Source organism: Schistocerca nitens, chromosome 6 (assembly GCF_023898315.1).
Source record: "Schistocerca nitens isolate TAMUIC-IGC-003100 chromosome 6, iqSchNite1.1, whole genome shotgun sequence".
In the NCBI taxonomy this organism is placed as follows: domain Eukaryota; kingdom Metazoa; phylum Arthropoda; class Insecta; order Orthoptera; family Acrididae; genus Schistocerca; species Schistocerca nitens.
Genome location: NC_064619.1, coordinates 142,685,472 through 143,838,904, shown reverse-complemented (window position 1 = coordinate 143,838,904; position 1,153,433 = coordinate 142,685,472). Strand labels below are relative to the sequence as shown.

General features: G+C 43.3%; 2 protein-coding genes, 1 non-coding gene and 2 pseudogenes across 5 annotated transcripts; 2 read left to right on the top strand and 3 right to left on the bottom strand.

The window, feature by feature from the left end:
- The first annotated feature begins 159,553 nt into the window (after positions 1 to 159,553).
- Trnas-cga (transfer RNA serine (anticodon CGA)) lies at positions 159,554 to 159,628 on the top strand. The gene has a single exon. It is a non-coding gene; the product is annotated as a tRNA-Ser (tRNA).
- Positions 159,629 to 376,858: 217,230 nt separating this feature from the next.
- Positions 376,859 to 439,048, bottom strand: LOC126262674 (solute carrier family 2, facilitated glucose transporter member 10-like). The gene is made up of 8 exons (XM_049959448.1): positions 439,001 to 439,048; positions 438,590 to 438,916; positions 438,143 to 438,357; positions 426,132 to 426,512; positions 424,041 to 424,371; positions 407,938 to 408,129; positions 387,347 to 387,479; positions 376,859 to 378,130 (listed from the first exon to the last, which is right to left on the bottom strand). The coding sequence occupies exons 2-8, from the start codon at positions 438,897 to 438,899 to the stop codon at positions 378,001 to 378,003; spliced, it is 1,692 nt and encodes a 563-aa protein (XP_049815405.1). The 5' UTR covers positions 438,900 to 438,916; positions 439,001 to 439,048; the 3' UTR covers positions 376,859 to 378,000.
- A 452-nt stretch (positions 439,049 to 439,500) lies between these two features.
- Positions 439,501 to 1,076,507, top strand: LOC126262258 (ERC protein 2-like). 3 transcript variants are annotated; one of them, XM_049958744.1, is made up of 3 exons: positions 439,501 to 441,446; positions 903,926 to 903,971; positions 1,076,072 to 1,076,507. In XM_049958744.1, exons 1-3 carry the CDS (start codon positions 440,517 to 440,519, stop codon positions 1,076,179 to 1,076,181), a joined length of 1,086 nt encoding a protein of 361 aa, XP_049814701.1. In that variant the 5' UTR covers positions 439,501 to 440,516; the 3' UTR covers positions 1,076,182 to 1,076,507. The 3 variants fall into 3 exon arrangements, with proteins under 3 accessions (XP_049814701.1, XP_049814702.1, XP_049814704.1); XM_049958745.1 differs by lacking the exons at positions 903,926 to 903,971; positions 1,076,072 to 1,076,507 and adding an exon at positions 788,300 to 788,654; XM_049958747.1 differs by lacking the exons at positions 903,926 to 903,971; positions 1,076,072 to 1,076,507 and adding an exon at positions 614,068 to 615,605.
- LOC126263944 (5S ribosomal RNA) lies at positions 464,752 to 464,869 on the bottom strand (annotated as a pseudogene).
- On the bottom strand, positions 584,490 to 584,607 carry LOC126191884 (5S ribosomal RNA; annotated as a pseudogene).
- Positions 1,076,508 to 1,153,433: the final 76,926 nt, after the last annotated feature.

Here is a 1,153,433-nt window from a genome sequence, read left to right as displayed (position 1 = left end):
CTTCGGATTGTATGGGATGATGAATTGAAGTTGCACTAGGATTTTGTCTGTACTTGTTCAAGGAGACTGACTAGAGGAAAGAGTTGTTATGGAAGTGAAATGATATTGGTGCTGAGGTTTATATGTATCGACGTATTATTGAGGTATTGAGATTAGGTGAAGTAGATGATTATTGGAGTTTTCGTGGACAAAAGGTAAGATAAATGATATTGATGATCGACGTATTGAAAAGGTATTAGTGAAGTATTGAGATTAAGTTGATGATTATTGGAGTTTTGGTGGATAAGAGGTAAAGTAAATGAGGAGCATATTTTTTTTTGTTGGTCCATATAGAACAAGGAGGATGAAGATGGCAGACTAGAACACTCAAGTAGAAAGAAGATTGCCTACACACACACTTTGTTAAATCAATAAGCAGTATACACTTTTTTTTGAAGAGAGGAAGTATTTGCATATCTTGGCTCACTGACAGTTGTTCAGCAACAGTACAATGTGATCTGGCTTGGCAAACATTGGTCTTGACATGATGACTATGACGTTGACTTAACTATTATTGACTGTTATACATTGCTGCCACTACTACTTGATACACATAATGAACATAAAATTTCGACAGAATTGCATTTACACAGTTAACACTATTCAATTACACAGTAGCACTAATGTGGATGAAAGATGAGTGAGTGTGTTTTGTGTGTTTTCCTTTTATAATCCCAGAGAAGTGATCCCAACCTATCTCCTAAATATTATTTCACTTGTTTGTTGTGGCTTGCACTGACACCCATAAATATTATAGGTTAACTGTTATTGTGTACTGTAATAGTTAATGTGACAATTACCTGATATCATTTGTGTGTTTATTATGATTTGTATGTTTAGTGTAAGAGCATTGATAATAATTTGTTAAAGAAATTGTATGTGCATTCAAACTATTGTTCATGACTGAACTGTCTCAGTAGTTATGGTGAATAGTATGGACTGTTACTTGCACTTTTTCTACATGATTGGTGCCACAAGGACATGTTTAATTTCTGCTGATGAACTGTGTGATCAGTGATTGTAAAAAAAAATTATGGACTGTTACTTGTACCTTTTCTACAATATTGGTGCCACTAGGACATGTTTAATTTCTGCTTATAAACTCTGATGAACAGTGTGATCAGGTGGCTACACTGAGCCACAGCGCCAGAGATCGCTAGAGAGCATTGTTCCGCCGCCTCCACTGGCACAGTGATTATTGAGATGTCGTAGTGGGAGTGCTTGTCCAGGACTCGTAGTTCAGTTCGTGTTCAGATGTGCTAGTAAGGAGTGCTTGCTGAGATGTGATACTGAAAAGTTCTTGTTGAGATGTGGTAATAGCGAGTCGGTGTGGAGATATATTGTAATTATGAGAGTGATTTTGGTCAATATATGAAGGTAACGAAACTTGATTTATTTTTCATTATTTCCATGTTTTAAATAATGCGTCATTACAGGTTCAGTCAACAAAGCATCTGGCTTGTGTTCTTGGATTAGAGTGTAATTCTGGTTCTCTTGAGTAATTATGGTATTTTTATTTTCTTTAATTAATTCAGTATAAATGATATTTAAAATTTCTTGTGTTATTGAAGAAGAACCGTGCCAGATGCGTACGTTGAGTCATACTTCCACACACAGAACAGTTACACTTGTGCTTTGGTTTCGTAGGTTTTTATAGTTGCTGGGGACTTAATTAATTAATTGTGTTAATGAAAATTTCCATTTCATTCTTTGTTATTGTTCTAAGCAGTCAGATTGCGTAATAATACTAGTCAGGGCCAACCGTTACGAGACTTCGTAATCGGACAAACAGCTACTAAAGCAAAAATTTAAAATTATTTTCATTTCATTTAATTAAGCCCCCATGCAATACATGCGGACGTGCATTGTCCTGTTGGAACAGCAAGTTCCCTTGCCGGTCTAGGAATGGTAGAACGATGGGTTCGATGACGGTTTGGATGTACCGTGCACTATTCAGTGTCCCCTCGACGATCACCAGTGGTGTACGGCCAGTGTAGGAGATCGCTCCCCACACCATGATGCCGGGTGTTGGCCCTGTGTGCCCCGGTCGTATGCAGTCCTGACTGTGGCGCTCACCTGCACGGCGCCAAACACGCATACGACCATCATTGGCACCAAGGCAGAAGCGACTCTCATCGCTGAAGACGACACGTCTCCATTCGTCCCTCCATTCACGCCTGTCGCGACACCACTGGAGGCGGGCTGCACGATGTTGGGGCGTGAGCGGAAGACGGCCTAACGGTGTGCGGGACCGTAGCCCAGCTTCATGGAGACGGTTGCGAATGGTCCTCGCCGATACCCCAGGAGCAACAGTGTCCCTAATTTGCTGGGAAGTGGCGGTGCGGTCCCCTACGGCACTGCGTAGGATCCTACGGTCTTGGCGTGCATCCGTGCGTCGCTGCGGTCCGGTCCCAGGTCGACGGGCACGTGCACCCTCCGCCGACCACTGGCGACAACATCGATGTACTGTGGAGACCTCACGCCCCACGTGTTGAGCAATTCGGCGGTACGTCCACCCGGCCTCCCGCATGCCCACTATACGCCCTCGCTCAAAGTCCGTCAACTGCACATACGGTTCACGTCCACGCTGTCGCGGCATGCTACCAGTGTTAAAGACTGCGATGGAGCTCCGTATGCCACGGCAAACTGGCTGACACTGACGGCGGCGGTGCACAAATGCTGCGCAGCTAGCGCCATTCGACGGCCAACACCGCGGTTCCTGGTGTGTCCGCTGTGCCGTGTGTGTGATCATTGCTTGTACAGCCCTCTCGCAGTGTCCGGAGCAAGTATGGTGCGTCTGACACACCGGTGTCAATGTGTTCTTTTTTCCATTTCCAGGAGTGTAGTCGAAATGCTACAGAATCCTCCTGATAATAATAATACGTCAGATAGAATTTGACTAGATACTGTACAGGTCGCATCTTCCAGTAACACAAGCACTACTTTAGACACGCAAAATGTTGTTCACGAAAATGTTATTACTTTTGACGACATCCGAGACACTCTTTTGCAGGAAAGACCAATTGTTCAAAAAACCATTTCACACCCTGTCATCGAAATTGAAATTGGATCATCGAAATTTTCAGCAGTAATCGATTCTGGATCACCTATGTCAGTTGTAAATGAAGAAACTTTCAACGAGTGTAACAAAGAGAATACCTATCCTACATTACCATTATGCAAAACGAAAGTAAAAGGAGCAGTATCGAGTAAAGGAGTAGATGATAAATTACAGACGCATTTATCATTTTGTATTGCAGGTCATACTTTTCACTCAAATTTTTGGATTGTTTCCTTATTGACCACAGACGTTATTTTAGGTACGAATTTTCTGATACAACACGACGCAGTTATTGACTTTCAAAATTCATATTTAATGTTAAAGGATGAAAATGTACAACTGGCTTTAGAATTTCAGCACTCATTATCTGCGGAAGAACAAACAATTAATTGTACAGAGGTCATTTCCGTATCACGTAGCATAGACTGTAATTCCACATTGTTCACAGATACGTACGTACACAACTATAATACTGCAGACGAAGACGACTATGACGTAATACAAACGATTTCTGATAAAGTTAAACAGAGCTGTGCAAATACAGACGACGAACGCACGCAACTACACAAAATTCTTTTACAGCAAGCTCCAGTTTTTGACAACGTTCCTGGTACTATGTCCGGTTTTATGTATGAATTTCAAGTCAAACAACACGACACATTTAAAGCCAAGTATTACCCCATTCCGTATATTCATAGAGAACAAGTTAAGAAAGAATTGCAAGCTATGCTTGACCAAGAAATTATTGAACCGGCAGTTAGTCCGTACATAAACCCGCTCCATATTGTTAAGAAAAAGGATGGCTCACTTCGCCTTGTGTTTGAGTCGCCTCACATCAATAACATTATTATTAATGAAACAGATCGCCCTCAGACACTGGAGGAACTTCTACAGAAATTTCACGGTAGTGCTATTTATTCCACATTAGATTTGAAATCGGGATTTTGGCAAATTCAGCTCCATCCGAACTGCAGAAAGTACACAGCATTTCTCTGTTTTGGTGACTGTTATCAATTTTGTAAATTACCGTTCGGCTTAACTATTTCTTCAGCAGCTTTTATTCGCGGTTTGAACACAATACTTCCGACAGAACTTAAAGACAGAATCACAACGTACGTAGACGACATTCTTATTGCAGAAGCTAATTGGTCTGAACACAATCTGATTATAGAACAACTGTTGCAAACTTTTCGTGCACGAGGACTCACAGTTAATCTCAGTAAATCGCACTTCGGTAAAACTTCTATAAAATTTCTTGGACATGTAATTTCAGCAGAAGGCATTGCGCCTGACCCGGAAAAACTTCAAGCTTTACGTGACATTACTGTTCCTACGACAAAAAAACAACTGCGCAGCTTTTTGGGTTTAATTAACTTTTTTCGTAAATTTATTCATTACTCTGCTTTAGACACCCCTAGATTATGTCAATTGACAGGTAAAAACACTATTTGGTCTTGGGATAAGCAAGCACATTCTGAATTTATGAACCTGAAACATGCTTTGTTGAATGCTCTACTTTTATCGCACCCAGATCTTACCAGAAATTTTTCTATTGCCATCGACAGTTCTAACACCGCTTTAGGCGTACATATTTTTCAGGAAATTGAAGAAGATGGTTCTACAGTAATTAAAAACATAGCCTTTGCGAGTCGCATTCTGTCAGCTGCTGAGCGCAATTATTCTGTTACTGAACTTGAAACATTATGTGTTGTATGGGCTTTTACGAGATTTCGGCATTTCCCTTATGGAAGACATACCACCGTTTACACAGACCACAGAGCGATACAGTTTTTACTTTCGGCTAAATTTACTCACGACAGATTAAGCAGATGGAAACTTTATTTGCAGGAATTTAATTTTACAATTGTTCACATTCCCGGCACACAAAATGTTGTAGCAGACGCACTTTCTCGTTCTCTTAGCAACAATCAGCAAGACATCGCAACCACTTCTGCAAAGCAAATTACAGCGTCATGTACATTCAACAAGTTGCATTTGAAAATTTCATTTCGTCGTCATTACAGGACATAGCACAAGAGCAGAGTAAAGACAACGTATGGAAAAAGATTAAACACCTTTGGCAAGATAGGAATAATGTTACCATTAGAAACCATTACACTGTACGCAATCACATTCTGTTTCGCCGCTCTCATCCTGACAGCAACAATTGGTTATTATGCATTCCTGATGAACTTGTTAACAAATTAATCTGGTATACTCATTTAAGTTATGCACATTACGGAGCCAGAAAATGTTTTCTTATACTGAGACAGAACTGTTATTTTACGAACATGTAGAAACGTATTCGACGAGTTTTAGCGTCATGTAAAATCTGTCAGAAAGCTAAATCAGACACGACTTCACATATTCCTCCATTACATCCCATTGTACCTGTTAAATTGAGACATATGGCCGCTGTAGACATTTTTGGTCCGATTCCCAGAACTAATAGAGGTTTTTGCTACATCTTTGTCGCTGTTGAACTCACTTCAAAATTTGTTACCTTGACTCCGTTACGCAAAGCTACTGCTAAAACTGTTTCGAAAGCATTTGTAAAACATTTTCTATTTCATGTAGGGCATGTGTTGAAAGTAATTTCCGACAATGGATCACAGTTTCGATCTGCTATATGGACACGTATGTTACGAGCTAGAAACATTTCTCCGATCTATATATCCAGGTACCATGCGTCTTCGAACCCTTGTGAACGATTAATGAAAGAAATTGGTAAACTGTGTAGAATATCCTGCCATAAAAGACATATTGATTGGGACACATACATACTCTCATTCCAGGATGTAATTAATTCCATACCAAATGAATCCACTATGCTATCTCCGTCTGTTATACTGAAAAATGTTGAACCACCTAACAAAATTAAAGAATTAGTAACATTTCCTACATCTCGTCGACTACGACACCATGAAATAATTGACATTGCGCTGAACAACATCAAACGTGCCGCAGAGCGCCGGAGAAGACAGCAAAAGCAGGTTTGTACGCGCCGTGACTTTCACATTGGACAGGAGATATTAGTACGTACACACTATTTATCCAACAAAGGAAAGAGTAAATGCAGTAAATTTGAGCTTCTATACGCAGGTCCATATTGGATTCGCAGCATTCCTCACCCAAATGTAGTACACGTCGAAACTTTGAGAACCAGAAAAACCAAAGGAAATCACCACATATCGAATATCAAACCTTTTATTGAATGAAGATACTTTATGATTTAACATGCTGTAATGCCATTTGCTAATTTTTATGACCACTTATGCAATTATATTCACATGAATACTTACTGATGATTGTCGTATTTTTCTTGGGAAGTGCCCGGCAAGGTAAGGTTAGCAGGTCGCTCTTCTTGTCGTTACACATCATACCGTGCATATTTTTCCAGATGAACTTACACATTTTATGACCACTTATGCAATTATGTTTATGTGACTACTTACTGATGATTGTCGTATTTTTCTTGGCAAGTGCCCGGCAAGGTAAGGTTAACAGGTCGCTCTTCTTGTCGTTACACATCAGACCGTGCACATTTTTCCAGATAAACTTACGTATCTTATGAATAATTATGCAATTTTATCTAGTGACATATTAATTTTATTAAATTCTCTCTCCATTAAAGTCTTTAATTCTCGCCTCTATTAACTACACAACATACAAGCTGAACACAAAGAAAGTCACATTTCTTGTCATCATTTTTTATGTATGTACGATTGTTTTCCTGTTTTGTTTGTAAGCACTATGAAATAGTTAAGATATAACAAACACCAGTTTACTTTGACATTTTGCCTTATGATATCTCAACATCGTGACTACTTTACTTTTTTTTTGCTGCTACATTGTGATACACTGGGTACATTTTTGCCTCTGAACACTGTCTATGTTTTGACATATTACGTTTGCTGTCATGCTATGCTGTATGCTGAATCATATTACTATAAACCAGTTTTCATTTAATGGGTATATGAATTAAATGCAAGACATTAATCTTTGTTCATCATTTTCAGAAATAAATAACGTGTAAAGGAAATAAATTAAACAGAAATGGGAATTTCACCTTCGGAATGAACGAAAGAAGAGGCAATACCTCGTGAGGAAGAGTAAATGGATCAGAATTAACAAGCATTAACAAGAATATACTATACACATCATAGAATAGCAGTCTTAACTAATTTTTTCTTTCAGAATACAAGGCGATTGATGCAGGCTGTCAGACAGAACTACACATCTTAGTTTAGTGATGAAATATGCTAGAAACAAGGAATAGTTGTGTAATGAGTAATGAAGTGACTTTTTTTTGCAGATGATAATGAATGGAGATTAATAATGATGAAGAATGTGATAATATGGATAATGAAGTTTTTCTTTACAGGTGATGATAATAATGGAGTTATGATGATATGGATAATGAAGTTTTTTTTTTTTTTTTTTTTTTTTTTGCAGATGAAAATAATGATTAGGTTTATATATTTGCTGTTAGTTAAGAGATGCTATGTAGTTATTTAAGTATTTGTTGCAGTTCGTTTTGACAGTATGTTTTATATCGTATGGTATGATGACTGAAGGTTTTGGAAAGGACAGCTAGAGAACATATATTTTTTTTATACACATTTCACTACCTGTTAATTCGAAGTTCATTACTTTTCAGCATAATATGCGTTTCTTCTTTCAGCTCAATAATCCATTTTGTATTTTTTACAGGAGAAGCTTTTCATGATACTTACTAAACCTGTTACTTATTAAACCTGTTCTAGTACTTGCATTTTTTTTACCCAGTTGTGTCTATCATTTATAAATGTGATCACATATACTGCCTTTGTTTCATAACCTTGCTACAACTGACTCATGACGAATGACGTTACATATCTTCATTTGCAGCAATAACTCAAAAGAAAATATTTTCATTCCCCAGTAATTACCCAACGCAATGCATTGCTAGCACAAAAATAATAATAATAATAATAATAATAATGCTTTGTAACTGGCCAATGAATGCCAATGACTACTATAATTAACTGAATTATGTTAATACTATGCCATTCATTAGCTTCTGTTTTGAATGATGACTTCTAATGGTTTGTAACTGGCCAATGAGTGCCAATGACTACTATAATTAACTGAATTATGTTAATACTATGCCATTTATTAGCTCCTGTTTTGAATGATGACTTCTAATGGTTTGTAATTAGGCAATGAGTGCCAATGTTCTCTGTAAAACGGTTTATGAATATTATTCTGTAATACTATGCCACTTATTAGCTGTTGTTTTCAATGATGACTTCTGATGGTTTGTAATTAGGCAATGAGTGCCAATGTTCTCTGTAAAACGACTCATGAACATTATTCTGTAATACTATCTCATTTATTAGCTCTTGTTTTCAATTATGACTTCTGATGATTTATAATTAGGCATTGAGTGCCAATGTTCTGTGTAAAACGATTTATGAACATTATTCTGTAATACTATGTCGTTTATTAGATCCTGTTTTCAATGATGACCTCTGATGGTTTATAATTAGGCAATGAGTGCCTATGTTCTCTGTAAAACGACTCATGAACATTATTCTGTAATACTATGTCATTTATTAGATCTTGTTTTCAATGATGACTTCTGATGGTTTATAATTAGGCATTGAGTGCCAATGTTCTGTGTAAAACGATTTATGTACATTATTCTGTAATACTATGTCGTTTATTAGATCCTGTTTTCAATGATGACCTCTGATGGTTTATAATTAGGCAATGAGTGCCAATGTTCTCTGTAAAACGACTCATGAACATTATTCTGTAGTACTATGTCATTTATTAGCTCTTATTTTCAATTATGACTTCTGATGATTTATAATTAGGCATTGAGTGCCAATGTTCTGTGTAAAACGATTTATGAACATTATTCTGTAATACTATGTCATTTATTAGCTCCTGTTTTCAATGATGACTTCTGATGGTTTATAATTAGGCAATGAGTGCCAATGTACTCTGTAAAACGACTCATGAACATTATTCTGTAAGAATATGTCATTTATTAGCTCCTGTTTTCAATGATGACTTCTGATGGTTTATAATTAGGCAATGAGTGCAAATGTTCTCTGTAAAACAACTCATGAACATTATTCTGTAATACTACATACATGGTACAGAAATGTTCAATAACTGGGCAATGAGTGCCACCAACTATTAGTGTAATTCTCATTGAAGACTAGTATGTGACTTAATGTCCTTCACCTTCTGACCTAATTACCTGGAATTACTGCAATATCCGTTTGTCCTGTGTATCCTCATGATCATGGAGCACTATATTTGGTTTTTGCATTAATTCTACGTTGGTGTACCTTGCAAGAGCGTGGTGTTGACACGACATGCTCTCCACTACCGTGAGCGATGGAGATGCTATTATGGTCCCACTGTTTGCTGTACCTAATGTACTACCAAAAAGATAACATGGAATATTACTACGACATTTCAGTGTCTTGGCTACACTGATTGATACTTCTGGGAAAAGAACTTCAGATTGTCTCACTTGGTGTTGTGCTTCTGTAGAAAGATATGGACTTTCAGTGCAGCTGTGTGCAACCTAAAGTGCTACAACCATGATGCAATCCTTCCCTTTCCTATCCTAATTCTTGTAACATAGTGAAAATCATTTTTGCTAACATGATTTGTATTCATGACTTATACATTTTTGATTTGCTGATATGTTCTGAACTACAGTGCATGTGCACTTATGTCCTTTGTTAATTTGTTTTGTACTCATTGTATATATATTTTGTCATTACCTAATATGTTCTGTACTCGGTGCATGTGCACTATATGTATTTTATGTTCTACACCTATATATATCTGTATATTCTGTGATTGTAAAGTTAGTTAAGAAAAATTTGTTGCTCATGGCAAGTCCAAATGACTCACCATCGCTGCCAAATTTTTGCCCCCAGTGGAGGGTTCTGAAACACGTATGTATTCATTACCAGCGATGGCGAGGCATGACAGAATCTCTGACCAGAGAGTTATTTATCGTTGCTAGTCTGCGCTTGACCGCGCGAGACGACAGTTGCGTGTAGCGAGTCGGCAGGAACAGTAGTAGTCTGCGCGAGTCTGCAGTAGTAGTTAGTCGACAGGAGTAGCGAGTGGACGGTTGTACTGAGCGGAAGTCGGCATGCGTCGGCGGCGTGCTCTTCTCGCGACTCTGGTCAGGATTGTGGTGGACGATGAGTATTGTTGTAGAAGGTAATGAAGCAGCATTGCGCACGTCTAGTAATGTATGGTAATTGTAATTAATTTGTTCAAAAAGTGCCCCAATAATAATTTTTTTATAATGTAAATCTTTTAAAGAAAAGTAATCATTTCAATTTAAAGAATTTTTCCACTCTTTTGAAGAATAAGCATTCATTTCAATTCAAAGAATATTTCCTATGCATTTCTTCCAAGAATCAAAAAAAATTATACGCCAGCATTGCACGAAGCTGTGTCAATAAATAAGAGCAGATATAGATGCAGTTTTTATTGAGGTAAGAATTTTTGCTTGTTTTATTCAGAATACAGGGCCGAAGGTCAGCGCTGCTGTCCTTATAAAATTTATCAGGTTTAATTATTTCACAGGGCCGAAGGTCAGCGCTGCTGCCCTTATGAAATTTACCAGATATTATTATTTCTGTTAAGAGGCTCCATTTGGGTCATGGTTCACTATTTAATTAATATTGTTGTGTGGTTTATGCTCAATTTTCATTCTTTAATTTTTGTGTGAGGAGATTACGCTTGGATTCATTTCAATTTAACGATATTTTGTAAGGACTTAACATTTGGCTCCAATTTCCATTTTTATTTAATCAAAATTAGTGTGGTGAGGCTCCATTTGCATTTCATTTTCATTGTCACATTTTTGCGGGGAGGTTACAACATAAAAACCTAAACAGTCTACTTACAGTATCATTATCAGTATCGACTTATCATCAACCCATCATCAAATGGTCTGTTTAGAAAGAAAGAAAAAGAGGGTGTAGTAAAATAACAGGAAACTAAATGGTAAATCATACTAACTTGTATACACAATTAAATATACTCGAATAAGGAAGTCGACGGCTGAACAAGAACGGACTGGTCCTCACAGTGTAAGCACATCCGCTCTATGCTCTATGGAGGATGCAGTCAACTCTTTGGGACTGTAAAGTTAGTAAGGCAAATTTTGCCCACTTTTTGTCACTTTTCGCTCTCAAAGTTGGTTGTTTGAGATGTGGCCCATTACAGTCACGGTTTTCTTTTAGGCGAATGTCCCAACAGGCTGAGAATGTGGCAGTAGGAGTCCCAGTTGGGAGTATTTGGGAGGGGATTTCCAGTTCTGGCATTCACCCGATGACCAAGGGAAATCTCCCGGAAACCTTGGTCGAAACCGGGAGATTGGGACAATTTGAATCCATTTCTGGAACAATGTTATCAATTTTGTGTTTGTGTGTATGTGTGCTTGTGCGTGTGTGTGTGTGTGTGTGTGTGTGTGTGTGTGTGTGTGTGTGCGCGCGCGAGTGTCAGCGTGATTGTGCTGCATCCGAAAGAAGGAAAGTCGTATATAAACCTGATTGTAAGAGAAAGCATGAAGTCCCTAATATTTTGTCCTCGGAGATCATTTGCTGCATTAGAAATATCGAACACTGATTGCCATCTACCCTATATTGTGAGTAGCTGGCTACTTTTTACACTGCTATAGCCATTCTTACTCTTAAGAGAAAAAGCTGTCGCACACAATCAACGGCTGTGAACAAAACATTTGTTAGTTCTGTGTGCAGAAATAGCGAAGTGTCTTAACTCATTCGAAAGTTTTCTTGCCATTCCAAGATCCCAAGACGTTGGACAGGAATAATCTCTCACCAGTGATCACTTCGCACATTTTACTGCGATGCCTACCATTTAGGTGGGTTAGTAAAACAGTTTCGAATGCATTAACTGGTGTGGAGAACACTTTTAAAAATCACTACTTGAACAAGCTCCTGCGGCTCCTCCTCAAGCGTTCACTGACGCCCACAAGGAGATCGAGCCCTCTCTTTATTATTGATAACATGACAAAGGTACTGATTATCTCCCTTCATCGTGGAGACGAAATCTGGTAGTTAATTTATAGTCACGCTCGGGGAATCAATATTTCACCGATTTAGTCCCAACGTGTAAACACGACAGCGAAGAACTTTTTCCGGGATTCTGGTTCAAATGGTTCAAATGGCTCTGAGCACTATGGGACTTAACATCTATGGTCATCAGTCCCCTAGAACTTAGAACTACTTAAACCTAACTAACCTAAGGACATCACACAACACCCAGCCATCACGAGGCAGAGAAAATCCCTGACCCCGCCGGGAATCGAACCCGGGAACCCGGGATTCTGTTCCCGTCTTCTGCGGGCTGTATCGTATGTATAGAAGAGTTAGGAGTCGAGTATTAGAATCAGAATTTTAAAAAACTTTGGAAGACTTTGGATGGAATAAGGCAGAAGGGATGGATAAAATGCCACTAGAATTTCTAAAATCATTGGGGAAAGTGGCAACAAAGCGACTACTCACGCTGGTCGGTAGAATGTATGAGTCTGGCGATATGCAAACTCACTTCGTAAAACCGTCACCCACAAAACTGCGAAGACTATAAGAATCGACAAGCGCGAGAATTATCGTGCAATTAGCTTAACAGCTGATGCACCCAAGTTACTGGCAAGAATGATATACAGAAAAACGAAAAAGAAATTTGAGAATGTGTTAGATGACGATCATTTTGGCTTTAGGAAAGGTAAAGGCACAGAGAGGCAGTTCTGAAGCTACGATAACCGAAGCAAGACTAAAGAAAAACCAAGACACGTTCATAGGATTTGTCGAACTGGAAAAAGCGTTCGACAATGTAAAATGGTGCAAGATGTTCAAATTGTGATAAAAATAGGGGTAAGCTTAGGGAGAGACGGGTAATATACAATATGTACAAGAGCCAAGAGTGGAAGATGAAGAACGAAATGCTCGGAATAAGAAGGGTGTAAGACAGGTATGTAATTTTTCCTTCTACTGTTTCTTCTGTATATCGAAGAAGCAATGATCCAAATAAAAGAAAGGTTTTAGAGCGAAATTAAAACTCAGGGTGAAAGGATATAAATTATAAGATTTGCTGATGACATCGTTATACCCAGTGAAAGTGAAGAATTACAGGATCTGCTGACTACAATGAGTGCACCTACTGAATTGAGAATAAATCGAAGCAAGGCGAAAATAATGAGAAGTGACAAAAATGAGAACAGCGAGAAACTTAATATCAGGATTGGTGATCACGAAGCAGATGAAGTTAAGGAATTATGCTTCCTAGGTAGAAAAATAGCCTGTGACGGACGGAGTAGGGGAGACACAAAAAGAAGACTAGCACAGGTCAAAAGGGCTCTCCTGGCCAAGAGACGTGAACTAGCCTCAAACATCGGCCTTAATTTGAGTAGAAAATTTCTGGGAATGTACGTTTGAAACAAAGCATTATTCGGTAATGAAACATGTACTGTGAGAAAACCGGAAAAGAAGGAAAGTTAAGCATTTTGGTTGTGGTGCTACAGAAGAATGTTGAAAATTAGGTGAGCTGATGAGGTAAAGCATGAGGAGGCTCCCCGGAGAATCGGCGAGAAAAAGAATATGTGGAAAACACTGCCAAGGAGAAGGACAGAATGGTAAGACATCTGTTAAAAAATCACGCAATGGTACTCGAGGGAGATGTAGAGAATCAAAACTCTGGAGGGAAACAGAGATATTTTATTTATTTATTTATTTATTCTTCATAATTACAGCCTGTTGTCTGAAAAGGTAAAATAGGCAATACAAATCACGTTTCCTTGGATTTTAATTAATTTATATATTAACTATTTGTTTCCGATACTTAATTTTTTACATCCTACAACTGCTTTTACTAATAAAAAACTGCAATAACATACTTAACTATTCACCCAACTACTAATAGTACACTACTGGCCATTACAATTGCTACACCAAGAAGAAATGCAGATGATAAACGGGTATTTATTGCACAAATATATTATACTAGAACTGACATGTGATTACATTTTCACGCAATTTGGGTGCATAAACTCTGAGAAATCAGTACCCAGAACTACCACCTCTGGCCGTAATAACGGCCTTGATACGCCTGGGCATTGAGTCAAACAGATCTCGGATGGCGTGTACAGGTACAGCTGCCCATGCAGCTTCAACACGATACCACAGTTCATCAAGAGTAGTGACTGGCGTATTGTGACAAGCCAGTTGCTAGGCCACCATTGACCAGACGTTTTCAAATGGTGAGAGATCTGGAGAATGTGCTGGCCAGGGCAGCACTCGAACATTTTCTGTATCCAGAAAGGCCCGTACAGGACCTGCAGCATGCGGTCGTGCATTATTCTGCTGAAATGTAGGGTTTCGCAGGGATCGAATGAAGGGTAGAGCCACGGATCATAACACAACTGAAATGTAACGTCCACTGTTCAAAGTGCCGTCAATGCGAACAAGAGATGACCGAGACGTGTAACCAGTGGCACCCCATACCATCACGCCGGGTGAGACGCCAGTATGGCGATGACGAATACACGCTTCCAATGTGTGTTCATCACGATGTCGCCAAACACGGATGCGACCATCATGATGCTATAAACAGAACCTGGATTCATCCGAAAAAATTACGTTTTGCCATTCGTGCACCCAGGTTTGTCATTGAGTACACCATCGCAGGCGCTCCTGTCTGTGATGCAGCGTCAAGGGTAACCGCAGCCATGGTCTCCGAGCTGATAGTCAATGCTGCTGCAAACGTCGTCGAACTGTTCTTGCAGATGGTTGTTGTCTTGCAAACGTCACCATCTGTTGACTCAGGGATCGAGACGTGGCTGCACGATCCGTTACAGCCATGCGGATATGATGCCTGTCATCTCGACTGCTAGTGATACGAGGCCGTTGGGATCCAGCACGGTGTTCCGTATTACCCTCCTGAACGCACCGATTCTATATTCTGCTAACAGTCATTGGATCTCGACCAACGCGAGCAGCAATGTCGCGATACGATAAACCGCAATCGTGATAGGCTACAATCCGACCTTTATCAAAGTCGGAAACGTGATGGTACGCATTTCTCCTCCTTACACGAGGCATCACAACAACGTTTCACCAGGCAACGCCGGTCAACTGCTGTTAGTGTATTAGAAATCGGTTGGAAACTTTCCTCATGTCAGCAAGTTGTAGGTGTCGCCACCGGCGCCAACCTTGTGTGAATGCTGTGAAAAGCTAATCATTTGCATATCACAGCATCTTCATCCTGTCGGTTAAATTTCGCGTCTGTAGCACGTCATCTTCGTGGTGCAAGAATTTTAATGGCCAGTAGTGTAGTACAAGCCCTTCAGAATTTGTTCTTTGTTTGTTCATTTATTTTGTTACATTTAACTTGTAGATGGTTATTTCCGCTTCTGGATCCGCCCTCATACTACCACGGTCAACAGCCATTGTCTGCTTTATTCAATGGGCGTCGGGCAGCACTTCAGCAGCGTTTCCACTATCGCAAACAATTCCTGCCATCACAGTTGCCTCTTTAAGTCCACACTTCCATGATCACTTGCACCAACACAATGTCGATTCTTGGGAAACTATTTCATTCTGTAGTCGCCGATCTCAGTTATCTTCTCTCCATCTGCAGAGTATGTCGTCTAACTTTGATGATGGCATGGGGACTTACACTTGAGTGTCTCATCAAGTCTTCCTTGGCTTTCCTGGACACTACGGCTGCAGTAACGTCCAAGACGTGCCAGGTCGACCCACTCCTTAGAGCTGCTTTGGGATCTAACATCCATAATACCTGACGTCCATTACCCGCCGCATCTTCATAGAGCGCGCAGTCCCACACAACGTGTGTTCTGGTGTGCCCGAACTCACGCAGGCGCAGCTATCATTCATCTGTCTTTTGATTTTGCATAGACAAGTAGTGCATGGGCCATGGCCAGTCCGGTAATACATCAATGCAGTCGACGGGTAAGTAAATCTCATTTTTAATCTCCCTCTCATATTAGCAAGAAATTCGTATGTTCTCCTGGCTGTGCTTGAATTGTCCCATTTATTTTGCCACAGATGTAATATGCTATTTTCATTACCTTTTCTCCTATTTTCATTACCTTTCTTTCTATTTTCCAAGTCTAGTGAGCATATTTCTAGAACTACTAACAAAGGCCGGCCGAAGTGGCCGAGCGGTTCTAGGCGCTAAAAGTCTGGAACCGCGCGACCGCTACGGTTGCAGGTTCGAATCCTGCCTCGGGCATGGATGTGTGTGATGTCCTTAGGTTAGTTAGACTTAAGTAGTTCTAAATTCTAGGGGACTGATAATCTCAGAAGTTTAGTCCCATAGTGCTCAGAGCCATTTGAACCATTACTAAAGAAGCTTCATTCGGGGTAGTGCAGTAGGTGCCGGTTAATCTCAGTAGTACTCACCTCTGAACTCTTCTCACTAATGAGGCTGGCTTCACGAGCTGCAGTCTATGAGCCCAAACGCTCGCACCATATCCTACGACTGATGCTAATAAAGATTTGTAGTATATTCTTATTGTTTTCAAGAAAAGCCGAAATTGCCTAGTTGCAATGGTTATAGTTTTATTCATCCGTTTCCATCTTTTGTGCCTGCTTCCTTTATATGATGTGTAAAGATTGGAATATGTCCAGCAAATACGTGAAGATGTAAGTTACAAGTGTTACTCTGAGATGAAGAGGTTGTAAGAGGAGAGGAAGTCGCGGCAGCCCCGTCAAACCAGTCAGAAGACTGACGATTTAAAAAAATGTTTGTAAACGCGGTGAGCTTTATTAACAAAAGCCTCAAGGAAGACTATTCAAACTTAATAGAAAAAAGTTAAAACTTATTCGTCTGCTATGCGTTAATGCACCGTTCATCCGACCGCCGATGAAAAAATGGTTCAAATGGCTCTGAGCAGTATAGGACATAACTGCTGAGGTAATCAGTCCCCTAGAACTTAGAACTACTTCAACCTAACTAACCTAAGGACATGACACACATCCATGCCCGAGGCAGGATTCGAACCTGCGACCATAGCGGTCACGCGGTTCCAGACTGCCACCGTGGCAGGCTGCCGATGAAACTCTGATGAGTCGTGCGAACGCCTGCGAAGGGTTCTATGGTGTAAGATCTACCTGCGACCCATAGGGATGGTGCTGAGAAGGGGGTGACATAGAAGTGTGACTCAGTAACGTGTGGGGAAGTTTCAGAAAAATTTTCCATCTACGTGACTAATTAGTTGTATAATTATTTATATAAAAACACTGTAAGTTGAATGTACCCCAACTACCTTTAGGGACTGGGGTGAGAAGGCGTAGGATGTAAATATATATGGTAACGACAGATGTTAGTATCAAATCCATAGTTTTTGGGGTCGCTAGACTTACAGGTGACAGTCACGATGACATCACCGCTAGACTTGGAGGAAGCGTGGGGGGGGGGGGGGGGGAGTGCAAAGACAGTGACGTATCAGCGTTTCTGTAACGTCTGAAGGAATTGTTACCAAAACTGGCAGACATGTCATTTGCTATCTGTGACAATAACTTACCCATAGCACCCCTACAGCTGGCTGTTTGGGATGAAAAGGGGTGATATAAAATCGTAGGAACACGTCCGGAATTTCAGTCAAATTTGGTACACACATGACTCAGTAACTGTATAAAACTACTGCAGGAGAAAGCTACCCCTACTACCGCTTGGGGTGGGAGTGAGTGTGACAAGGGCGACATGTAGAAACGTCCGGAAACGAGCTGGTGATATTTCTTTCGTGCAGTTAGTTGAGTTGTAATACGAAGCGCCATTCGCCTCTTACTTGCGATGTTGAACACTTGAGTCACGTCGTTAGAATGAGCACTGCAGCGAGCCAGTAACTTTGACACAAAATATGATGACCAGTCAAAGCTCAAGCCACACGGCTCAATACCACAGGCACATTTAACATCCTCTCACGAGTCACAAGGCGTAAAACAGCGGAGAATCAGCCAGTTGCCAGTGACAGTCCTTTTTCTCGAAACGACAATCAGTTACTGACAGTATAACAAGTTTCCTTGCAATGCAGATGAAACTGCAGGACGAAATTTGCTAGAGACATTAATGAAATATGTGTAAAAATATGCGCGAAAGATATATATATATATATATATATATATATATATATATATATATATATATATATATATATGGGGTGATCAAAAAGTCAGTATAAAATTCAAAACTCAATAAACCACGGAATAATGTAGATAGAGAGGTAAAAATTGACACACATGCTTGGAATGACATGGGGTTTTATTAGAACAAAAAAAGTTCACAAAATGTCCTACAGATGGCGCTGGACAGCAAAACGAATTTGGGTTACCGAAAATCCTAAAACTGTCGTGGAAACTCCATTGCACGACGAGAAAGTCACGGTATGGGTTGGATTTACCACATCTACCGTTATCGGGCCTTTTTTCTTCGAGGAAACGCGTGATTCTGGTTTTGTAACTGCTACCGTGACGGGTGAGAGGTACGCCGATATGTTACAGAATCGCATCATCCCTAGCCTGGCTGATAAACACCTGTTGGAACGTACGATGTTTATGCAGGATGGCGCTCCACCCCATATTGCTAGACGCGTGAAAGATCTCTTGCGCGCGTCGTATGGTGATGATCGTGTACTCAGCCGTCACTTCCGTCATGCTTGGCCTGCCAGGTCCCCAGACCTCAGTCCGTGCGATTATTGGCTTTGGGGTTACCTGAAGTCACAAGTGTATCGTGATCGACAGACATCTCTAGGGATGCTGAAAGACAACACCCGACGCCACTGCCTCACCACAACTCCGGATATGCTTTACAGTGCTATTTACAACATTATTCCTCGACTACAGCTATTGTTGAACAATGATGGTGGACATATTGAACATTTCCTGTAAAGAACATCGTCTTTGCTTTGTCTTACTTTGTTATGCTAATTATTGCTATTCTGATCAGATGAAGTGCCATCTGTCAGACATTTTTTGAACTTCGTATTTTTTTGGTTCTAATAAAACCCCATGTCATTCCAAGCATGTGTATCAATTTGTACCTCTCTATCTACATTATTACGTGGTTTATTCAGCTGATCACTTATATGTTGCATGCTCACGAGTTGGACGGCAGAGGAATTCACTTCTATTTGCACAATACCGAAATACCAAAAAATTATAGATCCCAAAGCTGTCTGACAAACTTTGGGGGGATTAATTTGTCCCAATAAAACATTGCTTTTCGTATGTCTTGGCACGTAATTGTATCTGGTTTGTATACGCGTACATACTTAAAGAGAAAAAGAATACTTCCTGAGCACAGCTAGAAACGAATGAATATCTATGTAATATTTCTTCATACCTAGTAATATTTCCCGCAGCTGATTTTCTAATTCTTTTCGCAGACGCCTTGCAGAACGCTCGTTCTATCTTTGCACGCCCCGCCCTCAGTGAGGCCGCTGACCCGTTCCTGATCCGCTTCTTACGGCCGCCGGGCGCGCGCCGTGATTGAAGTGTGAAACGCTGGCTGACGAGTTCAGCAGCAACAATGACGAAACGTCCTTGGGGCGCGATCGCCGCTGCACGCCGCATTATCTGATCTCTGAGACAATCGGCGTTTTGTAGCCCCAGTCGCAGCCCCGGCGGAATTACGTTTTTGCACCTCCTCAGCTCATCGGCTGACGTCAATCAGACGTCGCTTTTTTCGGCCAATCTGGGACGCGCGCCAGAGAAATTAATGACTTTTCGATATAAGGCAACCACTTTCGCCCAGTACTTTGTTTTCAGTAACCAAATATCTTACGTAATGTAGTAGATTTTGGCAAATCTTCAAGTCGAGGAGTTCTACAAAGACTAAATGAACGCTAGCGCCGGCTATTGAAATGCTTATTGCATTTTTTCGTTACATTTTCATAGAGACCAGACTGTACATTGTAACGCTTGAGGTTCATTATACACTGATATCCCCGGAATGTGATATATACGAAGGTAGATAGTTAAGTCATGAAGATCAACTAAATAACGAGGAAATTTTGTTAAGAGACATGACAGTTGATAAATGCTAGACCTATAAACGGTTATTCAACTGACAAAGATTGCTCGAACTCTTTAACTGCTTTTCTTTAAAGGTATTGGAAATTATTTATGTCACACTTTCAGTAGAAATAAATGAAAGGAAGTGTTGTGCTGTCGATAAAATACGTGGTTTGACGCGCTGATACGTACTCAGTAGTCAGTAGTCAAGGTGGTTTGTAAGTAGATAAATAAATTCAGACGTGTCCATTCAAGCACTGTAGATACGACACGTTACGCACAAATAATCTACGAAATTTAGGCTAGCGTGATAAAAGTCGATTCTATAAGGTTCATGATACTGTTGACTTGTAGACATGAACGGTTAAATATGTCACCTAAGTTAATAAAGACTCAGTATATCAGCTGTTTATCACATCGAGTGTTAAAATTATAAGTAAAATAATGATGGACCGACTTGCTTATGTGTATAGGAGCATAAGAAAGAAAGAGCTCGCTTTCAGCCTTTGCTGACCAAAACAGGCTTTTAATGTTCTTATAGATTGCTCCAATAGTTTACATTCTGAGATCTATAGACAAAGGTAAAATACGGTGCTCACAAAATTAGGGGAACATGAATTTCGGCGTCTGCTACACTCCGCTGAGAAATCATTGAAAACTGGGTGTGTTACCAAATCTTTCCCAAATTAAGTACACAACAAAACATCATTTCATTCTCGATCGTTTACATACGAAGAATTGAAAATTAAAGTCCAATATGTGTCGAAAAGCGCAGTGAAAACAACATTCATACCATTTTCCTGGATGCATTTCCTTGTACTTTGAGATCTGCAATAACGTAATGCCCTCCGTTATGGTTTATCACTGCCTAACACCCATGTGTCATGCTCCATATAAGTCTACTGAGGATGCTCTATAGTATTCGTTCCCATGCTTCAGTGAGAGTCCATGAGAGTTTTTGGAGAGCCTGTAATGGAACATGGCGATCACGAACACGTCTTTCCAGCGTGTCCTACACACGCACGATGTGGCTTAGGTCTAGACTCACCGTCGACCTTTAGGTTACTTCAATGGCCAGACTTGGCAAGACATCCCTGCTGACGCCCTGGAATTAGATGTAATTGAGGGCCACCGTGATATGCTGCGGCCACGATATGGTCCAGCAGGATCTGTTCGATGTGCTGCCCGGCGGGAGGCGAACATGGACAACGACAGGATCCAAATGGCTGTGAACAACGAAGCCTCCTCACAACATCACATAATCTTGGAAATCTGTCGATTTCCCTATAAAATTGCTCAGGTATCGCTCATCACAGGTCCCCACACACGAACACGGCTATCACCTTGCGTTGATGGTTACTTGGACTCTGCGAATAACATCTTTCGGCAGTGACGAAGTTGCCAGTTGACGTGAAAACGACAGAACTGAAGGCGAGCTGCAGGATGGTGTACTGTCCAGCAGGATGCTCGAACAGGATGTCTGGGGTTGTAAGGACAATTCTCGTAACCTGTTCATTACAGCCTGATCGGACACAGCGGCTCCAGTGGCTCTTGCGAGATCGTCTGTCGGTACTCTGGTGGTATCCGTACGAGACTGCAAAGGAGAGATGGCCTGATATCGGTCTTTACGAGGGTTATTATGCGTCAGTGACCTTGTCCACAACGCTTTGCAGGGAGTGCCCTAGCACCCTGTAGCGTGTCCACAACCTACGCATAGCACTGGCCTCTGCAGCAACACTACCGAAGGTCGATCATTTTTGGATCAAACAGAACGCCCTTGCAACTTGCATTGCATTAGAATGGCTTTGCATGTGCTAGGTTGAATTCAACATCAACAAATGACAATTGCCATCTGTGGACCTCATTAGAAAACACTGTGATACCGGTACTTCCTTCTGAGGGGTCACCTGACACTGTAATGCATAACACAGCCAACAGGTGGCGAATGGTTTTAAATGTGGCCTACAATGAAAGCGAAGAGCTCAACCTATACAACAAGACCGCAAGGTGCAGCCTGTATCAAAATAGATACCCGACGATGGCACACAGGTTCCCTAAATTCTGTTTAACAGTATAACCAACCAACATAAACCCTACAATATGTAACACTGCTATTGCACCATATCAAAAATCAAATGTACCAGTAGGTACCAGGTTGTATTCGTTACAAGACTAACACGACCTACTTATCAGAAGAATTTACATGCTATGTCGCACTATCAAATAGTTATCTGGTAGAATTCACATTGCTCATCAGTCCGCAAGGGAAGTGCCAGCATGTGGCGGCTTGCTCACTTGTGACATATGAATGAAAAGTACATTTTTAAACTGGATTTCTAATAGTTTTCTTGTTTGTTGAAAATACTGTTATTAGGGCCACGTGATTAAACTTGCAGTTTACTGGGGATAAAAACAATATAAAAACATCTAAGAATACGTGTAATTTGAACTGCAGGCGGTGTCCGCAGCCAAGGCTTTGCCTTCGGCGTGTGTCCGCTGCTGCGGTGTTGCGCCGCAGCCGAGCAGCCGTCTGCCAAGCACTGCCCCGTGGGAGGGCGCGTTCCCCGGTTTCACACACAGCACACATGTTCCAGCTGTCTCCCCCACACAGTCTCCTCCCTATCGCCTTAGACGTGCACAAGTCATGTCAATAAGTCTACACCTCCTCTGTAGTTAAACAGGACTGCACAGACGGCTCGACTGCGGAAAGACCCATCAGTAACTCGTTGCCAGCGCGTTCTCAACCAGTTGCCAGACCAACTGATGTGAGTTGCGTCACGATCGCCAACAAAGCTGTGCATTGGTTTGATTTGAAAATTATCGAACGGTTTCTGAACATTAGCTTTGAACATTTTATACAAAGAAAGCGTGGGGTGAAGTGGGAAAAGAAGTTCCTAGGCATGTAGCGTTCTGTACACCTATTGTTTAAAATAACATTACCGGTATATCAGTGGGAGCAAAAGTACAAAAACTGTACTTATCCAGTCCAGAAACCCGCCTTATAGCCCAGACGTGGCCGCGAGAAGTAACCATCTTTTTTTTTTTCCCCAAACTGAAGGACTTTTTGGCGGAGACTACTATGGAAATGACAACGAACTGAAAGAGCACGTTAGTGATCGGTTCACCAACCTGGCGGCAATTGAGTACGTAGAAAGCATAGGAAAGCTTGTGGAGCGCTACGACGAGAATTTATATTTGAACAGTTGTTACATACAAAAACAACACGTACACTATCTGATCAAAAGTATCCAGACACCACCATGTAATGCGCCGCAAACGGCTGCTAGATGACGCGAGATAAGGACCCGCCAGTGCAAAAGGAGGCGGGCACTACTGTGTTGTCAGTAGAAAAGCAGCGACAGCAGAGTGGATCGGCCAGGAGAGCTCAGTGACTTCGATTGAGGACTAATCAATGGATGTCACCTAGTAAAAAATCCATCCGGGACTTTTCAGCCCTTATAAATCGGCCAACCTCTGGTGATGTGACTGTGAAGTGAAAACGGGAAGAAACAGCCGCAGCTGAAACAAGACCAGGCAGACCTCAATGTACTGGCCAACGTGGGCCGTCAAACATTGCAGAGCGTAGTTGTATGAAATTACGTGAAATCAGCGGAAGGAATCACTCGTGAGTTCCAAAGTGCTGCCAACAGTCCAGCTAGCACAGTGACTAGGCGTTTGCAGTTGAAAATAATGAGGTAAAATGGTGGAGCAGCTTCTCATAAACCACACATACCTGTAGTCACTGCTAAGTGACACTTGAGGTGGTGTATAAAGAGCGATGTCACTGGGTAATAGAAGACCGGAATCTCCTGATACGTACTGATGAATCACGCTATACCCTGTACCAATCCGATCGGAGCTTTTGGGTTTGGCCAGTGCCTGGAGAAAGTTATCTGCCATCACGTCTATTGCCAACAGTGAAGTACGGAGAAAGTGTTGTTATGGTATGGGAGTGATTTTCGTGGTTAGGGTGTGTCTCCTTATTGCGCTTAAGAACACGCTACATGCGGAAGGACATAAAAATATTTTACATCGTTGTGCTTGCCTATGTAGCTGAGCAGTCAGCGAGGCTGACTGCCATGTGAGGAAGCCGGGTTCGATTTCCAGTAATCTCAGGAATTTTCCCTTGGTGGGAGGACTAGTAACGAGTGCTCTCAGCCTCATGAGGCCAAATGAGGACGTATTCGACCAATTATTACAGGTTCCAAGGTCAAGAAACAAGACAACGACAGAGAGAGCGGTATGCCGGCCACACGCCATCCATACCAAATCCGGTGGCACACTTGGCGGAGGATGACACGGCGTTCGGTCGGGCCCTATTGGCCCGTCTGGGGCCAGAACGCAGAACTTTTTCTTGCACTATATCACACTGCGTACAGTAGACCAACAGATCTAAGTCGATGATTGTATTAGCGTGACAATGCACCCCGTCATAAACCATCATTTGTGAGGCATTGTCCGCCTCCGTAGCGCAGCGGTAGCGTTACCACCTACCACGCAAGGGTGCCCGGGTTCGATTCCCGGCAGGGGACTGGGAGTTTGCGGCCATCATCATCATTTTCATCATCATTGACATGCAAGTCGCCGAAGTGGGGTCAACTAAAAACACTTGCAATACGGCGGCCGAACCCCGAAGGGGATATCCCGGCCAATAAATGCCATACGATCATTTCATTTCATGTGAGGCATTGGACTGTGGACAGTAACATTCCTAAAATGGACTGGCCTGCCCAGTGTCCCAACCTGAAACCAATGGACCACGTTTGGGATGAGTTAGATCATCGACGTCCCTGCAAACCACAGCGTCCAACATCACTACTTTCTCTGGTTTTGGCTCTTGAGAATGAATGGACTGCGAAACCTCCACACAACTGAAGGTGTCCCCAGGAGAATTCGAGCTGTCATAAAGGCGAAGGATGGACACAGCCCATAAGCATGTCCACTTATAGTTGTCCGGATATTTTTGATCAGATAGTGTGTATCAGAGTGGAACACTGATACAATGTAAACTACCTCCAGTATAACGGTATTTATCACTATTTTTATTTTATTGTCGTCCATATGCTGGCGTCTTAATACTCGTGGATTATACACTAAAGCGGCAAAGAAACTGGTATAGGCTTGCGTATTCAAATACAGAGATATGTAAACAGTCACAATACTGCACTGTGGTCGGCAAAGCCTATATAAGGCAACAAGTGTGTGGTGCACGTGTTAAATCGGTTACTGCTGCTACAATGGCAGGTCGTCAAGATATAAGTGACTTTAAATGTGGTGTTGTAGTCGGCGCACGAGCGATGGTAGACAGAATCTTCGAGGTAGCGATGAAATGGGGATTTTCCAATACGACCATTTCACGAGTGTATCCTGAATATCAGGAATCTGGTAAAACATCATATCTCTGACACCGCTGCGGTCGGTAAAAAATCCTACAAAAACGGGACCAACGACGACTGAAGAGAAACGTTCAACGCGACAGAGGTGCAACCCTTCCGCAAATTGCTGCAGATTTCAGTGCTGGGCCATCAACAAGTGTCAGCGAGCAAACCATTCAACGAAACATCATCGATATGGGCTTTCGAACCCGAATGCCCACTCGTGTACACTTGATGACTGCACGACACAAAGCCTTACGCCTCATCTGGGCCCGTCAACACCGATATTCGACACTTGATGACTGGAAACATGCTGCCTCGTCGGACGAGTCTCGTTTCAAATTGCATCGAGCGGATGGACGTGAACGGGTATGGAGACAAGCTCATGAATCCATGGACCCTGCATGTCAGTGAGGAACTGTTCAAGTTGGGGCAGCCTCTGTAATGGTGTGGGGTGTGTACAGTTGGAGTGATATGGGACCCCTTATACGTCTAGATACGACTCTGACAGGTGACACGTACTAAGCGTCCTGTCTGATCACCTGCATCCATTCATGTCCACTGTGCATTCCGACTGACTTGGGCAAATCCAGCAGGATAATGCGACACCCCACACGTCCAGAACTGCTACAGAGTGGCTCCAGGAACACTCTTGTGAGTTTATACCTCCCACAGGCCACCAAACTCTCCAGACATGAACATTATTGAGCATATCTGGGATGTCTTGCAACGTGAGATCTCCACCCCCTCGTACTCGTCCGGATTTATAGACTGCCCTGCAGGATTCATAGTGTCAATTCCCTACAGCACTACTTTAGACATTAGTCGAGTCCATGCCACGTCGTTATCTGTGTGCTCGCAGGGGTCCTACACGATATTAGGCTGGGGTACCAGTTTCTTTGGCTTTTCAGTTTAATTGTGTAATATATTGATATACGATAAGAACTGATTATAACTCAGGGACAAAACATAAGTCATCGGACAGCAACGATAATTATACTACGGGCAGGCAGAATACCTCAGTACTTATTTACGGAAAACGCAGGCCAAGGGAAGAAAGCAGGAAGGTTAGACACTGTGTGCCTGTACTTCCTGTTTTACTTCCATGTGGCTTTCTATCTTACGTCCTAAATAGCTCACACGTCTATAACACAGTTGCCAGAGAGACTATTTCGACGGTTGTCTTAGTTAATAATTTGCCTATGTTTTTGGTTTTCCTGAAAGATTTCGGGTAGCGGCATCAGCATTTACGGCGGGCAGGAACAAACGCCGTACTGCGAAGACAGCTGCGCAGCAGCGTGTTGCAAATCTCATCAGGATTCTGGAGTCCAGAGGCTAGAGCTGAGTACGTGAGGGGAATGTCTCCAACCTTACCGCTCTGTGTCCTGGAGCCAAAGCAGCGAAGTGCCAGGCGGAGTTTCATCTCGTCTTTCAGTAATGGTCTACGAAGAATAATACTTGAAACGTATGAAACAAAAACACACTGTAAAATGGGTGTCCAAAAGATACACACAATTATATACAAAGCGTTTATACGCTTCTGTGGAAAGTGCTTATAATAGTTACACATTCCGATGAAAGTTGATTAACACGTGTTTTGTTAAAAATATATGGACAATGTAAATACACTGAATGCTTCTTTTGCGTTTAGTATGTAGGACAGTACGCTAACTGACACGCAGATGCGTAGTTGTTTGCGGTGTGATATTTTCTTACAGTTATACTATGGGGTGTAACTCAATAAAATGCGGGGCATAACGGAACAGTCAATTTTTTACAAAATCACTTTCAATACAAATATCGATCGATTAGTCTTGAAACAACGTATGTAGTTCAGCATCGATAGAGATTCCTAACACACTTGTGAAATGTATTACTTTTTTATGAGCATTATTTACAATTGATGAAAAGGTGTACTATCTAATTTACCAGTGATTGCTCAACTCCAGGGGGTTAATTGGTGTTTCAATTAAAAGAAGAATTAATACAGCAAACATTTAGCAATTGGATTGAATCACCGGCTTGGTGTACTCAATGGTACCGCGCGCAGCTGTAGCGGAAGGAGGAGGCAGTGGCAGAACTTTGTACGGTGTAGACGCTTGTCGATGGCTGTGGATGTAACATTGTTGCGGTGCTAAAAGTGCCTCCAATCGTCGTCAAAGTGGCGTGGCTTTTCACTTACATGCTACTATGTCGTCTCTGTAATCATCAAGTCGGTTATGCAATAATTAGCAGAGACATGAAGAAGTTGTGTGAGATCATTGTCCACCACTGCTTTGACGATGAAACCGCTGTCATACTTCCATCGATACAAACCATGACAAGGCAAGACATTAATTTATGTAATGTGAGGAGTATCGGTCATGTTACGTCAAAGTGAAACAGTAACTAATTTGCACATTGTAGTTTATTAGCAACGGTGGTTTATTTGAGAAATTCATCACTATACTAGCCTTATACCTTTATTATTTTATGTAAAATAATAACTTGAATAAAATTACGATATTCAGAATCGTAATAATGTTTCTAGAATATAATGCATCAGAATACAATGTTAATAATACAATTTGTCTAAACAGCGCCGGCCGGTGTGGCCGAGCGGTCGCAGGTTCGAATCCTGCCTCGGGCATGGATGTGTGTGATGTCCTTAGGTTAGTTAGGTTTAAGTAGTTCTAAGTTCTAGGGGACTGATGACCTCAGCAGTTAAGTCCCATAGTGCTCAGAGCCATTTTTTGTCTAGACAGCAGTTTCAAGTTTCTACGCATTCTTCGCCCTAGCTGTTCCATTTGCAGAAGTAAATTCTAATTGAAAGTTCAGAATCCAGGAAAAAATCCTCAGTAATTAATTACGTAAAGCAGTTTAAAGACGGCTGCGAGAACATAGCATTAGAATCAAGCTAGTTTCCGTCTTAGAATTTTTAGTACAAAGCACAGTGAACAGCTTTGCTTTTAAATACACAGTAAATTTCAGAATTAAATAAAATCAGACTAGCTCCTTCAGAGCTTTGTGACCGTACGAACCTAGACATAATATTTATTTGAGAGGGATTAATGAGGTAAGACAGAATCATCTAGTTTCCTGCACCTGTAACTTAAGCTGTTCAGCGATACTGTAAGCAGACAATACTATGATTAAGGCAGTGCTCTTGTAATAGGGAATGAATTTTACGATTGAGTCACTACATCCGCCAGTTACTTCGAAATCATTAGTCGATTTCCAAAATTTTTGTAACAAAAAAAGCAAGTTCAGAAAGGTAATAATAATATCGATAGTTGCCTAACTAAATGCAATGCAGATACTCCAGTGAGTGACAGGGCGACATTTATTTGTTTACTCGCGATTTTTGCGAAGGTTAAAAATTACGACGCGTCAAGACTACGCAGACGACAGCTACAGCGTCCGATTTCGCGCGCAGCGGACGATGACGTGTATTAATAGCTTTCGGTACTCAGCATAAAAGGTTTTACCATAGTTGGTGCTTTTAAATTATATTAGCTTATACAATGAAAAGTTATAAAAGTAATTGCCACAAAATAGCAGTATTAAAGTAGCTGCCAAATAAGAAACTTGAAGCGATTGTACGCAATTTGTCACCACTTCAAAGCACAAACTGAGTTTACGTAAAATCATGGGCGTTCGGTCGTTGATTTCAGCTCATCTTCTTGCACTTGGGGTGGAAAACTGCCAGTAAAATGTGTAAGAATCGGTAATGATTAACGCCATGAGGTTCCAGAAGGCAATGAAAACCACTGCATTAACTACCCATGTTTATCCACAAGGCATGTGGCATGTAACTGGTGATGATGATCTCTCCATTGGCAAATTAGTCCCCCAGTCGGATCTTCGCAGAGACTGCCATTGGAGGATTAAAAATAAGAAAAAGTCGGACTAACCAACGAAAGGGTAACATTCAATTATGCATAATGTGGATTGCGGAAGCTAGAGAATGTAAAATGAAAATGCAAAGTTTCGTTTTAGATGTAGTGAGGTCAGTGAAGTGAAATGGACCGAAGGTAACGACTTCTGGTCGGACGAATCCGGGTTAATACCAGCAGCAATGGCATAACAGGTGTAGAATTCGTTATGAATAGGAAGGTAGGTCAAAAAGTGAACTACTGCGAACAGTTCACTTATAGGGTTGTTCTGATCAGAATCGACAGCTAACCAGCGCCAACAACTAATTCACTATGTAATCGGAGACGAAAATTTAATAATCATGCTGGATTGGAACGTGGTAGAGGGGGATGGAATAGAAGAAAGATTCATGGGAGAATATGGGCCAGGTACTGGGCATGAGAGCAGAGGAAGACTACTTGAATTATACACTAATTTCAGCAGGTGCTAGAGTATTCATTGTTGAAGAATAACAAAAGGAGGCAATATACTTGGAAAAGGCCCAGAGACACGCGAAAATTTCAGCTGGATTATATCAAGGTCAGGCAGAGACTCCGAAATCAGATATTAGATTGCGTGGCGTATTAAGTAAGTGACAGAAACTCAGGCCACAATTTAGTAATGCTGAAGTGTAGCCTGAAGTTTAAGAGAATCATCCGGAAGAATGAGTGTGGAAAGAATTGAGATACTGAACTACTGGAGAATGACGATGTGTGTTTGAAGTTATCTAAGGCTGGACATACTGCGATAATGAGTAGCACAGCACGTAGACCAGTTGAATAGAAATTGACATCTCTAAAATGGACAGTCACAAAAGCTAGACAACAAACATAATTACAAGGAAGTTAATGGCGAATAAACCTTTGCTAACAGAAGAAATACTTCAGTGTGTAAAACCCAAGTGCGATAGTAACTATCGAATGATGTGTCACTGCCAGATTACAATGCGCGATGAAACTTGGACCACGCATAGAAAGAACTGCTACAGTATAGTACAAAAGGTAAAGAAAGAAATACGCAATGAGACCCAAACAACTGACGCTTCTATTCAGAGACAATAATTACACTGAAGTCACCGCTATTTGTGATGGTCCCCTGGACATTGCAGAGGACGAGTGTGTGATCACCACGGACAGTGGTGCAAGCGCTGGAGTGTGCTCCCATGCTGCCCACAACACTAGTAAGGAGTGCTTATGGTAATGCATCCCGTTCCTCCGGGCCGGCCGCGGCGGCCGAGCGTTTCTAGGAGCTTCAGTCCGGAACCGCGCGACTGCTACGCTCGCAGGTTCGAATCCTGCCTCGGGCATGGACGTGTGTGATGTCCTTAAGTTAGTTAGGTTTAAGTAGGAGACTGATTACCTCAGCACTTAAGTCCCATAGTGCTCAGAGCAATTTGAACCAACCCCCCCGTTCCTCCACCAGCGTTGCAGGCAAGTGCTCACAAGTGCATGTGGGCGTTGCCGGAATCTCTCGACTGCTACGGTAGCAGGTTCGAATCCTGCCCCGGGCATGGATGTGTGGTGTTGCAGTACGACTCTCCAATGCATCCCACACGTACTCGATGGGATTTCCTCTCATTCCAAGAACTCCCCCACCGGCACTTTTGGATGTGATCGTGTATTGTCACTCATAAAAATGAAGCTACGGATTGTCAAAGGCGGCACATGGGGAAGGAGTATATGTCAGAATAACATCTATTGTTGATGTACTATGTTTAAATATCTGGAGGCCAGAACGCCCACGCAACATTATTTCTCCGCACATGACCACGTGGACCACCAAAACGATCATGTTCGACAACGTTCCTGTGCGTGTTATGTGCTCCCGCTTCTCGCCATTTGAGGATTCATCCAGAATGACTAATCAGAATGAATCTCAGAGAAGAGACACGATCCTGCTCCTGAGTGGTCCAGTCGCTGTGCTCTTTGCACCATCGCAAATGGTGCTACCGATGTGCGGGTGTCAACGCAAGGCAACGAACTGCTCGTCGGGTAAGGAGACCATCACCAAGCTGTCGCCGTGGCACTGTTGAATGTGGGATTGCGTATCTGTTGGTCCCAATAAATGTGGTTGCAATTGTAACCGTTGCTTGACGTGACTCTCTTTTTGCCTGTTGCACAATGCAGAGGTCAGCTGCTGCTGTAGTTGACCTTGATAGAACCCAGCTCTCCTTCGGTCAGCATTAGAGATGGGGGATCCGCTCCTGAACTGTTTTATAGAGTTGAATCTTTCAAAGGAGTGAACAATCAGTGATTCAGAAAAAAAGAACGGTAGCTCCAAACGTTTCACACAGCAGAGAGAGAGAGAGAGTCGGAGCAGGTCAGCGGGGCCTCTGCTGGTCAGAGCACACTGCACGCCACACAACACAGCTGGCGCCGGCCTCTGCCCTGCTTCTGCCTTGGCTGCCTGCATTGTGCAGTGCCCCCATTGGATTTTGTGTTTCACATATGCCGTGCCGTCTCTGTGCTTCCTCTGCCGCGTGCAGTGTCTGGCACACCTTAGCGTCGCACTCAGTCGGCGATCGTTTCAGTCGCACGTCCTGCCCTCTGGGCAGTTGATGCGAGCAACAGGACAGAGAGCCTCCTAGCAGAGAACATAAGAACTATTTGCAACAACCTGCTCGCAAGAGAACGGACGATTTGTCTCGGAGCGGGTGAGTGGTGGCCGTTCACCGCTGCCCCCACCCTCGGAACTCGCCCGCTCATCGCTCACCCCACCGTTCTCGACTCTAGCCAGAGCGTTGAGCAAAGCAACTCAGGTGTCACTCTGGTCTCTGCGGTCTTAGCTCACGCAGCAATACAGCTCGCGGCTCGACCAGCTTGACTCAGCGCCTCTGCATCGGAGTTCGTCTATTCTGGATATTGTTCTTCGTACTAATACCGATATGTATATTACATAATTATGTTATGTATACATCATTTGTTTTTATTTTATTTTTGTTTAAACTGATCAGATGAGGTTCCTGACGACTCCTCTTACTATAGGATTTTTTATTATGGACACTCACTCGAGTTTACACTTTAATTACGAGCAAACCAATAAACGTATCGCAAAATGTGATACACCAATATTTTCCTTAGTTTATTCTGCATAAGGCTATATGCAGCACTTTGGTCTTACAGTCAAATTTATATTTTTTTTCTAATTGTAGTACGGATTTTGCGATTTTGGGCGTCTTCGGAAGGAAATGTTCACTTTAAAAATATATGGCTTGGGATGTATTTGTACGAGGTTAATGAAATTTTAATACATTATAGCCAAATACATTGTTAATGTAAATCTCAAGTTACAACATTTTCCGATCACCCAAAAAACCACGATAGTGCAAAATAAATCGATAATCAAAAACTTTGTCATATCGTGGAAATTTTAATAAACAATACAAAATTCTTACTCATTATCTGTGTTACTTCAAAATAGGATCAAATAAGATCAAAATACAGGTATAGTACTGGAAAAAACCAAGTTTAAAGGGCAATGTGCCTTTCATTTATTTTCTATTGTGAATGAGTGGTGAGTCATGAAAAAGACCTAGTTCATTTCAGGGAGTGAACAGTTCGGATCCGATCTCTGAAAAGAACAGTTTTGCCCATCTCTAGTCAGCATTGCCTACTGTTCGAAACACTCCCCTTGCACGTCAAACAATGTTGTGAGCAGTACCAAACTACTGGGCTACACTCATCACACTTTGTCGTTCTCCAGTTTCCCGATGGTTTTTCCGCTGCGTGAGCTCGTCCAGATATTGTCTCTGGGCTATCTTGGCCACGTTGTAATGAAGAACGGCATCACAGTGCACCTTAACCGCTCGCTGATCGACACAAACTGTCTTTTGCCTCGAGGTTGTGGCCCAGCCCCATTTAGCGCTATATCACGCTAACATCACGTCAAGTGACGTTCAACTTCCTGCGCATGACCAGGAAGCCTCTAGCAAATGCTCCCGTGCTTTCATCCATTTCCAACGAGTAGTTAATATGTTATGTTACTTTATCTATCTCGTCCGTAAGTTTTGGAGAGCAAAGTAAAGGAAAGACAGGAATACAGCACTATAGGTTACTTAGGAATGAAATATAACCTTCGGTAAAATTAAAAACAAGAGCGGCAAACGTTAAGAATGCGATGGTAATTTCACTCTTAAACCCAGAAGAGGGAGCAAATGGATGGAATGGATACCCCCAAGATCTCTACGACGGGGAGGACTTGTCTGAAAGGTTGTGGAAGAAGCAGGCTGTTCGGTTGATTTGGGGGAAGAGCACCAAACAGCCAGGTCATGGGTCCCAACGGATTAGGTAAGGATGAGGAAGGAAGTCGGCCGTGCCCTTTCTAAGGAACCGTCCCGCCTTTTGCCTGAAACGATTTAGCGAAATCACGGAAAACCTAAATCAGGATGGCCGGAAGCGGGTTTGAATTGTCGTCCTCCAAAATCCGAATCCAGTGTGCTAACCACTGCGCCACCTCCCTCGGTATATATAGAAGAAGAAACGGAACTCGATATGGAAGACATGTGGTATTCAGTATTAGAGCTTAAGACTTGAGATCAAGCAAGACAGAAGCATACGTAACACCTCTCCGGGTTTTCTAAAATATTTGCGGGACATAGTAACCAAATGACTGTTCAACTTGGAGTGAAAAATCTTTGAGACTGGAGACATACAGTCAGGCTTTCGCATGTATATATATATATATATATATATATATATATATATATATATATATATACATATATATATATATATATATATATATATATATATATATATATATATACACAGTCCAGAAGATAGCAAGGGCAGATAAGGGAGAAAACTATCGCACAATCAGCTTAGCATCTTATGCGTACTAGTAACTTATAAGCATAATATACAGAAGAATGAACAAGGAAAATGAGGATCTATTAGAAAAAGAAACATAGATACTCCAGACATGCAGTTCTGATGTTGCACTTGATAATGGAGGCAAGACTAATGAAAAACTGAGACACGTTCGTACTATAAGTGAACGTACAAACTACGCTCGGCAGTATAAAATAGTGTAAGATATTCGAAATTATGATAAAGTTATAGAGAAAGGTCGAGGTAATGTACAATATGTTCACGGATCAGGGGGAAATTATGAGACTGGAAGACCAAGAACGAAGTGCTTGGATTAAAAAGGGTGTAAGACAGGGTCGTATTCTTTCGCCCTTTTGTGTTCAATCTAGACATCGAAAAACCAATGACAGATAAAACGGAAAGGTTCAAAGAGTTAAATTAAAATTCAAGGTAAAAGGATATCAATGACAAAATTCGCTGTTGATATCTCTATCCTCAGTGTAAGTCAAAAAGAATTACAGGATGTGTTTAATGGAGTGGAGGATGTAATGAGTAGTGAATGCGGACTGAGACAAAAGATTAACGTAATGAGGAATAGCAGAAATTTCTATTGCGAGAAATTTAATACTTTATTGAGCAATATTTCTCTCAAGCAACATCAAAATTGCACAGTCTTTTCTGCAACATGTTTCAGGTTCAGTCCTTGGATGGGCAATTGTGCTTTAAAGTAAGATTCAAGCTCTCATATGCAGCAGTATTCTGCAGTCTCTGGTGAAAAGTTTCTGAATAGTGTGCATCTTTAGCAGACACCGAGTAAGGTTACGTGAGCCTCAGTTACGTGCGTAGCAGTTTCCTTAGATTTTTTAGTAGTGGATTTTCTTGTGTAATGAAAACTGCCTGTAAACGATAAGAGGAAGTCCTGAAGGTGAATTATTATACAGACGTCTTAGCGAATGCTTACCTCAAGCATTGCAAATGAACTGATCTATTCTGTGAAGTGGAAGCCTAGCTTTGGCCGTTGGATGGATAACAAGTCCAGAAGCAGAAGAAAGCTGCAACTCCAGCGCCACTGGATGATGTAAGATATGATCTGCGCTCCGGCCAGATTATGTGCACATATTTTTAGAAATTCAGTATGTTAATTGTTGAACGTTGGTGTCGAAACAGTCCGCCGTATTTCAGTGCTATTAAGCGAATATATTGTTGTCTGTCTACACAGAACGCCGATTACCACCCGCATAATGGAAGAGTTTAATAATAGTAATTTGCCTAATAAGTTACTGACTGAGCTGAATAAACGGAGTAACCCGGTAAGAAACAAGATGAATGAACGGTTTAAACAGGTACACAATGAAGTTAAGACGTTAATTCAAATGTTCAAATGTGTCTGAAATCTTATGGGACTTAACTACTAAGGTCATCAGTCCCTAAGCTTACACACTACTTAACCTAAATTATCCTAAGGACAAAAACACACACACCCACGTCCGACAGAGGACTCGAACCTCCGCCGAGACCAGCCGCACAGTCCATGACTGCAGCGCCTCAGACCGCTCGGCTAATCCCTCGCGGCTAAGACGTTAATTAATCACATCTCAGATAGCGAGACAGATTAGAGGCGTTTTAACAAAGTATAGGATTTAGTGAAGTAATTTTTGTCCCAAACACTGTAGCTAGGTTGGATAACGTTTACAAGAACCTTTCTAAAAAAAGTACGAGAAAAATTGGAATATATCAGCGCTATAACTATTTTTATGGCAAATCTGGTAGAACAGTAAAAGGAATTTCGTTGTCCTAGTGATGATCGTAAATAAAACAGTGAAAATATTTAATTTTTAATAATTATTCAGAAGTAGGTTTAAGTTTTGAATACAGTGTGTCTCAAAGGACATATGACAAAGAGGGGAGATGCCAAAATACATACTGATTTCAAGTTTGATCATAGTAAGCATATTAATATGAAAGCACATATGAAAGGAATATTGAGTTATGAATACATATTACGTAAGTTGTCATGTCTTTTACTATCTGTTGAAATAGCAGAGTTTGTTACCAACAGGCTCTGCGTTGGGTTAGGTATGCTACATAACGTAGATACACAGTATTTGCTACTAATAAGTGTTTCGTTTAGTACAATGATTGAAAGCAAAGATTTTTAAGGTACACCTATTCTGCCAACACAGGAGGAGGTTATAGCAGTTCATCTAGGGAACATAACCTATCATTAGTGACACGATGTCTTTTACTTGGCTTGGTACAAGACAGTAAAAATTTTATTTATTTGTTAAGAGTATATATTTATATTTAGTTATATTTATAACCGTATTACCTCATTACTTAATTTTACTACTTACCTGAGGCTCTATAGCCGGATTACTTATTTATTTAACGTTTTATCAAAGCAAAAGGAGAGTTTCTTTTAATTACGTGACGAATAAAGTAAGAATCGCCTTCAGTTTTTGAGAAGCAGTTGTTAGGTTGAGCGTGTTAGAGACGAACACTGGTGCTGTGAGCATAGCAGTAGGATTAGGTTGCGTTATCATAATTTCAGTGCAAAGAAAGAAACAAGAATTTTTTTGCCGAAGCTTCGTTAATTGCAAATCCCAGAACGGATCAGTGGAAGTGTTTATACAATATTTACAGTTTAAGTAAGTTTAAACCCTCAGGAGAACATGACACCTTTGCAGAATATGCGGACCGACTACCGCCGTGTTCCGAGTTAGCTACTTCAAACTTTTATATTTCGTTTTTCCTGAAGCAGTTTTCCTACTCTTACTGTTCTGTGATATTTAATTTGAGTATATCTTTCACTGTCCTATCTTAATTTGTATCGCAAAACGGAGAGTCCTGCTACAGTTCTCTCTTAGAGAAAAGAAATGAATAAAAAAATACAGCCACCATTACAACTATATTATACGTCGTTGCAACATAGAAGTGATATATTATGTATGTTATTTATAATAAGAGTTTTATACTTTTCCTGTAGTATGACTCATTATGGCAGGGTTTGTATGACTTTTATACGGGAGCTTACGTACCATAAGGCAGTAACAGCTTATGGAGGCAAAAAAAGAATGACTTACTTGTAATGTTGACTGCTCGACAGTATGTTTGATTATAATGGACATGTAAGGCATAGTAATTAAAAACAGTATTTATAGGAAGCTATTGTATAAAATTATGAGAAGTATAGATAGAAATTATAGAAGGTGTTATAAATCATGTATCAGGAATACCGGATAGAGTCGGGAAAACATTGTCTTGGGGAGGTGTAAAGATAAGGGTCAGAGGCTGTGTGTGTGTGTGTGCTGTTAAAGATTTTAAGTTGGGAGGTACCAGATTTTAGGTACGTATAAGAGAGTAAAGGGTAGGCGGACCCATGGAAGGGATGGCCTATGCCTAGGTCAGGTGAGTCCATGTAATGCAGGTCTTGTAGAATAAAGGGTAGATAGACACAGAGAAGGTGTGGTCTACGCCTAGGTCAGCAGAATCCACAGAGGGAAGACATGAACCATTCCTTTTATATAAAGTGGTGAGTAGAGGGACACTCGCATCGAAGAGGTAAAAAGTTATCTGCCCATAGAATAAGATGTAAGAGCAGTTCTTACAGAGATAGGAAGCTATGCAGTGACGGGTAGTCACACAGTTTTCAAGTGTTCTCAGAAATAGTGAGAAGCTAATAGTCTTACCCGAGTACTGACGATTCTTTGCATCCAAATTTCTGCAAATGTTTGATTTACTACTAATCTGAGATTTGAGACTGCTGAGAGTCCTGTAAATTAAAATGTCAACATGTAACTCCGTATGGTAAAGATGAACTTAATCATATTTCTACCTCAATACATTTGAATATGTATCTTATGTAAGGAAGTCGTTTCTGAAAGTATTTGTATGGAGTACGGCCATGTGTGGAAGTGAAACATGGATGATAAATAGTTTGGACGAGAAGAGAATAGAAGTTTTCAAAATGTGGTGCTACAGAAGAATGCTGGAAATTAGATGGGTTGATCACATAACTAATGAGGAGGTATTGAATAGAATTGGGGAGAATTGGAGTTTGGGCACAACTTGACAAGAAGAAGGGACCGGGTGGTAGGAAACGTTCTGAGGCATCAGGGGATAACAAATTTAGCATTGGAGGGTAGTGTGGAGGGTAAAAATCGTAGAGGGAGCCCAAGAGATGAATACACTAAGCAGATTCAGAAGGATGTAGGTTGCAGTAAGTACTGGGAGATGAAGAAGCTTGCACAGGATATGGTAGCATGGAGAGTTGCATCAAACCAGTCTCAGGACTGAAGACAACAACAACAACAACAACAACAACAACATGCTTATGCTCGTGGGATCGATAAGTTACGCTGGAGTAAATATAATACAGTCGGATAAAAAGTTCAGCTATTGCTCGTACTTTTCTAGACAGAATAGAATGATCGGTTGGATCTTCACAAATAACGGAACGAAGTATGTCATATGTTACTCTATATTTTGACTGACCAAACTAAACAATTTGGTGGAGATTAATTTTCAAAGATAAGATTGAATTCTGCCTTAAAGGACTCTAAGCACTGCAATTAATGTTACTGGAGATAAAAATAAACATATTATTATTTAAGGAGTAATTTTTATTGGCTGCTATAAGCCATTAAGTAAGTTGGGCTACACATCTTTCGTCTAAGTGGGGGGATCTGTGGTGTAACATAGGATCCTTCAGAGCATGTGTCCCACCTTAATCCTTATAGGCCGACGAAAGATATGCGTGGTAACTGGAAACATAGTTTAGATAGTTTGTAACTGTCCGTACATCCTGCTGTTTCAGGTATTATTAACATATGTATAGATTGGGTTCGAAAACCGCCATCTCTGGGCATTGACAAGGCTGCTGTGAAGGATCGCTTATGTTTTGATGTCACGCCTTGGTGGTGCTTCGGAAGTCTCAGAAAAAGGAACTGGCAAGAATGAAACCGACAGAACAGTTGAAAATCAGGCTTGATAAATGTCACTTCTGATTTAGCGATCTATGTACAAGAGTTACGCACATATGCTGTGACTTACTCAGAACTGTTCATTACGGAAGATCAGTTCATCGCAAATTTTGATCAAGATTAAGATTGTGTTGTACAATACAGAAGATTTGATGCAAAAGTGCACACCTCATTTAACAGCTTGCATAAATCGAAGCTCTCTTCCAGCACCCGCACATCGCAACATGGAGAAGAAGAAGGCCAATGGCGCGGCTCCTTGGCACTCCGTAGGTGGAGCACGAAATAAGTCAGCTTCCAGAACGACGACCAGAAATTATTTGACATACAGGAATCATGGTGACAGATCTACGTTAACGTGTAACCACACAATTAACCATCAACGTAACGATTCATGAGGGAGATATGAAAAGCTGATTACCATTGCTAAAGAGGATATTTTTTGCCAAAAGAAGCCTCGTAGCATGAAAATTAGCTACAAGACACGGAAAAATCATTTTTCCATCGGCTAGTTTCTTAGAATCGAATGAGAAGAAATGCATGATGAAGAACACGTGCAACTCCCAAAATACTGGTTTTTAATTTTTTACGCGAAAAGTAAAAGTTTCGCTGTGAAACTACCTACAGAGCTTCAGCTACTTAAAACATTTTTTAGCAACACCTGTCGACTTCAAATTAGTGAAAACAGCAGCGCACCACCTCATTGTCTCCACCCGGCGTACCTTCGTTGCACCACTTGTGACTACCACGAAGCGACCCGTCTATTGTACACCACCTCTGTGTGGATTGCCTGATTTGTAAACATGGAGGTAGTTTGAAACTCCCCGTCAGGCGTCCGAGCCAAGGCACTTCTGTGTGAACTGGGACTTACAAACCTTTACAACAGTCCAAATTATGTCAGTGTTGTAAGAGGTCCACGATTAAGGAATTTGTTGCTAGCGCACTCGAGCAGATGTAATTTCGATGGATTGCTCACGCGCTGCCTGCGATATGTAAGCTATAAGAGGATCTCAGACCAGAGAGCATTGTTGACTGCAGTAGGAACTGTGTAGCAGTAGGAGTAAGTAGTTGCTAGCAGTCTGCTGTATCGAGTTGGCTGGGCCGGTCGTGGGAGCGATGGCGGTGTAGTATAAGGTAAAAGCAGCCTCGCGCATATGTAGATTGTTATATCAAATCCCATGTAAATGCTTTCAAAAAGAAATCTCTTAATAATAATCTTTCTTATAAAAATTAACTTTTGACAATCATTCAACTCAATTTAAAGATTTTACTAATTTCTCCAATGCCTGATTATTGTAAAGAAAAATCAGTTGTTTCTTTTTATACATGGAAAATCTATCGGCCAGCATTGCACTGAGCTGTGCCAAAAATATTTCTTATAGGAGCAGATATATACGCGTTATCCGGCGACCTTATTGAGGTAAGAATTTTCAATTTATTCAGAATGATCTTTCAGGGCCATGACGCAGCGCTGATGACGTCCAAAATTTACCAGTTTAAATTCACAGTCATTATTGAAAGGTTATAAGTGAGCGACAATTTTATTGAGAGGTTAGTCACATTGTGTTATCGGTAGGTTACGAGCCGGCCGAAGTGGCCGTGCGGTTCTAGGCGCTGCAGTCTGGAACGGCGAGACCGCTACGGTCGCAGGTTCGAATCCTGCCTCGGGCATGGATGTGTGTGATGTCCTTAGGTTAGTTAGGTTTAACTAGTTCTAAGTTCTAGGGGACTAATGACCTCAGACGTTGAGTCCCATAGTGCTCAGGGCCATTTGAACCATTTTTTTGGTTGTTTACGGAGTTTTTCTGTGGGGAGGTTACACTTGTCGACAACCGGCCAGGATCGTATTTCTTTGTGAATTTCTGAGAAGTAGTCAGTTATATATCTGCTCTTATTTACCTAATGCTAAATGTAGCTTGGATCTGGCGCAACTCACTAATTTGTCACTCCTTCTTTCACAGATCATCGGCAATTCATTGCTCTTTGTTGATATAGTGTTGTTCCATTTTTGCTTTGTCTTTGATTTTGTGCTTACCTTTGAGTTGTGAAAATGCCGCGAAAAACTGCTAACAGTACATCGCTATGCGCAATGAGTGAAAAAGCCGACTTGAATAATTTGACTGATAATACTAGCGACACTCAGTACCATAATGATAATCCGATCACTAGTAATGATTTTAATCGTAATATGTCCACAGTAAATGTAACAATTGATGACGCGGCACGTTCCGTTACAATGAACGCTGTCCAGTTTGACACGCCTGATTTGCAAAATTTACGTAGCGAACAGATAATTGTTTCTAACGAAGATGAACAATGTACTCAAAGTACGTCAGATTTATTTGATTCCGGTGTAGTGACCAACAGTGCATATCCAACTGGCAAACCTTTTCAAGAATCAGATAATGACCAAATGGTTACACAAAACGTGACAAATGCAGATACACCATCACACAGCACAGAGAATACGGCAGCTAATTTTGGCTTGGATCAAGTTACGGCATTATTGCTACAACTTAATGAAAATCTCAAACAACAACTTAATGAATCGTACAAACAACTTAATGAAAATCTCAGACAGCGGAATGAAATGCTAGACAACCATTTCAAACAACTTAATGAATCGTACAAACAACGTAATGGAAATCTCAAACAATGGAATGAAAAACTAAACAACAATTTCAAACAACTTAATGAAAAACACCACAACCTTTATGAATCGAACAAACAACTTAATGAAACTTTGAAACAGTCGAATGAAAAACACAAAAGGTCGTTTAAACAAATTAACGAAAAACTTAACACCCCTATTGAACAGCTTAATGAACAGATTACAGCCATTTCCGTGCAATGTAATGATACTAAAGAACAGTTACGTGAGGAAATTAAGGCTTGTGCTAGCAATAGTAGAGAAGAGTTACGAGTACACACGCAGCCACAGCAAAATCACTTAGAGATGAAATAAGTGCGGTTGGTAAACAATGCTCAGAAAACGCAACACAATTACGAGACGAGTTTAAATTAATGTCAGCAGAACTTTCACACACTCTGGATGCGAAAGTCGATAAGAGATGTGAATAACAGAACAGCCAAATTGACGAACGTTTTAAAGTGACACAAATGAAAAATGTTTCCGTCTCTAACACGTCACAGCATATGCCACATCTTGAACATTTGTCACACTCACACAGCCAGTGTAACTTATGTAATTTAGAGAGAGTACGTGTCTTAGATTCCGAAGAGTCACGGACAAATAGATTGTTACACAAACCTGAGCCTGCTCAGTCATGTAGAGACCATAACTTTGATTACAAGCACTTTCTATCCGTTAGGAAATTTAAGAATGACAGAAAACAGATTCACGCTTTGGACTGGATACAATAATTTGCTTTTGAATTTTCACCGGTATTGCCTGTAATGCAGAAACTAAAATTTATTTGCAGTGCGTAAGTGACCTCAGGGGATTCATTACACTTCGATGAATATGTGCCGTAGCGTGCACAGGGCCCCGAGCCGTAGTAGTGCTGTTTCTTGTTTAGTTTTCTGCACTGCTGCTTTCTCTTTTACCGTCCTTTATATCTATCAAAACAGCTCTTCAACTATCGATCTATCTAGGATTAAGAATTCGTAAAGAAAACCTGATATGACAAGTTTTACCTGAAAGTGGCAGTTTTCATTAGACGCTCCCGAAATGACAAGAACTAACAGCATAATTTTAATAACAGACAAAATTGTAATCATCAGTACGTGCAAAATTATCAGCAATCGCAGACACATTTAGGCAACAATAGAGGCTTTTTGTCTGCAACAACAACAAAACCAGCCGGTTAGCATATCTAATCAACAATCTAATGTGCAAGGTCAACCAAACTTTAATGTTTCGCCGTCTACACGTATAGCGTCGGTTCCACGAAATAGTTACGCACAACAACAAGGAAATCACTACGTACAGAAGACTCATCATTTCAACTCCTATCGCAATGCGCCTTATAGTAATTACTATCATGACAGACGTAAATGTAATGAGCAGTTTTCAGCGTAACAGTCGGTGTTACCAGCAGCAGAATCATCCGCAACAAGAGATTATCACGAATGAACCAGACAGTCGGTATCATCCCGAACCTAATACGTCAGGAAGAAATAACAGAACAGTACGAATTGTCGAGATGCCACAGCATCCTCCCGCATTTTGTATTGCAGGTCATACGTTCCTCTCAGATTTTTGGATTGTTCCCTTATTGACAACAGACGTTATTTTAGGCACGAATTTTTTGGTACAACATGACGCAATTATTGACTTTCAAAATTCCTATTTAATGTTAAAGGATGAAGATATGCAACTGGCATTAGAATTTCAGCACGCTTTATCTGCAGATGAACAGGCAATTAATCGAACAGAGGTCATTTCTACATCACGTAACATAGACTGTCATTCCACATTGTTCAGGGATACGTACGTACACAATTATAATACACCAGACGAAGCTGACTATGACGTTATGCAGATGATTTGTGATAAAGTAAAACAAAGCAGTGCAAATACAGACGACGAACGTACAGAGCTACGCAAAATTCTTTTACAGCAAGCTCCAGTTTTTGACAACATCCCTGGTACTATGTCCGGTTTCATGTATGAATTTCAAGTTAAGCAGCACGACACGTTTAAAGATAAACATTATCCCATTCCATATATTCACAGAGAACAAGTTAAGAAAGAATTGCAAGCTATGCTTGACCAAGGAATTATTGAACCGGCATTTAGTCCGTACATAAACCCGCTCCATATTGTTAAGAAAAAGGATGGTTCACTTCGACTCGTACTTGATTCGCGTGATGTCAACGACATTATTATTAATGAAACAGATCGCCCACAGACACTAGAAGAACTTTTACAGAAATCTCATGGTACTGCTATTTATTCCACATTAGATTTGAAATCGGGATTTTGCAAATTCAGCTCCATCCGAACTGCAGAAAGTACACAACATTTCTCTGTTTTGGTGATTGTTATCAATTTTGCAAATTACCGTTCGGTTTAACAATTTCTTCAGCAGCATTTATTTGCGTTTTAAATATTATACTTCCGACAGAACTTAAAGAGAGAATCACAACGTATGTAGACGACATCCTTATCGCAGAAGCTAACTGGTGTGAACACAATTTGATTCTGAAACAACTGTTACAAACTTTTCGTGCACAAGAACTCACAGTTAATCTTAGCAAATCGCACTTTGGCAAAACTTCCATAAAATTTCTTGGACATGTACTTTCAGCAGTAGGCATTGCACCTGACCCGGAAAAACTTCAAGCTTTACGTGACATTACTGTTCCAACGACAAAGAAACAACTACGCAGCTTTCTGGGTTTAATTAACTTTTTCCGTAAATTTATTCATTACGCTGCTTTAGACACCCTTAGATTATGCCAGTTGAAGGGGAAAAACACTATTTGGTCCTGGGATAGCCAAGCACAGTCTGAATTTGTTAATCTGAAACAAGCTTTGTTGAGCGCACCACTTTTATCACACCCAGATCCTGCCAGATATTTTTCCATTGCCACCGACAGTTCTAACACCGCTTTAGGCGTACACATTTTTCAGGAAATTGAAGAAAATGGCACTACAGTAATTAAAAACATCGCCTTTGCAAGTCGCATTCTGTCACCAGCTGAACGCAATTATTCTGTTACAGAACTTGAAACATTATGTGTTGTATGGGCATTTACCAGTTTTAGGCATTTTCTTTATGGAAGACATACTACCGTTTACACAGATCATAGAGCTATACAGTTTCTACTCTCCGCTAAATTTACACATGACAGATTAAGAAGATGGAAACTTTACTTACAGGAATTTAATTTTACAATTGTTCACATTCCCGGTACCCAAAATATTGTAGCAGACGCACTATCCAGTTCTCTCAGCAACAATCAGCAAGACATCGCAACCAACTTCTGCCAAGCAAATTTTAGCGTTATGTATATTCAACAAGTTGCATTTGAAAATTTCATTTAATCGCCATTACGAGACATAGCACAAGAGCAGAGCAAAGACAACGTATGGAAAGAAATTAAATACCTTTGGCAAGATAAGAATAACGCTACCATTAGAAACCATTATACTGTACGCAATAATATTCTGTTTCGCCGCTCTCACCCTGACAGCAACAACTGGTTATTATGTATTCCTGACGAGCTTGTTAACAAATTAATTTGGAATACTCATTTAAGTTAAGCACATTATGGAGCTAGAAAATGTTTTCTTATACTGAGACAGAACTGTTATTTTGCGAGCATGGAGAAACGTATTCGACGAGTTTTAGCGTCATGTAAAATCTGCCAGAAAGCTAAATCAGGCACGACTTCACATATTCCTCCGCTACATCCCATTGTACCCGTTAAATTGAGACACATGGCCGCTGTAGACATTTTTGGTCCGAGTCCCAGATCTAATAGAGGTTTTTGTTACATCTTTGTCGCTGTTGTATTTGTAAAACATTTTCTATTACGTGTAGTGCATGTATTGAAGGTAATTTCCGACAACGGACCACAATTTCGATCTGCGATATGGACACGTATGTTACGAGCTAGAAATATTTCTCCGACCTATATATCCAGGTATCATGCTTCTTCGAACCCTTGTGAACGACTAATGAAAGAAATTGGTAAACTATCTACATCTACATCTACATTCATACTCCGCAAGCCACCTAACGGTGTGTGGCGGAGGGCACTTTACGTGCCACTGTCATTACCTCCCTTTCCTGTTCCAGTCGCGTATGGTTCGCGGGAAGAACGACTGTCTGAAAGCCTCCGTGCGCGCTCTAATCTCTCTAATTTTACATTCGTGATCTCCTCGGGAGGTATAAGTAGGGGGAAGCAATATACTCGATACCTCATCCAGAAACGCACTCTCTCGAAACCTGGCGAGCAAGCTACACCGCGATGCAGAGCGCCTCTCTTGCAGAGTCTGCCACTTGAGTTTATTAAACATCTCCGTAACGCTATCACGCTTACCAAATAACCCTGTGACGAAACGCGCCGCTCTTCTTTGGATCTTCTCTATCTCCTCCGTCAACCCGATCTGGTACGGATCCCACACTGATGAGCAATACTCAAGTATAGGTCGAACGAGTGTTTTGTAAGCCACCTCCTTTGTTGCTGGACTACATTTTCTAAGCACTCTCCCAATGACCTGGTACCCGCCTTACCAACAATTAATTTTATATGATCATTCCACTTCAAATCATTCCGCACGCATACTCCCAGATATTTTACAGAAGTAACTGCTACCAGTGTTTGTTCCGCTATCATATAATCATACAATAAAGGATCCTTCTTTCTATGTATTCGCAATACATTACATTTGTCTACGTTAAGGGACAGTTGCCACTCCCTGCACCAAGTGCCTAACCGCTGCAGATCTTCCTGCATTTCGCTACAATTTTCTAATGCTGCAACTTCTCTGTATACTACAGCATCATCCGCGAAAAGCCGCATCGAACTTCCGACACTATCTACTAGGTCATTTATATACACTCCTGGAAATGGAAAAAAGAACACATTGACACCGGTGTGTCAGACCCACCATACTTGCTCTGGACACTGCGAGAGGGCTGTACAAGCAATGATCACACGCACGGCACAGCGGACACACCAGGAACCGCGGTGTTGGCCGTCGAATGGCGCTAGCTGCGCAGCATTTGTGCACCGCCGCCGTCAGTGTCAGCCAGTTTGCCGTGGCATACGGAGCTCCATCGCAGTCTTTAACACTGGTAGCATGCCGCGACAGCGTGGACGTGAACCGTATGTGCAGTTGACGGACTTTGAGCGAGGGCGTATAGTGGGCATGCGGGAGGCCGGGTGGACGTACCGCCGAATTGCTCAACACGTGGGGCGTGAGGTCTCCACAGTACATCGATGTTGTCGCCAGTGGTCGGCGGAAGGTGCACGTGCCCGTCGACCTGGGACCGGACCGCAGCGACGCACGGATGCACGCCAAGACCGTAGGATCCTACGCAGTGCCGTAGGGGACCGCACCGCCACTTCCCAGCAAATTAGGGACACTGTTGCTCCTGGGGTATCGGCGAGGACCATTCGCAACCGTCTCCATGAAGCTGGGCTACGGTCCCGCACACCGTTAGGCCGTCTTCCGCTCACGCCCCAACATCGTGCAGCCCGCCTCCAGTGGTGTCGCGACAGGCGTGAATGAAGGGACGAATGGAGACGTGTCGTCTTCAGCGATGAGAGTCGCTTCTGCCTTGGTGCCAATGATGGTCGTATGCGTGTTTTGCGCCGTGCAGGTGAGCGCCACAATCAGGACTGCATACGACCGAGGCACACAGGGCCAACACCCGGCATCATGGTGTGGGGAGCGATCTCCTACACTGGCCGTACACCACTGGTAATCGTCGAGGGGACACTGAATAGTGCACGGTACATCCAAACCGTCATCGAACCCATCGTTCTACCATTCCTAGACCGGCAAGGGAACTTGCTGTTCCAACAGGACAATGCACGTCCGCATGTATCCCGTGCCACCCAACGTGCTCTAGAAGGTGTAAGTCAACTACCCTGGCCAGCAAGATCTCCGGATCTGTCCCCCATTGAGCATGTTTGGGACTGGATGAAGCGTCGTCTCACGCGGTCTGCACGTCCAGCACGAACGCTGGTCCAACTGAGGCGCCAGGTGGAAATGGCATGGCAAGCCGTTCCACAGGACTACATCCAGCATCTCTACGATCGTCTCCATGGGAGAATAGCAGCCTGCATTGCTGCGAAAGGTGGATATACACTGTACTAGTGCCGACATTGTGCATGCTCTGTTGCCTGTGTCTATGTGCCTGTGGTTCTGTCAGTGTGATCATGTGATGTATCTGACCCCAGGAATGTGTCAATAAAGTTTCCCCTTCCTGGGATAATGAATTCACGGTGTTCTTATTTCAATTTCCAGGAGTGTATATTGTGAAAAGCAATGGTCCCATAACACTCCCCTGTGGCACGCCAGAGGTTACCTTAACGTCTGTAGACGTCTCTCCATTGATAACAACATGCTGTGTTCTGTTTGCTAAAAAATCTTCAATCCAGCCACACAGCTGGTCTGATATTCCGTAGGCTCTTACTTTGTTTATCAGGCGACAGTGCGGAACTGTATCGAACGCCTTCCGGAAGTCAAGAAAAATAGCATCTACCTGGGAGCCTGTATCTAATATTTTCTGGGTCTCATGAACAAATAACGCGAGTTGGGTCTCACACGATCGCTGTTTCCGGAATCCATGTTGATTCCTACATATGTAAGTAGGCTGTTTAGGTTTTTTTATTGGTAACGCCACCTCTGTATGAAAATCACTGGCTGTGCCGTGTGCAGTCTGTGGCTGCTTTGCATTGTTGTAATACTCGCCATTGTAGTGTTAGGCAGCTGGCTGTGAACAGCGCGTAGCGTTGCGCAGTTGGAGGTGAGCCGCCAGCAGTGGTGGATGTGGGGAGAGAGATGGCGGAGTTTTGTAATTTGTCATGAACTGCTATATATATGATGATATCAAGGTAAATACATTCTTTGTTCTCTATTAATATCTTTCATTTGCTAACTATCCCTATCAGTAGTTAGTGCCTTCCATAGTTTGAATCTTTTATTTAGCTGGCAGTAGTGGCGCTCGCTGTATTGCAGTAGCTTGAGCAGCGAAGATTTTTGTGAGGTAAGTGATTTGTGAAAGGTATAGTTTAATGTTAGTCAGGGCCATTCTTTTGTAGGGATTTTTTTGAAAGTCAGATTGCGTTGCGCTAAAAAATATTGTGTGTCAGGTTAAGCACAGTCGTGTAAGATTGTTAAAAAGGGGACGTTTCATATGCAGTTTAAGCACAGTCCTGTATAAATTATTCAAAGGGGACGTTTCATATGTCGACCCTTAGCCTAGGATACCTCACTGGAATCTTCTGATTTTTTCTTGTAGTTTGTGTAATTAGTGTAGATTTTGTTTATTGCTAGCGCGTAATTATAGAGAGAATTTCCATTGTAGTTGTAGTTTTTCATTGTTGTACAATAAAACAGTTGTGGCATGCATGTAGATTCGCACCAAGTATTTCGCAGCTGCAATTAACTAGATATTATTTTCAGTGTTATGTTAATGTGTTCTCTTATTTTTGCTCTTCAAATTGTGCTTTTCTGTGTTGTCGTGTGAAATACTGTGACAATAATGGCGTGTGAAAAACGTAATACTAGGCTCCAAACTAAATTGAGAAATGACAGTGAAGACGAAAGCAGTGTGTTAGCGCCGCAGAGTAATGAATTAACTGATGTTCAAAGTAGTAATTTGGTAATTGTGCATAGGGAAATGGAGCGGGCGGCAAACAATGGTGTAGACAGCGAAACAATTAGAGAACAGGGAAGCATTATCGATCGATCGGTCGGCGACAGCTCGCCTCAGGAATCCGAAATGACAGGAAACAATCTCGCAAATGCTGTGGATTCAGGATTTGGGTCCTCACCGTTTTCTCAAATAAGTCAAGACACATTTTCTGCTTGTCAAAATGTGAATGTTGCCGGTGCAACTTCACTGCCGAAAAGCACTGAGGAACGTGTTTCAGACACCAGTGCATTGTTATTACAGTTAATGCAACAAATGGGACAAAGGCTACAAAAGTTAGACACAACGCTTGAACAAAATCAGAGTCAAACACAGCAAAAGTTAAACACAATGGAACAACACCAGAGACAAACACAGCAACAGTTTGACTCAGTGGAACAAAATCTTAAAAATTTAGACACAATGGAACAAAATCTTCAAAAGTTAGACTCATTGGAGCAAACTCTTGAACAAACACGTGAGGATTTAACTGCTGAGTTACATAACATAGAATCGAAATGTCAAGAAGTCTGTAATGACGTAAAAACACAAATTTGTGAGCATTTTCAACCCATTTTTTCGCGGCATGAAAATGCATTACAGAATCACGAAGCAGCCATAAAAGAACTGCAAACCATTGTTCATGAAAATCACGACACCTTGCAAGCTAAAATTGACTCAGTTGCATCTACCGATTCGGTTACGCAACTTGCAAAAACTCAGGAAAACTTGAAGGACACAGTAGATTCGATTTCAACACAAATGGACACTCTGAAACTTGGTTCAGAAAAACACACTGAGGAAATGTGTTCACTATCGGAGAAAGTAGCCGAACTTTCGGATCAGGTCACTAATTTATCTACAAAGGTAGATGATGATCTGAATGACACAAAACCGGTAGTCTTTAATGACACAGAGGAGAGCGAACAAATTAGGAAACTGAAACAAAATCTGAATCAAATTAACACGCAACACCAAAGAGAAATCCGCGAAGTACAAGATCAGCTGACACAGGTAATACAAGAATTACGTATTTCAGAGGACACTCGCGCCCCAATACGGGAAGAGGGACTTAGAAATATGGAACAGCCACAAAATAATAACACAGGACACTTCGGAAATTATGACAGAAATTGGCAAGGCAAACCGAATTTTGAGATGGAACCGCCGACACGACGTAACAATGACCGATATGCGACTCGCCGACATGATGGTTTTGACTATAAGCTGTTCATTACTACACGTAAATTCAAAACGTTTAAAAATTCTGCCAACGACATTCATCCACAAGCGTGGCTCCATCAATTCTCTCATTGTTTTCCTCCCAACTGGTCGTTAGAACACAGATTAAAATTTATGTGTGGCTACTTAGAGAATGAACCAGCTGTAAGAATGCGATCGGTCATTCACGATTGCCACAGTGAAGGAGAATTTTACCATGCCTTCCTCTCAGCATATTGGTCTCAAGCTACACAAGACCGAGTAAAACATAGCAGCATAATGATGAAACATTTCGAACAATCTGAATTTTCCAGTCTTGTGAAATATTTTGAAGACATGTTGCACAAGAATCAGTATCTTTCAAACCCATACAGCCCCTCAGAACTCATCCGCATTTGCTTAATGAAATTACCTGAACATTTACGACACATTATTTTGGCAGGACGTTGCAAAGACGACATTGAAGCATTTCAGGGACTCTTACAAGAATTAGAAATTGACACTGACAGTCGCCGGATGCGAAAACAGGAAAACAATCACTACAGGTCACATACGTCACAATTCCGTGACGACAGAAACAAGAACTGGACACGACAAGGCTATTCTCACAACACAAATCGTGACCAAAACAGACACCACCCGTATGACAACCGTTGGCAGAGTAGTAATAGTTACAGAGAAAGATCGCATTTCCGTAGTAATGACTATCACAGAGACAATCAAAGAAACAGACAATATGGGAACCAAAACAATTATTATCAAGGGAGGCAGAATAACTTCAGACGCAACAGTTCGGCGCACAGTTACGATTCAGGGAGAAATTCTCCACCACGTGACGGACAAGGAAGAAACTACGGAACCTACCGACATGACGACAGACAATATATTCGTAACGACAGACCTGAATTGCATCAGAACTGGCGGGATTTAAACAGAGCTGGGCCCTCTCGTCACGGTGAATTTGTAGAAGTTCGGTCTCCTAATCCCAATAACGACGCGCACCAACAAAGGGACAGACAATGACTCGCACCGAAGGGAGCCGCGTGCGCCGGCTGGCTCCGAGAAAAATAACACAGATGCTAACCTTGAGAAAAGATTTAGCATTCCTTACCGACGTATAAACTATGACAATTGCTTTTCAGTTGAAAGTCTGCGTACTATGAAGAGTAAAGGATTGCACCACCCCTCACATGTAAAACCGTTTATTGAGAGATGATCTGCTTTTTAACTTTGTCTTTGCCATATAACTTTTCACTTTACATTGCTAGTAAGCTTTGTCAGACTTAGAATCTGTTAACATACAACAATGTTTGAAGTTAAATATCCAATCTTTCGGAGGACGATAACTACGAGACTTTCACAGAGATTATCTTACAACAAGACGCACAGTTTAGCGCTACAGTACACGTATTTGAGTGATTAATTTCGCACTTAAAACATTTTTTTTAAAGATATTTGAAATGCAATGATACAAGGGTATTCCGTGATATATTTCATTCCATTGCTGTAATCTGTAACACCTGAGGGTATAATTACATTAATCCTCAGGGGGTACACGCCTACTTTGTGTACCATGTGTTTGGCACGCACAAGGAGCCCTAGCTAATATGGTGTTTGCTTATACAACTTTACACATCGGTACCATATTTCTCTAACACACAAATTACACAGCTATCTGATCATTTAACTGAGAGAGAGAAACATTTATTTTACTACGTCAGTGACAGATGTTTACGTAATTACACAGTTGGATAACTTCACACTTACGAAATTGTATGTTGTTTGTACTTTGTAAACTGTTCATATTTTTTCGGAACCATTGTGATACTATGAGAGCTTTGAATGATATATTTGGTATGAGATCATGATATTTAAGGTACGTTTGAGGTAGATGACACTATTGAAATGAGCAGAGAATATTTTTTAGGGTTTTGAAATTATTGCTGAAAGCTACGACGTTTTTGAGATTTGACTGAGGTGTTATGATGTTATTTTTACGACGACGATGTGTATTATGCTGTTGAGGTATGTTTATGATCAGTAAGCTGATGCTATATGAGTTATTTGATTATGCTACGTATTTATTATCAGGAAATATTGAAGAAGCGTCGACGAATTTGTATATGTGTAATAAGGTAAGGAGTAATGAATTAGGGACTCTGACTTGTAAAAAAGGATGTTGGAAACCAAGAATCGTACTTTAAGAGTTATGAAATGAAATGTGTGTATATGCGTGAATGTATCACAATGCTGACGAATATTTTTTTTTGGACACTTACATTTATAGGATTTTGTTTCTACAGATTTGCAATGCTAATTCTTGACCTGTGAAATATTTTTATATGAGACTGCCACTGTAGCGCAAACTGCTGTCGTAAATATTTCCGTACGAAAGTTAAGTGACCACCTGCACGTAAAGCGTCGCGGGCACCCACCAGGGCGACAGCCGCCCGAAAAAAAGCCATTAGCCTTCCAGCGGCACAGGTAGAAAAAAAAAGGGGAGGCCATTATCCTCGCTATTGACATTCGTTTGTAGAAAGCATCGTAAATACGACACGCTAATAATAGCTTGGAAACATTCTTACATCTGCACACCTGATTAGGACAAGTGTCTATCTACGAGAATTGAGAGAAATGCCATATGGCTTGCTTTATGTATTTATTTACTCATTTTGTTTAATATCTAGTTTCTAGCTGCACTGCAGCACTGGTTATAATAAAATTTTATAGATGTACTAATATAAATATTTTCTGTCTCCAGATCCAGTAAATAATAGTGTTGTGATATATTTCCAAAAAATGAGGGAGCATAAAAAGACATTTCCCTTCACAGGAATTGCATAAACAATTTCTTTACGATTTGGTAACTTATCTGCTAGTGTAAGTTCTCGTGATGCATCACTCTAGTGTTAAGATGTGACGTAAGTTTTAAACATGGCCATTTTTACTGTAATATTTTTTCTGCTTGAGCTATGTCATGTTTAGGTATAAGTTGCTGCTGTTTGCCAGGCATAGTGTTATTGAATTTGACTTTGTATTATTCTGTTAAGCCAGTTTTACTAATGATTTATTTTTATTGTTTGCTGCACATTGCCTTAGATTAGTTGTAATATTACATTTGCTTTGCTAATTTCTTAATGCAGCTTGCTTCACAAATCTGCGTCTTTTTTCATTGCTGTTTATATTAATTGTTTTATGTGATGCTGCATTGCCTCGTCCCTTGGTATATATATCTGAGCTCAGTAGATTTAAGTTAGCTTAAGAGGGGGTAGACTATATAAGAACCTAACTATGGAGAATAGGGAAAGAATGCTTTGAAACTTATATGAAAACGATTTGGGCCTAAATGCGTATTGTACAATGAGCCATATTTATTTTGAAAGAAATATGGTTAGAATACAGAAAAGAGGTACAGATAGGACTTTTTGGGAATAATGATCCAAGTACAAAAAAGGTTTTGTTCGCAAAATACCGCAGTACCAAAAGTAACACTGAAAACGAACCCTGTCCTTGCCATTGGGTTATCCCCCTATGTGTTTGTGTACCCTTGTATATTTGTTTTCTTCCTGTCTCTGTGTAGTTTCATACAATTTTTTTTCTAATACTATTCACTATGATGAGGAATACTGTTATCCTCAAATATAATTTGCATTAATAATATGTTATTTTCTTTGTAAAAATGTTTAGACATTATTTACTCTGTTTTGTTGCTCATATGTGAAGGTGATGTTTCAAAAGTTATTCTGATCTTTATGTATGTACTTATGTCATTATTTATGTAACACTGATGTATACATTTTTATTCTTTTATAAAGCCTGTATTACTACAAATGTTATCTGTATTGTTATGTTCTTTAATAATGTATTTTGTACCTTTGTTACTGTGTTCTTATGTTATAAAATTGTACTTGTCACCAGTTCATCATATTATTAACTTGTAAGTTACATTTCACTGCACACGTTTCTGTTGGTCATAGTATATGGACAATATGTGAGAAGTAGGGACTGTTAGTGTTTGCACGTGTGTTAATAATTCAGCAAGGGACTGGATAACAGCATTGCTGGTTCTAAGGACAATTAAAAAAACTTTGTGAGTGCACAAGTGGTGGTTTATGGACTTGCTATATTATCTGCAAGGTTCTTCAATGGTGATTGTGCACCTGCAGTCACAACAGATGGCTGCTGGCCATCTCTACAAGGACTACAGTGGGTCTGCATCTTTGATGACCCGCCAGTACCATCATCTCTACAAGGACTACAGTGGGTCTGCATCTTTGATGACCCGCCAGTACCATTATCTCTACAAGGACTACAGTGGGTCTGCGTCTTTGCTGACTCACCAGTACCATTATTTCTACCAGGACTGCAGTGGGTCTGCGCCTCTGGTGGCCCACCAATACCGTAATCTCTACCAGGACTACAGCGGGTCTGCTCTGTGATGACCTACCCACCAATACTCTTCAAAACTTCGACTGACTCTGTGGTGGGTTTGCTCTGTTGTGGCCCATTACCTGTCTGCATGTCGAGTCAGCACTGTCTTTCCGTTGGAAGGACAACACTACTTCTTCAAGACTGCATGGAAATCCACTACGTCTGTGTGCATTGTCTTTTACTGCTCAGACTTTGAGAAAAACACGGCAGTTTTAGTGTGATCAACGATCAGGACTGTCTTTATGGACTGTGAGAAAATTTTAGCTTTTGACCAACATTGTATCAATAAGTGTGTGCATTTGATTTCTTTGTTATTGTAATTACGATTATGAAAAATTTTAACAAATATGTATTGGCCAGTGCCCAACAAAATTTGTAAAATTTTTTGTGGGGAGCATGGGGGCTATGTAAGTAGGCTGTTTAGGTTTTTTATTGGTAACGCCACCTCTGTATGAAAATCACTGGCTGTGCCGTGTGCAGTCTGTGGCTGCTTTGTATTGTTGTAATACTCGCCATTGTAGTGTTAGGCAGCTGGCTGTGAACAGCGCGTAGCGTTGCGCAGTTGGAGGTGAGCCGCCAGCAGTGGTGGATGTGGGGAGAGAGATGGCGGAGTTTTGTAATTTGTCATGAACTGCTATATATATGATGATATCAAGGTAAATACATTCTTTGTTCTCTATTAATATCTTTCATTTGCTACCTATCCCTATCAGTAGTTAGTGCCTTCCATAGTTTGAATCTTTTATTTAGCTGGCAGTAGTGGCGCTCGCTGTATTGCAGTAGCTTGAGCAGCGAAGATTTATGTGAGGTAAGTGATTTGTGAAAGGTATAGTTTAATGTTAGTCAGGGCCATTCTTTTGTAGGGATTTTTTTGAAAGTCAGATTGCGTTGCGCTAAAAATATTGTGCGTCAGCCTAAGCACAGTCTCGTAATATTGTTCAAAAAGGGGACGTTTCACATAGTAGATTCTGGGTTTCCAAAAACGACATGATACTCGAGCAAAAAACATGTTCTAAAATTCTACAACAGACCGACGTCAGAGATATAGGTCTATAGTTTTGCGCATCTGCTCGACGACCCTTCTTGAAGATTGGGACTACCTGTGCTCTTTTCCAATCATTTGGAACCCTCCGTTCCTCTAGAGACTTGCGGTACACGGCTGTTAGAAGGGGGGCAAGTTCTTTTGCGTACTCTGTGTAGAATCGAATTGGTATCCCATCAGGTCCAGTGGACTTTCCTCTGTTGAGTGATTCCAGTTGCTTTTCTATTCCTTGGACACTTATTTCGATGTCAGCCATTTTTTCGTTTGTGCGAGGATTTAGAGAAGGAACTGCAGTGCGGTCTTCCTCTGTGAAACAGCTTTGGGAAAAGGTGTTTAGTATTTCAGCTTTATGCGTGTCATCCTCTGTTTCAATGGCATCATCATCCCGGAGTGTCTGGATATGCTGTTTCGAGCCACTTACTGATTTAACGTAAGACCAGAACTTCCTAGGATTTTCTGTCAAGTCTGTACATAGAATTTTACTTTCGAATTCACTGAACGCTTCTCGCATAGCCCTCCTTACGCTAACTTTGACATCGCTTAGCTGCTGTTTGTCTGAGAGGTTTTGGCTGCGTTTAAACTTGGAGTGAAGCTCTCTTTGCTTTCGCAGTTTCCTAACTTTGTTGTTGTACCACGGTGGGTTTTTCCCGTCCCAGTTTCCTAACTTTGTTGTTGTACCACAGTGGGTTTTTCCCATCCCTCACAGTTTTACTCGGCACGTACCTGTCTAAAACGCATTTTACGATTGCCTTGAACTTTTTCCATAAACACTCAACATTGTCAGTGTCGGAACAGAAATTTTCGTTTTGATCTGTTAGGTGGTCTGAAATCTGCCTTCTATTACTCTTGCTAAACAGATAAACCTTCCTCCCTTTTTTCATATTCCTATTAACTTCCATATTCAGGGATGCTACAACGGCCTTATGATCACTGATTCCCTGTTCTGCACATACAGAGTCGAAAAGTTCGGGTCTGTTATCAGTAGGTCCAAGATGTTATCTCCACGAGTCGGTTCTCTGTTTAATTGCTCGAGGTAATTTTCGGATAGTGCACTCAGTATAATGTCACTCGATGCTCTGTCCCTACCACCCGTCCTAAACATCTGAGTGTCCCAGTCTATATCTGGTAAATTGAAATCTCCACCTAAGACTATAACATGCTGAGGAAATTTATGCGAAATGTATTCCAAATTTTCTCTCAGTTGTTCTGCCACTAACGCTGCTGAGTCGGGAGGTCGGTAAAAGGAGCCAATTATTATCCCAGCTCGGTTGTTGAGTGTAACCTCCACCCATAATAATTCACAGGAACTATCCACTTCTACTTCACTACAGGATAAACTACTACTAACAGCGACAAACACTCCACCACCGGTTGCATGCAATCTATCCTTCCTAAACACCGTCTGTACCTCTGTAAAAATTTCGGCAGAATTTATCTCTGGCTTAAGCCAGCTCTCTGTACCTATAACGATTTCAGCTTCGGTGCTTTCTATCAGCGCTTGAAGTTCCGGTACTTTACCAACGCAACTTCGACAGTTTACAATTACAATACCGATTGCTGCTTGGTCCCCGCATGTCCTGACTTTGCTCCGCACCCTTTGAGGCTGTTGCCCATTCTGTACTTGCCCGAGGCCTTCTAACCTAAAAAACCGCCCAGTCCACGCCACACAACCCCTGCTACCCGTGTAGCCGCTTGCTGCGTGTAGTGGACTCCTGACCTATCCAGCGGAACCCGAAACCCCACCACCCTATGGCGCAAGTCGAGGAATCTGCAGCCCACATGGTCGCAGAACCGTCTCAGCCTCTGATTCAGACCCTCCACTCGGCTCTGTACCAAAGGTCCGCAGTCAGTCCTGTCGACGATGCTGCAGATGGTGAGCTCTGCTTTCATCCCGCTAGCGAGACTGGCAGTCTTCACCAAATCAGATAGCCGTCGGAAGCCAGAGAGGATTTCCTCCGATCCATAGCGACACACATCATTGGTGCCGACATGAGCGACCACCTGCAGATGGGTGCACCCTGTACCCTTCATGGCATCCGTAAGGACCCTTTCCACATCTGGAATGACTCCCCCCAGTATGCACACGGAGTGCACATTGGTTTTCTTCCCCTCTCTTGCTGCCATTTCTCTAAGGGGCCCCATTACGCGCCTAACGTTGGAGCTCCCAACTACCAGTAAGCCCACCCTCTGCGACCGCCTGGATCTTGCAGACTGAGGGGCAACCTCTGGAACAGGACAAGCAGCCATGTCAGGCCGAAGATCAGTATCAGCCTGAGACAGAACCTGAAACCGGTTCGTCAGACAAACTGGAGAGGCCTTCCGTTCAGCCCTCCGGAATGTCTTTCGCCCCCTGCCACACCTTGAGACTACCTCCCACTCTACCACAGGTGAGGGATCAGCCTCAATGCGGGCAGTATCCGGGCAACCACAGTCTTAGTCCGATCGGGGGATGCGTGGGACGAGCTGGCCGTCCCCGACAAACCCCCATCCGGACCCCCACAGTGATGCCCATTGGCAACAGCCTCAAGCTGTGTGACCGAAGCCAACACTGCCTGAAGCTGGGAGCGAAGGGATGCCAACTCAGCCTGCATCCGAACACAGCAGTTGCAGTCCCTATCCATACTAAAAACTGTTTTGCAAAGAACGTCTGAACTAATCTACAGAGAGCGCAAACAAATCGACAAAATTTAAACGGTTACTAAAATACAAGATTGCCGCCATAAAAAACATATTGATTGGGATACACACATACTCTCATTCCAGGATCTAATTAACTCCATAATAAATGAATTTACTATGCTATCTCCGACTGTTATATTGAAAAATGTTGAACCACCTAACAAAATTAAAGAATTAGTATCTTTTCCTACATCTCGTCGACTACGCCACCATGAAATAATTGACATTGCGCTCAACAACATCAAACGTGCCGCAGAGCGCCGGAGAAGACAGCAGAAACAGGTTTGTACCTGCCTTGACTTTCTCATTGGAAAGAAGATATTAGTACGCACACATTATTTATCCAAGAGAGGAAAGAGTAGATGCAGTAAATTTGAGCTTCTATACGCAGGTCCATATAGAATTCGCAGCATTCCTCACCCCAATGTAGTACACGTCGAAACTTTAAGAACCAGAAAAAACAAGGGCAATCACCATATTTCCAATATTAAACTCTTTATTGAATGAACATACTTTATGATTTATCACACTGTAATGCCAGTTCGAGATATTTATCTAACCACTTATTGATGATGATCATATTTTTTCTTGGCAAGTGCCCGGCAAGGTAAGTTTAGCAGGTCGCTTTTCTTGTCCTTATATATCAGACCGTCAACATTTTCCATTTTTTTGTGTATGTATGATTGTTTTCCTATCGAAAGTAGAATTTTTCTCTTTATGCACTATGAAATTTTTAACATGTAACAAACACCAATTGACTTTGACATTTTTGCCTTATGATATCCCAATATCTTGACTATTCTACATTTTTGGCTACTACATTATGATACTGTGGGTACATTTTTTGCACTCGAAAATTGTCTATGGTTTTGACCTAATACGTTTTCTGTCATGCTATGCTGTATGATTAGTTATATCACTAGAAACAAATTTTTATTTAATGGGTATATGATTTAAATGCGAGATATTAATCCTTATTCATCATTTTCAGAAAGCAATACCATGTAAAAGAACTAAATTAAACAACTGCAGTGGTTTACTATGAAATGGAAATTTCACCATCGGATTGAAAGAAAGAAAACGCAGTATTTTGTCATGAAGAGTGAATTGATCAGAATTAACAAGCATTAACAAGAATATGCTATACACACTGTATAATAGCAGTCTTAACTAATTATTTTTCTTTTAGAATACGAGGCGATTGATGCAGGCTGTCAGACAGAACTACACATGTTAATTGAAGTGATGAAATATGCTAGAAGTAAGAAACTCTATACTATGAATAGTTGTATGAAGTAAATGGTAATACAAATAATGAATAATGAAGTGTCTATTTTTTGCAGATGATAATAAACGATGATGAATAGTTATATGAAGAATATGGTAATATGAATAATGAAGTTTTTCTTTGCAGATGAGGATAATGATGAAGATTATATATTTTCTATTAATCAAGAGATGCTATGTAGTTATTTAAGTATTTGTTGCAGTTCCTTTTGACAGTATGTCTTATGTCACATAGTATAATGACTGAATGTTTTGGGAAAGACAGCTAGAGTACATACATATTAAGTACACGTTTCATTACCTATTAATTCGAAGTTTACTACTTTTCAGCATAATATACATTTGTTCTTTCAGCTCAATAATCCACTTTGTATTTTTTCCAGGATAAGCTTTTCATGATATTAATATGCTATAAGCGCTTAGTTGTGAAACCTGTTCTAATACTTGCATTTTTTACCCAGTTGTGTCTATCATTTATGAATGTGATGACAAATGACGTTATCAATCTTTATTTCCAGCAATAAGTCAAAAGCAAATATTTTCATGCCTCAGCAATTAATTAGCAATCCCAATGCAATACATAGCTAGCACAAAAAAAATTATTACCAGTCCCAACTATTACCAGTATACAACTACATAATGCTACCAGTTTAAGATATATTTCTAGTCCTAAATATAATGCAAATTTTTCTGATGTATTGATTCCATTATATCTATGTATTAGTGGACTACAGACCTTGACTAATAGCTACACTGTCTTACATTTTAAGTATGTCTTATGTCACTTACATGATATCATATATAGTCACTAGCAGCTTGTTGCTACACACAATAACTATTGTTTTGAATGATGACTTGTGAATAATACTGAATAACATTTTGTAAAAGTATATGAATACTTTGTAACTGGCCAATGAGTGCCAATAATTATTGCAATGACATGAGTTCTTAATAATATTTTGTTATACTCTATAAATGAATGCCAATAATTACTGCAATAAGATGAGTTATGAATAGTGTTTTGTAATACTCAATACTTGCTACATGTTTACTAACTGGCCAATGAAAGCCACTGATTACTGTAATGAGATGACTTATGCATAAATGCTATGCCAGTGATTACTGTAATGAGATGACTTATGTATAAACGCTATGCCAATAATTTCTGTAAATAATATTTTTTACACTCTGTAAATGCTATGCCAATGATTACTGTAACGAGATGACTTATGCATAAATGCTATGCCAATGATTACTGTAAAGAGATGACCTATGCATAGATGCTATACCAATAATTACTGTAATGAGAAGACTTATGATGCCAATAATTACTGTAATTAGATGACTTATGAAAAATGTTCTTTAATAATTACTGTATTGAGATGACTTATGCATAAATGCTATGCCAGTAATTACTGTAAGAAGATGATTTATGAATAGTTTTTTGTAATACTCAATACTTACTACGTGTTTAGTAACTAGCCAATGAGAGCCAATAATTATTCAAATCGGTTGATACACTAGTGTAGTTCTGAATGATGACTAGCATAAGACTTAATGTATCCTTAACCTTCTGACCTAATTACCAGCAATTACTGAAATATCCGTATGTCCTCTCCATCCTCATGATCATGGAGCACTGTATTTGGTTTTTGCACTAATTCTACGTTGATGTAAGAGTATGGATTCTACAAGAATGTGGTGTTGACATCTCAAGCTGTCCACCACCTTGAACGATGGAGATGTCATTATGGTCCTACTGTTTGGTGTACCTAATGTACTACCAAAGTGATAACGTAGAATATTAATACAACATTTCAGTGTCTTGGCTACACTGATAAATACTTCAGGGAAGAGAACTTCAGATTGTCTCACTTGGTGTTGTGCTTCTGTAGAAAGATATGACTTTCAGTGCAGCTACGTGCAACCCACTGTGCTACAACCATGATGCTATCTTTCCCATTCCTTTCCTAGTTCTTGTAAAACGTTAGAGACTTATACAGTGCATATGCACTTTATTTCATTTCCTGGTGTATTCAGTTCTTGTAAAAATGCTAAAGACTTCTACAGTGCTAGTGCACTTTATTTCACTCCCTGATATATTTAATTCATGTGAAAATACTAAAGACTTTTACAGTGCATGTGCACTTTATCTCTTTTCTTAATGTATCCAGTTCTTGTAAAATGCTAAAGACTTTTACAGTCCGTGTGCATTTTATTTCATTTGTTAATGTCGCCAGTTATTGTAAAAAAAATGCTAAAGACTTATACAGTGCATGTGCACTTTATTTCATTTGTTAATATGATCAGTTGTCCTAAATATGCTAAAGATTTTTACAGTGCATGTGCACTTTATTTCATTTCTTAATGTATTCAGTTCTTGTAATAAATGCTAAACGCTTATAAAGTGCGTGTGCTTTTTATGTCATTTGTTAATATATTTTGTACTCATTGTGTATACATTTTGTCATTTCTTAATATGTTCTGAACTCAGTGCGTGTGCACTGTATTTCATTTCTTAATATGTTCTGCACTTATCAATAATGTATATACTCTGTGACTGTAGACTTAGTAAACTAAATAGAGTATAGAAAAATTTGTTGCTCATGGCAAGTCCAATTGACTCACTATCGCTGCCAAATTTGTGCCCCCCCCCCCCCTAGTGCATGGTTATGTAAGAGGTCCATGATTAAGGAATTTGTTGCTAGCGCACTCGATCAGATGTAATTTCGATGGATTATGTAAGCTATAAGAGGATCTCAGACCAGAGAGCATTGTTGACTGCAGTAGGAACTGTGTAGCAGTAGGAGTAAGTAGCTGCTAGCAGTCTGCTGTATCGAGTTGGCTGGGCCGGTCGTGGGAGCGATGGCGGTGTAGTATAAGGTAAAAGCAGCCTCGCGCATATGTAGATTGTTATATCAAGTCCCATGTAAATGCTTTTAAAAAGAAATCTCTTAATAATAATCTTTCTTATAAAAATTAACTTTTGACAATCATTCAACTCAATTTAAAGATTTTACTAATTTCTCCAATTCCTGATAATTGTAAAGAAAAACCAGTTGTTTCTTTTTATACATGGAAAATCTATCGGCCAGCATTGCACTGAGCTGTGCCAAAAAAATTTCTTATAGGAGCAATTATATACGCGTTATCCGGCGAACTTATTGAGGTAAGAATTTTCAATTTATTCAGAATGAACGTGATACGGATATAAAGCGACTACAGACAATGACAACAGAGGTAAATTGGTGGAGGAAACAGGGATATGGACTGTGTGTGTTATTAGGGCGAAGGCAACGCTAGTAGAACTTCATTTGAAAACTAAGAACGGACAATGTTCAAAGTCCATAACGTTCCAGAAGATACAGGTGATAACTAAACGCAAATTAGGAACCTCAGACAGCAACAAAATTATGATGACTGGCACATCAGCATAGCGAGGTAGTTAGGCCTCTCGAGAAGCAGGTGGAAAATAAGCACATCTGGACGATACGCTGCAACAGGAAGACGAGCCACGCCAGGACAAAGTCACAGTATCGGCTGTTTACGAGGCATTATAGATAACATTGTCGACTTTCCATCCTGTGTTGCCAATGCTATATATTTCCTTTAAATCAGCATGAACTCAGTTTATCTTTCTGTTCAGCAAGATATGAAATAGTGATGATTGCGATTCCATCGTAATCTGATTCGTTTACAATCTAGAAGCAATTTACAATTCATTTCTAAAGTTTTACCTGCGTAGTCTGAAAATTATTTGGGAAACTACTCCTCAGACAGTTTCCGTTTTATGAGCACCCATTAAAACTCTGTCTCTAGAGGAAAGTTTTAGACGGAATTTCCGTTGTTGCTGCCGGGACGTTAAGCCCTGGTAAACTCAAGTCCATTAAAATTTTAGTTGATCCGCTAAGTCCTAGAGTACCTCGCAGTGTCTCAAAGAAGGCTTAAAGTCTCCTCCCACCTACGTCATGCTGAAACTCCTAGATGAAGAACCTAATCTTTTAAGTAGCACCCCTACCCCTAAGTTAGTTTTTTGTGTCTTTTGATGTATGTGTGTGTGTTTTCGCCGTTCACTGAAATAACAATTCCTACTTCTGCCTTCCAAAAGCAATTCACTAGCTATATGAATTCGTCAACAGATACTTGAGCCTCTATACTACTTTTTTTTTTATATTAAGGCGTGTAGGAAGTATTTGGTTTTATTGAATAATACAGTCAACAGTTACGTAATCATAGTTTAGGAAGTGTAAACAGTACAGGTTCAGTACAATCATAGTCTCTTAACGAACTATGCTTTTATGCTATATCTACATCTACTTGCATACTCTACAAATCGTTTTACAGTGCGTGGAGAAGGGTATCTTACCGATATTCGCGATTCCTTGTCCATTCGCGTAATGAGTGAGAGAAAAATTACTGTCTATATGCCTCTGCACGCGCGCTAATCTCTCTTATCTTATTATCGTGTTCTCTTCGCGATATATAGTACGAAGTCAGCAGAACTGTTCCACAGTCTTCCATAAATAGTGGTTCTTTAAACAAATCCAACAAGGTTTCGAGAGAACATCGTCGCCTATCTTCTATACACACATTCACAGTCGCGTACCGATCGTACGTTTTGCAAGGGACTTAGTGACAGGGGCTCGTCCTAAAGCGCTTTCAGTCGGTTGACCAGAGTGAGTGGGAGACTTTTCAACCTGGACTGAATTCCTCATAGTGGGTATACAGTGTTCTGGCGTAACCACAAACGCCGGAACGAAACGGCGAAACGAAAGACCAGAGAAGGCAGTGAAGACTCGGCGGCCAATGGTGCGCGTAATCAGACCGCGCCACCTGCAACAGCTGCACGCAAACGAAGCTCGTGCTGGCCTCGGCAGCACAAGATCGGCCCGAGTCTACAGAGCGGTTAGTGCTCCGCTGCACTCATCCGTATCAAGTGGACCTTTGGACTTGGTGTATAGCAAGAACTGTGTAGTTTTCATATCGGCTCTCACTAGCTACTTTTGCTGTGGTAAAGTTAAGTATTGTCAATTTGTTTTCTGGGAATAAAACTACTGATGTTGTTTGCTTGAAACTGTTGTATAGCATTCTGAGAACGCTGCACCCCGTAGGCACACTATTAGCGACGAGGTGGCAAGACACCACATACAGGGTGTTACAAAAAGGTACGGCCAAACTTTCAGGAAACATTCCTCACACACAAAGAAAGAAAATATGTTATGTGAAAATGTGTCCGGAAACGTTTACTTTCCATGTTAGAGCTCATTTTATTACTTCTCTTCAAATCACATTAATCATGGAATGGAAAAACACAGCAACAGAACGTACCAGCGTGACTTCAAACACTTTGTTACAGGAAATGTTCAAAATGTCCTCCGTTAGCGAGGATACATGCATCCACCCTCCGTACATGGAATCCCTGATGCGCTGATGCAGCCCTGGAGAATGGCGTATTGTATCACAGCCGTCCACAATACGAGCACGAAGAGTCTCTACATTTGGTACCGGGGTTGCGTAGACAAGAGCTTTCAAATGCCCCCATAAATGAAAGTCAAGAGGGTTGAGGTCAGGAGAGCGTGGAGGCCATGGAATTGGTCCGCCTCTACCAATCCATCGGTCACCGAATCTGTTGTTGAGAAGCGTACGAACACTTCGACTGAAATGTGTAGGAGCTCCTTCGTGCATGAACCCCATGTTGTGTCGTACTTGTAAATGCACATGTTCTAGCAGCACAGGTAGAGTATCCTGTATGAAATCATGATAACGTGCTCCATTGGGCGCACGTGATTGCACAATTGCGTGCGGATTCTCGTCAGCCCACACATGTTGATTGTGAAAATTTACAATATTATCACGTTGGAATGAAGCCTCATCCGTAAAGAGAACATTTGCACTGAAATGATTATTGACACATTGTTGGATGAACCATTTGCAGAAGTGTACCCGCGGAGGCCAATCAGCTGCTGATAGTGCCTGCACACGCTATACATGGTACGGAAACAACTGGTTCTCCCGTAGCACTCTCCATACAGTGACGTGGTCAACGTTACCTTGTACAGCAGCAACTTCTCTGACGCTGACATTACGGTTATCGTCAACTGCACGAAGAATTGCCTCGTCCTTTGCAAGTGTCCTCGTCGTTCTAGGTCTTCCCCAGTCGCGAGTCATAGGCTGGAATGTTCCGTGCTCCCTATCTATCTCGATACAAACGTACCGCGCCACGGCTATTGCCCCGCGCTAAACCATACATCAAATGGGCATCTGCCAACTACGCATTTCTAAACATTGCACTGACTGCAAAACCACGTTCGTGATGAACACTAACCTGTTGATGCTACGTACTGATGTGCTTGATGCTAGTACTGAAGAGCAATGAGTCGCATGTCAACACAAGCACCGAAGTCAACATTACCTTCCTTCAATTGGGCCAACTGGCGGTGAATCAAGGAAGTACAGTACATACTGACGAAACTAAAATGAGTTCTAACATGGAAATTAAGCGTTTCCGGACACATGTCCACATAACATCTTTTCTTTATTTGTGTGTGAGGAATGTTTCCTGAAAGTTTGGCCGTACCTTTTTGTAACACCCTGTATAGAACCGTAGGACAATGAGAGGAATAGTCAGTTGAGAAGATACAGGTAACTCCTAAGTTTTGTTCAGAATCTCAATCATAGAAATAGCTTCCCCAGCAAGATATACCTTCACACTGGCTGCGTCCGCCCACGATTGTTTGTGACTCCAACGTCTTACTCTATTACTGACTGTTCACTGACTGCTGACTGCCCCTAGACGCTCGGCCCTAGAATTTTGGTCCGTTTTCAACTTCTACCCCGCCTGGCCCTGACGTGACGTAATGGTGAAGGGCTTCTCGTTTCCATATTCGCTATCCTACTGCACTGTTCTTCACGAGTTCTTCACAGCCTCAATAGAAGTGTAGCATATCGTGTCCGAGGTAGTAATTCGCGCACATGTCTTATCTCTGCCTTGAAAACTGGAGATCCAACGTTGCTATGTTCAGTGATGTTTACGGCTCTATCTATTGACTAACTTCATGAAGTTATAAAATCAATTAACACACATGGAAAAAATCCAATCTGCCTTCACTATGCCTTCGTTCATTCTGCATTCGATCATTCCATGATAATTTGTCTGACTTGATAACATACGAACATTGTAACTGTTACGAGATATTAAAATAAGTGAAGTGAATTCTAGTGTGTCCACGTATATATTTTAGATATCTTGACTGACATTATTAGATTAATATTCAAGTGATGAGACCCATTTTGCTGACGTACGAAAGAGAAAGCATAGTTAAAATTATAGTGTGTTGTGGATTACAACTCTATCTGGTGATATTCAGTTTTGATGGTCATTGATTATTGTCTTCATTAAGTGACACAAAACCTGCATTTGTTTACTAATTCCGTGCCAGAGGTCATCGCTCTATCCTTACCCCTTTAATCTCTCTCTCTCTCTCTCTCTCTCTCTCTCTCTCTCTCTCTCTCTCTCTCCTCTCTGGTATAATCCTACGCAAGGGTATAGTGACGCCTTGTACACACATCAAAAAAACATTTGCATCACCTCGGTTCCGAGAGTTCCAGAACCTGTAAAGAAAACTGGAGTAGAGATCAACATGCTCATGAAAACCACACATTGCATGTTGTACCACCATACAGAGAGACCTTCAGAGGTGGTGGTCCAGATTGCTGTACACACCGGTACCTCTAATACCCAGTAGCACTTCCTCTTGCATTGATACATACCTGTATTCGTCGTGGCATACTATCCACAAGTTCATCAAGGCACTGTTGGTACAGATTGTCCCACTCCTCAACAGCGATTCGGCGTAGATCCCTCACAGTGGTTGGTGGGTCACGTCGTTCATAAACAGCCCTTTTCAATCCATCCCAGGCATGTACGATAGGGTTAATGTCTGGAGAACGTGCTGGCCACTCTAGTCAAGCGTTGTCGTTACCCTTAAAGAAGCCATTCCGAAGATGTGCACGATGGGGGCGCGAATTGTCATCCATGAAGACGAATGCCTCGCCAATATGCTGCCGATATGGTTGCACTATCGGTCAGAGGATGGCATTCACGTTTCGTACAGCCGCTACGGCGCCTTCCATGACCACCAGCGGCGTACGTCGGCCCCACATAATACCACCCCAAAACTGCAGGTAACCACCACCTTGCTACACTCGGTGAACAGTGTGTCTAAGGCGTTCAGCCTGACGGTGCTGCCTCCGAACATGTCTCCGACGATTGTCTGTTGAAGACATATGCGTCACTCATCGTTGAAGAGAACATGACGCCAGTCCTGAGTGATCTATTCGGTATGTTGTTTGGCCCGTCTGTACCGCGCTGCATGGTGTCGTCGTTGCAAAGGTGGACCTCGCCATGGAAGTCAGGAGTGAAGTTGCGCATTATGCAGCCTATTGCGCACAGATTGAGTTGTAACATAAAATCCTGTGGCTGCACGAAAAGCATTATTCAACATTGTGGTGTTGCTGTCAGAGTTCCTCCGAACCATAATCCGTAGGCAGCGGTCATCCACCGCAGTAGTAGCCCTTGGACGGCCTGAGCGAGGCATGTCATCGACAGTTCCTGTCTCTCTGTATCTCGTCGACATCCGAACAACATCGTTTTGGTTCACTCTGAGACGCCTGGACACTTCCCTTGATGAGAGCCCTCCCTGGCACAAAGTAACAGTGCGGACGCGGTCGAACCGCGTTACGGACCGTATAGGCATGGTTGAACTACAGACAACACGAGCCGTGTACCTCCTTCCTGGTGGAATGACTGGAACTGATCGGCTGTCTGACTCCCTCCGTCTAATAGGCGCTGCTCATGCATGGTTGTTTACATCTTTGGGCGGGTTTAGTGACATCTCTGAACAGAAAAAGGGACTGTGTCTGTGATACAATATCCACACTCAATGTCTGTCTTCAGGAGTTCTGGGAACTGGGGTGATGCAAAACGTTTTTTGATGTATGTAGTAAGCCCCTTGACGACCAGTCTCCACGAAGATCTATCTTGGGCATGGTGACTTGCTTGCTGCAAGCTCATTCCGGTCAAGCTCTCAATCTGGTCTGTCCACTGCAGTGGTGTGTTTCTTCTTGATCTTCGCCCGCCGACTTTTCGCTCTATGATTGTTCTTTCCCTGCCTCTGGCTTTCTGGCAATATTACCATCTGTTGATTTTGGGTGGGAAGCGTCGATGTTCTGTTCTGATAACGAGCTGCCACAGGAGTGATTGATTCGTTCGATGTGTTGTCCGTGGTATTCGAAGTAATGAAATAGCACCACATTTCAAGGGATCAATCCTACGACTGTCCGCCATCTTCATTGACCAAGTTTCTGCTGCATGGGTCGAGATAGGGAACATCAGACTCTGGACAAGGGAGAACTTTGTCTTAGCAGTAATGGAAGTGTCCTTCCAAAGGCGAGAAAGTTACCTCATAAAATTTCTCGCAGTCGAAATGCGCCTACAGATCTCAGGCTCGCAATCCCTGGTATCAGTGACAACATGTACTGGATACTCGAAGCGACCGACGACCGTGTAGACAGTAGTTCTTGTGATGTCACGTCTGTTATCATTAGCGCGATCTACGATCACCATTTTGGTCTTTGTATTGTTGATTTCAAGGCCATATTCTCTGATTCGTTCGTCCATCCTTCGCATGATGGTTTCCAGCCAATGTGTTGCAATTATCAGAGAGTCATCTGCGTATCTGAGATTGTCAATTTTTCACCCGCCTACAACGATGCCGTCATATCAGTCTTCAAGAAGTTCATTAATTCTGTCACATCACTTACATATTTACTTCCATGGAACTTTCCACATTGATTCTATCACTTCATTCATTCCTTTATCGTCTAAGGATCTTTCCTTATTAATTGTGCCACATTACTTACTTCTTTATCATCTAAGGACCTTCTCTCATTAATTCGGTTACATAACCTATTTCACAGGCCCCCTTGTTTCCCACAGTTCTGCCATTAAGACGATACGAACTAAAGGGTTATTTTCTTCACTGTAGTCACTTTTTTAAATTTTATTTTTCAAGTTTCCTTAAGGGACTATATTTTTCTTCTTTAGATTTAAATAAAAACCTTAATGTCCTTACGAAACGATAAGCTCCTTCTTCTTCAGGGTATGTTATTACTTAATTCGGATAGTAGAAATCAGTAGGTTCTAGCGTAACTTTTTCAAGAAACTCGTCCGCTCGTTTCAGTCGCTCACCCATATTCTTTAAAAATTTACTCAGAACTTGCTGATGTCTACTACTATCGTCCAAATTTCAGTTCCAATCCACTTATTTCCATTTAAAAATCATATTTTATTATAAAATACATAGAAAATTAAGAGGAATGAATATTTTTTATTATTACTTAAAACTTACATAAATTCTTTTTTATAAGAAAAGGCGAATGTAAGAAAATAAATAAAAACAGTTTTTATATGTTTTATTCCTTTCCCAAAATTTTTCCAAATTCTTCCTCCTTTAGCAGATGTAAGATTTTTATGAGTTCTCGATTGTTCGTGTTGGTTGAGATAAGACTTGTTCACAGTTTTACTACATACACATGTAACTTTAATTTTCTGGTGTCTCAACACATTCTTTACAAAAATTTCGATACCTATCTTTTCGATGTATATCCTTATGAAATACTCTACTATTTTTTCATCCATATGCTGATGACACATGTTGGTGTTGTTCATTCAAAGATCATAAAATCTTATAGGAAAATCCAAAATGCTTAATAAATTTCACAGAATAAATTCCAAATCATGAAATTCTTTACCATTATTTTTAAGTTTCTTCATTCTTTTATTCCTCAATTTAATATTCTGTCCTTCAAAAAATTGAAGATACCAATTACTAATTGTGTGTTACAAACTGTAAAAACGGAGTCATACTGAGATTTAGCGTTAGTTTATTTTTTCACAAGGAATGAACTTAAGTCTTGAACGGCACTATTTGAAACAGTGCCAACATTGCATACAACATCCTTTACTACCAAGCTAGTGTCATCAGCAAATAGAAATATTTTAGAGTCATCTGTAATACTAGAGGGCATATCATTTACATAAATAAGGAACAGGACTGGCCCCAGGACTGATCCCTGGGGCACCCCCCATTTAACTGTGCCCCACTCAGACCTCACATCATAACCTTTCTCAACACTGTGGAGAATGACGTTTTACTGTGAGTTATTAAAGTAAGAGGTGAACCAATTGTGAGCTGCTCCCCATATTCCATAATGGTCTAACATCTGTAGTAGTATTTTGTGATCAACACAATCAAAAGCTTTAGTTAAATCAAAAAAGATGCCTAGCCTTCGAAACCTTTCTTTTAACCCATCCAGTGTCTCACTGTGTTATACTTATGTCTTTATACTACATGATCAAATATATCTGGAGACCTATTAGTGGATACTGAAATGCAGTGTGTCCACCCTTCGTCTTTATGGTGGACTGAACTCTCCTGAGGAAACTTTCTGTGAGTTACTTCAATGTCTTAGAAGGAATGGCAGCCCATTCTTTCTCAAGAGCCTAGACCAGAGGAAGGCAGTGATGTTGGACGCTTCTTTCTGGTGGGAAGTCGCGTTCTAATTCATGGCAAACATATTCTATTGGGTTCAAGTTGAGACTCTGGGCAGGCCACTCCATTTCAGAAAGTTATTGTCCACAGACAATTGTCTCACAGATGCTGCTTGATAACTGGGTGCATTGTCATACTGATACAAACAATCATCATCTCAAATGTGTTCACATCCTTCCCCATTTAGCGTACTCTTAAGCACATTAAGGAGACCACACTCTAACACCCTCGCAGCAAACATCACCTCCACCGTACTTCACAGTAGGCACTACACATGATGGCAAATAACATTCTCCAGGCATTCGCCCAGACGCAAACCCTTCCATCGAACTGACGTAGGGTGTAGCATGACTCATCACTCCAAATCACTTGATTCCAGTGGAATCGCTCTTTTCACCACCTCAAGTGCAGCTTCCAACTGACTAAAAAATATGTAGCTTACGAGGAGCTTTATTATTGTTGTGCACACCATGGTTCGTCCATGTCGAAGTCACTGAGCTCTTCTGCCCGACCCATTGAGATTCTACTGCTTCTATACTGACAACACAGTCTCTCTGACTCATTTTACCCTCGCGGGTAGGTCTCCTGTGAATATAGTGGTCAGTTCTGTTTTACGTAAGAGTCTCTGGAGACTTTTGTTCAGATTAGTTAAGACGTTACACCCTTTCCCTGTTCCATTCGTTTATGGCTCACGGAAAAATGATTGTTGGTAAGCCTCCGTGTGCACTCGAATCCCTCTGATGTTATCTTGACGATTTTCTCACGAGATACACACTGAAGAACAAAAGAAACTCGTACACCTGCCTAATATCGTGTAGGGCCCCAGCGAGCACGCAGAAGTGCCGCAACACGACGTGGCATGGACTCGACTAATGTCTGAAGTAGTACTGGATGAAACTGACACCATGAATCCTGCAGGGGTATCCATAAATCCGTAAGAGTACAATAGAGAGGAGATCTCTTTTGAACAGCACGTTGCAAGGCATCCCAGATATGCTCAATAATGTTCATGTCTGAGGAGTTAAGTGGCCAGCGGAAGTGTTCCTGGAGCCACTTGGTAGCAATTCTGGACGTGTGGGTTGTCGCATTGTCCTGCTAGAATTGCCCAAGTCCGTCGGAATGCACAATGGACATGAATGCAAGCAGGTAATCAGACAGGATGCTTGCTTACGTTTCACCTATCATAGTCGTATCTAGACGTATCACGGGTGCCATATCACTCCAACTGCACACACCCCACATCGTTACAGAACCTCCACCAGCTTCAATAGTATCCTGCTGACATGCAGGGTCCGTGGATTCATGAGGTTGTCTCCATACCCGTTCACGTCCATCCGAGCGATACAATTTGAAAAGAAACTCGTCCGACCAGGCAACATGTTTCCAGTCATCAACAGTCCAGTGTCGGTGTTGACGGGCACAGGCGAGGCGTAGAGCTTTGTGTCGTGCAGTCAGCAAGGGTACACGAGTGGTCCTTCGGCTCCAAAAGTTCATATCGGTGATGATTCATTGAATGGTCCGCACGCTGACACTTGTTGATGGCCCAGCATTATTCTGTCACGATGAACGATTCTCTTCAGTCGTCGTTGGTCCCGTTCTTTTTCGGGCCACAGCGATGTCGGAGATTTGATGTTTCACCGGATTCCTGATATTCACGGTACACTCGTGTAATGGTCGTGCAGGAAAATCCTCACTTCCAATGGTTCAAATGGCTGTGAGCACTATGGGACTTAACTTCTAAGGTCATCAGTCCCCTAGAACTTAGAACTACTTAAACCTAACTAACCTAAGGACATCACACACATCCATTCACGAGGCAGGATTCGAACCTGCGACCGTAGCGGTCACGCGGTTCCAGACTGTAGCGCCTAGAACCGCTCGGCCACCCCCGCCGGCAATGCTCACTTCATCGCTACCTGGAAGATGCTGTGTCCCATCGCTCGTGCGTCGACTATAACACCACCTTCAAACTCACTTAAATCTCGACAACCTGCCATTGTAGCAGCAGTAACCGATCTAACAGCTGCGCTAGATAGTTTTTGTTTTATATAGGCGTTGCCGACCGCAGCACCGTATTCTGCCTGTTTACGTATCTCTGTATTTGAATACGCCTCCCTATACCAGTTTCTTTGGCGCTACAGTGTATGTAAGAGGAAGCAATACATGGGTTGACTCTTCTAGGAACGGACGCCCTCGGAACATTAACAGTAAACCATACCGAGATGCAGAACGCCTGTCTTGCAGCGCCTGCACTGGAGTTAGTTGAGCATGCCCGTGACACTGCCGCTCTTACTAAATGAACCTGTAACTAAACGTGCTGTCCTGTTCTTCTTTAGGTCTTCTCTATTTTCTTTATCAGTCTGGATCCCAAACTGATGGGCAATATACAGCCATTGGTTTTGCAGGCTGATTCCTTTGTTGATCGACAACGTTTCCCGAGGATCCTTCCCGTAAGTCTCAGTCTGATGTCTGCCTCCCGCGTGATTAATTTCATGTGGTCGTTAAACTTCAAGTTGCTCCGTACGCATACTCCTAGACATGTTACGCAAATACCTGCTTCCAGTGATTGTTCTGCAATCGTGCCATCATACAATAAAGGGTCTTTCTATGTATCAGCAATACGTTTCATTCATTTATATTGACGGTCAGTTGCTACTTCCTGCACCAGGCGTCTATCCTCTACGGGTCTTCCTGCATTTCACTACAGTTTTCTAGTGTTATGACTCTTCTGTATACGACAGCACCAGCCGCGGAAAGCCTAATGAAGCTTCATATCAGTGGTCGGAAAATTCATTAGTCTCAAAAGCCGAATATCAATAGTACAACGATTTCAATTTCCTTCGAGCATCAAATTTATTAAACTTAATTTATCTGTTTAGGTAGCAGAATAGTTAATATTAAGTACGATTCCAGGTTCTCATCAATAAGACAATTTCCCAAATACTTGCTTGGAAATGATTGTTCGCATGAATATGTAGAGCCGAATAAGAAAAGAACGGCAAATGATAATTTTTTGAGGTGATTCTATGAGTCAGGAATACTATTCCAGGCGCTAAAAATCAACTTTCTTCGTTTCATAGAACTCGCTTGAAGATGAAGACACATTGGCATGTAAAAGTAGAAATAAGGAAACCAGCCGTATCTACGAGCATTTTTATTTGTTACTACACAAATTTGTATTTTTTGTCTGTATCATCGTCTGTTTCACTTATATCTGACTTAGAACTCAGACTTATTATTAAATCACTTTCCAAATGAACCCTTGTTATCTTAACATAATTCTGTTCTTACACTTTCGCCCGATCGCACTGTTTTTTCCTCATTTCACCAGAAACAATTCCACAGTCAGCAACGGAAAAGATATTCCTTACACTGCTTCATTTTCCAAGAACTTCAGGTCGTTAAAAATTATTATACGCGTCTGATTTCAAAGGATTATCAACTCACACTTTCGAAGATATTGCCTCAAGCAGCTATGGTGATGCTAGGGCATGTGTCACGTACACCCTCTTCTAACGCGACTTCTTCCAAATAGACTCGCCCAGGCCGTAAACCGACTTCTGCGCATGGGCCACGTAGTTTCAGTCGTACTATATGTGCGCGCCCGAACGACGTATTTGGTGCAAGAGCTACACTCAAGGTGCGAAAGAGATGCATGCGTCCCGCGAACCGAGGTTTGCCGACCATTGTACTAGGGCATTTACATTATTATATAGTGAAAGTAATTGTCCCTCAACACATCCTTGGGATACATCCGATGTTACTTCTACGTCTGAAGAATTTCCTCCGTTCAGAATAATATGGTGTATTCTGTTTGCTAGAAACTCGTCAGTCAAGTCTCACAGTTGGTCTGATATTCCGTACGCTCGGTCATTACGCGGCAGTGCGCAACTGTATTGAACGCCTTCCGGAAGTCAACGGCATCTACTTGGACGCCGGTATCTACTGCATTCTGCGTCTCGTAGACGAAGAGAGGGAACGGGGTTTCAGACGAAAGTTGTTTTCGGAGTCCATGTTGATTCCTACAGATGAGATTTTAGGTCTCCAGGGATGTCATAATACTCTGGCATAAAATATGTTCATAAATTTTACAACAGACCGACGCCAGACATGTAGGCCTATAGTTCCGTGAGTCAGTTGACGACCCTTTTTGAAAACGGGAATGACGTGAGCCTTATTCCAACCATTAAGGACGCTTAGCTCCTGTGGAGACCTACGGTGTCCTGCTTCTAAAATAATGTAGAATCGAATTGGTATCCCACCATGTCCTAGGGCTTTTCCTCTGTTCAAAAATGGTTCAAATGGCTCTGAACACTATGGTTCTTAACATCTGGGGTCATCAGTCCCCTAGAACTTAGAACTTCTTATACCTAACTAACCTAAGGACATCACACACATCCATGCCCGAGGCAGGATTCAAACCTGCGACCGTAGCGGTCGCGCGGTTCCTGACTTTAGCGCCTAGAACCACTCGGCCACACCGGCCGGCCTTTCCTTTGTTGAGCGATTTTAGTCGCTTTTCTGTCTCTTGCTCATTTGTTTCTATATCTCTCATTTTGCCGTTCGGGCGACGATTTAAATGAGGAATTACACTGCCATCTTCCTGTGAAAACAGTTTTGGAAAACAACGTTTAGTATCTCGGCCGTTTCTGTGTCCCTCTCTGTAGCACTGCCATTATGGTCACAGATAGTCTGGATTGATGGCATCGATCCCGTTACTGATGTAGCACGCTACCAAAACCTCTTAGGATTCACCTACTTGTGAAGTCTCCGATTGTCAGCACTTGTGGTGTCAAGGAAACCCGACTCGAGAGTGCGATTACAAATGACGTTTCCTTTCCACCTTTCTCTCTCCCACCCCCCTTCCCCACATCCCCGCCCCCACTCTGATTTTTTTCTCTGTATCTGTCCTGTTGTTCTTGAGTGTGGAGCCTTATCCCTGAACGAACTTCCTGTTAACACTATTCTGCTCCCTGTGTCAGTGGGACTGTACAGTTCCTATGTCGGAGCAGCAACACCCGCTCTTCCACCGCATATTGTCAGAACTGAATATGCGGCCCACCTGAGTGATGTGACCACCGACAGGAAGCTGCACCTCACGCAGCGCGGAGACGCTTCCAGGAGATGTAAATCAGCCAGCTGCGGCGCGCCTTCCCAGCCACACCGTCCCGGCGCAGCGGCCGGAAGGCTGGGGTTCCTGTTGCCAAGGCTCATCGGCAGTCCGCTGGCGGCCGCAGCTTCCCGTCACGGGCGCCGAACACGACCTGGAGGAGGGACACACCTGTCTCTCACCACACCACCCTCCAGGATCCCAGGCTCTGACTCACTGGACAGTGCTCATCAGCTTTACAACGAGGGACAGCCGTCACTTGCCCACACTGTTGCTCTTGGCCGTATTCTGTAGGCGAACGAAGAAGCTGTTCCTTGCGAACGCTGCGATCGCCACTCTTTGACACTAACAAGAGAAGTGTGGTGGCGTACGCCTTCGCCAGCACACCGGTCGGCACTAGGAAGCATTCTACAGCAGGCGCTGAACTAGGCGCGCCTTTAGCTGCTTACAGGCGTTGACATACTGCATGGGGGCTTAATTAAAATATAATGCAAATAATTTTAATTTTTTGTTTCAGTAACTGTCTGTTCGGTTACGAAGTCTCGTAACGGTTGGCCCTGACTAGTATTATTACGCAATCTGACTGCTAGAATAACAACAAAGAATGAAATGGAAATTTTCATTAACACAATTAATTAATTAAGTCCCCAGAAACTATAAAACCTACGAAATCAAAGCACAAGTATAACTGTTCTGTGTGTGGAAGTATGACTCAACGTACGCATCTGGCACGGTTCTTCTTCAACAACACAAGAAATTTTAAATATCATTTATACTGAATTAATTAAAGAAAATAAAAATACCATAATTACTCAAGAGAACCAGAATTACACTCTAATCCAAGAACACAAGCCAGATGCTTTGTTGACTGAACCTGTAATGGCGCATTATTTAAAACATGGAAATAATGAAAAATAAATCAAGTTTCGTTACCTTCATATATTGACCAAAATCACTCTAATCATTACAATATATCTCCACACCGACTCGCTATTACCACATCTCAACAAGAACTTTTCAGTATCACATCTCAGCAAGCACTCCCTACTAGCACATCTGAACACGAACTGACTACTACGAGTCCTGGACAAGCACTGCCCACACGACATCTCAATAGTCACTGCCAGTGGAGGCGGCGGAACAATGCTCTCTAGCGATCTCTGGCGCTGTGGCTCAGTGTAGCCACCTTTCATATGCCCTTCCTCCACGGCTAGAATTTGATGGTATTTTTGCCAGCATTGGTGGTGAAAATACCACCAAATTCGTCAAAAAAATACAGACAAAAATAAAAGATAATATTAATACGTAAATATCACATACTAGATAAAATTTTGGCTTTGCACTGACCTTTCAATAACCTAATATATAAAATACAGTAAGCAATACAAATTCTTTCATACATGTGACTTTACATAACAGTTTACACAAGTATTATGTGGTTAAACAGTTCAATCAATAGCGCCAGCAATGACGAATATGTGCAGGTAAGAGTCTCATAACTTTTCACAGACAGTAATACACAAAAAATCAGTTTATACAAATATTCACATAAACGCTTTCCATAGCTCAAGAATAAGCAGTTGACAGTTCCAGCAGTAGCACCCAGCAATGGTCAACAGGTGCAAAAACCAACAAGTGACATTTTTTCAGTAGAAACAGTCCATCAGTGGCACCCAGTAATGTTGAATAGGTGCAGACACCAACAAGTAACACCATTTCAGTATAAGCAGTTCCATTAGTGGCACCAGCAATGTTGAGCAGGTGCACACAGCAACAAGTGACATCATTTCGGTAGAAGCAGTCCATCAGTGGCACCCAGCAATGTTGAGCAGGTGCAGACACCAACAAGTCACACCATTTCAGTATAAGCAGTTCCATTAGTGGCACCAGCAATGTTGAGCAGATGCACACAGCAACAGGTGACATCTTTTCAGGAGAAGCAGTCCATCAGTGGCACCCAGCAATGTTGAGCAGGTGCCGACACCAACAAGTAACACCATTTCAGTATAAGCAGTTCCATTAGTGGCACCAGCAATGTTGAGCAGGTGCAGACATCAACAGGTGACATCTTTTCTGTAGAAGCAATCCATCAGTGGCACCCAGCAATGTTGAGCAGGTGCAGACATCAACAAGTAACACCATTTCAGTAGAAGCAGTCCATCAGTGGTACCCAGCAATGTTGAGCAGGTACACACAGCAACAAGTCACATTTCTCAGCAGAAGCAGTTCCATAAAATTCACTATCACTGATCACACTGTTCATCAGAGTTTATAAGCAGAAATTAAACATGTCCTAGTGGCACCAATCATGTAGAAAAGGTACAAGTAACAGTCCATAATTTTTACAATCACTGATCACACAGTTCATCAGCAGAAATTAAACATGACTAAATGTCACACATCATGTTGAAAAGTGCAGCACCATCACTAATCAGACAGTTCAGGCATGAACAATAGTTTGAATACACATACAATGCTTTTACACTAAACATACAAATCATAACAAACACACAAATGATATCAGATAATTGTCATATTAACTATTACAATACACAAATACCAGTAAACCTATAACATTTATGGGTGTCAGTGCAAGCCACTACCAACAAATAAAATAATATTTAGGAGATAGGTGGGTAGGATTAGGAAAGGAAAACACACAAAACACACTCACTCATCTTTCATCCACATTAGTGCTACTGTGTAATTGAATAGTGTTAACTGTGTAAGTGCAATCCTGTCAAAATTTTATGTTCATCATGTGTATCAAGTAGTAGTGGCAGCAATGTATAACAGTCAATAATAGTTAAGTCAACGTCATAGTCATCATGTCAAGACCAATGTTTGCCAAGCCAGATCAAAATGTACGGTTGCTGAACAACTGTCAGTGTACCAAGATATGCAAATGCTTCCTCTCTCAAAAAAAAAGTATATACTGCTTTGTGATTTGACAAAGTGTGTGTGTAGACAGTCTTCCTTCTACTTGAGTGTTCTAGTCTGCCATCTTCATCCTCCTTGTTCCATATGGACCAACAAAAAAAAATATGCTCCTCACTTACTTTACCTCTTATCCACCAAAACTCCAATAATCATCAGCATAATCTCAATACTTCACCAATACCTCTTCAATACGTCGATACATATAAACCTTATCATCAATATCATTTACCTTACCTCTTGTCCACGAAAACTCCAATAATCATCACTTAATCTTAATACTTCAATAATACCTCTTCACTACGTCGATATATATAAACCTCAGCACCAATATCATTTCACTTCCATAACAACTCTTTCCTCTAGTCAGTCTCCTCGAACAAGTACAGACAAAATCCTAGTGCAACTTCAATTCATCATCCCATACAATCCGAAGACACAGTGTCTACACACAACCTCTGTGTAATCCATCTGACCCAAATTTTCTACTCATTATAAATTATAAGATACATTTTGGTTCCTTGTCCATCATTAAATAAAAGAAATGCATACATGACCTCTAACAGACTTAGTTCGAATAACTCTCAGTAATTAAGTACGATTACGGAGTGTGAATGATCATAATATTTCACAGTGTGTACACCACTTCAAGAATCATAGCAGAAGCAAACATGTGGAGTATTTTTTGTGTCAAGTGTCACTTCCTATTTCAATTGCTCACGAAAAATGCAGTGTAATACTGTCAATGGTCTAAACCTAGTTTTGGTATGTCATGTCGTTAGCTTCCTTCCTATTAGCATAAATTTATACAGCTTCCATAAAACCTCAGCTCATGTGACTTCTATGACTTTCTTGTACTAATGTCGTTCGTCGAATTATAGCAGTTCATTTTCTTATCTTAAAAATATAAGGCACTGAGCATAAGCAAAACATGCAATAGCGAGTAAATATACCAGTAGAGAACAGAATGTCAACAAGTGGATGCAGCACAATTCTTACAACGAGGCTCTGCCAAGCGAACAATCTATAATTAATACCACAGTGTAACCTAAACTCTATGTTCGTACACTGTACATCATCATTCCTATATTCTAAATTGGAGAGTAGTTATGACAACAAAACAGAAATGTGTAAATATGCAATCCATACAAAAACCAGCAAGCATATATCTTACGTAATAAACAAGTCATTAGCATCATATCAGCATAAGCAAATAAATGTTCGTATGTAATCTTAATAAGTAAACATGAAGGCGCAAGCAGATAAATCACAAAGTGTAACCTACATACATAACAGCACAACTAATAGGGTGACAATTATAATTTAAATAAATAAGCACAGCAGGCACATAATAAAAAAATATGACATCAGTGAAAAAGCAGTGCAGCCGAGCAATGCATAATATATACAAATAACAACCCTGTTCATTAGTCAATCATTGTCAAAATCAGTTAATGTGCGCAAGCACGTCGCTTCACTAGTAAATTCATAGAACATGAAATTTAGCACAAAGTATGAATCACGTAATCGCGAGCAGCAAATTACGTCTAAAGTATGTACCTAAGTGGAAATATGTTACCTGAAAAATAAACTCAATTAATAGTTACCCTTTTTTAGTTTATTACCTTTTTTTTTTTTTGAAATTACATTCTTCCTGAAATTTTCTCCATAGCAAGTCGTCTTAACGTCGGACACGCACAGAATTTACCTGAAGGTCTTAAATATTTTACACAACCGTATCCTGAAAAATACTGAACGTTAATAACATAATTTATGAAGTCACCATAGCTTTATACTGAATTTAATCGGAGAAATTAAGACTGTGTATTTGTTTACGGCTGTCAGTGCATTCGCACTGAGCGCTCGATCAGCTGTAGGCGCGTGACGTAGGAAGCGATTGTTTGCGGTCAACGACTGCCTTGTGCGGCGCGCCGACTTGACTGTTGCTTTGAGTATGTGCCGCCGCCGGAACACGGCGCGGTATCCTTGTATTCTCTGCATGTTTACATGTAGCTGTTAGTTTCTCTAAAGTATGTCATTCCACAAAAATTTTAACGTTAGATATGTGATGTATTCCCTTAGAGCGTCGAGATTTAAGAGTTTCTACTACAACAGTGTTATCATGTATAATTTTGCGAATTCTATATGGACCGTTATAAAGCAGAAAAAATTTGCGACACAAGCCTTTTCCTTTGTGAGACAAACGATGAGACTTAATTAACACCTTTTGGCCAACTGACAAGATTTTTAAACGACCAGGATGTTTAGCTGATTTCTCTCTTCTAGCAGCCGCAGATGCAATATTTTGTAGAGCCAGGTTGACAACTTCAGAATGCCGCAGTTTCCGTGAAGGCGGAAAAGGAACGATTTTAGAAATGCGATTTGTTGGTACTTTATTTTTTAATATCAATAGAGGCGGTAAAGAAGTTGAGTCATTAGGAAGTTCATTCAGAATGTTTTGAAAAATATGAAGATACTGATCCCAAGTTCTGTGATTCTGATGACAATAAAGACGGCACAATTTATTGATTTCTTTCATCCATCTTTCTGAAGCGTTAGATTGAGGGTGAAAAAGTGAAATGAAGATTGGTTTAATTTTACGACGCCGTAGAGAACGAAGCCAAATTTTAGAGCGAAACTGTGATCCATTATCTGATATAACCTTATCAACATGACCCACTTCTTTAAGAAAATGTTTGATGAAAGCATTAGATACTGAACGAGCTGTTGCTTTGCGTAACGGTGTAAAACACACATATTTTGATGTCAATTCCACTGCTACGAAAATGTACGCAAAACCATTAGTAGATCGAACCACTGGACCGAACAAATCAACTGCAGCCATCTCCTTTAATTTCGCTGGAATGATAGGAAACAACGGTGCTCTGTGAGAAATTGTTGGCGGCTTAGCCTTTTGACATAATTTGCATTTGGCAAGAACAGATCGAATACGTTTTTCCATATTACTGAAGTAGCAATTTTCTCGTAATTTATGAAAGCATTTTCTGGGACCAAAGTGCTCATAACTAAAACGTGTGTACCAAATCAATTTATTGACCCACTCATCAGGAATACAAACTAACCAAACAGAGTTGTCGACCGATTTTCGTTTGAAAAGAATATCATTGGGAACTAAATAGTACTGTCTGATCGCTACGCTTTCCTTTCTCCTCCACTTCTCCTTAATGTCCTTCCAGATTGGATCCTTATTTTGCTCCTTAGCGATGTCCTGGAGCGAAGATGAAATAAAGTTCTCAAACGCAACACCTTGAATGTACATCAAACAATAATGGTTTTCTTTGCAGTCCTCTTCAGCACTTTGTTTCAAACCCATAGGTGCACGTGATAAAGCATCAGCAACAATATTTGAAGATCCCTGTATGTAAACAATACTAAAATCAAATTCCTGTAGATACAGCGCCCATCGTGACAATCTGCCATGAGTTAATTTTGTCGACATAAGAAATTCCAAAGCTCGATGATCAGTGTAAACCTTAGTATGTCTACCAAACAAAAATGTGCGAAATTTTGTGAAAGCCCAAACAACAGCCAAAGCTTCAAGTTCCGTAATCGAATAATTCTTTTCGGATTTAGAGAGAACACGACTTCCAAATGCAATAGTCTTCTGTACTACAACGCCGTTTTCTTCTATCTCTTGAAATAAGTGTGCACCTAGGCCTTTGTATGATGAGTCCGTCGCCAAACAAAAATCTTTAGATAAATCCGGATGTGAAAGAAGTGGAGCAGCAACTAAAGCGTCACGAAGTTGTTCAAATTCTGATTGAGCTTCCTCATCCCAACACAAATTAGAATTCTTTCCAGATAGTTCACATAAACGAGGTGTGGCCAAATCGTCCAATCTAACAAAGCGTCGAAGAAAATTACAGACACCAAGGAAACTACGAACATCACGTTTTGTGGTAGGAACAGCATAATTATGAATAGCGTCTAGTTTTTCTGGATCAGGAAGAATACCTTCTGTAGAAATAATGTGACCGAGAAATTTCACCTGAGAACGACCAAATTCAGATTTTTCCAAGTTCACTGTCATGCCAACTGGTGCAAAAATACGTAATAATGAATCCAAAATTTTGTTGTGCTCACTCCAAGAACGTTTAGCAATAAGAATATCGTCAACATATGAAGTAATATTGTCACGAAGATAAACAGGTAAAATTTCATTTAAGCTACGAATGAATGCTGCTGAAGATACAGTAAGTCCAAACGGTAATTTCCGAAACTGGTAACAGTTACCAAAGGCTAAAAAGGCAGTATATTTTCTACAATCAGGGTGGAGTTCTATTTGCCAAAAACTTGCGCGCATATCAATCGTGGATAAAACTTTAATTCCATGGAAATGTTGAAGAAGTTCATCTAAATTTTGTGGACGGTCAGTTTCAGGAATAATAATATTATTTATCTGTCTGGAATCCAGAACCAAACGAATTGACCCATCCTTTTTAAGAACAACGTGTAATGGGCTGGTATAAGGGCTGACTGCTGGCTCAATAATGCCCTGATCTAACATGTATTGAAGTTCATTGTTAATCTTGTCTCTGTAAGCCAAAGGAATAGCGTACGTTTTCCCGCGAAATGGTGCGTGTTCTTTTACTTTAAATAAATATTGTAAGCCTTGTATAGTTCCTGTGTGATGACTAAACACTGTAGCATGTGAAGTCAAAATATGGTGCAGCTCTTCTCTTGCAACGTCATCTGGCACTTCAGCTTTTTTAACCTTTTCATTAATTAATTCTTCGCTACTAATTATATCCTCCATCGCGTCTCTGTATCTATTGTCATTGTCATGAATAAACACACTGTCGTCATAATGCTCAACGAAAACATCAGAAGTAAGAAACCTTAAACATTTTGTATCTGATTCAGATCTTGCTAAACACTCGAAAAATTTCAAACATTTCGGCATTCCGGCAACAGTCAAATTCACACTCCCTTCTTTAAAGTTCAAAATTGCCTTATGTGTGTTAAGAAACTCCATACCTAATATAATCTGTGTACTGAGTAATGGAACAATAATAAAATTAGCAGACAATTCGTATCCTTGACAAATGAAATTTAGGTTGGTCTGTTGTTTAACTTCCACACCTTTTCCAGAAATCGCTCCTCGAATTGTAGTTTTAGAAATAGGTAACACAGGACAGGCAATAGTTCTTTCACATATACGAAAAACTGATTCACTAATGACGTTCAATGGGCTCCCAGAATCTAAAACTGCAGTGAACTTATTCTTACCCACACATACTTCAATAACAGGATGTAAAAATGCGTCTACATTATTTTCCTTTTCGCCTAGCAAAATGTCTCTCATATCTTCCAGGCGTACGTAGTGTAAAGTTGTAGTGACATTACTTTCTGAACCGTCTATAGTGCTGCCAGAAGCCGGAGCTGCTAGTCATTGTCGATTGTTTGCGTCACGTCTTTGATTATTCCCGACATTCGCGGATCAATTTCTACTATTTCCACTTGTCTCTCTGAATTTCTGTCACGCGGAGGATGCCAATTAGGTCCTTCCTGTCTGTTAGATGCAAATTCTTGGTTGTGTCTGTTATTAAAATTTCTGTTTTCCTCTCTGTCTGCATAACTACTTCTTGTATAATTTCGACTGTCACTTCCGAAATTATTGTTAGACCTACTACCCTGGTTATTTCTGTAGTAAGAGTTTCTATTATTGTATGAATAATTTCTGTCTTGATGATACCGATTACTGTTTCCGTATGATTGATCATTCCGGTAAGAATTACCGTTATTATAATTGTCTGTGTAATTTCTGTTAGAACGTCTGTTATTGTCATAGGGCTGGTATCTATTGTCCTGTCTGTTACGTCTGTCATTCGCAAAATTACCCATATAACGCCCGTTCCGATCACTATCCCTTTTCTCTGAAAATCTATCGTAATTACTGTTACTGAAAAAGTTACAAGAAGTCCCGTCGTCGTTGTCATACTCAAGTTCTTGTAACGAAGTCTTAAAAGTCTCAATGTCGTCTTTACATCTTCCAGCTAAAGCAATTTGTCTTATGGATTGTGGCAGCTTAGTTAAACAAATGCGAATTAATTCAGTCGGGCTATAAGGGTTGGACAGGAACTGATTCTTTCGAATCATGTCTTCAAAGTATTCTGCCGGCGTGCGGAACTCAGACTGTTTAAAATTACGCTGCATAATCAGACTATGTTTGACTCTGTCTTGTGTGTTTTCGGACCAATATGCCGATAGAAATGCATGATAAAAATCATTTAGATTATTACAATCTCTAATGAGTGCGCGCATCCGCGTCGCCGGTTCGTTTTCTAAATATCCACACATAAATTCCAGTTTGTGACTTAGTGGCCAATTTGGTGGGAGTGCGTACATAAATTGATCTAACCATGCACATGGATGTATGTCATTCTTAGAATTGCGGAAGATTTTAAATTTCCGAACAGTCAAAAAGTGTTTATAGTCAAAGTTTTCGCCTCGTGGCGACAAAGACCTACCGCGTCTGTCCCAGTTTGAATGTCGATTATTGTCAAGTTCGCGCGCCTGGCGCTCTCTTGTTGCGTCCCGTAAATGAAACAAATTATTTTCTTCAAAGCCCTCTGCTATCTGTGATTCTAAATTTCTTCTGCTGTCTTTTCCTATAATTTCGCCTTCGATTTGTTTGACTTGCTTTCGTAATGCCTCAACTTCCCTTTTAACGCGTTCATTAATTTTTTTCTGATTTTCAACATGCTTATTTATGTTCTGGTACTCTTCGGTTTCTGCAAATGGTAATGGAGCTGTATCATCTGAATCTCTATCCCCATTTAAACTTAGATTTGTCAATTTATCTGAAATCTCCTCAACTCTTTCCGATAAGTCACCTATTTTTTCTTTCTGTTTACTTACGTCTTCCGTAAGTGTCGCGACTCGGGTTTCAGTATTGACACATTTGGTAGTTAACTGTCCATATTGTTGTGTTAGGTTATTTAATCTGTCATTTGGTACGGATTCCTCGATTCTCTCAAATATTTCTTCCTTATCGTGTGCACGCTGTAAATTTAACTCTGAAAATTTTTGTACTATCACGCCATCTCTTTCCTCCTGTTCTCTATCCTGTTCCCTTTGTCTAATCTCTACTGCAATTAATCTATTATTGTGAGCATTCAAAATCGGTTGTACTTCTTCTCTGATTTCTTTCTTTAATTCATCTTTCATATTTTTGAAACATGTCCCTATTCGTGAATCTAACCGTGTTTCCATTGTTCCCATCTCAGTTTTAATTGTTCCTATTTCTGTTTTAAATTCAGATCGAAACTGCTCCATTGTTCCCATACCAGTTGTAATTATTCCTATTTGTGATCCCTGTGAGTCTAACCGTGTTGCTAAAGTTCCTATCTCTGTTTTAATTGTTTCCATTCGTGCTCCCAAATTTAATATAGCACTCATCAACTGCTCCGTAATAGCCGGTTCGAAATTCTTTTCGCCCCCAAAATTTCCCGCGAAACCAACTTCTTTCGTCATGGCTGTAAAGCTATCTGTGTTCGATATTATTTCAGAATCTTCTGTCGTTAATCTCGGATTCTGTGAATTTTCTGATTGAGAAAAATTTTGAAATGGTTCCGGACTATTTTCCCGACTTATTACATTGTTTTCCACTTCATTATCCATCATACTGTTTTCCTCTGTTGGCGAGTTCGCCATGTTAACAATTTCGTCATTCTCACTATCCATCATTTTCGCCTTTTTCATTGATCGCGTAATCATTTACAAAACATACAAAACTCGTCACTGTACGGAAATTATACACAATGACTCTTTATCTCCAACAATACCATTCACTCGAAATGTTTCCCTCAAACACGATTAACGAACAATTGAAATAATTGCACTAAATCGTCAAAAGCGTATACAAGACAACAATCAAATTCAGAGAAAAAAAATACCATTAGAAGAATGACAATTACCAAATCTACACATGCAAAATAGACTACAATTACTAAATTACAAATTACTACAACAATACTACTGTCTACTATTTTTACAATCAGAAGAATTCCAAGGGACAATCCGAAGCAGCGGTCGCCACGTGCATGGGGGCTTAATTAAAATATAATGCAAATAATTTTACTTTTTTGTTTCAGTAACTGTCTGTTCGGTTACGAAGTCTCGTAACGGTTGGCCTTGACTAGTATTATTACGCAATCTGACTGCTAGAACAACAACAAAGAATGAAATGGAAATTTTCATTAACACAATTAATTAATTAAGTCCCCAGCAACTATAAAACCTACGAAATCAAAGCACAAGTATAACTGTTCTGTGTGTGGAAGTATGACTCAACGTACGCATCTGGCACGGTTCTTCTTCAACAACACAAGAAATTTTAAATATCATTTATACTGAATTAATTAAAGAAAATAAAAATACCATAATTACTCAAGAGAACCAGAATTACACTCTAATCCAAGAACACAAGCCAGATGCTTTGTTGACTGAACCTGTAATGACGCATTATTTAAAACATGGAAATAATGAAAAATAAATCAAGTTTCGTTACCTTCATATATTGACCAAAATCACTCTAATCATTACAATATATCTCCACACCGACTCGCTATTACCACATCTCAACAAGAACTTTTCAGTATCACATCTCAGCAAGCACTCCCTACTAGCACATCTGAACACGAACTGACTACTACGAGTCCTGGACAAGCACTGCCCACACGACATCTCAATAATCACTGCCAGTGGAGGCGGCGGAACAATGCTCTCTAGCGATCTCTGGCGCTGTGGCTCAGTGTAGCCACCTTTCAATACGTCAACGGGGACAGACGAAAATGTGTGCCCCGACCGGGACTCGAAACCGGGATCTCCTGCTTACATGGCAGACGCTCTATCCATCTCTGGCACGCCACCCGCGAAACCCACATCCTCAACGTATTGTCCCGCACTACATTCGTAGTGCCCCCGCCCATTATACTCATTACTCGCGGCGCGTTGCCGATTCCCGTAAGAGTTCGGGCACTGTTTGTGCATTCGCACAGAAGAAGAAGATGGCCAAGTGGCCGGTGAGCCTTAACTATATATACAGGGTGAGTCACGTAACGTTACCGTTGGACATATTTCGTAAACCACATCAAATACTGACGAACCGATTCCAGAGACCGAACGTGAGGAGAGGGGCTAGTGTAATTGTTTAATACAAATCATACAAAAATGCACGGAAGTATGTTTTTTAACACAAACCTACGTTTTTTTAAATGGAACCACGTTAGTTTTGTTAGCACTTCTGAACATATAAACAAATACGAAATCGGTGCCGTTTGTTGCATTATAAAATGTTAATTACATCAGGAGATATTGTAACCTAAAATTGACGCTTGAGTACCACTCCTCCGCTGTTCGATCGTGTGTATCGGAGAGCACTGCAACATACATCGCGTTTCTACAGAATGATCTGCCACCGTTGCTCGAAAATGTCCCACTGGAAACGCGTCGACGTATGTGGTATCAGCATGATGGTGCACCTGCACATTCCGCAATTAATACTAGGCTGACCCTTGACTGGATGTTCGACGGGCGTTTCATAGGACGTGGAGGACGCATAAATTGGCTAGCCCGTTCTCCTGATCTTACACCTCTGGACTTCATTCTGTGGAGTACGTTAAAGGAGAATGTGTACCGTGATGTGCCTACATCCCCAGAGGATATGAAACAACGTATTGTGGCAGCCTGCGGCGACATTACACCAGATGTACTGCGGCGTGTACGAGTGTACGACATTCATTACGCCAGAGATTGCATTTGTGTGCAGCAAATGATGGCCACCACATTGAACATCTATTGGCCTGACATGTCGGGACACACTCTATTCCACTCAGTAATTGAAAACGGAAACCACGTGTGTACGTGTACCTCACCCCTCATGGTAATTTACATGTGCGTCAGTGAAAAAGACCAATAAAAAGGTGTTAGCGTGCGGACGTAATGTGCTGTTCCAGTCTCTTCTGTACCTAAGGTCCATCACCGTTCCCTTTGGATCCCTACGTAATTCGGTGCTCTCCGATATACACGATCGAACAGCGCAGGAGTGGTACTCAAGCGTCAACTTTACGTTACAATATCTCCGAATGTAATTAACATTTTACATTTCAACAAACGGCACTGATTACGTATTTGTTTATATGTTCAGATGTGCTAACAAAAGTAACGTGGTTCCGTTTAAAAAAACGTAGGTTTGTGTTAAAAAACATACTTCCGTGCATTTTTGTATGATTTGTATTAAACAATTACACTAGCCCCTCTCCTCACGTTCGGTCTGTGGAATCGGTTCGTCAGTATTTGATGTGGTTTACGAAATATACCCAGTGGTAACGTTAGGTGACTCACCCTGTATACTAAGATGGTATCTGTTCTTTCGGACATGTTCGAAAGAACAGGTACCTTCTTAATATATATATAGGCGCGCCTATTACATCAGAAGACCGAGACACTCCCCCAGGCTACGCGCCGATAACGCCCCCTGGGTAGCTTGCATGTAGGCCGACCCCTCCAACCGAGCCGTCTCACTCTCAATCACAGCACCTGAGTGCGCCGCATGGGGACTCAGTTCGCATTACACTTCAATACGTTGCACTGTGCTCCAGTCTTCCACAGTGATAGGTTGGGTTGGGGTTGGGTTGTTGGGGAAGGAGACCAGACAGCGGGGTCATCGGTCTCATCGGATTAGGGAAGGATGGGGAAGGAAGTCGGCCGTGCCCTTTCAAAGGAACCATCCCGGCATTTGCCTAGAGCGATTTAGGGAAATCACGGAAAACCTAAATCAGGATGGCCGGACGCGGGATTGAACCGTCGTCCTCCCGAATGCGAGTCCAGTGTGCTAACCACTGCGCCACCTCGCTCCGTCCCACAGTGATAGTCGTCGCCTCGCACCTTAGCGTTAGTCACTGTATATAGCTGCGATATGGAGACAGACAAGAGTCAAGAATTAGGACGTGTTATTCATTGCTGTTAACCACGAAACTTCAGATTGAACATCAATGAAGTTAATTACTCTGTTGGTTCCTGTCGTAAAGTGTATTTTAACCACGTGTGCATTTTGTGTTTTAGTCACAGGAAACCGGCCACCCCTCCTATCACACCACCCTCTCCTCATCCAGCCAGGAACCACAAAACAATACAAGAGGGCACAGCCAAAACACAAAGTACCCCAGCTTGTGACAAGGATGTGATCATTGTTGTTTACTGTATTCAGCTACTGCAGTGTGGATACACCGAAAATGGTGTAGCATGTTCACACGTTGCACTTATTAAGGGTGCATACTGTTCCATTCCGTTCTGTTTTAATCGCTTCACTGAAACTCATTGCTTATTCATCTTCATTTCAGCAACACGTGAGCACCACATTAGTAACAATAATATCCTCTGTAAATCGCAGTCTGAATTTCAGAAGAATTGCTCAACTGATGCAATTTACACGATTAAACAACAAACTAGCAGCAGCTAGTAATTTCTGTGACCTAGACGGGGGATTTGACTGTGTGAATCTCCTCCAAAACAAACTAAGGATTTATGGATTTGATGGTAGAACAACCAAAGGATAAAGACATATACAACCAAAGGAATGCAGAAAGTTGTACTTAATAATTCAGCCAATGTAAATAGTCGAAATTGAACGATTAAAAGGGAAATATATATATATTGCTCCTTCATACAAAAGGTGTGTAACAATTTACATTATTTGACATTTGAGAATTAATGATATTCGTCGATATATTGCGTAGTTATTAATCAGAAGGGAACTTCCGAAAGACTGGATAAGAACCTGCATTTAATAATCGAAGAGCTCCATTACTTCTTCGGAAGGTTAAACTTCATCAAAGCCAAATATCCGCTTGATCTGAGGTTTCCCGACTGATTATACAACGCTCCCAAAATACGAGGCATGTTATTTGTACAGATTAGCAGACTGCCGCAAAGCACGAGCCTGTAGAGAAGAAGAATCATCGCCTGATTTTATTCTAACAAGTAATATTTCTGAATAATTTTGAGTGACTGAGTTATGACTGTGTTTCCTATTATTAATGATTGATTGCTCGAACGAATTGAGAACTACATAATTACATAGATAGGAGGAAAAATTACAATGGAAACAAAAGTCAAAATCCGAGATAAAGTTATGCGATATAGACGAAAGTTGGTTGGCGTGATTTTACATCTGAAAGCTGATGTCTACTCAGATTTCGCACCAGCCGCACATCCACTGTGTGGATGAAAGTCAGGTTTGCTTTAAATACACGCTGGACGGTTGTGAGCGTTAGTTATCGTTGAGATTGGACGTGGTGAGTTGATGTGAGTCAAGAATGCCTTTAAGGTAACAAAGACGCTATCAACAACCCTTACTGAGTTTGGACGAGGTCATGTAATAGGACGGCAAGAAGCTGGACGTTCCTTGTGTGATACTGCAGAAAGACTTGGCAGAAATCGAGCTACTGTACATGATTGCTTACAGCGGTGGTCACGAGAAAGTATGGTCGAAAGAAGACCGGGTTCCGGACAGCCACGTGACACTACCGAGGGGAAAGACCATCGTCTTTGGCGTACGGCTGTGGTGCATCGCACTGCATCTGCAGCAGCAATTTGAGCAGCAGTTGGCACCGTAGTGACACAACGAACTTTTACAAATACACTCCTGGAAATTGAAATAAGAACACCGTGAATTCATTGTCCCTGGAAGGGGAAACTTTGTTGACACATTCCTGGGGTCAGATACATCACATGATCACACTGACAGAACCACAGGCACATAGACACAGGCAACAGAGCATGCACAATGTCGGCACTACTACAGTGTATATCCACCTTTCGCAGCAATGCAGGCTACTATTCTCCCATGGAGACGAACGTAGAGATGCTGGATGTAGTCCTGTGGAACGGCTTGCCATGCCATTTCCACCTGGCGCCTCAGATGGACCAGCGTTCGTGCTGGACGTGCAGACCGCGTGAGACGACGCTTCATCCAGTCCCAAACATGCTCAATGGGGGACAGATCCGGAGATCTTGCTGGCCAGGGTAGTTGACTTACACCTTCTAGAGCACGTTGGGTGGCACGGGATACATGCGGACGTGCATTGTCCTGTTGGAACAGCAAGTTCCCTTGCCGGTCTAGGAATGGTAGAACGATGGGTTCGATGACGGTTTGGATGTACCGTGCACTATTCAGTGTCCCCTCGACGATCACCAGTGGTGTACGGCCAGTGTAGGAGATCGCTCCCCACACCATGATGCCGGGTGTTGGCCCTGTGTGCCTCGGTCGTATGCAGTCCTGATTGTGGCGCTCACCTGTACGGCGCCAAACACGCATACGACCATCATTGGCACCAAGGCAGAAGCGACTCTCATCGCTGAAGACGACACATCTCCATTCGTCCCTCCATTCACGCCTGTCGCTACACCACTGGAGGCGGGCTGCACGATGTTGGGGCGTGAGTGGAAGACGGCCTAACGGTGTGCGGGACCGTAGCCCAGCTTCATGGAGACGGTTGCGAATGGTCCTCGCCGATACCCCAGGAGCAACAGTGTCCCTAATTTGCTGGGAAGTGGCAGTGCGGTCCCCTACGGCACTGCGTAGGATCCTACGGTCTTGGCGTACATCCGTGCATCGCTGCGGTCCGGTCCCAGGTCGACGGGCACGTGCACCTTCCGCCGACCACTGGCGACAGCATCGATGTACTGTGGAGACCTCACGCCCCACGTGTTGAGCAATTCGGCGGTACGTCCACCCAGCCTCCCGCATGCCCACTATACCCCCTCGCTCAAAGTCCGTCAACTGCACATACGGTTCACGTCCACGCTGTCGCGGCATGCTACCAGTGTTAAAGACTGCGATGGAGCTCCGTATGCCACGGCAAACTGGCTGACACTGACGGCGGCGGTGCACAAATGCTGCGCAGCTAGCGCCATTCGACGGCCAACACCGCGGTTACTGGTGTGTCCGCTGTGCCGTGCGCGTGATCATTGCTTGTACAGCCCTCTCGCAGTGTCCGGATCAAGTATGGTGGGTCTGACACACCGGTGTCAATGTGTTCTTTTTTCCATTTCCAGGAGTGTAGGTTACCTCAAGGACAGCTCCGAGCCCATCGCCCTGTAGCGTGCAATCCACTGACCACCCTTATTTGCTACTTCAGTGGTGTAAACCGAGAGCTCATTGGAGGGCAACGTGGCGGTCTGTTGTGTTTTCCCGGGTTCCCGGGTCGATTCCCGGCGGGGTCAGAGATTTTCTCTGCCTCGTGATGACTGGGTGGTTCAAATCAAATGGCTCTGAGCACTATGGGACTTAACATCTATGGTCATCAATCCCCTAGAACTTAGAACTACTTAAACCTAACTAACCTAAGGACAGCACACAACACCCAGCCATCACGAGGCAGAGAAAATCCCTGACCACGCCGGGAATCGAACCCGGGAACCCGGGCGTGGGAAGCGAGAACGCTACCGCACGACCACGAGATGCGGACTATGACTAGGTGTTGTGTGATGTCCTTAGGTTAGGTAGGTTTAAGTAGTTCTAAGTTCTAGGGGACTGATGACCATAGATGTTAAGTCCCATAGTGCTCAGAGCCATTTTAACCATTTTTGTTGTGTTTTCTGATGAAAGCTGATTCTGCCTGGTGCCAGTGATGGTCGAGTATTGCTTAGCTGGAAATCAGTTGAGGGGCTGTAACCGACCTGTCTGCATGCTAGACACCCTGGACCTACACCTGGAGTCACGGTCTGGGGTGCGATTTCGTATGAGAACAGGAACACTCTCGTGGTTATCCCACGCATCCTGACTGCAAATTTTTACGACAATCTGGTGATTCGACCCTTCATGAACAGCATTCCAGGGGTGATTTCCAACAGGATAACTCTCGCCCACATACCGTCGTTGTAATGCAGCGTACTCTACAGAGTGTCGACATGTTACCTCGTCCTGCTCGATCCCAGATCTGTCTCCTAGTTTCGCACAAACGGGACATCATCTGGCGACAACTCCAGCGTCATCTACAAACAACATTATCTGTACCTGCAACAGGCATGGAACTCTATCCACAAACTGACATCCGGCACCTGTACAACACAGTGCATGCACGTTTTCGTATTCCCGAAATTACATTACTCTACGATAATTATTTTTCGGTGCTGCGGTTTTTTCCCGTCAGTGTGTATAAATAGCACGAGAATTTTTGATCTGAAATAACCACGCGATTTGAAAAAATATATGCTGCACTTCCTACATAATTAACGCGTTTAGTGAAAGATAAATGAGCCATAGCGACTTTGTGTCTCCACGTCGTGCCGCACCTGACTTAAGAGGCACACACAGTCTGTTCGTGTTCCTTGTGGCGTAGCTGGCCATTTAATCGACTACTGGAGTAAGTTTACCACGCAGTCAGCAGACATAGCGCCTATACCCAATGGTGATATATCGTATAGGCTGTGGCCCAGCAGAAAGATGCTCCCACAAGGAGCTTCCCGTAACGCCAAGAGCCTTCAATGAGGACGTAACTCTCTCATCAAAGTCAGTCCCACACTCAAGTAATAAGTGCTGCGGGTAGATGCGAGAATCCCACACTGTCGTCCTCAGCAGGGTGGTTTGCGGTTGCCTTCCTCTTAACTATTACGAAGTATCTAGAGCGAATTTATGTACTGGTGACAGTGGTGAGTGCTTTCGAGTTGTTGTGCCGTGTCGATGTTCTTATGAGTAAAGGGAATGTAGATGTAAAAGCCAGTGCCGGCACATAGCCCACTTCTCTCACAAAGTACGACATTATTTTTGTATATCATATGCGTACCACAATGGGGACTAAATACTTAAATGTTTTCTATTTTATTATTTTCCGACACAATCACAATTACCTTTAGAGAGTGCTGGTTTTATCATCTCAAGCGATCATCTTCAGATCTAAAAATAAAAATTAAATCCTCTGTGTAATTTATCATTTAGTATTATAAAATAATGAGGTAATAAAATTCGTATACCCACTTGTAGCAGAAGAAGACTAACCGTTGTCAGTAACTCGAAAGTTTACTGCCACATTTTAAACAGTAAAATTGAAAAATAAAAGTTAAAAAAAGGAATTCATCTGCTATCGCCATCTAGTGGTGGTTACAAAAGTAATAAAAATACATTACATGTGTTATTCTGTTTCGTTAAACCAAGGAGCATAAATGTTATATTCTAAATTTCATTATCATTACACGGACGATTTTTTGGACTCTTGTGTACGCCTTCGACTGTTGACGACTGCGGCACCCGATGGACTACAAAGTAAGCGAACAAACAGGCGAAGAGTCAGGCCCCTCTAGTGGACCTTGGCCAACTCTTCGTCAGTATTTCACGAATTTTTAAATATTTATATTGTGAAAAAGAATTTGAATCCTATGAGTAACTGCAACGGGAGAATTTTTACGCTCCTCATTTTAATTAAACAGTTTAACAAACATAATATATTCTTGTCACTTTTGTAACAAACACCATTTGTCGATAGTAGACACTATTAGGTGGCCAGTTTTCTCTGAAACTGTCACTCAACATCCTTCAGAATATTTTGCACTCATTTCCCTTGATTAAGTAGTCTATCACTGACGCTGCATAATAATTGCAATCGAGATTCAGTACGTCTGGTGACCGTTCCCTTTTGTTGGTTTCTCTTCACTTCTTCTTTTAGTATAGTGAGGGCTTTGCATAATTGGAAGTCTGCGAGCTGACTGACGAAAGATAAGAGCTCTTTTAAGAGGAAGCGTCTACTATAGAAAATGTTCAGAATACGAAGCGAGCCGGCCACGGTGGCCGAGCGCTTCCAGGCGCTTCAGTCCGAAACCGCATCACTGCTACAGTCGCAGGTTCGAATCCTGCCTCGGGCATGGATGTGTGTGATGTCCTTAGGTTAGTTAGGTTTAAGTAGTTCTAAGTTCTAGGGGACTGATGACCTCAGATGTTAAGTCCCATAGTGCTCAGAGCCACTTGAACCAATACCAAGCGAAATAGCAGACTAAGAAAAACAGACAGGCATTCAATTCATTCATCTTACGCCCTGCAGGCGGAACATGGGACGGCTGCTTTCTGTCGAAGAAACACAGCATTGTTCATAGAAGCATTTTAGCAAGATAAGAGATCTCTAGGTAGGGTTCGCTTCTCAGAGGTTCGCACGTAAATCTGGGTCACATCAGGAGTGACGCCACGAAATAACATTCAGTTTAAATTTTCAGTATCCAGTGTTCTGGTTGGTTCTTTCCGTTGTTTTCTGTAGAGCACATAGTTTCTTGGGCGTGCCTATCTGTCAGCCATCTCACACCTCTGTTTCAAAACAGTGCCATGTAGTGGGAGAGAATTTTTGCTTCCCTCTCCGACTAGAGTACTACTAGTTGGATAAAAACAAAATCACGAGAGTAGAAAATTGTTTAAGGTTCTCGCTTGAGTTTTACTGTCTGGAACTCACGAGGTCCACCGTCATTGGCTGTCGAGTTACTGCTGTGGCGAAAAGCAGCCAAGCTACAGGGGATTGAGAAACAGAATACTTCATGTCACATAATGATGGAAGCTGAAGAAATAAATTTAAGTTCCTCCCGTGGCTAGGACTTGAACCTGGCTTTCCTGCATCACTAAGCAGGTGTGCTAGCCATTACACCACCGTAGCAGCTGCTTGGACTACCCCTGTAAACTGCAGTTCACGTCTTCCGGTTATTTTCCTCTTCCTAAATCGTCACTTTTGCTGAGGCTCTCCGACGATTTAAGAAAGGGAAAATAAGCGGAAGGCGTGGACTGAAGTTTGTGTTAGGGAGGGCATTGAACAAGGGTAGTCCGTGTACGTGATTTACCGGTGCTCTTACAGCGCCGGCACGGTATCTCAGCGTGCTCGGTCAGAGGGTTAGCTGCCCTCTGCAATAAAAAAAAACTGAGTGAACGGATCAACGAAGAACTTTAACGGACGCCATAGGACGTCCGCCCCTTCCAAGTGGAACAAACTATAACGAACAAAATGAGATTTAAAAAAAAATACGATGGTGTAATGGCTGGGACATCCATCTACGAGGGGCGTTCAGAAAGTAAGCTCCGATCGGTCGCGAAATGGAAACGACTATGAAAATCCGATAAAGCTTTGCACAGATGTGTTGGGTAGTGTCTCTAGTATAACCCCAGTTAGCATCACGTCGCTCTTCTCATTTCTGAGCTCGCAGTGAGTGCGTAAAGATGTCTAGAAAATAGTATCTGCCGCCAAGTACGAGGGCCTGGTGAGAAATTTCGCCTGAAGCTATGCAGCTAACATTACATAACTGTCGTGCTGTTTCTTCTTCAAGACAATTCTCAGCCGCATTCTGCAGGGGCAATGAAGATGCTCCTGCATCGTTTTCAAATGGAAATGTGAGATTACCCACAATACAGTCCGCAATTGTCTCCCCCTGAGTTTCATCTCTGGTCACATGAACCGCTGTCTTTGAAGACAACATTTTGACACAGACAACGAGGTGTAGGCCAGCGTGGAGAATTGGCGGAAAGCACTGGCGGCTGCCTTCTATGATGAGGCTATTGAAAAGTTGGTACAACGCTATGACAAAAGTCTAAGTCAGAACGGCGACTACGTAGAGAAGTAGCTGAAAGGTGTAGCTAATTGTTACAAGTAAAACATTTCTGATGTTCACTGTGGTTTCAATTTGGCAATCAATCGGAGCTTACTTTCTGAACAGGCCTCGTAGTAATCTCAGGAAACCGCAGTTCGGGTCCCAGGAGTTGCTTCAGTTTTATTAATTTCTTCAGCTTTCATCATTATCGTAGATAAAGTTGAGACTCATATGTCTGATGGAAAATTTAATTATGTCAGTTTGTAAGGGTACAGTACCCTTACGTAGTATCGATTATGCACTATGCACAGATCATACATGGTTTAAGCAAAGACTGCAGTGCAGTCAGCAATGTGCGAGTGGGTAAGCAGTAGTCGGAGTCCGTGGGTGGAAGTCGGGTGTGAGAGGCTAGAGAGAGAGGTTGCTCGGTAGCGAGGCCGGAGATGAGTGGCAGAATGGCACACAGTGTTTGATGTTCATAAATGTTTGTAAATTGAGTGATTTAATTAATAAATTAGAGCATTTAAGAAAGGAGATGTTGTCATTTAGTAGTTTTCACAATAACGGAAGTGGACAACAATGAGTCTCATGACAAGGATGAAAGATATATATTATGCTAAAATAATTAAAATATAACTTCACCTACAGCGTATGCGAATAATATAGTTCGCTCCGAAACTGGAGGGGGGGGGGGGGGGTTACAAGTTCTATAGTTCGCCAACGACCTTGCCGCAGTGGTAACACCGGTTCGCGTCAGAACATCGAAGTTAAGCACTGTCGGGCTCGGCTAACACTTGGATGGGTGATCATCAGGTCTGCCTAGCGCGGTTGGCAAGTGGGTTGCACTCAGCCCTCGTGAGGCAAACTGAGAAGTAGCGGCTCCGGTCTCGTAAACTGACATACGGCCGGGAGAGCGGCTGACCACGTGCCCCTCCATATCCTCATCCATTGACGCCTGTGGGATGAGGATGACACGGCGACCGGTCGGTACCATGATTGAGGAGTAGTGGCTCCGGTCTCGTAAACTGACATACGGTCGGGAGAGCGGTGTGCTGACCACATGCCCCTCCATATCCTCATACATTGACGCCTGTGGGCTGTGGATGACACGGCTGCCGGTCAGTACTGTTGGGCCTGTACGGACGGAGTTTAATTTTAGATCTATACTTCATATTATGTTTTTGTAGAGTAAACACTTCACGTCAGGAGGTGAAGGAGTAAAAACTCATGGCTAGGCGGTGGAGGAGTTAGGATGACCGATAAGGCAAGCCTTGCGGTCGCAGGGAAGGAAGTTTCCACCTGAGTTCCGACGACAGAAGGAGAGGTGTACTCTGAGTATCCAGCCGCTACTACCACTGTCTGCTGGATTACACTAAGAATGTGGCAAGATGCACCATCATTGCAATCGACAGTTCTGTAGGCATGCGACATTAGTTCACACCTTTCATGAGGCAGTTATACCGTTTTAATGCTTCGCAATGTATGCTGTGGCGATCTCAGTGGTGACTGATGCTATTTTTCTGTGTTCTTCGTGTAATTTCCTACTCAAGCTTACAGTCACTGGTCGTGTTCGTGTATCATCTGCATAACTTTGCATTTATCGTGCCACCTACCTGTGCCAAGGTTACAGGTAATCATTAAAACCCTTGTCCAGGTCTTTAATGCCGGCCGGAGTGGCCGTGCGGTTCTAGGCGCTACAGTCTGGAGCCGAGCGACCGCTCCGGTCGCAGGTTCGAATCCTGCCTCGGGCATGGATGTGTGTGATGTCCTTAGGTTAGTTAGGTTTAATTAGTTCTAAGTTCTAGGCGACTGATGACCTCAGGAGTTAAGTCGCATAGTGCTCAGAGCCATTTGAACCATTTGAGCCAGGTCTTTAATGTTCAACTGTTTACCTCAGAGAATAATTCATATGGTTTACTTTATAATAATAAATCTGATTTTATATTCACCACTTGTTCCTGTTATAGATTAGATGATTCCTCTTCTCATTACTATGTCTTCGTGAGCGGTGTTGTACCATACGGTCATATCTGAGTGAGCCACCCCTGTTAATCATCATTTAGTAAGACATTTCCATTTCGTGACATTATTATTTCCTTTAATTAACCTGTATGGTTGTATGGGTGCTTCCCTTCTGTGTATGTCAACAGAGATGAGACATTAGCATCATAGGGGTTAGCAAAACTTCACACCTGACACCCCATAAAACTTTTTCATTTTATTATTGTTTTCCAGTTTTACCATATAGTTGCCGCAGAATACTTTTACGTTAATGACAACCAATGAGCCTCCTGTGCGGCAGCTAAGTATGAGAATTTTCTCCTTATTGTATAACACTAAATTTGCTTTCCGCATTTATTTCCTAAATTACGCAGAAATTTTAATGTTTATTTTTAGATCTGAAAAGGACTGTATGAGATGGTCGAAACCGGTCGTCTGAAAAGATACTTGTGATTGTGTAGGAAAATAGAAAAACATCTTAATTACTCCTCTTGAATAGCACCACGAGGACTCTGAGCTTGACGTCCCAATCCTAGAGACAGTTCACTGTCAACAGTGTCACAGGTTTGGAAATTAACCCATGGCATTAGTCCAAAATCTGATGATCGGTAACTGTAGGCCAGCACGTCTCTCCCCTAGCTGACCAATTACTGGCGAAGACACTTTCTTCTACCACCAGGATTCGAAGTGACGACCTCTCAGTCAAGCACCACTGAAGCTACAGAGAGAGGGGTAACTTTTCTCGTGATACAATGCAAAAAAACGGCACCTTGCGGCAGTACTGTGGCATTATGGGATGTAATATGTGGAAATGCGGATTAATCTCGTTTTGAACACACAACACATATATCTACACAGTGCTTGGCACATAAAACGAGAAGACACCGATAGAGTGAGAGTCACGAACATCATCACGATGTCTAATCTCGGCTCACCTATTCTGACAGCAGTATGTGAACCATTTTTGATCATTTTAATAATTACATATCATCTTGGTACATTTGGCGGTGGTAGGATCGTCGTTCGGAAAATACAAAATGGGCTGCGATCATTTCACTTGATTTCATGTGGTGAGAACAAAAATAACAGGTACACAAGGAAACACTGGCGGATTCCGAAGATATAAAATGCCGGGTAACAATGACGAATCTGTGGAAAGTTCAGATGCGTTGGTGGTAAGTCCCTAGGGGACCAAACTGCTGAGGTCATCGGTCCCTAAGTTCACACACTACTTAATGTAACTTAAACTAACTTACGCTAAGGAGCACACACACACACCCATGCCCAAGGGAGGACTTGAACCTCCGACGTGGGGAGCCGCTCGAACCGTGGCAAGGCGCCTAAGACCGCGCGGCTACCCTGCGCGGCAAAGTTCAGATGAAAATCGACGTGGAGTACTGTCTGTCTGAAACCTTTTATAATAAGTAGCAATGCTTAATGTTAAGATTTTGAGTATTTAATATGATTCATAATAGTAAACAGACGAAGCGTACCTGAATTACGCGTGGACTTACTTTTAGGACAGTAGGGTAGTACAGGGGTTGGACAAGAATGTGGGAACACTGTGAGAAATGCATGCTTCAACATAAAGGCAGATGCTGGCCAAGACTGAAGGTTGCGCTGTTGTATATGACAACGAACGGCAGCTGCACGATGTCCTCAGTACGTTGTAAGTTGCAGCTGTGATCAGAAGTGTCCAGTGTAGTTGTGAGTGCTTTATGTCGGAGCTAACTGAATTCTAACGTGGGCATATTGTTAGCGCTCGTATGGTGGGTGCTACCGTAACCAAAGTAGCCGAAATGTCACGTGTTCCAAGAGGCGCCATATCGAAGATTTATACCAAATACAGGAAAAGCAGAAAACGTCTTCCTCTAAGTCACAATGCGGACGAAACTGTTCGTTCTGTGACTGTGACAGACGGTCATTGAAGAGGACCATGATGAAAAATGAGAGGACGACAGCTGCAAAAATCAATGAAGAATTGAACGTCGTGCTCGCTTCCCTTCTCAGCACCAAAACAACACAAAGGGGGCTCCACGAGCTGGGAACTGCAGGAAGAGCTGGAATTCCAAACCCACTCATCAGTGATGAAAATGCCCGTAAAGGTAGATGTGGTGCCTTATGTGATGCGGTAAGCACACTGGTCGGCAAAGTGGTTGCAAGAAGATCGATAACAGGCCCTTAATCAAGGGCGCCTATCAGGAAAGAGCCCAAAGACAGACTCACTAGCAACGCGCCGACAACGCCCTCTCAACAGCCAGTATTTAGATCGCTTGTGGGTCCCTGGCCACTCAGGGATCTGTGGCAGTGAACAAGCCGATAGATTGGCTAGGATGGGGCAACAACTCCATTTATTGGACTGGAACCTGTATTGACAATCACCAAGGCTATGATCAAATTAGAACTACGGAACTGGCTTAGGAAGCAGCACGTAGGATATTGGACCAAGGTCCATAAACAAAAACATGGTAAGGTAATGATGCCCAAGCCATGTTTTAAAAGAAGCTCTGTAATCCTGGGATTGAACAGGAAAGAGATCAGACTCATGACTGGACTGATGACCGGCCATGGGAACTTCAAAAAACACCTACACACAATGGGTATAACGGATGTGGACCCTAAATGTAGGATCTGTGATGAGGGTAAAGAAACTGCATCACACCTAATCATTGAATGCATGACATTAGAGAGTAAAAGATACAGAATCTTCGGGACAACTAGACCTGAAGAAATTGTGTCTAACAGAAAACTGCTAGAAGGACACTTTTTTTAAAAAAAAAAAATCTTTATTTCATAACATAATAATTATACAAAATTGACCCACCACCTTAGTGATTAGTGGGTCCTATATTTCTACTTTTTTATACAATAGCAGCTTCTACATTTTACTTAACTACAGACAGTTCTACGATTATTACTAGGCAGACTACTTCTTATTTTACTAGTTAGCATAATTTCTAGTTACTACAAAAGGTTAGTACTAACTGTCTGCAGCGTTACAGTTGTGCCAGTGTCAATAATATAAACCTACTTAGATGCCTTGCTCATAGAGCTAATCCCTATGAGCGTGCCCCTGGCACAGGGCAGGCAAGGGATAGTTTATCGCTGCAGGTTCCTAATTTACTATCCTATTCTAATTGACTAAATCTAATTCCTATTCTACGTCATAATCGGTGAGTTGTCTCAGTTCAGGATCTCCCCAGTCCCCCTGGTCCTGGCCGTGGCGGATTCCAACTGTGAAGTCGACCTATCCACGAGCAGGCGGTACGGATTGGGGCAGTGGTCGCAATCGGTGATTTCTATTTAACTAGGCATGAAGGTCTCTCAAAAAAGTTTTTAATACTTTTTGTGATACCTCGTTTGCTAGCGTATTCAGTTTCTGAAAGGTCTCCTCTTGTCTTAAAAGGTCATAGGTATTTGTATTTGGTAGTTGTCGTCTCAATGTCCCGGCTACATCATCTAAAAGGGGGCACTCGTAAACCACATGGTCAGGAGTACCCTCCGGTGCGCCACAGTCGCACGCAGGCGTCGCCCTTTTCCCAAACCGACTTAGATAAGTCGGATATGGGCCATGACCGGTGAGAAAGTGGAACAATCCCCGAGTTGGCTCGAGAAACTTCATTTTTAATCTTTCCTTGACATCTGGTAGGAACTGAAAGGTTCTTCTACCAGTTTCGTCCGACTCCCATATCTCCTGCCATAGATCTACCCCCCTTTCCCTTATCTCCCCTTTTTGCCTGACTGGTGCCCCCATAATTTCCTCTACCTTGGTGATAATATCCTTTTTGGCCCAGTACCATGCAGCCTGTTCCCTAATCTTTATATCTAAGGGACAGAGCCCCATTATGATTAGCAGGGCTCCTCCTGGAGATGTTCTATAAGCTCCCACGGACCTTAATATCATGTTCCTTTGTACTCTCCTCACCGTCACGGCAGGCACCACCCTCGTGAGCCTGTGAGCCCAGACTCCCGAGCCGTAACCCACTATTGAAGTCAGTATACTGTTGTGATAGAGCTTGATTAAATGAGGCGGGAGGTGGAATCTCTTGTGTCCTATGGAAATCAGGTTATTTAATAATTGTAGAGCTTTCTGGGTTACGGTTTCTATGTGCTTTGCAAAGTTCCACTTTTCATCGATGATTATTCCCAAGTAGCGCGTTTCTCGTCTCCGAAGAACGGGCGTACCGTCAATTCTCACAGTCGGGTTTCTCATTAACTGTCCTTTAAGTAATAGGTAAGTCGACTTGGTTGGTGAGATAGTCATTTTGGTGTTACGGCACCATAGTTGTGGTTTATTTAGTGCTCTCTCTATTTTGGTGATATGTCCTCGCGACTTCGGCCGCCGACCAGTAGGAGGAAGTCGTCAGCGTAGGCTATCACCTCTAGCACCTCTTCGCTCTGTTGCAGGCTATCCAGAAGAGGCTCCATGTGGATGACCCAAAAAAGGGGACCCAACACGGAGCCCTGGGGGCAACCCTTGGTGATAGTTTTCCGGACTTTCCCGCTAGGGGATGATAGCCATACCTCCCGATCTTCACACAATAGCTCCTCAAACACCCATATAGCAGCCCTGGACACTCAAGAGGGACTCCTTGCACTATTTAAGGGCACTGGTTGGCTGTACCAGATATACAGGGAGCGATACCGCACTATAAACCTAGTGTCGGCGCGAGCAGTGGCGGGTCAGACCTAAGCTGTTTTAGCTCTCCTGTTAAAATCAATCAATCAATTAACAGACGCTTCTGCGGACTGGAGGACCCACCCAGTTCCAGTCAGTCACAGACAGTCAGCCCAGTTGCAAACAGAGTCAGTCACTGTTGCATTCGTAGTCAGGTCAGTTACTAGCTGTCACTATTCTAGTTGACGCATGTCAGTTCACATTGCCGCTCGGGATTAGCCGAGCGGTCAGAGGCGCTGCAGTCATGGACTGTGCGGCTGTTTCCGGTGGAGGTTCGCGTCCACCCTCGGGCATGGGAGTGTGTTTGTCCTTAGGATGATTTAGGTTAAGTAGTGTGTAAGCTTAGGGACTGATGACCTTAGCAGTGAAGTCCCATAAGATTTCACACACATTTGAACATATTTTTTCAGTTTACATTACCAGCTACGAGAGTGTAGTGTTTATAGTGAAACTTGTACTTCGCCAGCAGTGAGGCTAACAAGGACTATTACGGAGGAGCTTGTACCACAACACATGGACTAGCTTAAGGATACGTAGCTTTCTGTCCTGGTTAATGAAGAACCCGGTTAACACATGTGTGCAGTTTGGTGTCGTAGAAAAAGTATGCCGGCCACCAAAAAAACGCCCTCTTCCGTGCTTCCCATGGTACAACACTCGACAGTGGCAACGAGACGACACAAAACCTTTGTTGTAAACCTGGAATATTGAGAAAGGGAAGGAAATGATATGGTCAGATGAGTCTTGTTTCACACTGTTTCCAATTTTTGGCAGAGTTTACATCGCAACATTGAATAATGTCAGGAGTTTGGTGATGATTCGGGCAGCAATCTCGTGGTATTGCGCGGCTCCCGTAGCTACTCCGCAAGGACGCATTACTGCTAAGGACTGTGTGGCCATTTCCACTGATCGGTCCATCCCACTGTACAATGTTTGTTCCCCAATGCTGATGCTGAGCTTCAAGACGACATGATTCGTGGTCACACACCTCCCCTCGTCTAGGACTTGTTTTTTGAGCGCGAGGATGTACTGTCATATCTCCCCTAGCACCACAGTCGCCAGACTTCAATATTTTTGAACTTTTTAGAGAGAATGGTGCGTGATGGCCATCCACCTCCACCATCGTTACCTGAACTTACCATTATATTGTAGGAAGAACGGTATAAGATTCTCTTGAAAACCGTACAGGACCTGTAATTATCAATTTCGAGACGACTGGAAGCTGTTTTGAATGCAACGGCCTTTCAACACCATGTAAGGCATGGTTAATGTGTTGAGTTTTTTGATGTTTCCATATCTTTTCCAACCCAAGTTCGTCAGACTTCTCGTGAACGCGGGACAGTGGTTTGAGGCTCTGTTATCTTGTTACTGTCTGACCAAGTTCCACAGGTGTTACGTCGATAAAGTTCTCTTAGGAGAATCTTTCCAGTGCCATTTAAGGAAGTATATAATTACATGCATTAAATGGTGTTACAACTCAGTAGCTAAAAACGCTAATTACTACTTGTGTACGTCGCCAAATTCCCCACATTGTCCGCTGTAACTCAGTGTAAAACGAACTTCAACAATATTTACTCCTCCTGGATATATTAGTGGTGGCCTGTCTTAGCTGTCTTCCCACGTATGTTTATCGATCATTCTTCTCTGATAATTTCTTCAAAGTGAGACGACCTCTTAATGTAGCAGTGTAGCAATGCCAATGTCACCAACGCAATATACTACGCTATGATGTGCAGGCGTTCAACATTTCTGGATGACTCCTTTGCCAACTTCGGTTTCCTGCATGTTGAAATTATATCAAGGAATATACACAACTGTTCGTAAAATCAGCTTGTAGAGAGAACAAAATGTATATTGTTTAATTTAGGCGTTGTATATCTAGAGCGCTTACAGCCGTCGGAAAGCTGTGTTGGGTTTGAACAATAACAGTACACGGCTACTTGCAGGTAAGAGCAGTGACTTGCCAAACTTACAGAGTGTCTGAAACTCGACAGAAGCAACATTTGACCAATCCATTAAGAACTCTCTCCCGACGCTGAGCCCTTCAGTTCCGCAGTTAAGAGTTCGTGCGAAGAAGGCTTTTTTTAGAAAGAGCGAATCCAGGCTGGCGCGTTAATGAGATTTGGAAATGCTTCACTGCTGCTTTAGTTTGCTTCGTCTCCCGACAAGAAACACTTGTTGAAAGGTTAAACGGATTTAATTGGCAGCTCGTTAGAGACAAGACGAGGGGAGTAAGGAAAGTGTGTCTCGCTCATTTGTTAGAACAAACTTGCTCGTTAATGCTCGGAACAGAATATTGTCCTCCATAGCACTGTCTTCATGATAAACTTCATCACGCTACAAGCATAGAAAGTGCAAAAAGTACTTTTTTGTGAAGAATGATAGAAACGTCAATCACACTTTATACTGTAGAATAGCAAATGATTATGTTTTAATCCCAATGTCACTAACACAATACACTGCAGTATGATGTGCAGGCGTACACGATCTCTGGATGAAACCTTCGCAACCTTCCGTTTCCTGTATGTTGAAATTACATCAAGAAATATACACAACTGTTTGCGGAATCTACCAAGCCTGTAGAAAGTACACAAATTATATGAAACTTACGGATCTCTAATTCAGTGTGTTTATCTACATCTACATCGAAATCTGTGCTCTGAAAACCACTCTGAAGGCTATGGAACAGGTCACCTCCCATGGTATCATTTATTAGATCTTATGGAGCACGGAAGGATGACTGCTTGAACGCCTCTGTGCGCTCTGCGATTACAATATTTTACGGACTCCAAGATACTACTGACTATAGGACGGACTTTAATTTTTAAGCAGTTCTTTTTAAAAAATAAAATTTTCTCATTTTTATTATTAGACTGCAAAGCCAGCATAAAAAATTCTTAGTTTACAAAACCGAACTGACCTTTAAAATCCCAGATAATCATCATCTGAACTTTCTTTTTCTTCTTCTTCTTCGTTGTCATCGTTGTCCTCTTCATATATAAGGTGGTCTTCACTACAATCGAGAGCGTTACTTATGCCGTGCTTCTTGAAAGATTAAACAGTAATGTCTTCTTTCACTCTAGACTACGACTGTTTTATTCACTGACACACTTGTTTCATTGTTTAAAGCGCCCTTCGACATGAATTCATGTTGGGTTTCATCCACATCCATTTGTTCCATTCCTCTCTCATGAACAATTTAGATTATTTATCGAGACATCAAGAGATTGTGATTGTGAAGAAAATCCTCCCGGAATAACAGCAAGCTCTGTATTCCCTGTCTCATTTCCTCTTTCACAGAATTTTTCAAATGACTACTAAACTGATCTTACACGAGAAAAGAATTCTTCTTCAATAAAGTACCTTTCCTCATCTACCACACACTATTAGTCCATAATTTCATTCGAGCCTCGTCAAAAATGGTTCATATGGTTCTGAGCACTATGGGACTCAACTTCTGCGGTCATTAGTCCCCTAGAACTTAGAACTAGTTAAACCTAACTAACCTAAGGACATCACACACATCCATGCCCGAGGCAGGATTCGAACCTGCGACCGTAGCGGTCTCGCGGTTCCAGACTGCAGCGCCTAGAACCGCACGGCCGCTTCGGCTGGCCGAGCCTCGTCCATCTAACCAATATCATGTATGTGAACAACAGCACTTGCGCTATTTCAGAAGGGTTTGGCGTTGTTTTGCGCTTGAAAATGATCAGTATCGTCAGCACAACATGAAAGAACAACAGTGTTTTTTTCATATCCACCTGTTATTATAGTAACAGTTTTAGCACCCTTCTTGGCAACAGTTCTGTTAATCTGCACATCAAAAGTCAGGGGGTTTCGTCCACATTCTCTATTTGGCTCAGTTCCACACTGGTTTTCTTTCGATGCTGAATAATAAAGCAATAGAAAGCTAATATTTTCTCTTCATACTCTTGTGGCGTTTTCTGAGATATTTTGGTTTTGGTTCGCATGCTAAGCCCATGACGCTTCGTGAACCTATAGCACCAACCAATTCCGCCCTCGAAGTCTGTTAAGTTCCACTGTAGCGCTAGCTTACGTGCGTGTATTTTAATCCTTTTTGTAATAATTCCAGTCATATTTTGATTATGACCTTGAATCCAATTCAATACGTCATGTTCTATTTTGGGCCCTTTTTCCATTCACTCCTCCATTTGTACATTTATTCCTCCTCTTTTCTTAATTTGTTCTTTATTAGTTCGTAAATGGTTTTCTCTGTTGGCGGAGGGCCGAAATGCCGCTCAGCTGTTCTGTTTCCATCTTCTTCTGCATACCCTGTTACTTTCAATTTATAGGCCGCATCATGTGAATACCTTTCAATTTTTTCCATTACGAAACTAGCTAGCAACAAAAATATTGTACTGTTACCGATAATAAAAATCACTTTCAATTCAAGTTCACTGGCACCGTAGACTGCAATGACACATCATAGGCTAGACGGTGTTCTGGGTTTGTGACGGCGGGGCAGGAGGCAGACCGAATTAAAAAGCTTGTGAATCCCCGCAACTCATGTTCGTTGCATCGGTGCACTGCTGCTGTCAGTTGAATCCAGTGTTGCCAGATAGAGACAGATTTCTCGCAGCATCGAATATATGGCCATTTTTTAAGATTTGCGGGAATATTAAATCAAACACTGCACATTTTTATATTAAATTCGAGTATAAGACGCACCTGAATTTTGAAGGCAACTTTAGGAAGAAAAAAATTGCATCTTATAGTCCGTAAAATACGGTAGTTTGCACTTGTCCTCGCGGTCCCTACTGGAGCGATGCATAGAGGTAGAGGATTGTGGTATATTCCTAGAATCATCACGTACAATCAGTTCTTGAAACTTATTAGATGTTCACGGGATTGTCTGCTTCTCTCTTCAAGCGTTTTCCAGTTCAAAATTTTTTTTTTTTTTTTTTTTTTTTTTTTTTTTTTTTTTTGACGCTCTCGCATGGATCAAACAAACCTGTGAGCATTCGTGCTGCCCTTCGCTGTATGCCTAGAGGATGGCAATTATAAAGCGATAGCGATTTATAGATCAGAGAATGTTCATATGAAGGTCCACCTTGAGCATATAGGTAAAGGGCTGCAGAGGAGCATTCAGCCTTACTTTCCGACTGCGTGTTGGTAGGCGATGCAAGAGAGGATGGTTACATCTGAACGCGTTCTGTGGTCAGGCCTTGTTGACATGGTTTGCAGAGTCGCGAAACTGTAAACTGTAGGGGAGTATCACTGGCACAGCGATACAAGTGCGGAAGAGGTGGGACGAAGCATCCACAAATGAGAAAGGAAGCGGCAGAACATCCAACCTGAAACTAAAATTTCTGCTATCTTTCGATTTAAATCTCTTTTAGGTCAGTGCGCTTTCTTCAGCTTTTTTCTTTTATAATCCAGGCATCTTCTCGCATAGTTTTTCATCTGCTCAGTTCAGTGGACTTGTGAGGTTTCGCGGTTCGCAAGGCAGCCATTTAGAAGACTTCCTTTTACAGCCCGCTGGCCGGTGTGGCCGAGCGGTTTTAGGCGCTTCAGTCTGGAACCGCGCGACCGCTACGGTCGCAGGTTCGAATCCTGCCTCGGGCATGGATGTGTGTGATGTCCTTAGGTTAGTTAGGTTTAAGTAGTTCAAAGTTCTAGGGGACTGATGACCTCAGAAGTTAAGTCCCATAGTGCTCAGAGCCACTTGAACCATTTTACAGCCCACAAAAGCTTTCTGGAAATGAAACCCACTTGATCCTCTTTAGGGGAAAGTTCATCTGCTTCCAACCAATCCTCTGATTACTGCTCCGTTTCTGTCGTGAAATGGTAGAAAGATGACCTTCTACTGTAAATAAAAAAGGAAATAAAATGTCGGTACACAAGATCAGCCACACTCTTCAAAACGAATTTTTTCGTTTCGAATTCAGTAGCCACATATTCACAGAAACACAATTCCTTTCCCACCCTGATTATTATACAATTATTGTCGTTTGCACCCCTATCAGCTGACTTCGTCTGTTATCCCTTTACATGTGCGTATTCCCGTACTCATAAATTTACACCATCGCCCCTTGCTGGTGTGTAAAAACGTAGAAAAAATGTAAGAGCTGTCGTTTAACGTGTTGATGAATATACATGTAGAAGGTTGTTCTCGCTCGTGTTTACTACTGCAGCAGTTACACGTTAGTTTGGTGCGTAAGTTCGTAGCGTTTCTCTTTGCATGCTGGTATTCCGGTTGCTATGGGTTTATTCTCGATCCTCATTTTTATTTGTAGTTCACTGTTGCTAACTGAGTTTGCATATTGTCATTCTGCCATTTTGAGGTAATGGGTGGAGGGAGCTGTGGATGTTAGAAATTCGAGTGCCAAGTGGTAAAATCGGAACAGTGCCGAGATATTCTTCTGTCTAACTTTAATAGAGGGCTGACAGCAACGGAGACGGACAGAAACATTTTCGCCACTTATGGGCATAACGAAAATGGACAGAGTACACCAAGAAAATGGTTTTCTCGTTTTAAAAAGAATCTTTTCCACATTAGTGACACTCCACGTTCACGAAGACCTTCGAGGTTTGATGAATATCGTTTAGAAGCATCACTCAACAATTATCCACGTCAGTGCACTCGATAACCGGCAAATGTGATGAACTGTAATTATTCCACCATCGTGCGATATTTACCTCCCGAAAATTTGTGGATGCCCATATGTCAGGGCTTCACAACATACGTGCTCGCGGAGCAAGCTGTGAGCAGCAAGGCGCGAGCACGGAGCAGCGCGAGCACGCTATCCCCACTACCGGACCAGAGCGGAGAGTGGGGAGAGTCACGTGGGGTAAACAACAGCTGCCGCCAGTCGATGTAAATCCGCGGCCACCTGCAGGGATATCACTCACGAATTATTACTGCGACGAATGAAACAAATAAAGGAGAATGTACACGTGCCTCATAATTTTATTAGCTTAGTGTATGCCTCTACCATATGTAGACACTGAAACTAAAGAATTCCACGACAATCCTATATTTTCAACACTTTCTTCAACACTACTTAAAATATCACCTCCGGTTGTAGTGTTCTTCATGGCTACTACATCGAGGAACTCCTCCCTCACCTGAAGATCTCTATTAACACCTCTAATAAATATGGCAAGCTGCGCTGTTCCAGTGATATCAACACTTTCGTCCAGAGCTAGAGAATACGCCATAAAATCTTTACAGATATTTGCAAACTGGCTCTGGACGTCGTCTGCCATGTCCTGTATGCGACGCATAATGGTCATGTTAGATAATGGCACAATCAGAAACTGTTCAACTTGAGATGGACACAAATGTTCCGCTGCAGCTACCAAACATTCTTTTATTAAATCGCCATCAGTTAAGGGGCGCAGGGATTTTGCTAAAAGCAAAGCAATTTTGTAACCCACTCTGAGAGCTGCCTCAGTTGATTTTTCTTCGTCGTCCAGATCTTCTTCGGATAGCTTCCTCTTAAGTTTAATAACTTCCTGTGCACGATCTGGTCAATCACATTTTCCACGTCCGTAGTCTTTCGCGTGGTACGACATATAATGTCGCTGCAAATTAAATTTCGTAAAAGAATTCAGCGTTTTGTGACATACTAATCATTTTGCAACACCATCTTTTTCAGTAAACAGATACAATTCCTCCCAATGGGGGTTGAACTGCGAAAGCATGGTTGGGGTTACACAACGGCGACTTCACATGATTCTTAACCAGCGAAGTGACTGTTACGAGCTGATCGTAGTACTTTAAACGTTGCACAGTCGGCGCGAATTCAATAGACACGCTGCGGCCGTATTCAAACGTGCGCGCGCATTTCCCCTCCCTCCCCTCCCTCCCCACTCCGCGACCTTGCAGCTGCTCGCGAGCAGGTGCCTGAGCAGACGCGAGTACTCGTGCTCAAAACCGGCCAGTTGTTAAGCCCTGCCATGTGTGCTTCTCTGCTTGCTCGTCATCAATTGTCTCGTGAACAGCACCGAACATTCTTACCCTGATCGTTGCTGGTAAAGAAAACTGGTGTCTTTATGCTGAGATAAGGAAAACAAAGGAATGGTTGATCCTGAACAAAGGCCAATTCCTCGCACAAAGACCTGCGCGCATTCACAAAAGATAATGTCACGCATATGGTGGAACAGAGTCGGTGTAGTGTACTATGAATTGCTACCCCGGGGTGTAACCATCACTACTGACATTAATTATCAACAACAGGGACGTCTTGCAACCCAAGACCAACGACCAGGAAGACTGTATGAAGTGAGACTATTCCACGGTAACGCCCTCCCGCATTCTGCTAGACCGACAGAAAACACTGTGAAGGAATTGGGTTGGGAGGTCATTCTGATCCACTTTACTCACCTGTCCTTACACCCTCAGATTTTTAACTTTCTTGCTTTCTGTCGAATAGCCGTCAAGGAACTTCCTTTCCGGATGAAAATGCGCTTCGAACATGGCTCGACAAGTTTTTCGCTTCAAGACTATGTGATTGCTACAGTCGCGGGGCGGGCTCGAAAGTTACCCCAGCGTTGGCAGACTGTTGTAAATCGTGAAGGAGAATATATTATTGATGACTAAAGTATGTGTTACGTGTATCTGTTGTGTTTATTAAACTCATGGAAAAACGCTGCGAACTTATGCACCAATCCAATATTTGAAAATGTATGACGTACATTTATATACAGCTACTAAGAGTGACGGTGTAAATTTGAGTATAGGAGCACACACTATGAAATGGATAATAGCCGAAATCATCTGGTCGTGGTGAAAATAACACTTATTTTATTCACTGAAGGGCCAAAGAAACTGGTATAGGCATGCGTATTCAAATACAGAGATATGTAAACAGGCGCAATACGGCGGTAGCGTCGGCTACGTCTATATAAGACAGCAAGTGCCTGGCGCAGTTGTTAGATCGGATACTGCTGCTATAATGGCAGGTTATCAAGATTTAAGTGAGTTTGAACGTAGTGTTATAGCTGGCGCACAAGCGATAGGACACAACATCTCCGAGGTAGCGATTTTCCGTTACGACCATTTCACGAGTGTACCGTGAATATCAGGAATCCGGTAAAACATCAAATCTGCGACATTCCTGCGGCTGTGTTGTGTCAAAAGCACGGAATTCGTCCGCCACTATAATTGCTGAGCATCCGATCCGGTAAATGGCCAATAGCACCTGGTGAATACAATAATCATATGTGTATGACGTATTAAAAGGCGATAAAACATGTCCTGGATGACCCTTGCGCGCCGCAGAGAAAACAGGTCGTGAACGCGCACGGCTCCAGCGATGTAACAACTCGCCATCGCTGATTCCAGAGATGCTGCGTCAGCGACGCGACGCAGCCGGGCGCGATCGACATTACCCGACGGCCAAAAGGAATAATAATTTCACTGTCAAATGGTGGCGTGGCTTTGTGTGTTTATTGATGTAAATGGTTCCCATTGTATGACATCAGAAAATAGTTCCCCAGTAGACCTCTTACCGATAAAGTTAATCTCGGGGTAGATCTAGGTCGGATATAATACCGACCCACTGCCTATTGTGTAGAGGCACCGCAATTGATGTTTAAGGCTTGGGAGAGGTGGAGGAGTTTGGCTGGTGAAGCCAGTGTAGTATTTCGTGCAGTTTACTAAAACAGCGTGGCAACTTTGTCGTTTAGGCCCCTTTTGATAGACGTAGCAGCGACTGTAGGTTTCCTCCCAAGGCTGAGCTACGAAATATACGTAGGTTCCGGGATTTTGAAGTAGTCGCTGATTAGACACTGGTTTGGCGAAATTGTGTTTTTGGGTGGTCGATTGGTTGTCGTCCTGTGGACAGTTCGGGAGGAAGGAGTGGTTATTTTGCTGTGATAGAGCCGTGTTAGAGAGAGAGATTTGCATTTGATGATTTTTAGGGAATCGATAGAACCCGATATCTTGTCCGTGTTTTATGATTAATTGTTGAGGCTCGCCCAGAGGTAATTGGTTTACTAGCTGTTTTTGGGATAAGTTTGGTAGTGACTGGTGTGTATCGAGAAGGGAAAACCTCAAGACATTTGTCGTTGTTGTTTGGATGCCACGATCATACAACGGATCTAGAATTGGCTCGTGTATATTCGAACTGTTTCACATTGATATGAGAGATCGCACCAGTAGATTGAGTTGGTAAGCGACGGGAATAGAAAGAAACCATTTACAAGCAACGCTTAACTAAACAAAAAACTTGGTTATTAGAAGTTACGAATGGCCTGATTTAATTTAGGGAACTTTAGCTAACGTCTGAAAAGGTTCGGTTTTGCTTGAATTTTCAATTGAGATTTTTTGTTTATATTTTTGTTTTTTCTTGAATTTCCGTTTCTGTGGGGGGTGTGTACTGTTTCCTGGCACTCGATCATTTGCGAGATTTGAACTTGTATTGAGATACCCAGCCCAAATAAAGACAAATTTTCTTGGATCAAAAGAAACCTTTACCTATGGTTACTTAGTAGCTGTTGCGTGTAATTCATTGTGTTGTAACTGCAAGTTGGTCACCCTAAAAGTTATGTGTTTGAAGGATATTTAATTTCAAAGTGCAAGGGAAACTTATTTTGGTTGAAACTGAGTGATGAATAATCTCTGAAAACAGTATTAGTGCATAAAAGCGAATCAGTAGAAACTCTTACAAAACGACGAAAGCAAAGATTTAAGTTTCAGAGATATTACTAGCTTCTTGCGTAACATAATCTCGAGTTGGTATCAGGAAGCTTTGGTTTCAGTGAAAATCACTTAATTGCGTTGGTACACGCAAAGTACACAAGAGTCCGATACTAATAAAAGCTAATAAGATTACATTTACGTAAGAAAAGTTCTAAGTGAGCGAAAATCAGAATCGAAGTTATTTGAAGTTGTTCCGAAATGTCAGCGATCATACTCACAAAGGTGTAGTGGTTAATCTGTGGAATATATTAAGTATCATTAATTACATAGCAACGTTAGACTACACAGATAGAAATAGAATTATCGCTTCAGTTATCTTTATCCCGGTATAAATATTGTCCAAATATGAGTTTAATATGAATAGGTCTTTGCACTCACTTCTTATTAGAGATGAATGTTAAAAGTTATTAAAAGATTACGAGGTGGTTACAGAGAGCCGGCCGAAGTGGCCGTGCGGTTAAAGGCGCTGCAGTCTGGAACCGCAAGATCGCTACGGTCGCAGGTTCGAGTCCTGCCTCGGGCATGGCTGTTTGTGATGTCCATAGGTTAGTTAGGTTTAACTAGTTCTAGGGGACTAATGACCTCAGCAGTTGAGTCCCATAGTGCTCAGAGCTATTTTGGTTCCAGAGAGATTGTTCTGCGTTGGAAGGAAGTCGTTGCTTGTGAGGACAATTGCAAGCTGGATTTGCGATTTAGCTTGACATAATATAATCAGGGATGGTATTAACATGATTTTGGTGTCTTTTTTTTGATGATAGGGAGATAAAGTGTGTTGTCGCTGTATTCTGCTAGTCTCGTCATTTTTGGTAGACAGCGATTGTCAGTGTCATTTGGATATTTCAGCGTATCCATTTGTGGAGTTCTAGCATTGCTGTACGACCTCGAATTTTGCGTATAGTGAAAATGCTCTTTTTATTATCTAGCATTTGAGTCTGCTCTCTCGTCAGTGTTTATTACCGTTGCAGTTGCCAATCACCAAAGGGTTGATCCGTTTAAAATGGTTCAAATGGCTTAGAGCGCTATGGGACTTAACATATGAGGTCATCAGTCCCCTAGAACTTAGAACTACTTAAAACTAACCAACCTAAGGACATCACACACATCCATGCCCGAGGCAGGGTTAGAACCTGCGACCGTAGCGGTCACGCGGTTCCAGACTGAAGGGCCTAGAACCACTCGGCCACTTCGGCCGGCCGGTTGATCTATCCTCAATTTGTTGTCTAAAAGAGCAACTACTGTACAAGCTAGGCTTCAAGTGTTTGCCAGGCGTTCGGCTACTTCTGGAATCTTCTGTGATCGGATAGCGATCCACAGTCACGAGATCGACTGTAAATACAAAAACTGTACCTAATTCTTGCTGTAGTGGTAGATTGGTTTGCTCAAGCAATTTTGCGCGGCAGGAAGCTATTCATGAGTGGTATCGTGACGTTGGTACAGTACGATCCCTTGTCGTTTTAAGTTAGACCTTCAGTCCCGCCAGTCGGCGCATTACACTTACAGGAAAAGATCCTGCAAGAACGGGATCAATGGTAACTGAAGAGAATCGCTTAACGTGACTGAAGTGTAACCCTTCCGCATATTACTGCAGATTTCAATGCTGGTCCATCTACAAGTGTCAGCATGCGAACCATTCAACGCAACATCATCGATATGGACTTTCGGAGCCGGAGGCCCACTCGTGTACCTTTCATGATTCCCGACACAAAGCTTTACTCCTTGGCTAGGCCCGACAACACCAACATTGGACTGTTGATGTGTGCAAACATGTTGCCTGGTCGGACGAGTCTTGTTTCAAATTGTATCGAGCAGATGGACGCGTACGGGTATGGAGACAATGTAATGGTGTGGGGCGTGTGCAGTTGGAGTGATATGGGATCCCTGATAGGTCTAGATACGACTCTGACATGTGATACGTACTTAAGCATCCCGTCTGATCACCTGCATCCATTCATATCCGTTGTGCATTCCGACGGACTTGGGCAATTCCGGCAGAGCTATGCGACACCCCACACGTCCAGAATTGCTGCATAGTGGTTCCAAGAACATTTTTCTGGGTCTAAACACTTCCGCTGACCACCAGACTCCCCAGACATGAACATTATTGCGCATATTTGGGATGCCTTGCAACGTACTATTCAGAAGAGATGTCCACACCCTCGTACTATTACGGATTTATGGACAGCCCTGCAGGACTGATGGTTTCAGTTCGTTCCAGCACTACTTCAGACATTAGTCGAGTCTATGCCACGTCGTGCTGCGGCACTGCTGCGTGTTCGCGGGGGCCCTAAACGATATTAGGCAGGGGTACCAATTCCTTTGGCTCTCCAGTGTATATCATCAAGTCAAGCATAAAATAAATATTACATAAAAGAAAGTACATATTGCGCTGAATATGTAAGCTCGTGTTTGTACTATAAAAAATGAAGGCTCTCTCACTATGTGCGAATATGAGCTTGTATAATCAAAATGGTTCAAATGGCTCTGAGCACTATGGGACTTAACTGCTGAGACCATCAGTCCCCTAGAACTTAGAACTACTTAAACCTAACTAACCTAAGGACATGACACACATCCATGCCCGAGGCAGGATTCGAACCTGCGACTGTAGCTGTCGCGCGGTTCCAGACTGTAGCGCTTAGAACCGCTCGGCCACTCCGGCCGGCCTTGTATCATCAGTGAATATGTACGCTGTTTAATATAATAGTTATTTTATGCTTGGCTTGCTGATTTACTATTCTCCTTATTTTCAGGATGTTTCCTTCTATGATATGACAAATAATAATATGCATTTGATCAAGATTCAGTGACATGTACTGCAGAAGATCTTAGTTTGCTCAAACCAGTCCTCACATTAAATGCTGTACGTAAGATAGCGATCTTGGCTGCTTGAAGTTGTCCTTCTGTGTCTACATTAGTGAAAGTTGTTAGTAGCTGCAGGAGTTCACACCAAATTATCTTAAATAAGAACTGTTATAAGTTATGTGAAAAAGTTCATACTGTTATTTACTGGAGAGCTGTTTTAAAAAAATACTTGATTATTTTTCATTTTTGTTTTGTTAAAAATAAAGTTGCGCCACTAGAAAAGTAAAAATCTCATTGTGTCCGAATATTAACGTTCTTTCTTTCTCTTTTGCTTGCGCCTTTTTCCCGCGGATACGCAGGGTGGACATGGTTAATCGGATGTGGCAATGTTAGTTGAAGGGGTGGCCGGATGCCCTTCCTGTCGCCACCCCGTACTCCCCAGGAAGGAATTAGTGTACCCCAACAGTCTGCGACGAGTGTAATCCATCAAATAGTGTGAATGGGTTTCAAATGTCTGCGAGTCGTGTAACTGAGACGGGACGTGGGAACCAGCCCGGTATTAACCTAGAGGGATGTAAAAAACCGCCTAAAAACCACACCGGCCCTCGTCGTTAAACCACCGTGCGAATTCGATCCGGGGCCGGCGCGCCTACCCGAGTCTAGGAAGCAGCGCGTTAGCGTTCTTTTTTTTTTTTTTTTTTTTTTTTTGTATACAGGCGACGGTGGGGGCGCGGGGGGCAAAGTGGGCAGGGGTCGAAACCTGAGGCCTGGCCACAGTGTCCCCCACACCACCACCGAGCCTGTGGTGTTTAGGGAAATAGGAGACACAGGAATCAACAGTAGTGGAAGGCGTTGTTGTTTATTGATTTGCATGTGTTTTTGTAAGATTCACTAATATCATGAAATTATGGGAACACATCGGCGAAAAAGAAAAGAAATATAAATTCTGGTTAAAGAAAAGGAAGGGAAAAAGGAAAAGCAAAAAGAAATAAAAACCGCGCAATCTGCGACGCGCTCTCCCATCCGCGGAGGTCAGAAGTAGAATAGATCGTAGGCGGTTGAAACTCAGACACCGCCAGGGGAGGAGCCAGGCACCCCCCAACTCAGTGGAGGTCTAACAAAGACCGCTCGAAGATAGTTAGCAAATAATGTTCGGTATCGTGGCGAGTTTTCGAGAGCTGCATGGGCTGTTCGTAAATAGGTCCAAAAGTCGAGGCGGGATTTAGGTCCCTCATGAAAGAGATAAGCGACCGCCCATCCTTTGACCCACGTAATAGCATGACATTTGGCGGCGGGAAAATGTCGGTCCTCCGGGTATAGAAACATTCGAGGTTCGATTGTGTCGGGTGGCACCCGGAGATAGCAGGCAATGATTTGCTGCACGAAGCGCCATACATCTTGCGACGAGGCGCATGTCAGACGGTGTTCATCAGTGTCCAGTTGCTGGCAAAGGAGACAAAGAGGGGATTCTGACAAGCCAATGTTGTGCAGGCGCTGCTTCGTGGCAAATTTCCTGTTGACTATGTGATACCACAGTGCCCGGACGTTCGTAGGGAGGAAGGGCTGGTGGACGGTAGTCCATACTATGGGCCACTGGATGGAGGGATGTTTGGTCTCCATCACATTCCGGGGAACACAGCGCAGCAACAGGCTGTAAAAATCCTTAGTCCTAGGTTGGCGTGTATCTGGGAGACTGGTATGTATGTAACTGTAGTCGACGAAAAAGGTCGAAATATGGGACAAATAAGGCACGATATGGCCGACAGACACCGGTGGTGAGGTGGAAGCAGGTAGGAGGACTTCAAGCAGGCTGCGTGTTAGAGATGTACCCTGGCCCATCCACTGTTTTCTCATGGTACTCATGTACAAGGCTGCAGCTCGCATACGGACATTGACGAGCCCGACGCCACCATACCGTGAGGGCAGGGTAAGTGTCTCATAACGGACTTTAAACATCGAACCAGCCGTGAGATAATAGCCAAAAGCCGCCTGAAGGTTGCGCCCAATTGCAGTTGGCAGAGGGAGAACTTTTTTTTTTACCAAAACCATTATAATTATACAAAAATAACCCACTACCTTACTACATTAGTGGGTCCTAACATTTATACATTTGTATTGAAATGTTGCAGCTAGTTTAGTATTAGTTGGTGAGCTACAGTTATATATTAATATTAATAACAATGGGCATCTAATATCTACATATACTATTTATTTCCTATTATTATGACTAATTTAATTTGTATATATATACTGCAGCGTCACATGTGTGCCAGTAAAGATATAAACCTACTGCGTTTGCCTTGCTCTTCGAGCTAACCCCGAAGAGCATGCCCCTGGCACTGGGCAGGCCTCGATGTTAATTCGCTGCAGTCCCTATCTTAATTTCCTATAACTAAGTCCTACAAACCAACTTATTCTACGTCAAATCCGGTGTGTGTCACGATCGGTGTTTGTTCCCTACTCCCCCTAGTCCTGCACGTGGCGGATTCCAACTTGGATGTAGTCGGCCAGTCCACGCACAGGCGGCACGGGAATAGGGCTCCTGACTCAATTGGTGGTTATTGTATCTCGCCTAAATAGTCAATGAGAACTTTTCGAGATACCTCGTTAGCCAAGGTGTTTAAGATCTGAAATGTTCCCTCTTGTCTGAGTAGTTGGTATGTGTCGTAGTTGGGTAGTCTGTCTCGTAGTGCGTCGGCAACATCATTGAAGAGTGGACATTCGTAAACTACATGCTCAGGTGTACCCTCCGGATCGCCACAGTCACACGCTGGTGTTGCCCTCTTCCCAAATCGACATAAATAAGTCGGGTAGGGTCCATGGCCAGTGAGAAAGTGGATCAACCCTCGCGTAGGCTCGAAGTACTTCAGTCCAAGTCGTTCCCTGACATCAGGTAGGAGCTGGAAGGTTCTTCGTCCCGTCTCTTCTGCCTCCCAGGTCTCCTGCCAGAGCTCCTCCCCTCTTTTCCTTATCTCTCTTTTATCCCCCACTCTAATACCCATAACATCAGCAATCTTTTCATGATTTCCTTTCTTAGCCCAATACCACGCCGCCTGCTCCCTTATCTTTATGTCCAGGGGGCAGAGCCCCATTATGGCTAATAGGGCCCCCCCGGGAGATGTTCTATAGGCACCTACTGCTCTTAGTACCATGCTTCTCTGGACCCTTCTCACGGCCATGGCGGGCACAACCCTCGTGAGCCTGTGCGCCCAGACTCCCGAGCCATAGCCCACAACTGAGGTTAAAATACTATTGTGATAGAGTTTGATTAAGTGTGGAGGAAGATGAAATCTTTTGTGACCTATTGAAATGAGATTATTTAATATCTGAAGGGCTCTTTGGGTGACAGTATCAATGTGTTTTCCGAAGTTCCACCTCTCATCAATGATAACTCCCAGGTAGCGTGTCTCTCGTCGTCGGAGAACTGGTGAACCGTCTATTCTTACTGTCGGGTTTCTGATGAGTTGTCCTTTTAGTAGTAAGTAAGTGGATTTACTGGGTGAAATCGTCATTTTAGTCGTGTGGCACCACTGTTGTAGTTTATCTAATGCTGTCTCTATTTTCGGTTCAATGTCTTCGCGGCTACGGCCACCGACCAACAGAAGGAGGTCATCCGCGTAGGCTATCACATCTAGCACCTCATTACTTTGTTGCATATCTAATAAAGGCTCCATGTGGATGTCCCAAAAAAGGGGTCCTAAGACAGAACCTTGGGGACATCCTTTCGTAATTACCTTCCCAACTCTTTCGCTAGATGATGATAACCAGACCTCCCGATCCTTACAATAGCTCCTCAGGCAACCATATAGCGGCCCTGGACACTTTTTCTCCCGCAAACAGGAGAAGAGCGAAGGCCACCACAGGTTGTCAAAGGCGCCACTGATATCCACCATGATGCCGACCACGTATTTGTGCGGGGTCGAGTCACAGACCTCGGCCGCCAGGGCAATTGCATCAGATGCCGATCGCCTCGGCCTGAACCCGAACTGCCTGTCACTCATCCCACACAAAACTCGGTGTGCTGTCAGTCTATCAGCTAGTAATTTCTCTAATATTTTGCCAAATACGTCTAACAGGCAAATCGGCCTGTAGGATTTTACTTCAGCAGGGTCCTTATCTAGTCCTTTCTTTATAATAACTACGTTCGCATTTTTCCATTTCTTCGGGAATCTTTTCTGTCTGAGGCATTCGTTATATAGATGTGTTAGTGGCGCAATTAACTGAGGCGCCAGAAACTGCACCACCTCCGCCACAATGCCGTCTGGCCCAGGTGCTTTCCCTTTTTTCAGTGATCTTATGTGGGTTGCCACCTCCTCCTCTGAGAAGGGGTAGACAGCCGTTTCATTAATATATTCTTCTTGATCTTCATCTCTAAGTTGCTTCTGCCCCTCTGTCTCCCCATCCGCATTATCGTCAGGCAACAGGGACCGGAGAAGGACCCCCGCAGTCTCCTGCCAGGACTCCGTCATCCCGTCCCCGTGCCTGACTGTTGATAGTTCCAGAGGAGAGCGGATTTTTTCCCTTACCAATTTGTATGGAAGCCCCCATGGGTCAGTGACTAGCTGGTTAAGCACGAAGTTTTCCCAGCTTCTCATCCTGACTTCGCGCAGTTCCTTTTGGAACTTCCGCTTTTCCTCTCTATATAGCATCTGCCACCTTTGTCGTTCCTGCCAGACGACACTGCGCTGGTAGTGCTTCCTCAGCCTTCTGACAGACTGACGCAGTTCTCCCAGTTCAGCAGTCCATGGTGACGGAGAGGCCGCTATGGCCCTCCTCCTTGTCGGTACGGCTGCTTTCACCGCTCTTGTCACTGCATTCACCAGTTCCTCTGCTCTCTGGTCTACGTCTATGTCCAGTTGCATGTCACCTTCTGGTAATGGAGGAATGTCACACTCCCTCGCTAGACGTTCCCAATTTGCTCTCCTGTAGTTCAGTTGCACCTCCCACCCCGTGGCCCAGCGGCACTCTCTTTCTCCCAGGGTGAAACATATTAGATTGTGATCACTTGTGGTAGCGTTCTCTATGACTTTCCAGTTTTGGATAATGTTTGCCATATTTGAAGTTGCAAAGGTGACATCAATATTTGTGCCCTGTCCTCCCCCTGCAGCGTAGGTAGGAGGATTGCCGGCCTTATTTGCTACCATAAGTTGTGATGCCATTATGAATTCTTCAACTTTTTCGCCGTTAGCGTCCCTTGTGCCGCTGTACCACAGGGGAGATTTGGCATTGATATCAGCTGTTATCACGAGCTTTCTTCCCTGTAACGCCGTGGTGATTCTCGCTAGGTGGTCTATGTGATGTTCTATGCTATCCCCGTACTGGAAGTACATGTTTATGAGAGTGGCGTGAGGTCTGACGGTGCGTTTCGGCGCCGGCCCGCCCGTTGCCGGCGCGCCGTAAGGCACGCAAGCTCGCACTGGAGCGTATCGCTTTCCAGTCGAGTGTGCCGCGGCAGTCCTCACAGGGGAAGTGATGCGTCTCTCATAGCCTCTCCTTCCCAAGTGGCTCTTTCCGCCTTCCCGTGGTGCCAGACGTTAAGCTCGGCATTCCGCCTTGCGACAAAAGGGAGAGCTGCGACCCAACCCGATGCGAAAGCGAAGGGTGCGTGGCACAGGGGGAGCTGTGTCGAGGGACCGAACACCAGTCCCTTTCTGTTCGCAGGGCACAGACCAGCAGGTGCTCTGCATGCCGGCGACTTCGTTTGTCGGCGTGGGATCACGGCGCGAACCGGCAAGGGTGCTTCGCCGCGCCCCTGGGTAACCAGGGCGTGTTCTGCCAAACCCAGGAGGTGGTGACATCGCCTGGGCTAGGTTAGATGGGCCCAGACCGCTGAACGACTGGGGGACCGACCCACCACCTGAGTAGGAGTGGGTCCCTGGCCCTCTGGTGGAAACTCGGGCAAGTAGGCGGCGAAGGGCGAGGGGTGCATCCGCCTCTCCGGAGTGCGGGGTGCAGTTGCCAAGGAGCGTCGTGTGAAATCGTCGACGACGGGGCCATCGATGGGGACCAGTGCGCTGGTGACGACGCGCTGAACCCGGCAGCTCTGGAGTGCCCTTGACCTAGGGGCGAGGTCGGTGGGCGAGCTGCAGAAGTCCCCCCCCCCATGCCAGAGGAGCCGGTCCGGGGAAAGAGACGGGCTCCCACTTCTTTTCATCACTCGTTAATTATGGCTACGAACGAAACGAGTGATTCGTGTGCGCCTCAGCGAGCTTCCTTTGCGCCTGATCCCTCTCCTCAGAACGAGCAGGGACAGGCAGAGAATGAAACAGTCATGGAAAGATATACGAGAATCATGTCGCTCATGGAGCAGCAGATTAAAAATGGAAAGATTAGCCAAGCAGGACTTGCCACTATCAAGAACGAGCTTTCAGTTTGGGCTATTGCCCACGCTAAACTAGAAGGTAGGGTAGAGGAACTTGAGAAGGAGAACAATAGATTAAGGAATCAACCGACAAAGACGTGGGCGGCCGTGGCCGCGCAAGCGCCCACTAAGCGCCCACAAAACACAACAAAAGACACCATTGAAAGAATGACAAAGAGAACAGACACAGCAGTCTTCCTAAGGACACTGCCTGGGCAAGACACAAGTGTGAAAAAGATTCAAGAATTATTTACAAAAAGCATAGACCCGGTGAAAGACAAAATAAGAATCAAAAGAGTAAAACCGAGTAGAAACTCTGTTATCGTAGAAGTAGCCTATGAGGAAGATAAAAATAAATTGCTGAACAACCAAAAACTGAACTCGGTGGTCAAATGCGAACCACCGAGGAAAAGAAATCCTCTCGTCATACTATATGACGTTCCAACAATAATGTCAAATGACGAACTTTTAAATACAATTAGAATGCAAAACTTTGATGAAATAGACGAAGAGGAATTCAAGAACAGTTTCAAATTAAAATTTAAGACTGGGCCAAGGGGTCGTGATGTTGTACATCACGTCGTCGAGGTATCAGCACAGATGTGGAGAAAAATAATAACAATGGGCAGAATATATGTTGGCTTTCACGCCATAAACACAAGGGATTATGTCGTGGTACCTCGTTGCCACAACTGTGGTGACTTGGATCATGTCTTAAGGCTGTGCACCAGGGAGCCGGCATGCACCAGGTGTGGGGAACACGGTCACGGCCGCAAAGATTGCAAGGCGGCGGCAGTCTGCATACCATGTAAGAATCGCGGGAAGAAGTCTTGCGGAGCCACAGGCAGGAATTGCCCGACATACAAAATGTTGGAGCAAAGGTTAATTGCTAGAACCGACTATGGCTGAGCCCGGCATATCGAACAGGGTGCCAAAGCGAAAGTCCCCGAGCAAAAGGAGGAGGGACGTCATGAGGGCAAACAGGTTCAAGGATTTCTTGAGGTCGCTCTCGGGCACCACTAAAACTGAAACAATAGACAAAGCTATACAAACCGAATTTACAACTATGGACATTGGCACACAAACTGATCTCCCCCTCATGGCCGAAACTCTCTCCTCTGAAAGCCGGGGAACAAAGCCGGAATTACACCAGCAACGGCAAGGGCATCCTGTGGCTGTGGCAACGCTTAAAGACAATCATAATCAACAACCCATACAAGAAAATACAGTAACAAGCTCGAGTACGAGCCCCACAATACAAAGTTCACCAATAGTCAGACTGCCACCAGTTGATCCAGTCAGGGTGTACCCCAACTTGGAGTACACCATGCAACTATCCAGGTTGGAGCAGCCGGCTACCCTGACCACTGCCTTACGACATGTGGTCCGCGTAGGGCACAAAGAAGGCAGAAAGATAACCTTCTCGGTTATGGAGGCTGTTGACAGGATCCAGCTAAAATCAGTGAATCTTCCCACCGACTTCGGAGCCTTGCGAGATCTGCTCAAGAAAGTTTTTGAAAGACGAGGTGAGACATTTAATCTAAACGACATTTACGAACAATCAGTTGTAGCACACGGACGGATTGCATTCGACTGGAGTAAGACTTGGCCACATGACCGAATACATACTTACTTCCCCTAATGACGAAAATAACTATTGGACAGCTTAATACTCACAACAGCAGACTCGTTATGCAAGAGCTCCGAAGGGAGGTGGAGGAGAGGAGACTAGATGTACTCTGTCTACAGGAGCCATACTCCCTGGCTGGAAAAATAGCTTTTGCTGCCGCGGGCTGGCAAATAGTCAGCAGAGGGGATGACCCGAAGGCAGTAATTATAATTGCAAATAGACTCCTGAGAGTCACTACGCTCTCACAATTCACAACAAGCCACTGTAATGTCGTGGAGCTTCAAACCCCTATGGGGACCAGAGGGAGAACTTGCGCGATGTGAACCAATTTTGATGACACATAAAGATTAATAAACTCAACCCGTTGAAGTGTGTCCTGGCGGCGCAAGAGGTTCTGGCGGACGTCGTTGCGGATGACGTGTAACAGGCGACGGAAATTCGTTGCCGCTGTGCGTGTTACCGTGGGGGTAAAGGTAATGCCCAAGTACCGGAAAGTCCGCACAAGCGGCAGGGGTGCAACTTCACCCTCCTGGAGGCCTCGTCCAATGTGCATTGCAGAAGATTTGGCGACATTCATGGCACTGCCAGCGACAGCCCCATAACGGGTAATCAATTCGAGGACTTCCCGAATCTCAGAGCCGGAGCGAATGAGGAGGAGGAGGTCATCAGCATGTGCCCGACAGCGAAAAGTGTGTTGGCGTAGGGTGAGGCCAGAGAGCTTGGTCGTCAAGCCACCAAGAAGGGGCTCAAGGGCAATGGCATACAGGAGGGTAGAGAGGGGGCACCCCTGCCGTATCGAACGGCAGATAGGTACCGGCCCTGCTAAACGTCCATTGACGTGGACACGTGAACTGGCACTGTCGTAAAGACGCCGGATGACGTCGAGAAACGGAGGGGGGATGCCCATTCGGGCTGCCACCGAAAACAGGAAACGATGACGCACTTTATCGAAGGCGCTGTCGAAGTCTATAGCGACAACCGCTGCCCGGAGTCTGCAGGCCGCCGCTATCGCAATTAAGTCGCGGCATTCCCCTGTGGCAGTCTGTATGTTAACCTGTCCGCCAGGCGTCGTTTGCTCTGGCGAGAGGATATGAGGGAGTGTAGTTCGGAGCCGCATTGCCAGTAAGCGCGCGAAAATCTTGTAATCGGCATTGAGTAGGGTGAGCGGTCTGTAACTCGTGACCATCGAACCTCGGGCTGGTTTGTGGACCGGTATAATGATGCCCTCAGCAAAGGCGGGTGGGATTGCTTGGTCAGATGTCATCAGTTCTTGGTACATAGTCGTCCACCGTGGTGCCATGAGGTCCCGAAAGGTACGGTAAAACTCAATCGGTAAGCCGTCAAAGCCGGGCGATCTGTTGACTGCACCCTTGGCGATGGCATGGTTGACTTCGTCTAGCGTGACCGGCACTGTCGAAGCATCCGCCTCCGTGTGGGGGAGGGTGCGCGTGACGTAATGCAAAATGGAGTCGTCTGCTGCAGTTCCAGCGTCTTCATCACTATAAGTACGACGGTAGTGCTCGACGAATGCGTGGACGATGTCATTCTGAGTGGTCACCTGCGTTCCATGAGGCGTGGTCAGAGTGCTGATGATCTGCCGACGACGCCTTCGTTTGTCGGACACTATATCATGCATGGATGGAATTTCTAAATCCGCGTGATCGTGGCGCCGCGTCCTTATCACGACCCCTTGCAGTTTCCGGCGTGCCAGCGCAATTATCTTCGCCTTAGTTCGTTGCCGTTCCAACTGGTTGTCCGGGGTTGGCGGTTGAGCATCCAGATCTCGGAGAATCGCGTAATAGAAGTCAACAGTGGTGCGATGCCAGTCGGCCATGTCCTTCCCGTATCTCATCAGTGTCCTCCGGATCGCCGGCTTGGCACAATCCAACCACCACGTCAATGTCGAGTGGTAGCGGGGAAGGCGTCGTTCGCAGGCTGTCCACGTTTCAGTGACTTGTTGGCGACACGCCAGGTCATGCAAGTGTGAGGTATTGAGTTTCCATGGCGCACGGCTGCGCCATACTGATTGCGGCGGAAGGAGGACCGTACAGATGTAAGCGCAATGGTCGGAAAACGCCAGCGGCCATCGTTCGGCGCCCCGTATCGCAGATCTAAGAGTTTGTGAGACATATATCCTGTCTAGTCGACTTGCGGAATGACTGGTAAGAAAGGTATGGCCAGAAAGGTCGCCGTGTTGAACTTCCCAGGTATCGTGAAGCAGGAGGTCTCGCACCACTATACGTAGCTCCTGGCATGTAGTATAGTGGGGAATCTGATCTTTAGGATGCAGAACGCAGTTAAAATCACCTCCTAGTAGGCAATGGTCATACCGCCCTAAAAACAGGGGAGCGATTTCCTCGGTATAAAACTGGGCTCTTTCATGCCGTCGGTCGGTGCCTGAGGGAGCGTAGACATTAATGATGCGTGTCCCCATGGCAGTGAGTGCCATGCCCCGAGCTGATGGAAGGAAGGCGACATCGGTCACAGAAATCCCGTGGCGGACGTAGATGGCCACCCCGCGGCCCATAGGATCACTCGCGGAGGCGTGGGCGGTATAGCCATTGATATCCGGGAGACTAGCCATGTGAACTTCCTGCAGAAGGGCGAAATCAATATCCGAAGCCCAGAACATCTCCTGCATAAGGCGGATTTTCACCCTGGAACGGATGTTGTTGGTGTTGATGGTTGCTATCCGGTATGCCTGGTGTCGGATTGCTGGAGGCTGGTCCACTCCGCTGTCCGCGCAAGGGTGTGGGCGTCGCAGTGGAACATTATCCCGCTGGCCCGCAGGGGAGTCTGGGGAGAGTATGATTAGTGGTGAGGCCGTGACGGCGCAGGGTCCCGTAACGGGTCCTGCTCCTCGACCTCCTCCTCGTGCCACGCCGTGGAAGCGGAAACTGGTGTATCGTCAATTTTGCCTGCAGAAGATGTTGTAATTGTGCGTGGTGTAGTATCGCCTGTGTTACGTTCAGGATTTAGTTCAGCGTCAGCACGGGGCGCAGGCGCACCGATAGATGTCTCCGCGCTCATAACGTCTTCGTCAGCAGTAGCGGGTTCTGAGGCCTCGTGCTGGTCGACGGTGACGTCCTCCTCGACTTGTAACGTCTCCTCTTGGCCGGAAACGGTGCGACGTCTTCGCTTGCGACGTTTCGGGGAACGTTGTTTCCTTGTGCGACCCTCCGTGTCAGACGACGCAAGGGAGTCGCGTCGTTCTGGCAGAAAGGCCGCTGTAGGAACGATGAGCGAGTCGATCTCCATCGTGTTTTCGAGGCCAGGGTCAGCGTCTGGTTGCGCCGGCATCTTCGGAGCGGCGTCGATGGCCGGCCGAGGCGGCGGGTCGTCCGAGGCGCTCTCCGTCGGTGTCGGGTCGGGCTCGTTGGTGGCGTCGTTTGTGGTGACCGGGCGACGTTGCAAAGCGGTAGGAGAAGCTAGAGCAGCGGCATAGGTCACCTGTAGCACCGTAGGTTGCGACGTGGGTGGTTCTTCGGCAGCTGGAAGTTGCGTAATACGCCGTTGTAGGCATTCGGATCTAAGGTGGCCTTCTTTACCGCACCCGGAACAGGTCCGAGGCTGGCCGTCGTATATAATTATTGCACGGCATCCGCCAATCTGTAAATAGGACGGGACGTGGCTTCGGAGATCTATGGTGACCTGTCGGACCCCGTTTAGGACAGGATACGTCCGAAACTGTGTCCACTTCTCCGCAGTGTGGCCATGGACTGTGCCGCATGGGCGTAGTGCCGCGACGACTTCCTCAGCAGGAAGTTCGAATGGCAGTTCGAAAATGCGTATCGTTCGCATACCTAAGCCTGCGTGGTCGACGGTTACCTCCCCCACATTGCCATCAGCGTGACAGAAGCGGAGCCCCTGTTTGGTCTCACGTATTATGCGTTCGCACGCAGCGTCGTTAATGATTTTCACATAGACCGTGCTGCTCACGATGGACAAATGTATGACGATAATATCGGTCGCCGGGATCTTCACTTCCTCTCGCAGAAAACGCTCCACATCGAGTGCTTTGGGTCGGGCATAATCTTTGCAGAAAGTAAATCGGAGTGTTGATTTACGGTAACGGTTCGCCATGGATCGTACAAGGTAAGCCGGCACTTAAGCAACGGCCGTCAGAAAGTAAACAAGGCGAGCTTGCGCGCCGCACGAAGTCAACACGTACGCGTCCGCTCTGTTGCCCTGCCGAAGGCAGACGACCGCTCGGCTAATCCCGCGCGGCAGAATGCTCTCGGCTAACCTGGCGGGTTGTCCAAATATTAATGTTATTCACTGTAAATAACTCAGTTGAACAAGGTAGTTGCAGATAGCACGATGGTCCACAACGTGATTTGTCGAGTAATGTTTACAAAAACGGAAACAGAATGCTGGAAGCGCCCCCAGCGACGGCCAAGTGCCAGTAACTCCTGTGCACCAGTGCGGGTTCCGCTGTGACACGTATTTCCGCTCTCGGCCGGTCGGCGTGTTTACCGGCGGCGCCAGGCCAGCAGCTGCCGGTCGTGTCCGTCCTGCGTGTGTGCGGGGGGGCGTGTCCCAGCGCCGCACCGCCGGCCGTGACCCGGCTGCTCGCCGGTGTCAACGCACTCCGTCTGCGGCTGCCGCCTGCTGCCTGCTGCCCCTCCACAGCAGACGGAGCGCTCGTCACCCGGTGGCCACGGACCGTGTGGGCGTCGGTCCCCCCACGCCCCTAGAGGCCCGTGCACGAAGTAGCCCCGCCACTGTGTGGAAGCCGCCGAATAAACCGCTGAGAAATTCATGGAGCGCTGTGTGGTGATACACTTCGCTTGCCGGCCGTTTCCGCAAAGAAATGACATCCAGAGAATGTGAATGCCACACCTTGCGGCTCTGGACGCATTTAAGTCGATCCTATTTGCATGGGCGAATCAAGCACTAACTCGAACACTGATTAAGCGAAGCTGCTCTTGGGGATGTACAGGGGTGGACAAAAATATGGAAACAGCAAAAACACAACACACTGTCAAACCAAATACGGGGGAGGGAAACCTTTTGCATTCAAAACCGCTTCCAGTCATCTCGTAATAGAAAATAATTCCAATCCCAAAGAAAGTAGGTGTTGACAGATGTGAAAATTACCGAACTATCAGTTTAATAAATCACAGCCGCAAAATACTAACACGAATTCTTTACAGACGAATGGAAAAACTGGTAGAAGCCGACCTCGGGGAAGATCAGTTTGGATTCCGTAGAAATGTTGAACACGTGAGGCAATACTGACCTTACGACTAATCTTAGAAGAAAGATTAAGGAAAGGCAAACCTACGTTTCTAGCATTTGTAGACTTAGAGAAAGCTTTTGACAATGTTGACTGGAATACTCTCTTTCAAATTGTAAAGGTGGCAAGGGTAAAATACAAAGAGCGAAATTTGTACAGAAACCAGATTGCAGTTATAAGAGTCCAGGGGCATGAAAGGGAAGGAGTGGTTGGGAAGGGAGTGAGACAGGGTTGTGGCCTATACCCGATGTTGTTCAATCTGTATATTGAGCAAGCTGTAAAGGTAAGAAAAGAAAAATTCGGAGTAGGTATAAAATCCATGGAGAAGAAATAAAAACTTTGAGGTTCGCCGATGACATCGTAATTCTGTCAGAGACAGTAAAGGACTCGGAAGAGCAGTTAAATGCAATGGTCGGTGTCTTGAAAGGAGGATATAAGATGAACATCAACAAAAGCAAAACGAGGATAATGGAATGTAGTCGACTTAAGTCGGGTGATGCTGAGGGAATTAGATTAGGAAATGAGACACTTAAAGTAGTAAAGGAGTTTTGCTATTTGGGGAGCAAAATAACTGATGATGGTCGAAGTAGAGAGGATATAAAATGTAGACTGGCAATGGCAAGGAAAGCTTTTCTGAAGAAGAGAAATTTGTTAACATCGAGTATAGATTTAAGTGTCAGGAAGTCGTTTCTGAAAATATTTGTATGGAGTGTAGCCATGTATGGAAGTGAAACATGGACGATAAATAGTTTGAACAAGAAGAGAATAGAAGCTTTAGAAATGTGGTGCTACAAAATAATGCTGAAGATTAGATGGGTAGATCACATAACTAATGAGGAGGTATTGAATAGGATTGGGGAGAAGAGAAGTTTGTGGCACAACTTGAGTAGAAGAAGGGATCGGTTGGTAGGACATGTTCTGAGGCATCAAGGGATCACAAATTTAGCATTGGCGGGCAGTGTGGAGGGTAAAAATCGCAGAGGGAGACCAAGAGATGAATACACTAAGCAGATTCAGAAGGATGTAGGTTGCAGTAGGTACTGGGAGATGAAGAAGCTTGCACAGGGTAGAGTAGCATGCAGAGCTGCATCAAACCAGTCTCAGGACTGAAGACCACAACAACAACATGGTGTTCAATGGAATTTTAGACCATTCTTCCTGCAAAGTAGTGGCAAGTTTAGGTAACAATGATGGAGGTGGATACCGAACATGCAAGCTTCTCCCCAAAGAAGAGCACAAAGGCGAAATAATATTTAGATCTGGCGGCTGTGGCGGTCGGTTTATATGCGGCAATTCATCCTCGTGCTTACAAAACCAGTTTTGGAAGGTACGAGCTGTGTGAAGAGAATCCCTGTCGTCTTGGAACTCAGCGTTGTATAACAAAAATTGTACTGTAAGATCGATCTGATGAGCCAAAATGGTAACGTAACCCTTGACAGAAGGCCTCTGGGATACTAAGATATGGCTGCCCAAATTATCAACTAACCTTCCCCCCATTATTCACTCTTAGAACGTAAACTCGGCCAGAAAATGGTGTGAAATAAGGCTCATCCGACCAAACGACAGTCTTCCATTGCTCCATAATCCAGATTTTATAGCTGCACCACCACGTTTCCCGTCATGGGCCTTTGGATCGCTAACGAGTAGTTTTGGAATTCCAACGCACCCTGTAATTCCCTGCTTGTGAAGGTCTCTTTGAGTTGTTTTAACACTGGCAGCGGTCCCGAGTGTCGCATTCTATTCTCCAGTAACTTTTTTAATTCTTTCCCTCTTATCTTTCCTCATAATCCTCTTAATTGACCATCTGTCACGATCACTCAGCACACACTTTCATCCGCGTTGTGACTTAGCGGATGATGTTTTCACACTTTCCCTATATGCAATATAAATCTTGTTTACAGAAACACCCACCGTACGAGCTCCAGCCGTGTGCCGACGTTCGAATTCACGGAGTTCCGACATACTCCAGTTGTGACAATACCATCACAGACATCGTTTTACGATAATAAATAAAACTGGCAGCGTAATTTTCTTAACTGTGTTGTAGGGAAATACAGCGTGTATGATTCGTGAATCCCCCTTCACTGAGGCAGGCGTGTGAGGGTACAGTCACGGATGTGAGTGGTCACGGTGGTGTGAGGACGGGACGGCTTACGCTCTCCCCTGCTGGGCTTCTGGTGCGATTTCTGGTGTCCGCGAGACGACACGCTCTCGGAAAATAGCACATGGCGGCCACAGGTCCCTTGAGCTTTTCTGGTATGACGAATCAGCAGCTCCTGTAGGCGGCTACAGATACGCGACACCGACTTTATGCCATGTTCAGTGTGGCAGAATTCTAGGATCTGACTGTCCAGATGATGTCAGCCAGTCGGAAGGGTCATCGGCATAGGCGCCGTAGCATAAGTGTGTGAAACAGTGAGTGGCTACACAGGGTATACAGCTTGGAGAAGTTTTGGCAGACTTCCTCTGCGTTTCAGTGTGCTGAGCGAATTCTCGGTCGTCGCTTTAGCGAAATATGTAAATCCTCCTCTCTAAGTGGTAGTTTTCTAGGAGTGGAGAGGAACGTTAATTATTCAAAAAGTCGTTGCGAGGACGCCTGGCCGAAAGGTCACATCGAGAGAGGTAGGTGCCTGGTCGCAGCCTGAATGCAGATTTCGCTGAATCGATCGATTAAGTGTCGCCTTTTTAGCGCTCGCACTGATTTTACTCCGAGAAGCTCACAATCTGCGAAGTAAATTCCGCAACATGTTTTGCTTTTTCAGTGTCTTCACTTCTTTGGGTCATGGATCTGGTTTTAACTAACATTTGCGAGCTGCACAGAGCTTGGAAAGCGAATTACGGTTCCATAGTAATTTCCTGTTCAATTAGATGTATCCACCAGTTGCTGGCCCACAATTAAGAAATATGACCGATTTATTCTACATCATTGAATTATACTCTTACTGTGACAGCTTTCGGTTGTAAAGCAGGTACCCCTATACGGAAGGATATATGTTTTGTAGAAAATGTAATTAATTTACGTGTCAAACATTGATGAGAATTGCTCTCATTTATATTTAACAGTTCTGGACTCATAGATCGCTTTCAGTTACTGTAATTTGCAGTTTGCTGTTGTTAAGGCAATATAAGACTTACATCAGTTTGCATATTGTTTGTGTGATGAGCACGTAAAGGTGACAGGCAGATAGCGCATTCCGCTGTCGTTCACCAGCACGTCAATCTCACAGCAATGATGCTACGAGTTACACACTTCACACTCACAACTACACAGTACACTATTCTGACCATGAGTGACACTTGTAACGTATTGGGGACATCGCACAGACACCATATGTTTGTCCAGCATCTATAGATGAACAGGATGGGTAGCACAACGATCTTAAGAACGGGAAAAGCCGAAATTCGACTCCATAATCGCAATATATTCTGCATGCGTTACATGTGACATATAACGGATATTAAGCATTGAAATATGACGAAAGCATGCACTACTACTGATAACAAACAGACCCGAACTTTTCGACTCCGTGAGCGCAGAAGAGGGAATCAGTGATCGTAAGGCCGTTGCAGCATCCCTGAATATGGAAGTAAATAGGAATATAAAAAAAAGGGAGGAAGGTTTATCTATTTACCAAGGGTAATAGAAGGCAGATTTCAGGCTACCTAACAGATCAAGACGAAAATTTTTGTTCCGACACTGACAATGTTGAGTGTTCATGGAAAAAGTTCAAGGCAATCGTAAAATGCGTTTTAGACAGGTACGTGCCGAGTAAAACTGTGAGGGACGGGAAAACCCACCGTGGTTCAACAACAAAGTTAGGAAACTACTGCAAAAGCAAAGATAGCTTCAGTGCAAGTTTAAACGCAGCCAAAACCTCTCAGACAAACAGAAGCTAAACGATGTCAAAGTTAGCGTAAGGAGGGCTAAGCGTGAAGCGTTCAGAGAATTCTAAAGTAAAATTCTATGTACCGACTTGACAGAAAATCTTAGGAAATTCTGGTCTTACGTTAAATCAGTAAGTGGCTCGAATCAGCATATCCAGACACTCCGGGATGATGATGGCATTGAAACAGAGGATGACACGAGTAAAGCTGAAATACTAAACACCTTTTTCCAAAGCTGTTTCACAGAGGAAGATGGCCGTGCGGTTCTAGGCGCTGCAGTCTGGAACCGCGTGACCGCTACGGTCGCAGGTTCGAATCCTGCATCGGGCATGGATGTGTGTGATGTCCTTAGGTTAGTTAGGTTTAGCTAGTTCTAAGTTCTAGGGGACTAATGACCTCAGAAGTTGAGTCCCATAGTGCTCAGAGCCATTTGAACCATTTGAACAGAGGAAGACCGCACTGCAGTTCCTTCTCTAAATCCTCGCAAAAACGAAAAAATGGCTGACATCGAAATAAGTGTCCAAGGAATAGAAAAGCAACAGAAATCACTCAACAGAGGAAAGTCCACTGGACCTGACGGGATACCAGTTCGATTCTACACGGAGTACGCGAAAGAACTTGCCCCCTTCTAACAGCCGTGTACCGCAAGTCTCTAGAGCAGGGCCGCACAAGGTGCATGCGCCGGTGCATCGCACAGTGCAGAGTGCAGAAGACGGCTGCGCTATGTTGACGACGGAGCAGACCCCCCACTCCTCGGCTTTGCGCAACAGCGCTGCCTCTCACTGCCTTAGCTTGTGTCGCTCGCGCCTCCTGTCTCCACCTGTTTCAAAGCTTCTACCCTGTTGTCTTCGTCATTGCCAAATACTAATGTACACTAGGTGGAGAGCTTAGTTTGGTGTACCGGTACAAAAGAGATTTATATAATAACTGTAATGGTAAAAATTTTAAATTTGGTTTCAACACAAATGTATCTTCCTATGTGCTCTTTATTTTATTTGCAATTGTGCTACTAAGATTTTGGAACAAGAGATTGGCTGACAGCAATTCTGAGAGAATTTTTTAAATTACAATTAGAAATACTCGCACGCAATCTAGTTTTTGTGCAAGACAAAACAGAAAAAAACCCTTTCACATACGAAAGTGGAACCAAACATAGAAATAATCTTCGCTGCATCTCTGTGTAACTTGGGAAATTCTTCCTTCGGCAAATTCTGGTAGAATTGAAGCAAACCTTTTGTATTGTAAAACACATCCTTTCGGTGAACATCGCTTTGCAAATCAATTAGTTCGAAATGTAAATCTGAAGAAGCACTTTCAATATCCATCGAAAAAGGTTTCAGAAAAACATCGAGAATTGTCTGCAGGTAGGTAATTCCCTGAAACAATAACAAAGCCAATGTCAATAAATGAAACTAATGTAAGCCGTTGTTTCGAAGTACTAAAATGCGATAGATTTTAATAAACATGTAATGTGTACTATTGGTTTTAATGTAATGTTACAATTGCATATGTAACGCAAACTCTTTTATTTAGCTGTATTTCATATACCGTCACATTACCTGGAATCGGTCGTTAAACGCATTTTCAAGGTATTGTAGCACCTCGACGTATTTTTCAAAGCGCGTTCCTTCCTGCACAGATGCTGTGAAACAAAAACATAGTACCATTTGATTAGAGTGGTTATAAAAATCTGGCTGTTTTAATAAAGGTACAATTTATATCTCGCTTGCCTAGTTCAGGAAAGTGTTGCGTATTTTTCTCTGAAAGGTTGTTTTTGAGGAGCTTCAGTTTATACTGGAAAGCGTTTATTTTGCTGATCATATCGTTGATGAGATTGTTTTCTTTTTGGAGTATCAGACTTAAACCATTCAGCAGAGCCATAATGTCTGCTAAAAATCCTAAATCAGCTACCCATTCAGGGTCATGAAAAAGTGGCTCCGGACGTGGTTCAAATGGCTCTGAGCACTATGGGACTCAACTGCTGAGGTCATTAGTCCCCTAGAACTTAGAACTAGTTAAACCTAACTAACCTAAGGACATCACAAACATCCATGCCCGAGGCAGGATTCGAACCTGCGACCGTAGCTGACTTGCGGTTCCAGGCTGCAGCGCCTTTAACCGCACGGCCACTTCGGCCGGCGCTCCGGACGTCCTTTGTTCTCCAAAAACTGAGCCACAGTGTGGCGTAGTCGAAAAATTCGGGAAATCACTTTCCCTTTGCTCAGCCAGAGCACCTCAGCGTGGTAGGGAATATCTGGATACTCCTCTTCAAAGGAAATCAAAAATTCTTTGAATTGACGATGAGTGAGTCCATGAGAACGAATGTAGTTCACGATACGCACCACTACCTTCATCACATCTTGAAGACCGATAACTTTCGCACAAAGAGCCTCTTGGTGTGCAAAACAATGAACGGAAGGTAAATTCGGCATGTTAAGTTTTTTCCGCACTAGGCCAATAAACCCTTTTGCTTTTCCGCACATTGCTGGTGCCCCGTCTGTGGTTACGGAAAACAGCTTTTCCCAACGGAGTCCTATTCCTTCAGCTGCCATTTCAACAGCTGCTAAAATACCCGCCACTGTAACAGTGTCCTTCAACGAAATCATATCCAGGAGCTCTTCCGTTACATGTAGGTCGTCGTCCACGCCACGCAAAAATATTGCTAACTGAGCTGTGTCATTAATATCCGTGGACTCATCAAGTGCGATGGAGTACGCTAGGAAGTTTTCAATTTTGGCTGCCAGTTGTTCATGCAAATTCTCAGCAATGTCGTTGATTCTCCGATGTATTGTCATTCTGGAAAGGGGTATTCTGCTGTACGCGGGAGCTAATGTGGGATTCATTGTCTCTACTACGTCTAACATAATGTTTTTTAATTAATGGCCCGTCCATAAATGGCCTCCCAGCACTTGCTAAACGTAGAGCAACTTGGTAACTAGCTCTGGGAGTCCTTTCGCAACACCCCTCATCTTCTTCACCCTAAAGTAGAGAAAAAAAATATATGTTACAAATAATTTATGCGAAAACGAAAACTAAGGAATCTAAACAAATGTTATTTCGTTTCGCATGACCTTTAACCAAAATATACATGCTAAAGTACTTGCAACAAACCTCGTTTGTAGATACAGAATTCCCTTCTGCAAGAGTTTGCAGCTTCCGTAATTCTTCCTCTCTGGCATCCCCTGTTATATCACTGTACTTTTCTGAATGCAATTTGTTCTAGTGCCTTTCAATAGACGATTTTCTGACACACATAATTGTTGTACCGCAGATTAGACATTTGGCTTTATCGTTACAACGCACAAAAAAGTAGGAGAGTTCCCATTCCGGTTTGAATTGACTGGCTTTGAGCACTATGCGACTTAACTTCTGAGGTCATCAGTCGCCTAGAACTTAGAACTAACTTAACCTAACTAACCTAAGGACATCACACACATCCATGCCCGAGGCAGGATTCGAACCTGCGACCGTAGCGGTCGCCCGGTTCCAGACTGTACCGCCTAGAACCGCACGGCCACTCCGGCCGGCGGTTTAAATTGACTTTCGGCAATTTTCCCTTTTTTTGGAGCAGATGGTTCCATTATTCCGGTAATAGTCTTGCGCTTACGTATTCCAATGTTGACTAAGCCGTCTGGCAGCGCATTCGGCAGCGCACAGCGTCGGCCTCACCCAGCAAGCCGAGTTGAGGCGAAGTATGCCGAGTTGAAACGATGCACTGTGCAGGCACTAGCTGCACCTCGCTTTGCACCCGTGCGGTTTTCCGTGTTTGTGCGGCCCTGCTCTAGAGGAACGGAAGGTTCCAAATGATTGGAAAAGAGCACAGGTTGTCCTCGTCTTCAAGAAGGGTCGTCAAGCAGATGCGCAAAACTATAGACGTATATCTCTGACATCGATCTGTTGTAGAATTTTAGAACATGTTTTGTGCTCGCGTATCATTTTATTTCTGGAAACCCAGAATCTACTCTGTAGGAATCAACATGGATTCCGGAAACAGCGATCGTGTGAGACCCAACTCGCTTTATTTGTTCATGAGACCCAGAAAATATTAGATATAGGCTTACAGGTAGATGCCATTTTCCTTGACTTCCGGAAGGCGTTCGATACAGTTCCGCACTGTCGCCTGATAAACAAAGTAAGAGCCTACGGAATATCAGACCAGCTGTGTGGCTGGATTGAAGAGTTTTTAGCAAACAGAACACAGCATGTTGTTCTCAATGGAGAGACGTCTACAGACGTTAAAGTAACCTCTGGCGTGTCACGGGGGAGTGTTATGGGACCATTGCTTTTCACAATATATATAAATGACCTAGTAGATAGTGTCGGAAGTTCGATGCGGCTTTTCGCGGATGATGGTGTAGTAAACAGAGAAGTTGCAGCATTAGAAAATTGTAGCGAAATGCAGGAAGATCTGCAGCGGATAGGCACTTGGTGCAGGGAATGGCAACTGACCCTTAACATAGAAAAATGTAATGTATTGCGAATACATATAAAGAAGGATCCTTTATTGTATGATTATGTGATACGGGAACAAACACTGGTAGCAGTTACTTCTGTAAAATATCTGGGAGTATGCGTACGGAACGATTTGAAGTGGAATGATCATATAAAATTAATTGTTGGTAAGGTGGGTGCGAGGTTGAGATTCATTGGGAGAGTCCTTAGAAAATGTAGTCCATCAATAAAGGATGTGGCTTACAAAACACTCGTTCGACCCATACTTGAGTATTGCTCATCAGTGTGCGATACGTACCAGATCGGGTTGACGTAGGAGATAGAGAAGTTCCAAAGAAGAGCGGCTCGTTTCGTCACAGGGTTATTTGGTAAGCGTGATAGCGTTACGGAGATGTTTAACAAACTCAAGTGGCAGACTCTGCAAGAGAGGCGCTCTGCATCGCGGTGTACCTTGCTGTCCAGGTTTCGAGAGGGTGCGTTTCGGGATGAGGTATCGAATATATTGCTTCCCCCTACTTATACCTCCCGAGGAGATCACGAATGTAAAATTAGAGAGACTCGAGCGCGCACGGAGGCTTTCCGGCAGTCGTTCTTCCCGCGAACCATACGCGACTGGAACAGGAAAGGGAGGTAATGACAGTGGCACGTAAAGTGACCTCCGCCACCGCCACACGCCGTTTGGTGGCTTGCGGAGTATAAATGTAGATGTAGATGTAGTGTTCAATACCAAGCTCACAAGTTATCAAGCACCAGTATTTACGAAAAGCTACAAAATGCTACCAATAAGCCCGTATAAGGTTGAGACGAGCGATAGAGAGAAATTCCATCAATGAGCGGCAACAGTGGAGCATGATGGAGCGTTATCCGGCCTGTAGGCCGTAGCATCCCGTCGTGTTGTGCTGACGATGACCGGCGTCGATGAGGCTCTCTGTGATGGACCTGACCGCTAAGCGTTGCCTGCGGTCCCCTCGGTCCCCTCGTTAATACTGGCTGTTCTTTGCAAAAATCCAAATGATCCGTATCTCGGCAAGTACTCGTTTCCCTACATATCTTTATGGGACACTTTTTTTCTAATTGTGATCAGTACTAATTCCTTTAACAATATGGGACACATTTTTAAACGCCTTCCCGCAGTAGTAACAGCGGTTCCCGTCAGATCACCGAAGTTAGGCGCTGATTGGCTGGGCTAGCACTTGGGTGGGTGCCCATCCGGTCTGCCGAGCTTTGTTGGCACACGGGGTGCACTCAGCCCTTATGAGGCAAATTGAGGAGATACTTGATTGAGAAGTAGCGGCTCCGGTCTCGCAAACTGACGTACGGCCGGGAGAGCGGTACGCTAACCACATGGCCCCCCCATATCCTGACGCCTGTGGGATGAGGATGACACGGCGGCCGGTCGGCACCGTTGGGTCTTCACGGTCTGTTCGGGCGGAGGGTAAATCTACGAAGGGCAACATCGAACGACCTATAAGACTAACGATCATGGAGAAGGAAATCCCTGCTGCTAGTAAGCGAGCGTGAATGACGTGTCCTTGGTAACGGGACGGTAGCACTTCCCTTGCACTGCGAGGCGTCTCTTGTCGACTCCGCCTGCCGCTGAACGTCAGCCCCGTGAGGAACACGTACGTGTCCGTCGCACTTCCCTCACGTCGCCACCCACAGCGAGGGCGTGGCCGGCTGCCGGAGTCCCTCCTGCGTGCCGCCGCCACTGCCCGCGTGATGGAACGCAGCTACACCCACGTTCTGAATGCCGCGGACAGCTAGTCACCGACAAAAGGCTCAAGCTACTGCAAGGCTAACTGCTCTGGGACACGTGCGCTTCGCTTCGCCAGACAGAGGACATATGTGTTTAACACCATTCGAAATGTTCTCTTCGTCCGTTCCTCGGAGTTTCCATGGCCTGACGCGAAGTCACACTCACAGATCAGTACAGAATCCATGGTACTCTTGTCAATGAGTGACGCGTTACAAAAATTACATATACGTCTACATATATACTCTCCAAAACGCCGTGATGTGCACGGCAGAGAGTAGGTCCCATTGCACCAGTTACTAGGGTTTCTTCCCGTTCCATTCACGTATGCAGTTCGGGAAGAATGCTTGTTTAAATGCCTCTGTATGTGCAGGTATTATTCTAATCTTACCCTCACAATATTTATGTGAGCGATATGTAGGAGGTAGTAGTACACTATGTGATCAAAAGTATCCGGACACATGACTGAAAATGACTTCCAAGTTCGTGGCTCCCTCCATCGGTAATGCTGGAATTCAATATGGTTTAGGCCCACCCTTAGCCTTGCTGAAAGCTTCCACCCTCGCAGGCATACGTTCAATCAGGTGCTGGAAGGTTTCTTGGGAAATGGCAGCCAGTTATTCACGGAGTGCTGCACCGAGGAGAGGTATCGATGTCGGTCGGTGAGGCCTGGCACGAATTCGGCGTTCCAAAACATCCCATAGGATTCAGGTCCGGACTCTGTGCAGGCCAGTCCATTTTAGGGATTTTAATGTCGTTTAACCACTCCACCACAGGTCGTGCATTATGAACGGGTGCTAGATGGTGTTAAAAGGTGCAATGGCCATCTCCGCACTGCTCTTCAACAGTGTTAAGCAAGAAGGTGCTTAAAACATCAGTGTAGGCCTGTGCTGTGACAGTGCCACGCAGAACAACAAGGGGTGAAAGTACCGTCCATGAAAAACACGACCACACCATAACACCACCGCCTCCGAATTTTACTGTTGGCACTAAACATGCTGGCAGATGACTTTCACCGGGCATTCGCCATACCCACACCCTGCCATCGGATCGCCACATTGTGTACCGTGATTCGTCACGCCACACAACGTTTTTGCACTGTTCAATGGTCCAATGTTATGCTCCCTACACCAAGCGAGGCGTCGTTTGCATTTACCAGCGTGATATGTGGCTTATGAGCAGCCGCTCGATCATGAAATCCAAGTTTTCTCACCTCCCGCCTAGCTGTCATAGTACTTGCAGTGGATCCTGATGCAGTTCGGAATTCCTGTGTGATGGTCTGTATAGATGTCTGCCTGTTACACATTACGACCGTCTTCAACTGTCGGCGGTCTCTGTCAGTCAACAGACGAGGTCGGCCTGTATGTTTTTGTGCTTTCACTGTCACATCGGAAACAGTGGCTCTATGGATGTTTAGGAGTGTGGAAATCTCGTGTACGGACGTATGACACAAGTGACACCCAGTCACCTGACCACTTTCGAAGTCCGTGAATTCTGTGGAGCGCCCCATTCCGCTCTCTCACGATGTCTAATGACAAATGAGGTCGCTGATGGCAGCAGGTGGCACCTGATATGAAAAAGTATGTCTTTGGCCGTGTCCGGATACTTTTGAGCCGGCCGGTTTGGCCGAGCGGTTCTAGGCGCTACAGTCTGGAACCGCGCGACCGCTACCTCAGATGTTGAGTCCCATAGTGCTCGGAGGCATTTGAACCTTTTTTTGATACTTTTGATCACATAGTGTATATCCCTAGAGTAATCATTTAAAGCCGGTTCTTGAAACTTTGTTAACAGACTTTCTCGCGATAGTTTACGTCTACCTTCAAAAGATTTCCAGTTCAGTTCCTTCAATATCTCTGTGACACTGTGACACAGATTAAACAAACCTGTGACCACCCGCGCTGCCTTTTTCTGTATAAGTTCAATATCCCCCGTCGGTCCCGTCTGTTAAGGGTTCCACACACTTGAGCAATATTCTAAAACCGGCCGCACGAGTGATTTGTAAGCAGTCTCCTTTATAGACTGATTGAACTTCCACAGCATTCTACCAATAAACCGAAGTCTACCACCTGCTTTACCCACGACTGAACGTATGTGATCATTCCGTTTCATATCCCTACAAAGTGTTACATCCAGGAACTTGTATGAGTTGGCCGAGTCCAGCTGTGACTCACTGATATTGTTGTCATAGGATACTACGTTCTTTCATTCTGTGAAAAGCTAAATTTTATATGTAAAGCATGTTGCTAATCTCTGCACCACTTTGAAATCTTATAAAGACCTGACTGAATATTCATGCACCTTCTTTCGAATAGTACTTCATTATAGATAACTGCATCATCTGCAAAAATCCTGATTTTATTTTTAATATTGGTTGCAAGGTCATTAATATACAACATTAACAGCAAGGATCCCAACATACTTTCCTGAGGCACGCCCGAAAATATTTCTACATCTGACGATTTCTTTCCATCCAAGACAACATGCTGCGTCCTCCCTTCCAAAAAGTCTTCACTCCCCTCACAAATTTCACTTGATACCTCATATGATCATACATGTGACAATAAGCGTAGGTGTGGTACTGAGTCAAATGCTTTTCGGATATCAAGAAATAATGCATCTACCCGACACCCTTGATCCAAAGCTTTCAGTACGTCATGTGAGAAAAGTGCGAGGTGGGTTTTACATTATCGATGTTTACGAAATCTGTGCTGGTTTGAGACTGAGGTCATTTTGTTCAATATACCTCTTTACGTTTTGAGTTCAGAATATGTTCTAATATTCTACAAGAAAACGATGTCAAGCATACTGGCCGGTAGTTTTGTGGATCACTTCTGTTTCCTTTCTTGCAAACGGTTGTGACCTGTGACCTCTTCCAAGAACTGGGCACTGTTTTTTGTTCGTAGGATCTACAATAGATTATAGTTAGAAGAGCAGCTAGCTCAGGTGCAAAGTAAGTACAGAATCTGACAGGGATTCCATCGAGCCCTGAAGACTTGTTCAATATTAACGATTTCAGCTGTTTCTCAACGCCACTCACACAAATATTTGTTTCATTCATATTTTCAGTGGTACGTGGATTAAATTCGGGTAATTTCCTGGGTTTTCCTTTGTAATGGAATATTTGGAAACGGAGTTAAGCATTTCAGCATTTGCTTTCTACCCTCGACTTCAGTTCCTGTCTCATTTGTTAGTGTCTGAACACTAACATTGGTTCCACTAAAAGTCTTTACATGTGACCAGAATTTCTCTGGGTTTTGTGAAAGATCACATGACAATATGCTTCTACGCTATTCATTGAAGACATCACGTATTGCTCTCTTGAAACCCAAGCGCGTTTCATTTATCATCTCTCTAACTATAGCCGTATGCTCTGTTTTACACCAATTATGTAGTAATCTCTGGTAATCTCTGTTTCTTTAGAAGTTTCTTTACACTGACTGTATACCATGGAAGTTCTCTCCCATTGTGAACTGTTCTACTGGGTACAGATCTATCCAAGGCATGTTCAACTATTCTTTTAAACTTAAACCAGAGTTTTTCTATATGCTTCTCCCCTAGCACATGTATCGATAATCAGAGGATGCAAGTAACTGTTGTTTGTTTCTATATTAGTCAATACATCTTTGGCCTGAGGCGACAACTGGTTTATAGAGAAAAAAAATAACTGCAGAACCTTTTATACAATTTGGAATGTGTAAGTACTGTAGTAGTTTGGACAAGAAGAGAATAGAAGCTTTCGAAATGTGGTGCTACAGAAGAATGCTGAAGATTAGATGAGTAGATCACATAACTAATGAGGAGGTATTGAATAGAATTGGGGAGAAGAGGAGTTTGTGACACAACATGACAAGAAGAAGGGATCGGTTGTTAGGACATGTTCTGAGGCATCAAGGGATCACCAATTTAGTATTGAAGGGGGGCGTGGAGGGTAAAAATCGTAGAGAGAGACCAAGAGATGAATACACTAAGCAGATTCAGAAGGATGTAGGTTGCAGTAGTTACTCAGAGATGAAGAAGCTTGCACAGGATAGAGTAGCATGGAGAGCTGCATCAAACCAGTCTCAGGACTGAAGACCACAACAACAACAACAACAAGTACTGTAATTAAGATGTAGGATTAACTAGCTAAATAATTTAATGCCAAGTACAACGATGTTATTATCTGAGTAACGAGTTAAGTGGTGTCAATATTACGTGGTAGAGTACGACTGTCCCGTATAATTTTCACTAACAGCAATTTCTACGGTACTCACGTTTGTTGGTGATCTCTGTAATTATTTATGAGCTTAACTCAGAAAGATCCATGGCACGACTGGTTTCGTACGTGGATAGGTGCTTCTGTTTATTACAGACTATCGATGTCTGTCGTCACTGTTGTAAAACAGTGAACGGCTAGGCAACGTCCTCCGCCGACGAGGTTTCAAACCGATTTTTCGAAGCAGTCACAAGATCGACGAAATGATAGGTTTCACCAAGAATGTAGTCAACAATCTTAACACTGCAGGTGTTTACGAGCTACGGTGTGAGTGCGGAGCTGCCTACATAGGAGAAATAGGGAGACCTGCGAGCTTACGAGTAGCAGAACGCGAACGCTATGTACGATTACAACAACATAATGAATCGGCGATTGCGGAACACCACCGTGACTGTGGACAACCTATCAGGTTCCAGGAAGCCTGAGTACTGGCGAAAGAATGATGGATGCGAGAGCGCAAAATACGGTAGGTGATCGAAATTATTAAGCAGCCTGACAACATAAACAGAGAAGATGGCTACAAACTCCCGGCGTCCTGGCTGCCGGCCGTTCCAGTCCAACGGGCCGCAGCGGTCGAGGGGCAGAAGCTACACGGGACACGGGCGTGCCTGCACAAACAGCTGTAGAGCAACTGTCAGTCCACTTCCGGGCACACCAGGAGGAAAACTTGCCGACCAGAAGGCAATCGCTGACTGGCGGACAGCTACCAATCGTTGACGACGTGGACATCCACGAATAGCCTCTTTCCTTCCATCTTCCCTTACGTCATGACTAGCCAATCATATTAGGGGGCCAATTAAAAGTTTTACAACAGTAACGACAGACATCGATAGCCTGTAATAAATAGAAGCACCTATCCCCATGCAAAACTCTAGTGCCTCCTTTCAGTGTCTCTGCGCTCCCTCCTGCCCTGTCTTCCCTCTTCATCTCCCGCCGCACGTGTCTCCTGCCTCTTCGTGTACCCACTGATGCCCCTCCTCTCTTCATCCCGCCGCTTCCCCTGCTGCCCCTTTGCTCTCCCCTCCTTTTCCATCCTCTCTGCCCTTTCCCTCGGCAGGCCCCGCCTGGCAGTTTTATTCTTCGTCGTGTGTTCTCCTAGTGGGTTTTAAGTGAGTTGTTCTGGAGTGCTTTTACTACTGTGGCCGACTTTTAACGTGTGCATGTCCATTCAGCGTATTCTTTGAGTTTTGAAGAATAGCCAACTGTGTTTTTTAACTTTCTGGTGACTTTTTTTTAACTGTCCTCCATGAACCTCTCCGTGTTAGTCTATTTTTTACCTCCATTTTCTCCCATTATTCTGTTTTACGTTCCCCTTTATCGCCTTATGTATGTAACATTTTATTCTTATTTTACGTTGTCATGTCACTCGGCTGAAGAGCGGCGGATTGTGCCGCTGACAGCCCTCCCCTGCCCATATGGGGCAGGGGAATGAAATCACAATAAAGGAAAAAAAAGAAACCCATGCAAAACCAGTCGTGCCCTGAGGAACACCGTTGCAATTCGGCCGAAATGTCGGTTTTAGTTTATTATTGTTGGTAGTTTTTAGCAATGACGCGGCATAATACCCAGAAGAATTTTAATCACCATGACACCGGCCGCAGAAGCCTAAGTTCTTATGCTCATACAGTGTTTTCAAGAACCTGTTATCTTCTGGGAGGTTAGATGGAGACCTGTTGCGCCAGTCCACGAATTATCAACAATTTATTGCATCTATATCTAACTTTTTTCTCCATTTCCTCTTGTAATGGGTTGGGGTGACGCCTGATCGTTTTATCAGGGTTAGATACGTGGACACTCGCAGGCAATTCCGGCGCAGCGCAAGTGTTATGACCAGATCATCAGCATATCCGAATTTTTTGCTCACTATGTAAAGGATATCGCTAGTGTAGAGGCTGCTTTGTAATGGTGTAGATTGTGGTAGTCCATTCTTTTAGGGACCTATGACCTCAGCAGTTTGGTCCCATAGTCCTTACGACAAATCCATTGTTGGTCTTGAATGTTGCTAAGATCCATTCCAAACTGCAGTTACTGAGCATATTCTTTAGGAGTGTTGTGAGTTGAAGGAATGGAATCAGTTTCTTTCAGTTTCAGAATAAGTCTTCCGGCGGTTTCGGAAGCGCCACGGGCCGCAGAAGGCGGTCCGGACGGGCGACGTGAGCTGCTGCTGGCACACGCCGGTGCGTGGCGCGCGCGCTCTGCGAGCCGGCAGGTTGCGCACGCGGGCCGCCTTTTTGTGCGGGACGCCGCTGCCGTACCGAGGCGGCAGGAGCGCGCGAGTTCCAGGTAGGCGGCGGGGTGACGAACACCGGGCACGCGGCACAGCGACTGCGGCCGTAGCTCGCGGCTGCTCGGTTGCTCCGCTGCTCCAGTGCTCGCTGTCATCTGTCACCGAAAGAGAGGAGTCGACGGGAGACCCGGGGCGCGATACGTAAACAACAAATCGAGTTTAGAAACTTCCTGCGAGTTTTTAATTGTGTGCCAGACCGGGGCGCGAACCTGCAACCTTTGCCCCTTCGCGAACAAGTGCCAGGAACTTCGTACATCTATATCTACGTGATTACTCTCCTATTCACAATAAAGTGCCTGGCAGAGGGTTCAATGAACCACCTTCAAGCTGTCTCTCTATCATTCCACTCTCGAACGGCACGCGGGAAAAACGAGCACTTAAATTTTTCTGTGCGAGCCCTGATTTCTTTTATTTTATCGTGATGATCATTTCTCCCTCTGTAGGTGGGTGCCAACAGAATGTTTTCGCAATCGGAGGAGAAAACTGGTGACTGAAATTTCGTGAGAAGATCCCATCGCAATGGAAAACGCCTTTGTTTTAATGATTGCCGCTCCAATTCATGTATCATGTCTGTGACACTATCTCCCCTATTTCGCGATAATACAAAACGAGATGCCCTTCTTTGTACTTTTTCTATGTCATCCGTCAGTCCCACCTGATGCGGATCCCACACCGCACAACAGTACTCCAGAATAGGGCGGACAAGCGTAGTGTCTGCAGTCTCCTTGGAAGACCATTTGCACCTTCTAAGTGTTTTGCCAATGAATCGCAGTTTTGGTTTGCTCTACCCACAATATTATCTATGTGATCGTTCCAAGTTAGGTTATTTGTAATTGTAATCCCTTATTATTTAGTTGAATTTACAGCCCTCAGATTTGTGTGACTTACCGCGTAATTGAAATTTAGCTGATTTATTTTAGTACTCATGTGAAGAACTTCGCTCTTTCCTTCATTCAGGGCCAATTGCCACTTTTCGCACCATACAGATATCTTATCTAAATCATTTTGCAAGTCGTTTTGATCATCTGATGACTTTACAACACGGTAAATGACAGCATCATCTGCAAACAATCTAAGACGGCTACTCAGATTGTCTCCTATGTCGTTAATATAGATCAGGAACAATAGAGGACCTAAAACACTTCCTTGGGGAACGCCGTTTTACTCGATGACTTTCCGTCTATTACTACGAACTGTGACCTTTCTGATAGGAAATCACGAATCCAGTCGCACAACTGAGGCGATACCTCGTAGGCACGCAGTTTGGTTAGAAGACGCTAGTGTGGAACAGTGTGGAAAGCCTTCCGGAAATCTAAAAATATGGAATCAATTTGACATCCCCTGTCGATAGCACTTATTACTTCTAGCCAGTGCATACTCCGCTGCAGAGTGAAAATTCGTTCTGCAAACAAGTTTTGCTTCATTTCATTTCATTAAAATCTATGGAATATCTTATACAGGGTGATTTTTTTCTACTAACTATAGGGACTGATTGATGAGAGAATGCGGAACAAAAAAGGTCTAATGCATTGTTTCCATTCTGGACACCATTTATTCAGTCATACACTCTTAAGGAGACTGCGGTCTAACAAGCGCTGTACCACGCAGCCACGGTTACTGTATTTGTTGAAAATGGTTTCCATGTGCCCCAACGCATGCGTGTACGCGCCGTAGCTGTTCTGTCACACACGTCCACATCGACCAGGCTGCATCCGAACACTGTCAAAGGCAGCATGAGTACGCTGCTCCACTGTCCCTACATGTGAAATGGGCTCCGCCTACACGATACTTTTGAGATGGCCCCTTATCCAGAAATCCCACGGGCTAAGACCTGGTGAACGAGAAGTCCATGCAACTAGACCCCGTCGTCCGATCCATAGACCAGGGAAGACACAACTGTGATGCGTCCGGCCGTTAACGGCGAATTGAGCTGGAGCACCGTAATGTAGCAGCCACGTAACCCTTTGAATCATCAATGGCACTTCCTCCAGTTACCCGCAAGAAACGCCAATAGTTCCGATTTGCTAGGTGACGTGGAAGGAAGACTGATCCCAAAATACGATCGCCTATTATCCCGGTCCACACATTCCTGCTGCAGCGATGCTGCTGAATCGCTGTCACCATACCTTGTCGGTTCTGCATACTATCCCACAGATGACTGTTATGAAAGTTAATGATACTACTCCGCGTAAAGGTTGCCTCTTCTGTGAATAAAATGGAAGACACAAATCCCGGAATCGTGCTTGCCTGGTAAAGAAAACAGTGACCAAACTGCTCCCAATGTGGAAAGTCTGTCGCTAGTAAGCCCTGCACATGTTGTAAGTGATAAGGCTAGTAACAATTGTCATCGAGTATATTTCACAAGGACATCCGCCTGACTCTGTACTGACGGGCCAGCTGCCTGGTACTGGGACGGTGGTTGTCTTCCATAGTGTTAATCACATTTTCCTCCAAGTCTTGTGCGCAAAAATTTCTGGTACTCCTTCATGATTTCCTGCTTCCTGAAACGACCCTGTCTCAGATAAACGGCGAAACACTGTTGCAAAACATTGAATGCTGTGGTTGTTGTCGGTGGGGATAGGTGTCCTGTATTTGTAGATATGTTAGACATTTCAGGATTTAAGCTAACTTCCTACTTCTGCAGAGTAGATATGGATGGAGGAGGAATTGCCACATTTATTAAAAACTGCCATAAATTCAAGAACATGACATTAATAAATTCTGTTTAGAGCAGCATCTAGAAGCATGTGCAACAGAAGTAGAGTTCCATAACAGATCCTATATAATAGTAACTATCTATCGAACACCTTCAGGAAATTATAATCTATTCATAAATCATCTAGAAGCTCTTTTGGGTTATTTAACAGGAAGAAACAAAGAAATTTTGATTGCTGGTGACTTTAATACAGATTTTCTAATGCAATCTTCCAGTAAACATTTACTGCAGTTAGTAATGTTGTCTTTCAATCTAACTCACACTGTAAACTTTCCAACTAGGATCACTAAATCCTCAAGGACAACCATTGATAACATTTTTATAGACAAATCAAAGGAACAAAACCATATCATAAAACCTGTATTAAATGGACTATCAGATCATGACATGCAGCTCCTTGTTTTAGATGTAAATTCTAAGCAGATTATCAAGACTGATAAATCTGAGTACAGGAGAGTAGTCAATCAACCAAAAATTGAGTGTTTTAGAAAACTGCTCAAAGATATGAACTGGAAAGATGTTTATAGTGCTCATGATATGAATGAAAAATATAACACATTCATGAACAATGTCAGTACCATGTTTGACACCTGTTTTCCTCTAAAAGTTACTCAAATTAAACAGAAGTCTATAATAAAACCATGGATTACACAAGAAATAAAGATTTCCTGTAAGACAAAAAGAAAAATGTATCTGTCGACCAAGAATAGCTCCAGTGCTGATGATTTAGCTAAATACAAGGAATACTGTAAAATATTAATAAAGTAATTCAGACATCCAAACAAATGCACTACGAGAAGAAGATAGCAATGTCAGGGAACAAAATTAAAACAAAATCGGATACAGTGAAACAGGAGACTGGTAGAACCAGAAAGGAACAGGAGCAAATAGATTTAAGGGTAGATGACACATTAGTAACCGATGCGCATAGTGTGGCTAATCTCTTTAACAAGTACTTTATATCCATTACTGATAGAATAGGATTGTCAGGATCAATTAATGATGCCCTTGAATATCTGAAACTAGCCTTTACAAATAGCTTCAGGTACACGAATATGTCATTCACTTCACCAAAAGAAATAACTTCCATAATAAAATCTTTAAAAACAAAGCATTCTAGTGGTTACGATGAAATATCAACAAAGTTAATTAAGGCATGTTCTTGTGAGTTTTGTACAATTCTAAGTTACTTGTGTAACCAGTCAATTATAACTGTTACATTTCCTGACTGGCTAAAATATGCAGATGTTAAGCCTCTATTCAAGAAAGGGGATAAAGAGATGCCATCAAACTACAGACCGATTTCCCTTTTGCTAGCATTCTCAAAAATTTTAGGAAAAGTAATATACAGGCAGCTTCTCAACCATCTGACCACAAATAACATATTATCAAGAACACAGTTTGGATTTCTGAAGGGTTCTGATATCGAGAAGGCTATTTACACTTACAGTGAAAATGTACTTAATTCATTAAATAACAAATTACATGCAGCACGTATTTTCTGTGATTTGTCAAAGGCATTTGATTGTGTGAACCACAACATCCTTTTAAATAAATTAGAATTCTATGGTGTCACGGGCAGTGCTGCAAAATGGTTCAAGTCCTACCTCGCTAACAGGAAACAAAGGGTGTCAGTGCAAGGGACTAGTGAATTTAAGTCATCAGTCATCATTAGAATGGGAAGAAATTACATGTGGTGTCCCACAAGGATCCATTTTAGGGTCATTGCTTTTTCTTGTGTACATTAATGATCTCTCATCAGTTGCACTGCCAGAAGTAGAGTTCGTTTTGTTTTCAGATGACACAAGTATTGCAATAAACATCATGTCGAGTGTAGTTCTAGAAAGATCTGCTAATGATATTTTCATGAATATTAATAAATAGTTTAAAGCCAACTCACTGACATTAAACTTCGAAAAGACTCACTATATACCATTCAGAACCTGTAAGAGGTTTCCACCCAGCATATGCATAAAGTATGAAGAAGAGCAGATAGAAAAGGTTGACAGTCTTAAATTCCTGGGATTAAAAACTTGATAATAAATTCAGTTGGGAGGAGCACACCACAGAACTGCAGAAACGCCTTAACAAGTCTGTATTTGCAATTCGAGTGTTAACAGACATAGGCGACATAAAAATGAAAAAGCCTGCATACTTTGCCTACTTTCATTCCATAATGTCATATGGTATAATATTTTGAGGTAACTCTTCAAGTCAAACAAAAGTTTTCAGAGTCCAAAAGCGTGCAATACGTATTATTTGTGGAGTAAATTCACGGACGTCCTGTAGAAACCTCTTCAAAGAACTGGGTATACTAACTACCGCCTCTCAGTATATTTACTCCTTAATGAAATTTGTCCTTAATAATATATCTCTTTTTCCAAAAAACAGTTCAGTTCATATATAGAATACCAGGAACATAAATGATCTGCACAAGGACTTAAAAGCACTTTAGTTCAAAAAGGGGTCCGCTACTCAGGAATACTCATCTTCAATAATTTGCCAGCAAACATAAAAAATTTAGTTACAAATAAAGATCAGTTTAAAAGAAGCCTGAAAGACTTACTAGTAGCCAACTCCTTCTACTCCATTGACGAATTTTTTAATAGAAACAAATGATGTATTGTATATACTCATACTATTAGTATTGTTATTTCAGCTTAAAAAAGAAAGTGACATGTTCCACATCCACGAGGATCTCCTCAGCACGGATCTATGGAACGAAAAACTAATCTAATCTAACCTGATGGTACAACCTTGCTACCCATCGCCCGTTGCCATTTGCCTTTCCGTAAATAAAAACCCCGTCGGCAAGCTTTCGATTCGAATACGGATGGATTGTGTACCAGGCTCTATCACATCCACTACAAGGTGGGTCAGCAAAAGAAGTGAATCCGACACAATATTACCAGCTACTATCGCAGGAGAGGGAGCTAGGGCATGGCTTATGAGGAACAGTACCACCATCTAGGAGGAAAAATGCAACTGTGGGTGCATGTTACAGCGCGTACTACACAGCAGTCGTAACAAAGTATGACTGAATACATGGTTTCTAACACGCAAATCATGCATTTCCGGACATAAGTTCGCTAGACCTTTTTTATTCCCTATCCGCTCATCGAGCTTCCCTAGACTTTGTACACGGTTGAAATAATCGTACTGTATTTTTTTTTTTTTTTTTTTTTTTTGCTGCATTATCCAGAGTGATTCTTATTAACGTTTAAAAACCTCCGCAGCGACGTAGATGAGGGAGAGACCATTAATTTAATGTAAGACACATGGGGTCACAAATGTCGGGAAATACCACAAAAGTGGATGACAAATGTTGAACTTGTAACCGCCACCCGTACGTGCAGCGGTTGAGCCTAGATGTGTGTCGCACCTGATCATCCAAACCCCTAGCCAAATATGGGCGTCGGTGTGCCTCTGGGCCTAAGTGCTTGACTTTAACGCGTGGGGCTCAGGTTTCGCGTCTTGCAGGCAGTATTTTTTTTCATTGTGTTTGAGAATTGCATGTTTACACTGAGGTAAGATTTATTATTTTATTTGCCGGTTTCACGCTCTCTGCTGGTTTTTTGCAAAATACAGTTCAATTGCTTCACAAGTAAATAAGCATGAGCTTCAGAACTACGTCGTTACTAGTAAATGACCTGCGTTTCCTTGACTAAATATTGTCTGTAAACAAAAAAAGCGGGACAAAAGGAAAGAAACAGAAAATGAGAACTGCTTTTATTTGGTTACACCGAGGACAATAATTTTGTAACTTCTCTCTTCAAAACAGGTCACATTTACAAAACACGTTCTAAATTTGCACCGTTTGCTTGAATCCAAGTATCTCAATCATCCCTTCACGCGCAAGCCCAACAGCTGCATGTGCGTCGAGGTACGTCATCTGATGACGTCACATATTCAATATTTCTCATCCATTTTTCAGGTATTTCCCGACATTTTCGACCACATGAGCCTTTTTTTAAATTACTTGTCACTTCGGAGGTTTTTAGAGCTAATAAGAACGACGCTACATACTGGGAGGAAACAGTTGCTTCCTGGTTTTGTGGTCTTTTTCTTACACGTCCTGTGACGAAATTCGTAGGTTCATTTATTTATATATCTTTCCTTTTTCTTTAGTTTATACTATTGGTGTTACCTGAAACATACAAATTTGTATATTCACAAGTGTTTTACATTTATATTCCTGTTCCATCGGCGGTATGCGCAGTGATATTCATATCTGTGTAAAACCAGAGGAACAACCAGCTGAAAATCAATGAGTAATGGCGTCGTTTTTCTGGACACCGAATGTATCAAAATGAGATTTCAACGATCCAAGAAGTAACACTTAGTGAAAAAGATGTATAAATGTGAACAAAGAACGTGTAATTATAGGCAGCTAAGATTGTACAGTTTCTCCAAGCGATTTATGGTTCAAATGGCTCTGAGCACTATGGGACTTAACATCTGAGGTCATCAGTCCCCTAGAGCTCAGGACTAGGCAACCTAAGGACATCACACACCTGCATTCTCGAAGCAGGATTCGAACGTGCAAGCGTTTCGGTCGCGCGGTTCCAGACTGAAGCGCCTAGAACCGCTCGGCAGCGATTTATGAGCATGGAAGAGTTGCTGTGTCAGCTATACGTAACAATACTTGGCATAACAAACCTGTTTATGTGTCTTTTCTGTATCCCTCTAGGGATACATATCGGGCGTTGCCATCAAATATGATTAAAATCGCCGATTGTGACTAAATTAAAAATATTTGTCTCCCCTGAATATTCTTTCATATACTGCTATGCAAGCCAGTTCGTCGGACTAAAGCGTCAATAATTATTTTTAGTGTAGTTCGTCAGAAATCAAGAAAGGTGCCACTTTATTTCGACAAAATCAACAGAAGCGGAAATTGCAGCATCACTCACTGTCTTCATACTTCACAAGATAGGAGACGCTTCTTCGGATATCGAAAAACATTGACAGCAAAGCTCATTAAAAGAAACATTATTTCGTGTAAATAGAAAGAACCAGAAATATAGTTTAAAGACTTTTTAACGGAAGGTATCGTTTTAGAACCATTATCGCAGGAGAAAGAAAACGGTTATTATACACTGAACTGACAAAAGTCATGGGATATACACATATACAGATGGCGGTGTTATCGCTTACACAAGGTATAAAAGGACCGTGGCTTGGCGGAGCTGTCATTTGTACTCAGGTGACTCCTGTGGAAAGGTTTCCGACCTCATTATGGGCGCAGGACGTGAATTAACAGACTCTGGAAGCGGAATGGTGACTGGAGCTAGATGCATGGTACATTCCACTTCGGAAATCGTTAGGGAATTCAATATTTCGAGATCCACAGTGTGCCGATAATATCAAATTTTAGGCATTACCTCTGACCACGGGAAACTCAGTGACCGACTGGCTACACTTAACGACCGAGAGCAGCGGCGTTGGCAGACAGTTGTCACTGGCATCAGACAAGAAACACTGCGTGAAAGAACCACAGAAATCATTGTGCGATGCATGACGAACGTCTCCGTTAGGACAGTGAGGCGAAATTTGGTATTAATGAGCCATGGCAGCAGGCGACGGACATGAGTTCCTTTGCTAACAGCATCACATCGCCTGCAGCGTCTCTCCTGGGCTCGTGACTGTTTTGATTGGATACTAGACGACTGGAAAATCGTGGCCTAGTCAGATGAGTCCCGATTTCTGTTGTAAGAGCTGATAGTAGGGTTCGAGTGTGGCGCAGACCCCACGTAGCCATGGATCCAAGTTGCCAACAGGGCACTGCGCAAATTGGTGTTGACTCCATAATGGTGTGGACTGTGGGTAAATGGAATGGACTGGATCCTCTGGTGCAACGGAACCGATCACATACAGGAAGTGGTTATGTACGGTTACTCGGAGAGCATTCGCGTCCATTTCTGGACTTCATCTTCCAAAATAACGATGGAATTTTTATCGGTAACAACGCACCACCTTACCGGCGTGAAGAACACTCTGGACAATTCGAGCGAATGGTTTGGCCTAACATGAAGCCCATCGAATATTTGTGGGACCTAATCGAGAGTTCAGTTTGTACACAAAGTGACCTCTCAGCACGGCGATACTTTCTCACTTACAGACGGCTATAGAGGCAGCATGGCTCAGTATTCCTACATGGGACTTCCAACGACTTGCTGAGTCGAAGCCACGTCGAGTTGCTGCACTACGTCGGATAAAAGGAGGTCCGACACGAAACTGGGATGTATCCCATGTCTTTTGTCACCTCGGTTACTTCCGTAGTGTTTCTGTAACGAATGTACAGGGTGTTTCAAAAATGACCGGTATATTTGAAACGGCAATAAAAACTAAACGAGCAGCGACAGAAATACACCGTTTGTTGCAATATGCTTGGGACAACAGTACATTTTCAGGCAGACAAACTTTCGAAATTACAGTAGTTACAATTTTCAACAACAGATGGCGCTGCGGTCTGGGAAACTCTATAGTACGATATTTTCCACATATCCACCATGCGTAGCAGTAATATGGCGTAGTCTCTGAATGAAATTACCCGAAACCTTTGACAACGTGTCTGGCGGAATGGCTTCACATGCAGATGAGATGTACTGCTTCAGCTGTTCAATTGTTTCTGGATTCTGGCGGTACACCTGGTCTTTCAAGTGTCCCCACAGAAAGAAGTCACAGGGGTTCATGTCTGGCGAATAGGGAGGCCAATCCACGCCGCCTCCTGTATGTTTCGGATAGCCCAAAGCAATCACACGATCATCGAAATATTCATTCAGGAAATTAAAGACGTCGGCCGTGCGATGTGGCCGGGCACCATCTTGCATAAACCACGAGGTGTTCGCAGTGTCGTCTAAGGCAGTTTGTACCGCCACAAATTCACGAAGAATGTCCAGATAGCGTGATGCAGTAATCGTTTCGGACCTGAAAAATGGGCCAATGATTCCTTTGGAAGAAATGGCGGCCCAGACCAGTACTTTTTGAGGATGCAGGGACGATGGGACTGCAACATGGGGCTTTTCGGTTCCCCATATGCGCCAGTTCTGTTTCTTGACGAAGCCGTCCAGGTAAAAATAAGCTTCGTCAGTAAACCAAATGCTGCCCACATGCATATCGCCGTCATCAATCCTGTGCACTATATCGTTAGCGAATGTCTCTCGTGCAGCAATGGTAGCAGCGCTGAGGGGTTGCCGCGTTTGAATTTTGTATGGATAGAGGTGTAAACTCTGGCGCATGAGACGATACGTGGACGTTGGCGTCATTTGGACCGCAGCTGCAACACGGCGAACGGAAACCCGAAGCGGCTGTTGGATCACCTGCTGCACTAGCTGCGCGTTGCCCTCTGTGGTTGCCGTACGCAGTCGCCCTACCTTTCCAGCACGTTCATCCGTCACGTTCCCAGTCCGTTGAAATTTTTCAAACAGATCCTTTATTGTATCGCTTTTCGGTCCTTTGGTTACATTAAACCTCCGTTGAAAACTTCGTCTTGTTGCAACAACACTGTGTTCTAGGCGGTGGAATTCCAACACCAGAAAAATCCTCTGTTCTAAGAATAAACCATGTTGTCTACAGCACACTTGCACGTTGTGAACAGCACACGCTTACAGCAGAAAGACGACGTACAGAATGGCGCACCCACAGACTGCGTTGTCTTCTATATCTTTCACATCACTTGCAGCGCCATCTGTTGTTGAAAATTGTAACTACTGTAATTTCGAAAGTTTGTCAGCCTGAAAATGTACTGTTGTCCCAAGCATATTGCAACAAACGGTGTATTTCAAATATACCGGTCATTTTTGAAACACCCTGTATGTTTTTATAAAGGTGGCAATCTCTCAGTATTCTTGATGCTGTCTGTACGTTATTTATGAACTTATCAGCTGCTCACCGCTGCTTCGCTCGCATGTCAGAAGTTTTATTATGAGTAGTGATGGTGAGTAAGTAAGTTGGTAGTTTACGAGATATCTGTGTTTGTAGTGGTGTAGAGAAGTATGTATAAAAAATGTATACAGTGCTGGTAAGGAGGTACATACTGAATGTGTTTCTATTATTTTGCCGTACGTCGAATCTGAAAGCATGTATTATATTTTCTAATAATATTCAAAAAATTCTTCGATTGAAACTTCCTGGCAGATTAAAATAGTGTGCCAGACCCAGACTCGAGCTTGGGACCTTTGCCTTTCGCGGTCAAGTGCTCTACCAACTGAGCTACCCAAGCACGACTCACGCCCCGTCCCCACAGCTTTTACTTCCACCAGGTTCGCAGTAGAGCTTCTGTAAAGTTTGGAAGGTAGGAGACGAGGTACTGGCGGAAGTAAAACCTGTGAGGACAGGGCGTGAGTCGTGCTTGGGTAGCTCAGTTGGTAGAGCACTTGCCCGCGAAAGGCAAAGGTCCCGAGTTCGAGTCTCGGTCCGGCATACGGTTTTAATCTGCCAGGAAGTTTCATATCAGCGCACACTCCGCTGCAGAGTGAAAATTCTCATTCTGGAATTCTTCGATTCATTACATTCGTGCAGAAGTAGAGTTCCTGGGGGTTTATCTGGTTCAACTGGTACTGGATTTGAGATCTTGCCACCAGAGCAACACATACCAACCTTTTCTCCCGTCCATTTCAATGCATTACGGCGCCTACATTTTTTATCCATCACCGTATGATGATTAATTTATGATTAACATAGTCAGTTAATAGGTCATAATCAAATGCAGCCTCGCCAAAAACCTCTCACATTCCATACGTAGAGGTACGATTCTCTGTTTGTCGCACAGTCTTTAAATGACGCCGTCGTTTTCAGAGTTCAAGCGTTTTGGAATCTGTAAGAGACGCGTGACACTCAACGTCTAAAATGCTTGTGACTGTTTTAATGTTTCTGTAGCTCTTACGGACGCCTGACGTTTTGCCTTCCGGCAGACATGAGATTGCTCTGAGGACTGTTGTATTCGAGTAACTTTCGCTGCTTGAACTCTCTTAGAACTATGAGCTAAATCAGACTTACGTTTGCGGCGCTTATAGTAACAGTTTTGAATATGGTTCTCGGGAGTGGCGTCCGATTTTATTGTCACATCTCCATCAAAACTGTGGAGCTATGCCAGGTGATGTAGGAACTCAATATCACAAACCACGAGCACAGTAACATTTGATTTGTGCGGTCACGGAACAATCTATAGACACTAAGAGTAGCCGACCATAGTGTCAGCGTCGTCTGCAGGCCACTCACATATTTAAAAATATTACTAATACTCAAAAAGATTCAACTTTCTAAAGTAGCATATGGTTTCCTCATGGTTCATGTTATCTCCATACCAGATACTATCGGAATCGGTTCAGCGGTAGAGTCGTCAAAACGAAACGGAGTGAGCTAATTTAGCAATTAATAACGCTGGTATTAGTATGGAAATACGGATTAAACACGTTGAGAACTGAATCAGCATTGTATTAATCACTTCGAATCATATCAAGCACAACAAATCAACCAATAAAAGTATTTTCACAAATATGACAAATTTTAAAAGTAAAAGAGTAAATGACTATTTCGAAGAGTAAATATTTTTTCTTAATTTGAGTAACATGCTTCAAATCAATAAATATCTTGTACTACACACTTGGTAAAGTAGCCTATCTTCTTCATCAGGATTCAAGTATCTCACGCCAAACTTCATCGATGCCGATTCAGCAGTTCAGTCGTGAAAATGTAATGGACAGAGTTTGTAATGGAACTATAGATAGGCATGGATTTAACACGTTGAGGATTGTATAAGCATTTTATTCTAACAGTTCCCCTCTGCTGAGCTCGCGTATCAGTGGAATGAAATAAAATGTACATATAGCTGTATTGGCCCGGAGATCCCAGTTGGGATGTTCGAGATCTTGGTGCAGATATTTTTATTGGACGTTAGTTCGGTGACTTGCAGGACGATGACGATAAAATGATGAGGACAACGCACACATCAAGACGCAAACAGAATAAAAAGAAACGGACGCGGGCGGGAACCCGTGACGCTAACCACATGACCACGAGCTGATGACACAAATGTGGATATAACGATGCATGACACTCAGCGGCTAAAATGTGACGAGCTTGTGACTGATATTAGTATGGAACTATGTTAGCGAGTTATGTGTTCCATGTATCACTTTGCAAGATAGATCGTAATGATCAGGAACGAGTAATTTTACATTCATATCGTATATCAATTTGTACATACAGTTACGTTCCGAACATTTCTAAGCTTTTTCTTCGGAAAGAAAAAAGATATACAGATGTGATTTAGTATTTCCTAACCACCACCTTCTACACGTTATAGTAATAGAAATTCGTCTACGGAATAGAAGGAGTTGTCAAGGAGAAACTTTTTCATCTGGTTATCACATTTTAACCTTCGTTGCCTGTCAGACGTTTTATACCACTGGGTAAGTGTACAAAAATTTTTGTTGCAGCATTCTGACCCTTTTTGTGCTAAGGACAACCTTAATGTGGACTAATGAATGTCATTTTCCTTCTGGTATTGTAATTATGTACCTCATTGTTCGTTTTGAACTGCAGTGGATTATTTACAACAAACTTCACGAGGGGATAAATATCCTATGAAACACTAGTCAGAATGCCCATCTCCTTCAACAGACGTCTACAATATGATCGTGGCTGAGCACCACATATTATTCTTAAAGTACGTTTTTGCGCCATAAATTTTTCTTTCGTAAGGATGAATTACCCCAGAACATTATTCCGTATGACATTACTGAATGAAAATATGAAAAATGTCAGTTGCTGATTTGTCTCCCCCAAGATTTGCAATGATTCTAAGCGCAAATGTGGCTAAGTAAGTTTTTAGAAGTTCCAAAATGTGTTTCTTGAAATTTAAATTCCCATTAATGTGAACACCTAAGAATTTTGAAGTTTCCACCCAATTTGTTATTTGCTCACCCTGAGTTGCACTTACCATCCGTGTAGTACCTCTACATGTGCAGAACTGGGTATGTCGAGTCTTTTTAAAACTGAGGATGAGATCATTCGCTGGAAACTAATCAATGATACTTTTAAGAAATCTGTCATTTCTCCTGTTTCTGTACATATGCTTGGATTGATTACAATACTACTATCGTCTGGAGAAAGAACTAATACTGCTTGTTGTATATTAGATGAAAGATCGTCCATATACACTACTGGCCATTAAAATTGCTACACCAAGAAGAAATGCAGCTGATAAACGCGTATTCATTGAACAAATGAATTATACTAGAACTGACGTGTGATTACATTTTCACGCGATTTGGGTGCATAGATCCTGAGAAATCAGTACCCAGAACAACCACCTCTGGCCATAATAACGGCCTTGATACGCCTGGGCATTGAGTCAAACAGAGCTTGGATGGCGTGTGCAGGTACAGCTGCCCATGCAGCTTCAACACGATACCACAGTTCATCATGAGTAGTGGCTGGCGTATTGTGACGAGCCAGATGCTCGGCCACCATTGACCAGACGTTTTCAGTTGGTGAGAGATCTGGAGAATGTGCTGGCCAGGGCAGCAGTCGAACATTTTCTGTATCCAGAAAGGCACGTACAGGACCTGCAACATGCGGTCGTGCATTATGCTGCTCAAATGTAGGGTTTCGCAGGGATCGAATGAAGGGTAGAGCCACGGGTCGTAACACATCTGAAATGTATCGTCCACTGTTCAAAGTGCCGTCAATGAGAACAAGAGGTGACCGAGACGTGTAACAAATGGCACCCCATACCATCACGCCGGGTGATACGCCAGTATGGCGATGACGAATACACGCTTCCAATGTGCGTTCACCGCGATGTCGCCAAACATGGATGCGACCATCACGATTCTGTAAACAGAACCTGCATTCATTCGAAAAAATGACGTCTTACCATTCGTGTACGAAGGTTCGTCGTTGAGTACACCATCGCAGGCGCTCCTGTCTGTGATGCAGCGTCAAGGGTAACCGCAGCCATGGTCTCCGAGCTGCTGCAAACGTCGTCGAACTGTTCGTGCAGATGGTTGTTGTCTTGCAAACGTCCCCATCCGTTGACTCAGGGATCGAGACGTGGCTGCACGGTCCGTTACAGCCATCCGGGTAAGATGCCTGTCATCTCGACTGCTAGTGATACGAGGCCGTTGGGATCCAGCACGGGGTTCCGTATTACCCTCCTGAACCCACCGATTCCATATTTTGCTAACAGTCATTGGATCTCGACCAACGCGAGCAGCAATGTCGCGATACGATAAATCGCAATCGCAATAGGCTACAATCCGACCTTTATCAAAGTCGGAAACGTGATGGTACGCATTTCTCCTCCTTGCACGAGGCATCATAACAACGTTTCACCAGCCAACGCCGGTCAACTGCTGTTTGTGTATGAGAAATCGGTTGGAAACTTTCCTCATGTCAGCACGTTGTAGGTGTCGCCATCGGCGCCAACCTTGTGTGAATGCTCTGAAAAGCTAATCATTTGCATATCACAGAAACTTCTTCCTGTCGGTTAAATTTCGCGTCTGTAGCACGTCATCTTCGTGGTGTAGCAATTTTAATGGCCAGAAGTGTATATGGGGAACAGTAGTGGACCTAAGACTGAACCTTGGGGAGCCCCATACATGATTTCTCCCCAGTAATAATTACGTACCTTGACGCTGTTGCTTGAGTTACTGAGTGGAACCTTCTGCATTCTTCTGGTTAGATATAACATTATCCATTGGTTGGCTATACCATCAGCCCCATAAAACGTCAATTTATTTAGGAGAATATCGTGATTCGCACAGTCAAATGCCATAGAGAGATCGCAGAAAATACCAACCAGCGCTATTTTATTATTTAATGCTTGTAAAATCTGATGAGTGAACGTGAAATGGCATTCTCAATAAAGTAACGTGGATTGAACACATGGAGGTTTGTAATAAGCATTGTATTCATTACGTTGAATAGTATTATTTGGAACATATCAAACACTAAACGCATTTTCACGAATGTGCTGAAGTTCAAAAGTAAAAGAGTAAATAGCTTTTTCAAGGAATAATTATTGTTCCCCATTTCGCGTTATTTTCTTATAATCAATAAATACGTTGTACCACAGGCTTTCTACAGTAGCTCATGTTCTTCGTCAGCGTTCAAGCTCTCTGCATACCAAATTTTATCATAATCGGTTCAGCGGTTTAGTCGCGAAAGCGTGACAGAGTTATTTCCGCACTTTTAAGATTATTATGGATTTTTACCCAGCAATAAATTGATTTATAATGCGTACCGTATCTTTTCTACGGACAGAATCTGTTTAGAATTGTAATATTTCTACAGGTGTCACATTTGTATATTTGAATATTTATATCCGTGTTTTGAATGCAGTTTTGCCACAGAAGTAGAAATAAGTAATGGGAGAACATTAGTAAGAAAGTAAAAAGGAATAACGATACATTTAACCTGCATTGTAAGTTTGCCTCCTAATGAATTACATACAGGTTATCTAGAAGGACGTGGCTTTCGTTGTTTTATAATGGATAGCCTGACCTACGTATCGTGTTTTCGTTGTAAATGTTTGATTCAATAGTATGGCGCTTTCCTTAGAGAGATTCCATTCTATAACTGCCACAGGCTTGTTGTTACCTATGATGGTAGAAAGATATCAACCATACACTCACGGGGAGATGCGGGTTAGAAAATGAAACCAGATTGATTGTTATTTTATTTCATTTTATTAAAACCTACGGGAACTCTTGCATATTCTCGTGTATTTTTTAACAGGAGGAAACAATCTCTCCTGAGTTTTTTTATCGTCGTTTCTTATTCACATGCACTGCACTTTGAGTCATTTGACCAAGTATACATACGAAACTGTTTATTCTAGAAGGCAGTGGTTTTCGTTGTTTTGTAGTGGACTGCCTGACCTAGGTTCTCAAAGTTCTTCGTTTCATTCCCGCGGCTCGTTCCGTAAAGAACTTTTGTTTTAGTGTTTTTGATCAACACTGCAATCGGACGTTATGGGTGTCGTCTCTTTTTTTCCCGTGAATAATGGCAAAACCTAGAGCTTCATTAAGAACTGTGTAAACACAGGTACCGGGTTTTACTGCAGGTATTTCCAGAAAGCTTTAGACCCAGTTCCTCACAAGCGGCTTCTAATCAAATAGCGTGCCTACGATGTATCGTCTGAGTAGTGTGGCTGGATTCGTGACTTCCTGTCAGAAAAGTCACAGTAATTGAGGGAAATTTAAAGAGAAGTGGTATCTGACGTTCCAGAAGGAATCGTTATGGGCTCTCTCCTGTTGCTAATTTATTTAAAATATTTAGGAGACAATGCGAGCAGCCCTGTTAGATTGTTTACACAAGATGCTGTCATTTATATTCTCGTAAACAACAAAAAGTGCGAAGTCATCCACCAGAGTACTGAAAGGAATTCCCTAAATCATACAAATCCAAGGGCTATCAATTGAACTAAATACTTTGGTATTACAATTTCGAACAACTTAAACAAGAACGACCACATAGATAATGCTGTGGAAAAACTTAACCAAAGACAGCGATTTATTGGCAGAATACTTACAATTAGAAGATGCAGCGGGTCTACTGAAGAGACTGCTTACATTACGCTTGTCCCCCATCTCCTGGAGTAACGTTGCGCGGTAGAAGTTTAAAGAAGGGAAACTCGTTTAGTATTACCGCACATTATGGGAGAGAGTGTCACGGATATGATACGAGAGCTGGAGTGGCAATCATTAAAACAAAGAAGTTTTTCTGGCGAAGAGTTCTCGGGCTTCCAGCCGGGTAGCGGTGTCTTCAAACTGCGACGTTTCGACGAGTGACATACTCGTCATCTTCTGGCGAAGAAGATGACGAGTATGTCACTCGTCGAAACATCGCAGTTTGAAGACACCGCCACCCGGCTGGAAGCCCGAGAACTCTTCGCCAGCTGTATACGCCGGGAAAGCATACATTCAAAGTAGATTTTCGTTGCGGTGAAATCTTTTCACGAAATTTCAGGCACAAACTTTCTCCTCCGAATGCGAAACATTTTGTTGGCGTTCTTTTTTCCATTTCCAGGAGTGTAGATTGCTATGCCCTGGGCCTTCTTCCAATCCAGTGGAACTTTCTGCCGTTCCAATGATCTCTGATAGATGATGGAAAAGAATGGTGCTATATTTGTAGCATAGTCAACATAAAATCGTACGGGGATACCGTCTGAGACAGATGCCTTTCTGGCGTCTAAAGATCTTAACTGCTTTACAATCCCAGATACACTAAACACTATGTCAGCCATCCTTTCGTTTGTTCGATAATTGAAAGGGGGAATGGTGCTGCAGTCCTCTACCTTTAACGAGTATTTGAAAGGTAGGTTTAAAATTTCGGCCTTCTGTTTATCATCATCAGTTACATTACCCTTACTGTCAGCAAGAGAAGATGTTGAATTATTTGTAGCGTTCATAGATTTTACGTAAGATCATGCCCATCTCTTCAGTGATGTGTGCGGCCCTGACTTCATTCTTATGGACGACAATGGACGAACGTGTCCAACAGCGCAGATGGGTGAGATATGAAGCAGAGGACAGTCGGCGAATGGACTGGCCTGGCCGTTCCCCCGTCTTAAATGCCATGGAGCACACGTGGGACGCGTTGGAGAAGCGTACTGCAGCACACCCGTGTACACCAACGACCATCCAGCAGCTGTCCTAGCGCCCTGGTAGAGGAACGGAACGCCCGGCCACGAGAACTCTTGACCGACCTCGTGGGTGCACACTGCAGGGCATAGACTGCTGTCTGTGATGGCTGCACATCCTACTAAGAGACATGACGCGCCTGTTGTAATGTCCAAGGTACCAGTATAAATTGCGGTGACTTCAGCGTAATTATTGCCTTTGAATGAAAGTATCATTTCTGTTCGTCTCGTTGCGTATTTTTTCCAGTTACCTTCTGTACTATATTGTAGCAACTCTATGTATGGTCCAAGAATCATCGTGCTATGTTTTTTGGCAATGACACATCATGCGGAAGTTACTTTAGTCCGTAAGTTTTGCACATGCAGAAGACTTGGATGCAGTAGTACAGGTTCCTAGACAAAGGAATTTGTTCATTGAGGAAGAGGAGGAGGAAGAGGACTGTAAGAAAATATTTAAAAATGAAGCGTTTGTGTTAGTTCGAAAATGAGCCTTGCTAAAGTGGAACACACTAACAAGCAGCTTTAACCATAATCTGGACGGCAGCCAGTTTTGCGGGTAGCGCCTACGAAGTGCTCGTTATGTTTCTCTGCAAAGCACTGCTCGTCGCCGTTCCGTCGACTGAGCAGATCATACCTCATACGTCACCTTCTAGTCTGCTCGAAAAGGATGTGAAAAATACTTGAATGTACTTCTTCATATCCGCTGACAATAGGCTACAGGATGTTATGTACAGAGTGTAGTTCACAACAGTCATATTCCCTTTGAGGTGGAGCGCTACAACATTGTTAATATTTGCAGCAGTTCTTCTTCAGTTGCTACTTCAATATGATGGTTCATCACGTACATAAGAAAAGTATGTCTTTTGCAACTGAATGTTTTATTTGCGTCAAAGCAAATATTTTTCACCTATTCCCTCTAGGCATCGTCAATGGGCTCTAATATAAAGAAAACTAATTGTATATATTTTGTTAGAATGTCTGTAGTAATTCTTGGCAGCACCTTTCAGTTTTCTAACTATCTAAAAATATATGGTTGTGAATTATCACTTATATTCATTTTCAATCCCTTTCATGCACTTTCTTCTACAGATGTTAGAGGCGCACAATAGAGATTTCCAATTGACAGATAACATTTATACAGATATGATTAATACACAAGAAGTTCTTATAAACTGACCGCTATCAGACATATAGTATATAGACTACGCACAATAGTTCTTTTCAACATAGTCCCCACACAAATTTAGATATTTATCATAGGGCGAAGAAGCTTGAAATTCCAGTGTCAAAAAATTCTGCCGCCTGAGACTACAACCAGTTAGTTACGCCTTCGTGAAGTTCCATGTCGTCATCAAAGAGCTGCGTTGCGAGCCAGGTCTTCGTCGTTGAAAACCGATGGTAGTCACTAGATGCAAGATACAGACTGCATAATGAACGAGGAAACACCTCCCCCTTGAAAGCATCAAGTAATTCCCGAGTACGATTTGCTGTGTGTGGTCGAGCGTTGTCGTACAAGAACAAATTTTTGAGCTCAACTTTCTTTTGCGCTTATTTTGAACTCCTCATCTTAAGTCTTCCGAATCTGACAATACCTACTAGAGTTTATTTTTGTGCCACGCTCAATAAAATCGACAAGAAGCACCCCTTTCGTGTCCCAAAAACAGTCGCCATAATCTTTCTTTCAGACAACGTTTGCAAGCATTTTCTTGCCTTTTTTTTTTTTTGAGGTGGGGGGGGGGGATTTGTGTGCCCCTCTCCATAGACTGCAGTTTGGTCTCGCAGTTCCCATGTTTGATCCAAGTCGAAGTTTCGAACAAATAACGAGTCACCAGACACCATCGTGCACAAAATTTGTGACCAGCTTAGCTTCTGTGCAACGATTTAACGCAATAAACTTCACGAAATTTGTGGAAAACTAAACGAGAGCTCTGTCATCGTGAGTCGGCTGGCTCCCTTCAATCTATACATCGAATTTTTCGACTATCGACTTCTGCATCATAGTAAGAGTCCTCTAAGACACGGCGTTATCACCATTGCTTTTTATTCTTGTGTTGGACACTGTCACATCAGACCTTGCACACGCTACTACCATGGACACTTCTCTGTGATGATGATTTCATGTTGGCTGTGGAGACCAAATTTTATCTCCAGCACCAACACAAGAGTGAAACGACCGACTCGCCCGATATGGCCAGTGGCTAAACAAAAACAAACCTGCGTTTATGACATCCATCACGAGTATCAAAATTTAAGTAAGTCGGTTCTAGATGATGAACAGCTTACAGACGAGGTCAACGCAAGAACGCAGGCGGCCTGGGTGAAGTGGCGAACTAAAAAGGCATCACTTGCGATCGTCGGATTAAGGATCATCTGAAGTCAAAGAACTACCGAACGGTCATCCGTGCTCTTGCTCTCTACGTCACCGAGTGTTGACAAAAGAGGCAGAACGATGAGTGGGGGTCCTAGACAATAAGATGGCCAGGTGGACAAGTAGCATCACTCGACTGAATCACGTTTCGAGCAACATTATCAGGAAACGTTTCGAGGTCGCACCGGTCCAGATGAAAATGTGAGGAAGCTGTCTGCGATGGTTTTGACATGTGCAGTACGCAGAGTACGATACCATTTAAGGGGCAACAAACACAGTGCAAGCCATGGGAAAGAGACCCAAGGGATGATCTAGACAGCGATCTAGACACTCTGCAAAACGACCTAAAACCTGGAATCTTCATCCAGACACGACTCAGGATTTAACAAAATGATGACAGCGAATCCACTCAGCGGATCCTGTCACTAAACGGGGCAAACGATAGAGAAAAAGAAGAGCTTTGTAACCAATTTGTCAGTCACAAAGCTTGGTCGTTCACGTCGCTCTTCATCATGAACATTAGTTCGGCTGCTTTTAAACCCAGTGCACCATTGGCGCACTCCACCTTCAGTGATTATCTTGTTCCGTACACTTCAAGCAGTTGGCGATAAATTTCAATCAGTTTTGAGACTTTTTGCCCAAAAAACCTGGTTACTGACTGCACTTCACAACTCACGGTATTTTCAGTTGCGGCACACAATTAAAATTTTTACTGTGAAATAACGTGAAAGGACACACGAACTTCAGTCTGGCATGACTGGACGCCGCCTGAAGAGACGAAAATTCAGATAATAATATGGCCGCGTAAGCCCCGCCCATTTTGCTGCAGGCGAAAACGTAATCTACACTACTGGCCATTAAAATTGCTGCACCAAGAAGAAATGCAGATGATAAACGCGTACTCATTGGAAAAGTATATTATACTAGAACTAACCTGTGATTACATTTTCACGCAATTTGGGTGCATAGATCATGAGAAATCAGTACCCAGAACAACCACCTCGGGCCATAATAACGGCCTTGATACGCCTGGGCATTGAGTCAAACAGAGCTTGGATGGCGTGTACAGGTACAGCTGCCCATGCAGCTTCAACACGATACCACAGTTCATCAATAGTAGTGACTGGCGTATTGTGACGAGCCAGTTGCTAGGCCACCATTGACCAGACGTTTTCAGTTGGTGAGAGATCTGGAGAATGTGCTGGCCAGGGCAGCAGTCGAACATTTTCTGTATCCAGAAAGGCCCGTACAGGACCTGCAACATGCAGTCGTGCATTATGCTGCTGAAATGTAGGGTTTCGCAGGGATCGAATGAAGGGTAGAGCCACGGGTCGTAACACATCTGAAATGTAACGTCCACTGTCCAAAGGGCCGTCAATGTGAACAAAGGTGACCGAGACGTATAACCATCCCCATACCATCACGCCGGGTGATACGCCAGTATGGCGATGACGAATACACGCTTCCAATGTTCGTTCACAGCGATGTCGCCAAACACGGATGCGACCATCATGATGCTGTAAACAGAACCTGCATTCATTCGAAAAAATTACGTTTTGCCATTCGTGCACCCAGGTTCGTCGTCGAGTACACCATCGCAGGCAGTTCTGTCTGTGATGCAGCGTCAAGGGTAACGGCAGCCATGGTCTCTGATATGATAGTCCATGCTGCTGCAAACGTCGTCGAACTTTTCGTGAAGATGGTTGTTGTCTTGCAAACGTCCCCATCTGTTGACTCAGGGATCGAGACGTGGCTGCACGATCCGTTACAGCCATGCGGATAAGATGCCTGTCATCTCGACTTCTAGTGATACGAGGCCGTTGGGATCCAGCACTGCGTTCCGTATTACCTTCCTGAACCCACGAATTCCATATTCTGCCAACAGTCATTGAATCTCGACCAACGCGAGCAGCAATGTCGCGATACGTAAAACCGCAATTGCGATAGGCTACAATACGACCTTTATCAAAGTCGGAAACGTGATGGTACGCAGTTCTCCTCCTTACACGAGGCATCACAACAACGTTTCACCAGGCAACGCCGGTCAACTGCTGTTTGTGTATGAGAAATCGGTTGGAAACTTTCCTCATGTCAGCACGTTGTAGGTGTCGCCACCGGCGCCAACCTTGTGTGAATGCTCTGAAAAGCTAATCATTTGCATATCACAGCATCTTCTTCCTATCGGTTAAATTTCGCGTCTGTAGCACGTCATCTTCGTGGTGTAGCAATTTTAATGGCTAATAGTGTACTTTCTGGATAACGGTCGTAGTTTGTGCGTCGTCACAGATGCTCCGGGACACAGACGATAGAACGTTTCAGGTGCAGATATAGAAAGTTCGTTTAATAAAAAAAGTCTGTCTCGTCCGTATTATATTCGTCTACTTCAGGTGTAAGAGGCGAAGCGGTAATGACAACAAATTACAGCTCGCAGCATTCCACCGGGCTTTAGACGTGCGTGAGAATGTGAGCACGGCTTTAGCTCGCGGTCGGCTAGAGTCTACACACGGCACTCAGTCCGTAGATCCCGAGGCTTTTGTTTGCTCCTGAAGAAACCATTTCGCTCCCGCTAAAGAGAGAAAAAGCTGGCAGTCTGTGGCGGACGGGACGCGTCCCAAGATTTATCTGCGGCCGCGCCTTACGAGAGGCTGCGGACAAATGCGTGCCCATACGGCACGCAGCACGCACCCGAGCTCACAAAGGGACGGACTGGCGCGGGGAAGCGGCGCACATGAATAATGCATGGCGCGGGAGGCCGTGTCATTAGCTGCCGGGCCCCGCGGCCTGGGCCCGCCGCCTCTGCTGCCTCCGTATTACCGCGCGCGCTCGCGCACTGCCCGTAATCCGTTCAGAACTACTTTAGCATTGACAGCTTCGACGGAAGTAGCGGGGTAAGGCAACTGCAGAAGGAACGGCACTCATTTCGCCAATCCTGCAAGACCTACAGCCACAGAAAGGATCGTGGTTGCCAGACCTCTGTAGTACGAGGGTCACTCCAAAAGAAATGACAGTATTTTTTTAAATCCATCTTTTATTCTGGATGTTTGAAAGTTTTACAGTGTGTAGATACATTCTTTAGGAACAATATTTTCATTTCTCCACATAATTTCCATCCCTCTCAACTGCCTTACGCCATCTTGGAACCAGCGCCAGTATATACCCACACGGTAAAATTCTGGACCAACCTGTTGGAACCACAAGGGAGTCATCATCTTCAAACCTTGTCCCACGAAGAGAGTCTTTCAGTTTCCCAAAGAGATGATAGTCACATGGAGCCAGTTCAGGACTGTAAGGCCGGTGTTTCAGTGTTGTCCATCCGAGTTTTGTGATCGCTTCCATGGTTTTTTGACTGACATGTGGCCGTGCATCGTCGGGCAACAGCAAAACATCCTGCTTTTGCCGATGTGCTCGAACACGACTCAGTCGAGCTTGAAGTTTCTTCAGTGTCGTCACATATGCATCAGAATTCATGGTGGTTCCACTTGGCAGTGTGCAGTACGAGGCCTGCCGCTGCAATGATATTCCTCAATATTGCCGTGCCCGCTTTCACCACGTAACCTGCTTGCCCACCGACTAACTGTACTGCGATCGACAGCAGCATCTCCATACACCTTTTTCAACATCTTGTGGATGTTTCCCACTGCCTCGTTTTCACAGCACAGGAATTCTATGACAGAACGTTGCTTCTGACGAGCGTCAAGTGTAGCAGCCATCTTGAAGACATGCTGTGACGTCGCCACTCACGGGAACAGGTTGAAGTAAGTTTGAAAACAAGCGGGAAGGATGTATCTACACACTGTAAAACTTTCACACACGCAAAATGAAAACTGTATTTTTACAAAAATAGTGTGCATTTCTCGTATTTTAGAAACCTGTTCGCCAAGTGCAGGTCATAGTAATTGTTTGTCGAATAATCGCAGTTAAGAACGCTACCGCGCACATTATTATCGCTGCTGCTGTCGTTTGTCCGATAGCTTCTTTATCAGAATCATGAAGGTCAAGTTCGTGCAGGATGCGGTGGCCGATGTCCGGTGATCAGTTTTTGTCCTCAGCGCTGGGAGAGTTCATTCGTTTGTTCGAAAGAGGAGGCCGATATTGTTTGCCCGCTTTCGGTCAATCGGTAATGCGCTGCGATGACAGAATCTAGGCGCAACTCCTGCATCCTTTCTCAAACGATTTTACAAAAACTACTGGGTAACAAAATTTCATTTTTGCATTACTTATAGCTTTAAATATCATCTTCATGATGACGTCCCCACCACTGCGTAAATAGCCATAGTTATTGTGATATTTGCATTTAAGTAACACACTACGTAAAATTCGAAAAAGTTTGCAGTGAGAAATAGGGATCGCTATGATTTTGTCTTTGGTGCATTTACATGACATGTTGCTGCATATGAAATTTAGCTAACATATCGAATTTTTCTTTAGTCGTGGGTGGGAGTCTCTGTCATCAGTCTAGACAAAATTGATCTACGTAGCACACTTATTTGCGATCGCATGCACCAGCAATAAAGCCACGACATTCCTTATAACTCATAAATAGTTTGAAATATCGAAATGAAATTTTGCCCAATGATAGCACGTAAGAGGAGGGTATTTTGCCATATGGTTTTTACATAAAACTTCATTATCTACCATGTTATTGAACAAACTGCAGAGTTTTTCGATGAAATACTATAATTTTTAAGGGCCATCGATAGCTGGTGAAACGAGAAATGCTGTGGGTTTTGGAATAACGTAAGTGAAGACATTCCACGTTTATTCTTGAACCGAAGATGTGCTTCTTCATAAGCTATTGACCTTACTTTCCTCAGTTCCTCACTTAATAAACAACTGTTTCAGAATTCTGTCGCAACTGTGTCTGCACAATATGTTATTGAGGTGACAGTGTGTAAACTGCACTGTTTTTTTGGCAAAAGAAGCAAATTTTAACATGGCAACAAGAGAACTGTAGGTTTTACTTAAAATTCGCCACTGACGACACTCCTCTGAAAGTTACAAATGATTAATAAGCCATGCTGAATTAAATCACTGTTTTTGTTGCATTTTCAGCGGAATTCTTTTTAGGTACTAACCACAGCAGAGGTGACAGTAGATCTTTTGGATGGTCACCATACAAGTGTAGGCTTGGAGGGGCTCCACTTAATATTTACGACAAATGTTAGTATAAGTTTGGCGGCCTCTGTAGCCGAGCGGTTCAAGGCGCTTCAGTCCGGAACCGCGTTGCTGCTACGGTCGAAGGTTCGAATCCTGCCTCGGGCATGGATGTGTGTGATGTCCTTAGGTTAGTTAGGTTTGCGTAGTTCTAAGTCTAGGGGACTGATGACCTCAGATGTTAAGTCCCATTGTCCTTAGAGCCCTTTGAACCTTTGAGTATAAGTTTCCGTTTAGAACGGTACATTCTCTCTGGCACTCGGCATTTCCCCTACACCACCTGCCTGCAACTCTCACCACTCACCACTACTGCTCTCCCCACACTTGCCTTGCCGATTGTGCATCTACCCGTCACGTTATTCTGCGTGCGCTCTTTAATGCTGGGAGATCGCACTTCGGACTTAAAGCTGTACGTTGCTTTGAAGCTGGCGCCACCATGTTAGATACCCCAAAACATTAGAAGACAATTGCTTCTTGTCCTGAATTTCTGCCGTTGGCACACAACACTTGTTTCAAATAGAAAATTTTACGTTGCTTTCGTGAATAATAAGCGACAGGAAGTTATTGTCAGACGCTTTTTCGGTCTTAAGTGCATATTTGATCCAGCAATTAGACACATTTCCCCTTTTTGATGTAACATTCTTTTTGTTCTACGCTTTGAATAACCAACAAGAGAAGTATGTGACACGAAAAACCTGCTTTCATATTCCAATGTTTTCCTTAATATGGACTGCCAAACCTCAAATTTCAAGCTACATTGATAGGAAATCTAAAGTAAAATAATAGAAATAAATTCACTACAGTAAAAGCAAACAGTGCAACCAAATTTCACGTATATACAGGAAAATATCGCTTCAACGAGTACACCTACAGACGAAATTTGATTCCTTTACACTTTAGACTATAATCAGAATGATTATTGGAATTGACGTGCTTTATTAACTGTTGTCAAGATATCAGTAGAGTCTAAATATATTCTGGTGAGAATTATAATCTTCTTACTTACTGATCTGTAAACGATAGTGTACGTTGAATATTAATCTCATTTATGTTTCACGTATCTATTACAGGAAGTGGTATAGTAGCGTTGTCGATTCATGATCAATCGTATAGAGCCTACAACTTCGGAACGTATGAAATTTTCCACTGTTCAATTACAGTAAATAAAAAACTTAACACTGACCTTTAGCAGAATAACAAGTACGCGCATTGCACTGCGCATGACATTCCACTCACCATTACAAAGAAAGGAAGCACGAAGGTAACAGACAAAAATCAATTATTCACGAATATATTAAATTGCCGTCACATACGTAAGAAAATCATTAACATCTATTTACGTGCTTTACTACGAATAACCATAGTTCTTAGATATGCAATAATTTTCAAAAATTTACAAAAGAAATAACATCAGTCTTATTCAAAATTAAATTGTTATAAAATATAAAAATAATAAAAGTAATTTATACCTTCATTTGCACCACGAGACTTCCCGCTTGCACTCTGCTGTTATTGGAACTGAAATCCGTCCGACCGTCGTATCATCCTCAGACCACAGGCGTCACTGGACGCGGGTATGGAGGGGCATGTGGTCAGCACACCGCTCTCACGGCCGTATATCAGTTTACGAGATCGGTTTTGCTATTGGGGATGGACTGAATTGTGACTTTCCGATATCAGTAATTTGATTAAATGCTATTTTCTGTAACTGCAATTTTTTGTTGCAGTTTGACACAGTTTAAAACCACATTTTACGAATTCAAAACTTGTATCCCCCTGCGGTCCACCAATGTTAAAATAAGATTCTATGATTTATCACCGTAAGTGTTACGCTATGATTAGTCACAAGCAACTGAAAACGGGCACTGCTAAATGGCGTATCAGGCCAGGTGATCTATGTCAATGTAACGGAAATGCTGTGTTCTCGCCTGTAACATGCGCAAAATGATATGTCAACAATAACTCGCTTAAAAAGCGTTATGCAGTTTGAACGGGATGATGAATAAATGTGAAATACAATAAGGGAATCATGAAAATTCCATTCCCCACTTGTTAAAGCCGTCCCATTACCCTAGATTTTCGGCCATGTACTTACTGACAAAGTCTTGGTTAAGTGTTTTAAGGTTGATGATTGGCAAGTGAAATAAGTATGAAGTACAGATCTTACAATTAAAAGTTTTCGACGAGAACAGTTAAAGTGCAATAGCTAAAGATACGAAAGTTTATCTGAGTACTGAAAAAATATCCGTGTTGTGAATACAGTAGTGTTAAACATATTAGTGTTGCTGCCAGGTAAAACACCAAGTGATTTTTGTCAGAGCAAATCAGCTTATTGGTTCATTTCTTTGGCCAATTTCGACCGACAGATGGAAGATGACGTTGAATATTAAATGCTACTTTTAGCTGCTATTAGCTATTTGTGGTTCTAGTCAGGCAGCAGCAGCTGGCCGAGACAAACACAGCAACAGGGAAGTAACCGATTTTGTGACTTTTACGAGGTCCTAACCAGGAGCGATTTTTACAATGTCATCTGTGTGCTTTAATAGTTTAGTTTCTTGACTTTCTATGAGTTAATTTAATATCTAATAACCACAGTCATCACCTTTTCGTTTGCATCAGAAAATAAACAGATTATGTGACATATTACAGGGGCGAATTATTTAGTTTCACCTGAGTGCCTCAATAGTTAGGTTTTTGAATCTCTGTGTATTAATCTAAATTATTAAACACAGTTACTGCGTTTTCGTCAGTGTCTACAGTAGAGTTCCACAGCACGTGCCGATAGTCCGTTTATCTGGGTAGTTTAGTTTTCAATGAACTTTAGTATGGATACAGACTGTGATAGTTGTGCGCGGATGCTAGCCTAGTTGGTAACACCTCGCTCGCAGCTCCAGGCTGCGACGGCTTCGGTTACACAGCTTAAGGCTGCAGTGGATGGGCACCACTGTTGTGGGCGAGCCGCAGGGATCCAACAGACGTCCAGAACGTCCGAGTCCACCGATCGGTTCTCACCGGTGACCAAGTTACTGCTGGCACTGAGGTTGACTCCTCACCTGTGGTCGAGTGGGAGGTCAACCCGGGGCGTAGCAGGTGGCGAAAGACTTCCCAGGGGCCCGTACGTAAGGCCTCCCTGGTTAATCTGACAAACAGGCTCTACGTGTTGTCTGTAGCTGACACCGTCAACGAGCCAGATGCTGTCACCTGTCCTGTTTCAGAGGGGAACTCTCAAATGGCTCTGAGCACTATGGGACTCAACTGCTGAGGTCATTAGTCCCCTAGAACTTAGAACTACTTAAACCTAACTAACCTAAGGACATCACACACATCCATGCCCGAGGCAGGATTCGAACCTGCGACCGTAGCGGTCGCGCGGTTCCAGACTGTAGCGCCAGAACCGCTCGGCCACCAGCGGCCGGCGGGAACTCTCAGCCTGCAAGATCTGGACAATGACAGAGGGTGGCATTATTGATAGTGTTGGGAGCTACAACATTAGGCCCCTTAGAAACATGGCTGCCAAGAAGGAGAAGAAAACCAATGTTCAGTCCGTGTGCATACCGGGTGGAGTCATTCCAGATGTGGAACGTGTCCTCAGGGATGCCATGAAGAGCACAGGAAGCAGCCAATTCCAAGTGATGGCTCACGTCTGTACCAACGATGTGTGTCACTTTGGATCAGAAGAGACTCTCTGGTTTCGAGCGGCTAACAGAAGTGGTAAAGGCAGCCAGTCTTGCTTGTGAGATTTGCATAGTCGACAGGACCGATTGCAGACCTCTGGTACAGAGCCGAGTGGAGGGTCTGAATCAGAAGCTCAGACTGTTCTGTGACCCTGTAGGCTGCAGATTCCTCGACTTGCGCCAAAAGAGTGGTTGGATTTCTGTTTCCGCTGAATAGGTCAGGTGTCCACTACACGCAGGAGGCGGCTACACAGGTAGCAGGGGCTATGTGGCGTCGACTGGGCGGTTTTTTTAGGTTAGAGGGCATGGGGAAAACACGGGCTTCATTCACAAAGCGTGCAGGCCGAACACAGGAAGAACGTAGCTGTGTTGCGAAAGTACCAGAGCTCCAAGCGCTAATAGAAGGCACTGATGCTCAAATCGTTATTGGCACTGAAAGTTGACTAAGCCCGGAGATAAGCTCAGCTGAAATTTTTGCGAAGAACCTAACGGTTTTCCGTAAGTATACGCTAAACACGGTGGGCAGTGGCATGTTTACTGCTGTTAGAAGTATTTTATCTCGCCGCGAAATTGATGTAGATAGTTCCTGTTGAGAGGCAACCACATGCCTTGCTCATGCTGTGGCATCAAGCAGTCAGGCCTGCAAGATGAGTGGTCTGCCAAGCGAGTGGATTCATTCTTATTTATCGAGTAACATGAACTCTCGTACTCACAATTTAGTTACAAATTATCCTCCTGTATGAATAATACGCAACGGAAACACGCATCTGACTATCAGTAATTTACAGAACTCTGACTGTTCACTACGCACTGGCAATACCACATTTTCCTTTTTTTTTCTTATTTAACGGCTTTTATCAACACGTGGCCATCGCACTGAATATGAGTGGCGCACACATTATAAATTCTGGATATCATGACAACATACAATTCGAAGGAAAAGGCCACCAATCTTTTTCTCTTCACTATCTTATTTATTCCCATAAATTCTATAACCTAAACACACAAATTCTATAACCTACAACAATAACACATGAGAAATTCCGCCCAGTGGGCATGGCTTTACATTGGTGAATCTCTATCTTATGGTCTCGTAATTATTTAACGCTACAGTGCACTTTCTGGATAGGATGGTGGATCTTTTATTATTTCTCACACTTCGACTCTCACAATCATCATCACGAAACTTTCCTCCAGACCGAGCAGTACAAAAGGAACACGCATAACCCACTACCTCTGAAACTACCTTGCTACTCTCCCATGCAAACCACACATACTTAAATTACATGACATACACCACACTACAACATGAAATACTACACAGGGAATAGTCACAACATTATCACTTTGAACTTTCCCACTTCAATTAATATTTATCCTAGTTTCACACGACACTGCCCCACTTCGTAATTCTACTTTCCTACTATGAACTCTGGAGATATGTGCACGTCTTCCTGTGCAATGCAAGCCAAGTGGCATTGCTGGATAGACGGCTGACTCACCTTGTTTCTCTCTCAGAGTGTTATAGTTTGAATCAAGCGTCACACGGAAACATATCTCGCAAAGTAATATTAAGAACATATTCATCACACACACGAGTCCTCAACTGATACCATGGACGAGTACTTCTCTTTATCCTTTATCTCATACACAGATTGAGACTCACACAGTACTCACCACGTGGAAGTACTCGCCTCTAATTTCAAGTCCTTCACACGCTATTTCTTAAATATTTCAACTTATAGTACACACGCTAGTAAAATAAATGGTTCAAATGGCTCTGAGCACTATGGGACTTAACATCTATGGCCATCAGCCCCCTAGAAATTAGAACTACTTAAACCTAACTAACCTAAGGACAGCACACAACACCCAGCCATCACGAGGCAGAGAAAATCCCTAACCCCGCCGGGAATCGAACCCGGGAACCCGGGCGTGGGAAGCGAGAACGCTACCGCACGACCACGAGATGCGGGCACACGCAAGTAATTCAGCTTAACTTAAGCACACGGAAGTATTTCAACTTATTGTTACACGTGGTTTCATTGTGACCGTTGGTCACTTCCGAAGACTACTACGATCCCATTAATATTACCTGCCTGACATTTAATTCTCCCCACAAAAGTTCCTGAAATAGACAAATTATTATTTCAAACTACTCTTAAATATTCCACATGCATACCATGTCTCCACTCTTTTGTCTTTACGGAGCACAACTAAGACAGGTCTTAACAGCACAAGATCCAGCGGCAGAGTGCTGAAACATGGCCGTTCTTCAGGTCATCTCGCACCTCTGTCGAGGTGGGAGAAGACCATGCTACCGTATTGGTCAGCCACATTTCAGGCGCTCAAAGCTCCGGTAAGTTTCATCTCTTTGGTTCCACCAAAGGTGGCCAAAGGATCGTCTCAAAGATGATCATATATTCACATTCACTATCTGCGGTTAGCAGACGACCATACATTCATTCATTTCACAGATCTCACCAAAATGGATGTAGGGATTTATTTTGTGGGAGTGCACATGTGATCAGTTAGATAAATAAATTGTCATTCTTTCCCACACTGGTATCCAGCTTCGCTGTATTAATTGAAATTGAGTTATTATTAGAAAAAATATGTTGTTCAGACAAGAATAATGAAGTATGTTGTACCTATTTTCAATGTCGGGCGGTACTGTACCCTTTCACTGTGAGTTAGTATGAGCAGAGGCCATTATTGGAAACCGGAATAAAATAATAATTTGATCCTTTTACCGACCTCCCAATTCAGATGATACAATTCCTGAAAGCTTCAAAGAAAACTTACATTTTGTTTCAAACACATACCCGACTCATACGATTATAGTTGTTGGTGACTTTAATCTACCCACGATATGTTGGTGAAAATACATGTTTAATTCTGGAGGTACGCATAAATCATGATCCGAAATTGTGCTAATCGTGTTCTCTGATACTTATTTCGAGAAATTAGTTCATGAGCCCATGTGAATAGTAAACAGTTTTGAAAACATAATTGGCCTCTTAGCAATAAATAATCCTGAGTTAATAACGAGCATCAAAATGCATACAGGGATTGGTGAACACCGGGTTGTCGTAACGAGACTGAATTTTGTAACATACAAATCCTCCAAAAGTAAACGAAATATATACCTACTCCCAAAAGCAGATAAAAATTCACTTGATGCCTTGCTGAGAGACAATCACTACTACTTACAAATTAACATTGTAAGTGTAGACCAGATGAGGCTTGAATTCAAAGAAATAGTATCGGCAGCAATTGAGACACTTATACCAAATAAATTAACACACGACGGAGCTGATCTCCCTCGGTACACAAAACGGGTTAGAAAACTGTTGCAGAAACAACGAAACAAACATGCCAAATTTAAACAGACGCAAAATCCCCAAGATTTTCGATCTTTTACAGAAGCTCGAAATTTAACGCGGACTTCAATGCGAGGTGCTTATAACAGTTTCCACTTTGTCTCGAAACCTGGCAGAAAATCCAGAGAAATTCTGGTCGTATGTGAAGTTTGTTAGCGGCAAGAAACAATCAATGCCTTCTATGCGCGATAGCAATGGAGATACTACCGAAGACAGTGCTGCCAAAGCAGAGTTATTAAACACAGCCTTCCCAAATGCCTTCACAAAAGAAGACGAAGTAAATATTCCAGAATTCGAATCGAGAACAGCTGCCAACACGAGTAACGTAGAAGTAAATATCCTCGGAGTAGTGAAGCAACTTAAATCACTTAATAAAAGCAAGTCTTCTGGTCCACACTGTATACCAATTAGGTTCCTTTCGGAGTACGCTGATGCATTAGCTCCATACTTAACAATCATATACAACCGTTCGCTAGGCGAACTATCCGTACCCAAAGACTGGGAAGTTGGACAGGTCAGACCAATATTCAAGACAGGTAGTACGAATAAACCACTAAATTACAGAGTCATATCATTAACGTCGATTAGCAGCAGGATTTTGGAACATATACTGCGTTCCATCATTTTGGATTACCTCGAAGAAAACTGTCTATTGACACGAGGTCAACATGGATTTAGAAAACACCGTTCTTGTGAAGAACAACTAGCTCTTTACTCAAACGAAGCGTTGAGTGCTATTGACAAGGGATTTCAAATTGAATCCGTATTTCTGGATTTCCGGAGGGCTTTAGACACTGTACCACACAAGCAGCTTATAGTGAAATTGCGTCCTTATGGAATATCGTCTCAGTTATGTGACTGGATTCGTGATTTCCTATCAGAGAGGTCACAGTTCGTAGTAAATGACGGAAAGTCATCGGGTAAAACAGAAGTGATTTCTGGCGTTCCCCAAGGTAGTATTATAGGAGGCCCTTTGCAGTTCCTTATCCATACAGACGATGTGGGAGACAATATGAGCAGCCGTCTTAGGTTTTTTGCAGACGAAGATGTCGTTTATCGACTAGTAAAGTCATCAGAAGATCAAAACAAATCTCAAAACGATTTAGAAAAGATATCTGTATGGTGCGAAAATTGGCAATTTATTCTAAATAACGAAAAGTGTGAGGTCATCCACGTGAGTGCTAAAAGGAATCCGTTAAACTTGGTTACACGATAAATCAGTCAAATCGAAACGCCATAAATTCAACTAAATACCTAGGAATTAGAATTAGGGACAACTTAAATTGGAAGGAACACATAGAAAATGTTGTGGAGAAGGCTAACCAAAGACAGCGTTTTAATGGCAGGACATTACGAAAATGTAACAGATCTACTACTGAGACTACTTACACTACGCTTATCCGTCCTCTTTTAGAATACTGTTGCGCGGTTTGGGATTCTTACCAGATAGGATTGACGGAGTACACCGAAAAAGTTCAAAAAAGGGCAGCACGTTTTGTATTATCGCGAAATAGGGGCGGGGTGGAGGGTGGGGGGGGGGGGTAGTGTCACTGAAATGATACAGGATTTGGGGTGGACACCATTAAAACAAATAAATGCGTTTTTCGTTGCAGCGGAATCTTCTCACGAAATTCCAATCACCAACTTTCTACTCTGAATGCGAAAATATTTTGCTGACGCCGACCTACGTATGGAGAAACGAGCATCGTGATAAAATATGGGAAATCAGAGCTCGTAAGGAAAGATATATGTGTTCGTTATTTCCGCGCGCTGTACGAGATTGAAATAATAGAGAATTGTGAATGTGGTTCCATGAAGCCTCTGCCAGGCACTTAAATTTGATTTGCAGATTATCCACGTAGATGTAGATGCAGATAGATGTGGTAGTTACTGGAATCGCAGCCAGATAGTGTTAAGATGTTGTTGTGAAAACTGCCACTCTGCAATCACTTTGATTTGTAATAGATACGCGATTTCTTGCCAGCCCCTAATGCTGCAGTTTCAGGCTCCTAGCTGTCGTGTGGGATCGTTCACTGCCCGCCGTGATTAGGTTTATTTTTGTTTTTACGGTTGCAAGATCTGCCAGTTTACCTATTGTAATCGTTATTTGTTTTAAGGCACAGAACAAAAGCAGAAGCAAGTCCATGGAAAGTTGTGAATGTCAAAGTTCGACTACGCTAATATGTAGGTGGATTAGGAATTTATAATAATAGCGCTCTGTTTCTACTAGCGGAACAATACGAGTGACCATTTGGCACTTGACGAGCGAGAGGTCCCATTGAGCGCCATATTTAATTGAAATTATCGCGGTTTAGAAAACTCTGACAGACTTCAGGATTGCAGCAGATGAAAATATGATGTATTCTTAAGATTTCGTTCGGATAATGAAAGATTAAGGAAAGGCAAACCTACGTTTCTAGCATTTGTAGACTTAGAGAAAGCGTTTGACAATGTTGACTGGAATACTCTCTTTCAAATTCTGAAGGTGGCAGGGGTAAAATACAGGGAGCGAAAGGCTATTTACAATTTGTATAGAAAGCAGATGGCAGTTATAAGAGTCGAAGGACATGAAAGGGAAGCAGTGGTTGGGAAGGGAGTGAGACATGGTTGTAGTCTCTCCCCGATGCTATTCAATCTGTATATTGAGCAAGCAGTAAAGGAAACAAAAGAAAAGTTCGGAGTAGGCATTAAAATCCATGGAGAAGAAGTAAAAACTTTGAGGTTCGTCGATGACATTGTAATTCTGTCAGAGACAGCAAAGGACTTGGAAGAGCAGTTGAACGGAATGGACAGTGTCTTGAAAGGAGGGTATAAGATGAACATCAACAAAAGCAAAACGAGGATAATGGAATGTAGTCGAATTAAGTCGGGTGTTGCTGAGGGAATTAGATTAGGAAATGAGATACTTAAAGTAGTAAATGAGTTTTGCTATTTGGGGAGCAAAATAACTGATGATGGTCGAAGTAGAGAAGATATAAAATGTAGGCTGGCAATGGCAAGGAAAGCGTTTCTGAAGAAGAGAAATTTGTTAACATCGAGTATTGATTTAAGTGTCAGGAAGTCGTTTCTGAAAGTATTTGTATGGAGTGTAGCCATGTATGGAAGTGAAACATGGACGATAACCAGTTTGGACAAGAAGAGAATAGAAGCTTTCGAAATGTGGTGTTACAGAAGAATGCTGAAGATTAGATGGGTAGATCACACAACTAATGAGGAGGTATTGAATAGAATTGGGGAGAAGAGGAGTTTGTGGCACAACTTGACTAGAAGAAGGGATCGGTTGGTAGGACATGTTCTGAGGCATCAAGGGATCACAAATTTAGCATTGGAGGGCAGCGTGGAGGGTAAAAATGGTAGAGGAAACCAAGAGATGAATAAGCAGATTCAGAAGGATGTAGGTTGCAGTAAGTACTGGGAGATGAAGCTTGCACAGGATAGAGTAGCATGGAGAGCTGCATCAAACCAGTCTCAGGACTGAAGACAACAACAACAACAACAACGTTTTTACCTTTCTAAAATAAGAAACACTTTTGCCCCATACCGAAAATTCGACAATGGCGTCACGAAATGCATTTTCGTAAACAGTCCGTCTATTGTTCAAATTCAAACGGTTCTGAGCACTATGGGACTTAACATCTGAGGTCATCATTTCCCTATAACTTAGAACTACTTAAACCTAACTAACCTAAGGGCATCACACACATCCATGCCCGAGGCAGGACGAACCTGCCACCGTAGCGGTCGCGCGCTTCCAGACAGAAGCGCCTAGAACCGCTCGGCCACACCGGCCGGTCGCCTATTGTCTTAATAATTTGTTTCCGTTAATAAAATCAAGATTAAATTGTAGTACAGCTATTCAGGGACTCATTCATGTCAGTTATACGTTCGTACAATGAATAGTTATAGGGTTATAATTTTCTGATCCACCCGCTTATTAGCGTAATCGAACTTTCACATTCATAAATTTCCACGAACATGCATATTATTTTCTTCTGTGTCTTAGAACAAATTAACGATTACAACAGCTCAGCGCCTCCATGTTCTCCTGTCTATCCTAAAGTATCGGTGGACTGAGTACAGCAGTCAGCATCGCCCGGGTGGACGCTCTGCCCAGTAGTCATCCCGCGAGCACTGACTGCGGTCTCTCCATTCTGCGAGATGTCGCAGCAAGGCAGAAGCCTTGACACACTGGCTCTCTGGGATACGAGAGAGCTGCAACTGCCGAGCCTAAACACGCGCGGCAACAATTAGCGATAATTTTTCTTGGGTTCCAGTTGTGCCCACTGATTCCTCTGTCAACTGAAACTCTGTGGACGAGATTTCGTTCTCTGCAGCCTTGGGAGTTACGTACTCGTTACTATTTACTGTCAGGAATTCTTACGTTATACAGTCGAGTTCAATCGCGGAGATGCGTATGAACCGCAAGGTAACATAACATTTACATCTAAATTTATACTCTGAAAACAACTAAGAAGTGCATACCAGAAGGAAGTCAACATTTTTCCATTCGCGCATGGAGCGCGGGAACAATGATTCCCTGCTGGCCGGGGTGGCTGAGCGGTTCTAGGCGCTACAGTCTGGAACCGCGCGACCGCTACGGTCGCAGGTTCGAATCCTGCCTCGGGCATGGATGTGTGTGATGTCCTTAGGTTAGTTAGGTTTAAGTAGTTCTAAGTTCTAGGGGACTGATGACCTCAGAAGTTAAGTCCCATAGTGCTCAGAGCCATTTTTGTATGATTCCCTAAACATCTCTATGAGTGGAAGAACTCTTATAAGCTGATTTGTGGAAAGATCAACTTGGCTTCTGGAGAAATATAGAAACATGTGAGGCAGTGTGAGCTTATGGCTTAGGTTCGAATATGTCTTTATCAATGTAAGATTTGTAGCATCTGTAGATTTAGAAAATGCTTTCACAAAGTTGATGGTAAACACACTTTGAAATTCTGAATTTTTTTGGGATATCCGATCTGACAAAAAAAAAACCCTAAGAGATAGTGGTCTTATTTAAAAGCAATAAGCGGGTCGAAATCATCTATCAGTCACTCAGCGACCATAGTGGCACCGCAACACATGATGACAGCGAGAAGCCCGAAATACTGAATTCGGTCTTCCGGAACTATTTTACCGCGGAAGATAGGAATACGATTCCTCCTTTCAACATAGTGCAAACGTCGAAATGGCAGATATTGAGATAAGTGATCGCGGAATAGGAAAGCAACTACAATCGCTTCGTAGCGGAAAGGAGAAAAGAGCAGGCGAGGTACCTGCAAGATTCTACAGAGATTATGCGAAACTACTTTCTCTCCTACCAGGGGCAATTCATTGTAGGTCCCTGCAGCAAAGAAGGGTCGCCTACCGACTGGAAAAAAAAATGCGTTTTGAAGAAGGGTCGTAGGGCAGATGCACGTAATTGTAGGCCTATATCGCTGACGTCAATCTGTTGTTGAATTGCGGAACGTGTGCTACGCTCACGTGTTATGACGTTTTTGGACAACGTAATCACCTCCATAAAAATCGACATGCATACCGCAAACTGAGATCATGCGAAACTCAGCTCACCCTGTTTTCCAAGTGATCGACAGTGCTGTAGACATCAGCACTCAGACTGACGCCGTGTTCCCAGGCCTCAGGAAGTTATACGACGCCGTCCTGCACTGCCGTTTAGTAAAATAAATACAAACTTACAAGCGCCGTATCAGATTTACGGCTGGATTCAAGACTTCCTCGCCGAGAGAACTCAAGACGTTGCTCTTAGTGGGATGAAATCAGCCGGTGTAAAGGTAATTTCAGCAGTAACACAAGGAAGTGTGACACGACCGTTACTGTTTACAATATATACAGGGCTATTACAAATGATTGAAGCGATTTCATAAATTCACTGTAGCTCCATTCATTGACATATGGTCACGACATACTACAGATAGTAGAAAAACTCATAAAGTTTTGTTCGGCTGAAGCCGCACTTCAGGTTTCTGCCGCCAGAGCGCTCGAGAGCGCAGTGAGACAAAATGGCGACGGGAGCCGATAAACCGTATGTCGTGCTTGAAATGCACTCACATCAGTCAGTCATAACAGTGGAACGACACTTCAGGACGAAGTTCAACAAAGATCCACCAACTGCTAACTCCATTCGGCGATGGTATGCGCAGTTTAAAGCTTCTGGATGCCTCTGTAAGGGGAAATCAACGGGTCGGCCTGCAGTGAGCGAAGAAACGGTTGAATACGTGCGGGCAAGTTTCACGCGTAGCCCACGGAAATTGGCTCATGCCACAACTGGAGACCGACAGCGCCGACTTCATCTTTCAACAGGATGGTGCTCCACCGCACTTCCATCATGATGTTCGGCATTTCTTAAACAGGAGATTGGAAAACGATGGATCGGTCGTGGTGGAGATCATGATCAGCAATTCATGTCATGGCCTCCACGCTCTCCCGACTTAACCCCATGCGATTTCTCTCTGTGGGGTTATGTGAAAGATTCAGTGTTTAAACCTCCTCTACCAAGAAACGTGCCAGAACTGCGAGCTCGCATCAACGATGCTTTCGAACTCATTGATGGGGACATGCTGCGCCGAGTGTGGGAGGAACTTTATTATCGGCTTGATGTCTGCCGAATCACTAAAGGGGCACATATCGAACATTTGTGAATGCCTAAAAAAGCTTTTTGAGTTTTTGTATGTCTGTGCAAAGCATTGTGAAAATATCTCAAGTAATAAAGTTATTTTAGGGCTGTGAAATCACTTCAATCATTTGTAATAACCCTGTATAAATGATCAACTAGTAAGAGTCGGAAGCTCCTTAAGACCGATCGCAGATGATACGGTTGTCTATGAGAAAGCAGTAACACGAGAAAAGAGAATCGCTTTGCAGAATGACCTGCAAGAGATTGATGATTGGTTAAGTCTCTGGTTGTTGCCCCTGAACGTCAATAAATGTCATGTTCGAATCCTGCCTCGGGCACTGATGACCTCAGAAGTTAAGTCCCATAGTGCTCAGAGCCATTTTTTTTAATTTATTTATTTATTTTATTTTTGAGTAGCTGAGAAGGATTGATATATTGTTGCAGCCTGTCTCACATAACACTCAATCTGTACACTGATCACGCAGTAAAGAAAACAAAGGCAAAAATTCAAAATACAATTTAGAGAGAAGCAATAAATGTTTAAGGTTTTCCACTGACGTATCTGTCTCAGAAACGACGAAAGATGTAGAAGATCTACATTTACATCCGTACTCTGCGAAAAAAGTTAAGTGAATGGTGGAGGGTACACCACGGATTAGGGTTTTTTTCCGCGCAGTTCACATAGGTCTATGGATTGCTTAAATCCCTCTGAGCTTGCTGTAATTAGTCACCTCATGACTACCATGTCCCGACAGAAGCGTTTATGTACGGGACTGTAGCACATTCTTAGGCTCTTTACTTAACATTTTTTGTCGAAACGTTGTCGATAGGTTTTTGTAGGACAACAGGCATCTATCTCCAAGTGTCTGCCAATTCAGGTACTTCAGAAGTTCAGTGAAGCTCTCCCATGACGGAAACAAAATGTGATAATTCGTGTTGGCCTACTTTGTAAGCATTCAGTATACTCTGACACTCGTATATGGTATGGCGCCACACAGTTCAAAATTATTCCAGGATGTGTAACACGAATATCACGTAAGCGATCTCCTTTATGTTCTGATTGCACTGTATTTTCCTGGTACCCTACCAATGACTCGAAGTCTGCCACCTACAATTAGCCTATGTGATCATTCCACTTGACATCGCCGCAAATTATAACATTCAGATGTCTGCATGAGTTGACTCCTTCCAATTGTGACTCACCGGCATTGGAGTCATAAGACACTACTTTTATTCGTTTTGTAAAGGGCATAGTTTTACATTTCTGAACATTTAAAACAATTTTCCAGTCCTTGCACTAATTTTAAATCTTTTGAAGATTTGACAATGTTTGTGCAGATTTTTAAACAGTAGTTCATTATAGATAATTACATCATATGCGAAAAGTCGTTACTGTTAATATTGTCCGCAAGGTCATTCATATACGACATGGAAACGAAGAACGCCAAGATACTTCCTCAGTCACACCTGAACTTATTTCTACATCTCTCGATCACTCTCACTGCAAGATAAGATGCTGCGTCTTCTCTACCAAAGAATCTAATCCAGTCACAAATATCACTTTATACCCCAAAAGGTCGCACTTTCGAGAGTACACGTAGGTGTGGTACCGATTCGTGCTCTTTTTGGAGGTAAATAAACGTGGCACCTACCTGCCCGCCTTGCTCCTTGGCTTTCAGGATATGTGAGTTAAGAGCAAAATGGCTTCCACACGTTTCACAGCGCGACACAGATCAGGTAAGCTACTGCCGCGAACCCTGCGGCATGTGAAAACAAAGAATGACTCTAATCGATGAATGAAAACACAATAGACAGCGAACGTTACACCTGCAGATAACGTGTGCTCACATCAGTATTGGTGAACAAAGGCAAGAGTCGTCTTAATCAACAGCACACGATCAAACGGAGATCCAAATCAAAGTCCAGATCTAGAACTCCGAGGTAATAGTTTCTTTGTTCATTGGTGTAACTAAGTCTACAAAAACGAGATACGAACTACCTGTGCCGTGTATTTACTTCCTGAACGGGGGCAATGGCCATTCCCATGTTTGCCGCGACACCTGGAGTCGCAACAGCGTAATGCGGAGATGTCCACCTCACAGATACTATAGACACCACTCTCCCAATCTGTCTGTATAACGCTGGAGTCGAGAGAAATAAGAAGCATAATGATAATATAACCTGGGAGAGCCCAAATTCTTCTCCGAAATTGTAATATACAGCGTGATTATAATTAAATTTAAGCTTTCAAACCACTGTAGAAATAACACCACTGGTGAGAATGACGTCAAATTGCAACGGAATATTATCGGAGTAGGGGGAAAACGTATGGCAGAAGAAAAATAAATAGTTACAAAATGTAGCAATAGATGGCGCTGTAAGCATCATAATTTAATAGTGGTCGACTACAAATGACAAATGAATCATACAACAATGCCTAAGGTGTACGTTTGACGTTAAACAAACTGTACTACTCAGTGTGCATGAGTTTACAGGTGTGATACTGTCAGTTACGTAGGCCCATCCACCACGGCAAGGTCATATCACGTAGGATGCGGAAAATCGGTTTTTAATTGTCCTGAGGCCAAACACCGCATAAAAAAATCAATCAAAATCAAACCGGATTATTATTAATCCGTGTGATTGGCATGTTCAATATTCTGTCCACCGTTTTCTGTAACAAGTTGAAATCGAGAAATAGCATGTTCCACAACTGATTTAAGTGTTTCCGGGATCACGTTCAGAATGTGTTGCGCTACGCGTGCCTTCAGTATAGCTAAGTTTGCAACCGTAACACTGAACACAACATCTTTTAGATACGGAGTTGACAGGAGTTGACAAGGAAAGTGTTAGGCAGATTCTTCATGAAAGTTTCAACATGAACAAAGTGTGTTCAAAAATGGTTCCAAAGTGTCTCACAATTGAACAGAAGGAACGCCGAAGAATGATTTGTTCTGACATCCTGGAAAACATTGAAAGTGATCCCACCTTCTTACAAAATGTTATTACTTGCGATGAATCGTGGTTTTTTACTTACGATCCCGAAACTAAACGCCAATCGATGCATTGGAAAACTCCTGGTTCTCCACGACAAAAAAAAGCACGAATGTCAAAATCGAAATTCAAGGCAATGATTGTTTTTTTTATATCAAAGGGATTGTGCACATTGATTGGGTACCAGAGGGACAAACAGTGAATCAGCATTACTACATTAGCGTCCTCGCTACCCTACGTGAGCGAGTACGGAGAAAACGGAACGATTTGTGGAGAAAAAAGTCATGGATCCTTCACCAAGACAATGCCCCAGCTCACAGTGCGTTGTCAGTGAAGACGTTTTTGGCAAAACACAACATTCCCATCTTAGATCATCCACCCTACTCACCTGATTTGGCCCCCTGTGACTTTTTTCTTTTCCCTAAAGTCAAGTCAGCTTTGAAAGGAACTAGATTTGAGACTGTTGAAGCAGTAAAAGAAAAAGCGACGGAAGTAATGTATGGACTTACCGAAAATGATCTGCAGCATTGCTATGAGCAGTGGAAAATTCGTATGGAGCGGTGTAGAGACCGAGGAGGAGAGTACATTGAAGGAGATAACATGAAATTGTAAATAATTGTAAATAAATGTTTTTTCCAACATCAGTCCGGTTTTTTTCTAGCCGCACCTCGTAGCCCCACAGCCAGAAGTCGCTCGGATTAAGATCAGGTGATCGGGACGGCCAGGCTGTAGGGCTGATAATTTTAGCAATTCCGAAATGTTGCTTCAGCAGCTGCTTAACTAGATTTGCAATATGCGGAGGTGCGCCATCTTGCATAAACATGATCCCATTCACACATCCACGCAGTTGGAGAGCTGGAATGATGTGGTCGCGCAAAAGACACTCATAGCGCTTACCAGTGACGGTACTGGTAACAGGATCGGAAGCACCTGTCTCTCCGAAAAAAAAAATGGCCCTATGATAAATCATGCCGTAAACCCGCACCATACAGTGACCTTTTCAGGATGAAGTGGTACTGGTTGATTTGCGTGTGGATTTTTCATTGCCCTTATTCGACAGTTCTGTGTATTCATATATCCTGTCAGATGGAAGTGGGCTTCGTCTGTCAACGAAATCTTCCACGGCCAATCATTGTCCACTTCCGTGTGAGCAAGAAATTCTAACCCAAAGGTCTCTCTTGCTGGCAGGTCAACAGGAAGCAACTCGTGCACATAAGTAATTTTGAAAGGATAGCAAAGAAGGATTTTCGTAGGATTTTACGTTTCATGCTCACGCGTATGTCCAATGTTCGGGAAATTCTCCGCGCACTACATGTTTGCACACCACCATTCGTCTCATCTTGCATTGCTGTGGTCACTACTTTCGCTGACGTCGAATCAATTCGTTTCCACCCTCTACCAGGTTTCACACAAAAAGAAACCGTCTTTTCGAATTTCCAAATCAATTTCTCCAGACCCTCGACAGTCAACGCCTTTTTTCAAAGCCTTCAGTGTCCGGAACTTCTGCAGAGCAGCGTCTGCACAGCTGTCATTCTTGTAATACAGCTTTACAAGCACAGCGCGATCCTGCATTGAGACAGTCATGGCGAACGTCGCGGACGCGAAAAGAGGAAAAGCCGGGTACCCCGTATGTTTATACCAACTTCAATGGGTCGTGCGCATGACAGGCGCTTTCATTTAAGTATTCTGACACATACAGCGCCATCTATCGATCAATTTTCACACTATTTTTTTCTTCTGCCATACGTATTCCTCCTCCTCCGATAATATTCCGTTGCAATTTAACGTCATTCTGAGCAGTGGTGTTATTTCTAAAGCGTTTTGAAAGTTTAACTTTAATTATAATCACCCTAAATTTCGCACCAAAAACATACAAGCATTCAGGCACAACTAATGACCGTTGTGCACTGAAATCAGTAGGAAAGAATGCACTAGTACTGACTAACACTTTTCATAGGTTAAAAAGACCATAAATGTAAAAAAAGTTACTGAATTAATGTCTTTTTTATATTTAAATGCTCCAATTATCTGTGCGTCAGAGCTTCAGTACCTTTTCCGGTTGGTGATGCGTGAGGCGCGAGACAGATTGCGCTCGGGGGATTTAATTGAAATCGTTTATTGACTGTCCTGACTTAATCCTCTACTTCGTTGCACTATCAGTTCATTCTAAATAAGGGTCACCAGACTCACCTCTGTTCCGCAAGACAGGGTTAAACTTTTCACTTTTATAGTCTGTATAATTAAAGCTCTGTACCATTGTAATCACTTTCAGAAAGATTCCGAGATCCGAGCACTGGAGTGGAATACGTACGCAACTAACACTTAACACCACTTAAAACTGGTCACTAGGAACTTTCTCCAACAATGACAATAGCAAAACACAAATATAGTTCAAAGTCAATAGGATGCCACACAAAAACATCACTCTCAGACTTGCACTGACACAAATGCACTTTATTGATGTTAATTAATCCTATATAAGTCCGTCATTTTTATCCAACACCATCTGAAGTTAGCTAATCCACCTGCGTTCAGCATTGATGTCTCTCCTTCTAGCGAAAAAGTCCAAGCTCACAAATCCGTAACACGCGCCCAAAAAAGAAGGAAAGAGCCTAAACCAAATTCGACAGTGGCTCACAGGAATGAACTTCGTATTCTGCCGGTGTCCCATACCGCACTAAGTTGCTTGGTTAATCACGAAAGATCACCCGCTCGCGACCTCAGAAATACACAACGAAAACACAAACTTCGCCGCAGAAGGCACACTCCGCGATTTCGCGAGCTCGAGATCGTTTCGGTAAGTTATTTAACATTTAGGCCTTCCAGCCAAACCGAAACAGGAGCAGAGTGCAGTCGTTTTAATTGGCGATTTCCCGCTCCCGCTGAGAGTCTTGCCTCCTGGCAACACGATGGACCAATCCACGAACAGCTATGACACCAGACGTGAGAACCACGGACTTCCATAGCAGATCCTTCATTCTGTATGTGACTGGCCAGTTGTGAAACTATCCGATGCACTAAAACTGGGAACCAGACCCCGACACCCCTCGTATCTCCAAGCAATGCCCTCTCCGAAATTTTCTTGTTCAGTGAAGCAGTAGCCTATACGCTGCGTTGCGGGGTAAAGTTTCATTTGCGATGTTCTGTGTGCGGTGCCACCAACCGTTTCCATTGCGTACGAGGTGCGTTCAATAATAATGCAACATTTTTTTTCTGAAAGGAGATTCGTATTATCAGGATACCAACACATCATATTATCCCCTCTATTTTGACTACAAATTGCCGCCGTTTTTCAACATAATGTCCGTTCAATGCGACGGCATTACGCCAACTTACTGGGAGGGGCCTGTACGGCCACAAAGTACCACTCTACTGGTCGACGTCGCACCCAACGTCTTGCTGTACCAGTAAACTCCCCACCGTCCGCGTACTGGCTCCCGCGAAGAGCATCCTTCTTTGGGCCAAACAGACGTAGGTCGAATTTTGCGAGACCTGGCCTGCAGGGTGGATTAGGAAGAACAGTCCAGTGAAGTTTAGTGAGTCCCTCGCTAGTGCGCATATCCTTGACTCTGAGCACTATGCGACTTAACTGCTGAGGTCATCAGTCCCCTAGAACTTAGAACTACTTAAACCGAACTAACCTAAGGACATCACACACATCCATGCCCGAGGCAGGATTCGAATCTGCGACCGTAGCGGTCGCGCGGTTCTAGACTGTAGTGCCTAGAACCGCTCGGCCACTTCGGCCGGCTGCGTAAATCCTTGCATTGCTATGGAGAAGGAGAAGTTAGTTTGCATTTTTGTGGTGATTAACACGCTGAAGTGGTTTCTTCAATTTCTTGAGGGCAGCACAGTACACTTCATAGTTGATTGTTGCACAATGACGGAGGACATCAAATAGAATAAACCTTTCAGATTTCCAGTGGATCGTTGTCATATTTACCGGCTGAGGGTTCGGCTTTGAACTTTTTCTTCGGAGGACAGCTGATGCAATTCGAAGTGATGAATCCATGTTTCATCGCCTGTGACATGTTCCACAAAAAATTGCGTCAGCAGTCTCGTAATTCTCAAGCAATGCCGCACAGATGATCCTTCGCTGCTCTTAATGGTCTTCTGTTAGGTGATGGAGAACCCAATGGGCACATACCTTTGAGCAACCCAACTGGAGGACGAATGTGTCAATACCACCAACAGAGACGTCCAGTTGAGTAGCGAGGTGTTCGATTCTGATCCGTCGATCACCTGGAATGAGAGTGTCCGCACGTTCCAGCAATGCAGGGGTCACAGCTGTGTGCGAGAGGCCGGTCCGCGGTAGTCGGACAGGTTTGCTCGAGCTTACTGCGACGTTGACAGATGCCTCGACAACGACTAACCGTGCTTTTGTTCACTGCCATGTCTCCGTAGACATGAAAATGAATATCTGCGATGCTCTGGTTTCCCGGCAAAAGTAACTCATTGACAGCACTCTGCTTGGAACGCACTACCACCGCAGACACCATTTTGAAGGCTACGTACAACACAGCCACCTGTCGGAACTTCATGAAATATAGGGGCTGAAGCGGGAATATTTCACGATGTCCCACAACAAATTTCAAAATTTCTCAACTGAAACTGGCTGAGAAAAAACATGTTGCAGTACTTATTAAACGCCCCTCGTATGGTATTCAGTAGTTACTTTATGTCCACATTTCTGAATCCTGTCAATAATTTCATTCCGGTAGTCTGGGTTCTGGTATTATCCCCTTCTTAGTACACTTAACCAGTTGGTCTTTTTTTAATGTCATTATTGTGTCTTTCCTACTTATTTCCTGTAAGAATCCTGTGTACAACGTGTAGTAGAGATTTCCGGCTTATATTCAGTACCTTCCCTTCGGATTTATGGTGTATACCTAACCCCAAGCATATGAGCCCCTCTCGGATGGCACTGAGCAACTTGTGGGCGTCATGAACACGACTCTGACACATGTCTGAGTTATGCTGTTAACTCGAAGCAATCCGCAATGCATTGGGTGTCTTGTGGAGCTCTTACTGGCATGTATCGCAGCGCCGTCAGATGTCTGTAACTCATTAGGTAAAGAGAGTATTTCTGAGAAGTTAGTGACAATATTTTAAGTCAAATTGTGAACATAGTATAATGTTATGGATCCACGATCATTCAGTGCAGGCGGCGATCTATCTTTTTGTATTGTAATCTTCTTTTGAAAAACAATCTATTTGCCAAGATCGCTATGTTAACACAATTACTGGATTATCAATTTCGGCGATATGTACTGCTATTCTCAGATGCATAAAACCGTCAGTGGTAGTTACATCAAGCAATGCTTACACCACTGTGTCACATGAGGACTATATAACATACATAAAAAATCAAGTAATCGCATTGTATTGCCTCGATTTTTTATGCATACTGAATAGTCCTCATGTGTCAGAGTGGTGGAAGCATTGTGTGATTTAACTACCACTGCCTCGTTTTATGGATATGAGGACGGCAATACAAATTGCCAAAACTAGTAATCCAGTAACTGAGTTATCACAGTGATCTTGGTAAATAAATTGGTTTTCAAAACAAACGGTAGAGTGTGTCTGCTCGTTATGGGACTCGAGCAGCCCACTGGGACAACTCAGTAACCTCGTCAGCAGCTTGGTTGGCAGCACTCACTCCCTCACTTTAGCCGTTTGTAACTAGCTAACTGCCCATCTCCAGACTCCCAACGATTTTGCATCTCTGTACCACATTGGCCGATTCACTTCGTACAGAAAAGAAAGAGTCGTATGGCATTATTGGCTAGGAGAGCCCCGGTGGTAGCTGAGTCGCCTAATTGGAAACCGTTTTCTTCCTCTATGTACAACGTCCCTTTTCCATTTGGCTTATGAGATTGTGTCTGGAGTACATCTGTCGAGTGTAGGTGACAATGTATACAGGGTGGTCCATTGATCGTGACCAGGCCAAATATCTCACGAAATAAGCGTCAAACGAAAAAACTACAAAGAACGAAACTTGTCTAGCTTGAAGGGGGAAACCAGATGGCGCTATGGTTGGCCCGCTAGATCGCGCTGCCATAGGTCAAACGGATATCAACTGCGTTTTTTTTTAAATAGGAACCCCCATTTTATTACATATTCGGGTAGTACATAAAGAAATATGAATGGTTTAGTTGGACCACTTTTTTCGCTTTGTGAAAGATGGCGCTGTAATAGTCACAAATATGGCTCACAATTTTAGACGAACAGTTGGCAATATGTAGGTTTTTTAAATTAAAATACAGAACGTAGGTACATTTGAACATTTTATTTCGGTTGTTCCAATGTGATACATGTACCATTGTGAACCTATCATTTCTGAGAACGCATGCTGTTACAACTTGATTACCTGCAAATACCACATTAATGCAATAAAGGCTGAAAATGATGTCCGTCAACCTCAATGCATTTGGCAATACGTGTAACGACATTCCTCTCAACAGCGATTAGTTCGCCTTCCGTATTGTTCGCACATGCATTGACAATGCGCTGACCCAAGTTGTGAGGCATTTTCGGTGGATCACGACAGCAAATATCCTTCAACTTTCCCCACAGAAAGAAATCCGGGGACGTCAGATCCGGCGAACGTGCGGGTCATGGTATGGTCTTTCGATGACCAATCCACCTGTCATGAAATATGCTATTCAATACAGCTTCAACAGCACGCGAGCTATGTGCCGGACATTCATCATGTTGGAAGTACATCGCCATTCTGTCATGCAGTGAACCATCTTGCAGTCACATCGGTAGAACATTACGTAGAAGATCAGCATACATTGCACCATTTAGATTGCCATCGATAAAATGGGGGCCAGTTATCCTTCCTCCCATAATGCCGCACCATACATTAACCCGCCAAGGTCGCTGATGTTCCACTTGTCGCAGCCATCGTGGATTTTCCGTCGCTCAATAGTGCATATTATGCCGGTTTACGTTACCGCTGTTGGTGAATGACGCTTCGTTGCTAAATAGAACGCGTGCAAAAAATCTGTCATCTACCCGTAATTTATCTTGTGTCCAGTGGCAGAACTTTATACGACGTTCAAAGTCGACGCCATACAATTCCTGGTGCATAGAAAAATGGTGCGGGTGCAATCGATGTTGATGTAACATTCTCAACACCGATATTTTTGAGCTTCCCGATTCTCACGCAATTTGTCTGCTACTGATGTGCGGATTAGTCGCGACAGCAGCTAAAACACCTACTTGGGCATCATCATTTGTTGCAGATCGTGGGTGACATTTCACATGTGGCTGAACACTTCGTGTTTCCTAAAATACGTAACTATCCGGCGAACGGTCCGGACACTTTGATGATGTCGTCCAGGATACCGAGCAGCATACATAGCACACGCCCGTTGGGCATTTTGATCACAATAGCCACACATCAACACGATATCGACCTTTTTCTCAATCGGTAAACGGTCCATTTTAACACGGGTAGTGTATGATGAAGCAAATACCGTCCGCACTGACGGAATGTTACGTGATACCGCGTACTTATACGTTTTTGACTATTACAGCGCCATATTTCACAAAGCGAAAAAATTGGTCCAACTAAAACATTCATATTTCTTTACGTACTAGACTAATATGTAATAAAATGGGGGTTCCTATTTTAAAAAACGCAGTCGATATCCGTTTGACCTATGGCAGCGCCATCTAGCGAGCCAACCATAGCGCCATCTGGTTTCCCCCTTCAAGATAGACGAGTTTCGCTCTCTATAGTTTTTTCGTTCGACGCTTATTTCGTGAGATATTTGGCTCGGTCACTATCAATGGACCACCCTGTATATACAGTGGATGTGTGTATATAGTGTTGTGTCATGTTTGTGTTGTTGATGATGAGAGAAGGGAAAGGGTCAAACCAATGCTGACACACGACTTCCTCCTCTCAGATAACACCAAGGAGACCACTGGGCTTAACGTCCGCAGACGACAAACAGTTAACCTTCAACAATGTCACATGCCCCCGCTCCACGAGACACTGCGGAGAGGTTTGCAATTTAATTCAGGACACGGACACACAGTCTGGTGATTATGAACTTTACACCGGCATCTCTCCTGCCTTTGTTGCCCAAGTACTGGCGGTCAATTTTTCTTCGACCATCGGGATCCGAACCAGCCTCCTCCGAGTAGAGGCCCACCGCACAGACACACATTTGTGGCCTCGGTCGCTGAGGCCGGTTATTCTTCCACAGCCGCTCGCCTCGTCAGCGCTGCATAATCGGCTTCATTTTTCCGCAAAAGAGCCTGTCGCAGCGCACAATACTAGATACGTACGCCTGTCATCGCGTCAGTATAAAAGACCCGAATGTCACTGCTGTGTGATATCTTTGACAGCTATCTGGCTAATGCATTAGCGAGGAGGCAGCGTGCCGTATTGTCGGCTGTGAGAGGCCTCCGGCGAGGGAGAAAGCTGAAAGGTCTGCGAATGCGCAACGCAATGCACCGGCCCGCCGACTGGGAGCAGGCGGGTCATCGATCTGGAGGAGGTGAGCCTCAAGCAGCCGCGGCGTGCGCCAGGCAGCGGCCACACAATGGCTGCCGCGCCTTGCAAATCACGGCGCGGGCGTTGCCTCCGCCACAGCCGGCGCTACCGCCACTTCATCCAGAGGTCGCGAGCCCAGTGTCTCGTCAGTCGGCAGGGGGCGCCTTCCAGTCTCTCACCTTCAGCTCGGTATTTACAGTCCTGACGTTTCGTCGCTAGTGAATCCTACGTCTACATCTATACCGAAACGCCAAAGAAACTGGTATAGGTATGCATATTGAGATACAGAGATATGTAAAAAGGCAGAATACAGAGCTGCGGTCAGCAACGCCTATACAACAAGTGTCTGGCCAGTTGTTAGGTCGATTACTGCTGCAACTGTGGCAGGTTATCAAGAGTTAAGTGAGTTTGAGCGCGGTGTTATACTCGGCGTACGAGCCGATGGACATAGCATATCCGAGGTAGCCATGAAGTGGGGATTATCCCGTGCGACCATTTCACGAGAGTGCCGTGAATATCAGGAATCATGGGTAACATCAAATCTCCTACATCGCAACGCCTATACAACAAGTGTCTGGCCAGTTGTTAGGTCGATTACTGCTGCAACTGTGGCAGGTTATCAAGAGTTAAGTGAGTTTGAACGCGGTGTTATACTCGGCGTACGAGCCGATGGACATAGCATATCCGAGGTAGCCATGAAGTGGGGATTATCCCGTGCGACCATTTCACGAGAGTGCCGTGAATATCAGGAATCATGTGTAACATCAAATCTCCTACATCGCTGCGGCCGGAAAAAGATCCTGCAAGAACGGGATCAAGAGAATCGTTCGTCGTGACAGAAGTGCAACCCTTCCGTAAATTGCTGCATATTTCGATACTGGGCCATCAACAAGTGTCAGCGTGCGAACTATTCAACGAAACATCGTCGATATGGGCTTTCGAACACGAAGGCCCTCTCGTGTATTCTTCATGACTGTACGACACTGACTTTACGCCTCGCCTGGGGCCATCAACACCGACATTGGACTGTTGATGACTGGAAACATATTGCCTGGTCGGACGAGTGTCGTTTCAAATTGTATTGAGATGGTGGGCATTTACGGGTATAGAGAACACCACATGAATCCACGGGCCCTGCGTCTCAGCAGGAGACTGTTCAAGCTGGTGGAACCTCTGTAATAGTGTGGGGCCTGAGCAGTTGGAGTAATATGGGAGCTCTGGTAAGTCTAGATACGACTCTGACAGGTGACACGTATGTAAGCATCCTGTCTGATCACCTGCATCCATTCATGTCCACTGTGCATTGCGACAGAAATGGGCAATTCCATCAGGTCAATGCGACACCTCACGCATCCAGAAGAGCTACAGAATGGCACCAGGAACACACTTCTGAGTTTAAACACTTCCACTGGTCACCAAACTCCTCAGGCATGAACATTATTGAGCGTATCTGGGATACCTTGCAACGTGCTGTTCAGAAGAGATCTCCACCCCTCGTACTTTCAGACTTACGGACAGGCCTGTAGATTTCATGGTGTCAGTTCCCTCCACCATTACTTCAGACATTAGTCGAGTCCATGCCACGTCGTGTTGAGGCACTTCTGTGCGCTCGCGGAGGCCCTACACGATATTAGGCACGTGTAACAGTTTCTTTGGCTCTTCAGTGTATATCTGTACTTCGCAAGCCGCCTTTCTCTGTGTGGTGGAGGGTACTTAGTGTACCAGTTGATACCTCATAACAAGGAAAACACATGAAAGCTGGTCCCACATCTTTCGTCATCTGTTGTTGCATGGAATACACTTTATTACTTAACAATAATATTATCTTTACAATTTTTAAAAAAAGCTGTTAAAAGAATATCAACTCTCACAATCTTACAAACTTGAACAGGCTGAATTCATTAAAAAACAAATTTTAACAATTTATACCACTAAGTGCATGGCTTGAAATCGGCAGTATATAGTTCCCAAAAAAAAGACAGAAAAAGTCACATGGGTTGGGCGTGGCTGCAAGGAAGTTGAACGAACAATTTTAGCAACAAATGAATTACAATGACAGCCTTTAAATGTACTACCACTTTTCAAGCTTAGGTAACCGATACACAACTGGATAACACCCATCCAAATACAGAAAGGTTCAGAAGTCCCGCCACTGTGGTAAGCCTTAATTTAAAAAAACCTTAAGCAATAAAATACACAATTCCTCAAAATAGACAAACTGGGAAGGATAAAACTTACATATAAATCCCAACCCGTACTTCCAATAAAGCACGACCTTTAAACAAAAATACAATTGCCCAAAATAAAAGACAAGTTGGGAGTACATGCAATTTAAATGTAACTCCTAGCTGGTACAGACCAGCAGAAACGTTGACAATGACCTTTAATAAATATATAATTGCCCAGAATTAGCTGAGAGCTAGAGCAGATGGTGATCTCATCCAATAAGGAACGAGTAGCTAAGTTTCACAATGATTAGTTAGCTAATAACTGTGGAGCAAGGCAAGGTTCGACAATTTACCCTTAACTCACAAGGTGACTTTTCTGTAATGTACACTACGAGGTGTGTGGTCTCTGAGACCCCCATCCTTAAACCAAGATTTAAGCTGTAAATCCTTTGAAAATTTAATTTATGTTATATAACATTTATGGTTACAACTATATAAGTATTGTTTAAATACTCCTTGTTGATTTTATTGCACTAAATAAAGCCAAAAGTATTTTATTTTTGTATCAAGCAAAAATCACATACTTTTGTGAAGCTTTTTCAATAGTGTACGAAACTAACTGCTAGATGAAGTGTTGGCAGAAGAGCCAACACCGTGTTGCTAGAGGAGGCCGAAATGCACGCGTTTAATTACACGCAGACTGGCGTGAGGTCTGGAACAGGACAATGTCTTGAGAATTGCAAATAAAGTACGTAGATGATGTAATACTTAACTTTAATCCATAATTGGAGTACATCGCTCTTGATGATACAAAAGTATAATAAGCTCAATATAACTTGTAATGGCGCCTTGCTAGGTCGTAGCAAATGACGTAGCTGAAGGCTATGCTAACTATCGTCTCGGCAAATGAGAGCGTAATTTGTCAGTGAACCACTGCTATGAACGTCGGCTGTACAACTGGGGCGAGTGCAAGGACGTCTCTCTAGACCTGCCGTGTGGCGGCGCTCGGTCTGCGATCACTGACAGTGGCGACACGCGGGTCCGACGTATACTAATGGACCGCGGCCGATGTAAAGGCCACCACCTAGCAAGTGTGGTGTCTGGCGGTGACACCACATTAAAGAACTGAATTTTACGCTCTGAAAAATTATGGTATCTTTGCAGAAAGCAAATTCTCGCATAAAACTAATTTCCGGGGTTTAAACTTGAATATAAAAACTGAACTCGATAGCCAGAAAAAGAAAGGCTGCAAAATTAATATTCAGTACAGATCTACATCTCTCTTTACCAACACTCAAAACAAATTTAATTTTAACTACCACTAAGTAACAGAAAGGTGCTCACCACCATTGTCCTGAAGTTCTTCCTCTGAATGGTCCTCTTGTTCGCTAGCAGAACTGTGATCACTGGCTATTGAAAAATCGTTGTCTTCTTCGTCTACTTCTTGTTCTATATCATTGACGTCATTCTCCATCCACTGACTAAAAATTTCATCGCACTTAGAGCATGTAAAATTGTCACATTCTTGCTAACACATTTTGTGCTGAACTTACGAAAGCAGGTGCGTAGTTCACGAGGCGCGGTCTACGAGATCCCATCACACGTCAACAACGCATGTCAACAACAATTAAATAAGGTGATAACGCAACTGATAATAATTAATAGGGTTAGTGATTAAAAGAGGGCCATAATTGACATACGAGAGCGACTTGGAAAATTCTAGCGCTGTATGAGAGACCACATCTCGTGAGTTAAGGGTTAATATTGATAAGTAACAGTCCTTAAACTTAACGCGCTGAGAAGTAGTAATAAGGGTGTAAAAAAATGGTTCAAATGGCTCTGAGCACTATGGGACTTAACTTCTGAGGTCATCAGTCCCCTAACTAACCTAAGGACATCACACACATCCATGCCCGAGGCAGGATTCGAACCTGCGAACCTGCGACTGTAGCGCCTAGAACCGCTCGGCCACCCCGGCGGGCGATAAGGGTGCAAGGTTTAAACTAAAAAGAGGAGGAGCTTCGGGCTTGCTAGACACACCTTAAACCTCCGGTGCTTATTAAATTCACCAAATATATATCAACGCTTGGTGCAGGGATTAGCAATTGATCCCCAACATAAACAAATTTAACGCAGTGCGCCTAAATAGGCACAAAGACTGATTATTGTATGATTACACGATCGGAAGACAACAACTGGAAACAATCATACCCATAAAACATATAGGAGAAAGCGTACAGAGCTATTTACAGTGGAAAGGCCAACTAATGGCAGGCTATCGCAGATGGCAGACAGCGATTCATTGAGGAATCCCCAGAAAATGTAGTCCACTCACAAAAAATATAGCTTACAAACCCCTTATACGACCAGTACTTAGATACTGCTAATCCGTTTGGGATCAGTGACAGGTAGGATTGACACGGTAAATATACAAGATCGAATGAAGAGTGCGTTTCGTTACAGAATCATTTAGCAAGCGTGAAATCGTCGTCACGGAGACGCTCAACCAGCTCCAGTAGCTGACACTGCGAGAGAGGCGTTCAACATGACGGTGTCCTTCACTGTTCCTTTTTAGAAGCGTCAATATATATATATATATATATATATATATATATATATATATATATATATATATATATATATAGGGAGAGAGGGAGTCCACAAAATAAGTAACTGTTTACTCGAAATCGATGTATTTCTGACTTCATACGCTTTCTGTGCACTGCAGACATCTTTCTTTTAAAATGTTTGCCATTTACTACACCTCACTGGTTCATTTCAATATGTCCGCCACTGATGTCTCTGGATACTTCTCATCTATGTACAGTATGACGAAATGCATTTCGCAGGTGTTGCGGTGTGATTTGTGGCACAGCATCACGGATTCTGGCTGTCACCTCATCAATGTTAGCCACTTTTCTTGTTTATATTTCCGATTTAACAAATCCCCATACAAAAAAGTCTGATGGAATCAGGTCTGGGGACCTTGCTGCCCATGATCTATTTCACTCAGGTAGTTATTGACCATTATCACATAGTGGTATGGGTCACCATCATGTTGGTAAACAAGACTGTCTAAGACACCGTCTTGTTCCAGTTGTGGCTGCAGAAATTCCGTCATAATATCTAAGTAACAGTCACCTTTTATGGCTTTCTGTCTGAAAAAGAATGATCCATAGATCTTTGTCAGCGTGATTCCCAACCGCACATTGGTCTTTGGACTGTCCGTGATATGGTCAATGTACTCCGTCGGAGGTGTGTCGGCCCAAATGCTATAGTTATGCCATTTGACGTATCCAAATTGAAGGTTGCCTCATCACTAAACAACGCGTGTATCACACTCCACCAAATCTAAGCACATCGCCATGCCTTCCGGTAAATCCTCGTTATGGAGTTGGTGTATCACTTGCAAATGATACGCACGCTTCTTCAAGGTGAATTTCAGCTCTTTGAACACTGTTGCTTTCGTAACTTGCAATTGACGTGAAAGATATCGTTCAGATTTGGGACTCCGTTCAATTGACTCCCGTATGGCGTCAATGTCAGCTGGACTTGTGGAAGGCCGACCTCGTTGAGACTCGTCAGCAGCAGTATCCGTTCGCTGAAACTTATTCAACAGTTTCCATATGCTTTTATTCGTTGGTCCATCCTTATGCTCGAAGTTACTTTTATGTCTGAAGATTTCTCTCCGTTGAGATTGACGTGCTGTGTTCTGTTTGCTGGAAACTCTTCATTCTAGTCACACAGTTGGTCTGATATTGCGTACTCTCGTATTTTGTTCGTTAGGTGTCAATGCAGAAATGTATCTAACGCCTTCCGGAGATCAAGCAGCACGGCGTCATCGTGAGCGGCGTTACGTACCGCTTTCTGGGTCTCGTGACCGAACAGAGCGAGCTGGGTTTCACACGTCCTAATACAGGATCATAGTTGTTGATGTTGTTGTTGTTGTGGTCTTCAGTCCTGAGACTGGTTTGATGCAGCTCTCCATGCTACCCTATCCTGTGCAAGCTTCTTCATCTCCCAGTACCTACTGCAACTTACATCCATCTGAATCTGCTTGGTGTATTCATCTCTTGGTCTCCCTCTACGATTTTTACCCTCCACGCTGCCCTCCAATACTAAATTGGTGATCCCTTGATGCCTCAGAACATATCATACCAACCGGTCCCTTCTTCTAGTCAAGTTGTGCCGCAAATTTCTCTATTCAGTATCACCTCATTAGTTATATGATCTACTCATCTAATCTTCAGCATTTTATATTTGTGAGAAACAACGGTGCGATCTTCCTCAACGAAACAGACGTTTAGCATTTCGGTCTTCTCTGTGTCATCCTTCGTATCGACACCATTTTCTTTACAGAGTATCTGAACACATGCGTTCGATCCTTTCACTGATCTAACGTAAGTCCGAAACCTCTTAGACTTTGCTACAAGTCCGTAGATGGAACTCTACTTCCGAATTTGTTAAATGTTTCACGTTTGTTTCTTCTTATGCTGATTCCGATGTTCAAGCTAGACCGCGACTCCATCCGGACTTTTGCCTTTCGCATACAGTACTGTCTTAACGGAGACTACACGACGCCAGCAGGGTATCCAGCGTTGCGCTTCAGGCAATACCGAGTAGGTAGACTGGTAGCCTACTGGATAAAGAAAGGAGGCAGCGACAGCTGACAGGTAGCTCCTGTGACATTGTGAGGTTTTCAACAGGAACGACACGTTCCTTTCCAACTCTTAAAAAAAAAAAAAAAAATACTGTTGCAGTGGTCAAGTATGGGAACACCAAGACAAAGAGTGTAGGCCCTGCAAGTGTCAGCGAAGAGCCGGCCGCGGTGGTCTCGCGGTTCTAGGCGCTGCAGTCCGGAACCGTGGGACTGCTGCAGTCGCAGGTTCGAATCCTGCCTCGGGCATGGATGTGTGTGATGTCCTTAGGTTAGTTAGGTTTAAGTAGTTCTAAGTTCTAGGGGACTGATGACCTAAGATGTTAAGTGCCATAGTGCTCAGAGCCATTTTTTTGTCAGCGAAGAACTCGAGATACAACTTGGAGCCCACCAAAGATCTAGTTTTCGTTCACTGCTGTTAAATCTGGTCAAAAACTGCATTACACAACATCTAGGGAGACCAACTCTATGGACGCTTTTGTGCACTGACGGCATCGTTCTAATAGCAAATTCAATACGATCTTAATGCTTCATGCACGACGCTAGAAGTAGACGACCAAAGTGGGGTATATGTATTGCAGATTCTCAAGAACGGCCACAAATTCTAAGCCGCAACTACAGCTAGACAATGCCATTATAACACCAACCAAGTAGGTTAGGTACCCCGTGTGGGGCGGCGAGTTTGTTAGGATTGAAAATTAGTCGTTTGCTGTATAAAAGCTTGAATGTTGAATCAGTTTCTGGCTTTTAGAATGTTGTTAATGCTGTCTTTCGCCGTTCTCAACACTGGCTCTCTATTTACTTTTTAGCCCCCAGAAAGCGATTTAACAAAACGTGAAGCCTGTAATTAGAGTTCCTAGTGCCCACTTCATCTGAGAATACCATTATAGCTGCAGCTTATAGCTCTGAGGAATTAGGAGATTGTCCGGGATTTCTAATCAAAAACGATTTTCCAAAATAGTTGAGTATATTCTCAAAGTCACTGATAAAAAAAAAACACAAGTATCCCTACAACCTAACTAACAGAGCAGTTCAGAGTCTAATGCGCTGATGCAACTATAAATGTCCGAATTAAATGTTGAAATGAATGCTCGCCATAATTTGATGAGAATATTTCATCAAACGCCACGCTAAATTATTGGTAGAATGTCTGTCCCGCGACGGCACGTGAAAATACGACAATACGCAAACTGAGACTAGATAATGAAATTCATCCCAGAATTAACACTTCACTTGAAATAATTTCCTGGTCACGCGTATCTCTAGTAACTTAATACGGCACCCGAGGCTGTTTGTCGCAATGATACCGATGCGACGCGACTCCCGACACAGATGGCGTGTCATTCAGCGTCTGGAGAGAACTGGGGCCTTCCTTCCTCGCGCAACGTTCTTATATATAAATCCGCGGTGCGGACGGCTAAGGGAACGCCTGATCAAATCGGCTCTCCCGACTAGCCGCTGGGCTAGTAACGCACCACTTCAAGTTACATAATAAATTATTGCTTCTTTTGCTGATGGCCGATGAAGCTCTTAATTTAACTGTGCATTCAGCACGCAGGTAAGTATTGATAATAAAATTTTGACGTGGCTAAGTTAAATATTTTGGGCGAGAGAATTAATTTAATTACACTGCACGCAGCAGATGAGCTCTGAACTGTCCCTTTTGAGATCCGCTATCGCTATAATTTTATAGGTATTCAAAAGAAACTTTTCACATCTTCATAGTCATAGCGGACCTCCAATCTATTTAAATCTAAACATCCTAGCCTTATTTATTAACCTACTTAATCTATCTTGCTTCCTTAAGATTTGAAACGAAAACCAGAAAATCATGAATTTCCACTAAAATCTTAATTTGTGAAATCAAAAGTACTGTTTTTATTAAATCATTATGAAAGATGAATCTAAATATAAATTTTGAAGTCTCTAGCTCTTTTCTGTTGCGCCAATGATTTTTACAGAAAAACGTCCAAATTTCGGAAACGGCTAAAGTTATCGAACTGATATTTAACACACATTAATTTAGTATTACTTCTGACATGCCAGAAACGTTTTAGGTTATTTGCTTGACTTTTAAAGCATTGCACAACATTTATGACGTCAGAGCTAGTTACAGCAGACTGGCTGGCACACAATGGAAACTGATGTGAATTTACTACAGCGTGAGTAGGCTGCTTCCCTACATCACCCTCTACTTAAATTTTTTTTGTTTATGAATGTTAATGAATGAAAAAAAATTTAATTACAAAAAGGGCAGCAAGAGTACAGTTTAACTCCCCATGAAAAATCAAAATTGAAATTTAAACATGTAGAAACATTAAAAGAAAACTGATTACCTACATTAATTATTTAAACTGTGGGCATGTTCACTGCCTTTTAAACAATGTCATTACTCAAAATTTTAAGCAAAGTCAATGAAATATTTTGGCATACATATTGCCTTAGACAAACAAACACATACAAATTGAAAAATTATGAGAAACTTAGATCCATTAAATACATTTTTACATACACAAATTCAAAGAAAATAACATGATACATAAACAGATGATTATCTCTTAGCAGTCTTTTCTAAACCTGAAAGAAAAGTTCACAAATATTTTTTTACACACGTGGTTGTAGCCGCTTTGACTGGCGTCCTACACTTCCATTCACAAGGGTAGAGGATGGGAAGTTGCTATGGTGTGCGTCCTTCACGTTCTCTCTAAATTACATGGGGAAAGGGGAGGGGTCACTGTGAGTTGTGTCCAAGTCACTCCACGCTTTCACGCAGCTACCAGGCTGCCATTATCTGGTTTGTCCTGTAGAACAAACAAAAAGAGTGCCTCAGACTCTGTTCACTTAATATCTAAGGGTGGGTCACAATGAAATGGGGATATATACATTTTATCCTTCAATATTTTGCTGGAACAAAGTTAACAGAACTTTTTCAGTATTACTCTCGCGGTTACTTAATTGTCATAAAATCGTTAAACAAATGGCTCAAAACGCCTTTAGTCATGTACTAGAGAAAATCTATGCTCAAGGCATATAATCATAAATCTTATTTAATCTGAATTTATCATCTCTGGGTCGGAACACTGAACCAATGCTCGGTACATTCCTGATACATTTGTATTTTATTCACTTCGCTGAATCTTCTTCAATTACCTTATTCTTAGAGATAGTATGAGTAATTTTGATTAGTAGTTTTCTCAGCTTCTTTGTACATGTGAGTAACTTTTGGTAATAGTACAGTTCTGAGTGTTCAAAACACACTACGTTTAGTTGACTACTAAATCCACTTATTGGTCCTCTGCTGTTGTGTCAGTTCCACATCTGAAATTGTGTACTTACTTCATCGAAGTGTATTTATGCTGAGCTAAAATAATGTTTTACGTCTGCCATTATGTTACTTATTTACTTTGCTAGTGTATGAACTTAAGTAATACTCACTCTATTAACATTTGAAGCATAGGATAGCACATTTATTTCATATCCATAGTGTATTGCAGCTGATCAGCTTGCTCACGTGGCAATCCATTTCCACTCGATCGGACGCTGAAACCACAGGTAGTCTCTCTCGACCTACCACTAAAGTGCATCAAGTAATTATGGACGAACGTAATGCTAAATTCCTTAAACCTATAGGACACCATGAGCTGCTCTGTCTCATCTAACATAAGGGTACCTATGGTCGCATTCACGCCTCCAACTCATAACCTCAATACGTGTAGGTGTATCCTGTCACACACTACACCAAATAACGGCCAGATCCAACCTTATAAATACTTCAGGGACGTGTCCTTCACGTCTCAACCACAAACACTGCTCAATTCTATACACCGCCATCCCTTGCTACACAAGGTGAGTTTATTCTTACAACTTGTCTGCATATTTTTCATAACACTAAGCACTCTCTCTTACTATTTCTTAGTTAGCTCTAATGCATACACTAGGTTTCACTACCACTTCAGATCCTGCTTGTACATGAATTTGTACATCTTTTTAAATTACTGTTGTGGGACCATTTCCAATAACACAATACTTTGTACTTACTATATTACCAGGGTACTATACATAATTGTTACTCAAATACATTTGTATCTTAATTACGTCATACTTCTCTGTTGTTTGTCACTATTAGGTTTGTCACATTAGGAATTTTTTTTTTCACTAATTGGTGGATAGAATGGTTACAGAACTCTTGGCTTGATAGCCATGACAGAAAATTTAATGTTGGAAAGAAGAGGTTGATTTTTTTTTTTTTTTTGACAGGAAAGATGAAGAATGAGTGATACCTGAAATGGAAAAAAGATCTCACACAGCTGGGACTGCACAGCTGCCACACTGTGTAGAGGTTACAGAACAACCTCCTCCCTACAGCATTCATTCACTGAATGCTGACTTGATAATCATAACGGAAAATTTAATATGTTAGAAAGAAGAGGTCGAAATTTTGGTGGATAGGAAAGATGAAGAGTGAGTGAGAGCTGAAAAGGAAAGAAGATCTCACACAGCTGGGACTGCACAGCTGCCACACTGTGTAGAGGTTACAGAACAACCTCCTCCCTACAGCATTCATTAGTTGAATGCTGGATTAATAGTCATACCGGAAAATTTAATTTGGAAAGAAGAGGTCGAAAACTTTTGGGGACAGGAAAGATGAAGAATGAGTGAGACCTGAAAGGGAAAGAAGATCTCACACAGCTGGGACTGCACAGCTGCCACACTGTGTAGAGGTTACAGAACAACCTCCTCCCTACAGCATTCATTAGCTTAATGCTGGCTTGATAATCATAACGGAAAATTTAATTTGTTGGAAAGAAGAAGTCGAAATTTTTGTAGATAGGAAAGATGAAGAATGAGTGAGACCTGAAAAGGAAAGAAGATCTCACACAGCTGGGACTGCACAGCTGCCACACTGTGTAGAGGTTACAGAACAACCTCCTCCCTACAGCATTCATTGGCTGAATGCTGGCTTAATAGTCATAACGGAAAATTTTAGTATTTGAAAAGAAAAGGTCGAAATTTTTGTGGATAGGAAAGATGAAGAATGAGTGAGACCTGAAAAGGAAAGAAGATCTCACACAGCTGGGACTGCACAGCTGCCACACTGTGTAGAGGTTACAGAACAACCTCCTCCCTACAGCATTCATTGGCTACCTATGACCACGCCAAGTCGATCTGAAAATACTTTATGATGCCTTTTTAGAACCTGTCTCAGTTCTTCCTTCTGATTAGCTGAAATCTTATCGATTTCCTGCAATTTAACTTCTATTTTGTCCACAATAATTGCTTCTTCTTCTTCCGTGTTTAGCTTACTTGTACCTAGATTAACACCTTCGTCCCAATATCTCCTATTTTTCAGAACTCGTATAGGCAGCTCCCAAGTGTCATCATTAGTTACTACATGGTTATCACTAAAAGGTACTGTAATTACTCCGGTTATTGGCAAGACCATTTTTAACTGGCTTCTTTCAAAGTTAACAACACACTGATATTTTGACAAGAAATCTATGCCAATTAAAACCTCAATACTGAGATTGTTTACAATTAAACATGGATGATCAATTAAATTACCATTAATGTTAAAGGGCAGCAAAGCTTCTTGCATTACTGTTTTTGACACCTTGCCAGTAGCACCAATTATTCTTAGTCCTGATACCCTCATTACTGTAAGCTTGTCTTTACCCGGTAATGCCTCAAAGAAGGACTGAGATATCGCACTCACCTCACTTCCACTGTCTAAGAGACAACGTACATTGATACCCAACATATTCACTATTATTATAGGGTGGCTTATTCTAGGTTGTACAGGTGGTTCCTCAAACTCATCTAATAGTTCCTTTTGGATTTGTCTCCAACTAAAGTGATCGACATCTGTCTTCATTACATTTAGGTCACAGTGTGTAGGGGTTTCCTGAATTACATTTTCAGCTGCCTTTTCCAGTCGGTCTATTAATATTAAATCGGAACACCGCACGACTTCATTACATTTAGTTTGCTGAACATGACCCAAATTACTGTAGTCTGAGCGATTCTGCGCCTCCAGACCGGGCATAACATTAGTTACAGCTAAACCACTTTCACCATTATCGTCGGTTTCCTTCTCATGTGACAACTGGTCACAGCTACTGGGTTCATCGACCCCCAACAGCCTACCCTCTACATTCTCACTTATCTCCTGTCCTAAATCTATTAGTACATTATCAACATCCTGCACAGGCACTTTAGATAAGAGCACATCATCCTCATCGTAAATATAAGCATGAATTTCTTCTGCTTCTTCACCTGACAATTCAATATTTTGTAGCTCTTCCCTATCGTTACACAGCTGCGCCTTCTCTTTCTCTTCTTACTTAGAAAGCGTCTCTAACACGGTATCTATCAAATAGTGTGAGTGATCTAATATTTCTGTTGTATCCTTAGGTGCTACCGACTCTTCATCCACATGTTCAGTCTGAGTATTTTGATCTGTCTTACCAATTCCCTTAACTACTGGCTTAGGAAAAGTAACCGCCTGGTGAGCGCCAGTGTCCTCATAGACGGGAACTAGTTTTCCTGCCCCGGCCTACTACTGTTTCCTTTATTTTCATTATAGTTAACTGGCATAGCATTGCCTTCCGTACTGTGGTTTACATGCATAATTCTGTTTGGAACCAAATTATTATCCCTTGGACGCCATTGTTGGTTCTGATAATTATTTCCCCAATTCCTACCTCCCTTAGGATGGCGAACACCTACTGTTCTGATGTTTACATTGCCATTTTGCTCGTTCCTAAAATTACTACTATTGTTATTAGCATTTCTGTTATTACGTGCTTGCTCCTCATTGGCAGCAACACGTTCTACACGTTCCAGATACTCAATGAAACGATCCAGATTGTCTCTAGGGGCAGATATAATTCTAGTTTGCCAATACCATGGCAGTTTGGCTTCAAGACCTAGTATAATCATTTCAGGTTTCAGCTTTTCGGCCAAATGTGACAAACGTGAGATCCATGACCTAGCAAACTCTTTAATTGATTCCTTGCCTGCATTGAAGCGTTTTCCACTCCAAAATTCTCTCAACACTTCATTTTGCTTGTTACTAGACCAATACTCATTAATGAAAGCTGCTTTAAACTCCGCTAATGTTTTACACTTCAACATAACATCAGCTGACCAACGCATGGCGTCACCTGCTAAATGGCTTCTAATAAATGAGATTTTCTCTCGTTCAGACCAAGTTGGTGGAATCACATCTTCAAAATCGTTCCAGAAATCTAGCGGGTGGATATTTTTATCTGGATCGAACCGCAAGAACTGCCGACACCCGATAAAAGCGGCGTTTGCAGCTACAATTTGTTGTATACTACCATTACCAGAAGTTACTGAAGCTACTTTACTCTCAATGTTAGCAATGTTAGTACTTATATTTTCTACTTTCATTTCCACATTATCTACTCTTTGTACAATATGAGTAGTATCAGTTTTGATTGCATCTATGTCTGCTTGACATATGTTTACTTTTATATTAACATCTTTAAATCTATCTGAGCACAGTTCAGATTCCGCCTCGATATTTTCTGTTAACTTGTGCTCCAGCTTCGCATCTTCCATTTGGAAGTCTTTGCGAACCTCAGCAACTTCGGATTTAACTGTTTTATACATTTCAGAAAACTGTTGAGCAACCTTTTTCTTAATATCCTCATGATTGTAATCAATTTTACAATTCAAACTGTCTAGATCCTCTTTCAACTTATTGCAACCAGCCTTGAAGGTATCGTCCATTACCTCCAATCGTTTATTAAAATTAGTTTGACTGGCCACAATCCTGTTATTTACCTCAATTATATCAGATTTTAATTCAGCATTACTGCTTTTGACCTGTTCACTTATTTCAGACTTTAATTCAGCATTACTGCTTTTGACCTGTTCACTTATTTCAGACTATAATTCAGCATTATTGGATTCTAATTTATTGTCCATTGCCTCAAACCGTTTATTAAAATTTGTTTGACTGGCCACCATTTCAGACTTTAATTCAGCTGTCATTTGTGCATTACTGGCAGCTATTGCTTGTAATATAACATTTAAATCAACAGCCCCAGTACCTTTGGATTGCTCACTAGCTGGCTTTTTATCACACTCAGGTGACGAAAAATTAGCTCCAATACCAGAATCATCAAAACTAAATGAAACTTCTGATTGATCAGTCATATCTAACTTCTCCTGTTTAAACTCTACCATCTCTGATGGTTGTTTCGTTTTTAATTCATCAGAGAAACTATCATCCAATAAATTTACAATTTCTGCTTTCTGCTTTACTACAGGGGTCTCTATTATTGAATCATTGCCCCTTCCCACACTACTGTCAGGAGACAATACTTCATATTTCACTTTAACATTACTACTTTCATGCATATTTATACTTGAAACGTTGTCTGAATTTACAGTTCCCTCAACAGACATAGGTTTTAATTTAAGTTTAAACTCGGTTTCTTTTGGCGGTTCCATCGCCGACAGTCTTTTAGTGCAGGTTAGTAAAATTTTTAACAGCTTTTCACTTAACTTAGTTCCTTCTGCACGACGTATGGCGTTGCCGGCGCGGCGTACCAGGATTACTGATGCGACGTGGCACGTTGAACTGTAGACAGCACTCCGACGGCTGTTGTGTGTTTGCGTGGCCCGTAACCACAGGCGCGGCTCCGGCTGCTGCGGCTGACGACTGTGGTGCGGCGAAACTGGCTACTCGCGATGCCGGCAGCACCGCTAGACTCAGTGCCAGCTCCGTGAATCCAGATGCGTTGTTAATCCAATTGCGTCGTCCACATGCACATGTAACACTTTCACTGTTCTATTACTCAGCTGCGTGTCGCATTCCACACGTCAATCCAAATAGTTAAAAATCACTTTCACTTAGTTAATTTCCCGGCCGATGCACCATATGTGGGGCGGCGAGCTAGAATTGGAAATATTGTTGTTGCTGTATAAAAGTTTGAATTGTTGAATCAGTTTCTGGCTATTAGAATGTTGTTAATGCTGTCTTTCGCCGTTCTCAACACTGGCTCTCTATTTACTTTTTAGCCCCCAGAAAGCGATTTAACAAAACGTGAAGCCTGTAATTAGAGTTCCTAGTGCCCACTTCATCTGAGAATACCATTATAGCTGCAGCTTATAGCTCTGAGGAATTAGGAGATTGTCCGGGATTTCTAATCAAAAACGATTTTCCAAAATAGTTGAGTATATTCTCAAAGTCACTGATAAAAAAAAAACACAAGTATCCCTACAACCTAACTAACAGAGCAGTTCAGAGTCTAATGCGCTGATGCAACTATAAATGTCCGAATTAAATGTTGAAATGAATGCTCGCCATAATTTGATGAGAATATTTCATCAAACGCCACGCTAAATTATTGGTTGAATGTCTGTCCCGCGACTGCACGTGAAAATACGACAATACGCAAACTGAGACTAGATAATGAAATTCATCCCAGAATTAACACTTCACTTGAAATAATTTCCTGGTCACGCGTATCTCTAGTAACTTAATACAGCACCCGAGGCTGTTTGTCGCAATGATACCGATGCGACGCGACTCCCGACACAGATGGCGTGTCATTCAGCGTCTGGAGAGAACTGGGGCCTTCCTTCCTCGCGCAACGTTCTTATATATAAAGCCGCGGTGCGGACGGCTAAGGGAACGCCTGATCAAATCGGCTCTCCCGACTAGCCGCTGGGATAGTAACGCACCACTTCAAGTTACATAATAAATTATAGCTTCTTTTGCTGATGGCCGATGAAGCTCTTAATTTAACTGTGCATTCAGCACGCAGGTAAGTATTGATAATAAAATTTTGACGTGGCTAAGTTAAATATTTTGGGCGAGAGAATTAATTTAATTACACTGCACGCAGCAGATGAGCTCTGAACTGTCCCTTTTGAGATCCGCTATCGCTATAATTTTATAGGTATTCAAAAGAAACTTTTCACATCTTCATAGTCATAGCGGACCTCCAATCTATTTAAATCTAAACATCCTAGCCTTATTTATTAACCTACTTAATCTATCTTGCTTCCTTAACTTTTGAAACGAAAACCAGAAAATCATGAATTTCCACTAAAATCTTAATTTGTGAAATCCAAAGTACTGTTTTTATTAAATCATTATGAAAGATGAATCTAAATATAAATTTTGAAGTCTCTAGCTCTTTTCTGTTGCGCCAATGATTATTACAGAAAAACGTCCAAATTTCGGAAACGGCTAAAGTTATCGAACTGATATTTAACACACATTAATTTAGTATTACTTCTGACATGCCAGAAACGTTTTAGGTTATTTGCTTGATTTTTAAAGTATTGCACAACATTTATGACGTCAGAGCTAGTTACAGCAGACTGGCTGGCACACAATGGAAACTGATGTGAATTTACTACAGCGTGAGTAGGCTGCTTCCCTACACCCGGACCGGTAATAGGATCCACTGCTTCCACGCATAAAGACACAGAAAACGATGGTCACTAACAGGAGTGATCTGCGACGCAGAAATGACAATCGAAGTCAATGGAGCGATAAGATAAGCTCTAACGTATGGTTCAGAATGTTGAGCCATTCGCAGATGAGAGGAGCAGGAGTTCTAGATTAAACACACGAGGATATTACGCCGGTCGGCTCGAGTGACCCTAAACGACAGAGTAAGAAACAATAGCATCCGAGACTCGCAGCAAACATAGCGGAAAAGCTTCATGAAAATCGTCTACGCTGGTACAGGTACGTCATCCGACGTGAATCTAACCATACGACAAGAACAGTACTTGACATAAAGGAAGTGAAAACACGGCTTGGACGCTCCACGAACACGTGGATTACGATCCAAAAGGACGCCCTGATAATGGCGGGAGTGTACGTTGAAATGCAAATATTTTCAGAATGACATGTAGAGACTAGGAGGGTCGACACGAAGAAATATGGGAAATAAGAGGCACGGAAGAAGAAGACTGAATGAAGCAGTCTTCAGCAGAAGTAAGCGAGTCTTTTGAATGTCGCGCACAGGACGAGCTACCGCTGCCAATGTGGCGACAGGCAGTCGTGACGCTGGAGTAACACATGGCCCACGTGGGAGTGCACGTTGTGAGAAGCAAGTGCTGCTCGTAACACATGCGGTAACCTGAGCCTTCGAATAGGTAACGACATTAATATAATCACATTTTTTTAAAAAAAGATGTAGAAACTGATAATAAGTACGATTTAGTAATAATAAGTGAGAATTTACGAAGATGCAGGAAGATGTACGAAGTTATAAGGATATCAGTGAATTTTAGCGCAGTGGACTGGTGACCTCCGCAGGTACCTGTCGTAGGACAAAATAAAGTCGAGTTGCGGCCATCACAGTAACGAAAGTATTAGCTGAATTAATTGTTCATCTTCAGTTCGGTCTGTGATATACATGCGAATACAGTCACGTGAAGAATATTCCCTGTTATCTTGGTGACGCAATGATACCGATTCCTTGCATCTTGTGACTGTCCCTCAGTATCATTTTCCCTCGGGACTAGAGACAATGTAATGTTGTTGCATTAATTTGTTCTGAAAGCGGTGCGGATATTCAAGACCATAAAAGTGGGTTAAAAGCTGTCAGCTATCTGAAGAAGTTAACCTTGCATTACTGCGCAACTGTTTCACCAGGTATCCAGCCTAGCTTACCAAATTCCCAACCAGACTAACATTAATTATAATCTTTTAGTACTCATCTTACGATAACCGGTGATATATTTATAAAAAGACAATTTAAATAAAAAGAAATAAATCAGTTTATATTTGGACATTTATTTTAACATTGATCATTGTTCCGTTAAAATTTCAGCATATCAAACTTGATTCATAACTAAACTGGTGCCTTATTTAGGAAATTAACCACAACCAACCGATTCAGTTTTCACCCAAAGAAGTTACGTTCGTAGCGCGATCCTGCCCGTCATGAAATTACCACACACTGGTATACTAAACTCATACTAACTCTCTGTCAAATCTTCCCGAAAAGAATAGCTGAAGGCTACTTTGATGCTTACACCATATGCTTCACGTGGTCAACTTGGTTTACACAAAGAGTGTAACTCCACAATAATTTTTATAATTAAAATAGATTACATCGAAATGCAATTTACAAAAGAAAAACCTCAAACTGGTTACTATCGTCTTACTATTAACCTGATGGGTCAAACAATTGTATAAGCACGTGGTACTGGTCTCACAAAGTACACCCCACGTGGGTTGAACATAAAGAAAAGTTGCTATATTGAAAAATATTGTCAAGACGAGACGTTATAATCTCACGCACATTCGCATTTAAGATTGATGATCTTAGTTAGAGTTACTGATCAACACGTGGTTCCACTTTACTCACAAAGTAGTGACAAAGCAACTACCGGAAGATATTCTGAACTTCACACTCGAATTACACTGCGTTGCAATTTAAGATAACATTACATATTTTAGAGCTAAGCCTGAAATAAAGGTGATTAAATTTTCAGCTAGGCTGAACTTAAGAAATCCATTGTCCTACGGACTTAGCAGACACGCGCTTAGCCGGAGATCTTACCACTTCAGACGCTCGTCACGGACAGACTGACCTGGACCCCTACTGAGCGTGCTTAACTGATACAAACGGAAGTGACCAGAGAGGCAGCTTCCTATACCAACATGACAAGGGACGGACAGGACCATACTAAGAATAGAAACCTCTGTGCTTTTAGAAAGCGTAGCTACCTGTTCCGACGTTGGTCCTACTGTTCTCTAGCAGACAGGCTTGTCTGCTACCATCAAGCATGCAACTAGAAATACATTTGCTCATTCATCCTCTCACACAGAAGGGAAGGGGGATGACAGTATCTTATCATATACAGTATATAAAAGAAAGCGGATGTAGGTTCCGTATGAGACTGTGTGACATGAATTACATATAAACTGTGTTTTAAAGTGTAGTAGTGTGACAGATCGTTCTTGTTTATGTGTAAAAGTAACACGTTTCACTGCTCAGTCTCCTCCCAGATAGTCAGAAACACCACAGTAAATTTAGCAGTGGAATTTATGCCGTAAATGACGACAGATTTAAGAAATTAACATGAAAGGAATCCAACAGAGACCTTTCAACAAGGCTAACTAAAACCGCAGTACTAAAACTGTAGTAGATAGTATTCAATACTAATTAAGGTGGAATATCAGGTTGTCGCACAGTGGGTGAAAAGATACGCTTTGAAAAAGAAAGAAGAATCCGAATGGGACGGAAATCTGTCGATGTTCAGGCAAACAAATGATTACAATTTCAAAAAAAACTGGATGATTTGTTCAAGAGAGAGAGTTTCGCATAACTGAGCAAGTAATAAGACGTCGGTCAACCTCTGGACATTATGCAAGCATTTGTTCGGCTTGGCACTGATTGGCAGATTTGCTGGATGTCCTCGTGAGGGATATAGTGTCAGATTCTGTCCAACTGTGGCGATAGATCGTAAAAATCCTAAGGTGGTTGGATGGTCTTGCCCATAATGCTCAAACGTTCTCAACTGGGGAGAGATCCGGCGACCTTGCTGACCAAGGTACGTTTTGTCAAGCACGAAGACAGGCAGCAGAAAGTGTCGAGGTGTACGGAAGAGCACTGTCTTTCTGAAGGGTGAGTCCAAGACGGCTCGCCATGGGGGGGGGGGGGGGGGGCAACAAAACGGGGCGTGGAGAATCGCCGGCGCACTGCTGTGCTGTAAAAGTGCCTCGGGTGACGACCAGAGGGGTCCTGCTGTGGAATGGACTCCAGACCAGCACTCCTGGGTGTCCGGTTACATGGCGGACACAGTTAGGTTGGTATTCCTCGCTGTCCAGGCCGCCTCCAGACACGCCTTCGCTGGGTATTGGGGCTCAGTTCGAAACTGAACTGACCACTGAAGACAATTCTACTCCACTCAATCAAATTCCAGACCAAAGACGTGTCTGGAGCCGCCCCGGACAGCGGTGGAATACCAATCTGACTGTGTCCGCCATATGACCCGACAACCAGGAGTGACGGTATGGGCTGCTTTTTTTTTTTTTTTCTACGTCTACATGGCTACTCTAAAAATTACCTTTAAGCTCCTGGCAGAGGGTCCGTGAAACCTCCTTCACAACAATTCTCTTATTATTCCACTCTCGAACAGCGCATGAAAAAAACGAACATGTTTCTTTCCGTACGAGCTCTGATTTTCTTATTTTATTATGATGATCATTACTCCCTACGTAGGTCAGCGTCAACAAAATATTTTCACGTTCGGAGGAGAAAGTCGGTGATTGAAATTTCGTAATAAGATCCCGCCTCATCGAGGAACGCTTTTGTTTTAATTATGTCGATCCCAAATACTGTATCAAGTCCATGAAACTCTCTCCCTTATTTCTCGATAGTACAAAACGAGCTGCCTTCTTTGAATTTTCTCGAGGTATTCCATTAACCCTTTAATTCTTTACGTTACGGGCAGCTGCGGGCAAGGTTGGGTCACAATCTTAACTCCAACATAGAAATTCGCGACACTCACTTCAGTGAAAATTGTTACAGTCCGACTGTTGCTACCACAGTAGCGTCCAAACTCCGAGAAAGTAACCATAATATCAACATTCGTTTTTAATTACTTTTCTACTTAATTAACGAAATAGCTATTATATTTTTTGCGTTCCAAGCATTAATATATTATCGATAGACATGAATGATAGTGAAGTAAGTGTAAAAACAGCCGAATCTTGCTGATACAGTGATATGAGCTCTAACTTGCTTATGAAAAAATGCTTTCGAATATGTGCATAATTGCTCTGCTGAAAGCAAGCGATTATAAATACGAGCGTGAGTCAAATAAAACCTTAAAATTGTAATAACAAATCGAAATTTCGCCCCTTTACCCTGTAAGTTGGTAAGCTTGCTACAAACAGCGTGCAGAATGGCCTGTAGGTGGCAGCATAGTGCAGATGCACACATACCGTCGCAGTATCAGTATAAAGATGGCCGCCCCACTTGTGACTTGCACCAGGGAAGAACTGCGTTCTGTTTTTCGGTTTCTGCATAGTGAAGGTGTGAAACCTATTGAAATTCATCGAAGGTTCAGTACGGTGCTGCATGTTTGTCACAGCAGCAAGTCTACGAATGGAGTAGGAAGTTAGCAAATGGTGTGACTTCAGTGGAAGATGCTCCTCGTCCGGGTCAGGCACAACGAGTTGTGACTCCACAGAAGAGTGCAGCAGTTGAAGCTATAGTGAAGGAAAACCGCTGAGTGACACTGAATTACATTGCAGCATGTTTACAGATTAGTCATGGTGCATGAGTGGTTGTGCAGACTACCAAAAGAATTTTTTTTTATAAAGCAATTTATGCACTTTGTAAGCGCTGGAGGACTTGCATTGAGCGTGGGAGAGATCATGTTGAAAAGTGATACAACTTTGTACCACTTCTGCAAAATAAATAATATTTAAAAAATATTTAAGGTTTTCATTTGACTCACCCTCGTACGTATTTCGTGCGAGAAAAGCATGTATTTCTGCTGTTGTCTGTTCTTCTTATGATTGACACTTTCCTTGACACGTAACAGTTTTGTATGGAGTCTAATTATTCACATATTCTTATATTTCACTCGACTTTCCAGAGCACGAATATTTTTGTAAATGTAACAAATTTTTCTTCAAAAGCGAATTTGTTGAAGATTCTCGCCGTTTGTGGCTCAAGTGTAGTAACAGTAGTGGGATTGGTTTCTTCCCTGTTGCAAAACAGTTTTATTGCTTTTGACTTTTATTATCACGACTGCGTGAGTTTCCCTTCAGCCACAGCTATGATTGGTTATTTGTTACGTTAAATAAAGTAGAGATTGCATTACATACAAGTTTTCTACGTTCCATAATCACTTATTTGACTGGGTATACGGCATCTTTCCGCAAAAGGTCCGGTCTTGTGTTGTTTACTAGCCAATTGTTTGTTCTTAAAAGAAAACGAGAGTCTTCAATAAATATCTGTATAGTACAACAGAACCGTAAGTAAACTGTTCTGTAATGTAATATTTTTGCTTCCCATGATCCGCAGAAAATTATAGAAACACACATGTGATGCAGTTTCTTTTATTTATTGTCGTTTCTGTGGCATTTCATACGCTCCTCATTGTAAAAACTATGTTACAAATCAATATATGCACTCGTCTCACATCGCGTTCAGAAATGTAGCTTTCTGTAAGCTTGGAACGCTGCTGCCGCAGAGTATAACAAAAATGAGCACGAGTGTCGTGACTGTACGTGTTAGGTTGGGCTTGACCTGGGCTAACGAAGTGTACGGGCCCGGCAACGAACTTGAGACGTCACACTAGTCGAGCTCGTCCGTCACACTTAGCAAAATCTCGGGCTCAGATCAGGATCCAAGGGGAAAAAAGCATTTAATTGAAAATGTACCCACTAAATGTCTTAATTTCATCGTGTGCTGTTGAGAACTTGCATGCATTTAAACGCACAGTCAAGAATTACTAATTTTTTTGCTTTTGCTGGTGCCTTGTCCCGCAGTTTCGCAGGGTCGGCATGGTTAGGACGAATTTGGCGAGGTTAATTTTAAGGGGTGGCCGGATGCCCTTCGTGCCGCCACCCCATACTGCCTGGGACGGAATTTGTGTACCCCAGCTGTCAGCATCTAGTGCAATCCACGGAATAGTGCTAACGTGTTCAGATGTCTGCGAGTCGCGATAACTGAGGTGAAACGGGGGGACCAGCCCGGTATTCACGTAGCGAGATGTGGAAAACCGCCTAAAAACCACATCCAGGCTAGGTGGCACACCGGCCGACGTCGGTAATCCGCCGGGCGGATTCGATCCGGAGCCGCGCGCGCCTACCTGAGTCCTGGAAGCAGCGCATTAGCGCTCTCGGCTGACCTGGCGGGCACAGCCAAGAATTATTAATCTCGTTTGAAACAGTTACTCGCTCCCTGCCGGAGACGGCTGCTGGCGCTCTTAAGACCTGTAGCGTCACGTGCTGTGACGTGCGCACCGCGGCCTGCCTTTCTCGTAGGCTTCGGTTTGACACAAGACCTGGCAAAGCGCGTCGGCCGTGCTCGTTTTATTTCCGGCGTGGCTGGGAAACGGGTTCGCAGCACTCTGCAGCTAAAGGTGCTGCAGCGAGTTGCAGGACACTGACGCCGACCAAAGTGGGGAAACCCTGAAGAAGCAGAGAGCGCTGCGGAGCCGAGAAGAGCGTGGAGGCAGCAGGCAACTGCACTTCCGTGGTCAACATGAGGCGTGGCCAGCTGTAACACAGATATCGTTTGCCTGTGTCAGCATACGGTGCTTTTTTCTGGTGTCCAGAAGATCAAAACCAATTACAAAGTGATTGCGACAGGATATTTGTACAGTGCAGAAAGTGACAACTGACTCTAAATCTTGAAAAGTGTGAATTCATCCACAAGAGCACTAAAAAGAATCCGCTAAATTTCAGTTACACTATAAATCATACAAATCTAAACCCTGTAAACTCAGCTAAATGCTTAGGGACTACAATTACGAATAACTTAAACTGGAACGATCGCATATAAAGGGTAAACATTAATGAAACCGACAAACTGCAGGGACGGATTCCTGACTGTAAATGGAGGAACATATGTCCGAAACGCATTGTTTCCACCGTAGATAGCGGTGACGAATGACAGTTCCTCTGACCCCGTACAGTGTGTCGCTTGCGTCTGATGTTTAGTTCGTGGGGGGCTCAACTGCGCGGTCATCAGCGCCCATACAAAGTCCCAATTCGTACACCGTTCAATTTTTCTACAATCCGGTCTAGCCACTGTCACGAATGATGATGATGAAATTATGAGCTCAACATAAACACCCAGTCCCTGGGCAGATGTCCCTTGTGTGTTGCAGGCTGTGTGTTTGACGCAGCGTACTGTAAGCAGCAGAAAGGTCCGGTATTCATGTCGGAAACAAGCCGAGATGGTGTCTGTGTACGGCCAAGCTGATGGAAACGGTCGAGAGGCAGCACAGCTGTACCAAAACAAGTATCCTCAGAGTCAACAACTACATCGCACAACATTTCAAGTCATTTATGAGCGTCTGTGTGATGCTGTGTTCTTTAAGACAGACGAACGTGCAGGGAGGCGGCGGAATGTAGGTACACCAGATGTGGAGGACCGGGCTCTACGAGATACTGAAACGAACCCTAGTACAAGCTCCAGGCAAGTAGCCCACCAAAGTACGATTATGTGTATCCTGCAGGACAACCGCTACTATATCTACCACCTGCAGTCCCATGGAGGCCACTCTGAACATCTGTTGTGACGTGGATGAGACACAGCCCAGTTCTGTGTTCCAGAACGATATGTCGTCGTTGCATGCACGCCGTCCATTTGCGGACACATATTCATATGACCTTTTATCCTCTATTTCCAGTCAGTAATCCGTCCTTGCAGTTTGTCAGTTTTATTAATGTTCACCCTGTATAATAATGTGGGGAAAGCAAACCAAAGACTGCGATGTATTGGCAGAACTCTTAGAAAACATAGCAGGTCTACTAAAGAGACTGCTTACACTACACTTACCCGTCCTCTTGTGGAGTATCGCTGTGCGGTGTGGGATCCGCATCAAGTAGGCTTGACAGAGGACATCGAAAAAGTTCAAAGAAGGGCAGCTCGTTTTATGTTATTGTGAAATAAGGGAGAGTGTGCCACGGATATGAACACGAAGTAGAGTGGCAGTCATTAAAACAAAGGCGTTTTTCTCTGCGGCAGGAGCTTCTCATGAAATATCAATCACCAACTTTCTCTTCAGGCGTCCACCTACATAGGAGAAATGATCGTCATAGCAAAATGAGATAAATCCGAACTCGCACGGAAAGATTTAAATGTTCGTTTTTGCCGAGCGCTTTTCGAGAGTACGTAGAGAAGTAGTTTATAGGTGGTTCGATAAACCCTCTGTTTAATTATGAATTGCAGAATAATCACGCAGATATAGAGACAGGGAAGAGGATTGGAAGAGGGTTACCGTTATGACGATCCAGTACGGGGTATCAGAATGACTGGACATGACACGTATTAGTATTTTGCAGGGCCCTGAACTCCCAACACTATGGGGCGTCGTATGACGTATGACTGGATTTTAGGTGTCAGGCCTTTGATAATATCATTTGAGTGAAGAAGCACGGCCGTGATGTGCTCTGATTGTTTCAGAACTGTGTTTGAATTTCAAAAGACATGGCAAGTCCATGGTGCGATCCGATCGTATCATAATTGTTCTTCAGTCCGTAAACACCGTGAGGCTGTTGTGATGCCCTCATGTACATTGTCATTTAATAAATCTAAAACTGATTTAAAGGCCAGGTTTGTACAACCCACAGCCAAATTCCACTGCCATCCAAATCCAGCGCCACAGGACATGTATCCTAAGTTGCACTACAGTATATTAAAACTGAGAAATGAAGGAACTTCTTGAGTTTCAATGGAATACGAGCAGAAAAAATAAACAGATGTTGGAAGCCTATGTGGTTATCTAACAACTAAATTGTGAAATAGACTCCGCAAACAAGCCAAATTTGCAAAACGGTGGAGTAGCTTAGAAAGACACTACTGGCCATTAAATTGCTACACCAAGAAGAAATGCAGATGATAAACGGGTATTCATTAGACAAATATATTACACTAGAACTGACATATGATTACATTTTCACGCAATTTGGATGCATCGCTCCTAAGAAATCAGTAACCAGAACAACCACCTCGGGCCGTAATAACGGCCATCACAAGCCTGGGCATTGAGTCCACCTCGGGCCGTAATAACGGCCTTCACAAGCCTGGGCATTGAGTCAAACAGAGCTTGGATGGCATGTACAGGTACAGCTGCCCATGCAGCTTCAACACGATACCACAGTTCATCAAGAGTAGTGACTGGCGTATTGTGACGAGCCAGTTGCTCGGCCACCATTGGCCAGACGTTTTCAATTGGTGAGAGATCTGGAGAATGTGCTGGCCAGGGATGCAGTCGAACATTTTCTGTATCCAGAAAGGCCCGTACAGGACCTGCAACATGCGGTCGTGCATTATCCTGCTGAAATGTAGGGTTTCGCAGGGATCGAATGAAGGGTAGAGCCACGGATCGTAACATATGTGAAATGTAACGTCAACTGTTCAAAGTGCCGTCAATGCGAACAAGAGGTGACCGAGACGTGTAACCAACGGCACCCCATACTATCACGCCGGGTGATACGCCAGTATGGCGATGACGAATACACGCTTCCAATGTGCGTTCACCGCGATGTCGCCAAACACGGATGCGACCATCATGATGCTGTAAACAGAACCTGGATTCATCCGAAAAAAATGACGTTTTTCCATTCGTGCACCCAGGTTCGTCGTTGAGTACATCATCGCAGACGCTTCTGTGTGTGATGCAGCGTCAAGGGTAACCGCAGCCATGGTCTCCGAGCTGATAGTCCACGCTGCTGCAAACATCGTCGAACTATTCGTGCAGATGGTTGTTGTCTTGCAAACGTCCACATGTGTTGACTCAGGAATCGAGACGTGGCTGCACGATGTAAATCCATGCGGATAAGATGCCTGTCATCTCGACTGCTAGAGATACGAGGCCGTTGGGATCCAGCACGGCGTTCCGTATTACCCTCCTGAACCCACCGATTCCATTTTCTGCTAACAGTCATTGGATCTCGACCAACGTGAGCAGCAATGTCGCGATACGATAAACCGCAATCGCGATAGGCTACAATCCGACCTTTAGCAAAGTCGGAAACGTGATGGTACGCATTTCTCCTCCTTACACGAGGCATCACAACAAGGTTTCACCAGGCAACGCCGGTCAACTGCTGTTTGTGTATGAGAAATCGGTTGGAAACTTTCCTCATGTCAGCATGTTGTAGGTGTCGCCACCGGCGCCAACCTTGTGTGAATGCTCTGAAAAGTTAATCATTTGCATATCATAGTATCTTCTTCCTGTCGGTTAAATTTCGCGTCTGTAGCACGTCATCTTCGTGGTGTAGGAATTTTAATGGCCAATAGTGTATATGTTGCTAACAGTGCAGGTGTTGTGTACCTTGGTGGCTACAGTTTGTAATTAGAGTAGCTCTTGGGAATCTCAGTTTGGATGGTCTGCGGCTGTCTATTTCATGTAAGCCCTCTGCTAAATTAGAGTCATGCACATTAAACATCAAAGCCATAATCTCAATGTAAAAACAACAATGAAAAACGTGACGGTATAAACGTCGAGCTTCAACATTTTATCCCGGAGCTAATTTAAGAAGCACGAGAGAGATTTCATACGTCACGCCTGTTACTGGATGAGGTGGGAATGTTTCACATCACCAGTCAACTGCGGGGAGGTAACATTAGACGTCGGACACGAAAACATGCCGCCCACACCCCTGGAGCGTGTTAATAGTTTCCGGAAAACTCGTTCCTGAGAGCCCGTGTGGAGAGTTGACAGGTGGCGGGTGTCCAGATGAAACGTGGCTGCAGCTGGGTGCCGCTCTTCTGTATGCGAGCTGCGGCCGCCCTGCTAACTGAATTCCTGATTCTCCACACGCGGTACTGCGGTCGCCACCTGCTCCGAGTTCAGAGAGAGAGCGTCCTCCCTCCGCCGCCACGTCCGGCGCGTGGCTCCCTCGAATCCGAAAGAGACGGGGTGTGAGCCCGCCCTCTTCACTCAGCAGCCGCGGCTTGACGCCATCGTTCTAAAAAATGGCTCTGAGCACTATGGGACTTAACTTCCGAGGTCACCAGCCCCCTAGAACCTTGAACTACTTAAACCTAACTAACCTAACGACATCACACACATCCAAGCCCGAGGTAGGATTCTAACCTGCGACCGTAGCCGTCGCGCGGTTCCAGACTGTAGCGCCTAGAACCGCTCGGCCACCACGCCCGGAGCCATCGTTCTGATACGTAATTATTCTTCCTTTGTTTTCCTTTCGGAGGGCCTAGGTTCATCCTGATCTCCGAAGGATGCCATATTCCTTGACTTCCCGAAAGCGTTTGACTCGGTGCTCCACTGCAGACTATGTGTGAAATGTTATTGTACTTAACTACTAAGGTCATCAGTCCCTAAGCTTACACACTACTTAACCTAAATTATCCTACGGAAAAACACACACACCCATGCCCGAGGGAGGATTCGAACCTCCGCCGGGACCAGCCTCACAGTCCGTGACTGCAGCGCCTTAGACCGCTCGGCTAATCTGCGCGGCCACTGCAGACTCCTAACTAAGGTACGAGCATATGGGATTGGTTCCCAAGTATGTGAGTGGCTCGAAGACGTCTTAAGTAATAGAACCCAGTACGTTGTCCTCGACGGTGAGTGTTCATCGGAGGTGAGGATATCATCTGAAGTGCCCCAGGGAAGTGTGGTAGGTCCGCTATTGTTTTCTATCTACATAAATGATCTTTTGGATAGAGTGGATAGCAATGTGCGGCTGTTTGCTGATGATGCTGTGGTGTACGGGAAGGTGTCGTCGTTGAGTGACTGTAGGAGGATACAAGATGACTTGGACAGGATTTGTGATTGGTGTAAAGAATGGCAGCTAACTCTAAATATAGATAAATGTAAATTAATGCAGATGAATAGGAAAAAGAATCCCGTAATGTTTGAATACTCCATTAGTAGTGTAGCGCTTGACACAGTCACGTCGATTAAATATTTGGGCGTAACATTGCAGAGCGATATGAGGTGGGACAAGCATGTAATGGCAGTTGTGGGGAAGGCAGATAGTCGTTTTCGGTTCATTGGTAAAATTTTGGGAAGAAGTGGTTCATCTGTAAAGAGGCCGCTTATAAAACACTAATACGACCTATTCTTGAGTACTGCTCGAGCGTTTGGGATACCTATCAGGTAGGATTGAGGGCTGTTAGATTTGTTACTGGTAGATTTGATCATGACGCGAGTGTTACGGAAATGCTTCAGGAACTCGGCTGGGAGTCTCTAGAGGAAAGGAGGCGTTCATTTCGTGAATCGCTACTGAGGAAATTTAGAGAACCAGCATTTGAGGCTGACTGCAGTACAATTTTCTGCCGCCAACTTACATTTCGCGGAAAGACCACAAAGATAAGATAAGAGAGATTAGGTCTCGTACAGAGGCATATAGGCAGTCATTTTTCCCTCGTTCTGTTTGGGAGTGTAACAGGGAGAGAAGATTCTAGTTGTGGTACGAGGTACCCTCCGCCACGCACCGTATAGTGGATTGCGGAGTATGTATGTAGATGTAGATGTAGATGTAGAAGGAGAGTTGTTAGAAACCCCACGGAGTCATGTAGATTGAGTCTGTCGCCTATAATCTGCAACCAAGTGCAAACGAGGACGCTTATCGGTTGGTAACGCTGCAGCTTGTGTAGCCAGTGTGAGGATAGTTTGAGGTAACCAGTGATAGAGAGAAATTACAGTTTTCTTTTAGCACTAAACCTGAAGTTTCCTGTACTGAGTTTGCTCGTAGAGTTAGCTTTAATTGACGTGAACAAAGCAATCGCGATTTAGTTCTGCCGCAGATTGTTGACAGCCGTTTCCGCGGATACATTACGCCTCACGAGGTGGTGGTTAAATTAGGACATGAGTTTAAATTCGGGGCTACAAAAACGTGTCGTCCGCCGCTGTTTACTCATTGGTCACATAAGAACAGATGTAGACACAGCGCTCGGATTTCCTGCGGCGGCCGCTTCCAACAATGCTCCGCTTTAGACATTTAAGCATTTGAGAAGTGACGCGCCGTGTTTGTGTGTCACCTATAGCAGAGAGGTAGCCGGCAGAGAATGTGGCAACATTTTAGCGACAACTATCGAGTAATATTAATCTGACTATAGGATGGCAGCTTGAACTAACAGCTGTAAACAACAGATATGCATTCGATCAGTTGTGAGCAGACAGCGTGAAGTGGCGGACGTGCGACCGTAGTGTGTCAATATTGTTGTGTTACAAATCATAGAACTGAAGAAGAGAAAAGTGTGTGCAAAGTTTGTCCTGCACATCTTGACTCCCGAACTAAATAACGAAGCGTGGACGATTGTCGCGACCTGACTGAAATGCAAAGCGCCGTCAGTTCTTTTCTGTATAACGTGGTCACAGGTGACGAGACCTGATGTTATCAATAAGAACTCAACACAACACGACAAAGTGCAGAAATTGAAATGAGGGGACAGCGTTTTGATGATATAACGGACGTCAGGACAATGTGACGTGCGACTCGAACAACAATTTGACAATTTCAGATGGTTGTGTGAATATTCTGTGCGTTGTACTCAAGTGGGGAGGAGGGGAGGGAGGGGGGGGGAGATTATGTAAAACACCTGAAGCATTAAAAGCAGCAGCATAACGTTTATCTATTTTTTATTAATACAGTCTCGAAACTTTTTGGACTGATGGTGTATGTTCAAGAAGAATGTTTATGCTTATGTTCAGAAAATGCTGAACCTTTTATTTTTCCTGATTGTGAGGATGACCTGCGATGTGACATTTTAACATTTCATTATCAGTTTGGACGGAATTTTCATACTTCATTTTATACTTGCTTTGCCTCCTCGAATTTTTCTGTTTGTAAATGATTGTAAACGCAGTCGCATTTTTTAATTCGTGACACTGTTGTTTTACACCAGCTTTGCTTCCTCACATATTTGTGTTTCTAAATGCTGTCAGGTTTATTCATGAGCGCTTCTACTTTTGTTCTAAAACGAGTCATTATTAATTAGCGCATGAAAGAGTGTTGTACATAGAGGATAGGATAGTGCACCTAGGAACAAAAGATGTCTTTAGGTTAGTACCTCAGTCTAGTGACCGAGCGAGGTGATGCAGTGGTTAGTACACTGGATTCGCATTCGTGAGGACGACGGTTTAAACCCGCGTCGGGCCATCCTGATTTGGGTTTTCCATGATCATCCTAAAGCGCTTCACGCAAATGCCGGGATTGTTCCCCTTGACAAAGGGAACGGCCGATTTCCTTCTCCATCATTCCCTAATCCGAACCTATGCTCCGTCTCTAACGACGACGTTGTGGACGAGACGTTAAACACTAATCCCCTCCTCCCTCCTCCTTCCATCCAGCGACTTATTTTAGGATCACATGGAGGAATGCACACTGGATACCGACATAAGCAGTAACCGACATTTTCTACAGTTTTTGTTCTTGCTAGACATGAGGTTGTGTTTCGTGCAGCATTTTTTAATATTTCGAGTTAAACACATATAAGTGCTGTTTGATATAGTAAAGCTATTTGGTGTATGTTGTTAATTCTTCAGTTACATATTTTTCTGGCATGTTATACCCAAGGTGACAATTATTTAAATATATGAAGGAAACGTGAATTAGTTAGAAACTACGGAGTGTCGGAACATCGATGCTGTCGATGACCTCTTGAATGGCTGTTTTCATCTCAGCAATGGTTTTGGGGCTATTGCTGTACACCTTGTCTTTAATATAACTCCACAAAAAGGAGTCACGTGTGTTCAGATCCGGAGAATATGGCGGCCAGTTGAGGCCCATGCCAGTGACCTCTGGGTACCACAGAGCTAGAATGCGGACCGCAAAGTGCTGCTCCAGGACATAAAACACCCTCCTGGTTCGATGGGGTCGAGTTCCGTCCTGCATGAACCACATCTTGTCGAAATTAGCGTCACTTTGGATAATAGGAATGAAATCCTCTTCCAAAATCTTCAGATACTGTTCGTTAGTCACTCTGCCATCAAGGAATGTCGCACCGATTATTCTGTGACTGGACATAGCACACCACAGTCACCCGTTGATGGTGAAGAGACTTCTCGATCGCGAAATGTGGATTGTCAGTCGCCCAGATGCGCCAATTTTGCTTATTAACGAACCCATCCAAGTGAAAGTGGGCTTCGCCGTTAAACCATACTATACCGCACCTACTAATTCCCCTCATGCGCCGCTGCCAACCGTACAGCTTGAACGTCCTAACGCAAATAGTTCAGAAATTATGACGATTTTATTTCATATAGTTCAGTAATTGTCACCCTGTCAGTGTGGATACTAAAGCCATACTTCGTTGGTCGTACACAATCTTTTATCTTGGAACACAAGGTCTTTTACCATGGAATATGGAATATTTCCAAATTAACTAAGTTTCTTTAATGTCTTAAACGTTTTATCTATCATGAAAATGGAAATTTGTGTTAGTTTCCAGTAGTTTCAGTTTCAACTTGTAACTGATTTTTGATAATACTTCTGCCTAATCTGATTTCGCTTACTGGTTATAAGTTTGTAATGGACTAATAATCAACGAATAGACGACTAAATAAAGTGGGCCTACTCGCAGATTTTCTCTACTGTAACGCTTTTAAATTTCAACAGAATATTTATTCCTATGTACGTGAACATGTTGGACCTTGGAACATGTTTTTATATTTGGAAAAACCTTAGTTTTCTGGAGTAATTTTTTTAGTTTAAGAAAAAGACAGCAGCACGTAAAAGTGAATGTTATCGTTTAAAAATAGAATAATAAAGGTAATCGTATTAAACTTCTGTTACAGAGCTAGATGCAAAAGTTTGAAAAGTGTCCCAAGATGCAACAGTCTCTCCTACTTCGTTACAATAATATAACAACATTTAAGATGATGGTGGCTTTTTATTTTCTACTTGCATAATAATTTGAAAGCAATGGTCTTACTCAGAACACCCATGGGGCATTGTTTAAGGTCCATGGTTTTAATAAGGGCCACTTGAAGACTGGCTCTTAATTTTTTCAGAAGCAAAAACTATGCAATTCTTAATTTCCCCTTCTCCTCCTACAAATGAAACAAAGTTCCTTTTAGTATTGTAGTTACTATTCCCCTCAAAGTCCGAATTCAAAATTCAGAAGATGCCGAACCTGAAGCCGACCTTAAATGATAGACCTACCTCATATTCAGTTTACTGCAGCTATTAAAATTATGTGTGTATGACTATTTTATTTGTTAGACAGCATTTACAGGCATATAATGAATTACTCTAACACTGAATTTGTCTCAGTAAGAGCATGTCTGTCTGTTATGTCACTGGCTTTTCAATAACATTTTAGCTATAGGAGGTTTAGATACAGGGTGACGCAAAATAGGTGTTTGAAAGTTTTTGTCTACTACGACATAATAAGGTGTGGTAGATTCGTGTTATCATATTTAATCTATAACAGGCAACCTGAAATTTGATGCAGAAGGTTTTCAAAGTGCCGTACTTCTTCAGTAATGACTGTGTAGAGCCTTGAACTGAATTACTTGATAACTTTGTGAAGAAAGTCATTTTAGGTTGCACATATCTCTGAAAACTGCATTCCCATCACTGAACCAGATCTGATACGATACGACTGTTCCACTCTCAGAGGCCTCAAATATTTCATTTCGAAAAGAATATCGCTGCTCCACATCATTCTCTCTCAGAGGTTGAAATAGTTGAATTTCGTGAGAGAATAGGCTAAGTATCTCTTTCATTATCCTCTGGAAGGACAGTCGTGACTCTCTGAGTTGCTGTGCTGCGTGTATTGTGATGTAGTGGATTTTCTCGTTGAACAGGGTTCTCACTCGTTCCAGATTCTCGTAGGCTTGAGTCTGGTCGTCCTGACTGGCTCTTCCTGGAATCGTGTAGGGATACGTTCTTTTCGCAACGTTTCACCAACCTGTTAAAACAGGGAAACCATTACACAAAATCTGTACAAGACGATGCTTAAACTTTGTCATCTCAGTCTGACTTCAATCTATACAGTAATTTCATCGAGGAATGGTCATTCCGAATAGTGCTTTTTTTGGACCAAATGTGGTTTTGAATACGCGTATCACTGCAACGATATGTCTAGAAATTGAGTAAAATATCTTTGCGATCAACAGAGGGTGTTCCAATGTTTGTGCTTCCATTCTGAAATATGAACTGAGGTATCGGTAAGCGAGCTATAGAATTTTCAGAGTTACAGTACAGTAATATCTCAAGCAGAATCTTTTACGGCATATAATTACAGCACAGTAGACAAATACTTACTAACACGTGTTTTGCACCATTCTGTAGCTAACTAAATATCATAAAAAATACTCTTTGACATACTCTTTGAAAGGTTATGTCTGATAATACAGATATAAGAGCAGTGGAGAACAAAGTAGAGGAAGGAAGAGGGGATGGTCGGGGTTGGCTGATTCTTTTTGTAAGTCGACAGTCGCTCAGTGAGCCAGCACTCAATTCTGATGATAACTGCTACCAGCTCTACATTGTGCCTCGGATATTAGCCCAGAAAGATCACCCCGTTTAAGTGTCGGATCCACTGACAGGAACATCTGCCAGCGTGCAGGCTAGCCTATGGTGCGGCAAGTCTCAGTCTGCCAAACGACTAAAAAGTCGTAACCACCCCACCCAAGAGGTGCCACGTTTATCAGTAGCGCAAGGAAATCTGACATCCGCTAAATCGTAGCCCCTGTGTGGATCACCTAATGAGTTGACGGTCTTGACATAAAGTTAATTTATTTCCTTCAAACCCACAACAAAATAAATGACATCGCAGAAAATGAGAATCTGTGTCATTGAAAAATTAATAACAAGGACTTACGGTATCACGAATAGATATATTAACTAATATCAAGGACGAGAGAGAACAAACACATAAACAGAAACTTCAACTGTACAACATTTCATTAACACAAACTCAGGTTGGTTGGCCATAGACTTTGGGAAGCTAACCGGAATTTACGTGTAGATGAGACTGTCTACTGTGAGTGGTAGAATGCCAATGCAGGCAAGCACACTCTGCTGTATCATTCCACTTATCGGTCCCTCACGTCAAAATACACTCCTGGAAATTGAAATAAGAACACCGTGAATTCATTGTCCCAGGAAGGGGAAACTTTATTGACACATTCCTGGGGTCAGATACATCACATGATCACACTGACAGAACCACAGGCACATAGACACAGGCAACAGAGCATGCACAATGTCGGCTCTAGTACAGTGTATATCCACCTTTCGCAGCAATGCAGGTTGCTATTCTCCCATGGAGACGATCGTAGAGATGCTGGATGTAGTCCTGTGGAACGGCTTGCCATGCCATTTCCACCTGGCGCCTCAGTTGGACCAGCGTTCGTGCTGGACGTGCAGACCGCGTGAGACGACGCTTCATCCAGTCCCAAACATGCTCAATGGGGGACAGATCCGGAGATCTTGCTGGCCAGGGTAGTTGACTTACACCTTCTAGAGCACGTTGGGTGGCACGGGATACATGCGGACGTGCATTGTCCTGTTGGAACAGCAAGTTCCCTTGCCGGTCTAGGAATGGTAGAACGATGGGTTCGATGACGGTTTGGATGTACCGTGCACTGTTCAGTGTCCCCTCGACGATCACCAGTGGTGTACGGCCAGTGTAGGAGATCGCTCCCCACACCATGATGCCGGGTGTTGGCCTTGTGTGCCTCGGTCGTATGCAGTCCTGATTGTGGCGCTCACCTGCACGGCGCCAAACACGCATACGACCATCATTGGCACCAAGGCAGAAGCGACTCTCATCGCTGAAGACGACACGTCTCCATTCGTCCATCCATTCACGCCTGTCGCGACACCACTGGAGGCGGGCTGCACGATGTTGGGGCGTGAGCGGAAGACGGCCTAACGGTGTGCGGGACCGTAGCCCAGCTTCATGGAGACGGTTGCGAATGGTCCTCGCCGATACCCCAGGAGCAACAGTGTCCCTAATTTGCTGGGAAGTGGCGGTGCGGTCCCCTACGGCACTGCGTAGGATCCTACGGTCTTGGCGTGCATCCGTGCGTCGCTGCGGTCCGGTCCCAGGTCGACGGGCACGTGCACCTTCCGCCGACCACTGGCGACAACATCGATGTACTGTGGAGACCTCACGGCCCACGTGTTGAGCAATTCGGCGGTACATCCACCCGGCCTCCCGCATGCCCACTATACGCCCTCGCTCAAAGTCCGTCAACTGCACATACGGTTCACGTCCACGCTGTCGCGGCATGCTACCAGTGTTAAAGACTGCGATGGAGCTCCGTATGCCACGGCAAACTGGCTGACACTGACGGCGGCGGTGCACAAATGCTGCGCAGCTAGCGCCATTCGACGGCCAACACCGCGGTTCCTGGTGTGTCCGCTGTGCCGTGCTTGTGATCATTGCTTGTACAGCCCTCTCGCAGTGTCCGGAGCAAGTATGGTGGGTCTGACACACCGGTGTCAATGTGTTCTTTTTTCCATTTCCAGGAGTGTATAATTAAGCATGCAATGGACACTGGGAGTGACTACTGCGAGTAGAAGGCTGCTATGAAAAAAGATTGCCATGAAAACGATTGATACGCTTCCAATATGCAAAACGTTACCGATATAGCAGGTGAAAGACGAGATGTTGTCAGCAGCGTGTGGGCGCTGCCGAAGCTGCTAGGTTCTGTGGCACATTGTGCTGCGGGAGATGACCTCATATCTGCTGCTGATTCTCTCACATCTGCGAAAATACGAAGTTTCGCCCGGGTGTCCGGACATGTATACAACTAACTGCTCTCTCTGTAGAAACAAAGGAGCTCTAGCGACTGTGCTCTGCGACGGTCGAGAAGCAAGTCCCCGCCTCTCACATTGCTCAAAACCTTCCAAAAATGTTTTCTTGAATAAACCTATCATGGCCCAGCAGTGGTTACCGTGACAATCATGTTTTACAGCAAGGAGACCCGATCTTCCCCAACCAATCACTGTAGTGCAGTACACATTCTGTTCCCCGAAAAAACAGCACGCAATGCCTGGAGGTCCTGCGGCTAAACCCCCGGAGCATTTCACAAGATGAGGGAAGCTTCCTAGAAAAAGCAAGCTAAGTGTCGTCCATAAAAAGATTTAATGGATGCCGTTTTGGCGAGGTGATGCGGCACCTAAGAAACGAGACATCCGGAGAAATTCCTCGTCCCGTTTCACAAGGTACGCTGTCTTGTAATAAACACATTAACCGGGACCCAGCGGGATGCCGGTATAGCTGGACCCACACACGGGATAAGGAGACCAGACTCCCACACCACGTCAACTCGATAATAAAGCGGTTAGATCGGCACCGTGATGCCCGGCGCCGCCAGTTTCTAAAAATGTGTCATTTCGCATTCAGCCACGGCGTTCCCACCCTCTTGCTTCGGCCACTAGCGGAAAAAGCCCGACCGCCAGAATGGCGGCCCATAAACCCCTGCCCTGCAGGGCCCACGGCCAGTTTCATTGACTACAAAGGGAGGCGAACTTGCTTGCTGCTCGAGGAGAGTTCTAAAGCTTCCCCTAATGAAATGTTCACCTCCAGCGCCTAAAATCTGTCTATACTGACGAATTTCATTCTAGTACTGCTACTCAAGTCATGCAAGTAGAGTGAGATCAATCAGTGGTTTACCCTAACTCTAATAGTACATCAGATTAATATCAATCAGGGAAAATTTAGATACACCAAAGGCAAATGAAACTGCATGAAAATCACCGAAACAAAATGAAAAGGGAAGTGCGTGACAGGTATTACCATGGCAGTGGCCTGTCCGGAAGACAGTGCCATCTTTCAACTGAGCAGCAGCGTGGAAACAAGGTGAACAATGTGGAAGCTATGGTGCAGAAGCAACCGTACAAAGAGTGCCAAGCAAGGTTCAAGCTGGCCGTACCCGTCCACTGCCGGATTCATATTGACCAAGTTCTTAGCCAGATCTTATGGAAGCCTTGGTAATCGTACTAGAGCACTTGTGTTGGCGAGAATGTGAACCCAGCGTTTGGCGGGTCATTACCGAAAGCCCAAGTTATTCCACTGGACGGGGTGAAACTCAGCTACATCGACAAAATTTCGAAGGTAGTTTAGAGATTTTGCTAAATATTTTGGTGTGAAGGACCCTTGGTGGCTTTTTGCAGAATAACTGGATTTCCTTTGATTTCTTACTCACACCGCGCCCCCTTAGCTGAGTGATCAGAGTGTCTGACTGCCATGCAGTGGGTCTGGTTTCAGTTCCCGGCCGGCTCGGAGATTTACTCCGTTTGGAGCCTGGGTGTTGTGTTTTCATCATCACCGACACGCAAGTCAGTCAGTGTGGTTGCAACTAATAAGACTCGGAACTTGGCGCCTGAACTTCCCCAGGTGGGAACTCCCGACCCTCAGTCTACACGATCATTCTGACCTACATTCATCTTTGAATACGAACTGCACTGCAAATTTCGATAGTATGAGTGTTGTATTTGGAAACAAAATTGTTCCATTCACTCAAGCTACATGCTGTTGAAACAGAATATTCGCTTTACTCTTGGCCTTCGAGCTTGCGTGCAATGTTGCTCGGTTCTGTCTCAGACTTGCTTTTTGGCAGTGTTAGTCGTAGGAAGACAGTGATACAAAGCAGTTTGAATAGGTAGGTTTACTGAAGAAGAGTTGGCCAATATGCATCTCGTTTTGAGGTGCCCAGTACTTTTTCATCTCTGTCTGGCAGTTTTTGTGTTTATCTGTGTTTTGCTTCGTATGTTTTGGTTATTGCATACTGCAGTGTCTTCCACTGTTGTGAAGATATTTTTGCAGGAAATAATGGTAAATGGGGTAAAAAACCGAATGAATCATAATTGCATTATTACTATGTAACAGGCCAACGGGGTCCACGGGTCCACCGTGCAAAAATACTCAGAAAACATATCTGAGCAACCTCGGAATTTTTGTCGATTGAGTTCACGTTCATCCTGCTTCATGTTCTACCTGTATAACAAGGAACGCTAGGCTGAGGAGTGGATCTGTAAACGTGTCTCGCTGACCTCTAACACTTGTATAATTATGGGCATATACCGCCTGACAAAGAAGGGTAGCACCCAAAAGGAGAGGAGACATGAAAGGAAATTTCACCTGTTGAAAGGGTATATGACGTTATTTCAGTGATTACAAAATGGAGTCAAATTTACAAAGAACTTGGCATCATGAGTCCACTTATCAGTATGACGTTGCATTCTCTCTCGCTTGGATATATGCACTAATTTGGTCGGGAAGGGTGTCATAAAAACGTTATATCCTCTCCTGACTCCAGTTGGCCCACAACTGTTGTAACTGGTACTTGATATCATGGTCACTGGCGCTGAGAAGGAGTTAACTTTAGAGTTAGATCCACGCATTTTCTGTCAGGGATGGACCGGGGTATCTTGCTAGCCATGGGAGTACCTCAACATCACGCAGATAGTTCATAAAATGCTATCTGTGGAAGAGCAATATCTTATTGAAAACTGGCATCACAATACCGTCGCGTGAGAGTTAACGTATGAGGGCGCAGGATGTCTGTGACTTTCACTCCCGCCGTGTTCCCTCAATCGTTAGCAGCCGTGATCTGAAGCCATACCCAATGGCTGCCCACTCCATGACGCCAGGAGTAACACCGCTGTGCCTCTCCAGAACATTCAGAGATGGAATCTCTTCCCACGTCGCTGCCATACTCGCCTACGATGGTCATCGGAAGCGAGCAGAGCCGCGATCCACCACTGAACACAGTGCGACGCCATTCATCAGCAGCCCACGCTTTCTGCTCCAGACCCAGCCGTTTGTGTTGTGGTGTTGAGGACAGCCTACATTTGGGACGGCAGTTCCCTAGTCGCGCTACTACTAGTCTCCAACCGATGGTGCTGGAGGACACAGAATGTTGCAGGGAGTCCATTACTCGTTCTCATACGGGAGGCACGGATATGAAGGAATCAATATGTGCTTGGTGCATAATACGGCGATCGTTCCTTCTGGTAGTCAGACGTGGTCGGCCGGAATCTTCACTATGAGTATACCTGTCCTCAAGTTCCTACGCAGTCCTACTTCGGCCACTGTCACATCTGAATACCCCACAAAAGTGGATATTGCACCATTCGAACTGACGGCCTAATGGAGACACAATGAGGCCTCTTTCAGACACTGTGAGGTGCTGATATAAAATGACACTGTCTCGCACTAGTACACGGTATCACCATCTCCTTCACAGTAATCACTCAACACCTGACGCTGTGCACGATTTGTAACAACACGAAACACAATTATGACTAATGTTCTCTGGTGACTGTTCTACCTGCCAGAGAAAATTGCAACTATACTGATTTATATGCCCGCCGATGGAGTGTACGTGTCCGAAGGCACATTGACATCCATCCATGTCTTCTAGGTGCTTCACCTTTTTTTGTTAAGCAGTGTATACTGTGTTCACGTATGAGTAGCCATCTGAGGCTGTTCGCAGAGCATGACAGAGTTTGGAAGGAGTGCGTGGGCCAACAGCTTTCGGTGCGTACAGCCAGCGAGGATGTTACGTAAAATGCAGAGGACAGAGCTTTTGATGATCACAGGTACATTGATAAACCACTCCTGTAGAAGTGCGTCTCGTGATAGTTGAATTTAAAAACACGCAGGTGGAAGCTGCATAGTGTTTTTGAAGGAGCATACAGGCACCAGATTGTAATCTTATCAGTCCGTCGCTGACATAGAAGACTGCCAACCTCCTTTCCTTCCCGTCTGGGCAAGCTGTGCAGTGACTAGAGTACATGTAAAGCTTACTGGGACAGGTTAAATGCTAGCTACAATGAAGTCGATAATTCCATCGTAATATTGGCATTTTAATCTGATATTCCCCACAACTGACAAAATTTACAAAAAAAAAAAAAAATGAATGTCATTGTCCACCCACACACTCCTGAGAATGGCACATTAACAATTTGCAATTACGCACCCCTATTACCGGAAACTGCGTTGATAAATACTCGGCACCTCGCAAGAATAACTTCTAGATCGAGAATATTAGGTAAATTGTTGGAAGTGGTTAGGCGTTGGTGAAAATCTCGCTTCTGAGCACACAAAGAGCTCTAACCGCAGAACACTGCACGGAACACGCTTTGGTGCAATGCTGCAATACAGACCGTATATCTCCCTTCGAAGACGATGGCCAAGACGCCGTCTCCAAGTCCGTACCGCTCGATGGCTGAAGGCGAAGTCCCTCCACAATTCTCTCGTCTCCCACGCGTACGAAAACGCGGTGGAAGAATACTCAGTTTCGGTCAATGTCGAACGCTCTATCATCGCCGAAATCCCTCCACTGAGATCTACCCAGTGATCGAGTAGGTCATAACGCCCCTAGGCAAACGAAATTCCCGTCTTCGTCACGTGTTTCCCAGCACAGGTGGCTCCGGATGCCAGGCTACCCCCAAAAGCGCCGTATTGTCCCACGTTTCCGGTGACCGCTACCTGCCGCCCACGGCGGCCCGGCGAGCTACGGCCATCTGCAGACTTAACATTCCACAATTCTCAACTTCCGACGCTTTTCACCAACGCTTTAATTTAGTGGCTCAATCCTGCAGACATGCAGGGAGTACTGCCTCATATTTATCATAATTCAATAGAGTCACGATCTGATGCCCTGGCCAGTCCCTTTATTATTAATACTAATGTTGGTAAGCTAACGTGTAAGTGCCCATGTCCTGGCACCTTACAAGTTGACCATAAGCCACGGGGTCAGTAACAACTAGGAATAAAAAGATGACTTAATAGAAAGTGGCAATCTGAATAGTTTGAAACTCAGTTCGCTCTTTTCATTCATGAGACTGGTCATCAGGTCTCAGATCGAAGCGGGAGCCATCACTGAAGGAAATTCTGCTCCAGTCCATGACATTCCAGACCGTAGACTTGTCTGGAGCCGGCCGTTATGGCCGAGCGGCTCTAGGCGCTTCAGTCCGGAACCGCGCTGCTGCTACGGTCGCACGTTCGAATCCTGCCTCGGGCATGGATGTGTGTGATGTCGTTAGGTTAGTTAGGTTTAAGTAGTTCTAAGTTCTAGAGGAGTGATGACCTCAGATGTTAAGTCCCATAGTGCTCATAGCCATTTGAACCGACTTGTCTGGAGACCTCCGAGACAGAGGTGGGATGCCAACCTGACTGTTGCCTGCCATACAGCCCGACAACCAGGAGTCATGGTCTGACCTTCGATTGCTATGTGAGGCACCCTTACAGCACAGAGGTACGCCAACGATTTGGTACGGCCCGTTTTGTTGCCCTTTTCGGCAAGCCATCCTGGACTTGCATTTCAGCAAGATAACGCCCGCCCGCGCACGACGAGAGTTGCTGCTACTTGTCTTAGTGCTTACCAACCCTTTGTTACCCAGCAAGGTCGCCGGATTGCTCCCCAATTGAGAACGTTTGGAACACTGGGGGCAGGGTCCTCCTAGCAGCTCTGGATGTTGAGAATCTTACGCGCCCATTCGAAGGATTTGCCACCATTACCCTCAGGAGAACATCCAAAAACTTTATCAGTCAATGCCTTGCTGAATAACTGCTTGCGTATGGGCCAAAGGTGGACAAGTGCGTTACTGGCTTGTTCAATCTGTGGACCTCTTTCTCTTGAGTTGTAAGTGGGCTGCTTCTGTGTTGGCAGCGCTGTGTAGCGCTTTGCATTGGATCTCTGACTGCGCTTTCTTTGTAAGAGACTCTGTGGCTGGTTGGACTCGTTGTTAGAAGTTAATCGCCAGTACTGTTGGGCAGTTGGAAGTTAGTCGCCAGCAGTGATGGAAGTACTGTTGGGCAGTTGGAGGTGAACAGCCAGCAGTGATGGATGTTAGATGTGAGAATTTAGCATTGATGGATGGGTAGAGGTCTGAAGAGTTTGCGTAGGCTAACGATCTGTACATGTTCGACTTGGAGATTGAATACTATTCATGATTATATGCCTTTGTACTAGATGTCAATGACGATTTATATTCGTGTCTCAAATGGATGTCACATTATTAAGGTAAAAAAAAATACATTATTTGGTTTGCAAAAAATCTTTCCTTTGCTAACCACATGCCTATTAGTAGTTAGTGGCTTAAGTAGTTAGAATCTTTTATTTAGCTGGCAGTATTGACGTTTGCTGTATTGCAGTAGTTCGCGTAATGAAGATTTTTGTGAGGTAAGTGCTTAATGGAATGTATAGGTTATTGTTAGGATTTCTTTTTAGTCAGGGCCATTCTTTCGAATTAATGATTTGAAGTAAGGTATTTTTTTTTTGTTTGTTTTTTTTTTTTTGTTTTTTTTTTTTTTTTTTTGAGCAATCAGATTGCGTTGCGCTAGGATATTGTGGGTCTCAGTCATTCAGCAATTTAAGTACAGACACACTCATTTAAAATAAAGAACTTTCAGAGTAAATCACTCATTTTTTCTGAAATGTAACTTATTTGTTTGTCTCTACGTGTGCATCACATACCGATTTCCGTCCTGTTCAAATAATTCCTGCGTAGGGCGTTGGCTTTTTTTCTCCTAAGAGTGTAGTTCTTTGAAATAAAGATTGTGTATATATTGTTCATAGAAAAATCAGGCGTTAAGGTTCGTTGGATAAAATATTAGTCCAACAATTTCTGTTGCACTAATTGCACACAAACCCCCTGTTTTTATTTCTTGTACATTATGTAACTGATGAGTATTTTCAGGAATACAACGTCGACTGCTCGGCGACTTCACGTGGACCAATAAATACATCAGAAAAAAGAGCAGTTCGGGCTCAACTTCTCAATCATGCACAGACTGCAATAGTCAGCTGCAGTCCTAACGTCGAGTAAAAGTGTGTCGACGTACTACCTTTACTTGTTGGGTTTCAATATGATATTGAGCACAAACCTGTCAGCAGATCCTCCGACACGCCAGTCTAGAGGAACGATTTTCTTAGACTTATTTGGAAGGCCGTTCCTAATAGAATTGAGGGTAAAATCGATACGCCAACTGTCACAGTTTGAATAACTGGCCGAAGCGTAGTACAATTTGTTAATCGAAACGATAGGAAGCACATCATGTATACGTATTTTCATACGTATGGCACCTGGTTCTTGATATCCGTCTCTCCGTTAAGTTGCGCCATTATGTTTCCGTTTCGCGGCGGTAATGTAGTGTGTTTTCGTATATAGCTAAACACTCGATAGTAGCTTAAAAAGCCGAAATTACTTGTAGCTATGGGACGAAGAGGCTAAATAAATACAGCTTTAGTGGAAAAGGCCACTTTATTTTAATTGCTACGTATATCTTGCGAAAAGACCATGAGGATGAAGTTAGGAATATTCGAGATCCCATAGAGATTTATCAACAATTGTTCTTCCCACACACCATTCGCGACTGGAACAGGAAAGAGGTGAAACGACAGTCGGACTTAAACTACCCTTCATCACACACCATAAATTAGGTAGTGGAGCGTAGACGTAAATGTAGTTTTTAATGCTGATGTAGATTAGACGTTAAGAATTGTCTGTAAGCTCACATCTCACCGTTAACGAGAAAGCGATTTTGCTAATGCGATATTAGACATTGTAAGTGAAATTCGTTGATATTTTTCGTTTTCTGTTTTCTACTCCGTAATGTACTTTGGACCTTCCTGAACATTTTGCTGTATAATGCATTAAAATCAGACAATTGTGAGACCTTCAAATAACATTTTGAATGTTGATGTGTGTGAAGTGTCGGCAGAAGTGTCAACACCGTGTTGTTTGAGGAAGCCGAAATGCACGCTATAAGCTCACGCAGGATGACGTGAGGTCTGAAACAGGATACTTAATGAATGCTATAAAGAAAAGTACGTAGCTGCTGGAATACTTTAATCCATCATTTGTATACATCGTTCTTGATGAGACATGCTTCATACGATAACTATCAATTGCTATGGCGCCTTGCTAGGTCGTAGCCATTGACTTAGCTGAAGGCTATTCTAACTATCTTCTCTGCAAATAAACGAGGCTTCGTTAGTGTTGCATCGCTAGCTAAGTCGTCCGTACAACTGGGACTAGTGCTAGTAAGTCTCTCGAGACCTGCCGTGTGGTGGCGCTCGGTCTGCAATCACTGACAGTGGCGACACGCGGGTCCGACATGTACTAATGGACCGCGGCCGATTTAAAGCTACCACCTAGCAAGTGTGGTGTCTGGCGGTGACACCACAGTGTGACTGTCAAATTTCGCGGCTACGCATATACTGCCACAGTTGAGCAGTCATATCTTGGCAACTACACAGTCTAGAAGGCTGTGAATTGCTTTGTTTTTTGCCTACTGCTACGTCTCCGAAGTTGGCATTACGAATAAACAAGTCAGTCCTTTGTTTCTGATACTAGTTTTCGTTGAAAGTAGTGCGATTATCAGCTACTTTTGTAGTAAGCTAACTTCTATTGCTATTTATACATAAATCAAATTACTAAGCGTAAACGTAACTTCAAGAAACGCAGAAGATGAAAGGAGCTGTGTGGAGCACTTTCTTTCATCGAATATCAACCGATGAAAAGCCATGTCATGCTCTGTGTCCACCTCCACCAAACACTTGGAGTAAATATAGGCAAGCTGAATTTTCTGGCACCCTGCATGAATTTACACATAAACATTCCCTTCCTTTGGCAGTAATGGAGGAAATCAAACCTATTTACAGAGATCTGGCAAATCCTGAGCTACTAAAGTTTACATGTGAAGACCCAGAATGTGAATGAGTCCAACAATAATGTTGTGTGGTGCCGTGTGCCAAAAAATGTATTTGTTGGCCTTATGACTAAAGTTATCAGTGTCTGATGCTGCAATAACTTTTAATGGTGGGAACTATGAAAGACTTAAGGTTCTGGAGAAGTTAGGGGTAAGATTTGGACAGAACGCAGATAAAGGACTGCGGTAACTGGATGAGCTTCGTGTACGTGAAGCAGAGTTAGCTGCTCAGCAAATGACAAAAGAAGCAAGAAAGAAAAGGAGGAGGCAAGCACTGGGCTGTTATGACACTGAAGAAGACACAGACTATGGGCCAGGGCAATTCTAGTGCATAAAAGATGCAGAAATGTAAGTCCGTATTGGAATTTGTAATCAAAAAAGTTTTAAACTTCAGTATCTCTGAATTACATTTTTTGCAATAAACAACCCGTTTCCTAAAAAAAGTACTGCTGGTTGAGACATGAAATTTTCACAGCATGCCAAGTGTGAGATTGAACGCATATGGAACTAGAATATTTAAAATATCCTGAGTTGTTTTGTTTTTATATTCATTTATTTACAAAATTCTGTCAAAAAATTGAGTGTTTGAAAAAAAAAGGATAACACGCCCCAGAATACAATTTTAGTAATAATTCTATTTCAGTGTATCTAGAAAGGTGCATTCAATAATTATGGAAAATTGTAAGTTGGTGTCTTAAAAAGTTTCCAAGATAATGGGTCACAAAATTCGATAATTTAACATTGACGGCATAGGTATACAGCGTCCCCTCAAGGCGACGAAAACGCCATTATCAGCACCTTAGTGAGTTTGAAAGAGGTCGTGTAATAGGGCTATGAGAAGCTGAGGTTCCTTCTTCGGTACTGCAGAAAGACTTGGAACGAATGTAGCCACTACACAGAATTGCTGGCAGCGGTGCTCACGTGGTTGTACAGTCACAAGAAGACTAGGGGCTCCGGACGATGACATGGCGCTACCGACAGGAAAGAGCGTTGTGTCCAGCCTACATCTACATCTACATCTACATCTACATCTACATACTCCGCAATCCACCATACGGTGCGTGGCGGAGGGTACCTCGTACCATAACTAGCATCTTCTCTCCCTGTTCCTCTCCCAAACAGAACGAGGGAAAAATGACTGCCTATATGTCTCTGTACGAGCCCTAATCTCTCTTATCTTATCTTTGTGGTCTTTCCGCGATATGTAAGTTGGCGGCAGTAAAATTGTACCGCAGTCAGCCTCAAATGCTGGTTCTCTAAATTTCCTCAGTAGCGATTCACGAAAACAACGCCTCCTTTCCTCTAGAGACTCCCACCCGAGTTCCTGAAGCATTTCCGTAACACTCGCGTGATGATCAAACCTACCAGTAACAAATCTAGCAGCCCGCCTCTGAATTGCTTCAATGTCCTACCTCAATCTGACCTGATAGGTATCCCAAACGCTCGAGCAGTACTCAAGAATAGGTCGTATTAGTGTTTTATAAGCGGTCTCCTTTACAGATGAACCACATCTTCCCAAAATTCTACCAATGAACCGAAGACGACTATCCGCCTTCCCCACAACTGCCATTACGTGCTTGTCCCACCTCATATCGCTCTGCAATGTTATGCCCAAATATTTAATCGACGTGACTGTGTCAAGCGATACACTACTAATGGAGTATTCAAACATTACAGGATTCTTTTTCCTATTCATCTGAATTAATTTACATTTATCTATATTTAGAGTTAGCTGCCATTCTTTACACCAATCACAAATCCTGTCCAAGTCATCTTGTATCCTCCTACAGTCACTCAACGACGATACCTTCCCGTACACCACAGCATCATCAGCAAACAGCCGCACATTGCTATCCACCCTATCCAAAAGATCATTTATGTCACTATGTCCTCCTTACGGGAATCTGTACGAGACTCAAACGGCGGTATGTTTGTACGATCCTCCTGCGTGAAAGATTTCTCAATTGCTAAATTTAAAATATCAGCTTTCGTTTTGCTGTCTACCGTTGCCAGGCCAGACTGATCAGTGAGTGACTGGATGGAAGCCTTCGACCCGCTTACCGATTTTTCGTAAGACCAGAACTTCCTTGGGTTTTCAGCAAGATCTTTTGCTAAGGTATGACGGTGGCAGTGGCTGAATGCATCGCGCATCGCTCTTTTTACAGCAGCACGAATCACTGCTAAGCCTATGGCTTTGCCGCATCGTAAGCAGCAGTTGGTACCACAGTGACACAACGAACTGTTACAAATCGGTTACTTCAAGGACAACTTCGAGCCAGATGCCTTGTAGCGTGCATTCCAGTGACCCCAAAACAACGCAAACCATCCTCAGTGGTGTCAAGCGAGAGCTCATTTAAAGGTGGAGCGGAAGATCTGGAGTGTTTTCTGATGCAAGCTGGTTCTACCTCGATGCCAGTGATGGCCGTGTGTTGTCTAGAAGGGGGCGAGTTGAGGGCCTACAACTAACCTGTCTGTGGCCTAGACACACTGGACAAATACCTAGGGTTGTGGCTCGGGGTGCCACTACGTATAACATCGGGAGCACTTTCCTGATTATTCCACGCACCCTGATTGCAAACCTGTACATCAGTCTGGTGATTCGACATGCCATTCATGAACAGCAATCCATGCGGTGTTTTCCCACTGTATAACTCTCGCTCACATACCGCCGCGCCGGCCGGAGTGGCCGAGCGGTTCTAGGCGCTTCAGGTCGGAACCGCATGACCGCTGCGGTCGCAGGTTCGAATCCTGCCTCTGGCATGGATGTGTGTGATGTCCTTAGGTTAGTTAGCTTTAAGTAGTTATAAGTTCTATGGGACTGATGACCTCAGAAGTTAAGTCCCATAGTGCTCAGAGCCATTTTTGAACATACCGCTGCTGTAAGCCAACACGCTCTAGTGTCGACTTGTTGACTTTCCGTGCTCGATCACGAGATCTGTCTCCATTTGTGTATGTATACCATACCGAACGACGAAAACTCCAGCGCCTTCCACTACCAGCAATAACCGACCCTGTATTGACCGAGCAAGTGCAACAGGCGCGGATCACCGTCCTTCAGACTGACATCTGGAACCTGTACAACTCAATGCACGCACGTTGGAACCCTTGCATTCAACGTTCTGTCGGTTACACAGCTTATTAATGTACCAGTATTTCACAACTGTAATGGCGTTTCTCTCTCTTACATTAACCTGTAAACTTGCGGCGTTAATCCCCTAAACATGTTACGTAGACAAATGTATTTCATTGCTGTATATTACGTAATTACTTCTTAGTTCAAAAAAATGGCTCTGAGCACTATGGGACTCAACTGCTGTGGTCATAAGTCCCCTAGAACTTAGAACTACTTAAACCTAACTAACCTAAGGACAGCACACAACACCCAGCCATCACGAGGCAGAGAAAATCCCTGACCCCGCCGGGAATCGAACCCGGGAACCCGGGCGTGGGAAGCGAGAACGCTACCGCACGAACACGAGATGCGGGCTTACTTCTTAGTTTTGGGATTTTTTTTTTCCATCAGTGAATGTTCATTATTAAAATTGTTTATGACAGAGGAGAAATTACTTTCTGGCCCACCCTCTTATGTAATAACATGCATTGAACCCAGAACGCACAGTGTCTTGATAACTATTGTGAAGTCTACGTGACAGTCCGTATTCAGAGGAAAGGGAGGTGCGTCCTTTGTGTCTCTGGGAGTTTTCGTCGTCCTGAAGGCAGACCCCCCCCCCCCCCCCCTCACCTGCAGCCTGTGCCGGATGTGGGTGGAGCGCCGCGAGAATTACAAAAGGGCGTTACCGATGTCGAAACAATGGTCCCCCGCCCCGTAATCACTCGCATCACATCGACTCATTAGATCCCTCCTGATGGCGCCACGTTATTAATAAGCCTGTCTTCACCTGCGCCATTGTACCTGTAATTGTGGACCACTCCGAAGATTTTACGCCCCATTTGGTCCATTACCGACTTTCATAATTACATTTCTGAGAGTCCCACGCGTTCTCGTGCAAGGTGTTCCGTCCCGTAAACGAAGCAACGCTCTAACGCTCGCCGACAGGACATCCCATAACGGGCGATCACACGGAAGAAGCAGGGCGGATACCGCTTAATGGTTATCGGTGAGGCGTCCCGACATCGTCATTAGTCTGGCACCGAAAGAGGGCACTTTGAAGAACGGAATACTGGCTCTCGGTAAAACGATTTTTGTTGGGGAACACATTCCAATAATTTAGTCCTTGACTGGTATGTGCAGTGAACTTTCGATATGGAGGTTAATTTCTTTCATTCTTTTGAAGGGCCACTGACATTAATCCCACCAACGGCTAGGTCAGTGTACCCCAGCTCATGCAGGAAGTCGTCCCCTTGATGAATTCCGGCAACGTTAAGTGAGACTAGTATTTTACGCACGTACCATTCAAAGGTTGCTGTTTTGGCTGGAGTTCAGCGGCATTTTCGCATTACTGTGAACTGTGTGGCGGTGGCGGCAAGTGTTTATGAAGATGACGAAAATCAAAACGGCCTCGGAAGTTAATTTCATAGCAGTTCTGTTTCCCGTTAGACCATCAAACACTATCCATCACAGCTACGAAGCTAAGACTTAATACGGTATCGGATCGAAAGCATCCGAACAGCTCTTAGTGGACATTAATTTGGGTTGTGTCCTCCTTTCGCCTATATAACGGCTTGAACTCTGCTGGGGATATTTTCAGTAAGGTGTCTGCATATCTATTGAGCAATGGCTACCGATTCTTCTTTCGAAGTCGAAATCAGAGAAGGTAGTGATGTTAGACACTAGGATCTGGTGCAAGTCGACGTTCTAAAAATGGCTCTGAGCACTATGGGACTTAACATCTGAGGTCATCAGTCCCCTAGAACTTAGAACTACTTAAACCTAACTAACCTAAGGACATCACACACATCCATGCCCGAGGCACGATTCGAACCTGCGATCGTAGCGGTCGCGCGATTCCAGACTGTAGCGCCTAGAACCACTCGGCCACCCCGGACGGCTCGACGTTCTAATCCATCCCACAGCTGTTTCCTCTGGTTCACGTCGGGACTCCGGGCAACCTTGTCCGTTTCAGGAATGTTATTGTCTACAAAAAGATTCCGTTTTATGGCAGGGTGCATTGTCAAGCTGATAAAAGCAATCACCGTCTCCGAACTGCTCCTCTATCGTATGTAGTACCGAGTGCTGTGGAATGTGCCTATATGCTTCCGAACTTAGCCTTTTCTCTTGCTCAGAAAGGGAACCTCACCATAACCACGAAAAACACCTCCATGACAAATATCTACCTCCTCCTTACTTCACTGTTCTACATCTGACAACAGATGACATACATGGGCGGAATGAAATGCTGTCTTGTTGACTGGCATCTGAGTTGAAATTCGTTTCTGTCTGTCAGCCTATAAACCACACTTATACACTGATGGAAAAATAATCGCAACACCAAATAATAATTAATGTACAGTAATGAAATTTCCGGAATACGTTTAGCTAGGCAACTTATTTAAGTTATTAACATTGCAAGATCACAGGTTAATGCAAGCGCGAGATAAGCCATTGTAAATCTGAAATGCGGGTCATTAATAACAGGTGTAAATGTAAGAATGTTGAATGCAGGCGTGCTAATGTGCATGAATTATGTCGTACAGGTGCCGTATGTTAGTTAGATAGAGTTTCATACCTGTTGGACTTAGTCAAATGGCTCTGAGCACTATGGGACTTAACTTCTGAGGTCATCAGTCCCCTAGAATTTAGAACTACTTAAACCTAACTAACCTAACGACATCACACACATCCATGCCCGAGGCAGGATTCGAACCTGCGACCGTAGTGGTCGCGCGGTTCCAGACTGTAGCGTCTAGAACCGCTCGGCCACCTACGCTGGCTGGACTTAGTCGTTCAGCACAGCGACGGTTAGTGCTGGTTGTGGATGACGCTGGAGATGTCGTCCGATGATGTCCCCTTTGTCTCGACTGAAGACAGATCTAGTGATAAAATACCCAGAGGCAACATGTCGACGCTCTACAGCAAATGCGTTACAACAGCGGTATGTGACCGAGCGTTATCCTGTTGGAAACCCCCCCCCCCCTGGAATGCCGTTTATAAATGGAAGCACAATAGATCGTATCTCCAGAATGATGTATACATTTGCAGTCAGAGTAAGTGGGATAGTCACGAGAGCGCTCATGCTGTGATCCGAAATTCACCCCAGACCATAACTCCAAGTGTAGGTCCAGTGTGTCTAGCACGGAGACGGGCTGTGTGCGAGCTCTCAACTGGTCTGCTTCTAACCAACACACGGCCGTCACTGGCACCGAGGCAGAACCAGCTTTCATCAGAAAACACAACAGACCTCCACCCTGCCCCTCCCCCCCCCCCCCCCCCCAGTGAGCTCTCGCTTGACAACACTAAAGTCGCAAATAGCGGTGTCTTGGGGACAGTGGAATGTAGTCTACATGGCATCACTGTGGTGCCAACTGCTACTCGAATTGGAATTACTGCTGCGGACTCAGTACGGTGCGCCACAGCCATGCGCCGAACACGACCGTCTTCCCTCTCGTTAGTGACACGTGGCCGTCCAGAGCCTGGTCTTCTTGCCACTGTATATTCTCAGGACCATCGCTGTCAGCAATCATATACGAGTACAGTGGTTACATTCCTGCCAAGTCTTTCTGCAGTATCGCGGAAGAAACATCCAGATTCTCGTAGCCCTATTTGACGACCTTTTTCAAACTCATTGAGCTTTGATAGTGCCATTTTCGTCGTCTTGAAGGCACCCTTGACTAACTTCTACTTCTTAGTCCAGTCTCAAAGGTAACCAACGCTCACGACCTTTACAGCGCATATTTAAAGCAAACACCATTTGCGAACTCATAGTGGTGCTACTAAAGCTACTCTTATGCGACTGACGCGAAATTTGAACAGACATCATCTTTCAGATGTAGAAACATGCTTACCAACGTTCGAGTGTAGCACAACTCCTTCTTGGTGCTGTAGATTTTTCCGTCAGTGTAGTTCAGTTAATGAGTTTTTGTATAATGCTTACGGTGAGAGATATGAGCTATTATCGTATTAAACATGGTGGAGTTTGTAGTACTATTTGAGGTGCTCAAAGCACTAGTAACGTTTGATCAAAGTAAGCCAATATAATTAATTTTTTTTTATTGGAGTGTTTCCTCTCTTCGCTTGGTTGTCATTGTTGTTGTTGTTGTGGTCTTCAGTCCTGAGACTGGTTTGATGCAGCTCTCCATGCTACTCTATCCTGTGCAATCTTCTTCATCTCCCAGTACCTACTGCAGCCTACATCCTTCTGAATCTGCTTAGTGTATTCATCTCTTGGTCTACCTCTATGATTTTTACCCTCCACGCTGCCCTCCAATGATAAATTTGTGATCCCTTGATGCCTCAAAACATGTCCTACCAACCGATCCCTTCTTCTAGTCAAGTTGTGCCACAAACTTCTCTTCTCCCCAATCCTCTTCAATACCTCCTCATTAGTTACGTGATCTACCCACCTTATCTTCAGCATTCTTCTGTAACACCACATTTCGCAAGCTTCTATTCTCTTCTTGTCCAAACTAGTTATCGTCGATGTTTCACTTCCATACATGGCTACACTCCATACAAATACTTTCAGAAACGACTTCCTGACACTTAAATCTATATCCGATGTTAACAAATTTCTCTTCTTCAGAAACGATTTCCTTGCCATTGCCAGTCTACATTTTATATCCTCTCTACTTCGACCATCATCAGTTATTTTACTCCCTAAATATCAAAACTCCTTTACTACTTTAAGTGTCTCATTTCCTAATCTAATTCCCTCAGCATCATCCGATTTAATTTGACTACATTCCATTATCCTCGTTTTGCTTTTGTTGATGTTCATCTTATATCCTTCTTTCAAGACACTGTCCATTCCGTTCAACTGCTCTTCCAAGTCCTTTGCTGTCTCTGACAGAATTACAATGTCATCGGCAAACCTCAAAGTTTTTACTTCTTCTCCATGAATTTTAATACCTACTCCGAATTTTTCTTTTGTTTCCTTCACTGCTTGCTCAATATACAGATTGAATAACATCGGGGAGAGGCTTGTCATAATAGACGAATATTAATGAAAGCGTCGTATTTTTTAGCTAGCGATCACTCTCTTAGCACACAGGCTGATGCGTACAGAGACTAACTTAGATATAGGGATAGCTGCTCAGGCAGCAGATTTAACTACAGAAGAGACGATGTGTCATACAGTGCAATCAAAAGTCTCAATAAATGTATGCTGCTCCTACCGTACAAAATAACACTTATCAGGGACGCGAGTAATGTATGCCATGGGCAACGTAAGCGCCTGGCTATTCATGTAAAGGATATTAGTCCTCTAAAGGATACACGATTGAGTTTAGCTCTCGAGCGCAAGGATCTCAATTGCTGAAGTTCACGATTTCTTTCATCAGTGTAGTGGTTCGCACTTAAGAAGGCGTCTGATAGAGCGACGCACAGTGAAAGGGACAGTGTATACCACAACGCACCATCCCATTAGCGTCATTGCGTCGAGTCTGTCACGCGTGCTTTGGCTCGCATGTAGCACATTTACTGTTCGTTTTCATGTCAGTTTTAGTAGGTGAAAGGTATTAGGCATTGTAGTGTTCACTACAGGTGGCATAAAGCATACTCAGAACGTTAAGCAGTGACAACGATAGCAATCCGAGCATATGATCTTGTCTAGGGAGGGTCAGAGGAAGAAACAGTGGACCAGTGTGACATCTTCTCCAGCGTTGGCGGTTACCGGGACAGGCAACAGCTGGAGGACGTGGCGTGGGACAGACAGACAGAGAGCTCAGGTTACCTGGAGACGCTGCCAGGTATGCTCCAGCCCTCTGTTCAGAACGCATCGCGCATCCGTCCTCATAAGCCGCCCTCACGCCAGACGTGTTTCGCGTCGTTAAGATGCCAGACGTGCTTTTCATCGTGGTTGGTGCACGCTTCGAAAACAAACTGCTGCGTCACACGGAGCGTGCTCCTCGTCACGATTTGCGAACGCAGCGCTGTCTGGCGGCAGTTGACGGCTGCATCTGTCTTGCAAATCACACAGTCTGCTTACAAAAATCAGTGCGCGTAAAATTGCAACATTAGCTCTATTATAACGTGCATTTCCTTCGTTGTCCACATGCAGGCTATGTTTGTCTGTCAGCGGTATAAATAAATAAAGACTTCAATATCCATGAACATGACATAAAGCAAAAGTTAAAGTTCGAAGTCCGGTTAATAAGGACATCAGCTTTTAAAACATCCATTACAAACATTCTACGGTGATTACAATATTATATATGTAAACTTACAAAATTATTTCATTATTCTCTCTGATTAATAAAACCCTAAGGTCACTCTTGCTAGGCCACTGCCTCAACCCAGTAGCAGAAATGTTATAGCCTGTGGAATAAAAGACTTTCAACAATAAGATAATAATATCATGCTGTAACAAGAGCAATCTCATTTGTAGATAAAGCCAAAAAAATTATTTATTTACTGCAATATTACTGTTAAATTTTCTGTACTTCATATGTGTATGTGTGTGTGTGTGTGTGTGTGTGTGTGTGTGTGCGTGTGCGTGTGTGTGTGTGTGTGTACATACATGCATGCAAGTACATGTGTGTTTCTGCATACACAACGTTCATAAAAGAATTATGTACCGGTAACCCACAAATTTAAAAAAAATTTTTGAATGAGTAAATAAATACTGAATTGTGATCGTATCAAGTAGTGATGTAAAATGCAGTCTTGTTGTTCGTTGGTCCGTATTCGCCAGCTTGTCCACAAAAACGAACAAACTCGCTCCAGAAACAAAATGCTTTTATATGTATATAACATTGATTAGTAAGGAACATACTACCAATAACTCAATAACAAAGTTACAGAACAGTTTTTTTTTAATTGAAGGTGAATGAAAAATATGTGGATACAGCAGGATACCAAGCAAGTACATTTAACTTCATAGCGTCACACCTATCTCTATCCACTACACTATTATTATTTTTTTGTCAGTGTCCCGAACTTTTGTAAAATAGAACCATGTCTTGTGTTACAACCTCCTGAAGGCTTCAGCTACCGATATATCATTAACTAACATTTCATTATGACAAAAAATACCAAGAATGACGCACTTTTGATAAACCTTCAGTGTGACGTTGCGTTGAAACAGCATGCGTTCATAAGACGCAAGTTATAATAAGAAAACATTCAAATAAGAAAATTATTTAGCCACTGATATGACGTTTTCCATCGTTTTTAGAATTTCATATCCCAGTCGTCAAAAACTAAATCCCTATAGGGTCACTAAGCTGGCCGTTTGTCTGTCTATCTGTCTGTTAAAAACCCTTTTCGTCAGAAAGGGGTAGATGTATCAACTTGAAATTTATTTCACGTAGTAAGGTCTATGGTCTCTTTACGGTGCACGAAACTGAAGCTCCTAAATCAAAGCAATCAAAAGATACGGTGATTTATGTGACATATTTTGACACTCGCAGACTCACTCATCAAAACATATGTAATTACATAACACGGAAAAATTTTTAGTCACTTGTTATCAGTGAGACGAAACAGAGGTACAGAGCTGAGCGAATGTGCCGGGGCTAACCCCAGTTCACTACCACGAGCGTCACGTCATCATAACGCGCCTCTGCTCAACATACACTCCTGGAAATTGAAATAAGAACACCGTGAATTCATTGTCCCAGGAAGGGGAAACTTTATTGACACATTCCTGGGGTCAGATACATCACATGATCACACTGACAGAACCACAGGCACATAGACACAGGCAACAGAGCATGCACAATGTCGGCACTAGTACAGTGTATATCCACCTTTCGCAGCAATGCAGGCTGCTATTCTCCCATGGAGACGATCGTAGAGATGCTGGATGTAGTCCTGTGGAACGGCTTGCCATGCCATTTCCACCTGGCGCCTCAGTTGGACCAGCGTTCGTGCTGGACGTGCAGACCGCGTGAGACGACGCTTCACCCAGTCCCAAACATGCTCAATGGGGGACAGATCCGGAGATCTTGCTGGCCAGGGTAGTTGACTTACACCTTCTAGAGCAAGTTGGGTACACGGGATACATGCGGACGTGCATTGTCCTGTTGGAACAGCAAGTTCCCTTGCCGGTCTAGGAATGGTAGAACGATGGGTTCGATGACGGTTTGGATGTACCGTGCACTATTCAGTGTCCCCTCGACGATCACCAGTGGTGTACGGCCAGTGTAGGAGATCGCTCCCCACACCATGATGCCGGGTGTTGGCCCTGTGTGCCTCGGTCTTATGCAGTCCTGATTGTGGCGCTCACCTGCACGGCGCCAAACACGCATACGACCATCATTGGCACCAAGGCAGAAGCGACTCTCATCGCTGAAGACGACACGTCTCCATTCGTCCCTCCATTCACGCCTGTCGCGACACCACTGGAGACGGGCTGCACGATGTTGGGGCGTGAGCGGAAGACGGCCTAACGGTGTGCGGGACCGTAGCCCAGCTTCATGGAGACGGTTGCGAATGGTCCTCGCCGATACCCCAGGAGCAACAGTGTCCCTAATTTGCTGGGAAGTGGCGGTGCGGTCCCCTACGGCACTGCGTAGGATCCTACGGTCTTGGCGTGCATCCGTGCGTCGCTGCGGTCCGGTCCCAGGTCGACGGGCACGTGCACCTTCCGCCGACCACTGGCGACAACATCGATGTGCTGTGGAGACCTCACGCCCCACGTGTTGAGCAATTCGGCGGTACGTCCACCCGGCCTCCCGCATGCCCACTATACGCCCTCGCTCAAAGTCCGTCAACTGCACATACGGTTCACGTCCACGCTGTCGCGGCATGCTACCAGTGTTAAAGACTGCGATGGAGCTCCGTATGCCACGGCAAACTGGCTGACACTGACGGCGGCGGTGCACAAATGCTGCGCAGCTAGCGCCATTCGACGGCCAACACCGCGGTTCCTGGTGTGTCCGCTGTGCCGTGCGTGTGATCATTGCTTGTACAGCCCTCTCGCAGTGTCCGGAGCAAGTATGGTGGGTCTGACACACCGGTGTCAATGTGTTCTTTTTTCCATTTCCAGGAGTGTATAAAGGTTTCCAACATAATCTAAGAGTGAAATTAAAAATTAAAATAACTTTTACTTCGACGGTGTATGCGTAAGTACCGTACATTAATGTTAACATTGTAAAGTCTCAGAATGATCAAATGAACATATTAGGCACAATACACAGTCTTAAGAAAAAATAAGTGGCGCTGAATAAAAAAATTACAAAGCTAAAAGTTGTCCGGAATATGAAAAGGTATATCATAGCTTAAAGTTATGAGTCTCAGCTTTCAGACCAATATTTTGGTTAAAACTGGTGGTTTTACGAAAAATCGAAGCCGCTTAATGTTAGACTCAGAAACATGAAAATTCTTATGAAGCCTCAGTTTCATGTAAGAACTTTAAATAAGTGATCCCAAATAGCTACCTATATTAGTTTCCAAGTTATTTACTAAAAACCGAATTTGTAACAAAACGTCCTTATTCATGATAGATTAATTATCATTTTTATTTGTAATAGACAGTTCTAAATACAGGACTTGATTACAGTTATTCAATAATACAACTGTACCAAGTTCCAAGAGTGTATTGCAAATAACTATGGTTATAAGAAGTCTTAAAGAGGCAGTTCAGAGGTCACGTTCAATTGTCGGTTCCCTTCTACAAATTCTAGCCGGCAAGGTTTAAAAATAGTCGAGCCAAAACTTTCAGTAACTAAAGCAAACTTAACTCTATTTACATAAAAACTAGGAAGATTATAGATTGTTAAACGACAGAGTTATTAACTAATACAAGTTCGAGAAAGAAACCATTTAGATGCTGCTACCTGTACCTAGGGCGGCTGATAGCAGATGCCCCGTTTGGCTATCCTCTGCACCCATACATAAATACAGCAGAGTACCAGGAAGAAGAGACACTTCACACTGATTGTGAGATATCAATTCGTCTGAGTCAGTCAAACGCCTGCGGGCGTATTGCCTCGGATGACGTCAGAGCTGGGCAGAATTGAAGGCGTTGTTGTTTCACGGAAGTAATTTCTTTGTGTGTCGCACGTAATGCTCACGAAACCGCGTGAAAAGAGGCGAGATTATTGTTCACTTTTAAGGCGAGCAGTTACTTTTGGTGGTTAGAAGTCAGGACGTAGACCATTTTACTTGAAACTTCCCCTACTGGTCCTCTCTGAACTCTTAATAGTGCTGAAACTTCCTGGCAGATTAAAACTGTGTGCCGGACCGAGACTCGAACTCGGGACCTTTGCCTTTCGCGGGCAAGTGCTCTATCATCTGAGCTACCCAAGCACGACTCACACCCCGTTCTCACTGTTTCAATTCTGCCAGTACCTCGTCTCCTACCTTCCAAACTTTACAGACGTTCTCCTGCGAACCTTGCAGAACACACAGTTTTAATCTGCCAGGAAGTTTCATGTCAGTGCACACTCCGCTGCGAAATGAAAATCTCATTATTAATAGTGCTGTTTCCAATGGGGATATTATTATTATTATTATTATTATTATTACTGGCGAATTCTCCCCAGAAATGGAAGACGTTAAGCAAATAACTAGATCAATTTTTCTTTGAGTTCTTCTTGTTCTTCCAATAGGCTTTCATTCTTTCCGATAAGGATTGTTTACGCTCATCCGATTAATTTGGTCTGTACTGTTTTTCTTTTAGTTGCTCTGATATAACTTCCCATCTGTCTAATTTGTGTCTGAAGGTGTCTCTTTCTAGAATGGCTGGTCTTATGTTTGCGTTATTTAGGTCCTTTCGAATTTCATCTAGCCAAGGCATGGAATTCTTAAGTGATGTTACATAATCTATTATTCTCTTCGTCAATCGATTTTCTGGTAGTCGGCTGAGATGGCCAAAGAATTTCATTCGCCTTTTCCTAAGATCAGTTTCGATGTCTGAAAACTTTTTCGGTGTTTTAATTGATTGCAGCCTACAACCGTCATGGGTGCGTCTTCCTCCTAGAATTTTCCTGATGGTCTTTCTCTCTTAGTTTTTGATGTCTTCAAGTTGTTGTTTTCTGTTAAGGGTCAGTGTTTCACTTGTGTAGAAGATTGCTGGTTTTATGACAGTATCGCAGTGTCGAGATTTTGCCTCTCTTGACATTGATTTTTTGTTGTAGGGGTTTTGCGTTAACCCTAATCCTTTTTTAAATTTTTGGAGGCTATGTTGCTCAGAGATTTTTTCAGTACCTATAGGTTCGATAAATTCTCCAAGGTATATAAAGAATTGGACCCAGTTAACTTTACCATATTTTCTTTTCAAGCTTGCAGTTTCTATTTTTGAACAAAAGAATTCAGTTTTCTCAAATGAAATTTGTAAACACTTTTTCTGTACATTCTTTGAGTATTTCCAGCGTTTGACTGCAGTCTGCTCATCCTCTGTTAGTATCGCCAGGTCGTCCGCAAATGCAAGATATAGTATGTAGAGGTTGGTTTTGGCAACGCCCAGTTGGATTGGCTTCCAAACCGCGCACATTTCTTGGGTTCTTTTTTCCATACTTCTGTAACTTTGTCTAGAACTACGTTGAACGAATAGAATCTTTGGTGTGACGTCACGTGTGCTGGACTGCTGTTGTAATTGTTCGTCAATATTTTATAAAGCTTTAGTCTTCAGTTACTTATTTTAAAGTTTATTTGTGTTAATATTTGTTGTATAAGTAACTTATTAGTTGATCTCAGTCTTTCTTCCTGTGTTATTGACTCGAGTGATAGGTTATTCGTGAGTGTGTTTACAACGTTCGTCCAAGCCTCACGCCTCAGTAGTGTGTTTATATTTTGCGGCGTGCAGTTGCAGCTGTAGCGGCTATAAAGTTCAGTACTGACAAAGTTATTTGTGCACTGTTACACAGTTATTAAATTTAATAGTTTTCAGCGGTGTTTCGTGCTGTTTGTGGCGAAATAACGATTTAATAAACTTTTGGAAACGTTCGCTCGGTGTGTTTTTTTAGAGTTTTCTGTGCGTTGAAGTCGTTTAGTAAATTCCGTGCTTTAGTTTTCATCTGACGTTTCTTATTGTTCCTAGTGAAATATTTCAGTAAAATTTTCATTCAGTGTTTTAAATACGTTGAGTGTTCCAGTGGCCGCTTGAATTTTTGGTTTTAGCTAATAATTTTGTGAAATTTTGATGGTATTGGTATTAGCTGTGGTGTAGTAGTATTAATACAAGCAGTTGCTTTCATAGTAGACAGAGATTTTCGAGACCGCTATTTTTCTATAGATAGTTCTACTGGTGTTACTGAATTTAGGTACGCAGACATATAGTTCTTTTCAGTAACTGTGAAATTTTACCGTGAGTGAGAAGTGTGGTCTCTGTCGAAGGTTTGTGAGTAGTGGATTATGGCGTGGGATTTGTTCAAAATATTTTCATTGAGGGGAATGCAGTGGGGAAGCCAGTGGGCATTCTAGAAAGATCCTCTCCTGGAAATGCAGAATCTGTAGTAGAAATAAGTTGATAGAGGAGCCGGGGCGTAAGATCTGTGCCCGTCAGGTGCAGTTACAACGCGCAAAGGAGGAACCAGATAGGTTGAGGAGGATGAAGGGTGGTGGGGAATGGGAACTGGCAGTTGGCAAGAATGCAGCTAGGAGGAGGAGGTATTCAGACAGTTATACTTTGCGTATATGCAATAGATTTGACCAACTGTCAGAGTTGAGTGGAGAGGAGCCTCTTGTAGCTGTACACGTAGGGAACATGCAGCAGTCCTCAGCAGTTCGGAGGCCTAGGTCAGTTGCAAAGTCTAACAGAAAGGAAGTTCTGTTGCTAGGCAGTACGCATGGTAGAAATGTGGGCCAGCAGTTGCAGGAAGTGCTGGGGAATGAGTATCAGGTCACCAGCATTGTGAAGCCTAGTGCTGGGTTGGCTCAGGTGATTAACAGCGTAGCGGAGTTATGAAGGAATTTTACGAAGGTGGATCAGGTAGTGTAAGTGGGTGGAGCAGGGAACAGTCTTGATAGGGACGGGGAGTATGATGTAGGTGGTGACCTGGTAAAGATAGCTACTCAAACTGGTGGCACTAATGTGCATTTCGTGCAACTGTTTCAGCGTCACTGTCGGCCTCACCTTAATGCGGCTGTTAGGCGCGTGACATGGGGCTGGAGAGGCCGCTGATGGCAGAGAGTATGGGTCACATCTCAGTGGTGCCAGTTGGATCTGTCAGTAGATAACGTTCCACTAGGCATGGCCTGCATCTCAAAAGGTATGGAAAGGGGAGGCTGGCAAAACTTACGGGTGACACCGTAGTGGGTGGTGGTGGGATCACTCATGGAAAAATTCCTGTATTAGTTGGTGTTAGAGCTGCACCATTTTAGATTAATGTGAGCTGATAGGTATCCTGCTTAAAGCAAGTCCTCTAACTAAGGGCTCACCTTCAGAGGACGTCATGTTTCCAAGTAGATAAGAAATTAGCATATTTCATCAAAATAAAAGAGGTATTAGAGATAAAGTTAGTGAAATGTTTACAGATGTTGACTCTGAAAGTATTGGTATGTCGGAGCACCACTTAAATAATTTGAGAATTCAGAGGCCTCCTTTACCAGGATACAGATTAGCTGGCTGTTTTTCAAGGAGTTCCTTGCGGGGTGGGGGAGTGGCCATGTACGTAAAAAAAACAGTATTCCATTTGAGTCCATAGACGTGTCATGGCGCTGCACTGAACAATACTTGAATGTTGTGCAGGGGCAGTCTGACTTCAGAGCATTTCTGCTCAAGCTAGAGGGGGTTCTTGATTCACTTGGTAGGAACTACCAGAAATTAGTTATATGTTGTGACTTCAGTATGAATTTTGTATAAGACGGTACAAGAAAAAGGATGTTGGTAGATCTCCTAAGTTCATATGATCTGATGCAGACCGTGTTTTTTTCAATTAGGATGCAGGGGAACAGTAGCTCAGCCATAGGCAATACTTTTATTCATTCTTCATTACTAGATGGGCATTCTGTTAGTAAAAGGGTAAATGGCCTTTCAGGCCATGATGCGCAAATTTTAACACTAAAAGACTTTTGTACTCAAACAAATGTCACATATAATTATACACTACGTAGGGAAGTTAATCCAACAGCAATAGAGCGTTTTTTAAACCTTGAAAAGGAACAAGAATGGCAGGATGTTTATAGTACCGATTACATAGATGATAAATACAATGCTTTCCTTAACACATTTCTCATGCTGTATGAGAGTTTATTTCAATTAGAACTTTCTAAACGGAGTAATAGCAGTAATAGGAAGCCTGGTGGCTGACTAGTGGAATAAGGATGTCGTGTAGAACAAAGTGGGAATTATATTAAAATATTAGACGTAGTCAGAATCAAGCTACAGTAGCCCATTACAAATAGTGTTGTGGGCTGCTTAAAAATGTTATTAGGAAGGTAAAGAGTATGTGGTATGCAAATAGAATTGCTAATTCACAGGATAAAATTAAAACCATGTGGTCAATTGTGCAGAAAGTGTCTGGTCAGCAGCAGAAAGTTGATGATATAGTCAGTTCGTAGTGAAAATATTTCTGTCACTGATAAATCGGATATATGTACAGTATTTAACAATCATTTTCTGAGCATTTCTGGTGAATTAAATAAAAATTTAGTTTCTACAGTGAATCATATAACTCTTTTGGCAAATGTCTTCCAAGATTGATGTCTGAGATACTCCTCTGCGATACGGACAAGGGGGAAATTTAGTCAATAATTAAATCACTGAAGACTAAGGGCACTCATGGTTATGATGGAGTGCCTAGTAGAATATTAAAGTACTGTGCTGCACATGTTAGCCCTGTATTTAGCCATATTTGCAATTTTTCCTTGAGGAATGGTCAGTTTCCTGAACGGTTAAAGTACTCAGTAGTAAAGCCGCTTAATAAAAAGGGAAAAAGAGATAATGTAGACAATTTTAGACCTATTTTTACGCCATCAGTGTTTGCTAAAGTTATTGAAAAGGCTATGTGTGTAAGGATGATTGATCATTTTATATCACACGATTTGCTATCAATTGTACAGTTCGGCTTTAGAAGTCGCTTAACAACTGAAAATGCTATATTCTCTGTGAGGTACTGGATGGGTTAAACAAAATGTTTCGAACGCTAGGCATTTTTTTATTTAGTGGAGGCGTTTGATTGTGTTGATCACAGAATATTGCTCCAGAAACTGGACCATTACTGATATGGGGAGTAACTCACAATTTGTTCACCTCTTACTTATGTAACAGACAGCAAATGGTCATTATACATAATGTTGAGAAGGGCTGTGAGTGAGGTATGGTCAAGTTGGGGGTGCCCCAGCGATCAGTGTTGGGGTCACTCCTGTTCCTTATTTATATAAATGATATGTCCTCTAGTATAATGGGTAACTCTAAAATATTTCTGTTTGCTGAAGATACTAGCCTGGTAGTAAAGGATGTTGTGTGCAACATTGGCTCGGTTTCAAATAATGCAGTTCATGACCTAAGATCATAGCTTGTAGAAAATAAACTAACGCTAAATCACAGTAAGACTCAGTTTTTACAGTTTATAACACACAATTCAACAGAATCTGACGTTTTAATTTCCCAGGATGGGCATATGATTAGTGAACCTGAACAGTTCAAATTTCTAGGTGTTCAGATAGATAGTAAACTGTCATGGAAATCCCACGTTCAGGATCTTGCTCAAAGACTTAATGCTGCCATTTTTATTATTCGAACGGTATCTGAAATGAGTGATCGTTCGACACGAAAATTAGTCTACTTTGCTCATTTTCATTCGCTTATGCCGTATGGTATTATATTTTGGGGTAACGCTTCCCCTTCTAAAAGGATATCTTTGGCACAGAAACGGGCGATTCGGGCAACAAGTGATGTAAGTTCACGAACCTCTTGTCGATCCCTGTTCACAAGTCTGGTTATTTTGACATTGGCCTCTCAATATATATATATTCCTTACTGTTAGCAGTATTAGTTTATTCCCAAGAATAAGCAGCTTTCACTCAGTTAATACTCGGCAGAAATCAAACCTACATTTGGATCGGATTTCCTTAACTCCTGTGCAGAAAGGTGCGCAGTATACTGCTGCATCTATTTTCAATAAGCTACCACTCGAATTCAAAAATCTTACCAGTAATCCACGCGCTTCCAAATCGAAACTGAAGAGATTCCTCATGGGTCTATCCTTCTATTCTATCGAGGAGTTCCTTGGAAACTTAAGCTGATTCTTGTTGTTTTATTGATTGAGTTTACTTAAACTTACGGCTTTACTTTTTTCGGTTTCATAAATATTTTATTTTTATCTGTTATTACTTTTACGTTGTAATTTCGTGTACTGACACGTTTCATTACCTTGGAGACTTTCTCCTCAATTTGGTCCTACGGAATCTGACGTGTAAATAAAATAGAGTATCCATCACATTTTCTCACACCTGTTTGAATGTCGAACGGTTCTGAGATCTCCCCCATAAGTTTTACTTTAGATTTCTTGCCAATTAGTGTTTGTTTTATTATTGCTCGTGTTTTGGGATCTAATCCCCTCTCTTCTAAAATTCGGAATAGAGAGGGCCTGTCTATTGAATCGTATACTTTTTTTGATATCTACAAATGTGCATACTACAGGTTTTTGTCTGAGAGCTCGCGTTTTGAGTATGGTTTTGAGGTTGAAAATCTGTACTGGACGTTATCTGTTCGGTGTTATTCCTGCTTGATATTCTGCTGGTTTGAGTTCTAATTGCTGCTGTGTTCGATTCAAGAGACAAGCTGATATAATTTTGTAGGTGACTGGCAATAGAGAGAAGCCCCTAAAGTTGTTTACATCCGATTAATTACCTTTTTTGTGCAGTAGATGAATCAGAGTCATCCGGGATTTTTCGGTTTGCCAGATGTTTTGGATCGTTTGAGTAATTTGAGTGAATTTGGGCCTAAATTCTTCAAGAGTTCTGCTACAATTCCGTCCTCCCCTGATGCTTTATTGCTAGTTAGTTAGTTAGTTAGTTGGTTGCGTGTTACATTGATCAATCGCACGGCACAGTAGCCGTTATAATGTGGAATGTGTCAAGTGCACAAGAAATTCACATATGAAACAAGATTTCTTAACATATATTTATAACAGTACAGTGTTAAAGATTAATATTTCTATTATTTACCCCATTCCGTTAAATGGCACAACATGCATATACAATATTTATAGATTTATTTATTCCTATTCAAGAATTCATCTATGGTTTAGAAGGAGTTGTGAAGCAGACATGATTTCAATTTATTTTTGAAGATATTACTGCTGTCTGTCAGACATTTTATTTCTTCTGGTAATATGTCAAAAAATTTTATAGCAGCATATTTTACCCCTTTCAGTGCCAAAGATATGTTTAGTAAAGGATAGTGCAAGTCTTTCTTTTTTCTGGCATTATAATCATGAATGTCACAGTTGTTTGTAAACTGGTTCATGTTGTTCAGAATAAATACTGTTAGGCTGTTGTAAGAAATCCCAATCTTTTAAAAAGATGCCTACATCAAAAAGAAACGCAAAGTATATCTAATTTTAAAAAAAGCTGATAAAAATGCTCTTAACGCATTTTTAAGAGACAGTCTTCACTCCTTCCGATCTCATCATGTAAGTGTAGAAAAGTTGTGGAATGTTTTCAAAGAGATAGTATCGACAGTAATTGAGAGATATATACCACATAAGTTAATAAGCGATGGTACTGATCCCCCATGGCACACAAATCGGGTCAGATCGTTGTTGCAGAAGCAACGAAAAAAGCATGCCAAATTTAAAACAACGCAAAATCCCCAGGATTGGCAAAGTTTTACAGAAGTTCGAAATATGCCGCATTCTTCAATGCAAGATGCTATTAATAATTTCCACAACGAAATTCTCTCTCGAAATCTGGCAGAAAACCCAAAGAGATTCTGGTCATACGACCAGTGGCAAGACGCAATCAATACCTTCACTGCGCGATAACAACGGTGAAGTCACTGATGACAGTGCCACTATAGCAGAGATATTAAACACGGTTTTCCGAAACTCCTTCACCAAAGAAGACGAAGTAAATATTCCCGAATTCCAACCAAGAACAACTGCCAAGATGAGAAACGTAGAAATAGATATCCTCGGAGTAACGAAGCAGCTTAAATCACTTAATAAAGGCAAGACCTCCGGTCCAGATTGTATACCAGTTAGGTTCCTCTCAGAGTATGCTGATAAAATAGCTCCATATTTAGCAATTATATACAACCACTCGCTCACAGAAAAATCCGTACCTAAAGACTGGAAAACTGCTCAAGTCACACCAATACCCAAACAGGGAAGTAGGAGTAATCCGCTGAATTACAGGCCTATATCACTAACGTCTATTTGCAGTAGGGTTTTGGAATATATACTGTATTCGAACATTATGAAGTACCTCGAAGAAAACGATTTATTGACACATAGTCAAGAAGGTTTCAGAAAATTTTGTTCTTGTGAAACACAACTAGCTCTTTATACTCATGAAGTAATAACTGCTATCGACAGGGGATGTCAAATTGATTCCATATTTCTATATTTCCAGAAGGCTTTCAACATCGTTCCTCACAAGTGTCTTCTAACCAAACTGCGTGCCTACGGAATATCGCCTCAGTTGTGCGACAGGATTCGTAATTTCCTGTCAGAAATGTCACAGTTCGTAGTAATAGCGGAAAGTCATCGAGTAAAACAGAAGTAATATGCGGCGTTCCCCAAGGAAGTGTTATAGGCCCTGTATTGTTCCTGATCTATATTAACGACATAGGAGACAATCTGAGTAGCCGTCTTAGATTGTTTGCAGATGATGCTGTCATTTACCGTCATGTAAGGTCATCAGATGTTCAAAACGACTTGCAAAATGATTTAGATAAGATATCTGTATTGTGCGCAAAGTGGCAATTGACCCTGAATAAGGAAAAGTGTGAAGTTATTCACATGAGTACTAAAAGAAATCAGATAAATTTCGATTACGTGGTAAGTCACACAAAACTGAAGGCTGTAAATTCAACTAAATACTTAGGTATTACAATTATAAATAACCTAAACTGGAACGATCACATAGTTAATGTTGTTGGTAGATCAAACCAAAGACTGCGATTCATTGGCAGAACACTTAGAAGCTGCAACAGGTCTACCAAAGAGACTGCTTACACCACGCTTGTCCACCCCATTCTGGAGTATTGCTGTGCGGTGTGGGATCCGCATCAGGTGGGACTGACGGATGACATCGAAAAAGTAAAAAGAAGGGCAGCTCGTTTTGTATTATAGCGAAATAGGGGAGATAGTGTAACAGACATGATACGTGAATTGGAGTGGCAATCATTAAAACAAAGGCGTTTTTCGTTGCGACGGTATCTTCCCATGAAATTTCAATCACCAGTTTTCTCCTCAGATTGCGAAAACATTCTGTTCGCACCCACCTACATAGGGAGAAATGATCGTCACGATAAAATAAGAGAAATCAGGGCTCGCACGGAAAAGTGCTCGTTTTTCCCGCGTGCCGTTCGAGAGTGGAACGGTGGAGAGACAGATTGAAGGTGGTTCATTGAACCCTCTGCCAGGCACTTTATTGTGAATAGCAGAGTAATCACGTAGATGTAGATGTACAAGATGTGCGACTATGAACCCCTGTCATTATTCTAACCACTTCTTTGAGCAGTGAATACTTTTTGTCTGAGTGTTGAGTTACCCCAAAATATTATTCCGTATGACATCAGAGATTGAAAGTATGCCAAGTATGTCAGCTTACTAACTTCTATATCCTCAAAATTGGCAATTACTCTGATTGCAAATCTTGGTGAATCTAGTCGCTTTAGGAGATCCATAATATGAATTTTCAATTAAGATTCTCATCTATATGTACACCCAAAAAGTTATTATGCTCTATCCTGTCTGTTTCTAAATTTCTTGATGTGTGCATAAATTTCTTCTTGTGTTAGTGGTCACCAGTTTTGCGGTGAGATTTCTGGCTGCGCGTTCAGGAATCTCTCTTTGGGTTCTGGAAAATTTAAAATCATTGAAAAATATGTGGTCAGTACTTGGCAATTTTCTTTATTTGTCAGGGCCGATTTACCATCTTGTTTTCGAAAGCAAAGGTTTTGTGGTGAGTACCATTTGATCTTGTTTGCCAAGCTCTTATACGCTCCTGGAAATTGAAATAAGAACACCGTGAATTCATTGTCCCAGGAAGGGGAAACTTTATTGACACATTCCTGGGGTCAGATACATCACATGATCACACTGACAGAACCACAGGCACATAGACACAGGCAACAGAGCATGCACAATGTCGGCACTAGTACAGTGTATATCCACCTTTCGCAGCAATGCAGGCTGCTATTCTCCCATGGAGACGATCGTAGAGATGCTGGATGTATTCCTGTGGAACGGCTTGCCATGCCATTTCCACCTGGCGCCTCAGTTGGACCAGCGTTCGTGCTGGACGTGCAGACCGCGTGAGACGACGCTTCATCCAGTCCCAAACATGCTCAATGGGGGACAGATCCGGAGATCTTGCTGGCCAGGGTAGTTGACTTACACCTTCTAGAGCACGTTGGGTGGCACGGGATACATGCGGACGTGCATTGTCCTGTTGGAACAGCAAGTTCCCTTGCCGGTCTAGGAATGGTAGAACGATGGGTTCGATGACGGTTTGGATGTACCGTGCACTATTCAGTGTCCCCTCGACGATCACCAGTGGTGTACGGCCAGTGTAGGAGATCGCTCCCCACACCATGATGCCGGGTGTTGGCCCTGTGTGCCTCGGTCGTATGCAGTCCTGATTGTGGCGCTCACCTGCACGGCGCCAAACACGCATACGACCATCATTGGCACCAAGGCAGAAGCGACTCTCATCGCTTGAGACGACACGTCTCCATTCGTCACTCCATTCACGCCTGTCGCGACATCACTGGAGGCGGGCTGCACGATGTTGGGGCGTGAGCGGAAGACGGCCTAACGGTGTGCGGGACCGTAGCCCAGCTTCATGGAGACGGTTGCGAATGGTCCTCGCCGATACCCCAGGAGCAACAGTGTCCCTAATTTGCTGGGAAGTGGCGGTGCGGTCCCCTACGGCACTGCGTAGGATCCTACGGTCTTGGCGTGCATCCGTGCGTCGCTGCGGTCCGGTCCCAGGTCGACGGGCACGTGCACCTTCCGCCGACCACTGGCGACAACATCGATGTACTGTGGAGACCTCACGCCCCACGTGTTGAGCAATTCGGCGGTACGTCCACCCGGCCTCCCGCATGCCCACTATACGCCCTCGCTCAAAGTCCGTCAACTGCACATACGGTTCACGTCCACGCTGTCGCGGCATGCTACCAGTGTTAAAGACTGCGATGGAGCTCCGTATGCCACGGCAAACTGGCTGATACTGACGGCGGCGGTGCACAAATGCTGCGCAGCTAGCGCCATTCGACGGCCAACACCGCGGTTCCTGGTGTGTCCGCTGTGCCGTGCGTGTGATCATTGCTTGTACAGCCCTCTCGCAGTGTCCGGAGCAAGTATGGTGGGTCTGTCACACCGGTGTCAATGTGTTCTTTTTTCCATTTCCAGGAGTGTAGAAATCGTCTTTATTGTAGTATTTGAAGTTTTCTTCAAATGACTGCAGTTGATCACTACAAATTTTCTTTTAATTTGTCTTAAAATCTCGGAAGTTTGTTTGCGCATTTAGAAAAATTTCTTCTGTGTTTCTTCTGATTTGTTGGAATTGTGTTTTTGAAACGTCTTTCTTCCTTCTTCTAGTGCGTTCTCGCACTCTTGATTCCATTAAGAGTGTTTTGGTTTTTGTGAAGAGGGATCAGACCTTTTGCTCTTTTGATGATTTTAGTTTAAAATTTCTCCCAATCTTCTGTGTGTTGTTGTTCCCTTTTTTCAATGATTTTGCAGTCTTTGATTTTGTGTATATCAAATTTTCGGATCAGCAGTGTTTTCTTTTGAATTTCCTCTTTGGTGTGAATTCAATTTTTATTCTGGTTGAATAATGATCCGAATCGATATTTCCAGCTTGTGTACTTGCACATCGTGAATTTCGTTTTGGTAGTCATATGATATTGCAACATGATCAGTCTGAAATCCTCCCAGATGGTGGATGGGTGATCGCCTTTTTTTGTTCTCTGGGATGTTTCCGAAATGAGGTTGACATAATTTTAGGTTATTTTATTGGCATAATTCAATGAGTCGTGTGCCATTTCTGTTTGTAAATTTGTGTGCTACGTAGTTTCCTGCTGTCTTCTCGTATCTATATTCTCTACCAATTTGTGCATTGAAGTCACCGAGTAGAATTTTGACATCATCTTTTGGAATTTTGGCCACGTCTGTTTAAAGTTCTTCTCAGAATCTTTTTGCTTTTTCAAGTTTTTTTTTTTTTGCTACAGCCATTTTTTGGTGCATGCACATTAATAAAGGTGTAGTTTTTGTTTGTGTGTTTAAATATTAGGGTCATTAGTCGATTGTTGATGTGTTTCACATCTGTTACTGAGTCCAGCACTTCTTTGTCTGCAATAATGGCTATTCCAAATAGCGCTGCTTCTTTGACAATTTTCTTGTTTGTTCCACATTTGAGAATTCTGAAACTATTGTAGTACATCTTTTCTTAATCAGTATAGCGTGTTTCTTGCAAGGCGAGAATTTGAATTTTGTGCTTCGTGAGTCCTGTTGTGAGACTGTGTAATTTTCATGACTAAATACCTGTCTGAATGTTAAAAGTGCCCATATTCGTGTGTGTTTTTCGTGGAAGCTTACCAGAGCACTCCGACGTGGTCTCTCGTATGAGTCGCAGCTCCCCAGAATCCGAATGCTTGGTAGCCAGTTTTGAGTGGATGGATTGTCAACCTGGGGTAATTTTGTCATTACCTGTAAGAGTCATCTTTTCTTGCCATCAGTTGTCTAGTTTTGCTACATGTGTAAAACCAGGTATTGTGATTTCCTGGAGCGTGGTCACAGCCGCCCCTCCTGGTGAACAGACGCCGACCATACTGCCGCTTGCTCCCAGTCAGACGCACCAAGGATTCTGGTTGTCATTTTGGTCGGCGCGTGGTATTTTATTTCCAACCTACCGGCATATCCTACCCCCATGAACCATGGACCTTGCCATTGGTGGGGAGGCTTGCATGCCTCAGCGATACAGATGGCCGTACCGTAGGTGCAACCACAACGGAGGGGTATCTGTTGAGACACCAAACAAAATTGTGGTTCCTGAAGAGGGGCAGCAGCCTTTTCAGTAGTTGCAGGGGCAACAGTCTGGATAATTGACTGACCTGGCCTTGTAACATTAACCAAAACGGCCTTGCTGTGCTGGTACTGCGAACGGCTGAAAGCAAGGGGAAACTACGGCCGTAATTTTTCCCGAGGGCATGCAGCTTTACTGTATGGATAAATGATGATGGCGTCCTCTTGGGTAAAATAATCCGGAGGTAAAATAGTCCCCCATTCGGATCACCGGGAGGGGACTACTCAAGAGGATGTCGTTATCAGGAAAAATAAAACTGGCGTTCTACGGATCGGACCGTGGAATGTCAGATCCCTTAACCGGGCAGGTAGATTAGAAAATTTAAAAAGGGAAATGGATAGGTTAAAGTTAGATATAGTGGTAATTAGTGAAGTTCGGTGGCAGGAAGAACAAGACGTTTGGTCAGGTGAATACAGGGTTATAAACACAAAATCAAATAGGGGTAATGCAGGAGTAGGTTTAATAACGAATAAAAAATAGGAGTGTGGGTAAGCTACTACCAACAGCATAGTAAACGCATTATTGTGCCCAAGATAGGCACATAGCCCACGCCTACTACAGTAGTACAAGTGTATATGCCAACTAGCTCTGCAGATGATGAAGAAATTGAAGAAATGTATGATGAGATAAAAGAAATTATTCAGGTATTCAAGGGAGACGAAAATTTAATAGTCATGGGTGACTGGAATTCGAGAGTAGGAAAAGGGAGAGAAGGAAACGTAGTAGGTGAATGTGGATTGGGGCTAAGAAATGAAAGACGAAGCCGCCTGGTAGAGTTTTGCACAGAGCATAACTTAATCATAGCTAACACTTGGTTCAAGAATCATGAAAGAAGGTTGTATACATGGAAGAATCCTGGAGATACTAAAAGGTATGAGATAGATTATATAATGGTAAGACAGAGATTTAGGAACCAGGTCTTAAATTGTAAGACATTTCCAGGGGCAGCTGTGGACTCTGACCACAATCTGTTGATTATGAACTGTAGATTAAAACTGAAGAAACTGCAAAAAGGTAGGAATTTAAGGAGATGGGACCTGGATAAACTAACTAAACCAGAGGTTGTACAGAGTTTTAAAGAGAGCGTAAGGGAACAATTGACAGGAATGGGGGAAAGAAGTACAGTAGAAGAAGAATGGGTAGCTTTGAGGGATGAAATAGTGAAGGCAGCAGAGGATCGAGTAGGTAAAAACACGAGGGCTAGTAGAACTCCTTGGGTAACAGAAGAAAAATTGAACTTAATTGATGAAAGGAGTAAGTACAAAAATGCAGCAAGTGAAGCAGGCAAAAAGGAATACAGGCGTCTCAAAAATTAGATCGACAGGAAGTGCAGAATGGCTAAGCAGGGATGGCTAGAGGACAAATGTAAGGATGTAGAGGCTTATCTCACTAGGGGTAAGATAGATACTGCCTGCAGGAAAATTAAAGAGACCTTTGGAGAGAAGAGAACCACTTGTATGAATATCAAGAGCTCAGATAGAAACCCAGTTATAAGCAAAGAAGGGAAAGTAGAAAGGTGGAATGAGTATATAGAGGGTCTATACGAGGGCGATGTACATGAGGACAATTATGGAAATGGAAGAGGATGTAGACGAAGATGAAATGGGAGATACGATACTGCGTGAAGAGTTTGACAGAGCACTGAAAGACCTAAGTCGAAACAAGGCTCTGGGAGTAGACAACATTCCATTAGAACTACTGATGGCCTTGGGAGAGCCAGTCCTGACAAAACTCTACCATCTGGTGAGCAAGATGTACGAGACGGGCGAAATACCCTCAGACCTCAAGAAGAATTTAATAATTCCAGTCCCAAAGAAAGCAGGTGTTCTCATATGTGAAAATTACCGAACTATCAGTTTAATAAGTCACAGCTGCAAAATACTAACACAAATTCTTTGCAGACGAAAACTGGTAGAAGCCGACCTCGGGGAAGATCAGTTTGGATTCCGTAGAAATACTGGAAAACGTGAGGCAATACTGACCTTACGACTTATTTTAGAAGAAAGACTAAGGAAAGGCAAACCTACGTTTCTAGCATTTGTAGACTTAGAGAAAGCTTTTGACAATGTTGACTGGAATACTCTCTTTCAAATTCTAAAGGTGGCAGGGGTAAAATACAGGGAGCGAAAGGCTATTTACAATTTGTACAGAAACCAGATGGCAGTTATAATAGTCGAGGGGCATGAAAGGGAAGCAGTGGTTGGGAAGGGAGTGAGACAGGGTTGTAGCCTCTCCCCGATGTTATTCAATCTGTATATTGAGCAAGCAGTAAAGGAAACAAACGAAAAATTATGAGTAGGTATTAAAATCCATGGAGAAGAAATAAAAACTTTGAGGTTCGCCGATGACATTGTAATTCTGTCAGAGACAGCGAAGGACTTGGAAGAGCAGTTGAACGGAATGGACAGTGTCTTGAAAGGAGGATATAAGATGAACATCAACAAAAGCAAAACGATAATGGAATGTAGTCGAGTTAACTCGGGTGACGCTGAGGGAATTAGATTAGGGAATGAGACACTTAAAGTAGTAAAGGAGTTTTGCTATTTGGGGAGCAAAATAACTGATGATGGTTTAAGTAGAGAGGATATAAAATGTAGACTGGCAATGGCAAGGAAAGCGTTTCTGAAGAAGAGAAATTTGTTAACATCGAGTATAGATTTAAGTGTCAGGAAGTCGTTTCTGAAAGTATTTGTATGGAGTGCAGCCATGTATGGAAGTGAAACATGGACGATAAATAGTTTGGACAAGCAGAGAATACAAGCTTTCGAAATGTGGTGCTACAGAAGAATGCTGAAGATTAGATTGGTAGATCACATGACTAATGATGAAGTATTGAATAGACGGGGAGTATGTGGCACAACTTGACAAAAAGAAGGGACCGGTTGGTAGGACATGTTCTGAGGCATCAAGGGATCACAAATTTAGCATTGGAGGGTAAAAATCGTAGAGGGAGACCAAGAGATGAATACACTAAGCAGATTCAGAAGGATGTGGGTTGCAGTAAGTACTGGGAGACGAAGAAGCTTGCACAGGATAGGGTAGCATGGAGAGCTGCATCAAACCAGTCTCAGTACTGAAGACAACAACAACAACAACAACAACTGTGTAGATGAAGAGACCGGTGTAACCGAAAACCAGTTGTTTCAGCGATAACCATTTTCTGAAATAACCGGTACTTAGTTTTATATCCCCTTTATTTTCTATAATAAACGTAGAAATCGAACAAAGATTTCATAAATTTTAACTCTCTCATTTTCACAATACATATAACAAAAATGTTGAATTAAGTAGGCAAATAAATGAAAACTTAGTCTTTCCACTGTACACTGTATTTCTCGAAAAGTGATAAGTTGTTGAATACCACAGTAAATCACCAGTATTCTCCGATCGATTCTAATTTCCTTGAAATTCTACCCAAAAATCGTGTTGTAATCGGGGATCGTACCACTGAATAGTCGGAGCTGAAGTTCGAAAACTGAGGCCGAACGTTAAACAACTGTTTTTTCGTGTTGATTTGTCCATTTTCAAGGGCTGCAAGCAGATAAAGGCTTATTATGTGGACACAGACAGTAGATCAGTTACTTTCTGTTTTTATTTTATACCATGGACGTATTGTTGTTAAGTTTTCAGTTTATTGCAATTACCATAATTTCGTTCCTCTTTCATTATTTCATGGAAACGGCAGACAAATCTTTGATCTTTTAAGGCAAATGAAGCCCTGTACTTCATTGCTGCGTAACGTTTTAAAAGTATTTCCAGACTAGGGTTGGAGCCGTTCTGCAGAACAACGGATGACTCGTGACGACAGCGAGAAACTGCCTACAGACCAGGTGGGGACGCGTATTGCACACAGTCCCTGCAAGTACACGTGAACCGTACCTTAAGCCACGACACACGGCATCATGGACATGATCGTCTCAGCAATGCTGCACCAATTCTCAAGCCATGTGTTTGATGCTCGTGTTGGTCCGCATTGTTGTTAAAATATCAGTGGCCACATCTCCCTTGTTCTATAGTAACGTAGCATTTCAAACTAGTGCCAGTTTTACGAATAAAAAATACTCCTCCATTAAAAAAGGTTTCTGTAACAACGAAAAATTTTAGCACTGGTGCTATGGCTAATTGAAATTTCGGTTTTTTATTCGGTTATTAATAAAAAGCGCATATTATAACCTAGACCAAACAGATACCGAAACATAGCAATTATTCAGAACTATAATACCGGTGTCGATATCAACTGGTTGGTTTCTCCCATTCCTACCTCGCATCCGGCCTTAGTGGTGCGCAAGCAAAGCTGCCCTCACACGGGACGAGAAGGCGTCCTCGGATGAGGAGCTTGTCGAGTTTTATGTTGTCGCACCGTGCAATTTCGCGTTGGAGAGCATTCCGTAGCGTGAAAGACCGAATAAGAATAGTCAGATTTTAGCTTCGCGGATAAGAACGTCGCTAACCAGATGTAAGATGACGTTCTACGTCAGAAGCAGAGCTTGCGAGGCACCATACTGGATTTCGTCGTTTTCAGATGAAGTCCATGTTTGGTGCGTTTCGTTTTTTATGTATTCGCTGTGACTATAAATAAAAGTTTTGAGTTTTATCTGTTTGACATATTCTGTAGAAGTTCACACGCACAACAACAATACCAACAATAATAATAATAATAATAATAATTGCAGACCCATACACATACCCTGATACACTTACACATGGAATAACTTATCTGAAACCTAAAGATCAAGCACACACAGCAAACCCAGCAAAATATCGCCCCATAACATGCCTACCAACAATACACAAAATATTAACTTCAGTCATTACACAGAAATTAATGACACATACAACACAGAACAAAATTATAAATGAAGAACAAAAAAGCTGTTGCAAAGGAGCACGAGGATGTAAAGAGCAACTGATAATAGATGCAGAGGTGACATATCAAGCTAAAACTAAACAAAGGTCGCTACTCTACGCATACATTGATTACCGAAAAGCTTTTGATAGTGTACCCCACTCATGGTTACTACAAATATTGGAAATATACAAAGTAGATCCTAAATTGATACAGTTCCTAAACATAGTAATGAAAAATTGGAAAACCACACTTAATATCCAAACAAATTCAAATAATATCACATCACAGCCAATACAGATTAAGCGTTGAATATACCAAGGAGACTCATTAAGTCCTTTCTCGTTCTGCCTTGCTCTGAACCCACTATCCAACATGCTAAATAATACAAATTGTGGATACAATATTACTGAAACATACCAACACAAAATCTCACATTTGCTATATATGGATGATCTAAAACTACTGGCAGCAACAAATCAACAACTCAACCAATTACGAAAGATAATAGAAGTATTCAGCAATGATATAAATATGGCTTTTGGAACAGACAAATGTAAGAAAAATAGCATAGTCAAGGGAAAACACACTAAACAAGAAGATTACATATTGGATAACCACAGCGACTGCATAGAAGCGATGGAAAAAACGGATGCCTATAAATATCTAGGATACAGACAAAAAATAGGAATAGATAATACAAATATTAAAGAAGAACTAAAAGAAAAATATAGACAAAGACTAACAAAATTACTGAAAACAGAATTGACAGCCAGAAACAAGACCAAAGCTATAAATACTTATGCCATACCAATATTGACCTACTCATTTGGAGTAGTGAAATGGAATAACACAGACCTAGAAGCACTCAATACACTTACACGATCACAATGCCATAAATATAGAATACATCACATACATTCAGCAACAGAAAGATTCACATTAAGCAGAAAGGAAGGAGGAAGGGGATTTATCGATATAAAAAACCTACATTATGGACAGGTAGACAATTTAAGAAAATTCTTTATAGAACGAGCAGAAACTAGCAAAATACACAAAGCAATCACTCATATAAATACATCGGCTACACCACTACAATTTCATAACCACCTCTACAACCCGTTAGACCACATAACATCAACAGATACGAAGAAAGTAAATTGGAAAAAGAAAACACTTCATGGCAAGCACCCGTATCATCTAACACAGCCACACATCGATCAAGACGCATCCAACACATGGCTAAGAAAAGGCAATATATACAGTGAGACAGAAGGATTCATGATTGCAATACAGGATCAAACAATAAACACCAGGTATTACAGCAAGCATATTTTTAAAGATCCCAATACCACAACAGATAAATGCAGACTTTGCAAACAACAAATAGAAACAGTACGTCACATCACAAGCGGATGTACAATAATAGCAAATACAGAATACCCCAGAAGACATGACAATGTAGCAAAAATAATACATCAACAACTTGCCATACAACACAAACTAATAAAACAACACGTTCCCACATACAAGTATGCACCTCAAAATGTACTGTAGAATGATGAATACAAATTATACTGGAACAGAACCATTATAACAGATAAAACTACACCACATAACAATCCTGACATCACACTCACCAATAAAAAGAAGAAATTAACACAACTAATCGAAATATCCATACCCAATACAACAAATATACAGAAGAAAACAAGAGAAAAAATTGAAAAATACATCCAACTGGGTAAGGAAGTCAAGGACATGTGGCATCAGGATAAAGTTGACATTATACCAATTACACTATCAACTACAGGAGTCATACCACACTATATCCACCAGTACATCAACGCAATACAGCTACAACCAAACGTATACATACAACTACAGAAATCTGTAATTATTGATACATGTTCAATTACCCGAAAGTTCCTAAATGCAATGTAACATGTACCGTACAGTTAAAAGGAAGACACGCTTGATCAATGTCCGCGTCACTTTCCATTTTATCCAGACATAACGTCTGAGACAGGAAAGAGAAATAATAATAATAATAATATAATATCCCTATCCGTGTGGGGTTTGTCAGCCCCCACCTCGCAAGTCCCCAGGTGGCGGATAGGGGAATGCTCGGTAGATATGCCGGGTGTTGTTGTTGTTGTTGTTGTTGTTTTCAGTACTGAGACTGGTTTGATGCAGCTCTCCATGCTACCATGTCCTGTGCAAGCTTCTTCGTCTCCCAGTACTTACTGCAACCCACATCCTTCTGAATCTGCTTAGTGTATTCATCTCTTGGTCTCCCTCTACGATTTTTACCCTCCAATGCTAAATTTGTGATCCCTTGATGCCTCAGAACATGTCCTACCAACCGGTCCCTTCTTTTTGTCAAGTTGTGCCACATACTCCCCGTCTATTCAATACTTCATCATTAGTCATGTGATCTACCAATCTAATCTTCAGCATTCTTCTGTAGCACCACATTTCGAAAGCTTGTATTCTCTGCTTGTCCAAACTATTTATCGTCCATGTTTCACTTCCATACATGGCTACACTCCATACAAATTCTTTCAGAAACGACTTCCTGACACTTAAATCTATACTCGATGTTAACAAATTTCTCTTCTTCAGAAACGCTTTCCTTGCCATTGCCAGTCTACATTTTATATCCTCTCTACTTCGACCATCATCAGTTATTTTGCTCCCCAAATAGCAAAACTCCTTTACTACTTTAAGTGTCTCATTCCCTAATCTAATTCCCTCAGCGTCACCCGACTTAATTCGACTACATTCCATTATCCTCGTTTTGCTTTTGTTGATGTTCATCTTATACCCTCCTTTCAAGACACTGTCCATTCCGTTCAACTGCTCTTCCAAGTCCTTTGCTGTATCTGACAGAATTACAATGTCATCGGCGAACCTCAAAGTTTTTATTTCTTCTCCATGGATTTTAATACCTACTCATAATTTTTCTTTTGTTTCCTTTACTGCTTGCTCAATATACAGATTGAATAACATCGGGGAGAGGCTACAACCCTGTCTCACTCCCTTCCCAACCACTGCTTCCCTTTCATGCCCCTCGACTATTATAACTGCCATCTGGTTTCTGTACAAATTGTAAATAGCCTTTCGCTCCCTGTATTTTACCCCTGCCACCTTTAGAATTTGAAAGAGTATTCCAGTCAACATTGTCAAAAGCTTTCTCTAAGTCTACAAATGCTAGAAACGTAGGTTTGCCTTTCCTTAATCTTTCTTCTAAAATAAGTCGTAAGGTCAGTATTGCCTCACGTTTTCCAATATTTCTACGGAATCCAAACTGATCTTCCCCGAGGTCGGCTTCTACCAGTTTTCGTCTGCAAAGAATTTGTGTTAGTATTTTGCAGCTGTGACTTATTAAACTGATAGTTCGGTAATTTTCACATATGTGAACACCTGCTTTCTTTGGGATTGGAATTATTAAATTCTTCTTGAGGTCTGAGGGTATTTCGCCCGTCTCGTACATCTTGCTCACCAGATGGTAGAGTTTTGTCAGGACTGGCTCTCCCAAGGCCATCAGTAGTTCTAATGGAATGTTGTCTACTCCCAGAGCCTTGTTTCGACTTAGGTCTTTCAGTGCTCTGTCAAACTCTTCACGCAGTATCGTATCTCCCATTTCATCTTCATCTACATCCTCTTCCTTTTCCATAATTGTCCTCATGTACATCGCCCTCGTATGGACCCTCTATATACTCATTCCACCTTTCTGCTTTCTCTTCTTTGCTTAGAACTGGGTTTCCATCTGAGCTCTTGATATTCATACAAGTGGTTCTCTTCTCTCCAAAGGTCTCTTTAATTTTCCTGCAGGCAGTATCTATCTTACCCCTAGTGAGATAAGCCTCTACATCCTTACATTTGTCCTCTAGCCATCCCTGCTTAGCCATTCTGCACTTCCTGTCGATCTAATTTTTGAGACGCCTGTATTCCTTTTTGCCTGCTTCACTTGCTGCATTTTTGTACTTACTCCTTTCATCAATTAAGTTCAATTTTTCTTCTGTTACCCAAGGAGTTCTACTAGCCCTCGTGTTTTTACCTACTTGATCCTCTGCTGCCTTCACTATTTCATCCCTCAAAGCTACCCATTATTTTTCTACTGTACTTCTTTCCACCATTTCTATCAATTGTTCCCTTACGCTCTCTTTAAAACTCTGTGCAACCTCTGGTTTAGTTAGTTTATCTAGGTCCCATCTCCTTAAATTCCTACCTTTTTGCAGTTTCTTCAGTTTTAATCTACAGTTCATAACCAATAGATTGTGGTCAGAGTCCACAGCTGCCCTTGGAAATGTCTTACAATTTAAGACCTGGTTCCTAAATCTCTGTCTTACCATTATATAATCTATCTCACACCTTCTAGTATCTCCAGGATTCTTCCATGTATACAACCTTCTTTCATGATTCTTGAACCAAGTGTTAGCTATGATTAAGTTATGCTCTGTGCAAAACTCTACCAGGCGGCTTCGTCTTTCATTTCTTAGCCCCAATCCACATTCACCTACTACGTTTCCTTCTCTCCCTTTTCCTACTCTCGAATTCCAGTCACCCATGACTATTAAATTTTCGTCTCCCTTGAATACCTGAATAATTTCTTTTATTTCATCATACATTTCTTCAATTTCTTCATCATCTGCAGAGCTAGTTGGCATATACACTTGTACTACTGTAGTAGGCGTGGGCTTCGTGTCTATCTTGGGCACAATAATGCGTTCACTATGCTGTTGGTAGTAGCTTACCCGCACTCCTATTTTTTCATTCATTATTAAACCTACTCCTGCATTACCCCTATTTGATTTTGTGTTTATAACCCTGTATTCACCTGACCAAACGTCTTGTTCTTCCTGCCACCGAACTTCACTAATTACCACTATATCTAACTTTAACCTATCCATTTCCCTTTTTAAATTTTCTAATCTACCTCCCCGGTTAAGGGATCTGACATTTCACACTCCGATCCGTAGAACGCCAATTTTATTTTTCCTGATAACGACATCCTCTTGAGTAGTCCCCTCCCGGAGATCCGAATGGGGGACTGTTTTACCTCCGGATTATTTTACCCAAGAGGACGCCATCATCATTTATCCATACAGTAAAGCTGCCTGCCCTCGGGAAAAATTACGGCCGTAGTTTCCCCTTGCTTTTAGCCGTTCGCAGTACCAGCACAGCAAGGCCGTTTTGGTTAATGTTGCAAGGCCAGGTCAGTCAATTATCCAGACTGTTGCCCCTACAACTACTGAAAAGGCTGCTGCCCCTCTTCAGGAACCACACGTTTGTCTGGGGTCTCAACAGATACCCCCCCGTTGTGGTTGCACCTACGGTACGGCCATCTGTATCGCTGAGGCACGCAAGCCTCCCCACCAACGGCAAGGTCCATGGTTCATCTACACTATGTGACCAAAACTATCCGGACACCTGGCCGTAAATGACTAACAAGTAAGTGGCGCCCTCCATTGGTAATGCTGGAATTCAGTATGGTGTTGGCCTATCCTAAGCCTAGATAACAGCTTCCACTGTCGCAGGCATACGTTCAATCAGGTGCTGGTAGGTTTCTTGCAGAATGGCAGCCCATTCTTCACAGAGTGCTGCACTGAGGAGAGGTATCGACGTCGTTCGGTGAGGCCTGGCACGAAGTCGGCGTTCCAAAACATTCCGACATCCCGAAGCTGTTCGATAGCATTTGGACCAGGACTCTGCGTAGGGCAGTCCGTTACGGGGATGTTATTGTCGTGTAACCACTCCGCCACAGGCCGAGCATTATGAACGGGTGCTCGATCGTGTTAAAAGATGCAATCGCCATCTCCGCATTGCTCTTCAACAGTGCGAAGCAAGAAGGTCTTTAATACATCATTGTAGGCCTGTGCTGAGATAGTGCCACGCAAGACAACAAAGGGTGCAAGCCCCCTCCGTGAGAAAAAGGACCACACCATAACACCACCGCCTCCGAATTGTACTGTCGGCACTACACACGCTGGCAGATGACGGTCACCAGCCATTCTCCATACCCACACACCGCCATCGGATCGCCACATTGTGTGCCGTGATTCGTTACTCCACACAACGTTTTTCCACTGTTCAATCGTCCCTTGATTACGCTCCTTACATCAAGCGAGGCGTTGTTTGTCATTTACCGGCGTGATGTGTGGCCTATGAGCAGCCTCTCGACCATGAAATCCATGTTTCTCACTTCCTGCCTGTCATAGTACTTGCAGTGGATCCTGATGCACTTTGAAAATCCTGTGTGATTGGTCTGGATAGATGTCTGCCTGTTACACATTATGATCCTCTTCAACTGTTGGCGGTCTCTGTCAGTGAACAGAGGGCGGTATGTACGCTTTTGTGCTGTACGTGTCCCTTGACGTTTCCATTTCACTGGCACACCGGAAACATTGGAATTAGGGATGTTTATGAGTGTGTAAATCTCGCTTACAGAAGTATGACATCTACATCTACATCCATACTCCACAAGCCACCTGACGGTGTGTGGCGGGGAGTACTTTGAGTACCTCTATCGGTTCTCCCTTCTATTCCAGTCTCGTATTGTTCGTGGAAAGGAAGATCGTCGGTATGCCTCTCTATATGGGCTTTAATCTCTCTGATTTTATCCTCATGGTCTCTTCGAGAGATATACGTAGGAGGGAGCAATATACTGAGCGTCTCTCCTGCAAAGTCTTCCACTGGAGTTTATCTATCATCTCCGTAACGCTTTCTTGATTACTAAATGCTCCTGTAACGAAGCGCGCTGCTCTCCGTTGGATCTTCTCTATCTCTTCTATTAACCCTGGTACAGATCCCACACCGGTGAGCAGTATTCAAGCAGTGGGCGAACAAGTGAACTGTAACGTACTTCCTTTGTTTTCGGATTGCATTTCCTTAGGATTCTTCCAATGAATCTCAGTCTGGCATCTACTTCACCGACGATTAATTTTATATAGTCATTCCATTTTAAATCACTCCTAATGCCTACTCCCAGATAATTTATGGAATTAACTGCTTCCAGTTGCTGACCTGCTGTATTGTAGCTAAATGATAAAGGATCTTTCTTTCTATGTATTCGCAGCACATTACACTTGTCTGCATTGAGATTCAATTGCCATTCCCTGCACCATCCGTCAATTCGTTGCAGATCCTCCTGCATTTCAGTACAATTTTCCATTGTTACAACCTCTCTATATACTACAGCATCATCCGCAAAAAGCCTCAGTGAACTTCTGATGTTATCCACAAGGTCATTTATGTATATTGTGAATAGCAACGGTCCTACGACACTCCTATGTGGCACACCTGAAATCACTCTTACTTCGGAAGACTTCTCTCCATTGAGAATGACACAAGTGACGCCCAATCAGCTGAGCACGTTCGAAGTCGGTGAGTTCCACAGAGCGCCCCATTCTGGTCTCTCACGATGTATAATGACTACTAAGGTCACTCATATGGATTACCTGGCAGCAGGTAGCAGCACAATGCCCATAATATGAAAAACGTATGTTTTTGGGGGTGTTCGGATACTTTTGATCACGTGGTGTAATTTAACTCGCCTGTTACAACCGCTCAAAATAACCGGTTTCTGGAATAACCGATTTCCTTTTTTTTATGGCTATCATTTCCAGTAACAAACGTAGACATTGTACAGTCATGCTCAAAAGTATCTGAAAGACCTGAATTGCATTTCGCCTTATTCGCATGCAACCCGCATAACGCAGCTGTCTAGCAGGTCCTCTAATCGCTCCTGGGTACAGTCGTTTGAATATTGAAAATGGTTCAGACAAGTCACCACTAGAAAACGCTGCTCTGTATCGCAGTAACTCAAGATCTAAAGAAATACAACGATACTACAAATATCAGGAAACACCTTATCACAGATAAGACTGTCCTTAAGGCTTGTAAGCTCAAATTTATTACAATAAATGACATACCTGAAATGTTACCACTGTCATCATTACGTCAGATAGTTAATGCACGTAGTAAATTCGTCGTATTCATGATTTCCTCTTCAAAGTAACGTACCGTACTTATTATTTAAGGGGGGTAGGACGTCAAACGGGACGACTTGGAGCAGGAGAGACACCACAGGACATTTTAATTTCCACTGTCTATACTTTTAAAAATAAATCCATAAAACATTTTTCAGAATGACCAGAAAAGATTCAGGATTTACACTTATAGTGGTGGAAGTTCAAAAATATAAGAAAATAATTTATTTTTTTGACATTTGTGTTTCACCTTTTTTTCTTTTACCATTGGCTACATTTGTTGCTATGGGTACACTTTTCTTCATAAGTAAGGGAGATTCTTCGATGAATTTTGCCCAACGTACAAACCATACTTACAGGTGTATGAAACTCTAGAATTTTCCAAATCTATTAAAAACTGTGGTAAAAATTGAGATAATTAACTATAAAATTTGAGTTTTTTTCTAAACATGAGGTTTAAAATATAACAGCACACTCATTTTTTCATAAATTAAATAATTTCTTGAGTTTCATACACCTGTAAGTATGGTTTGCATGCTGTGCAAAATTCATCGAAGAATCTCTCTTACTTATGAAGAAACGTGTACAGCAACAAACGCAGCCAATAGAAGTGAAAAAAATTATGAACTTTCACATGTAAAAAATTTATTTTGTTATTTTTTTTTCACTTCCACTGCTATGATTGTGAATCCTTAATGCATCCTGGACATGCTGACAAAGTTTTATGAATTTATTCGTAAAAGTATAGACAGTGGAAATTAAAATGCCCTGTGGTGTCTCTCCTGCTCCAAGACGCCCGTTTGACGTCCTATCCCCCTTAACACAAAATGACATTAAAAATGTAAGTTATTCACGAGCAGCTAGTTGAGAATATGCATGAACTTCAAATGACACGACGAACCGTCTCGTTCTGCATATGAATTCAAACCCAGGTCATGCAGACTAAGCAAAGATTTTGTGACTGACGGAAACTAACAGTTATTCCTGATTAAGCTTACAGAGAGTGATATACCTCGATTTTAGACAGTATCAGTTAGTAAATATCAGCTTTAAATTACATAGCGTAAATATTTTTGACGGGTGCGAATTCCTACCCCGCATCTATTGTTCCTGTTAACGAACTACGAGAGATGTTAAATGTTGGTTCTTCACAAGTAACTTACTTGAAATACCGTGAGGTAAAGCTTTGTGTTGGACAGGGATTCGAGCCCAGAACCTAATCAGATTGTTTGCAGCATGTTCAGTACATTCATTTACTTGGTTGATCGAATCGCCATGAACTAGCTGCCTCAGTTACCCAGTGCATACATTCGACCCTATTTTGTAATCGCCGAAATAAAATCACGTAACTGCCACCTACACGGAACTGCCAACTGTGTAGGATGCAGAAATTTAAATAGGAAGTGTTCCTTCCCACTTGGGCTACTCTATTGCGCTATCTGTTTGTTGAAAACTTCGTGCAGTGCAAAAGAAAAGCTGTAACTGTCCGTCTCTCAGAAGTCTAGATCTGGTCATATTCATTGTCTCACAGCACTGTGGAATGCGGAAGTTCTGGAGGAATTGTTTTTGACTTCTGGAGCTGCTGTAGCTACGTGTCAGCTAGTAGCGTAACAGTAAGCATCGTGCACCATAGATAAGACATTGCAAGTTCGAGTACATTCACTGCTACATTTTTTTAAAACGCAATTCTGTTGTCTGCTGAAGTTATCAATCTAATGGAACTTTGAACATAATTCCTTCACTTCTCAATCCAAAATAGTCGCATGGGAGAAAAAGGGCTAACTTCTGTGACTTTTTTTCTTTAAAGGTTTAATAGACGGCCAGGCAGCAGATGTATCTCGACACTTTTGTATTATGTGCCAAAATACACCAGAAAAGTATTTTCTACATTAGCTGTCGTGTGGTACTGGCATTTTGTTCTTCTTCAAACCTTGTTTGACAGCTTTAACTTGGAACATGTTTTCTACATGCATGTAATCAATAAACTGCATGTTCATTGTCAGACTGTTATAGATAACATCAGAGAATTCTCATATATCGTTGATGATCAATTTCTCTCTTATGTTTACTATTGTTTTAACAAAAGTAAAAGAAACCTTACGAAAATTGTGCACTTTATAATGTTGTTGTCGTTGTGGTCTTCAGTCCTGAGACTGGTTTGATGCAGCTCTCCATGCTACTCTATCCTGTGCAAGCTTCTCCATCTCCCAGTACCTACTGCAACCTACATCCTTCTGAATCTGCTTAGTGTATTGACCTCTTGGTCTCCCTCTACGATTTTTACCCTCCACAGTGCCCTCCAATGCTAAATTTGTGATCCCTTGATGCCTCAAAACATGTCCTACCAACCGATCCCTTCTTCTAGTCAAGTTGTGCCACAAACTTCTCTTCTCCCCAATCCTATTCAATACCTCCTCATTAGTTACGTGATCTACCCACCTTATCTTCAGCATTCTTCTGTAGCACCACATTTCGAAAGCTTCTATTCTCTTCTTGTCCAAACTGGTTATCGTCCATGTTTCACTTCCATACATGGCTACACTCCATACAAATACTTACAGAAACGACTTCCTGACACATAAATCTATACTAGATGTTAACAAATTTCTCTTCTTCAGAAACGATTTCCTTGCCATTGCCAGTCTACATTTTATATCCTCTCTACTTCGACCATCATCAGTTGTTTTACTCCCTAAATAGCAAAACTCCTTTACTACTTTAAGTGTCTCATTTCCTAATCTAATCCCCTCAGCATCACCCGATTTAATTTGACTACATTCCATTATCCTCGTTTTGCTTTTGTTGATGTTCATCTTATATCCTCCTTTCAAGACACTGTCCATTCCGTTCAACTGCTCTTCCAAGTCCTTTGCTGTCTCTGACAGAATTACAATGTCATCGGCGAACCTCAAAGTTTTTACTTCTTCTCCATGAATTTTAATACCTACTCCGAATTTTTCTTTTGTTTCCTTTACTGCTTGCTCAATATACAGATTGAATAACATCGGGGAGAGGCTACAACCCTGTCTCACTCCTTTCCCAACTACTGCTTCCGTTTCATGCCCCTCGACACTTATAACTGCCATCTGGTTTCTGTACAAATTGAAAATAGCCTTTCGCTCCTTGTATTTGACCCTGCCACCTTCAGAATTTGAAAGAGGGTATTCCAGTTAACGTTGTCAAAAGCTTTCTCTAAGTCTACAAATGCTAGAAACGTAGGTTTGCCTTTTCTTAATCTTTCTTCTAAGATAAGTCGTAAGGTTAGTATTGCCTCACGTGTTCCAACATTTCTACGGAATCCAAACTGATCTTCCCCGAGGTCCGCTTCTACCAGTTTTTCCATTCGTCTATAAAGAATTCGTGTTAGTATTTTGCAGCTGTGACTTATTAAACTGATAGTTCGGTAATTTTCACATCTGTCAACACCTGCTTTCTTTGGGATTGGAATTATTATATTCTTCTTGAAGTCTGTGGGTATTTCGCCTGTCTCATACATCTCGCTCACCAGATGGTTGAGTTTTTTCATGACTGGCTCTCCCAAGGCCATCAGTAATTCTAATGGAATGTTGTCTACTCCCGGGGCCTTGTTTCGACTCAGGTCTTTCAGTGCTCTCAAACTCTTCATGCAGTATCTTATCTCCCATTTCATCTTCATCTACATCCTCTTCCATTTCCATAATATTGTCCTCAAGTACATCGCCCTTGTATAAACCTTCTATATACTCCTTCCACCTTTCTGCCTTCCCTTCTTTGCTTAGAACTGGGTTTCCATCTGAGCTCTTGATATTCATACAAGTGGTTCTCTTCTCTCCAAAGGTCTCTTTAATTTTCCTGTAGGCAGTATCTATCTTACCCCTAGTGAGACAAGCCTCTACATCCTTACATTTGTCCTCTAGCCATCCCTGCTTAGCCATTTTGCACTTCCTGTCGATCTCATTTTTGAGACGTTTGTATTCCTTTTTGCCTGCTTCATTTACTGCATTTTTATATTTTCTCCTTTCATCAATTAAATTCAATTTTTCTTCTGTTACCCAAGGATTTCTATTAGCCCTCGTCGTTTTACCTACTTGATCCTCTGCTGCCTTCACTACTTCATCCCTCAGAGATACCCATTCTTTTTCTACTGTATTTCTTTCCCCCATTCCTTTATAATAAGTTTTTGAAAATCTGCTCAAAAATCATGTTCAGTCCCGGATCACACCACTGTTTTGGCATTATAGTTAGTTACTGCTGAAGGGAGGAAACTGAGGTAGGGCGACACTATTTTTCGTCTTATGCCGTCCGTTTCCGAGGGCTACAGAAGGATAAGGCTATGCTATATGGACACAGGCAGCAGATATCCTCCTCCTACTTTTGTTACAAACAATGAATGGTTAATTTTTTTAGTTTATTACTATTACCTTGATTTGCTTACTTTTTATTGTCATAGAAATGGTGGGCATACAATATGCTTTTGGGTAAAATTTGTAGTGTTATTTTTCTTTACTTACTTTGTGAGTGAGTGGGTGCTATTCTGTCATTCTGCGCAACGGATTAATCTGAGGTGTACCCTTTACCCTGTGGCTCCTGCAAGATGCAATTTCCACCCCCACACTACTACAGAAGTCAGACAGACGCTCCTAATGTTCTAAACAGAAATGCCTGAAAAACTGTCAGCAATAGATATCTTCTGGGGTCGTCAGCTGTAGGGAAATGACACAAAAATTCACAAAATTTCTTACATAACTAGTGGGATACTTGGGTACTGGAGTAGTGCTAGTTAGTCTAAGAAAAACATGAAACTAACGAAAATTATTATTTATCTTGCAAAAATTCTGAGAAATCACAGTGGCACTTTTAGTCATGAACTGAACAAGTTATTTCCGGGTTCTTTTCGGTATGTCAAGTTACCTCATAAGGATAGGATTCGCTAACGAAATTCCTATACAAAGTTTAAGATTGTTATTGACTTGGCAGAATGGCTGAGAGACGCGCCTACTCAACTTGAATAATTATCCGTTAGAATGTTGCTAGGTACGGTCGAGGCTGTCGCGTATGCAATGCAGTGAAGTGTACTGTTGTGGAGGACATGTGTGGCTCGCAAGAGCTGTAGCGCACAATATCGTAAGCAGCGATGACTGCTGTCTGCGCCGCTCGCTGCTGACAAATAAGATAAGTCTCGTTCTATCTGGATTGACCTTCGCCAATCAAACTCTCCCTACGCCTTCATGAAGTCAAGGACTCCTATTCGCCCCTAGTCTAACTATTGGCGTGGTACACCGGTGAATCCACTCAAAAATTCGCTCGCAGGCGTTTAACTATAACTCTGTCCGTTCACACCGCACAATAAGTGTGGCGGCCAACACAGTGAACAATGCTTAATCGTAAGGACTCAATATAGAGCCGCACTCCGATTCGCTCTCGACCGAGGTGCTCTCCTAGTGAAGTACTGAGGAGAGACTTGTTCCTCGCTCTTTGAGTACACGTACGAGCGCACACGCTCTCGTTACGTGTTCTCGCACCAAGAGCGCTAATGGAACGGCCCCTCTCCACGCCAGACGTGAAGGGGTATATCTTTCGGTCTCTTCCATTACTCCTTCAGCTCAAGGCGTCAGAAATATCGTCTGCCAATCAGCATTGTCTTCTGAAATGGGAAAATGACGTTTCGTTTAAGGCGACCAATCCAGAAATCTGTAGCATAGTGTTACAAAATTTTAAACCTCGATAGCTGATGCCAGTAGGACCCAAAATTATTGTTGTGTAGGGCGACTATGCACAATTTTTAAACTACAGAAGCTTGGCTCCACGCGCTCCGATTGGCCGCTGGATTGCCCTGTTGCCAGATGCTCTAGACAACGTATGATCGCGATGTAATGACGTTTCGAGTGTTGTAAAGGCCATGCTGATGGTAGGCGTACTCATCGGTAAACAACACAATGGCGAAGAAGTCGGGATCTCGTGCAACACGTTGCAAAAACCACCAGCAAATCCTTAGCCTATGTTCACAGTCCGCCCTAGGGTTAAGGTCTTGGAGAGGGTGGAAACTAAATGGATGCTGGCCATCATCCCTGAAAAACTCCCAGACTAACTGATGAGTGACCCCCATGTCGTGTCCAACTGCTCGAGTACTTGTCGTAGGTGCTTCCTCGAAGTGCTCGAGAACAGTCTCTTCAAATGCAGTACCCCATTGTGTTCGAGGCCTTCCAGCATCATCATGATATCCCACTAACAAGCCTGTTTCGCCAATCGCCAGTGAATTGCTGTAAACTTTTGCTGGTGTGGGTGGCTTCTTGTTGGGTACCGTTCCTCATACAACTGTCAAGCTTCTTGAGCATTAGCATCGGCTAGTCCATAAACAAAAACCATACCTCATTGTTCTTCGAACGAATACTGAGCTGCTATGCTTACTGTATGACTAAATCACAGGTGACATGTGTGTGCTCTGAAGTGAAGCTTTCATGTGAATGCCTCTGACGTGAGGTGGGGACAATCATCAAGACCTATTCGACACCTTTGCGTATTACATTGGGACAGTGTCGGGGCAAGGGACGTTTGTATGTGAGAATCGACAACCATAGCGCTGCCTGTCAACCAACAAACAGCAACAGAGCAATCTCACGGCCAATAGGAGCCCGTGGCGCCAAGTTTCCGTAGTTTAAAAATGGTGCGTTGTCGACCTGCACAACATTAGTAATTTTGGTTCCTACTGGCATCAGATATCCAGGTTTAAATTTCGACACAATTTTTCTCCACTGTGTATGAGACAACAGTATGGCGTATTTGTTACATCGGTTACTGCTGCTACATTGGCGCGTTATTAAGATTTAATGGAGTTTGAACATGGTGTTGCAGCCGGCGCACGAGCGATGGGACTCAGAATCTCCGAGGTAGCGATGAAGTCGGGATTTTTCCCGTACGATCATTTCACAAGTGCATCGTGAATATCGGGAATCAGGTAAAACATCACATCTCCGACATCACTGCGACCGGAAAAAGATACTGGAAGAACGGGACCAACGACAACTGAAGAGAATCGTTCGACTTGATAGAAGTGCAAACCTTCCGCTAATTGCTGCAGATTTCAATGCTGGGCCATGTACAAGTGTCAGCGTGCAAACCATTCAACGAAACATCATTGATTTGGGCTTTCGGAGCCGATGTCCCACTCGTGTACCCTTGCTGACTGCACGGCGCAAAGCTTTACCCCTCGCTGGGCCCGTCAACACCCACATTGGACTGTTGATGACTAGAGGCATGTTGCGTGGTCGGACGAGTCTCGTTTCAAATTGCATCTAGCGGATGGACGTGTACGGGTAAGGAGACTACCACGTGAATGCATGGATTCCGCACGTCAGCAGGGAACTGTTCAAGCTGGTGGAGGCTCTGTAATGGTGTGGGGCGTGTGCAGCTGGAGTGATATAGGATTCGTGATACGTCTAGATACGACTCTGACAGGTGAAACGTACGTAAGAATCCTGTCTGATCACCTGCATCCATTCATTTCGATTGTGCATTCCGACGGACTTGGGCAGTTCCGCCGGCCGCGGTGGTCTCGCGGTTCTAGGCGCGCAGTCCGGAACCGTGCGACTGCTACGGTCGCAGGTTCGAATCCTGCCTCGGGCATGGATGTGTGTGCTGTCCTTAGGTTAGTTAGGTTTAAGTAGTTCTAAGTTCTAGGGGACTAATGACCACAGCAGTTGAGTCCCATAGTGCTCAGAGCCATTGGGCAGTTCCAGCAGGACAATGCGACACCCCACACTTGCAGAAATGCTACAGAGTGGCTCCAGGAACACTCTTCTGAGTTTAAACACTTCCGCTGGCCATCAAATTCAATCAGATATGAACATTATTGAGTGTTTATGGGATGCCTTGCGACGTGCTGTTCAGAAGAGATCTCCACCCCCTCGTAATTTTACGGATTTATGGACAGCCCTGAAGGATTCATGGCGTCAGTTCCCTCCAGCACTACTTCAGACATTAGTCGAGTCCGTGCGACGTCGTGTTGCGGCACTTCTGCCCTACACGATATTTGGGTTGTGTACCAGTTTCTTTGGCTCTTCAGTGTATGAAGACCTGTTATAACCGAGACCAAACAAGTACCGATAAATACTGGTTATTCAGAACTAAAATACCGGTATCGGTACCGAGCGAGGTGGCGCAGTGGTTAGCACACTGGACCCGCATTCGGGAGGACGACGGTTCAATCCCGCGTCCGGCCATCCTGATTTAGGTTTTCCGTGATTTCCCTAAATCGCTCCAGGCAAATGCCGGGATGGTTCCTTTGAAAGGGCACGGCCGACTTCCTTCCCAGTCCTTCCCTAATCCAATGAGACCGATGACCTAACTGTTTGGTCTCTTCCCCCAAACAACCCAACCCCAACCCAACCCGGTATCGGTTGTAATCAGTCGGATTTTCCCATCCCTGTTAAAATGACCTGGGGAAAACCGATATAACCGAAAAGTGGTTGTTTCAGCGATAAGCGCCATCCGTAACGCGTGGTGCCAGGGCACATGGCGGCGGCGCCTGACGGACTTCGCGGCCGTGACAGAGCCAGCAGCCAGTGCGGCCTTGCGGGAAACCGAAAGCCGAGCCGCGACTTCATTTCACGCTAATTACGCGCCGCGGCCGGCGGCGTAATTCTGCGAGGACAGCTTTCTTCTCTGTCTGCGGCAATATATACGGGCGCGCTGAAGCCGCCGCGAGGCGTGAGCTGCGCAGGCGGTTCGCAGCCGTCAGTTAGCGCGTAGTGCGGCCTGCTGCTGTTTATGCAGAGAGAGGCGCCACCACGTGGGGAACCGGAGACGGGGCCTCGATAAAGTTAGCACACTGTTTCTGCGTTGCCGCTAACGAAAGTAATAAACACGCTAATTTTAGCCGGCGCTCGAGTATCAGTGCACAGTGCGCGATATATATCAGCGCAGGAAAGTGAGTGGGCGACTCGCTCCCGTGTCGCCGTAGAAGATTTACTTGGCGCTCGTTTATTTTGTTCTAAACGAGTCCCCGCACTTTGCAACGTATTTTATTCCTCCTCTCCCCCCCCCCCCCCCCCCCAATTACCGTCCCGTGCTGTTCACGATGCTAACGAACAGCCGCAGTTACTCGATGGAAACTTTTGACTTCGAGGAGGCGACACAGCTTACAAAACAATAGCTCGCTGTACGAAACAAGAGTGCAGCCACTTAAAGTTTTTTTATGAATAAATTAGCAAGAAGTAGAGGTAAGAAGCACGGCAAAGGATATTTTGGAAGCGCCCGTGATCTGATAAGTCTTGTAACCGTAGCACGAGTAAGTTTGCAGTTGCAACGTCACGGTACGACTCCCGCAGTAAAAAGCACGACCGACGGAGAATTTGCATAAATTACAGGTAATATATTTTCCACGCGTCCTCTGTAAATAAAAAGAAATTATTGAATGCCTCGACGAAGTGTCAGCCAACCACAGACTCTAAGTTTGAGAGATGTATTTTTGCGGCAGGGCCTACACAGCCTTTCTTCTCAGGTACGGCTCAGTGTCTATCGATATCAGCGCTGCTAGTGATGACAAACTAATCAGCTGTGGATATGGCTGAAAACAGGTTTGTAGAGAGTGACTGCCATTCGAGTGGGGTCTTGTTCAAATGTGTGTGAAATCTTATGAGACTTAACTGCTAAGGTCATCAGTCCCTAAGTTTACACACTACTTAACCTAAATTATTCTAAGGACAAATAAACACACCCATGCCCGAGGGAGGACTCGAACCTCCGCCGGGATCAGCCGCACAGTCCATGACTGCAGCGCCCTAGACCGCTCGGCTAATGCAGCGCGGCGAGTGGGTTGTAACAGGAGAATTTTTATTGCAAACCGATATCACACAACCTTATGCCTTACCATGTTTGTAAAAAGTTGCATTTTTGCCTGTATGTTGAAACGAGAAAGAATCAATAACTTGATAACCAGTCAGTGATGTTTAACATATTTTAATAATGACACATTTCTGAGGTTACGATAGTATTAGTTTGTCGTTCAACGGAATTCCTCTTAGGAGGCAAATGAGAAGTAACTGCCTTACTGTTTTCATGCAAAGCTCAGCATTCAACCTCAGCAGTACACACAATGTTTACAAACAGTGTATTAAATTGTCAATATCCTAGCACTATAACAACAAAATAAAATTCTTAGCTATTTTCTGGTTTTATCTGCCGTCAGCACCCTCAACATCCAAAATATAGAACAACATTTACAAATGAGAAAGGCATAGCAAAAAATCATTGCATCTTGTACGCAGAGCTTGAACGGAAAATACTGGAACGTGTCCCTGTAAATTCACTCGTTACATATCTGTAGAGATGTTTTTACCTTGAATACAAAAATTAGCTACATTTTCACTTATATCGATGTCATATCTTTCCTATAGGTCACCTGGCAAGGTAAAAATATACAACAAACGGTCATCGTTACTTCTCACAAATACACTTACCAACCAGAATATTACGTTCACCTTCCTCATAACAGGTATGTCCACCTGTGGTATAGATAACAGCGGTGACGCGTCGTAGCATGGAAGCAATGATGCCTTGATAGGCCGCTGGAGGGAGCTGGCACCACAAGTCAATCACATCCTAGATGTGTTCGCCGGCCGATGTGACCGAGCGGCTCTAGGCGTTCCAGTGTGGAACTGCACGACCGCTACGATCGCAGTTTCGAATCCTGCCTCGGGCATGGATGTGAGTGATGTCCTTAGGTTAGTTAGGTTAAAGTATTTCTATGTTGTAGGGGACTGATGACCTCAGATGTTAAGTCCCATAGTTCTGAGAGCCATTTGAACAATTTTTCTGAAATTATAATCATTTGTTTATCTGTCCAGGTACATCACATCTGCCGATTTCCGTCACATTCGGATAATTCTTTCGTAGAGTGTGACTTTTTTGTCTTAGAGTGTATATGACTTCAAAACAAGTATAGAAGTTTATTTGTAATTATAATTCTGCGCTTCATTGTCTGATTGCCAAATGGAAGATATAAGAGCATCATAAAATGGTGTATTAAGACAGATACATTTTGAATGGACATAGCATGCGTCATAAAATAACTTACATAATAACAAAGAAAAAGCTTCTTACGGTAGCAATACATAACATGATTTTCCTTTTTAGGATATTGCATGCATCGTAAAAGAAGGAAAATTAGGTTTTAAACAGTTAAACAGCTAGAGCCAATGCAATGCTCGTATGAAAGAGGGAATATCGTGGAACGCTACAACGACCATTGTCAGAGCGCTTCTTTCGCCAGCACGATGTTTACGATACTGGTCATTTGTATAGCGGCGTAAAGACAGCTGGGACACGGCGCCCACCACCTCGCTGCGGGCGCTAGCCGTCTCCAACCACAGCACCTGGCTCACAAGAGCAGATCAGCATAAATAAAGTAGGAATTAGTAGCAAATTAATTTGGCTCCTTTCCTTTCGCAACGTAGGTCTCCAACTGGAGTCACCTGTCTCTTTCTGTTTTATGCATTACCTTCATTTGCTTTCCAGTGTTATCTATACCAAGTTTATCTTCCCAGATGCAAACCTAATGCAGTTTTGCTATCCTAAATATTTTCTTTACATCTGCATAAACTGCCGGGACAAAAATAGTACTCCCTTCTAGAGGTTTACAGTTTGCTCAAGATTTATCGTTGCAACACTGCATAAAATGATTACATTTACAGATCAACAGCACAAGCTGTACTGAGGTACCAGGTATCAACCCATCCTGAAATACCCATGTTAGGAAGTTGTGTAGCCTCCACGGATGGCAATGTAGGCGTTGATTCTGGCATCCAGTCGATCGTACAGATGGCGAATACCGCCCTAGGATACGAAATGCCACGCCTCCTCTACCTGTTCTCGTAGTCCTGTATGAGTTGTTGGTTGATAAGTCACACGAGTCATTTTTCGTCCCATCATATCCCACACGCGTTCGATTGGTGCTGGAGTTCGTGCTGGCCAGGGAAGTTGTTGCACGTCTTGCAGATCACGTGAGTACCACGGGCAGTGTGAGGGCGAGCATTGTCCTGCTGGAACAACATGTCACCTTCCTGTTGCAAGAACGACAAAAGAACTGTCTAACAACATTCTGCACATAACGAGCGACCCTCCGGAAACACCAGAGTTGAACGAGAGTTGTAGCTTATCACATCCCAAACCATAAGGCCTGAGGTGTGGTTAGTGTGTCTCGGACGGATACACTCTACGAGAAAGCGCTCACCACTTCTAAATCGTGCGCGCAAAACGACCATCACTTGTGTGAATCTGCTGTCATCTCTGGAGACCACGGAGCGTCGTTTCCTCTTCCAAGTGATCCTCCGACGGCGACAGTCGAGTCGAGCAAGTTGATGCTGTGGCGAGAATGGAAACTGGGATAGAGGTTTGCGTGACTGTAAACCCACTGCTAATAAAGGGTTGCAACAGTTCGTGTTGATACGTCTAGGCTCTCAAACCCTGATGTCTATGCTGTAGTAGATGCACGATCTGCCACTACTGCCCTTACAACACGATACTGGAGGGCGTTTGTGCTGCCTGGACGTCCAGAACCTCGTCTACGGTGTCACAATGTTCATGTTAATGAACAAAGTAAGGGCATATGGACTATCATACCAATTGTGTGATTGTATTGAAGAGTTCCTAGATAACAGAACGCAACATGTCATTCTCAATGGAGAGAAGTCTTCTGAAGTAAGAGTGATGTCACGTGTGTCGCAGGGGAGTGTTGTAGGACCGTTGCTATTCACAATATATGTAAATGAGCTGGGGGATAACGTCGGAAGTTCACTGAGGCTTTTTGCGGCTGATGCTGTAGTATATCGAGAGGTTGTAACAATGGAAAATTGTACTGAAATGCAGGAGGATCTGCAACGAATTGACGCATGGTGCTGGGAATGGCAATTGAATCTCAATGTAGACAAGTGTAATGTGCTGCAGATACATAGAAAGAAAGATCCCTATCATTTAGCTACAGTATAGCATGTCAGCAACTGGAAGCAGTTAATTCCATAAATTATCTGGGACTAGGCATTAGGAGTGATTTAAAATGGAATGATCATATAAAGTTGATCGTAGGTAAAGCGGATGCCAGACTGAGATTCATTGGAAGAATCCTAAGGAAATGCAATCCGAAAACAAAGGAAGTAGGTTACAGTACACTTGTTCGCCCACTGCTTGAATATTGCTCACCAGTGTGGAATCCGTACCAGATAGGGTTGATAGAAGACATAGAGAAGATCCAACGGAGAGCAGCGCGCTTCGTTACAGGATCATTTAGTAATCGCGAAAGCGTTACGGAGATGACTGATAAATTCAAGTGGAAGACTCAGCAAGAGAGACGCTCAGTAGCTCGGTATGGGCTTTTGTTAAAGTTTCGAGAACATACCTTCACCGAGGAGTCAAGCAGTATGTTGCTCCCTCCTACGTATATCTCGCGAAGAAACCACGAGGATAAAATCAGAGAGATTAGGTCCCACACAGAGGCATACCGACAATCATTCTTTCCAATACGAGACTGGAATAGAAGGGAGAACCGATAGAGGTACTCAAGATACTCTCCGCCAGACACAGTCAGGTGGCTTGTGGAGTATGGATATAGATGTAGATGTAGATACCGGCATCGTTGCACAAGTGACGCAGCACGTCCAACTTGCGTGGCAGTTCTCTGGAAGCACCAGCCCGCCACAAGGCCACAATTTGACCCTTGTCAAACTAGCTCGTTGACTGTAGGAAGCACGAATGAGTCTTCGCGGCATGGTTGCTAGCTCACTTCGCACATTTGCACCACACTGAGCTTTCTCACTGTGAGCATTCGCTGTTAAAGGGTAGACACGGATGGCACACTGGCCGCTATGCCTTTACGCTGTCTGTTGTCGGACGATGTTGAAGCTGCTATCAGTACATTTTCAATCCCCCATGTGGCATATGTCGTCATCGGATCAAAACCGACGTCGTCTTTTCAGGTGTACTACGTTTTTTTTTTTTTTTTTACGGTGGTGTGCATACTCCACAAGCCATCGTATCGTGCGTGGCGGAGGGTACACTGCGTCAACGGTAGTTGTTTACTGTTCCGTTCCACTAGCAAACAGAGCGAAGGAAAAACGACTATCCACATACATCCGTCCGAGTCCTAATTTCTCTTATCTTAACTTCGTGCTCCTTTCGCAAAATGGCCGTCACCGGCAGTAGAACTGTTCTTCAGTCAGCTTCAGATGCCGGTTCTCTAAATTCCTCGGTAGTGTTCCTCGAAAAGAACGTCACCTTCCTTCCAGGTATTCACATTCGAGTTCCCAGAGCATCTTCATAATACTTGCGTGTTGTTCAAACCCACTGGAAACAAACCTAGCAGCCTCCCCCGGAATTTCTTCGATGCCTTCCTTTAATTCGACCTGGTTCAATCCAAAACACTCGAACAGTACTTCAGAATGGGTCATACTAGTGTCTCCTTTGCAGATGAACCATACTTTCTTAAAAGGCTCCAAATAAACTGAAGTCGACCATCCGCCTTCCCCACTACAATCCTGGCATGGTCGTTCCATTTACATCGCTTTCAGACGTTCTGCCTAGATATTTAACTCAGTCAAACACCATGCTATTAATGCCATATTCGAACATTACAGGTTTGTACTCTATCCTGTGCAAGCTTCTTCATCTCCCAGTACCTACTGCAACCTACATCCTTCTGAATCTGCTTAGTGTATTCATCTCTTGGTCTCCCTCTACGATTTTTACCCTCCACGCTGCCCTCCAATGCTAAATTTGTGATCCCTTGATGCCTCAAAACATGTCCTACCAACCGATCCCTTCTTCTAGTCAAGTTGTGCCACAAACTTCTCTTCTCCCCAATCCTATTCAATACCTCCTCATTAGTTACGTGATCTACTCACCTTATCTTCAGCATTCTTCTGTTGCACCACATTTCGAAAGCTTCTATTCTCTTCATGTCCAAACTGGTTATCGTCCATGTTTCACTTCCATACAAATACTTTCAGAAACGACTTCCTGACACTTAAATCTATACTCGATGTTAACAAATTTCTCTTCTTCAGAAACGACTTCCTTGCCATTGCCAGTCTACATTTTATATCCTCTCTACTTCGACCATCATCAGTTATTTTACTCCCTAAATAGCAAAACTCCTTTACTACTTTAAGTGTCTCATTTCCTAATCTAATCCCCTCAGCATCACCCGATTTAATTTGACTACATTCCATTATCCTCGTTTTGCTTTTGTTGATGTTCATCTTATATCCTCCTTTCAAGACACTGTCCATTCCGTTCAACTGCTCTTCCAAGTCCTTTGCTGTCTCTGACAGAATTACAATGTCATCGGCGAACCTCAAAGTTTTTACTTCTTCTCCATGAATTTTAATACCTACTCCGAATTTTTCTTTTGTTTCCTTCACTGCTTGCTCAATATACAGATTGAATAACATCGGGGAGAGGCTACAACCCTGTCTCACTCCTTTCCCAACCACTGCTTCCCTTTCATGCCCCTCGACTCTTATAACTGCCATCTGGTTTCTGTACAAATTGTAAATAGCCTTTCGCTCCCTGTATTTTACCCCTGCCACCTTCAGAATTTGAAAGAGAGTATTCCAGTTAACGTTGTCAAAAGCTTTCTCTAAGTCTACAAATGCTAGAAACGTAGGTTTGCCTTTTCTTAATCTTTCTTCTAAGATAAGTCGTAAGGTTAGTATTGCCTCACGTGTTCCAACATTTCTACGGAATCCAAACTGATCTTCCCCGAGGTCCGCTTCTACCAGTTTTTCCATTCGTCTGTAAAGAATTCGCGTTAGTATTTTGCAGCTGTGACTTATTAAACTGATAGTTCGGTAATTTTCACATATGTCAACACCTGCTTTCTTTGGGATTGGAATTATTATATTCTTCTTGAAGTCTGTGGGTATTTCGCCTGTCTCATACATCTTGCTCACCAGATGGTAGAGTTTTGTCATGACTGGCTCTCCCAAGGCCATCAGTAGTTCTAATGGAATGTTGTCTATTCCCGGGGCCTTGTTTCGACTCAGGTCTTTCAGTGCTCTGTCAAACTCTTCACGCAGTATCTTATCTCCCATTTCATCTTCATCTACATCCTCTTCCATTTCCATAATTTTGTCCTCAAGTACATCGCCCTTGTATAAACCCTCCATATACTCCTTCCACCTTTCTGCCTTCCCTTCTTTGCTTAGAACTGGGTTGCCATCTGAGCTCTTGATATTCATACAAGTGGTTCTCTTCTCTCCAAAGGTCTCTTTAATTTTCCTGTAGGCAGTATCTATCTTACCCCTAGTGAGACACGCGTCTACATCCTTACATTTGTCCTCTAGCCATCCCTGCTTAGCCATTTTGCACTTCCTGTCGATCTCATTTTAGAGACGTTTGTATTCCTTTTTGCCTGCTTCATTTACTGCATTTTTATATTTTCTCCTTTCATCAATTAAATTCAATATTTATTCTGTTACCCAAGGATTTCTATTAGCCCTCGTCTTTTTACCTACTTGATCCTCTGCTGCCTTCACTACTTCATCCCTCAGAGCTACCCATTCTTCTTCTACTGTATTTCTTTCCCCCATTCCTGTCAATTGTTGCCTTATGCTCTCCCTGAAACTCTCTACAACCTCTGGTTCTTTCAGTTTATCCAGGTCCCATCTCCTTAAATTCCCACCTTTTTGCAGTTTCTTCAGTTTCAATCTACAGTTCATAACCAATAGATTGTGGTCAGAATCCACATCTGCCCCTGGAAATGTCTTACAATTTAAAACCTGGTTCCTAAATCTCTGTCTTACCATTATATAATCTATCTGATACCTTTTAGTATCTCCAGGATTCTTCCAGGTATACAACCTTCTTTTATGATTCTTGAACCAAGTGTTAGCTATGATTAAGTTATGCTCTGTGCAAAATTCTACAAGGCGGCTTCCTCTTTCATTTCTTCCCCCCAATCCATATTCACCTACTATGTTTCCTTCTCTCCCTTTTCCTACTGACGAATTCCAGTCATCCATGACTATTAAATTTTCGTCTCCCTTCACTACCTGAATAATTTCTTTTATCTCGTCATACATTTCTTCAATTTCTTCATCATCTGCAGAGCTAGTTGGCATATAAACTTGTACTACTGTAGTAGGCGTGGGCTTCGTGTCTATCTTGGCCACAATAATGCGTTCATTATGCTGTTTGTAGTAGCTATCCCGCACTCCTATTTTTTTATTCATTATTAAACCTACTCCTGCATTACCCCTATTTGATTTTGTATTTATAACCCTGTAATCACCTGACCAAAAGTCTTGTTCCTCCTGCCACCGAACTTCACTAATTCCCACTATATCTAACTTTAACCTATCCATTTCTCTTTTTAAATTTTCTAACCTACCTGCCCGATTAAGGGATCTGACATTCCACACTCCGATCCGTAGAATGCCAGTTTTCTTTCTCCTGATAACGACGTCCTCTTGAGTAGTCCCCGCCCGGAGATCCGAATGGGGGACTATTTTACCTCCGGAATATTTTACCCAAGAGGACGCCATCATCATTTAATCATACAGTAAATCTGCATGTCCTCGGGAAAAATTACGGCCGTAGTTTCCCCTTGCTTTCAGCCGTTCGCAGTACCAGCACAGCAAGGCCGTTTTGGTTAATGTTACAAGGCCAGATCAGTCAATCATCCAGACTGTTGCCCCTGCAACTACTGAAAAGACTGCTGCCCCTCTTCAGGAACCACATATTTGTCTGGCCTCTCAACAGATACCCCTCCGTTGTGGTTGCACCTACGGTACGGCCATCTGTATCGCTGAGGCACGCAAGCCTCCCCACCAACGGCAAGGTCCATGGTTCATGGGGGGTATTTGCATTAGCTTACATTTTTCTACATTTAAAGCTAGTTGCCATTCATAACACCAACTAGAAATTTTGTCTGCGTCACTTTGTATCGTTCTTCAGTTACTGAACGACGACAACTTCCCGTTCGCCACAGCCTCATCAGCAAACAGCGGCAGACTGCTATTCCTCCTACCAGCCAGATCTTTTACGTATGTAGAAAATTACAGCGATCCTGTCCCAGTTCCCTGGGGCACTCACCATGACACTCCTTTCTGTGACTTCCCATCGAGGACAATGAATGTACTTGGTTTTGTTACTTCAGGAGACTGAGCTGCTCACATATCTGGGAACCTATTCCATATGCTTCGAACAGTCTGCAGTGGTGCATGGTGTCAAATGCTTTTCAGAAATCTAGGGATGTGGAATCCGCCTGTTGCCCTTCATCTATAGTTGACAGAATATCATGTTAGAAAACTGCAAGCTGAGTTTCGCACGAGCATATGCTGATCTTGATGCAGTCACAATGGGTTATTTTATAAACCCCAGGATTTCATACGTGTCTTCGTTTTCTTATAGATTGTGATGCATTCACACTTTTAAGAGTATGTGTTGCTCTAAACGCTATTTTAACTCTGTTGTTCCAAAAAAGTTCCTACTAGTTTTTCTGATGGATTGCCAATTGTTATCCTGTTTTGAAGTCACATACTGAGGTTGCACATGAATCACCAGAAGTGTGAGAAGAAGGAGTGTACAGCCTATGTCACTTACAGACGTGTATAATCCTAGCTTTATAGTTACTATGAAATACATGTTATGTACTTTATATTGCATATTCACGTTCCAATTACATTAATGTGGTCACCGCCAATGTTCGACAGCAATGTGCAATAAGCACTCACAGTAGGCGGGCGCACTAGCACTTGAGGGTATATAAAGCGTGTCCAGGAGATGAAGTAAACAGTGCATTCCTGAAACGGTTAAGTTTGTGAAGTGTTTGCGTGCCGCCGGCCGAAGTGGCCGTGCGGTTAAAGGCGCTGCAGTCTGGAACCGCAAGACCGCTACGGTCGCAGGTTCGAATCCTGCCTCGGGCATGGATGTTTGTGATGTCCTTAGGTTAGTTAGGTTTAACTAGTTCTAAGTTCTAGGGGACTAATGACCTCAGCAGTTGAGTCCCATAGTGCTCAGAGCCATTTGAACCATTTGTTTGCGTGCCACCGTGGTTAAAGTATACCGTGTCTAGCTAGCCGTGTGGTCTAAAGCGCTGCTTCCCGACTGGGAAGGTATGCCGGTTCCCGGTATGAACCCGCCTGGAAGATTAGTATCGAGGTCTGGTGTGCTGCCCAGCCTGTGGATGGTTTTTAAGGCGGTTTTCCATCTTCCTCGGCGAATGCGGGCTGCTTTCCCTTATTCTGCCTCAGTTACACAGTGTAGGCAGTTGCTGTGCAAACACCGTTTCCACATACATGTACATCATAATTACTCTACCATGCAAACATTTGAGGTTACACTCATCTGGTGTGAGACGTTCCCATGGGAGGGGGGGGGGGGGGGGGGGAGGTCCACTGGGGGCCGAACCACACTATAACCCTAGGTTCGGTGTGTGGCGGCAGTGGGGTAGGTGGACTGCTGTGGCCTATAGTGGGGCTGTGAACCACTGAGGGCTACAGCGGGATGAAGCCTCTCCATCATATGTAGGTCCTCGGTTTAATACACAATCAAACACCAAGCATGGCAAAATGGCACCATCCAAAATGGCACTGAGGCAACTGTGGAGCACCACAGGTCATAAATGACAGGGGTGAACAATGAGTGTGGTGATGTGTACACATGATTAAACGTGTAACAGTTGACCAACTGACCACCCAAATGAACCAAGGGGCGACCAACCTCAAAGACAGTTCAGTGAATGTTGCTGCATATGGGCCTCCACAGCAGGTGTCAGGTTCGTGCACTCATGCCGACTGCTATTCATTGGCAATGAGGGCTGGAATTTTCACTCCAGTAACATAAATGGACATCTACTAAGCGGCGATAGGTGGCCTTTTCAGTAGGCAGATGGTTCCTGGCAGGCGCAACGTGAAACATCAGAAAGGTCCAGGTCAGACGAGGGTGAGTTATTTCTGGTGAATGTTTTTGTATTATTCCCTAGGTTATCTTGTCGTTCTGTAATTATCACAAGTATGCATCTATTCTTTGGGACCATGTCCACCCCTAACACTGTCTGTTTTCCCTTGGCATGATGGCATCTACCAGCCGGACAAGGCAATGTGTCACACACTTCACAGTGCACGCGCAAGGCTCAAACACCAGGATGAGTTTATCATGACCCCCTGGCCATCAAACTCCCCATATTTAAACACAATCGAGAATCTGTGGGACCATCTCAGTCAGACTATTTTCTCAACTGAGAAAACTAAATCTGGCCATGGCACTGGAGTCAGCATGGCTCCACACCCCTGTCGATACTTTCCAGAACGTCACTGACTCTCTTCCTGCACGTCTTGTAACGCTGTGTCGTCGATAGCTACACAAACAAAAGGTACAGAGATTAGCTGGCTCTCAGAATAAATTTCCTTTTTCAAGCTTGTAAGAAGAACATGCACACAAACATACCGTACACACTCACGCACCCCCTGTGGATCTGGGGATTAGAATAGGCCTGATTTATTCCTGCCTGTCATATGAGGCGACTAAAGGGAGTCTCACACGTTTCGGCCTTTATGTGATGGTCCCCTGTAGGGTTTGAACATTTTTCAAAATTTTCCCAAAGAGGGAGCCAATTGGGGTAGGGTGCCTTACATTATGCATTGTGTCCACAGTGCATTGAGATCTTTAGCCCACTTTCTCATTGTCGCATTGTAGTCACGCCCATTCTCCATCTCTTGGGCGAGGACACCTTGAAAGGTGGCTACACTGAGCCACAGCGCCAGAGATCGCGCTAGAGAGTATTGTTCTGCCGCCTCCACTGGCAGTGATTATTGAGAACTCGTAGTGGGCAGTGCTTTGGGAGAACTCGTGGTAGTCAGTGCTGAGATGTCGTAGTGAGGAGTGTTTGTTGAGATGAGCTAGTAGGCAGTGCTTGCTGAGATGTGATACTGAAAAGTTCTTGTTGAGATGTGGTAATAGCGAGTCGGTGTGGAGATATATTGTAATGATTAGAGTGATTTTGGTCAATATATGAAGGTAACGAAACTTGATTTATTTTTCATTATTTAATGTCGTAAATAATGCTTCATTACAGGTTCAGTCAACAAAGCATCTGGCTTGTGTTCTGGGATTAGAGTGTAATTCTGGTTTTCTTGAGTAATTATGGTATTTCTATTTCCTTTAATTAATTCAGTATAAATGATATTTAAAATTTCTTGTGTTGTTGAAGAAGAACCGTGCCAGATGCGTACGTTGAGTCATACTTCCACACACAGAACAGTTATACTTGTGCTTTGGTTTCGTAGGTTTTATAGTTGCTGGGGACTTAATTAATTAATTGTGTTAATGAAAATTTCCATTTCATTCTTTGTTATTGTTCTATGCAGTCAGATAGCCTAATAATACTAGTCAGGGCCAACCGTTACGAGACTTCGTAATCGGACAGACAGCTACTGAATCAAAAAATTAAAATTATTTGCATTTTATATTTTAATTAAGCCCCCATGCACGTGGCGACCCTGCCAGGATCGTCCCTTGGAATTCTTCTGATTGTAGAAATAGTAGACAGTAGGATTCTTGTAGTAATTTGTAGTTTAGTAATTGTAGTCTATTTTGCATGTGTAGATTTGGTAATTGTCATTCTTCTAATGGTATTTTTTTTCAGAATTTAAATTTGTTGTCTTGTATACGCATTTGACAATTTAGTGCAATTATTTCAATTGTTCGATTAATCGTGTTTGAGGGAAACATTTCGTGTGAATGGTATTGTTGGAGATAAAGTGTCATTGTGTGTAATTTTCATATAGTGACGAGTTTTGTATGTTTTGTAAATGATTACGCGGTCAATGAAAAAGGCAAAAATGATGAATAGTGAGAATGACGAAATTGTTAACATGGCGAACTCGCCAACAGAGGAAAACAGTATGATGGATAATGAAGTGGAAAACAATGTAATAAGTCAGGAAAATAGTCCAGAACCATTTCAAAATTTTTCACAATCAAAAAATTTTCAGAATCCGAGATTAACGACAGAAGATTCTGGAATAGTATCGAACTCAGATAGCTTTACAGCTATGACGAAGGAAACTGGTTTCGTGGGAAATGTTAGGGGTGAAAAGAATTTTGAAACTGTTACTATGGAGCAGTTGATGAGTGCTATATTAAATGTGGGATCACAGTTACGATCTGAATTTAAAACAGAGATAGGAACTTTGGGATCTCGGTTAGACTCACAAGGATCTGAATTAAAAACAGAGATGGGAACTTTGGCACCACGGTTAGAAACTGATATGGGAACAATGGAAACACGGTTAGACTCACGAATAGGGACATGTTTCAAAAATATGAAAGATGAATTAAAGAAAGAAATCAGAGAAGAAGTACAACCGATTTTGAATTCTCACAATAATAGATTAATTGCAGTAGAGATTAGACAAAGGGAACAGGATCGAGAACAGGAAGAAAGAGATCGCGTGATAGTAGAAAAATTTTCAGAGTTAAATTTACAACGTGCACACGATAAAGAAGAAATATTTGAGAGAATCGAGGAATCCGTACCAAATGACAGATTAAATAACCTAACACAACAATATGAACAGTTAACTACCAAATGTGTCAATACTGAAACCCGAGTCGCGACACTTACGGAAGACGTAAGTAAACAGAAAGAAAAAATAGGTGACTTATCGGAAAGAGTTGAGGAGATTTCAGATAAATTGACAAGTCTTAGTTTAAATGGGGATAGAGATTCAGATGATACAGCTCCATCACCATTTGCAGAAACCGAAGAGTACCAGAACATAAATAAGCATGTTGAAAATCAGGGAAAATTTAATGAACGCGTTAAAAGGGAAGTTGAGGCATTACGAAAGCAAGTCAAACAAATTGAAGGCGAAATCGTACGAAAAGACAGCAGAAGAAATTTAGAATCACAGATAGCAGAGGGCTTTGAAGAAAATAATTTGTTTCATTTACGGGACGCAACAAGAGAGGGCCAGGCGCGCGAACTTGACAATAATCAACATTGGGACTGGGACAGACGCGGTAGGTCTTTGTCGCCACGAGGCGAAAACTTTGACTATAAACACTTTTTGACTGTTCGGAAATTTAAGATCTTCCGCAATTCTAAAAAGACATACATCCATGTGCATGGTTAGATCAATTTATGTATGCACTCTCACCAAATTGGCCACTAAGTCACAAACTGGAATTTATGTGTGGATATTTAGAAAACGAACCGGCGACGCGGATGCGTGCACTCATTAGAGATTGTAATAATCTGAATGATTTTTATCATGCATTTCTATCGGCATATTGGTCCGAAAACACACAAGACAGAGTCAAACATAGTCTGATTATGCAGCGTAATTTTAAACAGTCTGAGTTCCGCACGCCGGCAGAATACTTTGAAGACATGATTCGAAAGAATCAGTTCTTGTCCAACCCTTATAGCCCGACTGAATTAATTCGCATTTGTTTAACTAAGCTGCCACAATCCATAAGACAAATTGCTTTAGCTGGAAGATGTAAAGACGTATTGAGACTTTTAAGACTTTGTTACAAGAACTTGAGTATGACAACGACGACGGGACTTCTTGTAACTTTTTCAGTAACAGTAATTACGATAGATTTTCAGAGAAAAGGGATAGTGATCGGAACGGGCGTTATGTGGGTAATTTTGAGAATGACAGACGTAACAGACAGGACAATACATACCAGCCCTATGACAATAACAGACGTTCTAACAGAAATTACACAGACAATTATAATAACGGTAATTCTTACCGGAATGATCAATCATACGGAAACAGTAATCGATATCATCAAGACAGAAATTACTCATACAATAATAGAAACTCTTACTACAGAAATAACCAGGGTAGTAGGTCTAACAATAATTTCAGAAGTGACAGTCGAAATTATACAAGAAGTAGTTATGCAGACAGACAGGAAGACAGAAATTTTAATAACAGACACAACCAAGAATTTGCATCTAACAGACAGGAACGACCTAATTGGCATCCTCCGCGTGACAGAAATTCAGAGAGACAAGTGGAAATAGTAGAAAATGATCCGCGAAATGACGGGAATAATCAAAGACGTGACGCAAACAATCGACCATGACTTGCAGCTTCGGCTTCTGGCAGCAATATAGACGGTTCAGAAAGTAATGACACTACAACTTTACACTACGTACGCCTGGAAGATATGAGAGACATTTTGCTAGGCGAAAAGGAAAATAATGTAGACGCATTTTTACATCCTGTTATTGAAGTATGTGTGGGTAAGAATAAGTTCACTGCAGTTTTAGATTCTGGGAGCCCATTGAACGTCATTAGTGAATCAGTTTTTCGTATATGTGAAAGAACTATTGCCTGTCCCGTGTTACCTATTTCTAAAACTACAATTCGAGGAGCGATTTCTGGAAAAAGGTGTGGAAGTTAAACAACAGACCAACCTAAATTTCATTTGTCAAGGATACGAATTGTCTGCTAATTTTATTATTGTTCCATTACTCAGTACACAGATTATATTAGGTATGGAGTTTCTTAACACACATAAGGCAATTTTGAACTTTAAAGAAGGAAGTGTGAATTTGACTGTTGCCGGAATGCCGAAATGTTTGAAATTTTTCGAGTGTTTAGCAAGATCTGAATCAGATACAAAATGTTTAAGGTTTCTTACTTCTGATGTTTTCGTTGAGCATTATGACGACAGTGTGTTTATTCATGACAATGACAATAGATACAGAGACGCGATGGAGGATATAATTAGTAGCGAAGAATTAATTAATGAAAAGGTTAATAAAGCTGAAGTGCCAGATGACGTTGCAAGAGAAGAGCTGCACCATATTTTGACTTCACATGCTACAGTGTTTAGTCATCACACAGGAACTATACAAGGCTTACAATATTTATTTAAAGTAAAAGAACACACACCATTTCGCGGAAAAACGTACGCTATTCCTTTGGCTTACAGAGACAAGGTTAAGAATGAACTTCAATACATGTTAGATCAGGGCATTATTGAGCCAGCAGTCAGCCCTTATACCAGCCCATTACACGTTGTTCTTAAAAAGGATGGGTCAATTCGTTTGGTTCTGGATTCCAGACAGATAAATAATATTATTATTCCTGAAACTGACCGTCCACAAAATCTAGATGAACTTCTTCAACATTTCCATGGAATTAAAGTTTTATCCACGATTGATATGCGCGCAAGTTTTTGGCAAATAGAACTCCACCCTGATTGTAGAAAATATACTGCATTTTTAGCCTTTGGTAACTGTTACCAGTTTCGGAAATTACCGTTTGGACTTACTGTATCTTCTGCAGCATTCATTCGTAGTTTAAATGAAATTTTACCTGTTTATCTTCTTGACAATATTACTTCATATGTTGACGATATTCTTATTGCTAAACGTTCTTGGAGTGAGCATAACAAAATTTTGGATTCATTATTACGTATTTTTGCAAGAGTTGGCATTACGGTGAACTTGGAAAAATCTGAATTTGGTCGTTCTCAGGTGAAATTTCTCGGTCACATTATTTCTACAGAAGGTATTCTTCCTGATCCAGAGAAACTAGACGCTATTCGTAATTATGCTGTTCCTTCCACAAAACGTGATGTTCGTAGTTTCCTTGGTGTCTGTAATTTTCTTAGACGCTTTGTTAGATTGGACAATTTGGCCACACCTCGTTTATGTGAACTATCTGGAAAAAATTCTAACTGGTGTTGGGATGAGGAAGCTCAGTCAGAATTTGAACAACTTCGTGATGCCTTAGTTGCTGCTCCACTTCTTTCACATCCGGATTTATCTAAAGATTTTTGTTTGGCGACGGACTCATCATACAAAGGCCTAGGTGCACATTTATTTCAAGAGATAGAAGAAAACGGCGTTGTAGTACAGAAGACTATTGCATTTGGAAGTCGTGTTCTCTCTAAATCCGAAAAGAATTATTCGATTACGGAACTTGAAGCTTTGGCTGTTGTTTGGGCTTTCACAAAATTTCGCACATTTTTGTTTGGTAGGCATACTAAGGTTTACACTGATCATCGAGCTTTGGAATTTCTTATGTCGACAAAATTAACTCATGGCAGATTGTCACGATGGGCGCTGTATCTACAGGAATTTGATTTTAGTATTGTTTACATACAGGGATCTTCAAATATTGTTGCTGATGCTTTATCACGTGCACCTATGGGTTTGAAACAAAGTGCTGAAGAGGACTGCAAAGAAAACCATTATTGTTTGATGTACATTCAAGGTGTTGCGTTTGAGAACTTTATTTCATCTTCGCTCCAGGACATCGCTAAGGAGCAAAATAAGGATCCAATCTGGAAGGACATTAAGGAGAAGTGGAGAGAAAGGAAAGCGTAGCAATCAGACAGTATTATTTAGTTCGCAATGATATTCTTTTCAAACGAAAATCGGTCGACAACTCTGTTTGGATAGTTTGTATTCCTGATGAGTGGGTCAATAAATTGATTTGGTACACACATTTTAGTTATGCGCACTTTGGTCCCAGAAAATGCTTTCATAAATTACGAGAAAATTGCTACTTCAGTAATATGGAAAAACGTATTCGAACTGTTCTTGCCAAATGCAAATTATGTCAAAAGGCTAAGCCGCCAACTGTTTCTCACAGAGCACCGTTGTTTCCTATCATTCCAGCGAAATTAAAGGACATGGCTGCAGTCGATTTGTTCGGTCCAGTGGTTCGCTCTACTAATGGTTTTGCGTACATTTTCGTAGCAGTGGAACTGACATCAAAATACGTGTGTTTTACACCTTTACGCAAAGCAACAGCTCGTTCAGTATCTAATGCTTTCATCAAACATTTTCTTAAAGAAGTGGGTCATGTTGATAAGGTTATATCAGATAATGGATCATAGTTTCGCTCTAAAATTTGGCTTCGTACTCTACGGCGTCGTAAGATTAAACCAATTTTTATTTCACTTTTTCACCCTCAATCTAATGCTCCAGAGAGATGGATGAAGGAAATCAATAAATTGTGCCGTCTTTATTGTCATCAGAATCACAGAACTTGGGATCAGTATCTTCATATTTTTCAAAACATTCTGAATGAACTTCCTAAAGACTCAACTTCTTTACCGCCTCTATTGATATTAAAAAATAAAGTACCAACAAATCGCATTTCTGAAATCGTTCCTTTTCCGCCTTCACGGAAACTGCGGCATTCTGAAGTTGTCAACCTGGCTCTACGAAATATTGCATCTGCGGCTGCTAGAAGAGAGAAATCAGCTAAACGTCCTGGTAGTTTAAAAATTTTGTCAGTTGGTCAAAAGGTGTTAATTAAGTCTCATCGTTTGTCTCATAAAGTAAAAGGCTTGTGTCGCAAATTTTTTCTGCTTTATAACGGTCCATATAGGATTCGCAAAATTATACATGATAATACTGTTGAAGTAGAAACTCTTAAATCTCGGCTCTCTAAGGGAATACATCATATATCGAACGTAAAAATTTTTGTGGAATGACATACTTTTGAGAAACCAACAGTTATACGTAAACAGGTGGAGAATGTAAGGATACCGCGCCGTGTTCCGGCGGCGGCAGATACTCAAAGCAAGAGTGAAGTCTGCGCGCCGCAAAAGGCAGTCGTTGACCGCAAACAATTACTTCATACGTCACGCGCCTACAGCTGATCGAGCGCACAGTGTGAATGCACTGACAGCCGTAAACAAATACACAGTCTAATTTTTCCGACTAAATTCTGTATAAAGCTATGGTGACTTTATAAATTATGTTATAAACGTTCAGTATTTTTCAGGATACGGTTGTGTAAAATATTTAAGACCTTTAGGTAAATTCTGTGCGTGTCCGACGTTAAGACGACTTGCTATGGAGAAAATTTCAGGAAGAATGTAATTTCGAAGAAAAAAGTAATAAACTAAAAAGGGTAACTATTAATTGAGTTTATTTTTCAGGTAACATATTTCCACTTAGGTACGTACTTTAGACGTAATTTGCTGCTTGCGATTACGTGACTCATACTTTGTGCTAAATTTCATGTTCTATGAATTTACTTGTGAAGCGACGTGCTTGTGTACATTTACTGATTTTGACAATGTTTTATTAATGAACAGTGTTATTACTTGCGTATATTATGCATCGCTTGGCTGCTATGCTTTTTCACTGATGTCATATTTTTTTATTATGTGCCTGTTGTGTTTATTTATTTAAGTTATAATTGTCACCTGATTAATTGTGCTGACAGTGGTTATGTATGTAGGTTACACTTTGTGATTTATCTGCTTGCGCCTTCATGTTTACTTTTTAAAGATTACATATGAACATTTATTTGCTTATGCTGATATGATGCTAATCACTTGTTTATTACGTAAGATATATGTTTGCTGCTGTGCGTATGGATTGCATATTTACACATTTCTGTTTTGTTGTCATAACTACTCTTCAATTTAGAATATAGCAATGCTGATGTACAGTGTACAAACATGAAGATTAGGTTACACTATTGTATTAATTGTAGATTGTTCGCTTGGCAGAGCCTCGTTATAGGAATTATGCTGCATCCACTTGTTGACATTCTGTTCGCTACTGGTATATTGTCGCGATATTGCATGTATTGCTTACGCTCAGTGCCTGATATTTTTAAGATAAGAAAATGAACTGCTATAATTCTACGAACGACATTGGTACAAGAAACTGCTTAGAAGTCACATGAGCTGGAGGTTTTATGGAAGCTGTATAAATTTATGCTAATAGGAAGGAAGCTAACGACATGACATACCAACACTAGGTTTAGACCATTGACAGTTATTACACTGCATTCTTCGTGAGCAATTGAAATAGGAAGTGACACTTGACACGAGAAATACTCCACATGTTTGCTTCTGTTTGCCATAATTTTTGAAGTGGTGTACACACTGAAATATCACGATCATTAACACTTCGTAATCGTACTTAATTACTGAGAGTTATTCAAACTAAGTCTGTTAGAGGTCATGTATGCATTTCTTTTATTTAATGATGGACAAGTAACCAAAATGTATCTTATAATTTATAATGAGTAGAAAATTTGTGTCAGATGGATTACACAGAGGTTGTGTGTGGACACTGTGTCTTCGGATTGTATGGGATGCTGAATTGAAGTTGCACTAGGATTTTGTCTGTACTTGTTCGAGGAGACTGACTAGAAGAAAGAGTTGTTATGGAAGTGAAATGATATTGGTGCTGAGGTTTATATGTATCGACGTATTATTGAGGTATTGAGATTATGTGAAGTTGATGATTATTGGAGTTTCGTGGACAAGAGGTAAGGTAAATGAGGTATTATTGAAGTATTGAGATTATGTAATGCTGATGATTATTGGAGTTTTGGTGGATAAGAGGTGAAGTAAGTGAGGAGCATATTTTTTTTGTTGGTCTATATGGAACAAGGAGGATGAAGATGGCAGACTAGAACACTCAAGTACAAAGAAGATTGTCTACACACACACTTTGTTAAATCACTAAGCAGTATATACTTTTTTTGAAGAGAGGAAGTATTTGCATATCTTGGCTCACTGACAGTTGTTCAGCAACCGTACATTTTGATCTGGCTTGGCAAACATTGGTCTTGACATGATGACTATGACGTTGGCTAACTATTATTGACTGTTATACATTGCTGCCACTACTACTTGATACACATGATGAACATAAAATTTTGACAGAATTGCATTTACACAGTTAACACTATTCAATTACACAGTAGCACTAATGTGGATGAAAGATGAGTGAGTGTGTTTTGTGTGTTTTCCTTTTATAATCCCAGAGAAGTGATCCCAACCTATCTCCTAAAAATTATTTTACTTGTTTGTTGTGGCTTGCACTGACACCCATAAATATTATAGGTTTACTGGTATTTGTGTATTGTAATAGTTAATAGGACAATTATCTGATATCATTTGTGTGTTTGTTATGATTTGTATGTTTAGTGTAAAAGCATTGTATGTGTATTCAAACTATTGTTCATGCCTGAACTGTCTGATTAGTGATGGTGCTGCACTTTTCAACATGATGTGTGACATTTAGTCATGTTTAATTTCTGCTGATGAACAGTGTGATTAGTGAAAGTGAATGTTATGGACTGCGGTCTGCACCTGTTCAACATTGCTGGTGCCACTAATGGAACTGCTTATACTGAAATGGTGTTACTTGTTGGTGTCTGCACCTATTCAACATTACTGGGTGCCAATGATGGACTGCTTCTACTGAAATGATGTCACTTGTTGGTGTCTGCACCTGCTCAACATTGCTGGGTGCCACTGATGGACTGCTTCTACTGAAAATATGTCACCTGTTGATGTCTGCACCTGTTCAACATTGCTGGTGCCACTAATGGAACTGCTTATACTGAAATGGTGTTACTTGTTGGTGTCTGCACCTGTTCAACATTACTGGGTGCCACTGATGGACTGTTTCTACTGAAAAAATGTCACTTGTTGGTTTTTGCACCTGTTGACCATTGCTGGGAGCTACTGCTGGAACTGTGAACTGCTTATTCTTGAGCTATGGAAAGCGTTTATGTGAATATTTGTATAAACTGATTTTTTGTGTATTACTGTTTGTGAAAAGTTGAGACTCTTACCTGCACATATTCGTCATTGCTGACGCTATTGATTGAACTGTTTAACCACGTAATATTTGTGTAAACTGTTATGTAAAGTCACATGTATGAAAGAATTTGTATTGCTTACTGTATTTTATATATTAGGTTATTGAAAGGTCAGTGCAAAGCCAAAATTTTATCTAGTATGTGATATTTACGTATTAATATTATCTTTTATTTTTGTCTGTATTTTTTTGACGAATTTGGTGGTATTTTCACCACCAATGCTGGCAAAAATACCATCAAATTCTAGCCGTGGAGGAAGGGCATATGAAAGGTGGCTACACTGAGCCACAGCGCCAGAGATCGCGCTAGAGAGTATTGTTCTGCCGCCTCCACTGGCAGTGATTATTGAGAACTCGTAGTGGGCAGTGCTTTGGGAGAACTCGTGGTAGTCAGTGCTGAGATGTCGTAGTGAGGAGTGTTTGTTGAGATGAGCTAGTAGGCAGTGCTTGCTGAGATGTGATACTGAAAAGTTCTTGTTGAGATGTGGTAATAGCGAGTCGGTGTGGAGATATATTGTAATGATTAGAGTGATTTTGGTCAATATATGAAGGTAACGAAACTTGATTTATTTTTCATTATTTAATGTCGTAAATAATGCTTCATTACAGGTTCAGTCAACAAAGCATCTGGCTTGTGTTCTGGGATTAGAGTGTAATTCTGGTTTTCTTGAGTAATTATGGTATTTCTATTTCCTTTAATTAATTCAGTATAAATGATATTTAAAATTTCTTGTGTTGTTGAAGAAGAACCGTGCCAGATGCGTACGTTGAGTCATACTTCCACACACAGAACAGTTATACTTGTGCTTTGGTTTCGTAGGTTTTATAGTTGCTGGGGACTTAATTAATTAATTGTGTTAATGAAAATTTCCATTTCATTCTTTGTTATTGTTCTATGCAGTCAGATAGCCTAATAATACTAGTCAGGGCCAACCGTTACGAGACTTCGTAATCGGACAGACAGCTACTGAATCAAAAAATTAAAATTATTTGCATTCTATTTTAATTAAGCCCCCATGCAACCTTCATGGGTACGTTTTCCAACATGCCTATGCAGTATTACTTGCTGTAACAATGATGACCATAGACTTCTTTGCACCTCATATCCAGCACAGTAGCCAGTCAATTGTGGTGGGGTTGCCATGTGCCCTGTTGGTTGCAGCCACCTGACAACACAGGGATCACTCTGCTGATGACTGTACCATTAACTCCCCATGTATGCCAAGGAATAGATGCCCGTCACCCTGGGCCATCAGGTCTCCCGGCAATGGTGATCCTGCCAGGTGGCCTTTGCTCCTGTGGGGAGGGCCCCTGGTCACAGTGGGTGACATCAGGGCAGATGACACACCATGAAACAGAGTACATCATCTCTTGTTGGTGGTCAAACATCAGCAGTCTCTAAGTGATCAAGGTCTAACTTCAATACTAAGAAATATGACCTCACGTCGTTCCCCCCCTGGCCACACCATGGGAGGAACGCCAGGTTAAGGATGGCAGTAAAGCTTATTCGCCCTGGTACCTCATATGTACGAGAGTTGATGGGGAATCTTTCATGTCCACGAAGCCTCAGTTTTTTGTAGAACATTTGGAGGACAAGTTTGGCGAGGTGGAGGGCTTGTCAAAAATGCACTCTGCATCAGTTTTGATAAAAACAGCATCCTGTGCCCAGTCATGGGCATTACTTGCTTGTGGAAAGTTGGGGGATGTTTCTGTTACCATCACGCTTCATAAGAGCTTAAACATGGTCCAGGGTATTAAACTCCACAGGAACCTTCTTTTGCAGTCTGACGATGGGCTGCGTGCTATTTAGAGCGGCAAGGTGTTCATTCCATCCGGAGCATCCATCAGAGTCCAAGGGATAACCAGGTTGCCACTGGTGCATTTATCCTGGCATTCGAGAGTGACACATTGTCCAAGAAGGTCAAGGTGTTAAGGTGATGGTCTACCACTGTGACGTCAAGCCATACATCCCTCCCCTGATGCGGTGCTTTAAGTGCTGGAAGTTTGGCCATATGTCTTATTTCCAGCCCACCTATCAAGATTGTGGACGTCCATCGCATCCCAATAATCCATGTGCTCCACCTCCCATCTGTGTCATCTGTGGAGAACATCTTTCACCTTGCTGGCCAGACTGCAGGATTTTACAGAAAGAGAGGAAAATCATGGAATATAAGATCCTGGACCGACTGACCTATGAGGCTAAGAGAAAATTTGAGCACCTACATCCTGTGGCTATGACCTCCTCATATGCTACTGCTACAAGAACAGTTGTAGCCCCATCAGTTCCTCGAATTCCTGTCGCTTCTCAGGACCAGGAGACTACACCTGCCTCTTGATGGTGGGGGGCACTTCCCTCCCTATTGCTCCCACACCACCTACTTTGGGAACAACCACCCCCGCCCTACCATTGGGGATTTCAGAGCTAGAGAAGCGTAGGGCTTCTTTGGCTCCTGTCGCTAGGAAGGGGTCCCTTGGATAACTCCCTTCCCATGTTTCTGTTAGTGGGAAAGATGGCACCCTCCAGTGGATGAAGAGCCGAAAAGCAGCTGGTCGTAGGGCTTCACGCTCATCCTCAGTCCCGGGGACTGATTCAGTGAAGTCCTCCCAGCCAGGGAAACCCAAGAAACCGTGCGAGAAATCGAAAGACCCCAAGGACAAGGAACTTGTGGTAACACCAACACCACCGCTACCTAAAGCCTCTGCATCTGAGGATGGGGTGGAGATTCTGTAGTCTGCTTAGGACCTGGATCTCGCCGGACCCTCAGACACAATGGATATAGACTGCTCAGGCAAAAAGTCAGAGGCAGCAGGTGACCCTGAGGTGTAAACTGCCTCGTTGAATGTTCCATGCCTTCCCAATCTCATAATGATGTCATCCTCCAGTGGAATTGCGGCGGTTTTTTCCACCGCCTTGCTCAGGTACAGCAACTGTTAAGCTTTAAACTTGCTTTCTGCATTGCCCTCCAGGAAACCTGGTTCCCGGCAATGCAGACCCCTGCCCTCCGTGGCTATAAGGGATATTACAGGAACCGTAGCGATTATAATCCAGTGTCAGGTGGAGTTTGCGTTTATGTCCTAAACTCAGTGTGTAGTGAAACTGTGCCCCTTCAAACGTCCGCAGGTCGTGGTCATGCGGTAGCGTTCTCGCTTCCCGCGCCCGGGTTCCCGGGTTCGATTCCCGGCGGGGTCAGGGATTTTCTCTGCCTCGTGATGACTGGGTGTTGTGTGATGTCCTTAGGTTAGTTAGGTTTAAGTAGTTCTAAGTTCTAGGGGAGTAATGACCATAGATGTTAAGTCCCATAGTGCTCAGAGCCATTTCAACCATTTGAACCCCTTCAAACCCCCCTTGAAGCTGTGGCTGTCAGAATTCGGAAGACGCAGGAAATAACTGTCTGCAATGTATATCTTCCTCCACATGGTGCAATACCCCTGAACGTATTAGCTGTACTGATTGATCAACTCCCTAAACCTTTCCTACTTTTGGGAGATTGCAATGCCCGTAACCCCTTGTGGGGTGGCACTGTGCTTACTGGCAGAGGCAGAGATGTCGAAAATTTACTGTCTCAACTCGACCTCTGCCTCTTAAATACTGGGGCTGCCACACGTTTCAGTGTGGATCGAGGTAGTTACTCGGTCATTGATTTATCAATTTGCAGCCCAGGACTTCTCCCATCTATCTACTGGAGAGCACATAACGACCTGTGTGGTATGACCACTTCCCCATCTTCCTGTGACTGGCCTGGCGTCAGACCCTTGAACGCCTGCTCCGATGGGCTTTAAACAAGGTGGACTGAGAAACTTTCACCTCTGATGTCACCGTTGAATCTCCCCCATATGGTAACATCGATGTGATGGTTGAGCAGGTGACTGCCACAATCGTTTCTGTGGCAGAAAACGCGATCCCTCGCTTTTTAGGGTGCCCCGGCGAGACAGTCCCTTACTGGCGGAAGTAAAATTGTGAGGACGGGGCGTGAGGCGTGCTTGGGTAGATCAGTTGGCAGAGCACTTGCCCACGAAAGGCAAAGGTCCCGAGCTCGAGTCTCGGTACGGCAGAAAGTTTTAATCTTCCAGGAAGTTTCAAAATCAGCGCACACTCTACCGCAGAGTGAAAATTTCATTCTGGAAACAGTCCCTTGGTGGTCGCCAGAAGTCGCTGAGGCAATTAAAGAGCGTCGGCGAGCTCTACAACGATGTAAGCGGCCCCCCTCCCTAGAGCATCTGATAGCCGTGAAGCAGCTCCGTGGCCATGTATGCCAGCTTATAAAACGACGGAAACAGGAGTGTTGGGAGAGGTACGTGTCGACCATTTGGTGCCATATGTCAACTTCCTAAGCCTGGACGAAGACCAGACGTCTTTGTGGGTACCAGCCCCAACAGGTTTCCCTGGCGTTAGCATCAATGGCGTGCTATGTACCGACGCAAAAGCGATTGCCGAGCACTTTGCTGAGCACTATTCTCGAGCCTCTGCGTCGGAGAACTACCCCCCACTGCCCCAGCCTTTCGCACCCTCAAAGGGTGGATGGAAAGGAAAGTCCTCTCGTTCACTAGACGCCAGAGTGAACCCTATAACGCAGCATTTATTGAGTGGGAGCTCCTCAGCACACTTGCACATTGCCCCGATACAGCTCCTGGGCCAGATCGGATCCACAGTCAGGTGATTAAACATCTCTCATCTGACTACAAACGCCTTTTCCTCGTCATCTTCAATTGGATCTGGTGCGACAGCGTCTTACCATCGCAATGGCGGGAGAGCACCACCGTTCCAGTGCTCAAACCCGGTAAAAACCCGCTTGATGTGGATAGCTATCGGCCCATCAACCTCACCAACGTTCTTTGCAAGCTGCTGGAACGTATGGTATGTCGGCAGTTGGGTTGGGTCCAGAAGTTAAGTGGCCTACTGGCTCCATGTCAGGGCGGCTTCCGCCAGGGGCGCTCTACCACAAGGCACAGTCATGGGCTCTCGCTCTCACCCACGACTTCCAGTTTTCAGCAGCTAAGTCGTGTGTCATGCACTTCTGTCAGCATCGTACCGTTCATCTGGAACCAGAACTTTACCTTCATGACGATCCACTCACTGTAGTGGAGACATATCGATTTTTAGGACTGGTTTTCGACGCCCAATTGACTTGGCTACCTAACCTTCGTCAGCTTAAGTGGAAGTGCTGCCAGCACCTCAATGCCCTCCGCTGCCTGAGCAACACCAACTGGGGTGCAGATCGCTCTACTCTGCTGCAGCTCTACAAAGCCCTTGTTCAATCCCGCCTTGACTATGGGAGTCTGGTTTGTGGTTCGGCGGCGCCCTCAGCGATGACTCGACCCAGTGCACCACTGTGGCGTTCAGCTAGCGACGGGAGCTTGAAGAACGAGTCTGGTGACCAGTGTCCTGGTGGAGGCCGCAGTCCCTCCATTGCGGATCCGAAGTGCACAACTGCTCGCCAGTTACGTTGCACACATTCGTAGTGCTCTTGAGCATCCGAATTACCATCTCATTTTGCCACCCACGGCAGTTCATCTCCCACATCGGCGGCCCAGGTCAGGGCTAACAATAGTAGTTCGCTTGCGATCACTTCTGTCTGAACTGGAATCCTTCCTTTTACCACCTTCCATCCAGGCCTGTCCACATACACTTCCACAGTGTATATCTAGGCCGCAGATTCGTCTGGACCTTTCGCATATCCCTAAGGAGTAAGTTACTCCTGCCACTCTCCGCTGTCACTTCCTCTCGATTCTCGACCTGTTCCAGGGCTCTGCAGTGGTTTACACCGACAGATCGATGGCTGATGGCCATGTTGGCTTCGCCTACGTCCTCAGACACCATTTTAAATAACGTTCCTTGCCTGATGGCTGCAGTGTATTCACTGCAAAGCTGGTGCCCATCTCTCGTGCACTTCAGTATACCCATTCATGCCCCAGGGAATCGTTTGTTCTGTGTACTGACTCCTTGAGCAGCCTACAAGCTTTCGACCAGTGCTACCCTTGCTGTCCTTTGGTAGCGTCCATCCAGGAGTCCATCTATGCCCATTCAGTGGTGTTTGGGTGGACCCCAGGACATTTCAGCATCCCAGGCAATGAACTTGCCAACAGGCTGGCCAAAGAGGCTACAGGAAAACCACTTCTCGAGGTGGGCATCTCTGAACCTGACCTGTGTTCTGACTTACGCCATAGAGCTTTTTGGCTTTGGGAGACGGAATGACATAACAGTACACACAACAAACTGCATGTCATTAAGGATACTACAAATATGTGGAAGACTTGCGCGCAGTCCTCTTTCAGGGAATCAGTTGTCCTCTGCCTGCCACTAAGGAGATTTCGAATGTGTGGAGGTCTTCCATGGGAGCCCCTCACAGGGATTCTGTGGTTCTCTGCCGGCTCCGCATTGGCCACGCTTGGGCGACCCATGGTTACCTCCTGCACCGTGCAGATCCGCCCGAGTGTCGGTGCGGCGCCCAGTTGACAGTGGCCCATATTCTAGTGCACTGTCCCACTTTGACTGCCCAGCGACGGAATCTTGGGTTACCGGACTCGTTGCCACTAATTTTATGTGACAACACCTCATCGGCTGGTTTAGTTTGACGTTTTATTCATGAGGGTGGGTTTTATCATTTGATCTAAGGTTTAGTGCATGTCCTTTGTGCCTTTGTGCCTTCCACCCTAGTGCTTCTAGGGTGGAGGTTTAAATGTGTTGCAGAGTGGCTGGCTTCTCCGTTTTATCCTCATGGTCAGCCAGCCATGGTAATCTGCTTTGTTGTTTTAATCTCATCATCCCGTTTCTTGCGTTTCTGTAGTTTTCTTGTGCCCTTTTGTCCATTTACATGTTTTCTGCCCTTCATCGTTCTTGTGATTTTTCCTTTCATTTTGTTTTGAGTTGTCAGTCTTGTTTGTTTTATTCTACTCTTGTAGCATTGTTTTATTTGGAGACAGCCGGGGTGGCCGAGCAGTTCTAGGTGCTACAGTCTGGAACCGCGCGACCGCTACAGTCGTAGGTTCGAATCCTGCCTCAGGCATGATGTGTGTGATGTCCTTAGCTTAGTTAGGTTTACGTAGTTCTAAGTTCTAGGGGACCTCAGAAGTTAAGTCCCATAGTGCTCAGAGCCATTTTTATTTGGAACAAGGGACTGATAACCTCATAGTCTGGTCCATTTCCCCCTCTTTTAATCCAACCAACGAACGAACACTCACTAACATGCACATGCCTGTCTCCCTACATCATGTTCAGTCAAGTGCAAGCTCTTTCCTGGCCCATGGTGAGTGTACTGGGGTGAGGTGGGGGTGGGGTGGGGTGGGGCGATGGATGGAGAGAGGCAGGGAAGGGGTTGTGAGGAGCGTCTAGCGGTTCCTGGAAAAGTGGGGAGCCATGTGTGGGCTAGCTGGGATGCAGATGGCGGGCGGCTGGGCACATGATCAGGGGACTAGGGTGTGAAATGACAGCACACAACTAGCTGATGTGGAGACACGAAATGGGCAGTGGTACTGGGGCAGGGGATGATGTGCACACACACGCACGCACACACACACACACACACACACACACACACACACACACACACACACACACTGTTGTATGGGGTGTGAGGCACAATGAGTTACCTTACATAACATGAGCTAGTTGTGTGCTGTTATCTCATACCATCATCATGTGCCCAGCTGTCTTCCACCTGCCCCCTTCAGCTTCACCCCTAGCTAGCCCACAGACGGCTCCCCACTCTCCCACTACCTGCTAGACGCTTCCCCATAACCCCCTCCCTGCCTCGCACCTCTCTCCATACTTACCACATCCCACCCCACCCCACACTCCCACCTCACCCCAATACACTCACTGTGGGCCAGGAAAGGGCTGGCAGTCAACCGAGCACAATGTAGGGAGACAGGCATACGCATGTATTTGTGTGTGTGTGTGTTTGTGTGTGTTTGTGTTTGTGTGCATGTTTTTCCTACAGGCTTTGAAAAATGAGGAAGTATTCCGAAGGGTAGCCAGTGTCTGTACCTTTAGTTTGTGTACCTATCGATGACACAGCGCTTCTGCCTTTCGGTGAGTCGTCTGATTTATTCCTAAATAATTCGTAATTTCAGCCAGAACTCTCCGTACATTATCAATAAAAGAGACATACATTCTGTTAACACATTCTTCTACAGAAAAACAATCGAAATAAAGAAAAGGAAAATAAAACTTGTTTTGGTTCGAAGAGTGCATCTGTGCTTGTAGGAGACAACGGTACTTTCACTTTTAATATATTCTTCTACAGGAAATCCTAGGAAATGAAAAGAAACCGTCATGTTACTAGCTAATAATTGAATAGAAACTTTAGTACATTCAGTATTAATACACGGCGATGTATATCAATCTGAACTACTTCAGTGGGTCATAATTTCCCTCTCAAAGCCCCGAGAAACAAGAAAGTGGTTTTAATAATTTCGGCAGCCGAGGGAGGATCAGATTAGATTAGATTAGATTAGATTTACTTTCATTCCAATTGATCCGTAGTGAGGAGGTCCTCCAGGATGTGGAACATGTCAGAAAAACAACAATACATGACAAATATTTACAATTAAAACAAATAAGCTAATGTACCATTCCACAGGTCCCAAGTGGAATGATCGTCATTTTTTAATGAACACTAAGAGTAATTTTACAAATACTAATGCACTGAATTTAAAATAAAAAAGTTTTTTATTTATTTATAAGGTAATACAACTACTGTAATACTTATTTACAATGAACACATTACTGCACTGAAATGGTGCAGAAGTTAGATTATACTAACACACACACACACACACACACACACACACACACAAATTTTCAATGAACACATTACTGCACTGAAATTGTGCAGAAGTTATGTTGTACTTATATACAAATCAGTTGGTTTTACTAAGAAATTCATCAATGGAGTAGAAGGAGTTGGCCACCAATAAATCCTTTAGGCTTCTCTTAAACTGAATTTCATTGGTTGTTAAGATTTTTATGGCTGCTGGCAAGTTATTGAAAATGTGTGTTCCTGAATAATGCACACCTTTTTGTACAAGACTAAGTGACTTTAAATCCTTGTGAAGATTATTCTTATTTCTAGTATTGATTCCATGAATTGAGCTGTTGGTTTGAAAAAGTGATATATTTTTAATGACAAATTTCATTAAGGAATAAATATATTGGGAAGCAGTAGTTAGTATCCCTAGTTCCCTAAACAGGCTTCTGCAGGATGTTCTTGAGTTCACACCACATATAACTCTCACTGCACGTTTTTGTGCCCGGAAAACTTTAGCTTGGCTTGATGAATTACCCCAAAAAATAATCCCATATGACATTATGGAATGAAAGTAAGCATAGTATGCCAGCTTTTTCATTTTTATATCCCCTATGTCTGTTAAGACGCTTCAGCAGTTCTGTGGTGTGCTCCTCCCAGTTGAATTTATTATCAAGCTGTAATCCCAAGAATTTAACACTGTCCACTTCTTCTATCTTCTTGTCATCGTATGTTAGACATATACTCTTGGGACACCCCTTACAAGTTCTGAACTGCATGTAGTGTGTTTTTTCAAAGTTTAGTGACAAAGAATTGGCTAGGAACCAATGATTAATGTCCACAAATATTTTATTGGCTGATCTTTCTAAGACTACATTTGACTTGCTATTTATTGCAATGTTTGTGTCAGCGGCAAACAAAACAAACTTGGCATCGGGTAATGTTACTGATGAAAGGTCATTGATATACACAAGAAATAGTAAGGGCCCCAAAATGGAACCTTGTGGGACCCCACATGTAATTAGTTCCCAGTTGGATGAGGCCTGATAGCTTGATACATGTCGCTTTCTTAATAACACCCTTTGTTTCCTGCCAGAGATATAAGATTTGAACCATTTTGCAGCATTTCCTGTTATGCTATAATATTCTAGTTTACTTAAAAGGATATTGTGATTTACACAGTCAAATGCCTTTGACAGATCACAAAATATACCAGTTGCCTGCAATTTTTTGTCTAATGAATTAAGCACATTTTCACTGTAAGTGTAGATAGCCTTCTCAATATCAGAACCTTTTAGAAATCCAAACTGTGACTTTGACAGTATGTTATTTGAGATAAGATGGTTATAAAGACGACTGTACATTACTTTTTCGAAAATTTTTGAGAATGCTGGCAACAATGAAATTGGACGGAAATTTGATGCTATTTCTTTATCTCCCTTCTTAAACAGTGGCTTAACTTCAGCATATTTCAGCCATTCAGGAAATATTCCACTAATAAACGACTGGTTACACAGATAGCTTAATATGTTACTTAGCTCAGAATCACATTCTTTAATTAACTTTGTTGATATTTCATCATACCCACTAGATGTTTTTGATTTTAAAGATTTTATGATGGACATTATTTCTGTTGGGGTAGTGAGGGTCAAATTCATATTAAGGAAGTTACTTGAAATGTCTGGTCTAAGGTAATCCATAGCAGCATCTACCGAACCTGACAACCCCATCTTGTCAGTAACAGTTATAAAATGTTTGTTAAAAAGTTCTGCAACACTATACACATCTGTCACCAATGTATCATTTACTCTTAATGCTATTTGTTCCTCTTCATGCCTGGTTCTACCGGTCTCCTCCTTCACTATATCCCATATTGTCTTTATTTTGTTATCTGATATGACTATCTTTTCCTTGTAATATATTTGCTTTGACATCCGTATTACAGACTTTAATATTTTGCAGTATTTCTTATAATGTGCTATAGCATCAACATTGGAAATGTTTCGGAGTGACAGATACAGTTTTCTTTTTGTTTTACAAGATACCCCTATTCCTCGAGTAATCCATGGCTTCTTTGTAGACTTTGCTCTAACCTTGGTAAGCTATGGGGGAAAGCAGTGTTCGAATAAGGTAAGCACTTTATTAGCAAAAATGTTATATTTTTCATTCATGCCATGAACGCTGTAAACATCAGTCCAGTGAATGTCTCTGAGGAGTGTCCTAAAATAATCAATTTTTGGCTTACTGATTACCCTTTTGAGCTCAGATTTAACAGATTTTATATACTGTTCAGTATTAACATTTAACAGAAGGAACTGCATGTCATGGTCTGAGAGGCCATTGACTATTGGTTTTGTAATATAATTTTGTTCATTGGACTTTTCTATAAAGATATTATCAATGGCTGTTTGTGAGCAAGTGGCTATCCTAGTGGGGAACTTTACTGTGGGAATTAAGTTGAATGATAGTGTTACTAACTCAAACAAGTTCTTATTGGGAGAGTCGTTAAGGAAATCTACATTGAAATCACCAGCAACCACTATTTCTTTGTTTTTGGTTGTTAAATGGGCCAGTACAGCTTCAAGGTGGTTGACAAACAGATTAAAGTTACCTGCAGGTGCTCGATATACACTTAATATTATGAAGGATTTTTTGTGAAATTCTAATTCTGTTGCACATGCTTCCATATGCTGTTCTAGGCAAAATTTATGAATGTCTATGTTCTTAAATTTATGACAGTTCCTGATGAATGTGGCAACTCCTCCTTTCTCCATTTCTGATCTACAAAAGTGAGATGCTAACCTAAACCCTGTAACACTTAAAAGTTCTATACCAGTGGTCACATGATGTTCAGAGAGGCAGATTATGTCAGCTGGGTTTGAAGACTCTAATTCATCTATGCAGATAGTTAATTCATTAATTTTATTTCTCAGTCCTCGAATATTTTGATGCAATAAAGATAGCTGACATTTCTCATTGACTGAGTTAAGATTGGGTGGAGTTAAAATATCTGCTGACAGTTGAAAATTCTTAACCAATGGCTGTTTATGCTGATGTAATAAGCTGGAATTATGTTTTTTGATTTCTTTCTCAAACTGAAGATTTGTCTCAGTTCTAACCTCTCTTAAAATTTGCTTTCTTTCTGTCCTCCCTACCCTAAAAAAGGGTCTTTTCTGAATCCTATAACCACTGGTATTTTACCACTCATGATAGTGCCTCCCCCCTTTAACTTTCCTGCTATTTCCCCAGCCAATTTACCCTTCCCCTTCCTGTTGAGGTGAAGGCCATGCCTAGTATAATCCCACCTACTGAGAGAATCAACAGGAACCACACCAATGTGTGACCCCGCACCTGACATGAGCAGCCGTTCCAGCTCCAAATTAACTCTCTTGACAGAAGAGTTCAAATGAGGTCGGTCATGGCGCCCAAGAACAGATACAAACTCAACACTAGTATGCTTCGATGCTGACGCAATCTTCGCCAGGTCACACTCTATACTGTACCCAGGATCTCTGTCAATACTGTTACCTGCCCCACCCACTATAACCACGGTGTCTTCCTTAGTGAAATCTTTGCAAAGTGATCCTAAATCCTCTGTCACCTGCTCCAGACCAGCACTAGGTTTAAAAAAATTGGTGACCTGGTATTCTGATCCTAGTTCATCCTGCAAAAGTTGGCCAACACCTCTTCCATGGGAACTACCTAACAACAACACTTTCTTTCTCTTTACTGATTTCCCTACATTCTTACTTTTCAATTTGCTGCTGAAAGTTTGTTGTGCCCTGTCTACACCTGCAACTGCTTGAGGCTCACCAGCTTCTAACTGAAGCAACAGGTCAAATCTATTTTCCACATTCACCATAAAGCTGTCAGACAAAGTTCTAGGCCTGTTCCTCCTGTTGCCTGTTGCCACTTCCCACCTCTCTTTACCCTTCTCCCTCCTTAACCTGTCAAGATCTCCCCTGGCCTTGTCTAACTCAGCCTGAAGGGCGGCAATTTTCCCCTCCTGTTCTAGTATCTTCCTATCTCTACTACAAATCCTACAAAACCACTGATGAGTCTCATTTACTTCCCCTATTCCCACGCCACTACAGTCACCCACATGGAAAAAACTACAGCACCCATCACACCAAAGCCCCGACCTAACAATTCTACGGCAAGTGAAGCACTTTTCACTCATGATAAACGTAATAGTTTATTAAGAATAAGTCAGTTAAATTACAGATATCGCCCATTGTTGGCAAGTTGATTGTTGTTTCTGCGCATGAGGTCCTTTATCCGGTATAATGCCGCGCTTGCTCGGCTCGTATTAGTTCATTCGTAGCCTCGCCGGTGGCGGTTTTTGATTTCTGTGAGTACGTAGTCTGGGCTGCGTGACAATAAAAAGAAAATTAGATTCATTTGCAGGCTTCAGCTGGCAGAAACATGCAGTACACCTTTCCGAGAGCGGGTTTTTATTGTGCAAACATAATGAAAGAAGCTCATTGGTTACAACTAGGGTTGCCATCTATCGCAATATATCGGGACCGCCACCGTCGTGGAGCTTTTTGTCCCGATATTCCAACAAGACCTAATTTTTCCCCGATTTTGCAAAATGCTGTTACGAGCTTGGTCAAGTCATCTGTTAATACAACATGTAAATGCAGCCTCAGTTAGTTTTATAAATACGTAAAAGGGAAAAAGACATGCTGAAAAATATGAAATCTTCCGAAAACTATGCTGTACCAACTACTTCTGCCGCAACACGTTCCATGTAATTGTGTTCTAAATAGAAAGTGATTATATTAAATAAATTTTCTACCGCATTTATACACTCCCATCTCAGAGTGTCCCGACAGTGTCCCAGCTAGATATGACAGCTCTAGATACAACGCAATGGGCTTTCCGGAGAGAATTCGCGTGCGCGATGTTCCAACAACGGCAACAATTTCGTCGATTGTAAGGAAGCTGGAGACAACTTGTGTACTTAACAGTGACAGTGGTAAAACTTAGGCCATCACTGAGTGCAGAGGTTACTGATAATGTTTGAAGACGCTTGGAGATCTCTCAAAGGAAATGTTTGAGTAGATTGAGCCAGGAGAGGGTCATTTCATATTGCACATGTCAGGGACCTGCGAAGAATTCGGCATTGCGACCATAAAGTGTGCACACGATGCAAGCATTGCAGGAAAAAGAAAATGAGAAAGAATGCATAACAGTCGATGGTTTCGGGGATTTCTCATTCAAGTCCAGATACTCTCTCCATAACTTGGTTTACGGATGAGGCATCCTTCCATCTGTCAGGTTACATCAGCACACAAAACACAAGGTATTGGGCTGGTGCAAAGCCATATATCATACACGAAACACCACTACATGACGAAAAGATTGGAGTGTAGTGTGGTGTCAGCTTCCAGGATTGTTCACCTTGTTTTCTTTGACACAACCGTAGACACCTCAGCTTATACAGGCATCTTCACTAAATCTGTGGAGCAGCTGGGTGATGTCAAACTTACAGAAGGTTATTTCCAGCAAGGTGGAGCAACATGACACATGGCTAACACTTCGATGCAAAGTGCAAGTAGTTTCTTTGGTGACCGACTAATCTCAAAAAAATTGTCTCCCCCCCCCCCTCCCTCGTCATCTGACCTAACCCCTGGATTTTCTCTTGTGGGGGGTATCTTAAAAGCAGGGTGTGGGGCAACGTTCGCAAGGATGCACTTCACAGAACGTCATGAAATATGATGAAATGGGTACAGTTGTGCGTCGGTGCTGGTGGAGGGCACTTCCAACATTTACTGTGAGGACTTTGCATGTATGTAATTTCCCAATTGTGTATTACCATGTCCCAAAATTACAAGTATGTCTCATTATTGGTTCAAATGTTATGACTCATTAAAATTGTTCATGTTTATAAGGACCGTACTGTACATTTTTGTACAGAGGAGCATACCAAACTAAAATAAAATAATTGTTTTCCGTTGTAATACCTGGAGTTAGGGTTCAGATCACAGTTATAACTTTCCTCGCACATATTTCGTTTTCTGTCAGTGTCCTAGGAAAGCGTACACGCCTTGACACGGTGTCGTCCATCTGAACGAGAAATGTTCTATTTTTACATTTTTTTTTCCTAACGAAGGAAACCCTTTTGTTTTTCTTCTCGGAAGAACTGAACTACGTTATTTATCAACACTTTCTCCATCCCACGGTGCTCTTCGATAACGTATATTTGCGCGATGACTATCATTATAGCACATGCTAAGAATATGCAGAAGTAGTAACGTACTATGGCTATAATGTGACAGTTACATTGACGAGCCATGAGTATCAAGCGTGTACTGTCGAGTATTGTCGGTAGACTTCGGTCCCGTCTGCATGTAGTCTACACAAAGTTCAGTTCCGCGTTCTGCCGTCGGAAGTTGTAAAATAAACACTTTATATTCAGCTCGAAAATTGGCAAATGTAAATCAAACCGGACAGAAAGGCGAGATCAGGTAGTGAGTAAACAAGAAAACACAGAGAAAACAGCCGTGAGATTGGTGATGCACGAGGGGCGGTAGGTAGCCGAGGAGTGGGGGTTCCAGACACACAAGCCCCCCCCCCCCCCGTCCTCAGCTTCCACGCCACGGGTGAGGCCCCTCTATAGCTGAGTCGGCGTAAGTTGATCCCTGACTAGGGCTGCAATATCTAGCTGGGTCCTCGTCGGGACATTCTGAGATGGGGGAGTAGAAATGAAATACAAGAATTATTTAATACAATTACGTTTTATTTAGTACGTAGTTACATGGAACTTGTTGTGGCAGAAATAATTGGGAAATTTCGGAAGATTTCATCTTTTTCAGCAAGTCTTTTTTCGCTTTTACGTGTTTATAAAACTCCATGCAAGTCAGCTTCTAGTGAAAGTGGCACTGTAAAATTTATTCCAGAGTCCCTGGCAGCAGTCCATTTCTTTCAACAGTTCACTGGGCCGACATCAGCAAACATACTCTTAACACAATGGCGTTGTGTGCGAGATTTGAAAACAAATACTCGCATAATTTTAGCAGTTGGCATTTGCGTTCAGGATTTCCAGTTTCTTTAAGAAAGTAAATCCAACTTCCTTCCACGGAGTGTTTACACTTCCTTTCTTCCGAGTCACGCTTAGTTTCTAAACATTTCTTCAGATACATATATTCCTGAAAAAAATTCTCACCTGAAATCTCCACACCATTTTTACTCAGGTATGTAACAGTGTTTTCAACCACCGCCCAATCTGAGGTTTCAGATAGCGCCATCCAATCAAATACTTGATATTTATTATAAGAAATAGCCCACTTATCTAAGTAATCAAATGCTATTGGATAGAAAGTCATTGTCTCTTCCTCAAATTTCGAAATCAAATTAATTACTTCTTGGTTAGGGCTCTCATTCTTTAGTTTGTTCAAATTCATCTTGGTTTGCATGCCAATAAAACTGGTAGTCTTCCTTTCATACGGACATATGAGTGTGATTAATATACTCGTATTTCTTATTTCAACTATCGAGACCTTATTCTTCTCAGCGCTCCGATTACCGTGTAGTCTCTTTTTCAGTTTCCAACTTTCGGTAAAATATGTCTGTCTCAATTCAAGACATAAACTTCGTATGGCGTCAACTAGTAAGCAAATAGGACCTAAGAAGAGGCAAGTTACAGAGGAGTCGAGAACTTTTCATGACAAGTGCACTGTAAACTACTTTTTTATGGAATATAAAACAAAACCCATATATCTGATACGCAATGAATCTGTCTCGATCCCAAAATAATATAACAGCAAACGGCATTACGAAACTAAACATGCAGTTATGCTTAATAAGTACAAGGGACAATTTCGGCAAAACCAAGTAAATGACTTCAAAAGGAAACTCTCTGTTCAATAGCAAATATTTACAAGGGCGAATTCAGAGTCAACATGCAATGTGAAAGCGAGTTATGCAGTAGCTCTGATACTGGCAAAAAGATCAAAGCCGTATTCAGACGGCGAAACGGTTAAAGAGTGCTTAGAGACCTTCGTTCAAATTGTGTGCCCAGAAAAGAAAAAGGTTTTCTCAGAAATAAGCCTGTCTCTTCAAACTATTACTAGACGTGTGGACGACATTTGACGAAAAACTGAAGCTAATTTTAAAAAAATCGTGCCTCTGAGCTTTCTATTATATATTTATAATTAATATAATTAATAATATATATGTATATATAAATATAATATATACACTCCTGGAAATGGAAAAAAGAACACATTGACACCGGTGTGTCAGACCCACCATACTTGCTCCGGACACTGCGAGAGGGCTGTACAAGCAATGATCACACGCACGGCACAGCGGACACACCAGGAACCGCGGTGTTGGCCGTCAAATGGCGCTAGCTGCGCAGCATTTGTGCACCGCCGCCGTCAGTGTCAGCCAGTTTACCGTGGCATACGGAGCTCCATCGCAGTCTTTAACACTGGTAGCATGCCGCGACAGCGTGGACGTGAACCGTATGTGCAGTTGACGGACTTTGAGCGAGGGCGTATAGTGGGCATGCGGGAGGCCGGGTGGACGTACCGCCGAATTGCTCAACACGTGGGGCGTGAGGTCTCCACAGTACATCGATGTTGCCGCCAGTGGTCGGCGGAAGGTGCACGTGCCCGTCGACCTGGGACCGGACCGCAGCGACGCACGGATGCACGCCAAGACCGTAGGATCCTACGCAGTGCCGTAGGGGACCGCACCGCCACTTCCCAGCAAATTAGGGACACTGTTGCTCCTGGGGTATCGGCGAGGACCGTTCGCAACCGTCTCCATGAAGCTGGGCTACGGTCCCGCACACCGTTAGGCCGTCTTCCGCTCACGCCCCAACATCGTGCAGCCCGCCTCCAGTGGTGTCGCGACAGGCGTGAATGGAGGGACGAATGGAGACGTGTCGTCTTCAGCGATGAGAGTCGCTTCTGCCTTGGTGCCAATGATGGTCGTATGCGTGTTTGGCGCCGTGCAGGTGAGCGCCACAATCAGGACTGCATACGACCGAGGCACACAGGGCCAACACCCGGCATCATGGTATGGGGAGCGATCTCCTACACTGGCCGTACACCACTGGTGATCGTCGAGGGGACACTGAACAGTGCACGGTACATCCAAACCGTCATCGAACCCATCGTTCCACCATTCCTAGACCGGCAAGGGAACTTGCTGTTCCAACAGGACAATGCACGTCCGCATGTATCCCGTGCCACCCAACGTGCTCTAGAAGGTGTAAATCAACTACCCTGGCCAGCAAGATCTCCGGATCTGTCCCCCATTGAGCATGTTTGGGACTGGATGAAGCGTCGTCTCACGCGGTCTGCACGTCCAGCACGAACGCTGGTCCAACTGAGGCGCCAGGTGGAAATGGCATGGCATGCCATTCCACAGGACTACATCCAGCATCTCTACGATCGTCTCCATGGGAGAATAGCAGCCTGCATTGGTGCGAAAGGTGGATATACACTGTACTAGTGCCGACATTGTGCATGCTCTGTTGCCTGTGTCTATGTGCCTGTGGTTCCGTCAGTGTGATCATGTGATGTATCTGACCCCAGGAATGTGTCAATAAAGCTTCCCCTTCCTGGGACAATGAATTCACGGTGTTCTTATTTCAATTTCCAGGAGTGTATATTATATTTCTATCTATTCTCTAGCTTTGGATGAATGCGCAGATATGGCGGATACCGCCCAATTGGCGATTTATGTCAGAGGTGTCTGAGCAAATTTTAGTAGAATAGAATAATTAGCGGCATTCTATCCACTTACGGATACCAGGAAGTCACGATATTTGTTGGAAGCAGTTATATCGGCATTAAGTAGTTATTCGTTAAAACATAACAACCTATCGGGGCGAACAACGGATGGTGCTCCAGCAATGGCTGGCTAACACCAAGGTTTAGTTCAGTTTATTGAAAACGAGGCCCGCAAAATTGGCAATACGTCGATGCTAAGCTTTCATTGCATTATCCATCAAGAGAATTTATGTGCCGAGTCCCTCGAAATGGAACATGTCGTCAAGGTCTTTGTCGAAACAGTGAACTTCATGAAGTCGAAAGGAGAGAATCACCATCAGTTCCAAGACTTTCTGAAGTCTTTGGATTCGGAGCATGATAACATTTCGTATTATACAGAAGTAAGATAACTAACCCGGACGAAGATTTTGAACAGACGTTTTTAATTTGAAGCAAGAAATACAATCATTCTTTGAAAGCGAGTCAAAGAGACTCCCAGAGTTCGAAGATAAAGATTGGCTTTCCGATTCTGCGTTCTTGGTCGATACAACTCAGCACTCGACTCCAAGGAAAGGATCAGCTGATTAATGTCATACATGATCTTATTTCCGTATTCCAGATGAAACTTGGGCTTTGGGAACAACAGTTGCGAAAAAAAAACTTCAGACGTTTTCCTTCACTGTCAAAGCAATCGGACATCACACAGGAGCCAGCGATTAAATAAGCTTCTTTGATATCTGACTTGAAATACGAATTCAAAACCCGATTTCAAGATTTTTAGAAACATCGTCTGCTTTTTCTGTATTTGCTACGCCATTCTCCGTAGAGATGAGTTCACTACCGGGACATATACAAATAGAATCCTGCGAAATGCAGTCAGACGCACAGTTAAAAGAGATATTTTGTCACATTGGTTTGGAAGAGTTCTATAAAACATATCTGAACAGGATGAAATATCCAGCGTTTTACAAACATACTTCAAAAATGAATTCATTATTTGGAAACACTTACATGTGTGAACAGCTTTTTAGTCGGATGAATTACGTCAAATCACGAATGAGAACACGAATTACTGACATTCATCTGGAAAACTCTTTGCGCGTAGCAACAACTTCAGCTGATATCAACACTTATCGCGAATCTGTTTGTATGATTCTTCGTAGAAATGTGATGCCTCACATCTGCCTTACCTCCGTGAATTACTGAGATGAAAAAACTACAAATGCCACGCAACACTTCCTGATCCGTACGTAATTTCTTGACAAAAGATCACTCTTTTGTGTAATTATCCAGAAAGTGACACTTTCTCTTTCCTTCCTTAGACATTTTCTTAAGCTATGGTAAGATATGTTTATTAGACGGTAAAAAATCGATAATAAAACGTCAGTCATCGAAGTACGCGTCACTATAGACTTCGCGCCCTATAAACCCGCAGTAAACACTTCAAACATTACTAACTTGCACACTTTGTTCGTATTTCGTTTAGAAAGAATCGTCTTGTCAGATAGCTGTTCAAATGGGAACGACCCAATTCCTCCGCGTGGCGCTGCTTAAAAAGTTCCAACCCTGGAGAAGTCTGGTATTTTCTCCAATGATGGCGCTAGGTCTGGAAGGTGACTGCATCGTCGATACAGGATACGCAACATGCAAAGCCATCTGTAAGACGACCTTGTCAGCATAAAGTTTTTGTCATAAATAAAACTGAGGCTGCATTTACATGTTGTGATACCAAATAGCGTTACTTCAGTATTTGAGCCAAGCTCGTAGTATTTTGCAAAATCAGGGCAGAATTGGGTTTCACCGGGATGTCGGGACAAAAAGGTCCATTGTGGTGATGGTCCCGATACATCGGGACGGATGGCAACCCTGTCCCTGACAGTTGCAGTGTGTTGGGCGCGACAGCTTCGCCTGCCTACTTCAACCAATAAGTAACGCGATTTTGCAAACGTTTCTATGGCAACGCCTCCGTGTTGTCACAGCTGTATGGACGGACGGCTACTGTCTCCGCCTGCATCCGTTGGCGCTTCGCAATTGAAAGCTGGTAACAGCGCTGCGAGCTGTCAGCGCACTTCTTATACTTCCTCGACTGTACCAGACTGTGATAGAGGTAAGTATAGTCACAGCATAGTCTAGTATATACAGTCACGAAACTGTCTGATGCGAAAGTTGATACAGTTTGACAGCTGGAGTACAGCTAGCGATCCCGGCGGTGAGGAAGTAGTCAATCGCATCTGTCGTAAGGCTAAAGTTTGTTTTTAATAATTTTCCGCTTAATTAACAAAATAGTTGTTTTATTTTTGCATTCCATGAGTTAGTAAATTACCAAGAGACGTGAATTATCGTGAAATGCGTGTAAAAACATACAACTCACACTGATTCTATCACAAAAGTTACAACTTATTCATAAAGAAATACTTTTGAATATGTGCGCATTTACAACTTACACCACTTAAAACAAGAGAATAAAAACATATATTTCATGCATGAGAAGAACCTGGTTTCTTGTGTGTTGGGAAACAGTCTTATTGCTTTTGACGAGTTATTACCACGTATCTGTGGTTTTCGTTTAAGTTACAGGTGTGGTGACTTACCTGGTATGTTAAATAATGTAGGTATTACATTCCATGTACGTTTCCTACGTTGCACATTCACTGATTTGGCTGAAGTGTAGTGAACAAAACTTCGCTTTGTCGGGTATGTATATGACGTCCTTCTGGAAAAGGTCAGATCTTATCGTGTTTCCTGGTAATTATTTGTTATTAATGGAAAACGATAGTATTCAGTAAATATCTGTACGTTACAAGAGAATTGTAAATAAATTGTCCTGTAATGTACCATTTTGTACCTCCCACGGTCCTCAGAAAGCTAAAGAATGGCAAATTTGGTGTCATTTTATAGTTATTGTCGGTTTTTATGGATCTAAAACACTCCCTATTGTAAAGACGGTGTTACGAATCAATATAAACGTTAGTATCCGATATCGTATTCAATATTGCCTGCTAGCCACTTGGGTCGCTGCTATCGCTGTCGTTAGATGAAGAAAAAAGAGAGAGAAGGAGTGTCGCGACTGTTACGTTAGACTTCGCTTGTATGCTGCAGTGACACCAGTCGAGTGGCGACCCAGTGGCGTCACTGTGGAGAGCCGACTTCACTGAGGCTCCTTCTGGCCCAGCAGGTGGCGGCGGCCGAAGACCCCGCGCCAAGTGTGGCGGGGTGGGGCGGAGCGAGGCCCCCACGAACCCGGAAGGTCACGTCTCTGCTGGGAACCTCAAGCCCACCCCCCTAATTGCGGCGCATTACTGCTTGCCTGTCCGTCCCAGCAGGCCGCACGCCGACCACAGCAGGCTGGCGTAGTCTCGTAAGAGCGAGAAGCCACACCGTCTCTAAATACAATGTGCACACCAACATTCACTTAAGTTATGACCAGATAAACAGAAGCAGTTAAAATAACCCATGATTCAGCGTCGATTATACGAACGGGGAACGCCGGTAGCAAAGAAGTTTGGTATGCACCGTCAATCCAAAATGTTCCGAGATTGATTTTATTCCCGGCGGTGGTATACAGGGTGTTTCATAATTCATGTAACACACTTCTAGAGGTTGTACAGGAGACTTAGTAGATCAAGTTTTACATAGGAACCCATGTCTGGAAAAGGTTCACTTCCACGTTACAAGGAAAACAAAAGCTACGCAATCGCGCGCTAGATGTTTTTTACGCAGTTAGCCTATTATGATAGGCTACCCACACTCAAATGGTTCAAATGGATCTCAGCACTATGGGACTTAACTTCTGTGGTTATCACTCCCCTAGAACTTAGAACTACTTAAACCTAACTAACCTAAGGGCATCACACACATCCATGCCTGAGGCAGGATTTGCACCTGCGAACGTAGCGGTCGCGCGGTTCCAGACTGTAGCGCCTAGAACCGCTCGGTCACTCCGGCCAGCCTACCCACATTCATGAATGGTACGATAACGTGATGTCACGTGAAATCCTAGGTTTCCATCTGCCTTGTTTTCATGCCTCCTGGGTGGTGCATCAGTTGACATTACGATGACTAATACTGCAGTAACAGGATGCCTGAGTACATATTCGCAGAGTACATCCAAAGGTCGTTAATTTACGGTGAAGCTGAACGACTGTAAGACGAGTACTTTCCAGATCGTGTGACTGCATCTTATCCCGTGTCTGCCAGAGTAGAACAATGGCTGCGGGAAAGTGGGAAACTCACAAGCGATAGAGCAAACTGTGGTGCTCTAGGAAGGCGGCGCACTGTCGTATTGGAAGAGGCAGTGCTTCGACAAATTAAAGAGAACCCATCGACGATTACTCGAGCCATTGCACGTGACTTTCATCTGTCTCACTCGTCTCGCTGGCGTGTTCGGCACGAACAGAGATGCTATGCTCCAGGCGGATTATGTGCCGTGTGTAAATTTCAGTACCTGGTTTTTACACCGTTGTGTGGATTTTCCTCAGTTTCCTAGACGAATTTTATTCACCAACGAAGCACGTTTCAACGGAAAAGGTGTTTTGAACGCTCAAAATGGCCACATTTGGGACCAAGAAAACCCCAAAGCCAGATGTATACAAAGATTTCAGCACAGCTTCGGCATCAGTGTGTGTGAAGTTATTTGCGATGGTCGTGTGATTCGATCCCGTACTTCTTTCTCCCTACCTAATGGATGCCAGGTACTCGATATTCCTGCAACAAGAGCTGGCGGAGTTTTTGGAAGATGTGCCATTGGACATTCGGCACGGATTGTGGTTCTAGAATGATGCGGAGCAATACATTTTTCCGTTCGCGACCGAAACCATCTGAACACAGTCTATGGGTGAAGGTGGATTGGTCAGATGGACCACATGCTTGGACGCAAAGATCCCCATATTTAACCCCTTTGGACTTTTTCTTGTGAGGCCACGCCAAGAGTCTTGTTCACGAGACCCTTGTCCCACCAGAGGAACATCTGGTTACACGGATCATGGCTTTAGTCAGAATTGATTAACCATACACTACGACTGTTGGACAGAGTTTATGCGAAGTTACTGCGCAAATACACTGTTCACCAAACTTTGTGGTCGTCATATCGAACAGCTGTTATAATATCACAGTAAATCGTAGTGAAATCTGTACATCTTTGTTTTCTTGTAACACGGAAAAGAACAAAGATGGTTCAAATAGCTCTGAACACTATGGGACTTAACATCTGAGGTCATCAGTCCCCTAGAACTTAGAACTACTTAAACCTACCTAACCTAAGGACATCACACACATCCATGCCCGAGGCAGGATTCGAACCTGCGGCCGTAGCACTCGCGCGGCTCCGGACTGAAGCTTCTAGAACCGCTCGGCCACCGCGGCCGGCGGAAACGAACAGTTTCCGGACATAGGATCCTACGTAAAACTTGATCTACTAAGCCTCTCTTCACTCTCTAGAAGTGTGTACGATGAATTGTGAAACACCCTATATAATATAGGGAGTTGTCAAGACGTCACAGATTTGAAGCCGACGTCCGGCATGTCAGTTACCCCAAAAATTATTTTCTGGTGGAAGGGTTTTGATTAAAAATGCCAGCTTACGTCATTTACGGGTATACTAATCTTTCTGGTTGTAGTCTAAAATGTAAAGGAATCATATGTGATTTGTAATTGGACTCGTTCAAACGATATTTTCTTTTATACACGTGCATTTTGATTGCGCTGATTACTTTTGCTAGTGGTTTCATTTCTATTATTCGACTTTAGATTTCCCATCAGTTCACTGCTAAATACTACCTAGGTGAACACTGTAGAAGGACATATTGGAAACGGACTAAACATAGCAAAATATGTTCTCAGCATTTTCTGGAAGAGAACAAGAGTTTCTTCAGTCCATATAAAGGAAAACGCCGGATTACGAAAGCACCGTTGTCGCATTACATACTTCACTTCTTATTAGATGTGAGGACTGTGGTAGAGAATGCTAATGGTCGACTTCGGATTACTGGGAGAGTTTTAGGAAAGTGTTGTTTATCTGTAAGGGAGACCGCACATAGGACGCTAGTGCGACCAATTCTTGAGTACTGCTCGAGTGTTTGGAATCCGCACCAGGTCGGATTAATGCAACACATCGAAGCAGATGGGAATCTCTGGAGTGAAGGGTATGTTCTTTTCAAGGGACACTACTGAGAAAAATTACAGAACCGACATTTGAAGCTGACTAGAGAACGATTCTAGTGCCGCCAACACACATGGCTCGTAAGGACCACGAAGATAATATACGAGAAATCAGGGGGCATATGAAGGTATACAGATAGTCGTTTTTCCCTCGCTCTATTTGCGAGTGGAACAGGAAAGGAAACAACCAGTAGTGGTACAGGGCACTCTTTGCCACGTGTCGTACGGTGACTCGCTGAGTGTGTATGGGGATGTAGATGTAGAAAAACTAAATTACGTTAACGAGGCTAAATGCGTCATATTACCAGATAAAATATGCATTCAAGACCAGAAATAGTCAGAAAATGACTTCCTGACACTGTTATTCACATATATTTACTATTTAAAGCAACTAGAAATTTACAATAAGAAACAATCGTAAACAGTAGTCTGCTGATGTTTAGGTCATTCGTTATGGCGGTGTCTGTTTCAGAGCAACGTAAAGCGTAAGTCTGTAGCGCCATCTCCCCTTATTATACCTCCATGATTCGACCAGTCAGTTGTGAGCAGGTAGTGTTAAGTAATGGACGTGCAGCCGTAGTGTGACGCTGTTGTGTCAAAAATCGGAATGGAGCAACGTCTCTAAATCAAATGTCCAGGACGTTTTCCAGGATCTTCTGAAGACGATAAAACTGAGTGCGAAGTTTCTCCCGCACACATTGACTCCCGAACAAAAACGACAATGCATGGATGCACGCCACGATTTAGCTGAAACGAAAAATCAGCACGGATGATAAGACTTAGTGTTATCAATGCGAACCTAAACAAAACTACAAAGTGAAGAATGAGGTTCGCGAAGACGGAAAAGGTGAATGCAATGCGCGAGTTCAACAACATCCCGAAGAAGGACTTTTCTGACAATTTCATGTGGTAGTATAAACTTTATATGCACTGTACTCAGTTTGCAGGGGGAGAGGCGGGACTATGTAGAATGCCTTAAGCATTAAAATCACCATCATAAGTTTTCTCTATATTTAATTAACCCAATCTCGAAACTTTTTGGACTGAAGGTGTACAGAGTGTCCGAGAAGGCCCCACAATCCTCTTAACTTTATATGTAGTTGGGAAAATGAATAGTTGTTTTATTTATATCCCTACTTTGAAGCTGACGAAAACATTGTTGTCAGTAGTGAATTGTTTCGTTTCAGTATTGCATTAATTCATATTTGAAACCATAGCTCATGTGAATGAACATTGCTACACTGTGTGCTTGCCTCTGTGTGTGTGTGTGTGTGTGTGTGTGTGTGTGTGTGTGTGTTCCACGGACATCCACACACTAGATAAACAATTATAGTGATACCAAATGCATTTTGAGGTCGCTTTGGCTACGCTTCATCTCATAAAGTGAAACTGCTCGATTAGGAGAAACTTGTTGTTGTTTGAGTAAGTGTCAAAGATAGACTGTGTAGCGGACGAAAGAAAAAAGTGAGACGAAACGTGTGCTGCCGTCGCTCAATCGATCGATCAGCCTCTAATGAAATCCGTTCTCAAAAGGGCTCCTGAATGCATGACAACATTAAAAAAGATTTAAAAATGAACGGATTTAGATTGATTTTTTCAATGAATTATCTGATAACTTCGTGCCTTTTGGTACTTTTTTCCAAACGGTGCGTCACGCCTAAGTTCAGACAGCAGTAGTGTGGTATTCTGGTCCAAGGAAAATCCCCTCTATTCGCATGAGTTGGAAAGGAAGCCGCCTCGTGTTACGATATAGACGGAGATGACGTCATCGAACCTGTTCGGACTGTATTTTTTGGAGGGTACATGAATGGAAATTCTTATTTGGACATGTTGCGAACCTCTGCTCGAATGCCAGAGATGTGTGGATTATGCTTGGTTACAGCATGACGGAGCTCCAATACACTTTCATTTTCAGTTGTGTAATTTCATCAGTTAACTATTTCGACGCCGCTCTATTGGGCATGGTTCAGTTACATTTCTAGCTCCATTAAAATGGCCGCCAGTAAGACTGACCTTATCAGGCCAGACATCTCTTTGCCCAGGCGCACACTGGGACGCAGCTGACGAAGGACAGGGCAGCGCAGCGGAGGTTTTTGTAGTTCACGACTGCACAAATTGAGGCGCAGGGCTCAGCACAGTAAGGCAGGGCAGCACAATACCCACTTCTGCCCTGTGTCCGGGACAGGTTTTATGCGCGAGCACCACTGACGAGCGGCATACAGACCACGTGCTCTCGTGGGGTGGGCGCGACCATGGACATTGCCTTCCAACATGCGCACACATTGTGTCGCGAAGTATTTCCTTCGTTGCGCTGCCCTGCCTCCGCCCTTCGCCGGCTGCGTCCCAATGTACGGCCGGCCTTCACGAGGAATAATCCAGTCCCATGTGGCTCAACGTCGGTGCGCGACTAATAAAGAATTGTGTAAGTATTAAAAAAAGCCTTTAAAAAAACAATTTCGGAGACGCCCTGCAAGATGTCAAAGACGACATGGAGACGCACAGGTCTCTGTGTAAGGCATGATGGTGGTGGATACATGACTTTTATATGTACAATTAACTGAGCACCAGACATTGCCCAGGTATTTATTTATTCCAATATTCAATTAGTCCATCTCCTCCTGTCCCCTGTCTCTGTCCATCTTCTTCTCCCCCTGCCACAGTCCATCTCCCCTCCCCCTCTTCCTTTAACATCTGCCCACTACATCTTCCACTTGCCTCCTATGTCTCCCCATTTCCATCCTACACCTTCTCTCTGACCATCTCTTCCTCCCCTCTCTCCATGCCCATCTCCTTCTGACCCCTCTGTCTATCCATCTTCTCGTCCTCTCACTCACTGTCCATGTACTCCTTTATGACCATACTCTCCTCCTCCTCTCTCTGTACATCTCCTCCTCCCCTCTCTCTGTCTCTGTCCACATCATCCTCCTCCTCTCTCTCTCTCTCTCTCTCTCTCTCTCTCTCTCTCTCTCTCTCTCTCTCCATCTCCATCTCCTCCTCCCCCATTTCTCCATCCATCTCCTTCTCCACCCTCTATCTGCCCCTCTCCTCCTCCTCCTCCTCCTCCCTCTATATCCATCTCATTCTCCCATCTCTATCTGTCCATCACTTCCTCTTACTGATATCTGTCTACCCATGCCCTCCTCGCCCTTCTCTCTGTTCAGCTGTTCACATCTGCACGACTAACCTCCGGAGCACATTCCGATACTATGCACACAAACACCTGGTGTGCAGGGCAGCCTAGATATAGGTTATTACCAAACCTTTTCACTCCCATTCCCTCCCCCATAGGAGCTAGGTGCTTCTTACTCCCACACTACTTCTCCCCAATAGTAAGTATTAGTCTACATGTACCAAGTTAGATAGAAATCGAACCGCTGGTTTAGGAAGAGATGTGGAACATATTACACACACATGCATCTATTCGTTCTTATGTATGTATATGTTTAGACTGTTTTGACCTATGGGTATGGAGATGTGTCAGACACATTGTTTATCATTCAGAAGTTATCACACCATCGGGTCTCCAAAATGGTTGTGTGCAATTGTGTTCCATGAGTGATCACTTTGCACTTTCTTCAACAGCAGCTGCGATACAGTTTCGTTTAAAAATTTAGTTTCATACACACTAACTGATGCGGACTAAATTTTTAACCCTTTAATGCCTGAATAAATTTCTTCGCGGAAGAAAAAAGTCAAAAATTGTGTCGTTCTAGAAGTACCCAAAACCCACAAGACATGAGAGCAAATGGCAGAAGCGTTAGTAGCTTCGTATAGATTCTGCAATACCGACACTGGCGTTCGAAAACAGTTAACCTTACACTTATTAGAGCAGCTCTGGAATGATGCCAATTCGCGACACCCAGCGTTAGGGGGTTAAACCACTTGTGAAACCAGTTTCTGCAGTGCTGGGTGACATAACTTTAAAAGTGAGCACCCGACTATTCCAGCTAGCTGTACTGACTGCTGTAAAAAGTATCAAACTCTCCTCCACCTACAGGCTTAATTCGTCTTGGCCTCATACTTGATGGCAATGAACGTGGTCATGTGTAATTACAATTAAAGATAGGTGGGGAAAGCACAACTCTACTTAAATAACAGTCGATCACACACCAAATTAAACTGAAATGTTGTTCATATAAACTCATTAGTATATTAGACAGAACGATTGCACATTTAATTAATGAGGAAGCACTGTAATCAGTGGCGAAAGTATTGTTACTGTAGACAATCAACAGTTAAAAGGACCCGCAGACAATGCTCTGTCAATAGGAAATAGACAACACAGTAGGAATTGTGGCACAATGCGAGGCTGGAAACTGAACATCAAAATCTGAGGGTGAGCAAGAGAGATTCTGTCTACTGACGCTATGCGGCATTAGAGCATAAAGACCACCATAGCGACGGCACCCTGGCGGTCGTAATTGCAAGTTGTCTGTTCTCGTTCTCGTGAATTGCGAACAGAGAGACTGTAAACGGTTGTATTTCACAAACCAGCAACTTCCGCAGAATTTCTGAAGCCTACGCACTCAGGAAAATTACTACTATAAGGCATCTGAGCTCTAGATCAATGTAGCCTGGGTGCCGATTGTACTAACCACGGAAGACATTGTTGCCTGTAGAAGACTATTCATAAATTGAGAGCTACCGCTAGCTTTGTGTAACACTTGAAACCTCTACACTTGAAGAAAATGGTCGACTGTCGAGAAAGGATTTATTTTTTTAAAGCTAAGCTGACCAATTTCATTTTCACAGATTTGGGAAGACTGCTCACACCTGTTGGTTGGCAGAAACCGTCGTCTTCTAACTGCTGAAGCCATCCCTCTGGTGTTCGCACGTGGAGTATACTGTACACGTTCCCACAAAGCGCCTGCTTTTAATGGAAAATGCCGTCTTTGTTAAAATTACTAACTTCTTAATAAAATGGAGTAATGATCCGCAATGTTGAACACACACACACGTATGTCAAGTATGTATGACTCTAGCTACTGAGTATCACCTGCCCGCACATCACGCATCTAATACAGGGTTATTACAAATGATTGAAGCGATTTCACAGCTCTACAATAACTTTATTATTTGAGATATTTTCACAATGCTTTGCACACACATACAAAAACTCAAAAAGTTTTTTTAGGCATTCACAAATGTTCGATATGTGCCCCTTTAGTGATTCGGCAGACATCAAGCTGATAATCAAGTTCCTCCCACACTCGGCGCAGCATGTCCCCATCAATGAGTTCGAAAGCATCGTTGATGCGAGCTCGCAGTTCTGGCACGTTTCTTGGTACAGGAGGTTTAAACACTGAATCTTTCACATAACCCCACAGAAAGAAATCGCATAGGGTTAAGTCGGGAGAGCGTGGAGGCCATGACATGAATTGCTGATCATGATCTCCACCACGACCGATCCATCGGTTTTCCAATCTCCCGTTAGAAATGCCGAACATCATGATGGAAGTGCGGTGGAGCACTATCCTGTTGAAAGATGAAGTCGGCGCTGTCGGTCTCCAGTTGTGGCATGAGCCAATTTTCCAGCATGTCCAGATACACGTGCCCTGTAACGTTTTTTTTCGCAGAAGAAAAAGGGGCCGTAAACTTTAAACCGTGAGATTGCACAAAGCACGTTAACTTTTGGTGAATTGCGAATTTGCTGCACGAATGCGTGAGGATTCTCTACCGCCCAGATTCGCACATTGTGTCTGTTCACTTCACCATTAAGAAAAAATGTTGCTTCATCACTGAAAACAAGTTTCGCACTGAACGCATCCTCTTCCATGAGCTATTGCAACCGCGCCGAAAATTCAAAGCGTTTGACTTTGTCATTGGGTGTCAGGGCTTGTAGCAATTGTAAACGGTAAGGCTTCTGCTTTAGCCTTTTCCGTAAGATTTTCCAAACCGTCGGCTGTGGTACGTTTAGCTCCCTGCTTGCTTTATTCATCGACTTCCGCGGGCTACGCGTGAAACTTGCCCGCACGCGTTCAACCGTTTCTTCGCTCACTGCAGGCCGACCCGTTGATTTCCCCTTACAGAGGCATCCAGAAGCTTTAAACTTCGCATACCATCGCCGAAAGGAGTTAGCAGTTGGTGGATCTTTGTTGAACTTCGTCCTAAAGTGTCGTTGCACTGTTATGACTGACTGATGTGAGTGCATTTCAAGCACGACATACGCTTTCTCGGCTCCTGTCGCCATTTTGTCTCACTGCGCTCTCGAGCGCTCTGGCGGCAGAAACCTGAAGTGCGGCTTCAGCCGAACAAAACTTTATGAGTTTTTCTACGTATCTGTAGGGTGTCGTGACCATATGTCAATGAATGGAGCTACAGTGAATTTATGAAATCGCTTCAATCATTTGTAATAGCCCTGTACTTTTTCTTTTTTTCCCCCACAGCCATATCCTGTGTCTTCACAATGTCGGCATGTTAATCGGAATTTGCTTATGTTAATGGTAGAGGATGTCCGCCTGCCCTACCAGTCGCCTCCCATTCTCCCTGGGGCGGGGTGGGGGAAGGGGGTGGGTGGAACACTTGCATGAAGACGAAGTGACATCTGCACCGAGTGGTACTTGCTCTTGCACGGAGCCTGGGGCTCTTTCCGGGCGTTGCGTTCCGGCTTTTCACAGGTACACACACACTAATAATACAGCACAGCTGCTACTGCGAGCTGACTCTCCCTCGCACCACAGCAGTGGCCAACCATATATCGCTTCAGGGTGGCTCACTAACGCGTTTCCTGTCAAATTTCGACTGTTGCAGCCTTACGAAGACTGACGTTTAAGGACAAAATTTAGATTGACAAATTTATATTTCTTTACCATTTTATTTAAACGTTAAACATAAAAACACAGAATGTCAACGAATATTACTTACATTGCTTTTCACTAACTGGTCAATGTCTGGTATCACTTTTCGAGTACCTCTTTTCGAGAAACGGTAATTCGAAGACAGGCTCTTAGGTTAAAGTCCGCCAGTGAGCTTCCGTGGGTGGATTTCGTACTCTTCATAGCGTAAAAAAGTATTATGTACATGTAAGTCTAAACATCAACAAAATCGTAGCTGCAAACTTGTGAAGTTGTGAGAAGTTACATTGAGTAAACAGAAGTCTACGAGACTAATTTTGCTATGAAACTAATCATGCGAGCGTCACACTTTGGGAGTGTAAGTTCTAGCAGCAGCCGAGTTTCCGTATTGTCATCATAACCCAACAATTAGCCAAACTGCACAACCCTTTGCGAGCTGAAAAGCAGTATGCTAACTTCATCTAACTGTAGATTCATTCTGTTGTGGTTGGCAGGAGAGCCTACACCGTGTTACTAGAGGAGGCCGAAAGGCACACGTTTTAGCTCACGCAGGCTGGCGTGATTTCTGGAACAGGACAAGGAAATTAGAATTTAGAAAAACGGACGTAGCTGGTGGAATACTTAACTTTAATCCATTAATGATGAACGTCGCTCTTGACGGTACATGATTCACAATATCAATAGTAACTGATAATTGCGCCTTGCTAAGTCGTAGCAAATGACGTAGCTGAAGGCTATGCTAAACTATCGTCTTTGCAAATGTGAACGTAAGTAGACAGTGAACCATCGCTAGCAAAGTCGGCTGTACAACTGGGGCGAGTGCTAGGAAGGCTCTCTAGACCTGTCGTGTGGCGGCGCTCGGTCTGCAATCACTGATAGTGGCGACACGCGGGTCCGACGTATACTAACGGACCGCGGCCGATTTAAAGGCTACCACCTAGCAAGTGTGTTGTCTGGCGGTGACACCACACATTCGTCGAGTGTTCCTCCTGAAAACAAAAACGAATTTTCATAGTGAAAAAATTGGGAAAATTATTTCTCTGCTCCCATATGATGAATACTTTCTCCAGTCATATCGCTTACATCGGCTTTTCGTTGCTTGTCTTCAAGTGTCCCTAATCTTTTGCGTGTAATCTATTTAATTTTTTGTAAACTAAATTTTTTCGTTGTGTTCAAAATTTTTAAGCACATTAATAGAACACTAAGCATATTAAGACACTGTAGCATACAATAAACATGTGGGCCAGGCCGCCTGCACTGATGCAGTGATGTTGATGAGTCTGACCGCTTTGAAGTTCCTAACCCGACCATCATGCTATCTTTCGTCGCTTTAAAAACAGTTACTCTCCATTTTAAGGGTAGACTCCAACCTAAAACTTCAATTCTGCAAAAAATAATAATAATAATAATAATAATTGCTAGTTCCATCTTTGGGGTGTTTAATCTTAGACTCCAAAAAAATTTGGCTGTATTCAAATTATAAGTACGTCTAAGAACTGTCTGAAATATGGTCTGTGTAAGGGGCTGTGGCACAACGAAGGATGTCAAAGATAACTTTCGATTTCTATGACCATCAAACAGAATCATTTTTACTTCCAACTTGGCGTAAACTCAAAATGGGTAGAACAAGTTGCAAGATTTCCACGAAAACTGAAGCGAAACAATCGGCAGTCAGCAGTTGGAAATCAATTACTTTGCATGTTAACCATGTAAATATAAAGTTAGGGAATACAGTCGTGTTCACTACAATCAGCAAGCTCCAAGGAAACAAGCACTGGCTTACATTCAGACATCCCTACCACTACACCTCCTCAAGAAGACTAAGAGTAGATTTCTATTCAGAAAATTCAAGAGAAACACTACCATGATTTTTAAATTACAAGGAGCACCCTCATATAAGTAGGAAGAGAAATCGTTATGGTACCGGTGAATTTAAATAGGTATGTGTATTGTAACATTAATTTTTTGATAAAATGTTAAAATCCATTTTACCGTAAATTTGTTTTTCTGAGCTGAGCGCCAACTTTTTTATCATAAATATTAAACAATCTGAATGAATTTTTTGTAGGAAATAGTCTTGATGTGTTTGCATTTTTTATGCATTAATATTATCGAAAATGTAATTTATTTTATCATCACATTTATGGACCGATAATAAAGAAAATTTAAGGCTGAAATTTTACATAAACACAACAACAAATTATTACTATTTCTTACGAAATGAATGCACAGGACCGTTGAACTATGGCATGTGAAATTTTTGATGTGAGCACTAAAAGTTGGTTTTCAAGAATTCCATTAAAATCATACTAAAAATTCGAAACTGGAAACCTATTAAGTTATGGACTTCAAAACTTGAATATTGCTACATCTTTACATTACAGATACGATTTTAAAATTTGGTTGTTACAAGCAAAGTAGAAGAAAATTTAAATTTATGAGTTGAGTCTCCCCGTAAGCATTGCACTGTCCGTACTGTACGTTCGTATCTAAGGCTATGCCCAACCTAAGTATAGTCATTCCCCCGAAGGCTCATTGTTTGCACTTCTGCGTTACTAGTCGGTCGTGCTGCGCTGTGTAAAGACGTCAGACCTTCCCACTTTGGCGGGAGCACTCACAATCCAGGCGGCGAGCGAGCGTGAACGCCCTTGTTAGCCTACTCACATCCTCAGCAGGCCTGCTGTAGTCTGCTGTAGTCTTCGCTGATGAACACCAGTATTCTGTATTCGGTCCCCTGTTATCATCTGCAAGTAAAAACTTGCTACCATCTTTCATCAGTGAATTACGAGGGCTGAATGAAAAGTAATGCCTCCACCTTCGTTAATTGGGTTCTGCCAACGATGAAAAAGTTTCCTGAAGCTATCACGGAAGAAGTTGATACTGTTTCCGCAACCACAGCCTCACAGTTCTCTCAATGTCTTCATCAGAAGCATAACGATGTCCCCACAGATCGTCTTTCATTATAGGGAACAGATGGAAGTCAGACGGTGCTAAATATGGGCTGTATGGAGGATGCCGTACAGTGGTGACAGTGATGAGATTCAGTCTCTGAAGTTCTGCTATGGTGGCACGTGAAGTGTGCGGTTTGACCATCTTTCGATAGCCAAGCAAAGCAATAATGTGACCCACATGTTCTTGTGAAATGCCGATTGTGCTTGCAGTTTCTGAGTGATACAACGATCGTCCTGAATCAATCTGTCAACATTTTGCTTGTGAAACTCGATGGTTGCTGTCACAGGACGTCCTACTCTGTTTGTCACGCAGGTCAAATGTTCCCACCTAAACATCTTTTAACTTACTCGCCCAACAACGCACAGAACTCACATCACCACAATCACCACAAACTGCTTCCATTCTCTGATGAACCTCCTTTGGGGTCACACCTTCTGCTGCCAAGAATTCAATGACTCCACGTTGCTTAAATCGCATTGACCGACCGTCTGCACAGGGTTCCATACTTTACACCATAACAACACAACCGATCATTGCTAAGGCTTCCCGCCAACTGGAGCTGTAGAGAAGAGACTACGGAATAAGCCAGTACCTGCCGCATACCAACGCTGCCAACTGTTGAAGTGTTACGAAGGTGGAGGCATTACTTTTCAGTCAATCCTCATATTTTCGTGGAAGAATATTCCTTCAGAATCGACGGGCCTTTGTGTAGTTCCCATATATTTTCGCCTAATGCGATATAACGATTGTTTCGCACTTCTGTGTGATGGTAACGATGTTACTGAGTCGTAGCCTGATCTTCAGCATAAACTGACGAAACTGAAGTGTCTGTTTCTTTTACCCGCTACTTTGAGCTGACGAAGTGTTTTCGCACTTCATTTGCTGCTTCATCTGGAATACAAATATGGCTACCTTCCCCTAAAACTGTGTTCTTTTTTGTGGATCGTCTTCATTTGCATTTACGGTTTTTAAAGTTTACACAGTGCCAGTTACTCTTGTTGTTTGTTTGTCTGGGCCACCATATACTGATGCTCGTAGTAAATCAGTAAAGGCTTCCCTTTGGTGGTCTCTGTGAACTCCATTATCTTAGCACTAAAACACAAAGCACTACTTGCCAATCAGAGGTCAACTCCAGTACTGAATCCTGAGAGAAAGCCATGCACACTACGAACTGGTGCGGGGACAGGGAACTTTGTGCAAGAAATGGGCTTTGGCCTTCCCCAGAATACATCGCAGGTAGCGGCAGACAGGCACAAATTGGTGCGGGCACAGGGAACTTTGTGCAGGAAATGGGCTTTGGTCTTCCTTAGAATACGTCACAGGTAGCAGCGGACAGGCTGGTGTACTCTACTTCTGGAACAGCCTGTCCAATACCTACAGTGTCCTGGCCTCCGTACAAATGTCAAGACATTCCGTCACCATGCAAGTGTCACAAACTCCTCCCCGGAACAGAATTTCTGTATGCCATTTGGTGCATATAGTTTTGTTCCATGTGAAGTATATCAACCTTTCCGAAATGGTTGAAATTCATGTTGAAAACCGTCAGCTGTCTTTTGTTACGTTGGTGCATAAGTTCGTAGCGTTTTTCCATAATTTCTTAGCGTTTTTCCATAAGTTCAATAACTGCAACAGATACACATAACAGAGACCTTAATAATTAATAATATATTCTCGTTCACTATTTACAATAGTCTGCGAATGCTGGGGTAACTTTCCAATTACACTACTGTAGGAATCACATGGTTTCGAGGCAAAGCACTCGTCGAACCATGTTCAGAGCACATTTTCATCCGGAAAGGAAGTTCCTTGGAGGTTGTTCAGTAGAGCGCAGAAGTGAAAATCATTGTGCGTAAGATCAGGTGAATACGGTGGGTGCGAAATGACCTCCCAATCCAGTTCCTGAATAGTGTTTTTTTGTCAGTCTTGCAGAATGTGGGCGGGCGTTATCGTAAAATAGTGTCACTTCACACAGTCTTCCTGGTTGTTGTTCTTGGATTGCCTATGCAAGACATCTCAGTTGTTGACAATAAATGTCAGCAGTCACAACTACACATCAGGGAAGCAATTTGTAGAACATCACAACATTGCTGTTCCACCAGACGTATAACATTATTTTTGTTGATGCGTTGATGCACGCATGTCTTTGCACGGGGAGTTGCAGCTTTGTTTGGGCTCAACCATTCCTTTCTTTTCCTTATGTTAGCATAAAGACACCATTTTCCATCAACAGTAATGATACAGGATTGGAATGGTCAGTGTCGTTCATGAGCCAGTTGGTGACGAGCAGGCAGAGATGCACATATGGCCATATGTTATTTTGTGATTTTGATTTAGTGCATGCCACTACCCATTTTTTGAATCTTTTCTACTGCATACAAACGTCACATGATGGTGAAATGATTGCAGTTCGCCATATTTACCAGTTCTCGAGTACACTGACGTGGGTCACTGTGGATTACTGCCTTTAAATGAGCTTCTTCAAATCCTCAAGGTCTTCCTGGATGTGGACAGTCACTAATGTCAAAACGATCCTTCTTAAAATGAGAAAACCATTTTCTTGCTGTGCTCTGTCCAATGGCATTACCCCCAATGTTTCTGTCTGCCTCCCTTGCTGTCACTCCTCTATTGAACTCAAACAGAAGAATATGTCGGAAATGTCCCGATTTCTCCACTTGGCACTCAATTTCCAAGTGCCCACAGCTCCACTCAATATCTCCAGATGACAATATATAAACTCAAATAGTAACAGTGAACTACAAATGAAAAATGACAATCAATAAATAAACCTGTAACATACCAACATGCAAAACAAAAACGTTACAAACTTATGCACCAATCTAATATTTTGGACAGTGCGATTCCTAGTGCATTGTGCAAAATAAAAGACCGCTGAATGTTTTCGCCCTTAATTTCAACGATTATCCAACACCTGATTTTCCCCGCCTACATGCTTTTATGTTTTAGAAATGTTTGTCAATCGTGTAAGGCAGGATGTGGGTACCAGCCCATTATTAACCTAGTCAGATGTGGAAAACCGCCTAAGGATCACATCCAGGCTGGCCAACACACCGACCTTGGTCATTAATCCACTGGGCAGATTCGAACCATGGCAGGTGCACCTCCCCAAATCCCAAAAGCGGAATGCTAACACACATGGCTATCCAGGCGGGTTCCTGCACCAATATAAAATTAATAATAAAAATTGAACACTCATTAATAAATTCAAATTTCTACATTATTCTGATGCAAAGGCTTTCTGTGTTTTAATTATTCTAATTATTAAATTATTGAATAAATTCTGCCACTCCTAAAAAGTGTGGCATTACAAATTTAATTTGAACAATTCTCTGCTTCTCCTTTCGAGTTCACTGACACTCATGAGGAGGAAAGTATGATTGAAGTACTGGTAACATCAGATCACTGAAATGACGAATTGGTGATAAACTGCACCTGTTAATTTGTCTGGTAAAGTGTACGGCCCCATGAGTCTGTACCCACAATACCTCCCCGTGCAATGACCCTAAAGCAATCCTTTGACCTTGCTTTCTTGATCGCTTGAGGATGTGAATCTGCCCACATGTGGTTACTGTTCACACTGCGTGAATACCACTTCAACCATAAATAAAATGCAAGTTGTGAACAGCAAATCTTCAGCAATCCACCTTAGAATTTGCTAGCAGAACTGCAAGCTGGGGTGGCAATCTTGAGGCCTGGGAGTATCCTCACAACATAAGTGATGTGGATAAAGTAGCTGCTCATGCAGAACTGAGCACACAAGAGTGCGGGTTACACTTTCAGCACACTTGTTTTGGGATCACCTTATACTCTCTCTGCTCCATATCCAGCAGAGGAGCTAAGCAGAGTCATGTTCTTTTTGCGAATAATCCTGTGTGTGCATATCATTGGAACAATCTGTTCAGTATTTTTTATTTCTTTTCCACAAGGTGTAGATGACATTGGCAAAACCATAGAAGTGGGGAATAACAGGACTACATTTTTCTGTTTGTGTTGTTAACACTCCACAAAATAATTTATCTTATTCTGATGACAGTGCGACATGGAATCACTAGTGTAGAAGAAAATTGAAAATGCTATGTCTGACAAGACAATCACAATCAGAGGTCTAAATACAGGAACAAGTGCACTATCTGCCCAAAGTATCGGGACATCTATTAGTGGACATTAATACGAGGTGCAACCACCATTCGCCTTCATGACAGCTTGAACATTGCTGGGGACACTTTCAATGAGGTGTCTGAATATTTATGGACAAATGGAAGCCAACATTTCTTCAAGAGATGAAACCAGAATGGTGGTGGATGTTAGGGTCAGGAGAGAAGGCAATGTTCTAATTCATTCCAAAGGTCTTCAATCCAGTTCACCCAGTACTCTGGCCATTTTGGAAATTTTATTGACCACAGTCCACTGCCTCACAAATCCTCCTTTATGTGAGACTGCATTGTCATGCTGATACAATCAATCATCTACTACTCCTACTTTACACAGTACACAGCACACAGTGCCCTAAAATGTGTTCATATAATTCTGAATATGGTTTTTCATTAAGCAGAACAAGGGGATCACATCCTAACCCAGAGAAATACTCCTGTACCATAACACCACTTCCACCGTACTTCGCTGATAGTACTACATATGATGGCAGGAAACATTCTTCAGGCATCTGCCAAACCCAAACACTTCTAGTGGATTGCCACAGAATATAGTGTGATTTTGCACTCAAAATCACTCATTTCTAGTTATCCATTACCCAGTGATGACATTCTTCACATCACCTCAAGTGATCTTAGCATTGGCTACAGAAATGTCTGGTTCACAAGGTCCTGCTTGACAATTGTGCCACACTGGTTTTAACTCCATATGCACAGTCAATGTACTAGCTGGACTGCTGGTAGCACTTTGGAACTCAAGTATCATTTCTTCTGCTCATTTCATGCATTTTTTTTACAACTACCCTCTGCAATACTCAATGGTCCCCGTCCATCAGTACGTGAGGTCTGCTTGGTCTTTGTTTAGCCATGATTGTTCCTTCAGGTTTCTGCTTCACAGTCATGTCATCAAGAGTTGACTTGGGAAGCTTTAGAAGAATTGAAATGTTCCCAATGAATTGTTACTCAGGTGATATTCAATTACTAGTCCATGCTCAAAGTCACTGAGCTCTCCTGACCAAACCATTCTGTTGTTACTGCTTCTCTCCTCAAACCATTCTCTTGTTACTGCTTCTCTCCTCAAACCATTCTGTTGTCACTGCTCCTCTACTCACAACATAATATTTCTTGCCTCCTTCTATACTGTTGGGTCTGCCTACCATGACATCTACAGGTCATAATTACATAAAGATGTCCAGCTGCTTTTGATCAGATAGTGTATAAATAAGAAACAACAATGAAGTTCAACAAGAAGATAGTCAGTACCACTGAATGCCTGTCATTCCCAACATAAGTAAAATATCTCAACAAATATTTGTTTCTGGACATGTTCTAACCATCTCCACCCTCTTCTTACCCAAGGTTGGTTTATTAGTGTTTGGAGTGAGTTAGTAACTTGGGCGGCCGATCACATTTTCACATCACTTGCCATGCTAAGATTGTGACACACTGCAGCGAGTGACAGGGACAGTGGAATTTAAATAACCAGTTCTACTAACAATAAAAATACTCCATCTTTTTTGTTTCTCTTCTTTGTTGTATATTGATGGCTTGTTGTGCATTTCCTTTCTGTGGTTTATCTTTCTGTAATTGTCTAGAGGATGATCGGATTGATGTTTCAATAATAATATGAATCCTAGTGGACTTTCTACAGAATTACACATATATTTTCAGCCATTTTACTTCACAGTGCGAATCAATAAAACACACAAAACTCATTCACCATCCTCATGCTTCAAACTCGTACAACTAACTGCACAAAACAACAAAGATTTACCTCTAACTACATGTAGGCATGAAATTACTATCATATATTGATCTATTTATGCAAAACAACCTTTTAAACAAACATTTCATAAATAAAATACCGTGAACTGTCTATCTTTTTTGAGAAGTCCATAACTTTCATCATAATTACTTTAAGTATTTATAAACATTAATATTTAAACATTTTCGCACAGCTATGCAGTAGGGGTTTTTCATTTTTTATATCTTTGGTGCAGTATTGTTCACTTCACACCCAAGGTCGTTTAGTACATTTATCTCACCATAACCAGTTTTATTACAATAATCCCCCCCCCAAAAAAAAAAGAAAAAAATTGAAAGCATAAAATGTGATAAACATTTTGGTAGAACATAATAGAACTGGTTATGCCAATAAGTTTTGGAATATAACAAATCAATATTCAATGGTTCTTCTTTACATAATATACAGCAGTTTGGATCCCTTAGTGCCACCACTTCATTCAGATGAGACCAAGAAAAGAATTTCATTTTACTAAGTTCTTTTCTCACAAGTTTTCAAATACAATTTCAAAGCCTGATCTTTTTACCTATTCTGTCACTCTCAAATTATTACCAAATACCGTATACCATATATGGGATAAGCAAAAGGATGGCACACATAACAGCGGTTTTATCACATTAGCATGACAGTATAACTTGTATTTCATGAGAAGGTCTGTATACCAATATTTATAAGTCTGTCTTTAATAGGTGAAACATCACTGATTAGTAATGCCCTATGATCAAAAGAAAATGTCTTAGACCACATAGAGTCATCTGAAGTGTGTTTTTGTCTTTTTTTTGTTTTTTTTTTTTTTTAAAAAAAAAAAATATAGCAAAACACTTTAGATCACATGACAAAATTAATGGCATTAGTTAGGAACTTATTCTCATAACACCAATGAAATGTATTTGTAACAACATTTTATACTGACTTATGTCTAAATTTATCTTTCATACAGAACACTGAACCCTCGGCCTATAAAAATACGCTATAACAAAAAATATTTCTTGCTGTATTTTGCAAGAATTCTTTTCTTTTTCACCAATATCATGATCAAAATTAACATGGAAATGACGCAAGTACTAATCCATCATATACCACAAAGAAAGTTATAGTAAAAACTGAATATGCTCAGGAATTGATTGAGACTTGCACTTAAAGATTACTCTAAACACTGACAAACAACACTGTAAAAAATAAACTAATTAGTTCTCATGAATGAACATAATAAAATACAAATCATGACTTATTTACAACCTGCAGAAAATAATTCATTTGCACAAAAAGGTATGAAAAACTGTAACTGCATAGTTCTTTACATATGATAGAAAACATTTTGTTTCTACAAAATTCCAGTAATAATCCTTTCCATTAGTTATCTTTACTCTTTTGTCTGTGTGGTTTCAATGAGATAAAATTTTTAGCCCAAGGTGCTTTTTAGATTTAGGATAAACCAATCAGTAGGCATGGGGACGTGGGTTCTCAAAGACCTCAAATGGATCAATATAGATATCAAAAACCTTTTTTGACTCAAATGTTAACATTTTAGATTTCTCATGTTATTTGATATTACCGTAGTCTCCAATGTGTGATTTTGACCTTATTATCATTTCTTTTCTTTCATATCTCTCCCTGCTTCTTCATGGTTTCTCTCACAGCTGCTTCACATTCTTGAGCAGACATGACAGTACATGGTGGATAATCTACTAATTCAGAGATAAGGTTTTCTGGTTTATCGTGAAACATAACTTCAAAAGGTGAAAATCCTGTGGAACTGTGTTGCAAACTATTCGTTACACCTTCAAAATCGCTGATGGATTCATACCATGTAGGGTTTCTGTGGCTACCGTATGTATGATATAGACAATTAATTTCACACATATATCTCTCTGCTGGATTGGATGAAGGATTATAAACTGAAATTAAAACATGTCTAATAACAGATTTTTCTATGAATGACTTCCAACACTTAGATATAAACTGTGATCCACTGTCTGATAGGATTCCTTTAGGTTTTCCTACATTTTTAAAGTAATCTTTTTCAGTTTTAGCAATAATCTCCTTACTTGTTTCATTTCTATGAGGATATAATTTGATATATTTGGAGAAAACAGCAGCCATAAAAAAACATAACAATATCCATTTTTACTTTTTGGTAAACTTCCATAAAAATCCACAGCATTACCTTGACTCCCTGACACTTGTCACAAGTAGATAGTTCTCCCCTAAACCCTTTAGTCTTATTATAGAAATAAACATTTTCTTGTAGCTTTTGTGTAAATTTTTTAATACCATGGTGTCCACAACTCTCATGTATACAGGGTGGTCAGAAAATGTGTGAAATACTCGTAGGGATGTTACAGGGCAGGTTGTACTGAGACATAAATGTTAAGAAAGAAATTTGATACATTGCTCCGTTTATGAGTTATTTAGCATAGAATTTAGCCAATCGGGGCGTCGCGTCCTTGCATTCAAGCAGCCTGCCAGGGGCGGTGTTGCCCAATGAGTGCTTTGTCTCGTTAGCTGAAACTTGAATTTATGCGCGCGACGATCTGATTGGCTAACTTCAATGCTATATAACTCAGAAACGGCGCAACGTATCGCATTTTTTTCTTAACATTTATGTCTCAGTACAATCTGCCCTACAACATCACGACAAGCGTTTCAGACATTTTCTGACCACCCTGTATATTTAATCAACTTTCCAGCTTCTTCCTCCAGGCAACATAACTTCCAATCTTCAGAATCCACATCTGTTCTCCTGAAAAGTGTTCCTTTGTATACTTTATAATACCTATCCAATTTTTCATAACCTCTTTTGCCTAAAAAACTCTTTACTAATCTCCAGTTTGAATCATGGTTTGGTTCCTTCTAATTTTGTTACACATTGCTTTAATCATTTTCTCATCATGTATACTCTTCATATACCTGATTTTAACCTCTCTCTCCTCATTTTGATCAAAATTTTCTTTACCTTGACCCAATGGCATCCTTGACAAAGCATCTGCAACAACATTGTCTGCACCTTTAATTTAATAATCAAATCGTTGCAAATACATTCCCCATCTGGTAAGTCTGCTTTGATATAGTCTACATTTCTGTAGATAGCTTAGTGCTTTGTGGTCTGAATATACAATTACAACAAATAGGTTCTGAATGTAGTAAATGTCCAGTAAACAACCAATGATTAATTCTCTGTAACTGTGTAAGATTTCTCATGTTTTAATGACATTCTACTTGCAAAGGCAATTGTGCCATGTATGATTTCCCCATTACCTTCTTTTTCCTGAAATAGTTCTGCTCCCTAGCCATAATCACTAATCTTTGTGTGTAAACAAAATGGTAGGCTAAAATCTGGTTTGTGTAACAAATTGTGATTATTCAATTCTTTCTTAATGTTTTCAAGTGCTTGTTGACATTCTCACCCAATTAGTACTCTTTTAAGCAAATTGCTTAAACAGGATGAATTTGAACTTCATCCACTCATAAATTTTAGCTAAATTCCACATGAACCATAAAAAGACTTCAACTGATTTCTACTACATGGTGTTGGAAAATCTGAGATTGCTTTAATTTTATTAGGATCCTCCAATATTTCTTCCCCTGTAATTACATGATCAGAGAATTTTAGTTCAGGGACAGCAAATTTACATTTTTCAAGTTCAGGGTCATACCTCCTTGTCTAAACTTTTCACATACCTGCTTCAACAATTCCAAATGCTCTTCCCCACTTTATCCAGTTACCAAAATGTCATTCTCATAAACAGTAAGTTTTCCTACAGATATTGGTCAAGTACATAATCTAATGCTTTTATAAACTGAGCTAGAGATGAGTTCAAACCACAAGTACTACACAGTATTGTAGGTTTTCAGGGTTATCTATTTCTCTGTACAAATACTTGTTGAAATGTCTAGAATCCAGAACCAATCTCACTTCTCCGTCTCTTTTGGAAACAATGACTAATGGGTTGTTACATGGGCTAACACTTCTCTCAATGATATCACACACTTCCATCTTATGCAACTCTTTCTCAACTGCAGTTCTCTTAGCTATAGGTACACAATATGGCTTTATAGAGAATGGTATCCCAACGAAATTTCCATGAGCCAGGATGAAGCACTTATGGCCAATTTCCTTAGGGCTTGTTGTGAACAAAAGAGAATATGTGAAGTAGGCATTGCTCATTAATGGAGCCACTGCCAGGGGGCTTGCCGCTTTTTGGCAGTTTCATGTTTGGCTACCATGGCACCCCAACCTTTGCAGCATCTTCTCCCTTTCGTGGTGCATGGCTATTGTCTTGCTGTTCTTTTTCTCCTCCCTTGGAGAACATATCTGGGATGTTTTTTGAAATGTGTTTCACGTTTTCAGTGGCTGACACCAGAAAAGTATCACCACTGTTTTTCGTTCCTTTTTTTCTTTCTTCGTTCACCTTCTACCATTGTTTGTCACCTTCACAAAGAGCTAGTAGTAGTCGAATTTTGTATGGTTTCATGTGTAAACTTCGACACAACACACGCCGAATGGACATCGGAGTGTGTTCAGTTGTTGAGCTGCATGGCAAATAGATTTCTGCAGACTCCTTGTGAAACCATGGCGGATGCGTTCAACGTCTGTGTCAGACACTCAAGGATGGCCCAGCAATTTGTCTTTACACAGCCAACCTGATTCTCGGAGTTGTTCATGCCACCATCAAATGGTCTGTGCTGCAGGAGAGTCCGTTTTTAGCAAGTTAATTGAAAAGAAATTCTGAAATATATGTTAGAGCATTATAATAAGCACAACATCCTGGGAGATTTTCAGCTTGGTTTCAGAAGTGGTCGAAGCACCGTGACTGCAACACTTCAATTTATGCTGAAAGCTCTTGACAAAATTGATGAAGGCATGCAAGTAGCTGGAGTTTTCCTAAGGTACTTCTGTCAAAACTGGACAGAGATAGCATAAGTGGAAAATTATTGCACCTCATCACATCATATTTAAAAAACATAAGACAGTGTACCTCAATCTCACACAATAATGGAGACACATTAAAAAGTTATACATCAAGGGTCAGGAGTGTTAAATTTGGTGTGCCTCAGGGATTGATAATTGGTCACTTCCTTTTTATATGTTATGTTAATGACTTCCCGAAGATAGTAAAAAATGATACCTTCATTACAATGTATGCAGATAACACTTCAGGCCTTTGTTGGGGAAATGATATTCTTAATCTCGGCATAGAAGAAAAAAAAATTTATAATTTGCAAAGGAAAAGTTTGAAAATGCCAATCTAAAAGTCAACTTACAAAAAACAAATATAATCCCCTTCAATGTTGGTTATTTGCAAACTTGTATTGATTCTCAAGATAGTAATATTTTACGGAAAATCAGCAGTGAGTGTACATTCCTAGGTATATGCATAGATAGCAAACTACTATGGACCCAAGAAATTGACAATGTATGTGCAAGGCTGTCATACAGCCTATATGATTTAAGAAGAATAGCTCCATACGTCAATACCCAAACAATGAGGATGATGTATTTTGGTTTAATACATCCATTTCTAGCATATGGTCTTTCATTGTGGGGAGGTGCTTCCAAAACTCATGTAGAACGAGTATTTTAACTCCAGAAAAGAGCCTTGAGAATATTAGGCAAAAAAGATGCTGGAACATCATGTAAGGGATTGTTTATAGAATTTAAAATTCTTACTATCTATTCTATGTATATGTTTGAAACAATAGTATTAACTGTAGAAGATAAGAAATATATATGTTGTAATGCAGAAATTCATGATCACAATACTAAACAAGTACAAAATTACCATATGATACACAGAATACTGAAAAAAAACAGCAAACAGTCCATATATTAATGGAGCAAAATACTTCAATGCACTGCCAAATGAACTGAAGGTAATAACTGGAGAGAGATTCAAAAAACATCTAAAATTGTGGCTCATTGAGCAGTGCTTCAGTAGCCTACTGTAGAAACTAAAATCTAAAGTATTATTATGTCAAATAATTTGGACTACATTCTTAAGTTCCTATTATAAATTAAAATTAGATTGTATACTGTTGAACTGTACTACCAACTGCTATGCATGTAATTACATGTTTCATGCAAATAAATTACAAATTACCTAGTATGAAAGTCATGCTGAACAATTATTACTGACTTGCACTGCGCAAAATGTAAAACACAAAATGCTTTCTGTTGTCCCGACACCATTGTTACTAGAACTGAAGTGGGCGCACACTGCTGCTACCTAGCAGGAACCATGCAAAACTAAAGAGTTTGCTTTTTTCAACAGTATGTTGTTCGTGCACATATCACAAATAACATAGTTTGCCTTTACATATGTCTGCTTGTGTCTGTATATGTGCGGATGGATATGTGTGTGTATGCGAGTGTATACCAGTCCCTTTTCCCCCTTATGGTAAGTCTTTCCGCTCCCGGGATTGGAATGACTCCTTACCCTCTCCCTTAAAACCCACATCCATTCGTCTTTCCCTCTCCTTCCCTCTTTCCTGATGAAGCAATTGTGGGTTGTGAAAGCTTGAATTTTGTGTGTGTGTGTTTGTGTTTATTAGTGTCTCTATCAACATACCAATGCTTTCGTTTGGTAAGTTACACCATCTTTGTTTTTAGATATATTTTTCCCACGTGGAATGTTTCCCTCTATTACATTATTTATAATTGTTTTTAAAATTGGATGGTTCTTCTTGATACCCCCAGTATTATCTTAACTAGAAATTACTTAAGGATTATAAAACACATAATATATCACACTACAAATAAACTGTACAGGTTTCTTCCCACATCACATAAGTTTATTCCTCTTTTTGTTTCCACTCCAGGTCATGTACCTCAGTCATCAGAATCAGCTGTTTGGTTAGCATTTATATACTCTATAAGTCCTTCATACCTGGCTTTCACTGTATTAGGAAGAAAACGCAACAGGTTCTGAATGTCTTTCAACTTTCTGCTGCTATAGATGGTTTCTCAATTTTTCCAAAGAAAGAAATGTCTTTAGGCAGATGTCTGATTTTTATTGTGAACAAAAATGGCCTGAAAATCTTGAAATATGTGTTTGATGCACCAATTTTACCATCTCTACCAAACTGCATTCTTATGTAAGACTGGAGTTGAAAGGGATATTTCTCTAGCTTTGGAAAGAAAAAGTCCATTAAATTTGTCATGCCATCTTTAATAACACTGTTCTACAAAAAAAACCTTTTTTTCTATTTCTGACAAAAAGTATTGTGATCCTAGTTGTAATTTGAGTGCTGAATTGAAAACTGTTTTTGGTTTTTTTCTGTCAGGGATAGTTTATGAGTAATCGCAATTTTATTTCTCTTTTCAGTTTCTGATATAGTGCAGCAAACGTGAGGTGAAATTCGACAAACAAATGCACATATTTATGATGTTATAAGTTCATCACATTAATGGAGGGTGGGATCTAACATATAACACAGTAACCTTTGTGTATACACTTTGAAGCATTTATTTGACATGAGAAATTACAGAAAATTGACAAACAATGAGCCACTGCCTTGTAATGCACATCACTTTCTTCTCTTGTATTGTGAATCTTTCTTCTCTCGAATGATATTCCAGCAATAATCTGCTAACATAGAAGGTACCCACTTCCCTTCATAGTGCCTTTCTATGGTAGAAATGTCTGTATGGAATCTTTCCGCATGTTCATCCGATACGTCACTACAACTCTCTGTGAAGTAGTCCAGATGAGAGTCCATCATATGTACCTTTCAAAGACATATTGCACCCCAAATCCTGATATCCTTTGATCATATCCTTTACCATTGCTTTGTAGTTAGTGGCTCTTCTTCTTCCGAGGAAGTTTTCCGACATCATCTTGAAACAGTCCCATGCTGTTTTTTCTTTATCAGTTAAACATGCTTCAAAATTTGCATCTTTCTGCAGCTCTCTGATTTGTGGGTCCACAAATACACCTTCCTTTATTTTTGCAGCTGAAAGACGGGATAATTTGGTAGCTAGATATGCAAACCCACAGCCTGTTGGATCCATGGCCTTCACGAATTGTTTCATCAGGCCAAGTTTGATGTGAAGCGGTGGAAGTAGTATATATTCAGGAGCTACCAGACTTTCACGTTGTACATTCTTTTCGCCAACTTTCCCTCTTCGCCTAGGCCATTTCTTTTTCACGTAGTGAGAATTTTGGTCTCGACTATCCCACTCGCAAAGAAAACAGGCAGCCTTGTTGCATTCCCAGTTCCATAGCAATTACCTTGAAATCTGCACATATTTTCCATTTGTGTTCATTGTATTTTAATGAATTTAGCATACTTTGTACGAATTCGTAATTCTCTTTTGTCAAACTAGCGTAAGATACTGGAACAGAGGGTATTTTATTTCTGTTATGGAGCAAAACACCCTTCAGACTTGTTTTCGATTCATCTATGAAAAGTCTCCACTCCAGTGAAATATAAGTGAAGTTCAGCACTTTCATCAGGCCAGCAACGTCATTGCAAAATGTCAGTGCTTCGTCACTTGAAAAATAAGCAATAAAGGCATGTTCTCTGTGCCTGGACACACTGATTTTAGTACTTTGGTGCATCAGATTATACTCTTGTAATCTTGAACCAAGCAGCTGCGCCTTTTGTTTACTTAGTCCTAGATCACGTACTAAATCATTTAAATCTGCCTCTGTTAACAAATGTGGCGATGACTCACTTGTGCAGTGATATAAAGAATCATCATCTGTGATTTCTTCAGTACTACTTATTTCACTGTCACTCAGAATTTGACCTCGAGCTCTTGAAGGTACTGGAAGGTTGTCGGAATGCTGAACTGGCATTCTCGCTGAAGGCAGATCTGGGTAAACAATGTGCCTCTTCGACTTTTTGCTTGTAAAACCCTGAACTTTTGTTAGACAGAAATAACAATCAGTAACATGGTCCTTAGGCTCCCTCCACACCATGGGAACAGCAAACAACGCCACATTCTCTTTACCTTTCCACCACTGAATTAGTTTGCAGTAACATGTAGCACAACAGAAATGTGGTGCCCATTCTTTATCTTGGTCTCCTACCTCTACTCCAAAGTAATGTTTGTATGCTTTCTTTATGACTGAAGAAATTTTCTTCCTATTTCTGGCAAAAGTGAACTTCCCACAGATGTAGCAGAAGTTTTCCGGCTTATATCGACATCCACGATGACGTGGCATTTCTGCAAATTTAAAAATACCACTTTGGTAATACACCTGTATTAAATTAATAGTAGGGAACTAGAGGAACGCTGATGTGTAAAAACAAGCAGTCGTTTTACCTTCAGCACCAGGCTCAATCAGTTTACACACAGGAACTAAAAAATTCAACCGTGCTCAGAAATATGACAGACAGTCACTTGTCAGCCAAAACACCCACTTGTTAAGACTGACACAAATTGCGGCTAACACCACTGTTGTAAACTCGATGCAACTGCCCCTAGGAGGCGTGAAGCTTTACTGCCGAGGCAGCGACCGGCTGTCGCCGTTCGAGTTAATGAGATGTTTCAGGTGGTCTTAATGACATAGGTGTGGCAGCGGTAACCTAATAATGTCTGATTCTTCCCACCTGCTGTTGCACAAGAAATTATCACGTTCTATCACTACTGGATGCGGCACCATAACCGTATTTCTCTATAACGTCTCTGTGTTTGCCATGAATTGTGAATATACATATATATACGTATTACATAAAAAGTATCCCTGACAACGATATTTTGTTTACATATTTGAATTTCCCACGGTAAAATGGTCTAGAAGCACATACTTTAATATCAGAAATAGAACCCATGTTGAACAGTGTAATCACACTTCCAACACATACTTGGAATGGTTGAGATTTCTCCCTGCACTGCTGAAGAACTTCTTGTGCATAGACGTTTTCTATTTTCTTTAACTTTTTTTTCCATAAATGCTGAAATTTGTCACACTGACTATAAGTGGCCACACACTATGAATATGTGTTTTACTGTAATACTTTCTGTCTTTGCTAGCCAAGTGCAGAAGACAGTCATAACAAAATTTTTGTGTTGGCGTCCTGCTGCACAAAGAGAGAGAATAATTTTCTTAACATTTAGTCACTCTTGAATATGAAGTTATGGAGGAATAATCAGACAGAGTTAGGAGCCTTTTTAGCCTCAAATTCCATGAAATAGTACAAAGCACTTGAACATTCATTATGACAACATATACCGAAAATCCGCAATCAAAGGAGTCTTTTACAGAACTTTGTATTAATCACAAGTTGTGGCAATGGCAGGTTTTGGGCCTAATCAAACTTCAAACATAGAAAACCATCCACTAATTTATACTGTCCAATGATATCCTTTTTTTTTTCTTTTTAATAAGCCTCAGCAATCTTTTCTGAAACTGTAACTTATCTTTAAACTCATTATTTTCTACCAAATTAAGTCTTGTAGTCACTTCACAGCACAATTCATGCCAGAGCCTGGTCGCCTGAATTCATAATTCTATGTTTGAAAAAACTTCACATATGCAGGGTATTTCATATCCATCTTTCATTCATACTTAACTGGTAGAACTCTTCAAAGAGTGAAAACAATAAGTTGACATTCAAATTTTGATTTAGGTGCATAACAACATGAATCTGACTGAGGAATGTTCAATAAGGGCTCATTTATAAACTCCCAAATATTATCTTTTATTTTATGGGGCCTATTTTCATACCTTCTTTCCTCTCCTTGAACAACCTTCTTCTGGACAGTTCTCAAAGACTTTTCTGATAGGTTGAGTACAGTTAAAAAAAAGTGTCTGCACATAGTTTACAACCCTAGTCAGGCAATGAATAAACCCCCATATTTTCTCCGTAAGTGCACTGGGTACCTTGACTATCTCTTCTTTTTTGGTAAAAATGCATCTCATTGGGCTTTACCACTTGAAATATAAACAGATGAAACAGTTTCCTGGACATCAGAAGCCACTCCTGCACTACACTCCATTTGACAGCAACGAATAACAGGACGACTTTTTTTTTTTTTTGTGTTCACTTACTTCACTCATTTTCTAACACAATTTGCAGCAATACTTTCACTACCACCAAACTGTAGCAATCGGTAACAAATTGGCTGCACAGAGGCTGACGTTTAATGTCTTGCACCACCTTCTGAAAGTGATTTCTCAGCCTGAATAAAATATGTTGTTGTTGTTGTTGTTGTTGTGGTCTTCAGTCCTGAGACTGGTTTCATGCAGCTCTCCATGCTACCCTATCCTGTGCAAGCTTCTTCATCACCTAGTACCTACTGCAGCCTAAATCCTTCTGAATCTGCTTAGTGTATTCATCTCTTGGTCTCCCTCTACAATTTTTACCCTCCACCCTGCCCTCCGATACTAAATTGGTGATCCCTCAATGTCTCAGAACATGTCCTACCAACCGATCCCTTCTTCTAGTCAAGTTTGGCCACAAGCTCCTCTTCTCCTCAATTCTGTTCAATACGTCCTCATTAGTTATGTGATCTACCCATCTAATCTTCAGCATTCTTCTGTAGCACCACATTTCGAAAGCTTCTATTCTCTTCTTGTCTAAGCTATTTATCGTCCACATTTCACCTCCATACATGGCTACACTCCATACAAATACTTTCAGAAACGACTTCCTGACATTTAAATCTATACTCGATGTTAACAAATTTTTCTTCTGCAGAAGCGCTTTCCTTGCCATTGCCAGTCTACATTTTACATCCTCTCTACTTCGACCATCATCAGTTATTTTGCTCGCCAAATAGCAAAACTCCTTTACTACTTTAAGTGTCTCATTTCCTAATCTAATTCCTTCAGCATCACCCGTTTTAATTCGACTACATTCCATTATCCTCGTTTTGCTTTTGTTGTTGTTCATCTTATACCCTCCTTTCAAGACACTGTCCATTCCGTTCAACTGCTCTTCCAAGTCCTTTGCTGTCTCTGACAGAATTACAATGTCACTGGCGAACCTCAAAGTTTTTATTTCTTCTCCATGGATTTTAATACCTACTCCGAATTTTTCTTTTGTTTCCTTTATTGCTTGCTCAATATACAGATCGAATAACATTGGGGATAGGCTACAACCCTGTCTCACTCCCTCCCCCACCACTGCTTCCCTTTCATACCCCTCGACTCTTATAACTGCCATTTGCTTTCTGTACAAATTGTAAATAGCCTTTCGCTCTCTGTATTTTACCCCTGCCAACTTCAGAATTTGAAAGAGAGTATTCCAATCAACATTGTCAAAAGCTTTCTGTAAGTCTACTAATGCTAGAAACGTAGGTTTGCCTTTCCTTAATCTTTCTTCTAAGATAAGTCATAGGCTCAGTATTGCCTCACGTGCTCCAACATTTCTACGGAATCCAAACTGATCTTCCCCAAGGTCGGCTTCTATCAGTTTTTCCATTCGTCTGTAAAGAATTTGCGTTAGTATTTTGCAGATGTGACTTATTAAACTGATAGTTCGGTAATTTTCACATCTGTCAACACCTGATTTCTTTGGGATTGGGATTATTATATTCTTCTTGAAGTCTGAGGGTATTTCGCCTGTCTCATACATCTTGCTCACCAGATGGTAGTTTTGTCAGGACTGGCTCTCCCAAGGCTGTCAGTAGTTCTAATGGAATGTTGTCTACTCCGGGGGCCTTGTTTTGACTCAGGTCTTTCAGTGCTCTGTCAAACTCTTCACGCAATATCGTACCTCCCATTTCATTTTCATCTACATCCTCTTCCATTTCCATAATATTGTCCTCAAGTACATCGCCCTTGTATAGACCCTCTATATACTCCTTCCTCATTTCTGCTTTCCCTTCTTTGCTTAGAACTGGGTTTCCATCAATGCTCTTGATATTCAAGCAAGTGGTTCTCTTTTATCCAAAGGTCTCTTTAATTTTCCTGTAGGCAGTATCCATCTTACCACTAGTGAGATATGCCTCTACATCCTTACATTTGTCCTCTAGCCATCCCTACTTAGCCATTTTGCACTTCCAGTTGATCTCATTTTTGAGATGTTTGTATTCCTTTTTGTCTGCTTCATTTACTGCATTTTTTCCTTTCATCAATTAAATCCAATATTTATTCTGTTACCCAAGGATTTCTACTAGCCCTCGTCTTTTTACCTACTTCATCCTCTGCTGCCTTCACTATTTCATCCCTCAAAGCTACCCATTCTTCTTCTACTGTATTTCTTTCCCCCACTCCTGTCAATTGTTCCCTTATGCTCTCCTTGAAACTCTGTACAACCTCTGGTTCTTTCAGTTTATCCAGGTCCTATCTCCTTAAATTCCCACCTTTTTGCAGTTTCTTCGGTTTTAATCTACAGTTCATAACTAATATATTGTTGTAAGAGTCCACATCTGCCCCTGGAAATGTCTTACAATTTAAAACCTGGTTCCTAAATCTCTGTCTTACCATTATATAATCTATATGATACATTTTAGTATCTCCAGGTTTCTTCCATGTATACAACCTTCTTTTATGATTCTTAAACCAAGTGTTAGCTATGATCAAGTTATGCTCTGTGCAAAATTCTACCAGGCGGCTTCCTCTTTCATTTCTTACCCCCAATCCCTATTCACCTACTATGTTTCCTTCTCTCCCTTTTCCTACACTCGAATTCCCGTCACCCATGACTATTAAATTTTCATCTCCCTTCACTACCTGAATAATTTCTTTTATCTCATCATACATTCCATCAATTTCTTCGTCATCTGCAGAGCTAGTTGGCATATAAACTTGTACTACTGTACTAGGCGTGGGCTTCGTGTCTATCTTGGCCACAATAATGCGTTCACTATGCTGTTTGTAGTAGCTTACCCGTACTCCTATTTTTTTATTCATTATTAAACCTACTCCTGCATTACCCCTATTTGATTTTGTATTTATAAACCTGTATTCACCTGACCAAAAGTCTTGTTCCTCCTGCCACCGAACTTCACTAATTCCCACTATATCTAACTTTAACCTATCCATTTCCCTTTTTACATTTTCTAACCTACCTGCCCGATTAAGGAATCGGGCATTCCACAATCCGATCTGTAGAACGCCAGTTTTCTTTCTCCCGATAACGACGTCCTCCTGAGTAGTCCCCGCCCGGAGATCCGATGTGGGACTATTTTACCTCCAGAATGTTTTACCCAAGAGGACGCCCTTATCATTTAACGATACAGTAAAGCTGCATGCCCTCGGGAAAAATTACGGCTGTAGTTTCCCCTTGCTTTCGGCCGCTCGCAGTACCAGAACAGCAAAGCCATTTTGGTTAGTGTTACAAGGCCAGATCAGTCAATCATCCAGACTGTTGCCCCTGCAACTACTGAAAAGGCTGCTGCCCCTCTTCAGGAACCACACATTTGTCTGGCCTCTCAACAGATACCCCTCCGTTGTGGTTGCACCTACGGTACGGCTATCTGTATCGTTGAGGCACGCAAGCCTCCCCACCAACGGCAAGGTCCATGGTTCATGAAAGATATTGAGGTGAAATTTTCAAGACGGGTAACTCAAAGGAGGAGGAATCGAATCAGCACTTACGCCTCTAGTCCATCAAACTCCTCAAACGCAGTTGTCTGTTACAGTCTCTACTCACTACTGTTACCTACATTAGTGCAATCCATCTTTTCTTCATTAGATGGTTCATTACTATTTTATATTGCAAAACAATGTTCAGCTTAATATTGTGCCATTTTGATTTGAGACACTACAGATATATGGGAGGCAATATATGTTAATGACTTCGTGGAAATTCATATGCCTGATTTTCATTTTACTTTTTTAAAAAAATCACAAAATACAGAGGATGGAAGAGATAAGCAATCTACATTACAAAATTGAACCAATGTAAGGGGGAAAACGAAACAAATAACATTACAGGTACATTGTGCAAATTAAATGTAAGTGCAATTGGAGTTTCTCATCACGTGAGTAACTGGAAGGAAACATAAAAATCAACACAAATTCACTAAAATATTTTTTTAATATACTGATATTCAAAACATGATATTCATATGTACAATAAATGTCACTGTTACTGAAATACAATCAAGCAACAATTATATTGTGAGTTCAAATAACAACTGACAATACACAACCAAAATTGAGAAGCACAAAATATAATGTTTTTCATCTGCCAATTGCATTTATTACAACATGGGAATATTGCCATGAATCAAGAATTTTGTATGGTTGCTCCAGAGAAATTAAGTATTTTCTTTTTTATGTATAAAACAAATATAAAAATACGGTGCCACAACTGGAAACAACTCAGCATAGCACATCCATTTGATTATGGCACAACCTCTTTATCCTTATTCACAACCATATCAGAAAGAAAGTTTTATTAAAAAAATATTATTTCATTGGAAATATCAACACAGTCAGGCAGCCCTTTCGAGTTCTTTAAATTCAAAGCCCAGTTTGATTCAATATTAAATATTTACATCATGATTAAAATTGCAAAAAATTAACCACCAGAAATAGAACTATTTAATGTAACAAAAGGAAAATTTTTCAAGCACCGTTATCACATTTTCCTTTATGTTAAACAACATATTTTATGTTTTAACTTCAACTGTTGTTTTATTGAGTGGATGAAAATGGTGAATAACACTGTGTAATAGTCATAAAAACTATGTTTACATTGCAGGCAATAATCTCTATCATTCACTTGGAGCACAAATTCACTTGCAGCAGAAATTAAGTATTACTGTCTCCTAAATACGAGTTTTTAAGTAGAATTTCATCTGATTGGTTATTTTTATTTGTATCCAGTATTATTTTTAATATGCATCCTAATTTACCTTTGCATACATGTTAAAAACTGTGCAATGATGCTGTATAATTAAAGTACATATTGTCAAGCTCATGTGAAATACAAAATATCTATAAAAAGTTACTGTAAGAGCTCTAATCGGTGCATTCACTTTGTCTATAAATTAAAATATTAAGCATGAAGGGGCAGTTAAGAGCATTATTTTTTTTCACAACAGTAAATAACATTAAATACTTATTAAATGCGAGTCAGAGAAGAATACAGACAATATATAGTAACTGATTTAGTATAAAATATTTTATGGCTTATATGCATAGCTTTGCTGAAAGTAATTACAGAATGTACATTGAAACTCTAAAATACAAGTCTGTCATGGAACTTCAAAATACCCTTTCTTCTACAGGAACATTTCCATAAAACTTATCAGAAAAATTACTGAATATTAAAATGAATTAAATAAAACTGACACTTTACAGTAACGGATGTGAGACTTCACAACTACACATTTCAAACAACTGAGACAGGTAGTTAAAAATTATCAATGAACTAAGCTATAGAGACTGACTCCTCATGACTATTAAAACTATTCTTTGCAGACTGAAAGCAACCCTCAGGAACTAAATCAATATTCATTCTACCTATCCTCTGTCTAGGCTGTGCCAAATGAATAAATAAAATCTAGAATACGAAGAGTCCTGTTTCATACATAACCCCCTTTATGTTTGTTGAAATTATTTCCCTTCTCACCAATGAATATATATCATTCTTCAAAGAGTAGTTTCCCCTGGCGTATGGAAGGGAGTGGAGGAAAGGAAAAGGGGGGGGGGATGAGAGAGAGAGAGAGAGAGAGAGAGAGAGAGAGAGAGAGGAATTGCAAACATGCTGGTTGTGGGCATTTAATATCTTACCAGACCTTAACAATTACCTGTATGTAATTAACTGATGGTAAACAAAGTGAGTTCAACCACAAATAAAAATATCAACAAAGGCCAGATTGCGATTTGCCACAAACATGAAACATTTGAGTTGCAGACAGGAATAACAAAAAAGACTGTTACACACTGAGCATCCTCCAGAGCCTTGTCCAGAAATGAAAGGAAAACACAAGCAGGCACATCTAACACACACATGACCATTATTTCCAATCACTCTGGACCAACTGCAACTGTTGTGTTGAATGAAAGCAGCAGTCTTGAGTGGGGCAGGAAAGGGAGAGGAATAGCAGGGTACAGGTGGGAGGAGAAAATAACGTTATCTGCGGAGCACGCACGGTCTAGAAGGCGGTAAGAGAAGACTGGCAGATGCAGTGTTGGGAGGCTGTGGGGAATGGGTCTGAGAATGGGAGCAGGAAAGGACAGGAGCAAGAAATGGAAAAGATTGATGGGGGAACTGGCAGTAGCGTGCAATGAAGGGGAATATGAGTTGGTTGGAGGTGATAGGACAAAAGGGGAAGAAACTGTTGGATGGAGGGTTGGGGAGCGTATGTTATCATAGGTTGAGTCCATGACAATTTCGAGAGCTGTGAACGTGTTCTAAGGATAATTCCCCATGTGTGCACTTCAGAAAACCTGGTGGTGGAGAGGAGGATCCAGATGGCCCAGGTTGTCAAGCAGCCATTGAAATCAAGCATGTTATGTTCAGCTGCATGTTGTGCCACTTGCTCTTGGCCACAGTTTGGCAGTGTTATTCATACTGATGGACAATGGTTGTTGCCTCCAAATTATGCCCAAGAGCACAGTGGAACATCCTGAGACACAACTGCAGCTGAACATAATGTGCCTGGTTCAAATGGCTGTTTGACACCGCTTGATTTCAATGGCTGCTTGACACCTTGGGCCATTTGCAGCCTCCTATCCACCACCATCTTTTCTGAACTGTGCAGATGGAATTTATCCTTACAATACAGTACCTGCTCCCGAAATTATCCTGGCCTCAACCTACAATAAACTACTGTCACCACGCCCTCCATCCAGCAATTTCCGTCCCCTCTGTCCAATCACCTTCTCCCAATTCACATCCCCCAACCTCACTGTGTGCTTCTCTCTGCCAATGCACCCACCAGTCTTCTTCCCCCTCTGCTCATCTCATCTTCCACTTCCCCCTCCCCTCCACCTACAAGCTCCCAATGCTGCACCTCCCACACTTTTCCTGCTGCTTTCTAGCGTCTGCATGCTCTGCCGAACAGCGCTCTTCTCACCCCCTACCTATAACCTGCTACCCCTCCCCCTTAACTGCCCAACTACAGATTGCTGCTTTCGTTCAATGCAACAGCTGTAGTGTGGTCAAAGCAGCGGAGATAGTGGTCATGTTTGTGTGAGGTGCGCCTGTTTGTGTGAATGTGAGTTTCTCATTCTTTTCTGAATGCTTTGGCCGAAAGCTCAGTGTGTAACAGACTTTTCACTGTGCTTGTCTGCAATTCAATGTTTCATCTTTACAGTGTGTAGCAGTCTATGCTTTTCATAACTGACGATACTCCAAACTGGACTTCCCACTGTTTTATAATTAAAAATATGATTTTTATAGTAACTGTTAATGAGATTTCAAATAATGCTCTGTTTCTTGAACATTCATGTTTTAACAAACTGGATTCTTGTCTTCTGCACTTAAGTGATAGATCAAACTTTATAATCAAATGGTTACATCATGGAAAGCAATAATTTGTAGCACTGTGAATTCCTTTGTTGACAACTGTGTAAAACAGGGATAATTTAATTCTGTAGCTGAAACACTCACCTTACAGAGGTAGTGCTGACTAGCAGTTTGGCACTAAACACATTTCGATTACTATAACTACTGTTCATAATTTTTTACCATTGAAAACACATTCCCACAGTTAACGTTATGTTCTCACACACACGAGTGCGCGGTACAGTGTTCAGCTATGTAGTGAATGGTTGAGTTTTTTTTTCATACAACTGTTTCAGTTACAGAATTATATTTACTACTCTTGGACATATTGTATGAAATGAAAATTTTCAGTGATCAATTTTGTTGCTTGTAGGTCTTCATTGAATACATTTTTTTCTCCACTGAAAGATAAAATATTTACACAACTGGCTTCAGAGAACGAGTATCCCACTACACTGCTGAAGATCAGTACTGAAGGCCAGTACTCAAGGCCATAGAAAACTGAACTGTTGGTAAACACAAAAATCAATACAAAACATACTACACAAACCTATCATCACAAATTCATCATTACTGTATATTTTAGAAACAAAATAATTATGGACAAACAGAGGCAGGAAGAGGTGGACACAGAGAGGGAGGGGAGGAGGACGTGTGTTCATCAATATGTCTTGAATGCACGCTCAGGCGAAGCTGCAAGGAAAAGACAACAGTCTGGTTGTTCTTGGATAGTTGTTGCCCTATTCTGCAAGACAACAAAAGACTGAGTTGGCGGTCATTTGTGCACGAGATATGCTTGCTAGTGTGTGCGAATGGTGTATGTCTCTCATTTACTGATGAAGGCTGTGGCCGAAAGCTTTATGTAAGCATCATTTAATTGTGCCTGTCTGCAACTTGACGTATCTTCTACACAGTAGGTAGCAATCCTACAAGTCTCAGCAGGCAATGGAGTCTGCCCCCCATCCCCTCTGTCCAAACCTTACCCTGTGTCTGGTTCTTAGTAAGCTACCACATTTTAAACTGATTAGCAAAGTTTTGTTCTTCTCTATTTTGTGCAAGTTTCATTCTGTATATTTACTGATTGTATGAGAGGGATTCAAATTGCATGCAAGACTCACTGACTGACAAAGTTCCATTTGTCACAGTCCAATGATTTATATTTGCACTGTCGCTCATCATTATTGAACAGTAGCTACCTGATCTTCCGGTGCATTTATTTGCTATACCGTACATATACGATGAAGATCGTCCTGAAATGTTCTTATGAAATTTACCTTGTTACAAATGCTGGTAGTGAAACAGTTTATATAGAACATAGGAAATTTTACACGCCTGACATTTAACTTCCAATAAAGGAAGTTTATTGTCCTTAACTGTTTTTGTGCCCCTACTTTGTCTGATTTGGTGATAGGTTGATGTGTATTTTTCATGTTCCTGAAGTACTTTCCTCAATTATGATATGTAATGTACTTACTGAATAAATAACAACTTGCTCAAACTAATAGATAAAATTTTCAGATACCTGAGGAGACCAGATGTAACTTACTGTAGAAATGCCACATCTATCGTTTGCAGGAATTCACTAAATTCTGAGATTCCAGACTGTTTACAATGCATCACATATAAATATCAAATACAGATTCGTACATGCACCAGCCAAGGCTCACTCCACCTATTGCATTGGAGTAAACTGTAAACTTTCTATTTTCTAAATACTAACAAGGTCTTGACTGTTAGTTACAGCCAACAACTATTTAAAAAATGAGAACTACAGAGTGCTGTGGTATACTAAGTCTGGATATTTGTGCATGATAATGAAAAATTACATTACTTATTTGCAGAAAAGGAAGGAATGAGAGGACCTGTTGAGCAATGAGCACAATCTGTATGTGGAATTTCTAATAACATTCAAATCATCACCTTGTTTTTCTCTTCACAATTCTATAAAATCCCTGACGTAACAACTTGACCACCTGCTTGATTATCAAATGAAAAAGAGAAGCCGGTACAGTTAAGACAGCTAGATGTATCAAAATACAGTTCATAAATAATAAAAGCAGTAAAGAAAATGTAAGCGCGCATTCACACGTGCGCATGCACGCACGCACAGAGAGAGAGAGAGAGAGAGAGAGAGAGAGAGAGAGAGAGAGAGATGTGCAACAGCACAACAGTACTTGTCATAATCATGCAAATGTTAAAAACAGCAGGTTACTACTGAAAATGGTCCGACATTTAAAGGTAAAAAATTTCTGTACACAACACTAAAAATTGAGTCAAAAGGCATTACACTGACAAAATGTTGGAATAATTGATAAAGTTATAAGAGAACAAAGGTTATACCATCATAAATATTTAGGAAATGTTAAGCTAACTAACATAGTTAACTTTATAGTACAAAATTATATTTTTCTAAATTTGTTTTCTTGACTAAGCAAAGAACAGTTCCTAGAAAGAGTGACTTGTATCTGCTGGAATCTGCATCTATAAATGAAATTCTTTTATGACTAAACTGAAGCAAGACAACTCTTGTTATCTGTTTAAGACCCAATTGATTTTTTTTAAATATTCATCTATGAGAAACTTGTACATCACTTAGCAATTATTTAAAATAACAGACTGCTGACTAAATACAAACAAGAGGTTTAAAATATTTTCACAAAACTTAAAATATAATTAAAGTCTTAAAATTTAACTAAAGTAATGTTAAAGCTGAAGCAAATATCTCCTTACATTCTACAATACTTTTATATTTCCAGTATAAAACGAAAAATAAAAACATTATAAACACAAAAGTTACATTCTTAAAGCAGTATTGATGAGGCAGTGTGCAAAAGTGAATAAAGTTACTTGATGAATGACCAAGTCAAAATGTGTCATAGTATAAATTTGTTTACAGTGAATATGAGAAAAATATTTAGATTACATAAAAGTTACTTGCCCTTCTGACAGGAAGCACAAAGTTCAGGATATGCCTAATACATAAAGGCTGAAATTTACAGCAAGACAAATATTTTACAAAACTAGTTTATAAGGGGAAGAAACAGTTACCTCAGTATAATATGCAGGAACGTGTACATCATTTACATACAAAATTGGTGCAATTGTTTTAAATATGATTAGAGTGAATGTCAACTGGTTCAAATTACAATTCATTCATGTTACATAAGCCCAGTAATAGGAGCAGATCAGGATATTCAAACTGGCTACGAATTACCAGCATGTAACATAAGAACAGGATATTAATAATGTGTAGCATCAGGAATAATGTTGATATTATTGGAGAGCCAAGAGAGAATTTTGAATACAATGCACTACTACTTCAGTAAAAGATTCAGCCTTAGTAGTAGAGTTCCATCGCAAAATTCGATGAATAGTTGTATCAATGGGAAAATTACTGTATTAATCCTGAAAGAACATGATTAATTTCCAAATCTATCTTCAAGTCTACTTTAGGAACACAGTGTAACCCCCAAAGAGAAAGCCCTTATTTGTGCATTCTGAATTTGGATTTACCATTATGTCACTACCACATTGTGTGATACAACTGTCATTGCGTTTTTATTATTCTGTGGTTCTCAAGTAATTGTGACCAACAGCTTCAGCTAGCCTTCAGGTGTTATGACCTTTGGGATGCAGCATTTTCAAATCTCAGCAATACAAGGCCTAATGTGACAGCTTTGCTGGGGGGTTTCCTAGCATGTATTTTTGCATCTCACTGTCCTGAGGATCTCTACACTTTGACAGAAGTTACAAAACTCAAGTAAGCTGCCAAACATTATGAAGCCATATAAAGTCATATGCTGTCATTGTGTTCAAAGCTGCAAGTGGTAATAAAATAAATTACAATATATATCTTCAAATTACTGTACTCTCCATTCCAGAATGAGAAACTTGACGATACTGTCTCGATTTGTGCAGAAGCCACTCATTATTACTTAAGCATGGCAGACCATGGAGATTTTGGTACATTCGTGTTTTGGGGGACCTGAAATGAGAAAAGAAAAATGAAGAGCTAATCTAGACTTGTGCAATACATAAAGAAATATTTCCTAAAGCAAAAATCAAAAGTCAAATACAGTGATTGATGGTATGTGAGACACAGAAGAGGTGCTTACTATTCAATCACTGACACAGTAACAGTAAACATATCTCTATCACTGGAAGGAAATAGCAATAGGAAATATTAAATGGTAAAAGAAAAATGTAGTGATATATCCTGTTCATCTTGCCTACTGACAAGGTAATGTGTTTAAAGTTCAACCACAGGAGAATGCATTTTTTTTCTCCTCTGTTTTAGTACCTCTCACTTACACCACAGTTACCAATATCTCTGCCAAGTTTTATGCAAGCATTTTTAATAATGTGTGCTGCAATCACATATGAAATATTTATGACAGAAATTCCTCTACAAAGTAAATACAAATACATTACTACTAGCATCAGCGCAAAAACAAATTTACCACTAGCAAGACACAAAAAAGGAACAAGAAGGATCTAAACCTCTGACAACTGTTCAGTGCCTCCTCCGTGTGTTGAGTGCTAAACCTCCGTGGTGAGTGCTAAGTCTATTTCGCACACACATCCTTATCTTGAGTTAACATTTTTACCTTATGACAGTGCATGTCAGTCAGTATTTCGCATATCTACAATGACTGCTTTGTGCAATTAGTGTGTCTTCACTCTATGAATGAAAGAGCACACAAAACAACTACTATCAGAAAGAAACTGATTGCATGAACTTCAAGTGCCACTTTGTAAAAGTAACAACAGAGAAATTGTTACATCACTACATGGTAGAATGGCTGAATTGTGCAGTTGTCATTATGGATGGTGACTGAATGAACAATGTAGTGCATTTACTCTAACTGAATTCCACAATCTGAAACTTTCAAAGAGCTGTCAAGTAAGCATCCTCAATAGTACAAAACACACTGTATTATATGTAAGGAGTATCACAATGAGGGTGATTTAATACACCAAACAATCTTATTAGAAACAGAATGTCCTATCAAAAAGTGCTGCAGTTTTCATTACAAAAAAAATCACTAACACTCCTTCAATGTTAGTGAATGTAAACAGCTTTATTTCTCAACATTCAGGTACCACAAGTTCTTTATTCAGATAAGCTTACAACTGTTTTTCTCCAAAAACTCAATACTAAACATAGATACTTTATTCAATGCTTAGCTTATTTTAAACTGGTGGAAATTAGGTATATAGATGAGGGAGGGATAATACACTAATGAACAACTCTTTCAGAAATAGCTGTTGTGTTGGAGAAAAAAGTTCTGTCAACATATCAAATGGAATAGTTCACTTTGTCACGACAGGGGTTGTCAGACAATTTGCTGGTCACCTGCATGACTGTCGACCACAGTATGGGCATGACAAGCAACATCAACAAATCTGATCATACAAAATTTTTAAGGCTTTTGTGGCCACTTGTTGACAAACAGTCTGTTGGCTTCTGTCTCGGGTTCTTCAGTCGACGTTTGTCTAATGATTTTACTGACATTTCGTCAGAACGAGTGGCTGCCATTTTCAAAGCTTCACCCATCATTGCTGGTGGTGAACTGGATCTGATCATGCCCATGTTGCACATGCCCAACATATAAAATACTCCATTTTTGAGTCAATTTAGGAATAAACCAACACCTCCATGTCAACTGCTGTAGGTAGCAGGAAATTGTGACAGGGGTGCCATCAACTATCACAAATTGCAACAGCAGACACACTTGCCACAGTACAGAAAACTGCTTACTAGTTCAATGTTGGACACTGAACCGATATGTATCCAAACTGTAAGCTATGGGGTAAAGAAGCTATCACCTCCAACATGTGTACCACTGCTTGCAACCCATCTTCACAGAATGGAAAGAAAATTAGGGTTTGATGTCCTCTCAGAGGCCTTGACATCCATTTGTTGTTGAGTCTTGAAATATACTCTGAGCTCAAACATAACAAAATATCTCTAACAGAATGACCTCCTCCAAGCCAATCAGCAAGATACCGAAAACATAAATCATCTGAAACCCAACTTGACAAGTCTCACATGACATACTGAAAGCTATGGATCAAGGCAGGCAGGTCGATGCTGTATCCCTCGATTTCCGAAAATTATTTGAATCAGTACCATACCTATGCGTATTATCAAAGTTACAAGGGTATGGGGTATCAAGCAAAATTTATGACTGGGCTGAGAATTTTTTGGTAGGGAGAATGGAGCATGGCATCTCAGATGGAGAGCCATTGACATAAATTCATGTGTGTCCCAGGCAAGGGTGTTCTGAGCGACCCTGTTCAAGTTCTGTATCAATGATCTTGCAGACAATATTAATAGTAAGCTCAGCCTTTTTGCAGATGATGCAGTTATCTATTATCAAATACTGTCTGAAAAAAGCTGTCCAAATATTTAGTCAGCTCTTGATAAGATTTCAAAGTGGCGCAACTTGCTTTAAATGTTGAGCAATGTAAAATTGTGCACTGCCCAAATGGAAAAAAAGAAGCTTAGTATCCTATGACTATGAATCAATGAGCTGCATTTGTAATCATTCGACTCATACAAATACATGCGTGTAACGATGTGTAGGGGTATGAAATAGAATGATCAGTCTCTGTCATAGAAAAAGCAGTTGGCAGACTGATAAATTGGCAGAATACTAGAGAGATGCAATCAGTCTACAAAGGAGACTGCACACAAATCACTTGTGTGACATATCCTAGAATATTGCTCAAGTGTGTGGAACCTCTACCAAACAGGACTAACAAGGGATATTGAACAGATAATGAAGGGCTTTGTGTTACCCATGGGAGAGACTATAACACAACTGGACAAGCAAAAGGAAGAGAGATTAATGATGATAATATTGTGTAACAGTGATAGCATCAGTTCTCATGTCTTGAAGAACAAATATCAAGAGGTATTATACTAAGACTTTATCCTATTAACTATTCTAGTGTCCGATTATAATATAATATAAATTATGTATGAGATCGTTAAGAGACACACATCTATTACTGGTAATGGTTCCTGACTCATAAAGCACTCCATCTTCAGGCCACGAGTGGCCCACCGGGACCATCCGACTGCTGTGTCATCCTCAATGGAGGATGCGGATAAGAGGGGCGTGGGGTCAGCACACCACTCTCCCGGTTGTTATGATGGTATTCTTGACCGAAGCCGCTACTATTCGGTTGAGTAGCTCCTCAATTGGCATCACGAGGCTGAGTGCACGCCGAAAAATGGCAACAGCGCATGGCGGCCTGAACGGTCACCCATCCAAGTGCCGACCACGCCCGACAGCACTTAACTTCAGTGATCTCACGGGAACCAGTGTATCCACTGTGGCTAGGCCGTTGCCAGTTTCTGACTCATAAGATATGTAATTATTAATGGGCTCTAATTGGAATTGTTGGTATTACATGAAGTAGACCTAAGCATCTAAAAAAAAATCCTGAAGCCCGTAGGTGTTTATTGGTGAATATAAAGGAAAAAATATATTATGATAGATAGACTTTGACTGAAATTGTCAATTATTACTGTAAAGCTTCAAATAATTGTTGATTAACTGACGTGCTTGGCATAATTTCGTATAAAATTAAATAATTCAGAAAGACTTTGACCAGCTGTGTCGACTGCATACAAAAGGTAATTCTAGAGGTGTTGATTTTAATTGTTAAGAATACACTATATGGGCAGATTGTTTGTGTACAGTTGGTATAGCCATTACTGGATCCACGTGACATGTGGCTAGTGGGGAAGCTACAGTACTATGAACTTACAGTATGGTACAGTATGAACCTTTTCTGCCAGATGATAAGTGGTACAGTAAGTAGTGATAAGTATTAAAAGCATTATTATAATTATTTATGTATTCTGTTGTTGCTTACAATTTCATAAAAAAATTGATGATTTATTCAAGAGAAAGAACTTCACAAATTGAGCAGGTCAACAGTGTGTTGGTCCACCTCTGCCCTCATGCAAGTAGTTATTTGGTTTGGCATTGATTGATAGAGTTGTTGGATGTCCTCCTGAGGGATATCATGCCAAATTCTGTCCAACTGGTGCACTAGATCATCAAAATCCCAAGTTGGTTGGAAGGCCTTCCCATAATGCTCCAAATGTCCTCAACTGGAGAGAGATCTGGTGACCTTTCCGGTTAAAGTAGGGTTTGGCGAGCATGATCTTGCTGAAATGTAAGCCCAGGATGACTTGCCACAAAAGGCAACAAAATGGGGTACAGAATATCAGTGACATGCCACTGTGCGGTAAGGGTGCTGCAGATGACAATCAAAGGGGTCTTGCTATGACAAAAAGTGGCATCCCACCATCACTCCTCATTGTCAGGCCATATGGCAAACAACACTCAGGTTAGTATCCCACTGCTGTCTGGGATTTGTCCAGACATATCTTCAGCCTAGAATCCCATTGAAAGGAGCAGAATTGTCTTCAGGGATGAGTCCCGCTTTGAACTGAGCCCAGATGACCAATGAAGATGTGTCTGGATATGCCCTGGATATCGACCTGTCACCCGCCATATGGCCTGACAACCAGAAGTGATGGTCTGGGGTGCCATTTCTTAATCTATTGAAATCTCATTAATATCAGACAAATATGTTTCAAGCTGTAATTTTTTAAAGTGAATAGTTTCTAGGATAGATGCCCAAAACTCAGTCTCGCACAACAGCGAGAAACTGTGTGTGTTTTGCTGCACTGTTCACCTTTTTGCAACATCTGATACATCATTTCTGTACGATAATTCTTGCCCTTTCATTACATACATGTTTGTACCATGAGTACTTTGTAGATAAGTAAATCAGTTTACAAATAGCTGGGCATATATGCCATTTTCTGTTCCATGTGGCTGCGACTGGAACGTATTGATTCTCTGTAAATTGAAGGTGGAGGAGGTGAGAAAGGAAAGGAAAGGGAAGGGATTACTGATGTAAGTTGCATTGGGACATTATGTAGAATCAGTGCAGTTCATCAACCACTTCATCGTGGGACACAATGTTACCGCAACTGCGCGGACTATCTCAGCACACCTCATGGCCAATCAACATTTCCTGTAAGTGCTTCCTATCCGCAGTCCCTGTCCATTTCCTCCATGCTAGCTGCCGTGGGATTCCCCTAGGAGGTTGGATGTACTTGTGCATTCACACCGAGGAAGGTGGATCTACTGCCCATTCATACAAGTCTATCGATTCATTGCAGTGGTATGGAGAGGCAGTCTTGTGAAGTACTTCTGAACACATTTTCCGAATATTATCTCGTGCAGCAAGTTCGTTATCCCACAAGCCATGGAAATATTTTCAACCTTGTAGCTATGGGCAGGCCTGACATTATTGACGGTGTCACTACAGAGGTCAGGTTTAGTGATCATGATGTCATCATACTAGTTACTGGAGTTAACAGACCCACAAAGAATGCTACAATAGATTTTGTACTGGAAAGAATAGATGAGCAGTTATTAGCATCCTACTTAGACAATGAATGGACAACATTATTTCAAATATTGTGGATGTAGAAGAATTATGGGCAGAGTTTGTTAAATAGTGCTCTGGAGAAATGTGTGCCAAGGAAGTGTATTAAGGGCAGAAAAGATCCACCACTGTTAAATAACAAAAGTCAGAAAATGCTGAGGAAACAGAGACTGTTGCACTCTCAGAGCAAATAAATGATGAAGAAATGGTGACAGGTGAAAGTTTGTAGAAACTGATGTGTCTATAAAAGATGGATGCACAAAGCATACACCAGCTTCCAGAGTCACACACAATGCATTGAAACAGTTCCAAGACAGATTTTATTTCCGGCATGTAAGTGATGTCAATGTGGTAACTACTGTGGCATCTTGAACTAACAACTGTAAACAACAGATGCGCTTTCAACCAGACACATGTGAGCAGGTAGTGTTAAGCAGTGGACATCCACCCATAGCGTGCCAACATTGTTGTGTAACAAATTGCAGTGGAATAACATGTCTAAATCAGTGTTCAAGACATTCTTAAAACAAGTGTTCAAGACATTCTCCAGACTGTTTTGAAGAAGAGAAAGGTGTGTGTAAAGTTTGTCTCACACACCGTGACTCCAAAACTAAAAAGACACATTTGGATTATATAACTTTTCTACACGTTACTTACACTTTTGTGTAGATCATGGGTTTGATTCATCAGAATGAGCATGTTACAAAAATGATCAATTAACTGCAGTGAGAAACATTACAAGAAAAAAACTGTGGATCAGGAAAAGCCTTACACACAAAATTCCAATAGTCTAAATTCTAAAATGAGCAAATGCATTGATCTAAAAGGGGATTACAATGAAAAATAAATTTTCTTTTGTCCTAAAGAACACAGTCCAATGTTCATTATGACTAGCAGATGCGTAAGGGAAGGGCCATTGCCACTTTCTTAGCATCACTCACAAATGGAGCTAATTCTGGAGCATATGAATTAGGGGAGATATCTTACCATTCATCATTTTGTAACAATTTGTTTCCATTAATAGGACTGTACATATCTGTGACTCATTTATACTAATGTTCACTGCCAAGTTCCAGGAACATTTTTTTTTATTGGAGATCACGTGTATGAATGTGACTATGGCAACTGTTATTGAAAATCAATTGGTCTGCAAGGATGTTATTTTAAACAAAGCAATTCATACACTATTATTTATCAATGACCGAAGTGTTACAACTCTTCTGGAGAGGATCTGTTAGAAGTAAAGAAGGAAGATTAAGATTCAATTTTCCACTTACAACTAGATCATTAGACACAGAGAACAAGTCTGGACTGAGAGAGACACGCTATCCTCCTGAATGCAAGTTCAGTGTCTTACTACTGCACCACTTTTATCTGTAGGATTTGGTGAAAATCATATGTCTGTTACATACTCTAACAAAGATGTGTAATTATTACATTTCAAAAGGCAAAAACACAGTAATGTCTTGCTTCAATAGTAAATAAACTTAAGATTGTTTTCTGCTATGCTGCACGTAGTGCCACACATGAATATGACAGAGGTACCATCAACAAGTTACTTAAGTTGTTGCAGAAGAGCAACAGAATAGGAGGGTGTAGAAGAACTTTGCTGCAGGTTCTGTGGCGCACCTACCACAGAGTGCCAGCAGCTGAATGTCTACTGCCCTCAATATTCAATCGCCTATGGCTCCGCTCATACTCTGTCAGGGCAAGGAAGTCAGCGAGAACGCCAGCAGAGTACAGCTTCGGCAGTCGCACTGACACCGTGTAATGTCTCTTGCAGCGACCTCTACGCGATATTTTCAGAAAATTTATAAATTATATAACTCAGTACATATCTCGAAATATCTCTTCTTATCTTACCGATTATCAATGCAAAGTAGTTTCAAGCCCAATTATTCCTTGGAGCGTCCATTTACTCCATGGAATAGCTTCTCTGCTATCTATGTTTTCTCTTATGAAAAGAATGAAGGAATTCTTGCCGATTAGTCGTGAAAGAAGGAGGATGTATATGTATGTATTGTTGAGCTAGTCGCCATCTTGATGAGATTCTGTATGAGAAGGAATTTAATACATGAACTAAACTAAAGTAAGTGTGTTCGCGTATTATTTAACTGATTATTATTGACAGTGTCTGCTTACTACGCTGTGTTGCACGGGATCAGTGGGGAACGTCTGATTTACACTGGACAAACCTGCCGTTTTGTATGCTCAAGATATCCAGTTACTTCAAATAAGTAGGCTAACACGGTCTTACCAGCAGATCTCCGGTCTTCCCCATGTGATCACCGAAAGTTAATAATTATTACAAATGTTTCCAGGAGATCGACTGACAATTTTCGTCGCACCAAGACTTTGAAATTGCTTCACTGCCTTATGGAATTTAAGTTAAGCTCAATTTAATCAGGATAGAACAGTATTGAACTGTGTGAATGTGATAAGCCTGCTTTGTGAATGAAAATTCCCTTAACATACGCATGTTTTTACTATCCTGATCAGTGAAGCTAAATCAGGCCGGTGTGAGAGAAGTTTTTTTAAATTTTAGATCCCACACAAAAAATATTAAAACCGCAATCATCGCACAAATAGAATCAGCATGCACAGATCAGCACTATGTTCTGCTTCTGCGGCCCAGCTCTGCAGCCAATCAAAACAAAGTAATCCTCCACGAAGCGAGGATTTAAGCTCTCGCTGGAGCAGCAGAAAGCTTTGACATTGCCTGCCCAGATGTGATGATCATCACTAGATCTGCCGCGACTGCAGCTTTCGTCATCCATTTCACTGTTCACCACCGCTGTTCTGACCATGACGTTGTGCTACCAAGGACCAGACACTACCAGCTAGGTGGGTCTGGACTAGGACAGGATTGTAGTACAGAAATTTAATTTGACATCATTCATACTCATAAAAGAACAGCTTTCAAGACAAATGGACTTGTAGCATTTCAGAACTTAACTTTTGTTTCCACTATATAGTCTAGCAAGTGACTTCATTCTTGGCAGTAGCAAGAGCAGCCCTTTATGCCAACTAAGAATTACAGAAGAAGTGTTCATTTATTTGGTGTTTACTCTGGAAGACTCTCTAAGTACATTTAATTTGGTTGTTCAAATAATCAGAATTGTGTGAATAAACAATAAGTCAATTCAGTCGAGCTTGTGTGTCTTGTATTGGATGTAAAAGCACGTGCTGAAACCGAATATACAATTACAATGGCTATTACAATTCTATTGTACAAGACTGAATCAATAATCTAGAAAGTTCACAGCATCAGTAAGAATAAGATTTCAGAAATGAAATTTCTGGGAGTAGTTCAAGCAAGTAGCATAATTGAATAGATCCTCAACAAGGAAAGTCAATAACAAGAAATAAGGAATAAAAGATCTTCCCAACAACTGAAATTATCGACAGATATAAGGTCAATGTTAAATGAAAACATATATATAAAATCAAGAGACTATAACAACTAGATCACTATCATTGGAAAACCGAAATAAGAGAACTGTTTAGGAAGAATACAAATTCTATGCACACTGGCAGGGCTAAGACAAAGAAACAGCTGTTGTCTACATTCAGTATTGTCATACCTCAATAAAAAGAATGAAACACTAAAATCAGTTTGAAGAAACATATTACAGAATCGGTTTCTTTAACAGACTGTAACACTAAAATTTTAAGTAATTCTTAAAAATGCAAAAAAGAGTAAAAAATGTATACTTACACATTCTTCAGTTCTTGTGCAATCTGATGTAAAGATTTGCCTTTAGTTTCTGGTACAAACAAAAATATCAGTAAAACTCCGATCATGCACACTACACTATTGAGTAGGAATGTTCCAGCCACTGAAAGGGACTCTGAAACAAATGATAAACCAGTTATAGAGTAAATCAATTGATAATGACATATCTGCTGTACAATAGTAAACTCAACAATTTGTGCACTAAAAGTAAAGAATGAAATCACATGGGACTCTCAGTTTTCCTCTTTAGCTTTAAAAATGCAACTTATATGACAAAAACTAAAGAAAAATATATGGATTTGTAGAAGCCTGTCCAAGCACAATGCTCCTACATATTGTTTAAATCCCAGAGAAAATGGAAGTAAAAGCACACTAATGACAGTCGCAGATAAATTGCATTATTCACTACTATACATTTTTTCCTGCGAACAAGCATTTACACTAGAGAAAACACAAAAGAGTGAGTAAAGCATGCCAACCCCATGGAAGCTCACCACTTGCAAAAACCAGGGCAAGCCACTCTCATATCCTAAAAGGTGCTAAAACTGAAAATACAAGAATCGAGAGAAGAGCTAAAATAGTAACGTAGGTAAGTGTGAATGGCTGAGCAGTTACAAAAAATATGGGTGGGCCAGTCACCCTTTAATACATTAAGAACACTTCCCAAAAATTTTAGGAAACAAGTTGAACATATCACTAAACCATTAAACTCTATCCACAGCCATTTGAAAGTAACTTAAAACAGAAGGCAGATCTGTTGGCAAATCTGCTGCTGCGCTCTGGTCCCAAAATAAAACACATTCTAGTAAAATGTGGCACACAGAGAACTGTGCGTCACAAGCATCACGCATTGGAGGGTCCTCTCGCCAGAACAAGAAGCCATGCTTCAGAGGGTTGCGACCTATGCGGAAGACAAGTAAGGAGCACCTCACCCCCCCCACCCCCCCCACCCCCCCCCCGCATGAGTCGAGGGAGGTGGAGTGGACTTTACTAGATGCAGCTTATTGTCTGTCACTTTGAGCCACTCTTCTTCCCATTGATGCATGACTCTGCACCTAAACAGAAAAGTGATAGCACACCGGGAGATGGCATACTAAATTACCTGAAGCTCATGACATGCCTGCTTGGTTGCTACACTTGCCCTTTTATTCCCCTTAACACCCATGTGACCTGCCACCCGGCAGAAAGACATATCCTTCCCCAGCCTTTGTAAGTGGAGAAGGGCACCCTGGATATCCTAGACTACTTTATCTGCTGGATACAAGGGTTGCAGAGGTTGAAGGACATGAAGGGAGTTGGAACAGACGATGAATTTCGCAGGCAAGGCACATCTCATTTACTCCAGCATCCTCAAGAATGCAAATAATTTGACATCGACGACAATGAGGTTGGAGACAAGCAAATCCTGAGGACATGATCAGGGAAAACAAAATAGCAGCCAACGAAAACTGCCTGGTTAGACTAATCCATGAATACAGCTACTAGTTGTGGAGCTCAGTTAAAACGTTGGAAAATATCATTGTAAAAACATAAGTAGGAGGGCAATCTCTCCTGTGCTGCACTAAATCTAAAATTATTCTTTCCCTCTGCAGTAACCAGAGTTGTAGTTGGTTAAAATCTCCGATATGAATCAGTATATACAAGGGACTGCACCTCACACTTCACATGGATTCCAAAGGGCCTCATTGATCATGGACGACTGAAGAAAACGCATTCCATAACTGGTCAAGCAACAGTGCAATACAATGGTGAATTCGGAGCAGCAAGGAACTTATACGCTTGATGTACCATGATCAGTTTCCACCACATGGGAAGTGACAGCTCTCCAGCCTCAGCACAAATACTCGGTACAGGGCATCCTTTAAGCACCCATGGCCAGCCTAAGACTCTCGTAGTGGATAGCATCAAAGATCTCTCACTGAGCCGTATACTGTGCACTCATAGTCTAGCTGTGATCTCATGAAACCTCTATAAAACTGGAACAGGCCCAACCTGTCTGCTCCCCAAGACCTGTGGCTAAGGCATTTGAAGACATTCAATATATTCTGGGTCCTTGCCTTCAGGTACTTTAGACCCGGTAACCACAACAAGATGGCATAATGTTTCGGATCGCGAGTAAGGTGCAAAAGTTATATTTCTATGTGTCTAAAAAAAGCTGTGAACTTTCCAATGGCCTTGCAGATGACACAATGTATGCTGAGAAAAATGGCAACAAAGAAACTATGTCAGAAACAGTGGCAACAATTGTAATATCATGCTATGATATACAGTAAATAAGAATCAAAGAACCCACTGATGATGGAGATATTTGTCACTGAAACCAGTTTGGGGGAATAAACAAACAAATAACAAAAGTGTTTTGCATCAAGGTGGACCCACAACCTCATATTGTTGTTTTTGTATGCAAACACAGATAAATGGAAGAGTTTCAAGATATAGTTATTACTCTCCAGTCTGTGCAACCATCACCCTTTCCACCTTATGATGAATTGGCTGAAGATTGGGACTCCTATGAGGCATGGTTACACCAACATTTCCACATTTTTTGCTTGGGCAATGCAAACCTGTGTAGAGCTTCCTTTCTTTCCAGGCTTTCTCCACACATATATCAGTCATTGGGCCAATGTGTGCCTTCGCTAGAACCGGCCAGCTTATCATTTGATGAAATGTGCAAGCTTCTCTCAACCTATTACTGTGACAGAACACTTGTCATTGCAACGTGTGTAGATTTTCACCATTGTCAGGAATGCCCAATCCAATCTTATAAAGCCTGGGCTGCAGAATTACATGGGTTGAGCCATTGTTGTAAATTAGTCACTGGTACTCACCACAAATCCTATGCTGATCACATGGAACATGATGTTATTATTCATTCGGATCTGGATAGGGAAATCTGCAAAAAAGCACTTCAATGTGAGAATGTGATGCTTATGGATGTGCTCAACATAGCACAGTCCTTTAAAGTGTCACAGGCCAGAGGCAGATTGCTGCATGCAGTGAGGTATCAGAAGTTGCTCATTAATCTCTGTTACGCACACTGCAAGTGTTCAGGATGACGGGGAAGCTGTTGCAGCATCGCATGGGGTAGCATTGGTTACGGCCACAGCAGCAACAGGCCGTGTCACAGCAGCGGCCGCATGCCCCTCTTCTGTCTTGCTCGTACTGCTTCATCCAACATGAGCTTGCTGCATGCCCTAAGCGTTGGTCGGTTTGCAACAAGTGTTGAAAGAAAGGCCACAGTGCATCGGTGTGTAACTGCTCTTCAAACATGGCAGACACAGTAGTACCGATGTACATAAACTATATTTCTACAATAACTATTTCTCTGAACAAATTGTTGGTTAACTTGTATGTGTTTAATACAGCACTAAAAATTCAAGTGGACACAAAAGCTGCAATGACTTTAGTAAACACACAAACATACGTGGATTTGGGCTCTCCTCCCCTCACACAGGTTTCACAGAAGTTTGTTAGCTACAATAAACAACAAATTCTGATCCTAGGTCAGTTTTCCACTCCAGTCTCTTATCTGTTGTTAACCCTCTAACCTTCCTTGTTGTGGGTCATTCCTATATCACAGGCCTATTCAGGTTAGATGCATTTAACACTTTTGGTTTCTCCACTGCCGATGAGGTAAATTTATTTTCAGATCAAGTTCCGTATCAGCAACTGGAGTCCCTCTGCTCTGAGTTTTCATCTCTGTCTTCCCCTTGGCTAGGTTGTGTTACCAGCTTTTAGGTTCACATTACCGTGAAAGAGTCTGCCCGCCATCGTGTTGTTGAGGTAGCAGTGCTTTTTCTTTCTCTACCATGCATTTTAGGTGCATAGTGTTTTTTATATATGCACGTACATATGTAAGTGGTTCCTCCCCCCTCCCTCCCCCCCCCCCCCCCGCCCAAAGGCAGGCATGACATACCTTCATTGATGTGTGCGCAGTTTCAGAGCGCACATCCATACAGTTCACAGGTGTGCTTATAGAGGCCATGTACGTCAGCCTTCTAGTGCACTCTAGTGAGCGGCCAAAGAAATGGCATTATTTAAGCTATCGCAAATGAGTGCTTGGCCTATTTTTTTTTACACTGTGTTGCTGTTGTCCAGTCTATATGTTCAATGCTATGCACAACCTGTACCTTACATGTTGCTCTATAAAGTACTATGTTCCATAAATCATGTTCATTCTTGTTATAACATTGGTCCAGAAACCTCACAAAATTTGTAAAAGGTTGAATGGTTTCATGCATATGCAAGTTAGGTGAAGTAAAGTGGCAATGCAAACAATTCAAATGAACACACACACACACACACACACACACACACACACACACACTTATTGGCAGAAAATGTAAAACCCAACTTTGCAAGCACATTCTTAAAACCCAACTTTGCAAGCACATTCTTAAAACCTCTTCACTGTAAGTTGGTAACTTGCAACTGGCAAGTCATTGTTGCAGTACTTGAGCACAAACAGAAAACTGCAAAATCATACACAAATAAGGAGCATTGTCCAGGACTCCTAACCATAAACATATTGTTTATGGCTATGGCAAATAGGGTAACAATTATACAACTGCCTTGTGGAACATTACCTTTCCGCTGCTCCAAATGACCCAACAGCACTTCACCAACTCAGTATCTAAAAAGAGCTTACAGAGGAAGGGCTGTGAGAATGAACAGGTAGCCACGAGAGCCTCATCGGTGGAGCTGTCCTAGAATAACTTGTCTCCAATAGTATCACACACCTTACTGATGCCAAAGGATATACCAACACAGCAGTGGTTACATAGGAAAGCTTGCTGGATAGCCGCCTCTAGTAGGGTCAGGTTGTCAACATTGGATCACAACCTTCTCGGTGCACATTGAGAGTGGCAAAGGAGTTGCCTTGTCTCTAACATCCAGGGGGGATGACGGTTAGCCATTTGTTCCAGGGTCTTTCCTACACAGCATGTTAAGGCACCACGCCACTAACTATCGGGTTCTTTCCTTGTTTGAGGAGAGATATAAAAATGGCCTCTTTTCAGTAGTTTAGAAAGTGGCCTGTCTGCCATACCCAATTCAGATGCTCGAGGATAATTTTATTTGAAGCTGCCTGCAAATGTCAAAGCATTTCGTCATGACCAGGTACAGGATCACAAGCCTCAGACTATGCCGAATCCAGCTCCCACATGGAAAAAAGGCACTTATAAGACTCATAATAGTTGGCACTGAGGCCCAAATGGCTCCTTTCTATGGTCACACATCAGCAACAGAACATCTGATTGGCATGGCAGTAGTCGTAGCAAAATGTTCTGCCACCGTCTGTGAGATGTCTCCGGGTGTCATTTGGAGATAGCCTTGTTTCAGCACTGCTGCTAATGGTAAGCAACTGTTTTTAATGGAACTACTCCTGATGGCTTCCTATACTTTTGTAGAGAAGGTAGAATGGTTGATAGAGTCCGGGGATGCTTGTTGTGACCTTTTTTATTGCTCTCCTTAACCTTGTGTCAAGTCTTGGCTCTCTTGACTCAAAACAACGAGGGGAGTGGGGGGGGGGGTTGCTGTTGGGCCACATTTAAACCATTATAGAGTCACGTGACTGACCTGGATTGCTAAGCCCCACTAACTAGTCCACCAAGGCAAAGGTTGCCTCCTAAAATGACCTGATCAGTTTAGGATGGGTAAGTCAGTGGCATGGTGGATCACTCGTGTGATGTGGTCCACCCATTCCTGGATGCTCCCTCAGTGTTCAACACAGCCAGCTGACTGAACAGCAGCCAGTTAGCTCTATTGACCATCCATTTCTGTGGCTTTCTGTCTGGTAATACTCCATTCAGTAGGTGGATCCACAATGGGAAGCAGTCACTGGTACGAAGATCATCCATTGCTTCTTACAGAGCAGAATATGCGAAGGCTGAAGAGCAGAAAGAGAGGTCCATGGTTGAGGATACCAGGTAGCAGCTGAGAAATTAGGGGCATTGCCCATGTTGAGAATGTACAGCTCATGAGACATAATGAGGATCTCCAAAATTTGACCCCTAGGGCAAGCTGGGTTTGAGTCCCATGTCCCATAATACATTACTGGCATTGAAGTAACCCAATAGAGAAATGGGTAAGAGAGTTGTTCTACAAGATCAGTGACAGCCGCAGAGTCTATCGGATATTGCGGAGGTAAATACAGCAAAGAACAGTGATTCTCTAACACACTAGAATTTCAACTTCAATTGCTCGCAGGTCAGTAGCCAGGAGAAGGCAGAGGGGTGGCACAAGTTATTGACAAACACAGTGACCCTACCACTGGCCCTTTCCCCAGTCAAGTCATCCTTGGAATGGAAAATGTAGCCCCTAACACAGGGGCATCAGACGCTTTAAAATGCATTTCCTGCTAGCATAAGCACATGGGGTGCTCTTCTGCTAGGAATTTATGTTCCTCCACTGGAGTCCTGAACTCATTAATGTTCCACTGTAGTATGGGTTCCAATAATCAAGGGGGTTGCAAGCCCCCAATGAGTGGAGGTTCAGTCTTGCGCGAGATGAGTGCCACAGGCCAACATCAAGGTGCATCGGCTCAGGAGATTAACCGTGAGAGATGTCAGAATGACGTCAACATCATTGGACTGTTTGATTCACATCTCAATCAGTGATTAACACTTTGCCCTTTTTTTTGCCTTGGGGAGGTTTCAGAGACAACTGTGGCGGCGGTATGGGCAGCACTGGATGGTGGATCAGACAACCTTTGGAGAGGCAGGAATGTCAACAATGTCGGCAACCACGGCCTTTTCTGATGTTCTGGGGGTAGCGCAATGACAAACGCAGATGCTAGTGCTGACACTAGCAATCTCCATTTGTGTAGCTGTACTTGTTTTCTGAACAGGCTTTTTATGAGCAGAAGCAACTGAGGTACCAAATGTTGGAGGGGTGTGTGTGTGTGTGTGTGTGGGGGGGGGGGGGGGGCAGCATGGCCTCATACATCTTTTAGGCCTCACCATATTACAAAATTGTTGAGGCTTTCGTGGCCACTTGTTGACAAACTGCCTATTGGCTTCTGTCTCGGGTTCTTCGGCCGACGTTCATCTACTGATTTTTCTGACGTTCATCTACTGATTTTTCTGACGTTTCGCCAGCACGAGTGGCTGGCATTGTCAAAGCTTCACCCTCCATTGCCGGTGGTGAACTGGAGCCGAGCTCGCGGGCGCAGACTATATGTACCTGGCGCGCCAACGTCCGAGGGCTTCTCCGCGGTCATTTCCGGTGCGGTTCTCCTCTTGCTACCTGCGACGGTCGTTCGCTGCAGTACGGGAAGCCAGGATCCGTTGACCTTAAGGCTTTCCTCTTTCTTGTTCAAACTGTTCGCGTGTTTTTGTATTTCTACAGCTTCTCTGAACAAGCGCGTGTGATAGTGGTTCTCTACAGCCAGAACTTCCGTGTCGGCGAATTTTATTACGTGGTCGGTCTCATTCAGTGCGTGTTCTGCCACAGCCGATTTCTCCACCTGCCCCAACCTGCAATGTCGCTTATGCTCCTTGATCCTGGTGTTAATGGATCGTCCAGTCATCCCGACATAAACTTTTCCGCATGTGCATGGTATGCGGTATATTCCCGACATTGAAAGTGGGTCTCTTTTCTCCTTCGCCGATCTAAGACACTCTTTGATCTTCCTTGTCGGTTTGAAGATCGTCTTTACGCCATGTTTGCGCAATATACGGCCGATTCTGTCCGTCACTCTGGGAATGTATGGCAGAAAGGCCGTACCCGACATTTCTTTTTCTGGTTCCTTACTTCGCCGAGTGTTTGGCTCAGTTACACTTCTCCTGAGGAGCAATGGGTACTCCACAAATTATATTAGAAGTGTAACTGAGCCAAACACTCGGCGAAGTAAGGAACCAGAAAAAGAAATGTCGGGTACGGCCTTTCTGCCATACATTCCCAGAGTGACGGACAGAATCGGCCGTATATTGCGCAAACATGGCGTAAAGACGATCTTCAAACCGACAAGGAAGATCAAAGAGTGTCTTAGATCGGCGAAGGAGAAAAGAGACCCACTTTCAATGTCGGGAATATACCGCATACCATGCACATGCGGAAAAGTTTATGTCGGGATGACTGGACGATCCATTAACACCAGGATCAAGGAGCATAAGCGACATTGCAGGTTGGGGCAGGTGGAGAAATCGGCTGTGGCAGAACACGCACTGAATGAGACCGACCACGTAATAAAATTCGCCGACACGGAAGTTCTGGCTGTAGAGAACCACTATCACACGCGCTTGTTCAGAGAAGCTGTAGAAATACAAAAACACGCGAACAGTTTGAACAAGAAAGAGGAAAGCCTTAAGGTCAACGGATCCTGGCTTCCCGTACTGCAGCGAACGACCGTCGCAGGTAGCAAGAGGAGAACCGCACCGGAAATGACCGCGGAGAAGCCCTCGGACGTTGGCGCGCCAGGTACATATAGTCTGCGCCCGCGAGCTCGGCTCCAGTTCACCACCGGCAATGGAGGGTGAAGCTTTGACAATGCCAGCCACTCGTGCTGGCGAAACGTCAGAAAAATCAGTAGATGAACGTCAGAAAAATCAGTAGATGAACGTCGGCCGAAGAACCCGAGACAGAAGCCAATAGGCAGTTTGTCCTCACCATATTGTGATGCACTTCTTAGTTGTAAGCTCTTGTATCTTCCATTCTTCAAGATATACACTGATCAGCTATAATATTATGACCAACGAAATTCTATCAACATAAACTCATCCAGGTGGTAGCAGTGTCACCTGGCAAAGAATGACCACAAGTCACACACACACACACACACACACACACACACACACACACACACAGTGCATGTAGTACCAGTGAGCATGCTGCCCGTGTGTAGAATGGGGAAGGTGCACAATCTATGCGAGTTTGACAGAAGGCAGATTGTATCATGTTTCCTGACCGCAGTGGCATTTTTCAACAAGCTAATGCGCCATGTCACAAGGCCAGGAGCGTGATGGATTGCTTTGAGGAACACATTGGTGGGTTCCAAAGTGCTGTACTGTGCTGCCCCCAATCCCCCCAATTTGCCAGATCTGAACCTGATCGAACACATCTGGGATGTGACTGAACGTGACATCAGAGCTCACTGGCCCCCTCCCAGGAATTTATGGGAATTAGGTGACTTGTGTGAGCACATGTGGTGCCAACTAACTCCAGTGACCTGTCAAGGCCTCATTACTTCCATACCATGCTGCATTGCTGCTGTAGTCCATGCCAAATGTGGACATAACAGCTATCAAAGTAGGTGGTCATAATGTTCGGGCTGATCAGTGTACACAGCAGTCCCTACTACAGACAGGGTCATCCCTAGAGCAATTCACACACTTCAAAGATGAACAAACAACACCTTCTTCGGTGGTCTTACCACATTTATTAAACGTGGCTTCTCCCTTACATCTTAAAAGTGATGTTCCCAAAAAGTGCTAGCATTTAAAACAGCGCATAGGGTTGGGGACATAGGGCCACACACTTAAGCAAAGGGAACCTGTTTTGAAATGCCCTGGGAGTTTTGTGCTACTGAACATAAGGATAAAGGAGTCGAATTTTAGCATATCCCCATCCACCCTCTTCATGATATTTTGCACACTGACTATACCTCCTTGAGCCCACTTATCATTTGATTTTTCTTTGAGAATGTTCACAGTACATTTGCTGTAGTTTAAGGTGGTGTGTAGCTCAGTTTCAATGACATATTCCTCAAGGCTTTTCACTTCTGCAGGTTTTTCACTTGTTGGAAACGAGAGGTTTTGACCAACAGTGTCCCATTGTACAAATGTTTAACAGATTTTAATGTACCTGCTATGCCCTCTGAATCCTTCTGAATGTAGTTAGAGGAAACTTTCTCAAAGCTTCCCTCCTTTTGTTTAGCTACGGAAAGCACATTCCGACCAATAGTACGTGTTCCCTTGCAAAAGTCTTGTCACACAGGGAGGACTTGTCAGACAAGGCCTCGTGAGAGATTTGGTTTTGATAAATACCAGTGGCCCACCCATTCTGCTGGGAGGTGGAGGAGAAAATTTCAAGGGTTTCATGTCGGTCCACAAGCAGTTAGCGAAATAATGTTCCCATCACACAAAGCCCCACTTGCCTGAGTAAGCCTCATACAGCTGAGGTGCAGCAGTTTCCCCAGAGGTTGTCTGCTGCTAACTGTTCCACCTCAACAACAACGCATTTTTTTTTTTTTTTTTTTTTTTTTTACCATCCTGACAATCTGGGTGGTCAAGCCAAGAGCCCCATTCCCTCTGGCACACTGTTCCATCAATGCACAGTGCGGTGGTCACTGAAGCATGCCCCAGAGCTTACAGTGATGAAAGACTGGCAGCACTTACCAGCCCCAGCTCAGAAACACCAGTGTTGCTACACCCCTACCCAGCAAACGAATGCTGAGGCCCTGAGGACCGTATGTCAGTTGAGGTCTTTCAATGGCTTCTCACTACAACTGAGGAGGAAATTAAAAATCAAAATACTCTTCAAGTATAATAAAAGTACATATAAGGGAGATAATATCAATGAAGTATGATGAAGAAATTGACTGTCACATAGGCCATTTGACAAAATCTGTTACATAGTTTGTTATGAGTGGAGATACCATAATTTTGGGAAAATGAATTTTATTTGTTTTAGACACCTCTAAAATAACAATGAGACATCAGTCATGTAATCACAGCTACGTGAAAGTAAGCAACAAGAATAAGCAAATCTTTTAATCAGTATAATAGATACATATCCATAATTGTTTACTTTCAAGAAAATTAATTGTACTGTTCCTTTTTAATAAAAAATAATACAAATCTTGTGCTTACTCATTGCTCTCTAGCGATTTTAAGTGTCTAATGGGGTTTCGTCTTTCTCATGTCCCCAGTTGGACCATCAAGTACCTTAGCAACTTTCTACCACGTGTCAACAACAAAAGTAGTTTGCATGCAAAATAGCAGCCGAATATGCACTTTGTGCTGTTAGCACCAAAGCAGAGAGGATGCAAACTTCTTAAAATGGTTCACTAAAAGACTGACAACCAACAGAATATGAACAAGCACCAGTGAATGCAGAATTGATATGACCAATGCTGTTTGCTCTTGTTCACCCATCTTTTATACCAGAGAGAATTCTCATTCACAATACACTTGTTTACTTGTGTGTGCTCCAGTGTAAACTAAGCTTTAGTGTCTTCAGGTAAACTGTAAATGTAAATGTGAACCCTGTCCACAGGCCCTGGTGGGTATATCGGTACTGACTGATCACCATGTCACCTCTGCCAATGGTGTCACTGGATACGGTATGTGAATTCAGCACACAGCTTTCTATGCTGCTGTCAGTTTCTGTGACTTGGAGGTGCTACTACTCAGTTAAGTAGCTCCTCAACTGGCATCAGGAGACTGGGTGCAACCCGTTCCAGTCCTCCCACCAAGGAGAGATCCCTAGAGTGGCGGAAATCGAACCCAGGTCGTCCTCATGGCAGTCAGCTAACCATACAGTACACATTTTTTCTATGTTCACTACACATATCTTTGTTGGAAATTGACCATATGAAAGATAATATATGGCTTGGTGGCTATGTGAGTTAAATGTCAGCCTTCCAACCCAAAGGTTCAGGTTTCAACCCCCAATCAGTCCTATAATTTTTTGCCTGAAGTTACCATTTTTTTCACATATTTCAATGAATTGTGTATGCAAAAAATGTGAAGTTGCACTGTGGACCTCCCATCCCTCCCTCCTCTCCCTATAATTGGCAGTCAGACAGTTCAAAAGTAGTAAGACCATCACCATCACCATCACCATCACCATCAGGATTTCCGTCCAGCGAGCCAGGTAGGAACTTTGTGAACGATATGCCTCCATTGGTTTCTGTCCTGGTATAGCTTTTCCCTCTCCACTACATCCCATGTTACTCCTCTCCTGGTCTGTCCATCTCTTTCTAGGCTGCCCAATTGGTCTTCTGGTATAGCTTTTCCCTCTCCACTACATCATCCCATGTTACTCCTCTCCTGGTCTGTCCACCTCTTTCTAGGCTGCCCAATTGGTCTTCTTCCTGGTACCTCCATCTTCAAATACTAGCATGGAGTTCGAGTTGGGGTGCATTCACTTCACATGACCAAACCCCTTCAATCTCAAAGCACTCATTCCCTCCTCTGTAGTCGATGTCACCTGCAAGTCTCTCCTTACATAATCCTTCCTGACTTTGTCTCTCCTAGTTTTCTGTAGAGCTGACCTAAGGAACGTCATTTCAGATGCTTGTATTTGACTCTCTTATTTATGACACAGGCCTCTAGACTAAACATCATGATTGGCAGGAGATAAGTTTTATACATTGTCTGTTTGGCTCTTTGAGGGACTTCCTTGTCCCAGATTAGATTTCGTACTTGGTGGAACAAGCTAGATCCTTTTGTTATTCTGTTTCCTAGTTTGGAACTTCCATCACATGGTATGATGCTACCCAGATAATTGAAGCTCTTCACACATTCAACCTTCTCCCCCTCCAGTATGATGTGACAAGGCGTTGGTGTCCTGCTAATCTTCATTGCCACTGTCTTGTTCCTACTCATAGCTAACTTGAATTTTTAAAATTTTGTGTTCCAGAAATCTACCCTCCTCTGAACCTCCATTTCTGTCTCTCCCCAAATGGCTATGTCATCAGCAGAAACAAAAGATCTTCATCTTCTTCTTCCTTGATTTCTTTCATGATTGTGTCCATAAATATAATGAAGAGTAATGGGGAGAGCGAACTGCCTCGCCGAACACCTCTCTTTGTCTTAAACCATTTTGATCTTCCACCTCCTATCTTCCACCTCTTACTTGTACACTGCTCTCACAACCATCGTACAGCATCTGGACTTTTGTAATTAATGAATCAGGAACATTATGTTTTCTCAAGCATTCCTATATTTTATCCCTTGGTACACTGTCATCTGCTTTATCCAAATCCACGAATACTACTATTAAGTCCTTTACTTTTTCCCAATATTTCTCCATTAATTGTTGGAGGGAGAAAATGAGATCTATTGTTCCCCTATTACTTCTGAACCCATGCTGTTGTTCCTCTAATTGGTGTTCTTTTTCTATGACATTTTCCATTATCTTAAGGCAGTGTGATAACAGTGAGATTCCTCAGTAGTTGGTGCATTTCTTCCTACTACTATTCTTGAACAATGGTATTACAATTCCTTCCTCCTCAAGGGACACCGCCTTAATGTAGCACTATTCGTGTGGGTGAGGAGGTTTCCGTGCTCTGGATCCGGAGGGCTACGTCGGCGGTAGTGTAGCTCGGTACGACGCAGCTGGCGGAGACGGCACCCTTTGCATCCTAAGGGCAAATGAGGACAGGAACCACTGCCTTGTAGTGAAGAGGGATCTTCAAAGGCTGAGGGAGTAAATCCTGAAAGAAAATCCTCGAATGCTTTAGGCTTAGCAGGCCAGCAGATAAAAAGTTGTCATTGTCTTCAATCAAAGAATGAGTAAGACCATGTCTAGTAAAAATCTGTGGTGTCCAAATCCAACTTCAGACTCAGGACAGCTTTACCTTAAAAAATATAGCACTTAACGTGTTCTGAAGATCATCAGGTATCACAGCCTCACACCTGAGGTGTCAACTGACACTGCATTCCAATGGAGGGGATGAAGACGTTCTTTTTAAAGGAACCCAAAAGGTGTAATTACAACTGTCCAGTAGCGCAATGGATGAGGCCACTGACATGGACAGTAATATAAGATGATATGTTGAGGCCAGCAGTCCCTCAGTCTCCCTCTACAGATACATGTAGTTTTCCCAGATTGATCACATCTCCATGTGTGTCATTGCTGTCTTAACTGTTACTTGTTCTGTGTACTCCACACCTTCACATTTCTACACTAATTTATTGTAATTAATCATGTGTAAGAATAATTACTTTTCCTGCAATACATCCTACATTCCCGTAACCCTCCTGGCCTCAACCTTCGTTAGTCACTGTCCTCACCCATCCAGCCCCCTCTCTGTTCCCATTCCAGCACTACACAGCCGTCATTTCACCGCCACACCCAGTCTTTTAATTTATTTTTATTTTTATTTCTCTCCTTTCCGCTACTTACCCCCTCCCCCCTCCACACATTTTCCCCTGCCCACCGTCTAAACTGCAACACTTCACTGTCCACGACTCCCACCACACTATCCCTCCCCCTCCCCGACACAGCCTTCGCCTTACCCCCACCAAGTCGCCACTCCCATCATGCACTGGTGCTGCTGCTCGCAGTTTAGTTTCAGCTCTCTGATACTGCAGATGTGTGTGCAAGTTGCGTTTGCTTGAGTGTGTGTGCGCATAAGTGTATGTGTGTCTACTGCTGACAAAGGCCTTAATGGCCAAAAGCTACGAGTGCGTGAATCTTTTTATTGTGCCTATTGCAACTCAGCATCTCCGCTATATGGTGAGTAGCAACTTTCCTTCTCTGGTATTGTTACATTCAATCCTGGATTTTCCATTGTTTGATTTAATAATTATCCATTCAAAGATACAAAGAACAGTCCAGGAACGACATTTAGAGTGTAAAACTTACATGTAGCTGCTAACTCACACTGAACAGGTAGTTCATCCTGCTTCATTCTCATAGACCTTATATTGCAGAAAACTTAACTGGATGTAGCTTCTTAGTGCCACTTAATATAACCCAGTAGAAGTATGTCTGAATAAATCTGTTCTATCAACTGTGAAAATGGCACAGGGCAGATGTATCCATTAACGATATTTAAGGGGAATGAGATTTCCACTCTGCAGCGGAGTGTGCGTTGATATGAAACTTCCTGGCAGATTAAAACTGTGCACTGGACCGAGATTCGAACTCAGAACCTTTGCCTTTAGCAGGCAAGTGCTCTACCATCTGAGCTACCCATATCAGCGCACACTCTGCTGCAGAGTGAAAATCTCATTCTGGAAACATCCCCCAGGCTGTGGCTAAGCCATGTCTCTGCAATATCCTTTCTTTCAGGAGTGCTAGTTCTGCAAGGTTCGCAGGAGTGCTTCTGTAAAGTGTGGAAGGTAGGAGACGAGGTACTGGCAGAAGTGAAGCTGTGAGGACGGGGCGTGAGTCGTGCTTGGGTAGTTCAGATGGTAGAGCACTGGTCTGCGAAAGGCAAAGGTCCCGAGTTCGAGTCTCGGTCCGGCACACAGTTTTAATCTGCCAGGAAGTTTCGATATTTAAGGGGTTTGAAAACAGTATGACACACACAAGTAAATCAGAAATACAGTAAAAGGGAAAGACGTGGAAATGCCAATGAACATCTCACTACAACAAGATAGTGATACACATCAATGAAGACATATAGACAGCTAGAAAATGAAGTGAGTAATGGTCTGGAGGTACAGTTGACTGTGGGAGTTAGTACAGTGTCATGAGTAAAAGAAAGCCTGGGAATGAGTGCTGTGATGGGTACTTGCACTAATCCCTATCCTGATGAAACTTTCTGCTCTCCTTTCACCTGCTTTCATTATTTCATTATTGTCTTTTGTCATCTGCATCTTAATTTTATGGTTTGGTCCCTCTTTTATAGTTTGCAGTGCCAATTATTATTATTATTATTATTATTATTATTATTATTATTATTACTAACAGAAAAACAGCAAATGAGTTCACTATGCTGGATTTTGTAGTTCACAACTTGCTGGATACTGTGCAAGTGTCTAGGACTGGGCAATGGATTGGTGGATAATTCATGCAGATCTCAGTAAAGTGGCTTTCTGTAGTTGACATATGGATAATTTATCAGTGTCAATGGTTTTCAAATGTCCATTAAGATCTTTTGGCATTGCTTCCGGTACGCTGAGAAATGCTGGGACCACTTTCACTGGGTTACACCTGAGCCAGTGTAGTTCAATTTTCAAGTCCTTATATCTGGAAAGTTTTGGTAGTTGTTTCTCGTCATTTCTGCTATCATCTATGATGGCAATGCCAATGATACACACCTTCTTTTTCTCCACAACTGTGATGTCTGGCGTATTGCATTCCGGTATCTGATCTCTGATGGTCTTAAGTACCTCAGAAATTTGACATGTTCATTTTAGACAACTTTTTCTGGTTTGTGGTCTTGCCAGTTCCTTGCCACCTGCAGATGGCAATTTTTCCAGGGGATCATTTGTGCCACAGCTATGTGTCTCTACCTCAAATCAGTCTGAGTGATTTTTTTGCAGCAGCTTCAGATATGGTCCACTGATGCCACTGTTTCTTTCCATGTTATATTACTGCCCTACTTTGTCTCATTTATTCTTTAGTTTCAGTATGTTCTTCCCTTACCTGACATGCTGATTCCCCTCTCTATAATTTATATGAGCTGCAGATACTTCAGTCATGATTCATCTTATGATGTCATCTGTTGTGCCTGTTTCTATCTGATCTGCTTCACAAGTTCTGGCAAACACAGAATAAGTTTGTTAGAATGTCAGAATTTATTTACAATGTAAGACTCTCAGAGTTTTTTTTTTTTTTTTTTTTTTTTTTTTATGCAGTTCTATTCCATAATGATTCCATCTCGTTAACAACTACCTTCCTTCCCCAACAGCTGCTGTCTTGACAGACACACACACACACACACACACACACACACACACACACACACAGAGAGACAGACACACACACAGAGAGAGAGAGAGAAGCACAGCAGAAGGAAAGGGGGCAGGTGGACTTGGGGAGGGATGAGATTGGCGAGAGAGGGAGGAGGGGAAGGTTGGCTGGGGAAGAGGAGGGCAGCAGGAGGAAGGTGGGGAGTGCAGGGGTGGGGGGCAGGGCAAGGGCAAAGGCAGAGAAGAGGACCTGTTTTTTTCCGCCTGGTTTACAAGCAAATATTTTCATGTCACTGAAGCCAACCTACAACTCAGATTCCTCTAAAACAGTCAGGAGTGAATCTCTAGTCCCAGATACAATCCTGCCCTAAAGTGCAGCACTAGGGCGACGACTTTCTAAACTCATATCATGAAATTTGACTCCCCCCATCTGCTGAGACTACACCAGTGCTCCAACTTAACCTCACTAGCATCCAAATCACACCCTCTGCTCCTTTTCAGTCGACTTCCTTGCAATGTAATTCATATTATTAGGACTGTGCTGACTATTGATGAGCCCTCACTGGGATCACCCATGTCACACGCCATCTTAAATGCATCCATTGTCAGTCTCTTGGCCAATAAAAAACCACTAGGCCATCATTAGGGATGAATGTACACTGCCCATACTTGTAAGACACTGCAGCACAACATCCATAATTTTGATGTCTGCTTCAAAATGAGGGAGATCTGGACTATTCTGTCACCTCAATGCTTCAACTATAAGGTGAGCTGAAACCTTTACTTGCTACATTATTTATTCACCAAGGAATTCTAATTACAATATTCACTTTTAGTTTAAAAGGGATAGAATGAAAATAAGGTTTTGTTCATTTCAATACTTTTTGCCATCAGTAAAGTAGAATTTTCCCCAACTTTACAGATTTTCAAATCTCATTTATTGATCACATTTCACTGTTTATTTCCAACTTGCCTTATCCTGCTACATATCTCAGTGTCCCAAGTGACTTTTCTCAGCAATTCTTGAATAGCCTTGTTCCCTCCAACTCTTTGCCAGTGTTTGTTTGCATGTAACTGTCACCGCCTGATAAATGAAAGATTTTTCTATTTTTAAACCAGAAATAATTGTTACTCTTGATTTTGTATTTCGTTTTCCTCCCATGAAAAATGTGACCCTTCGCACAACAGCTTGCTTAAAGCTGTTACGCGGATACATATTCTGTCCGCAATGTACAAATTATCAAGACCGTATCATTAGCTGTACTACATGGTACTAAGAATGTAATACTAATAATGCTATAATGCTTGTTTGGGCTAATAAGTAAGGTCGTACAGTGGTTAACGTACTGATGTACTTTCAGGAAGAGCGGGATTCATATCTTCATACGGTAACCAAGATTTTTTTTTTTTTTTTTTTTTTTGTAGCTTCTCTAAATCAGCAGCAGTGAAATTGTTACAGCTGTGTTGAGCCAAACTCAATAACTCCTTTAGCCACCACAGTTGGCCTGACAAAACTGCAACATTTCTTCTATTACTGGGAATGAATTATTGTGTAAGACCCCATTTTATTGATGGGCCGAACTATTTTGGTTTCGGCTCCTCCAGTTAGTGGTGTGCTACGGCACTTTGGTATGAGATTTCAATGTGAACAAGGACTGCAGACATGTAACTGCAAACAAACAAGCAAACTAATTAGGACTGCACAGTCCACTACACCTCACTATATAATGTGCTTGATGAAATAAGTTTCATACTGATAAAATACGTTCCTTTCAGAAGTATTTATATGGACTGACTTCCACTCATACTCAATACTACTTGTACATAAATAATAGTTGTACAGCATAACTGGTATAATGGCAATCTTTTGAATATTATGATCTTCATACACTCAAACATAACTGTTAAAATGTCAATATTATGAAAAAGACAGGCTGCTATTCATCACACAGCGGAGACATTCAGTCACAGATAGGCATAAAAAAAGAAAGACTGTCAAACATGTAAGTTTTCGGCCAAAAAGACCTTCATTGGAACCGGACAACATACGCACAGGCACACTCACGCTAACGCAATTCACACACACACACACACACACACAAACACACACACATGGGCACAGTCTCTGGCTGACTGTGAGCAGCAGCACATGATGGCAGAAACAGTCTGGGTGGTGGGGGCAAGGAGGTGGCTGGGACAGGGAGGGGGAGGCAATTTGCGCTAAAAGGCAAAACCATCTACTGCTACATGCAGAATGCCACTATTTACGATCATCCTACTGAGACTAAGAGAATTAGCTACCACTGACATGATCGGTCCTCTTATGAGATCTGAGGGATAGCTGGGTAGGGGTGGGGGACAGTACAGTGCTGCTTATGGGAGCACACAGGGACGAGGTAGAGAGAGGGTTGGGCAGCTAGGTGCGGTCAGGAGGTTAGACAGAGGCAGGTGGGATGAAAGGGGGGGGGGGGGGGGGATGGAAAAGGAGAGAATAAAAAGGCTCTCTTGCTAACCTCCACAGGCTTTTTACACCACAATGACCGGTTATCAATATGGCAGAAGTACACACATTACACAATAAGTTTTACTTAATTGGTTTAATACCATAATATAACCTAAGTGGTGTTATCCACACTGGCTCATTCAGCAGTAGTGCTATGTACAGTTTTACAAGCATCTTTTGGGTGTACTCAATTTCATTATGACAACTCACCATTGCGGTTTGACTTTTAATGTGGTCATCTTCCCAAAAGCTGAGACTCCATAATCATGGAAATATAACCACCATAAATCATAAGACTCATTTATACTGACATGAAACTGGTAGTCACGAATAAAGCTCCTTCATACAGCTATGCAGCTTTTGGAAACTGCATCATTTTTTACTTTTTAATTATTGTAATTTTTGAAAAAAATTGAGTAGTTATTGAGTGTTGAATGTTGTTACTGTTATTAAGAGGTAAAAAGACAACAGGTGCGTTGGTGGAATAGAGGGCTATGTAGCATTGGACAGGGAACAGGGAAGGGGATAGGCAGGTGTAGGAAAATGACTACAGGAAGTTGAGGTATAATAAGAACAGCAAATATCCTTGCTTGATGCAACACAAGCAAAATTACTCTTGATGGTTAAATTACTCTTTATGGTTAGCAGTAGCCTCATAAAGTAGTAGTTTATTGTAATTGCTTTTCCTCAGTTTACTTCACTAATATGAACCTTTTCCCTTAATTGTAAATGTACAAGTTAACATATGTCATAAAACCATTTTCACTTTAGACATTTAACTGCCCCCCCCCCTTCCCCCCCCCCCCCCCAACCCTGTGAAGTACACATCCATCCCCTCCCCCAACCCTGTTAAGTTCTTATCTGAAAGACTGTAAAGTTTTGGCAACTGAGAAAGAAGAGAATCAAAGTACTTGAGATGTTGTGTTTCAGTAGGACGATAAAAATCAAGTGAACTGATGAAATAATAAATGAGGATGTCCTCCACAGAATCAACACGGGAAGAAATATGTGGAATACACTAACTACAAGAAAGGGCAGGATGATAGGACACATGGCAAGACAACAACATTGTTGATGTAAATGCTAAGGCAAGCTGCATCAAACCAGTCAGAAGACTGGCAACAATAAAAATTCTCCCAACAACCAGCTGGCCACTTTTTTTTGGGGGGGGGGGGGGGAGAGGGGGGGAGAATCAGTTGTGCCCACCCCCCACTTGAAAATCACGGATTCAAGAGAAGCCTGCCTCTTATTCCCAGACCTGTAAGTGATCTGAAATCAGGTCAACAACAGTAATTTATATTTTCCCAATGACACTGACAACTATTTCTTTTGAGACTGAAAAATGACAGAACTCAACATTCATGGCATCACTTTGTGTAAATATTACCTAATCAAATTCCTCACAAGCTGTTTCACTGATATAGGTCAGCATTTTAACATCCACAGTGTTCACCTTTTCCTAAAATATGAAGTAATTAAGTGCATCATGCAGAACAGCTGTACATTATGTTATGGATGATTACATCTATACTGTGACTTACCAACCATACTGGAAAATGTTGAGCGAACAATGAAGTCATCCAACCAGTAAACTCCAGCTGTGAGTGCTAAAGCGCGGCCCTTGGTGGTGGCCGGAAAGAGTTCTGCCAATAACAGCCACGTCACAGGTCCCAGTCCAAAAGCATATGCTGCCTGGTAGCATAGTGCTGATAAGATTGCCAGCACATGAGCAGCTGTCATGAACACGGGGAAATGTAGATTACACAAAATTTTTAAAAAATTACATTTCAATCTAAATTACTGCTAAATTATTCCAAAACATACTCACCATATATTATAAAATTAGAAGGAAGGAAGATTAGGGTTTAACACTGACAATGAGGTCATTAGAGACGGAGCACAAGCTTCGACTGTTTCAAAGAAACCGTTCCAGCATTTGCCTGAACCAATTTAGGGACCTAAATCAAGAAGTTGGGACACAGACTTGAAACGCTGACCTCCCGAATAAGAATCCAGTGTGCTAACCACTGCTCCATCTCACTCGGTTTATAAAATTAGAAGGATAACAGAATGGACGGCCAGGTCTGACTGTCGAGCTAAATTCAAAAAATGCCAATAGGTACATTTAAAAGTTGAAAGAACTACACCTATCTTTCGAAACTGTTTGTTCCCTCCTCAGTGAAGAATCAGGGATAGACTGGGAAGGAGAGGCAGGTCACTCAGATCACAGGTTGAGGGGGTCCGCTCCTCCCTCCCCCACTGTGTGGATGAGAGGAACTTACTCTTTTTGTTCTCATTTTTGTTATCCAATGCTACATCACCTGAGAACCATATCAAGATGATTTACTGTCCATAACAAACAACTTCCACACTCGGACAGTCATTTACTTTCCTCATTGTCTCTCCATAACACAAATGTAATATCAGTGGTGACAATGAGCAATCTTGCCTTAGATTTCTTAAATAAGTGATTGTAGTGCGTAGGTTGTCTTTTTATTTGAAATAATCATTTTTTATTTTATCATTAGCGATATGCTAATTTTGCCCCCTTGGGCATTAGCAAGTTATATCACACCAAAACTTATGTTACAATCCACAGAGCAAGGTGAAAAAAATGTGACCTAAAGTTTACGAGTAAAATGAGAAATGTGCAAACCACATCCCACTTCCGTCACTGTACGAACATAAATAAAACACTGAAATAGGGCAGCTTAACTCTAGAACAGGAAACACAAAATGTGCTCACACTGCAAAATCAAATTAGCTAATCAATAATCAGTACTCAATACCAACACATATTATTAAAGTAACTAAACAATATGCATACCGATAAAGCTCGGAAACGGGTCCTAGTATGACCAAGGGAGTTAAATAGCGTGGTAGCCATCTATCCCCCACCCATGAAGAAGGTTCCCACTTTTACATGAAGGGTGTGCTTTTGAAGATACAAGGGCTGGGAAGTTTCGCCCTCTAGAAATTTCTAGAACATTCCAGAACATTCAAGAGTATTCAAGAATATTCCAGAGTATTTGAGAGCAATCCACAACATTCCAGAATGCTCTGGAATGGTCGGGAATAGTCTGGAACATTCATAAAGTTTCCAGAACGTTCGGGAACAGCTTGGAGCACCTAAGACATTGTGGAACATTCCAAGCCACAAACTGGATATAGATAAACAGTGACCAGTACCATATAACATATTACTTTCCAAAATGTTCCAAGCACACATAAATGTAAAATACTGCCATTTTGTGAAATCCATCAAATATATCTGCAAGTATGTGAACAGGCAGTGACATGGCAATATTTCAAAAAGCCAAAGACAGCAAACAACAAAACAGAAGCAACGAAATCCTCATGAACCAAATGAGAAAATGCATCAACAGTAACGAAGCAGCTCGGTGAATTTTTCGTTTGCCATTCACGAACTCGAATTAGTTGTGCAACATCTACCAGTACATTAGAAGAATGGACAGACAGTCTGCTACACAAAAAACACTGCCAGAAAAACTGCAAACGAAGCTTCTCAGAACACAACATTAACAGCTTTTTACCAACTGTGCCAAGTGGATCCAATCGTGAAAACGTTTCTATGTGTCAACATCCCTATATATTATATGTGGAACACAACAAGAATAATCTTTCAATGAAAAAAATAAGGAATTCCAGTAGAAGATCATCCAGGAGTCATGAAATTTGGTGCTCTAGGCTGAGTAAACACCATTTCCAAACAATGGCAAATGTTTCTATCTCTGGATGTTGCTACACAAAATATGGGGATCAGCACGTTTCATAGATTTCAAGACTGTTGACGGTTTCAGCATGCTAAACATCGAAACTACGAAAGAAAAAAGCTACAACATCAACGAACTACTTCAGTACATAGCTCATAACAAACCACTCCTTAATGACAATCAAAATTAAATTTACACCATTATCATGGACCGGATCAACAACATTTACTTGGACACACCATGTGGCACCAGGAAAACATTTCTAATAAATCTATTGCTGGCGGAAATAGCACTAAACAACACACTGTAAAAAATTTGTTACCTTTTATACTCTAGGAAGTAATTGAGCTGGTTATGGATGCAGACCACCAGCCTGAAGTTAGTTTTATGCAAAGCATGGTGATGTGGAGTAATGGACTGTGAGGGGGAGATACAAGAGAGGAAGAGGGAAGGGTGTGGAAGCAAGACTAATCAAGTTAGCATCAAGTGGCAGCAGTGGAGGTGCAGGTGGAGGTGGAGGTGGGTGTGGGGCAGGGGCTAGGGAAAAGAGCAAGGAGGACTGCAGGAACAGAAGTTGTGTTGCAAGGAAAATGCCCATCTATGTTATTCAGAGAAGCTGTCATCACATGCAAGGATTCAAATGGAACTGTTTCTTCAAATCTACATTTTTTTTTTTTTACAAAATCTTATCTTTATTACTAACTGCAGTATTAAAATTACTTCACTAGTGTCTCCTCCTAAAACCAAATTGGTTCTCTCATAACCAACTTCAATTTTCCCTTTTATTCTTTGGTGAAGCACTCTTGTGCTTATTTTGACACATGTGACATTAGGCTGATTGTGTGGTAAATATCACATCTATCTGTTTTTTGCTCATTTGAATGTGTATAGTTTAAATACTTACTGTTCAAGACCTGGTGTAACATCCTCAATTATACATGTTTCATTCATGAGCTTGTACAGTTCTTGTTCTGATCTTTGGCCTGATGCCCATAACAGTGTCCATGGTATTTCATCGACATTTAGACACTTCTTCCTAATGAGTTTATATAAAGCCTCTTAAAATTCAGAGATATGGACTAAATCACCTCATAACCATCTTGGACCGAGACCTCATTTTCAACCAGCCTAATTTCTATGAGGAACCGTACAGTTTATTCAAGAATTATTTCCATGTTGTCACTTAGTCTTTGCTTCCATACTTGATTATCTCTTTCATCTCTAATCAGTGAGCTCCCCAAAGTGACTGCTTATTAGTATGTGTACAGCATCTGCACTATCACGTTTCAATTTTGTATCAATTTCCTGACATCTTATCCCAATCCATTCTTACTTAGCTTTTCCACAATTCCATGTAATCATGTCTTTGAATGCCCAGCATTGTTGATGTCTTCTCATCCACATTCCATAGCTGCGTGTTACCTGCCTTTTTAGATCCTAGTATTTTTTTCTGCTAAATTTACTACATTTTCTTTAAGAACATCCCACCAGTTTTCCACACCAGCAACTGACACATTTTACAAACTTACTGATATTATAAAATACAGGGTGGCACAGATAAAAGTGGCCCATGTAAGTGTAAACGAAATGCAGTGAAATTACATAAACAGATAGCTGAAATGGACTTACCATTTATTTACAGTGAAAAATACATTGAAAGTAGCCCCCTGCAACATCGTATACAGCTGTGCATGCCTAAGCATATTCAGATACTCCTGGCAGATATCGATGATGCTGTCTTTCATAAATATTTGCTGGCAGTTCTTTCCTCGGTGAAGACATCACGGACTCATTCCAGGAATACCTTAGATGTGTGACATGTTGCCCCATCTTGCCAGATGAAGCAGTATTGTCTTTCATATTAAGTGAGTTGAGCACAAAATCTTTCAAAAAATTTCCATATATGCGACCATGTTTGAGGGTAGTGTTTAATGTCGGCTCATTGATGTGTGTTCCTGTTACACTGCACCAAACACAGAGTTTTTCATCATGGAGTAGTTTCTGACACACAATTTTAGGGTTCTCCACTGCTCAGTACCTCATGTTCCATTCACAGAACCAAAAAAATGAAACCAGCTTCATTACTCATTATGTAATGGAACGGGTCTAACCATCCAGCATTGATGTTATTCAAAAGCCACATGCAGTAATCTACACCTTTCTGACTGTCATCCTCCTGTAAATGCTGCACAAACATCACATAATAGGGCTTCAAATTAATGCTTTTCAATATCCACTGGCAACTCCTCCTACTTACATGCACCTGTTGTGTCAATGTACATGTAAACTTCTTTGGACTCTGAATAATTCTTCGGCAAAGGTCTGCAATAGCCTCTGGTGTGCAAACTGAAGGCGTTCTTTATCATTTTACATTTTGCACAGATCCTTAGCTGTGCCAATTTTAAGCAGACTCTGTATTGCTCTCTTTGATGGTAATCCTCTACCAGGATACTTGACCCTGAAAATTTTGTGAGTTTCCTTAACTGAACCAGTTTTCACATATGAATCCATAATTTCAATCCTTTCTTTTATCGAGAAACCCTTTTGCAGACTTTAATGATGAAATAAACTGAAATTCTGACAGAAGACTGCTATCAATCAATTATTGCATAAAACTGTCTATTGTTGCAGCTGTTTACCCTACTTCAGAAGACAAAATATTGCTACTTTTACCTGCACCACCCTGTACTTGTTCAATTCTACCAACATACATACCTGTCAGCAGCATTTATACTTTTGTATGATTACAATCTCTCTGAGATACCCACTCAATGTCAACATCAACATTATTTCTGTTCGCTGCAGATAACCCTTTATACTCTACAGCCAGGTTTCTATTTATTATTATTCCCACTCCTACTCCATCATTATCTAACCTGGTATGAATAATCCCCCCTGAACCATGGACCTTGCCTTTGGTGGGGAGGCTTATGTGCCTCAGAGATACAGATAGTGGTACCATAGATGCAACAACAATGGAGGGGTATCTGTTGAGAGGCCAAGCAAACATATGGTTCCTGAAGAGGCGTAGCAGCCTTTTCCGCAGTTGCAGGGGCCACAGTCTGGATGACTGGCTGATCTGGCCCTGTAATATCAACTAAAACAGCCTTGCTGTGCTAGTACTACAAATGGCTGAAAGCAAGGGGAAACTACAGTCATAATTTTTCCCAGGGGCATGCAGCTCTACTGTATGGTTGAATGTTGATGGCATCCTCTAGGGTAAAATATTCCAGAAGTAAAATAGTCCCCCATTCGGATCTCTGGATGGTGGTTACTCAATAAGATGTTGTTATCAGGAGAGAGAGAAAAAAAATGGTATTCTACGAATCGGAGTGTGGAATGTCAGATCCCTTAAGCGGGCAGAAAGGTTAGAAAAATTGAAAAGAGAAATGGATAGGCTAAAGTTAGATATAGTGGGAATTAGTGGAGTTTAGTGGCAGCAGAACAGGACTTCTGGTCAGGTGAATGCAGGGTTATAAACACAAAAATACGTAGGGATAATGCAGGAGTAGTTTTAATAATGACTAAAAAAAATTGGAATGCGGATCAGCTACCATGAACAGCATAGTGAAAGCATTATTGTAGCAGACACACCCATCACAGTAGTACAAGTTTATATGCCAACTAGCTCCTCAGATGATGAAGAGACTGAAGAAATGTATGACGCGATAACAGAAAATATTCAGATAGTGAAGGCAGACGAAAATTTAAGTCATGGGGGACTGGAATTTGACAGTAGAAAAAGGAAGAGAAGGAAAAGTAGCAGGTGAATACAGAATGGGGGTAAGGAATGAAAGAGGAAGCCGCCTGGTAGAATTTTGCACAGAGCATAACTCAATCACAGCTAATAGATGGTTTAAGAATCTTGAAAGAAGGTTGTCTTCATGAAGAGGCCTGGAGACACTGGAAGGTTTCAGATAGATTATATAATAAAAAGACAGAGATTTAGGAACCACATTTTAAATTGTAAGACATTTCCAGGGGCAGATGTAGACTCTGACCACAATTTATTTGTTACGAATTGTAGATTAAAACAAAAGAAACTGCAAAAAGGTGGAAATTTAAGGAGATGGGTCCTACATAAACTGAAAGAATCAGAGGTTGTAGAGGGTTTCAGAGAGAGCATGAGAGAACAATTGACAAGAATGGGGGAAAGAAATACAGTAGAAGAATAAGGGAAAGCTATGAGAGATGAAATAGTGAAGGCAGCACATGATCAAGTACGTAAAAAGACGAGGCCTAGTAGAAATCCTTGGGCGACACAAGAGATATTAAATTTCATTGATGAAATGAGAAAATATAAAAACGCAGCAAATGAAGCAGGCACAAAGGAATACAAATGTCTCAAAATGAGAGTGACAGGAAGTGCAAAATGGCTAAGCAGGGATGGCTTGAGGACAAATGTACGGTTGTAGAGGCATAGATGACTAGGAGTAAGATAAATGTCGCCTACAGGAAAATTAAAGATACCGCTGGAGAAAAGAGAACCACCTGTATGAATATCAAGAGCTCAGATGGAAAACCAGTTGCAAGCAAAGAAGGAAAAAATGAAAGGTGGAAGGAGGATATAGAGGGTCTATACAAGGGCAATGAACTTGACAGCAATATTATGGAAATGATAGAGAATGTAGAAGAAGATGAAATGGGAGACATGATACTGCATGACAAATTTGACAGAGCATTGAAAGACGTAAGTTGAAACAAGGCCCCAGGCGTAGACAACATTCCTTTACAACTACAGATAGCCTTGGGAGTGCCAGCCATGACAAACCTCTACCATCTGGTGAGCAAGACGTATGAGACAGGCGAAATACCCTCAGACTTCAAGAAGAATATAATAATTCCAATTCCAAAGAAAGCAGGTGTTGACAGGTGTGAAAATAACCGAACTACCAGTTTAATAGGTCACGCCTGCAAAATACTAACATGAATTATTTACAGACAAATGATCAAACTGCTGGAAGCAGATCTCGAGGAAGATCAGTTTGGATTCCGTAGAAATGTTGGAACACATGAGGCTATACTGACCCTACGACTTATCTTAGAAGCTAGATTAAGGAAAGGCAAATCTATGTTTCTAGCATTTGTAGCCTTAGAGAAAGCTTTTGACAATGCTGACTGGAAGAATCTCTTTCAAATTCTAAAGGCGCCAGGGGTAAAACACAGGGAGCGAAAGGCTATTTACAATTTGTACAGGAACCAGACGGCAGTTATAAGAGTCAAGGGGCATGAAAGGGGAGCAGTGATTGAGAAGGGTGTGAGACAGGGTTGTAGCCTATCCCCAATGTTATTCAATCTGTATACAGAGCAAGCTAGAAAGGAAACAAAAGATAAATTTGGAGTAAGAATTAAAATCCATGGAGAAGAAATAAAAACTTTCAGGTTTGCTGACAACATGGTAATTCTGTCAGACACACCAAAGAACCTGGAACAGCAGCTGAATGGAATAGACAGTGTCTTGAAAGGAGGATATAATATGAACATCAACATAAGCAAAACAAGGATAATGGAATATAGCCAAATTAAATCAGGTGATGCTGAGGGAATTAGATTAGGAAATGAGACACTTAAAGTAGTAAATGAGTTTTGCTATTTGGGGAGCAAAATAACTGATGATGGTCGAAGCAGAGAGAATATAAAATGTAGACTGGCAATGGCAAGAAAAGTGTTTCTGAAGAAGAGAAATTTGTAAACATCAAGTATAGATTTTAGTGTCAGGAAGTCTTTTCTAAAAGTATTTGTATGGAGTGTAGCCACGTATGGAAGTGAAACATGGACGATAAATAGTTTAGACAAGAACGGAATAGAAGCTTTTGGAATGTGGTGCTACAGAAGAATGCTGAAGATTAGATGGGTAGATAACGTAACTAATAAGGAGGTACTAAAAAGAATTGGGGAGAAGAGGAATTTGTGGCACAACTTGACTAGAAGAAGGGGTCGGTAGGTAGGACACGTTCTGAGATAAAAAGTGATCACCAATTTGGTATTGGAGGGAAGCGTGGAAGGTAATAGTTGAGGGAGACCAAGAGATGAATATACTAAGCAGATTCAGAAGGATGTAGGTTGCAGTAAGTACTGGGAGATGAAGAAGCTTGCACAGTGTAGAGTAGCATGTAGAGCTGCATCAAACCAGTCTCCTGGGCTGAGGACCACAATAGGAACAACATTCAGCATTTACTATCCACACTGGCTTCAATGTTCCTTTCCATGGCCTCCCTATGTTCTTCCTTAACTGCAACTTTTATTTACACTATCTACCAGACTGTTGAAACCCCTTTTTCTCAAGAACTGTTATTAGACATATGAAGTTGAAATTTACATCACATCTGAAGATCCACTGTCTCTTGGCAGTGTAATAAATGTCAGCTAAGTCACTGCAATCAAAAGAGAAAGCTATTTATGTCACATGTTGTGATACTTGCAAACTCACTCATCAAAAACTATTGAGCACTTCCCTTTGACCTGGAATCATGAAATTTGACAAGAAGCAAGGTTTCACAACACAACTAATGGAAAAAAAGCAAAAATTATTAAACTGTAATTACATCACACAAAAATACTTCTTTTAACATTCATTATCCAACTCCAATCTTAAAATTAAAACATTCTCAAAACTCTTGCAATACCCAAAAGCAACATTTTGCCAGAATCAATGCCGATAACAGGTAAAAATTCCCCGGATGAATTAACTGGACTGATGAACTATCTGTGTACAAAATTAAGTTTGAACACAATCCTTGATAAGTGAGTTCCACTCACACTTATCTGGATTTTTTATTTTACTTCTAATATTTTTACTAAAATTTATAAAAAATAATTACTAACCATTGCATTGGTGTACACAGCTTGCATAATGAGAACAATCAGTAAACACAACCTGTGGCATTTTCACTTGCAGATGTCTCTTGTGTGTAATTGTACACTTATGGTTTTCTAGTGTTTTGTATGGTTCTATTGTGTGTTTTCTGCATTTAACTACAGCGTAATTGTTCTCCACTTTAAAAAATGTTTTTAAGACAATTTTGTTTCTATGAAGATAAGGCAATAAGAAATCTCAAATTGCATTTTGGGCAGTTATGCCAAATGTATGACATTTTATACGAGGCACTCAGTTGTGTATTCCTGGTGGCCTCTTTAAACATATTGAAAAGACTATTCTGGCAGCCACTGAGGGAACAGGGTGCAATCAACTGCAGACTGTGGCAAATGTTGGAACAAATTATGTCTTGTCGTCTGGGCTCAGAGGTCATATACGGATCATTCCAGCAACTGGAGAGAAGGTTGAGAACACCACCCTCGCACATGGAGTTTTAGCAAAGCTTACAATTTGCAGCATTGTCCTCAGAACTAATCGTGGCCTCTTGGTTCTGAATCGAGTGGAAGGACTGAACCAGAGACTTCAAAAGTTCTGTGACAAATTACACTGTGACTTCTCGGACTTGTGCCATAGAGAACTGTAGCATGCCCCTAAATGGATCAGCTGTGCACTACACATCAGAGGCTGTTACCCCAGTAGCCGACTGTGTGTGAAGCTGACACAAAGGTTTTTCAGATTAGGCAACTCTCCATCAAATTCAAATAATTACAGCTGCAGGAAATCCAGAAGTATCTGTGTAATATCAAAATAAATGCCTCCTATAGGTGAGATTATTAAAATCCTAGTGTTAATTATCAAAGCATTCGCAACAAAGTGCCAGAGTTTGCACCTGAAAGGCAATGAAGCTCACATATACTAGTTACAGAAAGCCGATTTAAACCTGAAATTGATAGCAGTGAGATTTTTGGGGAAAATTTAAGTGTATATCAAAAGGATGGACTAATGGGAAATGGAGGTGGTGTATCTGTAGCAGTGGACAAGGTACTCAAATCCACTAAGATAGAAATTGAAGCTGCATGTGAGACTGTTTGGGCAAGACTCAGTATCAGGGGTGGGCATAAAATGGTAATTGGATACTTCTATTGTCCACCAGACTCATCTCCTGATGTAACTGAAAACTTCAGAGAAGACCTCAGTTCACCTGTACTTAAGTACACCAAGTGTACTTTAATCACTAGTGAAGGCTATTCATCAAAGAATCAATTGGGAAAATTACAGTGTTGTTAGTGGTGGGCAGAATAAGACAGCCTGTGAAACATTATTAAATGCCTGTGCTGAATACTATCTAGAACAGATAATTCGGAACCCTTTTCATGATGGAAATATACTGGATCTAATGGCAACAAATAGGCCTGACCTCCTTGAGGATGTCCACATCGAAACTGGTGTGAGCTATCATGATGCGGTTGTGGCAACAACGATTACCAAAATACAGTGGACAGTTGAACCAAATAGAAAGACATATATGTTCAGTATTATCGTTAGTGTCATATCTCGATGAGGAACTTTAAACTTTCAGCACAGGACAGGAGCATATGGAGGAAGTATGGCTCAACATTAAAACAACAGTTCACCATGCGCTGGATAAGTATGTACCCAGTAGAACAGTTTATAATGGGAGGGGCCCCCATGGTACATAGTCACTGTAGAAAGTTTCTAAGGAAATAAAGACTACTGCATAATGGGTGTAAAAGCAAGGCACAGAACCACTGATTGAGAGAGACTGAGTGAAACACGTTTGGCTGTCAAGACACCAATGAGTGAAGCCTTCAGTGACTACCGTAGCAGAATATAGTCAAACAATCTTTCACAAAATCCAAAGAATTTCTGGTCGTATGTAGAGGCTGTTGGTGGCATCAAAGTTAGTTTTCAGACCCTAGCAAATCAGACAGGAACTGAAATTGAGGGTAGCAAAGCAAAAGCTTTTCAAATGTTCCTTTACAAAAGAAAACCGGGAGTATTGCCCCAATTTTATCCTTATGCCACTGAAAAGAGGAATGAAATCAGTATTAGTGTCGGTAGTGTTGAGGAACAGCTGAAATCATTAAATGGAGACCCTGTTAGATTCTGTATTAAATTTGGGGCTGAGTTAGCTACTCTTCTAACAATAATCTATTGTAGATTAATCAAACAAAAAACCGTGGCCAGTAGTTGGAAGAACGCACTGGAAACACTGATCTGTAAGAAGGGTTGTAGAAGTGATCCACAAAACTACTGTCCCATATCTCTGACATCAATTTGTTGTAGAATCTTAGAACATATTCCAAACTCAAACATAATGAGGTATCTTGAACCGTATGGCCTCCTCAATGGCAACCAGCGTGGATTCTGGAAACTTGCACTTTTCTCACATGACATACTGCAAGCTTTGTATCAAGGCAACCAAGTAGATGCAGTATTTCCTGACTTCCAGTCAGTTGTGAGTAAAGCAAGTGGCAGACTTCAGTTTATTGGTAGAATCGCAGGGCAACGAAATCAGTGTGCAAAGGAGAATGCTTACAAATCACTTGTGTGACCCATTCTAGAATATTGCTCAAGCTGTGGGAACCATACCAAATAGGACTACCAGGCAATACTGAAGGTATATAGAGAACAGCAGCACATATGGTCACAGGTTTATCTGACCTGTGGGAGAGTGTTAAAGTGATGCTGGGGAAACTGAACTAGCAGACTCTTTAAGCTGGACATAAACTATCCCAAGAGAGTCTACTAACGAAGTTTCAAGAATAGGCTTTAAAGATGACTCAAGGACTATACTACAATCCCCTATGAATAACTCACATATGGATTGTGAGGGCAAATTAGAATAATTACAGCATGCACAGAAGCATTCAATGAATCATTCTTCTCGCCCTCCATATGTGAATGGTACAGGAAGAAACTCTAATAACTCAACATACCCTCTGCCATGCAGTTCATGGTGGCTTGCAGCTATGGATTTAGATATAGAGGTTAACAATACCGCTCCAAATGTTTATAAGAGAGACCATGTTCTTGTCATTCAGAGTAACACTAAATATATCAATGACTGTAAGAGGATCTGAGTGAGTTAACTGTGAAGATATACCCACTGAACTGCCAAAGACTTGCAATAGAGGAGAATCTATATTTGACCAGCAAATAAAATGCTGTGACATAAGTGGAAAGATAACAATAATATCCATTTTCTGACTTAACTGAAAACCAGCTGATATTATTGCAAATGATGCCATGTGTGAAAGGTGGAAGTCAAAAAATTGACCTGTGTTCTGGAGTATCAGATGGAAAATAGGAAGGGGTGAATTTGCAAGAAAAAATCACAACAGTGTTTTCAGTGATATGAAACATTGTAAAAAGCAACCAAGAAAGTTTTTCCTATATTTTGGACATATTCATATCCCATACCGATGCTGTGCATCACTGACTCACAGATCAGATAAAGAAAATGTGCAAACACTGGGGAAGAGTTACTGCAAAAGAACTGCACCTCCTGGTAACAATGAGGATGACTTGCTTCAGGATCTACACCACAATGTTCACAGGCTCATTTGTTGATGCATTTCATAACAAGTGAGAAGAGGGAGAATCTAACAAAATTGTGTGCAGTGAACTGTAGCAGAGGAGAGCAAAGTGGAACTGCATGGCAGTACAAAACTTTTGTCTTTCTGCGCTCGCCATAATGTTTCCAAACCTAACACAACAAAAATTTGTCAGAACCTACATGTATGATAAGTGTAAGGATTCTAAAAATCATATACATTTTCAGTTTAATATCTATCACTATTTAGTATTCAATACTTTTTGACAGAAAAAATACATAGTTCTTGTACATCAAATGTTACAAACAAAAATATAGGCAACCAGAAAAAGAGACAAATGGAGAAATTAAAGATCAACGTCCAGTTTTTCCAATAACGTGATTGCTTAAGAAGTACCCTGCCACAGTTCTTTTATGATTCCCACTTGGAGAGTCTTGACATCTACAGATGCAGGGAGTGAAGGCAGTTCTTCATGTTCTACATCCAATAAGATTGGATATGCACTGGGTACAGTGAGATACGTTGAAATCCAGAAGTTACAAAGTTGGGATTTTGCCTTGCAAGAAGCCTAGCTGGCATGAAGGTAATCACTCTGATTCCAAGGCAGCCATAAGATTCGAAGTCCTGCCTAAGAGGCTCATGGAAATTGTCCAATCTGCTTTACAAAATTTCAGTCAGGTTATAAAACGTTGCTGGATTACATTGTGTATGGTAAGAGACTCATTCTTGAGCTTTCCTTCCATGACCAACTGAGAGCTTGCTATCTTCTTGTGTGAGATGAAGTGATGTTGCTTAGCACCAGGAGCTATTCAAGAAGTATGGGGAGGAGTGTACCAGATACAGTGTAACAGATTACTACTGTGTCATATAGCTGAACAGTTCTCAGCTGTTGAATAAACCGAAACCAATGCTGTCAATCTCAGAGTGTTTGCATCTGCTACCCATACAGATCCATTTAGTCACTCCAATAAAACCAAAGCTGTTTTCCAAAGGTGGTGACATTAGGTAAGTGACCTACCCAAAGTGAACTCAGGCAGTCTGACGTACTGTTGCAATGTAATATACTGATTCTGATTAACTGCAGACAGTAATTTGCAAATTTGTCACTTAGATGGAATGTTGGTGCTCCTGTTTTCAGTAAATTTGGTTTTAGTTTTCAAGTTATGGAATGCCTACCCAACACACACAGGTCTTCTGTCATTTCTTCTGCCTATGAGAGACTGGTCTGTTGGGCAAACGACATATGTCATTACTGTGTATGCATTTGTGTGAGACAGCTTCTGGTAAGTCAGGGGGGTATGGCATCAACTGCGTAGGAAAGAGAACTGTTGTGGCTGGCCAGTGATCAATTTCTACAATTTAATCTGCATCTATTTGGGGTAAGCCTGGGGCAGTCAGTTATTCAACATGTTATACAATACGGTGGTCTTCAAGCCAGCTGACCACTCATTTAAATTTGCCTCCTGTGATGGATGCGTTGCATTCAAGCCTGATGCAAATGGGTTACTATTATCGAAATGGAACTGAAGTTTCACCGTTACACCCAAAAGGAAATTACTCTCCAACATGTCTCTAGTATTTATCATCTGTCTTCTTCCTCTTCTTCTTCTTCTTCTTCAGTCTGAAGACTGGTCCGATGCAGCTCTTCATGCTACTCTACCCTGTTCAAGCCTCTTCATCTCTGAATAACTACTGCAATCTACATCCAACTAAACCTGCTTACCCTAACTTAGTCCTCCTTTCCTCTCCAATGTCTTTTAGCTACTATTTAATTTGCTTTCCACTCTGCCATTCTTTTCTTGTCTCTCTACTGGTGTAGATTTTCCTTTCCCCCTTGGTAACATGTCCCAACTTCTTCCCCACATTTTTTTCTGCCTTTACATAACTTTTGTTGTCACTTTAATCATGTTGCTTCTACTATTTTTGAGTTTAAATGTTATATTTAAGCCAAAAATTAGCACAAATTCCACTAAAATGGAACTGAAACTCTACTGTTAGTCTAATACCACTAACAGATCATTTCCTGTACTTTCTCTATTATCTGGATCAATAGTTTTGTGCAAGTTTTCCCTCCCTTCACCACTTGAACAACCTACTCTTCCTATACCAGTTTAATATTGTTTTTCTGCTATGAATGCTTCTGTCAAAAATAATTCTGTTATTTCTGTTTAGAAATCAGGTAATCAGTTCTTCTTCTTATTTGTAAATACTGTTAACATTCACTCTAGAGGTCAAATGTCAGAAGAATAGAGGTTAACTTTCTTACAATGTTGTTAGTGCTAGCCCAGTTAATCTAATTACAAACCCTGATAATATTAGGGTTTACTTTAGGTCCCCCTTTAATTGGCTGATAAATCAGTTAGAAGATCAGAGTAAGGCAATGGCATACCACCTCCAACACATCCATGCCTAGGAAAGCAAGGTGCTGTTTAAACGATGCTTAGCATGAATGGTAACTTTAAAATAGAACCACAATATTGCTGTGTAAGACAGCACACATTAGGAAGCAGGATATCCATCTGTGCCATCACAGTTCCCTCATCAATACTAACTGTGACCTGAAGTCTTACCTGATGACTCCCCACTTTATGATGCCAGGTGTAACACCACTCTGCCTCTTTGAAACATAGAAAGAATGGGACCTCTCTTCAAGTAGCTGCAATAATCACCGACAATGGTAATCTGGGGAAGTGCAGAATTGCAATTCACCGCTGAACACAATGTGATGCCTTTCATGAGCAGTCCACTATTTTATCAAGCACCACTGCAAATGCAGCTGTCCATGTTGCTGTGTTAATGTTAGTCAATGCATGGGACGATAACTGGTGATTCCCTATTCCAGCTGCTGCCTGTCTCTGACCACTGGTGCACGATGACATAAAACATTGCAGTGTATTCAGTACTTGTTTTCGAAAGGCAAGCACGGTGAAGGCATTATGATGTGCTTCGTGCACAATAGGGCAATCCTCCCTTGTGGTGGTCAGATGTGGTTGACCGGAATCTTGATGACAAATATGCCTGCATTCATGTTCCCATTCAGTCCAACATCAGGCCAATGTCACATATGAACACCCCACAAATCTGGATACGCAGCCAGCCAAAATGAGACATACAATGAGGCCCCTTTCACATTTTTAGGTGCTGATGACACTGACTCATTTCAGTACACAGTGTCTCAAGAGTCCTTCTCAGTGAAGATTTAACATCTGATGGTGTTCACGACACTTTTGTACACTACCAGTCCTGGTAAGAACACTACACATGAACAACATTAGCTGCACTTTGGTAACCATTCAAAGAGAATTGCAACTATAATTATTTACATACTCACCGATGGTGTGTACGTGGTCAAAGTTACTTCGATATACAAAAAGGTCTTCTGGGTGATTTACATTTTTGCCATGGACTGCAGATTATTAAGCCTGTTTTATGAATTTTCTTAAATTTAAGAATAAATAAATAAAGCAATAAGAAGAGAAGAACAGACAGATGCTACTACACAGTGACATACATACCTGCAGGTGGCTGGGCTTCATGTTGCATGCAGCGTGGTGCTGGTTCTGCAATGAGAGGCACTGGTGTCGGGAGCATTGGGAAGGGTGGTGGTGAACCTGTCGGTAAGTCTGGAGCCACAACTTCACCGACACTGTACTGAATGAGTTGAGGCTGAGAGGAAATGGAAGGGACTGCATTGCATGGATTTGTCCAGCTTGTTGATGAGCCACCATATGCTGAGAAAGCACCAAGCAGAGCAACTGATAACATTGCACATGTTGTAGCCACTAGCAGAGCAGGACGCCGTCCAATTCTATCCACCAAGCACACTGACATGCCAGTGAAGCATACCTGTAAGTAACAGTATGTTTTTTTTTCAACAGAACCATATTAAAACTAATTAAAATTTTGTGTAATCTAACATAAACAAAAAGAGGTAGCATAACATCAACTGCACTCAAAAGGAAGTGTGTAACAACAATTTATACAACTATTAACACTTTAATAACTTGCAAGATATAGAGGGTATTCCAAAATTATTTCTTCAGATTAATACAGGAGTTAGACAACATCAAAACAAATATATTTAGTTATGGCATGTATGATCCCTGACAGCTATTTCTGATGCTAGGAACGATCTACACAGAAAGTAGTCTAGCATACTAATTATAGCAGACATCTACAGGAAGAGCTTAAATGGGCGACTATTGACCTGTATGCACGGATCATTGAGTGTCATGATTGTTTGAAGATTCTTGGCATGTCCGCAATGGTATCAGCAGTGATAGCAATTCTATCAATGAGGTCTTCTGAACACTGGTTTGGTATACCAGCTGCTTCCTATACCCCCACAGAAAGAAGTACAGACATATGAGGTCAGATGACCTGCATGTCCAGGGCAGGGGGCCACCAGAGCCAATCCATAGTTTTGCTAAGGTGGCTCTCAGATGACTCCTCACAGCAAAGTTGAAATGGGTTCATGCCCCATCGTGCTGGAAGTACATCTGTTGTCTAACATTTGGAGGTACATTTTCCAGCAGTTCTGGCAACACACGTTCCATGAAGACACAATATCCGTTGAGATGGAATGGAAGAACCTACCATAGAGAGTAATGGTCCAAATATTAACACCGAATCACTGTCGATGAGCGCATGGTCAAGTACCTCGTGGATTCACATGTGCCCAAACATGCAAACTGTGGGTACTGAAACAGCCTTCATGAATAAACAAAGCCTCATCAGAATACAGGACCTGGGCACACTCTGTACAATGACAACTGCTACACACTCCCAAATTACTTCCCGTATTCATATGACAGAGGACTTAACACTACAAGTACAATTCATATGAATCGAAAAGAGCAAACCAACAAGGGCTCCCATATGCTGGGGCAAGAGGAGACCGCAGCCTCCAACCCCAGTTAACAGGTAAAGGTAACAATATTGTGTACTAAGGTGTTTCTCTTTCAATACAACAATTTAAAATTCAGAATTATGCTGGTTTTTAACAGACTTGGATCTGGAACGTTTTTGTAGCTACTTACATGTTGCTATTTGTCAACCTGGAATTTTTTCATTTCCTTTATTTAACTGTGTACGGAAACACATTTTATTTTTTTAAATGTAAAGAACTAACTGAAGTGCCTACTTAAATGACGAAAAAATCAAACTGACTGCTATTGCTTCAACAACTCTTACTGCAGCATTACATAACTTGCACAGATTGAATTTACTTATAGGAAACTTGTCTCATACAAAAGGAAGTAACTATATTCCACAGCTCTAATATTATGACTAAATCCGCATGCATTCTAATTTCTTATCACATATCACTTATTTTCTTCTATGCCTAATACTTCAGAAAATTCTTAGTTTTAAACCTTAATCAATACACTGTAGCACTCTTTTTATATTCCAAGTAATAAAAATTGAGCACAGCTAATACTACACCAGTTCATCATCACTTCACCAACAGCCTATACCAACTGACTATATCTTTCACTTTTTACAGAAAAATTATTTTGCTCTACGTAACAAATTCTGCTATTAACCAAATTTTGCTATAAGGTATGTTCTAGTTTTATGGAATTAGGTAAAAATTTAATGTTTACCTTCACGATGCCTATGGTAATATCGGTGACAACTCCTGCGCTTTCACTGCAGACACCAAGCAGGGCAAAAAGACGACGAGTGTACAATGCCACCGAGGAGTGTCCGGAAAACTGCACCACAGACACCAAAACCAACGCCAAAGCTAGTGTCTCAAGCAGGCTGCCAGCTGCTGCCACTGAACTACTTGACCCTCTAGTGCTGGGGTCTCCGGCAACATGCCGCAAAATGGTGAAGTGAGGAGACGGAGGCAGACGAACAGCCAGTGCTGCAGCAACAAGTGGTGGGAGAATACCTAAGCTCGCTGCTGCCAGCCAGTGCACACCACCACCTGCGACACTACCAGCCAGGACTATGCCGGCTGCTGCCCCCAGATGGAAGGCCTGCATAAAGAGAACAACTCAGATATATACAATATCACTCAAACATTTTGGTATGTTTCCAGAATGAGATTTTCACTCTGCAGCGGAGTGTGCACTGATATGAAACTTGCTTGCAGATTAAAACTGAGTGCCGGACTGAGACTCAAACTCGGGACCTTTCCCTTTCGTGGGCAAGTGCTCTAACGACTGACCTACCCAAGCACAACTCACAACCTCTCCTCACAGGTTTAATTCCGCCAGTACCTCGTCTCCTACCTTACAAACTTCACAGAAGCTCTCCTGCGAGACTTGCACGGCTAGAAATTCTGGAAGAAAAGATATTACGCAGACATGGCTTTGCCACAGCCTGGGGGTTGTTTCCAAATTGAAATTTTCACTCTGCTGTGGAGTGTGCACTGATACGAAGCTTCCTGGCAGATTAAACGTTTGGAAACTAGGAGACGAGGTACTGGTGGAATTAAAGCTGTGAGAACAGGTCATGAGTCATGCTTGGGTAGCTCAGTTGGTAGAGCACGTACCCACGAAAGGCAAAGGTCCCGAGTTCCGAGTCTCGCTCTGGCACACAGTTTTAAACCGCCAGGAAGTTTCATATGGTTTCCTGCAATTTCACCGAAACACATGAGAGAAGGTTCAGGTAGACTGGAAGACAGAAAGTTACACAATTATCCACACACCAAAGACAAATAAACATTGCATCGAGTATTTACAAATAATGTATGACTGTATTCACAGGGCTATAATGCAACCAGGACACTCATTCCTAACTGTGCCCTGGTCCAGAAGTACTGCAACATCAGGTGAACACTACTTCTGACTCACAGAGGTTAAAACTGAATGTAATCTCTTATAGTTATTTTTTTTAGATTACGAACAAAATAATCATAATTAGAATTAATAGTGGATGAGATGCTATGCAAATAGTTTACTAGTTCTTCCTGTCTTCACTTTCATTAGCTTTTTTCCTATGGTGATTATGTCAAATATTAAATTAATGTTTCAGTGAAAAATAAATAAAATTAAGCTGGAGCTGTGATAAACTAATTCTGGAAGGAAGATGTTCAGCACAAAGAGAATATAATCATATTTCAGGTGAATGTATGTCCAGCCATTTAGACAACGTCCATAAATGCGTGTGGCTAATTGAAAGTATACCAGCTACTGACAACAGAAAAATTCCGATGTGTCTGCAGCACTTAGGCAAATTTGGGCTATCAATAAGCTTCTCGTACTACAATTGTCTTATCTGTTAATTGTCAGCCAAATGCGTATTTAAATGAAAACTGCTCAAGATTGTTTGGAATTGTTTTAAACAGAATTCCAGTGAGCTGTTTGGACATTCCATAATCATAGATGAAATACTGGTTCACAATAAGATGTCAGAGATAAAGGAACAGTCAAAATGCTAAATGACAGAATGTGCCACAGCATCAAAGAAATGAAACACGGTTCCATAGCAGGAAACCTCAATGCTGTTATTTTTTGCATTCTCGTGGAGTAATGCAAACATAAAGCCTCCAAAAGGGTAGAACCACTACAAACATTACTAATGGAAACACTGAAGGATGCTATACAGGTTAAACAAACTATATATTTTCAAATTGTTTACAAAACAACATTATCCCTTCAAAATACTCTCCATTACAACAAATACATTTCTCCCACTGGTGCTTCCACTGTTCGAAACATTTTCTGTAGTCATCTTTGGAAATGGCTGACAGCACCTCCTTCATTTTTCTCGATTTCTTCAACATTGTCAAGTTAAGAGTCCTTTCATGCCCTTTTTCATGCGCAGAAATAGAAAAAAGTCACACAGCCAAGTCAGACAAGTAAATCGCGTGGGGCAGCAGAACCATGCCCTTTTTAGCCAAACACTGTCTAACAGAGATGGCTGTGTGTACGAGTGAATTATCGTCATTGAAGAACCAGTCTCCTATCTGCCAAAAATCGGGTCTTTTTTTATTAACACTGTTGTGTAACCTTCTTAAAACTTCCAAATAAAAGGTTTGATTGGCAGTCTAACCTGGGGAAACAAACTCTGAGATTCAGGCAGTTGATGGACGTCCAGAATGAGGTTTGTCATCAATCGACATGTCGCAATTTTTAAACTGAGCAGACCACTCGTACACTCAAGTTTTTCCCATGACGTCATCCTGGCAAGTTAAACTAGCCATCATAAAAAACTAAACAAGAAAAAAATGGTGCCAGCACAAACTATCACTTCATATGAACAGAAGCAGCCAGGTCGACAACACAGGCAGTACTGAACTGGCAATAAATTTCGCTATACACACCTAGCGGCAGAAATGCGTACTCCATCCACGGCAATGTTATTCCGATTATTTTGGGTACCCCCTTGTATGTTGGTCCCAGTCAAATCTCAAATCATTTCTACAATACTGTACGACTTTCACTTTGAAATGTTTCCATATCTGCCATACTCTCCTCCAGTATTTTCCTAAAGCATGTCAAATACTATGGTATTCGAGATCTTGCAGGTAACTGGTTTTCATCCTATCTAACTACTAGGGTGCATTAAGAAAATCAGGAAGTGTAAACAATTAAACAGCATCTTCAGAATGGGGTATCTTCACTACAGGAGTATCACAGAGATTGATATTGGGTGCTCTCTTGTTCCTGTTAAGCATAAATGATTTTTCCATCATATATCCAAGAAGAAGAATTAGTTCTCTTTGCTGACAATGCAAGTATTATGATCAAGCCTAACAGACCACAGTCAACACTTGCAAAAGTAAATAATATTTTCTTGAAAATTAATAACTGGTTCTCTCCCAATGGAATGTCACTGAATTTAGACAAAAAACACTAAATGCAATTCAGTTCTGTAAGAGACCAGGCTAGACTATCAGAAAAATGTGGGAGAGTAAATCATTAAATGAATCAATATATTCTAAATTCTCGATAAGAAACTGAACTGAAAGTCACATGTTATAGATCTTAAATGTCTACGTTCTGCAACTTTTATGTTATGAATAATATTAGATTTTGGAGTTGAAAAAGTAAAAAGATTGGCTGACTTTTGTTATCTGCATTCACTAATGTCTTGTAGCTTCATGACGTGAGTGAACGTGTCTCCAACGAAAAATTTCTGTTGCACAGAAGCCTGAAATAAGGCAAATGTGTGGTGTCCACTATAGAACCTCTTATAGACAGCTCTTTAAACAGCTGGGCATATTGACAGCATCTCCGCAGTACATTTATTCCCAACAAAAGTTTGTTGTTAACAGTCAATAGCCAAAATTTGAAAAAGAAAAACTATAGTAACATTCAAAAATATGCAGACCAGTCACATTCTTGTGACCATGGCGTATGGTCTACATCAACATGCAACAACCAGTCACCGAAGAGAGGTGGTAGCATTAGCAGTGGAGGCTACATAAAGCGTATTGGGAGAGGAGGGGACACAGAAATGGAGCAACTTGTCTGACATCCAAAAAGGTACGGCTTTCAGGCCAAGGGTGGAAGCATATCTGAAATGACTAATGGCTAATTTTGCAAACTGTTTGTGTGTCGCCATGGGTAATTTGTATTGTGTAATATGTATTGAGCATGACAAGAGATGGTGCTATCCAAAACCAAAATCAAACCAAAAGCAAATCAGAGGCAACTGTGGTGCACCACAGGCGATAGATGACATGGGTGAATGACAGTTGTGGAAAGGTGTGTAGGCGAATAGTCATTGAACTGCTGAGCAACTGAACACCCAGATGAACCAAGAGGCTACCAACAGTGTCTCCTCAACAGCTGTTCAACAAACACGGCTGCACATAGACCTCCGCCGTGGGCACCTGGTTTGTGCACCCATTCTGACTGCCATTTATCGGCGATGAACGCTGGAATTTGCACATCAGTACCACAACTGGACATCCACTGAGTGCCAACAGGTGGCATTTTCAAATGAATCATGAATCACATTTTATGCTCGGTCAGACAGATGGCCATTAACGTGCATGGAGTGACACATCTGAAAGCAAATACCCTGCATGCATTATGGTCTGGCAAATGTTTTCATGGCATTCCACGGGTGATCCCATCATACTGGAAAGCACAATGGATCAACACAACTATGCATCTATCCTTGGGGAACATGTCCACCCCTGCAAGCTGTTTGTTTTTTCTTGGCACAATCTCCAGCAGGTTAATGCAATGCATACCACAGCTCGCAGTGTATGTGCGTGGTTCAATGAGCACATGGGTGGATTCACTGTATTTCTCTGGCCATCAAACTCCCCAGATTAAACCCAGGCAAGAATCTGTGGGACTACCATGATCGGGCTGTTTGCATCATGGATCCTGAACCAAGAAACCTTGTGTAGCTGCCCATGGCACTGTGATGGAATACCTCCACATCCCTTCTGGCACCTTCCAGAATCTCACTGACTCCCTTCCTGCCACTCTCAGTGATCCATGCCACAAAAGGTAGTTATTCAGGCTTTTGGCAGGAGCTTGCATTAATGTGACTCAACAGTGCATAATACTAGGACAACAAATTATCACTCACTCCGGCTTAATATAGCACAGAAAGAAGTGACTTACCAAACGAAAGCGCTGGCACATCGATAGACACACAAAATTCAAGCTTTCGCAACAAACTGTTGCCTCATCAGGAAAGAGGGAAGGAGACGGAAAGACGAAAGGATGTGGGTTTTAAGGGAGAGGGTAAGGAGTCATTCCAATCCCGGGAGCGGAAAGACTTACCTTAGGGGGAAAAAAGGACGGGTATATACTCGCACACACACACACATATCCATCCACACATATACAGACACAAGCAGACATATTTAAAGACAAAGAGTTTGTTTTTAGATATATTTTTCCCACGTGGAATGTTTCCCTCTATTAATTTATAACAGAAAGAAGTGAGGTATTCTGCTGTAAAAATCTCTTGACCAGCTACCTAAAGATATAAAGAATTTAATCAATAACAGAAATAAATTCAGACACAAGCTGAAATAATACCTGCGCGACAAATCCTTCAACTCGTGTGTGTGTGTGTGTGTGTGTGTGTGTGTGTGTGTGTGTGTGTGTGTTTGTGTGTGTGTGTGTGTGTGTGTGTGTGTGTGTGTTTAAGAGAAGGAGAGAGAGACACTGAACATACTTGAGTATCTATCACTGTATGCATGGGAGGGGGGATCACCTTAAGAAACAAAGAAAATGGTCAGCATGTTGTCATCCATACTTTCTGTAGACACAAAGCTGTGCTAGGATGGCTTGTGTGCTCAATGATACAGATAGTTGTACCATAGAAGCAACCACAATGGAAGGGCATCTGTGGAGACATCAGAATAACCCATGGTTGCTACAGAGGGATGGCAGCCTTTTTAGCAGTTGCTGGGCAACAATGTGGATGATTCACTAATCTGGCATTGTTATATGCCTTGCTGTGCTGGTACTGTAAATGGCTAAAGGCATGGGAAAATTACAGCCATAGTTTTTCCCAAGGGCATGTAGCCCTACTGTATGGTTAAATGATAATGGTATCCTCTTGAGTAAAATATTCCAGAGGTAAAATAGACCCTCACTCAAATCTCGGGGCTGGGACTACTCAGGAAGATGCTGTCATCAGGAAAAACAAAAATAGAATTCCATGGGCCAGACCGTAGAATGTCAGATTCCTTAATGGGGTTGGTAGGTTGGAGAATTTAAAAAGGAAAATGCATAGGATGAAGTTAGATAGTGTGGGAATTAGTGGAGTGTAGTAGTTAGATGAACACAGGGTTGTCAACACAATCAAATAGGAATACCACAGGAGTAAGCCTAATAATAAACAAGAAAATATAAATATGGGTAAGGTACTATGAACAGCACAGTGAACACATTATCATAGCCAGGATACACACAAAGCTAACACTCACTACAACAGTAAAAGTTCATGTGGGTACTAGCTCCACAAATGATGAAGAGTGGAAGATTGTATGAGAAAATAAAGAAAATTATTTAAATAAGAGAGACAAAAATTTAAGTGTGGTTCGTGACTGGAATTCAATGTAGGAAAAGGAAGAGAAAGAAAAAAGCAGAACGTGGACTGGGAGAAAGGAATGAAAGAGGAAGCTGCCTCATAGAATTTTGTACAGAGCGTAATTTAATCATCACTAATACCTGGTTTAATAACCATGAATGACGGCAGTAAATGTGGAAGAGATGTGGAGACATTAAAAAGTTCAGACTGATTGTGCAAGGGGTCCCAGAAACACTGCAGCAGACATCAAGGGGTTATAATGAAAAACACTGGATATTTCAGAGGTTCCAGGTAAAAAATAAACTTCAGAAGGAAATCCATGTTTGAAAGCATCATCCATTGAAACAACAGAGCATTGTATTCATAGGTGACAGGGCATCTCTAAAGAGCAGCTAGCTCCGTCTTCTTCACTGATGAACATTATAATCAGTTGTGATCACGGAATAACAATCAACATTTCGAAACATTCTGCCTACTGTCCAGCAGTGTATAAAGTCAAGTTTGCTGCATAAGGGGTGGCCTGGGGGCAGGCAGGGGACCTACAACTTCAATGCTCTGTAGTGTCATTGGAAGACGTTTCCAGAGAGGGGTTCCTTTCCTTGATTTGTTCGTCAAGACACCCCCTAGAACCCATCAAAGTTTGTCACAACAATTTTTTTGGGGACCCTGTGTAAGGGTAAGACAGAGATTTCAAAAACAAATCTTAAACTGCAAGTCCAGTGGCAGACACGGATTCTGATCATAATTTACTGGTTATGAATTGCAGATAAAAACTCAAGAAATTTCAAAAAGGCAGAAACTGAAGGAAAAGAAACCTCAATAAACTGAGAGACCCAGAGGTTGTTCTTAATTTAAAGGGAGTATTAAGAAATGTCAGACTGATATAAATGCAAAAGACTACAACCGAAGATCAATGGGTTGCTTTGAGAGCTGAATTACAGAAGACAGCAGAGGATCACATAGGCAAAAAGAAAAGGCCTGGTAGTAACAATCCGCTGATAACACAGGAAATATTGAACTGTCAAAAAATAAACAAAATGGCTAAGCAGGAATGGCTAGAGGATAAATGCAGAGCTGTATAAGCATGCATAAGAAGGCAAAGATAGATGCCACCAACAGACGACATGACAGTTCCTCAGAATGATTGAGATCCTTGGGAGAGTCAGTCATCACAGTATTATTCCACTCCATATGCGAGGTATTCCAGACACACGAAATACCTTCAGACTTCAGGAAGGGCTGAAATAATTCCACTTCCAAAGAAAGCACATGCTTACAGGTATGAAGAGGTCCCTGCAATCCAACTGGACAAACACAGTTCAACACTGAAAGAAAATTAAATAGGTGTTTATATGCAACACAACTGAAGAAGAGAAAAACAGTTCTACAGAAACGAAGACGTATGTGCAAGAGCAACAATACATTTTAAGTACTGAAAAGTGACAATACGGGCAGCCTCTCTGACAGTAGAAAAGTGCTGCTCAGACAAAATTTTGAGATAGGAGTACTACACACAATCTAGTGCAGGATGTATCAATCAATGTATATATTGACTGTCCAGCCATATGTTAACTCTATCATAAAAGAATTAATGTGGTTCAATGTTTCCACAGAATGCTATTATGAAATTGCCACTTGTTATACTGACTGATTATGTAAACATGAATACACTAAAATAAAATAAAGATGCTAGAAAAATTTGTAGGCCTATAGTAACTCACAAATTTATATTAACAGCACAAAGGAGATGTAATTAATCATCACAAATGTAAATTTTATAAGTCCCAATCGAAAAATTGGTACGCAGCGATTTTTCTTCTCCTCTCTTCTCTGTTTCCTGTTAGCCTCTAAACTTCCTCATACTAACATGGTCTTATAATGTACATTATGTGTTTGGAATATTGCAGTCTACGTCTTCCCCTTCCTCTCATGACCTGCATTATTCCTCCCACAACAATAACCAGAAAACTGCTGTCTCACTAGAGGTGGAGAATTAATTGGTCTCTTCTGTTCAAAAACTTTGGTAGAAGAGATCTTTTATCTCCTATTCTAATAGTTTCTTGATTTGCGAACTTTGCTGTCTTAGAGATCTTTTCTATCCTCCTCTAGCAGCAAATTTCAATTACTTCCACATGTCCGTTGTCACATGCACCAAAGGTCTACATTTCCAAGCAACATGAGGCCAGGTTCCAGAAAAATCTATTATTAAATCCTTTGTGTCAGTAAACTTGGTTTCTCGACACAAGCTGCACCCTTTTCTTGCAGCAGGCCAAGTTTGCCTACATAATTTTGCTCTTTATCTCCATCAGTACTCTGCTAGCCACCATTCCTGTACCACTATTAGTCATTTCCTTTCCTGTTCCACTCACAAATAGAGCAGGGAAAGGACAACTGTCTATATGCTTCCATATCAGCCCTAATCTCTCTAATCTTATCTTCCTGGTCCTTATGCGAAATGTACATCTGCCTCAATGTCTTCCTTTAATCCAAACTGGAATGAATCCCAAACACTCAAGCAGTATTCAAGAACAGGTTGCAGTAGTGACCTACATGCAATCTCCTTTAGAGGTGAACCACACATTCCTAAAATTCTCCCAATAAACCAAAGCCAACCACTTACCTTCCGCAGCAAAGCCTTAGGAGCTCGCTCCATTTCCTATTGCTTTGCAACATTACACTCACATATTTAAACAACCAGCCTGTGTCAAGCAGGACACTATTTATGCTGTACTCGAACATTATAGGTTTGTTTTTCCTACTCATCTGCATTAACTTACACTAGCTGCCATTCATCACACCAACAAGAAATGTTGTCTAAATCATCTTGTATCCTCCTAAAGACACTCAACTTTGACACTTTGCCACCACAGCATCATCAGCACACAACCACACATAGCTGCTCATTTATGTATATGGAGAACAGTGGTCCTACCATACTCCCCTGGGGCTGAACTTTTGTCATTTGAGATGATTTTACTTCCAGAGACGTTAAATGTGTATAGTGCATGCAATTGCTAGCGTACCCCAAAATCTGCAAATATTAAATACACTCAGCTTTTTGCATCTTAGTTGAAATAACAAAACAGCTCATACGTATTTGAAGAGAGAAAAAAATAAAACCAGAAATTTGAGCAAGTTATAGCTTTTACTGAAGTCAGAAGTTAGGAGATCAATTAGATCATTTGAAAACATTGAGAAAAGATGCAAGTGAACCTGCACAACACAAGGTTGCTCTATAGGTATTGCAGACAGTATTACACACACAAAAGGAGACAGAAAAAAACTAGACAATACATATTAGGTTATAATGCAGGGCAGATACTCAAACTTGAAAAATGTATTACCTGAGAAATTCACATGTGGGGAGGAATATCACGTCATAACAAGCTCCTGTGAAATTAACAGCGAGGGTTGGGAGGGTGGGTGTTGGAAGGGGGGGGAGGGGGGGCAGTATTTGAGCATCTCACAGTAACGACTTTTCTTTTCTCTTGGCTGTAATTTAACTGCAGTTTTTAAACATCGATAACTTATATGGACTAACATTTAAATATATAACATCCTTTGAAATATTGAGTATTTTAAAATTTATGATTTATAAAGCTCAATAAAATTAAATTTCAATGTTGGTAATTCTGTGAAAATTCCATATTATCCAGAAGAATCGCCAACCTGTAATGTGGGTGAAGGCCTCTGGGGCCACTGTCATTTTCAACAAATACACAGCCCTGATAACGGCCACTGGCCACTGTAGCAGAATGCTGGTCTCATAGTAACGTAACCGCTCGACAGCAATCATTTTTTGCAGATATAATATAACTGGATATACATAAAAAAAAAAAAAAAAAACGTACTCACCAAGTGCTCGCAGAAGAAAACACACATAAAAGTTAAGAACATATGCACGCTAGGTGAGTAGATTTTATCTATCCAATTATATTATATTAACTACTTGGTCAGCTACTTGGACAAGTTTAACTGAAAATATTAGAATGTCAAAGGAAGAGTTAGGAATGGTTTATTTAAACTTCCAGGAGTATTCTGACAACAGCAAAAGGAGGAGGAGGAGGATCAAATGACTTTCTACCAAAATGAACTTGCAAGTTTCCAATAACATTTCATAGACTTAATGACTCCAAATAACTACAAACAGAAGTATTTTGATAAAACAGATTGCTCTCAAAACAAAGTGTTTTCCAGAGTATAGATGTGGATGTTATTATACAACAGTACAGGAAGCAAGGGAGAAAAGGATTGCCCTAGTTACAAACAAACAAACAAACACACACACACACACACACACACACACACACACACACACACAATTTTTATTGTTCTTTTGATCCTCCATCTTCTTAATCGTACCACACTTTCCTAGATCCTACTGCACTTTTTTCACCTGTAAGACTGTTTTGGTTCCCTTGGTCAATCAATATCCTACTTGCAACCCTTTCTGGTATTGCTTTTGTAATGTGCCCATAGAAAGATGGTCTTCATTCCTTTATTGTGGTTACAATCTTTCCAGTATTTTCATACAATTCCTTGCTTGATGTCAAATGAAATTTAAATGCATCTGCTGTCAATTTACTTGTTTTGGCCTCAGGATCTTCTTAGAAATGTCCTTTCTTTTTTTCCTATTTCTGAAAGTGACTCCCTGGCAATAGTCTCTGTAACATACAAACATTCAGGTTTAACTACACTATTATCGCCATTTTTTTATTTGGCTTTTTAAAGAGCATGTAAAACCATTAGATAGCTTCAGTTTTCTTGCCCTTATCCTTTCAAAACTACTGCTCTTTTTACTACGCATCTATCATTTTCTGGTGTCCACAGATTTTTGTTTCAGGCTCCCTTCTGCACTCAATGGCAATGGTAAAGCTTGTCTTTGGTAAAAATGAATATATTGTTACCCAACAATAATAGCCTATATATAAGGCGCACTACACAGTGGCATAATGGTCTATGTATGAAGATGATTAGAAGATGGCAATTCACATTTGCTGAGAATAAATATAAACAATCGGGGCAAATAAACATCTATAATAACAAGATCACTTTACATAAATTCAGAGATCACTCTCCTGCCAACAACGTCAGGTGATCATAAAAATTATAAAACCACGCAAAAGGTACCATTACTTTTGGTAGGTAGTGTTTCTAACACAGTATTAGAACTTCACACTTATCTACTCGAGACAAGTTAACAACCTGTACTTCACGGCAAATGCACCGAAAGGTTACATTTTCAGTAGCAACAATGATAAAAGCTGATACATTCTGAGGTGTAAGAACTTCCAGCAATCAACCTGTGCCACAATCTTTAGCCAAGACAAAACTGAGAAACGAAAAATTTAATGAACATGGAAAGATACAATAACTGAAATGTGAAGAAATATCACATCAAAAGCCATCTCATTTTTCTTAGGTAAAAACCAGGTAATTCTTACAGTGGAGATATAGTTGTAGTTACTGCATAAAATATGATATGCACAATTATATTTACAGCCACCATACCACAAAGTCTAACAGTCAAACAATATTAGCAAGAACACTCTCTCACTTTTTAAAAACACCATACACTGAAATAAATTACTTGCTAAAAAGAAATGGGTTCCTCTTAATAACTTCTTACAAATAGAAAATATCTGGTATATACCTGTACAAGCTTCCCCCGGGACACAGGAGTTGCCAATTCTGCTAAATAAACATGCAGAGCAACTGCTGACAGTGCTCCACCAAAACCTGCAACCAGGCGCCCACATAACAACATTGCATATGAAGAGGAGAGTATAGAGACAGCTGATCCAACACTCAGCATTATGTTTGCACATACGGTGCTCCAACGCCGACCAAGTCTGTCAACGGGTACACCTATAACAATTTTGAAGCTGGTGATAATATTGCTGGTATGATGCACAGTAATAATATGTAAATACCGAATATAACTTTATCATACTCTTAATTCCATTGGAAAATAAAGACAAATTTGTTCACGAGGTATGTTTGCTTGAGAACATAAGGCATCGTAAAACATACATCACAAATATTAATGACTTACTCGATATGTATGTTGCATGGCTACAACGAAGGAAGTATTACTTACCGCCGAAAACAGATGCCATTGCGGCTCCCACAAGCCACATATTGAATGTCATATGCTGCTGAAGGCATGTCAGTCTAAATGAAAGTTCCATCTCGTGAAGAATACTGTCATTTGATCCTATGTCATAACCAAACGCCAAGCCTCCCAGCATTGCCACTGACGAAGCAAGGATGGCATGGCTCTGAGATTTGTCTGTGACTGCATTATTATTGCTTTTTATTATTACCGGCGGAGGTGCAACAGTCACAGACTTTTCCCTTCCCTCCTTTCTTCCACTTAGTAAAATCGTTGTATCTTCTTCGTCGGACATAATGACAGTTGTCAAGGCTGTTCAAGACATCACACAAATTAAAATCAATCTGCAAACCAAATTCACGCCAAATAATGTCGTTCACCTACTTCAACACTAACAAAGGCGTGTTTTTTAATACAAATAAAATATGAAAACATTGTAAGACAACTAAACAACGAATTTGTCTTTGACTCTGAAGATATTCCACCGGCTAGGACGGCGAAAGGGGAGAGGACGACTCGACTTTGTCTTCTCCCTCACAGTCAAAGCCAGTCCGAAATAGTTCGTATAGAGTGTACTTTGTTGCTTGTATTGCTATAAGGATAGCAGTGCATCACATTTAAATAGATACTATTTGTTTTTATTTTTCCCGTGTTTTTTTTAATAAGGTTGCGTCAAAATGCGCCATTTCGTTTTAGGAGGATAAATTTTCTGTCAGATTTCAAATATTTTAAAAATTGTAACTGAATTAATTTAATTTATAATTTTGGGTCTTGAACTCATCAGCACACGAGAAAGAAACATATTTCTCGTAAGGGCCAGCAGATGGCATACCTCGGCAATTCGTGCGTGAAGTGCAGTCTGTCGGTGAGCAGTGGAACTACACGATCGACATCGGTATATTTTAAATGACACAGTGAGAGCGGAAATTTCATACTTCCGATTTCGCCGTTGCTAAAGGGCAGTGGAAACATAAGTGCGGCATACATAACTAGTTTCGAATAAGTGTTCTTTGAAGTAACTGGCAAGGTGTTTCATAGTGTATGGAGAACATAATATTTTTAACTAGAATATATAGTGTGGTCTGAACATGATTTGCTGCTTAATAACAGTCGCCGTTGCTACAAATAAACCGATTGGGATGATACAGTTGACCGACAGCAATTACGTCAGCATGAAAAGATTTTTATGGAAGAACCGTAGTTCATTGACAGTAAGGTTATCCGTCTAGGTTATACAGTATTGTAAAAGCGACGGGCAAGTGATATTTCGCTGTTAAACAACTTCATTGCATTGTTATAAAAGTGGCTATTCCGGTAAAAATGTCCGTTAGTGTAATCTGAAGAAGAGCATAGACAATTCAGAGAGCTGTGTGTGAAAAATATTATTAGTAAAATAAAGGCTATCTGTAAGATTGGAAGACGGGCCTTTGAAAAACAAAAGCATCATCTTTGTGAGAAACATTGTTGGGCGTTTCCGTGGAGCAGAGCCGACGCGTTGATCGAACGGAGCGCACGAGGATCTCGCTCCCGCCAAAAGAGGGCGGACGTCGCGTCGTGGCGCGGCGCGGAGCTGCGCAGCCAGTTGGCTGGAGTACGAGAGCGGTTGGGGGGAGGCCTTCATTGATCAGCGGCCGGCGGAGAAGAGGAGCTGCGGGGCGCTCCGCTCAGTCGGGTAGTGGTGCGGCAGCGGTGCGCGTGGGGCATGTGACGCACGGCGCGGGCGTGCGGTGTGCGGTCGAGAGGGAGCAGGCGAGTGCGGGCGTGCGTGCGTCGATAGCGGAGACCAGAGAGCGATAATGCCGCCGTCTGCGGGCGGTCTCGGACTCCTCCTGGCACTGGTGGCGGCGGCTGCGACGACGACGACGACTGCGGCAGCGACTCGAAGCGGAGGAAAGCGCAGCAGCGGGCGGTCATGTCGTACGGCGCCCCCTCCAATCTGAGCGGGGGCGGCGGATACGGCGCTGGAGGAGGCAGCGGAGCAGTCGGTGCCGGCGGGAACCGATCGCCGCGGAGCTCGCGCCGGCTGGCCGGCGAACTGCCCACCGTAGACCGGTCGCCGTCGCGCTCCAACTACGGCCTGAGCGGCGGCGGCGCCACACGGGGCAGCCCTCTGGGGAGCCGCAAGGGCGCGCGCTCCCCACCCCCGTCGGCGGCGGACGCGCAGCATGCGCAGCAGCAGCAACAGTACCAGCAGCAGCAGCAGTACCATTCGGCAGCGTCAGCGTCCGCCGGCTACATGGGCTCGCCGTACTACGCGACGCGCGACGACGAGCTAGGCTCGCCGGTGATGATGGACGAGCGCGGCCGCGGCCACCACCGGTCGCGCTCCGCCTCGCGGCCCGCCATGGGGGGCGGCGGGGGTGGCGGCGGCACGCGCTACCAGTCGCTGGATCGCAGCGGGTTGGGCGGCGACGCGCACGAGCGCGAGTTCGTGCCCATCCGGGAGCCGCGCGAGCGCTCGCTGGACCGCGGCATGGGCACCGGCCGCGACCGCTCGCTCGACCGGGGGGGCGGCCTCTACCTGGACGACGACCTGTACGGCGGCGGCGGGGGCGGCAGCCGGTCGGCGCGCCAGTCGCCCAACCCGCACATGATGGCCTCGGGCGGCAGCGGCCGCGACATCGTCGCCGAGCTGCAGCAGCAGAACAGCGACCTGCAGCGCGAGCTCGCCAACTTCAAGAAGGAGCTCGAGCTCACCAACCAGAAGCTCGGCTCCAGCATGCACAGCATCAAGACCTTCTGGAGTCCCGAGCTCAAGAAGGAGCGCGCCCTGCGCAAGGAGGAGTCGGCCAAGTACAGCCTCATCAACGACCAACTCAAGCTGCTCAACTCCGAAAATCAGGTCTGTACCGCTCTCTTTTCGTATTAAGCCTTACCCCTCCATCCACATGTATTCCACGTATCCTACGACGAGAGAGGACATAGGGGACGTCGAACGAGTCACAGTTTGCTTTACCTTAGAAATATAGCTAAGATTAACTGTTCCTCTACATTGAAATAATAATTAACGTTTATGAAAGGTATAAAGCAGCTTATCCTATCTGTCAAAAGCTTTTGACATACTCTATTGACACTTCTAAATAACCTACCAGAACACTGTCTTCCATGATTGACGAAGACGACGACAATTCTGAAGAAAGTGTTGCACTGGAAATCTGCGTGTCTCTAAGACACCTAGCTTAAAAAATTGTATAAAAAGTAATTAGATGCTGATTCTCTTTGGAATTACTATATCGTATGGTGTAGTAATGTCAATCACGGTTCACTCGGAACTGAATTTTATTTTTTTTACCAAGAACACCATTAATCAAAATCACCGTAAGTATGTAAAACACGAAAACAAGCTATGACACCTACGTCTTTTACAATTTGCCTCTAATGGGGACATCCTCCTTTGCTGAGATTTGGGAAACTGTGCCGCAACAAACTGGGAATCGTTATCAGACCGTTCTCAAATTCACATAGAAAAGTAATGGAACACTCAATGCACATATAGATGAGCTGCACACGGTACTGCAAAAGATTATACACATTATAGCTGCAAGAAGCCACACAGCCTGAACCCTTTTGATTTCATTCGCTAACGTCTGCTACAGCTTTGCTTATGAACTGACTGTCAATGTGCACAGCTGCAACTTACTTTCAGATTAGCGTTTGCTTGCACGATTAAAATCCATTACACAGCCTCACATGACCCCAGCTGAAGTCTAGAGGATGAAGTACGACGAACGAGCTTTGCAGATAAGTTCTTCAATAAACTTCACCAGTAGAGGCACACATCGATTACATATAAACATCATCCTGAAGCGACAAAAGGCTGTTGTCTAAATTAGGCCCCTTCTAGCATTGAATATAGGCATTAACTATTGACAACTATCTTGTAATTATCGAGGCTCAACATTCTGCCGCCTCGACACATCAATTGTTGGGGCATGCAAGAATGCTTCAGGTACAATATGAGACCTTTCGACAGATCATAGTCAGATGCTTCAGATATTAGTAAAGGAAAGGAGGTAAGGCGATATCGTGGCTCAGAAAAAGGTGACATACAGAGTGTTGATCGTATTTTCTGCAATGGAACCGGTACACTTGAATGAAATCCGTATGGATATTCGGGATACGTCATTTTGAAAGGAAAACAACTATTAAAAGCGATTTTTCGACCGATTTTAGAGCGGTCCTTCTCAGGGCGACTACAGTGCTGGTTTCTGTGAATGGTCTTCCCTATAACCTGCCTTACCTCAGTTGTCACACACAAGGGTCACTCCCATGGTCGTCATTGGACAATGAAAAATCTGAATGCCTTTGGACATGTGGCTCTTCGGGAAACTGTTGTCTGTACTATCCTCACAGGTAACTGGAAGGCAACAACGAATCTGGAGCTTGTACCAATGGGGTGCGCTTTACTGCAATAACCTGCTAGACCAGCACAGCAAGAGCCTTACGCACAGCCGCCCATCTGTAGGCATCTAGGCGTGACGTAGGTTGCCATGTGTCAACCGAAATCAAGAACAAGGAATCGCTGTAGTCCTCGCACAATTCGCACGCCAAATGTGAAGGAGCGAGTGTTAAGTCTAATAGAAGATGATCCTACAACAAAAATGAAAAAAAAATCAGCTGCTGTAGGCATAGCCCACGCTCTTGCGTGGTCATTTCTGGATTGGCGGTTACTTTATCCATGTCATTTGCATGGTGTGGAAGTTCCGGAAGCTCCCAGGGTACATACAAGGTCACTACACCATTTTTCAGTCCTGCCAAAGGATTCTAAGTTGGAACGTGGAAGATTTGCTGTTCACACTTTGCATTTTATTTACCGACGAGGCGGGATACACACAGAGTGGAACAATAAAGTACCGCACTAACCATTTGTGGGCTGATATACATCCTCGAGCTATCAAGGAAGAAAGGCATCAGGTTCGCCTTTCAGTCATTGCATGGGCAGGTGCCATGGATGACAGATTGATAGGGCCGCGCACTTTATCATCAATTTCTACGGGACAACCTACCTGCGCTACTGGAGAACCCCTGCAGCGAGGCAAAGAATGTTGTTTATGATCAATATATTGCTTCCTCGTATAAATACCTCGCGAAAAGACCATCAAGAAGAAATTAGATTCGAGCCCACAGGGAGGCTTACCAGCAATCGCTCTTCCCACGCTCATATGCGACGGGAACGGGAAAAGGCAAAGTGGCAAGGGTACATACAGTACCCTCCGCCATACTGTAAGGTGCTTTGTGGAGCATAGGTGCAGATGTCATCCCATTTTCTACGACTTATACGACAGTACTAAACACAAAATTTGATGAATGATGTATTGGTCGAGGAAGTCATTCTGTGTTCACTGACCTTAATCGCTTCGTATTTCTAGCTGTGGGGTATTTAAAACCCTTGATATATTCCACACTCACCCTCCTGGACAGCCGTGCTTGTTAAAACGACAATTCCAGGACGGGGAGGTGCGCCACCCCAGCGGACTAATGACAAGGGTTGGTGTGCATGCCAGCCTGGATGTGGTTTTTAGGCGGTTTTTCACATCCCATTATGTGAATGCCAGGCTGGTACACAAGTCTCGCCTCAGTTACGTGATTCGCAAACATTTAAAATACTTCTGCTCATTTTCACGTGATTAACACTACACGCAGACAGTTGGGCTACACATATTCCGTCTCGGGGGTAACAGGTGGCGACTGGAAGGGCATTCGGCGACCTCTTAAAATTAACCATGCCAAATCCGTGACCAACTATGCCAATTCCAAAGGCATATGATAAAAAGGAAGGCGTTTTACACACCCATCGACGACGTCCACACACTAAAGGAGTAAGTGTCCTGTGCAAGTAACAAAATACGAATGCAATGTGGTGGGTTTGCACGAGCTCATGGTGGTTTTAAGATATGTAAGAATGAGTGGTAACTACATTGGGCAGCTCCTGTTGTGTTAACAGACAGATGGCTATCGTAGGACAGAATGATCCATGTCTCAAAAAGTATATGGCTTCAGACATGGGTCTGTAGGACCTTTTCCTCTAGTTTTTACTGGTTCCATTTCTTGTCAGAATATGAGACACCTTTCTTAAACACCCTATACACAAACTGTCTGGTTATGTGATATCATCACTTCTTTCACCCACTGGTTGAATCTTCCTTGTTTAAAACCGCACTTAAATGATATAAAAAACTTAAGCTTCTCGCAAGTTGAAACTAGTGTAGTCGAGAATAAAAACTAACTCAGTGCAGTCCCTAACCTCATTTATCTTGTCCTTTGGTCCTAACACAGTGAATGGACCTGAATGTAATTTTTAATATTGATTCTATGTAATTTCTAGTACTTGTTCCCTAACCTGCACTGCAGCCTTTCACGAGAAGAAAGAGCCTTTCTTCAATGGATTTCCATGGAAGTTCCTATCATCTATATAGCAATCGCGCACGAAACTTCATTGCATTCTAACCTGTCTTGTCCTCAATTGCCTGTTGAATAATTCACTTCGTGTTTCTCGCCTTCTTCTAGGAGCAAGACAAAACAAGGAGAGGCACATAGCAGTATTGCAAATGCATGCGTTGCTTAGTATTACCAGTGTTACACGTGCAGAACTTGAAAATGACATCCCTCCCCAACGACGAACATATCTAGTGCAAGTGACCCGAAATAATCCTCAGGCGATACCCGAAGAACCTCAGTGAATTGTTCACAGCGTAGCTGCACGCCCCCGTACAACTTTGGAAAGGGGGAGGGGGGCGGGGGCGTCACTAACTCTTGATAAATATTCAAGACTAGACCGCATTAGCATCTGGTGCACACATTCTTTTGCAGATGTGCAACGCTTAGCTAAGGCTCGCTTTCTCCTTCCTTATAGCTCGAGAGAGCGAACTGCCGGTACTGTACTGTGTTCTGCTTATTAAGGAAATGGGTTGAACCATTTGTGTATTCTTCGCAAACGATAACTGCAGTCTTAAGTGTAATTTTTCACAGTCGATATTTTCCTCTCTACAGAAATAATACTAAAGAGTAAGGAACAGCAACGACATGTGAGTACAAGTGAATTTCGAAACACACATCCCTTGGGAAAACTCGACGAAAATTACAGATTAAACACTTCCATCCTGTCCATGTTTCATAGCCGGCCGGGATGGCCGAGCGGTTCTAGGCGCTACAGTCTGGAACCGCGTGACCGCTACGGTCGCAGGTTCGAATCCTGCCTCGGGCATGGATGAGTGTGATGTCCATAGGTTAGTTAGGTTTAAGTAGTTCTAAGTTCTAGGGGACTGATGACCTCAGAAGTTAAGTCCCATAGTGCTCAGAGCCATTTGAACCATCAGCCATGTTTCATAGCGTCTCACGTTGCGTCCAAACAGTCGGGTCATACAATAAATCAGACGGATTACTGAGTTTGAGGATCTTTCTGAATTGGGTTTTCTTCTACCTTTGCTTCTGCGTTATGCCTGGATATATGCTTCTTCAATCTGAATATTGAGCAAGCAGTAAAGGAAACAAAAGAAAAATTCGGAGTAGGTATTAAAATTCATGGAGAAGAAGTAAAAACTTTGCGGTTCGCCGATGACATTGTAATTCTGCCAGAGACAGCAAAGGACTTGGAAGAGCAGTTGAACGGAATGGACAGTGTCTTGAAAGGAGGATATAAGATGAACATCAACAAAAACAAAACGAGGATAATGGAATGTAGTCGAATTAAGTCTGGTGACGCTGAGGGAATTGGATTAGGAAATGAGACACTTAAGGTAGTAAAGGAGTTTTGCTATTTAGGGAGTAAAATAACTGATGATGGTCGAAGTAGAGAGGATATAAAATGTAGACTGGCAATGGCAAGGAAATCGTTTCTGAAGAAGAGGAAGTTGTTAACATCGAGTATAGATTTAAGTGTCAGGAAGTCGTTTCTGAAAGTATTTGTATGGAGCGTAGCCATGTATGGAAGTGAAACATGGACGATAACCAGTTTGGACAAGAAGAGAATAGAAGCTTTCGAAATGTGGTGCTACAGAAGAATGCTGAAGATAAGGTGGGTAGATCACGTAACTAATGAGGAGATATTGAATAGGATTGGGGAGAAGAGAAGTTTGTGGCACAACTTGACTAGAAGAAGGGATCGGTTGGTAGGACATGTTTTGAGGCATCAAGGGATCACAAATTTAGCATTGGAGGGCAGCGTGGAGGGTAAAAATCGTAGAGGGAGACCAAGAGATGAATACACTAAGCAGATTCAGAAGGATGTAGGTTGCAGTAGGTACTGGGAGATGAAGAAGCTTGCACAGGATAGAGTAGCATGAAGAGCTGCATCAAACCAGTCTCAGGACTGAAGACTACAACAACAACAACAACAACAACATATGCTTCTTTCAGAAACTGGGCAATACTGACTACATCCGCCGTAGACAGCAGCCGAAAAAGTTCTGTTACACACACAGTTTGGGGAATTCCTGCTCTTATCGAGCTCTTTAAGGGGATTATGCCGTTTCTTTCATATCGCGAACATCCTAGTATCACTCGGAGGACGTTTGCGATCTCTGCCTAATGCCATCTACCTACGTTCCGCTACATCGTCCCCTCGGTCTCTTCTTACTTCTTGGAGTCCACAGAAGTATATCCTTTGTCCATCTACTGTCCATTCGTCTTGTTATATATACTCCCCTGTGCCCTCCCTCCATTTCATTTTCATTACAGCTGTCTTCCACCCCAATTTGTTTCCTCTTTCATTTACTTGTTCTCTTGTTCCCTCTTCACCCCCCCCCCTCCCAAACCCACCCCTCTCCGGACGCAGATTTAGACTTGCTTCTCACCACTGATCGCTAATCAGCCGCCTGCCATAAGAGCAATACGCTCTCAGGGTCAGCTTTTGTCTCATCTTATTTTCGAAAACCATGTTTAGTTTACCATAAGCACTTGGGACCGTTTATTTCGTTTGCTGTCCATCCAGTCGTCGTCTTCAACTTCATTAGAAACAAAAACGCATCAACTAGCTCTACGGCATATTTGTTAATCTGTAATATTTTCTTTTTGATATGCCAATTGTAAGTTATTTTTGTCTTCAGTTTTGATTGATTTTAAGGCCTACTTGCAGACTCTCTCTATTAAATTCTCCTATTCGTTGTTAAATTTATCGCAATAAACACAAGCATGTGTCAAGCATGTTCCATTAATGCGTATTTCTTCATCACGTTCTCAATTATATGAAAGCTCCCTCTAGAGCTTCTGCGAATTGTTCTGATGATGCGGAATCCCATTGCCAGACTCATCTTTCGATTCAGAATTTCCTACTAGCGTGACAAAGCCTAATGGAAGTTGTAGTTTTGATATATTTATTGAGCAGTACACAAAAACTTTTGAATCGCTGTCTTATTTCTCAAGGCCTGCCAACACGTTGAAACTGAATCAAAAGCTTGTTCGAAATCTACCAGTCCCAGCAAAGCAATCACTGATACTTATTGCTTATTTCATTCATGACTTACAAATAATGCACTGTGCTGCAAAGCCAGCTTTGTTCAGTCAGCTCACGGTAGCTGCAAATGCTGGAAGATCCAGAAGTATCATAAGAAATGGAGAATCTAGGAATCTAACTTGCAGCAGGACGACGCGTTTAGCAGAGAACTTACTTTGTTCACCGAAAGCTGACGCTGCGGCCGCCACAGTTGCTGCTGATCCTTATTTGAACAGATCTGCCGTCTGGAACAAACGGAAAATAATGTGGATTATGGATATGTGAAGCGCGTACTTGCGAAATGTAATAGCATCAGTGCAAACTATAAATTACTGAATCAGATAAGTAGCCTCTGATAGATCGTGATTTCCCGTCAGAAAGATCACAGTTCGTAGTAACTGACGGAAAGTCGTCGAGTAAAACAGAAGTGATTTCTGGCGTTCCCCAACGCAGTGTTTAGACCCTCTGCTGTTCGTTATGTTTATAAACGATTTAGGAGACAACTGAGCAGCCTTCAGGTTGTTCGCAGATGATGCTGTCGTTTATCGTCTGTTAAAGTCATTAAAGGATCAAAACGAACTAGAAAACGATTTAGAAAAGATACCTGTATGGTGCGAAAATTGGCAGTTGACCCTGAATAATGAAAGGTGTGAGGTCATCCACTTGAGTGCTAAAAGGTATCTGTTAAACTTCGGTTACACTATTAATCAGTCAAATCTGAAGGCCGTAAATTCAGCTAAATACCTAGGAATTACAGTTACGAACAACTTAAATTGGAAAGAACAAGGAAAATGTTGTGGGGAAGGCTAACCAAAGACTGCGTTTTATTGATAGAACACTTAGAAGATGCAACAGATGTACTAAAGAGACTGCCTACACTACGATTGTCTGTCCTCTTTTGGAGTACTGGTGCGCGATGTGGGATCCTTACCAGATAGGATTAACGGAGTACTTCGAGAAAGTTCAAAGAGGGCAGCACGTTTCATACCATCGCGAAACAGGGGAGAGAGTGTCACGGACATGATACGGGATTTGGGGTGGACATCATTAAAACAAAGGCGTTTCTCGTTGTCGTGCTATCTTCTCACGAAATTTCAATCATTAACTGTCTCCTCCGAATGTGAAAATATTTTGTAGACTCTGACCTACATAGGGAGAAACGGTCATAATAAGATAAGGGGAATCAGACCTCGCACGGAGAGGTATAAATGTTCCTTTTTCCGCGCGCAGCTCGAGAGTGGAGTAATAGAGAATTATTGTGAAGGTGGTTCGATGAACCCTCTCTCATGCACTTCCGCGTGATCTGCGGAGTACATGTAGATGATCGGTAAATCGTTTTCACTGTATTTCTTTTTATCACTTACAAAATTCCGATATCTTTCAATACAGTTCTGGAAAACCGTATAATTTATGAATTATTAACTTCAATTTCCTCCCTGCACTCCCCCTACTCCTCCCTGCGGATTGCCACAGTCGTAATCCGTCAGAATCGTAACAGCCATCTACAGTGTACGTATCATTGACGACAAATGTGTTGAGGCAACCCGACTCCAAAGATGTGTAATGTGAAAGACAATACACTTCGCCGTTGCAACCGGAGAGTGGGGCAGAAACTACGCAGCCAGTGAGAGGGTTTAAATAATTGCTGGTACAGTTTTAGGACCGACGAGGTAAACGACTAGAATACAGGTGTCAGCAGTCGAGAATAAAGGTAAGTTTGGATAACTAGGTGCTCTAGCTTATAGAATTGCCAAAAACAAGAATGTATATGCTTGTTTTGAGTGCAACTGCCGAATCAGATGACACTTATGGAACCATCAAACCGTATTTCGCTAGTGGAGGCTGGCTAAAAACGTCACCGAGAAAGTTAAATACCTAAGGAAAATATTTTTGATTTTATTCGTGCGTGCAGTTCACTGAACGACTGCTACTCGACAAATTTGTTCCAAAAGAAAACCTGCAATGCTCCGACACTGCAGACACCTGGCATACGAAAGTGTGCTACATCTGAGATAAATGTCTGTCGATGCGTGCATTGTTCTTCGTCTTCTCGCTCGTTTTTAATGGTCACTGCGAGTACCATGTACATTTCTAGGTGAATCCATTTCATCCTCATCGATATTTCTAATTATTACCGTTTTCACTCAGTCACAAAGCTTTCAGCTTTTACACGACGAGAGATTTTGCCCTCGTGTTGTTTAGTGTCCTACTTGAAATACAACACTCGATGACACGTCTACTTACAAGGGAACCTCCCCATCGCACCCCCCTCAGATTTAGTTATAAGTTGGCACAGTGGATAGGCCTTGAAAAACTGAACACAGATCAATCGAGAAAACAGGAAGAAGTTGTGTGGAACTATGAAGAAAAAAGCAAAATATACAAACTGAGTAGTCCATGCGTAAGATAGGCATCATCAAGGACAGTATGAGCTCAAGAGCGCCGTGGTCCCGTTGTTAGCGTGAGCAGCTGCGGAACGAGAGGTCATTGGTTCAAGTCTTTCCTCGAGTGAAAATTTTAATTTCTTTATTTTCGCAAAGTTATGATCTGTCCGTTCGTTCATTGACGTCTCTGTTCACTGTAATAACTTTAGTGTCTGTGTTTTGCGACCGCACCGCAAAACCGTGCGATTAGTAGACGAAAGGACGTGCCTCTCCAATGGGAACCGAAAACATTTGATCGCAAGGTCATAGGTCAACCGATTCGTCCACAGAAAAACACGTCTGATATATTCTATACGACACTGGTGACGGCATGTGCGTCACATGACAGGAATATGTTGTCGACCCACCTAACTTGTACACTTGGCGAATGGGTAAAAAGATTCTTCTACCTTGCCCGATTTAGGTTTTCTTGTGGATGTGATAATCACTCCCAAAAAAGTGATAAAAACATTAGAGTTTGTCACATAAACTGCAACAAATGAATGCAACAGTTTCACACTCGCACAGTTTACCCTGTGCTCTGTCAAAACATATGTTTTTAACGTTTTCAAATTTTTCCTTGTGTAGACCGTCTAATCCTGCATATGTCCAAGCAAATCTGAACATGTCCTGGAATTTTGGAGAGCGAAGTTGATTATGTGTGAGTACCTGAACTTTGATAATTGTCTGAAAACAAAAAATTAAACTTTTCACTCGAGGGTAGACTTGAACCAAGAACCTCTCGTTGCGCAGCTGCTCACGCTAACCACGGGACCACGGCGCTCCTGAGCCCACATTATCACTGATGTTGGCTATCCTGCGCATGGACTACTCAGTTTGTGTATTTTGCTTATTTTTTCATAGTTCCACACAACTTCTTCCTGTTTTCTCGATTGATCTGTGTTCAGTTTTTCAAGGCCTATCCACTGTGCCAACTTATAACTAAATCTGAGGGGGGTGCGATGGGGAGGTTCCCTTGTTAGTTTCGCGTAACATTCCGCAGGTCAGCATTCACAGAGATCAATCACGCTATAATTAACCCCCCCCCCCTCCTCTCTCTTTCTTTTATGCCCATACTCTTCTTCCTCCTTCTTTCACTCTTTGTCGATTGGAGATATTCTTTTCATGTCGGATTCGTGGAAACGAAAAACGGTTTTCTATGGTCAGGGATGCCATTTCCGTTTGACCAAACGTTGATTGACGTTTCTTCTTTTCCACTGAGTGGTTCTACCTACGTTCTTAAAGGTGCGAACAGACGTCATATGAATGTTATGTTTGCACACAATTTAGGCATTCGTAGCACTGCATGCGAGAACAAGGACAATGCGTTTTCCATTATAGAGACTGGACGCTGCTAAAGATAAATGACAGAGAATGTCTCTCAGTAGGATTTTTGCAGGGTGTCCTCTGCTTCCCTCCTGTGCGCAAAGTGTAGATTCGGTGACCTTTCCTTTACTTTAGTCTCACTGTTTTGTCATGGTTGATCCATTTTCTGTTTGTCCCTGTTCCACTCCTCTTCTTCCCTGTTGTGTGCAAAGTATAGATTCGGTGACGTTTCCTTCCCTTTAGTCTCGTGGTTTTGTGGTTGTTGTCTACAGTTTGACTGTCATCATATTGATCCATTTTCTGCTTCTTCCTGTTCCTCGTGTGCTAAATGGCTCTGCGATGTAATAAGTATCAGCTGATGTCCGCTTCCGACAGCATATTTCTTACAAGTGGGAAGAGTCGCAACAAAGGTAACTAAAACAGAAAGTGATTCTTTTTGGCGGATGGTTTGCGTGACTGATAATGTTGGCAACAGCGTCAATATAACCCCACGGGCTATCACATAGCAGGCAGCGCGGAACAGTGAGAGAGAGAGAGAGAGAGAGAGAGAGAGAATTGCTACACTAAACTAAAGTGGTTACTGTGTCTCAGTTTCAGGAACACATTCATGGTCCAGTGGTGTCAACTTTTTATGTGAAATCGAGATTTAGCCTAGTTGGAGTAATTCCTGCTTAGAAGAATGCACTATGCAGCAAAGGCCGTTCAAAACTTGTAAGACAGTGGTAACAGCACGCACGGCGTACACACTGGCTTGGTAAGACAGTGGGCGTAACTGCCAAGGACGAATTCCACTGGCGGCGGCCCCACCTGGCGGACGATCGGCATTCAGGGCTATGTTTGCAAACTGTTCTGACTCCCGCCTTCGCCTCCTTGGCTAGCTTACTTTTGCGTCGTTGTCGGAGTCTACACAACTATGTACAGACCTTAGGTTTTCCGAAGGTTCCAGAGTAAGGACGGCCAGATGTCAGTACGATTTCTTCTAGACTGTTCACGTTAAGATTTTCGCATGTTCGGGAAAGGTCCATGAAGTAAGCTGTAAAAGAAATAAAAATATGACGTTATCTTGTCAGTACATTACTTACTTGAAGACTGCGACTGTGGTGTAAAAAGAAGATGAGTCAAGTAGGAACAGCACACGGTCGAGATCTACCATCTTAAAATTACCTGTAATCATCCGCCCTCCCCACACCGAATAGAAGCAACACCACCTAGACTACAGGCCTGCGCGCACACTTGTGACGTCACATACTGATGGCCGGGTCTGCATCGGAACGCTCCTGTTAAGCATTCTGCAGCTATACGAACTTTACGAGTTTTAGAGGTGAGACCGCATAGGGATTCTCGTGCTTTCCTCTTCTACATGGCCTTGTAATGAGAGTACGGAAATTTATATCATTGCGTAAAGTAACTAAACAAAACTGCCCTATGTTCTTTCAAGATGTAAAATTATTTTGACGATTTGCCTTAAATACGCGTTTCTAGGCTTGAATACAAAATGTAATTTTAAATTCTGTCTTTTACCTCAGGAGCTACGTTTTCTTGCAGTAAAAAATCGGCAATATGCAACAACATGCAGACGTTTTCGGTTTTAAATAAAGCAGCTGGAGCTCCTACAGAATTTAAGAATTTGTTTCCCCGGTTATTTTCGTTAATTTTTCTCTCCACTCCAAAATTTACTGACCTCACACGAAACTCAGGTCATTCTACGAAATGGATCACCTCCTGAGATAATGTCTAATAAATCAAAATTCCCGAAGAAATATTTTATTTCCCTGTTTCTCCAGAACTTTAGAACCTTAAACACGAAAAGATTGTTTCTCCTATATCCTTGACTGAAATTCGTGTCACAAAGTGCTGTTAATTTAATCACAATGTACTTACCTCGAAATTCTGCTTTATATACTGCTTAATCTGTCGAACACTGAATTCATTAAAACAATTTTCAAAGGTAGTTTTCTCAAATTGAAATTATTTCCGAATACCTTTATATGTAAAACTGAACAAAATCATTCTGTAGCTCTTCCAAATAAAAGTACTGGAAACTCAATAATCTGGTAGGAATCATAAGGAATACTAAACATTTTCGAGCCACACTAATTAATATAACTATTCTGTGTGACAATAGTTGCTTCGTATTAACCTCGCAGTAATGGTTCAGAATTAAGAAACAAATTATTTTGTACATGATACATAACTGGTTTTAAAAACAATTGGCAAATGTGGTGCAATGGAAAGAAATAACACGCTATAAATTATTTGTCATTTACTTACCCTTGAATGATGCGTAGACACAAATTCCTGTCTGGGAATAGCTGCAATCTAGCGATTTCTCAACTTCGCACATTTGGTCAATCGAAACATGTGCACTTTTATGCTTTTTTGGGATTTATAATTTCCCTGCAAAAGGAAACGCAACACTTGTATCCCATATTTCGAAGAACTGTAGGCGAATACTGTATGAAGTCTGTATCAGTTTCACGTGGCACACACTTTCAACACAACATACACGCCAATAGGACTGCCGACTAAAGATAAGGTGGCAAACAGTTTGTGACGTCACGTGCCAATATGGCCGCTGTGCGTAGGCCTTGTATCTAGAAGGCTTTGATTGAAGTCCCACACACAAAAGTTTCAGGCGTCTCATTACTTTACAGTGAGTCACAGTGTTAAATAACTGACGTTAAGCATGTAAAACTTTTATCGCTGAAGGCGCAAAACCTTAATTATGTTGCTTTTATTAATCACGAATTATTCATCCTTAGACTAATGAAAAAGTCAAAACAGAAATTGGTAAGCGATAAACTGTATTCCTTTTCCAGTGTTTTCTAATGAGGTACACAGATGGCAATTGTCATATGCGAACGTTGTACTCAACCAGGCACATGCAGTGCGACATTTTAATGTACTGCCAAATTGCAATGGCGATCTGTTTGACCAAAGAGGATGGACTTTCGGTCGTTTTGCTGCAGATGCCAAAGTCTCTCCGTGTGTCATCCATAGGTTGTGGACACGCTACAGGAAGAAAGGCGAGCCGGCCGCGGTGGTCTCGCGGTTCTAGGCGCGCAGTCCGGAACCGTGCGACTGCTACGGTCGCAGGTTCGAATCCTGCCTCGGGCATGGATGTGTGTGATGTCCTTAGGTTAGTTAGGTTTAAGTAGTTCTAAGTTCTAGGGGACTGATGACCACAGCAGTTGAGTCCCATAGTGCTCAGAGCCATTTGAAGAAAGGCGAGTTGAACAAGGTCTCCTACGCATTACAGCCCCACGTGAAGACCAGTATCTGGCCATCTCTGCGTTGCGGCGTTGTGCGGATACCGCCAGAGCACTGCAAGCCGATCTCAGAAGGACCACTGGAGCCGCCGTGCACGATCAAACTGTAATGAACAGTGTGCGCGAAAGGACTTACGACCCAGACTTCCCGGCTGAGTACCACATTTGATACGATATTTTGCTGCTCGCCTTCAGTTCTGTCGTTCTGAAGCCAACTGGCAACTTCGTCACTGGTGAAATGTGTTGTTCACAAATGAGTTCAGATATCCTATAATACAAGCTGATAACCGTGTTCGTGTGCGGAGACCCATGGGCGAGCGGTATCTGCCAAAAACTGTCTAGGAAATCGACAGTTTCCAAGGTTCTGTGATGATGTGGGGAGCTTTGCCCTGAATTCCTACTAATGCCAGGGTCTATGTGGCGAGAGTCAGCAGGATGTCTTGCGAAGCGTGGACATTGAAGTAATGGTGAGTCCCCACCTAAACCTCATGGTACATAAATGGGGTATGCTTCTTTGTCAGACGTGTACTTAGTGGTCCAGCTCCTCGCCAGACTTTTAAAGAACTCTCATGGGCTCTCATGGATGAATGGGAATGGATACCACAGGACGACTTCCGTAGACTTATACGGAGAATGCCGCATAGGTGTCAGGCAATGAGTGATAAACCCTCGCGAAGGGCATATACGTTATCGAAATTCTCAAAGTCCAATCAAAAATACCCAGGATGACGGGATGAATGATTGCTTCCACTCTGTTTTCGACATTTCAGTGCTCTGCTTGTAAATGGTCGAGGATTCGAAGATGTTTTCGTGTGTACTTAACTTGTAAAATATGAAGGTATGATTTGGTAACATACCAGTCCTCATTTATTGCCCAGCTGAGTACGGCAGACGTCCAAAATCACAAACCACTAATTATTTTGAGCAGTGTACTTGATTTATTGTGTTACACCTTCAGCGTAAGATTTACCTCCTAATGACTTGATTATGATACCATTTTAAATTCAATCAATAGTTCCCTGGAAGCTATTATGTAGACAATCTGCACCTGGGTTGGGTTGTTTGGGGAAGGAGACCAGACAGCGAGGTCATCGGTCTCATCGGATTAGGGAAGGATGTCGGCCGTGCCCTTTCAAAGGAACCATCCCGGCATTTGCCTGGAGCGATTTAGGGAAATTACGGAAAACCTAAATCAGGATGGCCGGACGCGGGATTGAACCGTCGTCCTCCCGAATGCGAGTCCAGTGTCTAACCACTGCGCCACCTCGCTCGGTCAACCTGCACCTGGGATGGGGTGACCCAGTGACGGTTTCAGCCGTTTAGTGATATACAGGACCTCCTCTGCTTATCCACTTTACAAGGAACATCTAATCCAGATGTTAACGAACCCTCAGTCCAAAGTGAGGTGGGGATCAATCACGTTGCAACCGCATCCCGTGACAAATAACAAGTGGGATATGTTTCAGGAGCAGTACTGCTTTGCTGCAGAATTCTGTAGCATATTCTGAGTTCGAATATAAGAAATTTCCTATAGACCGAAAAGCTCCTGTCCATGAATCAGCACAGCTTTTGATAGCATCGCTATTGCGAATCCCAGCTTGCTCCTTTCTCAGTTTCATACTTCTACATTTCTGAAAAGCATTCGACACGGTACACCACTGCAGACTGTTAACGAAGGTATGTTCATACGGAATAGGCTCCCAGATAGGGAACTGGCTCGAAGACTTCTTAAATAATAGAACCCAGTACGTTGTCCTCGGCGGCGAGTGTTCATCGGAGGTAGTGGTAACATCAGGAATGCCCCAGGGAAGTGAGATAGGACGATTGCTATTTTCTATATACGTAAATTAGCTGGCAGACAGGGTGGGCAGCAACCTGCGGTCGTGCACTGATGATACAATGGTGTACAGGAAAGTGTCGAAGATAAGTGACTGTAGGTTGATACAGGATGACGTAGATAAAATTTCTAATTGGTATGATGAATGGCAGCTGGCTCTTAATGTAGAAAAATGTAAGTTAATGTGGATGAGTAGGTAGAACAAACCCGTAATGTTCGGATACAGTATTAGTAGTGTCCTGCTTAATGCAGTCAAGTCGTTTAAATATCTGGACGGAACGGCCGGCCGGTGTGGCCGTGCTGTTCTAGGCGCGTCAGTCTGGAACCGCGTGACCGCTACGGTCGCAGGTTCGAATCCTGCCTCGGACAGGGATGTGTGTGATGTCCTTAGGTTAGTTAGGCTTAAGTAGTTCTAAGTTCTAGGGGACTAATGACCACAGATGTTGAGTCCCATAGTGCTCAGAGCCATTTGAACCATCTGGACGGAACGTTGTGAAGCGATATGAAATGGAACGAGCATTTGAGAATTGCGGTAGGGAAGGTGAATGGTTGACTTCGGTTCATTGGGAGAATTTTAGGAAAGTGTGGGTCATCTGTAAAGGAGACCACAATAGGACGCTAGTGCGACTCACTCTTGAGTATTGCTCGAGTGTTTGGGACCCGCACCAGGTCGGATTTAAAGAAGACATAGAAACAATTCAGGGGCGAGCTATTAGATTTGTTACCGGTAGGTCCGATCAGCATCCAAGTCTTAAGGATATACTTCGGGAGGTCAAGTGGGAATCCCTGGAGGGAAGAAGACGTTCATTCCGAAGAACGCCTCTGAAAAAGTTTAGAGAACCGGCATTTGAAGCTGACTGCAGAACGATCCTACTGCCGCCAAAATACATTTCACGAAGGGACCACGAGATAAGATAGGGGAAATAGGGCTTATAAACAGTCGTTTTTCCCTCGTTCTGTCTGCGAGTTCAATAGGAATGGAAACGACTAGTTGTGGTACAAGGTACCCTCCGCCACGCACCGTAGTATGTATGTAGCTGTAGATGTAGTTGTATTCCAGTCAGAGGTATCGTCCCGATTTTCTCTTATAACTTTCGACTCTGTCGCTTCCGAACCAGGGTCCCTTACCTCAAACTGATACATTTAGCCTTCTCCATGATCCCTGGAAGTATGGAACATCAACGCGGAAACATCCTGTAGACTGATTATCCCTGGAGCAGATCGCTTACAAGCCACAGCATGCTCATCACCTGCGGTGTGTATTACAAGGCACGGACAAAAGTTGTAGCAGTGCTGAAATCAATTCAATTTAGTGGCAGTCTGCGAAAAGACATACAGAGTTTTTTAGAACAGCGTTGTTATTCTAGACCGAACATTCACTCTGCAGCAGAACGTGCGCTGAAATAAAACATGCTAACAGATTAAAACTGTGCGGCAGACCATGTCTAGAAGAGGAAACCCGCGCCTTTCGTCGGCAAGTGCTCTACCAATTAAGTTACCGGGACATGGCTCACGATCCGCCCTCACAGCTTTACTTCCGCCAGTCCTCATCTACTACTTTCCATACTTCACAGCGTTTATTTTTACAGGAAGTTTGAGCATCATTGTTATTTTAATCACTTACGTTTCATAAAACTGAGAAGGCTGAATGAACTTCTGCGGTAAACAAAGATTTTATGACAAAACCCCACTAATGACCACCGTGCATACACGGTGTTTGAAATGTGTGTGCTTAAATCATTCTGTAGATTCAACTCAGGTATTAAAATCTCTAGACCTAAGACGTGACACTTCACCACATAGAGATGTCTGACGTGTTGTTTGCTTTCCGAAATATGCACGCGTTTCACGTTCGATGCACCACTTGCTGCGCGTGGCGTTCCTCGGTAACCAATAACTGGGAGGCAGGTTTCCATCGCCGCATAACCTCCGGCTCGTCTCTCAGGCACCGAGCGAAGTGGCCCAGTGGTTAGCACAATGTACTCGCATTCGGGAGAACGACGGTTCAAACCCGCGTACGGCCTTCCTGATTCAGGATTTCCGTGATTTGCCTAACTCGCTTCAGGCAAATGCCGGGATGGTTTCTTTAAAAGGGCAAGGCCGACTTCCTTCTCCGTCCTTCCCCAATTCAGTGGGACCGATGACCCCGCTGTTTGGTCGACTCTCCCAAATCAACCAACCAATCGTTTCTCGGGCACTGGCAGGTGGCATACACATCTCCCCAGCAGAATTATCCGAACACCTGTAAGTGGACGTTAATATGGGCTGTGTCCACTGTTCGTTTTCTGACGGCTTGAACTCTGCTAGTGTCAGTATGTGGTGTCTGAATGTCTGCGGAGGAATGGTAGCCCATTCTTTCTGAAGAGCCGAAGCCATAGAAAATAGTTATGTGGGACGCTGGAGTCTCGAACCAAGTCGACGTTCTAACCACTCCCACACAACGTTTTTCCAGTGGTCAATCGTTCAGTGTTCACGCTTTTTACACCAAGCGAGGCGTCGTTTGGCATTTACCGTCGTAATGTGTGGCTTATGAGCAGTCGGTCGACATGAAATCCAAGTTTTCTCACATCCCACGAAACTGTCATAGTACTTACAGTGGATCCTGATACAGTGGATCCTGATACAGTTTGGAATTCCTTTGTGATGGTCTGGATAGATAAGTGCCTATTACACGTTACGACCCTCTTTTATTGTCGGCGGTCCCAGTCAGTCAACAGACGAGGTCGGCCTGTGCTGTAGACCTACGTGTCCCTTCACGTTTCCACTAGACTATCAAATCGGAAACAGTGGGCCTAGGGATGTTTAGGAGTGTGGAAATCTCGCGTACAGACGTATGACACAAGTGACGCCCAACCATCTGACCAAGTTCGAAGTCGTGAGATCCGCGGAACGCCCCATTCTGCTCTCTCAGCATGTCTTGCGACTACTGAGGTCGCTGATATGGAGTACCTGGCAGTAGGTGGCAGCACAATGCACCTCATATCAAAAACGTGTGTGTTTGGTAGTGTCCGGGTACTTTTGATCACATAGTGTATGTCATGCATTGCTGCATACAAAGTGTTGCTAACATATTTTTCAAATGTTGGAGGGGATCTATGTCTCGCTCCATTCTCAAGAAAGTGGATTATATAGTGCACTCAATTCCGCTTGTGTGCCCAAATGATAAAGCGAGAATGGAATATTCATAACACCCTTCATATTTCAATCAACATTGCGGATGCAGACCTACGTTCGACCTCCTGCGGGAACTTCAAAGTAGCGAGCATGGAGGACATGGACAGGGACTGTAGATAGGTGGCGCTAGGTGGGAATGTGGGTCGGCCGAGAGGCGTGCAGAGATAGTCTACGCAGTTACGATAAACACTGTGTCCGGTTGATCCGTGGTGGCTTCAGAATAGGTTATGAAGAGTTAGTAAACAGGAGACCCGAATTCGAATCCCGGTCCGGCACACATTTTCACTCGTCGCCGCTGATTCCGCATAAAGTCTCTATGCAGTTAAACTAATAGTTCCTTCCCTTTCCTTTCCTTTCTTCCCCCTCCACCTCCATTTTACATAATATGCATAGTATTAGTATACATTTCATTTTATTTATGTTAATTTCATGTACTGGCTCATTCCATGACCATGGAGATTTGCACCTCAATTTGGGCCCACGGAATTGGACGTGTAAAATAAATTTTTAAAAAATTACACTAAAATGTAGAGGAAGTTCGAAGAATATAGAATCAGCATTAATGAACAAAGAATGTAACCAAGATTTTAAAAGTAACTAATCCCATAAGAAAAACAGGGTGTTAAATAACTATAGAAGAAGAATAACTACTATATGAGGGTGGACATTTTATTCTTGATAGGCATTATACATAAAGAAAGACAAAATGAAAACAGAGTAACTTGAATTTATACTTGTTTTTTATTTATTTTTAACTTGTTGAGAGCTTGTTTCGATAAAAGTGCGAAAATGATTAAGCCTCTCGGAGCATATAAACTGATTTACCTCATTTACCTTCACTTTAACAAACTATGTACACTAACAGCTTCATTTCATCTGCTTTCTTTGTTGTTTTTGTCCTTTTATTCCAGTACTCATTCATTTCGTCCCTATCATTTTTGCCTTGTTTTTATCTTCTTATTCCAGTGCTCATTCATCTTCTCTCCATTATTTTTCTTTCTTCACTTTGTACTACTGCTATTTATATTTTTATTTTTCATGCCTTGGTCGCCTTCGAAGGTGAGGACCGCCTTTGTAAATGAGTTTTGGCTCCGATTCCTGATTATTTCGTATTCTTACTTTCCAGTTATTTTCATATTTCTGTAATCCAGGCTGTGTTTAAGCATTTTTCCAGAAATATATGAGTATTTGTTTTGTTAGCTTGTCTTCTTTCACTCGGGAGAGCTCACAAAAAAAGAATAACCTTTCCTTCGTCATTACCTCCAATAGCTCACGTTTTGGTAGATCTGTTCATTGTTTTTAATTTTCCAGCTCTCTTTTCTTTGTTTTTCGTGTATAATTTATTTTTCTGAAGTACCATCTTCCAAGAACCTTTAAACCATCCGACTTGTAGCTCAGTGTTAAGCATTCACATGTATATAAACATTTCAGCTAGTGCCATTATGGAATAGAATTTTAATTTAGTATTTCTCGGTGTACACATTTTGTTGGAAATGTGTTTAGCTAAACAATATCCTCATTCTATAGTATTATTTCCTACGTCTATTGCAGATTTTTCTAATTTGCCTTCTATTTACAATACTTTAACGCTATTGTGTGTGTGCGAAATCTTATGGGACTTAACTGCTAAGGTCATCAGTCCCTAAGCTTACACACTGCTTAACCTAAATTATCCTAAGGACAAACACACACACACACCCATGCCCGAGGGAGGACTCGAACCTCCGCCGGGACCAGCCGTTCAACGCTATTAACTGTGTCATACTGTCTCTGTCTGCAAGAATATGTGTGGGTTGTCGTTCTCTTTTTTAACTTTTTTTGTTTTCGGTTTACTTATGTCAAGCGTAAAAAAGGGACTGACAATGAAAAGCGAAATGATGTTATTTACTTGTTTTAACGGCCCTAATAACATTTTTAATTCGTTTCACTCGACTGGTTTTATCAGGGAGTAACCAGTTTTCTCAAAAACAAGATAAAGTTATACTGCGTGGCTGATGCTGTCACATGAAATAAGCTCCGATAAACGGTTTTTCTGTAGAACTGAAGTTCAGGGCGTTATTGAAATGCCAGATCAATGATGGCAGCTCGATGAGATATTTTTCGGCCACCACGACGAGCCCTCCCTCCCTCTCGCCCCCCCTCCCTCCCCCCCACGCACACACACACACTTGCTATCACCTGCGGTAGCTTTGTAGTAAAACTGTAACCGGGTCTTGGCAGTTCGTGCAAGATTTTTTCACCGATAGTGAAATCGTGCATCCACTCGTCAGATCTGAGAACACGACAAGCCGCTAAATATAACACCGCTCAACAGTAAAATGCACGATATAAAGCAAAATATACCGGTATCAGTGTCAGACAGGAGACAAATGAGTTGTTCGATTATTTCTCAGTCGTCTGCTGTTTCGCCAGCTAGTCGATTGAACTGTTGTGCCGATTTACCTAGCATCTTACCACGTGCAAGGAAAAATTACATGGTGCCAGTTACCGCCGAAGTATAGACCTTCTGTTGAAATATGTCACGTCTGTCGCCGTTGCCAACATAATAATTGAACGCCGTGCCAGACGGGCTAAATAAATGATTAAAAAACTGATTTGCTGTGGCGGGCCGGCCGAGGTGACCGAGCGGTTCTAGGCGCTACAGTCTGGAACCGCGCCACCGCTACGGTCGCAGGTTCGAATCCTGCTTCGGGCATGAATGTGTGTGATGTCCTTAGGTTAGTTAGGTTTAAGTAGTTCTAAGTTCTAGGGGACTGATGACCTCAGATGTTAAGTCCCATAGTGCTCAGAGCCATTTGAACCATCAATAGTCTAATGTCGGTGTTCACGGACCCAGGCGAGGCGTAAGCTCTGTGTCGTGCGATCACGTTTCATTGAACGGTTCGCACGCTGACACTTGTTAATGGGCCAGCATTGAAATCTGCAGCAAATTGCGGAAGGGTTTCACTTCTGTCACGTTGAACGATTCTCTTCAGTCGTCGTTGGTCCCGTTCTTACAGGATCTTTTTCGGGCCGCAGCGATGTCCAAGATTTGATGTTTTACCTAATTCCTGATACTCACGGTACGCTCGTGAAATTGTCGTACAGGAAAATCGCCACTTCAAAAAATGGCTCTGAGCACTATGGGACTTAACTTCTGAGGTCATCAGTCCCCTAGAACTTAGAGCTAGTTAAACCTAACTAACCTAAGGACGTCACACACATCCATGCCCGAGGCAGGATTCGAACATGCGACCGTAGTGGTCGCGCGGTTCCAAACTGTAGCGCCTAGAACCGCTCGGCCACACAGGCCGGCAATCGCCACTTCATCGCTATCTATGGAGGTGCTGTGTCCCATCGCTCGAGCGCCGACTATAACACCACGTTAAAATTCACTAAAATATTGACAACGTGCCCTTGTAGCAGCAGTAACCGATCTAACAACTGCGCCAAACACTTATTGTCTCAGATAGGCGTTGCCGATCGCAGCGCCGAATTCTGCTTGTTTACGCATCTCTGTATTTGAATATGCATGTCTCTACCAGTTTCTTTGGCGCTTCAGTGTATATGCAGGAATTTGAACCGATTCTCGCTCAAGACCCGAAACCAGAGAAGGTAGAGGTGTTGGATTCTGTGGTCTGGAGCGAAGGTCGACGTTGTAATTGATCCCAAAGGAGTTCCATTGAGTTCAGATCGGGACTCTGGGCAGGCCAGTCCATTTCAGGAATGTTATTGTTCGCAAATCGTTGCCTCACATATCGTGCCTTATGACATGGTGTTTTATCATGCTGATATTCCCCCTTTGCTGTACACAGTACACAGTACTGTAAAACGCACTCATACCCTCCTGCATTTCGCCTTTTCGCAATAAGGGGGCCAAACCGTAACCACGGAAAATATCCCCATACCGTAACACCATCCCCTCTGTATCTCACTGTTGGCACTACACGTGGTGGCAGGTAACGTTCTCCAGTCACTCACCAAACCCAAGCTCTTCCATCGGTTTTCCACAAGGTATAGAGTCATTCATCAGTCCAAAGTTCGAGTCATCCACTGTCCAGTGGCATCGGTCTTTGCACCATAGCATCGCTTAGCATTGACTGCAGAAATGTGTCAGGAGCTGCTCGACCGTTGTACCCGTTCTTTCTAGCTCCCTGCGCACAGTCATTGTGCCAGATGGATTGCTGCTAGCATTCGTGAACCATTCGAAATGGGGCATGTGTCCGTATGAAGTTTATTTGCTTCAAATAATCCTGTAATATCCCAGAATATTGACCATTGCTCCTATGACTTACGGGACATCCTGTATTATATGACTTCTTGAAACGTACACCCTCGGAGTTTTAACAATAAACTCCTTCGTGGCGCATAACACCCTCTCTTCTAGTGTCAACTGCTGGAATTTGATGAGTGTCTCAACAAATTGTTGCTGCTCTTTTTTGGATTTTCTCAATTTCCTTTATCAGTCGTACTCGAAGAGGTCTCCAGAGTGACAAAAAAATCCGTTCGAATGGGCCTTGGAAGGCTCAACGGTTCCGATCGGCCCCCAAGTCGTCCTCAGACCAAAGGCGTCACTGAATGCGGATACGGAGGGGCATGTGGTCAGCACACCGCTCTCCCGGACGTCTGTCAGTTTACGAGACCGGAGCCGCTACTTATCAAATAAGTAGCTCCTCAGTTTGCCTCACAAGGGCTGAGTGCACCCCGCTTGCCAACAGCGTTCGGCCTAACGGATGGTCACCAATCCAAGTGCTAGCCCAGTCCGACAGTGCTTAACTTCGGTGATCTGACGGGAACCGGTGTTACCACTGTGCCAAGGCCGTTGGCCCAGAAAGACAAGCAGTAGTCTAAAATCGGACGGACAAAGGTTCTGTAAGCTACTTGCCTTTATGGATAAATTACATTTCCTTTCCTGGTACCTGCCTTTTCTACAGTTGGTTGCATGTAGTTGTCCCCTTGAAGTATCTCGGGAGGCATACTTCTAGCTATTTTACGATTGTGACTATTTCCAGCGAGTGCTCGCCAATCGTGTAATCCAACAATAATCGACTTTTCTGCTCATTTATGCTCAAAACCTAATTTCTATTCACGCGAAGACAAAAAAAAAAAAAAAAAAAAAAAAAAAGACGCACTACGAAGGAATAATTCGAATGGGACAGAAATCAGTAGATGTAATGTGCACGTACAGACAAACAAATTGTTACTGTTTCAGCAAAATTGGATGATTCGATGAAGAGAAAAAGCTTCAAGAGCAAGTCAGTAGCACGTTGGTCCACCTCTGGGCTATTCGGCTTGGTATTGACTGACAGACTTGTTGGATGTCCTCCTGAGGGATATCCTGCCAGATTCTGTCCAATTGGCGCTTCAGAATGTCAAAATAACGAGTTGGTTGGAGGGCCTGTCCATAATGCTCCAAACGTTTTCAGTTGGGGAGAGATCTGGTGATGTTGGTGGTCAAGGTGGGGTTTGGCAAGCACGAAGACAAGCAGTAGAAAGTCTCGCCCTGTCAAAATAACGAGCTTGCTGGAGGGACTGTCCATAGTGCTCCAAACGTTCTCAGTAGGGAAGAGATCCTTGTTGGTCAAGGTAGGATTTAAAAAGCACGAAGACAAACAGTAGAAACTCTCGCTTTGTGCGGGAAAGGGGTGGGGGGACGCTATCTTGCTGAAATGCTAGCCTGAGCTAGCTTGCCATGAAGGGCGACAAAACGGAGAGTAGAATATCGTGCTGCGCTGTAAGGGTCCCGCGGATGACAACCAAAGTGATCTTGCTATGAAATGAAATGGCACCGCACACCATCACTCCTGGTTGACGGGTCGTATAGCGGACGTCATTCAGATTGGTATAACAACGCGTCCACGGCGTCTCCAGACACGTCTTTGGCCTGGAATCTCATTGACTGGAGTAGAATTGCCTTCAGTGAGGAGTCTTCCTTCGAAACGAGCCCCCGACAGCGGTGGGATACCAGCCTGACTGTCGCCCGTCAATACGGCCTGACAACCGGGAGTGAGGTTCTGGGGGAAGATTTCATTTCATAGCAGGACCCCTTTGAATATCGTCCGCGGCACTCTTGCAGCACGGCTGTAAGTCGACGATATCCAACGCCTCGTGTTGTTGCCCTTCATAGCAAGTCACCCTGGGCCTACATTCCAGCCATATAATGCCTGCCCGCACATGGCGAGAGTTTCTACTGCTTGTCTTTGTGCTTGTCAAACCCCACCCTGTCCACCAAGGTCACTCGCCTGATCTGTCCCCAGTTCAGAATGTTTGGATCATTATGAGCAGGGCCCTCCATCCAGCTCGGGATTTTGACGATCTGACGAGTCGAATGGACAGAATCTGGCTTGATATCCCTCAGGAGGACGTCCAACAACTCTGTCAATAAATACCAAGCCCAATAACTGCTTGGGTAGGGGCCACAGTTGGACCAACATGTTATTGACTTGCCCAATTTACAAAGCTCTCTCTCTTGAATAAACCATCCAATTTTTTTTTAATTTTAATGATTTCTTTGTCTGTGGATTCAAATCACATCTACCGATTTCCGTCCTAATTGGATAAGTCCTTAGTGGTTTGTCATTTCCTTTGTCTTAGATTGTAGAGTTGGTCAGCTGTCTGTGTTCACCAAGCGTTGATTCCACGTAAGTCTCCCTGTATTTTGCTGCAAATTTCTGACGTTGCGACTTAAAAAAAATGGTTAAAATGTCTCTAAGCACTATGGGACTTAACATCTGAGGTCATCAGTCCCCTAGACTTAGAACTACTTAAACCTAACTAACCTAACAACAGCACACACATGCATGCACGAGGCAGGATTCGAACCTGCGACTGTAGCAGCAGCGCGGTTCCAGACTGAAGCGCCTAGAACCGCTCGGCCACAGTGGCCGGCAGCGACTTAAAAACACAACACTATGCTGTGCTGTCGTCATTACACGTCAGAGTATTTATATTTACCGTTGCCCTGCAAAACTCATGTTTTCATTCGACGATACATCGCTTTGAGCTAAGAGGCCAAAATGTTTCACCTAAAGCATTGACTCTTGCCGGTTAATAGCTGATGCTCCACATTCACAGAATACAGAATATTTCTTCCTTCTGATGCCAATTTATTTACAGATACTGTAGATTCAGTTGCCATTTGCTGGACACAGCACACATTCAGAGTAGCAGTGGTTATTATTTAGTTGCGAACGTGCGACGTGCTGCATGATCATATGGAAAAATCCAGTCTCTCAGGTTCTACATCTTTGTTACAGCTCTCGTATTTCTCATAGAATAGTTTCAAAAATCTGCCCTTTCACACCAAAGGGCCGTTAATTGCGAACAGCAGGTCGGGCACTGCCAGTGCTCTCCAGCTTCAAAGTCTAGCCTCCAATTAACCATTCTCGTTTGATATTAAGGGCCTGTTTCTGAAACGTCACACCTCTAGAGTCTAGATGCTCCGATTTCACTAACGCCTTTTCCTGCCAACTACATACGGCGTCATTAAGCCATAGCACCCACTGTCATCTCATGTGATCACGCTTGTAGCTCACCAAACTAGCAGAAATTTACTCGCTTAATGGCGTTGTTTGTCACGGCGATTGGAACACGAGGCTAGCAGGTTATTTAGATAGCATTTCTTCTGCAGGATTCATATACAGTTCGCCGTCATTTATTTTAATTAACAATTTTCGCCGGCCGGAGTGGCCGAGCGGTTCTAGGCGCTACAGTCTGGAACCGCGAGACCGCTATGGTCGCCGGTTCGAATCCTGCCTCGGGCATGGATGTGTGTGATGTCCTTAGGTTAGTTAGGTTTAAGTAGTTCTAAGTTCTAGGGGACTGATGACCTCAGCAGTAAAGTCCCATAGTGCACAGAGCCATTTGAACCATTTGAACCAATATTATCAAATATCGGTTGTCAAGATTTATCCAACTGAGTTTCACTAGAACAACTGCACCTTTCTTCCGAAGATATCCATTTAAGGCACCCGACCATCTCCGATACACTTTCACATGGGCTTTATTGGTCTGTTTTAATCCTAGAAAAGTGTCTCTTAAATTCGTTCGACGTCTCCTGTCGTACTCACTTTTTAAGGATTCCAAACGCTGGAGTAATATTTTAGAATCGGTCGCACTATTGTCTGGTATGTGGTTTCTTCTTCAGATAACCAAACTTTCCCGAAACTTTCTCAACAAATCTAGTGTTTCAAAGGGCGCGCGATTTCTCATGATATTTCCTACGGTATTCATTTACTGTAAATATTCGGTATCACTCAATCTATACCTTTCTTGAATTGAGTACTTAAATAGTATTTTGGAGAGTTTTTTCCTATTAACACGGTAAATATATCGTCGTTAGGCCATTTCAAGCGTATTTTGCGCAAGGTGTTGTTTTTATTATTTCTGTTCATTGACAGAATATTTTCTATAACAAATTCCAACATTTCAAAATAATGAAATTTGCGGAATAACATTTACTGTACATTGTACTGATTACAGAAGTCTTCCCTCAGTTTGTTTTAGAATTAAGGAAGTGTTAACAGATTACACCCCTAATACAAGCAGAGCATAACCTACGGAAACAGCATAACCTACGGAATGTCCTGGGAGTCCGCCTGGAAAAGGAACAAACAAACAGCTGTAATTAGTCCACAGCTCATATCAGTGAAATGATTTTAATAGGAAAGTCATTTAAATTCATATAATTTAAACTGTAATCTGTCTTAAACTCGACATTATCTGAATGCAATGAACTTATTATTTGAAGAGAATTAACTTTTATCTGGATTTACTCGCAGAATTAGGCCCTGAAACTCTACATCTACATCGAGACTCTGCAAATCACAATTAAGTGCCTGGCAGAGGGTTCATTCTCTATTATTCCAATCTCGTATAGCGCGCGGAAAGAATGAACACCTATATCTTTCCGTACGACCTCTGATTTCCCTTATTTTGTCGTGGTGATCGTTCCTCCCTATGTAGGCCGATGTCAACAAAATATTTTCGCATTCGGAGGAGAAAGATGGTGATTGGAATTTCGTGAGAAGATTCCGTCGCAACGAAAAACGCCTTTCTTTTAATGATTTCCAGCCCAAATCCTGTATCATTTCTGTGACACTCTCTCCCATATTTCGCGATAATACAAAACTTGCTACCTTTCTTTGAACTTTTTCGAGGTACTCTGTCAGTCCTATCTGGTAAGAATCCCACATCGCGCAGCAGTATTCTAAAAGAGGACGGACAAGCGTACTGTAGGCAGTCTCCTTGGTAGGTCTGTCACATTTTCTAAGTGTCCTGCCTGTAAAACGCAGCCTTTGGTTAGCCTTCCCCATAACATATTCTATGTGTTCTTTCCAATTAAAGTTGTTTGTAATTGTAATCGGGCAGGTAGGTTAGAAAATTTAAAAAGGTAAATGGATAGGTTAAAGTTAGATATAGTGGGAATTAGTGAAGTTCGGTGGCAGGATGAACAAGACTTTTAGTCAGGCGAATACAGGGTTATAAATACAAAGTCAAGTAGGGGTAATGCAGGAGTAGGTTTAATAATGAATAATAAAAAAATAGGAATGCGGGTAAGCTACTACAAACAGCATAGTGAACGCATTATTGTGGCCAAGATAGACACGAAGCTCACGCCAACTACAGTAGTACAATGCCAACTAGCTCTGCAGATGACGAAGAAATTGAAGAAATGTATGATGAAATAAAAGAAATTATTAAGATAGTGAAGGGAGACGAAAATTTAATAGTCATGGGTGACTGGAATTCGGTAGTAGGAAAAGGGAGAGAAGGAAACGTAGTAGGTGAATATGGATTGGGGCTAAGAAATGAAAGAGGAAGCCGCCTGGTAGAATTTTGCACAGAGCACAACTTAATCATAGCTAACACTTGGTTCAAGGATCATAAAAGAAGGTTGTATAGATGGAAGAATCCTGGAGATACTAGAAGGTATCAGATAGATTGTATAATGGTAAGACAGACATTTTGGAACCAGGTTTTTAATTGTAAGACATTTCCAGGGGCAGATGTGGACTCTGACCACAATCTATTGGTTATGAACTGTAGATTAAAACTGAAGAAACTGCAAAAAGGTGCGAATTTAAGGAGATGGGACCTGGATAAACTAACTAAACCAGAGGTTGCACAGAATTTCAGGGAGAGCGTAAGGGAACAAATGGCAGGAATGGGGGAAAGAAATACAGTAGAAGAAGAATGGGTAGCTTTGAGGGATGAAATAGTGAAGGCAGCAGAGGATCAAGTAGGTAAAACGACGAGGGCTAGTAGAAATCCTTGGGTAACAGAAGAATTATTGAATTTAATTGATGAAAGGAGAAAATATAAAAATGTAGTAAATGAAGCACGCAAAAAGGAATACAAACGTCTCTAAAATGAGATCGACAGGAAGTGCAAAATGGCTAAACAGGGATGGCTAGAGGACAAATGTAAGAATGTAGAAAAGAGAACCACTTGTATGAATATCAAGCACTCAGATGGCAACCCAGTTCTAAGCAAAGAAAGGAAAGCAGAAAGGTGGAAGGAGTATATAGAGGGTCTATACAAGGGCGATGTACTTGAGGACAATATTATGGAAATGGAAGAGGATGTAGATGAAGATGAAATGGGAGATATGATACTGCGTGAAGAGTTTGACTGAGCACTGAAAAACCTGAGTCGAAACAAGGCCCCGGGAGTAGACAACATTCCATTACAACTACTGACGGCCTTGGGAGAGCCAGTCCTGACAAAACTCTACCATGTGGTGAGCAAAATGTATGAGACTGGCGAAATACCCTCACACTTCAAGAAGAATATAATAATTCCAATCCCAAAGAAAGCAGGTGTTGACAGATGTGAAAAATACCGAATTATAAGTTTAATAAGTCACGGCTGCAAAATACTAACGCGAATTCTTTACAGACGAATGGAAAAACTATTAGAAGCCGACCTATGGGAAGATCAGTTTGGATTCCGTAGAAATATTGGAACACGTGAGGCAATACTGACCCTACGACTTATCTTAGAAGCTAGGTTAAGGAAAGGCAAACCTACGTTTCTAGCATTTGTAGACTTAGAAAAAGCTTTTGACAATGTTAACTGGAATACTCTCTTTCAAATTCTGAAGGTGGCAGGGGTAAAATTCAGGGAACGAAAATCTATTTACAATTTGTATAGAAACCAAATGGCAGTTATAAGAGTTGAGGGGGCATGAAAGGGAAGCAGTGGTTGGGAAGGGAGTGAGACAGGGTTGTAGCCTCTCCCCGATGTTATTCAATCTGTATATTGAGCAAGCAGTGAAGGAAACAAAAGAAAAATTCGGAGTAGGTATTAAAATCCATGGAGAAGAAATAAAAACTGTAAGGTTCGCCGATGACATTGTAATTCTGTCAGAGACAACAAAGGACCTGGAAGAGCAGTTGAACGGAATGGATAGTGTCTTGAAAGGAGGATATAAGATGAACATCAACAAAAGCAAAACGAGGATAATGGAATGTAGTCGAATTAAGTCGGGTGATGCTGAGGGTATTAGATTAGGAAATGAGACACTTAAAGTAGTAAAGGAGTTTTGCTATTTGGGGAGCAAAATAACTGATGATGGTCGAAGTAGAGAGGATATAAAATGTAAACTGGCAATGGGAAGGAAAGCGTTTCTGAAGAAGAGAAATCTGTTAACATCGAGTTTAGACAAGAAGAGAATAGAAGCTTTCGAAATGTGGTGCTACAGAAGAATGCTGAAGATTAGATGGTTAGATCACATAACTAATGAGGTGTTGAATAGGATTGGGGAGAAGAGAAGTTTGTGGCACAACTTGTCTAGAAGAAGGGATCGATTGGTAGGACATGTTCTGAGGCATCAAGGGATCACCAATGTAGTATTGGAGGGCAGCGTGGAGGGTAAAAATCGTAGAGAGAGACCAAGAGATGAATACACCAAGCAGATTCAGAAGGATGTAGGTTGCAGTAGGTACTGGGAGATGAAGCAGCTTGCACAGGATAGAGTAGCATGGAGAGCTGCATCAAACCAGTCTCAGGACTGAAGACCACAACAACAACAATTGTAATACCTAGGTATTTAGCTGAATTTACGGCTTTTAGATTAGACTGATTTATCATGTAACCGAAGTTTAACGAATTCCTTTTAGCTCATAAACTCAGAACATTTCTTATTGTACCGGTGACTATGTGCAACGGACGTTGTCCATGCTCTGTCCTGCGTATCGTAAACGCTTACAGCGACAGACTAACCTACAAAAAATTGTTGGATTAGATTAAAGAAACAGATAAACTATGTAGTATAATCAATACATTGTAAGTCAAATTGTAAAAGGCAGTGGAGTTCCAGTTACGTATGGTGTAAACATACACGTGACCAAATACTGAAGGCACGCAATATGTGACCGCATGTTACGGAAATACAAGCTTTAAGAACACAAACATTGATTATAATTACAAAAGACACTAAGAAAACAGTCTGAGAGGGAGTAAAAGAAACTAAAAAGAAAGAATATAGGAAGCAAGAACGTTCATGTGGACCTAACTCGCACGTCGCATACCCAGTTGCCCGTTATACATGTTAAGATTAAAGCGCAGGATGTGAAAACCAGTATATTGATGTGATAACAGCAAACTGAAAAATATATTTTATGCAGGCTCACCTCTAGCTGTAACTTTCGCAGAAAAATTATTTGATTAAGGTACGTCATGCAATAATTTAAACCTGCCAATACCTGTAAGTTATTGTTAGTAATAATCGTCATAGTTACACTTTTTCTTTTAATTAAAATAATTAATTTCATGCCAGTGTTCTATTATGCAGAGCTAAGAATTCCATAAGAGTAATGTATCTCAGCATCTTTAAAGTGTCCAGAATCCTTGTGGCAGCTAACATCTTTGCATTGTAAGACAAAATGTCGTGATATTGAAGTGTGTGATGAAAAACGCGTGCTGTTCCCTGTCACAGTATACAGCAAGTATATTCTTCCAGATTTGCTGTAAGTAGTTTCTATATGCGCATATAAGCGTGTATAACACCTTTCAGTGCTGTAAATTGGCGATAAAGTTGCTTTACCAGAGTCAGGCGACGCATGTGCGTGTTACAACGAAATCTCACACTGTAAAACATCCACCTAACGGTATTTTATCGTCCTACATATTACACATCACTAAAAAATAGTTTGAATTGGAACTATATAAGTTCCATATTTGCAGTCAGAAGCTATCTTAACCCGCGCCATGTCATTTCCTGACAAAGCTTATAGGTTCTTCAATGCGCTAGTGCTTTTAAAACTTCATATTAGCATTGCACACAAGTTATGGTAGGAAAACCACTTAATGCGGCCGATAAGCTTCTGATCTATTCTATGTTGACGTCCGCCGCCCGTAGCTGAGTGGTCAGCGCGACAGACTGTCAATCCTAATGGCCCGGGTTCTGTTCCCGGCTGGTTCGGAGATTTTCTGTGCTCAGGGACTGGGTGTTGTGTTGTCGTAATCATCTTCATTTCATCCCCATCGACGCGCAAGTCGCCGAAGTGGCGTCAAATCGAAAGACTTGTACACGACGAAAGGTCTGCCCAACGGGAGGCCCTAGTCACACGACATATATATCTGCGTTGACATCTAGCGCTACGCGTGGCCAAATTGCAAACGATATGAAGATATCAAGTGACTTCAAATTATTCGGCTCTGCGCATGCGCAGAAGGGTCAGGTTGTCAACTGTTAGGCCGGCATTACGCTATCAAATTTCTTTGTCAAAGATGTGATTAGATATTCGTCAAATATATTTGACAAAGACCTTTGACGTGGAGCTAAAGAGGGGTATTACACTGTCATCATATTTTTCGTCAAAGTACAAGATGGCTGACAACAACAACTTGTTATTAACCGCAGCAGTTGCATGTACCACAATTGCACTGTGTGCATATGCGGAAGAGAAGCGGGGGAAAAAAGGAAACGGACCTGGATGAAGCCGTGGGTTTTACAACGACACGATAAAAGCATTCAACAAAACTTGTTACGTGAGCTTATAGTGGAGGACGTCAGGTCGTACATCATTTACTTAAGAATGGATGAGCACACATTTCTATATGTGGTCAGTGAAGTGTATCCTCATATCACAAAGCACAATACTCACTTAATAACTACTATACCTGCAGAAGACAGGCTCACTGTAACACTACGATTCCTTGCTACAGAAGAAAGTTAGGTTATTTCAGGTCAGGTCAGGTCTCCAATCTTATTAATCTATTTTTGTATTCAGGGTGCCTCACGTTGTAAAGCGCCTCATCAGCTTCATACATATCGATTAAGTTTTTAGTTGTCGGTACACACCAATTGTATTTACTGGCAATGTTTATAAAAACACTACAGATAACAGAACGCTGCAGCGATGCCAGCGCTCCACGTGGTAATATGTCACATTGCATTGAACAGAAGACAAGCGACTTCTTTGACCAAATCTACAGCGAGGCCCTAGATTTGATCAAATATTTGACGACATTTGACAAAGTTCCCTGTTACACCATCAAACTTCTTTGACAAAGATATTTGGACAAAGAAATTTGATAGCGTAATACTGGCCTTACCGACTGTCAAACATCGCTCTTCGAACAAACCCTTGCACCACGGGTACCGAAGGCAAGCAGAGCGTGCTGCTTCAAGCCGAGCGGAGGGACTGGGAGACGGTCAGGTGCAGCGGGCGCACGCCTGAATGGCAGGTGGCAGGTGGCCGCTGCCGTTGTCGTTGTTGGGACGGTGGCGGGGGGGGGGGGGGGGGGGTAGCGGCTAGTTGGCGCCGTGCCCGCTTATTTCTGTCTGCCTCTGCCGCCTCCCACCAGGCAGAGCACCACGTGCCGTTACAAGGGGGCCGACGCCCATGTGCACGTGGGGCTTGGCCTTATTGCCTCGTACCTGCGCTGAAGGGTTTTCTAATTATATGCACTGCCAATAAAATTATCAAGAGAGAACAATACAGGCATACAAACACGCAATACACTATACATTCGTACACTGGAGAGTTAATCTTACAATACAGACAGAAAATGGCTTAACATAGCTTGTCATGACCGGATTACTGTCGCCGATTGGTAGCGACATGTGTATAGTATATAAGGGGGATAAGTCATCGACCATGCTCTGTACATGCACAAACAAAAGCACTTACACACACACTTTCATATTTTTGTCTGGAACATACTGTCCCGGAATGAAATTAAAAATAGCTCATTCCCATCAACCAGTCCGACAAACGTTTTCGGGAGGTTGTCCTTGGTTGTAAGGCTAAAGACAGAAGACCGAGCAACCCACTCTGCCTTTAGGTATAGAAAATGAAAAGTATAAAATACGCACAAAATTAGAAACATGTTTATATAAACATGGAATTAAAAATAGCCTTTAAACAAAGAGTACAGTTTAAAAGAAACTAAAAACAGCGACAGTGGAGAAAGGGAAGTATTATAGTTGACGGATATATGAATTAAAATTTAAATTAAAATTTAAAATCTGCAGCTTCAGGTTGCTTGACACTGCCAGAAATTTTTCACATTAGCGCCAAGAACGTTAAAGAGTGACTACCGATTCTACAGGGCACTTTGTATAATAATACCTTTACCACACTGATATAAAATCAGACATGGCACTCTTACACCGTAACGACAGGATCGAAACAATGCTCTCTCTCCAAAAATGGTATTTCATACGAAGGGCCAGAAAAAAATATTCCCACTGATTCATAAGTTACCGTAATATAAAAATAAATTAAAATTGGAACAAATAAATCTCAAAATTATATATAATGAAACTATACATATCTAAAAAAAAAAGGAAACACATGAAGATTGCCAATGTGCCTCCAGTGCCACACCACATAGCATCTCTCCTCATCTCGCTGCTACCCTGTAATCAACATTTACCATAGTCGCTCAGTCAATCAGGCAGCACGACCAAGTCCACTGAACAGTAAGCTTGTCACATGTAGTAAAGCGAAAACTTATCAAAGGATGTCAGCTACTATTGGTTTTTTCGTCTGAAGCTTACTGGAGTTAAAGAGTGTTTTTCACCAGATGATTTTCGCTTTTAATTTTAAATCATTTTCTGTCGACATTCTGGAAATACGTTCTCTACGTTTTGATACTTACAGTTTAAAATCTTTATCTTTATAAAATTAGCGTACAGATTACTTACGGTGTTTTTGCCTCTTGTTTATATGTTTTGAAATCTACTGCTTTCTACTTCGCTGTTAGCAAAGGTTGAAGTCGTAAAAAGCTGATTGTCCATTCACTTTTCGCAATTATTCGTCCTTTTATGAACCATCTTTTTCTTACGCTGGTGGTTTTTCCAAGTTCTAGAGAAGTGAATTGTAGTATCACCTGTTACGCACTCATCACGTTGTTTGTAATTGTTCATTTGTTTTCTGAATAAAATTGTAAGTATTGCCAACCTTGCGAATGCTCGTTTTTCTCCGTTCCCTTTCGTAATCGTGTATGTGTATGTGTGTGTGTGTGTGAGAGAGAGAGAGAGAGAGAGAGGGGGGGGGGAAGGGGATGTATGTAATTGAGTATAAATTAGACAAATTGTTTCAGATGTTCAGCAGAGATGTCAGTAGAGTTGGGCGGTGGGGGGGGGGGGGGGAGGGGGTCGAGCGTGTTTGCTACAGTTCGGGGAGGGAGGGGGGCACAAATTATAGGGAAAGAAACTGGGAAAAGGGGAGACATAGATAGAGGTGTTGTCATTGTCCATTTATTTACGTATAGTATGGCATGCATCATTATACTGATCAGCCAGAACATTATAACCACCAACCTACCATAGGTATAAACCCGTTCACACGATAACAGCGTCACCTGGCGAGGTATTACTGCTTGCTAGTCAAAGATACGGTGCATGTATTGTCAGTGAGAGTGCTGTCCGTCTGTAGAATGGGGAAGGCGCGCGATCTATCTGAGTTACACCGAGGGCAGAATATGATGGCCCAGAGGCTCAGCACGAACGTTTCAGAAACTGCACGACTTGTCCGATGTTTGAGGAGTGCTGTGATGAGTGTCTGCAACATGTGGCGAACGTCCGGACGTCGTCGGGTTAGGCGGCCACCCGTCATTTCAGGTGTCGGACGTCGTAGGCTGGGCATACTGACAAAACAGGATAGGTGGCGAACTGTCGTGAAACTAACATCAGACTTAAATGCTGAGCAGAATACAAGTGTGTCTGAACACACACTGCGCCGAACACTCCGAACGGTGGGCCTCCGCAGCTGACCACTGAAGCATGTACCAATGTTAACAGCACGACATCGGCAACTACGACTGAAATGAGCATGTGACCATCGGCACTGGACGTTGGCGCACTGGCAGAGCGTTGCAGGATCTGATGAATCCCGATACCTTCTTCTTCATGCCGATGGGAAGGCGCGAATCTGTCCTCCTCCAGGGGAACAGCTCCTTGGCGCCTGTACTGCGGGACGGAGACAAGCTGGCAGGGCTCCATTATACTCTGGGAACATTCACGTGGGCATTCTTCGGTCCAGTAGAGCTCGTGCAAGACACCAAGACACCGAAGGACTATCGGAGACCCCTTCGTGACGATGACCATTTGGTCAGATCTGAGAACGATCCAACACATCTGGAATGTGACAACGTAGCGTCGAAGCTCGTCGTCGTCATTTCCGAAAATTACTTGAGTTAGGTGATTTTTGAGTGAAGGTGTGGTGCTAACTCCCTCCTGCGACCTACCAAAGCCGCATTGCTTCCATGCCACGACGCGTCGCTGCTGTTATTTCGTGCCAAAGGTGGACATACCGGCTATTAGGTAGATGGTCATAATGGTTCAAATGGCTCTGAGCACTATGGGACTTAACATCTGAGGTTATCGGTCCCCTACAACTTATAACTACTTAAACCTAACTAACCTAAGGACATCACACACATCCATGCCCGAGGCAGGATTCGAACCTGCGACCGTAGCGGTCGCGCGGTTCCATACTGTAGCGCCTAGAACCGCTCGGCCACTCCAGCCGGCTGGTCATAATGTTGTCGCCGATCAGCACATATGTAATTCATGTGCATATGTACGTATTACGAACGAAACTTTCGTTAGTTACAAATTGACATCCATACAGCAAATATAATGAATCGCCTTATCTGTTGTTACAAGGAAATCGGTGAAGGGTCCCTTGCAAGCTTGATCTGGACATTCCTCCAATATATGTCGCGCTGTTTACTTCTCGATTGTGCAGTCACATTTTGGAGACGGTATCTTCCCTCATTTATGAAGGGCGTCGGCACTTATCTCATGGTCAGCGTGTATTCCGTTTAATGTCGTCCACACTTCACATTATTGTTTGAAACCAGGAGGCTTCTCTGTAATCGTGAAACTTGGTGTTGTTTCCAGACATTGGAACGCCACAGTTTGAGTTCATCATTTGTTTAGCATTGACTAGCGCTGGGCCGGCCGAAGTGGCCGACCGGTTCTAGGCGCTACAGTCTGGAGCCACGCGGCCGCTACGGCGCAGGTTCGAATCCTGCCTCGGGCATGGATGTGTGTGTTGTCCTTAGGTTAGTTAGGTTTAAATAGTTCTAAGTTCTAGGGGACTAATGACCTCAGCAGTTAAGTCCCATAGTGCTCAGAGCCATTTGAACCATTTCAACTAGCGCTGGTCTTCTTGAATTCGGTGTTCTTCGATCGCATTCATATGTCTGTATTTAATAAAATATACTAAGTGGTCCGTTTATGTGAAAAGTGTGTGGTTAGCTAGGTTGATTTGATCATTTATGAATGTTCCTTTTGTGTTATGGTTTTATGAATGTGGTATTATTATTGTAGGGTGAGAAGGTGTTTTTTGTTATTTATTTTTATGATTTGCATGTCTGTATCTCTGGTGGTATTTTATGATGGTGTAAGTGTTCGGCAAAAGTCGAATGATGTGTTCTGTACTTCCGTGCTCTTACGTGCACTTTGTATCTGTGTGTCAAATTTTTCCCAGTTTTGCCCTATATATATTTAGTTGTTAGACTCTTGATTGCTGACATATATATTTTTTTCTGTTGCTTTCGGATTGTTGGTTGGTTGGTTTGGGGAGAGGAGACCAAACTGCGAGGTCATCGGTCTCATCGGACTAGGGTAGGATGGGGAAGGAAGTCGGCCGTGCCATTTCAAAGGAACCATCGCGGCATTTGCCTGAAGCGATTTAGGGAAATCACGGAAAACCTAAATCAGGATGGCCGGACGCGGGATTGAACCGTCGTCCTCCCGAATGCGAGTCCAGTGTGCTAACCACTGCGCCACCTCGCTCGGTTCTTTCGGATTGTTGCTTTTAGATTGAATTGTTGGCTAGGTGACCAATTTTTATACCTAGTTTAATGAAGGTATCAGATATTATGTGTGTGTATTTGCAATTGTATGTTATTCTGAACCGTCTTTCGTTTTCTTTTTTTTTTATCACTTTGTGTTGTTCCTGTTTTGTATGTTTGCTTGCGTAGGATTGTGCCTTTCTATTGGTGGAAGGTGTGTATTCGCTCTTTTCTGTTTGTTGCTTTTGTTGTTCAGCATTTTAATAAGTTTTCTTTGTATCCATTGTCTGTGGCTATTTGTACTACAGTACTCACTTTCTTTGGTAGTTTTCTGTTTCCAGGAGTATGATCTGTCTACAAACTGAAAAGTGGGCAGCGCTTGCTTTGAGAGAAGTGACCTTTCTCAGAAGAAAGCCTGGCCTGCCATACAGGATCGTCAAGAATCAGATTCCTATCTTGAGCGCAGTGCACTGTGTGGCGATTTATGCAGATTCTGTTCATGTACATTTCTTCAATTCATTATATTGGTTGGTTCAAATGGTTCTGAGCACTATGGGACTCAACATCTGTGGTCATCAGTCCCCTAGAACTTAGAACTACTTAAACCTAACTAACCTAAGGACATCACACACATCCTTGCCCGAGGCAGGATTCGAACCTGCGACCGTAGCATTCATTATATTAGTTACTAATTTCCGTAGTACATACGTTGCCAACACGTTCTGTAGAAAATAAACATTCCCAGGTATGCCTGAGCACTGCGTTGCGAATAATTTTAAAGGCGCACTGCGGAAGGGCTGGTATAACATAGGGAATCAGCCTGTAGGTGCTCCTTGTGATGTAGTTGGGTAGACAGTGTAGGGACTCGCTCTTCAAAAAATGGTTCAAATGGCTCTGAGCACTATGCGACTTAACTTCTGTCGTCATCAATCGCCTAGAACTTAGAACTAATTAAACCTAGCTAACCTAAGGACATCGCACACATGCATGCCCGAGGCAGGATTCGAACCTGCGACCGTGGCGGTCGCTCGGCTCCAGACTGTAGAGCCTAGAACCGCACGACCACTCCAGCCGGCCTCGCTCTTCAGTTTGCCGACATACTGTACTGTGGAGCATGTATCTAAGTGCTGCTTGTTTGTGTGGGTTTGGGCGATTTGATGTCTGATGTTATATTGTATGTTTTGTTGTGGGTTTTGGTATATGTTGTATGTTGTTTGTTCTGAATCTGCACTGAAGCACCAAAGAAAGTGGTATAGCATGCGTATTCAAAAAATGGCTCTAAGCACTATGGGACTTAACATTTGAGGTCATCAGTCCCATTGACTTAGAACTACGTAAACCTAACTAACCTAAGGACATCACACGCATCCATGCCAGAGGCAGGATTCGAACCTGCGACCGTAGCAGCAGCGCGGTTCCGGACTGAAGCGCCTAGAACTGCTAGGCCACAGCGGCCGGCCATGCGTGTTCAAATATAGAGATATGTAAACAGGAAGAATAACGCGCTGCGGTCGGCAACGCCTATATAAGACGACAATTTTCTGGCGCAGTTGTTAGATCGGTCACTGCTGCTGTAATGGCAGTTTATAAAGATTTTTAAGTCCGTTTGAACGTGTTGTTATAGTCTGTGCACGAGCGATGGGACACAGCGTCTCCGAGGTAGCGATGAAGTGGGGCTTTTCTCGTACGACCATATCGCGTGTGTACCGTGAATATCAGGAATCCGGGCCGGCCGAAGTGGCCGAGCGGTTAAAGGCGCTACAGTCTGGAACCGCACGACCGCTACGGTCGCAGGTTCGAATCCTGCCTCGGGCATGGATGTGTGTGATGTCCTTAGGTTAGTTATGTTTAAGTAGTTCTAAGTTCAAGGGGACTTATGACCACAGCAGTTGAGTCCCATAGTGCTCAGAGCCATTTGAACCATCAGGAATCCGGTAAAATGCTCGGCCATCAACAAGTGTCAGCGTGCGAATCATTCAACTAAACATCATCGATATGGGCTTTCGGAGCCGAAGGGCCCCTCGTGTACCCTTCGCCCGCATCTCGTGATCGTGCGGTAGCGTTCTCGCTTCCCACGCCCGGGTTCCCGGGTTCGATTCCCGGCGGGGTCAGGGATTTTCTCTGCCTCGTGATGGCTGGGTGTTGTGTGATGTCCTTAGGTTAGTTAGGTTTAAGTAGTTCTAAGTTCTAGGGGACTGATGACCATAGCTGTTAAGTCCCATAGTGCTCAGAGCCATTTGAACCATTTGAACCCGTGTACCCTTCATGACTGCACAACACAAATTTTGCGCCTTGCCTGGACCCGTCAACAGCGCGGTATTGGACTGTTGATGACTGGAAACATGTTGCCTGGTCGGACGAGTCTCTTTTCAATTTATGTCGATTGGTTGGACATGTACGGGTATGGAGACAACCTCATGAACCCATGGATCCTGCATGTGGGCAGGGGACTGTTCAAGGTGGTGAAGGCTCTGTAATGGCATGGAGCGTGTGCAGTTGGAGTGACATAGGACCCCTGATACGTGTAGATGCGACTCTGATAGGTGACACGTACGTAAGCATCCTGTCTGATCAACTGCATCCATTCATGTCCATTGTGCATTCCGACGGACTTGGGCAATTCCAGCAGGACAATGCGAAATCCCACAAGTCCAGAATTACTACAGAGTGACCCCAGGAACACTCTTCCGAGTTTAAACACTTCCGCTGGCCACCAAACTCCCCAGACACGAAACACGAACATTACTGAGCATGTTTGGGAAGCCTTGCAACGTGCTGTTCAGGAGAGAGCTCCATCCTGTGGTACTCTTACGGATTTATGGACAGCCGTGCAGGTTTCATGGCGTCAGTGTCCTCCAGCACTACTTCAGACATTAGTCGAGTCCATGCCACGTCGTGTTGCGGCACTAGTGCGTGCTTGCGGGGTCCTTACGCGATATTAGGCAAGTGTACCAGTTTCTTTGGCTCTTCAGTGTGCATGATAATATTCAAGAACTGTTTGTTTTGCTTTTTTTCTATTATAACTTTTATCATGAACAGAATGTATGTCTGTCTGTATCTGATCAAGGAGTTTAGATCCAGAAGCATACACAGGTTACAAAAATATAAGAGACCAGTCTGCATTCTTTACTGACTATTAAGTTAACGTAAAAGTGCTGTTGGAAACACGAGTGTCTACGTACCTCAGGACAAAATATTTATAGATAAAGAAATAATTATTGTTTCTTTGATTTCTTGTGGACCACTGAAGATGCCTAAAACAACTAGGAGATACATATTTCGTTAAAACAAAAGTAACCATTCGGTTGCAAAAGACAATTAATTGCTATTCTATCTACAAGATAAATAGTATTGAAGTAAATACTGGGGAAGAATGGCTGCGATTACTAGCAGCATTCTCTAGATAGTATTGAGACAACTGTTAGTGTAATTTTGATCCTAAAGGTTTGGGTCACCTAGTACGTAGCAGCTCTTTATCTTTTTTGGCCCTTGTCCAACTCTCGCTTTTATAGAGCCGTGCACTTCAGACAGAGGACTCGGCGAACGCCTGTCTGGGTTCGATGTTCATGCTCATTAAGAGACCCCTGTGCCGTGGACTGCGCCAGAGACTAGTCGCTTCTAATTTCTCCAGCGCACCTCTCATGAGCTGCAATAACGCTCGTAATTAGCAAAACGGGCTAAACATAACTAGTAGTCCGGACCTAAGAGAAGTTGGGAATCTTATCCAGAGGTAGCACCTCTTCGGGAAAACGTACGAACTAGTACATACAGTTGACAGAGACAACGAATGTGATATCGCGGTAAGAATTATATTTCTTGCTACGGCGTGTATTTTACGACTTCGCGATTATAGGTCTATGTTAGTTTTGTTTTGTCATATTGTTAACATTGCGCTGACGTATATCGAATGCAGTTCTGCCATTGGTTCTGTCATTTTGTATTTTCGGATCGTTCAAACCGTTGCCAACTGCTATTCCGTACTTCGCATATTTTTCTTAAAAAATCATTTCTGCCATATGTTATGCTAAGTATTATGATTTTCAATAATAAAATACTTTTCTTACCTACACCCTACTTTAGGACAATATATACATACCTACATATGTGAGTACTTTCAATTTGAAATCACTTTTAGACATGTGTTTGGGTTTTACTGCTTAACTAATCCGCCAGCTGTGTTGTGATCTTGTAGATGGTTTAAGAAATTGACGGAACTGAATTTCAAGAAATAAGGAGTTCCGGCTCGCACTGTTTCCCCTGCCATCAGATTGAATTGAGCTCACCTGATAATCTTCTGCTCCCTGGACCGTGTAGCCACTGGATCGCTTCCCTTGCTGCAGGGAATTCAACTGCCGAGAAAAATTAATAGATTGGTTAATTAAAGGGTCGAGGGGAGTCTACTGACGAGTAAGAGACGGACAGTGGTAATTAATTTTGATACATTATTAACTAAACACACAAATGCGATGTAGTCTCGTTCATAATTTGTCTCGTGATAATTTGACAGCCCACAATTTTGGATTATACGGCGATCCGTAGGTTTGCTGTGGGCTAAGTGAAATCTACATGAAGAGACACAGAAACACATTAGAAATAACTATCGCTTCTTCAGTCTCTAGAGGAAGTTCTGATTAGAAAATCAGAGAAGAACCTAGAGAATTTGGAATCAATACCGAAAGTAATGATCCTTGAGTAATGAAGAATTGCGAGCACGCAGACCGGGGCAGTTGCCAACTAGGCTGGCTGCGCCGAAACAACTGTTACCACCGACAGAGTTCGATGTAGCTACTCCCGTTCAGTGGACAAGTAACAGGTGCACTGGGCATTCTCTTCAGTCATTGTGTGATCACAGAGCATATTTACCACAGTGTCCACACTTGCAATGCGTTCGGGCTGTCTTCCATCTACACGGCATATACTTCCATGTCCAAATCGATGGCAGCATCGAAAGACAACGGCGCTGAAGGATGAAAAACCTCAAACACCAAATTGTCAAGACACTGATTCGCAGCCGGCCGCTGTGACCGAGCGGTTCTAGACGCTTCAGTCTGGAACCACGCGACCGCTACGGTCGCAGGTTCGAATCCTGCCTCGGGCATGGATGTGTGTGATGTCCTTGGGCTAGTTAGGTTTAAGTAGTTCTAAGTTCTAGGGGACTGATTACCTCAGATGTTAAGTCCCGTACTGCCCAGAGCCATTTGAACCATTTTTTGAACGATTCGCACTAACAACAGCTCTGAAGCCGGAAAGAAAGTAACATTTAAAGGGATGCAAAGAGGGATTTTATTAAGCTATTTTAATTATATTCTCTTGAGGTGTATCTCTTACATGAAAATATTTCTGTTGACATAACATGAAGAAAAAGTGGTCTTGTTCGGAATTTCCTTTTATCCGTGACGCAGTGGCTGAGTAGGAGATGTTCAAAAAACGCTAAAATAAAATAATGGTGCTAAAAAATCGCAACAACAATGGATTGCTTTAGTTACAGTTGATATTTCTTTGTCTCATGCTCACAAAGAACGGTCTGACTATCATAGCGTGTACCTGGTGTGGTTGTACGGTGGGTGAGACTCCGCGCCTTTTCACGGAAGAAGCGGTGTCCATGGGTGTCCATGTTCGTGTGGGTTTTAAATAAAACCACTCCAATAAGGGTTTTCGGCATATCGTGACAGAACATGTGTTGTCAGATAAATTACTGAAACGAGTCTGAAAATCTGAAACATTGCTCTGCTGAAAGATAGCTCACAGGAAAGTCCGCCAGAATCGCAACGCCGATTAACTATGCAATGAAAATTAAAAAGTCGTCGTGCCTGAATATTATCGGAAAGGAGAAGCATCTTTATCCTCGCAAATTTTCTGTTGTGATTGAATTAAAGTTTCCAGTCTAACTTGCGCATGTTAACTTCGGCCACTAGTTTCTGAATGGTGTAGTGTCTGGGACATTTGGATCTTTAGTTTTTTTATTTCTTCAGCTGAAGCCTGCTTGGACACACAGAATTCGCGCCGTTGTGTTATCAGAAATACTTCGAACAGCCGTTAAAAAATGTTAAGACTGGTGTTTGGTTCGCAATCTCCGGGCCTCTTTAATTGTGGCCGATCATCATTTCATGACTTCACCCTGAAGCCGGCATGGTTCCTTGAGTAGCACCAGGACCAATTTCCTCTCCGTCTTTCTCCAGCTAATCTAGTGTTCAATCGCTAACGATCTAGACCTCGTTGTTGTTGTTGTTGTTGTGGTCTTCAGTCCTGAGACTGGTTTGATGCAGCTCTCCATGCTACTCTATCCTGTGCAAGCTTCTTCATCTCCCAGTACCTACTGCAACCTACATCCTTCTGAATCTGCTTAGTGTATGCATCTCTTGGTCTCCCCCTACGATTTTTACCCTCCACGCTGCCCTCCAATACTAAATTGGTGATCCCTTGATGCCTCAGAACATGTCCTACCAACCGATCCCTTCTTCTGGTCAAGTTGTGCCACAAACTCCTCTTCTCCCCAATCCTGTTCAGTACCTCCTCATTAGTTATGTGATCTACCCATCTAATCTTCAGCATTCTTCTGTAGCACCACATTTCGAAAGCTTCTATTCTCTTCTTGTCCAAACTATTTATCGTCCATGTTTCACTTCCATACATGGCTACACTCCATACAAATACTTTCAGAAAAGACTTCCTGACACTTAAATCTATACTCGATGTTAACAAATTTCTCTTCTTCAGAAACGCTTTCCTTGCCATTGCCAGTCTACATTTTATATCCTCTCTACTTCGACCATCATCAGTTATTTTGCTCCCCAAATAGCAAAACTCCTTTACTACTTTAAGTGTCTCATTTCCTAATCTAATACCCTCAACATCACCCGACTTAATTCGACTACATTCCATTATCCTCGTTTTGCTTTTGTTGATGTTCATCTTATATCCTCCCTTCAAGACACCATCCATTCCATTCAACTGCTCTTCCAAGCCCTTTGCTGTCTCTGACAGAATTACAATGTCATCGGCGAACCTCAAAGTTTTTATTTCTTCTCCATGGATTTTAATACCTACTCCGAATTTTTCTTTTGTTTCCTTTACTGCTTGCTCAATATACAGATTGAATAACATCGGGGAGAGGCTACAACCCTGTCTTACTCCCTTCCCAACCACTGCTTCCCTTTCATGTCCCTCGACTCTTATAACTGCCATCTGGTTTCTGTACAAATTGTAAATAGCCTTTCGCTCCCTGTATTTTACCCCCGCCACCTTTAGAATTTGAAAGAGAGTATTCCAGTCAACATTGTCAAAAGCTTTCTCTAAGTCTACAAATGCTAGAAACGTAGGTTTGCCTTTCCTTAATCTTTCTTCTAAGATAAGTCGTAAGGTCAGTATTGCCTCACATGTCCCACTATTTCTACGGAATCCAAACTGATCTTCCCCGAGGTCGGCTTCTACTAGTTTTTCCATTCGTCTGTAAAGAATTCGTGTTAGTATTTTGCAGCTGTGGCTTATTAAACTGATTGTTCGGTAATTCTCACATCTGTCAACACCTGCTTTCTTTGGGATTGGAATTATTATATTCTTCTTGAAGTCTGAGGGTATTTCGCCTGTTTCATACATCTTGCTCACCAGATGGTAGAGTTTTGTCAGGACTGGCTCTCCCAAGGCCGTCAGTAGTTCCGATGGAATGTTGTCTACTCCGGGGGCCTTGTTTCGACTCAGGTCTTTCAGTGCTCTGTCAAACTCTTCACGCAGTATCGTATCTCCCATTTCATCTTCATCTACATCCTCTTCCATTTCCATAATATTGTCCTCAAGTACATCGCCCTTGTATAGACCCTCTATATACTCCTTCCACCTTTCTGCTTTCTCTTCTTTGCTTAGAACTGGGTTTCCATCTGAGCTCTTGATGTTCATACAAGTGGTTCTCTTATCTCCAAAGGTCTCTTTAATTTTCCTGTAGGCAGTATCTATCTTACCCCTAGTAAGATAAGCCTCTACATCCTTACATTTGTCCTCTATCCATCCCTGCTTAGCCATTTTGCACTTCCTGTCGATCTCATTTTTGAGACGTTTGTATTCCTTTTTGCCTGCTTCATTTACTGCATTTTTATATTTTCTCCTTTCATCAATTAAATTCAATATTTCTTCTGTTACCCAAGGATTTCTACTAGCCCTCGTCTTTTTACCTACTTGATCCTCTGCTGCCTTCACTACTTCCTCCCTCAAAGCTACCCATTCTTCTTCTACTGTATTTCTTTCCCCCATTCCTGTCAATTGTTCCCTTATGCTCTCCCTGAAACTCTCTACAACCTCTGGTTCTTTCAGTTTATCCAGGTCCCATCTCCTTAAATTCCCACCTTTTTGCAGTTTCTTCAGTTTTAATCTACAGGTCATAACCAATAGATTGTGGTCAGAGTCCACATCTGCCCCTGGAAATGTCTTACAATTTAAAACCTGGTTCCTAAATCTCTGTCTTACCATTATATAATCAATCTGATACCTTTTAGTATCTCCAGGGTTCTTCCATGTATACAACCTTCTATCATGATTCTTAAACCAAGAGTTAGCTATGATTAAATTGTGCTCTGTGCAAAATTCTACCAGGCGGCTTCCTCTTTCATTTCTTAGCCCCAATCCATATTCACCTACTGCGTTTCCTTCTCTACCTTTTCCTACACTCGAATTCCAGTCACCCATAACTATTAAATTTTCGTCTCCCTTCACAATCTGAATAATTTCTTTTATTTCATCATACATTTCTTCAATTTCTTCGTCATCTGCAGAGCTAGTTGGCATATAAACTTGTACTACTGTAGTAGGTGTGGGCTTCGTATCTATCTTGGCCACAATAATGCGTTCACTAAGCTGTTTGTAGTAGCTTACCCGCGTTCCTATTTTCCTATTCATTATTAAACCTACTCCTGCATTACCCCTATTTGACTTTGTGTTTATAACCCTGTAGTCACCTGACCAGAAGTCTTGTTCCTCCTGCCACCGAACTTCACTAATTCCCACTATATCTAACTTTAACCTATCCATTTCCCTTTTCAAATTTTCTAACCTACCTGCCCGATTAAGGGACCTGACATTCCACGCTCCGATCCGTAGAACGCCAGTTTTCTTTCTCCTGATAACGACATCCTCTTGAGTAGTCCCCGCCCGGAGATCCGAATGGGGGACTATTTTACCTCCGGAATATTTTACCCAAGAGGACGCCATCATCATTTAATCATACAGTAAAGCTGCATGCCCTCGGGAAAAATTACGGCCGTAGTTTCCCCTTGCTTTCAGCCGTTCGCAGTACCAGCACAGCAAGGCCGTTTTGGTTATTGTTACAAGGCCAGATCAGTCAATCATCCAGACTGTTGCCCTTGCAACTACTGAAAAGGCTGCTGCCCCTCTTCAGGAACCACACGTTTGTCTGGCCTCTCAACAGATACCCCTCCGATGTGGTTGTACCTACGGTACGGCTATCTGTATCGATGAGGCACGCAAGCCTCCCCACCAACGGCAAGGTCCATGGTTCATGGGGGTGGCTTTAAACTCTAATCTTCCATCTTTCTGTCCGCGTTGGACAATTGTAAATTCCGGAAAAGAGGATTTCGAATCCTTGTTCGTCGGGACATATTTTGTTTGCCTTTGTTTTCATAATTCGCTTCAAATGAATGCCGAGGTGATTTCTTCAGCTACAGAGCCGCAGCCTTTCTGCCCCTATGCTGTCCAAAGGAGCTGGCGATCCGTCTCTAATGGCCTCTACATGACCGATATGTCTAAGTCTTCGATTCAGTCTCTCCATTGTTACCGGTTTACCGTTTCAGAACAGGCTCTTCAGAAAATGAACGGGGCAGCGTGAGTAACGACGAGTGCCGCGCGCCAGACAGCGGAAATGAGCATCGGGATAAGAGATTCTGTGTGGGGATGGCGCACGCGCCACAATGGGTCGGGAGCCGGCCGGCATGGCGCTTAGCATCACGCGCAGCCTTCATGCAGAGAATAGGGAAACGAAGCTGCCTAGAGTGGTACGGCAGCTGCGCCGCGCCGCGCTTCTTTTGTCACTGCGAGTTCGTATGCGCATGCGCGCCCCGCCGCCGCGGGTCCCCGCGCACCGTAATGGACGTTAAATTACTTCCATCCTGTGGCAGGCTGGCTTAGTGCCGCTGGCTCGATGCATCCAGTAGAGGGCGGCTTGTGACAACACCGGCACGTGCAGAACTCACGCAGGTCTCCAAGCGTGGACCACGTTATCTCTCTCTCTGAGCCGCAGCTCTTTATCACCTGTCTGAGATCACCTTCCTGCTGGGCAAACGGGGCGCTGGTGTTTGTTATTATAGAAATCGCAGCACCGCTGAGGGAAGGGGAACATCAGCACACTCCGTTTTAAAACACTGACACTTATGCTGCAGCGTATCACGTGCTTGTAAGTCGTAATATTTATCAGTAATACTGTACACTGTGTAATATTACCGCACTCAGACGGAGCTGGAGTCTCTCCGTTTACCTACAACAGACAGCTGCGCTACAGGGACATCCTCTTGTGTACGAGGGACATAAGAACCGGTGTCCGACATGCATCGAATTAGGCTTTCGTTCTCCTGCTTTGAGTTGTCCGCCTCCATTGCTGAGGCGCCAGCTCGGCAGAATGCCATGCTAGGGGTCCGGGTTCGATATTTTCTCAGCTCGGTGAGTGGGTGTTTCCAGCCTTGAGCTGATGGGTTGAATTTTCCCTAACCCACTGAAAATATTCTGTGAGGGAGATACATAACACATGATGAGAATTGTGATCGTAGCCCGCTAGATTGTCATAAGAGCTGACTTCTTCGTAATGTCTGCTTGCTTTTTAGTTTCTTTGAACTTGGAAATACACTTACGCGAAATTATGACAAGGCAGCAGCACTTTTTAGAGGATTGCTGATAGTATGAGTAGACGTCGGCAAACGAGAATACCCGAGTTCTGCCCCAGTGGCTGTTGCGTGTGAGTTCGGAATGTCTGAAAAGTTTTGGGGTTGCTTGGAGCTCGCAACATTTGGGCGTTGTTCGGCAGCCCCCCTGGGTTTAGGGTCCTCGGGGACCAAGTTTCTATTTGAAAATGTTGTGCAGGTTTGATTTGGATTGTTTGGGGGAGACCAGACAGCGAGGTCATCGGTCTCATCGGATTAGGGAAGGACGGGGAAGGAAGCCGGCCGTGCCCTTTCAAAGGAACCATCCCGGCATTTGCCTGGAGCGATTTAGGGAAATCACGGAAATGTGCAGGTTTGAGTTCGGGAGTTATCGATTCACAGCCAACTGTTAAGTTTTTTCTACTAATACGTAAAGCTCAGAAGAATTCGTAAGTGCGTCCCCATGTGTGGGATGTAGTTCTGACTAATCATCTCCATTGTTGAGGCTCAGTTAGCGAGCACATTATCAGTAGGCAGAGCCCTATTATTATCAGGTCGTGAAGCCAATAGCTACCTCGAAGTTGTGTTTAAGGAAAGAGACGGACTTGGCACCATTTAAATGAGACCAATAAACTAGAGTTGTTGCCTTGGAAACTTTAAAGTGTTTTATTTCCAGTGTAACTCATGAGCTATGTAGCCGTGAACTACCTCATGTGTTTGCCCTTGTGGAAATTTCTGCGGAAGTTGTACTGCAAAGAAGGTGGCACGTTGACTGTTACCAGTATAGGTTCTGAAGTTCAGGAGCCGGCTATTGGAATCTATCTGGATGGAGTTAGATTGCTATACGGCAAAAAATCAGTAATATTGGAGCAGTGATAATTTTAGCCTTGTCTCCATATCCAGAGCTTTTCTGTTGATCCTTGTTAGCACTGTTTATAAGTGTGGCAGTGCCGATAATTGTTTCGGGATAGCCGATAACCGTTTCCTTGTTGATCAGTAGCGCAATATAGGGTGATTAGAATCGAACTTTCGCTACTTGAGAGGGACCCCATGTCAAATGACTGGGCATAGGACAATGAAACTTTGTGGAAGCAATTGTAAGGACATGTGGAAGGGAAATAATGAATAAATCACGGGAAGAAACACATTTTAATTTGCATGTGAATGAGAGCGTATCATTTGTTAATTGCGCATCATGTTTATGTTCCAGGTTACAATCGTTGCTCAGTGTGATGACCATCTGCATCCGTAATAACCTGGAACCGCACTAGATACTCCATTTCACAATTGTTTGCAGCACTCTTTCAACGGTGAACCGAGGAACGTTCAGCTGTCGTGACGCAGTTCGTGCACTGCTTGGAGGTCACACATTGCTTTCAGTATTCTTAGCCATGGCAACAATAACTTGTTCGACAACTTGTGGCGTATTTGGCCGTCGGACTCTCCCAGGAGCAATTCTGGAATGCCAGATAATTTGAACTTCCGAATCATATTCGCCAGCACCGGTGCGGAAAGAGGACCTCTCCGTATTCCTTTAATGCGTCGATAACTCGAAAACAGCAGCAGTACTACTGCTGTTGTTTTGATTAAACAGCTTTACGAATAAAGCCCAGCTCACCTTGTCTAGACCCATATTGACTGTCTGCAACTGTAATGCACACTGATGCTTGTGTTTCAACCGTACAGGTAATCGGCGCCTTACGGCAAGCCACGACGCTGATGCTACTAACATTGCAAATCCTGCAGCGCACAATCTGAACATCATTCCTACAGAGTTGGGTACCCATACGGTAAACAGTTTGCCGTCTAGACTGGCTCAGGTAGCGAAAGTTTACTTATAATCACCCCGTACGCAGCGTAATTCGTCGCGCCGCGCGCCGCACAAGGCGTGTGTTCATTTGCAAGTAACTTCCGCGAGTAATTTCTGCGAGCACTTGCCGAGAAGTTTGCATTACAACAAAAACTTCCGGAATTTTACTTCTGCAACTCGCTTGAGCAAATTAATCTGAGTACTTGCTGCAGGTGTTTGCTAAAGTGCTCCGACTAGAGTCACGTCGTGAATTAGGTGAGCGGGAGCTTACAGCAACGTCATTGAAAATTGCAGCAACTGCTACCGTTGTTGCATTATTACTGTTAAAGGAAAATTGTGATGTGAAACAAAAAGTTAAGAAACAAGGAAGTTTTTGGTGAGAAGATGGATGCATATGCGTACATATTTAGCTTTCAAGAAACTATGTCGAGTGAACTAGTCAGAAGACTCCATTCAGATTAAGAACTTCCTCAGAATATAGTATCCAGGCTCTGAACGTCTGTTGACTGTCGTGCAGTCAGGCATCTTAATAATACAGTGTTTTGTCACGTTACTCTTTCCTCCTCTTTTCGATCCCTACTCTCATGTCCATCGCTGCTAGCGCTTATAGTTTAAAACCACCTCCCCATAGCTTGTCTGTGTTGTTCTTCTCATGAACTAATGTAAAATTTGCTTATTTTACTCTCTTTCTGCACTACAGTAATTATAAAATGTCTTGTAATGTTGTTTAGTAGATGAGCTTACCGTAATCAGAGTAATGCAATATATATATATATATATATATATATATATATATATATATATATATATATATATATAGGAGTCTGATTAGATGTAAGAGAAGACCTCATGGCCCTATTTTTTTTTTTAAAAAACCCTAAACTATACTCCGCCCGACCAGGCCAAGAAGGCCCAACGGTAGCGACCGGTCGCAGTATCGTCCTTAGCCCACAGGCGTCAGTAAATGCGGATTTGGAGGGGCATGTGGCCAGCACACCGCACTCCCGGCCGTAGCTCCTCAGTTTGTCTCACAAGGGCTGAGCGCACCCCGCTTGCCAACAGCGCTCGGCTGACTGGATGGTCACCCATCCAAATGCTAGCCCAGCCTGACAGCGCTCTGACGGGAAGCAGTGTTACCACTGCGGAAAGGCCGTTGGCCGGCCATAACTTGCCAAGTTAAATAAATCAATAAATAAAAAATGCGGCAAGCTATATAGAACACTTTCAGTTACTCTTCGATCTCAACAAAAAAGCCTATGTATTCCTTTTTTTTCAGATTTAATCCACTTATGTTCGCAATAACTTAAAAAAAGTCAGCTAAAATTTAAAGCCATCTGCATTGCTATTCTGTTTCCCGTTCTAGTGAAACAAAATAATCGATAAATTGATTTCGCACTTTCTTGGCTGACTGCGTTCAGTTGCGTCTGTTTAGAGATTGCAACGGTGCAATTTTTTTTATTTTTTTTTTTTTTTGCCTCGTCTGTCTCTACACTATTGACCTTTTCGACACAGACGTTTTCGTACGGGTATTGAACAAGAAAACTTCTGCAAGTATGAAAAAAGTCCCAGCAACTGGCAAGTTCAGCAAGCAATGCAGAGAACTGTTTTTCCACTAACTTGCTGAAGATACTTATGAACGTTGACCAGTCTTTCAGAAGTCGACTTGCTAGGAGTTTTTGCACGTCAAAGAACCTTCGGAAGTAGCTTCTGTAAGTTACTTGCACCAGTTTACTCCCTAATGGTCGCACGCCTCCAGAGTGGCCGCGAGTGAGACACCTCGCGACGCTACACCACCATCGGAAGATATTGAACGATTTGTTTTTTATCGTATGGTTTTTTGAGCACAACATTAAATATAATGCAAACAGTAAGACATGTAATTTATAAACGACCATCTACATTTTTTATATAACCGATTGTCTCATTCGTTGCCATTAGGAAATCGTCGAAAATGCCACGATAGGCCCTCTTGGAACATTCTGTAACAACGTGACGAACAGTTTGTCTGGCTGCTCCACAATCGCATTTTGGATATGGTGCCGTACCCCTTCTGTGAAGACAGCCCATACGTCTGCCGTGATTGGTGTGTAGTCTGGTAAACATTGCCCATGTTCTGAGCGACTGGTCAAAGGTAGAGGGTTATTTCTTATGCAGGGCAAGTTCTGGCAATGTGGATGGGAAGTCTCTGTCCAGTCTCGTTCCCATGAGTCTGTTAAGTTGAACTGAGAAGTGTGCAGTTCCATGGCTGTTTTGATGTGTGGTTTTCGTGGTCTGACCCCGTTTCTTTCTAGGATAACCGCATCTTGATAGATAGGGGGTTGCGGAGTGCTTTGTATGCGCTTAAACTCACGCACTAGAGCTGCGTTTCGTCGATGTCCACGGGGGTGGAATGTGGCTCAGTATGGACAGCCATTCTGTGGGGGTTGATCTTAGTCTACCACTGATAATTCTCTTTGTGTTGTTCAGCTGTGCGTCGAGAATCGGTGTGTGTGGATTGTTGAGCCGTATAGGTGCACCATATTCCGCAATAGAGTAGACTAGTCCAGGTGCTGATGCGCGCGGAGTTTCAGCAGCAGAGCCCCAGGTTGTTCCGCACAGCTTACTTCGGATGTTGTTCCTAGTTCGTATCTTCACAGTAATATTTTGCAGATGGTTCTTTTAGGACAGTGCTCGGTCCAATGTAGCTCCTAGACATTTTGGGTGGTGGTTGTGGTGAAGTAGTCTGTCACCAAAATAGACCTGGAGCTAATCACCGCTCTGTTGCGCAAACCAGTAGCAAGTCGTCTGTGTGTTGCTGGGATTTGATTTCAGTCTCCATCTCCGAAATTATGTTCACATTATCGTCAGATCGTAATATGTAAAGGTAATTTCAGCAGTTCCCCGAGACAGTGTGATAGGATCGTTAATGTTTACTACAGAAAATGTCAGAAGCTCCATAAGGCTATTACGGCTATTCACAGATGATGCGGTTGTCAAAAAGAAAGCTGCAACGCCGCAAAACTGTTGAGACTTGCAGAAGAACCTGCAAGACTGATGAATGTTCCAGGAACTGGCAGTTGACCCTGAACATACACAAATGAAACATTATGAGCATACATAGGACAAAAAATGCACTGCTGTAGAGTTACACTATTAATGATAAATTGCTGGAAACAGTTAACTACCGTAAAATATCTGGGAGTAACTATCCGGAGCAACCTTAAGTGGAATGACCACACAAAACAAACTGCAGGTAAAGCAGATGCCAGGCTGAAGTACATGGGAAGAATCTTAAGGAAATGTAATTATCCACAAAAGAAGTGGCTTAAAAAACACTTATGTGACAGGTTGTTAAGTATTGCACATCCCTCTGGGACCATTACCAACTTAAATTAATAGAAGAGAGAAACAACATTCAAAGAAGAGCGGCATGTTTCGTCACGAGGTCGTTTAGTTGACAGGGAGCGTTACAGACAAATCGACAAATTCTGTTGGCATACGCTATAAGAGGGCCGTTGTGCATCACGGAGAGCTCCGCTACTGAAATGACAAGAGAATATGTTCTCCCAAGGGTTACAAAAAATATCACTTCCTCACACACACACCACACGAAATGACCAGAACCAGAAAACCTGAGAAATTAGGCTAACACGGAGGTGTACCGACACTCATTCTTCCGGTGTGCCATTCGCGAGTGGGACAGGGAATGACGGACCGGATTATGGTACCTAACAGAACTACCTCAGCCATACACCGTTAGGCGGCTTACGGATTATTGATGTAGACGTAGAAGGAACGTAGCAGTGGCAAGCTGGGTTTCACATGGTCGCTGCTTGCGGTAACCATGTTGGTTAATCTCAAAAAACCTCATGCGCGCGCACGTTTCTCTACAAGAAATCGACGCAAGTAAAATAGATCTGTAGTTCCGCAAGTCTATCTTGAGGCCCTTCCTTTAGATCGGAGCGACCTGTGTCTTTGTGCAGTCACGTGGAATGCTTATTGTGCCAGTTATCTACGGGAAACTGACGCTGGTTAAAGGGCCAGTTCTTCTGCACATTCAATATACTAAGTATCGGGGCACCCGTTTAGGTCATGCGGCCATTCCTCCACCGAGTGACTGGATACGTTTTCGAGTTCTGAGCTCATTTATTTCGATATCTATTTCGCGTTCGTACCACTGTCGGACGTAAAAGGCGCAAAGTGATCATCTTCAGTGAAGTGGTCTCATAAGGCGGAATTTAGTGCTAATTTCTTCATTTTATTATCTTATAATTCCTTGTTGTCATTAATCAGCGAGATTTCGGGCAGATGATTTTCTCCTATTAACTGGCTGTACGTAAGTTTTTTGGTGTTTTTGGCAACAGTGTGTTACGTATGTGTTCGACCGACAACTGACGCTTTTGATCCCGATAATGCGTGTTTGTATCTCATTTTCTCTGTTGAAAGCAGGTCGTCCAACTGCGGTGGTAGGCCTGATTTTAGAGACTGTTCGGAATAATGTTGTGGGCCTAAATACGAAGGGACTGCTCGCTTGTTCCTGCTGTTGTAGGACTGCAATTCCAATAAACACTGCGAGTTTACCAGCCTCGGGGGATGAAATGGAGAGGGCTGTCCGTTCCCAAGTGCCTGAATATTCATGCGGGGTTCATTCCAGCAGCATGATTCCCTGTGGCTGCTGAAGCCAGCTAACCACGTTTCGGTTTCCTGTAGGGGGCCAGTTTCCAGTTTTGTCTTTTGGTGCGGTGATTCTGCTTTTAGGCTTACCCAGCGGCATTATTGCTAAGGTCGGTGTGGCTTTTTAACTTAAGTAGAAATCCCGAAGGTTGTCTTTATTCTCTCATTCTGTGATAAGTCATCTGTCATTAGCGGTGATACATTCTGCTTCTCCAAAAAATTGATGATAGTCCAAAAATTGCACAGGATTAAAATTTACTTATTTGCGATTGTGCTTTACCCTCGAGATTAAGGCCATAAAGCCATTCTTGGGTCTTGCGAGGTGAGCTTCATACATTCTCCCGGCATGAAGTGCTACATAAATCCTGTATTAGAACATCCGTGAAAAAATGACTGAAGTGAGAGATAGGACATAAGCGAACTGTGATACACAAATACACGGTGGATGACAGTTAAGTGACAATACTGAACTTTTATCCTTTTGTAATTACTGCACGGAAGTCTGTATGTCTCACATAATCAGGTGAATTCAACTTCTGTTGCCATTTTGAAATAAACGCTCAGAAAAATGCAAGAAAGTTCAGATTACATCTGTATCAGCACATAAATGTTTCAGCTATCCGCACATTTTCCAAAACTGACTTAGCGGTGAACATTACATTTCTGTACTCAATCACTTAGTTTTAAAAAAAATCTTATGGGACTTAATTGTTAAGGTCATCAGTCCCTAAGCTTACACACTACTTAACCTAAATTATCCTAAGGACAAACACACACACCCATGCCCGAGGGAGGACTCGAACCTCGCCGGGACCAGCCGCACAGTCCATGACTGCAGCGCCTTCGACCGCTCGGCTACTCAATCACTTAGGCTAACTAATGGAATAACGTCGAAAGTTCGCCAAAAAATCGCAGTGACTTCGACCTGCAGGAAATCTACAGCTGGTGCAGAGACGAACTGTACCACCAGTATAATAAAATATAAAGGTTTCTTCTTCTTCCTCTTCCTCCTAAAAGGAGAAGGCAATTCGCCTTTTCCGGTCACAGAATAAGTGGTTGTCAAGGCATCATTGGTCTTCCAGAGTCTGTTCTACCTCCCAGTCCAAATGATGATTCTTCCTTTGGTATTCTTCCTTCTTTTATTATATTAAGATGTGGGGACCATCTTTCTGTACATTCTTCGATTCTATCTCCTATTTTAAAAATATTCAGTTGTTTCTGCGCACTTCTCATTTTTAAATCTGTCTACTCTAGAGCATTCACTCGTAGATCTCAGAGTCTCATTTGCAATCCCTGTATCGTACAAAGATTTTTCGTATTCGTCACTTGTGTGTCTGAGCCATGCAGCAAAACTGGCGCGCCATCAGTTATAAAACTTCATTTTTGTTACTTCACTCAATTTCCTGGATGACTGACGTTCTTCGGATTGTTCCACATATGCCATGCTACTTTTTTAGTATGTGATCAACATCAAAATCAATATCGTACCCGCCCGGATAGCCTTGCGCCGCTTCCGAGACGGGGAGGTGTGCCAACCAGACTGTTGAGGTTTTAGGCGGTTTCCCACATCCTACTAGGTGAATACCGGGCTCGTACCCAACTCCTGCTTAAGTAACATAATTCGCACACTGTCACATAATTAACACTTTACACAGACAGTTGGAGTACACATATTCCGTCCTGGGGGAGGCGCAATGGGGTCGCTACAGGAGTAACATCCGGCCGCGCCTTAAACTAACCACACCAAATCCGTAAAATAACCATGTCGACCCTGCGCCGATGCGAGACAATGGCAAATGAAAAAGATCATCTTGATCGCTGCCGTAATTTATGCCACTCCCAAGATAATTATTCAGTAGGTTTATTATCTGTCATTAAGTACTGTCATTAAGTAAAGTATTGGTCATAAATAGACTCAAAGATCCATTAATGTTCGAGTACACGATTCGCCATCAATCACAGAAAACAGTTACAAGCGTTGAATATCTATAAGTTTAAGTGAAGAGTGTCTGAAATTGAACGACCGCGTAAAACCAACTGTGGGAAAAGCCGACGCTGGGCGGACATTCATTGGTGGAAGAATCTTAACCACATGCAATTAACCCGCGAAGGATGTATCTCACAAAACACTTCACAAATGAAGAATTTACAAAAGACTCATCCCAACAAATCTTTAATACTGCTCGTCAGTCTGAGGTCCTTACCAGATAGGATTGGTAGAGAAGACGTAGAAGATCCGAAGAAGAGTACCACTATCGTGACAGGTACGTTTGGGAAGCGTCACAGAGATACTTATCCGACATCTGTGGCAGTCGCTAAAAGCGAAGCTTGTGTGTACCAGTAAGATTTGTTGAATTTCCGAAAGCGTATGTTCCAAAAGGAGTTAGGTCTTCCCACATACGTCCCTCAAAATGACCACGAAGATAAAATCTGAGCTTTTGTATGGTCTTACTGTCAGTCGTTCTTACTGTTTACAATAACGAATGGGGACAGGCAAAATGAAGCGGGGAAAGGGGGGGGGGGGTCGGAGGGGAGGAAGATAGCGGTACTAAAACTACCAACCGGCATACAACCGAAGGTGGCTTGTTGTTTATAAATGTCGATGTTCGACATTCTGTGGAATTCTATAAATTCTGTGTAAAAAGGTTTTCGTTACTGTCCTGACTCAAAAATAAGTTGGCGGAAGCTGTTGAATTTCAGATAAATATTTTATACAAAATACGCTACAGTTTAAAATAATACCTGACTCATGCAGAGCTTGTAATTACGCTGCCTGACACAGAAAAGAGAAGCACCCAGAAGGGTAGGAGGAAACGAAATGAAACTTTACAGGTTGAGAGGGTATGCGATGTTATATCAGTTATTACAAAATCGAGACAAATTTGCAAAGGACATTGTATTATAGCCCATATATTGGTATGACGGTGCACCCCGTCTGGCTTGAATGCGTGCGCTGATTTGGTTGAGAAGGGTATCGTCAAGCCGTTGTATCCTCTCATGAGGCAAGCTGGTCCGCAATTATTGTGACTGCTCCTCGATACCCTGCTTACTGGCAGTGGGACGGAGTCGACGTCCTAGCTGGTCCCACACGTCTTCTATCGGGGACAGATCTGGGGATCCTATTGGCCACGAGAGTACCTCATACAGACACGTGTCAGGTGTGGACGACCATTATCCTGTTCAAAAATGGCACCACGACGTTGTCACATGAGAAGGAACACATGACGACGCAGTGTTTCCACGATGTACCGGTGTGCTATTAGAGAATCCTCAGTCACTGCCAACTGTGACCTGACGTCATACCCTATGACCCCGCACACACTTCGCCAGGAGTAACATCGGTGCGTCTCTCCAAATATTAGAAGAATGGGACCTCGCTCCAGACAATGGTCATCCAGGACAGTACATAACCGAAATTCAAAGCTCATCACAATGCGAATCTATTCATCAGCAGCCCATCCGTCCCAATCACGGCCTCACTCCAAACGGAGTCATTTGTGTCGTGGTGTTAAACGTCGGTCCACGCACCAGGAGGTAATTCCTTAGTCCTGGTGTTGCTGTATAGTCTGAGAACAATGATGGGACATGACACAGAATGTTGCAGAGAGTCCACTACTTGTTCTCTGATGGCAGGCGCAGATGTGAAGGGGTTACGATGTGCTTGGTGCACAGTACGGCGATTCTCCCACGTGATGGTCAGACGTGGTCGACTGGATCCTTGATGACCTCTCGTTCCCACGCAGACCAACATCGGAACGCTGTCACATCCTAATGCCCCAAGATATTGTACAATTCGAGGAGCCGGCCATATCGAGACCGATAATGAGGCCGCTTTCAAACTCTTTATCACTTGCTGATAACGCTGTCTCACACGAAATACATCTTCGTGTCCTTCACATTGATCACTCAACATCTGATGCAGTTCACGGCCTATATATACCCTACTAGGCCTGGTAACAATCCTGAACACGAACAACACTAATCCACTCTGGTGGGCGCTCCACCTGCCACGAATAATTGCAGCTCTAAATCATTTGCATACCCGCTGATGGTGTGTTACACTGACATCCAACCATGTCGGCTGGGTTCTTCACTTCCTTTGTCAGGCAGTGTATTTCACTAACCACAACGACTTTTCTCAAGCATGGTAGCGAAAAAATGTATTTACAATTTGACAATTATTGAACTATATGAAATAAAATCGACATAACTTGCGTTAGGACGTTCAAACTGCACGGCTAGTACGGGTCAAGATGGGAATTAGTAACCGCTGCATCGTTTAGTTTAGCGACGAAGCCCACTGTAATTTGGATGGGTTCGTCAATAACCAAAACTGGTGCATTTGGGGAACTGAGAATCCGCATTTCGCGATCAAGAAGTCTCTTCACCCTCAACGGGTGACTGTGTGGTGCGCAATGTGCAGTCACCGAATAATCCCTGCGATATTCCTTGATGGCACGGTGACTAACGAACGGTACGTGAAGGTTTGCAAGATTTTTTCATCCCCATTATCTAAAGTGACCCAGATTTCGACAAGATGTCGTTCATGCCAGATGGAGCCCGACCCCATCGAAGCAGGAGGGTGTTTGATGTCCTGGAGGAGCACTTCGGGGACTGCATTCTGGTTCTGGGGTACCCAGAGGCTACTGGAATGGGCATCGATTGGCCGCCATATTCTCCGGGTATGATCACGTGCGACTCCTTTTTGTGGGGCCATATTAAAGACAAGGTGTACAGCAACAACCCCAAAACCATTGCTGAGTAGAAAACAGCCATTCAGGAGGTCGCCGACAGCATCGATATTCCGACACCTCAACGGGTCGTGCAGAATTTCGCTGCTCGTCTGCGCCACATTATCGAACAAGTCATAACCTAAATCCAAATATCTGTAGTGACGTTTACATGTTTAATAAAGTGTGTGCACGTCGTAGTTAGTAACTAATTTACGTTTTTTTTCATATAGTGCAGTAATTGTCATCTTGCCGGCCTGGGTGGCCGAGCGGTTCTAGGCACTACAGTCTGGAGCCGGGCGACCGCTACGGTCGCAGGTTCGAATCCTGCCTCGGGCATGGATGTGTGTGATGTCCTTAGGTTAGTTAGGTAAAAGTAGTTCTAAGTTCTAGGGGACTGATGACCTTAGAAGTTAAGTGCCATAGTGCTCAGAGCCATTTTAATTTGAATTGTCACCTCGGAATCTGACTTTAGTTTGCCTAGATTGTGACTCCTATAAAGTAATTTTTTACAGTTTTTTTTAAATTACGTATTTCAGCTTAAGGTGACACAAATTGGATCATTACGTTTTATGACTTATTTTTGAGACATCATCAGATGCCTTGAGTACGTTACGTGGTAACTCGGCAGCTTGACGAGTTGATGACTTGCTTGAAAGTCGAAACTGGTAATGTTGCCATTTGTGTGACCTGAGGCTGAAGTATGTAATAATAAAGTACAAGACATTCGTCTTTCCCTAAAGCTGTACACGTCTAGTCTTCAGGATTTAAATTTCACACACCGTCTGAACATTGGTATACATCTCAGTTTTATTTCAACACTTTTAAATTACGTTTGTACTTTGTAACGGGCATTCAGCGCGAGTGTTTCTCAGTATGAAGCTGAAGAAAGAAGTTACTTGTCAAAAATTTTTATAAGAACTGCTCACAGTCATCCACGCAAAATAGGTGCAGCGTTAACTCATAATTTCCAGCTTGGAAAGAAACATCAGCAGCGAACCACTGCCTCAAGGACCTTTCCAAGAAAAGTGCGATGTCTGTCCTTGGCTTGAGTCTCAGCAGTATGGGACCACGCCATACTTTGATGCGACCCTTGTCCTTTCACGGGAAAGACTCTTCTAAACCGAGTTACGACGTGGGCAGCGCTACTGCCGAAACTAAGATACGCCTTCCGGCGCCCCCTTTGCCTCCTAAAGAGGCCGCTGCGCTCGGAGGCGGAAGGGGCCTCCTTTTTTATAGGATGGCGCCATTGCCCGCGACGATACCGGACACTGCCCTTTTTACGGAGGCGTAAAAATTTACGCGCATTTCGGCGATATGCGGCCGTTGGGCAGAGAAGGCAGGCAGCCAGCCTTTAAGAGGCGAACTAGGCAGAGCGGCCCCTGGCTGTGCTGCGCTGCGAACGGACTTGGTATTTGTATGGCTTTGGCCACACAGCTTATGGCCGCTGGCGACCCGGTCCCGCCCCGCTAGCTCCTGTGACGGCTCATTAGCGCGTGGCCGTCAGGATGTCGTGGATTTTGAGAACCGTGATGTGAGCGTAGAGTTTCCGACCACCAATATTTTAGCAATGGATTTTCCAACCGTCCTAATAATAAGAACGTCCCTTCACGTATGTCAGCTTAGGACTGGCTATGTGCTTGTACAAGGACTGTTCAATAAAGAATTGTCATATTTTTTTTGACAATATACCTTTACTCATCATCATTTTGATGGTCCTTCTCGAAGTAGTCTCCCATGAATGCGATGCACTTGTACCAGCGTTTCTGCCAGTCTTCAAATACATGCTGGAAACCATTTTTTGAGAGGTCCTTCAAAATCGCCTGTGCAGCCTTCACGTCTGCTTCTGATGGTTGATAATGCCTCACAGGAAGGCGTTTCTTCATGTTAGGGAATAGAGAAAAGTCATATGGGGCCAAATCTGGACTACAGGGAGGGTGAGGGATGCACTTTCCCGTTGATTTTTGCATGATATTCAGCAACAACATATGCAATACGCGGCCGCGCATTATCGTGGTGCAGCATCCAGCCTGCTTCACGAAATGTGGTCTTTTGCTCCTGATATGGACTTGCTATATTTTCATGATATCCCTGTAGTATTGTCCAGTTACTGATGTGTGTGTGCAGGTGCAACATGCTGATAAACCATTCCATGAATATCAAAGAATGAGATGACCATAACTTTCCCAGCAGAAGCAAACACTTTTGCTTTTTTGGGGTTTGGTGATGAAGGAGATTTCCACACTGAGCTTTGCTGTTTGCTCTCAGGATCAAAATAATGTTGCCAAGTTTCATCAGTAGTAACTACATTTGAAAGAAACTCTGGATCTTCCTCTAACATCAACTTTAATTGCATGCAGACCTGCACGCGAATGTCCTTTTGTTCGGGAATCAACAGTCTTGGAACCCATCGCGCATAAACACGTGTCATGTATAATTTTTCTGTCACCAACGTGTGGATGGCACCCAATGAAATGTTCAGTATTTCAGAAAGAGATCTTAAGGTAATTCGTCTATCCTCGCTCACAATGACAGCAGCAGTGTTGATGTATTCTTCCGTAAGAGCAGTAACTAGAGCACTTGTTCAAATGGCTATAAGCACTATGGGACTTAACTTCTGAGGTCATCAGTCCCCTAGAACTTAGAACTACTTAAACCTAACCAACTTAAGGACATCACACAAATCCATGCCCGAGGTAGAATTCGAACCTGCGACCATAGCGGTCGCGCGGTTCCAGACTGTAGCGCCTAGAACCGCTCGGCCACTCCGGCCGGCACTAGAGCACTGGGTCCACCTTCGTTTGAAATTGTTTGTCTCCCCTCTTCAAACATTTTAAACCACCTTCGAGCTGTGCTGTGGGGAAGAACAGACTCTCCATAGGCCTCCTGTAACATAGTATAGGCCTCAGCAGATTTGTTGAGACGATAGCAGAATTTCAAAGCCGCATATTGTTCCTCCCGTGTTACTTCCATTGCAGCGGTAGGCGATACTGAACATGTCTGACCTTGCCTGCCTCTCGCAGGCGGGAACCAGGAGTCCCAACGATGAAACTACTACGGCGTGTTTGTTGCACATTAAGCTAACAGAACATCATAAGATTAAATTTTAGCGCTAGAAATTAGGACCATAAAAAAATTATGATCATTCTTTATTGAACAGCCCTCGTACATAGGTCTATTTAAATCTCTTTTTTATTGTTATTATTTTTTACCTTTTTGCTTTTTGCAACATTGTTGTTGTTGCGGTCTTCAGTTCAGAGACTGGTTTGATGCAGCTCTTCATGTTATTCTATCCTGTGCAAGTCTCTTTATTTCCGAGTACTACTGCAATCTACATCCTTGTGTAACTGCTTAGTATATTCATCTAGATTTCCTTTTTGAAGAGACAGGCCAATGAAATCTTTTTTAATTTCAGATATAGCATTTAATACTTCCTCGCCAGATTATTTATCAGAAGGTATACGTTCGGGTATTTCCGATTTATGCAGCAGTTTATTTTTCTGTGCCAACCTTCGACAGCGTTCACGATACTGTGCCGCTGATTAAACCATTCCACACTTACATCTACAAATACACCAGTATTCCGCAAGCCACCTCACGGTGTATGGCGGACGATACTTCTGGGGGTCCTACCTGGTATGGTTCCCAGAGTGACAAGCAGTACTCAAGAATCGGTCGATTATTTCGATTGGTACACTAGGATTTTTCAACCATTGATTGACATACAGTCTGCGAATTGCGTGATATCTTCTGCAATGCGAATTTCTCTCATTACTATCATCCACTCCTCATCATTATTCAATGAAAGAAGAGCAGTTACAGTACATATGCGGCAAAACAATCGGACTTGTTCTCTATCCCTGTATTCTTCCATTAATTCTAATTCTTGTATTTTCTTCCATAGACAGTGCATGAAATGAAAACTGCAACTGGGATGGGAAATTTCTAGGAGGAGGAGATTAGTGTTTAACGACCCATCGACAGCTAGATCGTTAGAGGCGGAGCACAAGCTCGGATTAGGGAAGGATGGGGAAGGAAATCGGCCGCGCGCTTTCAAAGGAACCATATCGGCATTTTCCTGAAGCGATTTAGGGAGATCAAGAGAAGCTTAAATCAGGATGGCCGGACGCGGGTTTGTACCGTCGTCCTCCCGAATGCGGGTCCAGTGTGCTAACCAATGCGCCACCGCAATCGGTGATATTTCTAGGAGTACAATTTTCATAGCTTTAATTGTAGCCACTGCCGTTTTCGCTGGCCGCCCAGGCATCTTATTTTTCAGTCCGCGAAAAGTCTCTCAAATGAACTTCGAATTTTGTCTAGGAACAAAATACCTTCGTCTCGTCTTCTGCGCTTCCGATGTCGACGTATATTGTGGACAGTTGTTTGAATTGTTTCGAACAACTGTCAAATGTGTCGCTAATAAGAACACACAGGAATTTCTCGTCTTCTTCACAACCGCACACCAGCACCCTTCTGTCAGGTATAGACCTCCGTCAGTTTTCAAAAAACTGCTAGCTTCATTAGGTTTTCATAAGCTTTTGGCACATTTATTTTCGTAAGTAATTATTATTACAAGCTTTAACTTGCTGTAACTGTGTTTTATAAATGTAATGAAGTAACGTTACTTCTCTAATTTATAAATGTTAGTTCTCTGTTTTATGAATCACCATTGCTGTGTAGATAGTGGGCGGTTAGAAAATTTTACTACTAACAGGGATACGAAGCTGGGCGGTAGGTAAAAAAGCTCGACTACCCCTCCTCTGCACAACAGATTCATGTACTTCTGATAATTTTTCATATTTGCAACGAAATCTATAGCTTTACGTTTCAAATTTTGGAATTATACCTTAAAAATTTGGGAAACAGGCACTGTCTGTTCTTCATGGATTCGTTGCCTGCAGTTATGCATTCCTTCTTAATCTCCGCATCTGCTTCGTCGCAATGATTACGTTAGGCATGATTGTGTTATTTGCAATTTTTGAACGGTCTCGGCACTTAATCCGTTCGGAATTCACGCACTACCAGTTGGTTTACTCACCACGTTTAATTTTGTTTCGCCGGCCGAAGTGGCCGTGTGTTTCTAGGCGCTACAGTCTGGAGCCGAGCGCCCGCTACGGTCGCAGGTTCGAATCCTGCCTCGGGCATGGATGTGTGTGATGTCCTTAGGTTAGTTAGGTTTAATTAGTTCTAAGTTCTAGGCAACTGATGACCTCAGAAATTAAGTCGCATAGTGCTCAGAGCCATTTGAACCATTTAATTTTTTTTTTAATTTGGTGGCGATGACTTACCTTGTGAAGACACGGCTTTCCTTTCGTTTTTGTGACTATTTCCATTACGCACGTTGCAGAGAACTCTAGTACCGTACGGAATTCCACAGAAACGAAGGCAGTCGATGAGAGCACTGCTTGACTGACGGTGACCACATCCGCTGCTGATGGACGACTAGTGTACATCAACAGCGGGGGAATCTCTGGTCGGAAACACCGCGGTACAAAACCGATTGGTCAGAAACGCCACGGTCGAAAAGTCTACGTAGCCGCATGCAAAAAATTGTTCAAATGTATGTGAAATCTTATGGGACTTAACTGGTAAGGTCATCAGTCCCTAAGCGTACACACTACTTAACCTAAATTATCCGAAGGACAAACACACACACCCATGCCCGAGGGAGGACTCGAACCTCCGCCGGGACCAGCCGCACAGTCCATGACTGCAGCGCCCAAGACCGCTCGGCTAATCCCGCGCGGCAGCCGCACGCACTCTCCAGACACAACGTATACCAGCACAGCCAACGATTCGTTTGACAAACCAGCCCTCTCAACAGTACTACGACTGTTTTACACTTTTAAAAAAATATATATTCGGATCGCTTCTACATACAGAAGAGATGTGAAGTAATATAAAAAGACGATACATAGAACAAGGTATAGATAACTACGCGATAAATCAGATGAACACGGGCAGTGAAACATAAATTAGAGGTTTTTCTCCGTCAAATAACAATTGCTTGACATACTGTGTGATATATGGCATTGTCTTGATGAAGAATGATGCGATATAACGGATGTTTTCCCCGATTTTATCGATGTCTTCTAGCAAACGCTTTTTCTACAGGGTGTCTCATTTATATTGACATCCCAAATAAGTTCTTGTCTAGAAGCAAAATAAAAACTGTATCCATTAGTTGTTCTGTTCTACCAGGGGGACGTTAACCTTCACGATTACAACTATTGTAACTTTGTTCTTTACGAAATAATCACTAAAAGAACGTCGTTTTTTGGAAATAGCACCCTATATTTTGTTATTCGGCAGTCCACTTCCTCTACTCAATGCCTATTCGAATACGCATCACAGTGTACCATTCACGTAACACAAAGTTATTAAGAACGTAACAGAAAATTGATTTTGACCCTCTGCATCTACGGTACAATTACATATACACTCCTGGAAATTGAAATAAGAACACCGTGAATTCATTGTCCCAGGAAGGGGAAACTTTATTGACACATTCCTGGGGTCAGATACATCACATGATCACACTGACAGAACCACAGGAACATAGACACAGGCAACAGAGCATGCACAATGTCGGCACTAGTACAGTGTATATCCACCTTTCGCAGCAATGCAGGCTGCTATTCTCCCATGGAGACGATCGTAGAGATGCTGGATGAAGTCCTGTGGAACGGCTTGCCATGCCATTTCCACCTGGCGCCTCAGTTGGACCAGCGTTCGTGCTGGACGTGCAGACGGCGTGAGACGACGCTTCATCCAGTCCCAAACATGCTCAATGGGGGACAGATCCGGAGATCTTGCTGGCCAGGGTAGTTGACTTACACCTTCTAGAGCACGTTGGGTGGCACGGGATACATGCGGACGTGCATTGTCCTGTTGGAACAGCAAGTTCCCTTGCCGGTCTAGGAATGGTAGAACGATGGGTTCGATGACGGTTTGGATGTACCGTGCACTATTCAGTGTCCCCTCGACGATCACCAGTGGTGTACGGCCAGTGTAGGAGATCGCTCCCCACACCATGATGCCGGGTGTTGGCCCTGTGTGCCTCGGTCGTATGCAGTCCTGATTGTGGCGCTCACCTGCACGGCGCCAAACACGCATACGACCATCATTGGCACCAAGGCAGAAGCGACTCTCATCGCTGAAGACGACACGTCTCCATTCGTCCCTCCATTCACGCCTGTCGCGACACCACTGGAGGCGGGCTGCACGATGTTGGGGCGTGAGCGGAAGACGGCCTAACGGTGTGCGGGACCGTAGCCCAGCTTCATGGAGACGGTTGCGAATGGTCCTCGCCGATACCCCAGGAGCAACAGTGTCCCTAATTTGCTGGGAAGTGGCGGTGCGGTCCCCTACGGCACTGCGTAGGATCCTACGGTCTTGGCGTGCATCCGTGCGTCGCTGCGGTCCGGTCCCAGGTCGACGGGCACGTGCACCTTCCGCCGACCGCTGGCGACAACATCGATGTACTATGGAGACCTCACGCCCCACGTGTTGAGCAATTCGGCGGTACGTCCACCCGGCCTCCCGCATGCCCACTATACGCCCTCGCTCAAAGTTCGTCAACTGCACATACGGTTCACGTCCACGCTGTCGCGGCCTGCTACCAGTGTTAAAGACTGCGATGGAGCTCCGTATGCCACGGCAAACTGGCTGACACTGACGGCGGCGGTGCACAAATGCTGCGCAGCTAGCGCCATTCGACGGCCAACACCGCGGTTCCTGGTGTGTCCGCTGTGCCTTGCGTGTGATCATTGCTTGTACAGCCCTCTCGCAGTGTCCGGAGCAAGTATGGTGGGTCTGACACACCGGTGTCAATGTGTTCTTTTTTCCATTTCCAGGAGTGTATACTCTGCAAGCCACCGTATGGTGTACCAAGACTAGTCATTTCCTTTCCTCTTCCACTCACAAATAGGGAAAAATGAGTGTGTATATGCTTTCGTATGAGCCCTAATCTCTCTAACCATATCCTCATGGTTCTTACGTGAAATGTACGTTGGCGGCAGTAGAATCGTTCGGCAGTCAGCCTCAAATGTGGGTGCTTTAACTTTTCTCAAAAGCGCTCCTCGGAAAGAACATCACCTTCCCTCCAGTGATTTGCATTTGTGTTCCTGAAGCATCTCCGTAACAGTTTCGTCTCGTTCGAACTTTCCAATAACAAATCTACCAGCCCGCCTATTAATTACTTCGATGTCTTCCTTTAAACCGATATGGTGCGGATCCCAAACACTCGAACAATATGTGACAATGGATCTCACGAATATGCTGTATACGGTCTCCTTCACGGATGAGCCACACTTTCCCATAATTCTCCCAATAACTGAGGTTGAGCATTCGCCTTCCCTGCTACAGTCCTTACATGCTCATTGCGTTTCATATTATTTCGCAACGTTACGTCTAGATATTTAATCGACGTGACTGTCAAGGAGCACACTACTAATGTTGTGCTCGAACATTGAAGGTTTGTTTTTTCGTACTCATCTGCGCCTGCTTACATTCTTCTACATTTAGAGCTAGCTGTCATTCATCACGCCAACAAGAAATTTTGTGTACGTCATGTTGTATCCTCTTACAGTCACTCAGCATCGCCATCTTCCCGTACGAGGCTGCGTCATTAACAGACAGCCGCAGACTGCTACTTACCCAGTCCGCCAGATCGTTTATGCATATAAAAAATAACAGCGGTCCTGTCACTCTTCAGTGAGTCACTCCTAACGATACACTTACGTCAGAAGTCTTCGAGCCACTCACATACCTGAGAACCTGTTCCGTTTGCTTGGATCTTCGTTAACGGTCCTGTACTAAGACATAATGTTGGGGTCTGGGGTAACGAACACCTTCCACTTGCTGGAGTTGACAGTAAACAAATGGCAACGCAAGAAAAACGAACAAAGGTCATTCAGTCATCCGTCTTCAGATAGACACACAAATGAGTAGCATTTGTGCCTTCTCTTCGTCGGTGTACATAGTACGCACACAAACCTTCAACTGAAGATGGTAAACTGAATCACCGCTGTTTATTTTCATTGTGCTTTCATCTTTCTACTGTCAACTTCAACAAGTGGACAAGTTACGTTACTCTGGATACCTACACTGCATGCGTTCAGTTGTCAATAACGTCCTGTTTACGTGTGTGGTACAAAAATGGTTCAAATGGCTCTGAGCACTATGGGACTTAACATCTATGGTCATCAGTCCCGTAGAACTTAGAACTAATTAAACCTAACTAACCTAAGGACAGCACACAACACCCAGCCATCACGAGGCAGAGAAAATCCCTGACCCCGCCGGGAATCGAACCCGGGAACCCGGGCGTGGGAAGCGAGAACGCTACCGCACGACCACGAGATGCGGGCAGTGTGTGGTACATTGTGATATGTCTTTCAACAGGTCCTGAGGAGAAGACGTGGATTATCGATTAAAAGTTCAGAGTGCTATTTAAAAAAGAAACTGCTGTTTGTAACGAAAAACGTTACAAGACAATCATGCTGGTTAATATCGCCCTGCCAGCTAAACAACATATGCTTTGACACATTTTTTATTTTGATTGTGGGCAGAAGTTATTTTTGATGGTCAAGATAGATGGGTCACTCTGTACACCACTTCATTAGTGCAACGGCCGTTCTTATGTGGTTCGGCTCCTCTAGATCTTGCATCTCGAGTTCTCGCCGCTGGGGATCTCCTGTAGATGAAGGTAGTCGTTTGGAGACCCGGTAAGTTCTCTGTTCGAGAATATCTTGCGGGATTTTAAAGTCCACAGGAGAGGCCAAGTAAGGTCTGGTGTTCATCAAAGGTATACTTAAGCGTCTCAGTGTTTGCCTGACCGGCATTTCGGGAGTTGGGGATCCATAAATCCGTCCTCTTTGTATAGCTAATCTAACGGTAGGGGTTTCATACAGCCGATTATTATAGTAGTGTTCAAGTAAGAAGATGGCAGCGTGATGTGTTCTGCGCAGAGAGGGATAGAGCATACTTTGTTGCGTCTCTGACTTCATCCCACGCCTCAAGCCCCAGATGTCGCCTATCCTAGTAAATGGCAATGCTCGACTAGGCGCGACATGGGTCACTGTTTCTGCTGGTTATATGCTCGAAAAACTATGGCTGTCGCTTCTTCACTCATATTGAATACCATCACCACTATGGTCAACATGATCCATTTAAACTAAAATTGACCTTTTTGGCACGTACACTTCTGGACCACACTGACCAAGCGTATTCTGCCGTGGAGGAGCACAGGGCTGTTTCTCTCAGCTAGCTCCCTTGGTCTAGCTCCCGTTTTGCTGGTAGCTAATTTTCTTAGTACATTATTTCTTGCTGCGATTTTATGACGGGACTTGTCGCAGTGATGTACGTGCGCCACGACCGGACCAGTACAACACCTAGATACGTCCGCAGTAGAGATAACTAGGGCGTCTAGTATCTGCTACAGTAGGTGTTTGCCTGTAAAACAGTCCGTAGGGAGGAAACCCGTAATGGGCGGCGGACTTGATTTTGTGTGACGGTCGAGACGGCGCCGCGCCGCCAGCGCTGCGCACAGTAGGGTAGAGTAGAGCAGGCCGTTCCGCCGGCCGCGACTCCTCATTACACGAACCATTAGCGGCGCCAGCGAGACAAGACGGCAGAGGGGAAGAACCGAGAGAGCAAGGCGGGTGCTGGGGAAGCACCGGGGAGGGGGCGCAGACGGCGGGGAAGAACCGAGATGGACGGCGCGGAGCCAGACTCCGAGGCCGAGGCTGGAGGCGGCGTAATTTTCAGGCCGCCGCTGGGGGCGGCGTCGGCGCGGCATGCGTCACTGCCGCCACCCCGCGGAGCGCGGGGTCGTCGGCTCCACACTGCGGCCTCCGCCCGCCCCCCTCCCCGCCCACACCGCCCCCCAATCTTGGCCGCGCGCCGCCCAGTCGATATCGTCGTCTCGGGCGACGGCCCGTCCCCGATAACCCCGCCTTGTGTCCCCGGCTCCAGGTCAGGGTGAAGCACTGATGGGCCAGGCCCAGGACACCCTTCCCTACCATCCTCCACGTGTCACAGTACCGTGTTCAACGTAGTACAGGACTTCGCAAACCTTAATCGTCAATATTATGCGATTGGCAGCGAATCCTAAACTGTGTTTTTTAGATCAGGGCTTAATAGTTGGAAATTAATATCTGGCTTTATTGATATAATTAACTTAACGCCTTCTAGCAACAACGTAAGCTCAGAGTAACTGTTGAAAGTGACGACAGCCAGTCTCAATGTAATCATTACTACATAATCCTCTGCCAGAACTGAAACCTGCGTTCAAAATTATTTGGGTCCATACCATGCATACGCCGTTTGTCATAGGGTAGCAGCTGCTGCCACACTACTACTACCCACACTGTATTCTACGAAGTGGGATTCCACGAACAACTTCACACGTTCAAGCTGATGAATATTCTCTCAACCTATCCACACCATCTTCTCATATTCTACTTTCAGAACAGTTCTTTGTCGAAAACCTTGACCCGCTCTATGGGCGTTTGCTATCCAGTTTCTCGTTAGTTTCTGTCAACATGACATGTATTTTTCACTTACGATGACGCCTGTTGCAATTTTTTTCTGTGGATTCGTCCGATTTCCAGGCAGTACATCAAGCTACACCATAAATTAAATGTATATCTCCAAGTTACTGTAAAGAGTAAAGTTACATCTTCGCACTGCAGCTAAATGTCGGATATGTCTTTCGTCATGTTGGATATAGCTGATGACTGAGCCAGTGGTGTCTGTTCTTGCGGACATGCATGTAAGGAAGAACAGACACCATCCACATATTAGACATATTGCTTACCCTAGGCCGCAAACACTCCGCACCTCCTCCCACTTAATTTTATTTATTTATTTCATTAACAGTACAGAGTAACCCAACGCCTTGAAATGTAAGTTCGGTCTGATTGGTATACAGTTGTTAATGCTTTATTTAATAATGTAAAGAACATAATACATAAAAATTTCTCTAAGGCTACCGAGAATTGAACAATAAACAATTATTAAATGGATCTATACAATTTGTTTCTTCCTAGTTGATGAGAATATAATTTATATAATGCATATGTCAAAGAAAAAAAATGTAATACAGTAAGTGTGATGAAAATGAGTTGCAATATGTAGCGGGAAGTGATATACTATATTTGGATGTGTAATGTAGTCTAAGTAGCTTGTGGGTTCACAATAGCCTATGTCTAGCTATTTCAGGTGATAAGGTCTTGGTAGAACCTCGAACTATTCTCATCTGAAGTGGCTTGTGTTTATGTGTGTTGATATATTACTTGGAGTGTTGCATTCGGTACACTACATGATATTCAGTAGATGTATGTTTGTCTTAGTGTTGGTAGTTATCGTGTATTTTGTGTGCTACCTTAGCTACATACATCTGGTATGGTACAGATTAAATACTGATTGAGTATTTGATAAATAGAATACATGAATTTTAGCTTTGCACTTATGGCTGTAAATTTGTTAGTAGAAATAGAATGTAGTTCATTGCTACTTGAAAGAATGTAGTATTCTTTAAATAACGTAATACCTTAAATTTTTAGTTTTATACATACTTAACACAGAAAATAATTTTGATATGTAAAATTCATTCATTGTAGCTTTACATAAAGAAGAGGATACACTTCTGTCTACACATAATAAGACGAATAATACTTTAGTGCGCGTGTGCAGTATACTTTAAACAATATATACTGTGTCATTGGGGAGGTGGAGCCTCGGAATAAAAGTTCTTCGAGCCTTCTCCTCCCATGTAACGGTACCTGATTACTAGAGTCTTAGTATGTGGTGTTAGTATTTGTTTCATGATTGTTGCTGCCTGTTATGTTGTTTGTGACTGAGTTATGACTTGTAGTGTCATGTGTTGTTGGTTTGGTTCCCTTACGTGTTGATCCCTTTTGAGTCATGTGCACTTTGTGTGTTGGTTCCATCCCCGGTTTCGGAATCTGTGGTGTGCTTGAGTCCTCCCTCGTGGTTTGTTGTGTTGTTCGTGCTTGTCTACGCCTCCTTCAATTTGGGTTTTGGAGCTTGTATTCTTTATGCAGTGTTTTCGATACAATATCATCACGCTATATATTGTTTTTAATCATCGGGATTATATTTTATTCCGGCGATGTCACTGTCGTTCTGTATAGGTCTCAAGTGTGCTAGCGTGTTGCATGGAGTGTGACGTGTTCTGGTGTCCCAGTTTTTCCAAAAATGCTTATTTCATAGTTAGTTAGTCCCGTGCGGTTTAAGTGTACCGGATACGTCCCGTGCCCTGCCAGGAAATGGACCATCCCCTGGCTTGGGTCGACATCTGGTCTTTCGCGTACGTCAAGAAAGAAAGATTGTGCTAGGCGACCCTCGTCGGATGCGTCCCACTCTCTCTGCCATGTTTGGAACCTCCAATGTTTCATTTTTGTTTTGTTTATAATGTTGGTTCCTGTAATTCCGGTGACTTTATCGAGTCTGTTCCTCTCAAGCCAGTGAAGTGCAGCTCTATAACGTATTGTTATCTATTGGGCATGATGGGGACCTCTCATTTAATATTCAGTTCCGATAATAGGTCACCAAACTCCCCGGAATTAAACCCAATCGAGAATCTGTGGGCTATTTTGATCGGTCTCTTCGCGCCATGGATCCTCAGCCGAAAAACCTAGCGCACCTCGCCGTGACACTGGAGTCGGCATGGCTCCACGTCGCTGACGGTACCTTCCGTAACCTCACTGACTCTCGTCCTGCACGTCTCGTAGTCGTTCGTGCTGCAGAATGTGGTTTTTCACTCTTTTGACAGGGGTCACGCCGGCCGGAGTGGCCGAGCGGTTCTAGGCGCTACAGTCTGGAACCGCGCGACCGCAACGGTCGCAGGTTCGACTCCTGCCTCCAGCATGGCTGTGTGTGGTGTTCTTAGGTTAGTTAGGTTTAAGTAGTACTAAGTTCTAGGGGACTGATGACCTCAGAAGTTAAATCCCATAGTGCTCAGAGCCATTTGAACAGGGGTCACACTAATGTGACTGGACACTTTATAAATATATGCGTCTTGCAGATGCTCTCCTAGTCCGACCTTGCGAGAATCAGAGTGAAGCTGCAAGCAGTGAGGGTAATGGACAGGGTACGCTATGTATGTAGTGAGCGACAAGTCAAGAATTGCGACTGGACGAGAAGTATGCTCGGATCGTCGAAGTTGTTAAGGCGACAGCTCTCGTAATGCGGGAAATCAGGGTTCGAGTCCCGGTCCGGCATGAAGTTTCACTTGCCGACACTGAATTTATCCCAATACCCGATTGTAGCTAATGTCAGAATTTCAATTTCGCCACGTGCTGTATACACTAACGGGAAAAAGATTGCAACATCCAAAAATAATTGATGTGGAGTAATGGAATTTTTCTAGGTAACATATTTAAGTGATAAACACTGCAATATCACATGTTAATGTAAGCGCGAGGTAACACATTACAAAAGTAAAATGCCGCTATATTAATAATGCTGGTAGATTAATAACCGGTATAACGGCCAGTATGTTGAATGTATGCATGCAAACGTGCATGCGTTCAAAAATGGTTCAAATGGCTCTGAGCACTATGGACTTAACTTCTGAGGTCATCAGTCCCCTGGAATTTAGAACTACTTAAAGCTAACTAACCTAAGGATATCACACACATCCATGCCCTAGGCAGAATTCGAACCTGCGACCGTAGCGGTCGCGCGGTACCAGACTGTAGCGCCTAGAACCGCTCGGCCACTCCGGCCGGCTCGTGCATGCGTTGTATTGTACAGTTTGTGGGATGGAGTTGCATGCCTGTTGCACTTGGTCAGTCAATACAGGGACGGTTAATGCTGGTTATGGATAATGCTGGAGTTGTCCGATGATGTCCCATTTGTGCTCGATCGGAGACAGACCTGGTGATCGAGCAGGCCAAGGCACCATGTCGACACACTGTAGAGCATGTTGGGTTACAATAGCGTTTTGTGGGTATGTGGGCGAGTGTTACATACTGTTGGAAAAGATCCCCTGTAAAGCCGTTCATGAACGACAGCGCAACAGGTCGAATCACCATATTGACGTACGGATTTGCAGTCAGGGTGCGTGAGCTAACCCGAGAGTGCTCCTGCTGTCGTACGAAATCTCACTCCAGACTGTGCTGTAACTCCAGGTGTAAGGTCCGGTGCGTCTAGCACGTAACAGATTGGTTGCAAGTCCTCAACTGGCCTCCTGACCGACACACGGCTATCACTGCGTCACTGGCACCGAGGCAAAACCAGCTTCCATCAGATCTCCACCCTGCTCTCCAGTGAGCGCTCGCTTGACAACATTGAAGACGCATGTGGCGGCGATTTGTGAGCACGCTACACGGCGTCTGGCTCGGAGCTGTCCTTGAAGTAAGCAATTTGTAACAGTTCATCGGTGTCACTGTAGTGCCAACTTCTGCACAAATTGCTGCTGCGGATGCAATACGATGTGTCAGAACCATACGCCGAACTCAATGATCTTCCCTCTCGGTAGTGCCACGTGGCTGACCGGAGCCCGATCTTCTTGCGACCATACATTCTCGTGATCGTCGCTGCGCCAATCACGTAAAGTGGCTACACTCCTGCCAAGTCACCGAGCGAGGTGGCGCAGTGGCTAGCACACTGGACTCGTATTCGGCAGGACGACGGTTCAATCCCGCGTCCGGCCATCCTGATTTAGGTTTTCCGTGATTTCCCTAAATCGCTCCAGTCAAATGCCGGGATGGTTCCTTTGAAAGGGCACGGCCGACTTCCTTCCCCGTCCTTCCCTAATCCGATGAGACTGATGACCTCGCTGTCTGGTCTCCTCCCCCAAACGACCCAACCTGCCAAGTCCTTCTGGAGCATCGCCGGAAGAACGTCCAACTACTCGCAGCCGTATTACACGATATCTCTGAAACACGTACCCGACTTATACAATTATAGTTGATGGTGACTTCAGTTTACCCTCTATTTGTTGGCGAAAATACGTGTTTGAATCCACAGGTACGTATAAAACATAATCCGAAACCGTTCTAGACGCATTTTCTGAAAATTATTTTGAGCAGTTAGTTCAGGAGCACACTCAAATAGTAAACGATTCTGAAAACACACGTCACTTTTTAGCAACAGATAATCGTGAACTCATAACGAGCGTCGAAACAGATGCAGGGATTAGTAAAAACAGGATGGTCGTAGCGAGACTGAGTACCGTAATTCCAATTTATACCTATTTAAAAAAAGCAAATAAAAATTTGTTTGACGCCTTTCTGAGAGAAAATCTCCTCTCCTTCCAAATTAACAATGTAAGTGTAGACCAGATGTGGCTTCAATTCAAAGGAATAGTATCGACAGCAATTGAGAACTTTACACCAAGTAAATTAACAAACAGCGGAGCGCAACCCCTTGCCACACAAACGGGTCAGAACACTGTTGCAGGAACAACGAAAAAGGCATGCCAAATTTAAACGAAAGCAAAATCCCCAAGATTGGCTATCTTTTACAGAAGCTCGAAATTTAGCGCGGACTTCATTGCGAGATGCTATATGTAGCTTTTACCTGGGGAAGGCTTCTATGAACTTCTCGCTGTTTACAGACTGCTTGTATACAAACGACAGTCGCTCGTAAGCCAGCAGCAGTATTGTTCTTTTAACCAGGTTGTAACAGATCATTCCTGGTCGCACGTGTGGTTTCCTCGTCCTGTTCGCTACGGACGCTAGAGCTTGGTTTCGGTATCCGGAGGGACGGGAACTTTTGTCAATCCCGGAGATGATTGACCGGTCTTTCTGTAATCCTCCTATATGGGTTATAGTCGACGCCTACCACGCTGTCTGATGGGCGAGTCATTTTCTCAAGGTGACAGCTGTTTCCTACTGACATTTGAAAAGCTCAGGCAGATGAGTTCTGACGATGTCTGATTTTAGCCTATAAACTGTTTTTGTTTGCCTAGAATCTAAAAGTTCGTTGTTGTTGTATGATTTTTACCTACTGACTCTGAATTAGACTTTGTAAACTCCGCCTTCTGCAAAACACAGTGCCGCACGGGGTAGCCGAGAGGTCTCAGCCGTCTTGTCGCGGTCCGCGCGGCTTACCCCGTCGGAGGTTCGAGTCCTCCCTCGGGGATGGGTGTGAGTGTCGTCCTTAGCGTAAGTTAGTTTTAAGTTAGATTATTTAGTGCGTAAGCTTAAGGACCGCTGACCACAGCAGTTTACTGTAAATTTCCAAAACACAATGTATTTCCTTTTTTCTATTTAGCCAGACATGTTTCGACATCTGTGTGTTATATTCTGTGGGTCTCAATTTATTTCTGAAACCGCGTTAGTTGAGAAAGTGGAGTGGAACAGGTCAGCATGCTTTTAAGCCCTTTTATGGTTTGACAGCATCTCGTATTTTTCACTATGTTGTTCATCTTTGATGTGCTTTCCTTCTTGTTGTAATTGCATACACTGTTTTAATATTGCACCTCGCGATAAGTTTGGCGACATTTTCTCCAAAACCTCGTTTTGTGTACAACAACGCGCAATAATCAGGTGAGGATGAGGTTGAAAAGAGTGAAAAACGGTGTACGTAACTAAAACAAAGAAAGAAAGCACACTAAAGCTAATAGGACGGAAAACTTAACATACCGTCAAACCACAAAAAGGTATAAAAGCAGGCTGAACTGTGCACGTCCATGTTAATAATTAACATAGTTTCAGAGATAAATCGATACACACAGAAGATAACGCTACGTGTTGAAACACATTTGAGTAAATAGAAAAAAAAACTTTATGTTTTGCAGAAGATAGAGTTTAAAAACCCAAATCTAATTCGCAAATGCGGGAAGAAAAACGACAGCAGAAGCTTCTAATCCCAGCAAGATTATTACTGATTCTGAACTTTTTTTTCCTGATTTTGGCCTTGTGAAGATTGTCGGCGGTGGTTCCCAGTGGCTATCTGCAGGTGACGAATGATCTGTTTGCGGCCTACGTTTTCCAGTCGTGTGGGGTATCAAGCGAAATTAGTGACTGGGTTGAGGATTTCTTGGTGGGGAGGACACAGCATGGTATCCTGGATGAAGAGTCTTCGACAGGTGTAGAAGTGACTTCGGGTGTGTCCCTGGGAAGTGTGTTGGGTTCCGCGCTGTTCATGTTGTTTATTAATGACCTTGAAGAGAACAGGTTAGTGATCTCAAAGTTTTCACAATTTATACAGTTATCTATCATGAAGTATTATTTTAAAGAAATCTGCACAGATAATCAATCGGATCTACATAGGATAAAAAAGTGGTGCAAAGACTGGCAACTTTATTTAAAAGTTCAGAAATGTAAAATTGTGCAGCTTACAAAAGGAAAAAGAAAAACATAGCATGCTTTGACTAAAGAATCAACGAGTCACTGGTGGAACGAGTAAAAAAAAATTACAAATACCTTGGTGGAACATTTTGTGAGGGTACGAAATAGAACGATTACAGTGGGTCAGCTGAAGGTAAAGCAAGTTGCAGACTTTGGTTTATTTGTGAAATAATAGGGAGGAGATTGCTTACAAATCACTCGTACGGCCCATCCTAGAATATTGCTCAAGTATGTGAGGAGATTCGTAACAAGTAGGATTGACAGGGGGCGTTGGACGTATACAGAGAAAGGCAGCACGGATGGTCATAGGCTTGTCTGACCCATGGGAGAGTGTCACAGAGATACTGAAGAAACTAAACTGGCAGACACCTGAAGATAGACGCAAACTATACAGAGAAACACACTGTTTCAAGAATCAGTTTCACGTAATGAATCTAGGAATACGCAGCAAAACCCCTACGTATCGCTCCCGTAGGTGTCGTGAGGACAAGATTAGATTAATTACAGCGCGCACAGAGTCATTTAAACAATATTTATTCTCTCGTTCCATACATGAATGGAATGGAAAGAAGCCTAAAAACTGGTAGAATGTCAAATTCCCTCTGCCATGCACTTCACAATGGTTTGCAGAGTACGGATGTTGGTGTCCAGCGGTCCGATCTGTGAATCGTCCTGAACGTAATTAGACAGCCACAAGCCTTTGATTACTTACTTTGGAGTAGAGGCTTTCGTAAGCCTGGCTCGCGCGTCCAAACGAGACTGGAACGTCTATTTGAGACTGATGTTTATAGTGTAGAACTGCAGAGACTTAATATGGATCCACTAATAAAAAGGTTTCTCTGTAAATTTGCGGACTAGTAGGTTGTGTAATGTTTCTTGCGCGCCGCGTATCGCCGGGATTGTGTGGACTCTGGCAGCGGCCGCAGATGGGACTTAGCGTGACGCCACGGAAGCTCTGTTTTTGTTTATTGTTTGTTTAATTTTATCCTGCATCACTACATATGGCCGGGTCGAGAAGGGGAGGTACATTCAGTCCGCTCTGCAGCCAAGGGACAAGTAAAAACTAAATGAGACAAAAATAAACACTAATATAAAGGTGAAATATTTACAATAAATTAAAAAAATTTGAAGGTGAAATAAAATGGATGTTTTTATTTAGAAGAGACACGAATTCTTCGTTTTTAGTTAAAAACAGTAATATTATCAAAAAACAGAAACGAAACACAAGAAGAGTACATTCAAAACATGATGGGAAACACTGATGTTAAAAAGAAACACGTCACTGTCACTAAAACTGGAGGGACCTGCCCTGAGGTAGGTAGGCTGCTGTTGAAGGGGAAAAGGTTGGTCGTTAAGGAGGATAGGAGGGTAGCGATAGAAGGATGGAAGACTGGTGCGTAGTATCAAATGGGTAGAAAAGGATCTTGGGAGACAAGAAGGGAAGAGTACATGGGGGTATCGGCAGGGCTATAACTTAAAGGGAAAAGGTGTTAGGGAATGAAGGGGGGAGGGGAAAAGGCATAGAGAAACATGGGGAGGGGAGGGGATGAAAAGGGAGCCTGATGGAGTGGAAAAGGCGAGTTCGATTTAAATTTGGTTGAATGGCGAAATGTCGGGATGGAATTCATAGTCTGGGAGGGGGAGATGGTTGAAATATCTCTGGGAGAGGATGTGGAGGTTGTACAGGTCTAGGATTGGAAATTAGAGGGGAAACAATGCGATTATTGGAGTGTAGTATGCGGATGATACAGGATTTTAGGAGGTGGTTCAAATGGCTCTGAGCACTATGGGACTCAACATCTTAGGTCATAAGTCCCCTAGAACTTAGAACTACTTAAACCTAACTAACCTAAGGACATCACACACACCCATGCCCGAGGCAGGATTCGAACCTGCGACCGTAGCAGTCCCGCGGTTCCGGACTACAGCGCCAGAACCGCTAGACCACCGCGGCCGGCTGTTTTTAGGAGGTGTTCAGTGTCAGTGAGGAGAGGTGGAAATGTTATTGGGTGGTAAAGGATCCATGTGGGGAAAGGTAAACGGGTGCGGAATGAAGCTCTGAGGACAATCTTTATTGAGATTCGATTCCCCCCGAAAGGGGCGGGCTGGCAGCAGCTTAGTACGCCGCTCTTCAGCCTACAGAATTTTTTTAAAAAATGAAGATAATAAATAATAAAAGCAGGCGATAAAGTCGGTGACTTAAATGGTAAAATGGCAGAAAATTGTGGAATTTAAAATATAAAACAAAGGGTTGGTGATGCTAATAAAATACACAGGAAGCAGACAGGTAAAATAATAGACAGACAATTAAAAAACACGGCGACAGTCTGGTTTCTGTATGCAAGAGATGTAAAAATCACACCCAGCTACAGCATGATTTCTGTTCACAACACTTTGGAAAAGACGCACAACACTGAAGACTCACTTAAAACACTGCACTAAAAAGTTGGCACAAAGATGACACACCACAGCTGAGGGAAGATGGGGGGAACCTGGACAGATGATGGGAAAGAAAAAGGGGAAGGAGAGGAAAAATTAAGTGGGGGGAGGGAGGAAGGAGCCGACGGCGGACGAGGACTCTTATGGGCGGGGGGGGGGGGGGGCAGACGCGAGAGGGAGTGGGCAGCGGCAGAGGAGAGGAAAGCAAAAGGAATCGGGGAGGAGGGGGGCGGGAGAAGGGAGGCAGAGAGAGGGTAAGTGGGGAAAAAACAGGACGGAAGGGGGGGGGGGGGAGGGCGCCCGAAGGAACGTTTGTGCTATAGAAATTAGAATGAGTTTATGCCGAAAGTGAGCCAGAGGTGTTTTACAGTGAACACTGTAGAAAGTGCTAACCCGAATACACTGGCGATGGCAGGTGCTCGACATTCTCTGCAGATAAAAGCCACTGCCATTACTCTAAACTGTAAAAGGCTTGCCGATTCGTACCTTGCGGCGTCGCCTGCTGCCTCTTCTCCGCGCGACGAGTGCGGCGGCGCTCGTAACGATTGTGTGACAGGCGGCGCGGCCTGTTCTGTTCTGGCCTTTACTGTTATGGGGCAGCGAGATGGCGCGGACGGCCGGACGAACACCTCCGCGCGTCGTCGGCCGTTTTATGTCTGCGCAAACAGCCCCGCCGGGCGATGGCCCGCTGTTTGCTGTGTCGCGGGGGTGGCCGAGTGGACGCGCCTCGCCTGTCATCCCCAAACAAGGGCACATTCATAACGACATCCATCTTCCACTCGTTTACTCAGCCGGGGCACTCTCCTAGACGTAAACCAGTAGAAAAATCTCCGACGGGTTGCGGCGCACTTGCTCGCTTAGGTACCTGTAAGGCTGACGCTGTGACAGGAGATACAGTTTACCTCTTCTGCGTGTCGGCGCCGCTCTCAGCTGAAGCCGTCCTCCGAGGGAGCTGACGATAACGTGGACGCTGGCGGGAACTCCAGCCTCACGAGACACATCGCCAGCCTCACATGGGACGTACTGGTTTACGTGATTTGCCACAGCTGTCGGCTGTGCCTGGCTCGCAAACCACGCAGTTTGTTTACAAAAGTGGACACACGTAAAATGCATACGTTAGCTCTGTTATAACACACATTCCCTACCTCCTCCACTTGCTAGTCACGTTATCCCGTCTGCATTAAACATAAATAAAAACTGCAGTATCCATGAACATGTTATAAGAAAAAAAGGAGAGTTCCATGTTCAGTCAGCAAGGGCATCAACCTATAAAACTGCATAAAAATGAAATCTGCGTATGGAATATTTGGCTGGGAGTCACCTTCTGGGTAGTCTGGCTTAGTGCAAATCTTTTTATTTGACGCCATTTCGGCGACTTGCGCGTCGATGATGATGATGAGTGCACACACACACACACACACACACACACACACACACACACACACACACACAGTCCCGCGCGGAAAAAATCGGCCGGGAATCGAACTTGGAACCCCGTGAACGCTAACCTCAAGACCCCCCAGCTGCTGACATAAAGCTTCACAAAATCGGACATACTCTCGCTCGAGAGAGAGTTTTTATATTTACATAACATCGAAAAATGCAGAAATCATTTCTATTACCTTAATAAGGAAGTCCCACAACCTTTTAGGAAACGCGAAGATGGAAAAAAAGGAAAAAATAAACTGAAAACAGTGGGGCGCTAACCCGCTACACGGTGTTCAAATGGCTCTGAGCACTATGGGACTTAACATCTATGGTCATCAGTCCCCTAGAACTTAGAACTACTTAAACCTAACTAACCTAAGGACATCACACGACACCCAGCCATCACGAGGCAGAGAAAATCCCTGACCCCGCCGGGAATCGAACCCGGGAACCCGGGCTACACGGTGTTCCGTAAGTTGACGCCTCTAACAGCTACGCTACTCTCGAGTTATGGAACGGGCGACCCTGTATTTTATGTTAGGATCTCCTGAAGGAGTTGCTCGCCGATATGTTATTAACTGACATTTCATTATAGCAAATCCTACAAAGAACGACGCGTTCTTGATGAATCTTCAATGCTCCGTTGCATTAAAACGGCGTCCTTTCAAACCACGTGAGTTATAGCACGAAAATAACAAAATACGAAAATTCTTTAACTGCCAGTATGACGTTTTTCGTCATCGTATAACAACAAATACTGCCAATAACTACGCCTTTTCGACCTTGAACGCGCTGGTCCTCCGAAACAGCACGTATTCATAGAGTGTGAATGATATGACACTGAAGAGCCAAAGAAACTGGTACATCTGCCTAATATCATGTAGGCCCCCGCGAGCACGCAGAAGCGCCGCAACACAACGTGGCATGGAGTCGACTAATGTCTGAAGTAGTGCTGGAGGGAACTGACACCATGAATTCTGTAGAGCTGTCCCTAAATCCGTGAGAGTACGAGGGGGTGAAGATCACTTCTGAACAGCACGTTGCAAGGCATCCCAGATATGCTCAGTAATGTTCATGTCTGGGGAGTTCGTTGGCCATCGGAAGCGTTTAAACTCAGAAGATTGTTCCTGGAGCCACTCTGTAGCAATTCGGGCCGTGTGGGGTGTCGCATTGTCCTGATGTTATTGCCCAAGTCCGTCGGAATACACAATGGACATGAATGGATGCAGGTTATCAGGCACAATGCTTATGTTCGTGCACCTGTCAGAGTCGAATCTAGGCGTATCAGGGGTCCCATATCACCTCATCTGCACACGCCTCACACCGTTAAAGAGCCTCTACCACATTGAACAGTCCCCTGCTGACATCCAGGGTCCATGGATTCATGAGGTAGTCTCCATACCTCCACACGTCCACCCGCTCGATACAATTTGAAACGGTACTCGTCCGACCAGCTGATATGTTTCCAGCCATCAAGAGTCCAATGTCGGCGTTGACGGGCCTAGGCGAGGCGTACAGCAGAACACTTGTAGTTGGCCCAGCATTGATATCTGCAGCAATTCGCGGAAGGGATGCACTTCTGTCACGTTGAACGATTCTCTTCAGTCGTCGTTGAAGCAATTTTATCAGCAGTAACCGATCTAACATCTACACCATACAGTCATTGTCTTATATTGGCATTGCCGAACGCAGCGCCGTATTCTGGCTGTTAATCTATCTGTCTATTTGAATAAGCATGTCTATAACAGTTTATTTGGCGCTTCAGTGTATAAAACCCACCAAATACGGGCATAAAGCGGAAACGACAAACTGAATGTGGCGTGTCGCAAGTTCTGCATGTGACTTATATTGCTTTCTTGGTCCTGCTTTAGGTCGTACGTTGCCGCAATACCGCAGAACATATTTTGTGTTTCCGTGACGAAATGGTTCCTCAACGTGAAATAGCAAGAAATGTCGTCACAAAACTCGTACAGCTCCACGTCGACGTTAGCTTAACATGGCCCATGTTGAGTACAGCTTTGCTCTTTGTGACTTTCTAGGAACCGGTAGAAGATCGGCATGGCGGTCATGTTTCCTAGTGCGGCACTTAATGCTAGGCGAAGGAAATAGTAAGGAGAGATGCGTTCTACGTAAACATTAATTTATTTGACGTGACCACATCTTTCCTAAAAGAAAATTATTACAATCTCTTTGTATGGTGTCCGCAGCTCGTGGTGTAGTGCCTAGCGTTGCTACCTCTGGATCACGGGGTCCCGGGTTCGATTCCCGCCCGAGGTGGGGATTTTCTCTGTCCGGGGACTGGGTCTTTGTGTTGTCCTCATCATTCCATCGTCATTCGTGAAAAGTGGCGAGATTGGACTGTGTTCAGATTGGGAATGTGTACGGGCGCTGATGACCGCGCAGTTGAGCGCCCCACAAACCAAGCATCATCATCATCATCATCATTATCTTTGTGTGGACGTGATGAGTATCATACCCGATCGGTCGCCATCACATTGAGCTTGTAGCTTCTCTCCGGCTATACTTTGTTGATATTTGAAAAACAGTTTTCTTTGCTGCGATCGGACGTAGATAAGAGTTACATGAAGATGGTATCTGTTCTTTCGGACATGTCCGAGAGAAAGTTATGTCCGAAAGAACAGACACTATCTTCATATAGATAAGGCTTACCGGCCAATGAGCTTCTTCAGTGCGGATGCACTCACATTGCTCGAACTCTTACGGGAATCAGTAGATTGACTGCCGCGAGTAATGAGTATAGTGGGCAGGGTCACTACAAGTGTATTGTGTGTACAGTAAGTTGGAAGTGTGGGTTTCACGGGGAGAGTGCCAGAGATAAGTCCCTGCAGTCGCACTATCTGCTGTGTCCTCGGTGGCTCAGTCGGATAGATCGTCTGCCATGCAAGCACGAGATCCCGGGTTCGAAACCCTGTCGAGGCACACATTTTCAACTGTCCCCGTTGATATTTATCAAAGCCTGTAAGCAGCTAAAGGTCTGTATTTCATTGTAATTTCATATATAAGAGATAGTTAAAAGGTTCTAACGAAAAGGTGCCTCTTTTCCTTACGAATATCAGTTATTCAATTGTAAGTGAGAAGGGTCTCTTTGAAAGGATAACGGTCCACAACATTTACTTCGTTTATTCAGTTGGTACGTAGTACACTTTCTAACAATGGCTAGACCCAACCATGCTCATATTAGCTGTTAAATGTACTTCAGTTTTCACATTGAAGTTTTCAGTTGCTCTAGTGCTTTTCCAAATTAAATTATCACTCCGTAGCAGTTCACTGCAGCCTTAATAATTCACCAAATAATAGTAATAAAGGCCACCAACGGCGTCTGTTGACTAAGAGTGACAATACTGATTTGTCCATTGAGTTCGTGTGTAATTAAGCACACCTTCCACTAATCACTCACTGGTGCCCTACCATTCGACAGTAAACTTCAGAGCGCGGGATTAGCCGAGCGGTCTGGGGCGCTGCAGTCACGGACTGTCCCGGCGGAGGTTCGACTGATGACCTTAGCAGTTAAGTCCCATAAGATTTCACACACATTCCATTTCAGTAAACTTCAGAACTCATATTTTATAGACAATTGTTCATGTATTTTTGATGCGACTCGACTGCATATGACCGTTCCACGTCAAACCTGAACAACGACTGGCCTGTCTTCGTATAAAGACACCTGTGCGGCACCGCTTGGTCGCTGTTGAATGAAGCAGCAAGTCTGAGCGCCCTGCCGCAAAAGGCGCACTCACAAAGGGACCGTGCGAACTTCCCCTCGGCGATTTGATTCATTTTCGCAGGGTGTGTACGGGACGACTAAGGGTGAACGGGAAAACGCAACCCTCAACCGCTTTCGTGAAAATCGAGTTAGAAAGTTATAGGCCTGCTTATATACTTTTCAGGGTCGCTGGTATTCGAGGACTCCGTAGCCGTGCGAGTAAGCCCATTGTTTCATAAGCGTCAGGTCGCCGGATCGAATCTCACTGCCGGTTGTAGTCTTTCGTGTGCAATCTGCACCAATGTTCGGTGATATGCTTCGATATGCGTGATATGCCGCAAAATTGTTTTGCGGCTGAGAACTGTTTACGAATGTGAACCAGGCTTCTTTTGAAGAAGACACGAGCAAACCATGCACATGGAAAACTTCAACGTTCATTATAAGTGTTGTACATCGCAGTAATTATTCTTTTCCATGCTTCTACGACCAGTATTATCGCGAGTCGTGCAATGATTCATAGGTTTATATGTTATTCTTCTACAAATGTGGATGCAAGAATATTAATAAAATCAATATACTGATTTGAAAGTTCTCGTGTATCCTTTTCTTTAATTTCCAACCTCATTAAGAAAATTCTTTTTCCCGCTTTTTTCAGGATGAAAATTACAAACATAATAAATGAAGTACTAAATATTGATAATTTGCACAGTTATAATAAATCTGTTGTTAGAATTACGTCGGAATAAAAAGCGAAGTACTGGCGGCGAGATCGATCCAGAGGTCTTGCACTTACGAAACTAAGCGCTTACTCGGTCCGCTGCGCACTCGTTAAATTCAAGCAACACTACAAACTACATAAGCACGCCTACAATTTTCAAGCACGATTTTCTCGAAAATGGTTGAGAGTTGTGTTTTCCTGTTTGCATACCTGTATGTTTAAGACCTAGTTGTGCCCCACACACCTTGCATTATGAATGGGATCGGTGAGGAGAAGTTGGTAGGGTCCCTTCGTCAACTCCGAAAGTTACAGAGAACCAGCAGTGCATAAGGGGACGAATGATTACGTCATAGCCGGCCGCGGTTCTAGGCGCTTCAGTCCGGAACCGCGCGACTGCTACGGTCGCAGGTTCGAATCCTGCCTCGGGCATGGATGTGTGTGATGTCCTTAGGTTAGTTAGATTTAAGTAGTTCTAAGTTCTAGGGGACTGATGACCTCAGATGTTAAGTTCCATAGTGCTCAGAGCCATTTGAACCATTTAACTACGTCATACCACTTTCGACAGTAGTACTCCTTAAAAGGAATGGGCTGTCAATACGCAGTGCAAGGGTTATTAGAAAGAGTAGCCGTGTTACCGTGGTTGTAATAGAGTTATTACGTCCTTCCTCACCGTATTCTGTTACTGAGTTACTGCCACGCGGACTTAGATGAAAACTGCAATTTGGCATTGGCCAGATTTTACGCAAAGATCGACACATTTCACGGCTGTGAAGCATGATCTGTTAGTTTATCGCCAGCTAGCAGTGAATTCAAGAATTCTGCAGCAAACGGATGTTAAGGATATTGGTCTGTATTTATGCAGGTCCGTTCTTTTACCTTTCTTATATAGGTATTATATAGGTCTGCGGTTACAGTTGTGTAATGAATGCACTCTACTGTTGCCGAATACTGCTGCATGTCTCTGTTAATTTGTTCTTGGTATTCTTTACACCACCTCTCTATGTGTGTCGCGTGCTATTGTTAGGCGGATTTTTGGGGCTTATATTTTGGTTGCTGCAAAACTTCATTTTTTGAAAGCGAATGACAGTTTCAGTTATGGCGTTATTCGTGCTAGCCGTCGTGTGGTTTTATGAAGTTATGTTTGCTGCGTGCTCTGTCGATGATATTCTTAATGTGCTGCTGCCACGAGCTGATTGTTCCTCTTGGGATCCTCTCATCCATGGACCCAGAAACAAGCAAAATACGACCAATGGTATTCTTCTCATTAATGTGCTGCAGCCATCGGATTGGAATGAACGGTTGTTTAGTTTCGTGTGCTGTACCACAAGGTCTTTTGTTCTACTGCCTCCCCTCCTGCCCCCTCTTCAACACCGACACAGCATAGTAGGGGCGTGCAGGGGTGGGAAGAGCGCGCGAAGTCTAGAACAGTTAGGTGCGAACAGCCGTCGCGTTCCAGGCAGGCGAGGGGTGCGTGCTGTATTGTTTCCAACACAAGGGGAGGGCGTGATTTTTGGCTGCCCTGTCTCAACTTCAAACGTGACCCCTATGCGTCCGCTAATCTGAAACGTGATCAGCTTCTCATACAGGGGCTATCAGCGGTCCGTTACCAACATGGAAACTTTGTAACTTATTTTCTTGTAGAATGGGTCCATAGTTTCAATAATTTTTTAAAGGATTTCATCGTGCTTCCAGCTGTTACAATTTCATTTTGCGATTGCAACTTCGGCACTAAACCATTTTCAAGCATCTACAAAACATAATACTAAGTTGGTTGGTTGGCGGGTTGTGAGGGAGGGGACCAAACAGCGAGGTCATCGGTCCCATCGGATTGGGAAGGATGGGGAAGGAAGTCGGTCGCGTCCTTTCAAAGGAACCATCCCGGCATTTGACTGAAGCGATTTAGGGAAACCACGGAAAACCTAAACCAGGATGGCCGAACGCTGGTTTGAACCGTCGCCCTGCCGAATGCGAATCCAGTGTGCTAACTACTGCGCCACCTCGCTCGGCTAATACAACGTAATGAGAGCAATTTACAGTAGGAAACTTGCTGGCAGATTAAAACTGTGTGCCGGATCGAGACTCGAACTCGGGACCTTTGCCTTACGCGGGCAAGTGCTCTACCTCATTCTCAGTTTACAGTAGGATTAAAAGTAGGTACGCCGGCCTCGGTGGTCTAGCGGTTCTAGGCGCGCAGTCCGGAACCGCGCGACTGCTACGGTCGCAGGTTCGAATCCTGCCTCGGGCATGGATGTGTGTGATGTCCTTAGGTTAGTTCGGTTTAAGTAGTTCTAAGTTCTAGGGGACTAATGACCACAGTAGTTAAGTCCCATAGTGCTCAGAGCCATTTGAACCATTTTTTGAAAAGTAGGTACAACCAGTGCATATCACCTTGTTATATTCGTCCATATGTCAAAATCTTGTGAATACGGTGTATGAATGTCAAAAAAACTACAAAACTGGTTGTACCTACAGTTAAACCTACTGTAAACTGTTCTTATTAGCGTACTTTGTATTATTTTCTGAAGGTGCTTGAAGACGGCTTAATACCGAAATTGCAATCGCAAAATAAAATTCTGACAGCTGAAAAAAGATGAAATGCTTTAAAAAACGTTTTAACTTGTTAGAGATATGCGTGCATAAACAGTTCATATGTCGAGGAGGCTCCCCTCAGGTTACTCAACGGTTGTGAATTTTCCTCCCGAAAGGTAAAATGATAGTTATGAATTATGGATGGTCTGAAAATTTTATAGATTGTTAACTTTCTTCCTGACGCCGCCCGCTTGGTTATTTACCCCAAATCGTCAGAAAAATGTGTGAGATCAATATCAAAGGTGTAAAACTGAAGGAATTTTATTTATATTTTTGAAACTGGAAATACAGTATATAAATTATGAGGTAAAATAGTTTATAAATTCATTATAATATTTTTAACACAACACCTGGTTGCAAACAAGAACGCAAGTTCCACATGAAATTGCAGTATCTTAAAACTGAAAAGGAGATCCGTCGAAATGGTAGGCATCCGTGTGATAAAAACATCTCACCCTCTCGTTTTCCTGTATTCACTTCACTTACACTGATTTCCCAGCAGCTTCTCTGCACGCAGCACTTGGCAAATGTGACTTCTTGGCGGGTCCAAGTTCCATAGGAACACAGTTCGAGGTGTCTCTCTCTCTCTCTCTCTCTCTCTCTCTCAGTAAACGACGATTTGGTGGTTGCGGCCGACACTGACCGCAGCACTAGTGCCGATGCTGCACATTTGTGTGTGAGCCGAGGAGCTCCGCTGTCTGTAGACCGAACGGAAATTTAATAAATCTCGTGTGTGCACATCCTGATTAACCACAAACTATTTGTTTCCATCATGGAAGAATTTTAAATTTGTTGGCAGTACGGCATAAAAAGTGTACCGCCGCTGTTTCCTGCATACAGTTTGTAACAAACAGCTTTTCAAAGAAATGCGTGAGCTGTTGATGTTGTGGGGGTTCAACTGGAAAACACATATGCGTTTCCCTGATTACAGACAAATCACGTAATGTGGAAAGGAAGAAACAGCCAGTCCAGACGTTCATCTGGAACGTGTTACCATACGCTGACAACTGACACAGCTAAGGCGCCAGTTGTGCTTTGAAATTGATTTTTTTTTTTTGAGCGATGAAAAAAGTTTTTAATAATAGCCTACTTTACAATACAGCTGCAAGGGCGTAATGATTACAATTTCTATCTTGAAACAGTTATTAAGTGCTATCGGGAAGTAAATTCGTTGAGTTACATAAGAGGAAAACTAATGTTAACTTCGTTGTTTTTTTGTCATAATGGAATAAAAATTATGCAGGTGACTTCCTAATCTACGAGGCATTAACAGGGAATGCACTTGGATTTGTGTACAATATGTCCCTGTCCTTGTGATGGAAGTCTCAGAGCAGACATTACGAGAGAGAAGAGATAACCCCCTTAGGCTATTACACTATGCAAATTCCAAGTACGTCCATTCACGAGAAAACTTTTCTCTGGATAACATGTGCAGGAGAAAGTAGCCTTAGAGAAAAGGGAGGACGGGGATACCGTCGTCGCACGTGTTCTTGTCGGCCACAGTAGATAAAATGCGTCCCTCGCGTGCGAAAAAGCATAAAAGGAAGTCGCAGTTACTGCATATTGCTGCTTAAATGTCGTGTAGGGTGAGGCGAGGCGGTTGAGGATTCCGCGATAGCGCACTGTTTTTTGTCGGAAAGACAGACTAGACACGTTACCCCTGGGTAATCGCGTTTGAACGTGCTGTTCTTGCTTCTTTGTACACCAATAAGATTACTACTTCCGGACAGATATCCAGAGGCCGATTGTGAAACCAGGCCACTCACGTTTACTGCGGTGCTCCAACTTCTGTGGATAGAGAAACTTAGATTTTGTGTTAAGTTTCTTTTCCTTCACTCTTCCATTTCTCCTTCTGACTGAAGGAGACGGGCTCGTGGAGGGGTTACTGTCTTTTGCTGTTCTAGCTTACTTAGGTTGTTCCGTTGAGTCTCTTTTAATTTATACTGTAGTGAGTTCCTTTCTTTTTGTTTTGGTGTGTTGCTCCATTATGAGTACATGCTCAGTGCAGGAGGAGTATCAAGAACGTGGGATTTACCTTAATGCCGAGGGAAAACCTCAGACTCGCGTGACTTTTGTCAAGTGTAGACTTAGGTGGGAGCTTATTTACGAGTCAAAATAGTACCTCCTTGGTCATCATTCTCCAGTTGGTATGCTCTCACGTTTCTGACTCGATCCGGTGTTGCACTGCCGGCCGCGGTGGCCGTGCGGTTCTAGGCGCTCAGTCTGGAACCGCACGACTGCTACGGTCGCAGGTTCGAATCCTGCCTCGGGCATGGGTGTGTGTGATGTTCTTAGGTTAGTTAGGTTTAAGTAGTTCTAAGTTCTAGGGGACTGATGACCTCAGATAAGTCCCATAGTGCTCAGAGCCATTTGAACCATTTTGAACCGGTGTTGCGCTCTATTCATTAATCGGTTCCTCTGCGTGCAGAGATTCCACGTTAATTTCTGGGTGGTAAGGATACTTACATCTCGAAAAATGAAATTGTTCTGTAGTCAGTTTAATAAGGTCGTTCGTTAGATTTTGTATTTCAGTTCGCGTTTTTGATTTGAGAAATTGTAACACTCGCTTTCTTATTCTGCTATATTTGTACACTATCGTGCAATTTTTCAGTATCGGTTGTCCAAAGTGCAACTCGAAGTACTCGCTCTTAGGCCTCAAAGAGCCCGCTAATCTGCTGTGGATGAGCCATGCACTTTGGAACCGTGCGCTGTATCGCAGATCGAATGCCTGTTTCATACTGGTCGACGAATGTTTCGCCTCTTGTGCCATTTGCCTTGTCTCTTGTCACCTTCACGGTGCCGCCACTCTCACGTAGTCAGTGTGGGATTTTCAAGAGAGTCTGTTTTTGGTTACACCTAAGCACACAGCTATTTCTTTGGACGCGAACTCTTAGTTTCTTATCTCATTTGTTAACTTCTGCGGTTGCTAGGTTCTTTGCATGTATTAAAACACAAGAAACTTTTTAGGATCTGGTGATAAACAACTTGCGTGGAAACCAGGAGGATCGAATTCCGGTAGGACCATGGAAATTTTGCAGCTAGAATTCTGGTTTCCCTACACATTTTGCGTTTACCTGCAGCGGATGCTCTGTTGAATGAGCGTGACACTGACAGCTCATGTCAGCAGTGCACAGCGCCAGCTCCTCGTTCCATTGTTCAGATTGTTGGTTGTCTGCTGTATAGAGCGTACATACGAGGGTTGTCCAGACAGTAAGTTCCGATCGGTCGCTAAATGGAAACCACAGTGAAAATCAGAAACATTTTATTTGCAAGAGTAGCTACACTTTCCAGATACTTCTCTACATAGTCGCCGCTCCGACAGACATTTGTCGGAGCATTATACCAAATTTCCAACACCATCGTCATAGAAGGCAGCCACCTGTGCTTCCCGATAATTCTCTACGCTGGTCTATAGCGCGTAGTCTGCGCGCAAGTGTTGTCTTCGTATCCAGCGTTTCATGTGAACAGGGATGATACCCGGGACCAGCCAATTAGGGCTGTGTTGTGGGTGATCGAACTCTTCCCATCGAAAAGGGTGCAGGAGCGTCTTCACTGCCCCTGCAGAGAATTGCCACGATGAAGGAATTGCTTGGCAGTTGTGTTAGGTGGGCTGCATTCGTTAAGGCGAAGCCTCTCGGCGGGCCCTCATACGTGGCAGGAGACATAGTTGTTCTAGGCACCTTTACTCGCTCACAGTGCGCTCACAACTGAAAAGAGTGTCTTGATGCGATCGACGGTCATACTAAAGACGCTACTCAACACATCTTTGCAAAGTTTCATCGGGTTTTCACTGTGGTGTCCATTTTGCGAACTTACTTTCTGGACAACCGTCGTACACTGTCCAGTCACATTCATGTGACCACCTGTCAACAGCCTGAATAACCAGCTTTTGCAGTGTGGACAGCTGCAAGACGTGCAGGAAGAGACTTAATGAGGTTCTGGAAGGTGCCGTCAGAGCCATGCCGACTCCAGTACCATGGTCATCTGCACTGTGTTTCTCCCTTGAGGACCCATGGCGCGAACAGCTCGATCGAGGTCGTCCCAAAGAGTCTCGATTGTGTTTTAATTCTGATAGTTAAGTGACTGGCCACGTGCAATGCGGTGCTCTAACATCTGTTGATAGAGAAGTTTACATGTATCCTGGTGCTCTTGACACCACGCACGTATACTGCGAGCTGTGTGACACGTTGCATTGTCCAGCCGGTAGATACCGTCGTGCCGAGGAAACACAAACTTCGTGATGGGATGGACATGATCCCCAAGGATAGATGCATACTTACATTGATCCACTGTGCCTTTCAGAATGACGACATCACCCACAGAATGGCGTCCGGCCTGGATTCCTCCGACGGTTGTTGCAGGGTGTTTGCTTTCAGACGTTTCACGCTGTACTCACCAATGGCTATCTTTCTGACGAATGTAGCCACTCAGTGGACGTCTAGTCTATCTGTGGTACTGGCGTGCAAATTCCAGGCATCGTCACCGATGAACAGCAGTCAGCATGGGTGCATGAACGAGGCACCTGCTCCGGAGGCCCATACACAGCTACGTTCGGTGAACGGTCGTTGGCGAGACACTGTTGGTAGCTCCTTGGTTCATCTGGGTGGTCTGTTGCTCAAGAGTTGCACATCTGTTTGCCCGTACACGTACCCGCTGCAGCCGTCGCTCACCCCTGTCATCTATAGCACGTGGTGCACCACAGGTGACGCCGGTTTTGGGTAGCGCTGTTTTGCCATTGACCATATACTTTAAGCAAGGCGGCACTCAAACAGGTTACAGAGTTATCCGTTTCAGAAATGCTTCCAATTTTGGCCCGGAAGCCAATGATCATGCCCTTCTGGACGTCGGACAAGCCGGCCGGGGTGGCTGAGCGGTTCTAGACGCTACAGTCCGGAACCGTGCGACCGCTGCGGTCGCAGGTTCGAATCCTGCCTCGGGCATGGGTGTGTGTGATGTTCTTAGGTTAGTTAGGTTTAGGTAGTTCTAAGTGCTAGGGGACTGATGACCGCAGCAGTTAAGTCCCATAGTGCTCAGAGCCATTTGAGCGTCGGACAAATCAATCCATTTCCACACTACGACAACGATTGCACTGTACTCTGCGTCCCCAGACACGCTTTATTCTCCATTGCTAGTGCAGCCACCTGCCATCTGTTAGTGATTATTGCAAGTTTACGTCGAACATAAGCGATGGTCACATTAATGTGACTGGATCGTGTATGTTGCCGCCCCTTGTGGGACGCCACTGTCCATATAGAAAACCCGAGATCTGTAAGACGTCTAGCATGATGCCCATATTATGAGACAGCCTTTATGTCGATAGACATACCGTAACGTTATATTTCATGAGTATATTGTGGGGTCTGATGCTCTGGTGGTAAAGTGCGTGCCTGGAAACCAAAAGGATCGAATCCGGTTGGACCGGGGAAATTTTCGGTTTGCCTTTAACCTAGCTTTCGCCTCTCAGCGATGTCAGGAGTCGCGAGAAACGACACGTCGTTCAGTGTCCAAGTTAAACTTCAGGTGCCTTTTCACCGTTGGAATACGCGAGTCACGGAAGTAGCCGCCAATTGAAAGACTTGGCCCGGCCATTGAGCCAAACGAAACTTCATTGTTATAAGTCTAATCTACAGTCAACAACATGATTGAGCAGGATCGTTTTTTGTCAAGCAGATGACACACATTACTTCTTTTAGGCACTGGTGTACCTGCGTCTTTCATACACTTCGTTCAGAGTATTTCAAATGAAAGAATATGCAACATGTTGTGTTGTTGTAGTGGTAGGAGCTCCAGCAATAATAAAACCAGACCGTGGATGTCAATGAACCAGTTAGTTGCAGTCCCGCGTAAGATGTAAAATAATGTAGCTGACGAAACTTAAAATAATGGTAAGATTTGGCTGCAGGATTAATAAGAGACGCCTGGAAGCACCAGTCTGTGTGGCATGAGGGAGAACGAGCACTTTCAGTCAGTTGTAGGTAAATCAAATGGCAGTCTTCGATTCACTGGTGGGAGACTGCGAAAATGCTGTTGACGTTGTACTAGGTGCTTCTAGCGCAGGTAAACATCAACAAGTGAAGGAACTTAATAGTGTAATGTTGAAAGTACGACTAAAGATCAGTCACAGTAATACCAAAATAAATTCAAATCAGCGAACCAAAAGATAGTACAGTACAAATAAACAGTTAAAAATGTTCAAATATGTGTGAATTGCTAAGGGACCAAACTGCTGAGGTCATCGGACCTAGACTTACGCAATACTTAAACTAACTTATGCTAAGAACAAAACACACACCCATTTCCGTGGGAGGACTCGAACCTCCGGCGAGAAGGGCCGCGGAATCCGTGACATGGCGCCTCACACTGTGCGGCAAATAAACAGTTAATTCGTAGAACCAGTCGAGAGTTTTTGTATTTAGATCAGCTGAAGACAATGACCAGATGGAAGGCAAAAGAAGTAAATATCAAAGTAAAAATGGTGTGGAGTATTTTACGTAACTAATTAGGGTTTATAAAACTAAACTTACGATGTGTCTCTCAAGGAAAGTGTACCATCAGTGTATATTACCTGTTTTGACTTACGGAAGTTAGACATGGTGTTAAAATGCGAGAAGCGTTGAAAAATGGGAGGTTTGGCAGCGATAAATGGAAAGATGCATGGTGGGATTAACAAGGGAAGACAGTAATAAAAACACGTTGATCAGGAACAGACTGGCGTAGAAGATGCTGTTATGAATGTAACGAAAATGAAATGGAAGTGGACGGCAGATGTAGGCAAGTGAACAGGTAATAGTTGGACCGCGGAAGTTCTCTGCTGAAAGTGAACAGATATGATGTATCCTAAGAGAACGACATAATGGGAGGGTAGACGACACTAGAAAACACGGATGATCCACGTGGATACTTCCAGATAAAAACCGTAATGCCCGAAAAAGTAAGGAGGAGGTCTTTGTCCAGCAGTGATATCAGATGCCTGATGACAATTTTGGTGACCGCGAAAATATTGACTGTTCTGCCAAGCAATTGTACACCTTACAGGCTCCTGCTGAAATGTGTGGAATCCACAATAGACCGGACTAACAAGGAACATCAAGCATATACAAAGAAGGATAGCGCGACTGAGTGAAACAGAAATACTGATAAATATGACACAACTTATCAGACATTGGAAGAAAGAAAACTGAGTATCTCGCGAAAAAGTATCTAGAAACGGTTCAAGTGCTTCTCTTGAGAACGGTTCGTAAAATTATTAACGAGCGAGGTAGTGCAGTGGGTACCCCACTGGACTCGCATTCAAGAGGGTTACATTTCACACCCGCGTCTGGCCATCCAGATTTAAGTTTTCATCGATTTCCCTAAATCGCTCGAGGCAAATGCCGGGATGGTTCCTTTGAAAGAGCACGGCCAATTTCCTTCCTCATCCTTGACACGATCCGAGCTTGTGATCCGTCTATAATGACCTCGTTGTCGACAGGACGTTAAAACCAATCTACCTTCCTTCCTTTGACGAACATTATTCTTCACATCCGTACGTATGATTCCTGTAGAGAGTGATAAAATTGGACCAGTTGCAGCACACACGGTGGATTATGAGCAATGATTCTTCCAACGCTCCATGCGTGAGTAGAATTAGAAGAAATCCCAATATGTGGTACAATAAGAAGTACTCTTTACCGTATGATTCTTTTATACTGATCTCTGGTATATAGCTGTAGATGTAGAACAGAGCCCTGTTTCTCGTAACCATTCTCAAGGCATACAGATCGAAGTACAGGTATCTCAAAAGAAAGTTTATGTTTGATACGTCAAAATAAAATAGAGATTGAAGTCTATCGACAAAATCTGTATTTATTATTGAAATGCACAGTTCAGGAATTTTTTTCTTAAAAATAGTGTCATTTAAATGCAATGCAGCAAAGCTATGGCACTCATTTAAACGACGAACAAAACTTTGCGTGACGGGTTGGCATGTAGGCACTGGGATGGCTGCCACTTCGCCACGAATATTTTCTTCCAATTGCTCCAGAGAAGTTGAATTATTGACATACAGTTTAGATTTGACATATTCTCATGAGAAAAATCCGTGGGACTCAAATCTGGACTGTGTGGGGGCTGATTTGTGTTATCCTACTGGAAATCAATTTGCCAGGGAAAATTTCATGAACTCGCAGTGTAGACACATTGGATGTGTGTGCTGTGGCACCTTCTAGCTGAAACCCTGTTCTTTGGTTATAACCAGGGAAGTTTTGCAATTAAGGCACTAAACAGTCAGTTAACATCGCCACATGACGTTCCGAAACCACTAAACGTCATGATTACTCTTGTCCACCAATAAATACGGGCCACTTATCCTTGACCTGACATCGCAGCCCATAGAGTAACTTTTGGGGAATGAAAGTGTTTCTCATGCTTTTGTTTAGGATTCGTTGCACTCCAATAGCACCAATTTTGCTTACTGATGTGACCGTTCAGATGAAAATGGGCCTTGTCAGAAAAAAGACGTTGTTAAATGACGGATGCCCAGTCACTTCATTAACGAAGAGCAGTCTTGTTTTGCATTCCGAGGCTATAAATCTTGTACCAACTGGATATTATAAGAGTGCAGTTTCCGGTCTTTTGGCAGAATTCAGTGCACTGATGATCTATACACATTTAAACAACTTGAACGTTTAGGAATGGAGAAGCTAGCATCGTCACGAACTGACCGATTTACACTCTCCGTGGATTCGCCCGTACTTTATGGCCTTGGTCCGTCGGATTTCGGTTTGGCCAGTGTTGAATCAGTCTCTGAAAAGGTCCATTTCCGGGTAAGGGGAACATTTGGAGCTTCATTTACATCATGCAATCCGTGATCACTGCAAAATTTCCTCTGTGCTACAGTCGCCGAATGACCGTTTTTGTAAAATTCAAACACAGAACTCGCGGTCCGTTCCCGAGAAGCGGTCTGTATCGACTGAATTCCTAAAAGGCCAAGCAAGCGATGAACGTAACCTCCAGTATCCTCCGATTTGTTGCGCTTGCGTAGAGAACTTTTCAGATATAAACTTTCTTTTGAGACATCCCATATTACTGAAGTCTACGCTCTTGAGATGTGATTGATATTCACCTGCCAAGGGCAGAATCCACCTACGATCAAAGTGGCAAACGTGTCCCTAATTTCCTTATTTGCCAAAGCTGTATTCCATATTGTTGACTGAGATTTTTGTGCTATTATTTGGTAATCGTTACACAACCATCCTCCGCGACTTGCTTCATATCCTGATGTAGTTCTAAATTACATTTGAAACAGCTCTAGTCCAGTGAGATAATGACAAGATTACCTTCTTCGTTGGAAGGGATATTTATGCAATTTTGAGATAAAAAGCTTTTTCATTGTGTCCAGTATCTGGCGAACAAAGGTGCTTGGTTACATATATCTTCTTTTTCACTGCATAAATAACGCCTTCGAGATTTAATATTCACGAAAAGCAGTTAGAAGTTAATTTTAATTTAATCGCATGTGCGGAAGTCTTAAATTCCAATTAGTAAATATGGAATCACAGTATCTCGTTAGCCGGCCGCGGTGGCTGAGCGGCTCTAGGCGCTTCAGTCCGGAACCGCGCGACTGCTACGGTCGCAGGTTCGAATCCTGCCTCGGGCATGGATGTGTGTTATGTCCTTAGGTTAGTTAGGTTTAAGTAGTTCTAAGTTCTAGGGGACTGATGACCTTAGATGTTAAGTCCCATAGTGCTCAGAGCCATTTGAAAGTATCTCGTTAATGAATTTTAATTGTGTGATCTGTTCAGGAGATCAAGGCTGTTATCAGGTAACTGTAAGGCTGTTATATGTGACTACTAATGTAGCCACTACAGACGGAAATACCACGCCATACTGAGTCGTGTGATTGATTTTCTTGTTGATTTACATGTTGTAAATGTCTGTAGAATATTTAGTTTGGGTGAGAATGGTGAAGTAGCCAGCTTTCAGCTAAATGAATGTGAAACGGTATCAGTTTCGTTCGGTGGAAAAATTTCGAAGCGCCACTGTCAATCCTTTGATTCATACTACAGACTAACACGTTGCAGGGGAGTCTGCTCTTAACATTTTTGGGTTCCCGTTAACTAACTAGCCAGTATATGGAACTGCCGTTGTCGTTATTTGTGGAAAACAAAACGACAGATCGTAAGTTTGCGGTGAACGACAGTGCATGTAAAATATCGGGGATGACAAATCTTCGTTTCAGGTTTATGCAAAGTATGTCATGTGGCACCTGTGACGATTGCTCTGCACTCGTGCCGGGCCACTTTTGCTGTCGTACCTCTTGCAAGTAGTAATAGCTTCGTGTCTTGGACTGATGTACTGTTCACAAAAGTGAACGTGCCTCTACAGCTCAGTTCGCTAACGCACACCTGACAGTCGGTTCGAATTCTGGTAGTAGGAGAAATTATCATCAGACTTTGCACCAATATTCTGAATTAAACCTCAATATTTTCCGCAGTGTCCCACCGAGTGAGGGCGCGGAACAGTGTTGGTGCTGATACGTCTGTCGGATGGAAGCGTTAAGCTCGGCTGCTACCTCGGAGCTATTCTAGAGGAGTTGACTGTGTGTCGTCACCACGTTACGTCCTCTCCCTTCTGTTCTTCCATAACAAGACAAACACTAGCCACATTCAGCCAGCATTCATCAGTCATTTACATGATCCACATACGTACACTTCACACCTCGTAGAAGGGCTGAGGAAGGCAGAACAAACTGCCTTCACCACGACCTTGCCGACGTCTGCAATGCTCCTTTCTGGGTATAGCACCGATTGTAATAGCGTCAGTCTAAAATCATGTGTCTGGCTGGAGCATTAATTTGAAGCCAGAACGTAAGGCTCTTCCTGTCTGGTTTGTCGAGTACGTCTGACGGACAGGCGCAATTTTTCCGTCTGCCATTGGAATATGTATCGTGAATAGCTCTAAATGTGAAGAAGAACATAAAGCAGAGAAAGGACTAAAGGACTCTAAAGTGGGAAGGAGTCGGTGACTTATGAACGGGAATCGTGTCGAGATTCGGGTTGGACCGTGTTGAGTAACGATTCAGTAAGATCTACGGGTCCCCAGTTCAGAGAAGCCTGTATCTAGTTTCCAGCTACTACATGGAGTCACTGCAGTGAGCTAATGCAATGAAAGTGTAAAAAGTATGTTTTGTGTTTGTTTTGTTTCTCATGGCTTTGCGCTAATCGTCAGTAAAATAATGAAAACGATTTGCAATATTGTTGCAAGCAGTTTTTCTTTGGACTAAGTGTTGGCATGTTTTAAGTGTATGATGGAAAAACGATCTATTGAAAGGCGCAACGTTTGCTTAATTATTGTGTTGATCTCAACAAACGAATAAATTAGCAGCAGGAAAAGGCAGTTTAATTTGCAAAACAAGTATTGAGGCACGTAAGTCGGTCGTGTAGTACTGACTTCAGGGAGGGTCGTCGCGCTGGGTGGCGTGTAGGCGGACTGTTTCCTTTGTTGTAGCCGGCTGGTACTTGAACTCGCTACCTGCCGCGCCGGACTTCCTGCCAGCTGGCGAGAGGCAGATGTGTGGCGGTGGTGGCCGCGGGCCTGCCCTAATCCTCCCACGGGCTCCGGTTACCTCCTCCTTCTCTTCCCTCCTCTGCCTGTTGATGTTTTCCAGTCCAGGCCTGCTCAGTCTAGCTGAAACTTTTACATGTTTACATTGCGGATCGCTTTACGTGCAACGCGCTGTCTACGTCTTGTTCATCTGATTACCCGTGCAGCAACAAGTCACCGGTTATTGTCTTTAAATATTTATGTTCCTATCAGCCAGCTTTCAAATCACTGCACTCTCACGTCACATTGTAATATTTACAGAAGCGAACTGCACATTGCCAGCAGCGTCGTGAGGCTGATAATAACTGTAGACCTATTGCAGACGTATACATGTACTGGCATTGGCCTCTTACTTAGCCTGCAATTATCGCGGCCCTCTCGCGGAGCACAAAGTCCCAAGCAACTGGAAAATGGCGCAGATGACTACTGTATATAGGAAGAGAAAATAAACTGCAAAATTACAGACCAAACATCCGTTTGCTGCACAATCTTTGAACATATTCTCAGATCGAATGTAATAAATTAAATTGAGGCCGAGAAGCTTATGAAGAAGGGCAACAGACAGACTCCATACTTCCAGATTGGCGAAAAGCATTTGACACAGTGCCCCACTACAGACTTTTGACGGAGGTACGAGCACGTGGAATAGGTTCCCAGATATGTGAGTGGCTCGAAGACTTCTCAAGTAATAGAACCCAGAACGTGTCCTCGACGGCGAGTGTTCATCAGAGACAAGATTGTCATCAAGAGTGCCCCAGGGAAGTGTGATAGGACCGCTATTATTTCCTATATACATAAATGACCTGGCACACAGGGTGGGCAGCAATCTGCTGCTGTTCGCTGATGATGCTGTGGTGTACGGGAAGATGTAGTCGTTGAATGACTGTAGGTGGATGGAAGATGACTTTGACCAAATTTCTAGTTGGTGTGATGAATGGCAGCTAGCTGGATACTTATGATCAGAGTATATAATTATGCTGCCGAACCCGGAAGTGCTTCGCAATTGCTAAATATGTATAGAAATTGGATATACCCCTTAATGTGCTTCTCCTCCATATCTCCGTCCGTCACCCCCATCCCCCTTGCGCAGTCCATCTTCTTCTCTCCATTCTCCCTGCCCATCTACTCCTTCCCCATCTCTATGTCCATCCCCCCTCCCCCGCCCCCCCCGTCCTTTTCCTCTTCGCCACTCATCTTGAGCCCTGTTTTGTTGGTATTGCAAACCTTGACTGGGAAGTTAGGTCGCTTAAAATGAATAGGTTAATAGTTTGGGAACATTGCTATAAAGAATATGAGAGAAACCTCTCCAATTGCTGGGTCTATGATGAGTAGTTTCAATGTCAACATTTCGCATAGTTTTAATTTTCGAACGGATAGGGTTACGAAGTTACCCATAAATACACCTTTCCTGTTTTCTGTTAAAACTTACTGCGAGGGAGAAATCAAAACAGTAGATCGTTGTCCATACAATTTTTGTGTAAAATTGTATATAAGGAAGAAGAATGTATATGGAGGAAGTGATTTATATAATGGTTTGAATGCCCTGCTATCGTAGTTACGACTGAATGCGAGAAAGAAAATTAAACCACACATTTTCACAACACAGCATAGGATATTCTTTCTCGCAGACGGTTTTAACAAAAAACCTGCACTCCCTTGTTTAAAACAGATGTAGCACATGTCTGTCTGAACAGTTACTAGGGTATCGGATAAATATATGAAGTAAATCGGTGAAGAATTTTTCGAGATTTATGGTAAAAATTTTAAACAACTTGCCCCATCCTATGCCCATCCCACTGCTTTGGCAGTATAAAAATTTTAAGTAAATCGCTCAAGAACTTTTCGAGATGTTTGGTAACAATGTTTAACAACGACTTGTCTTTATACACTGAGGTGAGAAAAGCGACGGGACACCTCCTAATAACGTGTCGGACCTAATTTTGCCCGCCGTAGTGCAGCAACTCGACGTGGCATGGACTCACCACGGCCCTGGGAAGCCCCTGCAGAAATATTCAGCCGTGTTGTCTCTATAGCCGTCCATAATTGCGAAAGTGTTGCCGGTGCAGGATTTTGTGCACTAACAGACCTCTCGATTATGCCTCAGAAATGCTCAATGGGATTCATGTCGGTCGATCTGGATGACCAAATCACTCGCTCGAATTGACCAGAATGTTCTTGAAAGCAATCGCGAACAGTTGTGGACCGGTGACATCGCGCATCGTCATCCGTAAAAATTTCACCGTTGTTTGAGGATATGAAGTCTATGAATGGCTGCAGGTGGTATCCAGGTAGCCGAAGATAACCATTCTCAGTTAATGATCGGTTCATTTGCACCAGAGGACCCATTCCATTCCATGTAAACACGCCCGCACTATTATGGAGCCACCACCAGCTTGCACAGTGCCTTCTTGACAACTTGTGTCCATGACTTCGTGGGGTCTGTACCACGCTCGAAACCTACCGACCGAAATTGGGGCTCATCTGACCCAGCCACGATTTACCTGTCGTCTAGGGTCCAGTTGATATGGCCACGAGCCCAGGAGAAGCGCCGGCCGGTGTGACCGAGCTGTTCTAGGCGCTACAGTCTGGAACCGCGCGACCGCTACGGTCGCAGGCTCGAATCCTGCCTCGGGCATGGATGTGTGTGATGTCCTTAGGTTAGTTAGGTTTAAGTAGTCCTGAGTTCTAGGGGACTGATGACCTCAAGTCACATAGTGCTCAGAACCATTTTTGAACCAGGAGAAGCGCTGCCGGCGACGTAGTGGTGTTAGCGAAGCCACTCGCGTCGGTCGTCTGCTGCTGTAGCCCATTAACGCCAGATTTCGCTGCACTATCCTAACGGATACGTTCGTCGTAGGTTCTTCATTGATTTCTGCTGTTATTTCACACAGTGTTGGTTGTCTCTTAGCACTGACAAATCTACGCAAACGCCGCTGCTGTCGGCCGTCAAGTGAAGGCAGTCGGCCATGCGTTGTCCGTGGTGAGAGGTAACGCCTAAAATGTGGAATTCTCTCGACACTGTGGATCTCGGACTACAGAATTCCATAACGATTCACGAAATGGAATGCCCCTTCCGTCTAGCTCCGACTACTATTCCGCATTCAGTCTGTTAATTCCCGTCGTGCGGCAACAACCACGACGGATAGCTGAGAGCAAATGACAGCTCCGTCACTTCACTGCCCTTTTTACCTTGTGTGCACAATAGTACCACAATCTATATATGTGCATGACGCTATCCTATGACCTTGGCACCTCAGTATATGTATTGCCTCAATACAATCACATCAAAGAGATAACGTGATGAAGTGGTGGAATAATGTCGGACTTACTGCCTTAACTTTACCTTGCTCCCATTATCTCCAGTTGGGTAACAGCTTACCTGAAGATCCCTCTGTCTCCTAGACCGTAACAGCATTAGAGAACGAAACCTACAGCAGATATTTCAGCCAGAAAATGTTGCAGAATGAATTATAGGGGGTAGACCAGAAACAAGTAGGAGAGAGGCAGAAATTCAACTCATTTTTCTTTATATTTTGAACCACAAAAGCAAATGAAATGCGAGGCATCCTTCGCGGAGTGGGAGAGCACCAGTCCACATTCCTTGTCTGTCCTTCACGGGATTATGAATTTATAAAAGAGGAATACCAAAGGGGAATAAAAAGTTCGGGCAACCCCTAGGGACTGCTATTAAAAAGTGTGGAAAACCGCCCTGATAGGAAGACGGGAGATACTGTTTACCATTGAGTGAAAGAGGTTTGAATTCACTTTTGGTGGCATGTGCAGCAACACATATTAAAATAGCATTGGCTTGTGGTGTAGTGTCGGCTCGCGGAGCAGACTGCATTTCGACACCCCTGAGCTGAATCGCGCTATGTCGCTGAACTAGCTCCTGTTGGCTGCATGCGAAATCTTAGGATTGTCGAAAGGGATGTCTGTCACACTGGGGCCTAATAATCAGTGACTGGCTGTCTCTGTACAAGTACATTCTTCAAGTGCTCAATAGAGGTGCGCAAGTGTTGCCGAACTAGAGGGTTTTAGAGGGACCCTTTGCCATTTTATTTATGCTTGCGACAGTGTCGCCTCCGCCAACCCCCCCTCCCCCCTTGTGGATGTGGATGACGCCACAGAATTATGCGAAACAGGAGGGCTGAAAGGCATAAACGGCCTTTGCTCCTTCGTATCACGTTCAAATTCCGCCGAATGGTTTTGAACGGTCCGCAGGGGTCCCCCAGTCTGTCTACCAGAGTAAAAATTGCGGTCGCGCCTTACTCCAAAGAGCTGCCATCACGTTCATTGGGGCTGCAGGCCCACGCTGTCCTTAAGAGGAGGGCTGAATCGTCCAGGGGGATGTCAGCACTGTCGAAGGCTGTCAAGAACGTCCTGTTGCTCATCGTACAGTGCTCCATAGGGAAAAGGTGGTCTCGTTGACGCCCATTATGTTACCTCCTGACGCCTTCTCGTGTCGATACTGAGCGGCGATGTGTTTGAAGTGTTTCCCTTGACCACCTGTAAGAAAACCGCGTCATTTCAACTCTAGCTGTCGCGGTTCTGGCTTCCATCGCAGAGGCGTCTGAGGAACGGATCAAATGTGGCGCCGCTCGGGGTAGCCGCGTCGTCTAGGGCGTCTTATCACGGTCCGCGCGGCTCCCCCCGTCGGAGGTTCGAGTCCTCCCTCGGGCATGGGTCTGTGTGTCGTCCTTAGCTTAAGTTAGTTTAAGTTAGATTAAATAGTGTGTAAGCTTAGGAACCGATGAGTTCAGCAGTTTGGCCCCATAAGACCTTACCCCAAATTTCCAATTTTTTTGAAATGTGGGTGAGGGGGTGTGACGATTTTGCCATCACGTGACTCGTCCACGCTGGCGGTGGGTAGACCTGTGGTGAAATTCCGTGCGACTGTGACGTCATTATACCACCTTACAACTCACATCAAAGTATTGCCGAGCTCGAGGGTGACATCGCAGGGTGCCGTGATTTTGCACCCTTTACAGAGGAAGGCTGTTGTCACCTTTGAGCAAAATTTCAAACTTCATCGACGCAGTTGGAGATAATTACCAGGCTTCGGAAAAGTGACCGTTCAATTGTGTTACATATGACGAGTGGATCGTTTTCAGAGGGAAACTGCTTCCATTTGCAATTCATGTCCGATCTTTTAACATACAGAATTCGGGTTCCTTTATAAACTAACGAGTTTTAGTGTACCTCTAGGAAGCGCAACAAGACCGTTACGATTTATAATGTACACTGGAGAACCAAAGAAATGGTACACCTGCCTAATATCGTGTAGGGCCCACGTGAGCACTCAGAAGTGCCGCAACACGACGTGGTATGGACTCGACTAATGTCGGAAATAGTGCTGGAGGAAACTGATACCACGAATCCTGCAGGGCTGTCCAGCTGTCGATAAATCTTTAAAGGATATGGGAGGGGAGGGGGGGGGTTGGAGATCTCCCCTGAACAGCTCGTTGCAAGGCATTCCAGGTATACTGAATAATTCCCAAGTCCGTCGCAATGCACAATGGACATGAATGGATGCAGGTGACCAGACAGAATGTCTACATACGTGTCACCTGTCAGAGTCGTATCTAGACGTATCAGGAGTCCTATATCACTCCAACTGCAGACGCCCACACTATTACAAAGCCTCCACTAGCTTGAACAGTCCCCTACTGACAAAAAAAGAAGGAAAAACAATGGTTCAAATGGCTCTGAGCACTATGGAACATAATATCTGTGGTCATCAGTCCCCTAGAACTTATAACTACTTAAACCTAACTAACCTAAGGACATCACACACATCCATGCCCGAGGCAGGATTCGAACCTTCGACCGTAGCGGTCGCGCGGTTCCAGACTGAAGCGCCTAGAACCGCTCGGCCACTCTGGCTGGCCCCTGCTGACATGTAGGGTCCACGGATTCATGAGGTTGTCTCCATACCCGTACACGTTCATCCGCTCGATACAATCTCAAACGAGACTCGGCCGACCAGGAAACATCTTTCCAGTCGTCAACAGTCCAATGTCGGTGCTGACGGGCCCAAGCGAGGCGTAAAGCTTTGTGTCGTGTAGTCACCAAGGGTACAAGAGTAGGCATTCGGCTCCGAACGCCCATATCGATGATGTTTCGTTGAATGGTTCGTACAGTGACACTCGTTGATGGCCGAGCATTGAAATCAGCAGCAATCTGCGGAAGGGTTGCACTTTTGTCACGTTCAGGATTTTTATCAGTTGTCGTTGGTCCCGTTCGTGCAGGATCTTTTTCCGGCCGCAGCGATGTGGGAGATTCGATGTTTTACCGAATTCCTGATATTCACGGTACGTACACTCGTGAAATGGTCGTATGGGAAAATCACCACTTCATCGCTACAGCGGAGGTGCTGTGTTCCATCGCTCGTTCGCCGACTATAACACCATGTTTAAAATCATATAAATCTTGATAACCTGCCATTGTAGCAGGAGTAACCGATCTAACAACTGCGCCAGACACTTGTCTCATATAGGCGTTGGCGACCGCTGCGCCGTAGTCTGCCTGTTTACATATCTCTGTATTTGAATTCTCATTCCTATACCAGTTTCTTTGGCGCTTCAGTGTATAATTTTTTTGTGTAATGATAAAAACTTTGAAGGATGATGGAGCAGGACAGATATGTCAATGTAAGATAAGGAGCCTTGGACTGGAACAAAAGTTACGAAATCAAACGTATTGAGGGCAAACTGTGCCAGCGAAGTATGAGAATCTTCCATTCGTTGTTTGTACAGTGTAATAAGCTCATTTATTATGGGCTTCGTTCCCAATATTGTTGAGTAGATAAACGTGACCATCGTACAGGCGTACTTCGTGGAGCGTGGCAGCAGGAAACTCGACTGATGTACTGCACATGACGTGATATGATATGTACACGGACATGATCAGTCCCGATGTAAAGGCCTGTAAGAGTACAGTCGATGCTTACGAGTGTGCAGTCGATCAGCCGTAATGAAACGGCGTGGTACTCGGTCACAGAATTAGCAGACGCAATTTTTGTGTACGGACGAACAATTAGAAACAATAGGGAAGCTGACAGCTATAATCTAACCAAGTACTCACTAGGAGACTTCCGACCCGTACCGTGTCTCCAACAGCGTTACAGCGCATAAGAGAAACCGTCATAATCGTACTGCAGCACAAACGACGTAGAACAACAAGGAACTGTGCGGACTCTATGTTCGTAAGATGTGCAGAGTGGATGATGAGGAGCTTTCAGTCAGCAAATTTTAACAACTTTTGCGGATATAAATAGTACGAAAGGGTATTTCTAATCGTCATCCAGATCAGAGGTGAAGTCCCTCATTTTCACTTACAACTTACGATTTCGAGAAGATTTTTCAGAGTACAGAAAGTTTTTTGAAATTGGTGGTAAGGTCCTGTGGGAGGAAACTGCTGAGGTCATCGGTCCCCAGGCTTACCCACTAATTAAACTATCTTCAAATGAGGCCAGCACACACATCCATGCCCGAGGCAGGACCCGAACCTCCGACGGGGGTCGCCGCGCGAACTGTGACAAGGTCAGAGTAAAGTTACCTTTGACAGTTGTAACACGGTTGGAAACACAGAGTCTAAACTACACACAAATAAGTGTTCCCAGAAGATGTACATATGATAAAACGAAAGAGTAGTCTAAAACATACATTTTTGGCATTTATAAGTGCATTTTTAGTGTCATTCGTTGGTATCGTATCCTTACCAAGTTCGATTCAGGGGAGGGAGGGAGAGATAGAGAGAGCGGGGGAGGCGAGGGAGAGACGATTTTAAGAAGAGTACGTCTCAGATTTGTTTTGTCTGCCTGCGCGTACCAGAGAGATGTTCGCCGAACTGCACTGGGAGATGCTAGTAACAAAGCGATTTGCACAGCGGATAGCCTGTCTCGCAAAATTCCGAGAACCACAATTCATAACTAGCGTAATGATCACGGAGGTAAAATCATGTGTATACAATGGGGCACCCACCGGTTCTCCTAATGCTCACGCCGTCCACGAATAGGGAGCAGTGGAAAATACTTTTGATAGACCTAGTGCAGTCCGCGTTGCATGGGGAGTGCGGACCTTGATGTAAGGAAGTGTGCTCAAGTCGAATGTAATGGTACGTGCTAAGTTCAGTAAAGAACTCACAATAAAATAACTGCCCAAGTACAAGCCTTAATTTTAGAAAAAAATTCTCAGTGGCTCGTTCGTGTATGTAACCCAAACTTAAAATCATGCTCAAAATTGTTGATAATTTCAAGGCCGATGTGTGTGTGTGTGTGTGTGTGTGTGTGTGTGTGTGTGTGTGGCTGCATCCATAGAAGCAACACGCGCCTCAGTTGAAACAGTTCCACACATTGTGTTGTCTGACAGCTCCCACTCCGCTCCGCTATCTGTACCAGACACTGAAAGCGCCATGATTCTCTCGCTACAGGTTTAATAACTCCAGGGCAGTTGTCGGCCACGCTATCTAATCAAGCGGCTGCCTTCCCTTCAGCGGTGCTCCGATAATGCTTAGCCAAGTCCTAATGCTGCTTGTTCCGATATCTGCATCCAGTATCCAGCTAGTCATTTTACAGACTACGTAAGCGTGTTTTGCTGGTGTGTAGTTTGTTGCTGCCAGTCTACAATGGCGTAAGTTAAATGAAATGGACATATTAGTGAAACACGTTTACATATCCTTAAAACTCCAGGGTAGGAAACCCATTTGTGCAGTCTGTATTCTTCGTTCTTTGTTCTTACGTCAGGGCCCAACACTCTCCTCCGCGAAGGACTACAGTCACTACCATGGGTCTACAAAATTTTACCGTTGACCTAACACATGCCCATCTAAGGGTTTTTTAATTGTGCCACGTAAGCTAGAAAATGATTCATTTTTGGAGTAAGTGTCACTATAATTGTCTATACTCCAACTGTAAACGAGGCATTCGAAAACAGATCTATTCCACAAGTTTGTCTCCTGTTAAAATTATTGCTCTTGTCAACTGTGAATGCTTCTACCTTAGTTTTACATACACATGTTTCAAAATTACATGTTTTGTTCGTATTCATGGACTGACTTTTGTAAATCATTTTTTAATTCTGTTACAATTATTTGATCATGTGCAAAAAATACATCATTAGTAACTCCCTATTATATTTCAGAGCCAAGCACTTTTTCTAATTATGAATCATCTCATCCACATAAAAATCAAATAATGTAGCTGATAAAGGACACGCTTTCGAGGAACCTTAGTTTACAGTTATTTACTTGCTTCTCTGTGCACTTACCTCCTTTCAGCTTTTTGACAATAAAAGCATTTAACAGTTACAAGCATTTTCTTCTGGGTGGACCCCCAGCCTCAACAAATGTGAAGAACGACATTATTCTACCAGGCTGTGTTCAAAATATTTTATTTGCACTCCTAGTTTTCAAGTGCATCTACAATAACAGATGTATCCATAGCAGTTACTATAGATGTACTCGAAAATGGTCAGTACCCGAAAATGGTCAGTACCAGAAACTTGTAGTGCATATGAAATATTTTAAAACACACCCTGGTGGAATAATGTCCTTCTTCGAATTTATGAGCAGATCGTGGGACTCCTTTCTCTTCCGTCATTTCACGTAATTTATCTCTAACCACTCTATCAAAAGCATTATCATTATCTACGAAGGCTATAAATTTTATTAATCGTATAGCATTATGGCGGCTTTTAAAGCCGTGTTGCTCGTCTACTGCATTTTGTGTAAAATAACCTTTAGTCTTCTCGCTAATATTTTGCCATAGATTTTTTATTGCGAGTTATCTAAGCTGAAAATTAATTTATTCTCCGAGTTATTTTTGTTTTTAACCTTTTTTCCTAAGGTCGTCATATCAGTCATTTGGTATATAACCAATTTTCCAACGAGAATATGTAAAGTCTAGTAATCTTTACAGGAGGAGGTTAGTTGAATATAGTGCCAGTTTCTGGTAATTATTTTCAGACTCTTTCAGAGCTCGTGAGACTTCATCCACAGTTATCATATTACTCATGGATTATGCTCTTTGGATGTAATGTTTGTTTTGTTGTCCCTACTCAAAATTCTAACTGGTGCTCTTCCATTTCTCCTAGTGATATGGTTTTACCTTGTCTTTTTGCTTCTATTGAGGAATTAAATTATTTTAGAAGCCTTATTTTCGTGTCCTCGTCTCTATTTCATTGAAATATTTTTCCCTGCTCTCTCGGTTTCGTTCTCTTATTTCAAGAGTACTGTTGTTTATTTTCTCTTAGATTGTATTTTATCTTCAGCGTTATTGCTATTTAAGTATTTCAGTTAAGCGTCTCTCTTGTCTCTGGGATACGCTCATATTCAGAAAAAAACAGAACACCTTGAACGAACGAGTAGACACAGGACGTACATATTCACAGGACATATTTGTACATGTTTTGTAGAAATGATTATCATTTGAACCATGTCGGCACGCGAGGTCACCGTCAAAATGGCTCTGAGCACTATGGGACTTAACAGCTGAGGTCATCAGTCCCCTAGAACTTAGAACTACTTAAACCTAACCAACCTAAGGACATCACACACATCTATGCCCGAGGCAGGATTCGAACCTGCGACCGTAGCGGTCTCGCGGTTCCAGACTGTAGCGCCTAGAACCGCTCGGCCACTCTGGCCGGCGAGGTCACCGTCAACATCGATATCGCAGACTAACACCACCTACTGGTACAATGTGCCTGCGGCTTTCGTTGTCGCTATAAACCGAAGGTAACGGATCAGTGCGACTTGAGCAGACGTGAACCGTACAGTCAGTTCAGAGAGTTTCAAAGAGGGCACATTACTGGCATGAGAGACTGCGATGCATCCATTCGGGAAACTGCTGTTCGTGTGGGACGAAGTGTTTCGGTAGTGCAACGAGTGTGTACAGAATGGTTCACGGTAGGCCGCAAACACGAGATGGGTCGGGTCACACCGTCCAGACCCCCTCACCCCTCCAAATCCCGCCCCGGCCCAAGGAAAACGAATGGCATTGCAGGACAGATCTGCGTCCTCCTCGGCTCTGGCGCAACAGTGGAACACTGTAACATATCGTACACTATCAGGGGTAACAGTCCGCAGCCGTTTATTATGGCATGCGCGTCGTCCATTTCTCCGCCTACCTTTGACGAATGTGCAGCAAGACGCTAGTCGGCAATGGTGTATGGAACGACGCCACAGGGGGCAAGAATGGCATAAAATAGTTTTTTCGGACGAATTTGTTTGAAAATGATGGTTGCACTTTGGTTCGTCGCAGACAAGAGAGCGGCATCTCAGTGAGTGCATTCGCGCAAGATATATAGCGCCAACTGAAGGCCTTATGGTGTGGGGTGCTATTGGGTATAACCGCAAATTACACATGTGGCGTTCAGAATGGCTCTGAGCGTTATGGGACTTAACTTCTGAGGTCATCAGTCCCCGAGAACTTAGAACTACTTAAACCTAACTAACCTAAGGACATCACACTCATCCATGCCCGAGGCAGGATTCGAACCTGCGACCTAGCGATCGTGCGGTTCCAGACTTTAGCGCCTAGAACCGCACGGCCACTCCAGTCGGCACACATTGGGCGTGGCCAGGGTACTGCGCCCAGTGTGCCGCACGTGACTGACATCCTGCGACCCGCAGCCATACCATTTCTGCACAACATAGCAGACGCCATTTTTAAGCCAAACAATGCACGACCACATGGTGCTGCACGAACACGTGCCCTCCTGGTGTCGCAGGGTGTCAGCCTTTTGCCTTGGCCCGCCAGATCACCAGACTGTCGCCAATCGAAAATGTGTGGGATATGGTGAAACGACGGGTGCAGCGCTGTGATTCACCGCCATTCACTACAGATAAACTTTCGAGTTAATGCAACGTGAATGGCTATACCATAGGACGCTATTCGCGCCTTATACACGTGGATGCCATCACGCATGGAACAATGCATCAGGGCCTATGGCGGACCCTGTGCCTACTAGCCAACAGCACACGTGCTGAACCGAGTTGACTGAAATGCTAATAATTTCTGCAGACCATACTAACGTACATGTCTTGTGAATACGAACGTTCTATGTCTAGTCGTTCAAGGAGTTCTTTTTTTCTGAACATGAGTGTTCTTGGCAACATCATTCCATATTCTTAGCCCCCTTTTTATAAATTTCCTCTACTGCCTTAATGCTTAAAATGCTGCAATGAATAGTATTCTGATCGCGTCCGAAATGAAGATATAAAATCAGATTACGTGTAAAGCGTGTATTGGGAAAAATTGAACATCAGATAAAATAGATAAATCAAGCTGAAAGAATTGTCGATAGTAGTTATCCAAAGGTAATGTATAATCACAGCGCCCAGAGGGAAACATGGCAGTGAAAGATCACTGAAAACATGGAAAGACTAATGTGCAGATCCTCCAAGAGTTAACAGTGTTAAGTAGGCTAATCGTTCATGTTGCTGATTTTTATAAACAGTAGCAAAGGTTGATAAACGTTTGTTTCAGTTTGGTTTGCTTCGTGTCAGTTGTTTAAGCTACTGTGCAAATGATCAAAGATATTTGTGTCTGCATACTGGACAGCTTTTTTAGCTACTGACACTTTTTATGATACGTAATGAACTTATATTTTCCGTCAAATGGCCAGACCTTCAGCTATTCTCAGTTGCTAAGTATATTCACTTTTATTTACCTCTTACAATCGTGTTTTCTTGTTAACACTGACTCTAGTGGTGTCAAAAATTACTGTCATCACCAGATGGCATTCTCTCCACTAGTCCTCTTGTAATCAATCCATGCGAAACATAAAGTAGTCAAACAGCAGCTGATCATGAGTTCTGCAATTTGAGTTTTGCCCGAGTTCAGTTGAAGCATCTTCAGTGGCTGTATGCGTTGATATCCCACTACACTTAAGCCTGCTTTTCTTTTGGTGTATTGTTGTTCTCTTTCTAATACTCTACTTGTCAGTCAATACACAAACTGTATTCTCACTGCACCACGTTATGTAACTAGTAACTGAGGATTGTCAAGTCAGGAGCACTAAACAAATTAATACGTTTTTCGATCGTTGTATCAAAATATTATACCACAAGTCATGAGTGAGTGGATTTTTACAAGTATGTCACGAAGTCGATTTGTTTCTTTCCGAAACTAACGACTGCGCAAAGAGAAAAACTTGAACGTAGCTATTTGAAAAGCCCAATAAAATGTTTGTTTCGGTTCACATTTTCGGCGGTCAGTACTTCAGCCAAAAATTTACCCTAACTTACTTATGTGTTACATTTATCGTTGGATTTATTCAGTTTGTTGAACAGGGATGAGTACACTGAGATTTTACTACGTTACGGGATTGTCCATTTGTAGAGCACTATATAATAACTTTAGAAAGACATTGTTTGCATTTTCTTACAGAGCTCTCTTTCTGTCTCCCCTCTCTCCTATATCCCCTCTACTGTCTTCCCTCTTCTCTGTCCGCCTCGATAGCTGCGTAGAAGCCGGCACGGTAGTTCAGCGTGTTCCGTCAGATGGTTAGCCGCCCCATGGAATAAAAAAACTGAGTTAATGGATCGACGATGAACTTGAAAAAGCGTCATGGGACGTCCGCCCCGAGCCAACAGAATTAACAATAACAAACAAATAAGATAGAAAAAAAAGAAATGGTCAGCGCGACAAAATGCCATGCAAAGGGGTCCGGGTTCGATTCACGGCTGGGCTGGAGATTTTCTCCGCTCAGGGACTGAGTGTTGCGTTGTCTTCATCATATCCCCATCCACACGCAAGTCGCCGAAGTGGCGCCAACTCAAAAAACTTGCACCAGGCGACAGGTCTTACCCGAAGAGAGGCCCTCGCCACACGACATTTCATTTCTCCCTCTCTCTCCTCTTTCTACTGTCTTCCTTCTTCTCTCTCTCTCTCTCTCCTCTCTTTGCAAGGATTGGTTATGACACTTCTGTCATCTGTGAAAAAATAACAACTCAACAGTATTATTTTTGTTGTTATGATTCAAACAGTTGTTTGTAACATTATTCCATAAAAATTCGTACAAATGATATTCTTAGATGGGCAACCGTTCTTGTACTAGAAGTGAGATGCAAAAAAAAGTTTCTGTTTAAATTCCACGGTATTTCTCACTATCTCCAATACTTTAGAAAAGAAGGATATTAGTTGTTTACCTTTGTTTTGCGTGGACATCGTCCGCAGCAGCACTTAAAATCAGTTATTATTGGTTTTTCTGCCTTCAGGTTACTGCAATTATTCCGTAAAGAGAATTTTGAACCAGATGTGTTTCGGTTTTATTTATAAAGCAACTTCCATGGTTATTCTGCAAATTGGATACATATGTCTGTACATTTTTAGTTGTTTTGGATTAGAAACACCGTTTTGTTTATAGAGTGCGAGCTGCTTACGGTGGCGTTTCTCTACGTATTCTTCAAAAAATGGCTCTGAGCACTATGGGACTCAACTGCTGAGGTCATTAGTCCCCTAGAACTTAGAACTAGGTAAACCTAACTAACCTAAGGACATCACAAACATCCATGCCCGAGGCAGGATTCGAACCTGCGACCGTAGCGGTCTCGCGGTTCCAGACTGCAGCGCCTTTAACCGCACGGCCACTTCGGCCGGCCTACGTATTCTTCAAACCACTGCTTCTTCCCGCCTTCCTAGCAGCGGTCGACGTCGAAATACTTCGTTTCACATACACGCTTGGCAGTTTTTGCCATTATGCAGTATTTCTTTCACCGCATTTGCGTTATTTACATTTCACCTTTTAAATCGAACTGAAGTTATGTGTGTTTCTCACTCTACACGGTATTAACGGAGACGGAAGGCAATTTTTATCCCTATCCTGCCAATGCTATTTTACCCTTTGAATAGGTACACTTTTCAAAAGAACTAAAAGCGATAAAACAGTGAAATTTTTACTGCATATATTTAACATCTATGCCTCAATTTACAAGTAAAATGAACATAATACCTCTTATGGCTTTGAAGAAACAAATTTTATTCTTTCACTAGTAAAATTTAACTTTTTTTGTACATTAATTATTATAAAACAGTTTCTGATTGTTTGGTGGTTCTCAATTTACTTGTAATAAATGGTTCAAATGGCTCTGAGCACTATGGGACTTAACATCTGTGGTCATCAGTCCCCTAGAACTTAGAACTACTTAAACCTAACTAACCTAAGGACATCACACACATCCATGCCCGAGGCAGGATTCGAACCTGCGACCGTAGCAGTCGCGCGGTTCCGGACTGAGCGCCTAGAACCGCGGCCGGCTACTTGTAATAACTTATTACCATCTGCAGTACAGCTTGACCAAATTTCATGTTTCTAACCCCATTCGTTTATCAAATAATGGTACCTGAAAGTAAAAAAAAAATGTTGTTTACAGAAAAATACATTTAAAGTTTAATATTGCAATTCTAGTATAGTTATTGATGAGAATTACTTACCACTAATATTTGCCTGCACCTTACTGAGCATCATCTGAATCATACTGATCTTCTTTTCTTCTGTTGGTCCCTCTTCTTTTCTGTCTGGCTTCCTTTGTGCATTTTAAATTAGCAATATCTGCTTTGCGGATTCTCTCTTTATCTATTTGCACCAAGGATTTTGCAGTATTTCCACTAGATATTATGCCCAATAATTCCAGAACATCCAGTTTCCTAATTACACCTCATTGAAGCATAAAATAGCTTCATAAACACCAAATTTGAGGGTTGTAAGCTGAACAAATACAGTTTTCGGTAACTGGCTCCAAATGACAGAATTCACACATTCATTTAAATTTAGGGTTTTCCCATGGAGACGTTTCTTCAACAAGGTATCTTTACAAAGGTCTCTAAATATGGGTTTAATTTCATTCATTACTTATGCAAGTAAAGAATGTTTGTGGTCATATCTGGGACTTCTCCTGTACTTGCACCAAGTGTCAGGATCATTTGGGCAAAGTCTGTGCACCTGATTTTAATTTGTGGAAAGCTTATGGAAAAAGATAGCCCTTGCAGTTTTTTTCATGTTTTATAAATTCCCTACATTTCTTCTTATGGCCAAGTCATAATAATTCTGTAATCTATCTATTTCAACATTTGTCAGGCGACCTTTACCACCTATCTTCTTACCATCTTCCAATACTATTTTTGATTTGTCTTTCAATAATCTTTTCAACCTGGACCCCATCCTCTTCTGGACATGCCAAATGTACTCTAATTTAGAAATTGTGATATTAGGACCATAGGTTTATTCTGCACATACCCTGTCATAAGCCTTGCTGTCACCGTCCCCTAAATACTATGTGTATCTGACACCTCTGTTTACCACTGAATGATTAAAATCCTGAATATTCCTTCTACTTCCATCCCACCACTTGGACCAGTATAATTCATCTGGCAGTTACGTTCATGCTCTTTCTCAGTTCCAGTGCCCTAAGTTTTACAGTACTTGCTTAGAATCTCTACATCAATTACCGCAAGGTATCAAATGATGTAACTGTCACGACACCATTTAGTGAAGTATGTCCACGTTTCTTCCAGCTGCCATCAAAACATGCACAAATATCACCACTTTCAGCAACAGCTATACCAACAACATTATTGTCAGTCATAAATTTTGCAGGAGGATTTGTAATGTCAAGTAATGCACATACGAGTTTGCCTGCCCCCATCCCTTTACCAATAGATCTGAGACCATAAACTAGCCTTATGTTGTTCTCATATAAATTATTATTTGCCATTTTTGATGTCAGTAGCAACTGCACCACATTTTGTACAACTCAATGTCAGGTTTGACACAATCCCTTTACGAAGACGCTGATTCTCACCCAAAGATACGTCACCAGCACATATTCTGCACACATTATTTTTGGAAATGAAATCACAGAGCATGCTAAGGTTCACCATAATATTTCCAAACGAATTTTTTATCTCCACAAGCTCCGACGCGCAAGTCGCCGAAGTGGCGTCAAATCGAAAGACTTGCACCAGGCGAGCTGTCTACCCGACGGGAGGCCCTCGTCACACGCCACTGTTATTATCTCCACAAGCTGACTGGGAGGAAATGCCTTGAAGACACTACAGTTTCTTTCTTGATGTGCTGATTTTCTTTATGTCTAACATTCTTGGGTCCTTTGACCCACTAAACTCATTTACCTCGGTATTTATTTCCTCTGAATTTTAATTTAGGCGAGAATTTCTTTGCGGCATTTTTATGAAAACACCGGAACCAAAGAAAATGCAAATCAACACGTACTTCACTCACAACAAACTTCACTAAATACAACCATTAACGCTCGAAAACAATAACGAACACGATCGGAAAAACGAGTATCGATAGTAGATACAGTATAGGAAACATTGAAGCGATAAAACAATAGAAGCATGAAATAGCGCAAAAAGGAAGGCGTGGTATTTAAATGCCAGATTGTACAGAGCCTCAGGAAAACCATCATATCTCACGAAAAAATTGTCGTATTTATATAAAACAAAAACTGTTTCACGCAGGAAAGACCAGGCATTTTAAATATGCTAAAATATAAAAATCTAATTTTTGAAGCCCACTTGCCTTCCGTCTCCCCTTAAGTGTTTCTGCCGTTTCGTTTGTTTTCGTGCAGGTTGTGAGCGTTGCGAACCTGTGAAACTACATTTTTTTTTAAATTCGTGTGTGTGTGTGTGTGTGTGTGTGTGTGTGTGTGTGTGCGCGTGTGTGTGTGTAATAGGGTAATGGTGAGGGAGGGGGAGGAAGAGAGAGATAGATAGAGAGAGAGGGGGGGCGAGAGGGAGGGAGAGAAGAGAGAGAGAAAGGGGGAGGGGGAGAAAGAGAGAGGGGGAGAGAGAAAGAGAGAGAGATTAGAACGTGGGGGAGGGTAGAGGGTAAATCTATCTGAGAGGAGATTTTTTTTTGGGGGGGGGGGCAGGTGATTGTGGGTTGTATCTTTTTTTCTGTTTTTGGGGGGGGGGGGCTACGGTCGCAGGTTCGAATCCTGCCTCGGGCATGGATGTGTGTGATGTCCTTAGGTTAGTTAGGTTTAAGTAGTTCTAAGTTCTAGGGGACTGATGACCTCAGAAGTTAAGTCCCATAGTGCTCAGAGCCATTTGAACCATTTTTTTGAAGTGAACTGTGGACGATAAACAGTGCAAACAACTCCTACAGGAATCAATACTTTGCGGGTGCGGGGGTTAATGGACGAGGGACACTGCATTGTATTGTGCGATAAGTTGAGATTTTGGGCGGGACGGAAAGCGTGTCCAGACGCCGAGGCGGTTTAAGGCATCCGTTCTTGAGAATGGAGCACCCGGGTTAGATTCCCGGCCCGGCACAAATTTTCAGCTTTCGCCATTGCATTACCACATTGCTCTGTGCCGTTGGAAGTCACGAGTTCCCACCCCTCTTTTCGCTTTCTTTCCCCGTCCTCTGTTTAATATAAAAGAATGAATTCGTTTGAAAAGTGTTTTGAAGAAGAGCGATGAAGATTAAGTGGATAGATCGGGTAACTAATGCAAAGGAATTGAATAAAATCGAGGATAAAAGAGTTTCCTGACAACACTGCACTAAAAGAGGGAATAGGTTGACACTGCATGCCCTGAGACATCGGTTGAGGGGAACCACAGGAAACCTGGATGACCATAGGGGGATTGGAACAACTGTTTTTCCGACTGCAAGCCCGGTGTTCTACCCCAGCACTACCTCTCTTGGTACCGAGAATTACGTTTCCAGCCTGTTTGTGTTTCATGAGTTACATCAATGCTAGTGTGGTCTCTCAGTGTCTCTTTCGCTATTGGGTTCATGAGTTTTTATTGGTTTAGTCATGTTTCCTTCGTGCATGCTCTGTACATGTTTCGTCAACAGGAGCTGTTTGCAAAATTTGCTTTGGAATGTAGTAGACCGCGAGGTCTGACTTCAAAAACGCCCCGATTATTCATTTTTATTGTCATCCTATTTACGAATGTTTATTTTTTAAGTCTTTCAGTTGAGAACATTTGTTGAAAGTTCAAATTTTTTTCCCGCATTGAAACGGGTGAAATGAAGGGCTCATCAGGAGGGGCTACAGTAGTCGAAATCGGCGGTAACACTAGGTACCAGACATATGTGAACAGTGTGTTGGAATACAGTCATCCAACACACAAATATCACCTGGAGAGCCGGCCGCGGTGGTCTCGCGGTTCTAGGCGCGCAGTCCGGAACCGTGCGACTGCTACGGTCGCAGGTTCGAATCCTGCCTCGGGCATGGATGTGTGTGATGTCCTTAGGTTAGTTAGGTTTAAGTAGTTCTAAGTTCTAGGGGACTGATGACCACAGCAGTTGAGTCCCATAGTGCTCAGAGCCATTTGAACCATTTTTCACCTGGAGAAGAAAGCTATAATGTACACTGAAGAGCCAAAGAAACTGGTACACCTGCGTAAAATCGTGTAGGGCTGCCGCGACCACGCAGAAGTGCCGCGTCTGAAGTAGTGCAGCAGGGCACTGACACCATGAATCCTCCAGGGCTGTCCATAAATCCGCAAGAATACGAGGGGGTGCAGATCTCTTCTGAATAGTACGTTGCAAGGCATCCCTATATGCTCAATAATGTTCATGTCTGAGAAGTTTGGTGGCCAGCGAAGAGTTTAAACTGAGAAGAGTGTTCCTGAAGTCACTTTGTAGCAATTATGGACGCGTTTGCCCAAGTCCGTCGGAATGCGCAATGGACACTAATGGATGCAGGTGATAAGACAGGAGGCCTATGTACGTGTCACCTGTCAGAGTCGCACCTAGACGTATCAGGGGTCCCATATCACTCCAACTGCACACGCCCCACCCTATTACAGAACCTCCAACTGCTGACATGCAGGGTCCATGGATTCGTGAGGTTGTCTCCAAACCCGTACACGTCCATCCGCTCGATACATTTGAAACGAGAGTCATCCGACCAGGCAACATGTTTCCAGTCATCAACAGTCCAATGTCGATGTTGATGGGCCAGGCGAGGCGTAGAGTTTTGTGTCGTGTAGTCATCAACGGTACACGAGTGGGTCTTCTACTCCGAAAGCCCATATCGATGATGTTTCGTTAAGTGGTACGCACACTGACACTTGTTGATGGCCCAGCACTGAAAATCTGCAGCAATTTGCGGAAGGGCTGCGCTTCTGGCACGTTGAACGATTCTCTTCAATCGTCGTTGGCCCCGTTTTTGCAGGATCTTTTTCCTACCGCAGCGATGTCGGAGATTACCACAGGGGTCTCCAAACTACGGCCCGCGGGAGGAAACCGGACCGCGTTAGCTGGCCGGACATCCCCGGTATCCGGCCCGCCAAATATTTGAGGTGGTGCCTATACTGCCAACAATTGAGTTTCGTGGCCTATCGCGACCAATACACCGCGACACTGTCGGAGCTCTGTCTTTACAAAGCGGAAGAGGTCATGGTTAAACAGATCATTCTCCGTGCGATAGTGAAAAAAAAAAAAAGAACGGTTAACAGACTAGTTTGGCGAAAACATTTTAAGTAAAAAAATTCTTTGCATTTTATTCTACTCACGAGTCTGGTGCAAGTCTTTCAAATGGACACCACTTCGGCGACTAGCGTTATTAATCAATCATTATGGAAGGTGTTTCTTAAGCGAGGTTTCACTTTCTTTTGATTACGTTGTAAAATACACATAGCAAGTAAATCGTATAAAATATTTTTATTTAAAGGCAATTTAAGGAAAATACAATACCTGGTGTACATAATGATATTGGATATTTTAATTGTAACTGATGTATAAAAATAACTGTAATTAATTTATATCTTGAAAACTCACAGTGGTAGAGTATTCACGTAAAGAAATTTAACATCTTGATGATAATTAGTGACTTTTATGTAGCTGTAACTTTCCTTTCATAATTACCTCCAGTTGTGGATCAAGTTTACTGGTAGAGATAATCATCAGCGAATTCAAATGCTCATCACTTAATTTTGATCTGTAAATACTTTTTGCGTGTTTCATTTTGGAGAAAGTTTTTTCACACAAATAAGTAGTGCCAAAAGCGGAAAAAAGCCACGGGTAAATTTATGTAAATTTGGAAACTGTGTGGATGGAAGACACTTATAAAATTCCAGTAATGCTGACTTTGAATGTTTTTCTTTAAAAAAAAGTCGCTACATTGCACATCAATAATTTCAAACTGAAGTTCTGCGGGTAACGCTTCTATATCGACGTCAAAGGGATTTTGAAATATCTTGATATCGTTTGAATTTGCATCGATATCTGAAAAACGCGATTCAAAATTAATTTTTAAAGCGTCCAAAGCTTCAATTGCGAAAGTTACAGGAAACGGAATCTCAGTTTGCTGACTGAATGTTTGGCATGTATTAAAATGCGTGAAGCATACTTTGTTCAACTGATATTGAAACAAAACAATATTTTGTCGAAAGGACTTAACATGCGTGTATAAATCAGGCAGAAGCTGGTTTTCACCTTGCAGTTTTAAATTAAGGTCATTCATATGTTTAGTTAAGTCTGTATAAAATGCTAGCTTCCATAACCACTCACCGTTCCATAACTCAGCAACAGGGCGATTCCTTTCGTTCAAAAAAATTTCAATTACTATTCGGAGTTCAAAAAAACGGGTCACAACTTTACCGCAGCTAAGCCAGCGCACTGCAGTATAATATGGCAAGTCGCTTTCCTCAATATCTTCAAGAAACTCGCGGAACTGGCGATGGCTGAGTGCATGGGTTCTGATATAATTAACAACTGAAATAACTGGCTTTAAAACTTCTGACATATCTAAATGTTTTCCACACAAAGACTGTTGGTGAATAATAAAATGCACTTCTAATGGTTTTGAGCCACCGTCATTTTCTACGGCCTTAGAAACGAGAGCAACAACACCTTTATTTTTCCCCACACATGTTTTTGCCACCATCAGTTGTAATACATTTTAATTTCTTCCACTGAAGATTGTTTATCTGAACTGCCCTTTCAACTCGTTTAAAAAATCTTCGCCAGTGGTCGTCCCGTGAATACTGTGAACATCAAGGAGCTCTTCATACACTTCATAATTTTTGTCAATCCCTCGAATAAAAAGTAGTACTTGAGCAGTATCTGATACATCTGTTGACTCATCCACGGCCAAAGAGAACCAGTCTAAGTCTTGATTTTTGACGCGCAGTTGTGCTGATATATTTTGTGCAATGTCACCTATTCTTCGAGCCACAGTGTTTGCCGACAAACTTATGTTTTTAAATAAATTAACTTTTTCTGGACACATTTCTTCTGCTGTTGCAATAATGCAGTTCTTAATAAATTCACCGTCGGTAAATGGCTTACACTGTTTCGCTACTAAATGAGCCACACGAAAACTAGCACGAGTTGCTGCATGTTGTTCAGCATTTACTTTCTTAAACAGCGACTGCTGGGTTTTTAGCTGGCGTTTCAGAGACTCATACATTTCTAATCGTTCGCATCCTGTAAACTTGGAGTAATTCTGAGAGTGCTTAGTCTCATAATGACGTTTTATATTGTATTCTTTGAAGACTGATATTACTTCATTGCAAATAATACACATTGGTTTGTTGCTTGACTCCACCACGAAATATTGACATCCCCACTGCTCTTTAAAAATTCTATATTCACTGTCAACTTTTCATTTCTTTTCCACATTCGTACAGAACTTCACAAAATATTGTAACCTGAAAATAAAATTGTGCTATTTAATACTAATAAAACTAGGGACTAGTCTGCCTAAATAAAATGCAATGAATTTATTTTTAAGGTACTTTAATTACTAAATTAAATACTCACAATTACACTGTAGTTCCACAAAAAAATACAGTGAAAAAATACTCAAGTCGTGCTATACGTATTTCGATTTTCTGATTTTCCTTGTCTCTTCGAATTCAAACTTTCAATTGTCACACACTTCGTCGTCTCAGCTACTAGTACAGCGCATAAAACACTAAAAAACTCGTGAGACACTCGCAAAATAGACACAATCACGCAACACAAACTATCAAATATATGCTCTGTCTCTGCTACTCGCTACAAGACTACGTAACTAAACTTATTGTTGCACCGCTTGAGATAACAATGCATTGACATACTCTACCTCTGTTAGGTCTTGCAGTAATAGTGTTGCAAACAATGATTTTGAGATTTCGTCAACTTTTCAGGACGCTTTCGTGAAGAATGTGCAGTCGGTGAAATTCGCCAGAATAAAATACGCCAGAATTTCGGTCAGGTACGTCCACCAATCAAAATTATGTAATTAAATAAAAATTGTTCGTTTCAGTGCTAGCTATTCCCACAACCTTAGATTTTTGCGATTTCATCTTTCCTTTAGCCTTACATTACGGTGATAATGGAGTGCTAGGGTGCTTTAATCCCACTAGGTAGATCTTGGCCCTTATGACTTCGTAGAGGAGTCAATGTGGCCCGCAGACTAAAAAGTTTGGAGACCCCTGTTTTACCAGATTCCTGATATTCACGGTACGTACACTAGTGAAATGGTCGCAAGGGAAAATTCCCACTTCATCGCTGTCTCTGAGATGCTGTGTCCCTCTGCTCGTGTGCCGACTGCAACACCATGTTCAAACTCACTCAGTTCTTGATAACCTAGCATTGTAGCAGCAGTAACCGATCTATCAACTGCGCCAGACACTTGTCTTATATAGGCATTGCCGACGCAGCGCCGTATTCTGCCTGTTCACGTATCTCTGTATTTGAATACGCAAGCCTGTACCATTTTCTTTGGCGGTCCAATGTGTATCAGAATAGCAAAGCGAATAACCACGGAAGGGGGCAATCCTGTGTTTTCCACGTGTTGCGTTTTGCGCGGTGCCCGCCTGCGCTTAATGGCTACGGCAGCAAGAGCTGTAACATTCTGTTCTCAGTTTTGCTCTTACGTTTCACGCTAAGATCCAGTGCTAAGTTCACCTCGCAAGATTGTAACAGTCTGAACACTTTTCCATGCTCTTCCCCCGCTAATTTCAGACCTCCGCTCTGTCAAAATAAGGAAATCAGCATAGAGAAACACAGCAAGGCGATGATAATACATCGCAACAAAATGTGTGAATTCCTGAGGGACCAAACTACTTATGTTATCGGTCCCTAGACTTACACACTACTTAAACTAATGAATACTAAGAACAAGACACACACCCGTGCCCGAGGGAGGACTCGAACCTCCAGCGAGAGGGGCCGCGCAGTCCGTGACATGGCGCCTCTAACCGCGCGGCCACATCGCAACAGTTCAGATAGCAGCAGCGATTATTGTCTACATCTGACTGTTGTAACTGGGACTTGATGATAGGTTGCCAGGGCCGTTGTTGGAAAGCCGGACTTTGCTTTCTGTTTAGATGGACATTTTGCTCTAAAAGCCAGTCTACTTTTTTAAATAGAAATAGAATTGATATTTGGTGTGTGTTCGTTCGGACATCTCCAAAACGAACAGACGCCATTTTGATTCAGAGGCCACTACGAATTAAGACACAAAGAAATTACAGACATTGGTTGCGAGCGATTACTGATTTAAATCAATGGGGAAAGTTCATAATTTGTGCCAGACTAAGACTCGAACCTAGGCCCCCTGCTTCCTAGGTAGACGCACTGACCACTGCGCCATCTAAACACAGTGTTTATCGCAGCTGCACGGACTACTCCAGCACACCTCCGGTCAGACCCTAAATCTCAACTCGTGCACATACCATTAATATAGTGCCCCTTGCCCATTACCCTCATTACTCGCAGCATTTCTCCGATTTCCGTAAGAGTTCAAGCCTGATGTGCATCTGCACTGAAGAGATCATTAGCTCTCCTCGTCTTATGATATAAAGGGTGTATCGAGTTTTACATGGTTCCCGCTAGGTAGCAGCACTGTCCACCCACTTCAGCTTTAGCAAAAACGGTACCGGGACAACAAAAACCATTTTGTTTTCTACGTTTTGCGCAGTGCGGGTTAGTAATAACCGTTAAGCGTGACTTTCGCACTAGGTATGGTGTGGATCCTCGTGCAGCGCAGAGCATTAGACGATGGCATGAACAATTCCTAGAAACAGCTTGTTTGTGTAAAGGCAAATCGCCGGGCCTCCCCTAGTTTATGACACAGACGTGAAACAGTTCCGCCATAGTTTCACAAGGAGTCCGCAGAAATCCGTTTGCTGTGCAGCTCAAGCTGCCCCAGATGTCCATCTGGCATGTGTTGCGTCGACGTTTACATGTGAAACCATACAAAATTCAGCTATTGCAAACTCTTCGGTGGCCGGCCATTGTGGCCGAGCTGTTCTAGGCGCTTCAGTCTGGAATCGCGCGACCTCTACGGTCGCAGGTTCGAATCCTGCCTCGGGCATGGATGTGTGTGATGTCCTTAGGTTAGTTAGGTTTAAGTAGTTCTAAGTTCTAGGGTACTGATGACCTCAGATGTTAACTCCCATAGTGCTCAGAGCCATTTCTAGCCAAACTCTTCGTTAAGGTAACAAACAACAACGTGTAGAGTTATGTAATTTCGTTCTTGGCAAGATGGAGGATGACAGTTTTCTTCCAAGCTTAGTGTTAAGTGACGTCGATGGAAAGGTGAACTGTCATGATGTGACAATATGGGGTACGGAACAACCACATGAAGTTGTACCAATTGAGAGAGACTCTGCAAATTGTAATGTGTTCTGTGCAGTTTCACGTGAAAATGTGTATGGCCCATTTTTCTTTGCCTAGAACACTGTTACGGGAAGCACATATCTCGCTATGCTTCAGAACTTTATTTTCCCACAGTCACTGCCATCTGTAAGTGCATGAATTTTTAAATCAAAGGATTACTGAACGATTGATCGGTCGTAATGGACCAAATGATTCATCCTCACGTTACTGGCTTCCAAGGTCACCGGACCTGACTGTATGTGATTATTTCTTGAGGGTGTTTGTAAAAGGCTCTGTTATGTGTCTCCCTTACCAGTAACAATGAATGAACTGAGACACATAACAGTAGCTGCGGAAGTTGTAACTCAAGACATGGTCGCTGCAGTGTGGAACAATTTGAATACCGCATTGACATACGCCGTGCATCTCAAGGGGGGTATATTGAACGCCTATGAAGAGGTATGAAAAAAAAAAAAAACTTTTTGAGTTTCTTGTTCATCAAAAGCCAAAATTCATTGTGTATGTTTATTAGTTTCAGAAACATAGACGTGCCAAATCGGATGATTCTTTTTGATACACCCTGTATGTATGTGGTGTGTGTGCTTTCAGACATGCCCGAAAGAACACACACCATTTTCATCCAGCAGCCATTGTGTATTAAAACGCAAAGGAATAACAGACGTTGGTTGCGAGTGGGCATTGATTTAAATCGATGGGGAAAGTTGAAAATTTGTGCCAGACCGGGATTCGAACGGCTGCGGTCAGCTCACCTGTCTAGTAAGCAGGAGACCCGTGTTCGAATCCCAGTCCGGCAAAAAATTTTCAAGTTTCCCCATCGATTTAAATCAATGCCCACTCGCAACCAACGTCTGTTATTCCTTTGTGTAGAAATAGAATCACTTGGGTACTTTCAGCCGTTTATAAATAATAAATTACTGCCAGTTCTTTGCGAGATCAATCTTAAATGTGGTTAAAAAAAGTAATCAGTAAGCAGCATTATAATTAGACAATTATGATAGCAGCTAAGTGTTCGGTTTTATGAAGCGCTCAGTCTTGTTCCTAAGATCATCTTATGTCAGAATAAACTAAAAGTTCTTCAGTAAGGAAAATAAACAATTATCTGTTGTTATGGGAAGGAAAACTAGAAGACATTCAGTAACGTCAGTCATTCAAATTAGACTTATAAAGAAATATCTGTAAAGTATTGTTAAATATTAGTGTTTCTCATTTGATCCCATTTTGCCAAGGACGTTGTTTTTCTTGGAAATCATTTCGTGGGACTCTTGACATGATGATACGCAATAATTAGGTACATTTAGACCTACGCAGAAAAACGTAGGATACAGATATAAAAACAGCAATTATTGATATATCTCCTTGTCACTCCTTGTACGAGGGTTGCCCAGAAAGTAATGTACCGCATTATTTTTCTTCAACAATTATTTATTGAACATAATGAGAATTACACACACGAAAGACTGGTGTTTTATCTACACACCCTATTTTCCACGTAATCTCCGTCCCGTTCTATGGGCTTCCTCCAGCGCGAAACAAGGGCGTGGAGGACCTGTCGATACCAATCCTTGTCCTGGTGGCGGAACTAGTACTTCACCGTTTGAGTCACCTCCTCCTCATCCTCAAAATGTCTTCCACGAATGGCATCTTTTAACGACCCAACGCTGTGGCCGAGCGGTACTAGGCGCTTCAGTCCGGAACCGCGCCTCTGCTACGGTCGCAGGTTCGAATCCTGCCTCGGGCATGGATGTGTGTGATGTCCTTATGTTAGTTAGGTTTAAGTAGTTCTAAGTTCTAGGGGACTGTTGACCTCAGATGTTAAGTCCCATAGTGCTCAGAGCCATTTTAATGGCCCAAACGAGTGAAGTCCGCGGGGCTAGGTCAGGTGTATCAGGTGTGACAGCCGTAGGTGGTTTCCCAGACCGCTGAAAATCGCGGAGCTCCGCCGGACCGCCTTCTGATGACCTCACCTTCCTTGCTGAGCGACTAACTGTACTTCTATCGACAGCAGATGCTTCATAGACTTTGCACATGCGTTTGTGAATACTGCCCACAGTTTCTTTCTCTGCAGTGAGAAACTCAATGACGGCACGTTGCTTCTAACATACATCACCTACAGACGCCATTTTGAAACTGTCCTGCAGTTACGCTGTCGAAAGTGGTGGAAATTTGGCGCGCTCACTCAGGAGCTTCAGATAATACGTACGTAACGTTTCGCATTCGTAGCATTGTTTTCGGCTGAGAAAAGGAAAGGGGTGGATTACTTTCTGGGCAACCCTCGTAGTTATTCCTCGCGCTTATGTCGTTAGCTTGGAACAGGCCTCCTCTACTTCATCTTTTAAAGGCCTAACAAAAGCCGGAGAGGTCGGACTTGCAAATATTTGGCCGCGCACTACCATTGGAAACCGGAGCTGTCAGCTAAGTCGGATACTAGGCAGGCCTTCTTGAGGAAGGAGAGCAGTTTGACAGACAGCGAGCAGAGCGGAAGGCGCGACCGAGCTCATCCCGGCGTTTGTTGTTGCTATGACAGCTGTCATGTAAACAAACAGCTGTCAACCACTTCGTCGTACTTCCCAGGGTGTAAGTTAGTCGTCGAAATAACGCGTGGAAAATGGAATCGTCGACTGGACGAGAAGCCCGAAAATATATCGTCGGCATCGGGGAGGATACGCTATTATAGACGGGGACCACATCTAGTGTCGTAACTGGTAACTGGATGAAGGCTTTGTTAACTTTTCACGCCGTAGTCTCAGGCTGACAGCGAAACCTCGGGCCGCACGGCACTTCGGAGTTGCAGCTGTCGATACGGCAAATCCAGGAAGAGTGAGTGGGTTAAGCCGGCGCCGACACCAGCGCTCTAATGTAGTTCCCTGGTACTGTACTGTAGCACGGGCGCACGTCCGCTGCAGCCGGCCGTCGACGGTCGCCACCGTGCGTCATCACACGCAGCTTATCTCCCGCGGGGCAGCTCGGCGCGAGGTGTAATGCCGCGTTTAGCGGAGCCAGAGCCGACGCTCGCTGCTTAGTCCACAGTGACAGTAATTCCGTGGTTTTCATGGCCGGGGTGTGATTTGCTTGATTTTGACATTAAGATAACGTTTGATACACGTGTCTGCGAGGTACGCAGATGGCATTTGTCGGCGAAGACGATATTTCTGTGCTCTCCTCAGCTAGGATTTTAGATTTTAATTCCAGAAATGACAGTAAGTGTTGTTGATGTGATCTTGGTGCGATGCAGCTGTACACGCTTATCTGTCCTGTGCAATGAAGCCTCTTCATTTCTGCATAATTATTACAATCTGTATCCATCTGAACCTGACTGCTGTAGTCAAGGGATGGTCTTCCTCTACAAAATGGCTCAAATGGCTCTGAGCACAATGAGACTTAACATCTGAGGTCACCAGTCACCTAGAACTTAGAACTACTTAAACCTAACTAACCTAAGGACATCACACACATCCATGCCCGAAGCAGGATTCGAACCTGCGACCGTAGCAGCAGCGCGGTTGCAGACTGAAGCGCCTAGAACCGGTCGGCCACGTACTTTCCCATTATTCCCATTTACGATTCCATGATCCCTCAGGATTATCTTACGAACCGAACCTTTCCTTTAGTCACCTTCTGCATTCCACACATTTATTTCCTCCGCTGTTCACGTCAATTTCTATCCATTACTTATATGATCTATCCATCTAATCACCAGCATTCTTCTGTTATACCACATCTCGAAAGCTTCTATTCTCTTCTTGCCTTAAATATTGCCGGCCGGAGTAGCCGAACGGTTCTAGGCGCTACAGTCCGGAGCCATGCGGCCGCTACGGTCGCAGGCTCGAATCCTGCCTCGGGCATGGTGTGTGTGATGTCCTTAGGTTAGTTAGGTTTACGTAGTTAAGTTCTAGGGGACTGATGACCTCAGCAGTTAAGTCCCATAGTGCTCAGAGACATTTGAACCAACCAACCCTAAATATTGATCGTCTAGGTTTCACTTGCGTACAAGCATACATTCAGAATAAACTTGGTCACACTAAATTTACATTATATGTCAACGACTTTCTCTTTTCCACAAACACTTTACGTGCTATTGCCAGTCTATTTTTTATATCCTTATTATTTTGAAACCCAAAAAGCAAAACTCATCTACTGTATTTAGAGTCTCATTTCATAATATAATAATAAATTTAATTCTATTAGGTTACATAATAATTCGAGTATTACATTATTAACGATTTACATAATAACTGAATTAACATTTATGTAATACACACCTACGATACGTGAAGTAAAATTGAAATACTTGGTGCGATCAAGTACTATATATTGTATTTGTCTCCCATCAATTTGTGAGCTCATCTTATTTCTTCTAATATGTCGAACAAACGTGTATCCCATGTTCTCTATAAAGAAAAATGTTTCATGTAATATATGAAATAACCTATGTCGCATGTTTCTACTTTTTGTCTTACGGCAGATTTGAAGGTAGCTGTATCTAAACGCGTTTTCAAAACTAATGAACTGCGATCAACACAGGATGATTTTGTCTGTAAGTAGAGAAAGGAGTAATTCGACGATCAAGCCCAGATAGCCACTGGCCGCCGTATGATACTCTGCGAAATGGCATGTTCCGGATACGTTATGCAGGAGCACAGGGTCAGCACACTGCTCTCCCGGCCGTTCCGATTTTTTCGGCTACGTCTTAGTCAAGTGCTCTTCAGTTGGCATCACGAGGCAGAGTGTCCGGCGTTCCAGACCTCCGATCAAGGAAAATCCCCGGCTGTATCGATAGTAGAATTCAGTCATCTGCATGGGAGTCAAGACGCGCTGGCCGCGCAGGTACCGAAACGTGTAGAGTGAGCAACACTCTTAAATGGTTCGCTGACTAAGCTGTTGTTTGCAGCAATAAATTCGTCACCGGATGATCTTAAGGAAAATCACAATGACTTAGAATTTATTTAACTGCTCATAAATTCAACAGTATGCAATTGCATGCTTAGTGCTACACTTCTGGAGTCTGTCAAATGGTTTAAATTTCTAGGAGTGGTACTGCGAAGCGCTATAAGATGAACACGTTAAGTCACTTGTGAAGAAGGCGGATGGAATACTTACATCCAGTGGGAGAACTCTCAAAAACTGTGGTTTTTCTGTGTAATAAAAAACATAGAAAACGGTAATGCGACTAACTACAGAATACTGCTGTAACACTTACAGTCCTGAATGAGATTTTCACTCTGCAGCGGAGTGTGCGCTGATATGAAACTTCCTGGCAGATTAAAACTGTGTGCCGGACCGAGACTCGAACTCGGGACCTTTGCCTTTCGCGGGCAAGTGCTTGGGTAGCTCAGTGGTAGAGCACTTGCCCGCGAAAGGCAAAGGTCCCGAGCTCGCGTCTCGGTCCGGCACACAGTTTTAATCTGCCAGGAAGTTTCATATCTGCGCACACTCCGCTGCAGAGTGAAAATCTCATTCTGGAAACATCCCCCAGGCTGTGGCTAAGCCATGTCTCCGCAATATCCTTTCTTTCAGGAGTGCTAGTTCTGCAAGGTTCGCAGGAGAGCTTCTGTAAAGTTTGGAAGGTAGGAGACGAGGTACTGGTAGAAGTGGGGCTGTGAGGACGGGGCGTGAGTCGTGCTTGGGTAGCTCAGTTGGTAGAGCACTTGCCCGCGAAAGGCAAAGGTCCCGAGTTCGAGTCTCGGTCCGGCACACAGTTTTAATCTGCAAGGAAGTTTCACTTACAGTTCTCATCCAGTTGGCACACAGATGTCTAACGAAGTCGAGACGATAGGATAGTACCAGGTCGGTATAGCGCATATATCTGCAGGTATATTCTGCAAGACACGGTGCGTGGTGGAGGTTTATTTCTGGTACCATTACCATTTGTCCCTTCCCTGTTACGCCCGCGAATGGTGCGGTGGGAGAACAACTGTCGATAAACCACCGTATGAGCTTTAATTTCTCTCGTCATGATCGTTTCGCGAGAGGTATGTGAGAGGCAGTAGTGTTGCTTTGTTCAGCTTGGAACGTAGCTTTCGGCATATCTATATAAATAAAAATGTACATGCTCCTTTGTTCAAAATCGTGTGTTTCCGAAAGATCTTGATCCAGTGCTTTAAAATTTTGACACAGCATTGAATTCTAATACGGGACTGTCGTTAGGTACCTAATTATATGTATGTTCACCGAGCGAGGTGGCGCAGAGGTTAGAACAATGGCCTCGCATTCGAGAGGACGACGGTTCAAACCTCCGTCCGGCCATCCTGATGTAGGTTTTCCGTTATTTCCCTAAACCGCTTCAGACAAATGCTGGGATGATTCCTTTGAAAGGACTCGGCCGATTTCCTTCCCTAAACGGAGGCTGTGCTCGATCTCTCATGACCTCGACCTCGTTGTCGACGTGACGTTAAACACTAATCTCCTCATCACATTCTTACCGAAAAGGTATCCTTCGATTAACTTCATATTTTACACGTTACTCTAATAAACGTTTAGACTCATATAGACTATATACTTATATACTTTTTAATGATGGTGACCGGGCCAAATATTTCACAAAATAAGCGTCAAACGAAAAAACTACAGAGAACGAAACTTGTCTAGCTTGAAGAGGGAAACCAGATGGCGCTATGTTTGGCCCGCTAGATGGCGCTGCCATAGGTCAAACGGATATCAACTGCGTTTTTTTAAATAGGAACCCCCATTTTTATTACATATTCGTGTAGTACGGAAAGAAATATGAATGTTTTAGTTGGACCACTTTTTTCGCTTTGTGGTAGATGGCACTGTAATAGTCACAAACATATGGCTCACAATTTTAGACGAACATTTGGTAACAGGTAGGTTTTTTAAATTAAAATACAGAACGTAGGTACGTTTGAACATTTTATTTCGGTTGTTCCAACGTGATTCATGTACCTTTGTGAACTTTTCATTTCTGAGAACGCATGCTGTTACAGCGTGATTACCTGTAAATACCACATTTATGCAATAAATGCTCAAAATGATGTCCGTCAACCTCAATGCATTTGACAATACGTGCAACGACATTCCTCTCAACAGCGAGTAGTTCGCCTTCCGTTATGTTCGCACATGCTTTGACAATGCGCTGACGCATGTTGTCAGGCGTTGTCGGTGGATCACGATAGCAACTTTCCCCACAGAAAGAAATCCGGGAACGTTAGATCCGGTAAACGTGCGGGCCATGGTATGGTGCTTCGAGGACCAATCCACCTGTCATGAAATATGCTGTTCAATACCGCTTCAACCGCACGCGAGCTATGTGCTGGACATCCATCGCGGAAAATAGAACGCGTGCAAAAAATTTGTCATTGCCCCGTAATTACTCTTGTGCCCAGTGGCAGAACTGTGCACGACGTTCAAAGTTGTCACCACGCAATTCCTGGTGCATAGAAATATGGTACGGGTGAAATCGATGTTGATGTAGCATTCTCAACAGCGACGTTTTTGAGATTCTCGATTCTCGCGCAATTTGTCTGCTACTGATGTGCGGATTAGCCGCGATACCAGCTAAAACACGTACTTGGGCATCATCATTTGTTGCAGGTGGTGGTTGACGTTTCACATGTGGCTCAACACTTCCTGATTCCTTAAATAACGTAACTATCCGGCGAACGGTCCGGACACTTGGATGATGTCGTCCAGGATACTAAACGATACTGCGACACATATGTCACTCTTCTTTCAGTCTTTTCTATCTCTGCTATTAATGCAACATTGGAAGGATCTAGGACTGACGAGAATCGGTCAAATGAACGTTATGTTCAAATGGTTCAAATGGCTCTGAGCACTATGGGACTTAACATCTATGGTCATCAGTCCCCTAGAACTTAGAACTACTTAAACCTAACTAACCTAAGGACAGCACACAACACCCAGCCATCACGAGGCAGAGAAAATCCCTGACCCCGCCGGGAATCGAACCCGGGAACCCGGGCGTGGGAAGCGAGAACGCTACCGCACGACCACGAGATGCGGGCGAACATTATGTAATACAGTTACTTTCTAGATTCATTACATTTTCTTAAGATCCTTCCAATGAATCTCGGCCTGGCATCAGATTTTTCTACAAGTAATTAAAATACTACGAGATGCTCAGTGAAAGTAAGTGAGAGTATTTGGAAGAGAGGCAACCTTATTTTCGAGAATTCTTGTGTAGCACTTATAGATAACGTTTATCTAACAAGGGAACCTCCCCGTCGCACCCCCCCTCAGATTTAGTTATAAGTTGGCACAGTGGATAGGCCTTGAAAAACTAAGCACAGATCAATCGAGAAAACAGGAAGAAGTTGTGTGGAACTATGAAAAACTAAGCAAAATATACAAACTGAGTAGTCCATCTGCAGATATGCAACATCAAGGAGAGTGTGAGCTCAGGAGCGCCGTGGTCCCGTGATTAGCGTGAGCAGCTGCTGAATGAGAGGTCCTTGGGTCCCTCGGGTGAAAAGTTTTCTTTCTTTATTTTCGCAAAGTTATGATCTGTCCGTTCGTTCATTGACGTCTCTGTTCACTGTAATAAGTTTAGTGTCTGTGTTTTGCGACCGCACCGCAAAACCGTGCGATTAGTCGACGAAAGGACGTGCCTCTCCAATGGGAACCGAAAACATTTGATCGCAAGGTCATAGGTCAACCGATTCATCCACAGGAAAACACGTCTGACATATTCTATACGACACTGGTGAAGGCATGTGCGTCACATGACAGGAATATGTTGTCGACCCACCTAACTTGTACACTTGGCGAATGGGTAAAAAGATTCTTCTACCTTGCCCGATTTAGGTTTTCTTGTGGATGCGATAATCACTCCAAAAAAAGTGATGAAAACATAAGAGTTTGTCACATAAACTTGAAATAGAAAGTTAAACTTTTCATCCGAGGGAAGGCTTGAACCAAGGACCTCTTGTTCCGCAGCTGCGCACGCTAACGACGGGACCACGGCACTCCTGATCTTGCTGTTTCCTTGCTGTTGCCTATCTTGCGCATGGACTACTCAGTTTGTATATTTTGCTTATTTTTTCATAGTTCCACACAACTTCTTCCTGTTTTCTCGATTGATCTGTGTTCAGTTTTTCAAGGCCTATCCACTGTGCCAACTTATAACTAAATCTGAGGGGGTGCGATGGGGAGGTTCCCTTGTAAGGAAGACTTCGCAACAATTCCACCGCCAAGATTGTAGGAATTAGAGTGCGCACCAAAGCATGTAAGTTCATTTTTTTCTCTTGTTCCATCAGCAGAAAGAAGGAGACAATGTGTCCTTCACCGTAGCAGATCATAAAGCAGTTCCTACTTTCGGCGTCCCACAGATGCAGAAATAAAGAGACAGAAATAAGTGAGCATGGTACTGAAAGCCAGTTGCTTGATGGAGAACAGACTATTGAATATTACACTGAAGAATCGACGAAACTAGTACACCTTCCAAATATCGTGTAGGGCCCCCGCGAGCACGCAGAAGGGCAGTAGCACGATGTGGCGTGGACTCGACTAATGTCTGAAGTAGTGCTGGAGGGAAATGCCGCCATGAATCCTGCAGGGCTGTCCATAAATCCATAAGAATACGAGGAGGTGGAGATCTCTTTTCAGCAGCACGTTGCAAGGAATCCCAGTTACGCTCAATAATGTTCATGTCTGGGGAGTTTGGTGGCCAGCGGAAGAGTTTTAATTCAGAAGAGTGTTCCTGGAGCCACTCTGTAGCAATTCTGGACGTGTGGGGTGTCTCATTGTCCTACTGGATTGACCAAGTCCGTCGGAATGCACAGTGGACATGAACGGATGCAGGTGATCAGACAGGATGCTTACGTACGTGTCACCTGTCAGAGCCGTATCTAGACTTACCAGGGGTCCCATATCACTCCTACTGCACACGCCGCACACCATTACAGAACCTCCACCAACTTGAACAGCCCCCTGCTGACATGCAGGGTCCATGAATTCCTAAGGTTGTCTCCATACCCGTACACGTCCATCCGCTCGATACAATTTGAAATGAGACTCGTCCGACCAGGCAACAGTCGAATGTCGGTACTGTCGGGCCGAGGGGAGGTGTAAAGCTTTGTGTCGTGCAGTCATCAAGGGTAAACGAATGGGCCTTCGAGTACGAAAGCCCATATCGATGATGTTTCGTTGAATGATTCGTTTGCTGACACTTGTTGATGGCCCAGCATTGAAATCTACAGCAGTTTGCCGAAGAGTTGCACTTCTGCCACGTTGAACGATTCTCTTCAGTCGCCGTTGGCCCCGTTCTTGCGATGTCGGAGATTTGATGTTTTACCGGATTCCTGATATTCACGGTACGTACACTCGTGAAGTGGTCCTACGGGAAAATCCCCCCTTCATCGCTACCTCGGATATGCTGTGTCCCATAGCTCATGCACCGACTGCAACACCACGTTCAAACTCAAATGTTGATAACGTGCCATCGTAGCAGCAGTAACCGATCGAACACCTGCGCCAGACACATGGTGTCTTATATAGGCGTTGCCGGCCGCATCCGCAGAGATTAGAATTTCGAAGAATAGAGGGGGAACTTGAAGCAAGTTGAATCTTTGAATCCATTATGTTCGTCTGACATGATCGGTAGCGCATTGTCTGAAAAACAAGGAACCATGTTCGAACCTGGTGCAGCCTATAATACTAACTTATCACTCATATTCATTTTGTAACAGGTCACTAGATAAACTAAACGATTCAAGTGACTAGAAAAAGGCAACTTTTCTTCTAGTGCGTAAGAAGCGGCGCAGGACTGATACACAGAAGTATATAGACGTATCTCACTGATGTCAGCACCTTGTAGAATAATGCAACACACATTTTGTGCTATCGTCTGAAGACGTTTTAGGGGACGAACAACTCGTCTGTAAGAATCAACATGGTATGTGCAATTATCAGTCGCCTGAAAATCACTTGCTGTGTTCACTCTTGAGATCCAGAAGACAAGAGAGAACGGAACACAACTTGAGGCTGTGTTCCTTCTCTACGAGGAACCAGTTTCGTTTCCTTACCTAGTAAACAGATTGCACTACAGTGGAATATGCGGACCGATATGCGACTGAATTGAAGACTAGCTGTCGAACGAAACACAGTGTGTACTTTTTAATGCGGAAGCTTTATTAGACGCGAACTAAATAATTATGAAGAACCATTACAGTTCATAGTACACTGCCTGACCACAAAAAATTAAGCACTCAGAAGACATGACCGGATAACAATTTAAATTACTACAAGTACACACCATCTACGAGAGTGTAAATGATTAGAACTGTAGTCCTCTGTGACAGGTAGAACGGCCACCAGAGTGCAGGCCGGCCGCAGTGGCCGAGCGGTTCTAACCGCTTCTGTCGGGGACCGCGCGACCATTAAGGTCGCAAGTTCGAATCCTGCCTCCGGCATGGATGTGTGTGATGTCCTTAGGTTAGTTAGGTTTAAGTAGTTCTAAGCTTTAGGGGACAGATGACCTCAGATGTTAATCCGATAGTGCTCAGAGCCATTTGAACCATTTTTGGACCAGAGTGCAGTAATGTTTGTGTTTAATGTTGTTACCAGGCCTTGTATACTGATGCGCCAAACATATTGATACAGGCATGCGTATTCACATACAGAGATTTATAAATAGGCAGAATACGGCGCTGTGGTCGGCAACGCCTATATGAGACAAGTGTCTGGCGCAATTGTTAGATTGCTGCTACAATGGCAAGTTATCGAGATTTAAATGAGTTTGAACATGATATTATAGTCGTCCCACGAGCCATGGGACATTGCATCTCCGAGGTAGCGATGAACTTGGGACTTTTTCGTACAACCATTTCACGAGTGTTCAAATGGTTCAAATGGCCATGAGTACTATAGGATTTAACATCTGAGGTCATCAGTCCCCCAGAACTTAGAACTACTTAAACCTAACTAACCTAAGGACATCTTACACATCCATGCCCGAGGCAGGATTCGAACCTGCGAAAATAGCGGTCGCGTGGTTCCAGACTGAAGCGCCTAGAACCGCTCGGCCACAACGGCCGGCTCACGAGTGTTGCGTGAATATCAGGAATCCGGTAAAACATCAAATCTCCGACATCGTTGGATCCTGCAAGTACGGGACCAACGACGACTGAAGTGAATCATTCAACGCGACAGAAGTGCAACCTTTCCGCAAATAGCTGCAGATTTAAATGCTTGGCCATCAACAAGCGTCAGTGTGCAAACCATTCAACAAAACATCATCGATATGGGCTTTCGGAGTCGAAGACCTTCTCGTGTACCCTTGTTGACTGCACGACACAAAGCTTTCCGCCTCGCGTGGGCCCGCCATACCGACAGTGGACTGTTGATGTCTGGAAACATGTTCCCTGGTCTGACGGCTCCCAAATTGTATCGAGCGGATAGACTTGTACGGGTATAAAGGCAACCTTATGAATCCATGGACCCTGAGTGCCAGCAGGGAAATGTTCAAGCTGGTGGAGGCTCTGTAATGGTGAGGAGCGTGTGCATTTGGAGTGATATGGGACCCTTGAATCGTCTAGATACGACTCTTTGCAAGTGGCACGTACGTAAGCATATTGCCTGATCACCTGCATCCATTTACGTCAATCGTGCATTTCGACGGACTTTGGCAATTGCAGCAGGACAATACGACACCCCACATGTTTAGAATTGCTACAGAGTGGCTCCAGGGACACTCTTCTGAGTTTAAACACTACCGCTGTCCAGCAAACTCCCCAGATATGAGCATTACTAGCAATTCTGGGATACCTTGCAGCGTGCTGTTCAGAAGACATCTCGAGCCCGCTAGTATTCTTAAGGATTTATGGACAGTCCTGCAGGGTTCATGGTGTCAATTCCCTCCAGCAGTACATCAGATAGTAGCCGAGTCTATGCCACGTCATGTTGCGGCACTTCTGCGTGCTCGCGGGGGCTCTACACGATATTAGGAAGTTGTACTAGTTAGTTTTGCTCTTCAGTGTAGGCATACAAAGGGTGTGAAGAGCATTAGCTCATGAGTGATCACCGTGAAGGACACGGAGATGCCGCTTACCCGTCTGAGACAGCATTGTCAGTAATTGACAGAGTTTGAAAACTACCTCGTTGTGTGTCTTCAATTTACCGGCTGGTCTAACCGTGCAGTATCCAGAGTTTTAGGTCATTCAGATGTGACAATGGCCCGATGCACACTCGTTGCCAAGATTCGGCCGACCACGAGTTACCAAAGGGACCACTGCCGTTTTGCTCACCAAGCACACCATAACCCCGTTCACATGTGCGCCTGGCCTCTTAGAACAAGTAATGGACTCACTGCAACGTTTTGTGCCATCCCGCACCATTGGTCGGAGACTAGCAGCAGCCGGACTGTGGAGCTACTGTCCCAAGCTTAGGCTGCTGTTACACCACAACACAAACAGCTGCGTTTAGAGTGGTGGTGTAGTGATCTGGAAGTGTGGACTGATGATGGATGGCGCCCATTGTATTCAGCGACGAGTAGTTCTTCGGCACACCCCGCTATGTCCATTATCGGCGAGTATGGCGCTAACCCGGCGAGAGGTCCCATTTTTGCAATGTTTTGGAGATGCACAGCGGTGTTACTGCTGGCATCACGGTATGGGGAGCCATCAGCTATGACTTCAGATCAGTACTGATAGTGGTTGTGGGATCTTTGGCAGCACAACGGTATGTCACGGACATACTGCGTCTTCCTATGTTACCTCTCGTGCGACAGTACCCGTGGTGCCATTTTCCTATGTTACCTCTCGTGCGACAGTACCCGTGGTGCCATTTTCCAGCAGGACAGTGCTCGTTAACACACGTGGCGTGTCTCTGTGAACTGTGTGCGTGCTGTTGAGGTACTCACGTGGCTAACGACATCCCAGATCTGTCCCCGATAGAACACGTTTGGGAACACCTCGTGCATCAACTCCTTCCTAATGCTAGCATGCAGGACATCAAAGAATAGGTACAACAGTTGTAGGCCACCTTGCCTCAGTAGAGAATACAACATCTTTTTGACACCCTTCCCAACCGAATTAGTGCATGCAACGAATGATTGTCCTCTGCCATATTGCCAAAAAACATTGTACTACGGCAATGCGGATAGTACTTCATATTAGCATTTTCCTTGGAAATTTTTTCTAACCATGACACCGAGCGAGGTCGCGCAGTCCTAAGACAACAGACTCGTATACGGAGGAAAGTGGATCAAATCCGCACCTGGCCATCCAGATTTATGTTATTCGACATTTTCCTAAATCGTTAATAGATAATGCAGGGACGGTTCCGTTGAAAGAACAAGGCCTCTTTCCTTTGCAATACTTCACCAATCCCTGCGTGTGCGTCGTCTCTAATGACCTTTCTGTTGCTATGACGCCGTGCACTGAGATGCTCAGAACTTTCGCCATGCCTTAGCGTCCCTGTGCAAATTCAATTAGGCCGGTTTTATTTTGCGCTTTTTCAGCTACTGTGATAACTGAGACTTTGTTACTTTTATTTTTGCTGCAGTAAAGCCTACACGTCTGTTAGCAAAAATTTGCTTTGTTCACCGCGAATCAGGAACGTATTTGAATGCCGGAGAGAGAGGAAAGATGGGGGGGGGGGGGGGGGGGAGAGGTACGTGTGAGATGAATCACAAAGGCCCCGACGGTAGGCTTGGTGCCTCTGACCGCTGAAAAGACACGGAGGAGCAGGGTGTATACCCGTGTAACCGCATCTGCCCGTCGAGTGGGAGGCCGCTAAATACATACTCCAGAGCCGTACGCGCGCGGCGTTCTCTTTTTGCTGACTCAGATTCCCGCACTGGCAGCTGCGTGGCGCGTCACGGCCCGACACAGGGTTGCCACTCGCTATCGGGACTGCGTAGGAGCCAAATATACTTGCACCAGTTCTGAATACGGAACCGAATTTCTGATCCAGCAGTCCTGAGTGCTTAGCAAGTGGCCCATTCACATCAGCCAACCTTTGCAGAATCATCTGTACTGGTGACAGTAACGCTTCTATCCTGAAATCAGCTCGGATTTGGAATGCAAGGCTCGTGCGAAACTCAGTTTCCTGTTTTTTCACACGATATCTTGCGAACCATGGAAGAACGGCAACAGGCAGATTCCACATTCCTAGGTTTCCGGAAAGCGTTTGACAGGCGCCACACTATAGACTGTTAACGAAGGTCCTAGCTTACAGAGTAGATCAGCAGATATGTAAGTGGATCGAGCTCTTGTTAAGTAATAGGATCCACTATGTTGTTCTGCACGGCGAGAGTTCATCGGAGACAATGGTGTCGTCAGGAGTGCTCCAAGGAAGTGTGATAGGACCGCTTTTGTTCTCTGTGTACGTAAACGATCTGTCGTATAAGGCGAGCAGCAATCTGCGACTGTTTTCTGATGACGCTGTAGCGTGCGGCAAAATGTCGTTGAGTGAATGTTTGAGGATACAGGATGACTCAGACATACTTGCACTTGGTGCGATGAATAGCTGCTTCCTCCAAATGTGGAAATGTGTAAGTTGTAACTCTTATAAAGTTTTATGCTGTGTTGAACTAAACTGAACTGGATTTCTGTTTTTAACTTCGTGTGTGTCTGTATTGTGATCCTGAACAATGAAAGTGGTGTAATACGTAAACGCTATCTGATAAAAGGTATCGCCAGACCTATCTGGAACTGTATAACTGTATTTGAATTAACTTTTAGAAAATGTAAAATGTGTACTAAATAAAATGTCCTGTGAAATTCTGTACTGGGCAGTTCGTGAACAGTACTACAAAGCGTGCCGTCACAGCTGCAATACAGAACTAACAGAGCAAACATTCTACATAAAATCACAAACCAAATTTTAAAAGAACAAATGTCCAAATTGCTTCTCTTACAATACCATGTAAATTTACGTACCAAAAGTGACTAAATAAAGTTAAAAATTAAATGATATACACGCGAATGTAACGCTGCACTGTGAGAATAAGACTGTCTGCATAAGAAATGAGGTCTGGACTGAACTTGACCTAAATGAACCTTATATTAATTTTGAAATGCAATGCTTTATTGTGCGTCATTCAAGTGTGTTCTGACTGTAATGTTTAACTGTCCTTAACAAATCTTTTGATTTACCTTGTGAAGCGGGACCGGCGACACACGCCTTAACAAATCTTTTGATTTACCTAGCGGCATCGGGACCGGCGACACACAGGTAGCAAATAAAACTTTCGTGAGGAGAAGGTGGAAGATATTGCATTTACTGAGTGATGTAGAAAAGACTAACGTTCAAAAACTGCATTGAAACTTTGATTCCTTAACAGTTGCAACCATCTTTACAAAAGTCACTTATACTAAATTTATTACTCCGCCGTTGGATTAGTTGCTCAAATGGTAAAGGACTGGCGTATCTGTAACTCTTGAGAGCAAACCAGGTGAACAAAATATTTTTACTAGATGTCTTCTCGACACTGAAACTAACCAACCCGTACCAATAAAGAAAACATCGCTAAGTTTCTCAAACTCATGATAAATTATGCGCGAGCAAGTAATGCAGCTACAAAATTACCTAAAAATCTTACGAAACTAAACTCCGTCCGAACAGGCCTTGAAAGGACCAACGGTACCGACCGGCCGCCGTGTCATCCTCAGCCCACAGGTATCACTGGATGCGGATATGGGGGGCATGTGGTTAGCACACCGCTCTCCCAGCCATATGGCAGTTTACGAGAGAGGAGCTGTTACTTCTCAATCAAGTAGCTCTTCAGTTTGTCTCACAAGGTCGGAGTGCATCCCGCTTGCCAACAGCGCTCGGCAGACCGGATGGTCACCCATCCAAGTGCGAGCCCAGCCCGACAGCGCTTAACTTCGGTGATCTGACAGGAACCGGTATTACCACTGCGACAAGGCCGTTGGCCCAAAGCAATCTTTACCAAATCATATTTCCAAAATTTAGCATTCTTTGCATTTTTATCTCTGTGCTTCGCTAGCTATTTGTAGACCGTTCAGTAGCGTGATCGAGATCCGACTCCCTCACTTAACTTCCAGTGAATGCTACTGGCGACAACAATGCTACTGACAACCAAAGGTCACATTGCTTGTACTCAGAACATCTGTGTCGCAACATATCGATTGTTGGAGAATTACGTTTGAAGGATATCCTGTGTACAGATATAAAGAATGAAACATCGAATAAAAAGAGAGCTTCCATCACTTTCATTGAAAACAAAAAATAAACCAGAAACCTTACAAAGTTAATGCACAACGACAATCCTGTAATGTTCGAATACAGTAATAGTGGGGTGGTGCGTGACACAGTCATGTTGATTAAGTATCTAGACGTAACTGTACAAAGCGACGAGAAATGTAACGACGACATAAGGTCGGTTGTAGGGAAGGCCAATGGTCGACTTCGGTTGATTAGCGGAATCCTAGGAAAGGTTAGCTCATCTATAAAGGACACCGCGAGTAGAATACTAATGTGACCCATTCTTGAGTACTGCTCGAGTCTTTGGGACCCCACAAGGTTGGATAAAATGGAGACATCGAAGCAGTTCAGAGGCATGTTGCAAGATTTGTTACCGATAGGTTCGATCGACACGGGAGTATTACGGAAATGTTTTATGAACTCAAATGGGATGCCGTGGGAGGTGGACGACGCTCTTTTCGTGAAACGCTGTTGACGAAGTTCAGGCAGCTGCGACAGACTGCTGAACGATTCTACTGCCTCCAACGTACACCTGCGCAGGGACTGCGAATACAAGATACGTGAGATTAGGGCTCGTTTGAAAGCATATAGACAGCCGATTTCCCTCGCTCCACTTACAAGTAGAACAGAAAAGAGAATCACGGTTTGTAGAGTGTAGCTGTAGATGTAGAGATAGAGATCCTCATTCGGAAGTCCCCATTACACGACTAATGTAAAACTGTTATTTGACACGAAACATATCGATTTATCTTTTACTTGGGACCGACCTGTGACGATAGCGTCCCACCTTACAACTGCTGTTTGCTATTAAAATCATGACACATCCTTTCATGTAGAGACACTCTATATACTAGACAGTATGTAGTGTGTCTCCATACGGATAGAGGTATATTGTAGTATGTAGACAGAGATTAAAAACTGACGCAGGATGACTTTTATGTCATTTGAAACAAAAGTTTTAATATTGTCATGAATAAAGAATTATTTGCCAGTAACTCCTGGCGATTGAATTATAGTGTTTCCCAAATACACTATGTGATTAAAAGTATTCGGACACTTGGCTGAAAATTACTTACAAGTTCGTGGCGCCCTCCATCGGTAACGCTGGAATTCAGTTTGGTGTTGGCCCACCCTTAGCCTTGATGACAGCTTCCACTCTCGCAGGCACACGTTCAGTCAGGTGCTGGAAGGTTTCTTGGGGAATGGCAGCCCATTCTTCACGGAGTGCTGCACTGAGAAGTGTCGATGACGGTCGGTGAGGCCTGTCACGAAGTCGGCGTTCCAAAACATCACAAAGGTGTGCTATAGGATTCAGGTCAGGACTGTGTGCAGGCCAGTCCATTACAGGGATGTTATTGTCGTGTAATCACTCCGCCTCAGGCCGTGCATTATGAACAGGTGCTCGATCATGTTGAACGATGCCATCGCCATCCCTGAATTGCTCTTCCACAGTGGGAAGCAAGAAGGTGGTAAAAACATCACTGTAGGCCTGTGCTGCGATAGTGCCACGCAAAACAACAAGGGGTGCAAGTCCCCGCCATGAAAAACACGGACCACATCATAACATCAACGCCTCCGAATTTTACTGGCAGATGATGTTCAGCGGTCGTTCGTCATACCCACATCCTGCCATCTGATCGCCACATTGTGTTCCGTGATTTGTCACTCCACACAACGTTTTTCCACTGTTCAATCGTCCAGTGTTTACGCTCCTTACACCAAGCGAGGCATCGTTTGGCATTTACTGGCTTGATGTGTGGCTTACGAGCAGCCGCTCGACCATGAAATACAAGTTTTGTCACCTCCCGCCGAACTGTCGTAGTACTTGCAGTGGAACCTGATGTTGTTGTTGTGGTCTTCAGTCCTGAGACTGGTTTGATGCAGCTCTCCATGCTACTCTATCCTGTGCAAGCTTCTTCATCTCCCAGTACCTACTGCAACCTACATCCTTCTGAATCTGCTTAGTGTATTGATCTCTTGGTCTCCCTCTACGATTTTTACCCTCCACGCTGCCCTCCAATGCTAAATTTGTGATCCCTTGATGCCTCAAAACATGTCCTACCAATCGATCCCTTCTTCTAGTCAAGTTGTGCCACAAACTTCTCTTCTCCTCAATCCTATTCAATACCTCCTCATTAGTTACGTGATCTACCCACCTTATCTTCAGCATTCTTCTGTAGCACCACATTTCGAAAGCTTCTATTCTCTTCTTGTCCAAACTGGTTATCGTCCATGTTTCACTTCCATACATGGCTACACTCCATACAAATACTTTCAGAAACGACTTCCTGACACTTAAATCTATACTCGATGTTAACAAATTTCTCTTCTTCAGAAACGATTTCCTTGCCATTGCCAGTCTACATTTTATATCCTCTCTACTTCGACCATCATCAGTTATTTTACTCCCTAAATAGCAAAACTCCTTTACTACTTTAAGTGTCTCATTTCCTAATCTAATCCCCTCAGCATCACCCGACTTCATTCGACTACATTCCATTATCCTCGTTTTGCTTTTGTTGATGTTCATCTTATATCCTCCTTTCAAGACACTGTCCATTCCGTTCAACTGCTCTTCCAAGTCCTTTGCTGTCTCTGACAGAATTACAATGTCATCGGCGAACCTCAAAGTTTTTACTTCTTCTCCATGAATTTTAATACCTACTCCGAATTTTTCTTTTGTTTCCTTTACTGCTTGCTCAATATACAGATTGAATAACATCGGGGAGAGGCTACAACCCTGTCTCACTCCTTTCCCAACCACTGCTTCCCTTTCATGCCCCTCGACTCTTATAACTGCCACCTGGTTTCTGTACAAATTGTAAATAGCCTTTCGCTCCCTGTATTTTACCCCTGCCATCTTCAGAATTTGAAAGAGAGAATTCCAGTTAACGTTGTCAAAAGCTTTCTCTAAGTCTACAAATGCTACAAACGTAGGTTTGCCTTTTCTTAACCTTTCTTCTAAGATAAGTCGTAAGGTTAGTATTGCCTCACGTGTTCCAACATTTCTACGGAATCCAAAGTGATCTTCCCCGAGGTCCGCTTCTACCAGTTTTTCCATTCGTCTGTAAAGAACTCGCGTTAGTATTTTGCAGCTGTGACTTATTAAACTGATAGTTCGGTAATTTTCACATCTGTCAACACCTGCTTTCTTTGGTATTGGAATTATTATATTCTTCTTGAAGTCTGTGGGTATTTCGCCTGTCTCATACATCTTGCTCACCAGATGGTAGAGTTTTGTCAGGACTGGCTCTCCCAAGGCCGTCAGTAGTTCTAATGGAATGTTGTCTACTCCCGGGGCCTTGTTTCGACTCAAGTCTTTCAGTGCTCTGTCAAACTCTTCACGCAGTATCTTATCTCCCATTTCATCTTCATCTACATCCTCTTCCATTTCCATAATATTGTCCTCAAGTACATCGCCCTTGTATAAACCCTCTATATACTCCTTCCACCTTTCTGCCTTCCCTTCTTTGCTTAGAACTGGGTTGCCATCTGAGCTCTTGATATTCATATAAGTGGTTCTCTTTTCTCCAAAGGTATCTTTAATTTTCGTGTAGGCAGTATCTATCTTACCCCTAGTGAGACAAGCCTCTACATCCTTACATTTGTCCTCTAGCCATCCCTGCTTAGCCATTTTGCACTTTCTGTCGATCTCATTTTTGAGACGTTTGTATTCCCTTTTGCCTGCTTCATTTACTGCATTTTTATATTTTCTCCTTTCATCAATTAAATTCAATATTTCTTCTGTTACCCAAGGATTTCTATTAGACCTCGTCTTTTTACCTACTTGATCCTCTGCCGCCTTCACTACTTCATCCCTCAGAGCTACCCATTCTTCTTCTACTGTATTTCTTTCCCCCATTCCTGTCAATTGTGCCCTTATGCTCTCCCTGAAACTCTCTACAACCTCTGGTTCTTTCAGTTTATCCAGGTCCCATCTCCTTAAATTCCCACCTTTTTGCAGTTTCTTCAGTTTCAATCTGCAGTTCATAACCAATAGATTGTGGTCAGAATCCACATCTGCCCCTGGAAATGTCTTACAATTTAAAACCTGGTTCCTAAATCTCTGTCTTACCATTATATAATCTATCTGATACCTATTAGTATCTCCAGGATTCTTCCAGGTATACAACCTTCTTTTATGATTCTTGAACCAAGTGTTAGCTATGATTAAGTTATGCTCTGTGCAAAATTCTACAAGGCGGCTTCCTCTTTCATTTCTTCCCCCCAATCCATATTCACCTACTATGTTTCCTTCTCTCCCTTTTCCTACTGACGAATTCCAGTCACCCATGACTATTAAATTTTCGTCTCCCTTCACTACCTGAATAATTTCTTTTATCTCGTCATACATTTCATCTATTTCTTCATCATCTGCAGAGCTAGTTGGCATATAAACTTGTACTACTGTAGTAGGCATGGGCTTTGTGTCTATCTTGGCCACAATAATGCGTTCACTATGCTGTTTGTAGTAGCTAACCCGCACTCCTATTTTTTTATTCATTATTAAACCTACTCCTGCATTACCCCTATTTGATTTTGTATTTATAACCCTGTAATCACCTGACCAAAAGTCTTGTTCCTCCTGCCACCGAACTTCACTAATTCCCACTATATCTAACTTTAACCTATCCATTTCCCTTTTTAAATTTTCTAACCTACCTGCCCGATTAAGGGATCTGACATTCCACGCTCCGATCCGTAGAATGCCAGTTTTCTTTCTCCTGATAACGACGTCCTCCTGAGTAGTCCCCGCCCGGAGATCCGAATGGGGGACTATTTTACCTCCGGAATATTTTACCCAAGAGGAACCTGATACAGTTAGGAATTCCTGTGTGATGGTCTGGATAGATGTCAGTCTAGTATACATTACGACCCTCTTCAACTGTCGGCGGTGTCTGTCAGTCAGCAGACGAGGTCGGGCTGTACGCTTTTGTGCTGTACGTGTCCCTTCACTTTTCCATTTCACTGTCACATCGGAAACAGTGGACCTAGGGATGTTTAGGAGTGTAGAAATCTGGCGTACAGACGTATTACACAATTGACACCCAATCACCTGACAACGTTCGAAGTCCGTGAGTTCCGCGGAGCGCCCCATTCTGCTCTCTTACTATGTCTAATGACTACTGAGATCGCTGATATCGAGTACCTGGCAGTTGGTGGCAGCACAGTGCATCTGATATGAAAAACGTATGTTTTTGAGGGTAGTCCGGGTGCTTTTGATCACGTAGCGTACTTACGAGCTGTAGGGCACCAGCTACTCAAATATTAATATTCCTTTATTTTTTGTGGTTTTACAAGAACCGCAATACAAGGATGTAATTAGGTTCATTTATCTAAATCAGGGGTATCTAAACTTTTTAGTCGCGGGCCACATTGACTCCTCCACGAAGTCATAAGGGCCAAGATCTTCCTAGTGGGATTAAATCACACTAGCACTCCATGATCACCGTAATGTAAGGCTAAAGGAAAGATGAAATCGCAAAAATCTAAGGTTATGGGAATAGCTAGCACTAAAACGAACTACGATTTTTATTTAATCCTGGCGAATTTCACCGACAAAAAAGTGTGTCACTGCACATTCTTCACGAAAGCGTCTTGGAAAGTTATCGAAATCTCAAAATCATTGTTAGCAACACTATTACTGCAAGGCGTAACAGAGGTAGAGTATGTCAACGCAATGTTATTTCAAGCGGCGCAACAATAAGTTTAGTTATGTAGCGAGTAGCAGAGCCAGAGCTTATATTTGATAGTTCTGTTGCGTGATTGTGTCTATGTTGCGAGTGTCTCACGAGTTTTTTTAGTGTTTTATGCGCTGTACTAGAAAATCTGAAAATGGAAATACGTATAGCACGATTTGAGTATTTTTTCACTAATTATCACTAAGATGTTATATTTCTTTACGTGAATACTCTAACACTGTGAGTTTTGAAGATATAAATTAATTACAGTTATTTTTATACATCAGTTACAACTAAAATATTTTCTTTAAACTGCCTTTAAATAAAAATATTTTATACGATTTACTTGCTATGTGTATTTTACAATGTAATCAAAAGAAAGTGAAACCTCGCTTAAGAAGCATCTTCCATAATGATTGATTACTAAGGCTAGTCGCCGAAGTGGCGTCCATTTGAAAGATTTGCACCAGACTCGTGAGTAGAATAAAACGCAAATAATTTTTTTACTTAAAATGTTTTAACCAAACTAGTCTGTTAATCGTTCTTTTTTTTCACTATCGCACGGAGAATGGTCTGTCTTTTTATTGTGGATAGCCACAAGTTTAGCCATGACCTTCCGCTTTGTAGAGATAGAGCTCCGACAATGTCGCGATGTATTGGTCGCGATAGGCCTCGATACTCAATTGTTGGCAGTATAAGTACCACCTCAAATATTTGGCGGGCCGGATACCGGGGATGTTCGGCCAGCTAACGCGGGCCGGTTTGCCGGCCCTCGCGGGCCGGTTTCGGCCCGCGGGCCGTAGTTTGGAGACCCCTGATCTAAATGTTCCTATTTGTACCTGAAGCCTCGTGAGAGTCAGAACTGACTACACATGCAGTTGCAGTTTCATACATTTTGACGTATCAGAGTTTGAGAGTTTGGGAGTTACAAACTGTAGGTAAGGTTCATTTAAGTGACACATTTGGTTAACCAGCCAGACATCGAAACATTACCTCAAGCACTGGCGTTTCTAGAAGAAAACCCGATAGGTATCAAGTGTAGCTATAATATGCATAGACACAAAAGTGTGAAAGGTGATACTTCATCATGATCTCATCCCCGATTTTCCGTTTGCTGAATACACTCATCAGACCAAACATTATGGCCACTGCCCCCCCCCCCCCTCCCGGCCCCAAGACGCTGGATGCCGCCTGCTGGCGTTGCGGCACGTGACGCGCTAAACAAGTGTGTAGACGGAGTAGAACGGACGGGGGATCACCGTAGCAAAGATATGGGCTGCGAAAGGGGGAAACCCATTGAGGTAATGGATTTCGACAGAGGGCAGATTATTGTTACGCAGGGCCTGTGAACTAGAATCTCGAAAACGGCGAAGCTGGTCGAATGTTCACGTGATACTATCGTGAACATCTACAGAAAGTGGAAGAAGGATACTGAAACTATGCTAGGCGCTAGATGGTTGGATGCCCACGACTATTCACAGAATATGGGGTTCGGAGGCTTGTCTGCTCTGTAAAATAAGATAGATGGTGATCTGTGGCATCTCTGCAGAAAGAGCACAATGCTGGTGCACGCATAAGTGTTTCGGAGCTCACCGTTCATTCTACACTGTTGAACATACAGCTCTGCAGCAGACTTCCGGTATGTGTTCACGTGCTGACCCAACGACATCGTCATTTACGATTGCAGTGTGCACGGGACTGTCGGGATACGACCGTCGATCAGTGGAATCGTGTCAGCTCTTCGGGTGAACCACATTTTTGCTACACTAGGTCGATGGTCGTTTCCACAAACGCCGTCATCGAGGTGAACGGCGGCTTGAAACGTGCAGTGCGACACGGATGCAGGCTGATGGGAGCAGAGCAGTATTACGCTGCGGGCGTCGTTCTCTTGCGCTTGCAATGGACCTGTTGTAGTAATCGGAGACACCCTGACAGCTGTGAACCACCTGCAGCCCTTCATGCGTGATGTCTTCCCCGAAGGCGATGTCATCTTTCAGCAGTATAATTGTCCGTGTCTCGGAGCCAGAACCGTGCTGCAGTGGTTTGAGGAGCATTATAGTGAACTCACGTTGATGTAAATCCTATGGAACGCATCTGGGTCATTATCGGGCACCATCATCACGTATGCAAATGGGCGGCCAGTTATTTACGCGAATTACGTGACCGTTGCGTAGACATCTAATGCCACATTGTTCCGCAAACCTACCAGCAAACTGTCGGATCCCTGATACGCAGAATCAGTTTTGTATTTCGCTCAAAAGAGGACAAACAAGCCATTAATCAGGTGATCATAATGTTTTGGTTCCTCAGTATATGCGTGAAGTACACTCCTGGAAATGGAAAAAAGAACACATTGACACCGGTGTGTCAGACCCACCATACTTGCTCCGGACACTGCGAGAGGGCTGTACAAGCAATGATCACACGCACGGCACAGCGGACACACCAGGAACCGCGGTGTTGGCCGTCGAATGGCGCTAGCTGCGCAGCATTTGTGCACCGCCGCCGTCAGTGTCAGCCAGTTTGCCGTGGCATACGGAGCTCCATCGCAGTCTTTAACACTGGTAGCATGCCGCGACAGCGTGGACGTGAACCGTATGTGCAGTTGACGGACTTTGAGCGAGGGCGTATAGTGGGCATGCAGGAGGCCGGGTGGACGTACCGCCGAATTGCTCAACACGTGGGGCGTGAGGTCTCCACAGTACATCGATGTTGTCGGCAGTGGTCGGCGGAAGGTGCACGTGCCCGTCGACCTGGGACCGGACCGCAGCGACGCACGGATGCACGCCAAGACCGTAGGATCCTACGCAGTGCCGTAGGGGACCGCACCGCCACTTCCCAGCAAATTAGGGACACTGTTGCTCCTGGGGTATCGGCGAGGACCATTCGCAACCGTCTCCATGAAGCTGGGCTACGGTCCCGCACACCGTTAGGCCGTCTTCCGCTCACGCCCCAACATCGTGCAGCCCGCCTCCAGTGGTGTCGCGACAGGCGTGAATGGAGGGACGAATGGAGACGTGTCGTCTTCAGCGATGAGAGTCGCTTCTGCCTTGGTGCCAATGATGGTCGTATGCGTGTTTGGCGCCGTGCAGGTGAGCGCCACAATCAGGACTGTATACGACCGAGGCACACAGGACCAACACCCGGCATCATGGTGTGGGGAGCGATCTCCTACACTGGCCGTACACCACTGGTGATCGTCGAGGGGACACTGAATAGTGCACGGTACATCCAAACCGTCATCGAACCCATCGTTCTACCATTCCTAGCCCGGCAAGGGAACTTGCTGTTCCAACAGGACAATGCACGTCCGCATGTATCCCGTGCCACCCAACGTGCTCTAGAAGGTGTAAGTCAACTACCCTGGCCAGCAAGATCTCCGGATCTGTCCCCCATTGAGCATGTTTGGGACTGGATGAAGCGTCGTCTTACGCGGTCTGCACGTCCAGCACGAACGCTGGTCCAACTGAGGCGCCAGGTGGAAATGGCATGGCAAGCCGTTCCACAGGACTACATCCAGCATCTCTACGATCGTCTCCATGGGAGAATAGCAGCCTGCATTGCTGCGAAAGGTGGATATACACTGTACTAGTGCCGACATTGTGCATGCTCTGTTGCCTGTGTCTATGTGCCTGTGGTTCTGTCAGTGTGATCATGTGATGTATCTGACCCCAGGAATGTGTCAATAAAGTTTCCCCTTCCTGGGACAATGAATTCACGGTGTTCTTATTTCAATTTACAGGAGTGTATATTTCTTTCGCGGTAACATGTCCAAACCCAGCGAATATAGCTACAAGAAATAAATCTCCATCACATGAGACCTGTGAAAACTACATCAATTCATTGTGAGTTACGCTATCGTTAACGGCCTTGCCGCGGTGGATACACCGGTTCCCGTGAGATCACCAAAGTTAAGTGCTGTCGGGCGTGGCCGGCACTTGGATGGGTGACCATTCAGGTGCCATGCGCTGTTGCCATTTTTCGGGTTGCACTCAGCCTCGTGATGCCAATTGAGGAGCTACTCGACCGAATAGTAGCGGCTCCGGTCAAAGAAAACCATCATAACGACCGGGAGTGCGGTGTGCTGAACCCACGCCCCTCCTATCGGCATCCTCAGCTTGAGGATGACATGGCGGTCGGATGGTCCCGATTGGCCACTTGTGGCCTGAAGACGGAGTGCTTTTTTAAGCTATCGTTGAACGCGGTACACTATATGATGAAACCATACTGTGTAAGAGAGAGAGAAAGAAGTTTAGTAAATCCGTTCTATTTCGTCCGTTACTTGTACCTGCCAACACATCAAACTCCCAAGTTTCTTACTGTGCAGTAAATATTTTACAATTCGTACTACATCTGCCAGAGCATCCCAAGAAATTGAGAACAAAAACTAAGTATACATGAAACTAAAAAATAACGACGTTAGCTGTCATTCGTTAAAGTGCTTTGTTGCCACTACCGGTTATGTTCTTAGAATACCTTCAGAAGAACATCATCGGGCGAGATATGTCGGATGTGTCTTTACAGAGTGCTTTCACACATACAAGGAAAATTTTTAGTGCAATGTAGCATTAACCACGGCGTTACGATATGATTCGTTCTTGCACTTCTACCACTGTTACGTACAGAGGTGCACTAAAATATGGCAACAGCGCGAGAAATGCATGCTGGAACATAAATGCAGATGCCAGCCAAGCGTGCAGGTTGTGCCGTTGTGTTTGACCACGAACGGCACCTGTACATTGGATGTGTCCATCGTGGGCAGAACAGTGTTTCGTGTAGTTGCGAGTGCATTGTGTCGGAGCTAAGTGAATGCGAACGCTGGCAAACTGTCGGCGCTCGTATGGTGGAAGCTTCCGTAGCCAGGGAAGCCGAAGTGTTCGGTGTTTCAAAGAAGGGCCGTACTGAAGATTTTTACCGCTTACGGAGAGAGAGGAGAAACATCATCCGCCAAGTCACAACGCGAACGAAAGTGTGTGTTGTGTGATCGTGACGGACGGTCATTGAAGAGAATGCTGGCGAAAAATAAGAGCACAGCAGCAAATGTGACTGCAGAACTGAATGTCGCTCTCGCGAACCTGCCAACTCCAAAATAACACGAAGCGAGCTCCATAAGAAGGAAATTGGGGGGCGAGCTGAAATACCGCAACCACTGATCAGTGATGCAAAAGCCCATAACAGGAAAATGTGGTGCCGAAGTCATAAAACCTGGACTGTGAAACAGTGGAAGAATGTCATTTAGTCGGATTCGTCTTGTTTTACAATATTTCCAACATCTGGCCGAGTTTACTTCCCGAGACTGAAACATGGTGCGGGTTCGGTGATGATTTGGGCAGCCATCGTGGTATTCCACGGGCCCCATTGTTGTTCTGCAAGGCCGCATTACCGCCAAGGATTATGTGACGGCCGGCCGCGGTGGTCGAGCGGTTCTAGGTACTTCAGTCCGGAACCGCGACTGCTACGGTCGCAGTTACGAATCCTGCCTCGGGCATGGATGTGTGTGATGTCCTTAGGTTAGTTGGGTTTAAGTAGTTTTAAGATCTATGGGACTGATGACCTCAGATGTTGAGTCCCATAGTGCTCAGAGCCATTTGAACCATTTGATTTTGTGACCATTTTGGCTGATCAACTCCATCCTATTGTACAATGTTTGTTTCTCAACCGTGGTGCTGTGTTCGAAGACGACCGGGTCCTTCTTCACGCAGATCCCATCGTCCAGGATTGGTTTTGTGAGCAGGAGGACGTATCGTCGCATCTCCCCTGGCCACCTCTGTCACCAGACCTCAATATTATTCAGCCTTTCTGGTCTACTGTGGAGGGAAGGGTGCGTGAGCACCATGCACCTCCATCACCGTTACCCCAACGTGCCACTATTTTGCAGGAAGAATGGTATAAGATTTGCTTGAAAACCACCCAGGACCTGTACTTACCGGTTTCGATACCAGTGTAAGGTGTTTTGTATGCCAACAGGTTTCCTGTATCTTTTTGGACATGGTAATGTGCTCTGTCCTATTTTGGCCATCCCCTGTTGTAGCGATAAACCAAACGAAGAATGTTTTTTGAAATGCAACATATAATTAACAATTTGTCAAAATATGTTTCAAAGCAGTTTGTAACGGCTCGTTCCACTCTTGTATATGAGCGTAACTTTTCAGGTTGTCAATTTTGATCGCAGAATCGACACTGGGGTGTCTTTTCTTTGTATGTTTGCACCAGAAGTCACTCGATGACGATCTTTGCACGTAGGCGGTAATGACAAACAGAGCACTGTGCAGAACAGTAGCCGAGCTGGTTATTTACGTGTTTCTTTTATGTTCTAAACAGCACTGTGGTCTAATGCATAAAATCATATCGAAAATTAAACACTGATGGTAAAATTGTTGACGCCGTCGACGTGAATTCTGGGCTTGTTCGAATTGCTATAAATTAGCCGGTGCGTCTTTCTCAATTCGTCAGGACTCACTGTGTGGCTGTGTATTGAAAAGGAAACTGTAAGACTGATTTACAACTATTATTGCAAACGTTAATTTGCTCTGTGTTTGGGATTTTATGTTAAGTAGTAAGTTGGGTGATCTGGTACACAGATATGAGGAGGGTAAGATGACCATACGAAGTAAAGCATTCTGATTCTTAAATAAACATTCTTCTTCTTCCTCCTCCTTTCTTCCTGGTTACTGATCATCAGACTCTTTATTAAAGTCTTAGAGTGAGGGCAAGTGACACTGTCGGTAGTGGTGCGTCCGTTGGATGAAGACATTAAAACTGGTGCTTTTCATGAAGAGTGGCCAGTGTGTTGGTATACTGAGCAGCGGCGCCATTAGTAGCATCACAAACACGACACTCCACTGTACGCATCGCGACACAGTTACAATCAAGACTGATCCACAAGAGTCCGTCCGCTCATCCATCCACTCATTTATTCACTAGTTCGTATCTGGCTCAGCACCATCAAGCAGTCATATGTCTCTGAATCTGACCAGGTGCAGCGGACTAATCTGGTGCTGGCTGCATGGCGAGGCAGCCTCGTCAACCGTAAGTTATTTAAGAGGACAAAGAGAATTTCAGCGCAGTAGAATTGCACCGCCAGCTGCCTACTTCGAGAACGTGCGCAGAGTTCCGTATGAGAACAAAGGACTGGGTCACCAGTGAATTACACAAGTTGTTTTGCAGCAACCGAGATTTGTTCCTTTTCTGCCACCTCTGTGTGGTAGATTTCTGAAAGTAATAAAGGAAAAATTCGGTACTCCCATTGCCCATTACGTTTAGAAAGTATGGTGCTACAGAAGCTTACTCGTCACTTTGAGCAATTGAGTGTAGCTAGTGCTGGTCATTTCTACTGAAGTGCCCTACATGCAAGACTGCAGTGCTCGTAGTATGTTCAAAGACATCGTCAGTGTCAAAGAAATGTGCATTCCGCGCAGCTTTTCTCTTTTCCCGAAGCAAAAAAACTAAATGCTTAAATGGGAGTCACATTTTTACTTTCTGAAAATGAATCACACTGTACTTAGATTTCCATTTACATTTGTATATCACAAGCTATAACAAGCATTGCGGTGGGTATTTATCAGGTACTACAATCGTTCCCCCTCTTTTCTGTTCCTTCCTTGAATGGAACAGTTCTCAGTTCAGGTGCAGTAAATTTTATTTGGCACAGAAAAGATTCTGTCCACAAATCAGCATGGACTGAGAACGAAACTCAGCTTACTCAATTCTCGCATGATGCCCTGCGAACCAAGGATGAAGGACGACAAGAAAATTCCATAGTCTAGATTTCTGAAAAGCATTTGACACGTGGTTCCACTGCAGACTGTTGACGAAGATACGAGCATACGTAGTAGGTTCGCAGATCTGTGAGTGGCTCGAAGACTTCTTAAGTAATAGAGCACAATATGTTGTCCTCGACGGCGAGTGTTCATCAGATACAAGTGTGTCGGCAGGAGTGCCCTCAGGGGAGGAGGTGGTAAGTTCCTATGGGACCAAACTGATGAGGTCATCGGTCCCTAGGCTTACGCACTACTTAATCTAACTTAAAGTAAATTACGCTAAGGACAACACACACCCATGCCCGAGGGAGGACTCGAACCTCGACGGGGGGAGCTGCGCGAACTGCGGCAAGGCACCCAAGATCGCGCGGCTACCCCACGCGGCTGCCCTGAGGGAAGTGTGATCGTACGGCTCTTATTCTCTGTATGCATAAACTATCTGACGGGCAGGGTGAGCTGCAATCTGCGGCTGTTTGCTGATGATGCCGTGTTGTACTGGGAAGGTGTCGTGATTGAGTGATTGTAAAAGGATACAAGGTGACTTAGACAAAATTCGTAGTGATAAACGGCAGCTTCCTCTAAATGTAGAAAAATGTAACGTAACGGATGAGTAGGAAAAATAATCCCGTAATTTCGACTAGCTAATTAGTAGTGTGGTGCTTGACTCAGTCACGTCGATTAAATATCTAGCCATGATGTTACAAACTGATGTGAAATGGAACGAACACGTAAGGACGATAGTAATGAAGGCTAATGGTCGATTTCGATTTATTGGGAAAATTTTAGGTAGTTATAGTTCATCTGTAAAGGAGACTAGTGTAATACACTACTGTGGCACATTCTTGAATACTGCTGGAGTGTTTAGGATCCCCACCAAGTCGAATTAAAGGAAAACATCGAAATAAGGTTAGAGACAGACTGCTAGATTTGTAGCCGGTAGGTTCGATCAACACACGAGTAATACTGAGATGCTTCGTGAATTCAAATGGATATGAGTGAAGGGAAGACGACATTCATTTCACGAAACACGATTGAGAGTATTTAGAGAACAGGCTTATGAAGTTGACTGGTGAACGATTCCACTGCCACCAATGTACAATGGGCGTAAGAATCACCGAGATTGGGTAACACAAATTAGGGCTCATGAGGAGGCATGTAGACAGTGGAAGGAAAGGAAATGACTAGTAGTGCTACAAGGTACCCTCCGCCAAGCACCATGGGGTGACTTGCGGAGTATATATGCAGATGTAGAATGGTGCGCAGAAAGTGTGACTGTTGGTATGCCTCCGTAGAAGCTTGAATTTGTCTGATTATCCCGTCATGATCATTTCGAAAGCTCTAAGTGGCAGAAAATAACACCTTGCTTTACTCTTTTTTAACATTTTATGTTCTCGGAATTTCGACGATAAAGGTCTAGCTGAAACCTTGCGTTTAGCGACAGGTACTGTGGTTGAATGGACATCTCCGTGATGCTGCCTAGCTTGTTAAGCGAATTCGTGACCAAAGGTGCAGCTCTCCTCTGTCAATTCTACCTGGTGAAACTCTCAGATTGACGAGCACTACTCAAGAGTGGGTGGATAGAAGGTTCCTATGGACCTCATTTTGACATTTAGTTGCCTTAACGCTAGATTTATGTGGTAATTCCACTACAGGGCTGCGGCTTTGCGAATTTTACGATTGTTAGTTCGGTTGCCAGTCGTATAATCGAACAGTAACAGCTCTTTCTTCCTAGTTGAGCGCACTGTGTCAGATTTATATATGTTGAGAGTCTACTAACAGTCACTGAACGAAGCGTCGATCGCCTGCAGCTCGGCCTGTACTTTTCTGTAGTTTTCTGCCATTCGCAAGTAACCTTATTTCTTTAAGTACTCTCGAAGTCTGTTGGAAGGGGTTAACGAGGTGAACATTAAAAAAATAAAACAAAGGTGATGGAGTGTAGTCGAATGAAATCAGGTGATTCTGTAGGAACTAGATTTTCCGTGAAACACTAGAAAAAATGGTTCAAATGGCTCTGAGCACTATGGGACTTATCATTTGAGGTCATCAGTCCCCTAGAACTTACAACTACTTAAACCTAAGGACATCACACACAACCATGCCCGAGGCAGGATTCGAACCTGCGACTGTAGCGGTCGCGCGGTTCCAGACTGTAGCGCCTAGAACCGCTCGGCCACCCCGGCCGGCTGATTAATTTTGTGATGGAGGGAGATGTGGGCGGTGAAAACTGTAGAGGGAGACCAAGGCTTCACTGTAGTACTGTGCTGAAGTGTATGTAGACTATAGTAGTTGCGTGGAGATGAAGAGGCTTGCTGAGTGTAAATTAGCATGGAGAGCTGCATCAAACCAGTCTTCAGGACCAGGAAGTCGTGAATTCAACAAAGCTTCGTTGTCTATTGTCTTCTGGATCTCATGGATGATGAGAATGTGCTGATGTTTCAGTCGTAAAGTTTTCGTGGAAATTGCATAAAATGGGGAATACGTGCTGGCTGCCGCGGTGGAGGCGGTACGGCCCAGCAGTGTGTTGTCCTACGTCGGCGCACTCCCTGCTCCGCAGCTGACGGCCGCTATCTAATCGCAGGAATCCACGGCGTGCCACGGCCCTCGTGATAACAGGGGTGGGCGGTGTTACGCCGCTGCGCGGTTCGGCAGTCTGCGCCACGGACGGCTCGCAGATAAATTTGGTTATTAAGGCAATAACTGTGCACTTACAGAAAACTACTCTTCCTGGCACTGTCTGTTAGGTACCTCGTGAAAAAATATTTCATCTGTTCAATTGCCACGCTGAAATTGACAACATTGTAAACGTAGTGGGAAACATTTTCCACTATGTTACTAACTTTTTCTTGCTCGTCTGAAATATCTTTTAGGACGCAAAGGAATTAAGGACATTAGGTGCCAGTGGGCATTGATTTATATCAGTGGAGCAAGTTGAAAATTTGTGACGGAGTGTGATTCGAACCCGCGTCTCCTACTTACTAGTCAGATGCCCTGACTACTGCGCCATCCACACAAAGTGGTCACCACGACCGTACGGCTCCCGTCAGACAAAAATTCTCACCCTATACCACACACTGCTGATGTAATGCCCTTGCTCATTAGCCTCATTAGCCGGTCCCTGTAAGTGTTCGAGCTTGGTGCGTCCCAAAGAATAGACACAATATACAGGGTGAGCACAAAGTCTTGCCCTGATTATAACAATTTATTACAGAATAACCGTTTGACGTAATTTACATTTGATGCCGTTACGTAGGTTAGTGTTACTAGATTTTTTTAAAGACCACTTACGTTAGTAAACCTCAACATGTGCTCCTTTTGTAGCCCGGAGAATGTTGAGGCGGTATTCCAGTTCCCGCCAGGTGTTTCATAACATGTGTTCTTTCACAGTACCCACAGCAGCTTGTATCCTAGCCTTCAGTTCGTCGACGTCAGTAACTGGCGTGACGAAGACTGTGTCCTTGATATAGCCCCAGACAAAAAAAAAGTCAAGGGACGAAATGTCTGGAGAGCGGGGTGGCCAGGGTGGTGGACCTTTCCTTCCAATCCACTGTTTCATTCAGGAAATCACGCACTGTCAAAGCCCGGTGAGGCGTGGGGAGGGGGGTGGGGGGGATGCGGGTGCTCCATCTTGCTGGAAAAGTATCCATGGTCGATATTCTTCTAACTGTGGGGTAATGAACTGTTGCAAAACGTCTAAGTAAATGTTAGCGGTAATGGATTTTTCCCTTCCTTGATATGCATGAGACCGCACCAAACATTCTTTTTTTCGCTGTATCTGTACAGTAGCATGTGGAGACCCTGAACCCCATATATTGACATTATGCCTATTTACCATTCCACTCACATGAAAGGTGGATTTATCGGTAAAGCATATGCGATTTAAGTAATCGTTAGCTCTATCAATCCTGTTGAGAATCTCAGTTGCAAATTCAGCACATGTCAGCAAATCATTCGGTTGCAAGGCCTGCACGATTTGCACTTTCTAAGCATACAACCTAATCCTTTCATGAAGAATCTTCACCACACTTGCTTGCGGTATGTGAAGTTCACGTGATGCTTGACGAGTCTAAATGACGGACTCCGTTGAAACGATTGCCGAACACGAGGCCTGCCACTTCGAGGACGATCTTCAACGCTGCCTGTTTCGTTAAACTTTGCATACCATCGCTTTATTGATTTAACGTCAGGAGGGCTGCGACCATAAGAAGCCCGAAATTTACGCTGAACACTGATGGGCGATTTCGTTTCGTGAAATCAAAGCACACATTGCGCTTTCTCCTGCTTCGACGACGTTTCGCCAGCAACTAACGTGACCTAACTGACGCGTCGGTTTTGTGGAGAACTAGCGCCATCTATTGGTCACAACAACTAGTAACACTAACCTATGTAACGGCATCGAATGTAAATTATGTCAAACTATTATTCTGTTATAAATTTTTATAATAAGGGCAAGACTTTGTGCTCACCCTGTATATATGATTACAGCGATGACAGCCAATGAATTCTTCAGTCCAGATGCACACCAAGCTGGAACTCTGACAGGAACCAGCGAGATGCAGCGAGTGATAATGTTAGTGAGTAGGGAACTACATCAGTAGTATGTGGTATAAATTGAGAATCTGGTCTGACGGGAGGCGTGGTAGGGTAATACATGTGGTTGTGGTGACTGCTGTGTCCGGGACGCGTAGTGTTCAGTAGTCTGCCTTCGGCGGTGCTACGGCACGGACGTCTGTTTACGTCCCTGCCGGAGAAGTTCGCGCTCGCGCAGTTGTTTACCTCTTCGGCGTACTCGTGCGTTTAGACGACTCGATATAGAATGGCACATGCATACCGAAAGTCGACTCTCAAGATTAGTTTTTCGAATGAATATGCGAGACCGAAAGCCTACGAAATAGAAAGGTTCCTATGAGACGAAGTTAAACTTGACTACAACGAACTTATCGGAATCCACCTCTCCATAGTGAGCAGTGTCGTTTACGTCAAGCTGATTAACGATGCAGTATGTGACAGAATCATCCGAGATACTAAACATGGACTCAAATTTCGTCACTCTGATGGACATGTTGGAGAAGTAACTATTGACCATGCAGGACTGGGCTTACGAAACATACGTATTTTCGAACTTCCCTTCGAGGTTCCGTCTGACTTGGTCGTTGACGCCTTACGCCCATATGGAAGAGTGCTTAGCCACGTTGAGGAAAAATGGTCCAACTTCACGACTTACCCCGTTCTCAATGGGGTGCATCAAATCAGAATAGAACTGACACAACATGTACCCTCGTACTTGTTCATCGGCGGATGCAGAGCTATAGTCATATACGATGGACAACCCAAAACATGCTCAGGCTGCGGGAAAGAGGGCCACGTCCGTTCCGAATGTATGCAGCGGAGGATAGTGCAAGTTCCAAACGGCGAACCCGTACCTATCCCGAAGAATGACCAGCTACAGAATCCTGACAGTGTACGGCAACCGACTGCGGCAGAGACCGCCTCCAGTGACGAAACGACGCACACCTCTGCCGCTCCGGCGCCGACGACGCACTTAACCGAGCGGAAAGGATCGGTAGGCGAAATGGAAATTGATCCTGCTGTTGTGCCGACAGCTGCTTTCGTCCCTGAGCACCGGGAGTCACTTCCGCACTCGGATACGGAGGCGCACACGCGCAAACAACGATCGCCGAAGCGCCACAAGAAACGACGGCTAGCGCCGTCGGATACCTGCTTACTGCAGTCCACGGCAGACGAACTTGGGTGTAACGTCGATACAGTGCATCCGGATGCGCAACGGGAGGTTCTACCTCCCACACAGCAGTACGACGCGAATCATGCTACACAGGGGTTGAATACAGACACACCGGACGGAAAGCCGACGGAAGGAGTCCCTCCACCCAACGCAGCAACGCCACAGCCTTCGGTCAGCCCGGCAGAAGAGACACGACGGGAGCTGGACCTCCAGCACAGGAACTGGGCCGACGACTCCGATACTGACCCCCACACCGACGACGCACCCGCAATGGCGAGTGCTGCGTCCACAGGATGTTAACCGCGCAGAAGATGCAGACTGACGCACAGACAGCATGTCACCGGGCAGAAGCATACAAATTAACATAAGCGTTCATGTGCGCTTTACGCACTGAGGAACAGCGGCAGGCATATCGAACAGCCTCTATTAATATTAATACGATCAGAACGCCTGTCAAATTGCAATTATTACGAGACATGTTGCATGCGTCAGACGTCGACATCGTTCTGCTGCAGGAAGTATGTGTTGAGAGCTTCCCCGACCTCTTATGAGTACGATACGTACATTACACCTACTACCGACGGCGGCAGCGGAACAGCGATACTTCTACGTAGCGGCATAGTAGCCGAGGACGTGGTGTACCTGCCGTCAGCGCGAGGACTGGCGCTCACGGTGCTGGGAGTACGGGTAGTTAACATTTACGCACCGTCGGGGTCAGACAGACGGGGCGACCGATCCCGATTTTACGCAGAGGAGATTGCAACACTATTCTTAGGTCGGTATGAACATGTCTTATTTGGAGGAGACTTCAACTGCGTGCTCGCACCAAAAGATCAACTCCCACGTTATACTTCGTGCCCGGAGCTGCGGCAACTCATACAGGACATGAATCTCATTGATACATGGGAGAAGATACATGGCGACAGACGTGGATACACCTACGTCACGAGTCACTCTGCAAGTCGTCTCGATCGCATTTACGTAACACGTCGTCTCGAACCTGCGATCCTCGATGCGGAATTGTGGCCTGTCGCCTTTTCAGATCACATAGCATATATATGCACGGTCTCCCTGAGTCGTCATCAAGTGTGGAGGAGTCGCAGTGTTTGGAAACTGAATACAGCACACCTTAGGGAACCTGAGTGCAGACGCTTAGTCGAAGACACTTGGCACGTATGTGAACGACGCCTCCCGACATATCCGACGACGTTGCAGTGGTGGCTGGAATGCGTTAAGCCTGCATTGCGCCGAGCGTTAAATGCATACGGAAGAGAGCAGATGATGTGGAGGCGATACACGACGGAATTTTATTTCACGATGCTCCGCGAACTTTCTGTACAAGCACCTTCACAGGAGCGTCGTGCCGGTATAAAACGAGCACAGGCCCAAATCATTTCCATAACGCGCCGCCGACTGGAGGGTGTCGCAATCCGTGCAAGGGCCTTTGAACGAGTCCGTGGAGAATCCCCGTCGATGTATCACGTTATCAGAGAAAAACAACGTAGCCGCAGAACCTTAATACAGACGGTCGTACTGCCAGATGGTCGCCGCATGACAACGCAAAAAGACATCGCCAACGCTTTCGTGGAACACTACGGTCATCTCTATGAAGAAGCGGAACACGATCAGGCAGCCTTTCATGAGGTCCGACGAACGCTCTCCGCGTGTCTCGACGAGTCGGCCAACCTGGAGTTAACAGGTGAAATCACAGTTGACGACGTAATGGAAACGATTGATAAGGGAGCGTCGCACAAATCGCCGGGGCCCGACGGGTTTCCGTTAGAGTTCTATCGTACATTTAAAGATCTCATGATTCCACGATGGACTGCCATGTACTGCGAATTGATGTCTCCCAACGTGACTCTTCCACCCTCCTTCGTGGAAGGAATGATCATCCCCATCCACAAACCATCTGGCGGCACAGGGATACAGGCCTACCGGCCATTGACCCTTCTTAATTGCGACTACAAGATCTACGCCAGGATACTTGCAGCACGCTTTAAACGCGTGATACGCCAAGTGATTTCACTCGACCAAATCCAGCTAGGAGGAGCTAGCAATATACAAACGGCACTCAGCGACTACCGCGATGTTATCGCACTGGCTTCAACATGTCGTCTCCGGGGTGTATTGGTATCGATAGACTTCGATCGCGCATTTGACAGGCTGAGTCATGCTTATCTCACGGACGTGATGACGAAAATGAAGTTTCCGGAAAGTTTTGTCACCGTCGTCATGCGACTACTCCACGGAGCCGCATTCAAAGTGCTCATCAATGGACGCTTGGTCGGGGCCCATCACCATCGCACGATCGGTCAGACAAGGGTGCCCGCTGTCAACGATATTGTATGCCATCGCTGTCGAGCCGCTGCTTTGCGGGCTCCGGAATCGACTCCAAGGAATGACGATAAGGCACAACAAGTTTATATGCCGAACATACGCAGATGACCTAGTGTTTTTAGCACGGTCAGGCGACGAGGCAAGAGCGGCCTTGCATTGGATTAATTTGTATTGTATGGCTACGGGAAGTCGCCTGAACATGTCAAAGTCGGGAGCGATGAACATCGGGAGAGGACTCCCGACAGGAAGTGTAGCACCATTACAGCCGATCAACAAGATGAAATGCCTAGGAATTATCTTCACTACAGACGTTCGACGCACGGTGGCACTGAGTTACAGACATCTTCTGCAAACAATTCGTGCGAGTGTCCGAAGTCACAGGTTAAGGGCACTGGATATGATACAACGGGTCACCTTTGCCAACACTTATCTAGCTTCTCGCATCCCCCACCTGGCACAAGTTCTTCCTATGCCGGTGGTGTTGGCCCGCCGAATCCTGGCGGCACTAGGATATTTTGTGAGCACAGGTCTGCTTTTTAAGGTAGGATACGAAACCCTCACCCTTCCTTGTAGTCGTGGAGGTCTTGGACTAGTCCACGTACGCGACCGAGCAGTGGCTATTTATGTAACCACAATGACAAAGATGTGGACACGACGCCAGACAAGTCTGACGGGCAGCTTGATAGACGAACTCGCTTCACCTTCTCGTTCGGCTCCGATAGCGGTGGCTCACATCTCACCATCGCTTGCCCATATTCGAACCTTCTTTGTGGAACACAGTTATGTACATATGGAACTACCGACTACCAGGACGGCAACGGCACGTGATATATATCACATCTTGACTCGACGACGGCCGAATAATGCCGTAGAGCGCCGCCAACCAACAGTTACGTGGTCAGTGGTATGGCGTACAGTGCACCACCCAAACCTCGATACGGGAACGCGCGCACTGTGGTATCAGGTGGTAAATGGGAAATACGTGACTCGTTCCAGGGTGCATACAATTCATATGGCGGACGAGCCACTGTGTCCGCAATGAAATGTTATAGACACTGAGGAGCATCGCCTGATATGCGGTCCTTCGGCGGACGTATGGTGTTTGGTCAAAAAAATGATCGCCTTCCTCCTTCGGGTGGGGCCGCAAACAATAGAACCACGCACACTACTTCTCCCAGATAGGACATATTATCCCCGAACGAAGACAAACGCAGTGACTTGGATTCGAGGTTTGACTGTGCGTTATCTTTTCCGAGACGGCAGTAAGAATGTGCTTGACTTTTGGGCCTTACTACAGGAACATCACTCACAGCTTATGAGACATCCGAGATATCGAACATATTACGCAAATTTTTTAGGGAGTGCCTTGCTTGATCCCCCACCCAGTTGGGGCGTACCGGGTAAGAGAATGTAATTATTGTCTATAAGTATCAGAACAAGAATGGACCAGGACAGTGGAGAGGATCCACAAACACACGTGAAGACGTACCCGACACCAACGAGAGGTATGACGGGATTAGCGAGGTACGCGCCTAAAAGAGGAACGTAGAACGTTATTGTTTTGTACTGACAGAAGCAGGATATTTTATTTTTTTCACTATTATGTAAAAAAAAGTGTTTAGCGCAACTACCTAGTAAACAGGAGACCCGGGTTCGAATCTCGGTCAGTCGCAAATTTTGAACTTTCCCACTGGCAGCTATTACCACTAATTCCCTTGTGTTTTGATACATGGTGGCTGCAGGATTAAAATGGTGTCCGTTCTTTTGGACATGTCCGAAAGAACAGACACCACATATATATGAAATATCTTTACCGGCAGCAAACACTTGAACCGTTAACGACGAATGTTCCTGGATACATTTGCTAACGGTCTATAACCATTCCATGTTGCGCCTTTTTCCAGATTGAAACTTAATTGAAACGTAGCGTTCATCCAAAAGTTCCGAGACTGATTTTATTCTTGGAGCACTATAAGCGACGTCAGCGCAGTAATTATGGTGGAAGCTTGAACTAACAACTGTAAATTACAGACGTGCATTCGAGCAGTCAGTTGTGAGCAGGCAGTGTTAAGTAGTGGGCGAGCGCCCGTAGTGTGACAACGTTGTTCTGTAACAAATCGCAATGGAACATCTCTAAATGCAGTGTTGAAGTCGTTCTCCAATATGTTTTTAAGCAGAGTAAAGTGTGTGCAGATTTTGTGCCACACACCTTTACTCCCAAACAAAATGAACGTCGCATGGACGCCCGACGTGACTTGCAAAACGGAGACTGTTCTTTTCTGGAAAAAAATTATCACGAGTGATGAGACTTGGTGTTATCAATATGAACCTACCGCAAAACGACCGTGTGCAGAAATTCACGTGAAAGGTCGACGCTTTGACGACATAACCGACATTCAAGCCAGTGTGACGCACGAGTTGAACAACATCCCGAAGACGAACTTTTCGGACAGTTCCTCGTGGTTCTATGAACGTTCTGTGCGTTTTACTCAAGTGAAGGGAGGGTAGGTAAAACACCTGAAGCATTAATACCGCCATCTTACCCTTTCTCAATTTATTTAACCAGTCTCGAAACTTTTTGGATTGGCGAGTTCGGTTACGAAGACATTTTTGTTTATATATGCTATCGATAGTCTGCAGCGCAGTGCATGCACTCTCCTACGCCACCTCACCCATTGGTCCTAAATATGGTTTCAGATGTGATTTTCAAGTTTTACGTCCGAATAATCGGAAGATATATCTACCTACACGACAACATTGTCTACACTGATAGAAGCGATGAAAACACAAAAGATTAGAGATTTACTACGTAACTTACGAATGACAAGGGAAGTAAAATGATTCTTAAAGTACAGGGATGTGTGTCTGTACTACCATCCATCAAAATCATTTATACCGTATGTTAAAACTCTGCAGCTGTGTGCAATCGATATTGGAAATTTAAGCAGTCTAAAGACTACAGAAGCAAAAAGTCGCTCAAAAATCAGTGCCATGTAGCGGAGAACTCCGGCAACAGCGTCACGAGAGTCATAAGTGGAACGTTGTTTAGCAAAAGCTGACCACTTCCGTGAGGCAGTATAAAGTAAGTTAATAAATGTACTAATGGTGAAGGGTGACATGCTCACATTAAAGTAAACAACGATCAAGTGTTTAAGAACTTATGAAATCGGAAACACTTTTTGATCGCTTAATTTTTCTTCATTTTTTGATCGGTTTAGACCAGAGGTCAGCAAAGACCGGGCCGGGTAACTGACAGAAAAGACGAGCGCGGGCCGCATCATTATTTCGTACAATACAGAGATACAATATCTAGATAAATAATTTAAAATTGGAACATTGTGAATTGAAGGAACATAGGCAAGTGGTCTCCGCAGGTGTGAAGATATAGTGTTCTGAACATAATAATTAATTTGTATCAAAACTTCTCGTCTTCCCCGCTTTGTGTCATACATATTCAAGACCGTCGGCGGGCCGGATACGGCGACGGCTGGTTTAGAGCCTAAACCCTTAGACCAGTTACATCATCGTGCATAACTTGCCTACAAATTTTTTAATATATTCTGTACTACATAGTTTAGGAAGACAGACGCATCTCACGATCTAACGGATCAAACCCGATCATAAAACAAAGAGAAAGTTAGCGATCAGTGATAGAGTTAGATTCAACAAATCAACTAGCGGAAATGACAGATTTCACAAAACAGAAGTTGCTTTGCTGTCGTGCTTCCTTCCCTTTTTTATCTTATGCAGTTTCAATGAAATGATTAAAACACAGCCGAACGGCGCAGTCCGTGGCGAAAATCTGGATAATGTGATCCCACTGGCTTTTGATACTGGATTATTGTACTGAAAGTACGTAATGTGTCGATAAGCGTCCGCAAGGAGAGGCAAGAGGGCGCACTTGTCCTCTTCTGGTATCTCGCTACAAGTCTTTCTTCATTAAGGTATAGCCGTGCTGTCTGAGGCGCCTTGCCACGGTTCGCGCGGCTACCCCCGTCGGAGGTTCGAGTTCTTCCTTGGACATGGATATGTGTGTTGTCGTTAGCGTAAGTTAGATTAAGTAGTGTGTAAGCCTAGGGACCGATGACCTTAGCAGTTTGCTCCCATAGAACTTACCACACAAACTTCCAATTTCCATTAAGGAATTCTTTCGAATTTCTAACGATCATTGTTAGCGTATCCGCTAAGCTGCAGATTCAGTATTCCCAACCGTGACGAAAAATTTTGCAGCATTAGCAACTGACCATACACCTTGGGTTTTCTTACTTGTCAGTCTGTTCACGGGAATTTATGCCGACTCCTTGATGCGGCTGCGGTATCGGCGCTGATGAGCAGTCAAGATGGAATCTTTACAGAACGGTGCCGAAATAATGTATTCAGTCCTGTTCAGTGGATTTCTCCTTCAGCCCTTACCGAGCTGCTAAAAGGAGCCGGTCTAACACACTGGCCGCCAATTCCCAGCGCTTAAACATGGAATCAGTACACGTGCCGGTTATCCATCCCCAGTTCCGATAAGGACACCCGCTCCCCTTCATAATGCAAAGGAAGTCTGTGCCTTGCTGACTTCGCATTCAGTTTTATGCTCGGAAGAACACAGCCATGCTATATTGCTGGTGTGTACATCAGTACTTAATACCTAAAAAATGAGTCGAAAAAAGAAAATACCATTTTTTGCGCTAGAAAAGGAGAGAAAAAAGCGTGAAATTTCAACGTCAAAAAAATTTGTTCTTTAGGATTGGGACCTTCTCACAGTTTAAGAGGGCAGGACAACGCCACACGCAGTCACAAAGCTACGAATTCAGCAGTCCAGTTCTCAGATCGCACTATAATGTGACAAACTGGAAATACTAGCAGTACTTGGTGCAGTAGTAGGACACTAAAAGTTGATTCTACTGGCAAATTTGAGGATTGTTTTAGGAGGTTCCCACATTCATCAACTCGCATAGTAGCCCTGGGCTATACTTTAGCCAATCAATCCAAAAAAAAACGTTGCTTTCGCAACGTATTTCGTTCAAGTTCAGTTAATCCAGTCGACACTAAAAAACAGAAACCTTGCAAGTAATGAAATAAGCTCACTGGCGTGAACAAATGTGAAATTTCGTGAGCAAACGAAGTGTCGTGGTCGTTATAGGTGGCACCAAAGTCGAATACGCTTCTTTTTTTTAAGTTTATTTCCTGTTGCATCACTCCATGGACTACTAATGCGGTATGTTTGTTGATATCCAGTAGGATTTTCTGAGTCATTCTGACTTTTTCCCTATTTCAACTTTTTTATTGTCAGTTTAAAGGTAACATTATGGGAGTCGGGGTAAATTAATTTTGTGAATAGTTTCTAGCATTATTTCTTATCTCGCTGGATATCGCGGACTGAATCATGTGGGGATGTAATTTCAGATTGTTGAATCAAAACTTTGACGTTTATATTTATAGTAATAACGTAAAAAGATGTGCTTTGATACTTGTATATTATTGAAATATGATTACCATTTAGGACCAAAGTAACCTACATTAACACTGCTAAGCAGAGGACAGTGGGTCTTTGGATATACAATACGTTTCGTGCACATTTTGTAAAATTTAGTTCTTACAACACAATACTGTTTCAGATTTACCGAATCAGTTTTATCAAAACTGGTAAATTTGGAATCTTCTTGCCTACTCTTGGAAAAATTTCTGCGGACGCCCTTAATCCTGTCCAAATTTACCCTTGTTAAGTGTTGACTGTTCCGTTCCACTGTGTGTTGATCACTTCACTGAAATTCCACATCAGCACTTCGGTGGCGAGTAAGGGTAGAACGTGCGACAACAAAGCAACTTCTTTCTACTTTGAGAAATATGATTCTGGAATTATTGCATATGTTAACAAATTGTTTCAAGAAAACGTTTAACATTTTGTCAAATAATATCCGACCTATAATTTCTGAAATCTGCAGACCATGATCGTGTCCTTTTTTGGAGTTGGAGGGGGTGGAGGGACGTGTTACTGTATAGTATTTACATTCGTTAACCTTCTGTCATCGCTTGTGCACAGAATCATAGTTTTACAGATAGATGGCACTGATGGGTGGCATAAGAGACACATCTACGTATTTTAAAATCGTTTTCATACGGTTTCAACTATTCGAGTTGCGGTGCCTCCTTTGCTAGTGGTTGGTTGGTTGGTTAATTGTTTTGGGGAAGGAGACCAGACAGCGAGGTCATCGGTCTCATCGGATTAGGGAAGGACGGGGAAGGAAGTCTGCCGTGTCCTTTGAAAGGAACCATCCCGGCATTTGCCTGGAGCGATTTAGGGAAATCACGGAAAACCTAAATCAGGATGGCCGGACGCGGGATTGAACCGTCGTCCTCCCGAATGCGAGTCCAGTGTCTAACCACTGCGCCACCTCCCTCGGTTTCTGCTAGTGCCAATGGTTTTTCCTACACAGATTGTGACGTAAGGTTTCGTAGTTAAGGGACACACAAACGTTGACAGAAAGACGGTATTTTTAACTTGAATAAATACCAGTGCGCCGGCCGGCGTGGCCGAGAAGTTATAGGCGCTACAGTCGGGAACCGCTCGACAGCTACGGTCGCAGGTTCGAATCTTGCCTCGGGCATGGGTGTGTGTGATGTCCTTAGGTTAGTTAGGTCATCAGTCCCCTAGAACTTAGAACTACTTAAACCTAACTAACCTAAGGACATCACACACAGCCATGCCCGAGGCAGGATTCGAACCTGCGACCGTAGCGGTCGTTCGGTTCCAGACTGCAGCGCCTAGAACCGCTCGGCCACTCTGGCCGGCCTACCTACAGTAACACAAAACTTTGATATCTTTGTGGTACTCATACAAAGTGATTAAATACGCCGTATGCTAATTTTTGTATTTCAGGTTTGATCGGATTAGCACCTTGAAGTCGTCATCCACGAAATCTACTATCGGTATATTACAAGAACTTTCCTATTTTAATTGGAAATATTTGTTATAAAAGACAACGCTTTCCTTCAAAAATGACACAATTTTATGTTTGAAATCAAAGATACTCCATTCTGTAGGAGTTGGTGAGCTATCGACGCGCACATGCAGTCGATCTATCTTGTGACGGCAACTGGATAGATATCCCAGGTGCGAACTCAGAATGACTTTATAAGGAACAGAAAAAATGATGTTTCGTTTCGGATGTTAGACGATTCATTAGCTATCTGTCATCTGTGGTAAGATTTAGAAATTATTTCTTTTGTTCCACTGTTACTAAAGAAATAAAGGGACGCAATTCACTTGCTAGCATGTAGAAACAGAAGAATGCACGTAATTTTTATCCTACCTCTAAAGATTTATTGTTTTTGTGGAAGACGTTCGATGAATTTTTCCTGAACCTGTGCTACCTATTTTTCTTGATGGGACATATCGGTTGCATGCAGTATCTGTGTTTTTAACTCATGTTTTTATCTGCAGCATTCGTTGCTGTGGGAAATCGTAGACTGATTCGTCAGTGGAGAAGTATATTATCGGTGCCAAATTACGTATTTTTTAAAAAATTTCTGTTAAAATGAAACTAACTGGAGTTCTGCCAATCCGTTCTAAACTCGTAATTGCTAACGACACTTAATAATTCTTCTTCACTAACCACATCAGACACAATATCTAAATTAATGTTGTTTTTTGTTTCAGGTAAGGAGAACACCTAACGTCTTGTAGCTGCTTGTGGAGCAAAAGTAAGTGTATCGAAATTTTCGATGGGTAGAGAGTCGTTCCTGTTTCTTAGCAAACGTAGATTCGTTAGTGTTAATCTTAAATGTTGGTTATTATATGAAATGCTGATCCTTTCTGTCCCAAGGAATGGGGGCCTCATAGGACTCAATATTAACTTCCTCTTTAAGTGTCGAATGCTTTGCTAGTAAGTGCCCGGCTGTTGTTCTTTTTCATTGACGAAGAACGATGAAATGTTGAAATTCAGCAGTTTTGTAACAACGTGGTAAGCGAACATCACGCATCACATTAGAAAACGCTCTGAAATCATTGCGTTGAACATTTTTTTGGAATACATGAAATCCATTCGCAACTGCGAATATGGACTACCATTAGCTGTATAATGGAATGACGACAGTGAAAATTTGTGCCGGACCGGGACTCGAACCCTGATTTCCCGCTTTTCGCGAGGGGTCGCTTTACCATTTGGCTATCCGAGCACGACTCACAGCCTGACCCACACCTCCACAACTCGTCGACCAAGTCTCCGTAACCTGTACACGTTCATCCATTATGTATATTCCCGTACAGGGGAGACATTCTACTTAAAATTCGCTTGCCAGCTGTCGGCGGCCAAATACGATGCGTAGTTCCTTCGGACTTGCATGCATGTGTGTCCGAATGAACTTTGCATCGTAATTGGGAATAACACAGGCCCTGCAATAACGTATTTTTTTGGAAATCAATTGTAAAAACAATTCGTTAATCTTTCAAGAATAGTTTTGAAATTCGAAGTATTGGGCAATTTACCACACTGTATGTCAGTGTCAGGTCATGCTAAATAAAGCAATAGGACATATAAAGCAAGATAATTTATATTCATGCTAACCATTTGCAAAGCATTCCTTTGCCACTTCATTCGATAATCTGCGTTCGCCATCATAGTTGTGGTATTGCGGGAGTCTCTGATCCCAAGTAGCCTACCTGCGTTTATCGGTTTCATACCAGTGCTGACACGAGCAGTGTGACGAGGTTGTCTACAGCACCTCCACAAGCAACGCCTGCTAATGAACACACGACATGAGTGAATGTCAATGCGTGTGCGTGTGCGCGAGTGTGTGTGTGTGTGTGTGTGTGTGTGTGTGTGTGTGTGTGTGTGTGTGCACGTGTTTGTGCGCAGAAAAAGGTAATCAATACGCAAACGTTAAACATTGCGGTTGATACAACGCTGACTACCATAATACTTAGTAATCTTTCCACAGCTCGTTCGGAAATATTTAAACGTGCTGAACGACGCCGCACAGTGGGTTTGGCATTCTGATCCGGCCCAGCGCATAGTAAACTCGGCTTACAGGCTAGTGCCACTCTGCGTATTCCTATGTAAAACTTTATCAACACTTCCGGAAGCATTTATTAGAAATTGTGAAACACCGTTTATTTAAGAATTTCTATTACTGTAATGTATGAAAGACGGTGGGTAGGACTTACTATTTCACATATGTATTTTTTTCTTTATGAATTAAAAAATACGCTTATAAATGTTCAGAATTTAACAGTATGTACAAATCAATTTGCGATGTGAATGTGAAATGACTTGTTCCACACGATTATGATCTGCCGTGCAGAATGATCTGTGGAACATGTAACTGACCAAATAACTAACGTCAAACTGCTGCTCGCGAGACGCATTGCGGCCCGAATCAAGAATTCATGCGGCCCACGGTCCTCAGCCGTATTTTATAATAATATCCTTGCAACAACCAATAGCCGAATCCAAAAACGTCAGCTAACATTGAGAGGTTCTTAAGAACGTATTTTCCTCGCTCATTAACAAACAAAAATACAAAGAAAGTAATATTTTAAGATGTGCTTAATTTTTAGTTGACATTAGTGAATTTGGACGTGAGCCAAGTAAAGTTCGCCGCTTACGTCAGGGGCAGAATGGTACGCAGCGCGGCCACCGCGGGGGTTCATAGGAGTGAGAGGGGGAATATTTTAACTCTGTCTTCCAGTGCTCAAAACTCAGTAGCGTGCGCGTCTAGCACCGATAAGCTACTATCGTGTAAGTAACATCGAATAATGAATGCGCTTTATAGAAACGTTCAACTTCAAATGTGGTACTTGTTTGTAGTAAGCAATATGAAATCATATTAAGGTTCACAAATGGCTCTGAGCACTATGGGACTTAACATCGGACGTCGTCAGTCCCCTAGAAGTTAGAACTACTTAATCCTAACTAACCTAAAGACATCACACACATCCATGCCCGAGGCAGGATTAGAAACTGCGACCGTAGCAGGCGCGCGGTTCCAGACTGTAGCGCCTAGAACCGCTCGGCCACCTCGGCCGGCTCATATTAAGGCTATTGTGATACAATGCAATGGCTGAAAGAGATACAACATTCAAAACATTTACTAACATTCGTGATCGTGTTTCGTATTGCAATTACTGTTATTAATTCATGTTGTTGTTGTTGTGGTCTTCAGTCCTGAGACTGGTTTGATGCAGCTCTCCATGCTACTCTATCCTGTGCAAGCTTCTTCATCTCCCAGTACCTACTGCAACCTACATCCTTCTGAATCTGCTTGGTGTATTCATCTCTTGGTCTCCCTCTACGATTTTTACCCTCTACGCTGCCCTCCAATACTAAATTGGTGATCCCTTGATGCCTCAGAACATGTCCTACCAACCGATCCCTTCTTCTAGTCAAGTCGTGCCACAAACTCCTCTTCTCCCCAATTCTTTTTAGTACCTCCTTGTTAGTTATGTGATCTACCCATCTACTCTTCAGCATTCTTCTGTAGCAACACATTTCGAAAGCTTCTATTCTCTTCTTGTCTAAGCTATTTATCATCCATGTTTCACTTCCATACATGGCTACACTCCATACAAATACTTTCAGAAACGACTTCCTGACACTTAAATCTATACTCGATGTTAACAAATTTCTCTTCTTCAGAAACGCTTTCCTTGCCATTGCCAGTCTACATGTTATATCCTCTCTACTTCGACCATCATCAGTTATTTTGCTCCCCAAATATCAAAACTCCTTTACTACTTTAAGTGTCTCATTTCCTAATCTAATACCCTCAGCATCACCCGACTTAATTCGATTACATTCCATTATCCTCGTTTTGCTTTTGTTGATGTTCATCTTATATCCTCCTTTCAAGACACTATCCATTCCGTTCAACTACTCTTCCAAGTTCTTTGCTGTCTCTGACAGAATTACAATGTCATCGGCGAACCTTAAAGTTTTTATTTCTTCCCCATGGATTTTAATACCTACTCCGAATTTTTCTTTTGTTTGCTTCACTGCTTGCTCAATATACAGGTTGAATAACATCGGGGAGAGGCTACAACCCTGTCTCACTCCCTTCCCAACCACTGCTTCCCTTTCATGCCCCTCGACTCTTATAACTGCCATTTGGTTTCTATACAAATTGTAAATAGACTTTCGTTCCCTGAATTTTACCCCTGCCACCTTCAGAATTTGAAAGAGAGTATTCCAGTCAACATTCTCAAAAGCTTTCTCTAAGTTTACAAATGCTAGAAACGTAGGTTTGCCTTTCCTTAATCTAGCTTCTAAGACAAGCCGTAGGGTCAGTATTGCCTCACGTGTTCCAATATTTCTACGGAATCCAAACTGATCTTCCCCTAGGTAGGCTTCTACTAGTTTTTCCAATCGTCTGTAAAGAATTCGCGTTAGTATTTTGCAGCCGTGACGTATTAAACTGATAGTTCGGCAATTTTCACATCTGTCAACACCTGCTTTCTTGGGGATTGGAATTATTATATTCTTCTTGAAGTCTGTGGGTATTTCGCCTGTGTCATACATCTTGCTCACCAGATCGTAGAGTTTTGTCAGGACTGGCTCTCCCAAGGCCGTCAGTAGTTCTAATGGAATGTTGTCTACTCCTGGGGCCTTGTTTCGACTCAGGTCTTTCAGAGCTCTGTGAAACTCTTCACGCAGTATCATATGAGTTACTAATTTGTGGAAGTGGCCATGGCGTATTTTTTTGCCCTGAACAGCACTGCCGAGAAGAGGTCAGGCTAGTTCTGCTATACGACGCCATTGTTGTCAGTGAGACTAACAGTGTAAGCTTCTTCCGTTATTTTTTAGTAAAGAATTTTTTTTTTTGAGTCGCCTGATGCATGGTAAGTCATATATATTACTCTTGTTACCTCAGTTGTATGAAGAGTAATAATTTTGTACAGTATCAATGTTTGAACAACGTCTTGTGGCCTACAAATGTACCGTATCTCCTTGTTATTTATTTCAGTTTGATAGTTTCTTCTGTGGATCACTGATGTCGACGTGCCGTACGATCGGGAAAATGCGGACAAGGTGTTCACACCATTAAGAGTTAGTTACTTCCAAAAAATACGCACAATACACGAAGTAAAATTGGCTTCGAAACCCTTTTATATACAAAGCTATAATGGACCATTCTGTCACTTTGCGACAATTTTGAATAAATTGAGTTATATTATTTAAAACCGCTTGTGTTCTATTATTGGCCCTATACATTAGTCCGACTGAAAACAGTCTGATTAAGCCGCTTTCAGATACTATGGTGTGAAGATGTCTAGAGAATGTGCTCGGAAATCAGAAAAAGACTCATGGAATCTTGTTGCGATAGCACTGGTCACAGTACCCGCTTCGGTAGGGAAAATTGGTCACGATGTAAGCCTTCAGAAAAATCCATGTAGCTCCAATACGTTATTTTGTTTTTCACTTAAAAATAGCAGTTGTGGTAGCTTACCACATGTAGATTCAAAATTTGTAAGTGGTAAGATTCTATCAATGACCATGGTTTAGCGAAATTTCAATTTCTGTTTTATCGGCTGCTTTATACCCCCCCCCTCCCTTCCCCCCTTTCCTATACGGCCCAAGGTGTCGCCGTACAATGTCAGTATTGGTTCTTAGGCAGAAAAGTTTGACGACCAGTGCCGTGCATACAAGTACACGTGAAGTTACAGTGCGGTGAGTGACAGGGGATGCATTGTGTACAACAATCACCCTTCGTAGTCATTTCACGGAAAGAGCGATTTCCGGTAAGCTTCATCATAAGCCTGAATCTCTTTAACTTTGGTGTTGTGTACATGATGCATGATTCAGAGTTCTGAAGGAAATTAATTAGTTTTGTGACTCGTCTTTGATCGCCCTTTCTTGGAATTTGAAGAGTAAAACTTTCTGCGATGCTCTGTGCCTTTGTAGTCTCCCATTCGACAGTGTCGAACATTACTATCAAGCTCTCATACTGACTGAACAAATCGCTGACGAATCCCACATCTCTTCTCTGAATTCCTCTATCTTTTCTTTTAATCACTCTCCGGGAAAGACCTCAGACTGATGAATAATATAAAAAAATGGCTCTGAGCACTTTGGGACTTAACATCTGAGGCCATCAATCCCCTAGAACTTAGAACTACTTAAACCTAACTAACCTAAGGATATCATACACATCCATGCCCGATGCAGGATTCGAACCTGCGACCGTAGAAGTCGCGCGTTTCCGGACTGAAGCGCCTAGCACCGCTCGGCCACCGCGGCTGGCGATGAATAATATACTACAACAATTATTTACGATGTAAATTATTCGAATTATTGTTTCAGTTCGTGTCTATGTAAAATACAGAATAATCTGTGTTTCGTCGAAAATCGGTATGCTTGCCATGCTGCGGCATGAGACAGCAGTGGGATTTGAGCGCCTCGCGAGGTGCTGTTCGTCCTTTCTGCTGCGGAGCGTCGTATTTGCCGCTGGAGCAGACTGTTAAAGAGATTTGGCCGGCGCTGTCGGTTCATCAATATGCAGGAGCCCCGGACGGGGAGCAGTGCTTAAATCCCCTCCAGGACGGTGGTTATCGCCGCGCGTTTACAGCCGGATCGCCCTACATTCCCAGCCATCGGCCCGGGGTGCGGCTGCTATCCATCCGTTACTGCGCTTCCTACCGGACGGAACTGCAACTGGCCCACACTCTTACCCCGAATAAAGGGCCTTAAATTTCGCTACAAATTATCCTTCAAAGTACACTTGCCGCGTTTTTCATTCAGTTGCCCTGCTCATACCTCTCTGTTGACAATAGATACGGTAGTTTGCAAAGCTGTCATAGCGGAATTTAAAGCTCTGTTCCCGTGCTTGCAGAAAATAATAATGAATTAAGGAGGGCCCACTTTCTTCCGAGAACACAATTTCTTTTTATTTTTAATGTCCAAACGTGTTTCACTATAACTGTGGCATCTTCAGTGAAGTTTTTTTCTTGTATTGCTTCTGAAATGTATTCATACAAATTCTAAATAGGTTGATATTGCATCTCGTTGTCGTTTAGATTAAATACGTATGTACCTCTTTGAACATTCTCTATGCCCTGTGGCTGCCAACAAAAACCAGCCTTAACTCTGTATGACACTGTTTCGTAGTTTGGTGGCCAGTGGAATTTCTTAAATTCAGAAGAGAGTTCCTGGAGCCACTCTGTAGCAATTGTGGACGTGTGGGGTGTCGCATTGTCCTTGAATTACTCAATGGACATGAATGGATGCAGGTGATCAGGCAGGATGCTTACGTACGAGACACCTGTCAAAGTCGTATCTAGACGTATTAGGAGTCCGATATCGCTCCAACTCCACACGCCCCACACCATTACAGGGCCTCCACCAGCTTGAATAGTCTCCTGCGGACATGCAGTGTCCATGGATTCATGAGGTTGTCTCCATACTCGTACACGTCCATCCGCTCGATCCAGTTTGAAACGAGACTCGTCCGACCAGGCAACTAGTTTCCAGTCATTAACAGTCCAATGTCGGTGTTGACGGGCCCAAGCGAAGCGTAAAGCTTTGTGTCGTGCAGTCATCAATGGTACACGAGTGGGCCTTCGGCTCCGAACGCCCATATCGATGATGTTTCGTTAAGTGGTTCGCACGCTGACACTTGTCGATGGCCCAGCACTGAAATCTGCAGCAATTTGCGGAAGGGGTGCACTTCTGTAACGTTGAACGATTCACTTTTCGTCGTTGGTCTCGTTCTTTCAGGATTTTTTTCCGGTCGCAGCTATGTCGTAGATTTGATGTTCTACCGGATTGCTGTTGTTCGCCCTAAACTCTTGAAATGGTCGTACGGGAAAATCCCCACTTCATTACTACCTCGGAGATGTTGTGTCCCATCGCGTGTGTGCCAACTATAACGCCAAGTTCAAACTCACTGAAATGTTAATAGCGTGCCATTGTAGCTGCAGTAACCGATCTAACAACTGCGCCATACACGTGTTGTCTTATATAGGCGTTGTCGACCGCAGTGCCTTATTCTGTCTGTTTACATATATCTGTATGCCTATACAAGTACTTTGGCGCCAAAATGTAATACAGTATGTGATCTGAAATAAGGTATGTAAGGGTAAAAGCCTGAATTTAATTTTTGTTTAGTATATAACATCTAAACTATGTATTCCAGTAACATAGAGTCATATGCCCACTTTTTAAGCTTATCATTGCTGTATTTTTCCTGTCATGTAGTGCGCTTGGCTATTATTTGCCTGCTAAATTTGTTGTTGTTGTAGTTATTGTTTCTATGTTTAAAGTGAACAGTGGAAATCGGTAAACCTTCGTGACGTTTTGGTTTGGAAGACTGTTAGGCATTTGCTATTTATAGAATACGTTGCGAATTTGTAACGACACATTTAGCAGCAAAGTAATAACCAGACACAGCTCACTAAAGCTCAACCACAGCTATGGTAAGCTTCTTATTTAAATAAATAAATAAATAAATAAATCGCCTTTCAGTGACTGTAGAAAGATGTCTGAGACAGAATTTCTGTTTGGTGTGAACATTGGAAGCGTGCTCTAAATATAGAAAACTGTAACTTAATGCGGTTGAGTAGGCAATACACATTTGTAAGGTTCAAATACAGTATCAGTAATGTGTTACTTGAGGAAGCCACATCAATTAAACATCTGGGCCTAAGTATTGGGACAACGTTCATTCTACGCCAAAATACCGTTATCCAAGATGGCGGCGATGACGTCATCCAAGATGGCGGCTTTTGGCGAGAAAGTGCAGATCATTGTATCCTTAGGAGTGTGTGTGTTTGTTCTCTCTTACCAATACCTTCCAGGTACCGATTGTAGACTCTAGAACAATACTTTGGAGTTGATAGCTTGGTTGATTTACATAAAAATGCGTCGAACTCCATCCATCTGGAGCTTCATTGCGCATAAAAATCATTCTTTTCTTGTTCTTCTTAACTGTCTGCTATTACTTCATGGCACTTTGAAATCTGTTACTATACATCGATAGCCGGCCAGAGTGGCCGAGCAGTTCTAGGCGCTACAGTCTGGAACCGCACTTCTGCTACGGTCGCAGGTTCAAATCCTGCCTCAGGCATGGCTGTGTGTGATGTCCTTAGGTTAGTTAGGTTTAAGTAGTTCTAAGTTCTAGAGGACTGATGACCTCAGCAGTTAAGTCCCATAGCGCTCAGAGCCATTTGAACCAGTTTTATAATTGAAGAGGAGTGCTAATCTCCTCGACATGGGCGCATCTCGAGATGGTTGAGGACTCGGAAAGCTCCATTCATTCACGAGACGTGGAGTGTAGCAGTCTTCTTCTGGTCGGTTTCAGATTAATTCGCTAACAATGCTGCAAGATGGGTTGGTCTATGACAGTGTGAAGAGAGTCTTTCACTCTCTAATTTTACCCTATGACAGCGAGAATGCTCTGTGACTCCCATATGCAGAGAGAGAGATCGTAAATTATACACTATGCTGGAGGTGATAGAAATATGTGGAGCGCTGTCTGGCATACTTTGATGATTTATGTGTTCGAGAATTAACACTGAGTGGACATACTGCACAGTCATCTATCCATGTTCGCAATGCTATTCACAAAGTGGAGAAGGTGTGGTTTACTGAAAGTGGGGCAACATGCTGTCACATCATTGGCCTATGTTGAAGTTACTGTAAAATTGCTAAAGTTGTTCATGCTATCAACTGTGATGCTTATTATTAGAGTACATCGATGTTGTCTTTTCCATCCCATTTGTGCACTGGCACACTGTTGGTTATCACATAATTATTGACTGATATCGCTTGTTTGAGTTGAGGAAATAGTTTTGCTGGATGGACAGCACCTTCTGGGGTGGATAGCACTGTAACACTGATAGCGTACTTGAGTGCAATATGAGGAATCAGTCGAAAGGGACTGCAGATCCATCAGCTATTCCGTCAGTGTGAGAAACGAGTCTAAATATAGAGCTCGTGAATCTTCTTCGGACTGTAGTTTGGAAACCTATGCCAACGCCGAAAAACTCTGGCAGTCGTGGCAGAAAAACGAAGTGTTTGGCATTGCACAAAAGCGTGCTAGAAAACAGTGTTTCAAACAACTAAACAGGACTAGAGGGAGCATCTCATGTGATTTAGAGTATTCTGTGGGATACGATCATTCGCCTAGAATATAGGTGATCAAACTTTAAAGTGGCCTTTGCAGTGACTGTATATTTAATAGGATCGTGCCACACAGGCAGCAGTAGCAGGAGCAGCAGTTTGAGGTGAAATTTCGGTGAGGGGTGGGGTATACCATTAGGAATGCTTGGAGGGCTGCACTCTGCGTTATTCTGGGGAGCATTGCTAAATCTCCTTCTCTGCGCTGGAGCGCACCACAGCTATGTGTCATTGCACCAGCATCGGTTCCTAGGTGACTTCTATATCGGATGAAGTTAGTGGGGCTTTTATAGTTCCTAATTTTTCTTTGTTGGAGGGGTAGAGAATAACGAGGATAGTATGTTGGGCTGATTGATTTGAATGGATGCGGATCTACTTCGGACTGTAGTATCTTTTTGGATATGTACCACATTGTGGGCATTTCCGCCGAATGGTCAAAACATGGTCCTGCTGCACTAACTCAGGTAATTCTGTTTATACACATTTTGCAGAAGGTGGTGGATCTGTCTTTCTCTGACTTCTGCTCAGTTCTGACTTAAATTGGAACGATCACATGGGCAAAGCTGTAGAAATGGGATCAGTTGCAAGATGTGTAGGGACTGACTGAAACCAGGTTGTAATTTTACTGTAGCAGATAGGTCCGAGGAAAGTAACTCGCTGCGAGATATGAGAGTGGCAGAAATATGATTGAGTATCGGTTGTAATCATTAAAGGAATTGTCAATATGGTCCAGTGCAGGTATGTGCTTGAATGGTAAGACCTGATTCCAAATCATGGACATCATTTCTAGCGGATAGCATAACACCAGAGATCTGAGAAACTAGTGTACATTTTCTTATGACCTCAATCAGCACATCATCTACTACTACTGTTTGTGTTCCTTCTCAGTCAGTCGTTGCCTATAACTTGGTGGATATATCGTGGAACATCTGATTTGGTATCGAGACAGAATGCACTACAAATACTATAAAATTATCTAGCTGGGGTGGTGTGAGGGAGTTGCAAATACCGCTTGCATACCACGTTCCATAGCTGAATCACTTTCAAAATGCGGTAATTTTATCACGAGGTTGCATCGTGGACTACATGTTGGTCTGATAATACACATTTCTACGATCACCGTTATGGTATTTGTCCAGAAAAAAACACCTCATTCAGAGGTAATTTCGTACCTCGATTTGTAAAGTGGGCATAGCTTTTAACATGGATACTTGCGTGCAGCTGTAGAATCAAGACTGCTTGTGACAGTAACATACAGTAGTTATTGCAATCTGGTTTTTTTAACATCTGGCCAATTACGTCTCTCTTTCTAAGACACAGTGGTAGCACTCGCAAGAAAAACCCAAGAGATATGCCCACCCATTGTGATTTTTGGTCAGTATTATTTTGCATTGTATGGAATCATGTATTGGTGAAGTATTATACTTAGTAGTAGTGGGGGGTGCATGATATATTCGCATTTGAGCATTGGGCTTATAATGAATGTGTTTGTGTTCTGATATGTGTAAAGGAGATGACTATGTCCAGTCGTAAGGAAGGTACAGATATTTCCATTTCCAGAGCCACAGCCTTCAGCAGGGTGTATTTGCGATACTTCGCTCATTGTTGAATGCCATTCAATTGAGATCGCGATTGTAACATTTAATTGTAAGTATGATGATAAAACATATATGTGACTGGTTTTCTAGAATGATTCCGTGTTTGCATGGCCTGTGGAGGGAATGATTCATGTTTCCTGTTAATGGTACCAGCTATCCGAATGCAGAGGCCTGTTGGAGTGTAGGAATGTACCTGAGTTCGTCTAGACGACCGAATAGCGAACTAATACGTAGTATGTATTGGGTGGCTTTCGTGATCAAGTGGAAATTTGAGAAGATTGTGTATGGAGTTGCATTTGCGCTGGACCGTTATTCCATCCCATGTAAATTGTTTGGTTGACTGCTTCTGCACATTTCGCACCTTTTTTAGTTGAGAGAAGATCAATTGTGGTGTGTGTATCTAGCATGTGGAAGACATGTTTGCCTGTTCTCTAGACATGGGAAAGACATTAGTTGGCTTTTAAATTACAGGGATGATTTGGAATCTGTTACATCACCGACATCGGTATTCGAGAGTGGAAATATCAGTTTCCTCTATTTGTTTCTAGTTACTCAGTGGTTTATAGCATGCTGCACCTCGCTAAAGTTTGGGGTGATAGAGAAATAATTCCCAGCCTATATCTTTGGAATTATGTTGCACTAGCGATCGGTAGGATGCTGCCTAGTGCCTGATATCGAGAAGTACCGCGAAAATCGTATAATATTATGGCGAACCATGCGAAAATACATGTGTTCTTGTAATACCCAAGTCTGGAGATGTGTGTAGAAAAGCGAGCAAGCAAGGAAGCAGGTTCGGAGCAGAAACAGTAACACGTTTGTGCCAAGGGGAAACGGTCCTGAATTTGTAAAACAGTTCTGACAGCTACTTCGGTCCACTGAGGGTGCTCAGATGTAAAAGGGATGATTTTGTATGGGGGAGGATATGAATTGTATGATTACTACATCGACACAGTACGTGGTGATATATTGCTGGGTTGGAGATCGGTTTCATCCTCTAATATTCAAGCTCCTGTCCTCAGTGGGAGAGCAGTGTAATTGAGTAAGAGTCTTTCCATATTTGGCGATATGTATGGCACTTTGCGAGGTTTAGTTGTCGGTGCAATATGGTGATCAGTGCAAAATAGTTTATTGCAGCTGAATGTCACGTCTGTAGAAAGAAAGAAAAGGCTGATGGTGCTTCCCTAGGACTGAGGAGCATCGTGACATATAGCAGGTGTGAGTGTAGGCATACCATAATTTTTTCAGGTGCTGTACAGATATAAAAGATAACTGCACTGTGTAAAATGTGTATATATTGTATTGTAAAGCTACTGTAGCTTACATTGTGTAAAATGTGTATATATTGCATTGTAAAGTTACTATGGTTTTTGTTGTGGCATGACTAGAGAGGATGACTGTGTGTCCCATCGTGAGGGGCATATAGATTCAGCTCATAGATAAGTGCAAGGATATGAGAGAGATTTTTTACATGGAAAATTATGTGCGCTATAGATACTGAGATTCATTCCAAAAGCACAGCCGTCAAAAGGAGACATTACCTATATATTGATTGGTGTCAGACTGTAGCAGCAATCATAATATTTAATTGTAGTTACTCTGGTAAATATCTTCCTGGCTTCCAATAATCTTGTGAGTCTCATATGTATTTGATGATCTGTAGACAACTTTGTGGGTTTAACTGTCAATGCAATTTAGCGATCTGTGCAAAATAATTGTACCACTGAAAGTCCCGTCTGCAGAAAGAAAGAAAATGTGAATTGTGCTTCCATACCGGCGGCATCAGTAATTCGGTGGGTAAATTCGATAAGAGCCAATCATACTCCTCAATTCATTCACATCCTTTGTGCTGGGATATCGGAGCCTCTACATAGTGCAGAGAACATTTGTTGTATGTTGAAAGCAGGAAGGGTAACACATGATGGACTTGGTACCACGTTAGGTCTGCGAGGAAGACTGCATTCGACGTTATTCTGCGTTATTTTCGAGACAGGTTCTGTTAGGGCAAGAATTTTCGTGCGTACAAGCTGAGACTTCAAGAAAGCGAGCGTTAACTATTTCTGGGACACTATACAATTTCCGCGAGGTCGACTCAGTTCTTTTTTTTACATAGTCACATGACAAGAGTATAAGATTGAGAACCTTGTTAGATGTGCTTGTGAAGGTTTGTAGCTACGTGTGTGCACTTCACGGTGTTGTGTCAGTCATGCTGGCAAATTAAGTACGCTTAGACTCATCTCTAATGTAACACTAGGAACAATGCGCCCTGTACTAATCTGTCATCAATGGTAGAGACACGTGCTGCCCGGAGGTGTCTCCCATATGGGGGCTGTGTGAGCGCGCCTTGGAGTTCTGTGACGTCAGTATAACATTGACTGTATACTCGAAAACAGAGGCAACTTTCACCTGTGTCTGGTGGCAGCTCGTGGCTGTGATGGCGTGCGCATCTGGTTGCATCATCAATGATACCTAGGTGATCACGTATTTCGTGAGGAATTTCTCAGGTGTCATGCGTGCGGGACCTTAATGGGCGTCTGTGTGTGGTTTGACAGCTGACGGCCACATCACTACATGGGGGCTGCCATTAACCCTCCACCCCCGACCGCCATCTTGGATTACATGACAATACGGATGACAGTACCCTCTGGTGGCAGTATTGTGTACTAGGTCAGTTGGAGTCTAGATCTCGTGGTGGAGATACTGCCTGCAAAATAAAAACTTTTGTCCAGCACAGACAGAGTCGTTTTCACACTATTACCCCCCACCATCTTGGATTACGTCAGGAAATGGACGACAGCACCCTCTGCTGGTGGTACTGTGTACTAGGTCCGTTGGAGTCTGGACCCCATGGCGACCACACTGTTTCCCGCCATTTCCCCCCACCATCTTGGATTACATCAGAGATGAGAGCACCCTCTGGTGGTGGTACTAGGTCAGTTGGAGTCCGGACTGTGTGGTGAACACACTGGATGGCTGTGCTGCATGAAATTGTTTAAATAAAGACTGGGGGATGCAAAGTAAAGACTTACGTCCGTCACTGGTCGAGTCCTTTTCCCACGAATCCTTAGGAGGAGGTGGTGTTCGGGTGACTTAGGTTAGTCCAAGTGTCCTTTCTTTGGCGCCATTTCCTTAGCTTAGTAGAGAATTGACCTTTATTTACAGCCAAAATTCAAACTTGGCGCCAGTTCATAGGAAGAGTTGGCGATCGGGTGACTTAGGTTAGTGGAGGTAGCCCAAGTGACCTTCCTTTCCCATCATTTTCTTAGGTGTGAGGCATTATTCTGTTGGAATTTGAACTTCCCACCATTTTTCTGGGGGAGGAGAGGGGGGTGTGGCACTTTCCCGCCAAAAGCCACCATCTTGGATGGCGCCATCACTGCCATCTAGGATGACGTCATCGCCGCTATCTTGGATAACAGAACTTTGGCGTAGAGGGAACGTTGTCCCAATACTGGAGTTACGTTGCAAAACGATTTGAAATGAAACTAGCTCTTAACAGCTGAGGTTGGGAAGGCGAAAGGTAGACATCGTTTTACTGGGAGTTTTTAGGAAAGTGTAGCCCATCATTAATGGTGATAGCGTATAGACCACTAGTACGACCCATACTCGAGTACTATTCGAATGTTTGGGACACACATCATGTCGGATTAAAGGAAGACATTGAAGTAGTTCGGAGGCGTGCTGCAAGATTTACTACTGGTAGGTTCGATCAACAAGCGAGTGTTACGGAAGTAATCTATGAATTCAAATGGTGTGCCCTGGAAGGAAGACGACGTTCTTCTCGTAAAACACTATTGTGAAATGTGTGTAATTTTATGACGACGAAGTATCTAATGTGTGTACCGCTCGCCGGCAAAGACCAAATTCCTTTTAGGGACAGTAAAAGACGACCTGCGACTCGGGAAATCTGCAGTATATTAAATACAATGCAAGTGCGGGAGTGCGTACGTCGGACGAACGATTCGCACTGTGGAAGAAAAGTGCACGGAACACAAACGGCACGCCGACTTCCAACAGCCCACAAAATCAACAACTGCTGAACATTGCCTTGAAACCAACCACAAAATGAAATACGAAGATATAAACGTTCTCACAACACGTCCTACTATTGGGACTGTGTATATAAGGAGGCTATCGAAATACGGCTACATGAGAGTCTCAGCAACAGGGACAATGGATTTCATCTTAGTCAAGCGTGGGCACCGGCACTAAAATTTCTCCAAACCTAACGGAAACGGAATACCGAGCTCGGCGAAGGCGGAGCGCAGACTGAGGACCCTCACTCGACTCCCGAGCGCGTCACCCCCACTGCCGTGGCCGGCGCGCCGCGCTGTCCATACACGGGGTCAGTGGAAGTGGGGGAGGACTGGTTTACATATCGCACCCACTGGTTCAGGCGGTCACTAAGTAGGGGTAACCTCATGATGATGGCACAATACGCGGCGAAAATTCGTTCCACAACGATCAATTAATCCGGCTGCATGCCCCAGAGACTTTCAAGCACTGTTGAGAAATCCAGAATGAGATTTTCACTCTGCAGCGGAGTGTGCGCTGATATGAAACTTCCTGGCAGATTAAAACTGTGTGCCCGACCGAGACTCGAACTCGGGACCTTTGCCTTTCGCGGGCAAGGTTCGCAGGAGAGCTTCTGTAAAGTTTGGAAGGTAGGAGACGAGATACTGGCAGAAGTAAGGCTGTGAGTACCGGGCGTGAGTCGTGCTTCGGTAGCTCAGATGGTAGAGCACTTGCCCGCGAAAGGCAAAGGTCCCGAGTTCGAGTCTCGGTCGGGCACACAGTTTTAATCTGCCAGGAAGTTTCACTGTTGAGAAAGTTTAAAGAACCGGCACTTGCGACAGACTGTAGAACGATTCTACTGCCACCAGCACACTTTTCGCAAGACGACTGCGGAGACAAGCTAAGAGAAATTAGGGCTCGTTCGGACGCATATAGACAGTCGCTTTTCCCTCGCTTGATTTGTGAGTGGAACAGGGAAGGAAATGTCTAGTAGCGGTACAAGGTACCCTCTGCCATGCACCGTATGGTGGCTTGCAGAGAGCAAGAATATACAGGGTTATTACAAATGATTGAAGCGATTTCACAGCTCTACAATAACTTTATTATTTGAGATATTTTCACAATGCTTTGCACACACATACAAAAACTCAAAAAGTTTTTTTAGGCATTCACAAATGTTCGATATGTGTCCCTTTAGTGATTCGGCAGACATCAAGCCGATAATCAAGTTCCTCCCACACTCGGCGCAGCATGTCCCCATCAATGAGTTCGTAAGCATCGTTGATGCGAGCTCGCAGTTCTGGCACGCTTCTTGGCAGAGGAGGATTAAACACTGAATCTTTCACATAACCCCACAGAAAGAAATCGCATGGAGTTAAGTCGGGAGAGCGTGGAGGCCATGACATGCATTGCTGATCATGATATCCACCACGACCGATCCATCGGTTTTCCAATCTCCTGTTTAAGAAATGCCGAACATCATGATGGAAGTGCGGTGGAGCACCATCCTGTTGAAAGATGAAGTCGGCGCTGTCGGTCTCCAGTTGTGGCATCAGCCAATTTTCCAGCATGTCCAGATACACGTGTCCTGTAACGTTTTTTCGCAGAAGAAAAAGGGGCCGTAAACTTTAAACCGTGAGATTGCACAAAACACGTTAACTTTTGGTGAATTGCGAATTTGCTGCACGAATGCGTGAGGATTCTCTACCGCCAAGATTCGCACATTGTGTCAGTTCCCTTCACCATTAAGAAAAAATGTTGCTTCATCACTGAAAACAAGTTTCGCACTGAACGCATCCTCTTCCATGAGCTGTTGCAACCGCGCCGAAAATTCAAAGCGTTTGACTTTGTCATCGGGTGTCAGGGCTTGTAGCAATTGTAAACGGTAAGGCTTCTGCTTTAGCTTTTTCCGTAAGATTTTCCAAACCGTCGGCTGTGGTACGTTTAGCTCCCTGCTTGCTTTATTCGTCGACTTCCGCGGGCTACGCGTGAAACTTGCCCGCACGCGTTCAACCGTTTCTTCGCTCACTGCAGGCCGACCCGTTGATTTCCCCTTACAGAGGCATCCAGAAGCTTTAAATTGCGCATACCATCGCCGAATGGAGTTAGCAGTTGGTGGATCTTTGTTGAACTTCGTCCTGAAGTGTCGTTGCACTGTTATGACTGACTGATTTGAGTGCATTTCAAGTACGACATACGCTTGCCGGCCGCGGTGGTCTAGCGGTTCTGGCGTTGCAGTCCGGAACCGCGGGACTGCTACGGTCGCAGGTTGGAATCCTGCCTCGGGCATGGGTGTGTGTGATGTCCTTAGGTTAGTTAGGTTTAAGTAGTTCTAAGTTCTAGGGGACTTATGACCTAAGATGTTGAGTCCCATAGTGCTCAGAGCCATTTGAACCATTTTGAACATACGCTTTCTCGGCTCCTGTCGCCATTTTGTCTCACTGCGCTCTCGAGCGCTCTGGCTGCAGAAACCTGAAGTCCGGCTTCAGCCGAACAAAACTTTATGAGTTTTTCTACGTATCTGTAGTGTGTCGTGACCATATGTCAATGAATGGAGCTACAGTGAATTTATGAAATCGCTTCAATCATTTGTAATAGCCCTGTACATACAGATGTGTAACTATTTTACCAGAATACATAGTTTAGAGGTTATAGTCTAAACAAAAGTTCAGTTCATGTGTTGCCCTAACATCCCTTTGTTGCAGAACACAATGTGCTCTCGAAAGAGGGCAGACCTTCATTAATTCATGATTATAAAGCACACTAGAGAATCGAACTGCCCAGTGGCGGTCGGTTATCATGCGCTAATGTGCTACATTGGACCGTAATATGTCACTAAAATTGTCATTTCTCTTCGAATGCGAGCTGGAAATCGCACTAAAATTACGCCATATCTCTTCGAATGCGAGTCGGAAACCTCTTCGATTGTATCCTGGTATGCAAATAAAACGTACGTAAACATGTTTTGGAGCGCTCTTTCTTCAAAGACTAGAATCCATTGACGAGTGCTGAAGTGATGGTCAGCTGCTCTAAGGTAATTCAGAAAAGGGATGCAACTGTCTTGTTTTCAACTACTCATGCCCTGATGTGACGTCATCCCTTCTGACAAGGAGTCCTACGTTGCTCACAGCACCCAGTTAATATTTTTCTTTGAAACTGCGTGTAATATACTGTGCAAGCGTAGCGTATGAGGGGTTTTTGAGCAGGAGGAGGAGGAGAAGGTAATTCAGAAAAGGGATGCAACTGTCTTGTTTTCAACTACTCATGCCCTGATGTGACGTCATCCCTTCTGACAAGGAGTCCTACGTTGCTCACAGCACCCAGTTAATATTTTTCTTTAAAACTGCGTGTAATATACTGTGCAAGCGTAGCGTATGAGGGGTTTTTGAGGAGGAGGAGGAGGAGAAGGAACATCAGCAGCAGTAACGACTCCTTGGGCGAGCGGTTAGTTGCACTGACTGGTGATACTGCCTGGGTTCGATGGATGCGCCTACCAACATTTTTTTAGTTTTATTTTCTACGTTACAATTTAAGTAACTGATTATAAATTTAAGTTTATTTAAACGGTTCAAATTATATAAATAAAATTAATATATTGAGTTTACTTATTGTTACCACCCTTGCAAGTCAAGAGGGTACAGAAGGTCGTGAAAAAAAGTGAGTGTACGAGCAAATTTAGTTTGAAAGTTCGTTTTCCGGAAAGGATATCACAGCGACGAATTTAGGGTGTTGTTTCCACTTCTGCTGTATTAAATTTATTTGTTCACGACTAATTTTAGTCTTGTAGGCCATTCTCAAGTGATGCTGTAGTTTTGCAATAGAAAATTATGCCTTGTAATTCGAAATGCACATCTTTAAATTTGTGTTTTCTATTATTTTTGGTTCATAAATGCTGTCTTTTTGGTTTGTCAGCTTGACATTTACAAAAGTACAGTTTCGGCTGACCACACAGAAACTTCTGCTGTGTATAAAGGAATTTCCAGTCGAATTCAAAATGATGAACCGTTTTATCAGCTATAAAGCACGAAATGTTGTATGTTACGGTTGACGAAACTTCAGATGTGGCAAATAAAGCAGAGTTTTCTGTTCCCCTGCATTACATATATGAAGAAGAGAGAAAGGTGGGATTCTTGAGGTTCTGTGATATAAGCAGTGACAAATATGCGCAGGGCATTGCAGAACTTATCCGGCACTTCATATCAGAATTCAGATGCAATGAAGAATTAATTGTATTAATGTTTGATGATGCGGCGACTATGGTGGGAAATTCAAATGAGATTCAAACATTCTGAAGCCATATCTATATCTATACCTACGTGGATACTCTGCAAATCACACTTAAGTGCCTTGCAGATTGTCCATCGAACCATCTTCACAATAATTCTCTGTTATTCCAATCTGGAACAGCACGCGGAAAAAACGAACACCTATATCTTTCCGTGCGACTCCGATTTCCTTTATTTTATTATGATGTCAACAAAACATTTTCGCATTTTGAGGATAAAGCTGGTAATCGAAATTACGTCAGAAGATTCTACCGCAACGAAAAACGCATTTGTTTTAATGGTGTTCACACCAAATCGTATATCATGTCAGTGACACACTCTCCTCTATTTCTCGATAATACAAAACGTGTTGCTCTTCTTTGAACTTTCTCGATGTACTCCGTTAATCCTATCTGGTAATGATCCCAGACCGTGCAGCTGTGTTCCAAAAGGGGACGGACAAGCTTAGCGTAGGCAGTCTCTTTACTAGATCTGTTACATTTTCTAAGTGTTCTGCCAATAAAACGCAGTCTTTGTTTACCAACCTCTCAACATTTTCTGTGTTTTCCTTCCAGTTTAAGTTATTCGTAATTGTAATTCCTAGGTATTTACTTGAATTTACGGCCTTTGTATTTGACTGATTTATTGTGTAACCTAAGTTTAACGGATTCCTTTTAGCACTCATGTGGATGACCTGACCACTTTCATTATTTAGGGTTAACTGCCAATTTTCGCACCATACAGATATCTTTTCTAAATCGTTTTGCAATTTCCTTTGATCGTCTGATGACTTTACTAGTTGATAAACGACAGCGTCATCTGCAAACAACCTAAGACGGCTGCTCGGATTGCTCCTAAATCGTTCATAAAGATATGGAACAGCAGAAGGTCTATAACCCTACCTTGGAGAACGCCAGAAATCACTTCGGTTTTTCTCAATGAATTTCCGTCAGTTACTTTGACTGGAAATCACGAATTCAGTTACATAACTGAGACGTACTCCGTAAGCATGCAATTTCACTACAACCCTCTCGTGTGGCACAGTGTCAAAAGCCTTCTGGAAATCTAGAAATACGGAATCAATTTGAAATCCCGTGTCGTGTGTATAAAGAGCTAGTTGTGTTTCACAAGAGTGATGTTTTCTATACCCATGTTGACTGTGTGTGTCAATAGACCGTTATCTTCGAGGTAATTCTGATATTGACTTGTTTTTACTGTTACGCCAAAATATTAACCTTCAACGTTCCAGCCAGACATCGGAGTGTAAACTATTTTTTATTCGCTTAATGGACATGCAGATTTTTTTACAAGATCTCCAAAACAGGTTTAAATTTTTGGGATAAATTTTTCCCACGTCGTGTTCCACGCATCTGTCCAACATGATGGAATAACTCATCAAAACTGGTAAACAGTGTGTGCACTACCAGAACTCAACTTTGTGATGTGTTTAGTGCTATTCTAGAACATCCTGAAGAAATTGATCCAGATATTTTAGCACCACTTAACGCCATTTTGGTACTTTTATGAGATTTCAATTTTTTTTTTTCTTGAGTACATTCGACAAAATATTTACCTTCACGGGTGTGTTGTATATGGTGATCAATCTTTAACCCTTAACTTTGTTTTTTTTTCTTGAGAACATTCGACAAAATATTTACCTTCACCGGTATGTTGTATATGGTGATCAATCCTTAACCCTCGGGCGTGCGCGTGCGTGCTTCTTACATTAGCAGGCGCGCGGTATATATGTACTCGTACTTCGTGCTTCACACCACTGTACCACATACCCAACACTTCAGTGGAGCAGTACTTCGCGAATACCTCATTTATTAGTACTAGGAGAATTACGTATTTGAGTCCATCTCTTTATGTAAAAGGCGGTGTCCCGACTGCCTGACTCACTTACTGACTCATTGACCAGTCCAAACAGTTATCTGTAGATGGTGTTGATATACTTTACACGTCGTTTAAGAAGGGATTTTCGAAATTCCACCCCTGAGAGATTGAAATAGGGGATCATATTTTTTTTTTTTTTTTTTTTTGAAAATATGTTTCTATTAAATCAATTTCGAAGCTACAACTACGAAAATTCGTATTTGGCATCAGCATTTTTGGAAATTTAACACTGACGGTGGTGAAATAGTGGGTGGAACTTTCTTAACATGCCCTTATTAAAGAACTTCTAAAGTCTTTTTAAAGCCACATATATGAAAACTGCTATTTACTTTTCGGTTAGAAATTTAAAAAATTCGTGTTTCAGTACTTTTGGAAATTCAACACTCTAAGCGAGTGAAGTAGGGGGTGAAAAGTTTTATGAAATTATTTCGTTATGAACGCATTTTGAAAGATAAATCTATGAAATTATGCCTTCTCGGTTAGAAATAAAAAACACGTGTTTCACTGTTTTCAAAATTCATCCATTAAGGGTGTGAAATAGCGCTAGATTGATTCACTGAGTCACCATCGCCCAGCCCAACCCGCCAAGGGTAGAAACTTGAAATTTGGAGAGGGTGTGGATTTTATACTGTAGGCATTGTGTAAGAAAGGACTGTTCGAAATTCCATTCGTAAGGGATGAAAAGCTTGTTGAAAATATATAGCTATTGCGGCAATTTTGAAAATAGAACTACAAAAATTCGTATCTGGTTTCTCAGTGAGAAATAAGGAAACACGTGTTTCAGCATTTTTGGAAATTTAATCCCTATGGGGATGAAATGATGGGTGAAAATTTTTTTCAAAATAAATCTTTATTAAAGAACTACTAAAGCATTTACAGCTACATTATGAAAAATGGTATTTGACTTCTCGGTTAGAAATTTAAAAAAATATATGTTTTTCATTGGTTTTGGAAAGTCAACACCCTAACGGAGTGAAATAGGGGATGAAAAGTTTTATGAAATTATTTCATTATGAAACCATTTCATAGGTAAATGTATGAAATCTTGCTTTCCGTGTTAGAAATAAAAAATACGTGATTAACAGTTTCTGGAAATTCAATCCCTAGGGGGAAAATATTTCGATGTATTAAAAAAATTTTAAAGCGAAGTCGTTTTTCGTTTCTCGGCTGGATATAAAGACATATGTGCTTCTATTGAAATATCACCCCGAGAACGCGAAGGGCATGACTGACAAAAACCTTGGTCTCCAGCTACCAGAATCGGTTTTTGGTGAGAAGTAAATTCGGAAAAGAGCATGATTCTATGGCTTTAACTGTCGTGAAAAGTTTAGAATGTATTGCAGTTTGTGAACAATATAAAAATTCGATTAAAGAAAAAAAATCAGTGCAGGTCACACAGTCTACGCGAGTGAAGCAGCGCGCATTAAGCTAGTAATATATAAAAGTTTGTTAAGCTTATGAGATAAAGCATTTTTATTTAATAATTTATTTTGTTAAGATTCACAATTTCTAACTTTTCATAACGTTTTTTCGTTTTGTTTTGCTTTTACTGACGCTATAGATTTTCTTCATTTGCTCTGTTTGTCTCTTTCTATGAAATACACCTCATTTGCAAGCCCACTATTGCCTTACTACACTCATCTTCGGGATGTTATTCCTGCGCGCTTTATAAATCGTGCTCGCTATGATCAGTGGCTTTAGCTTCTTCATCAGAACTGTCCCAGTTTTTGTCCAACTAGTATTTCTGTCCTTTCCAAACAACAGATAATACCAGCGAGACACCGCATTCAGGTGACCGCTACCACTACCGGTATACCAACACAGGTGTAGATGTAGGTTCAGTGACAGTTTGATGAGAATGACAGTATTTGTTTCAGCGTTTTCAGCCGCCTCCGTGCATGGAATACCACTAACAGGACACACACATGTCCCAGACCACAGTCACAAGAAACCACCTTTGGATTTGGCTAGGAATGTGTAGTTCATGTACGAAAATGATGTCTTTCGGGAAAGGAAATCTTTGAAGCGGTTTCTCTGTTAGTGAACCATCTTACTTTTATCTCTCGCTTCCCCTACCAATTAGAAATTAGAATACTCATGCAAAGATCTCCCCTCCCTTGATACTGAGTACATCCCACTCCCAGGGTCGAAGCGTCCGAAGTTCTGAACTCTTTAACTATGTATTGTGCGAACTGCGTCTAATCGGAAGACGGAAGCCATTCCGTTATTTCACGTAGTTCAGTTCAGGTTCCAGTTCCAATCCTCCGATTTATAACATATTAGTTTTATCGATTCAGTATCTCTGATGTGTCTTTGTTCCACTTCCACTTTCGTACTTTCTTTGTATGTAGACAAATGAATCAGCATCGAGTCTTCCAGACTCTCGCTTCTGCTGTCTTAAAGGTAAGACGTCCATCGTGACACTCTTAAGTAAGCTACTAATAGTTACCATAATTCTGACACATTTTGAGTTTATGTTTAATACGCCTATCTGTTCTATATCCATGAATATTTACATGCTCGCTTTTTATGTTTCAGCTATTCATTTCCGCTGTGAAGCATACATAAGTTCGTTTATCTGATAACTACACGCCATCTGCGTACTGTTACGATTTATTACTTCATTTATTTTAGAGACTGCAGTCCGATTTACCTTAAATTGAAAGTCCGCTTTTTCTTGTTGTGCCCTGCGATATATATCAACGCATTGTACTGCCATTTCACACGGACGCAAATCACCCAACTCATTGCTGTCCAGCAGCCAATTCTGCGCCTGCATTAATCTCATCGCAACGTAAAAAGGAACGGTAATAACGCGCGGAATCAGCTACGGAGGTAATTTTAATCCAGTATACCTTATTTTAAAATTACCCAGAGTAATTTCCTTTCCCGTGCAGCTCTTGTAATGTATTCCACCCCGCCAGTGAGCAAAAACAACGCTCTGTCTTTACACCTTAATTTTTCCGACTTACGGAATGTATTACAGGTCTTACCCCATCAGATGACAGAAACAACTAGGACGCATATAGAAGCTCTTGATGACAATGAAAATAATTTAGTGGTTTCCACTACCCAGCTTCCCTAGTAAACCGAAAACTCTCAGCCCAGCCTAATGAAAAAGATTGCATGTACAAAGAAAGTTATTAGAAGCATGCAGACTGAGTTTGTTACTAAAGTTCATTCGGTTTCTGTAGACTGTAAAGATTTGCTCTCTTATTTATTGGTGTAAGGGTATTTCTAAGTGGACTGATTTATTGGTACCTTAATATTGAAAATGAAGTATGTAGTTCATTTGAACTATTTCATCAAACTACGAGGTACATTCAAGTTCTAAGGCCTCCGATTTTTTTTCTAATTAACTACTCACCCTAAATCGATGAAACTGGCGTTACTTCTCGACGTAATCGCCCTGCAGACGTACACATTTTTCACAACGCTGACGCCATGATTCCATGGCAGCGGCGAAGGCTTCTTTAGGAGTCTGTTTTGACCACTGGAAAATCGCTGAGGCAATAGCAGCACGGCTGGTGAATGTGCGGCCACAGAGAGTGTCTTTCATTGTTGGAAAAAGCCAAAAGTCACTAGGAGCCAGGTCAGGTGAGTAGGGAGCATGAGGAATCACTTCAAAGTTGTTATCACGAAGAAACTGTTGCGTAACGTTAGCTCGATGTGCGGGTGTGTTGTCTTGGTGAAACAGCACACGCGCAGCCCTTCCCGGACGTTTTTGTTGCAGTGCAGGAAGGAATTTGTTCTTCAAAACATTTTCGTAGGATGCACCTGTTACCGTAGTGCCCTTTGGAACGCAATGGGTAAGGATTACGCCCTCGCTGTCCCAGAACAAGGACACCATCATTTTTTCAGCACTGGCGGTTACCCGAAATTTTTTTGGTGGCGGTGAATTTGTGTGCTTCCATTGAGCTGACTGGCGCTTTGTTTCTGGATTGAAAAATGGCATCCACGTCTCATCCATTGTCACAACCGACGAAAAGAATGTCCAATTCATGCTGTCGTTGCTGGTCAACATTGCTTGGCAACATGCCACACGGGCAGCCATGTGGTCGTCCGTCAGCATTCGTGGCACCCACCTGGATGACACTTTTCGCATTTTCAGGTCGTCATGCAGGATTGTGTGCACAGAACCCACAGAAATGCCAACTCTGGAGGCGATCTGTTCAACAGTCATTCGGCGATCCCCCAAAACAATTCTCTCCACTTTCTTGATCATGTCGTCAGACCGGCTTGTGAGAGCCTGAGGTTGTTTCGGTTTGTTGTCACATGATGTTCTGCCTTCATTAAACTGTCGCACCCACAAACGCACTTTCGACAGATCCATAACTCGATCACCACATGTCTCCTTCAACTGTCGATGAATTTCAATTGGTTTCACACCACGCAAATTCAGAAAACGAATGATTGCACGCTGTTCAAGTAAGGAAAACGTCGCCATTTTAAGTATTTAAAACAGTTCTCATTCTCGCCGCTGGGGGTAAAATTCCATCTGCCGTACGGGGCTGCCATCTCTGGGACGTATTGACAATGAACGCCGCCTCATTTTAAAACAATGCGCATGTTTCTATCTCTTCCCAGTCCGGAGAAAAAAAATCGGAGGCCTTAGAAGTTTAATGCACCTCGTAATTCAAGAGGAAATACTTTCTCAACATGAAGGGTTCTGTAAAAAGAACGACTTTGCCCATCTGTAAGTGCGTCACTTTGAATTCCTTCGATTGTCGCTATAACGATGAAACTGTTGGCAACCTCCAGTCAATTTTTTTTATACGAGGGCGGTGCGTCGGTAGGGTCCTCCCACACTTAGGACGCCTCGCCGCGGTAAAGGTCATTTGAGTATCCACCATTTTTATAGTTACGGCTATTTTTCAAGTAAAGTTTGCGCATACAGATCGTGAATCTATACATCTGGTTTGGGTAATACACCATAAATTTGCGATCTCGACTGATTCCTGTGTCTTATTAAGGCGTCTGCAGATCAAGGTATCGAGGTTAGAAATCAACAACGTGTAAAATTAATACCAGTAAATACAGCTGCACGAATAAATGTCTTTCGTCAGATATAGGCCTGTTGAGGTATGATCTGGGATTTGGTAAGACTGGGTTTAGTGGGTTGATAAGTATGCGTGTGTCATGAACAATGTCCTACCAAATATATACAAGTCCGCCCCGTCTGGCTTTTGTTAGGCTTTTTAGCGATGAAGCAGAGAATGCACAACTAAAGCCCGTTCCTAGCTAATAAGACATAGGAATAAGTATGTAGAGGAATAAGGAGATAAACCTTAAGTACATTTGGATATACAATCAAGTGTTATTCTACAAAAGAATATGAAATTGGACGGCAATAAATTCTTTGATCAGTCAAAATTGTACGAAATTCAACGGAAAAAAAGCGATACTGCCTTTAAAAAGTTTTTGACTCATGAAAAATGGACAGCTTATATCCAATCACGCCCTTATGAAGAATTTTATTCGGAATTAGTGAAGTTGGCAGAATATTAATTTCATTATTTTCTCCATTTTGGCTGAAGAATGCCGCAGCTGTTTTCGTAAATTACGCTGTAGGAAATATTGCCACCAGGTACAAGTTTTCCTGAAATCATTTCATTGTACCATTACTAATTTCGGTCCTGAGCCCATCGTCAGATAATAGCGTTGACTCCTTGCAAGCTTTACATTTGTGTTCTAAAACGTAACAACATTTTTTTGTTGCATAGCTGACAAAAGATTTTACATATTCGACCTAAAATTTAACAAAGTTTTTGTGATTACGAAGTTTTACACTTAGATGTGCTCTATACATTGTACTTAATTCTTGAAAATTCGTTTACATATTATCGGACAAAGGTTTGATTTTTGTTTGAAGTCCATACTGATCAATGAACTGAACTAAAATTTATCCGCCATCTTGTTTTTAGTTCAGTTCGTTGATCAGTATGGACTGTAAGAGAAAATCAAACCTCCGTCCTGTGTAAAGGAGGGCTTTTCAGGAAATAAGTACAATGTACAGAGCACATATAAGTGTAAAGCTATGCAGTCACAAAAGCTTTGTTAAATTTTAGGACGCAAATGTAAAATCTTTTGTAAACTATGCATCACAAAAATGTTATATTTTAGGATTCAAATGTAAAACTTGCAAGAAGTCAGTGCTACCATCTGACGATTGGCTCACACCCAAAACTAGTAATGGTATAATGAAATGATTTCAAGAAAACTTGTAACTGGTTGCAATATTTCCTACAGTGGAATGTTAATTTGTAATTCCAGGCCATTTCTGCCAGCCTCGAGTAGGCGTTCTTTTTCATAAACGTTCAGCGAATAAAAGAATGCATAAAATGCAAACAGACACAAGCATAAAGGTAATGATGTTGTTGTATAATTTAAAATTATCCTGTTAAGAGTTCAACGAAATGATTTTCAGAAAAAATAACGTTCTTGATAAATATGTGTCCAATTGAGAAATATTAATACTTAAATACAGATTATTGTAATTTCTTTATAGATGTAATTGAAATGACCGAAGTTACTGAATAGCTTTTCGTTTTCCCTCCCGGAAGAACAGATAATCGTTTGTTTCGTTTAATGAAGAACGTCAGTTCATTTTGACGTAAGATTATCATAGTAAGAAAACCTGCGCAATTAGTTGCTATCATAATTGATAAATTATGATCTTTTTTACTCTTTTTATTAGTTTAAGGACGTTCAATGTTGATATCGAGGAAAAAACGTACATTGTTTGATTTTTAATGAACCACTGAAAAAATCCAACTGACATAATTTCCATTTAAAATTTTTATCCGGCTGTTATGGTAAATATAGCACCGAGTCCGACTTTTCCATCTGTGGACCTGGCAACCCTGGTTACAGTTTATGAACCGCCCTTTGAAGGCACTATAAGACCTTTTATGCAGATCAAGAACAAAAGCAGGCACAGTATCGGGCCCTTTGGGACGCCAGAAATGATTACCCCCACACTGCGTTTACTTCCTGCGACCTTGCCGGTGAATGTACAAGCTACCTCTTCACCATTGCACGTCCTTGTGTTTATGACCATTTACAGTGTGTAGTAATTTTTGTGTGTATACGAACAGTGTGCAGTAATTTTTTTGTGTGTACGAATAAATCCTCTCTTATGTGTGAGTGTTACTTGAAAGTGTTCGGTTTGCGGGCGTAACGTTCCCTCCGACTCGTTATGATGACGCCCTGGGCACTCTGTTTGGCGCCGCACCTTCAGCGCCACCTGCGTTACGGCTGGGTCAGCCGCGGTGGCAGATGTGCGGATTTAGGGCCTCGCCGGTACTTCCCCTTCCCCTCCCCCACGCCGCCTGCCCAGGCCGCTGTTCTGGTCGGCAGCTGTCGGCCGCTCGGCCACCTAAACTGAGTTAGACGCCCGCTGCTCTAACGAGTTTACAGCCCGCGCATTTCGGCTGTGGCGTGGGCGGGAGAGGGGGTGTGGCGGCCCTAAGTTTTAATCAAGGAGGGCGGGAGGGGAACGGACTGCTTCGCCGCTTTCACCCTGCCCCGCCAGCCGCTACTTCCTGACGATGCCGCCGCTCACTCATCAGGTGTCGGTCTCAACTACACTGAAATTCTGTCAGCTCTTGTTTAGAGACGATCACTGTGTTAAGGGGACCCGTCCCTGACGGACTGCGTTTTTAGCACTATCTTCCCACTCACAGGGTTACTGGCGTATAAAGCAGAGGCAGCTCAAAATTTGCTCAAACAATTAGGGTTATTAGTCAAAACATTTCTGACAAAATCGGTATAAATATTTGTCATATTGTGATGTTGACAAAAATATTTATAGAAGGCTAAAGAAACAAAACACTGTTTAACTGACATGCAGTTTTCTTTGGCACCACAGACTTCAGAGTATAAGAAAACAGGCTACAGTTAACATTAGGGAAGTATGCTATGCCTCCAATTTCCTCTTCTCATGCTGATCTGTGAAAAGTATACAAAATCTGTTTTACTGCAAGTAATATATCTACGACGGCTATTCGGAAAGAAAGGTCCGATCGGCCGCGGAATGGAAACCACAGTGAAAATTAAAAATGTTTTATTTGGAACACTTTGCTACACCATCCAGCTACTTCTCTACATAGTCATCGCTCCGACTTAGACATTTGTTGTATGGTTGTACCAACTTTCCAATACCCTCGTCGTAGAAGGCAGCCGCCAGCGGTTTCTGTCAGTTGTCAGTGCTGCCCTATAGTTCGCTGTCTGTGCCGAAATGTTTTGTTTATAGCCAGCGGTTCATGTGAGGAGACTTACAAGCCAGAGGGAGCAAAAGTTCGGGCAGGGTGGTGGGTGATCAAACATTTCCCATCGAAACCGCTCATTGCCCCTGTAGCGTGCGGCCGAGGAAAACCATTGTCGCAGGCCGGTGTGGCCGAGCGGTTCTAGGCGCTTCAGTCCGGAACTGCGCGACTGCTACCGTCGCAGCTTCGAATCCTGCCTCGGGCATGGATGTGTGTGATGTCCTTAGGTTAGTTAGGTTTAAGTAGTCCTGAGTTCTAAGGGACTGATGACCTCAGATGTGCTCAGAGCCATTTGAAACTCTCTCTTCTTCTTCCTTTTTTTTTTTTTTGTGAACTATTGTCTTGAAGAAGAAAATGACAGTTCCGTTGCGTAGGCTGCATGAAATAGGCAAAATCTTTCACAGGCACTCGTACTTCCCAGAAGACACTATTTTCTTGGCGTTCTCACTGTGTGCTCAGAACTGTAAAGAGCGACGTGACGCGATCGATGGACATCCTAGAGACGCTGTCCAACACATCCATGCAAAGCTTAATCGGGTTTTCACTGTGGTTTCCATATCGCAATCCATCGGACATTATTTTTGTAATAGCCCTCGTAAAAATTTAGATCATAAGCATCATCATATTTTAGAATTTTCTGAAAATAGTAGGCAACAGAGGTAGAGAAGGATATTCTAATTTACATGTACCAATTTTGGTGAATCTAACATTAGTCATTTAGGAGAAAAGTGTACCTGAATGATAAAAATGCAGGTTTCCAGTAAATCACAAAAGAAAATTCATAAACTTATTAGCTACCACTATGCAGTTTTACGTCATTGAAGCTGCATATCCCTGTTGGTCATTTGTTTCTTTATGCTTCATACTCTTTCTTCTAATTCTTTTATTTATGCTAGCCTTCTTGGTAGCAGTTTCTGCAGCTCTCTCCGCTTCGGTTACTTGCAGCCAATCAACAACGATTAAAGCTGAAACCACATTCCTTCCAGTGTGTATTTAATTTTTTCGGAACGTGAATGCTAGAAATTGCACCATCATTGAAAGTTAATAATGCATCCTATCTTCAACACTATCAGCCCGGTAAATACCGTTTCCGGTATTCGCTCCCTATGCAGCTGTTGAAGATTCCATGGGATACTGTGAGAGATCATGGGCATATCTCGTAATAAGATTTGTATTTTCCGGATTCCTTTCTTCAGGCTTAATTGCCTCCATAATGGCAAGGTGTGCTTGTAAGGGTGTTATATGCCTGCACACCCAATTTTTGTAGGTGATCGTTGAACGAAATGATATGTATTTTTCGATGTTGCTTTGAACTGGTTGCCTCGAAACTTCCGTTATATACTGAATTTCTTTATCCTCGGAATTTCGAACCCAGAAAACAGCTACACAGAAACAGAACAACAAGGCAGTAACTACGAGTCACACGTGTTTCAAGTTCCGAAAGCAAGAAGTAAACAAATATATCATAAGATCTTTGGTTGCAGCTAAGTCAAAGCCTTCTAGATACGCCTGTGCTTAGGTTGCGATAGTCAGTGCCTTCTAGAATACTCGTGTGTAGAGGATCAGTATGTAAAAGCCGAAAAAAGGGAAAGAAGAACACGTCATGTATTCTGACGGACGTCCAAATGACACATGGGCGTGCTGCAACATTATTTTCAAACTAAATTTATGAACAAACTGGAAATGCAAATATCCGTAGACCATGCAGTTTTGTAATTGGCATGAAATACTCTTTTCTATAGATCAGAAATATTGTTTTTCAAATTTTTGATCATTTTTCACTAGCAGGTCTCGTTAAGAAATTTAAGGGAAATTAGAGTGTGACGACCAGGCTACAACAAGCGCAACATTCTTCTTGGCCACCAAGGTTGGTCTTGTTCAGTTCCACCCGACATGTTGATAGAGACTTGTTACAGGGGACCTGAGACATGTTGATAGAGAATCGTTACAGGGGATCTGAGAGAAGCATGGCGTGTGTGGTTCTCATTACTCCGGACGTGCCTATTCCGGCAGTTGGAAACACACTCAATGTTAAAAGAAACCTCATCCATGAACGATACCAACCGAGAGTAGGTAATCTGGTAGAATTGTACTGAGGCAGTATTGCACTGGACAGTCAGTCCATCAACGGAACTGAATTCTGGGTTCAGAACCATTTGACATCATAGCTTGCACATATTCTTTATGATATAGGGGTGTAACTACTCCTCAGTTCGTACTATCCGTACTCTGTTTTTCGAAGTGTGTTTTTCACAGGCAAGTTAACAGATAGTTAATCTTTTCTCACGCGATTCAGTACCATCCCCGAAGTTCTCCTGCACAAACAATCATTTATTGGTTCAAATGGCTCTAAGCACTATGAGACTTAACATCTGAGATCATCAGTCCCCTAGACTTAGAACTACTTAAACCTAACTAAGAACATCACACACATCCATGCCCGAGGCAGGACTCGAACCAGCGACCGTAGCAGCTGCGCGGTTCCGGACTGAAGCGCCTAGAACCGCTCGGCCACAGGGGCCGGCAATCCTTTATTGAGGACCTTGGCCACCTCTCTGTGGCTTGAACGAAAATATTTAGTAAGTTTCTATCCGATTTCTGCCAATTAGGATGAAGCCATTTGCGAAATTGTTCTCTGTAAATTCGTTCAGCTATACAGCCACGACAGTCTGCTACACCACATATTAAATAGATCTCCAAGTAATGCTCAATCCTCAACAGTTAATCGTGAGTTTTTAACTGCACAGTGGACGCGTAAAGAGACGATTCTCCACTAATGTCACTGCGCATACGCGATTAGAACGCGAAAATGAAATATTCATTTCCGACCATCATTTTCTTATCTCAAAGTTCCCTGTTAAGGTTCCTCAACCGTTGTGGTTCTCAACCTTTCTTAGACCATTACCCCTTAATGCAACTGGACGTTAGGCAGTACCCCGCCCTCCCCCATTCTCGTCATCTGTTGCCCCCTCCCGTCCCCTCCTCGGCATTACCACCAACTTTAGAACCTAACTAAACTGTAGAATGAAAGGTTTTCCTTGGAACACTTTTATTTTTAAAATGTTGAAAGATGAATGACATTTAGTTTGCCGGCCGGGGTGGCCGAGCGGTTCTAGGCGCTTCAGTCTGGAACCTCGCGACCGCTACGGTCGCAGGTTCGAATCCTGCCTCGGGCATGGGTGTGTGTGATGTCGTTAGGTTAGTTAGGTTTAAGTAGTTCTAAGTTCTAGGGGACTGATGACCTCAGAAGTTAAGTCCCATAGTGCTCAGAGCCATTTGAACCCAAATACCAGTTTGTGTGTGTGTGTGTGTGTGTGTGTGTGTGTGTGTGTGTGTGTGTGTGTTTTAGAATGAATGACGAAGGAATTCGTGGTGCATCTCTAGTGTCACCCGCAACTCCTTCTCAGATAAAAAAGCTCCACAGTGAGGGTAGCCACTTGTTACAAAACACTTCCCCTGTATTACTCATCTCCTTTGCGGCACTTGCTTGACCTCCACACTGCAGCCCCATTTAAAATGAACCAAGTTAAGAAGTGTGCACTATACTTACTGTTCGTAAATCACTTGATTGCTGCAATTCTTACTTCTGAACTGGCAGAAATTGGAAGACTTCAGGCTGTTAATGCTTTGTATTTGACCAGAGCCACCAACAGTAATAATAATAATAATAATAATACGTACAGCACTATAGTAGCCCTTATGTATTTACTGCTGTGTCGTGCTGTCAATTAATTCACTTATCTGTTTCGAAGCGAGTAATCAAGCAATTTCTGGACTGCTGGCAGGTACTATGTACAATTTGGAGACTACATTTTGTTGAGATATGTAGCATTTTTACATACGACGGCAGTTCAATAAGTAATGCAACACATTTTTTTTCTCGGCCAATTTTGGTTGAAAAAACCGAAAATTTCTTGTGGAATATTTTCAAACATTCCCGCTTCGTCTCGTATAGTTTCATTGACTTCCGACAGGTGGCAGCGCTGTACGGAGCTGTTAAAATGGCGTCTGTAACGGATGTGCGTTGCAAACAACGGGAAGTGATCGAGTTTCTTTTGGCGGAAAACCAGGACATCTCAGATATTCATAGGCGCTTGCAGAATGTCTATGGTGATCTGGCAGTGGACAAAAGCACGGTGAGTCGTTGGGTAAAGCGTGTGTCATCATCGCCGCAAGGTCAAGCAAGACTGTCTGATCTCCCGCGTTCAGGCCGGCCGTGCACAGCTGTGACTCCTGCAATGGCGGAGCGTGCGAACACACTCGTTCGAGATGATCGACGGATCACCATCAAACAACTCATTGCTCAACTTGACATCTCTGTTGGTAGTGCTGTCACAATTGTTCACAAGTTGGGATATTCAAAGGTTTGTTCCCGCTGGGTCCCTCGTTGTCTAACCGAACACCATAAAGAGCAAAGAAGAACCATCTGTGCGGAATTGCTTGCTCGTCATGTGGCTGAGGGTGACAATTTCTTGTCAAAGATTGTTACAGGCGATGAAACATGGGTTCATCACTTCGAACCTGAAACAAAACGGCAATCAATGGAGTGGCGCCACACCCACTCCCCTACCAAGAAAAAGTTTAAAGCCATACCCTCAGCCGGAAAAGTCATGGTTACAGTCTTCTGGGACGCTGAAGGGGTTATTCTGTTCGATGTCCTTCCCCATGGTCAAACGATCAACTCTGAAGTGTATTGTGCTACTCCTCAGAAATTGAAGAAACGACTTCAGCGTGTTCGTAGGCACAAAAATCAGAACGAACTTCTCCTTCTTCATGACAACGCAAGACCTCACACAAGTCTTCGCACCCGAGAGGAGCTCACAAAACTTCAGTGGACTGTTCTTCCTCATGCACCCTACAGCCCCGATCTCGCACCGTCGGATTTCCATATGTTTGGCCCAATGAAGGACGCAATCCGTGGGACGCACTACGCGGATGATGAAGAAGTTATTGATGCAGTACGACGTTGGCTCCGACATCGACCAGTGGAATGGTACCGTGCAGGCATACAGGCTCTCATTTCAAGGTGGCGTAAGGCCGTAGCATTGAATGGAGATTACGTTGAAAAATAGTGTTGTGTAGCTAAAAGATTGGGGAAAAACCTGGTGTATTTCAATGCTGAATAAAACAACCCCTGTTTCAGAAAAAAAATGTGTTGCATTACTTATTGAACTGCCCTCGTATATATGTCTCACTTTTATCATCAGTGATGTACGGGACAAAGCACAACACATGCATGTAGTGAGTGGACTATGTGAGGAACCTGTAACCTCCACCACATTAATGTTACTAATTTAGAAAAGGTAATTATTGATAACTTATATAATCAGTATTAGAGTCTTATAGTGGCGATTAGCTTCAGAAAATAATTTAGCTTCGTTAGTGAAACCGAATCGAATCATTTAGTTTTAATACCTCAAAAAATTTTACCCCCAGGTTGGTAACACCTGCACTACTCTGACACAAAGGGTTTGGAACGTAATGCGCACTACCCCAGGTAGTGTATAAGCATTCTGTGATTACACAAGTAGCGACAAGTTTCAAATCACACTGCAGATAACGCTTGGTCTTGCTTCCCCCGGAGCAGTGGATCCCGCCCCCTGTATAAAGTTTCGCTCAGGGCTCGCTGCCAACCCTGAACAACGGCGTCATGTACAGCATTGGCCAACAGTTGTCACGCGAGTCCAGCGCGCAGCGTGCAACGTGCTGATGGTGTGCGCTAAGCCCGAACAATGATTTAACACGTGTCAATAGGGCAGAGCCGGTGTTCCCTTCATTAGCACACGATTAATATTCGACCGGACAGTCTGTTTTACGGCTGTCTAACGCTCGATTAATTTGGATGCCGCAATGCTGCTCTGGCCTCGAGCGAGTTATGATTTTGTTATACCAATAACGCCAACGAAAATTTCTACAAATCTCGTAGGCAGGCGTGTATCTCGATATGCGTTTTGATAGGTATTCTTCGCATTGTAACTTAATATGTACGTGATTAAGAAAGTGACACGAAAATTCAAACCGACAAAACGATATAATGCTTTTTCCAAGTGGCGATTTAACACTGGTTTGTTTGAAATTCATTAAATCCACTGAAATGAAATGAATGGATCGACGTCAGTGGAGACGCAATGACGTGAAATGATATCGGTGCAAACCGTTCAGCTATGATGAGCCTGCAGCTTAGTGAATATGTAGTGACAAGTGAAAATGAGTGCCATTTCAGGGTCCGAACCCGGACCACCGGCAGATCGCGAGCCGTTGACTATGACACTTTCTCCCTCTCAGATCTTACACCTGGAGGATGGCTACCTGAGCATCCGTCCCAGCGTACACAAACTTTTATTGTCACTGATTTCGCGTCTGTGATTTCCAAACACTACCGTCACGAAGTTGTTGAGGCTGTCGTGGCTACTTGTTGCCTTTAATGGTTTTCATTGCTTCGGGTGCTCTGCATAGTCTCTCCTCACTTAAGTACAACGCACGGAACTATCATACAACCGTGTGAAACTGTAAGAAAAGTCCTTCTTTGGGATGCTGATCAACTCGCGCGTCACATTGGTCTGAATGTCAGTTACGTTGCCAAATCGTCGATAGTTCATGTGAATTTGTGCACTTCGTCGCTTTGTTGTAGGTCTGTATCTTACATCAAGTTTTGTCACCCGTTAAGATTTTTTTTTTTTTTTTCGTAGACGAACCCTGCCTTTTGCATTTCAATCAAGTCGAGGCAGGCGTCCACACATCGTTGTTTTTGTTCAGTAAGTCAAGGTGTATGGAACAAACTTTGCAAACACTTTTCTCTTCTTGGAAACATTCTGGAGAATGTCTTGAACGCTAGATTTTGAGGTGTTGCACTATTGCGATTTTCTACACAACAACGCTGACATACTACGGCCGCACGTCCACTACTTAACACTCCCTGCTCGTAACTGATTGGCCGAATACTCATCGCTTGTTTACAGTTGTTAGTTCAAGCTGCCGCCGTCGTTACTGCCCCAGTGTATGACCGTTTTATTTAACTTAAGCCATTCTGATATTTAAGCCAACCGGTTTGCCGCAGTGGTAACACATGTTCCCGTCTGATCACATAAGTTAAACACTTTCGCGCTTGGCTAACACTTGGACGGTGACCGTCCGGTCTGCCGAGCGCTGTTGGCAATCGGGGTGCACTCAGCCCTTGTGAGGCAAACTGAGGAGCTACTTTGAGAAGTAGCGGCTTCGGTCGCGAAAACTGACGTACGGCCGGGATAGCCGTGTTCTGACAGTGATCACACTCCCCTCCGTATCCTCATACTGTGACACCTGTGAGCTGAGAATGAGACGGCGGTCGGTCAGTACCTTTAGGGTTTTCCGAGACCTGTTCGGACGGAATTCACTGCGCACGCAAACAAAACACCTATGTGTAACGAAAAGGCAACGTCTGAGATTCTCGCTGTGGAGAAGAGCTACTACGCCATTTTGTTCAGAGAAGCAATCGAAATTCATGAACGAGACAACAGTTTCAACAAGAAGGAAGAAAACCTCAAGATCCTGGATTCTCGTGCTGCAGCGAACGACCGTTGGAGGTAGAAATAGGCGAGCCAGAGTAGTAAGACGTTGGCATGACAGGTGTATACGGGGTGTTCAAAACAAAGTATCGAATACTTTGAGATGTGGTAGTACTCATCGAAACAAGAAAAATAAGTCCAATAAACATGGACCCGGAAATACGTACTTTCTGAGATAAGTCCAATAAACATGCTTCCGGAAATGCACACATTCCGCGACAAACACGTGTTTACAGGACGTATTCAACGTGGCGTCCATTCATGAAAATGCACTCCTCTGCCCTCAGGCATAAATAATGACTCATCCTTTGAGTATACCCGGCTGTTGTTGTGCCTGCTTTCAAGCACTGAAGAAGCAAACCTGCAGTGTTCGCACATCGATGATTGGCGTGGCCTAGACCAATTCCTTCAAGTGTCCCCAGAGCCAAAAGTCTAGGGGATTGGAAACTGGGGAAAGAGCAGGGCAAGGTGTACCCTCCCCCCCTCCTACGACCAATCCAGCGATCCAGAAATGCATGCGTCAAGTACCTCTGCCCGTACGGTGATTGAGAATCGGTGTTGATGCCCTCTTTCCTAAATTTATTGAGGATCTACATCTGCCCATACATGCTGGTTATGGAAATTCACAACACCCTCTCTTGTGAACTCTGCCTCATCGGTAAATAAAATCGTGGATGTGAACAGTAGATCTGCGGTACACCTCTGCACAGCCATTGATACAACTGCCGTCTACTATGATGGTCGTGTGGCCTTAGAGCCTGAACGCGCTATAGATGATGTGGGTACAGCAACTCTTCACGAAGTACCCCCAAGATAAAGGAGTGAGACACGCCTTCTGCTGCTGCTAATCGTCGCCCACTGCTCCCAGGGGTTTCTTCCACGAACGTAGCACACGCTCCACCATGTCAGGCGTGCGAACTGTGCGGGACCTTCCACAGTCAATCTTCCGAGGTGCAAGCGTACCGGTGTCCCTCAGACACTGGAAAAATCTCCCGAACAGTTTATCAGAGGGCACTCTGCGCTGTGATATTTTTTCAGCGTAGAGAGCACGGGCTCTTAGGCTACTTCCATTTGATAAACCGTAGCTGAATATCACATTCGCCATTTCACTTGTCGAGTAGTAGGCTTCCATTGTTAATAAGTGGTGGAAGAGAGAAAATGTAAATTTACTACTTCAAAACTGCACAATAACAGTAAACACACAACTGAATCCACGTTTGGAAGAAACTTAAAACACCATGATCCATGCTCAGGGTTGACAATGCTGTACAATAAGGCACACAAATACGACGAAAACTAACGGAACGTACAACACGACTCAAACCACGCAACTGACTGCAGGCCACCTAATGGTAGGTAGAGTACTGTAAGACATTATAGCCCGCCCGGTTGGCCGTGCGGTCTAACGCACGGCTTTCCGGGCGGGAAGGAACGCTGGTACCCGGCACGAACCCGCCGGCGGATTTGTGTCGAGGTCCGGTGAGCCGGCCAGTCTGTGGATGGTTTTTAGGCGGTTTTCCATCTGCCTCGGCAAATGCGGGCGGGTTCCCCTTATTCCGCCTCAACTACACTATGTCGGCGATTGCTGCGCAAACAAGTTCTCCACGTACGCATACACCACCATTACTCTACCACGTAAACATAGGGGCTACACTCGTCTAGTGTCAGACGTTCCCTGGGGGGTTCACCGGGGGCCGAACCGCACAATAACCCTGGGTTTGGTGTGGGGCGGCGGAGGGGTGTAGTGGACTGCGGTAGTCGTCGTGGGGTTGCGGACCACTGCGGCTGCGGTGGGGACGGAGCCTCTCAGTCGTTTCTAGGTCCCCGGTTAACGTAACATAACGTAAGACATCAAAATACCATGCCACACATTTGACGGAGTGCCAATGCAACGACTGTGCTAATATCCCCTACCAAGCGTCGCGCAGCCCTTCCTATAAGCACGTGTTTATCTCGGAAAATATGCGTTTCCGGACCATGTTTATTTGACTTATTTTTCTTGTTTCGATGAGTACTACTACCTCTCAAAGTATTCGACACATTTTTTAACACCCTATATGATCCCTCATATCGCTCTCCGTCAGCCCTGAACTACCGTCAACATGTTATAAGTAACAGCTACCAAAAATTTAACACCCAGAAAAAGCAACTAAATACAAAATAAAAATGCAGTATTATAGAATTATAATAATCTCCAAATGACTCAAATTAAAATAATGTCCAAATGGTTTTTGCACTGTACTTCGATAAGAAGAAAATAAAATGATTAAACAAAAATTGGTCGAAGACGGTGAGACATCACTACTTCCCAGCTCCTCCCGCTGAATTTGTGGGAATAGCGCAGTGGGGGGAAGTCAGAATCGTTGAAGGACCGTGGTCAGTTGAATTAGATTTACTGAAATGATATATATATAGGTAAATGGGGACTGAACTAATGAAGATGCAGTGACACGAAAACAGTGAAGATCGTTTATAAATACTGATCCTGCAATGCAATAAATACGTCGACAGAGAAGGTGCCGCGCGGTCCCCCCCCCCCCCCCCCCCCCCCCCGTCGAAAGTTCGAGTCCTCCCTCGGGCATGGGTTTGTGTGTTGTCTTTAGCGTAAGATAGTTTAAGTTAGATTAACTAGTGTGTAAGGTTATGGACATATGACGTCAGCAGTTTGGTCCTTTAGTAACTTACCACTACGACGGAGAAGTAATGGCGGCAGTGTTGGGAAGTTTACATGAGCAAAAAATCGATGACAACGAAGGTTTCGGTCGAACCAGGTGACTTGCTCAAGTAACCTAATGGTTGAAACACTGCTAGCGATAAGCATGAAGTCTAGGTTCGAAATTTTTCACTGTCTCTTTATATTCACTGGATGCTTCATTCTCTGGTTGCAAAATACTTATGCTCCTTTACGGCGTGCGCAGAGACACTTAAAAGTCACTCTTCCCGTGCTTTAGCCGCGAATGAACCGGAAGAAACCGAAACATTTGGTACAGTGGGAAGTACCTCTAGCCACTTTTATAGGATGAATGTAGATGTAGTGAAACCCCTACAATTAGGCCCATTTCACATTCGTCCGGCAGCCGTCGAAACGGCTCTTTAGATGGCATGCCACGGCGGTTTCACATTTAAGGCCAATTCACTCTGGCCGTCAAGTCATATCGCGTCATGTCAATACATTCCAAAATGCATTTCAAACGGCAGCATTCACGCAGACCATCAGCGGGCCGTCACGCCACGTCACGTTACGTTATGTTATGTTATGTTATCTTACGTTTAGCTACGTCATGGTCAAGGTATCTCAGGAAGGAAGTTTTGACAGTGTCATTGTCTGCTAGCATCGGAAGTTAAACTATTTTCGCGTCCGCCTTGGTAGCTGCGTGGTTAGTGCGGCGTATTGTCAAGCGAAGGAAGCCCGAGTTCCATTCCCGGCGAGGTCGGGGATCTTCTCCATTCGGGGGTTGGGTGTTGAGTTGTCCTTACGTTCCTGTCGTCAAAATTGACATTTCATTGTTGAGATGGCTGAAAGGTCACCTCCTGAAAGCCGATAAACTAAAAAAAAAAAAAAATCGCCACGCTCACTCATTTTATAGTAGTGGAATTCGTCCTTTTGTGTGTTTTCGTGGCAAATTGCAAATGTTCCGTGACGACTTGAATATTTTTTCCATTGATGTTCTTCCACAAGCAAGGTCAGGCATCTGAAAGCAAAAAATTATTTACCTTTTAGAATAACGGAACAGAGCGGACACCCGCACTGTATATATTGAAGCAGCAATTTTCTTTAAAGAAAATTTCATATGAAAAAGCTAGCACTAACGAAGAAGAGAAATACAGTTCTTTATGACGTCAATAGTTATTTAAGAGAAAAAGGTAACAAATAAGGTAAAAGGGATTTATTTATTCGCTGATAAATATGAATATTGTTTGATATTTTTGTATGTATATATTTCTGTTAGCAGATAAACGTCAGTGTCTTGAAATGTTGTTTCACTTCCAGTGCTTTACCACACAAAACTGATCAAGAACATACATTATGAAATCTTCATTGGGCAGTAAAAACTTTATCGTTGTTAGTTTCCCAATTTCGCTACTATACTCCTGTATCACGGATGGTAGCTCGTAACCTCACTTTCACCATTCGGTACTGGGCTGAGCGAATTGATGTGATGTGACGTGGCGTGACGTGACGTGACGGACAATGTGGACTGGCCTTTTTCCGGCAACTGTTGCGCAGGCCACGGCACGGAGGAAAGAAGAAAAACCTACTTCTCCGATTTTCACGCTGTAAAAACATTCACCGGTATGTAAGACTACGCCAAATCTTTTTCTGAACTTATTTTTTCATTAAAATCTTTACCTTCCTTGCGAACAAATAAAACGCCTGGTTTTAATATCACCTATTTTTTTCTTTGTTCCGCATAATTTCTCAGTCGATTACGAAGAAAGTATTCGATCAAAAAATCAGATTTTTCACTTGTGGTTGTGTGGAATCTGAACTTCTTGATAAACCATACACCTCATAATTCTCGACAGTCATAGAGAGACGATACTATGTGTCAAGCACGTGCACTTTATTTACAAACAGTGAATTGGGAAAGAGCGATAGCGTGTAGCTTACAGTTCGCTAAGTTTTAGGCCATACATTTTGCGACTGAAATGTAACTAAAAATACAAAAGAAATGGTAATGAGAGCTATATTTGTCTTCTTCCACCAATGAAAACGAGTTACTGAGTTGAGTCAATGCCGCGATCGCAAGTGTCAAACATTGCAGAATAGAGAAACTGATTACTGCAGTCCAAGTACGGGACACACACAACATAAAAAAAGGCAGGCAGTTAATTTTTGTCAGTTTCGTACAATTAAATAGCATATACATTTCGTATTTGAATTAATAAGAAGAGACTGAATTAATGCAAGGTGAAACTTTGCTTTGGATGGACTAGCGGCATTCGATTTAGTTCGTTTCTGCTTGGAGATGAAAAATTAATTCGTCCGTGGTGTTGATGGGGGTGACATGTTCGGATCACTGGTTCATATATGTCGGTATTGGAAGTTATGGGAAGGATTGTGACTGAAACATATTCAAAGCAGTTAGATGTGGAAATCACTAATAACTAAAGAACTGGAAATTCATGAAGATAAGGATCCAATATATCTTACATTTTCTTTGTGGTTGAAGCTTTTTTGTTGCATAGAAACCTTCTTCGACCATATGGATGAAATACGTTGACAGCTGGCAATAGCGTTTTCAATTACCGTCTTTCCAGAGCTTGAAGGCACGTAGAATGTATCTTCGGAATATGGAGCAATAAACTGACAATTTGTCAAAGACCTTTGAACTTGCATCCGGATTTTTCTGTAGACTTGCGAAGTCTGTGTCATTTTACATAACTGTGCGTGGCAGAGACGGCTGTGAAACTAAAGATATGTTATCAATAATTGGACTAGAACGAGTGCAGGCAGATAAACAAGTACTTGGAGGAATTTCAGTAATTAATGTGAGGAATATAATGATGGATTCCTTTTGACTCTAGCTGTAAGTTCTCTAAAGTACTATATATTTGGAAAGATTGTTGTAACTCCATTCAGTGTCAACAAATTTTTGAAAATGATGCCATAAAACATCTTCAGGTGTTGCCGAATACATTTTTTCCTTGACGTTCATGTTTTGAAATGATCGCCTCAGTTCCTTGAATACCTCGACCTATGCATTTTTTGTTTGAATCTTGCACTTACAATTTTCTAGAGTTTTGTTCCACAAAACTGTCTGTTCTGCCACTAAAGAAATTAATCGCTCGGTGTCTGTTTCCCAAGCCAAGAGTAGGCCTACGGGTAGTTACAAAGCCAAAAAGAAATGCAAATAACAGTAGAACGAATGATCTGGTGCACGTGCTGTTGCCTGAAAGGTATAAATTCGCCAGCGTTTACTGAGCCCCCACTACTTCTCGTCTCCGCTCTCTGTATCATGTAAAAAATTGAAGGAAATCGGTCAAGAACGTGATTTGGAGTAACAGCTTTACAAAAATATATAGCTTATTTATGTCCGAATGTTTATTAAAGTGTCATGTAAAAATTTGTAGCAAATCGGTCAAGAACTTCTCGAGATTTTTGGTAAAAATGTTTCCCCTTTGTGTATTACACATACATTTATATATTGTATATGTAACTGTCGTTCACAATCGATTTTCATTTCCAGCACCTCCGGTGGATTTTCCAAAAAATTTCTTTCATACAAATTTTGTCCTGACAATAACGGACCCAAAAATGTCGGTCAAGCCATTCTCAGGTAATGATCTTTGATCTTCCATACATGAGGCAAATGATTTTTATTTACACAGATTACTAAGTGTTCATAGAAAATTCTTTTTCGTCTTAAAGTTTAGTTAGGCGATAATGTAGGCGAGGGCGGGAGATGAGGGGGAATGGGGCACTACTAATATCTGATTGCACTCAGAGGTAATGGTCTAAAAAAGGTTGGGAATAACAGGTGCAGACGATGCCGTGTAGGCGGCTGCCGGACAAGTGTGAAATCATCCTTAACTGTAAGAATTGTCGATGTTGTACACAGTTCTAAACTGTAATAGTACTGGTATGTATTAGGAATACACACAGAAAGATAACAATTGAGAAACGATGTGGATAAAATACCAGGAAAAGATGGATAAAGCTGTTAAATCAGAACCGTGCAGAATAGGTCTGCAGTAAGCAGAATATAATAGCAGGAAGTGGCGATGAGGAGATATAAGAAGTCGAAAATGACGACGATGCTGAACTGGCGTACCTCCAAACAGTCATGTTGTAGGTCTGCTTTCTGCTTGGCGCCAAGTCGTCCGACAGAACGTCTTTCTCAATCCGTTTGCCATTTGCCTTGGAACACAGTGATTTACACAGAGCGTGACGCGGCCGAGGCGTAATTAAGCGAACAACCGCGGGATTAATTGAAAGCATAAATGGTTTAACGGCAGGATAGACGGCAGCCCGTGGCTCGACGGCGCGGTTAAGAGAGCGCAGGTCGTAAGAAATTAAATTTGCTTATCTGAGGGCGACACTTTGAAATGTTGCTCCCCGTGGATGCGGCGGACTAGGGGCGCCCGGCCTCCTGCAATCTTCCGTGCTTCCTGCGTTGCTCGATTTCTTTTATTCCTCTCTCTGATAACGGTCGTTATTGTCGTCTCACGGCGGGAGATTCTTCGTTAACTTATGTGCAACGTCTGTGAAGCTGCGAAATGGCGAAGATGATGTGTTCCAATCATGACTCTGCATCTGTGCTATGGAGAACAGATGCATTGTTTTATTGGTCTACATACGACACGCGAAATACTGCTATTATTTCTAGACTTACTAGCAGAGGGCACGATTAAGCGGAGTGCTAAAACTAACGTAGACTTAATTCTACGGAAGTCATGTTCAGTATTTCGGTAACTTAATTAGCTGAGTTATGTAACTTATTCATATTATCTGATGATGACTTGGCATTAAGTTGAAACTGGCAGTGGTACTATTTTTGTGACCTAAGGTTGCCGACCACCTTGTAGCGTAAGAAATGTCCCTGTTTGACGGTTAAAAAAAATTATCCCATATGGGCCTTGTACAGGACACTAAAATGCCGTATTTAAGATTTTCTCCGCTAATCAGTCTTTTCGGGTAACTCATTTGCTGAAACTACATTACCGTTGGGCCTGTACGACACTGAGCAATATATTACCAAGTATGAATTTGTCTGCTGCATTAAGATTGGATTTGCCTTTTTTAAACTTCAGCTTGGGTCTGTTCTCGAAGATACCTGAGTAACGGAGTCTACGTATTACTAAACAATAATTTGAAGTTTGAAAAATTGGGACAACACTGAACAATTCTTTATTATTCGCTACAGCTTTTTTTGATTTCTCTTCATATCCTCCCTCTGAGGGAGGAGGGCGGGTTGCTTGGGAGCGTCTTGTTTACTCTTTTCAGTCAGTTAGGTTACACATTTTTTTCTTTTGTTTTATTTACATTTCACAATTTTCTTTGTGTTACATTTTAGATTTAATTTTATGTTACATTTAAACATCTAAATTTACCACACATCCGAAACAACGACAATTACGCGAAGGCAATACACGTCAGTTGTCAATGGTCGACACGCGACATTAGTTGTTTGGTGCAGGAATACGAACAAAGTCGAAGTAGTCTCTATTACTAAGCTACCATCCCGGAACACGGTACAAGATTCAGGTAACCTCTCTAACGACTTCCAGGCGCAAAAAATAAGATTTTCAATATTTCGCCTAATTATTGTTGTTGTGTTCTTCAGTCCAGAGACTAGTTTGATGCAGCTCTTCTCCATGCTACTCAACCTGTTCAGGCTTCTTCATCTCCGAGTAATTACTGCACCCTACATCCTTCTGAATCTGCTTAGTGTATTCGTCTCTTGGTCTCCCTCTACGATTTTTACCCTCCACGCTGCCCTCCAATACTAAATTTGTGATCCCTTGATGCCTCATAACATGTCCTACCAACCGATCCCTTCTTCTAGTCAAGTTGTGCCACAGACTTCTCTTCTCCCCAATCCTGTTCAATACCTCCTCATTAGTTACGTGATCTACCCACCTTATCTTCAGCATTCTTCTGTAGCACCACATTTCGAAAGCTTCTATTCTCTTCTTGTCCAAACTGGTTATCGTCCATGTTTCACTTCCATACATGGCTACACTCCATACAAATACTTTCAGAAACGACTTCCTGACACTTAAATCTATACTCGATGTTAACAAATTTCTCTTCTTCAGAAACGATTTCCTTGCCTTTGCCAGTCTACATTTTATATCCTCTCTACTTAGACCATCATCAGTTATTTTATTCCCTAAATAGCAAAACTCCTTTACTACTTTAAGTGTCTCATTTCCTAATCTAATCCCCTCAGCATCACCCGATTTAATTTGACTACATTCCATTATCCTCGTTTTGCTTTTGTTGATGTTCATCTTATATCCTCATTTCAAGACTCTGTCCATTCCGTTCAACTGCTCTTCCAAGTCCTTTGCTGTCTCTGACAGAATTACAATGTCATCGGCGAACCTCAAAGTTTTTACTTCTTCTCCATGAATTTTAATACCTACTCTGAATTTTTGTTTCGTTTCCTTTACTGCTTGCTCAATATACAGATTGAATAACATCGGGGAGAGGCTACAACCCTGTCTCACTCCTTTCCAAACCACTGCTTCCCTTTCGAGCCTCTCGACTCTTATAACTGCCATCTGGTTTCTGTACAAATTGTAAATAGCCTTTCGCTCCCTGTATTTTACCCCTGCCACCTTCAGAATTTGAAAGAGAATATTCCAGTTAACGTTGTCAAAAGCTTTCTCTAAGTCTACAAATGCTAGAAACGTAGGTTTGCCTTTTCTTAATCTTTCTTCTAAGATAAGTCGTAAGGTTAGTATTGCCTCACGTGTTCCAACATTTCTACGGAATCCAAACTGATCTTCCCCGAAGTCGGCTTCTACTAGTTTTTCCATTCGTCTGTAAAGAATTCGCGTTAGTATTTTGCAGCTGTGACTTATTAAACTGAGAGTTCGGTAATTTTCTCATCTGTCAACACCTGCTTTCTTTGGGATTGGAATTATTATATTCTTCTTGAAGTCTGAGGGTATTTCGCCTGCCTCATACATCTTGCTCACCAGATGGTAGAGTTTTGTCAGGACTGGCTCTCCCAAGGCCGTCAGTAGTTCCAATGGAATGTTGTCTACTCCGGGGGCCTTGTTTCGACTCAGGTCTTTCAGTGCTCTGTCAAACTCTTCACGCAGTATCGTATCTCCCATTTCATCTTCATCTACATCCTCTTCCATTTCCATAATATTGTCCTCAAGTACATCGCCCTTGTATAAACCCTCTATATACTCCTTCCACCTTTCTGCCTTCCCTTCTTTGCTTAGAACTGGGTTGCCATCTGAGCTCTTGATATTCATACAAGTGGTTCTCTTCTCTCCAAAGGTCTCTTTAATTTTCCTGTAGGCAGTATCTATCTTACCCCTAGTGAGACAAGCCTCTACATCCTTACATTTGTCCTCTAGCCATCCCTGCTTAGCCATTTTGCACTTTCTGTCGATCTCATTTTTGAGACGTTTGTATTCCCTTTTGCCTGCTTCATTTACTGCATTTTTATATTTTCTCCTTTCATCAATTAAATGCGGCTTTGAAATTCTGCTTTCGTCTCAACAAATCTGCTGAGGCCTATACAATGTTACAGGAGGCCTATGGAGAGTAGGTTCTTCCCTTAAGAGGACATCCAACAACTCCATCAATCAGTGACAAGTCTAATAAATGCTTGCGTAAGGGCGAGAGGTGGACCAATGCGTTACTGACTTGCTCAGTTTGTGAAGTTCTTTCTCTTAAATAAATCATCCATTTTTTCTGAAATTCTAATCATTTGCTTGTCTGTACATGTCCATCATATCTACTGATTTCTGTCTCAATTTGTCTTTATTTATTTTTTAGTGTAAAACTATGCACTGATTGCCTATAGTTGTAATTGTTACATGGAAATCGACTACAAACAAACAGTGATACTGACAGTTTTTTTGTAGACTATATATTGGTGGAATTCAAATTACTCTGCCTGATGACTGAAATCAATTCGTCTGCCACATTACTGAAGTTCTGCTACTTCCTGTAGAACCAAAACCGGGAAGCACGTTTTATTATGCACTCCCAGCCAGGTGGTGGACTGCAGAAGGCCATCGAGCGTTTCTCGATTGTCGGACATGGAATCCGTCCCGATCGCTAAGCCTGAAGCTCTACCCCGAATGGCCAGTCTTGAATCTAGCATGAGGATGAGAATAAAAGTTAAGGCTCTACCACACCTTCCCTTGCGATGTTGCCAAAATTACAAGTTAGCCAATCTGAAGAATTATCTCACCATCGGCTAATAAGAATTTATCCCTCGTAACATTTCTCTCCGTTATGCAGAATTTTTGTTAAGACTTTAGCCAATGGTATCATATTCATTGGACTAAGCGGTTAAGGCGACTCTCGCCTAAAGCGGGAAATTCGGGTCTGTGTCCCGGTCCAGCACAAATTTTCGTTTGTCGCCACTGAATTCGTTTCAGTGTCCAACTGCGAGCGATGTCAGAATTTATTTAATTTCATCATAGTTATGTTGTACGGTTGCTGGATCGAGAATGGTGCTGTTCTTTTGGACATGCCCGAAAGAACAGACACCACATACATATAATATTGAAGATGTTCCTGCACAACGAAAACCATTCATGCTACCGATGCAGTAACCTACTTCCGATCTCCTTCTTGTCGGCCTGCTCGCGCCGTTCACTTTTTCCCTGTATATTCATCCTGGGTCGAGAAGTATCAGAGATTATTGAAAACGGTACTCTGACTGAATGGTTTGCAGTACTGGGACACAAATACTCCATCGCCTTGCAGAAGTAATCAATGCAGATTCCGCCCGGAAGGTTTAGGCAAAGCACAGAAATTTAATTCGAGATTTAAATACGGCACGCCCCAACATCATCCTAATACTTCAGCACTGAGCTGTTGTTTCGATGATGCTATGCGCCAAGTTAAGCACTACGCTTCCAGAATTGAACGTTCTGCTTATTTGTTTCTGTTTTGAAGTAGTTTTCTGCACACACTTTAGCTGATTAGCTTATCAGTCGTGACACGTGATCACTAAGTTGCCCGTCTGCTCAACAAAACTTTGTAACATTTCTGTCGATTCTCTTCAGCCGATAATGTATGTTGAAATATGTGCTTCATCTTTCATCTGTTAATATTGGTCGTTGCCCTGGAGACTGGTGTGCTGACTACGTGCCACTAGACATCAGCGTCCAGTGACGCATGTCGGCTGAGGATGACACGGCGGTCGGCCAGCACTGTTGGGCCGTCTGAGGCCTGTTCGCACGTAGTTTATTTAGTGTAGCCACTTCATTAATAGTCCGGGATGCTGCATACCAAGAAACAATCTCTGTTTCTTCTTTCACATAATCAGAAAATTCGTGATCATTGTTACCAGTATTTTTCTGGATTAAAACTCATCACGATGCTAAATTGTGTTGTGCATTGTTGAATCCGAGTTAGTATGAAGATTAAATACCGCCACGGATACTCAACTATTTTTTCTTATATATTTTCAGTGTTGGTTATCAAAATTTCAGGACAGTTATAGTACAGCCGTAGCACTTCGAGTCTGCGGTTTAATTTCATTTTTTCAAGTAACCGTTCAACAGTATTTCTCTCACTAGAATGAATGGCTCTATATTCATAACTGTTTATTTTCTTGCAAACATAGGCTAGGAATATGTATGGAGTTAACATTCAGATGCCCAAAAACAGAATTTTTGTCGACAACGTACGTTACTTCCGGAAGTCTCCTGACTGGCACAACGTAAGCTCTGCCCATAAGCTGTGTGCATGTTTTGAAAGTCATTATATCTCCTGTACAGACAGATCCAGTTGAAAAGTATCAACGTACACACGATTAATAATTTGCACTCGATATCTGGAATGAAGTTGACTTAAAACTCTGAAGAGATAAATGCAAGAGCAAAGCGTGGTATGGTTACAGATTTACAGTTTTTGGATTTTTCCCTTTGGTTGTGTTGTGAACCCTTCCTTTCTGTCAAGTTTCTTGATTCTATGCTCACGGGAAGTAGGTTTTTATGAGAGAGTTTGCGAATGAGAAGAAAATGTGACATAAGTGGCGTATCTCTTGATTGCATTGGCTTAGAAGCTTCAATTTTTTTACACCGCCAAGACACCATAGACCTCAGTAAGTGACGTAAGTTTCAGTTCGACACGTGTCTACCCGTTGGTTTTTAACAGTTGGGCAGATAGATAACAAAGCGATCCTGTAAGAGTTCCGTATACACCGACTGAGTCACGAAATCCTAAAAATTAGGCAGGTTATAACTGCAAACACTGATGTTCGCTGTTTCAGGACTAGGAAGTCGAGAGATTAAGAGCAAACAATAAGAAAAAAAGGATGTAACAGTTTCCTATAAAGGCCTTTAGATTTTGGAAGCTTTGCCGGTAGACTTCGCAGTACAGCCACCATTCATTTGCCACCGCGTCCCCGGCTCTCCGATTTCCACGCCTTCGTCCTCTGGACAGCAGCTCCTGGACTTGCTCTTAGAGGAACGGTAACTCAGGTGGGGAAGCTCAACTTGTGCAAGACGGACGGCCGTGTTTTCCGCGCAGAGCAGCGAGTAGCACGTAGCGCCCCCCTAAGTGGGTCAGCCGGGAATCTGGGCCGCCGCCCCCGCCGCCCCCGCGTTCTCGCTGAGCCACTCGTCATCTGCCGCATCCACTACCTGCGAGCGTAATGGGCCCCACCCCATAAACGTCCGCCCCCGCCGCTGACACGTAATTTACGTGTGCGGCCAGTGCCGGCGCCTCCGGTCCCAGCGTCGCGACGCCGGCGCTCCAGGGCGTCGCTGCCGCCGCCACTGTGTGTGTTCGCGGGCGTCGTTTCGGCGAGGACAGGATTTATCGCCGTTGTCGTTTCGTGTCTCTTTATAGTACTGTTTTCCTCCCAGGAATCTGTGGCGCATTCTTTACTCCCTGCCTTGCAAAGGCGCCTGTGTCGTCGCGTAATACTGGTTGGAACTTGCCGATTCCGTTATCACTCTCGCAAACTGTCAGAAACGCTCGCTTTTTTTCTACGGAATTACTTATTTTCCCGATAAACTGACATCTTGTGAGCAATGGAATAGTTCTGCGACTCGAGGTCGACGAAAATTTTTGCACAGAACTGGATATGACGAAATATGAGACATCTCTCATAGTTTTTTTAGTAACTTGTTTTTAGGGAGAGTGATGTGTTGCGCACATCTTTAATGTTAGACAGATGTGTCCCATTGAAGTAAAGTGTTTGAGAAGCCATGTTACGCAAAGAAAATAGACTTTCACCATTTAACTAATATGGGTAACATTTTTATTTAGCGAAATATTGAAGAAAATGCTTGTTTTATGTGACTACAGACATGTCACTGAAATATACATCTGTTGGAAAGAGAAGTGCGGTTGTATAACATACGGTTGCAACGAAACGTGTCACGCAGGTAGCTGGTAAATGTGATAAACCAAGGAAACTGTGAAGCAGGGTAGCTAGTTGCTTTGTTTTAAGTAACTGTAAAAGCGAGAAAATAATTTAGAGAGATAATAAATAGCATCAACTGTTTTGTGAATTTTAAAATTTTCCCGGTAAATTGGATATTCAAACAAATTCCAGGCTTGCAGCCGGTCGTTGTTTAATATATCCCATTATACAGGGTGATTCAAAAAGAATACTACAACTTTAAAAATGTGTATTTAATGAAAGAAGCATAATATAACCTTCTGTTATACATCATTACAAAGAGTATTTAAAAAGGTTTTTTTTTTCACTCAAAATCAAGTTCAGAGATGTTCAATATGGCCCCCTCCAGACACTCGAGCAATATCAACCCGATACTCCAACTCGTTCCACACTCTCTGTAGCATATCAGGCGTAACAGTTTGGATAGCTGCTGTTATTTCTCGTTTCAAATCATCAATGGTGGCTGGGAGAGGTGGCCGAAACACCATATCCTTAACATACCCCCATAAGAAAAAATCGCAGGGGGTAAGATCAGGGCTTCTTGGAGGCCAGTGATGAAGTGCTCTGTCACGGGCTGCCTGGCGGCCGATCCATCGCCTCGGATAGTTGACGTTCAGGTAGTTACGGACAGATAAATGCCAATGTGGTGGCGCTCCATCCTGCTGAAATATGAATTGTTGTGCTTCTTGTTCGAGCTGAGGGAACAGCCAATTCTCTAACAACTCCAGATACTGTAGTCCAGTTACAGTAGCACCTTCGAAGAAAAAGGGACCAAAAACTTTATTGGCTGAAATGGCATAGAAAACGTTCACCTTAGGCGAGTCACGTTCATACTGAGTTGTTTCCCGCGCATTCTCAGTGCCCCATATACAGACATTGTGACGGTTGACTTTCCCGTTTGTGTGGAAAGATTTCTGTTGAGTGGTCGCCATCTTAGCCTCAACTGACGCTGGCGCCTAGTCAACAGCGCCTCAAGCGAACAAATGTACAACTAAATGAAACTTTATAGCTCCCTTAATTCGCCGACAGATAGTGCTTAGCTCTGCCTTTTGTCGTTGCAGAATTTTAAATTCCTAAAGTTGTGGTATTCTTTTTGAATCACCCTGTATTTCAACTGGGCACCTGCTAGTCATCTTCTGGTGCTGGCAGCGGATAAAAGCCGCTCTTCAGACAAAAGTTACATAAACTGTATTTAAAAGATGGATGAAATACATAAAAAGATGACGATAACAGATGATTTTGGGAAAAAAAAACACATTGCTTATGATAATTACGATTTTTACATAAGATAAATAACAATAAAAGAGGTTTTTGTAAAATACACATAGACACAACATATTAGTGATTTTTAAGCTCGTTTGATGATTTTTTATTTATTAAAATATAGTCACTGAGACAGATTAGTCGCCGGCCGCGGTGGTCTCGCGGTTCTAGGCGCTCAGTCCGGAACCGCGCGACTGCTACGGTCGCAGGTTCGAATCCTGCCTCGGGTATGGATGTGTGTGATGTCCTTAGGTTAGTTAGGTTTAAGTAGTTCTAAGTTCTAGGGGACTGATGACCACAGATGTTAAGTCCCACAGTGCTCAGAGCCATTTGAACCATTAAGACAGATTAGTCAGGTAAATAAGTTGGTCATCGATGGAATAGTTGGGACGAAAGGCGTATTGGGAACGGGTAGGTGGGTTTCAAGGTGATGATGGATTCGTTGGGTAAGAATAGTTTCAAAAACTTTGCTGAAAACTGAAGTGAAGCTGATAGGTCGATTGATGAGGTCTACGAGGGTGGTTTATCAAGCTGCAGTACGAGGAGGACTTTGGATGTTTTCAACTGCTCTAGGTAATAACCTTTGCAGAGGACGGTATTGTAAAGGATAGCAAGGGTTGCCTGATAGGCTCTTGGGCCTTCCTTAAAGGGGCGGTAGGTAATTGTATCGTGACTGGCCGCAGTGTGTCGCTTTTTAGCGAGGGTTTGTTAATGTCGTCACCTGTTTTTGGCCTATTTAGTCCTGTTCCTCATGTGCTGTTTAAGTACTGGAAGTTTGATGCGATAGGTAGGAGCGTTGTGTTGGTACGTTCATACACATAGGGGTCCATCGAGTAATCAAAGTTAGGATTATTTGGGATAGTGAATGCGGCTTGCAGGTAGGATGCTAAGTGGTTGGCTTTAATGAGGTAGTCTAAAAGTGGTCTGTTGTTACGTAGGGTGGCATACGTGGGAGTGGGGTTGTTTCTGGCGAGTCTATGGAATGCTTTCCAGTACTTCATGAAGTTAATTGGTTTTTCGTTTAGCTTAGTGCATGTTATGTGCCAGTTCCCCAGTTGTATGGCTTGTAAGTAACTGCAAACATGTCGCTGGAGCTGTCGGTACGTGTGAGAGTCTCCCGATCACGAGTACGAAGGAATTCTCTGTATGCACAATGGGAGAGGAGGACATTCGTAGCAGAGGGTTTGAAGTGGGATATAGTTGGAACTTGCATCCAACATGGTGTGTTGAAGGAAGTTAGCCTCACTTCGGATGCCGTCAGGGTTTTGAAGGTTGGAATCATGGGTTTCGCTTATGTTGTGAATTTGGGCACGGTACACGTTCCAATCTGCACGGCAATAATCCTGAGTATGTCAGGATGGATGATTAAGATTAGAGCCAGTTTGGTTTGGTACACAGTATGAGTTCTTGAGAAGAACAAGTAGGTGACCACTCCCAGTTCGATCTATGACTCTAGTGAGCCTCAAAAAGAGAGGGTAGTCAATAATGGCTTTGGGGGTGGTATCTGTGTCAGAACAGATGTGGACAGGGGTATGGATATCGTGAGCATTGAGGATGTTGATAAACTGACGCTACCGCTGTCTTTTAACGGCTGTGCGGGAGTGAAGGCTAAGTCCGGCTGCCATTACGTATGTGGTAAAGGTTCGGTCTACATCGATTCGGTAATCGTGAGGAATGGGATGGTTATGGCGGATGTAGATCGTGGCAAGGGTTAATGTGAGTTTTGGGAGAAAGATGGTTAGATCATTTAGGAGCGGTTGGAGAGTAGATGGGATATTTCGGAGATAGGCGATGGCTACACGGCCACGGGTAATAGGATTGGGATCAGCAGTGCGATGTAAGATGTAAGGAGGCATGCGTATGGAATAGTGTAGTTAAAGAAAGGTCCAGTTGAGAAGGTATAGATATGAAGATGTTTATTGGAGCAGAGGGAGTGGATATTTTGGTACAGGATTGATGCCTGCTGCGCCTTTTCAGTAAAAGAAGGAGGTATTTGAGGAGTAGGTAATGAGATGGAAGATGGTGTGGATGGCGACGGTTATTTGTTGTAGGGTGGTGGGCCTTTCAAACGGGTGTATGTTTTGCAGGATTAATGTTGCAGAGCAGATTGTATCTTCACAGTGGGCGGAGGACAGAGGGATTTATTTATTTGGAGTGGTGTATCAACTGTGCATATGGATTCAGTGAGCTCATGCTTTTGGGGAGAGCGTTTGAATTTCCATTTGTGAAAGTACTTGGGTTGAGGTTGGCCACAGATATTGTACATGGATGGGGAGTTTAGATTCTGGTATTGTTTGTGAAGGTAACTTTGCTTGCAGTTAGGGCAATTGGGTGGGTTCCTGTAATTTTCTGTCAGGTGATCATTTTATTGGAGGCATCACTGACATCTGTACGCTTGTGTCGTGGATCTAGATGCTTCTACAGGATGCTTATTGAGGTAAATCAACGCCCCATGCCTGAATAACTGTCAGGTGATTCTGAGAATATTCTTAGTAAGAAGCGAGGTCCATTATCATTTTGAATCCGGAGTGCCTTGCGGACATTGATTCCTGGCTGCAAGTTGAGTTAACTTTCGACTTATTAATCTGTGTGCTCCAAGTTATCCTTTTTGATCACTGCTGTGAATGTTGGAGGTCGGTGTGCAGGCTGGGATTATTTAGGTGAAGGGTTTGCAAGGGTCGTATTTGTGGCATTTCCTTCGAAAGAGGGGATAATTTGGAGGAGGGATGAATGCGAATGAGGATCAGCTGAGTCCTTTTAGTTCCACCTGACGATCACTAGTACTCGACATTTTGTTAGTTTTAGTGATAGTTTTTTGGGGCTAAGTAATATTCATCTGCTGGTATGAGTGTATGCTTTGTAGCTCGTGTGTCTGTCGGCGTTGGGGCTGCTCTGGACGTTCGACAGGCAGTTGTCGATGTTGTTGTCCAGGTAGCAGTCGGTGTTCATTCTGATAGCGTCGTCATCTTAAAGCAGTTCCGTGATGCAGGCAGAGTCCATATGCGGCAGTAGAATCTGACCTCTTGGCGTCGATTTTGTGAACAGTGCTGGTCATGGGTATAGCGACAGCGGTAACAGGCTGATGCGATTCCAAGATGCTACTCTAGGTGGGTGTAAAAATGAATGTGCACAACGGAAAATACTGAACGCGAAAATCAAGATTAGGCCCTGTCTGACTACCCCCTGAAGCAGATCTTAGGATCTCTTAGTTGTGATATTATTTACTCCCTCTTACTCTTTAACATATAAATTACAACATGAACATAAATGAATGGTCAAGGGAACTAGTAACTACAGAAATGATAAATGTTGTTTCTGCTTATACATTTATTGTAGATTGCAATCCCTTTATATAATACAAATGTTTATATATCAATGTCCAGTGGATATAGAGACACAAGTGAATTTCCTAACTAATATGATTGATCGAATTGCCCAAATCTGCCCCATTTTATGGCAATGCAATCTAATATAAATAACGCGAGATGATTGACATCATGTACGTATCAAACACTAGAAGACAATACTTTCAAAGATGATCTACAGTGGTGTGCAACCTCAGTGGAAATACAACTTCCGTGACCACAGCTGTTTAGTTTTATAGCCCTAATAAGCCAAAGCAATTAGCAATATCACCATATGTATTGCATCCGGTGCATCGGGGTAATGATTCTCGTACATGTCTGCGACGATGGAAGAACTCCAGCCACAAAGTAAAAAACTCTTTCAAACACTAGGACGGCAGAAGGCGGTCCTCTGACTATTGTAATCTAATACTGTCTTCTCCTTTCTGTGTTCTGCAGACAAGAAACGCGAACTCCCAGCTACAAGGACGAAATTCAGATAACGTCTCTACGTGAGTATAAACAGAAGAAGTGCTCTCAATCATTGAACACTGCGTACACAATGACGACTCCCTACCCGGAGGCGAAGTTCAGAATCGTATAAGTTCACAACAGTACAGTGCCTAACCGTTCTAACTATAAAATCTTCTGAGAGCAAAGACAGCAAGTCCGTTTGTACCAACAAAAGCTGACACCAAGCGACCGTCAAACACAAGCGCTCAAAACGGAAGATCTCTTTCTCCCCACTGCTGGCTTCCCAGCAAAGCTCGGCTCCCCTCCCTTGTAACTGCAGAAGGCGAATCATATTCTCGAAACCACGGAATATTCTCCCTCATTACAAATTCTTCCGAATGCCGACCAACCATATTTTAGTCTTTTCTCATCTAGTGCAGAAAGTTTGCGAGGAAATACCTATACCCATTAATTAGGAATACATACAATGGTACGTTTCTCAGAGTAAAAAACCCTCTGAAATAACCCAGCCTGCGTGATTTCCAAGGTAACGCTTCCTCGTTCCTCTCTGTGGCGTCCATGTTTTTCAGAGTTTCCAAAGTATTATCCGGTTATCCTTCCTGACCCGCTGAACTACCGGCCGGCCGCCGCTGTATTGTGCTGCAGCACTCAGGTGCCCCGACCGTCCGTCTTGAGATACTTCCTGTGTTAAGCAGACCAACACACTCGTGCGGGATTTTCCACCCAGGGCCTGAGTTACGCTTGCTGTTTCATTTCCACTGGCGTTCCAACCTCTGCTAGTAAAGGCAATCATTCATTACGCCTTTTTGATCATAAAGACAGTCCATCATCTTCCATGCAGTAAACGTTAACAACTATTTACAAGGTGTACGTGGCAATGCCAGTCTTCTTTAAATATTCATATATACGATCTACAACCCATCAAATAATACCTAAGTCCGGTTTTAAATCACGGCAAAGTATGTAGATGAGCGCTTGTAAGGTGCGAAATTACAGCCACTTTACACGATAACAGAGCGCTGCTCGCCGAGGCTGGTGCACTCTGTCGTCTTCGATTAGAACAAATCGGGGAGAGGATCACGTTCCATGCACTACCCAACTGGTAGTCGCTGTCGCTGTACATCGGATCTTCCGTCAGGCCATGGAATCTTAAATAATGGATATACGAAGACAGTAACTTGTTCTCGAAAGAACAGTTACTGTTGATGACCGTGCAGCTTTTCCCTGGAATAAATGATGACTAACTGACAACCTCAGCTGCCGACAGGTGTTGTTGATATACCTCGATGTGGACAGCTGAAAATGTGTGCCCCGACCGGGAGTCGAACCCGGGATCTCCTGCTTACATGGCAGACGCTCTATCCATCAGAGCCACCGAGGACACAGGTGAATAGCGCAACTGCAGGGACTTATCCCTTGCACGCTTCACCTGTGTTCTCGGTGGCTCAGATGGATAGAGCGTCTGCCATGTAAGCAGGAGATCCTGGGTTCGAGTCCCGGTCGGGGCACACATTTTCAGCTGTCCACATCGAGGTATATCAACAACACCTGTCGGCAGCTGAGATTGTCAGTTAGTCATCATTTAAATAATGGAGTCCCAAAAAGGTTTTGGTGTAGTCAGAATCGTAGCTTTATCATACTCCATTGAACGTCCATTTACAATATAGTGTTCGGCAAAAGCGGACTTGCTTGTTTGCAAAATGCGAGTGCAACGTTGATGTTCAGTGCAGCGTTCTTTCACAGTGCGTATGGTATGTTCTATGTAAGCCACACCACATTGACAAGGTATTTTGTAAATTCCTCCTTCCTCAATAACAAGTCGTCCTTCACTGATCCCGAAAGGACTGCAATCATAGATGTTGACCGAGCGAGGTGGCGCAGTGGTTAGCACACTGGACTCGCATTCGGGAGGACGACGGTTCAATCCCGTCTCCGGCCATCCTGATTTAGGTTTTCCGTGATTTCCCTAAATCGTTTCAGGCAAATTCCGGGAAGGTTCCTTTCAAAGGGCACGGCCGATTTCCTTCCCAATCCTTCCCTAACCCGAGCTTGCGCTCCGTCTCTAATGACCTCGTTGTCGACGGGACGTTAAACACTACCCACCACCACCACCATAGATGTTGGAGGAATGTTTCCCACAAAAGGAATAAAGGCTAAAGATTTTGCCGGCCTTTTCTCCTCTTTAACCACTTCCTGATTTTTGGTTTGGACTGACATTGCCCTATTAATTTACCGGGTGGAATATTCGTTTTTCCTGAACAGTGTCTTTAAGTGGCCGAGGTCTTTGGGCAAACTATCTAGACTTGAGACAGTGTGAGTCCTGTGTACAAGCGTTTTAAGCAAGCTAATGGTTTGCGACTGGTGATGGCATCTTGACGCTTGCAAATCAGATGGAGTTGTCCTACGATAAAATGAATGCCCTAGAGGGCCATCTTTCTTTCGTCTACCCAAGGCATCCTAGATAGGCAGACAACCATCTTTCTCTGTTTCCATAGTGACCCGAATATTGTTATGAATGGAGTTGAGGTGGTGGAGAAACCATCAATTTAACTTTTCCATGAGGCCACACTGTGGAAATATTGTCCACATATCTCCAAAATACAGTTGATTTAAGGACAGCTGATTCATGCACTCTCTCCTCGAAATCCTCCGTAAAAGGATGGCCACCAAGGGAGACAGAGAGTTGCCCATGGCGACACCGTCAGTCTACTCAAAATATTCTGAATTGAACATAAAGTGGATTGAGAATAGAAAGTGCCGAAACAAAGCAGTGATGTCCATCCGAAACTTGTTGCCAGTTAGTACCAAAGAGTTTGCGAGAGAGAGACCTTCGTAAAAATTGGTACCACATCAAAGCTAACTAAACGGTCAGAGCTGCTGAGACGGAGAACCCCTAGTCCACTGATGAAGTCAGCTGAGTTACGGATGTGATGTGAGAATTTACTCACCAGCGGTACCAGTAAAGAAGCGAGATGCTTGGCTAAATTATATGTACGAGCTCCAATGTTGCTCGCTGTCGGGTATAATGGAACACTTTCCTAATGAATTTCTGAAGGCCAGACAGTCTTGGTGGTACACAACCATGGCGTCTTAATCTCGTAATGATCTCTTGAGGTAAAGAGGAGAAATTCAGCAGTGCAGACGTTTTCCGTTGCACATATCCTGCTATCAGTCCTGCTATAGGTAGAATCAGTTAGCGGGCTATCATCATCAGGGTCCTCTCGTAGATTTCATAGTGTGGGCTCTTTCTGCGGAGGTTAAGTTACTACTCTGAGGAGGTGTTTTCAAAAGAGCTCAGCAGGTGTCCCTTGCTGTTTCTGCAGCATCTGAATGCAGGTAGTGGCACCGTTTTGCTGCCTTGTAGTGTGTGTGATGATAAGATCTATGGTCTGCTAAGTGATTCTACCTATAGGAGGACTGATTACGACGCTACAGGATGTGTGCAACGGTAGACGTTTGCTCTCTGTCTTTTTCATTTACTTTTTTTTCCTGGCGATGGTACTGATTTTCCGGTAAACTGACACGAATTTTTGTCCTGCATACGCTAATAACAAATCAACGCCTTTTTGTGCGTGACAAAAAAATGGCTCTGAGCACTATGGGACTTAACATCTGTGGTCATCAGTCCCCTAGAACTTAGAACTACTTAAACCTAACTAACCTAAGGACATCACACACATCCATGCCGGAGGCAGGATTCGAACCTGCGACCGTAGCAGTCCCGCGGTTCCGGACTGAGCGCCTAGAACCGTGCGTGACAAAACTTGAATGACATGCATAACAATGTATTCTAAAGGAAAAATGCCGATCTGTTTATAGTAGAAGACTTTAGGTTCGGCTTTAATTTTTTTTAAATCGCCGAATAGTTCAATGATAATGTGTAAACTGAACAACCAGCACCAGGATAAAGGGGAGCTTCCTGTATATAGAAAAATATTGAGTTCATATTTGACTTGAAAAAACACAGTTTTCACACTCAGGTTGTGAACTTTTCATTTTGACCTCGTAACACTGATGAACAATTCGAGTGCTGAAACACAACCGAGTTAGACCTTTTTTTCCAAAAACATCCATTGTTCGCTGTCTCCGAAAACACCGTTGCAACGCAGTGAATTTCCACACGTGACGTCGGTCCGCGACCACGCTCAAGAGCGCGAAATCTGGCAGCGAGCCATCTGCGCAGCAAGCAGACGTGTGAGCGACAGACGTTGCTAGGAAACGCGGAACACGTGGGCGGCATCTGGCGGGAGTCGGGACTCCCTGCGGTCTGCGAGACGCCACCGCGAACCTAGCGTGCAGGGAAAAGATCACTGGGTAGGGCCGCGTCGTACACGACACTGAGTAACCCTCATTACTGTCAATGTAGCATTTACGAGTCCTCCACGTGTACAATATGAGGCAGTTACGTAGGCAACATGCAGAAGACTCCTTTTGTTAAAAATTTAATAATATGTTTAGATTTGCAATAGTGTCCAAAGTACGCACGAAGCAAAGCTATGCTACCTAAAGCGAGTCACGGAGGTGGAACTGTCAAGCCAACTCGATTGCAGCATTGGAATTCCTACGATTGAACTGGGACTGAGTAAATTCGAAAGAGCCGACCTCGCAATAAAGTCGACTCCTAGAATCTCCCATATAGCGTAAGGCGTCTACACTGAAGAACCAAAGAAACTGGTACACCTGCCTAATATCGTGTAGGGCCCCCGCGAGCACGAAGGAGTGTCGCAGCACCACGTGGCATGGACTTGACTAATGTCTGGGGTAGTGCTGGAGGGAATTGACACCGTGAATCCTGCAGGGCTGCTCATAAATTCGTAAGAGTACGACGGGGTGGAGATCTCTTCCGGACAGCACGTTACAAGGCAACCTAGATATGCTCAATAATGGTTATGTCTGGAGAGTTTGGTGGTCAGTGGAAGTGTCTCAACTCGGAAGAGTGTTCCTGGAGCCACTCTGTAGCAATTCTGGACGTGTTAGGTGTCGCATTGCCCTGCTGTGATTTCCCAAGTCCCTCGGAATGCACAATGGATAGGAATGGATGCAGGTGATCAAACAGTATGCTTACGTACGTGTCGCCTGTCAGAGTCGTATCTGGACGTATCAGGGGTCCCATATCATTCCATCTGCACCCGCCCCACACCATTACAGAGCCTCCACCAGCATGTATAGTTTCCTGCTGACATGCAGGGTCCATGGATTCATGAGGTTGTCTCCGTACCCGTACACATCCATCCTCTCGATACAATTTGAAACTAGACTCGTCCGACCAGGCAACATGTTTCCAGTAATCAACAGTGCAGTGTCGGTGTTGGCGGGCCAAGGCGAGGCGTAAAGCTTTGTGTCGTGCAGTCATCAAGGGGCAGGGCACACAAGTGGGCCTTTGGCTCCGAAAGCCCATATAGATGATGTTTCGTTGAATGGTTCGCACGCTGACGCTTGTTGGTGGCCCAGCATTGAAATCTGCAGAAATATGCGGAAGGGCTGCACTTCTGTCACGTTGAACGATGCTTTTCAGTCGTCGTTGGTCCCATTCTTGCAGAATGTTTTTGCGGCCGCAACAATGTCGGAGATTTGATGTTTAATCAGATTTCTAATATTCACGGTGCACTCGTGAAATGATCATACGAGAAAACCCCACTTTATCGCTATCTCTGAGATGCTGTGTCTCATCGCTCGTGCGCCGACTGTAACATCATGTTCAAACTCACCTAAATCTTGATAACCTGCCATTGTAGCAGCACTAACGGATCTAACAACTGCGCCAGACACTACTTGTCTTATATAGACGTTGCCGATCGCAGCGCCGTATTCTGCCTGTTTACATATCTTTGTATTTGAATACGCATGCCTACACCAGTTTCTTTGGCGCTTCAGTGTATTTCACTTACATATTTTCACTGTAACGAATAATCAAAATGGGCACAGAAAATAGCGAATGATTATTTCCCGAAAGCGATCTGAATGCGAGTGGTACAAAATACGGAGCATTTCAGGCGTAATTTTGCAAATAAGTTGTCAGTTTTGTGTGAGTAACGTGTAAGTAACGCAACAACTCTTCATATGTGGCATGCAGCATTTCGTAAATAAAGGAAATAGCAGTTTGCGGTGAAACAGGGGTCCTTTTGATTTTCCGTATTTTTCGGTTATCCGTGCAGTCTCTAATCCGCTTAACCCCTCTAATCGGAACTGTTCTGTAATCCCCTTTAGGTCACTGCACATAATCAAACTTTCTTCCAGTTGGTAAATTCCACATGGAAAGCACTTTCCTCGAAGTTCTGCAAATTACATCTCTATGGCTACCGTAAGATCTTCACAGACAGCGGTTTCAAGTTACGAATTTATTCAGGAATGGGAACAGATGGAAGTCAGAATTTGCCAAATTTAGTGTGTCAGATCTGACAATTTATAAATGAAATATTTCATTTTTGAAATTGATGTGGCCTGTTACAATTTCCTCATAAAAGATGATTTATTTTTTCGTTTATAAGCAAGGCACACATCATCTGCCAGAAAGTTCCGAGACTAATTTTACCACCGGCGTGTAAGTGAGGTCAGGGCAGTAACTACGAGGACAGTTGTGCTTTCGACCAGTCAGCTGTGAGCAGAGTCAATGTTGTTGCGTCACAGATCGCAGTGCAGCAACATCTCTAAATCAAATATTGAAGACATTCTCCAGAACGTTTTGAGGAAGAGAGAAGTGTGTGCAAAGGGGTTTCTCCAGCACACCCTGATTCCCGGAAAAAAAAAGAAAAGAAAAAGAAAAAAAGAAAAGACGGCGCGTGGACGTATGCCGCATCTTCATTGAAATGCAAGAGCGAACAATTTTTGTATGAAAAAAATCATCACAAGTGATGGTTGTATGAACGTTCTGTGCGCTGTACTCAAGTTGGGAGAGGCTGTGTAGTGCACCTGAAGCATTAAAATAACCATCTTAACTTTTCTGTATTTTTTATTAATCCAGTCTCGAAATTTTTGACTGACGGGGTATTATCCCTTATTTTTTCAGTATTGCACCACGCATTAGGATTTCTTCACTGTCCTTTCGCATGTGAAGCATGGGATAAATGACTGGTTGAATGTAACTGTGCTAGCTGTAATTAGTAGAACATTGTCCGATCACTACCTATTGGGAGGGATACGTGAGCGACTGAAATATATTCGTAGATTAATTACGTAATACTGGTTCTTGAAGCTTTATAAGTAGGCTTTCGCGAGATGGAGAATTTTGTGTGCAGCTAACGAGGCAGGTCTGTTTTGGAGCTAGACGCCTAGCGGGTTTCCTCTCAAGAACTGCCGTTGTGCTGTGCCACCGAGCAGTGTTTCAGAAGCAGTGAAGGAAACCAAGGAGAAATTTGGAAAAGGAACTAAAGTTCAGAAGAACAAATAAAAATTGAGATTATTGGACGCAAGGTCTGCCTGTTATGCAAAACACTGTTTTATCTTGTCACCCAAACACGTTTCAACACTTCTGGGCCATCATCAGTGGTTTTTTTTATTCAAGTCTGTGAAATGTGACACAAATTTTAAGTGGTAACTAATCTACGAAATATTAGGCGTAAAGAAAATTTTGTTTTGTTTTGTTTTTGTCACTGCCTTAATTGTATATTACACGCTTACACAGGACCGGTTGTACATTATCACTTCCTGGTAGCTTTTTAGCTGCAACCAAACGACGTAAATGTGAATTTGGTTGACAACTTAACACATCGCCTTATATTTAAACGTAATTTTGTTGTGTCACGATACTTCGCGCATATGTTTGCTATTACTGACGTTGTGCTAATATATGCACGAAATATCTTCACACAGCAAAATTACGTTTAAACATAAAGCGATGTGTTAACTAGTCCCAAATACGCTTTAATAGCGTTTGGTTGCAGATTACGAGCTATCGGTATTTGACAATGTATTAGACTGGTGCATAAGTTCGTAACGTTTTTGTTTTGCATGTTGGTATTCCGGCTGCCATTAGCTATTTATCGAGTGTCATTTTTTAATTGTAGTTCACTGTTGCTATTTGAGTTTACATATTGTCGTTTGGAGATAGTGAGTGAACTGGGACGCTATAAAATGGAGTGCTAAGTGGAGAAATCGCAACATTTCCGACATGCTCTTCTCTTAGAGTTCAGTAGAAGGGTGACAGAAGCAGATGTAGACATAAACATTTACGCCGCGTAGGGGAATAATGCCACTGGACAAAGCACGGCAAGAAAATGGCTTTCTCGTTTTAAGGAAGATTGTTTTAATGTTATAAACCCTCCACGTCCAGAAAGACCTTCGGCGTTTGATGCAAATCGTTGAAACGCATTAATCCACAATGACTCACGTTAGTGTATTCGAGAACTGGCAGATATGATGAACTCTGATCATTCCACCGTCGTACGACATTTTCGTGCAATGGGGAAGGTCGAAAAATCGGGTAAGTGGCTATCGTGTACTCTAAGCCAAAATCACAAAAATCAGCGGATGTGCATCTCTGCTTGCTCTTCATCAATTGGTTCGTGAAAAACACCGCCCATCCCTATCCTGTGTTGTTAATGGCGACGAGAAGTGGTGTCTTTATGCTAACATAAGGAAAAGAAGGAATGGTTGAGCCAAAAGAAAGTATCAACTCCCCGTAAAAAGACCTGCGCGCATCCACAAGAGATAATGTTGTGTGTCTGATGGGACAGTGACGGTGTGATGTACTGCGAATTGCTGCTCTGATATGTAACCACCACTGCTGACATTTATTGTCAACAACTGTGACGTCTTGCAGACGCAATCCAAGGGCAACGACCAAGAAGAACGTGAAGTGATGCTACTCCACCTTATTCACCTGATCTTGTGCCCTCAGTTTTCCACCTTTTCCGCTCTTTATCGAATAACATCGAGGAACTTCCTCTCCCAATGAAAATGCGCTCCGAGCATGGCTCAACAATTCTTCGGTTCAAAAACAGGTGATTTCTACGGCGGGGGAATCGAAAAGTTACCCCAGCGTTGTCAGACTGTTGCAAGCAGTGAAGGAGAATATATTAGTGATTACTAAACTCTGTGTTATTGTATTTGTTGTGTTTATTAAACTTACGGAAAAACGCTACGAACTTAAGCAACAACATGTAAAAATAGTCTTGCATAAGCGTACAGTGTACAATTAAGGTAACGACAGAACACACAAAAACTGTTCTTTAGACCTACTCGTACTTCTCGTGGACTAGTTATCACTTGAAATGTGTTTCACATTTCACAGATTTGAAACCCCACTGATGATGGCACAGAGGTGCTGAAACATGTTTGGGTCTCATGAAAAAGCTGTTCTACATAACATGCGGGCCGTGTATTCAATAATTTTAATTGAAACTCAGCAAATGCAAGAGCAGCAACTACAAATGATGAAAAAAAGAAAAAAAACTTTTTATGTTTGACGATAACATTGAATTCTGTAAGAAATGGCAGAGGTCTTGGAAAAGCATTTGAACTGAATGGTTAGTACAATGAAAAGAGGTTATTGGACGAACATCAGTAACAGTAAAACAAGGTAATGGAATGGAGTCGAATTAAATCAGGTGATGCTGAGGGAATTAGAATAGTAAACGAGACTCTAAAAACAGTAGAGCAGTTTTTTTCTTTCGACAGTAAAAGTTTAGTTTTAGTTTAGTGCTACCTTGTAGAGAAAAGCGGACGGTACGTACTCGTAATTCAGCAAAGAGATGCTTTTGATATGTGTCGCTTCAGAAGAATGCTGAAAGTTAGATGGGTAGATCGAGTAACTAATGCGGAGGCACTGAATCGAAATTGGGAAAAAAAGACATTTATGGCACAACTTGGCTAATAGAAGGAATCGGTCATACAGTAAGAGGTCCAAGTGGATTTAGGTTGCAGCAGTTACGCACAGATGAGGAGGCTTTCACTGGGTAAACTAGCTTCGAACTGGAGAGCTTCGGACTGGAGACCGCAACAACGAATGTGAAATACTACTGCTTAAAACGACACCCGAGAGCTTTAGCGCGGCGCATTGTAGACGAAGTTAGTTGAGGGTCTATACTTCAGTCAACCGGTAGTTTAAGTCATGGCCGTTTATAGCTCAATGAGCTCGTGGTTCAAGTGGTGGGGGTTTATAGTACATTCAGCCCGGGGCAAGTGATGGCCTATACAAATATTTTTCGATCTCCGATTTTACGGTCTTTTAATTAATGATTGAAATCTTTATTAAATAACAAATTAATTTGTGATTGTTTCATTTGGACGTCCTTAAGAAATAGTTCTAGTCTCCCTATAACTCTGTCGGCCGCAAATCTTACATTAGTGTATTCCACACTGTAGGAGCCAATATTTTTGAGTTCGACGATTAATTCACAGCGATCCTCGCCCGGTAATCTTTTGCTTATTGACCCACTTATTTTTTTTATGAAGTTTTGTTATTCATTTTATACACTGCTTCACCTTGTGCCTCAAATGCTGGTAGTTGACTCGGCATTTTAACATAATGGCACCTACTACAACGAAAATCCTAAGCCTAGTTTGTTGCGACTCTCCACGTAGTCTGTCTGTCCTGTCCAAGTCTCTTTATCTCTGCATAAGTACTGTAATGGCTCTGAGCACTATGGGACTCAACTGCTGAGGTTATTAGTCCCCTAGAACTTAGAACTAGTTAAACCTAACTAACCTAAGGACATCACAAACATCCATGCCCGAGGCAGGATTCGAACCTGCGACCGTAGCGGTCTTGCGGTTCCAGACTGCAGCGCCTTTAACCGCACGGCCACTTCGGCCGGCATAAGTACTGTAACTTACATCGATGTGAACAGGCTTACGATATTCAGGTTTTGGTTTCCCTGTAAAATTTTAATTCTCTTCTCTCCTGCCCCCCTCCTCACTCCCGCCTCCCCCACCCGCCCTTCCCCAGTTCCGTCGATTTCCAAATCAACCGTTTATTGATACCTCACGACATGACTTACCAATGTATCCCTTCTTGCAATCAATTTTTGCCACAGTACTCTTTTTAATCGATTCAGTTCTGTAATTCATCATTAGTTATGTAATATATCTAAAGAAATCTTCAGTGTTCTTCTGTAACGCCACATTTCAAAACGTTGTGCATTCTCTTTTTTTTAATTCTCTCATCATCAATATTTCGCTTCAGATTAAAGTTATACTCTGAATAAAAATTTTCAGACTTCTTAACACCGAAATGTATGTTCAACGCCACCATATTTCTCTTTTCCAGAAAAGCTTTTCTTGCATAGCCAGTTAGACTTTTACACCCCCTTTAGTCGGCTGTAATCAGTTACTTGCTGTCCAAATAGAATAACTCGTCTACTAGTTTTAGCGTTTCAATTTCGAACATCATTTCTCCAGCATCATCTGACTTCATTCCACTACACTCATTTATTCTTGTTGTGCAACAAACTTATAAATATTTAAGATAATTCACATTTATTGTCCCGCCTCAGTTGCACATTATTAATTAGATTACATGTTTCGATCACTCAGGATCATCTTCAGATATGAGTAGTTGCGTAAGCAACGCTTCTTGTCTACTGAGAAACACATATCAGAGTACTATGATAATTATCTTAAATATCAATAAAATTGCTGAATCTCTCAAGACACATTACGATTGGGTTTAACGCCCCATCAGCATCGGGGTCATTAGAAATGGACCACAAGTTCTGATTGTGGCAAGGATGGGGAGGTAAATCGACCGTGCCCTTTCTCAGGAAGCATACAGGCATATTTGCCTGGAGCGATTTAAGAAAATCACGGAAAACCTAAATTTGGATGGCAGGACGCGAACTTTTAACTGTCATCATGCCGATTGCGAGTCCGGTGTCTCTCAAGACGAATATGTCAGCTATAGTGAAACATGTAAATCACCAAAATTAAGTAGAAAAGGGCAATGTCCAAGACTAAGCTAAAGGGCGAAATTTATAAATACAAATAACCAGAATACTAAATAAATCGTGTAGCTAACAAGAAGTGCAGAGAGGGTGCCCAGAAAACTGTGTGCATCTTCTCTGAAGAGTCTAGTAGACTAAGACTGAGTTTTTTTATATCTGCTGGAAGACAGGCAAACTGCGGCCTTGCAGTAGCAGGCCTGTGCTGTACGTGACACCTACCATGTTTCTCTCCAGTCTCCACTTCCTAGAATTCTGTGCGGTGTGGGGTGGGGGTGGGCCTTTTGTAGGCCCATCTGCACGCACCTGGCTTTGTGTGCATTCCGCGCCACAAGGCCAAGCAGAACAGCAAGGGCGTTGGAAACCGGGGTGGGGGTGGGGCTGGGAGGAAAAGAGGGAGCAATACACGCGAGGGGAACCGGAATAGTGGGCACATGGGCACATTCCGGGCGGATCAGTGGCCGTGGATGGAGACGACTCACCGTCCCCACCCCCGATACTCCCTCTGACTCTCTCTCTCTCTCTCTCTCTCTCTCTTTCTCTCTCGGTACAACAAAAGGACGCCTTTGCCGTGGCCAGCCCTGATCACATGACGCTAGCTGACTTTACGAACCGGAGCGCCCTTGTCCTCCTTGTATAATGAAACGCGGGAGGTCTCCCTGGTTGCAGAGGCCGCCCTTCAGAGCAGCGCCCCGAAAGCCTGCTGTCACTTCGAGCTACGTCACCACCGTAAACGGAACAAGTCGGGGCTCCCACGGCAGCACGGCCAGTGGCTAGCAGGAATACGGGCCTATAAAACCCCGTTGATCGCATTTTTGCACTTTTGTTTACGGCCTAGAGGTTCTTCGTTTAGGTTTGTGTGTTTCTCAACTGATAACATCTCATGATTAATCAGAGTACCATACTCAGGGTGCAACGGAAGTTTCTCAGTGAAAGACTCCACGTGGCTTTCTCTTTATCTCGCTACTTTATACGTTTAGACCTGTCCATACATATACAGTATGCAACTTGTCGAGTTCTTGCTATCAGTTATACCATTGGTGTGACTGACAAAACTACTTTCGTTTAGCCATAGCTGCGGGTTCTTTGATTGCTCTGGGAGAAGGCTCATAAAACTAGAACACATGGCATGTTTATTCACTTTATTATACATATGAATAGAAGATTCACTTAACTTTGACACACGTCTTTGCGGCAGGAATGCTTGATAATTTACAACTGTTATTGACTATGAAAGGATGACTTGATTCACAGACTTTCAACTGTTCTCTTCCAGAACAATGTTCATCCTTTATTAAAGTACATTTCATCAGAAACTTCGACAACTGTCACTGTCCTACACTGATTGCTGTAGCTGAGGTCACGAGGGGGAGCTCTGGCACGGTTGGTTAGTTGATTTGGGGGAGGGGACCAAACAGCGAGGTCACCGGTCCCTTTGGATTAGGGAAGGAAGTCGGCCGCGCCTTTTCAAAGTAACGATCGTAGAATTTGCCTGAAGCTATTTAGGCAATCACGGAAAACCTAAACCTGTATGGCTGGACGCGGGTTTGAATCGTCGTCCTCCCGAGGGCGAGTCCAGTGCGCTAACCACTGTGCCACTTCGCTCGGTGCTCTGCCATGCTGGACACTCCAGTGCGAGGGCGGTGCTATGCTGAGAAGGAGGGCGTGTCTTCTGCAGTGTCCCCCATTGGTTGCTGCGGATTGCAACGAGCCCTCGTTAATGTGTGTGGTATCGTTTTGAATTGCCGACTGTGGTTTGGCAACGTCATCTCTGGACGATGCCACAGCTGTAGCTGTTGATCAGACAGCTACGAGAGATTTCCCAACCATGTTGAGTAGTTTTGCGATATAACGTTTCTCGATGCTTGTAACATATCATTCCTGGACCGCGCCCGTCGGCTACTTCTGGTTGTTATTGTGAACACCAGCGCAGGTTTCCAGGCATGGGAACTATTCTGTGGCCTAGAGATAATAGGCTGGTCTTCCCACCCTGGTGTGGGGCGGCAGGTGGAATAATATTTGTTATATAATAATGTAGAATTGTAATGTAGAAAGGATGCAATTCCCTGCCGTTTTACCATATGTGGGGTGGCGAGTGGAAATTATGTTGTTGTTAAAATGTTCCTATTATTTATGCTGTCTTTTTGCCGTTCTCAACACTCGCTCTCTAACTACAATATTGGCAACCAGAAAGTGATTAGCAAAACGTGAAGCCTGTAATTAGAATTCCTAGTGCCCACTTCATCTGAGAAACACACTTATAGCTGCAGCTTATAGCTCTGAGAAATTAGGAGATTGTCTGGGATTCATAATCAAAAACGATTTCCTAAATATTGTTCAGTATATTCTGAAAGTCACAGATGGAAAAAAAAAAAAATCCACACAACCTGACTAACAGAGCAGTTCAGAGTCTAATGCGCTGATGCAACTATAACTGTCCAAAATTAAATGTTTAAATGAATGCTCGCCATAATTTGATGATAAGGTTCATCAAACGTCACGCTAAATAATGGTAGAATGTTTGTCCCGCGGCGGCACGTGAAAATACGACATACGCAAACTGAAGATCGATAATTAAAGTCATCCCAGAATTAACACTTCACTCGAAAATGATTTCATGGTTACGCGTATCCCAAGTAACTTAATACGGCATCCGAGGATGTTTATAGCAATGATACCGACGCGACGCGATTCCCGACACAGATGGTTTGCTATTCAGCGTCTGGAGAGAACTGGGGCCTTTTTTTCTCGCGCAGCGCTCTTATATATAAAGCCGCGGTGCGGACGGCTAAGGGAACGCCTGATCAAATCGGCTCTCCCGACTAGCCACTGGGCTAGTAATGCACCACATTATGTTATTGAATAAATCATAGCTTCTTTTGCTGATGGCCGATGAAACTCTCAATTTAAATGTGCATTCAACACACAGGTAAGTAATCATAATAAAAGTTTGACGTGGCTAAGTTAAATATTTTGGGCGAGAGAATTAATTTAATTACACTGCACGCAGTAGACGAGCTCTGAACTTGCCCTTTGGAGATACGCTATCGCTATAGTTTCATAGTTATTCAAATGAAACTTCTCACATCTTTATGGTTATAGCGGATGTCCATTCTACTTAAATATAAACATCCTAGCCTTATTTATTAGCCTACTTAATCTATCTTGCTTCCTTAATTTTTAAGACAAAAACCATAAAATTATGAATTTCAACTAAAATCTTAATTTGTGAGATCCAAAGTACTGTTTCTATTAAACTATTATGAAAAAGGAATCTAAATATAAATTTTTAAGTCTCTAGCTCTTTTCTGTTGCGCCAATGATTTTTACAGAAAAACGTCCAAATTTCGAAAATGGTTGAAGTAATTGAACTGACATTCAACACATGTTGATTTAGTATTGCTCCTGACATGCTAGAAACGTTTTAGGTTATTTGCTTGATTTTTAAAGTATTGCACAACATTTATGACGTCAGAGCCAGTTACAGCGGACTGGCTGGCACACAATGGAAAGACTGATGTGAATTTACTACAGCGTGAGTAGGCTGCTTCCCTACATCACCCTCTACTTAAATTTTTTTTTGAATGTTAATGACCGAAAAAAAATTTAATTACAAAAAGGGAAGCAAGAGTACAGCTTAACTTCCAATGAAAAATTAAAATTGAAATGTAAACATATAGAAATATTAAAAGGAAACTGATTACCTACTTTAATTATTTAAATTGTTGGCATGTTCACTGCCTCTTAAGCAACATTATCACTCAAAATGTAAGCAAAATCAATGAAACACTTTGGCATACATATTGCCTTAGACAAACAAACACATAAAAATATGTAAAATTATGAAAATCTTAAATCCATGAAATACATTTTTACATACACAAATTCAAAGAAAATAACAGTTATTCAAGATACATAAACAGATGATTATGTCTTAGCAGTCTTTTCTAAACATGAAAGAAAATTTCACAAATCATTTTTACACACGTGGTTGTATCCGCTTTGGCTGGCGTCCTACACTTCCATTCACAAGGGTAGAAGAGGGGAAGTTGCTATGGTGTGCGTCCTTCACGTTCACTCTAAATTACATGGGGAAAGGGGAGGGGTCACTGTGAGTTGTGTTCAAGTCACTCCACGCTTTCACGCAGCTACCAGGCTGCCATTATCTGGTTTGTCCTGTAGAACAAACAAAAAGAGTGCCTCAGACTCTGTTCACTTATTATCTAAGGGTGGGTCAGAATGAAATGGGGATATATACATTTATTCCTTCAATATGTTATTGGAACAAAGTTAACAGAACCTTTTTAATTTTACTCTCACGGTTACTTGACTGTCATAAAATCGGTAAACAAATGGCTCAAAACGTCGTTAGTCACTTACTAGAGAAAAATTATGCTCAAGGCATACAATCATGAATCCTATTTAATTTCAATTTATTATTTCTGGGCCGGAATACTGAACCAATGCTAGGTACATTCCTGATACATTTGTATTTTATTCACTTAGCTGACTCATCTTCGATTACCTTATTCTTAGAGATAGTATGAGTATATTTGATTAGTAGTTGTATTCTCAGCTTCTTTGTACATGTAACTTGTGGTAATAGTACAGTTCTGAGTGTTCAAAACACACTACGATTAGTTGACCACAAAATCCACTTATTGGTCCTCTGCTGCTGTGTCAGTTCCACATCTGCAATTATGTACTTAGTTCATCGAAGTGTATTTATGCTGAGCTATAAATAATGTTTCACGTCTGCCATTAGGTTACTCAAATATGTTGCTAGTGTAGTAATACTCACTCTATTAACATTTAAAGCATAGGATAGCACATTTATTTCATATCCATAGTGTATTGCAGCTGATCAGTTTGCTCACGTGGCAATCCATTTCCACTCGATCGGACGCTGAAACCACAGGTAGTCTCTCTCGACCTACCACTAAAGTGTATTAAGTAGTTATGGACGAGCGTAATGCTAAATTCCTTAAACCTATAGGATACCATGAGCTACTCTGTCTCATCTAACATAAGGGTATCTATGGTCGCATTCACGCCTCCAACTCATAATCTCAATACGTGTAGGTGTGTCCTGTCACACACTACACCAAATAACGGCCAGCTCCAACCTTATAAATACTTCAGGGACGTGTCCTTCACGTCCCAACCACAAACACTGCTCAATTCTATTACACTGCCATTCCTTGCTACACAAGGTGAGTTTATTCTTACAACTTATCTACATTTTTTTCATAACACTAAGCAATCTCTTTTACTATTAATTAGTTAGCTCTAATGCATACACTAGGTTTCACTGCCACTTCAGATCCTGCTTGTACACGAATTCATATATCTTTTTAAATTACTGTTGGTGGACCATTTCAAATAAAACAATACTTTGTACTTACAATATTACCAGGGTTCTATACATAATTGTTACTCAAATACATTTGTATCTTAATTACGTCATACTTCTCTGTTGTTTGTGTCACAGTTAGGTTTGTCACATTAGGTATTTTTTTTTTCACTAATCGGTGGATAGAATGGTTACAGAACTCATGGCTTGATAACCATGACGGAAAATTTTTGTATTGCAAAGAAAGAGTCGAAACTTTGGTGGATAGGAAAGATGAAGAATGAGTGAGACCTGAAAAGGAAAGAAGGTCTCACACAGCTGGGACTGCACAGCTGCCACACTGTGTAGAGGTTACAGAACAAGCTCCTCACTATGGAATTCATTGGTTTCAGAAAATTTTCATATTGGAAAGAAGGGGTCGAAATTTTTTTGGACAGGAAAGATGAAGAATGAGTGAGACCTGAAATGGAAAGAAGATCTCACACAGCTGGGACTGCACAGCTGCCACACTGTGTAGAGGTTACAGAACCACCTCCTCCCTACAGCATTCATTAGCTTAATGCTGGCTTAATAGTCATATCGGAAGATTTAATGTGTTGGAAAGAAGAGGTCGAAATTTTAGGTGGATAGAAAAGATGAAGAGTGAGTGAAATCTGAAAAGTGAAAGAAGATCTCACACAGCTGGGACTGCACAGCTGCCACACTGTGTAGAGGTTACAGAACAACCTCCTCCCTACAGAATTCATTCATAACCTTTGACCACGCCACGTCGATCTGAAAATACCTTATGATGCCTTTGTAAAACCTGTCTCAGTTCTTCCTTCTGATTAGCTGAAATTTTATCGATTTCCTGCAATTTAGCTTCTATTTTGTCCAAAATAATTGCTTCTTCTTCTTCTGTGTTTAGCTTACTTTTACTAAGATTAACACCTTCGTCCCAATATCTCCTATTTTTCAGAACTCGTATAGGCAGCTCCCAAGTTTCATCATTATTTACTACATGTTTATCACTAAAAGGTACTGTAATTACTCCAGTTATCGGCAAGACCAATTATAACTGGCTTCTTTCAAAGTCAACAACACTCTGATATTTCGACAAGAAATCTATGCCAATTAAAACCTCAATACTGAGATTGTTTACAATTAAGAATGGATGATCAATTAAATTATCATTAATGTTAAAGGGCAGCAAAGCTTCTTGCTTTACCGTTTTTGACACGGAAGCGTCCGATCCCACCCGTCGGCTTTGACCCATGACGTCACAAATATGGCGGAAACGACCATAAACGACAATTCCAATATGGCGGATAAAAAATCGTTGCATACGTATCATAAAGACGAAAATACATCGAAAAATAAACACACACACGTTTCACAAAAAGCCTAATGACTCTAACGGGACAAGCGTGGGAAATTGGGGGTTTTTGGGTGGGGAGAAACTAAATATAAACAAATTTAGCCACCCACCCCCATACAAAACCACGCAAGACGACGAAAAAAATCGACATCACAAATCTCACCAAATACCACAAAACACATTATTATCTGGAATCGGACACTTCCCTTGACCTATATAGATCTACAGTAGCTGCCGATCCCATAAGTAGGGATCGAACACTTCCCTTGATCTATATAGCTCAACAGCAGCTCCCGATCCCATCTCCCAATACAAAAATCAAAATACACAGCAAAACATTACGAACAAACACTTCCCTTGACCTACATATATCTACAGCAGCTCCCGATCCCATAAATTGGGATCGAACACTTCCCTTGACCTATATAGCTCAACAGCAGCTCCTGATCTCATCTCCCAATACAAAAATCAAAATACACCGCAAAACATTACGAACAAACACTTCCCTTGACCTATATAGCTCAACAGCAGCTCCCGATCCCATCTTCCAATACAAAAACCAAAATGCACCGCCAAACATTCCAACAAACACTTCCCTTGACCTACTCAGATCTACAGCAGCTCCCGATCCCATATATTGGGATCGAACACTTCCCTTGACCTATATAGCTCAACAGCAGCTCCCGATCCCATCTACCATTACAAAAACCAACATACTCCACCAAACATTGAGATTGAACACTTCCCTCCAACTATATAGCTCAACAGCAGCTCCCAATCCCATAAATTAGGATCGACCACTACCCTTGACCTATGTAACTCAAAAACATCTCCCAATACGAATACCAATACCAACCTTCACAGCCACAAATTTCAATGAAACACTTCCCTATACCCCAATACACAACACATACGCCAAAAACAAAAAAATGAGAACTTACCACAAGAAAGTTCCAGCCCCACAAACTAGATTGGCCACCACAATCACACACAAATGCACACACACACACACACACACACACACACACACACACACACACACACAAACGCACACGCACGCAAACCAACGAAAAATACTGAACCAAAAGAAAAACCCAACACACCCACACCTCAACCCCCTCCCCCCCCCCCAACCCCAAAATAAAAAACCCACAAACAAAAAGCAAATGCAACATAAAAAACATCTCAATCACACACTACAACTCAACAAAAACTTCAACAAAATAGATCCTCCACAACTAAAACAAAAAACAAACACACTCCCCCTCTCCCCCCCTCCCCACCTTAACAAACACTATACAACAAAATAAACCACCCACCCCACCCTGAACCACAGCCACCCACCCACCTACCCAGCCCACCCTAACTAACCACTTTCGGCCTATACATTTTACCCACAGCCCTTAAGAAAACCCGAACAATACAATAGCCCTCTGGGACACTCTTCCGCCAACAGTACTCATCTAAATGAGACTGAAGGTTGGAAGAACGCCTCTTCCCCCTCCCAAGAACTGACTTAACCGCCCCCCCCCCCACATCCCCTCTATTGTATTAGTACAAGCCCCTGTCTCATAATTCTTAAACTCTAAACTATGGTTCACTACTAAATGATTAAATCCCCTCTCACCCAACCCCCTATAAGAAGAAAAAGCATCAGAAACTATTGTGGACCCCGGCTCTATATATTCCTCAATTAACCCCACTAATTCAGCCTTCGACCTCCCTTCCACAACCCTAAAAACACATTCGGAACCCCCACCCCCCAGAACAACAGCCCCCACACCCAAAGACCAGCCACAGACTTCCCCCTCCCATACTTTCTTTTCCCAAACTGTGACTCATCCACCTCCACAACCACCCCATGCCCCCCCCAACTTACCCCTGTACTTAATAAATTCCGAACACACTTCACGACAAAAGGAATACCAATCTAAAACAGTCCTCTCACTCACACCAGTCTCATGCGCGCAAAAACTCTGTGGGGATCTATAACAAAAATAATATGTAACAAGCACAATCTCACGCATGCCCAACCTAGACTTCTCGAACCAGGTACCGCGCCGTATGGAACGCCATATGTCATCTTCGCGACAGCGCCACATGTAACCGTCCCTGGTCCGAGAGGCCGGAACTTTAACCAATTTCATTGGTTCACGGCACACACCGAACTTCACGACCTCGGCAATTAAGCCAAATAGCTGTAGGAATTTAATCAGCTCTAAAGCTGTGTCCCCCATCATAGCCCTCAACCGAGAACTATTAATCTTGTCTTTCATACCCATTCCTGAACAAAAAACCACAACCGATTACACTTAATAACAAACCCACCCGACGTACAGCAATCATCACTACATTAACCATCACACAAAACCGTTAACTCACTGATACAAATTCCGCTTCAAAAATACGCACGCAGCACTCACCACTGAGCAACAGCAAACTGAGCCCAACACACCAAACAAACGAAAACCATGAACATACCACCAGAGGGCACAACAAACAAAAACACGACGACATCTACAAACACGCCACACTCACAAATCAAACTCCGCGCCGTAATGACGTCACACACCACAACACCCTTACGTCACGGGTCAAAGCCGACGCGTGAGATCGGGCGTTTCTGTCGACCCGCAGAACCAATTATTCTTAGTCCTGGTACCCTCATTACTGTAAGCTTGTCTTTACCAGGTAATGCATCAAAGAAGGACTGAGATATCGCACTCACCTCACTTCCACTGTCTAAGAGACAACGTACATTGATACCCAACATATTCACTATTATTATAGGGTGGCTTATTTTAGGTTGTACAGGTGGTTCCTCAAATTCATCCAATAGTTCCTTTTGGATTTGTCTCCAACTAAAGTGATCGACATCTGTCTTCATTACATTTAGGTCAAAGTGCGTAGGGGTTTCCTGAATTACATTTTCAGCTGCCTTTTCCAGTCGGTCTATTAATTTCAAATCGAAACACCGCACGACTTCATTACATTTAGTTTGCTGAACATGACCCAAATTACTGTAGTCTGAGCGATTCTGCGCCTCCAGACCGGGCATAACACTAGTTACAGCTAAACCACTTTCACCATTATCGTCGGGTTCCTTCTCAAGTGACAACTGGTCACAGCTACTGGGTCCATCGACCCCCAACAGGCTACCCTCTACATTCTCACTTACCTCCTGTCCTAAATCTATTAGTACAGTATCAACCTCCTGCACAGGCACTTTAGATAAGAGCACATCATCCTCATCGTAAATATAAGCATGAATTTCTTCTGCTTCTTCACCTGACAATTCAGTATTTTGTAGCTCTTCCCTACCGTTACACTGCTGCGCCTTCTCTTTCTCTTCCCACTTAGAAAGCGTCTCTAACACGGTATCTATCAAATACTGTGAGTGATCTAATATTTATGTTGTATCCTTAGATGCTACCGACCCCTCATCCACATGTTCAGTCTGAGTATTCTGATCTGTCTTACCAATTACTGTAATTACTGGCTTAGGAAAAGTAACCGCCTGGTGAGCGCCAGTATCCTCATAGACGGGAACTAGTTTTCCTGCTTCGGCCTACTACTGTTTCCTTTATTTTTATTACAGTTAACTGGCACAGCATTGCTTTCCGCACTGTTGTTTACCTGCATAATTTTGTTTGGAACAAAATTACTATCATTTGGATGCCATTGTTGGTTCTGATAATTATTTCTCCAATTCCTACCTCTCTTAGGATGGCGAACACCTACTGTTCTGATGTTTACATTGCCATTCTGCTCGTTCTTCAGATTACTACTATTGTTATTAGCATTTCTGTTATTACGTGCTTGCTCCTCATTGGCAGCAACACGTTCTACACGTTCCAAATATTCAATGAAACGATCCAGATTGTCTCTAGGGGCAGATATAATTCTAGTTTGTCAATGCCATGGCAGTTTGGCTTCAAGACCTAGTATTATCATTTCAGGTTTCAGCTTTTCGTCCAAATGTGACAAACGTGAGATCCATGACCTAGCAAACTCTTTAATAGATTCCTTGCCTGCATTGAAGCGTTTTCCACTCCAAAATTCTCTCAACACTTCATTTTGCTTATTACTAGACCAATACTCATTAATGAAAGCTGTTTTAAATTCCGCTATTGTTTTACACTTCAACATAACATCAGCTGACCAACGCATGGCGTCACCTGCTAAATGGCTTCTAATAAATGAGATTTTCTCTCGTTCAGACCAAGTTGGTGGAATCACATCTTCAAAATCGTTCCAGAAATCTAGCGGGTGGATATTTTTATCTGGATCGAACCGCAAGAACTGCCGACACCCGATAAAAGTGGCGTTTGCAGCTACAATTTGTTGCATACTACCATTACCAGAAGTTACTGAAGCTACTTTACTCTCAATGTTAGCAATGTTAGTACGAATATTTTCTACTCTCATTTCAACATTATCTACTCTTTGCACAATATGAGTAGTATCAGTTTTGATTGCATTTACTTCTGCTTGACATATGTTTATTTTTATATTAACATCTTTAAATCTATCTGAGCACAGTTCAGATTCCGCCTCGATCTTTTCTGTTAACTTGTGCTCCAGCTTCGCATCTTCCATTTGGAAGTCTTTGCGAACCTCAGCAACTTCGGATTTTACTGTTTTATACATTTCAGAAAATTGTTGAACAACCTTTTTCTTAATATCCTCATGGTTGTAATCAATTTTATAATTTAAACTGTCCAGATCCTCTTTCAACTTATTGCAACCAGCCTTGAAGGTATTTTCCATTACCTCCAATCGTTTATTAAAATTAGTTTGACTGGCCACAATCTCATACTTTACTTCAGCATTACTGCTTTTGACCTCAGTTATTTCAGACTTTAATTCAGCATTACTGGTAGCTATTGCTTGTAATATAACATTTAAATCAATAGCCCCAATATCTTTCGGTTGCTCGCTAGCTGGTTTTTTATCACACTCAGGAGACGAAAAACTAGCTCCAACACCAGAATCATCAAAACTAAATGAAACTTCTGATTGATTAGTCATATCTAACTTCTCCTGTTTAAACTCTACAACCTCTGATGACTGTTTCGTTTTTAACTCATCAGATAAACTATCATCCAATAAATCAACAATTTCTAATTTTTGTTTTACTACAGGGGTCTCTATTATTGACTCATTGCCCCTTCCCACACTACTGTCAGGAGACAATACTTCATATTTCACTTTAACATTACTACTATCATGCATATTTACACTTGAACCGTTGTCTGGATTTACAGTTCCCTCAACAGACATAGGTTCTGATTTAAGTTTAATCTCAGTTTCTTTTGGCGGTTCCATAGCCGACAGTCTTTTAGTACAGGTTAGTAAAATTTTTAACAGCTTTTCACTTAACTTAGCTCCTCCAGCACGACGTATGGCGTTGCCGGCGCGGCGTACCAGGATTACTGATGCGACGCAGCGCGCTGAATTGCAGACGGCACTCCAACGGCTGTTGTGTGTTTGTGTGGCCCGCAACTGCAGGCGCGGCTCCGGCTGCTCCAGCGGACAACTGCGGTGACGTGAAACTGGCTTCTCGCGATGCCGGCAGCGCCGCTAGACTCGGTGCCAGCTCCGTCAATCCAGATGCGTTGTTAATCCAATTGCGTCGTCCACATGCACACGTAACACTTTCACTGTTCTATTACTCGGTTACGTGTCGCATTTCACTCGCGAATCCGAATATTTAAAAATCACTTTCACTTTTACTCAGTTTATTTCCTTTCCCGACCGATGCACCATATGTGGGGCGGCAGGTGGAATAATATTTGTTATATAATAATGTAGAATTGTAATGTATAAAGGATGCAATTCCCTGCCGTTTTAACATATGTGGGGCGGCAAGTGGAAATTATGTTGTTGTTAAAATGTTCCTATTATTTATGCTGTCTTTTTGCCGTTCTCAACACTCGCTCTCTAACTACAATATTGGCAACCAGAAAGTGATTAGCAAAACGTGAAGCCTGTAATTAGAATTCCTAGTGCCCACTTCATCTGAGAAACACACTTATAGCTGCAGCTTATAGCTCTGAGAAATTAGGAGATTGTCTGGGATTCATAATCAAAAACGATTTCCTAAATATTGTTCAGTATATTCTGAAAGTCACAGATGGAAAAAAAAAAAAATCCACACAACCTGACTAACAGAGCAGTTCAGAGTCTAATGCGCTGATGCAACTATAACTGTCCAAAATTAAATGTTTAAATGAATGCTCGCCATAATTTGATGATAAGGTTCATCAAACGTCACGCTAAATAATGGTAGAATGTTTGTCCCGTGGCGGCACGTGAAAATACGACATACGCAAACTGAAGATCGATAATTAAAGTCATCCCAGAATTAACGCTTCACTCGAAAATGATTTCATGGTTACGCGTATCCCAAGTAACTTAATACGGCATCCGAGGATGTTTATAGCAATGAAACCGACGCGACGCGATTCCCGACACAGATGGTTTGCTATTCAGCGTCTGGAGAGAACTGGGGCCTTTTTTTCTCGCGCAGCGCTCTTATATATAAAGCCGCGGTGCGGACGGCTAAGGGAACGCCTGATCAAATCGGCTCTCCCGACTAGCCGCTGGGCTAGTAATGCACCACATTATGTTATTGAATAAATCATAGCTTCTTTTGCTGATGGCCGATGAAACTCTCAATTTAAATGTGCATTCAACACACAGGTAAGTAATCATAATAAAAGTTTGACGTGGCTAAGTTAAATATTTTGGGCGAGAGAATTAATTTAATTACACTGCACGCAGTAGACGAGCTCTGAACTTGCCCTTTGGAGATACGCTATCGCTATAGTTTTATAGTTATTCAAATGAAACTTCTCACATCTTTATGGTTATAGCGGATGTCCATTCTACTTAAATATAAACATTCTAGCCTTATTTATTAGCCTACTTAATCTATCTTGCTTCCTTAATTCTTAAGACAAAAACCATAAAATTATGAATTTCAACTAAAATCTTAATTTGTGAGATCCAAAGTACTGTTTCTATTAAACTATTATGAAAAAGGAATCTAAATATAAATTTTTAAGCCTCTAGCTCTTTTCTGTTGCGCCAATGATTTTTACAGAAAAACGTCCAAATTTCGAAAATGGTTAAAGTTATTGAACTGACATTCAACACATGTTGATTTAGTATTACTCCTGACATGCTAGAAACGTTTTAGGTTATTTGCTTGATTTTTAAAGTATTGCGCAACATTTATGTCATCAGAGCCAGTTACAGCGGACTGGCTGGCACACAATGGAAAGACTGATGTGAATTTACTACAGCGTGAGTAGGCTGCTTCCCTACACTGGGGATAAATGGATGATTTCAGAAGCGAATGGTTTCCACAGCATGACTGGTGTTCAAAATACCCTTTGGGAAAGAAACTGCTGAAAGTGTTGACAGAAGCGGCACTTTACAGCAGGTACAGGGTGGGGCAAATAAAAATTGCCCGAACTAGTGGATACGACTGGATGTGAATGTATGCATATAACCACACCCGTGACTCGCATACCACGTGTACGTCTGTCACGTGATCCACATCGGTTCAGAGCGTAGCGCGGGCTGTATCAGTGTGAGTGGAGCAGTGCAAAGAGGACGATGATACAGTGGATCAGCGGGTGTTCGTTGTGGAAAGTTACGTGACAAGAAAGTCGTGGGAACGGTGTGGCCAGTTGTTTGGTGAGAAGTTTAATGGTGTTAAAGTGCCACCAAAGAATGCCACACAATGCTTAGTCCGAAAAGAGCGTCAGACAGGATCTGTTTTTGAACAAGTCAGAAACATTACGAAACGTGCCCGCACTCTAGAAAATGTGGCTGCAGTTCTCCAGAAAATGCTTCAGAGTCCCACCAAATCAACCAGGCGCCGGTCACGAAGGAGTGGCATATCACGTGGGTCGTGCGGACGAGTACTCCATCTGGACCTGCACATGCGTCCCTACTGAATGTCTGTGGTTCATGCATTAAAACCAGCAGGTGCTCCTCAGCGCCTCCAGTTTTGTGAGTGGCTTTTCACAGAGAGATTTGTTCTTCATGTTTGATGAGGTCCGATTTCACCTGAGTTGTTATGTCAGCTCACAGAATCACAGGTTCTGGGAAGTGGAGAACCCGCATAACTTCTCGAAACACCAGTAGGTTGGGATTCGATGTGCAATGTCTGCACGGCACATTATTGGCCCCGTATTCTTTCACCAGACCTGACTTCGTTACGTTGCCAACATTTGAAACCATATGTGGCAATATTAACGAAGGAGAAAAAGACCCACAGTTACTTCCAACAGGATGGAGCAATTGCCCATACAGCTGACTGAACCTTGGAGTATATTTACAAAATCTTCACATCTGCCGGCCGCGGTGGCCGTGCGGTTCTGGCGCTGCAGTTCGGAACCGCGGGACCGCTACGGTCGCAGGTTCGAATCCTGCCTCGGGCATGGGTGTGTGTGATGTCCTTAGGTTAGTTAGGTTTAAGTAGTTCTAAGTTCTAGGGGACTTATGACCTAAGATGTTGAGTCCCATAGTGCTCAGAGCCATTTGAACCATTTTTCTTCACATCTGACAGAGTTGTTAGCAGACTTCAATCTGGTCGCAGCCCTAGCTGGTCACGCAGGTCACCTGATCTGTCAAGTCTAAGGTGCATCGCAACAACCCTCATAGTCTTCAAGAACTGCAGCAGAACATTTCGGATGAGACTGCAGCAATTCCAGCAGTCCAGCTTCGATCAGTCTTCAGCAACTTGTTGACCAGAGCCCAAAATTGCCAGGAGATGAACGGTGGTCAGTTTCAACATCTGCTATAGTCAGGTCAGTACCGTATATCATTTCCCTTTTGTGGTCCTTTATACCCTGGAATTCTGTTCTCCGGTCCAATTTTATTTTCTCCACCAGCGTTAGCAGCAAATAGCTAATTGAAGTGCCTAAATTGGAAGGTGAATGGCCGAAAAATCTGAATGTTAAAACAATCTAGTGAAGCGGTTTGGTAGCTCGCGAACTGGGAGTCAGCTGGCAGTCTTCGCGAGGGAAGGACGTGAGTTGTGGGTCCCGTGGGTTGGAGGTGAGGTTTTGAAACTGTTTGGTATGTAAAGTCTGTAGCGAGTGGTCCTCGGATTTAATCAGCGAACATGTGCCAGATCGACATAGGTCTCATATTAGAACTTGGAGACATCAGCTAGCTGGAGACAGTGTTTGATAATAATGAGGTGCATTTATCGAGGTCTTACAGACAATAAATTCCATCTCTTCCAGTCGAAACTTGGGTTCTCGTGCGTGCCCTTCTGCCTTTTAAATTGAGACTGTTGTCCGAATGTGTTTACAGAGGAGATACCGGTCGGAGACTGTGTATTGCCTGTTTACGGTGCTCGTTTTCCAAACCAGTGCCCTCATTTGGGAGTCTTTTGAAAGGAGTTGGACTGCTACAGAGTAGTGATCGGTGGTATAGAAGAGGTGGTGACTGTAATCCTGTCTCACGCGTCTGAGCGAGGTTGGGCGACCTTTATTTAGCTTGATAGTATATATGTAGCAGCGCACAGAAACAATCCGTGTCCACCAACAAACGTCTCCAAGGAAGTCTGCGAGCAGTACGCCGTATAATTTGTCTCGTAGCCCGTACGGTGCTAATCATAAGCGTGCGTGGATTCTGCCCGTGAATGGGTCTTCTCCAGACGCTATGGAAGCTGCGAGACGACATACGAGAAGTAACGTTTCAGTCAGACTCTGGATCAATGGCGGTAGGAAATATCTTCCTGAAGGCGTTAGGAAGATAACTCCAGCTGCTTGAAATTATTCATTAATCTCTGGCGACCGGTTTGGACCTGAACACTATGTATCTGGACATAACGTGAAACTGAACTAAGTTACATTAGTAATATGATGCGACGAGTTCTTACTGTTTGTTTCTACTCGTTTCATTGACGACCTGCCCTTGGAATCTCTGCAGTAAGCCTTTTGATACACACGGATGAACTATGTCAACATTTAACCGTGCACAATTTACGACAACAATTCTACAGGAGATATATGTGCGATAAACTGAAAGCACTTTTACTGATTGGAGTTAACCCATCGCCAACTAAATGAGAAATACTTAACCTGATGTATGTGCTGCACATTCATTTCTGTTCTAGACACGATTACGGTTTCATGGAGTCCTCAGAAACACTTAGTATTGACAGCTCCTTGCCTTGTATCCTAGCCTTATTGACTATTGTATATCTACTCTATTTGTTATCAGTATCTGTTTCTTCTTAAGTTCGTACGACTTGTCGTAAATTCTACGATTTACATACTCTAGAAACGTGCTGGCAACAAATACGCGTTGTCCACTTAGGTAAACATTGAGATTTATTTTAACGTCTGTCAGTTCTATCGAGAACACGTCACCTCCATGGGTAAGTCAACCCTTTTTGCCTACTGCCCACTTTTGTATCTGTGTTAGTAGTAAATTTTTCTAATGGACCACCGGTTCCTTAGTAATGATGTTTTGTAACGTAGGAAGGCATTTTACGTTACAACATTTTTAAAGCAAAATTACGGCAAGTTAAAAGATATAATAATAATTACTTACAAAATACTGTATGTCAAAATTTTATGAAGTACCTATGAAAAGGTTTTTAAAACCCCAACTGCCTATTGCCCACCGTGAAGACTGGAACGCCCGTAAGTTAGCGGTAGGGAGCGGGCTGACTATCAATGTCTTCAGCGTAGTTCACAGATTTCCAAAAATCAACCACGTCCCCTTTCCAGAAAAACAAAATACAGGTCAAAAAATCTTTTTAAACAGGTACATTTTGATGGCCAACGAACTTCTGTGTGCCATGGTAAAAGATTGTAATCTTCGTCTGTTTTTGCACAGAGCTAACGAAAGAATCATCATTGAGAGCACTCCTGCTGATTTTGTTAACTGCAACCAAGTGCTGTCGGTGAATTACAAAATGCGTAGCAACTATGTTAGTAACCGTCTTTTTGAAATATTAAATCAATCCGAAGTATCGCCCCACCACCGCCGGACCGCCGTGTGGTGCAACAGACACGATATTATTCACAGGAACACTTTTTTCTATAAAATAGTATTCCAGTACATCAAATATAGATTTTCCTTTGGTATCACTCTTTGAATTCATTTGCAAATAACAGTTCTTGACAATTTTTTTTTCATGCTTTGTGAAACTAACTTGGGCAAGAAGCAAGGATTCATTATCTAGTAAACGAGATTCATCGAGCCGAAAAGAAAAACTTGATAGTCGTCAAAAACTCTGTTAGAGAAGACTCCCAATCCTCAGACATTGGTCGATTCCGCCCTGTTCTGTGTTAGTGCTTAATGGGATTTTCTCGGTAATACCCGTGGTTGCTGCGATTGTACAGTGCTCAGAGCCTCACTCACAGCTGGCTGTGTCAATTATTTCCAGTAGCATGAGGTTAGTCTGATTTAGTAATAAGCAAGAAAATGTTGGAAGAAGCACGTAAGCACGTTGTTTTGATGCCGCTGAAAGTATACCATTTATTACAGAGATTGTTTATACCCAAGTACGTGACTGTTGGCATTCTGTCTCCCGATTTTTTCCTGTTATTCTCAGTCTCGTTTCTAGTTTTTGACTAAATGTTGGGGGTTTCGGCTATGAATAACGTACAACGTGCCAGCGTAAACAGTACTGATCCTGCCGCCGCCTCCGCCAACGCCGCCGCCGTCGTCGTATACGTATGTATTATCACAACATAGTGTAACCCGACCACGTGAAGTTTGTTTCTGGTAGAACAGCTGTGCGTTTTGGTACTAACGTATCTCAAATGCACTGTCTTCAATACGTTTCTAATTTTATTCTTTTTTGTTCTTTTCACACTAAAGGTGTAGAAAGGGCCAGGTGAAAAGAGATAGTCTCTGCAACATAGTGCTCTCACCTGATTTTGTAAGCTAGTATAAAGAACACCACGTTTATAGCTTTGTGTGTACCATTCAGACAACCGAGAGAACCTGTAGGTATGTCACTGGACCCGTTCCTTTGTGGAGCGGGATTCCCGATGCCCACTCGGCTATGCTGATGCGGTAGCTTTTCTGATTTACTTAGGACGCTTACCGACGGTTTTTACAAGGAGGTCACGACTAGTTTGCTCCCCGTCCTTTGCCTAATTGGGCTCTTTCGCGATCTGTAATCAGGTAGAGGTGATGTTAAATCCTGACCATTATTGCTTCCAGCATCATAGTAATTATTTAGAAATTTCATAAAGCTTGAATCTAAAATTAACTTAGTTACCTGAATATGAGTTGAATAAAGTCAAGTGACAACAAACATTACAAGAAATACTGATAGCAATAGCTGTGACATTTACGAAAGTTCAGGAAATCACACGTAGAGCTCCTAGGCCGTAAAAGGAAAAGTCTTTGTGAAGAAGACTGTATTCAGTTTATGAAAACCAAAAACAAAAGAAAAAAAATTATCTACCTTACGGACTGGGATGTTTATCTTGTGACTAGTCTAAAACCGGAACAAAGAAATTTTTATTGGATAACAAAAACGAGACGTAAGGAGGTAACTGATCGATGGTAGGAACAGTACTGCATTAATGGGCCAGAGTATTTGATGGAGCATTGAGCTGCCTAGCACGCGCGGAGCTTGTGTTAAGATTGTTCTCGGCTTTGCAGGGTGCGATGTTTGTGTTGGCAGCCTCAGGGTGTTCGTGGCGCCTGGAAGTGTCGAACGGTGCCGAAGAGTGAGGATGGTGTTTGTAAACAGAGCGTCTTCCGGGCGCTGTGTGAGGTCGCGGCTGCGGGAGCACTTGCTGTTGGCAGTGCGCAAATACCAGAGCTGCACGCAGCGGTGTGTACGGCGCCAGCGGGACGTGCGACCATCAAATCAACCGACAGTAGACAATTAACGAAGAAACGTAGGAAGTTAACGGGTTTAACGACGTCATTAGAGAAGGAGCATAAACTCGGACGGGTGGAGGACTGGGAAGGAAACAAGCCCTATCATTCTGAAGAAACCATCCTGGCATTTGCTTTAAGCGATTTCGGAGAACCACTGAAAACCTAAATCCGGATGGCCGGACAGGAAATACAGTCACCGTCTTACGGGATGAGAGTCAACTGCCTTATTTACCACCGCGGAAACTTGCTCTCTTATAGCGTGGGTATTACAGGCTACAAATATTTCTAGTTATGTTCTCTGTGTTTCCAGGTGTGTCGTAGGAAGAGGTGAGTTTGTTAATTAATTTAAACTCAAGTCTGTAAGGACTCTCGGAAAACACGCAACATGTATTGATCGCTGTGTCGTGTGTTAGCCATTGCTATCATTTGTACGTATGGCGAGGTCTGAGGTTAGAACATCGCTCTCCAGGCTGCTAATGTAGACCTGTCAATCCGCAGCCACTACTCGTTCAAAAGGCACTTCCTCTGTTATCACGAGGCGTCCTACACCCTACTCCACTCCTCCAAATGGTTCAAATGGCTCTGAGCACTATGGGACTTATCTGAGGTCATCAGTCACCTAGAACTTAGAACTACTTAAACCTAACTAATCTAAGGACATTACACACATCCATGCCCGACGCATGATTCGAGCCTGCGACCGTAGCGGTCGCGTGGTTCCAGACTGAAGCGCCCAGAACCGCTCGGTCACACCGGCCGGCTCTACTCCTCCCACCAAGAAAAATCGTGAACTTGGAATCGAATCATATCCTTGGGTTCGCATTCAGCCACGGAGGCTACTGCAGACATACTTAAAGTAGTCCCAGAAAACGTAATTTTAGATTGAGACTAATTTGTGAGTCCCTAATCATACAGACCATAAGTTGTAATTTGACTGATATTTCCCCACTTATTCTATAACTAGTGGAGTACCAGGCGTTGAATGAGGACGTATTTATTCCAGTCTCTATTAGTCCATCTCTTCCTTCCCCCTCTCTCTGTCCATCTCCTGTTCTCCCCCCTCTTTCTCCATCTCCTCCTCCCCTTCTCTGTCTACTTCCTCTTCCCCTATCTCTGTCCATCTCGTAGTCCCCCTCTATCGATCCATCTTCTCCGCCCTCTCTCATTGTCCACTTCCTCCACCTTTGTCTTGCTGTCCATTTCCTCCTGTCCTTCTCTCTGTCCATCAACTCCTCTGCCTCTCTCTGTCCATCGCCTCCTTCCTCCTGTCTCTCTCCATCTCCTCCTCTTCCCTTTCTCTCACCATCTCCCTCTCTTTCTCACCCCTATCTATCTCCATGTTCACCTCCTACCTCCTCTCTCCATCCATCTCCTCTTCCCCCCTGTGTGTGTCCATCGTCTCCTTCCCTCTCTCTGTCTCTCCGTCTTCTCCTCCGCGACCCCTCTCTGTCCATCATTCCCACTTCAATACGAGATTGATGGTTCTTATCCCCACAATATTTATTTACAGATAGGAAGTAACATGTGAACCAAGTTTGGTTGAAATCGTTCCAGGGATGAGCTTTTCACCCGCGGCTTCACCGGCGCACGCACATTAATATATTTTCACATTTATTTAACATTTTCCCACATTTTTGAGCACTTATTTCATCTGTATCTCTGGCGAATTTCGCCCTGCAATTTCGTTCTCTCGCAGCTTAATGTTTATGACGTCTTATCTCCCGAACTATGTGTCGTACAATGATATAACTTTTCATGTACTTTCAGCCGCATATGTGGATACAGTATACAAACTGTGCCGTGAACAGAGTTGGTAGTAAGAAGTAATAAATTAAAACTTCATGCCTGATGTGGCAGTTTTACGACATGAACAGCGAAAATGCAGTAAACGATAAACCTTTTTTTTTTTTCCTTTCAGAATTTTGCGAGAAAACGTTTCAAACTTAATTATGTATAAAGTTTGTTGAAAGTAACTAAGTGCGCTCTTTCTCAAGCGCTGAATGGATAAAGTTTGGGTATACGCGCGTGGTGCGCTGCACACCTTTTCCGACCCCACTCCCACCTCTTTGGTAGATCAGCGGTTCTTACCTCCACAGAACTTCTTTCCATACAATGAGTGATATGTGTACCAAATTTGATTCAAATCGACACAATAATTTAAGAGGAGATGTGAAACTTATATACATACATACATTTTTATATTCATTAGTGGTAAGTTGCAATGAGACCAAACTGCTGAGGTCATCGGTCCCTAGGCTTACACACTACTTAATCTAACTTTCGCCAAGGGCAACACAAACACCCATGCTCGAGGGAGGACTCGAAGCCGCGCGAACCGTGACAAGGCGCCCTAGACAGCGCGGCTACATTTTTATAGTATGTATGGACGCAGTATTGTAATTAATATCGCTGTAGTCTTGTTTTTGGGCGTTACTCGAGCGGTCCTCTGTAACGTCACTGTAAGAGTGATCAGAGACGTCAGTGAATAATTCGAGGCCGCAGCATCAGGCGGATGAGGAAACCAGGAGTATGTTTATTCCTAGAGGCGGTTAGACAGACATCTACATCTACATGGATACTCTGCACATCACATTTAAGTGCCTGACAGAGGGTTCATCGAATCACCTTCACAATAATTCTCTATTATTCCAATCTCGTTCAGCGCCAGAAAAAACGAACACCTATATCTTTCCGTGCGAACTCTTGATTTCTCTTATTTTATTGTGTAGATCGTATCTCGCTGTGTAGGTCGGCGTCAACAAAATATTTTCGCATTCGGCGGAGAAAATTGGTGATTGAAATTTCGTGAGAAGATTCTGCCGCAACGGCAAACGCCTTTGTTTTAATGATGTCCATCCCAAATCCTGTATCATGTCTCTCTCCTATTACGCGATAGTACAAAACGTGCTGCCTTTCTTTGAACTTTCTCTATGTATTCCGTCAATCCTATCTGGTAAGGACCCCACACTACCCATCAGTATTCTAAAAGAGGGCGGACAAGCGTAATGTAGGCAGTCTCTTTGTAGATCTGTTACATTTTCTAAGTTTCCGACCAATAAAACGCAGTCTTTGGTTAGCCTTCCCCACAACATTTTCTGTGTGTTCCTTCCAATTTAATTTGTTCGTAATTCTAATTCCTGGGTATTTAGCTGAATTTACGGCCTTTAGATTTGACTGCTTTATCGTGTAACCAAAGTTTAACGGATTTCTTTTAGCATTCATATGGATTGTTATTTAAGGTCTAGTGCCAATTTTTGCACAACACAGATATCTTTTCTAAATCCTTTTGCACTTTGGTTTGATGTTCTGATAACTTTACTAGTCGATAAACTACAGCATCATCTGCAAACGGCCTAAGACGGCTCCTCAGATTGTCTCCTAAATCGTTTATATGGATAAGGAACAGCAAAGGGCCTATAACGCTACCTTTGGGAACGCCAGAAATCACATCTGTTTTACTCGATGACTTCCCGTCATTACTAGGGAATGTGACCTCTCTCACAGGAAATCACGAACCAGTCGCATAAATGAGACGATATTCCATAAGCATGCAATTTCACTACAATCCGCTTTTGTGGTAAAGTATCAAAAGCCAATATTGAAGATTTTGTGTTCGTTTAAATTTGGCATGTTTTTTTTTTCGTTGTTTCTGCAACAGTGTTCTGACCCGTTTTGTTTACCAAGTAGGATCAGCTCCGTCGTTTGTTAATTTATTTGGTATAAATCTCTCAATTTCTGCCGCTACTATTTCTTTGAATTCAAGCCACAGCTGGTCTTCACTTACATTGTTAATTTGGAAGGAGTGGAGATTGTTTCTTAGGAAGGCGTCAAGTGAATTTTTATCTGCCTTTTGAATAAGTACATTTTCGTTTAATTTTGGAGGATTTGGGGGTTACAATATTCTATCTCGCTACTATAACCGTGTCTTCACTAATGCCTTTATACTTGTTATTTGCTCAGGATTACTTGTTGCTAAGAGGTCAAGTGTGTTTTCACAACCGTTTACTATTCGCGTGGGCTCATGAAGTAACTGCTCGAAATGATTTTCAGAGAATACATTTAGCATAATTTCGGATGATGTTTTATGCATACCTCCGGGCTAGCAGATTAGATGCGTTACTAATATACCACGCCTGGATGGCTCATAAAGAATGCAGCATCTTTTTTGGTCGCGAAAATAAATTTCCTAAAAAACCCGTTCTAGTTCATCCTGTCTGACTGCCCACAACTGCACAGTTACACGAACCGTTACTGGTGAGGGGCGACTGCCTGCAGTATTGAGTCCAATGCCCACTGGTTTTTATTCACCGTCGAGTGGGTGCTGCACTTCAGTATTAATGTATAATATCTCACTTGGGAACGGCAACAAGACGGGACTTGAACCGACTGCTTCTACTAATGGCCGCTGATAATCTCACTCAAAATACTAAACTGACAGCGTTCGAAGGAAAGAAGGACTTGAGCCACCGGCCGCCTTAGGCTTAATGCTGCTATCCAATCCACCGAAGACGACGGAATGAGCCTATACAGCAGATAACTGCCTAATAAACTCAAAATTCGTAAAGGTAGCCCGATGCACTATTTACCAACGTTTTAGTTGTTGTTGTAACAGAGGTAGTGGTCATGGGGTAAGACACAGGTCTTCAAATTGTGTGGGGGATCTTGAATCATGTCATGACACTTGTCTTGGTTCAGGTACTCAGTCGCAGCCCTGATTTTATGTAGTTAATGCTCTTGAATCATCCCCACATAGCCGGCCGTTGTGGCCCTGCGGTTCTAGGCGCTTCAGTCTGGAACCGCGCATCCGCTACGGTCGCAGGCTGGACTCCTGCCTCGGGCATAGATGTGTGTGATGTCCTTAGGTTAGTTAGGTTTAAGTAGTTCTAAGTTCTAGGGGACTGATGACCTCAGATGTTAAGTCCCATAGTGCTCAGAGCCATTTGAACCATTTTTTCATCCCCACATAAGACATCAAGTGAAACTGCAGGCCACGTAACCGGCCCTACTCGACGTATCCGATGTTCCATAAAGTAGGGAATTATCTGTGCTTGCGTATTTTTTTCACATTTAGTGGCACAACAGTTTAGTCATTCCGTCGATGGACAGGGCCATTACATGACTTTCATAAAATATCTTCCTCTACGTTAGGCCGTCTGATACAGCAACCATATGTAGAATACTTGTATTAAAAACTTTTCTCGTTGCAATTTATTCTTTTGCTAACAACGCGTTTCGCCTTCATGGGGCATCTCCAGATTCTCTTAAAATTTTCCTTTTACGACATTTTAAAAATAAAACGGCTCTGTACTAGATTGAAGCACGCATCGAATCAAATGAATCCGGAGAGACTCTTTCGCTTTACATTTTAAAAACAACTGTGACGAAAGTAATACAGTCACGGAAGAAACACTGACAGAAACGGATAAAATTAAGAAACCTGAAGATCCCCCACAAGGCGAAACCCATTGTTAATAAAAGAATAAATTGCAACCAGGACTGTTTTTAAATCAGATATTACAAACTTTCCTCACTGACATGGTGGAAATATCGTTATGTTCAGAGTTGGTGAAAATACAGCCATATGAAATGGACCGCAAACTTCTAACCAACTCTGCTGTCAAAACAGTCCCCCTGACAATATCTCTGTGCTTCAGTTAAAAGGTTTGTATTTGTCTGTCTAGGACCGCAAAATAAAAACCTGTTTTTGAGAGAGTATTGGAAGTTCTCCTTGCAGCATAAATATATGTGAGATAGCTTCGTGTGTGTCAAAACCAGGAAGTCACTAAACGTTGTTGTGTAATGAAGACAGACTGTTGCCCTGCAATAAACTTTTCTCAATCTTGGTTGATCTTACACTAAGCGTACTTGCTTTTGCTCGTCTATTACGGTAACTCTGCATAAAACGTCTGCCAGCGGTTACAGTTATTGTGCTTGTGTACGTTGTTTTCGAATCACTGCAGCGTTATATCGCACGATTACAAGTAAACATTGCAGAAACAGATGCTATTTCTGTTCATGTTGTACGTGGCGAATCAGTCGAATCCAGTTCTATTATTGGATGCGTGATGTTAAGTTGACTCACCAGCGCTTTCATATCGTTTGGTGCGTTGGCGAAGCAGACCCGAGTAACTAACTGCTTGTAATCCGTCTCCTGGCCGTGCAGGCGACGGCTGTGTTGCAGTTCAATTCGGGTGTAGACGATATCAGTGTTACGTCTTACGTCAGTCTCTGCCGTGTAGTCTCTGAGTCCTGAACGAATCTGACCTGCTGTGTTGTCAGTGGAAATGAGCTGGATTAGCACAGGAAGATGACGGGAGTACATATCAATTGCTTCCTGCACGGAGAACGGCCTTTTCTATGCGGAAGATTGAAGCTTCTAGAGCAATCCAAGATCTTAGAAAAGTCAGCAGTTAATTACACCTTCCATCTTTACAACAAATGTATACTCTACTTCGGCATTGCACATCTGGAAGCACGATCTCATCATCATGGTTTTCAATTGTTACCGAAGTGCGTTCATTACGATGTGAACGTGCGAGAAACGCGTATCTCTGGATGTTACTGATATCGTAGCTATATGACATCACAATGAAGTGAGTTCACAAGGTGTTTAATTCTTTATATAAACATTTTTATTGGCTTTCGGGACGTGCCCACTCAGCTATCTCAGTGGTGTAGTGTCAGTCGTGACCATACGAATGTAAGGGCAACACAACACCTAGTGCATGAGTAGAAAATATCTACGACTCGATCGGGAATCGAACATGGGCCCTTTCTCTTACCAGTCCGCCGCGCTGGCAGCCGAACATGACAGTGTATATTTATATAACAGTGTAAATAACATGTAGAAGTTAGTACCCGGACAGTATATAGTGGCAGTCGGCCGCGAGCATAAACAAACGAAGAATACGGCCGGTTGAGGGGAGAAGAGATGTGCGAGGGGACTAGCTCCGTCTCGCTCTCGTAGGGCAGCCAGCCTACACCCGTGTTTTGCGCTTCAACGAAAGCAGACCTGAAGCCTGGTGAAAGAGAAAGCCGGAACCAGTGAAGACATCTATTGCTACGAAGTGCATAACAGTTACCAGAAGTGATATGAAATTATAGCCAAGCACAACGTCATTTAGAAGACCAATGTAATTAATTAATTGGGTTTCGAAAAAGACGATCGTGTGAAATCCAGCTCGCGCTATTCGTCCACGAGACTCAGAGGGCCATAGACACGGGTTCACAGGTAGATGCCGTGTTTCTTGACATCCGCAAGGCGTTCGATACGGTTCCCCACAGTCGTTTGATAAAGTAAGAGCATATGGAATATCAGACCAATTGTGTGATTGGATTGAAGAGTTCATAGATAAGAGAACGCAGCATGTCATTCTCAATGGAGAGAAGTCTTCCGAAGTAAGAGTGATTTCAGGTGTGCCGCAGGGGAGTGTCGTAGGACCGTTGGTATTCACAATATACATAAATGACCTTGTGGATGACATCGAAAGTTCACTGAAGCTTTTTGCGGATGATCCTATGGTATATCGAGAAGTTGTAACAATGGAAAATTGTACCGAAATGCAGGAGGATCTGCAACGAATTGACGCATGGTGCAGGGAATGGCAACTGAATCTCAATGCAGACAAGTGCAATGTGTTGCGAATGCATAGAAAGAAAGATCCTTTATCATTTAGCTATAATACAGCAGGTCAGCAACTGGAAGCAGTTAATTCCATAAATTATCTGGTAGTAGGCATTAGGAGTGATTTAAAATGGAATGATCATATAAAGTTGGTCGTCGGTAAAGCAGATGCCAGACTGAGACTCATTGGAAGAATCCTAAGGAAATGCAATCCGAAAACAAAGGAAGTAGGTTACAGTACATTTGTTCGCCCACTGCTTGAATATTGCTCACCAGTGTGGGATCCGTACCAGATAGGGTTGATAGAAGAGATAGAGAAGATCCAACGGAGAGCAGCGCGCTTCGTTACAGGATAATTTAGTAATCGCGAAAACGTTACGGAAATGATAGATAAACTCCAGTGGAAGACTCTACAGGAGAGACGCTCAGTAGCTCGGTACAGGGTTTTGTTGAAGTTTCGAGAACATACCTTCACCGAAGAGACCATGAGGATAAAATCAGAGAGGTTAAAGCCCACACAGAGGCATACCGACAATCTTTCTTTCCACAAACAATACGAGACTGGAATAGAAGGGAGAACCGATAGAGGTACTCAAAGTACCCTCCGCCACACCCCGTCAGGTGGCTTGCGGAGTATGGATGTAGATGTAGATGTAATTATACGGTATGCAAAGTTTACGTATTGCATGAAAAAGTTTGACCATTTTTATCAGCTGTGTCCGTGCGGGACGAGCTCTCGCGTTCAGATGGGTCGTCGCCAGAGTCATTAACACGTATCATAATGTCGTCAGTTGCAATTTCCATTAGACCAGCGCACCTCCTATGATATAGCTCAACCTGTCGCACATTTCTGCAGCACCCTTCCCCAGTCGTTTGGAGTGACAGAATTGAAGGCATCGTGTGTCTGTTTCTCGAGATTTGTTGCAGACATGTCGCCAGAGACATTGTGTTCCCATACGTAACGTTTAATTTTCGCCCATGCAAGTTCAGCTGCGTTCAGGTTGCAGCTGTACAGCGGTATACGAACCATGTGGCCTACACTATTAGCTAGTTCGTCTACTACATATACTTTTATCATTTGGCTTATTTGTCGTCACTATAGCGTACAGCTCAGCCTTTGTCATGCTGTCATTGCCTTTAACTTTCGTTTTTCGTAGCCATTTTGTCATTTCCATCCTTGGGTACTATATTGATGGTGTTTTTCCACCTGCCTACAGTGACGTGACGCATTGTCCATAACAGTGACAGAACTGGGAGCATTATCTCCGAAAACCAGTTTTCGAAAGTCTCAGAGTTTATTTGACCATGTTAATCTCCCTGCGTCGATTTCGTCCAGAACTTCAGGTGCGCTTGCTTCACAAACCCGTTTTCCGAGCCAACACTTGCCACAATCATTCTTCTGGAGGCACTTCCCTACGCCATAACACGCATTATATCTTGTCGTCTTCGCCAGCATTTGCCGCATGTTAGATAGCGGTCAATCCACGACTCGTCAAGATTTTAAAAAATCGAGCTTCCCTAATGCTCCTCAGGTTGGCAAGAAAACTACATCGCCAAAGAACAATGTCACAACGTTCTAGCAAGAGTTTTCGTTTGTTTAGTACGGATTTCCAAACGAATCCCATCGACTCAGTAAACTTTTTAATGAGGTCCTGCCCCATCTCCAGTTTATCTGCTTTCGCAGCACTGGAAGGAGTTTTGCCACGCTAGCAACTATTTTCTGTTGTGTGCAGAGTTCTGCAATGGTATTCCTTATTACTATTTTTATTAATTTACTAAAGTCGTCGCCTTCTTTTTCAATATCACTGCTTCTCTTCCTAAATGAAACAAAATAAAGGAATTTGACCCTAACGACTGCCTACATGGAAGCATTGGCGAGTATAGACAACTTTACAATTGTACATTACAAATTAGGACTAAAACTGACATTTTCTTACCAGGGAGACCAGGCGATTCGCCTGGATGCGAGCTTGCAAACTTTCTAGCCCTGTCCAGGGTTCGTACATTTTCGCCGGTGCAAGTAGCAGCTCTCTTACGAGCCTGAGCGATAGGGTGTATGAGCTTTTTGCATTCGTTTCCCACCTCGCAGCACTACGATACATTATGCACCATTTTACGTGAACCGTTTCGTACTACGAATCTCCCTTTCCTTTTAGGGGTCGCGGAAGTCGTATTCGAACCCCGTGATGGACCTGGAGTACCGTCTTCACTCATTTTAAAATATGAGACGAGCAACAAGCAACGCACAACACAAAGCGGAGAATACACGAGGCATTCGGTACCGTTGGGCCTTTCGAGGCCTATTCGGACGGAATTTAATTTAGTTTTATTCGGTAGTCGTTGGCAGTGCTGTGAAAGTGGTGGGACACGCCCGAACTCTACCGGTTACTTCAGCAACAATAAATCAAAATAGGCCCCACTTAAAACTGCCACGATACAGCGTCCGAACGCTACTTTATTGTGATGTCATATACTAATTCAGAAATGAGACAAATTCACAGATACATGTTCGTGATGTCTGACATCGCAATGAAGGTATTTCGAGAACAGCCCTAATGATGAAACTGTGCTTTGTAATTGATGAGACAATAGATTGAATTTTTAACAAAGTTTTCCATTTATTTTATTGCTTTGGTTTCGACAAGAATAGCCACTATGGATACCATAAAAGCCAACACTTTACTAACAAGCAAGTGCCTGAGTTTTCCAGGCCTCATGAATATTTATATGAAATATAGAATGGGGAGAGAAAGAGAAGGGGAATTCGTGGCTTCCATTCGCGCAGGAGACTGTGGTAATGCAATAGCGAAAGTTGAAAATTTGTGCGGGAACGGGGCTCGAAACCGGATTTACTGCTTCTCATGGGCAGTTGCCTCAACCGCTTCAACTATCCGGAAACGGCCTCTGATCGACAGAATTTCCAACTCATCGAACGCTGGAACGCAGCGTCCCTCGTCTATTAACACCCTATTCGCAAATTATTGATTCCCGTAGAAGTCCGGACGATATGTGCATCGGCCCTGAAACAAACGTCGAGTCGTCGCGCTCTTACAGAAATGTACACTGAAGCGCCAAAGAAACTGGTATAGGCTTGCGTATTCAAATACAGAGATGTGTAAACAGGCAGAAAACGGCGCTGCGTTCAGCAACGCCTATAAAAGACAAGTGCCTGGCGCATTTGTTAGATAGGTTACTGCTGCTACAATGGCAAATTATCAGGATTTAAGGGAGTTTGAACGGGGGGTTAAAGTCGGCGCAAGAGCGGTGGGACACAGAATCTCCGAGGTAGCGATGAAGTGGGGATTTTCCCGTGTGGCCATTTCACGAGTGCACCGTGAATTCAGGAATCTGATAAAACATCAAATATTCGACATCACTGCGGCTGGAAAAAGATCCTGCAAGAAGGGGACCAGCGACGACTGAAGAGAATCGTTCAGCGTCAGAGAAGAGCAACCCTTCCGCAAATTGCTGCAGATTTCAGTGCTGAGCCATCAACAAGTCTCAGCGTGCGATTCATTCAACGAACCATGATCGATAAGGGCTTTCGGAGCCGAAGGCCCACTCGTGTACCCTTGATGACTGGACGACACAAAGCTCTACGCCTCGCATGGGCCCGTCAACACAGACATTGGACTGTTGACGACTGGAGACATGTTGCCGGCCGGACGAGCCTCGTTCAAATTGTATCGAGCGGATGGACGTGTACGGGTACGGAGACAACCTCATGAATCCATCGATACTGCATGTCAGCAGGGGTCTATTCAAACTGGTGGAGTCTCTGTAATGGTGTGGGGCGTGCGGAGTTGGAGTTATATGGGACCCTTATACATCTAGATACGACTCTGAGAGGTCTGATCACCTGCATCCATTCATGTCCATTGTAAATTCCGACGGACTTGGGCTATTCCAACAGGACAATGCGACAACCCAGACGTCCAGAATCGCTACGGTTTGGCTCCAGGAACACTCTTCTGAGTTTAAACACTTCCACTGGTCACCAAACTCTCGGGACATGAACATTACTGAACATATCTGGCAGGGCTTGCAACGTGCTGTTCAGAAGAGATCTCCACTCCCTCGTACTCTTACGGATTTATGGGCAGCCCTGCAGGATTCACGGTGTCAGTTGCCTGCAGCACTGCTTCAGACATTAGTCGAGTCCATGCCACCCCGTGTTGCTGCACTTCTGCGTGCTCGCGGGGGGCCCTACACGATATTACGAAGGTGTACCAGTTTCTTTGGCTCTCCAGTGTATATATGTGAGTGGTGTCTGCTCTATCGGACACGTTCGACAGAAGAGGCGTCACCCGCATACATGCAGTCATGAATATTGTATTACAAATAATAGCAGCTGGCAGGAGTGTATCTTAGAAGTCGCGTGTCGCCAGGCCGATAGTGCTACATCCATGCCGCACCGGATGACGCACACGGCGTGGCAATATTTTCGCTTGACAGACGTCCTACTGGCCAGGCGAAGTGGGCGGCGCGTTTGCTTAGCTGCAGCCCCGGCACGAGTGTGATAGCGCCTCCCACGCTGCGCCAGGCAGAGCCCCGCTGTCGCCGGTGGCGGGGGCTGTGTTCCGGGAAGGTCCTGCTCGCCAGCTCGCCTCTGCTCGGCTTCCCGGCCGCGGCAGTGCGCTGGCTGCGCTATGTTTAGCCGCCCGCCGTCCTTTGTGGTGGCCCGCCCTGTCCTGCCACGGGCGGGAGATATCTGCAGGCCACGCCGCGCCGGCTGGCCCCACCCTCCACCGCGTCCCGGGAGGCGGGATCGCGGCTGACACAGTTATACTCCAGATCAGAGCGAACAGCACTGGCCGGCCTTTTTCCCCAGACGCAGCTGTCCCCCAAGTATAGCAACAGGCCCAGCTACTGAGAGCAACGCACCGCAGCCTGCTACGCCATGATCCGTCGTGTGATTCGCGTGTACAGGAGTTGGACAAAATATGGAAAACTGCGATAAATGCAGATCTGAACATAAATTCAGATGCCAGCCAAGCCTGCAAGTTGCGCTGTTATATTTCACCACGACATCGACATGTGCAATCTCCTCAACACCTTGCAAGTGTCAGTCGTGGTCAGAACAGTATTCTGTGTAGTTGTGAATGTATTACGTCGGAGTTAAGTCAGTTCGAACGAGGACAAGTTGACGCTGCTCGTGTAGTTGGTGCTTCCGTAACCATGGGAGCCGAAGTGTCTAAGCACTATCGAAAATATATACCGCATACAGAGGAAGCTAAATCACAACGTGGACGAAGGTGTATGTTAAGTGATCGTGCAGACAGTCATTGAAGAGGATTGTGGCAAAAAATAATAGGACGAAAACTGCAAAAATCACTGCATAACTGAATGTAGTATTCGCGAGTCCTGTCAGCACTAAACCAACACGAAGGAAACTGCATGAACTGGGAACTGCAGGGCAAGATGGAATTCCACATATTACTGACGCAAATGCACGTAACAGAAAAACGTGGTGCCGAAACAATAAAACCTGGTCAAAGGAAGAAAGTCATTTGGTCGGACGAGTCTTATTTCATAATGTTTCCAACTTCTGGCCGAGCTCACGTCTCAAGAATGAAACATGGGGAGGGTTGGGTGATGATTTGGGCAGCCATATCGTGGTATTCGATGGGGCCCGTGATTAATCTGGAAGACGGAGTTACTGCCAAGGATTATGTGACCGCCGGCCGGAGTGGCCGTACGGTTCTAGGCGCTACAGTCTGGCACCGAGCGACCGCTACCGTCGCAGGTTCGAATCCTGTCTCGGGCATGGATGTGTGTGATGTCCTTAGGTTAGTTAGGTTTAATTAGTTCTGAGTTCTAGGCGACGGATGACCTCAGAAGTTAAGTCACATAGTGCTCAGAGTCATTTGAATGGTTCAAATGGCTCTGAGCACTATGGGACTTAACATCTGTGGTCATCAGTCCCCTAGAACTAAGAACTAACTTAAACCTAACTAACCTAAGGACATCACACAGCACCCAGTCATCACGAGGCAGAGAAAATCCCTGACCCCGCCGGGAATCGAACCCGGGAACCCGGGCGCGGGAAGCGAGAACGCTACCGCACGACCACGAGCTGCGGACAACAGCCATTTGAACCAGAGCCATTTGATTATGTGACCATTTTGGCTGATCAGGTTCATCCCATGGAACAGTGTTTGTTCCCCAATGCTGATACAAGGTTCCAAGACGTCAGCGCCCCCGGTTCACACAGCTCACATTGTCCGTGACTGGTTTGTGAGCACGAGTATGAATTGTCGCCCCTGCCCTCGCTACGACAGTCTCCAGGTCTGAATATTATTGAGCCTTTGTGGTCTGATTTGGGGAGAAGAGTGCGTGATCGGTGTCCACCTCTACCACCGTTACTTGAGCTTGCCACTGTTTTGGTGGAAGAATTGTAAACAGTATCTTGAAAACTATACGAGACCTGTATCCATACGTTCCGAGACGACGGAAAGTTGTTTCGAATCCCAGTGGGTTTTCTGTGCCGTATTAGGCATAGTAATGTGTTGTAATGTATGTGTTTACATATTTTTGCCCACCCTCTACATCTCCCGTAGCAGGAGCGAGTTAAATGTGTTCGTGGTGTTGAAGTTACTCCTTTTCTGTGTTGTGCTGCAGATGGGAAACATATCGAGCTATACTCAGAGGAAAAGTCGAATTGTCACACGTTTGTGTAGTCTGTAGTCACCTACACCGTCTACCGGTTAGCTTTCGCTGGCTACTAAGGATGAGGTCCGAGATTCGATACCTGGGGACTACTTCAGATTTTTTTCTGTGTTCCAGATATTTCGAACGAGGATCGCTCAGCGTCACTAGACGAAATGACAATCTTCTTGGTAAAATAAAAATAAAAACTTACCCCAAGTCGCCGACGCGGTGTTAATTCTCATCAAGTACCCGCGGCAAGGAGCCACAGGGCACTTATTTATTTTTTTCGTTCATTACTACTTTCAGATTAGAGAAAAATTCGAAACACCATAAGAAATAAATACGCCTTCCAGCAATCGAACACGGCACCTAGCGCAATTTTACAAATATTGAGCGAAAACGAAATACGTAACACGCCTGACGCCGCGTTTTATTGGCGTCCGAAAAAAAATTGTCTCGCAGTTGCCTGTGTAGCTATAGTAGATTCGCCCCCTCCCCCTTTCCACCATTCACGTCCCGACGTATGACACATGTCAGAGACGGGCTTCATTACTTCATTAGAGGGAGCTATTGGTCTTAGCTTAGTACTGCATGGATATTTTTGGACAATGAACTCTGTCTATACGCTGTTCAGTCAACGCAATGGGAATGGACGAGAAGTCTACTGCATTCGTGTTTTGCGTTCCTCTGGAAGACATCAGGCATAAGCACAAAATAAACATGGCCGATGCTGCACATTTTGTGTAGTTCCTAAATATTTTCAAAGCAGATTCAAAAATAATGTTTTTAGAGTTGGTGGAGCGAAGCTTTTGTAGGCGATCTTCGACGTATTTAAATTACACTTTCTTTTAATTCATGCAATGAATCTCCATAGCATCCTCTTTCGTCACATCTAAATTTATATTATTGTTTAAAATGAAATCGCCGGCCGAAGTGGCCGTGCGGTTAAAGGCGCTGCAGTCTGGAACCGCAAGACCGCTACGGTCGCAGGTTCGAATCCTGCCTAGGGCATGGATGTTTGTGATGTCCTTAGGTTAGTTAGGTTTAACTAGTTCTAAGTTCTAGGGGACTAATGACCTCAGCAGTTGAGTCCCATAGTGCTCAGAGCCATTTGAACCCATTTAAAATGAAATCACTCCGGATCGTTAATAATTCGACTGGATCTAGTGATGGATCGACGTGTAGTGTAATGAAACGCCAGGTGTAGCTGCCCGTTTATACAAATTTCATTCCTTTTTCTTTAAAACTGATGATCAGCAGTGGGTCTTTGTACCAGGCGTCTACAGGTCTTACGCCGTTTGGCAACTATCTTCTAATTATGTAATTGCGTTTATATAGTTTCGTTATTCGCGAATAAACTTACGGGAAGAAGTCATAAAGTTTTAATTATCAACTGGAAAAAGTAAAGGTACATAATTAATGTTTGTTTGTTTGTAGGTACATGTTTGCACTCTTGACAGTGAAATAACTGCGCTACAGTACTGCAACTCAGCGCTAGAGGAGGCAAAACAAAATGGCTCCTTTAGCGACGTGCTAGATACTGTCCCGCACGGATTTCAATATGTACCAGAACTGTAGATATGTACCTACAAACAAACAAAATAAGAATGATGTACCTTTTTTTTCGAGATCATAATTAAAACTTTGATTACCCCACGTAAGAGCGCAACCGACAGTATATATCTCATACATCATGAACAGAAATTACTTTTCTTTAAGACTGAAGTGCTGGTATTTTTCTTCTTATTTTCCAGGGTATGGTCAGTGTAGTTATCAATAAGATATGAAATGCCGTTAGCACGCGTTCTGTTTACTAGGAAGCAGGCGGAAACTACATCGAATGTTGTCTGGAAGTCAGGAAGCACAGCGTCGACTTGGGATGCGCTATCTGCCGCCGTCTGGCTCTCGTGAACGTCTCTGTATTCAGTTTGAAAGAATCTTTCAAGTCGTGATCCGACTCCGCATCTCGGGTTCTGCTCTTTCGCGCCGCACTGAGCTCCTCTAAAATTACTGTGCTATTTCTTTTTCTTCTTTTTTTTTTCCTTTCGCATTTGCAGAACGTTTTCGTCTTGCGCGCTGCCACGTCCTTCCGTCGCCGGCGCTTCCGCTTGTAAGCTCGTCAGACTCTCCGGGGGGCGGAGGGAGTGGAGGAGGGGGAGGTGAGATACAGCGCTTTGTCTTAAAAAAAGGTCTGGCAGCTGTGAATAATGATCTGAATAATTCAGCAAATACATTAACGGCTTTAGCCGCTCTTTTTCCTCGCTGTTCCGTTTATAACGCGGCGGCCCATCTGCCCTGCGCCGTGTCTCATGTCTTGACTCGTCTGAATAATAGAAGGCGGCGTCAACGAGTCTTCTGCCGCGGTTATTTATACTCTGGCGAGCGGCTGATTCGGTTTGATTACAGCTGATCGCAGTCACGCTTCACATATCTCGCCGAGGAAACGGCAGCCTTAAAAAGCTTCTTGTGGCAGATAGCCGATCTGCGGCCTTTGGTTAAAACAACTAAATAGGTGAAAACTTAAAATGGTTGGAACTCGATGGAATAGCCTTTGAAAAAGTAGAAAGCTCCTGTTAGTACCTCGGAGGTCTGTTACATCGGTCAGGATCAAAGCAGGCACCAAGGCACAGTTTACAGTTGATAAATTACTCAGCTATCAGTTTAAGGACAACTAAGATGAAATTGTACAAAACAATACTCCACCTATAGATTTTGTATAAGATGGCACATGGACATTAACTCGAAAAACAGAGAGAAAGCTTATGTCCTGTCAAGGTATAAAGGAAGAAGGCACGAGGACACGTCGAGAACAAGGCGAAACAGTGGGATGCAAAAAATGCATGGAACACCCGAGATAGCAGCACAAGTGAAGCAGAATAGGCTAAAATGTAGGGTATAGCGGGGCTATCTCGTTCATTTCAACTGTAAGTCCTATATAGTACGACATGAAACTTTTTAAAAGATCTGTCAATGTGATACAGTTACGGTATTTTAACTGTGATACGCTCCAGTATATAAAAAGGCGAAATTCTTTTCCTCGAAACAAGTATTGAACAAACTTCTGAAGAAGGTAGAAATCACATTTTATAAAAATGGTGGGTCTGTTCCACCCGGTCTAGAGGCTATTCCGCCCAATGTATTTCAGTCTCAAAATCACAAGCATTTACCACAAGTAAACATTTTTCGTCCTTTTGCACACACACACACACACACACACACACACACGCACACACTTCGTGAAACAATCTGGTACACTTTGGCATGTTATCAAGAGGAGCTGCCTATCACTCTCGTTTCTGCTTGTTTCATGTTTTCCTCGGACCATGAAGCACTTGGCTTTTTCCCTTCGTATAAACGGACCATCTGAAAAGAAACCAAGAAAACGTATCTCTAAGAGTTTCGCTGTAATACATTAACTAAACAATAATTTGACTGAGCGGAAATAGCACTACATGTACGTTTCGAAATAACCCCATGTTCAGACCTTTCATAAGACACGACAAATCAGACCTTCGTGGAAAAAGCCAGCAATACTTGTTGATACACACACTGCATTACCTGTGTTCTTGTACATGTAACAATAAGAGTTTAAAATTTCACATTATTGTGCATAGTATACCTTAATTTGTGTGGTTGTATTGTTTAACTATGGCAAACATCCATCATAATTCGCGTACCTCTAGAGTTTGTTCTTCTGTCCTGTCAATGAAACAGAAAACACGCTTAGTACAACCAAATGCAGCGACACATAAATATGGGCGCACTCTGAAGGCAAAACGACCTTGACTCTGTGAGGGACTAGTGCACTGTTGCAACATTTCTTATTTCAGGCGGATTAGCCCCGTGATCTGAATAGCCCCGCTGTACCCTTAAGGACATGTAACGACAAGAGCTGGAAAAATTGTAGAGCGAATGTTGAAGGTAAAAATGGATGGTATGAGAGAGGGGAAGACAGACAGAGACGGTTAGATAACATTAGAAGACACATTGCTAAGTTACAATTGGAAGAAGAGCAATGCTCAGGCAGGAAAACATTGCGAAGGCTCATTGATGAGGCAAGCGACCGACTACGCTTCAGATTACCAATACTGTGGTAGTCAAATTGTATTGAATGACATAATAAACGATGAGTTAATTGATGATGAGATGTTTCTGATGTGCATAATTCTGTGTCATGTGGGATTATGATGACGTGTGTTCCTTTTAAGACTTTGCTGTGGATGAGATTAGAGACGATGTTATTTGAGGAGATATGGGAAATATATGGGATAATGGACTGAGAGATGTGACGCATACAGTAGGCCGCACCTGTGCGGTGGCCTGTCATCCTCCATCAGATGATCTCCAGGTCCGTATCCATCAAATATCATCAACACACGTCTTCCCCATTGAGCTCTGCCGTTTCTATATCCCTAGGAAAGAGAGGCACTGTGTATGTGTTTCTAACGAGACGCCGCCACAGGCGAGAATACTGGCAGCACCATATTGAATCTTTTCACATCTTTCACGGAGGTGCAATGGCCATACGAGCACATCACATGATGGGGTCTATGAGGAAATAGCTATCCTGGCTAAAATGCGGTTCATCCACAGGCTAGACTCTACTTCTCTGTTACTGGGTCCAATCCAAGCATCTTGGTGCCACTGTGTGAGAAGAATTCATTTCGCATGTTGCTGCTAACGCAGGCTGACATCTCAGAATGGCCACTCACTGTGATTGGAGACGAGTGGCGTGAGATTCTGGCAGGAGCATATGCTGTGCTTGTTAAACATCTTTGGTCACTTGTGACAAGATTACTTTCCTGGCCCTAAGTTGCAGCATGTGGTTGCCCTTTCCCATACTGCCGCTGAATCTTGCATTCCTCCTAGAATCTTCTTTGCAGTTGAGATGTGACGGTATGGATGCGACTTTTAACTCCTGGCCAACTTTTCGCTGATTAATCTAATTTACTGGACACAGTTCTTGAGTGTTCCTTCGTGTCTACAGTAGAGTTCCGTAGCGCATGTCAATTGGCTTTGTTTGTCTGTGTAGTTTAATTTTCTGCGGTCTTTAATGTGAGTAGGGATGGTGTTCACTGTGTGCGGATGTGAGCCGAGCTGGTGACATTTCGCTCTCAGCTCCGGGCTGTGATGACTTCTGTTACACAGCTTGAAGCTGCAGTGGATGGGCGCCACTGTTGTGGTTCGGCCGTGCGGATCCAACGGACGTCCATCATGCCCGAGTCCGCCAATCGATCTGCACTGGTGACTAGTCCAGTTGCTGCTCGCACTGAGGTTGACCCCTCGCCCATGGTCGAGTGGGAGATCACCTCAGGGCGTGGCAGGTGGCCGAAAGACTCCCCATGGGCCCACACGTAAAGCCTCCCCAGTTAGTCTGACAAATACGTTCCAGATGCTGTCTGTGGCTGACACTATCCCTCAGCCAGATGCAGTCGCTTGTCCTGCTTCAGAGGGAACCTGTCAACCTGCAAGATCCAGGCAGTCACAGAGGGTGGGATTATTGGTAGTTGGGAGCTCCAATGTTAGGCACGTTATGGGGCCACTTAGGGACATGGCTGCCAAGGAGGGGAAGAAAGCCAAAGTGCATTCCGTGTGCATACCGGCTGAAATCATTCCAGATATGGAAAAGGTCCTTCCAGGTGCCATGAAGAGCACAGGATGCAGCCAACTGAAGGTGGTGGCTCATGTCGGTACCAATGATGTGTGACGCCATGGACCGGAAGAGATTCTCTCTGGTTTCGAGTGGCTGACAGAACTGGTAAAGGCTGCCACTCTTGCTTGCGAGATGAAAGCAGAGCTCACCATTTGCAGCATAGTCGACAGGACCGATTGTGGACCTTTGGTACAGAGCCAAGTGGAGGGTCTGAATCAGAGGCTCAGACCGTTCTGCGTCCATGTAGGCTGCAGATTCCTTGACTTGGGCCATAGGGTGGTAGGGTTTCGCATTCTGCTGAATAGGTCAGGAGTCCACTACACGCAGGAGGCGGCTACATGGGTAACATGGGCTGTGAGGCGTGCACTGGGCGGTTTCTTATGTTAGATCTCTTGGGGAAATACAAAAAGGGCTTCAGTCTCAAAGGGTGGAGGTGGAACATAGGAAGAACGAAGATGCAGGAACCATCGGTGTAACAGTTGTAAATTGTCGTGGCTGTGTTGGGAAAGTACCAGAGCACCAAGTGTTGATGGAATGAAGTGATGCTCAAATCGTTATAGGCACTGAAAGCTGGCTAAATCTGCTGGAGATAGATTCACCCGAAATTCTTGCAAAGAACCTAACAGTATCCCGAAAGGACAGGCAAAACACAGTGTTACTGTTAGAAGTAATTAATGTTGTGGACGGAAGCAGATAGTTAGTATGGGTAGAGGTCATCCGTGGTAACCGCAGTAAAGTAATAATTGGATCCTTTTACTGACCTTCCAACTCAGATTATACATTGCTGAAATGTTCAGAGAAAACCTGAGTTTAATTTCAAACACATATCCGGCTCATACAATTATATTTTGTGGTGGCTTTAATTTACCCTCGATATATTGGCGAAAATACATTATTAATTCCAGAGGTATGCATAAAACATCACCCGAAATTGTGCTAAATGCATTCTCTGAAAATTATTTCGAGCAGTTAGTTCACGAGCCCACGCGAATAGTAAACGGTTGTGAAAACACACTTGACCTCTTAGCAACAAATAATCCTGAACGAATAACGAGCAGCAAACCGGATACAGGGATTAGCGAACATAGGGTTGAATATTGTAACCCCCAAATCCACCAAAAACAAACAAAAAATATACCTATTAAAAAAACAGATAAAAATGACTTGACGCCTTCTTGAGGGACAATCTCCCTCCTTCCAGATTAACGGTGTAAGTGTTGGCTAGATGTGGCTTGAATTCAAAGAAATAGTATGGACAGCAGTTGAGAGATTTATACCAAATAAATTAACAAACGATGGAGCTGATCTTGCTTGGTACATAAAACGGGTGAGATCATAGCTGCAGAAACAACGAAACAAATGTAAACTAACACAAAATCTCAAAGATTGGCGAGATACGTACAATAGTTTCCACAAAAAAACTTTGTATCGAAACCTGGCAGAAAATCCAAATAGATTCTGCTCATATGTTATGCTACCAAGAAAACGCAGTCAATGCCTTCTCTGCGCGATACCAACGAAAATGCTGTCGATGGTAGTGCTGATAAAGTAGAGTTAACTGATCGCAGCCTTTTGAAATTCCGTCACCAAAGAAGACGAAGTAAGTATTCCACAATTCGAATCAAGAACAACTCCCAACACGAGTAACTTATAAGTAGATTTCCTCGGAGTAGTGAAGTAACTTACATCACTTTATAAAGACAAGTCTTCAGGTGCAGACTGTATACCAATTAGGTTCCTTTCAGAGTATGCTGATGCAATAGTTCCATACTTAACAATCATATTCAACCGCTCGCTCGACGAAAGATCCCTACCCAAACACTGAAAAGTTGCACAGGTCACACCAAAATTCAAGAAAGGTAGTAGAAGTAATCCACCAAATTATAGGCCCATATCATTAACATCGATATGCAGCAGGATTTTGGAACATATATTGTGTTCTAACATTATGAAGTACTTCGAAGAGAACGGTCTGCTGGCACACAGTCAACATGGATTTACAAATCATCGTTCTTGTGAAACACGACCAGCGCTTTACACACACGAAGTGTTGAGTGCTATTTACAAGGTATTTCAAACTGATTCGGTATTTCTAGATTTCCAGAAGGCTTTCGACACTGTACCACACAAGCGGCTTGTAGTAACATTCTGTGAGTATGGAATAGCGTTATGTGACTGGATTCGTGTTTTCCTCTCAGAGAGTCACAGTTCGTAATAACTGACGGCAAATTATCGAGTAAAACAGATGTGATTATGAACGTTCCCCAAGATAGTGTTATAGGCCCTCTACTGTTCCTTATCTATATAAACGATGCAGAAGACCATGTGAGCAGCCGTCGTAGGTTGTTTGCAGCTGATGCTGTTGTTTATCGTCTAGTAAAGTCATTATAAGATCAAAACAAATAGCAAAACGACCTAGAAAAGATATCTGAATCTAGAATTTTCGAAATCTATTAAAAACTGTGGTAAAAATTGAGATAGTTAATTATAAAATTTGAGCTTTTTCTAAACACTAAGTTTAAAATGTAACAGCTCCATTCATTTTTTCATAAATTAAATAAATTCTAGAGTTTCATACACCTGTAAGAATGGTTTGTATGCTGTGCAAAATTCATCGAAGAATTTTCTTACTTATGAAGAAAAGTGTACCTGTAGCAACAAAGGCAGCCATTAATAAGTGAAAAAATGATGAAATTTCACATGTAAAAAAAATTATTTTGTTATTTTTTTGAACTTTCACTGCCATGAGTGTGAATCCTGAATCCTTCCTAGTCATGCTGACAAAGTTTTGTGAATTTATTTGTAAAAGTATAAGCAATGGAAATTAAAATGTCCTGTGGTGCCTCTCCTGATCCAGATCGGCCCGTTTGGCGTCCTACCCTCTTAAGTTTCCACTAATCTCGTACTGTAACATGAGCTTCACACAGCCGTTTGTATAATTGCTCTCTTTTGCTGTCATGTTAATTCGGGGGAAAACTGTAACTCAAGAATCGCCTTTGAAATCATGAATAATTCCTTTGAGGTCATGCTGATATGACAATTTCCATCTTCTTACGTTCATAGAGACGTTGTATAATTAGTTCACGTTCTTGCCTTTTTTTAAAAATATTTTGAATGAAATCACGGTTAACTTAGTTTGCTAACTCTGGCGGTAATTGAACATTACTTAGCCAGTACTAGTCAGGACTACGCTGGTGGCGACCCTAGTTTGTATTTCTGCTTTATTTGCTCTTTGGTTTGTGTTATAAAGCCAAAGTCTAAAAATTGTATTTTGCATGTGTTATTCATGAACTAGATGTATACTACTAGCAGATCGAACTCTATGATCCAAGTATTTATCCTACCGTCATTATTAAGTTACCAACGCTCTGCAACCGTAATCACTTATGTCAGGTTTCCTCGTGAGATCGAGATTTAAATTAACGTTTCCTGTAAGCACCACAGTTATATTGATAATCACTCTTAGGGTTTCGTGGCGATATGCTACTTTTTTGTGATCTGCGTTGGTAGTACTGGCAACTGAGCTTATTTGCTTATCCACCGAGGTTCGTAGGAAGTTGCCGGTGGTATTTTGGAATACGCCCGACTTCCGGCAAACGTAATATAACCGGTTTGAAAGTGGGCCTGAAAAATTAACCACAGTAAGGCTAAAATAGTATATATAATCATTATATCGAAGACCTAACTGTGTGGATTGACAGTGAAGTCATAGAACCAGCTGATAACTTTTTGTAATGACACCAAATGAAAACGAATGAAAGGACAGCAAGAGAAATAAACACAAGAATAAGAATGACGTGTAAGGATATTGACAAATGAAATAGATTCTTTGAAACAAATTTCCTTTGTGTCTGAAAAAGAAAGTTTACAATCTGAACTAATATCAGTTCTAGCTTAAGGCTGCGAGACATGAAAATTCATTATGAAAACCAGGCAAAAACTAAGAATCGCTCAACTAACAATGGAGAAGTGCATGTTGGGGATTACCAAAAGAGACAGAATAGCAAGCAAATGGATCAGGGACAGACTGGAGTGGGAGACACAATTCTGACTATTATAGAAACGAAATTGAAATAAGCCAGACGTACAGTCAGGCGAAAAGATGGTAGATGCGCAAAGTAAAATCTTATCTTCAGTCCAAGAGTTAAGAAAAAACAGAAAACACGGCCTACTGGAAGCTGGATGGGTTATAAAAAACTTGCAAGATCAACATGGATGCGTGTAGCTGAAGACCGTACTAATGTGAGGATAACTCTGGACGGGAGCCGTTTATGTAGCAGATGATTCAAATGCCTTCTGCTCCCCAGACGTAAGCCTGTCAACAAATCCCCAGTGCAGCCGGTTACGCCTCGGACAGGAAGCGAGATTGGTGAGGAAAGACCGGAGAGGAAGAGCACGCCACCAGCGGACGCCTGTCAGCGCCGCCTACCCCTGTCTGCTGTCAGCGCAGCCGCTCCGTAAAGCAAGCCGCGCAGCAGACGACGGCTCTCGACACGTTGGTGTCACTCCAAAGGTTAACCAGCCATAGTTTGTGGGCGCATCAGGCCGCTCGCTGCCACAGTGATTAATAATTGTGTACAACTTTCTCTGCGAGAATAGTGGCATATATACACTGAAACGCAAGACAAACTGGTATAGGCATGCATATTAAATACAGAAATATGCAAACAGGCAGAATTCGGCGCTGCGGTCGGCAACGTTTATGTAAGAGAACAAGCGTCTGGCGCAGTTGTTAGATCGGTTACTACTGCTGCAATGGCAGGTTATCAAGATTTAATTGAATTTGAATGTGGTGTTATAGTCGGCGCACAAGCGATGGGACACAGCATCTCTGAGGTAGCGACGAAGTGGGGATTTTCCCGTACGGCCATTTCACGAGTGAATATCAGGAATCTGGTAAAACATCAAATGTCCGACATCGCTGCGGCCGGAAAAAGATCGCGCAAGAACAGGACCATCGACGACTGCAGAGAACCGTTCAACGTGACTGAAGTGCAACCCTTCCGCAAATTGTTGCAGATTTCAGTGCTGGGCCGTTCACAAGTGTCAGCGTGCGAGCCATTCAACGAAACATCATCGATATGGGCTTTCGGAGCCGAAGGCCCATTCGTGTACCCTTGATGAGTGCACGACACTAAGCTCTACACCTCGCCTGGGCCCATCAACTCCGACATTGGAATGTTGATGATTTGAAACATGTTGACTGGTCGGACGAGTCTCGTCTCAAATTGTATCGAGCGGATGGACGTGTACGGTTATGAAGACAACCTCATGAATCCATGGACCCTGCATGTCAGCGGGGGACTGTTCGAGCTGGTAGAGGCTCTGCAATGGTGTGGAGCGTGTGCAGTTGGAGTGATATGGGACTCCTGATACGTTTAGATACGATTTTGGCAGGTGGCACGTACGTAAGCATTCTGTATGATAACTGCATCCATTCATGTCCATCGTGCATTCCGACGGACATGGGCAATTCCAGCAAAACAATGCGACACCCCACACGTCGGGAATTGCTGCAGAGTGGCTCCAGGAACACACTTCTGAGTTTAAACACTTCCGCTGGCCAACAAACTCCCCAGACATGAACACTGTTGAGCATATCTGGGATGCCATGCAACGTGCTGTTCAGTAGAGATCTCCATCCCTTCGTACTCTTACGGATTTATGGACAGCCCTGCAGGATTCGTGGTGTCAGTTCCCTCCAGCACTACTTGAGACATTAGTCGAGTCCATGCCACGTCGTGTTGTGGCACTTCTGCGTGCTCGCAGTGCCGTACACGATATTAGCCAGGTGTTCCAGTTTCTTTGGCTCTTCAGTATATATTGACTGAGAAGATCGCAGTACCAAAAACTAATTAATGTAGATCAATCATATTTCAGGAATATATTTTTCTAAGTAACGTATTTAAGTGATTACCATTGCAAGGGCATTGGTTAACGTAGCGCGGACAAACCATTGCAAATGTGAAATACTGGTACAGTAATAGGCTAACGGATGTAACGCCATAATGTTGAATACAAGCACGCAAACGGTGCTGCATTGTGTTGTACAGGTGCCGGATGTCGGTTTGAGTTTGTGGGATGGAGTTCCATGAGTGTTGGCTGTTGCACTTGGTTGGTCAGTACATGGACGGTTAATGCTGGTTCTGGATGAGGCTGGAGTTGTCGACCGATGATTTCCATATGCTGCAGGGCGTCTGGTCGGAGTTGTCCTTGAAGTAGCCGGTTTTTAACAGTTAGTTGTGTCACTGTGGTGCCAACTGCTGCTCAAATTACAACTGCAGATTCAGATGCAGTACGATGCGCCAGAGCCATAGGCCGAAGATGATAGTCTTCCCTCTCGATAGTGCCATGTGGCCTTCCGGAGTCCAGTCTTCTTGCGATCGTACGTTTTCGTGACCACCGCTGCCAGTAATCATGTGCTGTGGCTACGTTCCTGCCAAGTCTTGAAGCGACATTGCAGAAGGAACAGCCAGCTCTTCGTAACCCAAGTACACGACTTCGTTCAAATTCACTGAGGTGTTTATAATGGGATTTTCGTCTTTAATGCGTTCTTGACTAACATCAACTCACCACGTCCAATGTCAAAGGAAACTAACGCCACGAGTGTGGAGCGTGTATTTAAAGCAAAGCTGGCTTGCTTCCTCGTTGTGGTGCTACTACCACCGTTCGTACGTGACTGTCATGAAATTTGAGTATACATTGTCTATCAGGTGTAGAAACACGTCTACCAACTTTCGTTTATGTCTCACAACTGCTTCTTGCTATTGTGAGCTTTTTTTCCCGTCAGTGTAATATACGAGGTGTGGCTAGAAAAAAACCGGACTAGTACTGGTGAAACAATAAAACGAATGCAATAAGGCTGAAAGTCGCGTGGCCTGTCACGTGACTCTCGCTCCGCCTACTGCTCGAGTTTCATCTGCCTCCTGCACTCAGTCTGCCCGTGGTGTCTGTTTGAAGTAGTTGACGTTTTGTCTGTGCGTCGGAAAATGTTGAGTGTACAGAAAGAACAGCGTGTTAACATCAAATTTTGTTTCAAACTAGGAAAATCTGCAAGTGAAACGTTTGTAATGTTACAACAAGTGTACGGCGATGATTGTTTATCGCGAACACAAGTGTTTGAGTGGTTTAAACGATTTAAAGATGGCCGCGAAGACACCAGTGATGACACTCGCACTGGCAGACCATTGTCAGCAAAAACTGATGCAAACATTGAAAAAATCGGTAAACTTGTTCGACAAGATCGCCGTTTAACAATCAGAGCAGTGTCTGAGTTAACAGGAGTTGACAAGGAAAGTGTTAGGCAGATTCTTCATGAAAGTTTCAACATGAACAAAGTGTGTTCAAAAATGGTTCCAACGTGTCTCACAATTGAACAGAAGGAACGCCGAAGAATGCTTTGTTCTGACATCCTGGAAAACATTGAAAGTGATCCCACCTTCTTACAAAATGTTATTACTTGCGATGAATCGTGGTTTTTTACTTACGATCCCGAAACTAAACGCCAATCGATGCATTGGAAAACTCCTGGTTCTCCACGACAAGAAAAAGCACGAATGTCAAAATCGAAATTCAAGGCAATGATGATTGTTTTTTTTTTTGACATCAAAGGGATTGTGGGTACCAGAGGGACAAACAGTGAATCAGCATTACTACATTAGCGTCCTGGCTACCCTACGTGAGCGAGTACGGAGAAAACGGAACGATTTGTGGAGAAAAAAGTCATGGATCCTTCACCAAGACAATGCCCCAGCTCACAGTGCGTTGTCAGTGAAGACGTTTTTGGCAAAACACAACATTCCCATCTTAGATCATCCACCCTACTCACCTGATTTGGCCCCCTGTGACTTTTTTCTTTTCCCTAAAGTCAAGTCAGCTTTGAAAGGAACTAGATTTGAGACTGTTGAAGCAGTAAAGGAAAAAGCGACGGAAGTAATATATGGACTTACCGAAAATGATCTGCAGCATTGCTATGAACAGTGGAAAATTCGTATGGAGCGGTGTAGAGACCGAGGAGGAGAGTACATTGAAGGAGATAACATGAAATTGTAAATAATTGTAAATAAATGTTTTTTCCAGCATCAGTCCGGTTTTTTTCTAGCTGCACCTCGTACATAATTCCCATGTTGTTGTGCCCGTTACTACTTTCTGTCGTGTGACAAACTTGTACTGAGCTAGGAAGAAAAGATACCTTACTTGCTGCTGCACGCTTCCTAACTATCTTATTCTCATAATCCCTGTGCGTGATAAACTATGGTTGCAGCAGGATTATCACACAGTCTTCATCATATATAGATTGTCTGAGTATATCCAACAGCGTTCACGGGAGAAACGCCTCTTCCTTTCAAAAATTCCCATTCACGTTCGCGGAGCATCTCAGTTACACAGTCATATGGACTACACCGACCTTTTAGTATATTAGTAGCGTGGCTCTTAATTAGTTCGATGTCTGCTGTGCTGCCTACTTGATAAGGACCGCAACCGCTGGAGCAGTACGCCAGAATTGCACTTACTGTGGTCCTACGTTCGATTGCTTTTACAGTTGCACTACACTTTCCCGGAACTCTTCCGACAAATCTGTCACCCTTTCGCCTTTCCTGTCACTGGTTTTGTGTTCTCGTCTTATTTCATATCGCTGCTCAGTTCTCGTCCTATACATTTATACGCTATAATTCAGGTAGAAGATATACGAGTAAGAGCAGATATGAGATCAGAATCGCCTCCGTAGCCCAATGATTTGCGTCGCTGCCTTCGGTGTGGAAGAATCGTGGGTTGATTTCCTGTACCTCCTCTGAATTTTCTTAGGTTGGGTGGTTTGGTACTAGGCCTAATCCGTGATGTTTACCAGACACCTCATCCAAGAAAAACTGTTAGAAGAATAGTATGGCTTTAGGTAGCGAAGATCACAAATGATTTAATTTTTGCTCTCCGCCAGTTAATGGAAAAATATTATGTATGCAACCAAGTTCTGTGGTTAGCCCTTCTGGACATAAAGAAAGCGTTTGGTGCTTTTAATAGGGAATAGGTGTGGGGAACATTGAAGAAAATTATAATACAGGATGACATGGTACACAGGATCAAGAATTTGTACGAAGATAGCCACAGTAAAACCAAATCACCCATGGGAATGACTGAAACCTTTGACATGGAATTTGTGTTAAGGCAGGATGGAGTTCTGTCTCCTCTTCTTTTCATTATTATAATGAACGAGATCCAGGAAAAAAGTACACCAAAACATCGGAGATGAAGAAGGGAAATCCATACTGTTTGGAGGTGACATACAGGGTGTTACAAGAAGGTACGGCCAAATTTTCAGGAAACATTCCTCACACACAAAGAAAGAAAATATGTTATATGGGCATGTGCCCGGAAACGGTTACTTTCCATGTTAGAGCTCATTTTATTACTTCTGTTCAAATCACATTAATCATGGAATGGAAACACACAGCAACAGAACGTACCAGCGTGCCTTCAAACACTTTGTTACAGGAAATGTTCAAAATGTCCTCCGTTAGCGAGGATACATGCATCCACCCTCCGTCGCATGAGCGCTGATGCAGCCCTGGAGAATGGCGTATTGTATCACAGCCGTCCACAATACGAGCACGAAGAGTCTCTACATTTGGTACCGGGGTTGCGTAGACAATAGCTTTCAAATGCCCCCATAAATGAAAGTCAAGAGGGTTGAGGTCAGGAGAGCGTGGAGGCCACGGAATTGGTCCGCCTCTACCAATCCATCGGTCACCGAATCTGTTGTTGAGAAGCGTACGAACACTTCGACTGAAATGTGCAGGAGCTCCATCGTGCATGAACCACATGTTGTGTCGTACTTGTAAAGGCACATGTTCTAGCAGCACAGGTAGTGTATCCCGTATGAAATCATGGCGGTGAATCGAGAAAGTACAGTACATACTGACGAAACTAAAATAAGCTCTAACATGGAAATTAAGCGTTTCCGGACACATGTCCACATAACATCTTTTCTTTATTTGTGTGTGAGGAATGTTTCCTGAAAGTTTGGCCGTACCTTTTTGTAACACCCTGTATATCTGTGGGGCGACTCTAAAGAAGAGCTCCAATATGTAATAAACACCTGAGTAGAAGCTGCTGAATTGTATGGTCTCATCTTCCGCCACGATAAAATGAAAATGAGGTGACGGTCATGAAAAGATACAGACAACCGACGGGACACGTCGAAACGGAGGGGAAACAGCTATAGATCTACATCTACATCTACATTCAGCGAACCACGGTGAAGTGCATGACATATGGTACGTCCCTCTCTTCCAGTTATTATGGTAGTTTCTCGTACATTAATGTATGGAGCACGGGAAAAGCGATTGTTTAAATGCCTCTGTGAATGCCGAAACTAATCTAATCTTATCTTCACGATCGCTATGGGAACAATTTGTAGGGGGTCGTAGTATATTCCTAGAGTCATAATTTAAAGCCAGTTCTTGAAACCTTTGGTAGTAAATTTTCTCGGGATAGTTTCCGTCTATTTTCAAGAGCCTGCCAGCTCAGTTCTCTCAACATCTCATTAACACTTTCCCCCAGGTCAAAACTGTGACCATTCGTGCTGCCCTTCCCTGTAAACGTTCAGTACCCCGTGCTAGTACTATTTGTTATGGGTCCCACACTCTTGAACAGTATTCTAGGATGGGTCGCACGAGTGATTTGTAAGCAATCTCCTTTGTAGACTGATTGTATTCCCTAGTATTCTACCTATAAACCGAAACCTTGGTACCTGCTTTGCCCATGACTGAGCCTATGCAACCATTCCACTTCGTGTCCCTACTAAATTTTACACCCAAATATTTGTATGAGTTTTCGGATGCCACCTGTGACTCACTAATATTATATTCATAGGGTACTATGTTTTTTCGTTTTGTGAAGTGCGCAGTTTTATATTTGCAAACATTTAAAGGTTTGCACTACTTAGAAATTTTATCAAGTTCTGACTGCATATTTGTACAGCTTCGTTGTAGATAATTGCATCATCTGCGAAAAGTTTGAGGTTACTATTAATATTGTGTGCAAGATCATTAACATACAACACGAATAGCAAAGATCCAACACACTTCCCTGGAGTACACCAGAAGTTACGTCTACATCTGTTGATGACTGCACAGATGACCCATGGTTTCAAATATCTTGGGAGTGTTATCTGCGATACTGGTACGACAGCCAAAGAAATCATTTACAAAATTCAAGAAGCTATTAACTTCCATCAAATGGTTGAAGATATAATATGGAACAAGAAATTACCATTAAATCGTAAGAGGCATCTATGAAACCTGTTACATACCCATTTTGACATATGGTTGTGGAACATCGACGATGAGAAGTAAAGACATCAGCCGAATTCCGGCAGCTGAGATTAGGTTTGCTCGTAACACGGTCGGAAAGACAGGGAGGGATAGAATCGGAAATGAGGAAATGCGAAAACAGGCCTAGATTGTAAGACTACAAGACAAAATAACGTCGCAGCGATTGCAATGGAATGGATGTAGGCGACACAAGGATGCTGACTTGCTACCAAGACTAAGTGTGACCTGAAATTCAGACATAGATGCCAAAGACGAAGACTAAGACTCCGATACAGCAGTATGGTGAAATCTTACATCGAACAGGGGGGACGTATCTGGGACAGCACCAGAGAGGGAGAGAATTTTATGGATCGTAATGGCTGGAGAAGCCTCGCTTGGCAGCCCATCGAATAAGATGGAACTACTTGGTTGCTGTGAAGATGGTGAAGAAGAAGCACTCAGATATTCGCGGATTTTTTTGTAAAGGGACACTTGTCGCTTTTTTTTACACATTTAAAGGAAGCCGCCATTCGTTACACCATGTGGAAATTTCCTCTAAATCTTTCAATTCTTAACGATCATCAAACGACGATACTTTGCGCAGACATCAAAATCGTCAGCGAACAATCTTGTTCTTATCCAGTGTTTTACTGTACAAGACAAATATAGCATGGAACTGGACAAATGCTTACTTCAGTCATCTACAGGACGGAGGTACGCATTTAACACATCATTAGGTCAATGGAAGGAAATATTAAACCACACACCCAAAGATTTTCCCGAGGACAACAAAAGTGGAATTTGAGATCTGTGTTAAAAGATCGTTGAAGAATAAGAGCAATTTCCAGTAGTACCTCTTCTCGATAACTTTACCTTGTAACAGAGAAAAGACGTGTTTTCAGCCTATAAGTACCGGTAATGGGATTAAACGACGCCGAAGGTCCCCTCCCCCACTTCCCCCTCTCTTCTGGCTGCTTGCCAGTCGAATGAAAAACCCGCTGCCCAAGTTCTTGGCTTTCGCTCTAACTTCAATTTCATTCACTTTTTTTCAAGAATTAATCTGCCCGAACACAGAATGTTAGTAGCCTCACTGGTAAAACCATCTCGAAAGTCGTGTTGAATGTCACACCATAGTGTAACATCCTTTCCTTTAGGGATGATAGGAGAACATAGTGGTTTTGAACGCTAGCCCTAAAAGAAGAGAAACATATCTTGGCAAGGAAAACAGATAGCATTTCACGGGCTGAAGATGATTTTGTATGTGTGGTTTTCGTTAATTTAGGATGCTCAGCATGAAGGTTTTCTGCGCCGTCGCTAAAATTGTCGGTATTGTATCGCCTAAACGAGAAAAAAATACAAAGGCCTCAAACGGAACCTTAGTAAAACTTTCTTTGCTGTGTCCTATTTTCGCTCACATTCACTCCCACAATCACACTCTACCATCCACCATTTAGGAAACAGACAAAGCCTTGAAGTCGGATCATATTCGTATGTTTGTGTAATCCGGTTAACTTGCCACTGCCCTCTTGTCTGAATATAAAACACATCAGTGTGGCGTACTGAAAGCTGTTGGCTACGATTACCACGCGTTAGAGAATCGTCTCTTTGGAGCGGAAAACTACGCGTCATATGACTACCTGCTATCCGTAGACAGGGAGGCGCGCCACAGCCATCCACCTTTCTTCAAAGCGACGGTTAATTAGGTGCCACCGGAGAGAGAAGATAGAGTGCAGGGCAGTGATGTACTGAATTACGAAATTTAGTTAGGTACGTACACTCCCGAAAAAAATCGCAGTATCAAGAAGGAATTGTGCGACGTAATCGAAAGTTCATAGGCGTGTTTCCACATCTGTTAGATGATGTCTGTTCAAATTCCGCCTGTAGCGCCACTAAGAGGATGACAATCAGCTTTGCTTTAAATACACGCTGTGACAGTCGTGAGCGTCAGTTACCTTTGAGATTGGGCGTGGTGTGGTGATGTTAGTCAAGAATGCCTTTAAGGCTACAAAGACGCCATTATCAGCACCCGATTGAATTTAAACGAGGTCGTGTATTAGGGCTACGAATAGCTGCGGTATTGCAGAAAAAAGTGGCAAGAATGTACATGAATGCTGGCAACGGTGGTCACGGTCGCAGGAAGAACAGCCTCTGGACGGACCTTGGCACTACCGAGAGGGTAGACCATCGTGTTCGGGAGCAGCAATTTGAACAGCATTTGGCACAACAGTGACACAACGAACTGTTACAAACCGATTATTTCAAGGTCGCCCTGCAGCGTGCATTCCAGTAACCCCAACAACCACCGACATTGGCGACTTCAGTGGTGTCAAGCGAGAGCTCATTGGAGGGCAGGGTGGAGCTCTGTTATGTTTTCTGATGAAAGCTGGTTCTGCCTCGGTGTCAGTGAGCGCCGCGTGTTGGTTAAAGGGAAGACAGTAGAGGAGAGGACCTGTAACTAACCAGTCTGCGTGCTAGATACTGGACCTAAACCTAGGTTGGTTGATATGTGGGAGGGGACCAAACAGCGAAGTCATTCATCTCATCGGATTAGCAACGGATGGGGAGGGAAGTCGGCCGTGCCCTTTCTAAGGAACCATCCCGCCAATTGCCTGAAGCGATTTAGGTAAATGACGGAAAACCTAAATCAGGATGGCAGGACGCGGATTTGAACCGTCGTCCTCCCGAATGCAAGTCCCGTGTGCTAACCACTGCGCCACCTCGCTCGGTCCCTACACCTAGAGTTGTGGTCTGGGGTGAGATATCGTATGACAGCAAAAGCACTTCCGTGGTTATCCCATGCACCCTGGCTGTAAAATTATACGTCAGTCTGGTGATTCGACTTGTGCTGTCATTCATGAACAGCATTGAGGGGATGTTTTCCAAGAGGATAACGGTCGCCCATATGCCGCTGTTGTAACCCACCATGCTCTACGGAGTGTTGATATGTTGCCTTGGCCTGCTGGATCACCAGATCTGTCGCCAGCCGAGCGGATTTGGGACATCATTGGGCGACAACTCCAGCGTTATCCACAAACTGCATTAACTGTCCCTGTATTGACCGACCGTGTGAAACAGGCATAGAATTCAATTCCACAAATTGACATCCGACACCTGTACAACACAATGCATGCATTTTTACATGATTACATTCCACATTCCGGCGGTTACACTAGTTATTAATGTATCAGCGTTTCATATTTGCAGTGACCTATCTCACGCTTACATTAATCTGTGATCTTGCGACGTTAATCACTTAAATATGTTACCAAGACAAATATCTTCCCGAAATTTCATTACTCTACATTAATTATTTTTTGCTGGTGCGATTCTTTTTCCGTCAATGTATGTCATTGGCTGTCACATCCCGCAATTTTTTTCCCTGAATTCTCGTGTTTCCTGTTATGACATTACCTTCTTTCGCCTACGTAAATGGAAAATATAGTATTGAGTGTTGTGGAGTATTTCATCTGCTGGGTGTGTGTAGAGTATAGTATGAAGGACACGGATGGAAGGCTTTTTTGTTAATACACCGATGATTACCAGGGCAGGTGAAACGCGTAGGTTCTGTAACTCACCATGTTTATCGTCTTATACAGAGTTTGTTCGCGTAAGTGTGTATGTGAAGTTTCTCTCAGGCAGAAATGGTAAACCACTCAGGTATGTGTCTAGTAAACATGGAAATAGTTTAAAGCACACACTCAGGATGGATTCAACTTGTCTTTGGCTTACCTCTCTGTATCCCAAGCCAATGCGCTTCGCATTGAGCTGCACGAATAGATCGTACTTGTCATATTTTTTGTGTTGCGATATTGACACATGAATAGCTGCAGTTCTTTAACACAGTGAAGCAAGTTATTTCGCACTACGCTAAAAACTCCATTCCGTATTCAGCTATGAAGCGATCCAGACTGAAGTGACGCAGTTTTGAAGATCTCATGCATTCAACAACGGTAGATTGTTTAACCGCGACGTATAGAAGGTCGACACTGTGCTAAGTGTATTATAGTGGCGTTGATGTAACACTCGCCTGGTGAAACGCCTTCTCAGCGTTCCACAACGCGGGACATCAAAGAGGGTTGACACAAAAAAGAAGACGTACCGCTAAGGAAGTTGGGTCTTCAACGGCACAAATTTGTCTGTTTGCAGCGCCTCCGGCGCTTAACAGGGCGGTAGCGGCGGGAGACATTTTAGGTCACCAGCATTTGACTGGCAGAGGAGGGAGAGGTGTCATGGTGAAGTTCCTAATCAGCAGTTGGAGCACCAATCTGCGGTGTCTCGTGGGGTGGTGGGACGTGACATCGTGGTTGCAATATGTGATTGCAGGCTTTCTCGGCGTATTCCAATGTTCACCCAAGGAGATTTCATCACTGTGGGTGCTCATTCGTCCTTCGCGTGGGAACGGTAAGCTCTTCTATGGGAGGGGAGTAGGCTATGTGTCAGTTCCTTGCTTCCTCCTTTCTTCCATTTCACTCCCATCTATAACTACAGAAATACAACACTTCAGTTAACAGGCACTCATTACAGTCGTCCAACCAAAGCCAGGAGTGCACAAGTAATCCACAACAATGGTGTGTAATAAAAGGAAAAAAGAAGTCTGGTAAGTACTGTTCATCTATCTGGGATCCATATCAGGTAGGACTGATAGAGAAGATCCAACGAAGAGCAGCGCGTTTCGTTATGGGATCGTTTAGCCGGCGAGAGAGCGTTACAGAGACGATAAACAAACTCCATTGGCGGACGTTACAAGAGAGGCATTGTGCATCACAGAGAGATTTACTACTGAAATTTCGGGACAGCACTTTTCAGGAGAAGTCGGACAACATATTAACTTCTCCCCACATACATGACCTCGAGGAGAAAATTAGAGAAATTAGAGCCAATAGCCGGAACGGGTGGGCCGAGCGGTTCTAGGGGCTTCAGTCCGGAACCGCGATGCTGCTATGGTCTCAGGTTCGAATTCTGCCTCGGGCGTGGATGTGTGTGATGTCCTTAGGTTAGTTAGGATTAAGTAGTTCTAAGTCTAGGGAATTGATAACGTCAGATGTTAAGACCCATAGTGCTCAGAGCCGTTTGAATTTGAAGGGCGTATCCACAGCGGGCCGGTGTGGCCGAGCAGTTCTAGGCGCTTCAGTCTGGAGCCGCGCGACCGCTACGGTAGCAGGTTCGAATCCTGTTTTGGGCATGGATGTGTGTGCTGTCTTTAGGTTAGTTTGGTTTAAGTAGTTCTAAGTTCTAGGGGACTGATGACCTCAGATGTTAAGTCCCATAGTGCTCGGAGCTTTTTTTTTTTTTCGTATCCAAAACATCCATTCAGCGTAGAACGGTCAGCAATGTATCCCGTTAACAGAGTCTGATTTCCCATTTCCTTACATGCAGCAGTTATGCCTGTTCATTTTCTCACATATATACGTTGCTAAGCCATTATGACCACCACCCACCGCGGCGTTGATTGCCGCTTGGTGGCGTTGTGGGCCAGTGATGCAGTAGCAATTTAAAAGTATGTAAGCGGAGCAGGCACGAACGGGGTCATCCTAGCGAAGATATCGGCTGAAAAGGGGGAAGTCCATTGAGGTAAGAGACTTTGCAAAAGGCAGATTATTATTACGCAGAGCCTGTGAACGAGTATCTCGAAAACTAAGAAGCTGGTAGAATGTTCACGTGCTACTGTCGTCAACATCTACGGAATGAAGTATCAGGACAGTAAAACTACCACTAGGCGCTAAGTGGTTGGACGTCCACGACTCTTCACAGAGCTTGGGGTTCGGAGATTTGTCTGCGCTGTAAAGTAGGATAGATGGTGATATGTGGCATCTCTGCCGAATGAGCACAATGCTGGTGCGCGGACATGTGTTTCGGAGTACACCATTCATCGTACATTGTTGACCATGGAGCTCCGCGGCAGACCACCCCCACGTGTCCACATGTTGGGCCAACGGCATCATCAGTCACGATTGCAGTGGACACGGGACCATCGGGATTCGACCGTCGGTCAATGGAAACTTGTCGGCTCTTCGGGTGAATCACATTTTTGCTACACTATGTCGATGGTCGTTTCCAGAAACGTCGTAATCGAGGTGAACGGCGGCTTGAAACGTGCAGCGCGACACGGATGCAGGCTGGTGGGAGCAGTATTACGCTGTGGGAGACGTTCTCTTGCGCTCGCAATGGACCTGTTGTAATAATCGGAGACACCCTGACAGCTGCGAACCAAGTGCATCCCTTCATGCTTGATGTCTTCCCCGAAGGCGATGTCATCTTTCAGCAGTATAATTGTCCGTGTGTAGGAGCCAGAAGCGTGCTACATTGGTTTGAGGAGCATTATAGTGAACTCACGTTGCAGTCTCGGCGACTAAACACGCCTTATGTAAGTTCCTTGGAACCCATATGAGTCACTATCGGACGCCATGACCGCGTACGCAAATCAGTGGCCCGTTTCTCACGCGAATTACATGACCTACGGGTAGACATCTAGTGCCACATGCCTCCAGAAACCTACTAACAAACTGTCGGGTCCCTGATACGCAGCATTAGCGGTGTATTTCGTTCCAAAGACGGACAGAATAGCTATTAAAAAGTGGCCATAATGTTTTGGTTTAACTTTTATGTATGCGTGTTAGAGAGCTACTTTACCCATTCGCTGTAGTAGATCTCACTAAAATGGCGTAAATCTATTTCAGCCCAGAACACAATGTTTTGTAGGAATATGGAGTCTCGCTGCCTGTTTTGCCTAAAGGAGTCTGTAAAGGAAATGCAGAAGCTGATACAGAGCTGACGGCGCCAACAAAACATTATCATTTATTCTGGACAGTGACAGAATTCATGTAATTGGTTCCAGCAGTAGTTAAGTATTCACTTCTAACCAAAATGAAACAGACATACCTGCAATTGCACAGTTTTGGAGATTTTAAACTCCAAGAAATTTTTGGCAAAATTATTGTGATGTCCTGTGGGATAAAGACCTAGGTCTAACATTTGCAGGGGATGGTTAGTAGTAGTAACTGCGTCGTTGGAATCGTTAAGTAAACATTGGTAGTCATTCTGGAATCACACGTTTTGGAGGCCCGTTCACTGTGAGGATATCACTATTCTCAGTCAATGTGCGTGAAGTATCCGTTCGCTACAGCATCGGACTGAACAGATATGCAGACGTTCTGAGGTTGTAAGTTAGAAGTGTGTGGATATCACTTCTGTTAATGGGAACAGCGCAAGCAATACTGTGAGTGCGCGATACGTACCGGAACGCATATCGTTTAATGGAGACTACAAGTCAGGCTCTAGCGAATGCTGCGGCCAGCCATCCTTTCGTGTGCGCGCTGTAGTCCGAAATTGTGATTTCTCAAGTGGCCAGGGCAGTAAAAGGAAACGGACGTCACATCTACTGCACAGCATTCCGCTACGAATGTGAACCTACTTACAGATTCCGAAATACACGGGTGTCAAAAAAGCAGCGTAAGATTAAGAAACCTCGTTACTTTCACTAGTGAAAACAAGAAAACAAAATCAGATATCGAGCGTTTTACCAATTCGTGGTTAGTCTGTGGCTAGAGCTCTCATTCCGGAGGAACAGGGTCATTCAGTTTTAGGTTTTCCGTTATTTTCGTAAATCAGTTAAGGTGAATGCCGAGGTGATTCCTTCAAAACGGCGGGGCTAATTACTTCCTCGTCGTTGTCCAGTGCTAGTTTGTACTCGGACTCTAAAGACGTCGACGAAACGTTAAAATGCCTGCGTTCTTCCAGTTTTACACACCTCTGGAGGGTAAAGCTTTAAAACTGAATTCGTGGTACCAAGGAAAATCCCTGTGTCCAACATGTGTCAGTATCTTCTTAGATGCCTGCAACAGGAGACCGGCCGCTGTGTGTCACAGATACTCGTTGCTGAAAACATTTAGCTCCACACTTCGTAGTTATCGACAGAATCGGCGTAGATGTTTTCGGTAATGCGTACTCGCTTATAACTAACTATAACCAGTTGTGGGGATCGTCCGATCGGCAAATGGTGATGGCATTGCGCAACGGATATCCACGCTCGGGTTGCAGAATCACAAACAGCTCTATTCGTTTGATGCTGAAGAACTGTCGGTTCGGGTCACGTAATTACTTTTTTGCGATCTGTCGGGGAAGGTTCACGAAGCTCATCAAGTATTAAAAACTGGGCTATTGTTATAGAGAATGCACTTTCCCTTAATTGACATGTGCTAAATCAGAGTCATTATAATTTATAATGACGAAATTAAATATCAACTGCTAACGACATGAACTTCCGTTGACAAAAACCAGTTGACTCTGTCGTTCAGTAACTACATTAAAAATTTTTCCGTAACTATAAATTTATAATATTACTTAGTGCCGTTGCAGTGTAAATGTACAGTCGCGGACGGTATTCTCAAGATCCCTCGCCTTGTCGTTTTGAAGGTCTGAAAAACTTTACTGTCTGTTAGACCGCGTAACAGGTAAGGAGACTGCTACCGACATATTGTCAACCCGCATGTGTCCCAGGTTTTCCTTACAGGAATCAAATGGTGATATACCAGTTAGGCCAACATTAGAAGTTAATGCAAAGGAATTTCAAGAAAAAACAGTTGATGAAATACCATAACACACGGAAGGAAAATAATCATCTGCACCATATCACAGCCACTAATAATAACTTTCTTTGCATTTTTTAAATTTTTTAATGAGACTTTTTGTGCACCTTATTAAGGAATTTTCAACTGCTTTGCAATTTTATTTTCCCACTGCATTTTATGATCTTCACGACTGATACATTCTTTCCTGCATCTTTGTCATCGTGAATTCAACGAACGAAGATAGCAATAATACTTGAGATTCTGCAGTTTAAAACATTAGTCAGACATTTCTGACACACTGGAATGGAACTGTGCTTACATCACGTGCAATTCCGCAAATTAGGTGGCTTGATGCAAACTATCGACAGTTACTACCGCTGCAAGTTTCTGTCACTTGATTACTCCAGATACAGGATACGAACGTGAGATTGGTTGCTAAGGTACCGTTGGCGACGTATATTAGACAACAAGTGTCTGGCGCAGTTGTTAGATCGGTTACTGCTGCTGCAATGGCAGCTTATCAAGATTTAAGTGAGTCTGAACCTGGAGTTATAGTCGGCGCACGAGCAATGGGATGCAGCATCTCCGAGGTAGTGATGAAGTGGGGATTTTCCCGTACGACCATTTCACGAGTGTACCGTGAGTATCAGGAATCCCGTAAAGCATCAAATCTCCGACTTCGCTGCGGCCGGACAAAGATCCTGCAAGAACGGCACCAACGACGACTGAAGAGAATAGTTCAACGTGACAGAAGTGCAACTCCTCCGAACATTGCTGCAGATTTCAATGCTAGGCCATCAACAAGTGTCAGCGTGAGAACCGTTGAACGAAACACATCGATATGGGCTTTCGAACTCGAAGGCCCACTCGTGTATTCTTGATGATTGCACGACACAAAGCTCTACGCCTCGCTTGCGCCCGTCAACACCCACATTCGAATGTTGCTGATTGGAAACATGTTGGCCTGTCGGACGAGTCTCGTTTCAAATTGTATCGGGCGGATGGGCGTGTACGAATATAGAGACAACCTCATGAATCCACGGACCCTGTATGTCAGCAGGGAACTGTTCAAGCTGGCGGAGGCTCTGTAATGGTGTGTGGCGTGTGCAGTTGGAGTGATGTGGGACCGCAGATACGTCTACATACGACTGTGATAGGTGACACGTACGTAAGCATCCTGTCTGATCACCTGCATCCATTCATGTCCATTGTTCATTCCGACTGACTTGGGCAAATCCAACAGGACACTGTGACACCCCGCACCTCTAGAATTGCTACATAGTGGCTCCAGGAAAACTCTTCTGAGTTTAAACTCTTCCGCTGGTCATCAAATGCTCCAGACATGAACATTATTGAGCTAATCTGGGATGCTTCCCAACGTGCTGTTCAGAAAAGATCTCCACCCCTCGTACTCTTACGGATTTATAGACAGCCCTGCAGGATCCATGGTGTCAGTTCCCTCCAGCACTACTTCAGACATTAGTCGAGTCCATGGCACGTCGTGTTGCGGCACTTCTGCTGGCTCGTGGGGTCCTACACTATAGTAAGCAGGTGTACCAGTTTATTTGGCTCTTCAGTGTATGTTTATATGCGAACCTAGTTGTCTCTGAAATTCGTTCGCATAGTTGTACTAAGATTCAAATAAACCTGTTCTGTTGTTCCTAATTGTCAAAAGTTTTACTAAAAGGAAAACCGCTAACCACTCCAAAGTTCGCCTGGGAGTGGATGAGAAAACGTATGAAACCCACTCTCGGGTCGAATTGCGTAGTCTAATCGAACGACATAAGTTCTATCCGAGACGAAAGACAGGAAGGTAGATTGGGGTTTAACGACCCGTCGACATCGAGGTCATTAGAGACGTAGCACAATCTCGCAATGTTGCAAGAAAAGCGAAGGAAATCGGCCGTGCCCTTTCAAGGGAACCATCCCACTGGTACGTTAAACTATGCGGCCACTTTAGGGCGTCTCTGTAGCTGCGTGTCTTAATTTTGGAAGTGATGGATCACATACCGTCCACCGGAGGAAATTTATACGTCGATCCCACGTACCATTAAAGAGCCAGTCACGAATAACCGAGTCCACTCATTGTGTACATATTATTGCCATACATCAGTAATCGCAACTACAGATTTTGACAATCGTTTGTCAACCTCTCCAGCTGTATTTAACCAGTGCAAAATCGGTGATTTATGGAAACAGTTAATGATAATCATACTATAGCATACTGGGGCCTAATACGGACACCCAGGAAATGTGTGAAACTAAAACTCAAACCACTGAGTTTTGTTAAAAATGTAAGCTTATTTATGAAGCCAGATTAGCTTATATACAAAGTCAGACCAGCTCACATACAAGTGGTCAACAAATACAAACATCGGACGCTCGAGTATTGTCCATTTCTCGCATTTCTATATGCTTCGTATTAGGTTTTTGTGATCACAAAGAAAAACTCATGTGTATTTTTAATAATACTGAGGGATCGTAATCATTATGCGCAAAGTAATGTAGTCATTCAGTCTTGTTCTGTAAGCTCGGACAAATCCGGATGATAAGAAACGAAACGTGTGGAACAGGGAACTGTATGGAGTCACATTTCTCAAACACTTAATGACTTATTGTTGCTTGTATTTGAATAACGACACGAAAACTAAATATTCTGGTTAAGCAAGATGCAGAGTTTTCATTTGCCGCGACATCTGCCTCTGTCGTGGTGTAATACACTCCTGGAAATGGAAAAAAGAACACATTGACACCGGTGTGTCAGACCCACCATACTTGCTCCGGACACTGCGAGAGGGCTGTACAAGCAATGATCACACGCACGGCACAGCGGACACACCAGGAACCGCGGTGTTGGCCGTCGAATGGCGCTAGCTGCGCAGCATTTGTGCACCGCCGCCGTCAGTGTCAGCCAGTTTGCCGTGGCATACGGAGCTCCATCGCAGTCTTTAACACTGGTAGCATGCCGCGACAGCGTGGACGTGAACCGTATGTGCAGTTGACGGACTTTGAGCGAGGGCGTATAGTGGGCATGCGGGAGGCCGGGTGGACGTACCGCCGAATTGCTCAACACGTGGGGCGTGAGGTCTCCACAGTACATCGATGTTGTCGCCAGTGGTCGGCGGAAGGTGCACGTGCCCGTCGACCTGGGACCGGACCGCAGCGACGCACGGATGCACGCCAAGACCGTAGGATCCTACGCAGTGCCGTAGGGGACCGCACCGCCACTTCCCAGCAAATTAGGGACACTGTTGCTCCTGGGGTATCGGCGAGGACCATTCGCAACCGTCTCCATGAAGCTGGGCTACGGTCCCGCACACCGTTAGGCCGTCTTCCGCTCACACCCCAACATCGTGCAGCCCGCCTCCAGTGGTGTCGCGACAGGCGTGAATGGAGGGACGAATGGAGACGTGTCGTCTTCAGCGATGAGAGTCGCTTCTGCCTTGGTGCCAATGATGGTCGTATGCGTGTTGGCGCCGTGCAGGTGAGCGCCACAATCAGGACTGCATACGACCGAGGCACACAGGGCCAACACCCGGCATCATGGTGTGGGGAGCGATCTCCTACACTGGCCATACACCACTGGTGATCGTCGAGGGGACACTGAATAGTGCACGGTACATCCAAACCGTCATCGAACCCATCGTTCTACCATTCCTAGACCGGCAAGGGAACTTGCTGTTCCAACAGGACAATGCACGTCCGCATGTATCCCGTGCCACCCAACGTGCTCTAGAAGGTGTAAGTCAACTACCCTGGCCAGCAAGATCTCCGGATCTGTCCCCCATTGAGCATGTTTGGGACTGGATGAAGCGTCGTCTCACGCGGTCTGCACGTCCAGCACGAACGCTGGTCCAACTGAGGCGCCAGGTGGAAATGGCATGGCAAGCCGTTCCACAGGACTACATCCAGCATCTCTACGATCGTCTCCATGGGAGAATAGCAGCCTGCATTGCTGCGAAAGGTGGATATACACTGTACTAGTGCAGACATTGTGCATGCTCTGTTGCCTGTGTCTATGTGCCTGTGGTTCTGTCAGTGTGATCATGTGATGTATCTGACCCCAGGAATGTGTCAATAAAGTTTCCCCTTCCTGGGACAATGAATTCACGGTGTTCTTATTTCAATTTCCAGGAGTGTACAACCCGACTTCACCCTGTTCTTTGGTGCTAGTTAAAATGTGGAGTGGTTATAATTAAACTTTCGCTACTTGAGCCAGCGTAGACGGAAAACTATTTGCCGCAAAGGACCCTAATTTCATGTGAATGGTGTTCTGACTGTGGGCTGCAGGATTCGCGTTGTTAGTTGTGTTAGTGTCATGACTTACCGTTAGGCACGTGTACTTGTACGGCTACGTAGGGTTGGAACATGAGTATCAGCGTGTATTGCAGTTGCAGACAGTCAACATGATTGTGAACAAGGTGAGCTGGGCTTTACTATTAAAGCTGCTTTATCAAAACAATAGCATCCATGCGTTAAAGGAATACGGTGGAGTCCCCTTTCGGCACCGGGGTTGAAAAACGTGATTCAGAAGTTTGATTTAATTGACGATTTCGGAATTACACCTGGGAGAGGCCGACAGTCAATTGCGCCTCAAATTGTTGAAGAAGTAACTGTTACCGTGGCTTAGAATGCTGGACGCAGTGTGCGATCTTCGGTCAGTGCACGAGCTGTGTCACGACAGCTGAATGTTCCGTGGTCCACCGTTTGAAAAATGCTACGAAAAACTGTGAAGTGGTACCCGTACTAACTTCCAGGCGGTCGTGGACGCAGATGGCCGTCGCACTGAGAAACGTTTATAACTTGGAACTTAAACATGGTAGGCAGTTAACGAATGTTACTCTCTCCTATGGAAATTAAAAGCTGTTTCATCCTATGGTTTATTAGTTACTTCTCTTCCGCATGAACTTAAAAATGTTTCCACAAGGTTTCATTCTTCTGCTATCACTCGGTTTCCGTTGTCGCTACGTCAAGTAGCGAAAGGTTAATTACTTTTTAATTATTAATTTGTCTGAAGTTAGGATGGAGCAAGAGACCTTTGGCACAGTAAACTAGAACCAGTCCAGCACACCATGCAACATTGGCCTACAGCTGTACAGGGAAATACAATAAAACTATATGAAGATTGCCAGATGGAGATTTCAACCGAACAAAAATTCCGTTTTAAGGGAACTGAATATATGCATTTTATCTTGAACATCATCAGCTGCCTCATCGAATATACCTATCAAACATCTTTACTAGTGACGAGATATGGCACCTAAATGTCAACGGCATAAAAAAGAAACTGAATATTCAATACTAACAAAAATACACCTCAAGCAAATTTTAGTGTAAGTGGTCAGAAGAAAATGTTTTGCATCTTTTGGTAGATAGAAGGTATTATATACTACATATTGTTTCCCAGAGTTTGTACATCGCTGTTGGTAGTTTTTGTCAACAACTGAGACGCCTTTCGGTCGCTCTATAAGAAAAACAAACGAGATGGCTGCAACAGAAAATGTTGTTGTTGTGTGATAAAGCACGCCAGCAGTCTCCCGATTTCAGAAAAGAAGTTATCCAAATGCTTGGTTGGGAAATATTCCACCACCACACTTATTACTCCCCTCTTACTCAATAAAATGTGTACCTTTCACGATCGCTATTGAGCGGACATCAAGAAAATCCTCTTCCGGGCAAAAATTCACTTCAATCATCGTTTTAACAACGTGTTTTAACTTTAGAATCAATATATTTCTACAAGCCTCGTATCGATAAAGTACCTTAGCATTGTGAGACTGTTTTATATAGCGTGAGAGAATATATTGTTGGTGATCAGTTTCTCTCTTATGTTTATCTGTTTTGCTCAGTTTTACGACAAAAATACAGTTTAGTAGAACATGAAGTATCCGTAACACGAGCTTGCCCAAACAGTGACGGATTAGTAAGACTTAATAAAAAGTTTGACTTAAATGTTGTCTGTGTCTATGTGCAATCCTGTGTCATACTCAAGTAACATTATAGTCCTTCCACAGAAGTATTGAAACGTAGCAGTGGGATTAATCACTTCACGGAACGTAGTTAACAAATTATTGTGCCACAATAACATCAATAAAATTGTGTCTTCTCGAGAAAATAGATAGCGAGATTACTTACGATTCACAATTTTTTAAAGATTTCCTTACCAATTTTTATGCCAGTAATGACAGTTCTAGGTAGCATAGTAACAGGAAAATATTGAAACCGAACCTAACGACACTGGTAGATTTTTTTTCTCAGGGTAGACCTGAAGCCGAAGTAAGTTTTGTTGACGTAGCATCTTCCGTGATATAGTAATGCAATAATACGTGGAGAAAGACACTATCTTCATGAATTTTTCTCCCAATATTGGTAAATAACTTGATTTTGGTCTTGTAGTAACAGTTGGAGTAGTTCTGATTGATAGTTTAGACCAGGGATGCGCAGACCCCGGCTCGCGAGTCACATACGACACGCCACTGATCTGATGTCGGCCCGACCATCACCGCTCGTTCTTGTAAACTGACAGAAGTTGAGCCAAACATCGAAGCAATTATGAAGTTAGTGGAGTGCCATGTTTCAAATTAATCTGTGTAAATAATGTTTCTGTAAAAATAATACATTTTCGCAGTTGTGTTTGCTAAACAAAATGAATATTTGTGAAACAAATGATGTAAACTTTCTTTTCCTTGCGGCCCTTACGCAGCCACAGTGAGGGATTTGCGGCCCCGGCTACTAACAGTTCTGTACACGCCTGATTCATACCAAGTGAAGGCCACAGTGGTAAGAAGCTGGATTCGCATTTGGGAGAACAGTGGTTCGAATGCTCGTCTGGTCACCCAGATTAAGGTGCTTTTCTTCCCTAAATCGTTAAAGGAAAATGCCAGAATGGTTACTTTGAAAGGACACGGCCGATTTCCTTCCGCAGCACGATCTTGTGGTCTGTCTCTAATGACCTTGTCCTCGACGGGGTGTTAAATCCCAGTCTTCCTTCCTTCATGTTTCCGGTTGATGAAGACTGCACAACTATGGCCGATTTACTAGCCCGCGTCTGTTTCATGGTGCAAAGAAAGTTGCACGACTGTGATTGTGTATAAATAAAATTTATACGTGCTGATTTACTTCCGACGTTCACCTGAAGACGAAAAATTTGATGGTGAGTTTTTGCTTAAAGAGCCATTAGTCTGGCTCACACCTGAAGGCCTGCGGCCAACAAGGCGCACCGGTGGAGCGGGCTGCCTGCCGGGCAGGTGCGAAGGCGCCAGAGGCGTGCGGCGCTCTCGACTTCTGCAGCCATACTCAACAAACAAAGTGGAGTACATGGCAAGGGCTACTTCCCACTGTACCTCGTATTATGGAATCTTCCCGTTGCATTCGCGTATGGAATGCAGGAAAAATGGCTGCTTAAATCCCTCTGTACGCCCTATAATTCGTCTTAACTTGTCCTCGCGGCCCGTACTGGAGCGATACGTAGAATGCCGAAGTGTGTTCCTGGATTCCTCACTTCATACGGTTCTTAAAATTTTGAGAGTAGTCTTTCGCGCGATGGTTGCCGTCAACCTGCAATTTAGCTTTTTCACCATTTCCATGACATGTTCCGAAAGGCAAACAAATCTTTGACCATTCGTGCAGCCCAACTTTGTATACGTTCAGTATGCCCTATTAGTTTTATGCGTTACGGATACAATGCAGCTGAGCAATATTCTAGGATGGGTCGCATGGGCGTTCGTTAAGCAATCTTCTTTAAAGACTGATTACATTTCCCTCCTGTCCTATCGGAGCTTGCTATCTAATTTACCTTCTTTTCAGCTCTTGTTATCATTCCATTTTATATCCCCACAAAACTTGCACCCAGCTAATGATATATTTTGCGTATTGAGAAGTGCACAATTTTACATTTCTGGAAGTTTAAAGCGCCACTTTGAAATTATACCAAGATCTGACTGGATATTTGTGCACCTTTTTCCGCTGTAAATGACTGAATCATCTGCGAAAAGGCATCTGCCATACAACATAAACACAGCAAGGATCCGAACACTCTTCTTGGGGCACGGCTGAAGTTACTTTTACGTCTGTAGATGAGTCTTCCTCCAAGGTGACATGCTGCTTCCTCCCTACCGAGAGATGCTCAATCCGGTTTCGTTTGATGCCCCACGTGATTGTACATTCATTAAAATGCGTTTGTTTGGTGCTTTTCAGAAGTGAATGTTGTATCCACGTGTTTGCCTTGACAGATAATTTTCAGGACGTCATGTTGGGTGGCATGTGCTTTCTGACATCTATGAGTGATACTGGACTGCAGTAATTGAGCGGGCGCTTCAGTGGCCGTTAGGGGCAGGCGACAAGCAGGAAAGGGATACGGCCGCCCGGCCCCGCACTCAGCGCGGCCGCGGAGATATTCCGGGGCGCTCCGCGGCATAAATCGCCGACGCTTCGCCTCCCGCGGCCCTTCTGCGTCTGCCGGCGCCGCCGCAGATTTATAGCGCGCTTCTTGCGCGGGACGGCCGGAAAAGTCGGGAGAGCGGAGCCGCTTCTGACGCTGTGCGAGCCGTGTGCAGACTGCGAATGGCTCCTCTTCTCGCCAGACGCTGCCCGCGGCTGCTGCAGAGGGGTAGCTAACTGTCTGCTCCTCGGTGTGGAAAGGGGATTTCCTGTCTAAGGGTAATGCGTACCTAAGGGCCACTGTGGCGTCTAATACAGATTTGCTTGTCGGCCGCCGGGACTTGTCTTCCCTTAAATAACTCTTTCCCCGCTAGTGTCGCCTTCCATCTAACCTTGTCTCTCGCGGGGTGAGGGGGAGGGGGGGGGGGGCGGGAGCATCTCCTTGCTCCCGTTTTCTGCGCCTTATTGCTTCGTGTGCTTTCGAGAAACGATCGCTGGAGATATGGAATACTGCCGATTCTGTCCGCTTCGTTCTCATTCGCTATAGACAGCACTTTTCCTCCAGCACCCTGTATCGTGACTGTGCTGAATGTGGGCACTGGACGAATGAAAATCCTCGTGGTACGATTCCTGATAGGCACCAGGGGTTGTTCAGAATTAGAGTGTGGAATGAAATGGAAATTCACTGCATAAAACAAGACGGAAGGAAGACTGCGTTTAACGTCGTCATCGAGGTCATCAGAGTTGGACCACAAGCTCGCATTGTGTCAACGCCTGCCCGCATCTCGTGGTCGTGCGGTAGCGTTCTCGCTTCCCACGCCCGGGTTCCCGGGTTCGATTCCCGGCGGGGTCAGGGATTTTCTCTGCCTCGTGATGGCTGGGTGTTGTGTGTGATGTCCTTAGGTTAGTTAGGTTTAAGTAGTTCTAAGTTCTATGGGACTGATGACCATAGCTGTTAAGTCCCATAGTGCTCAGAGCCATTTGAACCATTTTTTTGTCAACGCTGGGAAAGGAAATCGGCCGCGCCCTTTCAAAGGAGCCATCCCGACATCTGTTTGGAGATATTTAGGGTATGTCAGTTTGCTATTGTTCAGTGCTGTATTGAGTAGAATGTTGTGCGCACAGTTTGCGAATTTCGAGATGGCAGAGTTAGAGGAACAACGCCTCTACATTAAATTTTGCATTTTCAAGTAGGAATTGAGCTTCTCACATGATTTTTTGATGTTCGTCTTGGTAATGAAAATGGCTTTCAGAGCTGCGACATTTAACTGTGTTTTGGCACTTGGCCTTATCTTGCCCATTAGAGAAGAAACACTTTCGACAAATGCGTTACTTTCAGGCAAACATAAAACGTATTTAAAAATTATACGAAATTTCGTATAGCTCAGGTTGTTGTCGCGGAACTGTGTGAACAAATCTCCCCAACGGTCTTCAGCAGCAACATTTTTAGCGTTCCAGCTTGGTATTTTTTCATCTGTGACCTGTTTGTAAATAAGCGAAAACTCACCGAATACGTTCATTATCTTGGGTCGCTGCCAAGAAATACTTTTGTAATCAGCAAATTCGCCGCGCGGGATTAGCCGAGTGGTCTTAGGCGCTGCAGTCATGGACTGTGCGGCTGGTCCCGGCGGAGGTTCGAGTCCTCCCTCGGGCATGGGTGTATGTGTTTGTCCTTAGGATAATTTAGGTTAAGTAGTGTGTAGATTTCACACACGTTTGAACATTTTTTCAGCAAATTCTGTAAGTGATCTCCTTCTGTGTTGGCAGCGCTGTGTAGCGCTTTGCATTCGATCTACGCTTTCTTTGTAAGAGACTGTGGCCGGTCGGACTCGTTGTAAGTTAGTCGCCAGCAGTGATGGAAGTACTGTTGGGCAGTTGGAGGTGAATAGGCAGCAGTGATGGATGTTAGATGTGAGAAGTTAGCATTGATGGAGGATAGAGGTGTGAAGTGTTAGCGCAGACTAACCATCTGGAAGTATCCGACTTGGAGACTGAAAATTATTCATGATTATATATTTTTTACTGGATGTCAATGACGACTTATATTCGTGCTTGAACTGGATGTCACATTATTAAGGTAAAAAATACGTTATTTGGTTTGCAACAAAATCTTTTCTATGCTAACCACATGTCATTAGTAGTTAGTGGCTTTAGTAGCTAGAATGTTTTATTTGGCTGGAAGTATTGACGTTCGGTGTATTGCAGTAGTTCGCGTAATGAAGATTTTTGTGAGGTAAGTGGTTAATGAAATGTATAGGTTATTGTGAGGATTGCTTCTTATTCAGGGCCATTCTTTTGTATTTTGAAGTCAGGTTGTAATTTTTTTTTAGTAGTAGTAGTCAGATTGTGTTGCGCCGGAATATTGTGGGTCAGTGTTGACATGATAAGAAAAAGTGGAGAGAAAGTAGGCTCAGTACGTTCGGTTTTACTCAGATATTTCTGAATAAAATAACGTAGAAGTTTCATCTTCCCAGTCATTCAGCAATTTTAGTACAGATTCACACAAATTTAAATAAAGAAGTTTCAATACGTCACATTCTGTATTTCTTCCCACGTAGGTACTTTTGTCCAAGTTCCCCAGTCAAACACTTCTAAGTTTGCTTTAAACTGATATCACTGATCCCAGTACTCTTTACTAGTCTTACGCCTATATAATTCAGTTTCTACACCCTGAACAAGAGCGTCAGTTTCTTGTAATTTTGTTATTAGATTACGGACGGTGTGAGGAAGAAAATCGAACTCTCTTTACGTGCCAACTTATCTTGAAGACGCTTAATTTCCTTTGTAGATTCTACAACAGACACGCATTGTCTTTCAGTTTTTAACACCATTTGATGGAAAGTAACTACCTGGGGCATGCAAAAAGTATGATCATAATTTGGAGATGGGATTTTCGAAGAATGTTTTTAAGATATTTGGGCATTTATCGATGTTCAGAAAATAGCTTTTCAAGGGCTGAAATATTTTTAAAATTCTTTTAAGAGCCGATATTAACGCGAGCCACCTGTTTCTGATACTCTGTGTCATTGGAATCACGGAACTCTTTGCGAGCTTCCTCTCAAACGCTGTAAATAAAGTAAATTTACAGAATGATAAATTCGAACTCCACAGGGAGACAATCTGAAGCTGTTTTAATCGCTTTGTGAACTATATGGGCTCCACATCCAATCCTGATGGGTGCTGATTACCGCTCAGTTGAGCGCCCCACAAACCAAACATCATCATCGTCATCCAGTCCTAATGAGTTGCCTTCCGAGTGAGAGTTTCAGTTTTGCATATACATTATTATTCCCTTCTCTTTTCTTTCTAGCAAAGTTACAGTTAGTATTATCTCTTCAGAATGCCACAGTTTTCTTATTCAAATCGTTGCACGATAATATCTCCTTCAAATAATCGACAACAATATCCGATGTTTCACCAGGGTGCTCTCGAAACTCTAAAAATCTTGACTTTCTCACCTTCGTAAGGTAAAAAATGTCGAATAAAAACAGGAAATAATTTTACTGAGCCATAATTTGAAGCGTCCATTAATAAAGATATGGAGCATGCTTCAGAAAGATGCTCTTTCAATTCATACATCACCATAGGTGACAGCACATTTGCAAGAATAGCCTGGGATTTTATACGAGCATGTCTAAATTTTTTCTCAAAACACGTTTGAATTAAATTAGAGGCACAGTGATTTGAGCGAAAGCTGTGGTTTTCTTGAGCCGTGTCATGCTCCCATGGGTCTTTTGCTGCAGCTACATCCAAATAGGTTACCTTGAAAAAAGCAAGCATCGACGAGCTGGAAGCAGCAGCTTGATCGGAAAGCCGCGTTTTTCCGATTTTAGATATTTCTCAGTATCGCTGCCACCACCATGATTAACATTAAGATCAATACGACACTTCTCACACGTAACATCTGAATGCACCACTTCTTTGTTTTATAAATGGATTCTTATTTTGCAAAGTAATAGTAAGGGTACACTTACGTTTATGCATTTTTCTGATATTACAAACACACAAACACGAAAAAGTTGAATTTGTTGTTTGATAATGTTGTCGCACGTCAAGTTGCCACTCGCGCGATTTAATTGTTGGCTGAATTGAGCGCCAGCATCTGTCTCGCCCTCGCATGTTTTTCTCTCTCTCTCTCTCTCTTCTCCACCCCGCCCGCGCTGCCGCCGTCACCGTTTCGAATGTAATGAATAGAGGCAGGTAGGGGGTACGTCTAATCAATTATCGTTTAGTCTGTTTGCAAAAGTGGGACATTTTTACTCTGGCTCGGAACAACGGGACAGACAGCCCGGAAGCGGCACTGTCCCACCCAAAGCGGGAGGCATGGTCACTTTAAGCTGACTAGCGGATTCCAAGTAGTCTTCACTCCCAGCTCCTTCAAGACTTTCAGTCTAGCAGTATTACCATAATTAACTGTGATGAGAGAGTCATACGCACGAAGCTTCAATGTATGGTACCCACAAATACACTTCTAGGTACTCTTGTCCACAGTACATTGCTGAATGACTCAGTCACATTTTGTGTTTTCCCTATCAGACATTTATTCAATAGGTCTGAATTTGCCAGATCTCTGTAAACTGGCTTTATAACCAACATAACAGCTGGAGTTGGAGCTATTGTGGGTAGACTTACTTAAAGTTCCAGAAGATTCAGCTTTATAATGTTTGTACCATTCGCCTGAAAGGAGGTTGTGGGTCTGCTTGTCATCTGTTGTTATTTTGTGGAAAAACAGTCTTATATTCGTTGCTTCTTATGGCTTGACCATAGTAGTTCAAATGGCTCTGAGCACTATGGGACTTAACTGCTGTGGTCATCAGTCCCCTAGAACTTAGAACTACTTAAACCTAACTAACCTAAGGACATCACACACATCCATGCCCGAGGCAGGATTCGAACCTGCGACCGGAGCGGTCACGCGGTTAAAGACTGAAGCGCCTAGACCGCACGGCCACACCCGGCCGGCTGACCATAGTAGTCTGATAGTTGCTTGATGGTATGTTATCTTGGATAAAGAGTCATCGACAGACGTAGGAATAACTTCTAGTGTACCCCGGAGAAGTGTGTCAGGTCCCTTGCGGTTCGTGTTGCATGTTTATGACCTTGCGCGCTATATCACCAGTAACGTCAAGCGTTTCGTAGATGATGCAGTTATGTGCTAAGAAGTATAGTCTGAACGAAGCTGTACAAATATTCAGTCAGACCTTGATAAGTTTTCAAGGTGGTGCAAAGTTCGAAGCTTGCTTTAAATGCTCAAAAACCATAAAATTGTGCACTGCACTAAACTAAAACTATCAGTATAATATTAGTGAGTCACTGTTGGAATCTGTAAACTCATACAAATACTTGGATGTAACACATAGTAGGGAGTGAAGTGGAACGATCACATAGGCTTAGTCGCAGGTAAAGCAGACAGCAGACTTTGGTTTATTGGTAGAATACTGGGGAAGTGCAATCAGTCTACAATGGAGATTGCTTACGTATCACTCGAGCGACCCATTCTAGAATATCGCTCAAGTATGTGGGACCCCTACCAAATTAGACTAGCCAAGGGTATTGAATGTATACAAAGAAGGGCAGCACGGACGCGCACGGCTTCGTTTGACTCGCGAGAGAGTGCGCTGAGATGTTGAGAAAACTGAACTGGCAGTCTCTTGAAGACAGACAGAACCTTTCCTGACAAAGTCTACTTACAAAGTTTCAAGAACAGGCTTTAACTCATGAGTCTTGGAATATACTACAACCGCCTACATATAGCTTCCATAGGAATGCTGAGGATAAGGTTCAATTAATTGCAGCACACACAGAGGTATTTAAACAATCGTTTTTCCCGCGCTCCATACGTGAATGGAATGGGAAAACGCCACACCCTTCACAGTGATTCGCAGAGTGTAGACGTAGATGTAGATGTATTGTGTAGCAGACGACTCCTAATAGACGTGCCATCACACAGCCGTGTTTTCACAGCTCCTGCTTCCTGCGTTATATCGAGAATATAACACGCACAACGTAAACAATAATCATATCTGTTTTGTCTCATGCGAGTGCTATCAACTTACGCAGCTAGGTTTCCACTAGAATTTACATCATCCCACAGCTGTGTAGACCTTATGGTTGTTGAAGTGTTAATTTTTAACTGTCCAGCGGCTTATGAAATCCCAAAATGTCCTATGCAACTAACTGAATTTAATTAAATATACTCCCAGTCAGCCAAATCTAATAAATCATACACTAAATTAATCAGCAAATTCCAAGTAATTTTTCAACATAGAAACAAAATTTAAATTTTCGCAACAAAACGGTCATTTATTCAATCAATTACAAGTAATGTTTCTACACAGAAAGAAAAATTAATTTTTTTTAACAAAATGACCATTTTACTCACCTTAAAGTAATCTTATTCATTCCAATTATCTTTTAAGAGCGCAGGAAACGATTATGTTGAGTGGTGTAGTGCTCATTCCCGTAACTACTTCAGAAGTATTATCAGTAAAACGCAACAGCGAGCATTTAAACATTAGGCTGGACATTTGATGTTGTGTTTCTATCTGATCTAAGGAGGACCTGTATTTGGTGCTGAACGTACCCGTGTGCGCTACACAGAAAACGTGCAGCAGAAGGGACACCCTGCCGGCAGTTCGAGCGAGAGCGCTGGAGAGCGCAGGGTGGCAGCCCCTCATGGAGCGTGGAGCGTAGCGTCTGAGGCGGGGGTTCCCGTGCGTGCCGGTGATTTCTGGGGAAGGCGCCGCCCGCGAGATAAGAGCTGTCGTGCTGCCCGGCAACCGGCGCCGCACGTCAGCGCCAGGGTACCCCGATACCCGTGCTGCGGCAAAATGCTCTCTTGTAAGCACACTGCTCCGTGCTCAACCATGTTTGCACAGCGTCAGAACATCGTGCCGTGGCAGTCTCAAAGTGAGTACTGCACGCTGCTCACAGCTGTGGTAAACCCATAAAGGCACTTCATCTTAAACGCGCACCGTGAAAGAAACGCAAATATGAACGAAACGCCAGCTGTCCATCTGCGCTAACGAGAGAGGTACCGTTCACTCTTGCCTTCCTGTACATAGAGCTAGGTGGCGAATGCAGAGTACTTTTGGAATACTGTATTAAATTCCTTATGGCTACCTTAGAATTTGAATGCTTCTAGCTGACAACTTAGTCGTAAAGTCATTTCGTCCGAAATATATTTATATATAGGGTGATCAAAAAGTCAGTATAAATTTGAAAACTTAATAAACCACGGAGCAATGCAGATAGAGAGGTAAAAATTGACACACATGCTTGGAATGACATGGGGTTTTATTAGAACAAAAAAAAAACAAAGTTCACAAATTGTCCGACAGGTGGCGCTTCATCTGATCAGAATAGCAATAATGAGCATAACAAAGTAATACAAAGCAAAGATGATGTTCTTTACAGGAAATGCTCAATATGTCCACCATCATTCCTCAACAATAGCTGTAGTCGAGGAATAATGTTGTGAACAGCACTGTAAAGCATGTCCGCAGTTATGGTGAGGCATTGGCGTCGGATGTTGTCTTTCAGCAATATGGGGTGGAGCGCCATCTTGCATAAACATCGTACGTTCCAGCAGGTGTTTATCAGCCAGGCTGGGGATGATCCGATTTTGTAACATATCGGCGTACCTCTCACCCGTCACGGTAGCAGTTACAAAACCAGAATCACGCATTTCCTCGAAGAAAAAAGGCCCGATAATGGTAGATGTGGTAAATCCAACCCATACCGTGACTTTCTCACCGTGCAATGGAGTTTCCACGACAGTTCTAGGATTTTTGGTAGCCCAAATTCTGCAGTTGTGGGCGTTGACAGACTCTCGGAGCGTGAAATGAGCTTCGTCGGTCCACAACACTTTACTCAACCAAACGTCATCTTCCGCCATCTTTTGAAACGCCCACACCGCAAATGCAATCCGCATCACTAAATCGCCAGGTAATAGTTCATGATGCCGACGGATTTTGTACGGATAGCATCGGAGGGTACGCCTAACTGCCAACCAAACAGTAGTGTATGGAATGCCGGTGCGACGTGCGACTGCAAGAGCGCTGATTTCCCCGTGCATAGACGAACCCGCGACGGCCTCCATTTCGTCCTGAACTGTCTCAGCAGCATTACGCCTTGTGCTCGGTCAGCCACTACGGGGTCTATCGTCTAAACAACCCGTGGCTTCGAACTTCGAAATCATTCTCGCCATAGCTGCATTTGTCAACGGACCTTTACCTGTTCGAATCCTCTTCCTAAGGCGATAGGATCGTAACGCTGAACTAGCACATTCCCCATATCGATAATACAGCTTCGATAAAAGCGCTTTTTCAGCTAACGTCAACACGCTGCGACTGCTAGCGCATCTGATTTTTTCTCTCATTACAACTCCTTTTATACACGATTGTCATGCGCAGTCACTGACGTTTTGCTGTCCAGCGCCATCTGTCGGACATTTTTTTGAACTTTTGTATTTTTTTGGTTATAATAAAACCCCATGTCATTCCAAGCATGTGTGTCAATTTGTACCTCTCTGTCTACATTATTCCGTGATTTATTCAGTTTTCAAATTTATACTGACTTTTTGATCACTCAGTATATATATATATATATATATATATATATATATATATATATATATATATATATATACTCCTGGAAATTGAAATAAGAACACCGTGAATTCATTGTCCCAGGAAGGGGAAACTTTATTGACACATTCCTGGGGTCAGATACATCACATGATCACACTGACAGAACCACAGGCACATAGACACAGGCAACAGAGCATGCATAATGTCGGCACTAGTACAGTGTATATCCACCTTTCGCAGCAATGCAGGCTGCTATTCTCCCATGGAGACGATCGTAGAGATGCTGGATGTAGTCCTGTGGAACGGCTTGCCATGCCATTTCCACCTGGCGCCTCAGTTGGACCAGCGTTCGTGCTGGACGTGCAGACCGCGTGAGACGACGCTTCATCCAGTCCCAAACATGCTCAATGGGGGACAGATCCGGAGAACTTGCTGGCCAGGGTAGTTGACTTACACCTTCTAGAGCACGTTGGGTGGCACGGGATACATGCGGACGTGCATTGTCCTGTTGGAACAGCAAGTTCCCTTGCCGGTCTAGGAATGGTAGAACGATGGGTTCGATGACGGTTTGGATGTACCGTGCAGTATTCAGTGTCCCCTCGACGATCACCAGTGGTGTACGGCCAGTGTAGGAGATCGCTCCCCACACCATGATGCCGGGTGTTGGCCCTGTGTGCCTCGGTCGTATGCAGTCCTGATTGTGGCGCTCACCTGCACGGCGCCAAACACGCATACGACCATCATTGGCACCAAGGCAGAAGCGACTCTCATCGCTGAAGACGACACGTCTCCATTCGTCCCTCCATTCACGCCTGTCGCGACACCACTGGAGGCGGGCTGCACGATGTTGGGGCGTGAGCGGAAGACGGCCTAACGGTGTGCGGGACCGTAGCCCAGCTTCATGGAGACGGTTGCGAATGGTCCTCGCCGATACCCCAGGAGCAACAGTGTCCCTAATTTGCTGGGAAGTGGCGGTGCGGTCCCCTACGGCACTGCGTAGGATCCTACGGTCTTGGCGTGCATCCGTGCGTCGCTGCGGTCCGGTCCCAGGTCGACGGGCACGTGCACCTTCCGCCGACCACTGGCGACAACATCAATGTACTGTGGAGACCTCACGCCCCACGTGTTGAGCAATTCGGCGGTACGTCCACCCGGCCTCCCGCATGCCCACTATACGCCCTCGCTCAAAGTCCGTCAACTGCACATACGGTTCACGTCGACGCTGTCGCGGCATGCTACCAGTGTTAAAGACTGCGATGGAGCTCCGTATGCCACGGCAAACTGGCTGACACTGACGGCGGCGGTGCACAAATGCTGCGCAGCTAGCGCCATTCGACGCCCAACACCGCGGTTCCTGGTGTGTCCGCTGTGCCGTGCGTGTGATCATTGCTTGTACAGCCCTCTCGCAGTGTCCGGAGCAAGTATGGTGGGTCTGACACACCGGTGTCAATGTGTTCTTTTTTCCATTTCCAGGAGTATATATATATATATATATATATATATATATATATATATATATATATATATATATATATACTGGGTGATCAAAAAGTCAGTATAAATTTGAGTTTATCGTGAATGAATCTACTTCAGAGTGTCTGGACCAAAATGTAAACGTACTGACATCATTTTTTTTTAAAGTGTGAAGTTGTAATTAAAGTAATCGTCAGATATTTCCATATCTAGCACAGTTAACTCGTGTTCTGCAACTTAGTGTTAACACCAGAGAAAGGTACCGGAATATTGCAATCTCGAAGTACCTGCAGTTTATATAAGTTTGTATGTTAATATCAAAGATGGTCGATTATGTAACATACTGCGTGTTAAGGTGTATGTTAAAGGAGTGGTGTGAGAAACACATCTATACGCACTGCGACAAGGGACATCGAATTTCAGTCACTTGTAGGTTCAGATTTCCCAAGTCGGTTGCTCGACGTACCCTCGTGTGGCGAGAGGTGGGAACACGTAAAGCGCCCAGGACCATTGTCGAATCTGATCGTTTTGGTGGTCTGGGTATTATGGTGTGTTTAGGCATAATGTCGCATGGCCGTACTGAGGTCCAGATCTTTGAACGTGGTACACTCAACGGTCGAAGTTATGGTGACAGTGTGCTCCTTCCCCATGCTCGTCTTTTCATGGGTGCATTCGGCCTTGACTTCCTTTTAATGATAAATCGAAGAGCACAGGTGGAGGATCCCTTGGGGCGAGAGGACATTCGTCGAATGGACTGCCCCGCCGGTTCCCCTGACTCCTGACATCGTGTGGGATGCGTTGTGGAGACGTACCGCAGCGCGTCCATAGGCACCAACGACCATCCAGCAGGTGTGTCAACCGCGCTGGTGGGAGAGTGGAGCGACCTGCCACCAGAACTCCACACCAACCTCGTGGTCAGCGTGGGCCACGTTGCACAGCATTACTACCGTCCGTGGTGATCACTCTCCCTATTAACAACCATGTCGCGCCCTTTGTAAGGTCCACGGGACGTCATAATTCTCGCAGACTTCATTACAATTATTGTTTTTGAATACAAGTGTCATTTCTGCTTGTCTCGTTGCGTATTTATGTCAGTTACCTTGTGTACGGTACTGTAGCGGTTCTTCCTATGAATGGTCCAAGTTTCATCGAGCTACGTTATTTGACAATACCACGTAATGTGGAAGTTACTTTCGTCCTTAAGTTTTACACACCACTGTATTTAGGGTAGATGAAGAGAACGAGCGAATGGACAACGAAGTTAATACTCGTAAAAATAGAATTGGCCTGGATTGCTTTGGTAAACTAAATTGTTTTCGAAATGAAGATTCCGATGTGTCTGAAATGGAAAGTTTATACTCAACGTGTATTACCAGTTTTGACTTACGGCAGAGAGACAGAGGTTTTAAACGCGAAAACCATTCAGAAACTGTGGATTGCTCAATGACCAACCGAGAAATGCATGATGGAACTTAGTGGGAGTGACAGGAGAATAAACAAATGGATCAGGCTACAGAATCGAGTGGAAGATGTACTCGTAACTGGCGCTACAATGAATTTAAGTAGAGTTGGTTGCGACACGTAGCCAGGTGAGTGGTGGTAGATGGACCAATAAAATTCTTCGTCGGCTTCCAAGAGACAACAAAAGGCTGAGATGTCGACCTAATGCAGGTGGATGGACGACATTATGAAACATCCAGGAGCACAGGAAAGCATACGAGGTGCGGCTAGAAAAAAACCGGACTGATACTGGAAAAAACATTTATTTACAATTATTTACAATTTCATGTTATCTCCTTCAATGTACTCTCCTCCTCGGTCTCTACACCGCTCCATACGAATTTTCCACTGTTCATAGCAGTGCTGCAGATCATTTTCGGTAAGTCCATACATTACTTCCGTCGCTTTTTCTTTTACTGCTTCAACAGTCTCAAATCTAGTTCCTTTCAAAGCTGACTTGACTTTAGGGAAAAGAAAAAAGTCACAGGGGGCCAAATCAGGTGAGTAGGGTGGATGATCTAAGATGGGAATGTTGTGTTTTGCCAAAAACGTCTTCACTGACAACGCACTGTGAGCTGGGGCATTGTCTTGGTGAAGGATCTATGACTTTTTTCTCCACAAATCGTTCCGTTTTCTCCGTACTCGCTCACGTAGGGTAGCCAGGACGCTAATGTAGTAATGCTGATTCACTGTTTGTCCCTCTGGTACCCAATCAATGTGCACAATCCCTTTGATGTCAAAAAAACAATCATCATTGCCTTGAATTTCGATTTTGACATTCGTGCTTTTTTTTGTCGTGGAGAACCAGGAGTTTTCCAATGCATCGATTGGCGTTTAGTTTCGGGATCGTAAGTAAAAAACCACGATTCATCGCAAGTAATAACATTTTGTAAGAAGGTGGGATCACTTTCAATGTTTTCCAGGATGTCAGAACAAATCATTCTTCGGCGGTCCTTCTTCTTTGGAACCATTTTTGAACACACTTTGTTCATGTTGAAACTTTCATGAAGAATCTGCCTAACACTTTCCTTGTCAACTCCTGTTAACTCAGACACTGCTCTGATTGTTAAACGGCGATCTTGTCGAACAAGTTTACCGATTTTTTCAATGTTTGCATCAGTTTTTGCTGACAATGGTCTGCCAGTGCGAGTGTCATCACTGGTGTCTTCGCGGCCATCTTTAAATCGTTTAAACCACTCAAACACTTGTGTTCGCGATAAACAATCATCGCCGTACACTTGTTGTAACATTACAAACGTTTCACTTGCAGATTTTCCTAGTTTGAAACAAAATTTGATGTTAACACGCTGTTCTTTCTGTACACTCAACATTTTCCGACGCACAGACAAAACGTCAACTACTTGAAACAGACGCCACGGGCAGACTGAGTGCAGGAGGCAGATGAAGCTCGAGCAGTAGGCGGAGCGAGAGTCACGTGACAGGCCACGCGACTTTCAGTCTTATTGCATTCGTTTTATTGTTTCACCAGTACTAGTCCGGTTTTTTTCTAGCCACACCTCGTATGACTGATGGCCGTAACATATGCCACTGTTTAGGGGAGGCTGCTGCTGCATAATGAAATGACGACATTGAAAATTTGTGCCGGACTGGGACTCGGATCCGTGTTTCCCGCTTATCTGAGCAATGGGCTTACCATAAGGCTATCCGAGCACGACTCACGCCCACACCCAAACTTCCTTACGTCGTCAACCATTTGTCTACAATCTGTACTCGCACACCCATTACGTACACTCCCGTACAGGCGAGACATTTTACGTGAAAGTCGCTTGCCCATTGTCGGCAGATGAAAACGATATGCACGCAGGTCTGAAGGAACATCGCATCGTAATTAGAAATAACAAAGGCACTGAAATATCGTACCCATCTGCCGACACCGAGCAAGCGACTTTCGTTTAAAATGTCTCGACCGTAGGGGTGTGTACGTAATGTATGTACGGGCACAGGTCGTACACAGATGGTTGACGACATATGGAAGTCTGGGTCTGGCCGCGGAGCGTGCTCGGATAGCCTAACGTTACGGCGGCCGCTCGCAATAAGCGGGAAACCCGGGTTCAAGTCCCGGTCCGGCACAAATTTTCATTGTTTCATTTCATTGTACAGTTGATGTTTGTCCATATTTGCAACTGCGAATATGTTTCACATATTTCACAACGGCTGTAGTCGCCGCAGTGCTTGTTCCTTTGCACATGCAAGCATGTCCGAGGGAACATTGCATCGTAATTCGGAATAACACAGGCACTGCAGTATTGCTCCTACTGGTGATGATGATGATGATGATGATGATGACGATGATGATGAATATCTATCCAGTGTACGAATCTGTCCCAAAATTTGGCATCGTCACCTGTTGATGTTGTCAAGTACCACATCCACTGTCTTTGTAAATGTACGAGGGACATTCCGATAGTCAATTTCGTCATTGTTTTTGAAAGAGAAGATGGTACACCAGTGACACAAACGGACATCATACCACGCCACACCCGTTGCTAGCTCAACGACGGAAGGGACCTCAGCGGATGTGGAATAACGCATGCGCAGAGCTCCGAAGAAGAGGCTTTAGCAGGATACGGGCGTGCTCGATGTTATTCGAGTATACATCATGATGGCAGACGAATGTGTACTGACAACATGGACGCCAGTGGAAGTGCTCTCTGTTATCCGGTATGATTGGGCACCTGGGACTAGTGTGTCCGTCATTCCTGGACACATACGGACCGTATAAGGTGGTGAGGTTAGAAGAATATTTGTTTATGGTTCATCTAAATTTTTATAATTTCTTTTGCTTTACAATTTTCGAATATTGGTACTATATTTCCTGTAGCTGTAAAGTAAAGTGTGCTGTACTGGAGTCTGAAGTTCTTTGCATTTTATGTGAGTAATGTATGTAAAATACTTTGTAAATTGTTTATTACGTTAAATAATTTTCTGATGACATTTTGTATTTAAAATATTTGTGTGTGTAAGCTGTTCATGTTGATGTAAATTTGACAATTTAATAAATGGTAACGCTTATGAACAATGTAAGAAATAGGTGTTATGTAAAAGCCAGTGTGCTTTTGTTTGAAACGAAAGGACCTCTGGGGAGTGGAAAAGGTGGCAAGGACGAGTTGGCGCGCTACCTAGAGCAAGCGCGGGAAGTAAGTCACACAGTCTGTAGGCAGCAGTGATTGAGGCAACACCTTTCAGGAGCAGGAGAAGCTTTGCCTGCAAATTTGCACAAAGATGCCTCGGATGAAGTCTGCAAACGGTTTGCGGCATAGCTGCGAGTTGTTGGGCAACTGTATGTAAAACTGAACGACGCCAAGAAGAGAAATTGAGCCCTTACAGTAAGATACTTGCAGGCCGTACTGTGGGTAGTGTAGCCGTCATAATTGTTCGCCACACCCTAGCCTACAGCCACCAGATAAGATTTTTTTTGTATTTCTACATTTGTACAGCGTGAAACATTTAATTTAAACTGTGTTTCAATACTCATTCTTGAACTTTAAAGAAACTGCTTCACCCTGTTATTTCATCCTAATCATACACCTATATAGGGTTCCTTCCTGATGTTTGATTAATCCGAGTATCCTGTTTTACAGACTTATGAAGTGCCAAGTTAATATAAAGAGGCACCATTTAAACTGTTTTTTGTGTAAACAATGAAATAATTTTTCATAACTATTGCGAAGTATAATAGTAAAAGTTTGCTTACGTAAAATTCAATCAGAGTGAAGCCAAGTTACTAGAATCTGTTAAATGACTATAAAGAATTAGTTCAAAGAGTAATAGCTTTTGAAAGTAAATTCTACCAAGGAAGAGGTTTTCTTGAAGTGAAATGTTCAGCAGAAAACGTGTGTGCTTTAGTATCTAATTGTTTTAGTATTTAAGTTTTTTTGTTATGGAAAGTGCTTTTCTAAAGGTTTTTTTAGCTTCCTTGAAGATATCTACTGGGCTTTTTCCTCTTTTAAAAACTTAATGTATAGGTGTCTGTCGGCCGCTGTGGCCGAGCGGTTCTAGGCGCTTCAGTCCGGAACCGTGCTACTGCTACGGTCGCAGGTTCGAATCCTGCCTTGGGCATGGATGTGTGTGACGTCCTTAGGTTAGTTAGGTTTAAGTAGTTCTAAGTCAGATGTTAAGAGCCATATAGTGGTGTAATCCAACATTGTTTAAGTGGAGTAATTTTTTTTTATTTATTTTATTATGAATTTGGCCAGATATGGACCGCATACAACTTAAGACTTATGGTGTTTTTTTTTCTTCCGTTCTGCCCAGTACTTCTTCATTTTCTCGCCAACTGCTCGTCTCTGCTCATCTGTCCACACTCTCTTGGGTCGAGGTTTTGGCGCATCTTCTTCATAGTTTGCGTTTTCTATAAGTAGCCTAAAGTTATTCCTGTCACGTATTATTTCTTCTGTAACACCTATTTTGTTGGCGTCTTTCTTTACTGCTTCTATCCATCCTACAGTGTTTTTCAGCTTACTAACGTAATTAAAAATTTTCTTTGTAATACGTGTTTCTTCTATTCTTTTTAAATGTCCATAAAATTTTAGCCGTCTCTTCCTCATTGTATCTGTGATCTTTTCTGTATTTTTGTATAGGTCTTCATTTCTCCTTTTAATCCACCTATTTTCCTTGTTTTTCTCAGGACCTAGAATTTTTCTTAATATTTTTCTCTCTCTTTTTTCTAGTTCTCTTAATTCGCCTTTCTTATTCAATGTTAGGCACTCTGATCCATATGTTGCTTGTGTCCTAATAACTGAATTATAATGTTTAATCTTTGCTTGTATGGATATTGATTTCTTATTGTAGTAGTTTTGTGTTAATTTATATGCAAATTCCAACTTTTTTATTCTTTCTTTATTTGTTGTGTTATCCAGTCCATTGGCTTGGATCCACTCCCCCAGGTATTTGAATCTATCAACTCTTTTAATTTTTCCATACTTTGTTTTCATAAACTTTTCTGTATTATGTTTGTATTCTATATACTCGGTTTTTTCGTAGGATATTTTTAGCCCAGTCTTTTCAGCAATCTCGTGTAACATATCAAGCAGAACTGTTGCGTCTGTTCGGTTTTCAGTTATCAATGCCACATCATCCGCAAAGGCTAAACATTTTACTTCAAATTTGTTCTTTCCTTGGCCCATGCTTATACCCCTTGTGCCTCTGTTTTTTAATGTGTTTTCCCATGTTTTTACTACTTTATCTAAAACCAAGTTAAAGAGAATTTATTTGAAGACGCAACTTAAACAGTAGCAAGAAAGTAGGCAAAATTCATACTTATGCTTTTCCAATAATTCACTGTTTCATTGCCTGGATAGGCTGGCGACCATTATTACATGTTTTAAACCACTAAATGAACTCGGAACAGAGTTGTCCTAGCTTCAATATAATATTATTCATACTGCGTTTCTATCCAACCGCTGGGTAAGATCTTAGGGACAGAATTCAATAGTCTCATTAACTAATCCATTAGACACAACACACAGTCAAATCCTGTAAAAGGAGTAACTCTATTGATTAGCTTTTCCTATTAAGAGGACTATTCACCCATAGTGTACTTTACTTGGAAATTAAATTTAGTAAAAGGGTTATACGTGGCGACGTAGAGACATGGTTTCTGTTCTTTAGGTAAAAGTATACTATGTGACAATAGTAGTGGTAGCGTTATAAGGTCATCATCATCATATGGTCGGTCGCTGGTGTTTCATGTTCAGAAATAGAAGGCAGAGTGTACGATAGAGGTCGAAGGGGCGCCTCTCCACACCCAGGCCAATGCAGGGTTGGAGCAGGCAGTGCGACGGTTCTTTGCATCGCAGGGTGCCTAGTTTTACCAGAGTGGCATCTTCAGACTGATTGCACGCTACGACAGATGTCTCAATGTCGGTGACGACTGTGTCGATAACTAATGCAAGTTTTATAGTTCATGATGCCGTGGTGTATTTGATTTTGGCAATGAAGTTTCCGTGTAAAAAACAATGACGAAACATACTTTTGGAACGTCCCTCGTATTTAATTGATGATAACAGCGTTAATGAATTGTTTTCCATTGTGCGGCGTTTTATGTACCCTTGTTTCTAGAGATCTGGTCGGCTTCAGCTTCGTGTGTCTGGGCCGCGACGGGTGTAGGAAGTATGCAATGCCCTTCGCCTCCATCGCGGTGTTGAGCAAACGGCGGGCGAGCTCTCCGGTGCGGGTAGTTCCGGAAATTGAATTCGGCTCCGGAAGGCAGCTTGCACCGGCAACTGGCTGCTGGCAGTCACACCAACAATAGGCTCACCAAGGGGCTCCCGTCCTTTTTTCCATTTTTCCTTTTCCGCTCACTTCACACAGGAGCGGCGCACTTTGAGCTGCCGTGTTTATGCTCTTCAACCTGCAAATGTTAATACTTCCACAACCGGTTTAATGAAGGATTAGGAACAATAAAATTCAGTGTTTAGCTGAGGAATATTTTATGAAACATTCGACAGTGACGTTTTAAAATTTTCGTTGATGAATTTATTTGTTTACTTTTTATTTACATTTGTATTAAATTGCTAATACAAACCAGTGCCTGATAGAGATTTTGCTAACGATGACCGACTGATGTCGGATGATGCTGGCTGACACCATCTGGGTCTCTTGCTCGATACCTCCCCTGAAATTATTTATCACTTAGCGTTTGTGATATCTGCAGAGTTCTGGGACTTATTAATGGAAATACTGTAATCTGATGAGCTATTCTATGTATGTATGAAGAAGACAGGCAGTGCAGCTCCATGTATGCCTTATCGTGTGTCCAACTAACGTGCCTTCAGTGTGAAATGTTAGTTGTCTAGATTCCGGATTCGACGGAACAAAACGAATGTATGGACTGGCGGATAAGGGAGGATAAGGGATATGAAGGTGAGGAAAATTTTGAATTCAATGTCTCAGCAGCAGCGCATTTATTAGCGAAGCGTTACTAGCTAATCCAACATGGATGCTGTCAAGCAGTCTCAGCATTAGTTTTAGACCATATAAATAAATAACGAAGACACTTAAATTAGGAATGCCGTACAAGGATTTTAACAGCGGTCGTCCCGCACTTGAGCCTAGCGTCTTCCTCAGTGTGCTACCTCATTCCTATATTAAGGGCGTTTCTGATTTCTCCCACAAACTTGACAAGCAACCATGCAGTGACGAATGGTTTTGATGCTGCAGTAACAAACATTTAAAACAGTGTGTTCCATTCTCCAGCATCATCTGCTGGACGAAAGAGGGATAGCAGTTTTGTGTGTCTCTGGTTGTAATTACGAATTTAACAAACTAACTGTTGTGGTAGAAGTGTCAAACACTAACCACTTTGACCGTAGAGGAAAAGTATGCGGAGCATTACTCCAAGAAGAGACATTGGACATATAATGGTTCAAATGGTTCAAATGGCTCTGAGCACTATGGGACTTAACATCTTAGGTTATCAGTCCCCTAGAACTTAGAACTACTTAAACCTAACTAACCTAAGGACACTACACACATCCATGCCCGAGGCAGGATTCGAACCTGCGACCGTAGCAGTCCCGCGGTTCCGAATTGCAGCGCCTAGAACCGCACGGCCACCACGGCCGGCGGACATATAATGAAAAAATGAATTCTCTACATATCTCGTGTTCCTTAGCATTGCCCATTTTTACTCTTCGTTACAAATGTAACTATTGTGAGAATGGCAGTAAATTACTGCCGGTCTTTTATTCAACAGACACGGGAGAGTGGAACAAATTATTTTACGTGTTTATTCCTCTAGCATGCAAACGTGATATCTCCTTAAATGCATTTCGGTTCAGATCAGTATCTAATCGGAGCATTCTCCATATCGTGGTGTTTCTAACGACTACTGAGAAATGCGTTGTGCAATATGCAGACTAAGTAAAAAACTTTCGGGAGGGCATTGTTGAGATCTGTAGAAGGTTTGCAATGGAAGTGGTGAGAGTGAGTGAATACGTAAATGTATGGGTGTCACAGACAGATTTCGGGATCAGGAACAGGGAGAGTATTAAATTCAGTCTGAAATAGAATTTCGAGCAGATTGGTGTTATAGCGTTCAGGAAACTGTAGTGTGTTCTTAAGAGACATGGATTTGTATGTGTCATGGAACCGGGTGATGTGAAGTTGCAATCCCATCATTCAGCGACTCAATGGTTTCAGTTAAATGTGGTCTGTGTGTTTGACGGTCAGTAATTGAGATTTCTAGTTTAATTTGCAGTCGAACTGCTAATTATCTGGATGGTATGACTGTGAATAATCTGGATGGTATGATTGTGCATGGTGAGATCGGAATGGTGTCGCTGGGATTTCTTCAGGACTGACTTTCTAGTTCCAAAGGTTAGAAGTAAAGACTGGTTAAAGGGCAGATGAGGTTGTGTCCTCAGCGTACTGAAATAGGTGGTGGGGGTGGTCGGTTTGGGTGTATCAGCAGTATTAAGGATTTAGGGAAACTGGTATTGACAGAGCCCTCTAGAAACAGTTTGAATATGCAGAATTGTTTGTGGTCCAAAATAACAATAAGGGTGGTACATCAGGAACTGGTCTGTCAAATGTGCATTACTGATTATAGAACGTAGGTCCTCTGTTGATGAAAGATCGAAATGCCGTACTCGATCAACGATTTGAGACAGACAAAGACGGCGGGGCAACGTTTGATCAGTTCTAAGATAAATGACGTGCTAGACAGAATTGCTAGTTGTCGTCAGTAATATTTAGAACAGGAGTCACGTCAGGATACACGATAGATAGTGTTGATGGTGTTTATCGACTCATTGAAATGCAGTGCACAGCCCGTGCTGATTTGCTAACTATTTTATTCGAACCCGTGAGATATCGAAATTGGAACAGCGGCAGTTGGTGACACTTCAGGCAAATGCCGGGATGGTTCATTTGAAAGGGCGCGGCCGACTTCGTTCCCCATCCTTTCCTAATTCAATGGGACCGATGACCTCGCTATTTGGTCCCCTCCCGCAAAGCAAGCAAGCAACCAAAAACTTGTAAGGGTGTTGCGGGGACGGTTGTGTTGAGAAATAGTTGTTCAGAAAAAATTCGATACGTTGAGCCGTTTCCTAGTTAATTAGTTGGGTTGGGTTGTTTGGGGAAGACCAGACAGCGAGGTCATCGGTCTCATCGGATTAGGGAAGGACGGGGAAGGAAGTCGGCCGTGCCCTTTCAAAGGAACCATCCCGGCATTTGCCTGGAGCGATTTAGGGAAATCACGGAAAACCTAAATCAGGATGGCCGGACGCGGGATTGAACCGTCGTCCTCCCGAATGCGAGTCCAGTGTGCTAGCCACTGCGCCACCTCGCTCGGTGAACAGTTAATTAGTACTGAAGCTAGCTAAACAGGCTGTTGCGCAAGCAAATTCAAGCGACTCGCCATAGATGGTGTCGCCAAACGTGTGCTTCTTCTAGTTTCCTAAAACAGAACAAAAGAGCGATACGAAAACTGGATATGGGACGCTAGTAAGGTTCGAACCCGGCCCAAAGGGTGAGCAGCCTCGTGCGCTGTCATCTACGCTATGAGAACAACTGACGCTAACTGTGTCTGGCGGGCCGCTTGAATTTGCGCGCGGAACGACCTGATTGGCTAACTTCAATGCTAATCAACTTGGAAACGGCGCAACATGTCAATTTTTTTTGTTAACAGTTATTTTTCAGTACAAGCTACCCTGCGTCCGCCCCCCCCCCGCCCCCCCCCCCCCCCGCCCCCGGTAGCTGAGTGGTCAGCGCCACAGAATGTCAATCCTACGGGCCCGGGTTCGATTCCCGGCTGGGTCGGAGATTTTCTCCGCTCAGGGACTGGGTGTTGATTTGTCTTAATCATCATCATTTCATCTGCATCGACGCGCAATTCGCCGAAATGGCGTCCAATCGAAAGACTTGCACCCGGCGAACAGTCTACCCAACGGGAGGCCCTAGTCACACGGCATTACATTACCTACCCTGCAACATCCTTACAAACTTTTCACACTCTTTTTCATCACCCTGTCTAATAAAATGAACGGTAAGTTAAGAAAGTCCTAATGAATGTAGACTACTGCGCTTGAAATAGAAATTTCGCGGGAACAGCCAGAAGTGCAGGCTGCATTCTACCATATGATATAGAAAATAGATAATCTCCTTTTTTGATTTTGCTAATGCAGTAAATCCTGTAGGCAGGAGGACACTAGAAAGTAGTTTACGCAACGAAAAGGAGCCAGCACAAACTGATTCAGAACATTACAAATATACATAGCGGCCGTTGCGCCAAAGAGGAACTCAGACCGCGTGCTAATTAGTATACATAGTTTGGCTTGTGAAAGACACACAGCACAGACTGATCGGAAAGCTGACGCTATTTGGACGTGTCGAGTACCTCCAAATATTGGAACGTGTAGATGATGCGTAGTATACGTAATCTATAATTATTTCAATTTCTAACGCGAAGAATGGAGAAGCGTCTGCTTCATCCTCCAGTATAAATTAATTTATTTTTCTGTTCTTGGCAAACACTATGGCACACAGTCCATATGTAACATTTTCTCCGTTTTCGGTTTTAATTATTTTAAGCCTGATACAGTGATTAGGGCGTAATCGACCTGCACATGACACATCCCGCCAACGAAACATGCGAGCTCACATTTACAGGCATTCTTTACTCTTGACAAGAAATTGCAGAGGCACCAGTCGAAGAACCTCTCGTGGCGGAACACGTTCGGACAGCAACGGAAATACTGTAGCTCCTTCAATGCTTCCACCTAATTCGAAGATAAATTTTAATTATCACAGTCGCATGGGAATGCTATACATTGGAATAAAACCTATTACGCTGCCTCTGAAACTTCAAACATTGTTGGGTGATTGGATGTCGACATTGTAACAAGAAGTATCCGGGAGTGGCGGGCTCAAAATTCCATAACATACCCGTATTACTTGGTTATGATATCGTAGCGGAAGCGAATTGGAAACACTGCACAGTGGTCATGCCTCAAATGTGACGTAGTCGATTCGACATTTTGATCTGCAGACATTGCCAGCCGCTGAAAACCACTTATCCTCCATCATCCGTTGCTTCTTACTGAAGAGCCCCATCATGCTCCGGAACTAATTCGTCTGACATGACTGATGGACCCGATCGGCATTAAACTGATCCCGTCTGCTGGACGGCTCTCCAGAAGCCACATGTCATACTGACAAATGCTACGCGTAGCCTGTGGAGCTCAGGCGGAAGAATGCTTGGCTGCAGAGTGTCTGGCAAACTTTATCTCCAGGCATGCGTTGCGCCTCCAGCGAAATGTGCGGGTGGGGGCAGTTAGGAGGTGCTCTCACTTCTCATGTAGAGATGGTACTCTGACCGATTACCTGATGTCTGGTGCAAACGTGGCGGCTGTCGTTGCGAAAGATCTCCCCTTCGTACCGGCGAGAGAGGCGGCGCAGTCGTGAGGCCCTGGACTCGTATTTGGGAGAACGGCGGATTCAAATCCCCGTTTGACGATTCAGATTTAGATTTTTCCCTTATATCCCCATCCTTCGCCGATCTGAAATTGTGCTCCGCCTCTAATGACCTCATCATCGACAGGCCGCTGAATCTTAATCTTCCCTCCTGTCCTACTGCTGGATTAGTGTAGTATCTTCATTCTCAATGGCATCCGAGCCACTCGTCCCACCGAAATTGGGCACATCACCTGCCGCACCCAACCTCATTGGCGGGTGCACAGGGCCACGAAAGCGCGCTTCAGCCGAGCAGCCATCCAGCATAATCCGTCAGCTTTAAACCGGCTCTATACGGGGTGTTAAAGGAAAAGGTATTCCATATTTTGAGAAGTCGTACCATAGATCAAACAAGGAAAAAAAACTCCAATAAACATGGTCTCTAAAATGCATCTCTTAAGAGCTACGAATACTTGTTCATCTTCTCTACTGTGAAACGTATCTCTTCTGTTCTAACCGTTTTGTTTTCTATATTTCGATGGACCATAGTACCACCTTTTAAAATATGCAGTACTATAAAAAAACATTGTGCATTGCGACGGGGCGGAAAATAAGTGCGGTTGAAGAGTTCACACGAATGTGCATATACAAATGTGCGTTAAAAAATGTTACAGCAAATTTTGGCCCTCACGTAAGTCTCAGGGGATCAATTCCACACTTGGTGTATTATTTCACTGTTCCCCACCAGCGCATTAGTTACAGTTTTTGAATTAATATTCACTCAGACATGAGTACAGTTTATGCCAGGGAACAAAAATTAGGCGATTATTATAGCAAAATCATTTTTCACGACACAGTTCAACACTATTTATTGACGTCGTCCTTTTGTTTCACACAATGAAATTAGCACTGGTGAGACGGTTTACAGTTTTACTTTAATAATAATTTGACTCCGAGCCCCCAATAGCAGTAATGTAGGCTGCTATGATCGAATGTTACTCAACAAACTCGAACAGAACCACAAGTCCCATTGTCCTCTTTGTTCTAGCAGTTTTGGCGCGAAATCACATATCGCCACATGTTCACTTACGCCGATGTATACCTCGTAATTCTTACTCACCCAAATAATCGTAGCACTTCCAGTTCACCAAATATGTGCATGCACACTTGCACTATTAAACAATACTCTTTGTCCAAATAAATCGTCGCGAAAAAAAAATCAAGTGGGGCTCGCTCGCCACCCACCCTCCCAAACGACTGACCAACGACTGAACCCTGGCCAAGATGGCCGCTCTCTTATATAGGCTCGGATGTCTACGCCCCCTGGTTATGCAAGTACCAATCTCACCAGTTAAGGTTACAAATTTTGACACATACATCCCTCAACAGAAATAAGTACACCATCGGAACCGCGATAAAAAGTATATCTGATCTGCTATGTTACATTAATTTCTAGGATTATTCTAGTGCCCGTAAATCAAGTTTTAGTTTTTACAAATGTTTACATCTGTGCTGCAAAGTTTTAACATAGAACTGCTTATAGCACTGTTTTTAGACGTAATCTATAGCGATCTACACATTGCGCTGTTCAAAATCTTCATATCTATAATAATTAATTGATTATGGGCAATAAATGTTAATAATAATTTGCAAACAATGAAACCTATTGCAAGTTAAGTGTATAGTATAACTTAACTAGTTTAAAATACGTTTGATGCCACCCAAAATATTATATAGTGCCGTTCTTTACGTAATGAATTTTCTGTTTAATTTTATAAACAATTTCCCATCAAACTTTGTTTATTGCTCTTTACGAGCTTGATTATTTATGAATCTTAGCATATGACTACGGCACTCAATCCGCTATGATGAGACGTTTTTAATGAGCGCTCGCTCATCCCTGTAAGTTGTTATTTACTATTTTTATTAATCTTTCAGTATTCGCGATATTAACCGATTTTGAGGTTACTATAACTTTTGCGTCTCGTGACTTAAAATAAAGATCGATCTTTCAGAAGGTGCATATTGCTGACCACAATCCACTGCCGCATCGCTCGCTCTCCACAAAGCAATCCCTGCATACTAGACCTATTCATATAGTAACGGGGGTTTGTACCGTCACAGCATACACGAGGCTGCTTTCGAAGTAATCCCAGTCATGTCTTACTGCACCATCGACGACAGAACTGTGTATTGCACTGTCCGTTTCCACTGAGCCATGTTCCGAATCGTTCCCAGAACATTTGCTGCCTTCTGACTGCCCGTCCTGTCTGTACCTCAATTGAAAGCCATATTGACTCTCACTGAAACGAAACTTTTTTTCCAACCTTCATATTTGCCCACTAGAATCAGGTAACAACTTCAGTTCCTCGTCGTTCTTTGTTGCTGTTTCCTATCTTTCTAGTAGGTGCTCATCGTCTCGCCATTTGTCTTTTCCTTTCTTCTGTCCATGTTACACCTGATTGATTATTATTTGTGCATTGAAAGTCTTCTAAATTTAGTATGTTATTCTTAAAACAGTTTCTACCTGTCATTCCCGATTACTTTATGTTTCTTCCCAGTTATTTTTATTTCTGTGATTCATGCTGTTGTTGACGCGTTTTCCAGACATAAGGCAATATCTGTGTCATTCGCGTGTTATCATTTATTCCCTCGAATTGTCCGAAGAGAATTAACCTTCACTTTGCTAAGACTTCTGATATATTCCATACATTTTGGTTGATCTTCCCATTACTCTTCCTTTCCCAATCATCTGTAGTGTGTATTGCATTATTTTTCTAAGAATCCGCCTTTCAAGTAGACCTGTCTCTATTCTGTCTATGTTATACTTCATTGCTTAGTATTCGCATGCATATAAAAATTGTAGTCTTACCATTGCTGTGCAGTGTTTTAGTTTTGTGTCTCTAGATATGCATTTCTAGTTGTAGATACTTTTAGTTAAACCATGTACTCTTTCAGTTTACTGACTAATACATCTATTGCAAAATTTCTAGTCCATTCTGCTCTACAGGTTTTTCAAAATAAACTTACTCATGATGTATTACCTATAGGAGTGGAGAAAACTGTGGAAACACCGCGAGAAGTACACGCTTGGACATAGACGCAGATGCTATCCAAGCCTACAGCTTACGACGTTGTATTTGACCATGAATTGCACCTGTGCCATGTCCTCAAGACGTCGGAAGTGTCAGCAGTGGTCAGTGTAGTTGTGAGTGCATCATGTCGGAGCTAACGTGGGAAAATTGTTGGTGCTCGTATGGTCAGTGCTTCTGTAACAAAGATAGACAAAGTGTTTTGTGCTTTAAGAGGCACCGTATCAAAGATTTCTACCGCATATAGGGACAGCGAAGAAACATCTCCCACTAACTCAACAACGCGGACGAAAGTGTGTGTTGAGTAAGCGTCAGGGACGGTCATCGAAGAGGATTGTGACGAAAAATAAGCTGCAAATGCCACTGCAGAACCGAATGTCGCACTCGCAAGCCCTGTGGGCACCAAAACAAGGGAGAAGGGAAAGCTGGGAATTCCAAAAGCACTGATTAGTGATGTAAATGCCTGTATCGGGGAAACGTGGTGCCGAAGCCATAAAACCTGCACTATGGAGCAATGGAGGAATGTCATTTGCTCGGATGAGCCTTGTTTCACTGCTTCCGACGTTTGACCGAGTTTACGCCTGGAGTACGCCGGTCCAAGACTATGATGCAGACTGCTCGCTGCCAAGTATGACACAATGTTGGGGTCAGGTGATGATTTGAGCAGCTGTATCGTGGTATTCCATGCGGCCGATGGTTACTCTGAAAGATCTTATTACTGCCAAGCATTATGTGACCATTTTGGCTGATCACATCCATCCCAACAAAGTTACCCAATGGAGATGCTAGTGTTCCAAGACTACAGCGCTCCTGTTCACATAGCTCGCACCGTTTGTGAACGAGGATGAACTGTCGCATCTACCCTGGCCACCATATCTCAATTTTATTGACCCTACGTGGTCTCATTTGCAGAGAAGGATGAGCGACCGCTATTTACCTCCATCATCGTTACCTCAGCGTGCCACTATTTTGCAGGAAGAATGGTATAAAATTCCCTTGAATACCATACGGGACCTGTAGTTATCCACTCCGAGACGACTCGGATCTCTTCTGAATGCCAACGGTTTCCTACACCATATTAGGCATGTAATGAGTTGCGTTTTGTTATTTCCATACTTTTGACCACTCCTTGCATTGTGTTCCTATATGTTTTACTGAATTTTTTGTGTTTGTCATAATTTTCCGAGCTGAAATTCCAAGACCAGTTATGTTAACTACTTTTTCAATAGAATTTACCTGAGGAACTGCGTGTGTCAAGTTCTGTGACAGTATAGCAACAGCCGCGCGGGGTTAGCCGAGCGGTCTTAGGCGCTGCAGTCATGGACTGTGCGGCTGGTCCCGGCGGAGGTTCGAGTCCTCCCTCGGGCATGGATGTGTGTGTTTGTCCTTAGGATAATTTAGGTTAATTAGTGTGTAAGCTTAGGGAGTGAAGACCTTAGCAGTTAAGTCCCGTAAGATTTCACACACATTTTAACATTGAGTATAGCAACATTGTGTGTATAAGCTTGCCATTTAGCCTTAATTGCATTGAAATTCCGTCTAGAAGCGCTGTTACAGTTTTGTGATTTTTTTTTACTCAAAATTCCACAAAACAATTTATGTGAGCATTGACTGAAATGACCTTTATATTTAAAGTAATAATATGCTCACTGGTGCTCGTTGCCAGTAACATGGCAATGACCTCAGAGCTAATCCACACTGGAAACTCATAACACTAAAGACTTTTTTATGTGTGTGGCTGACTTATCACTTGTTGCAAGTGTGTCATGTCTGTCTGTGTTGCAGCTTTCGTGTTTTTCACTTTTATCGCTGCTGACCACTTTATTTTGCCCTTAAAATGCTGGAGTACGTAGCTCGATGACAAACGAGACAGAAAATGGACAGAAGGTGACGGATTCTGCTACTAACAGATCGTTATACGAGAAAATACTTAAAGCCGAAAGTGGAATTTAAAGCTGCATACAATGGTAACACATTTTATAAAATAGCGTATTTATGCAAAAACTGAAACAATCCACGCACCCAGGAAATGCTTCCAGCACATTTGCACAACAGATTCATTGCTGTGGGAAAGTGCTAGACTGACTAGAACTACAATCAACGAAAATTATTAACCGGTTACGGTTACAAATTATCCGTTTCTGGTATCAGAATGAATATTCTGTACGATACACTTAGATGAGATCTTGAGGACCAGTGAGCGCCCATAAATTCTTCCACTGTCAGCGGCAGTCAGAAATAAATATATACACAATAATACGAACCGCCAATGGCGGTGCCTCTTATGCACACAACATGTAGAAAAGCTAAGTTGCAATCTCCATTTTATTTCCGTGATAAGTAAAATGGCAGTCTTCGTACAAGTGTTAATGTTGTCACTAAGATGAACGTTCTCATTCTTAATAACACTACGTGAAAATGAATTCATGAGCAAACTTCAACTGGGTGTCCAGATTCGATTAGTTACATAGGATGGACTGCACAGATAACAACTAGCTCATTCGTGACATTCTCGAAACCAAGCGAACATTTTCTAAGTTACGCATATTTTACTTTTGTGCGCTATGCAGTATGTTTAGGAGATTTGAATTTCTAATTAGTCTACTTTTCGTAGGGGCTATGACTGTGCTGATACTTATTGTTTGTGTAAATCACGAGGCGGAGGGCATAACCAAATCAATAGCCGTCAATGTTGCTTGCGTTAACTGCCATTGACAGCCGAGGTTACACTCCGCATCACAATGTTTCGGGTCACATATCAGCAGAGCTTACAATGTGCTGTTGTAGTGTGACATGACTGTGGAGATAGTTAAAACGGAGGGAACGCAAGTTAGAGATCAACATCAGGTCGAGATCACTATAGACGGAATATTAGCTTGACTGGGAATGGTGGCCGAAGAAATCGCCTGTGGTATGTATAAGAAACAGCCTCAGGGCTTGGATCCTAAAACTGAGCTGCCAGATGGAGATTTGAAAACTGCCGCTGCCGAATATACGAATGTATAGGGGTTGGACAAACATAGGAAAACACCGAAGAAACAACACATTAACATGCCTGATACGGTGTTGGAAACACGTAGACATTCAAAACAGCTTCTAGTCGTCTCAGAATGGATATATACAGCTTCTGCATGGTTTTCAAGCGAACCTTATACCATTCGTTCTGCAAAATAGTGGCACGTTCAGGTAACGATCACTCATACTTCTCTCCAAAGGCTCAATACGAGTGTGATCTGATGACTGGAATGGCCAGGTGAGACGCGAGAGTTCATCCTCATGCTCACAAAGCCAGTCAGGGGTGATGCGAGCTCTGTCAACAGGGGCCCTGTCGTTCTGCAGCATCACCATTGGGGAACAAACAGTGTACTGTGGAATGTACTTGATCTGCCAAAATGGTGACATAATCCTTGGCAATAATACGAGCTTGCAGGGAAGCCATAGTGCCCATGGAATAACACGATATGGCTGCCCAAACCATCGCCGAATCCCCGTCATCTTCCACTGTTGGGACATAAACTTGGCCAGAAGTTGGAAACATTATGAAACAAGACTCATCCGACAAAATGACTTTCCTCCATTGCTCTGTAGTCCAGGTTTTATGGCTTCGAGACCACGTTTTTCTGTTACACGCGTTTGCGCCACTAATATGTGGTTTTGGAGTTCCATCTCGCCTTGTAATTCCACCTTATGAAGTTCCTTTCGTGTTGCGTTGGCCCTGACAGGGTTCGCGAGTTTGACATTCAGTTCTTCAGTTACTTTTGTAGCTGTTGACCTATTATTTTTCGTCGTAATCCTCGTCAAAGACCTCTGTCACGATGACTCAACACACATTTTCGTCCACGTTGAGACTTTCGTGCGCGCTGTCACTTAGCAGATGATGTCTTCCACGTTTCCTGTGTGCGGCATAGATCTTCGACACGGTGACTCTTGAAACACCAAAAACTTCGGCTACCTTGGTTACAGAAGCACTTGCCATACGAGCACCAACAATTTGCCGATATTCGAATTCACTTAGCTCCGACACAGTGCACTCAAAACTACACAGAATAATGTTCTGACGACTGCTGACACTTGCAACGTGCGCAGGACATTGCACAGGTGCCGTTCGTAGTCAAATACAGAAACGCAACCTGCAGGCATTTACGTTCAAACATGTAGTGCTCGCAGTGTTTCCATATTTTTGTTCGAACACTGTAAGGCCAGTTTCTTCAACCAATACGCTCATTGGTACTGAAACCTCCGCGGCGGACAGGGCCGTTCTTGTAGCATCCCATATTGCGGAATTCCTTGAAGCTTTCTCACGTACACAGCAAACAGCTGTTTTTTCATCAGTTCCATTAGTTTAACTTGTCAAGGGCCCCGGATTTTCCGTCTCCGCGTGTAGGCGTGGTCGTTCGGCGCTACGTTGCTAGAGATACAGATACTCTAACACACTTGACGAATGGGAGAGTCGCTAGTGATGTTCGTAGATCGTGTTGTCAAAAGGTGTAGGATCTTTTTGTGTATTTACGCCCATCTTATTACAAAATGGTTCAAATGGCTCTGAGTACTATGGGGCTTAACTTCTAAAGTCATCAGTCTCCTAGAACTTAGAACTACTTAGACCTAACTAACCTAAGGACATGACACACATCCATGCCCGAGGCAGGATTCGAACCTGCGACCGTAGCGGTCGCGAGGCTCCAGACTGTAGCGCCTAGAACCGCTCGGCCACCTCGGCCGGCCATCTTATTACATGTAGTGGTGTTTAGCTGCCAGTATTTCGGTTTAGTTACGTACCTGTTGCAGTATTCTGTAAGCAAGTATGTAGTTTAATCGCTGCGAAACCGTATCGAATGCGTTTCGAAACTAAAAAAAACATAACAACCAGGGCTCCGCTGTTTGGGTACCGCGAACGATTATAATGAGACGAGAGTGAATCTTTTATTCTGTAGCGGAGTGAGATGTTTTGAAACTTTTGGAGGGATTGAAATTGTATGTCAGACAGAGCGTGGAACCAGAAACTTGCCTTTCGCGGGCAATAGTTTCACCGAATGAGCTATACATTATAGGCAGTCATCACGGCCGGTCCTCATAGCTTCACTTCCGCCAGTACCTCACAAGGGAAACTGCTCATCGCACTCCCCCCCCTCAGATACAGTAGTAAAATTACCCAATGGATATCCCGTCAATAACTGAACACAGATCAAGCACGAAAACAGGAAGAAGGTGTACTGTATTGCGAAAAAAAGAAGCAAAATAGAAACGGTAACGGTCCAAGCTCAAGATGTGCAACGCCGAGCTAATTGCAAAAATCACAGCGTCGTGGTTATGTGGCTACGGCGTTGGACTGCAAAGTGGGATATCCACGTTCAAATCTCCCTCGTGCCCCATTTTTTTTCACACAATTATGAAATTCCCATACAGTGGTCACTGACGTGTCTGTTCTCCTTCTATGGTCTTGGCAACTGTCATACTATACATTGGTTATAGAATTTGAGTCGTATGGTAAGAATATACACCCCTGGAAATTGAAATAAGAACACCGTGAATTCATTGTTCCAGGAAGGGGAAACTTTATTGACACATTCCTGGGGTCAGATACATCACATGATCACACTGACAGAACCACAGGCACATAGACACAGGCAACAGAGCATGCACAATGTCGGCACTAGTACAGTGTATATCCACCTTTCGCAGAAATGCAGGCTGCTATTCACCCATGGAGACGATCGTAGAGATGCTGGATGTAGTCCTGTGGAACGGCTTGCCATGCCATTTCCACCTGGCGCCTCAGTTGGACCAGCGTTCGTGCTGGACGTGCAGACTGCGTGAGACGACGCTTCATCCAGTCCCAAACATGCTCAATGGGGGACAGATCCGGAGATCTTGCTGGCCAGGGTAGTTGACTTACACCTTCTAGAGCACGTTGGGTGGCACGGGATACATGCGGACGTGCATTGTCCTGTTGGAACAGCAAGTTCCCGTGCCGGTCTAGGAATGGTAGAACGATGGGTTCGATGACGGTTTGGATGTACCGTGCACTATTCAGTGTCCCCCTCGACGATCACCAGTGGTGTACGGCCAGTGTAGGAGATCGCTCTCCACACCATGATGCCGGGTGTTGGCCCTGTGTGCCTCGGTCGTATGCAGTCCTGATTGTGGCGCTCACCTGCACGGCGCCAAACACGCATACGACCATCATTGGCACCAAGGCAGAAGCGACACTCATCGCTGAAGACGACACGTCTCCATTCGTCCCTCCATTCACGCCTGTCGCGACACCACTGGAGGCGGGCTGCACGATGTTGGGGCGTGAGCGGAAGACGGCCTAACGGTGTGCGGGACCGTAGCCCAGCTTCATGGAGACGGTTGCGAATGGTCCTCGCCGATACCCCAGGAGCAACAGTGTCCCTAATTTGCTGGGAAGTGGCGGTGCGGTCCCCTACGGCACTGCGTAGGATCCTACGGTCTTGGCGTGCATCCGTGCGTCGCTGCGGTCCGGTCCCAGGTCGACGGGCACGTGCACCTTCCGCCGACCACTGGCGACAACATCGATGTACTGTGGAGACCTCACGCCCCACGTGTTGAGCAATTCGGCGGTACGTCCACCCGGCCTCCCGCATGCCCACTATACGCCCTCGCTCAAAGTCCGTCAACTGCACATACGGTTCACGTCCACACTGTCGCGGCATGCTACCAGTGTTAAAGACTGCGATGGAGCTCCGTATGCCACGGCAAACTGGCTGACACTGACGGCGGCGGTGCACAAATGCTGCGCAGCTAGCGCCATTCGACGGCCAACACCGCGGTTCCTGGTGTGTCCGCTGTGCCGTGCGTGTGATCATTGCTTGTACAGCCCTCTCGCAGTGTCCGGAGCAAGTATGGTGGGTCTGACACACCGGTGTCAATGTGTTCTTTCTTCCATTTCCAGGAGTGTATTATCGTCACACGTAAATGTAATGTGTGCTCCCTGCCGCCGTTGCATAAGCAGCTGCAGCAGCAAGTCGTATACCCCTAGCTTACTTATTTGTTACATAGTTTAATTCTTAATTTCTTTGCGTGTTTTTGGGTACTTGCATTGTTTAATTCATACATTTCGGGCGTATTATAGTATTTTAGAGTTGTAGCATCGCGCTTTAGTGTTTACTTCGTAGATTATTACTTAAATTGCGTGTGAGTTTCGTATAGGAGGTGTAATTTCGAGTTTTAGTTACTGTAATCGTAAATTCAGGCAGATTGTAGCGCAGTCGTTAGGCATTTGTACAGGTTAGTTAATACATTCTTTGCGTGTTTCCCTTGCGTTATCTAGGCACTGACTCGTGTTTCAGTAGCTGTTGTTCAACATCGATTAGAATGGACAGGGACTGTGATTGCTGTGTTCGGATGAGGGCTGAGTTGGCATCCCTTCGCTCACAGTTGCAAGCGGCGCTGACTTTGGTCGCGCAGCTTGAGGCTGTTGCCAATGGGCACCACTGTGGGGAGCCGGACTTGGGTATCACGGGGATATCAACCTCGTCCGTCTGTCCCCAGATCGGTCTGCCGCTGTGGTTGCCCCGGTTGCTGTCCGCAGTGGGGCTGAGCCCTCGCCAGTGGTTGATTGGGAGGTCGTTCCAGGGCGTGGCAGGCAGCGAAAGACGTCCCCGGAGGCTGATCAGAAAGCCTCCCCGGTGCGTCTGACAAACAGGTTTCAGGCACAGTCTCTGGCTGAGCCAGATGCAGCTGCCTGCCCTGTTTCAGAGGATGATTCTCAGTCTTCAAGGCCCGGGCAATCACAGAGGGTGGGCTTATTGGTAGTTGGGAGCTCCAATGTTAGGCGCGTAATGGGGCCCCTTAGGAATATGGCGGCTAAGGAGGGGAAGAAATCCAGTGTGCACTCCGTGTGCATTCCGGGTGGAGTCATTCCTGATGTGGAAAGGGTCCTTCCGGATGCCATGAAGAGCACAGGGTGCAGCCAGCTGCAGGTGGTGGCACATGTCGGCACTAATGAGGTGTGTCGCTTTGGATCTGAGGAAATTCTCTCTGGATTCCAGCGGCTATCTGATTTGGTGAAGGCTGCCGGTCTTGCTTACGAGATGAAGGCAGAGCTCACCATCTGCATCGTTGACAGAACCGACTGCGGACCTTTGGTGCAGAGCCGGGTGGAGGGTCTGAATCAGAGGCTCAGATTGTTTTTGCGACCGTGTTGGCTGCAGATTCCTTGACTTGCGCCATAGGGTGGTCGGGTTTCGGGTTCCGCTGAATAGGTCAGGAGTTCACTACACTCAGCTGGCGGCTACACGGGTAGCGGAGGCTGTGTGGCGTGGACTGGGCGGTTTTTTAGGTTAGAAGGCCTCGGGAAAGTACGGGGTGGGCTGCAATCTCAAAGGGTGCATGGCAGATACAGGACGTGCTTGAATCATGTAAAGTACACAAGCGGCAAGACGCAGTCACTACCTTCGCTGCGCAGTGCCGATGGTACTGTTACCGACGACTGTACCACTAAAGCGGAGTTATTGAACGCAGTTTTCCGAAATTCCTTCACCAGAGAAGATGAATGGAATATTCCAGAATTTGAAACACGAACAGCTGCTAGCATGAGTTTCTTAGAAGTAGATACCTTAGGGGTTGCGAAGCAACTCAAATCGCTTGATAAAGGCAAGTCTTCAGGTCCAGATTGTATACCGATTAGGTTCCTTTCAGATTACGCTGATACAATAGCTCCCTACTTAGCACTCATATACAACCGCTCGCTCACCGATAGATCTGTACCTACAGATTGGAAAATTGCGCAGGTCGCACCAGTGTTTAAGAAGGGTAGTAGGAGTAATCCATCGAACTACAGACCTATATCATTGACGTCGGTTTGCAGTAGGGTTTTGGAGCATATACTGTATTCAAACATTATGAATCACCTCGAAGGGAACGATCTGTTGATACGTAATCAGCATGGTTTCAGAAAACATCGTTCTTGTGCAACGCAGCTAGCTCTTTATTCGCACGAAGTCACGGCCGTTATCGACAGGGGATCTCAAGTTGATTCCGTATTTCTAGATTTCCGGAAAGCTTTTGACACCGTTCGTCATAAGCGACTTCTAATCAAGCTGCGGGCCTATGGGGTATCGTCTCAGTTGTGCGACTGGATTCGTGATTTCCTGTCAGGAAGGTCGCAGTTCGTAGTAATAGACGGCAAATCATCGAGTAAAACTGAAGTGATATCAGGTGTTCCCCAGGGAAGCGTCCTGGGACCTCTGCTGTTCCTGATCTATATAAATGACCTGGGTGACAATCTGAGCAGTTCTCTTAGGTTGTTCGCAGATGATGCTGTAATTTACCGTCTAGTAAGGTCATCCGAAAACCAGTATCAGTTGCAAAGCGATTTAGAAAAGATTGCTGTATGGTGTGGCAGGTGGCAGATGACGTTAAATAACGAAAAGTGTGAGGTGATCCACATGAGTTCCAAAAGAAATCCGTTGGAATTCGATTACTCGATAAATAGTACAATTCTCAAGGCTGTCAATTCAACTAAGTACTTGGGTGTTAAAATTACGAACAAATTCAGTTGGAAAGACCACATAGATAATATTGTGGGGAAGGCGAGCCAAAGGTTGCGTTTCATAGGCAGGACATTTAGAAGATGCAACAAGTCCACTAAAGAGACAGCTTACACTACACTCGTTCGTCCTCTGTTAGAATATTGCTGCGCGGTGTGGGATCCTTACCAGGTGGGATTGACGGAGGACATCGAAAGGGTGCAAAAAAGGGCAGCTCGTTTTGTATTATCACGTAATAGGGGAGAGAGTGTGGCAGATATGATACGCGAATTGGGATGGAAGTCATTAAAGCAAAGACGTTTTTCGTCGCGGCGAAATCTATTTACGAAATTTCAGTCACCAACTTTCTCTTCCGAATGCGAAAATATTTTGTTGAGCCCAACCTACATAGGTAGGAATGATCATCAAAATAAAATAAGAGAAATCAGAGCTCGAACAGAAAGGTTTAGGTGTTCGTTTTTCCCGCGCGCTGTTCGGGAGTGGAATGGTAGAGAGATAGTATGATTGTGGTTCGACGAACCCTCTGCCAAGCACTTAAATGTGAATTGCAGAGTAGTCATGTAGATGTAGATGTAGATGTAGATGTAGAAATAATGAGAACAGGCGAGATGTCGCATAGACCTCTCACAGAAATGAATACAACAACCTGCAGAATGAATAATTTCACAGATGATTAGTAAACCTGCAGACGGGTTGGTTTCCATTACTGGCTGTCAGTTCGGAACCGAGCCCGAAGGACCTGACCGCTGACAGGCAGCTGACGGCGACACGAGGAACTGTCAGCGCGCTGCTACGGCTGGCCCACGCGCCGCTGCGGTGTGGACACCGTCCAGACGCCTTGTGTCAGCGCAGACATCACCGCCCGTCCCACAGGCAGAAACAGCTGAGCGCGGAGGCCGCGCAGCCTAGTCAAGAGGCTGCAGCGGGAATTCTGCGTTATTCTCTTACACCAACACACGATTAAGAACATTACGTGCTGCCTTCTGTGAATAGGTGGTTAATTTATTTATTATATCCACTGTAGATGACGAACTGCAACTGAGAGGGTTTTTTTTTTTTTTTACGCTAAGTACAACACACACACCCATGCCCGAGGGAGGACTCGAACCTCCGACGGGCGGACCCGCACGAGCCGTGGCAAATCGCCTCAGACGGTGCTTCTACCCTGCGCGACGAACTGAGATTTAAATTGACGGTTAATGTACGTATCATAAGCAACGAAACGCTTTTTCAATTTTTTGCGATTTATTGTAGTACAAACTAGTTTTCGACCCACGGGAGCATCATCATCAGATGGACGTGCTACAGAAACATTATTTTCCACGTGCAGCCAGAAGCTGTGATCATAGTGCTGGTGAAAATATCAGTCATTTAGGTATAATTAGAGAAACGCACACGGAACGAAAATATCTTTACGTTTTAGGATATTTGCATTGCATCCTGATATCCACTACTAATTCATTCCGATAATGTACATTCCAGCCAGCTTACATGCAAGCACAAACATTCCGAACTTATGTTCATTTTTGTTTACGGTGTGTGTGTGTGTGTGTGTGTGTGTCTGTGTGTGTGTGTTATTTTGGTAATATCGAAAAAGCGAAACAACGCTTTGATGTTTACTATAGAGAAATGGTTCAAATGGCTCTGAGCACTTTGGGACTCAACTTCTGAGGTCACCAGTCCCCTAGAACTTAGAATTACTTAAACCTAACTAACCTAAGGACATCACACACATCCATGCCCGAGGCAGGATTCGAACCTGCGACCGTAGCGGTCTCGCGGTTCCAGACTGCAGCGCCTAGAACCGCACGGCCACTTCGGCCGGCTTACTATAGAGAACACAATTAATTCATCATAGAGAAATGTCGTAAGAAACATCGTTTACAGTAATTCAGCTCCGGAGATTTCTCTGATTTGCAAAAATGTATCACAAAATCGCCACTGAATTGGTGAAAGATGCAGAAGAGAGAATTTAACAACACAGTATAATATATAAAGAGGGATTTTATGTCCACAGTAGTTACGGCAGAGTTGATGCAAAAGTGAGAATGAAACTTCAGAAGGCAAGAGAGTGGTCTCACAAACTTCAGCAGAAGTTCGACCTTAGGAAGGAACGCTTAAGCCCAGGGGACTGATGACCTCAGATGTTAAGTCCCATGGAGCTCAGAGCCAGAGCTTAAGCCCACTGTACGATTCGCCAATCCATGTACGACCGGCGGAATTGAAAGATTTACAGTCTCTTCTTCCACATGTCCTGTTGACGTGCAGCGCTTGCCTTACAAACATAATACAACACTAGTAATCTAGTTTTTACAGTGAGGCCACAAATATTTAGGTGTGACTTCATGATGACGTGTAGCTGGATTACGACTGACCTTTACCTCCACAATGGTTTTTGTTTTTCTTATATTTATTGATCTTTATGTGCAACCAAATGTTTCGAATGTAAGTAAACTGTGGAATCGTATATAGTTCCTAATCAGTTGTTGTTGAGCTCTCCCTGCTAACACTTCACAAATATGCGATTTACTCGAAATATACAGTTGTTGAGTCTGCCCTGAGGGCTTCAGCGCCTCAGTTGTTCAGTTCACTTATCTGCCAGAGAGCTTTAACCAATACAATTTTTATTTGTTACATTGGACGATGTTCGCAAGAACTATACCTAGAAAATTTGGAAGAGACTGTTCCCAGTTAAGGACGACGTTAAGTGACTGTACGTGTCTAATGGGTCATGCTTTCTTCTTAAACAAAATAATTCTTTTTCAGAAAGACACCAGCGGGAAATAAACTGATACACCCATTTTTCTCTTCTTTTGCAGGTGCGTATCGTTGCGTGTGCTGGCAGTGCTGTTAATCAGCGTCTATATGTGTAAGTAACAAATACATGCAGTATCCTGAGTATAGCTCTTTCTGCCAAGAAAAGAATTTTGACATCTTAATTCATGTGGAGGTGACGCCGATAACCGCCGTAGAGACACGTATTTTTTTATTACTTATTTGTCAGCACGCTTACGAATGCGCTTTTCAATAGCAACGTATATGCTATTCTGTTTTTATAAACCATCACGGGTAGTCCTTGGCGGCTTGCGTTGGATTTATTGTCTGTGTGTATGCGGTGGTTAGGCTCCGTTTGCGTGTTCCAAGAGCGTGCCTTGCCTTGTTATGCAGCTACCGGCTACTTGCATACTCGCTGTTTTAAATACTTACACACCCATCAGTTTGTGCTGTTACGTGCGTCCCTTTTGTAACTAGCACCAATAGAACTAGCGAAAAGTGAGGCAGTCTCATGAACACATATTACCGAAAAAAATAACTAAAATCGTTAATATTAGAAAGTACAAGTATAAACGGATGAAACTGGAGGCTTGCGTTCCAGGGTCAGAGCAGAGGAAAAGAAAGCTTTTAGCGGGAACAGGATACCATCACGACTCGTAGTAGTCACGTCAACGGAGATTTCACTGAAACATTTGGATTCTCTCTCTCTCTCTCTCTCTCTCTCTCTCTCTCTCTGTGTGTGTGTGTGTGTGTCTGTGTGTGTGTGTGTGTGTGTGTGTATGTGTATGACAAAGCCGGCCGGTGTGGCCGTGCGGTTCTAGGCGCTTCAGTCTAGAACCGCGTGACCGCTACGGTCGCAGGTTCGAATCCTGCCTCGGGCATGGATGTGTGTGATGTCCTTAGGTTAGTTAGGTTTAAGTAGTTCTAAGTTCTAGGGGACTGATGACCACAGATGTTAAGTCCCATAGTGCTCAGAGCCATTTGAACCATTTTCTCATTAAAACTACCTACTAAAGGTGAACTACATGCGCGACATTTTCCAGGTAAGGATAGTCTCATCACAATTGTGTGCAAGTGGCTAGTCCACGTGTTTACGAACGTGGTATGAAAGATATCGTTCACGGCTGCTTAAACTGTGTAACATAGGGGACTTCGTATGCTGTCAATATCTGTTGTATTTTCCAGTAATATTTGGTAGCCAAAACAAACCTGGGCCTAAAAGTGTACTCGGAACTTTGTAATCCAAACAGCGAAGTGAAGAACGACGGAACGGATATTTTCAGCTAGCTAAAGCAACTGCATACGCCGCTCGTGCAACATAGGCACTAATTTACGAATTGTTCTGGGGATTTTTTTTAAAACTTTGATTCTTACTTTGCATATAATTGTCCACCTAACTACAATTTTTGTTTGATACGTTACACATAACATGATACGCTTTCGGCACATCAGTCTCAGAGTTCTTGATTACGAATTGTCACTCCGAAATATGCAACACAATCTTCGTTATTAGTTCTTCATCGAGTAAAAGTGACTGTCATGTACTGAGAATGTACCGTAGTTAACTGTCGTGTGACATTCGTGGTAGATTTTATGGAGCTCATTACTCGAGATAACTAAGTAATGGAAACTTAGGATTAAGAACGTTATTAAGGACACCATGTAAATGACTACAGATTGTTTTTTATTTTAGTAGCAGTTGGCCACTGTGCCCCTGTGTTGATTTCAGGTTTCTGTGGCTCGATGTCTTCCCATATAGGAAATTTACAGCGGAATGCCTGTTTCTTAAAAATCTCTTGCAATATGTACGTACATTGTAGGTTCTCGAGCAGTGTTTGTGACACTTTCGGTTGGAGCAATTCTGAGTATGACGATAGTTTTACTGAGTTTGGCCTGTAGTTTGGCATAATAATAACTGCTGAGTTATAAGTGGTTTGGATACGCAAGTTCTGAGAAGTGATTTTCGTTATGTATGGAAGTGAAATGTGGACGATAAACAGTTTAGACAAGAAGAGAATAGAAGCTTCTGAAATGTGGTGCTACAGAAGAATGCCGAAGGTTAGATGGATAGATCATGTAACTAATGAGGAGGTACTGAACAGAATTGGGGACAAGAGAAATTTATGCTACAACCTGACTAAAAGAAGGGATCGATTGGTAGGACATATTCTGAGGCATCAATGGGTCACCAGTTTAGTACTGGAGGGAAGCGTGGGCAGTAAAAATCGCAGAGGGAGACCAAAGGATGCATACAGCAAGCATATTCAGAGGGATGTAGGTTGCAGTAATTACTGGGAGATGAAGAGACTTGCACAGAATACGGTAGCATGGAGAGCTGCATGAAACCGTTCTTTGGACTGAAGACCACAACTACAACAGAGAGATTAAAACTTTGATTCTGTGAAGGTGTACAGGGGAACCCCTGTGTGCATTTCGTATTCTTATCACTGATGTCATATGGCGTAGAGTGAGTCTGAACTCACAGTACCATATTGTTTTATGGATGAACGGTTAAATTCTTGCACAGTGTCTTCCGTTCAACAACTGAGATGTTTTCCTAAATCCAGACGATACACTGAATGGTGCTTTCTATATTGTGGGTTCAAACTCCGAATGCAGCAGAAGTACCAAGAACATTATTCCTTATATGATGTGTGCCTCTTTCTAATTCATCAACTATGTCATTTCCAGAATGACCTTCGATGAGGTATTAGGTTAAGGGAGGAGAGTCAGTAAATGTCTTGCCCTCCTAGATCGCCTGATCTCTCTGCCTCTGATGTTAACGTTCGGCACACTTAGGAGGAGGAAGGGTACTCACGTAATCCACACACACTGGCAGAGCGACTGCAAAACCCTGGAATCGCTTGCTGGGAGAGTAGCTGTGCGTCTCTCACAGTTTGATAAATCGCACACAGCGCCAAGGAGCAGTTCTGTTCATTAACTAGGTTAACTTACTTCTTATCACACCTGTCAATTACGTCCAAGCCAGTTTTATTTTGGTCACTCTATGTAAATGAGATCTGCTACTCACTAACTGAGCCTCGCACAATGACAGGAAGCAGAAAATGCCCAGATATTCAAATGCAAAGTAAAAGAACACTTCATTAGCCACTCCTACAAATTTATCAGAATATTTTAATCCAGGGGTATAAATTCCGCACGGCACTAATGTTTCTGTGAAACACGTGATGAGCCAAAACATTACGCCCACATGTTTAACAGATTGTTTGTCCGTCTTTGGAACGAAATACGTAACTGATTCTGCGTGTCAGAGATCCGACAGTTTGTTAGTACGTTTGTGGAAGTATGTGGCACTAGATGTCTAAGCACAGGTCATGTAATTCGCGTAAATAAAGTGCCGCTGATTTGCGTACGCGGTGATGGGGCCCGATAGCGACCCACATGGGTTCCATAGGATTTACATCAGGCGAATCTGATCGCCAAGAAATCAACGTGAGTTCACTATAGTGGTCTTCAAACCATTGTAGCACGGTTCTGGCTCCGAGGCACGGACTATTACGAGGTGCATTCAAGTTCTAAGGCCTCCGATTTTTTTTTCTAATTAACTACTCACCCGAAATCGATGAAACTGGCGTTACTTCTCGACGTAATCGCCCTGCAGACGTACACATTTTTCACAACGCTGACGCCATGATTCCATGGCAGCGGCGAAGGCTTCTTTAGGAGTCTGTTTTGACCATTGGAAAATCGCCGAGGCAATAACAGCACGGCTGGTGAATGTGCGGCCACGGAGAGTGTCTTTCATTGTTGGAAAAAGCCAAAAGTCACTAGGAGCCAGGTCAGGTCAGTAGGGAGCATGAGGAATCACTTCAAAGTTGTTATCACGAAGAAACTGTTGCGTAACGTTAGCTCGATGTGCGGGTGCGTTGTCTTGGTGAAACAGCACACGCGCGGCCATTCCCGGACGTTTTTGTTGCAGTGCAGGAAGGAATTTGTTCTTCAAAACATTTTCGTATAATGCACCTGTTACCGTAGTGCCCTTTGGAACGCAATGGGTAAGGATTACGCCCTCGCTGTCCCAGAACATGGACACCATCATTTTTTCAGCACTGGCGGTTACCCCAAATTTTTTTGGTGGCGGTGAATCTGTGTGCTTCGATTGAGCTGACTGGCGCTTTGTTTCTGGATTGAAAAATGGCATCCACGTCTCATCCATTGTCACAACCGACGAAAAGAAAGTCCAATTCATGCTGTCGTTGTGCGTCAACATTGCTTGGCAACATGCCACACGGGCAGCCGTGTGGTCGTCCGTCAGCATTCGTGGCACCCACCTGGATGACACTTTTCGCATTTTCAGGTCGTCATGCAGGATTGTGTGCACAGAACCCACAGAAATACCAACTCTGGAGGCGATCTGTTCAACAGTCATTCGGCGATCCCCCAAAACAATTCTCTCCACTTTCTCGATCATGTCGTCAGACCGGATTGTGCGAGCCCGAGGTTGTTTCGGTTTGTTGTCACACGATGTTCTGCCTTCATTAAACTGTCGCACCCACGAACGCACTTTCGACACATCCATAACTCCATCACCACATGTCTCCTTCAACTGTCGATGAATTTCAATTGGTTTCACACCACGCAAATTCAGAAAACGAATGATTGCACGCTGTTCAAGTAAGGAAAACGTCGCCATTTTAAGTATTTAAAACAGTTCTCATTCTCGCCGTTGGCGGTAAAATTCCATCTGCCGTACGGTGCTGCCATCTCTGGGACGTATTGACAATGAACGCGGCCTCATTTTAAAACAATGCGCATGTTTCTATCTCTTTCCAGTCCGGAGAAAAAAAATCGGAGGCCTTAGAACTTGAATGCACCTCGTATACCGCTGAAAGACGACGTCAGTATCGTGAAAGACATCAAGCATGAAGGGATGCAGGTGGTTCGCAGCTGTCACAGTGTCCTCGATTAGTAGCAGAGATGCCACGTACGTGCAGGAGAACGTCTCCCGTAGCATAGTAATACTGCTCCCACCAGCCTGCATCCATGGCGCGCTGCACGTTTCGTGCCGCCGTTCATCTCGGTAGTGGCGTTTGTGGAGACGACCATCTACATAGTGTAGCAACAATCTGATTTACGCTGTAGCAAAAATGTGATTTACCCGAAGAGCCGACAGGTTTCCATTGATCGACGGTCAAATTCATTTGGTGCTGTGCCCACTACAATCGTAATTGACGATGTCGTTGGGTCAACATGTGAACACGTAGGGGTGGTCTATTGCGGAGCTCCAAGTTCAGTAATGAACGATGAACGGTGTGCTCCGAAACACCGATGCGCGCACCAGCATTGTGTTGCCACGGATCACCATATATCTTGCTTCACAGAGCAGACAAGCCCCTGAAGCTCAGGTTCAGTGAAGAGTCGTGGACGTCCAACCATTTAGCGCCTAGTTGTAGTTTCACTGCCCTACGACCGCTTTCCGTGTATGCTGACGACAGCAGCACGTGAACACTCGACCAGCTTCGCCGTTTTCGAGGTACTGGTTCACAGTCTCTGCGCAATAATAATTTCCCCTCTGTCAATGTTGCTTATCTCAATGGATTTCCCCATTTGCGTTCTATATCTTCGCTAGGGTGATTCCACGACCGTGTCGGACCCACTTATGTACTTTCCTTACTGCGTCACGTGGCCGCATCACCACCATGCGGCATGCAGCGTCGCGGTGAGCAGTGGTCATAATATTTTGGCTCATCAGTGTGTAATTACAGACTGGGTGGGTAAAATAAAACTGAGTCTCAAAATATTTATAAGACTAACGCGGAATTGACAATTGTTGTTGGAGAGGAGAACTGACCATCACAGAAGCCGAGATTTAATGCACCAATCAGTTTCTGCATCTCCGGTTTGCTAGTGACCCCGAGTACTTCACTGCGTCATTACGTCTGACAGAGGGAGAGGAGCAGACTTGTCTCGTCACCGGCTGCATGCAACTCAAAATGGTGCTCACAGTAAAACAGCGCGTGTTCATAGTCAAGTGCTATCCGAACTTCAATTTGTAGAAACCGTGTGTGGAACGTTTTGTGCAAAATGTGGAAGTGTTTAGACGGTGTGTCCAGCAACGTCTGCAATGAGGTGGCAAAAGCCATGTTATAGCACTATGCACATGTACAGGAAGCGGTGGTATCGCGTATACAACGTATAAAAAGGCAGTGCGTTGGCGGAGCTGTCATTTAGTCAGGTGATTCATATAAACAGGTGTCCGACTTGATTACGATCGCACGACCGGAAATAACATATTGTGAACGCGGAATGGCAGTTGGAGCTAGAGGCATAATACGTTCCGAGATCCATAGTGGCAAGAGTGGGGCGAAAATACCAAATTTCAGGCATTACTTCTCAGCACCTACAACACAGTGGCCGGTAGCCATCACAGAAATCGACGTGGGGCGTACTATGAACGTATCCATTAAGTATCCGTTTAGTGCGGCGAAATTTGGCGTTAGTGGACTATGTCAGCAGACGACCGACGCGAGTGGCTCTGCTAACAGCACGACACCGCGTGCAGCGCCTCTCCTGGGCTCGTGACAGTATCAGTTGGACCCTAGTCGACTTGAAAACCGTGGCCTAGTCAGATAAGTCCCGATTTCAGTTGGTAAGAGCTGATCGTAGGGTTCGAGTGTGGGACAGAGCCCACGATGTCATGGACGCAAGATTTCAGCAAGGCACCGTGCAAGCTGGTTGTGGCTCCATAATGCTGTCGGCTGTGTTTACATAGACCTGAACCGATAATTAACTGGAAATGGTTATGTTCGGCTACATGGAGACCATTTCCAGCCATTCATGGACTTCATGTTCCCAAAGAACGATGGAATTTTTATGGATGACAATGCGCCATGTGATCGGGCCACAGTTGTTCGACAATTCGAGCGAATGGTTTGGCCACTCAGATCGCCCGACATGAATCGCATCGAAAATGTATGGGACATAATCGAGAGGTCAGTTTGTGCACAAAATCCTGCACCAGCAACACTTCGTAATCATTGACTTCTGTAGAGGTAGCATCTGCAGGGGACGTCCAACGACTTGTGAAGCCCATGCCACGTCGAGTCGCTGCAGTATGTCGGGCAAGAGGAGGTCCGACGCGATATTAGGAGATATACCATAACTTTTGTCAACTCATTGTAGCGGCAGAATGGCACAGGACGCCTGAAAACTTTGCTCGAGTGATGGAAAGCTTTGAACGAAGTCTGGCGAAATGTCAACACCTTTTATCTGCACAAGGGGGAATTAAGAGGTCATCCTGTCGAAATATTATCGAAAGGACCTGCATCTCTACCCTTACAGTTTAACTGTTGTTGCTGAGGTAAAGCGTCCAGACGGACTTTCACGTGTTGAGTTCTGCCGGTGGTTCCTGGGTGAAGTGGAATTAGGACCTTCGGAAAATCAGTTTTTCATTTCTTCAGATGAGACCTAGTTCAGCCTGTCAGGGTCTGTGAACTCACAGAATGTGCGCCATCACGAATCAGAAACTCTCCATCAGTACTTTGAAGAGCCATTGTGTAAGCTCAAGAATGGTTTTTGGTGGGCAATGTCTCCCTTTCGCATGGTAACACGATTCTCTCTTACCAAACTGTTGAAGTCAACTGGTACGTACAGAAACTGTTTCATCCACATGTGCATCAGCTTACAGAAGACGAACGACTGTATGAATATTTTCAGCAAGGTGGAGCAATGGCGCTCAGAGACAAGCTTGTAACGAGTGCATTAGTTTTTCGGTGAAGAGAGGTCAATGAACAGAGGCAGTGCTGTTCCTTCGATCGCCTGATCTCTCTCCCTGGGAGTTTTTCTTGGGGGTGTACTCAAATAATCTTCACATACTGGAAGAGCTGAATTATAACACTGAAACGCTATTGTTGGTATCCCTCAGCTGCCATGCTTGTGTCACAGTTCGATAAATCGAGCGTACCGCTACATCGACGTCAACAATGGCCGTTCCCGGCATCTTCTGTGATGTTCCTCAATAAGAATCAATCCTGCCCATCCAGTTTAAAGTAACCTAGAAGTAAATCCCACAGTTAGAATTGTGAGGAGATTAGCACTAGTCATAATTTATTGTTTACTAGCTGAGATCCTGGCGTGGCCCGAGTATGTAGTCGTATTTATTTTAGCCTCCTATTAGTGCAGCTCCTCCTTCCCGATCTCTCTGTCCACATCCTCCACCCAGCCTCCACTCTCTGTCTATCTCTTCCTACCTCTCTCTCTGTCCATGTGCTCTCTGTGTTAAACTGCTTCTGCCCACTCTGTCCATCTTCTCTTCCCCCGCTCTCTTTGTCCATCTCCTCCTCTTTCCTCTCTCTGTCCAGCTGCTCTTCTTTCGTTTCTCTGTCCATTTCCTTGTCCCTGTCTCTCTATTCATCTCCTCCTCTCCCCTCCCTGTGTATCTCTTGCTCCCCCCGTCTCTGTCCACCTCCTCCTCTTTCCTTTCTCTGTCTATCTCCTCGTCTCCCATCTCTCTGTCCACCTCCTCCTCCCCCTTCTCTCTCTCTCTCTCTCTCTCTCTCTCTCTCTCTCTCTCCGCGTTATCACCTTCACTCCAATAAGAGGCTGGGGTTCTTATACCCACAGTATTTCTTTCGCGATCTTAACTAATATGTGTACCAAATTTGGTTGAAATCATTCCAGGGAATTAGGATGAGCATTTTAACCGTGGTTTTACCACATGTCAAAGTTTATTTCTCATATATTTAACATACTTCAGACATACTTGAACACATATTTCACTTGTATCTCTAGCGAATTTCGCCCTGCATTTTCAGGCAGCTCAGTGTATATGACAATTTTCCTGAACTACGAGTCATGCAATGATATAACATCGCTGATACATTCAGCGGTATGTGTGGATACTGACTCGCAAATACAGTTAGTAGTAAAGAAGTAATAAATTAAAACATCTTGCTTCATGCGACAGTTTTACTGCATGAATAGCGAAAATGTAGTAAGAGACAAACTTATTTCCTTTCATTTTGCTACTGGCGTTGTCAGCGAGAAAAAGTTTTCTGAATGTTTGAAATTATGTGTCAAATTGGTTGCAAGTAACTAAGTGCTGTCATTCTCAAATATGGGGTGACTAAAACGAGGGCATTCTCGTGTCGTTGGTTACTCTGTTTTTAGACCCCCACGCTTTTGATAGGTAGATGATTCTTACCCCCACAGCGATTCTTTCCGTATAATAAGTGACGTGTACCAAGTTTAGCTGAAATCAGATTAATGGTTTAGGAGACGATGCGGAACATACAATCGTATTTATACAGGGTGTTACAAAAAGATACGGCCAAACTTTCAGGAAACATTCCTCACACACAAAGAAAGAAAATATGTTATGTGGACATGTGTCCGGAAACGCTTACTTTCCATGTTAGAGCTCATTTTATTACTTCTCTTCAAATCACATTTATCATGGAATGGAAACACACAGCAACAGAACGTACCAGCGTGACCTCAAACACTTTGTTACAGCAAATGTTCAAAATGTCCTCCGTTAGCGAGGATACATGCATCCACTCTCCGTCGCATGGAATCCCTGATGCGCTGATGCAGCCCTGGAGAATGGCGTATTGTACGAGCACGAAGAGTCTCTACATTTGGTACCGGGGTTGCGTAGACAAGAGCTTTCAAATGCCCCATAAATGAAAGTCAAGAGGGTTGAGGTCAGGAGAGCGTGGAGGCCATGGAATTGGTCCGCCTCTACCAATCCATCGGTCACCGAATCTGTTGTTGAGAAGCGTACGAACACTTCGACTGAAATGTGCAGAAGCTCCATCGTGCATGAACCACATGTTGTGTCGTACTTCTAAAGGCACATGTTCTAGCAGCACAGGTAGAGTATCCCGTTTGAAATCATGATAACGTGCTCCATTGAGCGTGGGTGGAAGAACATGGGGCCCAATCAAGACATCACCAACAATGCCTGCCCAAACGTTCACAGAAAATGTGTGTTGATGACGTGATTGCACAATTGCGTGCGGATTCTCGTCAGTCCACACATGTTGATTTTGAAAATTTACAATTTGATCACGTTGGAATGAAGCCTCATCCGTAAAGGGAACACTTGCACTGAAATGAGGATTGACACATTGTTGGATGAACCGTTCGCAGAAGTGTACCCGTGGAGGCCAATCAGCTGCTGATAGTGCCTGCACACGCTGTACATGGTACGGAAACAACTGGTTCTCCCGTAGCACTCTCCATACAGTGACGTGGTCAACGTTACCTTGTACAGCAGCAACTTCTCTGACGCTGACATTAGGGTTATCGTCAACTGCACGAAGAATTGCCTCGTCCATTGCAGGTGTCCTCATCGTTCTAGGTCTTCCCCAGTCGCGAGTCATAGGCTGGAATGTTCCGTGCTCCCTAAGACGCCGATCAATTGCTTCGAACGTCTTCCTGTCGGGACACCTTCGTTCTGGAAATCTGTCTCGATACAAAAGTACCGCGCCACGGCTATTGCCCCGTGCTAACCCATACATCAAATGGTCATCTGCCAACTCCGCATTTGTAAACATTGCACTGATTGCAAAACCACGTTGGTGGTGAACACTAACCTGTTGATGCTACGTACTGATGTGCTTGATGCTAGTATTGTAGAGCAATGAATCGCATGTCAATACAAGCACCGAAGTTAACATTACCTTCCTTCAATTGGGCCAACTGGCGGTGAATCGAGGAAGTACAGTACATACTGACGAAACTAAAATGAGCTCTAACATGGAGATTAAGCGTTTCCGGACACATGTCCACATAACATCTTTTCTTTATTTGTGTATGAGGAATGTTTCCTGGAAGTTTGGGCGTACCTTTTTGTAACACCCTGTATATGTACGCTCATGTTCAAGATAAATAGGGATTTTACAGAAACAGTTACTGATTCTGCCTGTTGATGAATAATTTGATTCGTTCTACGTCAGTAAAGGTTCGCTCTGACGATAAGATTTACGGTACACGGTGAATGAATTCATCAGTACACGAGTAACTCTTATTCTTGTAGGAAGACACTGGTGTTTCGAGTCGGTGGTGAAAAAGCGTCCATTCTTCGCGTTTTGAATGGGTTTCTCATCTCTCCTCGGTACTTCCCCTACCCGAATGTGATGCGAGACTGACTCCCCACGTGGAGGCAGGCATGCGGCGGCGCTGAGCACACAGGGGCTCGTTCTCCGGAGTACACTCCGCTCCCTGTCAGCGCGTCGATCAAGCCAGTCTGGCTCAGCAGCCGAGCCACTGCTCTCGGCAGCGTTCTTTCTTCCTTTATTGGCTTTTAGTTTGTATTCACCATGCCGTCCACACCGTATTACGCAGTTGGCATACATGTGCACGAATCTACAGTCCACCTCAGTCTACTCTTAAACTAGCATAACTTAAAAATGGACGATAAATATTTGCTTTCCAATATCTGAGGTAGGGAAGAACACACGAGCGAAAGAAGATATGAAAAACAAAATGTTATATACAGAATGATGTAAAAAACGTGTCAGAAAGTGTTTGTCTACTGTGGTTTAATCGTACATCGTTAATGATACTCCTTGTTATATTGTTGTACTGTAGCTCCAAAAATTCTATAGCTCATTCTCTGTGGCCTCAGTCCACATTTCGGAATGGAAGGACGTTATAGGAACAGCGGTACTCTGATTCCACACGTTGAAGCTGCTACTCCACGTCATCCACAAAAAGTCACTGTCTGGTGCGCAGTAAGTGTACAATCTACTGCTGGGCCGATTTCTATCGGGAAACCTGTCACAGAAGACGAATACAGACAAGTTCTGGATCATAGATTTGTCCGACTCAGCCGAATGCTGTGAAACTACTGGTTCATGCAAGGTGGAGCACGACCACGCTAACGCGAGGACGTCATCCATTCCCTTCAGACGACATTCAGACTTAAGATGGTTGTCTGGATATCTCAGCATTCATTGGATAAGGTGCGGAATGGCCTCCTTATGGCCATGATCTCAATCCGAGTGATTATTTATTATGGGATTATCTAAAGGACAGAGTCTTAAAGATATACCTGGAACACCCCAGGATCTTCGTACTGCAATTTCCAGAGAGATTCGTATAGTAGAAAATTATTTTCTTCTGAAAGTTATACTGAAATCCAGTCAAGGCTTTACACACTCACTGCTGCAGAAGTGAATGACACACACACACACACACACACACACACACACACACACATATATATATATATATATATATATATATATATATATATATATTACGAGCCTAACTCCTGTAGTATAGAGGATTCAACAACAGGTATATGGCATGCTTCCGACTTTCTAGAAGATTTCACGATTTCATTTTTGCGTGCAATAGTGGTTCAAAATGGCTCTGAGCACTATGGGACTCAACTGCTGAGGTCATAAGTCCCCTAGAACTTAGAACTACTTAAACCTAACTAACCTAAGGACAACACACACATCCATGCCTGAGGCAGGATTCGAACCTGCGACCGTAGCGGTCGCGCGGTTCCAGACTGTAGCGCCAGAACCGCTCGGCCACCAGCGGCCGGCTGCGTGCAATGTATGCACGATTTATGTAAACGTCTTCTTCAGGTACTCCAAGCTGTTGCGTTTGTCACAACTGCCACTTTAGCTTATTACTTATTCATCACACAGATGATATTCAGTTCATCCACTAGTTCCGTCCTGTGAGCTCTTTATTATCTGAGACAAACTGTGGGAAGTACATACAATAATTACTTTCTGTAAAGAACTCATCCCTTGGTTGTACAATAGTTAATAAGAAATGGTATTCTTCTCAAAGAATGGCGCACTCGTTTCAGCCAGATCAACCAATGTATATCTCTAAGCTCTCCAATAGCAAAAACAAAAATGTCCTATCTGCAATTATCATCTTCCTCCTCCTTCACTGTATCACTTTAAAGTGGATTAGGCATCAATGATACTGGCATAAACATGCTTCTCTGGGCGATAACAGTAAAGTAACCTAATCCCAAATAAAGAGTAAAAACCATACAATCGCGAAACTAAACTGAAAAGCATCCTCTCCGACAGCGGCGGCTATAATACATCTTGTGCGTGCTGGCTGTTTCGACTCCAGCAAAAAAAAGTCGAACCAAGTAGTTTTTTCCCCTCCAGCCGACCTGTCAGTGGCCGATAGAAGGGAGAGGGGGGGGGAGACATTCATATCTGCATAACTGGGAATATTTGGAAGGATATTTATAATTCCATCACTCCCCTAATGACCAAGGAAATCTCTCGAAATGCTTAGTCAGAAGTTTTGGAGTTGCAATTTTTATTTTTTTATTTTTTACTTGTGGCAAAAATTTCAAATTACTGTGCAGTCAGCTGCAGAACAGAAATTCAATCTGAAGAAAGAATCTCATACAACATATGTCTCCAGTGATCCAGGCAAAGCAACCTAGGAGACGCTTGCTCAATGAGCTACCGGTAACTCTTCGTTTTCCTTTTAGTCATTCAGCTGTAAATATTTTTTTAATTTTGTTTAAAAGTCTGGAAATTTGTGGTAAGTTCCTTTAGGACCAAACTACTGAGGTCATCGGTCCCTAGGCTTACACGATACTTAATCTAACTTATACTAATTTACGCTAAGGACAACACATACACTCATGCCCGAGGGAGGACACGAACCTTCGTCGTGAAGAGCCGCGCGATCTTTGGCAAGGCGCCTCAGACCGCACTGCCACACCGCGGGGCGCTTTGTTTAAAGTTACTAGCGACGTCTCCATACATGTATTTACGAACGCTAATGTTCCATTGCCTGGTACTTCACATTTTCGCATCACATTCCTATTATCTTTCTTTCGGGATATCATCTATACTATAGCATGTTTCAATAGAATTGCAGATACTTGAATCGCGCCAAACTCAATTAATCAGGCAACGGGCATAAACTAACTCCATAAAAAAATTAACTGTTTTAAAAATGAAAGTTTCGCTGTGCATGTCGTTGCATTAGAATTACAAGTGTAAAATTTTAGCACCCACAACGTGGGACGGGGCGTTGCAACTGTATGTCCAGAACTGTGGACTGCTAGAGTCGGACCAGAGCCCCTGCCAGTGGACGGAATTCCCCGCAGCAAAACTGCAGGGTGTCACAGGCTTTCCCGACCCTCTCCACGCCCCCTGCCCTTCAGGGAATTGCCGCACAACTGTTTTACGAGAAGGCGTGTCAGCCCAACAAATGGGCATATGGAGGCACCGCAGTGCCAATACTAGCTGGCCATATTTGCTGAATAGATGATCAGCATCTATTGGATAATGGAGTTAAAGGGATCATAACTAAAGGTAACCTGATGAAATACACAAACCATGGGTTAATTAAACTGTAAGAAAAAACCGGAAGGTTATGAACTTCGACCTCTCTGAATAAAGGCTTACAAGGATTCCACTGAGTGAGAAGTATTTCACAGTATGGCTAGAACCTAGGTAATAAGCAAACGTAAGGACTCAGTGCCTTAGTAGAAGACTAGGAATCTCTTTGAACCAGTGTGCGAAAAATGGAATCGTCAACTCGATGAGGAAGAAGCAAATGTACCACCAATCAATTACGTCGAGAAAATCAAAAGATACAGATTTTTGAAATGACAGCATCTCCGCCTTCTACTGTAAGTATTGTTTCCTTTACACTGTTCGCGCCAGTTTCAGCTGTTATGCTGTTGAAAATTCAAGCAGCAGTTGACGAGCGTGCGGGCAAGCCACCATGCTGTCCAGCCACCTGCATGTGACGGAAAAACATATGTTATTGGCCTCTTCTGGAGTATTGTTGCGCGGTGTGGGATCCGTATCAGATAGAACTGACGGAGGACATCGGAGAAGTCCCAACAAGGACACCTCGTTTAGTATGTTCGGGAAATGGGTGAGAGCGTGTCACGGATATGATACGCGAGTTTGGATGGCAATCATTAAAACAAAGGCGTTTTTCATTTCGGTAGCATCTTTTCACGAAGTTTCAATCGCCAGCTTTCTCCTCCGAAAGCGAAAATATTTTGTTGGTGCCCATCTACGTTGAAAAAAAAAAAAGGGGGGAAATCAGAGCTCGCACTGAAAATATAAGTGTTCATGTTTCAAGCGCGCTATTCGAGAGTGAAACGGTAGACAGATAGCTTGAAGGTGGTTCGATAAACCCTCTGCGAGGTACTTGAATGTGAATTGCAGGCTAGACATGTTGATTTAGATCTGCAGTGGTGAAAGAGGCGGTAAGGGATTGTAGATTGAGTCCTGGACGTTTTCGTTTCGTGGTTTGACATTTACACCCTTTTACTGAATAATCAAATGAACTCACAATTTTTTCTTTGGGAGATTACTTAAGCAGCTACAGGTGCAGGCGATAATTATTCTAAAACTTAATTTTAGCTACGCTTAGTAGAACGCCTACAGTTCTAAATGAGTTATTGTACCAGCGTGGAACTGACGATTCTGCCTGCCTGTCTCTTAAATCTCTCAAAACCTGTGTGCCTTATGCGGTTCTTGTTGCACGAGAAGAGTGGATGATCGGAGTCCTTCTGCTGTTGTGTCGCATGAGAAGCTAGGCAATTATCTGATGCCTGTCGGACGGAGGAAATGACTAGGAATTTTCTGTGCTGGAAACGCATTCTGACCCCGAACGGTATTTTTTCGTCTATTGCATTTTCATTCAGTAGAGGTAGACTTTCTAGGATGCCAGACTTGTCTATTGTGTACCGACGATCTTTGCTCCAACTCGTTATCCCTCACTCTCCTCCTCTCGCTACATATCCTGCGGTTTTCAGTTTGCCTATGTTAAAATCGACGCATGGCAGTTATTCTCTGTTCTTTGTTTCTTTTGCCAGAAGATCAGTCATTCATTTTCGTGATTTTCTTGGTACACTTTTACCATTAAAAAGTTCTTGCTGTTTCATACTGAAGACATTCATCCAGTTTAGCTTATTGTTCTTGAAACGCGAGGTGCTGCTTAACCGTGTTTAAAGTGCTTAGATTGTCAAATGGTTCAAATGGCTCTGAGCACTATGGGACTCAACTGCTGTGGTCATTAGTCCCCTAGAACTTAGAACTAGTTAAACCTAACTAACCTAAGGACATCACACACATCCATGCCCGAGGCAGGATTCGAACCTGCGACCGTAGCGGTCTCGCGGTTCCAGACTGCAGCGCCAGAACCGCGCGGCCACTTCGGCCGGCTTAGATTGTCATTACTACGCTTAATGAGTCGGCTGTTACCAGAATTTCGTGCAACGTTAATGTTCTCACAAGCTTAAGAACTAGCAGGATAATCCACTGCTTCTGCACTAGTGAATGACGTTTGTTAAGCCAGGTTCCGACCAAGATGTCCGGAAGGTTACCCTTGGTTGCTAAGCGAATGCCAGAATTGGGAATACCCTTCCAAATATTAACATTTGGGAAACTCTCAGCATCACTACCAGCCTGTAGGCATATGTGGATGAAAGAAACAAAGTCCCGTAACAGACCACACCTTCCTCATTAGTACGGAATGTTAAAAAAAAATAAAAAAATAAAAAATCAAGCTGTTTTAGGTACGTAGCACATCCCTCACAAATCACCTACTTTACTTCCTTACACCTACACATACACTGAAGCTGGTCGTATTTTTGTCTGGGATATATAGTGTCAGAGCAATAAAAATATCTTTAATCCCAGTTCCGACCAATGTTTCCGGGAGATTTCCCTTGGTTGTGAGGCAGTTGCTGCAGTCGGCTAGCCACCCAAATACTTTCAGTTGGAAGCCCCTCTGCCTCATTTTCAGCTCGCTGGGATTTGCCCGAGAAAGAAAACGTCCGCATTAAAAAGATCCCAGAAGAGCAAGATATTTTTCACTCGCAGGGACTCCTTTAATTGCTGAGGCCACTGTATCTGCAGGACGCGTAATCTTTTGACAAAGATGTAAGTATAAATCTGTCCCATACTTCTCGACGACCCTTGTTTCTCCGTAAACTCGACCTGGTATGTTAGTTCACTTTTCTTCCATCATAATAAAATTTCACGTACCAGAAGAGCCGAGTGTTTCAAAATAACTGCTGTGCAACTGCCTCCAGTCTTTTTATACTGCTGGACGTTTCCGATGCCACGGCGGAAGAATCACTACTGGTCTGTGTGAAGATCGCGACAAAATCTGCTTTTAGCGTTTTATACCAATTTCAGTATTGTCGGAATGATTACGCTCTTCAAATCACTGTTAATAAAATATGAGTAGAAACTTCCCATATTTTCTACATTCCTTTAACACAGCTGTTTTGAGGAGTAAGGCCTTTGTCGCGTTTGACTTTAGGTAAGTTTTCTCTAAAACTTTCTGAGAGGTTACAACGACTTTTAGGATCGAGACACGAACCCAGACCCTTGTCTCCCAGGAGCATTGTCCTTAACGGCTGAGCCATACAGGCAAATCTCACGGATAACTCAATGCTCATCTTGTGTAGCTTTCTGGACTGGTCTCCGTGGGGAAGGGTGTGGAGGAGAATGGTTTAGCAGCAGCCTAAGAATTCCTTTAGAACCGGAAGTCAACGGTCTGGATTCGAGTCTCGATCCACAAAATTGCTGTCACGATGTTCCAGTAGAATATATTCCGCCGCAGAATGAAAGCTTTGTTCAAAGTTATTCCTCAAGACGCTTTGTCGGCAGTTCCAATCAATACGCGTTATTTCGGAAGGTATCCTTGATCTCTCAGCGTGATGAACGTCTCTTCAGCGATCCACGAATATTAATCACGTCTCGTGCTGATCGGCCGCACGTCCAACACATTTCTCATTGTCCGCAGAAATCGATGTTACGTGTTTGTCACAGGGTGTAACACTATTCGCATTGTAAAGCAGAGTCGCAAGTGTATCTTCAAGGCCGACGTGGCTCCAATTGTGCATTTTCCCAGCTTAAATTTTACTCTCTGTTCGTGTCGTGCCAGTACCACTTTTATTCATGATGGAAGCAAATTTTTCATTAGGCCAAAGCCGATATTCAGTGGCTGTATTCACAAATGATCGCAAATACCCATGTGTTCCACAGTGTCATTTTTCCGCACAAATTGCCACACTGACTTCAGTCTAAGAACTGTGCTAAAAATGCCCGCATAAACTTACTGAATACAGAGGCAGAATTGACGGTTGCCACAAAACTGCTACATAGCACCTGTACGAAAATGTAAAATCTGCATCTACATGCCTTATCCACAAGACACCGTTCGGTTTGTTGCCGTGCCTATTTGTACAGTATGATTTACCACCTTCCTAGGCAATTTATGATTACAGCATGGAAAGAACCACTGTCGATATTTTTCTAAAATGGTCATTATGTGACATGTACACGCTATGCTCTTCAGTTGCTCACTGGAAGTAGGTCTCCTCACGAGTTAACAGTAATAATACTGAAAGTGCAAATATTTGTAATGTTGCTGTCTTTTTTAATTTACGCCTCCGACGTTTCTATAGGCAAAAGTCCGTAAATGTCGAAGGGCATAACGCAGGAATAACCGTTGTATCTTTGTTACACAGCAAAAGAACAGTTATTCTGAATTCTTGCAATCCCGGAACGGGCACAGCAACCTTTTAACTTCAGAGAACAGTACCAATCATTTGATCAGAGACTCTACAGTGAGGCGGTTCACTGTAATTACGGTATAAAGAAAGCCATGACAGTCTGAACTGGAAACCATATGGCGATGCGATAGTGAATGTAACTACTATTAGAGACTCCTTCCAGTCAGCTACCGCTTTGAACAGTAGGCTAGGAACGCCACTGTTATTCGTGACAGGCGGACAACAGTTTTTCCTCAAATATTCTCAACTCTGAACTCGCTCTGGCCATCACAGGAAATGCCTGGCCAATTTTTTAGATTGCATCCATCTGAGTTACTTCACTTTCTAACACCATAACCTTCTACAGCTCACCATAATCACGAAACGAATAGAGCTAAACGAGAACTGATACTCAAAAATTCCGCTTTCACTTACTTTGTTGTCTTAAAACTCCCTGGCAAATGCCGTTTACCATTAGTGACTCTCCAAAACGTAAGATCTCCAATGCCACTCCGGTACTCGGCTTTGGCGCGACCCTACAGTCGCTTCTGTCCCCGGAATTGCTTCCTCACTGCCGACTAACGTTGTTCGCCCAAGCCCGCTCCGGGACTCTTAACTTTCACTGAGGGCTCTCGAAACTTGCGGTACACGTCCCGCAGGACCCCTTGCGTTCCACGGCTCGCCGCTGAGATCACACCAAGACTCTACTACGAGTCCCACAGGACCTTTCTTCTTCATCCACACCCCTCCAAAAAGTCCACCTTAAGACTAGATGTCAAGTCTGGTTCTTGACATCCAGCGACTCTCCAGAGTCACTCCATTATCTGACTGCTCAGCTATTTTGACTTCGTACTGATATGATTTATGAGATAATAACACACGTAATCATTGAATCTGTGTGCTTTTTAGCCAGTGACCTCCTCCTGATATATGCTGCGCGCTGGCGTCAGCATAGGAAGCCATTAGGATGAAGGTTAAACGTGTCAGTTTCCAATTAAGTGTTGGGAAGCTGTCATAATAAGACGGGATCCAGTTATAGGGAGAACCTGGAAAATATCCTCCTGAGTAAATTCACATTTTTTTCTGTCAGTATAGAATTACTTGGTTGCACAACTAAGGTTCACTTATGTAAAGTCTCCCTTAGCGAAATACCTTGTATGAGACTCTGTGCTGTGGTTAACACATTAGATTTGCATTCGCGAAAAGTGGGATTCAAACTCCGTTCGGGCATTCCGGATTTGGGTTATCGTGGTTTTTCTAAATCGTTTGCGGCGAATTTTGAGGTGGTTCCTTTCAGGAAGACACAATCAGTTCCGTTTCCCACCTTCGTCCAACCCGACCTTGGTCTCCGTGTGCCTGCTGACCTACTCGTCGACGAAACGTCAAAACTCTCTCCATTTGAGTGTCGAAGGACCATTTCGGCCAGCAGGACGTCTTGCACTGTTAATGATCTGGAAACATATGCTACATTTTCATCACTCATGGACAAGGGGTTCACTGAATATGGAATAAACTCCAATGGATTTGATGAACCAATTCAGATAATTTGGAACATAACAAATTTTCCTTTCGCCGTAGGAACATAACTGTTGTAGTCCACAATTTATCTTTACGACGAACCCCAGACGGTATTGGTGGACGTATGTCCGTCGTGAAAAAGAGAGGCATGCCATGCAGGGTGCAATGCATACATCAGTTTAAAATAAATGTTAGCAAGACCTGGGTTATCTTCACGATCAGTTCAGCTGATGTCTCAGAAAAATTAGAATGGCTTAATCTACGTCTAAAGACCGGAATCCACAGTATGGTACCATTATCATATCCCCCCCCCCCACCCTTCATTGTTCCATTCGCAGATGTTGGGTGGGATGAATGACTGCTGGTATATTTCATTATGAGCTTTAACTCGTTTGACTTTCTCCTTGTGATCATTTCGCAAGATATGTGATAGGAAGTAATATGTTGTCTGATTCTTCTTTGGAACGTACGCGCTCGGAATTTGAACAGTAAAACTCTCCATTGGTATAGCATCTTCCGCTAGAGTTGGTTGAGCATCTACATAACAGGTTCGCACTTGCTAATTGATCACGCAGGGCCGGATTAAGGAAAGGGGCGGGCGTTAGGGGGAGCACTAGACCGGGGCCTTTAGGTTGACGATGGGCCTCCACTCTGATGGAGTTCTCAACTGATGCCTAACTAATAAGGATCATTCAAGATACAGTCATCATCATAGGATAAAATATGACCAAAAATATGAAACACATTTCTTTGTTTGTTACATCCAGTATCTTAATAAATTAGCATAAACCAGTTTTTACAAAGAGGTCGAAAATAGTGCATAATAATCGAGATACATATTTTCTCGTTTAACAGAAGTGTTCTGTTGTCAAATATAGTTGTAGAATACCCAGTCCCAATCGAAGGGAAATTAAGTCACTGCCTACTTGCGCTGTAGGATATATACCGATCAGCCAGAACATTACGATCACCTTCCTAATAGCCATTATGTCCACCTTTGGCATGGATAACAGCCGCAAAGTGTCGTGGCATGGAAGCAGTGAGGCATTGGTAGGTCGCTGGAGGGAGTTGGCACCACATCTTCACACACACGCCATCTAATTTCCGTAAATTCCCCTTCTGCGCATGCAAGTCACCTAATTCCCATAAATTAGATCAGATGACACTTTCAGTCACATCCCGGATGTGTTCGATCGGGTTCAGATCTGGCGAGTTCAGGGGCCAGCGCAATTGGAACACGCTGCCCTGTTCCTCGAACCACTTCATCACACACTCTTTGCCTTGCGACACAGCGCATTATTTTATTGACAAATGCCTGTGCGTCGGGAAACATGATTGTTCTGAGGGGGCATACGTGGTCTGCGACCAACGCACGTGGTCTGCAATCAGCGTACGGTACTCCTTTGCCGTCATGGTGCCTTGCACGAGCTCCGCTGGACCCATGGACGGCCACGTGAATGTTCCCCAGAGCAAATGGAGCTGCCGCCAGCCTGTCTCCGCCCCGCAGTACACGTGTCGAGGAGCTGTTGCCCTGGAAGGCTGCCAGTTCACGCCCTCCCATCGGCACGATGAAGACGTTGTCAGGATTCATCAGAACGTGAAGTGCTCTGCCACTGCGTCAACGTCCAGTGCTGGTGGTCACGTGCCCATTTCAGTCGTTAACATTGGCTCAAGCATGGGTCGTCGATTGCGGAGCGCCCTCGTAGGAATGTTGGGTGCACCGTGTGTTCAGACACACTTACACTCTGCCCAGCATTAAAGTCTGATGTTTGTTCCACCACAGTTCACCGCTTGTCCTCTTTTACCAGTCTGCCTACCCTACGACTTCCATCTACACTCCTGGAAATGGAAAAAAGAACACATTGACACCGGTGTGTCAGACCCACCATACTTGCTCCGGACACTACGAGAGGGCTGTACAAGCAATGATCACACGCACGGCACAGCGGACACACCAGGAACCGCGGTGTTGGCCGTCGAATGGCGCTAGCTGCGCAGCATTTGTGCACCGCCGCCGTCAGTGTCAGCCAGTTTGCCGTGGCATACGGAGCTCCATCGCAGTCTTTAACACTGGTAGCATGCCGCGACAGCGTGGACGTGAACCGTATGTGCAGTTGACGGACTTTGAGCGAGGGCGTATAGTGGGCATGCGGGAGGCCGGGTGGACGTACCGCCGAATTGCTCAACAAGTGGGGCGTGAGGTCTCCACAGTACATCGATGTTGTCGCCAGTGGTCGGCGGAAGGTGCACGTGCCCGTCGACCTGGGACCGGACCGTAGCGACGCACGGATGCACGCCAAGACCGTAGGATCCTACGCAGTGCCGTAGGGGACCGCACCGCCACGTCCCAGCAAATTAGGGACACTGTTGCTCCTGGGGTATCGGCGAGGACCATTCGCAACCGTCTCCATGAAGCTGGGCTACGGTCCCGCACACCGTTAGGCCGTCTTCCGCTCACGCCCCAACATCGTGCAGCCCGCCTCCAGTGGTGTCGCGACAGGCGTGAATGGAGGGACGAATGGAGACGTGTCGTCTTCAGCGATGAGAGTCGCTTCTGCCTTGGTGCCAATGATGGTCGTATGCGTGTTTGGCGCCGTGCAGGTGAGCGCCACAATCAGGACTGCATACGACCGAGGCACACAGGGCCAACACCCGGCATCATGGTGTGGGGAGCGATCTCCTACACTGGCCGTACAGCACTGGTGATCGTCGAGGGGACACTGAATAGTGCACGGTACATCCAAACCGTCATCGAACCCATCGTTCTACCATTCCTAGACCGGCAAGGGAACTTGCTGTTCCAACAGGACAATGCACGTCCGGATGTATCCCGTGCCACCCAACGTGCTCTAGAAGGTGTAAGTCAACTACCCTGGCCAGCAAGATCTCCGGATCTGTCCCCCATTGAGCATGTTTGGGACTGGATGAAGCGTCGTCTCACGCGGTCTGCACGTCCAGCACGAACGCTGGTCCAACTGAGGCGCCAGGTGGAAATGGCATGGCAAGCCGTTCCACAGGACTACATCCAGCATCTCTACGATCGTCTCCATGGGAGAATAGCAGCCTGCATTGCTGCGAAAGGTGGATATACACTGTACTAGTGCCGACATTGTGCATGCTCTGTTGTCTGTGTCTATGTGCCTGTGGTTCTGTCAGTGTGATCATGTGATGTATCTGACCCCAGGAATGTGTCAATAAAGTTTCCCCTTCCTGGGACAATGAATTCACGGTGTTCTTATTTCAATTTCCAGGAGTGTATAATGAGGGGTGCCCGCCCAACCCCACGATGTCTAGACGTGGCTTCACCTCGGTTTCGCCACATGTCGAAGACACTCGCCACAGTGCTCCTCGAACATTCGACAAGTCGTGTAGTTTCCGAAATGCTCGTGCCGAGCCCCAGGTCCATCACAATCTGCCCTTGGTCAAAAGCAGACAGATCGCACGCCTTCCCCATTCTACACGCAGACAGCACGCTCACTGATATACATGAAACGTGCGTGTGTCTGACTAGCAGTCACTCCTCGCCACGTGACGCTGCTGTCGCCTGGGCGGGTTTATATCGATAGTAGGTTGGTCGTCATGATATTTTGGATGATCATTGTATTCCTTTCATGGCGATAAGTTCGTGTATTTATAAACTCCGTATGCGTGGAATCGGGTAGAACTTTTTGACCACATTAGTAGGCAGGTTACTTCAAACACTTTTGTGCATTGTGAGATACAATCACCCGTCGCCTCTTCCTTCTTTTGTTCACTCCTTTTGTCTCTTGTCTGTTGTTGTAGAGCTGAATGGTCAATTCGTGTGGCAGTCTTGTTTAGAGCGTTGTAATTTGCAACAGATTTGCAGACTGGCTGTTAGTACGTGGGGTGACATTGCTTATTCTAACCAGTTAGTGTGTAATATATAGCCGAGCGGTTCTAGGCGCTACAGTCTGGAACCGCGCGACTGCTACGGTCGCAGGTTCGAATCCTGCCTCGGGCATGGATGTGTGTGATGTCCTTAGGTTATTTAGGTTCAAGTAGTTCTAAGTTCTAGTGGACTGATGGCCTCAGAAGTTAAGTCCCATAGTGCTCAGAGCCATTTGAACCATTTTTTGTAAATTATACGAGTATTTGAGTTTCATTTCTGTTTTACGGGACGTGAATCTCGTCGCATGCGGAAGTTTTCCAGTGGTGCCAGGAAAAGAAAAACACAGAGAGAAGCAGCTGAATTTGTGGAGGAACTGCCAAAAGTGACTTCGAATTTTGCGAAGAAAGACTACTCCATTAGTTACTGAAGTTTGTACAGAACCAGAACCTCGTGCACCTGCGCCTACTTCTTCTATCTGGTGAATCGGAAATTGTTGTGGAGCAGTGTTTTGGAAGTGAGGCGGTCAGAAATGCGAATATTGAACTAGGCGGTCATAATACCGAAATCGACGACAATACTGACAATGAATTAGTGAGGTCCCCAGCACAGGAGAAAGTTTCGGCGAAATGGAAAAACTTGAGAAACAAACTCGTTGAACTGTGTATAGCGAAAGGTATAGACTATTTCAAGAACAATTTAGATGATCTAAGTAAATCTGTTAGATGATATACGTAAATCTGAACGTGTCTAGAAACTACAAAAAAGGTACGCATCCAAAACCTTATTCTTTAGAAAACTGCCAAATGGAGACAAAAATGAAAGAAAGTAGCTGTTGTGTCCCGAATCTATAGGAAATGTATTTTGTATTTTCTGTAAATCATTCAGTGACAGCATTGACTTAGAAAACATGTATACTCCATTTTCAACCTGTGGATTTTCTGACTGGAAGAAGGGGGAAAAAAGTGATTTCTCCTGAAAACAGCGCTAATCATCGCAAAATTTAATGACGTGACTTCTGCGATCGAAGAAGGACGTATCGACAGTGAACTGCAGCATATGATTAAAACAGAGGAAAATTATTGCTTTGGCGCGTAGTAGAAATAATTATACATTTGGCAATAAGAGGAATTGCTTTTCGTGGCGATAACGAAGCTTTTGGAGCCCCACATATTGGTAACTATTTAGGTTCTCTTGAAGTAATTGCTCATTTTGACCCATTTTTGAAACAACACATCCAAGACCATGTCGCTAAAGGCCGTAGCCTTCAGTCATGTTTGTCGAAGACTATTTCTGAAGAATTCATTGGCCTTATGGGAAACAAGACATTGCGTAAAATACTTCGCGTAATTCAAACAGCAAACTGCAGACTAGTTGTAGCTTCAGCAGTAGACACAGTGCATTAAGATCAAATAGCCATTGAAGTAAGGTGTAGTATTTCGAGGGAAGAGTTCATGAAAGATATTTATTTTGTTCCCATGCACAGTCATATGGGAGAAAATCTTAGGAAGGTTATCCAAGATCTCTTTGGAAAATACAATATTAGGATAGAAAATATTCGTTCGCAATCCTATGACGATGCGAGTAATCTTCTTTTCTTCTTTTGCGTGAGCCTTTCTCCCGCAATTTGCGCAGGGTCAACACTGTTACCATCGGATTTGGCATGGGTAATTCGAAGGGGTGGCCGGATGCCCTTCCTGCCGCCACCCCGAACCCCCTTAGGCCGGAGCAGTGTACACCAGCTGTCTGCGTCTAGTGTAAATCATGACATAGTGCGAACATGTTTCAGATGTATGCGAATCGTGTAACTCAGGCTGGACGTGGGGACCAGCCCGGTATTCACCTAGTGGGATGTGGAAAACTGCCTAAAAACCACATCCAGGCTGGCCGGCGCACCGGCCCTCGTCGTTAATCCGCCGGACGGATTCGATCCGGGGCCGGCGCGCCTACCCGAGTCCAGGAAGCAGCACATTAGAGCTCTCTGCTAACCTGGCGGGTGACAATGTCAGTAATATGAGTGGAAAATATTCAGGTTTAAGCGCAAGGATAAATGAATTAAATTCATTAGCTTTTTATGGGCCCTGTATTGCGCACTCGTTTAATCTTGTGGTCCAAAACAGTGCAAAGGAATCGTTAGAATCAGTTTTTTATTTCAAGTTTTACAACCATATGACATTTTTGTATCTTCTACTCATCGTTGGCACATTCTGAGGTCATCAGTCCCCTAGAACTTACAACTACTTAAACCTAACTAACCTAAGGACATTACACACATCCATGCCCGAGGCAGGATTCAAACCTGCGACCGTAGCGGTCGCGCGGTTCCAGACTGTAGCGCATAGAACCGCTCGGCCACTTCGGCCGGCGACGACGTATATGGATTATTATTATTTCTCTTGTCACTATTTCTCCTTTCCGAACAAACAAGATCCGTCGGTGCGATAAAAGTGCTGGTTGGAAATCAGAAAGAAAATTAGGAGACCCGAACGCAGTAAGAAGTGACTTGCACTCTGCCGCCGCAGCCACTTGAGTTTACGGCGCTGCTCATCATCTGGCGCTTTCGTGTGGTACTATGCAAGCTTGTAAAACTTGAAACTTGAATTTCTCTAAAGCGCATTGTACTAGGGCAGCACTAGTTAATCTAATTACGTACTTCAACTGTGCGAAAGAAAACATGCAACTCTTTTGGTTAGATGCGTGTGTTGTTAGTGCCGAAGTACATAGTGTCCCTTGCAATCTGATGTTCGCATAGTTTGCCGAACGAACATGTTGCACGTACGTTCTACTCAGCTGAACCGTAGATCGTGAATTAACAGACGGATAAAGCAATAGCTGACTCAAAATTTACAGTGATCAGAAACAGTTGTATTTTCTATCCCATTTCTTTCTCAGAATCAAGCAAATCATTGTATGTTCATCTCTGACTTCTGTGAAATTTGCAACAAGCAGAAGAACATCTTTTATCGTCTAGATAGAGAGCCGGACGTGGTGGCTGAGCGGTTCTAGGCGCTTCAGTCCGGAACCGCGCGACTGCTACGGTCGCAGGTTCGTATCCTACCTCGGGCATGGATGTGTGTGATGTCCTTAGGTTAGTTAGGTTTAAGTAGTTCTAAGTTCTAGGGGACTGATGACCTCAGATGTTAAGTCCCATGGTGCTCAGAGCCATTTGAACCATTTCTTTCTAGATAGAGAGAACGTAAATACTGGTTTACAAGCTTTTTGGTTTGCAGTGAGCTCTCATTTGCTCTTTCCACGATGTTTCTTTTGCGGTGTAAAGTCAAACGCCGCCACGCCAGTCGGAAAGGAGAGAGCAGACAGGGCTGTGAAGAAGACGTCAGCCAACTGCACTCTGACCGACCCCTCTCCAGGACGACAACGCGACGGCGGCGGCCTCTGTGCGAAGAGGACATTAGCTTCGCGCCGACTGGTCGCTGCCTAGTTCTACAGTAGCTTCAAGACGAGTCATTTCGGTTGTCCTATGTAGCATTGTCTATACTGAAGATACTTGCTTGTTTTGTCTGTCGCCTTTTGCGTGCGACACTTCTATGTGCTCAAAGTTAAGTATTGTCATGTTATTTTCATAATAAAACTCAGCTTGAATTGTTGTCTAGCAATTCGAGAAAGCAGGTTTCCTAGACTCCATATATTTGACGTCAAGACAGGATTCAACAGTTTCCTCAACTTAAGATTCCTGTTTGAGGAACGAAATCTGTACTCGACATCTGAAGAAGACAGGTAGGGGAGCTGACGAAATAATGTGTACAGAGGAAATTTCAACTCGGCCGGGAACTCAATTTTTCATTCGTCAGTTTCGTCGATAAAGCCTGGGGAACAGTATATACTGTTTCTGTTGCCACTTAAGGTCCAGGGGCGCATTCCGAGTAGGCTTTTCTGCTAAGAGAAGCGTGATGTGTCACCTCTTGGGCGGTAGTGCTCCAGACTCATTAATATTCCTTACTCGCGCCTCACAGCCCACAGACTCATGTCGAGCGGATCTCGTAAGTGATAAACACGGCTGCGTGCCACGAACGGCCGTCATAAATGTACTGTGAGGGCGTGATTAACTGCGGGCCTTGACCAGCACCACTGTGGACAGAGCGGCTGTGTTGACCACGAGATCTCCAGCTGTGAGAGCGGGGGTTCCCCCCGGCCGCCTTTGTGGCAGGCGCGCAGATGTTGCTCGCTGCTTTGTGGCGCCGCTATTGTCGCGGGCCGCAGCTGATCCCCACTTGCGGTCCGCAGAGGTGCCGGGCGGTGAGCCACACCCCATTGTCTGCCGGGGGCCGCGAAACCTACACCGAACAGCGCCTCGTTACGGCCGTTGTGGAACCGGCACCAGTGTTTCGCCGTTTACTGACACCGTCAGTGAGTGTATAGCTGTCACTGAAAAATTTCTCTATACACTGTAAGTGAAAAGGCAAACGTAGAGTCATTGAATGTGGTGTCGATGTTCAGTCAGCTGCAACACACTCCTGCCAAACTGTGGGAGCAGTTCCGTGTCTGACATGAGATGACGTGACGTCCTTCTATACTTGGCTGGTTCAAATGGCTCTGAGCACTATGCGACTTAACTTCTGAGGTCATCAGTCGCCTAGAACTTAGAACTAATTAAACCTAACTAACCTAAGGACATCACACACATCCATGTCCGAGGCAGGATTCGAACCTGCGACCGTAGCGGTCGCTCGGCTCCAGACTGTAGCGCCTAGAACCACACGGCCACTCCGGCCGGCCCTTCTATACTTCAGCAGAGCATAAGCAGCGATGAGCATTTGTGAAAGTTAGACCTATGCGCCTCTCTGGGACTAGGGTTGCCAGGAGTCCGGCCTTAGCCGGACATGTCCGGCTTTTAAGGGCGTGTCCGGCCAAATACGTATATTCAAGTCTGGCCACAATCCGGGTTTTGTTAGGCTCTTTAGCTATGAACTGGAGAACGCATAACTACGGCCCGTTCCAAGCTAATAATTTAAGCGTAAGGGATAAGGAGTTGTGCCATAAGGGTAAGTACACTGATGTGACAAAACTCACGGTATACCGATGTGCACATATACCGTTGACGTTAGTATCGAGTACACCGGGTATAAAAGGGCAGAGCGTTCGCGGAGCTGTCATTGGTATTCAGGTGGTTCATGTGAAAAGGTTTCCGACGTGATAATGGCCGCACAACGGGAATTAACAGACTCTGAACGCGGGATGGTAGTTGGAGCTAGACACACGACACAATCCATTTCGGAAATCGTTATGGAATTCAGTATTCCGAGATCCACAGTGTAAAGAGTGTTCCGAGAATGCCACATTTCAGGCATTGACTCTCACCAGGGACAACGCAGTGATCTTCGGCCTTCGCTTAACGACCGAGGGCACGTTTGCATAGAGTTGATAGTGCAAACGGACAACCAACACCGCATGAAATGACCTCAGAAATCAAGGTACGACGTACGATGAAAGTGTCCGTTTGGACAGTGCGACGAAATTTGGCGTTAATGGACTGTTGCAGCAGACGACCGACGCAAGTGCCTTTGCTAACAGCACGACATCGCTTGCAGCGTCTTTCCTGAGTTCGTCGTCATATCTGTTGGATCCTACACTGGGGCATACCCCGCGGAGTCATGGACCCACGTTGTCAACAAGGCACTGTACAAGCTGCTGCTGACTCCATAATGGCGTGGACCGACTTTGCATGGAATGGATTGGGTGCTCTGGTCCAACTGAACCTATTATTGACTAGAAATGGTTATGTTCTGCTATTTGGAGACCATTTGTAGCCATTCGTATACTTTGTGTCCCCAAACAATGATGGATAGCGATGCGCCGTGTCATTGGGTCACCGTTGTTCGCAATTGGTCTGAAGAACATTCTGGACAATTCGAGCGAGTGATTTGACCACCCAGAACGCCGGACATGAATCTCATCGAACATTTTTGGGACATAATCGAGAGGTCAGTTCGTGTACAGAATCCCGCACTGACAACTTTCGCAATTGTGGACGGCTATAGAGGCAGCATGGCTCAATATGTCCGCAGGGGACTTCAAGTGACATGTTGAGTCCATGCCATGTCGAGCTGGCGCGCTACACCAGTCAAAAGGAGGTAAGACACGATCTTAGGAGGTACCCCATGACTTTTGTCCCTTCACTGTAGATGTACCAACCAATGCTGTTGTTAGGAGTGTGACCTAAGGTTTTGTTTGCAGGTCGAACGAGCCTAATACATAATGTCACAAGCACGCTACACGCAGAGCGACTGAAGTAAAATAGAATGTGCTGATTATCCGATGCCAAATCAGGCGGAAGAATTAAGAGCAAACATGATTAATACGTACGTAATTGCCAAAAACTGCTTAAAATCCTGAGTATGTGAATTTAGAACCAAATTGAAGCACTTTCAGTGGAAGACATTTGCTGAAGTTCCAAGCCTAGAACAGGGAGATAAGGTATTTTTCTACAAAAAATGTAAAGTTGAATGACAGTAAATTCTTTGATCAGTGGCAAATTTTCACAAAAATTATGCAACAAAAAAGACGTATCTCCTTTAAAAAGCTTTTGGCACTTGAAAAGTGTACGGTCTGTTTCAAATCACAGCGTAATGAAGAATTTTATTCGGTTATACTGTAATCAGCTGATATTACTTTGTAATTCCAGGTCCTAACGGCAACGTCGAATGGGTGTTGTTTCATAAACGTCCAATGACGAGAGGAATGTAATAAACTGCAGACAGACACAATCACAGAGATGTTGCCGGTGTTGTCGTTTAATTTAAAATTATCTTCTCAAGAGTTTCACTAAATGACTTCCAAGAAAAATTGCGTTCTTAATAAAGTGGGTTTAAACGAGAAATGTTAATACCTAACTATACTGTATTGTTGTTTCTTTATAAGTATAATCAAAATGATCAAAGTTATTGAAAAGCTTTTCGTTTACCGTCCCAGATGAATAGATAATTGTTTATTTTATGTAATGAAGAACTTTTAGTTTATTTTGACATAAGATTACTTTAGTAAGAGGACTGGGCAATTAATAAGATTGAGCACTTAATTGTTGTCGTAACTGCCAAATTATAAGGCTGTTTACTGATTTTTTAAAAAGTTGCAGCACATTTAATGTTGATCTCGCAAAAACTGAGCGCCTTGACTATTAATAAACGATATCCAAATCATTCTATTTGTATTTAAAATAGGTAAACCGGCTTTTAGGGAAAATGTCCAGCTAAACGTAACGCCGAGTCCAGCTGTTCAATTTTAGGACCTGACAAACCTTTCTGGGATTCAAACCTGGATCCAAGCCTTTCACGGGCAGAGCACTACCAACGCCCTCTCCTTCGGATTTCATTCTCGTCACAATGCAATGAGGTGAAGTATTCACGATATACAAGCGCCAAACTACATCTCGCATCATCCACTGTGGTGAAGGTTGTTCTCATTACGTATTCTTCCTGTGGTCCATGTACTAACGATGATGCTTACATGTATCGGGTCGGTGTTGTGTGTTCGTTCTTCTGGTTAGAGGGTTATAGGCAATAACTAGATGTTGAAAGCCGAGCTCTGTCTCCTAAAGGCGTAATGGTCTCGGTTGAGCGCGTACGATGCACATGGCCTCTAGCTGCGCAGAAGGCGCTTTAGAGATGGGGAAAACGGTCGTGGTGGGTTCTCTCTTGCGAACAGAGCAAAAGGGCAGGGGAGGTGTAATTCTGTAGCTGAAACCTTCACACGAACGCATATCACACAGAACTTCTAACCTACAGCTAACCATTCTACAAACGATCTTATTGACAGGTTAAGCCAGTACGACGAATAATTCGACAAATTAACTGTTATTATTAAAAACACAGTGGGTACGGGATCATGTTGAAACTCCAACAAGAGAGCAATTTATTTTAGCCTGTCTTGTACGCCTTTTGTTCTTTCTATTGGTGCCATGTTAAAATGAGTTTCTTTCCTCACACCACAGCGGGGTGTAGACAATTTTACCTCACTATCACGCTAAAGCAGTTGCAGTTCTGGCAGAATCTTGAAATAATCTGCTATTAATACAACACTTGTGAACAGGTGTCATAGCTTATGAAAAGCTCATGCTCGGTATAAAAATAAAAAAAAGTATGATTCTTCATTTTTGTTGTTACAAACCCATACTAATTCTCATTTCTCCAGCTATCGATGGGCCTTAAAATAATGACATTATTTTCATTGAAAAAATCTGTAGTCACTTTTATAACGCAGTAGATGAGAAACTTACGCAGATTATCTATGTGGCAAAATATTCTCCGCTTTGCATGCTACCATGTGTCAAAAATTTCTTTCGGTACCTCGAACTGTTTATGAGATATGATGTATGTTTATTCCACTTCCACTCTGTCGTTTGCTCACACGATCTGAAGATGCGCACTACATACAATCCATTTTCTCGAGATTGACGATAGATATAGATGTCATCCCAAGTCTAAAGATAAATTCAGTATGTTAGTTCCATTTCATCCGCAGCAAAATGTAAACACTCACCAAACCTAAACTCTTAGCGACCCATATTTTTCATTACAAACTTTTCAAATTTTGCAGTCTCGTACTTAATGTAGAAATATAACAATACTTATGACCACTAACGAAATGATAGGCAGTTCATCATTATATGTGTGAGACTCGATGTTTTTTATCGAATAGTTTCGTTAAAATCGTTTGAAAAAGAATGCAGTGCAGCCGGCGTACGCGCGCCTCTGTTCCCGTGATGTAGACGTGGCGGGCAGAGAGCGTTTCGTTCGTAACGACGGAACGCACTGCTCAGCAGCCGACAGCAAATTAAAGGGGCCACCCGCCGGAACAGAGGGATGGACTCGGCCAGTGCTGAGAACGAAACTGCGTGCCTTGCTCGAGCTGTACGTCAGCTGCTCTCCCGAGTTCTTTGTAGTTGTACTCAAAGCCAACTGCCGATTGAGCCCTATACTGTAATGTCCCAGTCCTTTAAAACCGTTGACTGCATCCTATACTGTAACGACGCACTCCTTTAAAACCGATGACTGTTATTCTTTTTATTGATTTCCTTGCAACAGATAAGTGAACAGCTTGACGTTGGTGACATTGGACTTCAGCGTAGGTAACTCCAGTAATTACTAAATGATGGAATAACGGATGTGTTTCGAATTCTCTCGTTCTCTCCGTACACTTATTCTAACAGAAAAAAAGTCTGTTATGTTGATATACCCTTTAAGCATCTAGCCTCATGTAAATAACTGATTTCGTGTTAAGTATCTCTTTAAGGCTACTCAGTGCAAGTGTAACTGTAATGTTTGGTTGCCAGCACCATTATAGTGTTGCATGTTTGTTGCTATGGATGAGTGTGGATTGCAAGGAAGGGAGAAAGTGAAACCACGATATTCTTGAATTGCACCAAGAAAAAAAAAAAAAAAGAGTGGAATCATCTCTCAACTTAATTTCCGTATCCAACGGATTGGACAGTGTCAACAGTACAACATGTTCTCGTTATGGAACACTGTAGACATTGCCTCTGAGTCTTCTTCTTAAGAACTCTATCATTTATACTAGTCGTGCAACTGATTATGAAAATTTCTTTTACTCAAAATTCTAAACAGCTTCGAGTTGAACACGTGCTTGGAAAGGACAAGAAGCCCATTTCAACTCGCGGAATGGTTATGGCCAGTATTTTCTGGGCTTAACAATGTATTCTTTTTATTAATTTCCTTACAACGGGTAAATGAATAACGTTTGACTTCTACGCAAGTGTTCGGAACGAAGTAGATGAAAAAGTACACGAAAGTAGTTCCGTGCCACTGAATACCTCCCATATTTGTACTACGATATTTGTTACGATACTACGAAATCATTGTGATTGTATTGAATACTGAAGTTGTTGTGTAGTCCAAAAACTAGTTTGGTGCAGCTTGAAACACGTATGTTGTGCGGCAGCGATGCTGAGACATTGTAGAATCTCTGACCAGAGCAGTTGCGCTCGACTCGCAGTAGCGAGCAGTCAGTCTGCAGTAGTCAGTCTGCAGTAGTGCTTGGAGTCGGTTGCTAGCAGTAGCGGAGAGCAGTCGGCGGGCGTCGGCATCGCAATGGTCGAGATTCAGGACGAGGTATAATTTATTTAAATAAATAATCATGCAGCTTTGCGCTCATCAGATAATGTAACGAACACTCATTATAATTTAACTTTCAAAAATCGCCCCCAATAATAATTTTGATTTAAAAGCAATTTTAGAGACAATCATTCAAATTTCCTTCCTTTTCCTTTTAACAAAGATTTTTAAAAGGTACTTCCAATGCTTTTCATGCAAGCGCCAGAGAACAATAAGAGCAGAATTTTGACATGCAGTTTCACTAAGGTAAGAAATTTATTCTCGTTTCGCACAGGGCAAACACCGACTTTTCGGTTGAATTGAGTTTAGGTTATCATTACAGTTTCATTATCATGGGATTAGCGTTCATTATTTAATGGGAACTTGTACTTGAGTCAGATAGCGAGCTTTCATTTAATTGTCTTTGCCATTAATATTCTTGTGGGGAGTTTACACTTAGGTGTGGGTCCATTACTAATAAATATAATCTTTTTAAAATTTCTGTGGGGAGGTTACACTTGGCGACACCCGGTCCAGGATCGTATTTCGTTGAGAGTCTTTTGAAAAACAGTCAGATATCTGCTCTTATTTCTTAGATATAATTAGGATTTGGCGCAACGCTTTTACTAATCTTGTGACTTTCTTTCTACAGGTCAACGGCAATTCGTTGCTCTGTTGTATTTGTGTGTTGATTTTGCATTGTGCTTATTTGTTTTGTGATTAATTGTGACTATTGTGAAAATGCCGCGAAAGACTGTGAATAGTGTATCGCGAGGTATCATGAACGACATGACCGAATTAAATAACTTCACCAATAGTACTAGTGACACGCAGTGCAATGATGACAATCCTGCGTTCACTAACAGTCAGTGCGTTCCAATCGCGAATGACGACTTTTACCTTAATGATGAACAAGAGAACTCAATTGTCTCCTCTGTTAATTTGACGACAATTGATGACGCGGGGCGTTCTGTTGGAATGAGCGCTGCCCAGCTTAACACACCCGGTTTGGAAAATTCAAATAACGTACAAACAAATTTCTCTAATGAGAATGAGCAGGATACACAAAGTACGACGGATTTATTTAATTCCGAAATAGTGAGTGACAGTGTACGTCCGACTGATAATTCTTTTTGTAAATTGCAGAATGGCCAAATGGTCACACAAAGCGCGACAATTCCAGATCCACCATTAAACAGTACAGATAATAGAGTAGGTAATGTTACTGAGGATCCAATCATGGCATTGTTGCTACGAATTAATGAACGTATAGAAAAACTAGATAACGATTCCAAACAAAATAAAGAAGAGTCCAAACAACAGAGTGAAAATCTTAAACAACACTTAAATGAAAAATTAGATAACAATTCCAGACAGTTAAATGAAAAATTAGATAACAATTCCAGACAGTTAAATGAAAAATTAGATAACAATTCCAGACAGTTAAATGAAAAATTAGATAACAATTCCAGACAGTTAAGTGAACAAATTAGAGCCGTTGCCGCGCAGTGCCATGACACTAAGGAACAGTTACGCGAAGAAATTGAGGCTTGTTCACGAAAAAGTAGCGAAGAAATTAGGTCTGTTGCTCAAGAATTAAGGGAAATGCAAACAGCCACAACAGAAACACTCAGAGACGAAATTAGCGGAGTCGCTAAACAATGCTCTGAAAAAAACTACACAATTACGCGACGAGTTTAAAGCAATGACGGTAGAACTTTCGCGCAAAATGGATGAAAAGATTGATGCGAAATTCGAGCAACAGAACTCTCAAATTAACGAACGTCTTAGTCTTCACATAGAAAACAGTAATACGCGTTTTCGTAAATTTATTGATGATCAAAATAAAGTAAAACGCCAGGTAATGGAAACAATCACTGCACAGAGACAAGAAGACAAACGTAAAATGTTTGCGAAGGCAAAAACGTATGTAGACAATAATATTGCCACAGTTTCGGACAAAATTAATACCATCGAACAGTCAAACACAGAATTACGTGACGAAATTTCTGATCTGAAATTGAAAACAGACACATACACAACCGACTTTCAAACAGTGACCGACAGACTCGAACAATTAGAATTAACACAGGATTCCGATGTTACAAAACTGAACGAAACTACAAGTAAATTGCAAAAACAGATTAAGGCCACTGACACTAAAACCGATGATCAGGTTAAAATACTGACTGAAAAATGTGAAGAATTGGCCAGTCGTATTGACGTCATCGAAAGTACTAATGACAATAAATCAGACGATACTACACCGGTTTCATTTAATCAAACACCGGAATTTCAAAATTTACAGCAGACGATTAATGAGATCGATTCATCTAACAACACTTTACGTAGAAAATTGTCTAGTCTACAACAGGAAGTAACACAGATGAAAAACGTTTCAGTTAATAACGCATCACAGCAGACGCCACTTTGCGAACATTTATCAGATTCGCGCAACGCGTGTAATTTGGGTAATCTACAAAGAGGACACGACTACGAATCCGAACAATCACAGTTCAACAGATTCTCTTACAACCATGAACCTGTTCCATCACACAGAGACGATAATTTCGATTACAAACATTTTCTGTCAGTGAGAAAGTTTAAAGTATTTAAAAACGACAGAGCACAGATTCACCCGCTAGATTGGATACAACAATTTAGCTTTGCTTTTCCACCGACTTGGCCTGTAACACACAAACTTGAATTTATTTGCAGCTTTTTGGAAGGCGAACCGGCAACTCGTATGAGGCCGATCGCGAGACAATGTTATTCAGTAGAGGAATTTCAGAATGCTTTTCTGTCAGCGTACTGGTCGAAGACGACACAGCGCGGAATTAAAGATCAGCTAATTAGTTTGCCAAATTATGAGAACACAAATTTTCCCAGTGTCATGCAATTTTTTGAGCACATGGTGCAACAGAACCAGTATTTAAGTGAGCCTTATAGTGAATCTGCACTTATACAATTATGCATTTCTAAGTTACCACGGTCATTAAGAGTTTCACTTCTAACGGGTCAGCAAAAGGAAAATATTTCAGCATTCAGAGATCTGTTACAACTCTTAGAAGTACAACAATCTGATTATTCTTTTGTAAATAAAAACTTTTCGTATAATAACCAAGGTCAACAAACTTACAGTAATTATGATCAGGGACGTAATTTCAATAGGAAAAATAACAGACGCTTTAGGAACGACAACTACCAGAACTTTAACAGCAGACAAAATTCTCATTATCAACATCATCAAAACTTTCAGCAACAGGAACCACCTTTTAGTAACAATAGACGTTTTCCACCACAACAGCATGAAAGTCAGCCGGTTGGAATACATAACCAACAATGTAATGCACAAGGTCAACCCAACTACAATGTTTCGCCGCGTGCACGTATAGTCCCAGATCCAACAAATAGTGACGCACGGCAGCAAGGAAATAACTACGTGCAGAGAAGACAGTATTTCAATTCCTATCGCAATGCACCGTATAGGAATGACTATCACGACAGACATAAAAATGACGAGCACAATTATCAACGTACATATAATAACAGTCGATCTTACCAACAGCAAAATCATCCACAAGAACCTATTCTCATGAACGAACCCGACAGTAGGTATCATCCAGAGCGTAACACGTCTGGAAGAAGTAATAGAACTGTTCAAATTGTAGAAATGCCACAACATCCTCCTGATAATAATAACACGTCAGATAGAATCTGACTAGATACTGTACAGGACGCATCTTCCAATAACACAAGCACTAGTTTTGACACGCAAAATGTTGTTCACGAGAATGTAATTACGTTTGACGACATCAGAGACACACTTTTGCAGGAAAAACCAGTTATTCAGAAAATCATTTCACATCCTGTCATCGAAATTAAAATTGGTTCATCGAAATTTTCAGCAGTAATTGATTCCGGATCACCTATGTCAGTTATAAATGAGGAAACTTTTAACGAGTGCAACAAAGAGAATACTTATCCTACATTACCTTTAGGCAAAACGAAAGTAAAAGGAGCAGTATCGAGTAAAGGAGTAGACGTTAAATTACAGACGCATTTATCATTTTGTATTGGAGGTCATACTTTTCATTCAAATTTTTGGATTGTTCCTTTATTGACAACAGACGTAATTTTAGGTACTAATTTTCTCGTACAACACGACGCAGTGGTCGATTTTCAAAATTCTTATTTAATGTTGAAGGACGAAAATGTACAATTAGCGTTAGAGTTTCAGCATTCTTTATCTGCGGAAGAACAAACAATTAACCGCACAGAGGTCATTTCCGCAACACGTAACATAGGCTGTAATTCCGCATTGTTCACAGACACGTACGTACACAACTATAATACTCCAGACGAAGCTGACTACGACGTTATGCAGATGATTTCTGATAAAGTTAAGCAAAGCAGTGCAAATACAGACGATGAACGAACGCAATTACACAAAATTCTTTTACAGCAAGCTCCAGTTTTCGACAACATTCCTGGTACTATGTCCGGCTTTATGTACGAATTTCAAGTCAAACAGCACGACACATTTAAAGCAAAGCATTATCCCATTCCATATATCCACAGAGAACAAGTTAAAAAAGAATTGCAGGATATGCTCGATCAAGGAATTATTGAACCAGCAGTTAGCCCGTACATAAACCCGCTGCATATTGTTAAGAAAAAAGATGGCTCACTTCGCCTTGTACTTGATTCACGTCACATTAATGACATTATTATTAATGAAACAGATCGACCACAGACATTAGAGGAACTTCTACAAAAATTTCATGGTACTGCTATTTATTCCACATTAGATTTGAAATCGGGATTTTGGCAAATACAACTTCATCCAAATTGCAGAAAATATACAGCTTTTCTCTGTTTCGGCGACTGTTATCAATTTTGTAAATTACCGTTCGGCTTAACTATTTCTTCTGCTGCTTTTATTCGCGGTTTGAACACAATACTTCCGACAGAACTTAAAGACAGAATTACGACGTACGTAGACGACATTCTTATCGCAGAAGCTAACTGGTGTGAACACAATCTGATTTTAGAACGACTATTGCAAACTTTTCACGCTCAAGGACTCACAGTTAATCTCAGTAAATCGCATTTTGGCAAAACGTCTATAAAATTTCTTGGACACGTAATTTCAGCAGAAGGCATTGCGCCTGATCCAGAAAAACTTCAGGCTCTACGTGACATTACTGTTCCTACAACAAAGAAACAATTACGCAGTTTTTTGGGCTTAATTAACTTTTTTCGTAAATTTATTCATCACTCTGCTTTAGACACGCCTAGATTATGCCAATTAACAGGTAAAAACACTATTTGGTCATGGGATAAGCAAGCACACTCTGAATTCGTGAACCTGAAACATGGTTTGTTGAATGCTCCACTTTTATCGCACCCAGATCTTACTCGAAATTTTTCTATTGCCACCGACAGTTCCAACACAGCTTTAGGCGTACACATTTTTCAGGAAATTGAAGAACATGGCTCAATAGTAATTAAAAACATCGCATTTGCAAGCCGCATTTTGTCACCTGCGGAACGAAATTATTCCGTTACTGAACTAGAAACATTATGTGTTGTATGGGCTTTTACGAGATTTCGGCACTTTCTTTATGGCAGACATACCACCGTTTACACAGATCACAGAGCTATACAATTTTTACTTTCAGCTAAATTTACTCACGACAGATTAAGCAGATGGAAACTGTATTTACAGGAATTTAATTTTACGATTGTTCACATTCCCGGCACGCAAAATGTTATAGCAGACGCACTTTCTCGTTCTCTCAGCAACAATCAGCAAGACGTAACAACCAACTTCTGCAAAGCAAATTTCAGCGTCATGTACATTCAGCAAGTCGCATTTGAAAATTTTATTTCATCTTCATTACAGGATATAGCACGAGAGCAAAGCAAAGACAATGTGTGGAAAGAAATTAAACACCTTTGGGAAGATAAGAATAATGTTACGATTAGGAACCACTACACTGTACGCAATGACATTCTGTTTCGCCGTTCTCATCCAGACAGCAACAATTGGTTATTATGCATTCCTGACGAACTGGTTAACAAATTAATTTGGTATACTCATTTAAGCTACGCACATTATGGAGCTAGAAAATGTTTTCTTATACTGAGACAGAACTGTTATTTTGCCAACATGGAAAAACGTATACGACGAATTTTAGCGTCATGTAAAATTTGCCAGAAAGCTAAGTCTGACACCACTTCACACATTCCTCCATTATATCCCATTGTACCTGTTAAATTAAGACATATGGCCGCAGTAGACATTTTTGGTCCAATTCCGAGAACTAATAGAGGTTTTTGCTACATCTTTGTCGCTGTTGAACTCACTTCAAAATTTGTTACTTTCACTCCGTTACGCAAAGCTACTGCTAAAACTGTTTCGAAAGCATTTGTAAAGCATTTCTTATTTCATGTAGGGCATGTGATGAAAGTAATTTCTGACAATGGATCACAATTTCATTCTGTCATATGGACACGCATGTTACGAGCTAGAAACATTTCTCCGATTTATATATCCAAGTACCACGCCTCTTCGAACCCTTGTGAACGACTAATGAAAGAAATTGGTAAACTGTGTAGAATATACTGCCACAAAAGACATGTTAATTGGGACACACACGTACACTCATTTCAAGATGTAATTAATTCCATTCCAAATGAATCCACTATGCTACCTCCGTCTGTTATACTGAAAAACGTTGAACCACCAAACAAAATCAAAGAATTAGTAACATTTCCTACATCTCGTCGATTACGACACCACGAAATAATTGACATTGCGCTGAACAACATCAAACGTGCCGCAGAGCGCCGGAGAAGACAGCAAAAACAGGTTTGTAGACACCGAGATTTTCACGTTGGACAGAAGATATTAGTACGTACACACTATTTATCCAGCAAATTAAAAGGTAAGTGCAGTAAATTTGAACTTCTATACGCAGGTCCATATCGGATTCGCAGCATTCCTCACCCCAATGTTGTACACGTCGAAACTCTGAGAACCAGAAAATCGAAAGGCAACCATCATGTGTCAAACATTAAACCCTTTATCGAATGAAACCACTTTACGATGTAACATGCTATGAGGCCGTTTACACATTTTATGACCACTTATGCAATTATATTCACATGACTAATTACTGATGATTATCGTATTTTTTCTTGGCAAGTGCCCGGCAAGGTAAGGTTAGCAGGTCGCTTTTCTTGTCGTTACACATCAGACCGTGCATATTTTCCAGACAGAACTTACACATTTTGTGACCACTTATGCAATTACATTTATGTGACTACCTATTGATGATTATCGTATTTTTTCTTGGCAAGTGCCCGGCAAGGTAAGGTTAGCAGGTCGCTCTTCTTGTCGTTACACACTAGACCGTGCATTTTTTTCAGATGAACTTACGCATTTTATGAATAATTATGCAATTCTCTATAATGACGCATTAATTTTATCAAATTCTCTCTCCATTGAAGTCTTTAATTATCGCATCTATTAACTACACTACATATAAGCTGAACACAACGAATGTCACATTTTGTCTTTCTTATGTATGTACGATTGTTTTCATGTTTTGTTTGTATGCACTGTGAACTAGTTAAGGTATAACACACACCATTTGACTTTGACATTTTGCCTTGTGATATCTCAACATCGTGACTGTTTTACATTTTCCTTTTTTGCTGCTGCATTACGATATTCTCTGTACACTTTTTGCCTTTAAACACTGTCTGTGTTTTGAGATATTACGTTTTCTGTCATGTTATGTTGTATGCTTAATTGAGTCACCATTAACCAGTCACTATTTAATGGGTATATGATTTAAATGCAAGACATTAATCTTTGTTCATCAATTTCAGAAATAAATGATGCGTACAGGAAATGAATTAAACAGAAGTGGGAATTTCACCTATGGAATAAACGAAAGAAGATGCAATAAGCTAATGAGGACGAGTAAATGGATCAGAATTAACAAGCATTAACCAGAATATATTATACACATCGCAGAATAGCAGTCTTAACTAATTTTTTCTTTCAGAATACAAAGCGATTGATGCAAGCTGTCAGACAGAACTACACATTTTAGTTTTAAGTGATGAAATATGCTAGGGATTAGGAATAGTTGTGTGATGAATAATGAAATGATTTTTGCAGATGATAATGAATGCTGATAATGAACAATGATGAAGAATATGGTACTATGAATAATGAAGTTTTTGTTTACAGGTGATGATAATGATGGAGTTATGATGATATGAATAATGAAGTTTTTCTTTACAGATGAGGATAATGTTGAAGTTATGTATTTATGCTATGTAGTTATTTAAGTATTTGTTGCAGTTTACTTTGACAGCAGGTGTTATATTGCGTAGTAGGATGACTGAAGGTTTTGGAAAGGACAGCTATGGAACACATTTTTTATACACATTTCACTACCTGTTAATTCGAAGTTCACTACTTTTCAGCATAGTCTGCGTTTCTTCTTTCAGCTCAATAATCCATTTTGTATTTTTTCCAGGAGAAGCTTTTCATGATACTTACTAAACTTGTTATTTATTATACCTGTTCTAGTACTTGCATTTTAATTTTTTTTACCCATTTGTGTCTATCGTTATAAATGTGATCACATATACTACCTTGTGTCACAACCTTGCTACAGCTGACTCATGACGAATGACGTTACACAATCTTTTCATTTATAGGAACAACCTAGAAGCAATTTTTTCTCTTATTTCTTCTTGCTTTCCCTTATAATTACCCAAAGCAATGCATTGCTAGCAGAAAAAACAAAATGTATTAACAGTCCCAGATAATGTCACTAGTTTATGATAATTCTGAATAACACTGATCAGCTCTGAATAGTATGTCACTTGAATAATGACTTCTTAATGATACCTAAACATAATTGCCACTATCTATTGTAATGAGAGTACTTATTATGCCCATGCTTATTAATGCTACTAATGTTTTATACTATTCAATACTTGCTGGCCACTGAGTGCCCATAATTAATGTAATTACTTATTATGCCCATGATTATTAAGGCTATGACTGTAATTAACTGATTTTTAATAATGATTTCTTAATGATATGAAGAATACTGAATGATGAATAATGTTTTATACTATTCAATACTTGCTGGCCACTGAGTGCCCATAATTAATGTAATTACTTATTATGCCCATGATTATTAAGGCTATGACTGTAATTAACTGATTTTTAATAATGATTTCTTAATGATATGAAGAATACTGAATGATGAATAATGTTTTATACTATTCAATACTTGCTGGCCACTGAGTGCCAATAATTAATGTAACTTAACGTTTTGTTAGTGTTTTCAATGATGACTTCCCATATTAATACTGAATGATGATAAATATTTTGTACTAATCGAAAGTTGCTAGGCCACTGAATGTTAATAGTTACTTGTAAATATGTCATTTGAATGAGGAAAAATGTTTTGTAATTCTCAATACTTGATGGCGATTGATTACCACTCTTGTCTTTAAATTAATTAATGAACATTTTTCTGTAATACTACATTCATGGTACAGAAATGTTCAATGACTAGAGTATGGATACCGCAAACTACTTATGTAATCACTAATCAAGACTTGTGTGTTAGTTAATGTCCTTCACCTTCTGACCTAACTACCTGAAATTATTGTAACATCCATTTGTCTTGTCCATCCTCATTATCATGGAGCACTATATTTGGTTTTTGCACTAATTCTACGTTGGTGTGCCGCCTCTTAAAAGCGTGGTGTTGACACGACATGCTGTCCACCACTGTAGGCGAAGAAACTACTTATGTAATCACTAATCAAGACTTTGTTATGGAGCACTGTGTGCCGCCTCTTAAGAGCGTGGTGTTGACACGACATGCTGTCCACCACCGTAACCGATGAAGACGTTATTCTGGTCCCACTGTTTGGTGTACCTGGTATACTGCCAAATGATAGTATGGAATACTACTACGACGTTTCACTGTCTTGATAAGCTGATAAATACTTCTGGGAACGGAACTGCAGATTGTATCACTTAGTTGTGATTCTGTGGAAAGATATGGACTTTCAGTGCAGCTATGTGCAAACTGAAGTGCTACAACCATGATGCAATCCTTCCTTTCCTATCCTAATAGTGAAAATCATTTTTTTACTAACACCATTTATGTTCATGGCATATACATTTTTTCTCGATTTGTTGAACTCTAGTGCGAGTACACTTGTGTCACTTGTCGACATGATTTTTGCCATTTGTTGTCAAAATACTAAAGACATTTTCGATTTGTTTTGAAGTGCAGTATGTGTGCACTCTTGTCATCTATATTGTATATACTTTTTGTGATTTGATGATTTTTTCTACTCTTGCGTTTATTTGTTATAAAAATGTTCAAAAGTTTTCAGTGCATGTGCACTTATGTGAATATGTTTTCAACTGAACTACAGTGCCTGTGCACTCTTCTCAATTTTCGATATGATTTGTGTTCATTCTGTATACCTTTTATGATTTATGTCATTTGTTACTCTTGTATATACATTTCGTCTTTTACTGATATGTTCTCCACTGCAGTGCATGTGCACTCATGACACTTGTCAACATGATTTTTTTTTTTTTTTTTTTTTTTTTGCCTGTTATGAAACTGCTAAAGAATTTTTTAGTGTGTGTACACTTTGTTATCTGTCAAATAATTTGTATATACATTTTTCCTGATTTGTCTTGTCTGTAATGTTTTGTAATCGGTGCATGCGCACAACATTTAATTCATGTGATACATCTAAATATTTTGTAAATGTTAATTAATTAAAGGAAAAATTTGTTACGATGGCAAGTCCAAATGACTCACCATCGCTGCCAAATTTTTGCCCCCCCAGTGGAGGGTTATGAAACACGTATGTTGTGCGGCAGCGATGCTGAGACATTGTAGAATCTCTGACCAGAGCAGTTGCGCTCGACTCGCAGTAGCGAGCAGTCAGTCTGCAGTAGTCAGTCTGCAGTAGTGCTTGGAGTCGGTTGCTAGCAGTAGCGGAGAGCAGTCGGCGGGCGTCGGCATCGCAATGGTCGAGATTCAGGACGAGGTATAATTTATTTAAATAAATAATCATGCAGCTTTGCGCTCATCAGATAATGTAACGAACACTCATTATAATTTAACTTTCAAAAATCGCCCCCAATAATAATTTTGATTTAAAAGCAATTTTAGAGACAATCATTCAAATTTCCTTCCTTTTCCTTTTAACAAAGATTTTTAAAAGGTACTTCCAATGCTTTTCATGCAAGCGCCAGAGAACAATAAGAGCAGAATTTTGACATGCAGTTTCACTAAGGTAAGAAATTTATTCTCGTTTCGCACAGGGCAAACACCGACTTTTCGGTTGAATTGAGTTTAGGTTATCATTACAGTTTCATTATCATGGGATTAGCGTTCATTATTTAATGGGAACTTGTACTTGAGTCAGATAGCGAGCTTTCATTTAATTGTCTTTGCCATTAATATTCTTGTGGGGAGTTTACACTTAGGTGTGGGTCCATTACTAATAAATATAATCTTTTTAAAATTTCTGTGGGGAGGTTACAAGCTCTTCAGTCCAGTGCAAGACTCTTCATATCTGTGTAACTACAGCAGTCTATATCCACTTGAAGCTGTTTACTGTAGCCAACCCTTATCGTCCCACTATAATTTTTATTCCGCATACGTCTGCCCCAGCATGTGTCTTGTCAACAAATCCTTCTGTTAGCCAAGTAGTAACGTAAATTTTTCACCCCAAGTCGATTCAATATCTCTCCATTAGTTACCTGATCTACCCTTCTTTAACATATCTCTTCGTTAGTTACCTGATCTACCCTTCTTTAACATTCTTCTGTAGCAAAACTTTTCAAAAGGTTCTATTCTATTTTTGTTTGGACTGCTTATCGCCTAAGCTTCACATCTATACTGGGCTACAATGCAGAGAAAGACCTTCGGAAAAGACCTCATAATATTTAAATTTATATCTCGTGTGAAAATATTGCTTTTTTTCAGAAGTGCTTTTCTTTCTGTTGCCAGGCGCTTTATATCCTCTCTAGGATGGCCATCGTCATTTATTTATCTGCCCAAATAGCAAATTACATCTGCCCCTCTTACTGTCTCATTTCCTAATCTAATTCGCCCAGCATCGCCAGAATTATTTCCATTACCTTTGTATTACTTTTGTTGATGTTTATCATAAAAACGTTTAATTAATCCACACATTGATTTCAGCTACACTTCTAATGTATGCGACCTTATACATGAGTTTGTATTTATGGATGATAAGATGGCTATACAGTCTTCAAATCTAATACACTCCGCCCGCATCTCGTGGTCGTGCGGTAGCGTTCTCGCTTCCCACGCCCGGGTTCCCGGGTTCGATTCCCGGTGGGGTCAGGGATTTTCTCTGCCTCGTGATGGCTGGGTGTTGTGTGATGTCCTTAGGTTAGTTAGGTTTAAGTAGTTCTAAGTTCTAGGGGACTGATGACCATAGATGTTAAGTCCCATAGTGCTCAGAGCCATTTTTTTTTAATACACTCCTCTACGATATGTTGTCTTTTCTAGGATATTTATTTACAGTTACGTTAAAGTTGAGACGGTTGGACTCACTATTCCAAGAATATTACGAATAAGACGTTTCACAGTAGAACATCGTTCTTGTAGTAAAGCCGCTCCACAAGTAAGCCATCTTTGTACACAGATACGTGGTACAAAATGACGATCGCTAGCCGCCTTCCGTGATAAATATCGCTGACTATGTATATTGTCCAAATCTTACGCAAACCAGCACTAAAATTAAATATCGTCTGCCCGAGAAATGAATACTATTCCCCAAATCAAAACAAGTACAGTTACAAAACTAACGAAAAACTTATTTTTTGTATCTTTGTTTCTGCAACTTAAAAACATTACAGTTTGAAGATAACCATAGAACACATGAAAAAGCTTCAGTTATTGTAGTATTACAAGAGCGTAAATAGATTATGTACGAAAGGGGGTAGGCGGTGGTTAGGGCGGGGATGCAGTGAGTAGTGGCTCGGAGGAATTCAGGCAGCTCGCTGAAAAAAATCTTTTAGAAACGAACTATAGAATGTGCTATCATCACATACCCTTTCCACTCTCCATAAACTCCTCCTCACGTTTCGTATCGGACCTCGTTTTCATAATTAAGTACCACCCGGGTGAGAAAATTGGGAGACATTTTGCCATTTGGGCTACCAGTGACAGAATGTCTAGCGAAACGAACTGCAACCATCGCTCTTTGGGCGATATTTTTGTTGAGCAACCAGATGTTTGGGCAACGCATGCAAATTCAAGTGTATTTTTATGCACTGATTGTAATTTAATGTTATTTGTAATGGTGTTTACCGCTCCGCTGCCTTGTGAAATACTGAAATATTGCAACCGCAAAGTTTTGCCAGTCTCCAAATAAGACGCCAATGATGACATTAAACTGCTGTATATAGGTAACTGGGCGCGTACATATTTTCAAGTAACCATTCCAGTAGTAAATGAATCAAAATTGGTTTTCCTTTTGTTTCTTGTTACGAACCTAACCATAATTAGAAACTGTCACAACAGCACATTGCGCAAAAGCAGTAAACGGCAACATTCACTTTAAATTCAGTTGCAGGTAAAACTGAAGTGATTAATAAAACAACTGAGCTGAATAAGGGAGCACTGTAATGTATTTGGTTTTGGGTAAAGTATGGATGGACTACAGCCGTTAATGCTATTGACATGTCGATAGTTTAAGGCCATCGATGGCCATGTTGACTATCAATAGTGCGTATTGCTTTATCGTCACATGATAGAAAATCAAAACATCTTTCAATTTCTCTACACGGCAAATAGGTCCTGTGTAATTTCATTTAGGTGATAGCGGGAGTTCACCTCCCCCCTCCCCCGAACCCACTGTGTGCTAGGTCCTTGATCCATTCTATTCAACTGCTCATCCAAGAGGTCTGCCGCCACCTCTGACAGAGACCTCAGAATACTTATTCTTGTCCCTGAACCTTAATTCTCTTTCCAAGTAACTTCTTGGTCACGTTGACAACTTGGTCAGTGTAAAGATTGAGTAACATGGAGGATGACATCGACAGCGGTACCATGCGTACCGGAAGGGAACTACAAGTACTTATCGATATCAGTAATGTGGGAACGCCCCCGCGTCTCGACGGCGTGACCTTTCCGGTGCGCCGGTACGCCCACGGCCATGTCGCCGCTAATTAGAGACGTCTGGCGTACTTCCGCGTCCCATCTGCGTCCTGCACCCGCCGCTCATATCCATTTAATGGCCGCCGCTTGTTTAGCGCACGGCCCTGCAGCAGAGTAGAGGCGCTCCGGCTCGGGCTCGCTTCCGCCTCTTTGTCGCCGCGGGCGCCCCGCGTGGTTATTTGTTATTCTGGCGCCGTAATAGTTCCCACCGGCTGCCTACCTGCTGCTCTTTTCTGCCCGCTCGGCGAGGCCACGGCGGTTACCGTGGCGCTTTTCTCTCGCCGAGACTTCACTCGGCGGTGGCGGTTTATACAGCCAGCCATCCAGCCACATTCATACCGCGCGACCCACATCCGAGCGAGCGGCGGCAGTCGCAGTGCTTCACGTGCCTCCACTGTGAAGGACGACCTCATACTCAACGTGTATGAAAGAGAGTCGTTATGTGCTGCTGAATGTGCTATGGTGTTCTTCACTTCCGTATCTATAATGAGTTATATTGTAGATATTCTTCCAGTGGCGTTTTGGTGCGTGTCAGATGTCTTTACCGGTGGCTGATACTGGAACTAAGCGAGCGAGCAGACGAGCTCGGGAGAGGGGGAGGGTGTTTTCACGCTATTATTTCTTTCTTCTTTTCCTTATGTGACTCGGTAGCTTACGGGTAGGTGCCATATTATAAATCCAAAGGACTGGAGTTTCTTTACCTATCATTTATAGGATTTCTTCTACCATTTACCGCTTCTTTCGATTTTGGCTGCGGTAGCGTTCTCGCTTCCCACGCCCGGGTTCCCGGGTTCGATTCCCGGCGGGGTCAGGGATTTTCTCTGCCTCGTGATGGCTGGGTGTTGTGTGCTGTCCTTAGGTTAGTTAGGTTTAAGTAGTTCTAAGTTCTAGGGGACTTATAACCACAGCAGTTGAGTCCCATAGTGCTCAGAGCAATTTGAACCATTTTTTGATTTTGGCAATGAGTTGTCTATTAGTGTGAAAAATAGCGAATTGCGCCGTGCTTTGGAGTACACGTTAGGCTGTAGGTCAAGATCTTCAGATACACTCTACAAGGTACTTCGTGTAGTAACGTTCCAGAGTTGGACAGCACATAATGAACAGGTCTATGTCCGGTATTTCGAAGATTGCGATACCCTGCATATGTAAAGCATATTTAGTTTTCTACAATTTTTAACAATGTTATTCAGATGAAAAGAGACAGATTAGAATTTGCTTCATTGATTCACACGTTGGCCATATATGTCGCACTGTTAAAAGATAGATGCGCCGAACATAGACGGCACAAGAGACGGGTCAGCCAGAAAAATCTCCTGTTGCTGAACACTGTCTCGACACTTGAGGTAGCATGAACTGTGGACAGACAAAGGCCTTTTCATCCGCCTCCACGTATTGGGACTCCGTTAGCAAAGACGCAGTCTAAATACATATAAGAAATGGGATTTCAAATCAGCAAGGAATGGGAACGAGCATTGCCGACACTAAGGCATCGTCGGCCGCAGACGAACAAGTCCAAGTCAACACGGACGGGGGGTCGGAGTCCGCACACTTAAACTGGGCGCCAACACACTGCCTGCGCGCGCGCTGGGCCGCGATTTGCAGCCGCGCTTTTCCCGCGAAGACCGCATGCGAAGACTGTGGCAAGGAGAACTGCATGTCGTCGTCCGTAATGATTCGTTTACGATCACGTTACAGCCCCACCCCTTGGAGCCTGCGCTTTTCTAAAGAGCCAGCGTATGTACTGGCGAGCCACCGCAGTACCACGTCAGTAAGCACCTGAAGATGACGAGCAACTGTCAGAACATTATCCGCCGCGACGCCCGTGAACCAATGAAGCCGTTACTACGTCGGGGATGTCTCAAACAGCACAGATTGGAATGTGATTAGTAAACCTATTATATATTTTCAATGAATAAAGATGCATCCTGTACTTCAAAGAACTGCCGGCCGATGTGGCCGCGCGGTTCTAGACGCTTCAGTCTGGAACCGCGTGATCGCTACGGTCGCAGGTTCGAATCCTGCCTCGGGCACGGATGTGTGTGTTCTCCTTAGGTTAGTTAGGTTTAAGTAGTTCTAAGTTCTAGGGGACTGATGACCTCAACAGTTAAGTCCCATAGGGCTCAGAGCCATTTGAACCATTTGAACTTCAAAGAACTTTGTAGGTACCATGTGAAGTAAACAAACACTGTTCGTGCTATACTTATTATTCTTGTGCCAGTATTCGAAATGTATTAAATATTTCGAAATTACAGCGAAAACACGCTAAGAACAAATACTTTCATATAATATTGGAGCAATTAAGATTTTTGTATGAAGTATTATTTGAACAAATGAAAACACGTAGTTAGGATGTGTTTCTGTTAAATTATTCACACACACGAAAATGCATTCAGAATCGAATGTGAATTTACTAGTGAACTATACAAAATTGTAAAATTCTAATATAATTTATAAAATGTATTGAGATAACAATGCACACGTTCGACCTCTATTATTCTAACTTTTACTAGGCATCAGTGGCAGTAGCTGCATTGTGTCAGATTTAGTGGTGTTAGGACTCTGCTGCGTGATGCAAAACATTTCGTAATCAATGTTTTAAAGCTAAATTTTTCGTTTCGCATAAAGCATTTCGTAATTAGCGCGTCACAGATTGCCTTTGATTGCAAGAAAGTGAACCTCAGGCAACACCTTTAATAGAGCAACTATAAAATCAAAGGTACACTACCTTTTATTTCGACGACAGATTCCAAGTTAGCTATTGGTCTGCTTCCTTCCACCTGGGAACGTTACTGCCTACCACTGTCACTTCATCCCTTTTCTGTTCGTTCCGAGTGGTGAGTGAGCAGAGCGATTCTTGGTAAACCTCCATGCGAGCTCGAATCTCCCTAATTTCTACTACAAATGTTTTTGACAGTATTGGCTTTCGGGCCGTACCGATGCAACCATCTCTACAGTGTAATGTCAGTAAATGAAGATACGAACGTAAAGTCAACAAACCCCCCATTCCCCGCGACCCGGCCAGGAATCGAACCCGGGCCCTTTGCTTAGCAATCTGCCGCTGTGACCACGTATCTACCCAGGCGGACGTACTGCAGGTACTTTCCGCGAGATATAGGTAGGAGAAAGCATTATATTGGTTAAATCTGTGATCTTGCAATATTAATCATTTAAATGTGTTATACGGACAAATGTATTCCCGAAATTTCATTATCTACATTGATATTTTTTCATTTTTCTTTTTTTCCATCAGTGTAGTTTTCATACCTGCTATGACTTCATTATTTACTTCTTATTTTTACTTACATTATTAAATTCGGATTATAATTTAAAGTTTTGAAAATGCGACTCGGCAGTGTGACGCATCAGGAAAGAAAGAACATATGGAAGAATCGCTACCGTTCTTATTATGACCTAACGTCTGTGCGTCATATTGTGTTATGAAGCTTGTTATATTTTGATAGGATGGCAACCCCTAAGCTGGCTGGAGACTTATCCTTACCTTACATAGGCTCAGCCGTAAGTCAAGTAGGTTTCAGGCTTCGTTTCATCGAAGGGAAATGCAATCGGTCTGCAAAGGAGATTGCTTACAAAACACACGTCGTCCAGGAACATCACTCAAGTGAGACCAGAAGCAAATAGGATTCATACGGGATAATGAACTTATACAAAGAATGCCCGCATGAAAGATCACAGATTTGTTTGATGCAGGAGAAACTGTCACAGAGACGCCGAAAAAACTCAACTGGCAGACACATGAACATAGACGCAAACTATCCCGAGAAAGTCTTCATACAAAGTTTCAAGTACCAGCTTTAAATTATATATCTAGAAATGCTCTACAACCCCGTAGTGATCACGAGAACCATATTAGAGTAGTTGCAGCGCCCACAGAGGCATTTAATCAATGGTTCTCCTCGTACTCCATACGTGAATGGAACGGAAAGAAGCCATAGTAACTGGCACAATGGGAACTCCTCCCATCATTTCACAGTAGTTTGCAGAGTATGAATTTAGATGTATATTTAGGAAAATGACATGGCAGGTAGATTTTTGTTTGAGCACGCAGCTACTTACTAAGATAAACTAGGTAACAAAAGTCAAGAGGTAGCGACATGCACATATACAGTTGGCGGAAGGTATGGAAGGTATGAAAGGGCAGTGCATTGGCGGAGCTGTCATTTGTACTCAGGTGATTCATTTGAAAAGCTTTCCGACGTGATTATGGCCGCACTACAGGGATTAACAGACTTTGAATGTAGAATGATAGTTGCAACTAGACACATGGGGATAGTCCATTTAGTAAATCGTTTGGAAATTCAATACTCAGAGATCCACAGTTTCAAGAGTGTTCCGAGAACACCAGATTTCAGGGACTACCTCTCACAATGGGAAACGCAGCGGCCGATGGCCTTCACATAACGACCGAGAGCAACGGCGTTTGCGTAGATTTGCCAGTACTAATAGACAAGCAACACAGCGTGAAACAACCACAGAAATCAATGTACGACGTACGACAAACGTATCCGTAAGGACAGTGCGCGGAAATGTGGCGTTAATGGGCTGTGCCATCAGGCGAACGACGCGAGTCCCTTTGCTAATGGCACGACATCGCCTGCAGCGTCTCTCTTGAGCTCGTCATCACTACAGTTGAACCCTAGACTACTGGAAAACCGTTGCCTGGTCAGATGAGTCCCGATTTCATTTGGTAAGAGCTGACGCAGGGTTCGACTGTGGCGCAGACCCTTCAAAGCCATGGACCCAAGTTGTCAACAACACACTGTGCACGCTTGTGGTGGCTCCAAATTGGTGTTGGTTGTGTTTACATGGAACGGACTGGGTCTCTGGATCCAACTGAACCGTTCATTGACTGGAAATGATCTACATCTACATCTACATGGTTACTCGGCAATTCACACTTAAGTGTCTGGTAGAGGGTTCATCGAACCATTTCCGCACTACTTCTCTACCATTCCACTCTCGAATGGCGCGTGGGAAAAAGAAAGATCTAAATCTTTCCGTTCGAGCTTTGATTTCTCTTATTATATTATGATGATCATTTCTCCCTACGTAGGTGGGTGTCAACAAAATATTTTCGCATTCGGAAGAGAAATTTGGTGATTGAAATTTCGTTAATAGATCTCGCCGCAAAGAAAACCGCCTTTGTTTCAGTGACTGCCACCCCAACTCGCGTATCATATCAGTGACACTCTCACCCCTGTTGCGCGATTACACGAAACGAGATGCCCTTCTTTGTACTTTTTCGATGTCCCCCGTCAATCCTATCCGGTAAGGATCCCACACCGCGCAGCAATATTCCATCAGAGGACGGATAAGTGTAATGCAGGCTGTCTCTTTAGTGGGTTTGTCGCATCTTCTAATTGTTCTGCCAACGAAGCTCAGTCTCTGTTTCGCCTTCCCCACAATATTATCTATGTGGTCTCTCCAATTTTAGTTGCTCGTAATTGTAATTCCTAGGTATGTAGTCGAATTGACAGCCCTTAGATTTGTGCGATTTATCGTATACCCAAAATTTATCGGATTTCATTTAGTACCCATGTGGATGACCTCCCACTTTTCTTTGTTTAGTGCTGATTGCCACTTTTCGCAGCATACAGAAATTCTCTCTAAATCATTTTGTAATTGGAACTGATCGTCTGATGATTTTACTAGACGGTAAATTACAGCGTCATCTGCAAACAATCTAAGGGGGCTGCTCGCATTATCACCTAGATCATTTATATAAATCAGGAACAGTAGGGGGCCTATGAGACTACCTTGCGGAACGCCAGATATCACTTCTGTTCTACTCGATGATTTGCCGTCTATCACTACGAACTGTGACCTCTCTAAGAGGAAATCACGAATCCAGTCACACAACTGAGACGATTCTCCATATGCACGCAATTTGATTAATAATCACTTGTGAGGAACGGTATCAAAAGCCTTCTGGAAATCTAGGACTATGGAATCGATCTGAGATCTCTTGCCGACAGCACTCATTACTTCATGGGAATAAAGAGCTAGCTGTGTTGCACAAGAACGATATTTTCTGAATCCGTGTTGGTTATGTATCAATAAGTCATTTTCTTCAAGGTGATTCATAATGTTCGAGTACAGTATATGCTCCAGAATCCTACTGCAAATTGAGGTTAGTGATGTGGGTCTGTAATTCAATGGGTTACTCCTATTTCCAGCCGGCCGTGGTGGCCGAGCGGTTCTAGGCGCTACAGTCTGGAACCGCGCGACCGCTACGGTCGCAGGTTCGAATCCTGCCTCGGGCATGGATGTGTGTGATGTCCTTAGGTTAGTTAGGTTTAAGTAGTTCTAAGTTCTAGGGGACTGATGACCTTAGAAGTTAAGTCCCATAGTGCTCAGAGCCATTTGAACCATTTTTTTTTTACTCCTATTTCCTTTCTTGAATATTGGTGTGACCTGTGCTACTTTCCAGTCTTTAGGAACAGACCTTTCGTCAAGTGAGCGGTTGTATATGATTGCTAAGAAAGGCGCTATTGTGTCTGCATACTCTGAAAGGAACCTGATTGGTATACCATCTGGACCGGAAGACTTGCCTTTCTTAAGTGATTTGAGTTGTTTCGCAACACCTTTGATATCTACTTTTATGTCACTCATGCTAACAGCTGTTGTGGTTTCGAATTCTAAAATATTTACTTCGTCTTCTTTCGTGAAGGAATTACGAAAACTGTATTTAGTAACTCCGCTTTAGTGGCACCATCATCAGTAACATTTCCATCGCTACCGCTCAGTGACGGTATTAACTTTTTTTTTTTTTTTTTTTTTTTTTTTTTTTTTTTTTTTTTGCCACTGGTGTGCTTTACATACGACCAGAATCTCTTTGGGTTTTATACCCTATTTTGGGACAATATTTCATTGAGCAAAGTATTAAAAGCATCTCACATTGACGTCCGCACTAAATTTCGAGCTTCCGTGAAACTTAGCCAGTCTTGGGGATTATGTTGGAAACCATTTGCAGCGATTCATGGACGTCTTGTTCCCAAACAATGATGGAATTTTTATGGACGAGAGTGCTCCATGTGACCGGGCCACAGTTGTTCGTGACTGGTTTGAAGAACATTCTGAACAATTCGAGTGAATGATGTGACACCCAGATCACCAGACATGAATGCCCTCAGTCATTTGCAGGACGTAATCGAGAGGTCAGCTCGTTCAGAAAATACTGCACTGGCAACACTTTCGCAATTATCGACGACTAAAGAGGCAGCATAGTTCAGTATTTGTGCAGGGACTTCCAGCGGAGCCGGTCGTTGTGGCCGAGCGGTTCTAGGCGCTTCAGTCCGGAACCGCGCTGCTGCTACGGTCGCAGGTTCGAATCCTGCCTCGGGCATGGATGTGTGTGATGTCCTTAGGTTTACGTAGTTCTAAGTCTAGGGGACTGATGACCTCAGATGTTAAGTTCCATAGTGATTAGAGCCACTTTGAACTTCCAGCGACGTTTTGAGTCCATGGCATGTCGAGTTGCTGCACTATGCCAGGCAAAAGAGGTCCGACAGGATTAGGAGATATTCAAAAAATGTTCAAATGTGTGTGAGATGTTAATGGGACTTAACTGCTAAGGTCATGAGTCCCTAAGCTTACACACTACTTAACCTAAATTATCGTCGGCTGGAGTGGCCGTGCGGTTCTAGGCGCTACAGTCTGGAGCCGACCGACCGCTACGGTCGCAGGTTCGAATCCTGCCTCGGGCATGCATGTGTGCGATGTCCTTAGGTTAGTTAGGTTTAATTAGTTCTAAGTTCTAGGCGACTGATGACCTCAGCAGTTAAGTCGCATAGTGCTCAGAGCCATTTGAACCTAAATTATCCTAAGAACAAACACACACCCATGCCCGAGGGAGGACTCGAACGTCCGCCGGGACCAAACGCAAGGAGATATTCCATGACTTTTGTCATCTCAGTGTAAGCGGAAGGTTGCTTAGCAGTAAACCTTGAAATTACGTAGTTTTATGGCTCTTTATTCATCTTTAGAGTTCCTAAATGTATGAGTGCCCCTATTTTTAATTGTTGGTGTCTTTTATTAATGTGAATGTAATTTATGTATTGCTATCCTGTCCATTTTTGTTTCTAGGCACTAATGACGTCTCCCCCATGCACCTTTAACCTTCACAACAGCAAAGTAGTGATTAGTGAGTTCTGTGGGTCGGCGGCTATATCTTGGCTCCTGGAAACGACAGTTGAAAAGTGTGCAAAGTTATTCAGTGTGTTACAGCTGTTGTGTGGGCAGCCTCTTTGCCCTGCTCGCTGATGTCCGCCAGCTGACAGATCAATGTGGACATGCACAGCCCTCTCCTTATCGCAGTCTCAGCCCCGGTGGGCGGTGGCCAAAGAGGTCGCCGGTAGACGCCAGCCGCCGCTGCGTTGTCGATACGCGGGAGTCCCGCTGCGTCGCGGCCGGGTTTTCCCCGAAGAGCCCGTGGCACGGCCGCTGCGCCATCGCCATCGAAATATCAGTGGAATTTGACAGTCGTGAACCCAACATCCGGCACTGGTGTCGGCCTTGGCGGCTCCGTAGCTCCGGCTGAGCATGAAAGGAAACCACCCAGTGGCTCGCACCTACCATAATTATGTTCCAGGTCACCGAGTTATGGGAGAGGAAGGCAACCGCTGTGTCCTAACATATGTCTCCGTATGTTAATCGAAGGTGGAAAGTGGAGAAAGGAAAAGAAAGGGAAGGAACTAATATCAGCTGCACACGAACTTTGCGTGGAATCAGTGGTGAAGAGTGAAAATGTGCGCAGGACCGGGACTCAAACCCAGGATCTCCAGCTTTACTAGGCAGTTGCGTTAAGCACTGCGCCACCCGGACACAGTGTTTATCGCAACTGCGCGGACGTTCTCGGCACCCTACCCGACTGACTCATGTTTTCACCCAGAGCCACCTGTCCTCACTCGTCGTCCATGTCCTCCATGCTAGCTGATTTTAGATTCCCACTGGAGGTCGAAGGTAAATGTGCATCCACATTGAAGGCTGTGGAGTCATTGCCCTTTGAGGAGAAGTGGTGTCTGTTATTTCGGACATGTCGGAAAGAACAGACACCACGCGTTCATATATCATCTCCCCTTTCATACTTCACTTTGTGATGAGAAGAGTGACGGCCCGTACGCCGACGTTTCTGACCCTATATTTGTGCGCTACATGTCATTGTATGGAATGTGTTAGAGTGTAGTGATGCATTGCAGTCATTTGTTCCCATCCTAATGTATTCACGGAGGTTATGTTAGAAGAGCGATCATCGGTATTATTGTGTTAAAGCCCAAGTGTCTCTAAGTCTTACTTCACGGTTATTAAGCGTGAGGCATTATAAACAAAAAAAAATGTGGCACTGGGCCCGTCTTGGAGCATGCACTTTCTAATTTGTAAAATTAAACGTTTAACTGCTACTCAACGTCATTCGAGAAGCATTTCGCACTCTAGTTTGCCTACCGTTTCTTTGAAGGTCTCGCGCTGACTAAACAAACCCGTGACAAGCGACACAGCAGTTCCTTGGACCTTCTGTGCAGTGTGTTTACTGATTATACAAGCTGTGAGGGAAGATCGACGATGGAAAATTATCAATTTGGTATATCGTTCAGTGGTTTGGAAAGAAATGAGCCTTTTTTTTTTGCATACGATGATAGAAGTCCAAGAAGACAAATTTTCGCCAAGATTTTGATTTATGTGCATAGCTTCACAATCTACACTCCTGGAAATGGAAAAAAGAACACATTGACACCGGTGTGTCAGACCCACCATACTTGCTCCGGACACTGCGAGAGGGCTGTACAAGCAATGATCACACGCACGGCACAGCGGACACACCAGGAACCGCGGTGTTGGCCGTCGAATGGCGCTAGCTGCGCAGCATTTGTGCACCGCCGCCGTCAGTGTCGGCCAGTTTGCCGTGGCATACGGAGCTCCATCGCAGTCTTTAACACTGGTAGCATGCCGCGACAGCGTGGACGTGAACCGTATGTGCAGTTGACGGACTTTGAGCGAGGGCGTATAGTGGGCATGCGGGAGGCCGGGTGGACGTACCGCCGAATTGCTCAACACGTGGGGCGTGAGGTCTCCACAGTACATCGATGTTGTCGCCAGTGGTCGGCGGAAGGTGCACGTGCCCGTCGACCTGGGACCGGACCGCAGCGACGCACGGATGCACGCCAAGACCGTAGGATCCTACGCAGTGCCGTAGGGGACCGCACCGCCACTTCCCAGCAAATTAGGGACACTGTTGCTCCTGGGGTATCGGCGAGGACCATTCGCAACCGTCTCCATGAAGCTGGGCTACGGTCCCGCACACCGTTAGGCCGTCTTCCGCTCACGCCCCAACATCGTGCAGCCCGCCTCCAGTGGTGTCGCGACAGGCGTGAATGGAGGGACGAATGGAGACGTGTCGTCTTCAGCGATGAGAGTCGCTTCTGCCTTGGTGCCAATGATGGTCGTATGCGTGTTTGGCGCCGTGCAGGTGAGCGCCACAATCAGGACTGCATACGACAGAGGCACACAGGGCCAACACCCAGCATCATGGTGTGGGGAGCGATCTCCTACACTGGCCGTACACCACTGGTGATCGTCGAGGGGACACTGAATAGTGCACGGTACATCCAAACCGTCATCGAACCCATCGTTCTACCATTCCTAGACCGGCAAGGGAACTTGCTGTTCCAACAGGACAATGCACGTCCGCATGTATCCCGTGCCACCCAACGTGCTCTAGAAGGTGTAAGTCAACTACCCTGGCCAGCAAGATCTCCGGATCTGTCCCCCATTGAGCATGTTTGGGACTGGATGAAGCGTCGTCTCACGCGGTCTGCACGTCCAGCACGAACGCTGGTCCAACTGAGGCGCCAGGTGGAAATGGCATGGCAAGCCGTTCCACAGGACTACATCCAGCATCTCTACGATCGTCTCCATGGGAGAATAGCAGCCTGCATTGCTGCGAAAGGTGGATATACACTGTACTAGTGCCGACATTGTGCATGCTCTGTTGCCTGTGTCTATGTGCCTGTGGTTCTGTCAGTGTGATCATGTGATGTATCTGACCCCAGGAATGTGTCAATAAAGTTTCCCCTTCCTGGGACAATGAATTCACGGTGTTCTTATTTCAATTTCCAGGAGTGTATTACGTTCACAACCATTCTTTAGAGTGATGTCTCACAGCTTCTACGCTGGTACAAAACATTGTTCGTCGTACTTGTTCGATAAACCTCTGTTGTTCAAACCGTATCACACACAGCGAGAATTTTGAGCAAGAAATTGTCTTTAGTCTCAACAGGTAACTCCTACATAAGACTTTTCATCTAACCACCCGAGCGAAAATCGAGCGAAGTCAAGTCAGGTGAAGGAGCTGTGCCCTCTCCGTCACGATGTACGCACACGTGTTGGTCAGGTTTCTTTGCCCTACAATGGTAGCAACTACGTACACTGTAAATAACTTTTACAGCATACAAACAATGAGTTGTAGGTTCTTATACGCTACTGACAGAGTTTCCCACAATGTGTTTTTCCGTTTCGACTAAGTCACTGCCGGACCAGTGTTGCCTATCTCAAACCGATGCGTTTGTCCTTCTCCATCGCTAGAGTCTGTACCACGATTTCTTCTGTTTGTCTGACATGATACAGATCCTGCGCTGAAGTATAGGTCCCAAGATGGTTTAGAAAGTAATTATTTCGTTGATGGGGTACATTTTCTTATGATTCTAACAGTGAATCAGGCTAGAATTTCCCTTTCCCCCAGTAGCCGACAAATATATGTGGTCGTTCATATCTAAATGTTCCGAATGAATACCCCTCCTATTTAATAGGTGCGAACTTATGACTGATTAAAAACCATTAAGTTTCATTTCCATATTTGAAGGGCAGCTGCTGAACACGTTTCTCACATTTCCACTCTCCTTCATCGGCCGTATCAAACTCATCTCCGACGGACGAAGAGAGGTGAAACGTGCACTGGAAGTGAGTTGTGAACGATGGCCTGTTTAATTGAAATTCACCGTCTGAGATTGTTTCAGCGTGTTAGAGTCTGTGACTTGCTTTTTCCGTTACTGGGTTCGTAGTGACATGCCACATTGGTTGATGCACTGGGCTCGCATACTAGAGGAGCAGGTTTCAAACCCCGAGTAAGAATCCGGACATAGGTTTCCCATTATTTTTCTACATCACTTCAGGTGCAAGTCGAGATGGTTTCTCAAAGGAGGCTTCTCCTGTCGCCTTCCTCGTCCACTGAGGGCTATGTTTTGGCTCGGTTTTTCATTTCTTCTTTTATTTATTCTTTTCTTGATGCGGACGCATGATGAACGGTGCATGAGGCAGAATTGTTGCGCACTTCACTTCTAATATCGTTGTTTGCATTTACCCAGCTAGGTTTTCCCGGAAGAACTTCGTTCTCTCAAGCTCTGCAAGCATCTGTCTCACACATTGGTATGGGCTATACTGATTTCATCCGATCCTAGCAGCCTAACACTGAATTCCTTCACTTTTCCTCTACGTCGACCCGAAAACTGGAGCAGGGCTCTAAAATAGGTTGTGCTGTAGTTTGGCAGTCTCGTAGCAGATACACAACACTTTGCCATAATTTTCCTGGCTTTCCAAACATTGCATTCGCTATTCGTACTATTGATTTCACGTGTTCGTTCTATTTCACTTCGCCTCGTAGTGCTATACCTAGCTATTTAAACATTATTACTATTGGTGTAATTTGATACTATAGGGAACTTCTGTCTGTGTGTGGTAGACTAGCGTGGAGAACTGCATCAAACCAGCCATCGGCCAGAGGACGACAACAACACCAAACACCACAACTCGCGCTGCATCTTACATTTATCCACATTTGTGGAGAACTGCCACTCACCGTATGAAGTAAGACTACCTGCGTCGTTTTCAGTTTCTTTACAATCGTCGAGAAACTACTTTGATGCAGAATTGCCCAAATTCTGAGACGGCTTCTGACCTAGTTGACAGACGTTCTGTTTATATTGAGCGGTTCTTTTACACTTACCTGGTGCACAGCCCACTTTATTAACACTTCTGTTGAAATTTCTCCTCCCAGTATGGTGTTGTAGGGTTTTTCAGTCAGTTGTTCGAGACAGTCACATGTTTAAAAAAAATACCGTACGATCGTATCTTGATTTCAGTTGGAGTGTGGTACGATGCTGAACGCTTTTCGAAAGTACAGAAAGACGAAAATTACCTGTCCAACTGACAACTCTTTTTGGCAAGATATTGTGTGTGGAAAAAACAGGTGTAGGAACTGGGCTAATTCAGATAACAAAATTTCTTATTGCCCAAACACGTTTCAGCGGATGTTGTCATAATAAGTGAGGCATTTTGTTTTTTTTTAAATTCAGGTCTTAGTATCTAGAAGGTAACGACCTGTAGGACATTTTTTAAATGGTTCTACAACTTTTCATGTATTTTTTCGTTATCCTTGGCCTCATGTGCATGCTCTTGTCTTGCACAGAGAAGCACAGAAACTCGGTATACGTTGTTAAGTGAACTGCTTTTACAAGCTAAAACACAGCAATTCCAAAAACGCAACGTTTATTATTTTTTGTCTTGCTTCTCGATGTCTTTTGGGCTGATTTTGCATACTCAGGTGGAACCCAATTCGCATAACATAGTATACAATCACGGCTATTGTGTGAACATTAGGCACCAAATAATGAGGAAGAAGCAAGAGGTTTTTATCGCAAGTGATGTTTCTGGAAATCGACGTGGTCGATCTGACAGTAAGGAATGAGAGTGTACAGTATTTCAGTGCGTGCCTTGTTTGAGCTTATTTACAAATGACTGCATCGTGTCGTCTTTTACGGAGACGCGAGACTTGTCCGCGCGAGAGATTCTCGTTGAATGTGAACTAGAAAAATGGTTCAAATGGCTCTGAGCACTATGGGACTTAACATCTATGGTCATCAGTCCCCTAGAACTTAGAACTACTTAAACTTAACTAACCTAAGGACATCACACAACACCCAGTCATCACGAGGCAGAGAAAATCCCTGACCCCGCCGGGAATCGAACCCGGGAACCCGGGCGTGGGAAGCGAGAACGCTACCGCACGACCACGAGCTGCGGACGAATGTGAATGTGAACTAGAAGAGGTGCTCATAGCAAATATGAAATCTAACAGAAACCCCATGGTGGCGCACTCCTTGTTGTCTTTCTATACCCAATTGTAGAATGCTGCTTCGGAAGAGGGAATATTAGGGTTTAACATCCGGTCGACGGCGAGGTTGCTAGAATCACAAGCTCGGATTGTGGATGAATGGGGAAGGAAATCTGCAATGTCTCTTCAGAGGAACTATCCCGACATTCCCTTTAAGCGACTTGGGAAAAGCACGGAAAACATGGGATTTGAACCACCGTCCTCCCGAATGCGGACCCAGTGCCTTACCGTTGCTTTGTTTTGCTGGATTGACGCTTAGATTTTCATGCGGTCCTTTTGAGATGATGTGCTTTTAAGTCATTTGCCTGATAAAACAGTCGTAGCAGACGAGAAATAGTGTGGTAGTAAATTCCTAACGAACAACGCCGTAATGACTGTAAGTGAAGACACTCCCGTACGTGTAGGTAGAGGCTTAATCAAGAAGCAAATGAAACCACGATGGCATGAAATTTGTTTAGGAGCGTCGTACTGCGAACAGAAACATTGCAGATATAAACTTGTTGAATCTTCTTTTCCTTAGCGTTTATGCCGTCCAATGCACGGTCTGCTTTTTCAGTACTTGTCAGATTTTTATTTTAATATTTAACATTGTGGCCAGGTGCTGTTCCTGACGCCACAGTCGTCAGGGCAATGTAAGGGAAAGAAGATGAGTGCGCCGTCTGTCTGTTGAATCGTGCAGACTTTGTTCTGTGCATTATCGTATTTTAACCGTTTGGGTATCGCATTTTATAAGGCGGCAGTTGGGGACCAGCTGTAATGCGCCAAACCGTCTTCAGCCCGAAAATAGTGCAACATTTGTTTCTATCGCCTCAACTTCCTATCAGTTTTTATGTGGCAAAGGAATGAAGAGATTAATATACGTTGCTGTTATTGGTAAAGTAAATACACCATTCCTACTCCCAGTAGACTCTCACATTTCGTATTTTTCTGTGATTGATTCTAACTTTGGTGGTAGTTTCTTTCGAACCTAGTGAACCGATGCATTGTTGTAATTAATGTCCAGATAGCTATCACTAACCCCACTGCACTACAAATTGTGTCCATCCTTTCGTACATAGTGATGTCGTAGCGAGCGGTAACGTAATTTAAAGCGTGAGAAGCTGAATATAAAATCTTACGTGACCTCGTTGTGTTAGTACATACGATTATTTCAAGTCACACAGATTACGGCGTTGAGTGTAGGAAAAAGAACAAATAACTGCACTATTTCGATCGTGAACTACGTTGGCCGACGTTGCTTCTCAACTACGTATTAGAGCTTGTTCTTGAAGTATATCTCCTACGATTGAAACATAGTACAAAGTTGGCGTTAGCGGTATCTAAAGGATAGCGCAGCACACGGTCCAGCATTTGTCTAAGTGAGCGGGGGGAAATTTCTAAAAAAAAGTGCAATACTCAGGCTGGCCGGCCCACGATTGTTAACCCACCACTCTAAATCGATTCGCGTCTGACTCACCTCCCTGTCTCGCTAGCTAGCACGCTGCGCGTTACACTATACGACCGACTTCATAAACCTGTTGAATCCTGTGAACAATATGGTATTGTCACAGACGTATGGCATTTATGAAATGCCTACTTTAAGCGTACGGTTTAGTAAATCGAGACTAAAGGAAAAACGTTACTAAAAATCTGTCGTTTTGTTTTATGTTCAAGAACGAATTTGCGCTGGTGCTTATTTGTGGCTGGGAAGCGCGTATGTTGGTAGTTTCTCTCATCAGTGTGAACCGATAACATGGGCTTTGCGAAGCACATGTGGGGCCCAAGCTGAATAGCGAGATTAATGGGGAGTGGTCTTTCAGCTATCTGTGGACAGCCTTTGAGATCATTTATCGCTTTAATGCCTTTGATGTAGATAATCTCATGTGGTCGGCTGTATGGCAGGGTGTGCAGCTCGCAGGCTGTACTTCCACTGTCGATGCTCGTTCGGAATACCATTTACCAGGATGGATTCGTCAGTGAAGCAAATTTCTCCAGCGAAATAGCAGAGAATTTTGTTAAACAGCATGTTTCTTACTTCGCACGATTCGTCCAGCGGTTCGGTTCAGCGTTTGAAACGGATGCTCTGTGCAGCTTTTCGCTGCCAGGGTCGTGTGCCGCACTTAAGCGGGAATGGATTTAAAAAAAAGCTAATACTGTCAGGCGATAAACGTTTCTATTTATACAAAAAGAGGACTGAAGCTTGCTGTTAGTTTTAACTGAACGATCGGTGTGAAGTGATCGTGATCATAGCAGGGTGATGCAGTCCTTAGATCAGTAGTTCTCAACTCTTCCGACACCACTACCCCTGAGTGTAACGAGTGCTCAATATGATTTATTACTGCATGCATAAATTTACACTTCCGCGCGTGAGAACTGTTGATTTAGCCCGAAGCGAACGCCCGATTTTTTTTAATGGCCGGTATCTTCCCTGAACAGGGCCAGATTATTCTGCATCAATTATATGTCCGAAAGAACAGACACTACGCAATCATATAATTGATTCGCTTCGATGGGCAATGAATTTACCAACTTCAGTGCGGATGTACAATTACGTTCGATCTCCTGCCAGAACCTCGAAGTAGCGAACATGGAGGACCTGGGCGCAGATTGCTGATAGATGGCGCTAGATGCGAGTTTGGGGTCCGCCGTGGGGCGTACGGATATGTCCGCGCAATTGCGCTAAACACTGTATCTGGGTGCCGTAGTGGTTAACGTAATTGTCTAGTAAGTAGGAAATCCCGGGTTCGAATCCGGGTCCGGCACACATTTTCACTCGTCGTAGTTGATTCCGCAGAAAGTCCCGATGCAGCTGATCTATACTTCATTGCCTTTTCCTTTCACCCCCATCCACTTTCAATTTACATAATGCTGAATAAAGTTGTGCATGTAAAAGTGCCAAGAGGGTGATGCGTACAGCATTTGAAACTTCCTGGCAGATTAAAATTGTGTGCCGAACCGAGACTCGAACTCGGGACCTTAGCCTTTCGCGGGCAAGTGCTCTACCACTGAGCTACCCAAGCACGACTCACGCCCCGTCCTCACAGCTGTACTTCTGCCAGTACCTCGTCTCCTACCGTCCAAACTTTACAGAAGCTCTCCAGCGCACACTCCGCTGTAGAGTGAAAATTTCATTCTACGTACAGCATTTGACTCCAAACGAAAAACCTACGAGAAAGGAAGTTTCAAAATCGTGATCTGGATGGTTCATAAATAATCCGATAGATTTAGGAAGGTTAATTACATAATCCGATTGATTTCTCCCATCACTGCGTGACTGCAGACGAAACACGAAGCGATCTATTGTGAAAACAGTGCATTGGTTGCATTTAAAGTGCACTGAAGAACGCTAACTTCGTCTTGCTGGTGTGAAGTGCAGATCATAACAAGATGATACAGTCCATAGGTCAGTGGTTCCCAACCTTTCTGAGACCTTTACTCCTGAGTGTGAGTAGATATTAGCTAGTCACCCCGCCCCCCTCGCCCCATCAACAATAGCACTTAACTACACTTTATAATCAAAAAGCATTTTTAATGAACAGTTTTAGTTTAAAATGATGGAAGATCATATTTACTTTTGTAGGTGTTTTGTTGAAGAACGGACTAATGAGTCGGTGAGACAATTGGTACAGTTTATTTCTAACAACCTTTTTGATAGAATTATGAAGTAATGTTCAGTGCATCGAGAGTGCTACTTACAGGAAAGAAAGCTTAATATCCACATTGAGGGTTGACACTTGTTAGTAAACATGCTTCCTCTTCACCATCCCTCTCCCAGGCGACTCTTGTTTCTATTATATCCTGCACCCCATTTAAAATCAACCAACTGAAAATTTGTATATACAATATACAACTTGACTGTAAAGTACTTGGTTGTTAGTCTCCTTATTTCTGAACTGATAGAATGGGAAGGCTTCAGACTGCAACTCTTTTGTTCAATATTGACTGTACTTGTATCATGCAACTTCTTCGTCTTCTTACGCTTAATGTGACATCTGTGACACCACGTTCTTTTGCTAATCATGTATTAAATGTTTATTTATATTTCCTATCAGTTTATCTCACTGTAATTAATCTGTGCACCTAAGTTTCAAATTGTGTTCTGTTTGAATGCTGTTACGTTAAAATAATATTTGTAGAACTGGTTCATGCGTAGGGTACGTAGGTTTCTCATTATGTAAAACCTGAAGGGAGGACCCTCTGCTAAGAAACCTCCATGACAGGAATAGAAAACGTAAATTTGACGGTGGGACCGCAAGAAGTCTTTATGACACAGTCAATCGGTGGCTAGCATGAAAACTGATAACGTCTTGTATGTTGAATGATGCTAGGAAAGGAGCGAGATTGATTAATAATGCCTCGGATGAGGAAAATAACTAATTATTCATGGTATTCATCTGGCGCCAAGCGGATAATATTCAGAGCACTTATACATCAAGGCCCATGAACACATTTTGCCGCCTTTACTTTAGCCACAGAATGTTGCTACCGCCACCATCAAGCGTCTCAAGTAACAGCTCAAAACTGTATTCACTCACATGGGCTAGTTATTTGCTTTATTTGCAAATAATATTTTTTTTAGTTCAAGTTTGTGTCGAGAACCTTGAATCACTCCTTTGTCATTGGGTTATCGATAGCTACGACGCCACGGCGTAGGTGCGAGTTCTTAAGTTGGCACTACGACAGACACCGACGACAGCGCCCTCTAGCCGGCGCTGTGAAGCTCTACGAGCGTCGCTCCGGATTCAGCCCATTTGATCAAGAGCAGACGGTCGGGACACTCCGCTTCATATAGAGACTTTGCACCGTGCTCCTCTATACAAAGTTATGTATACCGCTGTATATATTCATGCACCAGTAAACCACTTTTACTGACTTGCAGTACCGACGTGTTTTACCTCACCTGCTCCTACTCGCTTCCTTCATTCGGCCAACCTTTCAGTTTTCAGGAGCAGACTCACGTGCCGCCTTCCAGGCGGGATACAAAAGTCATTAGCCTGGACGGGATCATTTTCCTAGTGAGGCAATATATCCACGTGATTGAACTGCAAAGTACTGTTTATTGATTCAGTAGTGCTCTTTAACTTTAGTGGAATACTGAATTCGTTAAGTATTTACTTGGTCTTCTTTCTGAAATACTCCAAGTAAATTTGCTTAAGTGAAGAGCTAAAGTTTTGTGTAAGTGTAGATGCAAAGCAAAAACTAATTACTTTAAAAGCTATAGTCTGTATTAAAAGTAACTTAATAAAATAGTGATCTTAAAAAAATGGTATTTGGCTATTGCAGTTTAAGGGCTGACTCAATGAACACCTGCTTTACGGGTTTTTTAAAGTGTTTATATTCATGTATTAGTTTAAAAGCGATTCCTCATTGTGTCTTGCCTGAAGTGCTCAGTTTGAACTTGGGGAATTGGTAGGATAGTTTCTGGATCCTCATGCTAAATGCTGAAATAGTACTACGACCATTATTACTGTACAAGTACTTATGAAGTGCTGGAATCAATTTAATAGCTTTTGTGTTCTGGGAAGTTTAACTTACTAACTGTTTCGATCATAGCAGTTTCAGGAACCCCATGGTTTATTTATGATCTACTGAATGCAAAGAAGTAATTGCCCCCTAAAAAAATTAGTAGTCAGTTCAGTTAACATAACCATTTAAAGATCAATTCTATGTTAGTGGTTTTTCCACAATTAATATGTAAAAGCGCCTCACATACAAATCACTTGTGCTACTTTCTTGCGTGGTGATTTTAGCTTCCTGGTGCTGAATACAGGAGATACATGTTAGAGTGAGGTACTTTGTTGTCATAACACAAGTGTTAACCTATGTTGCTCATAACAAACTGCTGTTCCAATACTAGGTAGACTGTGCTGCTGTTTCATGTGTGTGTGTGTGTGAATTCCTAAGGGACCAAACTGCTGAGGTCATCGGTTCCTAGACTTAAACACTACTTAAATTAACTTGCTAAGAACAACGCACATACCCATGCCCGAGGGAGGACTCGAGGTACGGCGGGAGGAGCCGCGCAATCCGCATACAGAGTTTAGTGCCGATTAATGTCATATATAGTAGTTAATTTTCTTAATGAGCAAGATAAGTACTTGATACCACTTAGTCTAATTAGGCTGCAATCGTTCTTTCATTTACATAATTTTTAGTTTACTTTAAAACTACAACTACTTTGGATCGATTCTCTTTAGCTCCATTACCTTTCCTATTAAAACTGTAATCATTCCATTAATACCATTAACACACAGTCACGATCAAATTAAGTTCCTTTCATAGGGGTAGCATTATCGGGTATTGCTCTTGCAGTCTGCCACTAATAATAATAATAATAATAATAATAATAATAATAATAATAATAATCTACATTATGGGCAGGTAGACAATTTAAGAAAATTCTTTATAGAACGAGCAGAAACTAGCAAAGTACACAAAGCAATCACTCATATAAATACATCGGCTACACCATTGCAATTTCATAACCACTTCTACAACCCTTTAGATTGGTTCAAATGGCTCTGAGCACTATGGGACTTAACAGCTATGGTCATCAGTCCCCTAGAACTTAGAACTACTTAAACCTAACTAACCTAAGGACAGCACACAACACCCAGCCATCACGAGGCAGAGAAAATCCCTGACCCCGCCGGGAATCGAACCCGGGAACCCGGGCGTGGGAAGCGAGAACGCTACCGCACGACCACGAGATGCGGGCCAACCCTTTAGATCGCATAACATCAACAGATATGAAGAAAGTAAATTGGAAAAAGAAAACACTACATGGCAAGCACCCTTATCACCTAACACAGCCACACATCGATCAATACGCATCCAACACATGGCTAAGAAAAGGCAATATATACAGTGAGACGGAAGGATTCATGATTGCTATACAGGATCAAACAATAAGCACCAGATATTACGGCAAGCATATTATTAAAGATCCCAATACCACAACAGATAAATGCAGACTTTGCAAACAACAAATAGAAACAGTAGATAACATCACAAATGGATGTACAATACTAGCAAATACAGAATACACCAGAAGACATGAGAATGTAGCAAAAATAATACATCAACAACTTGCCATACAACATAAACTAATAAAACAACACGTCCCCACATACAAGTATGCACCACAAAATGTACTGGAGAATGATGAATACAAATTATACTGGAACAGAACCATTATAACAGATAAAACAACACCACATAACAAACCTGACATCATACTCACCAATAAAAAGAAGAAATTAACACAACTAATCGAAATATATATACCCAATACAACAAATATACAGAAGATAACAGGAGAAAAAATTGAAAAATACATCCAACTGGCTGAAGAAGTCATGGACATGTGGTATCAGGATAAAGTCGACATTATACCAATTATACTATCAACTACAGGAGTCATACCTCACAATATCCACCAGTACATCAACGCAATACAGTTACATCCAAACGTATATATACAACTACAGAAATCTGTAATTATTGATACATGTTCAATTACCCGAAAGTTCCTAAATGCAATGTAACATATACCGTACAGTTAAAAGGAAGTCACTCTTGATAAAGGTCCGCGTCACTTTCCATTTTTACCAGATCTAAGGTCTGAGAAAGGAAAGAAGATAATAATAATAATAATAATGTGTAGGCCGTACAGCAATGTAGTAGCCATTACATAATTACTGTTGTGTTGTCAATAGTTGATTTATCTGTTGCGAAGCAATTTATTTTCCATTGTGGGAACTACCTGCAACTCGGATAAGTCATTTTCACGAGATATTTAAACATATGTGACTTATAAATCTCAATTTTATCGTCATAGATATATGGTACGAAGTATATGTGTAGTGCATGGTCTATGTGAAGAAGATATTGTTCATACCTACGTTTCACAGGCTGTAGCCTCCACCGTATTGTGCCACGTATTAATGTTGTTACTTGAAAAAAAATTATTGGTAACTCATGTAATCAATGTTACAGCCTTATAAAATAGTAATAATAGTTAAGATCTTTTAAAAATAATTTAATCTGTTGCCCAAAACACAAACACTTTTGGTATTACCCCTCAGGAAGTAATTACGCCAGGTTGAGGGCCACTGCCATAGATGATGTGAATCAAAGGAACTGGAACTGGAGCTGGAACGTTAACACTGTGAGATAAAGCAGAACATAGCGAGATGAACTTCATATCTGACTGCCGTACGTCGAAATTGGTAACACACATTCATTGTAAATCAGACACTGTACTATTTTGTTTACGCCCTGTTGCAAAAAAATGTGAATTCAGTGACCAGTACTGTCAATGGAGGTTGGTAATCTGCGGTCTGCTACATAGGATCTAATATTATGGCTAAAGCTGCTTAATTTCGTGTAACACGCTCCACAGGCACCGTGTCTACCTATGATTCTTGTCACAGTATGACGTGTGTTGTCTTTATTTAAGATCTACTTCATTTTACGATGGGACGTAGTATGTCTGCAGCAGTTTGTCAGATGATGAGCAAAACTCACGGGCAGCGAGTAGCGTTTTTATGTTGTTATAATTCAACACCTAGCGAGGTAGCGCAGCAGTTGGGACTCTGGACGCGCTTTCGGGAGGACGACGGTTCAAATCCGCGTCCGGTCATCAAGATTTAGGTTTCCCGTGATTTCCCTAAATCGCTCCAGGCAACTTTGAGATGATTTATTTGAAAGAACAGGCCCTATTCCTTTCGCCACCCTCTGAACAGTCCGAGCTTGCGCTTCGTCGCTAATGACCTCGATGTCGACGGGACTTTAAGCCTCAATCTTCCTACCTTCATAATTCTACGTTGTGATACCTGTGTTTGAGAGATAGCATAATTAATAAATAGTGGGAACTGAACCCAGACCCTTGTCTTATATGGTAAATGCTCCTTCGTACTGTGTTACCAAAACCATGTAAACACTCCTCTCCGAATTTGTAATCTCTGGTATAAATAGGAAATAAAAGAACATCCACTTTATCACACTTAACTTGCGTCAAAACCTTGAGCAATCGGTTAGGCAAGGTGCTTTGCCGAGATGGAATGAAACAAGCTTTCCGATCTGGCTGCAGAAGCCAGTTTTGTAGCGTCCACTAGAAACGCCGTAAATGCCCACAAGACAGCAGTTGTATACGAGATACATTGTTCAGTGCGGTGTCAACTACAATAAGGAAAACCCGAGACCTTAAGGTCAGTATCGTTGTTTTTAAGTATGGACGGTTCAAAAAGTGTTCCGAAGTGCGTTCCCTTTCGCGCGCGTGGGAAATGTCTTCGTATATTGCCTGTCTTCTAGGTGAGTGTTGCTGTTTAGCGTACACTGACTGTTCAGAAAGAGACCGCTTAATAGAGTGTGGAGCAACAGGCTTGCTGGAGACGTTGTCTAACGAACGAAGCGGACTTGGTGAGGGATATTAGGAGAAAATAAGCAACTTTTTGTTTCAGTGGAAATTTGAAAAGTGGATTTCTTGCGTATGTCCTTACCCTCTTTAACTTCATACTGTAATCCTATGTGGTTTACAGAGGATCAGGGAGAAACCGGTTGGTGGCGGTGCAAAGACTGATAGCGGTGTTTGCTGTCCAATCCATGAAGCTTTTGTAAGTAATCAGATGGTTTCAGGGCGTTGAATAGTGTTATAGAGTTTGGGATTGTTTTAGCCCTGTCTCGCGGGTCTAAGCGAGGCTGGCGACGCTTGTTTGGCTTTATAGCGTATCTTTAAGAGGGCCTAGAAATTACCCTGGTCAGCCAAAACATGTTTGGAAGGAAGTCGGCGGAGCAAAATGTCGCGTGATTTGCGTCGCGCATCACACGATGCTAAGAGCTCGTGGACTGGCTGTGGCCGTGACAGGACTTCACCAGACGGTACGCTACGAGACGAATGACGAGAAAGAATGTTTCAAACAATAAAGCTCAACAGCCAGCCAAGCTGGTACATAACTAACGTAAGGAAAGAGGGTAACAAATAATAGGTAATATCGTAAAGAAACAAGAAACATGTATGACTTACTAAAGTAATATTGCAATACAAGTAGGTTTAAAGGAAGAGGATGACACTACAATATACCTATAAAAATTGGCGTTTAGCGACTTCAATATAACAGATAATTTTAAAACTAGGGCAGCCACAGCTAAAATAATTATACACAATTTATTGACAATACATACAGTACAATAGGTGTTCCAGTACAGGTGTTAAAACTATTAAAATATAAAACTCAATGAAAAGTCCAATTGTCCACTGCAGCTGTAGTTACTTAAGTCGATTAGAGACCCTCACAACTGGTTTCGCTACCTTTAAGTTGCATCTTTTATTATGTATGGTATAGGGAGTTGTTGGAGAATGCCGCAGAGTAACTGTTGGTGTGGCTAGGCAAAGTTCTCAGTCCTCTTCAATTAATAAAAACCATCGCCAGCGATGAACGTCCAGTCTGTGTTAAAATTACGAACTGTCACCACTTTACCGATTAAAATATGTTCCTGTGAATATACGTCAAGCGACAGACGATGCCCCTTGTACATGTTATTCAGGAAGGTATTGGGTCCGAAACCCGACATGATTATGTGTGTTTGTCACCAACCTACTTGAATCGTAGCAGCTGAGCTGACAACAGAAGCTACAAAGCCATCCAGTGTGTTGTCGGAAGGTGTGCGGTGGCTGTCCATTCACGATCATCCACCACAGCCCCATAGTAAAGTAGCTTTAGTAAAGTAATAATTTGTGCATACGGAAGTTAGGACACACACACACACACACACACACACACACACACACACACACACACACACAGAGAGAGAGAGAGAGAGAGAGAGAGAGAGAGAGAGAGAGAAACAAATGGCGATTGCGTCTCGCAATATCAAAGCATACAACAGAGGTACAAGGGCATGTACATAAATCTATCCAATGTCAATGAAGTGCAGTATTCTAAAAAATTGGGTACCTATATGTGGAAGAAATTAGTATTAAATAGGAAGAAATTGTGAGCACTAATTTTAATTTAATGCTGTTTAATGGTAGTGATGTAAAACGTTAGAACTGTTCATGATCTTGACAAACAGCTTTGTTAGAAAAACCAGATTTTTACAGTGACCACTCAAGATTCCTTGAAATAGAGCAAATCGCTTATTGTCCAAGACAGTATATAAACTATAATACTTTTATTTTAATGTGATTTCAGTGTCCACTTTCCAAAGTATAGGGGGACGTAAGACGGGCTTCAGTATACACGGTTTATCAAAAACAATCATCCTATTTGGTACGTCTATATTTCTGAAACTAATAAACATATAGTTTACAATGAATTTTGTTTTTCGTTGAACGGAAAAATCAAAAAGTGTTTTTTCATACCTTTTCATAGGTATTCAATATGCCCTCCTTGAGATCCATGGCATATGTCAATGCGCTATTCAAATTGTTCCCACATTGCAGCGAGGATGTCTTGAGTTGCAGCTTCCACAGATGCTGTATGCGATGTCTTAGTTCATTCATTGTTACTGGTAATGGAGGCGCCGGCCGCTGTGGCCGTGCGGTTCTAGGTGCTTCAGTCCGGAACCGCGTGCCTGCTACGGTCGCAGGTTCGAATCCTGCCTCGGGCATGGGTGTGTGTGATGTCCTTAGGTTAGTTGGGTTTAACTAGTTCTAAGTTCTAGGGGACTGATGACCTAAGATGTTAGGTCCCATAGTGCTCAGAGCCATTTGAACCATTTTTTTTGGTATTGGAGGCACATAAACAGTGTCTTTTATAAACCTCAATAAGAAATAATCACATACAGTCAGGTCCGGTGACCTTTGAGGCCAGTAATGTAAGGCTGAATCATTTGGTCCTGCGCGACGGATCCATCATCCAGTAATCCTTTGATTTAAAAATTCCCCACGTCCAGTGTGGCGGTGCCGTCTTGTTGGTGAATGAAGTCGTTCGAATCAGTCTCCAACCGTGGGAAAAGAAAGTCTCCAGCATATCGAGATATGTGCTTCCGGTAACAGTGTTCTCGGCAAAGAAAAATGGACCATACACCTTCTCTAATGAAACTTCACAAAACACATTAAATTTTGGAGAGTCCCTCTCATGTTGTGCAAGTTCATGTGGTTGTTCCGTACCCCGTATTCTCACACCCTGACGGTTAACCTTTCCATTTAATGGAATGTTGCCTCGTCACCAAACACTGAGCGTGGAAAAAACTGTCATCCTCCATCTTGCCATGAACGAAATTGCAGCACAAACACATTGTTGGTTGTCACCTTCACGAAGAGCTTGCAGTAGTTTAATTTTGTATGGTTTCATGTGTAAAGGTCGACGCAACACACGTCAGACGGACATCGGGGCATGTCGAGCTGTCGAGCTGCACTGCGAACAGATTTCTACAGACTCCTTGTGAAACTATGGAGGATGTGTTCGACGTGTCTGTCAGATACTCGGGGACAGCCGGACGATTTGCCTTTACGCAAACAAGCTGTTTCTTGGAATTGTTCCTGCCATCGTCTAATGCTCTGTGCTGTTGGAGGGTCCACACCATTACAGTTATTACTGACACGCACTGCGCAAAACGTAGAACACGAAACGCTTTCCCGACACCATGTTTACTAGAACTGAAGTGGGTGCATAATGTTGTTACCTATCGGGAATCATGTAAAATCCGAGAGTTTGCTCTTTTCAACAGTACGTTGTTCACGCACATATCTCAAACAACATAATAGTTACGGTATTTTTATATCGGACGATTCTTTTTGATACTTCGGGTGAAAGGACACCAATGGTGGCAGGTCGAATCAGGGCGTGAAGAGTGTGTGAATAACTGACGTGGTTAGAAAATTAGCAGTGAAAAAGGGATGTGTTGATTTTTCTGGACGATGCAGTGCGGCATATATGGGCCGCTGACAGAATGGGTATATTACGGAAGCCTCAGCTCGCTAGGCATCTCTCCGTACCGAAAGGAACAGCGATGTGTGACGTTGAGGAAGCACTTTGGAGGCGGAGCGGCGTGGCAGCGGCGACCCCGCGTATGTGCGTCAGCGCGCGACGGCGGGTAGGTAGGGTAGGGTAGCGTTTGAAAGGGAGAGCGGCCTGGCCGCGCTTGCCGGTGGCGACGTTGCCGCGCCTGCCGGGCGGGCAACCCGCGAGGCGGCCGCCGCCGTATCGACCCGCTCTCTGCTCAGCTCGGCGGGCGCACCGAGCCAAAAATGGCCGTCTGCTCGCTACTCGTACCGGATCTTCAGTCTCGGCCACACTCGAGTCAAATGTCGCCAGGAATGCCGCCCCCGAATTGTATGCCAACCCTAGCCGTCAGCAACTACACGTTAAACAACCAGCGACAGTATTTCGCAAATCCTTCCCGTTGCGCCGTCTTACAGCACGCTGTATGCCAATCCTTTAGTATGCCACCTCTGTGTAGTTGTAACCTGGTTTGATGCAGCTCTCAACGCTAGTCTATCCTGTCCGAGCCTCTTCATCTGTGCATAACTACTGCATTTGAACCTGCTTGCTGTATTCATCCATTGGTCTCCCTCTACAGTTTTTTACTCCCCAACATTTCCATCCATTACCAAACTGACGATTTCTTGATGCCTCAGGATGTGTCTTATCAAGTGATCCCTTCTTTTGAACTTCTGTACAAATTTCTTTTCTCTCCAATTCGATTCGCTTCAGGATTCTTCTGTAACACCATGTAACACCGAAAATGCACATAAAATACATCCTGCACCATCCAAAATTTTTCGCCGCGTAATATCCGTTGATAACTTGTACTGTATTTCTTATTCTAGATCTGTAAGCTTTGTTACAGAAACTATATTTAATACGTAATCGATGTAATAGTGTATTTATTTCTGACTGTATATATTTGATTGTAATTATAATGAAAATATTGTAAATTGCTGGGAACTTCATTTTAATGACAAGCTGCGACATTGTCGCGAATAAAACAGTGTACCCGATATAGAATAAATTGCAAATTTGTGGCAAGATCGTATGGGATCAAACTGCTGAGGTCATCAGTCCCTAAGCTTACACACTACTTAATGTAACTTAAACTGACTTACGCTAAGCACAACACGGACACCCATGCCCGAGGGAGGACTCGAACCTCCGACGGGGGAAGCCGCACGAGCCGTGACAAGGCGCCCTTAGACCGCGCGGCTACCCCGCATGACACTGTGTTTTGCAGAAGGCGCGGCAATATGGAATACATTTCGTTTACTTTACGTCTATGGTCACAAACTTTTTGTCAACAGATTACCGGTTTCGGTCTATAATGACCATCTTCAGGTCTGTTTTATAGAAACAATGTCCTAATGTACTGCAACCATTATTTTAACGTATCGATGCAATGGCAGTAGCTGTGCCGTTGTTTATCTTTGCGTATGAAGAGTCCCTATCGTGCTGCCAACAGAGAGGACGCAGAGCACCTTCAGTCATGAAAGGGTGCGGAAGGGTTGGTTGGGCGCTCCCGCAGACGTGGGGTGCAGCTATGATCGCGACAGTGTAGGCGCACCAGATTCGTTAACCCGCGAGTATTGAGAGCACGGTAGGAGTGGTCAGGCGTAGGAAGCCGCGATTCCAACTGTTGCCTGTCCCATAATTATCCGTGCTTCTGGAGACGATTCGGGGTTCTCATCCAGCAGTAGCACCAGCGGCAGTTCAGCATTGTCGTCGGCTACATTCTTCGTCGTCCGCACAGTTACAATATCGTAAGAATGGTAAATGAAAAATCATAAACTTACTTAAGCATCTCCCAGTGACATTTCTTTCACAAAGTATGACTAACTTGAATAATAGCCTACACTAGATAAAACTTGTAGGGATTCTGTGTTGTCATTGTCTTCAGACATTATTACCAAGCAGGGTCCTTTTCCTTTCCATGCAATCACCGAGTGTCGTAAGAACTTGAAAATTGATTAACTATTTACTGCCAGTTTTGCGTGCTTGCCAATGACCAGTCTCAGTCTAAATTTTCTGCCTCAGTGGCAGTTCAATCATGCATAGCATAACAGAGCATATACTAATTTGCAGTTTTTAGTATTAACTTCATTGACTTACAGTACCGCAAAATTTCACTGGCAAAACAAATAACTTAAGATACAGCACAAATTAAGAGTGCACATTTCATTTATTCTGTATTTAGCTTAGCGAGTGACTTCTGCTGTCTTGGTATAATCAAAAGTAAATTGCTTGCACTTTTCTAAATTTTGTGTTACGTTGCGCTGACCTTACTGAAAGTTATTTTTTTTTTTACATAACGAAGATTTAGTTTCGTTTATTTAACCAGTAACTCCACTTAATCTTATTTTCAAGATTTAGTATTTCAGAATAAGCAACTGCGAACTCAGTGCTTTCTGATTCATTTATTTTCTCGTGAACTGTTGTGCTGTGAAAAAACGTGACTACCTTCTGTTGCCACGCCAGTGATTATTGCATGAATTTCTCTGCCATTACCTTTCTTCAGATTCTGGAGATTCATTGCCCTAACGACCACTTAATTATCTCCTTTTTAGCAAATTTTTTGTAGTAAATATTACGTGGTATCCCCCCCCCCCCCTCCCGTGTGGTTCGTGAGCGATTGCACTATATTCCACCCTTTTCAAAATTATCATCAGTGTTTAGCTTAAGTTTAGAATAGGTTCTTCCTTCAGAAGAGTCTGTTGCATACTTTCTCCCAACTAACCTGTGTTATTTTCCTTCGCTAACGATAGCCTTACTCACTGTAAAATTTTATTAGGCATATACGATCACGGTCAGTTATATCGCAATCCAGTAGGCCGATTAGGATGGAGGAGGTTGCAACCACTTTTCAAAAACTTCTATTCTGTCCGTCTCTGAACTGCCTGTCGCCTTGCGTCACATCCGCACAAGGCTATACTCCCCACAAATAACTTTACAAAAGACTTTGTCATCTAAATTTATAATCAGTGTTAACACATTCCTCTTTTCCGGAAATGTTTTTTCTTGCTGTAGCCTTTCTCCATTTTATATGCTCTTTACTTCACCCATCGTCACTTGTTATGCTGCCCAAATAGCGAAACTCATCTACTCAGCTTCGCTTGGTTCGACTACATTTCATTGCCCTTGTTACCTCATTTCAAGACACTATCCATTCCATTCAATTGCCCTTCCAAGTCCTTTGCCGTCTCTGACAGAAATGAAATGTCGTCTGAAAACCTAAGAGGTTTTATTTCTTCCTTCTGAAATTTAACCCTCTTTCCAAATTTCTGCTTCTTTTCCTCTACTGCTTTCTCAGGGTACGTATTGAATAACATCAGAGATACGAGACAACCCTGTCGCACTCCCTTCTCTACGAGTATTTCATTTTCACGTCCTTGGACTCTTATAACAGCTGTCTGGTTTATGTGTAAGTTATAAATTGCCTTTCGCACTTTGTAGTTTATTCTTGCTACCGTCAGAATTTCAAAGCAGGAATTTCAGTGAACATTATCAACATAGTATATGTGTATACTAATTGAAGCAATAAGAAAATTATGACTCCTTCGTAACATCCATAAATGCACAAACTGAAGTCTCGTGATTGAACGTGTAACTTGTGGACAGTTATTTGAATTCTGCAGTGTGTCACTAAATGATCAAATTTCTTGAAGTGAAAGTATTGTGTTCGCTAAAGAAATTTGGCGCCCTAACACAGAAATCAGTTGCTGCATTTAAGGTGGCCTTCCTGCACGCTGCAGCTGTCTGGTCAAAGGGCTTTAGCAACTAAAACACAAATAAGGTAGGAAACACGATGAGAAACAATTAATGATCATTTATTACAATAATATGTATTACGCAAATAATCACTCAATTTCAGTTTTATGAGCGGGTGTCACACTGATGTAAAAATTCTGAACACTGGTCTGACCTAAATCAGTGAAGTCTCTGTATGTTCATCTTTTCAGAGATGGTTGCGGGACCCGCCTGTTCGATACAGGATGTCAAATCAAACACCTTTCAGACGTTTAGTTTCCATACTTATTTTATTTGGCTACCAGTTTTGGCAATTTACTACGTCAGCTTCTGGCACTTGACCGACGTGTAGGATCATTCCACCTCGGTTCTGGTCAAACCAGGGACCGGTATTCGCATACTGGTATCTGTAGATTTCTGCTTGCTATAGCGATCACTTCAACCATCACCTGCGGCGACCAGATGGGTCGTTTTTCAAACGAACGTTAATGGCTTACTTTTACAATGAGCTGGTGTGTAAATGAACTGTGCATCAGAGTACCACATAAGCTGTGCAGGACTTGGTAATTTATCGGGAGAAAGCGCTCTGTCCGACACATGAGCTGAGAAAGTGCATAGGAAAATTAGAATCTTTATGCCAATGAGGAGAATATATATATATATATATATATATATATATATATATATATATACTGTGAATCGTCGGAAGTTCACCAGCGGAAAGAAATTTAGGATGCAGCTCATGCTAATGCTTTGAATATCGTAAATATTGAAGAAGACAGTTCGTTCATTATCACTCAATGGTTGAAAGAAGGTCCAAGATAGATGCTTGTAATGAGTCGCCAGTTATCTGAGAAAGAGAACTTCTGAGCAAGCAGAGGCAACCGAGTGTATCAAATGTGTGTGTGAAATCTTATGGGACTTAACTGCTAAGGTCATCAGTCCCTAAGCTTACACACTACTTAACCTAAATTATACTAAGGACAAACACACACACCCATGCCCGAGGGAGGACTCAAACCTCCGCCGGAACCAGCCGCACAGTCCATGACTGCGGCGCCCCCAAGACCGCTCGGCTAATCAAATGGCTCTGCGCACTATGGGACTTAAACTTCTGAGGTCATCAGTCCCCTAGAACTTAGAACTGCTTAAACCTAACCAACCTAAGGACATCACACACAGCCATGCTCGAGGCAGGATTCGAACCTGCGACCGTAGCGGTCGCGCGGTTCCAGACTGTAGCGCCTAGAACCGCTCGGCCACTCCGGCCGGCCACGGCTAATCCCGCGCGGCGACTGTATCAAATATGAAATTCAACCAGTCAGTTAAGTTTTATACGTAGCTAAGTACTTATGATATAAATTTTACACATAAAAGTCGTTTGAAAAATATTAGAGATGAATTAATCGCTCATTCAGTTCTGGAATTTTTAAGTATGTTTAGGTCATGTAACTTACTACAGAAAAGAAACGATGAAAGTTGTCTGTGGCACTCTAGCTGAACGGTGTTTTCAGTTCTAAGTTAGGACATTAATTTTGGATTCAACAGCATCAAATACTAATACTTTTAAAGGTCCATACGTTTCCACTGAATAAATTGTATTTACCTTGCAAGCTCCAGATATACGAAAACATTTTCAGAAGCATTTCCGTTTTCAGAAACGTTTTTAATTTGGAGATCAGCTGGAGAAACGTGCGATCTAATATACCAGTTCTTAAATTATGAAGTTTTAAATACCTACGTTGTCTTTTGTCGAAGCAGCATTTTGTAGAGGAACGTACCATACACCGTATGTTCCTCTTTTCAGTGATGTTGCGGGACTCAGCTGTTCGATACAGGTTGTCAGTCGCCAGTAATCTAAGAAAGAGAACTTCTGAGCAAGCAGAGACAACCTAGTCCAGCAAGTATGGAATTCAACCAGCGCCAACGTGGATGGTGAAAGCTATTTATTGGTTGGCTCTAAGCACTATGGGACTTAACTTCTAAGGTCATTAGTCCCCTAGAACTTAGAACTACTTAAACCTAACCAACCTAAGGACATCACACACATCCATGCCCGAGGCAGGATTCTAACCTGCGACCGTAGCGGTCACGCGGTTCCAAACTGAAGCGCTTAGAACCGCACGGCCACACCGACCGGCAACGCTATTTATTGCTCGAGAATAGTTATATTCCTTGATAAATTTGTATTATGACAACAAGAAGAGTATATGTTATGTGTTATTTGTATTTTTCGTAACACAGCGCGTCAAGCATGGTTCTTTAGTCTTCCTGACAGCAAAATATCGTCTTTGGATATGATTTATTGTATCTTTTCTCTATTCTTTCGCTGACAGGAATGATAGAGGAACTAGAGAACATCCAAAGAAGAGCAGAGCGTTTCTGTACAAAAAAATGGTTCAAATGGCTCTGAGCACTATGGGACTTAACTGCTAAGGTCATCAGTCCCCTAGAACTTAGAACTACTTAAACCTAACTAACCTAAGGACATCACACACATCCATGACCGAGGCAGGATTCGAACCTGCGACCGTAGCGGTCGCGTGGCTCCAGACTGGAGCGCCTAGAACCGCTCGGCCAGTTTCTTTACAGGTTCATTTAGTAAACACAAAAACGTCACGGAGATACTTATCCACCTCCATTGCAGACGCTGCAAGAGAGGTGTTGTGTGTCATGGTGTAGCTTGCTGTTAACGTTCAGATAGCGTATGGTCCTAGAAAAGTCAGTCAGTATATCTCTTCCTTCCCCACGTCTCACGAAAAAGCCCATGACGGAAAAATTAGACAGATTCGAGTCCACACGGAAGTTTACAAGCAGTCGTTCTTCCAGAGAAACATTCATGACTGGAACGGGGAAAGGGGGAAGTGACACAGATACTCAAGTACTCTGCAACACACTATAAGATGGCTTGCAGAGTATAGATGTAGATGTAGATGATAACATGATTTATTATTTGTTGCCGGCCGCTGTGGCCGAGCGGTTCTAGGCGCTACAGTCTGGAACCGCGCGTCCGCTGCGGTCACAGGTTCGAATCCTGCCTCGGGCATGGATGTGTATGATGTCCTTAGGTTAGTTAGGTTTAAGTAGTTCTGAGTTCTAGGGGACTGATGACCTCAGAAGTTAAGTCCCATAGTGCTCAGAGCCATTTGAACCTTATTTATTTAAACCAAATTCTTTACTATGTTGATGCTCGTCTATGAAATTTTTGGTGCTTCTGGTCGGTGGTATTTCGCTACTGTTCAGTCGCCATCACTGTGCTCCGTAAATAATGACAGTCTGAACAACTGCAAAACTGGCTTCAGTAGTGAATTTTCCTGTCATTGGAACTGAGCAGGGAATAGAGAAATAGGGTACCTTTCCTTCACCGTGCCAGTCTGTTTTGTCAGTCTGTCTACTCCTTTAGTACTCTGACATATAGCTTCCAATTGACTTACATCCTGTAGTACTGAAGTTTCCTAGTTTTTGTTTTTACTGTTGGGCCCATCGCAGATACAACTGACTATTACTTACGTCACTAAACTGCGAAAATTTTCATCAGTACAGATTTGGGTTAAGTAACGGCAATCAGCGCCCTCCATTGTTACATGGTAAAGTGTCGGCGTTCGCCTGACGAACTTCGTTATAAGCGGCTGCATCAAGGGCTTACTAGCCATCCAGTAGTCTTCTTTCTGGGCTTCGCGTCATGTTTATTATACGATTGCTCTCGGGAGAAGATGGCAAGCGAGAGAGAACGACAAGAACCGTAGTCCGTAAATAATTATTTGAAATGGTGTTCAACGTGTGGTGTCCGGACAACCAATTGCCAACTGAACCTGACGCTGGACATGATTTTTCCAACCACACTATACACGGTGGGGCCTCGGTGTGGACAGCCTGTGACTGTACGATCACCACAAGCAGCCCATGCCACCCACACGCCTGCTGAGGGGTGGACGTGATTGCCTCGATCCCCCGGGCGCTCCACTGCTGACTTGCTGGTGTTTGGCTACTCATCCACGGGGCGCCGCAGTGCGGCAAATTTGCAGCTAACGCGCAGCCGCCGCCGCGACGTTGGTGTCCGTGAAATTGCCGCCTGATTGATGGGATTATTTCCCCATTAGCGCCTCGCCCTCCCCACGTCGGCTTCCAGCGGCGTCCGACTGCCGCGGGGCGCAGCCACTGTTGTCCCGCTTCTCGCAAGCAGTCCCGACACCGGTTTGGGCTCTACAATTACATTTTTTGGACGGCAGTGGTTGTGCAATTCAGATTGAGGACCACGCGGCTGTTCTTTCACACTTGAGTCAAAACTTCGAGCTAATGTCTTCTGCGAGGAAACGGTGGAGACTGTAGAGGTAGCGAACGACTACACGGCTGCAGAAACCACGGCCAGCTCCGACAGCACCGCGAGTCATTACCGTAAAAGCTTCCTCTGCAGAGACACGAGGGACAATGCGGGTGGGAAATGACAGTTAACCGTGGAGGGACGATGTCCAGGACACTGTGCACTGGTTTCCACGCGGGAAGTGGCATTTATTGTAACTTCGCGTCAGATTTTATCTCACACTAGCCAACACGGCAGAGCTTCGAAATTACTAAATGCGTATGGGAGTTATATACACGTCCTAATCTCCTTCACCTCCCTCTCTCTGTACTTCTCCCCCTCTCTTTGTCCATCTCCTCGTACTCTCCCTCCCTCTGTCCGTCACCTGATCTCTCCTCTCTACAGCCATCTCCTCCTCTTCCCTCTCTCTTCATATCTTCCTTTCTCTTTCTCTGCCCAACTCCTACTTGAGCCTTGTTTATTGTTATACAGAGTTCAGATTCCATAGTAATATTTCAATTATAAGCTGATAAGTCAGAAATACAACTTATCTGTATTTTTGTGAGAACCGTCTGAGGAAGAAAATAAAAGAGCGCATCGTTGTGTATACAATTCTTGTTTACAACATATGAGGTGCAGTCAAACAATGGTTCAAATGGCTCTGAGCACTGTGGCACTTAACTTCTGAGGTCATCAGTCCCCTAGAACTTAGAACTACTTAAACCTAACTAACCTAAGGACGTCACACACATCCATGCCCGATGCAGGATTCGAACCTGCGACCGTAGCGGTCGCGTGGTGCCAGACTGTAGCGCCTCGAACTGCTCGGCCACCCCGGCCGGCTGGTGCAGTCAAATGAAAACTGAACACCCGCCGTAGTCGGACGATGGAATGGTTCAGCTAAAAATAATCACCACACGCCTTAAGTAACTTATCCCGCTGACAGACGAGACAATCAGTCCCTGTTTTGTTGAACGCTGTCGCCCGCTGACGGATCCACAACAGCACCCACTCATGCACTTCCTCGTCGGATTGAAACCGACGTCAACGCAAGTCTTGCTTCAGGTCGACTAAGATGCAAAAAATCACTTGGTGAAAGATGCGGACTGTATGGAGGATGTTGCATTGTTTCCCAACCAAATCGCTGAAGTGTAGCATAGGCTTCACCCGATTGGCAGTGTGGGAGCGGGCGTTATCGTGCAACAGAATGATTCCGTCCGGCAGCATTCCCACATCCCGAGAGCAAACGACAAAGTCAGCAGTGGTAAAATCCCACATATCCTCTGCCAAAGGAATTCAAAGCTGTTCACGCAAGTTCCGGTAAGGTCATGATGACCTCCTTCTTCGAGGAGAGGGGCGCTCTGCCCGTCGCGTTCCTTGAGAGTGGAACCACAGTCAATGCGCAGCGCTATGAAGACGCTTTACAGAAAGTACGCCGTAAAGTCAAAGCGCCCAGGAATGCTGTCGGACTGAATCGTCCTGCCATACGACAAAGACCGCGCCACACAGCTAATCAGATGAAGGCTACGCTACACTTCAGCGATTTGGTTAGGAAACACTGCAACATACTCCATACAGCTCGGATCTTTAACTGTGTGGTTTTCATATCTTTGGCGACTTGGAGAATGACATGCGTGGATGTCGGTTTCAGTCAGGAGAGGAAGTGCAAGGATGGTTGCGGTTGTGGATCAGTCAGTGGCCGGCCGAGTTTTGCGAAACAGGGATTGATCGTCCCGTCTTCCAGTGGTATAAATGCCTTAACGCGTGTGGTGATTACTTGTGAACGGAACCATTCCATCGTCCCGTCGTGGTAAGTGTTCGGTTGACATTTGACTTCCCTTTAGATACAGTGACCACCCAGAACGTTATGACCACTGACCTACTATCGATATAAAAGCGTCCAGGCGGTAGCAGCGTCACCTGGCGAGAAATAACGAGACAAACGCACGATGTGTAGAATGGGGGAGGTGCGCGATTTAACTGAGTTTGACCGAGGGCACTGTGATGGCCTGGAGGCCCGGCAAGAGAATTTCCGAAACTTCACGACTTGTCGGTTGTTCGAGGAGTGCTGTGGTGAATATATTCAGCACGTGGTGAACCAACGTCCAGACTTAGTGGGGATGGGCGGCCACCCCTCATTACAGATGTCGAACGTCGTAGACTGAATGGACTGGTAAAACAGAACCGACGTCTGTCTGTGGCGGAACTAAACTCAGACTTTAATACTGGGCAGAGTACAAGTGTGTCTGAACACCCACTGCACCGAACGCTCCTAACTACGGGCCTCCGCAGCCGACGACCCATGCATGTTCCAATATTAACACCACGACATCAGATACTATGACAAATGGGCACGTGACCATCGGCAATGGACGTTTGCATAGTGGCAGAGCGTTGCGTGGTCTGATGAGTCCCGATACCTTCTTCATCATGCCGATGGGAGGGCGCGAATCTGTCGTCTTCGAGGGGAACAGCTCCTCAACACCCATGTGGCGGGACAGAGAGAAGCCGGCGGCGGTTCCATTTTACTCTGGAGAACATTGACGTTGGCATCCATGGGGCCAGTGGAGCTCGTGCAAGGCACCATGACGACAAAGTATCGTACAGTGACTGCAAACCTCGTACACCCCTTCATGACGATCATGTTTCCCAACGGCAGTGGCATTTTTCAGCAAGATAATGCTGTGACATTTCACAAAGCCAGAAGTGTGATGGAGTGGTTCGAGGAACACAATGTCGAGTTCCATTAGTGGTTCGAGGAACACAATGTCGAGTTCCATTTGATGTGCTGCCCCACCCCCTTCCCCCATCTTGCCAGATCTGAACCCGATCGAACAGATATGGGATGTGACTGAACATGTCGTCAGAGTTACCGGCCCCGTCCTCGGAATTTACGAGAATTAGGTGACTTGTGTGTGTGGGTCCCTCATTGATTCCATGCCACGAAGCGTCGCAGTCGTTATCCGTGCCAAAGGTGCACATAGCAAGTATTAGGTAGGCGATCGTAATGTTCTGGCTGCACAATGTGTCTGTTGTGTACATAGTTCCGCGTAGTTAGCGCGTACACAACTTTCCCACTAGAGCGCGCCCCGCTAAGCACAACAGCGCAGGCGCAGCGCTCGTCCGTCTCCGCTCTACGAGATGGCGCTGCCATAAAGACGGACCAAATTCTGCTTCCGCCGATTCGCGTATTAATATGTAACGCAGCCAATGAGATTGCTGCTAACGTAGAACCTTTTCTCCTCGCGGATCACACTCGCGCAGTGATACCTGAACGCGCGAGGGATTATAACGAGAGTACAGACCTCCGATTAGTCAGTCTGCATTAGTCTATAGTCAAGTTTCAGTCTGTGCCTAATAAGATTACCATATTCCTATACACAGCCATGAAGATAAATGTATAGACACTTTTGTAAAGTATCAGAGATATGTGAGAATAAGATTAACGTACCAAGACCAAAGGAACTTCAGATTGTCAATTGTAAACAGCATCCAGAATCAAGTTACGTAATGTCTATCCTTTTTATTATTTTAATAAATGTGTGTGAAAATTAATCAAGTTCTGTTTAAAGTTGGTCACCGTCAATCTGCTACTCTAAGCGTGCAAGTGGCATTTCTATCGTCTGACCTAACGGCAGAAGATAAACACGCCACGATAAGACCACGCGACATATTGCGGACACTCGCCTACTACGTTAGAGCGACAAGTCAAATAATCTGATGGTGTGCTTACCGCAGGTCTTACAGTACGCACACCACAGTGTTCATATAAGTAGAAAGAAAATCCACACCTGAAACTGTTTTTCTAATGGTTAAAATGCTTTGCTATCGTAGTTCTCTCTGCGAGAAAGAAAACAAAGCTGCACATATTCACAGCAGACCAAGGTACAGCATTTTATTTCTCGCAGTCGTTTGTAAAAGGAAAGCTGCACATTACTGTTATATGTAATTTTATTAACGATAAAGTACAAGTCACGTATCCTATTCTATCCAGAAACGCACTGCTTGGGCACTGGAGAGCGCCGAATACCGAGATGGGTGTGAGTACCACATTAGTAGCTTATAGCACACGCTTCGAACAGATTACCTCCTGCGTCAATGCAGACCCCCATCGTCCGCACTGAGCCTCACGCATATGAACCAGTACGTGAGTGAGCCAGTACGTGAGGTTATCTTTGCAGTAGTTCAATCGCTCCGTGAACTCGACCAATAAGGTCCTCCACTGACGTTACAAGTGTGCCATGCTCCATACTCTTCATACTACCCCACAGGAAATAGTCGAGAGGTGTCAAATCTGGCTTCCCACGCCCGGGTTCCCGGGTTCGATTCCCGGCGGGGTCAGGGATTTTCTCTGCCTCATGATGGCTGGGTGTTGTGTGCTGTCCTTAGGTTAGTTAGGTTTAAGTAGTTCTAAGTTCTAGGCGACTGATGACCATAGATGTTAAGTCCCATAGTGCTCAGAGCCATTTTTTTTGTCAAATCTGGCGACCGTGCTGGCCATGGAACTACCAATCCATCAGCTGGGATATGCGACGTTAAGGTGATTTCGCACGTCGATATCAACATGTGCTGGAGCTCCGTCGTGTTGCAGCCACATGTCCATCCGAACATTTAGTGGTATTGCATCCAGTAAGACAGGCAAAATATTTCTAATAAATGTGAGGTAGATCAGTCCTTTTAGTCTGTTTGGTAGTGGAATTCCGAATGATGTGATCAACAGTTATTCCGGCCCAGACGTTTATACCGACGCTATGTTGGTGATTTTGAATCACCGGCGCTCGTGAGTTTTCCTGCGCCCAGACATGTGTGTTGTGCAAGTTTAATATCCCGTTCTAGCAAACGTGCATTCATCCGTGAATAGCACCAAGCACGGGAGTTGTGGTTGGAGTATGCATTGTTGTAAAGATCGCTGCACAAACTCTACCCTTCGTGGCTAGTCCTCTTCCCGTGATGCCTGGAGTTCCTGTAGATGATATGGGTGGAGTCGGTGTCCATGGACAGCCCGCCACATGGCACTTTTACCCGTGTGCAGCACCTGTGCCACCTGCCGAGTGCTGGTGGTTTGGTCCTCTTCGAACATTGTAAACACTCCCTCCTCCAGCTGTAGTGTTCGATCCGAGTGTCGACGACCCGCATCACGTTTTTGTACCCACCATAGGAGAAACAGTGGACCGGGGACAGTATTCGCAAGTACCAAGCACAAAGTGCTACTACTTTACGGTACAAAGGACACACCTCAGGCAAAAAATACTTTCTGACTTCTGAGGCATCTTTCGATGGCCGCAAACGTGGAATGATGTGGGATACGTCTGTTTGGATACGTTTCAATCCTGCAGCAGCTCTCTTACTGCAATCCGCTTTGCCGTGTGCAAGCACCATGTTAGTCATATTCGCAGCTGTGTACTGGTACGTATCGCATTGCTGTCAACAACGTTCCTGCACTGGCACACACGCAAGGGCCGCTGTAGGCTGTGTGCAGGAATGTAGCACATGCTCAGGAATGTTATTAAGCTCATCTCGTCCATCCGCAGTACACGAATGGCTAGAGGGTTGCATACCTTTCGTGTTCAGACTCCAAAACGGATCGAAACAAAGTCATAACCGTTCGTTCTCAGGCTTCGACGCTCTCTAGAGTCCAAGCCGTGCGCTTCCGGATATGGGTTCCTTTGTGAAAACCGATCCGTTTGCCTTCCCGAACGACGTACTTAACGTTATTGGTGTTTTTTGGGACACACTGTGTATTAACAATATATAGCCTGTATCGGTCCGAATATTCACAAGAGTATCGACTAGAAATTTCAAATAAATCAGTCAAGCGTTTTTCGAGATCTTCAGCAACAACATTTCCCCTGTCCATATTAAATATTTACTTGTATTTATCTATTTTAAGATGGCGCTGCATTAGGTATATAAAAGAAGCAGTTATTTCGAATGTAACGTTGTGCCAAAATTTTAAAGCAATTGGCGAAGTACGTCCGGAGATTTGATTTTTGAACAAACGAACATTTACATTTTTATGTATTTAGATTAGTCGCGGAGCAGTTTCTAATAATGTAGAACTGGAGACCTGACACAAAGTGTGGAAAAAAGAGAAGTGCTACCCTTTCAAGCCTACTTCTGTTCTCCCACCCTGCGTCTACATCAATACCACGAAAGCCAACTTACAGTGTTAAACGGAGGGTACTTCGAGCAACACTATTATCTACCCATCTTCCTGCTACACCCGTTAAAGTTTAGTGCAAGAAAAGTTGTCAGTAACAGCCTGATTGAGCTGTAATGTCTCTCATTTCTTCCGTCGTGGACATATATGTGAGTGGATGTAACATGTTGCTAGACTCTTCTTGGAACGTGCACCCTCGTAATTTCAGCACTAAACCGCTCCGTTGGGGCGCACCACCTCTCTTGCAGCCTCTGTCACTGGAAACTGATATGCATCTTCATAACACTCTCGGGCTTACTAACCGAACCCGTGACGAAACGCGCCGCTTTTCTTCGATCTTAACTATCTTCTGTTTTAATCCTACCTCATAAGGGACTCAAATTGACGACCAACACTCAAGAATTGGTCAGTCGAGTTTTCTGCCATCCACTTCTTTCGCTGAACTGTTACAGTTCCATCGTGTCCTTCCTTGGAGCCCAAGTCCAGAATCTGTCGGTCCTACAACATGTTTTACATGGCTGTTCCACTTTATGGTGCTCCGGACGATGACTCACAGATGTTTTACAGTTGTTACAGTCTTCAGTGATTTATAACCATTAGAGTAAACGAACGCTAGTGGAGTTTTCGACCATCGGCAGATCTTCGTGTATTTCGCTACAGTTTTGTGGTGTTTCAACTGTCCTCCAACTTGCAACAGCATCTTCCACGAATAGCCTCAAAGAACCTGTGACGGTACCCAACAGATCATTTATATACGCCGATACTTTATCTGGAAATTCCATTGCGTTACCTGGAAACTTCTCTGAAGCACAAGGAAGAACAGAGCGAGCTCAGTTTCACAAGATCTCTATGTACGTAATACATGTTGATTACCATGTTTATTACTGTAGAGGAGATATCCATTCTCCAAACCGAGCGATACACACGAACTTAGAACCAAGTTCATAATTCTACAGAAAACTGACTTTTTTGGTATTGACTTGAAAATACAGTGTTTATCAAATCGTTGAGACACGTGACTAGGTATTGCAAGATGTCAAGAGTGTAACAGAGCAGTTCAGTTTTTTAAATTGAAGCTGCAGTAGCTGAAAGTTAAATACGGCTTACCTTGAACCGCCGCCAGCCACACTACACACTAATTTTAATAGTTCTGCAGCGCAGCAGCATGCAAAGTATGCAGTTTAACTGAAGTTAATGCTTGCCCAAATAATCTGAAATACAAATATCAGACTCAAGTCATTCGAAATACGGGACTGAAACTGCCTGTTTGAACTTCTAATCAACGTAATAAAATGCGCTAATGTGCAAGATACATTTTAAAATGTCTTAAGATGAACACTAAGGCTGAATCCAAAATGATTTTTAACCAAAAGATCTCCATAAAATTGGTCTCCACATTTTCCCATTGGCTCCTAATTACCGTCAAATCCACTGTAAGACAGACTACTTACGTCGGTGTAGATCGCTGGAATGACTCACGTAGAACACGAAGTGAAAGAAGTTGAATGTTGATTACTCGCCTGGATAGATGCGCGCATTAAATCGCGACTTCCAGGACGGGGAGTTACGCAGACACCAGATCGAACCCGCCCATCGAATAAACGAAGGAGGTCGGTGTGCTGGCCAGCCTGGATGTGGTTTATAGGCGGTTTCCCACATCCCGCAAGTGAACACCGCAGTGATACCCAAGTCACATCTCAGTTACACGATTTGCAAATGTTTAGAAAACTTTCGCTCATTTTTGCGTGACTAACGCCACACACAGGCTGTTGGGGCACACACAGTACATATCTCGGAGCGGGGATGGGGGTAATGGGTTGGCGACAGGAAGTGCATCCGGGCAGCCATTAAACTAACGATGCAAAATCCTTGCATAACCATCCCGATCCTGAGCCGATGCGGACAAAGGCACAACCAAAGGAAAAAAAGAAGAGAAAGAAGTTGATTATTAATTACACTTCCACACTCATTTTTGGCCAACGAATTTCGTTGCTCCTAAATTCTATGCTCTTAAAATACTTGCATCACATTTACAGGGTGTTTTGCGAACTCCAGGCACTCTGAGACAGGTCTTCCCTCTCAGATCGCAGGATGTGCTTGATCCGCATCGCCAGCCGCAGGCACCCGCAGTCGGTGGCTGTCTTCCGGCCGCTAGTTTCCATACTCCAGTTACCAAAGCCCACCTCTGTAACGTTCCAGAAGTTTCTCACTCCCTGATTATGCAGTATAAAGAGGAAATCACCATTTCCTGGTGGTTAGTTTTTTATATCCTTAAGATGGTGACGCTGGAATTCATTTGGAGCTCAAGATTAACAACCGAACTGACCCTGCTTAGCAACCAATAAATTGTCTTCCGTTAGGTCTATTGTGCAAAATTACGACGTAAACAATGTTACGTTTACTTCTTTCTTGTGAAAAATTGAACTGGTAATTTTAAGTGCCTATCGAACTACCGTTAGACAGAACAATTTACTGGTTGGCATATTGTGAAGCTCCTTTCTGTGCAGCACCGTGTTTGAAAATATTTCACACAGAAAAGACATGTAGCTAAGTGAAAATAAAATTTTTCATTCTTTTCTTTAATACTTTCTACTCGATCGCAGCCCACTTAAGGTTTGATTCATAAATTAAAATGAACAAAGAAATGTTTGGATGAGTGAGCGAGACACATGGCGCAAATGCGCCAGTGGGAATTACCCACCGCAGCAAAGGAGAGCGCACGAAAAGTACCGAGTTCAGTGGTCAAGCAGCTGGTGGCGACGTTGTGCTCTCGTCAGTGTGTGTCTGTTGTTGTACACTTAATATTTAAGATAAATCATTTGTTTCGTGCCCACTACACGCCGTAAGGTGGCTTGCGGAGTACAGGCGTAGATTTAGATCCTTACCACAGAAAATGCTATGCGTTGTACGTGGTCGAAAGGTTAGACTAATACACGCATGATTGTTGTTTCTCTGCACGGCCTCAGTGTTTTAGGAAATAACGACGAATTAGTTGACATGTATCGATCGTATATATAGTCGCCGATTTTTTTCTGTTTTCTACAGATACTGATCAGTTAATTTTCAATAAAGATATGAGCTTGAAAAACATGTTCAGAGTGCCAACGCAGAAAAAAAGGGAAGCTGGCAGATTTCTTTAAATAACTTTATATTACGCATAGTAGACAAAAGCTTTATAATCATTACAACATTTCTAAATTCTAAGCGCATGCAATTCTTCTCTACGCTCTTTTCTTACATCTCCCTAAGTGAGAGACGTCGATGCTAGACTTGGATTAATTAAAACTTTACGTGAGACATATTACTTCTGAACCTCTACGAGTGAGAAATCGGTTTAGTGGGAAATTTCTGTTGGCGGGGAAAAAACTCCTGGTGCTTTCAACTCTCGCTTATGTACTTTCGACTACTGCAGCTTCAGTGTCGCGGTAAATAAACAACTTAAATATGAACTATACATACAAAAGCGTTTCATTACTCGGCGAAAGCCTGTGCGGTATCTTGTTCAATGTAGGAAACATTACGGCTGTTCACTCCTCTGTTATTAAAGTGCACAACTCACAGAGGTCCAGTGTGGGCTGTAATTATCGAATGCCAGCGCAAGTTGGTAGATTCCTAATGCGTCAATGCGGAACCGATGTACTCTGGAAAAAATTAGTTCCAGTTTTCGTCTCCAGGCGCAAATATGGCACTGTGTATGTAGAAAAGAAGTATAGAAATTTTTCACTATGTAATGGATTAAGAACGGGACGTGGTCAGAAAAGGTCAAACAAATGAGAAAGGCATAACGTTGATGTTATTAGTAACCACCACTTATACACCGGAGACGTCAACGAGATGCTGTACAACACCAGATGTGCACTTGGTGGACAAACTTGGAAATATCTTTTTTACAGTGTAAATCGGTTCCGCATTAACGCATTAGAACATCAACCAAGTTTCGCTACCATACGATAATTCCATCCCGCGGTGCACTTCTGTGAGTAGCTTCATTTCAATCATACCCAACCAGTATGCTGATGCACTTTCAGTTCGTGAGTTTTACAAGTAATCGACGTTTAATCGTAACATGTTACACGTAGCTGCAATGAGGAAAGCACCAGGAATTGCACGAAAAGGCGTAGCACGAACATTATGTGCTGGGTTCGGAAATAGTTTGTTAACTCTGTGCCCTTATGTGTGCACACTCGGAAGCTTTGGTCGCGTTCAACCAGAAATGTGTCCTTATTTCACTGTTGTGTGTCATCGTCAGTCTTTATGCAGAACTATGGGAGACGTTGTATCCGAATCCAATATTTTATTGTTAAGCTTGACAGTCAGACATATGACTACCTGAATGGGAGCATTTCGGCATTCTGGTTTAATCATTTATTTACCAAAGTAAGAGCAATGGTGTCGTGCATCTAGCTAAATACTGTCGCATAAATTTCACTGTATCCCTGATTTAGTATCAGTCGGTTGTGCTGAAAACGTCAGGAAGGACGAGCAGCGATAAACGGCAAGTTGCAGCCCGAGTACTGAAAGCCAACGCTTCCGTAGTTATTTCGCCTCTTCTACGGCGAACTAACAATGCGATTTAATGTGAAATGACAAGCAGAACACTTCCGCTAAAAATAAAAAATTTCGTATAGTTACGGTCTCTCGATATCCGCTTGTAGTAAACTAAGCACAAGTTTGGTTCCATTAAGTTGAACACTACTTTTAGTGTCTCATTTCCTAGTCTAATTCCCCACGATGACCTCATTTAATTCGACCACGTTCCATTATCCTTGTTTTACATTTGTTGTTGTTCATCTTTTCAAGACATTAACCGTACCGTTTAACTGCTCCTCCAAATCCCGACCGTCTCCTACAGAATTACAATCTCATCAGCAAACCTCGAACTTTTTTCGTTTCTTCTCCCTGGAATTTAATTCCCTTTATAAATGTTTTCTTTGTTTACTTTACTGCTTGCTCAATACAAAGACTGAATAACATCGGGGATGAGTTACTACCGTGTCTGACTCCCTTCTCAGCTAGTGCTTCCCTTTCACGTTCTGAAACGTTCCATTCCTACGTGCCTCGGAGCTTCCGTAGCATCAGGTGACGATCTGGCCGCGGCCAGAATCCACTTACTCTTAAAGCCGTCCTCTCACGAGATGTGAAAACGCACGTGGACGAGGAGCTGATGACGTCACAGCGTGGACTTCCACGTAGCCCTGCACCACGGAGCGTGAAATGAAAAGTCTGGCATGTCAGATTTTTGCCTCGTGGAGAGGAACGAGGCCAATGAGACGCGACATCGTTTTACGTCACAAGCGGAACTTGCGAGCCGTCGTATTTCATTGACATTAACTACATATTTGGTGGGATTTCTTTATCATTAGGTACATAGTATGAATATAAGCTGTTTCACAGCATCGACAAATTTACGATCTCTCGAAAACACGTTATTTCACCTACGATTTGTTATAATAAAAGGCAGGAAAGTATATATCGGCAGGCTTCCTGTATTTAATATTTTTCCTGTTGTAACTTGGGTACTATGGAAGAATATCGTTTCAGCGATACAGCACAACGATGATCTATGAAAAGCGCATCGTTTTGGTACAATTTGTCGTAGTTAAGTAACAAAGAGCTATATTTGTTCATACAGTCTGTAGAGAGTGTATACCATATACAAAAACGGGACAAAGAAACTGATACACCTGCCTAATATCGTGTTGTGCCCCCGCGAACACACAGAAGTGCCATAGCACGGCGTGCCATCGACTCGACTAATGTCAAAAGAAGTACTGGGAAAATTAATACAATGACTCGTGCAGGATTGTCCATAAATCCGTAAGAGTACGAGGAGGTGGAGATCTCTTCTGAACAGCACGTTGCAAGGCATCCCAGATATGCTCAATAATGTTCATGTCAGGGGAGTTTTGTGACCAGTGGAAGTTTATAAACACAGAGAGTGTTTCTGGAGCCACTCTGTAGCAATTCTGGACGTAAAGGGTGTCGCATTGTCCTGCTGAAATTGCCCAAGTCCGTCGGATTGCAGAATGGACATGAATGGACGCAGGTGATCAGATAGGATGCTTACGTACATGTCACCTGTCACAGGCATATCTAGACGTATCAGGGGTCAGGTATCACTCCAAATCCACACGCCCCACACTATTACAGAGCCTCCACCATGTTGAACAGTCCCCTGCTGAGATGCATGGTCTATGGATTCATGAGGTTGTCTCCATACCCGTACGCGTCCATCCGCTCGATGCAATTTGAAACGAGACTCGACCGAACAGACAACATGTTCCCAGCCATCAATAGCCCAATGTCGATGTTGATGAGCCCAGACAAGGCGTAAAGTTTGGTGTCGTACAGTCATGAAGGATACACATGTTGGTCTTCGGCTCCGAAAGTCCATATCGATGATGTTTCGTTGAATGGTTCGTACGCTGACACTTGTTGGTGGCCCTGCATTGCAATCTGCAGCAGTCTGCGGAAGAGTTGTACTTCTGTCACGTTGAACAATTGTTTTCTTTCGCCGTTGGTCCCGTTCTTGCAGGATCTTTTTCCGACCGCAGCCATGTCGGAGATTTGATGTTTTACCCGATTCCTGATATTCACGGTACACTCGTGAAATGTTTGTCCGAGAAAATCCCCATATCATCATTACCTCGGAGATACTGTGTCCCATCGCTCGAGCGCCGACTATAACACTACGTTCAAACTCACTTATATCTTGATAACCTGCCGTTGTAGCAGCAGTAATCGATCTAACAACTGCGCCAGACACTAGTTGTCTTATGTAGTAGTTGCGGACCGCAGCGCCTTATTCTGCCTGTTTACATGTCTCTCTGTTTCAATACGCATATCTATAGCAGTTTCTTTGGCGCTTGAATGTAACAAAGCAACGCTGCTATACTGAACTCGTAGTTAAGTTGATAGTGTCGTGAGCTGTGAAGCGTAAGGTAGCAAGTTTCCTTCAAAAAGAATTTTTTTTCACCCTTTTCACGACTTTAAGCCGTCCTCGCACGAGACGAGGAAGCGTTCGTGGATGTGAAGCTGTTCGAATTATATAATGTCACAATTTGGAATTTCACGTTCCACAGCATTGTGTTGCGTGAGTAAGAGAAGTCAGATTCTTGCTTTGTGAAGAGGAACGTGGCCAGTAAGATACAAGGTCGCATCTAAGCCACAAGCAGAACTTGGAAGATGACATGTTGGATTTCGTCGCTTTCAAAGCTCGTATTTGGTGAATTTTGTATTGTAAGTTGCGGTCTATGATGATATTCTGTCCCAAAGCACCAGAACGCTGAAGATCTATCGAAAAAGCGCTGTTATCGGTACTATTTACTGTAGAAAAATGACGGGAAATGTCATATGGGTGGTTAAAGAATTTCCGTAATTGGTTTTCTTCGTAGAATGTTTTGCATGTTACGAAAGTATTTCGTTTCGAAGCAACATTGAAAATTCATAAAGAGACGTGATGTTCTTGGTGCAATTGTTAGTGGTCAATGTCAGTTAAAAACATTTCGGCGATTTAAGTCCTCAGGGGACGTCACATATAAAACATGATCGCATTTTATGTAAGGTCAGCGTTGTATGGTGGATGGAGACGCGGAGTCACAATGTGGAGCCGACCGGAGTGGCCGTGCGGTTCTAGGCGCTACAGTCTGGAACCGCGTGACCGCTACGGTCGCAGGTTCGAATCCTGCCTCGGGCGTGGATGTGTGTGATGTCCTTAGGTTAGTTAGGTTTAAGTAGTTCTAAGTTCTAGGGGACTGATGACCACAGCAGTTAAGTCCCATAGTGCTCAGAGCCATTTTTTTTCACAGTGTGGAGGTAAAGAGCAGCTCGTTCGCGCCATACTACATTTAAAAATTTTCATTTACCTTTGGATTTTTTAAAAGGTTTTGAACTTATTTATTAATGTACTAGAAGTGCGTTCTGTAATATTTTATGTCAAGTAAATATAAGAGCACTCTCTCACAAGAGTCAGTTTGTTCCATTTTGTGAACATGCCAAGCAGCATGGACCAGTTAATTGCTGATCTTCTTTCTACGTCAGTACCTGATTCTATTCGAATTCAGTATTTGTCTACTGTAATAAATATCTGATTTTTAAAAATGTTTGCTTTATATACAAGAGAGCGCGTACTATTTGCGGTAGGATTTTTGGGCTTTCTTGTTTCAAGTCTTGTATTTCACTTGTTTTGAAAATTCTGCTAACGATTAAAAACAGTGATCTAGTAAGTATCACCTTAGGGTTTTATTAAAAATTGCGAAGGATGAAACAATTTGTCTTATGTGGAAGACTCGTTCAAATTTGTATCACTCTGTTTCCAAACGAAATTTTTAAGCTGATATTCTTACTGACTGGATACTGTTGTTTTCATGCATATGTACTAAAGGAAGAACAACATTACTAGCGTATTTACAAAGAGGAAATGTGCGAGTAATAGAGCCAACGTAGGAATTTTACGCCTATGCATATTCGCAAACAAACAGTGTGAGTTGCGAGCCAGATACAACCGACAACTTAAACTGACGAGCGCTCCAGTCGCAAATCATGCTGAGGAATGCGTTCCGTGTAATGCGCCAGCTCGGTTGTCCGCGTGCAGCAACCGCGGTGTAAACCACATCTGGCGTGCTTAGCGATGAGAAACACGTCCCGTTGGAGGACGGCTTACGCGCGGGGCGCGAGACAAATCACACGACTTATTGCTCCGTAGACTTCCTTGGAAACGTTTGTTGGCTCGCCCGGATTAATTCCCCACACTGCTAGAAATTTACAATCAAGAGTCAGCAGCCTAGCTTTGACCCGCGAGATAGGGTTAAAATTGTCACTAACCTGTGTCACTAGTCATTACCCCTTCGCAATCTAACTTCTTTCAAAAGTCTCTCAGACCCGACCACTGGATTGGAAAATAAGCACCACAGACAGTCACTATACCGTCAACAAACGGTCCCTACCATCTCCTCCCAACAAATAAAACAGGGTAACAGTTTAAAGTTAAGAACGAGGACACCCGCAAAAACGCCTCAAGTTTCCGCTGGAAAAAATTTGAATGTATTGTCTTCCATAATAACTCATCCCCGATTTCGCACTCGCAACACTTTTCAAACCTCAACTCCTCGCCACAGGGCCCACAAATCCCGTCCTACCCTCGCGAGGGCTGCCGGCTGATTCTCGACTTCGCGTGCTGCAAAACCGTTTCACAACATTATTTTAATATTTGGGCTTTTCAGCAAATTAGCACTTTATTTGGCCATTTCTGTTAATGCTCATACAACTTGTGGTAATGTACTGCTTCCTCCCAGGACGTTCAGAACTTTCTTTGCCAAAAGTCCGTGGAAACAGAGTGGTCGGTCCAGGCAACCAGCCATTTAGCCGGATTAAGGGAAGACCAGTGCATTATTTCCAGGCTGGAAAATATCCCCCGGCGCTAGGGTTCACAATAGCGACAACCACTTGCCTACGGGCGTGGCCTGGCCTGGAAATGATACGTCTGGTTTCTGCACAAGTTGTATAACCTTTCGCTCCCTGTGCTTTATTCCTGCAGCCTTCAGAATCTGAAAGAGGGTATTTTAGTCAACACTGTCAAACTCTTTCTGAGTATCTTATCTTTTAAAATAAGTCGTACGGTTAGTATTGCGTCGCATGTTCCCATACTTACCCAGAACACAAACTGATCTTCACCGTGGTCGATTCCTACGTCTTTTCTTCTTTATATAATTATTAACTGATAGTTCTGTAATGCACCCACCTGTCACTGCCTGCTTTCTTCGGGGGTAGGAGTAGGAGTAGGAACTGTCACATTCTCATAGATGTCTGAGGTCATTTCGCCTGTCTCATATATCTTGCACACCCTGTGGAACAGTTTTGTCGTGGCTTGCTCTCTCGCAAGGACGTCAGTAATTTTTAGGGAGCCTTGTTTCGGTTCAGCATTTTCAGTGATCTGTCAGTTTCTTCTCACAGCATCATATCTCCCATTTCATATTCATCTGCTTCCTCTGGCTTTCAAGTTAATTTCCCTTGTACAGCCCTTCTATATACTCGTTCCAACTTTCAGCTTTCCCTTCTTTTCTTAATATTGCCATGTCATCTGAGATGTTAATATTCATACAGCTGCTTTCTTTTCTCCAAAAATCTCTTTAATTTATCTTTAGGCGGCATCATCTTACCCGTAGACGAGTGGTCCTCTAATCAGTCCTTTCTCAACCCCTTCGAAACCTTGAACAACGTTTGGTTCTTTCGGTTTATCGAGGACGCATCTTCTTGTTTTCTGCAGTTTCTTCAGTTTTAATCTGCAGTTCATGGCCAATAAATTATGGTCACATTCCGTATCTGACGTTGGAAAGATTTTAAAGTTTAAATTCTGGTTCACAGATCTTTGTCTTGTCTTTATATTATCAACCTGAAACCTTCTAATGTTTCCTGGTCCCTTCCACAATGTAGTCTTCTTTCGTGATTCTGAAACCAAGTGTTGGCAGTGATTAAATTATGCGTTGTACAAAATTGGCTCCTCCTTTCATCCCCCGCCTCCTTTCCCCAATTATTCCAGTCCTTCCCTCCCCCACAAAGGAAATTTAATTTTTAACCCCCTTAAGTATCTTGCCATACGGTGACTGTTTATGCCTTTACCTTTATTTATTATTTCTGATTCATCCAGGGATCATCTCACAGTAATAAAGGATATCCAGTCTCTTAAATAGTTCTTTACAATGAGACCTACTGCTAATTTTAGTTATTAATTTTATGGCACTTTTCGGCGGTTTGATAACTTCTCCGTCGTTTATGCATTTGATCCCCAAAAAAGAGTCCCATAGTTAAGAACTGAGTGCACGTAAGAATAGTATGTCGCAACAAGACACTAGGCAGTTACAAACCGATACTAGAACCTTAAGAGCATAGCACTCTGATGACATTCTTTACGCCAGTATGTTTGTGTGTTCATTTCATGCTAATTGAAAATCGATATGCATCCCTAAAAATGTTACGTTTTTTACGAAGTCTACTGGTTTATCATATATACTCAGTGGAACATATATGTATTCACTCTTTGTGTCCTCGTGATGACTGTGTTGTGTGATGTCCTTAGGTTAGTTAGGTTTAAGTAGTTCTAAGTTCTAGGGGACTGATGACCATAGTTGTTAAGTTCCGTAGTGCTCAGAGACATTTTGAACTCTTTGTGTTGAAGTGCATGCTGCTTCCGTTTTCTTTACATTCAGTGTTAATTTAATACTACTGCTCAGTTGTAAACATCCTTGAAGGTTTGCTTTCTCTATTACAAATTCTGTTGTTTTACCGGTGCCTATAATGTTGCTGTCATTAACAAAGAGAAATTTTTCTTCATGTTTTATACTGTCTGGAAAGCCATTGATGTACAAGCAGAATTGGACTGAATACGCTACTCTGAGGGACATCTGTGTTTATATGTTTCTTGTCTGATAATAGTTTTACTAAAAATTTATCATCAACAAGTGAGTGAACTATGTGTACCTTTTGCACCTCATCTTTCACGTAAGTACGGAACCATACGTTTGCTATTTCTCTTACACCTTTTCCGTCTAGTTTGTGTAATACTCGTAGGGTTTTGTGGTCAACAGTGTCAAAAGCCTTTGACACGACAAGTACCATGTTTAACACAATAATTCCTATCTAGAGGTTCAAGTACCACTATTGTGAATTCTGTTATGGACGATTTTGTACTTCTTTCACTTCGGATGCCAAACTGTGCTTCGTTAAAAAGGTTATACTTGGTGATGTAAGTCATTAGTCTATCTTTCGTGATTGATTTAATTATTTTTGAGAATGCTAACGCTAGTGAAACTGGTCCGTAGTTTTCTACACTCTCTGTATTACCTTTAGGTTGTAAAGGCACAATTCGTACCTGCTTCAGGTACTCTGAAAAAATGACTGAACAAAACGACGCATTTGTTATGTTTTTAAAAGAGTTTGTATACTGTGTGTGCACGTCTTCAGAACAGAGACTGGAACCTCATTTATTCCTGCTAACTTTTTATTCTTTAATTTTTGTATTGTCTTCCTGACTTCACTTGTGGGAACAGTATCATTGTGCATGCAGTGCAATTCGTTGTGAGTGCTACACGTGTTTTATGAAGATTTTGTTGCAACTTCTCCGCAATATCAGAGACATAGTCATTTACAAGATGTGCTAGTTACTCAGGATATTCTACTGCTCTAGTCGTGTTTTTTACTTGTATGTTACTATACTTGTCATTATGTTACCATTGAATGATTTTTTAGCAAGCAGTACCATCCTGTTTATCTTTTTGTACCTTTGGTATTAATTTTGGAACTATGGACTAGTGTGGTGCTTTTGCAAAGAACTGAGAAATTGAGGCTTCAAAAAAATGGTTCAAATGGCTCTGAGCACTATGGGACTCAACTGCTGTGGTCATAAGTCCCCTAGAACTTAGAACTGCTTAAACCTAACTAACCTAAGGACAGCACACAACACCCAGCCATCACGAGGCAGAGAAAATCCCTGACCCCGAAATTGAGGCTTCTGGGAGGGCTTTCTAATACCTGCAGCTATGCATCTACTTTCGGAAATGTCTCCTCAAAAATTAATTTAAATCATGTGCACAAATTAAAATCTAATTTTTTTCCGTAACACTTCATACCAGGTTTGATGTGCCAATACCTTAGAGAAAGTATGTATTTTACTTTCAGAAAAGATCCTCTTGTGGGCCGTACCAAACGTGTCTTTAGCTTTGTTATCTGACAGCAATGATCATATAGACCGAGATCTTTTATAAATAATTTACCGTTTTACCGGTCGATATCTGTAAGTACATAGTTTGCGACAGATGGTAAATTTCTTGAGACCCTAGTAGCAGTGTTTTCATTTCTGCAGTGCCAAAAGCGTTCAGAATGTTTAGGAAATTGTTACTAATTTCACTCTCAAAATCTGTGTAAATATTAACGTTTCTCCATATTGTTATATCAGTTTCATGGCTTTACACTCTTTCTAGGGCGTCAGTTAATTTGTTGAAGAAAGTGTTCACATTACCATCACGTGAGCGGTACAGGCATAGAATGATTTACTTTTTATGGATGCCTAGCTTTGTTAGTTCAATAGCTGCTAATTCAAAATATTTATGAACACTACTTTGGATCAAGTCTTCTCTAACTTTAAACTATGTGACACTTCTGATATAAAGGCAGTTGTGCAGTAGCAGCTTGTACTCTCACGATACTCTATATGCTGTATATCAGTGTTTCTGCGTAAGTGCTCTGTGTCGCAACCACACGAGTATAGAATAGCCTACCCCGCAAAATCAGAAAACTTATGATTTTTCCCGAGCTTTAAAAACAAGCAAGTGATTGAAAAAACTGCTAGCTTTTCATTCACTCCTCGCTGAAGCAGAAATCACGGTAATGTGTAGTTTCAGTGTTGTTACCCAAAGTCTTAGAGACGATGTAATTGATGGCGTCCTTTTTCTCTTTCTCCTTGTCGCTAGTTTATTTCCTTTTCTCGGTTTTTTATATTTATAACATTGAATTAAGATAGATATTTAAATTAAGATAGTTACAATATGAATGATGTATAAACTCTCATGTATAGTATTATTGAATGTGTACAAGGGTTGTTTTGCAACCGATTTTTGAGTACCGCTCAAGTGTTTGGGGTCCTGCCATGGCCGTGTGGAGGTAAACTGTTGGAAGAATTCAGTGAATTGCTGACGTGAACGGTCAGTTGAGCTACTCAGGAGTGAAACGGAGATGGCTCGGGACCTTCATTGGGGATGAAACTTCCTGACAGGTGAAAAGTAAGTACCCGGCAGGCAGCTGAACCTGGATTCTGAACTTCCGCGGGTAGTGTTATAACCAAATGAGCTGATTACACACCACGGTTGGGAATCTTTGCACGAAGAAAGGCTTGGATTTCGCGAAACGCTGTTCGATAGACGTAGAGAACCACTGGCTGCTGCTGCGAAAAGATTGTACCATATCCATTGTGTATATGTCTCGCTGAAAGACGTTAAGGCCTAGGTTTGAGAGATTAAGAAGCGTACGGGTACATAGAGACATTATTTCATTACCGAGGGGAACAGGGGAACTTATGGCAAACAATGGTAAAAAGCGCACCCCGTGCCGCGCTGGACAGTGATTTGCAGAATATATACGAGGGAACTTGAGAAGTGAGTTACACGGTATTCTGGCATGCCAAGCGGCCTTTATGAAATACTGCACTACATTTCAAAGTGACACAGATACATGCCACTGTTTTTCAACATGGCCACCAAATCTCCAAGCCCCTGTATACAACGCTTGGAACGTTCTACCCGTCGTCCAGTTCCTCGACTGTAGAAATCCGCTCCTTGGTCACGGAGCCATTCGAGAACCGCTGTGTGAACGTTCTCACAGCTGAAAAATCTGTGACTGCTGCGAATCAGTTTCTCGACTGGCTGGAGATTGTCGTCTGTGGTTGCTGACCTTTCTTCCCTGTCAGCATCACGCAGGTTTGTGCGGCGTTGGTCAGATTGTTCGCACTATTTCACTACAGCTTGTGAATCAGTGTGTAGTTTTGACGTTTTGGCCACAAGAATTGTACCGTCCCGTCTACTTTAACGGCGGAGTAGGTTTAAAGTTGCTGCGACATCTCGTTCCCACACTATTGTGCACCTCTTAAGGCCGATTCACACTAAACATCAACGGAAGGCAACCGACCGTCACGTCGCTTCACCGTCAAATGGTGGTCAACATGACGTCAAGCCGCGTAGCCCAATACCGAACGGTGAAAGTGAGGTTGGAGATATCATCCGTAATACAAATAGTCGCAGTATAGTGTCGGAATTTGAGGAACAAACAACGATGAAGTTTATTAATGGCCAAAGCAAACTTTATAACTGATATTTTTGATAACTATTGTATGGTAAATTGCTGAAAAGTGAAATAACGTTTCAAAACATCGGCATTTATTTGCTGGCGAAAATATATACATACAAACAGTTCAATCAATATTTATATAGAAATACATAGCGTCTGTTTACGGTACCCATTACGTTGCTGTTTTCTTGTAGCAAATAACGTCATAAACAACCGTATTTTCCTCCTTCAATAGAGCTGACTATTTATTTTGTGTTAGCAGAAGAGCCAACACCGTGTTACGAGTGGAGGCCGAAATGCACGCGTTTTAGCTCACGCAGGCTGGCGTGAGGAGGAAAGAACTATACTGACGCGAGGTCTGGAACATGACAAGAAATGAGAATTCAGCGGCCGGCCGAAGTGGCCGTGCGGTTAAAGGCGCTGCAGTCTGGAACCGCAAGACCACTACGGTCGCAGGTTCGAATCCTGCCTCGGGCATGGCTGTTTGTGATGTCCTTAGGTTAGTTAGGTTTAACTAGTTCTAAGTTCTAGGGGACTAATGACCTCAGCAGTTGAGTCCCATAGTGCTCAGAGCCATTTTTGAGAATTCAGCCGGCCGCTGTGGTCAAGCGGTTCTAGGCGCTCAGTCAGGAACCGCGCAACTGCTACGGTCGCAGGTTCGAATCCTGTCTCGGGCATGGATGTGTGTGATGTCCTTAGGTTAGTTAGGTTTAAGTAGTTCTAAGTTCTAGGGGACTTATGAGCACAGATGTTGAGTCCCATAGTGCTGAGAGCCCAATGAGAATTCAGAAAGCGGACATAATTAGTTTGATACTTAACTTTAATCCATTAATGATGAACGTCGCTCTTGACGGTACATGATTCACAATATTATCTGTTCAGAATACATTCTTGAAGAAAGTTCTTATGGTAACTGAATAGGGCGCCTTGCTAGGTCGTAGCAAATGACGCAGCTGAAGGCTATGCTAAACTGTCGTCTCTGCAAATGAGAGCGTATGTAGACAGTGAACCAACGCTAGCAAAGTCGGGATGTACAACTGGGGCGAGTGCTAGGGAGTCTCTCTAGACTAGACCTGCCATGTGGCGGCGCTCGGTCTGCAATCACTGATAGTGGCGACACGCGAGTCCGACGTATACTAACGGACCGCGGCCGATTTAAAGGCTACCACGTAGCAAGTGTGGTGTCTGGCGGTGACACCACAGGTAACTTAATGAAAGGTTATTTAACAAAAGTTGCTTCAGCGATTATTATTTATACACAGTGTAGGTCACAGCTCTGTTCCGTCATTTTAAAACTTAAATCAGTTTTTGCTTTCAGGAATCTGGCCTCGCTTAAGCACGAAATCCATTAGAATAACATGAGCGAGCGCGAGGAAAACCTCGACGGTGACGTGACGTTGACTTGGCGTCTATGCCGTTGACGGTCTGTGTGATCGCCGCCGTTGGAAATGCATTGTGGAATAATTTGACGTGACGTGACTTGACGTGAGGTGACGTTCCGTTTCGTCAAGTGTGAATCGGCCTTTTATCTGTACTGCAGCTTATCTGTGTCCGCAGGAAAACTAGAGCGTGTACTCTCTTTGACAATGTGCGACTATTGTTGCACAATAGTGTGAGACGACACGAGTAACTCACTTTCTGAAGTCCGTACGTAGGCGTGGGCCGCGCCACGCCCTCACGTCCGCCTCGCTGTGCATTCCATGTTGTGGCGGGCGCCGCTGAGGCGTAAGGCTGGAGGGAAGTCCTGTGAGTGTATAGCAGCCACTCAGGCCCTCGTACCTAATAATTAACGGCTGTCGCGTCGCCTGAGGGTGCGTGGCAGGGCCCGGAAGGGCGCGCTTTTCGAGTGGCTTACCCCCCGCGGGGGGCGCACGCGGCCGAGCGCCGACCCGCGCTCGTCCATCACGCCGCCCCTTTTCCCAGCTGAGCCGAGTGTATTATGCCGCTGACGGGGCAGTAAAAGCGAGCCAACCGACACTCCACCTTCTCCAGCAACACGGCAGCCGCATAACGCCAACTTTCCAGACTGCGGCGGCCACGTGCAAAAGTCGATTTGGCAAAAGTGTTACTGTGTGGCTGTTCCCACCAGAAGGCCACGGCGGATAGTTCCAGCCTCGTAAATGTTTTTGCTCAGCTGACGGGATCAGAGTTCCGCATGTGTACACGTTGTAATAGTTCGTGGTAACTAAAGATTTTAAAAAAATCTTTTAGAATTCCTCCGTTACAGTTTTTCGTTGATTTTGGAAATTTCGACAGTCGCAATTCTACTTGAAACAGGTTCAAATTCTCTGAGTAACCACAGTGCTTTCAGCAACCGTTTTGGTTTAGTCGGTTCAATGATATCAAATTCCGATTCCCATTCTCTGTCCTGATCCTTAATTCCCTATCCAGTTCCTTACTGTTACTCCACAACAATCCTTCCACTATTACAGTTCTAGTGCTCTTGTTTTCTTTATATTCTTGTTTCTGACATCCGCATTTCTGTCTTATATGTGTTATAGTAGAAGTTTCGGGGAAAGTATACCTTCACTGGCCCATTTAGTGAAATTGGATTACTGATTCCAGTTCTGTCAAACAATACACACTGATTAGGGATGGACCTTGCCGTTGGTGTGGAGGCTTGCGTGCCTCAACGATACACATAGCCGTACCGAAGGTACAACCACAACGGAGGGGTATCTGTTGAGAGGCCAGACAAACATGTGGTTCCTGAAGAGGGGCAGCAGCCTTTTCAGTAGTTGTAGGGGCAACAGTCTGGATGATTGACTGATCTGGCCTTGTAACACTAACCAAAACGGCCTTGCTGTTGTGGTACTGCGAACGGCTGAAAGCAAGGGGAAACTACAGCCGTAATTTTTCCCGAGGGCATGCAGCTTTACTGTATGATTAAATGATGATGGCGTCCTCTTGGGTAAAATATTCCGGAGGTAAAATAGTCCCCCATTCGGATGTCCGGGCGGGGACTACTCAGGAGGACGTCCTTATCAGGAGAAAGAAAACTGGCATTCTACGGATCGGAGCGTGGAATGTCAGATCCCTTAATCGGGCAGGTAGGTTAGAAAATTTAAAAAGGGAAATGGATAGGTTAAAGTTAGATATAGTGGGAATTAGTGAAGTTTGGTGACAGGAGGAACAAGACTTTTGGTCAGGTGTATACAGGGTTATAAATACAAAATCAAATAGGGGTAATGCAGGAGAAGGTTTAATAATGAATTAAAAAATAGGAGTGCGGGTAAGCTACTACAAACAGCATAGTAAACGCATTATTGTGGCCAAGATAGATACGAAGCCCACGCCTACCACAATAGTACAAGTTTATATGCCAACTAGCTCTGCAGATGATGAAGAAATTGGTGAAATGGATGATGACATCAAAGAAATTATTCAAGTAGTGAAGGGAGACGAAAATTTAATAGTCATGGGTGACTGGAATTCGACAGTAGGAAAAGGAAGAGAAGGAAACATAGTAGGTGAATATGGATTGGGGCTAGGAAATGAAAGAGGAAGCCGCCTGGTAGTATTTTGCACAAAGCATAACTTAATCATAGCTAACAATTGGTTCAAGAATCATGAAAGAAGGTTGTATACATGGAAGAACCCTGGAGATACTAAATGGTTTCAGATAGATTATATAATGGTAAGACAGAGATTTAGGAACCAGGTTTTAAATTGTAAGACATTTCCAGGGGCAGATGTGGACTCTGACCACAATCTATTGGTTATGAACTGTAGATTAAAACTGAAGAAACTGCAAAAAGGTGGGAAGTTAAGGAGATGGGACCTGAATAAACTGAAAGAACCAGAGGTTGTACAGAGTTTCAGGGAGAGCATAAGGAAACAATTGACAGAAATGGGGGAAAGAAATACAGTAGAAGAAGAATGGGTAGCTTTGAGGGATGAAATAGTGAAGGCAGCAGAGGATCGAGTAGGTAAAAAGACGAGGGCTAGTAGAAATCCGTGGGTAACAGAAGAGATACTGAATTTAATTGATGAAAGGAGAAAATACAAAAATGCAGTAAATGTAGCAGACAAAAAGGAATACAAACGTCTCAAAAATGAGATCGACAGCAAGTGCAAAATGGCTAAGCAGGGATGGCTGGAGGACAAATGTAAAGATGTAGAGGCTTATCTCACGAGGGGTAAGATAGATACTGCCTACAGGAAAATTAAAGAGACGTTTGGAGAAAAGAGAACCACTTGCATGAATATCAAGAGCTTAGATGGAAACCCAGTTCTAAGCAAAGAAGGGAAAACAGAAAGGTGGAAGGAGTATATAGAGGGTCTATATAGTGGCGATGTTCTTGAGGACAGTGTTATGGAAATGGAAGAGGATGAAGATGAAATGGGAGATACGACACTGCGTGAAGAGTTTCGACAGAGCACTGAAAGACCTGAGACGAAACAAGGCCCCGGGAGTAGACAACATTCCATTAGAACTACTGATAGCCTTGGGAGAGCCAGTCCTGACAAAACTCTACCACCTGGTGAGCAAGATGTGTGAGACAGGCGAAATACCCTCAGACTTCAAGAAGAATATAATAATTCCAATCCCAAAGAAAACAGGTGTTGACAGATGTGAAGATTACCGAACTATCAGTTCAGTAAGTCACAGCTGCAAAATACTAACGCGAATTCTTTACAGACGAATGGAAAAACTGGTAAAAGCCGACCTCGGGGAAGATCAGTTTGGATTTCGTAGAAATGTTGGAACACGTGAGGCAATGCTGACCCTACGGCTTACCTTAGAAGAGAGATTAAGGAAAGGCAAACCTATGTTTCTAGCATTTGTAGACTTGGAGAAAGCTTTCGACAATGCTGACTGGAATACTCTCTTTCAAATTCTAAAGGTGGCAGGGGTAAAATACAGGGAGCGAAAGGCTATTTACAATTTGTACAAAAACCAGATGGCAGTTATAAGAGTCGAGAGGAGCACGAAAGGGAAGCAGTGGTTGGGAAAGGAGTGAGACAGGGTTGTAGCCTCATCCCGATGCTGTTCAATCTGTATATTGAGCAAGCAGTAAAGGAAACAAAAGAAAAGTTCGCAGTAGGTATTAAAATCCAGGGAGAAGAAATAAAAACTTTGAGGTTTTGCCGATGACATTGTAATTCTGTCAGAGACGGCAAAGGACTTGGAAGAGCAGTTGAACGGAATGGACAGTGTCTTGAAAGGAGGGTATAAGATGAACATCAGCAAAAGCAAAACGAGGATAATGGAATGTAGTCGAATTAAGTCGGGTGATGCTGAGGGAATTAGATTAGGAAATGACACACTTAAAGTAGTAAAGGAGTTTTGCTATTTGGGGAGCAAAATGATTGTCGAAGTAGAGAGGATATAAAATGTAGACTGGCAATGGGAAGGAAAGCGTTTCTGAAGAAGAGAAATTTGTTAACATCAAGTATAGATTTAAGTGTCAGGAAGTCGTTTCTGAAAGTATTTGTATGGAGTGTAGCGATGTATGGAAGTGAAACATGGGACGATAAATAGTTTAGACAAGAAGGCAATAGAAGCTTTCGAAATGTGGTGCTACAGAAGAATGCTGAAGATTAGATGGGTGGATCACATAACTAATGAAGAGGTATTGAATAGAATTGGGGAGAAGAGGAGTTTTCGGCACAACTTGACTAGAAGGCATCAATGGATCACCAAATTAGTAGTGGAGGGCAGCGTGGAGGATAAAAATCGTAGAGGGAGACCAAGAGATGAATACACTAAGCAGATTCAGAAGGATGTAGGCTGCAGTAGGTCCTGGGAGATGAAGCTTGCACAGGATAGAGTAGCATGGAGAGCTGCATCCAACCAGTCTCGGGACTGAAGACCACAACAACAACAACAACAACAACAACAATAGGGATAGTGCACTATGACTAGTGAATGTATACCTTCACAGCCAAGAAGTAAGGAATGTGAACTATGGCTCTAATGACAAAACAGCCGTACTTCGAAAGTTGCATTTATCACCTCTTGTCTGAAAACATGGTCATATTATGTAAAATTGCGGCGGCCACGTGCAAAAATCGATTTGCCAAAAGTGTTACTATGTGGCTGTTCCCACCAAGGACGTGCACCGTAGCACTTTGAGCAGCACAACACATTTTTGTTTTTGAAAATGTGTCTCAGAGTCTGACATTTTTGCTGGTAGTTGCATTTGAAGAATCCCTGGCCGTTTCCCATCGACTGAGACGTCGCAACTGTCCTCAGGTCAACAGTTTTCTCTACTGGAACTTCCTCCTCTGAGATTATTCTTAGAGAAAAAGTACTGAACTGGGACGTGAAACAAAATGTTGTTGTAGCCGCAGTGCCATATCGTATCGTTCCTTCCATAATTATTTAAAAACAAACAATTTATCACCGTGCGTATAGTTGTCTCAGCCCACTATCTCTCGCCCCGATTCGGTAGAAGCCATCGGCCGTTGTCTCGAGGACGACACCCAAGATCGACCTAGCATCTCCTCTTCCTCTGTCGAAGTCGGAAACTGGAACGCTCACAGTACAGCCCTTCTCCACTGTTGGGAAGCAGCGATCTGAACACTCTTTGCGCTTGTTCTTCTAAGCACTTGTACGTTTCTGTTCCGTGTTTTTTAATAGGACGAGTTGACTCGTCTAATCAATCAGGCAGTAGTCATTATCATCACGAATACTTTCTTTCTCTCTGTTCTCAACCTCAGTTCCTGTTGGTATGTTATCCTCTTGCAATGGAGATTTGTTGTGATCATTATGCTGCAGCGTTTCAGTCCCTGTCTCACTGCTAACACTCACTTGATTAACTGTATTTTCAAGGTCATCCTCAGAGTGATCGTTCATCAATGCTTCAGGAGGTAAACTTGTCGAGGACAAACCATGTGTAAGAGGGCAGCCAAACATAGCTTCGTACGGAGATCTTTTAATTCCCAAATGTACAGCGCTATTCTTCATTAGGTGCTCAAATGTTAATGCACGGTTCCACTCCGCGGTGTCGTGCTCCTGCATCCATGTAGTTAGCATATTTTCTATCTTGATTTGCTCCCTCTACGCTGCCTTGGCTCTGACTGTGTGTGGACGATCTCAAAATTGGGCCATAGTTCAGTTAAGCTGCTCATTACTTTGTTAACGAACTCTCTACCATTGTCAGACTGCAATACTGAGGGAGCGCCTAACAATGTAAAAATGTCAATAATGTTATCACATACCTCTTCAGCTGTTTTGGACTTCAGTGGCCTGAGAACAACGAATTCAGTGGGGTGGTCTTGATAAACCATTATTAATCTGTTATCTCCATTTAGTTACGATTGGAAGTCGATTAGATCAACTTGACATCTGGACTTAAGCTCATTGAGCAGCACTGGCTTCACTGCTATTCCTTTTTTCTGACCTCTTTGCTTTTGTAAACAAGGCTCACACAAACTAAGATAAATTTGAACATCTCTGTATGTTATATTACAGAATTTTGACTTCAAGCATTTCATCATTCAGTTGCGTCCACCTTGACTAGTTATTACATGGGCATCATGCAGAATATCATACAGCTCTTCCTCATCAGCATAGTATTTAATCTTACCTTCTTCAGTTACAGGTTGAATTAATTTGGTTACGCCATTCACTTCCACCACTTCACATCTCTTTAAAAACTTATAGTCGTTGCCATCCCCGTGGTCCGCAGCTCGTGGTCGTGCGGTAGCGTTCTCGCTTCCCGCGCCCGGGTTCCCGGGTTCGATTCCCGGCGGGGTCAGGGATTTTCTCTGCCTCGGGATGACTGGGTGTTGTGTGATGTCCTTAGGTTAGTTAGGTTTAAGTAGTTCTAAGTTCTAGGGGACTGATGACCATAGATGTTAAGTCCCATAGTGCTCAGAGCCATTTGTATTTTTGTTGCCATCCCCCATTCGTCTAGATTTTAGTGACCTAGTCTTGCTGATAAGTGACTCGTGCTTTTCTCTGTCCATGAAGACAGAACTGTAACTGAGATTTCCCCGTTCCACTCTAAGATGTTCGTAGAACTTCACGGATTCAACCATTGCTGCATTTATGTGAACTGTAACTGCACTACTGTCAACCATAGCTGCACTACTGTCAACCATAACAGCACTGCTGTATAACATAACAATAACAGTCTGACGACAATTACATTCATACTGACGAGTGGTAGCATTGTTGGACCCCAGTAGTGGATAATATGCACACTGTACACTTTCCCTAGCTGATTACAGTGACGTGTTTTCTTCAGTTTAAGATAAGCTCTCCTTGATCATTTTAGTGATGGTGTACATCCACTTGGGAAGGTTCACCTTCCCTTATCTTCCACTTCCACTGTAACATATGTACTTGTACTTTCGTCTATAGTTTTTTAAATCTCTGTCGTTTTATTGCTGCCCTATCTTGTTATCAACTGTCCTATCTATGTTATCAATTTCTATTTCATTCTCTCATTTTCTGTTTCCTGTATTTCTTTACCTCTGCACAAGTAATTGGTAGAAGACAATTACAAACAATCGAAAACTTTGATATTTATGTTTTTCCAGTAGAAATGCAACGTATAACCATTTTTAACATATTTACAATAACCACCATTCCGCCTTTCACAAGATTTCACATTGCTAAAACCGTCCTGCCTGTTATCATGTACGTATTATGGATTTTAATTTTGGTGATCACAAAGAAAATTTTGCATCGTAAATACGCCTTATAGCAATTTATATACATTCCTAGAGATAACACACATTTCAATAACAGCCTTTAACACGGATAATTGTTGCTTCGTTTGAAGATCCGCCCCTGACACACTCTTCTCTAATGCGTGGTTTTCCACTGCTCTGAACATTCCATAACCTGCTTATTACTATATAGCAGAAGTGCCCGCTTAACTTCATTAATGCACAGTAATTGGCCATGTACAACATATTAATTAAATGTTCATGGATGTTTGCAAAATTATATTCAACAGTTTTACATTCGCTAGCCATTTGACGGTCAAAACTGGAATTACCTTTGACAGCAAATTACAACTCACTGCCGTCCCGTAATTAGCCACGTAAATTTTGTGTACTTACTTTCTTCTCTTTCAGTGCAGTGAAGTAAAAAAAAATCCAACTTGAGTTCAATAGCAGTATGAGATACTCACATGTTTTCTTTACTGCTACCATATATACCTTGAAGAGCGAAAGAAACTGGTACACCTGCCTAATATCATGCATTTCCCCCGCGAGGACGCAGAAGTGCCGCAACACGACGTGCCATGGACTCGTCTAATGTCTGAAGTAGTGCTGGAAGGAATTGAAACCACGTCTCCTGCAGGGCTGTCCATAAATCCGTAAGAGTACGAAGGGGTGGAGATCTCTTCTGAACAGCACGCTGCAAAGCATCCCAGCTATGCTCAATAATGTTCATGTCTGTGGCGTTTGGTGGCCAGCGAAAGTATACTCAGAGGAGTGTTCCTGGAGCCACTCTGTAGCAATTCTGGACGTGTGGGGTGTCGCATTGTACTGCTGGAATTGCCCAAGTTCGTTGGGATGCACAATGGATATGAACGGATGCAGGTGACCAGACAGGATGCTTATGAACATACATGTCACCTGTCAGAGACGTATCTAGATGTATCTGGGTCCCATATCACTCCAACTGCACACGCCTCACATTATTACAGAGCCTCCACCACCTTGAACAGTCCACTGCAGACATGCAGGGTCCGTGGGTTCATGGGGTTGTCTCCAGGCCAGTATACTTCCATCCGCTTGATACAATTTGAAACGAGACTCGTTCGACCGAGCAACATTTTTCCAGTTACCAACAGTCGAATGTCGGTGTTGACAGGCGCAGGCGAGGTGTAAAGATTTGTGTCGTGCAGTGAAGGGTACACGAGTGGGGCCTCGCGGAATGGACGCGTGGTTTGAGGCGCCATGTCACGGACTGCGCGACCGCTCCCGCCGGAGGTTCGAGTTTTGACCTTAGCGTAAATTAGTTAAGTTAGATTAAGTAGTGTATAAGCCTAAGGATCGATGACGTCAGCAGTTTGGTCCCATAGGAACTTACCACAAATAAAAGAATAAATATAGATCTTGTCTTGCTCTTTTCCAGCGTTTTCAGCATACAGATTCGAAGTGACACAAAGATACAAGCCACATAACGCAAATGCACTACTACGAAATTATGAAATGTAATGTATGTGAAATATACTTTTAACAGAGGTATAGGTGCGGAGCGTGTGATATGAAGTAGTATCTTGCAAACCTATTGTTGTTACTATTTTTGTTTGGATTAGAATGTGCAGTCATTTTTGTAGTTGTACACCTCTACCTGCGTGTACCGAAAAAAGATACATTTTTGGTGGATTGTTGTAGCACAAATTTCTACACGTCGAATATACCTCGTACCACTTTGTTACTCCATCGTCACATTTGTACTGTATTTCTTGTTTGTGACACCACACTATACTGCTACGTTTAACATTACACCATAGCGCTGATGCAACTCACCGCTAAGTTTAACGAATTACACCATACACACACACACACACACACACACACACACACACACACACACACACACCACTACTTCACTGTACAGACGTAAATGAACATTGCCAACATCAGCATTATGTGGAGCACACATGAGCTGCGATGAGGTTTCCGATTCCGTCGCCATCGTAATTCCGAAATGAACGGCTGAACTCGACAGTGGTACACCTTGAATCTACTTGTAAGGAATGACTTAAGAAATTTAAGCACTGAATTTTTGAACACCGTTATTTCATTGAGAATATTGTCCCCTTTCTTTCTATTATATTCACATATTTCTATATCCTCCACCTCAAACATCCAGCACTTTGTATTCTCAATGTGTTTCTAATTGTTTGCTGTCGTTGAAGGTCCAAGTGCAGTCTACACGTATAACATGTATTCCTGCAGCTTATTCTCTGTATTTTGGCAGTGGTGTGGCACTCTTGAGTATCAACAAGATTGAGACCACCCAGGATTCTTAAGCGCAAAGCTTTGAACTCTATAACTGAGCTAAAAGAGCCAGCAAATTACAGCTCCTTCAGCCAATGAACATTGCTGCCTGATGTAATAAAAGCTTTCTTGTTTTTCTATATCTGATCGTAACTAATTAATCTCCTATTTCATCGTAAGAGCCGGCCGGAGTGGCCGTGCGGTTCTAGGCGCTACAGTCTGGAACCGCTCGACCGCTACGGTCGCAGGTTCGAATCCTGCCTCGGGCATGGATGTGTGTGATATCCTTAGATTAGTTAGGTTTAAGTAGTTCTGAGTTCTAGGGGACTGATGACCTCAGAAGTTAAGTCCCATAGTGCTCAGAGCCATTTTTCATCGTAAGAGGGACAGTAATAATATGACGTTCTCTTGTCCTTGCAGGTAAGGAGGATGCCTAAGGTTTCTTGCAGCTTCATTCAGAGCAAAAGTAAGTATAATTCGGGGAAGACTACTTACTTTCTCCGTGTTATTTGGAGGTACATAACTAAATTCACTTAATGACGCCAGAAGGGTAGCAGGTTACAGTTTTGTGTCGATATTTTCATCATAAGTTCACATTTCAATCAATCTTTGCATGTAATAATTAAAAGAGATATCGCTGAGACGAAATCGGAATTAATTATAACAGTAGGAGCTACTGAAATTGGAACGTTATTTGGTCCATTATAGGGAGTTCACGAAACGAGAGCTGTGCCACCACAGTTCAGAAGAGTAGTGTCGTGTCATCGAGCTAGCAAGTAATGTGCAAGCTAATGCGTAGTCACTCTTGACATCTCGGTTTCTAAATTGGTGAGTGGAATCATCTATGAAAAAGAAAGAAAAGCAAAGAAAAATGGAACAGAAATTTATGTGAGTAGTAATTTTCCGCAGTATCTGTATCAATTGCATCCTCGTTTATAATGGAATAAACTGCCTTTTGCGTGCCGAAGTGTGGGTAGTTTTAAGTCGGGTGCCTTTAACACTCTATTTAAAATAACTTTTTTGATTTATTTAGTCTGCGCGCTTGCCAACTTTTTTCGAGTACATAATGTGCGATGCAACAGCAGCTATAGAAGTACCAAGGGATGCTATTGTAGTTGTCTCATACCATTAGCGTACGCAATCAAGCGCTCGTTTACGAGGGCCCCGCGGTATCGTAAATGTTTATCTGCTGTCTAACGTAATCAGCGTTTTGTTATCTCGCCACGTTACTGTTCCCGACTTGTAATTAGGTTGCAAAAGCACACTTGTCGTTTCCTCGCCGTACTTAAATTTCGCATCTGGTGTAACCCAGGCAATAACAGGCGTCGACAGTGAGGAACTGAAAGGAATGTTGTTAGTATCCTGTAAATTTCAAACGAGTTGAAGTTGTTGACTACCTTTGCCTCGTAGGTGCTCGAATTTCGGATCATGGGCTCTCGGTTTAAATCAAGTTAGTAACTTAAACTTCACTACTTAGTGCAAATTAAGCGGCCCACTGGCATTCAACATGATTTATCGAACGCTCGTCCCTTTCGATGGCTGAAATGGAACGTATCTCCGTCTCTCATTATAGAGCCCACTTCAGTGACATCGCATTCGCTGTAGTATCTCTTTTCAATAAATACACTCCTGGAAATTGAAATAAGAACACCGTGAATTCATTGTCCCAGGAAGGGGAAACTTTATTGACACATTCCTGGGGTCAGATACATCACATGATCACACTGACAGAACCACAGGCACATAGACACAGGCAACAGAGCATGCACAATGTCGGCACTAGTACAGTGTATATCCACCTTTCGCAGCAATGCAGGCTGCTATTCTCCCATGGAGACGATCGTAGAGATGCTGGATGTAGTCCTGTGGAACGGCTTGCCATGCCATTTCCACCTGGCGCCTCAGTTGGACCAGCGTTCGTGCTGGACTTGCAGACCGCGTGAGACGACGCTTCATCCAGTCCCAAACATGCTCAATGGGGGACAGATCCGGAGATCTTGCTGGCCAGGGTAGTTGACTTACACCTTCTAGAGCACGTTGGGTGGCACGGGATACATGCGGACGTGCATTGTCCTGTTGGAACAGCAAGTTCCCTTGCCGGTCTAGGAATGGTAGAACGATGGGTTCGATGACGGTTTGGATGTACCGTGCACTATTCAGTGTCCCCTCGACGATCACCAGTGGTGTACGGCCAGTGTAGGAGATCGCTCCCCACACCATGATGCCGGGTGTTGGCCCTGTGTGCCTCGGTCGTATGCAGTCCTGATTGTGGCGCTCACCTGCACGGCGCCAAACACGCATACGACCATCATTGGCACCAAGGCAGAAGCGACTCTCATCGCTGAAGACGACACGTCTCCATTCGTCCCTCCATTCACGCCTGTCGCGACACCACTGGAGGCGGGCTGCACGATGTTGGGGCGTGAGCGGAAGACGGCCTAACGGTGTGCGGGACCGTAGCCCAGCTTCATGGAGACGGTTGCGAATGGTCCTCGCCGATACCCCAGGAGCAACAGTGTCCCTAATTTGCTGGGAAGTGGCGGTGCGGTCCCCTACGGCACTGCGTAGGATCCTACGGTCTTGGCGTGCATCCGTGCGTCGCTGCGGTCCGGTCCCAGGTCGACGGGCACGTGCACCTTCCGCCGACCACTGGCGACAACATCGATGTACTGTGGAGACCTCACGCCCCACGTGTTGAGCAATTCGGCGGTACGTCCACCCGGCCTCCCGCATGCCCACTATACGCCCTCGCTCAAAGTCCGTCAACTGCACATACGGTTCACGTCCACGCTGTCGCGGCATGCTGCCAGTGTTAAAGACTGCGATGGAGCTCCGTATGCCACGGCAAACTGGCTGACACTGACGGCGGCGGTGCACAAATGCTGCGCAGCTAGCGCCATTCGACGGCCAACACCGCGGTTCCTGGTGTGTCCGCTGTGCCGTGCGTGTGATCATTGCTTGTACAGCCCTCTCGCAGTGTCCGGAGCAAGTATGGTGGGTTTGACACACCGGTGTCAATGTGTTCTTTTTTCCATTTCCAGGAGTGTAGATTAATACCATCGTAGAATGTAAAATGTTACTGTTCTTTTGGTTGTTTGGTTGCCCCTTGCAGTGTCAAGGACGCCTATAAACACGCAAGCCATCCGAATTTTGTAAATAAAGCCACTGTGTATCGCACTTTCAGCCTTCCAGCATACTGTGACTGACCACCTCTGTTCCTGCAGTTTTACACGCAGGAAGTGTAACTAAATATTTTACAAACTGTGACAAATGTTATTTAAGTTTGTAAGTGATGAAACAGAATTCTAGCCTATGGCATTTTCTTTTTATCTTACGATGTATAGCCCACCTTACTGTAGAACTTTTGTAACTCCCTGATCGTAGTGTTTCTGGAATCAAGACAATTTTTTTTCAGCTATTGAGACTCCAGCATAGCGGCAGTGTGTGTTTGCTCTGATTATTGAACCTAAATGCCGCATTGAACTGGCAATAGAGAAAATAGTTTCGTGAGCTAATCGACCTGTAAGCAGAATCTATGTATACACAAAAGAGTGTTTCTGTCGGCATAATTCTCCCACATTAAACTCTCTATGTCAAAATGACTTTGTGCCGTAACATATCTTGTAGGTTCCCAAGTACGTTAGAACCATATTAGTACAGGCATTTGTGCATTAAAACAGAAAACGAATAATTGTCCGAATACTTTTTGTGAAGTGTCAGAATACTTGTGCGTCTAAAATGGACGGCTGTGTCTCGTATTGGGAACAAATACGAGGAGTATTCGGAAAGTAAGAGCCATTTGTTGATATATAATTTTGGTAGCTCAGAAAAAGTTACAGGGTGCAGCGTCACCTAATAATCGTTTACGAAGCCACAGAAGTCATTGTCTTAATGAATTAGTTGTGTTACTGGCTGGAAACAAAAGAAAAAACAAAGTTCGTAAATCGTTGCTCTCGACTGTTGCCGAGGCCGTGCTGTAATTTGATTTTTGTATGCAAAAGGAATTACAGTTGTTCAAATGAATCAGGACTTGTGCTTAGTTCGTGGGTCTACAGTGATGCGTGGAGGAACTGTTGGAAAATGGAGTCAAGACTTTAAAAGAGACCGTGTAAATGTACACGTTGGAGAGAGGAGTGGCAGACCCAGAATGCAGACGGATGAAACTTCGGTACGAGTGGGCCAGAAACTTCGGTCAGATCGACGATTGGTGCTCTAGATGATGAAGTTTTTCGTGTTGGACGCACCATTATTTACACGACTGTCATGGAAAAGCCGGGATTCGCGAAATGGTGTAGGAAATGGATACTGAAAATGCTAACCAGTCAACATAAAAAGCAAGGGACGATCGTTTTCGGTGATGCACTCTACACCTTCGACCTTTACAACAGAAGCAGTGCCTTGTTAGGCAGTAGTTTCATAATGACGAAGAATCCAGGACGCCGTTGTCAGTTGATTCAGTACCCTGGCGAGAACTACTGTGCAGACGATCAGAAGCCAGTGCAACATTACGATTATTATTTTGTCGGAAACTGACTTTTGAGACAGTGGCTGTGTACAAAGTAGAAACTGATGTTTGAACCAGCCACTGTTAATAATCGTATTTATTTGCACAAATAGCACCGATGTCCATGTTCAGGCAGCTGTTCAAGTTTGGATTAAATTCTTTGTTGTATGTATTACTTGTTGGCTATTTTTCCCCTCTTGTGGCGAAGGTTCCTTGGGGTGATGGTGCCCTAAAGCAAGAAAGGACATGAGAAACGGCCTAGTTAGCTGTAACTGTACCTGATAACGAATTAAAATAATGTAAACATATCTATAAGGTAGAACTGCTTGGGTTTTCGAAATTTCCGCGTGATTATGTTTTACTATTTTGTGAAAGAATCAGTCAGTAGTGCAACATAACGACGTGAGAATTTAGACGTATGTAACCTCAAATGGAAACAGTTCTACCTTAGAGATTTGTTTACATTGGTTTCATTCGTTATTAGGTAAAACTGCAGTTACATAGGACATTTCTATCTCTCTCTCTCTCTCTCTCTCTCTCTCTTAAAAGCATCACAAGAGGGAGAAACAGCCAACAAATAATGCAAGTATGAGTAATGTAGGCCTGAAGATCAACAAATGAAATCTAATCGTGAATAGCCGTCTGAAGACGAACCTGTGGGTACGAAATTGGCAGCGGTGCTGTTTTTGTGCATAAATAGTGTTATGTCAGTGAGTGGTTGCTGTTTTCTTCTTTCAAGAATCAAATTGTATAGGCTGACCAGATTTCAGAGAGAAAAAACCAGGACACCTGTGTTCATACATTATACCTGATTTCAACGGCAACTACGGTTACGTTCGTTGTCAGTTACCGTAACATTTTCAAATCGATAATAGGCCTGGGACGATGTAACAACTGAAAAACCTATACCAAGAATGTATCTTCATTTTGTGAATTAGAAAGGAAAACGCGGGGACGCTGCAAGTAGATATAATTACACTCCTGGAAATGGAAAAAAGAACACATTGACACCGGTGTGTCAGACCCACCATACTTGCTCCGGACACTGCGAGAGGGCTGTACAAGCAATGATCACACGCACGGCACAGCAGACACACCAGGAACCGCGGTGTTGGCCGTCGAATGGCGCTAGCTGCGCAGCATTTGTGCACCGCCGCCGTCAGTGTCAGCCAGTTTGCCGTGGCATACGGAGCTCCATCGCAGTCTTTAACACTGGTAGCATGCCGCGACAGCGTGGACGTGAACCGTATGTGCAGTTGACGGACTTTGAGCGAGGGCGTATAGTGGGCATGCGGGAGGCCGGGTGGACGTACCGCCGAATTGCTCAACACGTGGGGCGTGAGGTCTCCACAGTACATCGATGTTGTCGCCAGTGGTCGGCGGAAGGTGCACGTACCCGTCGACCTGGGACCGGACCGCAGCGACGCACGGATGCACGCCAAGACCGTAGGATCCTACGCAGTGCCGTAGGGGACCGCACCGCCACTTCCCAGCAAATTAGGGACACTGTTGCTCCTGGGGTATCGGCGAGGACCATTCGCAACCGTCTCCATGAAGCTGGGCTACGGTCCCGCACACCGTTAGGCCGTCTTCCGCTCACGCCCCAACATCGTGCAGCCCGCCTCCAGTGGTGTCGCGACAGGCGTGAATGGAGGGACGAATGGAGACGTGTCGTCTTCAGCGATGAGAGTCGCTTCTGCCTTGGTGCCAATGATGGTCGTATGCGTGTTTGGCGCCGTGCAGGTGAGCGCCACAATCAGGACTGCATACGACCGAGGCACACAGGGCCAACACCCGGCATCATGGTGTGGGGAGCGATCTCCTACACTGGCCGTACACCACTGGTGATCGTCGAGGGGACACTGAATAGTGCACGGTACATCCAAACCGTCATCGAACCCATCGTTCTACCATTCCTAGACCAGCAAGGGAACTTGCTGTTCCAACAGGACAATGCACGTCCGCATGTATCCCGTGCCACCCAACGTGCTCTAGAAGGTGTAAGTCAACTACCCTGGCCAGCAAGATCTCCGGATCTGTCCCCCATCGAGCATGTTTGGGACTGGATGAAGCGTCGTCTCACGCGGTCTGCACGTCCAGCACGAACGCTGGTCCAACTGAGGCGCCAGGTGGAAATGGCATGGCAAGCCGTTCCACAGGACTACATCCAGCATCTCTACGATCGTCTCCATGGGAGAATAGCAGCCTGCATTGCTGCGAAAGGTGGATATACACTGTACTAGTGCCGACATTGTGCATGCTCTGTTGCCTGTGTCTATGTGCCTGTGGTTCTGTCAGTGTGATCATGTGATGTATCTGACCCCAGGAATGTGTCAATAAAGTTTCCCCTTCCTGGGACAATGAATTCACGGTGTTCTTATTTCAATTTCCAGGAGTGTATTTTCTTCAGAATTAAACAGACTACTTTTAATTATAACAGCCTGGATGTATTTTCTGCAATGTTTATTCACTTCCTAGGTACTTAGGTACAATCTGTTAGTCCTGAAAACTATGTAATATTACTTGTTGTGTCGATTCCCTAAGGTCTCGACACAATGAGTGGCTAGGTGCACGCGAAACTAACGCAGACGGGCGTAAATTCTGAAACAGGAGACTGGATGAAAACTATAAAGAAAAGAAGAGAGATTTTAATATACTTAACTTTAATGTAGTCTTGTTCTTGTTGAAATACATCTCTTGCATAGTAGTAAGCAATTAGCAATGATACACATGGCGCCTTGCTAGGTAGTAGCGATGGACTAGCTGAAGGCTATTTAATCTGTCTCTCGGCAAATGAGAGGAAGACTTGATACGTCTTGTCGCAAGCTATGTCGTCCGTACAACTGGGGCGAGGTCATGTCCGTGTCTTGTGACCTGCCATGTGGTGGCGCTAGGTTTGCGATTACACAGTGGCGACACGCGGGTCCGACATGTACTACAGGACCGCGGCCGATTTAAGTTACCACCTAGCAAGTGTGGTGTCTAGCGGTGACACCACATTACTAATCACTGATCAGATGCAAATTTTACAATTCATACTAAAATTTAAGATTTCGGGTTGTTAGGACAAGCGTGCACACATGACAAACAATATTAAGCAAGCACTGCTAACACACGTCGCATCGCTCACATTCGTCACAAAATTAACTTCCACAAGACTGCAGTCCCGTTGGGAGAAATGATTTAAGTTAAGTAATGCTGCTTTATACGTACTTTCGTTTTGTTTTTACTTGTCTTGAGGGCAATAGAGTGGAAGAGCGGGAAGTTAGAGGCTGGGGTAGGTAATACCTGATTTTCTTTTAAAATTATCTTTTACTCTTTTTCTAGGCGTAAGACGAGTTAAACCAAATGCGGTAGATCTGTGTACTGCGAAAATACATATTTCTATGCCGTTCTACTTCTAGAAAACTTGTTTTTCGCAAATATTTAATTAAATGAGAATCGTTAGTGCACGTATTTTGTTTCTCGAATAAAAACCGGGCAGTTATGTGTCCCAAATGATTTACTCGGAAGGAAAGAACGTTAATGTGAAAACCGTCCGTGCAAAATCTGGACGTCTTGTCAACCTAAGCTTGTATTACGAAAAGTACTCCGAAGAGAACGGATATTACATGGAGAGTGAAATGTTGGGAACTAAAACCACCGCTAAAAGCTTTTTCTAACATGTATTGCTTTTCAAATTCACCTTGTACTACACCGTCTGAAATCTACAATGCACGTCATCGTCAGCAGAATGATATGTCTCATACAGAAACTTCAGTATTAGGGCACTTACTTGTGCAGTTTCTTATTATATTCACTGAACAGTTTAAATTTCAAACCCTCCTAAATAGCATACTTAAACGTATGTAACACATCAAACTGTGCTTGTCAGAATAGTACGCGAATCTTGTGGGGGAAGGAACGCGGTGCGGAATCTCATTCACGTCCCCGTCCCGTTGCAGTGCCCAGTAGTTGGCGTCAGCAGGTGGGCTAGGCTGCCGAGGCTGGAGCGGTGCGTGAGCAAGCACTCGTGCGCTCATTATTCCCCCAGAGGCTCGGCGTACGCGGGAGATCAGAGAAGTTCCCCTCCGCCGAAAATACGACTAAAATAGCGCGCCGGCACGTGCTGGGGGTGGGGCGGTGGAGAAGTGGAGGGGGGGGAGTGGCAGCCAGTGGCGGCCCTGCCCAGGCAAACTGGGCCGAATCGATAGCGGCAGCCAGCAGCGTCTGCGGCCGGCCGGTTCCATTCATACGGCGCCGGGGCGAGCCAGCCCCGCGCTGCCCACGACGGGAATAAACCTGCCGGCTGACGGGGTCACGGCCCTGCACCAAACAGGGTGGACCCCAACTCCGCCGACAAAATGTCGGAGGCTATTAGAGGACATTTTCTGAGTATTTCGCTGTAAGGGACCCGTGGTCTCCGGCAGTGCGTTGCCCTTCCTTTGACTGCTTACCCACATTTATCTTTGTATCTACATTGCACGGAAAATAACTGCGCAATAGTGCACAAGTGGAGGGTTTTCTATATGTGTCTTATTTGGAGCGCAAACCGTTCAGTTTCTTTACGAATATGGACGCGCCTGAAATAGGTGCGTCAACTCTGTTAGCGACTGCCGAACAAGAGCGTAGAAAATAGCGAAGGCGATTCTGGACTCGTAGTTGGCTTGAACAGCGAATTACTGGTAGCGGAACACTACAGAATGCTACATAAAGACCTGAGATACATACTAGTAGAAGTTATTCGTTAACTCAGTTGTATTTTCATCCCATTTTCGGTTTTGAATTAAATGTAGTTAAGATACAGTGTGTAAAGTCAGTTTGCAAATGCTTAACACCGATATTCTCGATGTTGCATTGACTGACAACGCTATGAAATAATATACCTCATCACACAGATTTCAAGATAGAGATTCGTTTCGTAATTTTTTTCTAGTGGAAGGAGAGATTTCTTCTGAGCTGCTCACCACCATTGAAAAAGATATTTAGCAGCAAGATACATACATGAGCCATTCCATAAACCTAGAGATAGGTATATGTATTTTACAGACATTTTCATAATAGCAAAAACTTCCAATGTGTAACAGACGTAGACTGGCAGTCACGTTACGATTTCTGGGCATGGGGAAACCTCCCAATCGTTGGCCTTTGCAACAAAAATTGCAGCAAATAGGTTTTTATAATAAATAACATATACTTTTGAGATAATATTTCTATTAAAAGAATAAAAAAGACCCATAATCTTTTAGAACAAAGGAAAGAAACATAGAATGAGGTGGACTTGGACCTACACTGCTGGCCTCCGTAAATGCAACACCCTGAAGGAAGCATCCGAATCAAGTGAAATTTACACCATGAGTTTGCAGCGATGAGATATGCAACTGATTTGAATTTCAGCGCAGACGCACATTACGCGCGCCTGTGGCACCACCTCATAGCGCCATTTAAGGCTTGGCGATTTCGACGAGTGTACGTTCGGCACGTGTGTTTACCTTGTGGTTGTTTCACAAGACGATGCCTCGTAGACAACAGCGAACATCTTTTGATCAAGTATCCGAGTTCGACAGAGGAAGGATAGTGGCTTACCGAGATTATGGATTATCATACAGAGAAATCGCTAGTCGTGTTGGACGAAACCAAACAACTGTAATGCGGATATGTGACCGTTGGATGCAGGAGGGTACGACGGACCGACGTGGTCGATCGCATTCACCTCGGTGCACCACTGCACGTGCTGATAGGCAAATGGTGCGCATGGCAGTGACGGATCGCTCAGTGACATCCCGAGCCATAGCACAGCACATTGCGTCTGTAACGCATCATCCAGTGTCTGCGCGTACCATTCGACGCCGTTTACAGCAGAGTGGTCTGTCCGCAAGACGTCCATTGCTTCGTCTACCATTGACGCAGAACCACACGTCTCCGTCGCCAATGGTGTGATGACAGACGGATGTGGACGGCAGAATGGAATGACGTTGTCTTTACTGACGAGGCACGCTTCTGTCTGCAGCACCACGATGGTCGGATTCGAGTGTGGAGACACCGTGGAGAGAGGATGCTGGACAGCTGCATTATGCACTGCCATACTGGTCTTGCACCGGGTATTATGGTATGGGGCGGTATTGGATATTACTCTCGCACGCCTCTAGTACGCATTGCCGGTACTTTAAATAGCCGGCGCTACATATCCGAGTTGCTGGAGCCAGTTGTCCTTCCTTACCTTCAGGGCTCGGCCACAGCATATTTCAACAGGATAATGCGCGACCACACGTGGCACGCATTGTCCAAAGGTTCTTCGTCAATAACCAGATTGAATTGCTTCCCTGGCCAGCTCGCTCTCCGGATCTTTCGCCAATAGAAAACATGTGGTCCATGGTTGCTCAACGAGTGACCCAGATTACATCCCCAGCTGCCACACCAGATGATCTTTGGCAACGTGTGGAAGCTGCTTGGGCTGCTGTACCCCAGGAACACATCCAACGTCTCTTTGACCCAATGCCGAGACGTGTGGCAGCGGTATCTCCAACAATGGCGGCTACTCTGGCTACTGATTCTGGCAGGAACCACATGTCACAGACGTCTGTAAACGTACTCATTTGATACTTGGTCAACATGTTATCTACAAAATAAATTTTGTTGTGCTACCTCTTGTCTTTCTTGGTGTTGCATTTACGGTGGCCAGCAGTGTACTAATATTCTTTTCACCACTCACAAGCCACGACATTACCAAGTGCGCTCCAGCTTCGACACAAGTGCTGAACCTCTGTCTACACACTGTACTTACAAATGTCATTGCTTGATATTTAATATGCAAATTGTACCAAAACGCCGCGCTTTTGATAGATCGCCATTGAACCGTAGCATTGAAACGGTGTACTTACGTAGCTCACAACTTATGACACTAAAAATGTCTACTTGAAGCCGTTACCTGCCGATTAAAACGAAGCGTTTTCGAGAGAGTCTCGATTTTCTGATGCTTTGAAACAGTTTATATTCAAACCATTTCGTCAGTGAGAAAGCAAACCCACTAAATACGATGTTTAGCTCAGTAAAATATAGCGGCTCGTATGTTCTGGTTGTGACGTAAAGTAACGTCGCATCTCTCTGGCCACGAGGAAAAATCTAATAGGAGGGTAGTTCGGAAAGTAGGTTCCGTTTGCTAATAAAAAAAAAGGTATCGAATACAGACAAAGACAGCAATTTATTTCACAAATATCTATAACACCTACACAACGTTTCAACATATACCCCATAGTTTTCCAGGCATTTCTCATAGCGTGGTATAAGCTTATGTATTCCTTCGTCGTAGAAAGTTGCCACCTGTGTTGTCAGCCATGTGGTAACATGTTCTTTTACGTTTTCATCAATGATGAAGCGCTTGCCACCGAGGAACGACTTCAGATGCCATAGAAATGAAAATGGCTAGTAGCGATGTTGGGACTGAACGATGTCGAAGGGCTTAGCACCAAGGAACGACTACAGATGCCAGAGACGAAAATCGCTAGGAGCCATATCGGGACTTACGGGGAATGCCCAAAAACATCCCAGGCAAGGCTTTGATGGAGTCGTTTTGTCACATTCGCAGTGTGTGGTCGGGCGTTATCGTGAATGGAAACCGCACCTTTTAAGAGCATTCCTCTGTGGTTGTTCTGCATTGCGCGGGGCGCAATTCCTTTAGCGTCTCGCAATAAACATCCTTGTTGTTTCACATTGTGCTAAGAAATCAGTCAGTAAAATGCCTTGTCTGTCCCAAAACACTGTGCACATGACTTTTCGGGGTGTCAAAAGTAGCTTAGATTTAACCATTCCTGGAGACGAGGTGTGCCTCCATTCCATCGATTGCAGTTTCGCTTCAGACGTGTCACATTCAACCCAAGTTTCACCCCCCGTGACAACCTCGGATAAAAATTTCTCGCCATCGTCATTATAACGTGTCAAAAAATCAAGTGCGCTCCCCATCCGTTGTTGCTTGTGTTGTTCACTAAGAACTTTAGGCACCCAACGAATGCAAAGCTTATGAAAACCCAGGTTTTCAGTAACAATCACGCAATTTACGTTCGTAAAATTTGTGGAAGTTGACGAGCAATACCATTAATCGTAAACCTACGGTTTTTCTCAATCATTCCTTCGACTGCACTAACCAGTTCATCAGAAGTCACAGGTGGACGTACACTTCGTCGTACATTTGATCACTCCCTTCTTTAAATTGTCGGACCCATCTTCTCACCACTGAAGCACTCATTGCATTTTCTCCGTAATCCTTGCAGATTTGTCGATGAATATCACTTGGTTCAACGTTCTCAGCATTCAGAAAACGAATCGCAGATTTCACTTCACACGCGGCGGGATTTTTGATCAGCGATGCCATTATAAACAATCTACACGAACGGCACACAACACAGAGCGAACTCGAAATGACGTCATTTCGTTCTGCTTGAACCAGTGGTACTACTGCACATGGGAGGGACCGCGATCGTAGCAGTGCTGCGGAGAAAAATGGAAACGGAGCTTTCTTTCCGAACTACCGTCGTATGATAGGTTCTTTATTTCACGCTCCGCAGTGTAGTGGATCGTGGAATTCCACGCTCCAACGTCACCAGCTGCTCAACCACGTGCGTTTTCATGTCCCGTGAGAGGACGGCTTAAGGATGTGTTCACACCGCACCGGGCCGAGAACGTGCCAGTTCGGTCCCTGACGTGCCCTGGTATCAGACCCACTGTTTTGCACTGCGGCGTTCGCAGTGCGTTTCTCGTCGCGCGGCGAACGGCGAGAGCGGGGAAGCGCCCGGCCGGCGACATCCATAATGTCTAGTATTTACGGTGCGAGCCGGCGGCCGGCGCAAGCCTCTCAGGTACGCTTCAACTTCTGCAGTACACGCGTCAGGCATCTCTCACCTGCCTTTATCAGAGGCGTCGTTGCATGAGGTTTTTTTTTTTTTTTTAATTAAAGAAGAGGCCCTTTCACGATTCAAAGTCAGGGAGAAAAATGTACGGGCATTGTAATGACACATCCAAAATTACTTAATCCATTTATTTCCATGGGCAACGGCCTTGCCACAGTGGATACACCGGTTCCCGTGCGATCACCGAAGTTAAGCGCTGTCGGGCGTGGCCGGCGCTTGGATGGGTCACCATCCCGCCGCCACGTGCTGTTGCCATTTTTCGGGGTGCACTCAGCCTCGTGATGCCAATTGAGGAGCTACTCGACCGAATAGTAGCGGCTCCGGTCAACGAAAACCGTCATAACGACCGGGAGAGCGGTGTGCTGACCCCATGCCCCTCCTATCCGCATCCTCACCTGAGGATGATACGGCGGTCGGATGGTCCCGATGGGTCGCTTGCGGCCTGTAGACGGAGTTAGTTTTTTTTTTATTTATTTCCATACATCTGTAACAATAGAGAACTGGAAATGGAAATGAAGTCCTATGCATCTTTACAGAGCGTAGGGGAGGGACGCAGGAGTCCCGCACCGCCTTACGAGGCAAGGTCCTAGTGAAGGTGGTTTGCCATTGCCTTCCTCCGACCGTAATGGGTCTGAATGATGATGATGAAGACGACACAACAACACCCAGTCATCTCGAGGCAGGGAAAATCCGTGACCCCGCCGGGAATCGAACGCGGGACCCCGTGCTCGGGAAGCGTGAACGCTACCGCGAGACCACGAGCAGCGGACAATAGAGAACTAAAGAGCCACGTTTCTTGCACATTTTTATTGTTACTCAAATTAAAATGGCGAAATTCAAATGGAAACACCTTAGACGCAGTTACAGAGAAAAACTTGGCAAAATCAGGTTAGATGATCCAGGGAAAAGTCCAGCGGAAAGTAGTTTTACTTGGTCTTCATTTCATCACAATTTCTTAAAAGCTGTCGCAATGCACAGTTCCTTGTCAGTGGAAACAGAACCAGTGAGCCATTTGCCTGTCGGTGTGTGTCGCAAGACAAAGATCATTTTGAGAGATCATCATTGGCTCAAGTCGGTGAACCGTCGCCACTTCCAACTACCGCATCGTTAAGAAAAAAAGAAAAGAAACCAGTGCGAAGAATATTGAACTTTTGTAACTCGGAACGGACAAAATACCTGTGATGAAGGGCACAGCAGAATATCGAAAATGACGACACGAATTACTTCCAGATGTGTCTCATATCTTGAATGTTCTGCAGCATATACTGGAATGTATTATGATTCATTCAGTAATGCGAATAAAATTTTTCAGGGACGTTTTTACTTCTTTATGTAAAGTAAAACGATCACATAAATGTCTCTCGCTATTGCTGGGATGAGTCAATAACCTCCTATTTCTTCTGTGCTTAAAGACTCGACTAGTCACTTGACTGTTACAGTTACTATGAATGCAATTCTATTTTATGGCGTCTGCCGCTTTTCATCTTCAACTAGAAAACAATTAAGTAGAATGTCAGAAACTTTTAATATAGTCCATCCACAGTAAGGTCTCAGATTAATTACTTCTTCTCTTCTAGTTCCATATACGAAATGTACATTCCATTGATTGTAGATGTTGACAGCGAATAATTACTTGTCTTTTATAATGCCAACTGTCACCTATTGTAAAACATAGACAGTGCAATCTGTCGTCTCCGAGAGAAAAAATCGTATATATTAGGAGTTTTCTGGACATGGATCAGTAAAATAACACGACACTAGGCCTGCAATGATTGCCAGTAATTCGATTTTTCTATCCTGCAGTGTTTGGCACTACGCCAAACACGGATAAACTCGGTAGGCTGGCGATCGCGGCTTTGACACCACTAAATAATTCGCATTTACTTGTGAACGGAGACTACCCTTTCAAAAACATTTTTTTTTTAATTTTAGCTATATTTCATTCGTAATAGTGTATGGTCTAATACATATCTGAGAGCAAGCTACCCGCTATCAAACTTTCTCGCTACAAGATTCGTAAATCAAGTGCACATGTTTGACAAATAGCATCATTTCGCAATTACTGTTTCGAATTATGAAAAAGTATATGGTTTATTAAAATACTAAAACGCTACACTACTACGTGTACAATAATTAGGTTTTTAACCGCGTACTTTCTTCAAAATCGATTGAAAAACTTTAGAGAATAAAAAAAATCACGCGAAAAATTAGACGTTTAGGAAAGTAAAATTTTTAAGGAACAAATAAATTCATGAAACGATGGGGCGTAGTCTTAATTATAGCACAGAGAGTTTTTACAACGAGAAAATCGACGAACTGGATTTTCGGCTTTTTCGTTGTCCCGGCCCGTAGCGTAATGTAACGCACGCCCACTTTACTCTTTGCCCTCAGACTTCCATTACTTATTGCTCCGTACCGTTTCGGATTTGTTTTTAGGGCAGTGGTATTTGTACGTTAACCGAAATACACTGATGTATGGAGAGGTTTATTGATAAAGAGTTTCCCAATATGCACCTCGTGTATGGGTTCACCGAATGGAGTGGAAGTGCGTCACAGCGACGGGTATGTCATCACAGTTCTTTTGCATCTGAAGGTTATTGCATTACTCTCTTCTGTGTTTTCCATTTCAGCGACTGCTTATTACAGACTTGACCACTGTCGTGAGGCTATTTTCACAGAAACAAAGTTAATTAGTTTAACAAACCGAATTAATTAGAATTATAGTATTACTCTGTAACGAGCCAATGGATACCACGGGTGTTTGATAACACAATATTGAAAAAAAAAAAAAACCTTCCGTCGGAATTCTTGTCGATGGAGGTCAGGTTCTTTCTGTAGACGCCCGGCCTACCGCTGTTCAGCGACCAGCGCCTGTGAACATAACACAGATTTCATGAAAAGTTATCAGCTCAGAAATTAGGAGCGATTTTTCCTTCTTTTCTGTGTGCCACGATAATGCGTGACGTTTCCCATAGGTTGACAGGTTTGATGGTGCCTTTTCACTTTGTTTGTTCGCACTTGTTCCATATCGTGACGTAATGGAACCATCGTTGAGTGATTTTGGATGCTGTCGTTCCAAGAAGAAGAAGTACAGCATCGTAAAAGTGCAGGAATACAAGAGCAAGGCATTGAGCGTACTGGCCGTAGCCCGAATGAGACCCGGAGCTCACGCCTGGCGTTATAGCGAGTACCTATCCTGCTGTCAACGTGGACAATTCAGTTGTGCGGAACGGACTCTTGGCTGTCAAAAAAGGAAAAAAAAACTAAGTTATAGACGTCTCTTTAACCGCTGTCTCACAGGAGTACGCACAAACTCAAAGCTTGCACTGGACGTGGCATTCGAGCGCAGGACGGGCGAGACACGCGATGGTAGCGGACACTTCCGAGTGCCGGACGCGGACGCTTGCTGCAGAGATCGTGGCACCGTGGCAAGGCTGAACCGTGAGATTCACTGCCAGGCAACTTCTGTTGTGTCAGTCCAGTCTACAATGTTTCTTAAGGGAGAAGGTCGTTCCATATCAGTGCCTCGGCGACTATCCGATTTACCTTCCAAAATAAGGTATGGAAATTTATATTTTTGCTATGGAAAACATGTCCCCGCATTTTACGGGTGTTGCCAGAACTCTCTTTTCGCTGTTTGCTACCAGCGTGTTTTATATATAGGCTGAGTCATCTGCTCCTACCGTTCTCGTTTTACACAAACCACAGTGTTATACCTGGCCTTCATAAACCATGCGAGTGATTTCCATAGTTTCTCGCTCGCTATGCGCAAACTATTAATCCTATAGAAACTATGAGAAGCACCTTTTTGTACAAACTTTAGTGTAGTCAGATTTTACACTGAAATAAGTTTTTGCTGGACGCCACAGTTTTCGAGTTATTCAAGAAAAAGTGCAACAATGACCTTCAGACGCACCTCTACCCGACACTCATCCCTCACCAGTCATGATTTTTACCCCGTTATTCGTGGCACTCCCTCCTACCACTGTACAAAAATTTCCGACTACACATGGTATTTCCGATATTGGACCTTTTTTGGTGTCTATTGTTTAGGCGACTACGCCACCAACATAGTCGGCTACTTCGTTAACATCATTAGTTGAAATGTGCCCCTGAGGGCTATGAACAAGAAAGCACTTTGTAAACGTTACGCGAAAAACTAATTACGTTCATAACTCGATCCAAACTTAACCCTTCTCAGCACAGTAGTTTCGTAGTCAGAAGGCCTGATGGATACCGCGGTGTCATTATTTTATGCTGTTGAAATTCACAAAATTGTTAGGTAAAATTTACACAAACGCCAATTTTACAGTTTGTATGTGCTCGACTATGCCGGTGGCATAATGAGGCCCATCAAGGAAGACCAAAAAAGTTGAATGTGGGAAATAATTCTCGCAGTCGCAAATATTTGTACAGTAGTAGGAAGGAGTGCCATGAACAACATAGTAGAATTCCTGACATGTGGGGACTGAGTATGGGGGTGCGCCTGAGCTCACTTTAGTACGCTTTTCTTGCATAACTCGAAAATTACGGCTTTTAACCAACACATATCCCTGTGCAGAAGTTTACTTCTTTAAATTTCCTACAAAAAGTTTCTGTTAATTTTTTTCTGTAAGAGTAATAGTTTGTGCGTAGCGAGTGAGAGAGTATGAAAATCTCGCGTGTGGTTTCTCAAGCACAGCTATAACGTTGTGGCTTGCATAAAACGACAGCGGTAGGGACAGCTGAATCGCCCTGTGTACAGAACATGCTAGTTCTGGCAACATCTATAAAATGCAGGGACACGTTTTCCACAGCAAAAATATAAACTTTTACATCTTATTGTGAAAGATAAAGCCGAAATAAAATGACCTTCGTCCTTAAGAAACATTGTAGATTGGACTGACACAGCAGCAGTTGACTGGCAGTCCGGTGTCTCCTGAATCCACGTCTCAACCTGTGCCACTGTGCCACGACCTCTGTACCAAGCGTCCGCGTTCGACACTCAGAACTGTCCGCTGCTATCGCCATTCCAGCCGTTCCCGCGCTAAAAGGCGACGCCCAGTGCAACCTTTGACGACCTGACGGTCACGACACACGCCGAAATATTCCATTTCTCGCTGGGAAAGGAATCGTCTCTGCCAATGCAGCAGCTGTCTCCGATTCACTTGATTGTAAGCGTATGTGGTCACTGTATCCTTGTCTATATCTGCAAATGAAGTTGTGTAGTTAGCTATATGTGTTTGTAGATGTGTATGTAGAATCGTCTCTCTTCCAGCATTATTAGAAAACTGTGATATTTTCTCTTCGGCCTATGTATCTTTGATATGTTCTTTAACATGTTACACGCCTGTGAGTCTGAACAGTTTGGAATCTGTGGTTTCACAATACAGCGTGTCCATGAAAGATGTTCCATTTTCAATGGTATATAATAACAGTTTAATTTAGGCCATTTACAACAAATCATACATCAAGTTGAAGATAAACTAACCTAGTTTTTCTTACAAATTTCAGTATGGGCACCATCAGTTATACTGTACACATCCACCCTAAAATCCATTTCTTCCCCCACTTTGGTTAACAAGTCGGAGTAATGCAAGCACAGCCCCTTCAAATCTGAAGTTCAGCTGTGGCAAATCATTAGGTAGTGGCGTAACATAGACACGATCTTTTCTAAAGCCCCAAAGGAAAAAAAAAAAACAGCATGGCGTGAGGTCAGGTGACGATTACCACCAATCCCACGATCAGAGATTCAGTGCTCTACCACTCTTGTATAAAGAGATGCCAGAAAGGAGGGCTCCATCTTGTTGCAAATAAAATTTTCAATTTCATCCTCTAATTGAGGAAAGAGCATTCTTGCAACACATCACTAGCTTAAGCTTTCTCTATTGTTTTATTAAACCAGTCTCGAAACTTTTGGACAGACAGGACGTATACGCTGCGCAGCAAAATAAGTCATATTTTTGAAATATCGTCATTTGCAAGTACGGCTCCTGAAAGTTGTCCACATGTGACATGCACAGCTGTCGGAAGCACAACGCATCTCTACTCTACAAAAGTGGTGGTATGTATTACGTCATGGTTCATAAACACACTGTGAAGGCTAGTGGTGTGAGGTGTCACATGTACCTGTGTACTGGAATGACTAGAAATTGGCTGAGTTAAAGTTTGCCGTAGAGAACCGTGAAACTGTAGTCCACATACAAAAGACAAATCACGTAGCACTTATGAAATATACAGTTAATGTTTCCACGCTACACAACCTAGCGCGGCGACACCATCCAAGCAAACCTGAGGTGAGATGTCAGGCGCTGGTTGCGCCCCCCCCCCCCTCCCCCCTCGGCCACACGCTTTCTTGAAATATAACGAGCATGGACGATCTACGCCTGGGAGAGAAACTCCAGTCAGCTAAAACATATTTGAAATTAGAACGCAATAGATGAGAATACTATTCTCGTATCTCTCGAGTTCTTCATGTTTCATTAAGTTATAGCTTGTTCATTCAATAAATGTAAGGTAAGGGCATAACCCGTGGACTAGCCGTTGTATTCCAGATACCCCCTTGCCTGCTCTCTGAGAGAGAAAGACATTTCGGCCAACTCGTTGTGTCATTCGGTTGCCATACTCCAGAGGGTAAAGACGTGCACTTAATGGAGTAAAGAATGTAGGAGTCTCGTTGTAACTTAATTTACAGTTCTTATAAGAATGCCTCAAGAGTAGTGAGTTGCTATCTGGAGCATCTGAATATCAAGTTAATGGCTCTGAGCACTATGCGTCTCAACATCTGAGGTCATCAGCCCTCTAGAACTTTGAACTACTTAAGGACTTCACACACATCCATGCCCGAGGCAGGATCGAACCTGAGACCGTAGCAGCAGCGCGGTTCCGGACTGAAGCGCCTAGAACCGCTCGACCATCGCGGCCGGCTATCAAGTTAATTTGGTAGCATAACACATAGCTTAAGAAATATTTTGTAAGGCTGTTGATAGTGACTAGCGGCTCTCTTTAAATGTGGATGGATACAAGATAATTCATAAAACAAACAGGAGCAGCCCGGTAGTATCTGATTACAGGATTAGTGGTGAAGGCCTCGAGTATGTCACTTAGTAATACACTTAAGCTCCAAAGAAACTGCCACAGACGTGCGTATACAGAGATATGCAAACAGACAGAATACGGCGACGCGGTCGGCAGCGGCTCTATAAGACAAGTGTCTGGCGCAGTTGTTAGATTGGTTACTGCTGCTACAATGGCAGGTTATCAAGATGTAAGTGAGCCTGAACCCGGTCTTATAGTCGGCGCACGAGCGATGGGAGACAGCATCTCCGAGGTAGCGATGAAGTGGGAATATTTCCGGGCGACAATTTCACAAGTGTCAAACATCAAATCTCCGACATCGCTGCAGCCGGGAAAGAACCTGAAGGAACGGGACCAACGACGACTGAAGAGAATCGTTCAACGTGACAGAAGTGCAACGCCTCCTCAGATTGCTGCAGATTTCAGTGCTGGGCCATCATTAAGTATCAGCGTGCAAACCATTCAATGAAACATCATCGATATGCTCTTCCGGAGCCGAAGTCCCACTCATGTACCCTTGATGTCTGCACGACACAAAGCTTTACGCCTCGTCTGGGCCCGTCAACACCGATATGGGACTGTTGATCACTGGAAACATGTTGCGTGGTCGGAAGAGTCTCGTTTCAAATTGTATCGGTCGGATGGAGGTGTACGGGTACGGAGACAACCTCATGAATGCATGGACACTGCATGTCAGCAGGGAACTGTTCAAGCTGTTGGAGGCTCTGTAATGACGGGCGTGTGCAGTTGGAGTGATACTACTGATGCGTCTAGGTACGACTATGACAGGTGAGACGTACGTAAGCATCCTGTCTCATAACTTGCATCCATTCATGTCCATTGTGCATTACGTCGGACTTGGGCAAATCCAGTAGGACAATGCGACACGCCACACGTCCAGAATTACTAAAGAGTGGCTCCAGGAACAGTCTTCCGAGTTTAGACACTTCCGCTGGCCACCAAACTCCCCAGACACGAACATTATTGAGTGTATCTATGATGCCTTGTAACGTGCTGTTTAGAAGAGATCTCCACCCCCTCGCACTCTTTCGGATTTATGGAGAGCCCTTCAGGCTTTACGGTATCAGTTCACTCCAGCACTGCTTCAGATATTAGTCGAGTCCATGCCACGTGGTGTTGCTGCACTTATGCGTGCTCGCGGGGGCCCTACACGTTTTTAGGCAGGTGTACCAGTTTCTTTGGCTCTTCAGTTTAGCATTTAGAGGTGACACGAAGAAGAGATTTGAAGTGAGACCATCACGTAAAATCAGTATCAGCGGCGGCGAATGGATGGCTTAGATTTGTTGTAAGGGTTCTGGGAAAATTCAGTTCATCTATAAAGGAAATACGTAGCATTCACGTTACTGCAATCAATTGCAGAGTATTGGCTCTGAGCACTATGGAACTCAACTGCTGTGGTCATAAGTCCCCTAGAACTTAGAACTACTTAAACCTAACTAACCTAAGGACAGCACACAACACCCAGCCATCACGATTGCAGAGTATTATTCCGGTGTCAGGACTCATTACCAATTGGGGCTGAGACGTGCTGGTAGGAACATAGCAGGTCAGCAAATCCCTTACGAAAGTGTAACTGGAACACACGAAGAACTTAAACGGGAATTCTTGGAAGAAAGACGATGTAGGTCGTACTAGACCCAGTTGGGTAAATTTAGAAAACTTGTATGCGAGAAAGCTCTGCGATCATCGACCATTATGCTGGCACCATCGTATATCTCGCTTAGTGACCATAAGAACGAGGTAAGTGCGATTGGGAAACGTACAAACACACATGTGGTGTAAGTTCGCGAACGTTGTTCAGGAGTCTGGGAATTCTGACACTGGCCTTTCAGTATTTACCGTGTCCAGTCACATTAATGGCACTACCTGTCAGTAGCCTGAATAACTAGCTTTTGCAGCGTGGACCGCTGCGGAACATACAGGAAGAGAGTGACTGAGGTTGCAGTAGGTACCGACAGCGACGTGGTGCCATGCAGACTCCAGTGCCGTGACCAGCTGCGGTTGAGGATCCATGGCGGGAAAAGCCGTATCGAGTTGGTCCTACAGATTCTCGATTGGGTTTAAATCCGAGGAGTCTGGTAGCCAGGGCAGTACGGTAAACTTATCCTGGTGCTCCTCGAACCACGCGCGTACACCGTGAGCTGCGTGACACTTTGCATGCCCTTTTGGGAGATTCCATCGTGCTGAGGAAAAACAAACTGCATGTGGGGCTGTGACCATACATGGTCCCCAAGGATAGATGCGTACTTATGTTGATCCACTGTGGCTTCCAGAATGACGAGACACCCAGGGAGTGCCACGAAAACATTGCCGAGGCCATAATACTCCCTTCTAGTTGCACGGTGTTTCATTTCAGACGTTTCACGCCGTACACGCCATTGGCTGTTTTTTCGACGGAGTATAAAACGTGATATATCTGACAAGCCCCCTTTCATCACTCATTGGACGTCCAGTTGCTGTATTGGCGTGCAAATGCCATCCTTCGTCGCCAGTGAACAGCAGTCAGCACGGGTGCATGAACCTGGCGCCTGCTGTGGGGGCCCATACGCAGTAACATTTGCATAACGATCGTTGAGGAGACACTGTTGCTAGCCCCTTGCTAGATCTGGGCGGTCAGCTGCTTATCAGTTCCACGTCTGTTCGCCTATACACATCTCTGCAGCAGTCTTTCACTCCTGTCATGTATGGCCTGTGGTGCACTGGCTCCGGGTTTGTATAAAGCCATTTTGCCATGCACGGTATACTTCAACAATGGCACCACGCGAGCAGTTTACAAACATAATCGTTTCGGAAATGCTTCCAGCCTTGGCCCGAAAGCCAATGATCATGCCCATTTGGATGTCACAACGTTTTCACAGTACAACAACGACTGAGCTGCTCCCCCCCCCCCCCCCCCCCCCCACGGACACGCTTTATAAATCTTCCACTGCTATTGCTGCCAACACGCTTTATAAATCTTCCACTGCTATTGCTGCCACTTGCCCTTGCCCTCTGTGGGTGGTTATGTGACTCGGCCACGTATTTTCTTAAATGTGGTTTGTTGTTAACAATATCAGCTTATTCCCAAGAATTAGCAGTTGTCATTCAGTTAATACTGGACAGGATCCAATCTGCATTAGGATCGAACCACCTTACTCTTTCGCAGAAAGGCGTGCAGTATTCTGCTCAATCCATTTTCAACAGTCTACCACAGGAATTAAAAAATCTCAGCAATAATCCTTGATCATTTAAGTCCAAACTGAAGACTTTCGTCATGGATCACTCCTTCTGTTCTGTTGGGAAGTTCCTGAAAAAATTAGGCTAATTCCTGTTCCATTAAGTTTCGGGTGTGCAGCCGCAAGAAATCTTCTTCTTCTTCTAATATTTCGGCCGAATAACGTTCAGCCATCGTCAGAGTGAGCCGCAAGACTGCCGCTCCAGTGCTCGCTTCGTCCCTTTATAATCGTGTACCGCGCGACTGCGCATGCGATCAGAGATGCAAATGCGCCAGAGACGTTGGTCGGTGGCAGAGATGTGCAAAATGCGCGAGTTGTATCTATGATTCTGCAGTCGATCTGTGTTGGCATATCGATGTATCATTGTGAGCTGTACTGTGACGACGTCTTTGTGAGTGCAGTCGATCTGTGTTGGCATATCGATGTATCATTGTGAGCTGTACTGTGACGACGTCTTTGTGAGTTTATTACAGCAAGTGCCGGATTCCATGATTTATCAAGATTGAAACCACTATCTCTATTTATTAAATTCGTCGTCAAGCGAATTTCAATTGCCTCCTTCACTATCGAGTCCCAAAAGGATGATGTAGTTGCCAAAAATGAAGATTCACATCAAGCTAATTCCTGTTTTATATTGTTGATTATGGTAATGTACCGTGTACTCGCAGCTGGTCATCTGCACAGTATTCGTCTAGATTTTATTTTATTTACGTTAAATTAATGTACTGAGAAACTTAGGCGATACCATTACTCGGCAGTAGGTCTAGGACGATAAGTAAAAGTAGACGACACGGAGAGCTCTTACACTTTCATTCACGTCAGATAGGTGCGGTGTGCAAGAGGAGAATACCGGTGGAGTTTCTTACGCAGCTCCCGATGGGACTGTACTCCCGCGGACCGGAGCCGTCAACAGCCGCGGAGGGAGCCGTCAGGCGGGCAGTAATAGCGGGCGGCAGCAAGTGCCGGCGGCGGCGGCGGCGAATAAATGAGCGCCGCGCGCGGCCGCCAGTGAGCGGCAGGCCGTAGTATCGACGTACGGGGGCGGCGGCGGGGGCGGCGGCAGGTAGTACGGCCACGGCCGTAGTAGCCGCGCGTGGGCGGCAGCCGCCCCCGCCCCCACCCCCCGCCGCCCAGCGCGCAGCCGCGCCGCCTGCGGTCGATACGCGGCGGGCCGGCTCCCAGCTGCCCGGACGCACTGCCAGCGGCGGCTCACGCACGTCGCGGCACAGCGCGGCCGCACTCGCGTCTGGGGGCAGCCGGCCGACTCTGCTCCCTACTGTCCGTCTGTCAGCCCGCTGAACGCCCTGCACACGTCTCCCGTAAAATCCCTCGCAGCGGCAGTAGTGGCGGCGGACCGACACCCACTGAGGCACGTCCGACACATCCCTGTCGTCATCCAAAAGTCACGTGCATTGAGAACAGTTGTACGAAAATATCAGCACTGTCAGTACTCTGCCGAAGTTACTGAAGAGTTCATGACGTAGCGTGGTTTCGGTAACAGTATAGCCACGTAACGGGAATAAGTTTCGCGTGACAAACACAAATCCTTTGCGGCGCCACATGATTTTTATCACCCTTATACCTCCATTGACGTTTGTCAGTCATCTGTTAATGTGAAAATCTCAAAGTACATTCTGGTTCGGAGTTCACGTTGAACTTTATGTCCCTATATAACCGGATAAGTCTGATCAAATGTGGGAGGAAGACAAAGGCTTATCATCATTTCAAAATGCGCCGTGTCTAGTAAAATAATGCAACGTTCAACCCTGCCTTGGATTTGAGGATGGTTTTTACTTATATGGAAGATGTCAACAAAACATTACAACAGATACATCTAAGAGGAAACATAATAGTCCAGTAGCACAGCCTAAAAAGCTACTAATTAGGTACGATTAGTATGCGACCACAAGTGATGGGTGAACTAACATTTAAACCACGTAAAAATCTTGAATACTTGGTTCTCTACAGCTTTCAGATATTTATTAAAGGTCGTCTTATACACGGTGTTACAAAAAGGTACGGCCAAACTTTCAGGAAACATTCCTCACACACAAATAAAGAAAAGATGTTATGTGGACATGTGTCCGGAAATGCTTAATTTCCATGTTAGAGCTCATTTTAGTTTCGTCATTCCAACGTGATCAAATTGTAAATTTTCACAATCAACATGTGTGGGCAGACGAGAATCCGCACGCAATTGTGCAATCATGTCATCAACACAGATTTTCTGTGAACGTTTGGGCAGGCATTGTTGGTGATGTCTTGATTGGGCCCCATGTTCTTCCACCTACGCTCAATGGAGCACGTTATCATGATTTCATACGGTATACTCTACCTATGCTGCTAGAACATGTGCCTTTACAAGTACGACACAACATCTGGTTCATGCGCGATGGAGCTCCTGCACTTCAGTCGAAGTGTTCGTACGCTTCTCAACAACAGATTCGGTGACCGATGGATTGGTAGAGGCGGACCAATTGCATGGCCTCCACGCTCTCCTGACCTCAACCCTCTTGACTTTCATTTATGGGGGCATTTGAAAGCTCTTGTCTACGCAACCCCGGTACCAAATGTAGAAACTCTTCGTGCTCGTACTGTGGACGGCTGTGATACAATACGCCATTCTGCAGGGCTGCATCAGTGCACCAGGGATTCCATGCTACGGAGGGTGGATGCATGTATCCTCGCTAACGGAGGACATTTTGAACATTTCCTGTAACAAAGTGTTTGAAGTCAGGCTGGTACGTTCTGTTGCTGTGTGTTTCCATTCCATGGTTAATGTGATTTGAAGAGAAGTAATAAAATGAGCTCTAACATGGAAAGTAAGCGTTTCCGGACACATGTCCGCATAACATATTTTCTTTCTTTGTGTGTGAGGAATGTTTCCTGAAAGTTTGGCCGTACCAAAAAAATGGTTCAAATGGCTCTGAGCACTATGGGACTCAACTGCTGAGGTCATTAGTCCCCTAGAACTTAGAACTAGTTAAACCTAACTAACCTAAGGACATCACAAACATCCATGCCCGAGGCAGGATTCGAACCTGCGACCGTAGCGGTCCTGCGGTTCTAGACTGCAGCGCCTTTAACCGCACGGCTACTTCGGCCGGCTTGGCCGTACCTTTTTGTGACACCCTGTATGTACCATAAGCTCCACTAGAAATCTTTTATTTACCAAAACCGGTTCTCGAGTTTCATAAGTGACATGTCAAAGGAACTACATACAGCTGTGTCTTCCTCTGTATCAGATGCAACTGATGCTGGGCTGTAGATCCGAAAACCGGCCTTGGCAAATAAAACATTTTTAGTGTAGGTCATAGATACAAGATAGTGTCCTTTAATAGTTAAACCACTTCTTACAAAGCGACCAAAATACAAATACATGTATCTACTGTGCGCACTATCACAAAACTCACAAAACACGGGCACTCCCATGTATATACTTGTTGCCTCGTCGGACGAGTCTCGTTTCAAATTCTATCGAGCGGATGGACGTGTATGGGTATGAAGACAACCTCATGAACCCATGGCTCCTGCATGTCAGCAGGGGACTGTGCAAGCCGGTGGAGGCTCTGTAGCGGTGCGGCGTGGGTGCATTTGGAGTGATATGGGGCCCTGATACGTCTAGATACTACTCTGACAGATGACACATATGTAAGCATCCTGTCTGGTCACCTGCGTCCATTCACGTCCATTGTACATTCCGACGGACTTGGGCAATTTCAGCAGGACAATGCGACATACGTCCAGAATTGCTACCGAGTGGGATCAGGCACACTCTTCCGAGTTTAAACACTTCCGCTGGCCACCAAACTTTCCAAACATGAACATCATTGAGTATATCTGGGATGCCTTGCAACGTGCTGTTCAGAAGAGATCTCTACCCCCTCGTATTCTTACGGATTTATGGACAGCCTCGCAGGATTCATGGTATCGGTTCCCTCCAGCACTACTTCAGACATTAATGGAGTCCATGGCACGTCGTGTTGCGGCGCGTCTGCTTTCTCGCGGGGACCCTACATGATATTAGGCAAGTGTGCCAGTTTCTTTAGCTCATACACACACACACACACACACACACACACACACACACACACACACATATATATATATATATATATATATATATATATATATATATATATATATATATAGGAAAGCAAAGATTAAAGGATATATCCTACCATCGTTTACAATGACACAAAAAACATATTCCAATTTAGGATATATGTTGAAACGTCTTAACAGGGCCGTTCCATAAGAACCTCCCGCTAACTAAAGCAATTGCGAACTATGTGGCCCACCGTGTAACTGTGGTTGAGCGTATGAACCGCCCCAGAAGGCTTGAGTAGGTGAACGGACGCCAGAAAAAAATATTTTTTCTTACCACAAAACCAAGTATTTTGCAAAAAGTCATCATTGTTTGATTGTATCATATCATTTATTATGTTCCACGTTTCCACATATATACCTATTCATTTCCATGAATCGTCTTCTGTGTGTGAATGTGAACAAATAGTTCAGGCTATTTACAACGGATAAAACGCAAAATTTGGAAGTTCGTAGCAGAGCAAAATAGGACTAGGTCTGCACTCACCAGTAACCAGCAGCAGAATGCCTTCCTCACCTCGAAGGGTCCACCGGCTACCACGTGAAAACTGAAACCAGAGAGAGCTTCCGTCACCAGCCTGACAGACAGACAATACCACCTCCAGAAAGAATAGACCTCTCTGCCCAGGTACAAGGATCTGGAGTTGGTCATCCTGCTCTCCCCTCCAAGCAGCGAGCTCACAGCCCTCGCTCTAGTAGACGACGACCAACTCAACTTCCACCATAAATAGATAGAAAAGACATTCAAACGATCATTTGTTCACATTCACACACGCAAGAGGAGTCATGGAAAGGAATAGGTGCATATGTGAAAACGTGGAACATAATAAATGACATGGTATAATCAATCACTGATGACCTTTTGCAAAATACTTGGTTTTCTGGCGAGAAAAAACATTTTTCTGCCGTCAGTCCACCTACTCAAGCCTTCTGGGGCGGTTCATACGCTCAACCACAGTTACACAGTGGGCCACATAATTCTTAATTGCTTTAGTTAGTAGGAAGGTCTTATGGAACGGCTCTGTTGAGACGTTTCAATGTTCAGTAGCATGGCTGCCGTACTGAGCGAAAAATAAGTATTAAAATTTAGAAATAAGACGAAAAGGCGTAATTTTCGGCAAAAGAAATTAATAATTTTTTACAATTTCTGAAAACAGAGTCGACAGAGGTAATTAAGCAGTTGGATCTCCTTCATCAGCGAAAAAAGTGAAACGTGTTAAACACCGTTTCGTTTTCGAAGGAATTTAAATATTTTGATACTATTCATCTTTTGAAGCAGAGGAACCGACAACTGTAACTGATTTTTAAATAACAGTTACTGTAATTTCTGCTGTCCGATATAAAGCTTGTACTCGTATGTAAGATATTACGAAGTAGACGTTTTCAAGTTTATAGTCCTATTTTACTAGCAGCCTGTATAACATTTTTGTGCCATGTTATTAAATTAACAACAGAATGCAAAATTTGTGTAGTAATCATCATAACTTTAATTTCCTGTCCACAGAGAGAAAGATGTAATAAGACTCTTGCCACTGCTAGTCACCTAGAATCACGAAATGAGCTGGTTTCATCTCCTGAGGTTGCGTAATTCATCTTTGCTCATATGATAATTTGTTACAGCTTCTTGTTGAGTGCAACACGTTCAGTGTTTTCGGTTAAACATTATCCCACAGTCCGGTGCTATGTCTCTTTCCTCTGCCTCTTGTAACCTACTACACTTATCACAGAAATTATTCCAAGTTTCTTATTGTATTGCATTTGTTTTCAGTATTTCGCCTTTAATATTGTTAGTAGGTGTCCAAATCATGTACCAGTAATATGTTTCTCAACAGCTAAGTTATTTTATCGTTTTTGCTATCAGTTATTTCATTGGTAATTCATTTTTTTCCGATACTTGTAGGAACTATTCTTTTGACTCTATTTTAATTTAATTTTATTTCGATTTTCCATCTCAACTATGTTGTGCGCTTGTTTCGGAAAATGTATTCGTCATTACAATTGACACCTCCGTTTAGTCCCACAGTAACCGAATATCGATTAAAAAGCTAAATTGTAGCACTGCAAATGATAAATTTTCTTTGCGGCTGCGGTGTCTTATTAACGAGTCAGATGAGATTCCACCCCTAGAAGCCTTGAGAACCGAGCCGTTCATCAGGCGTTTTAATGAAGACATAAATCTTGTACGATCTGCAAGGTGGCACGAAGGAAGTCGCTTCAGAAAGCAAAGTTCGACAAAATACCATAGAAACTTTAAGAGAAGAGTTCTCTTCGATGCTGGGATATATACAATGGAGTTCTTGTCAAGCAGAATGTGGGGAAGAAAGCCTGAAGAGGCGACGTAGAGATGTGGCTGGAACGCACGAAATGTGAAACGCAGCGCCCCTTTACTTTAAACGAAGATGAATTCCGCAACGCCGCTAAAGGGATGGCTGGTATTATTTTTTAGTGTGATGTACGTTGACGCAGTTCTTAACGATATATTAGATCTGTATTCTGAAGTCGTTTTCTAGCCCGTATTCCCCATTTCGATGGCATTTTGACCCTCTTCACGGATGGATAAATCTTCAACCTGCCAGAAGTTATCTCCCTAGTTTCTGAACATCATAGAGATTCTCCTCAGTGGCTACACGCTATCCCCTTGAAGTGAATACGTATTTGTCTGTCTCACTGGCAAGAGCATTGTACGCGAAACGTAGCTATCCAACTTAATCTGTTTCTTACCTTCACGGCAGCATGCTGATCAGTAAAATAAATCTGATGTGTTCTCCATCGTGATGTTTCTGCCACACACTCTGATTCTCCAAGGACCCTAGATGCCAACTTTTCAATGGATCTGCAAAGAAACAGCAGGCACAGCGATGTCAAAGAGGTATTTCATTCCTTTATCTGCCGGCCGCGGTGGTCTCGCGGTTCTAGGCGCGCAGTCCGGAACCGTGGGACTGCTACGGTCGCAGGTTCGAATCCTGCCTCGGGCATGGATGTGTGTGATGTCCTTAGGTTAGTTATGTTTAAGTAGTTCTAAGTTTTAGGGGACTGATAACCACAGCAGTTGAGTCCCATAGTGCTCAGAGCCATTTGAACCATTCCTTTATCTCACTCACCTTGAGAAAGAAAGTAATTTTCAACCTTTGCAAAACTCTTTTTCGACCTAATGAGGAAGTAATGACAAATGTGTGAGAGAGGACAAATTACTCTCTCAACTATTTTCCGTATATGGAAAATTATTAAATATTTTGTTACAACTTGACGCACCTTGAGCAAAACTCTAGAAAGTTAATGGCCTGAGCAGACGTTGATGGAGCCTGGTAGGGCGCTAAAAGCATGAGGTATTTTTATGGTTCTTAGCTCACAGAAACGGCATGTTGGGAGTTGAAAGCAACTGGCGGCGAGCCCATCCCTCAGTAAATCTTGTCAGACAGGTCCACAGCTGTACAGGGCAGACAGAGCAGTCCCTCATTGAGACAGGTCTCCAGCAGAACAACGCCGCAATACCTGCATTGGCGCCAGCCGAAGCCTGGGCTGTGGCCGACAGACTGAAGGAATGCGTCTACACAGTGGAGTCGTAAACCAGGCATTGTGTGCAGAGTCACATGTAATAAAAATTCACAAGTTTTCGTGTTTGCCGATATCGCAAATAGGCCTGTGAACCACTTCCATCGGTCGCCTCTGTTGTATAAAAAACTCTGGTGTCTGAGAAACGTTTGGAGACAGAATCTTTAGTACACCTCATAGCTAGGACTAACAAGCTCCAAGGCACAGTGGATTTAGGTAAAGAGCTTTAGGACTGTATCTGTTCACTTGTTGGTGTGGGAAGCGACATGATTTTGGAGAAAATCATCTTCCCCCTCCGCGAAAACTTAAAAAACCCAGTAATTGGCGGTTTCATTTTCTTTCAGAGATGCAGATTTCTTAACTCTTGCCCTGGTTCGTCATTAGTTTGTGCTGTCGTGTGGGAGGGGAGATTTAGCGCCTCCAGAGCCCAGTAATTGGCTGAAGACGGCATGAAGGCGGTGTCGTTCGTGCACTTTGCGGGAAAACGGATTTTTTTCTTCTGGAGAGGCGCGAAGCACTCGGTTGCTGGACTTTGGTCTGGTAAGAGCACCTTCTGGTCGAAGCTCTGGCATGTGTGGTGAAGTTCTTACTGTGCCAACGGTGTGACTTCAAACGTCTCGGACTATTCGTTTGCCGAGGGTACACTTATTCGTTTTTGGTTCATTAGTCTTGATGTTTGGTGTCCTTGTGCACTTTGTCGTATAGTGAGCCAAACTGGTCCTTGGTATGACCAGCGAATGGGTGTGTCACACACTGAAATCTACCATGATTTCAGGGCTCTGGTAGAGAGTAAATTGCGATCCGTCTGCCTGATCGCTAGACCGTGAGATTTTTGCATTTCTTTCGTGGCCGCGATCGATTCACAAGTGCCGCCTCACGCCTGTCCTCCGCTGCACACATCTCGCCAGCTGCAAGTTACATCGCTGCACGAAGCAGACAGGGTAACGTACTGCTGCTCCGGCCTTGTCAGGGCGTACGGATCTCAATCGCCACTTGCTGTCAGGTGTACCTATATAGAGAAACTTCTGTAGACTTGAACAATCAAAGTCTGCTCAGCATCAGAGCAATTCAGATTGCGCTATCCACATTTTTAGGGCCAGAGTACTTGGCTCACTTCTGCCACCCAGGATCCTTGTCCATTTTGGTCTTAAACCACCTGTTAATTGTTTACAGTATTCAATAAATAACTTGTTTAGAATAACTTACGTCTGTTTTTTTTTTCTTTTGAAAAGTAAGTGTTGTTAGAACTCTAGTAAATTTTGCTTCTTTCTCAATCATTTATAACAGCACCACATGGTAAGCTTTCACGTGTTACTGTCAGTTAGAGAAAACGATGGATGACTGTTATAATGTTGGAGGTAATGGCAGTGGATGTGCAAGATGGACGGGAGGAGGAGGAAAAAGGACGGTTAGAGCTAAGAGAACAACCACCAGCAAGTCCTGCTACTCTCAACATACGAGGGATATTTCATAAATAATCCACAGTTTGATATTACTGTGGGATGTTTAATGCAAGAACAATGAAAATTACGTCAGATGTAGTTGGGAACGTGATGAAGAACACGTTTTCGTTTTTTCTCTATGTACTCTAACATAAAACTGGCGAGAAGTAGAAATGACCCTGTAGGGGTCTCGGATACTGTGATTGTTCAAGACCTGAGGACGTACATCTAGATCGACACCTTACGCTTAAAAAACCCGACAGATATCCACAGTGAGTTAAGTGAAGTTTTTGGTGAGTTTACAGTGGAGCGTAGAACATTCTCACATTGGGTTAATCGTTTTAGTGGTGGTCATATGAGCATAAGTAATAATCGAAGAGCCGAAAGGCCAGGAACGTCAATAAATGAACGAAGTGTGAAACATGTGGCAGGTGTTCTTGAAGCAGATCGCAGTGGGACTTGTGAAGAACACTCTGAAGAGCGACGAGAATTCCACCAACATCAGTATTCTGTATTCTGACAAATGATTAGAAGAAGAGAAAAATCTCTGCGAGATGAGACGCACACTGTTTGACTACTGAAGACAAGCAGAAACGCCTAGACATTGCAACCTTGCTGAAACAACGATTCGACCCGGAAAATCAAGGACTCTCTTGTCGAATTGTCACCGTTGATGAAATATGGATTAGAGACTTTGACCCGGAGTGGAGAGCTTTAGATTCTACACGTTCAAAAAAATGTTTGACGCGCTCAGTCAAAGTATAAGGTAATGATGATTTTTGCTTAGCATCGCCAAGGAATCATCATGGCAGATAGAATCTCATGTGAAACAGCAGTGTGTTATCCCAACGTCATGCAAAAGCTGCACAAAGAAATGCACAAAACCCGATCTCAGTTGTTCGAGGCTAGGCCACTCATTCACCACAAAATGCTCGTCCGCATATCGGCAATGTTATAGACCAAAAACTGCGCGAATACGGATGGTAAGTGTTGCCGCATCCTCTCAACAGCCCTGACATGTGTCCACCAGATTTCGACTTGTTACCCCGAAGTGGAAAAATCCTATGCGTGGACGTCGTTATCTTTCTCTCGAAGAGCTTTCTACCATCGTTAGCCGAGCCATTCGACAGATAAACCGATGTGATGTCCTGGATGGAATAATAGTGCTTGAAACACGTTGCGATTCAATAATAGAGAAGCAGGGAGACTGTACAGAAGGACTGTAAAGAGACATCGAAAAAAATTAACGTGTAATGAAAAAAAATTGTTTGCGTTATTTAGGAAATGTTCTTCGTACAGTACACGCCACCGAAAAGCTAAAAACATTGATACACAGTTCAGGAGTCCCAACTGCTTGTACGTTTGTTAGCTCAAAAACATTTGTTTAAAGCAACTGTGTGTCTGGAGAATTGGAGAAGGATATTATTACGAGATACATTCTTATAATAAGTGTTATTGGAGAAGCAAATAGTCTCACAAAGCGTCTCTTGTAACACGGATTTTTGTAACATTTGCTTTTATGGGAATAGCGTGTTACCACACACAGATGAATGAATTCGCCTTTTACAATTTAAACAAGTTTGTGGTAAGACAAACATAAGAGATGGTCAAAGCATGGCATAGCAACTGTCTTTAAAAATAAGAGATTGCGAAAGGGAGGAGGCAACTGTTGTGAAAGTACTGGACAATAGGTGTACGTCTAAGATTAAAAAGATCAAAATGTTATTTTATCAACAATTATGAAAAGGACAGAGTGCTAGTCACCGAAAAGATGATACGTTGAGTTGCAGATAGGCACGAAAAAAAGACTGTTACCCATTTACCTTTCGACCAAAGCCTTCTTCAGCCTTGCTCTTTAGAATAGATGTATTTCACAGCAGTGAAGATGAACGAGTGCTCATCACGGGAGGGTTTTGATTTGTTTTAATTCATGCTGTCACCTCTCGAAAAGAGGAATTCTTTACTCAACACCTTGCATTATTTGCTAATGAAGGAAGACAATATGTAAGACGTTAATTTCTCCCGGCATGTACAAAGTTCAGATAAAACAGGAGCGCAGCCGGATGACATTGGCGATAACCGCTGATATTTCGATAGGAATCACCCTGCCATTTTTTGCCTTGAAAATGGCAGGGTGTGCTCCTGTTGAAATATCGACGGTTGTCGACGACGTCACCCGGGCGCATACCGTCAATTATCTGAAGAAGAAAATACGAGGGTTGCCCAGAAAGTAATACACCGCATTTTTTTCTTAGACAATTCTTTATTGAACATAATGAGAATTACGCACACGAAAGAATGGTGTTTTATCTACACGCCCTATTTTTCCACGTTATGTCCATCCAGTTCTATGGACTTCGTCCAGCGCGAAACAAGGATCTGTATGCCCTGTCGGTACCAATCCTTGTCCTGGTGATGGAGCCAGTGCTACACTGTGTGAATTACTTCCTCGTCAACCTCAAAATGTCTTCCACGAATGCGTCTGTCCTCGCGAGTGACAGTATCAGCTCGCTGCAACATGTCAAGTGTGATAGCCGTGGATTGCCTCCCCGACCGTTGCAAATCGTGGAGCTCCGCCGAACCGCCTTCTGATAACATCACCCTCCGTGCCCAGCGACTAACTGTACTTCTATCGACAGCAGGTTCTCCATAGGCTTTGCAAAAGCCTTTGTGAATATTCCCCCGCAGTGAGAAATTTAATGACGCCACATCACGTGCAGGCGCCATTTTGAAACTGTCCTGCAGCTACGCTATCTGTCGGAAGTGGCGGAAACTTGGCGCGCTCACTCACGAGACTTCGAATGATACAAACGTAATGTTTCCCATTCGTGGCATTGTTTTCCGCTGAGAAAAAAAAAATGTGGCGCATTACTTTCCTGGCAACAATCGTATGTATTCGTTATATTGTTTTCATTTCGGAACGCAGTATCTGGAAGGAAATTTGCAAATTAAATATAGCCTTATTGCCCACGGTACAGAGCCAACTACCGATGTGATAATATTTGCAAAGTAACTTTGTACGATGCCCATTGATCGTCGACTGTGTTCTAGGAGTTAAACCTTGGTAAACTGCGCACACGAACTTACTTTTTTGTAAAAAAATTATGCACTAAATAACAAGTCATTGCCTCAGAAACTCATACGACAGAACCGACATCAACTGCACGACGAAGCTTGCGCCATTTATTGCTTAGTATACAAAAGACGGCTTCTACAAAGCGACGAGCACGACTTAGTCTGTAATTGAAAATTCTAATTATCATTGTCAGATTACGTTGTGGGCACGGTGTTAAAATCAGTGTTGAGACATCTTCGACTAACACAAAAGCCTCAGTTTCTCTGTCCTCATCTGCAAGCATTGTCTAATGATGATGTTTAACGGTATTCGGTTGCTTCGTGGTAAAATTTGTATTCTTCAACATTCCTGAGTGGCAGGAGAAAAGTAAAGAGATGTGAGCCAACACCCCTCCCTGCGCCCAGAACGCATGCTGCACCACATTTGGGCATTTCGTGCATATCTCTTGACGGGCAGAAAAAAATATTTCATTTTGTTCAGTTCGAACAGGACGGGTCACCGGAAAATCTGCTAATATCACGATGTTAGTCAAGCGTCTCGCCACTCTTAGAAACTTTTACTCTTAATGCTCGCGACGGGGAAAATTTCGGAAAACTCACTATTTTATGGTGAACTGTGGCGAGTTAAAAACTGACACTAGCTTGTTCATATCGCTGTCTTTAGGAAGAATGAATGTTTTTAGCGTTAGATTTTGGGTCCTCGAGATGGCATCAGAGGTTTCCCCTACACTAGAGAGACGTGTGCCCGCCAACATGCCAGCGCCTGGTGTCTCGGAGAACGCGACCCAGTTGGAGAGGGGTGGGGGTGGTAGCGGCTGCTGGGGGTGCAGGCAGAGGCAGGCGATCATTCAAAGGGTGCTGTGCGCGAGGCTGGCGAACCAATTTCCGCAGCAAGAATTCAATTTGCCGGTAAATAAGACGGAGTGTACGAATAGGGATAGGGAGGGCGCGCCGACCCCGGGATTCGGCGTGGGCGGCGGCGGTGGGCGACGCGCTGCGTGGCTCTGCCGGAGGAATGGAACAGAATAGAATAGCATGGCCGAGTATTGGGTAGTGGGTCCACGACAGGAGAGGACAGCTCTTATTACGTCTGAAGCGAAAGTTGCTCGCACTCCCTGTGCCGAACTAAACACTGGCTGGTCGTGCTCCGGGAGTAACATTACATCAACTTGTGGTGTTTCTCGTCACGGCACCCAAAAATTTTTTCTCGTGGTCTCAATACCGCGCCGTGAGAAGGATGTAACCGGTTGCGCTTCTTTTCGCCGTCGCTTGAAACTAGCCTCAAGAGCACACGATTCAGTGATGAAAATTGGCCGCCTCTTTTCTATTTGGCCAATAATTGAATTATTAATTAACTTCAAAGTACCTTATTTATGGGAACTACTATAGGAAACTGCCTGTGGCAGGCGGATGTCGGAAGAGGCGGCCGACCCGCGCAGGAGACTTCTTTGCTGGCTCCTACAATACGCGATAGGCACTATAAGTGCAAGGAAACGTACGACGCGTACTCGAGACGGCATTCATCAAGCAGCGCTGGCTGCGAACCCAGGAAAAAAGTGTACGATGTTTTCTAGCTTACAACCCTCTTTTGCTTGTTTCACTACCGGAACTTTTCGTGTATTTACCGACCGATGTATTTTGTGTAGACGAAGCAACTCCTTAATATGTTCATAATGTTATTATTTTGGCCGGCCGGAGTGGCCGAGCGGTTCTAGGCGCTTCAGTCTGGAACCGCGCGACCGCTATGGCCGCAGGTTTGAATCCTGCCTCGGGCGTGGATGTATGTGATGTCCTTATGTTAGTTAGGTTTAAGTTCTAGGGGACTGATGACCTCAGAAGTTAAGTCCCATAGTGCTCAGAGCCATTTGAACCATTTTTGTGATTATTTTGTTATGTACGGCATCGCACACAGGGGTAAGTGGAGGCAGGCTACGGAGTGTTGCGGCAACTGCCGTCGTAGGAAAGAGGGACAGCAGCAGAAATGATAAGCGAACAAGATAATAGAACAAACAGAAGATTTACTTTACTCGTATTTCACCACGCAAAGACTCATTACAATTAATGCAGCAAGAAATAAAGTTCATGGAGCGCAATGTACCTTACCACTGATGACAAACACCCGGGGACAGCGTCTGCCGTAAAATATCTAGGCGTAATTATCCAGAGCGACCGTAAGTGGAATGACCACATAAAACAGATAGTGGGAAAAGAAGATACCAGATGTAACTCATCCACGAAAGAAGTGGCTTATAAGGCGCTTGCACGCCCGGCTCTTGAGTACTGTTCATCTATCTGGGATCCATATCAGGTAGGACTGATAGAGAAGATCCAACGAAGAGCAGTGTGTTTCGTTATGGGATCGTTTAGCTGGCGAGAGAGCGTTACAGAGACGATAAACAAACTCCACTGGCGGACGTTACAAGAGGCATTGTGCATCACAGAGAGATTTACTACTGAAATTTCGGGACAGCACTTTTCAGGAGGAGTCGGACAACATATTACTTCTCCTCACATACATCTTACACAATGACCTCGAGGAGAAAATTCGAGAAATTAGAGCCAATACGGGGACTTACCGACTATCATTCTCCTCACGCACAATTCTCGAGTGGAACAGGGTTGGAGGGATCAGATAGTGGTGCCGAAAGTACCCTCCGCCACTCACCATTAGTGGCTTGCGTATTATGATGTAGATGTAAACAAGGAGCCGGCCGGAGTGGCCGAGCGGTTCTGGCGCTACGGTCTGGAACCGCGCGACCGCTACGGTCGCAGGTTCGAATCCTGCCTCGGGCATGGATGTGTGTGTTGTCCTTAGGTTAGTTAGGTTTAAGTAGTTCTAAGTTCTAGGGGACTTATAACCTCAGCAGTTGAGTCCCATAGTGCTCAGAGCCATTTTTTTGTAAACAAGAAAGGGTCTGGCTGTACTAATCGCGAACGATGGTGCCGTAGCGCAGGGGCTCCAAGTGCAAGTGGGCGAGTGGCTGCCGCCGGCCGTCTTGTATTGTTGTGGCTGGGGGCGCTCGTAGAACGGAGCCATTGGAGGCGTGGCTCAGCGGTTGTGCATCACTGGGTCAGTCAGATTCCACGCGACTGCATTGCGTGTTCAAAAAAATGGTTCAAATGGCTCTGAGCACTATGGGACTCAACATCTGAGGTCATCAGTCTCCTAGAACTTAGAACTACTTAAACCTAACTAACTTAAGGACATCACACACATCCATGCCCGAGGCAGGATTCGAACCTGTGACCGTAGCGGTCGCGCGGTCCCAGACTGAAGCTCCTAGAACCGCACGGCCACATCGGCCGGCTGCATTGCGTGTCAGATGGAAACTTGCAGTTCCGTTGCAATGACGCCTGTGGGATGGTATCGATAAATGATACCACACATTTCACAAGTGATTTACTTAATTTTATATTATTCCGATTTGTCGTTTGTCAGATGTGTGAACAACAACTTCTAATCATAGAGATTAATGAAACTCATTCCATTCTGGAGCAGAAATGCTAATGTGGCACCTTTATATGGTAGCGAACGGTTCTGCCATTTGTCTGCATAACTGTTCACTTTGTAGAGTCATTGCCAGACATTGCAGGCATCAATCACGGAAAGTACTGGTCTGTGATAGATACAGCCAGCCTCAGAGCGTCAGTAAAATGCTAGCTTTGCTGTGCTTGAGCAATGGATCCGGAGAGTACGTGGGTGGATTTTCCTGCAGCCAAACGTAAGAATTAAATCTTAACTCTTCGATCTGAGCGAAAACGTCACAAGAACAGCAACCTGACATCAAGGAGCAATGGCGGCACTTTTGGAATGATTATGGAATTAATGAACAATGTATCCAAGATCCTACTCTGGAATTACCGGGATTTGACCTGAAGAAATGTACCTGGACTAAATTAAATCGTATCAGAACGGGCCACGCAAGATGCAATGCATATAACTACAAGTGGGGCCTATGCGACTCACCAGCCTGTGACTGTGGAGCACCAGAACAGAACGTCCGCCATATTATTGAGGAATGCCCCTTAAGAAGATACGCCAGACCTGTCTCTGAGGTTATATATGTGAAACCCTCTGCTTTGGATTGTCTGTGCAATCTAGATATTGAGCTGTAAATATATGAATGAGTTTCTAGGTAGGTTTGCCAAGCTTTTAACGTGTAGTTATTTTGCCTTGAGTTTTTGTACTTTACCCTTTTGTGCTATTGCTTTTTATTTACGCATGTACGATTTACGCATTGTCTTGTTTTATATATTTCGTTTACATATTTGTTGCACTTATATAAAATATTGTCGCTGTATTGCCATACGCAAAATAAAATAAATAAATAAACGTCACAAGCTGTCCTAAACTCAGCCACGATACGATCGGAGGTACACAACTATACATGTCAAAGAAATCGCCGACTGTTACACACGATCACATAGTTATTGATAGTTATTGTTCCACAGACAAAAATAAGTCCAATGGCTCGTTTGCGGAAGTTCCCTCATAAAAATTCCCAATTGGGAATCCCTCTGCGACACCAGCAGCTCTCTGGCGTTCAGCAGAAGAAAACCGAGCTCCATAATGGGTGGTATATGGATCAACCCGCGCCGACCTAGCTGCCAGGTAATTCGGCAAAATGGAATTGTTTCCGATTAACTGAACAAATAAAATGTTGCACAACAGACACGGGTGCCTTTGCTGATCTATCGAGGTAGCTAAAGTATGAGAGAAACAATTCCGCTGAAGTTAGCAAGTTTAACCTCTAGAAACAAGTGCGCATAATTATCACACCCATAACGGTGAAGCCATTCTCTGCCAGTAGTTTTCTTTTGTACAGACACTACCTCTACAACCTCTCGTTAGCGCAGTGGCGGGTAGATGACGAAGCGCTGTGCCACGGCGTGCTCCCCACGTTTTCCGGGATTACGGCCGATGTAGCACCTCTTAACTGGCTTCGCCACTTTGTCGAGTTTGTCTCTAAGTGTCGATAGCCTTCTGAAACAACCCGCTGAACTTTGGCTTTTCTGAACGGATTGTCAGCTTCAGAAATGCTCACGGTTGCCTGGTGGCGGCCATAGTCCTCTTACTGACATCAGTATTTACTGGTTCCTGCACGTGAGTTCTCAGAATAAATACCAGACCGTGATACGTTACGACTTAATGCCTTCAGCGAATGAAAATACTCTGACGAAGATCCAGTTTTGCTGAGGAGTAGCGAAATTTCTGACTATGCAGGAAATATGTAGCTACTGGAAGAACATAGCATTTTGTTGTAGTTAATGTATGAGCTCGATTATTTACTAAACGAATTACATTCAGATACGGGTGCAAACGTCGAAGGCATATTTTTGAGCAGATGTTTCTTAGTACAAGCCTCCGGTCTGAATCTGAGTAGGACGTTTCTGAAACTTTGCTTGCAGAATGATCTATGGCATCCGTGTATAACACTGAAGACACAAAAATTGGTGAGGAAAGTAACTACAATCGCATAGTAATGGAAAGTCACCTAGTTCAGGTGAGTTACTTGTAAGATTCTAGATAAATTATCCGAAAGAACCCGCTCCCCTTCTAGCAGCAGTTTATCATAGGTCGCTGGAACAACGAAGGGTACTTAGCGACTGGAAAAAAGCGCAGGTCATTCCCGTTTTCAAGAAGGGTTGTAAGAGAGTTGCACTTAATTGTAGGCCTATATCGCTGACGTTAAACTGTTGTATAATTATGCAACATGTTTTATGCTCACTATTACGGCATTTTTGGAGAACGGAAATCTCCTCTAAAAAAATCCGCAGAGATTCCACAAACAGTGATCTTGTGAAACTCAACTCTCTATGTTCCACCATGAAGCCGTTGTAGTTCTCCGTGAGATGCAGAGCGCTGTATGTTCGGCGCTCAGACTGATGGCGTGTGCTTTGACGTCAGGAAAACATTTAACACAGTCCTGCACTGCTGTTTAGTGAAAGACATAGCAGCCTACCAAGTGTCGGACCAGATATGCGACTTGATTCAACACTTCTTTGAAGACAGAACTCAACACGGTGCTCTTAACGGAACAAAATCGATAGCTGTAAAGGTTATTTCAGCGGTACCACAAGGAAGTGCGATAGGAAAGCTACTGTTTCAGTACATATAAGTGATTTAGTAGACGACGTCGGAAGCCCCATAAGGCTGTTAGCAGGTGATGCGGTTGTCTGTAAGAAAATAGCAACGATTTGCAGGAAGACATGCAGAGGATTGATGAATCGTGCAGGGACTGACAGTTAACCCTGAACGTAGAAGATGATGTGCATTGCGCATACATAGCAGAAGAAATTCACTGCTGCACAATTACAATATTGGTGGAAAAGTGCTGGAAAAAGTAAGCACTGCAAATTTTCTAGGGGTAACCATCCGGAGTAACCTTACGTGGGTTGACTGAGATTCGTAGGAAGAATATTAAGGAAATGTAACACATCCATGAAATAAGTGGATTATAAAACGCCGGCCGGGGTGGCCGAGCGGTTCTAGGCGCTACAGTCTGGAACCGCGCGACCGCAGGTTCGAATCCTGCCTCGGGCATGGATGTGTGTGATGTCCTTAGATTAGTTGGGTTTAAATAGTTCTAAGTTCTAGGGGACTGATGACCTCAGAAGTTAAATCCCATAGTGCTCGGAGCCATTTGATTATAAAAAACTTGTGGTACAGTTTCATAAGTATTGTACATCAGTCTGGGACCCTTAACAGGTTGGATTAATAGAACAGATAGACAAGATCCAACGAAGATCGGCGCGTATCGTCATGGCATCATTTAGCTGGCGCTACAAGACAGGGGTTGTGCGTCACTAAGATATTTGCTACTGAAATTCCGAGAGAGTACGTTCTGGGTAGAGTCGGACAATATACTCGTATTACTTCCTCCCATATAAGACCCACGAAATGACAAAACGAGAAAGTTTCGAGAAATTACAGATGATACAGAGATTTGCCGACAATTATTCTTCCGACTAGCCATTCGCGAATGGAACACGGAAAGGGGGAAAAGTTAGTGGTACCAGAAGTACTCCATCACAAAGGGTCAGATTGCTTGTGGAGTAGATGCAGAAGCAACCTAGGGCATTTGAAACCATCTACAATAAAACTATCCTCTCAGCTGGGAGATAATCATAATTCAAAATGAAAATGCGTTCCAGTAAATAACCCAAGACAGAAAGTCTGGAAAAACGTTACAGTTAGGACTCGTTCGTTTGACATGTTTTAAGGTTTCTGGGTAATGTGTATTGCGTCGGTTAAGCACAATTAGGACACAGCCCAGGTAAACAGTGTAGAACAGTTTTATTAATAAATGCATCAACCAAAAGCTCCTCTTTGAAGGAAAGTTAATCACTACATTAGTTTGTGAAAGTTCGTGATTAGCTCTGAACATGCGGAAGTGCGACGTAGGCTGAAGGCCGTAGTGATGAAGCTGTCACTATTCACTCGAAAGGAGCCCAAAGATGCAAAAAGGTCCGCGGGGACGGCGTTCTGTAGCACCGATCACGATTCCGCCTGCTGGTGTAGTCACCGTATGTGATCGAAGTTCTGTCATCTGCTGACGTAAGTCCCTTGAATTAGGTCACTCGAATACCACAGGTGTGAGGAGGTTTGCAGATCGACTGAGCGAGCAAGTCATATACCAAATACCGCTCCCTCGCCCTGTGAAAAATGAGGGGACGGTGCCCATATCGATGAATCGGAAAGCGTACGCCCTCCCTTCGAATTAGTAACCCAGGAGACTGTGAACGATGTTGATCAGTATGGAAGCCGGGAGTGGAGAAAGGATGGCGTCCATGGGAGCTGGGGGCAGCAATCCTAGTGAGGCAATGGCAGGTTGGCGTTGTCCCTGGCATTGGGAGGGAGGAGGTCCAAGTCTGGAACAAAAGTTAGCGAAAATATTCTGATAAGGACGCATCGGTGTTTGCCAGAGATGCACCAGGTTGATGTGACTGTAGGCATGTGGGTCTGGCGTGCAGCGTCACGTATCCTATGGCCAGACCCAACAGCAGCGTGATCAGAACTGGCGTCCAGTGGCACTGTCGAGGAAAGGAGGTGTCCAAGATGCCCATTGGCTATGTCCTTAGGCTGTGATCCTGATCCTACTGGGAGGCTGGTATGGGTGGACTCAGAGTGGCTGGAACACTGGCAGCAGATCAGAAATGAGCTGTCTGGAGTGGCTTTGTAAGGGGACCAAACATAGGAATAGAGCTATGGGATGCAGATAGATAGAAGTGGCGTTAAAGCACTCTGAAAAGAACTTAAACAAATTGTGCCCAGAAGATGGATGTGAGAGCAGTAACACTTGTAAAGGAACAATGCGGAGTCCAGAGGGCGGAACAGAGCGTGGGAGCACGTGGAGAGTTAACCTGTTGGGCCCAGAGGCATAAACGTGTGCAGAAGCATGCGAAACGGAAAATGATGATGCTGGGAGGGTAGAAGTGGGTTCGGTAACACTCAAGATGAACAATATTTATGCCCAGAGGGTAGAAGAGTGTGCTGGGAGGGAAGAGACGCATGCTGGAGCACTTAAAATTGAAGAGTATTGTGCTTGGAGGGCATAGATGGGTACGGGAAGGCTTGGGGTGGGGAAATGATTGTGCCCGAAGGATACAGTTGGCTGCGGAAGCACCGGAAAACAGTTATATAAGTGCAGTGATCGTGCTGGGAAAAGAAATTCAAAAAACGTGCGCTGAGATGAGATACAGGAAAATGAAATAGAAGTTGCGTGTATGGATTAGGCACAGGCTAAGCCAGGTAGGAGGGAATAGACACGAATACGGAGGTACACACATAAGAGTTGATGGCAGGACTATAAAAGAGGACAGATGTGGTAGAAGGTTAAGATGCAGTGCCAATAGGATAAAGCTGCGTCGTTACTTTCCACCGGCAGTTGACCTTGTAGGAGCTCTTTGGACGGCGGCTGGGACCATCCGATGTCGTGATGCCTCTAACCAAGGCTTCCTGTACTATACCAGAAGCAGGAAGCTGTGGCGGACGCATCCGAAGGCGGCTGACCCTGGATGGGCGTTAGGTACGATGGCTGGAATCGTGATAATGTTGACCAAGGGTTCTGGTGCTATGCAAGAAGCAAGAAGCTGTGGCAGACATTTATGGAGTTGATTGATGTTGAAGGAGCACCTGAGACGATGGCTGGGTAACTCTGGTGTCGTGAAGGTGCTGCCCAACAGTTCTGGAATGCGTTGCATTGACTGCCGTATATTGGATGGTAAAGATAGAAGTTGAGGTGTTGATGACGAACCACTGGTAAATAGATATGTTGGTGCAGAAAATCACTTCGAAGTCTTTGTGACATAGGAGCCTCATACAGAGAGACGTTGTCTACCTGTAGATTACATGTGAAGGTTTTCATTCACAGAAAAATTCTGGATCTAATGGAGGCACTGGGGCCGGAAAAATGGTTGTCGCGAACTGATGTGTCTTGCGCCAGTAAAGGTGCAGTGACAACACAGCCTAGGTAAACGATGTTGAACAGAGTTGTTAATAAATGCATCAGCCAAAACCTCCTCTTTGGAGAAAAAAAGAATCACTACAATAGTTCGTGAAAGTACGTGATTAGCACTGAATTTACACAAGTCTTACGTAAACTGATGGCCACAATTTTGAAACAGTGGAAGTTCAGTATTCACTTGGAAGCAGAACAAATTAACGTAGTTTCGGTAGAGATCTGATACAAGGTTCCTGATTGTGTCTGATGCTGAGGCCAAGTCCTAGTGATGGTAATTGCAGATATTGGTGGCTCCCTCAGTTGGTGGTGGCTGACGCGGAACAACATCGTATGGAGCAAAGATTCCGAATGAGGCTCTGAAGAAGTGCCGATGCAGTCAGCGCCTCGCCCAGAACTTGACTGAAGGCTGGCTTGGACAGTATTGTGCCACCCTAAATACGCAGATCGCGCAGAGATACTAGAGGAATAATTTGCGATCAGGTGTCCCGTGGAAGCAAACAGGTCTGCGGGGCCGGCGAACTCTAGCAGCGCTCATGCTGCTGCCTGCTGGCCTGGTCACCAAGCTTGATTGAAGTTCTATCGTCTGTTGATGTAATCCCTTCCGTTCGCATACCGTAAGTGTGAGAGAGGTTGCAGGTCTGATGGGGAGCGGCCCGTACACCACACTGAGAGTAGCTACTCCCTGCCTACAGTGGACTTTGCCGACGAAAAACTTGGAAGTTCAATTGAGCGGTATGCATAAGACAAGCTACCTCTCGTTCTGCAATTTTAAAATCGAAGGACCGCAAAGTTTGTCGAAACTGGTTTTCTTAAATAAAAGAAATATTTAAAGGGATCTAGGCAGTTAAATGTTTTTTGCAAGTAAAACAGATCGCTTCTTCAGTACTCTCAGAATGTGGAAATTCAATAAAACTAGGGTAACGGGCTGCCGTTGAATGAAATGAGTTGATGTTGAGGGAACCAGATTAGAAAATGACACATAAAAATTAGTAAGTAAGTCTTGCTATTTGGGCAGAAAAACATGTTGGCTGAAATCGAGAGGAAATAAAACGGACAGTAGGTGCAACAAGAAAAGAATTTACGAAAAAGAGAAGTTTGGTAACAACTAATATAAATTTAAGTGTTACGAATTATTTTATGACGGTTTTTGTCCCTACGGAAGTGAAACGTGGACGATAAATAGTTCAGTAAACAAGACAATAGCAGCCTTTTAAATGTGGTGGTACAGAAGAATGCTGAAGGTTAGATGCATAGATTAAGTAACTAATGCGAAGGTGCTGAACTGAACTGGGGAAAAAACGAAGGATATACACTGATAAGCGAAAACATTATGACCACTGCCCACTGCGACGGTGGATGCCGTCTGGTGGCGTTGCGGGGACATGACGCGATAGCAGAAACATGTAAACGGAGCAGACACGAACGGAGGATGGCCGTAGCGAAGATATGTACCGCGAATGCGGAAATCCATTGAGATAAGTGGCTTTGACAAAGGGCAGATCGTTATTACTCATAGCCTGCGAACAAATATCTCGAAAACGGCGAAGCTGGTCGAATGTTCAAGTGCTACTGACGTGAGCATCTACGGAACGAGGTAGAAGACAGTGAAACAACCACTAAGCGCTAAATGGTTGGACGTCCAGAACTCTTCACAGAATGTGAGGTGTGGAGGGAGGCTTATCTGCTTTGTAAAGTAGGATACGATGTGGGATCTCTGCCGAAAATGCGCAGTGCTGGTGCACGCACAAGTGTTTCGGAGCACACCGTTCATCGTTCATTCATGGAGCGTCGCACCAGACCACTCCTACGTGTCCACATGTTGAACCAATGACATCGTCAATTACGATTGCAGTGTGCACGGGACTATCGGGATTCTACCGTCAATCAATGCAAACGTGTCGGCTTTTCGGCTTAATCACATTTTTGCTACGTTAGGTTGATGGTCGTTTCCACAAACGCCGTCATCGGGGTGAACGGCGGCTCGAAACGTGCAACGCGTCACGGACGCAGCCTGGTGGAAGCTGTATTATGATATGGGAGGCATTCTCCTGCCCTTGCTTTGACAGTTGCGAACCATTCCTCGATGGCGATGTTATCTTTCAGCAGGATAATTGTCCATGTCTCTGAACCAGAATCGTGCTACAGTGGTTTGACGAGCATTATAGTGAACTCACATTGCTGACTCAGCAACCAAATTCGTCTGATGTAAATGCTATGGAACGAAGCGCCAAAGAAACTGGTATAGGCATGCATATTCAAATACAGAGATATCTAAACAGGCAGAATACGGCGCTGCGGTTGGCAAAACCTATATAAACAACAAGTGTCTGGCACAGTTGTTTGAACAGTTACTGCAGATACAGTGGCAGATTATCGAGATTTAAGTGAGTTTTAACGTGGTGTTATAGTCGGGGGACCCAGCATCTCCGAGGTAGCAATGAAGTAGGGATTTTCCCGTACGACTATTTCATGAGTGTACCGTGAATATCAGGAATTCGATAAAACATCGCTGCGGCCGGAAAAAAATCCTGCAAGAACGGGACCAACGACAACTAAGAGGATCGCTCAACGTGACACACGTGCAACCCTTCCACAACCTGCTGCTGATTTCAATGCTGGCCCGTCAACAGCGTGCGAACCAGTCAATGAAACATCAACGACATGGGCTTTCGGAGCCGAAGGCCCACTCGCGTACCCTTGATGACTGCACGGCACAAAGCTTTATGCCTCGCCTGGGTCTGTCAATGCCGACATTGGACTGTTGATGACTGGAAACATGTTGCCTGGTCGGACGAGTCTCGTTTAAAATTGTTTCGAGCGGATGGACGTGTACGGGTATGGAAACAGCCTCATGAATCCACGGATCCTGCATGCCAGCAGGGGACTGTTGGAGCTGGAGCAGTCTCGTTAATCGTGTGGGGCGTATGCAGTTGGAGTGATACGGGACCCTGATACGTCTAGCTACGACTCTGACAGGTGACACGTACGTCCATTGTGCATTCCTACGTTCTTGAGCAATTTCAGCAGGACAATGCGACATCCCACACATCCGGAATTGCTACAGTGTGGCTCAAGGAATATTCTTCCGAGTTTAAACACTTCCACTGGCCACCAAACGCCCCAGACATGAATATTATTGGTCATATCTGGGATGCCTTGCAACGTGCTATCCAGAAGAGATCTCCTCCCCGTCGTACTCTTACGGATTTATGGACAGCCCTGCAGGATTTATGATGTCAGTTCCCTCCAGCACTACTTGAGACATTACTCGAGTCCATACCACGCCGTGCTGCGGCATTTCTGGTGTTCGAAGGGACCCTACATCGATATTAGGCAGGTGTACTAGTTTCTTTGGCTCTTCGTTTTATGAAGCAGTTGCTCACAATGTTTTGGCTTACCAGTGTAAGGACATTCTGACTCATGAAGGAAACGTGAATTTGATAATGGAAGGAAGTGTTTGAGGGGGGCGGATGTAAAAATATGGAGAGAGAAAAGGCATAAGTAGAATAATGAGGTTCAAATTGATGTATTTTGCTGTAGTTTTGCAGAGGTGAAGAGGCTTGCACAGTGTAGTCTAACGTGAGTAATTACATGAAATCCGTCTTTGGAATGGAGACCACAACAATAGCTACAGCGGAAACATAGACTACTTAAAGTGGCAGTGTGAGCGAGGCGGGTGAAGGATAACGTGTAAAGAAGATAAAAGGTTTGCATAATTCTGCCATTCCGTCTGTCTCGTGCGTGTTGGTCAAACACTCGGTAATGATTTTCGTGTTAATATTAGTTTGTTGATGGCTAAATTATTATTGCGGCTATATTGTCATCTTTTTCAACCATATTCTTTTTTCTATTTGGTTGCAGTGAATGAGCAGTCTTCTCTTATTATTTCTGTTCAAGTATGTTCTGGTCCCTAAGCTGCTGCATATCCAGACCTCTTCGTGTTACATTGTTTCTAACGTGTTCGATAGACATCTTCCTTTATTGTCCTCTTGGTCTCTTGCTTCCAAATTCTTTCTCAAACGAGCCTATGGGTGTTCTTTTTGGGGCCGTACTTCTTTTATCCACGTGGACAAGATGGCGTACCTCGTCAGCCTTCCATGTTTTACCTCCTTGTTCTCTCTATCTTAGTTTCAGAGAACTACTGGAACACATCATTCGATGTGCCAATAAAGACACTCTTCGCGTTACTCACAGAACACCATCGCTGTTGCTTCTTTCTGTATGAATTTGTGAAGTGAGTGACAATAGAAATCGTCTCTTAATATGACTCCAGCTCTGCCTTTCACGTCTACATCTACATATCTTACATACACATATACACTCGGAAGACATTCTACATTGCCTTGTGGACGGTGGTCGTCATCATTTCTCTTCTATATTAGCAGGTCCATTTCCTTCGATCCATTGCTTCCTTGTTAATGCTGCTGCCTGTGTTGCCGTCCATCACATCATCCTGGATCTGAAATCTGTTCCTCCCTCGCCTCCTCTTCCCTTGCACCTACCCCTCTAAAACTGTTTTTATAAGTCCCTCCGTTTTTAATATATGTCCAATCCAGTTTCTTTTCCTTATTCTTATTAAATTCAGTAACTGTCTTGGTTCTCCCACTCTTCTCGGTACATCTTCATTTTTATATCCATCGAAGCTATTCTCTGCATCCTCCGCCGTGACCACATCTCTAAAGCCTCCAACCTTGTTCGATCTTTCCTCATTAGTGTCGACATTTCAGCACCATACAAAAGGACACTGTATACAAAACAGTTTATTAGGCTTTTCCTGAAATTTTTATCCGTGTTGCTGCAGAAAACTCTCTATTTCTTATAAAATGCCTCTTCCGCTATTGCCATCCTGGTTTTAATTTCAGTGCTCGGTTTCTATCCAGCTTCCGAGGTATTCAAAGCTCTGCCACATGTTCTAATACTTTCCATTCAGCATCATCTTTTCCTTTCTGTTTCCTCCCAGTGCTATAACTTTTGTTTTCTTTATATTGACTTTCATTCCGTAACTTTTTTTAGCTCTAATGATATCCACTGTATCGTTGCTAGAAGGACCATGTCGTCTGCAAACTTCAAACGCTATATTTTTCTACCTCCAGTTTTTACACCCTTGGGAAATGGTCAATTATATTTTGTAAATGCACTCTAAGAAGGGTAGAACGGATAGCAACCTTGTCGTACTCGTTTTCCTAGTGCTATCCATTTCGTACTTTCTGCTCTTACTTTCACTGACGCTTGTTGATTTAAATATCATGAGTTTATAGCTCTCGGATTTTCCAGTTTACTCTTTTGTTCGTCATTTTAATCTCTAGCTTATCCCAAGCCACATTATCTGATGCCTTTTCGAGGTCTATGAAACACAAATATAAACTGAGGTGGAATAGTGATATGCACTTACCCAGATGGCGGTAGTATAGCGTACACAAGGTATAAAAGAGCAACGCATTGACGAAGCCGTCATTTTTACTCAGGCGATTCATATGGAAAGATTTCCGACGTGACCTGATCGGTTGGCGGTTGGAAAACCGTGGCCTGGTCAGATGAATCCCGACTGCAGCTGATAAGAGCCGATGGTAGGGTTCGAGTGTGGTACAAACTCCACGAAGCCATGAACCCAAGTTGTCAGCAAGGTACTGTATAAGCTGGTGGTGCCTCCGTAATGGTATACAAGGAATGGACTGGGTCCTCTGGTTCAGCAACTTCTTGGAAACCAACTGGAGCCATTCGTGGACTTCATGTTGCCGAACAACGATGGATTTTTTTGGATGACAGTACGCTATGTCACCGGCCACATTTGTTCGCGATCGGTTTCAAGAACATTCGGGACAACTCGATCGACACGTATCCCACTGGACAATTACGGGACGTGATCGGGAAGTCAGTTTATTCACGAACTCCTGCACCGGCAACTGTTTCGCAATTACGGATGACTATAGAGGCAACTTGGTTCAATATTTGTGCAGGGGAATTCCAACGACAAATTGAGTCCGGCCGCGTCGAACAAAAAGACGCCAGACACGAAATTAGGAGGACTTTTGTCAAGTGAGTGAATGTCGAAGCGAAGTGTCACAGTTCTTTGTTCGAGTCTCGGTAGTACAATTAAGCTGAAGTTTCGGAGAGCAAGTTTTATTTTGCGCGCGCGTGCCGCGTGACTGCATTAGGCGACCTCCGCTAAGTGCGGCTGCCTGTAGCGGTCCCTGGGAAGCGGAGGCGCGCCAGGTGTGGCCACAGCAATTAGCGCCGTGTTCGTCGCTTGCGGGACGCGGGACGCCCGCGGCTAATGAAGTCGCCGCAGGCCAATTTCGTTTGCACTCGTGCCCCCTCTACGGCCAAGAAATTTCGAGCGCCGAGGAGCGGCGCCGCGCAATTTGGGTCGTTCGACGCGCAGCGGGGAAAAGAAAATGAAAGAACGAGAGCGGCCGGAGCGGAAAGCATTCGGCGGAAAATGAGATCGCCGTGGGCTCGGCTGCAGAAATGCCGCCGTCTCTGGTCGTTGGCGCTTTAATTCTCCGCCCACGCTCATTCGCGTAGGAAGGTCGTGTGTGTGTGTGTGTGTGTGTGTGTGTGTGTGTGTGTGGTGCGTGTGTGGGATTAACCTCCTCTCTTCCTCATCGTTCCGACACAGTGTAACGACCCGAAAAAATACTTCTGGTAACATTGCACAGCGATTGTCATTCACACTGCCATCAAATATCTCGCTGTTGCCCTAGTGATAAGAGGAAAGCTCTTACACAACTTTTTTTCTGCAGTTTTCAAAGAGCCACAGTGAGCAATACTTTTATTACAGTGAGGTTTATTTTAACGACACTGTAACGTAGTGGTGCATTAACCATTTGTCCACCAATTTTATTTCAAAAACAATATGTGATTATTTTGTCAATATGAAAAGAATTTTTCCTGCCGTTTCATTTTCCATTGGGGTTGGGTTGTGGGGGGGGGTAGGACATACAGAATAGAGAGTACGAGGGCTATTCGGAAAGTAAGGTCCGATCAGACACGAAACGGAAACCTCTGCGACAATTAAAAACGTTTTATTTGTAACAGTCAGCTACAGCTTCCAGCTACTTCTCTACATAGTCGCTGCTCCGACTTAAGGGGGGTAGGACGACAAACGGGCCGACTTGGAGCAGGAGAGGCACCACAGGACATTTTAATTTCCACTGCGTATACTTTTACAAGTAAATTCATAAAACTTTGTCAGCATGATCGGGAAGGATTCAGAATTCACACTGGTAGCAGCGGAAGTTCATAAACATAACAAAATAATTTTTTTTACATGTGAAATTTCATGATTTTTTTCACTTACTATTGGCTGATTTGTTGCTATAGGTACACTTTTCTTCATAAATAAGAGAGACTGTTAGATGAATTATGCGCAGCATACAAACCATACTTACAGGTGTCTGAAACTCTAGAATCTATTTAATTTACGAAAAAATGAATGAGCTGTTACGTTTGAAACTTTAGAAAAAATCAAATTTTGTAGTTAATCTTCTCAATTTTTATCACAGTTTTTAATAGATTTGGAAAATTCTAGAGTTTCATACACCTGTAAGTATGGTTTGTATCCTGTGCAAAATTCATCAAAGAATCTCTGTTACTTGTGAAGAAAAATGTACCTATAGCAACAAATGCATCCAATAGTAAATAAATTTATTTTGTTACGTTTTTGAACTTCCACTGCTATGAGTGTGAATCCCGAATCCTTCCTGGCCATGCTGACAAAGTTTTATGAATTTACTTGTAAAAGTATAGACAGTGGAAATTAAAATGTCCTGTGGTGCCTCTCCTGCTCCAAGTCGGCACGTTTGACGTCCTACCCCCCTTAAGACATTTATTGTAGCGTTGTACCAACTTTCCCATATCCTCGTTGCAGAAGGTAGCCGCCTGTGCTTTCTACCAATTCTCTGCGTTGGTCTGCAGCTCGTTGTCCGTGCCAAAATGTCGTCTTCGTGACCAACGGTTAATGTGAGCAGAGATGAAACTCAAGGAGAGCCAACTACCGTCTGTACCGTGGGTAATGACACACATCGCACCGAAAACGGTGCAGCAGCAGCTCCACTGCCCTTGCAGAGCTCGGCATAGAATTGTCACGAGGAAGGTAATACAAGACAGTTGTGTTATGTGGGCTGCATCACATCAAGCGAAATCTTTCACCAGGCGCACGTGCTTGGCGGGAGACACTATTTTCTAGGAATGATAGTCACATTTCTCAACACATCTGTGCAAAACTTCCTCGTATTTTCACTGTGCTTTCCATTTCACGCCCGAGCGGACCTTACTTTCCGAGTATCCCATGTACCTGCTGGGTTTCGGAAGACGACTGCGCAAAAACTACAAGACGTAATGGAAACAGAAAGACACTAGTGGACAGAGCGTCTCTCAAACTGTGTAACTCACACTATAGTTGCTCAGCGTGGGCTTCATTTGTGATGCAGCAAGCGCCAGTTCGTAGGTGCAGGTCGTTGTGATATGTTCGCGAAGGCAGGCCGCTTTGCGAATCTGGTAACTGGGTTGTCTATCTGCTGGTTCGAACTAGTTCGATGTTACAATACGGTGACGAGGGTTAACAATGAAACGTTAGAACAGCACAGCCTGCAGTTGCAATTTGTAATTATAACAATTCTGCTGGTGATTAGTAGGTTTCCCTTTACCAGTGGGACGCTGCTACGTAGCAATAACATGCAACGAATTTCGATTGGTTCCCTAATAACCTATCGTGGGACACACACGCTCCGTTAGTAGTCAGAGGGTTAATCGAGCAAAGTGTATGGTGGCATACGCTATTCGTCCAATCTGGTGGGAATATGTTTAATGAAAATCTGATTTTTGTAATTACTATAGCTAAAATTAAAGTTAATCTTCGGCAAAATTTCGTTTCCGAAGTTCAGATTCTACGTCGCTTACAGAGAATGATCATTAAAATTCAAAGAAAAAACGGACCCACAACAGAAAGCAAGTTAATGCATCAGGCGTTATAAACTTAAATATTTAAACTTTTCTCCGATCTTATCAAGGTAAAAAGCATTAAGTGCTCTGACTTAATCTCAATGATGGGTTGTTAAACAAAAAAGCTAACACCAGAAAAATCTTTCATTCGTATTTTTATTTGCAGATAACAATTGCAATACATGGGTCAGTCAAGCAGTTAACTCAGATCTACATCTACATCTACATTTATACTCCGCAAGCCACCCAACGGTGTGTGGCGGAGGGCACTTTACGTGCCACTGTCATTACCTCCCTTTCCTGTTCCAGTCGCGTATGGTTCGCGGGAAGAACGACTGTCTGAAAGCCTCCGTGCGCGCTCTAATCTCTCTAATTTTACATTCGTGATCTCCTCGGGAGGTATAAGTAGGGGGAAGCAATATATTCGATACCTCATCCAGAAACGCACCCTCTCGAAACCTGGCGAGCAAGCTACACCGCGTTGCAGAGCGCCTCTCTTGCAGAGTCTGCCACTTGAGTTTATTAAACATCTCCGTAACGCTATCACGGTTACCAAATAACCCTGTGACGAAACGCGCCGCTCTTCTTTGGATCTTCTCTACCTCCTCCGTCAACCCGATCTGGTACGGATCCCACACTGATGAGCAATACTCAAGTATAGGTCGAACGACTGTTTTGTAAGCCACCTCCTTTGTTGATGGACTACATTTTCTAAGCACTCTCCCAATGAATCTCTCAACCTGGTACCCGCCTTACCAACAATTAATTTTATATGATCATTCCACTTCAAATCGTTCCGCACGCATACTCCCAGATATTTTACAGAAGTAACTGCTACCAGTGTTAGTTCCGCTATCATATAATCATACAATAAAGGATCCTTTTTTCTATATCTTCGCAATACATTACATTTGTCTATGTTAAGGGACAGTTGCCACTCCCTGCACCAAGTGCCTATCCGCTGCAGATCTTCCTGCATTTCGCTGCAATTTTCTAATGCTGCAACTTCTCTGTATACTACAGCATCATCCGCGAAAAGCCGCATGGAACTTCCGACATTATCTACTAGGTCATTTATATATATTGTGAAAAGCAATGGTCCCATAACACTCCCCTGTGGCACGCCAGAGGCTACTTTAACGTCTGTAGACGTCTCTCCATTGATAACAACATGCTGTGTTCTGTTTGCTAAAAACTCTTCAATCCAGCCACACAGCTGGTCTGATATTCCGTAGGCTCTTACTTTGTTTATCAGGCGACAGTGCGGAACTGTATCGAACGCCTTCCGGAAGTCAAGAAAAATAGCATCTACCTGGGAGCCTGTATCTAATATTTTCTGGGTCTCATGAACAAATAAAGCGAGTTGGGTCTCACACGATCGCTGTTTCCGGAATCCATGTTGATTCCTACATAGTAGATTCTGGGTTTCCAAAAACGACATGATACTCGAGCAAAAAACATGTTCTAAAATTCTACAACAGATCGACGTCAGAGATATAGGTCTATAGTTTTGCGCATCTGCTGGACGACCCTTCTTGAAGACTGGGACTACCTGTGCTCTATTCCAATCATTTGGAACCCTCCGTTCCTCTAGAGACTTGCGGTACACGGCTGTTAGAAGGGGGGCAAGTTCTTTCGCGTACTCTGTGTAGAATCGAATTGGTATCCCGTCAGGTCCAGTGGACTTTACCCTGTTGAGTGATTCCAGTTGCTTTTCTATTCCTTGGACACTTATTTCGATGTCAGCCATTTTTTCGTTTGTGCGAGGATTTAGAGAAGGAACTGCAGTGCGGTTTTCCTCTGTGAAACAGCTTTGGAAAAAGGTGTTTAGTATTTCAGCTTTACGCGTGTCATCCTCTGTTTCAATGCCATCATCATCCCGGAGTGTCTGGATATGCTGTTTCGAGCCACTTACTGATTTAACGTAAGACCAGAACTTCCTAGGATTTTCTGTCAAGTCGGTACATAGAATTTTACTTTCGAATTCACTGAACGCTTCACGCATAGCCCTCCTTACGCTAACTTTGACATCGTTTAGCTTCTGTTTGTCTGAGAGGTTTTGGCTGCGTTTAAACTTGGAGTGAAGCTCTCTTTGCTTTCGCAGTAGATTCCTAACTTTGTTGTTGTACCACGGTGGGTTTTTCCCGTCCCTCACAGTTTTACTCAGCACGTACCTGTCTAAAACGCATTTTACGATTGCCTTCAACTTTTTCCATAAACACTCAACATTGTCAGTGTCGGAACAGAAATTTTCGTTTTGCTCTGTTAGGTAGTCTGAAATCTGCCTTCTATTACTCTTGCTAAACAGATAAACCTTCCTCCCTTTTTTTATATTCCTATTAACATCCATATTCAGGGATGCTGCAACGGCCTTATGATCACTGATTCCCTGTTCTGCACATACAGAGTCGAAAAGTTCTCCACGAGTCGGTTCTCTGTTTAATTGCTCGAGGTAATTTTCGGATAGTGCACTCAGTATAATGTCACTCGATGCTCTGTCCCTACCACCCGTCCTAAACATCTGAGTGTCCCAGTCTATATCTGGTAAATTGAAATCTCCACCTAAGACTATAACATGCTGAGAAAATTTATGTGAAATGTATTCCAAATTTTCTCTCAGTTGTTCTGCCACTAATGCCGCTGAGTCGGGAGGTCGGTAAAAGGAGCCAATTATGAACCTAGCTCGGTTGTTGAGTGTAACCTCCACCCATAATAATTCACAGGAACTATCCACTTCTACTTCACTACAGGTTAAACTACTACTAACAGCGACGAACACTCCACCACCGGTTGCATGCAATCTATCCTTTCTAAACACCGTCTGTACCTTTGTAAAAATTTCGGCAGAATTTATCTCTGGCTTCAGCCAGTTTTCTGTACCTATAACGATTTCAGCTTCGGTGCTTTCTATCAGCGCTTGAAGTTCCGGTACTTTACCAACGCAGCTTCGACAGTTGACAATTACAATACCGATTGCTGCTTGGTCCCCGCATGTCCTGACTTTGCCCCGCACCCGTTGAGGCTGTTGCCCTTTCTGTACTTGCCCAAGGCCATCTAACCTAAAAAACCGCCCAGCCCACGCCACACAACCCCTGCTACCCGTGTAGCCGCTTGTTGCGTGTAGTGGACTCCTGACTTATCCAGCGGAACCCGAAACCCCACCACCCTATGGCGCAAGTCGAAGAATCTGCAGCCCACATGGTCGCAGAACCGTCTCAGCCTCTGATTCAGACCCTCCACTCGGCTCTGTACCAAAGGTCCGCAGTCAGTCCTGTCGACGATGCTGCAGATGGTGAGCTCCGCTTTCATCCCGCTAGCGAGACTGGCTGTCTTCACCAAATCAGATAGCCGCTGGAAGCCAGAGAGGATTTCCTCCGATCCATAGCGACACACATCATTGGTGCCGACATGAGCGACCACCTGCAGATGGGTGCACCCTGTACCCTTCATGGCATCCGGAAGGACCCTTTCCACATCTGGAATGACTCCCCCCGGTATGCAAACGGAGTGCACATTGGTTTCCTTCCCCTCTCTTGCTGCCATTTCCCTAAGGGGCCCCATTACGCGCCTGACGTTGGAGCTCCCAACTACCAGTAAGCCCACCCTCTGCGACCGCCCGGATCTTGCAGACTGAGGGGCAACCTCTGGAACAGGACAAGCAGCCATGTCAGGCCGAAGATCAGTATCAGCCTGAGACAGAGCCTGAAACCGGTTCGTCAGACAAACTGGAGAGGCCTTCCGTTCAGCCCTCCGGAATGTCTTTCGCCCCCTGCCACACCTTGAGACGACCTTCCACTCCACCACAGGTGAGGGATCAGCCTCAATGCGGGCAGTATCCCGGGCAACCACAGTCGTAGTCCGATCGGGGGATGCGTGGGACGAGCTGGCCGTCCCCGACAAACCCCCTTCCGGACCCCCACAGTGATGCCCATTGGCAACAGCCTCAAGCTGTGTTACCGAAGCCAACACTGCCTGAAGCTGGGAGCGAAGGGATGCCATCTCAGCCTGCATCCGAACACAGCAGTTGCAGTCCCTATCCATGCTAAAAACTGTTGTGCAAAGAACGTCTGAACTAATCTACAGAGACCAGGAAGTGACAGAATGGTAACCGTACTGCCTGCAGAATCGCAGAGAGCAACGGGCGATAAGCAGTGAGCAGTAATCGTTTTCAGCTTCTGTCTTCTGCTTTATCAACTCAGAAACCAGCAAGTGGCTAAGAATCACAGCGAAACAGCGTAAGTCTATCAGGACTTAGCAGCTTTGGAGAGCACAAGTTGGAAGCAGAGATTAAACGATAGCGCAAAGTGCAAAGTTGTAAATGATACGTTGTAACAATCACACTACGCAATCCCTACCATAATTAATAGCCAAAACTGACATGGATGAAAGGATACAATAACAGAAGTAAAACGTCGAACCGTTCTTGAGAAAGTTCTGAATGTATCGTTACGAGCTTCCTGTGACTTCAGCATCAAATATTGTCCTAATGAGTACAAATTTATTTAAAACGTAAACTTTAAGTCCCCATCTAATTGGGCTTAAATTTCACTCGTTTCTCATGGCTGGGGTATGGGGTGAATGCGTGCTGGAACAAGGGCACATTTTTATTGGTGATGGCATACCATATCCAAGGACGTAGCGAAAGTTACTCTGTACCTATTTGCCCTGTATTGAAATTGAAAGTTATTTTAATTCTCAATGATACGACGAAACAGTGATATGCACTGCCGACAGTCAACAAGACTATCGATAGATTTAAATTACCGATATATCGATATCACTTTCAACTATCGCCCATCCATACTTTAACGAAGACCAGATACTGCAAACTGTTGACCTCATTTCAGCTCGGTTGCAGTTTTGTTCCTGCTTGCAGCTGAATTTAATGTAAGCGCTGCCGTTCATTGGTTTTGTTCTGTGTGCTGTTGTGATAGTTTCTAATTACAGGTAATTTTGTAACTAGAAAGAAGAGGAAAACCGATTTTTATTCGACCCTAGCTTTATCGGAACTGAAAAATATGTGGGTGGTACTACAACAGTCTAATTACCTATCTACAACAGTTTAACGTTAGCACTGAAATCGTTACGTGGAGACGGGTAGAACTACGGGATTGCAGTATTTCAGTATTTCGTAAGGCAGCGGAGCGGTAAACATGACTAAAATGACATGAAATTAAAATCAGGGCATACCGGTACACTTAGATTTGCCTGTATCGCCCAAATATTGCGTTAATCAACAAAAACATCGCCCAAGCGGCGATGGCTGCATTTTTTAAAAATTTTACTCAAAATTCTATTTCTGTTCGTCCGAGCTGACTGCTCACTCCGTTTCGTCCAAAATCTATAATACCCGAAGGGTTTTCAGATGTTCTATGATTATCTTCAAACTGTAATGTTTTTAAGTTATAGGAACAATTATATAAAAAAATAATTTTCTCGTTACTTTTGTAACATGCCTTCTCTTTATTCAGAGAATGGTTACTTGTTTCTCGGGTAGAGAGTGTATAATTTTAATGTTAATTTGCGTAATATTTCGATAATATGCGTAGTTCAGTGATATTTACATTGGAAGGCAGCTAGCGATCGTCATTTTGTAAATGTATCTGCGCGTAAAGACGGCTCACTTGTGGAAAGGTGAGATGTCTTCAAGTTTTGCTACAAGAAAGATGGCCTACTGCTAAATGTCCTATTCGTAATATCCTTGGTACAATGAGTCCAACTGTCAAAATTCTAGCATATTAGCAAATAAACAACATATACGCGATAAAGTATTTTGTACATCACAGAGGATTTTATTAGCACCAAACCATATTACTATACACCAACTCGTTTGTGACGTCGCATACATTACAAGTCAAGCTGAAATCAGTGTTAAGATCCCAAAGTGTAGCTCATGATATTTATGTATTCTGTTTTATTTCACAAGTAAATTAGTTTGCTATAATTTTAAGTTCTTGTTAACCTAAGGAAATTTAAGAATTTTAATGAAATGAAAGAGACAATTTGAGATTGAATTGAGGAACATGGGATACTTCGATGTGCTGAAGAAATTCTCACGTAGTTTCAGATAAGTCAGAAATTTAAATACAGGATTGTTGTTAGAGGAAGGTAGGTATCGTCAAAAGAGGTTTGAAGTCTTTAAAATTATAAGTTATTCAGTCCAGTGTTAAGATTCTTCTGCTCTACAATAGTGAACCTTACATTAGAAGACTGAGCTATGTTTTGTTAGCAAAAAGGCAATACATCATATTACAGTTTTAATTTGTTTGACGATAAAGTGAATTTATTCTATTGCCAAGTAAATAAAAATTTAATTATACATCTTGGTATTCCTCGTTTATATATATACATATAAACTAGGAATACCAAGGTATATATATATATATATATATATACGAGGAATACCAAGATGTATAATTAGATTTTTATTTACTCGGCAATAGAATAAATTCACTTTATCGTCAAACGAATTAAAACTGTAATATGATGTATTGCCTCTTTGCTAACAAAACATAGCTTCGTCTTCTAATGTAAGGTTCACTATCGTAGAGCAGAAGAATCTTAACACTGGACTGAATAACTTATAATTTTACAGACTTCAAACCACTTTTGACGATACCTACCTTCCTCTAACAACAATCCTGTATTTAAATTTCTGACTTATCTGAAATTCCGTGAGAACTTCTTCAGCACATCAAAGTATCCCATGTTCCTCAATTCAATCTCAAATTGTCTCTTTCATTTAATAAAAATTCTTAAATTTCCTTAGGTTAACAAGAACTTAAAATTATAGCAACCTAATTTATTTGTAAAATAAAACATAATACACACACACACACACACACACACACACATATATATATATATATATATATATATATATATATATATATATATATATATTACTTAATAATAGTTTTTCTTGGTTCATTGTGTAGACCAAATACTATTTGTATGAAGGCCTCCCAAAAGCAAATTATGTACATAAAATTAAAAAAAAATTGTTTTCAGAATAAATAAAAATTAAGCCTTTTTAAGGTGCTCTTTAACAAATCAGAGCTCCCTTTGTCAAAATCCCGGCTACATCCTTGTGATATCTAATGTGCCAGAGTGGTCAAAAATTGATAGATCGATAAAAGTTATTCGACTACATTCCATTACTTTTGTTTTATTATCTTTTTCTACATTCTTGAGTGTAAATTTACACAGCGTTTGGAGAAATGAGTTTGATACAGTTTATTATTTGATAAACCTAGTTACGAATACCATACAGTTTGAAGCTTCATTAAAAGTACTTCTATGTTACTTCATTTAGCAATGGCAGTTCGATAAGGATTCCAATAGTGAGTGTATGGTGAAGGCGTCTCCGCTCATTAATTGATTCTTCAGCGATTTTAAAATTGTAAAACGAGACGTACCTGGTTTCATGTAAAATAAGCCTAGCGACCCTAATTTACCCATGTAAATAAGTAAGTAAATAAATAAGTGCTGTACCCGCTACACTATTTACACTTGAGTGTTGGTGCCAGGAGAGAAATTGAGACATATTTTGATTTTACTGTAGGCATAAGGTGTCCCTGATTTTTTTTTTCCATATTCACGATATCCAACTAATGCGCGGGGCCAGTGTCAGGGCTAGAGTGGCAAAATAAATTATATTTCCCAATGACCAAGAATTGTACATCTTGCTGAATGAAAGCTAATTTTTCCAAGGTGCGGAAATTTATCGCAGCGTGCTGCGGAATACGTTTGCGTCTTTCGCTGTCTGATGCGGGGTGCAGGATGCTGCGTGAAATGTTTTCCTAGTCGCGGAGTGCTGCGCGTCAGGACATAAGAAATTAAAGTGGTATTTTTTTATAATTCGACAACTGTTCTTGATAGAGTGATACTAGGACTACCGTGTGACACCTTTCTGTAATTCCATGAAAATTTTGAGCTATTGAAATTGGTTTTTCGCGCCACTGAATATTTATCACGACATATCTCCTAAGCTACCTGTCGTATAACAACATAATTTTACTGTCAATATCAATGAAATCTCTATTAACTCTATATAAAGTCTTCCAATGAAGCACTAGTGAAACGATTGAGTTCACGACATCCTGGGATTTAAGGCACAATATAACTTTAACGTTTATTCGGAGAGATGCATATGGGGCCTGAAGATGGCATGGTGGAATGCCGAAACTGGTAGCCCTCAAAATAAAATAAAATAATTTCTTAGTTACACGGCTGTTGGAGAAATTCGTTGATATTCACAATTACTTAACCAGCCGATGTCGCCTGTCCATGGTGGATCAAAAGAGACATAATTTTATAGATGTCTTCAGCAGTTTATGTCGATAACGTATACAAACTTTCTGGCGAATAGAGTCGGTAAAGGTGAAGTAATAAATTAAAATCTCAGGTACTACGCGGACTTTTTAACAAAACAACATTTAAATGTAATGAGTGGCAACTTTTTCCCTTTTCACTTTTTGTGGGGAGTCAAAGTGAGACAAAGTTTCCGAAAGGTTGGAATTTATTTTTACAGTTTGTTTGAACTCGGTGGGTGCTACATTTTCCTGTAAATGAGAATAGTGTTGTGTGGTTCATTGGCGCAACGTGAATTCCAGCGCCTTGCGAGAAACATTTTGCTATTATAGAGGCACGGTGCAGTGTGGCGCGACAATAGTAGCGGGAGCGGTGAAGGCAAAACACGAAGCGCAGTGATCGGTCTAGAAACCTGCTACTTTTGGTACTCAGAAAGTAAACAGAAGCTAGGGAACAGGAGGAAGAGTGTGTATTATTGGGAAGAGTACTCAGGAAGTGCAAGTCAGTCACACAAATGTTCTTGTGTCGTGAAGAAGAAAGAGCCTTTAACATTTTGGTAACAAAACACTTGCTCGACGATTTGGAGGAACACCAGGTCCCGCTGCCTTATAACGCAGTCGTATCAGGTTATAATGAACTGACTACGGACAACATGACAAGCTTGGTAAGTATCGGGCGTTGTGCCAAAGCTGGGGGAGTTCATTGTGAGGAGCGCGTTCACTGAACACTTCAGCGGGCCGAATTTTAATCGTCGTTCACGGTAATGATCACAATAACAACATTTAACTCATTATAACTTTGGTTAAAGACTCGGTACCAATAAATTGACAAGTGTGTTACATTGGACGTAATCAAAGACATTCCTTCGCACATGGCTCCCGATTTCTACCCTCATTAAATCCTGCATTTAGTTTCTCAACACGGCGTCAGCCACGTTCCATAAAATATGCTGTTTGGATACCTACTCGATAAGCTGCTCATCCTCTGAGGCAGAGATGCGGTCAGCCGACATTTCTGGTGAATGTTTCAATAATTAGATCGGAAGAAAAAATGGTTCAAATGGCTCTGAGCACTATGCGACTTAACTTCTGAGGTCACCAGTCGCCTAGAACTTAGAACTAATTAAACCTAACTAACCTAAGGACATCACACACATCCATGCCCGAGGCAGGATTCGAACCTGCGACCGTAGCGGTCGCTCGGTTCCAGACTGTAGCGCCTAGAACCGCACGGCCACTGCGGCCAGCAGATCGGAAGAAGTAACCTACTCTCTTCCTGCCCGTGCACGTGAAAAAAATACCGCAGCTGTCATCTAACAGTCCCTGCTGCTCAGTTCGACTCCCCCCACTCCTCCAACGGAGAAAATCGCTGCGACTTGCGGAATGGACTCCTCCCGACGAACGCAAGCGTTACCCGCTGGTAGAGCCCGCAGCGACACTGCGTTGCCCGCACGCTAGGAAAACGGTCTGGTATGTTTGCACTGTGCGAGTGGGTAGCGCGTCTCGCGTGCGTTTTATGCAACACTTTGCGGGAAATACCCGCTGCTAGGAAAGCGCAGCTGGAAGCAGTGACGACATGAGCGTGCTTTGCGTGTAGACGCAGTGCGCTGAGAGTCTGATTTCTGCGTGTAGTCAGACATGTTGAAGCAGTCCTGTGGGTACTTCATTAGAGCCCTCTGCGTTGACAGCCGCGTTTGCGCTGGTGCGAGCGGGGCAGCACGTGGGAGTAGCGGGGAGTCGTCGCGGAATGCCAGGCTTCCCCTCCCCGGGGCGACCCGCAGGCGCCACAGCGCAGTTCCCCCTCCTTCCCCCCACCCATACCCCTTCCCCCCCCATACCCCTTCCCCCCCCCAGCGCGCACAACCGCTTTAATTAAATTCCGCAGTGTCGTGCAGCCAGGCGGCCACCCTATAAGCTTTTAACGCCGGCGCCGCCGCTTTCTCGCGGTCGGAGGTACTGCGGCAGCGACGTCTACGCCAGCTCCCAGCAGCCAGCTGACGGCAAAAATATCCCGCGCTGCCCGCTGGCGTACTGGATCTCCGGGTCGCGCGGGCGGGTACTAGCAGCGCGCTTTGTGGCGCTGCTGCCGCGCCACGCCGACGTACGGTTCCCTCTGTGTGCTAGCATCCAAACTACGTCAGCCGACAACACTGGCACTGTTGGAGATCGCGTTGGCCTGTCAGCGGATAATTACGTAAAGTGGGAAACGCGCCCACAGGACGGAATATGTAGTCTGGCACTGTGTGAAGGATGTCATTGCGTAACTGCGACAGTGAATTAGCTTTATTGCACTGTCGACACAAATCAAAATTTAGTGCCAGACCAGCGAAACGAGGACCCCTACGTCAGCCTACAGTACCTCTCCATTTTATGAAAAAGTGACAATGTGGGGCCTGACCAGACCCTAAATCTGCCATTACCTGTCTCCTTGTCTTCCAGTCATTATGACCCTTTCATGGCTGTGATTTTAATATGATAATGGGTGAATTTTGAGAACGCTCCTGGTAATGCAAAAGACATAGCGTATGACATAACTTATGACTAATGATGAGATGTTCATGCAAATACATGTTTTTATAATTTGTTGGGAATACAGGGTGGTGTAAAAGTTGAAACGTCCCCTTAGAAAAATTTATGAATTGACTGTACTGATAAACCTCTTACGTTATTTGATTTTCAAACAGCTGAGCGGAACTGAACGTACTCAGACACTAAACTGACACACAATATTTTTAGCGCAACGCAATCTGACTTTCAATATTCCCTACAAAAGAATGACCCTGACTTACAATAACCTATAGCTTTCATGAATCACTTACCTCACAAAAATCTTCGTCACTCGAACTACTGCAATACAGCGAGCGCCACTACTGCCAGCTAAATAAAAGATTCTAACTACTGAAGGCACTAACTACTGATAGGCATACTAAGCAAATGAAAGATTTTGATAGAGAACAAACAATGTATTTACCTTAATAGTGTTCAAAAGTCATAATATATATATCAGTTCATGATATCCAGTATTACAAATTTACTCTTTCTGGCGGACACACGTCCAGATCGTCCGCTCTTAAAACTCCGCCATCTCTCTCTCCACATCCACCACTGCTGGCGGCTCACCTCCAACTGCGCAACGCTACGCGCTGTTCACATCCATCTGGCCAACACTACAACGGCGAATATTCCAACAATGCAAACCAGCCACAGACTGCACACAGAACAGCCAGTGATTTTCATTCAGAGCGCTAGGTTACGATACCAACAGAAAAACCTAAGCAGCCTACTAACAACGTTACCGGAAAGTTGGTTAAAAGTAAACAAAAGTAACAGCAAGACGTCGTACAGTAGGAAGTTTTAATCTATAAAGTTGTTATTACCAAGTGGTTATACGACGGCCATTCGGAATGTAAGCTCCGATCGGTCGCGAAATGGAAAAGACAGTGAAAATCCGATGAAACTTTGTACAGATTTGTTGGGCAGTATGCCCACCAATCGAATAACATCGCTCTTTTCTGTTCTGAGCGCACAGTGAGCACGTAAAGACTCCTAGAAAATAGTATCTCCCGCCATGTGGGAGTGTCTGGTGAGAGATTTCGCCTGATATCATGCAGCCAACATAACATAATTGTCATGCGTTTCCGTCTCCATGACAATTCTCGCCCGTACTCTGCAAGGTCAATGAAGATGCTCCTGCAGAGTTTTCGATGGAAACTGTTTGATTACCCAAAATACAGTCGGTAATTGTCTCCCACTGAGTTTCGTTTCAGCTCACGTGGGCCGGTGACTATGAGGACAACATTTTGGTACAGACAAGAAGCTGTAGATCAGCGTAGAGATTTGACAGAAAGCAAAGGCGGCCGCCTTCTATGACGAGTCCATTTGAAAGTTGGTATGACACTCCAACAAATGTCTGAGCCGGAGCGGCGGCTTTGTGGAGAAGTAGCTGGAAGGTGTAGCTGACTGTTGCAAATGAAACATTTTTGATTTTCACAGTGGCTTCCATTTCGCGACCGACCGGACCTTACTTTCCGAATAGCCCTCGCAATTACGTCATGTCAAGTTGGTATTCAATGAAATGACAAAAAAAAACAAACACAATAATCAAACTAGTGAACTCCTGAAAGCGTGGTCGGTGAGAAGTGTTTACAGCTGTAGTTTAGGAATTGTCACGATATTAACGAAATAATAAAGGATTTTTGAGTTAAAACATTTTATAAAAGTGGTTAATGAATGCGGAAGACACTTTAGATCAAAACTACCGTTTAGACAAACAGAATACAACATACGAGACAGGTTTGAAGAACAGGGATTTGTTATGGATGCACCAGTATCTGGCCGCCCAACAACACACACAACTGAGGAAAAAGAATTGCTGGTATTTTTACCTATGACCCAAAGTCCTCGAAAATCAACCAGACGATTAACTACTGAGCTGGATTTATCACGAAGGCCAATGCAAAGAATGTTATACAAACAGAAGACCATTACAGAACTAAAAGACTACAAACACGACGCATTTCATGATTTGGACCGCGATATCGCACTATGCCATAGAGTATGTAACACTGTTCCAAAAAGATTTAAAAGATGTATTAATTAAGATGGAAAATAGTTTGAACACAAAAAATAATTGTAAGTATTGTTTGTATTTGTAATGAAACATAAATTCAATCTTTTGTTTAAATCGGTGACGGCCGCAGCTCGTGGTCGTGCGGTAGCGTTCTCGCTTCCCACACCCGGGTTCACGGGTTCGATTCCCGGCGGGGTCAGGGATTTTCTCTGCCTCGTGATGCCTGGGTGTTGTGTGATGTCCTTAGGTTAGTTAGGTTTAAGCACTTCTAAGTTCTAGGGGACTGATGACCATAGCTGTTAAGTCCCATAGTGCTCAGAACCAACCAACCAACCTTTAAATCGGTGCCCATGCCCAGTGTCCAGCCTTTTGCGCCACCCTGTGCAAAATATTTATATTTCATAGTATACAATATTTGTAATATTTTATATTATATAATATTTTACAGGATCATAGAGCCCAGACGTAATACCTATCCATTTCACATATGTATACGTTTTCCGTGCATGTTTGCATATTTTGACCTGTTTGGGTATAAAACACGTATAATGCATATATAAGGAATTTTGAGATTAATTATGGATATTGTGATGGTTTTGAGCAGTCACGCCAGTTTTTCGATTTTTATGGTCATTATTTTTGCTTTAGAAGTTAGGATTGACGAAAGAAGGGGGGGAGGGGGGGAAGGGGGGGGGAGGAAGGGAAATAGAAAGTTAAGATTCTCATAAGTGAACGAGTTTTCCGGAATTTTACCGTCAACACTCTGCAGAGCTTGTGTCATAAACAGATTTATTTACCAGAACAAACACCGGCAAGACTTTGATTTCGCGACAGTGGGAATTTAGCCAGCCTTCTGAGCAAGTGGTGGCGGATACGGGCAGAAGCTGTAGGGGAAATGGCGAGCGCCGGGAAGCGCCGTTCTAAACTAAGACCTGCGATTAAATTTTTTGTGAATATCAAGTGGAGCCTCTCCACGCCCACCCTTGCATGGTGACCATTCAGAAAGATCTGTCACCTCTGCTTTAGTTAGCATCTAAAAAGAATTCCACTGAAAATGCAGCGATTTATTTTCGCTTGGCTTGATAACAATTTGTAACTTCCAGAGAAACGTCATAAGTGACGAATTTTGAGTAAAATCCACACATTTCTGTTACCGTGTTAAACTTTGCTTCTTTTGTCGAAACACAACGGGGTCTACTCGGAGTCACCTCATTAACACGTTCTGTAAACACAGTTGTGAGAGAATTTTGAAATATGGTTTTTTAATTTTATTTACTGAGGAACCGAGGAAAAGTAAGGTCAGTAGCTTATGTAAAAGCAAATACTCAGTACAAAATAATGTCTTCACTTATGCTGTTCAAAAAGCCACGTATTATCGCGTTTCACCAGCTACCGATGGCCCCTAAAAGCTACATTCTTTCATCGAAAAGTCTGTAGTTAGTGGAATAACACGGTAGATAATGAAGTTTTGTGTGTGTGCTATCGTTTGCAAAAATCTCATTTCGATATCTCAAACTGTTTATAAAATATGAGAAATGTTGTGGATATTTCACTCTGGCTTTATCGCTGGCGTTGCGCTTTCGCAATAACTATGACCATTAACGGAATGGTAAGCGCAGCATCATGAACCTGACATATAAAGCTGTAAATAGCACAAAAATGAAATTTTTTACCCAATAGTTTCCATAAAATTGTTTGAGAAAAACTGCAGGGCTTGTGTCTCGATTCTGTCATCGCCGACCGGCCAGAAGGCGGCAGACACTGTCGGCCTTCCCTTCCGACCAGACGGATGAACTCGCTCTGTCCTCTGGGCGAAAATTTTCCACTGCACATCGGCCACTGCACATCCTGCGAGGACTTGACCGCGGCTGACGCAAATATGACACAGGCAAAGCGATACTGTGGAATTTAAACAAACCTCACTAGCAAGTTCGATTCTTCTAAGACTGAAATCACTCGCTACACTGTCTTCACAGTGTGTGTGTGTGTGTGTGTGTGTGTGTGTGTGTGTGTGTGTGTGTCCGGGTGTGTGTGTGAGTCTCGGAATCTCGTAACTAGTAAATTTCTGTGTTATTATATTTGCGTTGTCAATGTGCTTCCAATGTGCCTCCAATTAAGAGTTCTGGAAGTGTAATCCTTGCACAATGAATGAAACGAAAGGATTCTATAAGATCTGATGGAGATGTTGTTTTCTGTGATTGTTGTCGTAAAAATGTAAGTTGTCCTTTCTCCGAAAATTTTCTATGACACTTTTTTTTGTAAAACATTGCATAATTTATGTAAATAATTAATTAAATAAAAATCCCAGTTTTTTAAAATAATAATATCCATATAACCGCAAGATCTTTTATAATTTTAGATAAAATGTACTAAAAAATTTTAATTTGAGAAGCATTTCGCATATGCGTCACATAGTGCAAGAATGCGAAAAGCAAAAGAATCTGCAACACACCAAATACAGTCATTTATTACTGCTCTCGTAGTAAACGCACGGCGAAATAATGTTTACATGGATTTGTGCGATGATTTTGTAGGAACCAATATACCACTTGAGAAATTTTTTTTTTTTTGTGGTGAAACCATGAATGAAGAACTTGACCTGACACTGTCAGAAATATATTCATTCATATTTGCACCTTCAATTTCTTGTAATGTAGAGAGGTCATCTTTTGCCTACAAAGATATTTTGACTGATAAGTGCAGGAACCACACAGAAAAAAAAATTATAAATGTCGTCAGTTATTTACTGTACAAAAAGTGTAGTAAATTAATAAATTAATTATTAAATTATAATGGATATTTTACTGTATTTTTCTCTTGTTCGTGCATGTATTGTAGTTTGATAATACATGAAGCCATGCGTATTTCGGGATTTTATAATGCATGGGATTCTCATCTTTACTTATGACTAATGTGGTGGAGACTGTTAACGGTCTAGAGAACGCCTGATGTCATCGTACGACGAGCGCCATTTTCTAAGGCTACACACGGCCGCGGCAGGTGCCCTTGCCTGTAGGTGTGAGGTTATTCTGAGCAACTGCTTCACTTCACAGCGGAACTTAAACCGGAAGGTGAGCAGTGCTCCGGGTGCGTGGCACTTGCTGCAGGTGTCCGTGTATTGGACTGCCTTTTTGTCTGTTCTTATCGATTGAATGCCTCTCCTCTGCCAATCTCTTCATCTCAGAGTAGCACCTACATCCAAAGTCCTCAGTTATTTGTTGCAGACATTATAATCTTCGCTGCCCCTACAGTTTTCGCTCTCTACTACTTCCTCTAGCAGGGTTAGGGGCTCTGAATTCCGTCCCTGCTCCTGATTTCTTCCCCCTAGGAACTTCCAGTTCCTACAGTATGTAACTAACATTAAACTGCGTGTGCAAACGTGACCTTGTTACATAGCCTTGTCGAGAGAGTCTGTACAGCACGTTGAGCTTCTGTGTTCGAGGGAATTCATGTTTTTTTTTTTTTTTTTTTTTTTTTTTTTTTTTTTACGTTAGTGCAGCAGTCACATTAACAGCCTGTTTTTCTAGTGTGAGCAATGATTAGGGTTCAGATTTGGGCTGTACTTCCGTAGCATGTTGTAGTTACTGGCGTTTAATCGTTATGTTCTAGGGTTTGGCGTCGATTTCTGTAGTGGCCATTATAATGAATCAGGGATGATTGTTAATTTCGTGCCTCTTGCAGTTCCTGCTTTCGTCTCGGGAACAAAATTTGGAACTCTTATTTTCTTTGGTATTTATAAAGGTTATTTTACTACTTTCAGATGGGAAAACGCAAGCGGAGGGCAATGTATTCGTTGCATAAAATGCTTGGTCTAATATAACGAAAAATGATCTCCTTCTACACAGATATGCCAGTTCATATGCGACACATGTTTAGAAGGCTGAAAATAGCTTGAAAACGTTGTTCATTCATAGCCATCAAGTGATTTATAATAGTGCAATTGTCTGGCAATGTTAGAATGGAAAAATACATTTAAATTAATTGAACTTGTGAGAACTTTTATGTGGGATGAAATTACGAACACTTTTTTTGTATTTCTGTTTTTACAGTGTTAATATTTACGTCAAATACTGACTGCATTACTATATAACAAATTCAATTGTAATTTGCCTGAAACTGGAAAATTAATTCAGGAATATTATTATCAATTTTCAACTCTTTTTTATAAACTTTCAAGACTGACACAAGTCCTAACCTACCAAGGTGACGAAATTTGGCCCCCACGTTACTATAGTTGTTATTCAGGGATATCTTAATACAACATCTTGTGTAACATATCATTATGACCACGCCATAGATCGTCTTCTTACCAGTTAGTTTTCGTTGTTCTGGTCTTTGTCCAACAACCAGATGATGGGTTGCTCTTTCCATGACCCATCTGAAGTAGTACGTGAGTTGACCCTACTAGGTTGGCTTAAGTGGTAGTGACCATCCCATGAAGGTAGCTGTTTTTCCGTACCTGTTGGCAATAAACTTCTGAAAAATCTAGACAGGAAGCAGCAGCTTGCAGAGGAGTTCTATTAGCAGGATCAAGAAATGACCAATAAAAGTTGTTGCCTTCTGCATCTCGTGTTGATTGGCTGAATCGCATGAATGTCTCAACAACAGTTTCCGGGAGGTTGAGAAATCGAGGAGTGTTGTCATGAGCCCTCCTGGGTGTTCGAGACAAGTAGCGTATTCTCTGAGGTGGAGATCGTATTTTAAAATGGTTAACATGTGAAAAGTCAGGAGCTATTAAGCCTTCGTGCTCAACAAGTTCATTTTTCCAGAGCGGAAAGGCTACACAAAGTAGAAAAAAAAAATTCTGCTTAGTGCTATCCGGTTTTCCAGACGAGCTTTGCACTGGGTGACCAAGTGCCTCGTAGAAAGAGGCATGATATCAGAAAGTGGAACCATTGGATAGCTGGACGGTGGTGTTCAATGAACGAGACGGATTTGTCGAGGTCTATTGCAGGGCAGTAAATTACTTTTGTTTCCGTGGAAACTCGTTGTTTGGTGTTTTTGCGTGATATTTGACTTGTTGATTTTGAGTTGTTACCCTATTTTTGTTTTGTTAAGGTTGTCGGTGGAGTTTGCTAGGAGTCAGCTGGAGGCGGCGTTTGAGCTGCTAGCGGTGTACGTTTCTTAGTCCAGCGGTTGGATCTCACAGAATATTAGAGCTGGTTTAATTGTCTGAAGGTTTCACGCTACGTCTGCGAAAACTATCCAAGACATTAGGTTCTAAATGATTATAATGAGAGGTACAGCGAGGAGAATGCACTGTGCAGAGAAGAGAGTCTGGCATATAATGAGGAATTTCCAACAGACGTGCCCAAGAAGTCTGTAACTGCAGTCCAGATCGGCCAAAATGACGGCTCTTCAGCAGTTTTATGGATTCGAAGTGTTGTGGATTTTGTTGTGAGTTGCGTTAGGTGGACAAATTTCACGCAGAGTAAAATGAGGAGCAAAAGTAATTGTCCCTTTGCGACAAGTATAGTTTCTAAAGGCACGGCTTCTGAGTTAGACTAAATGGTTATTATTTTCGAATGGTATCCCTGCATTACGCCGTAGGACTAATAGCAAGCTGGAGAAACTACCTGTCTAAGGAACAGGTCTGCTGAAGTGTTAATCAAGCGGTTTTGTTTACTGTCCAGCTGTCACCGTGGGACGTAGTGACAGACGGTTTTGGGGTTTTAGCAGAGACTCTATGTTAATGCTGTTTAATTTCTGGTCTCGTAGGCAGATATGGAGTTTGTCTATTTCCTATTGGATAGAAAAAGAAGCTAGTCCATGTTATATTGATTTTGAATAATTATTCTTGATCTGCTGGTTCAAATGGTTCATATGGCTCCGAGCACTATGGGACTTAACTTCTGAGGTCATCAGTCCCCTAGAACTTAGAACTACTTAATCCTAACTAACCATAGGACATCATACACATCCATGCCCGAGGCAGGATTCTAACCTGCGACCGTAGCGGTCGTGCGGTTCCAGACTGTAGCGCCTAGAACCACTCGGCCACCCCGGCCGCCCGATCTGCTGGTCAAAACGACACTGGCGACTATTATTAAAGCATATTGGCGAGTTTAGGAATACCGAATGATGGAGACCGACAGCCTCCTCAGCACGAATCAACACGGGTTCCGCAGACAACGATCGAGTTAAACATAACTCGTTGTATTTGTCCACAAAGGCCAGAAGACAATAAACACCGACGCACAGGTTAATGCCACGTTCCTTGACTTCCTAAGGATGTTCGACACAGTTCCGCACTGTCCCCTGATAAACAAGATACAAGCGTACGGACTACTAGACCAACTTTGTGACATTAAAGAGCCCTATAAAATGCAACACAGCATACAATTCGTAACGGAGAGAATTCTTTATCTGTAAAACTAGCTTTGTGCGTATATATAAACGACCTAGTGGATGTTGCAGGAAGCTCCATGAAGCTGTTCGCGGGTGTTGATGTTGTATTCAGAGAAGTTCAGCTCTAGAAAATTGGATCGACAAGGGATTATCACTTGACTCTTAACGTAAACAAATGTATCGTATTGGGCATAAATAGGCGTAAAGACCTGTTACTGCACTGAAGAGCCACAGAAGCTGGTACACCTGCCTAATATCGTGTAGGGCCACCGCGAGTACGCAGAAGTGGCGCAACACGACATGGCATGGACTCGACCAATGTCTGAAGTAGTGCTGGAGGGGATTGAAACCATAAATACTGCAGGGCTTGGTGCAAAAATGGCTCTGAGCACTATGGGACTTAACATCTGTGGTCATCAGTCCCCTAGAACTTAGAACTACTTAAACCTAACTAACCTAAGGACATCACATACATCCATGCCCGAGGCAGGATTCGAACCTGCGGCCGTAGCGGTCACGCGGTTCCAGACCGAAGCGCCTAGAACCGCACGGCCACACAGGCCGGCATACTGCAGGGCTCTCCGTAAATCCGTAAGAGTATAAAGGGAGAGATCTCTTCTGAAAAGCACGTTGCAAGGCATCCCAGACAAGCTCAATAATGTTCATGTCTGGCGAGTTTGGTGGCCAGCAGAAGTGTTCAAGTTCAGAAGAGTGTCCCTGGATCTACTCTGTAGCAATTCTGGACTTAGTGGCGTGTCGCATTGTCCTGCTGGAACTGCCAAAGTCCTACGGAATGCACAATGGACATGAATGGATTGAGGTGGTCAGACAGGATGCTTACGTACGCGCCATCTGTCAAGAGTCGTTTCTAGATATATCAGGGGTCCCGTATCACTCCAACTGCACACGCCCCACACCATTACAGAGCCTTCACCGACTTGAACAATCCCATGGTGACATGCAGGGTTCATGGATTCATGAGGTTGTTTCCATACCCGTACACGTCCATTCGCTCGATACAATTTTAAACGCGACTCGTCCGACCAGGCAACATGTTTCAAGTCACCAACAGTCTAATGTCGGTGTTGAGGTGCCCAGGCAAGACGTAAGCTTTGTGTCGTGCACTCATCAAGGATAGAGGAGTGGGACTTCGGCTCCGAAAGTCCGTATCGATGATGTTTCGTTGAATGGTTCGCACGCTAACACTTGTTGATGGCCCAGCATTGAAATCTGCAGCAATCTGCGGAAGGGTTGCACTTCTCTCACGTGGAACGATTCTTTTCAGTCGTCGTTGGTCCCGTTCTTGCAAGATCTTTCTCCGGTCGTAGCGATGTCGGAGATTTGATGTTTTACTGGATTCCTGATATTCGTGAAATGGTCATACGGGAAAATCCCCACTTCATCGCTGTGTCGGAGATGATGTGTCCCATCGCTATTGCACCGACTATAACATTTGATTCAAACTCACTTAAATCTTGATAACCTGCCATTGTAGCAGCAATAACCGATCTAACAACTGCGCCAGACACTTGTTGTCTTATATAGGGGTTGCAGACCGCAGCGCCGTATTCTGCCTGTTTACATGTCTCTATATTTGAATACGCATGCCTATACCACTTTCTTTGCGATTCAGTGTAGATTGGTGAATAACCACTAGAAGGAGTCACAACCAACACATTTGTGGGAGAAGGAATACGGAAAGGTTTAAAGTGGAACGACTGCACAGAACTAATTGCAAGAGAGGCACATGCCAGACAGATTCAGAGGTAGAATGATCAGAAAGTGTAGTTCTGAAACGTCCCCTTAGAAAAATTTATGAATTACTGTGCTGACAAACCTCTTACATTATTTGATTTTCAAACAGCTGAGCAGAACTGAACGTACTCAGACATTTCGATCTTTACCTATTCTGATCAACACTAAACTGACACACAATATTTTTAGCGCAACGCAATCTGACTTTCAATAATCCCTACAAAAGAATGGCCCTGACTAACATCACTTACCTCACAAAAATCTTCGTTACTCGAACTACTGCAATACAGCGAGCGCCACTACTGCCAGCTAAATAAAAGATTCAAACTACTGAAGGCACTAACTACTGATAGGCATAGTTAGCAAATGAAAGATTTTGGTAGAGAACAAACAATGTATTTACCTTAATAGTGTTCAAAAGTCATAATATATATATATATATATATATATATATATATATATATATCAGTTCATGACATCCAGTCTCACAAATTTACTGTCTCTGATGGACACACGTCGAGATCATCCGCTCTCAAAATTCCGCCATCTCTCTCCCCACATCCACCACTGCTGGCGGCTCACCTCCAACTGCGCAACGCTACGCGCTGTTAACAGCCAACTGCCCAACGCTAGAATGGTGAGTATTACAACAATGCCAACCAGCCACTGACTGCACACAGCACAGCCAGTGTTTTTCATACAGAGCACTACGTGGCGTTACCAATATAAAAACCTAAACAGCCTACTTACAGTTCTTACACCAAGGAGGTAGCGTAAAAAAAAAAAAAAAAAAAAAAAAAAAAAAAAAAAAAAAAAGGTTCGTTCGTCTGTTACGCGAGTGTAGCTGGTCAGTTCAGGACCCACAGCAGACAGAATTGATAGAGAAAATAGAAGGGGAATGCGTTTCGTCACTGGTTCGTCTATTAAGCACGAAAGAGTCACCGAAAAGCTCGTCCAAATCCAATGGCAGACGCTACAAGAGAGCCGTTCTGCAACTCGGTGTGGTGTACTTATGATACTGCGCAAAAAGGAAAAGGTAAAATGAGAGAGATACGAGCTCACACGAAAGCTTATCAGCAATCGTTTTTCCAACTCCATATTTGCGACTGGAACAGAAAAGAGGGAAAGTGACAGTGGACCACACTCCATGAGAGGTGGCGCTGTGTCATCCGAACAAGACACAGCCAGGGCAAAAGCACCACAGGCGCAAAGATGCGACATGGTGCCAGTACCGTAGAGACCCGCCACTTGCGTGAGTTCCACCAGCGCCACGGGCGGCGCTGAGGATGAAGATACCCACTTCGCCGCGGCCACCTGCCGGCTGAGTACAATCCGCAAGTGACCGGACGACAAAGAACAGAAGCCTACGTGGAAGATAGAAGAGCAGCTCTCGCCCGCTTGGTTATGGATCATCGTCCAGGGCTGACTTAGACAGGGAACTTCGTTTAGTGAACTCTTAGAAGTGAACTGACAGTAGTAAACTGCATTTGATATTTACTCTGAAGTTTGTCTACGATGATTCGCACTCAGCAATTGGGGGCCTGTTTAGTGTTATATTACATGCAGTGCTGTAGACTTAATCATTCAATAAGTCACAAAGATAAGTAAACCCTTTTAGCTCTGTAACTAACCTGTTTCTACGGGTTATTACGCTAAGATTAGGGTCTCCACCGACTCTAACCATACAACTAATCAAAGGTTTGGCCGAGTCGGAAAATAAATTAATTTGATCACAGACCAAAAGTCATAAAAATGCATACGTCGTGATATCGCTCGTAGAGGATGCGATGTAATTAATAGTATTGCCCGTGCACTGTTCACGAGAATCAAACATTTAAAATAAACTAGAAAATGCATGAACACTGTGCGTAAGATCAGCTCCCAGCAACATACCTGAAAATAAGACTTAATCTAAAGCATTTGTTTTAAAATAAACGGGGAAACTAATCACTGGACCTGTGCATAAGGAAACACGTTGGATGTGCCAACGGGAAAGCTATGAGCTGAGTGGCTTAGTTGCAAAAACGTAACCTCGGAACACAAGAGAAAATTGTGGATAAAATCATTTATTCCTAACATATGGATGTGAGGCATGTACACAATTCCTGACAACATTAATTCCTAAAACATTAAAGAAAAGCATCGATACATTCACCGTTATGATCTACACCTAAAATCATTGGTGTGAATCATTCATACAACTCCTGTTGCCTGATAACTGATCGCAATAACTCGTAAAGCGGTACACGTTTCACAGTACACCCGCGTGCCCACGTGGTTTGTGGAGACGCAGTTTCTAGGTATCGTGGCCAAGTTGCACAATATCACATCACACAATCATGAACAGTTAACATTCTTTAAAACAAACATGAGATCGGACAGTTAGTAATGACGGTAGCCCAACAAACTCTAATGTTCAACCACGTGGTTGGTTCCCCACGGACGAAAGATACATAAAGCAAGAAAAATTTACGAGAAGGCAAAGCTATTAATATTTAGAAAAATGAAAGCATAGACAGCCACAGCTGAAGACAGACATTCATACAGAAGCGAGTGCTCGCTTCATTTCGACACCTTTGTGTGGCGCTCTTCCGGCGGATCCAAGTCTGCTATAGAAATTTACTAAAAGAAAAATCTGCCAAAGTTTTGTATTCCTTGCTGCGACAAGGCAAAGCAATCTTTCGGAATTGAAAAGCGAGACCATAAGCTAACAGCTCTCCTCTCGCCAAGTAACAACGCGCCACGCGGTCAGTCTAACTCACCCTTCTTCGACTGGAGCACAGCTGTGGACGCTTCCCGTACCAGCGGCAGACTGCCTCCCTTTTTCATCTCCAGCCTCTTCCACGCTCCGCGTGGCCCGGAAAACCCAAAGATGCCATTTCCGCCACCAACCTAACGCAGGTGGATTTCTCACAAGTAGCGCAAACCTCTTTGCCTACTTGACCACTACAAGAGTTGGATATTCTGTACAACTGCTGCTGAATCTGTATGACTATCGCAGACTTTCTGCAGCAGACTATGCCACCGTCTAGCAACGTGACACACAACCACATTCATTCAGTTACACCACTTTGAGAGTTATGAGAAAAGAGAAACAAGGAAAAGAAAGAGAAATGGCAGTGAAAATGGGCTACCGGACTAATGAAAGGTGCCTACAGGACCCTTTCAACTCATTTGTGTGACTTTATTATTAATTTGTTGGAGTGTGTAGAATCTTCGTTCTCCTAACTTGTTACCTGGCCCTGGGGCATAATTGTGAAATACTGGCAGGGAGAAATTGTCCTAGCGGTGTACTGCACCAGAAGCCGTTTCACGATCTCAGTAACTCGGCCTACAATAACAACAGTGGTAACTCGGCCTCCACAGCAGTAGCGGCGAGGCCTTCCAAAAACTGGGACGAGTATTTACAAAAGGTGGCCTGTGGGGCATAGATGTAAACGCAGGCAAAGACATTCCTCTTGCATTTCCCTCATATTTCAACTGACTAACGTAGCCAGTTATAGGGGAACGTACAGTTTAACGTCAACACTGAAACGCGGCGCAACCAGGCTATTTTCACCTGTGTTAGTCGTATACAAATTTGAAAGAAGCGATGAGTGCCGGGGAAGACCTTATGACTGACCGGACCTTTGGATTTGTAGTCTGACAGTTACACACTGAGCTACCGAGCCACACCATACATTAAATTTTGACGCAGGAATCTATTACGCTACGTATATATGCTACGTAGTTAGTTTAAATGACTGATAATACTCTGCAGCAGTGACCTATCACTCCGATACAAGCGCAGGGAGCTATCACTGTTCTGGTCGCTACCTGAGCTTCGCAGCACTGCTGGTCAGTCGCGTGGGCGTCCCTGCGGCAGCCAGGAGAGCCTCCGAGGCCAGCAGTTTAGTGGCCGGACTCCCAGGGCGCCGCCCCCGCGGCAGCTCGGCCGTCCGCCTCTCACAGGAGTCTGGAGCGGCTAGACTCCACTGTAATTAGGCGACCTGTCTACCATTTGTCGCACTTCCACGGACCACTTACAGGTAGGACGGGCTGTTGTGGAGGAGGCAACCTTTGCCCATAGCATTGACTCCCGACTTGGAAGCAGCAGTGCGAGGGGGACAGAAGTCACCAAAACACAAAAAGGATAAAGATTCACAGCAGCACATATCATGAGGTACACAAAAATCAAAATATTTCACATTTCCTCGGAAACAAATACCTTTTATTGTTTACTGTAAATGAAAGTTAACAAATCCATCCCCGCCGTCAACACCACGCCGTGCTAGTTCCGAAACGATCCTTCCATCGTTCTTCGTGACGTGGCGCTTCGCGAAGGCTCTCTTGTTTTCAGGGACTGGAACCGCGCTCTGTGTGTTACACAACTGATTAGATGGGAAATGTTTGTAGGAGAACCTGAATAATTTCTCGGACCTGCATTAGTTTAAAAGAATTTTATTATGGGTCACCAGCATCCCTTTGACTGACGAGACAAAGGTAAACCTGTTAAACTCCAGCATCTATGTTAATGCCCCGTAGCAATCTAAACACATTTGAAAACATTCCGAGATCCGGCCACTGCACTGAGAAACGTAAACCGCTAGAAGTCTTCTTCTACCTGAAACGTATCAGCTTCCACAGAAATCACCAAAAACACAGAAAGGATAATGATTCGCCGCACGGGATTAGCCGAACGGTCTAAGGCGCTGCAGTCAGGGACTGTGCCGGTGGTCCCGGCGGAGGTTCGAGTCCTCACTCGGGTATGGGTGTGTGTGTTTGTCCTTAGGATAATTTAGGTTAAGTAGTGTGTAAGCTTAGGGACTGATGACCTTAGCAGTTAAGTCCCATAAGATTTCACACACATTTGAACATTTTTTGATAATGATTCACGGCAGCGTAGGTCAACAGCCACATAAAAATCAAAACAGTCCAAGTTTTCTCGGAAACAGACACGTTTCATCTCGTACTTTAAATGCACATCAGCAAATGCGTCCCTGTATCAATATGACCTGGAGCTAGCCGATAGTTCGACAATATGATGTAAGGCGTCCACCGACTAATCATGTGTGCACACATTAAGGCGCAATATTAGCCTACAACAGTCGGAATGCCCTAAGAATTCCACGCCTGCAAACTACAGACACACTTGCGAATCCTTGTGAGCTTTCTGTATTGAAATAATTACTTCATCGCTCATTGTGGATTAGTAATTTCCGAGACCAGAAACATGTAAACCGTTTAAGAGGGGTAGGACGTCAAATGGGCCGACTTGGAGCAGGAGAGGCACCAGAGGACATTTTAATTTCCACTGTCTATACGTTTACAAGTAAATTCATAAAACTTTGTCAGCATGACCAGGAAGGATTCAGGATTCACACTCGTAGCAGCGGAAGTTCAAAAACATAACAAAATATTTTTTTTTACATGTGAAATTTAATCATTTTTTCACTTACTATTGGCGGCATTTGTTGTTATAGGTACACTTTTCTTCATAAGTAAGAGAGACTGTTCGATGAATTTTGCACAGCATACAAACCATACTTACAGGTGTCTGAAACTCTAGAATCTATTTAATTTATGAAAAAATGAATGAGCTGTTACGTTTTAAACTTTATGTTTAGAAAAAATCAAATTTTGTAGTTAATTGTCTCAATTTTTACCACAGTTTTTAATAGATTTGGAAAATTCTAGAGTTTCATACACCTGTAAGTATGGTTTGTATGCTGTGCAAAATTCATCAAAGAATCTCTCTTACTTGTGAAGAAAAATGTACCTATAGCAACAAATGCAGCCAACAGTATGTGAAAAAAATGATGAAATTTCATACCTAAAATTTTTTTTTATTTTGTTATGTTTTTGCACTTACATTGCTATCAGTGTGAATCCTTAATCCTTCCTGGTCATTCTGACGAAGTTTTATGAATTTACTTGTAAAAGTATAGACGGTGGAAATTAAAATGTCCTGTGGTGCCTCTCCTGCTCCAAGTCGGCCCGTTTGATGTCCTACCCCCCTTAAACATCAGCTCCACTACTCGCCTTATACACGCTGGAGGTCTGTTCAAAGCCACTGCCGAAATTGTTTTATCGTTGAGATGTGTCCGTAAATCAGGCTGGAGGTGCAGAATGATTTGCTATTCGCTCAGTAGCGAACGTTCTTATTTAGTATTGTAAATTGCGTTTACAAACACGTGATGCTTCGAGGTACTGACGCGTTGATCTATGAAAGTCTCGTTGCTTTTGCTACAAATTGGAATAATAAAACGCCGGGAAATGAGTTACTGACTACAAACAGTGGATACATCACTCACTGTATCATTGTTTAGTTGCATTTTAATGCTACACGGAACTAAGGCCGACAATGAGACATTGGCCCAAGAGGCGCCGTACCTTCAGCTCAGAGTAAACGGTCATTGTTTTACGAGGCCTAAACATGTACAACAAGACATATGTTTCTACACTATTGCTGTACGACGGGAGTAAGCGCTGTCAAATAACCAAGGTAGAGTATGCCAAACAATTTTTGTTTGTTTCTTGCGAAGGAAGTATCCTGATTCTAGGGCCTAAAACCGTATAAAAATTATTTTAAAATACAGATATGTATCTGTTCTACAATCTGTCAAATACGTTTATCTGTAAAACTCTGCATTTGTGTACAATCGTTTGAAAGATAACAAATCAGATGATCAGAGAACCACAAGTCGCTGAGTGCACAGTACCCTGTAGCAGCCAGTTATGACCAGCAGAGTGACAACAGTCACAAATGAGGTATTGTTTGTCAAAAAACTGAACGAATAAGTGGAGAACATGCGAAAGCACAGCAACTTCTGTTTTGGGGAATATGACTCTTTGAGTATTGCATGTGTTAACGTTGATTGTTTCATGCAAATGAGCACGTGGTGCTCCTCTGGCGGTCATACATCCGTCCATCGCCGATGATGACTTCGCTTGTCCCACTGTCATTTGCGAGCGTTTCTAATTAATGCCTTTTGGGCGGCTTCCACGTGACTTGTTCTTTAAGTATTACTGTCTCCCCTCGGTAACTGTGATGGGTATCTGACTAGTTCAGTGTCATGTGTGTGGTTCGCTTTCTTGTACCGAGGCAGGAGCCAGGTGCCGAAACGTAGCCTATTGCACTCGAGAATAATCAAGAGGGCCGCCTAGCTTAATGTTTCCATCCGTTGGACGGACCACCATCAGCACATGCTCTCAACGGGGACTTTGGCGCAGAGTCCGACACACACGAACGATACACCGCTTCCGTTCGCTGGCCAGATATTGGCAATAAAAATTTTTTCACTACCACGATGTGATCTGGCTATCTATGAGTCGAGCCCCATCTCACAAGTGTACGAGGGTTGTCCAGAAAATAATGCACCGTATTTTTTTTTTCTCGGCCGAAAATAATGCTACGAATGCGAAACATCACGGATGTATTACTTGAAGTCTCCTGAGTGAGCGCGCCAAGTTTCCGCCACTTCCGACAGACAGCGTAGCTGCAGGACAGTTTCAAAATGGCGTCTGTAGGTGATGTACGTTACAAGCAACGTGGCGTCATTACATTTCTCACTGCAGCGAAAGAAACCGTGGGGAATATTCATAAATGCTTGTGCAAAGTCTATGGAGAATCTGCAGTCGACAGAAGTACAGTTAGTCGCTGGGCACAGGGGGTGAAGTCATTAGAATGCGATTCGGTGGAGCTCCACGATTTGCAGCGGTCGGGGAGACCACCCACGGCTTTCACACCTGATATGCTGCAGCGAGCTGATGTCATTCGCGAGGACGGACTCATTACGACTCGGCAGCTGGCGCTGCATCTGTCAGTCAGCAAAGAAAGTGTGGATGCAATTATCCGCGCCCTTGGATATTCAAAAGTGTATTTAAAACAGTCCCGCGGTATCCAACGGTGGATCACAAATCGCACAGAAAAAACATTGGTGTCGGCCGGTGTGACCGAGCGGTTCTAGGCGCTACAGTCTGGGACCGCGCGACCGCTACGGTCACAGGTTCGAATCCTGCCTCGGGCATGGGTGTGTGTCATGTCCTTAGGTTAGTTAGGTTTAAGTAGTTCTAAGTTCTAGGGGACTGATGACCTCAGATGTTAAGTCCCATAGTGCTCAGAGCCATTTTTTGAAAACATTGGTCTTGATTTGTTGGAACGTTTTGAACCTGAGCGGGAGGCCTTCTTGTCCGAAATTGTGACAGGTTCACCACTTCGAGCCTTAAACAAAACCACAGTCGATGGCGCCATTTCCACTCCCCACAGAACAATAAATTCAGAGAAACTGCTTCTGCCGGTAAGATCAAGATCACCGTTTTCTGGGACTGTGAAGGTGTTATTCTCATTGATGTGATGTCAAGAGGCGGTACCTACCATTAATTCAGAAGCATAACTTAACACATTAACAAAGCTCAAGACGCGCTTCCAGCGACTTCGGCACTACAGAAACCCAGGAGATGTTTTGCTGCAACACCATAACGCTCGGCCCCACACAAGTCTGAGGACTGCTGAAGACATCGCAAAACAGGGTTGGACAGTGTTACCCCATCCACCCTACAGCGCCCGTACAAATTCCCAACCTGTGCTCAGTCGAATCTCGCCACTGTCATGAATGGTGATGAAATGATGAGGACAACACAAACACCCAGTCATCTCGAGGCAGGTGAATCTCTGACCCCTCCGGGAATCGAACCCGAGACCCCGTGCTCGGGAAGCGAGAACGCGACCGCGAGACCACGTGCTAGCATTAAAGAATGCCATTCGCGGAAGACATTTTGACGACGATCAGGAGGTGATTTACACATTGGAGCACGGGCTCGGCCACCAGATCAAGGATTAGTACCGACAGGGCATACACGCACATGTTTCGCGCCAGAGGAAGACCATAGATCGTGATGGAGATTACGTGGAAAAATATGGTGTTTGGATAAAAGACAATTTTTCCTTTGTGTGTAATTCTTATTATGCTCAATAAAGAACTGGCGAAGAAAAAAAAATGGTGCATTACTTTCTGGGCAACCCTCGTACTTTAGCGAGCTCGGCTGTAACAGCGGACCGAGGATCGCCGATGCAGCATATTTGAAGATAACACACACAAATACTGGTGAAACGTGGGGCATGATACACCGGAAACTCGGAATACGGTCTATTGTTGTGCTAGTTATCAATCACATCTCTGCTTTTAAATTTGCCGTTCTGGAATCCTTGCACTCTGCTGCACGACCATAACATAAAAGTTAAATATAAAACGGACGCGAATCTGAAAGTATCTAGAAGTTTCTGACACTCGTGCAGCCATCTTATGGCCAACGTAAGCTTGATTGAGGAACAGATCTCCTGATGAAAGAGACAGAGCTACCAATTTGACAACAAATTAAGTCCAGTTTCTCGTACAGACTGAATATGCAGCTGGTTCTACACGTACAATGTCTCATTTACCTTATTAGTTACACACATGTCATAGCTGAGTCATCGAGTTACTTGTGTGATGACATCCTTGCTTTCTGATGTCAGGTGCCCTCCCTCATGTTGTCTCATGCTATCGTGCGTAAGGAAAGGTCGGTTGTACAGCGTTTTCACGTTCGGGACGATACGTTGTGAAGCCCATACCCCAAGGCGCCTTGTGGTAGGACTCTTTAAATCAGTGGGTAGTGAGCATTCACACTTGGAAGGCAAATAATAGCAAATATTTGTTTGACGAAGAAAACATCCTAGAGCTGTGAGTATTGGGTGAAACTCCATAACCACTGCACTTCTCTGCTGTTTCAGAAGTTTTATACGTACAGTCTGTGTACGCAGACTAAAGGCAATACTTGAATACGACCAACCCTCAGCACGAAGGAAAGCCAGCACATGCAACATAATAGCGCTCAAGCCTATTACATATCCCCGAAGATCGTGTGCTGGATTCGTGCTTCAAGCAGTGAAAACGGCATGCCTCGCACTACAATCACGGCATCTTTGGCGGTTGATGGGTGGAAGAAAGCGGCTCCTGCTGACCGCCGGCAGGTTTGCCTTGTCGTGAGGGCGATGGATCGCCGAGCCTCCTCGGCGCATGCGCTACTGCCGAAACGCCCACCCAATGACAGGACCGTAGCCTGTCTTGGGTGTGCTGCCTAATTACTGAGTCGCGCGGTCTGTACTTCGGATCAATTGGCAGGGTGCACATTATAGGCTCACGGTGCCTCCCTATCCGAGCAGGCAGCACGCGCTTGTGTGGTGGCTGTCGACTCACAGATAGCCGATTCGAATACTGGTGTTGGAAGAAATTTTCGCTGTTAGTATTTGGCCCGTAACAGACGCTGAGGTGGTGACGTTCCTCATTAGCAGACGCTGCACCAACATCCATCCTGGGTTACACTCCAGACCTCTCGGCAGTACTCTTCGAGTATGGCCGTGTGCTGCTGTTAATAGTGGACCTTTCGCCAGTGCCCCAGTGGTACAATTCGGGGTGAGCAGCTTGTGTGTCAGCAAAGGTGTCACCCTCTTTCATAGACATCAACAGAAACTTGGCATTATAACACCACATTAACTCATCACAGTCATCTACACTGCACAGATACGCTTAAGAAACAACTCACTTTGCACAGAAATCGAGTCATTTTGTGTGAGACCCACAGGGCTCCACTGTGGGACCAATGATTTTTCTAGTGTGTATGGGTTAATGACTTTTATCAGTTACACTTCCAAATTCTAGTTTGTTCGGTTTATGGACCATACAAATACAGCAACCTAGGCAGTCTATAGTATTAGATGGTGCCGCTAATGAAATTTCTAAGGAAATTAATAAATGATCTGTAGCCAGTTCGCTGTCATTTAACTTTGAAAGTACATTACCCGAAGTGCATGTGGGTAGATGGTACAGACTTGGGACTATAACAAGATAAATAAATTCTGTTGGATGGAAAATACAGCACAATTGCAGAAATGCTTAAACAAACTTTTAGTTGCATTTAGAATAGTCCTAGCAATGAACAATAAACTTACAGTTGGACTTAGTCTCTCTGCGAGGAACTTCGTAGCTGTACAGTCTCCATGATGAAGTTGACTTAGCCCATTGACGTTTAATCAATCTTTCATTCAGACGTGACTGAAAAAAATGAATTTTTTGTTTCCTCTTTTGAACTCTGACTGAGAAGATAAACCCTTAAGTAAATCATTTTTAATTGTGTAGACTTGTGTCCGAACTAACTGCATGCACTGATTAACTGTATGCACGGTGACTAAAATAAAACTGTTTGTTGTTTTTTGCTATCTGGCAGTATCAGTTAACTCGTGTTGTACCGCTCCGATCACGACGGAGACTGTATTGTGTAAGGTGATATTGTAAAGCCAATAAATAAAGAGACAGATAAACGTATTCAAACAAAACGATTGGTACTTTGCTTGTATATTTACCCTTGTTTCCTGATCTGAAAGAAATTGAATTCCTAGACCGTGGCAGCAGGTTGCTTATCCTCAGTTTTATTATGAACTCAATAAGTGGCATCTGTGTGGCCTGGATTGTAATGACCTTTTATTTGTCTGCGGAAATGGCTAAGCTATCAAATCGTTTTTGATTTATTGAACCACAGTGTGGCATATGCTGTTCGGAGCTCGGAATGCATGCATCATAAATAAGAGATATTACGATTAACGAACGCATTTCCGATCGCGGCCGGCCTTCACCTGCGCTGGCAGTAATTAACGTCTCTCTGAGCAGAGCGAGCGCCAGCGCTGCCGCAGGCATCTGTTTATCGGGATTTTCATTCGTTGTGCGACCCCACTACTGACGGACATTCTGCGCTGCCTGTTAACATTTTCAGGCTTCGATGAACTGGACACTAAATGTCGAACGCTAGCGCCTGTGATGGTTACTTATTTTATTCTCTCTCTCTAGAAGGATAAAACGTGCACTGGGCGACAGTAATGCTGTGCTTCGAAATTTCCGTAGATCTCTTTTTAAATGTAAATTCGGTGTTAACAGTAGGTGAAGAAAGACATCCATGCAAATTATCTATCAAAACTAGTGCCAGTTTATGGAACATTATCTTTTCTCTTTATTTACGAGGCATATTCCGAAAGTAAGGTCCGATCGGTCGCTTAATGGAGACCACAGTGAAGATGCGCTAAAGCTTTGCGTAGGTGTGTTGGACAGTTTCTCTAGTATGCCGGTTGATGGCGTCACGCCTGTCTTTTCTGTTCTGAGCGCACAGTGAGCACGAAAAGATGCCTAGAAAACAGCGTCTCCCGTCAAGTAAGAGTGCCCGTGAGAGATTTCACCTGATTTGATGCAGCCCGCAAAACATAACTGTCATGAATTTCCTTCTGCATGACAGTTCTCGGCCGCACTGTGCAGGGGCAGTTAGGACGCCCCTGCAGCGTTTTCGATGGAAAGTTTTTGATCTCACCCCATACAGCCCGGTCTTTGTTTCCTCTGATTTTCATCTCTGCTGACATGAACCGCTGGCTATGAAATAAACGTTTTGGCACAGACAACGAACTGCAGATCAGCGTGGAGAATCGGCGACAAGTGCAGGCGGCTGCCTACCATGACGAAGGTATAGACAGATGTCTCAAACTACGTAGAGACGTTGCTGGAAGATGTGGCTAACTATTGCAAATAAAACACTTTTGATTTCCACTATGGTTTCCATTTCGCGACCGATTGGACCTTACTTTCGGAATACGCCTCATATTACACAAGAAAACACACATTTTCTCTCTTTCATAACTTAGTATTTTACATCTATCTATTTAATCTATTGTCAATACCTTGTAGAGAGACACTGTTTCATCATTTAATTCTTTGTTACGCAAGATGTATCAAAAAATATACCGGCAAAGTTCGAGGAGTTGTGTAAGGGGCAATCAAATGGTTGGTTCAAATGGCTCGGAGCGCGGTTCCAGACTGTAGCGCCTAGAACCGCTCGGCCACCCCGGCCGGCGGCAATCAAATGAAAGCCGAACACCCACCATAACAGGACCACGGATTGGTTCTATACAAAAAAACACCTTAAGTGTTAACATACTTGTACCACTGGGAGATGATAGATCAATTCCTGTTTTCTAGAAAGCGATCGGCCGCTGACGGATCCACGACAGCACCCACTCTCGCACCTCCCCTTCTGACTGAAACCGACGTCGACGCATGTCTTTCTTAAGGTCGCCAAAGATGAGAAAGTAACACGCTGAAAGACCCGGGCCTTTCAGTGTTTCCCAACCAAATCGGTGAAGCGTAGCTCTCATCCGACTGGCAGTTCAAATGGCTCTAAGCACTATGGGACTTAACATCTGAGGTCGTCAGTCCCCTAGAACTTAGAACTACCTAAACCTAACTGACATAAGGACATCTCATACATCCATGCCCAAGGCAGGATTCGAACCTGCGAGGAACTCGACGAGCAGAGTCGCACAATAACGCCCACCCCCACGCTGCCAATAAGGACGAAGGCTACGCTTTTCAGCGGTTTGGATGGGGAACGCTACATCGTCCTCCGAATAGTCCAGATTATGCACCGTGTGATTTTTACACCTTCGGCAACCTGAAGACAGCAATTCGTGGATGTCGGTTTCTGCCGGACGAGGAGGTGCAAGAGTGGATGTGGTTGTGGATCCACCAGTGGCCGACCGTGTCCTCCAAAACAGGAATTTACTATCTCGTCTGCCAGTAGGATGTCTCCCTTAACGCTGTGGTATTACTTTTGTGTGGAACCGTCCCGTGCTCCCATTATGGCGGATGTTCCGGCTTTCGCCTGATTGCCCCTCATAGTGGGTATGTTGAGGAACGAATTCAGTATGTGCACTCTTGATCGGAAATATCCAGCAACACTGCAGAGAGTCAAAGTTTTATCTTTTCATTTATATCTATACTCTGTAAGCCATCTTACGGTGTGTGGCAGAGCTTACTTCTCGTAGCACTATGTGATGCCTTCCGTGTTCCATTCGCGAATGGCACAAAGGAAGAATGATTGGTAATGAATCTCCGTACTGGTTCTAATTTTTCGGCTTTCCTCGTTGCGATCATTTCGCGAGTCGTATACGGAAGGAAGTAATATATTGGCCGACTGTTCTCGGAAAGTGCTCTCTCAGAATTTCGGTACCAAAGCTCTCTGTGTCGCACAATGCCTCTCTTGCAGCGTCTGCCACTAAAGATTGTTGGGCATCTCCTATAACGTTGTCGAGCCGACTAGATCATGCCGTGCAAAATCACCGCTCTTCTTGGATCTTGTCTGTCTCTTCCATTAATACAATCTGCTAAGCGTCCCAGTCCGATGAGCAACACTCAACTTCCGCTAGGCCATCCCTTACGAAGCGTTCTCTAATGGCCTTCATGCCGCAGAGCCTATTGCTTGAAGTTCTGGTTGAGCTCCTTCACCGTCCAAACTCACGCTTGCTGCCAAAGGGATGGCCTAATGGTAGGTATTGATCCCTGAAACTTCGATACTCTGTGACCTCTATGGATGACGCTGCCAGACAAACATTAATAGCCAAAGCTTTATGACCTTCTGTTTAATAAGATGTTGGTTCAGTTTTGGAACGTAGTACCGCAGCGATTATGCGTTTCATGGGTTTGACAAGTCTTTGGTAGGCTTTCGGAGGTATCTGGCAAAAGATATCTGTGCACAGGAGCAGGAGACCAGTGTTTAACGACCCGTCGACGTCGAGGTCATTAGAGACGGAGCACAAGCTCGGAATGGTGAAGGATGGGGAAGGAAATCGGCCGTGCTCTTTCAGTGGAACCATACCGGCATTTGCCTGAAGCGATTTAGGGAAAGCACAGAAAACTTAAAGCAGTACGGCAGGACGTGGGTTTGAACCGTCGTCCTCCCGAATGCGAGTTCAGTGTGCTAACTGTCTATGTCCAAGTCATGCAAATTCCCGTAAATAAATGGATTTCGGGAAGTGTTCCATCGGGTTCAGATCAGGTGAATTTGGTGGCCAAGACATTAACGTTAGTTCAGTATCATGCTTCCTAAATCACTCTAGCACTATTCTGGTCTTGTGACATGTGCAGTTGTCCAGCTGGAAGATGCCATCGCTGTGAGGGAAGGCATGAAAAACATGAGGTGCTGCAAGTGGTCCGCAACAATGTTCACGTAGTCGACATCTGTCATTATGCGTTAGATTACTCCCACATATCCTATGAAAGCCGTATGAAAGTATCCCATAGCATAATACTGCCCCCACTACTCTGTGTCTGTTCACCTGGATGACGGTATGTTCGGAGAAGACCATTGAGCTGATGTTTAAAGAAACATGGTTCATCTAACCTGGCGGCACGTTTCCATTGATCCATAGTGCATTTCGACGGTCCTGTGTCCATTGCAATCGTAACTGACGATTTCGTTGAGTCAACAAGGAAAAACAAAGGTGTCAGCTGTTGCAGAACCCCATATTCAAGAACGTGCGATGAACGGTGTGATCCGGAACTCTTACGCCTCACTTCTGACTGTTTAGTGGGACGTGGAGATGCAGGCGTTTCGTTGTCGAGAATACGCTCAGCCATTTGATTTGTGGTGTTATTCGAATTCGTTGTCCACAATGTTCAGCGCTTCCTGCAAGAGTGATTTCTGTTCTTCAGTTGTTGTTGCGAAGATCTTTGCTCTGCACAGGGGGTCCGCTGACAGATCTATGGTTGTTTTGGTGTCTTTTCGCCACGTAACCAGCCGCCATTCATCTCATGTTTGTAGTAGGTAGCTGGACGTAGGATAGCTAGTCTGGTTTTTGTATTCCATCGGTTTTGTACTCAACTGCTGTATCAAACTCCTCAGGCGTGGTGACGGTAACCGTAGGACAAATGTTGTTGCTTACGCAGTGTAGCACTGATTCCAGTTTGTTTCCTTCTGCATCCAGTTAAGTGGGATCGTGGTGGCTGTGGCTAGAACATCAAGATGATGGCTAACTAACCTTTCACTGGGGCGTTCGGTCTTTGGTATGCCGCGATGAACGTTATCCGGCCCATACTCGTCCAGGTTGCAACTGATTCCCCATTCGTCTCTGCACTTCTTATACAGGGCGTTGGGGATGGTGACTGAGAACGGTGTACTCAAGAACATTACATCAGTATTTTTATCGTTTGCAGACTAATAATTATAACTATTACAAGTCGTATGTTTTGGGTTTGGTAGTACCTCGAAGCACATGTGGCAAGAGCAATCGATTAATGTTTATTTTCCTTTGGGCAGCAGGTCAGGTGCAGAAATGGACCAATGGACCACGTGTAAATGTTGATGGCCAGACGGGCAGCTGAGAATGAAGTTCTTTCCGAATGTGAATCCAGTGCTTAAACTACGATGCCACCTCGCACCGGCGAAATGCTCGATTCGTTCGTATTTTTCGCCATTTGTGGCATGTTGAGCTACATCCCAGTAGTAGAGAGTCCGCTAGAATAATTTTTGTTTTACTTTATATTGAAATTTCTTATTGCGTATAGGCAAGACAGAGATTTCTTGCATGTTGTGATAGGTTTGTCTGTTCACTTTAGATGCTCATCCAAGGACATGCTTAAGTCTTTCGTGTCTTTCGATAGACGAACGAGCAGAACATCACGGAAAGTGCCATAAACTAATTTTGCGGAAGGTTCTGACAGTGGAAGAAGAGTCACACTAAGCTAACACATGTCTTTGGCTCATCCGTAGATATTCGATCGTTTCCGAGAAAATGACGGTCAAAGTTTTCTAGGTAATTTATGTGCCTTTTAGCGAGTAAGTACTTCAACCGAAGCAGTGGCACAATTGCAACGTCCCTGCTTCACAGTTTTGCGCCACGTGTTCTAAACCCTATTGTTATTTTTATTTTTGTTTTTCATTTTCTTATCCGTGTCCGTAGAAGAGTACTGTACGAATGTTTTCCTATGCACTGCATACCGAAATAATGTTGTCTTCATTCGTCTACTAATTGTATGTTTGGTGAATCAATTTAAAAAAATGAACGAGAAAATTGTTTCAAATTGCTTTCGGTGAAATTCCTGTGATTCATAATGTTGATTCATAATCAGTTTGAAGCGCTAGTTTTAGGAAATGTAATCCGTTATGCGTGGTTTGCAGTGAAATTATTGTCAACACGTGAAATCGTCAGTAATGTTATCGAAGTCTCTTTCCCGAGTGATTTTCGTATGAATCACAGTCACTGTGGCAAGCCTGCCTTCGTGCAATGCTCGTGGAGTTTCGAATTTGTATGCTTCGAATGTTTCTACGATCCGTATCATCCAAGGGACTGCGCCAAATCTTCCTGAAGAATAAACGTAAGAATAAAATATAAGAATTAAAATAAGACTTGATCTAAGAATGAAATGTAAGAAAATATAATTCTGAAAAGATTGTAACTAGTGAAAATACCATACACACTTCTACTATATAATAAGTATATGACGTTGTGAAACCCAGTTGTAATTTTATAATTAATGTAACGTCCTTATGTCGACTACCATGATAAGGGACATCTGTGTAGAAACCTTTCGTGGACATGGGTAGATACATAAAAAATACTAAAATAAAATAAATAAAAAGAATAATCGGGTTTCGAACACGGGGCGCAAAAGTGAGATGCTACGACGCTAGTTACCGTGTCACCATTTCAGCTGAGATTATGGCGCGCTAAAAGGCATGTAAATTACGTCGAGAACTATTACCATCGTTTTCTCAGAAACGGTCGAGTATCTACGGATAAGCCAAAACACGTGTTCACTTATTTTAACTCCTATTCCACCCAGCGAAGTTTCTGAGAAATCAGGTTATGGTACTTTCCGCGTTCTCCTCGTAAGTGTGCTGCGCCCGACTTGCAGTCCACCCTGTCTTATATATGGCCCAAGACTGAAAAGAGAGGTAGGCGGGAGATTCAGCAGTCACCAAAAGAGAAAACTTGTAACACCACAGCTTAGACACTACCTACCTGTTGTTGATTCATTTAGCTTCCTGTTTTGTTCAACATCCCATCATTGAACTTCTGTAATTAGTGTATGATTAATTCGATACTGTAATGAAGTGTAATCTCTGTAATATGCACAATATGAGCAAATAATATGTTTTGTCTTTCCCACATAATATCTTTGGTTGTCTTTAAAACTCAATAATTTTATTTCAATAATTTTGTGTAGAACTACCAATATGTGCAAATAATATGTTTTGTTTAAATTGATTGGTTGCTGTTATGTAAACTGCTGACATTCACTTAGGGTTCTTAGTTATTTTGTATGTAAAACGTGGTGTGGTTCCCCTCCGGAACGGAACTTACAAGGGAACCTCCCCATCGCACCCCCATCAGATTTAGTTATAAATTGACGCAGTGTATAGGCCTTGAAAAACTGAACACAGATCAATCGAGAAAACAGAAAGAAGTTGTGTGAAACTATGAAAAAATAAGCAAAATATACAAACTGAGTAGTCCATGAGCAAGATAGGCAACATCAAGGACAATATGAGCTGAGGAGCGCCGTGGTCCCGTGGTTAGAGTGTGCAAATGCGGGCCGAGAGGTCCTTGGTTCGAATCCTTCCTCAGGTGAAAATTTTACTTTCTTTATTTTCGCAAAGTTATGATCTGTCCGTTCGTTCATTGACGTCTCTGTTCACTGCAATAAGTTTAGTGTCTGTGTTTTGCGACCGCACCGCAAAACCGTGCGATTAGTAGACGAAGGGACGTGCCTCTCCAATAGGAACCGAAAACATTTGATCGCAAGGTCATAGGTCAACCGATTCCTCCACAGGAAAACACGTCTGATATATTCTATACGACACTGGTGACGGCATGTGCGTCACATGACAGGAATATGTTGTCGACCCACCTAACTTGCACACTTGGCGAATGGGTAAAAAGATTCTTCTACCTTGCCCGATTTAGGTTTTCTTGTGGATCTGATAATCACTCCCAAAAAAGTGATGAAAACATAAGAGTTTGTCACATAAACTGCAACAAATGAATGCAACAGTTTCACAGTCGCACAGTTTTCCCTGTGCTCTGTCAAAACATATGTTTTTTACGTTTTCAAATGTTTCCGTGTGTAGACCGTCAAATCCTGCATATGTCCAAGCAAATCTAAACATGTCCTGGAATTTTGGAGAGCGAAGTTGATTATGTGTGAGTGCCTGAACTTTAATAATTGTCTGAAAATAAAAAATTAAACTTTTCACTCGAGAGAAGATTTGAACCAAAGACCTCTCTTTCCGCAGTTGCTCACGCTAACCACGGGACCATGACACACTCCTAGATGTTGCCTACCTTGCGCATGGCCTACTCAGTTTGTATATTTTGCTTATTTTTTTCATAGTTCCACACAACTTCTTCCTGTTTTCTCGATTGATCTGTGTTCAGTTTTTCAAGGCCTATCCCTGTGCCAACTTATAACTAAATCTGAGAGGGGTGCGATGGGGAGGTTCCCTTGTTAGTAGCGCGCGCAAATTGTGGTTGACATAGGTAGAAGAGGTGGAACCAAGAGTCAGTCGGGGACGAGCTACCAAACTGTCAACTGCTCATGTAAAAGTTGTGTATTGTGCTGGTGCCGAGAGAGGCCTTTGGTGCTGTTTTCCAAGGTGCTAATGCCTCGGATGGATAGAGAAAGAGCTGGAACTACTCTGGAATTGGTATCTATCATCGCCACCAAGAAATGACAGAGTCCATCATTTCCGCCTGCAAATCCACCCACCAACATGCACTCGCCACCACGTTGCCCGCAATCACTGAAAAGGAACCATGGAATTGTAGAAATGCACAGTGAAGGATCAGCTCATGTGGATAATTTATTTGTTTTCAATTATAAGGTAAACGAAAAGACTATTTATGAAAACTTACCTTGATTTATCCTCTGTCACTTTTCCACTTAGGATCCTTCCCAAGCTAAAGTAATTACCGAGTGTCCTTATTGAAAGAACATTAAAGCCCAGTGTCTTACTAATTAATGCCTCTTGGACGTAGTAAAAAGAAAGTTAAAGTTATTGTGGCAAAAGAGTGAGCTAAAGTAAATAATGTTTGCTGAAAGTAATTTTGCAATTGAAACTGCTTATTATAAGTTTGTGGGGTTGCTAAAAAACTAAAGTGAAAAATACAATTTAAAGTAATAAAGTAGTACAAACAGGTATTATAATGGTTTGCTGTCAACTTCAAAATTAAAAGTTCTTAAAACTGAGGCTTACGAAAGTTTCGCTTGCTGCCAGTTGTAAATCGCAAAAGCTGAGTCAGTATCTTACAAATATGTCAATTTTGTGTCTCACTGCAGTAAAAGTTGAAAACTGCGATTGTGGAAAGTTATATACTCGTGCTTGCTAAGTACTTGTTTGTCTGGTGTATTGAAAGTACATATTAGTAGTGTAACAGGATCCACAGTTTGGACATTGTGCTCATGATAGATAACAATTAACAGAAAGACCACTTTCTATGAAAACAGTAACGCTTATTATTCAGAGGACAGTGAGAAATAGTTTGCTAGTGAAATTTTGTCCCATGTCAGTTAGAAAAGTAATTGGTAAAAGAAATACTGAACCTATGTCCATTTTATGATTCTACAGTGAATATTGATAGTAATGTTATTGAGACCATTCAGTTTGACTAAGCCCTGAAGATAGTAGTGTGTATCGTTATCTGTTATATTTATGTAAATAGTTTGTTCTGCTCTAACTGTCAGCTTCAACCTTAACGTTAACATATGCAGGTGCCAGAGTTCATTGCACTCTCGTGTGGCAAAGTATAGGTTGTGTTTGTCCGTTAAAGTTTCTTGAACAGAAAAAATGTTACTTATTCATATGCCTAATTAGGCTGGCGACCGTTTTCTTTATCATTTGGAGAGTGTGGATAGGCAAAATATTGTTTGCTACTGTTTAAATATTTACGTAATTCTGACTTTCACTTCCGATAAGCCACCTCCGTTAGGTATATCACGGTCAACACAACTAAATTCCTTCCAGAGGGTAACACTGCACTGTTGCTTTATACCATAGTAGTTTTAACAGGATAGTTACATTATACAATTTGCCTCCAGTTTTGAGGTTATGGCATAACGGTAGCAGACAGAAGTGTTATAAACTGGAGAATCGGTTTGCATATAGATGACGAGAAACGTAGAGGTTCGAGATGCGGAAGAGAAAGGAGCTTTTGGGATGGCAGCTTGTGAATATAGGCTCCAGATTGCGATTAACACCGAATGCAGCGCTTAGCCCAACAGACACCTGCACGTGTATTAGGGGCGGTAACCAACTTGCTGTCTGGTGTGGAAATGCCGTGTGGTTAAGGCCTTCCGTCGGGTAGACCGTTCGCCTGGTGCAAGTCTTTCGAGTTGACGCCACTTCGGCGACTTGCGTGTCGACGGGGATGAAATGATGATAATAAGGACAACACAGCACCCAGTCCCTGAGCAGAGAAAATCTCCGACGCAGCCAGGAATCGAACCCGGGCCGTTAGGTATAATATTTTGTCGCGCTGCCCACACAGCTACTAGGGGCGGACTGCTGTCTGGTGTCGAGAGGACTTTTGGCTCGGTCAGCTGCACGAGGCACGCATCGAGTGGGTCCATGGACACCTATAGCCACAGTTAGCTAGCAAGCCAATTCCGTTTCAACCGTTGTAATTTCACCCGACTCCAGTTTATAAAAAAGGAACGTTCGAGGATATAACACGAACGGCTACTATTAAATTAGTAATTTGCAGATAATGTTAGTCCTGTGAAAGGATTTTTATTTTTGTGACCGTCATTGTATGTAATGGTAAGATATCGAACTAATTTTGTGTTCCTAAAGATTGCTATTGAAAGGAAGCATTAACGAGGTTCTGTTAGCTATCAAGTAAATTATACACTCCTGGAAATGGAAAAAAGAACACATTGACACCGGTGTGTCAGACCCTCCATACTTGCTCCGGACACGGCGAGAGGGCTGTACAAGCAATGATCACACGCACGGCACAGCGGACACACCAGGAACCGCGGTGTTGGCCGTCGAATGGCGCTAGCTGCGCAGCATTTGTGCACCGCCGCCGTCAGTGTCAGCCAGTTTGCCGTGGCATACGGAGCTCCATCGCAGTCTTTAACACTGGTAGCATGCCGCGACAGCGTGGACGTGAACCGTATGTGCAGTTGACGGACTTTGAGCGAGGGCGTATAGTGGGCATGCGGGAGGCCGGGTGGACGTACCGCCGAATTGCTCAACACGTGGGGCGTGAGGTCTCCACAGTACATCGATGTTGTCGCCAGTGGTCGGCGGAAGGTGCACGTGCCCGTCGACCTGGGACCGGACCGCAGCGACGCACGGATGCACGCCAAGACCGTAGAATCCTACGCAGTGCCGTAGGGGACCGCACCGCCACTTCCCAGCAAATTAGGGACACTGTTGCTCCTGGGGTATCGGCGAGGACCATTCGCAACCGTCTCCATGAAGCTGGGCTACGGTGCCGCACACCGTTAGGCCGTCTTCCGCTCACGCCCCAACATCGTGCAGCCCGCCTCCAGTGGTGTCGCGACAGGCGTGAATGGAGGGACGAATGGAGACGTGTCGTCTTCAGCGATGAGAGTCGCTTCTGCCTTGGTGCCAATGATGGTCGTATGCGTGTTTGGCGCCGTGCAGGTGAGCGCCACAATCAGGACTGCATACGACAGAGGCACACAGAGCCAACACCCGGCATCATGGTGTGGGGAGCGATCTCCTACACTGGCCGTACACCACTGGTGATCGTCGAGGGGACACTGAATAGTGCACGGTACATCCAAACCGTCATCGAACCCATCGTTCTACCATTCCTAGACCGGCAAGGGAACTTGATGTTCCAACAGGACAATGCACGTCCGCATGTATCCCATGCCACCCAACGTGCTCTAGAAGGTGTAAGTCAACTACCCTGGCCAGCAAGATCTCCGGACCTGTCCCCCATTGAGCATGTTTGGGACTGGATGAAGCGTCGTCTCACGCGGTCTACACGTCCAGCACGAACGCTGGTCCAACTGAGGCGCCAGGTGGAAATGGCATGGCAAGCCGTTCCACAGGACTACATCCAGCATCTCTACGATCGTCTCCATGGGAGAATAGCAGCCTGCATTGCTGCGAAGGGTGGATATACACTGTACTAGTGCCGACATTGTGCATGCTCTGTTGCCTGTGTCTATGTGCCTGTGGTTCTGTCAGTGTGATCATGTGATGTATCTGACCCCAGGAATGTGTCAATAAAGTTTCCCCTTCCTGGGACAATGAATTCACGGTGTTCTTATTTCAATTTCCAGGAGTGTAATTACGTAACAGGAAACGGTCGCCAGCCTAATTAGGCAAAGATGTTTCCAGTATTAGCATCGTTCATAGAGAATGATAACTGTTGGGATTGATTTTACTTGATACTGAACTGCTGTTTGGCTGATAAGGTTCAATTTAGCAAGTGATGTACCAGTGATTTGACCTGAACTACACAGTAGGGGTATTAATACGTTTAGGCAACAACTGGTTCTCAATAAAACTATCTTACATTACAATAGGAAGATAATGATAATTATAGGTAAATGATAAACAATGGTGGAGCACTTGTGAGTTAGACAAGAGGTTCTTTTCTCAGTTTAATTATAGAAATTACTACTATTGAAATAGATATGAAGTAATTGTATCTTTTGTACTGATTATTATTTACATTCTCATGAAACATTCACTTCCTTACATTATTTAGTGCAAGTGCAAATGTGATACCTGGATGTAGTATAGTTGGAATATTTGTAGCCAGTTGATTATCCTTGATTGCTGTTATAGTAGAATGAGATTTAAATCTGGCTCAACTATTAGCATGGGGACCCAGAAACTGATCCATCGGTAGACTCAGATCAAGGCTAAACACACTAGTCGCGACACAATATGGGAAACACTGTTAACTCCGTGACACATGAAACTGCAAACACTATAATTTCAATAAGACGAATCTCTGAAGTGAATACTTTAAATCTTCCTTTAATCATTGCAGTTTTAATGAAACTTTAACCGTTCATTTATGAAAACTACGTTTAGTATTTCAGTACTGATGCTCTCTACATAATTATGTACTTTATAACTCCACAAAATTTATTAATTTTTGATAATGAAGATAATTGATTTTCGGTTCAGTAAAATAGACTACTCGGATTTATGGTAGCACTTGGGGTAGGACCCTGTCTACGCAAACGAATAAGGATAAATTATGGTGGTTCAACACAAAGTTCACAGAACACAAAATTATTAATGAAAACGATATCACATAATTGGTCCATGCAGTTATATCGTACTCAACTGGTTATTTGGGCTGAAGGGGGTGGCAGCGTCGATCTTTTGTCCTACTCAGAAAAGGCTGTAGATTTTGTTAATCTGAATCGTTTTTATGCAATCGCCCGCTTCTCTCATGTTGAGACTTCCCAACTGCCACAGTTTTTCCTGCTTGGAACACACGTGCCTCGATAATCACAAAAATACTGTTAAAGCGATGATGTTGATCAGTGAGCCGTGATAGCACTCTGGTGAAAAAATGGTTCAAATGGCTCTGAGCACTATGGGACATAACATCTGTGGTCATCAGTCCCCTAGAACTTAGAACTACTTAAACCTAACTAACCTAAGGACATCACACACATCCATGCCCGAGGCAGGATTCGAACCTGCGACCGTAGCAGTCGCGCGGTTCCGGACTGAGCGCCTAGAACCGCGAGACCACTGCGGCCGGCAGCACTCTGATGAATCCGTGTTGACAGTCAGGCCTATGTTTTCCTGATACAATGACGCTACCTGCTGTTGGTGATCATCCAGTTTACATCGCCCTGAAATCGGACGCTGTACCTGTGGCGACGCCATTGGATCGGAGCACGTGCATCCTCCCAGCACCCAGGCCGTCGCTGAGGGGCGTCCCGGATCGCCCCCGTCTGGTATTCCGACCGCGTACTCAGGCTTCACGGCGCGGCGCCGCCGGAGAAAGTTATTCGGGTCGCGCGGAAGGGGAAAGGCCGGCCCGCGACAGTAATTTTGGCGACAGCTCAAGGCCGCCTCCTCTTCCTCCTCTCCCCCTCCCGAACCCCGCCCCCCCCCTCTCCTCTTGCTCGTGCTGGGTTCCTCCCACGCCGAGTCGCCCGCCTGCCTGGGCGCGAGCCAAATGTGTCAGTGGCCTGGCCGATGTGGAGGGTGGGAATAGACGGGGCAGGGGGTCGGGGTGCGATCAATAGTTCGCGCGGCCGCCGCCAACGGCGCTGGAGGCGCTTTCGCCTGTTTACTCAGCTCTGTCGGGACGGGACGTGGAGTCTCCGCGGAAGAGGGCAGCAGGTGCGGCAAACTGCCTTTGTAATTACTTCCGCCAGTAACACTGCGAAGCAGTTAGCCATCCGGCGTCCTCCGGGTAGCTCTTAGACTGGACGTGAAATTGCGATGTCGTGGAAGTTGTGCAGCTGACGCACGTGTAGTTACTGCAGTTCTATTAAAATAACAGTAGACCGTAATTTCTTTCGAAGTTAACTAATGAATCGTTCATACATCCTTCAGTTTAGCAAGCATATTGAAATCACAGTGACTCTAGTAGCTCAGGCTTAATGTTCTCTTCAGTAATACATAAATAATTAGGAGATAAGCGCCTCCTTGAAAGAAATATTTTGGTATTGGTTTTAACACACTTATTTCGGCACTGTCGAACTTTGTTCCTTACGCGTCTCCTTATATGCTGAAAATGACAAGTAACTGCCACTGTGATAGGTACAATAATATATTGAACATATTGTGTAGTAAAGCACAACAGCTTTTGTCTTGCAAGGAGAACTAATTAATTAATATTTTTAATTAAGCTCGGATTTTGTCAAAATTATTTTACTTTTCTTTGTTACCCTAAAACTAAAAGTATCCTTCCGAATCTATTCCTAAACAGTCTCACTCTCCTTGCATTTCAAATCACAATCACAAGCTATATCGCATGTACATTGAAGAACCAAACAAACGTACACCTGACTAACATCGTGTAGGGTCCCTGCGAGCTCGCACGACTTGCAGAGACTCGACTAATGTCTTAAGTTGTGCTGGAGGGAATTGACACCATTAATTCTGCAGGGCTGTCCATAAACCAGTAAAAATACAAGGGAGTGGAGATCTGTTCTGAAAAGCACGTCGCAAGGTTTCCCAGATATGCTCAATAATGTTCATGTCTGGGGAGTTTAGTGGCTAGCGGAAGTGTTTAAACTCAGAAGAGTGTTCCTGGAGCCAGTCTGTAGCAATTCTGGATGTGTGGGGTGTCTCATTGCCCAGCTGGATTTGCTCAGGTACGTCGGAATACACAATGGACATGAATGGATGCAGGTGATCAGACAGGATGCTTACGTACGTATCACCTGCCAGAGTCGTATCCAGACGTATCATGGGCCCCATATCACTCCAACTGCACACGCCCCACACCATTATAGAGCCTCCATCAGCTTGAACAGACCCCTTCTGACATGCAGGGTCCATGGATTCATGAGGTTGTCTCCATACCCGTACACGTTCATCCGCTCGATACAATTTGAAACGAGACTCGTCCGACCAGGGAACATGTTTCTACTCATCAGGAGTCCAGTGTCGTGTGGACGGGCCCAGGAGAGGCGTAAGGCTTTGTGTTGTGCAGTCATCAAGGGTAAACGAGTGGTCCTTCGGCTCCGAAAGCCCATATCGATGACGTTTCGTTGAATATTTCGCACGCTGACACTTGTTAATACCCCAGCATTGAAACCAGCAGCAATTTGCGGAAAGATTGCACTTCTCTCACGTTGAACGATTGTCTTCAGTCGTCGTTGGTCCCGTTCTTGCAAGAACTTTTTTGCGGCCTCAGCGATGCCGGGGATTTGATGTTTTACCGGATTCCTGATATTCACTGTAAACTCGTGAAATGGTCTTACGGGAAAGTCCCTACCTCATCGGTATATCTCGGAGATGCTGTGTCCCATCGCTAGTGCGCCGACTATAACACCACTTTCAAACTCACTTAAATCTTGATAACCTGCCATTGTGGCAGCAGTAACCGATCTAACAACTGCGCCAGACACTTGTTGTCTTGTACAGGCGTTGCCGACCGTTAGTGCCGTATTCTGCCTGTTTACATATATCTGTATTCGAATACTCATGCCTATACCAGTTTCTGTGGCGCTTCAGTGCATATTGATTGCACAATTACAAAGATAATGGATATTCCAGTCATGTTCATAGTGCGTTTTTCATCTATGTTATTTCCAGGGCCGGCGTTGATCATACCGTTTAAAGCAAATAACAATTTCTTAAATGCTAACAGAAGGTTAGAAATGTTACTATGAATATGCTGAGAGCGTACGTTCCAAGGAGATCTATGGAAACACAAATATTTCGTGATCGAGGAGATTTCGGGATTGTAGCCGGTATTTCATCTGCACACCTGCCAGTCATCTTTAGGTGAGCCACCGAAGACTGACGATGACGTTCTCCGCTCCGCCTTACCTACCGCGCTGATAGTATTGCTGCGCATGCGTCAGTCACGGTGACCGAAGGACCACACCGCCCTGCCGGAGCGCCCTCTCTGGTGGAACTGCAAGAATCAGCTGACTTCAGCGCTGCTGCTCGCTGCAGTCATCGGAGTATTCTGGCGTCTTCATCTTGAGCAAATTTCGGAGATGACGGGATTCCACGCTTTATGCAGCTGGTAGCCGCTGTCACGGTTCATTAGATTTTCCGAGATGCGTATATCACCGGAATCTTTTGTAATAGAGTCCCAAAAACATGTTGCTGTGACCAGAATTTATGTTTTGTCACACTCATTGAATGTCCGTTGGAAATACAATGTTCCTCAATTGCAGACTTTCTGGTTTGCAGGAGGCGAGAGCAACTGTTATGTTCTGTGCAACGCTCTTCCACTGTGCCTGTTGTGGTCCTACACCACACTGGAGAGGTATTTTGTAAATTCCCGCCTTTCGCAACAACAAATTATCACTGAACCCCGCAGGTCCGAAATCATAGATGACGGACGAAAGTAAAAAAAAAAAAAAAAAAAAAAAAAAAAAAAAAAAATGGTTCAAATGGCTCTGAGCACTATGGGACTTAACTTCTGAGGTCATCAGTCCCCTAGAACTTAGAACTACTTAAACCTAATTAACCTAAGGACATGACACACATCCATGCCCGAGGCAGGATTCGAACCTGCGACCGTAGCGGTCACGCGTTTCCAGACTGAAGCGCCTAGAACCGCACGGCCACACCGGCCGGCGGACGAAAGTCACTTTCACATAAAAATTACTAAGGATTCTTGCTATTTTGAAGGAAATATTTCCAACGAAAAGAAGAAAAGCTAAGGACTTCGCTGGTGCGTTGTCCTCTTTATCCACTTCCCGGTTCTTGGTTTTAGCTGAGAATGTCCTGTTAATTTGCCAGGTAGAGTATCCAGTGTCTGTTACCACAGTCCTTAAGTGTGCAATCTCTTTAGGTAAACTATCTGCATCCGACACTATATGGGTCCTGTGTACAAGACTTTTAAGCACACTCATGATTTGGGAGGTTGATGGCAACTTGAAGAGCGTGAGTGGGCTTACGGTAAACAGTGTGTCCCAGAGAGCCATCAGTCTTCTGTATAACCAAAACATCCAGGAATGGGAGACAACCATATTTCTCTAATTCAACAATAAGGCGAATGTTCTCAGAATGGAGTTAAGATGATGTAAAAACTCCATTAACTTTTCTTCTTCGTGGGACCACACTACGAAAGTATCATCCACGTACCTCCAAAATACAGTTGGTTTAAGAACCGCTGATTCAAGTGCTCTTGACTCAAAATCCTTCATAAAAAAGTTAGCCACCAGGGGAGGCAAGGGGCTGCCCATGGCAACGCCAACAGTTTGTTCAAAATAATCTTCGTTGAAAATTGAATAGGTTGACAAAAGAGCGTGCCGAAAGAAAGCAGTGATATCCGACTGAAACTTTGTACCAATTACTGGCAAGGGATCAGCAAGAGGTACCTTTGTAAAAAGAGATACTACATCAAATTACTAAAAGATCCAAACTACTTACGTGGAGAACCCCCAGTCTGTTGATAAAATCGGCAGCCTTCCATCTATGAAGTATACATTGGCCAACCAATGGTCTCAGTAAGAAAGCAAGAAATGTGTGTGTGGATTCGTAAGGGACCAAACTGCTGAAGTCATCGGTCACTAGACTTACACACTACTTAATCTAACTTATGCTAAGAACGACACACACCCATGCCCGAGGGAGTACTCGAATTCGCATACATGGCGCCTCAAACTGCGCGGCCACTCCGCGCGGCAAGAAAGCAAGATGTCTGGCTAAATCTTAGGTGCAGATGTTGACTTATTTAACCACTATTGTCTTGCTGTATCAGACTATCCGTATTTTGTTAGCTGCACGTCATTCTCATTATTATACGACAAAAAATAGATAAACATAGCATGATTATCGGGACATAAGAAATAGTTTATTCGCTTCGTTGTGAAATAAAAAATGGCTCTGAGCACTATGGGACTTAACTTCTGAGGTCATCAGTCCCCTAGAACTTAGAACTACTTAAACCTAACTAACCTAAGGACATCACACACATCCATGCCCGAGGCAGGATTCGAACCTGCGACCTTAGCGGTCGCGCGGTTCCAGACTGTAGCGCCTAGAACCGCTCGGCCACACCGGCCGGCTGTTGTGAAATAACTATTGCAGTTAAATCATACGCATTGGACTCATCTTTCTGACAAAGGTTTTGTCAATGTAATGTGGCAGTCAATAAAACACATCTGGCCGGTTATCTCTATTAATAGCAAATTTTTTGCAATACATTTCTTCTAAAATTGTAACTTTTTTTGGGACACACCCCTAAAATATGACAATCCATAAAGAGTAAAAAGCATATTGCATATTTCACAACAAAATGCACCACATAATGTGTATTTTTTGCACGTCAGAAACTTCTTAATTCAGAACACACATACGATATAGGTGTGAAATATATTGCTTTCTGTGGCTTAACTCACCACTATGCGTTGATGATCCGGAGGGCATAGATGCGAAAATAGAGAGCACATGTTGTCTGCAATAGGTCCTCAAACCATCAACTAGGCGTTGTTCGGTATGTTGCTCTATAATACAGCCTGTTACATTGCGATCAGCGCGCTAGCGTTTAACACGTGCTATCACCGAACCAAGAGAAGACGGCAGCAGCTTGGAGGTATGTCAGATCGCCCCCTCGCTGCAGCCTTAACTACCGACTTTGACGAACTTACCACTTTGTCACTGAGATGGCTGATGTTTGCCACTAGGACCTGACTAGTTATGTCGCGCATGCGCACAGGGAACCCGCCTGATAGCTGCTCTTCGTCCCTCGGACAGCAGACTTCTCGTGGAGCGACCACAGTATGCGGCCATCACTGTAACAGAACCCTACCGTGGAGGTCCCGTGCTGGCAACCCCCCCTCCCCCCCGCCCATTTCCTTCAATTTTTTTCTACGCGTTTTTAACAAATATTAATTTTCTGTGTAGATTTAATAAAAATGAAGCACAGCGAAACGCACTGTCAACTGACATTTGATATACGAATTACATGGGTGAAACGTTTAGCAAAGTGATTAGCAAGGAACATTAAGACTTTAGATTCTTTAACGTGTCACAGTGTTTCATTAGCACTAGAATAACAACTAGCACATTAGTATGGCCTACTTTCAGTGGTCTTACAACACCAGATGTTTCAGGCACGCATTCGACGACCAATGGCACTGCATACGTTTGTTGATATTGGAGTTCAACGTAAATGAGCCTAGTATAAATGTCACTAAGCACAACAAATAAAAACTCTTTTACTACTATTCACCGGCCATAAAAGCCTTATTCGCGAATTATTATTTACTTATACAATAGAATGTATCGACCGATACTTGGGAGCAACAAAACTCCCGGCTGAAGGGACAAATAAATTACATGTCCCATCACCTTTTTTGTTTGCTTCCTCCGCCGTCGCGTCTCGCTACAGGCCTCAGTTGGCAGAAATCTGAAAAAAAAACTCGGTAGCTTTCGGACAGACAACATATTTGCTTGTGTACCCACTCGCGCGGTTTGAGATCCTGCAGAACCATAGCAAAGTACACTACTGGCCATTAAAATTGCTACACCAAGAAGAAATGCAGATGATAAACGGGTATTCATTGGACAAATATATTATACTAGACTGTCATGTGATTACATTTTCACGAAATTTGGGTGCATAGGTCCTGAGAAATCAGTACCCAGAACAACCACCTCTGGCCATAACAACGGCCTTGATACGCTTGGGCATTGAGTCAAACAGAGCTTGCATGGCGTGTACAGGTACAGCTGCCCATGCAGCTTCAACATGATACCACAGTTCATCAAGAGTAGTGACTGGCGTATTGTGACGAGCCAGTTGCTCGGCCACCATTGGCCAGACGTTTTCAATTTGTGAGAGATCTGGAGAATGTGCTGGCCAGGGCAGCACTCGAACATTTTCTGCACCCAGAAAGGCCCGTACAGGACCTGCAACATGCGGTCGTGCATTATCCTGCTGAAATGTAGGGTTTCTCAGGGATCGAATGAAGGGTAGAGCCACGGGTCGTAAGACGTCTGAAATGTAACGTCCACTGTTCAAAGTGCCGTCAATGCGAACAAGTGACCGAGAAGTGTAACCAATGGCACCCCGTACCATCACGCCGGGTGATACGCCAGTATGGCGATGACGAATACACGTTTCCAATGAGCGTTCACCGCGATGTCGCCAAACCCGGATGGGACCATCATGATGCTGTAAACAGAACCTGGATTCATCCGAAAAAATGACATTTTGCCATTCGTACACCCAGGTTCGTCGTTGAGTACAACATAGCAGGCGCTCCTGTCTGTGATGCAGCGTCAAGGGTAACCGCAGCCATGGTCTCCGAGCTGATACAGTAGTCCATGCTGCTGCAAACGTCGCCGAACTGTTCGTGCAGATGGTTGTTGTCTTGCAACCGTCCCCACCTGTTGACTCAGGGATCGAGACGTGGCTGCACGATCCGTTACAGCCATGCGGATAAGATGCCTGTCATATCTACTGCTAGTGATACGAGGCCGTTGGGATCGAGCACGGCGTTCCGTATTACCCTCCTGAGCCCACCGATTCCATATTATGCTAAGAGTCATTGGATCTCGACCAACGCGAGCAGCAATGTAGCGATACGACAAACCGCAATCGCGATAGGATACAATCCGACCTTTATCAAAGTCGGAAACGCGATGGTACGCGTTTCTCCTCCTTACATGAGGCATCACAACAACGTTTCACCAGGCAACGGCGGTCAACTGCTGTTTGTGTATGAGAAATTGGTTGGAAACTTTCGTCATATCAGCACGTTGTAGGTGTCGCCACATGCGCCAACCTTGTGTGAATGCTCTGGAAAGCTAATCATTTGCATATCACAGCATCTTCTTCCTGTCGGTTAAATTTCGCGTCATCTTCGTGGTGTAGCAATTTTAATAGCTAGTAGTGTAGTTGCCAGAACGTGAGCGAGCTGTGCAAACCAGGAGCAATGTTGCCACACAAACCATGTTAGCGTTAGACATCCGGTCAGTAGCAATCGTTTCTTTGTGGTGCCGCCAGAAGGAAACGACGCTGCGCAACGTGCGCTAACGGTCGCAGTGCGAAGGAAAGGCTCCTTCTAGTAAATAGGAGACAGGAATACGAGGGGTGGGAGAACTCACGTACCTCTGCCAATAAATTCTTAAACTGTCTTTATTTCTTGGTTTCGTGTTTGTTCCGTTTTTGCAGCCCGTCTCTGCCTGCTCGCTTGGCAGGGACGTATGTGGCCATGTACTCGGCACCGCTCTATACGGCTACTGTTGTACGATACCTTCCTAGTAGACTACGTGGAACCGTCGAGACAGACAGAACCAGTCTACCGGGATCGCGTAGCTATATCGCCAGAGGTGGCACGCAACTGCGGGCGGCCCCTCACCACAGGGTAGCGCGCTTCTGGTCACGGCGGTATAGGACGCACGCGATGCGGTGGCGCTTTCCTGAGGTGTCACGTCGCCGTTAAAAGCCACCGTCGCAGCCTGAGCACGTCACTTCATCACGCCGCTCACTCCAGCTCTCCCCTGGTATGCCTCACCATCGCCACTACACTATAATCCGATCCACGAACGACGGCGGTTCGCGCATGAGCCACGGACGGGAACGGCAGTGTTGACGATTCCAAGAGATTTCCGCGTGAAGGAAGCGTATATCCTGCAAATTATACCTCTCGCTTGCTTGTGCAGAATTTATCACTTACCACCACCATCAGCAATGACAACTCGCAACAAATGAAATACAAGTTTACTAAACAACTCGCTACGATCACGTTTAATGCTCGCATTAGTTACGGCATTCAGAGCAGAACGCTACTGAACGCTGATTGGCTGTCGGAGTATGCGTGACGTAGGTGCGTAGTACAGTCCTAAACTGGACCACCATCGTTCATAAGTCCAACTACAGTGGGCGTTGGTCCCAAGGCGACCTTGCGCTGCCTGGACTACTGTTGTGGACGTTATGTGGATTGTGACCGCGATATTAATGAACAAAGTAAGAGCATATGGACTAACAGACCAATTGTGTGATTGGATTGAAGAGTTCCTAGATAACAGAACGCAGCATGTCGTTCTCAATGGAGAGAAGTATTCCGAAGTAAGAGTGATTTCAGGTGTGCCGCAGGGGAGTGTCGTAGGACCATTGCTATTCACAATATACATAAATGACCTTGTGGATGACATCGGAAGTTCACTGAGACTTTTTGCGGATGATGCTGTGGTATATCGAGAGGTTGTAACAATGGAAAATTGTACTGAAATGCAGGAGGATCTGCAGCGAATTGACGCATGGTGCAGGGAATGGCAATTGAATCTCAATGTAGGCAAGTATAATGTGCTGCGAATACATAGAAAGAAATATCCCTTATCATTTATCTACAGTATAGCAGGTCAGCAACTGGAAGCAGGTAATTCCATAAATTATCTGGGAGTACGCATTATGAGTGATTTAAAATGGAATGATCATATAAAGTTGATCGTCGGTAAAGCAGATACCAGACTGAGATTCATTGGAAGAATGCAAAGGAAATGCAGTCCAAAAACAAATGAAGTAGGTTACAGTACGCTTGTTCGCCCACTGCTTGAATACTGCTCAGCAGTGTGGGATCCGTACCAGATAGGGATGATAGAAGAGATAGGGAAGATCCAACGGAGAGCAGCGCGCTTCGTTACAGGATCGTTTAGTAATCGCGAAAGTGTTACGGAGATGATAGATAAACTCCAGTGGAAGACTCTGCAGGAGAGACGCTCAGTAGCTCGGTACGGGCTTTTGTTGAAGTTTCGAGAAAATACCTTCACCGAGGAGTCAAGCAGTATATAGCTCCCTCCTACGTATATCTCGCGAAGAGACCATGAGAATAAAATCAGAGAGATTAGAGCCCACACAGAGGCATACCGACAATCCTTCTTTCCACGAACAATACGAGACTGGAATAGAAGGGAGAACCGATAGAGGTACTCAAGGTACCCTCCGCCACACATCGTCAGGTGGCTTGCGGAGTATGGATGTAGATGTAGATATTGACGACTTGCTGTGAACTTGTTTACGGAATGCCTTTTTAGCCCAGTGACTGTGCAGAGCACAAACTAGAGAAACGGACACGGCCTCTGTCGGCATTACATCCACTCAATTCGTAACGCAGTTGGATGAGCTCTTGTAACGAGAGGATGTTCGGCGAATAGACTGGCGTGCTCTTTCTCCCAATTTAAATCCCACCGAGCACGTGTGGGATGCACTGGAGAGACGCGGCGCGTCCACATGCACCGACGACCATCCGACAGTTGTGAGCGGCGCTGCCGGAGGAATGGAGCGTCCCACCACAGGAACTGCTTACCAACCTTGTGACCAGCGTAAGAGCACGCCGCAGAGCGTGTATTGCCGTCCGTGATGGTCACAGACCCTGTAAGAACTATGCCCCGCCTTTTGTAATGTCCAGGAGAGCATCATGAATCGAGGGGATAACAGTGTAACTGTAGTCTTTGGACAAAAGTGGCTTCCCTGTTTGCCTAATTGCGTATTTCTTTCCTTTACGTCATGTACTATGCTGTAGCAGTTCTTTCTTTGCATGGTCCAAGTTTTATCAAGCTATGGTACTTGGTAATGACACATCATGCGAAAATTACTTTCGTCCTTAAGTTTTGTACACCATTGTACTTGCAGGGGATCACAAATAATTCGGAGACCGAGGGAAGTGCATGGGGTATACATCTATAATTAAAACAGATGAATATTAAAGAACATATATATGTTTTACTAGAATCTACAAACATATAGCCGAGAGCAGCCTCCACTGATGGAAATCAGTGAATGCAAGAATCAACACAAATAATTCATAAAAGAACTTTAACAACCCCTGGAATCTAAAATGCAGGAGAGAGTAAATTTACTAGAGTACCTTAACCTATTACATAGATGAACCCACTGACGTAGCGATCGAGGTGACGAAAACGGGGTGGTTGCTTCGACTGCTTACCAATACGGTGGGGTGTATTGTCTCACAGCAAGCGCCCGACGTAGTAACGCTCTTCGATCGTAAACAGACGCGCCTGTACGCGATCGACATTCCTACACTACGTGATCAAAAGTATCCGGACACCCCCAAAACATATGTTTTTCATATTAGGTGCATTGTGCTGCCACCTACTGCCAGTTACTCCATATCAGCGATCTCAGTAGTCATTAGACATCGTGAGACAGCAGAATGGGGCACTCCGCGGAACTCACGGACTTCGAACGTGGTCAGGTGACTGCGTGTCACTTGTGTCTGTATGCGAGATTTCCACACTCCCAAACATCCCTGGGTCCACTGTTTCCGATGTGATAGTGAAGTGGAAACTTGAAGCGACACGTACAGCACAAAAGCGTACAGGCCTATCTCGTCTGTTGACTGACAGAGACTGCCGACAGTTGAAGAGCGTCGTAATGTGTAGTAGGCAGACATCTATCCAGACCATCGCACAGGAATTCCAAACTGCATCAGCGTCCGCTGCAAGTACTATGACAGTTTCGCGGGAGGTGACGAAACTTGGATTTCATGGTCGAGCGGCTGCTCATAAGCCACACATCACACCGGTAAATAACAAACGACGCCTCGCTTCGTGTAAGGAGCGTAAACATTGGACGATTGAACAGTGGAAAAACGTTGTGTGCAGTGAAGAATCACGCTACTCAATGTGACGATGCGATGGCAGGGTGTGGGTATGGCGAATACCCGGTGAAGGTCACCTTTCAGCGTGTGTAGTCCCAGCAGTAAAATTCGGAGGCGGTGGCGTTGTGGTATGGTCATGATTTTCATGGAGGGGGCTTGCACTCCTCGTTGTTTTGCGCGGTACTATCACAGCACAGGCCTACATTGATGTTTTAAGCACCTTCTTGTTTCCCACTGTTGAAGATCAGTTCGGGGATGACGATTGCATCTTTCAACACGATCGAGCACTTGTTCATAACGCTCGGCCTGTGGCAGAGTGGTTACACGACAATAACATCCCTGTAATGGACTGTCCTGCACAGAGTCCTGCCCTGAATCCTATAGAACACCCTTGGGATGTTTTGGAAGGCCGACTTCGTGCTAGGCCTCACCGACATCGGTACCTCTCATCAGTGCAGCACTCCATGAAGAATGGGCTGCTATTTCCCAAAATACCTTCCAGCACCTGATTGAACGTATGCCTGCGAGAGCAGAAGATGTCATCATGGCTAAGGGTGGGCCAACACCATATTGAATCCAGCATTAGCGATGGAGGGCGTCACGAACTTGTAAGTCACTTTTAGCCAGGTGTCCGGATACTCTGATCACATTGTGTACCATCAGCTCAAGGCAATGCGCAGGCAAACATTACCCTGGTTCAAGGCGGCAAGTGTCGAGGGCATAACGCATACGAGTCGGAGTCGTCTTGCTGCCACGGTTAGTCCGAAGAGACACTCGCAAGTTGAGGGTGGGGCGAATGTGCTCTGAAGAGCTATGGCCTCTGAACGGTCGCACACTGGTGTGCTTATGACCTCAGAAAATAGGGCTTGAAAAAAACTGCTGGAAGGGGCAGTGGTCAAGGACTGCCTTTGGGGACTTAGAGTACAGGCACCGTGTTTTGTTCACAAAGGTGTCGCCTCCTGATTTGTCTTTTTAGCACTGCGGGGTATGAAAGGTTTGTCGAAAATATGTCGCTATTAAGACAATTTTGAAGCTAGACCTACGAAAATTGGTATTTGGTTTCTCGTTCAGAAGTAAAGAAATAAATAATGAGTGAAAGTTTTTTGAAAGTAAATCATTATTAAACAACTATTAAAGTATTTTTAAAGCTACATGTATAAAAATCGGTATTTGATTTCCCGGTTGCAAATGAAAAATACTTGTTTCAGTATTTTTGGAAATTCAACCCCTAAGGGGGTAAAGTAGGGGAGCAAATATTTTATGAGACATTTCATTATGAAATCATTATGCAGATTGCTTCACTAACTCGTCGTCACCCAGCCCAAATAGCTAAGGATACAAACTTGAAATTTGGAGACAGTGTGAATCTTATACTGTAGGCATCGTTTAAGAAGGGGTTGTTCGAAATTACACACCTGTAGGACTGACATAGCGGGTGAAAGGATTATTGAAAATATGTCGCTATTAAGGCAGTTTTGAAGCTAGAACTTCGAAAATTGGTATTTTTTTCTCAGCCAGAAAGAAATACGTGTTTCAGCATTTTTGGAAACCACTAAGGGGGTAAAACAGTGAGTGAAAGTTCTTTTGAAAATAAATCATTATTAAGGAACTTCTGAAGCATTTTTAAAGCTACATCTTAAAAATTAGTATTTGAATTCTCGGCTAGAAATTAAAGAACTATGTGATTCAGTGTGTTTGCAAATTCAACCGGCTAAGGGAGTGAAATTAGGGATGAAATGTTTTTTGGCATTATTTCATTATGAAAGCATTTTAAAAGCTAAATCTATGAAAATTTGTATTTGGATCCTCTGTTACTACGTGTTTTATTGTTTTATGAAATTGAAACCCTAAGGGGGTTAAATAGGGGATGAAACGTTTTAACAAAATAGTTCGTTGTATTAGAAAAATTTAAAAGCTACATCTACGACTACTGTTATTTCACTTCTCGGTTAGACATAAAGAAATATGCGTTATGTAATGAAAGATTCTGTGGAAATATCACCACAAGAACGGAAAAAGGCACGATTAACAAAAACGTTGGACTCAAGCTACCAGAATCCCTTTTTGGTCAGAAGTACATTCGGAAACGACCACGACCTTAATTAGCGAGAAAAGTTTAGGTGTTGCAGTTTGTGGAACCATAAAAATCAGATTAAAGCAAAACAAAAGGAAAATTGTGCAGACCATACAGTCTATGCAAAGGAGGCAGTGGGCGCTAAGCTAGTGCGATATATTCCTCTAGAATTTACAGACATATAGCAAAGAATAACGTCCACCGATCAGATGAATTCCTGACATATTGTAATCAGTGAACTCAGGAACCAGCATCCGTAATTATCAAAAGAACTTAAACGAACCCTGGAGTTTAAAGTACAGGAAAGAGTTGAATTCACGTGAGAATTCTAACATACTACAAAGAGAGCTGAACCTTTGGGATAGCGATAGAGGTGACGTGAAGGGCATTGTTAAGTTTCCTGTTTAAATAAAAATGTTATCTATTTAGTCAAAGGCCGGCCGGAGTGGCCGTGCGGTTCTGGGCGCTACAGTCTAGAGCCGAGCGACCGCTACGGTCGCAGGTTCGAATCCTGCCGCGGGCATGGATGTGTGTGAGGTTCTTAGGTTAGTTAGGTTTAATTAGTTCTAAGTTCAAGGCGACTAATGACCTCAGAAGTTAAGTCGCATAGTGCTCAGAGCCATTTGAACCATTTTTTTAGTCAAAGAGTCTTTTACTACACTTAACATCCTTGATGGAGACTGTTTCTTTCACGACACATCATGTTTTCAGAAACAATAAAAACGATATCCTTTGACAATTCAAAGCACGTAGTTCTGAGACTGAAAGGCGGCGGTAATGAAACCTTTCAGTAACAATTTAGCAACAGTGCCAGTGTGCCATCTATTCGGTGCTACGTGAAACAGTTTTCAATCTTTTGTGATACTGGAGCAATGGCCAGTGCCTAGCATTATGAGTTATCAACAGGTATGTGAACCTCTGTGTTGAAGATAAGACTAAAATTTCTCGAAACTAGTGCCTAAAATAAAACAGTTAATTAAGTGATTGGCTGAAAAGACTTTTATCTGTGATTGATTTAATGTACAATAACGGAGTTGGTTGCAAAATATACAGGTTGAATATTAATAAAACCAACAAACCGCAGGTACGTATTCCTGACTGGAAATGGAGGGAAAAAGGTCATACGAACATGTGTCCGGAGATGGTCAGTGCGCCTGCAACAAAAATCGTCCCGGAACCCAGTACAGAGCTGCATCGCATCCACGTCACAACAGATGTTCCGAGTGGCCGCCATGGGACTGCGGGTGACAGGGATGGTAGCGGTTGTCCTGCAGGATACGCATACACACGATCGTATTTCGGCGCCCGCATCTCGTGGTCGTGCGGTAGCGTTCTCGCTTCCCACGCCCGGGTTCCCGGGTTCGATTCCCGGCGGGGTCAGGGATTTTCTCTGCCTCTTGATGGCTGGGTGTTGTGTGCTGTCCTTAGGTTAGTTAGGTTTAAGTAGTTCTAAGTTCTAGGGGACTGATGACCATAGATGTTAAGTCCCATAGTGCTCAGAGCCATTTGAACCATTTGTACTTCGGCTGACACCATGTTGGCGGGCCACTTGCTTCGAGCATGTGCTCGGGTTCGTCTCAATATCCTGTAGAATGCGGCCCTCCTAAACTGGTCAACGCACAGTCCGTCGCCCCCCTGCATGTTCCCCTATCTGAAAGACCCTATGATCACACAAACGCCCAAAAAGGGCTTGAAATCTTGTGTGATGTAGTTGGTGTCCGTGCTGGTACTTGTTTTGGTATAGCCGTCCTGCCTCTCAAATGTTCAAATGTGTGTGAAAGCTTACGGGACTTAACTGCTAAGTTCATCAGTCCCTAAGCTTACACACTACTTAACCTAAATTATCCTAAGGACAAACACACACACCCATGCCCGAGCGAGGACTCGAACCTCCGCCTGGGCCAGCCGCACAGTCCATGACTGCAGCGCCTCAGACCGCTCGGCTAATCCCGCGCGGCCGTCCTGCCTCTCGATCGTTTATATATGCTTGGCTGTACATAAGTACCATCTCGGCTTGTGACCGACATGAATGTCGGACCATTCTGCTGCGCCAGTCACACAGCCTGCCACGCGCAAGAAACACAGTGCACGTTGTCAGAGAAACTTCCATTTGTCAGTGTCACCTATCGTGGCAACGATGCATTTCATAGGACATTTTTTTCCTCCATTTCCAGTCAGAAATCTGTGTTCATTTCATTGTAATTTCATTCTAACGAGCTGCTTGGTCACCGATGGTATCTGTTCTTTCGGACATGTCCGAAAGAACAGATACCATCTTAGTAAATATATAGTTAAGGCTCACCGGCCACTTGACCATCCTCTTCTTCTGTGCGAATGCACAAACAGTGCCCGAACTCTTACGGGAAGCGGCAACGCGCCGCGAGTAATGAGTATAATGGGCGGGGGCACTTCGAATGTAGTGCGGGACAATACGTTGAGAATGTGGGTTTCGCGGGAGGCGTGCCAGGGATAAATCCCTGCAGTCGCGCTGTCCTCGGTGGCTCAGATGGATAGAGCGTCTGCCATGTAAGCAGGAGATCCCGAGTTCGAGTCCCGGTCGGGGCACACATTTTCATCTGTCCCCGTTGACGTATGTCAACGCCTGTAATCAGCTAAGGGTGTTCATTTCATTGTAATTTCATTATAAATGATTACCTGTTTAAGATGGACAAACTTCGAAGCAAATACAGGTCGATAAAATACCGATATTTCTCCCCGTTAATTAGTGGACTGAAAGGTAGGGGAAAGAACTAACTGCATTTCATGGTATCGGAAAGCACATTGTGTCAACGATAAAATCAGTGGATGTGTTTGAATTTGATCCAGTAATTCCCAGTGTCTGCAGTAACAGAAGCTTTGCGAATAGACACTACCAGCACATCGTAGCATTGAAATTGAGAGCTATGAACCGTGATGATTTCGTTACGCCTGGGTAATGCGCCAAATGCACTCTGTGGCGCTAACAAGTCACGCAGTCACTGGGTGGCGTACGTTAGAGTAGACCATTTGAGTTTTTACACTTCTGATATAGTCAAAGGAAGATGATTGGCACTCACAGCCAGATATGAAAGTGATAAAAAATAGTGCTTCCCACAGACAGACAGACAGACACACACACACACACACAGAGAGAGAGAGAGAGAGAGAGAGAGAGAGTAGGAGTGCAGCATCCTTTTTATGTTCCTCTTCGTGATACTTAGGCCTGACATAAAATGTAAAAAGAGATTTCAGACTTTACGCCTCTCAGGCTTTTGCTTGTTAGCGGGTATGCTGATATTTCCTACGCGAAGGAGCTTCAGGACGAGGTTAAAGCAGAAGAGATCCTAATACTCTTCGCAGCAGCTGTTTTAGACACTAATTCGATAAGTCTATCGACTCTCAGGTTGAAGCGTCCTGTGAACGCAGTTTTAGACTGGAATGTTGTGAGGAGCTTGCCTATATACGTACCCACAATCCTTCTTACGATGTGATCGAGCGAGGTCGTTAGCACAGTAAATCGCTTACGGAAGGTGCCGGGGTAATTTCTTTGAAACGAACAAGGTCGATTTCCTCCTCTGTCCTTCCTCTATCTGAGAGTTTTTAATCTTAACATTCTTCTTAAAATGTATGGCAGTGGACACATACTGTATAACGCCCCCCCCCCCCCTTTCGAGCTTCGAGCTCCCATTCGCACTGTATAGTCTAATATTGCCGTCATGTTCTTGGCACGAATCGTTTACGAAGAGCAATGTTTTTTGAGACCAAACGGATTCGTGGATAATGGGTTACTTCAGCTACGATTCATATCTTTTGTTTACTTTGCGACAGAGCAGAGGTGTATCAAACGCCTTTAGTCGATAAATATGCTTTGATACGATATTTGAGTTTCACAAGCACAAGAGTTTATGAAATATACACTGTTTTATTTACTGACTGACATGTCACCTGTTTATACATACATCAAAAAAGTTTTGCATCACCCCGGTTCCCAGAACTTCTGAAGATAGACGTTGACTGTAGATATTGTATCACATACACAGTCCCTTTCACTGTTCAGAGATGTCACGAAACCCGCCGAAAGATGTAAACAACCATGCATGAACAGCGCATATTGGACGAAGGTGGCCGACAGCCAGTCAGTTCCAGTCATTCCACCAGGAAGTAGGTACATGGCTCGTGCTGCCTATAGTTCAACCATGGCTAGACGGTCAGTACCGCGGTTCGAACGCGTCCGCATTGTTACTTTGTGCCAGGAAGGGCTCTCATCAAGGGAAGTGTCCAGGCGCCTCGGAGTGAACCAAAGCGACGTTGTTCAGATATGGAGGAGATACAGAGAGGCAGGAACTGTCGATGACATGCCTTGCTCAGGCCGCCCAAGGGCTACTACTGCAGTGGATGACCGCTACCTACGTGTTAAGGCTCGGAGGAATCCTGACAGCAACGCCACCGTGATGAATAATGCTTTTCGTGAAGCCACATGACGTCGTGTTACGACTCAAATTGTGCGCAATAGGCTACATGATGCGCAGCTTCGCTCCCGACGTCCATGGCGAAGTCCATCTTTGCAACCACGACACCTGCACGCGATACAGATGGGCCCAACTACATGCCTAATGGACCGCTCAGGATTGGTATCACCTCTTAACCGATGAGTATCGCATACGCCTTCAACCAGACAATCGTCGGAGACGTGTTTGGAGGCAACCCGGTCAGGCTAAACACCTTACACACAGTGTCCAGCGAGTGCAGCAAGATGGAGGTTCGCTAATGTTTTGAAGTGGCATTATATGGGGCCGACGTACGCCGCTGGTGGTCATGGAAGGCGCCGTAACGGCTGTACGATACGTGAATACCATCGTCGGACCGATAGTGCAACCATATCGGCAGCATATTGGCGAGGCATTCGTCTTCATCGACGACAGTTCGCGCCCCCATCGTGCACATCGTGTGAATGACTTCCTTCAGCATAACGACATCGCTCGACTAGAGTGGCCAGTATGTTCTCCAGACATGACCCATATCGAACATGCCTGGGATGGACTGAAAAGGGCTGTTTGTGGACGACGTGACTCACCAACCACTCTGAGGGATCTACGCCGAATCGCCGTTGAGGAGTGGGACAATCTGGAGTGCCTTGATGAACTTGTGGATAGTATGCCACGACGAATACAGGCAAGCATCAATGCAAGAGGACGTGCTACTGGGTATTAGAGGTACCGGTGTGTACAGTAATCTGGACCACCACCTCTGAAGGTCTCGCTGTATGGTGGTACAACATGCAGTATGTGGTTTTCATGATCAATAAATAGGGTGGAAATGATGTTTATGTTGATGTCTATTCCAATTTTGCGTACAAGTTCCGGAATTCTCGGAGCCGAGGTGTTGCAAAACTTCTTTGTTGTGTGTATAAAATAGGTGCATGGATATGACAGTAATTAACAACCAAACAAGTTCAAAAATGGTTCAAATGGCTCTGAGCACTATGGTACTTAACATCTGGGGTCATCATTCCCCTAGAACTACTTAAACCTAACTAACCTAAAGACATCACACACATCCATGCCCGAGGCGGGATTCGAACCTGCGACCGTAGCGGGTGCGCGGTTCTAGACTGTAGCGCCTAGAATCGCTCGGCCACCACGGCCGGCCAACCAAACTAGTGATGGACATTTTAGACACTAGAGTTGTACACACGAGTAGCGGTGTTCAATTCCCTGTTTCAACGAAGTGGTCTAGGAGATACGTTTTCCCCCAAAATTATTTGAGGCGAACGTCGGGATACTTTCCTAAGTAGGCCACGCCTCACCCCGACCCCTCCCCCCGTAACCCTCCTGCTTCAGAGCTCGCCTAACGATGTGAACGCCGACAAGACATTAAACTTTTTTCTTTTGGAAGTTACACGAAATAAAATATAGCCAGGCTTACTTAATTTTAAACTAAATCGTATAAATTCTTTACCTTCACAAAATTACGTTTCTATGAAGAAGCGTTTACAAGTTGTATGGCAGATTTGTTAAGGTTAAGGGCGTTTGATTAATTTTAAAGCTGCATTTCTGCTACCATTTTCCTTCAGTGAATGGAGAGATCACATATTAAATCTTCGATCTTGACAGGTTATAACAAGGCAACAGATAATCCAGTATTAATTTACATACAAGGAAACGAACAAGAAGTTAACAATGTTTAGAAAATGGGGTTAATTTTACTTATCAGCAGGCACTTAAAGTTTCGTGATTTGCTAATTCCTATGGCAAAAAAATGATACCATCACAAAAGGCGATTGATTGCAGTTATCATACTGACGGTTCTACACAACCATAAGGGATAGAAGTTATGAAGATAAATATTTTCTCAATTTGAAGGTTTTGTTTGAACACTACAGCGATGGGTCTCTTGAAGATGGTGTGCCTTTACCTTCCTGAACGTAAATAAATGTGACATACTGCTCATGCATAGGAAAAGAAATCCACCATTGTACTCAACTAAACCATTGATGACGAATTGCTGGAAGCGGTATGTACCGTAAAATATCTAGGAGTAACCATTCGGAGCGCCTTAGGTGGAATGACCACAAAAAAATATTCTAGGGAAAACAGATGCTAGACTGTGATCCATGGGAAGAATCTTAAGAAATGTAACTGATCTGCGAAGGAAGTGGCTTGCAAGGCGCTTGTTCAACAGATTCTTGAGGACTGCGCATCACTGGACCTATAGCAGGTAGGACTAATAGAGGAGACAGAGAACATCCAACGAAGACAGTGCGTTTCGTCACCGAGTTGTTTAGTCGGCACGAGAGAGAGAGACGCTCAACAAACTCCAGTGGCAGGCACTACAAGAGAGGCGTTGTCCACCACGGAGAGGTTTGGTACTGAAATTCCGGGAGAGTACGTTCCGAGGAGAGTCGGACGTTGTGTTGCTTCTCCCACATACGTCTCAGCGAGAAAAGTTTAGAAGTTAGAGCTAATACAGAGGTTGACCGACAGCCATTTTTCCCATGCGTCATTAACGTCTGTAACAGGGAAGGGGGTGGATCAGACAGTGGTTCCTGAAGTACTCTCCGCCACACACCGTCAAGTGGCTTGCGGAGTACTGATATAGATGTATCGTATCATACTGACATAGGGAGCTGTTAGCTTCAGCTCTAAGATTTGTTGACAGTACCAAAATTAATTTTGACGCAACCAAATTTTAATAGAAGCACCCGCTGACTGGGACTGTTTGATAGGACTACAACAATGCTACAGAGGTGGACATCTTGTATCAATCAAGACTGCAGGTAACTTGCAAACATGCTCCGAGTGAAAGAAAATCATTCACACATAACTCGATGCAAGTAACTTATGGCGAGGTAATTCCGTTCATCCCGTTAGTATTTCAAATTAGAGAGTAAGGGACTGTTCTTCTTGACCTCTTCCTATGTATAACTGTCCTGTGCATGACAACACGGTAACGACATCAAACAGCAGTCACATGACCACTGAATGCGTGTCGGATGGAAAAGATCTCTATGTTACCACAGATGAATTAGATGGAACCATTTCTCGCGACATTAAGTGAGTGAAACAGTGCAATTATTTACTGCGGCACTCGCTTTAAATTAGGAATCAACCAGTTTGGTAACAATATACAATTTTTTATTTTGGAAACAGAACTTCCACACATAGGTTTTTTTATTTTCTTTATTTAAATTTCATTTTTTGCTACTAGCTTCGCTGTCGCAGCCCCATTCTTAGACGCACTTGTATAAAATACATGTATACTAATACTCAGTATCGTTTATTACATAAATTAATGGAATTATAATGCTCTTGCAATGTAATTCACAAAAATTTGTTTCCTTACGATGTGACTCACTATTTATATTTTATTTTTATGCAGGAGTAGCTGACTGGGGCCGGGGGACCTCTAAGTCAGTAAAAGCGATTTAGGAATGGGACTTGCATTTCTAGGCAACTTCTTTATCAGCTTCGGACCCATTAATAAAATTCTGCAACGTAAATAACGAAGAAAATCATGAAGAACTATACACAATGTTAAGGGACAAACGAGACGTACAGTATTAAAATGTGTGTTATTGTACACATTCTGTCTCTTCTTCGACTGATGATTCGCATCTTGTTCCAGTGATACATCATATACACTCTAAGACATAAAAAAAACCTCTTCGACTGATGATTCGCAACTTGTTCCATTGATACATCATATACGCTCTAAGACATAAAAAAAACCGACGCAGTACCAAGGAATCATCCGAATGAGACGGAAATCGGTAGACGTGATGTACATGTACAGACAAACAAATGATTCCAGTTGGATGATTTATTCAAGAGAAAGAGCTTCACGAATTGAGCAAGTCGAAAAGGTGTTGGTCAGCCTCTGGCCCGTATGTAAGCAGAGTTGTTGGATGTCATCCTGAGGAATATCGTGCCGAGTTCTGTCCAGCTGGCGCGTTAGATCGTCAAATCCCCAGCTGGTTGGAGGGTCCTGTCGATAATGCTCCATACGTTCTCAACTGGAGAGAGAGATCCGGCGACCTTGCTGGCTAAGGCAGGTTTTGCCAAGGACGAAGACCAGCAATAGAAACTATCGCCGTGAACGAGCGGGCATTATCTAGCTGAAATGTAAGCCCATAATGGCTTGTCACGAAGGGCTAAAAAGCGGGTCGCAGAATATCGTCGATGTACTTCTGTGCTGTAAGTGTGCCGCGGATCACAACCAGAGGCGTCAGCTTGGTGTTCCGACGCTGTCCGGGATTTCTCTAGACATGTCTCCGCTGGTCATCTGAGCACAGTTCGAAGCGGGGTTCGTAACTGAAGACAATTCTATTCTAGTCAAATTCCAGGCTGAAGACGTCTGGAGAGCCTCAGACGTCTGGAGAGCCCCAGACAGCGGTCCCGCCATATGGCCCAGCAGCCGTAAGTGATGGTTTGGGGTGACATTTCTTTTCATACCAGAACCCCTTTGGTTGTCATCTGCGGCACCGTTACAGCGCAGCTGTATCACGATGATATTATACGCGCCACTTTGTTGCCCTTCGTGGCAAGCCAGCCGGAGCTTACATTTCAGCAAGATAGTACCCGCCCGCATGCGGCGCGAGTTTTTACTGCTTGTCTTCGTGCTTGTAAAACCCAACAAGGTTGGCGGATTTCTTCCCAGTTGATACCGTTGGGAGCATTATGGGCAGGGGCCTCCAGCCAGCTTGCGATTTTCACAATCTAACGCGCCAACTGGACAGTATTTGTCACGGTATCCCTGAGGAGGACATCCAACAACTCTTATCAATCAATGCCAAGTCAATAACTGCTTGAATAAGGACCAGAGGGAGACTAACGCGTAACTCACTCTCTCAATTTGCGAAGCTCTCTCTCTTGAATAAATCGTCCAATTTTTTTGAAATTGTTATCATTTTTTCGTCTGTACATGTTCATCACATGTACCGATTTCCGTACCATTCGGATAATTCCTCCGTGGTGCGTCGTTTCTTTTTTTTCTTAGAGTCTGTTAACGTTGTAAAATGTTATCGTTAGTTTGTTGCAAATATAACCCCCAACAGAACTATACTAAACTACTACCAGTTTTTCGCGACGCAGACAATGGAGACTGAAACGCATTGTTTCACTCGTTTGTTCCTTCAGTTCGAAAATGGTACATATCTGATGGAGTTTCTATTCGAAATTATACCATCTTGGTCCCATTTCAATCCTTCAGGGTGCAATACAGGAATGTAGAAACATTCTATACACCCAAGGTATCCCAAATCTTTATGGTCAAAATTATACATACTGTAGAGTGACATAAGCTGTGTATTTTGATATGGTTTGGAATGAGCTTTTCGGGCGGAACATCGTATTTAGAAATGCATGTGAGGCACTTTTTTTTCATGTTATGTATGTTTCATAACGTACCCTCGGTGTAGTTTTCCAATATTGGTTGTTGAAGGTGGAGCGTTACTCGGTAGGGGAACATGCTGACATGCATTTTAATACGAAGTAAAGCAGAAAGTAATGGCCGAAAAGCCAAACATATGTACAGAGAAAAGATTTCCAACAGGCATTATACTAACTGCAAGAAATTTAACGGCGCAAATAAAATACTAGAACTGTTTACGCGGTAGAATTAGAAAATACGGTGACGTGAGTGTGGGAAATTATCAATAATCATCTGCAAACTTGCTTGTGATATGCACACACTCAATGATTTATGTAGAGCACTGGTGGAAGAGCAACTACAGCCCTATCATAAAAAGACGTCTGAAAGCAATAGGGCCAAATGATTTTTAATCCAGAAATTTGTTCTGTCAGTGGATGCATGCACCTAGACCGGCGGTTGGTATAAACTCCACTTGTTACTGTAATGTGTAAGTAGTTCATGCCCATGAAAACGTAATACTCATTTCTGACAATTAGTTCCTTACCTCTAGGTATTCAGTATAGGATTCTCTATCGTCTTTATAATTCTGGTCGTATAGGTTTGATAAGCCATGTGTAGACACAAATGACGGTTCTTGTAAACCTGCCGGCCGCTGTGGCCGAGCGGTTCTAGGCGCTTCATTCCGGAACCGCGCTGCTGCTACGGTCGCAGGTTCGAATTCTGACTCGGGCATGGATGTGTGTCATGTCCTTAGGTTTGCGTAGTTCTAAGTCTACGGGATTGATAACCTCAGATGTTAAGTCCCATAGTGATTAGAGCCATTTGAACCATTTTTGTAAACGTGATGGAACACTTTAACTGAAACTGCGTCTTGTTTTCGATAGACTACCAAGAGTAATTCAAACGTTTTGTTGTTTCGTTAGAGTAAACTTCTTCAATGGTTCAAATGGTTCTGAGCACTATGGGACTCAACTGCTGAGGTCATTAGTCCCCTAGAACTTAGAACTAGTTAAACCTAACTAACCTAATGACATCACAAACATCCATTCCCAAGGCAGGATTCGAACCTGCGACCGTAGCGGTCTCGCGGTTCCAGGCTGCAGCGCCTTTAACCGCACGGCCACACTTCTTCAATGTTTCTAAAGTTATGATAAAATTAATGTGCAGGGAATCTGCTGCAGACCTGCTGGACAGCAAAGGCCTGAAAACTTACACGTGGCAGTTTTAGGAAGCATTCACTGTAACCGGGGAGAAGAGTATCTATTCCGAGACGACTGGCGGTATTGGTGCACTAGGGCAGGAACGCGTTACCGTGTTCGCAGGCACGGAACGGTGCTGGTCTCTGCTATCTGACGTAATTATTTAAATTGGGACGTTAAGTCTGGAACTTCTGACGTCACTCTCATAATGAATATTCATTGCCTTGCAGCAACGACCTACACGAGACTTTTGCTTTGAAACCCCTGACGCGATTGTGCAAAATGCTCGTGTGTCACTTTTAATTTGCTGCTGCGTTATCAATATTTACAAGCACCTGATTATGCGTTCTTTTCTTGTAATCTAAAGCGCGCGGAATAATTGTCTAAGAATTTGCTCGTAAGGGATCCCTTGCGCCAATTTACCGATGGTGGGATGCCTTTGCATTCAGTATAGACGTTACCTGAAAAATATTGATTAATGTTGATATTAATGACTACACTGCTCAACAGTGTTCGTGTTGTACGATGTGTAAAAGTCCTGCAAACATTCATAGTTGTTTCAGTGCTGATCTTTAGGCGGGCAGCTGTCTACAGATACACGGGGCGATCAAAACGTTTCCTTTCGAAGGTCGTACAGTCCAGGAACGGTATGCCAATCAAGCAAAATCGCCGTGAACAGGTGTGGCAGTCATCCCACCGACGCAACAGATTGAAGATATCCGTTTTGTAAAAGACCGTGTCCTGCTACGCGAAGAAGTTCGTGACTGCCTGGTCCACATCATCGTCTGACAGGAATCGTTGACCCTTCAAGGCTTTTTTTTTAAAGGGACCGAAGGCGTGATAATAGCATGGGGAGAGATCAGGACTTTCTTGTGGGTGCTCGAGTATCTCCTAATTGAGTTGGCGTAACTTTTGCGTTACGACGCTTGGGATATGGTGACATGGGTTATCGTGAAGCAACAGCATCTCTTGTCGCAGTATTCCCGGACGTTTCGCCTTAATTGCTCCCATGCATGTTCTTCATTCTCCGATGGTTATTAACAGTGTTTGTCCTTCGGCAGCCAGCAAAAGAAACACAGCACGTTGATCCTGTTTGGACGCATTTGGCAATAACATCGTTATAGTTCACGTTTCAGCATTTAACGCGGGCACGTCGGAAGTCAGGAATGCCACACTTATCCCTTGCAAAAATGTCGGTGTTAATATACCTGCATCGGAGGCGCGTGCGTGGGAGGCGCACGACGTAGCATGTACGCTGCAGCAACGCCCTAAAACGGAAACTTTTTGATCGCCCCTTATTCATTGGCCTTTGCACAACAGTACTAAGTAACTTAATCGCATGTTGACTTATGACTGTCGATTTTGTGAAAACTTAGGTGTTATGTTAATTTAGTACATCGGTACGATACTTGTCTCAAGACAAGAAATATATATTCATTACGAGATCAACACACACACACACACACACACACACACACACACACACACACACAACTAAACATTTTGAGTCTCTACAGTCTTCTAAAATTTGAGACGTGATGTGGCGCAAACGACTTCCATTCCTCAGATAGCTGACGACTGATGCGATAGGAAGGCCACCCGGCCGCAGAGTTCAATAAAAATATATCTGCCAAATCTTGAATACAGCAGACACCCATACTAGACAGGATTAACGCTAAGAATAAGATGGCGCAGACTGCAATAGTTACCGAGAGATAGAAGGACTTCCGCAGGCTAGACTGGCGCTGAAATTTGCATGAAATGAGTTTTCGGACTGAAGACTGTAACAACAATAATGACCACCACACTAAAATTACAGAAATTTGCGTTTATACCGAGAACTTTCAGCAGTCATACTTCCTGGGTAGCATCATTGACTGGAATAGGAAGAGGGGAACAGTTCTCTGTCATACAGCGCATGGGGGTTTGTCGGGAACAGATTTAGATTTGTTTATAATGTATATACACTGCTTCGCAATCGTTAAGGACCAAGTGACACATGCTAAGGAACTGCTGCAAGTCGCTACGGAACACCCGACCAATGATAGTAAAAGGAACTGTAGAGAGCGGGCTAACTGCGGCGAAGCCTGTGCACGAACGCTCTGCGTGCGTTCGACAGTCCATGCAGTCAGTGTGACATTCCGTGTGGCTCGGCAGCGTATCTGCGAAGCAACGTTTGAGTGTTTACGATCGTGGACGAGCAGATGGGCGCCCCGAAGCCGGCCAAAGTGACTCTTTGTCATCTCGCGGTTAGAAAAGGCCGCTGAAGCTGGAAATACTGTGCGAAAGCATGCTGGTGTCTTAAAAGGACGACCACACCTCAAGACGATCGATACATAGCCCTAGTGCCGAAAAGGAACAGACACCCCACTCCGAGGCAGATCGCTGCAGATCTTGTAACCGCTACCGGTACACGTGTTTCTACCAGAAACATTTCGCGGCGATTACATCAGGCAGGTTTTGCACGGTGGGAAGCCTGTTCAGTGCACCCCACTTCAACCACGCCGTCGACGAGAAACAGTGCACTGATGTAGGGAGCATGTTGGCTGGGGTCAGCAGCAGTGGTCCAGAATGACGGCCTCCGACGAATTCCGCTTCACTGTGGCAAGTGATTCAAGCTACTAGTTGGTCTGGAGAGAGGAGGGAACGCATTACACACCACAGAGTATGCATGAATGTCGTCGGTATGGCCTGGGCGTTCTGGTGTGGGCAGGAATTATGAACAATGACCAAGCACCGCTACGTATCTTTGCGCGTGATACCGTAACAGCACCGCAGTACTACAGGGATATAATGGCGGATCAGGTCAGTCTGTTCAGGAGTGCCGTAGGTCCCAACTTTCTCTCTGTGGGCGGCAATACCCACCCACACAGGATCACTGAGGTGAGGTGTCGGACACACTGGAAAGTGAAGATATTGAAGGTACACGATGGCCTAGGTGCTTCCCGGACCTAAACCGTTTAGAGCTTGCCTGGGATGCTCCTGGCAGACGTGTTTCTCAACGAACACCCCCTCCCTGAACCGCGAAAGATCTGAAGACCGCTTTTAGAGAGGAGTGCTACAATGTTTAACATGTGCAAAGTGTGCGTTAGTGTCCGAGGAGGGCATAATCCTCACTGCGAATTCGATATCGACATTTATGTTGGGGCTCTGACCTGCGTCAAACATGAACGTTATTTACGTTTGTGCTACTTTACCACATGGTGAAATCTATCCATTTTTCATTAGAAATATACCAGTCCACCTCTGTTACGTGTGTACTGCGTTTCACGTCGCCTATCATTGCCTGCGATTATTCCTCTCAAGCAACCTCCCTGTTCCGTAGCAATTGTCAGGCAGTGCATAATTACTAAGGCCGTGTCCTACGTAAGCGTCAGATGCGACCGACAGCGAGCGACGTCAGGATACGCGACACTCCAGCTACAAGCGGCAGCATCAGGCGAAAAGCTCGGGTGTCCTGCGTGCGAGCGACCACTTCCCGCTACGGGACGGCGACTTAGAGCCGACCAGCTGCTTCTATAAGGCGGCACTCTTAAACATTAGAATACTGTAGCTCGAGAGTAGGGCTACAAAATTAGATTTACTTCGGAATATAAAGCGAGAAGAGATGCTGTTCGTGAAATTTACAAAGAGAGGAATCTTCATGGAGAACTTCATAATTTATATCATTAACTATGAAGATCACCAGAAAAATTCCTCGAATACAAAAAAATGGTTCAAATGGCTCTGAGCACTATGGGACTTAACTGCAGTGGTCATCAGTCCCCTAGAACTTAGAACTACTTAAACGTAACTAACCTAAGCACATCACACACATCCATACCCGAGGCAGGATTCGAACCTGCGACCGTAGCGGTCACGCGGTTCCAGATTGTAGCGCCAAAACCGCTGGGCCACTCCTGCCGGCCCTCGAATACACATAAATGAGCAGAAGAGCATTCGACTATCTCGTCAATAAATTAAAGACGAATGTTTTTTTCTGATCAAGAACTTGTAACTGTCGATAAATGCGGAACAGTCTTTGACTAGTTTCAATAAAAGTGAACGAAATCAGTGGTAGCTGTGGAGTAAGGGTACTGTTTTCGGTTAGTAATTGTGGATAATGTACGAATATGGGTTCGGTCTCGGTTATGGTTTACATTTTAGCTGACTCAGCTACCATTCTGTATGCTAAGTTTTATGTATACTGATTACACTGCATCGCTAAGTATATTTTTAAGGTCTTGCCAAAGTACTTGAGCTTTAAGTGTATACAAACCTATCCCAGTACATCCCACACATTAAGTTCCTAATAAAATACAATGAAAAACCATGAAACTTTACTGATATTTCATTGTTGCGAACGTAATTCAGCAACAGTCAGCGTTAAGTCCAAGCGTTTCAGTTAACCTAAATAGTCTGTAGAAGTAAAGCATACAAATGTTTTGAAAAGAAAGTCAAACGTTTTGTGAAATTATATGTCTAAAAGTACGAAACAAAAAATTTTAGACACACATTTGATGTACCTCATTTTCTGTTCATAATTTCGAGCATCATTTGAAGGCACGCCAACGTTTCTGTGATCTATTTATTTCTTTTGTACAAATCATTTCGCAAAATATTTGACCGATTTGTTTCACCTTTCATTTTCAAGTTTTAATCAGAAAGCATGATCGTATTGTGCCTCATTTGTTTTCCTAGCGTCTTCTGTTGTCGAAAATCCTAACTTTGGTACATGATTCGAATGAAGACTCTTGACATTTAAATATCGCATCAATGTATCTTTTTATATGCAAAAGAGCTAGGCCTTGAACAGATGAACTTTTTGACACTTCAATTACATAGTTTGCACCAGCCTTTGGTGAAATATTTCAGGTTTTCTATAACTAAGTAATAAAGTTTTCCTGAATTACCCTGATTACTTTCAATCTATTAAATATTTTCATGCAAAACTAGACCACTCGCTGGTCACTTTGAACCGCGTTTGCCTGCTTCTCTCGCTTTGTTTGGCTCTGAAGCCGGCTGGGGTGGCGAACGGTTCTAGGCGCTTCAGTCCGGAACCGCGCGGCCGCTACGGACGCAGGTTCGAATCCTGCCTCGGGCATGGATATGTGTGATGACCTTAGGTTAGTTAGGTTTAAGTAGTTCTAAGTTCTAGGGGACTGATGTTCTTAGCAGTTAAGTCCCATAGTGCTCAGAACCATTTGAACCATTTTTTTTGGCTCTGCAAATTAGGATAAAACTTCGCTGTGTAATTTATAGGCAGTCTTCTTTTAGCTCTGCTTACACATTTGACAAAAACGTATCGAGTGTTAGTCATACGATAACATAATCCCTTCTGCGTGCTGTCATTTCCAAAAAACGTCATTTCTATGTCTTGAACGGTTTAGGAGACGATTTTTTACGGCCACTTGATTCCCGATGTGCAGAAAACCATTCGGACGTGCCGCGAGCGACCCGTCCGCGGATGTAACAACTAATATCTCTAGAATGAAAAGAGACATCATTCCGCTCTCAACTTTAAATAAAATTTAGATGTATTGGTTACATTTCACACGCAGTAATGTATGACCTAAAATAAACCATACGGAAAGTCAACGCAATGTGATTTTACCTCTGTAATCTCTTAACACTAGAACCGCCGGAACTAGTACTATACTTACAACCGCCGATGTGGTCCAAGTGACCACTTTCTTTGTAAGTACATGCTGTGCTATTTAATGTAAATATTAATGACCTTGATAACACTATCACTTTAATTGCGTTTAATAACAGTATCATTGTATTTTACAACAACAATGGTAACATAATATTACTAATATTAAAGAACACAGTTCACAATATTTATCTGCAACCATACCAATTGTATTGCAGTAGTTTTAAAATTAATAGAAATTAATCTTACTGGAGAAACTAAGTACCCATGAATATGTTAACAGAAAGACCAATCATAAAATATGTCATGTTGTTGTTTTTGTTGTGGTCTCCAGTCCTGAGACTGGATTGATGCAGCTCTCCATGCTACTCTATCCTGTGCAAGCTTCTTCATCTCCCAGTACCTACTGCAGCCTACATCCTTCTGAATCTGCTTAGTGTATTCATCTCTTGGCCTCCCTCTACGATTTTTACCCTCCACGCTGCCATCCAATGCTAAATTTGTGATCCCCTCATGCCTCAGAACATGTTCTACCAACCGATCCCTTCTTCTAGTCAAGTTGTGCCACAACCTCCTCTTCTCCCCAATTCTGTTCAATACCTCCTCATTAGTTATGTGATCTACCCATCTAATCTTCAGCATTCTTCTGTAGCACCACATTTCGAAAGCTTCTATTCTCTTCTTGTCTAAACTATTTATCGTCAATGTTTCACTTCCATACATGGCTACACTCCATACAAATGCTTTCAGAAAAGACTTCCTGACACTTAAATCTATACTCGATGTTAACAAATTTCTCTTCTTCAGAAACGCTTTCCTTGCCATTGCCACTCTACATTTTATATCGTCTCTACTTCGACCATCATCAGTTATTTTGCTCCCCAAATACCAAAACTACTTTACTACTTTAAGTGTCTCATTTCCTAATTCCCTCAGCATCACCCGACTTAATTCGACTACATTCCATTATCCTCGTTTTGCTTTTGTTGGTGTTCATCTTATACCCTCCTTTCAGGACACTGTCCATTCCGTTCAATTGCTCTTCCAAGTCCTTTGCTGTCTCTGACAGAATTACAATGTCATCGTCGAACCTCAAAGTTTTTATTTCTTCTCCATGGATTTTAATACCTACTCCGAACTTTTCTTTTGTTTCCTTTACTGCTTGCTCAGTATACAGATTGAATAGCATCGGGGAGAGGCTACAACCCTGTCTCACTCCCTTCCCAACCAGTGCTTCCCTTACATGTCCCTCGATTCTTATAACTGCCATCTGCTTTCTGTACAAATTGTAGATAGCCTTTCGCTCCCTGTATTTTACCCCTGCCACTTTCAGAATTTGAAAGAGAGTATTCCAGTCAACATTATCAAAAGCTTTCTCTAAATCTACAAATGCTGGAAACGTAGGTTTGCCTTCCTTTAATCTAGCTTCTCAGATAAGTCGTAGGGTCAGTATTGCCTCACGTGTTCCAATATTTCTACGGAATCCAAACTGATCTTCCCCGAGGTCGGCTTTACCAGTTTTTCCATTCGTCTGTAAAGAATTCGCGTTAGTATTTTGCAGCTGTGACTTATTAAACTGATAGTTCGGTAATTTTCACATCTGTCAACACCTTCTTTCTTTGGGATTGGAATTATTATATTTTTCTTGAAGTCTGAGGGAATACACCTTGCTCACCAGATGGTAGACTTTTGTCAGGACTGGCTCTCCCAAGGCCGTCAGTAGTTCTAATTAAATGTTGTCTACTCCCAGGGCCTTGTTTCGACTTAGGTCTTTCAGAGCTCTGTCAAACTCTTCAGCAGGATCCTATCTCCCATTTCATCTTCATCTACATCCTCTTCCATTTCCATAATATTGTCCTCAAGAACATCGCCCCTGTATAGATCCTCTATGTACTCCTTCCACCTTTCTGCTTTCCCTTCTTTGCTTAGAACTGGGTTTCAATCTGAGCTCTTGATAGTCATACAAGTGGTTTTCTTTTCTCCAAAGGTCTCTTTAATTTTCCTGTAGGCAGTATCTGTCTTATCCCTCGTGAGATAAGCCTCTACATCCGTACATTTGTCCTCTAGCCATCCCTGCTTAGCCATTTTGCACTTCCTGTCGATCTCATTTTTGAGACGTTTGTATTCCTTTTTGCCTGCTTCACCTGCTGCATTTTTGTATTTTCTCCTTTCATCAATTAAATTCAGTATCTCTTCTGTTACCCAAGGATTTCTACTAGTCCTCGTCTTTTTACCTACTTGATCCTCTGCTGCCTTCACTATTTAATTCCTCAAAGCTACCCATTCTTCTTCTACTGTATTTCTTTCCCCCATTCCTGTCAATTGTTCCCTTATGCTCTCCCTGAAACTGCGTAGAACCTCTGGTTTAGTCAGTTTATCCAGGTCCCATCTCCTTAAATTCCCACCTTTTTGCAGTTTCTTCAGTTTTAATCTGCACTTCATAACCAATAGATTGTGGTCAGAGTCCACATCTGCCTCTGGAAATGTATTACAATTTAAAACCTGGTTCCTAAATCTCTGTTTCACCACTATATAATCTATCTGAAACCTTCTAGTATCTCCAGGGTTCTTCCATGTATACAACCTTCTTTCATGATTCTTGAACCAAGTGTTAGCTATGATTAAGTTATGCTCTGTGCAGAATTCTACCAGGCGGCTTGCTCTTTCATTTCTTAGCCCCAATCCATATCCACCTACTACGTTTCCTTCTCTTCCTTTTCCTACTGTCGAATTCCAGTCACCCATGACTATTAAATTTTCGTCTCCCTTCACTACTTGAATAATTTCTTTTATGTCATCATCCATTTCATCAATTTCTTCATCATCTGCAGAGCTAGTTGGCATGTAAACTTGTACTATTGTGGTAGGCGTGGGCTTCGTATCTATCTTGGCCACAATAATGCGTTCACTATGCTGTTTGTAGTAGCTTACCCCCACTCCTATTTTTTATTCATTATTAAACCTACTCCTGCATTACCGCTATTTGATTTTGTATTTATAACCCTGTATTCACCTGACCAAAAGTCTTGCTCCTCCTGCCACCGAACTTCACTAATTCCCACTATATCTAACTTTAACCTATCCATTTCCCTTTTTAAATTTTCTAACCTACCTGCCCGATTAAGGGATCTGACATTCCGCGCTCCGATCCGTAGAACGCCAGTTTTCTTTCTCCTGATATCGACGTCCTCCTGAGTAGTCCCCGCCCGGAGATTCGAATGGGGGACTATTTTACCTCCGGAATATTTTACCCAAGAGGACGCCATCATCATTTAATCATACAGTAAAGCTGCATGCCCTCGGGAAAAATTGCGGCTATAGTTTCCCATTGCTTTCAACCGTTCGCAGTACCACAACAGCAAGGCCGTTTTGGTTAGTGTTACAATGGTTCATGAGGGGGGGATGACCATTTATAGTACATAATCCTACTTACAAGCATTACAAACTACTGTCTTTATTACTTTATATGTATACGGCCCACAAACATATCTCTTGGATTTACTGCACACTTCATTTGTCTTGTTTCTGTATTTCCTCGTTTGGCATACTTTTCTTACTTTCGCAGGAATTTACGCTTCTTCTCTTTCTTCATCACCATCGTCCTTTTCTTCCTTTTCTTTTCCATCCCTTGGCATCCTTTCCTGATTTCTGGTTTCCATATAGGCTCTACGTAATTTTTCTGCTCGATTTAGGATGAAATTCCTCCTACTTATTTTGGTCCCTGTCACTTGCTTGAAAATGATTCATGCGTTGATGGCTGCTGAATCAAGGATATTGTGAAATACGTGTACAGGCCATCGACGGGTACCAGAGCGGACAGAATATTTCCTCGTCATCTGGTCCAAGACATCTACAGCAAATTTTGTACTATTATAGAAGCTCACTGTTTCGGGAAGGTGTTTCGAATTATTTTGTATTTCAACATCTGTGTGCATTGTGCTGTACAGAAGAACATTTTTGTTCTTTTTCCCTTGGTAAACAGAGTACCACCTTACCTTTTCAAGAGAACAGACATATAAAGAGGTGTTTTCATTTTTTTATAGTGTTCGGAATTTCTTTTCTTGCACGGTTGATAGTGCCAAAAAGACTAGTTTTCTCTTTTTCCAGTCTCTCCCCAAGTGTGACCGTAGTGAAAAAATTATCAGTAGTCACATTTCGCCCCTTATTGCGATATGGAGCTACCAACTTCATTACTACTTGTTCTGGAAGTTTCCCATTAGGTGCCCTCTGTTCGTTCTTTCCTACATAAGGGAACTCTTTACAAAGATATTTTGTTTCTACATCCGCAAGAAGCCAGAATTTGATTCCGAATTTATCAGGCTTATTCGGCATATATTGCAAATACGGACACCTGGTTCTGCTGGGGAAAAGTTGTTCGTCCACAGTGGCATTTGATCCAAGTATGTAATTCAACGGACAGTTTTCTGTAAAATGGTTCCAAGTAGTTGTTATAAGTGCAAATTTGTCGCTTTTCAAACGTTCCGACCGTGTATTTTTTTCATCAAAACGCAGATATTTCAAAATTTCTCGAAACCTGTTTCTGCTCATTGTGTCAGTGAAAAATGGGACTCCCCACTTTTTCGACCACAACTCATACTTCAATAGATCTGGCACCTAATGCACCACGAACATATAATAAAGCAACAAATGCATCTAATTCTTCTAAATGCAAACTCCAGGAATCATTACCAAGAAGCCGTTGTGCCTCTGCTTCTGTGCATTTTTTTATGTGTTTCAACATTGATTGATCAACTAAAAGGCGCCAGGCACTCGAAAAATTATCATTTGAGACGTGTCGCTTTGCCTGTGGAGTAGGTCCCCGTGTCCCTTTCAATATATTCTGTTGACGTATCCTACCTGGTGTAGTAACACCGAAGTCTGCTACAGTCCACTCCGTGATCCCGTCCTTCCCCAGGAGTTTTGATCCAGGTTCTGGAAGTGAACCCTCACTTCGTTCTCCTGTTCTACGTCGATTCTGTATTGGTCCACTTACAGGAGGTGCAGTTCTTTTTTTTACCCAGGGTAGGTCCTTCTCTAGCACTGTTTATATTACTGCTTGGTCCTGGTTCAGCAACTGCGTGAGGAAAGAGACAATTAGAAAGCTACAACTCATTATAAAGATAACATACCACACAATAAAATAGCAGTAATAGAAGTAGCATTAGAAGTGTCAGCTCTATTATAATAGTGATCATTATTCATATAGTAACAATAATAATAATAATAATAATAACACTAATAATAATAATATAAGTGAATGTTAATTACCTTCATCTTCAGTCTCGGAGCTGTCACTCTCCACATTAGCGACAGGTTGGTAATCTTCAACTGTAGAATCTTCCACAAGGTCCTCAACTTCAGGATCATTTTCAGCATCCTATTCATACAAAAGTGTGACAATTTCTTCATCTGAAATTGGCCATGGCCGTGGTTTGTATCGCTGTGACATCTGAGCCATGTGTACTGCTCTGAGACCAGTACTCAAATAAGCAGTCTTGTTTGTGCGAAACCCAATAGCAAACAATAAATGACATATTGCATTGTTGAGCTTTTAAATTCAGACAATGCGAATAAACTTCAGTAACGAACATATTTAGTACATTGTTGACGAGTGCTAAGAATAAATCCGGGGAGTGACGCACAACAATCTTTAAATAATCTGTTTTCAAATATACATGTAATGTGGTCAAAGTAACCACTCGGCGGTTTTAAATATAAGTGGTCGTTCAAAGTAAACTAATGAAGATAAAGTAAATATTGGACTATTTATATGATCTACATAAACATGTAGGAAAAGTCATTAACTCACAACAGCATAGATTAGAAATTGACCGAATAATAACATGTTAAAATATAAAAAGTGGTCAAATTGACCACTCGGCGGTCCTAGTGTTAATACTTTCGTGCAGCCACGTATTCAGTTTCGTGCAGCATAGTAACTATGACAAGTAACGAAGATAAATTCAGACCCTTATCGAGCAAACATATTAAGCTGTAATATGCAGATGGACCAGATTTTTTCACCGAATAGTTTTCTTAAAATCGGATGATAAGTATTTCATAGCTGCCAGCGCGTCCGTTCCGCTGCTTTGCTGAGAAGTCTGTCACTGTCGCGCGTGCTGCAGCGACAAGATTCAAACGCGTTTGACTTCAAACGTCGCCCGTTGTAGCAGAGGAGAGGCAGCGCCATGGACGTCGCCCACGTAGCACACCTCCGTAACCGTATCTGCGGTGGTGTTTCGTCGCCTGAAGCTGTCGCGCGCTTACGTAGGACGCGGCCTTAGCGTTGTCGCAGCGCGACCTTCGCCGCTGTTACGTTCTCGGGGCGTATCAGTCAGTCGCTTGAGAGACGGAGTTCTGAATAGCGAGGCTGCCCCCGGTCAACGGTTTGGCGCCGAATGCGGGCGGAGGGCGGCGGCCGTACCCTGGTGGACGCGGGCAGAACCCCGCGCACACGGGAGAGCTTGGATTGTCCGGGGTCAGCGCTGCGAGGCCGCAAATTTCCGTCGGCCGTTATCCCATTTCCGCGAGTCCGCTGGGACGGGCAGAACGGACCGTTGCGGACTTGGTGTATAGCGCACCGCCCTCCCTCTGTGGAACACAGCCGAGCAAACATATCAGCCGCGCGTCGCCTGTGTGGCTGCATTTGGGCGTAGCCTGCCCTCCGCTGAGCTACTGTGCATGTTTGCCTCTGATGAGATGCGCGAGGAAAATGTAGCGGAAAGTATATGGGCCAGCGTATGAAAACGGGCAATAGGGGTTGTAGACAGAATGGTGAGACGAATACTAATGCCCAGTCGCGATGATATCGTGAGCGGTACAGGCTTTAATCTTTGTTTACCCGTGACTAGTGTGCGGAACTTCCCTTCTTAACCCTTAACTACTATCGACCGTCTCTCAGACCGCTACTAATTTTTGTGTCGAGATATTTCTCACACCCCTGCAAAGCCAAATGGACTCTTCCATGTACCTTCCTATTGGCTGTCAAGCTACACGTGCCAGCATTCTTGCATTGTTGCTGCTCTTTGTTTCATAATTATTAGCCTTGAGAGGTCTCACAGACGTACCACAGTGTTTGCGTGCCGCGTTTTTATTGCATGCTACTGTTTCTACATGGCGGGGAAGGCTGGGCCTTCTGTGCAACGTGTGTTATGTGAGACAGATGTCTTCACTTGCAAGATGAGCCTCAGACAACGAAAGAAGAATTCGAAAATCGAAAACGTGCACCTTTTGCCCTCCTCGTCTGAAGAGGAAAACAAGGTATCTATGTCAACAGCATGTTGTCCCGATTTGTTTGGAGTGTTCCAGGAAGGTCTGCGTGAAGTGTTTGCAGGTGGAAATTGAGTAAAGTATGATTCAGTGGCACATGAGAACAAGTATTTAGTTTTTACTTGTAATTTCAGAAGTAAAATGCTGGCCAAGTTTCTCCATTCATAGACTTATGGACTGAAATGTTCGCTCTACATTGCAAAGTGAGTCGTAAACTGAAGGCTGACTTCGCACACAATTTATCGTAAGTCATGTCTGATTTTTCCACCTAGTTATATTGCCAATTTGTAATATAATCCCTCTGATGAAAATCTATGTGTGAGTAGAGAGCTAACTATTTGCTGTTATTTTTGTAACTAATAAAATAAAAATATAATCCAGATTTCGCTTTGTTTTAATTGTCAAAGTGTTTAAAATGCCACAGTGTTTAAAAAAATCAAATTTCTACAAAAGCCACCTCTAAGAAGTGTAATGATTGACTGGAAGTCAAGAAACTATATATATTCAGCAAAATTCTGGTTTGATATATAAAATAGAAATATCCGGTCTGTAAGACCTCTCCATAGTAATTGTGTTCCTGTGAATGACCATAGTTAAGGGTTAAGGGGGGTAGGACGTCAAACGGGCTGACTTGGAGCAGGAGAGGCACCAGAGGACATTTTAATTTCCACTGTCTATACTTTTACAAGTAAATTCATAAAACTTTGTCAGCATGACCAGGAAGGATTCAGGATTCACACTCGTAGCAGCGGAAGTTCAAAAACATAACAAAATAATTTTTTTACATCTGAAATTTCATCATTTTTTTCACTTACTATTGGCGGCATTTGCTGCTATAGGTACACTTTTCTTCATAGGTAAGAGAGACTGTTCGATGAATTTTGCAGAGCATACAAACCATACTTACACGTGTCTGAAACTCTAGAATCTATTTAATTTATGAAAAAATGAATGAGCTGTTACGTTTTAAACTTTATGTTTAGCAAAAATCAAATTTTGTAGTTAATTATCTCAATTTTTACCACAGTTTTTAATAGATTTGGAAAATTCTAGAGTTTCATACACCTGTAAGTATGGTTTGTATGCTGTGCAAAATTCATCAAAGAATCTCTCTTACTTGTGAAGAAAAATGTACCTATAGTAACCAATGCAGCCAACTGTAAGTGAAAAAGTCATGAAATTTCATAACTAAAAAAAAATATTTTATTATGTTTTTGCACTTCCACTGCTATGAGTGTGAATCCTGAATCCTTCCTGGTCATGCTGACAAAGTTTTATGAATTTATTTGTAAAAGTATAGACAGTAGAAAATAAAATGTCCTGTGGTGCTTCTCCTGCTCAAAGTCGGGCCGTTTGACGTCCTACCCCCCTTAAGACGACTACATAGCTTACCAGAGGTGTGATATCGAAACCATGACTTTTACTGATAGCTACTGGCGTCTTTCCGTCACCTGCAGTACTCGGTTTTGGAGCAGCGTATATTTCCCGCCCTTCCCGAGTTGGATATTATCACCTCCTAGAGGCTCCGTTGTCTTTAAGTTACCCTGGTTTGTGATCGTACAATTCAAAGAACTTCATAGTTGATGTTAAGTGTTGACGGGTCTTCGAAAGTACGTTTTTTGGGCCGCAAGTAATTACTACGAGACAGCTTTAGTAATAGACAAGATAATCACGTGCAGTTTTAGTTGGTACCCGTTGGTAAGTAAAGGTCGAGTCGTGTCTCTTTTCATCAACAAAATCGTGGCATATACGTGCTGCTGATCTGACAAGTATAGTGCTGTAACAGCTACTGGATGATCTACCAGGTGACGAGAAGTCAGTAACCTCTGACGGTGAATCCGAAATGGTGGCATTTCAAATGGGGCATTTTCTTGACGTGACTGTAGTCATTGCCAGCATAACCTTAAGTGAAATTCCTGCAGAAAATAGGGAATGATGCAGAAAATAGGAAATGTACTGGACAGAGTTTAGATTTGCAATCATTGCAGTATTTGTGGGGCATCAGTCCTTTCACCAACAGTAAAAGCATTTAATGCACATTTGTTCCATAAGTTAAACGGATAAATGAAGCTACAAATATGCCTGCAAGTGGAACATTTAGAAGGCGTGTACTGTGCAGCGCAACGAGACATCCCTATCGTACCATATGGACGTACCAGACAAGCGGTGTTAAACTCTGCTTGAGTAATAATGAGAAATGTTTCGCAGCGAACCATAATAAGAAAATAATCTAATTTACTCTTTTTTATAAAAATTCTTATACTTAAGTTAATTTGGCACCTAACTGATTTTGCATCAGTTAAAATAGTTTCTAACAAAAATGTTACTGCTGCATTAAATTGCACCGAAACATTTGTTCCTTCGTCAATACTGTACTTCACTATGAAGTACAAGCCAGTTTTTCCCCTATTCCGTACACATTAATTAATGGAACTCAAGAACATTACTCTAATCGTGCTCGTGGTTCTAGTTTTTACCAGTATCTGTCATCTGGCAAAGTCGTTTAAATCGGCAGCTTCTGCTACAGCCTGTACTCAGAGAGGACCGAATGATTTCTTTTTACCACCGATTCCTTTACATACATTTTGTATCCCGTCATGTGCTCTCCATGTGGCCTAACTGAGTCGTATGATTGATCAAGACGTTCGGCTGGCCAGTGCACTGGCGAAAAGAAGGTGTTTAAGACAAGTAATTTTGACATTCAAGATGTATTTATCACACTTTATTGTCTGTACCCTAAATGGCACAGCTGTATTATTATTATTATTATACATTTTGCCCTTAAGACAGTGATTGAACTTGAATATTACATGTTGATTCAGTTTTCCACCTTTTGTGTTTTCTTCTTTTTCTCTTCCCAAAACCTCCTCATTCTCTGACTGTGTTCATGTTTCCTTTGTTCTGTCCATACATTTCCCAGTCTCTTCCCTTCCTTCCCTTCAAATGTCGTGTCCATTATTTTGTTTCTGAATTTGTCTCGTTCATTTATCGTTTCTTTATTGACTCCTGCTTGTTTTAGGTCTTCTTCTATTTCATAAAACCAACTGGTTTTTTTGATTGAGCTGTTAACTACACCAAAAATCCTCTTTGTGAGTCTGTTGTTGTTCATTCTGAGTATGTGTCCAAAGAATGTTAACCGACGTCTTCTGATTATGTCTGCGAGTCTGTCTGTATGTTCGTACAGTTATTTGGTTGGCCTCTTCATCCATACACCATCTCTATGTACTGATCCAAAAATTTTTCGAAGGATTTTATGTTCTATCTTTTCTGTCTATGTGATGCCTGATGCCCCGATTGCGGTCGTTTCTGATGCATAAAGGGCTTCTGAAGTACAACTATATTGTAGTGCCTGAGTTTCGCCTGTCTTGAGATGCTTCTTTCACTGTAGTGAAGAAGTTTGTACGCTTTCTGAAGTTTTTCTGTTCGTTCTTTATTGGATGCCTTGTTTATTCCTCCTATTTGTATGTATTCTCCAAGATACTTGAATTTTTCCACTCTGTTAACCAATCCGTATTTTGTGTGCACGACTTGTCTATTGTTCTTTCCTTCCATGTATAGTGTTTTCTCGTATGATATCTGTAACCCCGTTTTACCAGAGACTTCGTGTAAATATTCCAGGGCTTTTTGCGCTTCTTCCCAGCTGTTTCTGAGCATTGCCAAGTCATCTGTAAATGCTAGGCATTTTTTGATTGTCTTATTTGCATTTGTCCTTCCTAGCTGAATTCCTTTTATTTTTTCTTCCCACTGTTTGATAATTTTGCCGAGGACTATGTTGATTAGAAGTGGCGAGAGACCATCTCCTTGTCTGACCCCTGTATGTGTCTCAAATGGCTCTGAGATTTCTCCCATAAATTTTATTTTCGTTGTGGTGTCTGTGAGCGTCTGTTCTATCCATGCCTTAGTTTTTTCTCTCTATTCCATATTCTTCTAGTGTCTCAAAGAGAGTCTGCCTGTCAGTGGAGTCATAGGCCTTCTTAACGTCCACAAATGTAACTACAGTGTTGTTCGAGCCTGCGTTTGGAACTGTTTTCGTGAAGTGTAATTTTTCTTTGGGCTTCTCACAGTTGAGGAGTGTATCAAAGTATCCTTTAAGAATATTGCAATTTTATTTAGTGTTTGTGTCAAGAGATCCATTTGTTCTTCTGAAGCAGATATTTGGAGGCTCATAACCCTTTATATTTTCCCGAATATTCTGTTGAAATTTCTCGTATTATTTTTCTCGAAGTCTTCCTCGATTTCATTTAGTCTATTTTTGTCATATGCCCTTTTCACTGCTCTAATATCTTTCGAGGAGTGGTTTTGGACTTTGTGGAAATCCTGCCATGTTTCTGTTGTTTTGTTGCAGCTAAACTTCTTCCATGCCTTAACTCTTCGTTCAACTGCCTGATCACATTTTGCATTCCACCATCTATGCACAGCTGTGTTATTATTGCCTTGAGGATAATAATAAGTCGTTGCATTTTGGCTTCGCTAATCTCTGATTTTAGCTATGGGCAGATGTCTCTCGTAGTTGCAAGATGTGTTATCAGTTCTGTTTGTTGCTGGACCTTTGAGAATGAAGGGTATTTACCCACCGGAATGCTTGCTCTCCTGTCGGCTTTTCAAACGGTCGCTACGTCGGGAAAAGATTAGATTTCACAGTGGAATAAATTTTTCTCTCAGCATCTGATCGCCGCCCCACAAAGGGATGCTATGCTATACATTTAATGTGATCTCGGTGCTTACTTTGCTCTGAAGTTTTCAACTGCATTTAATAATAACATTAGTCTGTTCTAATTCAAATAAAACTTTAAAAAAGAACAGCGAAAAGAGAGAAAGTAAAAATAATAAGCTCTGTGTTGAAGCTATTGTTTCATATGAAGTGGCTGCCATTTATGCAGTGACACGTTTTAGCACAGGAAACAATATTTCATATGCTTCATACTAGAGAAAGCACTGAAGTAGCCAGTTAGGGGACAAATATCTAAAAATAATTACTGGGTGGGTATTTGCGGAGCAGGCGACTTAGAATCCACATACACTCAAAATTTCTAGGTTGTACTTGTATGGGAAAACTAGAATTTTTGATAACAGATGAACGAAACCGAGCAGGCTCTGCTCCGATCCACACAGGTTAAAATCCGTGAATTCTCTACACCAGTAATCCAGGTTGTGATATTTGTGTTTCCCAGTATCCTCTTAGGGACTTGTTGATTTGGTTTAACATTTCCGCTCCAACTGTATGTGGATATTTTCTATTTCATTTATCCTTAAGCAACTGTATCCTACAAAACACAAGCAGGTTTCTTCAGTTTTATCACTCATACATATTTCGGCATGTATGTGTCATCTTGTGTAGGTATTTATTTATTTCTGAGAACATACAGTTCGTGTCTAGAGTTTTGAATGTTGTTTGTTGTAGACCTGCATTATAGTGATGTGCGCGTAAGTAGGCGGATGCTAGGGCATTGCGCATTACTAAACCACGTGATGCACCAGTCAATAGCGTCCCTGTGTCGCGACTATCTGTAGCGTGCCCATCGGGGTGCACGTAGAACATTTAGCGCTCATTTTCATATTAGCTGCTTGGCCACTGTAGAGTTCAAAGTGGGTGGCACGTGGGGAACATGAGCAGGATTACGTTTACAAGTCACAGCGAGAGTTTTCCGAGCAGTGGCCCAACTTGGTCCTTACGCAAGCGTGGGCCAGTTAGTAGGGTTGTCAACGGTTGAAGTGTGTGGCGTGGAACAGAGATAGACATTGGTCACGCCACGAATTCTCCGCCTCTCTTTGCACGCTTGCGCGGGGAACCCGTCTACTTATTTAAATTCCACTATAGTACATGCACAGCCACTGTTGTTGTAACTTTCCTTAGCCAGTGTTTTCTTCGTATTAACTTGATCAGCAGATGGGGACATATGTGGAGACCATATGCGTCCGGAAGGAGGGGGATGTTAGGAGTGGGAGGGAAACAAGAAAAGGGGGCACTTGCGGCTCCTCCCCTCCATGGAATGTCCAGAGATTTTATTCATTACAGAGCGCCCGAACACTTCTAGAAGTGACATCCCGTGATACTGCTTTTGTCACTGGCATGACACGTCTCTAAACAACCCATTTAATATATACAGGGTGAGTCACTAAGTATTGCCACCTAAAATAACTCCGAAAGTATGATTGGAGCTGAAACGTTTGTGGGACAAATGTTGCATGGAACAATGGGGCCCATAATATGACGTTGGTTTTTTTGTTGCTAGGTGGGGTCGCGTCAGAGATAAGAAGGTCAACTTTGTTTTTTTAAAGGGATGCTATAGATTGGTACTTATTTTCTGATAGCGGCTATCGAGAGGAATCCAATGATGTGTAACAGTAAGGTCTTTGAAGGTCAACGAAGGTCAAAAAGTGGTCATTTACTGAAGGTGTTCGAAGTGATGACCATTGGTACCAATTGCAGTGCTACAATCTTATTATCATGGATTGAGTGGTATTCCTTATCACTTCGGCACTTATCGAAACACATGCTCTGAAATTCTGACTCGCATATCGAGCAAATAGTAAACAGTCGCCGAATACAGCGTATCCATCTATCGTGGCATTGACATGTAAACACCATTCGACGGTTTCGCAATACAATACTAATAGGAACGGTAAGATTACTATCGTCAAATAAAGCGAATGTGAATGATGTATTCCTTCGAAGAACAGGTCGATATGCTTCTCATTTACGGAGAATGCCAGCGAAATTCAGTGAGAGCTACAAACTTATACGCTGAAAATTATCATCATGTACTGACTGTACACGTCGTACATTTAAATATGCGTATGATAAAGTGAGAATGCATCGGAAATATATCCGGCAAAGGAAAGTTACTAACGAGGAAACGGAAATTAGTACTCTTGCCATTGTGGTTCGAGATCCTTGTGTTAGTTCGCGTCAAGTCGCCAGGGAATCTGGCATCTGCCAGAGTAGTATTGTTCGTGTTCTGAATCGCCATAAATATCATCCTTACCATATCAGTTTCCACCAAGAATTAACTGGTACGGATTGGCTCTGAGCACTATGGGACTTAACTTCTGAGGTCATCAGTCCCCTAGAACTTAGAACTACTTAAACCTAACTAACCTAAGGACATCACACACATCCATGCCCGAGGCAGGATTCGAACCTGCGACCGTAGCGGTCGAGAGGTGTCAGACAGTAGCGCCTAGAACCGCTCGGCCACCCCGGTCGCCTGGTACGGATTGCATGCGTCTCGTAGAATTCTGCCGATGGGCTCAACTTCAGATTCAGAGGGATGACACATTTATTAATTTGATTTTATTTACTGACGAGGCTACATTCACGAGCTATGGAAATGTCAAGCTGCCTAACATGCAGCGTGGCGCGTGGGAAGATTGATTGACGGTAAACCCCTGTATTAGCTCTAAGTTCTCGAACTTTCTCTTTATGATCGCTTCGCGACACTTATGTGGGAGGAAGTAATATGTTGTCCGACTCTTCCCAGAACGTACTCTCCATGAATTTCAATAGTAAACCTTTCCGTGACGCTCAACGCCTCTCTTGTTGCGTCTGCTATTAGCCTTTGTTGAGCATCTCCGTAACGCCCTCGCACCGACTTAACGATCCCAGGACGAAACAGGCCGCTCTTCTTTGGATCTTGTCTATCTCTTCTATTAATATAATCTGCTGTGCACACTCAAGGATCTGTAGCCCAAATGTTTTTTGAGCTACTTCTTTCGAGGATGAGTGACATTTCCTTAATATTCTCTCTAGGAATCTCAGTCTAGCATCTGATTGTCCTACTATGTGTGGTCATTCCACTTAAGATCGCTGTGGATAGTTATTCCCAGATATTTTATAGTAGATACTGTTTCCAGCAATTCGTCACCAGTGGTGTAGTTGGACAGTAGTGGATTTCTTCTCCTATGTATGCGCAATGTGTCACATGTATTTACGATCATGGTGAGTCATTCCATCATTTACCAATCCTCTGCAGGTCGTTTTGCAAATCGCTTCAGTCTTCTAGCGTTGCTTTGTTCTTATAGGGGAGCGCATCATCTTCCACCCGCCTTATGGAGCTTCTGACGTAAACAGTAGCGGATCTATCACACTTCTTTGTGCTACTGCTGAAACTACGTTTACACCGGTCGCTTTTGTTGTGCTAAGAGCGAAGTGTTTAAGTCTTTTGCCACTAGTCATTTCGCTACAAGTCAGCTAGTTTGTGTCATTTCTTATCGTACTATGGCACTGAAGTCTTACAATATAAATGATAACAAAGCTACTTTCAAGATGTTCAAGCAAAAGATACAATGCAGGTCGCTACATGTATCCATTTGTATAATATATAAAAAGACAACAAAAATACTCTTGAGATTATACGGGTATAGAATGACAGTGCCTCGTAAGTGAAGAGCATTACCATCTTACGTTGTCAATTAAAGATACAGACAACATGCATATAACAGTTTACGTCACAAGAAACTTCTGAAATAAATATAGCGGTATTTAAAACAGGTCTTAGCGCTTCCCAGTTCCGGTGGACTGTGGCTGTGAAAATAAAGCTCATGAGTTATGTTCACAAAATCACTGTGTTTATACAAAACAGCCTCCCCCTGAATCAATACAGAGCTGAAATAGTTTTAAAAGTGTTTTGAAACAGTCACTGTAGTCCTTCTTTGGAGTTTCATTTAGTACTGCAGTGCAGTTTTCTTGGATATTGTTAAGGGCATCACAACAGTGTCCCGTTATTGCCAGCTTCAATTTGCGGAACAACGAGAAGTCGGCTGGGGCCAAATCCGGCGAATACGGTGAGTGATTGATCCAGAACTGTGATGCGTTCGCTGGCCAAAAAACACGCCCACAAACTTCTCTTTGTGAGTCGGGGCGTTGTCGTGAGAGAGCAGCCAGGGGCCTCCCCCTGTATTCGGGCCGTGTTCGACGAATTCTCGCCCACAAGTGATAGAGGCCTCAAAAAACTTGACCTTGCCTGGCTGCTTGAGCGCCATTTTCTGACATGTCTCAGATGTATGCTGTAACTTTCGTAGCCAGGGCGCATGCTGCAGCAGTGTGAGCACTTTGACCTTCTACACGACTGTTTTTGAAACGGCAAGGATTATAAGCTGGAACTCGCCACGAGTATGCAGCTTGGAATTTCACACAAGTAGTCCTAACAGAGCTGTGTATACACATGTTGTGGTCTTCAGTCCAGAGACTGGTTTGATGCAGCTCTGCATGCTACTCCATCCTGTACAAGCTGCTTCATCTCCGAGTAACTACTGCAGCCTACATCCTTCTGAATCTGCTTAGTGTATTCATCTCTTGGTCTCCCTCTACCATTTTTACTCTCCATGCTTCCCTCCAGTGCTAAATTGATGATCTCTTAAAGCCACAGAACGAGACCTACCAGTCGATCCCTTCCTCTAGTCAAGTTGTCCCCCAAATACCTCTTCTCCCTAGTTCTATTCAGTACCTCTTCGTTAGTTACGTGATCTACCCATCTAATCTCCAACATTCTTCTGTAGCACAACATTGCGAAAGCTTCTATTCTATTCTTGTCTACTCTGTTATCGTCCATGTGTCACTTCCATACATGGTTACTCTCCATACAAATACTGTCAGAAACGACTTCCTGACACTTAAATCTGTACTCGACGTTAACAAATTTCTCTTCTTCAGAAACGCTTTCCTTGCCATTGCCAGTTTACATTTTATATCCTCTCTACTTCGACTATCATCAGTTATTTTGCTCCCCAAATACCAAAACTCATTCACTACTTTAAGTGTCTCATTTATTAATCTAATTCCATCAGCATCACTCGATTTAATTCGACTACATTCCATTATCCTCGTTTTGCTTTTGTTGATGTTCATCTTATATCCTCCTTTCAAGACACTGTCAATTCCGTTCAACTGCTCTTCCAGGTCATTTGCTGTCTCTGACAGAATTACAATGTCATCGGCGAACCTCAAAGTTTTTATTTCTTCTCCATGGATTTTAATTCCTACTCCGAATTTTTCTTTTGTTTCCTTTACTGCTTGCTCAATATACAGTTAGAATAACATCGGGGAGAGGCTACAACGCTGTCTCACTCCCTTCCCAACCACTGCTTCCCTTTCATACCCCTCGACTCTTATAACTGCCATCTGGTTTCTGTATAAATTGTAAATAGCCTTTCGCTCCCTGTATTTTATCTCTGCCACCTTAAAAATTTGAAAAAAGAGCATTCCAGTCAACATTGTCAAAAGCTTTCTGTAAGTCTACAAATGCAAGAAACGTAGGTTTGCGTTTCCTTAATCTATCTTCTAAGATAAGTTGTAGGGTCAGGATTGACTCACTTGTACCAACATTTCTACGGAATCCAAACTGATCTTCCCCGAGGATTGCTTCCACCAGTTTTTCCATTTATTTGTAAAGAATTCGTGTTAGTATGTTGCAACCATGACTTATTAAACTGATAATTCCGTAATTTTCACACCTGTCAACACCTGCTCTTCGGAATTAGAATTATTATGTTGTTCTTGAAGTCTCAAGGTATTTCGCCTGTTTCACACATCTTGCTCTCCAGATGGTGGAGTTTTGTCATGGCTGGCTCTCCCAATGCTATCAGTAGTTCTAATGAAATGTTGTCCACTCCCGGGGCCTTGTTTCAACTTAAGTCTTTCAGTGGTCTGTCGAATTTTTCACGCATTATCATATCTCCCATTTCATTTTCATGTATGTCCTATTCCGTTTTCATAGTATTGCCCTCGAGTACGTCGCCCTTGTATAGACCCTCTATGTACTCCTTCCATCTTTCTGCTTTCCCTTCTTTGCTTAGGACTGGCTTTCAATCTGAGTTTTTTGTATTCATATAGGTGGTTCTCTTTTCTCCAAAGGTCTCTTTAATTTTAATTAATAATATACACATAGAGTTCACAACATGCATACGATAACGAAGCTTTTTAATGGTTTGGGCAGTAAGTTCTCGTTTTTTAAATTTCAGTCTCTAAAGAATAGAAGCAATATAAGTAATTGTATATCATCTGGCATGCTTGAGAACCTGTGAACAAATTAGTGACTGACACAGATAGTGTTTCAAGGCGTCTTACCTGTGATCCACAGCTGCAGTTTCGAAATCACAGACCAGTACGAACGACGTATGGTAGCATAAGTTTTTTTTTAAAGGAAAACTGTTACTAACCGGATCTTCCGTTATCCAGGTGCGCCTGGCTCTCGTAGAAACCCTGTCGGTGTGCGGCAGCTGGGCAGAGTTGGCGTTAGCCGTTGAGCCCTACCCGCTGCTCTGGGGAGTTCCTCCGCTCCCCTTCTGACCGTGCGGCGCAGCCTGCTGGCGGACATCAAAGATCAAGGGTCGCCACCGTCCGGGCATCAAATGCCACCCCAGTGCCGGCAAGTGCCCTTAACGGCGCACGGTGAATACACCAGGCCTCGTGCGGCACTCTTCTGCTCTTGTTCCAGCAGACCACACACCGTTTGCGTATATTTGTCCGTTAGCGTACCCTCACTACGTAACAGAGTATAGGTAGAGTGAAAGAGCGTCGTGTTTCAAAAAGAGCTCGCAATTTGCGAAGCAGTATTATTCGTGAGAAGAAGAAACAAGCGCCCGGAAATCGTTTTCCAGTTACTTCTGGGATACGAGGACTCGAGCATTACAATAACTTTCGAAAGCGAAATGGATTCGTTGTAGCACATTACTAATATTCCGATAAAAGAACTGTTTTTTTATGAATGCGTTTGTTATACACTGAAGCGCCAAATAAACTGGTATAGGCATGCAAATTCCAATACAGGGATATGTAAACAGGCAGAATATGGCGTTGCGGGCGGCAACGCCCACATAAGAAACAAGTTCAAATGTTCAAGTGTGTGTGAATTTCTGAGAGACCAAACTGCTTAGGTCAACGGTCCCTAGACTTACACACTACTTAAACTAACTTATGCTAAGAACAACACACACACCCATGCCCGAGGGAGGACTCGAACCACCGGCGGGAGGGGCATAAGAAACAAGCGTCTGGTGCAGTTGTTAGATCGGTTACTGCTGCTACAATGGCAGGCTGTCAAATTTAAGTGAGTTTGAACGTGGGTTATAGTTGGCGCACAAGCGATGGGACACAGCGTCTCCGAGGTAGCGATGAAGTGGTGTTCTCCTGTACGACCATTTCACGAGTGTACCGTGGGTATCAAGAATCCGGTAAAACATCAATCTACGACATAGCTGCGGCCGTAAAAAGATCTTACAAGAACGAGGCCAACGACGACACAACAGAATCGATCAACGTGCCAGAAGTGCACCCCGTCCGAAAATTGCTGCAGATTTCAATGCTGGGCCATCAACAAATGTCAGCGTGCGAACCATTCGACGAAACATCATCAATATGGTCTTACGGAGCCGAAGGCCCACTCATGTACCGTTGATGACTGCACGACACAAACCTTTACGCGTCGCCTGGGCCCGTCAACACCGACATTGGGCTGTTGATGACTGGAAACATGTTGCCTGGTCGGACGAATCTTGTTCCAAATTGTACCCAGCGGATGGACGTGTACGGGTATGGAGACAACCTCACGAATCCATAGACCTCGCATGTCAACAGGGGACTGTTCAAGCTGATGGAGGCTCTGTAATTGTGTGGGGCGTGTCCTATTGGAGTGACATGGGACCCCTGACACGTCTAGATACGATTCTGACAGGTATCACGTACGTAAGATTCCTGTCTGATCACCTGCATCCTTTCATGTCCATTTTGCATTCCGAAGGACTAGGGCAATTCCAGCAGCACAATGCGACATCCCACACGTTCAGAACTGCTACAGAGTGCCTCCAGGAACACTCTTATGAGTTTAAACGCTTCCACTGGCCACCAAACTCGCCAGACATGAACATTATTGAGCATATCTGGGATGCTTTGCAACGTGCTGTTCAGAAGAGATCTACATCTTCTCGTACTCTTACGGATTTATGGACAGTCCTGCAGGAGTCATTGTATTATTTTCCTCCAGCACCACTTCAGACATTAGGCGAGTCCATGGCACGTCGTGCTGCAGCACTTTGGCGTGCTTGCGAAGGCCTTTCACGGTATTAGGCAGGTGTCCCAGTTTCTTTGGCTCTTCAGTGTACTTTGCAGTAGATTATACGCTGTTATGAAACCTTGTGATAGCGGGCCGGATTTGTCCTGGATCTTTGCTGTTTTCAGGCAATGTTCTTGAAATTTGAGCTATCCATGTACGACTCACATCCCAGCTTACAGATCGAGCGTCCCTCTCATCCACTTGGAAACGTGACAGACCCTCTCGTGGATTGTCTGTTTTAACATTTGTGGTTGTTTCCGAGCTGCACTCGCTCCAGTGGGTAGGTAACCCGTTTCCCGCGTATCTTTTTCTAACAATAGTGGCTTATTCGGCTATGTATGCAGGATTTGGAAAGAACGAGAATTTAAGCCGTGAGATCAGCTCGTTAGAAGTGGCGGTATAGCTCAGTCAGTAAGAGCATTGTATGGGGAAAAAAGCGACGATAGCGATTCGTATCTCCAAGCGGCACTTGTCTGTCATCTGTCACTAAGTTTGTTTGGCATTATTTTCGGTAGATAATATCTGAAATTTGAATGTACAGAATAATTTGACGAAGGTTACAGGAAACTGGTTCAAATGGCCCTGAGCACTATGGGACCCAACATCTGAGGCCATGAGTCCCCTAGAACTTAGAACTACTTAAACCTAACTAACCTAAGGACATCACACACATCCATGCCCGAGGCAGGATTCGAACCTGCGACCGTAGCAGTCGCGCGGTTCCGGACTGAAGTACGTAGAACCGCTCGACCACAGCGGCCGGCTTACAGGAAACTCTCTGAACCCACAATTCTATTAAAACATTGTATGGCCTTACCAGAGGTTTGTGCAAAATATTTTCTCACATTTTCATAGTTCAAATGCGTCCGCCTACATACCTCACGAGGCAGCACTACACATTTTTTGTGTCTTAGGTGGCTTGCGAAGACATTATCGTTACGAGAGAGAATTTCCTGCAGCTAACAATGAACGGTTAAACTGTTAGGTACGGATCCAGATGTCAGTTTCTAAATGCCAAGCTACGACGTTGCAGCTGTCATCTACTGTCTTTGCCTCATGCGTCGCTTCCTGATACTCGTAATTTCCAAGTTCCATTTTTCTCTTGTGATCTTCCCAGTAACATCTCCTGGATCTACCATTAAGTCTTTTTTCTAGTACTTTTGCTTCACAGAATTTTCGCAAGCAGTGTGATGTGTTTCAGAGCTAGGTTATCATTTTCGTTTTCCGTCGCTCCATTTCGTTAAGAAATTGCGTTTTTTACGTAATTATTGCAGAACTTCTTCGGTGTATTAGTTTTGTGCTCTGGTCGTTTAGGTTATTTTCCACAATATCCACCTATCGTTACTTCCAGATAGTTTTTGTCTACCTCGCCTGTTGTCCAGTGTTCACTTCCATGTTGAAGGATACTGGTTCGGTGTTTGATATCTATACGAATGTGGGTGATGTAGACTGCTCTATCCGGAACCAACAGCCTTCCACTTCCGACGCTCCTTGGAGCTTGTAGCGTATCAGCTGTTGGGTTGCGGGTGCCCCGTCGTGCTTCTACAATGCGGACACGGCCTTTGTAGTTCGTATAGCAGGTTCACTACTTCCTGTGCTGACTAGTAACGCCCGTAGAAACCAACCACGTGAGATCCCCAGAGCACATAGGGGACGTCCTTTAATTACGTGAGCACAGAAAGGGGAGAGGGTGTGTGTGTGTGTGGGGGGGGGGGGCGGTGGAAGGTTCCGGTCAAATCTCATTTAAACCGGGGGGGGGGGGTAATGCAATGAAAATCTCACTACTTTTTAATACTGAGAATCTACATTACTATAACGTATAACATATTGTTTTATAAAATTAATCCCGAGCACAGACAGTATTAGAGAGACCACCAACTCTTCTGTCCTCTCTGAACTAAACTGAATGCTTCACACGTGTGCATGTCCATGATTCCCCGATTTGAAACGAGTTCCACGCAAGTGTCAGATTTCATTAGTTAAATTCCCTGCTGCCCCATTCTACATCAGTGAGTGTTAGTCGGTGAATCAGTCGTTGTATTCTGCATCGCATATAAAGCTGACGTACTGTTCTCAGCATGAAATTATATCAAAACTTCTACAACGCATATGTTAAGCGGCATGCCAACAAGTCGAAACACACGTGCGAGCAAGGCGTTGATCGTCTGTGGAAGTAAGCTAAGCTGAAAATCACTGACAAAAATTCTGTAAGTGATAATTTGAATCATGAGATTGAAAAACTACATAATCATATGGTTCAAACGAAGTTACAAACAATGTTGTCTTTCAGCTGCGAAGTTGGTAAAGGTTCAGTGACACTTAACGTGTAGATATAACAACAAAAGTCTGTTTCTTGGGGATCCGTCATAACGGTTAATACTATTTCCGTGAAACCTGTTTGTCCGTCTGTCTCTGTTTGTCCGTCCGGCCGAATACTACTCGCGCTTTCTAAATAAAGTAGGGTTTATTAAAGTGTTTTATGTAGTGTATAAAACAAATTTAAAAATTTTCATTTTTACGCGACAACTGGGTAAACCTCACGTGACGGGGAGGGACGTTCCACCACATATCATCAAATGTCGCCAAGGGGGAAGAGAAATTTTGAAAAGAAGACCCTCACGTTAATGGACGTCCGCTTAATACATTCTCTTTCCGTGTGTCACCGCTTCTGAGGATGCAGAATGTGTACCACATGCTGCAAATGGTATCTCTACTACAGTGTTGTCCATAGGTGTGGAAGAATAATCTCGAAGAGAAAAAAATTAGAATAACACATATTTAAAGTAAACTAATATGGGGTCGGAGAGAGGGAAAACCTGTGATGTTATGTTACCAACATGGCGACCGTTTTGGAAACCGGTACTGCACTTTTACCCTGAGGTGTGCAGGACTTCTGATCTTCAACGCATAGATAGTGACCTTCGCCGCGCGGACTGGCCCCGCGGTTTGAGGCTCCATGTCACTGATTGCGCGGCCTCTCCCACCGGACGTTCGAGTCCTCCCTCGGGCATAGGTGTGCGTGTTGTTCTTAGCATCAGTTAAAGTTAGTTTAAGTAGTGTGTTAGTCTAAGGACCGATGAACTCAGTAGTTTGGTCCCTTAGGAATTCACACACACTTGACCTTCACATGTCCCCAGAGATGGAACTCTGTTGGTTGTGGTCTTCAGTCCTGAGACTGGTTTGATGCAGCTCTCCAAGCTACTCTATCCTGTGCAAGCTTCTTCATCTCCCAGTACTTACTGCAACCTACATCCTTCTGAAGCTGCTTAGTGTATTGATCTCTTGGTCTCCCTCTACGTTTTTTACCCTCCACGCTGCCCTCCAATGCTAAATCTGTGATCCCTTGATCCCTCAGAATATGCCCCACCAACCGATCCCTTCTCCTAGTTAAGTTGTGCCACAAATTTCTCTTCTCTCCAATTCTATTCAATACCTCCTCATTAGTTATGTGACCTACCCATCGAATCTTCAGCATTCTTCTGTAGCACCACATTTCGAAAGCTTCTATTCTCTTCTTGTCTAAACTATTTATCGTCCATGTTTCACTTCCATACATGGCTACACTCCATACAAATACTTTCAGAAACGACTTCCTGACACTTAAATCGATACTCGATGTTAACAAATTTCTCTTCTTCAGAAACTCTAAAGGTCTTAAATCCTGAGAACGTGGCGGCCATTCGACCGGACCTTGCGACCCATCCATATCAGGTGAGACTGGAAGGATGTACTTACAACTAGCCCGTAATGAAGTCGGCCGCCATCATTCTGAAAGAAAATTTATGACAGCAGTGTCAGAAGCATATCTTCTTCTTACAACAGCAGATAATAGGCTGTTATTAGTATACTATGAATGAAGAAGGTCCTAACAGTATGAGAACCCCATATTCCACACCAGACCACCACGTTTGAAGCGTCAACTACCTTCGATGGATTCATACGGTGTGACTTGACATTTGATCTGTGATTCTGTTTATTTACGTCTCCGTTTACATCGAAATTAGCTTCAGCCATAAATACTGGATCAGAGCGCAAACAACGCTGTTTGTCCACCTTACTTGAGACCCATTTTTCAGACTGAAGATCTCGATCGTCCTCAGCGATATGATGTAATATTTGCGTTTTATAAGGCTGCCTTTTATTTGTGACCAAAACTCTCATCATTGATGTACGGCTTACCGCAGTTCCCTGTGAGAATCGGAGAGTACTGCGTTCTGGACTCTTACTGAACGGTACCAGAACAGTCATTGATCTTGCTTCATCCGTAGCCATTTTCGATCGTTCGGCATTCGATTTCTCTAGCGCAGAGCCAGCTTCACGGAATTTGCGAGAAATTTAACGATACGTTGTGGGTGATCGGTCGTCTGTCTAGGTGTCGTTGGTTAAAATCCTCTCTGATAACAAGGGTGCACCTCTCTCCTAATATCAGTGCGGTATCAGCTTTCACGTCACCTTTAATGAAGAGTCATAACTGGAGAATAATAGACCTATGCTGAAATGGAGAGCGTCATTGTTCCTCGTGTAATTCTTTATCGCCTGACATGTCACATTATCCCCTTTCCATTTGACAGTTACGAGTTGCATCTACGATGGCGGCTTCCAATATGGCCGCCATGTAGCACAGTCGCACAGGTTACCTCCCATCCCTGTCGCATACTACTTGACTTTAGATTTCTTTTTATCCCCACGTTTTTGTTTTGGAATGGTGGTTCCAAACCTTTCCCAGTGAGAGGAGGAGATATAATTAGTTTACGTTTCTAATCACCAGTCGTTGTGTCAGTATCTTACGTTTAATCCCCAACCACTCCCCAGCGGCTCGCTGAGTGGAACCGTATTTAGGACACAACTGAAACTGAACGGGCTGTAGCAGTGGTACGGTAAGCAGACTGTGTACAGCACGCGGTCTCCACTCTCTCTCTCTCTTCTCCCATTCATCAGTCAACCACAGAAGGCACATACACACTTGGCTTACTACGGTGGGGTTTAAAGAGGCACACTGACGTGCGCCTCTTCGCGCCTTGACACCAGAATCACTGACTTGGGTACGTCTGGAGATCTACTGTTTTCCGTGCCAGCATCTCTCACATTTGGCAACCTACACTATGAAATATGGTGGTGACAATTAATTTCATTGCAACGCCGCACCTCGCCCGTAGCCTCATTCGGTTGGAAACCCAGAACGTTCAACTGATTCACTTCGCCAGGCAAGCCGTGCAACCTAACGTTAGGGTGGCGTGCAAGGGAAAGGACTCTCCTGTCCTTCACTATCTCACTTCGCAGCAGTCGCGCCCTGTGCGAGGCACATACGGCAATCGAGCAGCAAGATGAGTGGAACCCAGCAACCATTCCGCCATATTTTGTCAATCTTAGGGACGGGCTGTCGTCCAACAAATATTCAATGTATACGGAGTTGTTTACATCACTGGTTGTATGCATACCCACCAGCGTAATAGCAACTTGATACACGGTTTTGAACAGTTGAGAGGCATGCTGTCTTCCACGTGACGTTAGTAAATAAGAAGCTATTACAAACTCATAACGTGGTATTAGGTACTAGAATAATAGAACAGGGTTTTGCTATATGCATGTCTCTCATTACTATACACCGGAGAGCCAAAGAAACTGGTACACCTGCCTAATATGGTGTAGGACCCCCGCGAGCACGAAGAAGTGCCGCGACACGACGTGGCGTGGACTAGACTAATGTGTGAACTAGCGCTGGAGGGAATGGATACCATGAATCCATAAGAGTACGAGGGGTTGGAGATCTCTTCTGAACAACACGTTGCAAGGCACACCAGATATACTGAATAATGTTCATGTCTTGGGACTTTGGTGGCCAGTGGAAGTGTTTAAAGTCAGAAGAGTGTTCCTGGAGGCACTCTGCAGCAATTCTGCGCGTGTGGCGTGTCTCATTGTCTTGCTGGAATTGGCCAAGTCCATCGGAATACACAATGGATAAGAATGGACGCAGGTCATCAGACAGGAGGTTTACATACGTGTAACCTGTCAGAGTCTTATCTAGACGTATCAGGGGTCCCATATCACTCCAGCTGCACACGCCTCACACCATTACAGAGCATGCACCAGCTTGAACAGTACCCTGCTGACATGTAGGGTCCGTGGATTCATGATGTTGTGTCCATACCCGTACACGTCCATCTGATCGATACAATTTAAAACGAGACTCGTCCGACCAGACAACATATTTCCAGTCATCAACAGTCCAGTGTCGGTGTTGAGGGGCCCAGGAGAGGTGTAAAGCTTTGTGTGGTGCAGTCATCAAGGGTACACGAGTGGGCCTTCGGCTCCGAAAGCCCATATTGATGATGTCTCGTTGACTGATTCGGACGCTGACAGTTGTTGAAGGCCCAGCCTCTCCGTAGTTGCTAGGTCCCCAGTTCCATACAATACAATACAATATAGTACAAAGCAAGAGATCCCAGGTTCGAATCCCGGTCCGATACACATTTTCACTCGACACCGCCTCTCCGCCTTCAATTTACGTATACTCAGTTCCGTTTACGAGGAAGTCTTCCTCCTAACTGCGTACCCGTTGGGGTAGGCCTATTTCACATTCGCGTATTTCACTGACTAAGCAGAACTATATTAAAACCTTTTTTTTGAGCCAAGAAACACGACATCCACCCGAGTTCTGCAGTCACCTACCTTCTGGATGTCACGAACAAAAAGAGCAAGATGAGTTTCACGGGATCGGAGATTGTGGAAACCATGCTGGATCATATAGAAGAGGCGTTCTGTCTCCAGAACAGTCATCTTTAGGGAGCAGGGAATCAACTTTAACGCAACTGGAAGTTCTATATGGGAGAAGTCTTGGAGACTGATTGCGGTTCGTGCACGAATTTGTATAGGTTCCTAATCTGGCGCCTGCACACAGCAATCGGCTGTCTCGAGATAGTGACGGCCATCTGCGTATCCGTATAGGCGGTATTTATGGGGTGGCCCGTGATAAATACTGGCTGTGGTATTTCTCCTGCGTCGCCCCTTGAGTGATTAACTGCTAGCAGGCATACAGTTTTGACATATATTACATTTTAAAAGCACGGTCCGGCGTGACGGGCGGACAGTACGTCACTGTGACACAATGTGGCATACTTCCCCCAACCCACTTTTCCACCGTCCCTCCCGCGGCTTTGCGCCTCCGGCGGGAGAGAAAAAGGGACATAAAGCACCGGGCTTCAATGCTAAGCCGCGTCCGAGTGCGAACATCAATTACGAATGCCGGAAAAAACAAAGAAGAGGGGAAACATGGAGCGAACGATGGCATTCGGTTGTCGTTCGGGACACGCCATCGCAATTAGTGCGAACCGGCTATAAAGAAGGGCTTAACGAGGACGAGCCGATAAATAGCGGGGAGGAGGAGGGGGGAGAGTGGGCGAGTGCGCGGCAACTGAAGCCGTGCGTCAGCGGGGGCGGCCGGAGCGCGTGCGTGTGATGGCCGCGCCTCCCGAGAGGCGTAATTTGTGAAAGTATAGAGCCAGCCCGCCGGTATAGTGGCGAAGCTGCTCGTCGCTCAGTCTGAAAATGTGGCAGACATAGCCAAACACTAGTTAGGCGTGGCGTTCTAAATACTAAAGTAAGTCAAATACACAAAAAAGCCATAGAAACTGGTACACCTGCCTAATATCGTGTAGGGCCACCGCGAGTACGCAGAAGAGCCACAACACGACGTGGTATGGACTCGACTAATGTGTGAAGTATTTCTGGGGGGAATTGACACCATTAATCCTGCAGGGTTGGACATAAATCCGTAAGAGTACGAGGGGACGGAACAGCACGTTGCAAGGCATCCCAGATTTGCTCAATAATGTTCATGTCTGGGGAGTTTGGTGGTCAGCGGAAGTGTTTAAGCTCAGAGGTGTGTTCCTGCAGTCAGTTTGTAGCAATTCTGAAAGTGTGGCGTGTCGCATTGTCCTGCTGGAATTGCTCAAGTCCGTTGGAATGCACAATGAACACGAATAGATCCAGGCGATCAGACAGGATGCTTACGTAAGTGTCACCTGTCAGAGCCGTATCTAGCCGTATCAGGGGTCCCATATCACTCCAACTGCACACGCTTCACACCATTATAGAGCCTCCTCAAGCTTGAACAGTCCCCTGTTTACATGCAGGGTCTGTGGATAGATGAGGTTGTGTCCATACCCGTACACGTCCATCTGATCGATACAATTTGAAACGAGACTCGTCCGAACAGGCAACATGCTTCCAGTCATCAACAGTGCAATGTCTGTGTTGACGGGCCCAGGCGAGGCGTAAAGCTTTGTGTTGTCATCAATGTTACATGAGTGGGCCTTTTCCTCTGAAAGCCCATATCGATGATGTTTCGTTGAATGTTTCAAATGGTTCGAATGGCTCTGAGCACTATGGGACTTAACATCTGAGGTCATCAGTCCCCTAGAAGTTAGAACTACTTAAACCTAACTAACCTAAGGACATCACACACATCCATGCCCGGGGCAGGATTCGAACCTGCGACCGTAGAGGTCGCGCGGTTCATGACTGAAGCACCTAGAACCGCTTAGCCACTGCGGCTGGCTTTGATTGTTTCGCACGCTGACAGTTGTTGATGGCCCAGCATTGAAATCTGCAGCAATTTTCGGAAGGGTTGCACTTCTGTCACGTTGATAGATTCTCTTGAGTCGTCGTCGGTCTCGTTGTTGCACGATCTTTCTCCGGCCGCAGCGATGTCGTAGATTTGATGTTTTACCGGATTCTTGATACTCGTGAAATGGTCGTTCGGTAAAATCCCCACTTCATCGCTACCTCGGTGATGCTGTGTCCCGTCGCTCGTGTGCGAACTACAACACCATGTTCAAACGCACTTACATCTTGATAACCTGCCATTGTAGCAGCAGTAACCGATCTAACAATTGCGCCAGATACTTGTTGTCTTATATAGGCGTTGCCGACAGCAAAGCCGTACTCTGCCTGTTTACATATCTCTGTATTTGAATACGCATACCTATACCACTTTCTTTGGCGCTTCAATGTATAAAACGTAGCTGATAAAAATGTGCTACTTCTAATAGGTAGTACTACATTAGACTCCGCATTTAGGCATATCCTTCAAATTAGGAAACACTGTAGACAGTCTCTTTTTTTCTAGGAAAAACATGAAGTGTTGCCTCGACAGTAGTTGTACATAATTTCTTCTACAGCTGGAGGGTCGATAAATCTCTCTCCACTTATTTCAGTCCAGTGTGATGTATGTGTACGACGTTCCGAAAAAGACATTAACAGAATTTTTCTGCTAGAAACGCTGGCTGTTACTTTCTGCGTACTTATTTTTGCTGACAGTGTTAAGATCATTAAGGCTCTGTCTTACATCTAGTCAGACATTTTTCAAATATTGCCACTACTTATCACGGCAAACTGGTTACATGAAATAGGGTGAATCGCCTAAACTAGCACCGCAAATATTGCGGAAGTGGAAAGTGTTATTGATGTGCGGGTTTCATAAAATGAATTGATTGATATCAACAGACTAAAAATAGGGTAAATTAGAATGTCAGAGGTGTTAGTTGGAAGATTCTAGTGGAGTCGTTTACGAGATATCGTATTTTTTTGAAACTTGTTTGTGCTGCTCAACCTACGCATTCGTTTTGTACGATGTTGTTTTGTTTTCCTAGAGTGTGCTTGTGTGTGACCTGAGTGTATTGCGATTTGCTTGTCAGTTAGTGTGTGACAATCAAAGCAGTAGGTCGTGAGTGGACGATGGGATTTACCAGTACAGAAAAAGCCGACCTGCTGATGGTGAGTGGAAAGTGTAGGAAGAGATTCAGTTCGGTTTTGCATAGTGCACGTGGCAAGAAATCCCAAAAGAGGTCAACGATCTCGGAAATTATTTATCGACCTCTTCATCTAGTTACGTTAAAATGGTAGTGTAACACCTAGACAACGTAACAGTACGAAACAAGTAACGACAGAAGAAGGGGAAATTAATATTCTTGCTGTTGTTGCAGTTGATCCGCAAATTGCTCCTGCGCAATCGCACGAACAACTGGCATGAGTCAGGAAAGTGTCCTACGCAATCTCCGCATCTCTCTCTATTAAGAGGTGGATGGAAACGATTATTAGAATGGTGTTAACTTCTGTAAAAGGACATTAAGACAGGATACCGCGGATGTGTCAAGTATCTTGTTTAGTGATGTAGCCACATTTACCAATCATGGCCAGGTAAAGCGCCAAAACATGCACTGTTGGTCTGTTGACTGTCCCCCTTGGCTTGATCAGGTGGAGCGTCAGCGTCCATGGTGTGTAAACGTGTTGTGTGGAATAGTAAACAATCAGCTCAAAGGCCCGATTTTCATAGACGGAACACTGAATGCACATAAGTATTGCAGCCTCCTAACAGTTCATCTTCCACGGACGCTAGAAGATGTTTTCTACAGACAAGCAGGAACATTTGGCACCAATACTATGGCTGTCCAGCTCATAGTGCACGAATTACTACACCATATCTTCACAAATCTTTTCCAAATCGTTGGACTGGACGCAGAGGTCCTGTAGCTTGGCCAGCCCGTTCCCCGGATTTGACGCCTGTATTTTTTCTGTGGGGAAAGCTGAAAGACGCTGTCTACAAGGAAATACCAACTACACGCGATGATAAACAACGACGTATTACTGCAACCTGCTCGGACATCTCCGCTGAAATGCTAGCACCCGTACAGCGGTCGTTCCATACCAGACAGGAAGCGTGTATTGCCCTTGCCGGTGTTCATCTTGAACACAGCTTGTGATGGCCAGTTGTCTCGTTATTGGTCAGAATCCACGTAACTAGTGTGTACATTAGCATTGTTATTTAGCGTGTGCTGCCACAGGTATTGTACAAGTTTAACTGTGGGAACTTTTCAAAGTACGATATCTCGTGAACGACTCGCACTAGACTCTTGCAACAAACGCCACCAACAATCTGTTTTACCCTACTTTTAGTTTGGTAGTGCCAATAGGCATTGACAGATTTAAAAAAAAATGTATTTTTGGACAAAAATATCCTTTCTGAGTATCATTTCAATCTGTTTACTGATTAACAATACGAGCCCGTGGCTACCAATCCATTCTGTGAAAACCGCTCGTCAATAGCCTATTCCATTTCCGCAGTATAAGCGGGGCAGGTTTTAGGTAATTCACTCTGTATACTATATGTGGGATGTACTCTATAATTTTGAAATAATAACGACAAAAAGGGTAAGAGATACTGCAGGAGAAACCGCTGTTTTCATACGTTTATGAAAAGGAGATTAATATAACTAATCAGCAGATAACGAAGGTTTAAGTCTTGGCCCGTAGGTTTATGGGCGGGAGGAAAGATATGGCTGTTAGAGAGATAGAGAAACTTGGAAAATTTATAGAAAACGCTTACTTAAGAGAGGAAAAAACACGAATCAGTAACTGGAAAGGATAGGAACGAAACAAAAACGTTGCTGACGATGAAGAGACCATTTACTTCACTGTTGAGCTAAGAAAAATGCCTACTTGGTCAATTTCTGGAAAGGAAATTATGCAAAGAAAAGGAAGTCCTTCGTTTCTTTCTGAAATGAAACAGGATATTGAATTGCGTGTGCAGTGCAAGGTAACTTGTCCCAGTAGCGGACAGCGGCAATTGAGGAGGTGTTAGGCATGTGTTCCTTTGGTGGATGTATACATGTGGGGTAGATGAGACCTTGTGTTGCGAGTAGATGACATAGTAAGTACCTGAGGTGTGCTGCGAGATACTGAGACGCGTGGACTCTGAGAAACTTGTTTGATTGCACTGTTCCTAACTGGGCGTTTGAGCAATGGCATTGTCAAAAATGAGCCTGGTGCAGACTTAACGCACAGATACATACCTGGTCCTAAGAGTCCACTGCAAATGACGGACATCTCTTTCTAATTCTTTGTCGCTGCTCTGTGGGTCTTAGCGACAACTTCTCGACTGTTCTCAACTTCTTGATGAAGACAGAGGAAAATGACTCTGTAGTCTTATAGATTTCAGTAAGATTCTTGGTGACGCATTCTTCACAGTCCTTCCCGTGTCTCGAGCAGTCAGGGATTGTGCAAAATTCAAATACTTGTCTGCTTTGCTGCAGGATGATACTTCCCGTTTGGTTGTCCAGCTGTCTGCACAAGCAGACGGGCGGTAACGTTGCCTTCCGTCTCATACACTTTTTCATCACCCAATTACTCCATACCTCAATTGGTAAAAACGGAACCCTTAAACAATCACTTTGTTATCTGTTTGTCTGTCTGTCCAGACAGGAGCGGGTAGAGGAATCAAATTGAATAGTAAGGCAAATGCTAAGGTCTACGGTCCCTCGGCGGTGTAAAAAATTTAAGCTTTTAAGTCAATGCAGCCAAAAGATACGGTCCTACATGTCACATATTATGGTACTTGGAAACTCATTTATCAAAATCTGTAGATGAACTACCCATACATGTACGAGGGCTATTTGGAGAGTAAGGAACGATCGGTCACGAAATGGAAACCACGATGGAAATCAAATTTGCAATAGTTAGCTGCACCTTCCAGCCTCTTCTTTACGTAGCTACCGCCCCCATTTAGACACCTGTCGTGGCGTTGTACCAGCTTTCCAGTACCCTCGTCATAGAAGACAGCCTCTTGTGCTTTCCGACAAGTTTCTACTCTGAACTGCAGCTCGTTGTCCGTGCCAGAATGTTGTCTTCATAGCCAACGGTTCATGTGAGCACAGATGAAAATCAGGAGGCAAGTTCGGGCTATATGGTGAGTGATAAAACACTGCCCATCGAAAACGCTGCAGGACCGTCCTCATTTCCCAGGCAGTGTGTGGCAGAAATCGTCAGGAAGACGATGAAATGTGTGACAAGTACATTATGCTGGGTTGCATGAAATCAGGCGAAATCTCTCGATAGGCACCCATACTTGGCAGGAGACGCTATTTTATAGGCATCTTTACGCGCCGATAGTGCGCTCAGAACTGAGGAGAGCAGCATGAAGCTATCTACGGGTGTACTACAGACCCTACCCAACATATTTGTGCGAAGCTTCATAAGATTTTCACTGTGATTTCCATTTCAGGACCAATCGTTCTTACATCCCACTTCTATTTACCGCTACGGAGCGAGATGGCACAGCGGTAACACTCTGGACTCATATTGGGGAGGAGAGTGGTTCAAATCCCCTTCCGGCCATACAGACTATGATTGTCAGTGGTTTCTGTAAACCGCATAAGGCAAATACCGGAGTGGCTCCTTTGTACAGGACACGGCCGATTTCCTTCCTTCTCCTTTCCCAGTCCGAGCCAATGTCCCGTCACCAACGACATCGTCATCGACGAGGCTTTAAAAGCTAATCTTCTACAGGGGTCAAACTAAAAACAAAGAACGTTTGTTTTGCGGATGTTTTCAAGATAATGAAATAAAACTTATTTTACAACATATTTTGATGTCTTTGTTGTTTTTCTACGTAGTCGCCGTTCTGATTTAAATACAGGGCGGAAAAAAATCACGACACCAAGAAGAAATTTTGCGATATACGAAAGTTGGTAGGTGTGTTTCTACATCTGAAAGATTATGTCTATTCAAATTTCGCGCCAGTCGCATAGGTGGCACCACTATGAGGATGCAAATCAGGTTTGCTGTAAATACACGCTGTAATGATCGTGAGCGTTAACTACCTTTCAGAGTGGACGTGGCTTGCTGGTGTTAATCAGGAATGCCTTTAAGACGACAAAGAAGCTATTATCAATACCTCACTGAGTTACAATGAGGTCGTGTAATACGGATACTAGAAGCTGGATGTTCCTTCTGCGACAGTGCAGAAAGACGTGACAGGAATGTAATCACTGTACACGATTGCTGGCAGCGGTCGTCACGAGAATGTACGCTCGCAAGAAGACCAGGCACCGGAGTCTGGACGGCCACGTGGCACTACCGAGGGGGAAGACCATCGTGTTAGGCGTGTGGCTCTGGCGTGTGATACTGCGTCTGCAGCAGCAGTCTGAGCAGCAATTGGCACGGCACTGACTCAACGAACTGTTACTTTAAGGAGAGGTCCGTTGCAGACTCCCTGTAAAGTGCATCCCACAGACTTCGCCATTCGAGACTTCAGTAATGTCAAGCGAAAGCTCAGTAGAGGGTAGGCTGGGGGTCGGCTGTGTTTTCTGATGAAAGCTGGTTCTGCCTCGGTGCCACTGAATGGCCGTGTGTTGGTTAAGAGGAGGGCAGTTGATGGCCTGCAACCAACCTTTTACATGCTAGACACACCGGAGCTACCCGTGGAGTTATGGTCTGGGGTACGATGTCATATGACAACAGGAGCACTCTCATGGTTATCGCACGCACCATGTCTGGAAATCGGTACGTCAGTCTGCTGATTCGACCTGTTGCACTGTCATTCATGGATTGCTTTTCAGAGGATGTTTCCAACAGGGTAATGGTCGACCACATACCGCTGTTGTAACCCAATACGCTCTACAGAATGTCCTCATGTTGCCTTGGACTGCTCGATCACCAGATCTGACTTCAATCAAGCACATGTGCGACATCATCAGACGACAACTCCAGCGTCATCCACAACCAGCGTTAACCGTCAGTGTATTGGCCGACCAAGTGCAACAGGCGCGGAACCCCAGCCAACAAAATGGTTCAAATGGCTCTGAGCACTATGGGACTCAACTGCTGAGGTCATTAGTCCCCTAGAACTTAGAACTAGTTAAACCTAACTAACCTAAGGACATCACAAACATCCATGCCCGAGGCAGGATTCGAACCTGCGACCGTAGCGGTCTTGCGGTTCCAGACTGCAGCGCCTTTAACCGCACGGCCACTTCGGCCGGCCCCAGCCAACAAACTGACATCCGACACGTTTGCATGCTTCAGTTTAGCACACTGGCGGCTACACCGGTTTTAATGTACCAGCATTTCATATTTGCAATGGCTTATCTCGCGCTTACATTTACACGTGATCTTGCAATCTTAATCACTAAAATATTTTACCTAGACAAATGAATTCCCAAAATTTCATTACTCTACATTAATCATTTTTTTAGTGTTAGGTTCTGTTTCCGTCAGTGTATTTCTCGTAGCGCACCTCAAGATTTCCTATTACGCCTTCTGCATACACAATTGCCGCCACGCTGTCACTAACATCCTGTTTGAAGTGCTTTCCGTAAAAAAAGGAACCTTCAGTTTGGAAATAAATGGTAATTACTCGTGGCCAAGTCCGCGCTATAAGACATGTGTTCAAAAACTTCCCACTTAAAGAACGGACGCTCCAGACAAACTATTCTAGTTACCAGGGGTCGCCTCGCTTCGGTTGTGTATCCAACACTACAGTGTGCGTTCGTATATTTTTAGTTTGGAGTACTGACGAATGGAATCGCTCTTCCTGTGCACCGAGCGAACAGTTCTTAGCATTCTAGAATGAAATTTTCACTCTACAGCGGAGTGTGCGCTGATATGAAATTTCCTGGCAGATTAAAACTGTGTGCCGGACCGAGACTCGAACTCGGGACCTTTGCCTTTCGCGGGAAAGTGCTCTACCGACTGACCTACCCAAGCACGACTCACGCCCCGTCCTCACAGCTTTAATTCCGCCAGTACCAAGTCTCCTACCTTCCGAACTTCAGGAAGTTTCATATCAGCGCACACTCCGCTGTAGAGTGAAAATTTAATTCTAGAAACATCCCCCAGGCTGTGGCTAAGCCGTGTCTCCGCAATATCCTTTCTTCCAGGAGTGCGAGTTCTGCAAGGTTCGCAGGAGACCTTCTTTAAAGTTTGGAAGGTAGGAGACGAGGTACTGGCGGAATTAAAGCTGTGAGGACGGGGCGTGAGACGTGCTTGCGTAGCTCAGTCGGTAGAGCACTTGTCCGCGAAAGGCAAAGGTCCCGAGTTCGAGTCTCGGTCCTTTACACAGTTTTAATCTACCAGGAAGTTTCAGTTCTTAGCATTGTTCGCTGTACTACTGCACGTAACAGTACTGTCTGCAAAGTTTACCCATTCTGTACAGTGTACCTGCTCATCCGTGACAGGGGGGTGGACTTGACTGACCACTGTTATCTCGCAACGCAGTTGTTATTTGACTGCTTCATACTTGAAACAATTGGGTTACCAAGTATCGAATAATCACGTACTATCGCAATCTGCCACAGCTGTGGCGATTAATGAAAGAGCTGTTGCTTAATAAAGTGTTTATACTTACTTGTGTTAATTGTGTAAATTGATTTCTGTCCTTAACTTGTATGCAACGAACTGCAGGAGGCAATCGTCCGTCAAGTAGCGGAATGCGGGCAAGTGTTATCGTGAAGGAGCACAATGCCACTGGACAATAATCCACGCCAGCTGTTTTGACAGGCGCGGCGAAGTCGGTGAAGGGTGTGACAGTAGGACGCTGCGCTTATTGTGTCGCCTCTTAACATAAAATCGATGGGTGGGACGGCTTCTCCACCTGAAAATACTGCGGCCATAACCTGTATGATGCGCGAAATTTGTTTGACTTTTTTTGTCGTACCGTGCGAGAAAAGCAGATGCCATTTGTTGTTTTTTTTTGTGTGTGTTAATTTGTCAAACGCCGAGGAGCCCTCCTGGCACACACTTCTCTTACAGCTCAGATCACCACTAACAATTTGATAAAAAAAAAAAAAAAAAGAAAACTGGTCGTGAAATTTCAGGAAAGTACAAGCTCAGTCCATCATTAATGTAGCGTCTGTCATGTTGAATTTTTTCCTCGGTCCTTGATTTGAGATCGTCAGTTACAACTGAAGGTTGTTTTTCCGCCACTAAACATTATTCGCCATTTTCGTACTGAAGCTTCACTCATCACGTTTCCATAGAGTTCGTTTACCTGTCTGTACATTACGACAAGGCGGACTGTTTTGTATTCAGAAACCGTATTACATTACGAAACTCACCTTTGGCGGGGTCGTTAATTGCGTTACACATTTTAAAATCGCACAAATAGCAGGTAACGACCGTTCGTGTTCGCTATTTGCGTCATTTTGACGCCAACGATTAGTAAGGTGTTTTGCAGGGCAGCGAGGATGGAGGGAGCATTGCGTTGCACGTCAGATGAACGCGTTCTCTTCATTTGGACTGTCAATAATGTGTACTGTGAATTTCTGTGGCGTCCACTGCACTTCTTCAAAGAGTTCGCAGTAGAAACCGTTCTTCCGCACTGGTTCTGTGCCGTCACGTTGTCACCACCAGATGTACGAGTGTCAATGTCAGTGATACACAGCACATGCTAATCTCTTCCAGCCGTCAACAGCTAATGGTTATCCTGCAGTGATAAATTTCCCTCATGTCGTCATCATCAGACTCTGATAATATTGATGTAGCTCTTACCCATTTAAGAAGCGCTTAACGCCCATAGTTGTTTAAAATGGCCACGCTTAAGCTTTCAGTGCACGTACGCACATGTTAGTAAACTGTTTCGTGTCCTCTGTCAACACCCCAAGTATTCCTCGCGCCTGGTCACCGTACGCCGCGCGTTTCCGTAGACTCAGACAGCCGGCCGCGGGGGCGGAATGCCAGGGGCCGCCGGTGGCGGGTCAGCCTCACCTGTTGGCATTCAGAGGGCGGGGCTGCCCGCCGTGGAGGTAGCGCCGCCCGTCACGGCCCGTCAGCTCAGCTCAGCTCAGCGTGCAGGTGGCGCCGAGGTCTGAGCGCCGGCGGCTTAGAGGCCGATTCACGCTAGACGTGAGTGGACCGTCACGTCACGTCACGTTACGTGGCCGTCTCGTCAGGGTGTATTCACCCCGGACGTCATCTGTTCACTTAACCAAGAACCGAGTGAAGGTGAGGTTATGAAATACCACCATCGGAGTATAGCATCGGAACTGAGCAACTACAACGATAAAGCTTTCGTAATGGTCAAAGCAAACTTCATACAAAAAGGACTTTACAACTTTAAAAATTCATATAAATTAATTTAAAGAAGATATAGAGCTGGGTTTAGTGTTGTTTTGTAGGGAAATACATCTTTTTTTTTTACCTTCAACTAAAGATGTTGTATATGGCTTCCATTGTCTGCACACATCTCATCGGAAGTCGTTTTCTTCCCAAATTCGTTGTAGTATTTCAGGTATGACTTGCTCAGTGGCGGCGTAAATCCTTGCTCTAAGTTCAGGTAAAGTAGCCGGCACAGGAAGTACATGCACGATATTCTAGATGAATCCTCATTAAAAAATACATATATCCAGTGGTGTCAGGTTTGGGGAACGTGGGCCACGCAATTGGCGCATCACGGCCAATCCATGAACCTGGAAAGCAGTCACTGAGAAAATCCCAGACGTCAGCCACGTAGTGGGGTCGTGCACCATCGTGTATGAAATAAACATTTCGTTCTTGGTCATCCTCATCGATCTGTGGTATCAAAAATTGTTGTAACATATCCAGGTACACTTTCCCATTGATCGTTATCTCACGGAAAAAAGGAGCCGTACACTTTGCTCTTGCTCGGTGCACAAAAATCGTTCAGTTTAGGGCTGTCATGACCATGTTGCAATGTTTGATGTGAATTTTATCTGCCTCAAATCCTAAAGTTTGTGTATTAACCTTGCCACTTAAGTGAAAAGTCGACTCGTCAGAAAAGATGACTTTACACGCGACACAGTCGTATGTGGGATTTGCAGTTCGCCAGATCCAACCCGGGTTGATTTCATAGGGTTGTTGACAAAACGTTGTCTCACTCGCTCAACGGCGTCGTCATGTGTACTTGGGAGACCTGATGATTTCCCATATATTACCGAGCACCCTGTTTCTACAAAACGTTTATGCCACTCATAAACTGTAGGCCTACTAGGAGGATCTTTAGCGTACTTGGTACTTAAATTACGCTGAACTGTTGTCGCCGACTCCGATTCTTCAAACCAAAACACACAGCTAGCACGCTCGGGTCCAGTGAAGGCAGCCATCTTAAACGCAACTGCCGCTAGCGCTCCTTACGGTGCGATTCGGCACTAGCGAACTACGCGAGACAAAACTTTATGTACTTCCCTACAAATTGACACTACAATCACCTCTGTAGGCAGTATGAATTAATTTATATAAATTTTCAAAGTTGTAAAGTCCTTTTTGAAACACCATGTGTATGTTATTGATCAATTTTGTGTGGTAAAGTAATGAAAAGGGAAACAACATTTCCAACCATCGACATTTATTTACTAGCGAAAATACTTACTTACCGACGCGTCAAACAATAAGCGGATAAGTAGACCCTTTATCTTATCCGTTCAGGTTTTTTTCCTTGCATAACTAATAACGTCGTAAAGAGTTGTATTTTTCTCGTTCGTTAGACCTGACTTCTCGTAGTCCTATTCATTCAGCTGCTCTTTAAAACTAGTATTTTTGAGGTTATCAGTTCGTCCATGAAATAAAAAGTTATCCAGAAGAAATTATTTTACTTTCGTTTAAAAATGTTTTGCAACCTGTCAGACATTTTACGTTGTTGGACCAATGAAATAAAATTTTTGTTGCTGCTGTTACGTATTCCTTTGCACGCTGTACGGGTCTGTAATGGATACAGGACCGAGTAACACATGCTGTTCATGAACAGAGAATTCAAATATTAATTTATTCTACATCTAATATCAAATAATAAAAGTAATACAGAACTCTGTTGCTGTTGATGGAGGGAGCGTCAGCTGTGACAGTACTACGACTATTCAGTAAATGACGTACCCTGGCCTCTATGAAAGTCTGTAAATGTTATTCAACTGGCAAACACACAAAATGGGGTCAGTGCATCAATGCTGGAACTTAAGTACACCCGCTACTGGAGCTCCGGAGAGGGGATGCTTGCATCTCATTCGCAGAGGCGTAATCGTTCGTGGTAGCGCCTTCATGCCGCGGTGGCGGCTGTAGGGAACGCGGCGGCGTAACTGGCGGCGAGCGTATTTGAAAGTCCGTCCGACCGAATAGTGGCCGATACCACAGCTGCATACTGAACTCCTGTCTGAGCCGCTGCCAGGTTTAATAGGTCATTTTTTCGACTAGTGTTGTAGGTAATGACCTCACTTTCTTTCTTTCTTTCTTTCACTGGTTTCATGTCCCGCGCTGACGCAGGGTCGGCATTGTTATTAACGGATTTGGCAAGGTTAGTGGAAAGGGGTGGCCGGATGCCCTTCCTGCCGCCGCCCCATACCCACCAGGACAGAATTAGTGTACCCCTGCTGTCTGCGTCGAGTGTATTTAATGGAATAGTGCGAGCGTGTTCAGATGTCTGCGAGTCGTGTAACTGAGGCGGAACGGGGGCACCAGCCCGGTATTCACCTAGCGGGATGTGGAAAACCGCCTAAAAACCTCATCAAGGCTGGCCGGCACACCGACCGACGACGGTAATGCGCCGGGCGGATTGGAACCGGGGCTGGTGCGCCTACCCGAGTCCAGGAAGCAGCGCATTAGCGCTCTCGGCTAACTCGGCGGGTCAGGTAATGACCTCACTATTCTTCTCAAATTGTGGAGACTTACTTATGACGAATTTCATTAGCGAATATATTTAATGCGATGATGTAGTTGAAATCCGTAACTCCTTGAAGAGGTACTTAGAAGACGACCACAGGTTAACACCAATAACTTTTCTCACCGTTTGCTTTTGTGCAGACAGTTCTTTCGTTCCAAGAGATTAGTCCGCAAGACATGATTGAGTGGAAATATGCAAAATATTTCAGGAGGTTAATTCGTTTGTTTCCAAGACTAGCAGTTATACTAAGAGCAAAAGTAGTTGAAATTAACTGTCTGAGTAGATTTCATTTCATGGTTCAAATGGTTCAAATGGCTCTGAGCACTATGGGACTTAACATCTGAGTTCACAGTCCCCTATAACTTAGAACTAATTAAACTTAACTAACCTAAGGACATCACACACATCCATGCCCGAGGCAGGATTCGAAACTGCGACCGTAGTGGTCGTGCGGTTCCAGACTGAAGCGCCTAGAACAGCTCGGCCACAACGGCCGCTTTCATTTCATGTACACACAAAAATTTGGAGCAGTCTACTCTGTTTACCGACTCTTGTCCGTGTGCTACCTAACTTACTGGTATGACTATCTGCTGGACAGAACTGAATCTAGTGTGTGTTCTCAAAATTTGTAGAGACACCATTTTGAGGGATTAAACATAGTTGAAAGGGGGTTGAAGCGCTAAAAACATACGAAAATAAAAATCTCTAAAAGTGGCAAAATAATAATAAAAAAGAACATTATTATGATGTGACAAAAACAATTCCGTTTAGGCAGAGGATTATTAAAATGAAACTGGTTCTTGTTTAGGAAAGGTATTATGAGAGTTATCGCTGTATTTTTATCGATGTTTTATTAATTATTAGCAATTAAAACAGCCTCTTCTAACTAAAACTAATTATCAGAATCGGGTGTTTTGATGACAATGATCCAAATGCTGTAACTGTGGTGAGAAACGGATATTATTCGAGTTCTGAACATAAACAGGAATCGGAGCTATTGATATTATTCTCCATCGCGGAGACTGGAGATCTATGTGTAATATTCAGAAAAGGCATCTTAAAATCAGCGAAGTCAGTGAAACGTCCTCTCATGTTATGTTAATAATATCTATAGACTCGATTTTGATTTAATATCGGAGCGAGGCGAAAATAAAAAAATTATAATGTAGCAGTTTTTAACGATTTCATATAGCATGACGTTTTAGATTTATAGATGCATGCTATAGCTATCACCGGCTACAGCTGAACAATACTGTTTGAAGCAGATACTATACTGTGACATGTTTTCCGTTAGTTATCTGAGAGTCGTTCTGTACATTAAATTTGTAGACTTGGATATAGATACTGCTTACTGTGTAGTGCGTATTTTAATACTGTTACATTTGTTTTTAACAAGTGATACTATTTCGCTACTTCATCCGAGTATGCATTTTACGCAGTTTTAGAGGTAGTCAGTATTTTCCAGTGAACTTCCCAGAGACGTTTCAAAACCATACGTCTAACGATTCAGTAGTGTGGCTCGTTATAATTTCCATTATTTAAATTGATTTAGAAATATGACACGGTACTAGTTACGTTAAACCATGCATCATAGAAAATATTTTGTTTGTATTTCTGCCAATTTATATGCTACTTATTAAAATAATTTTTATCTCTGCATTTTACAGTTTTGTTCTTTTTTCCCCACAGGTAAGACAAGATGCTATTTCCGAGGAGTCGTTCAGTTTGTGAACTACAGCAAGAGACAAAAACCACACAATTTGTCGAACTACAAAGGAAACGAGAACCAGTACGAATGAATCTGTTCATCATTTCGTGATGGTGAGTATATATTCATTGGCCGTGTTGCTTAAGCAGATAGTGCTCAGAACTCACTGAAGCTGATTTTATTAAATTAGCGACAAAATGCAGGAAAGTTTCACTTGGAAAGTCGTTCAGTGCCTAATACGAAGTCTCCTTAAGGTCAGCGTAACTAACCACACCAATGCGTTCGACTTACAGCATCGTCTCCATAAAGTTTCTTCAAAAGTTGAAACGCCTGCGTAAATCTTTTCCCCACTTTCACGACAATTTCATGTTGCATCAATATTACGATAAAAAAGGCTTTGTCAGAATCGCCGCAGGTCTTATACCACCTTTTACTCAAATGACAATATGTCGAAAAGAGAAACAGTATACCGGCAATATGATAGAATGTGTTTACTTGAGAGTGGAGAATGTGAGACAGATACACTGCTGCAGTTTGCACGTCGCTCATAAAAATAAAGTTCAGCAATTTTCTGAAATTACTTCCATATTTCATGCGTGCCGTCGTGATGTTTGCTTTGGCCTCAGTGCCAATAATCGAACTTTGTTGAGTACTGAAGCCTATTCTGCATCATCGATGTCTCTGCTTTTTTCCACCTGTCTACGGGTCCTGGCAAATATTGCAGCTAAATCGAACATCCTCAGCGAGTACACACTCGTATGAAGAAATAAGGTATGGAGTGTTTGTCTTACAACGTACATTACATTGGTCCCCTCTCCCCTTTATTCTGTAGTGTGAGTTGTGAGTCATGAGCAAAACCTTTAGTCATCAGTTGTATGTTTCGTGTTTACCCTAAGATAGTTACTATAGTATATCGTGCTTATACCACATCTGCTGTGCAAATTCAGTTTAAGTTCGAATTTAGCTCTAATTCCTTTGTATTGCGAACGTCACTCATTGTGCTGTACAAATCTCACCTCACAAAAAACGTGTTCTTTAAAAAATCGTCATGCCAAAATATTTAGAATGCAATGTATGTATGTTATCGAGTATAATTAGCACATGGACTATACGAAACAGACTGGTATTGAACGGGGATCAATGCACACGGTGTACAATAACTGAAACAGAACATGTATGGTAACAACTTTGTGTTGTTACTGCATTATGAATAAGCAACGAAGTAAAACGTTTTAAAATCGCAGAACTAATCAAAGATGGGAAACTTCCTTGTAAATGAGGCATAAGAATATAAAATTTTGGCCCCAGAATTTACTGAGCACAACATGGAATCTAAAGTAACAACAGCAGAACATTCAATGTATTTCATACCTGAGGATGATCCGCTCGTCCGATGGATAGGTAATGAAAATCAGTCTTGGTCTTCATTTCGAAGACTGGTTTTATACAGCTCTCTGCATTAACCTGTCTTCATATCTGAATAACTACTACAACCTGCATCAGTTGGTACCTCTTTACTTAGTTAGTCCTTTGGTCTCCCTCTACAATTTTAACCCTCCCGCTTCCCTGTATCACCAACCTACGATTCCTGATGCATCAGAATATGTCCCGCCATCAGAAGGAAGGAAAAATCAGAGTTTTACGTCCCGTCGACGGCGTACTAGGGAAGGAAGGGGAAGGAAATGGGAACATTCGGGCATTTGCCTTCAGCGATTTAGGGAAATCACAGATGGCCGAACCGGGATGGATTTGGACCGTCATCCTCCCGAGCCCAGTGTGCTACCAAATGCGCCACCTTACTTGGTTCCTATCAACCGATCCTTTCTTTTAGTCAAGAAGTGCCATAAAGTTCTCGAGATTGATTCATTAACTGGCTCTGAGCACTATGGGACTTAACAAATGGTTCAAATTGCTCTGAGCACTGTGGGACTTAACTTCTGAGGTCATCAGTCCCCTAGAACTTAGAACTACTTAAACCTAACTAACCTAAGGACATCACACACATCCATGCCCGAGGCAGGATTCGAACCTGAGACCGTAGCGCTCACGCGGTTCCAGGCTGTAGCGCCTAGAACCGCACGGCCACCCCGGCCGGATGGACTTAACATATGTGGTCATCAGTCCCCTAGAACTTAGAACTACTTAAACCTAACTAACCTAAGGACATCACACACATCCATGCCCGAGGCAAGATTCGAACCTACGATCGTAGCGGTCGTGCGGTTGCAGACTGTAGCGCCTACAACCGCTCGGCCACCCCGCCGGCTGAACTTAACGTCTGTGGTTATCAGTCCCCTAGAACTTAGAATTACTTAAACCTAACTAACCTAAGGACATCACACACATCCATACCCGAGGCAGGATTCGAACCTGCGACCGTAGCGGTCACGCGGTTCCAGACTGAAGCGCCTAGAACCACACGGCCACACCGGCCGGCTGATTCTTAACTCCTCATTAGTTATTTGGTGTACTCTGATCTAATCGTCACCATTCTTCTGCAGTACAACGGTGCAAAAGATCCTACTCCCTTTTTGCCGTAACTGCTTATTATTCATGTTCCACCCCATACAAATGTCTAGGAAATAATTGCTCACACTTGCATTTATATTACATGATAATAAATTCCTATTTTTCAGAAATATTTTTCGTGCTCCTACCAGCTTGCAGTACTTGGGCATTATCAGCTATTTTCATGCCCGAATAGCTAAAATCATTTACTGCTTTTAGTGTCTCGTTTCCTAAGCAATTCCCTCAGCATCACCTGATTTAATTCAGCTACATTCCATTATCTTCGTTCTGCTTTGTATTTCGTTCGTCTTATGCCCTCCTTTCCAGACATTGTCCATTCCGTTCAATTGCTCTTCAAAGTCCTTTGCTCTCTCTGACAAAATTATAGTGTCATCGGCAGACCTCAATGGTTTTGTTTATGCTCACTGAACCTTCATAACTTTAATCCCTTTGCCAAACTGAAATTTCTCCTTTGTTTCCTTTTGTGTCCTTCTATTCCTATAATGCAGTGTGGTTTCTGTACAAGACGTAAGCAGCCGTTTGCTGCATGCAATTTATCCCTGCAACGTTTAAAATTTCTGAGTGATATTATTGCTTTAAATGTTTTTGGGATAAGAGACTCCTAGCGTACATTTAGGCACGGAGGAGTGTTTGTGTACTTGAGGCACTCTCTACAGTTATCTTGTTGTTGGGAGGTGAAGCCGGTAGCGTTCACTGGCCGCTATGAGTAGTCCTCCATGACCTTCCACGGTGGAGCGGGCCAGCTGCTCGAGAAGCGAGCCACAGCAGTCTATGTGAAGATGGCATCTGTTCTTTCGGACATGCCATCTTCATACGAGGTTCGTCCGGAAGATACGTATAAAAGTTGAATAATGTCCTTATGTTACAAGTTGCAGTCACCGCCAGGTGGGACTACTGCTGTAATCAATCCCATCAACGCTCAGTTCGAGTCAGAGCACTCTGCGTGAAGGTGGGAGTGTGCGGCAGCTTGTTGACAGTTCTCTCTGATTGAGGAAGAGCGCGTCAACATCAAATTTCTTGCAAAGCTAGGCAAGAATGGCCTTGAGATTTTTGAGTGTTTGAAACAGGTTTACGGAGACAATTTTCTGAAGAAACCAACCGTGAACAAGTGGTTTAAAAGGTTCCGGGATGGCAGACAAGGAGTGAACGATGACCCTCGCCCAGGAGGCCCGTCGACATCGAGTTCCAATGCAAATGTTGAACGAATTCGGGCTTGTGTTCTTAAAGACCGTAGATTGACAGTCAGAATGATTGCTGACGAGCTGTCAATCCCCAAAATAATCGCTCACGAAATCGTGACACAAAAACTTGAAATGAAGAAATTGTGTGCGAAGATCGTACCGAAGCTCTTGACGCCAGAACAGAAACCAAAGAGGGTTGAGTGCTGTGAGGATTGGCTGGAAGCAGAGGAACGAGGGGACTTGGATGCGCTAGAGAGACGTCCACGTGCACCAGCGACCATCCAGCAGTTGTCTGCCGCGCTGGTGAGGAAGGAACACCCTACCACAATAAATCCTCACCAAACTTCCAACCTTGTGACCAGCATGGGAACACGTTGCAGAGCATGCATCGCCGTCCATGCTGATCACTCTTCCTATCAATAACCATGTCCCGAAAAGTCAGTGTCAACCACTTTCATTTTGGACAGTGACAATTTCGTTTCCTATAGCAACTTGATCAATTTAATTGCAGCTGCTTTTTCAGAGGACCATCACGGATCGCGGTTGCTTCAATATAATTAATGTATTGGAATAAAAGTGTCACTTCTGTTCATCTCATTACATAATTCTTGTATTTACCTTCTGATTACACTGTAGCAAATCTTTCTATGCATGGTCAAAGTTTGATCGCGGTATGTTACTTGGCAGTGACATATCATACGGAAGTGAAATGATAATTAAATCAAAACCCTACGCTGCCGACAGGCGTTGATATACATCAACGGGGACAGTTGAAAATGTGTGTCCCGACCGGGACTCGAACCCGGGATCTCATGCTTACATGACAGACGCTCTATCCATTTGAACCACCGAGAGCACAGAAGATAGTGCGAGTGTAGGGACTTATCCCTTGCACGCTCCCCGTGAGACCCACATTCCCAGCTTAATGTCCACACACTACATTCGTAGTGCCCTGCCCATTACACTCATTACTCGCGGCAGACAATCTTACCGAGTCCTGTAAGAGTTCGGGCAATACGTGTGCATCCGCACAGAAGAAGGTCAATGGACGGTTAGCCTTAACTAGATGAAGATGGTATCTGTTCTTTCGGACATTTTGTATTGGAAAAGGTTTTTTGCAACACTGCTTCTTCAGTAACTGGCTAACCAAGTTGAAAAAGCTGCTCGAGACTTAGAGGAGACTTATCAGGTTAAATAAATTGGACAGTAAAAATAACTTTTTACGTCTTAATGAGGCCAGTTCTTGGGGTAGTACATGATGAAAAAAACGGTACTCAAGTTTAAAAGTAAATTTTGAAATAAAGTATGGTTTGTATTAAGTAGGTAGCCTGTAGGCGGTGTTTTTAATTGAGAGTATACCATACTACTGCAAAAAAGTTAAAAAGTTGTTCTCAATCAATGTAACTAACTCAAGTACTTTTTTCAAATTCTGAGGGCACTTGAAACACTTTATGATATGCTTTTCCATTTTGTTGGAATTTGACTGTTTGTATTGCTTAAAACAATATCCACAAGATAATCCTTTCCCTTTTAAACTGAAAGAGTTCCAAATAGGTCCTTTTTTTCTTAACGATCTTCCAACTGTTCAATAGGCTATTGTCTGTAACACTGTAAATAACCCAGAGACGAGATTATGTTGTTTCTCAGTTAACCACATAGACTTGAATGACTGTCAGTGTCAGCCCATTGTTGTCAATTCCAATTAACTAAATAACCCACAGAATTGCATGACTTACCTGAAATTATCAGCCACTCACTCAAAATTTCGTCTACTACCTACACTCCTGGAAATGGAAAAAAGAACACATTGACACCGGTGTGTCAGACCCACCATACTTGCTCCGGACACTGCGAGAGGGCTGTACAAGCAATGATCACACGCACGGCACAGCGGACACACCAGGAACCGCAGTGTTGGCCGTCGAATGGCGCTAGCTGCGCAGCATTTGTGCACTGCCGCCGTCAGTGTCAGCCAGTTTGCCGTGGCATACGGAGCTCCATCGCAGTCTTTAACACTGGTAGCATGCCGCGACAGCGTGGACGTGAACCGTATGTGCAGTTGACGGACTTTGAGCGAGGGCGGATAGTGGGCATGCGGGAGGCCGGGTGGACGTACCGCCGAATTGCTCAACACGTGGGGCGTGAGGTCTCCACAGTACATCGATGTTGTCGCCAGTGGTCGGCGGAAAGTGCACGTACCCGTCGACCTGGGACCGGACCGCAGCGACGCACGGATGCATGCCAAGACCGTAGGATCCTACGCAGTGCCGTAGGGGACCGCACCGCCACTTCCCAGCAAATTAGGGACACTGTTGCTCCTGGGGTATCGGCGAGGACCATTCGCAACCGTCTCCATGAAGCTGGGCTACGGTCCCGCACACCGTTAGGCCATCTTCCGCTCACGCCCCAACATCGTGCAGCCCGCCTCCAGTGGTGTCGCGACAGGCGTGAATGGAGGGACGAATGGAGACGTGTCGTCTTCAGCGATGAGAGTCGCTTCTGCCTTGGTGCCAGTGATGGTCGTATGCGTGTTTGGCGCCGTGCAGGTGAGCGCCACAATCAGGACTGCATACGACCGAGGCACACAGGGCCAACACCCGGCATCATGGTGTGGGGAGCGGTCTCCTACACTGGCCGTACACCACTGGTGATCGTCGAGGGGACACTGAATAGTGCACGGTACATCCAAACCGTCATCGAACCCATCATTCTACCATTCCTAGACCGGCAAGGGAACTTGTTGTTCCAACAGGACAATGCACGTCCGAATGTATCCCGTGCCACCCAACGTGCTCTAGAAGGTGTAAGTCAACTACCCTGGCCAGCAAGATCTCCGGATCTGTCCCCCATTGAGCATGTTTGGGACTGGATGAAGCGTCGTCTCACGCGGTCTGCAGGTCCAGCACGAACGCTGGTCCAACTGAGGCGCCAGGTGGAAATGGCATGGCAAGCCGTTCCACAGGACTACATCCAGCATCTCTACGATCGTCTCCATGGGAGAATAGCAGCCTGCATTGCTGCGAAAGGTGGATATACACTGTACTAGTGCCGACATTGTGCATGCTCTGTTGCCTGTGTCTATGTGCCTGTGGTTCTGTCAGTGTGATCATGTGATGTATCTGACCCCAGGAATGTGTCAATAAAGTTTCCCCTTCCTGGGACAATGAATTCACGGTGTTCTTATTTCAATTTCCAGGAGTGTATTTGCAATAATAGCAATAGCACTAATATTTACTTATAATCATTGTAATTAGACTAAAAAAGTTTATGCGTAATGATTTTAGTTATGGATGTGTGACCTACTGATTTCGATTCCACAACTCCAAAAATCATGGATTCTCCAGGAATTTACTAGTATCGGAATAGAACGATTCCAGTGTCATGGGCATCGATTCTTTGTTATTAAAACTTTTTTATGTTACTGTTCTCATTTTATATTGACATAAGTGGAGTCATACGAAAGTAGATAAAGAAATAAGCAGAACATAAAACTTATAGTCTGTCACAAATGTGGCTAAATCTGACAGTAAATCTTTGTTTTTTCACTGAATACAATTTAACATTTAAGAATCCATTTATCATCAGGAAACAAATGCCAGCTGCTTAATTCATTCAGTAATGATTTTGTTATCAATAAATATTCTTCAGTAATATTCAGAGATTTGACATGGTTCATGGATTATTAAGCGATGACCTAAGGACAATGTTCTTATACCAGCGTATCACAACACGGCTGTTCAACTAGTTGTGTGTGTGTGTGTGTGTGTGTGTGTGTGTGTGTGTGTGTGTGTGTGAATGCGAGAGAGAGCGATCGAGAGTGAAGAGTAGAACTGGTAAAAATAAAAGCACATTATAAATGATACGCAGCTGTTAGCAACATGAGTTCTTCCTTGGTACAGCAACTTGGAATGCTAGTAAAAAAACAAAAAAAACGTCTTCTCCTAAAGGCAAGCGCAAACATTTACTAACTTTTAATACTGGGAGTAACGTCCCATTCCCCTGTTTTAATTAGTAAATTATACATTCTAACAATAAAAACTTTAAAACAGTACTTTTTTTATAAATGCTCAGATTTAGAGAATTTTAAAATTGCTTTGGGCAAATTCCCGGGCAAATCTGTCCATTTATAAATGTGCTGCCCAATGGGCATTTTCCCTGCCCACATCACTACTGAAGTCTCACCATTGACTTTAAGCCGGCCGGAGTGGCCGTGCGGTTCTAGGCGCTACAGTCTGGAACCGAGCGACCGCTATGGTAGCAGGTTCGAATCCTGCCTCGGGCATGGATGTGTGTGATGTCCTTAGGTTACTTAGGTTTAATTAGTTCTAAGTTCTAGGCGACTGATGACCTCTGAAGTTAAGTCGCATAGTGCTCAGAGCCATTTGAATCATTGACTTTGCGTTCGAAAATAAGTCTACAGATATGCATGACCACAGACAATCATTTCTCATTATAGAAATGCGTCACAATTCAGAAATGAATAAAATGTCTGTACTCCAGGTTCCAGGAGGGGGCAACTGAGTGTCGAACCCCTAATCCCCCCTCCCCCCCTCTCCCACCTTACCACAACCCATCTTCCCTTGTGGACTCCAATGTCCGGAATACAGCTACAGTCTGCCAACAAGCTTAATTTCCTTTATAATTTGTTACAATATTTTGACGCAGGGCTGTAAGCTAATGTTCGTGTTAAGCAGGTTCTGTTTTACCAGCAGGTATACAATTGCTAGTCTTCCGTGAAAATTCACGTATTTGCAGCTTCTGCATCTACATGGGCACTCTGCAAACCAGACCTAAGTGCCTGGTAGACTGTTTATTGAACCACATTCAGAATAATTCTCTATTATGCGACTACCGAACAGCGCGCGGGAAAACCAGACACTTGTATCTTTCCGTATGAAGGACACCATAAAACAGCAGCGATGTAGTGTAAGAGGAAAGGGAGTGACGTTTTTGAAAGCAGCTGCTCTATTGTCAGTGTGTATTAGAGTAAGATAATGTAGGAGTACTGATTTCTGTGTCAGGTGGCTGCAGAACTGTTCGTCTCCGAACATAGAATTTCCGCGCGCCTGTTCATTACTGTGCCACGTTGTCGATGGGCAAAATAAAAACCTTATGTTGTGGACTGTAAGAGTAACTAGCGAATGGAATTGTCAGATCAGTACAGTATTGCAATACTTCATTAGAAGAGGCGTACATGACCGGAATATTCGCTTTCTTCACGTTTCCCAAGTCTTCTAGAATCTCTCCCATGGTCTTAATCATACATATTGTAGCAGAAAATTTAGCGCTTCAGAAATATTTCGTGTTTATCATGAAGAAAACTGACAAGAATTTGCAACGTAATTACCGAAATCTGTCAGTTTGTACATTTATTTGTGTCGTGCAGGTAATTGTCCTGAAAACTCGATATTTAAGCCCCATTGAAGGAAGTGTACTGTCTCACTTGCAGTACGTGTCTCTATGACACTGACTGGCAACATAAATGTTAGTAGGCAATGCATAACTTCGGATACCAAGTATGTAAAAATTAATAAATACAGCTTTTGTTTGTATGTAATGGTTCAAATGGCTCTGAGCACTATGGGACTTAACATCTGAGGTCATCAGTCCCTTAGAACTTAGAAATACTTAAACCTAACTAACCTAAGGACATCACACACATCCATGCCCAAGGCAGGATTCGAACCTGCGACCGTAGCGGTCGCTCGGCTCCAGACTGTAGCGCCTAGAACCGCGCGGCCACTCCGGCCGGCAGCATGTTTGACCGGCACTCTTAGATAGCTGAAGTTTATATAGAGATCACAGTCTAGGAACAACTAGCGTGATTACCAGAGTGAGCAGTCTGGTACTAGTCGTAACTGGTTTCTAGTAGTCCGGCGTGCGTCCCTCTGTTAGTTAATATATTCGGATATATTGATTGCAGATCCATCTGATATTCACAGCGAAAATAGAAGAGTAGTTTATTATACACTTTTTCTTTATTGCCTTTTTTATGGGATTTATTCACACATGAGTAAATACTGACGTTCTAATAAACGCTACCCAGAATTCCAAGCAGTGCAGACCGTGAGCAGCAAGTCCTTGTTGTGAAATCACTCAACAGCAACTGTGGAATGCAGTGCCTCCGTAATGTGGGCATCACTGAGATGAAATTAGACAATAATTGTTACGGCCTATTTTCAGTACTCAATTACTGGTAGATTTACTGCTCACATATCCCTCGTTGGAGGGTAATGGTTTATTCAACGATTGCGAGGCTTCCCGTGGTACGGAAGGCTCCTCTCGGTTCTACGTCTAGAGCCGGAGCAGCCAGGATTAATTCACAGCCGTGTCTGTGTTGCGGGGGCGCTGTTGCCGGTCTGGAGTGTGTATGTGTGTGGTGGGGGGGGGGGGGGGTTGCGGGGAGGGGGAGGAGGGGTGGTGTCTCGGAAGCGTCGTATCTGATGGAACTCGCCGGCCTGCAGCTGGACGCGGCGGCCTGTGTTGTGGCGAGTAATGGCCGCGGTAATTGCCGTGCTCTGGCTAGCACGGCACACAGTGGGGTCTCGTCGTCCGTCCGTTTATTCTGACGTAACGAGCCGCTGTGTCCTCTCCGCGGCTGACACAGCGCACGCAAGCCAGGGAGCAGACTACCGAGTGTCGCCGCAGATACCCAGTGTCTCTAAAAAACTGTTTGTGTTCCTCTATAAGCAAAGAACCATACAGTCGCAAAAAATGTACACCCATATTCTGGCTAAGGATCTAATTGGTGTAGTCAGTTGCTGATGCGGTCTTGACGCTGCCATCCGAGATAGTCTACTCTGTACATTGAACGAGCCTCTTCATATCTGAATAAGTACTGCAACCTACGTCTATTTGAAAATGCGTACTGTATTCTTCCCTTGGTCTCCCTCTACAATTGTTCCATCCCATACTTACCTCCTTTATAAGTATAATGGTTATTTGATGCCTCAGGACGTGTCCAGTCAATCGATCTTTTCTTTTATTCAGTTTCTGCCATAAATTACTTTTATCTCCAATTCGACACAGTGCTTCCCCATTACTTACTCGATTACCCATCTAATTTTCAGCGCTCTTCTATAGCACCAGATTTCAAAAGTTACACTACTGGCCATTAAAATTGCTACACCACGAAGGTGGCGTGCTACAGACGCGAAATTTAACCGACAGGAAGAAGACGCTGTGATATGCAAATTATTAACTTTTCAGAGCATTCACACAAGGTTGGAGCCGGTGGTGACACCTACAACGTGATGACATTGAGGAAAGTTTCCAACCGATTTCTCTTACAAAAAACCGCATTTGACCGGCGTTGCCTGGTGAAACGTTGTTGTGATGATGCCTCGTGTAAGGAGGAGAAATGCGTACCATCACGTTTCCGACTTTGATAAAGGTCGGATTGTAGCCTATCGCGATTGTGGTTTATCGTATCGCGACATTGCTGCTCGCGTTGGTCGAGATCCAATGGATGTTAGCAGAATATGGAATCGGTGGGTTCAGGAGGGTAATACGGAACGGACTATAAGCTCGGAGACCATGGCTGCGGTTACCCTTGACGCTGCATCACAGACAGGAGCGCCTGCGATGATGTACTCAACGACGAACCTGGGTGTACGAATGGCAAAATGTCATTTTTTCGGATGAATCCAGGTTCTGTTTACAGCATCATGATGGTCGCATCCGGGTTTGGCGACATCGCGGCGAACGCACATTGGAAACGTGTATTCGTCATCGCCATACTGGCGTATCACCCGGCGTGATGGTACGGGGTGCCATTGGTTACACTTCTCGGTCACCTCATGTTCGCATTGACGGCACTTTGAACAGTGGACGTTACATTTCAGATGTCTTACGACCTGTGGCTCTACCCTTCATTCGATCCCTGAGAAACCCTTCATTTCAGCAGCATAATGCACGACCGCATGTTGCAGGTCCTGTACGGGCCTTTCTGGGTGCAAAAAATGTTCGAGTGCTGCCCTGGCCAGCACGTTCTCCAGATCTCTCACAAATTGAAAACGTCTGGCCAATGGTGGCCGAGCAACTGGCTCGTCACATTACGCCAGTCACTACTCTTGATGAACTGTGGTATCGTGTCGAAGCTGCATGGGCAGCTGTACCTGTACACGCCATCCAAGCTTTGTTTGACTCAATGCCCAGGCGTATCAAGGCCGTTATTACGGCCTGAGGTGGTTATTCTGGGTATTGATTTCTCAGGAGCTATGCACCCAAATTGCGTGAAAATGTAATCACATGTCAGTTCTAGTATAATATATTTGTCCAATGTATAGCCGTTTATCATCTGCATTTCTTCTCGGTGTAGCAATTTTAATGGCCAGTAGTGTATTTTCTTCTTGCACAACTGCTCACCTTCAACATTTCACTTCGGTACGTACAAGGCCACGCACTACCCACTACCTTCAGAAAAGGCTTCCTAACATTTAAATTTATATTAGATGTTAAGAAATTCCTCTTTTTCAGAAACGGAGAGAGGTGGCGGAGTTATTAGCACACTGCAATCGGATGTGGGAGGACGACGGTTCAAATCCGCGTCCAACCATACCGATTTAGGTTTTCCGTGATATCCACAAACCGCTCCAGGCAAATGCCGAGAAAGGTTCCAGGCAAATGCTGAGGTAGACCCTTTTAAAGGGCATGGCCAGTTTTCTTCCCCATTCTTGCAATATTCCGATCTTGTGTACCGCCCCTCACTACCTCGATGTGGACTAGATGTGCTAGTCTTCCCTCTCTCCTTATTTTTCAGAAATTCCTCCGTTCCTACTGCCAGTCAGCATTGTTTATCCCCCGTACTTCGACCATCAAGAATTTTGCTTCAACTTTTCGTTTCTCATTTCCTTTCCCAATTCCCTCAGAATCACTTCATTTAATTCAACTAAATTACATTAACCTGGTTTTACTATTGTTCATGTTTTTCTAACCTCTTTTCAAGACACTGTCTGTTCTAGTTTTTGTATGCCCATCCTTTTGACAGGCGGTCTATTGTAAGAAAGTAAATCTCCTACAGCCGTCCTTATGTCAGTTATTGTGTAGCTACCAGTTGCGACGCTTCAGTGTACCGTCTTGGGTTGGAGAGATGGCATTAGAGTTACAGTGTTACTGCGTAAACCAGTCATATTGGCCAATGATGCATCGTAGATATGGATTGTGATAACCCCTTCAGCATCAATTAAGGCCTGAAGATGGTGCACTGAAGCGCCGAAACTGGTAGCTACACAATAAATGACATCATAAGGACGGGAGTAGGTGTGTCGTTTTCTTACAATTTGTTACTATTCTCTACAGCTGTTCTTCCGAATCCTTTTACCGTGTCATCAGCAAACCGCATTTTTTTTTATTTCTTCTCTCCGAACTTTAACTCTCTTCCCAAATATCTCTTTGATTTCCTTTACTGCTTGCTCAACCTACAGACTGAATAACACTGAGGAAAGATTACAACTTCACCAGTTGTAAATAACCTCTCGGTCTCTCTATTTCATCCATATTGTCTTCAAAATTTCAAAGAGTGTATTCCACATAGTACTGTCAAATGATTTCTCTGAATCTATTAATGCTATAATCGTAGTTTACCTTTCTTCAAACTGTCTTTTAAGATAAGACATATGGTCAGTATTGCCTCGCGTGTTCCTACGTTTCTCCGTAACCTAAACATCTTCCTGAGGTCGACTTTTGCTAGTTTTTCCGTTCTTCAGAAGATAATTCGTTTCAGTAATTCGAAGTCCAAGGACACTTCCCCTTCTCATACATCTTGCACGCCGTGTGTAATAGTTTTGTCATGGCTGGCCCTCCCAAGGATTTCTAATTATGAAAGTATATCGTCTACTCCAAGGGCATTATTTTAACTTAGATCTTTCAGTTCTCTACAAACTTATTCTCGGAGTATCATATCTCACGTCTCTTCTTCACCCACCTCCTCTTCTCTTTCTATAATACGTCCTCAAGTTTGTTTCCTTTATATACACTCTGCATATATTCCTTCCTTTTTTCCAATTTTTCATTGTTTGCTTAGTATAGCATGCCATCTGAGCCGTTTATATTCATACAGCTGCTTCTCTGTTCTCCAAAAGCATCTTTATTTTCCTATAGGTGCCATCTATCTTTCCTCAAGTCATGCATGATTCTCTAGCCTTATAGAAGTTCTCTAGCCATTCCTGCTTAGCCATTTTGCATTATCTGTCAATCTCATTTTTTTAGAACTGTTATATTCCCTTTTGGCTTCTTCATTTGCTGCATTTTTGTGTTTTCTCCTTTCGTCAACAAACGGATAAAACTGTCTGGGAGAAGGACTGGAAGACAGAAGATCTGCATAATAGTATCGTTTACTAACAAATTCAGTTGCATATACTAAACTGCTGCAATGTTTGTTGCTCGGTGGCGGTTACCTCCGGCATTCTCGACAACTCGGAAACCTTCGTTATTGCATTACTGTCCGTGGGTTCTCTGGCTCTACATCCGTTTCTCACTGCACGGCTTAGGGACTACAGCGTTCACCTGAAAATTTGCGACGTCGCTAAGAACTCTCCATTCGCGCTGTTCATGGGAGAAGGTTGTATACGTGGGAGAGACCTGGGTGACACAGGCGCACCTCCCTCCAATATTTCAACAAAGGCTTAATCAGTCTTATATCAAACAACTAAATATTATATGCGGAGATAGGAAATCACGGGAAGAACTGAAATAGCGCATCACTTCACTGCAATTTGCATTAATTGTAGCACTTGATAACAGACCAAGAAAATGTAGCGTGTTACACTTGACAGATAATAGCACTAGAACAAAAATAAACACCTGATTCAGTTTTCTGCACTTTAGTTAAAGTTCAACAGGCGAACACAATTTAAGTTCTCCCATAAACATAAATATGCGCGTAGTCGCGTTAAAAAACTGATTATGAAACAGTCACTTATAACATCAAGGGAGGGAAACTCCATTTAAATGGAAAATAATTAGGAAGTTTACACATTGACTAGAACATTACGGTGAATAACAGGAAAGTGCACCGTCCACAACACCTTACGGCGCCAGTTAATCTCCAATAAGTTCCTTTCTTTACAATATGACATTAAGTACAGCTCAAAATTGGAATTGACAAATCCATACTCAGAGGAGCCGCACTCCATCTTAACAGCCTAAAAATAACAACTTAATGGCTACCTAGAGTAACAAAATTAAGAATAGCAAGGTTATAGATTGACTAGAATAAAGGAATAAATAACACACACACACTGCTTCTGAAGGCCGACAAACTTTGTTGGGCTATTGGGCAGTGATTAATTTAAGCTAGCCACAACATACGCTAACCAGTTTGACGGCGTATTTAAAGACAAGCGTCGAGCAAGAACCCTGGTCAGAAGGTAATGAAACCAGTACTAATTTACAACCAAATACAGTATTGAAATTAAATGATGACAGGTTGACCGTTAGCGTTGTGGCGTAGATGGACAGTCAATAGACTGGACACCCAGCTGAAACCCAAGTATAATTCTGAGGGGCGAAACGCCCAGCCCAAAGCATGTTTAGCGCAAACACCTAGTTTGAGAACAAAACAACCATGAAACAACAAGATGATATTGCAGCTTGCAGTACAAATGCCAGAGCCGGAATATAGCCTTATCCCAAGGCAGGACTAAAGCACACTAGTTTTTCTCTCAATTAAAGTTTCCAAATCAATCGAAACTAGCAGGATTCCCTTACACGGCAGACGTGCCAACACTTCCGTTCATACCCCAGAATCAACTAGCGCAACATAAATCATTGACACATTTCAGATAATATTTTAAAACAACATACTTAAATACCTTTGTTTACCACAAGCCTTAATTAGTTAACAGGTTAGGCTCTGTTATTGATGCCACGCAAATGAGGTAGCAAGTTAAGGTCTACAGTTCTACTTTGCCATTTAACACGCGTCGTGACGAGGAAAGAAAGCTAATTAATTGAAAGTCACTACTTTGATTCATTATTTGACGATGCGCTTAAAATCGACAGACAAAGGTTAGAGTCAAGTTTATACTCGCAGGTAGCACACGCAGAACACGAACATAAGGTGAGCATTAAATAAACTATTCCTTGTTCAGTCATTTACACACCGACGAAACAAATAATCTTCGCCGAATTACAGCAGACGCCGGAATCCTCAGTTACTTGCAAATGACGTGGTCGAAACGTCTTACTTTACGTCCGATGACATCCATAGGATAGGAGTTTCAATGGACAACCAGGTCTCATCTCCTTGGATCCACCCACGACCAAGACAGTAACATTGGCTGCTATCAGGGCTTTAATGATGCATCACACCTGACACAAGTCACGCAAAAACCTTCAACAACACGGCGTGGCGTCCTGTACACTCCCGGACGTCCGCAATCAGAGTTCCTCCTCCCGACCGACCCTCTCCCGCAAACACGTCAGGCAGCCGGCCGCAGCAACGCCACAGCGCTCTCTGGCTAGGGTGAGAAAACAGCAGAGCGCGAAGCGGGAATTTCAAAAAGAACGCGCTACAGACGAGGAGGAAACCCAGAGAACCAACAGTGACATTTCGTCACGGTTCACTGGGGACACTAGAAGGTTTCAAATTGATCATATAATGGTAAGACAGAAATTCGAAACAAGATTTTAAGATGTGGAACGTTTCCTGGAGGAGGTATGACACTCACCATAATTTATTCGTTATGACATGCATATTAAATCTGAAAAATTGCAGAAAGGTAGCAAGTTAAGAAAATGGGACCTACATCGACTGAAACGACGACAGGTTCCTGAGAGTTTCAGATGGAGCATTAGGCAACACTGAACGGAAGCGGGGAAAGAAATACACTCCTGGAAATGGAAAAAATAACACATTGACACCGGTGTGTCAGACCCACCATACTTGCTCCGGACACTGCGAGAGGGCTGTACAAGCAATGATCACACGCACGGCACAGCGGACACACCAGGAACCGCGGTGTTGGCCGTCGAATGGCGCTAGCTGCGCAGCATTTGTGCACCGCCGCCGTCAGTGTCAGCCAGTTTGCCGTGGCATACGGAGCTCCATCGCAGTCTTTAACACTGGTAGCATGCCGCGACAGCGTGGACGTGAACCGTATGTGCAGTTGACGGACTTTGAGCGAGGGCGTATAGTGGGCATGCGGGAGGCCGGGTGGACGTACCGCCGAATTGCTCAACACGTGGGGCGTGAGGTCTCCACAGTACATCGATGTTGTCGCCAGTGGTCGGCGGAAGGTGCACGTGCCCGTCGACCTGGGACCGGACCGCAGCGACGCACGGATGCACGCCAAGACCGTAGGATCCTACGCAGTGCCGTAGGGGACCGCACCGCCACTTCCCAGCAAATTAGGGACACTGTTGCTCCTGGGGTATCGGCGAGGACCATTCGCAACCGTCTCCATGAAGCTGGGCTACGGTCCCGCACACCGTTAGGCCGTCTTCCGCTCACGCCCCAACATCGTGCAGCCCGCCTCCAGTGGTGTCGCGACAGGCGTGAATGGAGGGACGAATGGAGACGTGTCGTCTTCAGCGATGAGAGTCGCTTCTGCCTTGGTGCCAATGATGGTCGTATGCGTGTTTGGCGCCGTGCAGGTGAGCGCCACAATCAGGACTGCATACGACCGAGGCACACAGGGCCAACACCCGGCATCATGGTGTGGGGAGCGATCTCCTACACTGGCCGTACACCACTGGTGATCGTCGAGGGGACACTGAATAGTGCACGGTACATCCAAACCGTCATCGAACCCATCGTTCTACCATTCCTAGACCGGCAAGGGAACTTGCTGTTCCAACAGGACAATGCACGTCCGCATGTATCCCGTGCCACCCAACGTGCTCTAGAAGGTGTAAGTCAACTACCCTGGCCAGCAAGATCTCCGGATCTGTCCCCCATTGAGCATGTTTGGGACTGGATGAAGCGTCGTCTCACGCGGTCTGCACGTCCAGCACGAACGCTGGTCCAACTGAGGCGCCAGGCGGAAATGGCATGGCAAGCCGTTCCACAGGACTACATCCAGCATCTCTACGATCGTCTCCATGGGAGAATAGCAGCCTGCATTGCTGCGAAAGGTGGATATACACTGTACTAGTGCCGACATTGTGCATGCTCTGTTGCCTGTGTCTATGTGCCTGTGGTTCTGTCGGTGTGATCATGTGATGTATCTGACCCCAGGAATGTGTCAATAAAGTTTCCCCTTCCTGGGACAATGAATTCACGGTGTTCTTATTTCAATTTCCAGGAGTGTACAACAGAAGATGAATAGGTAGCTTTGACAGATGAGATAGTCAAGCCTGCAATGAATATGTAGGAAAAACGCTAAGGCCTATTAGAAAGCCTTACATAATATAGGAGATACTGAATGTAATTGACGAAAGGAGAAAATATAAAAATGCAACAAACGGAACAGGCGAAACGGAATACAGCCATCTAAAAAATGAGATTTAAATAAAGTGGAAAATGACCAAGCAGGACTGACTAAGTGGACAGCGCAAGGCTGTAGAAACATGCTGAATTGGGAAAGATAGATGCCGGCTATATGGAAATAAAGAGACATTTGGAGAAACGAGAAGCAGCTATATAAATGTCAAGAACTCTGGCGGCACATCAGTAGTAAGTAAAGAAGGGAAAGGAGGTCAGTACAATATGTAGATGATCTATGTCAAGCAGAAAAACTTGAGGACAATATGGTAGAAACAAAAAAGGAAGTAGGTGAAAATGACATACGGAGATACGGCGCAGCGAGAGGAATGTGTCAGAGCACTGAAAAGACTTTAATGGGCAGAGCGCCCCTGGAGTAGACCAGAGTCTCCCCGAGTTATTGAGATCCTTGGGAGAGATAGCCATGATAAAACTATTCCACCTTGTGGGCAAGTTGTATGAGACCGGGGAAGTATCCTCATACTTCGGGAGGTATGTAATAATTCTAGTTCCAAAAAAGGGTGGTGCTGATAGCTGTGAATACTACCGAACCATCAATTTGATACGTCATGGTTGCAAAATATTGACTTGGATTACTTACGAAAGAATGGAAAAACTGATAGAAGGCGACCGGAGAAATGTAGTACACGCGAGACAATGCTGATGCTTCGTCTTATCTTACGAGAGATGTTAAAGAAAACTAAACAGACATTTGTATCATTTGTAGATTTAGAGAAAGCTTTTGATGATGTAGACTGGATTAGATTCTTATGAATTTTGTAGGTAAAACAGAGGGGTCGAAAAGATATTTACAACGTGTACAAAAACCATACAGTAGTTATAAAGAGTTGAGGGGCATGAATGGGAAGCTGTAGTTGAGAAGGGAGTGAGACAGGTTTGCAGCCTATCCCCTATGTTATTCAATCTGTCCACTGAGCAAGCAATAAAGGAAACCAAGGAGAAATTTGAAAAGTGATTGAAGTTCATGAAGAAGAAATAAAAACTTTGACATCGTAGTTCTTTTAGAGTCGACAAAGGACTTGGAAGAACAGTTGAGCGGAATGTGTAGTGTCTTGAAAATAGATTAAAAGATGGACATTAACCAAAGCAAAACTACGTTAACGTAATGTAGTTGAATTAACTCAGGGTGTTCTGAGGGAATTAGGTTCGGAAATCAGACACTAAAATAGTAGATGAGTTTGGCTGTTTGGTCACCAAACAAACTGATGGTGGCCAGAGAAGAGACGATACAAAATGCAAACTGGCGGTGGTAAGAAAAGCATTTCCGAATTAGAAGAACTTGTTAACACCTGAAATAAAGTTAAATTTTAGGAAGTCAGTGTATCGTTGCCTTGCACAGTGGTGAACCATGGACGATGAGCCGCTCAATCAAAAAGAGATCTGAAGCTTTTAGGGTGTGATGCTATAAAGGAATATTAAAAATGAGATGGCTAGTTAGAGTAACAAATGAGGAGGCACTGAACGGAACTTGGGAGAAACGATACTAATGCCACAACTTGACTAAAAAACACATCGGTTGATGAGTACTTTCGGAAGCATCGAGGAATAATCATTCTAATAATGGAGTAAAGCGTGGGGGTAAAAAATTATAAACGGAGACCACGAATACAGTAAGGAAGGTCAAGTCGATGTATTTTGCAGTAGTTATTCGGAGAGGAAGCGGTTTGCATAGGACAGAGTAGCGTGGTAAGCTGCTCCAAACTAGTCTTCAGACTGAAGTCCACAACAACAGCGTAGAACTTTTATAGTTTGAGAGAAATGATGGAGGAAAACCAAGGTCTTTGATGTAAAGTTTTTTAAATTTTTCGGATAATGAAGTTGCCGCGTCAGTAAATTAGTGAGCAATTTTTTTAATATGTTTACTTTAGACCCAGAGAAGGAGGGAGGAAACTTGGAATGCCAGAAACTGTCACTTCAAATATCAGTAATTTAAACATGTTCCGGACACCTGTCGTGTCTAGCACACAATTTTCATTGTATCGGAGGTCTGTAAACGCGTATTGCGCTGCGACAGCATCCGAAATTGCAACCTGAACGCAATATGTAATGTTGTTTAAAGTACGTTCATAATTTATCATTTATTACAGTCGGATTCTACTGGTAACAAAATACCTTTCTTTAGTTGCATTTACGTTCAGTTACTGATAATATTAATGTTCGATCACGGATGAGCACTCTGTTAAATGAATTTAGAATGTGAAGAAGATCCGCTTTGGTTGCTAATTACTTTGCTTAATTACACTCCTGGAAATGGAAAAAAGAACACATTGACACCGGTGTGTCAGACCCACCATACTTGCTCCGGACACTGCGAGAGGGCTGTACAAGCAATGATCACACGCACGGCACAGCGGACACACCAGGAACCGCGGTGTTGGCCGTCGAATGGCGCTAGCTGCGCAGCATTTGTGCACCGCCGCCGTCAGTGTCAGCCAGTTTGTCATGGCATACGGAGCTCCATCGCAGTCTTTAACACTGGTAGCATGCCGCGACAGCGTGGACGTGAACCGTATGTGCAGTTGACGGACTTTGAGCGAGGGCGTATAGTGGGCAAGCGGGAGGCCGGGTGGACGTACCGCCGAATTGCTCAACACGTGGGGCGTGAGGTCTCCACAGTACATCGATGTTGTCGCCAGTGGTCGGCGGAAGGTGCACGTGCCCGTCGACCTGGGACCGGACCGCAGCGACGCAAGGATGCACGCCAAGACCGTAGGATCCTACGCAGTGCCGTAGGGGACCGCACCGCCACTTCCCAGCAAATTAGGGACACAGTTGCTCCTGGGGTATCGGCGAGGACCATTCGCAACCGTCTCCATGAAGCTGGGCTACGGTCCCGCACACCGTTAGGCCGTCTTCCGCTCACGCCCCAACATCGTGGAGCCCGCCTCCAGTGGTGTCGCGACAGGCGTGAATGGAGGGACGAATGGAGACGTGTCGTCTTCAGCGATGAGAGTCGCTTCTGCCTTGGTGCCAATGATGGTCGTATGCGTGTTTGGCGCCGTGCAGGTGAGCGCCACAATCAGGACTGCATACGACCGAGGCACACAGGGCCAACACCCGGCATCATTGTGTGGGGAGCGATCTCCTACACTGGCCGTACACCACTGGTGATCGTCGAGGGGACACTGAATAGTGCACGGTACATCCAAACCGTCATCGAACCCATCGTTCTACCATTCCTAGACCGGCAAGGGAACTTGCTGTTCCAACAGGACAATGCACGTCCGCATGTATCCCGTGCCACCCAACGTGCTCTAGAAGGTGTAAGTCAACTACCCTGGCCAGCAAGATCTCCGGATCTGTCCCCCATTGAGCATGTTTGGGACTGGATGAAGCGTCGTCTCACGCGGTCTGCACGTCCAGCACGAACGCTGGTCCAACTGAGGCGCCAGGTGGAAATGGCATGGCAAGCCGTTCCACAGGACTACATCCAGCATCTCTACGATCGTCTCCATGGGAGAATAGCAGCCTGCATTGCTGCGAAAGGTGGATATACACTGTACTAGTGCCGACATTGTGCATGCTCTGTTGCCTGTGTCTATGTGCCTGTGGTTCTGTCAGTGTGATCATGTGATGTATCTGACCCCAGGAATGTGTCAATAAAGTTTCCCCTTCCTGGGACAATGAATTCACGGTGTTCTTATTTCAATTTCCAGGAGTGTATTTATCGTGCGATTATCACTTCTGTGGAAGTTGTGCAGCTCGGTGGCTTGATGGGTAAGTGTCAGAGTACAAATCCAAGTCACCGGGATTCAATCTTGTGTCGATGTTAGCATTTTATTTGTCGTTTTCTTCACCTATGCAGTGACTTGTTAATGTAAAAAATGGCGAGATGCACCGTGGGTGAGAGTCCTCGATAACCGTAGGTCCCACTATAACTGGCTGGGTAACTCAGCTCAAATGTTGAAGGAAGGCAACGACATACCGCCTCCAGTAAGACCTAGCGTAACAAAGCACTGCGGTAGTCAAACCAATCTTCGTGTTGAATGCATCTTTACGTGCATTATTTTTGCTGTACTGAGCTCTGAGTTTTATATCTGTGAGTGCTCTCCAACACTCCATTTTACTCCGGTAATCATATCGTTCACTTATCCACACTGTGTTGCGGCACCTCCCTGTCTCTGTCCCTAACGCGCCCACACAACTTCGCATCACTACAGTGAACCTTTGGTGCCCTACTGCAAACTCCTCATGGTTGGCCGTCACCGACAACTCCCGTGTACAAGTGGCGCGTGACCGGTCCGATACGATTTTCTCGAAGCCGTTCGTCGATGGCTAAACAGAAGAAAACGAATGCATAGTGACTCCTTAAATAAGGTACTCTTACACATTGAGTAAGCCAGCACCACTCCGTATCTTTGACTGTTGAGGAAATGACGGCTTGCCGTAAAAATACAGGTATGACGTGTCATTATTTATATTTTCTTTTATAGTGTGACTAGCTGACAAACCTGGCATTGGCTGGGTATTAATTTGCCAATTTTCCATCAGAAACGAAGAAAATGAACTTATTTCTAATGTAATAGCGAACAAATTTTGTTTCCATGTGTTGATGAAAACACCTGTGAAATTATGAAACAGTTTCTGCACACGGAGCGCAGCTGCTTCGCGTGTGTGCAACGCGATTTTGTAAACGTGTCCATGGTAACATACCTTCATAGCTGTACAGACGGTTACTGTTTTCGCGCACACCCGTTTGCGCTTGACAACTGAAGGCTATCAAAAGCGCTGGCAAGTGTCAGAGACTTCTTTAAGCTGACTCCACTGTAGGAAGTGTCTTAGTAGTAAGGAATAAATATTGTAAAACGTCATGAGCGATGCTGCATTTTTTTACGAATCTCAGTGCTTATGACATCATATCTCTTGAAATTTGGGTGGTACGATGATATAATTTTGTTGGTACAATGGAGTTAGTAGCACAGAAGTAATAAATTCAAACGTCAAGCACGATGAGCAGTTTTTTACGTGTCTCATTGTTTATGATGTCTTATCTCCTGAGGTCTTATAGGTAGGTGGTTCTTACCACCAAACCGATTGTTGCCGGATAGTAGAGGATGTCTGTATCAATTTTTGTTGAAGCCGGTCCAGTGGTTTAGGAGAAAAATATGGAACATGCACACATACATACATCCATTTTTATATTGCATTGAAGAGCCAAAGAAACTGGTACACCTGCCTAATACCGTATAGTGCCCCCCAAAACATGCAGAAGAGTCGCAACATGACCTGGCATGGACTCGACTAATGTCTGAAGTAATGCTGGAGGGAACTGACACCATGAATCCTGCAGGGCTGTCCATAAATCCGTAAGAGCATGAGAGGGTGGAGATATCTTGTGAATAGCACGTTGCAAGGTACCCCAGATATGTTCAATAACGTTCATGTCTGTACAGTTTGGTGACCAGAGGAAGTGTTTAAGCTCAGAAGAGTCTTCCTGGAGCTACTCTGTAGAAATTCTGGAAGTATGGGGTACCGCATTGTCCAGCTGGAATTGCCCAAGTCCGTCGGAATGCACGATGGACATGAATGGATGATCAGACAGGATGATTTCGTACGTGTCGCATCTAGACGTATCACGGGTCCCATATCACTCCAACTACACACGTCTCACACCATTACAGACCCTCCACCAGCTTGAACAGTCCCCTGCTGACATACAGGTCGATAGGTCGATACTCGTCCGACCAGGCAACATGTGTCCAGTCATCAACAGTGCAGTGTCGGTGTTGACGTGCCTAGGCGAGGCTTGAAGCTTTGTGTCGTGCAGTCATCAAGGGGACACGAGTGGGCCTTCGGCTCCGAAATCCCATATCGATGACGTTTCGTTGAATCGTCTGCACGCTGACCCAGCATCGAAATCTGCAGCAATTTGCGGAAGAGTTGGACTTCTGTCACGTTGAACGGTTCCCTTCAGTCTGCGTTGGTCTCGTTCTTGTTGGATTTTTTCCGGCCGCAGCGATATCGGAAATTTGATGTTTTACCGGATTCCTGATATTCACGGTACACTCGTGAAATGGTCGTACGGGTAAACCCCACTTCATCGCTACCTCGGAGATGCGCTCGTGCGCCGACTGCAGCACCACGTTCAAACTCGCGTAAATCTCGATAAACTGCCATTATAGTAGCAGTAACCGACCTAACAACTGCGCCAGACACTTTTTGTCGTGTATAGGCGTTGCCGACCGCAGCGCCGTATTCCGCCTGTTTACATATCTCAGTAATTTTCAATGCGATAGGGTCTGCAACTGCGATGAATTTTTTGAATGATTTCTTGAAACCTTCAGCTGCCATTTTCTTTATTCCCCGTACGATTGTCAATTTCGGCCTTAGGGCCAGAAATCAGTGTTCCAGATGGCATTAAGAGCAATTCGTGTGAGGTATGTGTTTATAAACTGCTTACGTTTCGTAGTAAATACCCGCCTTCCGCATCGACGCTGGCGTCACTAACTTGAGAAACAATATGCTACTACAGTGGCACTCACCTGAAGATTGCCAGAAGACCTGCACCGAAATATCGTGGCAGGACGTCACTGATATCCGGCAGTTCTGCCGTGTTTTTATGGAACAATATGCTGTCGTCTAGAATGTGGCCACTTTGGAGTATCCCGTGGAGGTTCACGACAGGTTGTCGAACATGGACTTTATACTGGACACTCGGTATTTGCACACGTGTTTCGTGTTCCTGGTTCAAATTGCTCTGAGCACTATGGGACTTAACATCTGAGGTCATCAGTCCCCTAGAACTTAGAACTACTTAAACCTAAGGGCATCACACAAATCAATGCCCGAGGCAGGATACGAACCTGCGACCGTAGCAGTCGCACGGTTCCGGACTGAAGCGCCTAGAACCGCTCGGCCACCACGGACGGCCTTGTTCCTGGTCTCAGAAATATTCACTCTGGTATCCCCTATTAAGTGCCTATATATTTTTCCCTGAAAGCAACCCGCTAGACTGCTAGCAGCATTGAAAAGCTACCAAAGATTATGTAAATGTCATTTATGTACCGGGTGATCAAAAAGTCTGTATAAATTTGAAAACTGAATAAATCACGGAATAATGTAGATAGAGAGGTACAAATTGACACACATGCTTGGAATGACATGGGGTTTTATTAGAACCAAAAAAATACAAAAGTTCAAAAAATGTCCGAAAGATGGCGCTTCATCTGATCAGAATAGCAATTATTAGCATAACAAAGTAAGACAAAGCAAAGATGATGTTCTTTACAGGAAATGCTCAATATGTCCACCATCATTCCTCAACAATAGCTATAGTCGAGGAATAATGTAGTGAACAGCTCTGTAAAGTATGTCCGGAGTTATGGTGAGGCTTTGGCGTCAGATGTTGTCTTTCAGCATCCCTAGAGATGTCGGTCGATCACGATACACTTGCGACTTCAGGTAACCCCAGAGCCAATAATCGCACGGACTGAGGTCTGGGGACCTGGGAGGCCAAGCATGACGAAAGTGGCGGCTGAGCACACGATTATCACCAAACGACGCGCGCAAGAGATCTTGCACGCGTCTAGCAATATGGGGTGGAGCGCCATCCTGCATAAACATCGTACGTTCCAGCAGGTGTTTATCAGCCAGGCTGGGATGATGCGATTCTGTAACATATCGGCGTACCTCTCACCCGTCACGGTAGCAGTTACAAAACCAGAATCACGCATTTTCGCGAAGAAAAAAGGCCCGATAACGGTAGATGTGGTAAATCCAACCCATACCGTGGCTTTCTCGTCGTGCGGTGGAGTTTCCACGACAGTTCTAGGATTTTCGGTAGCCCAAATTCTGCAGTTGTTGGTGTTGACAGACCCTCGGAGCGTGAAATGAGCTTCGTCGGTCCACAACACGTTACTCAACCAATCGTCATCTTCCGCCATCTTTTGAAACGCCCACACCGCAAATGCCCTCCGCTTCACTAAATCACCTGGTAACAGTCCATGATGCCGATGGATTTTGTACGGATAGCATCGGAGGGTACGCCTAAGTGCCAACCAAACAGTAGTGTATGGAATGCCGGTGCGACGTGCGACTGCACGAGCGCTGACTTCCCCGTGCATAGACGAACCCGCTACAGTCTCCATTTCTTCCTGAACTGGCTAAGCAGCATTACACCTTGTGCTCGGTCGGCCACTACGGGGTCTATCGTCTGAACAACCCGTGGCTTCAAACTTCGAAATCATTCTCGCCACAGCTTCATTTCTCAACGGACCTTTACCTGTTCGAATCCCCTTCCTATGGCGATAGGATCGTAACGCTGAACTAGCACATTCCCAATTCTGATAATACAGCTTCACTAAAAGCGCCTTTTCAGGTAACGTCAACATGCTGAGACTGCTGGCGCATCTGATTCTCTCTCTCATTACAGCTCCTTTTATACACGATTGTCATGCGCAGTCTGAGTTTTGTTGTCCAACGCCATCTGTCGGACATTTTGTGAATTTTTTTGTTCTAATAAAACCCCGTGTCATTCCAAGCATGTGTGTCAATTTTTACCTCTCTATCTACATTATTCCGTGGTTTATTAAGTTTTCAAATTTATACTGACTTTTTGATCACCCGGTATATCGCGAATAGTATAGGACTGGTAATGATAATGATAATGCGTATGGCTAGGCCGAGAACCCCAGCTGCGGGGTGTTCTACCGCCTGATGCAGATCTTTTTAGCTGACACAACTTGGACGACTTGCGTGTCGAAGTATCAGACTTTCAGACCGCCCGGTTAGCCGTGCGCTCTAACGCACTGCTTTCCGGGCGGGAAGGCGTGCCGCTCCCCGGCATGAATCCGCCCGGCGGATGATACAAAATCAGTGTACTACTTTATGAGCCTGTAACTAACAGTACAACTTGTGCTGACTGATAACTAACACTCGCTCCACTGTGCTGTTCGGCAATCGCGACTCGACTGACTCCCTCCGTCTCACTTTGCCCGCACTCAACTTCTGTACTCCACCTTTCACTCTGGCGTCCATATGCGTACTTAATACAGTGGGACTTCCTCCTTAATTTTGCTTCCCTGATATTACATATCAAATACTGTTTATAAATCCTGTGCATGGATTAATAAATTTACAGGAATAGTTATGAGACGTCATACAAAAACATGATTAATTTCCAGTAATTAACACCAAATTATCTTTTACAGAGATCAACCAAGTGAATAAAAAGTTTTATTGTCTGTACGTGTATATATAACATGTGACGCATATGGTAGTGTTACAGTGTTTTACAGTACGTTATTTCCCCTGAAGACTGGCAGAACGTTTGCGTTTGCGTTCTGCCGTATCCTTTGTCTTTAGATGAAAAAACTGGTGAGGAAGCACAATTAAGATCACATCAGTGTTAACACATGGACAGATGATACGGCTGCTTTAAACGGAGAAGGGAGGGGGCTAGAAATGTATACGAAATTACTCGCTTAGCGCCGCGGGAAGTGGCGTTAAATTTGTATGGGCGGTTGTTTGCATTTGAACGTTCTACGCAGCTGCGACCGCCAACGTGGGTGCTTTACTGCTCTGGCGGTTTCGTTACGGTACGCCACCAAAGGCTGTAGTTCACCCGCACCTGGAAAACATGGGACCGTGTGGACAAAGGCTACGTCTCTTAACCCTGCACCGTAGGTAGAACGATTACTTCAGTACCCGTCCGGCTCTATCACATGACGCCTGAGTGTCACTGGCAGCAATGTTTTAACGATGCAAGGACCTAAAAAGTCGGAGAAATTCTTCGACAACTCGTACGATTTTTCTGTGCAGTCGAACGTGACATCATCATTACAAATTTGACACCTTGTACGTTCATAAAAGATACTCGAAATCTTTAAGGTCAACATTATACAGACAACAGAGAATTATAACTTGAGAATTTCGTGGTAAGAAAGTAATGTTCAGATGTTAATATTTATTTTTTTCCTGATATAAACAACTTACACATGACATAACACTACACAAAACGATACTTCGGCCCATAGAAACCGTTCAAAGCGACAACCGTCACTCTCAGTGCATGCGTTACAAAATTGCTCATTGACAGAACTACGCTCAGGGTTGAAAATCGTGTGGCCCCATTACTGGCACAAGTTGTTTTTGATGGAGGCATAACGGTTGTTCCTCTATTGTTCCCCATTATAAATTCTTTGAAGTGCGTATTCCGCTTGCCAGGGTGACACTTTATGATTTTTATGGTTGTTTCTGGTGGTTTATTTTTCAAGCGTCGCAATACCATCTCGTCAAGCTCTATTTTGCAAGAACCTTGCAAATCTCTGTGTTTTTTGCGATCCAGTTTCCCATACGGTTAATCCAGCTCTATAAAGAAACATCTAAAGAAACAGAGTTTACTTCATAATAGGCGTAAAACAAAATATGGTGCTATAGACATAGAGATTCTAAGTGAAACACGTATGGCTGTCAAAAGGGCAATGCATAAAGCTTTCAGTAAGTGCCGTAGCAGAGTCTTGTCGAAGTACACCTCACAAAAACCGACATCAAATTATGGTCATATATAAAGGCTGTCAGTGACAGTACAGTTGGCAATCAGACGCTCATGGATAACCATGAATCAGAAGTGAAGGTAGTAAAAAAGAAAAGCAGATATTTACAGATCCGATTTAAATGTTCTTTTTCAAAGGAAATTCCCGGAGTACTGCCCTATTTCAGTCCTCGCACCATTGCAAAGGTGAATTGTTTAGATCCTTGTGTCAGTGACAATGAAAAGTAACTGAAATAGCTAGAAGTGAACACGGATTCAGAACCTGGTGGATTTATTGACAGATTTTATACTGCGATCGCTGCTCTCTTGACCATAATATACCATAGATCGATTGCGCAGAAGTTATGTCCAACCACGGGAAGAAAGAATAAGTCACATGTTTCTACAAGAAGGTAACTGAAGTAACCCAAAACTTCAATATCATCAGTTATAAATGTCGTAACATATTCTAACCTCAAGCGTGATGATGTATCTCGAACAGAATGACCTCGTGCAGGCCAACCCGCATGGATCCGAAAACATCGGTCACGCGAAACACAAGACGTTCTTTTCTCAGAGACAGGAAAAGGTGTCATGCGGAAGCACGTGACAGAGTAATTGGTCGTGCGTAGGCACTGGGGATAGAGTGTTGTGCGAAAGCAACCCGGGCAGAGTAAGATACTGCGTATATGAAGGGGGCACGGAAAGTAAAATTGGCAGATATGTGCAGGGATGAGCAAAAAGTGCTTTCGTGGAGTAGAGAGAGTCTGGACCAGGCGGGCAACGACTGATTCTTTCTGGAAAAAGGGACAGGAAGAACCATAAAGTAGGGTCGATGTAGACGAAGGTGTCGGTGCTGCATCCGGAGGAGGAAACCGCGGCATTGTAGGCCGGGGGGCAGCAGACCTTGGCGGAATACAGGGAGTGTGGTGGGAAGCGTCCGGTGTCGTGGCGATTTTGGCGGTGCTGGTCTTGGAGTCCAGTGTCATCTCAGAAGCTGGAAAGTAGTGCCGACGGTGTCCAGAGGCGGTCAGCCCTGGTGGTACATGGGGGGGGGGGGGGGGTGACGGCTGGGTCCCGTGAAGACACTGGCTCCAGGTTCGTGTGCTGTGCCGGAAACCGTGACCAAATCTGGAGGAGAGTAACCCAGCAGGGCAACTCCGACGTCGCGGGGACACCCGCCAGCAACTTCATAAGGCGGCATTGCATCTGGCAGTAGTCACACAGTAAGGAGACGACATGAGGGGTCTCCGCTGCCACAGTAGATATGTTGGAGCAGGCGGAGAATACTGTCTCTAAGTACTGTGGTGCAAATGAATTAGTACGAACACTGCAGATCCGATGACAGAAGCTAGTGTGCGACAAACAGGCGGAAAGTCACATAAAAAAGAAGAGCAACACAAGAAAACATCCACTGTGTGCGAAGGAAGCACATGAGAAGTGAAGTTCCACAAATACCACGTCGCCAAACTATGGGATGAGAAGCAGAAAGGTGGTATAGGAACCACAAAGCAACAGAGCAAAAAGAAAACACATAAGAGCACTGTGTATCCGGCCTGTAAGCACACGTGTAAGCACTGTATGGCTCAGGAAGCCCTCTTGGAGTCAAATTCCTCTCATGGCCCATGCGCCGGCCTAAGCGTAGCCCTCGGCCCCAGGATACAGTAGCCCTTGCTTCCTGTCGTGTGGCTGGTGTGAGTAAGAGGTCTGTGGCAACAGCGACCTCTGCAATTTGCCGTCTGGTGCCCGTGTTTAGTGTGGTAGCTCTCGAATTTTGTCTTCTAGGAAGATGACTGCCTGAGTATCTTGGATGTAATGTTGGTTGCTGGCGTAGTGGGTGTAAGCCCACGATACAGCAGAAATATCTTCAGACATGCCCAAAAGAAGTGACTTGCGACCCTTGTGATTCATGTCGAATATTAATCATCTTGCACGCAATAGTAATAATAACCTCAGACTATTCGCAGATAATGCAGTTATGTTTAATGAAGAAATATCTGAAAAGTTGTACAAATATTCATTCGGATCTTGAAAAGATGCCAAAGTGGTGCAGATACTGGGAACTTGTTGTGAGTATTTAGAAATGTAAAACCGCACATTTCACAAAATACAAAAAGATATTATTGTAGAGCTACGATATTAATGAGTCACAATCTGTATCAATCAATTTATATATGTAGCTGAGTGTAACTATATGTAGGGATATAAAATGCAGTGATCACACAGACTCAATCATAGGGAAAGCAGGTAGGTCCATTGGTGGGATAGTGGGAAAATGCAGGCAGTCTACAAAATAGATTACTCTCAAGACACTCATCTGACCCATCATGTAATATAGGTTAAATGTTTGGGAGTCCTTTCGAATAGGGTTAACACGGAATATTGAATGAAGGAAGGGCAGCATGATAGGACACAGGTTTGTTTGACTCATGGGAGAGTCAAACAGAAATTATGAAAAATCTGATCTGGCAGAAGCTTGAAAAAGAAAAAAAAGTCAATTGCAGAGGTTTACCTGCAAACTTTCACGAACCAACGTTCAGTAAGGAATCTAGAAGTATTCTAAAGAAGGACAAGAGGAAAATAATTACAGATTGCATTGAGACATATAAACGCTTATTGCTCCTCCACTGCATACGTCAATGGAAAGGGAAGCCACACTAATATGTGATATGACAGGAAGTGTCCTGAGCCACTTATTAAACTATTTTTGAGAATATGGACGTGAATGTAGATATGGATAGCGATAAATGTCGTCCAATTTGGATGATCCCTAGTGTCAAACTTGTCCATTCATTCAGCTTTCCTGGCAGTATGTCATGTTTTGCTTATTTAATTTTTTAATGTAGCTTCACCAGCTTTGACGCAACATGTATTTGCTTGTTATGGAACATAAGCAGTTTGGAAAAGTGCCATGTGTAATATTGGTGTTTGTCCGCAGCTCGTGGTCGTGCGGTAGCGTTCTCGCTTCCCACGCCCGGGTTCCCGGGTTCGATTCCCGGCGGGGTCAGGGATTTTCTCTGCCTCGTGATGACTGGGTGTTGTGTGATGTCCTTAGGTTAGTTAGGTTTAAGTAGTTCTTAGTTCTAGGGGACTGATGACCATAGATGTTAAGTCCCATAGTGCTCAGAGCCATTTGAACCATTTTTTAATATTGGTGGTTATAGGTTCGTTATTTGAAAATCCTCAGTATAGGAGTCTCTACTTTTTTTAAAAAGAAAATCTAAATTATCATAGAGAGTCCATAGGACATTAAAGATTGGAAGCATGCAAAAGAAATTAACTTGCTGATGTTCTGGTTACGAAAATAGGCAATCACAGACACAGAGCACTAGTTATGTAGATTAATGGTCCAAGAGTATGGAAGACTTTAATGTAAATATTCGATTGTGAAATTGTTCACGAAATCAAGGCAGTAATAAGTAATTATCAAAAGAGACATTGGACTTTACGGTCCAGTTGAGGTTGTGGTCTTGTGGACCACTTAGGAGAAAGACACCAGTCGTGGAATACTGAAAGGATCCATCCCGGCATTCACCTTGAGATTATTTATGGGACCACAGGAAAAGCAACATCTGGATCGCCAGATAGGCATTTGAACACCACTCAATCCCAAATATTTGGCCGTTGTCTTAACAACTGTGATACTACCTAAAAGTGAACTATTTATTGTAAACTTCAATTTTTGTAGTATTTTGATTTTTTTCTCAATTTAAGCTGGTAACTTACTGAACATATCATGAACATATCATGTACATCAAATGTTGTGGGAACCGAGTCGTTGGATACATTTTTTTTAAATTTCTATTTATTTCTCGTCGTTTTTCTGTTGATATTGGAGTGCGTTAATAAGTTTTCTTGATTTGATTAGACAAAATGATCTTCTACCGCGCATCTGCAAAGTCTCGCCTTGCGAAGCGCGTAAGGTTGCCGGCACATTCGAGTCTCGCTTGCATTTGTTTCGTGGACCTGCAGTGGTAGCGAGGAGGTAGTAGTTCGGCGTGTGCGTTGCGGCTGACCGTTGTGTTATTGTCTAGCTCTTGTGTAAACTGAGTGTAGTGAGAATGCTTACTATTGAAAAGCTAGAGTTTTCTTAGTGGAACAGGTTTCCCGTGCAGGAGGAAACTAAGGAGCGTACGAGACGACGATTCAGACTGTTATTTACCTCCTCGAGATGTCCACGTCGTGACACTGTACGTGATTTCATTCGCAAATTCCAGACAACAGCTTCAGCTCGTGATGAACCAAGAACTGGTAGGCCCACAATTTTAACAGAACAGAAGCTTGACGACATTTCGGACACCATGTTGCGAAGTTCAATAAAAGCAGTGAGGAGATTAATGCAAGAGGCTAACGTCTCTCTATGACAGCACGTAAGGCTATAACCAAACAACTAGGTATGTACCCGCATAAAATTACTGTTGTGCAGCAATTACATTGTGTGGACGATGCGAAAAGTATAGTGTCTTTGAATAGTTTCAGCGTGAGGGTTAGTTTCACTTGACAGGCCACATTAATTCCAAAATCCACGAATCTGGTCATGAGAAAATCCACATGCCGTAAGAGAAACGCCATTGTACACAGAGAAAATCGAAGTGGGGGTTGCTATTACACGAGCGCGAGTTATAGGGATGGTCTTTTTCGATACTACGGTCACTTCCGATCTCTATTGTTCCCAGATAATTTATCCATTTATTGCCCTGCTCGATGAAAGTGAGCTAAATCATTCATTTTTCCAACAAGACAACGCTACTGTTCATCCGGCACAACAGCAGTCCCTGCGACTCTTAGACGAAATCTTTGGAGACAGAGTAATTACGAAAGGTCTCTGGTCCCCGCGTTCACTGTATCTGTCTCCGCCCGACTATTTCCTTTTGGTGTGCGGCTAAAATATTTGTGTATCAAAACAACCCAAAGATGTTAGATGAACTGCCCGCATCTCGTGGTCGTGCGGTAGCGTTCTCGCTTCCCACGCCCGGGTTCCCGGGTTCGATTCCCGGCGGGGTCAGGGATTTTCTCTGCCTCGTGATGGCTGGGTGTTGTGTGCTGTCCTTAGGTTAGTTAGGTTTAAGTAGTTCTAAGTTCTAGGGGACTTATGACCACAGCAGTTGAGTCCCATAGTGCTCAGAGCCATTTGAACCATTTTTTTGTTAGATGAACTGAAGACAGCGATGATTGATTGCGTGCTTTCGATTACACCTGAAACATTGGTAAAGGTGTTCGCAAATAAATGTAAACTTGTTGAACTATATCTTCAAGCAAGAGGGAAACATTTTCGGCACCTACTGTGATACTGGTGAGCACAGTGATTTTAATTTTAATTAATATAATTAATTAATTTCATTGTTTTAATTTTAATAATGTTGAATCACATCTCCCAACACAACTGCAGCCACTAGCAGTTAATCCCGGCGCCTAGCTCATACAGCGACATGAATGCACTGCCAGCGTTACGCGGCCCGCAAGGCGACGCAAGCGGAGCTCGCCGCTGCGGAGAGACTTCGCGGTCGCCCTGTATCAGAGACATAGTAGCGGTCTTTTACGTCGGTGATTTTAACGAAAAGGAATCCTGAAGCTCTCGCCCTACTTCCAGAAAGTCACAGGACCACTAAAAGCTTTAATTCTTCACTTTGTTTTATAGCGCAGCCAAGAACTAAATTGCTATCAGGCGGGCAGGAAGTTTGGGGACACGGTAACCGGCTTAGCGGCAGCGGCGGCGATTATTTTTCCCGAACGGGCGCCCCGCCCCTCCTCGTAATTGAGTTGAGAGTTGCGTTTAAGCCCGCTGTCCATGTATTATGGAACGACTGGCCTCTGCCGGCCACCGTCCAGGTGGAGCGAGTTACGGGCGCCGTGGACGCAGGATCTGCGCAGTAAGTGCCACTTCAAGTGCGTCCCGGAATACGGCTGCACGCAGTCACGTCTCTGCTCCGACGCAGCGCAGCCCCCTGGAAAAGCGCCACTTCTCTCTCTGCTTCAGCGTCTGTTATACGGTTACGTGTTACAAAAACTGTATAGTCAGTGACCTGCCGGCAGTAAAACACTGGTAAACTTCGTAATGGTTACGTCGCACTGGAGAATATTTCTTGCTGTGGCTACTTCTAGAGTGCTACTGTGCACTTTGGTATCCCATGCTGATACAATCTAACAGAAAATATAACCACACTGGATAAGAAATTAGTCACACCCCAGTGGACATCATGCAGATGCCGTGTAATACCGTCTGCAGCGCTGATAATGGCTTCAGTTCGGCGAGGGAGAGAATCTTTAGGTGTCTTCAGGTATCGCATATCAAGCTTAAGCCACTCACTGACGATTAGGTCGCGTAGAGCTATCAAATTGCGGAGATGCGACGGCTACGTTTCGCCCGCAGTTCCAGATAGTTCGAGACATTTTATATGAAATTAAAATCGGGTGATTTAGAGGAGCAGTCGAAGTCAGATTGTGTGCCTGAGAGCTCATGAAATGAGGAACGTCAACACGGCTGATGTCACCTCGGAAAACCGGGGTGTCCATAGTACACTCATCGTCAGGATGTAGAAGGAGAAACACCTGGTCATCGAATATGCTGAAATAAACGCCCTGGTCGTGTTCACGTTAAACTGAGTACGGGGGCCTAACATATGGTACGGAAAACAACTCGACTCGACGCCTCATTGGAAAGTCGAGGCACTCGACGTCCCGCATTACTCAAATAGAGGCAAACTCGCCACTCGTCAGAGCACTCGACACGGCTCTAATCCATCACTATCTAGTTTGTGTGATGTTTGCCTCACTCAGGACGTGTAGGTTGAGGAACCGCTGTGAACAATGAATGCCCTTTTGGTAGGTACTCGACTCCAGGTGTCCATTGCATACAACTCCATTCGCATTGTTGTCTAGAAAACTGGTTGTGGTGGACTTGCATTCGCTGACAGAAGCAGTTCGAGTCGGGTTTGAAACCTATTGTCGCAGACAAAGCGTGACATTCGTCTTCGGGCGATGTCGGTTAGTATCTTCTTACGACCGCTGATCCTGCCTCGTGTTATAAGGCTGCCAGTAATTCATCATTCCTTGTACACAGGTTGGACAGCCCGCATTCATGCCCCAGCCAATCTGCCTTTCTGTAATTTCATCTTCTTTAAAAGGAATGGGACTGCGGCTGGTCGAAGACTTGAAGATAATAGAGACCCACTGCCGCAATTTTATTTAATAATTTATACAAAAGAAAAATTAGGAGTAGGAACTAAAATCCGTGGAGATAAAATAAAAAAACTTTGAGGTTTGCCGATGACATTGTAATTCTGTCAGAGACAGCAAAGGACCTGGAAGACCAGTTGAACGGAATGGTCAGTGTCTTGAAAGGAGGATATATGATGAACATCAACAAAAGTAAAATCAGTGTAATGGAATGTAGTCGAATTAAATCGGGTGATACTGAGGGAATTAGATTATGAAATGAGATACTTAAAGTAGTAAATGAGTTTTGCTATTTGGGGAGCAAAATAACTGATGATGGTCGAAGTAGAGAGGATATAAAATGTAGACTGGCAATGGCAAGGAAAGTGTTTCTGAAGAGGAGAAATTTGTTAACATCGAGTATAGATTTAAGTGTCAGGTAGTCGTTTCTGAAAGTATTTGTGTGGGGTGTAGCCATGTATGGAAGTGAAACGTGGACGATAAATAGTTTAGACAAGAAGAGAATAGAGGCTTTCGAAACCTGGTGCTACAGAAGAATGCTGAAGGTTAAATAAGGAGATCATGTAACTAATGAGAAGGTATTGAATAGAATTGGGGAGAAGAGAAATTTGTGGCACAACTTGACTGGAAGAAGGGATCGGTTGGTAGGAGATGTTCTGAGGCATCATGGGATCACCAATTTAGTAGTGGAGGGCAGTGTGGAGGGTAAAAATCGTAGAGGGAGATCAAGAGATGAGTGCACTAAGCAGTTTCAGAAGGATGTAGGGTGCAGTAGGTACTGGGAGATGAAGAAACTTGCACAGGATAGAGTAGCATGGAGAGCTGCATCAAACCAGTCTCAGGACTGAAGTAGACATTTAGGTATCAGTTTTGGCGCCATCTTTAGGCCCCTATATAAGTCATTTAGTTCTTTGTGCTGTTATAGGGACCATTATAGTCAACTGGTTTCCGTTGACTTCTAAAAACTTCTCGATCGACGTGGACCCTTCACGCCTGTGGTTCATCGCGCAGATTCGCTTAACTGTAAACCAATAACCCTGATGTCAGCATGTAGTAGAATCATGTAACATGAATGAAAACATCGTGTATAGGATTAGTCATGGATTCGATAAACATCAGTCTTGAGTTACGCAGCTTGCTTTGTTCATATATGAGATCCACATGCCAGTGCCGTGTGCCTTGACTTCAGTAAGGTTTCAGATGTGTTACTGTATTGTCGCCTAATGAACAAAATACTGCCTTACGGAAGATCGTACCAGCTTTGTCATTGAATAAAATAATTCCTAGCACCACAATTTTCTGAACGGGATGAAATGGTCTTATGTATAATTTACTACGGAGGTATCCCACTATAGTTTTACTGGCCTGTTACTGTTTACTTTTCATATAATTATTTAAATAAAAAACATTTTCATATAAAACTCTTTAAAACGGACTAAAAATATAAAATAATTTCTCCTAGCCCCGTACAGATTCCTAACACCATACAGATAGTCCTGAAAATTTGCGCTTGTGATATTTTAATAGCTGTAACAATACTTGTAAAACTTAAAACGAAAAACATGAGGCACAAGCAATAGGTAATTGATGGATGAGTAGTTCGCTTAAGACCGTAACATTTTTGTGGCACTGCAAATGATGTGAACTATTCAGTGATTTGTCTCGACGACAGCTACTGTCTACACTTCGTACCATTATTTACTGCACTGCAACACGCGTTTTTTGTTCTAAGTATTACAGGTACTATCGAAGCTATTAAAAAAATTACAAGCACAAATTTTCAGGACTATCTGTATGGGATTACGAATCTGTATGTGGAAAGGAGAATTCATTTTATACTTTTTAGTCAGTTTCAGAAAAGTGTTATATCTAAAAAGTTTCTTTATTTAGATAATTATGTTCTGTTTCGTAGTCTTGTGTGTGAAATTTTTCAATCGATTCCGAGATTTTGATGAGATTACAACAGAGACATATAGTAAATCCCAGGTTTATTTCAGTTTCTTGTCAACTGAGTCAGCCAGTATAGCGCTTCTTCCTACGTATGCATTGCGAAAAGACCGTGAAGGTAAAAATTAGAGAGAGTGAACCTCACACGGACGCTTATCGCAATCGTTCTTACTGCGGGACATCCGCGACTGGTACAGGAAAGCGGGGGAAGTAGCAGCATCTCACAAAGTATCCTCCACCACACACCAGAGAAGGAAGCGAGGTAATGTTGCGTTGTCAGCCACTCTTGTCCTATCTTGAAAGTTTCAAGTCTCCAGCTCATCAGAAAGTTAGTTCGAAACCAGCTGCAAAATTTTTACCGAACGAACAGATAATTAGGCGATCTAATAGAAACGTGTCAATGAATGATGTTGCAGATGGCAACGGACGCTTGACAGCCAGGTCGCGGATGGAAGATACCTTCCAGAATGCAGTAGCAAAATGTAGTAAGACCAACAGAGAATAAACGCTTGATGCAGAGATTAACAGATGATCCTCCGAATAAGGAAATGTAACACATTGCACATCATTTGGTGAAAACACTCACTATTGTTTTATTAAACGATTGGTGATAAGTCATTGAAGCGACAGGCACTACAAGAGAGGTGTTGCCTGTCGTTGGGTGGGTGGGTGGGGGGGGGGGGGGGGGATAGGTTTACTGTTAAAAGTTCCGAGAGTATACATTCCAAAAAATTGTCAAGCGACATATTGCTTCTTCCCACATACATCTACCGAAATGATCACTGGAGTAAAATCAGAGAAATTCATGGTCGTGCAGAGGCACAAGGACAGTCCAATCGTTCGTCCCGAACACCGTAGCCAAATGGAACAGGACAGTTTGGAAATGAGACAATGGTACCAGAAATATCCTCCGCTACATATGGTAATGTGGCTAGCGCAGTATAGATGTAGATGAGATCAACAATAATCCGTTTTGCTTTGGTCGTCTTTTCTACCGTTAGTGTTAAGTGTGTTATTGTGGCAATTACTTTGTGACAACTTCTTAATTATTTCAGATCGTCAGATGTGAAATTAGTTTGGCGTCGCAGACGTTCGGTATCGCGAAGCACATACACGTGCTATGTGGAACGGGGACCATGTGGCACCGTCAGGACTGAAGAGAGAACAACTCGAACTGCTGCGCATGCAGCCGCCTTAGTGAGCTTGAGGGGCCGTAGTTGGTACCTGAGCCGCACGCCGCTATTTCGAGGGGGCGAGATCGATCCCGTAATGAGAAGTGAAGCTGGCCACGAGGTTCGCGTGAGCCGGCGCGGCACCTGAACCCTGAACTTTGAGCGCTTGCAACTCCGTGCCCACGCGGGGCCAACTTGCCCGCTCGGCAAACATATCGACCGGTCGATAGCGCGCGACCCAGTAACAGGTAGGCCGGCAGGCTTCATCTCGGCCCGCGGCTCGCGTGCCGACACGCCGCCCTCCGGACACGCACGCGCTCCTCTCACACGGGGTTTCTTCTCTCTGCTCTTCCCCTGCACTGAACGTTTTGAACCCTCAAACTGCGTAAGATCTTATTCTGTCGTTCCTCGGAGCGTTAACATGTCACTGCAAACGTGTATCAATTGTTCTACTCCTACAATATGCAAATATGAGTAATATATCAGAATGATCCGCACAACGAACAATGTTTGGAATGTTTCTCAGCCTCTGTAGTGTTTTAGGCTGCCAAATGGAGTACCTAAGTTCTACCCACAATATTAACCATTTTTCATTAATCTGAAGTTCAGAAGATACTGGCCCAAAAATCGACGACCGACTATCGAAATATAAGTTTTCAGGTGGTTTTCTAGACCGCTTAAGTGAACGCCAGGATGGATTCTACCTAGGGACGTTCCAGTAGCTGATCCTGCACTGTATTTGGTATTCTTACAAGCATCTGAAATTGTGTCGATACCACTATAATATCGGATCGAAAGTGTCAATAACGACAGTGTTGCAAGATACTGATTGATTTTCTATGTATTTTAATCACATTTCTAACACAATAGAACATTACAGGGAGGAATATGGTAATTGTTTAACGTTTGCATACCACGCACAAGTACAGACATGAACGGTAAAGGACAAATATTTCAAACACAAACACAGAGGCCTTAATATAAATTTTGCGCTACACATAGATATCACTATTACAACGCATTATCACAAGAATTCTTCTAAGATAAACTCTCTCATTTCCAGATGAGATAGTTAATGTGATTGATAGACTTCACTGAAATCTTATATTTTCGTTATAGTCTTCATATGGTAAGTAATTTTTAGTACAACACTTGTGTGATTCATACATACCACATTGGACAAAAATATTCAAACACACAGCACATTACCATGACAAATACGGTGCAGGAAACCCATAGACATTCAAAACAGTTTCCAGTCGTTTCGAAATGGGTAAATAGAGGTCTCGTATGGTTTTGTATGGAATTTTATACCATTCTTCCTGCAGAATAGTGGAAAGTTCAGGAAACGATAATGGAGGTGTTAGCGATAACGCATCCTTCTCTCCGAAGTAGACCATAAAGACTCAATAATAATGAAATCTAGTAACTGTAGTAACCAGGGGAGAAGCGACAATTCATCCTTGTGGTCACAAAACCAATCCTGGACGATGCGAGCCGTGTGAACAGGGGCACTGCAGTCTTGAAACATAGCGTGACCATTTCGGAACGAACATTGTACCATGGGATGAACCTGATCAGCCAAAATGGTCACATATCCTGGCAGTAATACGATCTTGCACAGTAATCATGGGGCCCATATAATACCACGATATGGCTGCCCAAATCATCACAGAATCCCCGCATTGTTTCAGTCTTGCGATGTAAACTCGGCCAGGAGTTGGAAAGAGTGTGAAACAAGCTCATCCGCCCAAATGCATTTCTTCCATTTCTCCATAGTCCAGGTTTTGTTGCTTCGGCGCCGCATTTTCCTGTTAGGGGCATTTGAGTTCACTGCTTACCTAGCTCCGTTCGTGTTGTTTTTCTGCTGATAGGATTCGTGATTGCGACGTTCAGTTGTGCAGTGACTTTGGCAGCTGTCACTGTCTTATTTTTCGTCACAATCCTCTTCAATGACGGTCTCTCGCGATCACTCAGCACGCTGCTTCACCCGCGTTGTGACTTAGTGGATGATATATTCCGCATTCCCTGTGTGCGGTTCTGCTCCATTTGATACGGTAGCACCAACCATACGAACGCCAATAATTTTCCCACGTTCGAATTCAGTTAGCTCCGACCTAATGCACTCACACCTACACAGGACACTATTCTGATCAAGGCTGAAACTTACAACTTACTGAGGACACTGCACAGTTGCCGTTCGTGGTCAAATACAACAGTGCAACCTGCAGGTTTGGTTAGCATCTGCGTTTATGTTCAAACATGCATTTCTCGCTGTATTTCCTTATTTTTGTCCAATCCCTGTAGACACTATTTACATTTCAAGCTTCATCAAGCAAGTAGTGAATCGCTGTTCTTCTCCTTCTCGATCCTTTCAATACTTCCGATGTCAATAAGCTTATATGTGTCGAATCAAAAGGATCCACAATTACTCATATCTGCCATACTGAAACGTCCCTACTTCTACACGAACCGAGCCACCGAGCGAGGCGGACCAGCCAGTGACGAGGTAGGAGTAAGGCGCGGCGGCTAAAACCCCCGTCCAGCCATCCGGTATTTAGGTTTTCCGTGACTTCCCTAAATCACTGAAGGCGAATGTTGGGATAGTTACTTTGAAAGTAACTGTCGGTTTCCGTCCCTATCCTTCCCCAATTCAAGCATGTGCTTCGTCTGTAATGATCTCGTCGCTGACGGAACATAAAAACTTAATGTTCCTTCCTTCCTCTTAGTACGAGCCAACAGTCTGTCTCTAATGATCTCGATGTCGACAGAACATTAAACTCTTGTCTTACTTCTCCGACCTCCCCCCCCCCCCCCGCCCCCTCCGAACTACTTCCTTCCTTGTTGGGAGGACTAGAATGGGGTCCAGTCAGCATCGTAAGGATGTATGTGGAAAGATCTGAAGATGAAGAAAAATCTCAGGTATCAAAATCTGACACTACCACGAGAGCTGTTTTATTAATACGAATCTTTCGAATAGTAGTGTTCAGTTAACTCTCAGGCGAAGGAAGGACAGTTATTAATCGACGTAAAGTGTTCTCGTACATCATGTGAGCGTGAAGTTTGTTTACCTTCGTGTGGTATGAGATTGAGGCTGTCTCTTACCAGTATCAACTAAGTTTCCTTTCGTTCCCATTCACGAATGTTGTGAAAGAAACAACTCTTCAGTATTTATTCTAACTTCTTCAATTCCATCATTGTGCTACTAGTGGGATACGGACGGAGTAGTGATTAATATGGTAAATGGATACTCGTTTTCAACGCATCGGCAAGAATTATTTGTGTCACCCTGGGTCACGCTATGAATAGTATTCTTAGAATCAGTAGTATCTGTTGTGGGCAGAGTAATGTCGAAAATTCTAAGACACATATGGCGTCAGCTTACCACATATTTTATGGGTTTTACAGACTGCACAGCACACGTCCATTAAGTAAATATGGATAGATTACTGTCCTGGCCTGAAATACGAAGGTTATCTGACTTACATGCCACCAGAGTGCTCAACACTGCTGTGAAATTAAGACTTACGTTATAACTGTTGTTATTCGCATTAGTAGTATTACATTAGAACAGTAATACAGTAGCAGCAGTGGTTGCAGTAGTTTTTGTATTGTTATTCAGATAGACTGCCATGGCAAGGAATGTAAAAGTGTTACGGATCAAAGTTGGGTTGTTGGGTTATTTTGGGGAAGCAGACCAGACAGCGAGGTCATCGGTCTCATCGGATTAGGGAAGAAGGATGGGGAAGGATGTCGGCCGTGCCCTTTCAAAGGAACCATCCCGGAATTTGCCTGGAGCGATTTAGGGAAATCACGGAAAACCTAAATCAGGATGACCGGACGCGGGATTGAACCGTCGTCCTCCCGAATGCGAGTCCAGTGTACTAACCACTGCGCCACCTCGCTCGGTCTACGGATCAAAGTAATACAGCAGCAAACAGAAATCTGTTTCGATCGAAGCACTGTATTGTACGTAGTATCTGTGTGTGTGTGTGTGTGTGTGTGTGTGTGTGTGTGTGAGAGAGAGAGAGAGAGAGAGAGAGAGAGAGAGAGATGATCAAGAAAGGACTTGCCCTTTTTAATCCTTAGTTTACGTATCATCCTCATGAGTAAGGCTTGAAAGTCGTAGTACGCAACGCGCTACAACCATTTCGGGATTAGCAGTTGCTCTGCTTGTAATCTTTCAATGTGCCTCACCAGTTGTTGTTGATTTAATGTCAGATTTTCGTCCTAAGAACCACTGCCAGATGCTCCATGACAGGGACGTAAGAGATAATGCAGTGACCTAATAGGAACCTTGAGTGCACTACTTAGCGGCCGAGTTTTCTATGAAGAAGTGGCGGGCTAGTACTAGTCGCTCAGCAGTGGAGCTTGTAACCCTAGCTCCGCTAACAGACAAATCTCTACCGTAGTTAATGTGCCTGGCTATCGCGATGGATTCTCAAAGTTATTAAACTAGCTTTTCACCAGATGGCCAACGTGTGTCTTCTTGAAGATTCATTTGATGAGAATCCGTTTTAAGCCGTCATGGTGGCGTAACGAACTGTGAAATACGATTTTTTTAAATCCGTTTCCGTCAGTCGTAGGCGTGATTAACACATCATTATCGTCTACTAATGGCAACGCTTCCTTGCCGACGTATGTTCCATTCGGTTGAAATTGTTGCGGTTTATTCCACCGAATATAGTTCGCACTAAGGACGTTAGTGGGCTGCCTCTTGATTTCCGTCCCACAATCTTTCCTTCAAAGGTGGTGTCTAGAATTCATCATGCCGACGTAGGTGTATAATTAAGCTCTCCTTTTCTGAAAGGTGTTAATTGATTTCCTTTAGCACGAGCTCTTACTATTTTCTTTCAATCCCGGATTTCTTGGTGTAGTTTATGTATATCCACAATGCTATTCCTTCTAATTTGTTCCTGTGCGATTCCCCTCTTAAAATGCTATAAATAACTGGCTTGTCGAATTTCTTCTCTATTTCTGCGTTAAGGCTGTTACATTTTGTGTTTGTTTCTGAAGGTTTCTTTTGTCAATGCGATTTGTCAAACACTAGCTTCTCAAACTTATGTAACGATGGGTTATTGTGCACCCGAGTAGCAGAAGTCGTTTACGTGCCTTGTATTTTCATTCCTTACCTCCTTGCTGTCTTCCACAATAGTTTGATTTTGTTTCTGTTTCTCCTGAGGTTATAGTGCTTTGTGCCACGACTCAGTATTCGTAATACGTATATAATTAATGTTTTGATTCTCCTAACATTATAGTACTATCTTAAAATACATTGCAGTGTACTTACGAACTATTAATTGGTATTATTTTTTGTGTTTTTTTTTTAAATTTTTGCTGCACGTCCTCTAAACAAATTAAATGTTTAGCGTCTGTAATCTTTTTTTAGAAATTGAGAATCAACCTTTTAAGTCTCTAATCTACCCTAGTTTTGTTCAGTTCTCTGTGTCAAAAGCCTTTTCTAGGCCAGTGAAAATTGCACATTTCCTTGTCCGTTTCAGTTCTTCTTTGTAAAATAAGTCATATTGCTGTTATAGTATTTCTCGTTCCTTTTATCAAAAACTTGTTAAACTCAGAGGTTAATCTTTTTGGTAATTTTAAGTAGCCTTTTCAAGCATGGGATAGTAACGCCAATGTTCTGCTCATAGAACCCTCATCGGCATTTTATTTATTTTGACATGATAGTTATTTTCTCCTCAAAGTATTTGTACATAAATCTGTATAACTTCACTCATTTTACGTTATCCCTTGCTTTCTGTAGTACTGCAGCAGATATATTTTCTGTTTCCATTGCTGTCTGATTCTACTGGTTGTTAAAAAATAATGAATTATAATGTATAACCGAGAGGTCCGTAAGCGCTCCTATTTCTCTATTTCGACTATATTTATGCAACTTTTAATATAATTAAAATCGTCTCCAGCTCAAAATACTTCGAAATATTCTTCATCGAATGCGCCTCTTTTTAATACATTTGGAGAGACTGCCACCTTTTTTGACGTTAACAATTGATTAGTATATTTCGTCTGTGCTAGCAGATACCACGGCTTTGGTGTGCCTGGACTGCAAGAGTATTTTGTAGATTGACTGTTTTGTAGACTTGGTACTCCTTCCTAGCATCCTTCCTGCGATTCGCAATCCAATCAGTGCCTGTCGACAGTAGGTTCAAATCTTAGTACCTCTGGAACTTCGTGTTACTGAAGCAAGCGCCCAATGGAGAGCTCGTTTGCTGTGCATGCTTTTTATCGTGATATTGTTTATCTTTAACCAGTTTTGAGCTGCTGCTTACGTTAGGTAGTACGGAAACATATCGATCACGTAATAAATGTAGAACGCGACCTCAACTTGCCGAGTATCGATTGGGAGAACTGGGCTGTAAACACAGGCCGTCTTGCGCAATAACGCTGAACACACTCTCCGACGGCTGTCTCGAAGAACACGATCGACTGTCCACACAGAACAGAAATATTGAAGGTGTTGGGTCACTAATCAGGTAAGTAAAATTAGGCCTAACTTCTTTACTGTGACATTGTTTTCTAATTTAATGTTTCCTAATTTTTACTTCATTTGTTGACAGCTGCGCATTATTTCGTTGTTTTTTGTGCACCGGTATTGTGTGGGCTATGCACGAAACATCAAATTCTGAAACAATGTTTACGACAGATATACAAAATTTTTCAGAAATAGTGGGAAAAATCATACACATATCAATAACTCAAAAGTACACACAACGTGATTAAAGGGGTGGTAAAATGGAGCTTCATACGGAGTGAATGCCATTTTTGTCACACAGGTGGTATAGGCACTTTGAGAGTCTAGGAAGGGGCACTGCGAACCGCACATGTCCCCTGAGGACGTCGCAGACACGTTCTATAGGTCCATTGTTCGATGCATTTCGTTAAGAATGTAGATGACACTCAACGACGTCAGTTCTCCAGAAGTGTACCGTCTCAACTCCATGTGGCGCACATTAATCCTTGTCCCATAGATCATGAATACGACATTTCGTAGTGATGTGGAACGTGTCACTTTAACATGAGTTTTCTTTACACGAAATAATTAATTAAGTAATTTTTTACAGTTACTACTTTATATCTAAAAATTCATCTATTGAGTAGAAGGAGTTGTCATACAGAAAGTCTTTTAATTTGCTTTTAAGTGTTGGTTGGCTATCTGTCAGACTTTTAATGATGTTTGGCAAATGACCAAAGATTTTTGTGGCAGCATAATTCACCCCTTTTGTGCCAAATTGAAATTTAATCCAGAATAGTGAAGATCATCCTTTCTTCTAGGGTTGTAACTATGCACTTCGCTGTTGTTTTTGAATTGGGATGGGTTATTAATGACAAATTTCATAACTGAATATATGTATTGCGAAGGTACTGTGAATATCCCGAGTTCCTTAAATACATGTCTGCAAGATGATATTGGGTGGGCTTCAGCTATTATTCTGCTTACACGCTTTTGTGCAATGAATACTTTCTCTCTGAATGACAAATTGCCCCAATATATGATGGCGTATGAAAGCAGTGAATGAAAATAGGCATAGCAGGCTAATTTACTGATATGTTTGTCACTAAAATTTGCAACAACCCTAATAGCATAAGTAGCTGAACCTAACCATTTCAGCAGATCATCGATGTGTTTCATCCAATTCAATTTCTCATCAGTGCACACCCAGAAATTTTGAATATTCTGCCTTAGCAACAGACTTCTGTTCATAGTCTATATTTATCAGTGATGTTACGCCATTTACTGTACAGAATTGTATAAACTGTGTTTTCTCAAAATTTAGTGAGAGTCCATTTGCAGAGAACCACTTAATAATTTTCTGAAAGACATTATTTACAATTGCCTCCGCTGATTCTGCCTTGTTGGATGTGATTACCATACTTTTATCGTCAGCAAAAAGGAATAGCTTTGCATCTTTATGAATATAGAGTGGCAAGTCATTGACATATATTAAGAACAATAAGGGACCCACGACTGAACCCTGTGGGACACCATTCCAGATACTTCCCTAGTTAGAGGACTCTGCTGATTTTTTTCAGGCTATCTGTACTGTTGATTTCAACCTTCAGCATTCTTCCAGTTAAATATGGTTTAAACCATTTGTGCACTGTCCCACTCATACCACAATACTTGAGCTTATCTAGAAGAATTTCATGATTCACACAATCAAAAGCCTTTGAGAGATCACAAAATATCCCAATGGGTGATGTTTGGTTATTCAGTGCATTTAATATTTGATCAGTGAAAGCATACATAGCATTTTTTGTTGAAAAGCCTTTCTGAAAACCGAACTGACATTTTGTTAGTACTGCATTTTTACAAATATGTGAAGCTACTCTTGAATACATTACTTTTCAAGAATTTTGGATAAAGCTGTCAGAAGTGAGGTTGGGTGGCAGTTGTTAGCACCAGACGTATCTCCTTTGTTATGCAATGGTTTAACAATAGCATATTTCAGCCTATCATGAAAAATGCTCTGTTTCAGTGAGCAACTACAGAATTCCACTTATTTGTTGGGAACAAGCTTTCAGTACCCTGTTGGAAATGCCATCAGTTCCATGTGAGTTTTACTTTTGAGTGAATTTATTATTTTCTTAATTTCAATAGGAGAGATGGGTTGAATTTCGATTTTATCAAATTACATAGGTATGACTCTTCCATATACTGCCTTGCATTTTCTAAAGAATAGCTGGATCATATTTTCTTTACAACACTTAAAAAATGACTATTAAAAATGTTTTCTGCTTCTGATTTCTTGTTAACAAATTTTTCATTGAGTTTGATACAAATAAAGTCTTTCCTGTGCTCTCAGTTGCCCTGTTTCCCTTTTACCAATATTCCAAATTGTTTTAATTTTATTATCAGATGTGCTATTTTCAGACATAATGCACATCCTTCTGGACTTTTTAATAACTTTTCTTAATACAGTGCAGTAGTTTTTATTATGTTTCACTGTTTTGGGATCATTACTCCTCCTAGCTATAGGATACATTTCCCTTTTCTGTTTACAAGATTTTTTATCCCTTTAAGGCTTTTTACATGATTTCTTAAAATTATGTTTCACTGTTTTCTTAAGGAAACTGTTTTAAAATATACTCACAAAGATATCATGAAATAGATTAAATTTTAAATTAGCATCAGGTTCCCTGTACACCTTATCCCAGTCTAACTGTTGCAAGCTTTCCCTAAAACTTTGAATTGTTAAATCATTAATTGAACACACTATTTTGGAGGACTGGTTTGCATTACTGTATGGAGCTATATCATATACTGTAACTAGCTGTGCATCATGATGAGACAGACCATTCTTAACTGGAAAAGCTTTTATTTGATTGAATTTATCTTAGACTATGAAAACATTATCTGTCAGTGTGCTACTTTCCTGTACCACCGAAGTAGGAAAATCAGTAACTGACATCAAATTAAAAGAACCAAGTAATACTTCGAGGCAAGCTTTCTATCGGACTCTTTTAGAAAATCTACATTGAATTCCCCACAAACAATAATTTGCTTTCCTCTGTCTGATAGACAGCACAACAAAGAATCCAAGTTTTTCAAAACTAGTTGAAAGTTTCCCAATGGGGACCTATACCAATACACGGCTACAATTATAAAAGTACCATTATTTTGTTTAAGCTCACAAGCACATTCTTCTATATGTTGCTCTACACAAAATTTTCTAGTTTCCAAATTTATCACACTATGACAGATTTTAACATATATGGAACTCCTCCTCTCTCCATAGTGTCTGTACTTATAAGTGCTGAACGCTTATATCCACTTAGATGTACCATTCTCCTCTTCTGTCCATAGTGTCTCTACTTACAGGTGCTGAAAGCTTCTATCCACCTGCATGTACCATTTCCATACCTGTGACTATATGATGTTCAGACAGGCATAGTACATCTATTCTACCCTCAGTTTCTAAATCTTCTAAACCAACAAGAAGCTCATCCTGTTTGTTTTTTAATTCCCTGGTATTCTGATGCAATGTACTAACATTATTTTTCATTGTGCTTTTATGAGAATCTTGTGACGTACTAATATTATTTTTCACTGTACTGTTATGAGAATCATGTGATATTTTAATATCTCTAGTAACTGCCTGTCTGAACTTCTCATTAAGCTTAATTTCAATCAATGTTAAATGATTGGACACTGATCTGAGCCTTAAAAAAGTACTCCGACGAGTTTCAGTGCCTCCCCCCTCCCTCCTTTAAAAATTTTGCTATCATCTCAGCCCTTTCTTATTGAGATGCAGGCCATGTCTTGTGAAGTCCCACCGACCAATACCATCAACAGTAGCTGCCAAAAGCAGCTGATCTAACTCCATATTGACTCTAGTGACAGAGCTGCTCAATTGGGGCCGTTCATACCGCATGGAAGCAGGATCCAAGCCAACCTTTGTATGATTCGTTGCAGATGCTATTTTTACCAGGTAATACTCAATATTGTAACACTGATCCCTATAAATACTGTTTCCTGCTTCACCCACTACCACAACATGATCCTGCTTTGTAAAATCCTTGCACAATGATCCTACATCCTCTATCATTTGGCTAAGACATGCAGCGGGCGTGAAAATACTTGTGACCTGGTACCTGTCATCTAATTTTTCCTGCAAGATCGGCCCACACTTCCTCCACGGCTACTACCTAACAACAGAATTTTCCTCCTACTTTCTTGCGCGATACGTGCTTTACGCGTTTTGAAAGGAAATAAAAGATAGAATTTAAAACCTTTAATTCCCCGAGTAGATACGGCACTACTAAATACATGTATAATGAAAACAACCTAAATTCTTCACTTAATACGTAAAGAAATGTCTTAAATTTGTATATAAATCTACGTCTAAAGTACCCGGAAACCTGCCATTAGGTTATGTTTTTGTTTTTTTCGAGAATTACTTTGAAACGAGTGAAAACTTCAATAGATAATATAAAACAGACTCTAATTAACTTACTTACGGTGTAATAACAACTTAATTGATAGTTATTATACGAGGGTCGGAACTTTAATAGTGGCAACTATTTATTTACAGCTCGTACAAAATAGATACGTGTTTCAAAGTCTTACTGACCTTCAAAGTAGTCACCAACATTGTGTTGCCAGCGATGTAGAAGTCGTAGGATACTTTTAGCAGTGCCAGTTGTGTTGACAGTTCGAGCGGCGCAGTCTGTTGCCCCACGAATTTGTTGCAGTTCTGAAGCGAATGCCGTGAAGTGTTTCCTTCAGTTTAGAAATCGAGTTGAATTCACGAGGGCTTTAGTCAGGGGATGCAGTAGGTGGTATAGCACTTAGCAGCCCCATCAGCCAAACAAATCAATAACAGCTTCCACTGTACGTGCTTGAGCACTGTCCTGCCAAATGATGGTCAGGTCCTAAAGGAAGTGTCATCACTTCTATCTCTGAGCTGGTCGCAGGCTGTGTTACAAAAATGAACAGCTGGTGACTGCTTTGAAGGTCAGTAGGACTTTGAAACACGTACCTATTTTGTACGAGCTGTAAATAAATAGTTGCCACTATGAAAGTTCCGACCCTCGTATAATTAATTACTTCCCTTCACGAGCTCAATATTCAAGCATGTGCGAGCTGCGTCAGGGCTGCCAACCACAGAGGCGTGCAAAACCCTAAAAACAGGGTGTCCCAGGACGAATGGATATGACAGGAACGTTCATTTGAAGCAAAAAACTTCATATGAACATATGCCCTCTACCTAATGGGTTCCTAGATTTATGCTACATGGTGATTTATGGAACTTATGGCTTTAAACACATCAGTTTTGAATCATAATTAACAAACAGAATGCAAAAAGTTGTGCTGAACAATTCAAACAATGTTGGAAAGGTATAAAATGTTGGTAAGAAGGAAGAAATCACAAGGGGAACCCCACACGATTCAATTTTGGGTCCACTCCGATTCGTATGGCACAAAGACATCCCGAGCAAAGAGGTTGAAAGGAACGAGGTATGCTGGCTAGAATAGAAAGTCAAAGAGTTTGTGTGGGTAAGACACATACTTGCGCGCCAGTAGCCCAAAAACAAATGTACATTAAATGTGTTCTATCTCAGAAACCATTGGGAATAGGCCATATGTCCGTTTGAAGGTTTTTGCTTCAAATGAGCGTTCTTGTTATAGCCCCGAATATTGACCATTCCTCCTGGGACATGCTATATGTAGATTATCTTCTCCCGATGTCATTCAGTTCGTGAATGGCTGTTGGGTTAAAGTGATCATACATTATTTCCAAATCTAAACATATTTGCTGTCGCTTTGCATGCTAACCAAGGAACTCTATTTGAATAAAAGGTTTTCTTTTGATTTAAAGTCAGACAAATGTGTGGAATATCTACTACAAAGTGATGAGTGAGGAACATACAGGGTGACAATTATTGAACTATATGAAAAAACGTAAATTAGTTTCAAACTGCGGCGTGCACGCACTTTATTCAACGTGTAAACGTCACTACAGATATTCGGATTTAGGTTATGACATGTTCGATATGTCTGCCATCGTTGGCGATGATGTGGTGCAGACGAATAGCGAAATTCTGCATGACCCGCTGAAGTGTCGGAACATCGATGCTATCGATGACCTCCTGAATGGCTGTTTCCAGCTTAGCAATGGTTTTGGGATTGTTGCCGTACACCTTATCTGTAATATAGCCCCATAAAAAGGAGTCGCATGTGTTCAGATCCGGAGAATATGTCGGCCAATCGAGGCCCATTCCAGTGGCCTCTGGGTACATCAAACACTCTCCTGCTTCAATGGGGTCGGGATCCATCTTGCATGAACCACACCTTGTCGAAATCTGGGTCACTTTGGATAATGGGGATGAAACCATCTTGCGATACCTTCACGTACCATTCATTAGTCACCGTGCCACCATTGCACACCACACAGTCACCTGTTGAGCGTGAAGAGAATTCTCGATCGCGAAATACGGATTCTCAGTCTCCCAAGTGCACCAATTTTGCTTATTGACGAACCCATCCAAATGAAAGTGGGCGTCATCGCTAAACCAAACCATACAACGCATACTAATGCCTACTATGCCCCTCGGCCAGCCGTGCAGTTTGAACGTCCTAACGCAAATCATTCAGAAGTTATGACCTTTTAATTTCATATAGTTCAATAATTGTCACCCTGTACATACTACACACATGAAGCATTCTATATAAAATACATCGCTCATTTGTAATATAAGTGCGACTGTTGCCGCCCCTCACTATGACTGATTAACGTATGTTGAATGTTGTACACGAACGTTCAGAGGTGAAGCAATATTTTCTTGGTGAGGTCTACATACTCTACATATTAATGACGTGTTCTTGTCTATCGTTCAGATCGAGCTATGCTCTTCTACATTCACATTACTACCCCGCTGTTCGCACTTAAATGTTTTGCAGAATGTTCATACAACATCTTTCAGACTATTTCTCAACCAGTTCACGTCCGAGTTGCACTAAGGGGGGTAGGACGTCAAACGGGCTGACTTGGAGCAGGAGAGGCACCACAGGACATTTTAATTTTCACTGTCTATACTTTTACAAATCAATTCATAAAACTTTGTTTGTATGACCAGGAAGGATTCAGAATTCACACTCATAGCAGTGGAAGTTCGAAAACATAACGAAGTAATTTTTTTCCATGTGAAATTTCATCATTTTTTTCACTTACTAATGGCAGCATTTGTTGCTATAGGTACACATTTCTTCATAAGTAAGAGAGTATGCAACTCTAGAATTTTCCAAATCTATTAAAAATTGTGGTAAAATGGAGGTAATTAACTGCAAAATTTGTGTTTTCTCTAAACATGAAGTTTTAAATACAACAGATCATTCGTTTTTTCATAAATTAAATAAATTCTAGAGTTTCGTACACCTGTAAGTATGGTATGTATGCTGTGCAAAATTCATCGAAGAATCTCTCTAACTAATGAACATAAGTGTACCTATAGCAACAAATGCAGCCATTAGTAAGTGAAAAAATGATGAAATTTCACACGTAAAATAGAATTATTTTGTTATGTTTTCGAACTTCCACTGCAATGAGTGTGAATCCTGAATCCTTCCTGGTGATGTTGATAAAGTTTTATGAATTTACTTGTAAAAGTATAGACACTGGAAATTAAAATGTCCTGTGATGCCTCCCCTGCTGCAAGTCATCCCGTTTGACGTCCTACCCCCTTAAATGTTTTGCAGAATGTTCATACAACCGCCGGCCGCGGTGGCCGCGCGGTTCTAGGCGCTTCAGTCCGGAGCCACGCGACTGCTACGGTCGCAGGTTCGAATTCTGCCTCGGGCATGGATGTGTGAGATGTCCTTAGGTTTAAGTAGTTCTAAGTTCTAGGGGACTGATGACCTCAGACCCATAGTGCTCAGAGTCATTTGAACAATTTTTTTTCATACAACCTCTTTCAGACTATTTCTCAACTAGTGCACGTCCGAGCTGCACTAAGTCCTCTGATTTCCCTTATTTTATTACGTCGGCTTATTCTTTCACCTAAATCACTCCGCGCAAGCTCTAATTTCTCTTATATTATTACGGTATCCATTTCTCCCTGTGTATGTGGGCGTTAACAAAATATTTTGGCATTCGGAAGAGAAAGTTAGCTATCAAAATTTCGTGAAAAGGCCTCGACGAACGAGTAACGCCATTGTTGCAGTTGGAATACCTAGGTACAGTATGCAGTTGAATATACAGCCTCTAAATTTGTGTTATTAATCGTGTAAGCGAAACTGAACAGATATTTTTAGTATTCCAGTGGAGGAACTCACACTTATTATTATTTAATGTCAATTGTCACTTTTCGCACCATACAGATATCTTACCTAATCATTTTGTAATTCGCATTGATCTACTGACGACTTTACTAGCCGATAAACGACAGAATCATGTGCAGAGAATCTAAGAGGGCTATTCCGATTGTTTCTTAAATCAGTTACTAGTCTGTAGGTTGGGAGGGCTTATAACATTTATTCGGAGAATCCCAGATATCACTTCGGTTTTACTAAACGACTTCCCGTCAGTTGCTACAAACTGACCTTTCTGGCGGGAATCACGAATCCACTCGCACAGCCGAGACGATACTCAATAGGCACATAATTTGATTAGAAGCCGTTTGTCAGGAACGGTGTCAAAAGCTTTCTGGAAATCTAGAAATGTGGAATCAGCTTGACATCCTCCGTCGACAGCACTCGTTACAGAACAAAGATGTGTGGTACACAATAACGATATTTTTTTGAATCCGTGCTGGTTATGTGTTAGTTCTTACTTACCGAACAGACTCTTTTGTGGCTAGTGTTATACACTCATAAGCAAACTCGACTGGAGACAACTGTAATGTAGGGGAAGTGGTCTTGTCACGCTTGCGAATGGAATAATTGAGCATGCCACATGCCTGGGGTGTGTCATCAGACCTTCTGCTGGCCATTGGACCGACAGTCGATCTCAGTATAGTCATGACCCGTAACATCTGTTGATTTGATCGCGGGCAGATGATGAGTTCCTGACGTAAGTCCTACCATATACATAGATGTAAATCTTCGCTATGAGGTTAAGAAGCCAGTGCCTCCGACATTCTGCTTTGTTCAGCGCACGTCGCTGGTCAGTGAGATCGGCAAGGGCACAAAGACACCGCAAACAGAAATTTGACGCTTAAAGCAAAGGAAACAGTCGCCGACAAAAGAGTCTCTGTAGACACCGCTGCACGCCGATGGGAGAGCGGGGATGCGTCGGAAACCACTCGAGGCGATGCGTCCCGCTTGTCAGCTACGCATTATTGAGACAGGTGGAAGTATTCTCGTGAAAGGGATGTTTACACCGTATGGAATGGGGCCTGCCATAGTATACAACCGGTAAAAGAAGCAGTACATAGCCTATTATCTGATCATGTGCATTCGTATGTTCTGTTTACAGTACCCCGAAGCCAACGTGTACTTTCAGCAAGACAACGCATCTCCCCATCACCTCGGAATGGTATCAGATGGTTTTGAGTAAGTAATAGGGTTTTATGTGGTCCGCCGGGTCATCTGAACCCTGTCCTGTGTGAGCAGATTTCGGACGACTTCAACCGAGATGTACACGCTTTGGAAGTAACATTCTTGAATTGTGCACACATCCATCAGGATGGCTCCCCAACACTTTGGGTGCCTACCGGTGTACACATCACGACTCGTCGCCGCCGTCGCAAAGGCGAACACTGTTCTAGACCTAGGTAGATGCGTCTAAACTACGTTGGGTACCATCGGTACGAACCCAGCAGTTTACTCCTAATTACACTATCTGATCAAAAGTATCCGGACACCCCAAAAAACATACGTTTCTCATATTAGTTGCATTGAACTGCCACCTTCTGCCAGGTACTCCATATCAGCGACCTCAGTAGTAATTAGACATCGTGAGAGAGCAGAATGAGGCGCTCCGCGGAACTCACAGACTTCGAACATGGTCAGGTGATTGGGTGTTACTTGTGTCATACGTCTTTCGCTAGATTTCCACACTCCTAAACACCCCTAGGTCCACTGTTTACAATTTGATGGTGAAGTGGATATGTGAAGGGACATGTACAGCACAAAAGCGTGAAGGCCGACCTCGTCCTTTGACTGACAGAGATCGTCGACAGTTGAAGAGGGCCCTAATGTGTAATAGGCAGACATCTATCCAGACCATCACAAAGGAACTCCAAACTGCATCAGGATCCACTGCGAGTACTATGACAGTTAGGCGGGAGGTGAGAAAATTTGGATTTCATAAGCCACACATCACGGCGGTAAATGCCAAACGACGCCTCGTTTGTGTAAGGAGCTTAAAAATTGAAGGAGTGACGATTCACGGTACACAATGTGGCGATCCGATAGCGGGGTGTGGGTATGGAAAATATGCGGTGAACGTCATCTGCTAGCGTGTGTAGTGCCAACAGCAAAATTGGGACGCGGTGGTGTTATGGTGTGGTCGTGTTTTACACGGAGGGTGCTTGCACCGCTTGTTGTGTTGCGTGGCACTATCACAGCACAGGCATACATTGATGTTTTAATCACCTTCTTGCTTCCCACTGGAGAAGAGCAATCCGGGGATGACGATTACATCTTTCAACGATCGAGGTCCTGTTCATAATGCACGGCCTATAGCGACAGTAACATCCCTGTAATGGACTGGCCTGCACAGAGTCCTGCCCTGAATCCTATAGAACACCTTTGGGTTGTTTTGTAACGCCGACTTCCTGCCAGGCCTCACCGACCGACAACACTACCTCTCCTCAGTACAGCACAGTTTGAAGGAAGGGCTGCTATTCCCCAGGAAATCTTCCACCACCTGATTGAACGAATGCCTGCGAGAGTGGAAGTTGTCATCAAGTCTGTGGGTGGGTTAACACCATATTGAATTCCAGCATTACCGATGGAGGGCGTCACGAACTTGTAAGCCGTTTTCAGCCAGGTGTCCGGATACTTTTGATCACATAGTGTATATTATGTAGGAACCAGACACTCGCATCCTCTGAATGTCAGATTGGTCAGATACATCTGTGCCAAGTACAACAGTGCGAAAACTGCTAAATTCTGTGAAAGAGGCTGATTTCATACATCCTTCGCCAGGGAAACTGTCATCGCTAAATTAGGTTGTTAAAACTCCGTTCAGTAAACAAACTTCTACTTCTACAAACTACAATTTACTTCACATTTGATTCGTTACGAGAAGAGAGTACCGTCGAAGGAAACCTCTTTTTATCATTAAAATTTCTTTATAACAAGCTTCTGTCTTATATGTCATTTCCGGTATCGCTCCTGTGTGCTCCTCAGTTGGTTATTGAACGCGCCAGAGCCAGTTTCCGCGAGATGGAGGTGTGCTCCAGCCGGTCTTCTGCTAACCCTCCTAAATGAGCTGTGGCCGGCTTGAAGCTGACCTGGATTGACGTTTTGTGATTTCCCATGATGCCTGTGTTTCCTGACATTCCTCAGAGAGAAACTGAAAGGAACCAGCACCTTACAGAAGCGCTGTAAGTGGGAGGAGGAAGTGAGCACTAAAAGTGACTACATTATGCTCTTGATTCTGATCGTCTGAAATGCCTAAATGGTAAATAATTTTGTGGAGAGGTTTGGAGCAGCCAGCTCTCATGAGATGTAGAAGTCGTCTGCCCTCTGGTGTAGAGGTGGTGTTTTTGTAGTTTACTTAAGAAGCAAGTGGTGGGTGAACCTTTGTGATCAATCGAGTAATTTTGTGCAGTAAGTAAAGTCTACAAGAATCGAAAGTGCATTCCAGAGATCCAGCGTAGAATTTTGGTTAGGCACATACCGTTTCCCAAGGTGAGTGTTGCCTTTAAGTGAACGTGCGCATGCCCGGTGGGCAGAACCCTCACGTCAGATCGCGGAGCCACTAGCTAGCTGGAGGGCGATGTTTTAGTGAACGATACTGGTCTGCAGAGCAGCACGTCGCGTAATTTCTGCACGATGGCCAGCGCCGTTGTATGTCAGTTTCGCTTTCTACTATCTAATGATGTCTCTAACAAGTTCTGGTTATGAAATGAGAAATCTGTTTCATTTACTGCACGACGTTTCTTTTCCTCGGATTAATCACAGGGGATCTTGGCAGTTATTGCCAGCGCTCTCGGCCTCGTTGGCGATGGGCGACCTTATGCGGCGCGTGATTCCTGGGCGTGTCTGTGTATATATGTTGTGTGTGTGTGTGTGTGTGTGTGTGTGTGTGTGTGTGCTGCGTCCACACATCGGGCGGCGATAACAGCCGAGCAATCGTGTCGAGTCAGACGAGCTCGTCTTTACGATGCGCAGTAAAAGAGTCGCAAGGATCCTCCGTAATGGCCACCATGGCTAACAGAGACAATTCGTGCTCGCCAGCGTTAAAGGATCCAGCGCCTTACTGCACTGCTCGGTGTACTCGTTATTCACGAACATTACAGAAAAGTTAATTGGTAAATACAGGGACGAAGACTTGTCCTCCAAGGCGATTAGCTGAAATTTATTATGGCGTTTCTTCCATTCACATACTCGTACAAAAGTAATTCGTTGGTAATATAGGAAATGCAACTAATCCATCGTCATACCAGAATATTGTGTTGTTGGTGAAAAAATTGCATGGTATCATTAACAACTAATATTTATTTCTTAAACTCACCGTTCAGTTCTTAATGCGTTAAATATTCTGTTCACATCAGAAACAATATCTGATGTCTTCGTACTGACCTCTGTTGCTTAGTAAAGTCTGTGTCAGCGTAAATGCTTGCGTTTACAAAGTCGCTCAACCACGGTAACACGCTACACTTAACTGTCCTGCTCGAATCCTGTTCACGGAAAAAAACTATCATCAGCATTACTAGGTCACTGATTTTTGATTAATTCTCTATATTTGATCCGCCTACATACTCGCGAATTATTTCTCCATCGGCCACTTGCATACAACTACGTGAAGACTGAAAATGGGAATAGAGTATGTAACTCCAGTAAGTCAGTTTTTCAGGCGCGCTTATAAACATCCCGAAAATTACGAGGGTTACCCTGAATGCATGATCCGCCTACATAGTCGCGAACCATTTTACTGTATGTCTAAGTCGGAGCAGCGACTATGTAGAGACGTCGCTGGAACGTGTATCTAACTGTTGCAAGTAAAACAGTTCTGATTTTCACTGTGGTTTCCATTTCGCAGCTGATCGTTCCTTTCTTTCCGAATTTCAAGAAGTTCTACATGTTATAACACTAACTGCCTACACGTGTGCTATCATTTATCAGTTTTGGCTTACTACGCACAATGCCTCAACAGAACAAAACAACGGGAAAAGCCACGTATAACACTATACAGCACCGTTTAGTATACTGATATAATATTTTTAACCAATTTAGGTATTTAGATGCAGCTAATGTTACCCTCTGGGAGGATTTTTATAGGTTTAACCGTGAAATCCCTAAAGGATTTTGCTTATGGGACTTGAAATTAAATTTGCGTAAACAACACAGAAAATGTCAGAACCAATTTAGATAATGTTTTACCTAATCACGTTTATTCAAATGAAACAATACGGTCGCCAGCCTAATTACTCATAGAAATGTGTAACATTTCTTTTAAAGAAAAATCACAAAAACAAAAGACACTGTCACACTCATCAATTTTAAATTATTTGTCGAACCTGAGTAACTCCATCAACACAAACAAATGCAAGCCAATAATAAACTGGAATTTGGGCATAGGCCTAGTCTTATTTCATCAGATATTTTCTACACAGTACAAATTTAAATAAAATTCATATCCTTTAGAATCATAGAAGTAACTGTTTTCATGGGTAATGGCATTCATAGTAACTTTACCTTCAGTGAGAATACAACAGTAAGTGGGTGCTCCTAAACTGATATTACACCTTTTTGGCACACAATGTGCACAAAACTCAACATAAATTTCAAAAGCAGTAAGAATATTCATTAATCCATTTACTTTATGTATTTTCAACAACTCTCAAGGGGGGGGGGGGGGCTTAATCTTGTCGTGCGGTAGCGTTCTCGCTTCCCGCGCCCGGGTTCCCGGGTTCGATTCCCGGCGGGGTCAGGGATTTTCTCTGCCTCGTGATGGCTGGGTGTTGTGTGATGTCCTTAGGTTAGTTAGGTTTAAGTAGTTCTAAGTTCTAGGGGACTGATGACCATAGATGTTAAGTCCCATAGTGCTCAGAGCCATTTGAACCGTAATCTTGACCACTGTCTTCAGTAACATCGTCTGTCTTATCTTGTTTAGTACGAGCAATATTCATGGCTTTTTGGATCTGTTCATTTAACTTCGAGTGAAATTCTATGTAGTTTAGTTCACGCCTGGCAGCATCTATCAGTGCGCTATTCGAACTACTGTCAGTCGGCACATTCCGCTCACTCCCTTCTTGCTTGTCTGGATTCATTTCTAGTTTTTTGTCCATTCTACTTACTATTATATTAAGATATCTTTCACTTTCAATCTTAGCTAACTTCTTACTATTTATTCTTTCAAATTGGTTGCAAGTTGGTGCCGCTGGACGTTTTATGCTCACTTTACTTTTGTAAAACACTTAATACTTTTTTTTTCAGTCTCTAGCTGTAAAATCAACAAACTTCCTGTCACGTGGCATCACGTATAACACTAACTGCTTACACGTGTGCTATCATTTACCAAATTTGGTTTACTGTGCACTATGCCCCAACAGAACAAATAGTCCTGTCACAGTCGCCACGTATAACAATAACTACCTACACGCTTGTGTACTGGTACTGTATTGATAACCAATTACGGTACTTAGATGTAGTATAATGTTACCCACTGTAAGGATTTTTGTAAATTTGACCGTGAATGCCTAAAGGGTTTTGCTTATCGGGCATGAAATTGAAGTTACATAAACACACCGAAGCTAACTGATCGTATTTAGAAACTGTTTTAACTAATCAAACTTGCTCAAATGAAACAGAATATGGTCGCTAGCCTAATTAGGCATATAAATGTGTAACATCTCTTTTAAAGAGAAGGTAAACAGTTTTAGTGGAAAAAACACAGCCTATACTTCTTTCCTATGAAAGTGCAATGAACCCAATTACAAGCAAAAAAGTGGTAAAATGGATACTAACAGTTATTGTAAAACATGCCTGTCCTCACAAACACAAAAGACACTGTTACACTCATCAGTTTTAAATACTTTGTCAAACATGAGTAACTCATCAAAACAACAATTGCAAGCCAATACTAAACTGTAAATTGGGCATGGGTCTAGTCTTATTTTGTCAGATATTTTCTACACAGCACAAATTCAATTAAATTTCACTTGCATAAATATTCACACTTTTCTTTAAAAGCAAAGAAGTAAATGTATTCATGAATAATGTTATTCATAGTAACTTTACCTTCAGTGAGAAGTAAACAGTAAGTGGGTGCTCATAAACTGATATTACACTTTCTAGCACACAATGTGCACAAAACTCAACACAAATTTCAAGAGCAATAAGAATATACATTAATACAGTAACTTTATGTATTTTTAGAAACTTTCAATGTGAAGCCCCCTAATTTTGACTACTATAGTAAAGCAAACTAAACACACTTTCATGAACAATATAAAGAATGCCAACAAGGAAAACAGTTCTTTGTAAATTGACTCACCTTGTATACATTTTTTAACAGATTCTACAATCAATATATTCACTAGGTATTGATTTTCAAACGAGTCATTAAGAACATTTACTTTAACTGACCTCAAAATGGTTTATTGTCTGTTATCATTTCAGTTGTTTACTTTTGAAACCAGTGGATAAGCAAGTAATTTTAAGAGATCACAAAACTTTGAAATGAAGAAGTTCAATTACTGAGAGGCTTTCACAGAAGCTACACTTACTTCCTCACAATAATCCACAATAATTTTAGATAACCTATTTCACTCAGTTTCGAACAAATTTAATTAGGTAAATGTCTTACTTTTTTGATAATCATTTCTCGCAATCTGGAAACTCGGCAATCATAGCTCGGAAGGAGAGGATACTGATAGGTGTTACGATAGGGAAAAATCAAGGTAGGTGCATAAATTTTGGTATGCGTTACCTTGTATTTGCACATACTACATGTGCTGATCCCTCACTTTACAAATCTATGATTCCTCCTTTCTGTTACAGTGATCGCGCAATATTGGTGGCGTGCATATGACGGCAGATGGACTTGCATTTGTAATTGATATGCTCTGTTATTTTCGTCATGGCAGCGATCATCAGATTTTGTCATACTTTCAGGCCACAGAGCATTGTATTAAATCCATTCATCCACCCGAGGCTTTGGAATAAATCCAAGCACTAAAAGCCTCACTCGGCAACTGCACAATGCACTTTCCAATCACTAGCTGGTAACTGTACGGTAGCTACTCTCCGACTGCCTCTAATGTCCACCTTTTCACTCGCACCAACTGCAATTTGGACGCGCTAAATAACTTCTGTTTTAGAGGGGAACCACTTCATCTTTTACCATGACATTAATCAAGACCCCTAAGTGTGGATCAGCAGTTACAAAGTAGCAAGTAAACATTTTTAAGGAAACGTTGCATTTACCCATATTAACAAATCAATACAAAATTATTTACCCAAAATCATCCGTTTCTAAATACAATCAAAGCAATTAATCAGTAAAGAGAAAACATAGTACAACATATCAAATAGCACATATTGAAGAAAATACACTTTATGAAAAGCATAAATAAAATAGAAGAAAAAATTACGGAATATCTTACCATGGTGTTACAATGTCAATCGCTTCGTGTTTGCACTCGCCTTTTATTTCACTTTTGTGGTAAGTAGTAATCATATAGTTTTGAAATGGTTACTTATTCTGTTAAAAAAACTGAGAAAACGAAGTGTCTGATGAATAGTATAGTTCTCATAATAAAGACTTTATTGAGAATAAAGGTGATAAAAGAATCCATGATATTAACTTAAATCTAAAAAGCAATCAGCATGAGAAGAGGAACTCATAGAAAGAGATACGTTTCCATGTAGTCTCGAAAACATCCAGAATCGACCCTGCTTAGAAGAGTGAATCAAAGGGTGAATGCTTACATTCAGTAGTCAAGGTTACTCAGCGCGGTTTTGTGTGAACAGGAACCTCAGCACCTGCATCCCAACACTGTAAAGAGCCCTAATGTCACTCGATAATTGGGATGTGTTTTGCATCAAAGAATTACCTTTAATTAAGCACAACTATCAAACAATTATCGATCACTGAGAGAATCTGGTTCACAAAGGCAGCCTTCTATCGCACAGCTCGTACGGACACGGTGGCTTTGGATTTCGAATGGAAACATGTGCAGGCTCTGTGCGGTTGAACTCTTCAAACAATCTCTGCTGCAGTTCTTCGGGCAGATTTCCTTGGACTTTGCTGAATAATTTTGTAAACCGTGGCGGTATTTTGAGGAGAAATTACAGTCTGCCTGGAGCCAACATTCCCGCTGGATCATCAGCCACACTGCCTTTCGGTTGAAATTTGGGGAAGAGCTTTCGAAAGGCTTCCGCATCGGTTCATTCTGGAAATTAAATCGTGTTGGAAAATTGTGCCTGGTTGCCGTAGCACTGTATTCTGACGTTTGGTATTCCAGTACCAGAAAAATATGTTGTTCAGTGAAGTACATGATTCCAACCTCTTCCTTCGGTATGCTAATCTCCTTTCATGTTCCAACGGTGGATCTGATTGCTCACTATGCGCTATATTTACAGGCACTGTGTTGCAATTACAGCGCCATCTGTTATTAGCTTTTAGAGCTATTTCGAAACTTCTGTATAGCTTGTGTATAAAATTCTTACAGATTTCACAATAAGCATACTGTTTTTTGCGTTCGTGTATCAGCTTAGTTGTCGAGATATTGAATTTTGAAATAGGGACTCCTCCATTGGACACTCTGTATATCACTGGTTTCGGAAGAAACTACTGAAAGACGTGAAACGGGGAAGATAGTCGCAACAGACTGGTGTGGCGAAGTTGTTCGGTCTCGCAAGACATGTGCCTGTGCTAAGACGTAGAAACGCCGCCACTGCTCCATAGCGCTCCAAAGCCCGCAGCGACTACCTACCAACTATTGGATGGAACTTTGCAGATAATTTTCTCAACACACCAGCACTCCCTTAATGTGACTTTGTGCTTATTCCACAAGGAAACAATAAAATGACGTAAAGGTAATCTCCAGCTAAGAGTGCATTGCACGCTCACGGCGTAAGTAACGCGGGCGCTTCTCCTGTGGGAACGAGCAGTTTCTTTGTGAAGTATGCACAAGTGCGTAGAACGTGACACGAAGTATCGTGAAAGTGAGACGCACTGTCCAAAACTTTGTGGGTGAGATCAGTGGTTGTGAAAACGGTACCCCATGAAGGATGCATACAAGTGATACGATAGTACCAATTCGTTCAAGCCTGCTGTGAAATATAAAGGACTAGGCCTACAAACGCAGTATGTCCGTAGTCAGAATATCGCCGACCGACCATCCACAGAAGGCGAATACATTATACCAGCAGAGAAATGTTGACATTGCAGTATCGTGTGAGGTAACGCCCGTTTGCCGAGATGGCGGAGGGGGTATTCTGCAAACACGAAGAGTGACCTAGCTGAGGGCGAAGCGGATGCCAAACCAGTGAGTGGCCAAGGAGTACTGTGGTTGGGGAGTGATGGTTGAAGAGGCGCCAAACGATGTACGTGTCAAAGATGACTGACTTCGCAATATTCTGTGTACTGGCTACCCCAGAATACTATCAAATTACATTATAAACCAAAGAAACGACAGATCATAAATCAAGTACACCATTGTGCTCATGGTTATCAGTGTCGGATAGATGACAGTGAGAGAGTAACTCGAGTTCCTGCTGCTAATAAGGTGAGTACACCGTTCGTTCGTTATATATTTTTACGAGCTTCCAACAGGAGCGGCTTATGTTTACAGATACCTGTATAGTTACTAGTTTATTCTTCTAATTTGTTGCATGCTCGAGTGGTTACTAGGCGCAACCTTTTATTTTAATAACAGTGTAGCGTACAGTACCGCCGTTGTTATCGACCCTCGTAATGTACAGGCTTTTTTTGTTTTGGTTAGTGTAGCTCAGTGTCGGATAGACCGTCAGTGAGAGAGCACTTCGAATTCCTGCTGCTAATAAGCCGAGTACACCGTTTGTTACATATTTTTATGAGCTTCAAACAGGAGCGACTGCAGTAATGGATAGGAACTGTGATTGTTGCGTACAGGTGCGAGCTGATTTGGTGCCCCTTCGCTCACCGCTCCAGGCTGTATTGGCTTCCGTCACACAGCTTGAGGCTGCTGCCAAGGGGCATCACTGTGGGGGGGTCGGATGGGGGGATGTGAGGGACATCGAGCACGTGCCACGTGTCCTCCGATCGGTCCACTGCTGTAGCTGCCCTGGGTACTGCTTGCACTGAGGTTGACCCCTCACCCGTGGTCAAGTGGGAGATCATTCCAAAGTCTTGCAGGCAGGGAAAGACTTTCCAAGGGACCGATCGTAGGGCCTCCCTGGTTCGTTTGACGAACAGGTTTTGGACATTATCTGTGGCTTATGAAGTCTCTGAGCCAGATGCAGTCATCCACGCTGTTCCAGAGGAAGCTTCTCGGCCCGCAAGGTCTGGGCATTCACAGAGGGTGGGTGTGGTGGTAGTTGGGAGCTTCAACATTAGGTGCGTAATGGGGCCCCTTAGGAATGTGGCTGCCAAAGAGGGGAAGGAAGGCAGTGTGCTCTGTGCGTGCATACCGAGGGGAGTCATTTTGGATGTGTAAAGGGTGCTTCCAGATGCCTTGAAGAGAACAGGGTGAAGGCAACTGCAGGTGGTGGCTCATGTCGGTACCAATGACGTGTGTCGCTATGGATCGGAGGAGATTCTCTGTGGTTTCGGCCGGCTAGCGGAAATGGTAAAGACTGCCAGTCTTTCTTGCGAGATTAAGGTGGAGCTCACCATCTGCAGCATCGTCGATAGAACCGACTGTGGTCCTTTGGGGCAGAGCAGAGTGGAGGGTTTGAATCGGTGGCTCAGGCGGTTCTGTGACCATGTAGGCTGCAGATTCCTTGACTTGCGCCATCGGGTGGTGGGTTTCCAGGTTCTGCTTAATGGGTCAGGAGTTCACTACACGTAGGAAGCGGCTACACGGGTAGTGGGGGCTGTGTGGAAGGGACTGAATTATACCACCTTGTACTGGTTATCTGGCCTTGGGTGGAATTGGCTCCATTGGACAGATGGCAGTTGCCGTGTATGGTGTGAAACGACTGAAACCGAACACCCAGCAACAATTGTCGGAACGGTCCAAACCAGAGGAGGGTTCTGTAGGTAACCTCATCATTCTGGAAGGCACAGTACGTCAACGCAATTATGTATCTATCCTTTGAGACCATGTCCACCGCTGCATGCAGTTTGTTTTTTTCCCCAGCACGATGGTATCTACCAGTAGGAAAATGCAATGTGTCACACAGCTCGCAGTGTATGTGTGTCATTCGAAGAGCACCAGGATGAGTTTACCGTACTCTGCTGGCCTCCAGACTCCCCGCATAGAAATCTAATCGAGTATCTGTGGGACCACCTAGATCGGGCTGTTCGCGCTATGGGTCCTCAGCCGAAAAACCTAGCACAGATGGGCACGGCACTGGAGTGAGCATGGCTCCACATCCCTGCCGATACCCTCCAGAATCTCATTGACTCTCTTCCTAGACGTGTCAGCGGTCCGCGCTGCAGTATGTGGTTACTTGCGCTTTTGGAAGGAGGTCACATTAACGTGACTAGACAGTGTATTACCAGATTTGACACTTGCCTATGATCTAGGGGGCACAATGGTTGGGGCTGCGAGTCACGAAGCACTTTGGGCTGATGCGGCCCGCGCTGCTGGCTCCCGCTGTGCAGATAAGAGACACGCCGAGCGGCAGCACGCGACGCGACGCGTTGTGGCTGTGCGATGAGGCGAGGCGGCAGCACGCCACTCGTTAGCGCGCGCCGCTGCCCACAGGGCTCAGTGCGGGGCCGCCCGCCCGCTGCTGAAGACGCGCGCCGCGCTCTGCTCGAAACGTCGCGTCCCGTCCGCGTCGCGTGCCACACTCACGTTCTTGCTCTCTAGAACGACTCGTTAACCGTCGCTGTACGCGCGTTTGATGGCGCTTGCAGCGGAGAGGCAGTCCTGTCTCCTTGCGTTGTGTGAGCTGTTAATTGTGCCTAGCGGTGTATTTTCTTCTACGGTGCAGCTTATTCACACAGGTTATTTGCCACACCACTCTCTGTTTCCGTTGAGCTGGGAAAATTTCTCCATTTGTTACTGAATCTAGAACAGTCAGTTTCTAAGGTATCAGTCACCATTTAAGTGTCCCAACGGACGCCATTGCCTAGGAATTCTCTAAATTTCTCAATGCAAAAATGTGTTCTCGAGCGGCGTGGATTTATTGTGTGACAATGTCGAATTTGAAAGTCCTGGCTTCGAATGGAAGGTCCGTCACGGATTTTTCGAATCTGAATTGGGCGTGCATGCTTTTGGAAAATTCTGCGATGTTTGTACCCGTGTAGAGGTCTTGCGACTTTCAGTTCTCGCTCGATTGTATCCCACGTTTTCCAGTTGAACTGCAGTATGTGGCCTGGGAACTATTCTGAGAATTGTGGAGCGACATTTGTTTAAGTCTAGTGCATTGTCTCGGTGCAAACGAACAACGAACTTGTTCTTATATCGTTCGCCGGTGTGAGGCAGTGGCAAGAGTGGTAGGAGTCCTATCTCATCGTATGTAAATATCCGTCTCTCCCCACGTCAATACCCCCCCTGTTGTGAAACGGAACGCATTGCCTCCTGTGTGTGTGTTTTTTTTACGTACTCCCAGCCCTATCATGGACGTGGTGCATCATGTTCTACGACCTAACAGTAAAGGCGACCAGCTTTAATATTTCAATAGCGGTGCCGTTCCACTGGTGGCTAACCTCCGACCTGTGACGTGCCGTATGCAGAGGTGCACACATGGGAGGTGCGCTTTATCTATACCACAAGCAGGAGTTTTACTATATGGAACGGCTACTCGCGGATTGCAGTTGTGCGACACTGAATCGGAGAGTGGTTTGCCTTACTGTGGCCCATCTATCCGAGGAAGTCGACGGCAGCCCCCTGACGTCAGCAAGTTGTTGCCCACGGCAGATGGCTGTGCCAGAGACGATGTCTTCTGTGTCGCCGTACTCGCTGTTCGCAAATAAAGTAGTGACACACGGAAAACTCAAACGACTGCACGACGTCGGAGATGGAGGGTACCCATGACCTGGCCGCTATCGAATGCGCCGACGCCATCCTGCACTTCACCTTCACATCTGCAATCAATCAGTCAGTCTTTTCTGAGTGTGGTAATACACGGTACGCCCAACTAATGCTTCCGCCTTGGTCACATGAGCGGTTTTAACCTAAAAAGCAAGACCCCCTGACACTTGTTTCAATTGCCGGCCGAAGTGGCCGTGCGGTTCTAGGCGCTGCAGTCTGGAACCGCGAGACTGCTACGGTCGCAGGTTCGAATCCTGCTTCGGGCATGGATGTGTGTGATGTCCTTAGGTTAGTTAGGTTTAAGTAGTTCTAAGTTTTAGGGGACTAATGACCTCAGAAGTTGAGTCCCATAGTGCTCAGAGCCATTTGAACTTGTTTGAATTCGCCGGAATTTGTCCCATTTGAACACCTGTGCTACAATCTCATTCGTTGTGTTGGATGTCTGAATTCTTCACTACTGTCACTTCTGCAGCTGTTAGGATCAGAGCAGACGGCGTAGCTCCAGATACTAAGGGAGGTCGGTATATGGCGTAGCCACTCATAATGGGTATGGTTGCTATGTGTGCTGTGTAAGCGGCGATTACCAAACAGTGTGTGGCACGTATGATGGCTCCTGCACTTCGATTAAAATAATTTCATGATCGACGTTTCGACACGTCGAGTGGTAGGTCCAGCAGACAACCAGTCGTAGTTCTCTCTTGACCACCAAATGCTCGCTGCGTTGCCTGTTTTCTAGTAGCTGCAGACCGCAGTACGCGCGGCTACCTGCGTGCCGGCAACGCTTCGCCCCGCCACTGTAGTCTGTCAGTCCCACAGTTATTTCATTTCAGCTGTGGACGTCGGATACGGTTCGACGCTTCATCAGTTTTTCTATCAAGTGTTTCAAAAACTATAGTGACAGAAGTGCAACTCCAGAGTTAAAGGCTATGCACGATTTTCTGTGCAGAATGTTAATATTAATTGCGGAGAGATCGAAAGTCGTAATACCAGTCGGTGGAATGCGACACGTATCACGCAAAAGTTTTATTCCATCTGGCATTACTATCGCTCTGCTGCACATCGTGGAAACAGCCAGCAGGAAAACTTCGATTGCGAGTTGATCTCTGAATCAGAAATGTACATATTGCGTGAACAGTGCGTTACGTTATAATACGATCGTCACAGAGGTATACTGCTCTGGCAGCTATAACACGACTTTCATTCGTCTTCACTCAGGTGGAGTGCGGTTCTTAGGCTTTCAGGCAATCGGCGGCACTTCTCGCTGTTTCGTTCTGATGCTGCGTGTGATCTGTTTCAGTGACTCAAGTTTACAGCCAGTCATGATCTACAAAGGTTGGGGGTCACGTTGTTATGACTGGTAGATAGCTGCCATTGACGACGGAATTTCGCAGCCCATTACGTGTAATTGGCCATCGAAATAACAGCAACACCAGCCGTTTGCAAGCTGCAGCCTCCGTTTATTATTGCAGTAGGGAAGCTTGTCTACAATACATTACACTCGTGTTATGTACTCCCCCGTTCAGTTGGCCAGTCTTTGATCAGGCAGAATAGGATGCCTGTCACTTTGAGTGTTGAGGCACTGTTAATTGGAGCACGCATATCGAAACTGACAAGTGCGTTACGAACGTCGAAAGTGTCAGTGTGCTAACTTATGATTGTATACACGACTCCCTCCAAGACATAATCAGCTTAGTATAACCCATTTTCAGTAATGGGTATCGCTATATGTTCAAAAGGATTTTCACGAAGAACTCAAAAAATGGTTCAAATGGCTCTGAGCACTATGCGACTTAACTTCTGAGGTCATCAGTCCACTAGAACTTAGAACTAATTAAACCTAACTAACCTAAGGACTTCACAAACATCCATGCCCGAGGCAGGATTCGAACCTGCGACCGTAGCGGTCGCTCGGCTCCAGACTGTAGCGCCTAGAACCGCAAGGCCACTCCGGCCGGCTCACGACGAACTGCAAAAGTTGTTTTCAGAGTGCTTCTGTTTTTATGATACAAACTTTCAGGTACGCTGGAGAGGAGCAATTTTATCAGTTTGAAATGTGGAGCTCTGGTATGGAAACTGACAAATAACAAGGGAACATTTCTAAATTTACCCTTGTGCTACTAATGATAATATGAAACTAAGTTGCCGCGTTAAGGTGGTAATTTTATAACAGTTTTTCAAACTGGTGCCCGCTTCGAATAAAATCCAGGAGTACTCGTCCGCGCAAACCCAGTGTTGTTCGAATGGTGTCATGGGCTTTTCAGAATTTTCACGTGAATGTGCAATAGAAAAGTAATGGGGCCATATCAGAGAAACGAGCTGACCAGGAAACACGACCCCCTGTTCATCTTTCAGCCAACTTCTGACACAGATGTTCAAGAGCAGAATGTGCAAAGCGAGTTGGGGATCCATCATGTTAGAAACACATGTGTATACGAAGGTCAAATTAATTTCCTCCAACGACGTGGGGAGTATGTCTTCAGAAACACTGTGCACATACATGTAATTAAATTCAAATGGCTCTGAGCACTATGGGACTTAACATCTGTGGTCATCAGTCCCCTAGAACTTAGAACTACTTAAACCTAACTAACCTACGGACATCACACACATCCATGCCCGAGGCAGTATTCGAACCTGCGACCGTAGCGGTCACGCGGTTCCAGACTGAAGCGCCTAGAACCGCACGGCCACACCGGCCGGCTTACATGTAATTAAACAGAAAGGAAGCAGATTAGGACCTACTAACTAATTAGTGACTAAACCCATCCAAAAACTCCCTACAAATGGATGTGGACACTATAAAAAGCTGTATCGTGGCTATTTCAAACGGTCCATTATGCGACTGCTGTGAATTCCACTCTGATGACACAACGTTCTACTAGGAAAAGTATATACACAGGGAAACAACAATCGACCACCACGTAGCACTACATCATCGCGAGGTACGAATTCAGCATGAGTTGAAGCTTGCACATTATGCGAATGGCACGAGTACAGTTGCTCGTCCCCTGTTATTTTACACACAGTAACGAGTGCGACAACTGCTTCACATGTAACTGGTAGAGTACTGGTTGACGGCTCCACATCGACTTTACCGCCCCTTTGTGCTCTGTTTCCCTAAACCGCCGGAACTACTCTGTGGACATCTTGTGCGTCGGATTTCTCCTACGGGGATACTTATCACGATACTATCTGCCACCTCCCCTTTCATTTGTTCAGATGCTTCTACCTACACTGATTTGATATGATTTATGATTCTTTCATCTCTTATGCCTAACCCTTCGTCTCTGTGTAACAATTACGCGCAACGTACTGTACAATATTGGGCACCTAAGACAGGCCATACCAAATATATCCAGAATGAATACACAAATGAAGGTGCAGTTTTTGCCAAATTATAGCCGAAAATATGGCGAATTTGCTGACTTTCGCAAGTCATTGTTATCGTTTATTGTCGCCGAATTACGATACCGGCTCTATTTATTTTTTCTAGTGTAAGTGCATATTTTTTCTATGGCATTTGAAAGAAGCTTCTAAGAGAATTTCAGTGACATATCAGTAATGGGACTTGATCAAATAGTGTCAATTTAAAAGCGCCGCAAACCACTGTCCCGCCGTCAGGAAAAGGGGTTCCACAAACGCCTGTCCTCTCAGGCAAGTGTAAGCAAACACGAGTTCGTCTGTTTACTATCACGGTTGTCATGCCAAGTGGTCAAAATGTCAGCTACACGCTACAAAGTGAGTCTACAAGTTCAGTTTCATGTGGAGTTACCGACAGCGCAGGGCCGTGTTATAAGGCATTTCCTGCATTCAGGAATCGTCGGTGTTTCCTAATGTTAATTTCCTAATTTCCTGATTTTAATTTTCGCCACAGATAAAAGTGTAGAAATGTTATGTTTCGTGAGTGTGCAGATCATAATGAGTTATTGTGATCGTTTCTCAGTTTTGGTTACTGATAATAACTTGACACCAGTGCCCATGAGTTTAATTTTTACACCACAGCACTGAAGATGATCACTATGTGATTGAAAATCGATTTTGCTATCAATAAACCATCAATGTTACGGCCAACGCTGACCTTCCTTTTAATTTAAGATATATGGTCGTTGTGCACACAGCACTCCATGGAGTCGCCAATCAGTTATTTGATTGTTACAACAGCAAAACACCGACGGATGCGCTTCAAGCGCACAGGTAAACACAAAAACCATACCTGAGTTACATGGTTGCTTACATTTGGTGTAATAGGACAAACGTTTGTGGAACCTCTTCTGCTGACGGTGGAACAGCGGCTTGTGTCGCTTTTATCTTGATACTATTTGATCAAGTCCCAGACGTGTTATGCGATGAAGTTCTCTTTGACGGTTGTTTCAAATGCCACAGAAAAGAGGTAATGAGCTCCGTTAGAATAAAAGTCGGTGTCGTAATTTGGCGACTGTAAACGATAAAAAGACTTGCGAACGTCAGAATGAATCGATATATCGATTCATTCTGGCCTGGATTGGTTGCTTGACCATGTGTAAACTGATCCCTGTCTTTTCTCCCAATTTTTGCCCTCTGCGACTCATTCTAGTGCTACTGACGACATTCCCTGGTATTTTAACACAGATCTTATCGTTCTATCGCTTCTTCTATTTAGTATTTTTCATGTTTTTCTTTCTTCGTCGTTTCTGCAGCGAACCCGCTAATTTCTTATCTCACTAGCCGACCTAATTTTCAACATCCTTCCGTAGCACCCCATCTCAGACGCTTCGATTCCCATCTTTTCTGGTTTTTTCACAGTCCACGATTCACTTACTCGTATATGCAATTCTGAACTCCAGACGTGCATTCACAGAAATTTCTCCCTCGTATTAAGGCCTCTGATACAAGTATACATCTAATGATGAATGCCCTCTTTGTTCTATTCTGCTTCTTATACGTTTCTTGCTTTGTCCTTCGTGCATTATTTTCCTTCCAAGGTGGCGCAAACTCTTCACTTCGTTTATTTCATTGTCCCCAGTTTTAATGCTAAGTTTATCGCTAATCTCATTTCTGCTTCTTCAGATTACTTACGCCTTTTTTCGGTGTAGCCTCAACCCACAGTCTGTGCTCAATAGATCGTTCATACTATCGAATAGATTCTGCAATTCTTCTTCACTTTCACTGAGGACAATCTGTCATTAACGAATATTAACGTTGTTGTCCTTTCACTCTGTTTTTATCCTCATCCTCAGGTTTTCTTTCATTTACTTCATGACTGTGTACTTCCCTTACTCCATTTTCAATCCGAGCGTTTCATTCCGACTTCCTTTCCTACATTTCCCTCTTGTTTCTTGTACGTATTGTATATTATCTGTGTTTCTCTGCTGTGCATAGCGGAACCAGGGGCAGGACGGTAACGCTAACATTAAAAAGATGAGAGTTAAAATGACAAGGAAAAAGCTAAAACACTTCTGTGTGACATTTAATATAAACTTTAAACAGTGAAACAAAGAGATCAGATGTAAAGACACTGAGCGAACGCTATAAAAACATTAAAAAAGGCTGAAAATCGGTACGTTGTGCCCAAGGTCTGGGGCAGACTGGAAACACATTCGTAACTCTCATATACAGTAGTATGAGGGCAACTCCTAATTTACATTTCTTTACAAGTTTAACTTTAAAATGTAATCATTATACATAAAATATTCAAAAACACACTTTGCATATGAGTTTACATGTGGCAGAATCCCGCCATTTTCATTCCTTTATTAAAGTGGGGCTTCAGTTTGTTATTTTCTGCCAGCTGAAAAGCTAACGCTCTGATCTCCTTCACTGTAGAGCCAAAGAATTTGCCATCCATGTCTTTTAAATAACCGACAAGCTCTAACTCTTGCTCATTCCAGAAAATACGATAAAATTTTCCGTCTGACTTGTCAGTTTTAAAAGTCTCATTTTGAAGTCTGTTCTGAACTGCTCTTTGAAGAGTTGTTTTGGGAACGTTGAGCTGATCAGTGGCTCTCCTAAGTCCCATTTCCTTTTTCACGACATCCGTCATTGCCTCTTCCGTGTGTTCTGTAGACCACATATGACGGTGAGTTTTGCGTTCGTATCGTCTAACCATCTATGAACGAAGAAGCGTTGCCACTAGCATCAGTATGAAAAACTTGAAAATGCAGTAACGTATCTTACAGGGGGAACTCCCCGTCGCACCCCCCTCAGATTTAATGGTTAGGTGGCCCACTGGACAGCCAATCAAAGCTGAACACAGATCAGGCATGAAAACAGGATGAAGATTTACCGTACTGCGGAAAAAGAAGCAAAATAGAAACTGTGAACGGTCCAAGTTCAAGATGTGTAACATCGAGCGTGATTGGATGCCTGTGGAGTCGTCGTGGTTGTGTGGAGACGGTGCTTGACTCCGAAGAGGGAGATCCGTGTTCAATTGTCCCTCGTGTACTGTATATATTTTTTTTCACAAAATTATGAACTGCCCGTCCGGTCATTGACGTATCTGTTCGCCGTATTCAAATTTCTGTCTGTGCCGTGGTGTAGCGTCCGTTTGCCACAGCGAGGTGTACGGAAGAAACCTCCAGACGTACTTACCTCCTATTTTTTCTACACAAGTACCACATGTTATGATTCTTGCATTCAGTTTTGGAAGTTCTGAGTCTTGAATATCTTTGTTGTAACATAATTCATACCAGTTTATTTGTTGTTTTCATTTCTGTGAGAGGGCCATGCGGGATTTGGCGTGCTCTCACTATTCATCACTTTTACTTGCTACGATAATATATTTTTACCACATAACCAGTGTATAGTATGACAGTTGCCAATACTGCGGAAGGAGAACAGACACTTCAATGCCCTGATGTTGTTGTCCTCAGTCCTGAGACTGGTTTGATGCAGCTCTCCATGCTACTCTACCCTGTGCAAGCTTCTTCATCTCCCAGTACTTACTGCAACCTCCATCCTTCTGAATCTGCTTAGTGTATTCATCTCTTGGTCTCCCTCTACGATTTTTACCCTCCACGCTGCCCTCCAATGCTAAACTTGTAATCCCCTCATGCCTCAGAATATGCCCCACCAACCGATCCGTCCTCCTAGTTAAGTTGTGCCACAAATTTCTCTTCTCTCCAATTCTATTCAATACCTCCTCATTAGTTATGTGATCTACCCATCGAATCTTCAGCATTCTTCTGTAGCACCACATTTCGAATGCTTCTATTCTCTTCTTGTCCAAACTATTTATCGTCCACGTTTCACTTCCATACATGGCTACATTCCATACAAATACTTTCAGAAACGACTTCCTTACACTTAAATCTATACTCGATGTTAACAAATTTCTCTTCTTCAGAAACGATTTCCTTGCCATTGCCAGTCTACATTTTATATCCTCTCTACTTCGACCATCATCAGTTGTTTTGCTCCCCAAATAGCAAAACTGCTTACTACTTTAAGTGTCTCATTTCCTAATATAATTCCCTCAGCATCACCCGACTTAATTCGACTACATTCCATTATCCTCATTTTGCTTTTGTTGATGTTCATCTTATATCCTCCTTTCAAGACACTGTCCATTCCGTTCAACTGCTCTTCCAAGTCCTTTGCTGTCCCTGACAGAATTACAATGTCATCGGCGAACCTCAACATTTTTATTTTTTCTCCATGGATTTTAATACCTACTCCGAATTTTTCTGTTGTTTCCTTTACTGCTTGCTCAATATACAGATTGAATAACATCGGGGAGAGGCTACAACCCTGTCTCACTCCCTTCCCAACCGCTGCTTCCCCTTTCATGCCCCTCGACTCTTATAACTGCCATCTGGTTTCTGTACAAATTGTAAATAGCCTTTCGCTCCCTGTATTTTACCCCTGCCACCTTCAGAATTTGAAAGAGAGTATTCCAGTCAACATTGTCGAAAGCTTTCTCTAAGTCGACAAATGCTAGAAACGTAGGTTTGCCTTTCCTTAATCTATTTTCTAAGATAAATAGGAAGTTCATAATTTTGTGAAGGGAAAAAAGATCGGGGTCAACGGTGATACGAACACGAATCGCTCGCTTTGCAGTCGAACACTAACTACACAACCACGACGGCGCGGCTCACGCATTTCGCTCGATGTGGCATATCTTGAGCTTAGAGCAATCCCTGTTTCTATTTTGCCTCTTTTTCCACAGTTCGGTACATCTTCTTTTTGTCTTCGCGCTTGTTCTATGTTCAGTTTTTTACGTGCTATCCACTGGACCATTTTACCACTAGATCTGAAGGGGTTGCGATGGGGAGTTTCGCTTGTTAGAAACTCGGCCCCCTTCCGCCCCGACCTGTGGGGCAATTCAAAGCCCACAAAGCGCTCTGAAAAATAAACATCGTCTAAACCCACTAACATAAAGGGCCTTGCAAGCATTTTGAGATGTTAAGGAAGAGAAAAGTAGTAGATAAAGTGTACTCGCTTACCCTGCGGATAAAAAGTTACTAGTATTGCAATACGTACATGAAAAACAAGCGCAAACACGTTACTGGCTTCTCGCTTGGATAACAGTTTCTGGAAGTGATTCTTCAGTGCACTACCTAGCAGCCAAAAAATACCCATACTTCCGTTCTGCCCTGTGGTTCTGTCCTGCCGCAGCTTCCGCTAACTGTTTTTTTTCTGAGAGTTACAAACATTTTGCACAATTTTAGTTTGTTGAAAGGTTTTTCGAGGTCGAGAAATCCTGTGAAAGTGTCTTGATTTTCATTAACTCTTGCTTCCATTATCAAGTGTAACACTATAACTGCCTGTCTGGTTCTTTACCTATCTTAAACCAAAAGTAACTGGCATGCAATATTATTCTCCATTCTTCTGTATATTTTTCTTATTAAACTTGAATTAACCATCGTTCAAGCTGAGTGTGCGATAGTTCTCGCATTTGCATGCCCTTGCTATATACGGCATTGTGTGGAGGATTTTTTTTTTTTTTTTTCTGAAAGTCCGGAGGCACGTCTCCGGTCTCATAGGTTCTACGCGCTAATTTGAATAGGCATTTGGTCGAAACTTCCCTGGCGATTATGTTGATAATCTCATGTTTTGTGCATAACAGCGCTCCGCAATCTACAGATGCAATTTTTTTCGGAATTCCGTCTCACTGCTTTAGAAAATCAGTGTCACCGTTCTCCTAATCATCAAATCGCGAAGAGAATCGAAGAGGGACAGTCGGTAAGGTACCCTTGCAAATGCTCAATTGGAGCATGAAGTCTGTTTAGCGGACGAAACTACTCCATCTGAGTTCGTCAACATGTTCTCATACTCAGTGAAAACACGCTTTTACGTTACTGTGCAATAGTCTTTCCGTATGTTTTGCTAAATATTCTTCGCTTTATGTCAGGTTAATGCGAGATAATTACACACTGAGATGATGGGACCTTGTAACTGATGGTAACACAAGGCGTAACACACAGTGGAAAAACGAATGAAATGTTCAGACATTGTTGGTGGATTGTCTGCTTTGGCGCCGAAACTTGCCTTAAGAGTCGAACGAGAGTCGTAAGAGAACTTGAACACAGTGCCGTCCTTGAGCCCAGGTGCGACTTCACATGCGCCAGTCACGATGTGGCTGGTCAACCATAAACCATAATGCCGTGCATCGAGGTCAGATTCGTGTAAACTTATGTAAAGTCGTATGGTAAGAAGGACAGGGACACCCCGAAGGGCAGG

Coding starts and splice junctions, on each gene's coding strand:
- LOC126262674 (XM_049959448.1), bottom strand. CDS start 438,899: ATGTCCGACGAAGAAGATACAACGATTTTACTAAGTGGAAGAAAGGAG. Junction 426,513..438,142: donor CCCGGGGGAAGCTTGTACAG/GTATATACCAGA, acceptor CTCTTTATGCAG/GCCTTCCATCTGGGGGCAGC. Junction 378,131..387,346: donor GCACAAGAACTGAAGAATGT/GTAAGTATACAT, acceptor TTCTCATTTCAG/GTCCCCCAAAACACGAATGT.
- LOC126262258 (XM_049958744.1), top strand. CDS start 440,517: ATGTCGTACGGCGCCCCCTCCAATCTGAGCGGGGGCGGCGGATACGGC. Junction 441,447..903,925: donor TGCTCAACTCCGAAAATCAG/GTCTGTACCGCT, acceptor TTGTCCTTGCAG/GTAAGGAGGATGCCTAAGGT. Junction 903,972..1,076,071: donor CAGCTTCATTCAGAGCAAAA/GTAAGTATAATT, acceptor TTTTCCCCACAG/GTAAGACAAGATGCTATTTC.